This window comes from Heterocephalus glaber, unplaced genomic scaffold, assembly GCF_053883595.1.
Source record: "Heterocephalus glaber isolate CG9 unplaced genomic scaffold, H.glaber_assembly_v1.0 deba00001606, whole genome shotgun sequence".
NCBI classification, from domain to species: Eukaryota; Metazoa; Chordata; class Mammalia; order Rodentia; family Bathyergidae; genus Heterocephalus; species Heterocephalus glaber.
In genome coordinates, this window is record NW_028258377.1 from 22,375,498 (window position 1) to 23,528,930 (window position 1,153,433).

General features: G+C 35.7%; 1 protein-coding gene and 2 long non-coding RNA genes across 25 annotated transcripts in view; 1 reads left to right on the forward strand and 2 right to left on the reverse strand.

Annotated features, from left to right (window-relative positions):
* The window catches only part of Tenm2 (teneurin transmembrane protein 2), a 1,248,268-nt gene extending 1,126,211 nt beyond the window's left edge, over positions 1-122,057 (reverse strand). For 8 of the 11 annotated variants that reach the window (XM_087194513.1, XM_087194515.1, XM_087194512.1 and 5 more), the window contains exon 1: positions 61,401-61,856. The gene's annotated coding sequence lies outside the window, so the exon portion shown is untranslated. Of the gene's footprint in view, positions 1-61,400; positions 61,857-121,982 lie in introns of those variants that run through there. The other 3 variants (XM_021239927.2, XM_021239914.2, XM_087194517.1) reach the window with 2 other exon arrangements.
* Positions 122,058-175,836: 53,779 nt separating this feature from the next.
* LOC110344792 (uncharacterized) lies at positions 175,837-806,416 on the reverse strand. 6 transcript variants are annotated; one of them, XR_015444645.1, is made up of 8 exons: positions 806,210-806,416; positions 780,143-780,185; positions 470,639-470,723; positions 395,766-395,982; positions 278,687-278,759; positions 268,630-268,701; positions 267,778-267,865; positions 264,882-264,991 (listed from the first exon to the last, which is right to left on the reverse strand). It is a non-coding gene; the product is annotated as an uncharacterized LOC110344792 (long non-coding RNA). The 6 variants fall into 6 exon arrangements; XR_002387605.2 differs by lacking the exon at positions 267,778-267,865 and having other exon boundaries at positions 806,210-806,413; XR_002387602.2 differs by lacking the exon at positions 395,766-395,982 and having other exon boundaries at positions 806,210-806,412.
* LOC101715281 (uncharacterized) lies at positions 625,310-679,504 on the forward strand. 8 transcript variants are annotated; one of them, XR_015444638.1, is made up of 6 exons: positions 625,328-625,407; positions 636,441-636,484; positions 657,040-657,153; positions 665,047-665,155; positions 676,750-676,853; positions 677,192-679,504. It is a non-coding gene; the product is annotated as an uncharacterized LOC101715281 (long non-coding RNA). The 8 variants fall into 8 exon arrangements; XR_015444637.1 differs by having other exon boundaries at positions 665,047-665,137; positions 677,192-679,503; XR_015444641.1 differs by lacking the exon at positions 657,040-657,153 and having other exon boundaries at positions 625,333-625,407; positions 677,192-679,503.
* Positions 806,417-1,153,433: the final 347,017 nt, after the last annotated feature.

Below are 1,153,433 nucleotides of genomic sequence, written 5' to 3' on the forward strand. Positions count from 1 at the left end.
ATGATTCCATGGTCTTAGATAACATGCATACAATGGGTGATTCCACATCCTACGTTGCCATCCTAATTTCTTATCAGGACACCAGAAATGTGCATGCCACGGAGTATTAGTCCCAGTGACCACATGGATGCAGGTTGTAACTCAGCACATTCAAAAATGAGCTCAGATTCTTATCATTTTTCTCCACTTCAAAGGAACTTTTGATCAGCATCCTTTCCACTTAAGACAAATCGCTGGAATTCATATTTGATCCCTCTATCTCTAGTACAGTGTTTTTATTTTCTCTATGACATTGCTGTTTAATTAGCCAAAGCCTTTCTGCTAGCCCATCACACTGCATCGCTGTTGAGCCCTTGCATCTTGGATGGGGCCAAATGCAATGGCCCCACATTTGCCGCCATGTCTGCCCTTTCTACTGAGTCTTCTTCACTGTCCCGAGAAAAACCTTTCTAAAACGCAAGTCAGATAATGAGCATCAGTGCTTCACTGGCTGCTTCCTGCCATTTTCTGCAGACAGACTATGTCAGATTTAGCCAGGATCTGCCTCTTCAGCTGTGTCCCCCACCATCAGCCCCATCGTTCCCACGACTCCAGCACAAATGAGAGCCCTGAACGCGCTGTTGCTTTCCACACACCTGGACATTTGCTTAGCCAGGTTTTTCTTTTCACCTTGAATGCCATTTTCTATCAAGAAAATGAAAATGTCCATTTTTTTCAATATTTCACAGGGACAAAAATTACCTTGTCCTTGACACAGTTTTTGGCATTTCCCAAACACTCTGCTTCCTCAATGGTTTTTGTAAACTACATGTAGTGTTTAAACTGTATGCTATATTACAGTTTTATCTTTATCTGAGTATCTATCTCAACAGACTTTGAAGTCAAAAGATATCTTTTCAAGCATTCTATTATTTGTAGTATCTACACAGGACCTACCATATAGTAGGTGCTTGCTAAAGGATTTCTGAATTAAATGTGACATTTGATGGATAAGGACCTTTAGTGTTAAGCTTAAGCAAATAAACATGCAATCTCAATCTTCTGAAAATCATCAGGATGACTTGGAAGCAGCTTAGCCACAGAATAAATGAGACTTATTTTACAGATTAATAAATTGGAAGTCAAGAATGCACAGTTCCTGAGTCGATCATGTCACTAGCCAAACAAGGCCTTGGACAAATGTTTGATATCTGTTTGGTTTCAGAATTCCATCTGTAAAGTGAGGTGAAGAAGGTATTCTCTAAAATCTCTCCAGCTCTCAAATATTTACTTTTATGAGGTCATAACTGACAACATAGGGCAGACATTCAGAGATAAGGATAAATCTGGCTAAACAACAGACCTATAAAAATAAATCCTATTGGTTGTAAATAATCAGAGATGATAAGAAAAGTAAAACATAACAAATTGCTTCCAACCATGCTCCCAAATATATGTACATAGCTGAACCTTTTCCCACTTAGCTCTTAAAATCTCTACAAAATTATCTTGGAAAAATAGTGATTCAGCTAGGAAATATATGTCTTTATAGAGGTGTCAAAAGCATCTCTCCATCTTTTCATATACATTTTCAAATTAAGTACAAAATCGTATTATTTGTCATTGTAAGTTTCCCCCCAAATATCATATTTGTCTTTGATTCCACAGATCCTGAATATTTATAAAACTTTCAAGTCGATGTAGTTTATTGAAGAAAGAACACAGCCCAGTCACATCTATTAAATATTAAGTATTTTGCTACAAAGGCAGAGACAGGTACATAGCCGTGTGATCACAACCTCCAGCGATACAAACAAGATGCTCTTCCCAACCCTTTGGTTGGAAATGAGAAAAAAACTGTGTTAAAAAAAAAAAAAAACTGGCTTAAATAATGTGGTGAGCAATAATGTGGAGTTAAAATGAAATGTGTTTGAAGTTGCATATTATATCCAAAGGAACACCACCATAATTCATAGTGATTAATGTTAATGTCAAAAATATTAAAGAAAGTAATAATGATTTGTATCTTCATGTAATGGGCTACCCTTTCTTTGATCTTTTATTCCCTTTGATCAATGAAATTAACGGGCAATAAATTTCATACCAATAAAAATGAATTCATCTTCACCCAGCACATTGGTCAGCCTGTGGGAATAACTGCCACAGGAGGTCAGAGAGACAAATGCTAAGGCTGGTGTTAAAAAGGGATCAGATAATTTTATGACCATTAATAACGTTTGTCGTGCTGCAAGCTCACACACAGATAAGGGGAATCCAGCCATCCTTCTGGGTTCAGACTAATTACCTCCCGGGTCACTAAGACACCGCTGGGCTAGCACACGGGAAGGGTCACCGGTGCACTTTCAGAGGGGTGTTGCTTCAATTTCAGTGGAGAACAAGGTCAGCTGAAGACCCTTTGAGGCTCCAAAACCTGAAAAACCTTATGACACTTCTTTCTTTACTTATAATTTTTTTTTAAGCCACTAAACCATAAAATACATTCGTTCTTGCAGGAGCTGAAATTCAAATGGAGTACTTTTCCTAAATGCCTTTGGTTACACAATTCAAGAATATTTTACAAGCAGAATTGTTCCAGTGTTTCAGTGTACCTGTTTGCGTAGGGCTCTAAGCACTCCTACAATTTGTCTGTTAAGTATGTGGACACCTGGTAGGCAGGATGTAGGTGAAGTAGTCTCACAGCCAGAAAAATAAAGATATGCCCTAGCTCATGTTCAAAGTAGCAGAATCTATCACAGGAATTCTACTTCCTTAGGTATTGGTGGTGGCTGTACATTTCTGAGTTAGTGCATTTCTTCAGTTAGTGCTAATTGCTTAGATTATGACCTGTTGGTGTACCTTCCCTACAAAAGGCAATATGTAAGACCTTCTGGAATTCAATATTATTAGTTCCATCCATCTAATTCATGTCTGCACTCATATTAATGATTGTTCCCAGACACATGCTAAACACACTCATGGAATGCACTCAGTAAAGTCTATCTTGTTACAATTTCAATGCCAATAGCTGAGGAAGTGTATGATTCATCACCTACATGGGTGTGGCCATTTGTCACTGTGTTCCATTTCCTTTTCAGCAAATGCCTGATGTGTCATGGAAGACAGAATGAATCTTGTTAGTATCTAACAACCCAAGGGTTACTGAAAACTGACCACCATGTTGCTAAAACATTCCATTCTCAGCTCTGAACAGCAGGAAATCATGATTTTCCTAATAGATGTATAATAAACAGACCCCATTTACTCTCATAAAACGGCAGGGGTAGAGCTCAGGATGGCTATGGTATGAGAAAATTCATGATCATCAATAATTCATTTCAAATATTCAGTAAAGCTCAACGTATTTATGGACTTCTAACTACAGCCAAGCAAGATTAACTGTCAATGGGGAAATATCATTTATATAATTTCAGCATTGTTACAATATATTGTATAGAAATATATTTTTTCCCCTTTTTCATGGTAGCTCATTTAAACCTCTATAGGAGAAAAGAATTACTGGAGGAGAAAAGGACTCCAGAAACAGATGAAGATATAAGAACTCTAAGGTTTAAATAGGTACTTAAAACATCAGACAGCTTCCTTAGGTTTCTGCTAATGTGTGTTCTCCCAGAAACTGCATCTCACTTCTGTTCTGCCTTTATTGGCTTCTGCGTTCCTGACCCTAATCTCAGGATTTGATTGATGTTTACAATTTCAGTTGAGTGCTGAGACTCCCAAGGTCATGCATCCTACCTGGGGATTTCATCTTTAACCTTGTAGCAGCCCACTTACAGCTTCTATAAATAGTTAACCTCAGCTTAGATTTCTACCAGGGCTTATCTCCTCCCAGAGCCATCGATTGCCAATGGTTTTGATCTCTAGTTTTGACAGCACAAAGACTTAAGATGATAAGACAAATTGGGGATGAATATTGTTTAAAATTATAAGACTTTTGAGACCACCAAGAAAAATGGGTTCAAAAAAGAACAGGGTGACAGGAATCAAAGGGGATGAAGCTCGACAGCTCTTGGAAAGTTTTGGTATAAAGCAGAGTATAGAAATGAGGTCTTGGGACAGAAGCACAGGATGAAGGGTTTTCTTTTTTACTATAGCAAAATTAGCAGCATATTTGAAAATACAGATAAGTGAATCTCCTAAGAACCATTTCTGCTGCCAGAGAGAAGACTGTATCTCTACAATGACTGATAAACTCCTACTGTAAGTGCCAGAAGCAGATCACTACCAGAATTCCAATTTGGGCCCTAGGCCTCCAAACGGACAAAAAAATATATAGCCATGCTATCAAACACAACTCCTCTCAGGACGTACACTGGGGAAGCATTAGCTGAGGAGGTGAGCATTTATGTTTTTCTTTGCTTATTTATGATAATAAAACATATATACTTTTACACAGAAATTTCATTTCAGAGCCATTAGTTATTTTTGTATTAGAAATGCTCTGGAAAAATAAAAATCTTCAAAATGAAACCAAATACTTCAAATACTGATCTACTAGATATCTCAGGTGCACAGATGTTGATCAAACTTCTATTTCTGTAATAGATACCACATTCATCTTCTATTTGGTTTCCATTTGCTTCCAGAAAGAAAAACAAAACCCAGCCACACAACTGCAGTAAGGGCAGTAGCTATGTGGGTCTTGGATGAAAAAACACATTACCAACAGTGCTTTTCCTGAGCATTTAGGTGCCTAACCAGCAAATTACACTGTTAATGGCAGAAGTGACAGGCTGAGGCCCCTGACCAGGGGCTCCTCAAGGACACACCACACTTAGAATCCTAGTGCTGGCGAGGAAACATGAGGTTAGGAAATCCCAGATTCTTCCCAAAGTGGGGGTCCACCCTAGACTCCCTTGCATTTAGCCATTCTGTCTCTGCTGGCAAATGACTGAAGAAAGCAGCTTACTCTGCCAGGAACATGGAGTTTCTGTATTTAAAAATCTGCACTGAACATATTAAAGTTGGAATTTAGGATGATAGAAAATCTCCCTCCCTAGAATGCTTTTATTTTGACTCTATGAAGACACAGAATTAAATAAAGTCTCTTCCACAACATATGAAAATAAGTACTACATTTTCCTTGTATCTATCCTTTTTCAGGACAAGTAAGCCCCTTGCCTTTATATCTGTTCCTCAGACAACACCGATCTCAGATCCTTCATCATCCTGTCACCTTCTCTTGATGTTTACATTTCCAACTGAATTCCTCTGCACTTAGATTTGGGCTTCATTTACACAGATCGAAAAGATAAAAAGCAGATAGCAAATAAAAGTTAAATATGCTAAATCCAAGGATATTCTGAACTGTTTTGCTGAAAGAAAGTTTTATCAGTGACTGTATATTCCTAATAATCTCTAAAAGAAAAAAAGTAAATGCTAGGTTGAAAAAGTAGAATTATGGAGGATATAAAATGAAAAAAAAAATCTTGACCATAGTCCTCATTCATGCTTATTCTTGTGAGAATGATTTTTCTCTGCCCTTTAGAGACAATGTAGACTGACTTCAACACTTTTCTAATCTCTCAGATAAGAAAAGTCCTTACGTGACTTTTAGTTAGCAAAAAATGTTCTTTTTCAATAATTAAAATGTCCACTCCATGATACTAATCAGAACTCTAAAGTTCATTTAAAGTTAACTTATTCATCACTCCTTCCTCAGCCTTGTTTTAACTCCAAAGTCCGTGGTCCCTGAGTACCATTACAGAGCCCTGAATTTCTGTTTATTTCTGTCTTTTCAGTCTTCCCCCAGTCCCAGCTTTGCTGCTTTGCTTTCTCATATTCCCAAGGTTGCAGTGAAGAAGCAGAGAAGGGATGAAACACAGCTCACTTGATCAGCATTGGTAAAAACCAGCCCTCGGAGGCCTTTAGGTGTGAAAGATGTTTAAGGCCCAACTGTTCAAGGATTTCCTCCCATGTTCTGGATCATTTGAAGATCTCTCAACTGCAGGTCCCTGAAGGTAAGCCAGTATCTCAATTGACTGCTACTAAGATGTTCTTCAGTCTCCATCCCTCAAGAAATCTCCAGTTTCTTTCTGCTGTTCCTGTCTTGCTTGCCTTGTAAAAGGCCACCTTCGGGCATGTTTCTCCCACAAAGCCCACACAAAGCAGGAAACATCTCCTTCAGTGGCATCTAAAGGCATTCACAAAGTGGCCCTTCTCCTGGTTCCCCAGTTGTGGACTCATTGCCTCATTTTCTCTGCTTTGGGACCAGGCCCAGAACCATACCCTATGCCTAGACAACTGCAAAGGCCCTGGGTCACTCACTCTTTGAAGACTTACTCCACGGATCACAGAACATAGGCTCCATCTAGCCCCTCACAAGACCCTGAGACTTCTGTCAAGGAATTTCACCTTCCATTTCCAATTCCTCTTTCTGAATCTCTACACTGTTTCATAGGAAGAAACAAGTTTTCTTCTGCAAGTTTTGCTTAGTTGGTCCAGGACCCTGTGACACAATGGAATAATTGAAACCTGTGATGAAAAGGGAGAGAGAGGATCCAAGAATAACTTTCTGCTACACTTATAAACCAAATATAACCATCAATAAATAAATAATAAAAAAAGACTGGGGATGTAGCTCAGTGCAGTAGTCCTGGGTTCAATGCCCAGTATCAAAAACAAAATGAGACGAAATCCAGAAATCTTCAAATCTAATGACAATAAGAACAATAAATGGAAATGATGTATAGGACTTGAGATTGGCCAAGAAAAGCTTTCTCCTGAAACAATCACAAAAATATCTCGAGAAATCAAATTATTAGAGCACAACTGGAAGCTTGCAGAACATTGTTATTTGGGTATTATTTTGTAAAGAGTGGAAAATAGTAATGTATGCGAAGGGGTTGGCTAAAATCTTCACAAAATACACTGAAAAATGTTCCAAACAGAATTGAGATCAATAAATCTTAACATTTATCCAGTATAACCCCAATTTTAAAAATAAAAACTAAAGATTAAACAGTACAAAAAATACAAAATTAAAATAAAGATTTATGAATTCTGATTTTCATATCAGATTCAGATCAAGAGAGAAATAGTTTTTCTTGAAAATAGGATTGAGAGTCAGAAAGTAAAATAGGATTTCAATGGAAAAGTATATTCCATATGTGAGGGTCCATCAAGTCCTACTTAGCAACTTCATCAGTGATGTAGGCCAGAGAAATAAACAAGTAAATTAAACCTACAGGTAGTACTAACTCAGTATGAGGGGCAAAGACTGGTGAGAGATAATAAAAAGTCTCTGGAGGTTAGGAACAGAAGCAGCAAATAAAAAGGAACTCGAAAAAAGTGCGTACATTTTAATAGAATAAGGCCTTTGGAAAACAGGGCAGCTACAAGCAAATTCAACTGATTATGCAAACAATTAAATATATCCTAGATTCAGTGCCTTGGGAAAATGATCACCAACATCATTTAGCTCTCCCACTAAAAGATGTGCAATAATAATAGATAAGGAGAGAAGCCATTCGTAAAAGGACACATCTATTCTGGAGGAAAAAAAATGTTTGCATTTCAATAGAATATAGTAAGAATTTGAAATAAGTATGTTTTACTGATTTAATTTCAGAATCTACGATGTGAATTAGAAAAATTAAGATCGCATTTTTGAACATGATTTCTTTTATTGGTTTGCAGAGGAGAAAAATTAAAATTTTGAAGGGTATAGTTTATAAGTAATCCATCCTGAAAATGCTGAACAACTACTCAAAACAAAGCAAATGAGGCACAATAAAAAAGAAATATACTTGACAGTCTGGTCCTTACATACCTGTTAGCTGCATCTCTTTCTAGGTTTACTAAAGTGATCCAGCCACTGGTTTTCTTTCTGATCCATAAAACAAACCACCAAGTTTGGCCCTGCCTCAGGGAGTTTTGCACCTGTTCTTCTCACCTCTTTGCAGACCTTCCTCTGGCTGATGGCAAGTCAAATGCCCCCTATCACTGAGCCTTCCGGATCATCTTACCCAAAGCTGACCTTCCTACTGGGGCAGCATCTTGTTCTCTCCTTGTTTAATTTTCTTTATAGGACTCACTACTATCTAAAAATCTATATTACCAATTCACTGTTTGTTTACTTGCAGAATTTTGCTTTCTCCTCTCTCACCCCTGAGATATCATCTTTATGAAGGGAGGCTTTTTATCTCCATCACTATTGAATGAATCTTCAACCTGATTAACAGATCCTGGTGTTTGTGGTCCCTCAATATATGAACACTGAATAAATATATGTAACCTGACTGACAGACTGGTAGGAAATTGTGAAAGTACTCTCAAGAATAGCAGAAAGTAACATTGAAAATGGTGGTGAATGACATCATTATCAGAACCTAGCATCAAGGAATCTGAATATAGATTAAAGTTTAAATGAGCAGATGCATTAATACAGATTCTTCAGAGTGTTTAAACTTACCAACCCTGTAATTATATATTAGGTCATATAAGTCCTCCAATAATGAAATTCTGAGGATCACTCCTCTAATAGCATCAACCAAATGTGTATATTTACTCATAAAAATTCATAAGAAGTTAACTACCATGTGGTTACTTCCAGTTCTCTTTTTTTCCAATAGAGTGGAATTAATGTGTGCAATCTAATGAAATATGCTACAATTAGAGAACTACTATGCATAGTAATATCTCTGCTTGTATATGTTTCAAATGAAATAGAGTCTGTGGTGACATTTCAGCAATGCAAAGAATGAAAAGCAAAATTAAATTGCTATTAGATTTCAAATTGCAGCTGGGTACCTGAATGCAAAGTCTATCCATGAAAAGCTGATTGTTTAATGTACCCTGCACCCACATTTAAGCATTCTTACATATGAATGTAGGTTTGTTGTGTATTCATAAAAAGCATGGCTTAGTCCACAAACCAAGCAATACTAAAGCATTGTCACTTACAACAGAAAATTATCACCACGAATGTTTTTAACCTACTTCTGGGACATTTTCCCTTTTGAGGAAGAATGCCTGAAGTCTTCCTATAGCTAAAATCCCCATTACTAGAAAGTCCAATCATGAAGGAAAGCATGCAGCTAACCCAAGCCTCTCAAACTCAAAGAGACTTGGAAAATTATCACACAATTAAACACCTTCTTTAGACAAGCACTGGAGAAGACTAGGTGTAGTCATTTAAACAAATTTACCTGAGCACCTTTAAATAATTTCATGTATACCTGTTTCACCTTTTTTTTTTTTGCCAACTGTCAGAAAAAGGAGTACAGTAGTAGGATACCCATTTACAATTCAGAACATTTTATCATCTAATGAACCCATGAAAGGATGAACCAATCTTTACTGCTAACTCCTTAAGACTGTGGCCAGCAGGGAGAGCCATCAATAGTCGGATCATTAAGGACTGTCTGGGGACTACAAAGCCTCATAGAAACATCCAGTATCATTTTCCTATTTCTTCGCATAGTCACATATTGCCATGGTTCAGGCCTTCATGGAGTTCAGGCCAAATCTCACTTTCTCTCCTTCACCTCTCCAAGATGCAACAAGCATCTGTCTGCTTCCAACTCTGATATAAAAGATGTTATCAAAAATTAGTGTTATCCATAGACTAACACCTGTTTTCACGACAATCTTAAGGATTTAAGAAAATCAAGGTACACTCAGAATTGGAAAAATGTGGATATTTTCTTGTAGACTATAGATGAAAAATCTTACATCAAAAGATTTCCTCCTTATTTCTTTAAATAAATCTTTTATTCAAAATAGGAAAAATTATTTTAAAAACCTATGGATCTTAACCATATAAGACTTTTATGTTACAATATCATTTATTATGTCTAAAAAATCTAGACACACGAAGTCCCCCCCCAAAATATATTGAGTTCTAAATGGTGAATGGTAGCTTACGTGTTGACAATGTGCCTGTTATTTGCTAGAAAGAAAAATGCTTTTCCTAATGAATATGTTACCCAGAATACTTTGGCTAGATTAATTATGTTCATATGATTACCTCCTTTCAAATGATGTCATTTAAAAAGTTTCTTGGCCATCTCTTTTTAGCATTAGAAATAAAAAGTCTTCAATACATTTTCATATAAAAGACAAGAAGAAAAAGTACAAAATCACTGTAAAATAAATGGAAACTGATTAGCTGTCTTTCACTTTTTAAACGGCACCTTTAACAAAAAGTAATATTAAGTGAAATTGCCGGCCAATCTTTCAATGGCCACTCATCAGTGCTTAAGTCTACAATCAGCTTGTCATAATTAACTCCATATCTAAAGAAGATAAACACAAGCAAGAGCACAATGCCCAAACCTACAGCTTGAAACATGGAGTTCAAACGGGTAAAAACCGAACTTGGGACAATTTGCTTTATCCTAGCCACCTAATTCCATAAATCAAGTGGAAGAATATCTGTACATCAGCAATGTTGTATATTAGTTTGGTTTTATTGGACTGAATTGGATTATTTCATGAAGTCAATTTCTCCCAAAACTAGCATGGCTACAAAGTTGTGAATTATATATGTGCTTCATCACAATATCCTATTGCCTCTAACTTTAATGCTGTTACTGTAGATATTAGTAATTATGTCCTGTCCTTTTGATCTAACATTTCCCATATGTGACACCAAGAAAATTATTCCAATAAGCCTATGTGCTTTCTGCTTCTGACTTCTGTACCTCACCAGTTTTCCCATTGCATTCCCTACATGAACCTTTTTGATATTACTTCTAATAATTACACCTCAATTTTTGAGTGGAAAAAGAAAGTCATTTAGGTGAGGATTTTATTTATAGGAGCTTTCTATTTAATTACAGAGAAACTTTTAAAAATGTGTAGAAATTGGCAAGAATGAAGGTAAAAAAAACTATCGATTAAGTTAGAAAGAATGTAAATAGCTCTGTGATTCCCTGGAATTTCTACAAATATCAAATGCAAAAAGAAAAACAAGACTATAGTAATCATAACTTCAGAGCAGTCGGAACTTGCTGCCCTGGGGTGAGGGAGAGAAGGAAAAGAGAGGGAGAGGAATCCAATTCAACTTTTCATTGCATGATTCATAAATATATATCTAGGAATAGTTCTCTTGGCCAAGTATTTATTAAAAATCTTCACCCTGTCTGCTTATAAACAATTTGAGAAGTCAGGCACTACAATATTCATAGCCATGTTCAAGAAGTGACCTTCTGAGCCGACTTTATTACGGGCTATAAAAAGTGCTAGCTAATAAAATGCAAGGACATTTAGTTGATTTCCAAGATTTTACTTTCTAGGCTTCTCAATCCCTCAAAAAAGCCCTCCCCCTATCAATGATCAAAATTGTTCCATGACCCATCTTTGACGATACCAAAACTCAAAAACAAAAGCAGCATAAACATGTATACCACTGAGCCCTGAGCAGCTCATTAAATCCCAATTCTAAGACAGATTTTCACATTGTGCCACTAAATCCCTCTGTTGTGCCTTATTTGTTGTTCAATTACATGCATGCAATTCTTGGTGGTTTTACCCTTGAGTATGTATTCTCTAAAAGCTCATAAAGTTCGTAAAATTAGCTATACCTTTAATCTTATAATATTCCCCAGACTGTGAAGAAAATTGTACTTATTCACTTAAAATTAATATCCTTTTCTTGCTTCTCTGTGGAATTCTGACAAAACATTGAATTTAATGTTCACATACCTATGTGTTTTAATCCAGCAATCATGGCTATCTATCTTCTAACTATGGCAAACCAAGATTAGAAAATATCCTGCTGTTCACAGCCTGAACCCATGAAATGAACCTGCTTGGAGGTCATTTTTAGTAGGAAGAAGAACTGAACAATTCAAAAAGCTTTTAAAGAATGCAAAATAGGCAACAGAATAAAAGGAAGTGCATGGACAAAGAATCCTTTCCAACCCTAAGCAGCCAATCGTTTTGTTTTGATTACATGTTTCATTATATGTATCCATACATTCATCTTATTTCCCAGTAGACTACTGACTCCAACACTCAGAGGACTACACATTTACTAACTTAATGTGATGTGGGAATCTAAGTTCATGGTTGCCATTTCTCAAATGTCTGGATATGTATGTATATTGTGTGAAACTTACAACAGTAAAATATTCCATTGCTCTGGTTGAGATCAAAGCTAGCCTAAATTGATTACTGAATGAAAACACAAATACTCTCCCCTGTTCTGAGTGAATGTTGTCCTGAAGAGGATATCTTGGATCCTGGACCTAAGCATTATTGTGTAGAATAAACTTTTTAGGAAACTTTACCTCTTGCCTAGGGCTCAATTTTCCTACTTTAAAAGGTAGCTTTTATTGGTGTACAAATGCCTTATTAGATACCAGTTTGTGGGAAGACCTGGATCACTTCAAAAAATTCCATGTTCTCAAGTCCAGTGTTAAGGCCCTGAACTCTAGCTCCTGTTATAACCCAATGAACCCCATCGAGTGTGATCTCCTAAGCAAGAGGAAGGACAGGACAGGGTGACCAGTGGAAAGTAAGCAGTGCCCCGCAGGCATGCACAATCTTTAAGAGGATGGCATCCCTTCTTGCTGTCACAAAGAATCTTCTCAGGACTCTCGCGCCGCCTGCTGGTATGACCCAGCATTTCTCACTTTCTCTGCTAGGTCCTGTTACTATAGAGACAGAAACCAGGAGCAGCACAGAGGCAAACACAGGGCTGTCTCCCAGAAGCGAGGAAGGAAAGAGAAAAGTCAGAAGGAAGAGACGAACCAATGGGAGTGAAGAAGAAAGGTGTAAATCCACATGGTACAAAGGCCATGCGCACATGGGCACAGGAACTAGGCATGCAATCAAAAATTAAACTGGCTACATGGGAAAAAAAAGAAAGCATTGGAGGGCACAGGGCACAAAAGAAGGGGACTCAAATAAGGGAAGCACCTGCGCCGTGCAGTTACGTGAAATCAGAACGCAGGGCTGCCATATCTATCAGCTCGTTTTCAAAAGAAGTCAAAAATTTGAGTTTTATTTTATTTTAAACTTTCAACATTTAAGAACGTATGGCTAATTTTTGTTTTTAAACTCCACCAACCAAACTGGCTTCCAGTCTGCAAAAACTGGGTGAGGACTGGTGTGAGTTTTGACGAGGTAGTCAGGGAAGCAGGAGAGAAACAAGGAGGAGAAATAGGGCTTCAAACAAGCACAAAGGGATCGGTTTGCAGTTACGACTAAATACGGGATCAGGAAATTTGTAAGGATGTTCAGTCGACTACCGGACAATCACGGAGTTAACTTGGCTGTTTTTGTCAAAATCTAAAATGAGAAGAACATCCATGCGATTGTTTATACCTCTGCCGTGGTAAAGGTTCAAAGCATTGCTGGAGGGCCGCTCGTAGAAACTAGCCACTCCCGGAGTGAGTGCGGCTCAGCCAGGACCCCATCAAGCGCCCTCCTTACGTTCCTCATACGTGAAAACCCACACAGACTGAATAATAGAGTTTAGTTTTTCATCCGTGAAAGATGGTTGTAAAAATTCTAAACCAGGTACTCGGTGTGCAGGGGTTGTGAGAATGATGAGAGATTCTGACCAGAGTCCTTTCTTTGGCACACAAGGTAAAATAAATTTGGGCAACAGTAAGCACCATAGCTCTCCCTGACAACAGCCCCAGGAGGAAGGGTTAATACTATTCCTATTGGAGAAATGAGGAAACTGAAACTTACAGAGCTAGACAAGTGATTTACCCATGTACTAAGGTCACAGCAGAGCAAAGTTTTGAGAGTTTCTGCTCACTGGTCTACACTTGAAGTGGTGAAGGCAGACATGCGTGGAGCAGTTGAACTGCTACTCCCTTTCCACATTTCCAAAATGTTTCAGATAATCTAAAACTTCAATTTTACTGTATCTATTGACTCACTGGAGGCTGAAGGGGATAGTTTAAATTTTTTATAGTTTATCTTTATTACATTTTATGAAAAATAGTATGCTTGCTGTGGTTATGACCTTGAGAATCTTCAAAGGTCAAGGGTCTGTATTATTAAACAGAATATCAGAGAAAAGAAAAATATATCAGTTATACTTCCTACTATATGAAAGTTACAGAGATCTATTTATTGGGAGCCCATCCCATGACCACAAATAGCCAAAGCGTACAATTCATACCTGAAAGTGATTTGTCTGGCTTGGATAAAAAGACTAAACTGAAGTGCAACTCTGCCTAGGTAATCAGATAAGACCAATGAGTTACAATTTATTAAGAAATTTAAACAATGTTTTCAAATCTTTAGTGACAACTGAGAAAATCCTTATAAAAAACAGATTCAATAAATTCTAAACTTTAAAGGGTACCTGTAAAATAATTTCATATAACTCTCTTATCTGATAAGACAGGAAATTTAGATCAGAAAGAATGAGAACACAACCCCAAATCACATGGTCTGCTAGTGATAGACCTTAGAAAGCTTGGGACCAATGGTATTGACTATCTCACAGCTAAATACAACTCAGACTTTTGGTACTTTAATAAATATACTCTATGAATTTGACTTCACTCCCTAAGAAATAAATACATGGAAGAAATGATTAATAAATATGTTTACATGAGATATATACACATTATATATACAGATATTGTTTTATAGGCCTAATATATTTCATTCTAACAATTTACAAGAACATACTAACATTATTTAAAAATAATGGCAAAAGAAATTTAGAAAAGAACTATTAACCAAAGAGAATAAAATCAAGGGAATATATTTTTCACATGGCTTGTCAAAAACTAAAAATAAGACAAAATACATTGTTAATGAAGACATAGGAAAACAAAAACAAAGTGTACCCTAAGTATCTGTAAAAAGAAACCTCACACCATATGTCAATTAATTCTAAGAATGGGTGTTCATTTTAATAATACAAGAACTATCCAAAGATATATGAATGTTTGTCCATTTTAATGCCTAGTAAAAAATATGAAAAACTTAAATGTCAGATTGATAAAATAAGTTATGATATGTTTATTATACGGAATTCCAATGCCACCACAAAAGTTATATCACTCTGTATTTATGAGAATGATAGTAAGGTTCTATACCTGACACAGCAAAATAAAAGGTACTTAAAATATGAATATATGATCTCATTTATGTCAAATTTTATATGGTACGAGTAAGGAGATGACTGGAACAAGATGTACCAAATGATCAAAAATGGATAATCTTTGCTTGTAGGATTTGTGATGACATTTACATTCTTCTTTATGTTTCAAAGTCATTTAAATCAAACTGAAATTATCATGTATTATAATTAAGGAAAATACATGAAGTATATTTTTAGTTTGAATTTTCTTCTGAAGCAAAAAATCCTTTTTCATTAAAAAAGATAAAATATATAAGATGATTTATACTAATGGAAGTTTTTCAAATGAAAATCTTTATATTTAGCATTTTTTCAAATGCAAAAAGAATTGTTTTTATGATCCCAATATAATTTTAGATATAAAATAAGTTTTAATAGATAAGCATATCTAGCACTTTCAGGATGAAAGGCTATTTTAATTCAAATAGAAATTTTGGGTTATAGGACTGGGTGAACTAGGCTCAACTAGTGAACATTTATTTGCTAGACCTCATTTTCCTAAAGCTTTAAATGAAAAACTTGAGTTTTGTGACCTCTGAAAGCATTTCTTCTTAAAAACAGAGGAATTGTCCAAACTTGAAAATGCGAAATAATTCTTTACCTACAATAAGGTTATATTTCAAAATTCCTCAGAAGAGTATGGAAATCTGAAATTTTTCCAGAAAACCTTCAAGAGACCCTTAACAACTGAACAACATATAAAGTACTACTTCTCCAGCCTCAGCCAATGTCAGCAGTTGGTAGTGATATCTATTTTTTGCTTAGCACCCTACATATAACCATGCATTATCATCCCAATGTTGAATAATGTGAAAGAAAGTATCAATGATTGGCTTCAAGTAGCACATTCTCCAAAAAAAAAATCTGTTCAGAATTGATAAGAACATGAGTTGTCCTTCGGGCTTGAAGACCACTCAGTAAATATGGTATTTTAGCAGAAGTGGAAAACTTCCACACATTTCTAACTCAAAAGACAGATTTCAGGACATTCATATGTTTCACATCAAATAAAGCACTCAAGATTCATCTCTAAAAGTCAACAATCAGCTTTGGGAGTCAGAAGAAAATGATCCAATGTCTACGTAGTTTGGATAACTTAGCTCCTTTGGAGAACTGAACAAGGAAAGATAGGAATAAGAGAAATTTCAAAACAAAGATGATTATAACCAAAGGTACACAGACATAGAAGTCTTTGTCCTTTTTATTTTGTTTTATTGTTATTTTTTAAGTGTAGAGATTAAATTGAGTTGAAGGATTAGGTATGAGCTTGGTAAAGCGACATAGAGTTTAAGAAAGATTCAATTAATTGAAAACCTCTTTTAAAAGTGTTATACTAGGTGCTTTACATATATTTTTATATTCAATTTTAATGATAATATAGTGGAAATATTGTTATTTTACAGACATGAAAACTAAGACTAGCAGACGTGAAGCAATCTATAATTCCACAATACAGATTTGGGATCAAAACTCATTAATATCAGGCTACAAAACTCAGCTTTGTTGTTTTTTTATTTGTTTTTTACTTGTTTTTTAAAATCTGGGACTCTGTAAGTCTGGAAACTAGTTGGATTTATGGTCCAGAGCTTTACTTTCTGGAATGATAACTACTAGCCACATGTGGTCATTGAGCAATTGAAATGTAGCTAAAGTGACTAAGAAAGTTAGCATTTAATTTTATTGAATTAATTTATAATCGCATTCAACATTCAATTCAGCTGCAAATATTTTTAAATATGTGATAATCAGCTTGGGTATGAAAATCTACTTTTTCAACTGTAAATTTTATTAATTCCAAATGTAAATCAAATATTTCTGAGGAACATATTGCATGAAAGTGATACGTATTCTAAGCCTGAAACAAACATTAGATTCCAAAGACTTAGTGTAAAAAAACGAATGTGAAATAATTTAATGGTTTTTATATTGATGGTATGTTGAAATGATGATTTCTTGGACATTATTGGGTTAAATAGTATATTTGTGATTACTTGTTTCATTTTACTTTTCTAATGTGGTCCCTAGAATATATGTAGCTTGCATATATTTTTATTGATTTGCACAGGTCTAGTTCAATGTTTCTCAACCTTAGCTTAGAATCCATAGGAAAGTGGATAAAAATATCAATGTGGGGTCTCTGATGTCATCAATTTGGCATGAAACTTGGCATGCACCTTGGCATGCCTCCCTCAGCCCCTTTGCACTGAGTTATATCCCCAAACCTTTTTTTATTTTTTATTTTATTTCTAAGTTGCCCAGGCTGGGCTCACACTTCTGATTCTCCTACCTCAGTCTCCCAGAGTATAAGGTCCTGAGGTGTGACCACACCAGGTTGGAACTCTTGTATATTTAAAAGATCTGCAGGGGAATCCACTTTGCAGTTAGAATAGAGATGCTGCAATGATGAAAAGCTTGAACAGCATTCTGCAGGCAGTGGGAAGATGCTGAATGAAGAGTTTTGAAAGAGGAAGCAATATACATAAGGAAGTGTTGAAGAAAGGTAGAATTTGAAGACCTGACTTGAAAGGAATGTATATGTATGAACGTCCTTCTCTTATCTGCTTACCTCTCAGCTATGTCTCTACCATGCTACCTCTAGCTCACTAGCATTCAGTCCTAATGGTTGTCTTTCAGCTGCTTGAAATGACCAAGGCAGTCTCACCTTGGGGCTTTTAGACTTGGTATTGTTTTTATTTGCAAATCTCTTAGCCCTGACCCTCAGAGGGATGGTTCCTTTCTGTTATCCACATCTGCCCAAACTTGACTCTCCGTTATCAAACAGCCTTACCATCTTTGATCCTGATGCCTCACTCCCATCTCCACTTCTTTTCTTTTTGACATTGCCTGAAAACCTCTGATTTATTGTTTATCTTAGGTTTCTCCTACTACAATGTAAGCTCCAAGAAAAGAGAGAAATAGTCCCCCTTACTAATCTATCCCATGCACAGAGCAGTGACCAGCAAACAAGGGGACAGAAATAATACATAACAAATTAGAGGACACTTAAACACTTTAACTGTTAGTCAAGATGCTTTAATTTTCAGGTGGTTTACCAAAATTTTGAGATAGTTTTTCCAGAGCCTTCTATCTAAAGACTAAATTCAAAAGAAATAATTAAAGCATTGATTAACATTCACTTTTGGTAAATCTCCATTCTTAAACAGTTAATTTGATTGCTTGTTAGTGTATTTGAATAGCCTACTACCTCAGTTTTAAAAGCAGGTATATTAACATGTATCTAAATGTGTTTTCCTTGAGTGAAATGCCAGACTTGCAAATTTGTTAAAACTTCCAGTACATAAATATGTATTTATTTGCTAATGGTATTTCACATCAGCAAGCCTTCTTGAATAATTTGCTTTCATAAGTAAAGTGTCTGACCAGTGGACAAGTCACTATGCAAATTCTGTTTTCTGTCCCAAGAGAAGTACGGAAAATACAACTAAATCTAGACTTTACACTTACATTCATATGTGGCTCATTTACTCTCTGATAATAACTTGGGCACATTCTCATTGCAGTTTCTATTTTGGACATATAGATGCATTCCCACAAAACATGTTGGCTTAGGGGAGCATAAGAAGGAAAAGATAGCAAAGGGCTGCTTTGGAAAGAGATTATTTTAATTAATTGTTTCCCTGGCTCTTCTGGCATTTCTGGTCAACAATGTTAATATAAACAGTCATCCTTTAGGGATACAGGGACAAAAGAATGACATTTTTATTATATACATTTTACCTTTGAAAATTATCTACACTTTTACACTCACACAGTGAGTTTATAGGGCTAATATCACATCTAGTTTCTGTGAATCTCAAAAGATTTTTAAATAATGCTCTGATGGCTTATGTCCATATAAACCAATAGAAGGATGACATTCACACAGGTATATGGCTTTCTCAGCTGTGACAGGTATAATGTAAGCAATACTCTGCACCTATTAAGCCAAGCATAAATCAAGAAATTACTAATGTAATTTAATATCCTCCATTTCATTTTAACCACTGCAGAGCACTATGCATTAAAATACTGGAAGTTGGAAATTGCTAACGAAGTTTAGTTGCAAAGGTGCAAGAATTCCTGTTATTGTCCTTGGAATGGAATCAGTCAGGCAGAACATTAGAATTCGTATTCCTCATCTGACAGTTGCTGGAGTATCACAAGCTGAAATTCTTGGATGGGGGAATGGAGTATTTAAGAGGGTCAGTGGATAACAGGTCCCAAAAGCAATATTAAGACACCTCCATTCTGAGGGAACACTTCCGTTTAGCTACATGATGCTTTGGCGAAATATATCTTAGAGGAAACAGACTGTGTTTAGTCTTTATGAATTTAGTATACATTTGAAACTTTATTCAGGACATTCATGCTAAACAAGGAGGAAATATTAAGATTCCAAATTACTATGTAGCCATGGTAATATGGCTCCCAAAAGTTATGAGGCTCCCAAAATTATGATTTCTAGAAGAAAGTGACAGAAATGAGTGAAAAGGGCAAAGAGAAAAAGACGATATTTAGTGGAGATGCAGGTGCGTATCCCACAAATGGTGTGGCCACCATGCTTCCAGCATATTATTCCCACCAAGACCCACCTCTGCCAAATGTTTAAATTTTTCAAATGAATATAAACATTTATATTGTACATAAAGTCTTCCAAATTTTAGGAGGCAACTATAGCCCACTTTTATAAAGATACCATGTAAATAGAGTTACCAGATTTAGCAAATAAGAATACAAACACACAGGGTTACATTTAAATTTCAGATGAATGATAAAAAATATTTTAGCTTAAGTATGACCCAAATATAGCATGAAATATACTTTTATGAAAAAAATGATGTTATTTATTCTGAAAGTCAAATGTTTCTCTGCATCTTTTCTTATATTTGGGAATCAGTCTATCTGCTCATCAGATGTGTGAACCATAATTATGAGGTAAATCTATCACTCTGACTGCATCTATTTTAAAAAATCACATCTACTGGGTTCCAATGGACTCTTCATTTGGATATTTAATGTGAGTTGCTATGTCAGAGTTTATTATTCAATTACTGAATTTTTGTTCCTTTGCTGGTCTTATTTTAACAAGTGTAAGTTAAGACTCCTTGAATACAAGAACTTTCTCTTCTCTTTCTTGGATAGTACATCCACAGAATTAAACTCAAGGACAGATAAAATGTAATATGAAGACCATATATATGAATTTGCATAGCATAAAATTATTTGAAATAATTTAACACAAAATTATATCAATGGCTACATCCATTCAGCATATACTAGGTATCAGAACTTGGTCTGTGTACTCCATTTATACTAAATTTATTACTCTTTTCATTTCAATGAATTTTTGGCACTATTAATATTCTCATTTTTTCAGAGGAGGTACTGAGGCAGAGCAGAGTTAAAGGTCATGCCTTGAAGGGGCGGGGATTTAGCTCAGTGGTTTCGCCGCCTGCTGCGCAAGAGCAAGGACCCTAGTTTGATCCTAGGTACAAAAAAAAAAAAAAAAAAGATCATGCCTTGGGTCACAAAACTAACACAACTAACACACAGTGGAAGCAATATTCTCACCCAGTCATTCTGACTCTAGAGCCTATTTACCTTATTATCCTTTAACAAAGAGCTAAAATCATTGAACAAGAGTCTCTCAAAGGTAGGCGACTTCAGGCAATATCCATCAGTCTTAGAGAATGCTGAGTGTGAGAAATTTGATTCAGGTTTAGGTTCATGAGCAAAGATTTGCCAAATAGAAAAGAGCAACATATGGTGTAATTGGTGCTGCCCTTTTCACATGTATGGATAACAAAAAAAAATGCTCTTTCAAGATACTCTCTGCTTTAAAAACCCACAGCATCAGGAAAGTGAGAATACAGCCTCACAGCTAGAGGAATAAAGTATAGCACTGGCTTTATGAGTCGTTCCATGAATTTTATGTTCTGCGCATTCTACAAAGTAATGGGAAATTAAATTAACACAGTTCTTTATAGCATTTTAAATTTTTACCCAATTAATTTCCTGTACTACTGTATTTTGGCTCTGCAGTAATCATTTGAGTAAATTGAACTCAGATACATAATTCCTTCCCAAATCAAAGAAAGTCATTTTTTCTTGAGTTATTTTATAACAACACATCTGTCTGACTTACTTTATTTGAAAAGTGATGGGGCATATGCTGGTTTCCCACTTTAAAGTGGGACAAGTTTAAGTTTTCTTCTGAGGGTGCTTTGTATGCCTTTAATATCTCTTTGCAGAAAAGACCTCTGTGCAATGAACAAGACACATTGCAGTGACAGAGCCCAAACCAACTTTTGTTCCTTTTTGGGATGCTGCCCTAAGAAGTCAGCCACGGGCAAACTTTGGTAACAAAAAACAGAACATAGGTAGTAATTTGCCTTTCCTCCAACTCAACCCAACAAAGAATTGCATCTCTAAAAGCAAGTCTTGACACTTGCTTTTATAACACATCTGGTCCAAAATCTTTATTTCATAGATAAGAAATTAAAGTGCAAAGAGTTAAAATTAACTAGCATAAACTTTAACCGAATTTGGGATATGTTCTTAATGTGTTGTTGTCCTGCTGTCACAATTTGCCCACAATCCTAATCCAGGTGATCAAACACATTGAGGAAATGCACATCTAAAATCCTGTCTTTTTTAGCTCTAAAATGAAAGATGAGGAAAAGGAATTTTCGGTTTTATTCCTTACATTCTTAATACTCTGTAACTTCCAAAATGATTTCTAGTAACTTGAGCCACCAAGTACATACAGTGGTGACTTGTAAGTCTTTAGGTGCAGACAGCAAAACTCTTTCTGACCTCAAAGCTGGTGACCTGCTCGTGGATATGTTATGTTCCAGAAGGGATTGTGAGCAAAATATTGCTGGGAATAACTTTCCCATAGAAAATATATAATACATGGTGCTATGACAGGACAAGCTGGAAGATGAAGAACTTTAATACAGTGCGTATTTCTCCTTTCAAGAAACAGGGCTGGATCTACCTAAAGGTCTAAACAGGGAAAACCTTTTAAACACTCTCCTATATTTCATTATTCTGCCTCCATTTCTCATCATTCATTCTTTTTTCAACTTATGCCACTTTCCATGACCGAAGGACTAGAATTTGATATACTACTTGCTCTTGGCCCTAAATAAAATTATTTTTTCTTTGTCTATGAGAAAAGCATGCTTGTTAAATTAATTGACTCTACTTTTGGAGGCTTGAGCATGCCCAAATATTCAAGGAAATTATATACATTTTTAGAATCTGTGCAACTTGTTTATTCAATGAAAAAGTCCAAATTGTCAGCCAAGATCTTTCACAATCTCTCCACGACCCACATATTTTGACATCTATTTAGTTATCTAACCATGTCAAATGGCTTTCTCTTCATGTGTGTGGTTTTTTGTTTTGTTTTGTTTTGTTTTGTTTTTGGTACCAGGGATCAAACTCGGGACCTTGCGCTTGCAAGGCAGGTCATGGAACCACTGAGCTAAATGCCCGGGCCTCATGTGTGTGTTTGATCTTGTCTGTATAAATTTCCCTGTTTAGAAGGCCCTTTTCCTCCCTGGAAGTATCCATCAAGACTGTCCAATTGATGATACATTCATGGATACTCGCTCCAATTCCGCTAAATGGCAGAAAATGAATGTTGAGTGAATAATTGGCTAGGTGGATGGATGGATGAGTAGATAAAAGACAATATTCCTTAAGTTAAATCTCTAATTTGTGGCACTGAGGCAAGGGAAATCAAAGTGAAGAATCAGCAATGTATGTAGAAAATATTAAGGCCGACTTGAAATTAAGTGCAGATGTGTTATCCAAAGATTTATAAATCCTTCATTTCTATATAATCACATTAGGTCACAAAACATCCACACGTATTATCTATTTTGATCTCAACAAGCCTCTGAAATAGGTAGGGTAGGTATTATTTACCACATTTTACAAATATGGGAATTGCAGCTCTAAAAACAGAATTAACTTTTTTTCAAGTTTAGAAGTCTTCCATGCCTTCATCACTTGGTTTCCCTCTTTAAAAGTTCAGATCATCTTTAAATTTTCATTCACATTGTTCACCTTAAATGCTGCACATATTTTTTCCAAAATCTATACATGGCAATGAGGGTTATGGAGATACAAAGATTACGTGGAGGAAGAAGTGTCCTGTCACCACAAGGTATTTTCAATTTTACAGGTAGACCCATGAATGATCAATGATCTGCCTGCATTCCCACAATTAAAATCTTCATTATTCACAGTTGATTGTTCTTACTGGAAGCAAAGGGATGCACTGTGATCAAAATGAATACTGATTAAATTCTTCAGTCCATGACTCAAAGGTGATGTCTAGGGGTGGGGATTAGCTCAGTGGTTTCACCACCTGCTGCACAAGAGCATGGACTGGAGTTCAATCCCCGGTACCAAAAAAAAAAAAAAAAAAAAAAATGACGTCTAGTTGATGTTTTATATTTTTTAAAAGGTGATTTATTTAAAGAAACTGGTGAAATGGCTGTTAGTTTAACCTAGGTCTCTGCAGTGGTTCTTCAGTTCACTAACTTGATTCTTTCCATGATTCTGGTCACAAACCCAGTTGGACGAGAATCAAATGCAATGGTTAGGTTCAATGTTGACCTGATGAGGAAACACGATTCAGTTCTGGTCCGGTTTGGTTTGAGACCAGAATAGTGGAGAGAATTGAATTTGTGAACTGAGGCACCACTGTGGTTTTCTTGGTGTCTGAAGTGCAAGGCTGAGAGCCTGCCTCTTCGCTATTGGTGTAACAATGCCCATTGCAATGAAACACACTGATTTATTTTTGGAGTAACAAAAATTGTGACATATTATTTCAGAGGAAATCAGCTTTATAGCCTTCTCACACACGGTGCCACCTACTTAAGGTTCATGAAGGTGATTTAGTAGATTGTTATTTTTTTAATCTACCTACACATTTCATAATTAAGGAAAGAATATATTATGAAGAATAAGAACCTTAAAGGACTATTTAGTGTTATTTTTCACTAGGAATTCTTAATACAGATTAGACATCTTATAATCAGATATGAAGTACAGTATCTTACCCTGGTTTCCTCAGGCCCTCTCTCTGACTTTTATTTCACTGATTTGCTTGCATCGCCAAGTTAGCATACTGGGAATGTTATTCCAATAAGTAAGTGTCAACACGATTTGGGATAAGTTTCTAGAGTGCTATGGTTTCACAACATAAAACCAGTTTCCTATATGTATTCATATTACAGAGAATAAAATATTGTACTAGGAAACAGCAAATCTGAAAGTTTAGTAATTGTGAATTTAAAATCTCAAATCTATGATATAACAAGTACAGAAATTCAACTGGTATAGAAATTCAAATATTGTAAAAGTTTCTGATTGAAAAATGCATATTAAAATTGCTGCTGCTGGGGATTTAGCTCAGTGGTTCTACTGCCTGCCTCACAAGCACAAGGTCCAAAGTTGAATCCCTGGTACTAAAAAAGCAAAAAAAAAAAAAAAAAAAATTGCTGCTGGTATATAGAATTCAAAGCCTAGAGATCATTCATCTGTCTCAGAGGTTGGCCAGCTCCTTTACTGTAAATTTTTATGGAACACAACTACATTCACTTGTTTACATGTTATCCATGGCTACTTACAAGTTAAATGGCAGAATTGGTAAGTAGTTAATTATGAAAAAAATCTTATGGCCCACAAAGCCTAAAATATTTTTACAGTTTCCTCATAAGAACAGGGGAACTTTGAATACATCACTTGTTCACAGTGGCACAGATCACTTCTAAAGTTTTATTGAATATATAGTCTCAGAAAAAAGCCCTGTTACACATTACAATAGACATAAATTCCTGGATTTGTGAAACAAACAGACATGGATTTAAGCTGCAGGACCACTGTTACATAGTTGCAAGACTAAGCAGATTACCTCTACTGCCAAGGTCAACGATGGCTTTTCCTGGGAATCCATTCACATTTTCCTTTCTTTCTGGAATCTCAATTATTACAAGTTGTGCTTTGGGTAAGCAAAAAAGGGGAAATGGGCAGCTGATTTCATCTCTGCCTGGGAAAGGAGCTCTGATTTGCCTACTTTTACAGTACTTCTCTTCCTTCTGTCTCAGGATTGGCTCAGGAATGGTCACAAGGTCAGGAATGACCAACACAATTTAAATAAAATGTTGCTGGAGGTTTCCTGGAGAATTCTTTTCTCCAGAGATTAACGGGGAATCAGTTTTCTCCCTCCATGAATAGACATAACGTCAAAGTATTTTATTTCAATATCGTTCGGGGGGGGGGGGTCTTCCTACGTAACCTAGGCTGGCCTTAAACGGCCTGCAGTCCTCCTGCCTCGGCCTCCCAAACTGTGTGATTACAGTTGTTCACCACCATGCCAGGCTTTCCAGTCATTCCTAACAGCCATTTTCTAACTGTTCTTTAATTAGCAAAAACAGTCTGAGGACCAAGCTAATACAGAGATTAGAGATCAAAACAGAATGAATAGAATGACAGAAAAAAAAAGGTAAACCAGTATCTGTGTTTCTGAGATTGTCTCATTTCACTTTGCAAAATGCACTCAAGCTTCATTCAAGTTGTAGCATACTATAGACTTTCCTTCTTTTTAAAGGCTTAACTATATTCCATTTGTGCAATGTGATCAAAATATATTGAATGTTTAAATTAAAAATATTACAGTAAAGATTTCTAAAAATATTTAAGTATTCCTCAAACACCTTATTCACCAGATCTGACACTGTGCAACTTCTAGCTCTTTCCCAAAGTCAAAATGATGATGAAAAGTAAATGTTTTGAATTGATTCAGGACATCAAGTTCTCCAGACAGCACAAGACAGTCACAAAAGGGGCCTTCAGAACTGCTTCAGAAAGTGGCCAGAATAAAGGGACAAGTGTGCTTAAAGTGAGGGGAGCGTTTGGGGGAGGATTGATGGCTATGTGTCTTTTACTGTAATATATTTTAAATTTAAACAGTCACCATATATTTTGATCATAGCTCATACTATCTTCAGATAATTAGCTCAAGTTTATCAACCTGTCATTCAACACAAAAGTTAAAGAGGAGAAAAACTATTGATTGCTAATGTAAAGTCAATCCATGCATTATTTGTTATTTTATTCACGTAATCAGAAATTCTTTTGGTTTTTTTTGCTTCTATCTCCTTTCTTTTATGCTCAGAAACAGAAATTGAACAAGATAGAATAAAAGACAGAAAGAGAATAGCATAGAAAATGGGGTTAGTCAACATGCGTTTTCAGGAACAGACAGAAGAACTGAGGGCTTCTTCCCTTTTCCAACACTGGAATTCTCACTCTGTGGACCACTTAGGATGATTAAGGGAAAAGGGGAGAAAGTAAACAGTTCAAAGAAAGACAGAAAAGTACATTGCTTTGGTATAACTGGACTCAGTAGAAGGAAGACCCAACATGGCAGCCTAGGGGAGCAGTGACAGTCCATGGGAGTGAAAAGGAAAAAAGTTTGCGTCTTATCCTTGTACCCTGTGCCTTGATTTACCCACTTGGAAGTACATGATGCGTATCAACCTTTCATTCAACTCTAAAAGTTGGAGAAATATGAAACATGATCATTATCAAATGTCAAGGTGTCCAAACGCAAACTGCAATTTGTAAATTATTGAAAGGAATCATGTATCTTACATAATGACAGTTTGTAAAACATGGGCAAGATTTTTTTTCTAGTTTTCTTTATAAATAACTCAGTAATAAGAAGACACTTTAGTATTCCTGGGAAGTATATGAATATACAGTAAACATATCACAAAATGTATTCTTACGCTCTATTAATGAAGTCCCATATGCTCTGTGGAGAAGTGACTATGTTTAAAAAGTGATTTCCAGGTTGCAGCTTTAGCCAAACACCCATGCTAAAATTATCATTGTGCACAGAATTTTTTACTACCCCTAGTTAAATTGAAAAAGTATCATAAATGCTCCCTTCTGCAATGATATAACTAAAAGGAATTACTGCATTCCCTATACTTCCATCACATTTTAAGAGTGTGGATTTCATAGGAAAAATAATTGTATTTTTAACCACTGAAATAACAAAAATTTAGATTTTCAGAATACAAGAAGCCAGTAAGACAAATTAGCTATTTTTTCTTCTATGCATTCTTTAATTAAAAATATTATTGAGAGCCTAGTATATCCTAGAAAATTGTATCATCATCACACTCTGTAATAGAGAATCAATTTCACTCCAGAAAGCCTTGTTTCAAAGCAAGAGAACAAGTTTTTTCATGGTTTATATGAAGTTTTTAGAAGCTTTTAACAGCCAAAACAGAAAGCAAAACTACGACAGTTTTTATGTACCCTTTTAAAGGGGATTAATTCAGGTAGACACAGCAGCACCATTTATTTAGGAGAAAAGGTGCACAGTCACTTCTGGAATTGATAGTGTTTGGTTTCACCCTAGGCTTTTTTGGTAACTCTTGGACTTTGGGCAGCGCCGTATCTGTATCTGGAAAGAGGAGTGGATGTGAGGATACTCAGCGTAATGAAACGGGCCAGGCTTAGTTCCCGTAATCGCTTGGTCAGGGCAACTGAATTAACCAGCCACATCTGTTCAGTCTGGAGTACCCAGGCTGGGTCCTTTCTCTTTATGTAACAAGATTGTGTAGGCTTATTACACTGTTTAGTCTATTTGTTCCTTCCCTGTCCTCGCCCAGGTGGTGGGAGTCACCGTAAGGAGAAGGAGGTGACAGAAGAGCAGGAGCCATTAAAACTTGGAATATACACCTTTCTAGCCTATCACCTTTTCTAGGAAAGCAAGGATCTGATCTGCAGTTGAGGCTGCTTTACTGGGACAAATCTTTTACCATATAGTTAGGGAAAGCAGAAAGCGCAGGAGAAGGAATTAAGATGCACTAAATTTAGTGGGTTTGGTTTTTTTGGTTTGGTTCTTCTTTTTTTTTTTTTTTTTTTTTAGTTTTATGTTGTTTTGTTTTCATTTCTTTAACTTAGGATTAAGAGCAAATCACTAAAGTCTTATTCTTTGGGTTAAATGTAAAATATCCAACGTCTTATTTCTATCTTGCTTTTACAATCATCATCAAATTCTAATCTGATGACACACTGAAATCTTAGCTCTGAAAATATACATCCAGATTGTCTTATAAAGCTTATGATCATTTTGGGGAAAGTTATTGGTTTTCTTGGATGGCACCAAGTGCTAGCAAGATACCTACATTCTGCACCCATACTTTCTTTTTCACAGAACAAACTTCTCTACTGTGTTTCCATCCTGAGTCCTTCAGGTGACAACAATGGACTTGCTCTACGTCAGGTGTCAGTGACGCTGTGGGTGCTTCATAGTACCACCTATGTCCATTTGCCAGCCTCTTAGGCTTTCAGAAGAAGCTTTTAGAATCCCCTTATGTACAGAAGCATTTGGGAAAACATTACTGTAACTCTAGTCATAAGTCTCATATTCACAATCTTGCCATCAGACACAGACACAAGATCAGAAATAAATTTGCCCAGATTATGGTCAAGCCTACCACCTCCCTCCAGGCTCTATGTGAACTATTCCACCATTCTCTCTCCCAAAATGGTATCCATTCTTTCACTTCTTCATTTCTAAATCAGAATACTGTGGTCCACCAAATGAGCCATGTTCACAGGGGATACATGGGAAAGGTGGCAAACAGATGCTTCTTGAAGAATGGCTGTATATTTTTCTTGTTTGACGTGAGGCACTAAGAGATTCTAGTTATGGCCCTTTATGATTAGGGATGGAGGAGTCAAGATCACTGAAGTCTAGAATCAGAAGTGTTTCAGGTCAGGATGGGAGGAGAGTGGACGAGGGATTAGAATACTACTGAAATCAGTTTACAGTTAGGTCCTTCTTCCAGTAAGACTATCCAATGACTTCTTACTCATACTACTGTCCACATTTTTTACAAAGTCTCAGAGATCCTGGCCCCTGCCCACCTCCACAACCTCACATTCTGCTAGTTTATTCCTTTTACTTCTTCACTCCATACCTTTCTGGTTCTCTAATAAGACAACCTTACAAGTCTAATTTACTCAAGCCCATTATTAGCCTATAACATTATCTTCACTCAAATTTTTAAAAATGTAGTCCTGTGGGTGTAGATCACTGACAGAGCACTTGCCTAGTGTGTATAAGGTCTTGAGTTCAATCATCAACACTGCATATTAATGAATTAACTAATTATTTAACATTATTTTAAAAGCACACATACACACACATCCTCTGGTGGGAAATGTCCCCACTGATGCATATATGGTTGGGCAGAAAAATTGGGCTTTGTGAGAAATTTTTTTAAGTCCCCCAATTTTCTTGGAGGATGCAGCCCATACCTCTCAGCATAGCATTACTAGAGGAGCATGAGACTTCTGCCCCTATTGTTCCTCTTGGCCAAATGATTTTGTGAAATGCATACAGGATACAACTGGCCACGGCAACCCTGGAATCCATCTGCCTGGAAAGCTCTTCCTCCAGAATTCTTATGTGAGACTCTTTCTCATGGCTGAGATCTCGGGCCAGGGCCACTACAGTGAACTCTCTTCCTGGCCTCTCTGTTCTCTCTGCACTGTGTTTCCATTATCATGGCAGCCTTGCTACTATCTGAAGTTCCTTTGCTTACTGTGTTTATGCTTGTTATGTTTCCTCCTCATGGGAATATGAGTTACAAGAGTGAAGTGTTCTGGTGAGCCTTGGGCACCAAGATGTCTTTGATTCTCCAGAATTAATTCTGATGTCTCCAGAATTCATGGCATGCCTCAAGTGTTTCAGGTACCTGATGAGTATGTGTTGAAATGATGGAGAGAGTAGATACAGAGAGTAGATGACAGTGTAGAAGGAGAAGGGAATCAGTGGCCACATCCAGAAGTCACAGTGATAATCTTTTTGAGACCTTTTTCATTCTGAGAGTTTGATCCGGGACATTAAAAAGACATCTATAGGGTAAGGCATGGGAGAAAGTTCTGCAAGCCAAATTCTTCTTGTCTTCTACATTTTCATTTCATGCTTACTGACAGGCCACAGCTCTGGGAAGAGAAAAATGCTGATGGCAACAGTGTTAAAAGTCAGGAGACAAGGCTGAGCTGAATGGGTTCACCAACAACAACCTACAGGACAATGTTCCTTAGTTAATTCACAGCCAAGAGAATAATGCACTTGTACAAGTCAGGAGTCTTGACGTCCACAATCAAGACAGAAATAATCTAATAACAAATCATAGCCAGTGACATAAATCTATACTTCTAACATTAGTTTCTCCATAGGAAATGAAATCATGATATATGTCACCTGCCAAGTAGGTTCAGCAAAGGAATCAACATAACTCTTAATTCTTAATAGAGGAAATAAAACCTCTAGCTCCAGGGGGGCTTCAAACTCTCCTATTAATAATGACAAGGGGACTCCTAAGCCTTGGTTGGCAAGACAAGTATATATAATAAGTATGATTCCCTCTTGCCTGTGCCTACCTCTACCTGAACTTAGGCACTTGGGCTCACAGTCTCCACTATAAGCAAGGTCCTCAGCCTCCCTTAGAAAGTGAAGAAAGAACACTGCCACTTGCTGTTATTTATATGTAAGTCTCTATTTTTCAAACACAGTGTGTGCCTCTTCATAAATACTGAAACTCGGCATGTGTCCATGTCCCTATGAATAAATCTCCAATGTCAAGGTATTCACCTTGGGAGTTATAGACATCATGATCCATAGCTTGGCTCAAGTTGGTCTTCATGTGACAAAGACAGGGTGTATTAAATGGGAGTAACAGTACAAAGAATTATAGAGGAATAAATCATTGCATAGCACTTTATAGATTTCATCTTTTTTCTCTCCCAGGTACTATGACGGATGATGTTAACCATTTGCTTGTACAAGCATAGCAGAATACCCAGTAACTTAATCTGTTCCTTTGAGTTACTCCAAGAACCAAAAAGCATAAACTTCATCTTTCCAAGGAAGCTGTATTTCATAATGTCCTAAATTCCAAATAAGGATTTATGGAATTTCACTTTATTAACCAATGTATAGTATTTGCTTGACCAGGTTACTGAACTTGTCTTTGTTTTTGTTTTTCATTTACATTTTTTTAAAAGAAGGATAATTGTAGTATCTAACACACACGGGTGTTATGGGGAGTAAATGGAGTTATATTTATAAAGGGCTGGGCAAGATACCAAGTGCATACTAACGCCTGACATTTGTGGATCCTTTGCTACTGAATCATTTTAATATTATTCATTCAAAAAGCTGTAGTCTTCACTGATATTATAGTAAAAAACTAGCCTTCAATTTGTAGAAGTTGCACCACACAAAAAGTAAGAATGAAAAAGAATCAGAACTTCTCACTTAAACAGAGGTCTCCTTTTGAAAGATATACAAAATACTACGGTAAAACTTTTCAAGGAAAACCTTAGTTCTAATGAAATACAAGATTTACCAAAATAGCTACAGAGTGGCAGAAGAGCCAAGTCTGTTAAGTATCCCAGTAGATCTTTATTTGCTTTGGAAGAGTGAATAATTTGCTAAGCTGCAATGCTCCACATATTGTCACATAGTTCCCCTATCCTCCTTCACTGAACCAAGAGGCTGTGTGTTAAAAAGCCACATAGATGGTATCTCTGGGCAAAGGGATTCGTTTCCTCAAAGATCTTCTCTTCTAAAATCTTACTGTTGCATTGTCATCATCTTGCATCGCACTCTGTGATACTTCTATAGTCACGTCTGAACTGAATAACTAAGAATGACATCCTAAATCCAATAAAAAAATTCAATTGCGTTTTGGGATAAATCCCAGTGATATCTTTAATGTTAACTTACCCATTTAAGAAGGGTAATAGACATCTGTATGAAAAATGCCCCTAATTCAGATACATTTCTGGTTGACATTACCAGCAATCTAAAAACCAATGTGGTGGATGGAAAAAAATTAAAAATATTTCACTTTGTGGTTCCAACATTTCAGAAGGGCAGTTGCAGAGAACTAGATTTAAGCTTTAATTAGGAAATGTATATATCACAGGGTTGCTCCTTTCCTGTGATCAAGGGAAAAAAATTTTATGTGCATGAGTTGAAATGCAGAGATCAATAAAAAGTAAGTTTGACAACCCCAAGGCCAAAGAAGCTTTGAGGAATTTGAAGATTAAAAAGATTATCTCCATAAACCTGGGACCATGCTATGTAATTATTCTATCTTTGGGGTTACAAACTAGATACAGAAATGCTTGGCTTAAATATGATTAATCAGACATTTTTAACACTTTATTCCAGTGAGAAAAGTGTACTTCACAAAATGTTAATTTTGCAGTCATTTATTTGTTTTGAACAGTAAATATTTTTATACTTCCAATTATTAAACATTAGTCAAGAGACATAGTGATATGGAAAATTAATAAATGGGTCAGAAAGAAAATAAAGGGTGAACAGCACAAGTGCATGAGAGAATGTTTCTAGTTCTTTGCTCAGATTAACCATGGGAGAAAAGGGGGCAGATAATAATAGAGTAGTGTATGCGTGTGTTTCTATGTATGTGTGTTCGTGCATGTGCATCTGATCACTTAATCAATAGAAACTCTCATGACAGATAATGCAAGCCTAAATTTTAACTCTGCAGCTCCCATGTCTGTTGAGGGGTGCAAATGAGTCGATCTGGAAGCCACAATGGAGCTGATCCTCTCACGTTTTCTGGTGGAAGCTCATTTTCTTACAAGTGCTTGATAACCACACACTTGGACAGCCAGGCCTCTGATGCATTTCCTCCTTTCATGTTTTGATGTGGAGCACAGAGCTGTAAGTGGGACAGCCTGCAGGACCCATGCTAAAAGCTTTGTTGTGGGAATCCCTAGAGCGCTATAAATAGGACCTTCTACATTCACTCAAGTTGTGCACATTGACCCAAATAAGAATGATGCATATGATTCACAAATGTATACATCAATATTCTGTGAACCAAGCAGGCAGGAAAGCTTCCCCAATCTCAGAAGCTTCCTTAGAAACAGCCTCAGTATTTCTACCTGTATCTCCTTCAAAATGATATTTGAGACAACTTCTAAACAAATGACCACTGGAAGAAAATAGTTTCAGCATGTACGCAGAAATGGTGTTAAAGATATCACAACATAAACATAACCTACAAATTTATAAGTAAAAGGCAATTTGCACAATAAAAATTGAGTAAATGAAATAAACTGCCAATTCACAGAGATATAATGAGTGGCAAAACAGCACTCATGAACTACATCCACAAATTAAAGGAGACATGACTACTCCAGTAATCAGGCAAACTATTTTTTGATTTATTAGATTAAGAAAAATTAGAAGATGAGGGCAGGTACAACTCAGTGGCAGAGTTCACCCTCACGGTGCATGAGAGCCTAGGTCTGAACCCTGGCTCTGCAAACAAAGGAAAATAGATGGAGGCGAGGCAAAGAGACACAGAGAGAGAGAGGCAGAGAAAAAAAAGGAAGAAAAGAAAAAGACGTAATCCCAGCACTGTTAAGATTGGAGGAAAACAGGCAGGCATGCTCATCTATTGCTGGAAGAAACGGGAATTACTGCCACCTCTGTTGCATCTTGTGAACTCATAAACTATATATACTTCTCAACAATCTCATTATTAGGAAGACTCTATCCTAAGATAAACAGATGCATACCTGGGCATATGTACAAATTCAAACATTGAGGGAAAGACGTTAGAGTCAAAAATATAAACTGCTAAACAATCAGTTAACAGGAAAGAAAATTGGGACATACATGGTGTGTCTTATATTAAGTGCTGCACAAATGGACACTGAGATCGGATTCCTGTAAAAATCATTTGTTCGGAAGTGTTCCCAGGAAACACAAGCAGGAAAGAGGGGCAGGGAGGAAAGGAGGTTATTGTGCTATTTTGGGTAATATACCACAATCCCTACAGCGGGTAACTCTGGCTCAGTTGCATTGCCACACTTTGAGATGGCTCCACTGACATTCAGCATTGTCCCAGGTAGACTCCTGGCCCTGGCCTCTCTCCTTCCAGGAAGCCCCTAAGAGAATGGAAAGCAAACTCTGGCAGCTGGAGCTCAGGACTCAAGAGAGAAGCACATGCTACCTGGTGTAAGGGAGCATACCAAAAACCATAGGCACAAGCATGGTAGAAAGATCCGTCCTCACCTGAGGCATGATGGTTTATTAGGCACTACTAAAAGGAGTGACTTGTATGGTTCATTTAACTATAGGGTTGGTTATATAAGTAAAAGGGAGACAAAATAAGGAATGGTATGAATGATGAGGATCGATATGGGCATGGGCTAGAGTAGGGCAGAGCTTTATTCAATTATTTATGCATAAAAGGCTACAGTAGCAAGGTGTGAAAGTGTACATATTGAATATTCACCTGTCATCTAAAATCCCGGCTCCTCAGGAGACAGAAGTAGAAGGATTGCAAGTTTGAGCCTCACCTGGGCAATTTAGCTAGCAAGACACTATATCAAGATAATGAAGATATGAAAAATAAGGAAGGGCTAGGGATGTAGCTCAGGGTTACAGCACCCTAGGATTCAATTCCCAGTACCTCCAGTAAATATACATCTATTTACCTCAAGATTACCAAGGATGGCGGATGACAGGAAGATGGAAGGAAAGGTGAACTATTTCAGAGAGAGAAATAGTATGTAACTTTATGAGCTCTTTTCCTTAGATGAGAAAGTCTCGGATTAGAATATTTCCCCCAAGATACCAGAGTTGTCCTTTCAGCTATGAGTCAGGACATGCCTTTGAGGTCTATGTGATCCTGAAACTGACAGACAAGCAGCCACCGTCATTCTGGGCAATGAGAAAATAAAACATCAAGAAATGGAAAAAAATATATATATGTGGATTAGTATTACATTATATATTATATACTAAACTGAGTTGCATACTACAGAGGTATTAAATTATGTTTTTGAAAATTTCATTGACTTAAAAAAGAAACAAGAGATAATGTGAGGTTTAAAGTGAAATACGTAGTTTGGTATAAATAAGGGATTATTATTACATAAACTCGAATATGTCATGTATCTAGACTCCCGAATGTATATGTATAAATGAATGCTTAGAAAAATGCATTCCTCTAGGAGTATGTATGTCACTACCTAATAATAATATTGGACATATATTACGGCAACATGGCTGAGTTTTAAAACTTCTTCTTTTTACTCACTCTTGATGCCATGCTTTAGCATTTTCATCAAGTAAACCAAATCAAATGATAAAACAACTTACTTTGTGAGGGAAGGGTTGTGTCAATTAAATACAGTGTCAATGGATCCAGCTCCAGCTAGTTAGCAATTATGACAGATTAACATTGGAAAACAGTATCCACATCCTCTCATACTGTTGAACTGACCAAATCAAATTCCCTAAAAGTAGCTGGTGTCTAGTTAATTCATGCATTTTAGCAAAAATCACATTAAAAATATATATATACATTATAATTAATAATTTGAAATAGGAAGAAAAGGTCCAAAGAAGTAGGGGAAGTGGGAAGGGAAGAGGAAAGGAAAGAGGGGAAAGGAAAAATTATGAGAAAAGGAAAAAATGGAAACAAAGTCTTTGTAAATAGGGAAGGGTGGAGGGGGTGGAGGGAGCACAGGAAAGGGGGAAAAAACAAGAACCAAGATGCATCATGTACAGGTACAAGCACCCAATGGTAAATGTAAACATATTGTATACCTAACATGTACCAATAAAAGAATTTAAGCAAAAAGCCCCATATATATATGTGTGTACATATATATACACATACACACATATATATGTGTACATATATATACATATATACATACATGTACACATATATACACACATATATACATATATACATACATATATATACATATATATACACATATATACAGAGAGAGAGAGAGAGAGAGAGAGAGAGAGAGAGAGAGAGAGAATGCTTGGCCATGAAATATACAACTTCAGGGCTTCCAGGGGGGCTCCAAAGATCAAGTGTGGGGTGGGGGTGGTTCTCAAATCTGCAGGCCCTTTGGGAGTGGGAAAGCTAGTCCAAGATTAAAGATCTGTACTTGTATCTTCCACCATGTCCTACTGCAATTAGCTTAACAGACTCAGCAGCTAAAGCAGGAGAGATCATTCACTGTTAGCAACTGTATCCACATAGATAAAAATGAGTAAAGATGTGTATTTTTAAAATTAAGGATAGCAGAAAAGTAACAGTGAGTTATAAGTTCAATATAGCACATATTATTCACAGCAAATGGTTATCTTCTCCTGTTCACCCCTGGAAATCAAAGAAGCCACAGTATACCAGGCCACAATGGTAGAAACAGAACAACGTCCTAACATTATTGTTAAAAATCAAAGGAGCTCCCAAACACCTTCTGCAGATTCTCCATCAAAAGCTCACATCTCTTTGATTGGCACATTAATGAAATGCATAAACCTGGTACCCAGGTGGGATGGTGAATCTCCACACTGTCAGCACTACCAACCCTCCACTGGCCCTTCCAAACATTCAAGAAGTCTTTCGATGGTTTTATACATGCTACATGCACAAATAGTGAAAGGCAGTAATAGAAGAAAGCCCTTGCTTGAATCCATGCTGTATTGCTGCATTGCCTTGGAAACAGTGAGGCAGCAGACTCAGATTTCTAATGGAATAATGAAAAATATTTTCTAGATTTTTTTGTTTAAGAAATTTCCTTGTTTATATTTTTTTTCTTACATCGCAGACATTGTCTTGACCTTTTACAATTCATTTATTCATGTATGCATCCTGACTCAGTATTCCAATCATCTTAAGGAAACAGTTGGAAAGAAAGATCAGTTCAAAGGTGAGCCCTAGGTAAATAATATGGCCAGACAGGATTCTTTAGATCTCATTTCGAAGTACATTTGACAGGCTTCCTTCTCTGCTACTTTTGCACAACCTTGCTGCACAATGAAGACAAGCTTCTTTGACATTCAACAACACCAGTCCCCCCAGCCCAGCAGCGTGCTGCCTAAAATGCACACATGCTGCAAGCTTAAAAATCATTAAAAATCTTTTCATACATCAAGTTTTATCTCATCACTAACAAACCCACTCAGATCGAAATAATAAGCCGTGCACGTATTCAATGGATAATAACATTCACCATCTCTGGTTTTAAACACAAAGATCTCTACAAAGTAAAGCCCATGAATCTAGTAAATATAATATGCATTTATAGAATGCCCTGCCTTTTACTGTCTTTCTTTTAACTTTTCCTCCTCATCTGAAATAAAATGTCCCGGATTACATAAGACTGTCATAGATAAATCAATTTTTTAAGTGATAGTTTCACTATATACTGTAAGATGATACTTCATTAAAGTATAAGTGTCTATCTTCAAGAAAATATGGCACCGTTTATCTAAAACATGGATTTTGTAACAAAGCAAACCCTTAAACTGAACTTTTAATTTGCCAAGATATAACTACAATTTCATATTTTTCTGAAGAAAAAATAAGCACTTCCTTCATTGATAAAAACTAAAATCAAATGTTGTTTTGAAAAATATTTCAGTGACTAAGTTTTAAATCATCTTTCAATACATCAAACTTAATCTATCTTAATGGAAAAATGCAGCGCTGTGAATTACCCATTATGTTGGAAAATCCAGAAGTTGTTTTAATTGGTTTTGAATGAAAGCATTATTCTGCATTTCTAATCATGTTTCTACCCCTAAGGCTAATATTAAAAAAGAATTACAATTCCTGAGCAAAGGAATTGACTCGGAATCATGGCTGGGATTAACATTTTGTTACAGATAATCCACAAACTAGAGAATCCAAAAGCCTATAACTGAGAGTTGAGTATATTTTCTAAGTAAGAAGCTAAAACGCTCATTAGACACACTCCAAGTGAATAATGAACCATCTGAAAAGAGTACATGTGTTAAATAAAGTCTTCTACATTCTATTGTACAATGAACTTCTCCTTCATGATCAGTTTAAGTATTTAGTCAGTAAATGTTATTATATTTCTAAAAATGAAACACATGGAGAGTTCTCAACTGTCTTTCCCTGGAACTGCACATACCTTCAAATTGTTCAAATTATACTTTTAAGACATTAAAAAAATAACTTTTACCTTACCTACCAGCAACAAGTGGTGATTGTCAGTGACAAATATACCTCACCCTTTAAAGTAAATTCTTGTCACAAGGAATTAAGTTAACGCTCCAGACAGGAACTTGTCATTTGTGCCATGAAGTGGTTTTAACTAAAACTTCAAATATTAACAAGGAAATATAAACTGACCTATTCTCGGACTCGAGCACCTGAAATGATTTGCATAATGGAAATAGCCTTCCCCCAATTATTCAAATTATAGTTTAAAAGGAAAAGAACACTCAAGAAGAGGTTTTTATTTGTAGGGACACTTTAATGAGGTGATAGGTATCTTAATAAGTCTTCTTGGGTGAAGACACCTGGATTATTAAGCAGCAATTCTCCTGTATCCTACATTAATTCACAGCAAGATTTTATCATGTCTTTTTAATTTATTAAAGACTTGAAGTACTTGGTATCACTTGCATGGTTTAAAGTAAACCAATTTAAACAAAAGATGAAATAAATGGTAACTTTTAAAGATTTGGGCTTTTCAGATATTTTTCTTTTAGCCTAACAATATTTCACCACAAGTACAAATCATGAAGATCTGCATGAAATTAACTTCCAAGTAGATTTGCAAATGAGTACTAGAGGGGTTTATGGAAAAGTCATCGAATAGAAAGAATTTTAAATATATTAATCATATTGAATTTTTTAGATACCTTGAATTCAGGGGGGAAATTCCTATTGTGCCAAAATGACCTCTTAAGTGGAATATTCCTCAAGAACAAAGGCCTTCTGAAATAATCACAAAATATTATTGTTATTTATTGGTCATTAATATTTTAAGTGGTTATAATTTATTTTACTTCAAAATAAATATAAATAGCTATATTTTTGTCAAGATGAGACTTTTAAATACAGTGTTATTTATTTTAAAAATAGTTAACATAATTTAGCACCATGTGACTATTTTCATCTAAATAATAGGTTTCATATATTTTTTTAAGCTATTTTGTTTCTTTGGGCCCAAATTTCCACCATTATTAGGTTAAACTAAATTTTCTCCTAAATTCAAGGTGATTTACAGCTATGAAATGGCTATGCTTCTGCAATGATTTTTTTTTTTAAAAAGACCATTTTTTCCTAGTTCTCTTTCACATGAACTACAAAGTCTGTCCAAAAATATCCCTTGTCATTTCACTGTTACAAGAAGGGTAAAATATTATTGTGAATAATAGAATCAATTTGATATAAGTGCAAAAAGAATTTTTATATGATATGAATTAAATCAACTCAAGCAAGTAACGCTTTCCATAAGTGACTCACTGAATAAGTAAAAGCAGGAGCACCAGAAAGCAACATAAAATAGGCACTTGGAGACTCCAAAGAGATTTGTCTATATGAAAAAGGCACAGAACTAAAAGGGTACTCAAATTGCAGCTATCAACAAGCCTGTACCATGTGCTTTGCCATATAAAACAATCATCACTATTGATACAATGATGCTATTTCTTTTGATCCAAAGGGCTGTTCTCATGGATAACATGGAAAGCAATATCTGCAATACGATGTGACAGGAAGGAGTTTGCAGCCTGCTTTGGAAAAGACTAACATTTGATTAAACCCAATGGCCAAAGGCTATACAAAAGTAAGGATCATATAACCTGTTTTTGTTATTAATGCTAATTTTCTTTTATTCCCATTTGGGTATGTTCTGGACAATGCTCTTTTCGTGCAATGAAACATAACAAGAGATGTGCATGGATATCATCAAACCTTGTCTGACCCCAGAGGTCAGGGCAGTAGTCGAATGTAAAGTAATCAGGATTCAAGATCCAAGATGACTGCCTACACACTGGAAAATAAAAATATGAACTATGAATGCCTTGAGAATGATTTTTCCTTAAGCACTAAGAAAATGAGAGTAACCCACAGTACTTTCAGTATTAGGAGGTAATTTAATTTCCATTATCAAACTTCAGTACTTTTAAGGCTTTTACTATGAAGACAATGAAGCCAAACTCTTAACGTTAGAAGTTCAGTGCTGCTCATCAAATTAGGAATGCTTAGAAATACACTCTTTCTAGATTTTGGAAAAAACATTCAGGGAGCTTTTGCAATGGCCTGTATTTTTATTTTAAAACTTTCACACCACAATAAGCCATTCAATTAATTAATTAACTAGCCCATCAGCCAATAAATTGGCTAACTGAACAACCTGTCATTTTGTATCAGGCAAAAGAGAAATTCTGGCAAAAAGACAAAGTTTTTTAAAACACAAAAACCAGCAATTTACTTTTCCACAATAAGGTCTATTGGTCAGAGGGCTTTTACATGAGTCAATTATAAAATGTTTTATACCATCTTACCAAATTTTGGAAATATTTTTGGAAATATTTTTAATTGTGGAATATTTCCAAAATATTTTGGAAAAATTTTTAAAAAATAAAAGTAAAAAATCCAAAATAACCACAACCAATACCTGTAATCACAGGTTTAATCATTCAATCATTTAAAAAAATGAACTCTGTACAAGGCCCTGAAATATTACCATGTGTAAAAACATTCCTTTAGATTTTCCCATCTATTATTGCTATTTTATTAAGTAGTTCCTCAACAAGAAATTAAACCAGAAAAGTATGACATTCTCAAAGAGCAAATATATACTGTGACTCTAATATATGTTACTTTCTGTACATAAAATTCCTTATTTATCACACTGTTGTCAGGCTTTCTGTTAAGCAACAAATATACTGTACTAGTAAGTTTAATAGTTAGAGGTGCCTTTTTGTATTGTAAAGGTCTAGCTAAAAGTTTCTTTCCAAAAACAATTTCAGTTATAAATTCTTATATGTGATTTATAACATAAGCTTCAAATGAGTAATCCAATTCCAGAAAACAAATTAAAATAGAATTTTTGATCATTAATTTCAAAAGAGAGACCTCTGGCAATCCAAATAGGTGGTTATTTGGTAGAAATTTATCTTCTCATTTTGATCTTCCAAATATCTATTTGGTTCTCATACAATTTTTGTCCAGATTAGGTATCCTCATTGCCATTTCTGAATTCTCTTTGACTGCCTAACCCAACCTAGAGCTACTTTCTACTGAACGAAAAACAATGGCTAACCTTTCACATAGGTGTTGAATTGTCAAATCCTGTGGGCCCTTTCCCATCCAAGACTTACACATGCCTCTATTGATTCTAACACTATTGATAATCTCCTATTTCTTGAAACTCCTTTCTGCCTTAGTTTCACAGCCTTACTGTCATGACATTACTGTCTTTTGTCGATTTTCAAGCATTTCCTGCACTTCCACATTCTCAGCCTATTCTGGAAATGCTGGTATTTCTCAGTGCTCCCAGGGGTCTAATCTGATTCTTTAACCAGTCTTCTTTTTTGTAAGTTCACTGTGAAGTCTTGCTCATATCTACCACCAATGGCTTATTGACCACATGGCTCCCTTAAGCTTCAGATTCACTAAAATCTCTATCAATGGCATCTCAAAATCACAATTGGACTGCTCACATTTTCTTTCAGAATGTTTTTTGGCTTTATCCATACTATTCATCACAAGAGTAATAGAACCCTGAAAGTGCTCCGGGCTTTTCCCACTTCCAGTTAAATCATGATGATTCTTCTCCCTAAATAAAGTCTGGATCTTTTGTCTTCTGTCCATTCCAGCTTTCATTATTTGAGCCAACCTGCTCAGCATCTCTCTGCAGAATTAACAATGGCCTTTTCCTAGTCCCTGACTCCAAGCCTCCACCACTCTAATTCTGTCACTAGACCAGCATTTATTGGAGCCACAAGACTTTTGGGTTTGGTTCTGGCAATTGTCCTCCCAAAGATATTCTTTAAATAAATGGCTTCATCATGTCCTACATGCTTGAACTGGAACCTGAGAGGTTACCTTTGTTTCTTCTTTTACCTTCACTTCTTGAACCCAACACTTGAGCAAGTGCTGTTCATTGCCTTTAAAAATACAACTGCATCTCATGACTACTACCACTTTCATCTGAGTTCATTAACTCTTGTCCCGAAAATTCTGTATACAGTAATTATTCTCCTTTTCTAAACCTCAAATCCTACAATCCATTGTCCATAAAATATAGGGTTTTTTTATATGAAAAATTATTGTGGCACTTGAGGTTGTAGTTTGGTCAGTTGTAGAACACTCGTCTAGCATGAATAAAGTCCTGTGTTCGATCCCCAGCATAACACACACACACACACACACACACACACACACACAGAAGTTATTGTAAAAGACTTCAAACATATACAGAAATATGTTAGAATGAATATAATCTATTAGCATGTAGTTTAAATAAAATAGCATGATGAACTTATACAACAGTTCACTAATTAAGTTCAATGGGGTCAATCCTGTTTTATCTGTAATCTCACCTTTTCCATCTTAATATTATTTTGAAGCAAACTGTAGAGGTATTTCATTTGCAAAATTTTTCTATGTATTTCTAAAATATGACAATCCTACTTTTTAAACAGATACAGTGATGTCTCAGTTCATGAACTTATTTTGTTTCATGATCTTGAAAAGATGGCCAGGTTCATGTTTGTGTGGGAAAGATGGCACCAGTCATGTACGTCACCTGATGGAGAGTTTGCAAACAAAAGCAAAATTTTTTCAAATGCTTTTGTTTGTGAGCCAAATTGCAAAGAGAAGTATTCATGAACCAGTACCATTGTACATAATTTTGCACCCAAAAAACCTAAGCCTTAATATCATATCTAGTCACTGTTCATACTTCCCTAATTAGCATTCATTTATTTTTTTAATAACTTGAATCAAGATCCAAACCAGTCCAAAACTCTGTGATTGATTAAAATGTCTCTCAAGGCTTTCAACAATCTGTAAAATTTTTTTCTTTAGCATTGTTTTTCTCACCACTTTGTTCAAGAAACTGGAAAGTTTGCCCTGTGGAGTTTCAGGACAAAATCAGAATTGTGCTGATTATATCTTGTAGTGTAATTTCAGCGTAGTCCTCTTTCTCTCTATTTCCAATATTGATTAATGGACCTAGAAGTCTGATACCTGGTCTTTTAAAGTTAGGCTCATGCAGATAAAATTTAGACGCAGTAACATTTGAAGAAGGATTTTCTTTTTTAACATTACTGTAAATATAGCACTTCAATGATTAAACTCCTCTAGTAAATTTTTACTGCACTAAGAATAAAATCTAGAAATTCCTTCCTACATAGGCTTGTCATGATCTGGTCACTGACCACCTTCCTTCTCTCATCTTGGACCATTCTTGTCAAGCCTGGGCTCTCTCATTGTAGATTTCACTTCTATTTCCACCTCAGGGACTTTGTACGCATAGTTCCTTTTGCCTGTGAGGATCTAACATTTCATCAAATGTCTGATGGCTTGTTATTGAGGTATGAGCTCAAATATGACTCCTGTGAAGGCTTCCTTCTTGGCTTTATGCAATAAACTGGTACATGCACGCATACAGATGTATACCTGAGTACATATATCACTCCCTCTAGTCTTTAAATTTCTCATCATTTTATGAAATTATCTTCATCTTTCATTGTTTCCTGTTTTTTCCTATCTCATCTCACTGAGCCACAAACTACATGCTTATTTACTAGTACCTTTCTAAAATCAGTGCCTCATATTTAACATAAGTTCAATAAATGTTTGCTGAATCAATCAATGACTCCATGAATTATTTGATTTCCACAATTTCTGTCCTCTACTGACAGTGAATTTCAGACTTAGTAAATGGAAGTGCCTTGCTTTTTCCCAAATCCATCTTAATTTCTCTGGTCTGTGCACCTTTACATACAACACCTAGCTTGACATCCTTTTTCTGTATTCAATTCCTGCCTCCTTCATTTGAATTCACTCTTTCTGTTTTAGTCAAACACAAAAGGCTACCAAATCATGCCACATCAACAGTATTCTGTATACATAAAAGGTGTTACATGTACTTCAGGGAGAGTGCTGTAGAACACTTGTCAATGGGTACATTCTATAGTTATGTTCTTAGGGTCTAATCTCTGCTCCATCATTTAACTATTTGGGTAATTCTTGGACTCAATTTCCTTCTCTTGAAAAGAATGAAATTAATATGATTACTTCATTGGATTCTGCTATGGTTTGGATAAGTGTCTCCCCAAAGATCCACCAGCTAAAAGGCTTGGTCCCCTGCCTATGGTGTTACTGGGAGAGAATGGAAACTTTAAGAAGTACAGCCTAGGGCCAAGGATGTAGCTCAGCGGCACAGCACCTGGCTGACAAGCGTGAGGCTCTGAGTTCAATTCCTGGTACCAAAAAAAAAAAGTACAGCCTAGTAGGAGGTCTAGGCACTGAGCACCCACCCTTGAAGGGGAGAGTGACACTCCCGCCTCCGTTCCTCTCTTTTGCTTCCATCTGTGAGGTGAAGGGTTCTTCAGCCTGTGCTCCCCACACGATATGCTGCCCCATCACAGGACTGAAAGCAGTGGGGCTACTGACCATCAGCAGAAACCTTCAAAACTGCATGCCAAGGGGGCTGGGGATTTAGCTCAGTGGTTCCATCACCTGCCTCGAAAGCTGAGGACCTGGGTTCGATCCCCGGTACCAAAAGAAAACCAACCTGCATACCAAAATAAGCATGCTTTCTTTTTAAGTTGAGTATCTCTGGTATGTTGCTAAGGCAATGGCAAGTTGACACAGACTCTGGAGGATTTCGTGTATAAAGTGGTATATATAAACACTTAGAATGTCACACCAATAGATATCATGTGTTCTTTTTCCTGCTAACTGATATAGACTGAAGACCACATATTGAAGTGATTGTTTTGCGTTTCTTTCTTACTACTGGAAGACCTTCGATGCTATGATGGCACCTACTTTTGCTTTCCTTGTTCTATTCCTAGGTGTCTGCTTGGTTCCTGACACTTCACAGCACTCCATACATGCTTCTCGAGGGGCCATACATGAATCTGGTTTCCCTGGTGCATAAACACGCTGAGTAGGGTTAAGGGGAAGACTAATCATAAATACCTAGGTAATTCACTGATAAAAAGTGAGTTAGAAATAACTGCTGTGTGTATATTTGCAGAAGGGGAGTGTGTAGCTAGTCCAGTTTGACTCCACAGATCAGCAAAAAGAAGTAATGATAGTTCAAATCCAAATCTAAGGCCCATTTTCTTTGAATGCATCTTTCAGCCTCAGAAGGAAACATTCAGTCTATTCTACCATAAAACCAAGAGCTAACATTAGGAACAACATCATCTCACCCATCGAATATAAAATCTTCCTTTGAGTCACAATTTCAGTAATACATTAATTTAAAAATCATAAAGCAGGCCAAATTCCCAAATAGACATGAACCTTAAAAAATGAGTACAGGTATTATAACACTGCCTTTTTATCACCGAAAAATGTATCTTGGATAAGGGGCAGCAAATGTTTTCTGTAAAGGACCAAACAGTATTTTAGGCTTATTTGCCATACTAATCAACATTCCTGTTGTCATGCTAAAGTAGCCATAAAAACATACACTTGAATGAGTGTAGTGTGTTACAGTCAACTGTTATTTGTAATTTTATATAATTGTTAAGTGTCATGAACTATTACTCTTCTTTTGACTCTTTCATCCATTTGAAAATTTAAAAACAATTCCTGATTTACAGTAACACAAACAACAGGCACCAGATTGAATCTGTCCCACACATCACAGTTTGCCGACCCCTATTATTAAACAAATTGTATCAGTTCTTTTTGTAGTTTCTAGGAAAACATGATTCTCATCTTAAATTCAAAGTAATAAAGGTAGATATTCTCATGCCAAAAAGATAGTAATTATTTTTATAATTCCTGTAAAGCAACTGTTATAGCAAATCTTTTAGATAATATAAAGCATAAAAAATAAAAATTTTAAACATCTTCATATTAAGCATCTGATTGACAATTAATTCTGATTCTATTCATCCTGATGAATATTGAACTTTTTGTTCAATATCTGAATCAGTCCACCAGTACTACTTGTGGCAATTTTTGCATTTATAAAATAAGAAAAGGTATAATGACCAAATTTCAACACATATCCATGCAACAAAGATAATTTATTGAGCCAGTTATAGCTTTAAAAAAATACATGGTGAATTCTCCTAAAGTTAAAGAAATCTTTGTTGCTTTCACTCAACAGATATTTGTCAACCACATACTGTACTAAGTATGGGCAAAACAATGTGAAAGAATTCAAGCTCCCTGCCATTCATACAGAAATCAGCCCATCCTTTCTGTGCATTTACAAATAAATATCTGAAACAGTTAAATGAAGAAAATGCCATCATTATTTTGATATACCTCAGAAGAAATGCAATCACCTTCACTCCCCGATCAATATGACCCACAATTTTCAAGATCCCAAGTTCTCCAGGGAGTGCTACAAATTGACGGGAGTACTACAAATTGACAGGTCATCTCTTAGCACTTGATTTGACATGAGATACAGTGAAAGACACGTAAACCTTGGGGTGGAGAGCCTCATCTGAGACAGTTCCATATTGGCCAGACAAGCACCAGTGGCTCAAGGAGGCAGCTACATCGTCCACAAGTCAATTGTGAATTACTCTCTCTAAATTGGCTCCGCAGCTGCGGTTTTCAGTTCCTAGAGTACCCTCCAAATAACTGATTGTGGGGCAAAAAAATAAAAGCCTGCCTTTTCCCAAAACACACACCTTTTGGCTACCTGCCACCTCAACTCACAGAGGGCATGCAGATCTAAAAAGGGACCCTTGTGAGACTCTATCAGAAAAATAGCATATCAAGGGTTTGGCATAGAGGCTGCTGTCAGCCACTCAAAAGCATAACGTGTTCCAGTTCTGGAGGCCTAGCAAGTGGATCTTCGAGATAAACTTGGCTCCAGAAGAGCCTGAAGCACTCGGCCCCAAACAAGCGAGAATCATGGAAATGGTGCCAAACTTTTCTTTTGTTTATTTTCAAAGGAAACAAAGAATTTTTAAAGAAAAAAAAATGAAAAGACCGAAAACTAAGTCTGTCGACTACAGTATTAGCCCCTTTCTGAGAATCCGAAGGAAACTCACAATCTGGCAATACACATGAGATACAAAGCTGAATTTTGCTATCTTTCAGACAGTACATCTTCACTTTTATCTAATCATCTTCACGTAGCCAGAGCATTAGGAGATTTGGAAGTGAATGGTAAATGTGGATAACTCAGGGTGCGGCAGAAACCGGGACATAATGGAACACAGCTGCACAGGCATGATATGTGTATATATCTCCTACACACATGTGCGTGGAGGGACAGAGAGAAGAAATTACAAAAACGAACAGTGCAGAAATGATCATCTTTCACATGCAAATGTGAAACACATAAACATACACAGACAGAGAAACAGAATGAAGGACAAACTTATCATCTCTCACAGAAAAATGATTCCCATGTTTTCAATCCCTCCAATGCATGCTTCCTTTGAGCCTGGATTATGAGATAATTCCTACATGAATATTTTCCACAGATATGCTTGTGAAATAGTGTCAGTTATTTAATCTGCTGGTTAAATTAGACAACGTTATCACCTGGCAGAAGTTTAAAGCCCTGTGACCGCCCTTACAACATTTCTGGTTTCATGGCAAGTTCACCAGGTTGACGTTACTTCTGTGACTGAATTCTAAATAGGGATTAATAAAATGATTAATTTATGCCCCCCCTCCCTCTCCTGTTTCCCCCATGAGTCATGGTTGGCCATCTACAAGAACAAAATATCTAACTGAGGAAAACTGTCTTCCAACTGCAGCATCTGTCTCCCTGGCAAGCTCTGCTGACAGTTGGGTCCTGGCTCGGGAGCTGATCCTTCAAGAAGCTCTGTGGGGCTGAGCTATTAGTGGGCTCTCCTCCTCCTAGGTGCTGCTTCCTAGCGAGTCCTCGCAATTGGAAAGATGGGTTTGTATATATTTATCCTTCTGAGAATCTGCTATTGTGCAAATATCTCCAATTGAGACCCCCGTGGGAGGGCGCACATGACACAGGAATACTTGCATTCCTTTCCTAGCAAAATATCCATAAAATAGCTAAGCGGTTCCCAAGGGTCTGCTTCTAGGTATTATGTAAGCAGTCTCTCCTTCAGAAAGGAAAAGAGATGCTTCAAGACACAGAAATAAAAATGCCCACAGCTCGCTAAGGGAATTTCAAAATAGCAAGTTGCTTAAATACCAAGGAAAGCACCTGGTTCCTCTCAAAACCTACAGATAGCCTGCAAGAGTTTTAAAAGTGGAAGCCAGCATGGGGGAGGGGAGGAAGGCTGGAGGAGAGGATGAGGAAACTGGAGTGACTAAGATTTACCTTGGGGAGACGGAACCACGGAAGATAAGGTAGTATGCACAACTGAGCAACTCCTGCCATTTGTTCTGTAAAAAGTACTTAGCTAAAGAAATGTTATGCTTTGTTTTTGGAAAAGTGCTTAAGGTGGGGACATATTTTCATAGGAATGACATTCCAGCAATAGCACATCTGTCTCGTTCTAATTTGAGCCTAAAATATTTCATATTTCTGTCAGGCTCTCCCTTTCTTTCTTATAAATTTCTTCCCAAATCCTCGTTTTTTCTCAAACAGTGACTCAACCCTTAGACCCCCTGGAGGTTCCTGATTCTTACAAGAATTAGAAAAGAGCTCCTGTTATTATTAGCTTCCATTTCAGATTGAGCAGAGAGGAGAAAGTGGGCAAGATAGACACGCCTTTATGTGGCTTGAGATGCTTTTGAAATTTGCCTCATTCAAAAGCTGGAATAGCACAGAACATCTTCAAACTTGGAAATAAAAAGTCCAATGGACCAATTATTTGTAACCTGCTCATTGGAAGTAAAAACAATTTAAACTTCCCATAAGACCTAAAGGCATTTAAGAGAATCCAAGTGGCTCCGTACCTTTAATATTTTCTAAGAATAAACACAGAGAAAAAGATTATAAGCCTTCAAAGATCTTACTTATGTAAGTCAGACAGCAGAAAAAAATACACAGTGGAAGGATTAATCTCAAGCAAAATTCGGAAAAGGGCCTTTTTCAGAAAACTGTTCCTCTGGCTAGATCTCCATTGTTTACAATAAGAAGTAGAACTTGGACCCATTATATATTCCTTCTTATGGTCTCCCTTGTGAATTGAGGTTGTTAAAGTAACACAGTAATTATTTTTTATCTATAACATGATTTATTTATAATATGAAATCCCCCTTTACATTTTTAGAATTATAATAATAGAATGTTGTCCTTAACAGTTGGAAAAAATAACATTGGAATATGAAACAAATATTTATTTCACCGTTCCTTTTCAAGGAAGCCCTGAATAATATTCCAATAAAAAACACAGCTACACATATTCTTTTAAACATTTTTTTTCAATTTCAAAGGTCATATTTAAAACTGAACCAACTATGAATATGAATAAGTTGGAGGCCATGCCTAAAGCTAGTGTCTTTTCAAGTAAAAAAAAAAGACTTACTAATAGTTCCATTTGTTTTCCATTAAAAATCTACTCATTGTATTCACAGCAATCCACATGCCAGTATGTGAGCCTGCTTGGACAAAGCATTTGCTTTGTGTGTATTAGATGCAAAATTTACTTAAATTCCAGATAATTGCAAGTGCATCTGCTAGGCTTTGTCACTGGTCTATATGAACATTTTCACAGTGTATACAAAGAGCAATTATCCAACAACTAAAGAAAAAGAAACAGTCATTTCTGCAAATTATAGCTGGCTCCTTTATCAAGGAGTAAGTTTGTGCTAAAAGAATACAACCCCAAAACACTTTTTTAGATAAAATGTATTCACTCACACCACACACATTATCTACACAGAACAAAAAAAGGGAGCTTTTTCAACTGTTAAATTACTGGGTCTGAAACAAGGATAACTGCAATTTCAAATAAAATCATCTCACAAAACATTAAAGTTTTCTTCTGGAAAAAGAAGAAGAATGAAAAAACTCTAAAAACACTCGATCTAAGTCAATTTGATGAACTGGTATAGGTTCTTATTCTCTATTCATGACAAAATATTTCAACAATAGTCACTTACTCTATTTATTATCAGTTTTCGGCTCCCAAATTTGAGATCCGAACTCACAGAATGAAGAACGTGAAGCAAAGTCAACACAGGGAAGATTTGGGGGGAAAGACATGAAGACTAAAATCCTCAAAATGAAAATTAAATATTCAATTCCAAGCATCCTTAAGGTTCTCCAGCAGGGCTATTTTGGTCAATAGTTCTTTCTTTCTCTTTCATACTTCCTTTCTTTTCTCCTTTGCCTTTCCTTTGCTTCCTTTCCTGTTTCTTTTTTAACTTCATGCACAATCCCATTTTAACTGTCACACTCAACAGAGCCAGCCTTCCTTCAAAGCCCAATCCAATTTTCAGACTTTTATACCTCTTGCCAACTAAACAACATCAACGGCTCTCCTCTTCAAGGTCCTAATTGAGAAGATCTGTTCTTTTTAACAAATTCTCAAAGCTATCTACAATGATCACAGTGGTGTCATTAGAACAGAGAGAAAAATACTTGAGACTAAAAATTTTTGACACTTTTGACTTATGTGAAATCTATCAATTCAGGGACCACTTCCTCTTTCACCTCCATTTAAATATCTTCATTATCATTTTGTAAAATGTATTATGCTACCGGTCAAAGCTATTAGTCAGTAAAAAATCATCTCCGTATTCCCCAACTAGAGAACCATCATTATCATTAATATTTCATGGAACTGCATTAAATGAGACAATATTCAATATTTAACTATCTAATCCTACAGTAATTTATATTAGAAAATACCAACCGTGTGAGAATTCAGCCAGTCGGATTATTTTATTGGATGAACCTTTGTCATTATTAATAACACTTCAGTATCTCATATTTTTCAGCACAAAATGTAACATCCAAGGACTGAAAGTGATTTTGTTTCTAATTAATTCTCAAAATCCTTGGGAGACAGTGATGGAGGGATAAATATATTAATTTAGAACTGCAGAATTAAGGGCTGAGCTTTCAGCTGCAAAAGTTTTACTAGAGATGTGGATTACTTGCATGGGTCTTACACTTCACTAAGTTTACTAATAATTTAGTAAGAGAAAGATGGATGTGTAATTCAAGGAATCTAAATTACGGGGAAAAAAGAATACAGTTTTATTCTTTTCAATGATTACTCTTATTACCAATTTGTAAGTAGATTTACAAAATTCATCTGATATATTATCCTGAACTCCTATTATTAATTTGTTTACAGGCAATTAGTAGGCCATCCAGATGGCCTCTTTACGTACTTTGAACAAGTCCTCCTCATCTTCTTTCAGACCATTTATGAACTTTGTACACAGACAAAAGTCAGCTGACCACAGGTAAATCATATTTAATTTTAAAATGAGCAGAGTTCAAGTGAGTAGTGTTTTAATATGACTTTTGGTTATAACAAAATAATTCTACTTGATAAAAATATTTGAGATTGGTATGTACTAAAATCAAAAGCTTTGAGCTTAATACTTCTATAGCCACTCATTTTAAGTAAGACAGAAATTCTCCTTGGCATAGATCATTCTCTCAGAAGCACCTATCATCCATCCCCTAAGACCCTACAGGTCACTTTTGATATAGGGAATAATGCCTAACACTATTGGGGACTTCCTATTTACAGGTTTTATTGAGTGCCCTCCTTTCTAATTTGAGGGAACTGAATCATTTATAGCCTGTGGAATGTCAGTCTTTGTCTTGCATCGTACAATGTGAAAGCACCAGACTCAGATTCCCAGACTTTAGAGTAAAAAAAGGTGTGGACAATACGTTAAGATTGAATGGAGTCAATCAGGGAAGTGCAGCAGCCCAGAACTTTAAGACCCACGGGAGAAAGGACAAGGTGAATTACTTCCAGGTCTGGTATGGATAACTCCATTTTTAAAGAGGCTAAAGGAAGGGTAGGGACTGGTGTGAGGGATGCAGAGGGATCCAGGCAGGCACCCTGTATTCAGTGACAGCAGCAGAAAAGCCATTTTTGCTGGTAACCCTGTGATTGCCAACACACTTCTAACCCATTCCTTCTTCATGTACATTATCCAGGATCAGTCTCTTTATATGACAAGTGAGAACACAACCTGATCCTCCAAGTCAAAAATAATTCAAATTGTACTTTTATTCTGTGTTGGTTAATTCTATAAACTGATGGAAAATAAATGTGAAGACATCTTGCAATATTGTAAACTGCAAAGAACATTCTCTTACCATAAGCACTTTACATCCTGAAGGATAAATGATCTTTCAAATCCCTACAAGTACACACACCTAACAGAAAAACCTAAGAGTTCAAGTTCAAATGAAGAATATACCACCAAAGGCTGGTGCGCTCTCTCTCTCTCTCTCTCTCTCTCTCTCTCTTCAGCCATTGCTTTCTCCAATTCAGATTGGCACAGAACAGAAGATGAAAAAGAAATTTTGATGGTTTAGCTACGATTTGCTGGAAATGAGATATGCACATCTTGAAAATCACCACCAAAATGAGTATGAATCAAGGGCCTGACTAGTCATGTCAAGTCGGAGGTGAATGTCCAAAGTCCAGGAAGCTATTACCTAGGGCTGAGAGCAGGGTCATTGCCCGCAAGCACTCTTCCTTCACCAGCCACTCTCAGAGCTATTCACGTAGTACTTTCACGAATATTACCCTTCCCACAAATGACTGATAAAAGATGAATTTAAGAGCATGAACAAGTTTTGAAAAGCCAATCGTGGAACCTACGTATTCACCATATGCTTTCAGGTTCATATGGGAAAAAAAATCCGATAGAGAAAAATTTGTATCCATAGCATTTGGGGGATGCTTGAAATTTTTCTTCTTTCCAATTCCTACCAATTTTCAAAAACTCCTTCTTAAAAAATCATAAAGGGACTCATTGCTTGTGAAAAACGTGAACTGACAACTTCGGGGCATGGAGTCATTTATTTATCCACTGATTAAATTTGTACAGGCAACAGGCACATCCTAAAAATGTCCAGCATCAGAATTTGTGCTTACTGGGACACCCAGATGTTAGCAATGATCTGCCTGCTCCTGGCAGAGTTACACAGTTTAGTACTGGCCCTCTGGCTTTACCGTTTACTTAAACATGTCTCTTATTAGATATCTGAATTTTTAAAAATAAATAAAAGTAAAGAAAGCTGAGGAGTTATATTCCTGACCTGGCCTGAAACTATGCTTTTCTCAGAGTACCTAAATAGATTAGAGCTTCAGAGTAAGGCTATTAAAATACACACTCTCACACATGTAAAACAAAACAAATAAGAAACCAACTTCTAAACTTCTGTCATTAAAATATTATCTTATGCATGCACACGTACCTGTGATGGCACTTTTGCTTATAGACTATAAGCTTCTACAGCAGAGACCAGTCACACACACACACACACACACACACACACACACGCAAAACCTCAAACCATGTATGATTCTGTGTACACCCCATGGGGGCTTAATAAACACTTATGAATTGACTGACAAGAGAAAAACCAAGAAATGACAACCTTCAGGGTAGCCATAACACAATTTTAACTTGAAAATTGCCCAGGAATAGACTTCACAATCTATGGGAACATACACAAATCATATAAAAAGAACTGGTGCCCCTCATATACCTAGAGTGCCCTTAGGGAATAGCTTCGTGAAAAATCACTGTCGTAGGAAGGGGAGTTCAGGCTCTCTTATCTATTTACTGTTTGGCTTCTGCAGTGAATGCAGCTGCAAGGAACATTTATTTGGTAATAAAAATGATTACAGAATAACTTTTAAAATATAGTTTAGAATGAATACAAAAATTTGCTTATCTTTAATATTTTTCTGCTAAGTCTACAAGTATAAAACCACATTCCTCTTTCAGTCTTCAAGATTCATGTTGCCATTTTAATTTCTCTGTAGCCAAAGGTAATGGAAACATAATCTACAATGCTTCAATTGTTTTTTCAATATTACCTTCCCCAAATAAATGGTAATTAGCAATAGATCATAATTTACTCAATGTTTTCTCTGAATCATACATTAATGGTATGCAATTACTGCGAGAATATATTTCATTCAGTTATTTCTTGAAGAAAGCTTTTGAAGATGTCAAGTTCAAAAGCAATTTGTTGTCCTCCCTGAGCTTCATACACACTTTCTACCTCAGGGGTTTAAATTGGATAAAATCGTGAAAATTAAGTGGTCCTGGAACCGAAGAATGACAAAAGTAAGAAGAGAGTTCTACTTGCAGTTTGGCCTTACCAAGGACCCTTGAAGGGGTGGTCACTTCAGCTATCATCTATGAAGAGCAATTTCCACCCTCAGAAATTTCAAACATACATGAGGAGAGCAAGTAGAAAAAAACACAAGAAAAGCCACACTTAGGATTTATCACTTCAAGCTGAGAGGAGGTAAAACAAGAGAAGAAAACCATTTTGCACTACAATGAGCAATTTTTAAAATAAAAACACGTAAGACCAGTAGTACAAGTTTGTGTATGTCTTTGTCATCAAAGGCAAAATACAAAGTCTACTTTAATCCACTGCCTTAGGAGTGCTATCTTAGAATACACTCATTTGAGTTACTCATAATGATCAATACAAAGTTTCCAAATACCACCTTGAACACCATCTGATCCTTTAGGCTCACCCCACCCAATCTCATCTACCTTCGTTCCACCTTTGTCTCCAACTCCCTGCTGAGGACTGGACTTGGTCAACTGCTTCATTGAACATTTGATTTAGTTTCCCAACATGCATCTTTGAACATCTAAATCATTATTGGTTTCACAGCACACAGTGTTTGCTACAGTTCTCACAAAGCCTGGTAAGGCTTTTGTTTTTCTTTTCTAAGTTTTGCTATGTCAAGCCAAACACACAACTGGTGCGTGCATGTGCGTGCGTGTGTGTGTGTGTGTGTGTGTGTGTGTGTGTGTGATGTCTTTCAGTTTTTATATCCTCACCTTGATGGCAGTAAGAAATGATACTTTTTTTTCTTTTTCCTTTTGGCTCATTTTCTTGATAGCCTCCTCTGGACTGTGAGAAATCGACTGATCATTTTTCTACAGTCGTCCACAGCCTTCTTTATGGCCACATGTAAATTCGCCAATGGATAATTAAGCAACATGCACATTCAATAAATGTAATAAATAAATTTGACTTGTCCCCTTAGGAATTGGCTTCAGCTGACTGAGTCTGATTGTGGGTGGGGATATATAAACAGGATTAGAAAAGAGAAAAATTAGATGCCTGGTCACACAAACTGTAGAGCCATAACCACTCTCGTTTCGGAAATAATCAAGTTATTATTCTTGGGGTTAAAATACAGAGAAGCAGTTTGTGCCTTCTCAAGAAATTTCAGTGGGGTTAAAAATTAAACTGGTAACATGACCATTACTGTAAGAAAATGGTTGCCAAGTACAGAGTAAGTTTCTCTCTCATCTGCACTCTGTCCTCCTCCCCTCTAACTCACACTGTCCTTTCCTTCCACCTTCACTGAACCCAAGCCAGCAGCACCAAATGCTGGCTGAGGTTCCGAGTTCCAGCTGTGGCACCAGGCTAGGCCACTTGAATGGAAATCAGCTGAGGACACTAGAAGACACAGAGAGAAAGGAGTACTCAGTTGTACACAATTACTACCTGAGAAAATCCTAAAATGAAATACAATTAAATCACCTTTCAGATGTACTTTAGACACAAAGAACAAAGCTTTATTTAAAGCACCCACCTCTTTTTCTAATTGCTTTCTTAGATATCATTTTGGCATCAAATTATTCTTGCCATCAAAGCTCTTAGCTTAGCACAGTACCTGGCTAGTTTGGGAAATGTAAAACTGTTTATTGGAAGGAAAAAAACACTTTCCGGAGGCTTTAATTTGCCTATGTTTCCTCTAAGTAATTTCTACTGAAATGTTTAATATACAACCATACACTCTTATTTGAAGTGGCTTAGAAAAATTATCAGGGTTAAGATCAGAAAGTCGGTTGCAATGAATTCACCAGTAATAAATATGATTTTAGCTATGTGATATTTACTGTGTAGATAAGTCATATGCATGGATAAAGCTATCTTTTTAATGGTCTAGTTTCATTTTTAGAAATAATTTAAGAAGCTAACTTGACTCTTTTCAACATGTACACTGAAATTTTGAAGTAGCTTTTTTTTTAAAAAAAAAAAAACATGCTCCAAAGATAGCAAACAGTTTATACCATTATCTGAAATGGTTATTTTACATTAAGGGATATGTTAACCTCTACCAAAATAATTTTTCTTCAAGGATGTACTTCTTTTCTCCACAAATACTCTTTTCCTCTAATTAAAGTAGAAGAGATATTCAAATATTGAGTATCAGTTAAGCCCTAAGCAATAATAAAAATGATATTTAAACATAAGCCTTTTCCAAAGGAATCCTCTACAGAACTGTCTTCTCTCAAGATTTAGAATCAGTATATTATATTATCATTAAAATCGATTTCATCTTCATCATGTGAATTATATTCCTCAGCTTAGTCTTCACCTCCTAATAGGTAAATTAAAGATTGAGGAACATAAATGAATAAAAGAAGTAGCTTGTTCTTTTAAACTAAATGCATGAACAAGTTCTTATTTTAAAGGGTACATAGCTCCCTTTTATATAACTAAGAATAAGTGCTTTACAAACGTCTCATTAACAGAAACGGACAATACAAAATTTCTAGCACTTTAAAAATAAGTTTAAGCTTACATATTGCTAAATAATTTTATCATCAGCGCAATAAAATAGACTCTTTTAGAAAGCCCAGTTCCAAACTTTTCTAGATCTGCATCACATTCCAAAATTCATAAATTAATGCAATAAGAATTAGTGAGCTGAAACACCTAAAATGTTCTAAAATCCTGTGGCAGAACTGTACTAGAGAAGAGAGAGCAGAACTGGTCAGAGTCCATAGTCATCTCAGAAGATGTGCAGGGCAGGGTGCCACACCTCCTCTCCAGGAATGGGAGTCAGGTTCTAAGAAATCTAAACTTCAAAGAAACCACCTGTCTCTGCCCAAGCAAGCGCTGCTAAATTTCCCAAGATGTATATGGCCCCTCTGCACCCATCATAAAAAAGTGATATGAGCCACACAGCACTGATCAGGGATGCTGTCAATTGTCCCATGAGTCAAAGATCAATTCATATGGCCAGATAGAAAAGCATCCTTACTGGGAAAAACAAGTTTTACTTTAACGTATTCAGTGCATTATTTTGTTTCGATTTCTCTTTACTAGACTAACAGAGTTGAAATACTTGCTCTCTTTTTACACCCAGCACAGCTGGAAAGGACATAGCTATACTTTTTTCCCTTATAATTCTTTTTACCTACAAGGCTCCTAAGTATAGTATTTCAGCAAAAATGGAAGAAACTTATTTGCAAACTATTTATCATTCTTTGCCATTCAGAAGTGCTTTTTTTTTTTTTTTTTTTTTTTTTTTAGAAAGGATGCATTATATCAACTTCAACACTGTAGTAGTGAACATATTAAGTAGACTGAGGCAGTGAGCATGGATTTTAGGGGAAACATTGTATACCTCTTCATGAAATATTTTAAAAATACGAACAGGCCTAGATATATCATTCTCTTTTTGTACACTCTTAGCCTAGGTAAAATAATTATGTTAAGTAGTTGTTTGTCTTTATTAGATAGGAAAAACAACTCAAAATGTTAAAAAAAAAAGTATGTTATTGGTAGTACATAGTACTGGACCATGTGAGTGTTCTTTTATAGGGCAAAACAGAAGCCAAGAGTACAAAGGATACATTGACAAAACTGTTGTTTTCTCATCACAAAAGAATCTAAAAATTACCGGTAGTTTCATGAAATTTTAAATGGGGTATTGTCAACCTAGAAAATATATTTCCACTAATGAAATATCACTGTTTCCTTTCATTGAAAGCATAGGGAAAGACATCTCTCCTTGCCTGAAGGTAGAGGAAGGTGTCTTGTATTGCTCTCTGAAGGTTGTGAATCTGTTGCATGTACAGAGTGGAGGGTTTCTCCTTGTGAATCTATCAGGGCTACTAAGAATCAGCAGCTGAAAGCATGAAACTGTTGCTTCACGCAAAGTACCGAGAGACAAAATCATATACTTTCAACACAACCATATTTGGGGTAAGGAAGTAGCTCGACACTAAGTATTGCTTCTCTAAATTTCATTTTAAGTTTTAGATCTCAGGTAGGGAGGCATAAGAAGGCCCTTGAAAATGACCTTGACCATATTTCACCAGAAATCACCTTTCAAAAGCAATCTGAACAAAAGAGAAAGCACTGAAACAGCTAGCCAATACAGATTCTTTTTCAAAGCACAAGAGTAGTTCAAAGTTCCTTTCACTTACACAATGAAAAAAATAATTAATTTTAAGAAACATTCAGTAGCTCTAGCATAATCAACACTTCACTCATGCACAGAAACCTCCAATCTTATCAAAAAGAAAATAGAAACCCTAATAGTAGAGACAAATGTGATTGTCAAGTTTTTTGAATCCAGTCTCAGACACCTGGGTCTCTCCATTGCCTTCTCGCCAAAAAAAGTTACCTTCTCTCCAGGAGGTCAGATAGCATGTTTTCGCAATTGCTGAGATTCAACAGGAAGACAAATTTACACTAAACTACATAGTTTACCAATAAGCTACCAAGATGATAATATTTTGATACATTAAAATGAAATCAACACCAGGCACAAAAAGTCAAAATGAGCTAAGATTTAATAAGAAACTTAATGATAATAATAATAGTAATAATAATAATAAACCCAAGCTCAAAAATCTCAAACATGATATCACACACATTCATGTAAGAATAGAAATCCTGTTAATTGAATAGTAATTTAACCTAGCATTACATCCAGAACAGAGATATGTTTAATATTTTAACACAAATTATCAGAGCTTAACAGAAGTTGCCAGGAAACTAGAAGTAGAAAGAGGGGTGGGCAAAAAATCAACCAATCTCAGCAGGAAAAAAAAAAAAGAAAACGTTTTTTAAATCAATGTATTTTTGGTCTTCACATCCAGTGAAGATACTGAAATTGAAGATAAACATTTTAATGTTTTGTAAAAGCATTCATGCTTTGGATATATTATATAACAATTAGGAATCTTGCCCCGTGGGCCCTGCAAAACAAGTCCTGAGCCTGGTCAGGTAGTTATCTCTTGATGCCCATGTGTGTAGAGGAGCTGGAGGATTAATGCAGCTGCTCAGCATGGAGGATATTGCTTTCTGGATTTAGTCCTAGAATGAGAGATCCATGATTCTTTAGATGCCTTGGGATCTTTCAACTGGAGTTTACTACATGAATTTGTTTTTTCTTTCTTACCCATAGAAACAAATATTTCACTCAAAAACAACTATAATCTTAATGAAAGGAAGTTTAGATCCCCCTACCCCTTGCCCAACTTGATCAAAATGGCAAATTCAAGGGTTCATGAAAATATTTGAAAGTGCCAATAGTGCCATTTCAAGGGACTCATGAATAAGCTGAGCCTTCATTCTAAATTAAATGCCTTATTTTTAGCCGTAAACTACAACAGAATAAATAAGCTTTAGATCACAGGAATTCTGTTCACAATTTTAAGGAAGGCTTTTGTGAGTCCAGGGTTCCCCAAACAGGTGAATTTGCATAGTGTTTTAGGGTAGGTTTTCTTATATGTAAAAAAAAAGTCTGACTTGTTAATTTAGTTTTTTCTTCAGTCCTGAATGAGCTGCCCTGTCCTGTGCAGGTCCGCCAACAACAGCTAAGTTTCCATTAAAACAAAGTTTAACAGTATTATTGCAAACCGAACTCTGCACACAGGACAACCTGGTACTCTGGGATGTGGCTACTACATAGCAGAAGCAGGCTTCTTCACAGACCAGTATTTTCTCTCTGTTAAACACATGTGCCTCAGAGTATTCCTGAACTGGATATCTTCACCTGAGTTCAGAGCTCTGAGCTCCCCCAGATGACAATAACTGAACTGAGACTGCAACCTGCTCTGTCAGTCTCCCTCCTTACATTTACACAGCCATGCATTAGTTCCTTTCTCCATGGCTTAGCAGAAATTGCTAAACTGTGAGCAGATTTCTTTCTAAATTGCTGATTTACCTTTACCTACAGGCCCTTCGGTTTTCCTCCTGAACTGGAACTAAAATTGGGGTTAAGGGGGGCAAAACAATGAAACATGGCAACTACTCAGAGCCCTCCAAAGAATGCCTTAAATGATACGAATGCCTTAAAGAACTATTGTATATTAATTTTTAAATATTTTAAAAACATTATGGTAGTGACTTACAGAATAAGTTCTGCTTTTAAGAAAAGAGAGTCCAATTTGAATGCATTATGTTGGCTATTTTAAATAATTTTACTCCATGTGCAGGGCAGAAACTGCCTTCCCCTTCCCCAACTGACAAGATCCACTTCAAGAAAGATATAGGAGAAGGTTGGTTTGAGGTTAGAAATCGCTGTATATCTCACCAATTAGAGTATAACAATACCAGCAATCTCCCTCTTTCTCCATAGCCCTAAATTTATTATTAAGTAAATTTAGCAATAGCTCAATCACAGGAGAACAGAAGGGTAGATTATGCACTAAACCACTTATATGTTTACTATCTTTGCAAGCAACATGAATAGTAGTACCTATTATTTCTTCCTGCAAATCTGCAGCAATGTGATGCAAAACAACATTTTTAAAGAAATTCTCTTTTGGAATGCAAATGATCCTTCCTGCAGTTTTGAATATTTTAGCCAGCTTGTGCCATACAGTAGCTCTGGAATCACTGGTATCTGTCATGCTGTCAAAACTGAGTAAAAATGCATTGTAATCCTGGAAAACGATAACCTTAAACATCAATGCAATGTTAAAATGCATCCTAAAAAAAATCCCTATAATTGCGATGAACATTAGAGAGAAACCGGCAGTCCTTCTGCAGGGAAATAACAGTCTGCTCTACCAACCTTTCCCCTCCCCCCTGAAACTCATGCAACTAATGATGACCTCCCGAAGTGCCGAATCTAAATGTTCCAGCATTCATCTGAGGATGAAGGAAGAAAAAAAAAAAAAAATACATAGAAAACCATGAAACAAGTTGCAAACTGCACAAACGCAAGGAGAGGGAGAAGGAACTGCAGTTGATTCAGGAGCGATTGCAGAATGAAGAGCAACAGAAAGGAAACGAGGAAGAAAGAAAAGGAGAAAAAAGCCTTAAGCATAAAGAGTAAGAAGTGAAAAACATTTACCAGCAGCTCGGTCAGTAGCTTCGCTCCCTGACACCATCTACATAGAGAGATAACTTAGCCTAGAGTCTTCGGTCCCAGCTCGCTTTGGAGCAAAATTCCTTCACTTCGAGGGGGCAACACACACCCTCCAGAAAGAGAGAGAGGGAAAGAAGGGGGAAAAAATAATCCCAAAGACCAAGACAGGGTTTCTTCCTCCTCCCTCTAACCCGCCCTCCGGACTCCCCAAACGGTGCTCGCTTCTGCACAGTTCTGCTGGCTGCGCCGCTGAGCTGCCGCCGCCGCTGCCGTTGTTGCCGCGGCTGCTTCTGCTCCTGCTGCTACTTCGGAAACGATTAGGAGGAGGACGCCCAAGCACGACCTGAGCCTGCGAGCCACCCAGGACCAATGTGCAACCTGCTCTGGAATCAAACCCATAACACACGCACGCACACCCGGCGGCTCCCGCACGAGAGCCCTCGCGCGCACACACGCGCCCGCCCGCGCGCCGCACCGACACACACGCGCGCACACACATATGCACCCGCGCGCGCGCACGCACACACACACACGCACGCACACACACACACACACACACACACACACACACACACACACACACACACACACACACGAGCGCCGCCCGCCGCCAGCGCGGTCCCTGAATGGGGAGTGCGAGCCAATCCCCGGCCCCCAGCGTGCGCACAGGCCCGGCCGCCGGGGCTGGGTGGTGGCGCTGGGACTGCAGCTGCTGTGGCTGCGGGGTACGGAGCCAGGGAGGGGCTCGCGGCTGTGAAAGAGGGGCGCTAGGGGCACGTGCAGCCCTTTGTCTGCAGAGAAAACCCCAGCCGGGCGTTTCCAAGAGCAGACTCTGAGTGCGCAAACCCGGGGCTGCACAGAGTTCAGTTCTGCTCTGGGGTTGTCCCGGGGAGGCTGGGTTCCCTGGCTGCACGCACCAAGGGTTCAGCTCTGCAAAACCCGATGCACCACAGCTGCATCCGAGTCTCTGCAAACTGGGGAGCATACACAGCCGAAGCGTCCTGCAGGCGACCCCAGCCTGCCCTGGCTCGCGAGCATGCCCAGTGCACAGCTGGACCCAGACTTCTCCTTCCAGGGTTAGGAAGGCAGAGCGAGGCAGAGGCTAGCAGAGCCGAGGGGAGGCAGAGGTTCCAGAACCTTCAGCAGCTGCAGCCCTGCCTCACCTCGACTGCCCCGTGCCTGCATCCCAGGGCACGGTAACAGAGGAGCAGCGAGGCTTCCAGACCTGGGAGAGGAGTTGCTTTTCTTCATTTCACAAAGGGAATCTCCAAAGAAAGCAATTCCCAGTCCAGGAAAGGCTGATGCTGTTTTAGGGTAACTGACAAAACACCCAGCAGGGCCTGGCGGTTTTAATAGTAACAGCTACACATAACTTGCTTGCTTACCATGTGCAGGCTCTGTGGTATGTGATGTCCATGAATTCCCTGATTTATATGCTGTCCAAGAAGTACATGATTAACGCTAGAAGCAAAATGAAGTCCCAGAATACCATACCAACTATAAATTGATATCACCAATGCCTCCTAAACCTAAACTATCTAAACCCAGCACTGACTCTTAGCCGGTGGAAACAGAATGCATCATTGACAAGCCCTAGGCATCTACACCAAGACAAAGGTTAGATGTTTGTTTAGGGATAACAGCCTCAGCCTCCAAGCTGTACCTGACACGTTTTCCACAACCTACAGACCTGGGATAAGCTACAGCCTCCTATTTGCTAATGTTCAAATAGTAACATTAATGATACTTTTGACTATACTCGAGTCCTTTGTCTCATTCTACAGAGACTGCTACTGAGCTGTGGTGCTAGTTCTCCCAGAGGACAGGGACTGGATGGGTGTGTGGTTTGTGCCAATAGCAAGCTCATGCTGTTTGTTCTTTAAATATGTGACTTTCCTAACTGCATCTGAATAAAGCTGTGAGATGAGGACACAGCAGTTACTCTTAATTTCATTCAACAAATTCATCGATTTTCCACCAGCACTCCAGTGCTTCCTTCGAGGCACTGACTTAGAGGTGACAGATGACAGATACCATCCTTGTATTCTTCCAGCTTATGGTCTAGCAAGAAGGTGATCATATGCTTGTGATGCTAATGAGGAACATCACAGAGAGCTTGTGAGGAATGCATTTTCCTCCCATATTCACCTAGCAAACTCCTATTTATCCTTCACTCCTTGTTTCAGGCTCACTTCTTCAGGAAAGCCACCTGGAATCTCTGCGGCTGAGTCAAATCCTTATATTCTCGACTTTGAAGACATCGTGAACTTTTAAAAATCTGACACCAGTACAGTTTTCAATTTGTGCTATAATTTAGCTAGTGGCTGTCTTCCAAAAGCCCAGGGACCATCACTGTAAATTCCTTAGCCCCTAGCATTGGCCAGGTGGTAAATACACTCTCACTCTGTGTTTTTCTTACATATATGCACACGCACACACACACACACACACACACTACTCTTACAATAAGAATAATAATTCATATAGTTGAAACTTCTCCCATGTAACAGATGAGTAAAATGAGGCTGAGAGACGAGAAGTAGCATGCTGGAAGTCACAAAGCTAGGTAAGAGGCAGAGAAGGACTCCAGTTAGGTCTGGGACTAAAACCCACATGGCTAACTTCAGGGAAAGCTGCTTCTCTCTCAGGCTACCATCAGAACACATGGAGAGAGCGCATGGGAAGTGAGGGACAGATGCATCATGGGATGGCATCATGGGAAAATTAAGAATTAAAAAGGCACATGCTAGGATTATTTGTAACTTACTTTGTTGTATCCACCATATACCAGGCACCTCACTCAAATCTTTTGCTATTTTAATCTTAAAAATAATTCTTCAGGATAGGTACTATTATGTCCACATTACAGATGAGGAGACTGAGGATTCCCAACAAACCAAAGCCCAGTAGATTGTTAACTGTAGGAGGATCGTGATCTGTATATTTTATATTCCATTTCATTCTAAAGAACTTAGCAGACATTAAACTCACTCCGACTCTGTCAGCTTCTCTACACCTTCAGAGGTGTAGACACACACACACATACACACACACACATTTGTGAGTGCCTTTTGCCCAATGTTTTACAACGAATTAATTAGCAGAGCCAGGATTTGAACCCACATCTGTGTCATTTCAGATTTCCAGAGCAGATTAGGCCTGGGACAGGAGTCAGAGTGGTGACTGTAGTCTAACCATACTGTGGAGAATGAGGACACATCTGTGACTACCAGGAAGAAGAGCCATGCAGGTGTTTCCCTGTCTCATTAACTCTTAAAAGAACCCAAGTGTCAGAAGCTCAAGTTGTCTTGCCAAGGTCAGAGCCAGTGCCATAATGCAGAGCTGTGTTTCCAGCACAGATCTCTTTCGCTGCAGAAAGGACATCATGAATGGCAGAGGGACTAAGACTTTTCAGAGGCCCCTGCCTGGGATGTGGGAACCAGAAACATTTTCAATCAATCGGGGAGGAACCGAGCAAACCCTCGGCACCACCCTCCCCATCTGTTGTCACTCCACATTTGCTCTTCTGGCAGGGTTCTGCTGCCTTTTCAGGCCCGACCTTGAACCCAGTGCTCCCTGCCTTGCCAGTCATTTATAGCTACAGTAGTGGCTGCAACCCACAAGAAAGTAAAGCCTGCATTTTATACCACTTTGCTTCTAGCAGACTGCTGGGCATGCTCGGAGACAAGAGGAAGTTTTGAACTTTTACTAAATACTTTTCCATTTTAGAGTTTTGTTTTGTAATGGAATTGGCTTGTAGCCCTTTGCAAAGATCCCTAGCCTACGTGAATCAGATCTGTAAGAATGAGATGCTTAGATATGGAAAAGTATCTCTACCTCTTGGATTCTCTACCCTATCTGCAATATTCATCTCTCTGTTCTGTCCTTCCTGTGAGGTACACACACAGAACATCCACAAATTGTATCTATTCTATTTACATACCTCACAGCTATAGACATATGCATCCAGCTATAAATACATACCAGCCCTTAACTGTGGATTTGTCTTTTGCAACTGTTGGCTATTAACTTGCTCTACACTGAAATATTATGAATAAAGTGGGGTTGCTAAGAAAAGATTAAACATTAACCCTTCTTTCCTTCTTACTCGAAATAAATTTATTCTCTAGAGAATGCTTCAGAAAGCAGAAATGTCCCTGGGATTCCTGATAACCTCTTCTTGTGTATATGTTAGGCTGAATTTTGTCACAGGGCAGCAGGATCTTTTATTCGTGATGAGAATAACCAGTTAAAAAAGCCATGAGGAGCAACCTTCAAGGAAAACTTTGATGAAAACTTGAAGTGTTAGTTGATATTCTACTGTGACATTAGGGTGTAGACTTTTAATGTTTTTTGAGGACTTGCCTAACACTTTCAAAGACTGAGCAGTTTAATATAGACTGTCACAGATAGTCCTCATAGCAATCTTCTGAGGTAAGATAGTCATAATCCCCATTTCATAGATGAAGAAACAGGGGCTCCACGAGAGCAAACCGTTTGTGAGCAAGTCACACAAGGAATAGGCAGTCAAGCTGGATACGAATCCAGTTCTGTCTGATACCAAAATGAATGTTCTGAACTCTGTATTCTGCTGCCTATAATCTTGGACATCCTTTTACAGTTGCAGGTAGCTATGGGAGGGGTGGGAGGATGGAGACCTCTCGTTTGTACTTAGTGTGCACAGCACTTTCTGGACAGCAATACCACTATTCTCCAAGAACCCTTAATCTCTGAATAGCCTATACAAAGAACCAGTATGTTGATCATTTGGCAGATTAATAAAGGGGGGCCCTTGGAGCTTGGTGGCCTGGACCCATCAAAACCAATCAAAGTGTCATTGGAGCAAAAGTTTCTGAATCCCCATTGATGAGCCTTTATTCTCTTTCCTATCAAATATCCTTCCGGAGTAGGGGGAACCATTGCCAAGATCACTCACTCTCAATGGACATGCTCATCAACTTCCTAGAATCCTTCACAGGGTATGTACTCTGGAAAATTTTCACTTTCGTAAGCATGGGAAATGGAGGAATACAAACAATCCACACATTTTTAAATTGTTACTATTCTCCAGGTTTGTTTAGAAGATTTAGTAGATGCCATGATTTACTGCTTTGAAAAGAGGTCAGAGGGAACTCTTTGGAATGTGATTCTTGATCTGAGGTAGCTATAAAAGGCTGCTGGCATGTTCTCTACCAGGTGCCAGCCAGCATTTGCATTTTTTGCATGAGATTCGGTGGATAGAAAAAGGTGAGTCTTGTATGGTATCTTATATGATAATCATTTATCTTTGCAGAAACCAGTCAGGTAAAATAAATGATGTCTAAGTAGCTCACACAAGCATAGCATTATCTAAATTTAAATTCTGAAAACTCTCAAACAGTTGCATAGAGCCTATGTACTTTAATTTTATGCAACATTCTAACAAGTGTAAATCTACAAGCCCAAAGGGAATTAGAAAACGGGAGGTAAACTGTTAGAAATTTCATAATAGCAAGAAACAGACTGATGAAGAATGAAAGAATTAAATTTTCCATAAAATATTTGAGAGACCTAATGCACAGCAAAGCCTTCCAATAACACATCTCAGTAGATCTTCTGGCTATCTTTGAATTGCAATATTGTTGAATATTTGAAAATGTTGATGAATCAGTATTTCAACTGCCATGTAGTATCAAGAACATAACGATTGGATTCCTCAGTCTATTACCTAAGGCTCTTTACACTGTGGCCCAGGATGGTGTGTGCTTTCCCTCCTGTGAACCAAAATACTCCAATGGACTTGATCTGTACTGATTGCATGGGAAGGGGTTCTAAGCCGGATTTGGACACTGTTACACAGCATGACTGATGCTGTGTGAGTAGTGAAAATAAGTACTAATGGATGCTGGTGGGGAGAGTGGGTGCTGGAACAACACTCTGTTCTCATCATTTCCACAGTCCAGTTCCTCTCTAAATGCCTCACTTGGGTGCCACCTACTCTACAAAGCCTCCTCTGAATGCCCCAGCCCCAAACTGTCTTCTGAAAGCCCTTCCTTGCAGACATCCATTCTGGCCCCTCTGTTAGGGTTCTTTGTGCTCTGGCCCCCTCTTGCCTTCTGCACAGCAGATTCCTTGAATCCCTTACTGCTATCCAGATCATGCTTGTCTCCATTGCTGTGATTCACATAAATACTTGGACCACATAAAGTGTGAGCTACGGGAATATATAAATAAATGAAAGGCAGCTGCTCAATGTGTTTTTTTGAATTAAGGAACATAACATCGTTACCACTACTCTTCCTTGTCACACAGAGATTTAGTTACATTTTGTAGGCTAGAAAATAGGGCCAATATTTTGGAGACTCAATGAGTAGCTAGAGTGTAGGGAGACGGCAATAAAGTACTGAGTCCAGATTTACTCATTGGAGCCATAGAAGAGAAAGAAAAGTAGATGGACTCAAAAGGTAACACTGATACTTGAGAATCAGCAGAATTTTTTTTCTTGAATTTATCACCAGATCAGTACAAACTGATAAGAAGATTGGAGACTCTTAAATAATATTTGAATGCATTACCATTGACAGGCACAATTGTAAGGGAGTATTTTGTGTCTCTTCTTGTGTGTGTGTGTTCACACACTCAGACTTGCTGAGATACACAAAGTGGAAGAGGTGTGCAGAAATTCCACGGGATCTGAAATGTCTCCAAAAAAAGAAAGTGATGATTCCCTTAAGACTAAAGAGAAAACATCGCTGAATAAATAATACCTTTCAAGAGGCTTAATACATTGTAAAGAGCATTTTCACTGATTGGTAGAAATTCTTTTTGATTAATTAATTAGTTAATGTTTTCAAAGCACTTTCAAGATGAAAAACATTTCATGAGGGCTCCATAATTTTTATTTTTCCTGTGTACCTCAGTTTTCCACGTTACTGAGTTTGTTTTTTTATCAGGTTGTTCGCCGGGCTATGTACCCTCACAGAGACATGGTGCAGAAAAGGCCCAGAGAATACAAACTGAGATGCATTGCCATTGAATAGGGAATTAAGAAAAAAGAGTTCTGTAAAGATGTTTAAAAGTTATAGTTGAAACATAGTACTACAAGGAAGCGGAGAGAAACATAGTGATGACAATTTTCCTTCTACCAGGGAAATTCCAATTGCTCCCTAGCAATGCATCTTGTGAATGTTGGACAAAGCCTAGATTAATGCCTACTCACTTAAGGAAAAATGATGACTGCATTTTATTAAGTGCTTACAATACTCTGAGCCTTGTTCTAGTATTTTTTATATATTAATGAAATGTGTCCTCACAATGACTTCCTAAGGTCTTGTTCTTGTTGTCAACATTTCACAGATGAAGAAAAGCAGGATCAGAGAGGTAAAGTTTTCCACTCAAAGTCATGTAGCTTGTAAGTGACACACTCCACAGCCCTTGACCGGGGCATTGGAGGGAAGGAAAGAAGAAAATGAGAGAGAAAAGTATCATGATTTGGGTGGAGAAGGTCCCCCAAGGCCCTCATGTGCTCATAAGAAGGGCTTTTGGGCAGTGACTGAATTATGAGGCTTTGTAGCTGCCTGGCTGTTAGGAGGTAGGGACTTGTCAGAGGAGGCAGGCCAGTGGGGGGCATGACCCGGAGATGTGGATCTCCCTCCCTCAGTCTCTGCTTTCTGGAAGGCATGACATGAGCAGCTTTCTCATGCCAGACCCTCCAACTCTGCCTTCCTGCCAGGGAACTGGCCCATCATGCAAGCACTGAGACTTCTGAAAATGTGAGCCCAAATCAGCCTCGCCTCCTTTAAGTTGTGGTGTTGATATTTCGTTCCAGTGGTGAGGAAAGTGAGTACGACAAAAGGGAAGAGAAAAGAAGGAAGAAACGGGGATAGAAGGAAGGAGAAGAAAGGGACAGAGAAAAACCAAAGAACTTCACTGTTACTACATGAAGACATTTTGATGATATCCTATGTGTACAGCGTCGGATGACACACCAGTAGATGAATAAACGAAAAATAAATGAGGCCAACATGTCCTCTTGGCAAAACTAATTCATATGGCAATGGGGAGTGAGCTTCATTTGCAAAGTGAAGATCTGTGTTTAATACTCACGCATCACCTGAGATTCTGCTCACAGATCCACGCCCCTAAATTCCTCCTTACCATCAAATGACTTGGCATTGCTTTGAGAATGAAGTCCTGGATCATGCACTTCTGATTTCCTTTTGGCTACAGCAGTGGTATATGGTGTTTTTGAAAACCTTCACGAGGGAGTGAAAAGAACAAAACCTTTGGAAGACAGCTTCAAATCATCTCAGTCTCTGACTATCTGTGTGACTTTGGTCTCTATTACCTAACATCTCTGATCCCCAGTCATTCCACTCATAAAAGGAGGGGAAAAAAACTTTCCTAGATTTGCTGTGACAGTTATTTATGAAAATGCATGAAAAATGTTGGGGCTCAGAAAATAAGATCCCCAAATATGGTGCTTTGTCATGCTAAGTACTTTGAACTAAAGGACACTGGAAGGCCTCAGAAGCAGTCTCAGAACCGAGGTTTCTCCTGCAGCCTCTTACTTTCCAGTCTCATTACTGCCTCCCTCATTCTTTCTCTCTCTTTTTTTTTTTTTTGGTACCGGGGATCAAACTCAGGTCCTTGTGCTTGCGTACCAGGCGGTGAAACCACTGAGCTAAATCCCTGGCCCTCATTCTCTCTTGAAGAGAAACTAGAATTCCTCTTTTTCAAGGTGGGTTGCATAAAACAGGATTGTTTCCCCTAAACCAAGTCACAAAGTCAAAAAATATTACTTTAACCTTGTTCGGCCTTCTCCGTAAGAGCTGGCCATTAAGAAATTATCTCATCTACTTGTGGGTAGGATAATAAGACCCTCATCCCCCGAGGAGTCTGCCCATTCCCAGGAGGAAGCAGCGCTCTCGAGGAGGCCCAGGAGAGTCAGCACAGGCAGACGCTTTTCCCGCCAATTACTGCTCAATCATATGCTTTTTGGTCAATCACATTTTTACACAGCTGTCTCTGCTTCATCAAATCTAAGGATAAAAATGGACTTTTCCCCCTGTGACTTTTGGTCTTCATTCTGAAAGCTCTTGAGCCATATAAAACTATGACTACATAAATCTGTCATGCTTTCTCTTGTGCTCATCTGCGTTTTGCTCTGGGAGGTGTCAGTCATGGCACCCACAATGGGTGAGGAAATTATCACCTTGTTCCTTCTCTATGGAAGCAACGCCTAAACTAGAATAGGAGTACACCACAAGCATAGCAATCCTAACACCCTCCTTTCCTCCTCCTTTTATTTTCATCTTAACATATGTGTCCTGGCCTATTAAAGTACATATCAACAAATCCCCAAGCCACAGATTCCAGGGTGCCAAAAATACAGATTTTTGTACATAGGGAGAAGAGAAGGCTTCGGGGGGGAATGGAATAAAATCAAATAAAATTTATTAAAGCTAAAAATATATTTTTAAAAATACGGAGGGAGTAAAAGAATCCTATCGAATCTCAGATTGGTTCACCAGTGTTTCCCTAGATGTGAAAATCTCAATGATATGAACAAGATGTCCAGTCTCTGAAGTGGGTGAACTTAGAAGAAAATCAAAATACCAAGGACAAGTATCTGGTCCAGGGACAAAATGGAAAAGTCAAAGAGTGCAAAATGTATTGGCTGTTTTTGGCTCCAGGGTTCTGTTAGTAAGTGTAAGTAACAAAGCTCTTTTCAGACATGAGACACAAAGATGCTAAAGCCATAGAATCAAGGAAGAAATGCAGCAGAGCACATCCTACCAACTCCATTAACTTGGTGATCTCAAGAAAGTTCTACGATCTCTGTCAGCCTCAGTATTTCTCTTCAGAGAAGTAGTTACTAGTCAGTCTCAAGGCCCACACCTGTCATCTCAGAGATGAGAGACAGGCAGGAGGATCACAAATTCAAGACCCACTTGGGAAACGTAGGGAGTCCCTGTCTGAAAATTTTAAAAAATGAAAAAGGACAAGGGTGTGTAGCTCAATAGTAGAGTGTTCAGGGTGGTCTCAGGTTCTGTCAGTGCCCTGGGTTCTATCCCAGGACCACACACACACAGAGCAGAAAAAAGAAGAAAAAAAAGAAATGGTTAGTAACACTGAATCAAGGTTGTTGGGAAATGAAAATGTCCTCACCCAAAGAAAAGGCTTAGAGCAGAGTGGAAGCCATAGCAGTGGTATTAGAAGCCGATAAGCCTCCCGGAGAAAAGAAGCTATTCACAAGACAAACTTCCTGGTGAGCTGGGTGGGACAAAGGGAGACAAGGGGCAGAGGAAGGACAGCGGGATCAAGGGTGATCTTCGGTACAGTGCGCAGTTCTTCTCAGGAGCAGCAAAACTGTGGAGAAGCTGCTGTCATTTGTGTGTGTTTTCCAGAGGCCTCGGGATGCTTCACTGCTGGGTTTCCCCCACACACTGTGAACCAACTCAGGCTGGAGATACCGAATGGCTTGGAATTTCACCTTCTATTTTTCTTTCTTTTCTTTTCCTTCCCGAAACCTTTGAAGTGTTCATAGCCATCAACTAGCTCTCCGCCTGGAAACCTGTGAGGAGGCAAGTTAAATTCTACAAATGCTCAACACATGACATCTTCCCAATCTGCCGTTTCTGGTAAAAGAGACCATCTCCATCCCAAGGCTTCTGCGACAAGGCCTGGATGTGCCCTGTGATTATATCATAGTGACTCTGGGAGCAGAGCGCCTTCCATAGTGAAGTGACATTTGAGAAATAAGGATTTGGTTTTGAGATTAAAAGACCTCTGTTCTCACCCCCAACTAAGAACATTTCAAAGATATTCCAATAAGAAAGGTTGCCAGATAATTGTCGGAGAGGATTAGCATTATCAGTGACCAAACTGTGCGCCTTTGTCTTCTGGCAAGCCAAGTGCAAAGCAAAGCCAGCTCCAAAAGCAGTTTCCATGGAACACAGCAAAGTGGTCCTTTATCCTAGGGTACCTGGGCTTGGGCAGTTTTTAGCACCCCATCTGAGCAGACCTATTCTAAGTACAGGCCAGAGATAGGGCACAGTGCCCTCACTTTTATTCTATTTTATTTTGCAATAAAGACTAGACATGCAAGGTAAAGGCAAGAACAAATAAAGTAGCAATTAAGGGATTTATATTCGGATGTGTAATTACCCAATTCTTACCCCTAACTGCATTCCCAGTAGGTCTAGACCTTTACAGGAAGTCAACAGGTCAGTGCCCAGCTGTGGTCATTGAAGAAAAGAGAGAGAGCTTAGGAAAGAAGGGAATTAGGGCCAATAACATCTCTCAATTTACATTTCAATTGGAGAAAAGATAACTGAGCATGAAACACGAGACAGTGGTTCTAGCAAAGAACCATTGCCTTCATTAACATTTGTTCCATTCTCTTCATCTCATAGATTTTATAATGCTATCTTTTACTTAAATATATTTCATGTCTCCCTATTGTGTTCAATGGGAGGTTCAAATCCAGCAATATGGCAGGCCTTGAACTTGATCATCTGTTTTAAACCTACAATCAAGTACTGTACTGTCTTCCTCTAGTTTCCTACCACAGGAATATTTTATTTTGATCCACATTTTTGATCCTACATTTTGATCTACATTTTGACCATCTTTTTATGAGTATATTACACCCTGTATCATAGCATATCTTGCTTCTTTCTTTTACAATGGTCTCTCTTTCTTTTCCATTTTTGGGGAACTATTTTTCTTTTAAGCCTTTGCTTAATAGAATTATCATCTGAAATCTCACATTTTTTCCCCATAAGAATCAGAAAACTCTCTTCTATGCATCTTTCCTTCCTTTTATATTATATTGAACAACCCTACTCTCTAGCCAGATAACATATTATTTCTCTAATGTCTCTCATGAGTATTGAATTATTTGAAGGCTTGGGTGTAGTTTTTTCTTATTTATATGATGAGTATCTGCCTGCAGGAAGCAATCCGTTATTATTACTTTTCCCACATAAAGAACTTAGGCATTCATAGTGTGACTGTCAAGTTCACCTCATCTTTTTCCTCCTTCTTGCAGTGACTAAGACCATATGATTATGACCAAAGCAGACACATCACCATCTAGGGGCAACACAAACAAATTGCAATGTCAAGTTATAAGACATGGATAAACTTGAAAATTGTTTTGTAAGCTTAAATTTAAGAATAGTGACAACACTGAGAGTTATCACCTTATGACCCTTCTGATAACATATATTGATGATGAGTAGATAATTTCACAGATATTTCTAGTGCATTTGATTATTCAGTTCTGTTATTTTTGCTTTAAAAATTTATTCATATACTTTAGATGTAGTTCATTTTATATAAATTTTAAGAGGTTTATTTTTATAAACTCTATTAACAGTACAGCATCTTTTCATATAATGTCCTTGTGATTTTTCCTTAAGAAAGGATTCTAATGTATGCAAAGCAATGTATTAGACACTGCATTATGAAAAGCTTTCTCTAATGTTAAAGAATTCTTTTAGGTCAAGGCATGTGCCCATCATTTAACCAATAAAAATTTCCATACACCAGTAAATTTCTAAGGTTAAAATGGATGTCATCTCTTATTACAACGATGCATAGTAACCTAGGTTTTAGATACATTTGAAAGGTTTATCAAATAAAAATGTATATTCTACATAGATTTCAGACTAAAAATATTCAATTCATATATATATATATATATGATATCATTTCCCCAGAATTAACAGTAACCCTTTTCAAGTATAGTATGTTATTAAATATAATACCCTAGCTAATGATCACATGGAAAATTTATGGTTCAATTGTTACATTGTTGCTAGATCATCTTAAATGTCTTTGAGGCACCATTAGAATTCACATATTGTCCCTACAAATCGTCTTCCTATACTCTAGAGGAAAAATCTTGTGGAAGAAATATCAAAGCTGCCTTAAATGCACTGACTGCCACTCAGAGTAACATGTAGCCTATGTCTTTATTCAGATACACAATGTAACTCCAAAGTGAGGCTGTTCGGGGAGATAAGAATTCCTGAAAATAAAACAATACATTTTAAAGATAAGGACTGGCTGAGTAAATTGTATCCCAGTGTGAGTTTCACTCTTTTCCTATCTATGAAGTGAGGATTCTCATGGAGGCTTTTGCAAGAACTGCCATGTTTGGCCCGTTTCTTCTCAAATCTGTTTGGTCGTTATATTTGTAAGTTTTTAGGCTTCCCAACTTCCCCAGGGCAAAATTCAAAATGCATCCTAGTTGCTGTAACAACTGAGTCCCCTGACGGGCTGGGTTGTCCTTTATGGCATCCATCTCACACTTGCCTTAGGTTCTCCATTCTACCTATTGACAGTTGGCATCATTTATCAATCCAAAATATGCTCTCTGGTTACTTAATGTGGATCTTTTTCTTTTATGCTAGTGCGTCTCAAACTATGACATAGAAGCAGTCATTTGAGGGGGTCTTGGATTCCACATTTCTAAGCACTCTGTGGTAATGCCAATGCTGCAGATCCCAGGACCCAAGTTTGAGTAGCAAGGATCTAATCCAAATATAAACATACACCTTCACCATAATTCTTATCCACCCACATTTGTAACTTTTGAGATCATTATTTATTCTTGAAAAATTAATTTTGAGCCTCTCCTCTTCCCAATATTTTCTTAGTCCTTCTGGTTCAGTGGTTTTCAACTTGGCTAAACATTAGATTACCTGGGGAAACATTTTAAAAATCCAGCTGCACAAGTGCTTGCCAGGTCAATTAAATGAGAAACCCCAGGTTGGGATCAAGGCACCCGCATTTACTTATTTATTTTCAAAGTCTTCAGGTGATCAATTTGCAGCCAAGTTTGAGAGCCTCTGACTTTGGCTGAAACTGAGGGGGTTTTGGGGGGTTTTTGAGTTTTTTTATTCTTTTTTTCAAAACCTGTTCTTACCTGTGTTCGCATTTGAATTTACTGTAAATTATTCTTGTCATCACATGCGTCTGATTTTTCCAACTAGCAGGCATGAATTTTGAGGAGAAGCTCTTTGCCATCTCTAGGTAAGCTACACATCTAAGTAAGAATACCTGAGTTCGGTTTTTGGATTTGCCAGTTACAACTTTTCAAATATACCCTGGTGTCCTTGGGCTTATTTTCAAAGCTCTCCATGACTCAGTTTTCTTCTCCATATTGGAAATAATAATGGCAGCTGTGTCTGAAGGTAAGTTTATGATTATGAACATGATTGAGGGAAAGCATAAACAGCTCTGAGTGCTGGCTTACAGTATCTACTCAACAATTGCTAGTCATTATTATTATTAATTGGGCTCCTTTGTATGTCTCACATTGTATAACATAGCAGTAAGCAGTCAATAATCATTTGCTGGATGAATAAGTCAATAAATGATGGAGAATAAATCATGTTTAATTGCTCTAAAATAAACCCAGAGCAGCCAGCCTACTACTTGCAAAATTCGAGTTAGTGAATGTTAACTATTTATAACTGCTTGCTGGTATCTTTGGGGCCATTGGCCTAGTGAGTTCAAATCTGTGAAAAGGTACATGTTCTCCTCATAATGGAAGAGCTCTGACAACAGATACTAATGACTATGTCTCCAGCAATGTTTTAAAAAACATTTTCATGATCATGTGCCTACTAAAATTCACTAAGCCTATTAATATAAACTGAAAAGATTGCATTGATCTTATTCTGTTTTTGGAGGACACCTTGAAGACTCAACCCAAACCTCAGCAAGCATTACATTTCGTAATTCTGAAAATGTATGAATATCTGTGCTTTAATGAATAGTTTCTTACCTTCTGTTGGAGGGACCGTGTCATGGCCACCATGAACAGAAGCATAAACAGCCCAGCTTTATAATTATTCTTATGCCAACAGAGCATTTAATCACCCTGGGACTGTAAAGAAGGTGGGTGACTGAAGACAGCTAGACATAATACATAATGTGATGGAACGAGGGAAGTCTAACTATTACCAGTGTGAATAGAGGCTTTTTGTTGGAATCCATCCTGGTGGAATGAATAGCCTCTGCTATGTTTATTGATTACACCCTAAGTATTGAGGGAGAAGTGGCAAGAGCTGCCCAGAAAAATACTCAGATGACATTGTATGCCTTTTATTTTGGCAAGGCCAGATAATCAGTCAGAAATTCACTTTTAAACTCTAAACAAATTGTTCGATATTCTTACATCCCACAAGAATAAAATCAAGCAGAAAAAAGAAATGTCTTAAGTCACTCGTGTCTGAGCACTTTCCACTGATACTCAGCTGTCATCCAGGTACACAGCACCATGGACCTTTGCCTGAGGAACTGCTACTGGACCTCCTGCCTCACCCGCATACACTTTCTTTCTACACAATCAATAGAATTTTAAGAATTCTATCTGATCATGGCACTGCCCCACTTAAACCCTCCAATGACTTCCTATGGTACTTTGAATAAAGTCCAGGCTCCTAAATATTCTGACTAGACTTCAAATGCTGGGGTCTCCCCTAATCACTGACTTGCCCTCCGCCCATTCTGCACGGACTCTGGATCAGTACACTGAACCCCTGCAGGCTCTGTTCATGCCCCTGAGGGCACATCAAGCTCCTTTTACAGTTAACCAGAGTTCTCTTTGTTTAGATCTTAAAAATCTTTTCCTCATTCTGTCCTCCCTAGATACTCATTATCCCATTTTTCTTTATTTTCTCCTCAGCTGTTACATCATCTTTAAGTATTATTTTATTTCTTTACTTGGTTAGTACTTGTTTCCATAAATCCTGTTTGAGGGCTTGGAGACCCTTGGTCCAGGGAGTACTAGACCCGTTGGAGGGGTACCACACATAGTTTTGTTTAAATAAATGAATGGATTCAGCAACTCACTTACTTTTATTAAAAAATGATAATTGCCTACAATATGCAGTATTATCAGTATTTTTACCCAAGTCATAGCCCTTACCCCTTCAATGAGAAGAAAAATTCAGAAAAACTTTTTGTACCTAAGTGTAAATGATTTTTCCTTCAGAAACACTACTAAATATTATATATATTTTAACTGTGGATATTGAAACACACTAAGAGATGTTGACAAAATGTTGAAAACAATAAAAAGGCTTTGTGCCAGTTATTACATATTACATATATCAAAATGAAATTAAAAAGGTGGTCTTTTGTGATGGACCTTTTAAAAAATAGCATAATGTTTTCAAGGTTGGACTATGCTATTAGTATTTCATCTCTTTTTACAACATAATAATATTCCATTGGATGGATGTACTCCATTTGATTTATCCATTCATCAGTTGATGGGTGCTTGGACTGCTTACATTTTGTGGCTATTAGGAATAATTCTGCTGTGAATATTCATGTGCAAGTGTTTGTGGGTATGCATATTTTTGCCTACCTTAGATAAGTACCTATTAGCAGAACTGGTAGGGTCCTAGGGCAAGCTTCTGTTTCAATCTTTGAGGAACTGGCAAACTGCTTTCTAAAATGATTACTACCTTAGATTTTGATCAACAATCTATGGTGGTTAAAGTTTCTCCACATTCTCATGAAGAATTATTGTTGTGTGTCTTTTTTCATATTTATCTGGTGAGTGTGAGGTGGTATCTCACTGTGGCTTTGATTCACATTTCCCTAATGGATAATGATGCTGAACATATCCTAAGGTATTTCTTGGCCATTTGTCCATATCTTTGCAGAAACATTTATTCTGACTTTCATCTATTCTTTTTTAAAATTTTATTTTAATTAGTACATGTTTTCGGCACATAATGATTACATTAACTGGGGGGAGTTGCTACATGTGCATAACACCTCTTAATTCTTTATTATATTTCCTTCCCTTCTTTTGGTACCAGGGATCAAAGCACCACTGAGCTACATTCCCAGCCTGAATATCCCCATCTTTTCTCCTTTTTTTTCCCTTCCTCCATCTTTTAGTCCCATTCTTATATGCAAAAGATCTTTTCTGTTTCTTATTACCTATTTTTCATTTTGCTCTTTAATTTACTGAATTTATTCTTGTCATTGAGTGTTTCTTTTTGTTTTCAATTTATCCTGGTTACAAGTTATCGGTCGTATGCTTTGCAAATATTCCTCCCTTTTTTTTCACATTCTTGGGGATAGTATTTGAATCTCAAAGATTTTTGATTTTGATGATGTGGAATTTTTTGGTTGCTTTTGTTTTGTCATATCTAAGAAAATAAAACCTCCTAACACAAGAAAATAAGGTTTATTCCTATTCTTTCAGAATTTTTATAGTTTTACAGTTAGTTTTACTTAGGTTCATTATATTTATGTTCTTTGAGTTGATTATTATACATAGTGTAAGGTAGGGGTCCAACTTCATTGTTTTGGATGATGCTCTCCAGTTGTCCTAGAACTTTTTAAAACAGATTCTCAATCTTTGAACTCACTAAGTAATCTGGGCTGGCCTCAGGCTAACAATACTCCTGTCTCAGCTTCCTGAGTTCTGGGATTGCAGGTGTGCATCACCATGCTGGGCTATAGCACCATTTTATTAAACAGATTACTCTGTCCTTATTAAATTGTTTTGCCATTTATGTAGAAAATCAGTTGTTCATAAATGTAAGGGTTTATTAATGGAATCACAAATTTATTGTATTGGTCTACATGTCTATTCTTAGGCCACTACCACATTATTTTGAATGTTAGAGGGTTGTACTTAAGTTTTAAAATAAGAACATATAAGTTCCTCAAATTTATTCTTCAAAAAATTATTTTGGATATTCTGGGTCCCTTGTATTTCTACAGGAAGTTTTGGATCAGGTTAATACCTTAAAAAAAAAAACCAGCTGTGATTTTGGTAGGAATTGTGTAGAATCTGCATATCTGTTTGAGAAATACTGCCATTTAACAATATTAAATCTTCCCATTTATGAACACTGGAAGTCTTCCTTTACTTAGTGCTTCTTTACTCTCTTTTGATATCACTTTTTTTAAGTTTTCAGCATATATATATATATATATATATACACACATATATTTCTTATACTTTTTTGACACATGTATTCCATCTTTATAGTTTGATGCTATTGGAAAGGGAATATTTTTCTTTAGTTTTATTTTTGTAAATATATGTGTGCTAGTCAACATTCTGTAACTGTAATAAGAGACTGAGATAATAAACTTAAAGAGAGAAAAGATTTTTGGGGCTCATTGTGTGGGAGATTTTAGCCAAAGATTTATTTTAGACCCATGCAGGGCAGAAAAACATGGGATGGAGGATGTGGTAGAGCAAGCTGCTCTACTCACAGTGGCCAGAAAGCAAAAAGAGAGAGGAGAGGATGGCAGGAGTCTCCATATCCCCTTTAGAGCAGGACACCAATGACCTAACTTTCTCCTGTTGGGTCCTACCTCTTAAAGGTTAAACAACCTCCCAATGAAACGAGGGGCTGGGAACCAAGCTTTAGGGAAGGGGGTGCAACAAGAGTTAAGATGTGTAATTTACATGTATCACTCCACATGAAGAATGTAACCACTATGTCCGGGATATATGTACTCATAAATCTTTTTAAATTCCCCTAAAAAGCAAAAATGATCAAAGATAAAGCAATATAAGAAGCTAGTACATTAAATTTTTAAAATTTAGGCCTTTATCTTGTGAGGAAATATGAAACATAGTTGCTTCTGTTCAAACATATATATCATGAAGGACCTTTTCACTTTGAGCCCCTGCTCTTGTACTCCTGCCACAATATCAGAAAATTAAGCAATAACAACAACTAAAGGAAGAGTTAAATTAGGAACATTTCTACCATAGGCAGTGAAATATAAGATGATGCTAAAAATGATGAGAGCTCAACTTTCTTCTCTCTTTATTGTAGGTGGTATATATCACTAGAAACATGCTCTCATATTAGGTTTGGACACACATAATCTCCTGTATAGGATTTCTGAATTAGAAAAGGAAGGAGATATTTAAAAATTGGAGCAAATTTTATTTTTAAAAGTTTAAAGATTAAATTTAGCCTTCAAAGTAGAAATGACAAGTCTACAGACAATGTAATTTGTGGCACAATACATTTCTTACTATACATACAGTATTTTATTTAGCAATATTATTCATTATAAGAGTTGTGTTTAATGATATCATTGCTGCAATTATATATTTTATACATTCTACTGACTGAACAAATGCTCTCTTATAAAGTAGTGGAGTCACCACCTCTAGATTCTTGTTTTTTATTTTAATTGATAATTTTTTCTTGCTACTTTTAAAATATGTAAATAAAAATAATGCTGCAAATAAAGAGGCTTCTAGCAGTAGTCTGTCCTCTCTGGTCATTATTCTATTCATTTTTTTATTAAAATTATGGAAGATAAGGCAGGTGCTTTAGGGATATACAGCTGTGTTATTCTTGAAACAGCTGGTACCAACTTGTCAAAAGAAAAGCTGTTCTTTCCAAATACTGGAAGTCCTGTGTAAGTAGACATAATGTAAGCTATGTACCCACAGTTATTGATTCCATTCATTGACAGCTGAGGTGTTTAATATATCCATCCTTTTTGTAATGCCATTTTAAAACTCTTTGGGGATTAGGAAAGAGATTTTCTCAAAGGGATTTCTCCCAGAGCAAAGGCCAACTAGCCCTGTAGAAACCCTAGCAAGGAAAATGGAGCAGAGAAGCTAGCAGATAAGTTCTAAACTGCTACAAATAATGATTTTTTAAAAAGCCCCAGAAGAATGCACTTTGCTACTTTACATAATGCTATAATACATTAACTCATGTAATATGACTGGCAAAAGTTTATTTATTCATTTATTTCTGCTGCAGGCAAATACTGGATAAATGCTTACAATAGCAGGTTAGCAGGTGTTTCAGCTGCAGCCATTAGTCAGTAGCTCCTTGATGTACAGTAACTATTTAACTGCTTGCCTAGTTCCAGCCCATGTGGAAATTGTCAAGGCCTTCAGTGATTTGCAGGAAAAAGCATAAAAGACTTAAGTTTTTATAAGCTAGCATTGAGATCAATAGAGGATTTGGTACATTCATGCTTGGGTAATCACCTCACAACAGAATGTGCCATGTGTATCATATGTACTATCTATACATCAAGAAATTCTTATTTGTTTTCATGATCCACTCCTTTTTTTAATTATTTATTTGTTTGGAAAAATATTCCAATGTAGTGTTCAGCAGTCACACTAACTGTACCCCGTGCGGATAAACTTTAGATACTTCAGCATTTTGCTTTTATTATTTTTCATAATATACCTTCAGGCTACTGAGTGCATCTATAGGTTTCCTTTCCTCCATGATCCATGGTCCTATGTGCTTAGCAACTCACTGAACTGAACTGATGTAAATGAGGCTTGAAATGTTAAACACAACTTGTAATATCAAAGGTTTTCATATCAAATAATTTTGTTCCTAGAGAATCCTAGGGAGAGTAAGGATGAACATAGTATCTAAAATGTCCACCAGTAACATGAACTATCCCAGCAGTAGATGAATAATTAGCACCTCACAGGAATACAAGGAAAACACAGCCAGTTTATCCTGACTATGTAAACAGACTGGGGGAGTTTTTCTGGGAATTGGGTCCATATAAAACTTACTGAATACAGATCCAAAATAACTGCAGATGTCTGTCTGATAGAAGCTTTTATGATTGGGCCTTGAGGTAGTATTTTCCTTACAACTACAGTTGCAGCAATTTTCTAAGCCCAGCTGAGAAGCAAAATGCTTAAGGCTGAGCTTTCAAACTAGCCTCTGTCAACTTATCTCAAAACCCTGTGAAATAAGTTTTTCATAACTGTAATGCTAAACTGATTTTTCAGGGTCTATTTATACTGCTGTTTTGTGCTCAGTGTGGAAGAGTTCCTTATTCTGGCACTGGTGGAGGTGGTTAAACTACATGTCATCCAAACTGACCTGAAAAATAAAAGGGTCCTAAATCAAGTCATTGGGGTTTCCTCCTGACTTTTGTGAAAGTCAAACTGCAATAAAATCCCTGAACTTCACTGCCAAAGGAGGCGCTGCTGAGACAAATACGGGTTGTTAAAACAGAATAAGGCTATCCAGCCACCAGCGGAGCACACAGCCATGGTTCTTCTGGGGAAGGGTGGGCGGAGTTCCCTCCACAGAGAAGGCTGGCAATGTCTGGAGACGATTTGGGTTTACTCTGAGGCATGGGGGAGGTGGGTGTAAGCAGCACTGTAATACACAGAAGTCAAGGTTGCTGCGAAATAGCCTGCTAAATCTCTTATTACAAAGAATTTTCTAGCCCCAAATATCAATACTGCTGTGATTGAGAAAACTGGGTACAGAGCACTGAAGCAACCCCTCTGGCGACTCAGAATAAGTGAAAATTTGGGCCTGAATTGTCCAGATAATTATCTTCAACTCTCCATTTGGCTCTGCCCATGGAGAGCTGGTCTGAGAGCGCAAATAAAGATGCTGCTGTTGAGTTAATCAGTATAAACATCCAAAGGCTATGGAGGTTCCTTCTGAGTGCAGGCAGAGATCAGCCAATCAATTTTATCTGCTTTTAATCCATCACGAGGGGCAATCTATCCCCCGGGAGCTGACACCAGGCGGTGGCATTTCCTAGGACCAACGTTACAACAAGGGACATGCTGATTCATTGGTGTTGTAACCTCATTCTTCCAAGTACCATTATTTAGTTAAGGTTTATAAAGCATTCTGAAGATAGAAAATGCTATATAAATGCTAAGCATCGTTATTATTGTTATCATCTTTCTGAGAAACTGCTTCTGTGAGTGATGTTACAGTGCAGAAATACACAGAGACACTGCGTCCTACCCATTTGTAGTTCTGAGGGAAGCTTACTGTAATGAGGAATTCACATTGTGCCGTCTCCTATGTACTCTGAGCTAAAACAAATTAAATAAAGCTTAATTAGACAGTGTTTTATGCACTCTAAAAATACTGCTGATTGATATTCTAAGTAAATACAGGTTAGTTACTAGAGAAAGAACACTGAAAATGTTTCAGAATTATAAAATCAAGGCTGAATTTCCATGATATTAAGCATATTGATGAAGCAGATAAAAATCCTCACAGATATTTTTATTTCTTCTAATGGTCTCTTTTTTGTATTATATTTAAACATAATATATTTTAGCATTTCCCAATTTTAAAATAACTTTTGCCTTTCTGGCATTATCTACATTACTAAAATTTCTTTTTAATTTTAGTTATGCAGATGAGAGTCTCTTAGCATACTGCAGGAAGAAAAGAACAATAAATAAGCAAATAAAACCTTTTTAACAAGGCCTAGTAAAATGCTAACTGTAGAATGATTGCCTAAAAAATAAATGCTGATGTGTTTGTACATTGTTTTTGACTTAATTTTGTGATGGTACTTACTTTCCTGGATGGAAAGCTTTTCTTGGGATTTTGATTCAGGTAGAAACTGTCAAACTGTCAAATGGATGCAGTAGTCACATTTTGACTGTCATGCCCGAGGCAGTGTGAAAGATATGGATACAATATGGCAGCACTAATGATTCAGTCATTATGAGAACACAGGCAGACATGGTTTATGCTTGCATGTGTATGCTGATTGTGTTTTTCTATTAGTCCATTTTATTTTTATAGAAACAGGAGAAAACAATTTTATCAATTTAAGAAATTCCTGCCACTTTTTGCCTATATCTGGTCAAACTCTTTGACCTTCTCCTTCAGGACTATTTAAGATATTTTACACTGGCAGAGATAGGAAGATTTAAATTGGGGATTGAGAACAGAAGCAAATTAATTTCTAAAAGAAAAGAAGAAATCCTTTCAATGTAAATCCATAGTTATATTTTTGCATTTACATACTGAATAATTTTTTTGGCTGGAGCCAATGTCAGATATTCATGTTCAACATGTGCTTTTTCCTATTTTCTGTGTTAGGTTACTCGACAGGCACTAGTATCGTGGCAGTGTATGTCATCAAGCAAAGAGAAAGAAAAGAAGAGGAGATAGAGTTCTGATAAATTTATGTAGAGTTTTGCAATGCAAAAAGATGGAAAGACATTTTAGTTTCCACCCATTGCAAGTTTAGTGCTTGGGTTTAATTTTCTCTTATTTTGAATTATGTCTAGTGGTTGCAACACAGTCTTTCACTGATTAGAACAAATGAGGTCTTAATCTATCCCTGCCCTCATCCACAAACTTTTAAACTTGGCCAAGGAAAAGCAGGGAACCAGTGATAAATTGACAAGAAGATCAAGGCAGAAAGAACTAAAAACACAACAAACTAAAATTCCTCAACATTCACAGGGTCTATTATTTCATTTCTGTATCTAACCAAACAGTTTAACCTTTAGAGAGGTCTTTGGAGTGGGGCTCCATTTTCCTAAAGAGAAAATTCACAAAGAAATACTTGGGGGAAAAATCTGAACACATACACCCTAGACTGGTGGTGGTGAACCTATGGCATGCCTGCATCAATGGGCTGTTGGTATCACTGAAAGCTCTAAAAGTTTCAGTTGAAATCATTCCTCGTGTGGTCTATTAATTTAGTTATACATAAGACTGCAGTTGAATGGCTTTTAGTATAGTCACAGGTTTTCAAGAAGAATCCTGCACACTTTAGATATCACATCACCTCCTTGTTCCTCCATCACCTTCCCGAGTCCAGGAAACACTAATCTACTTCCAGTCTCTATAGAATTCCATGTTCTGAACATTTCATATAAATGAAATTATATAAAATATAGTCTTTGTGACTGGCTTCTTTCACCTAGCAGGATGTTTTCAAGTTCTTACATGTCGTGGTATATATTAGTATTCTAGTCCTTTCTATGACCAAGTAATATTCCATGTTAGGATATTCTGTTGTATTTAGGAAGCATTCAACATTGGGTGAAGCTGTGAAATAATTATTGGAAAAATTAACCTTCTTCTCAAAAACAAAGTAATTGAGAGTTCACCATGATGTGAGAGACTTTGTAATTAATTAAATATGCTGATTCTCTCTTTGATAATGAATAATTTGGGAAGATAATACTCTCTTTATAATTTGACACGTATTTTTACTGTGAAACAATATCATCTTGTTTCACCTTTCTTTCTTATAAAATATTGACTTGCAGAGATCAAAATAACTATGGATAGCTCAGTGATTGATCACAAAGTGAACACCTGTATAACAACTCTCCTGGGGAAGAATTGAAACGTTGCCAGCACCTTGAAGACCCTTTTGCTATTTTTGTACATACCATGCCTTAAACACTATGAATTTGCCTGTTGTAATTTTAAAATTAATTACATAATGCTATGCATTCTTTTATATCTGTCATATTATGCATAGCTATAGTTCATCTATTTCCACTAGAATATTATATCACATTTTGGCCACAACTTATTCACTCTACCATTGATTAAGATACATGATGCTTCTGGTTTAGAGCTATTATAAATGATAATTTAATGAATATACATTTCTGTCCATGTGCATATTTACATACATATTTGTGATGAACATCTCTATGCATTTCAACTGGGTGTATAAGTTTGGATAGATCGGATTGGACGATTTTATAAAATTGCTATTTGTAATGGCAAATACTGGCAATTGAATACAGTTCACATTAATACCTAACAGTAAAACTTCTGGTTATATGTATTTCCAACTTTAGTTTCCCACAGAGGTTATGACAACACACCAGCGTTTGTGAGCCTTCCGTTTACTCTATATCTGTGCCAGCATTTGTTATCCTCAGTATTTATATTTTTAGCCATTCTGGTAAATGTGTAATGGTGTTATACTGTGGTTTTAATTTGCATAATTCAGATAACTAATGAGGCTGAACATAACTTATATGTATTTATTAGGCATTTGGGCATTTTGCGAATTGATTGTTCAAGTACTTGTACATTTTTTCTATTGTAGTATATTTCTTTTCCTGATTGATTTATAATTCTCAGTGCATTTTGATGAAAGCAGTTGGTATGTAATATGTATTGAAAATACATTCTAATGCTCTGTGGCTTTTTATTCATTCTGTACTTTAATGTACCAATTATCCCAATGTAAATGCAATCTAATTGTCTATATTTTCTTGGTGGGTTTTTTGTCTATTTTATCCCACTATAAAAATTTGCACATCCCAAGATTTATGTTCTAGAAGCATTCTTTTTTAAGTTTTCATAATTTAAGCTACAATTCACATAAAATTAATTTTTTTTAGGTTAATCCCTAGGTGTTTCATTTTTCTTGAAGCTAGTGAATAGTATTATTTTCATAATATCCTTCTCATCCCGATCATTGTTGGTGTACAGAAATGCTGATGATGTTTTTGGTATTGATCTTGTATCCTGGTACTTTGTTCAAGTTAGTGATTAATTCGAAGTGTTTTTGAGTGGAGTTCTTTGGGTCTTCTATGTACAGTATCATTTCATCTATAAATAATGATGATTTGAGCTCGTTCTTTCCTATATGTATTCCTTTCTTTCCTTTGCCTGGCTCTGGCTAATATTTCAAGTACTATGATGAATACAAGATGTGATAGTAGACATTCTTGCCTTGTTCTAATTTTAAGGGGAATGCTTTTAGTTTCTCCCCACTGAGTATGATGCTTGGTATTGGTTTGTCATAAATAGCCCTTATCCGTATTCATGTTTGATCTTTCTATACCTGTTTTCATCAGGATTTCTATCATTAAAGGGTCTTGGATTTTGTCAAAAGCCTTTTCTGCATCTGATGATTTGATCATGTGGTTTTTGACCTTGCTCTTGTTTATGTGATGTATTACTTGTTTGACTTCTGTATATAGAACTATTGCATCTCTGGAATGAAACCTACAAGATCATGCTGTATGATCTTTTTTATAATGTGCTTCATCCTATTTGCTAATATCTTGCTGAGGATTTTTGCATCTATATTTATTAAGGATATGGGCCTATGGTTCTCTTTTTTAGTTGGATCATTATCTGGTTTTGGGATCAGGATGATACTGGCTTCCATAAATGAATTTGAGAGCACTCTCTCCCTTTCAGTTTCTTTGAAGAGCTTGAGGAGTATTGGTGATACAACATCCTTAAATGTTATGTGGAATTCAGCAGTGAATCCATCAGATCCTAGGCTGTTTTTAGTGGTGGATTCTTTTTTTATTACTGTGTCAATTTCATTGCTTTTTATTGGGTTAAGCATATTTATGTCTTCTTGGGTTGTTTTGGTAATTTGGATATATCTAGGAATCTGCCCATTTCTTCAAAATTTGCTAATTTAAAAGACTTCTACAAAGAAAACTACAGTACACTGAAGAAGGAGATTGAAGAGGACATCAGAAAATGTAAAGATGTCTCCTGTTCCTAGATAGGCAGAATCAATATTGTTAAAATAGCTATACATCCAAAATTGCTACACAGATTCAATGTAGTCTCAATCAAAATACCAACAGCATACTTTACAAATCTAGATAAAACAATCCTAAAACTCAAATGGAACCAGCAGAGACCCCAAAAAATGAAAACAATTTTGGACAATAAGAGCAAAGCAGGAGGCACAGCAATACCTAACTTCAAGCTATACTACAAAGCAGTAGTGATTTTTAAAAAATGGCATGGTACTGGAATAAAAAACAGATATGTGAATCAATGGAATAGAATTGAGGGTACAGAAACTTCCCTAGACATATTCAAATCTTTGATCTTTGACAAAGGTGCCAAAAGCATTTGAAGGAAAGCTAGCCTATTCAACAAGTGGTGTTGGGAAAACTGGTGTATTCTGTATGCAGAAGATTGAAACTAGACCTTCAGTTTTCACCATATGCTAAATTCAAATAAAAATGGATCGAAGATCTAAACATTAAAACAGAAACATTAAACCTTTTGAAAGATAAAATAATTAAAACACTTGAAGACATAGGTGTAGGAAAGGATTTTCTAAACAGAACCTCAATCTCACAAGAAATAGTAGCAAGAATCAACAAATGAGATTATATCAGACTAAAAGGATTCTGTACAGCAAAAAAATCAATCAGTAGAGTGAAGAGACAACCTACAGAATGGGAAAAGACTTTGGCCAGCTATTCCTCAGCCAGTAGACTAATATCTAGAATGTACAAAGAACTCAAACAAATTAAACCCCTAAAATTGAAGATCCAGTCAAGAAATGGGTGAGAGAAATGCAGACACCTCACAGAGGAAGAAATACAAATGGTCAACAGATATATGAAAAAATGCTCAGATATCTCTAGCCTTTAGAGAAATGCAAATTAAAGCAACACTACCATCCTATCTTCCTTCAGAAAGAATGGCAATTATTAAGAAATCAAACAATAACAAATGCTGGCATGATTGTAGTGAAAAGGGAACCCTCTTTCATTGTTGGTGGAAATGCAAACTAGTACAACCATTATGGAAATCAGTATGGAGATTTCTCAAAGAAGTGAAATTAGAAATTCCATAATACCCAGCTATCCCCCTGCTAGATATCTCCCCCAAAGAGCTTAAGGCATTAAACTGCAGAAATACACACATACCAATGTTTATAGCAACACAATTTATAATAGCAGAATCTTGGAAGCAGCGAGTAGACCCATCAACAGATAATTGGATAAAGAAAATGTGATATCTATATATAATGGAATACTACTCAGCTATAAAGAAAGACAAATTTGAGACATCTGTAGGAAAATGGATACATCTGGAAAATATAATCTTGAGTGAAATAAGCCAGACACACAAGCTTAAATACCATATGGTATCTCTCATTTCATTGAGGCAAAGTACAAACAAGAAAATGACAAAGGATGGATACAAAGATATGACTCTCGCACTAGGGAAGCGGTCCATGGGAACAGGGGTGAGGGGTGAGGAGGAGGGGAAGGGGAAATAAGAATAAAGATAGGCCATGTATAGGAACATAATAGCCCCAATTAATGTAAACACTATATGCCATAGCATGAGCTAAGGCAAATAATACCAACAAGAATGAAAAATGGAACAGAGGAACTTGAGGAGGAGGGAGGGAGGGGGAGAAAAGGGGAAGGAGACTTTTTAAAAAAGAAAGAACTATGCTGTAATATGTACATGTAACCATTCCCCAAGATGACTGTAAACTACATGAACTATAAACAGGTATAAATAAAATTAAACATTTTAAAAAATTAATTTTTGTGTGTGACAAAAGATAGGAAACATCTTTTTTAGTATATAATTTGTACTGCCCTTCAAAGCTTGCTTTGTCGACATTTACAGAGCTTTGTGCAGTAGTAATTTTATAGTTTTATAATGTTATCTTGATAGAAGATAAAATAACTCTTCTGACTTTGATTTTTTTTTTTTTGTTTTAGATTTTTACTTGGCCATTCTAATTTCCAGAAGCAACTACCATCAACTTGTTGAGTTACACCAAGAAAAAAAAATTAAAACAAAGAAACAGACAAAAACTCTGCTCAATGTATTCAGGTCTTTTTTATCTCTCAGTAATATTGTATGGTTTCTGTGTTTTTTTGTGGGGTTTTTTTGGTCCTAGGGATTGACCTCAGGACCTTGCACTTGTGAGGCAGGTGTGGGCGCCACTGAGCTGATTCCCCAGCCCTGTATGGTTTCATTTGCAGAGAGTTACTCACAATTTTCATTAGATATGTTCTTATATAATTTGCCTTTCTTGGCACATATTATATTTATTTCAAAACTAGTGTGTTTTAAAAATATTCATTTTCTAATAATTACTTTAAATAGTATAGTTGACTTTATATATTGGCATTATTCAACTCAACATTTTTATGCAGATTTTTTGGACTTTTAAAACATAATCATGTTATCTAAAAATAAAGTTTTTCATAGATATACTTTATTAAGTTGAGATAAAGACCATCTATTCCAATTTTTTGTAGGGTTTATATCATGAATGGGTGTTGAATTTTGTCTAATGCTTTTTCTGCATCTATGGAGATGATCATATGATTTCTGTCCTTGCCTCTGTTAATAGAGTGTATTACATTTATTGATTTACATATGTTGAACCATCCTTGCATCCCTGGGATAAATCCAACTTGGTCAGGGTTTATGATCTTGAGGACCCTCTGTATTCTGTTTGACAGTATCTTCTTGAGGATTTTTGCATCTATGTTCATTAGGGAGATTGGCCTGTAGTTGTCTTTTTTGATTGGGTCTTTCTTTGGTTTTGGAATCAAAGTAACACTTGCTTCAGGAATGAATTTGGAAGTATTTCTTCCCTTTCAATTTCATTGAAAAGCTTCAAGAGTAGTGGCAATAGTTCTTCTCTAAATGACTTGTAGAATTCAGCAGTAAAGCCATCATGACCTGGGCTTTTCTTTGTTGGTAAATTTTTAATTATGTTTTCAATTTCACTGATTGTAATTGAGGTGTTTAGAATTTTTATATCTTCTTCATTCAACTTTGGTAATTCATATGTATCTAGTAATCTGTTCATTTCTTCTGTGTTTTCCATTTCATTAGAGTACAAGTTCTCAAAGTAGGTATTGACGAACATCTGGATTTCTGCTGGATCTGTTGTGACTTTACCTTTTTCATTCCTAATTGCATGGATTTGGGCCTTTTCTTTCCTTTTTTTAAAAATAAAGTTAAAAATCAACAGCCAACATCATACTAAATGGTCAAAAATGGAAAACCTTCCTGCTAAAATCAGGAACAAGACAAGGATATCCACTCCTGTTCAATAAAGTTTTGGAAACATTAGCCATAGCAATCAGACAAGAGAAAGAAATAAAAGCAATAAAGATAGGAAAGGAAGAAGTTAAACTGTCATTATTTGCTAATGATATGATACTCTATATAGAAGACCCAAAAAACTCTGCCAAAGACTTCTAGACTTAATTGACTGATTCAGTAGAGTAGCTGGATAAAAAAGTAAATACTCAAAAATCAATAGCCTTCTTGTACACAAATAACAGACTCACTGAGAGAGAAATTACGGAAGCAATTCCTTTTACAATAGCATCCAAAAGTGAAATATCTAGGAATCAATCTAATGAAGGAAGCAAAAGACCTCTACATTGAGAACTACAGCACCCTGAAAAAGAGATTGAAGAGGATATAAGAAAATGGAAAGACATCCCCTGTTCCTGGGTAGGAAGAACCAATATAGCGAAAATGGCCATACTTTCAAAACTGCTACAGAGTTAATGCAATCCCTATTGAAATCCCAACAGTATATTTCAGAGAACTAGAGAAAATAATCCAAAACTTCATTTGGAACCAGAAGAGACCTAGAATAGCAAAAGCAAGTCTAGGCAACAGAGGCATGGCAGGGGGTATTACAATCCCCAATGTGAAACTATACTACAAAGCCACTGTGATAAAAACAGCATGGTACTGGCAAAGAAACAGACCCAAGGATCAGTGGAATAGATTAGAAGATGCAGAAACAACTCCAAACATACTCAGCTACCTCATCTTTGACAAAGGAGCCAACCATCCTCACTGGAGGAAAGATAGCCCATTTAATAAATGGTGTTGGAAAAACTGGATTTTAAAAGATTAAAACTAGACCCATATCCATCACCATTCACTAAACTAAAATCCAAGTGGATTAAAGATCTAAATATTAAAACAGAAATATTAAACTTGCTGAAAGATAAGTTAGGTAGAACTCTTGAAGACATTGGCATAGGAAAGGACTTTATGAACAAATCCTCAGTAGCACAGGAACTAGCACAAAGAATCAACAACTGGGATCTCATCTAATTAAAAAGCTCTGGACTGCAACAGAAACCACAACCAGAGCTAAGAGACAACCTACAATGTGGGAAAATTTTTTACCAGCTGTTCCTCAGATAAAGGTCTACTATCTAGAATATATAAAGAATTGAAAAAAATCAGACCCCCCAAATTCAAAGACCCAATTCAAAAATGGACATCTGTAATGAACAGACATTTCTGACACAAAGAAGTAAAAGCAGCCAATAAACATATGAAAAAAATGTTCATCATCACTGGTCATTTGAGAGATGTAGATGAAAACAATGCTCAGATTACACCTCACCCCAGAAAGAATGGCTGCTATCAAGAAATCAACCAATAGCAAATGCTGGTGGGGTTGTGGGGAGAAAAGAACCCTTCTCCATTGTTGATGGGAGGGCAGACTGGTGTAGCCACTGTGGAAATCAGTATGGAGATACCTCAAAGAACTAGGACTAGAGCTCCCATTTGACCCAGCTATTCCCCTGCTGGGGATCTTTCCAAAAGAATTAAAAGAATCGTACCACAGTGATATATGCTCACCCATGTTTACAGTGGTAGAGTTTGTAATAGCTAAAACTTGGAAACAGCCCAAGTGCCCATCAACAGGAGACTGGATAAAGAAGATGTGGTTTTTTTTTTTTTTATAAAATGGAGTACTATTCAGCCATATAGAATGAGAAACCAGAGTCATTTATAGCTAAGTGGATGCACATTGAAGCGATACTCTTACGTAAAATTCATAGGACACATGGGTAAAAACCAATAGTTTCTTTAGTGTGAGAAACTAAAAGTGTAAATAAGGATCAAAATGTATAATTGATATTGTGTAATAGAAGAAAAGGTCCAAAGGAGTAGGGGAAGTAGGAGGATAGGGGAAAGGAAAGAAGGGAAAAGAAAAAATATGAGAAAAGGAAAAAACTGGAAATAAAGCCTTTGTAAACATGGAAGGGTGGAGGGGGTGAAAGGAGGACAGGGGAATGGGGAAAAATAAGAACCAAGACACATTATGTACAGGTCCAAGAGTCCAATGATGAATGTAACTGTATTGTATACCTAAAATGTATCAATAACTTAATGGAAAAAAATAAAATAAAAATAAACAGTTTTACTTCTTTGTTTCCAATCATTATATCAAACCTTTTTTTTCTCACTTTATTATATTGGCTACAACTGTAAAGGCAACATTGACCAGAAACTATATTATTAGGTATACTTATTTTGAGTCTAAGGCAAAGTTTACAATTTCTTATATTAAATAATATGTAATCTGTGGTATTTACTTACGTATTGTTTGCTTTCTTAATAGCTTCTATAAAGTCAGGAAAATCTTTTTTTTGTAGTGCACTAAGCTTTGCATCAGTAAAAAATATTACATTTTATTAATTTTTGTATTTATTATGATTCTATATTTTTTCTGTTAGTATGTTGCACATTCATTTTCAAATATTCAATAAACCTTGTATTTATGACATATGCCTGCTCATGCTCTAATGCACTTTTTAAAATTGCTGTTATTTGATGTGCTAATAATTCTTTAAGATATTTTCATCTCTGTTCATGGGGAGTAATAGTCATTAATTTCCTCTTCTTATAATGACCTTCAATTTTTTAGTACAGAGGTAACACTGGACTAGAGAAATGCATGGAGAAGTAGTTGCTCCTTTTTCTAGGCTCTGAAAGAGTTTATGTTGGATTGCCATCATTTATCCCTGAAATGTTTGTTACAGTTTCCTAGGCCTGACATTTTATTTTTATGAAGGCTTTAACTTATGATTGAACGTCTTTAATAATTGTAGAGATGCTTCAATTTTCTAATTATTCTCTAGTAATTCTTCTGTAGGTTTGTTTAATCTAAACACTTAAGTTTATTGGCATAATTTTTCATAATCTTTAATTATCTTTTAAAAACTATAGGTATGTGCTATTGACCCTTTTTCCATTCCTGACATTATTTTTTGTTCCTTTTGTCTGATTAGTCTCAGCAGAAATTTATCAATGCTATGAGTCTTTCTAAAGATCCAGATTTTGGCATTGCTAATGTTAATGTCTATGTTTATTTTTCATTTCATTCGTTCTGATCAATTTTTTTTCATTTTTACATTTGATACGCAATTTGTAGTTATTCCACACATTTTGGAAGAACTAATTTTCAACATGTCTTTCTAATAAATTTCCTTAATGGTATAAATGAACACCCAAGAGTAGGTTTTGCTGCAGCCTACACTTTTTATGTAGTATTTTCATTATTCAATTCAAAATATTTTAATTCCTTTACTGGTTTCTTCTTTGATTCATCTAATGGATCCTCTATAAGAATAGCTCTTCACTTCCATCTCTTGAAATAATTTCAATGTGTTAAGCACATGTGTTAGAAACTTAATCCAATGCAACAATATTAGTTGAGGCCTCATATGAGGTGATTGTGTGATTGGGTGTTTGTGTGATTGGGTGCTGGGTCTGCTCTTCTGAATGGATGAATGTAGTTCTTGTAGAAAAATGAGCCTGTTGGGGCCAGGGATTTAGCTCAGTGGTTTCGCTGCCTGCTGCACAAGCGCAAGAACCAGAGTTTGATACCCGGTACCAAAAAGAAAAAAGAAAAATGAGCCTGGCTAAAAGCTCATCCTTTCTATCCCTCTTTCTCTGTCTTTTGCATTCTTACTTGCCCTCCCACTAGATGCAGTTCTTCTGTCTGAGACTTTCCAGTTTCCAGAAACATGAGCCAATTATGCTTCTTATTTATAATTATCGAGTTGGTGGTATTCCATTTTAACAGCTCAAAACAGACCAAGACACTATCCTACAGGAATATTATCTAGTTATCATTTTGTGATGTGTGCATGGATCAAATTTGGAGTCTTGCTTGCACATTGTAGACAAGTGCTTTACCACTGAGCTACACCCCTAGTGCTATAATATTTCACAGCTAATTTTTCAAAGCCAAAGAACACATTTGCATGATTTCCATTCTCTGTTGAGACCTGCTTGATGACCTGGCAAATGCTCCATTTGTAAATGTGAGATACGCACTGAATATGCATTTTGCAGTCTTACTGGGAGTAGTATACATTATATAGGTCTTCCAGATCAAGTTTATGCACCACATTATTCAAATTTCTTTTTTAGTTTCTTTTAGATTTTTTACCTTATCTATTCTTGAGAGATACAAAAACTCATATGATTCATTTTTTCCTCCTGACCTGTCTGTTCTATATTTATATATTTTAAAGATAAGTTTCCAGTTCATGTAAATTTTGAATTGTCATATCTCCTAATTAATTCAACATATCTCCTTTATAAGTGACCCCTCAATCTCTAGCAATTCTACTCATCTTGACTCTTACTGAAACTGATGGTAAAATATTTACATATCATCTTTTGGATCATATCAGCAAGGTATCTAAGTTTCCTTTTTCTTTTTATAATTACAATCATTTAGAATTTCAGAATCTTTATATTTTATCCCTTCTAATATATATATATATATACATATGTATATGTATATATATTATCAGGCTTATGAATATATATATATATATATATATAATTTCCTGATAATTTTCCAATTTGAGCATTTAGCTTTTCACACTTAATATTTGGATTTAAATATAGAATCAAATTATGTGTTTTACTCTAATATTTTATTTCTGCTCTTTTTTCTTGCTTCCTCTTCAAATTATTGATTTTTCTAGAATTTCAAAGTTTACTTTAAAATATGATTATTTTTCAATATGTAATGGGTAAATAAAACAGCACACTATTTTAAATGGTAGTTCTATTTTCCATGTAAAATTGATTAAAATATACACTTATTTTTAAGACAACCATTTAGCAGTCTTAATTGTAAAGCTCTAAAAGATATAGCACAATATCATTATATTAGACTGAAGAAATTTTATTCCATTCAAAGTAAATCCTAATTTATTACATACATATCTTTTCTCGACTTATTTTCAATACTTTAATTTTCAACACATTATTTTTAATACATTAATTTATAAATGATACTCATCCTTTTTTCATCTGATAGTAAAATAGTAGTGCAACTTTTCATCAAAATATAATCTTCCACAGATGCAAACGAGATTGACAAATTTTTATTGCTTTTTTTCTAATAGTGCAGGGATTGCAAAGCTTTTTACAATTCTTTAAGAAGTTGTCTGAAAATTATAAATACCATTGTTTTATAAGAGTGTAATGGTAATTAGTGGTTGACTTGTTTTTTTAAATTTCATTGACTATTAATCTTATTTCATGTATTTAAACCTGATGATACATGTCACTTTAATATTTTTTACATATAGCAACATGCTACTTAGTAGCACATTTAGTAGTGCTGTTATTATAGAATACAAATGCATTTACATTGATTCAGATATTTACTATTGATTGTATTGCTTTCATTCCTTCCTACATCTCTGATCTTCAGTCTGAGATCATTACTAATAGAGACCTCAAAAATAACCTTTAAAATTACTTTTAGCTCATGGATGCTAGTAGTAAATTCCCTCATTCTGCATTTGTCTAAAATTCTCAATTTCTGCTCCATAACTTGAAGAGCATTTTTTTCTTTGTATACAATTTTAGTTTATTAGTTATTTTGGCACTTTGTGTTTATTTTGTGGCTATATCATGAAGTTTAGAGGTCATTTGTGAGTCTTACATTTGCTTTTTGAAGATAATCTCTTGTCTTCATGTGGCTGTGTTAATTTTTTTTCCCTTTGTCTTTTCTTTGCAACAGTATAATATTAATTCTCATGACATGATTTATTTTTAAATATTTTACTTATTTTTCACAGAGTTGTAAATATAAGACTTGATATCTTTTATCTACTTTGGAAAGTTCTCAGTCATATGAACTCTTTAGATACCCTATCCCCCTTAGTTCTTTTTTTCCATTATTTTTGAACTCAACTGCATGCAAACTACATTTCACACCTCTTTACTGTAACCTCTATATCCTGTACATTTTTGTCTCTCTATGGTTTATGTTGGATCTTTCTTCTTATCCATCTTTCAGATCACTACAGCTTTCTCCATCTGAGTTTAACCTCCTGATAAGCTTCTCCACTGGGTGGAAAATTTTAATTGCATTATTTTATTAATTTTAGTTGCATTATTTTCAGTTCTCAAATCTCTACGTTTTCCTTCTCATATTTCTAGTTTTTCTGTATTTTTATTTCATCCTTGACTAATATAAAGACATTTAAAATCAATACCCTATAATATCAGTAACTGAAACATTAATGAGTCTGTATTCCTGTTGTTGGTGTCGACTTCTATTTGAGAAGCATATTATTTGTGCTGGGTTTTGTTTGTATTGAAACTTTGATTTTTTTTTAATGTGCACTGAACATGAAATTTTAAAAAGGTAAATTAACTTGAAGACTAGGTCATTTTTCTGAGAAAAATTACTGTTTTTTAATGTCCAAAGGTAGAGTTATTCTATACTTCTTTAATCTAGTATCAGGTTTGGCTTAGTCCGCAATTGATCTAAAGTCCCTGTGAAAATGTATCTACTTTCCAGTATTCTAAAGAGTCAATCCCTTAGAGACATACATTTCAGTGATTAAATTCAACTTCCCACTCCCTTTTCTTTTGCATGTTCTAGCCTTCATTTGCTCATGAGCTATGCAAAGAACAACTTCAGTCTATCAGGTGATCTCAGTGATCAGAAAACACCTCAAGGGAAAACAACATGAAGAAAATAATTTTTCTCTTGGTGTCCAACATCTTGCAGATCGTGGCCTTGTAAGATTGGTTCTCCAAAGGTTCACAATAGGTACTTTTTAGATTTTGCCTAAATTTTCCACTTTGTTGGAAAGGTTAAAATTAATTACTTGCTCTTTTATTATTAGAAGATGAAGATGTTAGTTAGTTTTCCACTGATGAAAAACCTAAGAATAACAACTTGAAGGAGAAAAAAAATTGTTTTGGTTCATGGTCAGCTGGCTTCATTGCTTTTAGGACTGTTGCAAAGTAGAAATACCAATGTGGAAAAACATGGCAGAAGAAAGCTGCTCTTCTTGTGGCAGCCAAGAAGCAGAAAACATGAGTGAAGGGAAGATAAGATATTATCTTCCAGGTTACCCCCACCCCTGCTACTTTCTCCAACTATTTCCTGCCTCCTGACAGCCCATTCAGCCAGGAAGTCCTCAATGGATTAGTTCACTGATGTGGTCATTGCCCTCGTGGTCCAATCACTTTTCAAAACTCTCACTTCATTACTCATGAACCTTTTAGGGGACATTATTGACTGAAACCATAAGCCCTAATAATATTTATTGTAATATAAATTTATACACATGTTTTTCACAATCACATAAAATGTAACATTTAGGACAGAAACTGAAATTTACATTTTCTTCAATTTTTTATTTTTAGTTCTATTAGTATATGTTTGTGGTATATGATGATTTTATTATGGGAAGTTGGCACATGTAATTAACACATATTATTTTTTCATTCTCTTTTCCTTCCCTCCTCCCCTCTCTCTGCTTCTTGGTTCCCTTCCCTTTTAGAAAAGATCTATCTCCTTGGTTCCTTTTATTTATTCATCATTTTGTTCTTTAATTTATTTATATTTTGGGTTTCTCACATAAGAGAAATTGTACAATCTTTAAGCTAATGTGTCAGATTTATTTCACTTAATATTATGGTTTCCATTTTTGTATAAATAACCCAAATTTATTCTTATTCATTGCATTTTATTTTTTAAAAGAGTTGATAAAAATAAGGTTCACATTGCTAAATAATCAAGGTATGATAATGGGTAAAGAAAGTTTTAATAATTATAGCATTAATATTATTAAACTGATGTAAGAGCTAAAATCAATAGTCACACACAAAAACTAATATTTATTAACTTATGTGGCCCACTGGTTATGAATATTTATACATATTTTGGTTTGTGCATGTGTGGGTATGTGTCTTTGTATATGTCATCCTGAGGATTGAATCCAGGGCTTTCATACTGAACTATATCCCTGGCATTTTGTTTTTTACTTTTTATTTTGAGACCAAGTCTCACTAAGTTGCTAATTTGTCCAGGATGAACTAGAACTCATGATCCTCCTGCTTCAGTCTCCTAGAGTGCTGAAATTACAGATGTACACCATGATGCCCAGTTTATATATAGCTTTCTGGCCTATGAGACTGAGAAAAATTCATTTATATTTAAGGCATGAAGCCTTAAATATAAATTTTCCTCTGTATTATTTATTAGATGTGTAACCTTTGAAAATTATTTATCATCTGTGTCTGTTAAAGATAAGAACAATTCTGCATCATGGAGCTGTTGTAAGGGTTGATTCAATACAAATAAAAACTTACAACAATGGAGAAAGCATATTGTGTTATAAAACAACAATATCATCACCATCATGATCATCACTGCTATAAGTTAGACCACTTTGAAGATTTCATTTTGGCTCCAGATACCCTAATAAAGTCCGACACATGAGAGTATCAATATCAAATAAAATATACAACCCCAGGAAAGATAGGAATAAAAAATGTCCTTCTTGGTATCAAGATTTTTATGACCTCAACTAACCTAAGTGAAATATACTCCTTTGAAACAAATCACATATCACACTGCATATGCCCCATGGAATCTGATGGCTTCAGAAGGATGCAATGCTCTGAACAGGGTTCGTCTTGATCTTCTCTCGGTAACTTAAGGATACATAGGATTTCACGAAAAATGGGGGAAAAAATGCCTTGTCTGTACCATAAAACAATTTGTCTTATATTTTACAACAGAAAGTCATACATTATAAATTAATGAATATGGTGAGGTGAGGGAATAAAAGACTTACAAATGAATTTTGGATCACATCTGGTTCAAAAATTGTATATTCCCTATACATAAGGGTTTTTTTCTGTGGGGTTTTATTTTATTTTATTTTATTTTTTGCGGTATGCCCAGGCAGGCATGGTGCCACTGAGCTACATCCCTGGCCCCTATGTATATTTCCTATGTAAATACCAAGCTTCCTGCTTGTCTAAATGAGAAGAGTAGGACCTCTTTCAGGGACTCAACATGTTATCTTCAACCCAAAAAGGGATTGGTAAATGTTTTCTGCAAAGGGTCAGATGGAAGTTTTAAGTTGTTGCAGCTACTCACACCTGCTACAGAAGCTCAAACGCGGCTATTAGCCATATGTACACAGATGAGCATGGAGGTATTGTAATAAAACTTTATGTACAAAAAGGGGCCAGAGGTAGATGTGGCCAGGGGGCCATAGCTTTCCGATCTCTGAAAAGCAATTTAAGGTTGAAGCTTTTCCCACATAGAAAAGACATTCTTTTTTTTGCATCAACACTGCTTTGATTTACAGCTATGACTTGCAAAAATGGGCACTTATTTAGCATGTATAAAGTGATGCCTATATATGAGTCACTTCTACAAAAGGAATGCATTTGTCTCTGTTAAGCATAGTTTGAAATCTTCATGTGGCTTCTTTTGAAGGCTAGCACTGTGAGGTATTTATTATTTATTTAAAGAATGCAATCCTGTGACAAAAGAATGTATGCATTATTCAAACTTGTAATAATTTTTCATTGGTCTCAGGTATACAAAGATATCTTGAGTGTAAGTATATTTGAAAAGAATTCTTTCTCTCACATTGTTATGCAGACATCCTTGAGCCGTAACAAATAGTTTGCCCATCTGATTCTTTTCAGTATTTTCTCACCAACACTTGTATGAAAAATAATCTGTTATTTTAAAGATAATTTGAAAACTACCATACTTCGTAGGGATCAAAGTTTGACATTATCAGGGTTAGAATGCTTTTTTATCAGAACGGAAAGAGGAAAAGTACTACTTCCTTTTTCCTTTATTAATTTCTACCTTTTTTGAGGAACACATAGAAGAATGCTTAAAAATTGAAATTATCTTTCCACATTTGGTTCCTCTCTCTCTCTCTCTCTCTCTCTCTCTCTCTCTCTCTCTCTCTCCTTTATGAAGGACATGGCTTCCTAGCATTTGACAATAATGACATGGGTATTTTTCATTTAATAATCAGGGTTAAGGGCTGAAGGCCAAAATCCTAAGCATAATTTAAAATTTAACATTGGCTTCCCATCTGATCTGGAAAAAACTTAGTTTCCCTCTTTAACTTGTATTTACCTCTTTTGTTGCAATAAAATGAAAATTAATTAGTTGATATTAGTAAAACACTTGGAAGATGAAAATGCCTTATAAGAGCTGTATATCATTAGATAAAGACATCCCTATTGGAATGAATGATTCCTGCCAAAATACTTTTAGAAAGAATATTGCCTTGCACTTAAAACTCTAATTTAATTTTCAGTAAAATGTTATTGCTTTTTTGTTAAATAGATTGAGTAACCATAAAGTATTTGATCAAATAAATGCTACAATGGATAGATTATTGTCACATTTTGGTTGGAACATACACTAGATATTGATCTTAGTGATGTTTTATTCATTTTAGAAATGATGTCAATATCAGGCATTTGAGCAGATGGAGAGTCATATACTTAACTACAGGATTTAACTACCTGCTCTTGTTTCCTTAATTTTTCCAATTCATCAAAGCACCACTTTTATTAGTAAATCGAAGAATTAATTAGCTTGGTACTTGCTTACATCACTGGGCATTCAGTGGCACTTGCTATGATACGTGCAGAATAGCCTTCAGGACACACAATTTCATTCTCCTTCTCATCCCTTAATCTTTACATGAATGTGCTTTAACACTACCAGTAAGAGACTGGAATTTAATGATTTTCAAATAAAATGCTGCTGATAAACAAACCTGCCTCAAATTTGTGAATAGTGCTAAACCAAACATTAATATAATTAATGGAAAGTGGTTTGCTACTTGTCTTTCAGAGAAATCTTGCCTCAGATCTGTTTAAAATAAAGATGATTTAATTGGTAAGCTGTAACTAATTTCTGCTTCTTTTAATACGTAAAATGATAAAAATATTCTCTCTCTGAATTTAACTATTTTTAGTTGGGGTATTGTGTTTGCTCAGTCATCTAAAAAAACCAGTGGCTGAAACTGAGAATACTCCTCCTCACCCTTCAGTAGAGAATAGAACATCTACAATACTCCTGTGGATCTAGGTAGTATTTTGTGTTCCATTAGTTTTCATAATCTCGACTCAGTTTTGAGGCCCTAAGAAGAAGTTAGTCAGTTCTCTTTCTTGAGCAGCCAGTAAAGTCCACACACCCAAATACCTCCTCATGACCAAGATCTCGCACTCCTGGCCACAGTACACACACCTAGATCACCACAAGTCAGGTAATAGACAGCCCAGAGCCCACAGATGTTGTTTAGGCTAACCACTGCCAACCCTAAACTCATCCAGTATCCCCATTCCTGCCCATGGTAACCACACTGAGCACTCTTAACCACATTTCCCTCCTCCCTCTGCCTTGAGGTAGAAAGCATGAGTCCCTGCTGGCCTCGCCCATTGAAGTGAGACCTGTACACTCTTACTTGGGAAGAGAACCTACTGTTGTGAATAGAAAAAGTTCCTTGTGAGTACAATAAACTATCTTTTCAATGGTGGTCATGTCCTGATCTATTAATCTTACATCTAAATAATAACAAAACCTACTTTTAAAGGCTGGAATTATTTTCACTTTCCTTTTCATTCTCTCTTTCCTCCTTCCCTCCCTCCTTCCTTTCCTTCTCTATCGTTCCTTCCCTTCTCTATCCTTCCTTCCTTTCTCCCTCCCATCATCTATTCTATCCTTCCATCCTCCCTTCTTCTCTTCATTTCCTCCTTACTTCTCCCCAACTAAATATATGTAGATATCTGTCTTGTCATTTGTACTTTCTGATGTTGCCACTTTTAAAAACAAAAACTAAGACCAGCCTAATGAGAGAAATTGTAAATATTCTAAGGGCACATTAAGTACCAGGACCAGGGTCATGGAGAGGGACATTTTGCGCAGCTGGGCATTGAAGTGTTGCCAGCTCACTGGAACCACGCCAAGCAGGTCCATGTGTGTTGCTGGGGACCTTCCTTCCTTTCTTCTGTTCACAGAGAGGCTTCCTGAAACTTTCCACCTCACCATGCCCCTGGCTTCCCACAACTGTCTCAAGCTGTGATTACACCACTGTGATAAGCAGGTCACATCCAGGCAAAATGGAAAAATAGTTCCAATGCTACTATTTTAAAGAGGGTCTAATTCATGAAGTAGCACTCAACATTCAGCATGCAACACAAATGAGCCTTTTCCTAATTCCCCTAATCAGATTGTTCTCACTTTTGTTTCATAAAAATGCCATAATTCCCATACTTCTCTCCCTTAGTTCTGTTCATAATTTTAAAGTGTATTCAATCCATAACACTTATCTACGTTGAAAAATTATTTGAAATCTAAAATACTGTTATGATTAGAGTTATAGATGCTGCCTGCACACTGGCTTGTCACTGTTGCTGGGTAGTCTTAAGCAAGCTACTCACAGTCTCTCAGGCACAGCATTCTCCTTGGTTAAATGAGCATGAGAATTGACTGCGAGCACTAATAATGACAGATGATAATATTGATGGTTGCTCACCCCAGAGTTGTTTCTTATATTTTCTTTCTTTATTTGGTTCACTCTCTTCCAAAATGTCCAGTTTTTCAGCAAGGCTAGATCTTCTCCAGTTTCAGAAGGAGAACAGAGGTGAAGAAAAATGTTGATGTGCCTAATTAAACTATATCTCCTTCCCTTCGCCAAGTTACTACTGGTTAGATGTTATTATGCAATGCATTTCTGGCCATAAATTATGAAAGAAAGTCACCCTGGGGTGCTATGGTTCCAGGAGAGTTTTCCATATTCTTAAAAAGAGAAATTAGATGTTTATGTGGATTTTTTTTTCTTCCTTCTCTTCTTGAGTTCTGAGATTTCCACAGTCATCTTGTATGAAAGAAGGCCAAGTCTTGCTGAAAATATCAGAACCTTGACACTAATAAGCAGGTAGATTATTCCTGCAACCATCTTCCCTCTGGGCTTCTTCTTTCAGGAGATAATAGCTTCTTCTTGTTGCTTAAGCCAGATTTAATTGAGTTTCCTATTACTTGCAGCCAGATGCAAGGGATAATAAAGATAATGGAAAACAATGTGTGCGAAACTTTCCTGAAACAGAGTGGGAGTTTAATAAACTATATTTAAAATCAACTTGAAATTTATACAGCAGTAAATTTAAGTAGCCAATGAAAATACTTTTAAAATTCAGCTTTTCAAAGTAAAATCAGGTGTTATTCACCCCAGATTAAACAAATGTTAATATTTAGTGTTGCAAGTAGTGGATGAAAGTTGGACTTTCGTATATTACTGTGATTATGTACAATTTTCTTAGAGAAACTTTTCACAGATACATCTTTGTCATCAATAACTTCATGCACAAAAAGGTTTAGAATAGAGCTTCACTGAAGCACTGTTTATAACATACGAAAATCAGAAACGACCAGTTGTCTATGCAACGTAATATTGTTTGAATACACTTGCTATGCAAAGCATCAATATCAGCCACTTCAATGTTCAAAATAATTTTAAAATGAATTTTACTTTTTACAGCTGTTTCAGATCTACTAAAAAGTTGTGAAGACAGATTGGTTCAGAATATCCACAGCCAGGTTCCCATAATATTGATTTATTGCACGAGTATGGTACATTTGTTACAATTAATAAACCAATATTGATAGATTGTTATTGACTAATATTTGTGCATTATTCAGGTTTCCTTAATTTTTACCTGATTTTTATTTCAGTTTCAAGATTTCATCCCAGAAACTATATTTGGCCATCACATCCTCTCAGGACCGCGACTGCCTCACAGACTTTCCTTGTTTTTGATGATTTTGACAGTTTTGAGGAGTCATGATTAAGCATTTTAAAAACCATCCTCTGACTGAGATTTCTGTAGACTGATTTTATACATTTTGCAGAGGATCCATAAAGTGTCATGAATATCAAATAATATCAATAGTGATTTATGGTTGATGACATTGAATTTGATCACTTGCCTGAAGTAGGATTTGTCCAATTACTGTAAAATTACTTTTTCCATACTGTGTTCTTTGTAAGAAAGTCACTATGTGAAGTTCACACTTAAGGAAGGAGGACTGCTGTTCCAACTCCTTGAGGGTAGAGTATCTATACAAATTGTATGAAATTCTCCTGCATGGAAGACATGTCTTTTCCATTTGTTTATCTAATTGATAATTTATTTCTATCATTACAAAGTTATAGTCACATAATTTATATTGACAACATAATTTAATTTATGCATGTTTTAATTTTATTGTTCAAATTGTTTCAAATGGGGCCATTTGGTGTGCTTTCGATTTGTATGTCCTTTAACATAGTCCATCACTGTTGGCTAGTTTCATTATTAACCTTATTTCTTGGCATTATGAGATGTTCCATGCTCATCTTGTACAATTTCTTCCCTAGTTCTAGACTTTGGCCTTCTTGCAAGGATTCATAGTTCCCTTCCTTGAAGGAGAATATTGAAACCAAGATCTAGCAACTAGGTGTGCCCAATACTATTGAGAAGCCATTGCTTCTGGGCCTGAGAAATACTTTATATTTGAGCATTCTAACTAGCTACACATACTGGTACATTTTAAAATATTTAACCATTTGTAACTATATTAAACTAAATGTGAGTTCATGGTGATTCTTTCACTCCACTCCATTTCTACGTGAATCATTCTAGACCTCTCCTTCTGATTACGTGTAAACTCTCATTTAGAGAATGAAAAACCTGGCTTCCACCATCTGCCATTCCAGTTGTTCCATTCCAGGACTCATGTACACAGGTTCAAACCTGTTTATTTACACTACTGTGGAAGTTGACTTTATCAACCAGAGTACAATGCTTGTGAGCACTTCATTTTGACTTCAATCTTACAGTTGGAACTCAGTTCCAATGTTCTTTATGTCAGCATGTTTTTTCCCAGTCCTTCAATGAGCCTGATGCATAGATTTGTAATCACTCAGGTTTCTTAAGCTCATTCAGATTTCAATTTTAGAATCCTCCAAACTCCTAAACAATTCTTGAAAAAATTACGTTCATGAATGTTCATTCTTTGTACTGTAAAGTTCTACATAACATTTTTATCATTTTATTATGAAATATTTCAAACATACTATAGAAAAGAATATACATCTAATTCCCCTACTTTGGAGTAACCATTGTACACATATTTATATTTCTACCTAACCAAAACTTTATATTTTCAGTTGAAATGCAAGTATATAAAGTTTGTGTGTGATAAAAATTCATGAAAATGTTATTCACTGTATATATCATTCTAAACCTTGCATATTCAAGTTGAAGATAGATACAACTCATGACCCATCAATTTCTCTTCACATAAATGCCCTAGAGATATTCCTTCATGTATGCATAACAAAAAATGTTTTATACTAGGGTTTTGGGTTTTTTTTTGCATTTTTTTGTCAGAGCCAAAAAAAGAAAAACAAAATAAAACAATCTATAAGTTAGAGTGGAAAATAAATTGGAGTATTTAAACAATGTAATAGTATAGAAAAATTCAAATAAAGGATGAATAGATTGACATGTTATCAACATAGATACTTCTCAAATAATATCACATAAGGTAAAAAAAATGACAAAAATTTAAATAAAATTAGCACTCTTTACCTTTGTTTTTATAATAATAGCAACATTCTCTTTTTAATAATTCAACAAGTGTCCAGGAAACTTTTCATTCTATTGTTTCTATCACTGTCTGCTCTTCCTTTTCTTGTTTGTGTTTTGAGACATGATCTTGCTCTGTAGTTCAGGCTGGCCTGAACTCACTCCCGGTGATTCTCCTGCCTCAGTCTCCCAGTTGCTGGGATTACGGGCACAGGTGTGTGGGACTTCTGTCAACCAATGCTTGGCTTTCACATGACTAGTCCACATTTTAAGAATCATTTTATACTCAACGTTTCCACTGCTAAACACTTCTTGATTTTATCCTGAATTGAGTAATATCTAAGATGACAAGTGCCAAAATTCTAGAGTACTAGTGTTTTTCTGCTTTCATATCTCTTATCATTTTCTAGTCTTGTTAAAAAAAATATACTTTTCTACTCGTGATGAATTCAACGTCTGTGTTTTCAAATTTTTACTATTTCCTTATTCCATGAGTGGTTTTTGTTGGCTTTGTTGTTGTTGTGTTTTTTCCATGAGTTTTTGGATAGTTTCATCTGCCTATTTTCCCAGGTTTGACATCAAAGTTATCTATTTCATCCATGCCCTCTCTGATACTATCTATTTACTGCTTCTTTTTTATTTTGCTTTTACAATTCTGCTCATTTTTTAATCCTGAATAAGCCACTATATTCACTTTCAAAATTTATTGGCTACTAAACACTTTTGGAGAAAGTTACAAAATCAGGCACAGTATTAAACTCACTAGTTTCCAATAAATTGGGTTTATAAGGCTGCTAGGTAACTCTATCATTTAAGTCGCAGCTTTTTATTACTTACCTATGGAGGTTTCAAGCCTCTTTTGGTCTGTTCAAATACCAAACTCTTAATTATCCTCCTGCATAGAAATTGTCTTGATATCTCATTATCCTCAGCTTTACTAGGAAAACGAAGCTTACTTGAGTTCTCGCTCTCCCTCCTCTCTCTCTCTCTCTCTCCCATGATCTCACTAAGTTGCCCAGTCTGGCCTTGAACTATAGATCCTCTTGCTTTAGTTTCCCCTAGGAGCTGGGATTATAGGCATGCACCAACCTACCCGGGTTTACCCTTCTTTTTTATAGCCCAAATATAATGTTGTGCCTTCAGCCACTATTTCTTTCTTTTCTCTTCTTGTAGAAGAAAGGACTCCCTCTTGTCAAAACAGCTCCCTGGATGCCGTTGTTTTGACATCCTACACATGTCACCTAGATTTGCTCTCTTACCTCTTCTCTTACATTGTCTGTTTCCCCCTTGTTCGAAGCCACATCGTTCCTTCTTCCAAACACACTTAGATCTTACCTCTCCCAATAGAATTTTATATTTTCCTTACTGTTTCATAAGCTATTATTCAATCTCTCTTTTACTCTTATTTGCCAAAATGTTAGTTTAAAATTACTTAATTTTAAAACTTGGAATTATATTATGCAAATAATAGGAACGATTTCTGCAACTAAGATTAAATAAATACTACCAATATCATTATTTCTAAAATATTTTAACAATTACCAATAAATCGTAGGACAAAATTCCTGTTGCCAGAGTCTTTCCTTACTCTATCTAAAATATCATCACTTCCTAAAGTAGGTATTGACATTCCATTCATTATTTGTATTTTCATACATATATAAAGCCATATAAAATATAATTATTATTTTTTGTGTGTATTTAAATAATTCAAACAGGATTACATATGTATATATCCTTTATTTTTTTCCTCTCCATTTGTTTTTAAAGTTCATGCTGATATATGCAGTTCTGGTTTAATTTTAACAGCTGTATGAAAAGGCATTGTATGAATAAGCCATAATTTATTTATATTTTTCCTATTGAAGAATTTACATTAATATCCTTCTTCCACACCCTTTGCCATTACATACAGTGCTGCCACTATTTTCTTTCTCAAGTAGTAGAGTTTATTTGGGGCATGTATCTAGAACTGAGGGCTTTAGGTTAGAGGGCACAGATAATTTTATTCAGTATTACTAAAATGAACTCCAAAATATTTGTTCAATTTTACATTGAAACCAAAAGATCTGACACTATTTGCTGGTACGAACCCTCGCCAACACTTTGGGTCACCAGATTTAATTTGTTTTGCCAGTCAGATGAGAATGAATAAACGTTATCTCAATTTAGTTTTTCATGTTACTGACTATTAGTACGTTCAATAAATTTTCCAGTACTTATTGTTAATTTGAATGTTCTGCTCAGTGAATTGTCTGTTTATATCTCTTGCCTACTTTTTGCTTTTCTGTTTTCATATTGGTTTTCCTTCCTGTATTTATTCCACAAGTACTTATTGAACACTCACTATTTCCAGGTACTTTTCTGATGCTCAAAATGCATCACTGAACAATGAAAAAATGCCTGCCCTAGTGGAGCTTATATTCTTGCAGGAGTACAGACAAATAACAAATGTGAAAATAAATAAAATACACGGTGTGTTTCAAGGTGATATAGAATAAAATGGAAAAGATCACAATAAAAGCAATGGATCAAATTCCATCATAAAATGTGTTCAAAAAAATCTTGATTGAGGAAAGATTTGATCAGCTTTAGAAATTGCCAGGAAAATTGGCCAAATAGTTTCTGGCAGTAAAAAGTATTTCAGGAAAAGAAAACAGAGCCAAGTCTGATAGGTGGGAAGCAGTCTGTCATTTCTTCAGAACAGCAAGGAAGTGGACCAGACAAAGCAAGGGAGAAAAGAGAAAGCTGGAATGTCTTCATTCATCATTGTTTGTTCATTCACTGTTCTTACAGAGGGAAATTTAAGTTTTAAGATGAAAACTAGTAGATTAGTTTCATAAGACTAATCTACACTACGGTATGAATGTGGATAATATTCCTCAGAGTTCTACATGTTAATGGTTTGGTCCTGGGGAATGTCCCTGCAAGGGGATTATGGGATTCCAGCTTTGTCCTGCTTCTCTTTGCTTTCTGGCTCTTGATGAGCATGAGCTGCATCCCACACTACTGCCATTTAGATTTAAAGTGTCACCCAAAATTGTCACGTGTTCAGAGATGGGACTTTGGGAGGTGACTGGATCAAGGCAGTCGGTTAATCCATTACTGAATTCATAGCTAAACATGATATTAGGAGGTGGGTCACTGGAGGTGTGACCAGGAAAGGTGTATTCTTGTCTCCAGCTCCTCCTTTTTCTCTCTTTCTTCGCTACCATGAGCAGCTTTCCTCCACGTGCCCTTTCACCATGCCATTTCTGCCCTGGAGCTAGTACAACATGGACTGAATCCTCTGAAATCATGTGCCAAAATGAACCTCTTCTCCTTTAAGTTGTGGGTTTCAGGGATTTTATTCGAGTGACAGGAGAGTGACTGAAACAGCAACCGCATGCCCTTACCAAAGGCCCAAATTCATAGGGGTACCTGATCTTGGATTTAAATCTCCCAACTGTGAGCTAACTAAATCTTTTGTCTTTATAAATTAATTGCCTCAGGCGTTTTATTGTAATAATGTAAAGCTAATACAAGATAGAAACAAATGGACATTTAATTTGCTTTAATTTTGCTATCTTAGTTTTTGTGAATAATACTGTGAAGAACATGATAGTATAGATTTCTCTTAAGAGTCTACTTTCAATTATTTTAACTATGTATGCAAAAACTTGAATTTCTGGATCACATGATAATTCTAATTTTAGGTTTTGGGGAAATATCTATACTGTTTTCTACTATGGCTTTATCAATTCCCTCCCCGACTGACCATGTACAAGCACTCCCTTTTCTCCATATTTTCAACACTATTTATCTGTGCTTTTTTGATCATAGCTATCCTAATAGATGTGAGATGATATTGCTCTGTGGTTTGGATTTGCATGTCAATGACAACTAGTGAAGCTGTGTGAAAATGTCGCACATGCATGTAATGGGTTGTCATACAACCTTGAAAGAGAAGGAAATCTTGCCATTGGCCACAATATGGATAAACCTGGAAGTCATTAAGCCAAATGAAATAATCCAGACACAAAAGGACTAGTGGTACATGATACTACTTAAATAATAATCTGAATTAGTTAAGCTCAGAGGCAGAACATGGAATGGTGCTTGATAGGAGCTTGGTAGGGAAGGAAAATGGGGACGTATGAGTCAAACGGTATGAAGGATTAATTCTATGAGATAAGTAGGTCCTAGAGATCTACTGAATATCATAACACGTATAATTAGCAATACTTCATTGTACCTGTAAAGTCTGTTAAGGTGGAAGATTTTATGTTAATTATTTTTACTTCCAAAAGAAAAAATCCAGTAATAATAAAATAAGGAAGTAGGAGGTAACATTTGTAGGTGATGTATAGTTTCATCACATAGATTATAGTGATAGCTTCATGGGTACATGCTCATCTCCAAACTCAGTAAGCTGCACACAAGGATTTTGGACAGAGTTTTGTCTTTCAAAAAATTATTTTACAGAAACAATTGGAAGGAAGGAAACCAAATAGGAAGATATTATTGTTGCAACACTGGCCAGAGATTTGGGTGGCTTAAAATGCATGTTGCAATGTACAAACACAAAGTGGGCAGATTCTAGACTTATTTTGAAAATAGAGAGGATTAGATTTTGCATGTGAAAGAAAAGAGGATGCCAGCACTCAGGAGGCTGAAGCAGGAGAACCATTTCAATTTGAGGTGAGCCTGGCCTACGTAGCAAGCTCAAGGCCATCCTGAATTACAAAATGAGACCCTATCTCAAAGGAAAAAAAAGGGGGAGGAGGAGAGGGAAAGAGAAGAATGGAAGAGTGAGTCAAAGAATGCTCTAGGCCAGTTTGCCCTGAGCCCTTGGAAGGGTGGGGCTGCTTCAGGTGGGATAGGAAGGTTGAGAGAGACCAGGTTGAATTGCCTGTGATTCCTCAGGGCCACAGTGGGGAAGAGCTTGGAAGCCTGCAAGCGAATGACTTACACAGACCAGAGGACCAAGGACTGGGCCCTGTGCTGATTCAATGTAAATACTGTTAGGACTACACATATTTATTTCCATGCACGACAATGAAAAGTAGGAAAATAGAAAAGGAAGTGGGCTCGAGGTATATGGAAAGATCAAGACTATTATACAGCCAACTTTGAGTTACACTGCCATGAGAAGACTTGCTGTGCTGCCCCCAGAGGTTAAGTGTCTTCACCAGGTACAGATGCCCCAGCAGGATTTTCAGACAGTCTTCTCTGCTGGCTGTATTCTCCTAATCTTCTGTAATCCAAAATTTGCCATGCCAGAAACCTTTGGTGGTTTTTCTGTTTAACCAAGAGCTCCTTAATAAATTTTACAAGATGAGTTTCAGGAGACTGAGAAGCTGAGGTTTTCAGGGCTTCCATGATCCTAGTTAACTCTTCTTCTAGATTCACAACATCTGGTAGGGCTTTTTCTGGAGTTCCTAGGGGACCTATGTTGGTCCTCTGAATAATGGAACACTGTTAATATGACTACGTCTCCTTAAAACCTTAGGAACTCCTTTGATTGCTACCACTTCACCGCTGACATATCCTCCAAGAACACAGCAAAAGGAGGCATAAGCTTTTGTTCAGTGAAGCAGTAGGCCAGAGTTAAATACACATCACTGATATACAGCTGGTAAGCTGCTACACGGTTAATACCATTTGCACATTCTTTGGGAAAGGGGTTGGGGCTCTGATATGCCATTTCCACTTAGGGAAATCCAGACATAAAATGTGCCAAGACTTCTAAATATAGTGGGAGGGAGGATCCTTCAAGAATTATACAGTTAGCAAAAACCTGTGACTTCCTTTTTATTTTGTTTTTGGTATGTTTTATAACAAATTTAAATAAGTAAATATGAAAACCTCTCTATTCATTTTTCTTCTGAATTGGGGGTCTTTTATAATTTTCTTCACAACATTTTGTTACATTTATTCTTAGGTACTTCATAGGTTTCCTCATAAAATTTATGTAACATTTATTCCTAGGTTTAAGTGGAATCTAATCAAAGACACATTTTTAAATTGTTTATTGTTGGTGTATAGGAATATAAATAGGTTCATGTACAGCTCTGTTAGGTTCTAATCATTTGTCTAGAATATCATTCAAATAATAAATATATCCTTTTCTCTATTTCCACTTCCTATACACATTTAGTTTTGTTTTCTTTTTTGTCTTGTTTAGGAACTTTTTTAAAAATTGAATTATTAATACATGTTTGCAGTATATAATGATTACATACATTGGAGGAAATTGGTACATGTACATAATACATCTCAATTCTCCCCACCCCCTTTTATTTTGCCAACATCAGGTTAGGAACTTTATAAAATGTGGCATGGACAAATAAGGACAGGGTTGATTTTTTTCTTTCCTTTAAAAATGAAAATTTCTTTCTTTCTTTCTTTCTTTCTTTCTTTCTTTCTTTCTTTCTTTCTTTCTTTCTTTCCTTCCTTCCTTCCTTCCATTCTTTTCTTTCTCTCTCCCTCTTTCCCTCCTTATTGTCCTTTCTTTTCTTTTTACTTTTGTGATGCTAGGGATAGAACCCAGGGCCTCCTGCCTGTTACCACACCCATATGGATGAGCTATGCCTATCATCCTAAAATGAATTATTTCTAATTTTTATTATTATACCATTTGCTGTAATTCTTTGGTAGGTATCCTCATTTCATTACCAATATTTTTGAAGATTTGCTGGACATTTCTTTTGTAAAATCAAGAATAGGTATTTATTTTTATCAAATTATTTTATTTTGTATTATTTGGGCAGTTTTGTGTTATACTTTGAGTTATAACCTCACTCCCTTAGCCTAATTAACTACATTAATAATTTTTAAGGCTAGACCGTCCGTGAATTCTTGAGAGAATACTTGTGTGGTTACACAGGGTCTTTTTTTCTACATTTCACTTTATTTGGCATGCTAATATTTTATCCAGGATTTTTGTATATAAAATCTCAATAGAAATAGGCTGTAATGTCAGTATGGAGGTTACATCACCTATTAGGAAACGTTGCCAGATACTCAAGTTTCTATCTCTTCTTAATGTATTAAAAAAAAAAGAAAGATTTTTATGCCTGTGGAAGATTTGGTTAAATGCACTTTTAAAATGATCAAGACCCCATGGGGTCCATTCTCTCCAGCCACATCTATTATATTTCTGCCATGTGTTTGCTGAACCGCTGCAGTGCCCTAACCTCTAACTGGTGTCTGACCACCCTTCATTGCCAGAATGATCTTTTAAACTTTAAATTAGATCATGTCACTCACTAACGCTTTCTCTTGGCTTGTGAGGCCTGGAGTGGTCTGGCCCTGCCTGCCTTTTCCACTTCATCCACCACCACTCCCTGCCGAACTCAATCTGTTTCAAGATCGCAGCCTCACTCTGTTCAGCTCGCCACAGTCACCCTATGTCAGGCCACCGCACTTGGCCATGGCCTTTGTTTGGAAGGCTCTTTCTTTAGAACTGAGCTTGGCTGGCTTAGCATCGTTCATGCCTTGGTTCAAATGTCAACTTTCAGACAATTTTATCTTTTTTCTTTATATAAAACATTGTCTCTTCCTCTTGTCCCTCTCTAACTATGATCATGTTGTGGATTTTGTGTTTTGCTAACAATTAGCAGTATCTGAACTTACAGTGTGTATCAGTTTTCGTGTTAGTTGACTGATTTGTTTTTCACTACCAAAATTTAAGCTCTATGATAGGGACTATTTCTTGTTATTTGGTTAAAATATTTTCAAATTCTAAAACGGTTTAATTAGTTTCAGCACATGAGTTCTCACAAATATCTACTGAATGACTAAATTCGTGAACAACAAAAGGGTTAATCTATTCTTTTAAAACTACAAAAGGCCATAAAACCCTGATTCATTGTACTTTCATCAATCATTCATTCACCATATTTTATTAATAAACGGCTTTGTGTCAGATACTATCCAGGACACTGGATAAACAGGGATAAAAAAAACAAATTTCTCTGGTCTTACTGAGCTTACACACTAGTGGTAGATAACAATGAATATTTTAAACAAGTAAATACATATTATGTCGTGTGGTGTTCTGATAAACCAACTCTCCAAAAACAAAACTAAATAAATAGATCAATAAATAAATAAAAGCCGTGATCGGTTGCATTTTGCCAATTTCCATGGTGTAAATTTTCCAACATGGCCAATTTCAACTTAAAATGCTTGAACAATCACCTGAAAAAAATTCTTGAAAATTATTACTTGGCTCTCAGGAACAGGTATGACTATGTTACATAACATTAAGAGTTACGGAAAAACTATCCAGCAGGAGTGCAAGGGAGGAAGTGCTGGGGGGAGCCGTGGGAGTTCACACAAAGGGTTCAAGGAACATTGAGTGGAGACTTGGAGGATCTGGGGGTCTGGCTGAGTCAATATCTGGAAGAAGAGAATGTGAGGCACAAGGGGAAGAACAGACAAAAGCTGAAGACAGGAGCATGCGGAGAACAAGAGAGACAGTGGGATTTGAGTGGGGAAGGGTGAGATAAGATAAGATCAAGGAGTCTTGAAGCCCATTTCAAGGACTTTCACTTTAACTCTGAATGACACGGGACACTTTGGATCGGAGTAAAGGAATAACAAGATTAATAATACATACTCACTCTAAAATATTAATAACTATTGTCATGTTCTTCCTGGAAAATAAATAATACACCCAACATATAGGAATCCTACTTAAGTCGTTATGAACTTAAGCACAAAGTCTTTCCATAAACCTGCAGTGGAATGTTTCCTTTATGAATGTTTGTTACAGATATGTGAGCAGAAAATGGATTTGTGGATAATTTAAAATACTTGTTTGCAGTCCCACCAATGACATGTATATCTCCAAATGCAATTGTTTGTTTGGCAATTGTTGGTCTGTATTTACAGTAAATATTAATCTATTATGACATACTACAAATTTCTTTGGGAGATTATTTTATGAGATCCACTTTAATTTTTAAGGGGACATCCCCACATGTGTTTAGTGACAGCATAAATGATATTCATAAACTTTTGTAGAAAACTGGTTTTCTAACGTTAGGGTTAGTTTTAGTATCGGTGATTTTTGTGCTAATAGCTTTTCAGACTGCCATTAAGCAGCGTGTTATAGCTAAAAAAAAATGTGGGTAACTTGGCAAGAAATATTTTTGAATTTTGTACCTATAAAACTGAATTGCTTTAATGAGATCCACATATGAGATGGTTAATACCCACTTGATCTTCTTACAAATGCAGCCCTGACAAGAAGAGGGCTCTGTAAGACAGCATGGACGAGTCCACACAGACCTTTGGGAAGGACTGAGTAAAAACCTAAAGCGTGTTGTCTCTCATCGAGTGGGCCCTTGATATCTGCTCAGCACAATGTGAAGCACTTTGTTTACATTATCTCCATAATTTCCACTGAGCTCAGTACTACTTATAGGTCAGGTTCAAAGGACTGAAGAGTCATACGAAGTCATGGAGGTTGTAAGTGCCAGTGCTCGGAACTTATAACCTGTGTTCTCACCTGCCATTTTACTGCCCGCAGTTAAAACAGAGCCAGAAGTAACAGTGCTGTGTATAAAAATAGTGCCCTTTACCCTAAAGATGTTTCTCATTTACAATCTTACAAATTATCCCACATGTCACTTGATGTTATGATAGTTGTGTCAACACACAAGAATTTTACTTTTTTATCTATCATACAAAAATTAAAGTAGGGCTGGGGATGTAGCTCAGTGGTGCTGTGCCTGCCTGGCAACTGCAAGGTCCTGAGTTCGATTTCCAGAACCGGAAAAGATAAAGAAATAAATGTAATAAAAAGTAAAGTTCCTAAGTCAATATTTTCCAAAAGAGATTCCACACAATACTGATTCCATGGATTGTTATGGTTTCTTATGGACAAATCTGTATGGGTCACAGGAAACAGTTACACAAATAGTTATTGTCATTTATTTATTTCTTTTTTAGGACCTCTTAGACTCCTGAATAATGCTCTTTGTGAACTGCTAAGAGGTCAGATAATTTGCTTTATTTCCTACATGTATGTTATGGAGGAATATTTTCTTCCAACACAGCAACCCACAGCGTAAGTCATTTGTAAGAAGTCATCTTGGGAAGACCTTCTCCAATTTATGTTTAAGCACAGGTTTATAACGCAACTGGAAGCATCATCTTTGCTGGAAAGGGCCCATCCAAGAATTCAGTATGATTTCTAAAAAAAAGATGAATCACAAGCATGCACTTGTTTGTTTCTGTTTTAAAGACTTTGGCACTCTTTCAGCTTCTGACAGAGATGTGTAGATCTTGCTAAAATCAAAGAACAAAATTGTAGTCCTTGAAGATAACTCTTATCACATTCTTAGACACCACAGGGGTATTTTGTTTGTAACTGCTACGATATTGAACACTACCCAAAAACAAGCCTGCTTGGTTACAGACACTGACTGGAGGGAAGAACTGTATTCTCTTGTGCTCCGTGTGGCATTTTCCTGTTTAGAGCAAGTGTATGTGCTTCTGTGTGTGTGTTTCTTACAAACACGCTTGGGTTATTTTGGTCTTATCAAAATAACAGTATTATCAGACTTTAGTTATCTAATCAGTCAAGTTTCCCCCCAGGAAACCCAGAAAATTGCTCCCCTGAACCAGAAAAAATGATGGAGGGTGTCCTCTCAGTGACTGAACACATTGCCTCACAGAATATGTTCCTATTCTCTTTGAATAAATTATCCTGTAAGCTGTGGAACAGAAAAGCACAACCCACTACATAATCAATGAAGAAAGCATTGGTATATACAGTAGTGAAGTCTTCAATGTTAGTAACGGCTGACTTCAATCATGGTTCCACCTACTAATCTCTATACTGAATGGTCACTCTCATTAATGAAGTAATTAATTTTTACCAATTATGCATTTACTTAGCAGATTGCTTCTGAGAGTTTTTTACACTTGTAGACCTTGTTTGCCTCACAGGTGCACAAGATAGAATAAGGCACACAGATCCTTTAGCCTCAATTTCTTCATCTATAAATTGGGAATTTATACGATTGGTAGTGAGAAGTAAATGACATTGGGTATATACAGAACTGAGTATGATGCATGGCACATAAGAGGGGTTAATAAGTCACAGAGATCATAAAACCAAAGGTGAGAAGCTCAGATTGTAGCTCAGTGTTGGAGCACTTGTCTAGCATTTTTCTCCCCAGCCCTTAGACTGCATATATACAAGCATACACCCATACACCAGAACAACAGGAAAATTCAAAGATGATACTAGTCCTTACTGACTGTAAGCTAGCTCACTGAAGAGTTAACAAAATCAAGGACATTTCTTTGTAGAAAGAGAGAATGAAAAGCAGCTGCTTAAATTTTTTTTAATTGCTATAGTTTCTAAAGTACTCCTTGAAGTCTAGATAATACCAGCTGTTTTAAACAAAACACGCCATCTTAGAGGGGTCTCATTTTAAGTCACATTAACCATGAATGCGCTAATTCATTTTGGTTTATCAGATTAGTTTATAAATTACCTGGTGCGTACCTGAGAGAGTGGGAAGTTGGAAGGTAAATTTCATCAGAAAAGACAAAAAGGATCATAGGCCAGCGGGCCTCCTAGGAGAGCTACAGTAGCAGAAGACTCTCAAAAACAAGGGAGGAAGAAAACAGACACTGTAACTCTGAAATGCATTCCTATCACATCGAAAACGCAGTTTTCATCACAGCCTACTACCCGTGAGCAAACACTCCTCTCTGGCTGACTTACCTCCATGTAAACTGTTCTCCCTTTTTCCGTGACACTCCGGGCATACAGATCTGCTTCCAGATGAGCAAACTCCAAGGAGGCCACTGGGCCTAGGTCCTGAACCTTGGAGTGTTTCCACTTGTCAGGATCCTTCATATGTAGTCACCTCTTCCACATTCCCCCACGGTGCCCCTAAGGCCTCAGCTTGTTAGAAAAGTCTTACCTGACTGACAGACTTAGGACAGCCCTAGATATTTTCTAACATGGCATTCTACTCTATCAGAGCTATTGCATTTACTGTTACTCAAGAATATTTTTTTAATTCTTTTATTGGTACATTTTAGGTTTACAATACATTTACATTTATCATTGGGTGCTTGTACCTGTACATGATGTATCTTGGTTCTTAATTTTTTCCCCATTACCTGTGCGCCCTTCAGCCCCTCCACCCTTCCCTATTGACATAGATTTCGTTTCCATTTTTTTCTTTTCACATAATTTTTCCTTTCCCTTCTTCCCTTTCCCCTTCCTCTCCTACCATCCCTACACCTTTGGATTACTCAAGAATCTTTTATAACTTTATTCAGTTGTTATATTGTCTGACTCCACCCGAGTCTCTAGAACTCCATACACATGAGGTGTTTGGTTGTGTTTTTCACTACTGTATCTCTCACACTGGGATTTATGTCTGATATCCAGTAGGCTCTCAATAAAAAAAATGTTGAGGGGCTGAGGATGTAGCTCAGTGGCATCTTGCCTGCCTTGCAAGCACAAGGACCTGAGTTCGATCCCCGGAACCAAAAAAAAAAAAAAAAAAAAAAAATGTTGAACGAAGAAATGATTGAATAACAGCACAAACAAAATTCTTCAAAGGAATATGGAGAAATGGCAAAGAATAACTTCACAAAGTTGACTATTTTGCCTAGGGCCAAAGCTGAATGTAACATTCATAATGTTCATTGATATTTTCTGGACCAATTTTGACACCTCTAATGAAAGAATTGTTCCTTCATGCACACAATTCTGGGAAATCAGTTACTATTCTAATCAATGTCTTGCTAATTTGGATAGTGGTTATTTTAAATCTTCATAAAGGTGTGTTTGAACAAGTGTCAGAAGAATTTTCTATCTTTACAGTTCTATTTAATATAAGGGAGAAGTGACTTTTTAATTTATGTATGGAGAATTAATAATTACATACATATTTGTTGTGTATTACATACCATCAGAAAGAGCAATAAAAGCCTTTGTTATAATGGATGCTCAGCAAAACATCATTATTTTTACTCTTCCCTCAAAATAAAGAACCAGATAATTACTTACCTTGTTTCATTTTCTTAGTGACAAATTTCATTAGTTTAAGGCTTTTTTTAAACCTCACAATTTCCATATATTTGCTATCACATTATTTCGAAGAATGTCAAACTCCTGCTAACCCACAAATAAAACACTCAATGCCAGTGTGTCAAACATAAGTTTTCATCAAGAGCTCAGAAACATCTTGTGCTACAAACAGAATGGCAATTACTGATGCAAAAAACGTGTAGCTCCCTCAAGGCTTTTCAGAAATCTTGATTATTTAATCAGTGTTCTTGATTTGTAAGGCTAGGTAGTTGATGGCTCCCAAAATGTGTCACGTTGGACATTATCCAGATGGAGTGCCAGTTTTCATTTGAGATTAAAGAGGTAAAATCCAACAAGAAAGGTTTTCTACTATCTCGGACTATAGCTCAACTCATATCAGGTGACAAATAAAACCTGGCAGCCTGCTTTTCTCATGATTTTAGAACAGAAACTTCATTGAACTGTCAGTTACCAAATGAGGTGATTAACTCTGATGCTGACTAAAGTTTTATTCTATGTTTATCACTAACAAGTTTCTATTTTCTCTTCTCTTTTGGGGGGTTTGTTCTTTTAATATAATTCTCACTTCTTGTCCAAGATTTCATTACACCATTTATGTTTTGATATGTACACTTACTGCTGCTATTTTCAAGGGTTTTCCAGTGCATGCTCCCAAAATTAATGTATAACACGCATTACATAGGAAGAACCTAAGTCAGACACATTTCTTTGATAGCTACATAGCGGAGTACAATAGTGGCATTCAACTGCACCGCGAGCAGATATGTTTCTGCTTTTGTTTTTGATTACTAATTAAATTTGTTTCCATTTTGTATTATGTGGCCATAGTTTTATTTTTTAAGAATTTGGGCTATCTATCATCTTTAAGATTGACAGTGATGGTAAAGAACAGACAAGAGTTACAAGGCAAGTCACATAGGATTTGGACAATAGCAAGTAGCCAGACAAAAATATGCTTATCAGTAATAATACCAAGAAGCTGAAGTATATGGAGTGAGTATGAAGTCCCCTGAGAAGTCCAGTTGCAGCAGAACAATTACCCAAGGCCATCATGTGTATTAAAAATGGGACATTGGCAATCAGGCCATGACCATTTTGGAAGTAACCTTTTAAATGATACTTTTCCTTTCTTAGTATCATTTGTATAAAAACTTCTTTAAATTTCTTTTAACAGATCTTGCCCTCTCTCATTTTGGTGCTTTAATAATCATTTTCCTTCTGCCTAGTACACTCTTGAATTTTCCTTTCCCCTTCCCCTTACAATCCTGTGGCTATTGGGTTGCTTTTCTCTTAATTATCATTTAGATATCACCCCTAGAAGCAAGATTTTGCTGGCTCTGACTATCTTGTATGCCAGGCACTAAGTACCTCGAATGTGGGACCATATTGATCCTTACACATCTCTATATGTCCTCTCAAGTATTCAGCACCAGACGCCTTCCAACTGCTCAATAAATATCTGCTGAAGGAATAAAACATTGCTTACGGGTAGGGGTGGCTATGGGCACTTGGATATAAGCAGTAAATAGATTGCACTTGTTGAAGAGTGAACATCCTAGCCATAGAAAAACTGATATACACAGGTATAGGGCTAAAGGAACTGAGATTTCTTGACAATGATCTAGTATGAGGGTCTAACTCTATAGTGCTGCATTCACTAGTCCATGGCATGCTGGTTTAGATATTTAAAAAGCAGCTAATAGTAATAATGCTTTCCAATCTCACTGAACTTCATACTCAAAGGATATATTGAGTTTTATAAACACTGATTAATCATCCTCGCCCCAGTGAGATGGGCAAGAGTTATTACGCTCCTATTATGGAGAGGAAAACAAAGGCAGAGAGAGGTTAAGTGATTAATCCAAGGTCAGGCAACGAGTCAAGGTTAGCTGGCCCTTCCACAGGAAGTTTTACGCTCACAGCTCTGTGCTTGGTCTATTAACCACAGAACTGGAAGGTGGATGCCTTCCCTTGTCCCCCAGAAAGGACGAGCAGTTCCCTTTTCCATGCCTTTCCCATCTCCACTTGTGCCAACATCACTATCATCTTACTATAGGTCAGATATTCCACCTAGCATTTTCCAAATACAGTGGACACTAAAGTCATGACCGGCCAGACGTACGAACAACTTGGGTTAATTACATTAATGGAATATTAAAATGTCTCTTGCTACCTATAGCATGTACCCAAGTAAACATCCAGATCTCAACTGTATTGACTTACCACCAACTTGAGTCACAACCAGACCTCAGGAACCAATCCAGTTTGTAAGTCAAGTTTGCACTGTATCACGTCGCTGAATCCTAAAGAAAAAACATCTTGAATTTTCACTTGTCCCATTTAAAAGATGAGAAAACTGAGTCTCAGAACTATTATTTAACTATTATGTAGGAAACCTGGGATGCAGACCAAGGATTCTTAGTCGGGAAAGGCTGTTCTATATTCCACAACTTATACACCTGTGGACATTTTAGAGCACAGAGCGGCGGGCTGAGGGATGGAGAGGTGGCAAAAACTGCAGAGGATAGCAAGGCACTAGGATGTAAGTGATCCTCCAATTAAATATCTGTTGAAAAATAAAAGAAAGTAACTAAAATATCTCTCAAGATCCTGGAAAGCTGAAGCTAGCATTTGAAGAGCATAAGTTCATGTGGGATGAACTGATATCCAGTTCATTGTTTACCAGGCCTGGAGGTAGATATTTTGGGGTGAGTCTGGATGTCCTCCCACAAGGCATGTGGAGAACCACATCAGCCACCCCTCCTATCTCTTCCATCTCAGCCAAACACACAAATCTAGCTTTCTCTTTTCTCCTGGTATGTGTATAAAAATGTTTTTAAAAACCAAGAAATTCACTACAATCCCGCGTTGTTGTGGGAGAGTCTACAACCTACCTAAGTATCCAAAAGGTGAATACTAATTTGAGTAATCAATACCTCACAGTTCTACAGCCATTACTCATAATACATTAGAAAGGATTTTCAACATGTCAGTAGTCCCAGTACATGGACAAATGCAAAGAACAAATTATATAACCATGAGTAGGAAAGTCTTGTTTTGTGAAATAAAATATATCAACACACAAGGAAAAAGTTATCTGTTATCAGACAGGAACAGTAGTTATCTGGCAAATGTAGGATTATGGACATTGTTATTTTGCTTATCCTTGTTTTCCAAACCTTCTGAAATGATCATGTGTTATTCTCATAATGAGAGCAACAAAGTTATTTTTAATTTTGAAAAAAAATGAAAACAGATGCCTCCTGGGAAAGAAATGGTTTTGAACCACTGGATTCAAAAACCAGGCACCAGCTGCCACCTGAAAAAGTCAGCTTTAGAATAAGCCACAGCCTCCAAAGCATACCCAACCATGTGCTCTCCCACTCATCCTGATAAAAAAATAAAAGGATTCATTCTGTTCCCCTCTACTTTACCCTGACATAGCAAAGATGGAATGTGCACTATTTCCAAATCAAAATAGGCATAGTGCAGCAAGAAGCACTTCCAAATGATGAAAGCAGATTAGAAGTTAAGACAAAATATGTTTAACTGGCTTTTAAAGAAATTTGGTGGAACACATTACTATAAACAGTACATTTGGGCAGCCAAACAAACTTTGCCCAGAGAAAATCAATTTTACTCCCTAAACAATGAGAAAAATTACTTTAGATTCGACATTAAATATTGTCATATTTTTAAGAAGCATTTCTATAACTCTGTGTAGAAATACGAGTCAAAGGATGCCTTTGTTACCATGGTAACAGTCTCCTTCCGAAGAGCCAAGGATGAAGTAGCATACATTCCCCCTGCATATATTTGGCCAATCAATGAACAAAAGACTTAATCTTCATGCATAAGATTAGGAAAGTGGTCAAAGTGTCCATGATTAGTAAAAGGGTAAGGGAGAGGTGTTCAAGAATTCTGCATTCAGTTCTGGGTTCAATCATCCAGACTAATTTTCTAGTTCTATTAACACTTTCTTCATTAGCAACCCATTATGAAGATAAACTATTGCTAAAATGCTTATAGATTCTTGAAAAATAGAAATATCCATTACAAAATTTTAACATGTTAGTGTACATGAAGGTGATAAACTCTGATTAAGAGCATAAAGAAGGGCTGGGCATTTAGCTCAATGGCTTCCCCTCCTGCTGCGCAAGCGCGAAGGCCCAAGTTCAATCCCCGGTACCAAAAAAAAAAAAAAAAAAAAAAACCTCAGAGGAGCATAAAGAAAATGTGAAAGACACACACACTGAATTCCTAGAAGTAATGATAATAATAATGACTAATATTTCCTGAGCATTTACTGTGAGCCAAACACAAGTCAAGTGTTTTACATGGACGGGTTAACTGAATTTTTCAAACAACCTAAGACTTACTATATGAGTTTTTATTGTCATTTTATAAATGATGTGAGAACAATTATGATTCCCATTGTGCTGACAGGAAACACACTTGGAGATAAATGTAAGCAGTTTGAAGGCTTCTGTCTTGGGAATGCCCAGTCAGTGACTGCAGACACATGTTCTACCTATCACTTAGTCAGCTCTTCCAGTGATCAACAAGATGACTTGGTTAGCTGTTTTACTTCTCTGAGACCCAGACTCCTCATGTGCACATCAAAGTTCTTGGGGAGTTACAATTAAATAATGTATGCTCAGAGAAAACACACAATGACCTCAATAGATGTTCCTCCCTTTCCCTTAAAAGCCTTTAGCTCCTGAGAACCAATTTGTTTGTAAATATTAATAGCTCCTGACTTTTTCAGCATGAGAGAGGGCTAGAATTATTAGAATACAACACAATAGTTCCCCTTTGGGTATCTGAAGATTCCCCGTAGATGTCTGAAATCCTTTGGAACAATACACATGCTGTGTTTTTAAACACAAAGGTAACTGTGACAAGGTTTAATTGATAAATTAGGCACAGCAAGAGGTTAACTACAATAATGAAAATATAATAATTATTACAACATATAGTACTTGGATCAAACTGTAGCACCACGACACTGCGATGGCTAAGCGAGTAACGGGCAGGTAGCAGATTGAGTGTGAACATGTGGACAGGGGTCATTTACATGCTAAGGAAGACAGGTCAGGGTGGTAAATGATTTCATCCTGCTACTCGGGGTGCCACACAATTTAAGACTAACTCATTTTGTATTTCTGAAATTTTCTACTTAATAATTTCTTTTATTGTGGTTGGCTGCAAAGAACTGAAAACATGGAAAGCAAAATTAGGGTATTGCTGTACTAAACCTTATTTCACTGCTTGGATGCAGTTTCCTTTTCCATGTGAAAATGTGCTTTGAATTACTAACAAACAGCATGTGCACACGTGAGCTCAGACACACGCATTCACCCCTGTGGGTTTTTCTCATGTTTTCCTGCTCTTGTCATTGGAAAAGTCCACAAGACATATGGCGGCAGGGATGGCAGCAGAGGTTGATGTAGTACATAAGGCAGTCGTCAGGAAGGTAGCTCCATGTGTCTGGGAACTTCTGCAGCATCAACTTTCTGAGTCTCAATTTGTTCTGCTCTAGCAGGAAAGAGTTAAAGTTATTTCTTCTAAAGAACTTTCTAGGAGTACCTGCTGTCTGTGGTAGAACTGTGGTAGAACTGTGAACTGAGTGGCTGTGCCTGTCTGAGCCCTGTGTACTGCTTTTATACCACATTTTATTTTCTCATACCTGGCTATAAACAATGAATAACTTTACACCCCCCCCACCCCCCCACCCCCCTGTTGCCTTCCTTCCTGCAAGCTCATCTGTCCCTCACAAGGTGATTTACAGAAGAGAGATTCTATAATTTGGCCTGATATTCAAAAGTTGATATCATGTTTTCACTGTTTTTGTTGAAATTTCTTCTTCAAACCTGTTATTGTACAAATTGTCACTGTGGGCTACAAACCTTAAAAATTTTTGATGGGGCAAGCAAGTATTTCTTTCAGTCATCTAAAGGTCCCCCTATATTAAAAAAGATTGATTGAGAGATCAAGGAAAAGTTAAAAAGGGAGAAAGGGAGGCACTTTAAATAATCAGTTATTTGGCACAAAATTATGGGGCCATTTCGTATTTCTAGACTTTAAATATTTCTGTCACCTTTTGCTGGTTTCCTTTTAAATTATTTCATAGAGCATTTTCATTAGCATCTCTCAGAAAGAAACTCAAAAAGAAAGTATTTAATATTTTGTTTTTTTATGTGATGCATATAAAATCATGAATATAGTCCTTGAATTTCACACCCACATCAGCATAACCATGAAGTTCATATTTGTGCCATCAATAGGGAATATTTTCCTAAAAACTCCACAAAGTAATACGGTCACATTGAGATACTGTGATTTATGCCATAAAAGACACAACTGAAAGTGCCAACTATCTGGCTTCTTAAGCATGACGTCCACTGTTATCTCAAAGACCAGCTACAGTTTGAATCCACCTGGACAGGTATCTCAGAGAAATCATTTCAGCACAGGGCAAAAGAGGCTGTTATTCTCACAAGGGACTCCATGTTGGAACTGGGAATCAAAAAGTTCCTTTCGCTACCACTCTTCCAAAGTAGAATTCGCAAACTAATGCCCCACAGGTATCACCAAAGGGATTACATTGTCTGTCATAGTGGCTGAATAGTGTTTAATTTGAGTTAATTAACAATGTTTAAAAATCCTTAGATTTCACTGCTTTTCTTGAAAACTCTGGCAGCTGGACCTGTGTCCTCACACGGTGTCTGCCTGCAGTAGCTGATTAGGGGCTGCTCTTACTTACAGGAGTGTGTGCTGTCCAGTGTCCCCACTGTCCTCATCACTCCTGGGTACTTACTCTCCAAGAAGGCTCAATGTCATCTTACAACTGGGCCACTCTGTCCACTTACATTACCTGAACTGATAAATATTCAATGGTAGCTATGGCTTGGGCACAGCTGATCAAAATTATTTCAGGCACTGATTTTATAGCTTAGGGACTGGATTCCTAAGCTCCTTGCTCTGTTGTGCATTAACACTTTCATTTGCAGGACTATGTGCATAATGGTAAAATGGATCCCAGGAAAAAGCTCAAGAAATTCAGTGTAGCTTGGGGGACATTAGAGAGCTGTAGGCAAGCAGCTATCTTGCAGCTGACATGGAAGTAGCGATACCTGTTACGGCTTGTGTCTAGATCCCCCCAAAGCCTCATGAATTCATAGGTGGGGCTTTTTCAGAGGTGGCTGGATCTAGAGTGTGTGACGCTCGAAGTAATGGTTTGTGATTACTAAATCAGTCCACTGATTGGTTTGGCATCGTTCTGAGTGTGAGTGCTAGCTGCTCTGAGGCCAGCTAGCCTAAATAGAATACAAATGGACAGAAAGAGGCTGCTGTTGTGCCTTGTTGCTTATTGCTGCTGCTGTTGCTTGTCTTCTGCTGCCTCCTGCCTGCTCTGCGAGGCCCCTCTGCCATGCCACCCTGCCTTGGAGCCAGCTGACTATGGACTGAAACCTCTACGAACTGTGAGCCAAAATAAACTTCTCCTCTTTTAACTTGGGTGTTAGGTATTTTTTGTTAGCAATGAGGAAAGTAACTAAAACAGTACCTTATATTGAGCATCAGTCTTGTATTAAGCATTTAAATTTGTGACTCTAGTTCTAAAGCTAGGTTTTCTTTCCTAAGTAGGTATAAACACACCAAGTTACCTGATAAGGAAAGAAAGCTACTGCTCAGGCAAAAACTATTCCAGACCCTTCTGCATGCAGTTTTTGCCAGAGTTACAACTTTGCCTTGGATTTTTAAAAAAGCAATTTCCCAGAGAAAATGCTAAGTGGCATATGAATGACTTCAAATAGAATTGCTTCTATGCGCAGGGAAAAACATGCCTATTGATAGAGAATACGAAGCAACTAGACTTTGTATTTCCATCTTCCATTTGAGTGTGTCAGAGCACTTAATTCATGAATCGCCACACTTGATTATGTTTTAATTTAAAATATTAGACTTCTCTCTACACATTATGGCAGCAAATCTGAGACACTTCAAAGAAGCCTCATACATGATCTGTATCAAGATTTTTCAACTTCAGCACTCTGATATTCTAAACCAGATAATTTTTTTGGTGGTGGGAAGGGACTGTCCTATGCATGGTGACAGCTTTGCAGAGATCCCTGGTCTCTCCCTCATAGATGGCAGCCACCAACAGGTCCTATCAGTCATAAGTCGCCAGATGTCTCGTGCAAAGGGCTCCTAATACTGAGCCACTGACTTATAGTTTTCACAAGTCATGTGACCAATCATTGGACTGTTTGCAATTCAAAATGTTATACCACAATGCATCATTAGGAACATAATGACGGCTCATTTTTTATATTACTGCTACAATGGAGATTTAATAATTTGTGTCTTTGCTTGACCTGACCCTTTAATTACCTTTTTCATTGTGGAAGATTTGAAAAAGGATACATTCAGGTAGTTAATTTTGCATCTCCATATTGTTGGGGGTTTTTTTAAGTTTGAAATCTCATTAAAATCCTAACTAGGTTTTATAACTTTTTGGAAAGTTTGAGATGATTTCAAGGTCTTTCCTTCAGAATATTTACCATGACTGATTTTGATCATACACATGTGCTTAATTACTAATTTGCCTCCACATACTAAACCATGAAGAATTTTAGATTAGAGAAGTATTTCCTCCTCAAAGATTGTTTATAGATTTGATCCTTACAACTGTCTTTGATTTCTTCTGAGTTAAGGATCTTCTAAACTATTTGCAGAGACAGAGTATTAAATAGCTTTTCTTACTTATTCCCTGCTCCAGGTATTTTTCACCATATTACAAAAACTACAGCTCAAAAATTGACAGAAAACATGACTAAATCTTGAAAGTGACTTTGGAAGCAGAAAAAATTATTAAATTAAGCCCTGAGTTGTTTTAATATTTTATCATACCAATATTCACCCGCTGAAAGCTTTCAGTGCAGTAGTTGGTGTCTTCTGTCTAGTCATCTGGTCATCTAGAAATGTTCTACTACTTCTTCTAACCTCACCTGGAGAATCACCTTTCCTATATTTTCTACTATTCCTTGGAAAATAGAGCCCTTTACCTAGCTAATCTACTGTATAATGCACTAGACCAACCACTAATTTGAATATTGCCTCCTCTGCGAGACTGTGATATCCTATGTGACAGAAAACAGTGTTGGATCACTTTTTAAATATGTATATGTTTTGTTTGGTAAAGAAACTTTTAACTTGGTGAAAGACCTTTCCTATAGAAAGATAGCTTTAGTTTTTAAATATTTATTTCATTCCCTATGAAAAGAGTCTATCACATGAAAGAGATCTTTATCAAGCAAATGCCTTATTTGAAAATTTATAAGTAATTTAAATAATTTCTTCAATAAATATTTATTGACTGATTTTCTGTAGTCTAGATCCTGTCCTAGGTCATTTAAACCAACAGCATGCATTCACAGATATAGTAGTCATTAATGACATCTATAAAGTCCCTAGAGCTTATAAAAAGGGTTTTCTTGCAGGATATGAAAATTGCTTTTCATTTATTTTAGTATAAAGAGTTCTAAGTTAGATTCTATTATATAAAATATAAAATAGTTATCAAAGTCCCTAGCACTTACATTTAATTATGTAACTAAATTTAATTATAAGTGAATACAATTTGGTGGACATTGTTATTATCTATTAGAGGAAACATCTTAAACAAAAAATTCAGATAATGTGAGAAAACAAAAAACTGTAAACATTAAAATCTATAATCTCTATATAATCCCATAAATATGTGTTGAATCCAGTTAAACCAGATAAGTGGGATGGTGACCTCAGCTCGAGCAAAGTGTACCTCTGAAAGTCTTGTAAGGAAAGAGCACAGAATGCTTACCATTGCAGTGTGGAATTAATAGACACTGCCCCCTTTCTGCACTTGGGCCTTCTCATTTTGTGCCACACGGTGGTAAATGGATTCACTTAAGAGTGGTTATTTCCTTTCTAATGAATCTTACTTACTGTGGTAAATTCTATGTCTTATGGAGAATGCAAGTTGATACTGAAGGCAGCTTTCTTGGATTTAAAAATGTGTGAAAACATGTATTTGGAATCTTTTTTTAATCACTCTAAACTCACAAATATTAAAGAGCTATACTTGCAGTTGCTCTTGTATTTTTTAACATTGGAATTGTGCTCTTCAGAAAGGGAAACATTAGCTACTTGTGACTTTTGATCGCTTGAGATATGACTACTCTGATCTGAAGTGTGCCCTAAAACCGCAAAGACAATGCCAACAATCATATAATATAGACTGTACATAAAACAAATTATGTAACTACACTTCAGGATGACAGATGTTTTGTTAAATAAAATATTAAAGTTTAGTCTGCCTCTTTAATGTGACTATTAGAAAATGTTAAGTTACAATTATGGACCATCTTCTGTTTCCCTTAGTATTGATTTAGATACTTTGTTTCTAGAAAAAGTCATGCATTTATTTTTCTTTTTACTCTGTTAAATATTACTGAAAGAGAATTAAGGGGTCAATTGCTCTAGTAACCAAGTCTTATATGCCTGGGGTCCAGAAACACCCTTCCTTAAGGTCATAAGGCTAGCTAATGTAAGAGAGAGCAAGACTTGAGCATGTGTCTATGGGCTGCCCGTCCTGAGCTAATTTACTCACAAAGTAGCAGATGGTAGAACAAATGAATAGATTCTGTGTGCAGTGGAAGAAAAGGGAAAGTTCAATAACAGTAATGATAATAATAATAATAATAATAAAGTCAGCTTCATTCAAAAGCCTAGTAAATTCCAACAGGGAGCTGTACATGGTAAGATATGACTGATGAAATGCACCTGCTAAAGGTTCTCTGACCACCCCTGCACATTTTAGTAGCTCTGTTCACAAAGTCTGAAGAATGAGACTATGTTGATGAATGAAAAATAAAACCTACATTTCTTGGGGAGGAGGCATCCATCTTTTTGTATTTGTAAATGCTGACGAGCAGAGTTTAAGGAGGGCTAATGTCACCCATTCATCTTAATTAAAGAGTTAATTGCTCGTGAATCCTGATTTAGTTAGCAGAGGCTGGTAGCATGGGAAACCCTTGCCTCTATGTATTTTATTGACCAGTGTAATGACATCATCAGTAAGTCTCAGGATTTATTCATGCTTCGGCCCATCCTCATAATGTTAATAGCCTTGTACATGATAAAACTTTCAAGAGGGAAGGAGTCCTTGCGACTGATACAGAATACAAAAAGGACACTGGCAGAGCTGCGAAATGTCTCTCTTCTGCTGGCATCTCTTCAAAATCTAGAATTGCAAAAATAGTAAAAAGTCAGTTTTAAATGTTAGTTTTTAGAACATGTTTGTGTGTGGAATCAGGTAGGAGGTTTTTAGAACTGTGCTTTAAATATTTGAAAATTAGCAGTTTTCACTCAGTATCACTAAACTATAGCACAGAGAGGGTAGGAACTTAACTTTCTTAAGGCAATGGCTTTAGAGTTTGGTAAAGAGAATATCTTTAACATACACATACAAACAAAAAAATTGCGACCACATAATTTAGTCATAAATTGGAAAAAGGGATTCCTAAAAACAAGGTCTTTCAACACTTAAAATACAATAGTCCTCAGAGCTCTCTACCGTTTCCCAGGAAATGATGCATCTGGACAAATTAAAAGGCTACTGTGGACACATGACTAATTTTGGACTAACACCCTTCCTTAATATATTTTTAAAATGGAAAAAGGCAAAAATCAAAGAACAGCGGGGAAAAAGTACTATCTCGAGGGCATACAGAGCAGAAACATGGAAATGATGTTCAGAGTTAATGGGCCTTTTTGAGTCTTTCTTCACACGGAGCTATGAGCAGTCCTAGTTAAAGTTAATTAAAGTTAGTATCCTGCTTCTGCAAAGGAGATCATCTCCCAGTTTGTTTTTGAGCTGCTGAATACCTATTAAGTACTATGTTCCGATCAAGGTAAGTACAAGCAGTTATATTAAGGAAAAAGTTAAGACAGGAAGAAAGTCAGCAGGTAGAAGATAACTATCTCAGAGTTCTGGAAAGAAGCCATAGTTCTCTGCTGCAAAGCTCAGGTATCCCATTGGCCTGTGACCTTGGGAAAATCACTTAACCTGGCTGCAGTTCAGTTTGCTCATCTGTAAAATGGTAACAGTTACAATACTGCTCTCAGGAAGCTACTGTGACATCCAAGTGAGTCAGTGAACATGACACTTGGAATTCTGCCTCGGAGGTGCAAAGCATTCTGCAAATGTGAATCGTAATTATTACCCGTATAGGTAACTTTGGAGTCTACCTCTTTAAGATAATGATTCCCTAGGGTGTTTCTGACATAAAATTTGACATTTAGATTTAGAACTTTTGTTTATCCACTGTCTTCCTAAAGTTTTATTGTGTTTTATATATTCAAAAAATTTGTTATTTATAACTATGTAACTATATTTATAACACACACACACACACACACAAAATTTGTCACCAGTGTGCCGTAGTTCGGTAGTGAAGCAAATGTGAACTCATCTAGTTCCTATCTTTTTGTAGCTTTATGACCTTGGGAAATTGGCCTAACATTTTAAGCTCTGGGTTTCTGTTCTATCAAACAAGGATAAAAATAAGATATCCATATAGTAGTAGTGAAGATTAAACAATACAATGATTGTAAAATCCTAAAATAGTACCTGCATATAATAAAATAACGATAGCATTTTCTGTCTTCTTTTAATTATGAGGAGGAGGAGGATGTATATAAAAAGAGCAAAAATGGTTATTATTGAATATTAATGGGAGATGGAGAGAGAGATAATGAATCTTTTAAATTTTTTTCTCCCTTGGTTCTCTGCGTTGCTCACTTTTCTACAGTGAATATGGTAAGAATAAGTGACGAAAGTGCGTTACAAACAAAGTGTTACAGTTCAGAGGAAGGAGAGCCACTTTTCAGCTGTGGATGATTAACTGAAAGTTATTACATAGGTAGGATTTCACCGGGTAGAAATAGATGGAGATTACCACAAAAGGGAAGGTGCAGTTTCCAAAGCAGAAACGCTTTCTGTGGCACGGAAACACTGAGCAGGTCTGATCTCACGTGCTCTACTTGAGGGTCTGCGGAGCAATAAAAGATGAGCTTGAAGAATTAGGAAGATCTTAAAGAATTTGAAATTTCTTCTTGAATTAGTGAATGACCACCTAAAATAGGACTGAGGAGACCCATATGAAACAGTGCTTATATTTTAAAGCAGTATGGAAGGTAAAAATCCAAGGTGGGCAAAATTAGCCACAAAAATCATTTAAGTCTCTCATAATCTAAAGAATGGAAGAGATGCATTTCATAAGAGGGTCATACATTTAATGTTGAAGAATTTTTTATATGCAAAATTTTTTTTCTTAGTACACGTGTGTTGTACATGCATGTTTCCAGTTCTTCTCAGGAGCTGGTACATGCAAATAATACATCTTAATTCGTTTTGCATCCCCTTTGTCTTGGGCGTTTTTAAAAACATTTTTAAATCTAAAGAAATGGACTAAGGAAGGAATAAAAGAAAGCCTGTGTGTAGATACCCAAAAGTTTCCCAAACATTTCATCTTTAAGAAGTTTTTCATAACTGAAAGTGTAAATAAGGACTAAATGTATAATAGGTAATGTGAAATAGGAAGAAAAGGGGCAAAGGGGAGGGAAGTGGGAGGGCTAGGGGAAAGGATAGAAGGGAATGGGATTAATATGAGAAAATGGAAAAATAGGAACAAAATCTTTGTAAATAGGAATGGAGGGGTTGAAGGGAGGGCTGGGCAAGGGTGAACAATAAGAATCAAGAGAGACTATGTAAAGGTGCGAATTTCCAATGATGAATGTCATTATATTGTATACCTAAAATGTACCAATGATTAGAATGAATAATCGATAATGTAAAATAGGAAGAAAAGGTCCAAAGGGGTAGGGGTAGTGGGAGGGGCAGGGGAAAGGAAAGAAGGGAAAGAAAAAATGCTGAGAACTGGAAAAAATGGAAATAAAGTCTTTGTAATAGGGAAGGGTGGAAGGGGTGAAGGGAGGGCTAGGAATGGGGAAAAAATAAGAACCAAGATGCATCATGTAAAGGTACAATTACCAATGAGAAATGTAATTGTGTTGTATACCTACAATGTACCAATAAAAGAATTTAATTAAAAAAAATAAGTTTTTCATGAATCCCTATTGTTGAAAAAGACATTGAGGTGCAAGTCATGTTTGCATACTTCCTAACTTTATTACATTTGACACTAATATTCAGCCACTTAAATTTTATACACATTAATTGAATTTATTTGCAATTTTTATCATGAGAGGAAATGCTTTGTCTCAAAGTGCCTACCAGAGCCTTGTTGGTATTAAAGCACATGGAGTCCTAGGAGATTTACATAGAGATTCTCAGTTAGGGGTCTAAAATAGAGAGGATTCAAATACAAGATTGGAGACTGAATGAGAGAATCCATCACTGAATAAATAGTTGGATGCTAGAATAAAAGAGGACTCAGGCAAATATTGGCATCACTGACACATGCTATAAAATGCAGAGGACTGCTTTATCTGATGAATGGCCAGAAAAGATTGAGATGTTTTGACTTGTGGAAATTGAGGTAATGGCACATATCAAATTTCAGCTCTCCTCAATTCTCAATAGGGTGGTTAGCACAGAAAATAAAGCTCATGAATGGAGATGGAAATGACTGGGAGGATGAATACTCTCAGAATCAGAATTTAATTCTCTTTCCAAGATGCTTTGACTTATGATAACAGGACTCTTATTTGTGTCATACTCTTAACCAGCTATATTTAACTGAAATTACTCAGCATGTCATCTGTGAATGGATCATGTAAGAACTAAGGAACAGTGCCAGTCTTTATCATTAAAAATTGCATAAAATTAAGTAAACTCTTGGTTCGTTAGATTTTTGTGTCAGTTCTTAGGTAACCTGACTCAAAAGGGTTTATTCAGATTTTCCTTAATTATGATTTTCCCTACTTTATGAAGATATAATCCCGAAATATCTAGGCATTTAAACAGGGTTTTCTTCTAAGGAAAAGATCTACCTGACACTTAGAACTATTGTATTTTCCTCTCACAGTTGTTACACAATTTTTTTCTTATTAGGACAAGTATATATTTAAATTATAATTATGAAAAAATGAACACTTTATAGAAAAAATCATGTTCTTGAAAATGACATTAATGCTACCAGAAATAATTTCAAAATATACAAAAAGGCCAGGTAGGCTGACATTTTATAAAAAAGAATGAAAACAATAGCTAGAAATTATTGAGCACCTACAAGATGTTACCTCCTGAACTGAAATGTTGATAGGTGTGTAGTGTTATGGACTGAATTATGTCCCCTTCCCAAAATTCATATGGTGAAGTCCTAACCCCTGTACCTCCGAATGTAAATGTATTACTTTAAAAAAGTAATGAAGTTAAAAAGAGTTTAGGAAGATCTTTGATCCAGGACAGCTGCACTCTCTTAGGAGGAGGAGACCTGGACAGAGATACATAAATGAAGGTGTAACCATGTGGAGACAAAGAGAGAATCGCAATCCGCACGTCAAGGGAAGAGCTGTCAGCACAAACCTACTAGTCCTGACCCCTTTCTCTTGATTATCCAGGCTCTAGAACTGTAAAGAAAACAAATTTCTGGGGCCAGGAATTTAGCTCATTGACGCATCAAAAGCGCAAGGTCCTGAGTTCAATCCCTCTTATCAGGAAAAAAAAAAGAAAAGCAAACAAATTTCTGTTTTGTGAACACTCAGTTTGTAGGCACTTTTCTAATGGCGGCTGGAACAGGCTAAGAGAAGTGGTATCACACTTAATTCTCCAACTATATCACAGGGCAACTATAATTATCCCTTTGGAAAAAAATAAAAAGAGGAATTTGCAACTGGAAAAACTTTATCAGTTTACCTAAAGGTCATACACTGGAAGAAGGTGAAACCAGGATTCAAACTCATACCTATTTGATTTCAAAGCTATAGTTTCATTATGTGCAAGAAATGGCTCAGTTTTACCTACACTGTTAAATGAAATTAAATATAAACTGTAAGGTGTCAGCTGTATCCAGTTATCGTATTCATTTGAAAAATATTAATCAGGAGTTAGAATCACTCAGTATGGAGTAATTACTCTGAACCACAATTGTTGTGGATTGCCAATACTACTTGAATAACAGAGTTTTCAGAAACTTGAATCTTATTTTGAGATAGAGTTTCTTTTAGATTGAAGTACTTTTTTAATACATATAACTCCGGACAAGCCAAGTAGAAGAATGGAACCGCTTCCAATTCCACTAACTAATAAACATGTGGAGAGAGTGGAACAGAGCCCAGGAATTATTATTCTTTGACTATATCTGGTAGCAAAGTGTTCTGATAGCATCATGTAAAAAACTGAAGAATCAAACCTCCCAAGAAGCTGATGTAGGAAAACAAGACAAACTGAAAGACAGGTGGGGAACTGGCCATGGAGAACTTTTACAATACAGAGCCATAGAGAAAAGAAAAATTTAAATGACAGAGAGGAAATGTTCAAGGAACTTCAAAAGCAAGAAAAGACAGAATGATGTTAATCTCATGATAATCATAACACAAGGAAAGAGAAAAAAGCAAGCAAAATCTCATTCCACTGAACTGAAATGATTCAGTTGGGAGAAATAAATTTTTAAAAGATTCAAAAGAAAAAGGACTAGAGAAATAAAGTGAAAGAAAATCCAATACAAAAATAAATGACAAAGCAGGCAGAGAAATATTGTATTGACAAGAGAGATTGATTCTCCACATCAGAATGAGAATCCTGAGTGAAAGGAGATAGCTTCTTGTTTCCAAACAAGAGCAGTTTGAGGAAGGGAGAAAGCAATTAAGAAAAAAAAAATCCAATGAAAATCTATTGAAAAATGAACATTATTAGAATCCAAAGACATTCTGTGTTACTAAGGAAAAATGCTGTCACAATTAGGATTTAAGTTAGAACTATATGAAGAGAAATCAGTATATCCTCAAGGAAATTCAACTGTACAATCAATAAATATAGGTGTTTAGTACAGTCATATATTTTGGTGATTGAAGGTAATCAGTAATCCATAAAGGTCATGCAAAATAAGGAAGTGAAGATATTTTCATTAGGTTCATCACTGGTTTTGCTAACCTTAGTTCAGATAGTGGTAAGAAGACTCATCCTCAAACTTACCCGATTATGAGCCAAATCTCTGTTTTTAGAGACTGCTGAAGTTGGGCAAGGTCATTTAACTTCAGGTTTCTTTTTCTATTACACAGGAATAAGCCATCAGTCCTGCCTACTTTACTGTTCTGAAAAGAATTCACACGTTTTCTGAATGGCTGAGCTTATTTGTGGGTTTTGAAACACAGTTTGGTAAAGTGAGAAAAGCATGTGTTTGGGGATGAGCCAAATCTGGATTGGAATCCAATCTCTCATCCTCACCATCCAAGTAACCTAGAAGAATAACTGAACAGCTCTGACCCTCAGTTTATTCATCTATAAAGTAGAACAGTAATACACCTTTCACAACAGACTTGTAAAGATTAAATGAGTTAACAGAGGAGGAGTCACACATTAAAATGTATTTTCCATCAGGATGAGAAAGCATGAAAGTGGACCCTGGACTTACAAACTCAATTCGCTCTCTAGGGCTGGTTGTAACTCAAGTTGCTCAATTGAAAGCTCAGGCTCCTCTACACAGCCTTCAAAGTCTCCTGTACACAGGCAGATCTCAGTGTCCTTAGACAGACATTGGCCCAGGATTTCTCAATTAACCCCACACAGGAAAGGATGTTGTGATGTTCCTTCCAGAACTCTTTAAGGGTTAAATCTGTATCTGAGACTAACTAGAAGCACAAATGGCCAGTATTCAAGTTGTAAGTCAAGACTTTGTTCGTAAGTCAAAATTCCATTCGTGACCCAAGTTGTTCGTATGTCAGCCTGGTTGTAACTTGAGGGTCCACTGCATCTGTCACATAGTAGGTATTAACTAAAATTGTACCCTTTTTAAAGTTTCAAATATCATTATTGCCATCATCATTGTTCTGGGGCTAAAGCTGATCTGCTACTTTTTTTAACACCTGTATTACTATAAGCTTAATATCTGATTATACAGCTTTTAAACCTGGCTTTATAATTTCCAAAAAGCATTCTAGGAGTTCCCCAGCATCCTTTTGCATAAATTCTTTTTGTTGTTGTTTTTTGTTTTCAGGAGTTGTTAAAATAGCCAGAGAAACACTTCATTGGTGAGAAGGAAAAAAAATTACAATTTATACAAACTTTAAAAAAACATAATGGTTCTGAGGTCAAACACACAAGATTCCTCCCAAGCTCACTCCTATTGCATTTGTTCATTTATTCCCTTACAGAAAATTTTAAAGTCTCTATGATGAAGTAGGCACTCATTCATTCCCACAGAGACTGCATCCAATTCCATGTCTCTCGATGCCATCCGCACATTAACATTAGCACATTTATAGCTGAGCCTCAAGGTTTCCTCTGGGCTCCAGACGATGCTAACATACAATCACCAGCCTAATATCTCAGGTAGGTGTCTACATCTCAATTTGACCATGCTTCAAATTCAGCTTCGTACTTTTATCCCTAAACACACCAGGCTACAGTAGACCCGTCAATGATGCATCCATCTGTCCAAATGCTCTGCCCCTAAATCTCAAGTTGTCCCTGACTATCTCCCACCTTCACGCCTCACATCAAACTCCACAATGAGGCAAGCTGTCCCTGAGAACTACTTTCAGAATCTCCTTACTTCTCACCTACATTCACCGCTACTCTGCCCTATTTAAGTTGTACTATATAATTATTTGCCTAAATGATATTAATCCTTGCAAACATTTTCTCTGCTTCCATTCTTGACCTCTTTGAGTCAATTCTCAATCCAGTAGTTTATAATCATCCTATGAAGGTAAACCAAGTCAGGTCATTTCTCCATTCAAATTCTTCATTGACTTCCCATTGTGCTCACATTAAAAGCTACAGTCATATATTATTATCTAGCAAGGGCCTAGAAGTTCTTTACCCCTTCTACTCACCACTTGTTGGATCTGACCCACCAGTACCACACTGCAGACAAGCACCAGCTCAGCCACACCACCCTCCTCACTCTCCTCAGTCGTGCCTGGCTCATTTCCATCTCATGCCTGCAAGCTGGCTGTTCTTCTGTCTAGAAGGCTCTTCCCTGTGATCTAGACTTAAAGGTCTCTCGTGGCTTTGTTCTTTCTCTTCGAAGCATTCCCTGATCTCTCTCTCTCTCTCTCTCTCTCTCTCTCTCTCTCCCTGCCCCTTCCTGCTTTCTTATTCTACACAGCACTTTCTCCATCTAATATTCTATAGAATTTTACATTAAGTTTATGCTTATTTTTGTCTCCTCCCACTAGAATGACAGCTCTTCAAAGATGGGAATGTTGTTTATATTTGGTAATTAGTTCATTAGCATTTAGCATATATTTCCCACTCAGTTAATAATTATGGAATAAATGTGATGAATGTACTAGACTCTGGGGATACAATCATGAACAAGATAAAGTTCCAGTCCTCACAGAGTTCAAATTTGTGAAGCAGAGGGAATAGACATGTGATTATATTGTAGGAATACCTGTCTCCAGATATGATGGAGAAGGGAGGGCTTTCTGGAAGTAAATGAATTGGTAGGTAACTTAACTGCTCTGAATTTTAGTTTCCTCCCCTGGAAATTGGAGATATCCAACCTATCTATGAGTTCAATGAGATCAAGAATATAACATACTGGGGCCGGGGATTTAGCTCAGTGGTTCTGGGACCTGCCTTGCAAGCGCAAGGGCCAGAGTTCGATCCTGAGTACCAAAAAAAACAAAACAAAACCCAACAAAAAGAATGTAACATACTGGCCAGAACATGATCTTAAATGTGTTCAGTTCCATAGCCCCACCTTCTAACTTTTTTTTAAATTTTTTATCATCATCTAATCCAACACTGGAAATTTATACCACTCTCCCACCTAGTTTTAAGTTAAATAGTAAAAGCTGCAAACAGGAGAATTCTATTGACTATTTCAGGTCCACAAAGGCAATCAAATTTTATAGAATTCCTTGAAGAATCACAGTTATATATGTGGCCTAATCAACTAATCCCTGAAACCTGACCAAAATAAATGTAAAATGGTCAAGGAATTTACACTGTGACTATCTTAAAAGACATTATTAAAAGGATTTTACTAGAACCTTTTCACCTTCTGGTACAGTGCAGGCCAGTGACCATCTTATAACATCTAATAACTTTTTTTTTTTTTTTTGGTACCGGGGATCGAACTCTGGTCCTTGAACTTACAAGGCAGGCGGCGGAACCCCTGAACTAAATCCCCGGCCCAACATCTACTAACTTTTACAATTATTATTAGCTTTGCACTCGGATGATACTGACATACAGGAAGTCCAAATAAGGTGTGGTTATTGCTGATTCTGGGATTATTTACTTAGATAACTAAGTTATTAACTTTTTTTTCCTTTAACCTACATACATCCTCCTAAAAGCTTTGAGCTAAGTCATGCATATTGCTCAATGCAATTAGCATTCCTTGTGCACACACACACACACACGTGTGCACACACACATTTGGCAAACAGAATCCACATATATCTATATCATTACTGGATTACTGTAGTTAGTGTAAAATATACAAATATGTGATGTCTTAATCATGTAAGTTATTTTGTGTGGATTTACATGCACAAAATTATAAACTTAAGTGTCCTGTGGTCATTACTTATATAATATATATTGCCTGTTTATTGAAAGAGCATGAATATATACTTTTAGTCTTTCTACGAATGCGGACTTACAATTTTTCATGATAAAAAGCTTAAAAATACACAATGATATGAGTTTCTACAGAAAATTTTCTCTGAAAAAATAAGAGAAGTATAAGTTACTTCTCTCCCTAAATGCTTTCTTACTAGACATATTCTTCTATAATTAACCTTTACTCTTCAAAACAATGTGGACCTCTTTCTGTTTCTTAAACACCATTAAATTCATTTTACTTCAATTTCAAGAAGAGTTATACTGTGCTTTTAGAAATATGCAATAAATTGAGAAGAGGAAACATCTGTCCTCCAAGAAGTTGATCAGCCAGGACATCAGCAAATATAATTCACACCAGGTAACATTAAAACCCATAAGAAATGTGCATGATTATGAAAAATACAAAACGAAAGTACCGTCAAAACTTAGGAAGGCATATGTTCAACATATTGATGCAATTTAATTAGGGAAATTTTTCATTTAATTATATTCACATATGCTTTTAAATGCTCTATGAACTTAAACATTACACAAAACCCCCAAAATTTAATTTTTGGAAGTTACAGGCTCAAATATAGCAGCACTGTAATGTTATGATCAAATGTAGGACCTTGGAAACTGATAAAAGAAAGAAAAGTAGGAACATAGTCCCTCTTCACTCAGCTGAAATACATGGTATCCCTTGAAAATGCAAAAAACATAGTCTTTGTTCTCTCATGTTTGACAAGTGACAGAAACACTGAATGAAATCCTATAAAGAATAATCACTCGAGTCCTCTTTCTGCACCTAGAGGTAGAGACTACTTTGTTAATGCTCCGTTTACACGAGGCTAATTTCTAGGAAGTTTTCTTCTCTCACAGTACAATAAATTGATATTAAGGGTCACAGTTTTCTGCAAAAAGTATTACATTGAAGAGAAAATCCATTAAGGTAAGGAAACTAACAAACAGAATCTTATGCTTGGGGAAAAGAATAATTTATTTGTGGATGTGGGACAATGAGTTATTTGGTCCTTCTTCACAAATGAGATAACTGTCATACCCCATCATATCCCACCACCATGAATTATATATAACAACATTTGGTGAAATATGAAATTCTAAAAATATACTGAAATGCTGGAGTCTTCTTAATGGTTTATTATGATAGGTGTTCCTGGTTTTGAAATATCTTCTTTCACAGAAGACAAATGGGGGCGACATTATTTTAGAAAGTCCACATCTTTTAAAAAGATGGATTAAAAGCTCTTCGAGACAGCTGTGCTGTTTTATCAGAAGAACAACATTTTTTTTCCTAAATAGTCCTTAAGGGCATTGCATAGAGAAATCAGGGGATGCTTTGGCTTCCATTTAAATTTGAAACCCAAGAAAATGTTGCAAGAGAGATTTCAGGATAATCGTTTTTGTTGTGAAAGAAAACATGCGCAACGACAATAAAGAAAGTCAGACTTAAAGTAATAATACTATATTTTCACTTCCAGAAGACATATCCTTTCTGGTTTTTTTGTTTTGGTTTGTTTTGTTTCTTTCTGTTTTGTTTTTCTGCACAGAATATGGAACCCCCGGCCTCATGCCTACTCGGCAAGCACTCTACTACTGAGCTAAACTCCAGCCTGACAGAAATCTTCTTGGAATGCTGCTTCCTTATGATTCTAACTTGGGCTTTGGAGTCAAGGTAAATTAGATTTGAGTAACCTTCTCGGTTCTCTAGTATCATGTGACCTTGGTTGAGTTCATAGAGCTCTTACATCATCCGTGACTTCTTTGGTAAGATGAGGAGATTAATTTGTAGTTTCTTTTTTTTAAATTTTATTTTATTGGTGCACTTGAGGTATACAATATAACGACATTCATTGTTGGAAATTTGCACCTTTATATAATCTCTCTTGGTTCTTATTTTTCCCCCTTCCCCTGCCCGCCCTTCAACCCCTCCATCCCTCCCTATTTATAAAGACTTTGTTTCCATTTTTTCATTTTCTCATATTAGTTCCATTCCCTTCTCTCCTCCCCCTTCCCCCTCCCACTTCCCCTTCCCCTTTGCCTCTTTACTTCCTATTTCACATTATCTATTATACCTTTTAGTCCTTATTTACACATTCAGACTCACACTAGAGACACTATTTGGTATTTACACATGTGTGTCCTATTTAAACATGGAAACAACCCAAATGCCCATCAACTGGAGACTGGATAAAGAAAATGTGGGGTTTTTTTATAAAATGGAGTACTACTCAACCATAAAAAATGAAAAATTAGAGACATTTATAGCTAAGTGAATGCACATTGAGGCAATACACAAGTGACATAAATAGGACACAATTTGTACTTTCTTAATGGTTGTCAGTATTAAATGAGATAATACAAGTATGGGCCTACCACAGTGACTGTTTCTTGGAAAAGTCAATAGCTCTGCTATTCTGAGGTCCATCTTTGCAGAGAAGCTTGTGTGGTCTGATATGAGACCCCTAAGATCTATTCTCCTATTTCTTGCATAACTGTGAGAGATTACTTTACCTCTCTGAAGGTCAGTCAACAAATCTACAAAGTAGAGATGACATAAATGCCCACTCTAAAGTTGGGAATATCAAAGTCCTTAGTACAGTGCCCAGCACATAACTGTAGCAAGACCTACTGTGACAGGCATAGACATAACCTAAAATAATAATATAATCAATATGTACCTAACTTACTATTCACAACTTCCAAGCACTTTGTTTTTCCACTTCAAGGGTCTTCTGGTTTTGTTTCTTGTGCATTTTCATATCTCTGAAATGCCTCAGGAGAAAAATCCTAAAGATATAACAGATACACAAGGGCACCATGGAACATGGCCACTGCACCTGTCATCATGTCACTCATAATCATTTTTCTCTGCTCACTGTGCACACCTGGGGAAGGTTGAAAACTCAGTCTCCTACATTATCCCCCATTACAGTTGGATAGGGAACATCTGGCCAATTAATTTTTAGTAGTCTAGGAGGTTGGATCACCAATTACAGCATTTCAGGGTTCTTATTTTCATTACCTTCATAGTGTTGGTACACACTAGGCCGAGCGAGCTGCTTGCTAGGAGTCCTGGTATTGCTAACATTCTGGGAAAGCATATAAAGGACCACAAATCACACAAGGCAGAACTGTAATTGAGTATGATGTTCTTTTCAGATTTCTCTTGCAAATAACTACAGTCTCCTACACACAAGCCAAGTTACCCAAGTTGTGAACCTAAATACTATGCCCAAAACAGTAACGCATTTGTACTAGAAAATATGTGGAATAACATGAGGTCAGGTTAACAGTTTTTCAAAGCATTCTCACTCATTCTTGTTCTTAAAAAATAGGAAAGTAGTCTTCAGGATAATTATTAAAAATCTCCAAAAAATTATCCTGAAGAGCGTGGATTATTTTTAAATAATCTATTATAACTAAAAATTATTTCCTATTAGAATAATATTAACTAGGAGTCTCAGTTTGGGGTGATCCATAAAGCAGAAATTTAGAGGCAAGACATGTTTATGTTGCTTGTTTCTCTTCTAGGACTCTGTTCTATGTAACTACCATTTGTCCAATAAATACAAGTTTCTGACAGTACTATGGTGAACTCAGCAGGGTCCAAGCTATTATTTAAGGCTTTTTAAAGAATAAATATCAAATAATCTGAAAAGGCATCTTAAAGGGTGAAAGTGCAGCCATTTTTTTACGGTTGCTAGCTGTGTGGAACCAAAGGAGAATTTTCTTTCTGAGAAATGCAGGCCTCCACTGTCGATAATAGTGAACACGCACTTCAGCAATGCTTGTTGTGGCATCCAGCTTCAACGCGGTGGCTCAAGACACGTAAGCATACTAAAGGTGGCAGGGAGCACTGGAGGAAAATTTAATGCGAACAGGTTTGTAACAGTATATCTACATATAGACATAGAGATGTGCTGCCTGTGTGCGTTTTTACACATACATGTGTCTTTAGAACAGGTCAAAAGATGTATCAGCAGCTTGGATGTTTTACTCCATGAGCTAATTCTCCCCCACCACAGATGCTATCAGTCAGACTGAAGGAACTCACTTCCTTTGTCAGTACATGGGCACATGAATCAAGCTAGTCTCATCAGACACGATGTCCTGAGAACTCGGGTTTTGGATATTGATCTGAATAACAACAGAGAGAATAAGGCTAAGAGCTCAGTCATTTTGATAGCAGACCCCACAAGGGATCTATTAGTTTCTGCTACCTACATTTGAAAGCTATTCTGTGTCCAATCCATTTGTAACTTTTAAGGGTTCAGCCATTCATTTGATTCTGTAAAGTAACCAATATATATTCAATGTACTTCTTTGACTTTTTTTAACTTACTTTAGCCAGTATTTCTTTGCTTACATGTGATCAATAGTTTCTGATTCATGATCTATATATTATATACTTTCACACTGTCCCTAGAAACTCTCATTTTATAAAACGGGATATAGCATATATGCCTTCTCCTCTCCTTGTAAAAAGCAAAGCCATTTAGTTTGGATTTAACTTCCTAAAAAATTTTGGTGAGTTAAAATCATCCAGCATGGAAGTTAATAAAAACACACCTTTAAGACAATGAAGTAATTTCAATATATGTTTTATTTAAGTTTCATTACTTTTTTTCCTTTCCTATAGGCTAAAAACTTTTTTAAAAAACAACTTTATTGATTTGGGAACACTAATCTTTCTTTAGCACTTGGTTAGAACCTGACTATATGCAAATAGGTTAGTTGCTGTATTTGGATGTTGGTAGCAATATTTTTCCAAATTTTCAATCATCCACATAGCATGTTAAATTATAGTGCCTCTCTTTCTTCTCTGACAGATTCCAACCTTGTGATTCTCTGCCTTCTTTGCTACAGTAAATTGATCTTTTAAGACATCCAGGTGCAAATGAGTTAATGGTCTTCTACTGTCAATGAGAATGGTGGAGTCCCTCCCACTCCTCCCCGCTGCACTGAGGTCCTTTCCCTTCTGAGAAACCCACGTATCAATTAAATTCACCTGCTAATTAAAAGCTTGTTTGGAAAAATCCTTGCTAGTTAGAAGCAAAGGAAAGTGTAAAGGTGTCTAAAAATAGAGACTTTGAATGTCAATTACTTCCTTCCTCCTCAGTTCCTAGTTCCTTAGGTTCAATTGAAAACTGGTAAAGAAAGCTAGGAAAGAAAAAATTTTTTTCTCACCTATATTTCCCTGGGAGGATATCAATTCGTTTATAACTTCAGCTCTTTGTCAGCAACATCTGGATACACAGTTTTTATTCATGAGACAGAACACCATTTCTCACCCCATCTTATACAGCCACACTGATCTCCCTTATAAAGGCAGGAGAAGCCACACTTCTCACACGCGGACCGTCAACAATCCAGCCAGAGGTTTTGTGAGCTGGACTATCAGAGGAATGAAAGGGAATGTGGAAATGATGCCCTGTTCTTGCTTCTCAATGACATAGCCTGCTCTCAGAGCCTCACCCGCTACTCACTCCTGTCTGCTTTTTCTGAGAAATGGGTCTGGAGGGCAGACGTACACCCATACTAGACTGTCTTCTCTCACTTTTTCATCACAGACTTAAAAAGCCGCGTTACTATAAAGTGACATGCTAAGTATCAAACTGTATAAAATTAAAGAAATCATCAAAGTAGAACTCAAGAGACTGCAAAAGTCACGAGTTATGAACAAAGCTCCCCTTTTAATGCTAAACAATAAAAAAATTAAACTACAATGACAGCTCACTTATTGATTGATTCATTCACTCATTCAATAGATTTCTGTTAATGGTCTACTATTCGATAGTCACTGGGTTAGAAGGTAGAATTAGGGCTGTAATCAAAAGCTAGACTCAGCCCTCTGGGAATTTACAGTCTAGTGAAAGAAATAAAGAGTAAGTGGAAATTACAATAGCTTATAATAATGCTGTAATAGGAAAAGCAGGCAACTAAACCAGAGATGAGAGAACAAAAAAATGTTTTGAGATAAAGCCCAAAGATTGAAAATAACCTGCCTATGAAAGAGAAAGAGAAGAAAGACCATTCAATGTTGTTTAATAGGCACCATGAGACAGATCACACACGGTTAGGGGATCTCTACAGCTCAGGTGACTTGGAGCATAGGGCATAAAGGCAATGGCCGCAGAAAAAAACAAAATGCAATGCGATTTGAAACTGTCTTCTGTAATTGGAAAATGGTTGAAAATAGGAAAGGACAAAAGATTCTCTCCTTCATGGCTTCTGGTGTGATGTGCAAAAACAGGACAGATCACATGTAGGAGACCATGAAAATAAATTGTTTACTGAAAGATCATGAGTTTAACTGAATTCTCATAATTTAAGCACAAAATAGATATATGCCATAGACTATAGAATTAAATTCACAGCTTAAGGTACATGAGATGACACAAAATGAAGATAAAATAGTGACTAATATAGCAAGGCATTATAAAAAGTTTTCTTTGGAAAAATTTCTCAATATGTTTATACTCAAAACCAAGATTTTTTAAAAAGAGAACACAGGGCTGGGGATTTAGCTCAGTGGTTCTGCCACCTGCCCCACAAGCACAAGGACCCGAGTTCGATCCCTGGTGCCAAAGAAAACCACACATATTCACATAATGAAATATTGTGTATCAATTAGATTAAGTTAACACGACAATCTTTTTCAATTCAGTTCAGTTATGAATTGTTTAGTCCCTACTAAGGGTCAAGCATTTTACTAGGTTCTAAGGCTGTTTCGTGAATAATTCTGACACATCTTGAAGTGAAAAGGTGAGCAAGGACCATAGATTATTGAAAAAAATGCTTAAAATAATTTTAGGATAATAAGACTTTCTCTCTAATTTGTACTACAGATAATAGGACAAGGAAATTTCTTCATCACAGCTGTATATCTGATGCCTAAAACAGTGCCTGGCACAGTGATGAAGTTAAGTCTGATGTGTAAATTAATGAGTGAAAACATATTAGTTGTATCTTAACAGGTAGTCTCAGGACATGAGAGTTTCAATGTAGGACTCTAGCTCTTAAAATAGGAGAGCACACTTAATATTTCCCCACATCATGCTTTCCTCTGAGGTGTTCAGAAATGGTTCAAGCTGTGGCATCGAAAGTCCTCCAATAAATCATATAGCCCCAAATTAATCTTACAAGTTGCAAGTCTCCCCCTCTGGTTTTTTATTGCACTTAAAATGTCAGCTCCTCACCAAGAACTGTGTCTCAGCTGACTAAAGTCCGTACCTCATCTTCACATTCAGCGCACATTGTTTATCTTCTAGATACACTGTTTGCCTTTCTATTCTTCAAACACACCAAATTTGTTTTTGCTTGATGGGCTTTTGTCTTCATTGTCTCTGTCCAGAATGCTCTTTTCCCCAAAACTCTGTAAGACTCCTTTATTGTCATAAAGAGTTTAGATTGTTTGTCACATCTGCTGTGCTGCTTTATCTTAACCATCTTGCTTATATGGCCACACTTACCCATCAATGTCTTTCTATCCCCGCATCTTCCTTTATGTTCTTCATAGAAGTTTTTAAAATTTTCATATTGTTACTCTCTTCTTCTACCCACCCCAAAAGACTGTGAGATGTATACAGAAAGAGAAGTGATATTGTCCATTCCTGGGGGAATGGCTTGACCAGATCCACACATCAAATAGACTGTTTCTAGTGCCCTTGTATATCTCTTATAACTTTAGAATTTTTCTCAAGGCATTTTGGAGATGAGAAAATAGACAAGAATAAAAGCAGAAGACTTTTAAAATAGAAAAAACTTTATAAGTTGTGAATATTCTATTATGCATGCTGTAATGATGTATTATTTGAGGTCACAGGCCTGGTACTACTGACTCTTACCATAATTATGTGCCAGAGAGTGTGCTAAGGACATTTAAGATTAATCTGCCCAACTTAGAAAGTATAAACTTAGCTCATCTCATCTTATTAGATGAGTCTCATTGTGGTTTAAATTTGTTTAACCAAACATTTGTTTTTTGTGAATGTTTTGGCATTCACAGAGAAATATCTATTCCAGTCCTTTGTCCCAGTTTTATTAGGTTATTTATTTTTTTACTATTGAATTTAATTTGAGTCCTTTGTATATTTTAGATATTATTGCTTCATCAGATGAAGGTTTTGTACATACATTCTTTTATTCTAGAGATTGCTTCCTTTCTCTGTTGTTTGCTTTTCTATGGAAGAGCTTTTAGCCTGATGCAGTCCCATCTTTCTATTGTAGCTTTTGCTACCAGTCTTTTTAGGGTCTTAACAACAACAACAAAAAATCCTCACTTGACCAATGTTAGGAAACTTTTACCTTGGGCCAGGGATGTAGCTCAGTGGTACTGGGCCTGCCTGGCAAGAGCAAGGTCTTGAGTTCAATTCCTGGTACCAGAAATAAAAAAACAAACAAACTTTTACCTTATGTTTTATCCGAAGAGTTTTACCATTTTAGGTCATAACATGTTTCATTTAATTCTGGCTTCTGTATTTTATTCCATTGGTCTAGTCTCTCTTTTTATGCTAGTAATATGTTGTTTTGGCATGATCTTATATATAGAGTATTCTAAAGACTGCAACAAAAATTTTTAGAACTAATGAGAAAATTCAATACAGTTCAGAATACAAACTCAACATACAGAGTCACTGGTGTTTCTTTGATAATGAAGTATCCAGAAAGGAATTAAGAAAACAATCTTGTTTTCAATAACATAAAAAATTAAGAATAAATCTAATCAATGATATGAAAGAGTCGTACACCAAAAACGATAAAATATTAATGCTAAAGACACAAATAAATGGAAAGATGTCTCATGTTCATAGATTGGAAAAATTCATATTGTTAAAATGCCCATACCACCCAAAGTAATCTACAGACTTAAAGCAATCTCTATAAAAATTCTAACATTTTTACAACAATAGAATAAACAACCTGACAATTTGTCAAGAACCATAAAGACCCTGGGTAGCCAGAGTGATTTCTGGCAAAAAGAATAGAGATAAACATCATTCTACCTGATTTCAAAATATACTATGACGCTCTAGCAACCGAAACAGCTTGGCACTAGCAGATCTTCACTAACACTGAGAGAAATTGTACACATTACTCTGTGTTGTAGCAAACATACCACAGTAGATATAATTTTTTTGTAAACCTACTCTCAAATAAAATGCTTACTTATAACCATGCAGCAGTTTAGCCCAAATGTCACTTGGCCAGATTGTTTGTAAACTGACTTCCGGAGTGCTGCAAGGGCAGGTGTCATTTCAAACAGTTGATTCTTGTATTGAGTAAATTTGATAAAATTGTCATTTTTATATGTCCTGTTATATTATTATATAAAAATTAACAAAAATATGCCATTTCTGGTCATCTTATATTTAATTACTTGGATTGATAAGTGGTCAAGATGAATTTATTAGGAGCTTTTTGATAAAAATAAACTTTTGATCCAATGGGTACAAGGCTAATAAGGATAAAATAATCTTTCCTTGTAATTTGCATGAACAGTTTAAACTTCAGCTTTTTTTAACTGAGCATAAAACATCTTCACTCAAACTAGCCATAAAGAAAAATATAGCATGAAGTATGTTATTCTGCAAGGTCCATGAATCACTCTCACTTTTTACAAGGATAAAACCTAGCTTGCACCAGTGACTAGATCATTGTAGGACAACCTTGATGCAGAGGAGGGCAATGCATAGAGTTTTCTGTTTACATCAGGATCACAGCTTGGATCAAAGAGTGTTCTGATGTTGACAAAACAAAGACCTCAAAACACTTAAGCAAAGTTTATCCAGATAAAATTGCAAGCCTACATCAGAGGTAACCATGGACCCTTCCAAGGAGGATTCAGACAAGAAAATTTTAATCAACTGTTCTTTCATTTCCATAACAAAGGTACAATTTAAATCATGTTGGAATCAGACACTCCTACAACACCTGGAACTCAGACCCATATCTATGAGTTCTTGGGCTAGTTTGTTTTATGTCTGTAAATCAGTTTCCTCAACTATAAAGTACTGATAGTAATTTTTACTTCTCTGGGGCCATGAGCGTAAGTGGGATGATATACCTGTTTAGCATAGTGCCTGACAAAATGTAAGCTCACAAAAAGTTAACTGTTATTGTCAGCATGATTAATTTGAGAAAATTTTAAAAATAAAGTGCCGTACAAAAAAGTATAGATTTAATATTAAATTGAAGGATTTTAATTGACCTTTGAACTTTAGGTATCTGAAAACACAGAATCGTTGTTATATTTTTCTCATTAAAATTTTCTCTAATTTCTAAAGCATGTACTTTCTTGCTCTCTGGCATATCTTTTATATTTGCCCAGATTTCATAGTGATTTCTCAATTATCTTGAGCAATGGCAAAATCAGACTTCACTGTAACATTTTTTGTGTAGAGGCTCTAACCAAAATTATTCAGTTATTTGTACAGTGCCCTCTCATATTTGTTCTTAGCTTTTTTGGTCATTTTATTTTTATAAGAACATGTTTGCAGTACATAGTGATATTTATAGCGAAGATTTGGTACATGTACACAATAGTTTCTTAACATGTTTTACATTTATTTACTAAATATTTAAGTAATTTTGTTGATGACAACATTTTCTTTTTACAGCAAATCTTAGTACATCTAAGAGGCATTTTAGTGTGTCAACTCATCTATAATAAAAAATGCTACTTCATACCTTCAGAAAGGCTTCAGTAGGGAAGACTGTTTATAAAATTTACATATGATTACGTTTTTACCTGATCTTCTAGCGTTTTCATTCACATGGTATTGTTCTAAAAGGTAAAAGTCAGGATATGTGCACTACTTAACAAGAGAAGGCAAAACTTCTTTCATCCTCCTCTAAGTTTATCCTTTATTCCCTTTGAAAAACAGAATTTCCCTTTTTTCTCTTGCCCAGCAAGATTATTTCATTTTTACAAAAATATGTGATGGTTTCTTACCACTGAAGCCTGTATATGAAAGATGAACCAGAACGGATTTTTTTTGTTGTGTTTATTTGCACAAGTATATACAGTAATTAAAAAAAATCCTCAACCAGCTGGAGCTCCAGAGATCTGAATTATGTGCTAACTACTCTGGTTAATTAGAGGGCTATTTAATTTTTGTAATTCACCCTGAGCCTGAATGGGTGCAAAATCCATTTGACCTGTGTCTCACAGTCATCACCTTGCCACAAGTCTCAGACCTCTTTAATGATGAACTGCTCTGACTGGTAATCACCTCTGGGCCTCATGTTCCTTCTCTTTACAAATTAAAAAGATGTCTGCAAAAAACATGCTGGTGCAAGGTGCACAGGCAATACTGTGAGGTTGTAAGAGTGGGAAACTATCAGCCATCCTGAATACTGATGACTAAAAAAGATACTGAAACCATTTCCAACTGTCCCCTTTCTTTATGGATTTGAGAATGAAGAAGAAAAAGAAGAAAAGAAAACGGAGGGGGAAGAGAGTGAAGATGGACGGGGGGTGGTAGTGAAGGAGGACCCAGAATGATAGGGAAAGTGCCAAGGGGTGAGCTGGAAAGGTCGAGGTGGCTAGGCCCTGTACCGTGTGTATCTGTGAAGCAGAGGGTAATGACATTTCATACTGAAATTTTAAAAGACACAGACATTATTAGAAAGGCTAATTATTAAAGGGGTACAAAGAGCTACACAGAGGGTTAAATCATCTTGTTTGCTGTATACCAAGGAAGAAATGATAGAGACTTGGATTTAGGATGGTGGTACTGAAGACTCGTTCATTTAAATAATATGTGGAGCAGCTACTCTACTTTAAGGCCTACCCTAGTTCTGGGGAAAAGAGTTTCAAATATGAGTGACAAGAGTCCTGCTCTTTAAAACACTTATAAGTTGGAGGGAGCTAAGAGAAAGAATAAATAGGAATAAACAGGAAAAATAGAATAAATAAGAATAACCACTAAGTAGGAATAAACTTGATATACTTAAAAGAAAGAAAAAGTGTGATTTGAGTGGGGTACGAGGGTGGAGAATAAAAGCTGATGAAGTCAGATAAATGTGATTTTAAGTTAGATATTAAATGAAGATCACTGTCAAAGCAAATGATATGAGTGGGACTAGGTTTTTAACTGATCTCTCTTGTGTGTGGTTCATGGGATGGAGAGACAAGAAAAGACGTGGAAATCTATCAAAGGAAGCAAAAGACCTCTACACTGAAAACTGCAGCACTCTGAAAAAAGAGGTCAAAGAGGATATAAGAAAATGGACGGTTTTGCCGCCTGCTGCACAAGCGCAAGGAACCAAGTTCGATCCCCGGTACCAAAAAAAGAAAATGGAAAGACATCCCTTGCTCCTGGGTAGGAAGAACCAGTATAGTGAAAATGGCCATACTTCCAAAACTGCTATATAGATTTAATGCAATGCCGATTGAAATTCCAACAATATACTTCACAGAACTAGAGAAAACAATCCAAAAATTCATTTGGAACCAGAAGAGACCTAGAATAGCAAAACCAATTAATTGTAAGCAACAGAGACATGGCATGCTTGTGATACATGAGTATCACAACCCCCAACTTGAAACTATACTTCAAAGCTACTGTGATAAAAGCAGCACGGTACTGGCAAAAGAACAGACCTGACGATCAGTGGAATAGAATAGAAGATGCAGAAACAACTCCAGACATACTCAGCCACCTCATCTTTGACAAAGGAGCCAACCACCATCACTGGAGGAAAGATAGCCTATTTAATAAATGGTGTTGGAAAAACTGGATTTCAACCTGCCAGAGATTAAATCTAGACCCATATGTATCACCATGCACTAAACTAAGATTGAAGTGGATTAAAGATCTAAATATTAAAACAGAAACACTAAACTTGCTGGAAGATAAGTTAGGTAGAATTCTTGAAGACATTGGCATAGGAAAAGAGTTTATGAACAAAACCTCAGTAGCACGGGAACTAGCACAAAGAATGAACAACTGGGATCTCATCTTATTAAAAAGCTTCTGCACTGCAAGAGAAACCACCACCAGAGCTAAGAGACAACCTACAACGTGGGAAAAAAATTTTTAGCAGCTGTACCTCAGACAAAGGAGTACTGTCTAGAATATATAAAGAACTGAAAAAAAATCAGACCCCCCCAAATTCAAGGACCCAATTCAAAAATGGACATCCGAAATGAACAGACATTTCTCAGACAAAGAAGTAAAAGCAGCAAATAAATAAATGAAAAAATGTTCAACATCACTCGTCATTCCAGAGATGCAGATGAAAACAATGCTGAGATTCCACCTCACCCCAGAAAGAATGGCTGCTATCAAGAAATCAACCAATAACAAATGCCAGTGGGGGTGTGGGGAGAAAGGAACTCTTCTCCATTGCTGGTGGGAGTGCAGACTGGCAAAACCACTGTGGAAGTCAGTATGGAGTTACCTCAAAGAACTAGGACTAGAGGTCCCATTTGACCCAGCTATTCCCCTGCTGGGTATCTTCCCAAAAGAATTAAAAGAATCATACCACAGTGATATATGTGCACCCATGTTCATAGCGGCACAGTTTGTGATAGCTAAAGCTTGGAAGCAGCCCAAGTGCCCATCAACTGGAAACTGGATAAAGAAAATGTGGTTTTTTAATAAAATGGAGTACTACTCAGCCATAAAAAACAAAAAACTAGAGTCATTTATAGCTAAATGGATGCAATTGAGGCCATACTCTTAAGTGAAATAAATAGGACACACATGTGTAAATAATGAATAGTTTCACTAGTGTGAGAAACTGATAGTGTAAACAAGGGTTAAAATGATTAAAGTGAATAATTGATAATTTGAAATAGGAAAAAAGGTCCAAAGACGAAGGAGTGAAGGGAGGGGAAGGGGAAAGGAAAAGAGGGAAAGGAAAAATTATGAGAAAAGAAAAAAAATGGAAATGAAGTCTATGTAAATAGGGAAGGGAAGGGTGGAGGGGGTGAAGGGCACACAGGTAATGGGGGAAAAATAAGAACCAAGATACATCATGTACAGTTACAAGCACCCAACGATAAATGTAAATGTATTGTATACCTAAAATGTACCCATAAAAGAATTTAAGAGAAAAAAAGAAGATACGTGGAGATAGACCAGTGTGTGGGTTTTTTTCTTATGTTAGCAGAAGAAGTACAGATACTAGAGCCAGGTGGGAGCAACAGAGATGGAAAGTGAAAGTAACATTTGGGAGACTTTGGAGGTAACATGCACTGTCCTTACTGATACATTCAATATGACTTTTGGAAGAGAGAGACACATGATGGAAAAATTCGGGATCTTGGATTAGGAAGAAGATGGGCATGCTATCACTTATGAGCTGAAGGAACTCGGGAAAGATTAGATTCAAAGAGGAAAAATATGGCTAAGGTATTAAAAGCTGCCTTTGGGCTGGGGATTTAGCTCAGTGGAACCTGCCTCACAAGCACAAGGACCCGAGTTCGATCCCCAGTACAAAAAAAAAAAAAAAAAAAAAGCTGCCTTTTACAAAATCTGTGTGGCTGTGTCAGATTTGAAAGTAGTAAAGGAGCAAAAATGTGACACTCATAGGGAAACAGGCAGTGTTCTCAGGGATAAGTGTAGGGAGAAGGAGGCAGGTTCAAGTCTTCTGAGTGCATGCAATGCAGAAGGCACCAGGAAGTGAAAAGGGGAAAAGTAGTCATTCTTGAATGCCAAGAGGATGGAGAAGGTTAAGAAGCAGGTAGCAGCCTTGGGAGAAACACAGGAAAGGGTTCAAGTGCGATAAGAGGAGGAAAAGCAGTGTGGCATCAGAGGGGCATTCATTCCTTCAGAGGACCTGTAGATGAACCAGATGTGGAGCCAGAGCACAGGTCGGTAAGGCTCGCCACACCTCTTCCTGTGAGGCTCCCACTCCCTCCCTTTGTCTTTGCTTCCCTCACCCATTTGCCGATTATTTCATAAAAACATACAAGATGTAACCACTTCAAGTCTGCTATTTCTTCTGTGACTTTTCTCTTCTACTGCACCCTTTCACTCTCTTGCCCAATCTCATCTCCTAAAACACAGATTTGGTTCCCCTCAACAAAGTCAACAACCCTCCTTTACTCAAGAAGTAGATGCTCCATGTATCTTTGAAAGATCAACTTTAAGCCATGGGATCCATTAAGTGGTCTCTGATTGCCTTCGAAGAATTGTGTTTTCCACTGGAATTTTCACAGTACATTGCCTATACCTGTATTGTAAAACTCTTTAAAAATTCTGCTTTTGCATGTTTATATTTCGGTTTCTGTATTACACTCAAAATATCCTATGCAGAATTACTAAAACTGTGGATTTAAACAATAACAAAACAAGTAACAACAATAACAAGCACGGCAAAATAACAATAATTGTAGCAGGTGCACCAAATCAAAAATAATGATTAATATTTGAGTGCTTACTGTATGCTAGGTATAATGCTTAGCTTGCTTTAAATTGATCACTTAATTTATTATTCCTCAACACTTTACGGGCAAGTCCTGCTATTATTCTAATTTAACAGATGTAAAACCCAAGGGAGAAAAGAAGACACACTTCCAAGGTGAGAGGACTGTTATATAAGGAGTAGATATAGAAGAGGATATGAACTTCATCTTCTCCCTACGTCTATGTGGTCTAATCCATCATAGTATGTAGGAGCTGTCACAGGACTGAGAACCAAAGAAAATCACTTCAGAAAGACAAGAGTCATTTGGTTCATTATGGTCAACTTCTGTTTAGGGGGTTCTAAATCAGTCAAGCATTACACCTTTAGCCTGTGTCACAGAGAGACTGGGAGGGTCTTCAGTTTTCCATGACTCACGTACACATTTAAATGAGGTCTGCTTATGATGACAGTTCTCTTTATTACCATGGTTTAACCCACATGTCTGCCCAGGGCATGGGGAACAAAGAGGAAGGTGGCAGTCTGAAAAGAGACAACAAAATAAAAGCAACCATTGGACCACTGGGCAACAGGAAAGACATCATAGGGAGCATTGGTCTTAAGGACCTCTCGGAACAGCACAGTAGGAAAAAACGCTGGGTTTCGCCGATTTCTTATTGCTCAATGAAAGGAAATTTCATTTTTAATTATGGATGAGGTATTTTTGTCATATTCCCTTACAGGGTCACTGCTTCCGATTCTGCACTTATTAATTTGGGAAACATTTTGGAAAATAGTTGAGATTAAGACTGATGGATGCTATTTTAAACTATACTCCAAAGAGAGAAGCTGAAATGTGCAGGTCGGTGTATCTTTTGGTGAGTTGACGGGCAGTGAATTGTAGCAAAAAACGAATTAAGCTTCAGGCCAAAATTAAGTCTTATAAAGTATCCTAGACATGTAGCCATTTCTATGGCTGTGGAACCTGGTTCTGTTACTTTGAGAATATTCATTTCTAGAATTCCATTTGAATGTTTCTAAATTATAATACCAGTCAATGAAGGGGTTGTCTGTGTTTTGTTGTTGTTGCTGTTTGGGGGATTGTTTGTTTTTGTAAATGTAGCTAGCTTCCTGTTTTTCTTCCCCGGTCTAGGCCTTCATCACCTCATACCTATGGTATGACAGTCTCCTCCCCAGCCTCTCTGATGGTCTTTCCCATGTCTATGCCATTTTACAAGCCAAGCCCAAGTGATTCCTTCTAAACATCACTTGTATCACGCCGCTCACACTCCTCCAGTGCTAAAGAATTTACCTGCTCCGTCACCTTACTGTCCACAAATGCTCTATGTCAATTCAACTTGGCACACGACAGGCCCTGCTCTGTACGTTCAACATGAAAGTGTATCCTTACTTGACCTGAATTCAGATTCTCCCTAGTCCTCAGACTTAGTTTTACTTCTTACCTGGTCTTTCCTAACCATAGTTTTTGTGTTTGTTTTAACATCTAGCACAAAAGCCACCTCTTTAGTGACCTCTTCCAGATAATTCCACATCTTTTTAAATAGCTATTAATTCTATACCTGTATTCAGTGCAATAGGAATACATGCATTCAACACCTTTAGTTTATTCCCTTGCAGCTACATTCAATTTTTATGTACATATATTATCATCTCAATTAAATCAGAAGTTTGCTGAGGGATCACATTAAACTTTTGAATTGTTTATGATTGACTACATCTTAACACAGTGTTAGGGAAATAGCACGTGTTTAATAAATATGCATGTGAACATTTTCTTGCATGGTAGAATAGAAAGAATGCTGGATTATAGAAATGTAAAGTATGTTATGGTTTTGACTCTTGCACTTATGAGTTACATAGCCTTAAGCAAATCACTTAATTCCCTTGGGACTCAGTTTGCAAATTTATAAATTAAGACTAATCAATGGTACATTATAAAGGCATGATGTGAAAAAGAACAGAAATAAAGTATGTAAAATATTTTCTTTTTGGAAGAAGACATATCTATATTTGTATACATTTCCAGAAATACAGCATAAAAAAAATCTTCCTCCATTCTGGGGTATTTTTATAATATAGTTTTGGAGGATGTTAGAGTGAACAAGGGTAAAATGATTTAAAACAATATATGAAGCAAATTAAAGATAACTAATCAAGAGACTTACACACAGTGTTCATAGCAACTGTATCTGCAATAACTCAAAATTGGAAATACACCACATATCTACTAACATGTCAGTGAATAAGCAAACAGTAGCATATTTATCCAATGTGCTACTACTGAAGAATTTACAAAACAAGAAATGAGGCAAGAAGAGTCTCTCTCACAAGTATTATGCTGAGCAAAAGCTTTATCCAAAAAAGTATTTATTGTATGCTTCCATTCAAATGAAGTCCTACAAAAGACAATTCTAATGTATAATGTCAGATGAGCAGGGTAGCAGTTGCCTGTTGCCAAGAAGTGGATGAAATTTAACTGGGATAAGCCACAAAGAGCTTCTTCATGGTGACTGATATGTTGCACATTTTGACTGTCGTGATGATTATATGGGTGTATGTGACTTACTGGTGTGTTTGTATACATTGGTGAATTTTATTGTATGCAAATATTACTTTTATCAAAGTTTTATATGAACTACATTTAAAATCAGTGTGTGACTTCAGTATACTTTCCACAAAGAAATAAGTCAGTATGGGTATTATATATTATATATGGCCTTATTTTCAAAGGGGGAAAAGAGTAGAATCATATTCTTCTTGGTAGATATTAACCAGTGAGGTAACCCTGACAGTGAAGAAAGCAAAGTAAGATGAAATTTGTTCATAGGCCTTTGACAACAAAAATCTGTCCAAATCAGATACGTTATTGTTTTTTTTAACTGATGAATTTAAAAAATCTTTTTTAGAATTAAGGGGAAAATGATATTATTTTCTCATAGCAAGCAGCAATATCTATTTTAGAGAAGATTAAACAGTCCATAAAATGACCAACACCCACACGATAGAATCTACATTTCTAAACTCTAAAAAAATCAGCAAAAGCTGATAACTGTACAGCTTCTGCATTCTCCAATTATCTCCTTTCAGAGCCAGAACACACAAACACTTTCTTGCATTTAATTAAGTATTGCAATTCCAGATTATCTTTGATTAATGAAGAGCGATATAGCGTATAGCTAGAATTATGTGATTATTTCACAATTGATCTTTAATTATTCCATCTGATAATAATTTTACTAATTTTTCATAATGTTCTCACCTGGCTTCTTATAAATGAGCTATAACAATTAATAATTTCCACTAATTTTCCTTGAAAATGATTTGAAGTTTTAGACAGAACTCTTAACCTTCAAAAACTATTTTTAAAATTTTAATTAAAGGATAAGCTGTACCATCATACGGAAAACTGCATGTTTCTTCAGATACAGCAACTCAAGTCAACACTTGAATGTTTCCTTCTCTATTTGTTGGGTTGGGGAGTTGATGTTTGGATATACCTAAGTTATCTTCCTCTCCTGGTGTACTGTTAGAGCTAGGTGTTCTGTCAGACAAATATTGGTTCTGGGCCAGCTTACTTTCTTTGTGACTTTGGACAATTTAACCCCTCAACCATTGCAGCTATGTTAGTAAGACAGAAATCAGAGCTTTCATTGGGAAGCAGATGATGCTTCAAGACAGGGGAGTGGTGGGACCGGGGATTTAGCTCTGTCGTTTCACCGCCTGCTGCACAAGCGCAAGGAACCGAGTTCGATCCCCAGTACCAAAAAAAAAAAGACATGGGAGTGAATGAAGCCACATAAAGAGAATGGAGAGACAGAAAAGAGGAGAACCAGACACAGCTTTTAGGCACTCCATTTCTAATTTCCATTTCCAACTGGCAGAGCCAAGAATTCCCATAGAGACTGAGAAGATACAGTCTGTGAGGCTGGAGGAAAAGCAGAGGCAGCCATGAGAGACAAAAGAAACTTACAAGGTATTACATGACACTGTTGACACTTAACATTGATCACTCCCCCTAACTCTCACATCAGATCCCTGAAAGGCATGTGTGTCAGCAACAGTTTCAAAGTTGAGGAAAAGAAAAGACTTCCAGCAAACGAGGGGCAGAGCCAAGATTTCAACCCAAAACTGCTTGATTTTCAAGCCCATTTCCTTAACTACCAGGCTAAAGGAACTCACACACACATTCCTCCTGACATCTGGTTCCTAGTATGTGTTCAGTATATGAAAATTCCCATTGCTTATTGACTGGTTAGAAAGCCAGTGGGTCTTTCTTGCTGTCATCATCTTGTACAAATTGAACCTGTACATGCACTCATGTGGCCCAGACAGGAGAGGGACAATATGGTGACCCTGATACCACTTGACTATACCATCTAATGTTTAAGTGGTTGGCTTTGCTGGATACTGAACTGCTAGAGATCAGGAAGGGACAGAGCAGGACTAATGACCATCGATGAACTTACACCTTTGTGCTGAGAATTCTACGCTAATTATTCTTAGAGGGCATGAGTTAGAAGTTTTCAAAAAATATATTGACATTAGTTAATATTTGGAAACTCGAGTACTGTTTCTAAATACATTTAAAGCAAAAATATGTGCCATTTGTTAGGGATGTGCATTGAGCCAGTCCCTGTGCTGCATATTCGACGTATACAATGACACAGCATGTTGAAATAGCATTCCTATCTCCATTTTCTATGTGAGAAAACTGAAATCTAAAGTGTTTGAGTAACTTGCTAAAGGTCTCACAGCTTGAAAATGGCAAAACCAGGAATAAAACTCACTCTAGAATGAGTTCTATACAATTTCTCCATGCAGATTTTTTACTAATAGAGTGATATATCAGTTTACTGGGCATTGAAAATGGTTATATGTAGTTAGTTATGCCTTCCCAAGTAGTTAATGTAACACTTCAGAGAACCAAATCTTAAAATTTGCAATTGTTGGGGAGCAGAACTCTTTCCAAACATTGTCATGTGCCTTTTATCTTTCTTTTGTACAGAATGCTAGATAGTGGTATACATTTGCTTGATGGCATGAAGCATTTGATATGTTCATCAGTCATGGTACTGTTTCACAGGTGTGAGACCCAGTGGGTTGCAGGTTAAATGGGATGCACCAAGAATTTATTTTCTAAAAGAAAAAATCCTTTACTATTATCTGACTTTATTTAGAAAATTTGCATTTTTCTTTAAAAATGGAGAAAAGAGATGCTCCCATGTCAGTGATCAGGAAAGATAAAACAGCCACATTTCTACAAAATATACTAAGGAATCAAAGCTCAAAATATCAATCTCCCAAGCAATTTCTTCCTCCTCTGGAAAATCACCTTGTTCACAATACCCTCATTCTCTTTTTTCTTGTCAATAGGAATCAGAGTATAGTGTGCATTAGCCATACAAAGAGTAAAATCTACACCCAGGGGTTTGTCTGCCTCACTCAGCATGCTTCCACAGGTGAGGACAGGGTGTGGAAAATCCAGCACCACTTCAAGAGAATTTTGAAGAGTGGACGATACTTCAAACCCTGTGCGGTATGTATAACCAGAAGTTCAGAACATAGAATAGAATGTATGTGTGCAATTTTGACAAAGGACTCTTAAATATAAAACAAGATACAACAAACATTTTATCTTTAAAGATATAATGGGATTGATCATTCTTTTTACAGAATGCCTTAATATGTTGACTGGGATTCTGGTGCTACAGCAAGATTAAACCTATTAAGAAAGTTAAAGAAAAAATGTTCATGACCCTATTTAAGGTAAACTCTCCATGGGTCATGCAATAGGTTACTTTATTTTCCTCAAGTAAGCCTGCCACTCTGACTTATTCATTGAATATACCAAAAGATCATCAAATTGGCCAGAAGAGTATATATTCTTACATACTCTGTTGAGTATTTATTATACTAGAAAGCTGAGGGATAATAACTCCCTATTACTTACTATTTTTATGGAAATTCAGGGTAAATGGAAGATTAACTGAGATTCAATCTGACTATTTTAAAATGATACATATGCATTTAGTCAGCCATTTAAAACTGTTCAAGTGTTGTATTGGCTGTATTTAGGAGACTTTGCTCTTAGTTAACCATTAACTAGTTTTGTGGCCCCATGAGTTATCGATTGATTTCTACTAGCTGTATTTAGCTTTAAAAAACTGCCTCATTTAAAAGCCTCACCATTAACTGTAATATAATGTGCACCTAATTACTTTTATTTATACATATGATCCATCTTCCTCTTCTCTCCCACCTTTCTTTTTTCCTTTTCACTGTTCTTGCCACTTTTTGTTCCTCTTTATTTCCTCCCTCTTTGTCAATTACATGCAGCCAGGTGCATTGCCCAGGTTTGTTCAAAGATAAAATTGGAATTAATTTCCTTAGAGGTGTACTCTAAGATTTTCCTTTAAGTTGGGACCATACGCTTGAGGATGTATTTCAAACCACGGCTCTTATGCCATACGTTTTAAGTTATAACTTGTATATTCTACTACAGCGTAGTTTAGCTTCCCATTGCAGCAGGATGAATGCCTTCACGTCAGTCCCAGTTAAGCCCTCCCATTATCTGTCCTGATTAGTGCAAAGTGGGATTAGGTGAAAATGATGATTCATGCTCTCAGAGGCTAAGGCAGAAAGCGGGACCTGGCTGGTCCTTTCATTAAATGCCCCAGCACCTGCTCTCACTGCAGATCTGCCCAGTGATGGATGGGCCTTTAATGTGGCATCCAGGAGCCCTGAGGGGCTATGGAGATTTAAGCAGTTTGTTAAAGAGCTGTCCTCTCTTCTCTGTCCTTGGAGCCAGCATTCTTCCCTGCACTTGTCTCTGGCAACCTCCGTCTTCTCTCCATGGCTGCTGCTGCTATCTGTAGTCTCTCTTTTTCCATTCGTCTTGAGCTACCTCCCTTCTGACCCTTTTCCCACTTCCCTCATGATTCACATCAATTCTGGCTGATCACTTTGACTACTGTAGCAGTCAAAGGGTGCCCAGAGCTTTTGGTTTAGTTATGTAAGCAACTGCATTTTCTTTACTTGTAACAGTTGGTGATTTGGACCTCAGACTCACTGGCATATCCCATTGGGAAGGGATAAAGAATTCACACTGTAAATCAGATTGTCTTGATTTCACCAATCTAGCAAAATGACCTTGGGGGACCTACTGAGTGTCTGTGAGACTCAGTTTCTTCATATGAGGAATGGAAATACTAATAATAGTACCAATCTGATAGGTTTGCCATGAAGGTTAAATAATATAAACCAAAGCATGATGGTGACATAGCAAGAACTCAATCCATCTCAAATATTTTTAGATTTTATTATATGATTTTCAAGATTTGTTTCTTTTCCTTCTGTGCAAAAACAAAAACACAATTGTTAGAAGGTTTAATGTTTGTATGAAGTTTGATATGAAAGCTTCACATATGTTGGGTTTGTCAGTTTCATAATGATTTTTGATATTTTATGTTGCTTTTCCTCTTTAGTTGCCTCCAAGGACAATGAGAATGTACACACATACCCACAAACACACATGCCAATCACCTCTTAGCTGTTCTAGGTTTGGATATATTACTCTGCTAATTTAGGTTAGAATGAGCACTCAAATCTGCAACAGAGAAGGAACAAATAAGCTGGCTGACTCAATAAGAAAGTTTCCTTAGCATTCATATTTCCTTTAGAAAACAGATTCCTTCAGATTCATGTCTGGAATCATAGTGAACTTGAATTCTGTTTTTCCCTCCGATGTCATAAAAATTGTATCTGTCCTTTATGCACACTGAAGCATTTGATCACAACTTAAGTTCAGTTTAGATGAATGCTAATAAAAAACATACAATTTCTTATAAGTTCTAGAAATGAATTAATGACAAAGACATGTCAAGAAAAAAAGCAGCATGGGAGTAATTCTGTTAACCCTGTCTTAAAAGCCTGCATTGTACTACTGCCATGGAAGTAGGGGAAGGCTGCTATGGAGTACATGGCTGAAATGAGCATTGTTTAAACTACAAAAAGCAAGACAGCTCCATGTGAATACCTTAAAGTCTCCCAGTCACTTACAAAGGAGAAACCAGATGGTGAAACCTTGGAGAAACACACACAGACACAATGCAACTAGTGACCCTCTGAGAAGAGATATACTAATGTTTTCAAAGAGAGATCTGCTTCTGCCAATGGATTAATGCAGAACCGTAGGAAATGGAACTGAAATAACATACTGGGTAGTAGGACTTTGTCTACCTGATTCCTTTCTGGAGATTTGCATGAGAATAAATTTTGCATCAGAATTACTCGTATTCCATGACCTCAAATAAATAAATATTACCAGAAAGGAATTGTCATAAGGTTACAGTTTGAAAATATTCTCCAGGGTTTGCTGATGTGCATCTCTTCGACCAGAGTGACTAGCCTAATAATATCATTTTTATAGATACAGTAAATAAAGGCCTAGAAAGTTAGGAGCCAGAGTTAGAAAATTAAAATTCACTGATCATCTACAGGCCACATGGAGAGACTGAGTGGAGTGGCAACAAAGACAAAGGCCACAAACCCTATTGGAACTAATGAAGACCCTTGTAGTCTTGGCAAAGTTAAACCTTTTGCTCCTTTTTCTCATCTGAATATATTTTGTTCATTTGATTTGCTTCACAAAATTATCATGAGAATTAAATAAGTTAAGAAAGGTAAAGTTCAAAAGTGTAGCAAAAGAAAATATTCAGTAAAAAATAGCTGACCGTATTCCACGACACCCTTTGCTTTGGCTGTGATTTGGATAAGTCTTCTACAAAGGCCCATGTATTAAACGTTTGGTCATCAGCTTGTGGTACTATTAGGAAGTGGCAGAACACTTAAGAGGTCTTAGCGGGAGAAAGTTAAGTCAATAGAGAATGTCCTTGAAGGGGATATTTGGACCCTAGTCCTACCTTCTCTCTCTTTTTCCTTCCCAGCTACCATGTGGTAAGCAGCTTTGCTCTACCACATACTCCTTCTCTCCCTGCCACGATGCTCTGCTTACCATAGCCTAAAATCAATGGGCCATACACTAAAACCTCTGAAACTATCAGCCAGAATATATCATTCTTCTTTGTAAGTTATTTATCTAGGTGCTTTGTTATGGTAATGCAATGCTAATATGAACTTTAAATGCTCTATCATCTGTCACATCAACTCTGATTGAGATCATATTATCCCCACTTTATAAAGGGACAACCAGACTGAGAAAGAGTAAACAACTGGTGCTCCATGTCAAACCCATTTCTGAATAACTCTGAAAAGCCAATTTCAACAGTCAATTAGTTCTCTCTTTGACCTAAGGAAAGCAGGTTCCATTTTGAATCTTTTGGGACACTGAAGAAAGAAAAAGAAACCAAAATCTTTCAAAAGTTAGACTGCAGCTTTTCTCCCCTGAGAAAGAGAATGATCTATTTTATACTTTTGCATCCTATTTTTAAAGTGATAAAAGTATATCTAAAAGGACTGCACTCTCTTGGGCACGTATATATAAATGTTCCTGGCATGAACTCCATGTGTAATTGTGGTTGTTTGGGGGAAGAGGAGGAGAAGAAAAAAAATATCTTGCAAGTGTGATATTACTGTTGCCATCTGCCTTTAGGTGAAATCCTGCAAGGTTATTTTGAGCTTCCATTGGATGCTGGTTTCTATATACACTATGAAAACTGCCAGACCACCTGCCACCCATCCCTACTGGAATGGAATTGACCACGATGGCTGGTGAAGCTCCAGAGACTGTCCTTTTGCATCCCAGCTACTGGCCTGGGCCTCCATCATGTTTCTTCTCTATTTCCTCCTCAAGTCCAAAGGACAATAGGTGTCCAGGTGAAACAGCATGAGGATATTTATCATAAGAAAGTAAAGACAAGTAGTGCATGAATTTCTTAAAACCAAAGTGTAGTCCAAAGGGAGATTTCATCCAGTAGAAACAAACCGCCCATGCAAACCATCTGCAGAATAACCACATGACATACCCAGTGGTGATTTCTTAGATGCCAATAAAACAAGCTTAGAAGCTTCCCAAGGAGACAAATGCTTCTGAAAAATATCTGCTACCGCTTAGCATATGGATCTGTGATTGCTGCCCAAACAAAAGGATGAAGCAAGGTAGGACAGAGCTGTAGCTGAAAAAATAGTTTTCCTCCTTGATCTTGTTATAATAAAGAGGTGCTTTTCTTTTCCTGACTTTCCTTTTCAGAGTCAGAACTCCCAGAAAGATGCTCAGTCTTTCTCACTAGTGTCAGGGTTGAATGGGATTCTCTGCTGTGCTCAAGAAGGAATTGCATTTATTTAGAAAGATTCAGGTCTTGATTTTTTGTATCATTTTAAACTTTCGTAGCTTGATGTCTTCCACAGCAGCAGATAGGTGGCAGCCAATAGAGGAGTTGGCAAATATGCTTTTTTTGTCTTTTCCCATTCTCTTCACTCCATACCTAGGCAGTGCTTCCCTTCTACCTTGCATGGCTGTGGGATTGTGAGACCAGAAGGTCTAGATGATCAGCCTACTGTGCACCCTGTGGCTGATGAGGCAGGAGAACTCACAAGCTTGGAAGGACATCTGGCTGGAACCTCCTTGGCTAGGGACACGGAGAAGAGCTGTCTCCCTGGCAAAAAGTAATAATGTCATCATATATTTCCCCTTCTTCCAGGTCCCACACTTTGGCTTTTTCATCTGCCTCCGAAGAATAAAAAAATAACACATGCAATATTTAAGAAAGAAGGGCAAAGTAAGGGAGGAAACAGCAGTTCTCCTGAATAGCTAATATAACAACAGAAAATGTATCCAGAAGAAGAGAATCTGTTTAAATGACCACATCCAGTCTTGCCAAATGCTATCCAATGAATCACAATTAAGTAGGCTTCTAGTAAACCCCAGTGAACAAAGCAGTGATTGTGTGGTGAATAATTCAGAATCTACATAGAATCCTCAAAAGGCAACCTAAACACTTAAAATTTCAACAAATAAATTGATGTTAAGGATAAAAATCTGGCTATGTCACTTGAAGCAGCTGAAGTTAGAACAATGATGTTGCAATAAAAACGCAATAAGAAAAATAGTGTCTTACATTCCCCCGTGGGCAGAGAACATTTCATAGGGAGGTAGTTAGGATCAGGAGCAAGGTAGACCTAGTCTTCCCAAGGGACTATATCAGCCAAAAGATAACCAAGTGATAGAAAGTACTTTATAAAAGACCAGAACATAAAGGAATGGATCTCACAATTTCTTCTCTTACAAGTAATCATGGACTGGTTCCCAAGGCGCGATTTAAAAACGTGAGACAATTAGATAATGAAACAAGATCATACACAATTAGGTACAAAATTACACCCAACACTATAAGAAGTGTCACTTAGGTAAAAACTGAAGGAAAAATCAATGGGGACCACAATTCTTAGGGGCGGGCCTCTAAAGGTACAACTTGAGTGGAACCTGGAAATTCTAACAGCATTTCACTGAAGAAAAGTTAGAGCAAAGATTTCTAGATAAAAGAAAGCTCGTGAGCAAAGACATTTAAGTGGTAATGAGGAAGGGGTGAGTAGCATAAGGTTAAACAGGCAGAACAGCATGAGGCACACAGAAAGAGCTTTGAAAGCTTAGGAGAAACTAGTTGATTAGGTACTTTAAGTTGGGCAAGGTCCAGTAGGCCCTGGCTCTCTGAAGCCATTTAATAGTATTCATGTTAGTAATAGTACTAATGTATTTTGTGTTATTGAGTAACTCTTAAGGGATAGGCACTCTAATCATTTTATATACACCATTTCATATATTTTTCACAATAACCTTATGTGGTAGGCATCATTCTTATTCCCGTTTTAAGGCACAGTGCTGAAAATTAAAAGAATTTCATAAAATTCCCCAGGCCCACACAGTGGGATATGAATCAGAGATGTGTGACCTCAGAATTTCAGTTCTTAGCTTTCCTTCCATAGCCTCTCTAGTAAGACAGTGGAGAGATGAAATCTAGTCCTTTCCATATTACCAGCTATTAATGAATGAATATTACATGCTGATCCTCTTAGGTTACATGTGAAAGATATGAGAAATGTGTTAACTGATTTCCCAGAACAGTCATAATTTTGGAATCCTTGTAGATCAAAGGACCATGCTAGTTGTTCATTGTTCTTCTAATAACTCATCTCAACTGTCACATATTCCTGCCGGTAATTCTCTCTCCTCTCTTCTGTCTCTTTGCCTCTCTGTCTGTCTGTCTGTCTGTCTGTCTCTCTCTCTCTCTCTCACACACACACACACACACAGATTTCTCAATGGTTTGAATAAAACAAAGAAAAATACCTTATGACACATACACATTTCACTGAGCTTGTAAATAAAATGTGAATGACCACCATCCCATGTGTTCAGGTACTGCCTATGACTATTTCCCTTCTGCAATAGCAGAGGTGAGGAGTTAAAACAGAGGCTATCTAGTGAGCAAAACCTGAAATATTTCCTGCCTGGCTTTTTACAAGTTTTCCTGATCTTCCTACTCTGTCACATGCCTGTCACTATGCTGTGCTATCCCTAAAACACACACACTAACAGAGTGATGAAAGAAGGTCAGACAGGGGACAAGAATATCACAGGAAGTAAAGGGCATTTCTTCATCACTTTTAATTTGAGATTTATAAGAATGAGCACATAGAAGGTTATTTATTTCCTCCTAGGCTATAGACTTGAAATGCAAATGCAATGTGACAGGAAAAAAAATAGCCACAATACTTTACAGAATATTTTAGGGGGAGATTTTCCTGGAAAAAAAGAGAATTAACATAAATCAGAGACAAGAAGACCACTTCGATAATCAGGTGTTGAAATTTCAAGCTGCTGGGATGTTTGTGAAACCATAGTTATATCCCTAATCTGTGCCATAAAACCAACTGCTTCCCTAGGATATTTGAGAACAACCAAAATAAAAATACTGATATATTTCAAATGTTCATCATTACTCAGAACTACTCATTTGCCTACCCAGATTTCAACAACTGGCCACTTACAAAAATATTTTTACCCAGAGACGGCAGCTCCTTGGCCATTCACATTAATGGAAACAACAAAGAACCACGATTCCCTGAAATCCATCACCTTCCTGTGGTTCCCTTCTTGTGATAAGTGTCACTCAAACTTCACACTACAAAATTCTTCATATGCAGTTTCTTTTGCTATCTGGGACAACCTCCACCAAAATCTCAATCACAAGCAATGGGAAGAGATTGGATACATTTACCAGTTTTGCATCTACATTGTCCCACTGCCTCAAAAATTAAGTCAGAGCCTGGACAAAGTATGCATCTCACAAATGCAGAGAGAGCAAAAAGGAAGGGGCTGACAGCAACCCTGCAACTACCAACCACGCATCATGAAGTGTCAGACTCCAGATAGCAAAGCCTAACAACAGCAGTGTGCTCAAAGAAAAATACCACTGCTGGGTTTTTAAGGTTCTGATTGTGAAAAGGTTATTTTATTTTTTTTAGTTAATGTGTCACATTGTCAAGGTTGTGTCAACCATAAAGGTGATATGTCGAAGTGACAATCATTTACTAAGGTAAAAATAAATGTGTTTCCCCCCTCAACTGCAGTTTGCTTAACCTCATTTTAAAAATAAACTGCCTAAAGCAGACAGAAAGAGAATTTGGGCATTATCAGTTGTCCACATTGAGTACCACTATCTAAAAAAGCACACACCAAAAGCTTTTAAGAAGGTGCTGTGCAGTGCTTTTTCATGGGGGTCAGCCTGTCAGGTAATTATCCCCTGGGACTTCTGGACTGCAGTCTTCCTTTTCTTCTGCGGTAGAGAAAGCCAAGGGATATGCCCCATGCCCAACCCCATTTTCTGGTTCTCAGTGAAGTTTTTCTGGTGTCAGCTCACGTCCCAGCTTCTTTGTGGGCCTGCGAGCCTAAATGTTCTTCCTCGTCAGGTCATCTTTTCATTTCACGCCTCCTATTGAGCAGAGTCAAAAGAGCAGCCCCCATAGAAGTTGACAGGAAGAAGTGAAGGGGATTTGAGAAGAAAGAGACAATGGGGTCTTGCATGTATTTGTAAAAGGCTAGGGATAAAATGTTAAGCATGGTCAAACAAATACCCAGTAAGAGGACTTCGTTGGGCCCTTCTCTCCCCAGGCCCATACAGAATGGGATAAGGAAGTCATTTACACATATATGCATACATAGATTGCATGAGCAATATTTTCTGTATGCAATTGATGAAGATTTCATTTAAAGAGGACAGTTGATTCATAATAATTGTTTGCCTTTATGTTTTAAAAATAAATAACTATGAAAGTACAACTTCCAGGCTTCGGAACACATGGAATTTTTGATATTTAAAGAGTATACACATAAACTTAGAGCACCATGTGGTTGAAACTTTACAAAAGAAATTATTCAGCTAGACTAAATACAGTATGTATACCCTTATAATCCTAGCACTATGGACACTGAGGCAGGAGGATCCCAAGGTTAAGCTCAGCCTGGGCAATTTAATGGGGCCCTGTATCAAAATAAAAATAATTTTTATAAAAGGGCTGGAGACATAGGTCAATGTGAAAGGTCTGGTGGGTTCAATAGCTAGAACTGAAAAAAAATCAAAAGATCAGAGGGAAAATGTATATTAGTCCAAGGTTAATGATACAAAGGGCTGGAGATCTGTCCTCTAAAATAGCTCTTAAAGCATATTATTAAAAAGATATTTTTTAGAAAATAGATAACTATAAAGGAGTATAAATTTACAAATCATGGCAAATAAATCTAATCTTGTTTGATAAAAAAGGAAACTAGACTGGCCAATAAAGCATTGCAGAGATCATATATCTGGATTTTAATAAAACACATGATAAATACTTCCATAATACTCTGACCACCAAAAGGAAAATGTGAACTCAGTAATAGTGTGGGTATCACGTGAGAGAATGCTCGCAAATGACAGAAACTTAATGTCAACTGGTTGAAGCAGAAGATTGTTTATTTTGATTCATGTAACACAAAAGTCTACACCTGAATTTGACTCAAAATCTGCAGTGAGTTTCATGGTTTTTTTTTTTCTCTTCAGCTCTTAGCTCCACTTTTTTCTCCGTAGCTTGCACACTTAGTGAGGCCCACTCCAGAAGGTAACTCCTAACCCATTTTTGTCTTCTCGCTTTCAATTCTAGTAAGAGCCTCTCTTCCAAAAGTCATGAACTTAATTTTGATAGAATAACTTAGGTTATCCACCCAATCCTGTAGCACAGTAATGGCGAACCTTTTCCAGACAAGTGCCCAAACTACAATCCAAAACACCACTTATTTATCACAAAGTGCCAGAGCTGCAGTTAAACCTGAATACTGGCATTTTAGTTTAGAAAAAAAAAAAAATCATACTTTAACATCTTCTGTTTTAAGAGAAAAACAAGTAATGTGTGCCATGGGTTTGGCACCTCTGCAGGGTACACATTGAAATTTAATAGTCTCACTAACTAAGCTGGGTCATAGGACAGCATGGAAACCAGGGTGGACTCAGCCCTCAAAATCACACAGAGTGAGCATGACAGAGAAAAGGCTAAGAACAATGTATTGTCACAAGAAGAAAAACTGAACATTGAATAGCAGAACCGATAAACATCTACTACATATGGTTAGATATACGAGATTTTATTTGTGGATCATTACATCAACTCGGAGAAGTCTCTGATAAATACCTGGGGGCTCTGCTTTTGGTTTGGTACTTCACAGAAGTCTCCAAAGTGATGTTCATTATATTTTCAGACAATGCAAGAGTTTACTGAACTTCAAAGGTCTTTTTATGTTGAGTGCCTTACATATGGCTCAAAAATTACCTTGACATGACAGACCCTGAGGTCAACCCCAAGGTGATGGAATTTTGCATGCATAGGTAAAAGGTTTTATACCAAAAATCAAGTAATAAGTAGACTACAGGGAAAACTTAGTGTGACAGTATTTTATTTGAAAACAACAATAAAAAAACCTCAAAGAAATTTGAGGTAAGCACAGGTTAGTTCAAAAGTTATTACTCATATAATATGTAGGCTACAGAATCAAAGATATGCATTATAATCAAGACCAGTATAGTTCTCTGTTTTCTGGGCAGGTCCAACGAGATCCACAATTTTATGCAGTGTTCTGATGTTCTGTGTTGATTTTGGTTGTTTTCATGTTTAATAGTTAACAATTATATATTTGTGTTTTTCTTTGATTCAGGCTTACCCTACTTCCTCTGAGTATAAATTTCCCAAGTCCAAGTAGGGTGTGTGTGTGTGCGTGTGTGTGTGTGTGTGTGCGCTTCCTGGATCACTACATGCTAGCAACAATAATATATTTTTTTTAGAAAAAATAAGACAAACTTGAAAGTATGTTGAAGAAATCAAGATGATGGAAGATAATAATTTGAGAATTCGTAATTTCATAAGAAAAGGAGATGAGCTAATATACTGTGGAGACGGCTATTGAAATAATATAGCATCTATCTTTAAACCTTTAAAACACCTGTGGATAAGCAAATTTTGCTCATAAAATAGTACCTTCATTTTCTTTACCCTTCAAACAGGTTGGATGAACCTCTCTTAAGGATGTTACACAAAGAGTTTCAACTGCATAGGAGGAGAGATGACCAGCATGTTCAATTCCTTGCCATTTTGGCAAGGCAATATGGTAGGATGAGGTATTCTAAGGCTACAATATTACCAAGTTCCTGAGACCCTCACTTAAGTGTCTTGTCCATTAAATTAGTAGCATTCTTGACAGATACAGTTGTGCTAGGACATGCCATAGTTTAAAAAGTCATATCTGACTGTGTCAAAGCTTAGATGGGAAGGTAAGTTTGTCTGCAATGAGATGCACCAGACCCTTAGACTCTTGATCCTATAGTAGTGAAGAAATCTTCACTTGGGCCTATGTAGAAACCCGAAGGATCAGGCTGACTTACAGTACATACAGGTCAAGCTTCTACTTCATTCTTCTATGTCTTTCCCCTACCTTCTGTGAATAAATGTACAAAAAAAGTCTTTTGAAACAAGTGAGCCATTAATTGCCATTTGGATATTTAGTGTATATGTGGAGTATTATTTTTGGAATTGTACGTGACTAGAAGTAATTATTTCTAGAACTAGTTTTCTATTTACATACAGACTGAAACACATATAAATATATATGTGCATATTTTAATGTAAATGCAAACTGGTAATATTTCTGAGACTGGGCTTGAGTATGTTGCTTATACTCTGAAGGAACTGACTGACCTTCCATTCACCTCCTCTCCCATTTGAAAGGCTACATCTTCTCTTCTTTAAAAATCACGATTATAGATAGGTATGGTGGCACCTGCCTATAACCCTAGCACTTGGGAGGGTGAGATAAGAACATCACCGGAGTTCAAGGCCAGTCTGGGCTACATAATGAAAGAGTTCAAGGCCAACCTGAACTACATAACATGACCTCATGTCAAACAAAAAAAAAAATCTAGATTACGTCTCTGATACTCATCTCAAGCATCATTCTATCTAGAGCTCTTACTCAATTTTACTTTCTGGTATCACTATTTTATGCTTTGACTATGGAAATCCAAATTCTTGAATTATGTGCCCAACTCTGTGCTATGACTGTTGTAACTCCTGGTAGAAATTTCAATTTGAATGTAAGCCATGAGAAGCAGCCAGGTGCTGTCTGCCTATGAAAACCCATGAAGAGCTCCACATAATCATGGACACACAAAAGTTGTGTAATATTGAATTAAAATCAAAACTGAACTCTGTGAGGGAAAAGGATCATCTTTTCCTGGTAATTCTCATCATTTCGTCAAACACATCTGTGGAAACCCCTGGTGTTGTGAGTAGGTGCTTAGATTCCTTAAAACGTGTTTTTACAAAGAAATTCATCTATAATCAAAGCAGCAATAATGACTCAACCTGGGAAACATGATAATTTCTCCTAAGGGTTAAACTGTTTCAAATCAGAAATCAAAATTATATTTATACTAATGACAACCTTAAAAATGTAACACAGCATTCAATTTTTGCATAAAAATTACACATTTTAAATACCAAAAGCTTGATGTGAATTTTACACTCTGTTTATGTTAAACCAAAAAAGTGAACTTAAAAGTAATCATGTAAATTGAATGATAATAAGAGTTCTTTTATATTTTTAGACTACTTCAAATGAATAATTTAAAAGGCATCAAGCAAAATATTTTATTAACATAAAGTTAATGGTATATTTTTATAGTACCTGATTTTCAAAAATTTGTACTAAGACATTATCATAATCAGCTCATGTCAGTTGTGTGCCATTTTACATACACTATTTTTGAATAAAGTTAATGCACTCGTTGGCACAGGAGCTCAGTTTAAATCTTATTCCTGAACTATCACTGCCGGCCTTATTAAAATACTTTTAATTTGCCAACTTCTACGTAAATCTGAAGTGAAGATGGCTTACTCTTTGAAATGTAATTTCTATCTGTAGCATTTCTGACTATATAGCAAGGTCACATTAAAAAGAATTGAATCATTTTTGTTAAAATAGGAGGGAAATCATAAGAATCGGCAGATTACCCACCATGAAATGGAGCAGGAAGTATTTTTACTCAGAAATTACATCATGGTACAAATAAAACTTTATGGCAGTTACTCTCCTGTAAATTAGATATTTATTTCTTTCCCATTAATGTGCTTTTTCTCAATATGTTGGCTTGGATTGTAATATAAATCTGTAAATTACATGCACTAAAGAAAATTGGCTCATTTTCAAACATGAATTTTTATATATAATTCTATAGCAGATAATATTTTTGGTATAAAATGGGCAATTATTTAATCATTTCTCTTTTATATATCAAAAATAATGGAATAAATAGCCTTTAATACTACAAACTGTTCTGCCTTCTTAACTGACATCTGGCATATAATACTGTAATTTTACTAATCTTATAGTAAGAGATAAAAGATAATTTACAAAGCCACTTTGAAATTTGATTTATAATCTCAGCCCCTTTCTCTTTAAATTAATTAGTTCTGCAAGTTTCACCATCAAACAACTGATTTCCTACCTATGTCTCACTGCAGATAGCATGATATATGGATATTCAACTGGACGAGCACCAGGTCTATTTTTTGAGTACATAGGAAGAGTAGGATTGTCCTACCAGCGAATTCTAAGTACCTTTCAACTCAATTAACATCTCATTTACTTTGATGGAATTTCTTTTCCTTCTCTTTTGTCTTCTACCCAGAGTGTCACAATTAGAGCCTATCCTATCCTTGATTTACCCCAGCAAGTCTTGGCATTGTTTTGTACATGAATCAAAAGTTCAAAATAATCCTTTAGAAGCCTTTTAAATATAGAAATGGATGGGGGAAATTTTTTTTCCCATTGTTCCTGGGAATTTCTTTAAACCTCCATTGGTTGCCTATGAACAAAGAATTTTTTTTTTCTTTTTCTCTTGATGCCTTAAACTTTCTGTTTTCTTAGCATCTAGGGTGTTTTTTTCCCCTCTCCCGTGTATGTGTTTTAGTCTAATAGTGCTTCTGAGTGCCCAGTTACCGCTGTGATAAGTGCCACAGAAATACTTATGTAGAAAGATAGATTACTCTGAACTGGCTTTCATTCTCCTTTTTTGAAACACAACTTCCAATGATAGAAAAAAAAATGCCACTAGTTTATAAAAATCAATGGTGTTTTTGTCTGCATAGGAGTGTTGGATTATGTCAAAGGACTGATATAATCAATATCTGATTCCTAGAAGATGGAGCCTTATCTTTAGAAGAAACACACACACACACACACACACACACACACACACATGCATGCATGAAGAATGTCTCAGAAAAACAATGTCTTTGAGGAATTCTCCTCCACAGCCTGAAAGTGATAGGCTTCATTTCTCTCTAGCCTCAGTACAAAATTTACAAGGAATTAAAAGTGAATAAATTACTCCAGCATCATAAAATTAAAACACAGAAAGCAGTAAACTAACTACCATATCATAACCAATGGATGAACGACAGACTCAAAGCTGTAGAAACAAACTTGGCATGTTTAATTACCCTTATCAAAGGATTTGGGACTTTGATAATATACTATGAAAAATTGCTGCAACATTTGAGAATAATCTGAATTAAAAATTCCAACTGACGGTATGTCAAAATAAAATTTAAAAAGATGATGAGGTTGAAGATGGTGTCCCCGGAGAGTTCCTCCAACACTTCAGTGTGTTTATAATCACTCAGTAAACATTTGAAGCCCCAACATGTTCAAATGATTAATTTAAAAACGAAACAAAGCAAGAGGAATTTGGTATGTGCAGGCCAGTGGCCTACTTCAAAGATTCCAAGAGCAGAGAACACTTTGTGATGGAAATTCTTTTCCTCAGGGGTTTCCCGTTGCTGTTCGGTATTCAAGATACTTTCCCATATTTTGCTTGACAAAGTTCAGCCTTCTCTAAAGAAACCAGGCAATTCTTAAAAAAAAAAGGAAGACAATAGAAATCATTACAGAGTCAGTTTCATGGAAACCACTGTCACCTTGGGGAGCAAATGCTGTGTCAATTCAGTGCTGATGCACATGGTGCTAAGTTGCTTTGCATAATGTTTGTGTGCTTGGAAACCAAAGAGGAGCATTTTAATTAATTTCAAATTCTGTTTTTCTCATTCCTGTCAACCTCAGACTATTTTCGCAACTGTTTAAAAGCCACTTTATCCTAGGAACATTTCTAGTCTCCCCAGTTGGATTTGAACATGACCCTGTATCCCCAAGCTTACCTCAGAAATTCTCAGAGTATGCTCTTTTGTCACTCCTGAATACTGATGTGTTCTGGCCTTGTGATGGTTATTTATTGGTAACTCTGACTCAAGCGTCAGACTATGAGCCTTCAATAGTTGGGGGCCTGTCCCCTGCAAACCCTGTGCCTCCAAACTGCTGACTGGATCCAACCCTCATTGGTTATTTTCATGAGCATAAGGTCTTAGGTGCTGTCCTGCTTCCTAAAATTTGTTTCTGTCATTGTTCACCTAATATTCCAATCACCTTCTCTGGGAATTTGCTCCACTCTCATCTCATATTGGAAAACTAAGCCAGGTACAGTGTTTCATTTTCAGTACAGGGAAGCCATTTGCAAAGACCTTCCATTCATGCATACACTCAATAGTCTAAATTATCTTCTCTTCTCCGTGCCTCGAGCACACTGTTTCCTATGTCTTTATGACCCAAGCTTTTAGCAGAGCTCTTGTGGGACTGCATAACCTTTGTTCCTTTTCTCCAGCCCCATTGTGATTAAATGTGAGTTAATGGATAAAGATGCTTGTTAGTTTTGGGACACTAGATAAAATCTGTAACAGACCTAAAGTCCCAAAGTAAACTACTCAACTCCTTGTTTGCCCAGAACTGAGGTTCCGGACACCACAATCTATAGAACAAGCTGCAAATGTCTGCTGACCATCAATACGTGACAGTCGACCACTAACCTTTGTCCCCTTTTCTTTAATTCTATATGTTAACTTCTCCCTCAACCCCCTATAAGAACAGCCTCGGACTCTGAGCCAGTTGCCTCTCTAAGCTATTTTGCTTTGGGAGTGCCGTCTGGCCAGACTAATAAAGGTCTGTTTTATTTTCCAACTTGTCCGGTGTGTTCCTTCTTGGGTGTTCTTCGCTGCAGTCAGCTCCTCGGAGCATTTGGTAAGGCCCTCGGTCTTACACTCTTGGTATAAAAATAGACATCAGGTAAACATTTGTTGCTTGCCTTTGTGTCTTTCACACTGCCTCAGACAATTCTTTGGAACCAATACTGAATACCAGGGGCTAAACTGGACAGTACATTTTCCTAAAATCATATGCCAGTTGTGAAATAAACACAGTAGAATACATACATTGGGCTGTTTGTCCAGATTGTAACAATACTCCTTTCCCTGAGCAGACATTTTATTGTACGTATAATGTATCATTGACTCTACATTTTAGGGACTTTGACCCAATGAAATAATGTGAACTTCTTTACCAAAAATGAGGATGAGAGAGAGAGGAATCCAGGGAAAGAAAAGTTTCTACCCTTGTGTGACTGGTCCTGTACTAGGTAATCTTGAGATATTTCAACACTACATTCAACTGTACACACTGAAGACACTAAAGGAACTTGTGTGGAGAGATCTTCAGAGAAGTAAAACGGAAATGTGAAGAGACAAAGTCTACACAATCTTCCTGCTCTTTCTTGGTCCTAGACTTGATTTCCTTTCTACTCTTAATAAACTTTGTTCTGTTGTATCTAGCTTAATTTGGTTCATTACTTATGAAAAAACGATTCCTGGCTGTTTCAGAACAAAAAAAGTGCTTTTAGGTATATAAAATACCTTAGCAAAGATGATTGTATTCATTGCCTATTGCTGCTATGAGAAATTATCATAAACATAATGACTTAAAATAATAGATATTTTAAATCTTAGGGTTCTGGAACTCAAAAGCCTGATTGTTTTTGTTGTTGTTGTTTTTCTTTTATAATTTATTAAGGACATGTTTAGAGTATATGATGCTTATATTCCTTGTGTGGAGTTGGTATACGTACAAAACACATCTTAATTCTTTCTTTTCATTCCTTCTCCCCTCTCCCTCTATCTCTTAATCCCCTTTCCATTTAATTGATGAAACTCATAGTAGCAATAGGGAAGCATTTTATGATTGGAGATCGAGGGGAGAATTAATTTCTTTGTGTTTCCTAAGTCCTTGTCGCTGCACCATTCTTAGACCCATCGTCTTCTCCTTCCACTTCAGAGAGCAATAGTGAATTGAATCTGTTTCATAATACAGTACTCTGACTTTCTCTTCTCCTCATTTCTTTTATTTTTAAGGATTAGGTGGTTACATTGCTTATCCAAGATAATGCTGGGTAATATCCTTACATGAGGTCCTATTTTAAACACATCTGCAAAATCCCTTATGTCACATAAAGTAACATTCAGAGGTTCTAGGGATTAGGATCTAAACATCTTTGAAGAAGCCAGATGGGCATTAACTACTATACTGCCTCTTAAACTTAAAAATATATACTGTATTACTTCTTATTGCTTATCTTGTTAATTATCATTTTCCCCAGTGTTTACAACAAAGGCTGGCACAGTGTAGGTGTTCAATAAACCCTGATAAATTTGTATTTTATCAGCTCCTCCATAAACCCTGGTAGTTCCTTTTTTGTTTTATAAAGTGAGATTTAAAGCAATAGCACATAGTATACTGATTCTGTTATTTAAGATCCAACCTGGATGGAGGCTTCTCATGTCTATATGTAAAGGCTTTGAGTCAGACAGACCTTGGTTTGAATCCTTTCTTCTTGAAATCACTATTTCCTTGCATGAGAGAGGAAATGAAAAGCACCCAGAATGCTTTAGCATGTGCTAACCACTCTCCTAAGTACTTTATATGCATGCTCTCATTTTCTTCTCATAAAAGAGAGGAAAATCTCCCAGTGTATCATGCAAGGCTTCCCACAGTAGATGATATAAGAGGTGAGCATGTTGTTTGCCTATTTTGTGTCAGGAAGAATAATGTCTGAATACAAAGATATCCATCTGTAAATTCCTAGATATGTCCTTGTCCTAACCATTGGACACTCTGAATATGTTCAGGAATTAAGGTTGCCAGTGGAGCTAAACTTGGTAATCATCTGGACTTAGTATAGGTAAACTACCCTAGGTTTTCCAAATGGCCAAGTATAATCATAAAGATTCTCAAAAGTATAACAGGGAGAAGAAGAAAAAGTCAGATGGAAAAGTAACTGTGAAAGAAGGATCAGAAAAGTGAATGATTTTTGGCTTTGTACACAGGAAGGGGCTGTGAACCAAAGAATGTGTGCAGCTTCTAGACTAAAAAATAACAGGTAATGGAATCTTCTCCAGACCTTCTAAAATAAAACAAAGACTTGTACACATACAAATTTTACTCCAGTGAGACCCATGATGTGATTTCCTATAAAAGAAAATATGTGTGATGTGTTCATCTACCAAATTCATGATAATTTTTTACAGCCTAAAAGAAAACAAATATTGAGTCATTTCTTATTGACTCTTGATCATATTTCACTAGAATATACTTCTTTTAAAAAATTGACCCCTTTGATTTTCTCATTTTAAATGAAACCAAACTCTAATGTAATTCTCTAAGAAAGAACCTTTGTTGGACTCCCCTTCTCTTGTTTCTAATGATGCGCAAGATGAGGAAAGATTATCATGCACTATTCTTAGATGCATATCTGTCTTTCCTCTGCAAGTTAAAAGTCTATTACCCATCTAACATTTGGCCTCCCAGTCTCTCAAAATTCTTATCCCATAAGAGCCAACATAAAGGTCTGAGTTTGGACTCGGCATCTTAAGGACAGGATTAGCATAAGGTGCAGGAGTGGTAGGCAGGACACATATTTCAGAAGACCGAATGCCACACTTGTGTGTCGCCCTCATTCACCAGGCTTCTTTCCTACTAACAAAAACAAGATACAATGTCTGATGTAAGATACATTGGTTCTCTTCTCTCTAAAAATATCTTAACCTTTCCATCTACGATAGTAGTTTTTGCTCATTTCTTTCATCTTCCTAATTTCCCTCATTCTGATGTCTCTTCTTTCCCCTGCTATTGTTGTCTGCCTCTTTTCGGTTCAGATTTGTGTACTAATCACCATGGAACAGGAAAATACTAATTTGAATGTTCACTGATGTGTCAGCACCATGGACAGCAACACCAGTTGCCCAAGAACCCGTAGAGGTCATATCATTATTCTTAACATTATTTCATTTTAAAATTAATTTCTAAATGTTATCTATTTTCTTCACACTTTTCTTCACACAGGCCTGCTCCCGCAAGCCACCCCTGTCTGACCTCAAATAGCTCATTAGTAGTTGATCAACTGTTTGAAGATATTCATTTGTACCCTGCATGGTTTACCCCTAATATTTTGATCTGTCTTCTTCTCACACTCATGTCCTGAGCTTTTACTCTTTTTTACTTACTTTTTTACTCTTTCACCCTGAAAAAATTATAGAAAATAATTTTGGATTTGAAATTCTGGCTACTTGGCCGCAATTGAACTCCACCTGTGAGGCATTGATATCATTATATGAAATCACATGAAATTTTGCATGTTAAAAAAAAAAGTAAGTAAAAATAGTCAAATTATAAGTAATTTCATAAGATTTGACCTAAGTATTTTTTTATTCCAAGTAATATTTCCAGTTGAATTTTAAAAATCTTTCTTCCACCCTCAAATTAACAATCCACACACTTGTACTGAATAAATCATTTTATTTCTATTTCATTGGGTAGGCTATGTGATCACAAGAAAGGAATTCTTTGTCTTCTTTTTCTCTGTTCTTTTCTTACTATTCACTTTTTCTCTGATCTCAGTGGAGTTCCATCAGCCTCAAATCCAATAAGACCTATGTACATCTTTGATTTCTAACCTCTCAAATCTCATCTGGAATATTGGTTCTTAATTATCCTTCATATTCACTTTTATCAAGGACTATGTCCTTGCTCTTTGCCTTCAAATCTACTCAGATTTTCGGAAGTGAAGCTGCCCTTGCCATTGCCACTGCTTAGTGAGCTATTGGCCAACTTAAGAAAAAAATAAGAGGGCCGGGGATTTAGCTCAGTGGTTTCGCCACCTGCTGCGCAAGCCTAAGGACTCGAGCTTGATCCTCGGCACCAAAAAAAAAAAAAGAAAAAGAAAAAGAAAAAAGAAAAAAAAGAACATTCTACAATCTTTACCCTCACTTTCCTTAACCCCATCTAACAGAGTTTCAGCCCTCTTTACTCAAAGAATTGACTCTCTGGCTCACTGAAATTTCCCTAATTGACATAGCTGATGGTTTTCTGTCCTCCATACCATCCTGACCCCAGCTGCTTTAGCTGTAATTTTCACCACGCATCCATCCCTCAGTGCTATCCAGCTCCTCTTCTGCTTTTCCACTCCTTGACTCCTCCTATTCCCAACTATGGTGGCCTCTGTTTCTTTGCCTTCTGTCATAACAATGCTTTACTGGAGAATTTTCTGTTCCTGTAACTTATCTCTATTTGACTATGCTCATTTTTGTTCAGAAACCCCAAGTTTCCTATTGTTTTCATACTTTCTTTGCTATCTTTGTTACCTGAAATCCCCCCAAAAGGCTCCTCATGTTGAAGACTCAGTTATGGATGGATAGGCTTTTGGAAAGTGATTGCCTCATGAGGGCGCTGACATCTTCCACTAATGAGATCATAATTGAAATGGCATTAGTGGGAGTCACTGAAACAAGGAGGTGGAGCTTACTTGAAAGGAGAGGATCATGGGAGCATGACCTTGGGAACTGTATCTGGTCCCCAACCTCTTTCTGTCTGGCTCTTTCCCTCTCTGCTTCTTGGCTGCCACTCAATTAGCAGCTGTGTGCCACCATGCTCTTCTGCTATGATCTATGATGTTCTGCTTCAGCTTAGACCTATAGCAATGGAACAAGCTAACCATGGACTGAAACCTCTGAAATTGTGAAGTAAAATAAACTCTTCATCCTTTAAGCTGTTTATGTTAGGTATTTTGTCACAGCAGCAAAAAACTTACTGAATGGCTCAAAGAAGTCATTATCTTTTAAAATTTCTGTATTTTCCCAGGGTGGAGTTCACAATTCCCATTTTACTCTTATTTCTTCTCTGAGTCAGATTTTTTATTTCCTCTCCAAAAAAATTTTATACCTTTCCTTTCCTTTTATGCACAAAAATGTTGGGTGGAGTAGGCAGGTCAAAATATACTTTATCTTAGTGTGTGTGTGTGTAGATGGTTAAGTGTGATATTCAGGAATTAAATATGCATGGTCAACATTTATATTATGTTACTCCCTTGGAAATTCACTTCGCATATTATCATATGAAAGGTTCTGAAAGCCATTCAGTTAATAAACCTGTTTAACTCAGTTTAACCCAATGTTCCCAAACTGATTTGACCTTATAGACTCTTTGTTCATCATTTTTAATAAAATCTTTTTGAACACTCAGGGAAATGTCATAACATAACAGGTATTTCTTTTGTGTCGACAAATCTGATCAAATCTTGATTTTGCCACTTATTAGCTCTGTGGGCAAGCTACTTAGCCTCTCTGAGCTTCTACTTGTTCAGCAATAATAACAACCACCTCAATGATGTCTTTTGAGAATTAGAAATAGTGCAAATAAAATATTTCACATGGTATTTAGCACACAATAAGTACCTATAAATGTTAGTATCACCAATGTCATTATTATTTTTGCATTATAATTATGTGTCTTACCCAAGCTACGTTACAGATTATCTTGAAGCCTCTATGAATCATATTCTTTAAAAAATGTCTTATACACTGTTTTATTTCATGGATACTAAGTTGAATACCTGATATACATGCACATATATATATATATATATATATATATAAATTCAGACTCAATCAATGTTTAAAAACCACAACTGAATTTTCAGTAGAAGAATTTTTACAGTTAATAGATGGCTTATAAACACTTTGAAGAAAAACTAAAAAAAAACCTAAAATGTGTTATTTTTCATCATTAACTGCTGTTTTCAAAATAGTTACTTGAATGATTTTATTTCTCTCTCTTCCACTGAATGCTACTGTGTTTGGTATTCTTATTAAATCAGTGTGCATCCATGGCCACAGAACACTGCAGTTTCTAATATGCCTTCCAACAACACTTAAGACATTTCAAAAAGATGTCATGTAATTGTTCTGATATCACACATCTTCAATGCAAACCAAGGTTCTAGAACATCTTTGGTTTTTGTGTTGACTTGGCAGATAGAACCACCGTCATTCAGTTATGTAGGATATAATTTAAACTCAGAAAAAAGTACCACATTTTATACATTGAAAGAATAAATTTGTTTTAGAAGAGAGCAATAACATAGTAAAATGAGCAAATATAACACATGATTTACTTCAAATAATCAATAGCTAAGGCTGAATCCAAATGGTCAAAATGACTTGGAAAAAAATGGCCAAACCAATTTTTCCAATGATAATTGAGTCCAACAATTTGTACTTACATATCATTTTCAATGTGCTTTTAAACAAGTCTCTTTTAACCGTTTTTCCAAACACACTGGATTGAACCGGTTGATACAGGCTGAGCGATACAGGACATTCTGGTCACAATGGCAGCTTAAACAACTTTTCCTTCTGCCCAAACTCGCTTCGCCAACAATCTCTAGCTCAAGGAAACCTTGCCAGTGCTGAAGTAAGACTGACTCAAAAAATAGACATTATGTTTGCTGTTCCTTCTGCACAGAATGCTCTTTCTTCTGAAGCATTATAGCATGTTAAATAAGAGCTAAGATTTAGGCCCAATTTCTGGTTTTGACGTTTCTAAGCTCTGACCTTCAGTAAAAGGACTTAACTTCTACATGTGTCTGATTCCTATCCTGTAAAACTGATTAATACTACCTACCCCATGGTGAGATTTTGAGGCTTAAATGATTTGCTGAATGTAATACACTTAAACAGGGCTTGGTGGCCTGTACTGTAACCTCAGGACTGTGGGATGCTGAGGGAGGAGGATTAAAATTTTGAGCCCGATCTGGGGAACTTAATGACTTGGTGTGACCCTGTCTTAAAACAAAAAGTAAAATATAACAAAAGGCTGGGCATGAAACTTAGGGCAAAGACCCTGGGTACGCCAAATATTCCTACTACCACACAAAAAAGCAATGTGTTTGGACCAATGCCTACACTGGGTGTCACTTGGATGTGTTTGTCCTACCATCATCACCATCGGCCTTGACTTCACAGGGTCAGTCTCTTACATTCCGCAAATCTTGGATCGAAAGTTCCCACCTCAGAATTGTTTACACTGACTAACCCATCTGAAGTAGTTCCCAAGCCTTTTTATCCCCAGAACTTATCACTGTCTAAAATTAGCCCATGTATTTTCCATTTTTCTCTTCTCCTATCTTAATAGAGTATGGTACTTCTTGCTGTACTTAGAGTTATATCTCCAGTGTGTAAAGGAAGTCTTTGCATTTTGTAAGTGCTCAATAAAGATTGACCAAGTGTTCTGTGATAAGGTTTGGTTTAAAGGACTCTGCCTACTTGTGTTTAAATGAACAGAAATGGCTCTTGCTGTGAGTACACAGAATCAATTCTGTTAGGAGTAAAGCAAAAGTCAGTGGCTAGTAAGGTTTTGTGCCATAGATGCCTCTCATGTACATCCATGCCATAGATTCTTAGTTAAATTTGTCTGATTGTGTCTCTATTCCTATCAAAAGATTTAAACAACAAAATTATAAATTCCTTCTTTCAGAACTTGATCTCAGCTTGATCTAAATTACTGTATACGAAGGTAAAAAAAATAAATACTATGTTGTTTTGGTCTAAACATAAAAGTTAAGTTAGAAAATGAGGAATTTTGCAACCAGCATGAGTAAGCAACCAGAAATGCAATGAGTCAATAATTTTCCATAGTCTCGAGGGGTCTTATATTTGTTGGTTAATTAAAATGACCTGAAGTGTTGAACTTTCTTTCTCTGGGGGATATTTTAAAATTCTGATATTTCTCAAGGGGAATGGCCATAATGTTTCATTCTTATTTTTGATAGGAGACTAAGAATGTAAGCAAGCCAATTATTGTGTCTGAGTTCAGAATCTTTGGACTTTTAGAGTGGATCTGGCTTCCACCAACTTCATTTTAAAAGTAAAGAAAATGAGAGCTAGAGAGAAAAATGCAGTGCTCAAATACATACACAACTAGTTTTGGTCTTTGTTCCTATAATAAACTATGATTTTTTCCTTTCATTACTAGATGAAAAATTAAGCCAATTATGAGATTAATCTCAAAGTTTTTAACCTAGAATGTGTAGTTGATAAAAACAGTCACCACCAATAGGTATTTGACCAGAAAGTGGTCAGTGTATCATTCGACATATTGATTAGTCACTTGTGCATATTAAACCCAGGCCACCCTCTTGAAGTCATTATCATTATTACCATCTTAGTGATGGGAAAAGTGAGGCTCAGAGGGGTTGTGTGCACAGGATCACTCAGTTAATAAATTACTGAATCACTGTTTGTCTCCTGATCTGATTGCGAAGCCTGACCTTGAGACACACAATCTCCAGACCTTGAGACGCACAATCACCCCAGGAGCCAATTCTGGCTTACTGCCTGTTTTTACATAACTTAAAGTTAACAATGGGTTTACGGCTTTAAATCACATGAAATTTAAATTTCAGTCTTCATAAATCCAGTCCTACTGGAAGACAGCCTCATCCATTCTTGTACGTAGTCCTCTACAGGAGCACTGTGTGGCCAACCACAGAGATCACATTAGTTGCTAAGCCTAAAATATGTACCATCTTGTCCTTTACTGAAATAGTTAGTAGTCTGCTATTCTTGATCATTAGAGGCCCCCCCAATTTTCAGCTGGAAAAAAACAATAAAATTATTGAAATGTAAAAGCAAGGTGTCCAAGTACAACAAGAAGATATCTCTTTAAAATAAGGACAATTCCATTTATGAATGGAGAATAGTATCTAAGAGCAAGAGAAACAAAATCTCCACTGGATTCTAGTTCATAAAACCACGTTATCCTTCAGCAGGTGATAGGCATTCCTGTTAGGAAGTATTCTCTTGTACAATTCACCTAACAGGAACAATTTGTGAATCGATAGCAAATCACAAAGTGTGCTCAAGTCCAGAGGACCTGTGCAAATCCCTGACACATTTTGGTCTCACAGTTTTTAATAACATTGCTGAGGGCCTGGGACTTAGCTCAGTGGTTTCACTGCCTGCTGCGCAAGCACAAGGACCAGAGTTTGATCCGTGGTAACCCCCGCCCCAAAAATAATGTTACTGAGATATTATTAGTCTTTTTCACTCTCTTTGTCCCACAAATGCACAGTGGCATTTTCCAGAGAATATGTATATATGAGACAAATGATATTACTACAGAGCGAATGTTAAGCCAGATAAGAGAACCCAGCTCTTACCCTGAGCCAAACACTAAAGAGAGTCGCAAAAATGTAAAACAATGGTACTCTTTACTATTTTTTTACCTTAGAAAACTTAGATATTTAGCCATAAAGTTATGTCATTTATAACAACATATAATGGTTTATTTTAGTATATTAAACTTTTGTTTAGTGTTTCAATTTTAATTTCTAATGGGGTAAAATAGCTAGATATAGCTCAGATAAACAGATGTTCTTTATATGCTCCAAGGTGTCTTAAGACCAAAATTTCAAAGAATTTCTATCTAGATTTGCTTCACCCTTCCAGTATGAAACCCTAGCCCCACCATATATATATATATATATATATATATATATGATGTCTTTCCGATTATTTTCTATTGTTGTACTACAAATTTCCAAGCCTGAATCCATATGAACATTACCTAAGAAGTTTAACATTTCAGTTCTCTGTGCCCTAAACTCTCTAGGAGTAAAGTCTAAGCTGCTAAATCCATTTTCAGAGGATTCTGATTCAACTCATCTTAGGCCAGTGCTAGGTAACCTTGCTAGAGATAATGTTGATGGTGTTTCTTACGGGCTCTCTCTTCCTCCTCTCAAATTCATATGTTGAAGTTCTAACTACTTGCTACTTAGAAGAAAACAGTATGGTCAGATTCAAAATCATAATCTGACACAAAAATCTGTATCCTATGCCCTATGACATAGTAACAAAAACAATGACTTCTGTTCCTTCCTCTTTTCTTTTCTCCCCTTCTTCTCCCTCCTTTTCCTTTGATACTCACTTATACGGTGCTTAGTAGAAGGCTTTAAGATCAATGACTGCTAAGCAATATTGAGCTAACTGACAACAGTCATTTGCATTCCTTTAATTCATTTATGTATCACCCTCTCCCCATATGTAAGAATACAACTGGAATTCTGCTAGGCACAGAGCTACAGAAATAAATAAGTTGTAATCATTCTTTTGAAACACCGCTAGTATTTGGAAAACTCTTTTTACCATATGCATGAAAGCAGCTTCCTCCCTTGCCCTCTATATCTTCTTTATATCTAAGGAAAAGAACGAACTGACAAGACGATTTTCAGGTAATCTCTAGCTTCAATGCAATAAATGTGTAGGTACTGAACTTGAAAGCTTGTGACATTTGACAGAATATCATTGGAACTGCTATGCACAGCTACGGTTTAGACTGACTATGTTAAAATTACATCACAGCAGATGAATGGCACCATTTCAACAGCTATAAAATGATAACCTTGTTGTTTACGTTTAAGTTTGTGAGACACAGAAAAGTAGAAAATGCCCCACGGAACCACTTAGAAATGCAGACAAGTCACATTTCCAATTGCATGGATGTGACTTCTCATGAAACAGATAAACTAGAATCACAGGGAAATGGAGTAAAATGTAAAGTTGCAACGTTCCTCCAATTGTTAGCTGTACATGATAATCACTTTGCTTCTGCTTTATCAATATAACTGTTTCTATTTTATATAAATTGTTACTGTAGAAGGGTATCCCTAAACATTGTATGATTATGAATCTTAAATAAGGTACAGAGAGAATGTAAACATCTGTGGTCGTTGGATCAAGAAACAGGCAGAGAGGGGAGGGAGGGAAGAGGAAAGTGGGCGAAAAAAGAAATTAAGATGTATTACACACATGTACCAGCTCCCCAGAAGGGATTTAAACATTATGTACTACACGTATGTACTAATACGCTTTTAAAAATATTTTTATGAATAACAAAAGCAAAACTATTGAATCTTCTCTTCGATTCTCCAAAGTGAGTCCTATTAACACAAAATCACCCTTGAAAATTCTGAAATGCTTGAGACTGTGGGAGGTAAGACTCCTTGACTAATCAATCATAGTTCTATTTGCTACCATGATCTGTCACATAGAGACATTTGTTCTTGCTTTCAACAATGCCAAACCAATAATAATTATTTCTAGAAATGCATGCAAGGCCAACCGTGCTGACTTAAGAGGGCTTCGAGGCATATTCAGTGAAAAAGGCAGAGCTCACCACATTTACAGGGAGGAGGCTCACTTCAGAACACCAACGCATGTAGTAATCATTAGGAAGCGAAAAGCTTATGGGACCCAGATTGTCCTAGAAACTAGGGAGTGTGTGCCATTGAATCTTTGCCTGGGACCAGAGCACTCCTCTGTCTATGTGGAACAATATATTTATTCAAACAATCATGTGTGGGCATGAACATGTAGAGTGTTCAGGGAATGAAATAGAAATGTATACAGTCTATCATTTATGGTTTTCTCACCTTGGGAAGTGCCTAGGAAGTTTATTGTAAATAAACACAAGGGAGAGAGGATCACATTCTTTTAACTGCTGTCACAACTTTCCAAGTGCAGATGGAGGCCTTTTTCTTTTGCAAAGCAATTTCTTTAAAAATTGTAGAATGACTGTACAAAAGATTGAATAACTTCAAGTGGGCAAGCAGAAAGAGGACTATACTATGTATCTGGATTTTATATCTTCAAAGAACTTTTCTTAAATGTATAACTCACTTTTGGTGAGAAGAGTTAGGTGGGGAAAATTAAAGATATTTTTATGAAAATAAAGCAAAATATATCACAGGAGATGATGTATTGTGGTCATTAACAACTCTACATTGAGGATTAAAAAAAAACAAGTTACTGAAAATCCTGCACAAGACAAATGCTCTTAATAAAATATTGATAATAAGAAAGCAAAGGAATTGTGCAACTTCCAAGTTGCCATTAGACTAGAGACCCATTATGTGGCCCTCACAATGCATTTATTTTTGGGCAATCTATGGTTGGATTTTCTTTGTGTTTTAGTTGTTGTTGTTGTATGATGTTTTGTAGCTATTTTTTGTTTTGGTTTGTGATCTTACATATCTCACTTCCCCGCTGGACCAACCATGTCCCTGACAATGCTTTATGGACCTGTGAAAGACACTTTTTATTTATTCATTTTTTTTCTGGCTAAGCACAAAGAAGTATATATTTGAGGCACAAAATGTAAAAAGGCTTAAATTCACTAGTTGCTGCCAGCTTACCTCATTAAGAAATTGTTCTGATGCCTATGGGACAGAAAATAAAGATTCCTGCTTGCCAAAATATTCTCCAATACTTGGTAATATCAAGCTTTCTAGTCTTTGTCTATCTGATGGATATAAAATTATGCTTTGTTTTGATTTCTGGTTTGTGATGATGACCATTTCTCTATGAATTTGATAATGGATGATTTCATCTTTTATAAATTGCCTCTTTGTAGCCTATGCTCATATTTGAACTAGATTTCTTTTCCTTGCTAATTCTTGATGATATTTTGATAGGTCCCAAAACAGTGTTAATTATTACAATGAAATACAGATAGTCAAAAAGTAATCAAAGGTGTGAAATTAAAATTTTTGATAATGAACACAGAAAGCCAAACTTTTGCCATCAAATCCTAACAGAAAATAAAGAAACCTACGTGATATTCAGATAAGACATCAGCAAATTTTTCTTCAAAAGGACAAATATTTTAGGCTTTGTAGGCCCTGAGAGCTCCATTACAACTTCTCTACTCTGCCATAATATTTTAAAGGAAGGATCTGGCTGTATGCCGGTTAAACTTCATTTACATGAACAGTAGATAGACTCAATTTGGTCCCTGGACCATAGAGTGCTAACAGTTAATTTGAACACAATAAGCTTTTATTTTTCTATGTTTTATTTAAAGTGAATTATATACCTGTGTGGCCCAATTCTACATTTCGCTATTCTTAGAGACTCTCACAGAATACCTTGATTTATACTATCATAATTGAATTGTCAGTATTCAGTTCACATGCATTTTATTTTGCAGAATAAATAAAACTCATCTAGCCTATATTCCTTCCATTATTTCTGGTAGTACTCATGTGTTTTCAATGTTATGATTAAAATTTAATGTTCCTTTTTATTACTAATTTTTTGTAGTTTACTGTAAAAGGCAAAATTGATATATTTAAAGCCAACCCAAATCTTCATACATTTTAAAGGGCATGAATATTGACTACAAGGTTCAAATTGTCACTTTTCATGACACAATGATTTGCTGTTATTGCTATAATTTTTAGTTGTAATGATTTAATTATATCATGCATTGCACAATACTTGTTTAGTGTTCTTTCTTTATTCATACATGTTTGCAGGATGCAGTGTTTCCATTCCTTCTGGGGAATTGTTACATGTATCTAACACATCTTGATTCCTTTTTCATCCCCTTTCCTTCCTCTCTCTCCCCACTCCCCCCATCTTTTCACTCTCTTCCCATTTGAGAAAGATCTATTTCCCAACCTCCTATTACCTATCTTTTACTTAACTCTTCATTTGCATTTTAGGTTTCTCTTACAAGTGAAACCATGTGATACTTAAGCCTATGTATCTACTTTATTTCACTTAACATTATGGTCTCATGGAGCATCTATTTTCCTTAATATTCTTAAGACTGAAATTTTCTCAGCATTTAAGGGCTTCAGAGTTTACTAAAAATTGAAATGTAAACTGCTAAGACACATTTTACATGCATTTTGTTTATTAGCAAGTAATAAATGAAAATAAGTGTATCAATAATTATTTCCAATTTTACATTACTGAGAATTTCATTGTTCTTTCAATTGTAAATTAGACATTATAAACCATTATTGAATTTCCTCATAGAAGAAAGGAATCCATTTACATTTTCCTCTAGGTTCCTAATTTCAAGTCACTTGTTCATGTCCCTCTTATTAGGGCATAAAATCATGAGACCAGGAGTTTTAATTGACAAGCAATTAGCAAGTCTTTCATAAGAATTGGAAATGATTGACTAAAACAAGCAATTTTCACATGTGTTCATGTACTGAAATTAAATAATTTTACAAAAATAAATCAAGAAAAGAGAAAAAGTCCTTATATAGACATCAACTCTGAAAATATCAAACTGGGTAAAACTGCTTAGACTCATAATTTGTGAAAAAAGTCTGAGCTAAGGAAAGAACATGCTAGGTTTATTTGCTTATGCTTCTCTTCCTTTCAAATAGGAATAGTGCCATAATTAACCCACCTCACTTTTTAAAAGGTAGGCTAATGTCCTCACTTCAATAAATATTAGCTCTTGTACTGGTCATATGATAAAAGTGCTAATGACCCTGACATCTGGGCCTTTCCACTTCAAACCTAAAGAAGATTTCTCTATCACAACCTAAAACTGACTCATTTAAGATCCCAATAGCTGCACATCTGTACAAAAGCTATACTTCATTAACTCAGACATGTTACATATGTCCGTGTATTTCGTAAGTTCTTTCCATGTCAGTCTAGTGTCCACGACACACAATATTCAAGGGTGCCTAGAGATCAGCTAGACTTATTTTACTTTAACACAGAATACAAGCGTCTCGGTGCTACCTTCCACTCAGAAAACAACACAATGTAGAAATGATCCATTTTAAGAATATCTCATGTTCTTCATGATAATGGTAGAAGATTCAACTAGATGAAAGAAGGTGGTTTTCATTCAAACTTAGACATAGTCTCCTTAAGGTTTTCTATTTCTAGGGAAAACAATAAAATAAATGACTAGGATTTTTAAATTAGCATATAAACAATGGGAATTTATTTGTGAATAAAGTCACTTCCATCAAATAATTGTAAAACTATAAAAATAATAATATAGAGTATACCCAGATTGTTAGCTTTATCCACTGGCCCTTCATACATCCTCTCTGTCTTCCAGACTAAGAGTTGAGAAATTTTTCTTATAAAAGGTAATAAATACGTTCCACTTCAAAGTTCATAGGTCACAATAACTCCATTGCTGTGGCTGTAGCAAGTAGAGAGCTTTAGACAACACATACACAAGTGTGATAATACATTAATCAAGCTTTGCTTCTGGATACAGAAATCTGAATTTTCTGTAATTGTTAGGTGTCAAAACTGATTTTTTTAAATATTTGAAAAATATAAAATCTTCTTAGCTGTAAAAAATATAGGAGACAGGGCAGATACTTCCATTCTAGATTTCTTGCTCAGTGTGTCCATTTGTATGGGGCAATGGTCCCATCGCTGGCACAAAATATCCAAGACTCACAAATTAAAGGGGAAGAGATTTAATTTTGGCTCACAGTTTCAGTCCATGGTCCACTGGTTCCCATGAAGAAACTTCATGGCAGAGACTACGGGTGATAAAAGCTGCTCACTTCATGGCAATTGAGAAGCACTGTGGGTTGGAAAGTGTGCCCTCAGGAGACATGTCTCCCAAAGTTATGTCCTCAGCTGCTCTTTTCAAACTGGGCCCCACCTCCTAACCATGTAATCAGCTGTGATCATTAGTGGATTAACCCACGGATGAGTATAACACCCCAGGATCCAATCACCTCTCCAAGAGTTCTTTAATCTAATCAAGTCAACAAGATTAATGGACAAACTTATCCTATGATGCTTTTGTTTAGTTAATTACTGCTGCCAGTATTCAACCTAGTCCTGAATAAGATAAATATCTTCTTTTCTCCTTCTTGTGCCTACTCCCCGACCTCCCACTGGCTACCATGGCCAGAGAAGACTACAGTATATTCCGTGCTCCCTCAACTCTTTTTTTTCCTGAATATCTAAAAAAGGTTAAAAGGGATATTCACTAACTATGAAGAAATTAAAATTTTGTTGGGAAAATCCTAGCTTCCAAGCAGTATCTCAAGAATACAAACTTCCAGGAAAAAAAGAGTGTTCCTCTATGGTACTCTCTATTCCTTTGATTTAAAATATCTCCTGCTACAGTCGAGTGGCAATGCTTCAAACAGAGTCAGCTGGATATTGGATGCTTTCATATCTAACCCTGCACAGTCCACTTCACGTAGGTTATACCAGCAAGATAGCCTCCTACATGTGAGAAGATAGCAAAGCTGACAGAAAATTATAGATGACAACTTTCACCTGGAGGGGATTTTTGAAAAATAATAATCTGCTCTATAATTATCCGCATCACTAGTGGGATGTGATTAATTCTATATATATATCAACAAGTAAGGAAAAAAGGATGTGAAAAGTGTAATAGTCATAAACTAATAATCACATTCACAATACATGCAGCTCAACTCACCAACCTACAGAGGGGAAATCACTGGCACTCCCATTAATAGGAAAGAGCCATTTCTCGCCAGACACACTCAAGAAAACATATCTTTTCTTTTCCTTTTTCCCCACTTATAAATACCTCAGCAGTGGTACTAGAAGTATATATTATATTGAACAGAAATGGCAAGAATTAGGTAAGCTATTAGAAGCTATGTACATTTCATTGTTTTGAAAAAAGAAAAAGTTTTAGATAATAAATATTAAATATTTATCAAAATATTTTCTGGAATTTCATTTTAACTAATAAATAGGTTGTCTTACTTTCTTGGACATGCTATTTCTGCTCATTCAATTTATTTATTTTCCAAAATACCACACATGAAAGCTATACTCTCTTTTTTCCCCTCCTAATTTTTGTTTGTGAATTCTTCTATGCTTCTTTCTCATTTCTTCTTAGGCAATGTTTGCATCTTCTTCTAAGAAGCCAGAGGCCTTTCTTAAAAATCCTCTTTTAGACACTGTGTAGAGCAAGTGACATGTTTTTGCACTTTTGATGTTTGCATATCCACCCAATTGTGCCCATTACCAATCGCATTTTAAAAGCCATGCTAATATTACAGACAGAGGTCATGTTCATAGTAAATATGCATGACATACATTTGTTGCTAGTATCACCCATTTTGGGCAATAATTCCTGATCACCCTAAAGAGATCCACCCATCTATTACTTTCAGTCTCTACACCTCTGGGGGTCGTCTAGGAATGGAGCATGATGGTTAGGTCTGGGCCTATTAGTAGACTGCTTTGCTTTGGTCACTATTATTGGTTCAGGAAGGGAAATATGACCAAAACTGTCCAAGGAGAGGAAATATCAGGACAGTTGTGATTATCATTGGAAAAGAGATTTTCTTATTTCCTTTGGATGAGAACTTCTGTATAACCACTGGTAGAAACCTTTCTGAAAATGAAATCAATCTATGAAGGAGGGTGAGACAAAGACATGAAAAGAAACCAGATCTTCCGACAATGATTTCTTGGAAGCAAATGTCCTGATGGATCCTTCAGTTAAGCTAGCCAGAAATTTCTGTTTATTTGTTTAATTGAAGTCTACTAAAGTTCAATTTGTCCCAACTGACACATTACCCCATGTTCCATACTTGTAATCATTGCTTATGATCTCTTTTTCATCTCCATATTACCTAAGTAGGTAAGAATCATTCCAGAGCATTTCAGAGTCCTTTTAAAGAAGGAATATGCTCAAAGAGAGACAAACTAGAATAGTTTTAGCAATCTAAATGAAACTTGATGAAGCTCTGGCCTTAAGGAGGGAGAGAGGATGTGACTGTTATCCCTCTAAATTAAGAGAGAGAAATACTGGACTTTGCCTGGGTTACATAGCAACCCTCCCCCCCCCCCCCAAAAAAAAGAAGATGAGGAAATATTCTTGTCTCCTTTGAGACCTTCTAGTATTTTTCCTGTGGGTAACAAACACTTATGGAGCATCCACTGAGGCATAAGTAATATGCTTTATATTGCGGACCAGAGGAGTCACATCTAAAATGAGTCTTCAATTTCCAAATTTGTGTCATATCCTCCCCTTCCAATTTAATGTCTTCAGTCGATATGATATTCAGGAGTTACGAGGAAACTGAAGAATTCTTTCAAATTTTATTGTACACAAAATCAAGTATCTTGATCCAGTTGCATAGTTTGCAGGATACTTCCAGTCTCTCTACGGTTGCTAAATTATGAGTTTCCTGTTATTCAATTAGTTTGTGCTGACTCCTGAAGCCAAAGTTCAGAGCGGAAAGCATGGTCACATTCCTGAGATATTTACATATATTCATCACAGCACATCCTTTAAGATGACATTAATTACAATAAAATATCTGAATCTCACTGTGTTATGATTAGAGATGCTACAATAATGTAGACTCTGACACAAAGGTGAAGAAATCTATAGCAAGACAGTCTTGAGCACTTACAGGAGGCATGGTAGGCTCCTTGAAAAGAGCATTACAAAAGTGATGACTTTTTCTTTTCTCCAGGCATACAGAGGGGTCATTGTTCTTATTAATATTAACTTTAGTGCTCCTGAAATGGTGCTGAGTGAGAACCTATTGTCTCCATGAATGAAAAAGATGGAATATAATAATCATTTCTATCTATGCTTGCTTAACTTCCTTATGAGCTCTGCCAGAATTAGCAATAGGTGGAAAAAAATTTTTCTTAAAAAAAATAACTGAAGTATATCTTCTGTTTTGCTGTAATAATAGAGAATACCTCCATGTCTTTAAACTTCTCATATCAATGTGCACTATATGCTGCTGTGCATTGAACAAGCGTCTCCCAAAAGCCCACATGTTAAAGGCTCTGTCTGCCTCTTGGCCTATTTGAAAGTGATGGAAACGTTAAGAGGTGAGGCCTATGGGGAGGCCTTTGGTCACGGGGCCGTGCCCTCAAAGGGGATATGGGACCCTGGCTTCATCATGTCCCCCTTAGGAGGTAAATGGTCCTCTCATATGCTGCTGCCATGATGTGCTGCCTTGCCATGTGCTCAGAGGCAACCAATTAGGCCCTGAAATGTCCAAACTGTGAGCCAATACAAATATTTTCTTCTCATAAGCTGACTATTTCAGGTACTTGTTCCAGTGTCAGACAGCAGACCAACAAACTTGTATTTCTATTATTCCTATTATTTTCTTTTATAGACAAGGAAACAAAAACTCAGAGGGACTAAATAACTGGCCTAGACTAACAGAGCTTGTGTCTTAGTCACTTCCTTGCTGCTGGAACAAAACACCTGACACCCGCAAATTAAAGAGTGAGAATATCTTCTCTCACATTTTCAGTTCATGGTCAAATGACTCCAAAACGGGAAGGGAATGGTGAAAGGGTCTGGTAGAGGAAAGCTGCTTGTGTCATGGTAGCCACAAAGCAGAGAGAGAAGGGAGGAGCTGGGGACAGAGATCACCCTTCCAGGACAGGCTTACAGTGCCCCACCTCTTCTGACCAGGTCTCACCTCCTAACACTACACGAAGCTATGGATTCTCAGCGCATGAACCCACTGATGTGTATAGTGTGCCCGTGATCCAACCATCCTCAAAAAGCCCAGTGTAGGAACACATGAGCCTCTGGGGAACACTCTAGAGCCAAATCACAACAGCTAGTACATGGTAGGACTAGAAATTGTCAAATCAAGTCACTTTCAAGTCCAAACTGAGCACATGGGATCAGCTTCAGATGGGACCTAGGTAAATGCTGTTCCCATTTCTTCTATTTTGGCCCTCTGTCCCAGTAGCAGGTAGGGCGAAACCTCAGTGACAGCAGGGACTATGTCTGAGTCATTGTTTTATTAACACTTTCTCTTGGTATATAGTGTGGAGTCGTGAACAAAGAAATACAGTCATAGCAACAGGGATATGTTCTGAGAAATGTTCTGAGGGATGCGTTCTGAGAAAGGTCCCATTGGAGGCTTCTTCATTGTTTGAATGCTTCAAAGTATGCTTACACAAACCTACGTATTGCAACCTATATATGCCTAGGCTATGTGGTGTTTATTGGTCATCTCTGAGACCCATGATTGGCCAAAATGTCCTTATGTAGTGCATGACTATACTACTAATAAGATCTTCTTATTATATGATAAGCATGGTATCTCACTTATCCTGTATGACCACCTTTCAGAATAGGTGCCAACAGTCCCATTAAAAAAACAAACAAACCTGATTATAGGGCCAGGGATTTAGCTCAGTGGTACTGCGCCTGCCTCACAAGCCCAAGGTCTTGAGATTGATCTCTGGTACTGAAAAAAAAAAATACTGATTATAAAAGTTAATATGCTTGCTTCTGGACACAAAGCCGGCATGTGGCAAAGATGGTTTGAACCCAGAAGGGTAACATTTCAAAGCCAAGGCCTTGAATTCCAGCATGCTGCATAGCCACTCTGGCGAACACAAATGTGAATGAGTTGATTACTGAAGGACTCTTACCTGTACCACAGAAATTACCTGGCTTCCCAAAGTCTAGTTTCTTTATTAGATTTTCACTTAGGAAGTAGAAAAATACGTGACACAGAGATACAGAGACACATAAATTTGCGCTTGTTCATTTACTCTGCATCACATTTCAAATATAGTGCTAATTGGAGGTTAAAATTAGATTATGTATCTAGAGCATGCCTTGTACTCTTCATAGTCTTCAAAATACCTTTACTTAAAATGTTGATGAACCATCAAACAAGAGCTTTCCTTGATTGGGATCTTTAAAATGGGGTCTTTAAAAATTCAATCTTAATACTATTTGTTTGGTATGTAGAAAACAAGTTGAATTAATGCTGCATCAACTGAAATGACAGAAGAATCAGAAGTTGGCCTCAAATTATACATGATGATTAAGCATATTCCTATTTTAGCAAAATACAAATATTGAAATAAATTATAGCATTTGATTTGCTAACTGCATGTGACTGGTGTAATAAAACAGAGACATGACAGTGATTCAAATTTACATTTATAGAGCCTCTCCATTTGGATACATGCTTTCTCATCTTCACCATTCTAAAAATCAAGGGTAATGTACTCTTGTAAAGAAGGAAGTGAGGCTCTGGTGGAGAAATAGCCTGGCTGAGATTGTATAACTAATAAGGGAAAGAGGTAACATGAGCCTCAGCTAGTTTTTGTCCAAAGTCTATTTTTTGTCAGGAACCTTCAATGAGTACTACATTTCATAGAGGAGACAAAATATTTTCCTCATTCCTCTTGGAAAAACCAAAACAGGAAGCAGTGAGAATTATGGACAGATTCTAAGTAAAGGATCTAACAAGAGAATGGTGCAAAATGAAGAGAAAAAAAATGTCCAACCTGGTTATTAAAAAAATAATATTCTCTAATAAAAAGACATCTTGAACCAGGAGAGATAAATTAATAAAGATATGAAGATACAGGGGCTGGGGATTTAGCTCAGTGGTTCTGGCACTTGCCTTATAAGCACAAGGTCCTGAGTTCAATCCCCGGTACCAAAAAATTAAAAAAATTAAAAAAAAAAAGATGTGAAGATACAAGTGAAGACATGGCCTCTCTATTACTCGGTGTTATGGTTTGTATCTAGATGACACTACCCCCTCGCCCATCGAGCCTCATGAACTCATAGGTGGGGCTTTCACAAGGTGATTGGATCATGGAGGTGTGATATTCATCTTTGGATGAGTCCACCAATGAACTTATAGCTAAACGCAATTTGAGAGGAGAAACCTGGTTGCAGGAGGTGGTCACTGAGGGTGTGGCCTGGAAAGGTCTCTCTCCTTCTTTCCTCCCTTGATATCTCTCTCTCCCTCTCTGTCTCTCTGTCTCTCTGTCTCTCTGTCTCTCTGTCTCTCTCTCTCTGGTTACTCCACTACCCTATATACTGTGTCTTCTCCTATGCCATGCTGTCCTGCCTCAGAGCCAGGTGACTGTAGACTGAAACCTATACAAAATTCCAGTCAAAATAAACCTTTCCCCCTTTAAATTGTTGGTGTCAGGTATTGTGTCTTGGCAGCAAGTATCTAAGACATCTGGAAATCACATAATTGGTAAAAGAACAGGAAAACAGATTTAAGGTATGAAAGCAACTAAATAGCAACAAACCAGTAATGCAAATCAACTAATCAATAAATACTAATAAATCAACCAATAAATAGGAAATACATATTGAATACTCACAATACATAATACATATAAGGCACAGAGATTCAGGTATAAGTAACACATGCCTCCTGAAACAGTTGAAAATAGCACTAAGGAGATTACAGGATGAAATTATGTATCAGCTTATAATAATATAACAAAATGATTTTAAAAATATCTTGAGCACTTTCTGTGTATCTGGCCTACGCTAAGAGTTTTCTCTTTTAACTCATTTAACTACCACTACAATCAGAAGATGGAGGTAACTTTATCTTCTCGGTTTTATACATGGTGACTTGACCAGTGTTACACAGCTAATAAGTGGCAGAACTGTGATTTTTTAAACTGTTGTACATTGCTATCACTGCCTCGTAGCATTCTCCAAACACTTTGCTTATATAGTAGCTTTTATCCTTAAGATATATTTCTGCCAAATTTTAAAGCTTTTCTGCATCCTAGCTTTGAGTCGATTTTCAGTAATGTTGATTCCCACTTGAAACAAAACACCACCTTTTCCTGCTCTTATAAATTGGGTTGTCAACAGATGAAAAAAAGTTTTGAGAAATTTCTTCTCAAAATGTCTGAAAATGAATGGAATAGATAATTCTTAGAGGTGCTTACTCCTGTGAAGTGTGCTCTACACACTTCACAAAACTCTGCCACTGAAGCACAATAGAAAATGTATTTTCATTTAAAATGCTAAGTCTTTGATCTATGATCTAAATCACATTAATTCAAACTCTGCCAATTTGAAATTCATTGACTTATAGAATTTTAGAGATGAGCAAATTAGGAGGATAAGTAGAAGTTCACTGGGAATATTTATCCTCCTTAGGAAAACATATTCGAGGCACTTTAAACAAAACAGAAATCTTGTAGCTGTTTACAAACAGTATGCCAATCTCAAATGATTGTTATATCACATTTTAAAGTAGTCTAGTGGCACCTCTTCTCAGTATATTTAGATCTCGTGTGTATCCAAGAATAATAAACATACTCTCTATCATTAGTATATATTAACTCAGATATTTTTTGTCTCTGTGGAATGTCTTAAACTGGTGAGTCTGGGATATGTTTTAAATAATTTAAAATAAGCTGCTTAATTATAATCAAACCACACAAGATCATAATAGCCCTATGAAGCACAGTAGCAAATAATACCAAGTATATTCATCCTGAATACTCTCAGAAATACTCTTTCTGACTTCTGAAGGCAATATTTCTCATTACTTTTCAGCAACAGACAAGTAGGTCTCATGTAAGTCCACTTTCAGTCACTGGGACAAATTGCCTGAGAAAAGTCAGCTTAAAAGGAGGAAGGTTTACTTTGACTCATTGTTTCAGAAGTTTCAGTATAAATGGTTGCTTGTCTTTGCTGTCCTTTAGTGAGAAGATCATCACAGTGGAGAGAATATGGTAGAGAAGCCTGGTTATCTAACATAGAAAAGAAAGCGCCAGGATCCCAGAATCCCTAGCAATAGCTTCCAATGAGCTGAATGCCTTCCATTCAGCCCCACCTCTTAAAGATTCCACCACCTCCTCATAATACCACAGGCTGCCAACAAAGCTATGAATTTATAGGCCTTTAAGTATACTTAAGATCCAACCATAATAGCTATGGTTTAAAAGAATTCTCTATCATATGAAGTTTGGGAAATATGAGGGTAGAAAAAATTAAACAATGGTCATTTTATCAAATGGTCTAATATGTTAAGGTATGTGGCAAATCTCCAGAAGATTTTGCAGGCGGTGTTTCTCCAACTTTGACGTCTTTGGACACATCTGTTACTACATTTTGAAACTGTGTTCCACAAAACACCATTTTGGTAAAGGTTCTTCTTCATCATGACTGGGGACAGAACCCTGTAGTATTTACAGTTTTCCTTTTATTTTCACTTCTTCCAGTCTCCTAGAGAATCAGATGTTTTCCCAGCAAATCATCTGACTGCACAAACTCCATTCCCATGGCCAGCTTGAAGCAGCCATTGATCCTCCCAAGTTTGCAAGAAAAGATATTCAGCTTCTGAGAAGTTTTAGGATTTCTTGTTCTACATTTTTGAGGTACATAGTTGCCTCTAGATTAAGATTCTAATGCCAAATTGTTTTTAAATATTCCATTGCCTACCTTGAAGACCCTCTGCAGTAGAGGCTCTGGGTCTTCATTCTCATTCTCAACTGCTTGCTTCTGTAATGGCACATTCCAGCAGTACAGCTGCATTATGCATTCATCCATGCCTACAATTTGCCAAGACTGAATTAAATTCTGATGACATGAGGATGAATATGACAGACACAGTCACTTACACTCGAGGGTGTCATCCTTGGATGGAGGGAAACAGATAATTAAAACGAGACATTTAAATTCAATGAAATTGATACAATGTTAAAAGGCAGAATAGATGCAAATGGAAGGGACATCGGACTTAGTCTGACTAGTGCAGGGAAGGCTTCCCAATCAGATTGCCCTGCAAAGTTGAACAGAAGATGAGCACATGATCAGGCATTTCTTGTTCAAATGAATGGATGTGTTTTCTAGAAAGACAGGGATGACAAGAAAAGGGCTTTCAAGGCATAAGGCTGAAGAAATAATAAAATAGAAAAGAAGATGCCATATATAAATAATTGAAAGTTATTCCCTATAGCAGCTTGCATGACGAAAGGAAATGAAGAAAGATGTGTCTGGAGAAGCAAAGACAGACAGATATTTAGCCATAATTTTTTAATCACGATATACCTTCTTGCCTCCCCCAATACAATGATTGTGACAATTCTCCTTCTGGTCTTCCCTCCTTGTATGCCTTATTCATATTCTGTCCCTCTTACAAGATCCAGACAAAAGTCACCAATCTCACAGTTGCCTTGCACTTCACTAAACTCCCTTAAGACTTTCTACCATCTGCACTCATGAGTAATAACTCTGGCAACTTGAACACGGCAATACAAATAGCATCACAGTCTCCCCATTTCCCCTCAGCATCTGAGGGTAAGGTGGTCCTCTACCACCTTTGAAGGTGAAAGGAAAAGCCACCCAAAAAAGATGTGCAAATCTTATTAAAAATAAAAAGAAGGCTGACACATTTTGCGAAAATGGCATATGCTATTCATAGTCATTTCAAGAATGTCTCCAGATTGTAGGAATTTATCCAAAGAATATATACCAGTGTTCAAGGATGTCATTAAAGCCTGCTCATAATAGGGAAAAGTTGAAAACAATTTAGAAACAATTTCAACATCCTTCAAAGAGGAATCAGTGCTACAGTGATAGCTTATCCACACAAAGGAGTAGTATGCAGCCATTAAAAATAATGAGGTAGATTTAAATATGCTGATAGAAGAAGGTGTCCAGAACTTATTATTAAATGACAAAATAGGTTGTTAATAAACCTGTATGGTATGATCTCACTATGTATAATTTTATAATTACCTACTTAGTGAGCAATGTTGAAAATAATAGTCACACACACACAAATAAACAATGGCTAATTTGGGATAGGAGCTTTTCACATTTTTCTTTTCTTCTTTACATTCTGTTGAATTGTTAGATTTATTCTAAATAATGTGCATAGTTTTATGTGAAAAAATGTTAAAATCTGGTTTAATTTTTATTTCAGAAGAAGAAAATTTCCATTTTGAATGACAGTATCATGTAAGATGCTTTTGGCACATAGCTCATCAGGAAAGCAAATCTCAAAGGGTTTTCTACTTGGGCACATTCAGTAGCTGCCTTGCTTGGGACTCTACAGAGAAGAAGCACCTTGCAGGTTGTGGGGCGTGCCTACCGGGAGTTGGCAGCAGGTCCACCTTTTTCTCTTCCACAGATCTTGGAAATGAATTTCTGTATTAGGCTGGTGGTCTGGCAGGTCTACAGGGATTTAAAGTCTTCCATAAAATATCTGAGTTTTAGGATTTGGAGACATTGGAGACATTTAGAAATACCTTTAGAGATGTGGATTTTGACTAGGGATTTGGTTTTTTTCCCCCTTTCAGGAAATAAGAGCTTAGATTTCATGAGAATTCAGTTACAAATGCTTTCAATAATATCTTCTCATATCAATGACAGGATTTTATACATCAAATTAAGTTCTCAGGAGGCAAACTTGAAAATAACCAAGAAATGCAATCTGCTATTTTATCATGTATATCCTACCCATTTGTATCATGTTGGCAGCTTTGGTCCATGAGCTTAATTTTCTTCTCTGAGATAATATCTTCCATATTGCAGAAAATCTACCATCTTCATCACCTCCAAAAATCAGTTCTCAAATTTTCTCAATCCTGAAACTTTCATGTTTCTACTTGGCCCAGTGTATGCTGTTCTCCTAAATTTCATCTCCACCACCTAGCTGCTTAGTTTATACTACTTTTTTATACAACTAGGTAATGCTTCATGTGAGTTTCATGTCAACTCTATTTCTTAAATCCTTGAGTCTTATAAGAATTGCATATTTCCACAAAGTACCTGCTGCCCTAAATGTAGCATATTCCTTCATTCCACTCTCTTGATACACATTAGTAGTTGTTATGGGCTGAAGTGGGTCTCTTCCCCTCCAAAGAAATTTACTTATTGAGTTTCTAATTTCTAGTACTTTTAAGGATAAGGCCTTTAAAATTCTGATGAAGTTAAAATGAGGATGCTGGGGGTGTGGAGCTAATAGAGTATGAGTAGTATCCTTATCAAAAGAGAAAATCTGGGCACAAATAAACCCCAGGAGTGCATGAACTCAGAGGAAAAAACATCTGAATGCACAATGAGAGGTAACTATCTTCAAGGGAAGGAGGAGTTTCACAGAAAATCAAACCTGCTGAAACTCCAATGCTGGACTTTCAATCTCCAGAACTGTGAGAAAATACATTTCTATTGTTTAATTAACTCACTTGCTGGAACTTTGCTATGGCAGACCTACCAAATTAATACTATGACCTAACCTAAAATGTACCAATAAAAGAATTTAAGCGAAAAAAAAAAAATAATAATAATACTATGACCTAAATCCTCTTTCTCCATTAACATTGAAAATTAAGCTGTAAGGGAGAATTAATAATAATTTCAAATAAATTAATTCTACTTTCTATATTAAGCAATCTACTTTGATTTCTCCTGCACAGATCAGGGAAAAATTTGCCACTTTACATTGCATTTAAGTTAAAAGGAACTCAGAACTGTATTTACAATGTAACTATTAACTTTGTCCTGGAGAAAAGAATTAAAACAAGACAGAATCCTCTCGACCTCAGAAGTACTTCATCAAGTATTTAGAAAACTTTGGTCAATGTATTGTAGATAGGTAAGTAAACTAGATATCTTCTAGGCGGTTAGACAGGGCCAGTCCAGGAGGAGCCAACATGGAGGAGATTGGAGACACATTCACTGAAGGCCAGCATTGTAAAAGAAGAGAAACTACCATACCCATGTACTTCGCTTAAGGATGAATAGCAGTGATTGATATTCTGAATAGTTTGTTCCTCACTAGGTTATTTGCTTCCCCATTGGCTACCCATTTAATCAATGTTACCTGTTACCTAAGGGACTCTACTTGTTGTAATCTTATTGGTTGATCATAGTTTTATCCACCTTGTGATTTCTCATTGGATAAATATTACCTAAGTGACTGTACTTGTAATCTTACCAGTTGACTATAGTTTTGTCCCACCTTGAACCCACCTCACCTCTTCGCTTTGTTCCCATAAAACACCTGTGAGAAACAGGGTGGGCAGGTAACCCATTTTCTGGTCCCCCTTCTGTCTCTCTTAGGAGCTATCTTTCCCTCAACAAATTTTTCCTACTCTTAACCTCCATTGTTCCTAGAATTCATCCTTCAATTTTAGAGAACACAAAGTCATGTTTCAGATATTTACCAGGTTGGGAGTTATATTTCCCTTGTTTGGGTTTTTTTGCTTCAGATTACTTGCTGCCCTATATCAAAAATATCACTTAGATATTGGATATCACAAAAATATCACTTAGATATTAGAATATCACTTTCATAAGCAGAAATTTAGGTTCACAAAAAATACTAATCATACAGGAAAATTTTGATAAAATGGAATTAAATGAAATAACTGATTTTCTTATATGTAGGCACTGTTAAGAAGCTGAAATGGCAAATCATAGACTGCTGAAAGGTAGTCTCAGTTTTATCCATAATATAAAGAAATAAGTCCATAAGAAAAAGAATTCACCAAATATGCAATTTTAAAAAATAAGCGAAAGACTTGAATATTTTTTCAGAAAGAAGAGAAAGAGAATAACAAGGGAATATCTAAAAGGTCGATAAAAATATAAAAAAAGTTAACTGTCATTATTACACATAGGAAAAAGCCATTTGAAACCACAAGTAGATACCACTGTACCCTCCTTGTCCCAGCTGTCTAAATTAAAAAATTGGCAGTAGCAAGTGTTGGCAAAGAGTGAAATAAACGGAGCTCTCATACATTGCTTGTAGAGGACTGCCACAAAAAAATATGTTTAAGGAAATAAGCCAGATATAAAAGAGTAGATGACGAACTATTATGGTAGTGGTTATATGAGTGTAGGTATATAAAAATCCCTTGAGCTTACTCTTAACATTCATGCACTTTATGATATGTGTGATATACCTCAATCAACTCTGTGTCTGTCTATTTACAACATGTCTGTTTATTCTCTCCCTTCTTTTTCCCATTCTTTTTTTTATTCATCCTTCCTTTCTTTCCTCCTTCATTCCATACTTCTTTCTTTCTATCTGCATTCGAAAGACACAATTTCACTGGATGTGAGATGAGGAATTCCCCCAAGGAGGAGATGGGGACCTCAAATCATTCCACCTACAACATAGGTTTGTGGGTTCACTGACTCATATAACAGAAAAGTATTGCAGTACAGCTCAGTGAGGGGCATAAAAAAAAAATATTGATCAGACACAATTATGCACTCAGAGAGAACAGTGTGAGCCCTCAAGAGAGGTACACTGTGGACAGAGGCTGGGATATTTTATGTGGCCTTGGGGTTGTCCACAAGATGTGTGATCTGGTATGTGTACTCCTTGCATCTGTCAGATCATCTATTTGCTGGTCCAGCTTAGAGTCAAGACATTTGGATGTGTTTGAAGCTATGTTTCCTACTTAATAATACTGCTTCCTTGAGGATAGGAGTCATGAAAAGCAAGGGCCGGCTCAATTTACAGGTGAAAATCAAAGTCCCAGTTTACAGGCTTTCCATATCTTTTTTTTTTTTAATTTATTGGAATGAGTTTTCTGGAACAGAAAAAGACATCGTAACATTGGTTAACTTGGTGTAGTGAGGGTACAGTCTTTCTTAAAGTACAATTTTATTTTCCTTGTCTCCTTTCTACCTATCTTTATTTCTTCTGTTACCTCAGTTGACATAAAGCAATTCTAACCAATATCTCCATTTGCTATCACTTATAAATTACTGATTCAAAACATCTCACTATATTGCTGAGCCATGTAGCAATGGATTAGATATTTAAATTTTTACATGGTACAGCTTTAGTCTATACTAGATTATAAATTGTCTAAAGGCAAGCAATATTTTATGTGTTTGCTATTTTAGGGCATTTATTATAAGTCGTATGTTGACAGTAGAAAAAAGAAAAATAAAGAAAAAAAGACTTCCTTTTATTGTCAGTTACAAAGGAAGTAGATATATTATTACATTTTTATAGATAAGCCCAAAGTTCACCAGTTAGTCAGCAGAGGAATCAGACTGAGGCTCTGGTTTTTCTGTTTGCAAGGTAATACTTTTCAGGAAAACTATACCATAATGAGGCAGATTAGGGCATGACAAACCAGTTGAGCAGGTGGGCATGACTTGTCAATAATAGAGATCCAGGAAATATGCAGAAAAACAGTTCTCAAAGCCCTGAACCTGGGACCTATCAGATAATCCCATCTTCCATTTTTCTTGTGAGAATTCAAACAGGTTTTTGATAGGATGGCCTAGATTTGATATCAGCCTGAGGAGCTGCTGATACGAAAGATGGCCGCCATGGAACTCAGCCACTGTGCTCTCTCACAGTGATCTGTTCTCACCCTGTAGAAAGTACTTATTTTCCTACTTTTATTTGGCCCACACTCGCTCTGCAGAGCATGTTTCTTTGTACTTGCATTGTCCAATTCTTTTTCAGGACACACAAACAAAAAAACCCTAGAAACCACTTCTAGAAGGAGACTTCAGCACCCCAAAACCTGGTAATAATGGTGTACTATATATTATACAGCATAGCATATAAAATAATATAATACTATGGAGACCATCTCTCATTCTTATTATATCATATCTTGTCTTTTCCACTAGATTTTAAGCTGCTAAAGAGTCAGGATCTTCCATTTCTGTTTCATAGCCTGATTGTCCTTGAATAGGGAATTAAATGCATGAGGTCATAATTAAATTATGTGGACAATGGGAAAAAAAACAGTGTGTGAAAGCAATGATAGGAGCTTTGCAGGGATTTAGTTCATGACCAAAGGCAAGCATTTTACAAATATATGAGAAGATCATTATCAATGACAAGAATAGAAATTTTGGGCAGAACAAAAACATTCTCAGCAGCGGTACGAGAATTTTCAATTTCTCCAAACTTCTGAAAGATTAAAAAGCATTGAGGGATTTGGGTCTCTGAGAAACAAACATGAGATAGTTGGAAGTATATGGGAAAAAAAACCCATTGTATTTCAAATAGAATGGGTGGTTTTAAAATCCCTTGCCTCGTGTTTTTTATGTTGACTGGGAAATAGTATTTTTGGCTTTTAATTTGCTCATTTTCCCCCAAGAGCTCTTACTTTGATATATTTCCTTTAACTGTGCCTTCACTCTGCATCACTGTTCAAAAATCACTTCCCATTTTCCTCTACTTTGTATTATGACCAGATATAGTTAAAAGGGTGGAGTATGGAAGTTTTGCTTCTGGCTCCCTCGCACTTCTTTTATTTTACCTTTCCAAGATGTTCACACTTCTTCTCTAACAGTGTTGTTAGGGCTACACCTTCCAAAGGGATTATCATTATAACAGGTGACTCTCCCACCAGGAGGCCCAGAGGCTGGGCACTGGCTCACCAGTCAAGAGTAAGATAACACTATTTAGTCTGTCTACTGTCCAATAGAAAGATGAGCCATAATTAAACAACAACAATGAAATCCATTGAGGGAACATGCAAAAATAAAAATCAATTTTTTTAAAGTGCCTGGTTCTTCTGAAAAATGAGAGTTGCAAACACTAGGCTTATAGTCTGGAAAGCAATGATTGTCTGGACCCGAGTACAGACTGCCTGCTGTAGGTTGTGGGGTCTTCTAATTAGCACAAACCCTACCACTTCCTATTGTATCCCTGATACAAAAGAAGAGTCCCTTGTTTTCTTTCCGTCACTTCATTTTTTCTACTGACTAAAGAAATAGTTCTTCATACTCTGGTGTCTACCCAAAGTGTACAAATAGCACAGTAAATCAAGAAGATTTATGTATTTTTTTACACTATATGCATTTCATACATTTGCATGCCTGGCATAAACCATGCAGCTACTAAAGGTGTGGCCCACTGTGGAACCCTCTTCATAGACTTTCAGTGTAATGGCAGGAGGCAGAAATGCTCATTTCAGCTAGCATTCATTCAGTCAGTCCCTCAGTCCTTACATATTTACTGAATAGCTAATATGTGTCGGGCACTGCGAGAAGCACCGGGAGTGATGATGATATTGATGATAATGATGAGGATAATGTTGGTGACGATAAAAAAATAATTAATATTTATGAAAGCCAGGTATTATTATAAGAATGCTCTCAATCTCTACAATCCTGTTTAGTGGATTCCATCATTATCTTCATTTCACAGCTGAGAAAAGAGTTCAGGAAAGCAAAGTAATTTGCCCAAGATCTGCTCAGAAGTAATCTTTGTGTGAAACCGAGAGTCTTGGGGCTGAGGACTCCAGCCCTCAGCACTGGGTAACACAGTCTGCGGCATCCTGGACATCTGGGGACAGCTTCTTGTCACCCTGGGGCTTTGGAAGGGCTGCTTTCCAAGTTCCTGTGAGGAGACCGTGGAGGTAGAGGCAATTCCTGCCTCACCATGCTTTTACATTTTGTTTGTTCTCAGAATTTTTCCCATGTTTGTTTAAAGGTTTAATCTGGATCATTTACCAAATCCCTCGGTTTCCTATATTTTAATTAATTTCTTTGCAGATCAGTCACTGCTGTATCCCTCCTTCTGAGACTGAATGTATAAATCCCAGTAAGCAAATGTAAACAAACAAACAAAACGAACTCCCACTAATCCTCTCTGGCAATTCCTGTGTTTTATCTAATGAGCCCTAATATAGTCAGATAAACAACCATTCTAAACTATTTGGTCAGAATTTAGAGAATCAATTTTTTTAAGTATTTGAGTGATTTGCTTTAATTCAGTCCATTCAGGTCTAAACAAGCTTCAAATACAAACTCCAGGGCCTAGTCCTTTTGCTTTATTTTGTAAATTATCACAAGGCCAGAGATTTTGGAAAGTTCTTTGCACTATGGAGTTTATGAGGCTTCATCAGCCCACCCTTGTTCCCTAGAAATGAAGCACCAAGACTGTTTCAAGCAGGCATTTTGTTTCTGGTTAACTCCAGTAAAGAACTCAAAGAAAAGGTGGTATAATCTTTCAATGACATTGCTTATTTGATCCAAGTGCCAGCCTGTTTCCAATGTGAATAAGACAAAAGAAAAATTCTACTTCTCTCAACCCTTTCCACACTCTGACTCCCATACCTGTTTCAGACTTTATCATTATGGAGAGATCTCCTCCATATACTGCCCATTCTCCCATGTACCATTTACATCATGAAAATCAATGTAATTATTCTGTGGGCTCTCTTTCTCCAATAGTATTCTATAATTTCTATCTTAAAAATACAAAATTATTTAAGGAATTAATTTAATTCTTCATTTAACCTGAAGAAAATACAAGCTGCTGTTTCATAACAATCAGTGAGTCATTATTTATGATTTCATGATAAACAGAAGAGGAAGCCAGACATAGTAGCACACTCTGTACTCCCAGTACTCTGAGGCCCAGGCAGGAGAATCACTGTGAGTTCAAGGCCAGTCTGAGCTACATAGTGAGACCCTGTCTCCAAAAAAAAAAAAAAAAAAAAAAAAATCACTGTAAGAGGAATTGCAAGAAGAGATACAGAGATATGATGTATCCTTACTAACCTTTCTCAGTAATAAGCAAGCAAGTGAAGTGAGACATGGCTACATGTGGTAAAGGAGCCATAGTTCACCCAAGTCCTCTGTGGTAATAGATAGGTATTCCAAGCAGGAATACAGAGTTCTAAAGTCCAAAAGTCCAATTATCTTTCCATACTGAACTTCAGTATGCTTCAATGTTCAGTATACTGAACATTCAGTAGCTTGTTGATTCCCAGTTCACTATCTCCAGCATTCTGGAAATTTCTATTTACAAATAAACCTTAAACATCTCTGGTTTATCTTACTGAAAAGTTTCTCTAGTTCAGGTCTTTTCTTCAGGACCTACATCAACTGCCTTTCTTACTTCTGTTCTTTGATATCTCTACATGCTGTTAAAATGCTCAAACACATTCTTGAGATTTTCCTCCAAGATTCAATCTAACTCGTGCATTCATGAGCAATTACTATGAACCATTCTGTTCTCCATGGGGCTACAGTCATTAATCAAAGGGCCTGTACTCATAGGACTTGTGTTAATGATACATAGGTGCTAAAAACAAATAAAATTTGTTCTACATAACAATAAGCATCAGGGAGAAATTAAAAGAGGCTAATGTTATGGCAAATGATTGAAGACAGAAGTCACTTTAGACTGAGTGACAAGGAAAAACTTTTCTAGAAACACAGGAAATGGATATGATGGTTCCCTCCTTTCTCTGAAAACCAGGTATTCTGCTCAGTTCCTCTCAGAGGTGACTCATTTTCCCAAATTTAGAAATTTCATTTCTTCCTAGTACCACTTCACAATTATTTCTCATTTTTTTCCATCCATCAACTCCAGTTCTCTATGAAGTCCACGTTAACTTTTTTTCAATTTGCCACCAATTTTGATCTACTTCCATAGTCTATTCCCTAAGTTCTTTGACATCTTTTTCCCCTAAGGTAGATTGTCTATTTTTCACCCAGTCTTTCAGTTTTTCCTCAGGTAGATACAGCCCTCAAAAAAGAGATCAAGTAAACAACAAACTGTGCATCATGCTTTGATTTATTTCTATTCCAATGAAACATAACTCTACTCTACTTTGGCACCTCAGTTGTCTAACCACACTTGCACTACATTAGTGATCTATGACAGCAGCTTTGAACTTCCAGTCTTGATTTACAAGCTCCCACCTCTCCACTTCACATAAACCTCACCTCCTCTTTTCATTCAGATCTATAGTCATTCATCTCTAGCTTGCTTTACTCTTCCTCTCTGTGGGGCAGACCTCAGTCCAATCTCTATCCTCTTTTAGAGCTACAATGAATTAAGGAAAATTTACTTATACTGTATATTATTCCCTTTCTTTTCTGTAAAACAAAGATAATGCCACGTGTATTAAGAACTTACCGAGGGTATCGCTTTTCTGCCTTTTGGCTAAGATCAAGGGAAGAACTTACCAAGGGTTTGGGATTTAGCTCAGTGGTTTTGCCACCTGCTGCGCAAGCACAAGGACCCAAGTTCAATCCCCGGTACCAAAAAAAAAAAAAGAACTTACCAAGGAAGTGCTTAATGAATAGCTAAGGTTGTTACTGTAATTCGTCTTCTATCTAACCTATTTTGTTTAGGCAGGCTTTTACCACTGATTCTTCCCTTCTATGCTACAAAACATTTTGTTAATTATTATCACAAGATTGGGAAGAGAAGTCTATTCTTTTCTTTCTCTCATTTCCATATGACTGGATTTGACAACAACATTTCTGTAAGTGTATTGATGGCTTGTAGTTCATGTTGATCTTATCAAGCTTCACACTTGTTTTTCCCCAAATCTCTTCCTCATTGTTAATTGACTAACGGCCCCACTTATTAGAGTCTGTTTCTCTTTTTTATTAACCACAAAAATCTCTAAATGACCTCATTTGGTCTTTATAAATAATCTAATATCCCATTTTACTAATGTACCAGGATGTTAAATTCAACTCTTCCTGTTATCTTGAATTTTCTGCATAGGCCCTTGGCTGAGAATAACAGAAGGGTTGCCAAATCTTCCCCCATTCCAAAGAGAGATGCTAAACACAGGACTTGTAAAGGAGCTCTGCTACACAGAACCATTTGAATGTATAAGACATTATGGTTTAAGAGATCATGAGAAAACTTCACCAGGGAGAACTGTGGAAATGTTTATGTAACATCATATCCTTGCTCCTCATTTTACATCAAGTGGGAAACTTTTTGAATGGACCACAAAGTTACTTTAGTAGGTGTCCCTTGAGTTAGAACCTAAGGTTTGGCCTATGATTCTTTCTGGGAAAAGTCTGAACTCAAAAGCTGGTGCCTGCAGGGTCTTGCTTTGCAGCCAAGAGGTAAAACCGCATCAGGAGGAAATGGCTTCTCTACCAGTTGCTGGAAAGGGTGCACATTTCCTGAGATCTCAAGGGAGTGTCATCCTGGGAACATCTTAGAAACTGCATGGAAGGATGAGGTGACCAAGCAGAACAGGGACACCCAGAAGACCAGAGATAACCGGAATCGAGAACTTCCAGCGGCAATCCATGCTTGCCAATGGGAGAACCTTTGCACAACCCAACAAAAGATTCTCAGGAGACACGGAGTTCTAAGTTGTACATCTATCTTGAGGGGAATGCAGACAACAGGTGAGCTGGGCAGAGTGGCACGTGTTTAAAATTCCAGCCCTTGGGAGATTGAAGTTGGAGATCATAACTGTGAGGCCAGACTGACACAATAGCAAGTTTCAGGCCAGCCAGAACTAAGTAGCTAAAACTTGCCACACACCACACACACACACGACAATTATTTCAGTAACATCAATGGGCCAATTACCTCCTTACTCTACTCTCTAACGATATCCTACAGTAATAAGATACAAATAGGGAGTCAGAGAAGAAGTGAATAATGGAGAGAGAAATATGAATCCATGCATCCTTCCCCCACTGCAAGCTGATAAACCTAAAATAAGTTTATGCTGAGAAAGTAGAGGTGGTCCTGAACTGAACTGCTTTTAAGATTAAATATTGGTTGAGACTATTTAATTACTAAAATAAGACCGATCTCAAGAATTAAAAAGACGAGAAAAAACTGGTACATGTCTGAGATTTCATCTAGTTAGGAAAGAATAGGTTTCAGCCTCCAGTTTAAGGAGCAAGGCGCGAAAAGTACGAAGTGACGACCTGGCTTCACCCTTGTGAAGATCTGTCAGTAAAATGGTCACACTAAGCCTGTTTTATGTATACCTTTTAAAGTTCTCTCTCATTCTCCTTAAAATTTTAATATTTGCTCACTTGTTCTTTTTCTATTATGTTGCTAAAGAAAAATTCCCTGTCCACGAAGATATTTAATTTTCACCAGCATCTTCCTCTTGGTGTTCATGCATCTACTGGTTGATTTTCCTGTTGAATTTGGTCTTCTCTTATTTTCCATGACTTTGCACTTCTTTTTTTTTTTTTTTTTTTTTTGGTACCGGGGATCAAACTCTGGTCCTTGTGCTTGCAAGGCAGGCGAGGGAACCACTGGGCTAAATCCCCGGGCCCCTACTTTGCACTTCTTCCCATATGAGCCACTTTTACTCAACCTCAATTCTTTTTTTTTTTTTTTTTTTTTGGTACTGGGGATCGAACTCGGGTCCCTGCGCTTGTGTAGCAGGCGGCGAAACCACTGAGCTAAATCCGCAGCCCTACTTTGCACTTCTTTAATTTCCCACTGCGGTAATTCCTTAGTCTCCTTTGCTGATTTTTATTATTCTGCCTATTTTTTTTGTAAATTTCTATGCTTTTTTGCTATCTATTCATAGTCTCTCTCTCTCTCCCTCCCCCCTTCTCTCTCTCTCCCTCCCCTCTTCCTCTCTCTCTCTCACCCCTTCCTCTCTCTCCCCCTTCCCCTCCCTCTCCCTCCACCCCACAGCTAAGTTTCCACTTCCGGTGTTTTGCCTTAGTTCAAGATCAAGAGTTTCTAAGTCTGTAAGACACCTCCATATTTTTCTCTCTAAGCGACTTTGCTTTTAATGTATATCTCTCTAATTAAATCTTGTCCATCTTTTAAGAGCAGCTCAAATGTCACCTTTTTGGTGAATTTTTCTTCCCTTACAGCAAGAAACACACCAAAGTTTATTCTTCCGTGTAATGTATAAAACAAAAGACAGTTTTCAATTTTCTTTAAAAGTTTGATTCTCCTATGGACTGGAATGTCATGGGGCAGCCTGGATGTCTTAGTCACTTTACGTAGTCACTTTCACCTCACACAGGCTCTGCTCTAGGAACATTCACGGTCACTGCTAAAGTGGACTGAAATAACTTATACTAAGTCACTTGTAAAGGAACATGCCCTAAAACATTTTCATTTTGTAACAGCAAATCAAATTCATTAAGCAAGTATATTCTTACTAGGGCTTAAATATAACCATATATATATAAAATATATATATTATATATATTAGGCATATATAATACATTTATATATAAAACTATATATAATATAGGCATATGTATATATAATATAGTCATATATATATATTTAATATCTCAAGATACCCTTGAAAATAAATCTGTTCAAATATTGAAAGTTAAAAACATAGTCTAGCCAGAATGCACAGAAGGGTAGAAACAGCACCTGAGCCCAATTAGTCCTTCTGTGTATCCTTATCTGTTTCCATAAACATTTATTTTTGAATATTTTTCATTTCCCCAAGCAAATTTGAAACTCTTTGAGAGCAGAGATTTTACCCACTGAGGAAACAAAGCTGAATAAAAAGAATGCTCGAGTCTCAATACCCAAAGCAGAAAAGAATTTCAGAACTCAGCCAAGGCAATGAGTAGTGGAGAATGAGCTCTACCTAGAATGTATAAATGCATGTAAGGTACATATAGATATTAAATATAGAAACATATATAGTGTCTCTATTTAGATACTAGGAGAAATATACTTGCCTAATGAATTTGATTTAGAATCACAAAATGAAAATATTTTTGGACATGTTCCTTCACAAGTGACTTACTGTAAAGAAAAAAAAAAATTCCAAATTTCTTATGTTGCAAAAATGAGCCTGGTCAGCTGCATATACTCTCCTGAGTTCTGATTTCTGATTCTTGATTGCTTCCATGACAACCATGTCATTTCATTGCCAGAATATCTTATAAACAGTTAAGATGAATGGAAATATATGCATGCTCTCCTGAAATTAATTGTTAAGAAATAAAAGAGAGAGAAAGCTGAAGTTTTCCATTCTGTGAGCTCTATTCTACATGGATAAAAAAGACTTTCCTAATGAAGCCCTCTCTACATGGATCAAATTTTATATGCTGCCTATTCTTGCTTAGGGGTTGCCTATAATCATTTTCTGGTTGTTTCACAAATAGATTTCATTCTTTCTCCAGGAGTATATGAACACTCATCGCTCCTTGCACTTCTATTGCTTTGGCTAGTTCTTGCTATGTGCCAGACACTGGCATTCATTTCCATGTACATGATCACACTTAATCTTTAGGAAAATTATTTTCAAGATGAGGAAACTGAGGTGGCCAAGCAGGTAAGCACTTAATTCATATACAGTCAGAGAAGGAGATAGGTTTCAATAAGTTCTAATGGTTCTGACCATGACATACTCTTCTCTTTTTGATGCTTCTTAAGAAATTTACCACTCTGTTACTTACCGTAATACATTCTATTATTGCTCTCATTATTCTTCTCTGATGTCTTTTCTGATGTGACTTTTAGTTCCTTAATTAAAGGCAAAGTTTATTTTCTTAATTCATTCATTTTGAACTTGCCACATGTATTCTTTTACCAGTGGAATATGGGGAAGGTGGCAGTATGTTCAGAGCCTTTTGTCTGCTCCTCATGCATCTGGATGCCATGCGAATAACACACTCTGGTCATCTCACTGTTTCAAGAAAGATGAATCTCATTTGAAGCAGGTCTTGAAGCAGCATATTGTTTTCCATCAAGCCACGCAGAAAGCAGGCTAGGTCAGACAACACTGCCTGGGCAGCTCACAGACAAGTAAGCACATTATTATTACGGGCTGCAGAGTTTTAGAGTGGTTTGTTACACAGCACTTCTGTGGCAATAGCCAAGTGATAAACTGATGATGCTTTGTGTTCATACCTAATTTCCTTCAACAGATCATATATCGTGGAGTTGTTCAGAGGTCAAGCAAGTCTTTTGTAGGCTCTAATAATGACTAACTGCTGAGTAGGAGGGCTCAAATAATGTGGAATGAATACATGTGTATCATTTTTTCCATTTCCTAGAGAAGGATGATATGTAATTCTTGGTGCTTTTGCAAAAGAAAAGAAAATACAGGTATGTCTGGTATCCAAAGATTCAGTATGAAAAAATAATTTACACTATTTTTTCTACTCATCTGTCTCTGAGGGATAATGACTTGTTCCTACTTAAAATGTCAGTTTCCAAAGAGTAAACTGTACCAAACCATGGGCTTGTTTAGGAAGTTGGCTTGATACAGTGGAAAGGATGCAGATTTTGGTGGTGTGAGGCCAGTTTTGCTGCATATTAAGAATGTCCATGTAGAGCCAATCCATGGACTTTTCTGAGCCTAAGTTTCTCATATGTAAAGTAAGGATAAGAGTCCTATTTCTCATGGGGATTTCATGCAAATTAGGATAACAAGTAAAAGAAAATGCCTATCTTTAATTTAAACTTTTCTATTAATTGAGAACCTATTTTGCATAATAGGTCTTTTAGTCAGAGCCAGCACAACGTAAACACAGCACACCAGAAACATTGTTAGCTGTCACTGCATAATATAGAATATTTACATGAACTTTACAAAATAACAATTCTGTGGAGAACACAATTCAGTCGATCATAGTAGAATAAGGTAGTCTTTGAAACATACTCTCAAATCTCTTCCATTAAAGAGGTTGTACTCAATTGGCCCCCTCTTGAGTTACTTCTAATGCACAGAATATGGTAGAATAATTGCATGTCTCTTCAGTCTTGGGTTGTAAAAAGGCTGCCCTCTAAACTTGCTTGGTCTATCTCACTCATAGTCCAGCTCATATCCTCTTGGACTAGTTTGTTCCAAGGGAAGCCATCTACTTTAAGAGGATCATATGAAAAAAAAAAGAGGATCACATGATAAAGAACAGAGATCTCTAACCAGGAGACAGTGAGGAACTCAGGTTGACTACCTGTTGTCACAACAGTTACCGGAAGTGGGTTCTCCAGCCCCCCTTAAATGTTGGGGTGAGTGCAGTCTCAGTTGATAGTGGATTGCTACATCATAATTTCTAAGGAAGCTTTTTCAAGAAACTTCCTAGTTTCTTCTTGCTGATTAAAGTGAAATATATGAGAAGAAAAAAGAATCTGAAGGTGAGGTTCCTCCATTTAAAGGAGCTGGATGGTTTTGTAAATTCTCAGAAATTTTAGACAGCAAATAAATCTAAAATTAACAAAAGAGCATATACAGGGTGAGACTGGGAGATCTAGCCTAAACATGATGCTACAGGTAGGTCTATAAAATTATTTCACAAGACCTCCGAAAGAGATCGGTAGGGTCTGCGAGTTGGTTTTGGTCAGACACAAGACCCTTTGAAGATGCTAATTGTGTGTTTTAGGGATCTTTACAATCATATACTAGAGGTGCTAGGAATATTAAAGGCATTGTCCTTTAGTAACCATAACAAAATCTTAAAGCATAGGAAAGGTGTGGTTTTCTGTAATATAGTAATGCCCAATAAGTTTCACAGAAGACCACTGAGTTTGTTTGGGTTTTTTTCCACTACCAGGGATTGACTCAGGACACTGTGCTTGTCAGGCAGGCCCAGCACCACTGAGCTATATCCCAGCCCTCAGTAAGGTTTTTAGAGGAGTTATATATGCAATGCTATCATCAACTTGAATTCAAAGGACCAGAGACAATACAAAATGAAAAGAGACATTTGGACCTCAAAAAATTCAACTGGAAGAAAGTAAGCTGAGACAACTGCTTGGTTATTAGCAGGTACTCGTCATTCCAGAAAAGGAGAGAAAAAAGTCCAAGAGCCCAGGCATTGGAGATGAGAGCCATGGAAAATTATCCTCAGATGACAAGACCTGATCAGTGAACATTCAATATTTGCCCAGCTGAATTTCACAGTAGCTACGCACTAATGAAACCTCTGTGCCTCTTATTTTCTCATGTTTGGATCAAAAATACCAATAGTAGCTACCCTACACCTGTCCTACTATCATGTATATGCATATGTATTATAGGGATTGGGAATCCATAACAAATCCCTTTACTTTCAGAGGTAGCAGAAAAGTGTACTTAACAGGCTGTATTTGAGGGACCAAATCTAATGTCTCATAAGCACATCAGGACTCCATTTAGATGATGAGATTCTGGCCTTTGAGCTGAGGCTGTAGTAGGATGAGACTTTGCTTGCCTTGGGAAGGTTTTATGTTGTGTATGAGATGAATGGAAACTGTGGACCTAAGGAAGCCTTAGGGCTTCACAAATATGTCCACACATTCTTTGATACTCATCTCTGTAAAAAGTGGAGTTCAAGGGTCCTATCTTTGGGTGTAGTCTTAGTAGACTCCTTATGTGTCACTGTTTCTAATTTAAAAAATACAGCAAGTTTGTGAAATAAATTGAAAATATAAGCTTAAATATCACATTGTTTCTCTTATGGGAGAAACCCAGTGTAAAAATAAAGAGCAAACTATGATATAGGTGATAGGAAGTAGGGAGATAGATCACTCTCATCAGGGAAGAGGATCAAGAGATAGAGGAAGAAGGGAGGGAGCAAAGGGTTAGGGCATGGAAGAAATGAATTGGGATGTGTTAGGTACATGTACCATCTTCCCACCGGGAAGGTAAAAACTGTAATATGAATGTGTAATAATAAACTAATAAAAAAATACCGCAAGAATGATCGTTCTTACTTCTGAAATTGGATCCTTAAAAAGACTGTGGCTCCTGTGTTAGTGCCTTTTCTTGTTCTTGTGATATTGCCTTTTTTCATAGAGCACCGTTCTAGACAAATCTGCTGGCAGAAGAGACAACCACACAACGAGGAACAGGTCCCGGGCCAGCCACGTGGGTGAGCTTGGAAGCAGGTCTGGTAGCCTCTGTGGAGTCTCTAGATGACTGTAGCCATGACTGATGTCTGATTGGAATGTCATGAGAAAAACTTGACCTAGAATCACCCAGCTAAACTGTTCCAGATTCCTGGTATTAAGGAAAATTGCATAAACAATAAATACCTATTGCATTAAACTGCCAGATATGAGGTATATTCTGTTATTCATCAAGAGATAAATGTAGGGCCTCCTACAAATTCTTGAATAAATAAGTCTTTTTTTTTTTTTTTTGGTACCGGGGATCAAACTGGGGACCTTGCACTTGCAAAGCAGGTGGCAGAATCACTGAGCTAAACCCCCAGGGCTTGAATAAGTAAGTCTTATCATCCTCACTTCATAGATAAAAAGTCTGAAGTATTAAAAAATTAAGAGATTTTACCAAACCATATAGCTAATAAATGGAAAATTAGAATTCACATCTGTATGTCTTAGGGGAAAAATGAATAAGCCTTATATAAATAAAAATCACAATATAATGAAGCCACATTTTTTTGTAAAAGTGATGTTTGGGCTGATACAGAAAGCCCAGTAATGACATACAAAACTACCATCTGCTTTAGGAGTAACAGAGGTGTTGATCATGCAGAAGGATGTGCAAAAGATGCTTAAATCTATATACCACAGGGGCCAAGATATTCGGTAAAAAAAAGAGGAAAGCCATTCCTTCTCCAGTCTAGCTTTCCCAATTATGTTAATTGTAACAGAACTTGGCTTCCTGGCAATGCAGAGCTAGTGAGGCATTTGACACACTGTAGAATTTAAGTTCAAAAGTAAAATTGTTTAATGAATGCACACCCTACTCCTTATTCATTATGCAAAGTCGAGTTGTAGAGTTTTTCAATATGTACTCTAATTCCCTCTAAGAAACATGATTCCACATTCTTCATATTAGTGTGTATGTGTGTGTGTGTGTGTGTGGGGGGGTGTTCTAGTTAGAAGAAGGGTCAGTTAGAAATTCTCCGCTTTGTTTTTTAAAGGAAGATATAATCCCTTTTCCTCAGCTATTGTGTTTTATTATGTTGAGGTTGACGGCTGTAAAACACAGCACCTCCCTTCAACTTTTCCATATAACTTGATTAGACAGGAATAATCTCTTATGCTTTCATGCACAAATTTAGGAGTGACCCAGAACAAACGAGTTTCCTTCATCACCATAGCAACCAGGACTATGGAAAAATGCCACTCACTAGGCTATGCAAGTCAGAATTCATTCCTTTGATGTTAATTAACAAATTGCTTTCAGAAAATCAATGAGTTTCTCCGCTCCCTTCTTAAATGTTTGTGATATATTTTTTAGTACTTCTTAACGTGATGTGATGGAGGGATAGATGGAAGAGACGGACAAAATGGAGTACCACCTTTCCCTGTTATAACACAAAGACGATGGGGAATAGGAGAGCACACTTGGCAAAGGGTAGAATCCATTTGGATTCCTTGGGAAGTGAGATGCATACTTACTGCATATTTTCTTATTATCCAAATTTTCTCTCAGAAAATGGTGGCTACTTCTTTTCAAGAAAAAGATACATAGAAAGGCTAAACAAAGAAAAGATGAAGAAACCTACATTTAGGCATGTCTGTTCTCTCTGTCTGTTCCTAAGACTGTCAAATTCCTCAAGGGCAATTTGGTGATCTTTGTGTAACCAAAAGTCTTTAAAATGTGTCTACTTTCTCAGTCAGGTTGGAAAGATGAGAAACGTTTACTGAGAGAAGTGTACATAGGTGAATATACATGAGTATTCTGCACAATGATGTTAATGATACATTTTTAAAGGTGGAAACATTCTAAATGGCAGTGAGATGTGAAATTTATCTAAATGCATTTTTAGAGAAGTTAGGAAAGGTTTACAAAATTTAAAGTGATAAAAAGAGGTTAAGAAACAACAAAGACAAAGCATTTAAAACAATTCAAGTTTCCAAGCAAATTTGAGGAATATGGTAAAAGAATTAACAGACCTCCCTCTGAGGCTTGCTGCTGTTTGACTGTGTGGATACGATAGGATATAAAACAACTTTGACAGAAATATATGAAAGACTCAGTTTCATGTAATAGGGCCTGAAGCTAGGTGTTCATCTATCTTCTTTACAAGATGACTAAAGTTTATTCAAAGGCATATTATCAGTGGCCCCCCAAAAGTCTCTCCATTCTGTTAATTGTAATGTGTTGTGAGAGAATAATTCAAAGAAAGTAAAGTTTGAATTGGCTTAATGAAGTTATTGATAAAAGGATTAAAAACTGACATTTTCAAGCATATTGAAACAGAAAAAGTCATTATTAAAACCTTTATCAATTTATAAGTAACAAAAATAACTTCTAGATAAAGTGATGTAAGGGTCAGAAAAAATGCATAAATGTGGACAGAATATCTTTTCAGCTCCAGGATTAAACCTGGAAAACTTTATCAAATAAAACTCATTAAAAGCAATCACTTTAAAATTATTTTTAAGCAGCAGGATCATTCTGTTCAAATACATTCAGCAAGAAAAGCCAATATACAAAACAATATTTCCTTCTATTTTTCAGGTTCCTTTTTTATAAACAAGTGTTTCATGTGCATTTAAAACTGCTCATGAATCCAAGAAGAAAATCTTTACAGCTAAGGAAAAATTTATCTTGATTTTAAAATTTTAATCACCTTTTATAAACTCAGTTTTCCAGGTTTCATTGTTCATCCTCTTTAGATGCCAGAATAAATTGTAGATACTAAGTTTGCCTCAGAATCACAAACTTTCCCCACTGCTTCCTGTGGCTTTTGCAGTATCTATTACAGGAAAAAAAGCTGAGTATTGGTATTAAGAACCTCATTGCCACCCTTTCTGATGGGCAGCTAGATTCATCTTTGAGTGGAATTCTTTCCCTTCTAAAAGTGTAAGCCTGGAGGTCATTAAGTAGAACTACCTAAAAATATTTTACCAAATCAACTTATTAACTAACCCTAAGCCTTCCACGCAATTACGTGCACAGTTTACACTCATAAGTTGGGTCTACGTGCCATGACTGATCAGGATCTTTGTGAAATATTGGTCAAAATAAATCCCAAAGCTCTGCTTTATTTTGTGTAAAAATGATCTGATTGCTAAGACATCATATTTTACTTTGTAGTCTAATAATTTATGATTGAATGTAGGTTATTTCTTCAACCCCAATCCCAAATGGTACAATTTCCTTGGAAAATGCGTACTTTGTCCAACACCACAGAGTAAGATAATAAAAATTAAAGAGATACTTAAAATGCAAACACCACACAGAATAATAGGATTACGTTTACATTTTATATTTCTGAGCACCAATTACTATTACGTGTCTTTAACAAACATTCAATTATTATTGTCGAATGAAATCATATTTTAATACAAAACACAGTAGACTATTCTTTCTAGAATTTTTAATCTCACCCTCATGTGCAAATAGAGTATAAGTGTTTCCACTACATTTTTTTTTTTTCTTTTTTTGGTACCAGGGATCAAACTCAGGACCTTGCACTTCTTGAAAGGCAGGCAGTGGCACCACTGAGCTAAATCCCCAGCATCCACTACATTTTTTTCTTTAGATAAATGTGCTAGGTGGAAAACTGACCCTGATGTATCAAAACAACTGCAGTACGTGAAATGCAAATTTTCTCAAAAAACGTGGTAAATGTCAATATAGTTACCAAAAAAACAAAACAAAACAAAAAATAGTGCCTCTGAACATTCTTTCCTGATTTATCTATTTAATTGCTTCATCCATTTAATATTGCTTTATCCATCTAATATTAGTATTCATGTTAGGAAAAGAATGAAAATCCTTCCTGTATAGTTCAGTGTGCAAGTTGAAGTGTCCCTAGGCAGTGGGTTATCTGGGACCCTCTGTGGTTGCACTTGGTCTGTAGGTACAAAAAACATGAAGACTATTTTATGGCCTCTGGAAGACAGGGCTGCTCTTCAGAAAAATGGAATGGTGGAAGAGATTTATTTATGAGGAGTCTTGAATTTGTATAATGGTGTCAGGAAAAACAGAAATTCAAAATTAGCATATGATTATGCTCACCATCAACAGGGGTAACCTAGCACCTATTTTTGATTAGAGATTAGGTGGTGGAATTGGCAGACTCAAGATGAATTATGAAGTTGTGCATTGCAGTGTCCCTAAAAATGAGCAAAGTTAACATGAGTTTTCATTGGCAGTATATTACAAAGGCCTAATATTTCTAAAGATGAAAAAATAAACTGAGATATACTGCCTAGTGGAGCTTCTTTTCTACGATAATCTATTTTCTTATAAAAGGAAGTATTAGAGTTTCCGTGAGTAGATACCTAATGAAACAACACATTTTAATTCCATATATAAAATAGGATTCAAAAGATTACTATTTAATTCTCTCTACTTTGTTTGGGAGGGGGCTTTTTAAAGATAATTCTTAAATAGTAAGCTGCTATAATAGTTATTTACAAATCACTTATCTTACTCACACATAAAGCCAAATAGTAAAAGCTTTCCTGAAACAGCAGTTCCCAGTCTAAACTGTACATTAATCACCTGAAAAGGTTTTTCAAAATAAGGATTCCTCAGCCTGTATTGAATCAGAAACTCTAGGGGTGAGAGCTAGACATATGCATTTCTAAAAGTTAAATAATGCATTAAAAATATACCTGCACGTCTACAAAGAAGACAGACAGAATTCAGGGCTCAAATCTATGAGTTTGCTTCTAACCAGAAAAAAATGCAGCACTTCATTGCTGGTGACGGGTTCTTTTCCGGGCCATGTCTACTGCATAATATCTACTTCTCAGTCCTCACTTTCTGGAGATCGCAAGGTTCATAAGGCTACGCATTTGTTCTGAGTAGGGGAAAACCGTCAGTCCCTCTGGCTTTCTGAGCAGCGCGTGATCTGAGGGACTGAGACATTGCTCCATTTCCTTCCCATGGAAAGCTCCTTTCTCTTCCAGCAGTAGCTCAAAGGAAGGGTGGTAAACAAGAGGCAGGGAACTAGGACCTGTTTACCAAACTTAGCTCTGACCCCTCTGTTATTTGCACTGCTTTAGCTTTCTCAGAACCGTTAGATTAGTAATGTGGCCTGGAGGGGAAATTGTTGAGGGTGACTTTCTGCCACTGGCCATGTTGAGAGCCAATTCTCTGGTTTTGCATGCTTTATGCAGTGTTTGGTTCAGATTATCTTTTTCAAGGATGCCTGTGTAGCCAAGGTCTTAGAACAGGTGGTCTTTCTCTGGGGCAGAAAGCGGATTTGTTTCCTGACCAGGATAATAAAGATAATATCTCTCTCCAGGCAAAGGTTGGGAAGGTTCAAGTCTTTGAGAAATAAGGGTTTTTCTCAGCTTGTGATTCCTTCACTGTGATGTGAATGCACTGTATGTGCCACATCTACCTGGGCCACTCCGTGTCACCTCCGTGAGACCTGGGGACAAGGAAAACCAATGGGAATGTGAATCCTGGGCTTCCTGCTGGTCTATGGGTAATGAAGTTATTTTTTTCTCAGTCAGGAGTCTTCTGTGCCCCGACCCCCCAAACAGTGACAGGCTAAGTTGTTAATATAATCGAGTAACCTTTACAGTTCATGAAAGTGCTTATTATGCCTTTAGAGGCTACTAGACACCATGTTACTGGGTCTTAGTTCTGCCACTTACTGGTTATAGGACTCACTATGACACATACTAGCTTGGTCCTTATTAACAATGGGACTTTCTACTAATGCCACTTACATGGAGCTGGGCAGTAACAGTGGCAATAAAAACAACAGTAAGGGTAATAAATATAATTATAGTGGTAACAATAATGCTAATATTTGTTAACCAATGTTATATGAAGTGCTTATGTAGCTTAGCTCCTTCAGTCATACTTGCTATATAAAATAGGAATATAAATTGCTATCACAATTTTCCCTTTGCATATTACTTTGGAGAAGAAAGAAAATTTGTTTTTGTTCTCTGTATTTATGCATCTCTCATGTGAGGCCCTTTTAAACACCTCCATCCTTGCCCATGTTGTGTGGTTTGTCTAGAATTTTTCTGCCTCCCTTATTCTCCATAAGTCTCTTCTTCCTTTACGATTCAGCTTAGAAAAACACTGGAAGAGGAGCAGATTTTTTCCTCTAAACATGTTGCTTCTTGAGGTAAAATATTGTTTCTTTCTGGTTCTTGGGTTGGGAAAAGTGTTCACCCTTGTTTCTAACCACATTTCTCACTCATGTGCGTGGGAGTCAGGGTGAATTCACTTTTGTGGTATGAGGAAAAGTGTTACTGCGTATTTGTCGTCCTCTCAGAGGCTTTCTGTGAAACCACCCCCATGGATCTCCACACAAGACCCGGTAGGTGAACTCAGGCCCAGCCAGGGGAGTGGCCGGAGCATGGTTTCTCTGCCAGAGACAGGAGGAATGATGGGAAAGGAAAGGGGAGGTAAGGAGAAGGCATGGCACTCAAACCCTGTCACTCTGATTCAGCTTACTGTAAGCAAGCCGATCATTTCATCTCTTACACTCCTGCATTCATTCCTGAAATGAATTGATGTGGGAACCAAAGGGAGATGGGAGTGAACAACTGGGATGCCTTGAAAAATTCACCCCATCTTTCCTTTAGTCCCTTAGCAATAGTCCTCCAGAGCTTTTAGGGCACTGCCTTTCCTCTTTGCCTATGTACTTTGCCATGCAGCTGAGCAGGGTGGAGTCAATGGGGCCCTGTATCTCAGTGTTTAGTGGTTTCTGGTAAACAGTACATAGATAGCACTGTGTGTTTGGTATTGTGGGGTAGGCAGGTAGTAGATAATACAAAAAGGAACATGAGTAACTCCCAGAGGTTCTCTTTAGCACCTTTTGAGTTTGTCATTTCAGCAATTGCTTTATCATGTTTATCCCATTATAAAATACAATACTTGATAGCCCTTCACCAAAAACAGAGCAAGAATATCACATTTCACTAGGGAGACATGATGTTTTCCTTTGTTCCTCTTCTACGAATGGCAAATGATCAGTATGAGATTCTTGAATGTCAGTCACTGGCTTCCAGAACACTTTAAGAAACAAAAACCAATTTCTCACCAGTGATTTTACATTTTAAGGGACCTAAAGATTTTTAGTCATTTAAAAGAAAAAACAAACTAGAGGCCAAAGAAGAAACTTTATCCTTACAAGAACACCATTACCCCACAAAACACTGAAAAGATAGATAAAGCAGGGCACACTTCAATATGCTTCTGACATTTTATGCTGATTAAGTATTCTCCCCTTCTGGTTTCTTGCTCCCAGGACTGGGGCTACATCTTGGTACATGCTACTGAAAATTCACAAGTAAGCTCTGGTGCTCAGAATTTAACACTTACTGAAGAAGTTGTCTCTGATCTTGGAAGAGTAAAATCCTTCAGTTCAAAGGCATTCTGATTATAGTTTCTAAATTATACTTTGGCACTGAAGGCTTAATGTTGAGCTACCATGTACTGAATGCTGTTATACATCAAGTGTTTAATGGATAGCATCTCTTAACACCATGTGAAGGAGGTATAGATAGGAAACTGAGCTCTGGAAGTGCATGCAAGTTAAGTTCATCAGTATAGGGGCCAGGATTGAAATTCATAGGCTTCAAAACCCCACAACCATATACCCTGCCTCTCCCAGGCTCCTGTCCAAAGAGTGAGCATTCCTGTATGCAGAATTCCATGTTGCTAAATGCCTTAAATTGATTAGTTGAGCAACTTTTCAAATTTCAACTTAAGGTCAGTAACCGATAGCATGTGTTTTCTATAGCTCAGATCTTAAATGTCTACCAAGGGCCCATGTATTAAAGTCTTGGTGTCCAGCATGGTGCTTTGGAAGGCGGCAGAAACCTTTCTGAGATGGGGCTGAGCAGGAGGTTTTAGGTTAATGGGGTATGCCTCACAAGGAGACTATGTAATGCAGGTCTTTTCCTTTCTTTCATTACAGGCCATGAGGCAGATAGGCTTTCTCTAACACATGCTCCTGTTGCTCTGTGCTGCCTCCCCACAACCCAGAAGGCATTAAGGCCAAGTGACCATGGACTGAAATCTCTGAAACCATGAGCCAAAACAAAACCATCCTCTTCATACATTGATTATCTCACGTATTTTGTCACAGTGATAAAAATATAACACAGTCTGTAGAAGGGACATCATATAAAACAGCACTTGTGTTTATAGGCTCTGGGATTGATTGCCCTATTGAAAATACCTTTATATCAGAAGACCAGAGTAGTTTTAGGAATAATAATAGTATCTCTAATTTAGGGTTTATGAGTATTCCAGACAATGAAGAATTAGAAAGATCACTGGCCCAGAATATGCAACAACAGAAGCTAGAGATTACACTGAGTTGTACTAAACCCTTTGTGGGCCAGAAATTTAGCTCAGTGGCACTGTGCTTGCCTCACAAGTACAAGGTCTTGAGTTCGATCCCTGGTACCGGGAAAAAAAAAAAGAAAGAAAAGAAAGACTTCCTTTTTATATCTTGTACTTCCTGTATCAAATATTGTGATGTATTGCATATATTGTGTTGTGTTTTCATAGTATCTCATCTGGCCAAAATATAGTAGGCTGAAGGTTATCAAAGAGAAGCTCAAGGGCTTTATGGTCATGTATGTAGATTAACAGTCTTCTCAAAATGCATCTATTTCCCCAAATATTCTTAGAGGTACAGAGGATTGACAACTGTATAGCTCATAACTTTCACAAACATAATTTGTTCCATAATTTTGAAAAAGAACATTTGCATTTGGGCAGGAGAGGTGGCTGCAGTCCTGTTTGGTACCTGATGTAGAGTTTGTAAACAAAAACAAAATTTTGCCAAATGCTTCTGTTTGAGAGCCAAATTGTTCACAATCAAAAGTATTAGTGAGCTGAGGTAGTACTGTTGTAGCACTAGAATATTACTCTGGATTCTAGAAACTATAACTTAGTACTAGCATTATAATTTGGAGAGGGAGCAGCTGCTAACCTTATCGATCAGCTGATGTTGACGGTTGGAAGAAGCCTATAGAAGGGGAGAGAAATCTTTCTTATTTAAGGGCTTGGAAAAAAAATATGACACATACAGACTAGCACCCTTGTTATTCCACCAGATTTCTTCACACCTGCATGCATGTAACACATCATTTAAAAATTCACTAACAACATTTGAAATTGAATTCATTTTAACAGGGGAAAAAATACCAAGAAAACTGCTAGTTACCAATGGCCAAAAAGGAAGACTGTTCCATACAAGAACAATTTCTGGAGTTCTGTGAAAAGCTAATTTTGTTCTTCCTTTTTTATTTATATTACAGATATTTTACAAGTTCCATAAGACTCCATCCCACACAAGACAGTGAATCTAAGCATCAGAGAAGACTGAATTTCCTCAGTATTTCACAGTTACTGAAACACCTGTGCTAAGTAGTTTTCTGTATATCAGCTGTGAAAACTCACTGCTCAATAGCCCTCCAGATTTCTCATTTATTCCCCATGGTGGAGGATTCTGGGGTCCTCACAATAGGTTATTGTTGAATGTTTGAAAGGATAGCGGTTCAAGAGCTTCATAATGGATTTAAACAAAAATACCACCAGCAAATTTCACCTACACTCCTTATAGACACTGCTTCTACCTCTTTTGAAACGCTGCCTTATCTGGAAATTAATTAAGCAGAAAGAAGATGGGCACAAATACCACAACATTCTGAAGCTTAATTAGCAAATGCTTTTTAACTTCACAACAGGTCTTAGCCTTGTTGGTTACTTTGTTTCTTAAAAGAGGAGAAAGCCAAGCGGTATTATTCTTTGCTTCTTTTCAGAGAGGCAACAAGCATGGAAATTTAAAAATAGATCAAGGGATGCTCAGAGGGCAGCTCCCTAGCAACTCAGGCTGCGGTACTGGTATGCTAACACCAGTGGCCTGCGCTCTGCCAGGCATGTAGGCAAGCCACTCCCACTGGTCACATAGACTTGGAGGCAATGGTAATCCACAAGCACAGGTCAGCGCCCAAGCCCCTTCAGACTGACCCGGGGGAAGGCTAAGGAGTGTGCTCAGCAAGTTTCTGTAGTGCAGCCTCTAGTCCGGCTGCCAGCTCATCCCCTGGAGCCTGAGCACAGAGGCCGGAAGTGGGGAAAGCTCTGGGTCATCAAAACCCACAAGGAGAGAAATTATTTCCAAAATATTTGCTGGCTAATAGCCAGAAATCATGGCTTTGCCTTTTCTTTATTAAATAACAAAAGAGAAAATATAAAGATGGAATGTTTATTGATAGTCTTTGTGCTTGGTGCCGTGGAGCTTGTTTTTGAGGCTCTTATGTGAAGAAAAGAAAAAAAATGTCCAGCGCATCATATAGCTGCGGAGTACAGACACCCTGGTGTGCACTGTGAAAATATCATAGAAAAATATGACATCAAATTGTCTGCCTACAGTGATACCATTTCTTATTAAAATAAAAAGCAGAAAGGTATAGAGACTAACAGTGCAATTCCTTTTCTCACTGAGTCTTCAAACAAGGAGAGCTACCTGGATGTTCAAGATGTTAAAACACATCCTTGTGTTAAAGAAGAGTAAGTATTCAGTGCCAACCCATTAACCAGATATGCCCTCGCCACCCAAAGCACCTTATTTTGGGGCGGTGGGGGGAACAAGGGTGCTTCTCTAAAATGCTTTTTGAAGGAAAATGCTAAGAAAATTCCCTTTATTGAAATATTTTTTCTTCCTCTTTTTTTAATCTTCTCCTCCCTCTCTTCCTTCTTTCTTTCCTTCCAAGACCGAAGTCTCCAATGGCCAGCCATTCATGGCTGCTTATAGAAACAAATACTTTTCTTACTTTGTCTTTCGTTTGCATAGTAAAAACTGCAATAACACAAAAGTAAAAGAAGAAATAAAATCAACTTTCATATTTCTGTTACTCACCTTAAGAAATAAAATTTTACAGTTCCAGTTGAAACATGTTCTTACCTCCCCACACCTTCCATGGTTAGAGGTAACTATGACCATGAAATATGTGCATATTATTTTCAAGCTTCTCTCTGTACCTTCATTCTATAGACATCTACTTGTGAACAATATACAAAATATTGTTTTTCATACATTTTTACTAGTATTTATATTATATAACTTGCCTTTTTAATACCATAATTTATTTTTCTAGAAACTCAGGACTGCCCTGTTGAGATGGTAATACATTGTTAGTCCATGTTAGTACATTTGTTTTTATTTCATATACTATCTGCTTGAAGACATGTAACACAATTTAATTGTACATTCTTATGACTAAGTCTCAGTTTCCATTTTTAGTACAATTATTAAAAACTGCAATTGTTATCATTCTTGCTCGTAAATACAGATAAATCCTTATCTGCTTGAGACAAATACTATGTCCAACATATATACTTTCATCTCAAAATATATTTGATAATGTCCTATGAAGTTGCTATTTTTTCAGAAACAAGTAAAATGTTTTTCATTGTCATTAGGCATTACCACTGTGATCTGTGTTCTACATAATATTCTCATTGCAATCATCAAGTATATAATTTTATCTTCATTGCTTGGTAAAGGAAACTAGGGTGTAGGTAATTTAATTAACTGATAGGTACAGAGCAGGCTTGACCATCATATGTGGGGTTGATGAGTGCCAAATTGTGTATCCTAAACCACGACACTCTACTTATCCCAATGGACAGAAAACTTACTTCAGTGCCTTTCAGCCTTTTAAAATTGAATATCGTTGCCAAAAGAAAAGCATTGAGCACGAGCCCAATATATTCCTTTTTTTGTTTGTTTTTTGGTGTGGGAGATTGAACTCGGGACCTTGCTTTTGCTTGGCAGCCGGTGGAACCACTGAGCTAATCTCCAGCCCAGGGCCAGTATGCTCTTATTTAGATGCACTTTGTGAGCATGTAACATGGCTAATTAGCTTGTAACAGTCAAATTTTTGAAAGATAAAAATAGAAATCTAAATGTATTAATGGTACGAAGCATGATGCTCTTTATAAAATGTAGGAATAATAGTTAATATACAAGCATTAATTTTTCAGAAAGTAAAAAGGTATTTTATTGGTTTTAAGTTGAGTAGAAGTCTAAGTATTGGAAAGTGGTTATATTTGCATAAAAGAAAAACAAAAGAAAATATTGTGGATCGATTCATTCATTATTATCTGTTGTTTCCTCCTGTATTTCAGGGTCTAGAAGTATTATACTCATCACGCTGATATGTTTTTTTTTTTCTTTTTTGGTACCAGGGATCAAACTGAGGACCTAGCGCTTGCGAGGCAGGCACGGTGCCACTGAGCTAAATCCCCAGCCACATCGCTGATATGTTTTTAATGAAGGCAAAGTAACTGAAGTTTTACTTTGTGTTTCAGTAATTCACGGTCTTTTTCCAAGTTTATATTTAGTTTCTTTCTCTCCCTCCTTCCCTCCTTTCATTTTCTCCTTCCCTCCCTTTCTTCCTTCTTCTTTCTCTCTGTCTTTTTGTCTCTCTGTCTCTTCCTTCTCTCTCTTAGCAGGTAGTCTTAATCGTTTTCACTGATAAAAAGAAAAAATTATAAATCATTGACTGTGCAGACTAAATCATGATGTTTATTTTTCAATCTCATCCACTAATTCTGTAAAGGTATTTTTGCCTAAAACAGCCCATACATTTCAGTCTTCTTTGGTGTCATTTTGCTATTCTTACAAAGTATTCAGAAAGTGTTATATATGTAAAGGTTAATTTAAAACCTAATTTAGGAATATTATTTGGAAGAGTTTAAAATAGTTTTGAAAATGCCATTCTGAAACTTAAATGCTCAGACATGAGCTTTGGTTTTTTCCTTTATTGTAACAGTTTTCGGTACCAAAATTATCCATGTAAACTTTCCCATTTTATTTCAAAATGTGTTCTCAGAGCAAGAGGTATTTAAAAATATGTCCTCTCACACTCTTGTGAAATTATCACCTTCACTTCAAAGAGAGTGTTTAAGTATGCCTTTTTGAAAATATATATCTTCCAGATAACATATTCACACATAACTTATCTTTGAATACAAGAACTCTTTGAAGAATGTTGCCAAGAGAAAAATCTGATAATTTCAAAGAGGGACAAAAAGTCTTTTATCAATCTTCATTTCATTAAATAGTATGTAAAGACTTCTATTTTTTTAAGTCTTGCTTTTATAAAATTAGCTATATTGTTGATAATGTGTATTAATTGTGCATTTCTAGCTTGTTCTTCGATGAATTGTTGAACGAAATGTACATCTCATGCCTTTTCCATAACCTTCACCCTGGAGTCTTTTTTAATTCTATCTACAAAGGTATGTCATGAATAATTCCACTTATTGGCAAAATCCCACAAACTTTCATACAATATGGCTATAGCTTGTATTACAGAAACTGTACCATAGTAAAAATATAACTTGGGAATGAATTTCCTTCCTTTAGTTACTCAAAAAGTTCTTTATGAATAAATTATTGAATTAAAATGTAGCAAATAGCATCAGGTGAGACATGTTATAATACCTGTACATTAAATGATACAGCTAAGATCCATATTGCATAATTCAAATGACAGTTTTTCCTTCATATTTCTGTCAATATTTTCTTTGCATCATTTTATAGTATTAATAAATTTTATGTATATTAATTTAGCTACTTTTGCAATAGCAGGAAGAACAAATATGCGGCTTTTTATTTCTTGCTATTAAATATCCTCAAAATAGCCTTCTAAAATTTAACTGTTAAGTGTAATAAAATTTTGTAAGGTACCAGAGTGAGCATTATATGCCTTCTGCTGTCCCTGAAACAACTCCAGGATTTGCCTTCAAGTTCTGGATGGTTAGTTTTTAAATGTCTCACTAATTGTGATGGCTTCATTCTACAAACATTAGCTAATACTCAAGGTACAATATATATTTAGTGCCAAGGAATCCTTGATAATAGTAAATATAAATTTTTGCATCAGATTTTCTTCCTGGTAAATTGGAACCAAGATTTCAATGAACCAAATTTGATTAGATAGTTACTATGTATTTGTTTTTTCCTTGTTTTACCGGCTTCAAGGATTTTGTTCTAGTGTTAAACATGTTACTATAATTTTCAACTATTCATCTGTTTGCACTATAAGTATATGATCATCTCCAATCTACCTTTTTGTTCATGAGAATGTATGTAGCCTGTCCATTTTAGTTTAAATTTCATAACAATCTGCAAGCATATGCAGAATGCAATATATCTTGCTAAGTTGAATGCAGACATCAGAGGAGAAGGGGCTTTTGTTAGTTCTCATATGGATTTCTCAGTCTCCCCCAGAGATAGCTCAAATCAATGTGTATATAAAATGTTATTAAAGCTAATTCTATCTTCTGTATACACAGATAAGGTGTGATTGAAAAATAAGGTATGTAATTAAATTTTTAAAGTATCACATTAAAGACATATTGACAGTAATCCCCTTCAAAGTACCTCTCCTTACTTCGAATACACTTAACCCATCGTTCTTGCCAATTTCTGAAGCAATTCTGGAAGTCCTTTTCCATGACTATCAATAATTCTGCTGTTGTGGTTCCCTTGATGTCCTGAATCGACTTCAAGCATTTACCTTTCATGATCATTTTGACTTTGGAAAAGAGCCAGAAGTCGTATGATGCCAAATCCACCGAATCAAGTGGATGAGGAACACTATAACTTTATGATGAGCCTGTCTTTATGTTGGATGGCATCTGGCAGCAGGATTTACTGCATTTTTGATTGCACCTCATAAAGACATTCATGAGAGAAGACTGCCAGAACTGCTTCAGAAAGTGGTAAGAACAATCAAATATGTGTATTTGAAGGCAATTAATGGCAATATGACTTTTACTGTGATAGATTTTTTTTTAAAAAAAAGAGTAAACATTCACCGTACTTTTTGATCATCCCTTGTAAATAGTAAATTTAACTTCTAATATTTCTTCCCTAAACATCTTTATATGTTGATTATTTTAAATTCTAGACCAAGTTTAAGGGGCTCAGACTCAGGTTGAAGTTCACTTACACTTTTAACTAGTAGCTTAATTCATGTGCACCACATGCTGGTCACCGCATTACTAAGGAAAATTCAGAAGAGTAAAACAGAAATGGACCCCATTTTCATGGAATCTACCACCTAGTAGGTAAAATGATAGCTGAAGGAGAGCATCAAATAGTCATATATTCCCCAGGCCAGTGTCTTAGATCGTACATCCTATGTTTTATTCTAGTACTAACATAGTTTCAGATATTAATGGGCAAAATTTTTATGGTGTGTGTGCACACGCACATATGTGTCCAGAAATACAGATAAACCTACTATGTTTATAAATTGTGATCAGTACTTGCTATGGTTTCCATGGGTTGCCCCATGATTCACATATTGAAACTTAATGGCAGAACAAGCAGCCCCCCGCCAGACACACAGTGTCCCCCTACCCCATGCAAGCAAGCAGGCCTGCACCCAAGGCATGGTGTCCCCTGATGCACAAGGCTACAACCATCTGCATCTCCAAGCTGGCTCTACATTTTGTTTCCCCTTGGCACAGGGAAGCAAAGGAGCAGAGTAACCAAATGACCCTATCCTTGATGAGAGAAATGCCTGGGGAGAGAAGGCAAGTCCTTAAAGCCAGTAGACCCAGGGAGACCCAACCTGGCCAGCAACTTCAGTGACTCCAGGTGTTACCCTCCCAAAGTGATTAGTGAGAGACAACCACAGGAGACCACCATGGAGAGAGACTGGGCCAAATGTACACCCCCTGTACCCTCCACACGAAGTATAAGCTAAGGCTGGGAAGGACAGGGGGCCCTGCCCCCTGTAAGAAGCAGTCAGACCTCTAGTGCAGGGAGGGAACCTCAAAAACCCATAAGCCCTAAAGCTAGGTGGAGAAAATGATGACTGGTGGGATCCCAAGACTGCAGATCTAGGAAAGAAATCACTCCTTCAAAACACAGAACAATTTTTAACTTGACTAAATTTTTAATTTTTCTATTTTTTCTTATTTTTCACTTTCCTTCACTGTTTTTTTTTTTTTTTTTTTTTGTACCAGAGAATGAACTCAGGACCTTGCACTTGCACCAGAACCACAGACAGGCACCAGAACCACTGAGCTAAATCCCCAGCTCTTCTTCACTGGGTTTTGGGGGAACTTGGTGTTTGTTCTTTCCTTTTTGACTTTTTTTCTCTTTAACTTCCTTCCTTTTCCTTTTCTCTTTTTCACTTTCAAGTTTTTCTCTTTCTACTTCTCTGTCTTTTATTTCCCTTATTCTGCTTTTTCTTTTCTCTCCTTTTTCTTGTTCAGATTTCCTTGTAACAGTTTTCTAACATTATTAATTTCCTTTTACTCCTCAATAGGACCTCTATTTCAATTTTTTTCTCCTCCTCATATCCTATTGATTAGTTTTTCAAAATTTGTCATTTTCATTCTTTGGTTTCCCAACCCCTCTACCTTTACTAGTATAACTACTAAGCTTTATGATTCCCTAGGTAGCCCTACTACTACTGGATCCTGTTCCATTGTTAGTGGAGTTAAAGTTGTTCCATTCGATAGATATATACAGTAGGTGAATAGTAGTAGGTCAATATTTGTTAGCATTCATACTATAATTATAGATCTCTTTTCTATAGTGAAGGATGGTACATTATTAGTCTTTATGGTTTGTCAATATTCAGTTTGTCTTTGATGCTGTAATTGATATTGACTTTATTACTAAAGCCAAGGTGACAGAGCTGTTGCTATTAATTATTTTTTGGAGGAGATGTCAATATCTTGATTACCTTCAGGTCATTAAAAATACTGTATCCTATTCCTGGAGAACTAAATACTGGGCCAAATGTATGGTAACCTCCCATCTCAGGTAAATGGAGGTGTTTGGGTCTAGGAACAGAGGCAAAGGCCAATAGTGAGGCATGCCAAGAGGATACTGCTGAAAAGTGGACATTAACTAAAAATAACTCTATATTAGAGACAAAACTTTCCACTGTAATCAACATGCCAGCCTCAATAAAAACAAATAGACAAAAAGAATACAAACATGAAAAGACATACCAACAAAGTGCCTCCAGAGACTCCCAACTCCCCGAAAGCTGCCATGGAGCATTTAAAAGGAGAAAACCAAAACACACACAGGTGAATTATTCGAAACGATATGGGATGAGACAACAAAGCAGACCAAGAAGGCATTTGGAACGCTCACAGAGGATGTAAGTAACAGATATTGGACCAAATAAACAAAATGATCAGAGAGTCTACAGAAGACTCTAATAAAATGTTGGCAGAACTAAAGAAAATGATGCAAAACCTGCATGATCAGCATAGAAAAGATTAGAGTTCACAAAAATGCTTAAAAAAGAAATTTAGGCGATTAAAACGTCTACTGAAAGTATGGGCAGCCTAAGTAACCAGTATGAGGACAAAGTGTCAGACCTAGATCACAGGATAATCATTTTGATCATTTAATGAAAGATACCTTAAAAACAGCAAGAGAATATGATAAAGGTATTCAACAGCTCCTAGAGGATGCAAAGGAGCCTAATCTGAGATTAGCCAGAATGCATGAAAAATCAGAAGACAGCACAAACGGCATAAAAAAAACCTGTGTATTGAAATGACAGAAAAATTTTCAACTATGGGAAAATAATTTCACATATAGTTAAGTGAGGCATGTAGAAGCTGGAAATAGCCATGATCAAAAAGAACCTCTCCGTGACACATCATAGTCAAAATCTGGAAGTCCAAAAAAACAGAATCTTAAAAGCAGTTAGAGAAAAGCGATGAATCACTTTTAAGTGTAAGCCCATTATAATTATAGCCAACTTCTCAGCACAAACCATAAAGGCCAAGAGAGCTTGTAGTGAAGTGTTTGAAGCCCTAAAAGAAAATAATTCCCAATATAGGCTGATATATCCTGCAAAATTATCTTCCAAAATTGATGGAGAAATAAGATATTTTCATGATAAAGAGCACCTAAAGAAATGCCTGGCAACCAAACTTGGACTCCAAAAAATTCTCAACTTTATCCTAGAAAGCAACAGTGAAGCTAACAATGACAAAAGGTATAATAGAATGAATACACCAAGTAGCACTAGCCATTAAGTAGAAGAGAAAGATGAGGAATCAGTGACAAGAAAATATGCAATGACAGCAATAAGTCAATTCCTACAGTAGTAACTCTCAATGTGAATGGTCTCAAGTATCCAATCAAAGGACAAAGACTGGCAGACTGGATCAAAAAACAATACCCAATGGCATGCTGAATAGAAGGAACAATAAATAAACTCATAGACTAAAAACTCAATGGATGGGAAATAATATTTCATAAAATGGGAACCTGAAAAAAACAAGTGTAGCTATCCTATATTCAGATAAATTGGACATCAAGCCAAACTAATCACAATAGGCAAAGAAGGTCACAATATATTGTTTAAAGAATCCAACAAGAAGAGTTTCTTAGTAACTTTTCTCATTGCTGAGACAAAATTCCTGACAACAAAAGTTAAAAAAGGAAAGGTTTATTACAGCTTATAGTTTGTAGTGGTTTCAGTCCATACTCAGTCAGCTGGCTACAAGGAAGGGTGGCATGGCAGAAGGACATGGTAGAGGAAAACCAGTCCACTGTAGGGCAAGCAGAAGAATCAAGCAGCAAGCAACAGCAGAAGTGGCTGCAGCAGCAGCAGCGAGTCTGCCTTTCCCTTTTATCCCATCCAGGCTACAAGCCTTTTGGGTGGTGCCACTGACACCCAAGGTGGGGTTTCTGTCTTCAGTAAATCTGTTCAGCTACACCCAGAACTATGCTAATTCCAATCAGTGGGGTAATTTAGTACTGTGGGGTACTAATTTAGTACCGACATTTTTAAAGTCAATATGACATACCCTAGTACAACCAGCTCCGAAAACCCCCACCTATGAGTACATGAGGCTTTGGGAGGATATAGAATTATAAACCATAACAAAGAGATAACAATTATTAACATATATGCATTGAATAAATGATATACAGTGGACCCTTGACTTATAAACTCAATTCATTCATGAGGACTGGTTATAACTCAATGAAGGCTCATGCTCCTCTAAACAGCCTTTAAAATCTCTCTTCTGTATATAGGCAGATTTCAGGGTCCTTAAAGAAATATTGGCCAAGGTTTTCTTAATTAACCCCATACAGGAAACCCCAACAGGAAAGGATATTGTATTATTCCTTCTAGAATTCTTTAAGGGTTTAATCTGTATCTGAAACGATGTGGAAGCACAAGCTGCTGGCATTCAGATCATAACTCAAGACTGTGGTCGTAAGTTAAAACTAAACTTATTAGTTTTAGTTAAAGCTAAAATTCCAGACATAACCCAAGTTGTTTGTATTTCAGGCTAGTAGCAACTCAAGGGTCAACTGTACCCCACATCGTAAAACAGGTGTTACTGAACATAAAAGGTCAGATGAACATGAACACAATTATAGTGGGTAACCTCAATACCCCACTATCACAAATAGACATATCGACTAGAGAAAAAAATCAAAGAAATATGAGAGTTGAACGAAACTTTTGAACAAATTGACTTAATAAATATCTATGAAGTGTTCCACCCAACTAAAACAAAATACAATTCTTCTCAATAAGATATTGCACCTTCTCCAAAATAAACCACCTATTAGTCAATAAAGCAAGCTTAAGTATATGTAAAAGAATAGAATTTCTACCATGCATATTATTATAGCATATCAAAATGAAACTAGAAATCAATGACAAAACACAGAAATTATGCAAATACATAGGCCCTAAACAACACATTCTTAAATAAACCATAAGTTACAGAAGAAATCAACAAAGAATTATTCCACTTTCTAGAAATAAATGTTAGCACCAATATAACATATCAGAACTTATGGGAGACAATGAAAACAATCTTAAGAGGAAAGTTTATAACTGTGAATGACCACATTAAAAAAAAACAGGTTTTGGGGGGAGGCTTGCTCTAACAATGCACCTCATGGTCCTAGAAAAACATGAATTATCCAAACCCCAAACTAGTACAAGGAAGGAAATTATAAAGATAAGAGCAGAAATCAATGGAGACCAAAAAGAACAATACAAAGAATTGATGAACTGAAGTGTGTTCTTAAAAAATAAACAAAATTGACAAACCCCTAGTCAATCTAACCAAAACTGGAGAAAAAAATCAAAATCAATGCAATTACAAATGAAAAAAAGTGGAATTACAATGGATACTGAGAAAATAAAAAAGATCATTAACAGCTACTTCACAACTTGTATACCAATAAATTACAGAATTCAGAAGAAATGGATAGATTCGTATATATATATATAAATTATTCAGACTGAACCATGACTTACAAATGCTGAATAATCCAATAATAATAGGCAATAAAACTGAAGCAGTAATAAAAACCTACCAAAAAATCCCAGGTCTGGCTGGATTCACCAGTGAATTCTCCAAAAACTTCAGGGAAGATTTAACCCCAACTCTCCTCAAACTGTTTGATAAAATTGAAAGGAAGGAATATTTCCAAAGACATTCCTGGAATTACCCTTTCCCTTATTCCTAAACCAGACAAGGATCCAATCAGAAAAGAGAACTATTGACCAAACTTCTCAATGCAGATAGATACAAAAATTCTCAAGAAGATATTGTCAAACAGAATCCAATGAATCATCAAAGAGATCATACATCATGAACAGATAGGGCTCATCCCAGGGATGAAAGGATGGTTCAATATATATAAATCAGTAAATGCAAAACATCACATGAACAGAAACTAGGAAAAAAATCACATGATTATTTCAATAGACACAACAAAAGCCTTTGATGATGAAGGCTTTCATGATAGGAAACAGTGACTAAAATAAGAATAGAATGATTATCTCAATCTGATAAAAGCCATATATAACAAAGCTACTACCAACATTGTATCAAATGTAGAAAAACTGAAAGTTTTCCCTTTAAAATCAGGAACAAGACAAGTTTGTCCACTATCACCTCTCCTGTTCAACACAGTACTTTAAACATTAGCAAGAGTAATTAGGCAAGAAAAAGAGATGAAAGGGATATGAGTAGGAAAGGAAAAAATCAAATTATCATTTACAGATGACATGATCCTCTCCACAGAAGATGCAAAATAATCCATCGAAAGACTCCTAGAGTTATTAACCAAATTCAATAATGCAGGAGGATACAGACTCAAATCACAAAAATCAATAGTGTTCCTATACATCAATAATGAACCCACTGAAAAAGAAATTAGCAAAAAAAAAAATACCATTCACAATAGCGCCAATAAAAATTAAATACTTAGGAATTGACCTAACCATTTACTAAGGAAGTAAATGAACTCTACAGTGAAAACTACCGCATTCTGAAAACGGAAATTAAAGAAGACATCAGAAAATGGAAAGATATTCTCCATTCTTGGGTAGACATAAAAAATATAGTCAAAAGGCCATACTTCTAAAATTAATAGACAGATTTAACACAATCCCAATCAAAATCCCAACAGCATTCTTCACAGAACTGGAGAAAACAATCCTAAAATTCATATGGAACCAGAAGAGATCCAAAATAGTAAAAGCAATCCTGGGTAACAAGAGCAAAACAGGAGGCATCACAATCCTGGACTTGAATTTATATTACAAAACTATAGAGATGAAAACTACATGGTATTGTCACAAAAACAGACATGAGGATCAATGGACTCAGATAGAGGATGTTGAAAAAACCGTGAGCACACTGAACTGTTTGATCTTTGACAAACAGGCCAACAATGTAACACTGGGCGAAAGCCAGCCTCTTTAATAAATGGTGTTCAGAAAACTGGCTAACCATATGCAGGAGATTTAATCTAGAGCCTCATCTCTCACCGTGTACTAAACTAAAATCAAAATGGATCAAAGAACTAAATGTTAAAACACAGACATTTAACCTGCTGAAAGATAAAAGGGGCAAAACTTTTGAAGTCATAGGTATAGGCAAGGACTTTCTGATCAGAACCTGGTTGCACAGGAAATAGTAGCATGATTCAATAAATGGGATCATATCAAACTAAAAAGCTTTTGTACAGCAAAGGAAACAACCAACAGAGTGAAAGGACAACCTGCAGGATGAGAAAAAAAAAATTGTGGCTATTTTTCAGACACAGGACTAATATAAAGAAATGAATATTAAAACAACACTGAGATTTCATCTACCCCCAGAAAGAATACCTATCATCAAGAAATCAAACAATAGCAAATACTGGTGAGGCTGGGCAGAAAAGGGAACCCTTCTCCACTGGTAGAAATTTAAACTAGTACAATGACCATGGAAATCAGTACGGAGATTCTTCAAGGAACTAGAACTAAAAATTCCCTTTGACCTAGCTAATCTCCTAGTAGGTATCTACCTGAAAGAGATAAAAATATATTACATGATACCTGCTTACTGATGTTTATAGCAGCACAATTCATAATAGCGAGATCTGGAAGCAGCCTATATGTTTATCTACAGATGGATGGATAAAAAATTAGCTATTTGGACCCAGTGGAGTACTACCCTACCATAAACAAGGATAAATTTGGGTCACTTGTAGGAAAATAGATGTACCTTGAGATTATAATATTAAATGAAATAAGTCAGATGCACAGTTTAAATACACATTGCTTTCTGTTATATGGGAAATCAAATTATAAATAAATAGCAAAATAAAATAGATGATAGGAAGTAGGGAGATAGATCTTCCTCAAATCAATAGGGAATCAAGAGTTGGAGGGAGGTGGGGTGGGACAGAAGGGAAAGGGGATGGAAAAAGGAATTAGGATGTGTTACGTACACGTACCGACTCCACACAAGAAATGCAAACATCATGTACTGCAAACATGGACTAAGAAAAACTTTCAAAATGAAATGAAAGGCATTTCTTAGAGAATAAAAGAAATGTATGGGCCATTATGTGCTTCTATCAACAGGTAGGGCCTTGAGGTGATTATCATTTTATGAAACTTCTCCCTCAAGAATGGAATTAGGAGTTCTTGTGAGAGGCTTGACAAAGGGATTTCATTCATTTTTGTCTTCTGCAATGTGAGGACAAGGTTTTCTTCCTTCTGCACAACAAATCTTTCAAGGCACCATCTTTCAAGGAGATAGCACCCCTCGGCAGATGCTAGTGCCTTCGTCTCAGACTTGCTAGCCTCCAGAACCGTGAGAAATAAATTCCTTTCTTTCTGTAAATTCCCAACTCTGTGATGTTTTACTTTCACAGCACAAAGCAGATGAAGAGTGTACCTAGTGGAAAATGAGAAATGGTGGATGTACAGACATAATTTAGATGGTAGGGTCAAAAAGGGCTTATGGCAGTACATGGATAAGAAAAGGAGAAGCTGTCATTTTGAAGAGTGAGAAGAACAAGACTCCAGTAGTAGCTACTTCAGGGAGATCATGATGGGGAAGGGAAGGACCCACTACCCATCTCTCAAAGGATATACCTTTAGGTGCTGTGAAGCTTTAGAACAATGGACTCTCCAGGAGCCTACGGTAGGAACCCATGAGGACGATGAGCTGTTACTGCAGTAAGGCAGCAGAGACCCCCCAGGAGCTCCCCGGGAGTCTGAAAGAAGGAGCAAGCCTGGATGCTACATAAATGCCACAAATACTATTTCATGAATCCAGAAGACATGCTGGGGAGCCTCCTCAAGCCTCAAAGTAGCTTTGGTTTAGAACAACAGAAGTTTAAGAGACTGTAAAAGCAAACAAAGAAAAGTGAAGTAAAAGTGTAAGACAAATAGCTGTTTCTTATGTATTTATAACAGCCTATTTAAGACACTGGCCTTGACATTATACATGCCTGGGTGTGAAAACCGGAGCAAACACATGGTACCTGAATTACCCCAAGAAATGTGTGCTAGCTTCTGTTGGTTCACACATCTGTAACATATAAGAACAGTAACTGCTCATGTGGGTTGTATGACAAATGGGTGATTAGGTACTGCATATATAATGCTTAACCTAATCCTTGGCTTACATAAAGACTTGATGAATTTTAGTTCTAAGTATTACTAGTTCATGAGTAACTCAATGCATTTTTTGTTACCTGCAAGCCTTCAATGACTGCAAACTTCTAAGTGAAGGGGCCCATTCTTTCAGTATTAACAATCTGATATTGCAAATAAACGATAGGGATTTACAAACTGAGTCATTGTTTTGGGAAGTAGAATATTGTAGTCACAGAACAAAAGTACAGTTACCAGGGGTAAAAACACCCATAGTTACCATTTCTAGTTTGTCAAAAGAATTGCTGCTTCACCTATTAGTATTAATAAGTAATTAGCTGTTGATTCTCTCTCATATAGTGATCTTACGTATCTTTGACCTTTCCCCGCTCTGTGAATGATAGCGTAAAAACAATGTTTTTGAAGGATAATAAAGAGGCACAGGAGGGACATTTTAGGGTCATAAATGAGATTTATCCTTATTGTTTAATGGTGAAGACTGGGGGTGGCTCCTGACCCAGAATTGCTTTCTCTTGCCAGCCACTATGCCTGAAATTCTAGCATACTTTCAGCCTTCCTGTTTTTCAATAGTTCACCATCCATGAGGGATGTAATAGAGTTTTCAGCCAAAACTCTAAGTAGAAATCTCTTATCATGCAGTTGGCTTAGAAGAAAGCAACATAACCTTGTAAAAATGGGAAAGATGAGCAAAGAACTACCACAAATGGCAAGCAGTGTTACAAGCGATCATAGTTACCTACCTTTCTGTTTAGGAAAAACAATAACATGGTTTCCAATAATGCTTTCTGTCTTGCATACCCCAAAACTCTGGTTTAGTTTCTTCTTAAGAAGAAATCCTATCTAAAATATCTATTAAAATGGACCATGGTTTCTAGAGCCCCACAGGCACTGAGCATTCCGTAGGATAGAACAACTGAAAATTTTAATTAACTATGCACTTAAGTAGATTTCAAATGATGTAGAAGAGTTTCACAGCTTTTTTTTTCTTGTTAGTCTATATTGAGATTCTGAGCTTCTATCTTGATCAACAAGGTATGCTTATATTTCCTTTTTACAAAATAGGACGAATAGTATTTTAAAGATTTGTTTCAAGGTATCAGTTGTGAGTTTGTTACAAAAAATGATAGAGACATTTATTGCTAAATGGATGCACATTGAGGTGATACTCTTAAGTGAAATAAATAGGACACACATGTGTAAATACTGAATAGCTTCTCTGGTGTGAGAAACTGAAAGTGTAAATAAGGACTAAAAGCTATAATAGATAATGTGAAATAGGAAGAAAAGGGGCAAAGGGGAAGGGGAAGTGCGAGGGGCAGGGGAAAGGAAAGAAGGGAATGGAATTAATATGAGAAAATGGAAAAAAGGAAACAAAGTCTTTGTAAATAGGGAGGAATGGAGGGGTTGAAGGGAGGGCAGGGAAGGGGGAAAAAATAAGAGCTAAGAGAGTATGTAAAGGTGCAAATTTCCAATGATGAATGTCATTATATTGTATACCTAAAATGTACCAATAAAAGGATATAAAAAATAAATGATGAGCCATATTCAGATAGCATAGGTCTCTGCTAAGAGTATGTACTACAGCTGATCTGAAGACTCACTGAAGACAATTTGTGGCCTTAAAGAAAAGACAAACTGTTGTGAACATGATTCAGTTACTCAATATTCAACATTTAGAATGTCTATTAATTTCTAAAATTCATGAAAGCGTTGCTCTGGTCTTTCTTATCAACAGGAACAGTAAAGCTGAATTACTGGCACTAACCTTGTCCATTTAAAGAACTGTGTTAAGTATTGTGAAAGCTTGATGTGAGGCTGGGTCTGTTATTACTAATCTATGAAATTAAGCAAACTGGCTCTGGTGCCGCATAGATGGAGTAATCATATGCCGCTGTACCTCTTACACTGAATACAGCTGTGCAACTGGAAAGCATGCAATGGATGAGGGTTAGAGGACTCTAAAGAGTGACAAGCAGATTGGAGAAGGCAAGAGCCCACAGTATCCCTCAAATCACTGGCAATGAGGGAACCGGTTTTACTGTTGTTTGTTTTGTTGTTTTTTCCAGGATGGGGGCTGTTCTGTTCGTTTTCCTTCTAGTTTCCCGCAACCTAATCTCCATGTACTTTGAAACTCAAAAGCTGTTGTGAGGTACAAAGACAGCTCCTTCTTAATCTAGCTGGAGGAGAGGGAAAGGTAGTTCTCAGCAGGAAGAGGAAGAGACCAAAGTAAACCCCCACTTTTCTTCTTTCATTATTTTTCCCACTTCTTACACTAGCTGCAGAGCGATCCTAGAGTAGCAGCAGTGGCCCCAAAACGGGAGTGTGTGGGAAGCTAAGATCTGAAAAAGGAACTCCCTTCTTTCTTTTGTGGGAATGCAATTCTAAGAACATGGGAGGCATGTCATCCCTACCTTCAGTCCTCCTGTAACTTGGCCCTGAATATAGTCATAATCACAGAAGTGCACAACACCAGGTGTTTCCCAAAGCCCTGGCACTCTTTTTGAAATTTATTTTATTAGCACATGTTTGCAGTATGTGATGATTACCTTTATGATGAGGAAGCTGTACACGTGCATAACCCATCTTAATTCCTTGCCGTCCCCTTCCCATCCCCTCTCTCCATGCTCCCATCAACTCTTGTACCCCTTCCAAATTTGCAAAAGCTCTATTTCCATGTGTTCTTTGATTCCTTTTAAATCCCTTTACCTTCCTTCCCTCCCCATTCCCCTCCATCTCTTGGGAAGCTTCTTCTTAGTTCTCTAGAATGCCAGTATTTTTTAGATACAGAGAATAGAAGCTCTCCAAGGAAACGCAATGCACTGGGAAGATTGTGGAGAAGGTGGCTAGAAAAGCAACTCCCTACAGTTCTTTATGAACTGCTGGACTCACACGTTGGCTGTGCATACGTGAACGTTAAGAATTTGATAGGTGAACTCACAGATAGAACACTGCCTGACTTCCAAGGGGGCCACTACACGGTACACAGGTGGAGCAAATCTGAATATCAATGCAAAGGTTTGGACACTGAAGTGACAGTGAAGCCATAACCCACACATGGCACACTGCAACTTGTAGTTTCAACCAAACTTACACAACCAAAGATATAAACATTCTCCACAGGATTTAGCAAGATGCAAGTCTTAGAACATAGTATTCAAATGTCCATGACTTAATGCAACATTACTAGACGTAGGAAGGTCAATTAATAGATACCAATGCCCAGATTACAAGAAATGTTAACATTACTCACTAAGAAGTTTAATGAATAAAAATGCTCTAAGAAGCTACCATATCCTCACCTGAAACACATGGAGAAACAGAAAGACTTGTAGAAAAAGATTATACAAAAAGAATTAGTGGGAATAGTGAATGAAAATAAATGAAATTAAAATTTTACTGGATGCACTCAGTAGCAGAGAGCATATGTTAGAGCAGTTGAATCTTAAATTATATAAACTATCCAATCTGAAAAAACGAAGAGCAAAAAATGTTTGAAATAAATGGGTGAAACTCTGGGAAAATAGCTGAATGGCTATAGTTATCTGATAGAGAGAAAGAAGGAAATATAAAAATTTTTAATGAAACAATGTCTGAGAAACTCCAAATTTTGGTGAAAGTCTTGTTTATTTTATTTTGTTTTATATTTTTTTTGCCGGTATCAGGAATCGAACTCAGGACTTTGTGCTTGCCAGGCAGCTGTGGCACCACTGAGCTATATCCCTGGCCCATTAAGTATAAAATTCAAGGTCAGCATATCCTAAACAGGAAAAATTCTAAGAAATTCAGGCCTAGAAATATCATAAAGTGCTTTAAAGATTTTTAAAAATTGAAAAACAACATTTTACCTACACAGAAAGAATGGTTTGAATGATTGCAGATTATCTTTCAGAAACCATGAAGCCCAGAAGGAAGTTTAAGACCTTCTAAATGTCCTGGGGAAAAAAAAAAACCCAAAAGAAAACTACTGTCAATCTAGAATTTTATATTCAATGAGTGTATCCTTGATGAATGAAGGACCAAAAAAAAAAAAAAAAGGGAAAAATGAAACACAATTCAGATGCTGGAAAACTAAGTTAATTGATCACCTGCCAAAAAAATCTGCTTTGAAATTTAGCAAATACATTCAGACAAGCAAAGCAACTTGATTTTGATAATTTAATTATTTGATAACCTCTTTATTATGTTTCAATTGGTCTATAATAAAAATCTATAAAATTTCTCTACAGCCCAGTAAACATCAGTCTAAATATGGTAATGAACAGAAAGAATACTTTTACTCAGGCATAAATTTTAGCTATATTCATGACTATATTCCTTCTATTGGCATATAAAATGAATGGTCATTTTTTTATCATATTCCATTTTAGATCTAAATTTATAAAAAAATAGAAGTGAGTCTGATGAATTGCCACCAAAAAAAAAGGATCTGAATACATTTTAGTAAATACAAAGAAAGCAGAACTTTAGGGAATGATTTTTTTTTATTACCAACTGAAGGCAAAGCAGGGTTATAAATAAAAACAACTCCAATTCTCTTCTCTAAATTCTACCAAAGTCTCCAAATCCCCTCAACTCTCAGAGATGAGACAATCTAGACAACCTATCTTTTGAGGTAGGCCAAAAGATATCCTTTGCCGAGATATTACTGGTTTTAAGGTCTAAATACTTACCTGAGTGTTTTCAACCATATTTGGACAGTGATTAAAAAAATCATGAGGAAAGAGAGATCTAGACTTATCTTCACACAATTTTGAAGTTTTTGGATTACCTCTGAAAGTTTAATGTCCACATATGGATCTTTTGTCTAACTAACATTTCCAGAGAGGTGAAGTTCCCACCCAAATGCTAAACTTTGGCAATGAGTCTTCTTGATAAGTCCTGTCCTTCTTGATGACTATTCTTTTCAAAGCACACCCAGTCTGAAAATGTGCTATTCTTAATTCACTTGTAGTCTGCTGAAGAATTGCTTTCCTGTCCACTTTTCTTCCTTGTGTAGTTGAAAAGGAAGAGCTGCCTAGCAGTTCAATAGTTAGCAGGATGTACTTATGCACTCATTATGATATTAAAACCTTGTTTCCTATTAGCCAGTTTGGCCCTCCTGGGCATTCAGTTTGTCTGTGACGACATTTTGTAGCTGACCTTTCTCTGAAATATTTTCCTTTCTCTGAATTTTGCACTGGTGAAGGTACAAGGAAATGACCATTTTCTACAGACTCAAGATCTATAATGTCTGTTCTCACACATTCAACAGGCCTCCAAATAGGTCCATGTCTCTGCATCCTAAGGTCTTGATCAGAATCCATTGTTGCTGCACTGATTTCCCAGATAAATGGGGCAATGAGAATTGATTACCTGAGTAGATATTGACATTTCATTGCTTTCTTGTAAAATGGAAGAGTTCGCTATTTTGCTTTAGAAAGATTTATAACGATCAAGACCTTTCTGAGTGATTTAAAACATTTTTTTTATAATCTCACTGATGGGAACTTCCTTTTGCTTTCCTCTACAAACAGCATGACAAAATAGGCTACCCCCTCAAGGACTTGGAGGAAAGGAAAACTGAGCACAGCCCAGACCATTCTGAGCGGGAAGCTCAGAGGTAGACTGCTGGTGTGGATCTGCTCTCTGACTCCCAATGGCAATGACATCTTTTTAACCCTATTCTCAGATCAAGTGGGAAATTACAAACACATTAATGGCCTTCAGTCAAATACCTGCCAACATAACAGACAGCCAATACCACTAGGCAACCTTGACCTTTCAGTCAGTGGCACTGTCAGTCTGACACAGGATCTCCTCTCTAGGGAAAACGCTGTCTTCTGTAGACCACAGCATGTCCAACCATCACTGCAGATTTAATAAAACACCTAGTCCATGCAATGAGTATGGACACAGCATTTTCACACACATGAACTAACTAAAATACTGGCATGGTGTATAAATTTCCTGAAGTCCTCAACTGCTTCTACATAAGCACTGGAGAGAAAAATGGAACACTGCTGAGCCAGAATCAACAGTTATATTCAACATCTGAAATCAGAAAGCTCTGTCTGGGGCTGATGGAACACTTGAGTGTCATACACCACACAAATAAGTGCCCATCTAAATCACAGGAAATAGCTATTGTCTATAGATTAAATATATATTATTAACTCAATGTGCTTGGATAGATCCATTAGGCATAAAAATCCTGCAGATATTTCAGACAGAATTTACAATTTGGTGGCTAAGGAGAGTGCTCTAACCAGTGTTAACACAAGCACAAATGCTGCCCTAAAGAAAATATCTAAGTAGATACATGGATGCTGAGAGGGAAAACCCAACCAATAAAACTCTATTGAGAGGTCATTGGAGACCTGTGTTGCTATGTCTGCAACAAAGAGACATTCTCTTTGAGATGGGATCTATACCTGTGGGGAGTGCCGTAGGCAACCTGCTGGACTACAAGATAACGTCTTAAGGATTTGCTGACTTGGAAGGAAGAGGTTAGAGTACCTGTGTCTATCTGACCTCTACCACAGCTGCTTACTCTTTGTGAGAAGTAATTTAGCATAATGAGCAAGAACTTGTGCTCTTGATTCCAGATGACCCTGTGCTTAAACCCTGACATTGACACTGACTACTACTTCTCTATATCCTGGCACATTACTTAAATTCCCTTCCTCAGTTTCCCCATCAAGTGAGGACGATTGTACCTTTTTCAAGGTACCATGATCTTTAAATAAGTGAATCGTGGTAAGTCTTTGGCATTATGTTTGGCACTGTAACTCATTAAATGTTGGCTATTAGCAATAAATGTTCATCATTACTATTAATAGATTACGAAGCATGATAAAATGACTTATGCATTCTGAGCATATTTCCTCCTTTGCAAAAGGGCCATTGGGATAGATTATTACAACAAAATGCTTTCAGCTCTAATATTCCATACTTTTGTGATTCCGTTTTATTTCAAGTAAGTATATATATCCCTCCTACAGATGTGCAATCTCATGTATTTGGTGGGGGTAGAGTGGTTGAGCTGTCATTTTCTTTGCTAAAGGGGCAAAAGCATTCCTTCATTAAATCTTTACAGCATTTACCACTTGGTGGCAAAGGAGAGTGAACCATTACCAGATAATGAAACTGGGCCCAAATAACATAGGGGACTTTATAGGTATGCAGGTACTAGGTGTGAAAGCTGATTTGTAACAGCAAAGGGGTTGAAAAAATAGATTGGAAGCACAAGTGCAAGAGAAAATCTTCTAAGGAGACCTGGTGTGGCGATGCTGTCGCTTGGGCAGAGATGATGCCCAAGATGGTTTTGAGATGTCTGAATCTCCAACTCTGCAGCCAAGGGGAAGGAGAAGAGAAGTAATGTCAGGGTAATTTATTTAGCATAAATAATGTATTCCTTAATTATCTGCCACATGATTAAGTAATTCTGATGTAAATAATTGAAATCAAGAGAAGGGGAGGACATCAAGTGGGCAGAGCACTGTTTTTAAAAATGGACTTGCAGAGAAGGTCAATTTAGACTTCAAATGAAGGCTTCATGGGGTCATTTATTCACCAGCCCTTACTACTGAGTGCTACCATGTGCCAAGGATGGTGTCAGGCTCTGGAGATAATGATGAGTAATCTGAATTCGGAAGGTAGAGCAATTCTCAATCTAATGGGGAAGACAACTATATAGGCCCCAAATCCCATTATAATCGTCATTGGTCCAGTAGGAGAACAAAGGAAGGGGTAACTAAGAACCCAGAAGATTCTCATCAGAAGAAATAGAACAAACAGAAGTGGGGCATAAAGTGGGAAGGACGTTTGCCACAAAAAGGAAGAATGATGTCTTGCCATTCAAGAGAATCTAATTCAACTCCCTCTTTCTTGTCGTGAAAGAAGAGAGTACCACTTTTTGAGGAACAACTCCATGAGGCAGCCTACCAGGCAGAAGTGAAGTTCAAGCTCAAGAGGTAGGAATGTGGTATGAGCAGTGCTCAGTTCTGGGGTCAAACTTTCTGTTCCTGAATCTTATCACCACTTCTTAGTAACTGGTAGGCTTATTTGGACAAGTGACTTCTGCCTCCCTAAGTTCAAGTTTCTTCATTGTAAAAGGAAGAAAATAGTAATAACAATCATGTCATTTTTGTAAATTCACTGTGAGCATTAAATGAAATGATACCTACACTGTGATTTTCACAGTCTAAGAAATAAAGAGATCTTTAATGTAATAATTATTATGACCAACCTGATTATTGATTATGATTTCTGCAAGAGCATATAAGTCTCAGAACACCTGGGATTTCAACAAAAATTAACAATATTTTTGAGACTAAAACAAATAATCTCTGGCTATTGAAAGAAATCTCCATGTACCACATTCAATACATACACATAAAGTATATTGTAATTTATAAAACTTATAGATTGAAAGTTTACTTCCAATTATAGAATGTATAGCACTCTAATTGTTAAGAGCAAGGACTAGTCTTCTCTACTTATTAGCTTTATTATTTTGACTAAGTTCTTTAACAGAACCATTTATTTTTCATCATCTGAAAAATGGGTTCATCTTATCTTTGCAACTTTTTAAAGGAATTTCCAGAGATAGAGTCTGAAAAAAATTGACAGTAAAAAACAAAACATGTGGGTTTCATAGTACTACATGGTTAAATAAAAATCACACCCACAGCCCTTGCCCTGATGTTCTTCACAAAAAGCTGAGAGCTTCTTTCATGTAAGGTCACTTCTTGCTTCCATGGTTTAATTTTGGTAAAATATGTGAGACAAAATTTACCATCTTAGCCATTTTCAAGTGTGCAGTGAAGAGTGGTATCAGAGATAGGCATAATGCTGTGTAACCATCTCCGCTATCCACCTTCAGGATGGTTTCCACCCTTTAAATCAGAAACTCTCGACCATTACACTCTGACTTTCCACTCTCAGCTTATCGCTCCTGGAAACCACAATTTCTGTGTCTATGGTTATGACTACTGGAGTACTATGGTCATGTGTGTGGAACTATGCAGGATTTATCTTTTGTTATTGGCTCATTTCATGTAGTATAATCCTCTGGAGGATCATCTATGCTTTAGCATATATTAGATTTTTCCTCCTTTTAATGCTCAGTAACATGCTCTTGTACATGTGCACACTACATGGCCCTTCCCATGCATCCATGACACAAAATGAGCTGCTTCCACATTTTAGCTTCTGTGAATAATGCTACTATGTCCACTAAGTTCTTTTTCAACTGCTTATATAAAAGATCTGATTTATATAAAATACCTGGATCACTAAGTTTTCCCTTCTCTTCTGGGCTTTTCCATGCTGGAGCATCTTAATCTGTGGCTAAAATCTGTTGTGGTCTTGGTTGCACAAAACTCTCCCACCTGCGGGTGTATTAGTTGTTACTCTTTTTACTTTGCTCTTTCACTGAGTGAATCAAGCTGGACTATTCACGGATAAAAATCACTATGGTTTTTCTTCCTCTATACATGGGAATCTCAAATTTAATGAGTTAAATAAGATATTAACAGGTTCTCACAATGAAGATGCTGGTAAATAGTTCAGAATCCAATCTCTAGAAAATGTCGATGTTTGGATTATAATGTGTCCCCCAAAAAAACTTAATTATAAAATGGAAACTGTTAAATGCACACTCTAGCACTGCGAAGTATCTTATGCCCCATTTGGTGTGAATATCAATTAGGGCTTGGTTATGAGTAACAGAAATTAATTCTGGTTTACTTGAGCTAATCTAAATAGATAAATAAAAGAATAAATCGAAATAGAAGGAAAACCTGAGCAATCAAGCCACTGAAAAGATGATGAGTGGGCTGCTCTGAGTATCAAAACTGCAGGATGCAAAGAACAACTCTTCATGGCACTCCTGTTGAGATGGATCCCTGCCAAACTTTTTCTGCCCTTTTATCATTCATGAACAAGTCAAATGTCCAAGGGACAGTCTGGCCAGCCTGTTTGGGGTCATGTGCCTACCCCTTGGTCAGAACAGAGCAGGATACCTTGAGTGAATATCACACAAACATTATCCACATTGGGCAAAGTGTAATTTTTCAAAGGAAATGTAAAATGCTCTGACCAAAAGAAGGGGAAATGGATGCTGGGCAGGCAACAACAACAGATGTCCATTGCAGCAGGTTTATTTGGTGTATTTTTGATGAGCCAAAAGACCAGAAATCATGCAAAAACATGTACAGCAACAAGCGCGCGCACACACACACACACACACACACACACACACACTTTTTTGCTAATTCCTAGAATAAGTTGTAAGTCTAGCTCAGATCTGGCTGACTTTGTTCCTCTTTCATTCTCTTTTTATTTAAAAAAAAAATACGTCTTTCTCTCTGCAAGTTCATTCCTTTTGAATAGTTTTTGCTACCACATTTTTTTCTCCATCTAGGGTATTTTCTATAAAAATAATCAGCTTAGAATGCAATCCTACCTGATTCTTTTTATTGAATAAATATCAAATGATACCAGACAGAAGTGTCATGCACATTCATGCTAAAAACTGTCCAAATTACTTTGTATTATTTTTAGTTGGGAGGAAAATGGAAGTATTTTGGTTAAGTGATGATCTATTTTTATTGTCCTGTCCCACCCTGAAGACATGTATCTTTTCTCTAATGAAGTGTTTTCTAGAAAGTGGAATATAGTCCTCTGTTGTAATCTTTAGATGTCACAGATTGCTATGGTAACCTTGGGTTTCTTGATTTATAAATCTCTTCCTTTGTAAGAGAAGTAATTTCAGTTTAATTTACTAATGGACTTTAACTCAATTTTTAATAACAAATAAGTCTGACCACACCCCTTTTTATTAAAATTCTGTAATTGGAATTTTACAAATGACAAAGGTGCTTCTCAAAGACCCTGTAATGTAAAATATAGTAGGAAAAAACCCCAGGAAAATGTGAATAAAGTAACGTACCAAAGTCAAAACACAGTAGCAACTTCAACAGCAATTTCTTTGAAAAATATACAGCATTTATCTTAGAAGATCAGAAGATGAGCTTGGACTAGTAATCACAATACCAAAAAAATATATCACAAAATGAAATTCCCAGATTCATGAAACATTGTGCTTAAGAATGCACGTATTTATTTATTCTTTGTTGTGAAAAATCCTGGAATGTAGATTTAAATAGACAGATCCAAATGGTATTTTGACACATAACATCAGGGCTAAATGTGCCCTAGTTTACTTCAGTTCCTGCTTCATTTATACTGGATTCAATGTTGGATCCAAACAACTACAGAAAATTTTAGCTTGAAACAAAGTGAAATGTCCTAACAAATCTAGTTGTCTGTCAGCTGGCTCTGTGTTTATTTCCTTTGCAAAATCAACAGGGAGGTTTAGTTGAAAGGGAAGAAGGCCAAGAAAGGCTTCAACTTCTATTGTGGGCACCATTATCTATGCACTGTGTGTCCGTAGGCAAGCCATGAAACCACTCAGAGTTGATTCTTAAGAGATACTGCGCACCCTACATCAGAAGATAGTGTTAATGTTAAATTGGAGAAGGGTGCTAAAGGTTTTGAAATTAGTAAGGTGTACTAAAATGTAGGAGACTGTAGTGAGAGGGACAAGTCATGAAATTAACTTCCGGGCAGAAGAGCAGGGATTCAGACCCCTTAAAGAACCTTGTATCTCTTACCACATTTCTACATGGTCCCTGGGAGAACACTGTATTTTGTACAATAAACATCACTAAAATATAACACATCTTCTATGGGGAGATGGTAAGTTTATTTCATTGGTATATATTTCCTTTAATGTCCCTCAGATTGAACAAAAATAGATTGCATTTCTATTTTCAAAGAACAAAGAATGAGACTTCTATTTTATATAGTTACCCAGGTCTTGCAAGAAAAATTTCCCTTCCAAACTGTGGGACGTGACTGGAAATTGCAGGCCCCCACAATAAAAATATAATCCTGTTCTCTCAAGGTCATATTTTTCAAGGTCAGTGAGCATTTGTTGAATGAATTTTGACTGAGAGTGAAGGATAGTTAATTTCAGCATGGCCTAATTTTTAACTTGTTTCTTCAACTTTCATAAGAAATATTTCATGCATCTTATTTTAGAATAATATATGCTTACAGGGCAAAATTTGGAAAATATAGAATATAAAAGAAAAAGTAAAACTTTCATTGTACTCCCCAAGTACAATCCCTGGCAACATTATGTGGAGTTCCTTTTCTTGTATGTATGCACATGTGTATAGGTATGGTGAATATATACAGTACATATTCTAATTTTCTCTTAAAATGATTGTGAATGTATTTTCCAGGCCTGCTACTGTTCTTGGAAAACATATATCTAATAACTTTTTTAAATTCTACCATATGATTCTGCCAAATTTGTTTTTGTCTATCCCAAATTTTGTGTTTTTAAAAAGTTATTCTAAAAATAAAATCTGTTTTAAAAGTAAAAGCATTTTGGAGAGGCAATAGTGAAATTCTCATTTATTCCACATCGTCCTGAGCCCCACCCAGTAATAGACTCTACAGCACCTTTCTCTGAATCCAAGCAGAACTCCTTTGTGGCCACAACAAAGATTTCTACATTTTTTGGTATCCCAAAATCAGTAATATCAGTAGGTAAAAATCTCAGGTCCCATTGCAAGCCTACCAACTCACAATCTACCTTTTTGCAAGATACCAAGTCATTTGCACACGGCAAAGTCTAAGAAACAGGTGTCAATCAAGGCAAAAGCACAGCTTCTGGCCTAGGGTACAACTGCAGCCTGCTGCCTGTTTTGTTTGGCAGGCCGACTAAGAGAGGTTTTTACATTTTAAATGGTTGAAAACAAAAGGAATATTAATATTCAGTGATATATGAAAATCAAAGTTCAGTGTCCACAGTAAAATTTTAATGGAACATGGCCATGTCTATTTGCTTATGTGTTATCTATGGCTGCTTATGTGCTGTAGGTACAGAGATGAAACTATGCCTGCCCCAGCCTAAAATATTTACTGTTTGACCCTTTCCAGAAAATATTGGCCAACTTTTGTTCTATCTAGCAGAGTATCTAGGACAGAGAACACATAATTTCTCTGGTATATCAGTATATGTAAAAACGGAACTAAAAAAAGAGTCAAAAAAATGCTTCCAAGGTATCACTAATTTGGGGATCTTTAGCCTATTTAATTTTTTTGTTTGTTATCAGTCTCCCCACACTGAAATATAAATTTCAAAATAGTCAAGATCATCTTGTTTACTAAAGGTACATGTCACAGAAAATAAACATTTCAAGATGATGAACTAATTAGGTGAAATAAACTTCAAATACTTTCTGCTAGAAATGGCCTTGTTGCTATGCTTTATTCTTAGAAGAACTGTAATGTAAAGGTTAGAGAAACATGTCCGTGTCCATTCCTTTATTTATATTAAGAAAAACTATTTAGAAGGTGTGGTTCAGGGACTTTAAAAAACTTGCCATTTTACACAGGTTTTGACTCTTGGACCTAGGATTTCAAAGCACTCAAAATGATAACTTCAATTCCCACAATGAAGTCATGAATTTCTCAAAGAAGCATGATACTGACCTAGTTTACTGAGAGAAATTTAATTCTTTATTATGGAAATACAAAATTCACTCAAGGATCTTTGTTCTTAGAATATCATTGTATTTAGTGATAATCTCAGGCGAGGAGATAAACTCAGGAAAGACCTCTTGAAAAGGGCCCTACAAGAGGTGATAACTAACACAAGTAAACCACAAGGGGAAGAGAAAGGAGGTACTAGAAAAATCATGCTCCGTAGCCTTGGCTGATGTGATTTAGGGCTACAGGTGAAAAATGTAAGAACAAACAGCAAGATAAAGACTGAAGGAAAATAAGGAAGAGGATGGTGATTGGTGTACCCAGAGAATGAGAGAGATTTCAAGGGCCGAGTTTTGGGTTTATAGGATTTTTCCCTCATTTCTAGCTGATGCCAACATCTCAACTTCTTACTAATGAAGAGAGAATTTCCACACTCAGGTGTTGCTGTGTCTTCATTTCTGTGGTGGTGGGGGATGAACTCAGGACCATGTGTATCCTAGGCAAGCACTCTATCTTTGTGTGGTTTGCTCACTTAGCTATCCCTCGTACTTAATTCACTTGATTGAATTTGGCTGCTTTTAAGAGCTTATTAATCCAACATTTTGATATGCACATTTCTTCAGATTTATAAGGGACTAATTTTAGAGTTTTGTTCATCATGCCGGGCCTGAAGAAACTATTTTTGTGGTTAAGGTCAGCTGATAAGGCTGACTATAGTACTAAAACACAGGGCTTTATAATGGGTTCAGGATTTCATAATTCATAAGATTTGTTTATCTTGCCCAAACTCATTTTCTCTAAGTGGTAACTGCAGAAAGAAAACCCAAACAAGCTGGGATCCAACTTTCTGCTGCTTTTGTAATGATTTTGTGTACTTTATCCTTACGTGTTAAAACATGGTGTAGTATTTCAAAAATGCTTTTATGGGCCGGGGATTTAGCTCAATGGTTTGGTTCTGCCTCCTGCCTCGCAAGCGCAAGGTCCTGAGTTTGATCCCCAGTACCAAAAAAAAAAAAAAAAAAAAAAAAAAAAAAAATGCATTTATTACGTAATAGCCCTGAACTTATTTTAATGCATTATATATGTTTCTTCAAAAATAAAAATTTCAAAAAGAATATATATGTATATATATTTTCATATTCTAGAAAATTATTCTCTGTCCCAAAGGATCCTTTTAATTTAGTAGGAAATCTCCCTCACAAATCAGTTCTATTCCAAATCAGTCTCCATGTCTTTTACCATGAGGTTACTACAGATTGTATTGGAGGACTCCTTTGTTACTCAGTGGTTACTCTATATTTTTTCCCCTCGTTATTCTTAGAACCAGCTAGTTAATTATACTCAGTGCACGACACTTTAATATTAGAAATCTGTGTTTGGCCCTCCCTTGCCTTTATTTTTTTAGTTTGCCAAAATACATATATTGAATATTCACATACTAAATTTGAATAAAGACTGCTGGTGGTTATTCAGAGGAATAGCAATTATCTCTATCCCAGCTGCCATTTGGTATTTTCAGCATTATATTTTTTTCCTAATTTATTAGGTATAAAGTAATAGCTAATTTTCACATTAGTTTAATTACTAACACATTTCAGAAACTCTTGATACACTTGTTACCCTTTGAAGAGCCCACTTGTGGAAATTGCCTATTCTTAACCTTTTCCATTTTTTTCTTTAGCGTTGTGGTGTTTTTGTTCATTTGTAGGAGTTCCTTGTGAATTCTAGGTCACAATCCCTTGTCAAGCTTGTGCATTTCAAATATCTTCTCTCATTTTTCAACTGTTAAATTTGTTCATGGAGTTCTTTGAACAGGTTTGTGAATTTAATTTATTCAAATTCATCATTTAAGTTTTTAATCCATTTAGAAACCTCCCATATTTTAAGTATACACCTTATACATCAAGAGTCTGCCTCTGAATTATCTTATTTCATTACTCTATTTATAAATTCTTAGGTCAATAACAATCATTTTATTAATATGACTTTGAAGCATGTCTCTGTATCTGAGAAAGCAAGCTCTTGTTCTTTCTCTTTTTCCATTAACCATTTAGCAATTGTTGTGGCTTTTATTTTTTTCTATTCAAATTTTGATAAGTTAATCAAGTTCCATAAAAACTCTATTGAGAACTTTAAGTGAGATTACCCTGAACTAGCTAATTTAAGGCTACCAACTTTACATAATTTTATGTCAATTAAGACCACTTAATTTTATATCAATGAAGACTATATCAGTAACTTATTTTCTTTGTGCTTTATTAGAACTTTTAAATGTCACCAAAGATTGCATGCATAGCCTTAGCTACATTAATGCCTAGACACTTTCACAGTTATATATCTATTGTGAATGGAATCTCATTTATTTTATTTTCAACTAGGTCAGTGTTGGTGATAAATTTTTATCCACTTTTTTAATCTAGGAAATTTGCTGAATGTTATTATAAATTCTAGTGTTTCGTGTATTATAATATATACTGTAGACAATAAAATTCTTTTTCAAAAATCCTTAAAACCGTTGTTATTTTCCTTTCCTTATAACACTAGCAGTTTTCCAGCGGCATGTTAGAAAATAAGTAGGTTTCTCTTGTTTCCAATTTTAAAGACAAATAATTTAAAGCTTTCCTATTAAGTAAACTTTTTACTTTTGACATATAACCTTTAACGAAATAAGAATATTTCCTTAAGTTCTGCATTTTCTAAATTTCTCATTAAATCATTTATAGGTATAGAACACAATCCAGATGCTTTCTGTGATTCAAATGAGAAATTCATTGATGCCGTTGTGTTTTAAATTAACCATTGTTTACATACACAACTAAACTGAATCATCCATGTCCTAAGAGGTGTGCTGTACTGTGGGAACTCGAGGCTGCAGGTGGTATACAGGGGTTTGTTCTGGGAGACTGTGGTAGAGAAAAGCATTTGGGTTGAATTTTTCTGGAAGTACGGGGCAAGAGAAAATTATGTCCCTTTTCTCTGCAGCCTCAGACAAAGTGTGATTGGCAATGGGAAGATGTGTACTACAATAGTGTGGACTTTTAAAGGAGGTCATAGGCTGGAACCCATTCACACCTGAAAAGCTGTATGCAAGGAACGTAGCACTTGTAGGTTTAGCGAAAGGAGGTTGCTGAAGGGAATAAATTACCGGAGATAATGCTTGTAGGAAACCTGGCACAATGTCTGATACAAAAGGGTTGGATGTTACGCAGTGGCATAGCAGCACCAGTAATATTCATTGTCCCAAGGAAGTTGATCTGCAAGTGTCATCTTCAGACTTGCAGCATCAGCATCCACTGGGACTTGTCAGGAATGCATTTTCTTAGGTTCTGTCCTAGACATGCTGATCAGAATCACTGAGACAAACGGCCAGCCGATAGTGTTTTAACAGGCCCTCCATAAGATTCTGAGGCTACACTTAGGAACCACTGGATTGAGCAGTGTTAGTCTTTCTTCTTAGAGAAGCAATTTGATGTTGAACCATTCTTGCATTTCTCAATATTAATTCATTAATGTTTCAGGTAGTATTTCAGCTTTGGTTAGTTATGTGTATTCAAAATTATTATGTCTACATTCATGAGTAAAAGTAGATGCATAAATTTATTTTCTCTTACATTTTTCTAATATTGGAAACAATATTTCACTCAACCATATAAATAAAGTTGGGGAATTTTGTTCTTTTTCTATTTGGAATGGAAAATATGGTAAAGTAAGACTTGTTTTCTTCCAAGTTGCCTAGAAATTTTTTGTTCGGTATCGGAAGTTGAACTCAGGATCTTGCACTTGCCAGGCAGGTTCAGTACCACTGAACTAAATCCCCAGCCCTAGAACTTCTTTCTAAAGCTATATAGGTCTGAGGTTTTATGGAGAGAGATGTGTTTGATTACTGTTTCAAATTTTAAGTATAGTATTTCTTGCAACTTTTCATCGATTTTGGTATTTTAGCTATTTCTGATAATTTATCCATTTTACCTGTATTTTCAAGTATGTTAGGCTAAACTTAAGATAATGTAATTTTTTTAAAAATCTGTGTTCTACTGTAGTTATTTCTCCTGCTCATCAGGTTTACCGATTATTGCCTTCCCCCATTCGTTCTCCAGTGAGTCTTGCCAACAGTCTGAAAATATTTTCAAGGAAACAACTTTGCATTTTATTCATATGTTCTATGTCAGATGCATAGCTGTAATATTATGTTGCCCTAATGATCTTTCTATAAGTATACGAGGGCTGATAAAAATATGGTATGTGTTTAAATTTTAAAAATTATTACAGTAAAAAACACATTGCCATTAAGTTCCCCTCAAAATATTCCCCCTTGCTTTGAACACACTTGTCCCATCTTTCTTGTCACTTTCTAAAGCAGTTCTGGAAGTCTTTCATGAATGTCTTTGTGAGGTGTGATAAAAATACAGTGACTGCTGCTTCTTAGTACCATCCAATGGAAAAGGAGCCTTGTAAAAATATTAGTATGTTCTCACCCACCTTATTAACTAGATCTGGTACCAAGGAACTTCTGGCCCCTCTCCAAAGTCAAAATGACCGTGAAAGGTAAACATTATGAATCTATTCAGGACATAGAAGCAGTCAGGACAATTCAACTGAAGATGATCACAAAAGAGGACTTCCAGAACTGCTTCAAAAAGTGGCAAGAATGATGGGAATAAATGTGTTCAAGGTAAGGGGGAGGACTTTGAGGAGAACTAACGGACAATGTGTTTTTTACTGTAATATACTTTTCTTAATTCAAACATTCACCATGTTTTGATCATACCTCATATAAAATACCTTTCTTTGGCCCTTTATAACATTGTTAGACAGGTTCCTTAGTGGCTACTTCCTACCAGTTCTCAGAACAATTTTGATAAAATTGTCTGGTACATGGTTAAGGAAACAGAGGCGCCTTATGAAGCCTCATCAACAGGAGAAAAAGAAAGGAAAAAAACATTCATCTTACTCCTCTAACCCCTAGCTTCCTAACAGAAAGGCTTATCTGAACCACTCAGGCTGAGTGTATCTTTCAAAAAGCAGCACTAAATTTCTAATTGACCTCTTTTATATGGGAAACAGGAATGTAAATTTACCGATGAAAAGAGTCCCAGACAAGGTGGATGCTAGGCATTTTGAATGTGGATGGCAACTGGCTATAGAAGTTATCTCTGATCTCTCCTCTCCGGTAGGAGCCATAGGCCCATGAGAAGCTGAGTTCAGATGCAGTCTTTTTCTGCCAAGAGAAAAGAGGTGTGTGGGGCTGATTCTTTTTCTAGGTAACACCAAATCTTAAATAAATCTGCTCAAGATTACACTGTTAAAAATTACATTTTAACAGATATTAAGAGTACCGACTGATCTTGGTTTGGCTTTATATTTCCTGAGCTTTTTAATATTTCTAAATTTTTATAGCAAATTTATCTTTTATAAAGAGTATTTTGGTAAATCCCTTTTGTTATTGTTAAAAATACACTCTTAAGAGTCTGTGGTATTTGCCTTAATTATTTCAAATATTGTTATAGAAGGACTTTGCTGCTGTTTTATATTTTATTCATTTCTTATACTTTATTTCCCACCATCTGCTCCTGTCCTACTTTCCATTATATAAACAAGTCTTTTTCTCATATGTAAAAAATTATGCTTTACACAGTTTTTTGTGTGTGTTTTCTGCCTGTAAGGTCAAAGGTAAGGTGTATTCTCTGTTACCAATTTCTTAAATTTATCAATATATCTTCTCCTTTATTGTCTATACTTTTATTTCCAGGTGGTTTGAGTTATGAATATAATTTCCATATACTCAAGCTTGTTTTAAGAAAATAAATTTGATCAAGTTATTTGATTTCTTTCATTTTTATATCACTTACAGGATCCTTCTGAATTTTTATTTTACTCAGTGAGATCTTTCAAGTATATTTCTAGTGTGTGGCTTGGGTAACAGAAAAGCAGGGCCAGTATGGCTCACAATATTTTGTGTATGTCCTCATATTTAAATGAAGATTTGGGTAAATATACACCTTTAGGGTTTTTTTTTCTCACAAATTTAGAACCTGTACACTTTTGGCCTTTAGATTCCACTATTGTAAAAAAAAACAACACAAGGTCAGTGTAGTTTCTTGGTAGGTGATCTCTCTTTGAAAGTTTTAGTTTCACCTTTTTTGTCCTTAAATTTCACTTTATCTAGATGTGATGTTGTCCTTATTTGTGTTGTTTCCTTGTCCTAATCTTTTCAAATTTGATCCATTTCAGCACTTTTTCTAATTCTAGAAAATTTATCTTAATTATTTCTTTGGCAGTTTTCTATTTTCTTCCTCTTTCTGGGATTTCTTTTACTCAGATACTGGTATTTTTATATCTGTCCATTGAAGCTCTTCTTATATTTTCAATCTCATAATCTTTCTCTCCAGCTTCCTGCCAAAATTCATCAATCTCATCTTCTTTTAATCTCCATATGTCCTATTGTTTATTCTAACTATTGTGCTCTTTATTTCTATCATTTTTCATTCCTGTATTTCTATGGTTCTTTTTGTGATTTCCTGTTCTTTGTTCATATTTCTTTATATCCTTTTTTCATAGAAAAGAGTTAAGGCATCTTCCTTTATCTTTCAGTACATTTACTGTGTTTATTTCAAATTATTTTTCTGTGTTCCAATGATTCCACATCAGATGGGGTATGTTGTTCCTTTGTGCCTTTTGCTAATAGTTGTTTGTGTCCAGTGTCTAGTTATTGTAAATTAAATTTGTGCCTTGGAAATCTGCTTCCCAGTCTATAATCTGTAACAGGATGGATGAAGGCCCTCGGTGGTGTCCCTCTAGATGAACACAAGAAGTTAGAAGAGGAAAAAGAGACTCTGTACATGGATTTCCAGAAAAAAATGAAGACTACCAAGCACTTCTATTTATTTCTAATACAACAGGAAGCTCCTCTCATCATGAATTCCCTTTAAGCTCTTATAAAGCAACAGCACTGAGATGAGGAGGGCCTCTAGGATCCTAACCTGTCCAGGCAGATACTTGGAGGAAAGGAGAGATGAATTGCTGAGAATATCTGGGCAGCCTGCGAGTTTCTGTCCAATCACATTAATATGACACTGGTTTGGCCTCAGTCATGCTCCCATTCTTTTTCAACACTGGAGGCCTAAGTTACTGAAACCAACTTCTATAGTTAAAACAAGTGAAATAGGAAGAAAATATCTAAAGGAATAGGGGAAGTGGGAGGGGAAGGGGAAAGGAAAGAAGGGAAAGGAAAAAATACGAGAAAAGGAAAAACATGGAAACAAAGTCTTTGTAAATAGGGAAGGGTAGCGGGGGTGAAAGGAGGTCAGGGGAATGGGGAAAAAAATAAGAACCAAGATGCACCACGTAAAGATACAAGATCCCAATGATGAATGTAACCGTATTGTATAGCTAAAATGTACCAATAAACTAAATGGAAAAAAACCAAGCAAGCAAACAAACAAACAAAACATAGCAGCAAAGTATACTACGTTGTGTTGTCCTCATCTCCATACTTCAAATATTACACACCCACGTTGGCAAGGCAGACACTGGACTCCTCAGAGCTCCTCATTGTTTCCATTTCTCAGTCCTCACGTCCATGCTTTCCTCTAAATTTTATAGCGTGCTCAGGATTTGCTCTAAGTGAGGAAACAATAGCCAGGTCAGTCTGTCCTCTCAGCAAGAGCCCTGCATATTGTTCTGCCCCTCAACTCAAGCCTATTTCATTAACTAATTTTAGTCTCTTCAAGCCATGTCGAACTCATGGAGTAGAACTTTCCCATGTCTGTTATTACATATCCTTTAGTCATTCTATTATTTCATCTTCCTATGAATATTATTGAGCAATGAGACATGCTAGCATTCAGGAGGTACCAGGGACACAAAGGCGAATTAAAGTGTGATAAAGACTTTGAATCATGTAACTGACCAGTGTTAAGGCATGTGTGGGGAACACACAATAAAGTTCCTTTAAAAGAGCCACATTAGTTATTGGAATTATACTGGTGATTAGAATGTATCCTCTCCCTGCCCACATAACTCAGAATGATTATTTTTAATGAGCTATTATTTCATTTTCCAGGCTTTACATCTTATTGTTTCATTCTTCTAAAATAGCATTTCACATTATTGAGGGGAGGGTTTGTTCATCTGCTGATTGCTATACCTTCTGGGATTCCTTCTGTTCCCTAAGGCTGAGGCAAAACCGAAATTTACTAATGAACTGCCAAAAATTTCATCTCGCAAATTCCTACTCATATGCCATTACTGTAAAGCCTTTGTAGTTATTACTGTGATGAGTTTATAGCCCAGAAACTAGGCCAGTGATGTTTCAACAAATTCATTACCTACATTTTATACATTTTAAGGAAGAAAAATAATGTGTATGTGTGTGCGTGTTAATGATATGTGAATGTGTAAGAGACAGGCACAGAGGCAGAGTTGTATGTGTTTTCTGTTTGACATAGGACTCCCTTCTGTGAGGCAATAAAGGATGACTAGTTCTTTTGTCTTTGTTCTTTGAACTCATGTTAGTCTTTGGCAAACCCTCACCTTGCCATATATATGTCTGTCATTCATCTGTATGTTTATTCCATAAGTACGAACATACAGAGCCTACTAAGTGCTAGGTGTTTTGAAGGTCCTGAATATAATAGCTATTGTGGGGCTTTATGTATCAGTTTAGTAGGGCAGAACTACATTTTGTAGGATTCTCTTCCCTTGATATTCCTGGTTAGGTTGAGCTATAAGAGGTGTTTCTCATGGTAGAGGTAGGAGCTCAAAGTGATGCAACAGCCATTTTTGAGTGCACACACACTGTTAATGATCTGCTAATGTTATCACTCATTTATGGGCTTTACCTTCCCCTGGGTCCTCCTTAAGCTTCTTTGACTGACAGGCCAGAAATGCAAGCTGAGCTCCATGTAGGACCCTGGTTTGTGCAGAATAACTACCCCATAGAGGTCAGGAGAAGGCAGATGTGATATGGGCTCCAGCGCAACCTCATGAGGTTCTAGCTTATGCTGTGAGTCTCAGTATCCTCTTGATCTTCTATATTTTACAGCCATCTTCCTCCCTAACCTCCTGTCTGTGAACTTTAAGCTTCAATATCAGACATGAACACAAAAGCCCCACCAAGACTTTAGTACCTCACACAGTGCATAAGGTCAAATGCCTATGGAGAAGCCCATCATATTACATTATGTAGCTCCTAAATGGCCCTGCTTCTCTGATTGAACCCTGATCATTATGCTATAATGTTATAAATGAGATAAATTTGATTTCTTCTCTCATGAAATATATAATTTAGATGGGAGGAATATATTTCAAAGTCTTACAACTCAGTTAATTTATTACAACTAAGAAAACTCCTGTGAACAAAAATCTGTATATTTCAATTTTAGTAAAATTTGCTTGAAAAATCTGTTAAAATTCAGATTAGCAGTCATCAATAGCACTAAAAGATAAAAATCTCAGTGTCTTAGCATGAAGATTAGGAGTTCAGACTCTAGCTGTTCTCTCGTTCTCTCCCACTGTAAGAACACTTTGTTGTTTTTTGAGCATTCTTTTTATGTCTCATTTTGCCTTTGCATATGCTGTTCCTGCTTCTCAGAATGCCCTGGCTTTCCTCTTCAATTGTTTTACCAATTCACATATCATTTTATGAAACCTCCTGAGATATCGCAGGGTACAATACTGGCTTTCTTTACACTTCTAGTACATTCAGTACCTTTAAAACAACACACTTGCTATGGTATGAATTTATTTACACACTTGTTTTCCACATAGCCTGTAAATACTTAAGGGCAAAAAACTACTTATTTTTTAAAAATTCCCAGCCATGTCAGAGAAGATTAAAATGTACAAAAATAGCTACATATGTATTGCTTCTGAAGGAACTGAAAATATTCTGGAAACAATATCTACTCTGTTGTAGAGCATTGTAGGATAGGTAGCAAATATTTTCCCAAAAAGCATATATCTACCCCAAAATCGTATAACACATTCAGTAAAAGAAAACCCAGTCAGCTAACTTTCTCAAAATGGCACAGAAGGGTCTGCTACTGTAACTCTAGCATTTACTTTGGGAATCTCACCTGCCTCCCACCCCAAGTTGCCAAGCAGTTAACTGAATTATTCCTTTCAGAAAGAAGTTCTGAAAAGTGCAATATCCTCCATGTCACTGGCCTGGTGGTAACTATGTCAGTGCCCTTTTAGAACAGTGACCTGCCCAAGTAGCCTGGGACTTCATCAGACTCTCATAGATTCCCATCAAAAATATTCTATGGTATGTTCAAGTACTTCGAGGAACCAAGCAATACTCACAATATTTCTAGTGAGGCATCTAATTTAAGAAATCACACTGAACAAATCTTTCAATCACATTCAATCAAGTGGTGATAATACTGTCTGGGTGATACTTAACCGTGACATGGGTAGAGAAGGACGGAAGAGCACATGGATTTTCAGTTGTTACCTAGACACTGTTTCTGTAGTTGCAAACATTGCACCTCCTACATGTGAATCAACAAAGATATGTGTTAAAATCCACTTTCTTAGGCTTCATGAATGAGATACTTTTTCAGTGTTCCTAGAGTTTGGCTCAGGAATCCCTACTGAGCACCCCCACCCCATTTTTAGGAGTAGCATGAGACGTATTCATGGCAAAATGCCCACTGAACCAGTATGCGATGTGGCATCCATTCACGTCTTCCTGGGTACCCAGTCCTGGTAGTCGTCCTCCACCCACTTAGTGTACTCTGATGTCTAACACCTTTAATGTAGTGCCTCCCAAGAGCCACAAAACTGTGTCCAGTTCTTTCCCTTTCTTCTACACTACTGAACTTTTTTACATCTTCACCAGCGTAAGGACACATATATTTTGAATAACTGTTTCAATATGCACATGAAATTGTGAAGGATAAAATGTTGAATTGGATTATTTCAATGTCTCCAAATTTCTAATTTACAAAGTTAGATGGAGTTAATTAACACAAGAAAAATAAGAAAGAATAGCTCTGTGATTACAGAGAAAACTAAATGCAGTGGATGGTGCAACATCATAGCCCTTTCTGCTCCTTTTCCTCTTTGCCATTAAAAACATACTGCTCCTTTCAAGTCATCCTCCAAAACACTATACATTCAAGACATAAAGTAACAGGGAGCTATGTAATAAGACACATAATTTTGTCATTTGCCAGAATATTTCCATAATAAATATTTTAGGGAAGTTGTGTATTTCAAATTCTTAAAAGGGTAAAATGAATTCACTACTTACTGAAAAATAATATGTGTGTTCTCTTGCAGGTGATGTTGACATCTAAGTAACATTCATTATAATACGAGAATTCTGTAAAAAGATTTTACAAAATATTTCAGATGTTAGCTAGAAGAAAAATTCTTCCAACTTTCTTTTGAGTATATTATAATAAGACCTATTATTATTAAAAATAGTCATCTAAACTTCTTAGATGCATAAAAATGACACCAAGTATCAGATCTCTTATCTGTATGGATATAAAAATTATTACATAAAAATAGGGAGCTAAGAGAATTGAGTACTAGAAGTCACTTCATTTATTTTAGGCTGTATCTTCTGCGACAACTATAATGGAGGACTGTACAATTTATTAGAAAAATTTGGACATTACAGGCTGGGAAACAAGTGAGTAATTAATATCATAGTTTCTCTTTTCCTACAAAAATGAGTTGCCATGAGTGATCCTTGTAATTGCATTATCTCTTTACATCTTTTAGCTCTTTAGACAAACAATTCCTTAAGGGTAAAACTCACTTTCATACTTCTTTTGCATTAGTTTTGGATTTCCTACTTTGAAGTTTATTTCTTTAGAGGAATATCTGACAGGCACACTAAGTTTTACAGAATTAGGCAATCAATAGGCAATTCCCTAAAAAACCAAAGTGTTTCCAAACGTCCACTAATTACCTGAGTATTTCCATTTTAATGCTTGTTATGCCAATTCTCTACGTGGAGAATTATTAGTTATTTTATGAATTAGGATGTTAGTTACAGAGCTAAAATGAATATCATTCACTTCCTAGTTTAAGTGCTTGTTTTCATAGCAATTGTCATTATGTTAGAATTTTAGATAGAAAACCTAATACATCATTTAATAACAAGCACATCAGTTGTGCAAACGTGTGAGTGCTTGTGTGTGTGTGTATGTATATATGTGTATGCTTGTGTGTGCTTCCACTAAGGAAAAAGTGACTAAAATAAACAAAGGAGTCTTCAGAATACAGAAACAAATGATAACAAATGATAACAAATGTAAAAAGAAGGATACCATGATCTCATGGTAATTAAGGGCTTTGACAATCACTACTGCAGTCAAGAGCCATTAGTCAAGGTTGGGTCTTCAGCTCAGGCCTTTACCACTCAATGGCACTTAGCCAAAGTAGAGAACTTCTCCATGTCCGTTACTTATTACAAACATACTATCAAGTCACTTTGAAATAGTGAAGAAATCCATACAGTAATATTTGTTGATGTCTTTTTACGCTACACTGAACCCCCTTGAAATTTATGCATTGTAAACTTCTGTGCAGTTTTTTCTGAGATCTTAAAACCAGGAAATTCTCAAATTGAGATGAGGATTCTGATGTACTACATAATTTCTGGATACTCCTATCAAAACAGTGGAAAACACAGAAGCATATTTCTAGTGCCCTAAATTAAGGATGCTTTTTAAACTTTCCATTTCATTAAACTGCATGGCTAGGTAGGAGAGTCATGCTAAAATATTGTGATTAACACAAAGGAAGCTTAACAGACAATGCTATTATAGGTGAAAGACTGCTAATTGCCATCTTCCCAATAACTTATTGATTTTAATCAAATCTTCCTAGAGCAGCATGCCAACAGCAAATGGATAACTAGATAGAGAGAAAATGCAACAATGGAAGGAGTAATATGGAAGAAATTATTCATGTTTGATTTGTATAAAATTGAACAAATATTCTTGATCAGCATTTATACAAATATAGATTTGTTGGGAAGGTGCTATCTAAATTGCTTCTCTCACAGTGTATTGAAAATTACCATAACTGTTAGCATTTTTAATTATTTTCATCGACTGAAAATAGATTAAACTGAATGGGAAATTGGCTTATTAAGGCTTATATATTGGAGTTAATATGAAATGTTCTCAGTCAGCATGTCTGGAGAATCAGTCTAAAAGGCGCGCATTATCTCTGATTGAAAATGGGTAGGGAAGAGGTATGAGGCTTAATTCTCAGAAAGCAAAGCTTTTTTTGGGAGATGGGTATAATAGGTGAAAACTTTTTCACTCCCATCACTTAAGCAAAACATGGCCACATCTAGTAATGAGAGTATTTAAAAAATGAGCAACTGGGATGTTGTATAGACAGAACCAAGTTTTCGTAGGGGAAAAAAATCTCGTGAGACTAAACTTAACACTTTAAAAACATGGAGAACCCTTGAAATCCATCTTGTTTTATAAGAGCAGTTTCTCAGTGTGAGATTCAATATAGTGTGAAACACTGAAGAGCTCACATTCTGGTCATTCACTGATGATGAAAAAGAAGTACAATGTCAAGTTTCAATTGCAGTCTAGAGGCGGGCCCTGTGGCACCCACTGACTGTTTATTTTGGGGAAATGTCTTACTCATCAACTTGTGACACTGGACTCAAGACAGACTCCAAAAATAAACATGATGGCAGCAGTTTTTGTAAAGGACTATTTACGTTCTCTTATAAATCAAATTAGTAGTTTACGTATTTCAGTTCCAAAATTATCTTCAATATCTACATAGAATTAAGGTCTTTAATAGTTAATAGCAGGATTTGTCAACTGCAACAGTACTGAGATTTCATATCTAGACAATTTTTGTTTGTAGGTGCCTGTTCTATATGTTTTAGCATGTATAGTAACATCACTGGCCTCTATCCAGTTGTACCTGCCTCTGCCCACTTATGACAACTGAAAATATCACCAGACATTGGTAAATGTTCCTTAGTGGGTAAAGTCACCCCTGACTGAGAATTTCTGCACTGGCAAAGGGGATTCTATAATAATCTTCATAATAATTTTTTCAAATTATTATCTAGAAAATTTTCATTTCACTCTAAAATATTGAAACAAAATAATGAAATCTACTCTATAACTCTCAAGTCTAAGGAGCTGCTTTTCACAATGTATTCACAAAAACACCTTTATCTAGGACAGCACTTGAAATTCACGAGGTGAATTCACCAGATGAATCAGGTAGTAAAAAAATAATCACAGTGCTGGTTTGAAGAGGCAAGTCAGGCTCAAGACATAAAGGTGCTACCTTCTGTTTGTGTCGCCAGGGAAAGGAAGTTTAATCCAACAATAGCAAATGGTTTGTAAATAGTTGCCAACTCCAGCTGACTGGTAGTGGCTGACAGAAGTCCTGTATGGAGAAGGATTCAGTGCTGTGTGCAGGCTCAGCAGGAGAGAGGGCTGTGATGGATTAGCAATGTCTACCTCGGACAAGACAAGCAGAAGGAATGGGGCTTCTTTCACACACTGGCCCTGTCTCTCCTCTTCACTTCAACAACTGATTTTGCTCTCCAGACTATTTGAAGTACCTGTTGTGACTGTGGTATGCTGTTTTATGTTTTGTACATAAATATACAAAGGAAGAAAATGAAACAAAAGTCATTTCCAAATAGTGACAAAGTATCTTTTCTAGGCATCCTGTTCGGCTCTTCAGGCAGTCTACTAAATAAGAGGCACAATCTTTTGTATTAAAATGTTAATAGTCAAGTGGTCTAGTCCCCAGTGCAAAGGAAACAAGCCACTCTTCTTTAAACAAAGAAACAGACAGCAACAGGCACAAAACCTTTGACTTGCCAGAAATATACAAATTTCTTCAAAAAAAACCTTGCATGAATCTGTCCATTTTGTGTTATGTACCATTCCTCTTAGCTTCTGAAGTGCCAAGAACAAACATTTTCTTACATCTAGACTTTTTCTTGTTAACACTGGCTAGTCAGGCAAGTAGTCAGTGTTCATAAAGAAATTAAGCTCTGCTAACTTTGCCTCAGTTGGTATACAAACAAGAATCAACATAATCCCTTCACCATGAGTCTTTCAGCATTCAAGCTAGTCTATAAGAACTCAAATTTGGATTTTAGTATAAAAATGTGCAAATAATGTGCATTAACAAAATCAAATGTATTAAATGCTTAACTGCTATGGTTCTTCCATTGATAAGGTTGGCATAAAACTTTTTGATTTGCTTTCTTTGTTTCAGGATTGATTTAATTTTTCTGGTTAAAAAAAACTAATAAGGACTAAGACAAAACGAATGTGTAGCTACATTTACTGTTCTCCTTGGAGGTGAGGAATACCTATTCCAATGCACACATTAGGATTTGTGGATTGAGGTTTTCAGATTGTCGAAGGGATACTAATTTAGAGACAAAGCATTGGGAACTTGTATGTAGGTATAAAAAGAGTGCAGCCTCTCATGAAGGGTCTCCCAAATTAGTGGCAAGGTAGGACTTGTGAAACATTAGCTACAAATTCCACTGAGAAGTGTGATTGGTCAATTTAAACAAGTGATTAGTTTATCGCTTCAAGATTGACTGGCTATAGAGAAGTTTGTTAAAGGCCAGTTGCTGAACCCCAAGTACATTTTCTGAACAACCTCAGGGCCCTGTTAGACTGTCTTTTGACTACTTTGACCAGTTTTCTCAGAAGAAGTAATTTTGGTTTGTTCTTGTGTATCCTGGCTATTTGCTATTTTATATAGTTTCAAGGTTCACAGTAGTGTGAAGATAAAGCTCACCCACTCAAATTTAAGGTAGATATATCTTTCATCACCCCCATGTTAATTTAAAACCTGTGGCAGCTTTAATAGGAAAAATATATTTTACAGAGAAAGAAAAGAGTGTATTTTACATTTAGTGGGAAAATTACTAGAAACAATGAATGATTTCCTTCATTTGAAGCATTTATGGCATGTTGTTTGGGTATCTACAAAGCAAAAGGAAGGTTTAAACCCAATAGAAAAGATAGTGCTCAGGACCACCAACTGAGTTCCCTGGTGAAAGTCTTCTAGTACAGAATGGCCTTCCCTGGGACTCAGAATGTAAATTAATTTGAAATAAAGTCAAGGACAGAGCCACTGAGGGGATTTCAAAGTATGTTTAGATGCACGCTGCAATTGAACTCCTAATGTTGTGTAAATGAGGGAGTAAAACAAATTACACGATTCGTTATCAGCTGGAAAGATTTGGAGAGAAAAGACTCTCATTTGAAAGAACACTTTGGGGCTTTTCCTTCCACAAGAAACATGTTTCATGTCATCCAGACACTAAGTAGATTTCTTTCACAAAAACTGTTACATTATCTGGGTAAACATGTCAATCAAAGACTACAACTAGCAATTTACAGCAATGATGCTAGATTTAACATCTAGAGAGCAAGATTCCAGTGGGAAATGGTGTTTTTATTTACCTCTTTGTTACTAGAACATTTCTTTTAAAAAGGTTTTTTTATATAAGAGCTTTGAAAAGAGAGTATTTATGTTATAACCAAAACAAATCTTTAAAACTTTGAAGTCTTTTTATTGGATTACTTTCTCCTTCAATTTAAGAGGCATTTTCTCCAAAACATTATTTACAAAATTTTCAAGTGTATCTGAGAACAAACACATTTTCTTATAATGAAGCTTTGGGGAGTGGTGACATGACACCCTATTCCAACTACGTGTTAAGTTTTAACCATTACTTATTAATTTTTTTATTTTCATGAGATTTTTCTCAAACTTAATATTCTATTAAGGTAGCATCTGTTAGAGGAATTATCTTACTTTTTTAAAGCAAATTTTAGCTGATTACCATGAATCTACATAATTAGAATTAGGTCTAATTATGTAGTGTAAATACATGTAATATATTTATAACATATAATGACATAATTATGATTCACAATAATGTTGAAAAACTCCCCCTTAAAATTAGTAAGAGAAATATGCTGCACAGCCCCTCTACAATTTATTAGCAATTTTACAATGTATGTTTTCCTGTAGCTTCCAAAACAGAGCTTTGCAAGAAAATATAATTAAAAACAAATATATTTTGAAGTTGTTACTGTAAAAGAATACCACCAAAACTTCATTAGATTTTACTGCTTATAAATATTTTGCAATCTGTTTAAAGTTATAACTTCAAATATTAATCCTAAAAAGCATACATTTCTAATATACATTGACCTCTGTCTGGAATGTCTAGAATATCTACTAAGGCCAATGCAAGGCAGTTATCACTCTGTCTTATAAATTACTTAACAAAATGATAGAAAATATAACAAATGGTGATGAACTTTTACCCTTATACTATAGTATCTGGAAATATAAGTCGAAAAAATTGGGCTACCAATCTGCATTTTTCTCCTATATTATTTGCAACATACATTTCAAAATTATAAAAAAAATCATAAAATTGAACCAATGCATTTATTGACATCTTGTCCAATAAAACTTTATTAACAAACTCCAATAAAACTTTTTTAACAAACTAGCAGCTTCTGGATTTGCCCTGGAATGCTGCGTAGTCTGGTGAGCACTTTTATATTTATTTTATTCTTTTACCACTTAATAACTCTATGACCTCAGCTATCTACTTTAGTGTTTTTATTTGTACATGGCAGTAATAAACATGCTTGTCACAAAAGGTTATTGTGAGGATAAAAAGGAAATAATTTATGCAAAGCAGGAACATTTCTGTAGAAGGAAGAAATTGGTGTTTATAGATATACAGCACGTATATGCAAAATATCTGGCATTCTCCATTAATTTTCAGATTTTGATAGTATAATCTTATACATTAAAGTTTGAGAAGTATTTATTTAGTTACTGATGCAAAAATAGCCTTACTGGCAAATTATTTCTCCAAAATAGTACACAAAACCATATCATAGTGAATTTCACCTTATATATAAGGTATAAATTATATAAATACATATACTAAATAAATAATGTATTATAATCATCATCATCATCATTATTATTTTGTAGTTCTGGGGACAGAACACAAAGCTGTCTGCATGCTAGTTGAGCACTCTACCACTTCGACAATAACCTTTGACAAAATATTTTTACATATAGCAAAAAAAGATTCCATATATAGAAGGCATGTGATTATATATTTATGCATATTCAATCACCAAATAATTGTTTTGCTGCCTAATATATGTAGTCATCATGCTAGGCAATAAGCTTTCTTGCTGTTTTTTTTCTTGTAGTGAAATATGCAAACAGCAAACAATTTAAATTCCAGCATGATAATTTATTCTAATTGAGTGCACATGTTGTATTTTTAAAGGATTTGGGGGAAATAGTTTGGGAAACTACTCTAACAGGGTACATGCAACATTATAAAAGGATCTCTTGAGAAATTTTTTCTTTGCAGATTATTGAATATTTTTAAAGGACTGTATTGAATATATGTTTATTTCATCACTAAAAGTACAAGTTTAAGGATACAGTCTATGTTTAGATATATTTTATTTCCTAACATGTTTCTCAAGTATTTTCATGTGCATCCAATTTGTCAAAATACATTTTAATACATTAATTTTAGTATAAGGTGGGGAGGATAGTCACAATTAATTCATCAAATTTTAACTGAGATCATACAGTCAATAATGCAGGTGTGTTCATGAGGATAAGAAAGACTCTTATAATTTTAAAATGTAAATTTTACATATATGTGAATGCTACATATCTTTCCACAAATTTGTAAGAAATAATTTCACAACACTGGGGGAGAAAGTAGTCAATGAATAAGTGATACATATTCTACACAAAGCCTTTGAATTTCTAACAAACTCTTCTATCACCCAAGGGGAGAGGCTTTAGGGGAAGACATTAGCTTGAATGCCAGGAGACTTACATTTAAAGACCATCTCTAGCAGTATGACTTCTGTAAGTATGGACCAGTCAGATGTTCCCAGGCCCTGGATTTTCATATATAAATTGAGTACTTTACAGATACTCAAAACAGTGGAATCTATCAGACATCAGAGTTCCCTGAGGTTCTGATGTACTTGGCCAGGGGTTATTACCAGCAAGAGATGGGCATCCTGATTTACTGTTCTTGGGGAGAAATTGGCTGCCCTGGGACCAGATAGGTGAGAAAATTAGAACAAGCTCATCCCTCACCAGAAAGCATTCAGCTCTCCAGTGTTTTCCCCTAGCTCACTTTTCCTCTGGACATTTTTCTCCCTGTTTCCTCTGGATCCTTTTCTTTTCATCTTGTTCTTTTCACCTCAGACTGGAGTCCCTTCGTGTGCCCACAGCTATTTCAGCAGTTTTAATCTAGGATTTAGTTGCCTTAAGCAACGAAACTTCTATGACCTAAATATTTATGGCACGTTGTCTTCTCAACAGACTTTTCTTTCCCTTTATCCTATTTTATTAGGGTCCTGCTGGGAGGTTCACCTTTATCCAAGAAGCCATTTTTACCTGTAGTATAACATTAAGATTTACTACAAACTCAGGTAATCTAACTGCACTTCTCAGTTGCTTTCACAATGTAAAGATGAGTAATAAGTAAGTGTGAAATTTGAGTACATAGTAGTGGGGAAAGAAGTTGAAAAGGCATATAAGGAAGTGAGCAGTTTGAAATTCCTGGAGTAGGAAATACTTGCCTTGTGATGCTGCCCGCCTCATAAGGTGGATGGTGTTTGCATATTTGTGGGGTATCATCACTCTTTCCTGACTAACATACTCCAGTAGACTGGTAGCAGGGAGATTGGAACTGCAGAACCTAGGCTTCCCTCAGTCTGGCTGAACCAGAACCTGAATTTCACAGGATCCCCCAGGTAGGGATTCTTAAGAATATTAAAGTTTAAAAAGCAGTGAGGGGGGTGGGGATTTAGCTCAGTGGTGCTGCCGCCTGGCTCTCAAACGCAAGGTCCTGAGTTGGATCCCCGGTACCAAAAAAAAAAAAAAAAAAAGCAGTGAGACCAGGTGTACAAAATCTCTCTCACATTTGGATCAAAGCCTCAGGAATCATGACTGAAGATGAGGAGGAGTGAAAGGATCCTTAACCTCAATACACTGAATTTCACAGATGAATACATAATCTTTCCACACTTCACTCCTTGGGCTTTGGGAGAATTCTGTACCATCCATAAACAACTGGGACAATGGAACATACCAAGGAATAGATACAGTGTGTAACTTGTACCTACCTGCTTTTATTGTAAACCTGCTTTCCCTTCTTGACTTGTTCTATTCACCATATCTGCCGAGGAGATTTAAAGCACTCTAGGGGAAGGACCTGATGTTATACATCTTTCCTTCCTTCCACCCCCAAACTGCCTCCTGATTCCCCACTACTTAATAAAGTATAGTACACAGATTTGGTAATAAAAAAAAAAATTTGTTAAACTCATTATAAAGAATAGGTAGAGGTAGTTCTACTATGAAAGGTATTTGTTTTTTACCCACAGAAAACAGAGTAAGGCAAAGATTTATACTGTGTTGGTGTAGAGCAGGGTATTCTAATATTTTACCTTTATAAATAAAGTTTAATTGGTATTCAGCCACATTCATTTGTTTATGTATTGTCTGTAGCTTCTTCTGTACTACAATGGTAGGGTTAAGTAGGGTTGAGAAGGGGTAGTAGAGACCAGATAACCTAAAGCAATTTATATATGCCTGACCCTGCCATTTACAGAAAGAGCTTGCCAACAGCCATCATGGAGCTTGGGCCTGGGTTCCTACAGTTATTCTGCAACAGATGGTACGTGGTGCCATCGCTCACTTTCCTGAGCTGGTCACTTCAGCCAGAATGACCTAACTTGCATAGGGACATGATCTAGCTGAAGAGTGAAGAGTCATATCAGGAGAAACAAAAGCAACCAGCAGTGAGCCTCCTTGTCAGACTCTCAAGCCCAGGCCCTCTTTCAGAGAACATTTAATACAACATTTGAGTAGCAGCACAGTTTAATTTGTTCTTTGATGATCAGAACACACTCTACTCCCTCATCTCTGTTTAAACTATACGTAATGAACTCAATTCTAGGAAACCATCCATGCAATTTATACTGTGAAATTTCATATTCCCTGGTCTGGTCTAGCCTTCTTGTTTCTCTGTCTTTGTGCATGTATCCACAATCCTTCTGAAGCCCCAGAGGGAAGGAAAAATTCACTGCAGGACCTCTCTTTCAAGCTATGCTTAAATTAAATCTCTACATTCTGAACAGTCATTCAAAATGCTTTGTACCATATCACCAGTGTCCTAACACCTTACTGTTATACGAGATCTTTGTCCCCTAAACATAATTGAAAATGATTTCACATTTTCTTACCTTTGTAGGAACTGTCCTCAAATATCACTTCTTTATCAGTCAGTGTTCAATCAGAAAGATGTATCTGTAATATCTAATATTTAATAAAATGTGTTAGCACTTCATCTTATATTTTACTAAAGCATTGCTGTTATAATTATTACTATGATACTTTTGCTTTGAAATACTGATACAGAAGACTTAGAGATTTCCAATATGTGCTTTGGAAGATACAACTATTCATTAAAGAAAAAATGTTCTATTTCTCAATTGGTTGAGACAGTAGACCAAAATGGAGCTAAGCTCTTTCTGTACTTCAGCGCATTGCCTCAGATCTTTGCTTTTCTTCTCCAGGAACTAGGATATGGATCAGAGTTGATGGTCCCACAATAGATCTCCAACCATCGGAGGACAAATAACTATATAATTGTGCCAAAGCCAGTTCTTTCCTTTTGGCCTCAGCCTACCCAATTGTGAAATACCCTCAGAAGATATTCGAAATATAAACTTTAAGTCTGTTGCAAATTATGTGCCCTTTTCTGTCAAGGACTGAGTAGACAGAGAAAGTGTATTACATAGCTGTACATTTCAATTGGCATTGCCTGTATTGATTATATAGCTCTTTATGGGTCACTTTAATTATCTTAAATGTATCAAATACAAAGAGGCAGTGGGCCTGAACCCAGCTACTTCCTATTGCCTGCTAATCCAGAAATATAGTTTGTTGTTTTCCCTCAAATATTATATCCTGCAAAATCAATAACTGGTTCTAACGTATTTTATCAATGAACATGTCTTGAACTACCCAGATTTCCGATTGATGTTTTTTTCCACTCTTACTATTTATCAAGGCCCTGCTGATATTCATAGATAAGACAGCTGAAGATCTTACATTGCTGCTTCTGGTTTATGGCCTTTTGTGTGCAATGTGTACATCAGAATAAGGCAACTTTGAACACCTAATTCCTATACATATCCTAATTACTATACATATCCTATAAACCATCTATTAAAGTAATTTCCATGTTAATTATAGAGTAGACAACTTTTTCAATGTTCTCACTATCCAGGATTTGGAATGTATTAATTTGTTCAATCAGAGAAACACATGCAAGATTCCAGTTTGGTGTGACATACCGGGGCTATAAAGATGCATTACAGAGCTCTGCCTTCCAGGTGTTAATGGGAAGGTCCTATTGTGCGTAGTGTGGCAAATGGACCACCAACGTCAGCCTCTTGGGATGTGGGAATTTTATTAGAAGTGCAGAGTCTCAGGCCCCTACCCAAATTTTCTAAATCAGATGAAAAGCTTAACAAGCTACCCAAGTTCCCCCATGCATGTGAATACTTCAGATGCATGGTATCAGAGGGCAGAGGTCCTCAAATATTAAAGGGATTCGTAACTACCTAGGGTGTGCTTGTTAAAAATTGCATATTCCTGAGCCTACTTCCTTTACGTTAGGAAGGGGCCTTCGATTTAGCCAGCAGGTGATGTTCTGCAGGTGGCCGTGCACTGTCTTTGAGAAACACTAGCTGGTTGTAGGGTAATAAGAGCAACTGGGGGAAAAGGGGTTGGGAGGAGGTCGTGTGAGTCAATACTGAAATGACAGTATCTTGGATTTGAAGCTGCCGTGCTTTGTGTTGCTGGCAGTGACTTCTGTCTTTTTTGGGTTTCAATGGAACAGATAGCTCGCCTAATTGCTGCCCCAGCTTGCAAGGGTCACAGACTTGAATATCTAGTGCTGCATGAGGTCTTTTCCATAGCTAATGCATATCACATAATTTAGACCATTTACATGTCTGATAAAATGGATTTTTGACAGAAACAAGGAGGTCTAAACATTGGTCATTACTGAGTGCTAATCAGAAAGTATTAAGATACTAGGTTATTATTATTAAGCATTTCATTCACTTAGCATTATTTTAAAGTAAACTGCTTTCCATTTGTGTGTAGGGGGAGTAATAAACTGTATACAGTACATTCTAACAAGGCCTTTGAGCTGTCCACAAAAGCCTAGCAAATGAATTGCATCTATAGTTTTAAAGAGATAAACCAAGGAGAAAAAGTTAATGATATGTCCAAGAGCAGCTTTATATAACCATGACTGAGCTGCTGGTTTCTGATTCTATGTCCAGTCTTAGTTTTTTGAGCCAAGTTAACAAGGAAAAGGTTTTCAGGTAACCTAGATTGCTGATCTTATAAGTGCTTGTTATAGCTGTAGCGAAATAAAAAGAAGTGCCGGGTGGGAGGAACATATTATCACCCATAAAAATGAGCAAGAAAGAAATCATTTTAGGTCTGCCTGTGGGATAAGAAGTGAAAAGAACCATCAGAAGTGTGTTTTTGGAGATTTGCTAATTTTCAGGCCATCACATAGAGAAGGATTTCTCACTCCACAACCAGATCTGGTTTGAAGGTGTTGCCTAGGTGATACTGCATCTTAAGTAGTTGCAGAAAAGGATGTTGGACCCTAGGCATAGCAATTCCTTTTGAAAGAATTTATCCTGCAGAAATATAGAGATAAACAACCAAAGATGTGTTTATATGGGTGTTTACTACAGAATTATTTGCAAAGGTGAATAATTGGAAGCCATGCAAATATATGTTGATAAACAATTGGATGAATAAATCATAAGATATTCACATAATGAAATACTATACATCCATTAAAAAGAAAAATATATCAAAACTATCATCACGAAAATATATTCAATTATTAAGTTATAATATCAAGCCTCATAACAGTATATTTAAAATAGTATTGTCTACACAGAAAGTTAAATCTCTGGGAATAAGCAAAAAATGTTAATGAGTTATCTCTGAGTTACATGGAGTTAAGGAGTACTTCAATATTCAGATACATATGTTTTATACTCTACTAAATACTGTGTTATTTTAACCTGAAGAAAAAATAATTATATTATAAAGGTTCATGAGAGATTACCAGTGTTAATCTATTTCTTCTAACTTTTTCATTTATTTGTTTTCATTCAAGTGAGGTGAGGTCTAGGGATTGAAAAGCCTGGGTTTCACAGCTGAGTTCCTTTGTTCAGAAAACACAGCCAAAGCCCACCAGAAGGTTCACAAGAGCCAAAGTCTGCCTAGCTGCCTCTGCCTGCTGAATCTCTCCTGGCGAAGACAGCAGTCTCTCTCCAATGTTGTCCCATGGAGCTGGAGGAAGCAGGGAGGTCGGTATCAACAGATAAGAATGCTCACCCAGAGTGGAGAGGGAGCGACTGTGCTGTGAATATTTCTTTCAGATTAAGAATCTGGCAGCTAATTTCTGAGCTGACTCTAATTTTTGAGTGGCACCTTCTGTCAACACCGCCAACAAGAGTTGTTTTCGTTTCACACTGGCTTGCTTGCTGGAAGGCTTGCGGAAGGCGCAGGTGCTCACCCGGCTAACACACACTGCCATCAAACTTGTACGCTTTGGCCAAAACCATTGGGTCATTTCATGAGGAAATGCAGGTAACTAGAAGAGCCTAAAGGAGTAAGGGGAAAGGGAAAGAGTTCTAGAAGTTGGGGCAACTAGATTTTAGTAATCCTGTCTTATCAGCTAGCTATAGGGTTTGCAAGAACCATTGGAATCGTGTCTTGCCTGTCAAATGTCTATAAAACATGAAGTATGCATAAGAATATCCACTGGGCCCCCTTTATAAATACTGGATGAAATATGAGGTGGCCATGATTGCATAGGGACAGTGTATGTGAGTTAAAATGAAAATGCTGATACTCCAACCTTAACTGCCTCTTGCAGGACATGAGTCCAACATCCTTAAACAGCCTTATAACCGACAGCCTTTGTCTGTGTTCTTTCTTTGCTGAAAGAACCCCCTGTTTGGCTTTATCAGTAGGGAGGCCATGTCTTCAAGAGAGACAGTCCCCAGTAGTGACTGGGCTGATCTAATCATAGGACCCCCTTTGCTTGCTAACAATTCTTTCCCATCTCTTTTAGAGTGATGAGATCAGATGAAATGTCTTCCCTAGACTTCTAGAAAAGATTTTCCTTCATCTTAAAAAGAGACATTTAAAGAGAAACTTTCTGCATTCTGCACCTACCAAATGGTTTCTGATACACAGAAGTAAGCTGGAGAACAGAACTGGGAAGGCATGGGACACCTGTGACAATGTCACCACTATTCCCAGAACAAGGAATTTTACAATTGGGACAAATTTCTTTCATTTTTCCCCCAGATTACACAGCTAATTCCCACTCATTCCCATTTTGCCTTTATGTGTTGCTTGCATATAATAACATCCAAGAGTATAATGAAAATATTTTTGGATTTGAGAAATCTAGGGAAGTTCAAGTTTCTAGAACTAAGATTTTTAAGTTAAACTATAAATCTGAGAAAATACTTTATGGGTATCAAGGAACCTAAAACATACTGGTGTTTCTCTAAATGCATTTTTGTTGTAACATACCCTATGAGAAGTTAGTAGATTTTAAACAGATTAAAAAAGGAATACCTGAAAAAGTCAGGTTAAACAATGAAACAGAGCACTGATTTTTATTTGTTTATTTTTATTGTTAATTTTACTACAATGGATCCTCAAGTTACAACCAGTCTCACATACAAACAACTTGGTCTATGACCAGAATTTTAGTTTTAACTTGTGACTAAAGTCTTGAGTTATGATCCGAATGCTGATTTTCTTGTGTGGAGTTAAATGAGAAATCTTGAGCCAATATTTTTCTAAGGACATTGAGCTCTGCCTGGAAGAAAGTATGGCCTAAAATTATACAAGGAAGAGACTTTGAAGGCTGTGTAGACCTTGTGGTTGATGACAATGACCTGTGACCCTGTGGTTGATGACACTGTCATGCCAGCAGAATCCACAGGCTTGCAGGTAGACAGTGGTGATGTTATGGAAATAGTAGAGAAACACCAGAGGAATTGTCTACAAAGGAACTTCACCAACTTCTGGCTGAGCAAGAGAGAATGGAAGCTGAGGAGCTTTCTTAAGAAGAGGAGGAGTATCAACAGTACAGCAAAGTTCTTCTGAAATAAAGGAAATTCTTAAAAAATGGACAGAGCTACAAATATTTGTAGAAAAGACCCACACAGATAGAGAAAAAGCTAGTCATTGCCTTTACTTGCTTAATAACAATGTCATGTCATACTATAGAATAATGTTACAGAAAAGACAGAAACACAACCTTAGATCAGTTTTTAGTTCTGAAAAGGTTGAGACCTAGTGAGCCAGAATCAGGCCCTAGTGGGCCACAGACTCTCCCAAGGGGAGAAAGGACACTAGAGAGCCAGACTCCTCATATTCTTATAGAAGGGGACTCTCCTTCCAAACAATAACCACCTTTCATTTCATCATCTCTTCCTGTAAGCCAAAGATGTCAACTTGAATGGTGAGTACAGTATGAAATTGTTGTTTCTGGTAAATTAGGCACATTTTATAACTTTTTGGTGAATACACTAGGAAAATTCTTGATATTTCTGGTAAATTAAACACATTATACAACCATTTTTTATTATGAAAAAGTCAGTTAAAGGGTGCTTTAACACCCTTGGGAGGTTCAGAATGCATTATGGGTATTTCCATTATTTCTAATGGGAAAAATAGTCTTGACTTACAATCAACTTGAGTTACAACCAGCCCTCATGAAGAAATTGAGTTCTTAAGTCATGGGTCCACTGTACTTTACTTTAGAATTCTCACATTTGAAGATGTCAGTGTACAATATACATCTTCAGTAAAAACAATTAAAATGTTTATTATTTTCTATTAATTCTTTTTATAATTTTATTTAACTTGAGCATTTTGTAGGTGTAGTGTTTACCATCAGAGAAACAGAATAAAGCCACAACACCATGAGAAAAATAACCCACAAATTTGGGAGGTACTACTCCCAAACTCCCAAATTTGTCCTACTCCAAAATATTTTTGAATGAATGTGGCTAGTAGACTTCTTAATTCTATCTAGAGTTTGTCCGGAGGAGTATACCCTGAGTTTCAAAAGGAGTGATTACCTTTTGAAAACCTAAGGCAAAAATTGTGACTATCACCTTATTAAAAAACAATAAGCAGGGCCGGGGATTTAACTCAGTGGTTTTGCCACCTGCTGTGCAAGCACAAGGACCCAAGTCTGATCCCCAGTACCAAAAAAAAAAGCAAGTATTGTTGAATATTAAACAAATAATTACTAAGAACATGTCTTTTGCCCAAAACTATGAAGATGTATAAGGGAGAACATCATCCCTGCTTTCATGGGACTTACATTCTAATTGTACAATTTCCTTATTGGGAGCTATTTCTCTATAAGTTTGTGCATTTTTCCACATTCAGTAAATAATGATTCATATGCATCAGGCCTATCTTAAAGGTTGTACAAGAAGAAAGCTCTGGAAAGAGATATTGCTCAATAAGTAAAATCAAATGATAGTAATTCCCCAGTGGCTTGGGAGGTTGACACAAGAGAATCAATATTTCAAGTCTTCTTATGGCAACTTGATGAGATCCTGTCTAGAAATTAAAAGAAAGAAAGAAAGAAAGAAACAGAGAGAGAGAGAGAGAGAAGAAAGAGAGAAAAGAAGGGAGGGAGAGAGAGGGAGGGAGAGAGGGAGGGAGGGAAGGAAGGAGGGGAGGGAGGGAGGGAGGGAGGGAGGGAGCGCTGGAGATGTTGCTCAGTGTGAAAACCCTGAGTTCAAATCTCAGTAGTGAAAAAAAAAATGGTAACTCTTTCCAAAAAGACTTAGAGACATGAGATCTGCCTCACTGAAGATACTTGTGTACAGCTATAATTGGGATCTTGAGTGTGCCCCAAATGCCTGTGTGTCAAAGGCTTGGTCCCTCTGGTTTTATTGGGAGATGGCAGAATCTTTCTCCCATAGCAGAAAGGAGGAGTAGAATTGACAGGTCTACACACAAACCCAATATTAAATGAAAGGTTGCTAAATACGCAGTAATTTCTTATAACGCACACCCCTGGGTGGCCAGGTCCATCTGGCTCTCACTGTACTGCAAGGTTAGGGCTCAGGGAACAAATGCTATCATATGGCTCCTCTTATTGCTAATTTTGCTGGGAAAATTAAACTGTCTCTGACCCAGAAATCTGGTTCCTCCCATCCTTCACACATTTCCTGACTTAACATGCCCAAGTAATGACTCTGCACATTTTATTTTATATTTTAATTTTTATTTGATTTGATTTTTGGTACCAGGGATTGAACTCAGGGCCTTGCACTTGCAAGGCAGGTGTGGCACCACTGAGCTAAGTCGCAGGCCCCTCTCAGCACATTTTAGTTGGGGTGATCAGAGATGTGGCTAAAGATGTGCTGCACCTTCACTTCAGTTCTGTTGAGCTCTGACACGAGTTTCTTCTTTAGCCATCATGTGCTGTTAACATAACACTGCTATCATGATACCCCATGAAGGTTGGGGGTTTTATCTGCTGTATATTTCTGGTTGTATCCCCAGTGCATGGAGCACTGGTACAAATTAGTCCTCAATATCTTTCACTGAGTGGGTGAATGATCAGTACAGATGGTCTTGTACTTTAACACACAAACCACCACTGCAGCAATGGAGTAAATCTTAGGAGAAAGAGAATAAATATTCCTTATAGATGATGGTAATGGGTTTGAGAAGAAAAACTGCCTTTCTGCCTTTGGGTGAGAAAAAAAGAAATATTCTTAATACCCGGGTTATGAGTCTGTATTAAAAAATAATTTCCTCTGGATGCTTGGTTTCATTTGGACCCATCATACTGGATATAGTAAATGAATTATGCTAAAAAATTACTTCCAAACCAAATAAATGTACATATACCTGCAGGCATTCCAATTGGATTTTTTAAAACTCAAAAAGTAATTATGCCATTATCTATTACTGAACCTAGTGAGCTGTGAAGAGATAGTGGAATTCATGTCTACTATTACTGAGTCATTTTTTTCTCACTAAGAACTAATATGTCAGAAAAGTAGCCAAGAATAAAAAACATTGGAAATATTGAAATTAATAACTGTTATGGTCATATAGCAGAAATAGAGAAACAGATAAATTGATAATAAGTAAAAATCTGTGCCAACTGTCACTTTTGTGATCAGATTCTAAAAATTACTCTAACATATATTAATATACTTATGAATTGCATTTTGTTTGAATGTGTTAAATATGTACAGGGTACTAGCAAAATTGATGCAACAGGAGATTAAAAGGAAAAAATAACTTTTTACTGGACTCAAAGGTGCTGATGTTAGGATTGTTTTTTAAGGTTCCTACTCATGTAAAATATGTTAAGATGTATTAATTTGCCAGAGATAAAACAATTCAATTAACTTCATTTTTTCATATATGCATTCTAGTCTTCCTTTGTGGATTTTAAGAGAATGAAGATTCTTGGATTCCTTCATATATTTATGGGTACTAACAACAAAATAACAGTTAATATTTTCTGAACATTATGTAGAGAAAGCTTCATTAAGAGCTTCATTAATTCTACCTGGCACTCTATCAAATATATACTGCAATGTGCCTATTTTCCAAACAAAGGTTCTGAGACTTAAACACATCAAATAACCTCCCTAAGGTGATGAAACTGGTATTAGAGAAATCGAGATTCATATCTATCCAACCATACCCTGTAATCTGTTGTTTTAACTACTGCGCTATTAAAGTAAAACTTTGGCAAGCAATGCGTGAATCCCTTGGAGGAGGCGGGAATTACATGAAGCCCATTCTGAACCAGGGTTTTCAGTTTCCCCGCCATAAACCCTGAAGGCAACCAAGGGTTCCAAACGGTTCCTTATCTACTTCAAACTCAAGCTGCCCTCAGAATCTTGACTCATTTTCTGCGGTTTGTCCTTTATATCCTACACATGTCTTTTCATTCTTGCATAGGAGACCCATATGTGAGCTACTGGGGCCCCCCCAAAATTGATCTTTGTTTCAGATCATTCTTTAGGAGTCTGTTTTCTCTTTCAGGAATAGCTACGAAAAGTAGGAGTCACTTATCCATCTGCACTCAAAGCTTCAGAAGATACTGAAATAATTTTCAATGATATGCTTACCACTTAGAAATTTAGAAGTATTCTAACATCACTCATTAGTGACTGTCAAGTTCACCTCCAATCCACCTTTCTATCTTTCTTTCTCTTTGAATACCAAATCCATATTTTATTCCCATCAGACCAGGACTTTTTCTTTACTTAGAAGTTTTTCATACCAACTCCAGGTATTTTCCCAGGCTGCTCACCTTCTGGAAGGTGTTTCTTGTACTCCACTTGCCCTCAGTACTTATCAATCACTGCACAGATTTTAGTCCAACCTTACAACCTAATTATTCCATGATGAATTCTCCTGACCATCTTCATTTCTCTCAACCCTGTAATACAAACTGACATATCATATATCGATGGCTTTGAATTGCATAAAATATGGCTATTAAAATCTCCTCAGTTCGAGGAGAAAATACAAGAACAAAACCATCAATGAGCCTCTGATAGATTTAATCATGAAATGTATTGGAAGCAATTCAAAGCCATCCTTACCTGACATATCAATGTATGATTCAGGGGTTAAGAAGAAAAAAGGGAAATTTTGTTACTTAAAATGTTTTATCCCATGATTCCTACATAATTCGACTGCCATTGACATACCAATGCAACCAAACACAGAACATAAACAGTGAGATTAGCGTTCTTCCAAATCATATCATTTTCTTAGAAGTCACAATGCATAGAACAGGAAAAATGAATGGGAAGCTTTGTAGATGAATGAAAAGAAAGAAAGAAATAGAGATAAGAGGGGCAGAAAGAGAGAGAGTCAGAGACAGAGAGACAGACAGAAACCTACTTAATTATTTCGGCCAACCTTTTCCCAATTGGATTTTACCACAGAACACTTCCTTCACAGAAAACTAATGAAGAGTGAGTAAGAGCAGTACCTTGCCATAAAGAAGAGCAAACTCGAGTCATCTACAGGAAAAATGGATGAACCTTGAGACCATAAAATTAAGTGAAGTAAATCAGACTCACATAGTTTCTCTTTATGAGAAACGAAAAATATAAATAAAGGGCAAAGCAAAAGATAGATAATAGGAAGATAGATCTTTCTGAAATTGGAAGGGGAGCAAGACCTGGAGGCAGGGAGAGACAAGGGAGGGAAAGAGGATGAAAAAAACATTAATATGTGTTATCTGTAGCTACCAACAACACAAGAATGTAAACATTATGCACTACAAACATGTAGTAATAAAAACATGAAAATAAAGAGTAGAAAAGAATTTAGGGAAAACAGTTTTAAGATTCCCAGGAAAAGAATCAAAAGGAACCAGAAGCTAAATAAAATTTTTATTCTATTTATGAACCTCCTGTTTCAACATGGAAGCTGAAGGGTGAGGTCACTTGGGGTGGGTGAAGATTTCAGTGCTCTAAAAGCATGACTGTGGTTCCTAATTACAATGGAAAGTTTTAATCCTGCTTTAAATTAGCACAAAATATCTGGAAAAGCTCATATTTTGAATGAGCATTTGGCCAGCGCTACAATCTGATTGTCATCTGAGTGTCTTCAAGGGTCTATTGTGACTAAAGTCTTCGTGCCCAGGATGGCAGTACTGGCAGCTGCTGTGGAATCTATGGGAGAGCGGGCCTAGTGGGAGGTCCTTGGAAAGTATGCCATTGGAAGGTAGCTCTCCGGAGAGGGTTTTTATAAAAGCCTGAGTTTGGCCCCAATTACTTCATTCTCTCTTTGCTCCTTGTCTAAAATGTACTCATTTCCTTCTTCTGGTATGTTCTCCCTTCATGACTCAGTCACGTGCCATGATGTGATGTAACTGAAAACTTACCCTATACTAGCTCCATGCCCTTGATTCTCCAAAGCTGTGAGCAAACTAAACCTTTTCTTTGTATAAGTTATGTTCCTTGGGTTTTTTGTTGTAGTAACAAAAAGCTAATACAGCCAGCAAGAACATTGCAAAATGGTACTGTCTTATAGAGGACCCAGTCTACCTTTTAAACACTTCCTTGACCTTAAACACTCATCCACTTTTGTATTAGTCATTTTCCTGATACTGGTACACAATATCCAGCACCTACAATTTAAAAGAGGAGAGGTTTAATATGGGTCATGATCTAAGAGGTTTCAGTCCTGGATCAGCTGGCTCCAAGGCAGGAACATCATGGCAGAAAGCTAAGGCAGAACAAAGCTATTTAGTTCATGGCAGCTGGGAAGCAAAATAAAGGAACTGTAGCCAGAGAGGAAGTGGTAAAGGGACAGATATAGACCTCAGGGTCATAATTCCATGACTCACCTAGATATACCCAGAAGCGTATTTTAGTGAGCCCGTGGGCAGCTGGTAAACCAATGAACTTGACAATCCACCTTCAATTTTGCAGCAGCCAGTAATACCAACATCACACTGATGACACCAAAGTCTGCTGCCAGTGGGAGAAGTATCTGGGCTGCCTTGTACCATGGCTGCATCAACCTCTGAGTGCCCAGATGGCTGATTACAGTGAAATGAGGCCCAGAGAACTAATTCCCTAGGAAATTCTTCTCAGCAGGGTTCCAGGGACTCTTCTCACATGAAGGTTTGATACTTTAGCACCCTTAAGAGGAGGGTTTTGCTGATTTCTGAGGTGCCCTCAAGGCATCTCTCTTCTTGTCCTTGTACAAAGTACTTGATTTCTCTTTAATGGTGCTCATCTCTTCAGCAACCATAACTTCTTTGACCCTAACATTTCTCATGGGTTTTCAAATATTTTCTCCAATTTTTACCCCAATTCTCCCTGTGCATCCGATTAAAAGCAGCCAGCAGTAGCCATGCTTCAACCTGAATGCTGGGCAGACTTGAGATTTCCTATGAGAGTTCAATTAGTCTACTGCTCTTCATCACAGAGTGGGTAATTTACAAAATGATTTATTTATTACAGTGATGGACGTTGAGACATCAAAAATCCATGTCCCACCCAGTTAGACTGTCTGGTAAGGGCTTCATTTCTAGAGGGAAGGAACACTGTGTATTCACAGGGTTTAAGCCAGAAGAACAAGTACAGCGAATGCTCCACGTACCTCTTTTATACTGTCCTTGATCTTATTCATTAGGGAGGAGCTCTCAGGGTCTAATCACTGCTTACATTTAGGAATGTCAGAATTTTGCAGAGGATATGTTCAAGCTATAGCAATAACTAATGGCTGTGATGATTTGCACAGAAGGAATACTTGGTAGCATGTGCCCAAAGCAGCACAGAGGTTAGGAACACAGCTTCTGAGTGAGATTAACCAAGGATAAAATCCCTTCTCAAATTTGTACTACTTTGTGTTCTTAGACTAATCATTTTACCTGTAAGTAGCTTTGGCATTTTAATGGTGAATGTAAAGTTTTAATGAGGTAGTATTTGTATCATCCTAATAAATATGGTGATTTCGATAGCTGCATCTACTCCTATTTGTGGTACCAAGTATTACTGCTTCTTTAAGTTATCACACTAAAGGAGATCATTTATTGAACCCAGTAATTATTGTTAATCTGCTAAGTGCCATAGTTGTGCTGAATTTGAGTAATATAGCAATGAACAGGAGGTACTCAGTATAGATAAGTCTTATGAGAAAGGCAGAAAAGAAAACCCCCAACTTAAAATACACTCAGATAAGCACTTTAAATCAGGTACGCCCAGCATATTATGCAAACAGAGAGCAAGGCAAATCAGCAGAAGTGGAGTCAAAACAATGCTCCAAGCTGAGGAGACCCTTAAGCTAAATCTTCCAGATAGCAGAAATGTGATTCCTTTGAGCTTAATTGCCAAGAACAAGTTTATTTCCCACTGAGAGTACCCTAAGTGACAGGGGCAGGGTGGGGTGAGATGAGCTGACCTCTCTGAAACTGGTCTGTGAGCCCGGAAGTTTCGGAACCACAGTGTGGATATGAGGTAAGGAGAGCTGAGAGTGAAGCAGGAACTCTTTGGGAAGAGGAGGTATCTTTCATCATCACCCAGGGCCTGCAAGCTGTCAGCAATTATATTAACCTCACAGGTTAACTTGCAGCCTAGGCAGAAATGAAGAATGCAGGGAAGAGCCGCGCTAGCTCCTTGCTATCACTCATTTAGCTTCCCAACCCTTTTTGTGTCTGGACTTAATGAATGAAAGCATTCCCCATTCACACCTTGCTTCCCAAAATGTACTTTCTGGGATTGCAACTATTTTTCTAGGTAATTGCCCTTATTTTCTTTTATACATCTAAATATAATTCAAGCCCAAATAATAAAAATGATTTATAAGACAGAAATATCAGACTCTAAACCAAAAATTATGTTGTAGATATAGTACATACTAAAAATATTATTATGTGCCTAAAAAAATTTGGTCTGGAGTGAGGAATATCAAATTAACAGTGGATAACTCTTGAAAGGGAATTATTGCAAATTTTCATTTTCTATGCTATCTATTTTTATTTGATTTTTCAAATAGTATACATTGCTTTACAATCACAGGATGTCAAACTGTGTTTCTTTTAGCTTTAAGATTCAGGTATAATCTTAATCTGCTTCTCACAACTGTAAAATCAAAACACAAAAGATTGGACTAGATTCTGTGCTAGACAGACTACTCACAAAACACCTTAATATTTTACTATAATTTAATAAATCTACTACCATTTGTACTATTGTTTACTTAAAGCTTAAGCCTCATCACAAGCAATAAAATCTGGGAAATCATCTGTTTGATAAGGTATATTAAAATAAAAACTCTTCTTCCATGTACCTCTGAGATTGTTTTGCTCATTATGTGGGGGTTGCATTTTGGAAATCTTGGATTACATGATCTCCAAAGTCCCTTTTGTTCCCCAAATTGTACAAGTCCAGAAAAGAACATATTGCCTACTCTGGTGCTTTCAATTGCACAACAATTTTCTACTTTCTAGGTTCATTAGGTAGCATTATTGGGGACTGCAATTTTTCCTGGCTATTTTCTTGATTAATCAATTTTGTGTAGTACAGAGGCAGTATATCTTGGTCAATAGTCAGATAGTAAATGTTCTACATTTTGGGGGGGGGTCACATACTATCTCCTTCTTTCTCTTTTTCTCTCTCTTTTGTTTTCTATAACTTCTTTTTAAAATTTTTCGTAGTTTGTGACAAGGTCTTCATATATAGCCTGGGCTGGGCTGTCATGAACTTGCTATATAGCCCAGGCTGGCCTCAAACTTGCAATTCTCTTGCCTCAGCCTCCTGAGTGCTGGGATAACAGGGATATGCCACACTACTTCTCATCCACTTTTTCATCATTCCTTTTCTTCCTTCTCTGCTTCCCTCTACTTCAAAGCTTTATAGAGATAAAAACCATTCTTTGGTCCTAAACTGTACAAAAAGAGCCTGTGGGCTGCATTTGATGGAGGAGCTGTAATTGCCAATCTCTGGAACAATGCAATGCGCTTGCCCGGTAGAGTTTCATAAAGAACCGTAGTACATTATGGTAGGGACGCAATAAACGATTGCTGGTTTGCTTTGGAGCATAACTAGTATCCATAAGTCTATTTTCTTCCGTTTGTTGATAGCTTAGTCAGATTTTGGGTGCTAAAGACCCCCTAACATTTTGATGGCTCAGATTTCCATGGATTTTAATTTTTCAGGTCATTTCCGGTCTCCCTTTCTCCAGCATGACCGAGTCCTCGAAACTCGCTCTGGTTCATTGTCACCAATGGCGCCCGGAACTTCGGAGCACCTTCCTGAGGCCCAGTGGGAAACAGATGAGATACACTCTTCCAGAGGCCCCATTTGGCTTTTAAAGTGCATTTGAGTGTCAACGATTTCACATTCATTCTTGCTAATGATTGGGGAAGTGAAGCTTTCATTTTAGTCACCTTTGCTCTTCCAGAAAAAGTGTCTGGATTTCACCTTTAAGGGAAGCTCTGGGCTTAGTGCTTCATCGCACATCAAAACCCACCCGGAGATTTCTACCTTCAAACAAGTGAAAGAAATGCATTCCCGCAGGGGGCGTGCTGTTACAGAGGAGTGGACTTACCTAGATGTCAGAACTATTCAGATAGGATTGCCTGCTTAGAGGAAATCAGTGGCGGATAGAGAACGCTTTCAGTGGGGGACCACTTAGTGCTCCATCCCACACGCTTCCAATCGCTTTAGAGCCAGGGAAAAAAATCCCCTCCATATTTATGTGAGCAGAGGAAGTGTGTAATAAATGTTACAACTCCGCATGTGGTAACTAAGATATTTTGATTACCTTTATTTTAACCTCAAATTAATGGACACTCCCCAACCCCCATGAATCCCATTTCCTATAGAAATTCCCGGAGCAAAACCTTCCTTTTCTCTCAGCCTTTTTCATTTTAAAATTTACCTAAAAGAAAAGATAGATAATGGTAGATACTTCATATTAAAAAGCAAACAGAAAAGAAAAAGTAAAAGAAAAAAGTAGTTCCATTAGCAACTTTGGTAAGAAATTGCTCCACATTGTTCCTCTGACAAGTAATTTTTCCCAGCATGTGTGCATCTTAAAAGTATTGCAAAACAATATCTTAAAATGAACTGATTAGTATGCATGCTCTGTGGTCACATTTAAGTTCTATTTATAAAATCTATTCTGTTCCAGGCTCAGACAAACAAAACTGAAATGCAGCTGTGTAACACATTGATAATTTTCATTAGTTCTAAAAGCCTCGATAGAATTTGCAATTTTATTCATTACATCTAAATAATCCTGGAAAACTCATTGTGAAGGTGACCTTTCACTTCTTCACCCCTGGCCTTTGTGTGATTTGTGTGTGTGTGTGTGTGTGTGTGTGTGTGTGTGTGTGAATCAGGAAAACCTGGGAAGGGGAACGAGTTTTCTGTAAGAGTAAAGAACAAAACAAAAAAATGGAAAATGAGGCATAAGGAATCAGAATCACCAGTGTAGGTTCTGAAAGCCATTCTAACGAGGGGCATCATGCCATCATTCCCCAGATGTGAATAAGCCCAGCTTTCTAAAATTACTGTGTGATATTGTGGCAAATGTGGATTGTATTCTAATTCACTGGGAGGCAGTTCACTGTTTTGATCTAAAGGGACGAGGATTTTCCCAGAGAGTGAGCCAAAAGACAGGCCCATGAGAAATAAATAATGCTTCTTTTTTTTCAACTAGAGCTTGTTCTTGAAAAGTAAAACAATACCAATTGTGGAGATAGCTTTTCTTTCTGTGAACATTTTATTCATATGTATTTTTTTAAAAAGATTTAAAATCATGCACTTGCCAGAATTCTGGCAGCCAGCCATAAAAGCACAAAGAAGTCTTCAGAAAATTAAGATAACAAAAATAAAATAAGAAGCGTAATATGAAAGGTGAAAAATAAAGACAAACACTTGGAATTTAGCAGCTACTGTGATGGAACTTCAACATTGACCAGGCAATTAAAATGATAAAACCTAGCGTGTAGAGAATGTGAGGCACCTGTCTTAGATAAATACATATGTGTGGACGTAAACACACAAACACTCAAGCATTTATCTGATAATTGCTAATTTGGGACTAAAGATAATGACAGTTATGAATTACCCATTATGCAGAAGTACTACCCTGCATACTCTATCTCTCTCAGTAAAGCTAACCAAGGCCTTAGCAAGGACGGTTTCATCTCAGTGTTTCTGAAGATGTCATCTTTTTAAAAAAGATGGCAGGAATAGATGGTGACAAGGTGAAATTCCTGGAAATATTCAAGTAAGCAATGTTAGGATGGTTTCTGTGCTGCTCAGAAATTTTAGTATAAAATATAAATTTTTAATCTTTGAGAGATCACCACCCATTTTTAATTACAGATTTAAAGTTCAGAAAGAGCAAAGAACATTTTACAATGTTTCATTTTGTATGAAGGGCCAGCATTCAGCAAGGCTCCTCTGAAAGAGAGACAGAGCTGAAGTGGTAGGGAACTCAGAGAGACATAAAAATAGAAAAAAAATAAATCAAAAGAGACAAGAATGAGGAGCCCATAACTCAGTGAAATTTGCAAATTATTCAATTTTAAACCTTTGGCACTATTAATTTAAACAGATTTGTCAATGAACTGGAAAGTTTCTGAAAGGTCGTAAATTTTAGGTAAATAGACCCTTCACATTGCTGCATTTTGATTTACTAAAACAAGTGGGTAATCACTTGTCTTGGTCACTTTCTGTTGCTGGGACAAAATACTGGACACCTACAACTTAAAGGAGGACAGATTTGGTTTTGGCTCATGGTTTCAGTCTATAGTTGGCAGGCTCCAAGGCAGAAAACGGGTAACAGGTAACAGAGAAGCATGGTGGAGAAAAACATGTTCAGAGCATGGCAACCAGAAAAAGGGGCTGGAGATAAGAATAGATTGATCCAATGACACCCCCAGTGACTTAACAGCAATTCAATTATACTGTAGAACCCCCATGATCCAATCACCTTGCAAACACACGAGACATTTTTAGGTCTAAAACACAACATCATGTGAAATCCTACCTTATTTCAAAACCACTACTTCCAGTGAGTCTCAGGAAACAGACTACCCTTCCTTGCTAGCTCTCTCCTTCCTTCCAGACTTGTGATGAGAGCAGTTTGCTCTGCACAATTCCTACCACTACTATCAGGCTACTCACCAGAGGCTTAAGCAACCAGGTCTCCTAATCTTAGATAGAAACTTCCGGAACTATGATCTAAATAAAACTTTAATCTTCAATAGTTGTCTCAGATATTTCAGTGACCAGAATCTGACAAATACAGTCACTTTTTATAAAAATTTGAACAATATATATTTGAAATACATTTTACGGTGGAAATAAAATTTGACATAAAAGAATATGTCAAACAAATTTTTTAAAATTGTCACTCATTAAATTATTTTAAAACTTTAGGCAGAGAAGGTTATAGATTATGTTACCATTAGCATAAGCTGCTAATTTTGGCCATTAAAGGAAAAGACAGTCTTTTGTCAGAATTAGGTGATTCCAGCTGTTGTTTACTAATATCAGAAGATATAAAGAATTTGGAAGAATATTAGACTATTATTTTAGCATGTACTCTTTCTGTAACTTTAATTTGGTTCTAACAAAGTCACGGGATTATTCACTTTCTAGCAATGATGGTGCCCCACATGAACAGTAGTAACTCTGAAAAGAACTTAGGCCTTTTCAGTGTCACAAAGGGCATGATTCACCATGCTATTAAGGACTGGATACCCGGAAAATTTTGGAGCTCATACCGAGAAAACAAAAAGCATCTCTACCCTAGCTACACTTTGAGTTTGCAAAACTGTCTTATATGACAAGGCAAATAAAGTGGAAAAAAAGCTGTGGTGACACAGCTACAGAATTAACCCCACCGCCACAGTCATTATGAATTTAAGCTCCTTGAGAATTCACTCCAGTTACCTTTTATTTGTTACAATGGCAAAATTAATCTTAAATTATGTCAGTTCCAAATGATGAGACCTTTTCAAGAATATACCTTTGGCGTGAAATTCGATTGTCTCACGCCAACATTTCATTCCTCCTGAAAGGCATTAACTATCAAGCCAGCCCAACAAAGATATACTTGAACGTTATTCAGGACAGTGAGAAAGCAATAAGAATAGCTGACATCTACTGCTTATCATGCACTTAGGATATGTAAGGAGTTTTGCCACACTCTTCTATATCTTTCATTAATGTGTACTGGTGTTACACATATTTTATAGGGAGCTATCTGAGACTTAGGAGGTTCATTACCTGCCCAAGATCACACATTTCTTTTCAAATGTAGGTTCTGCATATCCAGAGCATCCTCTTTTAACCAACACACCATAAAAGGGAGAGTTAAAGTACGAGTACCTGAGAGTTGGTCTAGTGCCTTTGTTTCTTGAACTCGCCTTGATGCAACTAAGCTTGTTTTTGATGTGTTTATAATGCTAAGAAAAATTGTAAATTACTGTGCACACTGTTATTTCTTTAATTCCATAAGAGGGAGATAATAAGGATAATGAGGACTGTTCCTTTGTAATTCCAGTGTGATATTTTTGTGGGTGGTTTTCAAAGCACATAGTATGCAATTAGAGATAATGTGGATGGCTCCTTGTTTTCCGGGCGTGTGCCATCCACTGGGCATATGCTGAGAGTGCTTGAAGTGTGTGTCACAGGAATTGTTGTGGATGTTTCATTGGCCTCTTGAGTTTGAGAGCCCTTAGGATTTTGGCAATGGCAGATGCCCTCGGATGACTTGTAATGGAGATCTACAAGGAAGAGCCTCTATTATATTTTAAATATAGTTCTTTGCTTCTGACAGAATTTCCTCCTTTTCTTGGACTTCTTCCCTATACTTAAAATTGCCATAGTAATCAGGAAAGTGACTCTTGAATCTTTGGCCGACTAGCTTTCTTTATTTGTTCTCTTGCTATGACTTTCATCATAACTTTTCAGAAGGCATACTGAGAGAGCTATTCTCTCTGCCAAGGCATTTAAGCTCAGCAGAAGCAGATGTCCAGCCGTGTAATTTCTGCCCAAGTATCACTGATATATTATTGAGAAAACATCAAATCAGATGAGTACTAGAGAAATTAAAGCCTACTCTCACAGCCCGTCTCTCTGACCTCTTCTCCTGATGTTAGATTTATGTTAGCCTTCTAGCCTTTCTTATTCCCTAACCTTTGTCCATATGTTATGGAAAAAACTTATGTTTTAATATGTAGTATTTAAGAGTGCTTTCAGTTTTTATACTGTACACTTTCCACAACTGTTTCTTTTGCATTTTTTGTTGTCCTCCCTGCACAATTATCAATCCCTTCTCTGCCAAGTTGACCTGACATACATGTCCTTCCTTATTTTCCTCTGTAGCTGAAGTTTGGCCCATTTCTTGCTTTCAGAAAGGACATCATATTATACCTGCCTCCTCAGCTTGCATTGTTGACTTGTGAGTTTTTGCTACCAATTATTAAATATCTCTCACCTTGACTGCTATTTAGCCCCTTATCATAGACATCCCTGGCTTAAGTGGCTGATGGACTCTCGAAGCAAAATTATATACAGCTGTCTATTGAGGCATTAAACTAGCTATCTTAACTAACTCTCAACAAGTAATGACTGAGTGGGAAGGAATGAGTGAACATGATCACGGATCTGCTCTTAAGGCACAAATAATCTTAACAGGTCATTCAACCTTCCATTTATTCAGTACTACCATGTTCCCAGCACTTCTCTGCAGTATCTGCTTTTATGTACTTTTTCCCTAATAGTACTGTGGAAGAAGTGACCCAGTGAAAACTCAGAAAATGTCAAAGAGTAATACATGCTTCTAAGAAAGTAAAAATAGAACAACAGCATAGAGAGAACATGGGGGGAAATCACAGGAGACAGTAGTTGAACCAAGACCTCAATTGTGAAAGAATAAGCCAGGAAAAGATGTAGACCTTCAGATAAGCATTAGAGGCAGAGAAGATTTCAAGAACCCAAGATTGGAAGGAGTTGAAAGTATGTAGGGAACCAGGAGAAGCCAGAATGGGAGGAACATAGCAGAAGAGCAGGGAGACATACAAGCTAAGACTGTAGAGATGTGCAGAAACTAGACAAATTACCAGAAAAATAGCTCAGAAAATGGATGGTTGTTTAAAAAAAAAGAGTTTAATATAAAATGCCACAGGGGAAAGTGTGTGTGTGTGAATAATACCCATCTTCAAGGAGGAGGTAATAGTTAAAATGAGCTTTGAAAGACAGGATTTACACTGAGGAAATTGAGCAGTGGGATGGGTTGAAAGAGAGGAGCTGCTTCTGGGGAGAACCAGGGCAAGGGGAAACAGGTGAGGACCTACACTGCACTTTGGCTAACAAGAGGTCCATTTTAACTGAGAAGAATTGGGTACTATAAAGCTGGACAGGGCTGAAAAATGTTTTGAAGGCCAGAATAAAATACTCACTGAATATCACCTGAACTATGGAAGATTTGGGGGGACAGGAAAATGATATAATCAGAACAGTGATTTCTAAAAATTTCTCTGACTCATGACTGTTGGGCTGGAGTCAGTTTGTAAGAGTCTGCCAAAGAAGCTAGTTAGGAAGTTCTTAGAGCATTAATCAGAGTGGACACAAGAACTTAATGAAGGCACTACTACAGAGAACAGAAAAGGGAATGTGGTTGAAAGAACTCTTCGACATGGAATTAACTGTAGATCTAATGTAGAATTTATCTTTTTGTCATGCTCACCAGAAAAGTACAAAGGACAGCATTATCTCCTGGGAAAACCAATGCTGTGGTTGTTTTCAAACTCTAATTATCAGTCAAGTTCTTTTTCATGTTCAACTGGAATCTGCATCCCTGTAACTTTCACTCATAGAACCTGATTTTCCCTTAGCAGGAAACCAGAGGATGCAGCCTTCTCCTACTGATCAAACTCTATATATTTGAAGTCAGCTATCGTTTTTATATTTTGTCGTCTGTTAATCTTCTATTTCTCCAACCATTTATTTTACATATAAAAATAAATTGTACATTGTATTTTGTGTATAAATGTAGAATCTGTATTGTATTTTTAAAAATAAAATCTGGTACTGATTCTTTACATACTATTGATAATTGAAAATTTTTCTGGAGCTTTTTTATTATTGGAGAAATTATCTTTTTTTAAACTTTCTTCTGTATAAATTCTAGGTGTTGATTACACAAATGAGGAACAAAAATGTGGAAACTCTCTGTTCTACACAGCTTTACTCTAGACCAAGGGCCAGAAAACTATGAGCTAAGAATAGCTTTTACATTTTTAAATGGTTGAAAAAAATCAAAAGAAGAATAATATTTCAAGGTACATAAAAATTTTATGAAATTCTAATTTCAGTGTCCAAAAATAAAGTTCTACAGGAATGTTCTATTCAATTATATATTGCCCATGGCTCCTTTCATACTACAATGTTGCAACAAATGCCAAGTGGTCTTTGGAGCCTAAAATATTTACTAAGTGGTCCCTTAGCAAAAAACTTGGCCAACCTCAATCCTAAGGTCCAAATGTATAATTTGTCTACATAACCTAACCTGAGAGTTTATTAGATATGCAGAATCTCAGGCCTTACCTGAGATCTACTGAATGGAGAAACATTTTACCAGACTCCAGGTAATGTGCACATCCCTTCAGTTTCAGGAAGCAGCACTGGAACACACTTCTCAGCTTTGTTGCATGGGAGAATTCCCTGGCAGTTGTTTAGAATTTCAGTTCCTGGGTCTCACCAGTGTAGATAGGTTATGGTGGAGTCCGAGGGTCCCCACATCCAGTAAGCCCCCAGGAGATGCTGATGTACTTTCCTGAGCCAGTTTTGAGGGATGCAAGGGAACTTTTCCACTTTTAAGTCCTTACTCCTTTGCCAGGTTTCACTGTCATCCCAGACACTATGTATTATGGTATCTTCTTTGAATGTGTACTACAAACTATGCTCCCTTCCCATGTGTTGTATAAAACACTATTTGGCACTAGTAGATATCTCAAGAGGAAAGAACTCTGCCTAACTTCACGTTCTTTTGCTATTTTCTGAACCTACCAAGCACATTCCTACCTCAGAGTTTTGCATTTTAGTTTTTCTCCTAGGAAGGCATTTTTGTTCTTCAGATTTCTTCTTAATATCCCCTCTTCAGCAAAGAATCCTCTGAGCTCAGCCAACTCCCTGTCTCTACCCCATCACTTTTCTCTCACCTTGCTTCTTCTCCCTTGCACTTAACAGTAGTTTATATATGTATTTGTCCAATGTCTTTTTTTTCTAACTAGACTATAAGCTCTGTAATGGCAGGGACATTGTTTTCAGAATTTTAATGGAATGCCTAGTGTGCTAGGTGCTGGATAATACATATTCTAGGATTACACAACCAATAATTATGCCTAGAAAAACGCCTAAAATTTACTGAACATTCAGTGGCTATCTCTTGATTAAATAAAAGAAAAAAATTCCCTTTTATTCTGCTTTGAGGAGACAATATGGCTGATATTTTATAAAGTTTAAATGTCCATTCTGTTAAGCAAAGTAAGCACACCACACTATCCAATAAGAGCTAAGGTGCACTGCACTAAGTATCACAGGGCAGATCCTGAAAATAATCAATAAGACTTGTATTCTTGTATTAAACTTGGGGAAACTGAATCTTGCAGGAGTTACGCCCCTTACAAAAGTTTCCACATACGTATAAATCCAGGCAGTCCAACTCTAGTGCTTGAGATAAAAAAAATCATCTCATTGTTCACTCCCAAATGAAGCTTGTAGATTGTTAGGCATGTGCAGCAACTGAACAATACCACTAGATTTACTTTTATAATTTTAAGCATCTAATCACTGTCTGCATCATTCTACAAAAAAACTAAATGTAATTATAACAAAGACACATACACACCAACAACAGAGACACAAAAACATACAATAAGTGGAAATGGAAGTAAAGAATGATTCTTAAGTAAATACAACTAAGGACTAATAAATAAGGTATTATTCAGTTGCTTCACAAACCTGCCAGTCTATCTGCAAATTTCACTTTGTGAAGGGACACTATGCAATGGTTAACATTTCAAGATCTGGAATTTACCTGGATTTGTACACATGCTAAATCTGTTTCTAAGAAGAAAAAATTATACAGCATAATGTTTTCCATGTTCATCCACACTGTTGTAAATGGCAGTATCTTCTTTTTAAAGAACATGATACCAAGGGGAATAAGCCAGAAACAGAAGGAAAAATATTGCATGATTTCACTTATATGTGTAATCTTTTAAAAAAGCCAAATACATAGAAACATATGGTAGTATGATAATTATCAGTGGCAAAGACAGGAGACATAGGACAAACGGTACAAATTTATAGTCGTGTAGGATGAATAGGTCTAGAGAGCTCATGTACATCAGGAACATTATAATTAATATTATATCATATTGCAGCATTAATAAGAAAGTAGATTTTTAGATGCACTGATGACATGCACACACACACACAGAAAAAGTAGTTCTGGAAGATGATGTGCATGTTGATTTGCTTAACTATAGTAGTCATCTCAAAATATATGTATTCTACTATCTTGTAAACCTTAAATACATACAATAAAAGTAATTTTTAAAAAGAAACACCACAGAGAATATCATTGGTATCACTGAGCTTTATGTATATCTCTGAACTGCAGGGTATTTAATGTGGATAGAATTATATACTATCTTTCTGATCCCCCTGTGTTCTCCAAAAAAGATATGGTAAAGTCCTAGTTCCTAACATCTCAAAATGTGCTCTTGTTCAGGATCATTGCAGATGCAATTAGTCTAGAAGTCATACTGTTAAAGGTGGGCCCTTCATCTGTTATAACTGGTGTCCTTGTAAGCAAAAAGCTATGCAGAGGCAGGAAACACATGAAGAAAGTACCACACAAAGTTGGAGGCAGAAACTAAAGTTATGCAGCCATGAGCCAAGGAATGCCAAGAACAATGGCCACCACCGTAGGCTAGGAGACGCAAAGAAGGATGGATTCTCCTCTAGAGAGTTCAGAAAGAGTATGGTTCCTGCTGACACCTTGATTTTGGACTTCCAAGTCTTTAGAATTTTGAGACAATAAATGTCTTTTGCCTAATGCCACCGAGTTTATGATATTGTACTTTGCTGCCTTGGTCTTAGGAAAAAAAAATAAATTTTCTCCAAGAACATAGTACAAGAGGTAGACCTACTTTAGCAGGTAAAATCTGAGTATTTAAGATAGAGTGGATTCTTACAAAAAGAAAAATAATTTTCTGAATTGGAAAAAGACTCTGATGGGTTAATTTCCTAACAGATACATGACTTATTATAAAGCTCTAGCAAGGAGTGGTCTGAACAATCCCATGGAGCCTGGACTGGGAAAACCCAGTGCTTGCTCTGACCCTCTACCATCCCTGTTGGGAAAGAACCTCTGGATTTTTATTTCACACTATGTCCTGCAAGTCATATGGCCTTTCCTGGTTCCAGTCATGAAGACAGTAAGGCATTAGCACAGGAACTGACAAACAGGGTAATAGAAAAGTATACAGAGCTTAAAGATATAAGATAGAGTTAATATTTCAGATCAGTGGAGGAATGATGGACATTTCCATAACTGTTGCAGAAACAGTTGGTGATCCATATGGAAAAAAGAGAAATAATTTGAAACTCAAATTCACACCACAGTAAAGAATCAATTCCAAGGACATTAAAAAACCTAAACATGAAGAGTAAAAATATATAACATTAAGAAGAAAATATTTGAGAAAATCTTTATGTTCTTGTGAGTAGAGAAGATTTCTCAAACAAGATATTAAAAGTAGAATCCATAAAGAAAAAGTTTGATCAATTAGTCTACATTAAAATTATTGTAGCCTCCTTTGTTCATTGTGGGAATTTGAGACTGTGACTAGTGTCTATTGATGTCCGAATCCTGGCCCCGGGCTGGTACCCACAAATAGACCACTTGCACATCCAGGGCTGAGTGTTCTAAGAGGTCTTTCCTCTTGTTCCTTTGTCTTCCTCTCTGAGCTCTTCCTTTGTGCATCTGAAAGAGGGAGGCCCTTGGGGGAGGGTGTTCACTGTCTCAGGTATGATCTTTGAACTTACTCATGCAGGCTTGTGCCTATATACAAAGGAGATTGATCTAATCAGTAAATAGACTAAGGGTAATGGGATTTCTTCCCCCTGGAGAATGGGCTTATGAACAGGAAGAAGGAAGGCTAAAATAAACTCAGTGATGTTTGACAAGCATCATAGACTCTCAGTGGAAACTCATGCTTTCTAACTTATATATTTAGATATTGAAACATACAGATATGTGTGAGTGAGGATAAATATATACAGAATTATACTTCCTATCTGTGCTTGCTAAGAGAATCTACATGCAATACAAGAGAATTCAATAGCAGTACGACCAGTAAATACTCAGATTCAGATTTGTAAATACAATTTTCCATTAAAAAACACAGACTCTTTAGAGAAATTTTTCTCTTGATAGGTGTGACAATTAAACTTGATTGTGTCAAATGATTGATTTGAAGCTCCCCAGGGGACTGGTGAATTACACTTCTGGGCATGTTGGTGAAATGCACTTTCTTTATGTCTAGGTGGCATGACATAGAGGCATGACATTGGGTACAAAATTTAGTCCCTGACACCTTCCACTCAGTTACTGTTCCCCTGCTTTAGCGCTTAGTCATCATGAACTAAGCAACTTTGCTCTGCCATGCCATTCTGCTGTGATGTTTCTCCCTACGAGCCAGCTGACCATAGACTGCATCCCCTTACAATATGAGCCAAATTAAACCTCTTTTCCTTTAAGTTGTGGGTGTTGGATACTATGTCCAGTAATTGGAAGGCTAACTAATAAGAAAATTTGTATTAAAAAGGTGCAGATATTGTTGTGTCTTTCCTTGACCATGTGTCTGGAAATGGTTTGTGGAGGAAATTTAGAAATGTTTGAAGATGCATCCTAGAGAAGCCCTAGAGTGCTGGAAACATAGTTTAACGAATAATTTGGGATTGGATCTCTGAAGACCAGAATGATGCTAGAAATGCATATAGTAAAGGCTAGACTCAAGCAGTTTCAGTGAAGAACGGGGATCCAGTGGCAGTTGGGCCAGAGGCCATGAGTGTTACAATCTGGCAGAAAATTTGTCTAAATTATGACTATGTCTTTAAACTTTGCAGAAGATTGAGATTAAAGGTAGTGGAGTAATTAGCTTGGGGAATAAAATTTCAAAGCCCAACACATAGGGCATGGCATGCAGATTACTGGCTACTTTTAGCCAGACTTGTCATAGGAAATGGGGACATAAAGCAGAGCAGAAAGAAATTGAAAAATGTAAAATTTGGCCCAGAACCATGTATAAAGTTGGGACCAGATGAGGTGTGGTTGGTGAAGAGATTAACACTATTAAAAAGAAATTAAGAAGTACTTAGTAAAAATACTATGAAGATGCCTTAAAGGTATCTCAGGAATCAGCAAAACTCTACCCATCACAGGACCAAAACTAAAAAAGTGCAAACTTTTCCTTTGAGAAGAGATTCTCTGAGTCCCCTGCTCCAGGATTCCTTTTCCTGTGCCCAGCGATTTAGGCATTCAGAGGCTGCCACGATTGAAGAGGGACTAGCGACCACCTGTACTGATTCAGACCTTGGCAATATCTGTGTGATACAGGTTTTGCTGGCATCAAGAATGGAAGAGTAGCTGGGGATTTAGCTCAATGGTTCCGGGCACCTGCCTTGCAAGCACAAGGTCCCAAGTTCGATCCCCAGTAGCAAAAAAAAAAAAAAAAAAAAAGAATGGAAGAGTTGTGGGGTCCGGGAAGCTTCCAACCAGATTTCAAAGGAAAACTTGGGAGACCAGGCAAGGATCCCCTGAGAGCACAGTGTGTGAAGCTGTAGGTACGAAGCCAAGGGTATAGTGGAGACACCGGGATATTGGAGATGCTAGGGACACAGAACCTCTGCCAAGAGAGAGCTGATGTGGGCTCCAAGCAGTAAGGCCAGAGGGTGGGGCCACCCAAGCTCTCTGGAATTCACCTCTCATGGCTCTCTGTCCCAGACGCTGTATATGGAGATATAGGATTTCATGCTTGTCCTGCTGAATTTTGGGCTGGCTTTGGTAGTGCTCTTTCCTAACTCCCTACTCTTCCTTCTTCTAATGGGAATGTTTACCATGAGTTTCACAAGAGACTGTGACTTGAACTTTTAAAAATGCTGAAAATGCTGAGACTTTGTGGAAGGCATTTTTGTGTTTTAAGTTGTACGCAAAATAGTTATATAACATTGGGCAGAATTATGACTTTGAGGGTTAAGTGTGGTTTAAGGAGATGTGTACAGTTGTCAAATTGACAGGTGGTAGAATGTGATAGGTAAGCTTGATTTTGTGAACTTTATTGGTATGGAAGATGCATAAGGGATTAATGAAGTATACTTTTGGGTGTGTCTGGATGGGTCAAAGAGGCATGAATTTTAGTATGATATATGGTTCTGGGTACTGTTCCCCTGCTCTATTTTCTACCCACTATAAACATAGCAGCTTTGCTCTGCCATGCCTTTCTGTCATGAATTTCTAACCACGGACTGAATCTCCTAAAAGTGTGAGCCAAATTAAATCTTTCTTCCTTTAAGTTGTGAGTATCTGGTATTGTGTCCAACAACAGGAGTGTTGACTAGTTCAATGCAGAAAAATAGGAAATGATGCTACAACAACTAGCTGACCCAGAACATAAATAAGTACCCAAAGAATGTCAAAAGTCACAGAAACCAGTTTAAAGGAACTTCTACTGGCCATATCTTGAATAATATGAGCATCAAAATAATTAACAATGCTAAGAGTTTTAAACATTTGACTAAAATGAGAATCCACAAGTTTACACTGGTATAAGCAAATTAATGGATTAATTAAGAAGGAGGGAGGGAAAAATCTCTATCTCATGACAGAATGCCCACTAGTAAATGTAGATAGAACTAGAAAATCATCACTTGGCAAGCATCAGTTTTTGCCTGAGTCAGGCAAAATGATTATTGAATGCTAAATCCAGTCTGTGAATGGTCAATAGGATATACACATAATTTAAAATGATTTCATCATAAGAAATTATCCATTTAACTACATTAAATGTACTTAACTAATTAATATTATAGTAGGGGGTTTTACTGTTTACCATCTTTACCAAATAAAAAGTTAACAACACCAGTAACAGGACAAATCAGTTTTGTTTGAGAATAGTTCAGCAGGACTCCTGTAGAATTCCTATGAAAAAGCATCAACCCTGAGAACACATCAGATTTAAACTAAGTGAAATACTGCAAAGTAACTGGCAAGTACTCTTCATACATGTCAGGGTATGAAGAGAAAGAAGGATTATTATTGGGACAATTGGCAAAAGCTGAAAGGTGGTCTTTTGTCAGAGGACAAACCCATGGCACAGTGACTATTTGGAACTTCTTTTTAGACTGAGTGTTGGACCAAAGAACATATTGGGCAGATCTTTAATCCACCCATCATATACACCACATAACAAATGAGGGAAACAAACCCCTGCTAGTATAGGAGATTTATTGTTATTACTATCATTTAATTACATATCCCCTCACCTCAACTTATATGGCTGTGTCCTACATCCCAACTATTACAACATCAAACATGTATCCTAGAGAAACTTTCAAATGTATAAAGGATATAGGATGTATATAGGATATACATTTGAATAGGATATATATATATATATATACACACACACACAGGATATATGTGGATATATATATATATGTGGATATATATATGGATATATATATATGGATATATATATATGGATATATATATATATATATATGTAATACTCAGAGCAGTACTGTTTGTAAAAGGGAAAAAAGAACAAACAATAACAACAAAAAAAGAAAGAACCAAATCTTCATCAAGGCTAAAATCAATAAATAAGTTATGGTATATGAATGGCCTACAGCTGCACATATCAACACTGACAAGTCTCAAAGACATAATATTGACCTGGACATGCTGACACATGCCTGTAATCCCAGCACTCAGGAGGCTGAAGCAGGAAGATGGTGAGTAAGAAGCCATGCTGGAGCTATATATAGCAACCTCAAGGGCAATGTGAGCTACATAGCAAGATCTTGTCTCAAACAAAGCCAAATGACAAAAACCCCACAGAAAAATATAATGGAGCAAAACAGAAAATGCACTGTGTAATCCCATGTAGTTTTTAAAGTAAATAAAACTAAGTAATATATTATTGAGGAAAGCACACATGCATACAATTTTCAAATAAAAACCAAGAAATAATTGATACAAAACTCAGGACACCTATACATAGAAAAAGAGGGAGAAGAAAGAGGTAAATGCAAGAAAAATGCACATAAAGATATTTCACATATGATAAAGTCCAACTTTTTGGTCCTGTATGGCACACACAATGATCATATATATTTTATCCTTTAAATGATACATGTATATTTTCATGCAAAAAATTCATGTATACTACATCTTACAAAGAAAAATTTGTGAGAAAATCAAGCCATATTGAGATTGTATAAATTTGCCAACCTATCTAAATCTCAATATTTACTTCAGGTTACTTTAAGTTTTTTTCTTTCAAATTTTTGTTTTTATTGGTACATGTTTACAGTACATTATGATTACATTCATTATGGGGAGTTGGTACAGGTACATAACACATCCTTCATACTACTTTAAAATGTCTTCATGAAATTGGTTCATATTTTGCCAATCTAGATATTTGGTTCCTGGGATTTTCCCCTGAGTTTTTTTAACCTACAAAACAAAGTTTATTTATGAAAACAACTAGAGGGCTGGGGAAGTAGCTCAGTGGTAGACCACCTGCTCCTGGCATGTGAAGACCTTGGGTTCTGTCTGCAAAACTGGAAAAAATAAAATAGTAATAGGAGATATAAGGTATTATTTTTCCCCAGGAAGTATTTTCTTTCACTCCACATGCCTTGCTACTACTAGGAGGCAAACATTGAGTTAACACAATCTCATGGTTTAAAATCTCTATACTGCTTGCATTTTTTTTTGTATAGTATAAGTTTTAAGCAATTCAAACCATTCCTGTTGAGTGATTAATTTCCGGGGAAAATGTGGGGTGTGTGTGCATGTGTGTATGTGTGTGTATCTATCTGTCTGAGTATATTTGTGTGTATATAACTATTACTGTTGTTATTTGAGGTTTAATTTCTTAAAAATCCTTTTTGTTATTTAAAATGGTAGAGCTAGCCTGATTTAAAAAAAAGGTCATGATTCAAGTAGTGGATGGTGTCCCTGTATTCATTGCTCAGATCCAGCTCATAATGCAGTGAGGATGTGCACAGATGGAAACTACTTCAGAAGGCTGACAGAAAAATTACATGCATCTCACATATTTCCTTCTGAAGTCCATAAGGCACCTGCTGTAGCAAATACAGAAACAACACTAGTTAAAAAGTTACAAAGACATCACAAACATAGATAGCTTTTCTTAGAGGGACCATCTCAGACTGAGTAACATTATTTTTTTCATGTCCAGATATAATTATTTTGAAAATCACAAATGAAAATACATGGCAGTTGATCAAAAGACAAGTTGGTGAGGCTGACCCAAAGAAATGCATTTGTTCTCTGCCTCAGATATCATGACTGAGTCCTGCTCCTAGGAAGAATCCAGAGAGAAGACCCTTCAGGAGGAAGTGAGAGGCAGGTTAGGTTCATCAACAGCCTTGGAGGATAATGCGGTTATAAGAAGCATCACAACAGCAAGACAGATGATAAAATCTGAGAAACGTGTGCTCAGCACAATGGACAGAATATAAATAACCCTGTTACCAAACAAATAGAAAAGGGCTAGTAATATTTGCTATGAATAGATGTCTTAAGATCTTTGGTCAAGCACAGCTTAAAATGAGAGCTGGTCAGGTCAACATCTTGGTTCGTGGCTTGATTAGACTGTTATTCCGATAATAAATAGCAATTCTGACTTGGAAAGGAAATGCTGCCAAGAATTGAAAGGGCTCAAAAGTAGTTATAGAATGACCGAGCAATACATCCATTTATCCACATGTCTGCCCATCCTTCCACCCACCTACCTAACAATTCATTTGTTCTTTCAATTATTTGTTTATTAAATGTTGTGAGGATAGATATGAGAAAAATCTTGTGTTTGACTGGAAATTAAAACAAACAATGGATTGAAACACAATTTTGGTATTCAAAGAGTTCGTTATTTAGCACAGCATTTTCCAAGCTCAGCACTATTGACGTTATGAGATGGGTCATTCTTCATTATGAGGGGCTTTGACCACTGGAGGGTGTTTAGCAGCATCTATGGTCCACATTCATTAAGACAGCACTCTCTTTATCCCCACAGATACAGTTTAACATACAAAAATGATTCCAGTCATTGTCCAGTGTTCCTGTATGGAGGTGCAATCATCAGTTCAGACTGAGAACCACTGGTTTAGCAGAAGAGGCAAATATGTTCACAAAAGTTTGTTACAGACTAAGAAGTTTTGTGATTAAGAAACAGTAAATGAATCGGAACACAAATAAGTGAGTGAGTGCACAAGTATATACATTCTTAAAAGCACTTCTGCCTCCAGGAATTCAGTGGGGGTACACAAAGGGCAACCTTGAGCTGGGTCTTAGAGACAAAGCGGACTTCATCATTTTTTGGAGGACCATTTTGCAAATGGTGAAAATACCAAGACTGCTTTCTCTTTTCCAGGTTAGCACATTTCTAGTTTCTTTAACCTCTGATTGTAAGGAGTATACTTGGATATTTTCTAACATTTATTATAGTGTCACTGAAATACTTTCCCATGGAAGTGACAGTCTTTCATTCATTCATTGAAAAAATGTCACGAAGCATTGGTACAGCAATGGTGCTAGGTTTCTGAGAACACGAGATGAAAAGCATACAGTGCCTGCACTTGAGGAGACAGAAGGCTAATGGAAAACAATTTAGACAGAAAATATTTTTTTTAATTTTTTATGAACTTTCTGACTAAGTAGCATAAAATCCTGGAAAGTTATTGCCTAATTCTTTTGGTAACTTAAAAGTCAGGGTGAGCTCACAGTTGGACAAAGAGGAAGATATTTAAATAGTTATGAAGTTCTATATTAAGTGCTTTGTCCACAATATGTAAAACTTCCAGAGACTTTGAGGAAGACATGCCCATTTTTGGAGTTCTGGCATGCTTTTCTGGTAACATAATATTTTGGCTTGGGTTAAAAAGACAAATAGAAATTGACTGCTGGGGAGAAGGCATAACCAGAAGGCTGGACAGCAAAAGAACTTAGAGTGCTCAGAAAATGGTTAAAATTTTCTATAAGCAAAGTATAAAAAAATTTTATTACCATGACTATTATTCTAACATTCTCTTTTTTTCTTTAATAAATTTTATTTTATCCCTTTCCCCCCTCAAGCCCCCTCCCCTGCCTATGTAAAAAAACTTTGTCTGCATTTTTTCCTTCTATTTTCACTTTTTTTTCTTGTCCCTTCCTTTCTTCCTCCCTCCTCCCTTGTTCCCCTTCCCATTTGAATACTTTCTTCACATTTCCCAACATCCATTATACATTTCAGTCCTTATTTCCATTTTTGGTTTCTCACACCAGGAAAAAATGTGGTATTTAAACATGTATGTCCGATCTATTTCACTTAAGAGTATGGTCTCAAGGTCCATCCATTTAGCTATAAATGTCTGAAGTGTATTCTTATTTATGGCAGAGTAGTACTCCATTGTATAAAAACCCCACATCTTCTTTATCCACTTGTCAGTTGATGTGCATTTGGGCTGTTTCCAAGATTTGACTATTATAAATTGTGGTGCTATAAACAAGGCTATGCATATATCGCTGTGGTACGATACTTTTAATTCTTTCAGGAAGATACTAAGAATATCTGGGTCAAATGGAACCTCTAGTTTTAGTTTTTTGAGAAATCTCCACACTGATTTCCACAGTGGTTGCACCAGTCTACACTCTCATCAACAGTGGAGCAGGGTTCCTCTTTCCCCACAGCCCCTCCAGGATTTGTTGTTGGTTGATTTCTTGATAGCAACCATTCTTTCTGGAGGGAGGTAGAATCTCAGTGTTGTTTTAATTTGCATTTCACAAATGACCAGGGATGTCTCACATTCTCTTAATATAGTGGAGCACATAGCTCCATTTAATAGACATTAATAGGTAAGTAAGACCAATAGTGGAACACAATCTCCTGCCTCTAACAAGCACAACACATGCACTTACATAGGTACTTTGTTCTCCTTGCAACAGACAAAGAAATGCTACTAAGATTACCCTTTTCTCAAATAAGCTGGATGGCTATATTAGGGTGTCTCCCATAGATCTCAATGTTTAGTCAGGGCCCCAGATGCTCCTAGAACACTCATTCTGACACATATTTTGAAAGTCCCTTTGCCTGTTCAGAGTGACAAAATAGAACTTGGCAAATAGAAGTTTGATGGCATTCTTCACTGCTATTCCTTCACGTGGACTATGCAACATACCTCCCATAAAACAATAGCACTGAGATCAAAGCAGGAGTGTGATTGTGTTAGTTACTTTTCTCGTTATTGAGACAAAATATCCAACAGCCGAAGTTAAAGGAGGAAAGGTTCATTTGGTTCACAGTTCGTAGAGGTTTCAGTCCATAGTCGGCTGGCTCCAAGGTAGGTTGTCATGGCAGAGGGGTATCACAGAGGAGAAACAGTTCATGGAGGTCGGAAAGTAGCAAAATAAGCAAAGGACCTTAGCAGCCTTTTTCTCCCCCTGTTATAGTCTATCTAGGCTACCAGGATTAGGTTGGCAAACCAATCAGTGGACTGATTTAGTAATCACACACCCTTAATCCCAGCGTCTTGCGCTCTAGATTCAGCCAACTGTGAAAAAGCCTCTAAGATGGCATGAGGCTTTTGGGGGGACATCTAGACACAAACCACAACAATGGCTCACTTTAGTGGCACCAGGGGCATGGAATGGGGAAACTGTGAGAACTTGCTGCTATTAACCAAGAAAATTAATGACATTGGTAGGGCCAGCCACACAGCAGCATGTGTGTGCGACACATTCATCTCTAACACAGTTCCCTTCCTCTTACTGCACTGTCACAAGAACAATTGGATCTCACAACATACATCCGGAAGGGACTAATTAACAGGTGTTCAGCACACCACTCTGCATGTCACACAAGCAAAGAAAGCCTCCCAGAGCAGTCGATTGGGTTTCCAGTCAGAAGCCTGGGGCAGCTGGGCATTGCAGCTGCCTCACTCTTCATGCCTCTCTTTGCATAGGTTCTGCTGGATGCTTTCAGGCTCTAGAGCTTTGCAGAACTAATATCTTTGGAATCCCACAAGTATTTGCCTGTTAAGAAAACTGAGGGATGAGAAAGCAACCAGAGCTCATCTTTGAAAATGCGTAACTCCTAGTAGGCTGAGGCAAGGGAAGAAAAGTGGAGGTGCTGCTAAAGGCCAAGGATTCAAGGTTACAGTCATTCTTGCCTATGCTGACTCTATTAAAGAAAAGAACACAGTTCTGTGATGTGAAGAAACATCCATGGGGTATGGATTGGACTAGCCCTTGTTCTCTGCGTTCGACTAAGAATTGCAGGAGGAGCACAATCTTATGTTTATTCATCACTTCTGGATCGACATTTGGCAGAAATATGGATAAACACAGAGAATTCACAATCAGATATCAGAGCTAAGAAGCTGAATACTACTGATGGATTGATTATGTTTTTGAGCTATTTAGATAATTGGACATACTAAGTACAGAGCTTTCTGCAATGACAATGGACCTGTTCCGTTGTGGTCTATTTAACAAACACTTGGACTATTTTTTTTAAAGCTTGTTTACATTCCTGTACATCTTGGCTTTATTGATATTCTGTCCTTTGAATTACAGTGTCACCCTGGCAACGCTCCAGAGAAAGTTGGAGAGGGCATTATCATTGTTAACCCACGTTTTCAAAGGGAACTAAAGCAATCCCCTCCCAGGCTGAATCCCGAGCTAACTCTTATCAGAGTACCCCCAAATATGAACACCCATTTGATTTTTAGTCAAACATGAGGGTGGCTGGGAAAGAAATGTCCTTCCCCTATTTCTAAATGAAAATATCTTTCCACGTCAATTCTTTACTACAGACCCCTCTTTCTGACATGCTTTCCCCAGATCTTATTGGGCTTTCCTTCCTGTGATGAAGGTGTCAGTTTAAATGTCCTTGCCCGGAAGTTATCAATCCATTTCTATGAGCTCCCTAGTGGCTTTGTATTATTTCAATTTCTTCTTAATGCTTCCAATCTTAACTATTATTTCTTTATTATTTGCTTCCCATGTTATGATGTAAACTCAGTGAGAGTAGAGATCATTAGGTCCCCAGAGCCTAATATTGTTCCTGGGGAGTGTTGGTGGGGATATACTAATTATGTAGAGAATACATGCTCTTTTATATCTCCATACTCTTTACCAGCATGTGTCCTCTGTTGTGGAACAGGCTGCTCCAAGTTGGGTCCATGCATCTGATTCAGTGGGTGATTTTCATTCTATTTGCAAAGTGGCACCTGGTGCTTTAAGCAGTGGATTTGTGCTGGGCCACATTATTTGTACAGTCCATTTCTTTACAGAAATGAATACCTGTCTCTGAGTATACTTTTATGGCTCCCAGGAAAAAAAAATTCTCTAGCTTTTCCAACTTTCTTCGAAGATCTCCCTGCTGACCACTTGAATGCATCTTGCCTAAGAAAGGAGCATTAGCTTTGGCAACCAAGGCTCTTAAAGTATAATGTAACCTGCAGAGAATGTTGTTTATTTTCAGTTTTAATGTTCCCATAGACTCATGTGTGTCAGGTCTTAACTGTGTAAAAACATTCTCCTTGAAATACAATGCACGTAAAAATGTACTTTTTTTTCACTTTTCCCTGAAATGTTATCCAGGTACCCCATGTATTGTAAAGCCACCTCCATGGATTTTGTATGAGGAAAAGAAAACAATCCTGGATTGGGGATACATAAACAGTCTTAAAGTTTAGAACTAGAAATTTCCAGATTTTATAGAAGTGAGTGATGGATCCCACTTAATTATTAAATAAGCATAGGCACCTCTTTTAGCATTCAAATTCTGGATGACTTCCCTATATAATTCATAAACTTCTTTACAAGCACAATAATGACTTGCAGTTTTTATTTTTGAAGTTGTAAACAGAATGGTGAGATTATTCAGTCTTGTTCTTTGATTTATTTATAACATTTCTTTGGTCTTTGATCTCATGCAACTTTTAGGAGGCTCTTGCTTGAGGTAGAGGCATCATTGGCAATGTCCCTGTACAGTTGGCATAGAAGGGACAGCCTCTGAGTATCAGTCCATTTAACATTTTTGCCCTTAGGCATTTTCAGAATTCAGTTTATTTTTCAATTTCACAGAGAAAAATAAAGCAATGGGGAGAAGAGAGAATTCTGTTAGTTTTACTTGAAATAAGTTGATTTGTTCCCAGAGTATTTATTTGTTTGTTTTATTTACAAATCAATTGATGGAATTTGACAATTTCTTAACCCCTGTGCTTCTAGAAGTTAGACCTGTTGCCATTGCTCAGTTCAATCTTTGTTATGGTCTTAAGAGATGAGATTCAGTGTTTTTATTTCTCTCTCTTTTGTTCTGAGGAGAAGGGGAGGGTGGAGAAAGTAAGAAAGTCTCATTGGTTATAGAAAAAATCTTGGAAGCTGACCTTGCGGAAGATATGGAGCTTTTAGGTTGCCTTGGAAATGAGAAACATTAGCTGGCTCCTCTTCAGTACTGATTTGAATATGGGAAAGGATGTAGGCAAGCTGACTGGAAGGTGGAGGAGGGGGTAGGTGGGAGCCACAAGGAGAGTGGGAGTTTTAAAATAGTGACAGTGCAGAGAACAGGCTGCTTTTACTTAGGTATGTTTAGTTGAACTGTTTTATCCTAAGCTTATTTGGGGCGTGAAATGATGGACCCCAAAGGAAGAAATCTGTGCTAAAGTCTAGAGAAAAGTCACAGTAAAAACTCAACTTAATCATGTGTACATGGACCCTCAATGGACCCTCACTATCCATCTCCTAGTTGGAGGGAAAAATTATGTAATATGAGAAAAATGCTTGATACATCATCTGCCTCAGTGAAGGACTCAAAATTACCCATTATTACTATGGTTATGCAAGACCCATCTGTAACCTGCAGTCTAGCACTTAGGGTCATGGTTCATCTGGTAATTTCTATTACCATTTCTTTACAATATAATTTATTTAATTATTCATATTTAGATAAAATGCCCCCATATTAAAAGAAAGGGAAGTCAGTTGAAGAAATTATGAATTTTTTAGTTTTTTTTCTTTTTGAAAACATACGTTGCTTGGGGTGGGAGGAGAAAAATATAATAAAAATCAATGAAGGAATGCACAACAAACCATATTCCAAAGACTCAAATAAAAACACCTGAGTAAAATTCTGAAGAGTTATTCTGACTTATTTCTTTCAATCAATTTATATTTTCTTTTTCCCCTAAACATCTGAACTTTACATTGGGCTTACATATGAATCAATAGGAGATGAATGGAATATTACTTTCATCTCTTCACCAAACTTTCACATTTAACAGTGTTTTCAAAGAATCATTTCTAAAATTACATTTTTAAGGCAATTTTCCCACTTGTATTATGTTTTTGAAGTTCATTGTTCTTGGGAGGTGAAAGATTCCAAATGCTATAAAGCAAAATGTCACACTGCAAGTTGTAGGCAAGGGTAATAAACTTGACTTTTCCTTGTAGTGCATTTCAATTAGCTGCTCTGGTACCTGGGGCATATGGATTACTGCATCCACTTTTGCCAGTGAATCATACAACAGTTGACTCTTTTGCATATGAGTATCAGTTAATGATACCAATAAATACACAAGTGCGGTCTTCAACAAGGCAAATTATAAGGATTTATTTTTAACTTAAATTCTGACAGTCTTATGAGAAATAAAAACTACTTAATGTTCCCCATGTCATTCCTTCCTCCATTCCTCTTAAGTATTAAATTTGTTTATTTATTTTACTATAAACATAGATAAGAAACGTATTGCAAAGTACTTGTATTAGCAAAGTCTCCAGCTCTCACAAAGAAATGTTGATATAAATAAATGGTAGTTTATTAGTTATGTTTACTTAGTGTTTGCTTTCAGCCCAAAATAGATCTAATTGCCAAAGGGGCAGAATAATCCATTTGTTTGAAATCAGGTCACAAGAAAGAATCTACAGGGCCTACAAGACTTCCCAGAGGAATGCTCATTTAATGACACTCAATGATGTTTTGGACAAAGAACATGAATTCACTAACTGATAAAAACTAAATCGTATAGAAAGTAACTTACAAAGTACAAAAGTCAGTGAGCAAAGCAACTTTAATAGAAAATAAAAAAAAGGGGCTCATTTTATAATTTACCCGAGAGATTAATAATAAAAAAATTTCTTTCCTAAAGATGGAACATCTGATGTAATTTTATATCTAAGGATTATAAGATAAAACACACAATGAAAATTCATCTAAAATTTTGCTTACATAAGATGATTCACAATCATGTAATACTTTCCAATCCATATAATTGCAACAACAGAAATATAAAGCTCATGTTTAAGCCTCAAATATTAAAATTATGAAACAGTCCAAGGTCCATTGCATACTTGTCAAATAAATTATAGGAAAAAAATCCTAAAGGTATAGAAATTATAGGAAATGTATTTTATCATGTGCAAAGGAAAATACTAATTCATGTTACTGTGAAGGGGTCAAAATTCTCCATGACTTCTTTTCACCTTTAGATTTAATATATAGCTATGCTTATCACATTTTCTAATATCTACCTACAAGTCAGAGAAGTTGATTTATGATAAATTTAATGAGTGATATATACATATATATATATGGATATCACATTCTCACTATTTAAAGCACTTGCATTATTCGATATAATTTCATTTCATCTTTTTTAAAAACCTTATGAAATAGCTGATATTAACATTAGTAGTGCCATTTAAATAACAGAACAAATAATTCACAGACAACAGGTACTTTCCCTAGTCCTTGAAACTAGCAGGAGCCAGAACACACAGATTTTCCCGTTGCCTCTGAATGCTGGAAACATATATGTGTACATATATGCACACATAATTATAGAAACTGCATGAAATTCTGATCTGGGCTCCTCCTTTCTTTTTTTGAGCCTCCATTTGGAATGTGGCTGCACTGATATACATGAGCATTTTAAAATGATTTTTACCCTAAATTAATTTCTTTTTTTGTAAAACTTTCAATGAATATTGTATGAACCTGAGGCGAAGATGCAGAATCAGTTTTAAGATTATTTTGCATAACATATTTGCACTATGTAAGTAATACTACCCAGAAGGGAAAAGAGCATTTGATAACATGGTGTGCTGCCTCGCAGGATTTCAGCTTCTGCCTGTTCCTGGTGTCATGTACAACCAGCAAGGCCATATTTTAAAATTTAAATGCCCCGTACACATTAGCTGAGGGAATGATGAATTCTATTTTGAAAAAATGTACAGTGAGTTTCAAATACCACTTCTGAACCATTCCTTAATTGCCTATCTAAGAAAAGATTCAATTGAAAAAAAGATAAATTTAAAGTTCAATAGCTGGAGAACACTTAGATATGTAGGTGACATTGAATAGAAATATCTTTTTAAAAATATAAATGTGTCTAATTGTATTAACCATGAGGTTTATTGAAAAAAGAAGAAGAAAAAGCTTATCAAATTTTGGCATCTAGACAAAAAAATTTACCTTAGGGCAGGGTTTGCCTTTTTAATGCAAAATACAGGGACTGAAGGGAGTCTGTGGGAGGGAGGATTTCCTAAATGAGTCAGGCTCTCACTCATTCTTCCTTTCCTCAGTCTAAGAAACTTATATTGATTACTTGGATGACTCGCCTTACTACCAAAATGAGACAATGGTTAAATAACTGTGAGGCTATCCTCTGTTCTCAAAGTAGCCCTGCTTAGTAAGCTATAGAGTATCATAATGGGTGCTTACAAATTATCTACTTTCTACTGATTCTTAAATTAAAATTTATATTTAACTTTTAGTTTTCATCTCTCAATCACCAAAACCAACCACTAAGTTCTCCATGTTTTATTCATTTCTTTATCCTGGCCTGTGGTCATGACCACTAAGTATGTGAAGAACCATTCCTTAGCATTCTACTGATAGACTATACGTCCCCAAAGGCCCTTAAAGAGTGATTTAAAATTCACAAGCAGGGTTAATTTTTAAAATTCTGGATAGTGTAAACACTGGCCAGAACTCAGCACTTTTAATACAGATGCGCTTCCCAGGCAGCATTGTCAGAGGCACAATATACAATCTGTTCCCACTCTTTACAACACAGTCTAGTGGAATCTCAGATTCTAATTCCCGTTCAACATCTTTCACACCCTTGAGTGAAACCTTAGCTTGTAGTAAGTTGTGCACAAAGGAGATTTAAGAAGTCATTAACTCAGGCTGGGGATTTAGCTCAGTGGTTTTGCCGCGTGCTTCACAAGTGCCAGGACCCAAGTTCGATCCCTGGTACCAAAAAGGATACAAGAAGTCATTATTTCATCTTACGCATTTGCTCAACTGCTATCTTCCCTGCAGAGTCAGGGGTACTTTTTTCTGAACTGAAAATGGCAACTTCTTTATTTCCTACAGTTTAGAAACATGGTTGACTAAAATGTTGGATTACACTGACTCATTCAAGAGAAAAATCTCAATCTTCATCAACTTGGTGGTGGGGACTAATGGCCAATGATATTGGCAAAGGTGAGCATTACTCTTGGGAGGCATGTGAATGGGGAGGGCTTTTCACCTTTACTTAACTCTACTTAACATATACTCTAGGAACAGTGACCTTGAAGTTGCTATTTTCTGGAAAACTATTTGAAGCAGTATCCAAACATGGTAGTGGAAGTTTGGTTAAACACATGACTGTTCTTATTTAGTACTAATAATAGTCCAAGTCTACCGATCTATTTGGCTTCCACTGTATGCTACTAACACTCTGTATGCAATAGGACTTGTAACCTTTTAACACAAAACCAAGAGAAACATCATAAAGATTGGAGATGTTTCTGGAGCCCACACATATAAAAAGCAAACAACCCAAAATACTAGTATATGGACAGATGGGATTAAAACCTATGTTGAATTATTCCAAAGCCATGACTCACCACTTCATCATTGTCTCAACTCAACAGAAGGTATTTGTACAGATATAAGAACATCCCCCCACAACTGATTTTCATAAACAGTAATGAATAGCACTGATGTTTAACTCCTATAAAGCAGAATACTTTAACCTATGTTTTACTATGTGGATTTCTAAGATCAAGGAAAGATGTGGTTAAAGAACTGAAAAAAACTGTTAATGGTGAAGGGTTGTACTGGATGCTGAGTAGAAAGGGAGTATAGTACTGTAGGTTCATATAACAAAAATCTCTAGCATTTTGGGGGGCTTTTGCCAAATATCTGACTCCACCATCAATTTTTTTGTGCATTCTCACAATTAATTTGCAGTAGAAATTAATTATGATATATCTATGCATTCCTCATTCATTCCTTCATTGAATAAATACTGAGAACCTACCATGTTCCAAATACTCCCTTAAGCATTAGGGAAACAGAAGCAGATATGCAGAAAAAGGTTTTGGTTGACTTCCAGGTGAAGGAGACAAAACTCACAAGTAGACACTTAAGTCAGTGAGACTTAAGATTGTGACATGGGCTCTGAGAGAAACTAAACACAGTGACATGCCAGGGAGTAACTGCGAGGGATTTAGAAGGATGGTCAGACAAAGAATTCTTTTTGGCAATGCCGAAGCTGATGTCAGAAAGTTCCAAGATACCAGAAGAGAGCAGAGGGTTCGGGCACAAAGCCATATGGGATGAATGAGTGTGATGTTTTGAAAATAGAAGGACAGCCAGTATGCAGGGTCTGCTAGGGACCGAGGGACACCTAAATTTTGTCCTTCTGCAGCATGATAAACTTGGATGAGGATTTAGAGTTTACTCTGAGTACTAAATGGGAAATTGGCAGAGAATCCTGCGCAGATGAGTGACATGATTTACTTTACCATTTGAAAAGATCACTGTGACTGCTAAACACTGCCCAGGGCTAGGGGACAGGGTAAGGGGACAGCAAAAATGAAAAGTGGGGAGGAGGAGTCCAGAATATGCATTGCTGTGAGACAGTGAGGACTTGTTTTAGGGAAACTAGTTGAAATAATCCCACTTTGTAGGGGAGGAAGCTGAGAGTTGGAGGGATGAGTGACTTGCCTAAAGTCTTAGGGTTACAAAGTAAGAGAGTGCAGATCAGAACTCCATCAGACAGATCCCAGAGCTACTATCTTCTGTGGGTGCAGCAGGATAGAGCCATTTCTGTCCCTCAGATTCTGTTTTTTTTTTTCTGAGAACACTACTAAACCACACAAAGCAGGGTGTGGACATACTCATTGTTTCAGCATCTACCAGGAAACAGATGTTAATAGTACTATTAGAACTTTCTCCTCATTTATTGGTTAATAGAGATTGTTCTTCTGATGACCTTTTCACAGCAGCTCCTCTTTATCAGAAATAAAAGGTAGCTTGACATTTGAGGTCACTGTGTATTTTTGTTTTTCAGATACTTCACTATTCAGATTACCAGAAAGCTCACACACCACTGCACAACTACAAAGAAAGTTGAAAAGAGCTGACTCTGAAAGTTAATTGGTAAAGAAAAACATGAATTGACTCTGAATAAAAGCATCCTCACCAGATGACCTAGCTCTCACCATTCACACTGATGAGGGCTTAGAGCCTCCAGATTTAGAGTCTTCGTTTCCTCTACAGTGGTCTTTCAGTTTCCCAGCCTCATGTCTTCTGGGTCACACCTTCTTCAACCTCTGTATCCAGTGCTGGCCAGGAGAGGCATTGACATTATGGTTCTCCAAACCAATCTCTCTATCATTTTTCTAAGTAAATAATTCTGTGGCCAAAATACAGTACTTTCTCTAAGCCTCCAAGAAACAGTTAACGCTGGTGATTAATTCCCCTTTCCTACACAGTCACTTCAAAGATGCTTGCCCTTAGTGGGCTCTGTAGTTTATTATCTCTTCTTTTGAAGCTAGCAAAGTTTAGTTTGCTTTATGATAATAGTTCTCTGTCTTGAATATTAATGAAGAAGCTCAAGTTGGAAACACATTAGGGTGAGTACTATAATAAAGCAATTGAGGGTGTATAATATCCTCAACTTTATTCCACCACGCTGTTTGAACCAAGAAGTATTTATGGAGTGCCTATTGTGTACTAATCTCTGTAAATTACATGAAATGCATAAAAATTTGTCCTAATTTTTAAATTTCTTATGTAGATTTAAGAATTAGGATATACAAGTTAATTGGTAATTATATGTACTGCACAGTAAGTGCCAAGTGAAGGGAATAAGCAACTGCTGAAGTCAAAAGGGAGAACTCTTGAAGGAGTGGTGATAAGACTGGGACTATCATAGAGGGCAAGGTATAGGCAAGGCATGGCTCACTGCTCTCCAGATCTAATATCTTCCTTATCTATTTATAATTAGAAGTCTCAAGTATTTCTCTTAAATCTATGTCATACAAATTGTTAGATTTCCCTCACCTTAAAATGGCTGCTACATAAAATGGCAGCCTTCTCCTTCCCATAATACCCTGCTTCCCACTTAAAAATATGGCTTCACCCACCAAAAGACAACCTTCGTCTTCCCAACATGCCCCTCTTCCCCACCGAAAGAATTGCCTGATACTTGCTACCTCCTAGCAACTAGTGATGTCACAGGATCCTCCAATCCCTAGCTGCTACATCGCTCAACCCCACCCCAGCTCCTATAAGAAGTGCTCGCTATTCCGGCCATATTGCTTTCTATCCTTTGTTTGGGGACAGTCTGGCAGATCGTTCCTACAATAAAACTTTGTTGTGGTTCTGGTCTGGTCTTGGTTTTCGGCTCTTTTACCTGACACAAATATGTTTTGGTTACAGAGAAGTCTTGTGTGCAACATTTAGGTCAAGTTTTAATAGAAAATTATTTGTCCTTCGACACCTTTTCTTCTCCATCTAAAAGGCTGGAATGTAGATATAACAGTACTAATAAGCAGGGTTGCCTACATAGAAAAGAGCAAAATGAACAGGTGGAGTGGGTGCATGAGCATAACTCTGGGCTCTGAATGAATAATCTTGCAAAACTGCAACTTCTTGAACTAGCTACCAATCTACAGATTGCTATAGCAGCAGAAAAACAACTTCTATAATTTTAGAAGCATGGTATTTGTGAGATTTTGGCTTATAAAGACTTAAGCTGTCCCATAACTAATATAAAGGATGGAGGCACTCAGCTAATGCTCACTGGTATCTAGGTAAATAAGTAAAGAAAAAGGGATAAATAGAATCAGTTGATGCCAGAAGGTAGGAATGAAGACTCAAGCTAAAAAGATATTAAATAGGGCAAATGAATTGGCCAGGGGATGAAGACAGTCAACAGAGAGGAGAAGGAGGAAATAGACCAAAGGAGAGGAGATTAATTTAGACTATCATTGTATGCAACTCAGAGTTTGCAGCAAGGCAACTACCAGAGTACGAACCAAACAGTAAATGATGAAAGCATGCGACCTTATAGTTCTCTAAGGTAACTGTTATTATTAGACTCTTTTCTAGGTAATGTGTTCAAGTTCTGGGGAGAAAATATTTCTTGCAAGTAAAAATATCCCCTTGTTGCCTGCACTGAGCAGGAGAACAAAGATTAATGAGCACAGGGGAGATGGGCTTACAAAGATATTTAGATGTCAGGAGAGGATCTTGACTCTTATAAAAAATGAGAAGCTTTGGAATAGAATCCTGTTTAAGGACTGGCAGAATCAGAGCAATTTCCTAGAGTGGTTTATTAATCTAACAAATCTTTATTGAAGTTTTACTACATGCCCAACATGTTGAGATTAATCTGATTGTGGTCACACAAAATGGATGGAAATGTCTCCCAAAGAAATGACCCTCATGTCAGGAGAGAGAGAATGGGTATCTATGCATTTCAAAACCATGGTAATTGCAAAAAAAAAAAAAAAAAGAAAAAGAAAGAAAGAAAAGTTTAAGAAGTAGTCATGTTTATTTTAGCCTAAAATATTATATTCAATAACTTATAATTGAATAAAACTGATATCCTAAAAGATGTGTCATGCTTTTCGAGAGGCTCTCAGCCCGCCCGTCTGACACATTTTCCTGTGCTGAGTCACCACAATGGCTATTTCTATGCTAGGGGAAAATGTAAATTGCATCAAAACCTTCATTTGGGGAAATATGGGAGCTGTACAAAAGTGACACACACGGACCGCTTTGTCTCCGTAGTTCTCAGTCTTATTTTCAAATTTATTCTACATGACTTTCTGTGGTCTCTACAATTGTCAGCCATCAAAATATCTTAAACAAGCAAATTAGGAAAAAAAATGACCAAAGATCCTTCTGTGTTTCTTATTATCCTAGTTATGAGGCACGAGATTAGGCATGGTAAAATAGGCTGAGGAAGTGGAGGTGACTAGCCAATAATGGAGATCCCAGAAATGCACAGAAAAAAAAAATTCAAATCTGCACCAGGGATCAATCAGAGACTGCTACCTTAAATTCTTCTTGTGAGAAATCAAGCAGGTTTTTGATAGGATGGCATAGATCTGACTTCAACTTGAGGAGCACAGGACATGGAAGATGGCACCATTAAACTCTCCTCAGACACTGCTCTCTTTCCCAGTGGACTGCTCTTTCTCTGTAGATTGTATTTCTTTTCCAAATTTTATTTAGCTTGCACTCATTCTGCAGAGCATGTTTCTTTTCTTATAGTTAATAAATATAAAAACCTCACTTAATTTTGCACTTGTTCTGCCCAATTCTTTATTCAGAACAAGAAGAATCTAGAGAGAATCTCTAGGAGTCCTCAGCATGCCAGTATCCAGTAACAATTATCCTAGTAGTAGGTCATTTGGGAAGAGATATGTAGATGGGTGGAAAACTTACATCTGAATGTTCCTTTTGTATCTAAAATAGAATCTTTACAGATTTAATTAGTTAAGATGAGGTCATACTGGCTTAAGGTGGACTCTAAATCAAATGACTCTTTTCCTTGTAAAAAGAAGAGAGGAAACAGAGGGATGGAGATAAGGTAGGATAGAAGAAATAAAGCTAAACAAAAAGGAGACAAGGACATTGAAATTTTTAAAATTCTACTTTGAAGAAAAACTGCAGCTTCAGAAAACAAGCCCCACTTTATTTACTAATCTTTCTATCAAAACAGCAAACCTGGGCAACTCCTTTTCAAGTTCAAATGAATCTGCGCACTCCCTTTTACTTGCAAATGGTCCTCTTTCACCCAAGGAAGGGACCATGCTTTTGGAGTTTCCCATAGGAATACACCATTATCTCATAGAAGGTGGGCCATCCTCTCCTGTCCACTAAGACTAAAAGACTAAGATTATAGGTTATCTAATTCCACAGATTTCCACTTCCCAAAACTCATAAAAGATCCCTAATCCCCAACTGTATTGTGCCTCATTTCTTTAAGCACCTACATTCTGCTCTTGAGTACCTCCTGTATCTTTCTAATAAATCCTTCTCATGCCTCTTTTACTGTCCCATCCTGAAAATTCTGCTTTCCTGATGAGAGCAGGCAGCAAACCTGCATACTTTTGTTAAAGGAGTGTGTTAAGTTCCTTATTTCAGCCTTAGGGACCCTTAGACCTAGGCTGTGACAAACAGGAGACAGGAACAGAGAAGATATGACAAAAAATGACAAGGACTGGTAAAAGACACTAGAAGCTAGGAAAAGGAAAGCATGGATTCTTCTGTGCTACCATCAAAGGGAGTATGGCCCTTCCATATTGTGGTTTCAGACTTCTAGCCTCCAAACTGAGAATACATTTCTGTTATTTTGTGCACTGAAGTTTGTGGCAATTGGAGACAGCAGCTCTGGGAAGCCAATATAGATAAGTAGAAAGAGATAATAACCTGGATATTTCCATGAAACAAAGGAATTAATTGCAGTAACATCAAATAGTTTTTCTGTGTTCCTACGGTTCTGGGGATTGAATCTCAAATATATTTTTAACCAAAAATGTAAAAGATCGCTGATTTATTATATGGGGAAAGGAAGAAGAAGCAAAATCAAATGAATGGTGAGCAAGATGGAGAATTTTGAGTTGAGGATTAGAAAGTTACTCTAAACATTTCAGCCATCCTTCTCTGATAAAGAATTGAGAAAAAGCACACACACTGTAGAGAAGGAGGTGAGAACCTTCTGATCTGTGAAGGTCAGGTGCATCTCTGAGACCCATATTCTTTGTTGGTTACTTTAGCTTTGTTTGAACTGATCTTACAGACTAAGGTCAATAAGTTTTCTGCCACTGCAACAAAATACCTGAGGAAATGAATTTACAAAGAAGGTTTATTGGGCCGGGGATTTTAGCTCAGTGGTTTTGCCTCCTGCTGTGCAAGCGCATGGACCCAAGTTCACTCCCGGTACCAAAAAGAAAAAACAAAAAAGAAAAAACCAAAAAAAAAAAAGAAGGTTTATTTTGACTCACAGTTTTAGAGGTTAAAATCTATGACCAGTTGGCTCTATTGCTTTGAACTTGTGGTAGCATGTTATGGTGGGAGTGCATGGTGGATGAAGCTTGTTCACCTCATTGTGGGGTACAAAAGCAAAAGGAAGATGAAGAGACCATAGTACTACAATCTCTTCTGACAGCATTCCCCCAATTACCTAAAACCTTCAGGAGGCCTTCCAATAGTGAGGTGAACTGGGGACCAAACCTGTAACACCTGGGCTTTGAAGGTTATTCTAGATCCAAACCATAGCAAAAGTCTCTCAGAGGGTTTAGGCAGACACCATTTTCAAGGCACCTAAGTATGCTTAAAAATAATGGAATAGTAAAATAATATTCTAGGAAGTAGCAGCTGCTTTTAATAGTTTATTTAACAGACTATGTGCATATTTCTACAACTGCATTTGAAGATAAAATTGTAGAAGACTAATTAGCTTATGAGCACATAGCAAGCCAGGGAAAGGGCCTGAGATACTGTCGGGTGATATGAATTAAAATAAGAATAGGGAGTAGACTGGGACTTTGGACCAAGAATGGACCTCCTCGGGCAACATGGAATGTAGTTCCTTTCCACTAAGAGGGTTGCAGCCACTCCATTAAGTTCCTGAGTTTTGAGGAACTTAAATGCAAAATATGTAACTGGTTGAAAATCCAGGATTCCTTTAAACTCTACATGCTGAGTAACTGAGATAGAGACCCTGAGTTCCAATTGGTCATTTTAAATCTACAGAGCCACCTATACTAGGTGGAACTGAACAACTGAGCAATTCCTGTCCTCCTCATATTCACGAGAAGTTCTGGACCGAGGGGTAATGTGGCAACCCGTTTGGAACCTCTCATGAACTGGTAGCTGTTTCTATTCTTATATTTCCAAAAAACACCCTCCTAACTTGATCCTTTTTGTCCGCAATTTCATTCATTGTCTCCATAAGACAAAGAAGTTGCGTTTATGGGGTTTGTTCAAAGATAGTAGCTGTTTCCATACCACATTTCTAAATGTGAAATTTAAAGAATTTGAGCTTTAGGACAAATACTCCTGCTGTGGAAATCGGGCTTAACCTACCCACCCCTGCCAGAGACCCGCTGAAGACCCTCCTCCGCCAGCAAAAGTTACGTCAGGATCAGACTGAGGCATCTCTGTGCTCACTTCCATCCTGATTTCAAACATGCTCCAAATGTGACAGAATTAGAAGGTGGGAGAAAAATGGGATATATATATATATATATATATATATATATATATATATATATATATATATATTTGTAGATTTGTAGAACTGGCTCCTTCATTCTAGGTCACCTCACAGAAGAACTGGAAATTTAGCAGGCAGAGGTCAATCCACAGCAACCTTAAGTAAGGATTTTTGCTTTTTGTCGTTTTAATGGCTAAACTTGATCAAACACCCAAAAAATTGTTCTGGTGCCAAAAAAGTGACAGTAATATTTTCCCAGGATGAAAATGTGCTTTTAGCCAACAGTCAAATGGAAACCTGCATTAGCAGATAAAGCACTAATCACCTCAACTCTAGGATGGCTGTTTTTGTCAAAGACAAATTCCTGAATAAACAGAGTTCAGTAGTGTATTCACAAATAGTCTATTCATATGAGAAAACCAATCACAAGAGATCATTCAGGAAAATTGACAGTCTGGATAAGCAAGCCCCAGGCCTCTGTCTACCTGCAAAATGAATCATTTGTTATCCCCAGGAGAAGGTACAATCTTCAGCCAAGGGCAAGGGTCAATAGCAATGCCGTGTGATAGAGGCACACGTTTATGGCTATGTGCACTCTCTACCTGGTCTATGAATAAAAAGACAGAGCTACCTCAGCATTATCATTCCCCTGACCTTCACAAGTGGAGCCATCCCAGCAGGGGAAAAAAAACAGCAGGGGAAGAAAAGGGAAAATTAAAATGTTAAAAGCTATATTACAGCTCATTTGTGACCTTTAAGAAAAAAGTTAAACTTTACAATGTTAGGCTGGTGTGGATACCACAAAGTCTGACAGCTTGTAAAGCTATAAACTTATTTATTTATTTTCTGAGTGGCTTTCTACCAAAATCTTCAACAATAAGCAGACCTTGTGTGTTACTTGCTGACTGACAGCCAAAGAAAATTCAGAATTTTGACCGGTGCTTAACTATTGGAAGAAATTTGCCTGGAATTTCAGAGCATTCCTCTCTTCTACAAACTATGTGCAGGGTTTGTTAGAGTCAGTTCCTGTTGACAATGCAAAATCCTACCAATTCAAAGTTACACAATATTCTCCCCACCCTCTACATTTCCATGTAACTCCCTAAGTGAGTTCAAGGTGACAAGCAAACTTTTGAAGCCACTGGTGTTATCACAAGTATACCTCAAGAAATTCTGTGTTAGAAATGATGGCAAATGTCAATATATTTCAACTACTTAAAGCATTCAAATTTAAAAACCAAAATATGATTGTAGTTAGAGGAGGGAGCCAAACCCTAAAGCCATACTGATGTTATGTATCACTGAAAGGATTTCATTGTCCTTAAGAAAAGAAGACCTTAGGTTTTCTGGGTGTTTTTATCCTTGACAATAAGCAAACAAGCAAACAAACAAATCCACCCAGGATTTTACAGCAATTAAGTATTTCTTCTGCTCTAAACCAAATGACCTTTCTACTTCATGGACAGGAAAATAAATATATATATATATAGTGTGTGTGTGTGTGTATATATATATATATGTGTGTGTGTGTGTGTGTGTGTGTATATATGTGTGTGTATATATATATATATGTGTATATATATATATTTTTTTTAACTCTTTGATGTATCTCTGTAATCAACTTTCTGCTCCTGCTGCTTACTCTAATTCTCAAATAGTCCATTATCTCTTTACTCACTAAAGGATATTATAGTAAGTTTCTGATAATTTTTAAGCAACTACTTCATTTCTACCACTTTTACAGATTAGATCATCACAAACAAAACTATTTAATTTCTAGGTATAATTCTGGTTAAAGGCAACTTTAAGATATTTAAACATTTTTAGTAGCACTGTCCATGTTTGCAGTGCTTGATGTATACATTCCTTGTGTAGAGTTGGTACATGTCCATAACACATCTCAATTCTTTTTCTCATATCCTTCCTCTGTGCCCCTCCTCTTTCCCTGAATCTTTTGATCCTCTCCCGCTGGGGAAAGATCTATCCCCTTACTTCCTACTATCTATTTTTATTTTGCTCTTTATTTATAATTTGGGTTATTCCAAGATAAAATTTTTGAATGATGCACTGAATTCCCATAAAACACATCATTAAGGGTCAGTCAAAATTAATACAGAGATTACCAAGTGTCAGAATTTATTTTGCAGAAGCTGCAAAATATGTTTGCAATCTGCTTTTATGGAATATCTATTATAAACGAGAAAAAAAACCTCAGTGGTTTTTGCAGAATCCCATTTTCTTAATAGGAAATTGATGAATGACAGCATCTGGCAGGAAGAAAAAAGCATATGGTCTAACTAACTGTTTCTATAGAGGTTAAAAACAGCTTTGGAATTTCTCTGGTTGCCATTATGATTGACAGACCATCAAATAAATCCTTCACTTTTCTTCCGCCCTCCAGTGGTCCCATGTACTGACAAAGACACAAGGGGGAAATCAGCGGTGTGGTGCATGAGAAATTAGACATGCAATGCCCATTAACATAAATGAATTTTTTTTGCACCTAATTTCCTGCACACCATGCAAAAATCTACCCGCAGGACATGGAGTATGCATGTTTTCTTGTTCTTTCTATTTATAATTTTTAATTATTAATTTCATATATAATTGGTTTTTTTAGAGAATGAAATGCCTAGTAGGTTATCTTAAAACACTATTTTGGAGTCTTGGGGCTTGATACTGCAAAAAGATGGGCTGATACTGAAAGATGTTATGGTACTTAATACAAACAATGAAAATTAGGCTGAGAGGTCTTGAATGAAGTTAGGCTAATTAAACAATTCTCAGTGTTTAAATTCTTTCTTCTTTCTCCAGGGCATACTGCCAATCATCACATCTTGAGGGATTGTTCTGCTCTGCCCTCACCTCCAGGCTCAATTAATAAGTGTAGCCCTCCAACAATGTATCAAATATTTTTACTACAAAAATAAAAACTGTTTTGTGTTTTTAACTCACTTTATTTCTGTCACTCACTCTCTCTCTCTCGTTTTTTTAAAGTCAGTTTAAATCCTTGCAAGAGAACCTTACTCAGCAGAGCAAGCTTGTCTAGTCTTACCATTGCATCTTCTAGAATGCCCCCTTCCTTGTTCATCCACTTTCAGCCTAGGCTTCGTTCTCATAGCTCCAATGACCAGGCTCTTACAGTCTCAAAAAGCAGCATTTTCTGTCATTGGAGAATTCTACTTAGGTATCTGAACTCCAAGATGGCCGCTCCTCTTGCAGAGTGTCTTCTGAGTCCGAGTGGTAAAGAGAGAGAAGTTTCTGTTCTGTTATCTCTGGTATCAGGGGTTCTGGAGGAAGGCAGCTTCTGCGGTAAACTTCAACAACTCTATGGAGAGGGAACCACATGTGGAGACAGGATGAAGGCTCCTGTGGCCAACCATGAGAGCTGGCACTTTGGAAGCGAATCATCCCATCTCAGTCTCGTCTTCCTTCAGGTCACTACCGCCTTGGTCAAAACTGTGACTGCAGCTTTGTGAGAGGCAAAAAGCCAGAACCACTGGCCTAAGTCACATCTGCACTTCAGATCCCCAGAATGTGTGAAGCAAGCAATATTTCCTGTTGTTTTAGATGCCTCAGCTTGAGATGATTTATTTTTATGTAGCACATTTTATATACAATAAGTACACGAGTACTATAGATTTTATTAAAGTGTTTTTGTTATTTTTATCATACTTATTGAGTACTTGAAAAAATAAATGAAATGATAGCAAATTCCTGATGACAGGAAATCTTCCTGATTCTTGTCTTTTGTGGGTAAAGTCTTCTGAGTCCTTTCAAGCTTTTGGCCCTCTATCCTGCTTTCTAACTCCACATCTTTCTGGGTCAGGCCTTCAGGCATTATCACACTGCGATCCCCCATGCTTTATGCCTGCATTTCTAATTACCTGCTTATCTTTCTCGGAAGGTCTGAAACCATCTCAAACTAAAGGATCAGAATTACACACCTCACCCAGCATTTTTACTCAAATTTTGTTCTAAAATGTTCATTCTATCTTGCCTAAGTACACTGGAAACCTCTCAAAATTCCAAACTATAAACTCAACATATTATATGCTCCTCTTTGAAACACAGAATGGTGAACACATTAGTTCTCTGCTTAAGATTCCTTTGAAACTCTGTTATCTTAAGACAGAGTGACTCTATGCTTCTAAGTATGACAGTCAAATACCTAATCACCAGTCCAGGGCTTACTTTTTCTACTCTCTTCAATAATTCTAGTCATACTTAGTCATGTTGAACAATCTGCTAACTGGTTCATACTCTAGAGGCCTTTTGCTCATGCTCTTCTGATTCCTATGAATACCTTTTTCCTCACACTGATTTCTTATTCTCTGGACACTTATACCACTTATAAGAGAAGGCATACTGACTCCTCAAGGCTTCTCAGTAAAGTGCCCTCTGCTTTCTTCTCTCCTGCTTCACTTCCTCTATATAAGTCTACAGAGCTTTTTTTTGGAAAATCATATTTTATATAGTATTGTGTTTGTTCCTGCAGATATATTCTATTGATCTGACTTTCTAGAAAGTGTGTATCTTAGGAATATTTAGATTTATTCATTCCCACAGCTATTCAGAAATGCTTACTGACTTTTCTACTGCATGCCAGGGACATCTGAGAGGTGCTGAGGACGAAGAAATTAACAAGTCAGATAAAATCCCTGTCCTCAAGAAGCATAGATACTAGAGAGATACTAGATATACATGACATATAATTATGCTTGTAAATATATAGTAGGTCAGACAATAATGGCTGCCAAGAAAACAAAGCAAAGTAGTGAGTTTAGGGAATGTGCATTGTGCTGCGGTAGGAGTGCCATAATTTAATACATGATAACCAGGGAAAGCCTCTTCTATAATGTGATTTTTGAAGAAGAATCTGAAGGTAAGGAAAGGGGCAAGGTCAAATATGTGGGGGAAGAGCATCCCAAGCAGAATGAAACAATGTGAATATCCTGAGGTTGGAGAATACTTGACATATTCCAGAAATTGCAGGAGCCCTGTGTAGCTGGAGTAAGGGAGGTGAGAAGGACGGGAGGCCATGAAGTCAGAGCAGTTTTGGGGGGAGCATCCTGCAGTGCCTTATCATACACATGATAAGGGCCTTGAGGTGTAAGCTGTATACAGATCAAAGAGAAGTACTGAAAGGCTGGGAACAGAATGAGGTCTTAATTACCTTTGATAGATTTCCTGAATAATGGGACCATCAGAGGTGCTTACAGATACCCATCAGTAAAGCCATGGAGCCAATCTACACATAATTCTCAGAGTATATTTTAGTCACCCTATGTTCTTTTTTGAATTGCCAACTTTAGGATTAGACCAAGAGGCACAAGTTTAATCTGACAAAACTAAGTGAAAAAGATGAATATTTCATGATACATCCATCAGTGAATCTCAAAGACTTTTTTCTTGGCAAAAAAGACATTGTTTGCTAATTTGTGTTACAGTTAGTGAAAGCTCCTTGGTAGTCTTACACTTTGGGAACTGTTGGGGGAGCAGAGATAATTCAAGAATCCAAGGGGTCAGGGATTTAGCTCAGCAGCACCAGGCCTGCCTCACAAGCTCAAGGTCCTGAGCTCGATGCCTGGTACAGGGTGGATGTGGGGGAATAGAGGGAATTATATTTAGCTTTACTGTCAAGTTTATCTTATTTAATAACAGAACTAAATAGTGAGGATGTGCAAGGTTCTAGTTCAGTTTAAAAAATATGAGCTAATTTGTTCTTAGGAGTATTAGGTAAGTTTAGCATAGTATACCAAATCCTTGAACAAAATGACTTCATATGTATGTTTTATTTTTATTTCTTATATTGCTGAATGTTTAGACATCTTTTGAGCTGTTGCAAAACAAACATTTGACTCACTTGTGTTTCATAATTTACACGGGTATTCTGAGGTTTATCAGATCCTTCTATGTTGCATTTAAAGCAATTAATATTTTCCTTTTTTGAGACACAAGGGTGCTGAAATGGGGTCATAGAAAATATTTATTCCCTAACCACATCACTTCTCTTTAGCATTTTTTTTTCACAAGTAGTGAGTTTGAGCTTTTGCTTCCAAAACCCAGATTGTATATTTCTTATGGAAAGAATCTGAAAATTCATATACAAGTGCCATTTCCCCAACTACACTGGTTGGTAAAACCATGAGTTGATGGATCCAGAGGTATGGAACCACTCTCTGGTCTGGGACAGCTCTGGGTGTGATCTATATGGTTTCCAGAGATCTCTGGTGGATTCAGCTAATGAACTCCAAGGCACTTTGCTTGGTATCTTATCTGTGGCTGATTTCATTTCCTTCCTATCTCCATTTTGAGCCTTTCCAACTATATGTTATTATTTTATGTCCCAAGCTGATGTATATGTGGAAGAACCAGATGCCTTTCTCTTCTCCTGACCCTATACTCTTTTGTTGAGTACAGATCTATTGTGCAGCACTGTTTTTGGTAGGGCTATAATGCACAGTACTTATTCCTGTCTGGTCTTCAAGAATCCCAAAGAGTATTCATTTTATTTACCAATCTAGTTATTCTAAGAAAGAAGTTAGGATTAGTCTGATATTATAAGATCTTAGAAAAACAGGATGTTATTCTTACAACCTTTTCTAAGTCCTCAAAGGATTCTCCTAGAATTGTGTACCTCATGCCTAGTGATATGTAGAGATTATACAGAAACTCCACATATGAAAGTTAGAATTATATTTTCATCTACTTTACACTTTATTCATTCTTCATTTCTGTATCATCTGTATGCTCTTAAGATATAACTAATGATAAACTAATAGATCTGAGTTTCAGTTCTGGAATACAAAGTGTGTAAACTTAGACAAGCAAATAATTTCTCTGAATCCCATTTCTATTATACGAAAAATGAAAATTGGGGCAGATTTCCAAATGTCCACGAGTAAGCATATGGTTTTAAAAAGTATATTTTTAGTGAAGAGTTGTTCAGATAAAATTTTTGTTATTTATTCCCAGCCTAGTTTCAAATATGTTTGAGATTATGTAAACATGAACACTATAGTTATAAATAATAAACATGGAACTATTCCTAATATAGGCAGAACAAAACTGTAAATGTATTTTGATTATAATTATATAATATTCGTTAATCACATAGACAAGGAAAGGATATGAAGTTCTGAAAATAGATGGATAGAGTAGTAGGATAGTGAGTCATATTTTTACTTTTGGTAACTTTCAGAATGGCTCTTAAACTGTTTTTGTAGCAAAATTACATGCTAATATATTCATTATTGTGAAAAAGAAATTTACAAGTTTCCCTTCAACTGGTACGTCTTACTCCTTTGGGTAACTGACAACAAACTTAAAGAACAAAGATTTCAGATAAAAAATACAGAGTTTTCAAAATATTTTACAAAAGTTATTAAACACACAAAGAACTACAGCATATAACTGTAGAAACGAAAATGAAAAGTCTGATTGCTAGAGTTAGCACATTATGGTGTTCAAAATGTCCAGTTTCAAAGAAAGTGTGAGTAATTCACAGAAGAGAATAATAAAGAACTCTCCCAAAGAAAGCATAGACAGTAGGCTTGCTAAACAAAAATTTTCAGCCAGTGTTTTAAATATAATTGGTGAGATAAAGGAAGCCACGGATAAAGAGTCAAAAAGAGCAGAAACAGAAAATCACAGAATGATGTATGAATAAGTAGAAAATATCAATGAGAAAACCAATGAAATACTAAAAAATATTAAATGGAAGGAAGTAGAATTTCTGGGGCTGATAGGAACCAAAACAGCATGATACGAGCATTAAAAACAGACATATAGACCAAAGGAACTGGACAGAAGCCCCAGAAGTGAACCCTCATATCTAAAGGCAATCGACTTTTGACAGTGGTGCCAAAGGCATACCCCAGAGAAAGGACATCTCTAATAAATGGTGCTGGGGAAATAGGATATCTGTATATAGTGAATGAAACTTGGCCCTTATGTCTCACCTTGTACAATAATCGCTGAAAATGGATTGGAGACATAAAAGACATGAAATTCTGATCATACTGGAAGAAAGCACAGTGAAAACACTACAGGACATTGGTACAGGCCATGATTTTTTGATCATGATCCCCAAAGCATAGGAAAAACTAAGTAAAACTAAACAAATTGGATGACATCAACTAAACAGTTTCTGCACATCAAAGGACACAATTACCAGAGTGAAAATACAATGAACAAAATGGGAAAAAGTGTCTGGAAACTATTCATCTCACAAAGAATTAATATCCAGAATTTGTAAGAAATTAAAAAACCTTGACAAAAAGCCTAAGTAACCCAATTTAAAAATGGGCAAATGATTTGGATAGACACTTCAAAAGAAGAAATACAAATAGTCAAAAAAAAAAAAAAAAAAAAACAAAGAATGCTCAATATCATTAGCCATTAAGGATATACAAATCAAAGTTACAATGCCATATCATCTTTCCCAAATTAAAATGACTATCATCCAAAATCCAAACTAATGAATGCTGGAGAGAAAAGAAAACTCTCACACAGTTCTTTTGGGAATATAAATTAACCATTACGGAGGAAAGTGTGTAAAGGTCTTAAAAAAATTAGTCTCGCTTTCCCAATTCTGGGTATGTATCCAAACAACATGAAATCTATGCATCAGAGATATCTGTACACTCATGTTTATTGTGGCTTTATTTATAATAGCTAAGATATAGAGTCAGCCAAGATGCCAATCAGCAGATGAGTAGCTAAAGAAAATGTGATATATATATATATATATATATATATATATGAATGAAATCCTGTCATTTGAAAGAAAATCATGTTAAATGAAGTAAGTTAGATTCAGAAAGACAACTACCATGCATTGTCTCTCATTATGGAAACTAAAAAGTCAACTGACTGCAGAATGGGGAATAGTAGAGATTGGGAAAGCTGAGAGGAAAGGCAGGCAAAGGTTTGGACCTCGATCAGTGCATGCCATACGCATGTTTTGAAATATCACGTGGAACTGCATTAATATGTATAAGGGATGATAAAAAATATGGTGTGTGTTTAAATAAAAAATTATTACAATAAAAGATACACTACCATTAATCCCCCTCAAAATACTCTCCCTTGCTTTGAACATACCTATTCCATCTTTCTTGCCTTTTGTTAAAGTAGTTCTAGAAATTGTCTTTTTTGAGTGTCCTTATTTGTGCTATTGTGACTGTTTTAAAGTTCTGAATTAATTCAAAGTGTTGAGATCAATTTCTGTCAAATAAAAACCTGATGGTATGTCCTCATCTACCTCATTCACTTGATCTAGCACTATGTGACTTCTAGCTTGTCTCTAAAGTCAACACGACCATGAAAGGTAAATATTTTGAATTGGTTCAGAACATTGAAGCAGCCATCATAGTGCCCCTAAACTCATGCATGAAAGAGGACTTCTAGAACTGCCTCAGACAGTGCCAAGAATGATGGGGAAAAGTGTGTGTTGAATGTTAGGGTGAGTATTTTGAGGACGATTCACGGCAGTGTGTCTTTTACCGCAGGTAAGTTAGTTTTAAAACTTAAACATTCACTCAATTTTGTAATCATATATTGTGCAATTAATACATACTATGAGAAGTAAAATAATTTGAAATAATATATATATTCATAATATATATATACATATTCATAATATCAACTCCAGGGAGAGTAGAAGAAAATAGAGAGAATATTTGAAAATACAATGATGAAAGCCTTCTTAAATTTGACTTAAAAAAAACCCCATCAACCTGCACATTTAAGAAGCCTACTGTACTCCAGGAAGTACAATAGCAAAGAGATATACACCAAGACCTACTGTGTGTAGTCTAATAGTCAAAGACAAAGCAGAAAAGCCATAAGAGAGAAGCTATTTGCTATGTACAAGATCGCCTCAGAAAGATTGACAGTGGTTATCTTATCAGAAAACACACAGGTTAGGAGGGAAAGAGATGATATTTCTAAAGTGATAAATGAAAAAAATATGTCAAGTGAGAATATTATACCCAGTAATAATACTATCTTTCATAAAATGAAAGAAAAATGATGACATCCCAAGGTAGGAAACAAAAACTGAGGGAACATGACAGTCAGTATACTTCTCCTACATAGAGTACTGAAGGTATCCCTTCAGTGTGAAATGGAAGGACACTAAGTAGAAACTTGAAATCATATGAAGAAATAAAGAACCCCATTAACAATGCATACACAGAACTGAAGTTTTTTGGAAACAAAATTAGACTAGATAATCCTGAATATATTTTACATTTTATGGTCCTAGAATTTTCTCTCCCCAAGTTTAAGTACCTGAATGTTGTAATGAGGAGAATTAAACTCATTATGCTCTTTGTTCTAGGTAACTGTATAGGAAGTTTTCATACCTAATAAATAGTCACTATTCCATTCTTTATTACTGGAAATATATTTGCATCAGAATCAACAGAACAAGTATAAGAGTGGTCTCCATAAGGGATGACTGAAAAATTCAAACTGAATTCAATGTAAGCATTACAAACATACACTTTGTTAAAAGAATAAAAACTATGTGGAAAAAAAATCACCAAACTGATGTTTTTCTTTAGTGCTATCTATATTTTCTGCAAGGACTTTTTAATTTCAAAATTATGAGAAATTTTATTTTAACTTTTCTTCTAATAAGTTCATGGCTTATGATATTTGTGTTTAATTTTCCTAATTCATGAAGAATTTGGTCTTGCACTATGAGTAAACTTTTTCAAGAGTACGTTTTTTCAATAGTATAGCTGTTTAATGAATGCCATTTATTGAAGAGTTCACTAGTCCCCTTTCCCACAAGTTGAAAATGCTTCAAAATGGTAGCCTGATCATATATTAAATTTTCAAAATTATAGAGAGTTATTTCTGAACACCTTAGCACTGTTACTCATTTTCTGCTCTAGGGTCAGGCCTGCAGCATTGTATTTGTTAGATTTATTAGTATGTTTTGCTATTGTTTAAGACAAGCTTCCCCATGTTCTTCTTTATTTACTTTCTACTCTTAAATATTTCTGTTTTTGATAAGTTTTAAAATGATCTTCTGAAGTTCCATTTAAGTATCTATAGAAGTAGGATACTGATTGGGATTGCATTTATAGATTCCTGTTAATATTGAGTCTTCACATCTAAGAATATAATCGTCCTTTCTTTTGTTTAAACTGAAGTGGTAAAAATAAAAACTCAATCTCTTTCTTCCTGTGCATTTTGCTGGCAAGTTAACCACTCTGTGGGGATAATGACATGATAATTTAATCCATATAAAGCTTTTGGAAAAATATCCAGCACATTGTAAATACCTAACTGAACTATTAAAACATCTCTCCTGTAGGATAAATTTACATGCTATTTACTTACAGAAAATAAAAACAGAGAGAAAAATTGAGTTATTGACCAATTACTTTCTCCACTCAGCACCTGAATGCCCATTTATAGAATGATACCGCCAGGCTCCAATTTTGTAGCCTTTATTTGAATATTATGTAGAAACAACAGGTGTGTCCAGGCATCTGCCAGGTCTAGATTTCCGTTGCAGGCCTTCTATGGGTCTAATTAAGATCCCTGATCCTCTATATTAATAATACTCATCTGTAATATTTTTATGAGAATTCAAAATAACATAACATACTAATAACATTTATTAAGCACTTAGCATCTACCAGATACGTTAGATGTTCTGCTCTATTCCTGTGACAATCAAAAGTATTATGCCTGGCAATGTCCTCGTTTTACAACAGAAGAATCAGACACAGAGGGCAACGTGACCATGTTCAGGTCATAAAACTAGCCGGCACTCAACCACGATGCCACACAGCTTTTCATTTCCCACAGAAAGAAAGTGGCAAAGAGGTGGTCAACAAGTGTTAAATTTTTGTTTTTTTCTGGTCGTTATTATGGGATATAACCTCAACACTGAGACAATAACATATATGCCAAAGGGCAATAAATCTGGACAAAGGAGAGTCTGCTCTTTGTCTCCGGGTGTGTGCATGTACAACAGATGGCTCTGTCCTTTTTTACCGATTTCATGGCTCAAAAACCAGGAACTGAGTACATGGCCAAGGTAGGTCATTTCTAAATCAGCAGTCTTCTAAACTCTGCTACAGTGGTCTCTGCCTTCAAGACATATTTGTGGCTACTGCCAGTAGACTCCAGTATTTTTAGTCCATGACAGAATCCATTAACGAGTTTGAAAAACTCAATTGGAAAATAAAATTATTCAACTCTACAATATAGGTCTGTTACACAGTTATGTATTTTTAGTTCCCTGTTGCCATAGTAGCTATACATGGAAGCAGGGACACAAACTAAAACATTAGGGCTATGCTCTACTATAAACATAAGACTTCATTGCACTTAGCTTGTATCTATTTGCACAATTACTAGTCTTACCAGTGGTCTTAGAATTATAACTTTGTGAAAAATAACAAAATTATCACATTGAGCTATACCTGTACATAATTGATTATTCATGAAGGCTCCAGATGGGCACTTGGTAATAGTGAAGTTATGTATTTCCTTTACAGCAGAGAGAAAGGCTATGTGTGCTCAATGCTGAGTATGCACATGAAATCAGAAATTCATTATATGATCTGAATGTCACGTCGACAAAAGCTTCAGGTATGTAACACATTTTCTACCATTTCCTTTTGGTGTTTGCATACCATTTAGGTCACATACCTGAGACCTACAGATTGTTCAACATTAAATCCAAATCTTCCAATTTTTTTTTTTTTTTTTTTTTTTTTTTTGGTACTGGGGATTGAACTCAGGACCCTGCACTTGCCAGGCAGGCATGGCTCCACTGAGCTACATCCCTGGTCCTAAATCTTCCACATTTTAAATGCTTCTTGAAATATTGTCCAAGTTGATTTTAATTTGGAGTACAGTCAATTTTACTGAAGTCTATGTTTATAGACACATCCACATTTGGGAAGTGTAAAGAGTTGAAATCACTGAAACAAATGGTGACCAAATGGCTTAAATATAAAAAGAAAAAGAAGCAAAGGAAGCCAAATCATAAGAATAGTAAAAAATAAAGAGTTCCATTGAGATATGCATTTTACAAAATAGGAGTAATTACTCTAAAAGTATTTGTGGCCTGAACAGTGAAATACAGTTGAACATTAATGGGATTCTTTTATGTGCAAACTTTGAGTTTCTGAAATCAAAGCTTCAGAAAATGTAACTCTGTTTTTCTTAACATAAGAATATGGATCTATTGTTTGAAATAGCACTCTCTAAAACCTAAAAGAATATGACCAGTTTATTATGCTTTACCAAGTTTAAATACCAGAGGCAAATTCTAAAATTTCCCTTTGTCTACAAGATTAGGTCTTTATAAAAACTAAACATACATTTTAAGAAACCATAAGCAGATGCAATCGGAATGGGATATCCTATTCCAGATACTGGAGTTTGCCACAATTCAATCATGTCATTAATTTATAATCATTGAAGTATTTTCCATTCCCTTCTTAATGTACCTGTAGCTTATCTGTGGCTTTAAATGCTGACATGTACTGAGCATAAAGTCCAAAGAGATAGACAGGATGACTCCTAAACATTTTTCCTCAAAGGAGCTTTCCAAATCAGAGCCCATCAGGGGATAGAAGGATTCAAGACTATTTTTGCCAATATCCATTATTTTTCATCATTCTAGGTTATATGTCATGTACTCTCCAATTCCCTAAAAGTGCTTACATCCATTTGGAGTTTTTCCAGAATTCCAAAGTTTCCATCAACCAAAATAATTGAGCAAAGTATGCTAATATCACCTGCAAGCTCCTTTTGGCCTCTATCAAGAAAGCAATGAGTAATGAAGAGAACATTTCTTTCTGTCTCCTCACTCTGGACTACAGCTCCCTCAGCCCCAATTTTACAGGATTTGATAAAACAAAGCAGTTTTAAATATTAGAGAAAATATTAGAAATGTCTTTAGACTGAGGATTAACCTAAGTAATTCTCATTCACCTACACTTTTAAAAATCTCATACAAATTACACATAAATACTCTTAAGTTCTTGGCATGGAACTTCAAAAGCAGACAGAGCCAACTTTATGGGTCAGTTAGCCCCTTTCCCTCAAATTTGAAGCTGATGATCATTCAATGCACCTAGTACACATTATTTTTCATCAACTATGAACTAGTAAGTTAAGTGTATAGATTATAGATCACAAGAAAATTTTTTATGCCAACTGTTTGAGTAAATCACTGAAATTCCTGAAGCCTCAGGTTCCTTCTTTCCAAAGTGAAGAAAAATATTAAGCTTATAAGTTGTTAAGAAGATTAAGACATAGTCCATGCACAGCATTTAGTATCTGGATTTTTTTTTTTTTTTTTTTGGTACCAGGGATCGAACTCGGGACCTTGGGCTTGTGAGGGAGGTGGCAGAACCACTGAGCTAAATCCCTGGCTCCTGGTACCTGGATTCTTACCATTTGCATTCTCATCATTTCCAAAAATGTCAGGGAAAAATTCTTAATAATATCAACCATTCATCTATACTGTGAATTCAGTTTCATATCAAAACACAGGATATGTGTTACACGAGTAACATGTGAGTGTGGTTTCTTGCAAAACAGGGACAACAGCCTATTGATGCCTAATTCTGTCCCTAAGGTGCAACGCAAATAGGCTAAGTACAATCTTCAATAAAATGTTCCCATGAAATGAGACTTTCTCATCTCATGAGGAATTCAAAACTACTTGATATGACATTCAAGGCCTTGAGTACATAGAGACTCCACTGAAGCTGGCTTCATCCGCAACTTACTTTACTTCCCAAGTGTACTGCAGGCTGTTTGGCAGGATTGACCGCACCCACAGCTATGGGAGGAGTCCCAGACCTGAGACTATCTAGGTAATTCCAGTCTTTAACATAGCTTTGCTTTTAGAATGGGTTGTCAATCAAGCCTGAGTCAGGAAGAATGGAATTTTCTGGCTCCAGGTATGAGTATGTCATATAAGTGCCTAGACCTGAGTGAAGTACATAGCTTTGTTTGATCACAAAATTAAGAATATCAGCTCCTCCTTTGATGGGTAAAAAGCGCAAATCATGGAATCTTAATCTTCTTGAAAGCCCACGTTTTACAAAGAAGGAAGCTCATCTAAGAGAAGCTGATAATGTAGAAGAAGGCTGACAGCAGAGATAAGGAGAGCAACCTCAAGAACACTTAAAAGTTGATATTGTTGAATTAGTGGATAAACCTTGGCCAATAGCATATCTAGCCAATGCATCTCTTTATTCTCTAACCACTTGGAACATTATTTTAGAGGCAGTCAAAAGTTTGTGAACTCATGTATGCTAAGGTCAGCTATTTAGAGTTTACAAGTGGAGAGGCCAAGATCAAAATGAAGGATTGAAGTTTGGAATGGTGTTGGGTGTGTACTTTATACAAATAAAAGAACTCAAACTGAGTCCAGAGGTTAGTGCAAGGTAATATTTAGCACTTAATAGTCCTCCCGAGTTTAATTAAGTCTTCTTTAAGGAACTGAAATTTCAAGCGGAAATTCATTAGAGCAACTCTGTTAATTGCCCTAAAGGAAGGATATAGCCTGAACTCTTATTGTTCTTTCATTTATTAAACAATTATTTGTCCTGTGCCTTATGTTATAAAAAGCAACAACAACAAAAGAATTGCACTGCAACACAAATGTGATCAACTCAGGGCACCAAAAGTTAATGATAACAAAGCAATTTAATACGTGCATATGATCGATTCTTATTATTTGTCTAAAATAGAAATATTAAATGATAGAGTAATACAGGGAAAGAGGTCTTTGTCATGTCAACCATACATTAAGTTTCTAATAAAATAGTTGAAGCAAAAGATCACGTCTAACTCCATTTTGTTGTAGACTTGGAAAATGTTCTAAGCTGATTGCTGCTGTCTTGCTCTCTCTCTTGTTGTTTTTCCCCTTTAAGATTTTTAAGAAGAGAAAGAAGAAAAACAAAACAAAACAAAAATACATCAAAATCTTTTCAACTTCTTAAATTCTCTTCCCTCAGAGAATTTATTATCTAGACCCTCTTTGGAAAACCAAACTCAAAGTGACAAAGAAAAGATTTATAAATGAAGCATTTAGGATATATTTAAATTTTATATGGAGGAAGGGGAACAAATAGAAAACATATTTAAGGCTTTAAATATAAATTTAAAATATATATTCCAAAAAAGTTAAGTTTCTGAGAAAACATTCCACTGATATTGCTAAATTGCTAGGCATGAACAGGGTTTTGGTTTTGCAAATTATTCCCCTGGATTAGCTTGCAACAAGATTAGCAAACTTTTACTTTGAATGATTCTGATTGTGAAGGAGTCTTTTGATTCAATCATGTCTTCTAGAGAGATGCCAGTTATCGAGGGCCAAAGGGCCATAGGGGAAAGCAACAAGCAGATCTAACCAGAAAAAATGTCTCAGTCACACACTGCAATAGAGTTTCATACGCACGTATTTAAAATTGAACTAAAAAGGTTTCTCTCAAAGTTGATTTGAGGAAGTGATTTCCTTCCAGTAAAAGTCCACACTCTGCTATTATTCTTTTGATATTGATATCCAAGATGTTATAGATTCATTGGTCACTCTAAACAGAATTTTCCTCAGAAATTACAAAACAAAATGGACATCGTATCTTTAGGCCTAAGTGCACAATTTCTTCTGGGAAATATCACCCATATTATAACAAACTAATTTCTAGGGGAATGATACTGGAATTGATGTGACAGAAATGAGAAAAAAAATGCAAAATTACAGCACTGGTGAGTAGGAGTGAAATGAGCATTCTCAGAAACTTATCTTAGAGTATAAGTCTTAAAGTACAAATCTTTAACACATATTATAAGCCTGAAAATAAGTCACTTTTGCCTTAATAATCCTAGTTATATGAATGTGTCCTACAGAAAGAAATCAGAAAATTATCCAGACACATATATTTCTTTATCATGGAGTACTATGCTGCAAGGAATAAAATCAACTAGTGCTATGAACAAACATGGATTAATTTTAGAAATAGATGAGACATTCAAGAATATATACCATGTGCTTCATTTTTAATAAAAATTAAAATCAAGCAAAACCAACTAATACATTATTTGTGGATAATGGGAATAAATGAAAATAAATTATCATTTAAAATATTGGGGCTAGCCATTAAATCTTAGGAGAAAGAGGGTCCTAATGAGGTAAAATATACACAGTTAAAATTTTAGATACTATTGTGGAAACAATAGAATTTCTTGGACACCTGACTTCTCTTCCATAAATGAAATCACTGCACTGACAAGAAATACACACTTAATAAAACTGTTTTGAAAACCCACTGTTATCTTCAAGTTTTAGGAAAAAAAAAATCTTCCCTGTTAAAATACTAGGGGGAGCTGGGGATGTAGTTCAGTGGTGCAGGGCCTGCCTGGCAAGCACAAGGTCCTGAGCTTGATCCCCGGTATAAAAAAAAAAGAAAAAAAAAAATTTAGGGGGAATACAATTAAAGCAAAAACTCTCATGAGGAAAATGTACATTGATGCTACAAAATGTTGTTCTTCCCCAACACATTTATTTTGCTAGTGTGTTATAGAATTGTAAGTTGTTAGTATTGCTCTTGTTATAGGTAAAGCTAGCAAAAGTTATATATATGTAAGCATGTATATGTGTATATATAAATGTATAGAGATATAAATATGTAAAACTTATAATGATACATGGAATGGAAAGAGCTACTTCTGGAAATATTTTTAATGTCACTGGTAGTGAGAATGATTATTTTGTCTTTAATATTCTAGGCTCTTGATATAAATTGTAAATTTAAATCTAAAGTATGCTTATTCTTGTCAATATCTTATCTTCTTTGAAAGACAGCAATAGATGGAATCAAGGCAGAAGGATTTGGAACAAGATTAAGATCAGGGTTAATGGTACATACTTTAAAAAAAGAAAAGATAATGAAATGGAAATTTTCAGGACAGGAAAATTAGTTTAAAATAGTCTTAGAAAAATATAAAAAAGAATATGAAATGGTAAATTAGAGTAGAAATAAAATATAGGAAGATGAAATTTGATTTTAGATATAAGTGGGAAATTAAAGTGCAAATAAGTGAAGTTATAACTACTAAGTATGAAGTTAAGTATAATTCCACAAAAATTTTAAATTATAATTGTAGCAAGTAAAGTGGCAGTTTGACTCACATCAAGAACAAAAGGAAGAACAGTGAAAAAAGTAACAAAAACTTATACAATGGAGAAAATGGCCATGCAATTTTGGAATGGTGTAAGATGAAAAGCTCAAAATAGAACAGGAATAGATAAAGGAAAGTAAATAATGACAAAAAGAGAAAGGACTTGAGAAGAGCCACAACTTCAGTGTAGCATGAAATTGAAACATGGCAAAAAGATAATACGAAATTTTGAAAAGGCAAATGACAAAAGTGTAAAACCCCCCCAAGTGGTTAAAAAATAAGGTAAAGATGAATAGGTCTTACATGATTCTGAAGAATTAACAAGGCATTGTTATTGGGCGAAACATAAAATGAGGACAAATGATTGATCTCTGTAAAGAAAACGAATAATGAAAAGCTTCAGTAAGAATTTTTTTTTAAAGCTGAGTAAGATGAGATAAACATCTCAGTCAAACACCAAAAAGAAACACATGGAAACCCATGCTTGCTTTAATGGTAGGTCAAACAGCAATGGAAAACTTGCAGAAATGTTTTTGAAAAAGTAAAAGGCCAAAAGAAGGCTGAAGGAATCAGAAAAATAAAATAAAATAAAACCCTTACTGAATGACGACACTGCTAAGGGCACTTTTCTCAATTATTTATCTGTTTCTCAAGTAAGTGGTTATGAGATGTGAGGCAAAGAATAGCACTGAATTGATAACGATGTCAAACACGATTTAAAAGTTTATGAATAGTATTTTCCGTTGTCTTTAATTTGTTTGTTTTGTTTTCTTTGACACAGGGTTTTGTTATGTAGTTCAGGCTGGTCTTGAATTCATTATGTAGCCCAGCCTGGCCTCAAACTCATGGTGATCCTCCTGCCGCAGCTTCCCAAGTGCTGGGATTACAGGTGTGCACCACCATGTCCAGGTAAAGATATTACATATTTAATATGAACAATAAACAAACTGCGAGCAACAAGTGGCCTATTTCTACATAGCTGTATAACTTAGACATCTGCACTCTACACTGAAACTCAACACTTCAAAATTCTACATGTAGGGCTGGGGATTTAGCTCAGTGGTTCTGCTGCCTGCCTTGCAAGCCCAAGGACCCGAGTTCAATCCCTGGTACCAAAAACAAAACAAAAAAATAAATAAATAAAATAAATAAATAAATAAAATTCTACATGTAGGGAATACTGAAATATTATTAAGCAGCAACATGTGAAGTAAGGAGGAATTGGTACCAAAAATTCACTCGTAGAACATGACATTTCTGGAATACACTAGACTTTTCGAATGCAAAACAAAGAGGAATTGTTTGCACTGTTGAGCTTTCAGCATTCTAAACTCCTTTCAGGACCTTGCCTCACTCACAAAGACATGAGAGGACTTCAAATTCTTATATTTTACAACAATATTATAAAGGGACTTCAAACAGTAAAATATATGAAATATATTAACTAAAATGAGTAGCATAAAAATACACACTGGGAATCTAAAGAAATGTATATAATGAGGGGAGACTTCATTTTTTTTGGTGAAATACTCAATAAAAAAGTTTTAGCAAATACAAGGCAGAAGAAAACACTAGGAAATAATCACCGTGGGAAAAAAGTAAGAGTAGTGCTGAATAGGAAAACACATCTTTCAAACATTTAAGTTTTCAAAATTCAAGGTTGAGTTATTTTAGAACATACTGAAGTTAGTTTGGAAAGTTAACATTTTGAGATCCTTGAAATCAATCATTAGAAAACTGCCTAAGGAAAGACCATTCAAAGCCCAAAGGGAAAAGAAAAGCAGCCTATCAAAAGAAATGTCACATGTTAGTTTGATGATAAGACAGGCTAGTAGTAATGGGTTAGGAGAGGGTGGTCTGAATCCATGTCTGAGTTGATGCGGGATTTTATTTCTAAACACACAAACCAGGTAGTCAGTCATTTTCATAAGTTGAATGAGGCAGTCCAGGGCTCATGAATAGCATGAGATCACTGCTTTCCAAGTAGATGTAAAAAATTACTTTACAATTCTTCTAATTTCATAATCTTTGATCAAGCTTTAATGAGTAAACACAGGAGTTGGCTTTCAAAATTTGCCTGAGAAGTCGCATCAAACCACATTCCATAATCATTTGATAAGAGTCATTTTCAATTTCTATGAGGCCATCCTAGTACTATGAATTTAGGACAAAGTGGGGACTAGAACCACAATGATTTGACTTTCATTCCATGACATGTTCTTTTTTTAAAACATACAGAGCCAGCAGGGACTGTGATGGTCTTCCACTGGGTCTTCAATCTAGACTCCCCTCTGTAGGAGGAAACAAGATTTCAGGACATATGACTCCAGCAGCTCACTTTATTTTTGTTTTGTTTTGGGTTTTTTTGCGGTACCAGGGATCGAATTCAAGACCTTGCGCTTGCAAGGCAGGCGCTGTGCCATTGAGCTAAATCCCTGGGCCCAACTACTTATTTTAAAGCAGTCATTTCTTTAAGCAGTCATACATTTAATTTGATCTTTACAATGATCTGTGAGATATGTAAAGAAGATCCTATTCTTACTATCTTATTATTTCCAATAAGGAAATAGGTTCAGAAAGGTAAGAAAGCTATTCAAGTTAATAAAATACATGAAAGTAAAGATTAAAACTTAGATTTTTCTCTAGAACATCTCTATAAACTTCCTAGAGATAAGGGACACTCAGTATTTACTCATCCCTATCTCTCAGTGGAGCACATTAGATTATAAAATAAAATATTTAACATCTCAGTTTGAGGAATTACATTTGCAGTATTTTAAAAGAATACAGAATCACCCTACGCAGGTACTTGATTTAAATATGCATTACTAAAAAAATATAAATATGCCTTACTAAAGCTTTCATAGATGCACCTGAAATTGCACTATTTCTCTTTCTCTTTGGTCAAGTGTCTAAAATCTCAGGTTGGCACAATTACTGAAGCCCAGATCCCTGTGGTGTCTGAACTCCAAGTCAGAACTTACCTAGCCCCTGCCATTTGAGTTCTCAGTCATACGCTTTACATTTGCTTCACATCACCATGCTCTTGAAGGCAATTTTCTTATAGCACAAAGGATTTCATAAAATGTTACAGTATAATCTAACAACTTTACACACTGTTTAAGAAATACAGAAAAGGGCAACTTGCTCTCATTTGCTCCTCAAATGCCAAACCCATATACAGTAATATAGTTTTATGGAGTGTAGTGAGTTTTTTTTTTCTTGGCATTAGACATTACATTATGTTTCAGTGGCATAAATTGAAAACAAAATCACATTACCTGACAAATTTTCAGCAATTTGCCAGTACTAAATGTTACTGAACCCATTAATACGTGTATATTGAGTTTGTTTTATATAAGTTTCTTTTTCCCTTCCTTATAGCCACTGGAAAAAGAGAAATGCAAAGTGAAAGGAAACTAGTTTAATCACTTAACACAGAATGTAGCCTGCAGTGTAAAAAGAGGAGCCTTGCTCCACATTAGCAATTTCGTAAAAACCTCATAGAGTATGTCCATGAACAGGTTCCCAAGCTACCTCTGGATTTCTGGAATATTTGTAGAGAGTTAAATGAACACAGAATCTTTGGGAGACTCCCCTCAGACAAGAATCCTACAGTAGCATATTTTTCTATATTTGAATGTAGGCTTTATTTTCGTATGGTGGACAGAAATTATCAAGGATTGCTATAGATCACAAACTTGTGAACTCCAATAGAATAGTGGTGTCGCTAATTGAATAGGCTAACAATGTATTTGGATTAGGACAGTGTAGGAAAGGTGATCTTTAAAGATTCAAATAAGGGAGCACTGCATGCTGAGTATAGAAGAAATGGAAAATATAGGTCCTGTATTCTCTTGGTAATTAGATATGACAGACACTTGATGCTTGTTACAGAGTAGATGAAGGAATGGGTGATGCTAGGCATTCAAACTGGTGAGTTCCAATGCACACCTGAAGAAAAGAATAAACTAAGGTGGTTTTGTTTTCCTTCTTTGTTATAACACTAGGCAGAATTTTTAGGTATGGATTGCTTGAATCTTACAGTAATCTTCAGGCACTATCCCAAGAAGAAAAGAAAAAGGTAGTTCTGATGGTAATATTCTAATAATCATTTTCATTACCTGTAAATCATCTTGTTTAGCCTGGATTTACAAGTCCTGGAGACAGGACATTATATATTTCAATAGTGGAGCTATGAAACATGTTCAACATACACAGAAGAGATTCATTGTATATTCTGATTTTGTTCCACAAAGAAAATATTATTTAAAAATTAGGAAAAGATAACACAGGTACAATATATTAATAGGAGCCACAGGTATTTTGAAGGACATATTGTGTTGAGGTTGTTAGGAGAGGCAGTCTTCATTTTAATACTATGACACACACAAAAGCATATTCTTTAAATAGTGTTGACTTTATAAATTTTTTGAAAAGATTTTTTTTTGGACCAGGGTTTTCTTTTTTACTTCTCAGGAGAAAAATGATATTCATTTGTTTATCCAATTATTCATTAAGAGGATAAACAACATACCAACATGGGTTCATCTTCTGCTTCTGAATGAGCACTGAAACATTTTTGGTATCTTAATAGCTAATGCATGGCTTATGAAAACTATCATAAAACAAACAGTAAATAAAATTTTTCTGGGATAAGATCTCTAAATAAATCTTTCCAGTGAGCCTTTTGCATTCAAGATGTAATGGGTGATTTAAAAAATTGTTTTAAGCAATGGAGCCTGTATATTTTTTTTCAAAAAAGTTAAATAAGACAAACTAATTTTAAAAAATTATAGATTCTTTTGGATTTTTAATTTTTGAGCTCAAGAAACTACTTTCCTCACTTCAGGGAGATCATTTGCTGATTTAAAATAAATTCTGACTTACTATTCCCAAACTTGTTCATGAATTCCATAGTCAGGCCACTGGAAATCACAGCAAATTCTCAGAACATTCTGCCAGATGTGGCAGGTAGAGAAACTTCGCTCATATTTTGGGACAAAGTTTTCTTTCTAACAAGGTTATTGTGAAAACAGCTAAATAGGTTAGCTTAGAGGAAATGTATAAATGTTAGAGTATTTTAAGATTTCCTTCTTAGGGGTACAGGTTCATATAACACTGCTAGGACAACAGAAATTTGCCCCCCCCCCCTTGAATGGAAAGGATTTTCCACCCTCAATCATCTTGGGAAAAGCATTGATCCTTAAGCTGAAACCCATGACATAATGTCAGAGATTATACAATAGTAAGAGAGAAGGCAGATGATTAAGAAGGCATCTGAAATTACTATCTGATCACAGAAAACTGAAGCTGGCTAAGGACATGCAAGCCCCCAAAGGGGGTCAGTGAGCCAGCTGCCAGAAACACCTGTGCAGTCTTTAAGAGGACTGAACACCCACCTAAAGCAAAAGAACACAGAGCAGAGCAGAAAGTGCACCCCTGAAGCCTGAAAAGTAGTTACGGGACATCTTCTTGAGGACCCTAGCTGTGACCAGAAGAGAAAGATTCTTAGCAAAGGCCGGTGATAGAGCAGCAGGATGACAGGTTGAGTGGAACTATGTGAAAGAACTTCTCCTGAGCAGTTGTGTACTTTTACTCTAGAAAATATTGAGTGGTAACTCAGATTTAAGGGAGGAATGGAGAAAGGGCATTGCCAGAAATTAAACTAAAGAACACCCACACCAAATCACTTGGATTTAAAATAGAAAGGCCTGTGAGTCTCGATAATGAATTTAAGGCCGATTCTTGTAACACATTAGCAAGGCTACCCTGTCCTGCTTATTTGCGTAGTTCCTTACTTCCGTGCTACTTAAAATGTGGTCTGTGGTTGGGTGGCATCAGCATCACATGGGAACACAATAGGACAACAAAATCTCAGGCCCAGCCAAACCTACAGAGTCAGAGTATCTGGCCATTTGGTTATCTGAGTATTGAATCAGTGTATCAGAGTATCTGGGGCTCCCTGCCCATTCTTTTTTCAGTACTGACCATTGAACTTTCTTATGTTCACTAAAATATGAAAAGTACTACTGTAGACGGCACACTGGGGTAGACCTCTGAAGTCAGACCGCCTACATTTGGATCTTGGGTTTACTACTTGCCAGCTGTGACTTCAACCAATCACTTCACCTCTAAAGAAGGTACGGTATTTATACACAATGGAGTACTTCGCTGCCATAAAGAAGGATAAACTTGAGTTATTTGTAGGAAAATGGGTGCACCATGAGACTATAATGCTAACTGAAATAAATTAGATACACAAGCTTAAATATTGCATGATGTCTCTTGTATAAGAACCACAAAATACAAATATGGAGCAAAATAACAGATAGAAAATAGGGAGATAGGTCTTTTGCAAAAGGGAAAGGGAGCGAGAGATGGGAGGAAGAGGAAGTAGAAAGGGAAGAGATGGAAAGGTGTTGAAAAAGAACTGAGATGTGTTATATACGTACCAAACTGCGTACACAGAATGCAATCATTATGCACTGTTAACATGTACAAAAACATACAAAAAGTGAAAAAATATAAAAGGAGAACAGTAGCAGTCCCTGTTTCAATATTATCATAAAGGATGTTCTAAAGCTTGTTTTAGGAAGTAAATAAGATGGGTACTGTGAAGTGTTCTAAATAGAACCTGACACACAGTAAGTATACCTAACCACACTCTAACTACTCAAAGAAGTAAGTTCTCAGTTTCCAAAATACCACGAGTGTCTTTAGTTGCATTGTCATGGCACTGGGCTGACATTTGCCTTTCATGGTCATTTTGACTGGGCAAGAGTCAGAAGTAGCAGGATGCATTTCCAGTGAAAGAAGTGGATGAAGATGAACTGCAAGGTTTTTATTTGATAGAAATCTCCAAAAACATTTTCAACAGAGTGAGGATATGGGGCCACCCAGGACAGCACAACTGAAGACATTCAAGAAAAAGAACTTCCAGAACTGCTTCAGATAGTGACAAGAATAATGACATAAGTGTGTTAAAAATAAGGGAGAGTATTTTGAGGGGGATTGATGACAATATATCTTTTATTATAATAGGGAATAAATAACATTTTATTTAAAAATTCACCATAATTTTCATTCCTACCCAACACCTTTGTATCACTTTTCTGTCAATTCTAGGGTTTGTCTATTTAGGGTTTTGGAATGTTACCATCTGTGGTGAGACTGAAGTATTTATGATTGCACAACCTGTATAGAATTCTTTCTTCATAGTTGCATTTGAAATTTGTACTCTGGGAAATATTCTTTTGGTCAAAACAGTACTTCTAGGAAGTTCCCATGAAAATGTTAGTAAATCATCCACTCACTAAAAAAACAAAATCTTAATTAGGAACTATTCCCCCCACACACACCCCAGTACCGGGGATCAATTAGGAACTACGTGATTAAATGAAATATGGATCGTGGATCATTTAACAGAGTTGAGATTTAGAAGGAATGGGATCTCACATTGAGCCACCTAATGTGTGAAGTAAGGAGCAAACTGCAAGCTCCCCAAGGATATGGGGCGGGATGTGCTTATGAAGTATGTACTTATCAGGGTGATCATGGCTACAGAAAAACCACCTATGAACAATCTTTCTCTAGACAGAAATCTTTCTTCCCGTCCATCTTTCCTGAAATCCTCCAACATCCTTTTCAGTATCAATACTACTTAAAAGTAAGCAGAGGAAAAAAATTCCTCCTCTCTCTTTGCTCCAGTACTCATACAACCAGGCACTGGCCAGCACCTTTGGAATAATTACTGTTATCAGGACTATAGCTTTAATACAATTATGGATGTCAAACTAGTCTTTATAGTTCTGTAGGGAAGTTAAATACAACTCAAGAATATTAAGTGGCTCCAAAAACTGTGCAGAAAGGATTGCACAATTCTTCAAGAATTGTGCTGGCCAGGGGTTTAGCTCAGTGGTTTTGCTGCCCGTTGTGCAAGCGCAAGGACCTGAGTTTGATCCCCGGTAACAAAAATAAAAATTTGGGCCGGGGATTTAGCTCAGTGGTTCCACCACCTGCCTCGCAAGCGCAAGGAGCAGAGTTCGATCCCCAGTACCAAAAAAAAAAAAAAAAGAATGCAAGAATTGTGCAGAAAGAATCATAGTTTTCAAGAAAGGCCCACCTAAAAATATTTCTGAAAGTCCAGCCCTCATTGATTTTTAAGTAGCTTTATTTCTTATTTAGAAATGCTGGGAAAAATCTCAATTAGTTTTCTCTGTTTTATTTTACTTTGGAAAATAATGCTGATTTGAAAAAAGTCATCACAGTTGGGTAAAGTTCTATGAAATAATGATGTGGTATGGCTTTTAGCTAATAGTCCCAGTCCATTTGTAAATCAGAAGATTTATCCTAGAAGTTGTTATATAAATATCAGCAAGGTAGATTTCTTTCATTTATTTTGCATAATTACATTCAAAGTGAATAGTTCTAGCACTCTAAAGCCAATACAACAGTCTGCAGGAGAATGTCTTTTTATATTTATAGAAACATCAGCATATTGCAAAGACATGTTGTGGTAGGTCTGAAATTATTCTGGATATCTACTTACCATCACAAATGAGAGTTAGGGAAAACAGCGTGGTATGGCTAGAGAAGGGAAACTACACTTAAGTAATAGAGGATGTCCTCTAAAAGTCTAAAGTTCATGTTTCTACAGGTTCTCATTGTTCCTTAGTAAAAAAAACACAATACCACAAACAAAACAAAAAGATGAAGAGGAAGTCCATGGAAGACAGTTACATGAGACATCTAAGGATGAAAAGTTGTTTACAAACTATAACCAAACCAAAAGTACTGTCTAAACATTGCTTTGTATTTTTCATTTAGTTCTACCCCACTAATTCTCACTCCAGGAATCCATGCTATAATTAATTCACAAGAACATAAATTCTATCAACCCATATGGGAAGAAGTCAATTTTGGGTCAATCAATGATCCATCTGTAGTTTATGCAAGATTTCTCTTGAATTTCTCTTCACTTATGAAATCAAGCTTTTATTCCCTTTCTTCAGATTTATAAATTCTATTTCTAAAAATAAATTAAAATGATTCAATGGTTTACTTAATTATCAGTTTTCCTCTTGATATTAAGATCTCAGAATCCAACCTGAGGGAGTTTGTGACAAGAAAGAATCACGTTGGCACTGAAATGCAATTTGTTTTATCTTAAATTAATGCTAAGTTCCATTTTCCCGACAAAAATTAGTTATAGAAGTGGAAAGGCCATGTTTCAAAGTTTAATGGACAGATGAAGAGTACGCCTATCTGCTCTTGTTACCCACCTTAGGAGAAAGCATTGTATCTTCTCCATTCATATAAGGCGTTTATGCTGGAAGTATGGAGTACATGGCTTATCTGTTCTACCTATAGTCTCCTGATAGCTTTCACCATGAACAGCTGTAGAATTTAGTCCAATACTTTTTCTCCAACTACTGACGGGATCATATGACCTTTTCCTTTCCTCTGTTAAAATGATGACTTTTGGGGGTGGATCTTCCAATGCTGAACCAACACTGCCAGCCCTGTAACAAAACCACTTTCTACATCCTGCCAGATCTGACTTCTAATAGTTTGTTTTATTAAACAAATTTCTATCTATGTTCATTAACACAATGTTGAGTTCCTAAAATGAGGGGAGAAGTGTTCCTTTTTTCTGCTTTAAATGTTTGATATAATTTATCAGTTAAAATGCTTATGAGCCTGCTGTTGTCATATAGGTAGGTTTTCAAGTTAGGAATATACTTCCTTTAATAGGTGCTATTCCAATTTTATATTTCCACCAGAGTTAGTTTCATTAATTTGTCTTCCAAGGTACTTCTTAGAAGTTGTCAAATTTATTTCAAAATAGATTTTTGTAATATGCTTTCTATATCTTTTTAAATTCTGTAAAATCTGTGGTAATGTCTCCTAGATCTGGATATTGTAATTTTAAAGATGAATAATTGATATTGTGTAATAGGAAGAAAAGGTCTAAAGGAGTAGGGGAAGTGGGAGGGGTAGGGGAAAGGAAAGAAGGGAAAAGAAAAAATATGAGAAAAGGAAAAAAATGGAAACAAAGTCTTTGCAAATAGGGAAGGGTGGAGGGGGTGAAGGGAGGGCAGGGGAGAGTGAAAAGATAAGAACCAAGATGCATCATGTAAAGGTACAAGATCCCAATGATGAATGCAACTGTACTGCATACCTAAAATGGACCAATAAACTTGATGGAAAAAAAAAAGAAGTGGAAAGGCCATTTTTGCATTCACATCAATATTTGTCCAGTGATTTGTTGATGATAAGGTTTGCCTTAAATTCCAAAAGTGCTTATAATCCTTCCTAATTTAAAATAATTTTTAGGTCTTTTTAATTTAATTTGACTATTGATTTTTCCACAGTTTTTGAGGAGCTTGTTTTCAATTTTCACAATGAAATATATTCACTTACCTAATCTAACTGTAGCTGGGTGCCATGGCTCTAAACTTGCACAAAGCATGTACAGATGAATGACTGGAAACATCTGAATAGTTTAGTAGTGCTTAATTCTGGACATACATCTAGGAACACAGAAAGTCAGACTCCTAATAAAAATTCACTACAAGGTGAACATGACTGAAAAAAACAGTGTTTTCAATGGTTTTTAAAAAATCTTGTAAGAGAGGTTCACATAGTTGTACAATACAATTGAATCTTCCCTTTGAATTTCTTTTGATTGTAGATCATTGCTCTCTGAAATATTTCTTGGGATGCAGAGATGCAATATGTTATGGTGATAAAACAATGCAGTTGCAGAAGTCACATGAGGGTCTTGGGGAAAAATATTCAGCAAGTATATCTCAGTTATTACCGAGTACAAACGGCTTCTTTCCATGAAATAGTGGAATCAGTTCACTTACACCTAAAAGTTCCCATTTAATCAATTTTACTGGTGAGGATGCATTTTGCGGCAGGCAGGGATGATGCCAGCACCTTAGTTGGTAGAAAGTATGTTAAAGTTTTCTTAAGTTTATTCAAATGAAAGGACAAAGATTATTTTGTTTCTCTAGCTTATATAGGAAGGGTGAGTATGCTTGATAATTTTTGGCTTGATTAATTTTTATGATTGAATTATAGGTGGGCAGGATGCTTTCTAATATCCTGGATAAATAGCAAAATAAATATCATAGTAGCATCAGAATGCATGTGAGTGGTTCTTCTTCCAGGAATCTACTATTGTCACAAGTTTCCACTAAATGGTTAGAACCCATACACAGAACTGGTTTTCAGAAAATTTCTTACATTAATAAACTGTATATCAAATTTTCTTTTGAATAATGCAGGTGACTTCACTTTAAGAGATGATAGTGATCATGCCTTTTGTTTTGCTTTCAGTTATATAAATGTTTATTATAATTTAAAACTCAGAAAATAAAGTGAAACTGACAATGGCTTTGATAATGTGATAGGAAAAAAAAACAAAACAGTTTCAGAAAGTTTCCTGACGGTGGAGGAGTTACCATGAAATTCTCATCTACTAAAACTTGAACAGAATACTTGAAGCAGCCAGTCCATTCAGTGGAGGAAAACAGTAACTTTCACATTTAAATAACCTGTAAACATAGTCCTACAGTAACAAAATCCTCAAAAGGTGTCAATTTTAACACAGAGGTCAGTTTCCTATATTTTTATTCAAATTATGTAGCCCCCAAATTGACATATCTCATACCAGATTTCAAACAAAAGACCTTTGTGATGATTTCACAGATAGTTCCTTAGAAGTAGTACTGAGAAATGCATATATATATATACACACATATATATACACACACATATATATGTATGCATATATATACATATATATGTGTGTATATATGTGTGTGTATATATATATATATATAGTCACAAAGTGTATAGATCAGGAAAAAGAGCTAAAGTTTAATGTGTCCTCATTAAAAGAATATGATCTATTTACTTACTTCTTCCATGACTAGGAAAATTCAAGCTGTTGGTTCATTTTATTCTGTGCCCATAGGAAGCATTAGTGCAACATGTCCAATAAATTAAAACAATGCTAACTTCCTCAGATCATTATCTATATTACTGTTGGTAGTACACTGAAAGAAGGAGAGCAAATGGGTCTATTCTTATCTCTCTCCATTTACTATTCCCATGACTGGCAGAGTAACAGATGCAAATAAAAACATTGCGCCCAAGGGTGTTCCCTACACAACAGTTAGGATAACTTAGTAATACTAATAAAAAGACTTCCTGGGTAACAATTGCAGAAGAATCTATAGAAATATTATGAATTCTTCTTGGCCTATTTTGTCTACATTATGGTCAGTAATGACTGGCTTTCTACATTTATTATTTTTGGTACTGGGGATCAAACTCGGGACCTTGTGCTTTTGGGGCAGGCGGCAGGACCACTGAGCTAAATCCCTGACCCTGGTTTTCTACATTTAAAATGAAAAGAAATATAGTCTAGATTCCTCTCACGCATCCAAAGAGGCTAGTCAGAAAACTTTACTTTTATTACATTAGCACTGCTCATTCTGTTACTACATGCTTCCTTCCTTGAGCGGTCACAATATAATTCTATCTAATTCTGACTATTTCCCCTGACAAAAATATGTGAAGAGCTGCATGCAAAAATTCACTTACTTAGAGACCTAATATCTCCAAGTGGAGAAAACTATTTATGAGATTAGCTTTTATCACAAAATTGAAATAATATAGCATTTACTACACATCATTGGCACAAAACCCTATTTATAAAGATATATTCTCATTTGGTCTCTTAAGACACTGACATGGAAGACTCATACATCTATTTTGTAACAAGCTAATTGTATATAATTATGGATTCATAATGGATAGTTATTATTTAAACTGCCAATTTAGTTGAGTAGTTCTAAATGAGTAATTGACACCTTATACCTATATATGTATTATTAATAAGCAACTAAATTTATAGTGGATTATCCTGTGCAGTTTACCTACATCTTAAGTAAATATTTTCACACTAGTCCTGACAGATCAAAGCAGTATGCATTATATTGTTATTACAACTTTGATACATTATAATCTAAATCTAAATTAAAGATTCAATTATTTGTGGAAGGCAATTTGGTAGTTACAAGCAAAGTAAAACTCTATCTATTCTATGTTCCCTAAAATTCTAATTTATGGAAATATTCAGAAGAAATATTCACTCAATATTGTAAAATATATAAGCAAGAATATAGGTCAAAGTATGTATCAAAAAAATTAGAGATCAATGTCATAAATAAGTGTAGGATGAAATAAATTGAGTTACTAAACTCTAGAGTGTGAAGTGGAAATGTAGAAATAAAGATGTGGAGGTACTTACATTTAAAAATATATACACATGTATTTTTGGCATCATACCAATTACCAAGTATCATAAACACACATGCACACAATCAGACAAGGGGGTAAAATATAAGAGCATGATCGATTTAACCCTAAATCTTAGTAGTTTAAGCAAATAAATTTAAGTAAAGTATAATAAAGGTAAAGTATTTCATAAAAATTTAGAAAATGAATTTTTGAATTGTATCCTAATTGTTTTATTACCATTATTTTTCAGTGAAATATCGTATTTTTCAAAAAGATGTTCTCATTGTTTCAAAATTCTGTCCGTATATAGTGAGTATTGTTATACTAAAACAAACACTCCTTACATATATCAGGAATGACTCCCATGAGAAATGAGGACACCAGCTAGGTAACTCCAGAAAACAGCAAGGCACATGCAAAACAACTAAATCTTTGGCTAGGATTCCCAAAATGTGCCTCATTCTTGTTAAGAATCAATCTTATACAAGACACCAAATAGCAGGCTACCACTGCCTTTCCAGAATTTATCTAGGTAATAAGATCTTTTGGAGGGGCACCTCACCTCAGAACTTGAGCTTGAGGATATTCTTTGCCCTCTTGGGAATATGAAATATGAAAGTGCATGCTATTATGTCCTGAGACAAAACTTATTTTAATATTTTAAAAAGTACCCTAAGGGAATTTCTGCTTCCAGCCAAGATAGACTGAGAGACTAGATTTACCCTTTACCTAGAAATATAAAAAAATTAAGTATAGGTGAAAATATCATTTTTAAGTTATTGGATACCAGGAAATGAAGGGAAGTACTTTCATAAAGTAAGGCAAGCCTGACAACTGTCCCAAAATGTTCCTGGATCATAGACCTCAAAACAAGGAACCCAGGCCAAGCTCAATTGTGGCCCTGAATTATGGATATTACAGAGTAAAAGGAGACTAAGGAAGATAGAGTTGGCAAGTTAAAGAGTGTTGCAGAAGAGAGCACTGCACCTAGAGAAATTTCATGAATCTGCAGCAAGTGTTTCTTTAATGTTTAGCAGAAAATTGATCCATGCACAAATGCAGAAAACCTATCTTTAGTAGGAAAAAAAAATTCCCAAAGGAATTAAGGAAAACAATGTCCAGTACTCACTCAGTGAAGGAAAAGTGCCTGCTCCCACCATGGAGTCTGAAAAAAGAGCTAAAAACTCACAAAGAATTAGGTACTCAGAAGAGTTCATTTCTATAGAGAAGAATAATTAATCCTAGATGAATAAGACCATAATCTTGGTAGTTTGTTTAACCAATCTTAAAATAAAAAAAGATATGAAAGGGTCAAGAAGCTCTTAAGTAACTTATCTGCATCTCAGAATAAAACTCATGAATATTTATAGAAATGCAAAAATAATGAGCACTTTATATGGTTAAATTTAAAATTTCTGACATGAAAAAAATTGACAACTAAGCACAAAAGCAATAAAATATGACCCACAATGAAGAGAAAAATCAATCAATCCAAACAGTTCTGAAACCAAGACAGATATTATGACTAGCAGATGAGGACATAAAGTAGTTTTTATGCACTATATGTTCAAAGAGAAAGTAGAAAAATGAAAGATAAAAATAAACCTATATCAAAATTTGAGACTGAAAACTACAATGTCTGAGATAGAAAGTATAATAGATTGTACTGAGAACAAATTGAATATTACAGATAAAATCTTTAGTGAATTTAAAAACAGATTGATAAAGCTATGACAAATTGCATAGCATACTTTCAAATATAGATAAGTATAAAATTCATGAACAATGATAAAACTTTAACAGGATGAACACAAATGCAGCTGGAGTAAAGGCTAAAAAATATTTGAGATAAATAATTGTCAAAATTTTCCAAATTTGAGAAAAATCATAAGCCCACAGATCCAAGAACCTGAACCAAATCCAAAAATAAGAAATATGATGACAATTACACCAAGGAACATCAATGATAATTTGCTAAAGAGTAATACATCTCTAGTACCCAATGATAAAACATAACTCAAAATCACTAAAGAGAAAGATACATTATCTAAAGAAGGAAAAATATAAGGAGAAATGCAGATATCTTTTTTGAAAAACAACAGAAGGAAGAATACAATGGAGCACTACTTTTAAAATCTTGAAAAAAAATCAGTCCAGAATTGTATACCTAGCAAATATACTTTTTACACAGAAGACATCCATAGACTTTTATGCCTTTTAATACTGAAATAATTAATCAGTAGGAGAGGAACATTATAGAAATATGGCAAATTCTTTTGGGATGTAAAGAGAATGCCAGATGTATATGATGTATATATGGATATACATATACTAAAGAATGAAAAGCATTTAAAATACCTAACTCAATAAACTCCATCATCTTTTTATAAATGAGGAAACTGGTTTAGAGAGGTTCAGCCACCTAATATTAGGTCAATAGTAAACAAGAAAGATGTTATTAGAACTCAAAGTGACCAAGGCAGAAGTGGGTCAGTGGATTATGTAAACTGTCTTCTTTCAAGAAATCATTGCAAGTTGGCCATGATGATGTTATGGAAATCTCGGAAAGAAATGCTCAAAGACACAGAACTCAGATAAAACAAATAAGATTTACTTGCAACCCAGCGGAACTGCCAGAAACTGGTCTGGTCAGAGTCCCCCCTCTCTCTTTTGTTAGTCTCTTCTCTTTATAATTTTTGTTAGACATTATCACCTTCCTTGTGGTCTTTGATGTGTAAATACAATTCAGGTTTCTACCTACAAGTCACAAACACAAGATAGGCACATATACATTGTAAATTCACTTAGGCATTTGCAACTTTGTTAGGTTAAAATATTATCTATAATTAAATTACTGGTTAACACCTTAAAAATCAAGAGCAAGGAGAAAAGCAAATCTTAAAGGAATACATTACTTATTTTGCTTCTACAATTACCTTCATATTCAATCTACTAAGCTACTTAAAACTTTTTTTCTTTCTATCAATGTAATTTACAGAAAGCTTCAGGTCTACACGTACTTTTGCTAGCAAGGCATGGTAATTGCTTTTTGGTTTGGACATCTGGCCCAATTCAAGTGGGGGGTTGCGGTTAAGAAATGCTGCAAGCATTTCCTTATCTAGGGGTGGTGCTATTGCCTGCAGTCATTTTACATATCCCTTAACAATGATACAAACCCATAATCTCAGCATGCTGGAAGGCTGATGGAGGAGGATGCCAACCAAGTTCAAGCATAATTTGGGCAACTTGGTGACTCTGCCAGACCCCATTTCAAAAAAAAAAAGGGTGGGATATAGCTTTGGTGCAAAGGCCTGGGTTCATTTCCTGGTACCACAGGAAAAAGAAAGAATCAAAGAAAGGAGAAAGAGAGAAAGAAATTAAGAAAGAGGGCTATTGGAAAGACATTGTTTTTAGTATTATCATCCTTTTTTTTTTTTTTTTTTTTTTTTTGGTACTGGGAATTGAACTCTGGTCCTTGCTTGCGCTTGTGCACCAGGCAGTGAAACCACTAAGCTAAATCCCTGGCTCGAGTATTATCATCCTTTTAAATGATTATTATTCCTGGGGTCCAATTCCAGTGCGTGGGATGATTGGAAATTCATGTCATTATCCATCCGAGTTTTGCATGATAAATAACAACTCTAATCATTCATTTAATATAGCTTAAAATCCCTATATAAAATATGCATTTTTCCTACAAATGTAAAGTCTCATTTTAAAACTCCAAAATACATAACACAATGTGTAAGATATATGTATGTATAAATATATATATGTCATTGAATATATTTTGGATTTTTCTACTAGGCTGTAATTATGGTATGTAGTACTCTGCATACTCATGTTTTTATTCCTAGTTCAATTCTGAAACAGCTATTATTCATTCATGAAATCAGCAAATGAACAAAATGAAATTAGTGAAATAGAATTGCTAGAAAAGTTTTCTTTCTCAGTAGGTTTAATATTTAATATAAGGAATGTTCAAGGGTTTCCCTTATTCTTTCTCAATTCATTTCTTTATTCTTGTTTTACTTTCATTTTTCCCATGAATTAGAATAAATGACAATTTTGTTAGTTGTGTAAGGAATCTTCTAGGTCAGCTGACCTGTATATTCTGGTTCAACTTAAGTTTTAACTCTCCTGGTAAATGAAAAAATTACTCTTAAAAATTACCAAAAATGATACTTAAGTCTTAGTTATTTTATTGAATAAATATGGGTGATTTTTATCATTCATAGGCATAGCATCAATTTTGTTTAATTTTCCCAAGTCCCTCTTGGAAGCAGGATGATTCTATGTGCATGAAGGAAGTCAAAGTTCAAGAAGTAAATGACTAATACATGAATTCAAGTTACTTTTTATTTGGTTTCAACATTGGTCTAAAACATTGTATCATCAGAGCTTTTGCTCACTTCTTAAAAAGGAAGAAGGCCATTATTACCTTAATATTTCTCCATTAAGCAATGTGTAGACCACAAACATTAGATTAATTAAGGATGCTTTGTAAAAGTATAGAAATCTGTTTTTCCCCTTGCCCGCCCCCTTCAAGATGAAAGTTCCTGTGGTTAAAGACTAAGATTTTGTGTTTTACACAAGTTTGTAAGGACCTCTGACACATATGAAGTCTTTAGAAATTAATGGTAATTAACTAAAATTCAGGTAATAGGCTGCCTTCCTTTCATCATAAGCAACAGAAAATTAAACATCTAATGGGACATAAAACTGACACATCAGGGATTGCAAGATGAGGTGATGGAAGGACTAAAATAGATCCTGGTTTCTGTCTCCCTGCATCTCACTGTCCTCCCATTAAACTGGTTCTTTTCAATCAGGCTTTTCTCTTGTATGGGGTAAGTAGAATCTATCTTCTCCAAATTGCTCACATTCTCATGGTAATAAAAGTGAGAAAAACACAAAACAAGACAAAAGTGATTCAATAAAACTCAGTAACTCTGTACAGCCAACCTTGAGTCACCTAACCCTGCAGTGAGGTGGATTTATTTGTTGTGGGAGGACATGATGGAAAGAATGGTCCTCCACATAGAAATAGTATATGATGAGTGGGGGATATACACACACAATTCATATATGTACATACAGTATGTGTGTACAATAGATATACACAAACAGAGAGACAAAAAGAATGACACAAGAGAGAATACACATTCCTTAAACAGTTAAGTGTGGAATTTTCTATGTTAACTTCTTCCCTAAAAAAAATACTCCACCTCTCATGGTATATCTTTTTCAGCAGGCCAAGGAACACTTCACCATTACCTTGGGAATTAGTTTGAAACTATGCAGTAATGCCCATGTCCCAGTTTTAACTCCGTAGATTTTCTTTTAGAAGAAAATGGGCTCCTTAGGCTACAGACTATTTTGGGACTTTTGTGGAACCCTGAAATGTTAAATAAAATAAGAAAATGGAGCTATGAAAACAATTGGTAATCCAAGAGTGAAGGGAAAAAGGGAAAATCAGAACCTAATGCTCTGCATTAGAGAAAGTGCATCATCCTAGGAATTTGCCCTTTATGATCTAGTTATCATTCCCAACTGTTTTTCCTGACAGTATCAATTCAATGATTTCTTGGTAACTGAAAAATTATTTTTGTAAACTCAACCAAACCAATAAGAGACCATTTTGGAAAAGGAGAACTGTGGAAGCAGTTTACCTAATCTCAATTGCCCCAGTTAACAGAGCATTTTTAGTGTCTACAAGTAGCTCCAAGAGACTTTGGATCCAAATTTCTTTTGTGCTCAAATATTTTATGCCCATCCTTCTTTTGAAACTTAGATTCCTTTCCTCTTATTTTCATACTACGTGTTTTGTCAATTATATTTAAGTATTTCAAAATACCAACTACATCCATGGTAATTAGTCTTAATTTGAATACCAAGAAAATATAGAAATAACAAGGTTAATTTTAATCAGCTCTTACATGTTTATTAATTTTGCAATTTTGAATTTTGTAAATAAATAAGAGTATGTCATTGAAAGATTTTTTTTTCTCCACAGAGATTTCTGGCGCTCTCCTAAAATTTTGGAGTGATATTTACATAATCCATGACTGTCCTTTTTGAGACCTATTTGGCATATTTACTGAAATTTTACACATGAATAAAGCCAAGAGCCTAGCCTTAGGTAGTTTAGCCAGGTACTGAAACAGATTAGCAACCAAACACTGTAATAACTATTGTACTAGAGGTATACAATAGCCATTGCAGGAATATGTGTGAGGACAGCTATGTTCTGACAGGGTTCATGAACTGCTCTGGGAGATGGTCCGTTCATATAGACAAAAAAGGAAAATAGAAAGTAAATTATTGTGACAGAGTAAAAAGCATTTCACTCAAAGACAAGAGCATTTACAAAAGCTTGGAGCAAGTATCATACATTCTGGATGATAGAAGTTTTTCCATATGTTTTGAGTTGGTGGTTTCTTACATTCCGGTGAAAAGAAGTAAACAGTAGTCAGATTATAAAAGACCCGACCTCTACACTAGATGTTTTTGAGATGGAGATAGAGAACCAGAAGTACTAATAAAGATCATAACAATGGTGTTGAAAAGTTGCTATGGACTATACATTGCTGGAAATATTAATTAATACTCAGAATATTCATGAAGGAAACTGAGAGAAAGAGGCCCAAGAGTATTTTCTCATAACGCTCAGTCAATAAGTTCTGAGCTTGATATTGAGCCTCGTTATATGACTAAGAGTCTGAAACTGCATTGTTATATAGCTATACATACACATACATATATAGTAATATATATAATATTGTTCCAATGAATTACAAAGGAATGATTATATTTTGTATTTTAAGTAGAAGTGTACTTACGGTAGATCTCTAAAGGATAAATCAAGGAGACAAGAATATTTTAAGAACAGAGTCTGGAGATAGGACAGAATTAATGGAAGGAGGTTGCTTTGCAGAGTGTACAGGCAAGGACTAACTGATGAGTTCTACAGACAGAGAAGAAAACTGGCAAGAAAATTTGGGACAGTGAAGATTCTAGGATGACTCTCAACGTTATGGTTTTAGGAATCAGTAGAAAATGCAAAGCTATGATTTCTTCTTACTAATCCAGAAAATATAGAAAGAAAACAATGTGTAAGGGTGAAATTTAATGAGTTTAACTTTTCAAACAGTGAAGTGGATTGTCTGTGGATATCGAAGAGATCTGGCTTACAACATATTTTAATGAATGCTTCCACTTCTCTCTAAGGGATGGCATATCATGCTGATGAATGAGAACGTTTTCTTCATCTGTTCTCTTTCTAGTCCAGGTAGTAATCAAAATCAATCTATTATGACCCCCACCTAAGTTCATACACCTGTACTTTTCTTAACTTGATTTATCACAGAAAGACAGATCTTCTCACTTCCTTTTGTGTTTGTTTGTTTGTTTGTTTGTTGGTACCAGGGATCAAACTTGGGTCCTTGTGCTTGGGGGGGCAGGCGGAGGAACCACTGAGCTAAATCCCCAGCCCTCACTTCTTTTCTTGAAGGAAGCATGAATCATGCTCAGTGGGGAAAACACAGCATTGGGAGCCTTAAAATACTGAATTCCTCATCTCCCCCAAGTCTCTACTCCAATACTGCTTTCCCTTGAAAAATATTTACAAATAAAAAAGACTCTTCCCCTCAGTCCTTTTTATTTGCAAACACAAACTCATTTAAAGAAGTTGTATGGGATATTTAAAATATTTCAAAACTAGGTAACAGCGATCCACAAGTTGCTTTTATAATTTTAGCACCTCCTTAAGAGAAAAAAATATTTTATTTTTGACATTAAATAAAGTAATTGTCTCTAAGTTCATTTATATTAATTCTTGACAGTGCTTTGAGGTTTATTTCCTACTCCTGATGACAGCTGTCTGCTTTGGTATAATAGCTGTCCTTTTACAATTCACTTTCATTGTGCCTCTAAAACACAAGTACGACCAAAACTCCTCGCTACAATTTAGTTATCCTGGAGCGTGTTCAAAATTCAAGGTCCATCATAAGTTGCCCTCCCTGTACTTTCCCTGTTCCCTCTCCAGCTACTCTACCACATGTCGTTGCCTCAGAGGTGCCTCCTAATTCTCTAGTCCTGGCCATTGACTAAGTTGTTCCCTCTGTTGGAATTTCCTATTTGGGCAACACACAAACATTCACCCTAATCATTGGCATTTCATACTTACCTAACAAAATCCAGTTAAAATGTTAGTCGGTATTTTTCTCTATTTTCCTCAAGCTTTTTTTCAGCAGAATAAATCTCTTTATGTTCCAGTATCACTTTGAAATCTTACTTTGTATTCTATTAGAAAATCTTTGCATATCTCTAGCTCTTTTCACACTGTTTTGTAACTTAGGGTTTTTTTCACCTTGCTTTCTCAGAGTATCTTAAAATTTTTCTCGAAGATATTTTGAGTTTATGTATTCATTTTAATAATAATCTAAAAAATACACTTGAGCATATTTAAAATCATCTGGTTAAGCATTTATAAATAGATATTATTGCACTATTTAAATACTAGCTTGCGTTTACATTTTAATCATGTTGGACATAAGTCATACATTTTATTTTTATATGCTAATGGGTAAAGAATGTGGGATAGACTCAAACTATATGATATATTTCTCGGAATGGTAGGTCTAACAACTATGGCAACAATGTCATACAAAGAAAGTTTTTCATAGTTCAAAGTAACAAAAAGAGTAGAACAGCAGTTTTTGTAATTGTTTGCTACATAATTGCCCCCAAATTAAATATTATTTATTGATCTTTTACTTATGTATACATTTGGCAAACCACATATGATTTTTTGTCATATGTTTTAATGATTTTTTAAATTTAAAATGTTTTTCAAATACTCAAATTTCAGAATATCATAGTTTTTTATTTTTTTCTACTAAATTTGAAAAGTGATATAAATAAGAGAGGAATCTCCTGCTTATCTAAGTATTCTTGTATATAGGGCAATCCTAGAAATAAAATAAGGACTCAATAACTTATTCTCAGACAAATTTTTTACAAGTTGTATTAATGACATATAATTTACCATCTTAACTATTTTTAGGTATACAGGTCATTAATATGAAATATATTCATACTGTACACAAACATATGACTGTAATGTTTTCCTCTTATAAGACTCAAACTATATACCCATTTAAGGACTCCCCAGTTCCTCCTGCCTCCAGCCTTTATTTACCACAATTCCACTTTCTACTCCGTGACTTGGACTACTTCCGACTTCTCATATATAAGTGAAATAATACAGCATCTGGGTTTGCGTTTGGTGTGTGTGTGTCTGGCTTATTTCACTTAGTATAATGTCTTCAAGATTCATCCATGTTTTCACATGTGTAATACTGTATTCATGCTATAATATTCCATTGTATGCATATACCATATTTTGTTTTTCCACTCATCTGTCCACTGACATTCTCTGGCTATGGTGCACAGTGCTGCCAAACATAAATGTAAACTATATCTTCAAGATTCTGCTTTCAATCTTAATACAAATATTTCATACTAAGAGATAAGCTACCAATATCCATATTTGCTGTGGCTCAAGAGGGCGTTTTTAATCTTTAAAGATTCTGGATGCTTCTACTTTTTTTAGAGGCAGTAAGACACATCATATCAAAAGAAGATCCATCCATATTTGACATTTAAATAACTATTAATTGGTAAATATTATTGTTTGTAGTTTTACTTTGGAACCTATTTGGCTATACATCACTAACTTAATTTATGATTTACTCACACTCCTTAATAGTCATTTTACATTTCCCAACATTATCATAAAAGAAAGCTTTCTACTCTGAAACTTATTTTTAAATGTTATAAGCTTTTGATGACATTAAACATGATTAATGTAGTTGATATGCTAATTTGTAGACATTGACTTAAACATGCATTTATATCAAATTTGGTTTTGTCCTATATTTTGAGAAACTGCTTATTTTATATCTCAAGCATTTTAAAGTCAACTGACAAGGTGTTATGGCTTATGTCTACAGGTCCTCCCAAAGACTCATGCACTTATAGGTGGGGCTTTTCAGATGTGGTTGGATCTAAGGCGCATGATACTGGGAATAAGGGTGTGTGATAACTGGTTTAGCATAATTTTAGGGGTTGATAATGGCAAGCCCACCCAGGGTACGAGTGGTACCAACCAATAGCCTATAGCCTAGATGAAATATAAAGGAAAAGATGGAAGGCGGGTTGCTCGCTGCTGCCTTCTGCCTGCCTTGCCATAGACTGTTTCTCCTCTGCCATGCCCCTCTGCTGTGTAGCCCTGCCTTGAAGGCAGATTATGGACTGAAACTGAAAACTCTACAAACTGAGCTAAAATAAACGTTTCCTTCTTTAACTTGTGGGTGCCAGGTATTTTGTTTCAGCAGTGAAGAAGTAATTAAGACATAAGGTCATAGGCCCTAAACACACAGTCTATATACTAAATGGATTAAACCACTGAGGATCAACTACTCCACTTCTACAGCTAAACTTTTACAGTTACAATGCAACACTTTTACAGTTAAAATGTAAAAGGTAAAATGTAAAAACTGAGCTGCCGGGTTTTAATGTAAGATGTGAGAGAATTAGTGGACTTAGAGAGGCCCTTCTTATGCCTACAGTAATCTTCTTCGAGAGACAAATATTTAAAGTTAAAATATATGTTGCAGGGGAGGGTCAAGAAAAATGAATAGAAAAACTTTGTCTCTTAAAAAATTGAAACCATTAATAAATTTAGTAGACTCAGAGTACAGAAAAGAAAAAGTGGGTGATTTAATGGGGGCTAAAAGCTTCCAAATGAGCTATCCCAATTTGGGGTGGGGGCTCATAGATACCTTTATGCACAATGTTTACAGTTGTTCCTCTTGCCTTTCAATTATCTGCTCTTTAAAGTCCAAATTTTTTCAGTCATTCTTCAGGGAAAGCAACAAAAAGTTTTACGTCAAAGCAAATGAAAACTGGAAAGACTGCTATATGGAATTTCAATTAAATATATGTCTTCAGCAGGCATTATTTAACTTTTAGAGTATCCTGACTCATGTAATACTTGTTTAAGGTGTCACAAAAACACAACCTGATTTTAACATTCTGAAAGAATGTCCATCCAGTAATTAGTACTGTAACAGCTACTTGCAACTGTTCTCAGTAGATAACTGGGAGGCTTATGTGTAAACTAAACAGACTTTCAATGGGAATCCTTTAAAAACATACAGCAAGTAATCACACCAAAATATTAATTTGCACTCAAACACTTGATACCACAAGACACTCCAATTATCTCTCACTGTTTAAGCCAGAAGACTTTTCCAGGCTTTAAACTAGTCTCTAAAGAGATTTAATTCAATATTACTTACTCTAAAGCAGTCAGCATGCTCTTTTTTTGACCTTCAGGTCAATGAGAGTGACCCAACTGAGACCCAATCAAATCTAAATATGTCCCCCCCTAAAGAACTATTCGCAAGGTTAATTGTATCTTGGTTCTATTTGCTGAATAAGGAATCAATTAAAGAGAATAGCAAAAGAAGCCATAAATGGCTCCATGAAATATATAGAAGTGAGCCACATATGGAAACAGATTCACATTGCTTTCAATCCACATAGATCTCTACTAGACAGGAAATAAACTCACAGCAGAGACATTTTTCATGCCTTATATCATCACTGTAATCAATACCAATTTTACTCTTGCATCAAATCATGTTATTTAGGAATCCAAAGAGGATAAAACAGATACCTAAGACTATTAAGTTAGTTGTCTGGATCTGAATGCTATTGCGATGTGTTTACTCACTGCATTGTGGGGAAATACAATACTAAAACACATAGTTCTAACAACATATTGGGGGTTGGAAAGGAAGGTTATAGTTAAAGAACTGATATGTATTAATATTCAAGGTTCATGTGGGCATTGAAAATTTCATATAAAAAGAGTCCAATTCATAAAGGAATATAATAGGAAGAGAAAAATGCTTTTTACAAGAAATGTAAAGGGCCACAGTATCTAAATCCTTAACAACATGTTCAGTTATAAAATACAGTAATACAAAAGAGAAGGAAACTATTCTTTAAAATCTTAAAATAAGGGCAATAACCATTAGAGGACTTGGAATCACCAAACATTATTCTTAATTCTTTAGGCATATTTTCACATTCTTCACTACAGTCCATCAGGAAACTGAGGCTACAGATCTTAACTTGTACCCTCATGGCCAGAAAACAAGGCAAATGAAGGAGCCAGAATCTGGAATTTTGCAGCTGATTCTTTAACAACATCATCTACCTATTTTCAAAGCTGCAACAAACAGACAAAAAGACAATCCAGTGAGCATGGAATCTTGTACTCAAGTGATAACTGGTCTGAAACTCACAATTATGGAGGCCTCACAGAGCGTCGAGTTGACACTCTGAAACAGAAGGGAAAGTCATTGGGAGCCAACAGTTACGACCTTAGTCAACCAAAGATCTTCACATCCTTGCCACGAGAGCCTAGTATCTCTAGGCAGTTCCAGTGTTAACACTTCCTGGGCTTATTCTGGACAACGTAAATGTGACATTTTACCATGTCGTCGGAGATGAATTTGGGAACTTTGGATATAAATCTGTTTCCTGCATATGGCCACAATAATGAAGTGAAATTCTGACTTTCCTCTCTAAAATGTACCAATATTGGTATTTTAGGGTCAAAAATTGTCCTTAGTCAATCAGGAGTCTGCCTTTACTCGTGTAACAATTCATCCACACATTCATTCATTCATCCACACATGCATTAGCCAATACTGCAGGGAACTGAGCTCTGTATTGAACTTGAAGGTGGTTTATGTACTTATATAGGGAAGATATGAATAAACCTAAGCTTTCTAGTTGTAAATGTCATTCTGACAACCTTGTATTTTAAACTACATTTAAAAATTGCCCGTAAGTGCTTTTTCTTCTGCTTAAGTCTAACACACAGCTTCTTTTCAAAGTTTGTGTTCAATTCAATCACTTCCTTAGAAAGATGTGGAACTGTTTACCAATTTCATACAATAATTAGTCATTCTCCTTAATTACCCTCCCAAAATCTCATTGTTTGGATGAAAGGTGGTCAGAAAATTTAATCTTTATTCCATGGCACCTTCAAAGAAGTTTGCTTCACAGTAGCGTTCTCACTCTTCCTATCTAACAGCTACTCTCACACAGGAGTTAAGCCAGGACTTGAACTATCACATCAGCATTTGAGTCAGGATTAGCTATCAAAGGAAGGCAACCATTTACCAAGCCTCAGGAGGAAGGCTGACTTTCAGAATAATTCTTCCCCCACGGAAGTAAGACTAACACATTGAAAGGGTGAGACAGGGTCACAGAGCAAGTAAGATTTGTTAAACAGTAGCTGTGTGCTAAAATCAATGACTATTGTGGGAAGGCAAGACAAAAAGATGGAGTAGCCAAGTGTAGAGTCAGAGGGGAGACTGAAGCAAGAATGCAGCTCTTCATCTTTACTATGCAAACCTTTGAACTGAGTAACAAACTAAATACCCAATACTTCCTTAATGGCTTAACATGATTTTTGGTATTTGGCTTTATGTTTTCCTCAATCACCCAGGAAGGACCAAGCGAGTTCTATAAAAGAAATCAATCTCTTAAATGGCTCAAGGTAAAAATATAGATCAAATTCACTGAGAGACATAGTTGAGTAAGGACTCCTCAAACATGACATATGCCCAAATTGTGCCTGTATTACTGAACTTTTTTATTATTGTTTTTAAAACAATGAAACAACTTTATTGAACTAAAAACCTGCATACCACATGATCCACAAACTGAAAGTGCAAGATTCAATATATTCCAGCGGATTAACAGCACTGTACAACTATAACTGTAATAAAACTCAGTGTATCTTTTGATTGCATTTTACTGAGGCATTCAAGAGAAGAGGCTGCTTAGATCTTTCAGTACCAAAGAAATGTTTTTATCTGCTTCCTTTCCTGGTATAGGTGCCCTTCTTATCATAGAGTTGTTTTTACTAAGTAGCAATTATACATGACTATGATGACTACGTATGGGGCCACACACAAAGTTCCTGACCTGCACCTGCTTGAGCCTGATAACTAGGCTCTTCAACAAGGCCCTGTTGTTGTGTCTTTTATGAAGTGTGTGCTCCTAGGAAGTAGTCAGTATCAAGGAGCTGCTATTAATCCACTCTTTGAAGGATTTTCCTGGAAGCTGGTCACATGCTGAAGTGAATAACTTTCCCAGTGGGAACTAAGCTAAGCCTGGAAATGGCTTCCACATTGTGTCTTGTATCCTCAAGCATGCTTAAATTAAACTGTGTCACATATATCTGGGAAGATATTGTACTGCTGCCTCATTTCATAAGTAAAAGCACAACACAGTTACACTCCACTGACATGGTCTCATCACCATGGACTATGCATCTAAGTCATGACAAACTTCACAAGGCCACTCTCTCTGTATTAAATTTCCCTTTCACCAGATAGCTCTCCCAGGGATGTCCAATCTGTGGCCCACTGGCTTCTTGACCTCTTTTCTTAATGTTATAATAACAAATATATGTACAAAAGGAAGTTTGTTTAGTTTATACATTAAATTATGATGCATTTTATAAGTGGCCCTAGAAATTTCTCTTCATTCAGTACTGCCCACGGAAGCCAAAAGATTGGACTCACCTGCCTGTGGAAAGATGTTGGATTTCATTCTTAATGCGATAGAATATTAGTAGAGATTTTTTCCTAGAGGATTTACATAATTCAACATTAATTTTTAACACAGTCTCAATTTGGAGAAAAAGTGCTTCTCTCGATTTCTCCCACTAAAATTCTCATTTAAACTGTCAGTACCTTTGCTGGGAACTACTTTGGCCATTTTGGTAATCATGTTGATTTTTTAATCAATCAGTTTTTCATTATTATTATTATTATTTATTTTTATTTTTTTGGTACTGGGGATTGAACTCAGGACCTTGCATTTGCGAGGCAGGTGGTGGCACCACTGAGCCAAATCCCTGGCCCTCAATCATTTTATTATGATAATTTACATAACATACAGAAAAGGTGAAAGAATTGTGTAGGAAAAAAAAATCCTATACCTACCACACTGAATAACATCTAAATTCTTTGCCACAGTTGACCAGGCCCAACCTGTTCTCTTATCTACATGTCATGTGACCTCCTTCCAACTCTCCTTCCTATTGCTCATATCCAGGCACATTGTCATTCTTGCACTGTTCAAACATGTTGAGCTTTTCCTGATCCAGGGCTTCTTTTTTTCTCTCTGCTAGGTCTTGCCCTGACCCGGGCACTCAGACACCTTTTCCTGTTCTCCCTCTCACAAATCTATCTTCTGCCCCTGGTAACTTTCTTAAAACAATTCTGTACCATACTTAGTTGTACATAAAGCAGCCACTGCTGTTGAAAATTCTCTTATATATTAATTTTGGTGTTCATTTCCTTTGTATCTTATTTCATTAAAATGTGAGTTCAAGGAGACCTAGGACCTTGCCTGTTTTAATCACATCCAAAACTTGATAGCTTAAGCAGGACTTAAATTTATAATAGGGATTGGAGTCAAATTAATATGTGTTGTATGAATTTATAAATATCATGATTCTACGGCTAAGCAGAATCAATTTTGTTGGAAGAAACACAGTTCAAAGAGAAAAAACTCTAAGATGTAGAACACACAGCCACTTGTGTATACCTGTATTTAGCAGTTCGTGAGGGAAGGGTACTTCTCAGACAAGAGCAAAGGAGGCATCTGTTAACTAGATGACTTATCAATATGGTCCCCTGACCACTGTAGATATAGTCACAGTGGACCTACCTATGTTGGGGACTCTTATCATTGATATCAAGGGAAGAGCTACACACAGAGAAGAAACACTTGACTTTTCTCCATTGCATGGACAAAAATATTGTGAAATATTTAAAGATGCTGAATTGGTAGCACTGCATTATCTATAAAATATTTCTAACCTATTGCAACTATTTTGAGTATATCCTTTTAGGTTCAGTTTGACATTTCTTACAAATATTGTGGATGATATTTTTTTCCTTCATAACCTTCTTCTTAGCACCATGGAAAGCTTCAGGATAAAAAGAGAACTGTGGTGATTTTCCTACTAATTAGTTGCTCTTATTAAAAAGAGCAAGATAATTGATTTTAGGATGCACTACCCCTTATTAAGACCTAATTAAGCTGTATATCAAAGACTAATTAAATGGCATTATTCCATCTCACTGATGAGTCTTGATGCTTGGTGAATAGATTTGGGTGGTAGATGAATACTCTTGGAATAGATTTCACAGCCAGACAGATAAATATAGATGAAGAAGCTGAGTAAAGGGAATTTTCGATTATCTAAACCTAACACACTTATTGGTGTTTCTTCAGCCTGACAGTTTGAAATGCATAAAATGAAACACTTAAATACAAATGCAGCACTGTGGTAGGAGAGGGAACAATGAAAGAGCACCCTTGGAAAACTGAAAATTTAAATATGCCATTAATCTTTCCAATGAAAAGGTGGGCTGGAGAATTGAAGGTATTTATTTATGTATTTACTTATTCTGTTGGTGAGTCAAGGCACCGGGCTTTGACAAACCTCAGATAAGAGCTCATTTATACCAGTCATAGATATCTAAAAACCTCAGACATCTTTAAAGTTGCCTATCACCATCCTTGCTGGGTTGTTCTTGTAATGCAGGGTATTAGGGAGAGGAAAGGGAGAGTGGTAAGAGAATGTTATCATGGTAAAGAATCTGTATACACTACAAGCCCAGAGATTGATGGATCTATAGCCCAGTCAAATAGAAACTGCCCTTAACAAATATTTGCAGAGTAAGAGCTATAAATAAGACAAATATTTTTCATAATTCTATCCTATAAAATGCTATCATTACAAGCTAATATTTTCAACAGCAAATCAACCTATGGTGTCAGTATTCTATTTGACAGAGAAGATCAGATCTTCCAAATGTTATGCAAATCCAGTCATTGTTTTAATCCCATCAAGCTGACCGTGCACTGCCAAGTCTGTGTCTTCAAGGCTGTGTCACTGTGAGAATGAAAACTCATCATTCCATTTAATCTGTGAGGTCTTAACCTCCCTGGATTATAATGGGCGTCTTTCAAATTCCTTAGCCCTTCATAATGCAGAAGCTTTTGAATAAATCACAAGATATTTGCAGAAAGTAATGATTTCACTATACAGCTGGGCTATATTTGATTGTCTTTAATAATTACCTTCACTGGCAGTATAATAACTTGCAAACAATAACATCAGTCATATGTCACTTTTCCACTCATTACTGGCCAAGGTACAACCCCCAGAACCAATAATCTACACTGCTGAACATCTAAATTAAATGTCACTGTGTACTAAGTCCAGGTTATTCATTTGAAACTGAACTTTTTCAACTATAACATGTATTTTGAATTATCTGAAGGACATCTACCCTTGAACTCTTTTTGCATTAATACACACAGAACTGGAGGTAGCCGCAACCTCACTAAGAAAAGCTGTACAAATAGAGAACTGAAATCTCTATTACAGGAAAATGAGTAAACGATTTATTTTTAGCTACCTTTACAGAACTCATGGGCAGGAGATAAAGAGTTTGACTCAAGTATTTCAAAGTTGTCATCCTAGGTATTCAGTTAGATTTAATCGAGTTTATGATAATATTTAGATTAGTCAATCTAGATGAACTTCTACTTTTTTCATTTCATGTAAAATTATGGATTTCAACATAAGTTTTGATACTTATACAGCGTACACAATTGCTGAAAAAACAATTGATTAATAACAAATAGAATCCTTTTGTTTTAGACCTTGTGCCTGTTTTTTGCTAATAGAGGTAGAACATGAAGGAAAGATGAAAACACGGTTGAATTAATCTCTTGGTTTTATATCTCAAGGGGAACAAATCTTTCATGAGCCAAATGTTGAACCCATAAATCCAGGCCTCTAATCAACAATATTAACAGGATAGAAATAGAGACAAATTTATTAATTTCTTTGAGATTCTTGCAAGAAAAATGCTACTGATGTGGTTGAAGAAATATTAATGGATCATGGAAGCAAAGATTGATAGAAAATTTAAGATAATATAAAAATGAGGGGCATTTTTGACAGTTGCAGACATCCAGGCACCTAATAACTGGTTCACAATCATTAAACTATCATTAAACAGAAAATATCTTTATCTAACTGCTCAGAAAATTATTAACATTGAATCTGATCTCATTAAGACCCAGAAAGTCCCAAGGTAGTAACAAAAAACAGTAGTTTACAAACAATGTCTTTAGGTTAAAGACCCTGTTATGGCTTGTGTTTAGATGTCTCCCCAAAGCCTAAAATAGTCAAAGGTGGGGCTTTTTAGAGGTGGATGGATCTAGAGTGTGTGATTCTGTGCTTAAGTGTGTGATATTAGAATTGGTTCATGGTGCTATGCTAGGATTAAGGGTTCCCCACCCTCGATATGAGTGGATAGAATATCAGGGACAGAAAGTGGGCTGCTGTGGTCGCTGCTTGTCACTTTGTGCTTGCTGCTTTTGCTGCCTTTTGCCTGCCACGAACCCTTCCTCCTCTGTGTTGCCCCTCTGCCATGCCACCCTGCCTTGGGACCAGCCAAGTCTGAACTGAAACCTATACAAACTGTGAGCTACAATAACTTTTTTCTCCTTTAACTTTGGGTGTCAGGTATTTTGTCTCAGAAACAAGAAAAGTAACTAAGACAGACCCAGAAGTTTTTCACACAGATGATGGATAACACATTAGAAGACACGGAAGACATTACAATTTTGACGTGAACTTCTAAGTATAATAGAATTCCAATGCATTAAGAAAGGATCCCATGTCCCAGTAAAATTGGCTGGTGAAAATGTGCTTTAGTTTAGCAAAACTGACATTCATTTATGAACAATTTAGGAAGTCTTTATGTCCACATTACAATCAATGTATAATATGCATTGTCTCCTCATGGCCACTGGCTTCTGCTTAATGGCAGTGATAGATAAGAGCTTAACTTGTGCTTGGTTTGGCAGATTTTCACAGCTTGTTCAAAAGCAATTGCCAGCTCAGGAAATGCAGTGATTCTTAAACCTGTTAGTAACTTGCATTGGAGATAGTCCCAGTCTCTGAGATTTGAAAGGACTTATAGGAAGTAATAAAACTACAGAAACTAAAACATGTGATATTTGAGATGTACCTTAATTTCTCTATTTTAATTGCTGGTAGAATGAATTTATTCCTTTAAAATATATGAGACATATGGTCCAGACATGGATTTCTTTATGTTTATATTCTTCTTTAATATTTCCTTTTCTTTCCTTTTTTATTGTTAAATTCTGAAGTTATGATTTGGAAAATTTCAAGGAAAATATGGTCCTTCAGTAGGTATAGTAATACTAAAATCTCTTCAAATCATGAACTCTCATGTTTGTTTATTCTTTTTCAAAATCCCCTATCAGTTTCTCCCCACTCTACCTGGTATTACAATGGTCATTTATTTGAGGCACACATAGCACCTCCCCTAACAACTGTTCACCTTAAGAAATTAAACATCTTTGTTGATTAATGCAAAGCCTTGCGTATATTCAATAACGGCTGATTGAGGGAATGAATGCAAACATTTCTATAACTAGTAATGAATATTGGGGCTTTAATTTCTAAAGCTGCTTAATATCGTTTATTACTTACTTTTGAAAATACGAAGTCATTATAAATTTGTCCTTCACACTAGTGATTTTCAAATATTTTGAATGTGATTCAATGAGAAAAATATATTTGCACTGTGATTCACTCCTTACACACTTACATTCATCTATAAATACATAGCCTGGACAAATATACACATATTTCTAAGACAAATATCTCATAAAGTAGTACTTATCCTCACTACCTCCCTGTGGCAGACATCTAAACAACAACCACTGAATCATGCCTTTGTAAAAATCTCCTCTCCTTGACTGGGAACAGTAACTGTGGATATGATATGATGTTATCCTTTGATTAGGTCTCATTGTGTGAAAAAGTAAAGGAACTTTTTTCAGATGTGATTCATGTCCCTTGTTAAATTTAAACTAATCAAAAGGTATATCGCCCTGTGTGCCCCTGACCTAAGCAGTTGGTCCCTAAAAGAGGCTCTAGAGGTCAATGACTTCTCCCAGTCATGAAGAAGGAACATTCCACCAATTCTACAAGGAACCATATTCTTTCCCCAACCACATAAGTTCAAATGAGGACTCTAAGAGTAAAATATGACCTAGCTCTGGCCACACTGCAATTACATCCTTCTGAGACCCTGAACTGAGGATCCAGATAACCTGTGCCCCAACATGTGAGTCATGAAGTCTGTAAGATAATAAATTTGTACTTAAGCTGCTAAACTTGCTTACAATTTTGTGGTGTCATTTGTTACACAGCAGTAGAAAAATAACACTATTCAGTTTCTTTTCTCAGTTTTTAAACTGCATGTAAGTCAACTAAATTGAGATAATTTTAAAGAATTATGAGTCACAACTCATATTTCAAAAATCACAGCTGTATATTAAAGCCATCTATACAATGATGCCCAAATATTTATCAATAGAATTTTACTCTTTTGAGTTAAAGAATTTGGGTTCAGAAACCGTCTTAAAGGGTATATGCCTTTCTCAGCCATTCATATCATGAGTTATCTGTTTGTTCACTTTCCACACAATCCTTGCAAAACAACTAGTACTAGGTACTATACTGAGCATGGTTTACAAGCTTTGTCAAAATATATATTATTCTCACCTCTTAGATCTTAAAATATGACAATTTGAAAAAAAAATTAAAAGCAAAGACAAACATCTAATGACAATGTCTCAATAAGTATTTTCTAAGCATTATTTCAACTAATGAAAATGTTTTCAGGGCTAATCATGAGAGAAATAAAGATGAACACTGCATACTCCATATATAGAAGGGCCATAATATCTAGCAGGAAAAAAATAAAATCAGCAAATAAGTAAGGACTCAGCAACAAGTGTGCACTCAGTACTATCAAAGTAAAACATATAGCAGAGTGATAATCTCTAGGGAATCCAGGGAAGGTTGCTGAGTAAAGCTTATATTTAATATGGGACCCGTGAGTAGAATATCTCTGAAAATTATCTCCAGATGTGGGAGAACTTTCCAGCAATTGTATGACCCTTATGTAGAAAATCTTCATAAGCAATTTGGTCTCTGAGGCAAAGAAAATTACTGCAAACTACTTTTTGTTGCTGTTTAGAATCCAGGTTCATGACATACAATCTTGTCTTTGAAATACAAATTAAATTATGTGAAATTGTCACTACAAATAGTATAAAGGTTAGTCATAAGTGAGTTAAGTTTTACATGGGTAAAGGAGTGAAGAAATAGGAAATTTGTCCTGATGTTTTTGTTATTATCTAAAATGGGAATAATTCATAAACCATTAAGTTACCACATGGAAGGAAAAGATAATTTAAACACCTTGATGCAAGAACACCAAGCTGAGTGCTACAGTTTATATCTAGATGTCCCCTCAAAGTATCAAGGGTCCATAGGTGGGGTTCATAGGGGTGAGATACTTCTCAGTGGATTAGCGGTGCTGGAAGGTGAAGCCTGGTTGGAGGAGGTGGATCATTGAGGATGTGGCCTGGAAGAGTGTATCTCCTTCTCTCCTCCCTTGGCCTCTCTCTGCTTCCTGTCTGCCATGCTATGTGCAGCCCTCCTCCATCATGTGTTTCTGTCATGACACCCTGCCTTGGAGCCAGCTGACTATGGACTGAAACTTCTACATACCATGAATCCAAATAAATCTGTCCTCCTTCTAAGTTTTTCGTGTCAGAATGGCTCAGTGATATGAAAATACTGTAACTAAGACACTGAGCTTTCTCTCTCTCTATATATTTAAAAATAGCCCTAAATTGAGTCCTTAATATCAACATTATACAACATGGTGCTCAAGAGCCTAGTTTACACAGCCCATTACCATTAAAGGGTCACAACTTTCCCCTGCCCTCTGTTTTTCGTGATAATAGCAAATGCTCAGAAAGAAAGAATAACTACAAAAATGGGTCAAAATAAATATCACACAGTTCATGCAAGTGACTTATAGGAACCAGTTTATTGGTTTCCTCTTTGTTTCATATACAATTCTTGAAAACTCTGCCATTTCCTTTCTAACCTAAGGAAGGTTAGATGCACAACTCTATCTGTAAAACAAGGTAAAACAAACTAGTTTTAAAAGGCTTTTCACTTATTCTGTAAGGAAAAGTAAAGGATCTAATGAAGGAGGAGGAAATTAACTTTATGGTTCAGAGAATAGTTCATTTAAAAATATTCTGTCATGAATTTAGTATTTCTTTCCAATGCATAGAAAAGTATTAACTAGTTTTGCACTGAAATCTGTGCTTACCTGACAGATATGCTGATGAAACTCTGCTCCTTTACAAGAGAAACATGGCATCTTACGAAGACTTTTATAATCATGATCACCTCCAGAAATACAGTATTTGATGTTTCTAACAGGCTCCAGTATAAGATTTTAAAATGTTGGAAAAGTTTGTTTCCAGATGATTATTTTTCAAGGAGGACTATTTTTTAGAGGAGGTGGAAGAATACCAAAAACAGTGATGTAGCAAGCATCACTGTGTAAATAATTCACATCGTAAAAATAACTCTGTTAAAAGCTTAACAGAGGCTATTGTTTCTCCTCTGCAACCAAAGGCAATTCTAAATAAAGAACAGCTCTGTGTACTTACTGCTTCGGAGTATGATGATTGCTAACATTCAGACATGTTAGAAAGCATGAACAGCTGAATTAGACCTCTCCCATCCCAACGTGCAGAATTCTGACCTGCACCAAGAGATGTAGCTAAGCCTGAAATTCTCTTTTTAAATAATTCTCAATTGTGTATCGCCTCAGAATCATGATTCATTTGACTTTTTAGCAGATTTTCACAATTAAGAAATGCAAATATTGACGATGAAAAAATGAAGGCATTAATATCATTTAAATTTGCACAGTGTTCTGGCCATACGAAATTAATCATTCAGACCATTTTACTCTATTTCACCATATTATTTTCCTAACAAATATTAAAACATTTATATCTTATTCTGAATTCAAATAAATGTAGGCTGTGTTAAAAATGGTCACATTATCATTTTTTAAAAATCATCGTTAAGTATAAAGTCACAGAACAATGCAAAACAGGGTATTTCTGGATCCGAAGATTTCATTATTACTCAATGTGAAGCTACTGTAAATTTGTTTTAATGAGAGAAAATTGTGACAATTTTAGCTCATAAGAGATATTTTATATGCCTTAATAAAAGAAAATGTCTTAATCATTTAAATTACATATTACATATTTTTCCTTCACTGAAAATTTACTAAGCATTCAGTGCTTTGCTGGAAAATAAATATTTAAAAACAAAAATAAAATATAACTAAAAGACAAATCTGCGAGGTAGGTATCCGACTATTACACACTATTATACTCTATCATGGTACTTGTGTCTTGAAGGGAGGGTCTACAGTCTTTTTAAAAGTATTTATAATAATGGTTAATTAGTGTATTTCTAACAATGTTAAGGATCAAGTAGAACTAGTCATTTATTTCACTTTATGATTGCTTCAATACGGTTTTTGCTTAACAATATTTCTGACAAATGTAATTTTTACTTGGGAAAAATTTATTTTAAAGTATTTGGTAGAATATTGTCTCGTGCCCCTGAATCACATTTAACATACAATTATTGACCTACTGTACCCATCTGGATCTACTATTCAGGGTTGATTTTCAGGGAGAAAAACTGTGTAACTCTGTCCATAATTAAATTTATCTGTTTTTCATCTGTGAAATGAGGATTCTATTATTTACTTTAGACGGTTTGGTGAATTAAATACAATAATAACTGCACTTCATTTATCATAGGGTCTGGTGCATGGAAAGTATTTTATAAATATTGTTTATTAATAGTGGCATTTTTCATGATAAGGCAGATATCTGGCCTGAAGTAAGGAGACCTGGCATGTGTGCAGGGAAGTAGCAGTATTTGTCCATTTAATTAAAATGAATCTAAGCATATGCCAATAAGAAAGAGACACATCATATTTAAAAAACGAAATAAATCTCTACCACTTTTCTCACATCTTAAATTAGACTTTATCTTCATTCTCTCATAAAGGAAAGTCACAAGTGAAAAATAAAAAGTAATAAGAGATGTTAACTTTTGATGGATTTCAAAACTGCCATGGACCTCAGTCCAGATGACTCATATTCATTTCCTTTGCCAGGTGGCTTTTCATTCTTCTAAGTATAGAGACTGGATATATATTTTTTTTACTCCTAGCAATGGGGCCAGCCATATCCTTTGGTCACAAGCATGAGGCAGAAATGGCAGTGTGACAGTTCCAAGCCAAGACATTAAGCAACCCCTTTGTTTCTGCTTGTCCTCTTAAGAAGACCATTCTGACCCTTCTGATGACACATCAGACAGTGTCACTATGGCTAAGCTAGTATATCGTAGATAGTAGTAGCATACCAACCATGACAGTTGTCTGCCAACTAAATACTTAATACAATATACCAATGAGACATGGATTTGATTTTTCAGGGTCAGGGTAGAAATTCTGACAAATACAATTCTAACTTGTTTCAGTATAAAAATAAATTTTTATTTAAAAAAACCTTTATTTGTATGCATTTTAAGAAGAATCATTTTCCGTTAAAGATATGATGTTTTATGAGAGAAACAATATTATGCCAGGATTTGTTCAAAAATGTTTCAGTGCCTCCTTCCCCTAAAAAAAGAAAAAAATGTTGGTGGCTAAAGATGATGCAAGAATAGAAGTCTGGTCACGATTATTGTAGCTTTGTGAACTATACATAGGACTCATATTGTGTTTTGTACAAAACATTTTAGTAAACAATTTAAAATGAAAAAAACTTTAATTTTTAAAAAATTATTGGCCCTAACCATACTGCTCAACGCCTTCTTTTCATCAACCTATTTTTTTTTTTTTTTCAGTACCAGGGATCAAGTTCAGGACCCTGTACTTGCCAGACAGGCACACTGCTACTGAGCTACATCCTCGGCCCCTCATCATCCTATTATAATAGACATCTTGGGCAAATTTCATAATTGTTCTGTTAAGTCATATTTTAAAAAAAACACAAAATAGTATGGTACTGGCATACAGGTATGTAATCCAAGAGAAAATAACACATAGCCTAGACATAAATTTATCTATATATCATATGATTTTCAACACATGCTCAGACCACTCAATGGGAAAGGAAAATCTTTTCAACAAATGGTGCTGGAAAAATAGATAGCCACATGCAAAGAATGAAACTGGACCCTTAACTTAAAACTAAATTAAAATGGACCAAAGATATAAATGCATGAACTAAAATTATAAAACTCTTAAAAGAAAACATAAGGGAAAAGATTCATGACACTGGATTTGGCAACAATTTCTTAAATATGTTATTAAAAAAACAGGAAACAAAAAAGAAAAAAAGATAAATTGGACATTGTTAAATTACTTTGTTCATCAAAAGATATTATCAGCAGATTATAAGGGTGACATACATTTAATTAATTTAATTAAAATTAATCTAACCATATGCCACAAAGAAAGGAATATCGCACATTTACAAAACAAAACAAATCTCCACCACTTCTCTCACATCTTAAATTAGACTTTCTCTTCATTCTCCCATAAAGGAAAGTCACAAGTGAAAACAAAAAGTAACAAGGGAAGTTAACTTTTGATTGATATCAAAACTGCCACGGATCTCGGTGACTTATACTCATTCCCATGCAGAATGGGAAAAATATTATAAATTATGTATATTATAAGGGATTAATATTCAGATTATATGAAAGAATTTGTGCAGCTCAGCAGCAACAATAAAAATAAAAGAAAAAGCTTTGAATATTTTTCAAAAAAAGATATGCAAACGTTCAATAAACACATAAAATAATGCCAAACTTCAATGATCATTAGAGAAATTCAAATCCAGCCATAATGTGTTACTACTTTATACTCACTGGGATAACTAAAAAGAAAGAATGGAAGTTCTGTGAATTGCTGCTGTGACTGTAAAATGGTGCCGCCACTTTGGTCATGTGTAGTTCTTCCAAAAATTAAACATAAAGATTACTGTATGTTTGTGTTTTGTTTTTTTTTTTTTTGGTACCAGGGATTGAACTCAGGATCTTGTGCTTGCGAGGCAGGCTCCGGAACCACTGAGCTAAATCCCCGGCCCTAAAGATTACTGTATAATCCAGCAATTCCATTTTTGATTATAGACCCAAAAAGCTGGAAGCAGGAACTCAAATGGATGTTAGTACAATATTTTTATAGTGACATTATTCACAATGACCAAACATAGAAGCAACGCAAGCCTCCACCAGTAGATGAGTAGATAAATATGACACAGACATACAACAAAATACTATTCATCATTCAAAAGGAAGGAAATTCGGATGCACGGTATGGAATGGATGAACCTTAAAGGCATTTCGCTAAGTGAAATGTCAGTCATAAAAGGATGGATATTGTTTGATTCCACACTTACACAGTAACTAGAGTAGTGGAGTCAGAGAGAAAGTAGAAAGGTGATTGCCGAAAAGTAGGATAACGGGAGTTAGCGTTTAATGAATACAAAATTTTAGTAGAGGAAGATGAAAAAGTTCCGAAGGTGGTGTCGATGGCACCATGCTCCTGTCCAGCCTGCCATGGTCCTAATCCCACATCGGTGGTGGCTATGGTGGTACTAAGTGGGAGTGTGCGTATTGTTACTGAACTTCCTATACATTTAGATACGGTAAATTTCATGCTACATATATTTTCCTCAGTAAAATAAGCAAACAAATAAAACCTTATAGCCAGTCATACCCAGTTTAGTCCAGTTTAGCTCTTCTGAATCATTTACTTCTTTCTGTCACTATGAAAACATCAAACTCAGGGGCTGGAATGGGAGCTGCTGAGATGAAGCAGGCAAGCTATGTTTGTGGGCCTGTCTTCATTTCTCTTCTAGTTGTAACTTTCTGGGTGAAAGCCTAGGAAACAGTGAGAAATGTCAGAGTGTGTTCAGTGGAAGGGCTTAGGCGATTCTGGTGAGGCAATGATGCCCTGTCTGCTGGCTGGAGTGGGTCTGACCACTGTCGTGGAGTCTGCTCGATGTACTTTCCACATGTGGCAAGATCTGCCAGATCTTCGCACTAGCGTGGCTCCACTTGTTGCAGGCCCACCACAAGACTACTGAATCTGCAATTCAGCAAGTGTTCAGGCAGGAAGTGAGATGCCAGCTTCCCTTTAATGTGGCCAATAACTTCCTTTGCAGTACTTCAGTACAAACAGGGGGTCACAGTAGTCTTCCCACTGAATTTACTCTCTTCGAGAAGTCAGGTTGCACTTGATCCAGTTTATCAGACATGCATAGTTAAAATGGATGCAAGCCAGCCCCTAAAGAGACCCACAGATGTCTAAGGTAAGCATTTTAAATATCCCTGTCTAAGTCTTCCTCACAGGGCTTATCAATTAGGACGAGGTGTGTGGAAAAAATGTTTCATTTGTGAAAAGAGTGAAGTTTATTGGGAGAAAAAAGAGGAATCAAGATATACCATGTACAGGTACAAATTCCCTTTGATGAATGTGACCATTATGTATATGTAAATTGTACTGACAAAATTAATATAAAAATTGGAGGAGTGACTAAAAAGTCTGTCCTGCTATATACAAGGGGGAAATAGCAGACTGCAGCCTAAAACACTTAAAGAAATACATGCAGTCTACAGCAAAGTACAGTCACTCATGCTCCTTCCCAGGCATGCATCGCACGCAACACATTGGTGGATTCTGTTACCCGATTCAACTATAAAATTAGTTGCTTTTGTCATTGTTACAAACTCTAGGACAGCCTCTTGTCAAAGCACCGAATGGCCAGAGATTGGGAGGTCCCTGAGTTTACAGAAAGGTTGAATGCTTTAGTTTTGCATCTCATTAGTAACAAATGTATGCTTGAGTTACAAAATTTGTTCCAAACACATAGTTCTCAGTAATGCTTGGGAAATAAATATATTGAGCAGAAATCTTCAAGAACTACTATTTTTCATTTGGAAAAAGGAAATGAGGCCAGACTGGGAAATGGAATATCAAGAAAATGGGAATGGGAATCTAATAGAAAGGGAAAACAGGACAGATAGGTAAAGGAGTGAGTAGATAAGTGAATGGTTTCATTGTTATTGTACTATTTGAAGCATTTACTCACCATTCTTTTTACATACTTAAACTTGACTTAGAATTAGGAATAAGATGCCCTCTTGGAGCACATTCCTGGGGACACCAAGCTAAGTGTCTGCCTTGAGCCCAATTATACCTTCTAATAAATAGAGGCCCTGTTACTCTCCTGAAGTCATAGGATCTCAGAGGAATAGCAGCTGCAGAAGCAGCTGTAATGCTGAATAGAACCTTAAGTAAATAGCCTAGAAGGCCAGTAACGATGAATTACAATAAACCAACTATAATTAGTAATAAAAACCCTAAAATAACTGTACTCATGAGATAGTATTGGTCATATCCTTGCTGTGTTATGGAAATAATAGAATCACTTTTTCACCCAATGTAACTACAAATGGTAATTAAAAGCTGATTTAGGATCGAAGATAACCTCAAGGTTATAAATACAAGTCGCTAGCTCTGAAAATCGCTTGTTCTTGTTCTCATATTCACTTTTTAAAAAATGGGAAGGGGGTTTCAGAGTGGTTTGAAAAAGAACTGAGCAAAATCAGCTAGGTGAAGTAAATCAATCAATACAGAAGTTTGGTTTTTTTTTTTTTTTTTTTTTTTTTTTAATGCCTAAAACATCTTAAGAGGGAAGACCCAGCCAGTATAAGGCAAAATAATTGTTTATTTATAATGCATTTCCATAATGATAGAGAAAGTTTTAATTGCTCATGTCTATAATATAACATGTAGATTAAATTTGAAAACGATAGCAAACAATGCAAGCCAAAGTACATGAGTGATACTTTCAACAGTTTCTAGCAACAGGTAGAAAATTTCTGGGCCTTACCCAATCTCATCTGTTGCAGTGTGATACAAATATCTATTTATCATTATATTTTTCTCATGCTTTCAAAATCCTTTATTATGGTTGATTAAACACTCTTTACTCAATAAAATCATTATCTTTAGATAAAAACACAAAACCACAGCAGTGAGAATGCATGAGAATAATTAAGGGCAATGTTTAAAAATTATGTCTCATGATACATTTGATTTGGAATGAGAATGATATTATATAAACAATGAGTCTCCAAGGGAAACATTGTGCTCCCAGTGAATTGTTATGGGAAATAGGACGCAAAATAATGAGAGTTATCCTCATAGATATTATAGCCAGTTAGAGAAAGAGAGATCAATCAGCTAACGATGCAGACATATGTACAGTGACAATAATGCCAAGTTCTGTGAAGAGAAAGTTCATAGGCTGTGAAGAGTGGAACAGAAGAATTACCCTACTTTGGGAAGATGGAGGGGGACCCAAACGATGAATGTGTGAAGAAGAGGCCTTGAGCCCAAAGATGCAGACTATAACCTCAGAATCTGTCTGTACATAGCACTCAGGAATTCACTAAGGAGAGCAACAACATATAGGTTAACCTAGCAGGTATACCTGTGTATCCCAGGGTCTCAGTTCTCTCACACTCTAGAGCTTCAGTAAAACTTACATAACTCAAACCACACACACACACACACACACACACACACACACACACACAAAAACACAAATCATGACAAGGCTGAAATTTATTCATTCATTCGTAAAAAAAAAATATATGGAGCACCTACCAATGGCCAAGTTTTAGTAGTTATAATCAAGACTAAAGTCCTTAAGCTCATGGAGTTTACATGTTAAAGGGATCAGAAGAGGCCATAATAAAGTACTTAAATCAATAAACAGCATAACAAGTTTTGATAATACTATTATAAAGGCAGTAAATTGATGATAGAATCACATCATTCTGTATATAAAAGAAAATCTCTAATTACATAATATCTGAGCACAGATATAGATGAAGGGTGAGAGGAATTCCACTTTCAGAAACATAGGTAAAGAACAGTCAAATACAGAACTCTCAGCTTGAGGAAGCACTAGAATGTTCCAGGAAGGTAATGCAGCTCATTTTCGCTACACCTTGGTTAGCAAGCAGGGGAGAGGTAGACCCAGTGCTAAAGTTAGACTGCAAAATCATCAAGAGGGCTGGCCACGTCAAGTAGAATTTAGAATTTTTTCTGAGACCAATAGAAATTCAGTGAATCGTTTTAGGCAAGAAAGTAGCTGCACGTGTGATAAGGATCTTTCCGAATGTTTAGTGGAGAATAACTAGATAGTTTCAAGTGAATGTAACAGCAAAAAGGTATATCCTATACCAGTGACCATACCACTAAGTAGAGAAAGCATCTCTGTGTTTTGGCTACAATGAGAAAAAAGAAATAAGGGTAGAATAAATACGTCAACATGCTAAGACGTGAACGAAACAGTTGACAGTAAAAGTTTATGGTATGATCGTGTTATCCAAACAAAACCAAATAAATAATGAATGATGAAACAAATGAATGAATGGATTCATTCAAAATACAAACTGAAACTTTTTTTGTACAAGGCCTGTAAGCATGGGTAGACCAGAGAAAACCTATTGACCTATTTTCAAACAAGATCCTTTGAGTTGAATTGGAAACTGTACCATGATTCTACCTCTATTTCCCACAACATCAGACAGATTTGCACGTTATATGACCATTCTGTTTAGAAAGAAAAATTTTTGTACTAATGACATCAAAAAATTTTATGCTTCAAGTTAAGTTTTGGTTTGAACACTGAAGAAAAACTTTAATGGTACTCTGATAATGCCAAGGAATACACTGTTTTAATTCATCCCAGCTATGACAATTTGGACTCACTTCTCTTCTCCATAAAGGTGTACCTCCATGTATCCACCTCATTCCTAACACTCCATGATCCACCGGCATGATTTGAAATAGATCCCTGGATTTTTAACCTTGGCCTTTTGATCTCTTCTATTTCTATCTCAGGGCTGTACTCTTTTTGGCTTCTAAGGTAAGCTTTTCTCATTAGCAAGTACTAATGAACAATCCAGTTAAAGTAGAACAAAGACCTTGTCATACCTCTGTCTCTCATAATTTATGTGCTGCCAGGGTGACTTCCAACTCAAAGAAAAGTGGGGTCAAAACGTATTTACAGGGCTGGGGATTTAGCTCAGTGGTTTCACTGCCTGCTGTGCAAGCGCAAAGACCCCTGTTCAATCCCCGGTACCAAAAAAAAAAAAAATGTATTTACAGACATGTCATAGCAGAGATAAAAGATTTTTCTTATGATGCATCTCACCAACTGAGCAAGGCCCCATTGTATTGGAATCAAATAAATTTCTATCTTTTCCACTGAATCATTTACAGAGTTACTAGGACTTACATGTGTACCTGGTATATTTTTAGTATTTATTTTATTTCAGACACTGCTACCTGTTTTCCACATTTTATGATTCAATCTTTACAGCAAAGATGGGTTCTAAGTTTAGGCCCATTTTACAGGTTGGGAAACAACAATTTGAAGATAATACATAGCTTGCCAAGATCAGACATGCAAGTAGAAAAGTAAAGACAGGACTCCTCACAGGTCTGCATTGTTTCAAAACTCATACATCAGTTACCAGCTAGAGTATCTTCTATGAAAATAGAGCACTTTGTCCTTCTTGCTATATTCTGTGTTTTTTTATGTTCAAAACAGAATAAATTCGTGTCACAGTAGGAAAATGGATGTTTAACTGGAAAAGCTTTGTGTGTGAATCGAAAACTTAATACTATACCAGGTTATTTAGATAAAGATTTAAAATATTAACAACAGCACTAATTTTGTTCACAGATTATTTCATTGTTGACATAAAATCAAGCAGCCCACCAGCCATTCAAATTCTAAGACATGCCCATGCTTTAGACTTGTCTAAAATCTAAGCTTTATTTTAATACATTTAAAGGAATTTTGTTCCCTGGCTAACATTTCTCACTCTAGAGTGAATTACCTTTCTTTCCATCTTTAAACAAGAAAAAAAATATATTTCCAAACAAGATGTGGTAAAATTTACAGAATATTGAAAATTCTGCTTCAAGGCTGGAAAACTTGGTTTCTTTAATAATTCAAACCTCTGTCTTCCTAGGTGGGCTTCACAATTGCAATGAAAAGTTAGGAAGCATGAGACTGCCTTCCCCAGGAAGCAAACTCTTCTTAGCATATCCATCAGAATGTTTTTCTCTTTGTCTTCAATAGATCAATAATACTGAGGCTGCCAAAGTATCTATTCAACAGAGGACTCCATTTCAGAATTCACTCCTGAATTGTCTTCAAACATAGCAGCGAATACCTGTGCTCATCAATTTCTTAGGTCCTCTGACCATAGCTTACATGTACCTAATATCAAGAGTTCTTATCATAAGTCTTTCACATTACAGCAATTTCCTTTGCGATTATATTTCAGTAAGTAAAATGCTCCTTGGGAACTATTTAATTTTTTCTTAGCTTGTTCTTTTTCCTGCTCATCTACCCCTGCCCCCCAAATCCCATAGACTTGTCATTGTTAAAGTTGAACTATCAGTGTTATCCTAAAGTTTATTCTCTGAAAGCATGAACACATAAAGCAAAATGAAAAGAAAGAAATGGAAAAACACACACACTTGTGTGCATACACAAAAGCTCTAACTATATAGAAAGCATACCTACACGTAGCAATACAAGAGGAAAATAATTTTAAAAGCCCATCAAGAACTCACAGAAAGTACAGAAAGGGTTCATGTTACAGGTTTAAAAGTTAGACGTTCCCAGTCACTTCCTAAAAAGTAAATGATCATAAAAAATGGTAAATTCTTTTTAGTTGGGTGTGTGCGTGTGTGTGTGTGTGTGTGTGTGTGTGTGTGTGTGTGTGTGTGGTACTAGGGATTGAACCATAGCCTTTAAACTGAAGTTTGAAACAAGGCTTCCTTATACACTGAGTCGGCTTGAACTTGGGATCCTCCTGTCTCAGCTTACCAGAGAGCTGGGAATATAGGTGTATGCTGCCACATTCATTTACCCTCCTTCTCTGAAAGTAAGACCTAGCTGGAAAATAGTCAGTCTTGACAACTAGAGATTAAAAATGCCAGCCCCAACCAGCCTAGCCTTGCCTTACCTGCCTTCACTATTCCCTTGTTGGGTGGTTGCTCTGTAAGGAAGGCGAGTCAAGGGTGGGCTGATTGGGGCTGGCATTTTTGATCTCCAGTTGTCAAGGCTGATTATTTTCCACATAGGTCTTATTTTGGGGGAAATACAGGATTGTAGAATTCCTTATAGTTTTTGAAGTGTTACTATATATATTATCTCATTGTCTTTTTACAACTTTTGAACAAATTTAATGCATGTGTAATTTGTCTTGGTACTATGTCATGTTTCTATTTCATGGGGAAAAATCTGTAAATGAGGTTAGATACTGAAAAAAAAAAAAAGGCAAAACAAATCACTTACTAAATAGAAGGCATCCACAAAGACAGCAAAGACAGTCAAGTTTCAAAGAAGCACATAATTAATGATAGCTTGGAATGCTTCCAAAATCTCCTTGGCTGACTGGCTAACACTGAGGCTGAATCATGCTGGGAGTCAGGAAAAGCTGTAGGGTCAGAGCCACCAGCTCAGAGACAGGAAGCCTCGTTAGAACACCTCAGGTCTCCCTCCAGTGTGGATTCTCTTCTTCTAGTGCAACAAATACAACAGAGGAAAAAGGGACATCACCAAGTGCTCACTTCGTGGAGTAGCCACCGCAGGATGATTGCTGGGAGTGAACATCAACGAAAAAGATCACACTAGCAAATAATGTGCATGTATAAAACAGAACTTTGATGCAGTCATAGATGATGGATGTTACATTCAGGTTTATTATGGATATTGCAATAATTTTTTTGTTTTCTGTTGTGATTATGGAATTCAGTTATTCCAACAACTTTCCTTAAGAAAACTCCAGGACAGGCCCTTTGATTTATAAAGTGAGTATGAAAATAAAATTCCAGTTTTATCAGCTGGTAGTTTCTAGTTTAAAGATGAGATCAATGAATAGGAACATTATGACTGGTGGTGACTTGAGAGTGTAGTAAGGGACCTAGATAACTAATCTAAACTTGAAGGAGGAAGGAAAAGCTGTTTGTTTTTTGATGAACACATGCATTTTCTTTTTCATGCATGTGAGCAACAAGAGAGGTGAGAATCCTAAGAACAAGAATATATCAAAGAGACTACTACTGATTTGCATATTCACTTAGGATCAAGACCTCAGGGATGCTTTGATTGGGAGAACACCATCACAACTCTTTAGGTCCCTAACACATGTGCTATCATTCCTGAGATTACCTACAAACACACTTCGACTGGGGGCGGCTAGAAAAACACCACACAGAGCTGTCAGATGTCTTTGTTGAATCTGGAAGACAGGAAAAGCATAGGGTAAAGCTATCAGCTTATGACACAAAAGCAGAGCTGAGCATAAGTGATAGGAAATATCCACACTGAAAAGATCGGCCCACAAAACACAGAGAATGCCAAGGACAGAGGTGGATTAGTGGGTTTATCTCAGAAGTGACAGGTTTCTGCATTTCAGAAGCATTATGCTGGAGTGGGTGATGGAAAAGCTTTATATGAATAAACCAAGATCCCCATTCACTGGGAAACCTTGAGTTTCTTTTTTGATCTAAACCTAGTTTGGAAATCTGTGATTAACCTGACAGAGCCAGGTTTTCTCCAGTCTTAGTTGCTGCTTCCATGAGGATTTGAGCAAATTCTGAAATGCAGTGCTCATCACTAGAACCATTAACAAACATGACATGGAAGCCAAGAAAAAATGTTTTGAAAAAAACAAAACAGACAAAAAGTTAAAAAAACAACAACAACAAACTTCTGCTTTGAATAGTTTTGCTTTCCTCCTAAAGGTCACCCAAGCTATTTATGTGTGGCTCCATGGAGTAGAAATACTCATTCCGTCGTTTAGAGAGAGGTAACCAGAAGTTATTGTTCATCTTAGGTTTGGAGCTAATTCAATTCAATGCAGGCATTGGGAAGGCTGCAAAACAGGGCACTATATACTCTGTCAACTGGCTCTCAAATATGCCTTTTTGTTCGATTTGACTTTCTGTGAGAATCTCAATAGAACTTACAACACACAACCAAAGAACCCTTAGGACTTTCTCTAATGTTGGTAGCACAAGGTAACAATCACGTGACGATTACACATGGGCCTTCTCCAGCATAGGCATGAAGATGGCAGGGCAGTATTTAGGAATATTCAGTGCTGAGGATCTCAATGATTTTATCAGGTTTTGGGACTGCCTTGGGACTTCCCTCTGAGTTCCAACATAAAATCAGATGAAAACTGTCAATTGTAATTGGAAAATACCTATTTAGCAAAATCTGATGTTGGAGCTCTAATTTCTGGAAAAACAATCATAGTACATTGCAAATGCACAGGCAGATGTCCTAGCCCTGACTTCCAAGGTAACTGTACTAGCTACTAAATTTTAATAACTATCAGTTCTTTGAGCTAGTTTCTCAAGAATGGACCTAAAACTGTGTGGAATTCTGTTTTGATGGGCACAATTGATCCCTTTGTCTCTGAAAGAGAAATAACAATAATTAAGTACTTAAAATGTCTACAGATGAGGCTATTTTTCCTCCTAAAATATCATCAGGCTCTTATAAACGGGACCTAATTAATATAACTAGTTTCATGATAATTATGAATCTCTTAGAACAAATTTTGTTCTCTTTGTGAACAATCTGCACAGAATTCCTTAAGTTGTAACTATGAAGAAAATTGCTGGTCACTAGAGTTTACCAGATGGCTCTACAAAGAAATCCTAACCCCACTGGAATGACAGGTTTCATTTACCAGAAGATATTAAAATCCTGTCAATGCGATTTCCATCAAGAAGGTTTTCAGTGAAATAATAAAAAATGAATGAAGGAAATCAAATGTAGTCATCTAGTTAAATATTCATTTTCTAATCTTTAGGGAGCTGTTTATTATACTTTGAACACCTGGCCTTTACTAGAACGTTGTCTGATTTTAAACTTGTCATCGTGCCACAGCAAACTCCAAGAGGCCTACCAGTTCAGCCCATTATTATGAAAATGTTAAAATAGCAAAGTGTCCTCCTTTTGAATCTAAGAACCATCCAGCATATGTTTGAATTTAGGAAAAAAAATATACCTGGATAGTTCTTTCAATGGCTGAGCTGGAGTGAGGCACAGGAAGCTCCCCCGATGGAGAAGGGAAGGAGACACCAAAGAAGGCTAATCCCGAGCCTGCACGATGTGAAGAAAGAGCCTCTTTCTGGTCTGCACCACGGTGAATCATTTACTTCACTCTGGTCCTGGCCTTGAGTTCGCTGGCTCTTGTGGTAAGGATACTTAATTTCACAGTGTTCCTGATCAGTGTTAAAACAATAACATAAAAAGTATTTTATGTGTCTGATAGAACTGTAAAACAGTTTTCTAGACCTGCTCCTTGAATTAGAATACCCACTTCAATATATTTAAGAGACAATGAAATGCAAAGTCCTTCTACAGGCAAAGGAGTTAAGAAATGAGATAAAATAATGTCACATGTATTAAAGGGAAGCATCCTAGGTTATTTCTTTTTCTTGTTTTTTTTTTTTTTTTTTTTGGTACCAGAGATGGAACTCGGGACCTTGTGCTTGTAGGGCAAGTGGCAGAACCACTGAGCTAAATCCCCACCCTAGGTTATTTCTTAACCTCATCCTTTCCCATCCCTAGGAGTGCCATGGTGAGAAGCAAAGTCCGTGGCATTTACAGAAATCATGCTGGATAAGAAACAAGTGGGATGGGGAAAGAGAAAGAAAATGAAACATAACATGCATAAAACAAACACTGCAATCTAGAAAGCACAGGAGGCCCGGTCACAAAATAATCGAGACTTCTAGATGTAAGGTGAAAATAATGGTTATGCAAGCCTGAATTCTGATTCCAACTGGAGTCCTGTCATATTAGGAGAACTTTTGAAGCAAGCAAATATCTGTGAAACTTGGTTTTTTCATTTATTATGTGAAAGTGATAGAAAGTACAATAAAAACAAAAACATGATAGTAGCAGTTATATGGTGGTACGGCCTATGTATAAGGCATTGTCTTAGTATTATGACTATAGCCCTGGTGACATATATGGTTTCTATTCTACTAAAGAGAAAACTTTGTTGATAACACCGCACATTAAATTACAGGTATCAGAAGAATATATATATATATATATATACACACACACACACACACACACACACACACACACATTCATATACATATAATTTAATGAACTGTTATCAGAATAACACACGTACATATAAAGCATAATGATAACACACTGCATTAAATTAAGCATTTGAAGTAGATAGCAAGGCAAATTATGAATTTACTGAATGCTTTGTAATATTAGTGAAAATAGAAAAAAGTCTTTATTTGGATCATCCTAATTTACTGGTTTATATTTATCTAGACACCATTAATTAAAGTGAAAAGAAGAATAAGAAGAGCCAATAAACAGCATCACCAATTTCCCCAAAAGCCATAAGTTTTGGACTTTGGAGGTCTCAATGAACTCAGTAATACTGATAAAAACAAAACATCATCAAGGTATTACATACAAACAATAGAAGATGGGGGAAGTCGGAGGCTATGAATTTTCATAAAAATACAAATGAAATGCTAAGCAGGTTAGCATGGGAAGGGCTATCCCATGACAACAAAGGCAGCTTCTCCTGCCCATGGTAAATCCTGATTTCAGGATAGGAGTTAGGAAACAGTTAAATGGGCTCAGGATAGCCTGAGCTGGGAAGCTGTGTTTGTTGGAACGAATGAAGTTCTTAAGACGATGTAAGATGACAAATAGAATCAAAGTTCTCCCAACACTGTTATTGGTTGTACAACACAGATTTTTAAGCCTGCTGGTAATACTTATATGTTATGGGAGTTTCAGATTTAAGATTTGAACTTACAGTAAACAACTAAATGCTGCTTAGAAAGGCTTTCTCTTCATTTTATTTTCTCAATTAAGCTTGGCCAAACAAAGAATAGTGATCTATCTAGTCAAAAGAAAAACTTACAGTTACAGTTTGTATTTTCTATACACAGAAACCAGGGATATGGAGACATTAAATACACACACATGTATACACACATGCACACATCCACACCCATATCCACACAGTTTTGAAATAGGAAACATTATTGCTGAGCAATTTCAACTTGCCCTCTCTTTCCAGTAATAGACTGTAGAAAACCCATCACCACTTACTGTGCTGTCTCCCATCAGGAAGCAGGATGTCAAGGGAACCTTGTTGATTACAAATTATGTATCTATAGTTTTCATTAGCAATCTATTCAGAAAACATATAACTGAAGTGAGAGTGCCGGGACAAATGTAAGATTTTCTTATTCTTACTCCAGTATGTAGATATTTTTGTATTAACAAATTCTAGAGGTACGGTCCAGATTAAATGCCCTAGTGGATACTTATTGACTCATGCAGATTACATCTCAGGCATCAGATCTCCTGAATGAAGCTCTTGCTCCTTCAGTAGATGTTGTCATTTTCTATCCAATCTGTTTGCATGTAAGAAGGGCTCCATTTGCACTCAAAGTACATGCTGTATGACAGTGGAAATGAGAGACGGTGTACCCAAAGACAGCTGGAATCAGACAATTGGATTCAAAAGGGGGAAAGTCTTATGAAACCCTAAGTCTCCTGATTCAAAGGGTCTCAGTCCATGGCGGACAGTTGGTAGCAGGGATGTCAGGGAGCAATGCATCTTTGAGCTCCAAGTCAAAGATCATTTTACTAGGGCAGAATAAGTGTGAATAGGTTTGGGATATACTTTGCAGAATGCATCAGTCTCATTTTAGCAATTCCTATAGCCTAAGTTGTTCCATCATAATCTCAATAATATAGCATGAACCTCAGTCATTCCTTCAGGGCTATGCTGATTCTGTTTTCTTTATGACCTTTATCAATTATGAAAATATATTGTTTACTTATTCCTTGTCTCTACCAAGACAATGCAATATTCTGTACAAAATATTTTCTACTCTTATTTGACTAATGTCATAGGACGGTGCCTAACACTTTTTAACAATAAAAAAAAATATAGTAACAACATACAAATAATTACATCTCAAATGGTTTCCCATATTTCAGTAAAAGATTTACTTAAAATGTGTAAAATAAGCATGCGATAGGAAATATATTTTACACAAAAGTATATTGAATACATACATATGATTTGAATAATAAAATGAAAATCCATGGGGCTACAACCATCCTAAGAAATAGAGTATTGCTATTATCTTTGGAATTCTTTTCCAAAAAACCATGCTCCCCTCATTCAGGAGACATTAACCCCCTTCTCCAAATATTTAGTCTTTCCTTACTTTTTTCTTGATTAACCAGATTTACAAAAGAAGAAAGGAATTAAACAATGCAGCATACTGGCTGGAAATTTGGACCCATTCTTTTGATCATACACCCCATCCATAAATCTTTCTGTGAAACAGTGACATGCACTATATAAATATTTCCTTATAAGTCATATGTATTTATTGCCAAGTAATATATTTTATACATTACAAATTCTATAAAAGGATGAAATTTACAGAGTTTACAGTGTAGAAAGATGAAATTAAAATATTCCATACATTATATTTATATAATTTGTTAATTGTTCTAACTGATTTGTTCTTATCAACGACACTACAATAAGTATTATTAGTATTATACTCTATTAAGTGTAAGATGATCAAACTATTACTAAGGAAGGAAAATACTGCCAATTTAACTATCATATGCTGCTCATCAGTTGAAAGTTACATCTTCAATTTCAGATATGTTAAAATACATGCCTCATAACAAATAAATGCAGTAAAACTTTTAGCAGAAAAATCAAACTGAGTATAATTCACTGGCATTGAAAATAATATTTTTTGACTGGGGATGTAGTTCAGTGGCACCACGCCTGCAAGTGCAAGGTTCTGAGTTTAATCCCCGGTATTGGGGGGAAAAAAGTTTTTGAATACATTATACCATTATAAAAAACAAGTCTTATGTGTTTATAAGATTACTTTAATTCTAATTTTGGTTTCATGATTGTTGTAGCTATGAAAAGGATCCTTTATACAGATACACAAATACGTATCTCCAAGCAAAAGGAATAAAACATTGGATCATTTTTCAAAAACAATACTTTTACAACCAACCCAGCAATTATGTGAAAGACTTTGTTATGAAACTTGAAAACTGTCAGGAATAGGTGCATTTTAAAATTTTTAATTAATGACTTAAAATGCACGAAACTTCATAGTCAGTTCTTAACGCAAATTCAGTGATACTTCATTTGATTCTTCATCTAAGTGTGTGTGTGTGTGTGTGGGTGTGTGTGTGTGTTAGATTTAGCCACAGGACTGGTAATTCATTTTTATAGAAAAAAATAAAGGTGTATAGGTGAGAAAAAAAGGAAAGGAACAAACAATGTGAAAAAGAAGAAGAGGAGCAAAGGAAGAAGGGGAGAAGATAGAAAAGTAGAGACATAAGGAAAAGGAAGACAAGAAGAAAAAGGAAGAGTAGAAAGCAGGAGGATGGGGGTCAAGGTGGAGGAGAGTGGATAGAGAAACAAAGGGGAAAGGGAGGTATTCTAAGGAGAATACAAATCAATTATCTTCACATCTTCATACAAATATAAGTAACTTTTAAATTTTAATGAAAGATATCACCATAGGAAGGTAACATTACTGGAAAAATTTTCAAAAGATGTTAAATGAAGCTGATTCAGCATATGTATCATACAAAACTTTTTCCATGACACTGCTTAAGAGCCAAGTTAATTTGGGAATAGTAAATATTTTTACTAGAATGAGTAACAAAACTCTTTCCACAGTTCTTCTCTTATTTTTTGCTCACTTGCAGGTCCTCTGTCTCTCATTCTGGGAAGTGGGAAGTGGAAAGAATTTTTTTTTTCTTAAAAGTAAAGCATTTATGCAGTAAATTTCCCCATAACATGTCTACAGTTAGTTTTTGTTTTTTTTTTTCTTTTCTTTTTTTGGTACCGGGGATTGAATTCATGTCCTTGAGCTTGCACAGCAGGCGGCGAAATCACTAAGCTAAATCCCCGGCCCTCTACAGTTAGTTTTTGAAAATTAATATATGAAGGTGAAGTTAGATAAAAAGTAATGTAATGAACTATTATAGTCATGCGTGCTATTAATATAGAGCAGACATAAAATCAGGTTTAAATAATGAATTATTTTCTGGTGCTAATATCATACATTGATGCTTTATAAAAAGTTCTTTCAATATCAAAGAATTTACTCGGATTTTAATGTTACTGTCTCCACAACACACTCACCATAAGTTGTTTTTTTTGCCAATGTGTTTAAGTATTGCCAAGAATAGCTATCCATAAATACATGAACTTTCTCTTTTTTCCCAATGAGATGATCCAGAGAACCTCAATAATCAAAACAATATTTAACACCTTTACCATCTTTTGACAGCAAAAATGAAGACTAATGATTTTCTAGATAGCTCAATGTTTATCTTGATGACTAGAAAACAAACAACCAAACAGCCATTGAAATGAATTATAATAAAATATACATTTTTCAGAGAGAGGAGCACAAAATCAGTTTTCATTTGACATGCTAAGTATGCTATATTCGAACAGAATGTTACATATTCATTTCATTCATCATTTAAAGGCAGATAATCAGGAAGTCATTACGTGGCCTGCATTGGGCAGCTATTCGATTAGCGTATAATTGAGCACTCTGTAATTCAGCCAAACCTGACAGGCTGGGAATGCATAATATCCATTGTAGGTATTTTAAATGTTGGGGAAATGATGGGGCAAATGACATATGCTGGTTAATACTGGCCACAAGTATAAAAAAACTAAGAAATTATTTCATTTTCTTCATTTAATTATTTACATTTTAAAATTTTCCTGTTTATGTAATTTTGCAAATCAGAAATGTATAAATTTTAGTTAAGTTATATGAGACATCATTTTCTCTGGCCTCAGAAGACTTAAGAGGATTCTGAGTCCTGTCAGCATCCTTGTATACTACTCCAGACTGACCATGGACAATGTGACATGAAGGTAGTAACTTAAGGCAAAATCTTATTTTATCCAGAGGTTCATGAAGTAGACTATCGGACTGGAAGTTAGAGGAGAGAAGTAGGTAATAAAGGCTATAGTATGAATATGAACTCTACCCAAAATTATGTGTTAAGGCTGTTTCCCAGCCCTTGGTACTCTAAGAGGTAGTCAAGCTTTAACATGTAAAGACTAAAGAAAGGAAATTAGGTCATTGAAAGCATTCCTATGAGGGAAATACTGGGACCTCCTTCTCCTCTCTCTTTCTCTCTTTTGCTTCCCAGCTTCCCTGAGAGGAATGACTTTGCTCTACCATATGCTCACCACAGGCCCAAAAGAAATGAGACCAACCAATCACGGACTAAAATTTCTGAAAAAAATAGACAAAATAACCCTTCCCCTTTTTATGGTTATTACCTCAGGTATTTTATTACAGTAAGGGAAAGCTGACTAACACAAGGCAGAGACAGACTGGGTAATAAGATAAATTGCAGATACTCTTCATGGTCATGGTTGGTGATGATAAGACATCACACAATAAATGCCAGAGGGTGAATTGTCACCACGTGTTCTTTTAAACATCACCAACATAAGGCAACATGGCTCTCTAATAGTCTCTGCCATCATCCCTCCTCACAACGTTTCTCTCCTAGCTTCAGGCTTCCTATGTAAATCCAAGATGGAGTTTCAATAAGAAGGGAAATCCGCCAGAGCCAGTAATGTGTTCGGCAGGAAAATTTACAAACATTTATTGATACTTATTATTTTCTTTTTTACAATAGTAACTGACTTAGTGATTTTAGGAGACAGGGAGTTACATTAGTTTTCTACAGCTGCTGGATATCTTGAAAGAAGAGACATCAGTTTTCTTCTAGTCACAGAGTCTAAAAGTCTGAAATCTGGGTACTGTTACCAGGAGAGCTCTTTTTGAGAGCCCACAGGAAGACTCTGTTCCACTTTTGTCTTGTAGCTTCTATGAACAACTAGCAATCCATGGAGTTTCTTGACTTTAGGGGCATTTCCCAGTCTTGGCCTCTGACTTTCCTTGGCCTTCCTTTTGTGCCTCTGAATCTTTTTTCTTTATTATTAAATTCTTTTATTGGTACATTGTAGGTATACAACACAATTACATTTCTCATTGGGAATTGTACCTTTACATAATGCATCTTGGTTCTTATTTTTTCCCCATTCCTAGCCCTCCCTTCACACCCTCCACCCTTCTCTATTTACAAAGCCTTTATTTCCATTTTTTCCATTTCTCAGCATTCTTCCTTTCCCTTCTTTTCTTTCCCCTGCCCCTCCCACTACCCCTACCCCTTTGGACCTTTTCTTCCTATTTTGCATTATCGATTATTCATTCTAATCAATGGTACATTTTAGCTATACAATATAATGACATTCATCATTGGAAATTTTGTGCCTCTGAATCTTAACACAACTGCTTTCATTTAAGGGGAGCACATATGGGTTTTGGGTCAGTCTGCTTAAGTATGACTTCACGTTAACTCAACCTGTCTATAACAATTCCACTTCCAAATAAAGTTGCATTATGAACTAAGGGTTCAGAATTCAATCTATCATTTTAGGGGACAAAATGTGATCCACCGAGAATCATTGAGGATTATTAAAACATGGTCATAATAAAAAAGTAGACCTTTAGTTGGTTGTACCACTGTTATAAATCCTCTAGAGAAAAGCTATGTCTTTGTCCCCACCCTGGGGAACACTATGCCACTGCCAGCTCAGGATGACCTCTGCCTTGATTTGGTCACAAGACACACTAAACACAGAGTGCACGAGGATAGTTAGCCAAGGAGATGGTGGTAAACTTCTCAAGAGACTTTCCTGATTGCATTCTAGCAAATGACTTCTCTCCATGTTAAAAAGCACAAATCAATGCTGATTAAAACCAGGTGTCGGGAGACATGGACTCTTTGATCTGCACCTTATAGTAGAAATGAGGTGTAGTTTGTGAGGAGGTTGAGTTGGCAACAAAGCTTGAAATCACATGAGGAAAATAGGAATTCTGTGTGTACAAGCTCAAGAACTACACAGCCACCGTTCCTGCATCTTTCTTCCCCAATATTTTAGGCTTTATAGTGTAGAGTTCCATGGGTTGTCTCCATCATATGTAATACAGTACAATATAATGAGAGCATTAACTAGCATGGTGGCACATGACTGTAATCTGAGCATGCTAGCACATGGGAGGCTGAGGCAGGAGGGTTGGGGTGAGTTGGGGGCCAGCATGAGCTACATCATGATTTCAAGGCCAGCCTGAAGTAACAAGCGAGACCATGTCTCAAAAGAAAAAAAATAAAAATATAAAGAGTAAGGGAGGAATTAAAATAGAAATTTCATCCTAGACAGGGAGAAGGTCAATAGCAGATTCCAAAGTGCAGTGCTAAAAAGCAGATATTTTCCAAGACATTGTTGTTAATCCGTGAGATCAGTCTGTATTAATTCAAAAGATGTGAAAGTGACAAAAATATCTCAGACTTATATTTTCAGGGAGTTGTCAGTCTTCGATGAGCTGAACTTACACGGAAGAGAAAGGTTGATTCTGACTTCAGGCTCAGCGGGGTGACACTCACTGAGGTAAGACTGTTTTAAGAGGCTTGGGAGACACCCAACTCCATGCTTTAAGGGCTTGAGGATGAGAGCTACACCTGCACATGACAAATGTACAGGCTGAGAAATGGTGACCAATGGGTAGGAGAAAGATAATGGCGCTGCACGACCCACAGAGTCTGTCGGAGTAAAGGAGTGTGATTTGTTCTGTAGATCAGAGGTGTACCCAGAATGTGAGCATGTTCTGAACAACCATCAAAGCAGCATTAAGAGGCCAAGCCCTGCTCGGCCAACAGAAGCTGTAGACCCCACATATTCCATGGGTTGAGGAAGGAGCTATAAAAGGCAGCCAAGATTTCCAGCATCAAGAATTTATTTCCAGTCAAAAGGGATCTTGAGGTTCGAGAGGCTAGTGCTAGGGTAGAAGAGGCTTTCTATGACAAGCCCACAAAAACAGCTCCTTTATAAAGAATTTTTAAATTTCTTCCAGCACTGAAGCACATGAAGCCACCCCACAAATTTATCTGTAAAATAGGAATTTGCTTGTCTTTATTTTCCTTTTTCTCAGTCCCCTCCCTCTCCAAATCCCCTTTCTAAGCCTTTCGCACTCAGGAATGATTCAACTTGGGGTTGGAGAGAGAACATTTAACTTTAATCCCATGTAGTGTATTTTATTGTAATAAAATGCATAGTTTAATTACCAGATGAAGATTGTGTTTGGCAGCTTTAAGTATCCACGGGGAATTTTGTTAACCTAAAATGTGGAGGAAAATCCTGGTGTCTGCCTAAGTTTTGAAGAAGCTGGGGAAGAAGTAAACATAATGAATAAATTTGAAGGAAAAGTGAGATTCTAGCTTTCTATGATTATATCCAATAAATTCAGTTTCTTCACAAAGTCTTTGTATATAGGGATGGGTGGGGGGTTGAGGGAAGGCAGGGAAATGGGAAAAAATTAAGAACCAAGATACATCATGTAAAGCTACAAATTCCCAATAATGAATGTCATCATAGTGTATACCTAAAATGCAATAAAAATAATGAATAAAAAATTCAGTTTCTTCAATGAACTGGTTACATTCACATCTATAAAACCTTTTACTTTCCCCTTCCTACTTGTTGCGATTGTTCTTTGGAAGACATTCTGGATTAGAAGATAGTGGTGTTGCTTCTCCGAGCACTTCATTAAGTGCACGTGTTTACAGGTAATTGAAGAAGGTGGAAAAGCCAAACTGGGTGACAGAAGGAACACTTCTATCACTTTTGACTTTCCTACTATTTCGTATCAGTGACAGTAACTCTCTGGATGAGGAGACTTGTAAGCCAGTGATGAGAATTCAAGTAAACTTTGCTCAACATCCAGTTTGGACATGAGAAAAATGAAAATTTGCATAGATTTTCCTCCTATGATCCTCCATAATCAGCAATGCATTCCCTATAGCAATTATCTTACTTTTTGTTGACATAATTTTATGATGGAATTTACCCCAAATAGAGCATTTTAGCCATTTCACACTTTCCTTTGAGCTTTGAAGAAAGACTATTCTATGAAGAAGACATAATGCAAATAAATGCATTACCTTTACCTCTGTTTGATGTAATTTATTTAACTTAGCATTTTTAAGGAATGCATTTTGGAGCTGGGGCATCAAAACCCTGAGTTTAAGTGGGACAATAAACTCCAAGAATATACTAACTGGAAAAATCTAGAATTGTCTCTGTCTAATCAATTTGTCAAATAATGTGAAAATTATGACTCTGGATATTTATTTTGGAAGGTGAATGTAATGCACATTGGGTGCATCTTCTCTAAAATAATGAAGTCCTGGGCTGGGGATTTAGCTCAGTGGTTCCACACCCTGCCTTGTAAGTGCAAGGTCCCATGTTCAATCCCTGGTACCAACCCCCCCCCCCAAAACCCAGAAAACAAAAAAATAAAAATAAAATAATAAAGTCCTATTTCCCAGGACTTCAGAATGTTACCTTTTTTTAAATCTTGTCTTACCAGTGATAAACAAATCAAAATTAGATCACAAAAGTGAGTCTAATCCAATGTAATTGATATCCTAATGAAAAGAGGAAATTCAGACACAAAGACAGAAATTTGGATATTTTTCACCAAGAGGGAGAGTCTAGGAGAAGACACAAGGAGAAGTGAAGGACCCTACAAGGAAAAATGAAAAATGTCAACACTTGTGAGCAAAGACAAGAAATTAGAGGAGGTAAGGAAGGACTGGTCCATAGAATGATCAAAGATAGAATGTTCACCTGAATATCCTCATTTCAAACTTCTGGCCTATACATCTGGGAGGGAACAAATGTCTATTGTTTTAAGCCAGTCAGTTTGTGGGACTTAGTTACAATAGTCTTCCTAAGAAACTAATTCAGTGGGTTACTGAGGTGACACAAGAGTCCGAATTGAAGATGGAGTTCACAAAAAACATAATAATCTGAGAAAAAAGGTCTGTCTTATATAAATCTGGAAGATTACTTTTGGAGTAGGGCCGGGAGAAGAGTATCATGTGTTCAATAAAATTCTGAAGATTTTGTTTAACACATAAGATTTTCTCTGTACAATATTATCTCAGAGTTTCAAAGGGTCACAGCTGCTAAAATGGGATTTAGTGGAGGAACCAGAGTTGTATGTTATGATTAAGTTATCATGAAGCTATTATTACACCTATTTTTGCATTTTATTACTATTACTTCTTCTGGTACATTTTTGCCTTCTGTAACTAATTATAGACTTTTAAGGTCAGAAAATGTGCTCTATAGTTCTTAAAATTCCCTAGAAAATAGGAAGCATCATTGAACAGATTAGGCATGTAATAAATTCAGAGTAGAGGAAGAATATTAGACTGGTACGAGATCATATTTTGGGGCTGCATGCTCTCTAATACAATAGACCAGCTTGGTGTTACTCTTTGTAATCCACTGCATTTTAATTAGCTGTGATTAACAGTGCAAAAAGGTAAAGGAAAACAGGATCTATTTCTTTCTTTTTCTTGTTTAGTCAATATGCAGGGGATTTACATTTACTAGTCTCACTCTTTCACATATCACCAGCAGAATTGGGCCCCAAGCAATTTATTCATTTGCAGCTCTAATAAATGACTCAGGGGATTGAAATGGTGAAAGAGTCTGTCGTTTTAAGATTTGTAGTGATTGGCTATGATAGTAAAATGAATTTCACAAAGCCAACTAGAGTATGTATAATGAAATCATTGCTTCGGTTACTACAAAAACAAACTAGCCTTATAAAAAACAAAACTCACTGGTAATATGATGTAGAAAGCAAAAATGCTGGAACAACCAAATGAAGCAATGCTTACGCATGTAAAGCCATGCAGGTGTGCCAGCATCTGAGGCAGCTAGACAGAGCCCATTCAACTTGTAAATGTTCCTTGTCATTCTAGATATATTTTCTGTCTCATGTTGCCCACTTAACCCTTTGACTCAATCCTTTCCATCCCTAGCTCTCCTTCCTGACTCCCTTACCAATGGGTTTCCTGTTAGGGTCTGCCAACAGGAGGTATTTATTTATTGTGGCATTGTTTATTTTAGCACCTCTGGTAGCAACAAAGGAAACAGTGAGCAGAATAACGTAGCCACAGGCAACAGCACAGGTGGTACATTCAGCAATGTGGTGGTGCGGACTCTCTTGGCACTGTGTTGGTAGCAAAGCTCCACAGCCAGAATCAGCATGGCTGGTTTTTAGCACCTCCACAGCAACTGAGCTCCAGCCATAGTAGAATTATACTAAATATGTGCCCAAAGCAAATAAATCTAAAATAGCTCTCATAAAGAATACAAAACAGGCCGGGGATTTAGCTCAGTGGCATTGCCTGCCTTGCAAGCACAAGGTCCTGAGAGCAATTCCCAGTACAAGAAAAAAAAAAAAAAAAAAGAATACAACACACACACACACACACACACACCAAAAAAACCAAATGCTTGTGAGGATGTAGGAAAAAAGGAACACCCCTACACCTTGGTGGGAATGTAAACTGATGCAACCGCTAAGAAAAAAAAGTATAGTAATTCCTCAAAAAACAAAAGTAGGTATATTGGTTGATTCAGCTAAATCATTCTTTGATATGTTCTCTTTTTTTTTTTGGTACTGGGGATCGAACTTGGGTCCTCGTGCTTGCGGGGCAGGCGGCAGAACCACTGAGCTAAATCCCTGGCCCTCTTTGATATGTTCTTAAAAGAATGAAACACAACCTACTATAATGATACATGCATATCTGTATTTACAGAGGTATGATTCACAATAGATCCACTGTGCAAATAGCCTTGACATCCATCAGTAGATGAATGGGTGAAAAATGTGGTCCATTCATACAGTGAAGTGTTATTCAGCTATAAAGAAGGATGAAATCACATCACTTGCAGGAAAAATATGAAATGGAGGCCAATTTATGACAAAGAAACAAAATTCAGAAAATTAAGTTTCACATATTTGCTCTTACAAGCAATCTGAAATACATTTAAAGGAAACAAACAAATGAAAGATGACTGTAACCTAGAAGTTAGAGTTTTAGAGATAAGGAAGGGGATCAGGGGAAGGGGAGGAAAGAGAAAGAATTGATAGGGATGAAAAGAAACAAGATATGTTTTAATATTCATGTATTAATACAGTATACCAAAATAGACCTCATTATTCCCTATCAATAACATGCACCAATGGAAAAACAAAAGAAAGTACAATGATTGTAGCAAGGACCTCAGCCTAGAAATTAGGGGCAAAGGTGGACCACATATGTAGATATGTACACATCTAAATGGTTGTTTTCACATTAGAGTGTCTGTCTGCACATCTAAATATCTTCTTGATCAATATTCTTTTATTCATTTGATTTCAACTGGCTAAGAATATATGACCCTGAATATGTCAGACAATGAAGTTAATTTTTAGTAGGTATTATTTTAATCATGAATATTTAAGAGAATAAAACTATGGTATAAATATTTTTATGTTAAAGAAATGGTGAGCCAGACATAGTGACACATGCCTGTAATTCCAGCACTCAGGAGGCTGAGGTAGGAGGAGCACCACAGTGAGTTCAAGGCCAGGCTGAAATGCAAAGTGAGACCTTGCAGAGGAAGTAGGGGAAAGTTCAAATCATTCCTCAAATTACCTATTCTGTTGTTTTAAAAATATGTTAATATATGTGTAATTTGTTTAATGTATACTACTAGTTTCTCTTAGTTCAATGAAAAGAAAATTTTGTGCTATTATCTGTTTCATCTTTGTATCTTTTTTGTCTTTGTCTTTATTCCAAGTAACTATTTTACAGGGTAACTACCCAATACTGCCTAACTGTTCAACTATTGTTATTCTCTTATTATTTTGTTAGGAAATTTTTTCATTTTTAATAAAATAAATTATTTAAAAATACACAAACAAAACAGAAACTGCATTTGGTTTTTCACTTAATATATATATATATATATATATATATGATCTTGACCTAGCAAAGTAGCTAAATAATCTTGCAATCTCAGTTTAAAATTTAAAGCTGAAGAATTAATTTAAATGTATGTTTTAAGTGGAAATCTTATCAGCAGTTTGAAACATATAAAACTTTAAAATAATCATATTTATAAAACATGTAAGTATTATTTAACATCTTGTTAAGGCTCGTCCAACAATTGAAGTAATTAAAAAGAAATCAAACATATTAAATTTACACATGTAATTTAAAAGTTTGAAGTTGTTTAATTAACTAAATTTGTAAATGAGATCAAACAGTAATCAAAGGCTTCCTTAAAGGTAATCACTAAAATATGTTGTACTTATAAATAGAATAATAACTTTTATATGCTGAATTGAAAGACTTAATGAAGAGCTCGGTTTATAAATTTGTTATGAGTGCAATGAATATTAATTCAAATTAAGTAAGCCCCAGAAAAATTATTTCTGTTCTCCAAAACTAAGGAGCAAACACCATCCCCTCAATAAAAAATAATACAAAATAAACAACAAAATAAATGTAGATCTAAACACACAAAGATCAGTATTTTTCACAGAAGAAAGTTCTTAAACACAAGCCAAATACCCCAAGTTGGGCTTGTGGAGACATGGAAGAACAATATGGCTGTGGTTTTTCCAACTTTTTTATTAACAGGTTTGCAATGCATAATAAATATGCTAGCCATGGGAAATTGGTATTTATACATACAACATCTTGATCCTTTGTGTCCCTCTCCCTTGCTTCTGGCCCCTGTTCCCCACATGAAAAATGATAGATGGTAAATCAGTATGCAGTTCAGAAATTTTAATATTAATTTTGATTATAAGCCTTTTTCTTTCTTTATGTAAAACTCCCCATGTGAAAATAACTCTCCTTGAAGTGAAGTGAAACATTCATTCTTAAAATTTCAGCTTTGAAAAGAGCCTTGAACCTTATCAATTCCAAACCCATCATTTTCAGACAAGGGAATGGAATCCTAGAGATGTAAAATACCCACGGGCCAGAGACAGACCATGAAAGAACTGAGATGGGCAGCCAAGTCTCCTGGGTACGGGTGCCAGTTAGCATCTCTAATTCATAGTGCTTAACTGATCCAGTCTTTCAGCACTTGACCCCTGAGCCAGGTCATCATTTTAACCTCCAATTTAGAAAGGGGAATCAAGAAATGAATGGTGCATTATGCAGTGGTATCATCATTATAAAAACCACTCCAGCTGAGATCCGAGGGCTCTGTGTTTTCACAAGGCCCCATTGCTTTCATTTTCAACCTGGCACCTTCTGTTGCCACTAAGTATTCACTTGGAGTTCTTTTAAAAGGCAAGTTTCACACGTTTCCTGTGGCCTCTACTCTCTCCTAGAGGGAGTGACATTTGAGAATTCTGACAGTAAGACATCTCCAACTTCAATCACAGAGTGCGAAAATGAATATTTTTCACATGCAACTTTGAAGGTTGGTGCTCTTGTAACAGAGCCTTTCAGTTTTACTGGAGATTGACTGCAGGGGAATCGGATGGTGGTTCAAGCAGCACAACAGAGGATGTTTGATAATCAGTGCCCAGTGTAAGAGCAAGGATGATGAGGCTTTTGTCGCACCAAGGCAAGGCAAAGCCCATAGCACAGGGAGGGATAATTGATCTAAAGACCTTCAGCACTTCCGCGGAAGAGCTCGGCAGCAAACTGTGTGTGATCACATTCCCTCTCCAGCTGGTGATGACATCCCTGGCTTATGCTTCCCCGAATTCCTACTGACCGGAGAATTTTGTAGTGTTGTTTGGCATCTACTTATGGAAGACATGTGTGTCAGCTTACATACACATTCTGATAGACCAGCTATATATTAATGTAGAGCATATAACAATATAGCTTAGTGGGCCAGGGATTTAGCTCAGTGGTTCCGGCGCCTGCCCTGCAAGTGCAAGGATCCGGGTTTGATCCCCGGTACCAAAAAAACTCCAAAACACTATAGCTTAAAATCAGAAAGTAGAAAACTGGTGGAAATATTTAATTATGTTTATTTTATTTAATTATAAATATTTAAATATTTAAGAAGAGAAATGAATAAAATAAGTGGTACATGAATAAATTGTTTTCTTCTTGACTAATTTGGAAAAAGAAATGTGCAGTAGTGCAAGAATTTTGTTACAGAGACTAGGATGATTACATTTTGATGACATTACCTACCTTGATTTTAGATGATAATGTTCTGTTCATTCTTACATATAAATTCTACAAACCATTAACACTTTTTTAGTCAATAATCTTTCAAACCCACCACATATTTACCCTCTTAGGTGTTCATTGTTTTTTGCATATCTGCAGCTCCATTCGCTGTCATTTCGCTTCAGCCTAAAGAATTTATTAACATTTCTTTTATGTGTGGATTTCTAGAGACAAATTCCTCCACCTTCTGTCTGTCTGAAAATGTTTTATGTCACCTTCGTTTCTGAATGGATCCTCCATTTCTGACGGATCCTAAGTTGATTGTTTTCCTCCTTTTCTGCCCTTTAATGATAGTTTCTCTGTTTTCTGGTCTCTATAGATAGAGTTTACCTATCATCTGCCACTTTGCTAAGTGTTTCCTTCTTGAAATGCATCTTTCTCCTGCCCCACCTCTACCTCACAGATGTGTCTAAAATTATTCTTTTATCTTTCACTTTTAAACAGTTTGACTGGGATATGCCTGGGTATATTTACCTGGCTTGAGGACTCTCTGCAGTGTCATCTCCCCCCATCCTGGTACCAGGAATTGAACGCAGGACCTTGTGCTTGCCAGGAAGGCAGGGCACCACTGAGCTACATCATGGCCCATTGGCAGTTTCATTTCACACTGAGGTGTTTAATCAGTTGTGAAAAATTCTCTCCTATAATCTTCTCTCCTCAAATAGTTCTTGTGCATAACTATCTTCTTCTTTAAAATTCCAAGTCCATGTGTCTTCTTGGAATTTCCTCTACTTCATGTCTTTTCTCTGTGTCTGTTATGACTTGAATTGTATTACCCTAAAAAGAATATACTGAAGTTGTAACCTTCAGCGCCTCAAAATGTGACTGAATTTGGACAGTCTTTAAAGAGGTATTTAAAAGGAGGTTTTACAGAGGGTCCTAATTTAATAGGATCAATGTCCTTATAAGAGGAAATTTTGTTGTAAATATATACAGTTGACCAGGAAGACTGCGTGAGAACTATAGTACAAAGTGTCCTTCCAGAGGCCAAAGAAAGAAACTTCAGGAGAAACCAGCCCTGCTGACACCTTGCATTCCACCTTCTAGAGTGAGACAGTGAATGCCTATTGAGCTGCCCCATCTGAGTGACTTTGTTAAAATGGCCCTAGCAAACTAATGCAGTGTTTTCAGTTGGTAAACTTACATGGAACAGCCCACAGGTTCACTGGCTGATTCCTATTCCATGTCTAGTCTTATGTTCAACTCTGTCAGAAATTTTTCATTTCTTATTTCTAGCTTTCTCATTCTGTTCTTCAGTATTAGTCTCTGTTGAAATCCCCCATTTGCTAGTAAATGTTGTTCACCCTGTGCACTAAATCCTTCAAAATGCCTAACATTACTTAAACCTTTAAAATATCTATTTTATTACTATAAAATTCTTGTGCTGTAAGACCAATACCTGGGTCATTTCTGGTTTGCTTCTATTGACTGTTTCCTCTTTTAACAAAACATCAGCCACATCTTGCTTCTTGATCTGTCTCATTAGTTTTGGTTTTTATGGTATTTATTGTATAAATATGGACAGTAGAGGTGAAAGTAAGTGATTTTTATCCCTAAAACATGTTGCTTCTTGAAGGCCACAGTGTGAGGGGCTGAGTCATGTAAACTTTAGTGGAACTGGATGCAGACATTGTCACTGCTGTAAGTAGATGTCAGTCTATTATTGATTGCAAAATTTTGGAGGCTCACTGAGCAGTTAGGATTCATTTTCCTCAAGCCTCACATTTAGTTGTGCTGGGGGAGATCTCCCTCCTGCACACCTCTGCAGGACCCTTGGTGAAAACCCGGGGCCCTTCCATGGGATGTCCCTCAGTTTTCCTGTTCATTTCCACTTTTGAAAAGCCTGTGGCTCACACTTACTGAGAATACGGAGATGCCAAGAAACTTCCCGTCAGCTCTCATGAAATTATATGTATTTTTCTATGGTCACTGACTCATATTCCAAGAAGGCCTGTACTTTTCACTAGCATTTTTCAGTTGTGAATCTTTTTCATCTTAGCAACAACTTGTTACTGTTTAGACTTCAGCTCCTTTCAGATTCTTTGTAGCATCTGCTCTCAGATCAGCTTCTAAAACCCTATATTTTTCTAGCTTAAATAGATAGTAACATTGTTAGTGGGAACACAATCATATCCTGAAACTTTGTACATATTAACTAAAAGTGACTCTCTTCTTCCTGCTAGTTGGTCAGAAATTCAATCATGCTTGAGGACAGAGCTCAACCATGTTTGAGAGGTAATAAACAAGATCAAAAAGGTGCCAAAACACACCATGCATGGAGAATGCCAAATAGCTCAGTTTAGATAAAATATGTGATAGATGCAGGTGAACTGTGGAAAAAGAGTAGATCTTACAGATATCTGTTGATTCTGACAGCACAGTATCCTATTACCCATTTGGAAAAATATCCTCTGCTCTATTGGGGAACCATCTCTCACCTAATCTAATTATTTTTTTTACACAGTCGTCTTAGCACAGAAATAGGCATGGTAACTCAGCCAAGATAACCATAATATCCCATCTTCCAGTTAAAGGTACAGTTATGAAACCCATGGCTCTAGTTGGCACTCTTCTCTGGAAACTACATATGCTGAGGTGAAGAAGAGAAAAGCCACATCTCCCATGTGTCAATGAAGCCCATTCAGAGTAGACTTGCAAGGTCCAGATGACCTAGATACTGGCCCCCACAGCCCTTTCTGCACCTGTTGAAAGGATTTTAGGCTTAAACTAGTTTTGTTGAGCTATGTCATTTGGAATCCCAAGACTTAACTATTTCTAGATTTTTTTTCTTGATGTGTAATCAAATATTTAGGGTTTAGTTACTGTACATACTATTGTCAAATCTGTTCATCACGTAGGTTCCAGACAGTTTTCACACTATTATTTATAAAATCAATGCAAAGATCAAGCAAATAACCGTGTTAAGGGGTTTTATAAATGTATATGATATAATGATGTACAGATTCACCACTGAACCATTGTGATTACCCTATGCTACTGACGAGTAAATTATGGCACAAAGAATTTAACTGTATCACCTTGGTTACAAAAGAGGTGAAGGGTACTGAAAGTATAATTGAAAATTGGCTTATGTGCCAATTCTGTTTTTCTTTACTTTATAAAATATATTTATTCAGTAGAAAATTCACTATATTATTCTCTTATTGATCATAAAGTCCTGATGTGACTGTTTGCTATCTCAAAAGCAACAAAAGAGTGTATTCATAAAAGTCGTCCAGTAATTTAAATTCCAACACAAGAAAAAAAATTAGGTAGAAATGACCAGCAGATGGTCCTACTATTAAGCTACCATTTGTCTTCACTCATTTTCTTTGTCACTTCACAGACATACATGCACCTCCTGAAGAATGCTTTCCATGATTTAATACTATCAGAATGCAGGGCTTTCTGAAGTCCATTCCATAATGGATAAACACATCAGTATTATAAACATAATACTTCATAGTCGCCAAATGTTGAAATTGTATTGTCATTTCTAAATTAGTTTGTTTAATGTACGTCTTTTCAATCACAAATCCCATGAAGACAAAAGCCATGACCCAATTTTATTGCTGTTGTTTCCCAGTCCTTACTTTAGTGCCAATTTTTATAGTTGGCATTCAATAAATATTTGGTGGGTGAATACATAAATTGGAGATACTACTCAATTTACTCAATTTTAAAAGAGAGGGAGAGTTCTTCTAGCTGGGGTGATTGAAGAAAGCTTTCTGTTGCAGACGGCGTTTCACCTGGGCCTGGGAGGCTAGTCAAGATTTGAATGAGATTGGTTTTGAGGCAGGGGAGCCGCGTAAACAAGAGCATACAGGTGCCAAAATATGCAGCATGTGTGAAGAATGTCAAACAGCTTTGTTTCATTGAAGTATTTGATGTATGAAGGTGAGTTGTGCAGAATGAGGTTCGAAAGGAGGTTTGGTACCAGAGCGCCTTTTATTTCAATGTAAGAAGTTTTACTTTTATTTTGTAGACAATGGGGAGTCAGTGAAGGATGGCACCCTAGGAGAATGAACAGAGCAAGGGTACAGGATGATTAATCTGGGGGGTGTCTGCAGACTGGATTAGAATGTGGAGAGACTGGAGGTCAGGAGACAAGGTTGCTATAAATTGAAGGCGAATGACAAAGAAATCTGAAAAGAAAGTGAAGGAAGTAGGAATAAAGAAAAGACAACCTATAGCTTTTTAATTATTATTAATTTTTATTACCGCCACAGCAATTATTTACTTTTGCTGGCCCTATGTGGGAACAGTTCCTTTATTTCTTGCAACAGTCTTTCGTTTTCAAATTCAATTTGTTGGATGTTAATTTAGCTGTGCCAGATTTCTTATTCTTATGTTATGCATAGTGTAATTTTTCCATGATTTGACTTTCAGTCTTTCTATGTCCTTGTATTTAAATGCATGCATTATAGACAATATTTAGTTGAATTTGGCTTTATCATCCCAATAATTCTTCCCTTCAACTGTGGTATTTAGTTCATTTACCACTCTTGCAGACATTGAAAAGGATGTGATGAAGGCATTGGTAGTTATTTATAAGAGGAAGAATTTCTGATCTATGTGAGCTTAGTAACTTAATTGGAATACATGTGACAACTTTAAAGGAGACAAGTAATGTATTAATAAGTTAAATTAAATACACCAGATGTCTTTATACAACATCTCCATTTTAAGTGCAAAGTATTGAAGTACTTTAAACTATGGCTTACATTTTTTTTTGCTTTTTTCATATCTTTTAACTCTTCATATCTTTTAGCTGCATCTTATGTCTTCACTGTCTTTTAAGCCTTTCCATTGTATGGTCCAGAACCATTGCTGCTTCCTATTACATATTTGATTATATCTAGATTTCTAGAGATCAGATGCCAGCTTTTAGTTTGCAAGAAGCCAAGGAACAGCACATATTTTTATTGGATTAAGTTTTTAGGGTTGCTTTTCCCCTGCTTATTTATTTCACATGTGAACAAAATAGGCAAAACTGAAAAACAAAAAATAAATATTTTTAAAATAAGAGTCTCCGTGGAATCACACTACATTTAGCTTCTGTGGAGTCCATCTGATTGCAGATCTGACAGATGTAAATTAATATGGTAGTACCAATTAACTCATTTAATTACATATTTTTCTTTTAAATATTTTTTATTTTAGCAGACTTTATCCATAGTACACTGAAAGTTTTTGAATAGTTGTATTTGCCACTCTAAAATTAAATGGCTCTAATTGTTCTGGTATTCTTCTTCTGGAAGTGTGTTGAGCCCTGGTAGTTGAATTACTTGCCATATTTTCTCTGTGTGACATCTAATAATTATTCTCTCATTGGAAGACTACAATAGGAAGGGAAAATGCAATCTAAGAATTCGTAAATCTTGTAGCTTAATAGATATTTATAAACTGTATCTTTTTTATACACATTTGAACATAATCATATAGCCACTGCAGAAATCTGAAGAAAACCTAAATAATATGGGAATGATTTTAATGTATTTACCATTAAAACATATATTATAAATTTTATCTTCTATTTTCAATTTCCTTTTTAGGATGTTGGATAGCTTTTATCATCTATGGTTGGAATAAGAGAAGTGTCATAGTTTGCTTCCTGACTTGTATCTCTTCCTAATGAAATTAATCATAAATAATTTTACAGAATGATACTTCTTAAACTAAAGATGGATCATATTGGTGACTCCCTACAATTTAGGACTTCCTATAAGTATGGGATGCTTTAAATGTTTTTAGCATGTTCACATGCAGAGCGGTCACCGTCGGAATCCATAACAAGCCTCCATAAAATTGCTGGCTTAGAATCTTTTGAAGATTTGTCTTCTTTTGGCAAATTCCCAGGCACATCTTTTGATCATGTAATCATGAAATTTAAACATTAGTTCCTGTCAGGTTTCATATTATCTATTTTTCTGTCATTAGTTTTTCCTATTTGAGTTCAACACTTGTTCCTAACCCTGACACAAAATTTCCCTGATGCTGACCTAGTCAACACAGAGAATACTACAGAGACCCTGTCTCTATGCTCAAATTAGACAATTATAACAAGGCCATCAATACTATAGGAAAAACCACACCTAGAGCCAGTACCTCCTCTCTCCTTGCACATTCTCAAGCTATAAAGGCAATTTGAGTAAGTTTTCTTCAGAGGCAAAAAAGATTTTAATTGATATTATGACAATACTTTTGGTGTGTATGTGTATTGAGAGAATGTATGAGTGTGTTTGTGTCCATGTTTCAGAGTGTATGGCTCAGAAAATTTAGCAGGAAGCTGGTGAGATTCTCAGGTTATTGACTTAAAGTTGACTCAAATAAAACCAATAAATACAACTTACCATAAAAATAGGCGTGTTCACCTAATTATATATTTGATATAAACGTGAGTATGAAAAATCTTAAAGACAATTTTTATAAATCAGAAATAAAAAACAGTATCATACAGATACTATTCAAATTTTTGTTCAGAGTTCTTGTACTGAGAGTGGGAGTAAATTGTAAGTATTGTGTTAATTAAAAACAATTTTGGGTTTTTTATTGAATTCTCTCTTTGGGACTAATAATTTAACTACATCCTTAATATTCACAATATATTATTGGAAGAAATTCAAAACATTAAATAACATTTATATCATGTGATCTTAAAAATACTCATTCAATAAAAAGATGAAAAATGAAAACTTGATGAAAACTTGAAAAAGAAGCAATTTGATCCTGAACTCTCAAATATTCACATACTATGGCTTATTTCAACTTACTGACAATGTGATACGGTCAGAAAAGAGAGCCATTAGGAAGACAGAAAGAAGAGAAGAGAAGGAAATTAAATGAAAAGGAAAGAGAACACAAATAAGCTTATTTGCTAAAGTGGGGGAAGTCTTAGCTCATCAAATTGTATTCAACACAGTTAGAGAGTTAATATTGGCAGGATGATCCAAAGGGGTGTGTGTGTGTGTGTGTGTGTATAGGGTTAAAGTTAACTTTTCTGGGGTTCGCTTAATAGAGCAACATCTTGCTGTGGTTATCTGTTCACTTGGCAAAAAAAGGAAGCAAGAACCTTAATGAAAACTCTTACAATAGTTGGGAGAATGCAAGTTCAAGTCTGGCTTGGGCAACTTAGAGAGACTGTTTCAAAATGTTAAAAAAAAATAAATAAATAAAAGGGAGCTGGGATTGTGGCTTAACATTCTTTGGGTTCAATCTCCAGTACCACAAAAACAAACAAAAAAGAAAACAAAAACCTGAACCTTCTGCTGACACTGAGCAGCAAAGGTCTCATCGGCTTTCTGTGGTAGGCAACATTGACTGGGCTGGGATGTTTTCCTGTGGGCCCCATCTCCAGACTTTCCCTGCTCCCTCTTGTGAATGGCACGTTGTGTCTTGAAATGTTGAGTCTCACTAGCTGATGACATAATCCACCCTCTACATGAATCAGGTGGTTGCCTAATTAGACAAACTCTAAGGTTTTAGCTGTTTGTTCCCTAATCTTTCACTGATGTTTGTGGCCACATCACTGCACAAAGCGCTTTCCAAAAGCAGAAACCATATCATGGTCATTTTTTTCTCAGGTCTATCTCCTCTGAAAGCAGAAATCATCTCTGACTCTGTTTCTTGGGATTTGGAACATGACAAACTATGACTACAGCAAAATATTGGCTTAGTCATATGGCAACTCAGGTTTTCTCGAGAGTCAAGCTTCTGGGCCACTATTTTCTTTCAAGAAAGAAAAAAAAATACTGAAAAAGAAAGCGTGTAATGAAAAGGTAATCCACTAGAGAAAATAGTAAAGACAGCCAATTTCTACATCTGGAGAATTACAGCCGAGTGACTCTTCCACATGGGTGACTCATACAATTTTTTGTATGGTGCACTATCAAGCACTTCAAGTAAACATCCAAATATATGAGACACCTGATCAGATTAATCATCTAAAGAAAGAAGATATGGCAGTGCTATTTGCTTTAACAAAATTAAAGGATAAAATTTAAGTTGTATTTACCACCATGGGTTCTTGGAAATTGAAATATGTGCTCAAGATTTCAGAGAGCACTCCATGCTGTAAATTCTGTCCATTTATCTTTCAACTTTTATACCCAACTTGCCTGATTGATTCATTAGTATGGGCAGGTTCCAAGATTGTAATAAGATTCATTCTATAAAATGAATCTCACAGAAAACCAACAGAAAATATTAGATAAACAATAAGTAAAAAACACACAAACTCAAACCACTCCCTGCCTCTGAAGTAAAAGAGAAAACATCAAATTTACATATAATCTAGGACCAACACTTTAAGATGTCTATGCTGTTATTCTTGTTTGTTATAGCTATTCCCCTAGAGAGGAGGCAGGAAGCTTCATTAAAGAAGTTTAGCAATCCATTTTTATCTCCTCTATTGGCTTTTTAGCTGTAACCCTGTGTTCTGCTTATTAGTGGTTACTCTAGGGATTGCAATATGCATCTTTAACTTACCACAGTTTACTATATATTAATGTTACAACACTAATGAATAATGAGAGACCCTACACTTGTGTAATTCCACTTACGTTCCCACCTTTCTATTGTTGCAATGCATTTTATACATGCATACATTATAAGCCACAAAACACATTTGCATATTTGCTTTAAAATAACTAACTACCCTTTAAATACATTTTACAGTGAGGGGCGCAAATCATTTACTAACCTACATAGATGCTATTTCACACTGTATTGGTGAGGGTGGGGGATTTAGCTCAGTGTTTCCAGCGCCTGCCTCGCAAGCACAAGGTCCCGAATTCGATCCCCATTACCAAAAAAAAACCACAACACACACATTGTATTGGTGGATTGAAGCCCTTTCCCTTCAGACTAAATTATTTCAACTTTTTTAGTAATGTGTAGTGCTGATTAAAAAATCTGAGTTTTATTTATCTGAAAATGTCTTTATTTTGCCTTCATTTTTAATGGTATTTTTATGAGACACAGAATTCAAGGTTGACCTCTCTATCAAAATATTATGTCTGGCATTACTACATGTATATATTGTGGTTTGCTGCAACCTAGATAACTTTTCATATTTTCTTTCTTTATAATTGATTTTCATTAATTTGCACATGATTTACACAGTGAGTTTTCTTTCCATTTATTCTATTTGGAACTTATATCTTTCTGGCATCTTGGGTTACTATTTTTTATCAGATTTTAGAAATTTTTCCTTATCTTTTCAGGGTTATAGAAGTGCTTACGTTTCCCTACCGACTTTCTCGGGCTTCCTTTACATGTGTGTTACATTGCTTGACTTTTCTCCTAGATTCATTTTTGTGTTGTCCATCTTTTCCTTTGTCTTAGCCTTTTGTTTTTCTGGCCTTTCTCTTCCTGTACTTCCTACTGGAAAGTTTCTTCTGCCCTATCTTTGAGTTACTAATGCTTTCTGCTATAGTTTCCAAACCCCTGAAAAGCCTACACAGCACAATTTTCATTGAAAATATTGTGTTTGTATGCCTATATTTTAAATTCTTTTTAAATAGTGATATTCTACATCCGTTCATTTGGTATGCTGCATTATATCTATCATTCCTTTCATTACATTTTTCACCTGTTGATAAATCTATCTTAAATTTCTTTTCTGACAATTTATACATCTCTGTTATCATCTAGTTGTTTTTATTGAGTACTCATCCTTCTCAACTTTCTCCTCTGTTCCTCCTAGTCTTCTCTATATGGATCACACTGTCTTGCCTTTTGTATGCCTAGTGATTATTTACTAAGTGGAACACAACTGAATGCTGTATGGTTAAGAATCTGAACTGCTGATATACTTTTAAATAGCTTTGAGATTTATCTAGTTAGCTACCTAATTTACTGACAATTTCACTTGATTCTTTTGAGGCAGGATTTTAAGTTTTGCTAAGGAGGGCTTAGAATAATCTTTATTTTGGACCTAGAGTTGTATTACAACTAGGCAGATCCATTTGTGGGTAACAACTGAAAAATCAGGATGGGCAGCAAATCTCTCCAATTTTATTGGTCAGAACACCAAGGTCTTTGAACATGGTGCATTTTCTGGAGTGTTTATTTAGCTTAGAGCTCCTAGGGTGGCATCTGCCCTTGAGTAGGTTTAGTACTTGTCCAAAAAAACCATTAGGTCCACATAAAGATATTTTTGTGCTCATTTCTATACAGCTTCCTTCTGTCTTGTCTCACACTGGACAGTTGCTTCAAGAAAAACAAATCAAAATCTAGTGAAATATCATCTCCTCCCAGTCAGAAAGGGTACTATGAAAAGTTTTTTAAAAGAACAAATGCAGGCAAGGATGCAGAGAAAAACATAATCTTCTACTAGTGCAGAATATTGATTAGTATAGCCATTATAGAGTACAAGATGGAGGTTACTCAAAAGCAAACTAAAAATTCATTTACCATCAAATCCAGCTATCCCGCTTCTGAAAGATTATCCAGAGGAATGAAATCAGTGAAATCAGCCCATCAAATATATAACTACTCTCCACGGTTTTTTTTTTGCAGCACTGTTGGCAACAGCCAAGGTATGGACTCAATGTAAGTCCCCAGTGATGGATTAATAAAGATTATGTGGTATATATACACAATTGAAGATTATTAAGCCACAAAAAGAATGAAATCCTGTCTTTTGAAGAAAAATAGATAGAACTGGAGATTTAAGAGAGGCACAAATACTTCACATTTTCTCTCATACATGGAAGCTCAACAAATGATCTAAAAAGAGAGTTAAATAGTAATTGCTAGTGAACAGTGAAGAGAGGGAGGCAGCCAAGAATGAGTCTGGATTATGTGTACCAGAATATACTGGATAGGAGTAAGTTCTCGTGTTCTACAACGTACCTATTATATATTTTATGAAGAATAAGAGGAGAGCAGATGAAAGCTCCACGTGTAAAGAAACAATGAGAAAATTGAAATACTAAGTATGCTTATTAGATCAGTATACAATGATATCCATATCAAAAAGTTACATTGTAGCCTATGAATACATACTATTATTATATATCAATTAGAATTAAATTATAATCATAAAATGCTTCTAAAATAACATAAAGCAATAATAGTATTTTATAGTACACAAAATATAGAAGTTGGGAGACAATTATTAATTGATCTCATAATTATTCACTTTTTGGAGCTTGCTTTTGCTGTGGAAGATATATATATATATGTTTATATATATGTCTTTCTTGATATATACAAAAAATATTCTCTGCTGGGGCAAAAGGGAGGATTCCATAGAGACTTGGAAGAAAGAGGTAGTAGCCCCTCCTTTGGAGCAAAAAGTGGGCACGCTCTATTCCCATTATGAAACACTTAGGTTCTCTAACAGAACTCTTTGGTGGCATCCCTCAATGGGTAGGGAGGAGTTCTAATAATTCTCCTAAATGCTAAGGCTCTGACAAAAGATATTGGTATGAGAACTTTTTCTTTGATCAGGAGCCTATATTTTCTACTTTAAGGCACGAAGGCTAAACTGACACTGTTTGATATTTGCATATAACTTTTTGCAATAATGAGGGGTTTATTCTATTCTAGATACAGCTAAAATTGACATAACTATCTATGGATATTGTATTGATATTAACTTACCTACTGATGTAATTGGAATCTTTTGATTAAAGAAATAAGTATTCAAGACTTTGATGTTAGTATGTTTTATACTTATTTCCTAGCCAATAATAAATTGAGTGAAGACAGTGAAATGGATCCTATCTTTAAATCTATACTCTTTTAAAAGCATATATGGAAAAAATCTGGCTTTATGAAGCAAAAAAGTTTGCACTTGTGTTACTACATAAGTTATATAAGCACAAATCAATATGCCCTTTGAATTATTGTTTAAATAAATAAACAAATATGAAATAAAAACAAGAGAATGACTTTCAAATTAATTGACATTTATCTAGAAATTCTAATATATTTCCATTTAAATATTTTCCAATCTGTTGGATACAAAATGAAAAATTACTTATCTACCTTTCCTATTCCTACTTGTATAAACTATAAGATCATCATATTCTTGTTAGAGTTTGCAAATCAAGAGCGTTGAGAAGTGTTTCATTAATTAGTAAGCTTATTTAAATGGTGCCCTTGGAGACAAATTTTCCTTATTTTTTACTTTACCTAAAAGATCTCATTGCCTTTACCAATATTTAGGGCAGTCTCTCTTTACAATAAAAATAGGAAGGCATTTATAATCCTATGAATGTGAACATGTCACAAACCCAAGCACATTTCTTCACTCTGGAGTAGATTTAAATCTGTTGCAAATAAAAACCAATATAGAAGACATCAACCCTCAAATTATTCACAATGATTATTGGGCTATCATCATTCCTTTATACCTGGAGTTAGCAAACACTCTCTTTGCTTCAGTTAAATAAGACCCAAATAAACTATGTACTCTTATCTCAAGACCAAATATCAGATCAGCCCCCAAATATAAAAATTTAAGCAAGAAAATAAATTAGAAATTCATTATAGAAATTTTAATTTAGAAGAACTCATATTTCCCCTAACTTCCTTATCTTAATGAAGCAGAGTGTGGCAGGGATTTGCCTGGAGCTTATACAGCTGTATAAGGATGGGGTCACTATGGGATTGTCCCAAATATACAACCAAGATGTGTAAGCCTTGTTGGGACATGGAAAATTAATACCTCTATATTTCTTTCTTGTCTGTGTCTTTCAAAAGGCTCAATTATTATACATGGTTTAAAGAGTTGGGAAGGGGATTGGATTTTTAAAATTATTTTATAATCAAAAGTCCAATGTGCTCTATTTAAGGGAATAAACTGAGAAGCTGTAATTTAAGTCAGATTTGTGAGTGCTCCAATATGAAGCTTTATTGGATTTTCAATTATAATTAACAGAATAATAACTAAAGATGTAAACAGAAACAGAAATGACTGTACTATCAAACACCTGCTTCATAATTATTTGAACAACAAAATGTTTTTGAGTCTCCCAATTACTTATAATCCTGGCATGTTTTTTAAAATTCCTGTCTATGTATCAATCTGCTTAATTATTTTACAGCTCTCCATGAAACAAAAACAGCTCAAAAAAATAATCTGATCCAGGTGACAAACTAGAAGCAATAAATCTATTATTGAGAGGTCAGTTTTTGAAAGTGGAACAGAAAGAAAAAAGTATTTGAAAGTTCCTGTGAATTAAACTTTCACTCAAAGGGTATTTCAATGACCCCAAAATATCAACTTAAAATTTAGGTTCAGTGGATTCATAGTAATCTTGTAAATGAAAGGTAAAAACGATTGGAAAACTACCTATAGAGAGCTTTACTGCATCAAAGCAGGCACTTGCCATTCTGCCATAAAGGAGGCTATGTACAATTTTCATTTGGCATCCTAACAATCTTATATTTGGTTTGAGCAGTACATTTTCATTTCATTCATCATTTAAAGACAGATAATCAGAAAGTCATTACATTGGCCCACACCAGACCCTCCGCTCGATTGTATCGTAATTGAGCACCACACAGCGTGTGCCAGATCTAATGGATAATGAATATACTATGTCAGTAGAACCGCCTCAGTGAAGGTCCAGGGGAATAGAGGGAGGGGGCTATGGCAGTGACATATAGGGTCACAGATGTTGCACTGATTTACTGATGGAATCATTGTGTAATTAAGTAATCAATGGTGGGTACTGTGCTATTGTGGACATCTCACTATAAAAATGGAGTTTATGATGGACAACTGAGCATTTATTTGTAATAGTTTACAAAGATCAGTCTTTCTTGGGAATAAGCTTCTGTCTACTACTGGTAACCATTATAGGGGATATGTCTTAGGGTTGAATAATTAACATGTAGACATGAGCTTGATTATGTTATAGTCACAGTGTGTATCAGAACTCATATTACCTTTTCCTCATAGTCAGGTCCAGGTGTTTTTTTTCCTACCTTGGAATAATAAAATAAATGAAAAAGTGCAAAAATACTCACTTTCCACAATGGTTCATTTAGAAAAATTTTTTTTAAAAAAGTAACTACATTCAAGAATTTCTCAGTCCTAAGAAATATTTTAGCGCATAACAATGACAACAATAATAATGGAAATAATTAAAATTATTCAGTTCTTTGAAATTTTAGGCATTTTTCTACTTCCTTTACATGAATCACCTCATTTGAAAAATTCTAGTACAGAGATACTAATATATTGATTGTACAGATTTGAAAACTAAAGCATTCATTAATCTGATAATTTGACAAGAACAGTGTACTATATGAACAAAACACGCTAAAACTTATTTACATAACTACTCAATTCCCTACTTATAACCATGCTGCTTCATTATCTTCTTAGTTTGATTTGAGTATTTATGCATTGTTTTACCTTCTTTTCTCTTATAAAGTCACTTTCTTTCACTAATATTTATGGAAGATATGCAAAATTTCGTGTAATATTACAGATGACAAAAACACCAAAAAAAGTTATATATTATATTTAAGTACACAAAACAAATAGTGTTAGAGGTATGACCAGGATACAAATACTTTGGTGTACTGCATTCTTTCTACTATACTGGCAATTTGTTTTTTAAAAAGTATAAACTTTAATACACCACATACTTGATTATTACACTATAAATAATAACTTAAATGTTGCCCATTAGTTTAATAGAAACATCTGTTACATTCTACCTCTTGTGCATTAGAATTATGACTTTGATTCAATTGACTTAGGCAGTCAGTGATTACTATACCTAGGCTGATCAAGACATACTATTATTTTAGAGATACCTGACAAGAAGATATGCTTTTGCCAAATAGTGGGTATTGCCAATGACAAAGGAGCTATTTTTATGCTATATTTAAACAAGTATATAATGACACTTTGAAAACATTAACAAGTGTACCATAGAAACAAGTGATCAAGTAGAGGTTGGAGTGTTATGGCTTGTGTTTAGATGTCCCCTGAAGCCTCATGCAGTCATAGGTGAGGAGTTTCACAGGTGGCTGGATTAGAGTGTGTGATGCTGGGATTAAGGGTGTGTAATTGCTAAATTAGTCCACTGATTGGTTTTGCACAGTTCTGGGTGTGGATAATGGGAAGACTCACCCTGGGTGGCACCACCCAAACTGTGGGTAGTTTGGAAAGGATAAAAGGGAGAGGTAGGCTGCTGCTGTTGCTTCATTTCACTTGCTTCCTTCTGCCTTCCCCACTTTGCCATGGCATACCCCTCTGCCATACCCCTCTGCCATGCCAACCTGCCTTGGAGCCAGCCAACTATGGACAGAAACCTCTACAAACTATGGGCTATGATAAACCTTCCTCAGCAATGAGAAAAGTAACTAAGACAGGGGTAAGACAAAAGAAATGCAACAAGTGATTCAGAAGTTGGAGTTATAAGATACTCAATCCAAAATTACTAAGATTCATACGTCTAAAAATTAGATAAAATGATAGATAGTTTTACTTGGTAAGTAGAGTCAACATGAAAGTTTCAGTTGGAAAGTACAACTCTAATATGAAATACCCAGCATTAGGTTACAGATAGCAGAAGAAAGGTAACTGAAATATGATCCATAGAATGTATTTATATTGAAACAAAGGAGAAAAATTGTAGGTGATTAAAGAAAAAGAAACACATAAGACCTGTTTGAAAGGCATACTTCATTTATAAATGGAATCCTAGAAAAAGAAGAGAGAATATTGGCTAGCTATGGCTCTGCAACAAATTATGATAACACTTTATAGCTTAATATATATTATCTCTCAGTTTTTATGGGTCTGAAATATGAGCAGAGATTAGCTGACTGTTTTTATTTTAAGGACCCTAATTTATTTGCAGTCATACTGATAACTACATCTACAGTCTTATCTGAAAACTTGAGTGGAGAGGGATTTATTTCCAAATTCATTTGCATGATTATTGGTAGGATTTCATCCCTCATATCCTTTTGGACTAAAAGATTGTGTTTTTCTAGGTATTGGCTGGAGGTATTGTTCAGTTTCCTGTGACTGAGGCCTTTCCATAAAGCAACTTATACCACAATAGCTGCCTTCTTTAAAGAACACATGAAGAGAAGAGGGAGAGGGAGAGGCAGTAGAAGAGAGTATGCAAGAGTGTGTATGTACAAGAGAAGATAAATGTGAGTGCCCTTTACCAAAGCCATTATCTATTTCCAATATAATCTTTGAAATTACTTGCATTATTATTTGTGTATTCTAGTCATTAGAAGAAAGTCACTATGAAATATATGTGCTCAAAGTGGAGGAACTCTTCAAGATCCTGAGTACCAAGAATAAGATATTAACAAGAGCCTTATTAGAGCATGCCAAACAGAGAGTGAAACATTAGTATTTGAAGAGACATCACTGTGGGCAAAAGAACCCGACTTACAACTCTTAAAAATCAGGGAGTATAACTGTATTACAATTCCTGTGAAATATATTACCAAGGCCACAGTACCTATGGGGTGCCCTTGATCACATTGTCCAGTATGAATACTAAGGTAGGCATTTCTAGAGGAGAAAAGTTGTATTTAGGTAATTATGATTCACAGAGGACCAAATAACCTTGGTGTACATTCCTTACTGGTTCATTGCGGACTAAGATGCTTCTGCCCAAACTTCCTTCCTTTTTGCTCTTCTTTACTCAGTGTCAGACCTGAATTATATGCTGACAGTTATTCCCACTTTTGGATAATTACAATTTTCTGTCACAGAAATTTCCCCTAATAAAATTTTGCACATAATGTAGATTACTAACATAGACATTGGGAAAGTTTTGTCAAAAATTGAAGAAATGCATAAAGCCATAATTTAAAAATATTTAATAAAGAAAAGTTCAAAAACTAACACACACACACACACTTAAACTAACCATGGTTGGGGATTGAAGAACTCCCACTTTAAAATAAAAAATAAATAGTAGAGGTGACTTTTCAGGCGAAACTATGTTAGCTAGAGGGCAATGGAATGACAGATAATAAGTAATAAAGGAAAGTATCAAGTTATTTCTCCATGCCAAACAAAAAGTATTTTTCAATAACTATGGTAAGATATATACACTTTCACACAAATAAAAGTGAGCCTTTGTCATAAACAATACTATTTACAAACAAAAAAATAAAAAAAATTATTTGTACTGGCAGAGGAATGTGATGCAAGGTGGAAATGTGGGAATCCCTGGAGAAATAAAGAATGCTAAAAGGGTATGTATGTGATTAACTATAAGCTAATATTAACTTCTTAATACAGTAAGTTATTGTGTACTTAAAATATATGAGCAAAATAGGAAAGTAAATGGTAGAATAGTACAATACTGTAAAATTAAAGGAAATTATGAAGGTACTATTTATAGGTTGATGCTAATAATTCAAAACTTATGTCAGTAGTAAATTTTATGCGCTATTAGAAGATGGAAGGAATTTTTAATACTCCCATGGTGCTAGCATATAACAACTGTTATAATGCAGCTTCTGTCTCATGTTGTTTGCAAAGCTATTATGGTAAAAATCACAGGGTATATCAAGCTTTATTAAGAACATCACCTATTCTTAATGAAATAACAGAGAAGAAAACTCTTATTTAAATGAGAAATGAGGAAATATACTTCTTGAAAATTCTAAGGAGAAATGTACATGGGCACAATGTAATAACTGAGAAAGAATTGGCCAGGATATAAGAATTAGAATGCTTAATGCTGGTTAATTTCAGAGAAAAATTTCAAGGCTGTCAAGATGCAATTTACTCTGGAGTGAGTGAAATAACTAAATTTCTTTTCTTCATTACCAATCTCACCCTTACTTTAGTAGTTTTGTACAAAACAAAAATAGCCTTTTAATGTCATATGCCTAATTTTCACTTCTTTTTTGTGGGTAGTGGTGGAAGAATTTTCTAATGCAATTCCAGTCTGAAAGGCAAGTAATTTTATTACAATAAATTACAGGAGGAATTTTAGCATATTGTTAACCTTCATCACAAAGACAATCTAATTTTGTCCAGATTTCCCACAATAATTGCTTTTGAGCATCATTTTCCTGGTCTTTAGGAATCAAAAGACCTTGTTCATTGTATTCAAAATGTTATACTCATTTCTCAGTATTTATAATACCTGTGCTATATAATTGGGTGGCTTCAAGTAAATCAGTACCAATCTAGTCATTATGTGAGTGATAAATGTGTCCTGATTTCTCTAATAGATGCCTACAATGAGATCTTCATTTCTCATATTAGGATATTCTGTTTCTGGTGAAAGATGACTAGCAAAAGTGATTCACAGAAGCTTCCTCGTTCGTTCATTCATTTATTATAAATGTGGCAAAGATAAAATGTCTACCTTGCTAAAAATCAATTTAATTTCAAGAGACAAAATTGAAATAACTTAGTTTGTGTTCACCTAAAATAAAGTTAAACACTGTTACTATATTAAAGAGATCAGAGAACCTGAAAGTTTCAAATTGTCCCTTGGAAGGGCAAATAGATTTTATTTTACAGAAACTATGATGAACTAATCCTTTCCTTATTTTCCCATTTTCTAAAGAGATTTGTCTCTGGTAGCCAAAATGACTATACATTATACAGAAATGTGTGATGGAGGTGGTTTTTAATGGGATTTTTCACTGCTAAGGAAAGAGTGACATCCTAGTTTCATAGCACCAGGCTTTATTCACAGGATGAACTGTCATTCCATTCATATCAGTCAAAGAACTGCTGTCGTTTCTCTGTACAGCAAAACTTGCTTTCTCATAATTTGAAAAGTAAAACATTGCCGACAACAAAAAGCCTTTGACAACTTTATTGTCTGTCGTAAATCAATCTGGCAAGATCAAATGACAAAATATGAAATGTCAAACTTATATTTGTGTCTGTTAAGACGATAGTATTTGCGGTACATTTTATGTTCATATTTACTTTTTCTAACTTACCAACAAACAATACTTCTGGATGCTTGATGGGGGGAAGTTACATTGCACAAATAAGGCAGGACACACAAATTAAAATAGACAGAATTTTTTAAAAAATCGAGCAAAATTTTTCTACCAATACCAATATATAATCATAATGCAATAATCTAAATACTACAAGTATATTTAAATCTTAAATAATGACCTACGTGAAATTTCCATGTTTAAAATCAAAATATCTAAATACAAACATTTCATATGATTTATCATAATTATTGGTGTAATCTCATTAGTACACAGGGTTTTCCTATGGAGGAACATTTGGAGGCATATTTTGTGAAATCTCGTATGCAGCATTTGAAATTATAAAAGCTGAATTACAGAAGCTGGATAAAAGAAAGATAGTGATTAATAATCTTTCTTAAAGAACACTGGCAGAGAGGAGTCATTCACACTCCTTACAAAATGCTGAAGACAACAGGACTGAATGGATGGGTATTATCATGTTGTTAAAGCGAGGAAATTATGGAAATGTGAATGAAAATATAAAGTTTCTGACTTATATTAGAACAGAATGAATTGCCAAGTCCATGTCTATGCTCTAGCCTGAATTTTGTTATTTTCACTGAAAAGAACCAAAGCCTCTTTGCTTTTAAGATCTTGAATTAGGTGGCCATCCATCATTTTATTTACTGATAATTTCCTGTTTTATTTTTTTTTTCCTTAGCTCTGACCACCTTTGAAAACAATACCTGGTCATTCTTTACATGTTTACTGTTCATTATTATGCCTATACAGTAAGGACTCTAAAGGCAGAAATTGTGCTTTGTTCACTATTATTTTCCCAAAATGAAGTATATTTGGCATGTATTTAGCCTTGAAATCATTTGGAATGGATAAATGAGTGAATTGATTAACTCAACGATAAGTAAGAAAAGAGCATTAATGTGGGAGAAAAACATAAAATGTGATGGCAAAAATAAATCATCTAATCATAAGCGATTGCAATAAGTATAAATGGAAATTAAATTAACAGCTAAAATGCAGAGATCATCACGATGAACTGAAAAGATACAACAAATGAACGGTATATAGTATGCAGTGCATATGAGCTAAATAGGAATACAGAAAGATTGCCTATAGACCAAAAAGTAATTATTTAACATATAAATACCAGGCAAATGAAATCTTATAACTATTTTAACAGCAAACCAATAAACTAAAAGGCTGAAAACATTATTAGAAATACATAGAAATAAATTAGAAATAGACTGTGTTACTATATAATGATAAAGAGTAAATTTACTAGATGGTAAAATTGTGTAAATCTAATAACACAGGCTCAAAATATAAACAAAGTACATAAAATTTGACAAATCTACAGTCATACTAAGAGATTTTAACCCACTTATTTTAATTCATTTATCAAACAGAACAAGAAAGGAAACAAAGTATCTAATAAGGACAGGAAAGATTTCAGCAGTCTATTAACCCAGCTAAATCTGATAAACATATAATAGTAGGATCATCAAATATTATACAAGAGACACTCAACTCAAACATACCTGCAATTTATATTTAGAAAAAATATATACATTCTCATCCATGAAATACATTTCATCTCCTTTATAATCATATTAATAAAATTAATCATTATAATTAATAATAGCACATTAACAATTATAATCACATTAATAACATTCTATAGTGAGATAAAATCAAAGTTAGGGAAAAGTAATTCTTCAAAAACATTTTGAAAATTCAACATATTATACTAAATGTATTATGGGTGGTGTGAGCAATCAAAATAGAATTATAAAATACTTAGAAGTGAACAATAGTATAATGATTATGGGATGAAGTCAAACAGAAATCATTAAAAAACCAGAAGTTTAATGTTTACAACAAAAGGAAGGCTGTAAAACATCAGCATTTTCCCATGTGGAGAAATTAGAAAACAGACAAAGACTATATCCAGAACTGAATAAAACAATTATAAAGAAATTAGTAAAAGATAAAATAAAGGTAACGTAAAAGCTGATTCTTTATAAAGACTAATAAAACAAACACACGTCTGACAAAGCCAGTAAAATGAATAAGCAAAAGGTAAATAAGTATTATTAGGATATTTACTAGGAAAATAAATAATATAGCAGAAAATAAAAGCAGAGTATTAGAGGAAAAAAATTCCTTCAATAATTTAGCTTACAAAAGTGGATAAAGAAATAGAATGCATCAGAAGACTGTTAACTATGAAGGATGTTTACCTAGCAAATGTAAAACATACCCAGAAAAATCCATCATAGCTTAGGAAACATTTTCTAACACCACCCAGGACCACTTAACGATTGGAACACAAGTCCTCCTAGGGAATGACAAAGACACAGTATTCTCAAGGTCTGTCACAAATCAAGTAAATGCACTCAGTTAGGCATAACTTCAAGACAAGATACAGAAGGGTGGATTGATAAAGGATGAATATAGACCAAGTATGCTTTTTAGGTATAGAATAGAATCTCAAAATGTTAGAAAAACCAATCCATCAGTATATTTGTGATCAAATTTTATATTTTTCAGGTATGCCTAAAATAATTCAGTAACAAAACATGTACTATTTAGATTAGCGTAAAGAACTGACATAATAAAAATATAAATATTAAAATTATTTTGGAAGAATTTAATAGCAATTTATAATTTAAAAACTGAGGAAAAGTGTGAGGAGGAAAATTTTTGAATCTAATAAAAAGTTCTTTACTAAAAAATTCTACATCACAACTTCAAATCTCATTTCCAATATAATCCAGTATACATGGTACTAGGAGTCTTACTAAAGTAAAAATAAATAAATAAATAAATAAATAAATAAATGAGGATTTTACAAAAATTACAACAGGAGATGCAAAATTGACCTTTGCAAATACTAAGATTGTTTACATTGAAAACTTAAAAAATTAACAGACAGAAAGAGATAAATCTAGTAAGAGTTCAATGAGGTTGGTGAGTAAGATCAAAATGTAAAAATCAACCATTTTATTATACATCAGCCACAAATAGTCAAAATAAAAGAAAAATACAAATTGCAGTGGTAACAAAAACTTTAAGGCCCTCGTCATTAAAGCTACCTAAATTTACACATTTCTGGAGAAAATTATAAAATGTTTGAAAAAAAATCTTAATGAAAAGGAATACACTGTCCCAAGATTATAAATCCAGCATAATACATAAATTATTCCTAAATTTGTGTGTAAAGTCATTGAAATTCAAACCAAATTCTCTAAATGTAATACAGTATATTATTTAGAGGAGCAAAACGTCAATAATAAAGAAAATACCTCTGAAAATAAGGAATAAGGATGTTCCCTATTAAATACTGAAGTAATAGAAACACCACGCTAATTAAGGTACTGTGGAATGAGAGCAGGGGCAGAGTCAGGAGTAGATGCAGAGTGGAATTAATGGTGACCACTTATTTCTTTAGTAAGACTGAGCACCCCAGGTCACTCTGTGATGAGGGAAATGTTCTCCATCTGTGTTATCCCATAGAGCAGTGACTTACTGACATGGCCATTGGGTCCCTGTGATGTTGCTAGTGGGACTAAGATACTGAATGTTTTATTTTACATAATTCTAATTAAATTTGAGCACAAATAGCTACTTTGACCATTGAACTCTTGTACTAGATAGTTCTTCTCTAGAAGGATGCATCTATGGAAACTTAATTTATAGCAGAGGTGCCCCTAGATAAATAGGATTGTATAACCATAAAGGAAAGACATAGAGACTTGTGTCACAACAAACACAGTCACTTCAAAACTCTAAATGGATTAAAATTTTAAAATACAAAAAAAAAAACCCCCCTTCATTGCTTTTACAAGAAATGGTGAAAGTTCACTATTACTTTTCCAGAGTATAAAATTCTTCCTAAAATAAGTCATAAAGAGACAAACCATAAGTAAATTTTAAGTCTTCTGTGTATCAAAATTAACCATAAGCAAAATTTAAAAATGAATTATAGAGACTGTATTTCTAATGCCTATAACTAAAACTTTTTGTGATCCAAATAAAGACTCCTAAAAATCCATTGAAAGATTAAAGAAACTGTAAAATGTTAAAAGAATATTAACAAAGATAATTTACAGAAATCTACATAAAGTATGAACACATATATGAAAAGTTAGTAGTTCAGAAACTTACTAGTTCTCAGATATACCAAATAAATCAAATTAAGAGTTCCTATCCTTATAAAGACAAAGCTGAAAATAATTGATGATTCTAAGAATTGGCAATATTAATGTCAATAGGATCAAGACTGATAAGAAGATTTATCCACTACTTGTAGTAAAGAAAATTGGTATACAATCACTTTGGAGAGAAATATAGCAAAATCTACTCAAGTTGAAGGTGCATATAATTTACTGCCTAGAAAATCCACCCTAAATAAGTTAAAGAAACACTTTTTATAGGGACAGATGATACAAGCATTATCTATAATAGTGAAAATATCTAGCACAGAGGAATATACAACTACTGTCACAGTAGCACATTATACAGTTGCAATGAGTTATAGCTTCATATATTACCATGGATATATCCAATAAATGGATTATAGTTTCATGCATTATTATTGATATATCCTACAATTATAATAATAAAAACTATCCCCAAAGAAGAAGAATTGCTATATGATTCCATTTTAGGCATTTAATTTTTTTGGTTACTGTACTTTAATATTACCTATCAAATATATCAAAAGTATAATAATGTCTTTTGGAAGAATGCACACAGATTTCAAGGATAGATGTGATTTCCCAAAAGGCAGAGTAATGCAGTTAGATAGCAGTAAACCCACAAACACACATACAAAATAACAATAAGGTTCTGAAGGTGGAGTAAGAACATAATATTTGAAATTTTATCTTTTGAGGCTCCAAATTATACTAATTGTCCTTCCACTGCAGATCATTTATTCCCAAGTGCAAACAGGAAGAATAAGATGTCATTCATCTCTACAATATTTTCATTTAAATTGACAAGGGGCCACTGGAAGGATGGAAGGAAAGAAGAAAGGAAGGGAAAGGAGGGAGCGAGGGAAGAAGGCAGGTGAGCAGTCGGGAAATCAGCAAGGACAGAAAGAATGACAAAAGAGACAGAAGGAAGGGAGAGAAAATACATCTTTCCCAATCTCCACTTTCCATCATATTATTAGGATTTTTTTCAGTTTCAAATCTCCCCATTTAATACTGCTTATTAACTTACATGGGTACAGTTTTAGTCTTATCAATGTATGATGTCCTTCTCATTTGAATTTACTATCTGAGCAAAAATCTCCATTTTTTAACATAAAGTTTGACATGAAGTTTCTATCAAATATTACTGAATGCATTATATGAGTCCCAGAGTTAAAAGGCAAAGTCTCTTTTGGCGAGAGGAAAACCTACTACAGACAAGGGGTCTTTAAACATCTTTCTATCCTTTTCAGTAGAGGGGAAAAAAAACACCATGCCTCCAATTGCTGCATTACATTCTTAATTTCAGTATTACATGGCCGTCTAAAAGCATTTCACAGGTGTTTGCTGGAACTCATTAGACTATTTGGAACTCCTTCATGCTCCCTAAAAGGCAATTAAAATGTGTCTGCAAATTACCTCATGTGGGCCAAAGCACAGCTGCCTCTTCCCCCAGTTACTACACAGTGTTTCCAAACACCAGAAAACTGCTTGGAAACCATCAGTTTGCAAAGGCGAAAAAGGGCCTTTGGGTGGCTTCCTTTCTTCTCTTCCGCAGATAGGCCGATTCACTTGAGGTCTGCTGCCAAAACACAAAACAAGGCCGCTAAATGATAGAAGTGGCTGATTACAAAGAGAGCTTTAAGGGTCTGGGGATACAATAAAGACTTAATAATCCCATGAACTGGTAGGCTCTGCTCTGAAATCTTTTCTCTGACATCAGCCATCTAGAAGTGTGTGTTGGTTTTTAAGCGTAGAGCACTGGCTTTGGCAGGTTGATAATCTCAGAGTATCTGTGTGTTATCTGCTTATTTCTGCAAGTGACAAGCTCATCGTGAGTTTGTATCACTAAGATATATTCTGCATATGTAACATAATATTAAGGAAAAGGTCTTCATGTATTTCTGGAAAACTTTGCTGTTGAAAGCATATAAAGAACACTAATTGAGTAGGAATGGTCATCTTTTATGGCAGTCTTTTGGATTAACTAATCTATTTTCTCCCCCTGTGCCCAAGGAACATTGAGGCCTGGAAGGGACACAGATGAGTCAGGCAGACCTAGTAAAAGGGTGACGCATAGAAGCTGTTTCCAAATCACAAGAACTCACTCAAACATGACTCCGATGTAACACAAAGTAAGTTTCAAATAACCTTAATTTCAAAGTTATTCTGAGTCTGATTATTAGAATCATTACACCTGAACTTGAAGTACATCAACTGATTTTACTTAATGGCCTAGTTATTTTTTTTTAAATTACAGTTAAATCATAATATATATGCCATGAAATGTTATAAGAGTGAAAACAAAAATTAAACAGTATGATTTGATTTTTATTTTTCCAAAATCTTGTGCCATAAAACAAGCATGTATAATTATACTGGTATCTAAATTTTGAATTTCTCCAAAATGAATACCTGTGTTTCCAATATTTAAAAAAAATTCTCAAAGAAATAAAGATAAAACCAGTATTAACGTAGTGGTAAGATACGAACATTCAAATTTTGAAATGTTTAGTATAAGACCAAAAGGAAGTGAGATACAGTTACATAAATTCTTTGAAAAAGAGTAAATATATATATGAGAAATTTAATATTTTCTAGACAGCATCTAAGGCACAGATTCTCAATAACTTCATGGACTGCTGTTAGGAATAACAAAATGATTACTACAAGCTATTTGGTAATTATAAACTGCTAAATAACAGAAGTTGACTAATCATCAATAAAAAATACATGGGTGGCTATTGCAAAAGGAAGAATCATATGACACTGATGGCCTTAATATCTAAATTAGTGGTAATCTTACTTATTTTACTTCTGGCAATTAAGGAGATAAATGAAGGCTATGCCTTAGTCTGTAGAACAAAACTCCACATTGTGGATCTGGGCAATAATAGTTTGTTAAAGCCTAAAGCATGAAAGCTAGTGATGTGTAGTGGATCATGATAAATTCAGTTTGTTTCATCTTTGTCTTGTAAAAATATAATCTGATCAAAAGAGTTATCATATCCACAGTTAATGCTTTTCTATTTCCTTCTTTGATTCAATCTTCCTGCTTCATGATGTCTTTCCTGATGCCAGTTAACTTCCAATGTCCTTTCTCTGTACTGGGATGATAATATGCTTGATTTTTCTTTCTTTGCTTCCTATCTAGCACTTACCAGTGCCTGGTATTATGTCTGATATTCATATATGCATTTTTTCTTCATTGCATTCCTTCTACTGTTCTCTGAACGAGAACATAAGCTCCTTGAAGACTGAAATTTGGAATGTTTTCACCCCTCTAGCCTCAGCACTGGCTTTGTAATACATTGAATGTTTAGTTCCTTTAACGAGAAAACCATTGTATTCCCTAAAATTTTCCCGAACTGTTACTCATAGCAATTTTTAGAGTTATTAAATTACAAGGTTGGTTATCATGGTTTTATTTTATTTTTGTTTTTTTGAGACAGGGTCTCACTCTGTACTTTAGGCTGGCCTCAAACTCATGGCAAACCTCCTGCTTCAGCCTCCCAAGTTCTAGGATAACAGGCATGCGCCACCACTCCTGGAGGTCCTCGTCTTTTGACAAGTCCAGAAATTCACTCTTCGCTATTGGGACATGATTGAAATCAAGGAGAAATGATTCATTTAAACTAAAATGCTAAGATATTGATGGATAAATGAGCACAGAAAAAGTTGATAATTTTAGGCAGTATACAAATCAAACCATTAAAAATGAACTTGGATGTGTAAGTCTAAGGGTCAGACTGTGCTTGAGATAGAATACTGGAGTTATCAACATATAGGTGACCTTTGGGTATCAGGGATCAAACTCGGGATCTTGTGCTTTCCAGGCAGGCGGCAGAACCACTGAACTAAATCCCGGCCTTAGGTGATCTTTAAAGTCACTACTAATCTCTTATCTAGGTTCTCAATACTTTATATTTGTCTATATAATTAACTTAATTATTAACCTCTTGGCACACTGCCTTGTTTACTGTGTTTCCATGATGCATTTTATATATGCCAAGTTTACCTGCACATAGATCTCTGCATTCAAACAACAGTCCTTTCCCTCTCCTGATCTTCTCTTTTGCCACCTATCTTCTGCCAGGCAACCATGAATTTCCTCTCCCACCTCCTTTTTCATGATAACACATTTTCTTTGTTACTATTTGTTATTTTTTATAGTCTTCTCCCTACTCTACCCCCTCTGCAACAATGGAAGTTCATAAGCTTGGGAGATTTTACTCTCTTGTTTTTATGGAAATATTTAGGATCAAAAATAAACTTATGGAATGACTAGATTTAAAAATGTAACTATTTATGAAATCAGGATAATAATTAATTATTATATTAATAATAATAAATAATTATTGTTCAATGATAATTATTATTTAGGTTTGGAAAAAGAATTGAATAAATGTAGGTAAAGCACCTGTAACACAGGATTTCAATAAATGGTAAGAGTACTAATCAAGTACTACTTGATTTATATTTTTTTAGATTATTCAGATAAAGACTATAATTGTAGCCAAAATTTCAGGTAAACTGTTTTTCTAAAGCCTCATCTGAAATCTGCCACAGAAACCTAAAAAAACCTTGTGTTTTAAGCGTACAGAAAAACCTCCCTTTTGAGCTTTTCCTTTTAACTCGTGTTTTGTAAAATATATTCATCATTTTGAAATATTGATTAATTGCCCTGATTCCTTAACTTCCTAATTTAGTGTTTTGAAAAATGGTTTCCATTTTTGGCATTTATTTTGCAATATTTTATCTTCAACTGAACTTTACTTAGGTAGTTGTCAGAAGTTTTATGTGATGGAGTTAGGAGGCAAAGTCAATATTTGGCAGTACTAGTATGCACTACTTATAAATATACTCCCCAGCATCATTTCAGCAATCCATAAGGAAAGATGGATGGCACCAAACTCTGCTGTTTTATTATACTCATACAAGCCTGGTGGGGCTTAATAGAGAAAATATACACATTTAATGCCTTAAACCTAAGCTAAAGTAAATATCCCCAATAAAGCCCACTGATGTCATTCAGCATGCATCAAAGACCCACACAAATGAAGAACTGAAAGTAATTTCTATCCTCTATTATTTTCTCTGGATGAGATTTAACATTAATCTTTTGTCAGGTAAAGCACCACTATATAATAACAAATATAAAGATAATTTGATATCACTAACATTGCTCCCTTGAGTTCTAAACCCAAAATTTAGTATTATCCACTCCCCATTCATAATTTCAGCAGTATTTTCTTTTTTAATGCTTTTATCAGTAGTATTTTCTGATATCTAAACTTAGAAAGTGATCACTTGCTGAGCTTGGTGGCGCACACCTGTAATTCCAGCACTCGAGAGGTGGAGGCAGAAGTGTTGCCATGAGTTTGAGGCCAGCCTGAATTACATGGTGAGTTCAAGACCAGCCTGAATGACAGTGAAACCCCACCTCAACTAAAAATTAAAAAGAAACAACAATGTGATCGCCTAAACCACACTAGTTTTATTTTAAATACAAATATCATGTATGTTGTAAAAAGTTTAGAGGGGTGGTCATTCCTCTTCCTTTGCCTACTTCATCTTGGTTAAAGCCTGACACCACATCCTAGAAGTTAGGCACCTATAGTAATTTATAAAATTATGTCCTCAGGTTTCAGGTTATGAAACTTGGTATTATACTCAGGGCTCTATGGCACATTTTTAATTACCTTGGAAATATTGAAATGTACATGTACATTTTGGACACAGATCATTCCAGTTGGCTATCTTAATAGAATTTCTAAAAATCTCACACTAATACAATGGTTGTCACAAATGGATTGAATATGTGTGTGAAAATAAACCAGTCCTGCTTTAAAATGTGGGTGTTGGGTATTGTGTCACAGCTATGAGAAATTATTATTATTATTTTTTTTTGGTACTGGAGATCGAACTTGGGTCCTTGCGGTTGCGCAGCAGGAGGCAAAACCAGAGCTAAATTCCCGGCCCAATGAGAAATTAATTATGATACTATGCTAGCTGCTTATGTTCACAGCCCAGTGGGAGGTACTGAATGAATCCATTGAGAAACCTATGCCTTTCCCTGTCTTGAAATCCAGAATCTCAGGCCAGTGATTCAAATGACTAAATGGGCATCATTATCACTTTAGAAGAGCTTAAAATATATTTTTTCAAGACCCAAACCAGTTCTGCAAAATCATGACTTCTGAAGCTGAACTCTAGAAAACAGAATTTAAAACCATCTAACATTCAGCAGCAACTTCCCATGTGAAATCCAAATTAAAACTATTATATAACACATATCTACCAGGATGGTCAAAATGAGAGCAATAAAAAATGGCTAGTGTTCACAAGGAAGGAGAGCAAATCACAAACTGCTAGAGAGAAATCTGATGCAAGCACTTTGCTGATTCCATGAACATTCCTCAATCTAGGAATTCTGCCCCTGTGTACATATGTTTGCTGAAAGACATATGTTTGCCTAAGACAATGTTATTAGCATTATCTGTAATAGTGTGAAATGGGAAACTACTAAAAGGTCCAAGCATGGTCATCCATGGGCAAATAAACGGTAGCATGATTAGTCTAAGGGATACCATTCTTCAATAATTGGACAGCTATTATTTCGACAACATGGATGAATCCAACATAAGGTCAAGTGAAATAAGCCCATTATGTAACATTTCATTCCGTTTGGTTAAATTTATATAATGTCAAAATGCAAAAACAATCTGTGATGTCAAGAGAGTGGCGAGGGGAGGTTAAGGAAAGGAAGGGGTACAGCTGTTTCCTGGGTGCTGGGAACACTGATTCTGGGTCATATTGCTGTTTGTGCTTGCATGTTAGATTTGTGAAAATTCATCAAGCTGTACTTTGTGTACTTTTCTCCATGCATGTTGGACTTCAAAAAGCAGCTGAAAAAAGAAAATTAAATTCCTATTTAATTCTGCCGATGAACCAATACAATTCTAAATTTTTTTCCAGGTTCCACTTAACTATTCCCGGCCATTTCTCATTTTCAAGTGCAAAACTTCTCTGCTACATATAAAAACCTTCTCAGGACAGAGGGTTTTTGCAAAGTCTAAGAGTAGGGATATGGGTGACTGCTGACAGAATTTGTCCTTTAAAATTTTGCCAAGATTCAACCTCAGAACCTGGATTTGAGAATAGTATCACAGTCCAATTTTTACAAACTTTAGTGCGAACAATAGACTTGGGATGTGTTCCCAGTACCTACCCAGTTACAAGTACTTCAGGTGATTCTGATGCAGGGGATCTAGATATAGGTCACACTTCCAGAAAAAACTGATTTTGTCCAAAGAAATAAATCTTCCCCATGGACAATCTAGGCACCATAGCCCAAAGACAGGTCAAATTTTAACAGTGAAAGTCTTGACAGTTCTGAAATCCTTATGTTGCAAATGGCTGCAGCTATGTAAATGTGAGTCTGGGTCTTTAAAGTTAATTGTAATGTGTATATTCTTCATACATCAAAATTATGTGATAAATGCTGGTAAGATTCTAGTAGATTAGAAAGAATCAGTTTAGAGAAACTGCAATTTTATTAACAATGCAAAGCTTTATATTCATTGAACATTTCTTATGGGCCAAGCACTGTTTGTAAGTGCAAGACATATAGCATATGTAATAGCATGGCCTCTACTCCCAAGAATGCACCAGAGAACACTTTCAGACCATTTTCTGTGTTATAACTATTCACTCCCTGAGTCTCAGATAGTCTTGGGCTAAGAGTATATTACATGTCATCTTCCTACATACTCTCACCATGGTTCCACATCAGCTTTCTTTTTGCCACTCATTTATTAAGAAAATTCAAGAAAGTAGACTACAGTTAATATCAAATTAAACTATGTTAAGAAAAAGACACGTCATTGAACCTCATCTAAATACGCAGCCCTTATACTTGTTTACACACACAAACACACACACTTATGCCCAACTGTTCTTCCTTTGGTAGATTTGTGCAATTACTTATCTTGTTTTGCACACATAATTACATTATGAAAAATTTCAGGTAGTTTACAAAAATCTACACAAAGAAAGAAGCAACTGATAAGCATAGAAGTCAGTGGTGACCTAGACAAATTTACTAAGGCATTCCTGTTCAATCACAAATATTTTCTTCATCCTTGTCTAGTCTTTCCCTTTCTCTTCCTTTTTTTTCTTTTTTTTGGTTGGTACCAGGGATCAAACTTGAGACCTTGTGCTTGCAAGGCCGGCAGCAGCACCACGGAGCTCAATCCCCACCCTTTCCCTCTCTCCTTCACTTCTTGTCTCTGTCCCTCACTTCCTTCCTTCCTCCCTTAAATAAAAATTTGTACATATTTATTACAGAAATGTTGTCAAACAAAAGCACAGAGAGGGCTAGGGATTTAGCTCAGTGGTTTCGCCGCCTGCTGTGCAAGAGCAAGGACCCGAGTTCGATCCCCGGTACAAAAAAAAAAAAAAGCGCAGAGAAAAATAATGTAATCTAATGTAAAGAATTTACATAAACATTTCTTCTCGGTCTCTTTAAATTCTTTGTAGACACACACACATGCTTGTGCACACACAAATAAAATTCATAGTTTTAATTATAAATATATGCACTTTTAATAAAAAGTGATTATGCTACACACACTATTCTATGACCTGATTGTTCACATCATTCAAAAATGAATCACCTATGAGCTAAGTTTCAAATCAGAAACATTTTTACATCAGCTCAAACTGCCTGCTGTCCTTGGTCCACATGAGACAACTCTCCTATGTGTTGCATGCGTATTTAAAAACTTACAGAGAGAAAAGGGGGGCAAGAAAGAAGAAAAAGATGAGAAACAGAAAGAAGAAAGAAAGGAAGGGAGGGTGGAAGAAGGGAATAACACGTATGATTTATAAAGATTTTATTACATTTAGAAATCTTCAAAACAGCTCCTTTGACAAAATTCCATTTTTAAAGCATTCTTACATTGCATACCAATGTTTCAAAATTATCTTTTCCATAACCTATCAATCTCTAAGGAGAATTAAATAAAAAAGGAAACTTTTGTTTTTTTCACAAGAACAACTAAAAAATTTAGATATGAAATAGTCAAGTCTATAAATTCCAAGGAAAATGTAGATCTGAAAATACAATGCTTCTTCTGTATTTTGAAGCTAAAAATACTGGGTATTAAGAATACCTTCATCAGGACCGGGAATTTAGCTCAGTGGTTCCAGCGCCTGCCTTGCAAGTGCAAGGTCCTGAGTTTGATCTCAGGTACCAAAAAAGAAAACCCTTGTCAACTTATTTGTATTCTGCTTTGCATAAGTAGAAGATCATCTTAGAATCCATGCATATTCAAAGATTGGGGGGAAAAAGTTAATTGAAAATGAGTGTTCACATTTTTTTAACTTCCAGAATAAACATTCAATTGAGTTGGCAGTTTTTTACAAGAATCCTTATTCATTCTTTGGTTTAATAACAACTGTCTTCATTGGCCACATTTCTCCCAGTTAGACACAAATATTTTAATATTGATGTGATGTATATGGATGTTTTAATGTTTAAAATATTATACAGATAACTTGAATCTTTTGGAGTAGAATACAAGTTCAACACAAATTAATTTTAGAGGTGTTTACCAAACCCATCTCCAAAGAGTGAATATGGAATAATGAATGTGTATGAAACAATTATTAAAGAACAGGGAAATTTCAACTTAATTAAAGTACATATTCATGTTATATTTAAATTTGAGGAGCTATTTTAATAATAATTATTCTACTAATTTAGATTAAGAAAAAAACCAAAAGATTTTTACACAATAGTTACAAAAACAGATGAAATAATTCTTAAAAATATATTTAATTTTCTGGGACTACAGTAATGCATATATGTATGTTTGTGTACATGTATATAAATACTACTCAGTCTAGCTTCATGAATGAACTACAGTAATATGGTAAGATGGATGGATGTAAGTTGTCATTTCGTTGCCCATAGATTTCCATTTACACTCAAATATAGTTTCTTTAAAAACACAAAAATAATTAATTCTTTTTGTTTTTTAAAGACAGGTTATTCAAGGCTTTAAAATGTATTGCCAGGTTATAACAATGGAACATAGCATGCAGTGTTTTTAGAATTTAACTGCTGATTAATGGGTGATTGTGTGTGTATGTGTGTGTGTGTGTGTATATGTGAGTGAAAATAAAACAGTTCCTAAAGTTGTTATACCTTCTCAGTGTTTCTAAATCCTGTCAGTCACTCTAGCTTTAATATACACACTTCATACCATCATGAGCTTCCCAAACTGCATATTTCAGTTTTCATCTACAAACAAAGGCAGTGCACTTGACATCAATACATGTAGCATAATGGAAAAATAATTAGTAAAATGAGCTTGTGATGATAAATTGTTGAATTTCCCTTGTGTCTTAAATATAAGGTGGAAAATAAAATTTTCTGAACTTAAAATAGAAGATGTCATGGGATAAATCACAGTATGCAGCAAATATAAAGAAGGACAGATAAGATTCAAAGTAAAATCACAGAGGAAAAAGCCAAGAAGAGAATGGAAAGGGAAACCTCATGCAGAATGGGAAGCAAAAATGAGTTGATAGGTTTAATTAAATGGAAAGAAAATGGTGGGAGGAAAACGAAAGCTTCAATATGCAAGCATAAGACTGTCTCAGAAGGTGACAGAACTTAATCCTATCAACATCTCATTTGCATAGTCATAGTAAAAAATAACAATGGTATTTTTGTGACCAAAAATATATGCAAAGCAGTCATTGTGATAGTTCAGTAGCTATTTTTGAAATGGAAATTTCCTGACAATTGGAAACAGCTCCTTCTTCAAACACCAAAATGCATCAACATCTACTTTAGACTAAGGAATGTTTTTTCAGTGTGATATCCTGAATTTAACCATAGTATTCCCCTTAGACTCAAAATTTACCCCTGCCTGTAAAAAACTGATTCTTATTTTCAGTGTGAATATGAGATTGTTATAAACATCTGAAACAAATTTTTTAAAAACTACATCAGTGCAATAAAGTGATACAGTTATGTCACTTTGCTTTTTACTTCAATGAAAAAAGGATGCAAACCCTAAGGGTAAAAAACAAAACAAAATTATATTTTCTTTTGAGGAAAAGTAAAATAACTTTGTGCTACTGTGAAAAGTCTCTGTTTATTAGTTGTGACCCCTTTTATTGAAGGCTATATAAACTCATATTTCTGCCACTGATTGTGTGCCTCCATTCAGCACTAACATTTTAATAAGAAAAAAATGTTAAATATCAAAGTAATAGATGAGCATTTCTCTAAAAGCCAATTTCATTAAATACCATTGGTATTAATCTTTCTAAATCTTAATTACAGCCTTTTGACATATTACCCCCCATTTGACCTTTTCTGCTCAATTCTAGTAAAAAACTGTAGGACAGAGGGGGATACCAGCCCATGTAAGTCTACAGAAACACATCATTTTAATGCTGCTGAGCAAATAGGGATGGTGACCCAAATTATATTTTATTCAGGAGTCAATGAGACCACATTTTTCTAAGCAATCACCCAGGTTCAGATTTTCCTATTTCAACATTAAGACATTCAAAAATAGAGTCCCACAAGCCTGAACAGATAAAGTTCCAAAGAGTAGGACCTTAGGAAAAACAACTATTGCTGAAGAATAAAACTTCCTCAACTAGATATGTGCCACGAAATTCAAAAACAATTAGTAATGGCAACCTGTAATTGAACAACTTCAAGTTCAGTTGAAAATAGTAGGGGCTGAGAGTTGTAAGATTAAAAAAGTAATGATTGTGCTATTAAGCTACATTTGCACTAATCAATAGCTCAAAAGCATCCTTATTTTGTTAGATACACTGAATAAGCGAAAGTAAAATCTTTGAGGAAAGAGGGCTTAAGAAACTTGCCCCAGCACTACATGAAGGCTCCTTATTACTAGACAGAAGAAATTTGAAAGGCAATTTATTTAGTCTCATTATCTTTTCCAATGAGTTTTCTCATCTTTCTTGATGTCTTTCTCTCTTTTATCTCTCACACTTTGAGTAAAGCTTCTTTTCTTCACTCAAATCTTTGCTTCCCCATCCTTTTCTTTGTCTTTTTTGTTTATCTATTTTATCATCTTCATGACCTTAGATATCCAGGTTTGTCTGTCCTTCTCTCTTTTTTTCTGTCTCTTTCTTTATTTTTCAGCAGCAAACTGATTGGAAAGTGAAGAAACAGAGAAAGGCTAACACTTCAAGAAGAATTTTGAAGTTATTTTTATGATATTTCTCCTCATGCATAACTTTATGTTTTAAATATGGGGTAGACAATAAGGAATAATAAATTACCATTGTGAAGATTACCACAATTTCAGAGTACATGAGCAAAAATAACAACAAAATGATTCACAGAATCTAGACTTTAAAGAAGAAAGACAACGCTTATACATTATAAGGAATGTTTAACATTTTCTTTTAAAAATTTGTCACAGTAAAAGATACTTTGCCATTAATCCTCTTCAAAATATTCCCCTACACTTTGAACACACATATTTCACTGTTCATGCCAGATTTTGTTCTGGAAGTCTTTTTGTGTCTCTTTGAAGTGTGACCACAAATACAGTGAATACTGCTGTTGCATGTCAGCCAACAGAAAGGTAGGCTTGTAAAAAGATTCTGATGTGTTCTCATCCACCTTACTCACCAGATCTGGCGTCAAGTGATGTCTGAGTCTTTCTCAAGGTCAATGTGACCATGAAAGGTAAATATTTTGAATCCATTAAGGCCACTGAGACAGCCACAACAATGCAACTAAAGACATGTGAAAGGACTTTCTAAACTGCTTCAGAAAGTAGCAAGAAGATGGGACAAGCACGCTCAAAACAGGCATAGTGTTTTAAGAAGGGCTAATAGCATTGTGTCTTTTACTCTAATAATTTTAAAAATATTTCAACACACACCATATTTTTTATCTCACCTTATATATAAAAATGAGCCATTGAGATATTTAAAAGATACTTATGATATTGCCTTGTGAATAAAATTGTGACTAAACACTTTCCAGTTCAGAAAGGAGCAAAGGACATCTACCAAGAAAGAGTAAAACTTCAGAGGCTGGATTTTGAAAGTTACAAGGCTGTTTCAGCCAGCCTGTTCTAAACAGATGAAAATTAGTAAATGAGTTTTATGTTGGAGAAAATTTTTTTCTCTTTTTAATATCACATCAGTCTTTAATTCCAACCTACTATAGTCTTAGAAACAGACAAGAAAAGTAAGGTGAACCAGTAGGTAGTTCACTGTGTGTTCTCTTTAAGCACAGAGAACATTTCCTTCCAGATGTTAGAACATATCCACCTCTCACAGCGGTGTCCTCCTTGTAGGAAACCCTGCCATTATATATTCATTGTTCTGCTTTTTCTAACTTCTCTGTCTCTTTTCAAAGGAGATGTTCTGCAGATAGCACAGTAAGAATCATAAACTTTAGTGTAAACTTGTATTATTGTTACTATATTATTTATTGAGAATAATTTACTGCTAGATATATATTTTGCTAAACACGTCAAAAATATTTCATTTAACTTCACAGTAACTAAGTACAGAAAAGGATGTTATAATGATCTTTTATACATTTACATACTAATGCTCAAGGAATATGTATTAATCCCCCATGTAATGCAATTACTTAGGGGTAGAAACAAAATCTGAGCTCAGGTTCACAAGACTTCCTATCCTTGTGGTAAAAATGAATGACTCCACTTCTATGACTCTGTTGTTACTTTAGGTTGATTCTTCCTTGCCTCAAGCCCTAGTTCTCATGAAACATTGATCTGGGGTCACTGAACTGCTGGGCTGGTTGCCATGCCTGGCTGGCATTTGGGATGTTTGGACAGGAGTTCATTTCAGAGGGGATTGTTTTTAGAGGAAGAGAGTGTTGAAGAAGCAAGCAGAGCTTGAAAATGAATTTCAGGAAATTTCCTGGGATCAGCTGGGATGAAAAGCATAGGCAGCAATTTTCCATGTGCACGTGCAATCCAAATTCTTCTTGTTAGGTCTGACATGGAGCACTATTTCCATAATGCACATTAATAAGGCAATTTTCTTGAAAAAATAAATGAGGCTGCTTGCATGGCTTATTCAACTCAATTTCCAGGGGAATTCGGTGGTTTGGTGCATTGTGAGGAAGAATGGTCCCTTCTTCAGCAAGAGTTTTAACTCAGAGGTTCACTGCTGACCTTTAACATGTATCTTTATAAGCTCCCTTAAATTCACAGTGTGGAAAACAACCTTCTTGCTCCTTAGTTCTCCAGGGCTTACGTGCTCATGTTGTGCTAGTCATGTTGCATTAGATGTTATAACTAAGAGGAACTTAGGTTATGCATCATAATGAGATACAAGAAGGAAATGACAGGTGGACTGCAAAGAATCCGACAGCTTGAAATAACAGACAAATGATTCTCATGGAGATACCTTCCCCTTTCCTCAAGATCCTGAGGCCACAGAGTTTTTATTTCATTCTAAGCATGTTTACTGAGTATCTGGGAGATACTTTATTAGACACAGAATATATGTTAAGGATGAACTCAGTGTGATCCTTGCCCTCTGAGGGCTGATGATCAAGTGGAGAGGAAAGACATGCACACAAAGGGGCAGAGTGATTATTAAGTAGTGCTTCAGAGCAGGGTTTGATTCTGAAAGACCTTGAGTGATGTTCTGGCTCTGCATTTATTAGCTGTGAGGCCTTAATCAAGTTATTTATTCTTTGTAAGTTTCAGTTTCCTTATCCAGAAGATGACAATAATAATGTTGCTTATCTTATATGGTCCTTTAACCATGATTGCACACAATGTCTGATTCATAATAATCACTCGATATTTTTAGAAATAACACTGTAATAAGAAAAGGTAGCATGTGTTAAGTAAATTAAGTGAAGGCATTGTAAAATGCTGTGAGTACACAGAGAAGCAAATCTACATTAGATGGGTGAGGTCTTTATGAAATAGAAGGCAGTACTTCAAACGGAACTAAAAGAATAGGAAAAATGTGAATAGAAATAAATACTACTGGTGATGAAAATGCCAAAGGGAAGGGAAAAGACAAAGTCACAGAAATAAATGATATGTCAATAGAAAAATGAAAGAGCCTAATCTGAGCTGGGTATGAGAATGTAAGCTGTGCATGTAAGTACTATCCAGAAAGTGGAAAACCATCTGCCAGATCATAAATAATAAATTCTTTTTCTAAAGTATCTCACGTTTGCGAAGAAGTGCTTTTGCAAGATGGTAAGAGAAATGTTGCAAAAATAAGATATATTGAGGAAAATTGAGGAAAGGCTGAACTAAACAAAGTTAACAGATGTTTTAATTACAGGTCTTTTCATGGCCCTTAAAAAAACCTATGTGTATGGGAATGGGGATGTAGTATACAGGATTTGTTTTAACCTACCATAGAACATTTCCTTGTGGTATGCCCAATTATGGGAAATCATTTGAAGATAACTATTCATAAACAATGGAAAAGCTTTCAGATTTCTGAGTAAAAACCTGACAGTTATTTGATTTCATGTGTGAAATGTTTATCACAAATGTTCACCTCATTGTTGTGCAAAATGATTTCATTTTTCCCCAACTGTTGATTTCAATCCTGATTTGTCAAGTTCCACATTCTGGTTATTTTACACGATCTTGGGTAGATTCCGTAACATTTTATTACAAGTTTGGGAAGTCCAGCTCAAACCTCTAATCAGAATCAAAATTTCATGTTCTTCCTCCTTCCTGAAGGCTGAAATGCTTTTGGATTGGTAGGGTTGGAAGAGGGAGAAATGATCAATTGGTCTTAATTCCGGAAGCTATAGCTCATCACTTTATTAGCCCAAACTGACCACCAGTATTTCCGTGGAGCAGGCATGCCCAATCCAACTCTTGTAAGCATTTGCCTCTGGATTTTTTGGAGGGCCCTACAGAGTCTCTCCATTTGCCTGATCCCTTGAAATAAGAACTTCAGCCCCTACTCATCTCTTCTGCCCTTCTCCCATAGCAACTCAATGTCCTGTGGCTTTCCAAGATGGGCCAACACAAAGGCTTTCAGCAAAGTACTTACTTGTTGGCTGTAGGACTGACTGATAGTCACATTCTCACTAAGATAGCTGACTTGAAAGGCTATTCCAGAGTACTTCACCTGAAATAGCTTACCAGTTCTCTCTCCTCCACTCAGATTAGCTTGGGCACAGACCAGCAAGCAAGTGATCCAACCAGAGAACAGAAAAAAAATGCCAGATTCTCCTTCTCACTGGCACCACCAATCTCATGAGTGATTCACCAGAATCACCTTAACCTCAAACATATGCCTGTTTGACTCTTTAAAGAAGAAACTCCCTGTGAGAGAAAAAACATTTCACCACCAATACCGTACTCCCAACAGTGGCTGTGTCCTGATGTTCGCTTCTTGTGTTCTCTATTTTATATACTCACTCAGGATAAGGAAAGGGCTGGTGAAGGAGGGAATTAGTGGTTGAAATGCAGATGATGTTTGGCTGACCTTGGATCTTCTGGCCCCAAGGGTTGGAAGCTCCACTGAGGCTTACTTAATACACAAATGCACAATTCTTTGCTTCTTATTCAGATTCTCCCCTGAGGCACAATTCCTAAATAACTATGTTTTAGTCACCAGTTACAAATGCTGCAATTTTAACTTTGATTTTATACACATCTATATGCATACCTACATGTGTGTGTCTATATGAGACAGAAGTATAATGGGCTGTGAAATACATATAGTGTGAGTGCGAAACTGGTTAGAAGCCATTAAGATATTTGAGTTCATTTCTTCGAGCATAACCTGACCTATCATGACTGTTGCAGACATTAACTGCATTGGAAGAAAAATAAAGCAGAGATGATAGCTAGAGAGTGCTGCAGTGGGAAGAGGGTAGTACTTTGGTTTTTAGTAAGAATCAGAGGAGCTGTCCCTCAGGTGTCATTTGATTTAAAACCCCAAAAAGGCTAAGTGAGAAGTATGGTTCACTGTCACAAGGTGGGGATTTGCATTTTTCTTCCCAACTCTGTTCATGATGACACTCAGCTGGTCTCTGGACCTTAACTGCCATGAGATACCTTTGCGGTCTTCCAATAAAATTTTCCTTTTGTGCTTAATTTAATTAGAATGAGTTTTACTTTTAGCACAATAACCTAGCCTGCCCTTTTATTTACTCCAAAGAACAGTGGCCTAGATAAGAAAACTTTGGCTTGTAGATATTCTAGAATATGTCATGATGCTCTCAGGGTATGTGTGTGTCTTAACATAATGTCAACCTTATATTGGTAACTGTAAAAAAAAAACAAAAAACATACTGAGGCTTAGGCTGACATGGAAGCCTGGTGCCTCTGTGATTTTTAATCGTCTAAAAATGAGGACTTGCTTTAAAAAAAGAAATTTCAAATGAAAGAAGAAACATCTTTAACTGGAGGAAAATAACACTGTGAACGTAGATACAGATATTTAGTTGTAATGTGAAATGACCATTAAAGGCTAAGGGTCTCTTTTCATAATGCATCCCTCATTGACAGGCAGCTGTGTGAAAGAAAAGCGTGTTTTAATGCGAGCGGAGAGTGAGGCACTCCGCAAACACTCAATCAATAATTGTGGAATGAATGTTGAAAGCCTATTTTTCTGCTCCTACTGGTAGACAAGTGTTCTTGTTTTTATTTTGTTTCCTGTTTATTTGCTAGTTGTTTTTCCTGCCCAACATCCATTTCCCCTCTTTAATAAAAGTACACAGATTTTCTAGGGGATCTGCCAAACAGCTTTGCAGGTGGAGTCGGGTCATGACACTGAAGGGCTCTAATCCCCCCCAGGCCGGAGTATAACTCTAGGACCTAGCTCTAGTCACACAGCATCACTTGGACTGGGAATCCTGAGTGGAGTAAGGGAAGAGAATGAAGGGGCTGGGGCTGGTTCCTTTGTGTGGCGCTCTTCTATTGTAACAATCCATTAAATCCTGTTTTCTAGGTGCATCAGACTGGACTGCCTCCTGAATGTTCCAATATTTTATTGCTTACAGTTTTACTTGCTTTTCATTTCTATGGGATAATCACCAACAAGATAACAAAAACAACAAAAACACCTCCTCCCCCTTCTTAGGCTCAACTTCATTGCTGCAAAAGAAGCTTAACAAACACACATTGGAGGAAAAGCTAATTGAAAGCACTTGGGTACCAACAGTTTGTTATGCCCATGCTTTACCACTGGCCAGAGTTCTACACACCCTTCCTCCCCAGGGATCCCTTCCACCTCTTATTCTAATCTTCCCAAGACTTCCTCACCGGAATAGGGGTTCACCGGTACCTTCCACTAATACTACTCATTGTTTAACTTTTTTTTGCTGAGGACCTATACTTATCTTCCATGCAGACACCAATGAGCTAATTGAAAAAAATTTTGATACTTGAAGTATTAAGAAAGTGCACGGCTCTGATCACAAGGTTACAAAGTGATGATGGGAAATTGCTACATCCTTTCTCAGCACAGGGCTAGGACAGAGATAAAAACATGAGCATATGCTTATGTGCTAATGACAAACCCCTGTTCCTGTTGGCTGTTGTAAGCTTCCCAACATGAGAATAAGATATATACCTGTTATAAAAAGGTCAAATAATTATACTTTAAATCATTCCCATTTGTTTTTCTCTCCTTTCACTGAAATAGTAGGAAGACTCATGGGTTGCATTAAGTTAGAAATGGAGATGGACAGTTTTCATTTGTAAGTTTAGCAAGTTCAGGTGACACAGAACATTCCCAACAGTGCTCAGTCCAATACCTACGTCTCTCTGCTAGACATTGGAACCGTATAGTCATACCAGTTTACTATCTAAGTGGCTTTAAAATCGTCAAGTTTAAATGCCAGTCTATGCTCTCTACAGATTGACTATTAAATAGTCAGTATATAAATCCTTGCTCATATAAAAAAGTGAGAAACAATTTTATGTAGCAGGCCACTATGTCACCTTGTGATGAGACCATTTCCTAATGTCCTAATTTAAGTTATACTCTGTTCCTTTACAATGTTTATGGGGATCCACTCTCTAAATTATCATAAAGCTCTCTGTACTACTTAAACATATTTTAAGGCAAACTCAGAAAAAATCTACTAGATTTTCCAGAAACCCTAAATAGTAAGTCCCTAATAGTCCAAATAAACTAATTAGGAATTGCAATTTAATTACACATTAATTACACACCATTTTCTTTTTAATTTGTGTCACTTAAGGTGAACTGTGACTACAAATTTGTTTCTATTGATTGTGATGGTAATAAAGCCCAACTTAAAGTAATACTTTGTTTTTTTAACATTGCTCAATGGATTAGCATGTTTTTACATTCCTTGCCTTTTTTCCTAGGGTATTGTAACAAGTGGATTAGAACTTCAAATGATGGAGAGAAACAAAAGAGCTTTACTGAAATATCCAAGACATGGTAATTATCACCCAGGTTTTTCAATGGTTTGTTTCAGTGTCTACGTGAAGCTTTGAGTAATAATCTTTATAAAATGAAGAATAAGAAAAAACATTAAATGGATATGTAATCATTTTTATTGGCTCATCTATCAATTTCCTTTAGATCCTCAGTGTGATTTAAACTGTATGAATTTGTCTTTTAAAAAATTAATAAATAATACGTATATATATGCTGAATATTCTGTGGACTGAAATACATAATTGTGTAATAAAAAGATTGTCTACTGTGTTAAGTCTGTCACTGGCAGAACATTTCTATTAATTCTAAGAGAGCAAATTTGGTTATGTCTTCCAAAAATTCAAGTTTTTTGTTGACTGGAATTTGTCCACAGGTGTTACTGTGTTCTATCACTCACTTATGGTATTTAATTTATCAAGTCAATTTATATGCAATGTTTTTTATATTTTTTTTACTGAATTCATCACAGAATATTTATATTTCTTTTTGAAATCATTTCCTGCCTCCCAGCTATTCAATGTATGACTTTGCAAATGAAAGAAAGTAATTTAAATGGTTTTTCTTCCAATAAACAAATTGATTCAGCAACTGAGTCCGCAGCACCTTAAAAAAGTTTGCATAGTGCAATAGGTACATAGGACTGGAAAAAAAGTCATTAATTCAAAATTACTATCAATATATTAACGTTTTCTGGCATGGTTAGTATGTATTATCAAAGTTATCCAAAGAGAAACGATGGGCTTGAAAGAAATAAAACAAAGGAAACATACTAATTTCTTTTAAAGAAAAAAAATGAAGAAAATTCTCACTCGCATGGTGACGTGGAGTCATTTTCCTGTGTAATGGTTAGGTGTATGCATATGACTTCTCCTCACCCAGGTAAAGATTAGGGCCTGAGCAAAGTGGATAACCAGCTGGACTGAATGTGTCACAAGTCATACAAACCTATGGCTAACTGGTTAATTGAGATGTTTCCTGGGAACAGAAGACATGCACAGAACACAGGACCCCAAATTACTCCAGGTTTCTGGCTCCTGAACACTATTCATGGGATCAATCAGAAGACACCATTCTTAAACTTTTGTTTACACAGGGGAATGACTGATCAAAGGCTCTGTTCCAGATGCTCTGTTTACATTTGGTGAGAGGCCAAGTGACCTTTCAATAGAATAATTTACATCTGAGGTGAGGCCAAGTGAGTTTGTGATGGGATCATTTTCTCAATGCTGTATTTACATGGTGATGTAGCCAGGCCAGGTATTTTGGATACTAAAGGCTCATTTCCTTTGTCCTAAGTGAGCCTTCTTTACTGACCTGCTCTTCCCCTATATGGTGTACTTTTATTTTACCTTTTACCTTCAATAAATCTACACCTCTCTGCCTTTTCTGAGTGTGTGTGTGGGTTTTGTCCAATTCTTTGTTTAAGACCAGGGACCTAGAAAAAAGCCACCAGGAATCCCCATCTTGAAACATAATGATCTCCATATAATATCCTCCCCTATTCCCATTCCCCATGGTAGCAACCTTCCTGGTTGAGTGCTCAGTTGTTTTATTTGCTTAGATGTAAGCCTGAAAAAAATCATCCTCAAATTATATATACTTTCATATATATGGGGAGTTCTAGTTACCATACAAAGTCCATTTGTTTTAAGAAAGAATTTGATGAAATATTTTAAAATTAAACCATAATAATGTATATACCTTTCAGAAGGCCCTGCAGAAACTTGTAGTAATGTTTTGCAAGTGGCAGTGTTCATCATAATGAACTGATTTGTTTAGGACAACAAATGTTCACAGTGAGTCAGGACATTGTGACTCTGTACTAATTCTGACTGAGAAATTTCTCCAAAACTTACATGATACTTTCTTCCTGCTATAATGAGTAATCCCAAGTGCAATGTATTCTTCTGTCCTATAACCCCATAAAACCGAGGAAGTCGAGGGCTGGGGATTTAGCTCAGTGGTTCCCCCGCTTGCCTTGCAATTGCAAGGTCCTGAGTTCGATCCCCAGTACCAAAACAAACAAACAAAACTGAGGCCATAGACTCAATCCATTTCAATGAGTATTTGATGTATGTTTACTGACAAGCCCTATTCGGTCCCAGGAATTGTACCAAACTTGTCTAAAAATAATCCTAAAACCTAGTAAAAGGTTTGATATTTCTTAAAGTTTCAGAGATAACAAATATCTGTTCTATAAAACTAAAATCTTTACTAGAAGCCAAATCAAAATTATGTTTTCAATTTCAACTAGAAAATCATATTTTTCAGTTACAAGTTTTATTATTATTATAAATTATTCTGGCTTTTTTGAGACAGGGACTTGCTATGTATTTCCGGCTGACCTTGAACTCATTATACAACCCAGGTTGTTCTCACACTCACGATGACCCTCTGCCTCACCCATGCCTGGCACGGATAACAGATTTTTTTTGTAAACTCAGTTCTTTATTTAGTTTTATAATTAGAAAATTAATGAAAACTATTCACTTCAAAACTAATTTCTGGAAATTTCTGAATTGGGACCAAAGTATCATTAGAAATTTAGATATTATGCAATGGTCTGAAACTCATTACAAACAAAAAACAATGTTTAAAACCCAAATATAATTAGTAAATAAAGTTCTCAGGCTTGTTATGTTCCCAATTTGGAAATTATTCTTAGAACTGATGCTAAAGAACAAGGTTTTCCAGCAATTATATATTCTTTAATCAAACATATATTGTTTTACTTGGTAAATTCAGAAAAGTGAGAGAGATGGAAAAAATTAAAAAGTGAAAGATTTCCTTTAAAGTTAACTGATAGCAACACAAAGATATACTGAGTTTTAAACCATGAATAATCGGCTTCCATAGGAAGTATTTAAAGTTATTTCTGCCAATTATTTTGTTTAATGACCTGGATCTGGAAATGAGAGTCAGGAACGCTATTTTTGTTTCTCTCTGTACAATTCACTTAACATACCTGCAGAACAGGAAAACAGCTCTGTACCTTACAGATGATTTGATATGCCTGCTTTAGACCCTATCAAAATGAAATGGATGTGCGAGAACTGAAATTAATTAGACGCCTGACTCTGTCATATGGTGAAACATGCATGAGCTTTTTGAATCCTGAAAGGTATTCTTTCATAGACTACATGTTGGCAAGAGATGATTGGGGTCGTTTTAGAGAGAACAGTTCTAAGGACTCATGATTAAAATCTTCTCAAATCCCGCCTTTGTTTATAAACACAGAATGCTCTGTAGTCATAAAGTAATGAAGGCTAAATATACTTGTAACTTGGTACAAAGTTAGAAAACAAGTAATTCTTTGCTTTTATATCATAAGGGAAAACATCTTTTACTGGTGTTGAGTAACACTGAATTAACAAGATAGAAAGAGTTGTCAGTAGTCACAGCACAAGAAAACACATCAGGAATTTATTAGATTTGGATTTATCAGTGCATAGAAATTCATGATGTTTAACTTAAAGGCAAAAAGAGCAGAACACTTTGAATAATAGCTTGAAGTGGATGATTAGCTAAGGGGATGCAACATTTAATAGCCAAAATAAATTACTATAATTATTTTATTACCTATGCTAACTGATTCCATTGTTTTTATTGAAATAACAGCTCCCTGAGGAAGGGAATAGTGCTTTTCAATGAATCAGTGAAGTAGGCTTGTATATTCTCTTACAGCAATCAAAAACAATGAAAAATAGCCTTCATTGATATTACTTTTAGTATCTGTTTTACAGCACTTGGCGAAAATATCTTGTCTAAGTGTAAACACCTGGAAATAATCTGGAAGCTTCTGGAAAGAAGAGAAAGTTCATTAAAGGCAATATGGTTCTTTCAGCTCTTCAGTTCCAAATTGTTTTTTGAGTTCATGCCTTCAAAAGTATCCCCCCTCCCTCTTGCCCCAACATTTTATCTTCTGGGAAAGATCTAGAGATTCTGATATACCAAACTTCCAGCAAAAATGTACACAAGTGATTGAATTCTTACACACAAGGTTCTCAACATAGTAGGGAGGAAGGAAAATGAGTCAATTTCAGAGTGTATGAGGCCATGGGATAAAAATATTGCTTATTCCTAGAAAGTTAATTGTACTTGAAATAAATTACAAGTTACTTTTATCAAAAGTTAAGAGGATATATTATGAAGTGTGTAAACATTTCTATATTAAAAAGGAACTTCAAAATACATCATGGAAGACCATATCTCTCCTTCCTTGCCATCCAGAGCCTCCATTCTATCTTTGCCTTTTAGTCTTTTCTGTGTTTATAGGCATTTGATGAAAGAATCTGATAAATATTCCTAACTCACGTCTCCATTTCTTTCTACTCTTCTTCATTTTCTGATAGGAAATAAAAGATCATCTCTCATTGTAGATTACAAGTTCACAGAGACAAAACATAAAATCAAAAAGAGGAGAAATTATCTTTAATTTAGGAAAAGTGGAGGTAATAGAGCAATACTTTGTTTAAGCTTGGACTTTTTCACTATGTTTTAGGCAAAGTTATTAAGTTTTTCAAGCTAAATATGTCATGATTTAAATCAGAATTCTTTTATTTTGTTAAAAATCATATTTTGAGACTCAGATACTTAGAATAATTCCAAGACTTTGGCAAAGTCTACCTGTTCAATATTTACTCACTTATTCACATATTCAGTTATAAAGAAACATTTGCTGAGCCCTATTAAAATGTGGAAACCAGGCTAGGTTTTGGCAATAGAGTGGCTGCCTGTAAGGGTCTCAGAATCTAGATGTAAACAGATAAACAACTAGCAATGCCATTACCAAGTACTTTTAACAGAGATACGTACAAGGTAGAGGAGGGAGGTAGGTAACTGCAGAGTGGAAGAGGAGATATGTGTATGCAGAATGAAAAGATTGTGTGACAAAGCAAGGAAGAAATCCGTAGATCTTTTCTTTCTCAAAGAGAGGACAACACATGAAATAAAAGCTATTGACTTATGATGATCTACAATATATATTTATTGTACATTTAGTGAATATTCCATAAACTGCATACTTAGGCTGTTCTAAGTGCATTTGACAGTTGTCTTTGCAGGGATTTATGAAGGAATAACTAGGAGGGATTATTTACATAGAGACACTATCCAAGAAATACTCTCCATCTAGTGGCCAACTGATCTACCATTCACCCAGGCATCACTGCATCAAGTAATCACCAAGAATGGTCTTTGTTAGGTGCCTTAACTGCAGCACCAATGCATTATATAATGAAACATTAGCTCACAAATTGTCATATTAATCCTCATGGCATCTAGCAAACTTTGAAGGTAAGGGACATAATAGAGTCTTGGAAAACACTTGAAAGTTTGAAATGCTACTGCTTAATCTTGGATATCTTCTCCCTTTCTTTCCCTGTAACCCATCCTAACACATGCACCCACACATATCCTGGCATAATTATCATCTCACCTGTATAGCCTCCCTTGACCTTATTATTTGAGTTACATTCCTCTTACTGTTTCACTCTCTATTTCTTTCATACCAATACATTTCTTTCACTTATTTGTTTTTTATGACCCCTGAACTAAACTTTTAACATTGGATTTACACGACCACTTAAAGAAATTATTATTGTACCAAAATTCCTAATCAATAGATATTTATTAAACTAATATAACATCAATGAAAGAGTGAAGAGATGAACAGAAGTGTAGGCCAGAGATCTTATTTGCCAAATTTTAATAATGATACAAGTGTCTGGATGATTTTAAAGCAGGAAGAGTAGAACTGAGAATGTCTTTTGTCCTCCAAACTAAAACAGTAAGTGTGTGGATTTGAAGATGTTCTATTTAACATTTCTTCTTCATGATCTTCTACACTCCAGTATCTATGTATTAAGGAACTGTTCAGAAATATTTTGGAACAGCTTTGTCTTGAGATATTTTGTCATCTTTTTTTTTCTGGTACCAGGGATTGAACTCAGGACCATGTGCTTGCGAGTCAGGCGGTGGCACCACTAAGCTAAATCCCCCGCCCTTTTGTCACATTTTCTATGGATTGTGTGGTACCTATGTCATTGCACTGTCGATCTGATTTCTTGATGCTAAATTAAACTGTGATGACAACTCACAAAATTATCAAGGTATTAAAAACAATAGAATTGCTTAGGATAAAATTGTTTAATTAAGAGCAAAGGTCATAGAGACAACGTTAATTCTCCCTTTTCTACTAGTCATGTTTTCTTTAATCAGCACATTCTCCTACTAAGCAGATTTCAATGAAGGTATGAAAAAACAACCAGAAGAAGCCTCTGAAATGAGACAAAGGGATTTTTCCTCTTTCTTATATTTCCTATTTTCAGAATTAGGCCAGTTTTTTTCCTAATCATCATGCCAATTCAAAGCTCCAAGTATTAGAACTACTATAATGGAGAGTGCTGCTCCAGCATAAAAGTAAGACTTTGAATTTTAGACTGTAATGACCAGACGGAAGTTAAGATTTTTTAAAAAGAAAACACTCAAAAACATAATATTGATTTTACAAATATACGTTGTGGAAACTGCACTTATATGTCTTATTTTTAAAAATAAAAGGTTTGACAGTAAGTGAATTTCATGTTGTATAGTTAAAATTCATGACTGAAGCATGATATATGTATATGATACAGGGGTTCCACTTTTTATGAGAGTTTTGGCTTTCTGCAGTTTCAGTGACCCAAAATCAACTGTGTTCCAAAAATATTAGATATAAAATTCCATAAATAAATAATAAGTGTGAAATTGTGGATCATTCGGAGTAGTATGATAAAATCTTGCATTGTCTTATTCTGTCCCTCTCCCTCCTTTCCCAGATAGGAATTATCCCTATCTGCAGCGTATCCATGCTGTATGTGCTACTCTCTCATTAGTCATTTAGTAGACTGTCAAAGATCAGATCCATTGCCTGGAGATCTCAGAGTTTGTGATGAAGTATTCTTTACTTTATTTAAAAATGGCTCCAAAGTGTAGGAGGATTTACGCTGGCAATTTTATTATAATATATGGTTATAAATGTTCTGTTTTATTTTTAGTTGTTAATCTCTTATTGTGTCTAACTTATAAATTAACTTTTATCATATGCATAAACAGGAAAATATATATTTATATTTATTTATTATAAGGTTCAGTACTATGCATAGTTTTAGGCCTCTAGTTGGTAGTCTTCGAATGTTTACCCTTTAGAAATACTCATGAATTGCAACAAATAACTGACTACCATTGTTAAGCATATAGCTAGGAGTATTTTACATGTATTGTTTTAATTCCTAGGATAACACTATTTTATGGAAAATATAACTCAGACCTGAGAACACTAAGTGAAGCATTGGAATAAATAGCTATAAAAGAGGCAAATGGGATTGAACCCATTTCTAACTAATTGCATATCTATTCTCTTTCTTGTACAGTTTTGCACTCTCCTTTGGGGGCTTTGGTAAAGACTGCATACCATACCTCGAGCTCATTCTCATTCTGGAAGACAAATAAGGGTGAAGTGAATCAATGAATCATAATTTCTGTCAATTATGCTACTCATCCAGGGGGAGCCTTGTGAAACTCTGAAAATCAGGCACTTCCTGCAAGAGGTGGGCTCTTACTGGTGCATTTCTACCAGTGAAAGGTGATTTGCAAGACAGATCATGTTACTGGTACTAAAGTCCAGAGAATGGGTGAAACCCATAGGTCACCCCAATGAGGTATCTTAAAGTACCCTATGGAGTTTATGCTTCAAAATGCAGAAGGGAGACAGAGGCCTGGAAAGGAAGGAAGAAAAATAATAATAATTTCTAAACCTGTAGAAAACCTTATAAGGGCAGAATTATTCTTATTTTTACACTAGAGGAAATTAAGGCACAGAGAAGTTAAGGGAACGTTAAGGTTATCATGTCCAAAAGGAACACATTATGTAGTGGAAAAATTCAAATTCATAAACAGCCTCGCTTACCTTCAAAGTCTGAGAGCTTTCATTCTGGTAATCTGATATTTTTTAATCTATAGTTGATTGTGTTCAAATGGTCAATGTGCCATCCTTAAATCAGTGGTTTACTCGTTAATAGAAGAAGAAAAGAGAGGGAATATTGACAGATATTTCTAGAAGGCAAATTTTTCCAAAATCAGTACTATGGATATTTTCAGTCAGATCATTCTTCATGGTGGAACTGTGCTCCATGTATTACAGGATGCTGAGCAGCCTCCAGATCCTCACCACCAACATCAGCCCAGGCCCAGCTTCAACCACAGAAGTCTCCAGACATTGGCAAATGTCCCCTGTGAGAATCCCCTTTCCTCTTTAAGAACCACTGCTCCACAGGAACCAAGGAGGAAAAGCCTGGCCTGGACTGAACTTATCTGACATTCAGAGACCTAATCTACGAAAACTGAGGAAATGATGACTACAGTATTTCATCAATATGATATCTTGAATGCCTCCAAATAAATGTGCGGTTTGATGCAAAAGAGTTTTGGACACGTGTAACTTCTGTCCAATACGAAGGAGCACTATTATTACTTGTCTGTGGAAAGACACAAGGAACCAAAGAAAACAAAAATCAGAGAGCAGAAGTTTATATTATATTAAGAAGTATGCTAGTTTTCTGAAAATTATCAGAAGTTATAGATTAAAGGGTAACAACTCTTTTCAATTGAGGAGACGATTTCCTAAAACTGCCATGCAAGAAAAATCGGGTTAGTTTAACAGAGGTTTTTCAATAACACTACAATTTTTTTAAATTCCCTCCAATACGTGAGAACTAAGAGCCCATCCCATCTTCACACAGAGAATAAAACAGCAAACACTGGTATCAGCTGAATTCATTTCCAAATTTAGGTCTGCATAAAATTAGCTGAGTGACTCTGAGCATGTCATTTTACATTTCTGAACACTTTATTCCTCATCTGTTCAATGGAAATTAAATCTAATTATTCTCCACTGTAAGTGGGAGCACTTGGTGAAAGAAACATATGGGAAATACAAATAGTGACACTTATAACTATAATGCCCACGCCAAACCATGTTATCAGAGGTGTCTTTAAACACATGAAAGCAGAAGTACTACGGAAACCATTGTTTCAAACAATAAAGCTTTTCTATTTAGTTTGAAAAACTCTAAATCATGCAGTGTGTTCCACATAGAGTCAAAGAGACTATATTTAAAGGGAACGGGAAGGACTGATTTCCAAAATAAGAAACCTATGTTCAACAAACTCTGCACATCCAACCCAGATCCCAAATCATCCAAAATTTCCAGAAATTTGTAACTGAATAATTTTTTTAAAAATTCTCCTTTCTCCACATGTATTTTACAAATGGTAAAATCACAAAACAGAGATACTTTAGCTAAGCCCTCCTTGAGTTATAATAATAATTATGAATATCAGTCAGGTTTGTATGCTTCACGAACACAAGCAGGTTGTCAATACAAAGGAGCATGCTCATTAGAGTTACCAGGGAGAGAAGAACATCTGTAACAATCAGAAATGTGATAAAACTGTCAAAAGTACATGAGATTAATTATCCCCATTTTGGTATATATATCATTTTTACTACAGTGTGACAATGGAAATTATATTTTCACAATATTTTAAAGAACAGAAAAACCTAGGAGTATTTAACTGACACTTCAATAATGATATCTCTATGCCTGGAAAAAAAGATAGCTCTTCTACATTCTAGAACTGTCTTTCCTGATGATATTTTTTAATGGTATTGTTCATTGGACCATTTTCTTCAGTCACACCTGGGTTTGGTCAAAGTCAATGCTAGTTTGCTTCCTTTAAAGTGAATATTTGAATATCACTTTACATGAATAACAGTTTTGTTTGTTTTCTTCTCAAAAGTTGTGCATTCCTAATGAATAACTGTATACATTTGTCATTATTTTTAAAATCTCCTTTCTTTACAGTTTTCCCCATTTAGTTCAGAATTCTAGTGATACTGAACCTATAGCTTTCATAGCCCAAACTGAAGAGACTAAAAATGCTATATTACTTTTGAGATAATAATTGAGTACAACAACAAGCATGGCAACAAGCATCTACCCTTTCTGACTTGGTATAGTTTAGTAATCTACTACACTAAGCCCACCAAAAAGAGTCTGCAGGATTCTTATTCATAATTAGTACTTGACTTATCAATTTGAACTGGACCATTTGCCTTCAAGTGTTGGAGGGTATAATCTATATAGCTCTAAGAAGAATTTAATACTTTCGAAGACATGACAAAGAATCGTGCTTTGTGAATCACAAAAAGCATGTGAGTTGTAGTCTGGGTTGATGAAAACTTCATAGTATTCTAGACAAGAATCAACTGCATTTTGTGAAACCTTAGACTTCAAATGCGCGAGCACAGAGGTTATATACGATTTTTTATATCACAATATGATAATAACGTCTCTTATTTTACTTTCTACATCTTTGTACTCTGAGTCAGAAATCTCTCTGTGTTTCCCTTGTATTTGTAGTAGTGCATTTGTCTTTGGGAGGACTCTTTACTTGGATTCAGAAACTGAGAAACAAAGTATGCCACTCATATTAGTTCTCTTCTGTAGGTTGTGGATTCAACAATACTTCTGACAGATTTCTACCAGATCTGGAGAGCCTTCAATATAATCTTCTAAATGTTTATTGAAGGTTAGTACACACATTTTTCCTTTTCATTGTAGAAAGGATAAAACCTGTACAACAATTGAATTTTACAACAGCCCCTTCTCAGTGTCATAAAACTGAAGTTGTAATTTAGGATTGATAGCTACAAAAGAGAACAGGAGCTCAGGATTTTTCGAGTTTAAGACAAACACTTTGCACATGCACCAGTTAAACCTCCTGCACTTACAATCCTGTGAAGTAAATTCAGGCCCTGGGGCTTGATGGGATAAGCACTACAGGTACTTTATAACAGCAAGTGAAATCATCAATTTAACACATTTGATACATGTGCTGTTCAGTTTTTGAAAAGTAAAAAGAAAGCTGAAGGAAATGAACAAGGCATAAGACTTGATGCTAAGCATTTTGAAAATGCACATCTAGAATGGAAACATAATTTATCTTGTAGTTACATGAGCATTCCAGAAGCCTCTCTGCCGAGTCAGCAAAGTGCCATGCATTGGCAATCAGCCTGGAGGGAGGTGAGGTCACTGACCAGCATGTAGGAGGGAGACCGTGCATTTTTGTGAAGATTCTGATCAGTAATACGAAGCTGGTATTACCTACCTTGACTAAATTCTGACATGTGGAGGATTAGAATATTGTATAAACATAACTTTATGCCCTCTGAAAAGCTGGCTAATGCCTTATTCTCCAGGTGAGGACAGTATTTCCAGTTTAGTTGGTTTAAAAGCAAAAGCACACCATACATAATGCATTAATAGCAAAAGAAATCACCAAGAATCAATCCTGGTCAAGAATTTCACTTTGCCTATCAGCAGCTGACTTCAATGTACAGGGCAATTATAGTAAGGCACCTAAGAAACAACTAATTTAAGTCCATCATTGAAAATAGCAGTACCTAAAATAAAATCAGTCTACACTGCACCAGATTTATCCATAAGTATGTATCATGTGTCCAAGTGTCCAAGACTACAGAAGGTATTTGGAATACCAAATAAATCTAGTCATTGTTTGAGATGTATTTTTTAATCTAACAGAAAAGACAAATAAATTTCTTATTTTATATATAGTATTGCAAAAATGTACAAATTTTTTAAAATGTCATAAAGAACAGGATGATGAACATCTGTTGTATCCAATATATTGGTTAAAGGAAAAAGCTACAGCCTAGAAAGAAAACCGATATTGAGACAGGGGAAGATTAATAGATGATAGCTTATGTATGAATGCAGGAGCTTGATAGAGTCTTAGTTTTGATTTAGATTGAGTATTGTGAAGCAATCAAATTATGATTTAACTTTGAGAAATAAAACTCTTAACAGGAAATGGGGTTATTTGCTATTGACTATCTAACTCTTGGTAGCATATTCATGAGGATTGATAGATATGGTGGTAGCTGAAAGCAGTTGGACCAGTTATGTAAATTGTATGAAAGGTAAAAGATAAAGATCTGAACTAAAATATAGCACTGTATAACAGAGAAAGAAAGGTGTTCATAAACATAAAGGGGATAAAATGAATAAGCATAATTTTAATAATCAATAGTAAATGTAAAGATTACAACTCATCTATTCAGTAACCCTTGGGGCAATCATCCTTTGATAATTTGAAGTCCCATCATACAAAATGCTGTGGGTGGGATCCATCATATTCCCAAAGAGCATCATTGTATTGAAGTCTTGTTTCCCATCTGATGGGATTTGGGGAACCAAATGGATCTTGAGTTTTAACTATACAGAGTGGGTTAATCCATTAATTAGTGCATTAACTGAATCAGGTATTAGGAAGTAGCTCCTAGTTGGAAGATGTAAGTCACTGGGTGTGTGTGTGCCTTTGGAGTGTATATCTTGCCCCGACCCCTTGTTCTCTGGCTCTTTCCCCTTTTTTCTGCTTCCTGGCTGCCATGAATTGAACAGCTTTCCTCAGTCATGCCCTTCCACCAATGATGATCTTGTCTTGGAGCCAGCTGAACATGGATTGAATCCTCTGAAACCATAAGCCAAAATAAGTATTTCTTCCATTAAGTTCTTTATGCCAGCTACTTGGCTTTAGCAATGGGAAGTGGACAAACACAAAACATATCAGCTTTCCAAGTAAATATAGGTATTAACAATACCAATGTTAACATAAATATAGGCAGGAGAAGAAACCACTTTAAAGCTGTATGTGGATTTACAAAGCTGAACAGAAACTGAGGAAAAACTGTTCCTAATACTCTACTTGAAGATACATAAGCCTCACATAATTGTACACAAATAGTGTGCTAGGATGTTCTTATGAGCTCTATTCAAAATTGGCTCAAAATAGAAACCATCTAAAATATGTCATCAGTAGAGTTGGTGAATAAAACGTTTCATGTCCTCACAGTGGAAGAAGGGTCACTAATGGGAATAAGCAAGTTATAACCTCACAGAAAAATATAGAGCACTTCTCATGAATGTAATGCTAAATGAAAAAAAGCCAGGAAAAATGTTAATATTGTTGATTTTACAGATAAAAAGCTGACAAAATTTTATGATGCCAGAAGTCAGCACGGCTACTCATTTTGAAAAGAGATGGTGACTGGAAGGAGACAGGCACAATGATGTGTTTCTGGCAGTGTCTCATAACCTATGAGGGTCAAGTGAGTGTGCTCAGTTTGACAAAGTCAATCCCGTCCCTTTAAGATTTTTATATAATGTACTTTTCTCCATTTATAGTATATGTTACAAAAAAGGTTTTAGAAATGGTACTTAGTAGCTGAGTATTGCATGCCTTTAATCCCAGTACTCTGGTAGGCTAACACAGAACTGTAAATCAGAGCCCAGCTTGAGCAACTTGGCAAGACCCCTATCCCAAAAATAATGTTTTTTAAGGGCCAGTGTTGTAGCTCAGTATGAAGGCCCAGGGCTCAATCTTTAATACTAAAATGCAACAAAACAAAGAAGAAGAATGAAAAGAAAAGAAAAAAAGATACTCAGTGAAGATCATAAGAAATTATTACAGATATAAAATGAATTGTTGCTGAGCAAAACCAAATCAGCCCTTAGATAGGTCTAATATGCTGGTGGGAAACATTACAGATACTAAGACAAAACCAAATTGGCCTCTCCTAGGGTTAATTTTATCATTGGTTTTAAGTGATGCTTCAAAAATACATTATTTTGATTCTATGGTCACCCGAATGCTTTCAAGAATTTAGGCTTACACAGACTGCCTCAAAAACATCTACTGGTTGTTTTCTTTGGGGCACACAATCACCCAAGGTCTTGTGTAGGCTTTCCATGGAAACTCACAAGTGGTCATGGACAGGAACAATGCTCTTCTTTATCCCCTGGAAATAATGGCTTCCAGCCAACTCTAGAGAAGAATGGAGCTGCCTTGGATCCGACTCCCTGCTGTGCATTAGAATTTCAGTTACAGCTGCTACCTTGTTATAACACCCACATTTCTTTACTTCCAAGGCCAGCTTCTCAGAAAAAAAACAAACAAACCTGTATTCATTGTCTAATTACCAATTTCACAAGGCTTGAAAACAGACTATGGCTAAAACACGTGTATGACTCAAAATATTATTGTAAGATTAAGATCTGGAACAAAAAAAGTTGTAATCAGCGTTAACAGGCCCATATAACAGAAAAATAATGAGATGAATTTAGCCTTTTTCTCTTAAACCTTAACTTCTTAATGGGCATATTTAGTATTAGAAATATGAAATGATTTAGATAAATGGAGAGGGAAAAATATCTCACATGGAACAAGGTGGGCCAAGAACTAGTTTCAGAACACTGGCAGCCAGCCGAGCACACCTCCACAAGGGGACATGCAACTTTAATCTTTATTATGGAGTGATCATAAGTGGACTGATTCTGAGCACCATCTGCTCTCAGTGAAGCACTGGAGTTACAGACTCCTCACTCTGATGTGCCCTTCACCTCTGCTCTCCAATTTCACCTGCAGTCCCAGTTTGAAAGGTTGAGTTTTATTAAATGGAAAAATTTATTATAATTAATATTCTTTACAAGAGTCATTTATTTTTAACGAACAGCAGAATGAGCCTCGGAAGTTCTAAATATTATTATCCATCAGAGGTTTCCAACCAGGAGCAGGGTGAACTTTCAGTTGGGTGCCCAGATTCATCTTTGATTGTCAGACACTACATCTACTCTTGAGCCACCTGGGTTGTAACGCAAGTATCTGATTTAGAATAAAGATAAAGAGAGGAAGACAGGCGTGTTGCCTATAGGACAAAATTATTAAAAGGTTGTACATTCTGGATTGTAATATTATAATATTATAAATTAAAGAATGTATCTCCAATTTCATTTATTTTATTGTTCCCCATTGAGGCATAACACCTTGTTACTTAGTGTGTAGGTGAACATCTAATAAAACTGTGATGTTGTACAGCATAAGACAAATCTGACACTAAGTGTATTTGACTGCTTTGCAATAAAGGGGCTTATAGTAGACTGAGTACTATCTTACCATGTTATTTACCTGAGTCTTAACCTTTGGTAACTGTGAGTGTGACCTCATCTGAAATAGTGTCAGTATAGATATAACTAAGGATCTTAATTAAGATGGGAACACTGTGGAATTAAGATGACCTTATATACAGTGGTTTATGAAACAAAAAAGGAGACTTTTAGATGAGAGACATAATGAGGAAAGCTATTTGAAGAGAAAGGTAGAGCTTAGAGTGACTTATCTATTAGTGAAGAAATATCAAAGATTTATGGAAGTAATCAGAAGCTAGCAAAGAGACACGGAATGGATTCTTCTTCAGAACTTTCAGGAAAAACTCAAGGGCCACCAGCATGAATTTGGACTTCTGATCTCCAGAACTATGAGAGACTACAGTAGTCTCCTTTTCTGTAGTTTCACTTTCCACAGTTTCAGTCTACTCGTACCTGAAAACACTATATAGAAGAATCCAGAAATAAACAATTTATAAGTTTTGAATTGTGTGCCATTCTGAGTAGCATGATGAAATGTCATATCATCCCACACCATTCCACCCAGGACATGAATCACCTCTTTTCCAGTGTATTAACAGTGCATACACTACTCCCCCATTAGTCACTTAATAGCCCTCTCAGAGTGCAGATATCAAAATGCTTGTGTTCAAGTAACCCACATTGTATTTAGTAATGTTTCCAGAGGGCAATAGTAGGGGTGCTGGAAATTCCAAAATGCCAAAGAAAAGCTGTACAGTAAATCCTATAAATGGTGAGGGTGCTACAATTTATACAAAGAAATAATCTTCTATCCATGCCATCATAAAAAGGGAAAATGAAATTTGTGGTACTTTTGCTATTATGTTTCAATTTATAAAACTTATTGCCACAATATGTAAGTGCTTAATAGCTAAGATGATGGTCAAGTTATTAAATTTAGGAAGACAAAAACAGAGAACATGTTAGACAGCACTGAGTGTATATGGAAACTTCAGCATAGAAGTCCCTGAAATGAGGGACCTGACTCAACTTACTTGAAGTAAGGGATGATTGTGCACATTCAGGAGCAGGAATAAGTAGGATCCGACAGTATCTGCAGTTTCTGGCATCCACTGGGGTCTACAAACATAACACAAATAAAGAAAAACTACAATAAATTTCTCCTGTCGTAAGTCACCTAGTTTGTGCTAGTTTATTACAGCAGCTCTAGGAAACTAGTTCACGGATAATTACCGTCAATTTATATTTTCTGTGAGTCTAGGAAAAAGATTAAATACACTGGTAGTCCGAAGACACTCGTGGTTTAAGTACTTAAACCTAAATATTTTGCCTTCCTCAGTCCTATTGCACATTTCTTTTCTTTTTCTTTCTTTCTTTTTTTCCATTGGTCATTCACTTGTCTCTTCCTGTATTAAGATATGCTAGAGAGAATGCTTAGAAACCCAAAGAATTCTTTAGGGGAAACATTTCAGATCACATCATAAAAATAAAAGATTTCAAGAACTTCAAGGGAGTTTTTTTTTCTTTACCAGATTCTTCAGAGAATCACAGGACACAATGTGTCAAGATGACAGTATATTTCATACACCAAACAGTAGGATTATAAACGTCATCTTTTGGGTATGTTAGCACTGTTGCTTACCCTGATTATGGAAATATGAAACATTTGCCCCAAAGACAATGTGCATTTATACTTGAAATCAGCCTGCCATTGTATTTGCCTGAGTAGTGCTACCAGAGTGCCTGCTGACTCACACAAGGCAAGTGCCTACCACCCAAATAACATGTCACTATTTCCTGGACTTCCATTACAGTGGTCTCTCTGAAAGGGTAACTCTAAACTACTGATGAAACACATACTTATGGCACAGCATAACTCAATTATCCTGACAGCGTTTATTTTACATTTATCATTTGCTACTTAAAGATTTATTGTTCTGTCCCTTAAGAAAAATGGTGGAGCAAATAAAAAAAACAATTTATTCTTAATTTACAAAGGCAGTGACAACAACCTTAACCTCTGAAAATGAGATTACTAAGGATAATGCTCTAAAAATCTATTTGTCATCAAACAGAATTTTTAAGCAGTTATCTTTTAAGATTGAAACACTTGTCTTTTAAGACTATTCCTTCTCTTGTGAAGTTGCCCTTGTAAAAGATGAACAATGACAAAATATCGAAGTATTAGATTTGACAGAAGATATCTAGGGGAAACAGAACTTCAATGTTAAGAAATATTTTAAAGTTTTCTTTTCAGTAACTCTAATGGCATATGGATAAAGAAAAATGGCCAGAAAGTCTTTTACAATAATAACAGGTGCCTAGCAATTATAGACATAATTTGGATACAAGAAACACTTCAATATAATGAAATAAATTGCATTTTTAAAGAACACCATTTCTCAAAGGAATTAAATGCATTTAATAGATATTTGAGAGTCAATAAGTCATACAGGAAGTCACAAGACTAGATTACAACAAATACTTTGAATTTATTTTAAGTGTTAGGAGAAAAGTTAGGTTAATTTGCTGGGCTTTTTTTTTTCATTCCTTAACCTTTGAAATGCAGGTTGAGGGGAAATGATTTCTATATTAGCTACTTTGGGGCTGTGGTTTAAAAAATGACCACAAATTGGGTAGATTAAGAAACATTAGAAATTTATTTTCTCACAATTCTAGAGGATAGACATCCAAAATCAAGTTGCTAGCAGGTCTATGATCCCTCTGAAGGCTGTAGAAAGAGTCTTCTGTCTTGTATTTGTTTCTGGTGGATCATAGCAACCCTTGGAATTTTTTTGTTTGTTTTTTAGTACCGGGGATTGAACTTGGGTCCTTGCACTTGCAACGCAGGCAGTGGAACCATTGAGCTAAATCCCGGGCCTATTGCAACCCTTGGGATTGCTTGGTTTTGTAGATAGGCCCCTTCAAGTCTTGCTCCATTGGTGCATTTTCTGTGGCACTTGCTTCTCTGTGTCTATCTTTCTGTGTGTCCACTCCTCCTTATAAACACATTACTCATTGAATTTAAGAATTACTGTAATATAGTCTGACCTCATCTTAACTAATTATAGCTACAAAGACCCTGCTTTGAAAAATGTCCCATCTTGAAGTTCTAGGGGGCCATGAATTTGGGAGAACACTATTAAAACCACCACACTAAAATAACTAATTTTTTAAATTGTCCCTAATTAATGCAGGGTGAAAGGAACAACAGTGTCCTTGGATTCTTCATGAACCTTTATATAAAGATGGGGAACAAATAGATTATTTGATCTCAGAGTTTACCTGTAGGGCAAGAAGGACTACTGTTCTAATACCTCCTATGAGTTGACCCAGGTAGTTAGAAATTATGATGTTGTAAAGTCTCAAACTGATTCTACTCTTTCACAGTACCTTCAACTGTGGCACATATAGATAAAATCCTTGCCCTTAGAAATAGTGGGAGATGGATGAACATAATATATAAAAAATTATTTCAACAACATTCTGTTACTAACGAATAAGTGAAATTGTCTTTATAAATACAGTATCTCTTCCCATTAAAGAGAACCATATATAAACTATCTTTTCTTCCTCAGTGTCCATTATTATAATTTAGAATAACTGCTTATAACTGCATAAAAGATTAATACTCCCCAAAATATCTGGTAGTCCTCTTTCATTTAAGAAGTGTCACTGCTGTAGTTTAGGTCTTTAATGTCCTTCAAAGGCCAGTGTGCTAAATAGGCACAATTCCTGTACAGTGGTATTGGGATGTGATAGAAACTTGCAGAGGTGGGGCCTCCTGAGACACCTCTAGGTCATTGGGGATACGTAGCCAGAGGTAATTATGGGATCTTGCACCCCTCCCCCCTTTTCTCTCTTTCATTTCCTGGCTTGGGAAGAGATGAGTACTACTCACCATGGACTACCACCATGACATGCTACTTCCCCAGAGCCAAAGCAACAAGGCCCAAAACAAACTTGGACACTGCCAGCGAAAATAAACTCTTTTATCTTCATTAACTCAGATATTTTGTTGCAGTGATGGAAAGCTGAGGGATATAGTCACAAATTAAATATTTTTTCTTGGCAGTTTTTAATTTACGTCCTTTTGAATCTGCAGTCCAAATGTAGTGTGATTCCAAATATATTACATTATCTAATAGACACAGAATGATTTTTTTAGTTTTTATTAGTATATACTTGTGATACATAATCACATTTAACTTGGGGAACTGGTCCACATACATATTGCATCTTGATCATTTTTATTCCCTCTTTCTATCCTGCCCTCTTCTCTCTCCCTCCTTCCCCACATCCTCTTCCCATCTCCACAGTCTAGAAATACAATAATTTTAAAGAGCTAACATATTTACTGAATACTTTATATGATTGCCCCCCTTGATGAAAAGATCCCTATGAATTTGGGACCCCCCTTCTTTTGAGTTAGAGGTTAAAAAGACTACTTAAACTCCCCAAGGTCACAACCCTAGTGAGTGAATGACCTATGATACAAAACCAAAGAGTACGCGTTAGCGCCCCGGTACTCTGGGATTAGGCCACACTCCCTGTGATGCGCTTCAATCTCCCATCTGCATAAAGCTGCTTGGAACCCCAGGGGCTTCTCTCCTCTCCCCACTTGTATGTGATTCTCTGCCATGGGCTTCTTGTTAAGTCACCCAATCCTCAACCAATAGACCTCCTTCCTTTTTCTTTCAAAGCCAGTCATCCTGCGCCATCTGTTTTCCAGAATACCCGCTTTAGAATTTCTAAATCAACAATCTGTAAAGGGCTCCCCTTACCCCCAGGCTATTTCTTGGGCATCTAAATGAAAAATATAGAAGCATATTTCTTTCCTTTTGGTTTTTAAATTTTTTTTTTTTTTTTTTTTTGCTCTTCTCAAAATAAAAAGAGACTAATAACAAACATGGAAAAATTACAAGTTTCATGGAAACATTTTCCCCTTTTTTTATTTTTCTGCTCCAAAACCTTAACAAATATTTAAAGATGGTCAGAGTCTACATTCATGTGAACGAAGCTAAATGGTCTCAATTTGAAAGGAAAAAATAAATATATTTTGTTTGGTTTGGTTTGGTTTGGTTTTGCTTGTTTTTCCTTTGTGGAGAGTCTGATAATTAAAATTTATGGAATGTTCAAAACGAGGTTGACCCTGTTTTAGGATCCTCAGAGCAAACTTTGGACTCCCTGCACCACCTGATTCACTTGAACCTAAGAGCAAAGGGCACAGTCTGCATGTTTCTTCTTGCTTCAGGGAAGCCACAAGTCACTTCTCCTCTGGTCAGACCTCAGGAACTGTCCACAGTTGAGTTAGCTGTGGCCTTAGGCTTGCTTTATTCCACCTTCCCTAAGTCCACCTTTGCAACTCTATTCTCCTGAGGTTCTACTAAATTACCAATATCCTGGCGTTTACTTTGTCCTGTTTAATAGTTTCTGTGGAGGAGAAAGAGCCCAGGGGAAGCTGGGAGCCTACAGAAAGATTAGCCCCTTGGAAAATGCGCTTAAAGAGAAATCCATCTTAGTGACAGCAGACAGTACTTATTTCTAGTATTTTATATCCTAAAAGGTGGTTAGGATAAAAGAGGTAACTGTATTTTAAATGATGCACAGACAAGTTTAACACAACTTTTAAATTATGTATTTTTATAATATATAGCACAAAAGAGATAAAAATAGAACTAGTATGACATATCTGTGTGTATTTATTCTTAGAATGAGGAAAACTTAGAGGACGCATACTGTGAGTCATTTTAAAGGGGATAACAAAATACTAAATAATCACAAAAGTAGAGCATACCAACTGCAAAATATGGGATGCTACTACGTAAAGGACAGGAGCTGAAGAGTCTTGTCTTAAAAGAACAAGGAATATTAAAAGTAGGAAACAAATACACCTTTAGATTTTTGAGTGAGGTAAGTCACCAGCTGGGTGAGGTTGAACAAAATTACATTAATTCCTGCTGTCTTCCTCAGTTTCTAACCCCCTACCCAATAGAAGCTTTTCTAAAAGTACACTTATAAAGATTAAAAAGCATGACTTTCTGATAAGGTCTATCAGATTAATATATTTTCATTCTCATTCTATCACCCTACACCCACCTGCAGAAATAATCAACATAGTAAGTGATGATGATGGGCGGCCTTAGCTTTACAATGCTTTACCTTTCTTCCCACTCCTGTCTCTCCTTTTTGTCTCCTGCAGATGATTTCTATCGGGCCTTGAAAACAGATGGTTTTCAAATTCATATTATGAAGAAAAAAGGCCCTACACAAACTCTTTAAAAACCTCTTCTAAGATGTTTTGTTTCTTTGGAAGACAGGAAATGACTACTCCTCTTATTTTCTCACAACTGTTTAGAAACTGGGGCACAAAAGGTTAACTTCTTAAAGAAATGAAAAACATGCTGCCTTTTCCAGAAAAAAAAATCTGTCAGTGGGAATAAAGCAATGTTCCAGTAATACTGAGTAGTTATTTAGCAATTTTTCAATACTCATCAGTGATAAATTTTTTATTAGGGATTTAACTCAGAGGTTCTAAAATTTAAATACCTTTGTGCTAAATGTATAAGTAAAAAATTGATTTTTATGGGAATATAGAATTATTTGGCTTAAAATATGAAATCATTGATTAAAGTAGCAATGGAAAATTTGTGTATAATTTTCAATGATTCTTTGCATGAAATATGTGAGTTTCTTGTCATTTTTATTTTTATATTTAATCAAAGATTTGTGAAACATTTTTAAAAGAAGACAGAGTTAGCAAGGTTTTCTGTTTCTAACAAAATATGGTAAATAATTATATACAGAATTATCTGCATACTGTAGGTTTTAAACCACTGACATTAGTACAAAATCAATCTTATGATTCCAATCTTTTAAATGTTTTCAATGTATATTTTTGAGAGAATATTTATGTAGTGGAAATGCAAAGAAAAAAGTTGAAGCCACTGTAAATACTCAAGTGATTGTCACTAATGTAGATCAGAATTTTCTGCTGGAAGAGATAACCTACTCATTCTGGGACTTTGACTTGAAAAACCTTTGGAGATACTGCATGGCAGGTGATATCTCTAAGTCAAATGCAAATTGTCTTGGCCTAGAAAAGACCACAACTCTATCATTTCCAAGAAGAATGCATCACAATATTTCTATAAACTATCCAAGTTGATTTATTTTCTTATAAATTTAACCCTTAGAGATGAAACTGAAAATCCGTCTTTCTTAAGAAAGCAGATGTTTCTTCAGAACCAAACAAAAGATTGGCAAACATATCACATAACAAAAAGAAGTGTAGCAAGCAGGTACTACATTCCAGGTAACTGTAGGATTAACAGCATAACCTGAATTCTGAATCTCCACAGTCCTCAAAAACCATAACAAGAAACAGTAAAAGTAAAGGAAATCATCTGTTATGGTTTGTGTCTAGACAATCCCTCAAAGTCTCATGAACTCACAGGTGGGACTTCGGGGAAATGACTGGATCGTAATGCCAGGATGCTCAGGAGTGGATCAGTACACTGATGTGTTTATAGCTAAATGTGACTTAGGAGGTGAAGCCTGGTTGGATGAAGTGGTCACTGTGGGTGTGGTCTAGAAGGGTCTATCTCCCATCATCCTCCCTTGATCCTTCTTTCTGCTTCCTGCTACCCTGCCATGAGCTGTTTCTACCTTGCCATACCTTTCTGCCATAATGCCCTGCCTTGGATCCAGCCAATTAAGGACTGAAACCATTACAAACTGTGAATCAAAATAAATCTCTCCTCCTTTAATTTGCAGTTGTCTGGTATTGTGTCTCAGCAATGAGAAAGAAACTAGGACATCACCCATAAATGGTGAACACAGCAAACCAACTTCAATTTGCATAAAAGTGCAAAATCCTAAACCCAGTAGATATCTGGGCAAGTGAATATAAGGGAAAAACATACAGTTATTCCCCTATACTCCGGAAAAAGTAAATTTTCAAAGTCACTTAGAGAATTTATACATATTTCATTAATACTGCATCCATATTTATGCATGTAAATCTATATTTGTTAATTTATCCACAAATAACCATCTATGTATATGAACATGTAGATCAATAGATACCTCAGGGCAAAGTCAACATCTAACTTAAAGGAGCAGCAATGACTTATTTTCCACTAAAGACAAGAACATCAAAAATATGCCCAATATTTCTACTTTTATTTAATATTTTAATGGAGGAAATATCGACCTAATAAGACAAGAAAAACAATTAGAGGCATAAAATTGATAAGAAAATAATATTATCTCTGTATATAGATCATCAGAAAATGTATCCCAAAAAAACCTAAAACAATTGATTTTAAAATACTGTAGTCTGGGACAGGGATTTAGCTCAGTGGCACTGCGCCTGCCTTGCAAGAGCAAGGCCCTGAGTTTGATCTGCAGTACCAAAAAAAAAAAAAAAATACGATACCCTGCCAAGTGTGGTGGTGCATGCCAGTAGTCCCAGAACTCAAGAGGCTGAGGCAAGAAGACTGTGCAAGTTTGAGTCTACCCTGGGCTACATAGTGAGTTCAAGGCTAGCTTGGACTATACAAGGAGATCTTGTCTCAAAAAAAATACATATATATATATATATATATATAAAAATATGTAATATATATTATATATATTAAATATATATATACACTATGTAAAATAAGAATTCAATAACAGGATCTGTGATTAAAACATTAATAGGTCTCATATATCTTTAAATAATAACCAGTTAGACAACAGAGGAGAAAAATTCCATTTCAAGTAGCAAATTTAAAGCTTAAATAGCTGGAAACAAAGTTGAAAAAAGTAAGTAAAATATAAAACAATGCTTCAAATTTCCTAAAAGATCAAAAAATAGAACTGGACAAATGGAAAGCCAAATCATCCTCTAAAATAGGTTACATCTCATTGTTATAAAAATGACAATTGTCTCAAGTTAGTATACTGCAAAATAATCGCAATAAATAAATTTATTCTGTGAATTGAAAGAAGTTCATTATAGCACCTTTGCTTAAGAAATCCACCAAAAATTATTAGAAGGAAAATGTGAAAAGATGAGTAATGAGAGGCAAGATCAATCCATCAGAAATTGAAACATATTAGAAACCCTTTATAATAGGCTTTATTTTTCTCAAAAACTATGAGTAATGGCATATGAATAGTGAGATAGAAATACTGTAGAATAGAAAGTTTATAATAAACCCAGAAGTACCTCAAAAAACAGGATTTAAGACTTTAGTAGCATCTCAGGTTCTGAAGGAAGTCAACTTCTTAATAATATTAGGTCAACTGAACAGTCATTTACTAAAGGATAAAACTGGATCTAAATCCCATACTCTACATCAGAATAATTCCAAAATTAGGTTTTTTTAATACTGAAAAAATAGATGGAATAATTTAAATCTGAAGAATGGAAGCAAGTAGTTTATCATTCAAAATCCAAAACCAATGATAAGATACATACATTAAATTTTTTAAAAAATAAATTACAAACAAAAACTTGCCAGTTATATTACAAGCAAATAATGTATCTTCTTACTGCAGGCAAAGCTCCTAAAAGTTACAAAGAAAGTGAGAAAAACTCACAATAAAAGCTGAGCAAGAAAAATGAAGTCTGTTCCAGAAAAAAGCTTAGCAAACATACTTAAGTGTATAGAAAAAGCTGTGAGTCTCACTCATAGTAAAATACATATGAATGCAACTACCAAACAAAGTGCAATTTCTTACCTATTAAATTGACAGAACTCTAAAAGTTTTATAATATGCTTTGTTGGCAGTGCTATGCAGAGATAGGCTCTCAATAAAAGTGATGGAATAATTATGAAACAGCATAATTTCTCAAAAGGAGAATTTAAAAATATCAAACAAAATTGCACAAGTATTAAACCATGGACTCAGCATTCCTACTGTAAAGATCTTGTCTAGGAGAGAAAGAAAACAATTCAGGTATGAAATAGCAAGGCCAGTGGTTATTCACAGCAGAATTATTTGAAACAGCAAAATATTGGAAGCAATCCAAATGTTCAGCACCATGGTACAGATTTAATGAACAATTATACTTCCTCCAAAAGATTATATTATCCAGATATTAAAAAAAGGACACTAATATTTATGTACTGATAGAAAATGATCTCTAGGATACTGGAGAAGAAATGTTTAAAGAGGCTAGCATGTGAACACACATAAGCATATATTCGTGGAAGCTGCTTTTTCTCTGGTTTCAGAGCTGTTCTGGATGCTTTGGGTTGCCGGATGTATGATCTCTGGATAACTGAGGCATTTCTGTACATGGATTATCTGTTAATTCCACAACTGTTAGGACAGCGTTACCCTGACCTCTGATTAACCCTAATATAGTCTGAGCTACATACCAGTTACCTGCTGTCAACTACAGTCTGAAAATATTATATGGAAAATTCAGAAACAATTCATAAATCTTTAAATAGGAGGTGTTATTTTGATTGCTTGTGCCTGTGTCTGGGTAAGTAACAGTGAGGTGAAGCAAGGACCCACTCCCAGCACCCACAGAGGAGGAGACTTCTGGGCCACCATAACACTGCCCCCAGCACCAAGGAGCAGAGCTGCCCCCAGCACCAAGGAAGTGAGCCTTGCTGGTGCTAGCAGTTCACACAACCCCCACCCTAAAATGAGAAGACATATAAACAAGTCTCAAAACCAGACTTTCAGATCACCTAAGGGAACCCCAAAGAGCAATGAGATGGAACTATCTGATACTCAACCACCTGGACTCCCTGAACTGGCAATGAAAGAGGATCTGGAAAAAATAAAATAAGAAATAATTTCTCAGATAATAGCAGAGATTGTGCCCATAGTTCAAGACATGATTTAAAAATCTAGAGTAGACACAGATAAAAAAATAGAGGAGCTGAGGAGCATGAAGGAATCCCAACATAGGAAACAAATTGAATCCATACAACAGATGCAAACAGATTTCCAGGAGATTAAAAACTCCATTGAAAGTCTATGCATCACGAGCCAATGTGAGGACAGAATTTCAGATACAGAAGATAAGATTGCAATTAATGATGAGGAAAAGAAAAATTTCTTTAAAATAGTTAAGGACCATGAGAAATCAGTCCAGCAGCTGCTAGACGATACAAAGAATAACATAAGACTGATTGGAGTAAATGAAAAAAGAGGAGAGAGTGCAGATGACATTAAGAAAAACTGTTTATAGAAGAGTGATGGCTGAAAATTTCCCAATCAGAAGAAAAGAACTTGACATACAGATAAGTTAGGCATATTCAACTATCCTTGATCAAAAAAAAATCTACACATAGGCATATAATAGCTAAGATTCCAGAAAGCCAACAGAAGAACAAAATTCTACAAGCAGTTAGAGAAAAGAAACAAATCACATACAAAGGAAAGCCCATCAGAAGCACAGCAGACTTCTCAATGCAAACCCTCAAGGCAAGAAGAGCCTGGAGTGACATATTTCAAGCCCTAAAGGAAAACAGCCTCCAACCCAGATTGATGTACCCTGCAAAACTACCTTTCAAAATTGATGGAAAAATAAGATACTGTCATGACAAAGAGCACCTTAGGAACTTTGTGAATACCAAACCAGCACTCCAAAAAATTTTACACAATATCCTAGGAAAAGACAATGAGGATCACAACCCCAGGAAGCCCAGCAGGATGAATCCATCAGGCAAGACAAAAAATTAAAGCAAAGGAGGAGAATCCAACAAAAAGAAAAGTCATGATAAGGATAAGTCAATACATATCAGTTATAACCATCAATGTTAATGGTCTCAACTCACCAATTAAAATAAATAGACTGGCAGAATGGGTCAAGAAGTAAGATCCAACAATATGCTGCATACAAGAAACACACTTAATTCATAAAGAAACTCATAGACTGAAAGAAAGTTAAAGGGTGGAAAACAATACTTCATGTGACAGGAACCCCCCAAAAAGGAGGACTAGCTATCCTCTTTGCAGATCAAGTGGATTTCAAACAAACAATGATTAAGAGAGACAAAAAAGGACACTACATTCTTATAAAGGGAACAATCCAAGAGGAAGAGATGACAACCATAAACATATATGCACCAAACACTAGTGCACCCAACTATATAAAACAAATACTAATAGACATGAAAAATCAAATAAGAACTAATACAATAGTAGTGGGGGAACTCAATACCCCACTGTCACAAATAGATACATCAACTAGACAAAATATAAGCAACAAAATACTAGAACTCAATCAAACTTTTCAACAAATGAATTTAACAGATGTTTAGAGAGTGTTCCACCCCTCAAAATCAGAATACACATTCTTTCCAGCTGCACACAGGTCGTCCTCCAAAATAGACCATACTTAGGTCAATGCAAAGGAGGTGAAGTTATCCCCTGTATATTATCAGATCACAGAGTGAAGAAATTGGAGATCAGTAGGAAAAGAAACCACAAGAATTTCATAAACACATGGAAATTGAACACACTTCTGAATAACCAATGTGTCACAGAAGAAATTAAAGAAGAAATCAGACAGTTCTTACAATTAATGTACAATGACAATACAACATATCAGAATCTATGGAATACAATGAAAGCAGCCTTATGAGGGAAATTAATAGCAGTGAATACTCATATTAGGAAAACAGCAGGAGCCCAATTAAACAACCTGACGCTGAACCGCAAGCTTCTAGAAGAAGAAGAGCAGGACAAACCCAAAGCTCATACAAGGGAGAAAATTATAAAGATCAGAGTAAAAATCAATTCAATGGAGAGTAAGAGAACAATAGAAAAAAATCAATGAAGCCAAGAGTTGGTTCTTGGAAAGAATCAACAAAATTGACAAACCCTTAGCCAACCTTATCAGAAAAAGGAAAGAAAAAGCCCAATTCCATGCAATTAGGAATGAAAAGGATGAAATTTCAAAGGATCCAGGTAGAAACCCAGAGGATCATCAATACGTACTTCAAGAACCTATATGCCAATAAGATGGAAAACAGAAGAAATGGACAGATTCCTAGACACGTATGAATTACCAAAGTTGAACGAAGAAGACCTAAGAATTCTAAACAACCCAATATCAATCAATGAAATTGAAAATGTAATTAAAAACTTACCAACTAAGAAAAGCCTAGGTCCTGATGGCTTCACTGCTGAATTCCATAAGACATTTAGAGAGGAACTACTGTCAGTACTGTTTAGACTCTTCAATGAAATTGAAAGGGAAGCAATACTCCCGAATTCATTCCTGGAAGCAAGCATCACCTTGATCTCCAAAGCAGAGAAAGACCCAACTGAAAAAGAGAACTATGGGCCAATCTCACTAATGAACATAGATGCAAAAATCCTTAATAAGATACTGGCAAAGAGAATCCAGAAAATCATCAAGAAGATCACACACCCTGATCAAGTGGGATTCATCCCAAGGATGCAGGGATGATTCAACATACACAAATCAATCAATGTAATACACTATATTAATAGAACCAAGGACAAAAACCACATGATCATCTCAGTAGATGCAGAAAAAGCATGACAAAACCCAACATGCATTTATGATAAAAACCCTATAAAAATTGGAATAGACGATCTCTACCTCAGTCTGATAAATGCCATCTATGAAAAACCAACAGTCAGTATCATACTAAATGGTCAAAAACTGAAATCTTTCACAATAAAATGAGAAACAAGACAAGGATGTCCACTATCAGCACTCGTATTCAATACAATTTTGGAAACATTAGCCACGGCAATTAGACAAGAGAAAGAAATAAAAAAGAATAAAAATATGAAATGGAGAAGTCAAATTGTCATTATTTGCAGATGATATGATACTCTATATAGAAGACCCTAAGAGCTCCCCCAAAAGTCTTCTAGACTTAATAACCAAGTTCAGTAAATTAGGTGCACAAAAGGTCAACACTCAAAAATGAAGAGCTTTCCTCTACACGAACAACAGACTCACTGAGAGAGAAATAGGGCAAACAATTCCTTTCACAATAGCATCCAAAAAACTGAAATATCTAGGAATCAACCTAACCAAGGAAATCAAAGACCTCTTCTCTGAAAACTATGGCACCCTGCAAAGAGAGATTGAAGAGGATATCAGAAAATGGAAAGACATCCCTTGCTCCTGGGTAGGAAGAATCAACATAGTGAAAATGACCATACTTCCAAAACTGCTACATAGGTTCAATACATTCCCAATTGAAATCCCAGCAGCATACTTCACAGACCTGGAGAAAATAATCCAAAAATTCATTTGGAACAAGAAGAGACCTAGAATAGCAAAAGCAATTCTAGGCAACAGAGACATAGCAGGGGTATCACCACCCCTAACTTGAAAGTGTACTAGAAAGCGACTGTGATAAAAACAGCATGATGCTGGTAAAGAAACAGACCTGAGGACCAGTGGAACAGATTAGAAGATGCAGAAACAACACCAGACACACTCAGCCACCTCATCTTTGACAAAGGAGCCAAACACCCTCACTGGAGGAAAGATAGCCTCTTTAATAAATTGTGCTGGAAAAACTGAGTTTCAACTTGCCAAGGATTAAAACTAGACCCTTATCTCTCACCATGCACTAAACTAAAATTGAAATGGATTAAAGATCTAGATATTAAAGCAGAAACACTAAACTGGCTGGAAGATAGGTTAGGTAAAACTCTTGAAGGCATTGGTGTGGGAAAGGTTTTACGAACAAAACCTCACTTGCCCATGAACTAGCAACAAGTGGGATCTCTTCTTACTACAAAGCTTCTGCAAAGCAAGAGAAACCACCAACAGTGTGAAGAGACAACCCACAATGTGGGAAAAAATTTTCACCTGCTGTTCTTCAGATAAAAGGCTACTATCTAGCATAAAGAAATTTTAAAAAATCAGACCTCCCAAATTTAAAGACCCAATCCAAAAATGGGCATCTGAAATGAACAGACATTTTTCAGACAAAGAAGTAGAAATAGCAATTAAACATATGAAAAAATGTTCAACATCACTGGTCATTCGAGAGATGCAAATGAAAACAAGGCTGAGATTTCACCTCACCCCAGAAAGAATGGCTGTTATCATGACATCAACCAATAACAAATGCTGGCGGGGCTGTGGGGAAAGAGGAGCCCTGCTCCACTGCTGGTGGGAGTGTAGACTGGTGCAAGCACTGTGGAAAGCAGTATGGAGATACCTCAAAGAACTAGGACTGGAAGTCCCATTTGACCCTGCTATTCCACTGCTGGGGATCTTCCCCAAAGAATTAAAAGAATCATACCACAGTGATGTATCTGCACCCATGTTCATAGCAGCACAATTTGTAATAGGTAAAACTTGGAAAGAGCCCAACTGCCCATCAACTGGAGACTGGATAAAGAAAACGTGGGGTTTTTTTTAATAAAATGGAGTACTACTCAGCCATAAAAAATGAGAAATTAGAGACATTTATAGCTAAATGGATGCACATTGAGACGATATTCGTAAGTGAAATAAATAGGACACACGTGTAAATATCGAATAGTTTCTGTAGTGTGAGAAACTGAAAGTGTAAATAAGGACTAAAAGGTATAATAGATAATGTGAAATAGGAAGAAAAGGGGCAAAGGAGTAGGGGAGATAGGAGTGGTAGGGGAGGAAAGAAGGGAATGGAATTAATATGAGAAAATGAAAAAAATGGAAACAAAGTCTTTGTAAATAGGGAGGGATGGAGGGGTTGAAAGAGGGTAGGAGAATGGGGAAAAAATAAGAAGCAAGAGAGATTATGCAAAGGTGCAAATTTCCAATGACAAATGTTATTATATTGTACACTTAAAATGTACCAATAAAAATTTTTAAAAAGCATATATTTGCTTATTTTTATAAAATATAAACACTGAGAAGAGGAACAAGAAACAATCTAGGAAACAGAATAAAAACAAGATTTCTCTGAAGAGAATTTAAAATATTTAGCTTTTAATATATGAAAGTGGATTTATTTATTAAAATATAAACATATCTTGAGAAGTAATCCTAAAGTTAAAAACAGTGTGAAACAAACTAACAAAAATCTGTACAATATATTCTGGGGCAAAAAGAAATGTTATGAGTTTCACTTAGTGTCTTATCTTTTTAGTAGCACTGTTGATATACTTATGAAATGTAAAATAAATCAAGTAAGTGTATACAGTAATATTAGGAATCAAATATTTCAGTCTAAGAGAAAAAACCAAAACATAATGAATTTAAAGAAATCCTATTAAATTTTTATTAGAAATGTCATATGTAGTTATAAATATATATCTGTATTTCTATCTATCTACCTACCTATACCTAATCCACTTATGTGTCTATTTCTTTATCTATGTCTCTGCAGATTTGCTCACTGAAATTATCTAAAAGGAATAACTTCATAGCAATGAGCACACCTAGAGCTAATTTGTAGAGAATTTCTCACTAAGAGCAGTAAAATTAGAAAGATGGCTGATATGAGGTCTAAAGAAGAAAAATGAAAAAGAGAGCTTGGATTGTCATTTGTGATAGGCACACAAGCTAATGGGAACTTAAGGGCATAGGGCTGGTTAGGCAAATCTGAAACAATTTGAACATCAATGAAAAAATGAATAAATAAAAATATTTCAATCTTCAATAATCCTTTTTGCATGATTCCATTATATCATTTATTCAGTAAATTATATGTGAATACCAACTAGAAATATGTGTGGACATATACTGAAGAGCACATACAAACACCCATGCACATACACCCACACACATACAACTTTGCAGATTATCTGATGGCTCCCACCTTTACCCAGTGATCCAACCCAGTATCCCTAAAAGGGAGTGAGAACTTCACATTTTGCACTTTCTGATTTGATACATTTGAAGACATCATTATCTTGTTAACGTTTTTAAAGTGCTAAATTGAATATACAGTCTTTTCATTCTAATTTTCAGTGTATATATAATATAAATGATATACCGAAAATACAATGACCTGTGAAGAGACAATCAGGCAAATCGAGGGCACAGAACATTCTATAGGACAGTTTGTCAGATCTGTCTAAAGAATTACTGCCATAGGATTAAAAACAAGAAAAGTTTGATCATAGACTTAAAAAAAAGTAATTAACCAAAGCAATCAAATAAAACATGAATATTGACTCATTTTTAGAGAGAAAAATTAAAGATTTTAGGGTACACGCAAATAAAGAAATTAATTTATAGCCTTTACATTAGATCAAACAATCCTTCTTCTTTATCCACAGGAAATTATTTCCAGGACTCAGCCCACAGGAGATACCAAAATCTACAGATACTTAAGGGTCTCACATAAGATAATGTAGAATTTGAACATATTCTGTGTATATCTTCCCAAAACTTTAATCTCTAAGTTATTTATGATATTTAACACAATGAAAATAGTTGTTATACTCAACTGCTTAGGGAGTAATGACTAGAAAAGTTCTACACATGTTCAGAACAGATGAAACTTTTAAAAATATTTTCAATCCAACGTTGGTTGAATCTATGGATAATTCACTGATAGGAAGCACCAACTCTATCAGGTAGTGTTATTAGATTTCACTCTGTTCATATTATGGAGAAAATTATTTATTTCTTAGAAGACATAAGCTGAAATTTTTAGAGGCAAAGCCTTATGCTTTCTACAATCTGTTTTCAAATGATTCAGCAAAAATAATAAAATCAGTACAGACAAAGATAAAACAACATAGCAAAATATTATCTTTTTATGTACTAGATATGCATTTTTATTTTGCTACCTCTTCACGTTCCCAGTATGCTCTAAATCTTTCATCATAAAAGTTAGGATACAAGCATCCTGCAGAACTTGGTACCTTGCAACTAGACATGTAGAGCGTGTCCATTTACATGCTTAATACTGCAATGGCAAGCTTGATTTTAAACAGACATTAGAGGAAACACAACAGTGCCTTTTTAAATTTAATTTTGTTTTGTTAGGTCTTCCTTTTTGAGATTTTACTCTCTCTAACCCACTGAGAGAACATGAGAAATTCTTTCACATAATTATCATAGTTAAACTGCTAAGTCACGGAATAGCATGGACATTTTGAGCATATGGGGCCAGAGGGATGATGAGACCAAACATAGTCCTGGCCCCTAAAAGATCAACTTGTCTTTCAGTTTTGAATCGTCTGAAGCTGTTGGGTTTTGTGGTTTAGCTTAAGAGGGGGAAGGTGACGCATCAAATAGGGCTCAGTTTATACTCAAGACCCACAGAAAGCAGAAATACTCTACATCACAGATGTATCAGCTGCAACTGCCTTATGATACAATTATGATTAAATTGCCAGAAATAAATGGGCTTCCAGGAGAGGTGTGCTAACATCTCCCTCCTCTTCATGACAACAGTAGTGTGGGTGCTGGGGGAGAAACAGTCCCCTAACAACAAAATCAAACTAATTTCATACTGGGATGTTTTAATCTCAGAATTCATCTAACAGTAGTTTTTTAATCTTCTTACATATTTGACACCTTAGAAGTTTGAGAAATCTTTTTCTCTGTGTTTTAAAATTTTTTATTAATAAACCTTATGTTTTAATTTTAAGATCCTAGAAAAATTGAGTGGGAAATAGACAAAGTTTCCATATAATCACCGGCCCCAGACAGGTACTTATAATGTCCTACACCACAGCAGTTCATTGGCTACAATCAATGCACGTGCTGGGGGTTCCAGGACTTGATACTGCTAAATATGGCCCACAGGCAAGTGAGAAAACAGGAGAGGAAAGAAGACCACCCTCACACTTCTCCCTGAAGCAGGCCAGGAAGTCCCAGAACGAACTTCTCTGACCTTCTGCCTCCCTGCTCCCCTAAAACCCTCATGTGACTGTTACCCTTTCCTATACTTTGGAAGGAAAGAATGTCACTCAAGGCTGGCAAGAATCGGAACCGTCCCAGTCTATTATCATTAGTTCACACCCTTTTGTACTTCAATCCTACTTCTTCTATATGAATGTCCATAACACTGGGGTTATTTCTCAAGGCACCTGTGTCATGTAAAACTTACATAAATTTGCATTCTTTTCTCTGGTTTTGTTACAACACTTTCAGCCATGAGCTCTATGAGGGTGAGAAAAGGTATCACATTTCTTTTGTGCTGTATCCTCATGCACAACTGTTACTCAAAGTCCATAGTTTACAGCAAGGTTCACTTTGGGTTGTGTATGTAGCTGTGGTGTTGAAAGTATACACCACTGTACTTCATACGGAATAGTTTCATTGCCATCAAAATTGTCTTCTATTTGTCCCTCAGCCCTTTCTCACTAGCCCCTGGCAACTACCATTTTTTTCCTGTCTCCTTAGTTTTGTCTTTTCCAGAATGACATGTGCAAGAAATCATCCAGAATATAGTCTTTTCCAATAACTTCTTTTACTTAATAATATGCATTTAAGTTTGTTCATTCATATTTCTAAGTTGACATCTAAGATTTTTCATCATACTTTAATTTGTTTTAAAAGACACAACTCAAAGGTTATTGAGAATCCTGACATTTAAACATAAAACTCTTATATGAAAGATACTTTTCAAAATCTTATTCATGTCTTTTCTAAAAATTAATATCAAAACAAATTGTCCAAATCAATGGGTTTCACTGTGATATTTTCATACATGCACATATCATGCTTTGATCATAGTTTTCCTATATATAATTCTTTTAAATGTTCCAAGAAATATAAATTCCACAGCAATTTGACACAAACCTTCATTTATATATATGAATTCAATCCCCAGTACTCCCCCCAAAAACATTTATATATATGAAGTTATATATAAATAACTGAAATGTTATTTCCACTTGAAAATTACCTTGTATTTTAAAATAATTTTATCTTGTAATATTTTACTACTTTTTTCATACTTCTCCCCAAATAAGCATGTATTTAAATTAATTTAATTTTTTTCTAGGTTCAAAGGCCCTGAGGATTTATAAATTTGAAAGTATTTATTTATAATATTTATGATGTACACACATATGACTTTGAAAGTTACTGAGTACAGATAATAAAATTTTAATGAAAGTCTCCCTACAGAGATGGACTGTGAAATCATCATATTTGTTCTCAACATCAATTACGCATGTACTTTGCAAGGTCTTTTATCACCCAGAAAGTTTTTATTTTCCCTTGAAAAAATACAATTACATTTCGAATGTAGGATGGGTAAAATATTGAATTTTCTATTGCAATTTTTTTTTTTTTTTTTTTGGTGGTACTGGGGATCAAACTCAGGACCTTGCACTTGGGAGGCAAGCAGCGGAACCACTGAGCTAAATATCTGGCCCTCTTTTGCAAATTTAATGTAAGCAATTATGATACAGTAGGATTGCCAGAAGGATCTTGGGTGAGTCACAAGTTGAAATTTAAACTGTATAAGCTGATGGGCCTTTTGCAAAATTTTTATGTAGACTCAGGAAGGACTTCATACACCTAGAGTGAAGATAATTGGTCTAAACCATGTACAGGTAATTTAATCACAAGCATGCTCCTTCTCACCCCTTTTCTCCTCTTCATAATGCAGTTATTTACAATTAAAACATATTAAACTATCAAGAAAATTTTAGTATATACCCATGTATGACTAGGTCATGGGTTTTTCACAGAGTGACAAATGTTTCATAATTTCACTTTGCTATCACTTTGCTACCTGTGATGCATTATGGGTGGCCAGGGAAACATTGTTCTCTAAATAATACCCATGTTAACAAGAGGTACATGAATTGTATCTATTATATCCGGGATAGTTCTGAGATATATCATTTGATCAACATACATCTTAATCAGAATTTTGTAGGTGAGGATATAAAGCTTGGTTTAGCAAATAGTATTTGTTGTTCAAAGTTATACAAGTAGTAAAACATTGCACCAATCTGTTTCTATTCTCTGTTCGAGTTTTGGGGGCTTTAATATTTCCTCTATTACACTGATACTTTTTATCTTGATTGAATGAATCAGTTTTACAATATCGTGTTTTCCAAATTCCTCACCTCTAAAATACCTGACTTGAACGAGGTGATTTTAAGATCCCCTTCAAGCACTAAAGCTCTATAGTTCCACATCTTTTTAGTCTACAGCTTATTGGAGACATTTCACATGAAACAATTACTAGAACAACACAATCAATCTGCCCATCCTGTTCTTGCAGGCTGGTAAACACAGCTTCTCCAAACAAAGTCCAATTGTAATTTTATCCTGCCTCTTGCTTCTTCCCACTCCTTTTTCCTCCCAGCTGTTTCTTTATTCTTTCATGTTTTTGTACTATTTCTGCCCCTTTACTGGTCACTTATTTACAGCGTCAAGGAGACTTATCAACCAACCAATTATTTTGAAAGTCAGCTTTAATACTTGTTAACCTTTTTAGCCAAATACAGCTCATATTATTAAAGGAAAGCATTGCCTACTCATGGGAACTGTTTTCTTATGAAATGCTTTTAAAAGACAGAAAAGACCTCCAAAAAATTTCCTTCCCTATTCTGCCATGATAACTCAATATTTCCTATTGCATTTTTCCTTTTCCTTGAAAGCATTGCGGTTCTTGCAGGATTCTTCTAAAGGGCACACATGGTAAGCAAATGAAGGGAACAGGATGTGGAGGAAAAGCAGAGGGAACTATAATCACATATGAAGTTATTGAAATTATTTTACTTAAATAACCACTCTGTACCATCCTGGAGACCATCCTGCCCTGAGGGAACAGGGCAAGTACCAGGCAAATTTTCAGTGTTAAGATTGGAGAGGGCCTGATGAAATGAGGAGTGGAATCTCTTGGGAGGCAAGGAGCAGCCTGAAGGCATCGTGGTAAAATGACAAATGGAACTGGGAACTTTGCCTACTTAACAGTTTTGCCCAAGGCCAGCCTATCTATGGAGGTCATCTTCTCCAGCCCTGGACCTGCAGACTTGATTGCCTCAAAACCACAGAGGACAGCTGAGTGCCTATTCAAAACCAAAATATCTCCAGTGAAGGAGTTCCAATAACCTTGTGCCAGAAAAAAAATTTATCACAAACTGTTTATTCTCTACATTTTAGAAAAGTATAAATACTCAAAGCTCAGCAATAGTGATAACTCATTGCAAAGTATGCCACTGCCGCTCTCTGAGATGGCCAGGCACTGCACAAGCAATAAAAACACAATGCAACTTGCTTCTTAGTCAGTTAAGCTGTGAAGATCTGCCGCCAACCTTCCACAGAGATTTTTCAATGAAAGGGGAAACGCTTGCATATTCAACCCTGCAGTACACTAACAGCACCAAGATTTCTAATTACTGCACAAGACCTGTTCTTACTAAAATAACCCTCAGGCATCCACATCTGCAGTGGAAACCCACTGATAACTGGATTTCAGCTCTTTTAGAAGGACAAGCCCTTAGAAGAGGCACTGAGTGACAGATAAGAGTTTGGAGAAACACTGCACAGGCGGGCTGCCTTAGCCTATAAGGTCTCTGAATGTTCTAGAGGTGGCTATGTCAGAATAGCTAGGTGCTCAGTCAAAAAGAGTGCCTTAGAAACTACAATGGAGAAGGATTACAATTTATTATGTCCACCATCTCACCATACTTGGGTTCATAAAATATTCATAAAAGTCAGAGTACAATACAAAAATGCTTCGTCATGAAATGCGTTACCTGGCTGGGAGTATATCCCAGTGGTAGAGTACATGCCTAGCATGTTTGAGGCCCTGGGTTCAATCCCCAGCAACACAAAAAAGAAATTTATCCTGCTGCCTTTAAAAATACTTGCTGTCTGGGGTTCACCTACTAGCAGCCTTGTTTATTAGTATCTTTTTATTCCAGCATAAGGGGCAATAATGTTAACATGGGTAGCAAGATATTAAACTTAAAATATTCGACAGCATGCCAAATGAAAACAGAAAACTGGGGCTGGGGATTTAGCTCAGTGGCAGCGCACCTGCTTTGAAACCGGTAGGTCCTGAGTTCGATCCTCAGTACCACAAAAACAAACAAATAAAACAGAGATCCAAGTCTTCATTGCTTTATTCACCTATGAAAGAAAATATTAGCACATTGGCATTAATCTGCTTTTTGTATGATCAATCTTTGAAAATAAATCATGAAACTCTAAAAGTATCATCAGAAAAAGTCAATTTATATGTGTGTAGGATTAGAAATCATTTGATTCTCTCATTGCTAAAGAGAATCATATAGATTGCTTAGTTTTTGTCACTTTTTTTCTTTTCACTCATCTGAGTCAATTATTCTAAGGTGATTCTTTTTTAAACCTAATCCCACATTCATACAGCAAACCTTAATGAGTCTACTAGGAATAAACAAATTAGTCTCCAGGATGTATTATGCATTAATTAATCAAACTAATAGTATTATATAATGCACAATAGATGAAAATTAGTTCTAAGTACAATACTCACATACAGGAAGAGAATCAGAGAAAAAATACAGAGTAATAAAGAAAAATTCATTTCTACAAATATAATTTAAACAGCACTTCTTTCCCACCCCTTGCTTCTGACCATTCAATGGCAAAGAAAATATCCAAAGATGGCTTTTACAGGTGAGATAGCTATGGGATAGAGAAGCAAGGAAGAGAAAAAAAGCATCCTGGAGCAAACGTACCTCCAGGTCCAGAGGAAGGGAGAACAAACTATGGCCTATTTCCTGTTTTTACACAATTCAGGAGGAAAAATTGATTTCATATTTTTAAATGGTTGAAAAACAATCAAAGGTGGATCAGCACTCCATGACATACGAAAATTCCTTTTATGAGGGTCATAAAAATGTTCTCTTGGGACAGTCTCACACATTTCTTACATCTTGTCTTTGGTTATATTTTTACTACAGTAGTGAATTGAATAATTGTAAAAATGATTTTGTGGTAAGTAAAACCAAAAGTATTTATCCTCTGAGTCTTTACATATAAATTCTACCAAATCTAGCAGAAAGAATTCCCAGCTATACTAACACTGGTACATATACAGTGTAGGAATATAATTTAAAAGCTGGAGAGGGAGGCAGATCTAGTGATGCTCTAGAAAGAACATATACTTCTTGCGTTTCTTACTAAATTTGTCAGTCTAATTAAAAAAAACAAACAAACCCAAATAAAGAAACACTATATGTTATGGCTTGTATTTAGATATCTCCCCAAAGCCTTATACACTCTAAGGTGGAGCTGGCTGGATCTGGGGTGTGTGACACTGGGATAAAGGGTGTGTGGTACTAAATTAGTCCACTGATTGGAATTAGCATAGTTCTGGGTGTGGCTGAATGGATTTACTGAAGACAGAAGCCCCCACCCTGGTCGTATGGATGGCAACACCCAAAAAGCTTGTAGCTAGTTTGGTATAAACTGTAAAATCAGGCTCCTTCTGCTTCTGCTGCTGCTGCTGCTTGTTGCTTTCTGCGGGCCACACTATGGACTGTTTCTCCTCTGTGTTGACCCTATGCTAAGCCACCTTACCTTGGAGCCAGGTGACTATGAACTGAAACCTCTACAAAACTGAGCTGAAATAAACCTTTCCTCCTTTAACTTGTGAGTGTTGGGTATTTTGTCCAAGCAACGAGAAAAGTAGCTAAGATACTACAGAAGTGTGTGCACTTGTTAATTTCAAAAATGGCAAGATCATCAAAGATAAAGGCAGGCTGAAGAATTGCTACACCTTAAAGTAAACAAGAGTTACAGGATGACCAAATTCAATGTGTTGCCTTGGATAGGTATGTGGATGGAATACTTTTATGTTTTGGCAGTAAAGATCATTATAAAGATAATTGGGTCAAATTAAAATATATTTGATGACTAAGATAATTGTATAGCATCAAAGCTAGTTTTCTGTTTTTGAATACTGTAATATAGTTTTCTAAGATGAACATGACTCTTAAGGATACAGAATATTTTTAGATTAAAGAATCTTAAATGTACCACTTAATCTCAACTGTTTCGGGAATAGAATGTGCCTGTACACGTGCCAGTATATTTAAGCAGTATATTTTTCTACATATATATGTATGTATGAGAGAATAATGCACAATTTTGGTAAAATGGTAACAAGGGAGATAACATAATGGAGTTGTTTATACCACTCATAACTTTTCTCTAAGTCTGAAATTATTTAAGAGTAAAAAGTATAGGTAATAAAATGACAACATTTCTCCACATTAATTTGAACCTCAAATGCCTGGCTTGGTAGCTCTTCTTTATCAGAAGTATTTGAGTTCCCAGTGATGGCTTTGTATTACATCAGCATAACCAATCTGGAACTATCTTTGGAAGATTTCCATTTCTTTCTGGTTCAGACTCAGAAGAAATTTACATGAGACTTGGAAGGAAGAAGAGAAGCAGCACCCTTTATCTTTTCCTTACAATGGTGCAGGCTTGGGCACTAGGGCAGCTCACGTAGGCTGTCAAAGACGTAGTTGTGCGGATGTAGGACACACAGGTCCTCCAGCTCCCACTGGATTTCCTCCAGCAGCTTTGCTGTATCCTTGGCCAATATGTATTCAGTCTGGCGGTCAAGACAACACCAGCTACTTTTGAAAGTCCTGAGGGTAGCAGTTGTGGGTGGTCAGAGAAAGCCCTGAACTCCCATTTATACTTGCTCTCACCCACATCCAGCTCTCCACCCAGTCATGTAAAGTCTAATCTCTATTTTTAAAATCACTATTCTTTATCATTTACAGTGGCTGTGCTCCTCTGATCAAACTCTAACTCAAACCCTTGGCTTTCTAAAATAGAGCAGGGGTCATTTAGCAAGCACTTGAGCGTTCATTTCAACTCAAGTCTGATGTCACTACCTGCTCCTTTGAAAGCATCTCATTATCTAGAACTCCCAGGAGAATGTTCCGAGAACTGCCAAATAAGAAAAATGAATAACATCACCATTTGTTGGGTGTCTACTATGTGAGAAATCCTGTGTCCCACATTATCTTTAAAACTAACACCCTCAAGCTAGTTTTTGTCTCTATTTTTACAGATAAGAAACTGAAGGTTAGAGGGGCTGTCACTTGCCAATATCTCTCAGTTAAATAATAGCAAAACACGGAGTCAAATGCAGTTCTTTTCACATCTCAAGTTGATATATATTTTTTAATTGTACCAAGCTGTCATCTCAGAAAATAAAGTTAGCCTCCCCACTCTCCAGAGGATATTATCTTTGGGACAACCATGAAATTTACCAAATCCCAATATTTCTTACTTCTTATTCATATCATAACATTATGTGAGGAAATGTTAACTACTGGGTGTACATTAACTTCTTAAGGCAGTCCTTATGTCCCAGAAAACAAAATACCAATAATCACTGATACGCACAGTAAGAAAGCCACCAGAGCTATTTCATTAATCTCAATATATAGACAGTTTCAGTTAACTGTTTTTGGACTTCAGTCTATTTCACCCAACTGCAATAAATGGTAATTCTTATTCAAGATTTCTCACAATGCACATCTACATCTATGATCTCATTTAGGCTTTCTAATAATGAGCTTAGAAAATATACAGAGCTCGTGTTATTAATGCTTGTTTTATAGACACAGAGACTAAATCTGAAAAGATTATAAAAGCTATGTCAGGTAGAATCAGTTCTTTTTATCTACCTCATTCTCTTTCTCCTTTAATCTTATAAGAGCACCTGGATTTTGCTTAGACTCCCTTCCTCGTGTAATTTCTATTCCTTATAGTTGGTCTGAAGCTAGTTTTATCCATTATTACTAATAACAAACATATATCATATAGGCTGCAAAGTTCCTATATACCATCCTTCTGATTACAAGGCTGTGTCTAAACTGGACATGTTACCTATGCCAGTTCATTCAGAGGTAATAACAGAGAAAGATCATGAAGAAAGCAGCCTCCCTCCCTGAACTTGGAGCTAAAATGATGTAAGCTTTTACTCACAGAGGTCAACATAGAGTGAAGCATGAGCCCAAAGTCAATACAGGAATAAGAAAAGATAAAGAGATAGTTCCTTATTACTTGACCATCAGGATCCAGCTCTACAAGAGCAATTAACTTAAGATCTCTCAAATATTTTTAAAATACAGGTTGAATGTCCCTAAAATTAAAGTTCCAAAATCCCAATTGTTCAAAAGGCAAAACATTTTGAGGGCCAACACACTGCCCCAGTTGGAAAGTTCACATCTTACCCAGCTTGATAGGTTGCAGTCAAAACCCAAGCAGGTGGAAAATACTGTGTAAAGTTGCCTTCAGACTATCTATATAATGTGTATAATGAAACTGATAAATTCAGAGCTTATTCTTGAGTCCCATTTCAAAGATATCTCATTATGTCTATGCAAACATTCCTAATTTGAAACACTTCTGGTACAATGAATTTTGCATAAAAGATACACAGACTGTACATTCTATAGACCCAACCTTTCTCCTCTCACCCTCTCGATCTCTCTTTCCCTTTTTATCTCCTTCTTGTGCTCCCCATTCTCCCTACTCAGCTGTTTCTTCTTCCCCTCTCCCTTTTTTTCCACCCTCACTTCCTGTCTGTGTTCCTTTTGTATATCTCCTCCCTTCCCTTGTTCCTTTCTCTTTTCTTGCCTCCTCCCCTCTCCTCCTGTCCAGTCTCCCCTCCCCTGCCCTCCTTTCCCTTCCTCTCCTCTCCTCTGGGTTTGAAGCTAAAATAAATTTAAATAATTCACACTCAAATTTCCATGTCTAAACTGCAGAATCTGGAACTCAGGTTACTAACACTTTGCATATAAAAATTTCTTAGAGGCATGCTACCTCCTTAGTAAAAGATACTTCTATTCTCTGTTTGCCTGGGGTCTTTTTCCTCATAAGCATTCATTTCTATTTTTCTTCTCTAGAGAACTATTTCACTTGAATATGCACTGGATAAATTAATACTTGTGGAACCTGACAGTTTTCTAAGCTGTATAATTGCATATGTATTAAAAAGTATACCAATAAGGCGAGATTGATTTTACAGCTATATTCCTGTTGAAGAAATCCAGTTGGTTTATGTTATAAGAAAAACTCAGAGAGACTGAATTATAACAGTGGTCATCCATGTCTTCCTAAATCAATTATTTTTCCTATTTTTAGGGAAGATTTATAAGTGGAAAACTTCATCTATGAATTGTTTCTGTGAGTGATTTTTCATTCATTCCTTTTGTTCTTTTAAAATTGATAAATCCTGTACAGAACTATAGCAGAATACACTATATTATGATGAAAAGGAACCGAGAAAGTTTTTGTCTGAGTGATGAAGAAATGCACAATAGGTAAAGTATAGGAAAATAAACGTCATACTGTATCATACAGTAAAACTCTCTATTGGCTTAAGACTGAATAAATGGTCCAATATTTACTTGTATACATCTGACATGGTAAACAAGTAGGACTTGCTCAAGGAAAACAGAAATCCAGTTTATTAGCTGATCTCATAGATACTGAGAGTTAAATAATGGTTACCAGAAGGTAGAGAGGCAAGTTGGAGGAAAGGAGGTTGGAGAAAGGAGGAAAATTTGGTCAATAACTATGACGTTCAGTTAGAAAGGGGAAAGAAGTTCTGGGGTGCTCTTGCACAGCAGGGTGACTGTTGAAACAATATTGTACTACATATTAAAAAATGCTAAAAGAAATTATTTTCAACATTGTCACCACAAAGAGATGATAAATGTTTGAAGAGATAGTTATGCTTGCCCTGATTTGAGTATTATACACTTAACACATATTAAAACTTTACTTGGTACCCCAAGATGATGTACATTTAGTGTGTCAATTTTAAAAAAAAACTTGCTGGTTATTTAAATCCTTTCTATGCAACTAGTTGTTCTACACCTAGAAGAAATCTTGGGCAGACCTCATCACTTAGTTCCTTAAGTTTACCCAAGAAATCATTCTTCAGCCAATCTCAGGCATAAACATTTTCTCCTTTTAGTAATTACTTTGTCCACTCTGTTGTATCAATCAAACATGCAGAAAGTCAAAATTAAAACTTTTTCCCAGTGGGATCCTCCCTTATCATTTCAAGGCCCTTCCAACTGTCTCTGATAGCAGATAGGGGCAATATGGTTGGGCTTCTTTCTCTGGCTTAACTATTGTTTGTCTTCCGTCATTCACTAGAGCCAAGGGTAGCTCTTCCAAGGTTGAACCAGAATACAAACAAGAGCATTCTGACAGGAATGGTATGTCTGGGCTGATACTGTGACATTGTTGTTAATTTTGTTTGGAGACGGCAGATGTTTAAAGGTGATTCATTTTGTCACATGTTCCCATTTACTCTTAGGAGACATCCTCTATGTTCTTCATACTTGGTGGGGTCTTTCCTTTAGCCAGCTCTTCATGATTTCTACACCCCACTATTTTCTCCACTTTCTTCTACTCCATCACTCACCACTATGCAGATGGTCTCGAGGAAATCACCAGTCTTCCCAGTTTAGGGTGACATGTAGTAGTTATCTCTGACCTGCCTGTGGGAAGAGGAAGGATGGTTGTTTCCAAACGCAACCTTGCTCTCTTCCACCATTAGACATTTTAAGCTGCCTCTCTAAGCCTTCTCTAAGGACTTCAGGCACCAGCTCACCACATTTACTAACCCTCAAGAGTCACATCTCCAGCAACTTTAGAGTCCTCCTGCACCCTTTTTGAGTAGATCACAGGTAAGGAGAAAACCATCAACCCATCTTCATAATATAGGTTTAGTAGGAAATCCTCTCATGTCTAACCTATGGCACATGAAAAATAAAATGTCTTAAATAACAGGCAAAAGTAAAATCGAACCATTTACTTCCAAGTTCTGCTTGTACAGTCCATCTCTTCTTTTTGGAATTTGGACAAATGGTACCCACCTTCTTAGACTTTAGTAAAATTAGAGTCATATTAAACAGGCTATTGGTGTGAATCACTTCTGTGCAAGGCTATGTCACCAAACAACCTAACATTTTCTGATTTAAAATATCTTATATCTTATTTAACTATAATATCTTAACTTATAGCTTAACTTATAATATCTTTAAAATATCTTATTTAACTATAGTTAAATCAATCTATAGTCATCTGTATTTGTGGAAGTTAGGGATAACTACCTAATTATTTCTACCCTTCTTATATGCATTTAGAGTTTAGGTTTAATTTTCAATCAACTAATGTGTTTGTCAGCTGCATGCTGAATGAAATTACTTAGCTCTGAAAGAATAAATGAACCAACCAGTTGGAGAATGTAAGGAAATTTCCCAAAGGAACAATTCTCATAAAATAGGTATCTGGCAGCATGGAGGCATTCTGCATCTAACCCCAAGAGAAGAGATCTTGACAAGTTGGCTTTTGCTGTTGTCCCTTGACTGGATGTAAACTGAGAGGTTTGCTGAGATTTCAGTTTCAGGGATGAGCAAGTGTAAGGGGACTCTTTTTTACTATATAAGGAAAACAGTCAACAAATCTTATTACATTCACACAGTAGTTCTCAAGCAGGTAAGATTTATCCCCCTTGGGAATACTCAGCAATGTCAGGATATATTTTAGGTTGTCACAATTAGGGGAGAAAGGAGGCTATTGGTATCTAGTGGAAAGAGGCAAGGGGTGTGTTGAATGCTACAATGCACAAGAAAACCTACCACAACAAAAATTAACCGGTCTAAAAGGACAACAGTGCTGAAGATGAGAAATTCTAATTACATGGTATAGAATATCATGAACTAGAGAGGCAGGGTAATGGATATAGAAACTATGAAATTTTCAAATATAAGCTTTTAACCACCTGCCATTCCTTTAGTTATTCTACCAGAAAAGAACTTTACAGCATATACACTGATCCACTGGAAGTAAGAAAAGAAACATGAGGGAATCTTCAGCTCCTCGCAACTCATCAATTTGAAAGTATAGAAATTATAGCAGAGAACTGCAAAATATTTGATTACATATTATCCAAAAGAATTTTCAAAAACCACACGTCTTCAAAATTTTTAAATTGATATCTACGTTTTAAATCATCATTGTGCACAGACTTGGAAGTTATGTGCTCTTTAGCAGTTACATTATACTACATATATACTTTAAATAGACATTTTTGTCAAAAGTTTACAGCTTTAGATTCATTTCTTTCAATTTAAAGAAGTGCCCTCTGAATAAAGTAATTGGCAAAGGCAACACTCAGCGTCAAACTGTCCTTTATATCAAATATTCCCGCAATCAGAAAAATGTCCAGTTTCAATTTTTAATTTAGAAATGATATTATGCATCTCTGTGACTTTTTTTCATTTATTAATTCTTATTTAAGATAAACTGAAAGAGGAGAGGAAGCTAATTAGTGTATCATTAGAATGTAAGCTTTGAAAGGGCAGAATTTTTCTCTGTTTCTCTGAGCTGTAAGCATATATTAGGTGTTTAATAAGTATTTAGTTAATACTGCAGGAAAGAAGAGGCGATAAACGACAGAGGCACTGAATGCATACTTGTGATGAAATAGAATGACTCATCACCTCATTGAATGTTTATATTCTCAGACTACCTCTGGGAGTCATTACTACCTGACGCAATATGTCACAGTGAGATTTGGACAGGATGAGAGTTTATGTGTTTCAGTCTAACAAGAGGTGACCACTATGCATGGGGAACTGAGGCAGAAAAGGTAATAGATCAAAGATAAGTTCTCAAGAATCAGTTTTGGAAAGAAGAACAGTAAAAGAACAAATTACTTTAATGCTATTACGCCCATGTAACTCCCGGGCAGTCTTCTTATGACCCCAATTTGAAGACAGTCCTGCTAAAGATTGGGGATTGTTGTTTTAATGAGGAAAATAAAGCAGTGTGATGAGCTTGCAGAACAAAAAGGTGAATCCAGAATGCAGGACTGGGCCAGATCGATGACTCAGTGAGAAGGCAATCTGCAATTAAAAAAGGATGAGAGAAGACATGTTTATAAATCAGGGAGCCTAACAGAGTCGTGCAGAGCAGATAGAGTGCAGTGTATGCTTGGGGACAGAGTCTCATTCGCACAGTCTTCCAATGTACCCTTCTAGGGTACATAAGAATGAGCCTTAGCCCAGAACATCTTTTTATTGAGAAACAGTGTCCTTACAACCAGTGCTGGACCCAGCAAGGCCTTTCCCTGTCTTAGACTCCATGTATGTTCCTTTCTTCTGCTTAAGAGTGTGCTTCATGCGGCACCTGGCCTATCCCACTATTTCACCGGTCCCATCTGCAGCCCAGGAGGAATATGAGCAGACCAACTCTCCTGCATCAGCTGAAGCAAAGACCCTACTACCCATGGGGGGCAGATTTCAACTCCAGAAGCTGATCTTCCAGTTCGTTCTCTAAGCAAGAACATTCTTTTAGCCTACTGCTTAACTGGGTTTTATTTTCCTTTGTGACTCTGCTACCAATGTGCACTGGGCAGAAGTGCTCAGACTTCTCCTGATAATAGGCAACAAAGGCCACTTGCTCAACAGTATAACAGTTACCCTCTGGATCATTTCACACATTTTATGCTTTCTCCTGGATGGTGTTTATCCTTGACATTCTATTAAATATTTACTTGCTTATCTGTTCTCCATCACTAAGGAGTATGAAGGTGGATATTTTGTCAGTTTTTTCATAGCTATATTACCAGTGCCTTGGATAGGGTAAGGCATATAGAAGGTAGTTGATCAATATTTATGAGATAAATGTTGAACAGGCTACCTTGGAAATAGTTGTAGACCATGATTGGGGAAGCAAAGGGCTTCAGCCTAGCCACCGGGTGACCTGGTGCTTATTTAGCCAGCCTGCAGTTTTTATTCACTGTCTTCATAAGAAGGCAGGAGCTGCCATTCACTGAGAGTTCTTCAGTTACATTTCTGATTCTAATCATGGTTACCCAAAGGGTACAAAGGTGATCATGTGTGTGTGTGTGTGTGTGTGTGTGTGTGTGTGCGCACTTTCCAAAGGGTGAAATTCAAAAAGATAGTGAATGTACATTTTTTAAATGAGGAGAGTATTACTGGAAGAAAGGGAAGAAGACAGAAGACAAAATGAGGTCATTAGGTACAATGTTTGAGTTGGTTGGAGAGTAAAGATTTGCCATAAAGAAAGACGAAATAAGAAACAAAGAGAGCTTGTAAAAGCAGTGACTTCTATGGTATGGGAAAATGAAGGACTCACTTTCAAACAGCTCTCATAGTATCCTTATGAATGTTATCTTTCATAGATGATTACCATCTATTAATAACAATATCAAAAATATTTAGGTCAAGATGTTTTGTTCTGGAATATGTATAATACCTAATTTTAATTTTATAAGAAGTAGATAACTCATGCTTCAAAAAGTACCATTTCAAATTTTTGTGGGACAGTAGGGTCAATGGATAAAATGACTCCAAAATCATCTGAAGTGACAGTAATTATCTTTCTAGTAGGTGCAATACATTACCATCAATAAAGTTACAAAGTATTGGCAATTATGTCTCAGTATTTGCATTATTTCACTTTAATTCTTTTTGCAAGTCAATAGCATAGGCAGTATTAGATTCCCCTATTATCAGATGAAGAACCTAAGGTTTAGGAAAGGCAATACCTATCCAAGGTCATTGGTACAGTAAGGTTCATTTAGAGTGCTTGAGAGATGCCTTTTATATAATATTGTATCTAAACATTTAACCAAATTTACTATAATTTGTCATAGGTTTGGCTGTCTAGACATGGCGGCTTGCTCTTAGGACAAGATCTTCGAGGTGCCAAAACACCTAGGAGGTTTCAAGCCAGGCAAACTCTTTGATTGAAAGTAAATTACAACCATTGTTTGCCTGCTCACTTTTACTTCTAATGTACATTTGTGCTAGAGTGCACAGATGAAAGCCTTGTCAGTCACAGGTATACTTAAAAAATCAATCCCAGAGCAAGAAGGAGTCTGAAAAAGATTCTACAGGGGTAACATGAGCTAGTCCCACATCTATTTTCTATTCAATTGCCTTTCCAAAGTTTGAAAGCTGCTTGTTAACACTGTGATTTTTTTAAATATAAGATTTTAAGGTGTTTGTTATTTCTAAGTAACATGACGGAGTCGACTGTTTTCTTTTTCTGAGATGTCAGTAGGAAAAATGTATTTTTTTGAGATGTCAGGAGCAAATAATCAACATAATTAATCATTATGATATCCACTTACATTTAGATGTTATCATTTATTCTTTTAATTGTACGAACACTTTGTTAAATAAAGGACACACACAGATGAAACTCTTATAGGATTTTAATAAGATTTTACTTTTGATTACTCAATGTCATCGTTTCTAGTCCATGATTTTATCTTCTTTTCCTCAACACGAAGGAGATGTTTCATGTAAATAGTCTTTTCTAGTGCTTAATATGAACGTAAAACATCGTGAGCACATTACATACACAGGGAAGAACATGTGCAGCCATTTTCTGCAGAATTCTAACAATGTACTGGGCTTCTCTTGTGAGGAAGCTTAATCAACGATGAAAGCCACCTGGCTCAATTCCTGTATGGAACAGACTCTATCCACCAGACAGAAGACTAAAAGGAAACCTCCACTTCCATTTACATCTCTGAGAAAACAGAGAAGTTCTACTCTATTACTTTCAGAAACCCTTTCCTCCAATTTCTAATTCTTTCTTATCTTATGGCAGCTTTAAAAGTCCTTCAAACACTGAAATTTCTCACCCTCTTCTCTTATCCTATTCTACTATATTTGTCTTCCTCTTTTTACCTTCCCTTCCAGATAGAATCTTTCCAGATTCAACATTCTTCTCTCTCTTCAGATTTCTAAAGTCCTAGCTATATGCTTCCATTCTCCAAATTTTGTATCCCGAAAGATTCTCGCGCCAAGCTATCAAATATTCCGCTTTAGCTGGAGGGGAGAAAAGGTAAGAGGAGAGAGGAAGACAGGTACTAATCGAAAAATTATACATCCTATTACGTTGCATCAATAATAAGAACAGGAGGCTCCAAACTTTACCCTGTAAATTACTTCTGGGTCTGCAGTAGCACGAAGTTCCCTGCCTCTAGCTTCACCCACCCGTCCCTGAGCCAGCCTCGCTGTGTCCCCTGAGAAACACCAGCACCATCTGGGAAACCCATTCTGTCAGTGTGACTCTCAGCTAAAGAAATAGCACCGGGTGAACAATGTAGCCTCTCACATAGCTCAGTCACATGTCTGCAGAGCACTGCTTGCAATCTACGGAGTTCTTGTAGCCTTAACCGCTTCCTTTGTTCCCCTAACTCAAGTGGCAGCACCCACCTTGTGCTGCTCCTGTCTTTGTGCTGCCTCAGGGACGCTTTTCTGTTCACCTGGGCTTTTGGCACCATAAATTCAGTTCTTTGCAATTGGCACTCTCTACAGAAACCGCCAGTGTGGTTTCTGATTTCCTCACTGGACCTGGACTGACAAAGGGATAAAGAATGATAAAAGCCACTTCAGTATAGATCACTAGACAAAAACCCCTAGCCCATATGTAGAAGAGAAATATTGAACTATTTATGGTGACTTGAAATTCAAGGCAAAATCTTTATATTTGCTGTTGTAAGCACAGTTACCCAATTCTGAGACTAGATGAGTGTAGTTTTCATCATTAAGCAAAAAATCTCAACATACTATATATCTTATGAGCATTTAAAAATAATATTGTACTCTTGCTTATTAAATAATTTTACTTTAAGTGTATCAAATTTTAGGCAAAAACTTCATAACTTGTTTAGATTTCTATGACTGACCACCAATAGTTCCCAGAACAGAAATTTAGGATAAACTGTTTCTTTGTATTTCAATATCTGAAAAGAGAACCAATAATAATATTTGATGTCCTCTAGAAACTTACTTAGAAAGTCTGTAACAGTTAAAACTATATTTTTTGTCCTTTTCCTCTGGGAAAACAGACATCATATGGCAAATTATTCCCCTTTTATAGATGCTTTGTTATATGGCATTCATTACTTGATAGTTTAACAAATTATTATATATCAAGTACTTTGTAACTGTTATGATCCACAAATAATAACCAAATTTATAAATCAGATATGTCTTCCATTTCCCTTTAGAGAATCTAAGACTCACTGGATTAACAAACTTAACTACAGCTCTAAACTAAGAGATAACCCAATATGTACTATAATTTCAAACCTTTTCCATTCAGCTGAGTGCTTTGATCCACTATTTGTTAACTTGACTCTTCCAGAAAAGTATGTAATCAAACATCAAGTTTCATAATAATTCTACCTTATTGAAAATCCTCTATTTAACACTGTCCAGAAAAACTTCATCACATATATTTTATGGTTTATTTAAGGAAAGGAAAGGAAGAGAGGGAGAGGGGAAAGCAGAGGGAGAGAGAAGAGGAGAGGGAGGGGAAGGGGAAGAAGAAGGGAAGGAGAGAAGAGGAGGAGAAAGGAGAGAGAAGAGAGGAGAGGAGAAGACAGGAGAAACATAACAAAACAATCTGCAACAAATAGGAAGTTTACCAGAGACAGGGCTCTAAGAAGCCAAACGGGAGGAATAATTACCTTCAGGGATATTTTATTATTAAAATATATAATGAGAGGTACTATGAGAGTAGATTAAACTATTAGAGAACCTGCCACAACTGACTTAGTAATTTGAAAGATCATTTATCATTTCAGTACAGAATTTTAGTTCATTTTGCTGGGTGATGTTTCAAAGTACTCTAAAAATTCTCCATTTTAAATTTTCTGAAGGCTAAACAGACACATTACTGTTATTTTTCTGTAGAGAAAACAAAGGCACATTTGAAAATTAATCTAGTTATGTATTCTTTTTTATTTTTAGTGGTATTGGTGATTGAACCCAGGGTCTTCACGCTTAGCTACATTCCTAGCCCTTTTTTATCTTTATTTTATTCTGTTTCTTTGAGCCAGGATGTCACTAAGTTGCTAAATTTCCCAGGATAGGCTCAAACTTCTGATCCTTTTGCCTCAGCCTCCCGGAGTGCTGGGATTAGAGGCATGTACCACTAGGCCTAACACATGTACCCTTTACCTTTTTTTTTTTTTTTTGGTACCAGTGATCGAACTCAGGACCTTGCTCTTGCAAGGCAGGCACTGGAACTACTGAGCTAAATCCCCGACCCTCACATGTACCCTTTAAATTTACAGATGTATCCTTATCACTGAATATTCAGCTAGTAAACTGTAATTAAAAATATAATTCTGACCTTTGATATAGCCTTAAATACATATCTGTAAGTAAATGCACAATACTGTTTTGACAATAGCGTGCTAATTTCCTCTTCAATAGCTACTTTCCATACTTTACATCTATATTGTAGATGTAAAGCAAAATCAAAGAAAGAGGGTATGTTCTTTAAGACAAACAAAAATAACAAAATAACAGCTACAAAAATCTCCTAAATTCTACCGATAGAAATACCACCAGTCACTGACAATATTAAGGGGTTATCATTTATTTTGGAATTGTCTGCCTTTCCAATTTTAGTTACTGCAAAAGAAGTAAGTGCTATAATATCAGATATTTTTTCCTGGAATCACACAAATTTCTCTGATCAACAATGAGAGATTTTAGGATAAGTGGTAATCTTAAGCATTTCTGGTGGGACTATACATTACTCTATATTATGGAAGATAAACAGGAAGGAAACACTAAAAATATAAAAACATAAGTACATTTTGACTTAGCAATTTCACATCTAGGAATTTATCCAAAGAAAATAACTGAATTTGAATATATATTTATAGTGATGTTCAATCCAATGATACCTACATATACTAAAATAGACCAATCTAAATGCTCCACAATATACAAATTGAACAATTATAGAAAAATTGCACACAGTTCAACCACTAAAAATGATTTGTGAAACAATCATTTTTAATTTATTTGACATGTAACAATATTTACAACATTGTAGACCATTTTAAAGTTGTATCATACGTTTAATTAAAATTCTTTATATATAATACATACATCATGATATTGATAATACTAATCAATAAAAATATGAAACATGTATAAAATCTATCTTCATGGATGTATGCCTGCAAGCTAACAGTAGATATCTGTGGGCATTTCAGCACTGAGTCATTCATATTTATGCTTATCATTTCCTAGAAAACAATTCACAATACACATGTATCACTTATACATTAAGAAAAACAATATTGGAAAACATAAACTAAAGAGTTTGTGTTTTTGACACCGAAACAGTAAAAAAAATCCAGATTTAAAAAAAAAAAGAAATTGGTATGGTTCTTCTAAAGGTTCTCATTTTTTTTTTTTCCACTATAACTAGGAAGGAAAATTGTGGAAAGTTTCCTAATGGAATGAAGACAATTTCTCTGACTTCCTTTTGGCAGAGGTTCACACAGCTCTGCTCCAGTACTTTCCAGGTGATAGCATGCGGCAAGAGGAGATAAATCCTTACCACAAATTGTGATGTATCCATTCGTCCACTGAACTCCTGGGGAAATAATCTGTGTCTCATGCAGTATTTATCACCAGTGTCTGGCACACAATAGTCTTTGAGTATAAAAGAATCAATTGTCTACATAATTGTGCCCACTTTCTTTTCATCCCAGGATGTTACTAAACTCTTTGTCTTTTTAAGTAAAATTTTCTTTTTCTTGGCCCACTCCTTCACAATTTTCCTAGATGGAATTTGAAAATGAAAGGGTCACAAATAGAAAAATCATACATCTCTGTAGGAAATTATCGAACTACCATGGCAAGGATTAGTGTACTTTGATAATACTTCCAGTTCTCACCCACTTCTGGGTGCATGATAGGAAAGCACTTTGCAAGCCCCTGATTGTAGGGCAGGGCCATGTGGGGAGGACTGGCCAGTAGTTGCGAGCTGAAGTAGCACTTTGGCTTAGCGTTTGGTTACTCATGCAAGATCCTCTAAAGCATGTGTCCTCTCCTGCTCACCTTTCAATGGTAACCAACATCATTCATGATCTTAGTTGCCCATCACCTTGGACTCTGCATGGCTTGAGTCTTCATCAACATGTGTGTAATACCGTGAAGAAAAAAATGTTGTTTTATACCACTGAGATTTGGAGTTGTCACTGCAGTATAACTTAGACTGTTTTGATTTTATATAATATATTTAACCAGGTGGACTACGTCTTCAAATGCCAAACTGTATTACCCTTCAACTCAGGAGTGATATGTGATAGCATTATAGAATAAACAAACTTATTGTATTTTTTTTTTTTGGTACCGGGGATCGAACGTGGGACCTTGTGCTCGGGCAGAGGAAACATTGAGCTAAATCCCTGGCCCTAAACAAACTTATTTTTTAAAAAAATGTGTGTGCCTGTGTATATACATGTTACATATTTTTCATTCAGTATGAGAAGTCTAAACAACATCCAAAAACACGTGTACATGCACAAACACACATGCTCACACACTTTTGAAAAACAAGAAACCTAAATTCCATGGTTCAGAAACAAATCCCAAGACTTTGAAGTAAATGCAATACCAGGCATCTCTTTATGAATATATACAAATAAAGATAAAGTGATGTATACACAGAAATATGATGTAACAGGAAATATTATCTATGAAGTCATTAAACACAAAAATAATAAAGTTAACAAATAATTTAAATACTAAAATATTATTGATCTTTAGGTAAAACAGTTTTACACCACCAGACACTCAGTATCTTTTGAAATATTCATATATATCTGATGATATTAAAGAATGATTACTTTTACATATGATGATTGTATACATGATTAGATGCACCAAAACAATTTTTATGTCTCTTGAGTTATATACTGAAATTATTTATGATTAAATTATATCATGTCTGCAATCATTGAAATTAATTTGAGAAGTAGTGTAAATGAAGGAGATGAGATAGAAGTACAGTAATTTCCTGAATTATGAACATTCAAGTTGCAAATGGACCTCGAATTAGGAATATTTGCAGAGTAAATTGGGGCGGTAGCTCATGTGTCTCCCAATGCTGTGTGCTCACCGTACAGTGTGACAGTGTGCAGTAGTACCAGGATGTCCCGAGTCAAGAGGAAAAGCAGTGGTGAAGTGGAGGGGACTGTTAGGAAGCACAAATCAAAAACCATGGCAGCAAAAGTGAAAATAATTGAAAGATTGGACTGATGCAAAAAGATGGTAGGTGTTTCTCATGCTTATATTATGAATCATTCAATAATTGGTGCAATTCTAAAAAACAAGGACAAGATCATAGAACACATGAAGTCTGCTGTGTCAATAAGGTCAATAATAATATGCAAAAAACATGGTAAAGTGATAGAGGAGATGGAGAAACTTCTCCATGTATGGATGCAGGATAAGCATCAGTGTATATTTGTGTCAAACGTGTATATGAATGAATCCAATTTACAGACATTCTCCTGGAATGGAACTGGTTCATACGTCAGGGACTTACAGTAGAACTGGGTAAATGGTTTTGGCTCTGGGTAGCAAGCACAGGTGAATGTATTATAATAGTCTATGTACTATTACCTATGTTTGCTATTCCTCATAACTGCAAATTAAAATTTAAAGACAGCTGGACATGGTGATACACATGTGTAGTCCTAGCTGTATGGGAAGCTGAGGTGAGAGGATCCACATGAATCTATGAGTTCAGGACCAGCCTGGGAAACATAGCAAAACATTCATCTCAAAAAAAAAAAAAAAAATTAAAAAGGAAACATTCAAGCTTACAAACCATAAATCCCCTTAAAACAACCTGGACACCTCGCTAATGAGTCTCTTGAACAACTGCTGGATGTGAAAAAGGAGACAAATGTCCATTAGGAATTGGTATGACAGTGCCAAAGCCAGGGTCGCCTGGGACTAGAGCTCTCCAAGTTTCCAGAGGCAAATGGTAATACTCCAAACCCAATTATCCTGCCTTCTGCTCAGCTGGCTGACCACTGGATTGATGACGGAGCAAAGGTAACAAAATTAAACAAAACAGGGATTTCATGTAAAAGGCATTTCTTTCTGCCTTTGTGATAAGGTGTATTATCATCATTATAAAAGGTTTTAACTAAGTGAGGTGTTTTATATTACCTGTAAAATACATTTTAAAGTGCTAACCTTGAGAAGAATAATCCTGATTAATTATAGTTCCCAATAATTAATTCACTCTTTTAAAATTTTTATCCAATTATAATTCTTCATCCTAGCTGGTTTCCACTGGTAATCATTAATGCTTCAGAAGAATAAAATACTCAGAAATGGACCTAATTCAGCAACCTGAATATAACAGCACTAATTATAAAAATAAACTCTATAAAATGTCAAAAATAATTTGACAGATTTTTTTTCCCCTTGACAAATTAAGGAATTAATAGTTTCAACTCAAATGTATCCTTTTTAAAGTTTTGCATAGGTTCTCTAATTTCTACACATACCTCTCAAGTGCTGCTAGAAGATAAAATCTTTGAAATTATCAGGCTTCATATTTTCTAGAAATCCCCAAGTAATAAACTTTAAATAATCCTATTCAGTACCCACAGGTCCAAACAAACAAATGAGAAAAATATTAAATACACAAACAAAAGCTTCATTAGTTGGATTCATTGAAAGTTAATGCTTTTGCAAAGATTTCATGTAGTTTACTAAGCAAAACTGGACTTGAAGTCTTTTCCTGATTAATAAGAATAATCCCACAGGGAATAAAGACAAAGACACAACACAGCCCACCATACCTAGAAAGTAAATTTTTCTTAATAGAATTAAGAAATTTTAAATTTTAAATTTTTCATAATAGAAACAAAGAAAGCTTTGATTTTTTTTCTTTTTTCTCTAACTGAAAACTATAAATTCAAGCTGAATAAGCTTTCGTTAAGAAATGTGATAAAGGAAAATACATGCACCTTGAATCCATAATGCTAAGTGAAAAAAAATCAGCTAAAAAGCTTAAATATTGTAGGGTTTCTCTTATATGAGAAACCCAAAAGAGCAAAATGAAAGATAGATAATAGGAAACAGGAAGATAGATCTTTGGCAAATGAGAAAGGACCCAAGAGATGGAGGGAGGAGAGGGGGAAGGGGGCATAAAAAGATTTAAGATGTTTCACGTATACCAATTTCCTTTAGCAGGCCATATCACATGAGGTTAAAATGATGAAAAGTAACGAAAGGCTGGAAATGCCATAAATGTTGCCAAGCAAAGCAGTTTGTTAGGAGAATTGAGAAATTACAGAGAGAAATATGAATTCCATGTAAGTTATACACTTTTACCAAGTTGGAAATTTTTTCACACTTTGTTTATTCTTCAACAATTATTCCTTTGAAAAATACCATCTGGGTCTCTAGTAACTAAGAGTGAAATAGGAAAACATGCGCCTATTAAATGTAGAAAAATTAGGGCTTGAGTTATCCCTGGAGAACCAGTGTGATGCTTCAGTTTGATAACTGAAATGGATCTTCTTGATAAGTCTTGTCAGAAAAGAGACAAAAATGAGGGGTAAATAAAAATAAAAAATGAAACCTATTAGTTCCTTTCTAACAAAGCTGTTTCACTTAATGATGCTTACAATAAGATGAAAATTATTTGTTTCTAGGTACACGAAGTTCTGATCAACTAACCCTGAGTTAGAGGCATTTGTCTCTAATATTCAACCCAGGGCCTCTACAACAGACAAGATGGATCCAGACTTCAAGTAGTAATGTGCTAAAGTACAAGACCCTCTCACTGCTTGGAAAGAAGCAAAGTGCACCTGGAAACTTTCTGGTCTAAATTTTAAGTTATTTGTATCATAAATACACCAATTGTGTGTGTATGCTTATATATAATTGTTATATAATTATTTATATGCTTATATATATTTATATGCATATATATCATGGTATTATGGCATAAGAGATGAATATTATCATGTAGTTGTTTAACTTTTCTACCACTGAGAATATTGAGACAGCTAGGCTAGGCCTCAGTGGGAGGGTTAAGAGACATAACAAAAAATTGTGCAGTTAAACAGTGCAATGGTTTTCAACACTATGACACCCAGGGAACACAACTGGAGACTCAGCCTTCAGAGGCTATGTGGCCAGCAAGATACCAACAAGCCAGAGCAACAAACAAGATCACTCAAATCAAACCCATTGATGCCATGCAGTGATCTGCCCTGCTCCAAAATCCAATTGGGAAATTTCAGAAATGATGAGGGAAGAATTTCAGGTGGCAAGGGCAAATGTGTGACTAGACTTATTACCTACAGTAACTTAAGTTGTCTTCATTACTGTAGTAAATATACTCTGAGCTTGAAATTTAAAATGATAATGATACATGTATCACAAGAAGAGGCAAAATTTTTAAAAAATGCAAATAGAACTGAAACTCCACCTCTATGTGCAGTGACACCAAGAGAACACATCATTACCTACTCCATAGATGCCGTGAAAGCTGTACGACTTTGTTATGTGAGTCAGTCTATTGTTCCTATTCCCCATGCTTTTACCTCCTTGTGCTCAAGCATAGGGAAAAAATCCTAGCTCCTGTGCCAGCATGCTTCTGTCAGATACTTCTGATAGAAAGCACAAGAACACAAAAATCAGTAACAGTGTTATAATATTGCCATTGTTACCTTCCATTTACAGATGAAAGACTCAACTCCTGTTCTGACTTCACTGCATCTGACAACCCTGTTCTTGGGTCTCATCCTTGGACCTTCCAGACAGTATAGAAACTAACTCTTACTTGAAGCCTTAGCTAAAACTTTTGGTGGTCCATTTAGGTTTGTCTCCTTATAGAACTGTCTTCCCCCAAGAAGTCCACCAAAAGTCTTCTAGACTTAATAACCAAATTCAGCAGAGTAGCTGGATACAAGGTCAATACAAAAAAAATCAATAGCTTTCCTGTACATGAGCAACAGACTCACTGAGAGAAATAGGGCAAACAATTCCTTTCACAATAGCATCCAAAAACCTGAAATACCTAGGAATCATCCTAATGAAAGAAATCAAAGACCTCTTCTCTGAAAACTATAGCACTCTGAAAAGAGAGATTGAAGAGGATATCAGAAAATGGACAGACATCCCCTGCTCCTGGGTAGGAAGGATCAACATAGTGAAAATGGCCATACTTCCAAAACTACTATATAGATTCAATGCAACCCCAATTGAAATCCCAGCAGCATACTTCACAGAGCTTGAGAAAACAATCCAAAAATTCATTTGGAACAAGAAGAAACCCAGAATAGCAAAAGCAATTCTAGGCAACAGAGACATGGCAGGGAGTATCATAACCCCCAACCCCAACCTGAAACTATACTACAAAGCTACTATAATACAAACAGCATGGTACTGGCAAAGAAACAGACCTGAGGACCAGTGGAACAGATTAGAAGATGCAGAAACAGCTCCAGACACACTCAGCCATCTTATCTTCGATAAAGAAGCCAAAAACCATCACTGGAGGAAAGATAGCCTCTTTAATAGATTGTGCTGGAAAAACTGGGTTTCAACTTGCCGAAGATTAAAACTAGACCTATATCTCCCACCTTGCACTAAACTAAAATCAAAATGGATTAAAGATCTAAAAATAAAAATAGAAACACTGAACCAGCTGGAAGAGAGGTTAGGTAGAACTCTTGAAGACATTGGTGTAGGAAAAGATTTTATGAACAAAACCTCAGTTTCCTGTGAACTAGCACCAACAATCAACAAGTGGGATCTCTTCTTATTAAAAAGCTTCTGCACAGCAAGAGAAACCACCAGCAGTGTGAAGAGACAACCCACAATTTGGGAAAAAATTTTCACCTGCTGTTAAGACAAAGGTCTGAAAAAGGTCTGCTATCTAGAATCTATAAAGAACTTTAAAAAATCAGACCTCCCAAATTTAAAAATCCAGTCCAAAACTGGACATCTGAAATGAACAAACATTTCTCAGACAAAGTAGAAATAGCAAATAAGCACATGAAAAAATGTTCAACATCACTGGTCATTTGAGAGATGCAAATGAAAACAACACTGAGATTCCAGTTCACTCCAGAAAGAATGGTAGCTATCATGACATCAACCAATAACAAATGCTGGTGGGGCTGTGGGGAAAGAGGAACACTGCTCCCCTGCTGGTGGCAGTGTAGACTGGTGCAACCACTGTGGAAATCAGTATGGAGATACCTCAAAGAACTAGGACTGGAAGTCCCATTTGACCCAGCTATTCCCCTGCTGGGTATCTTCCCCAAAGAATTAAAAGAATCATGCCACAGTGATATATGTGCACCCATATTCATAGCAGCACAATTTGTAATAGCTAAAACTTGGAAGCAGCCAATTGCCCATTAACTGGAGACTGGATCAAGAAAACGTGGTATTTTTATAAAACAGAGTACTACTCAGCCATAAAAAATGAGAAATTAAAGACATTTATTTAGCTAAATGGATGCACATTGAGGTGATACTCTTACATGAAATAGACAGGACACACATGTGTAAATACAGAATAGTTTCTCTAGTGTGAGAAACCGAAAGTGTAAATAAGGACTAAAAGGTATAACAGATAATGAGAAATAGGAAGAAAAGGGGCAAAAGGGAAGGGGAAGTGGGAGGGGTAGGGGAAAGGAAAGAAGGGAATGGAATTAATATGAGAAAATGAAAAAATGGAAACAAAGCCTTTGTAGAAAAGGAGGGATGGAGGGGTTGAAGGGAGCACGGGGGAAAGGGGAAAAAATAAGAACAAAGAGAGTATGTAAAGGTGCAAATTTCCAATGATGGGCGCTATTATATTGCATGCCTAAAATGTACCAATAAAATACAATTTTTAAAAAAGTAAATAAAAAATAATATAGGACTGTCTTCTCATTCATGGATTTAGTAAACTACCTTTAAATTTACTTTTTCATTTGACAAGTTTTCATTTAAACCTTTGAAATTACACTTCAGATATGGAAGAATATTTTTTAACTTGCACCAGGCAAAATACAGAGACTAGTCAACTGTCATATCTCAGTTGTGAGAGATGGACTCAGGGATTATGAACAGAAAATAATTACATTAAGTTTTTCCTTTGCTCTGTTATAAAATTAAATAAAACAATGATGTTAAAGATTAACATAGTGTCTTATGTCAACATTTGGATGATGATAATTTAAGTAACAAACAGAAACTATCAGAATGGAAAGGACTATTGGCTGAATTATCAGCTGAAAACACTCTTTATGGAAAACATACACATCGTCTCTAACACATTATTGATGGACACAGGATGAAGCACTACTCAGCGGGCATCAAATCCATCTCACTAATTCCCCTGGTCAGAAGAAAGGACACTAACCCAGAATGGAGCCAATCAACAGAACCAAGGTGTGCCATCCAAGCTGTACACACTGGCAAATCCATAAATCTATGGTAATTGAGGTATGGTATTAAAGAAAAAAGAACAGAAATTTCCATTCTTTATTAAAGGAATATAGAGGCAAGAAACTTTATTATCTAAAATTAATCTATTTTAAGCAAAAATTACTCAAACTTCTTGTTACTGATAAAAATCATACACATTATTTAATAAATGAGTGTCTAGCATGCGGTAACCTTCCTAATAACACTTACGGGAATACATCACTTAATTTGATCATAGATAACTCTCATACTAAATTTAAAATAAGTATAATTATCCACATTTAATAAATAAGCCTGAAGTTCAGTTAATATAGTATTGTGTCTAGGTTCTCACACGTGCACATCCTAGACACAGTCTGAGTTAGTCTATGAACAAAGCCTTCCATTAATATGAATGATTACGTGAAAGAAGCTGAGACCCTTAATACTTTGATCCTTGGAGTTAATTCATAGAATGATTTAGGCATCTGCATTTCAAAAGGTCACACTTATTTTCCGATGATACAGCTGTTACCTTTTGTTTCTGAAAGTATGCTAAAACCTTGGTTTGCAAGCATAATTCGTTCTAGAAACATGCTTGTAATCCAAAGCAGTTATCTATCAAAGTCAATTTCCCCGTAAGAAATAATGCAGATGATTCATTCCACAGCCTGAAAATATTCATATAAAATGATTAATATAATGCAAAATGATATAGAAAATATAAAGAAAAATAAATTAATCTGCACTTACTTTTGAAAACTTCCATGCCTATAGTGAATGTGATGAGAGGAGGGCTGCTGTGTAGGATGACTTCACTATTACTAACACAATCAATGCTACCTATGGGCTCAATGGAATCTTTTTCTTTTTGTGCAACTGTAACAAAGAATCTGCCCAATGATGCTTGCTTCTGCCTCCTTTTGAAGGTTTCACAAAAATGTGACATTGTATTGCTGTTAAACAGATTCACTGCTCAAAATGCTAAAGCCTTATTCCGGTGCTGATTCCCACAAAATTTGCGCTGTACACTGCATTTTATACATCTGCCTAATTTCTTTTGAAGTGAAGAATTCTCTCTTTTTCTCTCCCTTCTCTGCAGAGGAGATCTCCTCCATAACCTCTTGCCACTGGGAGCTGATCACCCACAATCCCACAGTGAGAGAGAGAGAGAGAACAACCACTAACTCAGTTGGGATCATGTGACTTTTAGCATCATGTACTACTCATATTACAAGCCATTACCCATTTATCAAGTTAAAATAAGTTACTGGCAATCTGCAGTTTTACTGTACAGTAATCATACCAAATACTTAGGAAGCCAAATAGTAAAATATATAGAGAAAAAAGCTTTTTATTTCTAAGTTTATATATTCATCTATTTATTCAGAAAATTTACTCAAGATTGTAAAGGAGTTTCTAAGCAGGTTTTTTCCTAGTGGATAACAGGCATCCTATTTTACTTCCTACTAGAATTGAGACACATTAACTGAAAAAAATAAAGCTGGTTTTAACTAAGGTAAACTACTGGTCCTGTGATAATTTCAACAACATTTAAGAGGGCCCAATATCAAAGAACAATGAAAGACTCAATTTGGTATGAACAGGAAATAGACAATTAGCCCATTAACTATTAGACTGACAGAAGAAAGTTAATTAATCATTCAATAGTAGCTATAACTGCAGTATTCTCCTGGCTCAGAGTATAGAAAAAAAACAGATTCATTTACTTGGAGGAATTTGTAGGTAAGTGACTCCTAACAGTCACTGATTGAAATTTAAAAAAAAAAAAAATCTACCTACATTCTGTTGTGAGAGCTCCTGGCCAGTGTCTAAGATCCTGGAGAATCTATGATGCCTTACCCCTACCAGGTACATGAGGAAGAGGGCCAAAAGGAGGCTGGTATAGAACTAACATTTCCACCACAGAATGATCATAAACAAGGCATGGAATAGAGTGTAACTTTGAGTTGGAGACACAAGAGGGTTCACTCTCTTTGCCCCTCAAAAGATGGCTGGATCCTGCAGGAAACTCTGTTGCTATTTACCTTACAAAAACCATTTTTAAAAAATCATAGTTCCAGGCCTAACTAGGTCTGAAAACTTATTTCCACAATGACTCATCCACAGTTACCTTGAAATTTAGTGCAGGTCGTTGGTATGAGTTTCCTTGCACTTCTTACTGGAAGTTACATTTATGTCTTCAGTATAGAATATTTGATTTCTCCCACCCCAGAAAGTAACTGACCTCACTATGAAAGTCACAGCCACCATTTCTGTAATATCTCAAGAGTCACTGAGGCTAATGATGTTCAGTGTGAGAACAGACTACACTGAGGTGTGAATTCCACAAGACAAAACTCATTAGGGCCATCATGGAAGCTGGACACAACAGAAGAAATAGTGAAAATATTTATTTATTGAGAGTTTGGATATTTTAAGTGAAGAAACCAACTATGAAACTCAGTTTTTTAAAATAGCATCATTGCTTTTGCTTAGAAGTATTTTGCATTTGCACTCTGGCGGTTAGTATTTGTTAACATGTATACATGACAACTATAATTTCTCTAGAGAAAGCCACTGGGATGCTTTGTTAGATCACAGTGAGGTTGCTAATTTGCATGGTCTTTTGGAAAAAAGTAAAGAAAAGTATCCTAAAGATTGTTATAAAACCAGTTATTTTAATAAATTAATGAAATTAAAACATATATATATCTCTGTTACATTAAAATTACACGAAATGAAAATTAGTAGTGTTTAGTACTGAAGAGCAAAGTTTAGAGTTGTGTGATATGAAAAGTGTTGATTTTCTCTGAAATAAGATTTGTTAAATTTGTCATTACTGAAATGCAGGGCTACGTAATTTATTTTGCTTTTTTGTTTTTGTTGTTGTTGTTGTTTGTTTGTTTTTGGTACCTGGGATCTAACTTGGGACCTTTTGCTTGCAAATCAGGTGGTGGAATCACTGAGCTAAATCCCTAGCTGTTTTGTTTTGTTTTTTGAAGGGCCCTCCTGTGTACTATAGAATGTTCAAGAGTATCTCTTGTTTTATTAGCATCCACCTTTTCTTCCATTTTGATAAGCAAATATGTTACTAAAATTATTAAATGTCTCTTTGGTGGAAGACGGTGGGATGGAAAGAAAAATCACCGTTGATAAAGAATCACTGCTGTATAAATTTTTTGCAATTTTTTTCTTAAGTTTTTGGTTAAACCTTTGTAAAAACTATGTTAAAATAAAAATATGACTTTGGGGAAAATTTGTAATTAACCCACATGCTTAAAAGTCAATGCTTGTCATAAAGACACTCCCCCCCCCCCAATTCAATTGAAAATGCGGGACAGGAAACTCATTCAGATGAAAATGAAAACAAAGTTTTATGTCAGGCCAGCCTTCAAAAACTGAATGCTTGCAGTCAAAGCTTTCTAATAATTTTGACTTTTCAGATTAAAAAAGGCACCATCTGATCTCCTTTACTATTGAACTGAAGTAAATATGAAATTGCAGGATGGGACAGAATAGAGACCCTATACCCTAAAGAGCTTTTCCTAGGAATAGCATTAAGGAATATATCTATAGTAAAAGTAAAGTATCTTTCATAAAAATGACCTTACAGAGCAACCCAAGTCTCACTGTTGTTTACCCACAATCAGGGTAGGTCACTTTAAATGCTTGCTGTTTTGCCTGAAACTTCAGAAACCAGTAAGTATTTATCATTGCTCTTATTTGAGGAAGGCATAACAACCGTATTTTCCTTCCTGCAATGACTGAGGCAGATTGGACTTGAGCTAGTGGTTTTCTTCCAAAATGCGTAGTGCTAAGATTATTTTATGTAATTACTGTGCACAAAGTATAGAATGACTAGGAATGGCAGATCAAAAATTTCTACAGATGCCCTTCCCAGCAAAACATCATAACTATACTAGTAAAAACTAATCGGAAAAAAACCCTCAACTAGTATAATATAAAATCTTTAAAAATATCTAAGGGGATATGGCAAATGATACACTGCTTAATTAAAAATGTCTATTAAGTCTTGCTAAGAACAACTGTCTGCTCTGTTACATGAGTATTCTACTCCCACACCAGCTCTGCCTCATGGGAGCCCCAGGCAGGGCAGGTATAGGACATCCTTTCCTCCCAGCTCCCAGTTTAGGAGGACAGTGTCCCTGTGGGAGTGTAAAATCACCAGTATTTTCCATCCTCCCCAGCCCTACATTGCAGAAATTCAATCAAGCAGCTAAGAAGTCTGGAGCTTTTTTTCACCACCCTGTCCCATGCATAGAAAAGACACTGCTCCAAAAATATTAGATTAAGAATACTGGTACACAGGTTACCGTCAACATAGCTCTTTAATAGAGGAGAGATGCTGTGCCGGGAGGAGCAAGCTGAGAAGAGCAGTGGTTATTACTACTGAGGCTTGTGTCTCATCCTGAGACACAAAGAATGTGGTTTTGTGAAACTTCAGAAGGGAAGAACCTAGCACTGTTCTTAGTAGTAGAAGGTGTAACAATACTGTTTCCACTGCTACAGGGTAGTAGTGCACATATTTTGCCTATGGGAAGAGGTAGGCTATATAACTGCACAGCTTCAAAGAATTCCCCAAGAAAATTGAGTTTATTTGTAACAGTGTCTGAGGTAATCCAAACCCAAGTGTACCCTCAAAAACAGTGGAGAGTCTAGTGATAAACAATTAAAGCTGGCAGCTCCAGGATGGCAACAAACTAAATTGAAGACGACCTAGAAGTTTACCAAGAACCAGGAAAATGTCAGATCAGGAGAGTTTTCTTCGGGTTAAAGAAAGCTTCAAACACTGACCCAAAGATTGTGATTGCCTTTAACTGGCTCAAACACTGAAGCAATTTATGCCATGAAGCTTCATTGAAAACTTTAGAGCAATCAGTTGGCAATTAGTGGAGGCCAATGGCTAGGTGATGTCAACAAAGGTTACACAGTTTAATAGAGAAATCAATGAAAAAGACCAAGAGATTTCTGCTAAAACCAGTGCCATCCTGAGAGACCGCAGCCATGACACAGCTGTGCTCTCTTAGAAGTGGCAATAGAAGCTGTGTCCTGGAGGGAAAATAAATTTCAAAAAAATGTTCCTGTCATGTTTCTAAGCAAATAGAAAACAAATAAAAACTATACTCCCAAGATGAGATTGGTCTGTAGGGTTTTTATAATATCCAAAATATATAGTTTTCAGCAAAATATTACCATATACATAAAGAAACAGGAAAATAAGATACATACATAAGTTTTTTTAAATATCCAGACTATAGAGACTGTTATTACAGAGACTGAGATTATAGACTCAGAACCAAGTAAATTAGGGTTAAAGAAATAAAGGAAGACAGGATGAGGAAACCACATCTAATACAGATTATCAATCCAGTTATAGAAATTTTAAAGAAGAACAAAGTAGAACTGTGAAATTTAAAACTATAAAATTTAAAATGAAAATATTACTATGGCAGATTAATGCTACATCTCAGGTAGCAGAAAAAAAAAGACTCAGTGAATTGGTAGACAGAGATTTAGTAAATTGAAGAATTAAGAGAAACCAGAATGAAGAAAATGAACAGAATGTTACAAAATTGTTAGACATGCCAGCTATGTATCATGATAGCAGCAGAAGGAGATGAGACATATACAGGAAGGAAAAAAATTTAAAAACAATGGCTGAAAACCTCCCAAATTTAAGGAAAGACAGTTACCGACATATCTAATAAGTCCCCCACAATTACCAATAGAACAAATTTTGAGAAATGTACATGTAGACATATAGTCAAAATGGTGAAAGGGAAAGACAACAAATCTGAAATCTACACAAGGAAAATAACTCTAAATAAGGAGCTCAATAGGATTGACAGTGAACTTCCTATCAGAGACAATGAAGACCAAAAGGGAGTGGGATGACACACTCAAAGTGCTGAAAGAAAAATTCAGTCAAAAATGTGATCTGCACAGAAAAAGTATCTTTCAAAGATGAAAGAGAGACATTCTCAGATGAAAAATATTGAGAGAATTTGTTGACAGCATATCTGACTTACAGTAAGTACTAAAAATATCTTCAGAGTGAAAGTGAATTGGAGCATTACTCTGGCAGTAATTCAAGTTCACTTGAAAAAATAAAAGTGCTGGTAAAGGCGATTATGTAATTATAAAAGGCAGTTAAAGTCCATGTTTCTTTTTACTTTTTCTTAACAGTCTTAGCAATTTTATAAAACAATAGGCATATAATTGCATTATTGGGCTTTAACATATAGATACATATTTGATAATAAGAGCAGGGGGTAGATGAGAGCAAAGCTTTTCTGAAGTAAAGAAATGACACCAGATAGGTACTTGAATCCACGGGAACAAATGAAAAGAACTCATTACAGCAAACAGGAAAAATTAAGAAAATTTTAAAGAACCAAATTTAAACTGTAGAATTTAAAAGTACAAAGGCTAAAATAAAAATATTACTAGAGAGGCTAAAAGCTATATTTGAGCTACTCAGAAAAAGAATCAGTGAAATAGAAGATAGAAATTGTTCAAGTCAAAGAGTAAAGAATAAAGAATAATATATAATTGATCTGTATATATATGATTTTTAAAATTTATTAACATTTCTAAGAGACATAATGATATAAAAAATGACAACTGTGTACTATTACTGTTTTAACTTACATAGATATGTTTATAATAATAGAATAAATAGGGATTAAGGGTTTTAGAGGAGTAATATTTCTATGTTTCATTACAATTAATATAAATCAGAACCACAGTCACATATACTGTGTGATCAAAACATATGATAAATGTTTACATAGATTAAAAACATAAATGTTTACAAATTTTATTGCAATAAAAGACACATTGTCATTAATCTCTTTCAAAATACATCCTTTCACTTCAAATACACACTTCTCCCATTATTCCTATCACTTTCTAAATCAGTTCTAGAAATTCTTTTTCATGAGTGTCTCTAGTTGTGCTGTCGTGGCTGCTTTAATGTACTGAATCTATTTAAAATGCTTACCTTTGATAGTTATTCTGAATTTGAGGAATACCTTGAAGTTACATAGTGTCAGATTTGGTGAATAAGATGGATGAGACACTGCAATGTTTTTATTTCACAGAAATTCCTGATAATGGTTGATCAATGTTGAGTTATTAACAAGTACAGTGAATGCTTAAATTAAAAACATTTTTATAGTAAAAGACACACTGACAGTAAAACAGTAAAAATTTCACCCCTTGCTTTGAACACATTTATCTCATCATTCTAGGCAAGGTATCTTTTACTATAATCAAAATCAAGATCTTTTAAAAAGTTAATAAGTCCATATTCACAGTACTTTTAATCCATATAAGCTGTCTCTAAATATATGTTATCCATGGAAGATAAATTATACATTCAAAGACAAAAATATGTTGAAAAGTAAATGAAAAAATTATCCAAGCAACAACTATAAGAATCTTGGAGTGGCTTTCTCTATATAAATCAAAATAAATTTTAAAATAAATTTTCAAAGTTACAAGAGATGAAAAAAGTAGTTTATCATGATAAATGTGTCAACTTACCAGAATATTACAATTATAAAGCACCTTTATATAAAAGCAGTTTAAGTCTCAAATAGTTAACAGTGACAAAATTGAAAGGACAAATAGAGAATTCAGCAATAATAAGTACATTGTTATCCTACTTTCAGTAATTGTTAGAACAAATAGGGAGAGAATCAAGAAAAATTACAAGATTTGACCAATACTATAAACCAACTAGGCCTAACCGACCTCTATAGAACATTCTACCTAACTGAAGGAGAGTATATATTCTCTTACCTACACATGTAAATTTTTCTGGGATTGACCATGTACGCCTACAAAACAAGCCTCAATACTTTTAAAATAATTTAAGCCTGGTGTAGTGGCTTACACCGATATTTCTAGCTACTCAGAGGTTGAGGCAGGAGGACTTCTTGAGCCCAGAAATTCCAGTTCAGCCTGGGAAACACAACTAGATCTTGTTTCAAAAACAGAAATGAAACAAAAAGTAAAATAAAATAATGATAAGCATGCAAAGAATATTTTTACTTACATGGATGAAACTAGAAATCAGTAACAAATAAATTTGGGAAATTTACAAATTTGTTGAAATTGAACAATACAACCCAAAATAGGCAATGAATGGGTAAAACAGGAAATAACAAAGGAGGTTTAAAAATATCGTGAGATAAACTTAAAATGAAGACACAACATACTAAAACCATGACATGCAAGTGCAGCAGTGTTGATACAGATGGAGAAACCTGCAGATATAAACACATGCATACACATATGCAAGAAGAAAAAGAAAAAATAACTGAAGGTCCAAAGTTTGCTGTAAGACACCAGAAAAAGACACGCATAGTAAGACAGAGAAAACAATAAAGATTAAAGTGGAAATTAATGAAATAGGAAACAGAAAAATAAGAAACAGAACAAATCCAAACCAAAAGCATCTTCTTTGAAAAGCTCTACAAAATTGAAAACTGTTTAACTACAATGCAAAAAAACAATAAAGAAAGATGATGCTCAGATTAATAAAACCAAGAATAAAAGAACAGCTGTCACTATTGGGCTCCAAGAATAAAAAGAATCTTAGAGAAATAATTTTATATCAATAAATTGATAACTTTGAAAAAACAGACACTTTCCTAGGAAGATACAAAGCAAAACTGAGCTTAAGTGAGAGTATGAAATTTAAATAAACCAATAAAAAGTAAAGACATCATTCTGCTGATTAAACATTTTCTTCACTAAATACAAAGCCTGTACTTAAATGACTTTACTGTTAAATTCTGTCAAACATTTAAAAGAGATTTGATACCAATCTTCATAATTTTTTACAAAAGTGGAACTACAGCCTCCCTGCTTATTGCATGTGTCTAGTATCTTCACATCAACATAAGACAGACATCACAAGAAAATAAAACATAGACTATTATCCTAAGAATTCCATTTTAAAAGTCATCAACACAAGAAAAATAAATCTAAAAATATATAAAAATATTATACAATATGTCCCAGTGAAATTTATTCAATGAACTCAGGATGCTTAGCTTTCTGGAAGTCGGTAAGTGTTACAACTACAGTATATCAATAAAATAAGTGACAAAAACAACACGTTAATCACAATAGATTCACAAAAGTTATTTGGAAATTATAATTGTTGGGTATTATGTCTCTGTAATGAGAAAGCTGCCTAATAAAAGAAGTAAACTGAAAACACATACCTACACAGACTGTACACATATGCATGTTGGCATTATTTAATATAGCTAAAGAGGGAAAACAGTCCAAATACTCGCCAATTGATATATGCATAAATGAAATGTATTATATCGATAAAATAGAACATAAGAAAAGAACATAGAACATAATTGAAAGAAATATAGCATCAATACTATTATTTAGATGAACCTTGAAAACATTAATTCAGTAGAAAAGCCAATAAATAATACCACTCTTGATATTATAGGCTTTATATATTTATATGAAATATAAAGAATAGACAAATACATAGAGATTTAAAAATTAATAATGTCTCCCTATAGGTAAATGGGGTTTTATGGCCTGTATCTAGATGTCCCCTCAAAACCTCATACACACATCGGTGGGAAGTCATGTGGCTAGGTTAGGGTGTGTGAATGTGATTTAATGGTATAATACTAGGATTAAAGGTGTGAATAATGAAAGTCCCATCCTGTGTGTGGCTAGCACCAATCAATAGGTTTATAGGCTGAGTGGAATATAGAGGGAGAGAGGGAAGGGAGGCTAGCTCCTGCTGCTGCTGCTACTACTGCTTCTATTGCTGCTTGCTGTCTTCTGCCAGCCCTGCCAAGCCATGCACTATTTCTCCTCTGCATTACCCCTTTGCCATGTCACTATGCTTTGGAAACAGTCAACTACGGACTGAAACTTCTACAAACTGTGAGTTGAAATAAACCTTTCTTCCTTTAACTTTGGGTGTCAGAAAGTACAAAGTCTATGTAAATAGGGAAGGGTGGAGGGGGTGAAGGGTGTACAGGTAATAGGGAACAAAATAAGAACCAAGATACATCACGTACAGGTACAAGCACCCAATAATAAATGTAAATGTACTGCTTACCTAAAATGTACCAATAAAAGAATTTAAGGAAAAAAAAAGTAACTGAGATATGGGGAGAAGATAAATGGGGAAAATGGAAAGTAACTGATCATAGGCAAGGAATTTTTTTGGTGGATGATAAAATGTTCTAAAATAGAATGTGGCTGTGGTCACCCAAACCAATGAATGCACTAAAAGACATCATTTTTAGTACAATTTTTACATGAAAATTCATATTATATTTTGACTTTATGGAATGTATTATAATTCAACAAATCTGACAAAAGTTTAAAAAGTTGAAAGCATTTAACTACAATTTATATGTATATATTTATTTGTGGGTTAAAAATTAACTTCAATAGATAAACTGCATTAATGTGGTCAGATGCACCATTTTCAAAATCTGCTAGTGATGCTACCCTTAAAACAACAACCACAACCATGATATATGAACTTTCTTGAATACTAACTTCATGCCTACTGCCTCAAGTGCCTGCCATCTTTCTTAATTTTTTGTAGATATATTAGTAGGTAGAAAATTTCATTATCTCCATTGTCGATGAAAGATTGGAGTAAATAGAGGTTAAGAAACATGAAATATCATATATAAAAGCTTAAAATCTGGATTTATTTTTTATCATATATTTGGATCAAGCTATTTTTCATGAAGAAATTTAATGTTGGTATATCTGAAGGTGAAAAATTCTACTCATGTCCAGAAAGCATCTTGTTCTTTTTCTTCCACTTGATTAATCTTAAATGTGCTTTGGTGTTTTAATGATTTATTACAATTTTGGAAATGGACAGGACATCATGGCTAGATTGGGGTTGTTTCCTTTTTACTCCCTTTCTAGGCTGTGAGTTGCAGAGAGGACGGACAACACCTTATATTTTGCTCATTTTCAAACTCCCTGTGTCACTCTAAGAGTCAGAATTTCAAGGAAGTATAAAGAATGAATTAAAACTGAAAATTTCACAGTGGGCAATTTTTAGCTCTGAAGCTGGGGAATCTCCATTTTCTCTGTTTTTATCAATTTAAGTAGAACATTCCAACCATCCGTAGGACATGGCAATGGCCGAATTGTGCTACTGAACCTTCTTCAGGGCAGAGTTAATATGCTGTGAGTAATCATAACTGCTGTATGTGGAGAAATTATGAGGAAAGTCATGATAATGAACATAATGAAATTTCTGACATGACAAAATTTCCAACAAATTTTCAAGTTTTCATAGTCAAGTTTCAAATCTTTTTATTTTCTAAAAGAATTGCTATCCTTCTCAAAAATGAAGTATTTCAGTACCAAATTTCTAAAAGAAACATTCTAATCATAGTTTTCTTCTGTGAGGATGATGACATATTATATACAAAAACTGAGATATTAATTTAAAAAATCAAAATATGATGTCCCAATGTTAAAATTTGAATAGAGTGATACCTCCCTTCATGAACTTAACTTATTCCACAAGTATGGAAAAAATGACCACCTTCATGTTCATGCGGAACGATGGCCATGGTTGTGTCTGTCACCCACTGCAGAGTTTGCAAACAAAAACAAAATTTTTCCAAAAAGTATTCATAAACTGAGGTACCACTGCATTAATTTTTCATGAAAAAATCTTGATTCAAATTGTAATATAATCTGTCAACATTGTATTCATTTGCCATTGTTTAAAGTGTTTTATCCAAGATTAAACATCTTTTTTAACATGACTTTTAAAAAGTATATGATAGGGCTGGGGATGTAGCTCAGTAGTAGAACACTTGCCTCACATACACAGGATTTGAGTTGGATCCTCAGCACTACAAAAGAATTAAAATAGTGAGAGATGGCATTTTTTTATGTCTTATGACACTTTCAGTCCTAGACTTTTCAACTGCGTGAACTTTTCAAGATGTTCAGGCAGTAGAACAACCTTGGAAGATAGAGCTAGTTCTCTCTCTGTGTACAAAACACAGATATTCTTTTCTGGAACAATAAAATAATGTTCACCTCTGAGATAAAGATGAGGTAGTTTGGCCAGCAATGCTTTAAACAGATTGGGGTTTCCTAAACTCAGTGCACCTCTGAATGGCACGGACTCACTGTGGGAATAGAATCCACCTGCATCTATTTCTTCATTATCTGCAGGGAGAATTAGGGGTCAACAGGAACCAATGCAAACTTGATGTTATGCTGCCTGCAGTGTCCTGAGTATTAAAGTAATGTGTCCCTGCCTCAGAAGTCTCATGTCTCTGCCAGTTTTTATGAAATGGTGGCACTCTACCTTGTTACCTTGTGAGCAGAGTAAAATCTGAGACTCTTCACAGTTTTTGACAAATACAGGTTTTTAAACATAAACAATGTAGATAATTAACATAATATGCAAATACTGATAAAAATACATTGCCAAACCAGCCTACTTAACTTCAACAATAATAACAAATTAGCATAATCCAATGCATATACATACTGGTTATGGTCACCATTTTACATATTTATTCATAAATCATGGAGCTTTCTTACATGATTTCTATTTATTTGAAAATATTTGATTTCAGCATATTAAAAATTTTAAAAATTAATATACATTCTCAGATTTTATCACAGAAAAAAGTAACCAAATATACTATTATAGATACAAAGGCTTTACCAACGGTTTCTTGTCAAATTTGTTGACCTCCCTATAGTTGTCAAATGGAAAGCTTTTGTTAGCTAAAAAGCAAGAACAACACACTTTTCTCATCAGCTTAAGCTCTTTCCCAATAAACAGTATAATTTAAATAAAATCGCTGAGTATGCTAGGGTGATAGCAGACATATTTTAATAAGTAAATTTGAGTGTACTAAAGGAGTGAAAAAATATATATATACACATATAGACATATATATGTACATACATATAACTGTTCATCAATCAAATTTAGATAGAATAAAGGGAATAGAGGACAATTCCTCTTTGTACTCTAAACCAGGAACATGTAGTGTGTACTGTAATAGTTAATTGAATTAATGAACTTTTTGTGTTAAAAATGCCCACTGCTACCATGTAATATTCATCTACAAAAAAAATGGCTTGAATTTTCAGATTCAGATGGTGAGTCCACCTGATATCACTACAGTAATTAGCGCTGGAAAAGCTGTTTGAGAAAATGTACATAGGAAAGTCAGGCCAATTCTATTCAAGGTCATCTAGCTAATTGGAAACATTGGTTTAAATCAAGTTTATCATATGTAATTCCTGAAGGTCCCTGCACTGGCTAACAAAATATACTACCAAACAACCAATGTTTATAAAATATCAAATCTTCTTTAGGTGACACCTCAGTAAGAACCAGGGACAAGACCCTGAGTATCAGGGTTTAAAAGCTGAAATTATCAGGAAGGCAGCAGAATGCAAACAAGTGAATTGCAAAAGCAAATGACTCCCACCATCTGCTTAGCTTGTTTCTGCTCTCATTTTGCCAGGAGCCTTTTGAGAAGACATGGGCCCATGCTGACACCTTCCATCATATGCTATCTCTCCTTCCCATCTGCAGTGCCCTTGCCTATGCCCAATAATGTCACCTTGACTTTGTCCTTCCCTACTGAAATGCAGAAGACAACAGGAAGGGAAGAGCATGTGCTTCATGAGTCCACAAAATTATTGTGGATGAAGATAGAATAAGATACAGACCCAGCTCCCCTCTTCAGGGTGCCAAATGAGGGGAAAACTAAAACATGGTTTAAAATACAGCCACCACACGGAAACGTACTTAGTCAACCAAAATTTATTAATCACTTCATCATTGCCAGGTACTGTAACAGCTCTGGAGATAAGAGGAAGAAAGGGAAGAGAAAAGGTCTCAACCTCCACTTTTACAGGTACATAGTTTAGAGGAAGCAGAGAGACAAAGACATGAAATAATTACAAATAATTGTCATTAATGTAAGATACACTCTTGAAGTGTAGATGTAGGACAACAGGGAGCGAGAGGCTCCTACTGTGGATAAATGGAGTAAGACTTCAACCAGGAACTAAAATTCAACAGAGCCAAGTGGTAAAAAGAAAGCCCAGCAACCAGTTCCTTTAAAGCAAGAGTAAGGAGTGGCCAACTTGAGGAAAGGCAAAAAAGAGCTGATGTGTCTAGAAGAAAGCGTGGCAGGGGAAAAACAGCATGAGAGGAGATCAGCAACAGTGAGGCGCAAGCAGCACAGACAAACCTGAGTTTGGGGGTTATGGCAAAGAGTTTTGGTTTTATCCTAAGTAGCTAAGGAAGCTACTGGGAGAATTTCAAGGGTAACATAATGAAACTGGCTTTTAAGAAAATCACTGCTGTATCATGAGTGATGTGGGTGTAGCCACGTAAATTACAAAGAAAATGACATGTAATATGGGTAGGCTTTTAAGAAAAGTTACAACGGTGATTGAGTTCAAATGTGGAAGAACAAGATGACCATACCTTTACTGCCCCACGGTAATGCCTCAGTAAGAAGGGTTTGGCAAGGTGATTACGTTGGAACAGCAATCTATTTTCATCACGACATCATGGTCATGATTCTCATGGGGCGCCCGGGCTACTTGTTCTTTCTCTGTGTACAACCTGCATTCTTTAGTCATATTTTCATATTTATATTTCTTGACAAATATTTGCCCACTTCTAAATCGGAAACATTGAATGCACCCAGAAGATCATGATAGTGGCTGGGATGGCAGCTTGTGGGTTCTGATTATTTGCTATCGCTGTTTCTGATGCTATCGTCCCAGGGTCAAACATACTGGAAGGATATTGCAGCTCTCACAGTCATACCACAGTGGAGCCGCGATTCCTCTTTTGTTAAGATAACAAGTGAAGGTTCTCCTTGTTCATTGAGACCCACGGCATTACAAATGGCACCAGTTTAAATGCCTTGTACGACATTGCAGGGGGAAAACTACAGGTTTTTTAGAGTGGAGAAGCAACACAGCGTATTGGCTCATTATTAAAAAGGAAGGGTATGTTTCACAAAATATGGCCTTGTGGGCTAAAGCTGTCTTTCTTTGTTCCTTCGAACAGCAGAGTGTGGCTTTACATCTCAGGCCAATTATCCTCCGCCGTTTTTCAGAAACTGACAAAACATATAAAATGAGCAATGATATGATGACAGCATACCATTCTGAGGTTTACTTTGTACCCTGCATTTGCATCTGATTTGGGGGTTTCAGTAGCAGAGTTGAAAAATCTAAGCTTTCCTAGTCTGAGGACGGCGTACAAACAAGCAGTCCCTAATTCCTGCTGTCTCTCTTGTCTGTGTTGGACCCTGCTCCCCAAGAAGGGTGCTTCTTCTATCAATGCCCAACATCAGTTTTTTTTTTCCCTTCCTTCTAAGATGACAGGATTAGCCGTGAGCAGAGCTGTATGTACATTCTGTCACATTAAAGAGAGCCTTCTCTCCGGCCCGGGTGTGAGGGATATTACCTGAGTTTTCACCAACAGCTGCTGGAGCTTGATGTGCAAAACAAACCATCAGGGCATGTGGCGTGATTTCACACTGGAGGGCTCTCACAGGGGAAGAGCAAAGAGTCAAAGACAGAAACTAATCGTAACTCTCCATCGGCCAGGCACTGTGCTTCCTTCAGGTGAAAGCTTGTTCTTGCCCCCAAATGCCCCAGGAAGCCCAGAGACACTGTCCTGTAGGCTCCTGTTGCCAGCACTCCCCATGGGGAAGACAATAGAGGAGGTGCAGTTTAAAAATCAAAATGGGACTGAATGAAAGGTCTGAACATTTTCTGATTTTTTTTTCTCATTTCCACAACACATGTGAAATTCACTTAGAATATCTCCATAATAAAAAGAGAAATGATCAGAGGAATGTAGAATAGAGACTGCTGAAAACTGATTTTCGGATACCCAGTAATGTTTTGCAAGAGAAAACATTGTGTCAAATTTGAATTAAATTTGAACAACAGCCTTTCAAATGCAAATCCTTCGGAGGAGATGTCATTGATATCCAACCTCTAAAAACCTTTTAAAAGAAATAAAATGGATAAATGTGATAATTAAGATCTCTATTTATAGAAAAATGATCAGATCACATTTGTTCTGAAATGTTTTTGTACCTGAAACATGGAGGGCAGGTATAAAATATAAGGATCGATTTTGAAATTTGCAGGTTGGAGGTGAAAATGGAATGATAGCTTTCATGACAGAGGTGAGGATTTTCCTCTGGTATGCTAAGCCCCATTATTATGCACCCATAATTGCCAAGGCTCCCAATGACCTCTATTCACTATTCAGCAGGCAGTCTGGTTTCAGCCCTCCCTACATGCACCCCCCCCCCCTTTCCCATTACAAGGTGTCAGCTACTCTGCAATGTGTAGCAATATTCTGGTAAGCAGTAGCATTGAGGACAAGCTGCCTGGATCCTCCAGAATGCAAGAAGAAATATTATACTACATCAAGGTGTTTGAAAACCAGAAAGCTACACACAAATGGTTTAGTGAGGAGAAAACATAGGAGATACATCTATAAGCAAATGAGGGAGGACAGCTGAGCAGCTGACAATGGATTGTTTCTGAATCCTCAGCTGATCCTAAAACAAAGGAGTGGAGGAAGTTTGATGCCAGGTGGCTCTTAAGAGTTGTCATAACTTGAGGTAAGCAAGAAAGGGGTGACAGGTACAGAACTTCACATGCCCTTGTCTGCCAATTTCGGGGACAGCTGCCTCAAGGGCGGTTGCTCTTGGGTGAGGGTGATGTCTGAGGTTAAGGGCCTTTTCCCATAGGAGAGGCAGCTATGTGAGCTCAGCGGGTGCATAACACTAGCAGCTGAGGCAGGGTGAAAGGATCCAGGAGGATGATATTGTACAGTCCAGTTGTACATGTGACAGAATTAAAGATACCTCATCCCTCAATGTTCTCTATTTATCTCTAGGTTTACATACAATAATAAATTACAATAAATTCTGCCCCCAAAGCCTTTAACCTAGAAGAGAAAACACATTAGGCTATTCTCTAAATTTACACCTATCATTTGTTTTATCATATCCATTTCAACTACAATGTTATATTCAACTACAAGAACAACATCATGAGTACATAAGGGGAAAACCCAACACAGCGAGGGTGAGAGAAATCTTTGCTTAGAACTTCTAGGTAGGGAGAACAGGAAAGAAGGGCATCAGCTGTCTACAGAAGATCATCTCTTACAAGGCGATGAGAAGATCCTGAGAAGAAACTCTGGCTGTACAAAACTGTCCATGGTCGCTTTTACAAAGGAGAAGCAACAGAATGAGGTGAAGGGTTATAAGATGAATGAACTGCTACAGAGATTTAGGCTCCCTTTACTCCCTAGCCAGGGTTTTTCTAGCATTATGCGCCCTAAGCTTCTATCCTAGAAGCAAAAAACTTGAAGGCACATGGAAGAGAAAGGGACCTTTGGGGGACAACATTGTTACATGAGACCATGACTGTAGTGGGATTCTACGGTCTGTTTATAAACTGAACCAACAATTACTACTGTCTGAGCCCTTCTTGTTTTTCATTGTCTGACCAGAGCTATTTTTAATATTCTATGTATCATTATGCACCTTATCATGCTCTTAATTTCTTTGGGGAAGCTGCCTGGTATGGCATTCAAGGTGTTTTCTTTGTCTACGGATGGTACCTGCCTACATTGCTGATGGTTATTTTTCTGCCCAGATTTGTCAGTGAGGTGGCCAAACATTCCGAAGACCATTGTGCTCTTTCAAGATTTCTTTCAGTGGGCTCTTTACATTCAGGAGGTTCAGAGGGTTGACAAAACCATCTGAACTCTTAGGATTTTATTTGAACCAAAACCCAAACTTTGAACCTTTTATGGTTTTGCACATCACAAGCACATGTGTCTCCTGCGTTGATATTATTCCCTCTGGTCCCCTCCTGACTCTTTGTCCCTTGAATAAAACTGAACAGTTAGTTGGAGATCAAAACTCGATCCAAGGGTCAACTCCGATTGACGACCTTCCTCTCTATAACAACCACTTTAATTAAAGACCATGTCTATGAGCAACCACTTTTCCATGGGCCCTTGGATGTATTCTCAAGACAGATTTCGCTGTCACACAGCTGCTGTATCTCCTTGCTCTGAAGAGTAGCAAGTCCCAGCAGATCACAGATCTTAACCCCATGACAGGCCATCCTATTTATGCTGGCTGCTAATAATGACTTGTGTTTATAATGGTACTTTTCATCTCAGAAGCTCGCTCACAGCACTCCACTGGCCACACGTGTCCTCTTTATTCGGGCTGTGTCTATGTACACCCACATATCACAACTGCACAAAGGTCTTGGCTGCAATAGCTTTAATCAGCCCTCTCTTCCTTTTGCATAGCTTCAGGGCCTGATCCCTGGGATTAGCTGGACCAGTGTACCCTCCTCTGTATCACTGGAAAAAAAAAACCCCGATTGAACAGTTTGGAATCTAGCTTCCTATTCACTGTGCTGCTTATTAGGTTCTGTGTACATCAGCTGTGATGCTATAAAGCAAGTTGAAAAAGACCTAGTGCAATACATATTTAATAGTGGGAACTCTCCTATTTTATCTCATCCCCTTCTCTCCTTCCATTTAATGAAGCAATTATTCTGACAAGGAAGAGAATGCTCCGTTCCTAGCCCCCTCTCACTTTGAGCCTTTATTCCCTGCTTCTCTAAAGTGCTGCCTAATTTGGCATAAGACACTATTGTAGGTTATTTTTACATTCACCATGAATTGTGTAAAATTGTTTCAGCACTTTGGAAAATTTTCCTTTAAAGCAGGAAATATCATTTTATCCTCAAGTGAATGACAGACAAGATGGTAAAAAAATGCCCAAACTTGCATAATCTCAATTCTATTACTTTATTTAACAATATTTCAGTTTGTTTTCTAGAACAGACCAAACACAAAGGAACTACACATGCATTACATATAAATGGTTTTACACATATTTTTTGTGGAAATGCTTAAAATGCAACAAATCTAGTTTTCTCATTGAAGACTTTATAACTATTCATTATTCATGATGAAGTACAATAGAATTTTATTAATTTGCACATTTACTTTATTTACATACACAAAAATCTGCAGCAAAATTACTTCCAATTACCAAATGTTTTGAGGCTAAAAATGGAAGCAGATTTTAATTCTACTACTACTATTTATCGTAAGGCATTTATTTGTTCCTGTCTATTGGGCAGATATCTTGATTACTGATAGATCTTGCATGGTATAATCTGAATTAGGTGATATTCTTTGTTATATTTGTTAAAATATTTGGTTTATCTTATAAATAAACTGAACTGAGTGATATTGGTGTAATATCTTTAATTAGAAGACCTAAAATTAGCTCAATATTTAATCAATATTGAATGTCAGGTACTCTGATAAATAAGCTTCAAGAACATGAACAAAAAACAGTATCTGCCCACAAGAAGCTTTTGGGTAAGTGAAGTACAGACTTTCTGAACACAGAATTATCTTTAGAACACGTGAATGATACACCTGCTATTTTTGCCTATCAATATTTTTAATTTCGGAAACAGTACTCAGATTTACTTTTAAAGACTTGTTGGATCATTCAATCTCAGTCTATGCATTAGGAAGGAACCAACTCTAATCTAAGCTTTTATGCCAAAAGACTGCATGTATCCCAGTCCTGGTCATTTGGGTCATATAACAGAATGGCCCCAAGAATGAACAAAGTTTTGATTTGGTTTTTCTACAGCCACTGAGTATGCAAGGCTGATGAAACTTAATTTAACATCTCGGTTCTTACATTTGGAAATTAAATCATAAAGAAATAAAAATTGATTTAGAGAAAATTCTAAAGACATCACTTCTAGACTTTCTTCTATCTATAGCTAAGGCTAGGAATTCTATGGACTTTTCTAGTTGAGCAAGCTAATATATGAATGTGTGTAATTTTACATGCCTGTATGTACTAAAACTACATGAAATAAAATATATGCATGTGTATGAGCATGTACATTTGTATGTATGTGCTTTGTCTGATGTAATTTGAAATGGTATCTATGGTACACAAACAAAATTTCTAAGAAGAGAAGGAAATAAAATATTTCTGATAGAGATCATAGATGAAACTTTCATAACCCACCTAAAACACAAGTGGAGATATTTTAGTTACGGCTAGTGGTCAGAGTTTTGAAAAATAAAAGAATCAATTTCACCATAAAATCATATTTAAACAAAAGACCATAGAAACTTTTTGTTGGAAAATGTGTATGCAATATTTCTGTTCTCCTACCTGCGTCATATTCGCTGAGTTCTTATTCATAGACTAACCTTATCTATAGTAAGAATTTGATATGCCCAGAGCTGCTAAATTACCTTTAGTAGGAATAAGAAGAACAACTTTTTGAATTCATTCTGAGGTTCTTGGAGCCAGAACTGATAGCCTATCCAAGAATATAAGTAAAACTTTCCTCTGAAAAGTAATTGTGCCAATTGACTGTATTTAAATGTCAAGATAATAAAATATGTTGTGAATTAATGCTTCAGGGCAGCATATGGACGAAATGACATTTCATGATCTCTTCTATTTCTATGATACTATGAGCTGATAAGGCTGCTCTTTCTTTTTCCATGATATTTCCATCTAATTTTACTACACGACAGGAGCATTTAGATCTGAATTTAGGAAAGCAAGTTGTGCTCCAAATTGGAGAGTACCTGCTATTCTAACATTGTAGATTCTCTTCCTGTTGTGTTGCAAGTACTATTCTATCTTTCAGAAATACAGAGTGAGAAATAAAGACCTATAATCAGCCCTTGTAATAGGCCTCTTTTACTCTCTGCTGTGTCTTTTGACTGTATCTTGCTCTATAGTGGCGAGTTCTGAGCATGCTTTGACCATCTTTGGGCTGAGGAAATGTATCAGGACTGTGCCCTGAGTTCACTTCACTGTTCTTTCTGTTTCTTGTCTTGGGACTTCTCTGAGCACAAAGTGTGGCACCTGGCACCTGCAGGAATTGACTCGGCTTTCATACTTGTGGAATCACAAAAGGCATAGCAGACAAATGCAGGCAGATAAATGCATGCCGCTTCTTAATCTTATGTGGATAATTCTGAGAATCATTTTACACAGCTATTCAAAATCCCACGGGAAGGTTAAATTCTCTTTCTGGCCATGGAGATCTGTGGCAAATCTGATATCCTAATACACTGTTTTCTGCGTCCTACCACCCCAACCATTACTGTGTGTCATTCTAAATATATTACTCACACATACATATCTCTCATTTTTTGCTCTGGGAGGCAGGAAGAACAAAGGATAAATAGTACTAGTTCAATTTTTTTTGTTTAGAAATCATCTAAATATTCTTATGTTGCGATATCTAGTTTCCAGATAACAGCATTCTTACAATTACTCTGCATTCCTTCAATCAATGGAAACTAAACAGAGAAAATGAGAAATATGTGCCTTTGCAACACTATTTGAACAACGACAACAACAAAAACAAGACCTCCACAATTTTAAAATTGTATTAACAATCTAGACATTGTTCAACCTAAATATCCTGTAAGAATTTTTCTCAACACTGTACTCAAGTGAAATTCATTTCTCAAAGAATTTAAAATACAAAGAATCTCAGAGGTTATATCCATACTATTTAGCACTTGGGTAACTCGGAATAGTCACTTTCACCTCTTCTTAAACACATTCAGTGGCTTGGTGATTACTGGTAAGTTCTAAAATGTAAGAATACAGAGGAACAAGTAAAATAGCGTCAGTTACTGAAATAACTTCCCTTAAGAGAAAAATTGACTTTGGAGATTTTTATGTTTTAAACGTATCAAAGGCTTTATTGCTAAACTGCCTAGGTTGGCAACTCTGTTTTAACCTTTACTAGATTTGTAATTCTATGTAAGATATTTAACTTCATTAAGTCTCAGATTTCTCTTCTGACAAAAGGCTACAGGAAAATGGCCATACTTCCAAAACTGCTATATAGATTTAATACAATTCCAATTGAGATCCCAGCAGCATACTTCATGGACCTTGAGAAAACAATCCAAAAATTCATTTAGAACAAGAAGAGACCCAGAATAGCAAAAGCAATTCTAGGTAACAGAGACATGGCAGGGGGTATCACAACCCCCAACCTGCAACTCTACTACAAAGCTACTGTGATGAAAACAGCATGGTACTGGCAAAGAAACAGACCTGAGGACCAGTGGAACAGATTAGAAGATGCAGAAACAACGCCAGACACACTCAGCCATCTCATCTTTGATAAAGGAGCCAAACACCCTCACAGGAGGAAAGATAGCCTCTTTAATAAATGGTGTTGGAAAAACTGGGCTTCAACTTGCCAAAGATTAAAACTAGACCTATATCTCTTGCCATGCACTAAACTAAAATCAAAATGGATTAAAGATCTAAATATTAAAATAGAAACTGAACCAGTTGGAACAGAGGTTAGGTAGAACCCTTGAAGACATCGGTGTAGGGAAAGATTTTATGAACAAAACCTCAGTTGCCCGTGAACTAGCACCAACAATCAACAAGTGGGATCTCTTCTTATTAAAAGGCTTCTGCACAGCAAGAGAAACCAGCAGTCTCTTCACACCAGCAGTGTGAGGAGACAACCCACAATGTGGGAAAAAATCTTCACCTGCTCTTCCTCAGACAAAGGTCTACTATCTCAAATCTATAAAGAACTTAAAAAGATCAGACCTCTCAAATTTAAAGACCCAATCCGAAAATGGGCATCTGAAATGAACAGACATTTCTCAGACAAAGAAGTAGAAACAGCAAATAAATACACGAAAAAATGTTCAACATCACTGGTCATTCGAGAGATGCAAATGCAAACAATGCTGAGATTCCACCTCCCTCCAGAAAGAATGGCTGCTCTCATGAAATCAACCAATAACAAAAGCTGACAGGGCTGTGAGGAAAGAGAAACCTTGCTCTACTGCTGGTGGGAGTGTAGACTGGTGCAAGCACTGTGGAAATCAGTATGGAGATACCTCAGAGAACTAGGACTGGAAGTCCCATTTGACCCCACTATTCCACTGCTGGGGATCTTTGGGATCTTCCCCAAAGAATTAAAAGAATCACACCACAGTGATATATGTGCGCCCATGTTTGTAGCAGCACAGTTTGTAATATCTAAAGCTTGGAAACAGCCCAAATGCCCATCAACTGGAGACTGGATAAAGAAAATGTGGTTTTTTAATAAAATGGAGTACTACTCAGCCATAAAAAATGAGAAATTAGAGACATTTATAGCTAAGTGCAGGCACATTGAGGCAATACTCTTCAGTGAAATAAATAGGACACACATATATAAATACCAAATAGTTTCTCTGGTGTGAGAAACTGAAAGTGTAAATAAGGACTAAATGTATAATAGGTAATGTGAAATAGGAAGAAAAGGGGCAAAGGGGAAGGAAGTGGGAGGGCTAGGGGAAAGGATAGAAGGGAATGGGATTAATATGAGGAAATGGAAAAATAGGAACAAAATCTTTGTAAATAGGGAGGAATGGAGGGGTTGAAGGGAGGGCTGGGCAAGGGTGAAAAATAAGAACCAAGAGAGACTATGTAAAGGTGCAAATTACCAATGATGAATGTCATTATATTGTATACCTAAAATGTACCGATGATTAGAATGAATAATCGATAATGCAAAATAGGAAGAAAAGGTCCAAAGGGGTAGGGGTAGTGGGTGGGGCAGGGGAAAGGAAAGAAGGGAAGGGAAAAATGATGAGAAATGGAAAAAATGGAAATAAAGTCTTTGTAAATAGGGAAGGGTGGAGGGCGTGAAGGGAGGGCTAGGAATGGAGAAAAAATAACAACCAAGATGCATTATGTAAAGGTACAATTCCCAGTGAGAAATGTAATTGTGTTGTATACCTAAAATGTACCAATAAAAGAATTTAATTAAAAAAATATATTTCACAGAAAGACACATGTGCATCGTCTTTTAGACACTGTAACCTATTGGATTGAAAATTTAGCTAATTTAGAAATAAAATCCTAGCAAAATCAGAAGCAAACAAAGGAATAGATTTAAATCACAGATGCCAGGACCCCAGATTTTTACAGTAGAAGGTTCAGGTGCTATTCCAGTGTCTACCTTTGTAATATGGGTTGCCTTCTTCAGGTCACTTAATTTCTCCAGTGTTCAATTTCCACTAGATCAAATCTAGTGAAAACAAAAAGGATGGGCTTGATAATCTCTAAGGACCTTTTCAATTCTAAAATGTCACGATTCTATAATTCTTTTGTAAGATAGATCAAAGCACAGATAGGCTGGTAAACTTTTCTTTGCACACAAGTATGATTATGCAGCAAAATCATTTGTTCCTGACCTTGATCTTGACATAAATAAAAATTCCATCACAGAAATCGTAGAAAATCAGACGAGTCCAATTCACTATGATGCATGCTGTGTTTCTTTTGAAAAAGACACATGACATTTGGTTTGGGTTTTCTGAAGCTGTAATAACATCACAATCTGTAGGAGAACTTCACTAATGAGGCTTCAGGGTTAAAAAACAAGGATAGAAACCAGAAAGAATGACTTATAACTAGCACATCAATTACTTGTATATAAACAGTTGCTGCTGAAGTGTTTTAAGGAACTTAAAAATGAATATTTCTTTAAATGCTCCAAGTACTTCTTTGTTTTATGATTTATATTTTTTAATTCACACTAACATTGTAGGACAAATGATTACTACTTAAAAACAAATCTTTCCTCAAATGTTTTTCAACTTTTTTTTCTGTTTTGGGGGACATCCAAATAAATGGGTTTGGGCAATAATCTGAAAATATAATTTGATGGTATATGTATCATATAACCAAGAGCAAAACTGGGGGAAAGATCCTTGTGCTTTTGGGAACATGCCTTATCTTTTCTAAAAAAAAAACTCATTGTAGAAAAACAAAGACAAATAATAAAATAAACATCGGCTTTCCCAAAACCAAAATGGCTTTTTGGCACTTTGAATGGAAACATTATTGAATGGATTTAAGCAACTTCCCCACAAATCTCTGGATCAGATTTCTAATTACTATATGTCTAATTTTATCTACAGTACCTTTAGAAAAGTTGGCGAAGTGTCTTATGGAATGATAATGGCAAATGAACTTGAAGCTTATGGAGGGAACACACACCACCTATTGTTTGATTAACTGGACAAATTAACTCGTGAATTAGTGGAAAGGGACCTTCCAAACTCTCACCTATCATCCTCAGAAGATGATTTTGGAGCAAATCATAATGGAGCAAGAATTAATTAGAAGTTGCTTAACAAATTGTGATGATTTAGAAGTAATGTTTTTATAATGTAATAGTTGGGTATTTCATTTCATCATGAAAAATTAAAGATAATTTTAACATTAAGTGTCACCATTTTTTGTGTTACACAAAGTCAGTTTTGATATAAAAAGTTTATATTACCTCTGTCAAGCACCACAATTGCAACTACAATCATAATATATACTGTACAAGTGGAAATACTTTTAAACAAAACCGTTTCAATTTAATAACATTTCTTAACTCATAACAAGAATTTCTTTAATAAAATGGGAATAACCACATCAAAGTCAATGGGTACTTCACGTACTTCATGTAGGACTCAAAAATAAAATTTGTATTAAACTGAAATTTGCTCTATGCTTTATGTCACAATGATTTGACCTAAAGATAATATATCTATTCCCATGGTTGCAACATGGGAACCTCAGATAATGATAACATTTAAGAAGCACAATGCAGAGTAGATTCTATAATAAAAAACAGTCTCCGCTGAGTTTTAAACTTAGCGAAATATGGAAACCCATGGTCTTAGCTCTGTTAGTGTAGACTCGCACCAAATGGTCCTTGACAATAGGAAGGGTAAACAGAAAAAAATCTACTAAATTGATGTATCTCATTTCACTTGCTGCTTCATTTCTTGCTAAGCAATTTGTGTCATTACTGAGGTTAGGAGAAAAGGAGACTTATAAATGTATCCCCATGCATGGTGATTCCATGAGGTATTTCTTTCCCTTTTGGCTTATGGACCAGTACTATTTGCAATGTGTATTTAAGTGCTGAAGGAGAACAGATTGACTTTCCTAGTGGAAGAGAAAATATAACACACTGAACAGACAACTGGAACAGAACAGATAGATGCTCCCTTTATGTTCTATTAAGGAAAGTAGGTTTCTGAAATGGTGAGTGAAAAACATGAAAAAGAAAAGAAATCAAGGAAGGTCCCATGAACTGAGTACTTTTAGCACAATAAGTACATAATAGAGTTAGATTTATTTATCATTCACAGTATTTAAACCAAGCGCCAATCAATGGCTTGACTTCACTGTACAACAAAGCACAGAACAACTTGTCCATAAAAACCATATGCAAGCCATTTCTTATAAATATGATAACTCTTTGTCAACTGAATTGAACTCTGCTGCCTTGTAATGAGAGTGTTTGGCACCATCTGACACTTTACATTCATAAGGAAATTTCAAACATATCATGCAAGAGATTCACAGATCAATTCCCATCTCCATGAGGCCACTGGAGTGAGACAGAAAAACCAATTCGAATGGGACTAGCAGAGTGGAACACAACGAAATGTTTTCCCACCTGCACTGGTGTTGTATCCTAATAAGGAATGATAGATGATTAGCAGTAACATTGAGGATGGGGGTTCTGACGTAGCACAATAATCAAATTTACCCTTCCCATGCATAGATATTGATGTAGTACAAATAATCATTTCTTATAGAGCTGATCTTGATTGCAAATGTGGACTTTGTTCTATAAACAATTGTAGCATGCTAGAGGGATAAGACTAAATATATTCTGTGAAACACAAATTTACTAACATATTAAATTTGGACAATTTACTTTGGTGCTAAAACATTCAATTTATTGTCAGTTATTTTTAGGGAAGTTAATAGAAAAACTAGAAAAATAATATTCATCTGCTGGAGGGGATATAACATCCTATAATTAAACATAAAACTTGAAGGAAACTCTAGTATATTGGCACAATATTATAAAACTATTTTCTTTTTTTTCTATTTTTTAAAATTTTTATCTTATTGGTACATTTTAGGTAAACAATATAGTGACATTCATCATTGGAAATTTGCACCTTTACATAATCCATCTCTGTTCTGATTTTTTCTCCATTCCCCTGCCCTCCCTTCAACCCGTCCATCCCTATTTACAAAGGCTTTGTTTCCATTTTTTCATATTGATTCCATTCCCTTCTTTCCTTTCTCCTACCCCTCCCACTTTCCCTTCCCCTTTGCCCCTTTTCTTCCTATTTCACATTATCTATTATACCTTTTAGTCCTTATTTATACTTTCAGTTTCTCACCCTAGAGAAACTATTTGGTATTTACACATGTGTGTCCTATTTATTTCACTGAAGAGTATGGCATCAATGTGCAGCCATTTAGCTATAAATGTCTCTAATTTCTCATTTTTTATGGCTGAGTAGTACCCCATTTTATTTAAAAAAAAGAAAAAGAAAACCACATTTTCCTTATCCAGTCTACAGTTGATAGGTAATTGGGCTGCTTCCAAGATATAAAATTATTTTCTAGGAATTCCTCCGACAGAAAACTTTTCAATACTTTCCCAAAACAATTTCTGGTATTCATTAGTAGTCTTAATAGTTGTATCCAAATTATTTTAAAGTAATATTTTGAATGGTTCATTTGTTGGAATGGTCACATATTCTGAGTTTAGTTATAAATGATCCTTGAGTGATTAGTTATCTGTGGATGTTGATAATGCTAACAAACAAGAATGATTCCTATGTTTAAGTAATTCTCAGTATATTTCTGCATATTTCAGGTAGGTGAAAAATGACAGCAATTCTCTGATCCCTAGGTACAGGATCTGACTTCAAGGAAGAAAGACTCTGTTAGTATCTAAAAGCAATACTTGATACAAAAGAGGGGGCTAGTAAGCTCCAGTCAGAACCTTAAACAGATCCATTATAGCTCACTACAAATGTTTATTTTCTTAATAGAACTGCTCTGCTATAGGAATTCAGCCATCTGCACCTAACCAGAGACTGACTGATGTGTGTGCTAAGATGTCTCGGTGTCTCTGACTACAGCATCTACATGCTACATGCGTTTTTTTCTAAGGCCTCTCCGAGACTTGAATGGAGCTCTATGTGTGCTAGGAAACTTATCTGTGTGAGGAACGTTATTTACAGCCGAACTTCCTGTTGTTTTGGAATAAGATAGTAACTGTGGGCAAGAATTTAGATCAGAATGTCTAAGTCTGAATCTTCATACTGCAAAAGGTCTTTACCTTCAAGCCTCTGCTGCATTTATGCAAGAATTTTGAAAAGTACATGCCAAATAGTAGCACTGCTTAGCTGAACATTGATGTGGACTAATTAAGGTAGTTCCCCAAGCGGCTGTAGCAATAGACACACACACCATTATCACACAACAGTAACAACTGTCTCCTGTCCTGCACAGTACTTAACATTGCCTGGCTATTTGATATGTGCCCCTCTGCAGGACTGATACTATTTTTAATGTCATGTAAAAGATATTACTGACCATCTTTTTTATGTTTAAGAGGCATCTGTGCTCCTGCTTTTTTGGCACTATCATTAATTTCTTGTCCCTATTTTTGTATTTGGTTGCCTGTTTTTGACTTCTTGAATCATGTGAATCTTTTGCACATAGGATACTTTTCCCCAAACTTTAACAGACTCTGCATGGGATTTAATTCATTGTGCAGCCAAGAACACATGAGTTATTAGATTTAAAATTCTTAAGACGATGTGTGGTATAGCCAAGGAGCTAAATAATATTATTGCTACTAAACCTATATTGGCAATGATTAATTCTATAAGGTAAACTAGCTGAACAAGTAATGGAGCTAAAGTTGTATAAAATTATTTATAAGGCAGTTTCATCTTTCCATATAGGGTAAAGTCTCAAGAGGATATCGCTCCATCCTAAAACAAAATAATCTACCATACTACAGTTAATTAAAGCCCAATGAAAAAACAGAAGTCACAAAGAAACTTGATAAAAAATTTTAGAATCACAACCTCTTCCTAAGAGAGAAGAAAGCCTGCTTTCTTGACCATTCACCAGGAAAAGGCACAAAAACTCAATGGATGTGCACAGAAAGCAGCTACCTTTAGCAAAAAGAGGAAGTCTAAGTATATACTGGTGCACAATTTAGAATTGCACGTTGTCCTGCAAATAATAGAAATCTGTATTCACTGTGTTTTGCAGGTCTTCTAGATATGCTTTTGAGAAGACAGTAAACAGTGCAGGACAGTTGAGCAAAATCCTTTCTGAGACAAAGGCACTATAAGCACCTTCATACTGCTTGATAATAGTGCATGGAAGGCAGAGAATCCCACAGGTAATCCTGTCTTTGCATGAGATGTGTAGAAGCCATTGGCTACTACGAGAGAATGAGAAGACATTTAAGCAAGGCACAAACACAGGCTTCCATGCCACAAAAAGGAAATTCTGGGGGAAATGAGATAGAAAAATCTGATAATCAACCACCTGCACACCCTGAACTGATAGCACAGGAAGTAACAAAGCAGATACATGAGGCTCTAGAAAAATTCAAAGCAGAAATAATCTCCCAGATAAATACAGACATGGTGAGCAGGGTGAAAGACAGGATTAGAGGCTCTAGAGCAGAAACAGAGAAGAAAATAGATGAGATCAGAAACATGCTGGAAGCCACAAATCCCAAGCATAAGAAAGAAATGGAAACCAGGATCATCCAACGTAAGAAAGAAATGGAATCCATGAAACAGATTCAAACAGATATTCAGGAGATTAAAAACTCCACTGAAAGCATGCAGAGCACACTAAGAGAATCTGAAGACAGAATATCAGATATAGAAGACAGGATTGCTGTTAAGGACCATGAAAACAGAGATTTCTTAAAAATAGTAAGGGACCATGAGAAATCAATCCAACAGCTGCTAGATGATGCAAAGAAGAATAACATAAGACTGATAGGAGTCCACGAAAAAACAGAAGAAAGTACAATTGACATAAAAAAACTATTCACAGAAGTAATAGTAGAAAACTTCCCAGACAGAGGTGGAGAATTGGACACACAGATAAGTGAGGCATATAGAACTCCACCCAGCCACAATCAAAAAAAATCTACACCTAGACATATAATAGTCAAGATCCCAGAAACCCAACAGAAGAACAAAATTCTACAGGCAGTTAGAGAAAAGAAACAAATCACCTACAAAGGAAAGCCCATCATAATCACAGCAGATTTCTCAACACAAACCCTCAAATCAAGAAGAGCCTGGAGTGAAGTATTTCAAGCCCTAAAAGAAAATAACTTCCAACCTAGACTGTTATGTCTGGCAAAATTATCCCCCAAAATCGATGGGGAAATTAGATACTTTCACAACAAAGAACACTTGAGAAATATCATGAACACCAAACCAGCACTCCAAACAATTTTATGCAATATCCTAGAAAAAGACAATAAAGGTCACAACTCCATGAGGACCAACAGAGAGAAGACAGCACACAAGGTGGGCACTAAAGGGAAAGGGGGAAAAATAAGAAAAGAGTCAACAACAATAAAACATCATGGCAAGAATGAGTCAATATCTCTCAATTATAACTATCAATGTTAACGGCCTCAATTTGCCAATCAAAAGAAACAGACTGATAAAATGGATTAAGAAGCAAAACCCAGCAACATGCTGTATACAAGAAACACATCTAACTCAAAAGGAAATTCATAGACTGAAAGTAAAAGGATGGAAAACAGTTCCCCAGATGACAGGAACCCAGAAAAAAAAGCAGGGATAGCAAGCTTATTTGCAGACAAAGTAGATTTCAAACCAAAACTAATTAAGAGAGACAAAGATGGTCACTACATCCTTGTGAAGGGAATAATCCAAGAGGAAGAGGTGACAATCCTAAATATTTATGCACCAAATACGAATGCCCCCAACTATACAAAACAAATATTAATGGACATGAAAAACCAAACAAACAATGACATAATTGTAGTGGGGGTCCTCAACACCCCTCTATCACAAATAGACAGATCAACTAGGAAAAAAATTAACAATGAAATTCTAGAACTGAACCAAGCTATTGAACAAATGGACTTAATAGATGTTTATAGAGTGTTTCACCCCACAAAATCAGAATACACATTCTTTCCAGCTGCACATGGGTCATTCTCCAAAATAGATCACATACTAGCATATAGGGCAAATCTAAGTAAATGTAAAAGAATTCAAGTTATCCTCTGTATATTATCAGACTATAGTGCAATAAAATTGGAGATCAGTAACATAAGAAACCACAAAACACACACAAACACATGGAAATGGAATAACACTCTCCTGAACAACCAAAGGGAAAATTAAAGAAGAAATTAGACAGTTTCTACAAGTAAATGATAATGCCAGTACAACATACAGGAATCTGTGGGACACAATGAAAGCAGTTCTATGGGGGAAATTCACAGCAGTGAATGCCCATATTAGGAAAACAGAGAGAACTCAGTTAAATAACCTAATGCAGAACCTCAAGCTCCTAGAAAAAGAAGAGCATAACAAACCCAAAGCTCATACAAGAAAGGAAATTATAAAGATTGGAGCAGAAACTGATGCAATAGAGACTAAGAGAATGATACAACAAAATCAATGAATCGAAGAGCTGGTTTTTTGAAAGAATAAATAAAATTGATAAACCTTTAGTCAACCTTATCAAAAAAGGAAAGAAAAGGTTCAAATCCATGCAATCAAGAATGAAAAAGGTGAAGCCACAATGGATCCAGCAGAAATTCAGAGCATCATCAATACCTACTTCGAGAACTTGTACTCTAATAAAATGGAAAACACAGAAGAAATGGACAGATTCATAGATACATATGAATTGCCAAAGTTAAATGAAGAAGATATGGAAATTCTAAATACCACAATAACAATGAGTGAAACTGAAAATGTAATAAAAAACTTACCAACAAAGAAAAGCCCAGGTCCTGATGGCGTCACTGCTGAATTCTACAAGACATTTAAAGAAGAACTATAGCCATTACTCTTTAAGCTCATCAAAGAAATTGAAAAGGAGGCAAGGCTTCCAAATTCTTTCCTGGAAGCAAGTTTTATTTTGATTCCAAAACCAGGGAAAGACCCAACCCAAAAAGAGAACAACAGACCAATCTCCCTAATGAATGTAGATGCAAAAATCCTCAACAAGATACTGGCAAACAGAATACAGAGGGTCATCAAGAAGACCATACACCCTGACCAAGTTAGATTTATCCCAGGGATTTAAGGATGGTTTAACATTCGTAAATCAACAAATGTAATACACTATATTAACAGAATTAGCAACAAAAACCATATGATTATCTCAATAGATGCAGAAAAGGCATTTGACAAAATCCAACACCCATTCATGAAAAAAACCCTACAGAAAATTGGAAATAGAAGGTCTTTATCTCAACTTGATTAAGGCTATCTATGAAAAACCAAAAGCCAACATCATACTAAATGGTCAAAAACTGAAAACTTTCACGCTATAATCAGGAACAAGACAAGGATGCCCACTATCACCACTCCTGTTCAATATTGTTCTGGAAACATTAGCCATAGCCATTAGACAAGAGAAAGAAATAAAAGGAATAAAGATAGGAAAGGAAGAAGTTAAATTGTCATTATTTGCTGATGATATGATACTTTACATAGAAGACCCAAAAAACTCAGTCAAAAGTCTTCTAGACCTAATTGACAGATTCACTAGAGTAGCTGGATATAAGGTCAACTCTCAAAAAACAATAGCCTTCTTACACACAAATAGCAGACTCATTGAGAGAGAAATTCGGGAAATAATTCCTTTTACAATAGCATCTGAAAAAATGAAATATGTAGGAATCAACCTAACAAAGGAAGTAAAAGACATCTACAGTGAAAACTACAGCACTCTGAAGAAGGAGATTGAAGAGGATATAAGAAAATGGAAAGATATCCCTTGTTCCTGGATTAGGAAGAATCAATATAGTGAAAATGGCCATACTTCCAAAACTACTATATAAATTTAATGCAATATCGTTTGAAATTTCAACAATATACTTCACAGAACTAGAGAAAACAAGCTAAAAATTCATTTGGAAGTAGAAGAGACCTAGAATAGCCAAAGCAATTCTAGGCAACAGAGACATGGCTGGGGGTATCACAATTCCCAACTTGAAACTATACTACAAAGCTACTGTGATAAAAACAGCATGGCACTGGCAAAGAAACAGACCCAAGGATCAGTGCAATAGATTAAAAGAAGCAGAAACAACTCCAGACATACTCAGCCACCTCATCTTTGACAAAAGAGCCAATCACCCTCATTGAAGAAAAAATAGTTTAATAAATGGTGTTGGAAAAATTGGATTTCAACCTGCCAAATACTTAAACTAGACCCATACCTATCACTGTGCACTAAACTAAGATCTAAGTGGATTAAAGAGCTAAATATCAAGACAGAAATAGTAAACTTGCTGGAAGATAAGTTAGGTAGAACTCTCAAGGACACTGGCATAGGAAAAGACTTTATGAGCAAAACGTCAGTAGCTCAGGAGCTAACACAAAGAATCAACAACTGGGATCTCATCTTATTAAAAAGCTTCTGCACTACAAGAGAAACTACCAACAAAGCTAAGAGACAACCTCCAATATGGGAAGAAATTTTTAGCAGCTGTACCTCAGACAAAGGTCTACTATCTTGAATATATAAAGATTTGAAAAACATCAGACCCCCCCAAATTCAAAGACCCAATTAAAAAATGGGCATCCAAAATGAGCAGATGTTTCTCAGACAAAGAAGTAAAAACAGCAAACAAATATATGAAAAAATGTTCAACATCACTGGTCATTCGAGAGATGCAGATGAAAACAACACTGAGATTCTACCTCACCCCAGAAAGAATGGCTGCTATCAAGAAATCAACCAATAACAAATGCTGGCAGGGGTGTGGGGAGAAAGGAACCCTTCTCCATTGTTGGTGGGAGTGAAAACTGGTGCAACCACTATGGAAATCCGTATGGAGATATCTCAAAGAATTAGGACTAGAGGTCCCATTTGACCCAGCTATTCCCCTATTGGGTATCTTCCCCAAAGAATTAAAAGAATCATACCACAGCAATGTATGTGCACCTACGTTTATAGCGGCACAGTTTGCAATAGCTAAGGTTTGGATACAGCCCAAGTGCCCATCAACTGGAGACTGGATAAAGAAGATGTGTTTTTTAATAAGATGGAGTACTACTCAGCCATAAAAAATGAGAAACTAGGACATTTATAGCTAAATGGATGCACATTCAGTCGATACTCTTAAGTGAAATAAATAGGACACACATGTATAAATACTGAATAGTTTCTCTGGTGTGAGAAACTGAAAGTGTAAATAAGGACTAAAATGTATAATAGGTAATGTGAAATAGGAAGAAAAAGGGCAAAGGGGAAGGAAGTGGGAGGGCTAGGGGAAAGGAAAGAAGGTATGGAATTAATATGAGAAAATGGAAAAATAGGAACAAAATCTTTGTAAATAGGGAGGAATGAAGGGGTTGAAGGGAGGGCTGGGCAAGGGTGAAAAATAAGAACCAAGAGAGATTATGTAAAGGTGCAAATTTCCAACAATGAATGTCATTATATTGTATACCTCAAGTGCACCAATGATTACAATGAATAATTGATAATGCGAAATAGGAAGAAAATGTCCAAAGGGGTAGGGGTAGGGGTATTGGGAGGGGCAGAGGAAAGGAAAGAAGGGAAAGGAAAAATGCTGAGAAATGGAAAAAATGGAAATAAAGTCTTTGTAAATAGGGAAGAGTGGAGGGGGTGAAGGGAGGGCTAGGAATGGGGAAAAAATAAGAACCAAGATGCATCATGTAAAGGTACAAGTTCCCAATGAGAAATGTAATTGTGTTGTATACCTACAATGTACCAATAAAAGAATTTAAAAAAAAAAAAGAATGAGAAACTAGAGTCATTTATAGCTAAATGGATGCATATTGAGGCCATACTTTTAAGTGAAATAAATAGGACACACATGTGTAAATACCGAATAGTATCTCTAGTGTGAGAAACTGAACGTTTAAATAAGGATCAAAATGATTAAAATGAATAATTGATAATTTGAAATAGGAAAAGGTCCTGGGGGGGTAGGGGGGGCAGGAGGGGAAGCGGAAAGGGAAGAAGGGAAAGGAAAAATTATGAGAAAGAAAAAAAAAATGGAAACAAAGTCTATTTACATAGGGAAGGGTGGAGGGGGTGAAGGGTGCATAGGTAATGGGGGAAAAAATAAAGACTAAGATACATCATGTTCAGGTACAAACAGCCAATGATAAATGTAAATGTATTGTGTACCTAAAATGTACCAATAAATATATAAATAATTTTAAAAAAGAAAAGGCAAACACGGGGCCAGGGATTTAGCTCAGTGGCACTGCACCTGCCTTGCAAGTGCAAGGTCCTGAGTTTGATCCCCGGTACCCAAAAAAAAAGGCAAAAAGTATGCTTTCTGGTTCCATGCTAAATAATTTTAAGTATACAGTAAACATAAATGTAACTAAACCAATAAAAAAGCCCAGAATCATTTTAAATACAGAAAATATTAGAATTAAATTGACACAACCTGTACATTAATCAACAGAAGAGGTATGACCTAACATTATTTATTTTGCCCTTTATTTATGCTCCATATTCAATAAAAAATAAGGTGTACAAAGAAGTATGAAAATGCGATGCATCAATAAAAAACAAACAAAAACGAAATAGTGAAAAGAATTAGGCTAGATACAGCACAGACACTGAAACTTTCAGGGAACATCTTTATAATAAGTGTGATAAATGTTAAATGGTACAATAGAAAAGGTTAATAAAATGAATGACCAGCTGGAAAATTTCATCAGGAAGATGGAAACTATGAGCAAGGCCTAAGTGGCAATGCCAAAAATCCAGAGTGAAATGTGATAATGATAAAAAAAATTTTCATGGGAATATTAAAGGATAAGCAATAGGATTGGGTAGAATCAGTACACATAAAAATCAATAGAAATAAAAGATGAATAGCAAAATAAAGAACACAAGATTGAAGGGCAATATGAAATAGTGTAACGTATGCATAACTGATGTGAATGGCGAAGAGGGTCAGAAAAGGAAAGAAAGAGTATTTGAAGGGATAATGGTATAGTTTCTTTAACATTTCTGAAAGAAATAATCCCACTTATTTTAAAGGTTCAATAAACAATAAACTGGGTAAATATGTAGTAAAATATATCAAGGTACATCACAGTAAGTTGCTAAAAACTAAAAACAAATAGAAAATCTTGAGTAGGGAGAGGAAGAAAGTATATTTAGGCAAAATGATGAAAATGCCAGCTCACTTCTCACCAGAAACAAACAAAAATAACATGTCAGAAAAGACCAAATCTTGTATTCCATGTCCAAGAAAAACATTCTTCAAACTGGAGTAAAAAAAAATAGGCATTTCAGACAAACTGCAATAATTTGTCTTCAAGAGACTCTTCCTACAGGAAATTCTTAGAAAAACAACACCAGCAGCAGCCACAAGAAAGTAACAGTAACAAATCTTTAGCCTGAACGAATAACATATCAGATAAAAACACAGTTTTACAGAAAGGAGTTTTGGATATCAGGGGAAAATACATCAACAGGAAACTATATATACATAGATAGGAGGATGGACAGATGAATTTTTAAAAAATGTTTAAAAGTATATGTGTAATTTAAATGTGAAGCTAATGTGATACACTATTTACATTGTGTGTTAAAGTAAACTCTGAAATAACAGAGTAAAAACGTCAGGAGGCTAAGAAGTGAAAGTGTGCTGTTCTATTTCACTAATTATTGGCAAAAAGGATTTTTATAAAGTTAGACTGAGATAATAAAGAACTACATCCAAAGTTCTAGAGCAACAATAATGACAATATACCAGTACATTAAATAACAATCTATAATTCACTAAAATGACCAACAAGGAGGGAATAGAGGCATAAAAACCAGACAGGACAAAGAAAAATCAAACCCTAACTATATCAGTGATACATTAATGTAAATGGATCCAAAACCCAAATTAAAAGACAAATATTTTCAGATGGGATGAAGAAGCAAGTGCCAACTAAATCGTTTTTTCTTAAAGGATATCAAAATCAAACATAAATACACAGACATGGGAAAACCTAAAAAGGAGAAAGGTTAAGTCATAAAAAAATTATTTTAAAAACTTGTGTGACTATGTTTAAAAGTCAAACTCAGGAGAAAAATATTACCAGATAAGAAGTATTTAAAATTACAAGAATTGAATAATCTAGAGGACATAAAAATCCCAAATAATTGTGACAGTCCTAAATGTGTGTGTGCATGAAATACAGTATCTTCCAAATATATCACAAAAATGATAGGATTGAAGGGTGACAGAAAAGAGTTTCACAACATTATACTGCTTTCCCTGAAGCTGACAGAATGAGAAGATAAAAGTATCAATGGTAATACAGAAAATCTGAACAATACTACAACCCCCTCAAAGCTCTATCATATATAGAATACACAGTCTTCTCAATTGCACATGTAACATTTACTAAGAAGGACTATATATTGATCTGTAAAAACTCAATATATATTAAATCAAGCAGAAAATGTACAAGGTAAAATTTAGTTCTTTCAAATATTAGCTTCTCCCAGAGAACATAACTGGAAAGCAGATACTAACTAAAAAGATCTCCATACTAGATCTCCCAAAAGTCTTTCCACTATAATCAACCCTCAACGTTCAGCATGCACACGCACACACGCACGCACACACACACCCCCCAAAATAAAATAAAATAAATAAGAAAATGAAAAAACAAGGCAACAAAATGCCTCCAAGAATTCCCAACTCCCCTAAAAATAGGTGACCCATGGGGCATTGATTGGGAGAAAATCAAAAGTCAAATAGCTGAATTATATGATATGATAAAAGAGGAAGGGAAAAAAACTATCCCAATAAGTTGTTTGGCAAGCTCAAGGATGGTATGACTAAACAGAAAATGGACTTAATAAACAAAATATAATCAGTGAACTTCAAGAAGAGACAAATAAAAAGGTAGCTGAGCTAAACAAAATTAAACAAAACATGATTAGCAAAGAATTTGAGTCCATGCAAAGGTACCAAACAAATCTAGAAGATAAAAAATTGTATTGAAAGTATAGGCAGCAGAAGTGACCAATATGAAGAGAAAGTTAGAACTAGAAGACAAGGTTCATAAAGTCATATACTTAGAGACACCTTTTAAAAAGAAATTATGGAAAATAGATATAACATCTCCTAGAGTGAAGCATTATGTTCTAAATAAAAAGAAGTGCATTGGAAATAAAATCCAAGTTTGTGAGTGTCATCTTTGATATGCAAAAATAAGTCTCTCAGAAATTACATCTCCTGATCTATACTTCATTGATTATTTCCCATAATTCCTGATAAAGAGTACATATGGCCTAAAAAAAATTGTGCCTGCATCCATTTGGGATAGTGTGCTCTTATAATATCCAAGAAATAAATATAACAACCATGACAACAATATTTAAATCCACAAGAAGCAGTAAGTCCAAGATCCTTTGGGCCAAGAATTATTGTAGAATACAGAAAATGAGATTCATTGTTCTACAAATACCTCTTGAGTTGCTACCATGTGGAAGTGGTCTATAATAATATTAATAATAAGGAAAATGAACTTAGGAAATTGTAACTTTATGACCATCCATTCTTTCTTAAAAGTATGTTTTACCCATTTTCTCATTTGAAACATGATATCCCATGCTAAGTGGCAGAGATGAAAATGAAACTCGACCTGTCTGGCTCAAGGACACGCACACTTAATGGTGTAAAGAATTTTGCCCATTCTTTAAAGTAAGTTTAATAATTACATAGAAATAAAGGCAAATAGGTATGAAATAAAATTATAGTAAAATAAAATTTAAAAAGCAAATATAAACTATTCGTACTTATTAAATTGGTTTGGTATATATTCCATGAGCTTAAAGAAATTAAAAAAGAGCTAGAAATTTTTTAAGTGGCACTACAAAGGAAAAGTTCTTTAAAATGGCCACTAGCAATGAGTAGAACTTGGATGGGCAGAGAGTCAAGAAATCATTAAAATTTAGATATTTAAAAAATATTACACCTTCTATTCATTTTCTGCAGCTTGACTAATGTTCAGATGATGGGGGATCATATGTTTCAGAATGGGAAAGCGGACAAAAAACACACTTCTAAGAAAAAATAGACAGTTACAAAGCTGAAATTTCCTGTTATTTTTCAAAAATGAGTGATTTACTAATTTGAAGGATTTATAGTCAAACTAGAAATTCAGAGTAATGAGTTTCCAGACTGAAACACTTGGACTTTGGCTTTAAAGAAATGCACACAGGTTCTACTGTACGATGGAAGACTATTCCCTCTTGACTTCATTAAAATAGAATGTTTACACTTCTCAGAGATAATTTCGTCACTCACTAGTGGTGAATTTGGCTAACCAGAACAAGTTAAAAAAAATCAGTGAAGCCTCTCACCCTCCACCATAGAAAATATTTGTCCTCACCCAAAGGTCTATAATATCTTCACATGTTTTTCCTTCAGTATCAAATGAAAATACTACAAGGGCGGTCTACACATTTAATAACTCTAAAGTATTGAGAATAGTTCTTCAAGCCAAATTTTCTGTGGACCACAGAGACATGGAAACACAAGTGTGCTGGGCTTGGTGCCAGGTTAACTTCTACACTGTAAAGATCAAACTAGTTAATAATTGAGAAAGCACCTTGTACTCTCTGGGGTCTTCATCACTGATAATTGACCTATAGGGTGATGAATTTCTTCATGGCTGTGCTGTAAACCATACATTATTTATATAAAGAGAGAGCACCTAAGTATGCATCCCCAATATGTGCAAAGAGAATTGTACATATAATTTCTGGGGACTCATGGAGTCCTTCCACCAAAAAAATATACACCAAGGGTTTCCACAGGTTCTAAGACAATAAATGAAACAATATAGGGAATTATTACTTTGAATTTTATTCACAAGTTTTCTAAAAAGGAAGAACAGGAAGTAATCTGACTCAACTTCATTTTCCTTTCTCATGTACATGTATGGCGATTTTCCTTTCTTATTATTTCAATAAAATGTTATGATTTTTAAAAACAATTGCTACAGCTAAATTACTACATTAAATTTTAAATTATCAATATTTAACATTGATATTTATTTCAATTAGGCCAGTCTTAAATAATTTGATTAAAAACTGTTTAAACAATTCAAATAGATTCTTATCTATTCTTATATACTTAGAACTTTGTTGGGTGGAAGTACTGTGGATTGAACCCAGAACCTTTGCACTGAGTTACACCCTCAGTCATTGTTAAAATTTTGAGACAGGGTCTTGCTAAGTCAAAAAGTTGCCCAGTCTGGGTACAAACTTGTGATCCTCCTGCCTCAGCTTCCAAGAGTGCTAGGATTATAGGTGTATACCACCATACTCTGCTTGGAAAATACTGCTTATTCATGATTATTTCTTTTAACCTGGGAGTTTTAGTTGCATTAAAATGAATCATATATTATTTCTCATCCAGTTTCTCTTTAGCATCCCTGTGTAGTATTCCTCCTTTCTAATAACTGACTTCTTAAAGTGTTAGTGGTCTCAGACACACATTGCATCAATGGACTGTTTTTTTGGCAGTAACGGGCATTGAATTCAGGGACTTTGGAATGAGTTACTTCTCCCAGACTATTTTTATTTCTTATTTCAAGAAAAGGTCTTGCTAAGTCACCAAGTTGCTCAGCCTGGGCTCAAACTTCCTATCCTCCTGCCTCCTGCCTTCTTATCCTCCTTCCTATCCTCCCAGAGCTCTGGGATTATAAGTGTGTGCCACTATATCTGGCTTGAACTGTGTATTCTGACAGCTTCTTGAAATTTAATTTGGAACTTTTACTAAAAATTTTAGTATATATTTCTACACTGCTACTTCTACTGGACAAATAATGTTTTAGCACAAATAATGTAAACTAGCTTGACTGTTGGGCATGTTTAAGATTCCTTTCATAAGCCTCTGCCTCTCTCTTTCCTAGGGCAGTTTTTAAAATTAATTTTATTGGTGCATTTTAGGAATACAATGTAATGACATTTATCATTGGAAATTTGCACGTGTACATAATCCATCTTGGTTCTTATTTTTTCCCCCTTCCCCTGCCCTCCCTTCAACCCCTCCATCCCTCCCTATCTACAGAGACTTTGTTTCCATTTTTTCATTTTCTTATATTAATTCCATTCCCTTCTTTCCTTTCCCCTGCCCCTCTCACTTCCCCTTCCCCTTTGTCCCTTTTCTTCCTATTTCACATTATCTATTATACCTTTTAGTCCTTATTTACACTTGTAGTTTCTCACACTAGAGAAACTATTTGGTATTTACACATGTGTCCTATTTATTCCACTTAAGAGTATGGTGTCAATGTGCATCCATTTAGCTATAAATGTCTGTAGTTTCTCATTTTTTATGGCTGAATAGTACTCCATTAAAAAAAACAACAACACGTTTTCTTTGTCCAGTCTCCAGTTGAGGGGCAATTGGGCTGTTTCCACATTGTAGCTGTTACAAATTGTGCTGCTATGAACATGGATGGACATACATCACTGTGGTATGATTCTTTTAATTCTTTGGGGAAGATCCCCAGCAGGGGAATAGCAGGGTCAAATGGGACTTCCAGTCCTAGTTCTTTGAGATATCTCCATACTGATTTCCACAGTGGTTGCACCAGTCTACACTCCCACCAGCAGTGCAGCAGGGTTCCCTCTTTCCCCAAAGTTCCACCAGCATTTGTTATTGGTTGATTTCTTGATAGCAGCCATTCTTTCTGGGGTGAGGTGGAATCTCAGCATTGTTTTCATTTGCATCTCTCGAATGACCAATGATGTTGAACACTTCTTCACATGTTTATTTGTTATTTCTTCTTTGTCTGAGAAATGTCTGTTCATTTCAGATGCCCATTTTTGGATTGGGTCTTTAAATTTGGGAGGTCTGATCTTTTTTAGTTCTTTATAGATTCAATATAGTAGTCCTTTGTCTGAGGAAAAGCAGGTGAAGATTTTTTTCCCACATTGTGGGTTGTCTCTTCACACTGCTGGTGGTTTCTCTTGCTGTGCAGAAGCCTTTTAATAAGAAGACATCCCACTTGTTGATTGTTTGTGTTAGTTCATGGGCAACTGAGGTTTTATTCATAAAATCTTTTCCTACACCAGTCTTCAAGAGCTCTTCCTAAACTCTCTTCCAGCCGGTTCAATGTTTCTGTTTTAATATTTAGATCTTTAATCCATTTTGATTTTAGTTTAGTGCAAGGTGAGAGATATAGGTCTAGTTTTAATTTAGTTTGACAAGTTGAAACCCAATTTTTTCAGCACCATTTATTAAAGAGGCTATCTTTCTTCCAGTGAGGGTGTTTGGCTCCTTTGTTGAAGATGAGGTGGCTGAGTGTGTCTGGTGTTGTTTTGGCATCATCTAATCTGTTCCACTGGTCCTCAGGTCTGTTTCCTTACCAGCACCATGCTGTTTTTATCATAGTGGCTTTGTAGTATAGTTTCAAGTTGGGGGTTGTGATACCCCTGCCATGTCTGTTGCCTAGAATTGCTTTTGCTATGCTGGGTTTCTTCTTGTTCCAAATGAATTTTTGGATTGTTTTCGCCAGGTCTGTGAAGTATGCTGCTGGGATTTCCATTGGGATTGCATTTAACCTATGTAGCAGCTTCGGAAGTATGGCCATTTTCACTATGTTGATTCTTCCTACCCAGGAGCAAGGGATGCCTTTCCATTTTCTGAAATCCTCTTCAATCTCTTTTTTCAGAGTGCTATGGTTTTCAGAGTAGAGGGCTTTGATTTCTTTTGTTACATTGATTCCTAGGTATTTCAGGTCTTTGCATGCTGCTGTGAAAGGAACTGTTTGTTCCATTTCTATCTCAGTGAGTCTTTTGCTCATGTACAGAAAAGCTATTGATTTTTGTGTGTTGACCTTGTAACCAGCTACTTGACTGAATTTGGTTATTAAGTCTAGAAGACTTTTGGGAGAGTTCTTAGGGTGTTCTATACAGAGTATCATGTCATCTGCAAATAATGATAATGTGACTTCTTCATTTCCTATCTTTATTCCTTTTATTTCTTTCTCTTGTCTAATTGCTATGGCTGTTTCCAAAACTATATTGAACAGGAGTGGTGATAGTGGACATCCTTGTCTTGTTCCTCATTTTAGTGTGAAGGATTTCAGTTTTTGACCATTTAGTATGATACTGGCTGTTGGTTTTTCATAGATGGCTTTTATCAGATTGAGGTGGAGTCCATCTATTCCAATTTTGTAGGGTTTTAATCATAGATGTGTGTTGGATTTTGTCAAATGCTTCTTCTGCATCTATTGAGATGATCATATGGTTTTTGTCCTTGGTTCTACTAATATAGTGTATTACATTGATTGATTTGTGTATGTTGAACCATCCCTGCATCCCTGGCATCAATCCCACTTGGTCAGGGTATATGATCTTCTTGATGATCTTCTGCATTCTATTTGCCAGTATCTTATTAAGGATTTTTGCACTTATGTTTATTAGTGAGATTGGCCCATAGTTTTCTTTTCCAGTTGGGTCTTTCTCTGCTTTGGGGATCAAGGCGATGCTTGCTCCCAGGAATGAATTTGGGAGTATTGCTTCCCTTTCAATTTCACTGAAGAGCTTAAACAGTAGTGGCAGAAATTCCTCTCTAAATGTCTTGTAGAATTCAGCAGGGAAGCCATCAGGGCCCAGACTTTTCTTAGTTGGTAAGTTTTTAATTAAATTTTTAATTTCATTGATATTGGGTTGTTTAGAAATTTTAGGTCATCTCGTTCAACTTTGGTAATTCATATGTATCTAGGAATCTGTCCATTTCTTCTGTATTTTCCATTTTATTAGCATATAGGTTCTGGAAGTAGGTATTGATGATCCTCTGGATTTCTGCTGGGTCTGTTGTAATTTCATCCTTTTAATTCTTAATTGCATGGATTTGGCTCTTTTCTTTCCTTTTATTGACAAGTTTGGCTAAGGGTATGTAGGTTTTGTTTATTCTTTCAAAGAACCAAATTTTGGCTTCATTGATTTTTTTTTTCTATTGTTCTGATCTTTATAATTTCCTCCTTATATGAGCCTTAGGTTTGTCCTGCTCTTCTGTTTCTAGAAGCTTGAGATTCAGCATCAGGTTGTGTAATTGAGCTCACTCTGTTTTCCTAATGTGAGTATTCACTGCCGTGAATTTCCCCCCTAAGACTGCTTTTATCGCGTGCCATAGAATCCAATATGGTGTACTGACATTGTCATTTAATTGTAGGAACTGTCTGATTTCTTTAATTTCTCTGTGACCCATTGGTTATTCAGAAGTGTGTTGCGCAGTTTCCACGTGATTATGAAATTCTTACGGTTTCTTTTGCTATGGATCTCCAGTTTCATCACACTATGGTCTGATAATATACAGGGGATAGCTTAAATTCCTTTGCACTTACCTAAATATGTTCTATGAGGGAGTATATGGTCTATTTTAGAGAAAGATCCATTTGCAGCTGAAAAGCATGTGTATTCTGAGTTTGTGGGGTGAAACACTCTCTAAACATCTGTTAAGTTCATTTGCTCAAGAGTTTGATTGAGTTCTAGTATTTCGTTGCTTGCTTTTTGTCTAGTTGATCTATCTGTTTGTGATAGTGGTCCCCCACTACTATTGTATTAGTGCTTATAAGGTTTTTCATGTCCATTAGTATTTGTTTTGTACAGTTGGATGCACTAGTTTTTGGTGCACATATATTTATATTTGTCATCTCTTCCTCTTGGAGTGTTCCCTTTACAAGTATGTAGTGTCCTTCTTTGTCTCTCTTAATCAATGTTGGTTTGAAATCCACTTGATCTGAAAAGAGGATAGGTACTCCTACATTTTTTTGGTTCTGTCACATGAAGTATTGTTTTCCAATATTTAACTTTCAGTCTATGAGTTTCTTTTTGAATTAAGTGTATTTCTTGTATACAGCATATTGTTGGATCTTGCTTCTTGACCCATTCTGCCAGTCTATTTCTTTTGATTGGTGAATTGAGATCATTAAAATTGATGGTTATAACTGATATGTATTGACTTATCCTTGTCATGACTTTTCTTTTTGTTGGATTCTCCTCCTTTGCTTTAATTTCATGTCTTGCCTGATGGATTCATTCTGCTGGGCTTTCTATGGTTGTGATCCTTGTTGACTTTTCCTAAGATGTTGTTTAAAGATTTTTGGAGTGCTGATTTGGTATTCATGAAGTTCCTAAGGTGCTCTTTTCCATGAAAGTATCTTATTTCTCCATCAATTTTGAAAGACAGTTCTGCAGGGTACATCAATCTGGGTTGGAAACTGTTTTCCTTTAGGGCTTGAAATAACATCACTCCAAGCACTTCTTTCCTTGAGGGTTTGTGTTGAGAAGTCTGGTGTGATTCTGATGGGCTTTCCTTTGAATGTGATTTGTTCCTTTTCTCTAACTGCTTGTTGAATTTTGTTCTTCTGTTGGCTTTCTGGAATCTTAACTATTATATGCCTATGTGTAGATCTATTTTGAGCAAGGCTAGTTGGAGTTCTATATGCCTCTCTCATCCCTATGTCAAGTTCTTTTCCCCTATTTTGGAAGTTTTCTGCTATTACTTGTGTGAATAGTTTTTTATGTCATCTGCACTCTCTCCTGTTTCTTCATTGACTCCAATCAGTCTTATTTTATTCTTCTTTGCATTGTCTAGCAGCTGCTGGATTGATTTCTTATGGTCCCTTACTATTTTTAAGAAATTTTTGTTTTCCTGGTCATTAATTGTAATCCCATTTTATATCTGAAGTTCTATCCTCACATTGGCTCATTCTGCTGCATAAATTTTCAATGGAGTTTTTAATCTCCTGGAAATCTGTTTGCATCCATTTTATGGATTCCATTTGTTTCCTATGTTGGGATTCCATCATGTACCTCAGGTCCTCTATTTTTTTATCTGTGTCCTCTCTAGATTTCTTAATCATGTTTTGCACTATGGGCACAATCTCTGCTGTTATCTGAGAAATTATTTCTTATTTCATTTTTTCCAGGTCCTCTTTTTTTGCCAGCTCAGGGAGTCCAGGTAGTTGAGTATTAGATTATTCCATCTTGTTTCCCTTTGCGATTCCCTTAGGTGATGTGGAAGTCTAGTTTTGAGATTTATTTATGTATCTTCTAATTTCAACAGATGCAGCCTGCTGTGTCTTTGCTGAGGTGACTTTTTGTTCACTCAGTGGTCTTGGATTCTCAGCAAGCCACTGAGCAGCCTTTACTCTGCTGCTCACCGTTTCCTGTGTTCAGAATGGTGGCCTTCTGGATCCCTGAGCTGACTTGTTGTCTGGGCAGGGCTCTGACTGAGACCTGTGCACACTTGGGATGATATCTAGGTGTGCCTGTCTCCGGGGCCCCTATGTAGCTGTTGTCTGTGAGGGCCTTTGGTTGGGGGCTTTTCATCCCAGTTCCTGTTGTCTGCACAGGCCTTGGCTAGAGTTGACATGCACTTATCAATGCTATCAGGCAAGCCTCTGGGGAGTGCTTGTGTGCCTGTATAGTTCTTCTCCAGGTGGGTCCCTGGCTGTGCCTGATGGTATGGTGGGCCTCTGGCTGAAGCCTGTGTGCCCATGTAGCCCCTTTCTGGGTGGGCCTGTGGCTTAATCAGGTGTACCTGAGCCTCTGGGATCAGGACATAGCCCCTGCTGTGATCTGCCTGCAGCCACGCTGATCTGGGCCACACAGCTGGTCCCTGCGATCTGCATGCACTCACTGATGGAATGGTGGGCCTCTGATGGAAGCCCACATGCTGGTGCAGCTCCTCTCTGGGTGGGCCCTGGCCTGGGCAGTTGCGCGGGAGCTTCTCTCCTAGGGCCTTTTGATTCTATTTGAAACATATGCCATTGTGACTATTTGCTAAATATTTGAAATAAGAATGAATTTGTTACCCTTTCACAAAATAGTTTCCCAAAGTTGTAGATAGATTGGAAAATATAAATAAAGAAAATAAAACCAAAAAAATAAAATATAACAGTTTCGGAAATGATCTTCAAGATATAAAAGTAGGGAAGGATAGTTCTAAACTTGAGGTCTGTTATATTGACAACTATAAAAAGTTGTACAGTTTCATTTATGCATATCTCAAGTATTAAAAATGTTTTAAAAGAATATAAGAAATGTTTTTAAACAATATAAGAAGAATATAAGGCAAACTCATAAAAGCAAATCTTTAGGGCCAGATGAGGGTTTTGTCAAATATTTATTGTATATGAAATATATTCCTACATTGTTTGAATCTGTTATAATAATATTTGAAATTAGAAAAACTAGTAAAATATCAAAGATGTAGAGTTATTCCTTCTTTATAATTGACTATATTTATTCAATTATACAAAGTAATAAAAGATTCCTAGATATATTCTCTTGGTACTCTGCTTCCCATGTGTATACACGAGAATGACCAGGCTGCATTATCATCATGAGAGTATGAAATGAGACATACATATATGTGCAAATACATGTTTGTGTGCAGATATAACTTTATGTACATATATATGAACACAATGAGACATCTTTTTATTAATTTTTAAGATTTGTATTAGCACTTGTTTGCAGTACATGCTATTTACAATCATCTTGTGGAGTGGATCCATGTACACAAAACATCTTGTTTCTTTTTTTAATCCCTTTTCCTTTCCTCCTCCCTCCCTGCTCCTCTAATGCCTCTTTCACATTAAGGTATCTTTAAGCTGAGAGAGTTGTATGTTCTAGGTTGTCAACTACACACACTTGTCTGTTGTATTTTCAAGAATGATAAAAAATTTATAGAAGATAGCATTATAGATCATATGATTAAAGGAGTCTGAAATGTCTTCAAAAGAATCTTCAGAACTATCCAGAGATTTTATACATAGGAGCCTTAATTGCTCAACACTATGTCATTTTGATAATTTTTCTCCGAGGAATTCTCAATATATGTTGTTATATATCTAAACATATTTACTATCAAAAAAACCCGAATATAAGTCAAGTTAAACAGTCTTTCTCAACATTTATGTAATAAAAATGATAAAATACTTATGGATTTGTGTAATTATATTTACATTACTTTTGATCCATTAAATTAAAATATCTTTCAAATAGTTTGAGCCCCAGTAGCATACAATTGTTTCATCTATAATACTGAGAATAGATTGGCTGTTAAGTATCTTCATATAACTCAGTCTCAAAATATCTGTCCAACATTATAAATGATGAACATGGCATTCAGGCAAATGTAACCAGCCCTTGGGGAAGAACTCATTTTGGCTTCTGCTGCACTGCTGAGAAACTGGACTATGCTATGTCCAAGTCATGAACTTTTTGGCAGTGGCAATTTCACAAAAAAAATTGGCGTAGGAAAATGATGCTAGTTCTTTTCCATAGATGAGTTAATGAACTAACTAGAGGCTCAGATTATTCAACAACCTCTTTAAAAATGCTATCTGTCTATCTAGTTAACAGTGCATTTTTTAAATTTAAATACAAAGCACAATTGAAAAATATAATGAATATTTAAATTCTAAAATTTCATTACAGTAAAAGACATATTGCCATTAAACTCCCTCAAAATACTTCTCATTTTGGATACTTATTCTGTCACTCTTGACACCTTCTGAAACACCTCTGGCAGTCTTCTTTCCTGAGTGTCTTTCGTTGTGCTGTCATGGCCTTCTGGATCCCTGAGCTGACTTGTTGTCTGGGCGGGGTTCTGACTGGGACCTGTGCACACTTGGGATGATATCTTGGTGTGCCTGTCTCTGTGGCCCCTATGTAGCTGTTCTCAACAAATGTAATAAATTCAACACATTTACCTTTCAAGGTCAATTTAACTTTGGAGGAAAGCCAGAACTTGCACAAAGGCACTCATGGAAGAAGACTTTCAGAATTGTTTCAGAATGTTGAAAAAATGATGGGATAATTGTGTTTGAAGCAAAGAGGTGATTTTTTTTTTTTTTTTGTACCAGGGATCAAACTCAGGAACCTGTGCCTTCGAAGCAGGCAGCAGCACCACTGAGCTAAATCCCAGGCCCACAAAGGGGCGATTTTAAGGGGGATTAATGACAAGGTATTCACTGTATATTTTGACCACCCTGAATATACACTTAGGATACATCTAGGAAATTTCTGATGTGGACTACATGAATTATACAGAACACTTGTTTGCAAACACCCACTCTCTTAAGATTTCAATTTAATAGCTCAGAGAGTGTTGATTTTGAACTCATGCAATACTGATAAAAGAGCCACAATCGCTGTGTAGCAGTGGAGGAATTTGAACAGGAAGAACATAGGACCCAATTACGGTTTGTGATGGGGTTGGCTAATTGAGAACATCAAAGACATTTTCAGTATTTTGCCAAGATCCATGGGTAAACTGTATAAATGTTTTGAGGAAATTTGTAATCCAATCCTATTAATGGGTACAAAAAGGCTGCGATTTTCTGGAACTCCAGGAAAGAGAAAAAATGAGATTTGGTCCATTTCTTTGGGCAAGGAAGAATTTTGAACCAACTCCATATGCACTCAGCAGCCACAGACACTGGAGAGCCTCCTAATTATCTTAAGATTGTTTGGCCATGTAATTCAATGTTCTTTGACCGCGAAAGTGGCTGAAATACTGAATTTACTAATAATTTATTGTTAGAAATATTTTGGGGTTGATAACTTGTAATAGATAATGTAGCTAATATGTAACATGTAGTAGCTACAGATAAGCTTTAAACTTTCAACCCTTTGTTCTGGCTGTAAAATGTCAGTTGGACCCATTTTGGTGCTTTTTATTACTGCATCAAAACCATGCTGTGAATTTGTAGCTGCCATAAATGCTTAATGTAAGAGCTCATTGTGCAATAAAGTGTCAGAACACTGTTTTTAAACACGTTTTTAAAGCAATATTTTACAGCTTACATTTTTTCCCACTGCGTACTATAAAAAGTACAGATTTTCAATGTCACATTCATAAGGAGCGCATAATCATTCTTAGGAAAGCCAAGTATGATGAGAATTAAACAATTCCTCCCAACTTTTCCATGAGTCCTGCCTTTTCTCTCCTCTTTGGATAGGTCATTTTTGCCTACCCCAAAGGTAAAAATCCCCATGTTGGATGAACATGGTATACTCAGCAAATAATTCGGGTGCTTTGACCTTAATCATTTAAACTTGAAATACAAAGCTAAGCACAAAGAGAAAGATGTATATCTCCAATTCACCTCAGTTACTTTGTGTGCCATAAAATAACTTCATTACATATTTATTATCCCAAATATTCACTCTTTTTAACTGAAAGAATATTTCTCTTTCAGTCTTGTTAGAGCTGTAATTTTATTTTCATGTAAAATCTCCCTTCCTCATATTATGCTAACATTGTCATTCTCTCATAATTAAAAGAATCACTTTATTTCACTTGTTGGTCACCTCATTGTCATTACAGCACTGAGTATGCTGTGAGATGTTTTTCTCATTTTTCTAATATTTCTCTTCTTGAATTAACAGATATTCTTTGTGGCCAAAACTTTATAGTATTCAAACTGAGGTTTGAGTGGACAGAATTTCCAGTGCCGGCCTAGTTTACTCTTTTCTGGCAGATTTGTCGTTCATTTTTTATTAGTGTATGTTAATATCACATGATTGTGGGGCTCATTTTGGGTGGTTGGCACATGCATTTCATATATTGCTTTACTTCCTCTCTCTTTCCTGCTCCCTTCCCCTTGTCTTTCTTCTCTCCAAAAGTCTAACTCCTGGTTTCCCCTTCTCTTCATTTTAATTATTTATTTATGTATTACTTTTGTTTCACATACAAGATAAAACATGATATTTAACTAATTTAGTACATGGCAAATTTCACTCAGTATGCTAGTGTGGCGAGCACTGTCCATAACACTATTTCATCCTTCTTTAGTGCTGAGGTGTGGCAGGATTTATTCTGAATTTCTGTCTGTGATTGACAGTGTCCTCTAACCATAGGTACAATTGTGTCATCTCAACCTGTTAGAGCATCTCAGGCTGTAATCAAGAAATCATTTCTGGAGTTAAATTTTCAATATCTCTGCAGACTGTTTTGTAGTGTTGTATGGGGTTGCAGATGAGAAAACATCCTTGTTGCATAATGATTCCCCCTTTCCCTACAAATTATTGTACATGATTCTTCAGCCCTGGGAGAAGAGGTTTTGCTTGCTCTTTCTCACCATTATATTCCCAGGAATTTGGCACAAGCCAGAGCACATAGGAGGCGCTCAGTAAGGATTTGCTGAATGTGTGAATAGATGAATATGAATAAATGATTAAAAAAATTTTCCTCATAATAATTTCCTAAAATAGATCCAAGAAGTTTCAGGTTTGCAATAATACTACTACTAAGTATTGTTTATGCAATTAGTGGCAAATTTCTTTCTCAGTCATATCTAAAGATAATCCTCTAAAAACACTAAATATTTGAGTCTGGAAAAATGACTCAAATCTAGAGTTTAGAAAGATTTCTCTTTGAATCCAGTCTTTTTCTTCTTACTCTGAACTGAAACTTAAAGTTTCCTTTTTTCTCCAACTCTAAACACAAAATCAAGTCATTGTAGAATAGATAAGAGTGTTTTTGTGGAATGGACTGAGCAACCAATTAACTTCTTTGACTGTAAACCTAACTACATTAATTAACATATTACAGCATAATGACTTTTGCAAGAGATAACATCCTTTGAAGCTACTGCCACCAAGAAAAACAACATGAACTTTTGAGCTTCCCTTGGTAAACATGGAAATAAGTTGGTGAGTCCTTCTTATTCAGAGGAAAGCATTTGACTTTTTTAAAGCCCAGTGAATGGTGCCAACCATAAAATGCCAAAGAGATTAAAAAGAAAAGCAGAGATACTCAAAGGGACTGAAAAAGTTATTTTTACATTCCAAACATTTTTTTTTCTTTTTTGGCCACATGGCATGTATCTGTTTAATATGCATGAAGTTGGCAAAAAATATTTTTTTCCTGAACTAGCTAGTGACCACCTAAGCATCTGGAATGTACAAGATTTTTCAGTATTCTAAAGTGTGACAATTTATTACTCATTTAATATTTTAAAATGTTTTCTAACTGGAGATTGAAGCTTTACTTAACCCTACTCCCTCTAGTCACAATGATTGCTGCCTGAAGTTTTTCATTTATAATTTGTTATATATGGCATGTTATACATGCCAATGAAAATCACATTCTATTAGAGAATAAAAAGGAAAGATCAAACTATTATTCTCTCTTCAGTTTCCTTAGCTCTAGCTTCCATTAGAGAGAGACAAAAAGACAGAGAAAGAGAGAGAAAGAGAGAGAAAGAGAAAGAGAGAGACAGAGATACAGAGAGAGACAGAGAAAGGAGACTGATGTTCTGGCCTCTTTTAGAGGCAGAGTATGAAGGAGTGTGTATTTAATAGAAGCACTAATTTTTATTTTTATTTAAATTTTCCTGCAAATTTATTATCTAATAAATCCTACCTCAGGAATCAAACCTGGATTTACTTTTGCTTCTCTTGAGCTGGTTTAACTATAATTTTATGTCTTTGGAGAAATGAATTGAAATTACTGAATTACTTTTATTTGAAGTGTCTTTTAGTTGATTAATTGTTCAACTTGTGAAATTCTGGTTAGGGAGTTAAGGTACTAAAAGTGATCCAAAAAAGGATATTATCTTTTGAGAATTAAATACTCCAAACCTTTTATTCTGAAATATTAATAGGATTTTTTAAAAAAGTGAGGACAGTTTGACCACAGTGTTCTAAATTTCTATTTTCTATTTGGTTAGAAAGGATATAGAGAATCACAGTTTGCATAACTATCTTACTTGAAGATGCAGCAACATAAAAGACAAAAAGAGAAGTGTTATGTTGAACAGAAGGGAGCTTCTCAGGGCAGAGCTCCCAGGATAAACCAGGAAGTAGATCTGGAAGTCACAGTATTAATTACACCTGAGATGGCTTCTGTGTTCACAAAGCACATGCTAAGGGGTCCTGGTGAATTATCCCATTCTGTACCCTTAGCATAAAACAGAGAAAGCATGTTGTGGTAAACTATTGTCAAATACAACATATTAGAGGCCATTGCTTTGGATGAAGCACCGCCACTAGGACCAAAACACTGAACCAAAAGGAATCACTCATGACAAAGTCTCATGTAATGAAGCCAAAGCTAAGTTGTTTTATTTGACTTTCTGAGAAAGCAAGGCAATGACAGATAAAAGCCAAATCTCCAAACGAGACGATTTTAGCAAACGTAATAAGGAAGTCCTCCTGTTTTAACCTTCATAAGAGTAACACCTGAAACAATCAGTCTGCTTTTTGTTTTCTGTTTCCCTTTTTGTTTTATGTCTGTTTTCCTTTTTTGTCTATAAAACCAAGCTGTACTGCTTGGCTCATTGGAACTGTGTTACCTAACTCTGGAATCACAGATAAAAGCCAATTAGGAGGGCCGGGGAATTTAGCTCAGTGGTTCTGTCCCCTGCCCTGCAAGTGCAAGGTCCATAGTTTGTTCCTCGTACAAAAAAAAAGTCAATTAGGATCTTCAAACTAAATTTGTCATAATTTTGTATTGTAAAACCATCTAATACTTTACACAGATAATATTTCACGAGAGTATAAAACCACTATCTCTATTCTTAAATTACTATTTTCTTCTTACATAGAAGAGTGCCACATTTCTCTAGTCTCTCATGTCAAAACAGGTCTCTATTTTTTTAACAAATCTTTACTAAAAATCTTAATCATGATTTAAAAGACTATTTAATTTTTATGTTTTATTTTTCAGATATGTTGACTTTCAAGAGGCGCAGCCAAATACCAAGATCAGTAGTTGGTGTAAAGAGTTCATTTGTTCATAATTTTTCTCATTTATTCAGCAAATATTGTAAAGAACCAGGTATTGATTTAAGTTCCAAGGTACAGCAGAGAGTAAAACAGATAAATCTACAGCAGGGATGGTGAACCTTTTAGAGACCAGGGGCCTAAACAGCAAAGCAAAACCCACTTATTTATTGCAATGTGCAAATACTGCATTAAACTTTAATACTGAGGTTTCAATTTTGAAAAAACAATTCATATATTTGGTTCGCCACTGTGACACTTGTGCCATAGATGTGCTACCCCTGAGGTTCTGGAGGATGGATCATTTTAAAATACATAGTAGACTGGGTAGTTGTAAGATAAATAAACACAAGAAAGTAAAGGTTGTATAACAGAAAGATAGAGTTAATAGTCTTATTACAGAGAATGTAAAAAAAAGATTAGATATTTTAATCTAACAAGAAAGAAACACCCAAGTTCAGAGTTCACCAAGAATAGGGAATAGATTCACCAGGTCAGAGTTCACCAGAAGCAGAAGCAACAAATATCAGATGTGCATTTTCACTTATTTTTAAGGATTTACAGTTCTAAATAATAAAGAGTATATTAGTCTTGGATACAGGTATTTTAGGTCTTGGATATAGAAGCAAAAAATTTATTTTCATCGTAGAAATCAAAGAATTAATGTTGAAAACAACCTAAGTTTTCATCAACCTAAGATTTAAATAAATTGTGATTCATCTACCCTTTTGAAAAAAATCCTCACTAGCACTTAAAAACATAGGTAATTCTATGTACACTAAGAAAAGATCTCCAAAAATATCATCTTATGAAATTGTCTTATGAAAAGACCTGTTATATAAAAATGGCCAGAAGTTGACTTTATTCACGTCAAACAATAACAAAATCTTTCTCCCCCTGCCTCTCCTGCATATATTCTAGAAAACCTTCTGAATATTAATAAAAACTGATAAAATGAACATTGGGTGATGAAAGGACTGAGTTGAGCAGCAGGGAGACCCTGTCTAAAATTATAAAATGAGTGGGTGATACACTTTGCATCGGACTGCTCAAATTAAGACAAAAGTTTGTTTTTAAAAAAGGTTTACCATATAACTATTCTAACCAAATATGAGTCATTAAATTGTAAGAGCAGCTGCATTTGTGTCTCTACAGTATCTTTAATGTGAAAGATCTCGATACTTTTGAAGGTAATGAGCAATTACATGAAGAGAATATCTTCTGAAATTTAAAGGGCAGGACCATAAATTTGCTTTAAAAAATGTACTTTTAAATATCTGAAGAAAGTTGTATGTTTTTCTTACCTCTATCATCCTATTAACTAGTGGTATTACTAACTACTGGCATTGCTACAAAACCAAAGCAGTAATGAACAACAACAAGAAAAAATGGTGGAAGGAGGAGTAAATCATGCAAAACAAATGTAAGATTGGTTTAAGCCTGTATATGGGTCCCACCTCCATACCTTTTTCAATACTGGGGATTGAACACAGGGCCCTTCCACTGAGCTACATCCTCAGCCTTTTTAAAAAATATATTTTTATTTTAAACCAGGGTCTTGCTAAGTCACTAAATTGCCCAGGCTAAGCTGAAAGATGTGATTTTCCTGCCTCAGCCTCCCAGAAGGCTGGGATTACAGGCATGTGCCACCAGGCCCAGCTCGTGGGTAACCTTTTCACTTAATACGATGTTGAGGTTTCTATCTCAGTAGGTCCCCTAGGTTCATGTGATTGGAAGGTTATTAGATTTTGGGCATGTGATAGCTCATTTGCTGTTAGGAGATGGGTTCTCATCAGAAGAGCCAATCACTGCTGGCATGACTTGGAAGGCTGCATCTCACTCCCTGACTCTTTCCTCCTCTCTCTGCTTCCTGGCCACAATAACATCAGCAGCTTTTCCTCTTCCCAGGCCCTTGTGCCATGCCATTTCTGCCTTGGAGCCAGCTGACCACGGACTGTCATTTTGAGTCAAAATAGATCTTTCTTTCTCTGAGCTGCGAGCATCTCTGCAATGAGGAAGTGACTAAGACATACGATAAGTAGTTAGAGTCAGTATGTTAGTGAGTTTATAACTTCACCACCATAATTATTAGAAACTTCAAATTTTAAAACTAATTTGAAAATAATAAAGTATATTCACTAGCCTTCTGTTTAATAACTGAACATTTAAGGAATCCTGAAAATTTATTTAGAATTTGGCTATTTTATGGATCTCTAAAATCATCAACTGAGCAGTTTTACTGGTTATCATAAACAATTGTACCTACATGAATTAACACATATGTGTACAGGCTGGAAAGTATTCCTTCACTAAATGTAAATTTTCTATTGGACATGTGTATCCCCATACTACTTCACAGTAAATAAAACAGTTAAAGTTGGTTTTGATTAAACATCTTAGAGGGGACCAATGCTTAGAGAACATAAACTAGATGAATGATCAGAACCTTTATAAAGCAATGTAGAAATAATTTCTCTCTGGCATTCTGTCATATTATTCTATTAGGGCAACGTGGTTTTGCTCAAATTTGATTCCCTTTCAGCTAACCAGCATTTTCATGTGCAGTATTCCAATCAGCTATAATTCAACCAGCATTATGACAGTTTAAGAACCAGCTTTAGAGCTTAATGTGCTGGTGCTTCAGTACTACACATCCTTAAAAGATGGTGCCCCAATCCTCAGATGGACCTGCTGAAGTGAATTCTTTGATGCCAATACATGAAGCAGGTGACTATTCTCTTAACTGGGTGGAGAACATCCTCCTAAGGGAATGGGATCAATTAGATTAGGCTGCCCCTTACAACTGCAACCATGATTTTTTCCACTGGCAATGAATTGAGTCTCTGTGGAAAAGGACACAGCTTTCAGGAAATTCTGAGAGAGAAGCTGTTCCTGAGGCTGTGTCTTCTGAATTACATTTGAAATTGTGTATATGTATGTGTGTGCACATGGGGCAAAGCCACAGGTGTGTGCTGAAACTCTATAAATACATGTCATGATTTTGGCTTCCCCTGCGCATGGTGATCTAAAAACACAGATGCTTCTAGAACACCATTTAGCAATGGTCTAGAAGTTCACAATTTCAGTTCAGAAGACCCTGAAAAAACTTGTACATCAGAGGGGCTCAAGTTAGAAAGTTAAAAGAACCATGCTGAAATCATATGCGAACTGCCATAGCCATTTGATAAATGTGGGTATTTGGCCATAGCTTGAGAATTTCCAAGAAATGGACATGTTGAAAAGAAGAAGGGAAGGAGAAAGTGAAAAAGGGAGAGAAAAAGGAAGACAGAGGAATATGTACAAATAAATAAGTACATAAAAGCAGAGGCCATCACAGCAAAGGCCTTCAGTTGCTTCTCCTCATTTTGAACCATATTTCTTCTTGGCTTGACTGGCAGGGTTGTCAGGATGAGAGGAAAATCACCTGAGTAGGTAAGTCACTTGTACCCTTATCACTCATAGTGACAGAAACGACTATGGGTTTTGTTGGTTGGTTTGGCAAGATTTCCCTGGGTCAATTTCATCTCAGTATTTGTAATTAAACCTCAAATACAAAAGGAAAAAGAAATTGCAAGTGGGCATGTAGCTGGATTGACTCCCATAGTATTTTTATACTTTTATAAATAATCTGACTATGATGTTTTCAAGAATCGTAAGTTTTTTTTCAAGAATCATAAGTTAAGCAAATGCAACATATACTTTAGAAATAGAAAAACAGAAATGAAAAGCTATGTGTACAGATACTCAACTGAATCTTTATATAACTTTGTTATCCAGACTGCCTTCTAATGTTTGTAGAAAGTAGAATGCAATACACAAGAAGGATCTATCTTCCAATGATTAAAACTGATGTCACCTCTCATAGGATGCATTCTGTCCTGGCTAGACTTAAATTGACCTATGTGCAAGTGGCATGGATTTTACTATATGGATTCACAAAAAGCAAAACAGGAAGCTGCCATTTCTAGTGTCATGATAGACACAAATTCTATACAGGCAAGTGGAACAAACAGGAAGACATGAATTCACTTTTACCTTTGCCATTCATCAAGCTGGAATACCAGGAAAGTCTATTATTTTCTGTACAAAAGTATTTCTCAGTGTTGACATGCTCTCTTTAATATTAGCTTAGAGAACATGTTTAAAGCCACATTTGTTCCCCTATTTGCACATTATAAAAGATCCCATAAATATGTTATGTAGAAATAAACTCATTGGCTAATCAATATCCTCTACAACACATGGATCTGGCATCTCTCAGGAGAGATAAACTGATGGGCTGAGCTTTTTGAGGCAATCAAACCTGTACCCTCCATAACTGAAAATTATTTGATAAATGTGTGTTTTCTCATCTTGCTTAAAAGGAAGTTATTATATGAGCAGCTGCCTTGGTGAATGATATTAATGCCAAAGTGACCCTTCTGTTACCAAATAAAATGAGGCCAGCTTTTGATATTAGACTAAAAAGTATTGTTATGCAGCAGGAAGTATGACCTCTGACTTCAGCAAGGAAAATGATTTATACAATAAAATGTAGAGAGACAGCTTTTTAAAATGCTAACACTCTTTTTTCCTTCCAAGAAAAACCAGAAAATAATGATATATGTATTTAAAATATTAAAAGTATCCCAAAGAGAAAGACCTTTCAAGGAGCCATCACAGGAAATGCTTACAATTTCCATACATCTGGGTGGAAAGGCCGAATCCATAGGTGGAAAATGCATATTCCATCAAGGAGCTTGAACCAGGACCTATCTCACTTATTTAGTGTACCAGAGAACGCAGGCAAATAGAGCAAGAAACGGGTGTTATAATACTCAGTGATCAGGTTGCCTTGCTCAAAGCATATGACATGCTCGCATGTTCTTCTGGCTTAGGATGGAGAGTAGCATAGGGAGAATTTTCCTGATACCCAAAGAGAATTTTAGTATGTGCAGAGATGAAAAAAAAAAGGGGACTCACTTAGGGGAAAGAGAAGCTTACTTTTCAGTGTGTCAGGATTTGCTCTGTACTGATCTATCATTCCATCAAAATTTCATGTCTGACTGCCAAATTATATGTGGTGTGGTCAGGTTCTGTGAAGGTATGCCAAAGGTAATGTGCTGCCGCCTTAACTCAGTATATGTTTTCACTGTGTCATCCAGAAAAGAGGTTTATAGATACTTATTTGTCAAGGCAGCCATGGTACCATTCAGCAGGAGTGGATAACCATTACAAAAATGGGCTGACACCAAGAAAAAGCCATGAAAAAGGAAGAGAAATGAGAAAGATTTTTAGTATTCTCAAGTAAAATACATAGTGATAATAATGATTTGAAAATGTATTCAAGTCAATTTAAATATCATGTTCTCTTAAATATACAATACAGTCTCCACATACTATATAGCATTGAGAATCTCTAAACTGAAGAAAATGTGGGTAGAATGAGAGCCACTTGAATTTATATTGCTTATCAGACAGAGTGAAATAAGCATTACTGCTTTCAAAATTTTACTGTAGAAAAATATTTATCTGTGGCTTTTTACTTAGTTCTCCCAAGACGAGCAACAAATTATGCCAAATTCTTCTCTCGGAGCCTGCTTTGTACATAAGATACAGCAGAAAGAGGACACCAGCCTGGAATAGGGCCTGGAATGGATGCGTTAAATGTTATGAAATCTTGTTTATAGTATATATAGGACAAGACCCTGAGAGCAGCATTTCTTCTTCCTACTTTACAACATTCGAAGTATCCCTAGCAACTTGGTATTTGTTAACTTAGAGTTTCCTCAAATTCCAAATCCTTACTATCACCAGTTGCTGAAGTCACAGCACTACCAGAAGTCATTGAAACATAGGTCAAAACCCAGTTCTGCATTGGGGTACAGTGGTACAGCCCTTGCCAAGGACCTGTGAGGCTCTGGGTTCAATCTCTACTACAAAATTTAAAAAGCAGTCCAAACACATATAATTTTGTCAAAATAAATTACAAACTTCTAACATTCTCCAATTCAGAGGATTTGTAAGGAAATAGGGACCATAAAAACTTTTCTCTGCCTAATGCTCATTCCCTCTTGGTGTCATTCAGAATCTTTGAAGAAAGTGGTATACATAAAAATGGAGAAATTGACTATGAACCCAAATGTAACATGTGGCCTATTACACAATTAGGCCATTTTTTGGCTTTGGTTAAAAGTTCTGTCCTAAGCATCCAATATCATTCAAAAGACAAAATTGTTAGATTAGAGCATGTAGGTAAAATGCTAATACCTAGTGATTACTGACTTAGCAGAACACATCTACTTCTTCTCACACCTAAGGAGAAGTTTACACTATTTGACTTTTCCAGTATCTGTAGATCAGGTATGATGTTCCAGTAGGACAAAAAAAAATAATTTTTAAAAATTTATTTTTGTGTATGTGTTTGCGTAAAATACTATTCCACTCTGCTATGACAACGAGAGGTCAAGTCCCATGAAATGTCTTTGAGCTCAAGCCGCTGACTTCACTGAGTTCAGTTGTGACTCAGACACTGTGCATTTCTTTTTCTCATATTTTCATCCCAAATGCACATCCCTATAGGATCTGAAAAGGACTGTCCTCAGATACTCAAATGCAGTGCTATTTGGGGACCACTTTAACACCCTTGATAGAGCAGAATCTGACAGGTATTTGTTTGAGTTTAGTTTGCTTTAATTTTGGAGTTAATCTTTTCTCATTTCCCAAGATCTTCAATTCAATTACTATCTCTCGCTCTACATAAATTCCCATGATAGACTTATTCATCATATTTATCCAATAGGCCAAAGTGCCCATAGGGTCCATATAACAAAAAGGAATATATTTTTAAGGGCTTGAACAGTGATTGTCTTTAAAAAAATTTTTTCCTTATTATGTGCAACTGAAACAACCCAATAGATAAGACAATGCTCTGAAAAAAAAAATTGAGAAGTGACTCTAATTTGTAATAGCTACAAAAAGAGGGGGGAGATAAATTTAAACAAGAGATGAAATAAGTTTATACTGAGCACTATAAAACACTGAAAAAAATTTATTTGCAAAGACACAAATAAATGGAATGATACTCCGTGTTTATAGACTAGAAGAATTAATAATGTTAAAGAATCCATACTACAGCTTTAACGTAATCCCTATCAAAATACCAATGGCACACTTCACTGAAATTCAAAGAAGAATCCTAAAATTTTGATGCTTCCAGAAAAGACTCCAAATAACCAAAAGGGTCTTGAGAAAATATAACAAACCTGAAGACATTACACTATCTGACTTCCAACTGTATTAAAAAGCAGTGGTAATCAAAACCACATGGTAGTAGAATAAAAACAAACATAGAAACCGACAGAACAAAATAGAAAGCACCCCCCAAATATTCCACAGATATACAGCCAACTGATTTCCAACAAAGGTATGAGACATAAAATGTCAAGAAAACTGAATATTCACATAAAGAAGAATGTCTGATCTGATCCAAAATCAACTCAAAATGGATCAAAATAAAATACAGGGGAAAATCTCCATGACAATGGACTGGGTGACAAATTTTGAATAAGACCTCAAAAGGTCAACCAACAAAAGCAAAAATAGAGAAGCAGGATTACACCACACTAAAAGACTTTTGAGAAGCAAAGAAAACTATCAACAGAAAAAAAGACAACCCAAAGAATGGGGAAAAATATTGACGAAACAGATGCCAGATAAGAGGCTAATAACAAAATATATAAGGAACTCAAAATACTCAGTAACAAAAAAACAACCCTAGTTTTCAAAAGCAAACAGGATGTGAATACAGGTAACCAAAGAAGACACACAAATGGCCACCAGATGTATGAAAAAAGCTTAACATCTCTACTTGGCAGAGAAATGCAAATTAAAACCACAATGAGATGTCATCTCACACTGGTATTGTGTACTATGATATTGTTTTATAATTATGGTATTGTTTTATAAGAAAATAAAACAAGTTTTTAACAAGGTGTGGAGAAAGGGAAACTTTATACACCACTGGCTGTATTGAAAATTACTGGAGCCATTTTTCCCTCCAAAAACTGAAAATAGAACTTTTATGTATCCCAGAAATTTTATGATTGCATATATACCCAAGATATGAAAATGACTTGTATCCATCAATGACTGAGAAAAAATTTTTAATGTAGTATATATGCCGCTGTAGTATATATGTCTGTCATTTGTGACAACATAGATGAATTTACAGGGAATTATACCAAGAAAATTAACTAAGCGTAGGGTGACAACAGTATGATATCACTTATATGTGAAATCTAAAAAAGTTGAATTTACAGAAATGAAAGTCGAATGATAGTTATAAGACCCTGTAGGGGAGATTTGTTAGAGGAAAGGGGAAAGATTGAGCAAAGAGTACACAATTACAGCAGTAATAACTTCTGGTGTTTTGCTGCACAGTAGGATGACTATAGTTAACGTAATGTATTATACATTTAAAAACGGAAGATTTTGAGTGTTCTTGCCACAAGTAAATGAGTAATTTTGTGGTGATAGATATGCAAATTGACTTTTACAAAATATATACATGTAAGAAAACATCACAATTTGTTAATAAAAAATATCCAAGAACAATTAACTCTCATTTTTGTTCTGCCATGAACTTCCACACGGCTGACCACTGTTCTTTCCTTTATAATATAAATCATTTGCATAAGATATTTTCAATGATTAAGGGCTGAAATTCCATGATTTTTTTTACATGGAACCCTCTGTTCAGCATCAATAGTCATACTTTAATGTGGATATCAAAAATAAATAATATTTGTGAGAAAAGCTTTATCTGCTAAAACCTATCATTCCCTATGTAATTCAGATGCCAGTTGGGCTTATTCCCCCAATCACACAAATAGATAAACCTTTCCATATTCTGCGGAAAACTCAGTATCCCAATTCCCACATATTCTTACAGGGCTGACATTTTTCTTGGTATCAGTTACTTTTTCCTCTGAGTGGGTTTCTGAGTCACCTCACTGCCATGTTGTCTGGCTTTTTAAATGCCAACCAGGTATAGAGCTCACCTGTCTTCTGAAATGCCAGAAACATACCAGTCCTTACAGGAGACCTCTTTATATGGCAGCTTCATGTAAAGAGTAAGAAGCACAGAAAGGTTTACAACACAAACAACTGAAAACTGTATGTAGAATATCACCTTTTAAACGTGTCTTTGAATATATATATTATATATTTATAATATATATCATATATATGATATATATATATTAAATACATGTATTACTGGGGATTGAAAACAAGACCATCATGCTGAGCTACTTTCTCAGCTGTTTTTCATTTTTTTATTTTAAGACAAGTTCCCAGTAAGTTACTGAATTTTCCAATATTGGCTTAAACTTCCTGCTTAACCTCCTAGAGTACTGGGATGATAGATTAGTGCCATTATGCCTGATTAGATACACATTTCTCAGCCTTCCCTTTTTCCTAGGCCATTGAAATAGCACAGAAATTTAGGTATCACTTATTTATTTATTTATTTATTTATTTATTTATTTACTTTGGTACCAGGGATTGAACTTGGGTCCTTGTGCTTGCAGGGCAGGCGGTGGAACGACTGAGCTAAATCCCCAGCCCTAGGTATCACTATATTAATATGTCTCCCACTAACCAATTCCTAGAACAGTCTTGGTTACTATTTTAAATGGCTTCTTAAGATATCTTCTTAAACAAAATTTGCTTTCTAAAAGATATTCCTGTGTAAGGAGGGAAAATACCTTCCTTGCAATTCTAGATAAGTATCTCACAACTTCTCCTCTCCACTTTTTTAGTTTTTCAAATGGGCAGTCATAAAAGACATCACTTACTACCCTTCTTCCTTCTTCCTTTCTTCTTCTAAGAGGAGAAAAAATAGCAGGCAAAGACTGTGCCCATGGGAACAAAACAAAAGGAGAAGAAATAGGGCAGCTGCATGATTCACTTCACCTGTCTCTTACGGGTGTACAGATGAGCTTGTCCCAGTAACATCTCATCCCAGGAACATCTCTATGAGCTAAAATGACCAAGAATTACTTTATTTTCCACATCATTTTCTTTCTGCTGCAATTATTGCTGCTCTCTTGAGTCATATAAGTTGCATCTAAGGGGCCATGAATGGGAGCTATCCTACCAAACTATAGTTTCTTTCCATAGATGATGTAGAGCTATTTTGATTAAGTTGTTTTCAATTACTGTTTTAGTAAACAGAATCCTGTCTGACGTTGACTCACATTACTGTCTCAGAAATAATTTATCTTCACTTATGCTTGAAATACTACTGGCAAGAACTGCTGACTTTCTTCTCTGGATCACGGGTCCTCTCTCTTGCTGCCTTCCCGGAAAGTAAGCAAGGATCTGCAATAAAAATTTTGCAGCCCCAAGGGAGTTGATTATTTTTTAAAAGTGAGAGAGGCTGTACACTTACATACTCACAACATGGGTCTTTTTTTTTTTTTTTTTTTTTTTTGGTGCCAGGGATCGAACTCGGGTCCTTGCGCTTGCGCAGCAGACGGTGAAACCACTGAGCTAAATCCCCGGCCCCAAACAACATGGGTCTTGAACAATTAGAACACCATTATTCATATTTTCTGCAAAATGGAGCAAATCATGAATACTAATATAACTCAAGTTCTTCCTTGGCATTTTGTAACGTGAGAGGCACAAACCAGCAAGTAGTATTAGCAGAAGGCTACTATTTATGTAAAGGTTTAGTAAACATGGAGGTGGGAAGTCACTGAATGGTGAGATAGCTTGGATCTGATGTGTCCATAAAGACTCATGTCTTGAAGGCTTGGTTAGTGTCTGAGATCCTTCTGGGAGATGGTGGGACCTTAGGAGGTGATGCCCTGTGGAAGGAAGTGAAGTCGTTGAGAGATGCGCTTGAAGGAAGGAGTAGGATGCTGCTCCCTTCTCCACACTCCCTCTCTGCTTCCTAGCATGAGGTCAGTCAGCAGCTTTACTCCTCCACCATTTACTCCTCACCGTGATATTCTGCTTTGCCACAGCACCAAAGTAACCATCAACCAAAGACTGAAACTCCCAAAAGTATGAGAAAAAAAAAAGACAGATTCCTCCTTTTAAGTTCATCACCTGAGGTATTTTGGCACAGTGATAAAAAGCTGACTAACGCAGCTTCCAAAGACTGTGATCCAAGAGGGAGAGCGGGTTGTATGGAGACATTGTGCTCTGACCAGCAGGCTGGGATATGAAGATAAGCGTTTCTTACTGGGAAGGGAGCATAAGGGTAAAGAGATCATGGTCCAACTTGTGTTCCATTGTTTTCAAAGGTAACAATGGCTTAATATTTACTTACATTTTACATCTTCAAAGTATTGCTGTATATCTCTGAAAATGCCAATGTCAAATGAGGGGTATAGGATGACACAAGTTTCAAACCCTCTTTTCTATATTAAAGTGAGCCTAGAAATTTTTTCAGAGTGATCTTGCATGCACAGTAACTTCTAGCTACTGAGCTTAAAGTGGTGTTTTCCTTATTTTATTAAAAATAAAGTAAAAAGGGCTTAAAGTCCTATAATGTACTTGTTTAATATTTGCCCCATATTACCTATTATCTGTGCTACCTTTACAGTGTATAAATTCTTCCTTATATTGTTTCTCAAGATTTGAGCATGAAACATCATATTGGAAAAGAAGACCCCTCTTCATAGAACCTATGTGTGATCATGCCATGTCCACATCCTTGTTACAGACTCTGCTTCTTAAATAATCTACGTATACCCTACAGGTGCTGTGACTGTTTCTTTAAACCAGATGCCACTGACAATATCTACTCTCAGACCCCTCGCAAACAGATTCACCACCCTTTCTCTGCCTACAGGATGTGTGACAGCTTTTTCACACATGCATAGATTACTTAAAACTTGTCCGTAATAAATCTTATGTTGATCTTTCTTTCACTCTGCATTTGTCACTGTTCAGGTGACTTTAATCACTTCTCTAAAAGTCACGTAAACACATTTCTCCTCATGTTATAATCGGGTTTAAGTTACATCAACATAAAGGGAGACTATCTCCCAGGTCTAACAGACAGTCATTTTATTGGGGAGTTAGGAGAAGCAATGAACTTTCTTTTTTGGTACCGGGGATCAAACTCGGGTCCTTGCACTTGTGCAGCAGGCGGCGAAACCACTGAGCTAAGTCCCCCCCGCCCCCGAACTTTCTTTTGATACTCAACCTATCCTTTAGGATGGTTTCCCTCCTAACAGGTAGGCTGTAGAAGAGACTCTTTTATTTCCAATTCTTCAGCATTGCTGTCATTACCAAATTCATTTTTAATAGATGGTGATGGGATTGTGATCAGTAGTAGCCTCTCCACAGTTTAAGACAACAACAATGGAACACAGTGTCTCCTGAACCTTGAAGATTATTTTCAAAAGACAACTGTATGGTGAAAACTTCATATAAATAATGGGAAATAGTTTCTTGGGGGGATTGATGGGTTCTAATTTTCCAGGTTAATTGTTACAGGAAGTGAAGGAGTGGCTGACTTACGTGTGTATTGCAAAGTCTTTACCAGAGACAGCTGAAAATACCCTTTGCTCACATACATGTTTTCCTCCCCTCCGCTCTCCCATCCTTCCCCTCTCCTCTCCTCTCCTCTCCCCTTCCCTCCCCACCCCTCCCTCCTTTCCTCTCCTCCCTCTCCTTGCTTCCCTCTCTTTCCTGAAAAAAAAATGACACCAGGCTTTTTGAAATATGTGATTATCTAACATTTCATATTACTTTTGTTTTAAAATGTTGAGCAGGTCTTGTTAACATATTACATGAGAATAATATATCAGAGTGGGGTCAGAATATAAGCTATGGGACCATGCTGTTTAGTTTCAACTAAGTTTACTGTGTGCCTTTCAACAAAGGGACACCCTTCCTTAGTGAAAATCTAGAACGACAAAACATTATCAAATGTAACTGTATTTCTAAAGATTTCTGTGAGCTAAATGAGATAATACTCACGAAGCACTTAGCACAGTATCTGAAACACAGTAGGGACATTATGTGCTTTTTTATACTGATTCTGCCAGCAATCATTGTCATTATTCTACTTGGGAAAATGAAGGCATCCACAATCTATCTCTACCTTCAGGACATGTTCTAAGAAGCACTCTGAAGAATCAAAGCAACAGTGGGCATATGGGTTGTCTGTAATAGAATGTGATTGGTTCATCAAACATATGTTGATTATACAGGCATTTTTTGTCAAGTAGACATCTACGGGCTTGGGATACCTCAGAGAATTAAACCAGAAACACTACATTCTATTGTTAAATTTTGATAACCATAAATTTAAAAATGAAAACTCTATGGCACAGAGCAGGGTAAGACAAATCATAAATGTCAAAAGAGGTTGAAATAGTAGTGCATATTTTGTTAAAAAAAAAAAAAAGTGACAGTTATTCACAAATCTGAATGTCAACTGGCTCATCTTCTAACTGGTCCTGTGCCTTCCAATCCTAGTTCAGTAGGGTTAAAGGATCAACAATTCATCTACTACATAAATGTCTAATTTTTGACCATTGTGAATTTCCATCATTATAAAAATTATATACATAAATAATGAAATTCTGTAATACCTGTAGAGATGTTTTGCTCTGCAGAAATTAGAAAATACGTCTCATACACAGGAAGCTTTGAATGAACGAATGAGTAGATGTCACTGCATTGCATAGGGAAAGCAAATAATCTGCTGGTCACAGCCTTAGGTAACTGCCTTTCCAAGGCTCTAGACTCAGAATAAGTAGGAATAATATAGTCACATAACTGGTGTATGTGCGAGTGGAGAGAGTCCAGTGTCATTCCCAAGTTTAACAAAAAAGCCACAAACAAGCACTCTCTATTTGTCTTTGGAACACACTAGCTCTCCTCTGAAGGTGATGTGTTTTTCTTTCTCCTTATTGCTCACCTGGTTCTGGAGCCAGTCTTTCCTCAGCACAACTGAGACACCACAGAGAGTACAAAAACCGATCAAAAAATGGGCTACTGAAATGAGTACACATTTCTCAGGAAAAATACAAATGACCAATAAATACATGAAAAAATATTCAACATCTCTGGCCATTAGAGAAAAGCAAAACAAAACAAAACAAACAAACAAACAAAACACTTAGATTCTCTTAACCCAGAAAGAATCCCTATCGTTGAGAAATCAAATAACACCAAATGCTGGTGAAGGTTCAGAGGAAAGGAACCATTCTACATGGGAATGGAAACTAGTACAACCACTATGGAAATCAGTATGGAAATTCCACAAACTAGGAATAGCAATTCCATTGGACCCAGCACTTCCCCTTCTAGGTATCATTCCCAAATAGTTAAAGACATCATATTACAGTGATACATGCATAGCCATTTTTATAATATTCAATTCATAACAGCTACAGTTTTAGAAACAGCCTATATGCACATAAACAGTTGAATGGATAACAAAATGTTACACACAGTGGAGTACTACTCTGCTATAAGAAAAGATGAATTTGAGTCATTTGTAGGAAGATGGGTGCCCTGTGAAACCACAATATTAAGTAAAATAAGTGAGGCACACATGCTCAAATGGTTTAACTTATATGAAAAATTCAGTATATAAATAAAGAGCAAAATAAATGATAGATAATAGGAAATGAGATCATATGCAAAAGGGGGGGGGCAAGAAATGGAGGGTAGGTTGAGAGAGGGGAGGGGAAGGGAACATAAAAATAATTAAGGTGTGTTATGTACATGTACCCACTCCCTACAATAAATGTATTCCAACATACACTAATAAAAATAAAAATTTTAAAAAACCGATAAAAGAAGAAAGTTTAGTTGATGTTTTCAACAAGAACTTCTTATAAGGAGGAAAATGTGAGTATAAAAATCTCTATCACCAGGTTTAGGAGCTGAGCTCTCTCTTATCAAGATGGCAGGCTGTCAATTTCCCATTGTCACGATCAGCAAGAAATCTGAAATGCATCCATTATAAGAATGTTAAGGATTTTCCTCAACTTTGCTATATTTCAGTAATTTGGATAGTAGCAAATATTTAGATGGTAAACTAATGTCTATTCTCTTCATATAAGTCAAACATAAATCTTTTTATTTATAAAACATTACTTAGAGCTTGTACAGTGGATCCTCAGGTTATGACTACTGGTCTGACATATGAACAACTTGGGTTAATTAGGTTAATGGAAGATTCATCTGCCTCTTATTGTCTACAGTGTATACCCAAGTAAACATCCAGATCTCAGCTCTATTGACTTAAAAGCAATTTGAGTTTCAACCAGCCCTCGGGAACCTATCAAGTATGTAAGTCAAGGGTCCACCTGTTTTGAGGTTCTGATTTTAATTTCAACCAGCAATCAATTTTTAATTCAGTATTTATCATCAAAACCTTGTAATGACAAAATCTCTTTACCTTACTTTATTCTTTAAACTTCTTGCTGTACAAAATTTTGTTGATTCTTCCTTGTCTGTGGAACTATATACTTCACCCTCTACTATTAAGACTTTGCTTGCTAGTTCACTGAACTTGTAGTGTGAGTTAGTTTGATAGGCTCGACCTCTTGTCCTGGGCTCTTTACCAGTACCACAGTAATTACCACAATCTTGTTCTTAGTCTTCTACCAAAGTCTTTTTCAGCTTCTTTCTTGGTAACTTCTCAACTCTACACAGAGACTTTTGAGAAGTATTTATCTCTAGCTCAAAGCTTTCCCGATAGCAGATGTGCTTTGCCTATTGGGCATCACTAGATGTCTGCCTATTGGATATGTTAACAGAAAAGAAAAATTGTAATCTCTACCCATATTTTCTTTATACATTCTTATTTCTACTAAGACAATCACTTTTGATCCTTTATTCAATCAGATCTTTAGGGAGGGAATGAAATAGAAGGGACAATGTACAATGATTTGCTTTGGATTTTTAAAGATTTTATCCTATGTTATTATTTCATCATAAGTGGAATGGATAACTGTTCATGTGTATTGTCTTTGTTTTCCTTAATCCTTTCTACACGACTGCCAAAACAATCTTTTAAATCCAAAGTACACAGCTCTGACTGTGTTACTACTCTACGCAAAATATCTACCAGTACAAATCCAGTTAATCACAAAATCTTCAGTCAGTATGTTTCTTTATATTCTAGGCTTAGACTATCCTCTGATTATAAATTCTCAGTTATTCTGCCACATGAGGCAATACCAAGATTCTGCTGATTAGTTGATTGTACTTGACATATTCTAAAGTTTTATACTTTTATCTTGCCTTCTGCCTGAGATACCAATTCATAAATATGCCGTGTGAATATAGACTTGTTTTACAAATATCCTTCCTCCAACCTATGTGACATCTTTTTACTTTGAACCTTTCCAGAGATGAGTCAACAGCCTTATACATAAATTTTCAATAAATACTTTAAATTTTCAATTGAACTGAATGGATATTATTTATAAATTCACAATAAAAATTAAATATACAGCGGTGTTTATTTTCTTTCTGCTCCAAAATAATGTCAGCTTTGTAATTGGTCTTTTATAAAATTCTTCCTCTCTACCTCTACCCCTATTTTGCCAATGCTACAAAAGCATCAACTGAAAAGAAGGTTCAAAGACTCATGGGAACATCTACTCTCAGAAGCCTCTTGAAAAATAAGTATGCCACCAAAGAGGGAGAACATCTGTGAAGTATTCAAGAGATTATTAGTAGTGCTGCAAGAAAGAACCACAAACACACACACACACACCCCAAAATCAGAAATGAGTCCTAGAAAGAGATACTGGAGCATCCAGTGGGAAGGAGAACACTATCTTATTCACCCTTGACTTTCTTATTCAGAGTTTCTTTAAGGAAAATTTTGTCCATTAGTTTGTATTCCTGACTATATAATATTTAGGACAATGACCTTCATCTTGTTACCCCCAAAGATAATGTATTTCCGAATGTCAACATTTTATCTCAAATGATACAAATAACCTCATGTTCAATATTTGTAGACTCTAGGCAGTTGCCTATTATTGTAATAGAGTAAACTAAATTTTCATTAGAAGATTTAAATTTTGAAGTTAGATTTACTGTTTTTTTCTAAACTTAAGTTGAGATCCCTTATATCTTAATCAAAATCTCATCTACGTACCAAGAGCTACAGTTCAGACTTGGATTCACGTGAGTAAACCTTTAGACTCCTAGAGAACACAAGGAACACTTTCATATAATATTAAAAAATGTATTTGTCCTCTTCTCCCTTAAGGAAAAAACCCCACAAACAATATAGATTGTTTTAATTAACAAAATAAAAAAAAAATTTATTTTGGACAAACTAGAGTAGGATCTTAGAGCTTAACAAATCCAAAAATCTGTTTAATCTGTTGTTTTACAGATTGGTTTAAGATTCCAGGAAACATACAACAGCTGGGGTATGTTTTTGCTTCTCATTTTTTGGATTTGTGGAGCCTGTGTAGTCCTGGTATAGTCTGTGCAGGGCATTCATCTTCAGGATGCTGTGGAATTTACTTGGCACGCATGGATTAAACTACCACCTACAAACAGAGTAGATTTTCAAAGGAACAGAAAGCCTGGTACTATTTTTTCCTATATAAAGGGTAAAGATGTGACATTTAGAACTGGAAAACATAATTATCATCTAGTCTAATCTTCTGAGTTTATAGATACTGCTTAAATAAAAAATTCATATGGCAAAGAAATCTGTTCATGGAACAAGGCAGTGGGGAGGGCAATACATGCCTCTCCATCCCTCATGCTGAAGGGTTCGCATGTTACTTACAACTTATCTTATAGGACTTTGGTAGATGTGTAAAAGATGTGTATGTTTTTCTAGCTTTAATTCCAAATTTAAGAAGGCACCTTATTTTTCTTCTTCTGAAATATATTGTCTTGAAGAAGAGATCCATGAAAGCAGTGATGAGCTTGTTGTCCTCAGATATGAAAACTAACAGCACAAGGAGGGATTCATGCTAATTTGTGCTGCCCTAATGGGTAAAACTGGAGCCAGTGCTTAAATGAGAGGGGAAATGGGCCAGTAGTAGTTCATTATGATGAAGGATATTTAAACAGTAATATTAAGAATGGTCAAGTAAGTAGTCCGACTTCTCAATAGTGGAGAAAATGTTAAGCTTTGGAGGTGTTTTCTTCGTAGGAAAGGGGAAAGAACAAGGATCTTTCAGATAAGATCCTGGTACTTAATTTGGACAATTTTCTTCTATTAAAAACAAGGATTCTTTTTTATTCCTATAGAGTAGAAGGTGACTATAGCAAATAAATTAATGTAATTAATAACTTCTCCCTTAAGGCCAGAAAAGGAACAGCCCATGTGGACTGACCTGTCTACAAGGAGTTGGCAGGCAGAACTGGGCAAGAACTAAAGGAATAGTGACAAACATCATAACCCTTTTAGGTTTCACTTTGCAAAAGGAAAAGGGCTTTAGGGCACATCTTATGAGCAGTTTGGCTCCCATACAGCAGAAGCTAGTAGATGATTTTCCTCTAAAGCCCTGCTCTCTCTAACTGCCATGGGGGACAGGGGAGGTCTATATGCATTCTCATTCCAATATGACAGATCTGAAGGGCATTAAAGAAGTAATTTTCTGTTAGTCAGTCTGGTTTCTCATCTCAATAGTTGATGGTTCAAAATATAACATACCATCCATTTTCTGCTTCTAAATTGGCCTTCTTCCCATTGTCCAAGATAAAGCCAAATTTGGAAAGCAGCTAACACATATGTTCTTAGTTCAATACAAGCCCCCTCCCCAAGCCCATTATAAGGATAAATTGTTATGACTAAGAGAAGTGAGCCTTGAGAATTCTCCAAGAAGGACGAAATGTCTTAGCTGAATTTTCATATTTATATTCTTTCAATGTTTTTATTTAAATCCTCATAGAATACAAAATAGGGCCCCAGGGACACTAAGACTATATATGCAGAATGGCTACATATGTTTCACTCCATCTCAGACCATAGAAAGAAAAATATTCTTTCTATACATCCTGGCACCAAGGGATACTGAAACTATTTCCCTATGGCTTCCTTCCTATTGGGTCAGCATTCTCCTGAAAATACTCTTCCTGCAGGGTGAAAAATAAATCTCAATATATGAAATGTTTTGGGCTCTGTAGAGGGGAAAAGCCAGGACTGATTTCAGCTATTATTATTATCATTATTATCTCTCACTCATTCAATATAATCTGACACATTATATTCCCTTTCTGCCCATGGAACCTCTTTTCTGAATACTGGTTCATAAAAAATTCAAATATAATAAACAATTCTGTGAGCATAGAAATTCAGTGAACCCCATCTTTTATAGGAAATCTGTTCCTCCTGATCACTACAAAAATCCATTTTCTCTTGGATGTTTGCATTTCCATCAGTGGAATGTTCTATCAAAAACAACCCAAGATGCAGAAAAAAGGTTAGTAGAATAGAAATAAAATCATACTACATGATTTGTTTCTTTAAACCAATGCTGGATTTCACAAGTTCTTTTCAAGGCATTAATTTTTCCATATTTTCTTTACAGATCTTAAATTGGTCCTTAAAATAAAGATATGAATTTTTTCAAGAGGTGCCATTTAAGTACTGAGAGCATCAAATTCAAAAATGAAGAATCTTTGCAAGGACTCCATAATGCCTCACTTTCAATTCGTTGTGAAATCTCAAATAAATTGTATGTGATTCTTCCAAAGTGGTACTTATTAGTATATTGGAAAGGAATAGGAATTGCAGAATGAGCATGTATCTTTTCAGTATGTAAGTCACTTCCTTGGAATTAGATGCTTAGGGACACCTGCTTATCACAATGGCATTTCTAATCTCAGCATTGCACTAAACTAGAAAATAGCTGATACTTCTGAGTCTATTTTACTAACGAGAGATAATACTCAAATACTATCCAACCTACAGCCACAGATTTATTTTATCTTTAGTATGTATAGACACTAGGCCTCACTGGACAAATCTTATGGCACTCAGATCCTGGTTCAGCCAAGATTTTGAAATAAATAATTGCATCCAGAGTACCTTTCTGGGACTGGAAATACACAGAAGAATAAGATATATTCCCTTGTGCTCTGAAACTCACAGATCTGAGAACAAATACAGGCATATAAAATACACAATCCAGATGTCAGCTGTCCCCACATGCTGTGTCCAATTTTATCCTGCTTCAAATTCCATGCACTAGTAAGATTTTCTTGCTATTCACTAAAAAGTGCCTCTAATACCAAGCCCATAAGTGAAGTTTGTATTTTTTTTAACTTAAAACTAGGTGGCAGAAATGCAAAAGGGGGGCCATACTTTACTCCCAAAGAGAAAATGGTCATCAAGTGTCATATCATTCTTAGCTCCATGTTCGCACTGGAGGTGGGCCCAGTGAGGTTGTCTTTGTTATTGCTCCAGCAACAAGGCCCTCTAGCTCCAGTTTCCTCTTATGTGTGTACTCTCAGTGACTCCCATATCTATCAAAACTCCTCAGCAAATGGGCCAACTAATTCATCCTCTTCTTAGATAATACACCCTGACATATACACACACACCCATTATCAAGCTCAAGGAAAAAACTTATTGACCTTTAAAATTACATGAATTAGAAAAACAAAAGAAATGATTCAGAAACAATTCTGACAAAAATAAAGATACAGATATTTTATGATATAGACAAAACACAAAAGGCCAGATGAGAGAGATCTTTAATTTATTTGGTGGCATACATGTGAAACCAATTTTGGAACCTGACTCAATAGTATTTGTAGTTCCCATTGGCATTTCAATCCTTGAGGCTCTGAAATCCTCAGTAAGGAAGAAGCTGAGACTGCTACTACGATTCAGTTAGGTTACATTTATAGGAACTTCCAGGATTAAATGCAACATTATACGCGTCTATTGCATGCATACATATTTTCATGGGTGTTCTAGAGATGTAGCAACAGTGGACTCTGGAGAGGAGAGCTGGGAGAGAGACACAAGCCCAGAACTAAGTATTGCAGGCTGGAAGGGAAGAGTACAAGTATAGCCCATGGATCATCTCTTTCACAGTTTAAGGTATAAAGAAAGCTAATAGACTATTAAATAAAGTGGAATAAAGTCTATTCCACTACCGTGACAAATATAGTCCTATAAAAACAAATCAAAGAACATGTGCAAATCTATAATTCTGTGACTAAAAGTGTAAAAAACAACAGAGATGACTGAATTCTACTATGATGATTTATTTCTTGATATTTTGTTAGTGAGACACTATTTGGATAAGTAACAAAGGCAGATCAGTGTATATTTATTACATGAAATTACTATAAGCAAATTGAATAATCAAAATAACAAGTCAAGAAAAGTGATATCAAATATATATTTGCTCATAAGTTTATTTTTAAAAAATAATGATTAAAATAATAGATTATTATAGATTTATTTCATTTTTCTCCTATATTCATTTATCAGATTCTCTAATTACATTGCCATGGTCAAGATTTGTTCTTTATATCTTCTATGTTCTATCAACAGTAAGAACAACTCAGGCAGTATTTTTATATGATATGAATCTTTGCTGCCTATGAAGCAATTTTCACTCTCAAAGCATTATCTGGATATTTAATAGTACTCTTTCCATAAAAGGATAAATAGGCTTTGCCAGACACTTGGTCTTTGTAGTAACAATTCAGTTCTGGCATTATAGTGCTACAGAAGTCAAAGCCATAGGTGTGCTTCAATAAAACTTTATTTTAAAAAAAGACAGCAGGCTGACATAAGCCCTAGAGCCATGATTTGCTAATCCTTGATGCAGACACATATGGTAGTTCTTACATTTTCTTTAAAATTATTCACTGCTGGAAGGTTATACAGAAAATGGAAAACTGTATACATTCCTGTTTTTAAAAATCATCAACTTGCTACTGGAGTAAAATTTGTACATTAATCTATAATATTGGTGAGAAAATCATTTCTATACATATTGATACTATTTGATTCTTCAAATCTATGCAACTATATTTACTTTTTTGCTATGCTCTCATGTTTTATTGGCATGTCACTCACGTTGCATATTTTACAGTTTCTTTTGATTAACAAAAATATTGTTAATTAAAAACTAAAATCCTGTAAAAAAAAGTGATAAAGCCAAACTTAGATCTATTTATGTCCTCTTAAAAAGCTTTAGTTAGCATCATTCACAATCATCAAAGAGGTTGTAAAGTCTTAATTCCAAAATGTCATTTATGGGAGATCCTAATATGCTACTCCTTGTTGAAAGATATTGTTTGAAAAGACTTTAGTCTTTATTCAATAAATTGTTTAGGAATTTTAGTAAAGTTAAATTCATTATGTGTCTCATAGTTAAATTCATAAGTGTCTACTCTTACTTTTATTACTCAATGTATTACTAGAAAATTTAGTCAGAGCAATTAGACAAGAGAAAGAAATAAAAAGGGTACAATAGGAAAGGAGAAAGTCAAATGATAGCTATTTTCAGATTAAATGATTCTACATATGAAAAACCTAAAACTTCCACAAAACGACTATTAGGTCTGATAAACAAATTCAGAAAAGCAGCAGCAATTCCTATAAAACAAACAAACAAACAAACAAATGAAATGCATAGGAACAAATTTAACAAAGGAAATGGAAGACATCTACGATAAAAATTTCAAAATACTAATGAAATTCAAAATCTAAAAAATAAAACAATCTCTCACGTTAATGATCTGGAAGAATTAATATGGTTAAAATGCCCAAACTACCCAAAGCAATCTACAGATTCAATGTCATTCCCATTAAATAACAATGACATGTTCACAGAACTAGAAAAATATTCTAAAGTCACAGGTGAAAGCAAGGACTTTCTCAACAGAATCTGATTGCATAGGAATGAGTACCAAGAATCAACAAATAAGATCAGAAGAAAAAAGCTCCTGCACAGCAAAAGAAACAACCTGCAGAGTGAAAAGACAACCTACATAATGGGAAAATAATTTTTCCAGGTATTCCTCAGACAGGGGACTTAATATCTAGAATATATAAAGACCTTAAAAATATTGCACATCCAAAATAAAACTCAATCAAAAAATGAGTAAATGAAGTGAATAGACACTTCAAAGAAGTACACATAGCCAATAAATATATCGAAAAAACTATTCAACACCATGACCATTACACTGTGGAACTGCAAATTAAAACAGCACTGAGATTCCCTCTTACCCCAGGAAGAATGGCCATTATCAAGAGATCAAATAATAACAAGTGTTGGCAAGGCCTCAGGGAAAAAAGCTTTTGCATTTTTGATGGAAACATAAATTAGTACAATCATTATGGAAATCAATGTGGAGATGCTTCAAAAAACTAAATCTAGAATCCATTTGACTCAGCTACTCTCTCCTTCTAGGTATCTTCCTAAAAGGGTAAAGACATCATATTACAGCGATACATGCATACCCGTATTTATAGCAGCACAATTCTTATTAGCTAAATCTTGGCAGCAACATCTATGTCCATTGGAAAAGGGCATCCTCTTCAATAAATGCTGCTAGAATAACTGGATATCCACATACAGAAGATTGAAACTTGACCACTATCTCTCATCTTCAGCAAAAATCAGCTCAAAATGGATGAAGGACCTAATGTAAGACCTAGAACTCAGAAACTATGAGAAAAAGACATCAGAAACCACTTTAAGACATTGGTTCAGGCAATGATTTTCTGGAGAGGACCTCAAATGCACAGGAACCAAAAGCAAAACTTAATAAACAGGATGATATCAGACTAAAAAGCTTTCACAGTTGGACGCATTAACACACACCTGTAACTCCAGTTACCTGCATGATTGAGACAAGAGGGCAGTAAGTTCAAGGCCAGGTTGGGCAACTCAGAGAGACCCTGTCTCAAAAGAAAAGTTAGAAAATACCGGAAATGTAACTCATTGGCAGAGCGAATACAAGACCCGGACTTCAATCCCCAACGTTACCATAAAAAACCAAAAATCAAACCAAAACAAAAAAAAAATGACAAACTTCTGCAGTGCAAATGGAACAGTTAACAGCATAAAGAGATTACATACAAAATGTGAGAAAATATTTTCAAACTATTCATCTGGTAGAGGGCCAATATTCAGTATAAAAAAGGAACTCAAAAAGCTATAGACAAATAGCCCAATTGAAAAACTGGGCTAATCCTCTGAATATAAACTTCTTTGTCAATTGAAATACAAACGGTCGACAAATACATCAAAAAACGCTCAGTATCATTAGACATTAAGGAAATGCATATCAAAACCACAGTGAGATGCTATCTCATCCCAGTTAGCACGGATGTTGTGAAAAATAATAACAATGACAGAAAGTTAGCAAATGTTGGTGAGGATGTAGGAAAAAGTACTATTCCACACTGTTGGGGGGAGTGTAAATTGGTGCCATCTTTATAGACAATAAGTTGGAGGCCCCTCACTATGTTCACAGAAACTGAAATGAGCATACCAAAGAGAACTCTACCTGTGTTCCTGTGTTTACCAAGGTATTAGTCACGACTTAAAATATGGAATCCACCTAGATATCTATCAACAGGATAAAAAAGTATGGCATATATACACAGTAGAGTATTATTCATCCATAATAAAGAATGAAATCCCGTCATTTGCAGAAATGTGGTGGAAATTTAGGACATCATATTAAGCAAAATAAATCAGGCACAGAAAAACAAGCACTGTGTGTTCTATGTCATATGTGATGCTTAAAAATGTTAACCTAAAAGTAGAATAGTGATTACTGGGATTGGAAAGTGTATGAATCAGGGATCATGAGGTAGAAATAAAGAAAGTTGGATTTCATCAACTCATTTATGGAAATGGGGCACTGAACTCCTTTAATATGCAAAATTAATAGATGTTAAGAAAAGATCAATTAGAAACGACAATATTATACCAAAAACCAGATGTTTTGTCTTACAGCAGAACCAGAAGATGCTGTATTTACTATTTTAATCACTTCTAAGTCTACTCATATGTTTCCAAGTATAAATTCAAACTATGTACCATGCATAAGCACAAAGAATCGTATATCAATTTTAGTGAAAATTCTGATTCATATAGTTTTTTGTTCCAAAAATGTTACTGTTCTTCTCAAAGGTCTTTATTAGGTCAAATTTTAAATCATTGCCAAAAAATTAAAAGATGCTTTTTTGAACTTCACTGAAGTAAAAACCTGTAATTCTTTATAATACTGGGCATAAAACCCATGAAATGTTCATTTGTTTTTACTCTACTTTCTTTTATAGGTAACATATGTCTACAGGTACTACTGGATGCTCAACATGACTTTTCTCCATGATAATAAAATTTCTGTGAGTAATATTTACTTTTCATTTTTAATGTTTTTGAATAACTTATCTCCTTCTTATTCTCATTTAATACACCTTTCTAGATGATAGTTTATTCCACCATACTTAAATCTGTCTGACATGTTTGGCCATTCGAGTATCACCTGTCAAAAATATTTCCAGAAAGCCAAAAAATATAAATCATTTCAATTATTTTCTACTTTGTGTAAAGCATATCTGTGCTTAACTAAATATGGGACACATAATACTTTATAAAGGAATCACAGCAAGGTCTTAGATAAGAAAAGCTTTTATGTATCTTTGTTAAATACTATTCATTGCTGGTTTTAGTCTTTTAAAATTTTTTAACAACTTTATATGGTGTGCAATGTCAAGTCATACTTTTTGGACAAATCTAATCATGAAGATTGGTACATATAAGAGTAATAACCATACATTTTGTCTTTGAAGTTAGAATGTAAATGCTAATTGCTAAATTTTTATCAATTTAAAATAATTTTGGTGTAAAATAAAATACAAATATTAAACTTTTATGTCACGTTTAGGTTAATAAAAATTATAATTATTAATTTAAATTGGATTTTTTTTACTACAAAACAATACCAAATTGTCAGAAACTTGAAGTGTGTGTAGTCTAGAACCTTCATTTAATATGCATAACATAATCCCATTTTACTACTTCTTGTTCAATTTGATGATGATATGAACATATTTTTTAATTTGTAAAGAACAGAATAGATACTCTTAAATATGAATTTTATTTTCTTCATTTTCATTGTTTGTAAATATTTAAATCTACTTATTAAAACAAATGAAAATTCAAATATTTATCATCTGTGTTCATCTTGTGGAACTGATAAGAATAATTTTCTTGATCATCTTCCTTGACAAGTATTTAAACATGAATTAAAGAAACAATGTAAAATATCCTTTTCATGAATTCTTGGGTCATGTTTGATAAAAGTCTATTTACTCTCATGGTTTCAAGATTTTAAATATTTAACACACTAATTTGAAAATATGCCATTTCGTTGTTTTTTTCTTTTCTTTTTCTTGTCATATATTTTTACTTCTATTATAATCTTTCAACTTGTACACAGTCCTAATATTAAAAAAAATCTCTGGACTCAACATTCACAAAACTTGACTTTAATTGCTATTAAAAATATGAGGGATCAGGCAGGAGGAACACAACTTTGAGCCCAGTTTGGGTAATATAGTGAGTCCCTGTCTCAAAATAAAAAACAAATAAATAAATAAAAAAGGCTGTGGATGTAACTCATTGTGAAAGCTCTGGTTTCAATCCCCAAAACAAACAAACAAAAATTAATTAAATAGATACGCAAAACACAAATATAAATAATTTTACAATACCATAATTTTAAGCCACATTATTTAAGTAAACGAAAATGTCTTATATACATTTTTGAAATGTAATTCAATATTTTGAGATAGTTTTGTGAAAAGAAAAATGTAATTCTTAAAATTCACCATTATCTCTCCAGTGGTTATTGAAGAACATCTGTTTCACACCTTAAACATACTTGTATTGATTTGCACAACGCATACAAATTTGCAACTAAGCGAAATTGTTGAGCAATGTACAAGTTTCTTTAACTTTTGTGTGCAACTCTGGTAAATACCATGTGAGTTCACCAGCACCCCCAAGAACACAAACTGATGCAGGAAGTGAAGAAGAAATGGCTATCTGGCACTCTGGAAAATATTCAATCATTCTGGAATCTTTCACATGTATGCTATGTGACAGAAAAGACCTGACAAGTTAATTCATATGCCTTTTCTCTTACTGAAGTGCTCCCCTGCTCAGACCTCGCTGGACTCTGAAGGAGTGTCCATCTTCAATGTCAGTTGTGACATAACCCAGACCTTAGAGCACTTGAGCACAGCTGCTTTTACTTCAACACAACAGGCAGGAGATTATGAAAAAGCTCTTCCCTGGGGCTGGAACGGCAATAGTGAAGGTGACAAGCCGCTCTAGGGCCAGCATTAAAGGCCAAATCCTGCCACAACTCACACAGCATAGGGTCCAAAGCTTGGGAGAGCAGCGGAAAATGAAGAAAAAAACAAAGAAACAAAGACTGTTCTTGAAAGTTGGGACCAGGCGGAACCATAGCTTGTTGGGATCTAATGGCTACCTGGAATCCCACGCACTCTTTATTTATAGTGGAAGGCAAACAGGAAGAGAAGGTGGGGCAAATAGTGCTACATGCCCTTTGTGGCCCAGGCGGAACATAGCGTGATTGTTTCGTGATGAGGGCATGCACAGGAAGAGAACAGGCAAAGATACATAGTGTAACTATCTCCTGGGGCTGTGCCATCCAGGGTCTGTTTGACTGTCTAATTCTCACAGGAGAAAGGGAGTAGGGAGGAGGCGATGGACCATCTTCAGGCTCGGCCCGTTGCAAAATCCAAGAAGAGAAACATTCTGTTTTTTCATAAACTTACATCTTTATGTGCTCGACATAAGAGAGGCAGATGACTCTTGCCTTGTTCTTACCTAAGTATTTTACTGGAAGAAGAGAAGAGTAATAAATAGAAGTACTTTTGAGTATAAACTCTAGCCTGTTAATGTTTCAACCGGTAGTTCAAAAAATACACATAAGTTAAGTTGGATATTCCTAAAAGAACCCTAAAACAACTATTTTTTATGTAGTTGAATGGGACATGATCTCAGGGAACATTGGTAGACGTACAGGGAAGTAATATAGGAATGAGAAGGAAGCCAATGAAGTGTATATCAACAAATAGCCAGCTTGGCATCTACAGCCTCAGAGGCAATTCTAGCCTTCTTTGCATGGAGACAGAGTTGAGCTAGTGCTGTACTGAGTGCAGTGGAAGCTCTTGGGCCTAGAACTTCTAGCAAGGGCAATAACAAGTCCTGCTGGCAACTCCAAAACTGTGTGCTTTGGGGGGAATGTGAGCGAGGCTCTAACAGTGTTTCAATTAAGACAATAAATATTTGAATAATGTGAAGTTAAAATGAGGATTTTTCTTATTCTGTGTCTGTGAATCAGATATAAGTTACTCCAATGAAAGTATAGGCACTAATGTTTCCAAATACTATCATCACTTAGATTCCTGCAGTGCCAGTGGGACTGAACTTACATATTTTTTACAATAAAAAATAGAATCATTGCATAATAAAAAAGAACACTTGTGATCTTGGCTACTATTAATGGCCACACTTTAAAATTCAGCAGGATTTTTGCAGTATTTTTTCCCAACATCCTCTAAGGGCCTTTATAAACACTTTGTATACATTTGCTTACAAAATCCTTTAAAACCAAATCAATGCTTTGACTTTCCCATGCCTCAGGCCAGGAAAAACCCACAAATCTCTGATATTACACAGAAGTACTCCTATTCTCAATGGAGATATATATATATATACACACACACACACACACACACACACACACACACACACACACCCCTCTCTGTCTCTATCCCTGTCCCTCCTTCCATTTAAGAAATCTTTAAGGAAAAAAAATAAATATATCACCATTCATTTAATGTCATCAAATGTACACCATTCACAAAATTGTTTATAGGTTTAGAAAGGATTGGTCTTTCAATGAGAAGAAAATCCTAATTTTGAGAACCTGGACCTGATAGTCTTTTTTTTTTCCCCAATACTGGGAATTGAATTTATGTCCTTTGCACTGATCTACATCTGCAACCCTTTTTTTAATGTTTTATTTTAAAACAGGGTCTAAGCTATTAAGTTGCCCACAAGGGGTTTAAACATGTGACCCTCCTGACTCAGCTTCCCAAAGTCCTGGGATTATAGGAATACATCACCATACCCAGTTGAGACCTGATAGTTCTTAAAAAACAAAAATTAAAATTCAAAGAGAAAATTAATTCTTATCAGTGTTGAAAGTATGACTTTTAATCCTATGTAGAAAAGGTCCTTTAAAATGAATAACTGATAGTAGTTTGTCTTTGTTTTTGTTTTTGTTTTTTGGTTCCTGGGGATTGAACTCAGGACCTTGCACTTGTGAGGCAGGCGCCGGAACCACTGAGCTAAATCCCAGGCCCCTTAACTGATAGTAGTATATTTCCTTGGTTTAGTTTTATTCCCACTTTAGATATAGTCCAATTTTTTTTCTAATTTTAAGGTACTGTGTTAAATGTAAGAAACATTTGCTCTTAAAATTATAAATGTTACAACATGAATTCTATGTTTTTTAAAGCCACAGCAAATAAGTACAGTGGATCCTCAAGTTACTTCTGGCCCAACATATGAACAACTTGGATTAATTAGGTTTATGGAAGATTCATCTGCTTCTTGTCATCTATAGCATGTACCCAGGTAAACATCCAGATCTCAGCTGTATTGATTTAAAACTAACTTGACTTACAACCAGCCCTGGGGAACTGATCAAGTTCATAAGTCAAGAGTCCACTCTACTATAATGTGAGCAAATACAAACATCACTAACAGAAGTAATAATTATTGCAAATATAGGTACACTCATAGTGTTGTGGTTTGTGTGTAATGTCCCCCCAAAGCCTCATGCTCTTTCAGAGGTGGTTGAATCTAGAGTGGTTGATTCATGGTAGGGCTAAGCTGAGGGCACTAGGATTAAGGGCGTGAGTGCTCCCCGCAAAAAGTAGTCTGAATAAAAAGGCCAGAAAGACTCTGTTAAAAGTCTCTTGTTGTTTTTGCTGTCTTCCACTACCATGAACTGTTGCTGCTCTGCCACCCTGCTTTGTAACCAGCTGGTTATGGACTGAAACCTCTAGGAACTGTAAGCCAAATAAACCTTTCCCCCTTTCACTTTGGGTGTTGGGTATTTTGTCTCAGCAATGAGAAAAAAGAAACTAACAGACATATGTTACCAAGAGTTTACTTGGGTGATGAAAACTGCTCAAATAAAATTATATGCATTTATAGGAAAATACTTATTTGGGGGATTTTTTGAGACACTCTTAATTCCCACCCCCATCCTTTTGAAGGAACACTCTAGAGAAAGTCTACAAATTCAAAGCCTTTGGAGGTAGACAAAAATTAATCTGGTAGTCTCCTCACAGAGCAAGCTATTTTCATTAGGAATTTAATTCATTGATTGTCTTGATTTCTTTGCCAGAAAAGAGAAAAGTTTCTGTTGTGCCTTTATGAGAAATTATTCGTTTGGTGTAAGATATTACTACTGTAAAAGGAGGAAATGTAGTATGGGATAGGCAACATGCTGCTTTTCTCCCCCTAAGTGTCTGCAAACACAGACTGCAATAAAATTAAAGGGGGAAAAACAACTAGTTTTCCTTTTACACATTATCACTGAAAGTGTCTCATGGTTACTCTTCCACCTCTCACAGTAACCCTTGGTGTCATGGCACATGGCTACTGCACAGGGATCCCATCAGCACAGGGGCAGGAAATCAGCTACATCAGAATCAGGAGCTAATGGGGCGAAAACCCATTAACATGAGAGATGCTATTGTCTACAGCCAAACGCAATAAATACTTTTAAGAAAATCAGGTACTGTAGTATAATTATTGCCAAATACTTCTGTAGGTTTCCTTCCAATTTTTCTAATCATTAAAAAAGATATCTTTAACTCCAGATAACCATAAAGGTGGAAGAACCTAGAGCACATTCACAACTAATCCTTAATATCCATGAATCAAACTACCAGGATTAAGACCAGAAGCTAAAAGAAGTTCACTGTGAGACTGCTGATATTTAGTAGAAAATAATCAATGCCACAATTGTGAGTTCCTTACTTTATCTCTATGGAATTTTCCAAAGATTATCACAAATTTTAAGTTACAAAAACGTCTGAAAGGGTAAGTACAAAGCACCAAGTGGAATGGAGATGTTTCTCAACTTCTCCAGGGAAGCATATGCTTGGCAATAAAAAGCAGTATTTAATATTAATATTAAATCCTTATTAAATAGAACTATATATAAATTGTGTTTCATTCTTTTCTTCATTCTCTGTGCTAACAATCTTGAAAATACCTTTGAGTTAGTCACATTGGCTCGCTTCATATTGAGTTTGAGAATAAGTGAGAAACATTTAGGTTGTATCTCCCAAGCAAAGTGAAATAGGGGACTAAAATTTCCCAAGTCTGAATATTTTAGATCAAAGGGAAATACCTGCTATACTGAGCTTCCTTAACCCAGGGCTCTAAAGTCTCCACTTCCCTCCTCTTAATTATCTACATAATTGCACTCATTACCCATCGTTGTTAACAGAACTTTAATGTCCACTTGAATGCTCGTAATACTTTCTAAATTCTCTTGCATGTTTGTAAATTCAATTTACATGCTTCCAATGCTTAATTTGGGGAAAACACGAAATTTTTATTATCAAGGCCCACTTTTAAAAAGAAATACAGGTTACAAAAATTCCCAAACAGCTAAAATAATTAGGCTTTCCAACTGTACTCATTGTAAAAAGTTCAATGAATATGTGAAACCTTTATGTTAAACTATTTTTAAAGTCATCAAGCATCATTTAAACCATCCCAGTACTAAGAAACCAGTCCTCAAATTTTTATCAAGATGGTATTGCTCAAAAAAAGGTTCAATTAGATTAAAAAATAACACAAACAAATATGGTACTTAATTTATTAATAGTGTGATTGTTACTAGGATTTTGAAAATGTGGGCTCTGTGGCAGGTAGCCGCGCACACACAGTTCTAATTAACACCAATCACAAACGCTAATGGTAGAACCTACTGCTTAAGTAAATGAATACCTTTACCCCTGCTGCTTTGAAGAGCCTGATAGGCATGCACTTTATTGACAAAGTAAGCTAATTTACAGAGTGATTGTCCAAGAGGGAACTGCTGTTTATTTGCAGAGTTTTTCCCATTGAACTCTCAGGGCAAACATTGCACTTAAATTGTTAATTAAAATATCAACAGATAAAAATGTAAACATTGGTTTTCTTCAGAGTAGAGTGACACATACTCACTCAGACCCAAATCCTGATGCCCCCTGAACACTGATCTCTGAGAACAAGAGGAAGTTCCATGAGAAGACTACATGGCTCAGCTTGTTGCACTCATGAAGAAAAATTTATTAGGATAAAAACAACAAACTTTGACTCAGCCCATCTACAAAGAGTAGCCAGAAACCTGAGGAGGTCTCCACTGTCTTTGTGCCTTCAGTGATATCCATCTGTAGTTACCAGATGTTAACATTTTAAACTTCAAGAGATTCACGGTGAAAGCAAGCGGCTGCTGCAGTGTTTTCTTAATAAATCATAGTAAAGATTAGGAAAGAAACAGATCTGGGGTCCATGTAGCTCCAAAAGGAACCTGTGACTCAACTGTGAAAGAAAAGTATTGGGCTTTTACTGAAAATATAAATTAATGCTCTAGATCAAGCCCATACTACTGTGAAATACTGGACAAACTGAAAGACAAATACACCATTGGTTTGATTACTCATGGTTGGTTTCCTTCTAAGGTAGTATATCTACATCATCACCACAGGCTACATATTTAAGAAAGATGAATACTTGGCTCTTAAAGTGAAGGGGTGGGTAGTCTTGCTATTCTGCAGCAAGACTTGGGTTAGTTCTGGAAAACCATGCAGAATCTTTGGCCTTCATTGCTGTAAAACTGTTATTGCTGAAATTTCACTTTTCTGGGCTTCATTTTCTTTTTCAAACTGGGTTTTGAAATAACCCAAGGGTCCTTCAGGATTCAAAGAAGCTGATAGAGTGGGATTCCAGATCTCTCCACACATACCCCAGAGCAAATTTTTATCTGTACCTGGCATTGCCATTGAGTCCCAAAACTTCTTTGAAGAAGGGTTCCATAGCAAGAAGAAAGGGTGGTCTGGGAATGGGTGGTGAGGAAGGTGGGAGAAACTCTGGGTTTAGATAGCTTCAAATTTCTCTTCAGCAACATATTTCATACTCTATATTTTATATGTATTTATATGTTTTAAGATGATATTTTAAATGACAGAATTCTTTAGAGTTGTTTGTGTAGATGTGTGTGAAAGTACATGCACACAGGCATGAGAAAGACAGAGGTTGCAAATTGAACCTATGAATCCCCTTATTTACATATATGCTCCTTATTACATGGCAAATAGAAAGGGAAAAGTGACACACAAAGTATTGGAATATCTATTGCCCTTTTCTCTACAGGACATTAGAAAGTACTAAATGAAGTACTTCATGAACCAAAGCACAAAATATAACTTATAAATGCTTCTCGGTGGACTTAAGAAGGGAGCTGATAAGCCCTGTGTACTTTTCACCAAGTTAGAATTATTATGCGGATCAATTAAAACATTTAATTTCAGCATTTAGAGGTGCAATTATTGTAGATAAGTTAATTAGACATCTTGCAGGCAGTTAGACAGTGCCAGCCCTCCAAGGAGCCAACATGGAAGACAATTGAACCAACATGCAGGACAATCAAGACACATGCACTGAAGGCCAGCATTGTAAAAGAAGAGAAACTACCACACCTGTGTGCTTCCCCTAAGGATGAATAGCAGTGACTGATATTCTAAATAGGTTTCCATCACCTGGGTGGGGGACCAAGATCTTACCCTTTCCAGGAAAGAGCCCTCACTCACCCCTTACTGAAAATCCTTGCTCAGTTCCTTGTACCCTTGCTACAGGACTTGCTTCCCTATTTGATCCCCATTTAATCAATATTACCTAAGCAACTATGCTTGTCATAATCTTATTGGGTGATGTACACCTTGTGATTTCTCAGTGGATCAGTATTACCCAGGCAACTATACTTGTGATCTTATGAGTTGACTACAGTTTTATCCCACCTTGAACCCGCCTCACCTCATGGCTTTGGCCCATAAAACACCTTTGAGAAGCAGGGTCATGGGGTAAGCCTTTCTCTGGTCCCCCTTCTGTCTCTCTTAGACAGAAGCTATCTTTTTCTTAATAAATTTGTCCTGCTCTTAATCTCCGTTGTTGCTGGAATTCATTCTTCAATTTTAGAGAACATGAACTTGTGTCTAGGTTTGGGCATTACATCTGTTCCCCTTGTATCACCATGGTCCTTCTACTTGAAGCTTTTAATCTAGTACTGTACGAGATAACTATAATGTTAAGTCATAAAGATGAGCCACACAGGTAATTTTAAATGTTCTCTTAAAATTTTTAAGAAGGTAAAATTAATTGTAATATCTTTTTTATTTGGCCCAAACTAAAAATTCTTATCTTTTCAAACACGCAATCAATATTGTAATCAATATCATTTTTAAAGAGAGAGAGAGAAGGAAGAGAGAGCTCTTATACCTGGTGTGCATTTTATACATCCAGCTTACTGTATTTTGCATTTGGTTGTATTTCAAGTGCTTAACAGCCAGATGTGACTAGTGACTACTATGAGCAGTGAGACTATCGACTTTGAGTTAGTGCACTCTACATAGTTAAGATACATTAATACTGAATTCATTTTTCTCAGAAAATAACCATAGGGAGAACTAGGTTCATTATAAATGTCCTATTAATGTGCGGGCTTAATCAAGGCCAAAACTAACCCTTACACATTTGAGCATATCCCTACTTCCCCAGGACTGCTGTCTAAGCTTGATGGAACATATTCAGGAAATAGGAAGTAGGATTCAAGAAATGGAGCCATCCAGAGCCACAATGATTTTAGGAAAAAAGTATCAGTTGACAGGAATTAGCAAAAAACAAACAGAACAAAACATCAACAAAAAGTTAAACCCCTTCATGACTCAAAACCATTTAGTTCACCAAACCCGGAGTGAAAACTATATACTCTATCTTTTTTTCTCTCTGGGTTCCCTAATGTATCTTTTCTGATACATTAGCATTTACTGAAATATTCTGTAATTATGCATTTGTACACATAATTTCTCTGTGAGTCTGATGAGCGCAAGAGGTACGCCATTTCCTTTTTTTTTTTTTTTTTTTTAAATCTGCAGTCTAATCACAAGGGCTTACACAAAGTAGGTGCTCAATAAATGTCAAATAAATAATTAACTACTTGAAAATTCGTATTTCTAAATGTCAAGGTAAAACATTAGTACCAAACATTATTTTATAATATTTTTCTTACTATAAATATAACATATGCTCATCGACAAAAACACGAATTATTAAAAAGAAAAATCCTAAATAACTCCATACTGTTGCATTTTTAAAGCGTCTTTCAAGTTTTTCGCACCCACATGTAGGCAAGAAACACTTGTACCATCTTTATTCCAAAACTTCAGTCATATCATGGACTGTGTAAGTTCCTTTTGCCACCTGTTTTTAGCTAATCATAGTGGAAATTTTTTTCATGTCACTACAGATTATCCTACCACATTGACTTAAAAAACAAAACATTTCCTAGGAAAAATTGTAAGCATTCAAAAAGTAGAGAAAATGATATAATTAACCAAAGCACAAGTTTAACAACATCACATTTTTTTCATTCTTCTTTCACTGAGTCCCCTATATTTATACCTTTTTGCACGCTGATATTAATAATGGCATTCTATTCAATCTTCTGGATGGATGAGTTATTTTTACACATACAGAATTCCTTTGTTTAGAGTGCTTTAAATAATATGGAAATAAACAATATTACTGGAGATAGGTAAGTTAATTAGATATCTTGTAGGTAGTTAGACCGGGCCAGTCCAGGAGGAGCCAACAGGGAGGGCAATCAAGACACATTCCCTGAAGCCCAGCACTGTAAAGGAGAGAAACTACCACACCCATATAGAATGAATAGTAGTGATTGACATTCTAAATAGGTATGAATCACCCAGGTGGGGGAGCAAGATCTTCCAAGAAAGATCCCTGGACCACCTGTTACCACTGAAAATTTTTGCTCATTCATTGTAGGCTTGCTAAGTGACTTGCTTCCCCACTGGATCCCCATTTAATCAATATTACCTAAGTGACAATACTCGTCATAATCTTATTGGTTGTTCATAGTTTTGCCCACTTTGTAACTTCTCACTGGATCAATATTATCTAAGTGACTATTCGTAATCTTATTAATTGGTTATAGTTTTGTCCCACCTTGAACCCACCTCACCTCATGGCTTTGGCCCATAAAACACCTGTGAGAAGTTCGGTGAGTGGGCAACCCACTTTCTGATCCCCCTTCTGCTCTCTTAGAGAGAAGGTATCTTTCTCTTAATAAATTTTTCCTACTGTTAACCTCCATTGTTCCTAGAATTCATTCTTTGATTTTAGAGACTATGAACTTGCGCTTTAGATATCTAGCAGGTTTGGGAGTTGCATCTCTTCCCCCTATATCAATATGACAATGACATTTTTCATGTCAATATTTCTTAAAGTGTAGCTTACAGATCAAAGGGCTTGCAAAATTATGTTTTTGCAGTTTACTGTCATATAGCAGTCAAAATGACTGTTTCTATATATAATCTGTTATTTTTCCCAAGTTGATTATTTCATTATTTTCTAATTTATATTTTATTTGGATTTTCCCAACTTTAAGAAGTATTTACATTATCCTTTGAGGATTTGTATATGGTCATTGATCTATTGCCAGATTTGTCTTTTGCTTAGTAATTTATAAAAATCTTATTTGTATCTGAAAGAGTAATACTTTGTAACACAAATTTGAAATATTTTAATTTTTTGTTTTTCATCAATTTTATCATATGAGAATTAAAGCATTATAAGATTATGTCAATTAAATTATTTTATGGTTTCTAACTTTGATTTCATAAAAGCAAAGTTACTCTTCTCAAATACTATGTGCATGTTTATATTTCTATGTGTATGGCTATGTTTTTTCAAATATTTCCACTATTTTTAGCAAGTATATTTTATTCAGAAATTAGTGTAAGTCATAAAGTTAAATATATTATTTTTTGCACTCATGAGCTAATTTCCTGATATGCTAAGGGATTCACTGTTTATTTATCCTTATCAGCTATCAAATACTAGTAGATCAGGCAGGGTTTTGCATATTTCAAGGGTGGTAAGAGCTAGGGTAAGGTTGGGCAGTTAGGACTATGACCTTGGGAAGGAATTCCTTGAAGGGAATGGAGTGGACCAAGTCAACAAACCAATCCTGGTTTTGGAGGAACTTAGAAACCTGAGTAACTAGACTTCTGAACTGTGCATTAGGAAGCTCTGAGTCCTAATTGCATTTCTTAACCTTATGGGATCACTTGTGATAGGTACTTGCTGAACACCGAGCAAACTCTCTGCATTTTATTCATAAGAACCCACAGACCATGATAGCAAACCTTTTACAGCTTTCAATAATACAAACAATCCGCTGCAGCATTCATGCCATAGGTTCACCACCACTGTCCTAGACAAAGAAGCTTCTCTGAGACCTGTTCATGACTCCTCCTTTGTCGTTTCTTTCTGGTAAACTTCCCTATTTTCAACCTGCACACTCACACACACACACACACACACACACACCATCTGTGGTTTCATTCTTCACTTTCATGTAACACCAACCTCCTGTTTTAGTTAATGCTAGTGTCATTCATCTTCATCATATGTTACTTATTTGCAACTACATATTATTATTGGTATTATTATAATCGTGGTGGGTTTTGTAATTTTATGTTACGATATTTGGCTAAATAATTTCTCATCCTTTAGTCTTTGATGATTTTCTTTGCTAAATTCTTTATTTTTGGTACCAGGGATCGAACTTGGGACCTTGCACTTGCAAGGCAGGTGGCAGCACCATTGAGCTAAATCCCCAGCCCCCTTCTTTTATTTTTTTACTTTGAGATTGGGTATTCCTAAATTGCTAAATTGCCCAGGATGGGCTCCAAGTTGTGAGCCTCCTTGTCAGCTTCCCAGCGTGCTGTTACTAGAGCCTTGTGCCACAATAGCACCTAGCTAAAAATGCCTATTTTAGCCTTATTTGTCTTAAGGAATGAGTACTGGCTAATGTGTTTGGCTCCTTATAACATTTTTTAACATGCAGATTTAAATAAAGACATAACTATTAAAACTCAAATTGTTCCTCTATCACAGAAGCCATCTCACATATCATAGGGTGTACGTGAATCAATTTGAGAAATACTACCTTGATTAAAAGGTTCCAATGAGTAATCTCCAAACTTATTTGCTATTTTGATAACCTACGGATTTTAAAAAATTATCCAATTACACATTGCTCCCCAGATCAATAAAACCACAATGCCTAAGAAGATGACACAAACATTCATATTTTAGAAGCACCCCTTGTCATGTCAATGTGCAGCCAAATTTAGAAAGACAAGGTTTTCACTCTTTAAACCACAGCCCTCTTTGACTATCTATTGTGATGGTTGGGACTTTTCTTCCTCAAAATGATCAGCATGAAAAGAAACTGGGACAGCGCTAAGACTTTGAAGTTGTCCAGTTTTACAGTTCTAAGATAATTCCTCTGATATTCAGTTTTCTTCACCAATTAAATAAAAAACAATGTACCTTAACCTCTGTCCTCCACTTCTTAAAGCTGCTTTGAGAATTGCCTGCAATGATTCACCTGCAGATTTTTAAGATGTAGAATGCTCACTGCTTTCAGCTCTTCTCATCCAGTGACACTGAGTCTCTGTAAGAGGGTCTCACGAATATGCATTTTACTAACAGTCCCAAAGGACTGTTACACAGAGTGGTTTGAGTGTAAAGTCCTAATAAGGGAGGGACATGAAATATATGAAAGCACACACAAACTGATACATATCCTATTAAAACAGACTATGAAGATTTTTTCCCAGGAGGGATGGAGTCTGAGTGGGCCTGAAAAATGAAGAGGATTCTGACAAACAGGGTTCACCCAAGGCCAGGGGACTGAGATCCACAAAGGCATGAGGCAGGGTAGCCCAAGAAGGGGTTGGCAGGGCCAAACAAAACTGATTAACAGAGTTGAGGTACATTTAAAAGCCATAGGACTTCTGGTAGATGGCAGGGTGATAAGAAGCAATAAATCAGCCTCTCCAACATTTGGAATCCAGACACTGAAAAGTAACAATGTGGGAAAGAAACAAAGGAGGGAGACAAATCCCTGAGACCCAGGAAGGATCTGAAAGGAAAATTGGAGCCTACAGAGAGAAAGTGATGAGACAGACCACAATACAGAAAAAAAGGTGTAATCTACACTTATTTCTTAGATCCTGGCTCATAGAGAGAAAATGAAGATCAAATATACAGAGACACAGTGAAAGCAGGGGACTCCAGAGAGCATCATGGAGAAATGCACCAGTAGAATGGAGCAGCGGATGCCATGCACTACAACAGTTGTTGAGTAACTCCACTGCAAGCCTCTGGCATATCCCCTGGAGAGTGTGCCTGGTTGGATGCTATTTTAGGGAGGGACCAACTGAACCTGGGACTCAAAGCAGCCACATGTCGGCATTATCTCACTCTCCCAGTGTCCAGTGTTAAACTCTCACAATGACTGAGTGAGGAACAACCACATCCTTTGTCAGGGAGCCATGGTCAGGCTGGCAAGGGACACCCAGACTACTATAAGGTAAACAACTAGGCCCCACTCCCATCACCAAAACCTAGATTTAACATGAATTTCTGTGGATTTGAAGTCCCAGAACAGGCACCATGCCCTAATCCTATTGCCTGCTTGCTGGGATTATTCAGCATGGATCTGGGCTCTGACTGCCAACCTTGTCTGTCAAGAAGAATACAGTCATGCCTTGAATTAGACATTGCCACAAAATTGTAGACCCCAGAAGATAACTATAGTCTTGAAATCAGAGAAGATTTTTTTCTTTTACTTTCTTCTTTTTTGTTTTTGTTTATTTTGTTCTTTTCTCTTTTTTAGGGATTGCTTGGTTTTATTTTTTTTTTGTTAGCGTGAACACTGTTTTTAGTTTATTTGTTTTGTTTAGTTATTGTTTTTGTTTTATGCTTCTTTCCTTACCTCCTGTCTTCTTTGTTTTCAGTTTCCTGAGGATTGAGTAATTTCCTTCATCCTTCAGCCTTGCTTCTAATCTTTTTCTTCTTTCATTTCTCTATTTCTTCCTCTTTTCCCTTTTAAATTTTCTCCCCTTAGGGTCTAATCCCTCTATTGACTGGATATTCACTGTGTATAATTTTCTAATTTTCCTTAGTCCTTGTTATATAACTATAGATCTTGTACCTATGGTTAAAAGTGGTAAATTACTAGTTAACACAGTTTTTCACTTCCCACCCTGTTTTTTAGGATATTGTTATTATTGATTGTACTAGCTTAGCCAAGGTAACATTATTGTTGTGATCAATTGATCTTGCCTATATGCCAATAATGAGACTGTGTTTGGGGGCATAAACAATAATACAGTCCAGTACCAAACAACTGGGTGTTAGGCCAAATAGGATGCAATGTCTCATCACAAATAAACAGAACAGGCAGCATCCTGGGACAGATTCAAAGGCCAAAAGCCAGCTACACCTAGAAGACATCTCTGAAAAATAGTCATTTTCTTAAAAAGTATTGATACTAGTAATAAAGTTATATACCATAATCAATTTACAAGCCCCAATGATGAAAAAATAATTTTAAAAAATGAGAAAACACAGAAGCAAGATGCAGCTCAACATCCCCAACTAGCCCAAGGCAAATCCAGGGGTCAGGGAGGTGGAAGAAAATAAAAGCCACCCAGGTGAACTTTCTGGAATAGTAAAATAGGAAGAAAACATGAATAAGTTTCTTGACAAAACCAGAACAAAAATAATTACACAGATAATTAAAAATGATGACCTTAATGAAGGAAATGGTTAGTGAATCTAGAGGAGATACAGATTTTTAAAAATAGACGTGCTTAGGAAAGACAGGGAAACCATGAATGATCAATATAGGAAAGAACTAGATGCCATAAAACAGAATCAAACAGATATCCAGGAGATTAAAAATTTAATTTAAAGCATATGCAGCAGAATCAACCAATGTAAAGACAGAATATCAGTTCTAGAAGATAGGTTTGCAGATGGCAAGCATCATATGAAAGACTTATTAAAAATAGCAATCCAGCAGCTGCTAGACAATGCAAAGAATAATAAGATTAATTGAAATCAATGAAAAATTAGAAGATAGCACAAAGGACATAAAAAAACTTTTTCATAGAAGTAACAGCAGAAAACTTCCCAAGCATGGAAAAAAAAATTGACATACACATAAGTGAGGCATATAAAACTCCAAATAGCCATGATCAGAAAAAAGAAAAACAAACAAACTACACCAGGACATACAATGGTCAAGACTCCAGAAATTCAACATAAGGAAAAGAATTTTAAAAGATGTTAGAGAAAAGAACCAAATCACTTCTAAAGGAAAACCCACCAGGATCACAGCAGACTTCTCAGCACAAACTCTGAAGTCAAGGAGAGCTTGGAAGTTTTTCAAGCCCCAAAAGAAAAGAACCTACAACCCAGCCTACTGTACCTCAGAAAAAAGTTATCTTTCAAAATTAATGGAGAAATAATATATGTTCATGATAAAGAACAACTGAAAAAATTCAGAGCCACCAAACCAGCACTCCAAAAATTTTGGAAAGACATTCTAGAAAAAGACAACAATTTCAAGAATTCCAACATAATGAATCTATCAGGCAAGGAAGGCAATTATTAGAAGGGGAAAAAAAGGCAACCAATATACAAGGAAAATAATACAATGACAAGGATAAGTCAATATATATCAGTTACAACTGTCAGTATGAATGGTCTCAATTCACCAATGGAAAGAAACAGACTGGCAGAAGGGTTCAAGAAACAAGCTTCAACAATATGCTGCTTACAAGAAACACACTTAACTCAAAAATAAATTCATAGATTGAAAGTTAAAGAATGGAAAAGAATAATCTATAGAACAAGAACCCAGAAAAAAGCCAGGGTAGCTATTCTATTTAGACATAAACTAGATTTCAAACCAAGACTGATCAAAAGAGACAAAGAAGGTCCCTAATACTTGTTGAGGGAACAATTGAAGAGGATAACAATCATAAATACATATGTACCAAATACCAGTGCACCCAACTATATAAAACAAACATTAATGATATGAAAAATTTGACAAGCAGTAATACAATTATAATGTGGAACCTCAATACCCCACTGTCACAAACAGGTAGATCAGCAAGGCAAAAAATGAACAAAGAAACATCAGAGTTGAACCAAACCTTTGAACAAATGGACTTAGTAGATATCTACAAGATGTTCCATCCAGCAACAACAGAATATATATTTTCCTCAGCAGCACACAGAACTTTCTCCAAAATAGACCACATACTAGTTCATAGAACATGCTTAAGTAAATGCAAAGAAATTTAAATTATCCCATGCACATTATCAAATCATAATGCAATGTAATTGAAAACCAATAGCAAAATAAACCATAAAAACTACATACACACATGGAAATTAAGTAATACCCTCTTGAACAACCAATGGGTCATAGATGAAATTAAAGAAGAAATAAGACAGACAATTAAATAACAAAGCAAATATAACATACCAGAACTTATGGGACTCAATGAAAGCAGTTTTATGAGGTAAATTTATAGAGGTGAATTCCCACATCAGGAACAGAGCAAGCTCAAATAAATAACATAATGTTGACCTTCAAGTTTCTAGAAAAAGAAGAGCAAGTTAACTCCAAAATGCACACAAAGAAGGAAATTATAAAGATCAGAGCAGAAATTAATGCAGTTGAGATTAGGAAAGGAATACAAAGAATCGGTAAGTGTTGGTTCCTAGAAAGATCAATAAAATGCATAAACACTCAGGCAACTGTTATGGTTTGTGTCTAGGTGTCCCCCCCCCAAAGGCTTATGTGGTCATAGGCTATTTTGGAGATGACTGCATCTAGAGTATGTGATTTATTCACAGTGGGGCTAAGCCTGAGAGCGCTAGGATGAAGGGCATGAGTGCTACCTTCCCTAATAGTCTGAATAAAAGAGGCAGAAAGAGGCTGTTAGATTCTCTTGTTGCTTTTGCTACCATATAAGCACCATGAACTGTTTTTCTTCTGAGGTGCCCCTCTGCCATGTGCCACTCTGCCTTGGAGCCAGCTGATTATGGACTGAAACCTCTATAAACTATGAGCTAAATAAACTCTTTCCCCTTTAACTTTGAGTGCCAACTATTCTGTCTCAGCAACCAGAGAAAAGTAACTAATATACAGCAACCTATTAAAAAAAAAAGGAAAGAAAAGACCCAAATCCACACAATTAGGAATTAAAAAGGCAAAATCAGAGGATACAGCAGACATTCAGAAGATCATCAGTACCTACTAAGGGAACTTGTACTCTAATTAGACAGAAAACTCATGAAAAAAAATGGACAGATTCCTAGAAACATATGATTTACCAAAGCTGAACCAAGAAGATAAAAAAAAATTAATTATCCAATATCAGTGAATAAAACTGAAGAAATAATAAAAATCTACCCACAAAAGCAAAGTCCAGGTCTGGACAAATTTAAGATAGGAGAGAAGTATAGCTGAGACTGGCTGGGAAGGAAGGTATGGTGGGATCCCAGGATCTACACAACTCCACCTGACATGACTTTTGCAGGTTATCATGAGATGGAAATGGCGGATAAGAGCACAGATGTTATAAGGAGCCTGTTATCATGTCCCTTTCATGGCAGCCCACCCTGCGCCTCCCAGACCTAGAGTGTATTTTTATTTTTGCCTTTTCTTTTTCTCTCTTGTTTAGCCCAAGATAGCTCTCCAGATACAGTTTCTCTCTCACCTCACTTTTCAAGTAAACTTTTGACACTATTTTTGGCTTCTCTCCTTCCATTCTTTGTTCAAGGCAAGAAGGACCCAGAATACATTTAATTGGTGAGCCATTTCTAGAAGAAGCTACCTGATAACAGATTCATTGCTAAATTCTACAAGAACTTTGAAGAAGATCTAATGCTACTACTCCTCAAACTCTTTAACAAAATTCTAAGGGAAGCACTATTCCCAAACTCATTCCTGGAAGCAAGCATTATTCTGCTACCAAAACCAGAGAAGGATCCAACCACAAAAGAGAACTACAGGCTAATCTCCTTAATGAATATGAACACAAAAATCCTCAATAACATACTGACAAACAGAATGCAGCAAATCATCAAGAAAGTTATAAACCATGACCAAGTAGGATTTATCCCAGGGATGCAGAGGTGGTTCAACATACTAAAATCAATAAATGTAATATACCACATTAACAGAACCAAGGATATAAACTACATGATCATTGCAATAGAGGCAAAAAAAAAAAAAAGCATCTGAAAAAAAATCTAACATCATTCGCGACAAAAACTCTAAAGAAAATTAGAATAGAAGGATTTCATCTCAATCTGATAAAAGCCATCTATCACAAACCAACAACCAACATCATATTAAATGGTCAAAACCTGAAAGCTTTCACTCTGAAATCAGGAACAAGACAAGGATGCCCACTATCACCACTCTTGTTCAATATAGTTCTGGAAACATTAGCCAGGCAATTAGACAAGGGAAAGCAATAAAAGGAATACAGACAGAAAAGGAAGAAGGCAAATTATCATTATCTGCCGATGACATAATGCTGTACATAGAAGACCCCAAAAACTCCACCAAAGGACTCCTAGAATTTATAATCAAATTCAGTAGTGTAACAGGACAGAAAATCAATGGAATGAGGACTAAAACGTATAATACATAATGTGAAATAGGAAGAAAAAGGGCAAAGGGGAAGGGGAAATGGGAGAGGTAAGGGAAAAGAAAGAAGGGAATGAAATTAATACGAGAAAACAATGGAAACAAAATCTTTGTAGATAGGGAGGGGTGGAGGGGTTGAAGGGAGGGCAGGGGAAGGGGGAAAAATAAGAACCAAGATGGAGGGCCAGAGATTTAGCTCAGTGGTTCCACCATCTGCTGCACAAGCGCAAGGACCTGAGTTCAATCCCCAGTACCAAAAAAAAAAAAAAAAAAAGAACCAAGATGGATTATGTAAAGGTGCAAATTCCCAATGATGAATGTCATCATATTGTATACCTTAAATGTACCAATAAAAAAAAGAAAATCAACACAGAAAATCAATATCATTCCTTGACACAAAAAAGAAACTCACTGAGAGAGAAACAATGCTTTTCACAGTGGCATCAAGAAAAATGAAATACTTAGGAATCAGTTTAATGAAGGAAGTGGAACATCTTTACATTGAACACTACAGTACTCTGAAAAAGGAGATCCAAGAGGGTACCAGAAAATGGAAAGACACCTCCAGTTTTTGGATAGGCAGATATAGTGAAATATAGTGAGCAATATTAGTGAAAATAACCAAAATTGTTATACAGATTTAATGCAGTCCCAATAGGAAAAAAAGTAGCTTGCCTCACAGAACTAGAGAAAGCAATCCTAAAATCTATATGGAACCAGAAGAGACCTAGAATAGCAAAAGCAATCCTGGGCAGAAAGGGCAAGGCAGGGAGTATCACAATCCCCAATTTGAAGTTATACTATAAAAGCACCATGATAAAAAAAAAAGCATGGTACTGGCAAAGAATAACAGACCCTGGGTTGATGGAACACAATAGAAGATGTAGAAACAACTCCAAGCATACTCAGCCACCTTATCTTTGATAAAAGGGCCAAACACCTACACTGGAAGAAAGTCTCTTTAATAAATGTTGTTGGAAAAATTGGCTTTCCACATGCAGAAAATAGAACTTAGTCTCATATCTCCCACCATGAAACTAAAATGGAAATGGATCAAAAAGTTAAATATAAAAACAAAAGCACTTAACCTGTTGGAAGATAGACTAGGTAAAACTCTCGAAGACATAGGTATAGGCAAAGACTTTGAGACCAAAACCTGATTGCACAGGGAATACTACAATCAGCAATTGGATCAAATAAAATTAAAAACCTTTTGCACCATGAAAGAAACCACTAGCAGAGTGAAGAGGCAACCCACAGAATGGCAAAAGCAATTTTACCAGCCACTCTTCAAAGGACTAACCTCTGGAATATATAAAGAACGCTAAAAAATCACACCCCTCAAATTTAAAGACACAATCCAAAATAGAAAAATGAAATGAATATACTTCTCAGATGAAGAAAAACAGCAAATAAACATGAAAAAATGTTCAACATCACTGGTCTTTTGAGAAATGCAATTTAAAAAAAAAACAATAAAAATTCCCTCTTACTCCAGAAAGAATGGCTATTATCAAGAAATCAACCAATAACAAAAGCTGGCCCAGCAGGGGCTAAAAAGCAACCCTTCACCATTTCTGGTAGGAGTGTAAACTGGTACAACCACTATGAAAATCAGTGTAGAGATTCCTCAAAAAGCTAAAACTAAAGGTTCTATTTTACCCAGTTGTTTCCCTTCTAGTTATCTTACTAAAAGAGTTAAAAGCATCATACTACAGTCATATATGCATACCAGTGTTTATAGCAGCACAGTTTATAATAGCTAAATCTTGGAAACAGCCCATATGCCCATCAAAAGATGAATGGATAAAAAGAACGTGGTATTTGTATACTCTGCCATAAAGAAGGATAAACTTGAGTCATTTTTAGTTTAATGGATGTACCTCAAGACCATAATGTGAAGTGAAATAAATCAGACACACAGGTTTAAGTATCATTTTGTTTCTCTTGGGTGAGAAACCCAAAGGGTAAGTAAAGAGCAAAATAGAGGATAGGTATTTGAAAGTAGTAAGAACATGTTTAAATGGGAAGGACAACAAGGGAAGGGGCAAAGGAAGGGAAGGATGGGAAAAAGAACTTTTTAAAAAGAGAATGGAAGGGAAAAATGGAAATAAAACTTTTGTAAATGGGGAGGAAAAGAAGAGTTGAAGGGAAATGGGAAAAAAATTAAGATATATTATGTACAGGTACAAATTCCCTATGATGAATTTGATTATTACTCATGGCAAATATGTCATAATAAAAATAAATTTTAAAAATAGACTACAACAAGAACACCAGAAATACAATGTGACAATCTTTAAATTCCTTTTTAATCTACCCATTTTTTTTCATCCCTTTCTGATGCTCTGTTTGGTTTTGAAATACACAGTTGCTTCCTTGGGCAAAAAAAAAAAAAAGGACTACAGGGAACACTACTTATTTTCCAGTAGCAATGTATGTGTTCCTTCATAGGCACAAATAAACTGCATGGTGCAGTCTTTTCAGAAATGGGTTGCTGTTGCTAACATCTTCTTTTGCAAGAAACGCGAAGGTTGATCTGTTGTAAAGATTGTGATATCATCTTAAACACGAGTCTAGAAATATAAGTTCGAAGTCTGCCCATCCTATAAGGGAACTTCAGCATGAATGAGAAGCCCTTGCCCAATTCCAGCGAGTTAGGTGCAGATGTAAAAGGATTTGTTTCTTTTTCCTATACTTTATTAATCATTTTGTCACTTATGAAACCATACCACCGATTAATCACACACATAATCTACAACAGCTCTTCTGTTCGACTCCTAGTCCTGGTATAAATTATCATGTCAAAGATTAATCCATTTTAGGTGCCTTAATCCTCTGTTTTCATTCTCTCCCTCTGTCCCCCAATTGCACCCTGTTTATTCAGCTTTTGTGCAGAAGGGTTCCAATTGTCTATTTGACAACCAGAATCTAAATGATTAATAACAGTGAAGGTAACTTGACCAAGGGTTCAACAAACCATGAATAAAAACATTGAGCCCAAGGTCAGCACAGGTTACATTTAAGCTTCATCCTGAGGGGGTGGGTGGATAGATGGTGAAGGAGAAAAGCAGTTTCTTCAGGCACTAATGCCTTCTCCCAGAGGATAATCGGAATATAGCTTGTCTGGCCATTTCCCCCTAAACAGACGTCTTCTGTTATTAGACTTGCTGTGTAGGCCACCCAGCCTGGTGGAACGGCCCACTTCAGCAATTTCAAATCACAGTTAAATGCTGATGCCTCCAGGGCTTTGACTACTGCAAACAAAGTGAACTGGCAAGTTGCAGAATCTTCCCTAAAGTGTGCTATAGGATTGTAAATTCCACATGATGGCTATTAAGAGGGCATAAATTGTAGTCAGAATATCTCACAATCAATGCTCCTCCTGGGGCTTTCCGGTCAGGGCTGGGAAGGCGTCCATCCCAAACTAACTAGCAGCGATGTGCAATCCAGTGTTTGAAACATTTATGCATCTGATAAAGAATTGTGTTGAATGTGAATTATAGACACTCACATTTTAGGAGGATTATTTCAAACAGTGGGACCGGTGCAAAGCCACATGATAACAAGCACTCAATAAATATCAATTAATGATGAGGATCTTGGAAGGTGGCTACAGTGTGTGGAGGAATGAAACTTGGCTACTGTTTTGGCAAATCAGATACCACTAAGCATAAAATAAACATGTAGTATAACTTTTTTAAAGTAATTTGGTCATTATGTGAAGAACAGTATGGTTGTATTACTTTAGAATACTCGGTGAGACCAGGAAAGAGATAAACAATAGATCAGCTAGGATAGGGACATGAGGAAACCAAGATGAGCCCTGAGAAAACTGAACACAAGGAAAAGGGGCTCATGAGAGAGCAGGGGAGCAGAGGAAGTCTGTTCTCTGAATGTTAGAGGCTCAGACAAAAATGGCAACTGCACTGTTTCCAAGGACAAGGGCCTCTGTAAACTGAGATAAGCCCTGGGAAATTGGGGTGCATAGGAAGTCTGCTCCTCCTGAACTCCAGCTAAAAGTGGCAACCACATTGTTTCACTGTCTCATTTTCATGCACCCACCACAATAGCCCAACAAAGTGCATATTAACCCCTGAACTTGGGTGCCTCCTTGGTGTTCTCCCTTGGAGCCCCTCTTGGCTAGCAAGAGCTCTTTTCTCTTCTCTTCAATAAACTATACACAGTCCATTCTCCACTGCCGCGTCCATGGAGTTCATACTCCATCTTCTTCAGGACAAGGGTCCAGAGGGAGGAGAAAATTGGTTACATTGGTTTGGCCCAACTCAAATTTAGTATATTACAAGGCTAATTCACATATCAGATATATCAGATGTGGCATTGTGGCAGATGCCAGGGGAGCATGGAGAGAAAAATGTATGCAGTGTCTGACCTAAGGGAACATATTTGATAAGAAGACATTCATACAGCAATAATAATCAACTCCTTATCTCATTAAAAATGTCATCATAAATGTCACTTCTACATTTACCAAAGACCAAGTGGAGTATGGAATAAGTCTTTGGAGTCCCACTCTATATGTCAGTCAGTACAAAAGCAAAGAACCTTGCCCATTTTAGAGACTAAGCACATGCTGATAGATAATCAATGCTATTTTGAGCTTAATAGTTAAAAATTGATACAGTGAAATAATATCCAGTATATTTTGTGATCAAAATAGGCTAAGGCAGAATTTAAACAAGATAAAAGTTAAAGATACAATGAATAAAGCAATCCAGACAAAAACAACCTTTTCTTGGAATTCATTGAATTTCAAACACATTTCTGAGATGTTAATAATGACAAGATGGTACTTTTATTTTGTTAAATAGAATTTTCAACATCCACATTCAAGTTCATGGAAATACTTTCAGTGATAATTACTAAACATGCCAAGTGCATTTATAAAAGCCAGCATATATGTTGATAGTAGCAAATGTCTATATTTGGGATGTTTTATATAAACATAGACATTCGGTAATTATCACAGTTGCTGTTCATTTCAATGAGAGGAGACAGCACAAATACAAGACCAATCATTTCACTTGTAAATCAGAAAGAATGCTTTCTGTATCTCAATTCCAGCCCACCAAATGAACTCTAACCAAACAAAAAGTATTAAAGCCTCATATATACGAGACAACTCACAAGTAGACCTACCAGAAAATACTTTGTCTAAGGAGGATATATTATAAAGATTTTTAATGGGCTATTATATGGATTCAGATCTTACAAAAGCATTAGTTAGCTAAAATATTTAACATTCAAATTTGCTAAGGGGAGAGTCAGTTGTTCTGTCCTCTAGCCAAAATATGCTAGATGGAAGATACAGACTTCAATTAATATAGATTTGTGTCCTGTAGTCAATAATCCAACAATAATAATCAAGAATGCCATAAAAACAACAAGGACACCTGATAGTGACAGAACTAAGAGCAATTCCCTTGAACAGAACTCATTATATTTTTACACACAAAATCTGAGTTTATTGCTAACCCTTAGAAATTCTAGCACCTATGTAGAATCCCATACTCTAAAAATAAATATTTCTTTGAGTATAGCTTCTACTGAATATTTTATGTTGCCTATTTTGTCTTCTTTCTGTTTTCATTTCTTTACAATAAATTATTCTAAGTTATGAAGGGATCCCTGAATGATTGTGTCCCAAGGTTACCACCCACAATTCTTCCAAAAGTGAGCAAGAAAAAAAAAAAAATATATATATATATATAACTGTCATAAACTGTGAAAACAATAGTAGATTAAATAATTAACAAGCTTCAAAAGACACTCTGAGATTCCCTGCCAAAATGTGCAGCATCAACCATGACACTACAGAATTTATAAAAGTTCAGTGAACTTAGTAACTAAAGTAAAAAAAAATACATACGTGTTTTTGGTGCCCTCCTTCATGGGTAGTAGAAAAGCCAGACAAAAGGATCTAAATGTATATCTTTAGGGGAAACTGAAAGTTTATAGGCAAGAAGAAAGTACTGTTAAAATTTGTACTGGGGGTTGCAGATAAAGCTTTTTCCTCTGGATTTCTTAATTTCAATACCTATCTGTGCTTTTACATTATGTATGTCAGCCATGACTATGTTAACCTCAAATTCTCTATATAATGACATTCACTTGGCTTACTTAAAGTGAAAATTATTGCACACATTATAATGAAACCTTTGCCATTATCCATTCCACTTGTCCATATTAACTGTTGATAAATTCTGACTGTGTATTTTTCTGTGGTTAATTACTGTATCAAAATGCATAATATCATAAGGACAAATTTCTTAGCAAATCTGTGAAAGGAATACATAAGTATTCAGCATCTGTCATTGTGATGGAACTTTCCAAAAGCCATGGGGTCTAAGCAAATGCTTTCAAGAATGAATTACAGACCTATTTAATAACTAAGAGCAGTAAAATCTAAATGGACTTTTAGCTGATGAATGTTTCTCAGTAACTATTATATGATTTACTTTCTTTTACTATTCTTACATAGGTGCTTTCTTTTTTTGAAAGGGAAAGGTTAATTTTCAGTTACTTGTAAGTGCAGATTCAATAGCCAAATTCCCAAATAGCATACACGTCTCACCTGAAATGTGCAGCCTTAAAACCAAGTGGTGATAAAGCATATTCTAGCATTAAGAGGGAGTTTATACTGCAAAAATGACATGACTTGTTGACTGACAGTGGGAGGAATAAGCACATAAAATAGTGTCAATTTCTGAGTATTTACTGTATATCTCTTATGGTCTATTGAGTAGCCAGGCACTGGCTTTCCCAACATTAACACCAAGGGCTTTTCATTATCATCATCTTAATAGTTGTTACCAAGAGAAAGTATTGAAGGGCATTATTTTCAAGAAGGGATCATTTTTTTAGCTCCACTTTAGTTGCAATTCAGGCACAAAAGCCACCTCCATAGCAGCTTAGCAGTCTTTATTAGATTTTAGTATTTTGTTTTTATTGCTGTTATTTTTGGGGGTGGGTGGGAACTGGGGATCGAACTCAGGACCTTGTACTTGTGAATCAGGTGCAATGCCAATGAGCTAATTCCTGGCCCCACCAGTATTTATTAAAATATGCTCCTTTGAGTTGATGGTGGTCATTGACAAACATGAATAGGATCACAGGAGACAAGATTTCAAGCATCCAACTTTCTTGTTAAGCATTCATTGTCTATTTTTTGTCTCAAGCATACAGATTCAAAAGTTTCATTAAAAATGAAAACAAAAACCCCTAGAAGGTACTCTTGCCAAAAAAGAAACAAAGCAAAGTCAAGAAAAGTATATGTAACAGAGATTTTTTAAGGGAGTTAATTGGTCTGTGTAATATTATAATGGTTGAAATGTTTCATTATATATTAGTCTAAACCCACCACATACATAACACCAAGAGTGAGCTTCGTGTAAATGATGGTTACCCAGGGATAATGGTGCGTCCATGTGAGCACGTCAGGGGTAACACAGATCATAATGAGGGAGGCAATGCATGTGGCCAGCCAGGGGTCTGTGGAAACTTCAATACTTGCTGCTCAACTTTGCTGTGAAACTTCAATTGCTTTTAAAAAAATAGTCTGTTGAAAGAAAAATAAAACCCTTTTTTGTAAAACCACTGATCTAGTCTAAGGAATATGGGCTCTCTGATAGCATAAATGTCTTGCGTCAGGTCACTAGACTCACAATGTATCATAAAAACGTTTGGGATTGTGATTTTAAGAGAGTAAATATTTAAAATGAATTTCCTGGGATTGTGATTTTAATAGTGTTTCAAGACACGATCAGATTTTTACAAGATGGCAAAAGCAATGATCTTTTGGCTGTGTGAAATATTTCTAAATCTAACATAAAATGTAAGCAGAGGAAGTGAGGCTCCTGATCCTGTATGTTTTCCCTATACCGCATTGCTACTCAAGCAATCATGTCATAAGGTTGAAACTGAACTTTCAGGATATTCTATTTAAGTTAAAAATACATTATAGGAAATAAAAATTGATAAATATGAGCACACGTACAGTTGCTGAGGCAAATAGAACAGGCCGTGGGTGATGGCTGGTAGAATAATAGAAGGAATAGTTCAATGTGAAAAGGGCAAAGGCTTCAGGAAAGATGTTAGAGAATGGAGAACACCAAGAATAACCTGGAAAATGGAGCTTGCACAAATGCATACACACGCACACATGCGTGCACACACACACACACACTCACTATGGTGGAGGTCCTGAAGACATTTGTAACTCAAACAAATAAACAGAAATGGCTTGTAACTTAGCTTGTAACCAATAGATTGAAAAATAAAACCCAAATACTTCTAGACTTATAATTCAACAAGTACATTTCGCTAAGTGATAGTTGCAAGTTTTAGTAATTGCCTACATTACCATACTAGAAAATGCCCCATGAATAAATAGGAACTCTTTCTAAAGCATGGAAGAGTTGAATTTGTAGAACAAAATGACAATAAGTGTTTAATAAATGACATTTTATTTCTTTCCTTGACAAATAAGAGACCCAGGTGCTAGCTAAAGCAAATCAACCATTGAGGACAAGTAACAGATAATTAGTTTTTCTATATATTTTTAAACCTTCGATAGATATTCATTAAATTATTATACTTTAATTTCATGGACCAGTTTCTCATGACTTGCTACAATTTAAAGGCCATTCATTTTATTATTGGGAAATGGTGAATTTCCTGGTATTGTGATTTAAAAATTGTTTCAGGACACAATCACATTTTACAAGGTAGTGATAAAAATGTTATTTTTGTTGTGTGAAATATTTCTGGAATTCACAGAAAACATTGCACACAGGAAGGCAGCCCATTTCCATCTGCTATTCCTGTGATTAAAGTTAGTATCATTCAATTTAATAAACACTTTCGAGGAGACATATGATAGTGCTCAGCAGCTTGTGCTTCGGATATTTTAGGAAGAATGCACACGCGCACACACACACACACACACACACACACACAAATGCAAGGAGTAGGACTGCATTTACATAGCCTGAACGCCATGGAGGGGAAGTTTGGGACTGATGGGAGACTACACCATGAGTAGTATGTAATGAGCAGCCCCAGGAGGAAAGGCCTCAAACTGAGATTTTAATAACGAGAACCACAGATTCTGACAGATAGGGAGAAAGAGTCAGTGCTGGGCATGGAAATTCCTATGAGCAAATTCAAACGACTTTAGGATGAGTAAAGGCAGGGGAAGATAGGCAATTTAGTCTGACTATCATTGAAAGCCTGGCTCTGGTGGGGGTGAATGATTTGGGAAATGGGGATGTGAGTCTGCATTCTTGGAGCAAGAAGGAAAATGTGTTGAAATAGTTAATTCTGTTGAAAACAAGTTTTTCTTGGAACTAGCAGATTTTTCTATCTGCAGTCACACATAGTGGAGGGACGGGGTTGGGGTGTAACTAGGATGTTACAGAATGCTGGAACACCTTTTGTAAAAGATAAGCATAGTTTACTTGAATGACCATGAAGCTACTCAGAAACTGACATTTTGGTCTTGTGTTCATGGGAACAGTAAATAGACCTAGTCCTGGGCAAACCAGATTACATTACCTTCATGTTCTTTCTTTAGGAACATCAGAAAATTCCAAGTTCTTTACCTGGGTTTTCTACTCCTCCATCATCTGACCCTGCTGACACCTCCACACCTCACCTTTCATATTTTCACTTGATTATTTTATGCTCATTTTAAAGGTATGGCTTGGGATTTGACTACTCCAGGAATCCATTTATGATTATCCCTCATTTCCAGTGTCCATCCTTCCTAATCTCTTGATAATCTGTAGATCCTTCCATCATTGCATTTACTGCATTACTGCATATCATTCATTGACACAGAATGCTCACCGTGGCACTAAACTGGTTTTGCATATTGTGCTGTCTTCAATTCTAACACAGGGTTTCCATACATGCAATATTGAAAATATAAATGAGCTGAGTAGGACACAATCCATGAATAGGCTTAAGTGCCTTAGGCAAATTATTTTTGTATGGTGGAATTGTCTCATATAGTTGATTATTTTAAAAACTCTAAATCTTTCATTAATTTTTGGAATTATGTTAGGTCAATTTATTTTTATAAGAGTTAATATAATATTATTTGGTTATGTTGTTTCCCTATTTTATATTTAGGTAAGCAATTTGTGGAATCTTTTAGAAAATTAGCTTTTAGGGGCTGGGGATGTAGCTCAGCAGCACAGTGTCTGCCTGGCAACTGTGAGGCCCTGAGTTTGATTCCCAATACCAAAAGAAGAGAAAATGAGCTTTTAGATGTACAGTATATGATAGATACTTACAGAACTATTTATCAAGTACCTTTTTTCTGGAGACTGCCCCTTTGACCTCCAGTTCATTTACTTATTTTGGCATTAAGTTAGTTACAGTGGGAGCCCATCTTCTACCTAAAGTTGACTAATAAATGCTACAGATAACTAGAGCTAGGGTGATCAATAATTCCCTCCCTAGGAACTTTGGAACTAAACAAGGTTGGCAGTCTCTTTTGGAAAGTGTGCAGTACTTGCAGAAATTATTGGCAGCTAGGTTTCCTTCCGTGAGGACCAACGAAGCACACAAGATTCTTTCACAAGGTAAGACTAACCCTGACCAATGGAGAGAAAAGAGAGAATATGGAAACAGAGTCCTAAATATGCTTAATTGTGTGCTTGATGGTTCTTCAGGCTCAGCCATATTCTTATTCTGAGGTTTCATGAATGACCTAAGTATCATTATAATAAATCTGTACTTCTACTTAAGTCAGTCTAAGTCAGACCTCTGTCACTTGCAGCAAGGATCTAAAATAATATGATATACAAGACAAGGTCAAAGTCTCTCTTCAAATTATGCTTTTCAATTATTTTTCCGATACATGACACATTTTCTTAAAATATTTCAGTTGGGTAATTGCAAACTTAATTCTATCAACTAATTAGTGGAAAAGCAAAGTCTGTGAAAAACACCATTCCTACACTGCATGTGTAAAGAAGGAAATTAGAGGCAATTTAGAATTGTAGAAGCATAGAATAGATGAAGTCAAATCCTTAAATTTAATGTTCTCTGTCTTTTGTTCTGGAAACTTGTTTGAAATGCTAGTCCCTCAGTGGGAACTAACATCAAAGGAAGAAGATATTTGTTCTCCAATTTAAGGCAAAATATATTTGGAGATTTTGGTCAAATTTTGTGTTTTCATAATTTGGACTAGGATTTTTCTACTATCTCTTCATTTCATTTGGATGATGATTAGAGAGTTTTGTAAAGTCTAATTCCAGTAATAATCATTTATCTCTGCCACTGGAGAGTACTTCCCTCCTCAAATGCACTGCACAAACATTTCTTGATTAAACCTTCCAACAATTCTTGGAAGGAAATTGGGTGATATTTTCCATGACTGCATGGTCTCTGAGGAGAGCATCTACTGGGATAAACCAATTATGAGGACAGTAAGTCTATCTATCAGCAAAAGGATAGAAATCACAACATCCGGAAAGTCTGACTGCTCTGTTCACCAAACAGGACGTACAGCCAAATGAACATTTAGCTAATTCCCTAATGATGAAAGTCTGGCTATGATTACACAATGGTAGCTACAGAGTTATATAAGGGTATCCAATACTTTTTAAGAACTGTTCGTGATTAAGTGGACAAATATTTTTAATTTAATAAAGACAGTGATTTATAAAAACTATTCTTTCAGTTGCAGCCAGCTGCCAGTTAACCTTATACAAGGAAAGGGAGAGGGAGAGGGGAAGAGAGACAGAGAGACAGAGAGATAGAGAGACAGAGAGACAGAGAGAGAGAGAGAGAGAGAGAGAGAGAGAGAGAAGATGCATGTGAGAACTATCAGTGTCACATTCTATTTATGGATGAATATCTGTCAACCTACGTTGAGTGATAATGGCAAATATAAGTTCCATTATTTCAAAGATAACATATTAATTGCATACATTATTTGTTTTGTACTGCTGGTTAGTATTATTTTTTATTTTTATATCTATTTTAAGGTCATATGTGTAAGGACTGTAGTGCAACATATATTTAACATTATGCAAAATCAAGAAATATTTTCTAAGTATATGTCATTCTACACACAATTACACATATATGATATTGAGAATAACTTAATAGCATCATTTTTTTTTTGGTACCAGGGATTCGAACTTGGGTCCTTGCATCTATGCAGCAGGCGGCAAAACCACTGATCTAAATCCACAGACTATTACCATCATTGTTTAATGAAAAGAAGACTGTGTCATACTTACTAGCACATCTAACTGTTCAAATTTTGTGAAAATTTTCAACTTCTGTATTGTATTAGGTTATGGAAACATCACATGAACCATTAGGAATAAAAAAGAAAAAGAAGGAAAGGAGACAAATGCCCTAATAAAAAGAAATAAGGCTCCAGCTAACAAAATAGGTAAAATGACTTATGCAGTGATTTTTCAGATACATGAAAATTACTATTGCTGAGAAAAACAGTGATTAGAAATTAAGAACTCACTAACAGGATGATAGTTTTAGTTACTATGTTTCAGATATTTGAGGCTAGAATAAGTAAAAAAAAAAAAAAAAAAAAAAAAAAACCTCACAAATATTTGAAATAAAAGACTTTAATGGGGTTAGAAAAAATACCATAAGTCACCACCCTAGTCTGTACTGCAGAGGTGAGTATGGAGCAGTCTTAAGAGATCTCTAAGTGTTATGCTATGCCTCCATCAAAACATGGCTTGGAAAGCCTGAGAACCTGCCCAGTTCCGTACCCTTGTTGAGGAAGGGTGTCTACCACATCTGAACATCTCCAGCTAAGTTCAATTTACTAAATAAATCCTTGGAAGGTGTGGATTTGAGCCCTGTGTTAGAAGTGGTGGACAAACTTGAAATCTGGATAATCTGTTGCTTATTTATATATTCACATTTGTTCATATCACATGGAACTATTAATTGCTAACAGCAAAACTGCTGGTTTGGAGGTAATGTGTCCCTAGACATAGATATTCTGAAGGGTTGGTCTCCAAGTGACAGTGCTGAGGTAGTCAGGGGTGGCATCTAGTGGGAGGTTATCCGGTCATAATTAGCTTTGAGAGAGATTAATGCTTTCTTTGGGAGTGGGCTAGGTCTCTAAGAGGGTAGGTGGTCATAAAAAGAGTAAGCCCAGCCCCTCTAAGTCTCTTGGTTCTCATATCCCCATGTCACCTTTTTCATCCTTCTGGGTTTGCGGCTCACCCCTGGCTCTCGCATGCATGACCACTACTGTGATCATTTTCAAGAGAGGTCAAGCAGACCTCCCAAACTCTTGCCATGGTGGTGCCATCACAAGAGCTGTGCAGATGCAGTCACCATCCACTTGAGTGCACAAAACTATGAGCTACATCAACTGATTTATCAAGAACTCAGTCTCAGGTATTTTCCTCTAGAGACAAAAAGGAGCTAAAGATAGAAACTCAGGATGCAGGCACATAGTTGTTATCAGGCTATATTTTAGATTGAATAAATAAGGAATAAGGTGTTAATAAATGCAAGCCAGCTGGTTGCTTTACTACCTTCTGGCCACCATAAACTGTTTCTCCTCTGCCAAGCTACCCTGCCTTGGAACCAGCTGATTATGGACTGAAACCTCTACAAACTACCCCTGCCAGCACACAGGTGGTGAGCCACTCCCAGCACACAAGAGGAAGCTTCCAGGCAGCCATACTACCCCTGCCAGCACACAGGAAGTGAGCCATGTGGGTGCCATCAGCAACCCCCCCCCCATCAAAATGAGAAGACACATAAAGAAGTCTCAAAACCAGACTTCCAGATCACCTACAGTAACCTCAGAGGGAAATGAGATGGAACACTGTGATACTCGACCACCTGGACTCCTTGAACTGGCAACAAAAGAGGATCTGGAAATAATGAAATCAGAAATAATTTCTCAGATAACAGCAGAGATTGTGCCCATAGTGCAAGACATGATTAATAAATCTAGAGAGGAGCTCAGGAACATGATGGAATCCCAACAAAGGAAACAAATGGAATCCGTAGAACAGATGCAAATAGATTTCCAGGAGATTAAAAACTCCATTGAAAGTCTACACATCAGAATGAGCCAATGTGAGGACAGAATTTCAGATATAGAACATAAGATTGCAATTAGTGATCAGGAAAAGAAAAATTGCTTTAAAATTGTAAGGGACCATGAGAAATCAATCTAGCAGCTGCTAGATGATGCAAAGAAGAAAAACATAAGCCTGATTGGAGTCAATGAAGAAAGAGGAGAGAGTGCAGATGACATAAAAAGACTGTTCACAGAAATGATGGCAGAAAACTTCTCAAGGAGGGGAAAAGAACTTAACATACAGATAAGTGAGACATACAGGACTCCAACTACCCTTGATAAAAAAAATTCTATACATAGGCATATAATTGTTAAGATTCCAAAAACACAACAGTAGAACAAAACTCTACAAGCAGTTAGAGAAAAGAAACAAATCACATACAAAGGAAAGCCCATCAGAAGCACAGCAGACTTCTCAACACAAACCATCAAGGCAAGAAGAGCTTGGAGTGATGTATTTCAAGCCCTAAAGGAAAACAGCCTCCAACCCAGATTGATGTACCCTGCAAAATTATCTTTCAAAATTGATGGAGAAATAAGATACTGTCATGACAAAGAGCACCTTAGGAACTTCATGAATAACAAACCAGAACTCCAAAACATTTTAGACAATATCCTAGGAAAAGACAACGAGGATCACAACCCCAGGAAGCCCAGCAGAATGAATCCATCTGACGCGACAGACAAGAAATTAATCGCAAAAGGGGAAAATCCAACAAAAGAAAAAGTCATGACAATGATAAATCAGTATGTATGAGTTATAACCATCAATGTTAATGGTCTAAATTCACCAATCAAAAGAAATAGACTGGCAGAATGGATCAAGAAGCAAGATCCAACAATATGCTGCATACAAGAAACACACTTAATTCAAAAGGAAACTCATAGACTGAAAGTTAAAGGGTGGAAAACAATACTCCATGTGACAGGAACCCGAAAAAAAAAAAGCAGGAGTAGCTATCCTCTTTGCAGATCAAGTGGCTTTCAAACGAAAATCTGAAACACTCCGGTCTCAAGAAGTTCAGATAAGGGATACTCAACTTGTATATACAAATCTATTGTGAACACGTGTGTTCATTCCTCTCAAGTAAAAACTTAAGAATAGGACTGTTGGTTCTTAACAGTAATACAAAAAATTTGTATATTGTTTTCCAAAATGGTTTTATCATTTTACATTCACATTAGCAGCATTAGAAAGTTCTAACTGGTTCACACCTAAGCTGATATTTGTTCTTTTAAAACTTGTAACTTCATCTCATTAATGAGTGTACAATTCAATCCTGTTATTGTACTGATTAATATTTTTCCAATTCTAGTGTTGCACACCTTTTCTTGTGCTGTACTGGCTATTTATCATCTTCTTTTGTCTACTTTTTAATTGGGTTGTCTATTAATGAGCTCTAAGAGTTCTTTATATATTCTGGTCATACGTTAACATGCATTATAAATATGGTCTGTTTAAGGGCTACTTTTCATTTTCTTAACAATGTTATTTAAAGTTCTAAATTTTGATGGAATCTCATTTATCAAATTTTTTTTATACATCATGTTTTTTATATCCTAGGAAATTCTTACCTACCCTAAATTCATAAACATTTTGCCTTATAATTTCTTCTCAAAGTTTTATAGTTTTAGTTTTTCATATTTAGGTTCATAGTTACTTTCAAGTTATTTTTATGTATGGAAATAAAGGGTTGAGGTTAATTTTTTATATATGGATACCAGGTGTTCCAGTGCCATTTGCTGAAAACACTATCTTTTCCTCTGCTCTTGAATTAAGTTTATGTTCTATAAAATGTTAATGTTAAATAATCTTTCAAAACTCAGTGGACCATATACATGTGGTTCTATTTCTACATTCTCTGTTTTATTCCAATGATCTGTATGTCTTTCCTTATACCAACACTGCCTTGATTACTGTAGTTTTAGGAGAAGTCTTAAAATTAGGTACAAAACGTCATCCAACACTGTTTCTTTTTATTTTTATTTTTCTTTGTACTTTTCTAGGTCCTTTGTACTCCTACATAACTTTTAAATTTCAATATCCAATTCTTCATTTATAGCAAGTATACATAGACCTGAATTTTTATATCTACCTTGTGTTTTCTAATCCTGCTAAATTCCAATACAAGTTCTGGGGGCTCCTAGAGATTTCTTTGTATTTTCTCTGTAAATGATCATTTCATCTACATATAAAGATTTTACTTCTACCTTGCCAGTCCTATGCTATTTGTTTCTTTTTATTGCCAGACTATTTTGGTATGGGCCTATGTTTCCAAGTTTAATGGACAGATGAAGAGTAGGCATACCTGCCCTTGTTCCCCACCTTAGGGAGAAAGCATTGGATCTTCTCCATTCATATAAGGCATTTTTGCTGGAAGTATGGAGTACATGTCTTTGATCTATTAAGAAGGTTCTGTTCTGTTACTTCTAGTCTCCTGATAGCTTTTACCATGAACAGCTGTAGAATTTAGTCCAATACTTTTTCTCCAACTAGTGACAGGATCCTATGGCTTTTTCATTTCCTCTGTTAAAATGATGACTTTTGGGGGTGGATCTTCCAATGCTGAACCAGCACTGCCATTCCTATAATAAAACCTCTTTCTATATACTGCCAGATCTGACTTCTAATAGTTTGTTTTGTTAAACAAATTTCTATCTATGTTCATACTTTTTTCTATTATCTTTATCCAGTTTTAGGATTAGCACAATGTTGAGTTCCTAAAATGAGGGGAGAAGTGTTCCTTCTTTTTTCTGCTTTAATTGTTTGATATAATTTATCAGTTAAAATGTATATGAGCCTGTTGTTGTCATATAGGTAGGTTTTCAAGCTAGGAATATACTTTCTTTAATAGGTGCTATTCAAATTTTATATTTCCTCCAGAGTTAGTTTCATTAATTTGTCTTCCAAGGTACTTCTTAGAAGTCAAATTTATTTCAAAAATAATTTTTGTAGTATGCTTTCTATATCCTTTTAAATTCTGTAAAATCTGTGGTAATGTCTCCTAGATCTTGATATTGTAATTTTAAAAATGTATAATTGATATCGTGTAATAGGGAGAAAAGTTGTAAAGGAGCAGGGGAAGTGGGAGGGGTAGGGGAAAGGAAAGAAAAGAAAAAATATGAGAAAAGGAAAATAATGGAAAAAAATTCTTTACAAATAGGGAAAGGGTGGAGGGGGTGAAGGGAGGATGGGGAAGGGGAAAAATAAGAACCAAGATAGTCATGTAATGGTACAAGATCCCAATGATGAATGTAACTGTATTTTATACCTAAAATGTACCAATAAACTTAATGGGGAAAAAAATGTAAGCCAAGGGACACTGGCATGGCAGTGCTAGCAGTGTCATGGCCATCAGCCCTTACGAGAATTTTATACCACATTCTACAAAGCCCCAAAGTACTGACAGTCCAGAAAAGGCACTATTTGCTATTATTCACCCGAACTGGATGAGATAGTGTTCTCCAGACAAATTTCTGTAGCACCATCTAACTTATTTTACCGATGCATTTAATGATAAATGGATTTTTGATTGATTCATTTTATTATTTATACATACAAGTATCATCTATTCAGTTCCTGCTAGAATATGTCTGGTACTGGAGTAAAAATTGAGGGGGAAAAACACAAACACAACATAATATAATCTCATTATTTGTTCACAGTCTAGCAGATACCCAACAGTTGACAAAGTAAATGCAATAATACTGATGTGCTGAGACTCTTAAAGCAGTTCAGAGAAAAGGCCTGATACTGAGAGGTTCAGTACGAGCCTCAGAATGTGTTCTGATGCACAAATCTCACACCCTTCAGAGCAGAAATGTTTTTTAAATGTAACTTTCCCACTGTGAAGAAAGATATTCGAAGGCTTTGATATTTCACAGTTAAGTATATTCACAGTATTTGGAGATTAATAAGGAAATGGTTTAGAGATCTGTTTTCTACCTTGGATAAGTATCTCAATACCTGTCAGTCCTTACTTCTTTGGGAGATACTAATAATGGCATTATTTTTATTTTTCCCCTCCAGTCTCCCACTCCTCCTCCTTCCCTTCCCCCTCTCCCACTCAGTTCCTTTCCTGGTGGTGGAACTGAACCTAAGGTCTCACCCATGCATACAAAGCAAACACTGTACCACCTAACTACTTCCTCAGCCCCATGAATGTGGGTTTTTTTGATAACTACATATCAAAGTGACCAAAAAGCTCATTTCAATGCAACACACAGACCTGAAATTCAATACATGGTCACTATTATTATTTTCAACATTTGTTGCAAGTGAAAGAAAAAAGACCTTTATACAAGGTTCTGGGTTTAGCAATGAGAATAGAATCAAGCCTGGAACATGCTGCTTTCTCATGATTCCTAATCCAATTTGGAAGGCAGGACACAGATGTTCAAAACTTAGCAAAAAAGGCAATGCGATATTTGTGTTCAAAGTAGTTAGTGAACCATGGGTAAAGAAGGAAACATAAACTTGTTGTTAAAAGAATGCCATAATCATAAACTCTAACAATAATAATAATAATTAATAATAATAATAATGAAAACTAGGAAAGAGGATTTAGAGATGGAGGAAGGGAGAGAGGGAGGTTGGGAGCAGAAGGGGATTAAAACAGAATGAAGATATGTTATGTATATATACCTATTCACTCAGATGAATGTAAACTTCATGTACTACAAACATGTACTAATAAAATTTTTAAAATGAAAAAGATGGAAACATATGCAAGGAAAGCAGTAAATTTTTTTCAAGATTCCACTCACCAAATAAAACAAACAAAAAATCTCCACTATTTAAAATTCACAGAATCTTAAATTTAAAACTTTTAGTGAAAGATTTAAATATTCCACAAATGTAACCAGAAGATTATTTAATCTCTGAACAAGTAACACTCCAAATGAAGATGTAAGTAGTGTTTTGAGAAGAAAATAAAAATGTAGTTTAGCTATCTTGAGAGGTTTTAATGGGAATGGATGAAACTCTTCCTTTGGCTACTGTCCACATTTTTCTGGAATTGTGACTTCAACCCACTCCCTGACTACCATGATGTTATGGCTTGTATTTAGATGTCCCCAAAAGCCTCATGTAGTCCTAAGTGTGGCTTTTCAGAGGTGACTGGATCTAGGGTGTGTAATACTGGGATTTAAGTGTGTGTTGCTGTGACTAAGTGTGCATGATTGCTAAATTAGTCCACTGATTGGTTTAGCATGGTTCTGGGTGTGGATAATGGGAAGGTCTGACCTGAGTGTGGGTGGTACCACCCAAAAGGCAGGTAGTCTGGTGGGGATAAAAGGAAGAGGCACACTGCTGCTGCTGCTACTACTAATTTTCTTCACTTGCTGCTTTCTGCCTGCCCTGCTTTGCTATGAACTGTTTCTTCTCTGTGATGCCCCTCTGCCATTGCCACTCTTGGTGCTCAACTGACTATAGACTGAAAGTTCTGCAAACTGTGAGCTACAATAAACCTTTCCTCCTTTAACTTTGGGTGTTGAGTATTTTGTCTCAGCAATGAGAATAGTAACTAAGATACATGGGAAGAATGAGTTGATGTAATGTCATCAATTCCATCCTTCTGTGGCTTTATTCATTTGTCTTGGGAACTGCAATTGATTCATCTTGGACAAGTCAATTCCTTTCCTGGAAATTTATTTTGCAAATTCAGGAAAACAAAGCAGGCATCACAGTATTCTTATCAATTTCAAATGAACTATGTGGCAAGCTTTAACGTTTAGAGAAAGTGGTAACTATATTTAACCACTAGATATATTTTTTATATATATATTTTTACTAGATACATATTAATATATTTGTTACATTGCAGTGATGAAGAAGTTGTGAATTCTAGCATTCACAATTCAATCACAGAATTTGAGGCACTGGCAATAACGCATGGCTTATATGCAATCAGAGAAAAAGACGGAGAAAAGGATAGTCCTTCAACATTTTGCTATGTCACAAAATGTATAATTTTCATGCTAAAGTGTGATGAAAGCTTAACAAAAATGTGTGGTATGTTGAGGTTCATCTCTTTTTCTAGAAGACAGTTTATAAGGGGCAGTGGATCATTTTTATCTGGGTGTCACTTGAAAACAAGGTGACTTTATCATAAGAGGAAGTAACTGCTAACTTTAAAACTTGGATTCCATAGGTGATCACATGTTCTCCATATCCAGCAGTACAATGCTCAGTATTTTTTAGAATAATCCATAGTCAGGACGCATCTTTTGAAACCCATACCTTAAGGAATTACACTCTAAGCTAGCACCATGTTTGTACCACTCAATTCCTTTTGAAAGGATTGACTTCTCCAGGAAGAAAGACAACATCACCATCATTTGTTTAGTTCTCATCATAGGCCAAAACTCCTGACAAATAATTTGTGTACATATGATGATTATGATAATGATAAAAGATGAAAAAATTAAAAGCAAATAAAAATTAAGGTCAATAGGAGACAAAGAAAGGAAAAGGAGAAAGAAAAAAAGGAAACAGAAGCCAATGAATTAGGTGCTGCTGCTTTTACTTCTACATCGCATACATTAGCTCACTGGTTTCTTACAACTCTGTGGTGTGGTTATCATTCCGTCATTTTAGAAATGGGGAATGATGGACATCAACACTTATTTAGGCTCAGAATCACTTTATTACAGCTTCTATCAAATGTTCCCCTGAAGCCTCATGTACTCAGAGATGACTGGTTCTAGGGTGTGTGATGCTGGAATTAAATTCTGTGGTGGGATTAAGGTTTTTTGATTACTAAATTAGTCCACTGACTAACTATAATGCTGGGTGCTGATAATGGGAAGGCCTACCCTGGGTGTGGGTGGAACCACCCAAAAGCCAGATACTCTGGAAGGGATAAAAGGGAGAGGCTTTGGCCTCATTGCTTGGTGTCTTCTGCCCATCATTGACTGTTTCCCCTCTGCCATGCCCCTCTGTTGTGCCACCCTGCCATGGAGCCAGTTGGCTATGGACTGAAACCACCTACAAACTGTGAGCTGAAATAAACCTTTCCTCCTTTAACTCTATGTGTTGGGTATTTTGTCTCAGCAGTGAGAAAAGTAACTAGGACACACCTCCAGCAATCTCTCCTTCCCCCCAGTATGAATTTTCCAGTTTTCTACTGGTAAACAGTTATAATTCACTCTTATTATATGTGTTTAATTGAGTGGTTCAGAAAATAGCATATGACACAGACATATGGTATCCAATAAATACATTCCATCCCGGGTCTTTAGTTATTGCATTTGTTAGGCCTAAGACTTTTATTCAAAGGTTTTAGAGAACTTTCTTTTTGATAGAGCTTGAAGATGGGGGCATTTAGAATTGAAACTGCTTATCAATGAGTAGAGCTTGAGAATGAGAACAGCTGAGACATACCTAGACTTATGTCTTGATGGCATCATCTAAGTCTTGGAAGGATCTGTATCTGAGCTTGCATTATGCTGAAAATTTTAGTCATATAAAGAATAAAAATTTCATATAGATGTGTTAAATCTGTGTTTTTCTCTCACTGCCTACAGAAAAAAATCCTGACTGATACATAAAGTCAACTAAAGGTCTAAAGGTAAGGAAGTTATACAAAGCTTATATTAATAAAAATAAAGCCCCACACAACTCCTCCATTAAAGGAGATTCTCTAGCACAGAGTATGATTTAGCAAAACGAATATTCATAATTTTTATTTGTCTTTTTATAGTGTTTTCTTTTTTACATCTCCAAAATTAGGAAAATATTACCTGTCAAAGAGATAATACACATAAAATTATATGAGTAATTAGTAGTACATAGCAATTTTGCATTAGTAATTGTTATTACTCACATCATCTATATTTTTAGAAGTCAGATGTGTTAGTAAAACTTAACTATTTTTATAAATCTTCTATTTTTTATGTAAGAAGAGTTATTAGGGTATCTTTCACCTGGGTCCTCCTTTTACCACTTCTTGACAAACAAAACAAGAGCATAACTAAATGCAAATGCTTTACAACTTACATTTGTAACTAAAAGTTTTATATGAACAATGCTTTTAAGAGAAAACAAGTTACATCACATCACAAAATAGGTTTTGATATAAGGGCAAGAAAGCCACCAATCAATAATAAAAGTTTTGGGTTAAGTTTTGCAACTTTGAGGGTTTATTAGGATGGATGTATACACCTGCTGTATCTTTCTATTCTGGTGGTCATGAAAAAAATTCCAGTTTCTATTTGCACTCAAGGTGTACACAAAAGAAAAATAGAACTTGAGTTGTTTCAAGGGAAGAGTCAGCAACAGACAATTACAAAGGTACAAAGGCAAATTACTAAAAAAAAAAAAAAAATACTCAAGTTACTCACATTTGTGCCAAGCACACACAGTGAGTCTGATTCCAGCTGTTCACAGGCAGAACCTAGGTGAAGAGTATGAGCCGCAAACTCTTGGTAACTCCCATTGGGGAGGGTCTACGACGAGTCAAAGGTCCATGTAAATTCAAAACGTTAAACCCTAGAGGTGTAGGGAGAAATACTCTGGTAATATTTTTCAAGTCTTCCCCTGAATATCAGTAACCTTCTACCAGGGGAAGTAAATGTAAAAACGTTCTACTTAATATCTCCCAAAAGCCACAGGTGCAAGCTGATTTCTAGAGCCTGCCTCCAGAGACAAGCAAACATTATATTACAACGGATGTCATTAGACATACAGAAGGTAGCATAAAATGCCTAATTTATTCACAAAGTGACATTTTATTTAGTGCAAATAGGTAATTTGGGCATTTACCGAAGGCACTTTCAGTAATAAAGGGGTGTTACTAAAATAGGTTGGAACACCTGACATTGTTGTCTTTATAACACAAGTTGCTGTTCTTTGGCTCAGGCAGAATTTAACTGTAAAACATAAGATGTCTGCTGTTTAGTAACCTTGCTAATGAGCACATACTCCTCCTTCGTCCAACGCTATGAGACACCTCCCCTAGTCATAAGCTCAGAGGTCAAGTTACTGTTGGTTATTTATTATGCATAGTGTTTCTAGAGCGATTTTTTTGCATAGGAGTTTTGTTTTTTTTTTTAGCTCTGCATTAATTTACTGCTGTAGTCAAAGGTTAACTACTATAGTGAATGCTGTGCTTAGTTGAACACAGGGTCACTGTGTATACTTGCTGCTCTGACAATTTATAGCTGTTTATGGTATCTGGCAATATGGTTTGATAGAAAGGTCGTTTTTAAACACAAATGATTTTGTATATTGTATTCTCTTCGGCCCTCTGAACATTGAATAACTAACTGCTATACGATTGATTCTAAGAGTGGGCATTTCTCATTCATCTTTTCTTTTAACACTTAAGTTTATTGCTAAAAAGACACAAGTATATTGCAAACCAAATGATGTATTTTGACAAGTGGCTATCACTTGAATAACTTGACAAAACATTAGTCTATTTCTTGCTGAAACTGCGAGGGAAGTAAAATTGATTGTCTCTATCCTCTTCTTTCCTAACACGTACCTGTTTCCAACTTAGCCCCAACATTCATCTTAAACTTCATGTGTGGTCCTTCGATAAAGCGAACATGTGTCCATATTTGAAGGCTCTCGAGACTCTAGGACCAGAGAGCTCCTCGGGTGTTTCTTGAACTGAGCTACCCAAGCTTTATTGTTTACCCTGTTCCAGTACCTTCTTTTTTAATGAATCACTCTTGAGGTTACAAATTCCTTTGAGAATTTAAAGAAAACCTCTAATTGTGCCTTTCCAAAGCAGATAAAGAGAGGTATTTGAAGTAAAAAAAATAATAATAATTTGGTCCACTTCTTTTATTACATCTTGAACCAATGCCTGCTGCTAAAGGTAGACTTGAATGATACCTAACTTGCAAATAAAACTGAAACCTTACCTCCCATGACTATGCAAACCATTCACATCGCATACTTTCATGCTGGGAGAAATAATGGTTCTTCAAAAAAAGAAACTTGAATGGTTTTAAAATACAAGCTTCATAAATAGGAAGCTGGAAGAGAAAGCCACCAAGCATTTCATTATTGTGGCTGCTGGTTCATTTTGTTAGAAATGCAAAGAATGGTTTTAGGGGCCACACATGGCCTGTCCACGAGAGCTTTTCAGGATGCACTACTCCCTCTAAAGAGAACATGGTTTCTGTGTTCATGCAGGTTTTCTAAATACCATCTAGGAATGTGGAATGCAACATTCAAAGAAAGTTTGGGGCTCTGCACCTCCAGATTTATGAGCTCCTTAATATAATAGAACAATCTGCCAAAGGTGAAGGCCTACTTTCCAATGAAAAGGTAGCCTACAAATGATGGCTATCCAGGAGCTATGTTCAGCACACAGGCTAAGCAGGAGCTGTCTATCCAAGACACCCGCTCCTGTCATCTCCTTTTTCATGAGTCAGCGGGGACCAGAATGCATAGGGATCCTCTATATGCCTATTATCAAAGAGAAGAGATTTGTTGCTGCTACTTCCTACTGGCTCACAAGAAAAGAACTCCCCACAACAGGGACAGAGAAGGAACATTTTGAAGCCCTTTTTCCTACAGGGCTTCAGATCACAACCCAGCATTGTGAATAAATTCTAAGGCACTAAAGAACCAATAAAAGTCTCCATTAGATTAACTTAGGATCACAACCAGAAAAAAAAAAATTCCTAGATGCTACCTACCTTCATGGATGATTATTGTGAGTTGCTGCTATATTATTAGCTGTAGCAAATAAAAACAACTACTGAAGAGATACTATAACTTTATATTACCAAGCTCTCAATGAGTTTCTTTTAATTTTCTGAAAGGAACATAAATTTTTTACCATTCCACTGTTTGGGGTGCTGATTGGATGCATGTGTTTCATACACTTTTATGTTGTTATATAGAGCTACCAGTTTAATCAGGCAATTGGTAACACATTAGGGACCACAAGTAGAATTATGAAATAATTCAACCACTGTTATATTAAAACACATACTTTAGGGAAAAATGGCATCATTCAGGGGAAGAACAGAAGTTATAACAGTGAAGTTAATAGTCAAATAAATATAAAGTGGGAACCTCTTCTGGATTTCATTTACTTTTTGAATCTTGCCATTTCTCACTCTTCAGAAAAATCTGCTGAAAACACATTAGAAATCTGTAACAATAAAACCCACTCCTTTCTGATATCATTCAGAGCTAATGATAGGCTATTACGTGGTAATGTTGGACACAAAATCTAATATGATTAGATATACTTTCAAGTTTTTGTAATAATAATTACAATAATGTTTGTGGCCAGTTTAAATGATATCCACTAAAGTTATGCAGGAAGAAATCTTAGTAAAGTTTAAAGCTATCCATGCTATTTACTCATGGGGGAGGTTAAACGTACTAGCTAGCCCTCCACAATAGATTGCAATAATTGGGAATCTTAGTAAGACTAAGATTCCTTAAGGACTCCTATTCAAATAAATACTGCAAGGAATAGCAATTAGCTGTGTATGCATGTGTGTGTGTGTGTGCGTGTGTGTGTGTCTGTGTGTGTAAATATCCATTCCCCCACTAAGTTATAAAATTATAATTCTTCATGTTAACACTGAGGTTTTAGAACCTCAGGAATAGATGCATTGCTATGACACCACACAATAGGAGTCTCATATGTGAGTAAAAAACGTTGAATAAAGATTAGCCTGGCTCTAAGCAGCGTTATAAATATCTGATTCTGCATTTATTTTTCAATTGTTCCTAGTTATTCTTTTATTCTGTGCTCCGCATGAGACTTCTATTTGACCCTAGATTGCTCATTATTACAAGAAACACAACATAAAAGCCTACATTTCTGAATTCTAATAGTCATCAGTAAAGCCCTGGAGTTGTATAGAAATAGATACAGGTATTGATTTCTCTCCATAAAGATCACAGGGAATTCATGACTTCTTGGTCACTTTTAATTAGCATACAGCATACTTTGTTGGGTGAAATATGCACTTCTTTATCTTTAAAAGGAAATTATCATAGCTACCTTGGAAGTATAATAGAAGGTCTAGGTAAACTTTCTTCTCTCAAAACGTATGCTCTTAAATCCTTTATCCTGAAGTTAGGCTGCAAAAATACTTTTCATGTTTTTTCCCATGGTATTACATTTAGTTTTTCTGTACATTTAAACCATGTCTACAATTGATTGAATGGTTCAAAACAATACAATGTTATTATAAAGCTTCTGCAAGGCTGTAGTGATGTTTGTTCTGCCCTTGTACATTACTTGTCAGTGTGGAAAATGTACCGGTATGAACACTGAGATCTTAGCAGTGTAGAGAGGTTGTTTCCAACTATGTAGCTGGCACAAAGAAAAATTTCACACTAAATTTGAAACTATAAGGCTTCATTCTTGATAAGGAGGCTCCCTACTTTATGGGAGCAAAGCATACCAGTAGAAGTTAGTTGCCCCTTATGACTATTTGTTGCTTATGCACAGGAAAGCATCCTCTTCAAGAAATTACCGAAACTTTTTCTTTTGTATTAAATTAAACACAATTTTCTGACTGATCATCTTATCTATTTCAGCAATTAAATGCAGGCCTTAGTCTTGGATGGATAGAATAGCGTTTTCCAAAAGCTAGGCTGCAAGATTAATTTTGATTGGTAATAATATTTGAAGTACATGGCATGGTAAAAATTCCCTGTGGTAGTCTTCATGGCTTCTTATTATATCCAAGAGAAAAACTTGAGAGCTACGTGTCTTTAACACCTTTCTGATACTTCTATTCTCTCTGTTTATGAAAGAAAAGACCTTACTTAGGCTCAAAGTTTATTTTTATTTTTGGCATTTATCGATATGTAATTAGAATTTAGTAGCATTCTTTTGTTTTGCTTTATTTTTTGAGGGCAGATACATTGAAGATTATCTTTTCATATAAACTGATGCTGTTTAGAGTAAAAAAACATTTCCTTTTATAATAAATAGTAAAAATAAGACAATTTAAGAATACCATTTAAAGATCAGAGAGCAGGTAGTAGGCTATGGGACATGCACCTTTCTTAGCAGAATCCAGAAATGCTCAAAGTCAAGAAAGTGGAACATTAATGCCTCTCATTTGGAGACAGTGCAATGCAGTCAAGTATTTTAATGCCTAATGAAACTCTGCCCTTCCTGTATTGTAATGATGATCTTGGATACAGACTACTTTCAGTGAGTCTGCACAAAGGGCAAGGGAAGCCCACCTAGAAGGCTTTAAGGCATGCAAAGTTTAAAAGGTTTAGATAAACTGGGAAGAACAAGTAACATAGAATACTGCTCTATAAACCTGACATGCCTATGAATCGCCTGACGAATTTTGTTAATTTTCAAGAGGTGAGATTCTGCATTTCTAACAAATTAGCAGGAGTGTTTCCTGTTGCTAGTCCAGAGTAGCAAGAAACAAAGAAAGTTTAAATATTGAATTCCTGATAATTCTCACTACAAAGATGTTGAAATTCTATGGAAGCAACCTATTGGAAATGGGCCAGCAAGTGTACCTGGTACTATTATCTGGACTTGGCCAGCTAGACTTTTCAATGGAAAAATGTTTGGTTATGATGGAAAGGTAAACTTATGCCTAAGGAAACAGACTGTTTAGACAGGAGGTAGAACAGGGGTGAATGTCATGAAGATATACTCTGATAGGCAAATGCCCAGACCTGAGGGGCAGAAACATGCTGGAGACCATATGGGTCAGGACAAATGAAGAGTCCAGAAGCGCTATCATTAGGAGAGTATACTGGGATGCATGGAGGAAATGTATAGTGTGTTAGTAGACACAGATTGTAAAATCAGTGCAGAGAAAAGACAGAGTAGTGATGGGGATTTCAACTCTCCAGACATCTGCCGGAAGTCTCATTTGGATAACACCAGAATGTCTAACAGGTCCTTGACTTGCTTTGCTAACAGCTTCATCTCCCAGAGGAGAAAACTTCCTCAGGGAACTGCCATCCTGTTCTAATTTTTGGCCAACCAGGAAGAATTAGTTGGGATTTCAACAGTGTTAAGTAGTTTAGGAGTAAGACATCATTTCAGAGTTCATAAGTGGGTGGGAGGGAAAAGATACTCACATATATTATAATTTATTCAGTTGCATTCCAAACAATGTGGTGATGCTTGATGTAAGGTCTTTGGAAGAAAAATTACAACAGCTCTAAAAAGCTCACTTTGGGCTGTGAAAAACCAAAGGATCTAAAGTAGATGAAAAGTAGGAGATACCTAAGAATTATTCTGAAAACTCAGGCAATACTCAGGTGACCAAAGACAGCTTTACATGTTCTAAGGAGCTAATTAAGGCATTTTCCATTACAAATCTCTTCACAAAGGGAACGGAACACAGCTGTGGGGCAGTGGTAGTGGCAGTGGTGATGTGAGATCTAGCTGCACTGAAGTGCTTCATACCTCAGAAGTGCCAGCATCTCTCACCTCCAGGACTTCTACCTGCTGGTATATTTGCTGGGAATGTTTTTCCCTGCTGAATGACTAATGCCAACTTATCCTGTGGAGGCAGCTTAATAGTAGGGTTCAGTCGATAGTCAACTGCTCCATGACAAAGTGGCACAGCACAGCAGCATGGCAGAGAAGCAGCAGCTCATGGCACGGCAGGTAGGAAGCAGAGACTATCTTCTCTCTTGCCTTTTTTTTTTTTTTTTTTTGGTACTGGGGATCGAATTTGGGACCTTGCACTTGCCAGGCAGGTGCCAGAAACATTGGGCTAAATCCCCGGCCCCTCCTTTGCCTTTTTATTCCATCTGACTACAAGCCTATTGGTTGGTGTCATCCCCACCTAGGGTAGGTCTTCCCTCTTCAGTAAATCCATCATCCAAACTACCTAGAACTACCCTAAAGCAATTAGTGGATTAATCCAGTATCACACACCCATGATCCAGTCCCTCCCCAAAGACCCACCGAGGAGCACATAAGGCTTTGAATGTAGGTCATAACAGTATATCAGAGCCATTGTTTGGATACCAGGAGTACAGTGGGAACAAAAGAGACAAGGTCCCAAAGTCCAACACTCATTTGGGAAAAATACACACACACATTAATTTGTAAAAATGTGAAAATATGGGCTTTTCTGGAGAATTTAACCTATCTGAAATAGCTATGTTACTATTATTGTCTAAAACTACATAGTAAGGCCCTCTGTCTCTCTGGGAAACAGAATGTTAATTGAGTAGTGTCTGCAACTGAAGCGTCCATAAAGGTAATTTAAAAGGGTAAGAATAGGCACAGTTTCTGACAAAACTCTGGGCCAGGCTTTCCTCAGGTTTGACGACACTACAGGATAAGAAGCTCAAACCATTCCTCTGAGACTGTGAAATCTTGGTTTTTGACATGTTGCTCAAGATGCCTATTAGCATGCTGCATGTTAGAGTGCTGACAGAAAGTTTCCATGAAAATGAAACTTAAAGCTCAAATTCCAATATATAACAATATGCAAGATTAAAAGCTCACTAACCAGGTGAGCAATTCACTCTCATATAAATGAAAATGATGAAATATATTTTTAAAAAAGATAACTTTATACTGAATATATTTAGGACATTTCTAAGATGAAGAAATGATGCCAAAAATATAGCTGAGAAATTATTTTAAAAATCAAGGAAGGAGAAAATGAAAACAGGTGAAAATTTTTAAGGGAACCAATTACTATTACTGAATTGAAAAAAAGTCACTGTTTTAAAAACAGAAACAAAAACATCAAGTTGAAACAATAAACAGGTAATTATATGACAAAGTAGTGAATGCAGCGACAGGATGAGCAGATGGCATTAACACTGCTGGCTCTGCTCTTACCTGCTTTTTGGAAGAAAAAGGGATCAGAAAACTGGTGGTGGTGGTGAAGAGGTGGTATCGAACTGAGTCTTTCAGGAAGAGTAGAAGTTAATTGGTAAAGCGAGAATTTCTACCATAGAGATAAATAATAAGACAAGAATCTGCATAGATGACAAGTAGTTCAGTGTCACTGGAACAGAAAGCTGAAGCACAGAGGGTCACAAGTAAGTCAGGACAAGGGGCGAAGCAGGAAGATGTCCGATGCCACGTCATTTTGTAGTGGGCAGTGCAGGGAAATGAGGGTCGAAATGTGACACCTAACATGGTAGGCTTTGTTTTTGAGACGGGTCACTTTTAATGGCTGGCTTAAGAATACATCAGAAGGGCTCAGCATGAAGGGGGCCAGGGAAATAAGACAGAGGCTGCTCCAGGAACCCAGTTGAGAAGTGATGACATGAAGAGCCTATTCCTTATTCCTCTTTTCACTCCCAGCCTGTAGCCTCGAACCTGACACAGAGTCGGTGCTTGAATCATAGATGAAGAAGTGATTTTGTTCATCTTGAAATCAAATGGTTTCCAAAAATAACAAAGAAAAAAATCATCATTAGTTCTAGATACAGAGCCAGAAGGAAGGCACGTATAGAAAGACCAGCAGGAATTCCAATCGCTGAAAACCCTTTGCATGGTTTCCAGAAAGATAGCTGGATGACAACTTGTTCTAAATGATTCATTTTAATCTCATAGTCATGGAGATAAACTGGCCATTGGCTGAGGACCAGAATGATATTTGTCATGACAGGACTTGGGCTGTGTCCAGGATTTCTGCGTGACTGGACAAGACTCAGGCCATAGGATCGGAGAAGCATGCCACAGACATTATGACACCAGTGCGAGAAAATGAGTGGGAGGAGAATACATTTCATGGAGAAGGACGGGATAAAACTCACAAACAGATAAATATGTGCAGTAATACAAATGTCCAGCACATACAGCCCTCATTTCTGTCTGTGGAATTATACAGGGTTTCTCGCTGCGCCTAACTGTTGACACATAGCAAATGTAAAATATTAGCAATAATAATTATACTCTGCATATGTTTAATGTCTATCAATAAGGCTATGACTCTTAAATTCCCTCAAGCTTCTTTCCATTAGAAACAATAAATTAAATATATATTCAAACAAATTAAATGCTGCTAAGAGCTTTTCTAATTTGTAAACACTTGAATAAACATGAGCTTTATCAAATGATTAATTAATCTGAAATGCCAACTTAGAAAGTGAAGTAATGAACAATAAGCATATTACCACCTTAGGATGTTATTCCATCTGGGCTTTTTTAAGAAGTTTAAAGATATGTGCTTATATAAATCAACAAAAGTTGTGAGAAATCAGTCAGATCTCAGGAATTAAGAACAGTTTGAAATTGATCAAGGATGGTTAGCTTTCTGAATATACTATATAATGAAGACAATTTTATAGACTTTTAATTAACACATTGCTTTTAAATCAATGAAAGTGAAGTCTAGGTTTTATGCATTTGAATTTTTATTTATTGCAATATAGTCAATCATTTTGCCATAATTTTGCAGCAGACATAATTAATTTGTAGGACTTTAAATATATTATTTTAAATACAGGGCTTTATATTAATCCTTATTTTTTACCTATCAGCAAACATCTCATTTTAACATTCATTTGTAATTTTTTTTGAGACAGGGTTTCATTCTGCATTTCAGGCTGGCCTTGCATTCACTATGTAGCCCAGGATCACCTCAAACTCACGGTAATCCTGCTGCCTCAGCTTCCTGAGTGCTAGGACTGCTTTGCAGAAAATGTTGACGTAGATATTGAGGATGATCCATGAAAGATGAGAGTGTCTTTTAACAAATTCATCTATCAGTTCTTCCTATTATGCACATAGTAGGTATTGAAAAACACCTAAATGTGCTGGGGATGTAGCTCAGTGGCACTGTGCCTGCCTCACAAGTCCAAGGTCCTGAGTTTGATACCCCCCCCCAAAAAAAGAAAAACAGCTAAATAAACTATTATACAAATGAGTAACTATATAAATATGAGGATTACCATAAAAGTGTAAAACAAGCATCTTCTCCTACATAACTTTGGCTTATTAAATGGAGGTTGGAGATAAGGTCAACATCAAAAAATACCTATGAGAATTGTTAATTGTATTACCTAGGTCATAACATTAGCCAAAGGATCATGCATGTGGAAAGCTAGAGACCTAAAGAGAATCTATTGTAAAGCCATCCATTTAACAGAATGTGAAACTGAGTCCCAGAGAGAGGAATTCATTACTCAAGATACAATGATTGATGCCAGAGGTGGTCAGGAAACCTCTACACTCCCATTGCTCAGGCATGGGTTATTCTTTCTATAACATGCTGTGAACTACAATGAACTACATCCCTGGAAACATCCTCCTATCCCGAGACACAGATAACCATCCTTCTAGGGCAGTCTTTTGGCATTTGCGCCCCTTCCTAATAGTAGTACTGCATGGACCAATCTTCTCAGCCTACTGATGAGAATGTTATGTAGCAGAGATTCAGAAGCACAGTGAAATCGAAGTAGATTACATCTATTGCTTCCCCTTTATCTCATGGCCTGCCACTCTATTATAGAAGGAAATTAAGTTGGTCTGGCATGATTCGCTTTTCACAAAACCTTGTTTGCTACTCAGAACGCTCTTCTTTTCTAGGGGATTGCAGTACAGTTCTTAAAAAATAATTTCTTTTAGTATCTTTTCGGTTGTTACCACTAAGCTGACCAAGCTGTAATTAGTTGGATGGTTGCTTTTCCAAAAACCTACTTTTGTAAGGCAAGGTCAAAATGTGTTATTTTCTTCTGCAAACCTTCTTATGATTGTTAAAAGTTGTGAAAATTAATAACAAGGTGTCCTGGAAAACCCCAATCTCTGAGTATTTAGAGGACATATCATCAGATGCTGTTGATTGTAATATGCAATAATTGCTAAAGTATCTCAATTATTTTCTGTTTTACCATCTTTAGGCTTCTTTCTTATCCCATCTTGACTTTGTAGTCATTCCTCTTTCAGATTTTCTGATCTACATAAACTTTCCTTTAAAAACAGAAGAAAAAAACAAAACAAGGAACTCTTGAGTTCATTTGGTATTGAGGATTGAACTCACAGCCTTCTCACTGAGCTACATCCTTAGCTCTATTTTTATTTTTTTAAATTTTAAGACAAGGTCTTGCTAAGTTGCCCAGGCTGGGACTGAATTTATGATCCTCCTGCTTCAGCTTCCCAGAGTGCTCTGATGGCAGGTATGCGGCACTGCTAATTCATTTTGAGTTTTTCCTCCATTTGTCTGTCATCAGATTTTCCTTCCCTATCAGTTTGTAAGATTTTTCTTGTTTCTGCTTTGTCTTATAGAGCTGAGAAACTCTTTCCATTATCTCTCTTACTTTTCTTTGACTCTCTCTCTCGTATGTGTGAAGGTTCTCTTATCTCTTTTTCCTGAAGAACAGACAGCCTCTGCATGCTGCTCTTCCTGTGGGCATCACTATTGCCTTAAGATTCTAAGCATAGGAATAGAGCTATGCACCATTCATTCACTCACGCTTTCTGAGAATTTACTGGAATATGCCAGGTAGTGTTTTAGGCTTAGAGGAGGATGTCACTGTGGAATGTTTAAGGTTGCTGCTCTTAGTTTATTTTCCAGTGGGAGATATGGGTAAATACATAAAACAAAGAAGATAATTTCATGTAGATAGAACTATGAAACCACTAAGACAATATAGTATGTTAGTAGTGTAATGGTGGTGTGGTGTGTTTGTGTGTGTGTGTGTGTGGTACGTGTGTGTGACCAAATAAGTACAGCTTAAGGACTACCTGTGCTGCAATAAAAATAAAACTGTTCATCCTCACAACTTTCTGGGAGTGTCCTCACTGGGTTTTCTATAGCTCTATGCACCACACCTCTTGTGAGTGATTCACACCCCAGGCACCTGCATCTGAAACCAGTTTTTTGACTTTTGATTTCCTTCCCATCTATGTCCTATGGGTCAGCTTTGGTGCACAGGAGAGGTTTTGGTGGACAGGGGAGGTCTTGGAGGCATTTTTTGCCTTGTCGTCCTATGTTTCTACTACTGCGTGTGGTGTGTGTGCGCTCATGCATGCTCACGCATGCTGAGGTTTGCAGGTTGATAATAGTGGAAAGACTTTGATGCTACTATGGAGATTTCTTTTATTACTATCTTCTTTTCAGTGATACACTCTGAGTGTGGTTAACTAGAGGCCTTTGCTTCTGTCCCAAAATCCAACCACCTCTGTTAATTTGAGAGAGGAGGTTAGAGTGTAGGTGGCCCACACCCAGTTCTCTGGAAACCTACTGCATTACTGTTGATGGCACAAAGACAACCCAGATACTGGTGTATGATAGAAACCAATTAATAACAATGACTATGGCAGTCTGGCTAAAGTAACAAATCATCAACACTAATTAAGTCAACAAAAAACCAGATATTGCTGTATCACCAGAACCAATAAAAACTACCACTATAACACCCATAATTATAGAAAAGACATCTATCAATTATAATGTAGAAACAAAGATATACTAGATACTAATAGTAAATACCTATTAAATGCAACAATTATTGTGATAGCCAACCTGACTTCATCTTGTGCCTCAATGCCATTTTGTACCTGTGTTTGAACAAAGAGCTTGAACGTGAACAAAGCACCCAGAATCCCCACATCCTGCTTGGCAGTAAACTTGTTGCTGTTGCAGGATGTTTTGTGTCCCACCTAGTGTATATGAAACTTCCTTGTGGCCCCCACTAACCTCGTATGATTCTGCTTCTGTAAGATTCCACTTGATCTCCCCTGAGCCCTCCCCAACTGAAAGCATGATTTAAAAGGAGAAATAAAACTGCTTCTCATTGCTGAGGAACCTTTCTGGGCTCTAGCTCCCATAGCCACTGGCTATCATAAACAGGTATGAATCGGGCACAGTGTGTGGCCCATCTCTATTGACCAAACTCACTTGTCCACAACACTATATCACCATTACAAATAGAAAAGAATTCAATAATAATCACATAAGGTTAAGTAAATATCTCAGGATTAATGAAACTTAATTGTATTCTAGTAAAGATAGAGGGGGTGGGGGAATGAGAGAACGAAAGAAGTAAAATTTGAAAAATAAAGAAAAGGAAGATGTAAAGTAGAGAAAAGTTAGATAAAGGATTCTGTTAAGAAGTAGATGAATTAAATAGAAGTAATGGAAAAGAACAAATAAGAAAAAGAGGAATAAAGAAAGTAATGAAAACAAAATAAAGAAAAAAAGAAAAAAAACAGAAAAAAGACCCCGCCCCCCCCCAAAATAAGGATGAAGAAGAAGAGGAAGAGGAGGAGAAAAATGAATGAGTCAGAAAAATTTCTCCTTCACTTTGAATGAGTGGTTTCTTTTTAGGATCACAATACTGGAATCCACTATATAAGGGGAAGGGCTAGTGAATCATGGCTAACACCTATTTTGTTTCCACACTCATGTTTTTGTATGTGAATGCTGAATCCTGCCCTGTTTTCTCTCTGGATGTGGTGAAAAATACTGTCTGTCCTAAGGCTATCATCGCTCCAGCAGCTTCCAGGTTCCATTTCCCTCTGTGCACCCCGTCACAGCTTTCTCCACCTGTGGGTTGACAGTGTGTCGGTTTGTGAGGTGTCCCCTCCAGCCCCCGCTACAGAGAACTCTCTGGCTGAGCACCCCAGGCTGCGGCAGCTGTCTAAGAACAGGTGTATCCCTGCTCATGTTGGTAGACGGACAAAGGAAACAGATTGGTGACTTCTGTGCTAGAGACAGACAGCAGGGGAGGAGTTCAAGCAGATCACTGAAATCAATATGAGCACATTCAGTCCCCTCCGAAACCCACATGTGACTGGTTTGTATTCTCCCCGTAGAGGGCAGGGTACCTCCATACCTTTCCAGGTCTCTGCTTAAACTTTCCAGGGGGTTCAATGTCTAGCCTGGTCTCTTTCCACGACTGTCTCTTGTGGCAGTCTCTACCCAGTAACCATAATAGGGCAGCCAGCCCCAGAAACCCTAAAGAAGAGTTGCTCAATAGTTGTTGTGTGGCTCAGTTTTAACCAATTAACCCTTCCCCAAATGGCTCCTGATTAAACTCTCTCAAACAAGGTGGGCACTGCATTGGATTTCTTTTCCAACTCTATCTAGCCTGCCATGTGGAAGTCATTTTCAGAACAAAACTCCATGTGGTTTTTGCAGTTTACAATAGCCATGGGCTTTTGTTGGTCCTAGGGCTGCTGGCCAGGTCTTCTGTTTCTTCCTGGAGCTCCCAACTTACCTTGTATCTGTGGAGTCAGGTCTCCCTCTTTCACAGTCATGCTCAGCATTCCACTACTTCCTTCTTTTCTCAGCTTCATGCTGTTTTTCTCCAGCCTTCCTGTAGTTCTTCATTTTCCTGTCAGTCCCTCTCAATTTCCAGAGATCTACTTTTTGCTCATCAAGTTGTTGTTTTCTAGGGGTCTCCATTCCAGGTCCCGGAGAGGCTGTATTTTGCTGCTGGACTCTATTCCAGCATCTTCATGGTTTTGTTTTTTTTCATGGTGATAACAACACTTAACATGAAATCTTCTCTTAGCAAAATTTTAACTGTACGTTACAGTATTATTAACCACACACAATGTTATGCCATATATCTCCAGAACTTACTCATCTTGTACAACTAAAACTTTAAACCTGTTAAATAGCAGATCCTGACAACCATCATTCTTGTCCCTGCTTCTGTGAAGTTCATTATTATAGCACCTTCATATAAGTCAAATGATGCAATACTTATCTTTCTGTGACCGGCTTCTTTCACTTTGCATAATGCCCACAATATTCATCCATGTTATCACATAAAGATTGGCTTTTTGAAGGCTGAGTAATATTCTACTGCATGTATATATCACAATTTTTTTTGTCTATTCATCATTGGATAGATCTTTAAGTTATTTCCTCATCTTGTCTATTATGAAATATGTTGCAATGAATATAAGAGTGTGAATACTTTTTCAAGATCCTGATTTTGGAGAGGAAATGTACACAGGCACAAGATTTCTGTATCATATAATATTCCTGTTTATAATTTTTGAGGAAAAATGAAATTACTGTTTTCCACAGTGGCTGAACCAATGTACATTCTTACTAATGATTTATAAGCATTCATATTTTTCTAAACCTCACCACAAATTTAATTTCTTTGTTGTTTTGTTTTAATAATTGCCATCCTAAGAAGTTTGATGTAATATCACATTGTACAGATAATTCTTTCTGTGGCGAATCGTCCTGACACTTAGAACTAAACTATTTTATTCTCTCATTAGATAAAAAATGCTCACTGAATAAGAACCTCCAACCAGATTACTGTGGCACCATGATAAAATGGAATAAAGCAAGGTCATTCATATTTTCATGTGAGCACAGACAAAAAGAGTCACACTGCCATCTTTAAAATCTCAAACATGTCTTCACTTGCCCCAAAAGAATGACAGCTCCTTTGCACCAAATACAGATTTGTCATCTTGCTAGCCCTCCTTTCCCAAGGGTTAAGATTTATTCAGTCAGAATTACATTCATTTTTGACAGCATCCAATCTACAGCAAATCAGTAGTTTAGCCTGTCCCAAAATGACCCAGCAAAGACCAGCATGCTGTTTTTTTTTCCCTAACCCTTTTACTGAGCCACATTATGGTTCCCGATGGTATAGTCCCCCTTTTTGCAATAAGCAATAAATACAGCTGTCTGATTACAAGTGTAATTTTTATGTCTGTGGTGGTCTTCAGCTGCTCGGCTCTGACAGTGCCATCCCTGCTGGGTCAGCCCAAGTTTCCTTGTGACACAACCCAAAGTGTCCCATACAATGCCAAATGCCTTCCGGGAGGAGAGGGCAATACACTAACACTGGGCCAAGGTCTTGACCCCGAGGTCAGTCTTACTTTTACTTAGCAATAAGCACCCAGACACTGGGAATTCTGAGTTGAAGGACTCTCTGGTTCCTTTGAAACTTTCATTTGACTCTTTTCCTACCATCTTGTTTTCTTCTTATTTCTTCTCACATTCATTGTGAAATTATTCTTGTAGCCATGTATCTTGTTTGAATCTGTCGTGTAACATTTAGAAAGAAATTTTATTTTAGCTTCCAGCAAATACCACATGTAAAAAAAGCCAACAGTTAGTTTTTGTTTTTAATAAAATCTGTTTTGCATGGATTCCAAGCCCCCTAGGCACCCTAGTATTCTATAGTATATATATATATGTGTATATATATATATACACACACACACATATCTATATATATATACACACATATCTATACATATATATATACACACACATATCTATACATATATACACATATATACGTATATACATATATATGTATAGATACATATATACACATATATACGTACATACATATATATGTATACATACATATATCTATACATATATATATGACTAGCGAACTGCAATCAATACAGAACTATTATATGTGTGTGTGTGTGTGTGTGTGTGTGTGTGTGTGCGTGTGACACTAGAGAACTTTAAAACCAGGGAGATTTCCAGAGACTGCTGTGAGAATTTAGTCATGTTTTTACTAATTTTTTTGTAGACATGCCCATAGGCCTTGGGGCAATGAGTTCATTTAAACAAATAGAAATGATACATGAATAACCAAATTGCCCCTAATTTATCTCTATGATTAGTCCCATAGAACAGCAGGGTAGTTTTGTGATTCCACCCGTAAACTGCTAGAAAACTATGGAAATGTATTTACTATCAAGGGTATTTAAGATATTTTGCTAAAATGATGTAGAATAAATCATATTTATTCACTTGGACAGTGGTTCTAATCACCTTCAGCCTCCCTTGTATTCTATCATTTCTTGTATCATTAAGATTATTATGTTGTAAGCCAAGTACATTCACTTTGGCTATGCTAAGGAAAAAAAAGAATACACTGGAAAGAGCAGGATAAAGAATAAAGCAAAACACCTAAGGAACAAATAGGGTCAGTAGCTTTAGGGAACCTTTGTAACAGGTACTCTATGACAGTCTCTTTCAGGTTCTACCACTGAAACAAATGTTGCAAATTTTTCTGTGTTGTTTTTGCTCAGTTAAAAAATTTGTAGTTTAAAACACAATTGGCCCTGCCCATGTATGTGACAGCTCTTAGATGAGTACGGATGGGGACATTTTGTTTAAATTCCCTACAAGCCTGTATCCAATCTAAAAGATTTAGTCATTGTAGTCAGCAGAGAAATGGTTCTCCAAGGACCCCCATACCCTTTTCCTTGGAATTTGTCAATCTATCTGGGGACATGGCTAAGGGAAAGGAAGTCTACAAATCAGCTGACCATACAGTAGGGAGATTATTTTGAATTATCTCAATGGGCCCAAAGTAATTAGAAAAGTCCATAATGATGGAAGAATGTGGTCAAAGTGTAGTGTCAGAGTGAGATATTACTAAAGAAAGAGACACTTAACATTTCTGGCTTTGAAGCTGGAATTAGAGGACCATGAACCAAGTAATAGGGTGACATCTGATGCTGAAAAAGACAAAGAAACAAATTCTCTCCCTAGAGCTTCCAGAATAAATGTATTCCTGCCAAGAGTTTCATTATAGTTAAGAGATTCATTTTGGACTTCTGATCTCCCGAACAGAAAGATAATAGTTATATGATCTAAACTTCTAAAGTTGCAGTAATTTAGGGCTGGGGATTTAGCTCAGTGGTTTCTCTGCCTGCTGTGCAAGCGCAAGGACCCGAGTTCAATCCCCGATACCAAAAAAAAATAGTACTAAAATTGCAGTAATTTGTTAAAACACCAATAAGAAACTGATATATTTATTTTTAAATAGATCATTGAAATTTGTAATAAATATTTGACAATTAAGCAATAAAATCCAAAAATAAAAAGTGAAATACTTATGTACAGATGTCTCTAATGGTACTCATTCAACAAAAAACAAAGGAAAAATGAATAACAACTTTTAATTCTCTCTTTTATTTATGTTTTGGTATCGCGGATCGAACTTGGGACCTTGTGCTTTCGAGGCAGGTGGCAGAACCACTGAGCGAAATAAATCCCTGGCCCAAAAACTTCTAATTCTGTAATACGATTCTTAGTCTCAAACTACTTTTCTATTCAAAAACAGCAGCAAAGACACACAAAAAAATTATCTATGCATAAAATTAATGTAAAGTATCAGTCACAGTAAGGGCAATCACTTGTCAGCACAAAGAAAATGATTCAATGAGAAACAATATATGAAGTATTGCACAAAATTTCTCATTTTCTTCAGTTTCCTTCTGAATAACATAAGTCAAGGTCTTTTTTTTTTTTAGCTCAGAAGTGTTGCTGTGTCTTAGAACTTTTCTGTTTTCCAGTTGCATTAGAAACATTCTTTAATCTATACACAATGTTTTAGAAACCTAGGTGCTAACACACAGAGATAATCTAACAAATTTTGTCTGTGATGATTTTACGCACCAATTTGATTGGGCTATGTCATGTCCTGATGTTTGGTCCAACATTGCTTTGTATGTTTATTGGAAAGTGTTTGAGTATTAGTTGAATATTGAAATAGATAGATGATTATCTCAGATTGCCTTCCTTTATGTGGGTTGGCATCATCCAATCAGGTGAAGGCCAGACTAAAACAAAAGCCTGACCCTCCCTAACATGTAGAGGAATCCTTAGTTCCTGGCTGGGACACTGCTCTGTTTTGTTTTGTTTTTTCCTACCTGTATTTCAGCACTCCTAGAGCATGCTGACTGAATACAGGTCTTAAGACTTGTTAACCTCCATAATCACACATCAGTTCCTTATAATGAGTCTACCTAGACATCCATCCATCTAGCCATTCATCCAAAGATAGACTCTATTGATTCTGTTTCTCTGGTGAACTCTCACCAATATACCATATAAGAAAAATGCACATTTTATAATAACTAAAAATTCTATTACTGTGAGGTAGATCCACTTAAAGAAAAAAATCAAAAAGGAACTATTGCCGCCTCATTCAAGGTTCATACAATTAACAGAGACTTAGTGTAAAAACATCAAAACAAAGAAGTTAAATATATACACATATAGTGTCTATATTATATGCATGTATATAGTATATATTTATATAGCAATATATAGTTACATTACTGTTGGTGTATATTTTTCTATTGTGAATGCATAAGGATACGCCTGTGTGTATGTCTGTGTGTATGGGTTTATTTTTAATATCTTGCCATCATCATTAATGATATACTTTGTACTTCACTTCCATAAATACACTTCTTTATCATTTCTTCCAATACATAATAATTTCATATTGCTCAGCATTTAAGGTTTTTCTAATTCTTGATGAAACGGTCTGTACTAACAGACACATTCTATTATGTATCAGGATAAGTTGTTGGGGGTGGATTTACTGGACAAAAAATTTGTTGATTTAAAATGTTAAATCATACTATACTTCTGCAGCCATTAGCTTGTCATCATCATTAAGGGACTAGTAAATTTCAAAACAAGCTGCTAACTTTGGGTTTTTTTTAAAGGCAAAAGAAATTATTAGTCACAGAAGGGATGTGGTATCCAGTATTATTATTTGTTATTTTGAAAAAAACAACATTAGGAAACATTAAGTATATAAAAAAGAAGTCTAAAAACTGGGTCTCCTAATGTTGCAGGATGCAGTTGCCACTCATTGAGAAGGTAGTCAGACTGCCTCCTGTTTGCTTTGGGGAAACAGTAGGGTGCATTTGCCTTTCATATCAGCCAACTTTGAATCAGTCTCCTTGGCTTATGCTGCTTCTCTCTCCAGTGCCCTTCATACATCATGCATCATAGGCTAGAACAAAACGTGCCTGTTTCTGAGAAATGGGGCATTGAAAATCAAAATCACTCATCTTTTGTTCCTTGTCATTAATTTTTGAGTTTTTAAAATACCTAAATGAAAATGTCTTCAGAATGCAATTAATGGATTAAGAATATATATGTACATGTATACACAAACATGATATACATGGCTTTATACAAGAATGATTATTTTTAGTCCTAAAAGGGAAATCCAAAGACATTTAATCTATATTCTCTATGAATAAATTTGCCAATCTCTAGCAAGTGCCAAATGCAAATTTATTATAATTCTAAATTGGTTCTATAATGGGCTCAGTGACAAAACATATGATTTAATGTTCTTCATTATGGTATTGTTTATGTTATATTGGAAAGTCCCTTTATTACTATTTAACCACATTAAATTTCCCTGAGGAATCTGATTATCCATTAAGGCTTTAAACAGATGTGTCACCCTGGACAGACTTAAGAACTGAGTTTAATCTCTGACGGGGACCAGATGACATTGCAGAAGAAAGAGAGAGAGAGAAATTATTTTTCTGTGTAATTTGATGCACAAAGCACCTTGAGATGGAAGGTAAGGAGTGGGTGGTACTGATACTCTTTGCCGTAATCAAATATCATGCAATAACTTGAAGCAAAAGTTTAGATTATTCTTAAGATTTTCTTCATCAATCTATATAGAGATGATACACTTAGACTTTCTTAATCCTTACTATCAACAATACAGGTCTTCAAAAAAACAAGACCATGTGTAATTCTGTTGTTTTTTTTTTAGTTTTTATTGGTACATTTTAGGTATACAATTCATTTACATTTATCATTGGGTGTTTGTACCTGTACATGATGTATCTTGGTTCTTATGTTTTTTTCCCCATAACCTGTGCACCCTTCACCTGCTCCACCCTTCTTTATTTACATAGATTCCATTTCCTTTTTTCTTTTCTTTTCTCATAGTTTTTCCTTTCCCTCTTTTCCTTTCCCCTTCCCCTCCCTTCACTCCTTCGTCTTTGGACCTTTTTTCCTATTTCAAATTATCAATTATTCACTTTAATCATTTTAACCCTTGTTTACACTATCAGTTTCTCACACTAGTGAAACTATTTGGTATTTACACATGTGTGTCCTATTTATTTCACTTAAGAGTATGGCCTCGATATGCATCCATTTAGCTATAAATGACTCTAGTTTTTCGTTCTTTATGGCTGAGTAGTACTCCATTTTATTAAAAACCCCACATTTTCTTTATCCAGTTTCCAGTCGATGGGCACTTGGGCTGCTTCCAAGCTTTAGCTATCACAAACTGTGCCGCTATGAACAGGGGTGCACATATATCACTGTGGTATGATTCTTTTAATTCTTTTGGGAAGATCCCCAGCAGGGGAATAGCTGGGTCAAATGGGACCTCTAGTCCTAGTTCTTTGAGGTAACTCCATACTGACTTCCACAGTGGTTTCACCAGTTTGCACTCCCACCAGCAATGGAGAAGGGTTCCTTTCTCCCCACAACCTCGCCAGCATTTGTTATTTGTTGATTTCTTGATAGCAGCCATTCTTTCTGGGGTGAGGTAGAATCTCAGTGTTGTTTTCATCTGCATCTCTCAAATGACGAGTGATGTTGAACATTTTTTCAATCTAACCAAGGAAGCAAAAGACCTCTATGCTGAAAACTACAGCACTCTGAAAAAAGAGATTGAAGAGGATATGAGATGGAAAGACATCCCTTGCTCCTGGGTAGGAAGAACCAATATAGTGAAAATGGCCATACTTCCAAAACTACTATAAGATTCAATGCAGTGCCAATTGAAATTCCAACAATATACTTCACAGAACTAGAGAAAACAATTCAAACATTCATTTGGAACCGTAAGAGACCTAGAATAGCTAAAGCAATTCTAAGCAACAGAGACATGGCTGGGGGTATCACAATCCCCAACTTGAAACTATATTACAAAGCTACTGTGATAAAATCAGTATGGTACTAGCAAAGGAACAGACCTGAGGATCAGTGGAATAGATTAGAAGATGCAGAAACAACTCCAGACATGCTCAGCCACCTCATCTTTGACAAAGGAGCCAACCACCCTCATTGGAGGAAAGATAGCCTATTTAATAAATGGGGTTGGAAAAACTAGATTTCAACCTGCTACAGATTGAAACTAGACCCATACCTATCACCATGCACTAAACTAAGACCGAAGTGGATTAAAGATATAAATATTAAGACAAAAACACTAAACTGGATGGAAGATAAGTTAGGTAAAACTCTTGAAGACATTGGCATCGGAAAAGACTTCATGAACAAAACCTCAGCAGCACGGGAACTAGCAGAAAGAATCAACAACTGGGATCTTGTCTTCTTAAAAAGCTTCTGCACTGCAAAAGAAACCACCAACAGAGCTAACAGACAACCTACAATATGGGAAAAAAATTTTAGCAGTTGTACCTCAGACAAGGGACTACTATCTAGAATATATAAAGAATTGAAAAAAATCAGAACCCCCAAATTCAAAGACCCAGTTCAAAAATGGGCATCTGAAATGAACAGACATTTCTCAGACAAGGAAGTAAAACCAGCAAACAAATATATGAAAAAAATGTTCAACATCACTTCTCATTCGAAATGCAGATGAAGATCATGTGTAATTCTGTTCTTCAAGCCTTGTTTAATTTTGTTCTCATTACTAAAGTGAAGTTTCAGATATAAAACACAGTGAAGTCATGAAGATTTACATTGAAACATTACAGAGACACTGTAAAAAGTCATTTCCAAAGTCAAAGTGGAAATTTATTTAGATTTTGAGATATTTTATTTGACACAGTTTAAAAACATAAGAGCAAAGGAAATCTCTTTTAAATCATTCATTTCTAGAACTAAATATTCAATAGCTCTTCTCCAGTACAATGTATTCCCTTGGCTTTGTTCCTTTTATTTTATTATTTTTCAACATAATTCAAACAGCATTTTTATCAGTCTTGAAGCTAGGTCGCAAATCTAAGCCCTAGAGAATTATGCCAATAAATCATTACAGATTTCGTATTCATGCTCCGGTTATCCATGAGGAACAAATAGCACTTATACAAACATCACAATTTTGTTCAAACATTCATTCGACATATATTTACCAGGTATCTGCAAGGTGTGGAGTCCTCTGAAGACAATAAATGTACCACATTTCTCTTCTAAGAGAAAGAGCAGACACCTTAGTAAGGCTACTTTTCTCTACAGCTTTGTTTCTCAACTTTTCTCCATTTTCCCCTGGCTGACACCCACTGGCCTTTCCAGACATTCCAATCCCTTAGCTAAGACTTCAATTTCCTTTTGCCATTGGCACTGGATATTTCTATTTAACTTGCATGGACCATTCTTATCAGCCAAACCTGCCATAGTTAACTTCTAGGCAGACAAGTTCTCATCATCTTTTCTTTAAGAGATTTTTCTTTGATTCTTGAGTATAGATGAGATTCTTTTATGACAAGCTATCATTTGGTAAATTATAATTATGTATTAAAATGATTATTTTACTGACATGCATCTATTTTTCTCTCAAAATCTTCATAAAAAAAGACCATGACTTTATTTTGCAACTAATTTTATTACTGGAACACATTGGGTTGCCTGGAAAATGAAAGTACACATACTTGCAGAGTAATGGATGAATTAAAAATGCAAGTGACTGGCATCTAATGTACAATGTAACTAGAAGCCACAGCTTATATCAACATGTCAATTAATGACTGAATAAAAAGCAAAGCAAAAATTCAACTGAATGAGATAGGAATAGTGAGTAATACAATAATATAGGCTTTTACATTTTCAGCCAATGATGCTAGAATGGTGCAAGACAACTGTAAGAAGAGACATGAGAATGGAAATGGAAGGAAGAAAGGAATGGAATTCATATGAGAAAATGACAAAATGGAAACAAAGTCTTTGTAGATAGGGAGGGGTGGAGGGCTTGAAGGAATGGGGGAAAAATAAGCACCAAGATGGATTACGTAAAGGTGCAAATTCCCAATGATGAATGTCATTATATTGTATACCTCAAATGTACCAATAAAATTAATTTTTTAAAAAAGAGACATGAGATTAGAATCTTAGAAGATATGGAGGATTTTGATAAGTGACAAAAAAAACATTCAGGATTCTTTCTAATGTGTTATAAAAATCCACCCAGCATTTGGAAGAAAGCTTTCAAGTAAAGAGTAAGAGAAAGCCAGACAATCATTTAAGGGTGGGTGACAGAGAATAGGGATGAGTACTGAGAATTTGGACTGGACTGGTGAGTGAAAAGGCAGAGAAAGAGGAGGAGGAATTAACTTGGAACATTACACTGGAATAATCAGGGGCAGCCATCACACATGTGCAAGGTAGAGTTAGTGGACAAACACAAAACTGAAAATGATCCCAAGATTTCACTTCAGTATGGTTATTTCTTTAAATACATTAGAACATATAATGTTTATAAAATCTCATGTATTGAACATTAACTATGAGAAGTGTAAACAAGTACTTTTAAGGACCATTTTACTTTAGACTCACAGCAGCATGAAGAGGGCATTATTTTTCCCCACAAGTTGAGGCTAATGCCAAAAATCTTATCAATAAGTGCCTCAATCAAGAGTCCAGCTCTCAGCCTCACAGCTCATAACATGGCTCAGTAAACTGTACTTTATCTCTTGTAGAAGCTAGTGTAATGTATGATGCAATATTAACTTCATATTAATCTAATGCCACCTCCATACCAGAAAAAAAAATGGCATGCTTCAAGAGGATTTGCCTGAGAAAACATTTTCAACTAGGAAAACTTTGCTCTAAGTTTTATTTATATAACTCTCTTAGAGATTTCTCTAACCAAGTATTGCCTTAGGATCATTCTAACCCCTCACCCAAGAACCCTGCTCTCTATATACTCACCATCGTATTTGCAACAAACATAGCTTATGAATGTCCTATTGCAAATGTGGTCCTAAACAAAGAGCAAGTCACTATAGGGTTGGGGAGAGGAGATCAGTGTTGGCAAGCTTGCCTGGCATTCTGCGGGCACTGCTGTCCAGCCTCCACACCCCGAAAACAAAACACTAAAACCAAAAAGGCCAACTGCCATCTTTTTTGGAGTGTGTTTCAGGATAACAACTCGTAATAAAGTATTAATACTTGTCAATCACCTTCTCAAAATCTGCATTTTAACATTAACTTTCAGTAATTTCAACTAACAGTTTTCAAAATATATGGCTACTGAAAGTCCCATATTAAAAACACATGAAAATACTGCTTGTTTCATTAACAGAATGGCCATTCCCATTTGTCGAGAAAAAAAATACTAGTAAAGCTTATAAGGAAACACTTCCAGTTGTCCTCACAGTCCATTTAAAAATCCAGTGTTCTGATCCAAGAGAATGATTAACAGATTAGTTTTCGACACTGGTAAGTAGGGATGAAGAGATGGATGGATGAGAAAAAAATCTTAGACTCCCTTAAAGATTAAACCACACAGGCAAGCACTTACTCCTACTCAACATAAAGATAAAGTTATATCTGGCTTGAATGAGTCCAAGGCATTGGTTTCAGCAAGAATTCACTGGACACAAGTTATTTACTTTGTTTTAGACATGGGTTAGCCTTGAATAGCCTCCTTGAATTTGGATGATCAAAGGAGGAAAGAGAGATTGATGAGTCCTTCTCAGCCACAGTTGGTTTAATCACAGTGTGGTTGTGTTTCCATGTGCCACCTGGACCTGAATGGCCCACACTGAGCACCAATGAAAAATGGCCTTTTCATTTCACTTAGGATTCTCTCCTGATCCTTAATGCCTTCCATAATTAAGGAGTAACTACCAAGGCGTGGGGCATTTCTAGGGGATTAATAGCCAGCTGGGAGAGTTGATGGCCCGAAGCTGAGTGGGGACTCATTAACCTCGGCTGGTCATTAATTCCTCAGGAGCTGCCTGGGGTGGGGGCTGGGAGGGGGAGCAGCTCATTTGATTGTATTTCTAGGAAAAGAGAAAAGTAAACACTTAAATGTACAGAGGCATAGTATATCTTCCTGGGCAAGAGAGTGCTGTCTCTAGTGCTCCACTGGCATCATGTCGCCAGGCTTCTCATCTCTTTTGCTTTGGGTGCTGGTGTTGGAGAGGACAGAGATAAATGAGGTGGGCTCCGGATGCCAACGGAGGTGAAGAATCGGGAATATGCTAAACGATGAAGTTAAAAGGGTCGCACTTCAGGCCAGCCAAGCCTCACCCTTTCTGAATCACAGCCCTCACATGGGCAAATAAGCCAATCCTGGTACATTAAATCATCAGCTCTCCTGAACTCTCTCTCTTCTGTTTATTCTAAGGTGTTTTAAAAATATTACATGTTGCTGCATGTGGTGGAAATAAGCCATCTTTTCTATGGCCAGCAGAATGTACTGCAGATCACTTTGAGCACAACTGAATACTTGCTATGGGAATTTCAGTCCTGCTTGTCCTGTAATATAGAACTCCACTCCCCTCTATGTTTCATAGATAAAGCTTTGTCTGTATAGACAAGGATATAATGGACAAGGCTGATCAATGCTACCTTGTTTGTAATAGCAAAAAACTCCAATGTGCCTAAATATTCATCAGTATGAGGATGACTATAGTATGTCCATAATTCAGAGAGCCAGGTAGCAGTTAAAAGAATAAAGTAAACACTACATATATAAGTGATCCTTCCATACTTATAATAGGAAAAACAATGAGAGCACTATGTATATTCTATCATATAATTTAGGTGAAAATAACAAAACAGTACTGGTTTCTGTGGATACATATATGCATGTAAGACAATAGAAAATGGTATGGAGGAAATAAAACATACAAGAAACACACATGGTACATACACACTCATGAACATAGATATACCCCAAAGTAAAAAAAACCTAGTGATTACCTTTGGGAAAGTGGGACTGTGGGGACATCAACTTTATCTCTAATTTAAATATTTTTTATTCAGAGATCCTGTTTTCATTTGATAACTGGTTATTTATAATTAATATTAAATAAATGTGTTAGTCACTTTCTCATCACTGGTTCAATATACCTGACATTCATAACTTCAAGGAACAGAGGTTTACCTTTGGTCACAGGTACAATCTATGGTCAACTGGCTCTAAGGCATGCTATCAAGGCAAAGAAGCATAGAGGAAGAAAAGCTGCTCAAGTCACGGTAGCCAGGAAGCAAAGAGGGAAGGAAGGAACTGGGGAGAGACATACAACCTTTTATGTCACAATCCAAGTAACCTGCCTCTTCTGACCAAGCCCCAACCCCTCACATTACATATGATTCAATTATCCTTCAAAACTCCCACTTACGAGACGTGAGGCTTTGGGGGAGCATACAGTCATAAACCATAACAGTCAGAAAGCGAAACAGTAAGTGTAAGATGGAAACAAGAAGCCAGGTTTTATAGGACTCTTAAGTGCTTGAGGCATCTTATGTTAGACAGGAGGTGAAGAATCTGTATTTTTGGACTGAAGTCACAGAATCAAACTTGCGGAATAGGAGATCATGCTTTCCATAACAGGCTAGAGTCCCTGAACATACTCGCCTATTATAAAAAAAAGCAAAGTCTTTGATGGAAATACTGCCTCCAAATGATAGTACAGACTCACTAAAACATGGATATTAGGAATTCACTTATTGATATGAATTAATGCTCCTTAGAGTTTGTGGTAGGGGAAATGAGGACAAAGGAAAATGTCTCAGATGAATTGGTGATAACCTCACATATTTAATTCTTGGTGCGCAGATGGATGTTAACAGTTCATACTTCTTCACTATTAATGTCTGTCTCCAGAAAATCTTGCGCGTCATCTTAGATCTGCCATTTAACTGTGGACAAATTATTTCAGTACTGTGAGTCTCAGCTTTCTCATGCATAAAATTAGAAGACTAATGATAATTCTTGACTAATAGATTGCTGTAAGGATTAAATATGATAATTCATGCAAAAGAGTTGGCTCATAAAAATTACAGAATTTATCTACTATTATTTTATTGCCAATATTATCACAACTAGTGCAAAACTACGAGTTTTGTTTTTCATACTATTCTTTCGTTCAGTAAATATATATATTTATTTTGTAAGCAATGATGCTAGAGGTGAAGTGGTAGAGTATTATTTGTTAGTCATTACTCTTCCCATATTGATGTCAAATCATTTTCATGCCAAGATAATGGAGACATCCACAGGTGATCACAGCTTAGCAGCACAGAAAAACTAAGGTTGATATCCTTTCCTGCCTAGTAAAGGTATTCTCCAATCCCTATCTTCCAAACATAGAACACATAAGCAATCATTGTAATATGTGGCCCCTAATTGTGCTGCTCTAAGTACATTTCCATATACTAGTAAAACACTTATTCCAAACAATGAAAATACTTTTTGAAATACTTGCTACAATTCTCCATAAAACATTGGTCTTTTTTTTTTGCATTAAAGCCATTAGATTCAAATTTATCATTTCAAGCTGGGACGAGAGCTGGTGACCTAGGATTGATTCCATGAAGTTGAAGCTGGTACAGTTGATGCTGTAAGTCATCCTGCACAGGTGATGAGCCTCCACATTATGTACACTATCTTCACTGGCTCAGGTCCTCCTTCTGGCAAAAACTGAGACTCTGACTGATCACCTTTAAAATAGGTCTAATACATTTTTAAAGTAAAATAATTAAAGTGAAAGTGCTAAGGAAATAGCATGCAAATAAAATATAATATACTGCCATAATATATGGCCCTTCCCAGGATAAAAGGTTCCTTTGGTAACTCTAGGACCATAGCTTCATTAATAGGCTCAGCAAGCTATCCATAAATGCATGTCAACTGAGTGCCTAAAAGCAAGAATAAAAGGAAAAATTATAGAGCTGAACAGGAATGTCAGGATAACTGGATGGGGGTTGGTGATTTCCCATTAAGCAGTCCACTTTAGTGTGTGTGTATCCATCTGTGCATGTGGAGGACGAGAAGTTTTAAGGGACAAAGGGGGCTAGGACCAACTCCAGCATCTCTACCTCTGAAGGCACCCAATTTTGACCATATGCCTAGAACACTGTTCTCAAAGAATGGTCTCAGGGCCAGGATCATCTGCATTAACTTACTAATTAGAGATGCAAATTCTGGGGCTCCTGCAGCAGAAGCTCTTAGGATACAGAAATAGGGTCCTACTGCCTTTTTTATTTTTGGAGCACTCTAGCTGATTTTCGTGCATGCTAAATTTTTATGGCCACTATCACACTGGGAATTATACATAATCAAAGTTGTGATTCCTAAAGTTAGGAGGAGAATCGACCACAGTTTGATGGACTGAGGGGCCTTGGAGATTAAGGACTACTATTCGCCACAAAACGGTACATGGAGGTTAAAAAGATGAGCAATGCTATTTTCTGAAACTGTACACATTTAATATCGGCAAACAAAAATGACAATATTGCCACCTTAGCTTTTAAAAATAAATGTCAAACTGTCTTTAAAACACAGGGAAATCAGTGCATTGAGTCTTTATGTAAGTCAGCTTTCCATCACCAAGACAAAATATCTGAGAAAATCAATTTATAAAGTAGAAAAGTTTATTTTTATCCTATGGCTTCAGAATTTGCAGTCCCTGGTTGCTTGGCCCTGTTTCTTTGGATGTGTGCACCAATGCTCATCTCCTTGTGGCCAGAAAGAAAATAAAGAGAAAAGGTGCAGCAACACCTTCTTAATAGTTCCATAGGCTGGCACTCAAGCTTTTAAGACATATGCCATGGAGGGACACTCTGGATCCAGAATACAGGTCTTAACTTGACTTTTCTAAACTAGCAAACCTATGTTATAGATCAAAGCAGCTACAGGTATAAATTCCTCCCAGCAAACAAGACTGCTGTCTGAAATAATTCATAATGAAGGCCCAACATGACTCACTTTTTAGATTATCTTCGATAACCTTATTGGAGTTTTCTCTTCCACCATCCTCAGAGCACAGAAGGTGAAGGAAGTATAGGGAGGGCTTGCCCAGGCAGAGAGAAAAAGCCATTTCCAGAGCCCTTATAAGCCTATTTAAAACATTACTTCAAAGGAGTTCCCGCAACAATTATTACAGCTCATTTGCCTGCAAATGTGCTCTGTTGTTAATCAGTCAGTCGTTAACCTCAGCAATATCAATGTGTTGTCACCATGCATTTCAAAGAGGTGAAGGAAGTTGGGCAGACAGTAAGAGCTACTTAATCTGAATGGGCCCACTACCTTATTTCTTCTTCCAAGGGAACACCTCAAAACAAAGATTTCTATCCCAGGCACTTAGCATTCTTTCTTAAGGTTTTCTTTGGGTCCTTTATTTAGTCTCATGCCCAGTTTGCTCTGATTGCCAAAGAAAGGCTCTCGTGGACCAAATAACACACTGGAAAAAATTGGAGGATTAGGACAGAGATGAAATTCAGGCAAAGGTCTACAGTTAAGGGGTGTAAAAGAGCAATTGCTCTTGCCTTCCTCTATACCAGAAAACTGGAGTCTCAGAGAATGAAGCTAGGAGAGGCCAAAGGGGAGCTATTAATTATCCAGAGAATAAACTCGAATGTCCTTTGACTGCAGTTTTTCTCCCAAAACGGGTCATTTAGAAATCCTTGTAGGTGCTAGGCCTGTAGTTTGTTCTTACATCAATCTTCTCTTAGGCTTCGTGCATCCTTCATATGCCATTCGGTGCTACGATCCCTGTCACCCATACAACCTCATGCAGTGGGCCGAGATTCTTAAGAGACAGTGCAAAAATTACAGGATGCTCCTCAGAAAGCTATGAGCACACTAAAATAATATGCAAAATTCTGTATGATTGATAATCTTTCTTAGGGAAGGATGCATAGCTTTCATAGAATTCCTGATCAAAAATCACTACAAAAATATTCCAAATTCTATTTTTAATAAGTATATATCAACTGTAATTACACTGATTCTTATATTTAGGGCACTGAATTGCATAGAATTACCACTTTTTATAAGTTAATCTTAGCCAGGTGCCAGAAATTTCAGTCAGTTCAATCTACTAAACACTTAATATGAACCTACAAATAAGTAATTTCATATTCAAGTTTAATATAAATTAAAATATTTCAATATAACATATACATACACTATGTTTAGTAGTGCAATATTTAAACATGTGTGAGTAAATTGTAGATGTTTATATATGACCATATGACACTGTCTAATATAAAGTTATTAGAGGTTTATACCGTATATGTACACAGTGCCATGTAGACAGGCATCTATAAGGCAATAAAAATACCTTAGGAGCATTATGTATCCAGCACTGAGGTCTGGACTGACTAGGTGAGGATTTTTGTTTTCTTTTCTCAAATTTGGTTTTTAAGGGCATTAGCTACTTTATACATAAAAGCATCAAAGTAATAAATACCGAATAATAAACAATTCTCATCATCCTCAGACTGTGGCCAGATTAACTCCTAAACATGACAAGACCCTTTTTTGTACAGATCTCCCTGTTAAAAATTATAACCCCACAGACGACCTGCAAATGCACGAGGACCATAGAGATCTGCTTAATAAAGACTCAGTATTCCACAAGGGTAGGCATCCCACACTTTTCCCAGCCCCTTTGCATACTCCCTTCTTCTGCCATAGCAATTTACATACATGCATAGTTAGTTAGGCTTTAAAACTGCTATTTAAATAAGGATGAAACTTTTTTTCTCTGACAAAGCACCACAAATAAATTATTGCTGGTGTCATAGATTACCTAGCTGCTACTTTGCTGGAAAGCTTCAAAGTATAACTTTGATGTGAAAAGAGTTTTAGAGAATATTCGAAAAAGGAACAATTTTGAAAAGGGAAACCTGAACACCAAATTTTTACAAAAATAGATAAGTACAGTGAGCCAGAAACCCACTTTTATGAAGGAATTCAAAGAAGTAATGTTTCTCCCTTTGGATAAAAATGATGGTAATAAAAATATACCTTTATTTTTTGGTTCTCAAACTTTCAGATACTCATTGTTTCCAAACATGTTGTATAGGAAACAAATTTGTGTACTCATGGATGCTGAGAAGTAAAAATAAAGAAAATGACCTCAGACAAGCTGTGTGGAAGATACTGGCATGCTTAAGAGGCTCAAGCTGAACTCATACAGTATGTTTCCAGTTGATAAGGGAGCGACAGAACATGTGAATAAAATGTTTTCAGTTAAGATTTTTTTTAATTTAAAATGCATAACTTTATTATCATTCACTAAACACACATATACAAAAATTAAAATTATTCGAAGAAAAGCAATGCAAGGGAAAACTATAATAATATTCAAATATAATAAAACTCAACAAAAGCAAAACTGAAAAGTACTTAAACATTTATTTTTCCATATAATGAAAAAAAAATCTCAAGCATTAACAAGACATCAAAGGATGTGATTTGTTTCAGAAAGATTTTCAAAACTAATATTGAACCAAGAGTGGTCTGGAGAAAAAGTTCTAATTAACTAGTAGACTCCACATAGGCCAAATTTTTTTAATTTAAATTTCAATATAGTCATATAACACGTGATGGAAATATAATCTGACAAATATGTTATTAGGCAGTTTCATCCATGTGTATCGCAAAGTACCACAAACAGTGCCAATTTCTAAGTGCCAACTGAAAAGGTATACGTCAATCATCTGTGATGGCCCTTTGATATTATCCAAATATGCAGTTAAACACCAGATACATGAGGCTACCACTGCCATAGCTGCACACTGTTTTACAGTAAACTTTTTGATATAAGTAGGATTACGCTCTAAAGGATGAAAAGTACAGCATGTTATGATAAGTACCTAAAACAGTAACGATCATTTATCACTATCGAGTACTGTATACTATACCTAGTTGTATGTGCTTCTTCTGGAAACATACACCTTCTCTCCTTTGATCTCAGTGACTCTTCCTTCTCAACCCACTGATGAGCTCCAGCCTAGTCTCTATCTACATCTCTTCCTATAGTTTTAAACACAATCTATATATGGATTCTTTCCAGATTCCAGCCTGTAACTCTGATTTCTCCCCTTCCCTTCCTGTCACCGCTACCCCTTTGAATCTTTTCTTTGAATTTCAAATTATCAATTATTCATTTTAATCATTTTAATCCTTAATTACACTTTCAGTTTTTTCACACTAGAGAAACAATTCGGTATTTACACATGTGTGTCCTATTTATTTCTCTTAAAAGGATGGCCTCAATATGCATCCATCTAGCTATAAATGTCTCTAGTTTCTCATTCTTTATGGCTGAATAGTACTCCATTTTATAAAAAAAACCACATCTTTATCCAGTCTCTAGTTGATGGGCACTTGGGCTGTTTCCAAGCTTTAGCTATTACAAACTGTGCTGCTATAAACATGGGTGCTCATATATCACTGTGGTATGATTCTTTTAATTCTTTTGGAAAGATCCCCAGCAGGGGAATAGCTGGGTCAAATGGGAGCTCTAGTCCTAGTTCTTTGAGGTATCTCCATACTGATTTCCACAGTGGTTGCACCAGTCTGCACTCCCACCAACAATGGAGAAAGGTTCCTTTCTCCCCACACCCCCACCAGCATTTGTTATTGGATGATTTCTTCATAACAGCCATTCTTTCTGGGGTGAGGTGGAATTTCAGTGTTGTTTTCATCTGCATGTCTCGAATGACCAGTGATGTTGAACATTTTTTCATACATTTATTTGCTGCTTTTACTTCTTTGTGTGAGAAATATTTGTTCATTTCAGATGCCCATTTTTGAATTGGATCTATGAATTTGGGGGTCTGATTTTTTTCAGTTCTTTATATATTCTAGATAATAGTCCTTTGTCTAAGGTACAACTGCTAAAAAATTTTTCTCACGTTGCAGGTTGACTCTTACCTCTGTTGGTAGTTTCTCTTGTAGTGCAGAAGATTTTTAAGAAGATGAGATCCCAGTTGTTGATTCTCTGCTAGTTCCCATGCTATGGAGGTTTTGTTCATAAAGTCTTTTCCTATGCCAATGTCTTCAAGAGTTCTACCTAACTTATCGTCCAGCAAGTTTAGTGTTTCTGGCTTAATAGTTATATCTTTAATCCACTTTGATCTTGGTTTAGTAAATGGTGATAGGTATGGGTCTAGTTTTAATCTTTGGCAGGTTCAAATCTAGTTTTTCCAACACCATTTATTAAATAGGCTATCTTTCCTCCAATGAGGGTGGTTGGTTCCTTTGTCAAAGATGAGGTGGCTGAGTATGTCTGGAGTTGTTTCTGCATCTTCTAATCTACTCCACTGATCCTTGGGTCTGTTTGCCAGTACCACGCTGTTTTTATCACAGTAGCTTTGTAGTATAGTTTCAAGTTGGGGCTTGTGATACCTCCAGCCATGTTTCTGTTGCCTAGGATTGCTTTTGCTATTCTAGGTTTCTTCTGCTTCAAAATGAATTTTTGGATTTTCTCTAATTCTGTGAAATATATTGTTGGAATTTCAATTGGCATTTCATTAAATCTATATAGTAGTTTTGGAAGGATGGCCATTTTCATTATACTGGTTCTTTCTACCCAGGAACAAGGGATGTCTTTCCATTTTCTTTTATCCTCCTCAATCTCCTTTTTCAGAGTGCTATAATTTCCTGTGTAGAGGTCTTTTCTTCCTTTGTTAGATTGATTCCTAGATATTTCATTTTGGGGGATGCTATTGTAAATGGAATTGTTTCACTAATTTCTCTCTCAGTGAGTCCATTATTTGTATACAAAAAAGCTATTGTTTTTTGAGTGTTGACCTTATATCCAGCTACTCTATTGAATCTGTCAATTAAGTCTAGAAGTCTTTTGACAGAGTGTTTTGGGTCTTCTATGTAAAGTATCATATCATCAGCAAATAATGCCAGTTTCACTTCTTCCTTTCCTATAGTTATTCCTTTTATTTCTCTTGTCTAATTGCTATGGCTATTGTTTCCAGAACTGTATTGAACAGGAGTGGTGATAGTGGGCGTCCTTGTCTTGTTGCTGATTTTAGTGTGAAAGTTTTCAGTTTTTGACCATTTAGTATGATGTTGGCTGTTGGGTTTTCATAGATAGCCTTAATCAAGTTGAGATAAAGACCTTCCATTTCAATTTTCTGTAGGGTTTTTATCATGAAGGGGTGTTGGATTTTGTTAAATGCCTTTTCTGAATCTATTGAGATGATCATATAGTTTTTGTCCTTGACTCTGTTAATATAGTGTATTACATTCATTGATTTACGAATGTTGAACCATCCTTGCATCCCTGGGATAAATCTGACTTGGTCAGGTTGTATGATTTTCTTGATGACCCTCTGTATTCTGTTTGCCAGTATCTTGTTGAGGATTTCTGCATCTATGTTCATTAGGGAGATTGATCTGTAGTTCTCTTTTTAGGTTGGGTCTTTCCCTGGTTTTTGAATCAAAGTAATACTTGTTTCCAGGAATGAATTTAGAAACTTTGCTTCCCTTTCAATTTCCTTGATGAGTTTAAAGAATAATGGTGGTAGTTCCTCTTTAAAAGTCTTGTAGAATTCAGCAGTGAAGCCATTCGGACATGGGCTTTTCTTTGTTGTTAAATATTTTATTACATTTTCAATTTCACTCACTGTAATTGGGTTGTTTAGAATTTCTATATCTTCATTTAACTTTGGCAATTCATATGTATCTATGAATCTGTCCATTTCTTCTGTGTTTTCCATTTTATTAGAGTACAGGTTCTCAAAGTAGGTATTGATGATGCTCTGGATTTCTGCTGGGTCTGTCGTGACTTCACCTCTTTCATTCTGAACTGCATGGATTTTAGCCTTTTCTTTCCTTTTTTTTGATAAGGTTGGCTAAGGGTTTATTGATTTTATTTATTCTCTCAAAAAATCAACTCTTGGCTTCATTGATTTTTTTGTATCTTTCTCTTAGACTCCATTGGATTGATTTCTGCTCTGATCTTTATAATTTCATCTATTATATGAGCTTTGGATTTGTTATGCTCTTCTTTTTCTAGGAGTTTGAGGTTCTGCATTAGATTACTTATTTGAGTTCTGTTTTCCTAACTTGGGCATTGACTGCTATGAATTTCCCATGTAGAACTGCTTTTATTGTGTTCCACAGATTTTTGTATGTTTCACTGGCATTATCATTTACTTGTAGAAACTGTCTAATTTCTTAATTTCCTCTGTGACCCATTGGTTGTTCAGGAGGGTGTTAATTTCCATGTGTTTGTGTGAGTTTTGCAGTTTCTTATGTTATTGATCTCCAATTTTATAGCATTACCGTCTGATAATATACAGGGTGTAACTTCAATTCTTTTACATTTACTTAAACATGTACTATGAGCTAGCATGTGGTCTATTTTGGAGAATGACCCATGTGCAGCTGAAAAGAATGTGTATTCTGATTTTTGAGGGAACACTCTGTAAATATGTATAAAGTCCATTTGTTCAATACCTTGGTTCAGTTCTAGGGCTTTATTCTTAATTTTTTGTCTAGATGATCTGTCTATTTGTGATAATGGGGTATTGAGTTCCCCCACTACAACTGTATTAGTGCTTATTTTTTTTCATGTCCATTAACATTTATTTTGTTTAGTTGGGGGCATTCGTATTTGGTGCATATACATTTATGATTGTCATCTCTTCCTCTTGGACTGTTCCCTTCACAAGGATGTAGTGACCATTTTTGTCTCTCTTAATTAGTTTTGGTTGGAAATCTACTTTGGCTGCAAATAAAATTGCTACCCCTACTTTTTTCTGTGTTCCTGTGGTGTGGAGAACTGTTTTCCATCCTTTTACTGTCAGTCTCTGAATTTCTTTTTGAGTTAGGTGTGTTTCTTGTGTACAGCATATTGTTGGATTTTGCTTCTTAATCCATTCTGTCAGTCTATTTCTTTTGATTGGTGAATTGAGACCATTAACATTGATATTTATAATTGATATTGACTCATCCTTGTTATGATGTTTTACTATTGTTGGCTCTTTTATTTCTTTTTTTTTTCTCCCTTTCCCTTTAGTTTCTTATCAAGCCTGGTGGCTTCCCTCTGTTGGGCTTCATGGAGTTGTGACCTTCATTGTCTTTTTCTAGGATATTGCTTAGAATTGTATGGAGTGCAAGTTCAGTGTTCATGAAATTTCTCAGGTGTTCTTTGTCGTGTAAGTATCTGATTTCCCCATCAATTTTGAAAGATAATTTTGGCAGATACAATAGTCTAGGTTGGAAGTTATTTTCTTTTATGGCTTGAAATACTTCACTCCAGGCTCTCCTTAACTTGAGGGTTTGTTGAGAAGTCTGCCATGATTCTGATGGGCTTTAGTTGTAGGTGATTTTTTTCTTTCTCTAACTGCCAGTAGGATTTTGTTCTTCTGCTGGGTTTCTGGGATCTTGACTATTATATATCTAGGCCTAGATTTTTATTGGATCATGGCTAGTTGGTGTTCTATATGCCTCACTTATCTGTATGTCCAATTCTCCACCTCTGTCTGGGAAGTTTTCTACTATTACTTCTGTGAACAGTTTTTTAATGTCAATTTTACTTTCTCCTGTTTTTTTGTGGACTCCTATCAGTCTTATGTTATTCTTCTTTGCATCATCCAGCAGTTGCTGAATTGATTTCTCATGGTCCCTTGCTATTTTTAAGAAGTCTCTGTTTTCATGGTTCTTAACTGCGATCCTGTCTTCTATATCTCATATTCTATCTTCAGATTCTCTTAATGCACTCTGCATGCTTTCAATGGAGTTTTTAATCTCCTGAATACCTGTTTGAATGTGTTTCTTGGATTCCATTTCTTTCTTATATTGGGGATCATAGTTTCCATTTCTTTCTTTTGCTGGGCATTCACGGCTTGTAGCATCTTTCTGCGCTAATCTATTTTTTTTATCTGTTTCTGATCTAGAGCCTCTAATCACGTCTTTCACTCTCCTCACCATCTCTGTAGTTATCTGTGAGACTCTTTCTGTTTTGAATTTTTCTAGAGCCTCATTCATCTGTTACTTCTTGTGCTATCAGTTCAGGGTGTCCAGGTGGTTGATTATCAGACTTTTCTTCCTCGTTTCCCCCAGAATTTGTCTTTTGTGGGGTGGAAGTCTGAGTTTGTGACTTGCTTAAATGTCTTCTCATTTTTGTTTTCGGTACTGTCCTTGGTTTAGTTCCTGGGTTGATACTTTGAAGTTGCTTATTGTAAGTATCATTGTTGATGTATTTAGAACACTTATGGAATAATTGCTTCTCAGAGGTATCTTCCAGGTATAGCTGGTCTTCAGGTTTTGAGTCTCTAATGACTCTGAGGCTGTCTCATTTTCATTTTACCAGGAAGGACAACTGATTAGATCAATCACAACACCTTAGCCCAAGTGATACAATCAGCAACACAATAGCATCAAGTACCTTTCAGAAAATGATAAATTGTGGTGGTTATTAACCTATCACATTCAACTGTGTAAATTAAATAAAACTCAAGGACCAATCCAGTGTATGTTTATAGTGAATAAACTCTTCAATATAGCAACTTTACCCTTTGGGATGGGGAGTTAGAAGGAGTTGGGGAAGGAGGAATAAGTAGAGGGACAGAGGAAGGTTAGCAGTGAGGCCAGAGGGCACAGGTGAGAGGAGAGAGAAGAAAAGAAAAATAAATAAAGAAGAAATATGAATTAGAGCCCGAATAAGAACACAAAGGGAGATGAAGAACAATGTGGGACAGCAAGGAAATGGGGGGGGGGAGAAAGAAAGGAAGGAGGAAGGAAGGAAGGAAGAAAGAAAGAAAGAAAGAAAGGAGGAAAGGAAAAATTTTTAAAGAGTAGAAAAAGAAAAAAATTGAAAATTAGAACAAAAAAGTAATTTTGAAAATAAATAAAAAATAAAAATGAAGGGGCTCCTTCAGGGTATACGTCTGCTGTCACAATAAACAATGTGAGCAGTAGTGTGCAGTTATAAGTCAATGAGTCTCAGTAAGCCAGTCACAGACCCGTGAGATTCAGGCAGATTTCTGGCTGCAAGTCTCCAGTTGAGCTCCCTGTCCTCCTGCAGGGTTGAACTCTGTAAGGTTCTACTGCAGGTTCCAGCTGCCTTTCCCCTGAAGACAGTCCAGGTTCTGATGGGAGGTGATGATCCTTCTAACTTACTAATTACAGTGGTGTGGTGTGGCTTTACTGCAGAGATTCTCTTCACTTTTCCAGTGGGCTTCAGTTTTCATCAGAGAGCCTGAGAGAGGCCCTCTCTCTGTTGTTCACTTCTGCAGCTCAGGACAATGGCCTTTATGTCCCCCTGTGTCTCTGTAGTGTGGAACCAAGTAGCTGTACAGCCAAGAAGCCAGAGGCGGGGGCGGGGGGCGGACGACGACTGTGACTGTGCGGGCTAAGCTGGCAGTGAGCATGCGGGGGTGGGGGGTGGGGTGGGGTTCCTCACAGTCACCTGGATGAAAGTGGGCGGGGCGAGCCAGATGGAGCAGGGAGCAGCTACCCGCAACGGTTCTGACCAAACAGCCAATCTTCAGTTAAGATTTTAAAAGAAAAAAATACATCCATTTTTGATAGATCTAATTGATTAAATATTTGGAGATAAGCCCTGAAAATATGAAACCACTAAAAGAAAATAAAAGGGAAAAACTTCAGAAACCTGCAATAAGCAGGGATTATTTTGGACTAGACTCCAAAACACGGGAAAAACAATAAACAGAGAAATAGGATTACAGGCAACTCACTGGATCCTAAACTCAAACACCTGACCCAGGAAGCCTTGGCACCCAGCCTGCTTCTGGGAAGGGCCTAGGGGAAGGACAGCAAGGATCTGGGCCTAGTTAGGTTTAAATGATGTCTCAGCTTCATTCCCTTGTGCACGAAACAAACTTCCATTTGGATTTCTAATGCCTTTTTCTTTTTTTAGCCCAATATTGTAGAGCTAGTGTGAAACCTTAAATTGATGGTAAATGAATAGGTCTCCAAAGACTTTTTTTTTTTGTATTCTATTACTTTTTAAGACAGGGCATAATTCAGAATTCAGTGCAAAAGAATAAAAATTTGACTGTTAACTCATTTCTCTTTGCAGGAAGCTATTCCAACAAGTGCAGTGTCAAAGTCAGATATATTTATATACTATATTTTATATATATATACACACAATGTATACACTATATACTATATATACATGTATATGTATTTTATTTTCTTCTTCTTCCTTTCTGTTACTGCATCCTTTAGTCCTGATGAAGACTTACAATTTATCATCAAAAGGCGCCTTTAGATTTCTACTGCAATGGAGTGTCTGATAAACACCTTCCATTTCTACAGGGAAAGAAGCAGAGGTAATCTTTAAAAAATAAATAAATAAATTCTAAAAGTGCTCGGGATGACTTGATAAGGATAAGGCCCTCTTCAATGAGAAAGGCTTTCCTGGGAACTGAGACTAAGACACCACACAGTTCGCATCAAATTAAAATGCTAATAGAGAGGGTGGCAGGCTGCTGTATCTTAGATCAAGTTTTAGTTTTCTTTGGTTTTACTTTCTGTCAGGGTTATTCTACCGTAACGTATCAGGAAAAGCATTGCACTCACATCAAATCAAATCGTTAATGGAAAGGGTGGCAGCCTAAAGGACTCTTCATCAACTGCTAATTTTGTTTTATTCTTCTTCCTCTTACAGCTATTCTCTGAAATGAATAACTCTGCATTCAAAGGAGGCTTTCCAGAGAAGCTGGGCACTAAAACAGATTAAGATGAACTGAAGACACAGAAAACCATTATGTTCACAGAATAAACAGTTTTAGTCATTTAATGTTATAATAAATGTATTTGGCTGTGACATGCTGCTTTCACCACAAAAAGGTCTCCTGTTAAATATGCACATGTCTCTACATTGGGCCAGTGATAGGAGCTGGACAGCCAGGGGTGACAGTCCTACTGTGGATCTTGAATTTGCTTTTCTGAGGAACAGGCGATTACTGTAAACATTCCTCTTTTCAAAATGGAGAGGAAGTGAATTTAGCATTGCTGACAAGTGTCAGATTTACTGCTTTAAAGATCAAAGCAATTAATTTATTCAGAGGATCAGGGAAAGAGCAAGAGAAACAGACATGGCCCCACCGGCTGCCCTGCCTTTGATGACCAGAGCTCTAGGTAACAAAGGTTTGTCAGCTTTTTACCATACTCAATCCTAGGAGATCTGAGTTAAGACTAAAACTTCAGGGCCCTTGCTGGCCTATTGGAAAATAAGGAGGATGCGTATCCAGCAGCAGGGATATGATAAAGAATCAATTGCCATCCAAGTGTTCACTTGCTCTTTTAAATATGAAGCATTCTAAGTACAATGTATAGGAAGACAGGACCAACAACAAAATGCTTTTTTGATAAACTGCTGACAATGTGGATTTGGGTGGTGTTTTATTTACTTCAGAGACTGGCTTTGCAGATAATAAGATGTTTGTTGCATGTATGTGTGATGTGTTAGACATTTCTCTTCAGAAGCCCAGGAAAATAAGACAATGCAAAGTAAAAGAGTGGTAAAATACTGGTAACACTCCCTCACCTAATGAAGGAAGCTTAACAAGCCAACACAAGACAGGAGAAGTCACTCAGAAATCATCACTCTCTATTGTTCTTGGATGACACAGATAAAGATTCACTGACGGTCTAAAAATATTCTCCATACTAGGTACCTGGAAATTTTTCCTCTTGACTCAGTTTTTCTTTCCAAATGAAAATTTGGTCATGATTACTATTATGAACCCTTCTTGCTAAGGGAATTTTGTTAATGAGTACTGACTTCATTCTACATGGTTCAGATTCTCTTACTTGCAAAATAATAACAATGTTTTAAGTCTCTTGTCTGAAACAAATTAATTTGATCCCATATCCTAATAGTGTCAATGAGCAAACCCATGTGTTCCTACAGTTTTTGGGTCTGATAAGTCAAAATAAATAAAATCAAACAAGAAAAAGCCTTTAAAGATAAATATATAGTTAATTCCTTCTTTCCCAAATAAGTGGAATGGATGGCAACTGGGAATGATAAGATATTACCAGAATAAATGTTTGATACTTGAAGCTGAAATTATAAATGGACTACATCATTCACAATTTGGGTAAGGAAATATAACACATGTGCAGGAGTAAAATAGAATTTTATAGTATAGACTTACTGATGGAAAAATGATTACATTCTCAAGTGTGAGACTCTACAGTTACAACAATGGGTAACTTGACTGCTAAGTGCTATGTGGTTCTGGACAGAAAGTTTTCTGGGAGGAGAGAAATTGGTAAGATTGTAGGAAGAGATGTAAACCTCTGTCGATATTCAAGTCCATTCGCCCAGCCCGCTCTGATCACTCGCCTACATCCCACAATCTGGCTCCTGGTGAGTTTCTTCTCCAGAATCTCACTGAAGCTTCCTCTGCTTTCTAATGAAATGCTTGTCAGCTACTGCACAGGAGATGTCCCTTCAGAATCCTGATTAACCTTTGTAGTCAATGGTCCTCTGTGATTTTCCCCCAAGAGAGATGAGATTCACAATGAGTCAGTTTATTTCTGCAGTTCTTTTCTGGTGTAGTATATCCATTTCCCCAAGTATATTGTGAATATATTTGTATACCTACCTAAGCTTTACAATGAAGGACAGAACAGCCTGCCTGATTTTAAATGTTCATGTATAAAATAATCCTAGACAACTTTCATCCAAACTCTTTTTTTCAGATGATAGAGAAGCTGCTTTTGAAATACAGGTTTTGATCAATTTTATATTATCTCCTTTTCAGGTCTCTAATGTCTATTTCAAGGGATGTTTGAACACTAAGTTTTATAGCAGCTCATAACTGATAATAAAGACTTTCCCAGTACTATTTCTCCTATGACAACTGAATTCCAAACTGAGATTTAAATATATAGTAATTATGAGTGATATCACAGGTGAATATTATATTAGAGCACAGCGCATATAAGACATCACAAATTCCTTTGTTAATGCTAAATTCCCAACCAACAGAAGCTTAAAAAGCCATCAGTGGATACTAGAAATAATTTCTTTTTTTTTCTTTTTATATGCCCAGTGGATTTCTCATAGACTTTCTTTAGAGGAAAACCTAAAGAGAATATGTCAGCATCAGATAAAATTGTTACTTTATGTCCTATGGATTTAGATTATCTAATGCTGTGGATTTAGAAAATTTGAATATTTTTAAGAGAGATATTCAGTGGAAAATAACTTTTGATAGATAAACAATACCAAAATTTAATCATTCTAGTGTTTCAATTTAAAAACAAGTTCACAGATAACTCTATCTGTTTTGTTCACAAAGGAAAAAACAGTAATTTTAAACACAAAGCAAAACCTTTCATCTATAGTCTTACATTGGCTAGCTAGGCATGGCTGAGAGGCAGAGTTGACTAAAATTCCTTTAAAGGATGGCAAGGGATCTTGCCTGGCTTAATTCAATAAAGATATGCATCTACTTTGCCCAAACATGGATCTAGGTCTTGTGGGATCTCAGAGATGAGCGAGCTATTGTCTCTGCCCTTACAAAATAGAATATTTTGATTAACACAAAAACAAAACACAGTGTCCTCCAACAAAGTGAGTTAGGGCAAACAACGCTGATTACCAAGGTTTTCCTTGACAATTGTTTAAATGTGGTGGACTCGAGCTGTGGACAAAAGGAGAATTAACTTTGACTTCAGTTTGCCTTTAGACTTTGTAATCCTTGAGAGTGGCAGGGGGTTTTCCTACTTTGAAATGGAAGAGGAGGAAAGATGAGTTAAAGGGATGGAAAGGAGATGGGGAGGTTGGTAGGAGACAGGGATAGGAAAGAACTAAGATTTGTCAGCTTTTCTTTTTCCAGGAACATGAAGTCTGAATTTTCTTAAGTGAGAACGTGGCATATCTCATCTGTCTACAGTAGCCCTAGGTATAGCCCGGAGGAGGGATTTCTCAGATGTCACACGACATGACACGAACATGAAGTTCTGATGCTTTGCATTCATGAAGAGAACTCCCCTGGATTAGATCAACCTTGCCTTACTGACTGGTTCATAGCCTGAAGAAGAAACTACAGGGCTACATCATCTGCTTCCAGAAGTCAGAGTAGACTTATTCATTTGTTCTTTCTTTTAGGTCTTGGCCTTCTACCCATCCCTGACTCCTTTTCTTACCTCTTCAAAGTTGTCAGTTCATTACCAAATACAGCTACTCTTTGGATGCTTTGACCAACCATATTTTACCACCATTACCATTCAAAAGACCATACAGTTTCTGAGGATATCATTAACCCAGGCTTCAAGGGACAGAACACAAAGAGAAAGTGAAATAGCAAATGTATTTGTTAGACCTCTATTCCCCTACACAGTAATGGCTTAACACTTTGGCATTAATTCCATTTATCAAGCTGTAAGATAAATACATGCACATCAGACACTTTCCCAGCATTTATTCAAAGGCCAGACAGCGAAGACCACTATTTAAAAGGAAAATATGTTCATTTGTTTTTGAAAACAAAGCAGAGCTTCACAATTCACAATGTCAATCCTTTTAAAGAGACAGTACCATTTTCAGAACGACATAACATCTTGCTAGGCTTAATCTCCTTTTAAGAATAGCAATAATATTAGCAAAAATTCTGCAATCCTAAAGCAAGGTAAACACATCATATTGTCTGATAATTAATAGTTGAAAGAACTAAAGCCTTTGCAGATAACATTTGTGTTTACAACTTCTTTATATCTGTATTAGGAAATGTATCTAATTTGATTCCATAGTTTTTAACCTTGGGCAAACTGTGTTAAGTCTTCATTCCAGGGAAGCTTTTTACATGCAATGATATTCATACATGGATAAATGATCACATCTTGAAAGAGATTTCCAGATTTCTCCTTATGTCTCTTGCCTAAATTGGTCTCTGTTTATATTGCAATGCCAGGTTGACTCTCTTCTTTAAAACGATGAGTTTAATTTCCCTCAGCTTTCCAAAGGGCCTAAAGGATTAAATTCTTCAAAAAAAATTTTTTTATTAGTACATGTTTGCAATGCTAAATGATTATACAAGTTCTAATGTATGGCCTCACTCAAATATTTTCCTTTAAAAGCCCTATTAAAATTTTTAAAAGCATTATAAGAATGGGTCAAGAAAGTATAGAAAATATAAAACAATGTGCCTAGACCCAACTTTTCAGTGTATATTTATATGCTCATTTTTTAAGCAAAGACCTATAGCATCACTCTCATTGTTAAAAAATTATAAGCAAATGGTGAAGGAAAACATCAATTTGGATTGCGTAGTCGTCTTCCCAGCTTGTTTCTTCAGATACTGTTGAACACTCATTCACTGCTCTGCTTAAATCACTGCAGATGATTTTTCATGTTTCTTAGAGGAAAAAAAAAAAAACCTCCAAAGTTCTTTCTGTCATGTTCAAGGCTCAGTGATTAGGCACCACCATCTGTCTGGCCACAGGGCCATTTCCCTTCCTGTGCCTTTAGCATGGAACACTCTTCCATCATTTATTCTCTTGCTTCTTCCCATGCTCTCCTCTTATGTCATTACCTCAAGAAATCTCTTACCTGATGATCCACATCCAACAGCTCAGCCCATTCAATCACAATTCCATTGATCTCCCTTTACCCTTCTCTTTTTTGTTTTTCTTTTAAAAATATTTTTTCCTTGTGGTGCTGGAGATCTAACCCAGGAGCTCTTACATGCTAAGCAAATGTTCTACCACTGTCCCACACATATCCTCTCCCCGATTCTCTCATGCTCTTTCATGGCTCTGCTAAGTGGTAATTATGCACTGTCTCATCCGATTGTTACAGAATTCTTAAAAGAAAATAAAGTGCATTTCTCACAGAAACAACTGAGGAAATTAAAACCTAGGGAAGCTAAGAGTTTGTACTCCATTACTATACAAATTCGATCTGAGCCAAATAGTGTTGGAGGTGTCAAGGAGAAAAAAATAAAAATGAAGTTGCATTGGTTTGGGGCACTTAAAATGGAGTACAGAGGCCATTGGTTATCAGATCTCAGAAATATTTTCAGCTTTCTACTTCCAAGTGGGAGCTGACCTTGGAAGCACTGTTAACCTCTCTATAACTTCTGACTATATGTATAGTTGATTGCTCCTAACTATCCAGAGGCTCTGACTGCACCTACTCCTGTTCTTACAAAATAGTTTAACTTCTGCAGCCCAATTATAGCTCTTGACTAAGAAATGATGCAATTTCCATTTCCCTTATGGGTTCGAACTAGAAATACAGCCACCACTTTGTAAAACCTCAGAGCAAAGTTACGAGACTGCTTGACTCTTTTTTCAGAGATTACAATCATGATTAGCTCCAAATAAATGCAATTTTCTTGTTCTATACTAGGTTGATTTTATTTTTTGTTAACAGAAGTAATTATGATACTCTAGTTGGTATTTATTCTATCAGATCATACATTTAATGAAGTTAATTCTATACTATAGAATGACAGAGGAATGAGTAGAACAAATGGCATCCTAATTTAACTGTTTTTGTAGGTAATATATGCTATTGTGCTCATCATTAAAATTCAGCTGCATGATCTGGAGTGACCTAGAATAAAGGTGCATGTTTGCAAGTTGCCAACTGAAAAAGGTAAGACAATAGAAGTTACCTTTTATGGGTGCTTTCTGAAATTTAGAGTTACTTTCACTTCAAGGTCCCTTTGCTTACCCCTATTTTCCCATAACCTCAGTGTGTGTGCCACGCAGTATATCATGATAAATATCAATTGGACATATCATGTGCAAGGCATGTACTCTTCTGAGAGACATATATCACTGATCCTCTCAAAAATCTGTAAGAAAATCCCTAGTGCTAGTCCCATTTTAAAAATGAAAAACTAAGAGTCAGACAGTGTGAAGAGTGCTTCTGAAAATTTCCAAACATACCCTTCCTACCCACACCAATTTTGCTTTCTATTTGTATAACACTGTGATCAGGTGAGAAAGGGTTCTAATTTACTACATATAGCTCTGCAAGGATTTTTAATTTATTCATACGATCTCATGGGAAATGCAGCGGCAATTATGTATGTAAGAGATGCAAGTGTCCTTTTACGGTCACAAAATATTCTACTGATGAGATTTCCTCTTTGTTGCCTGAGGGCCAAGTATCAGCCTGCTTTCCTTTCCTCCATTTAAATACTGGTAGTCTAAGGAGATCGCACCCTAAGCAATATTGTTATACATTGCAATAAATAAAAAAACAAACTGTCAGAGCTAAAACAATCTAATATATTTAGGGCATTATGCTGTCAGCTCTGAATCAGAATTTATTTCTAGAGTTGCAATACAAAATCAATATTTGAACAAACATCTAAATTGCAAGTTAGACGTTCCTGAGGGTAAATATTCTGTAAGGCATTTTCATTAGATCTGTGTTCTATATTTATATCTGATAAAATTCTGAATTAGAAACCTACAAATTCATAATTATATGTAGCATACAGGAAAAGCAATGGTCAATGGACTTAAAGTAGGGGTACTATTATAACAACTGAAAAAATAATGATAAAACATATGATGTAGTCAATATGATTTTGTATCCAATTATTAGTATTTGTGAATTCTGCTCTTGCTTCTATAGTATAAAACCATGTCTTATGTTGCAATAACATTAATGGTAGTATTTTCTGTAAAATCTGAAGCACAGCAATTTAAATGAAGTGTATTATTTTATTTCTTAACTTGGAGCTAAATATGTGTGTATCTTACAGACTTCACATAACTGGTCCTTAGTTGTATCTCTCTGGCACTATCCATGGTGTCATGTAGGTGCTAGATACATATGTTTTGAGAAAAAGAAAGCAAACAGGAAATATCTAATAGAAGACTTAAAGATATACAAAGTATGAAATATAGCTATACAGTGGCAAAAAATGCATGAGTGTTGTAACACTGGCCAACTTCTCCAGTGACTTCTAGTTCTTCATTGGCTTGTAATGATAATAAACCCAACAAGATTTAAATAAATACCTAAAATACCCCAAGATCTCAAAGTTAAGCAGCCTAATGAGACAACAATGTACCAGTCTAACAAGTAAGCCGATGCATATAGCATTTTTCTGAAGTAAGATTTTGGACTGCCTGTATCAGAGTAACCTGAAGTGTTTCTTTACAAAAAAGAAAGAAAGAAAGAAAAGGAAAAAGAAAGAAAGATTTAAAAAGAGTCTTGGGTGGAACGTCTGTTAAATTAGAATTTCTCTTGTGGAACAAAGAAAAGCATACAAAATGAGCATAGGCCCTATGAGGATCTATGCTTACTATTCTAACCACTGTTTCCATGGGAGATATTAGGACACTTTGAGCAAGTTGAAAAACAAAAAAATCCCCTTAAGGGGCTCCTCCTTTTTATGGAGAATTAGAAAAGATTGCCTTGAGTGTAGACATGAACATGCTAGAAGAAACCATGGCCACTGTACCTCTTCCTACATTTGTGCAGAGCATAAACTCTTAGCTGGGAGTGATGGCTGTGGGTATATCTTGCTGAGGATCTGAACACATAGCTACTACCACTTTCCAAAGGGGAGAACCCATCTGAGGACTTGCCATGCAGTCTGAACCCTTGAATGTAAAGCAGAATTTTTCCACTAAAATTCCAGGAGGGGGAAAAAAAATGAAACACTAAATTTCAGATATGTAAAAGCATTTTCTGATGGAGTGGTTATTAAACACCACAGTGGGCAGGTAATAATGCCTAAATGTCCGGGATGGGGTAAATAGCCTCTTACCAAAAGTCAGACTGGGGAGTTTGGGACAGGATAATGTCTCAAATTCCCTTGTAGCCACAGGAGTTCACAATTTTATTACCTAAGGATGCAAAAACATTTTGGCACATGCTGGGTTTAGGCAATTCCACTATAGCCTAAATGGACTTTAAGATGTAGAGACCTTTTTAAAATCCTACCGTATGAACATTTAATATTTGAAATTATTTGAAATGAAAGCATAATACCCAATTGTTACAGCTTCATGAGTGACTCTTACTTGCCTAATTACAGCAAGCAAGTCTGTCAATAATAAAACATTTTTAAGAGATTAACTTTGCACAGTGAGTGTTCCTATGCCAGCCTGAAAATGCTTTAAAGTGTTTCAAGAATTTTGCAGCACTGAGTGGCCAGTCACTCATTTTCATATTTACAGACAAAATGCTACTTGGATAAACAAAAATCAGACCCCAAAAGTACAAAACAAGGCAGAATGATATTCTAAACTTCCAAGTTATAGCTCTTTAAGTTGGCAGCCAATATGTAATGAGACAAAAATAGAGGAGTAATTTTTACTGTACTATCTCTTCATATAATACTTTCAAAACCTAATTTCTAAGATGATTTTAAAAGTGTGGAAAAATTCTTGTAAGAAATCCACTCCTCTCAGCAAAATTCTTAATGATGTTTGTTTCTTTCAAAGCATGAATAGTCCTTCCCACTTTAGTTAATTCCACATTTCATATTAGGTCCTTTCTGCCATGTGTATTGATGATTTCTAATTAGAAACCCTTGTTCTAATACTGTGAATACTATTCTTGCTATTAATGAGAAAAATAAAAAAGTAATATGAAAGATTGTTCTGACTCTACACATAGGCAGCATGATTCCCAATCTGGCTGATCATCAGAATACCCAGGGATGAATCTGAAACCTATAGTTTATAAGAAAAAATTGCAAGTATAGTTACCAAGACATGCTCTCAGAGATTTTGATTTCTCAGGTCTCTCTCTCTCTCTTTTTTTATAGTACCCCAAGGGAATTCCAATCAGCTAGATTTAGGAATTCCTGATACTAGCGATGAATCCCCATTATAAATCTAAAATTCCTGAAGGTCTTCTTTATACATGACATAGCTTTATCAATCCACATATTAAGTATCGAGCTCTACTATTAGAACATTGTAACTATTCATTCCATTGTTAGAAATGCAAATGCTATTAAAAGAATAGTCATTGCTTAACATAATTCATGGGGTTTATCTTTTTTTTTGGTACCGGGGATTGAACTCAGGTCCTTGTGCTTGCACAGTAGGCGGTGAAACCACTGAACTAAATCCCCGGCTTCTTAACATAATTCATGATGATCATTCACAACATTTACCAAGATCTAGTGGATCTGGGCCCTGATGAGACTATGAACAAACAAAAAACAGGTCTGAGAACTTTGTCAAAGAGCAGAACAGACCAGGACAGATCGGTTATGAAACACTGTTCAACTCCATAATCAAACAGCTTGGTTTACATTGTGCTGCCATCAGTGTTAACCTAAGTGATCTTTAGGAATTTTTTTAAATGCTCTGAGTCTCATCTATAAATTAAAACAATAGTACACAGTATTTTATATTATATTACTGTGGTGGTGGTTATGGTGGAGTGTCAACTTGCTTGGTTTTGGGAGCCAACTAGGGGATTGATTGGCGGAGTACACTTCTGGGTATATCTGGGTTGGTCATGGATTCATGGCCTAGAGGCTAGGTCTTTCTGGTCCATCACACTTTCTTCTGTGGTGCTGTTCCCCTGCTCTGCTTCTTGGCTGCCATAACCTAAGCATCTTCATTCCACCATGCTCTTCCACCACGTTGTTTCTACTGTAGAGCCAACTGACCCTGTACTAAATTGCCTAAAACCATTACACAAATCAAACGGCTCCTTCTTTAATTTGTGCCTGTCAGGTACTGTGTCTCAGTGATAGGAAAGCTGAGTAACATAACTATATATATTATAATATCCCTCTGAGTATTTTAGTACAGAATATATATATGAAAAGTATTGGGAAGAGTTCTCTATACATGTCAAATCCTCAATAAAAATTCTTACTATTACTTGTATTAATTAAAAGTTTAGTTGAATAATTTTTTTCAATAACTTTATTGGTACGTTTTAGGTATACAGTACAGTTACATTTATCATTGGAATCTTGTACCTTCACATGATGTATCTTGGTTCTTATTTTTTCCCCATTCCCCTGAAAGGGGATCTTTCTTTTTGATTTTTGTTTGTTTTGGTATTTTTTGGTACCAGGGATCAAATTCAGGTCTTTGTGCTTGTGAAGCAGGCGGCAGAACCACTGAGCTAAATCCCCAGCCCACTGGTATAATATTGAATAATATTAATTGAATTGAATAATACTAATTGAATAATGGATAACCATTGCGATAGTCTATGGAGTTTTTACAAATTACTAATACTCCAGTGTACTCTCAAATCCAGTAAGGGGAACAAATTCAAGTTCAAGTTTAGAGTATGTGTAGGCATGTGGGATCAATATTTGGTTAATGATAGCAAATAAATATTAGTTTATAAAGTGCTTTCCTCTGGTTTAAATATTGCTATGTGTAGAACTGATGTAAATGTAATTTTTTCTGTATGAATTATTTCATGTTTCAACTTATTACCAGTAATTTAATTTTCCTAACAAGGTTCTCTTCCGCATGCTGACGCCTGTTCATCCATTCATTTATTCATCAACTACTCACTGTCTGCCTCTATTAACATGAACATGGAAGACACAGAACTTGCATTGGAAGAGCAAATTAGACCACACAATGATGAAAAGCTTGTGATTAGAGCTCTGGTAGGTGATGAAGGCTGATACGGTGGGGAGCATTTCAGTTGATCCCTGAAAAAGAGGCTCACCCAAGAAACAAAAGATTGTGAAGGATTTAAATGAAATTTGTGTGGCTGGAGCAAACTGGAAGGAGAGTATGCTGGGTTGTTCTAGATGAAGCTGAAGAAGCAAACCAATAAACTATTTCAATATGTGACAAACTTGAGTAGTGGTTTTATATTAAGACCACCACTCTGGGCTTAAATGTGGAGAACAGATTTGAAGGAACATGAGCCAGGCAAGAAGACTGGCCAGTGGATGCAGGTCATGTTGGAGATGCTGTCGTTGACATAGATGAAGCTGATAACTGAAGAGACATAAAATATGAATGGTGCTCCAGATGCACTGTAGAAGTAGAAACAGTAGAGATGCGGGGTGGATTGTGCAATAACATTAATACTGTAAGTGGTTTGGATATTGAGAAGACTAATGAGTGGTATGGATTAAATTGTGTAAGCTTAAACTTATTCTTTATTTTACAATGTTCAATGGGGCAAAGTACAAGGACCACGACAGCTGTAAAACACACTGTATTCTCCAGTCACATGCACATATACATAACGTTAAAAATGCGCTAGTTCTATTAGCATTTTCCCTCCACTTCATCTTGTCCATGATTGTTGCATCCAAAAGGTAATCACTGACCATGCTTTAATTTATATTTTTATATGGTGAAGTATTATTTAACTTTTCACTTTTATATAACAGGCTCATAGAATAGTTTGAAGCATGATTTTTTAAATTTTGGTTATTTTCAAATAATTTCCTACTTCAGAAAATAAGGATGTGCCCTTTTAATACTCTTTCAACACACACACACACACACATCTTCTTTTAAGCATTCAATATAGTCAACCATATTTTTTATTAATATTTTAAATTTTATATTGTATTCATCTTGCAAATAATAATTACAGCATTGAATAATGTAAACTCATTTCCTTTTTATAATTTTTGTCTCCCCTGAAAAAACTGCTTTTTTATATGCATACCAAATTTTTTATGTGTTTGTTACATTTTATACACAAATACTACAGTGACCAGTAACTTAATTTCTCCCTTGTTTTCCTGTGTTCTGGTTGATTCCTAGGACTAATGTGCTCCTCTCCTCTCCTCTCTTTTCTTTTCTTTTCTTTTCTTTTGTACCAGGGATCAAACTCAGGACCTTGTGCTTGTGAGGCAGGCAGCGGCACCACTGAGCTAAATCCCAGACCCATCTTTCTGATATTTCTCTTTAACATCATTGCCTCTTTCCATAGTGGATGCCCGTGTTCCTCCTTGATTATGTCCTCATCTTTATAAATCATGTGCTTCAACAGACTGGGGAATGTTATACTAAGATCTTGCATGTTTGAAAATGCATATATTTTACATTTCACGTTTTGACAATTTTGAGCAAATGAGGGATTCTGAAGTGAAAAAATTTTCCCCTTGATTTTGTACTATTTTTCATCTACTAAATCAACCACCTCCAAATTTCTACTTTTCAATGACACAGTTTTTAAAAACCCTGTATTATGGTTGTTTTTGTATGCTGCTACAAACCAAATCCATGGCCTCAAACATGATAGGCAAGTGCTCTACCTCCGAGCTAAACCCTTCACCCTGTGTTGTGAATTTTATTGTGGTTTTCAGAAGAGGGGAAAGGTAAATAAGTATGCTTGTATCACTTAAGCCAATACCAGCTGCTCTCATATATAAGCTCATAGAAGTTAGTGGTAAAAAGCAATGTGAATTTATCTCAAGCATAAATTCCAACTGGTGATGTGTTTGTTGTTTATCAGTGCGGGGAAGTTCTGCTCATGTAGCACCCATGACCTCAGAGCCATCTTTAGTATGTGAATGGATGCTAATTTCCAACTAGCAGATGGAAAAAGATACAGAGGATAGTACACAAAAAAGATTTCTTAGAGTCAAGACTAAGCTGCATATGTTACTTTCAACCCTATTTCACTTGCCAGAAATTAATCAAATAGCCACTACTAATATGAAGGCAGGCAAACAATTATTATATAGCAGTGTGCCTAGGAATAAATAGAAACTTTGGTTTCTGGCATATTGCTAGTAGAATAAAGTCTAATTGTTCCGGTCATCATAATTTGACATAATTGGCTATGAGGTTATACCCTTGTAGAAATCAGAGTAAATTAGGTAATATTTCATCAAACTGAAAACACGTACCTAGCTATGACTTTGAAAGAAAAATTTCACTTTTATTCCATTCTCCACAACAGTGCTCAATTTGTTTGTTTGGTTTTTGGTATCGGGGATCGAACTCGGGTCCTTGCACTTGCACAGCAGGCGGTGAAACCACTGAGCTAAATCCCTGGCTCTGCAGTGCTCAATTTATTAGCTTCATCCAGAAAAATTAAATTCCTCAAATCATAAAATTCATGACAATAATTATGAAGATGATAACAGTAACAATCATAGATGATATTTATTATGCTCTTAATCAATATGGGATACTATCCTGAACTCTTTATGGGTTTTTCCTACTGTGATCTAGACAACAAAATATGAGATACGTATATTTTTATCCCCATTTCACAGAAAAGGTACAGAAATATTAAGAATTTGATTACATTCTTGTAGTTAGGATATACTGGTTTGAACTCTAGATCTGCTATTGAAAAACATTTCCTCACTATACCATAATGCTCTATTTTTGTCATTGGATTTAATAGAGGTTTATAAAATTGTTCAAGGTATTATGTGTTTTTCTGCTTGTCCATTATTACTGTGCTTTCTCTAACTCAAACAAAATTTAGATTTGAGTTGTAAGAAGCCAATGAATAGTTTCAGTATTGCAAAATCCTTTTTATAAAAATCTTGGATATTTGATTTTTATGATCAGACTGCTAAAATTCATAAGTTGCATAAATAATTTGACAATAGCAAGCCTGTTGTGTTTAATACATGTTCAGTGCTATAATTCAGTTTCGAAAATTGTCCTTCCTGGTAAAGCTGCCAAGTCAAAACAATAAAGGGTTTTAGCTGCAAAGTGAAGTTTTCTGGAATTATAATATTCTTTTTGACCTCTGCAATGACTAAATGCTATTTAATTTCTTCCTTTTATTCACTACAATGAAAAAGATGTGGAAATATGCTGGAGCACAGGTAGCATTTCCTTTCATAGCCATAACCAGACATTAATATTCCTAGGGAACGGGGGAGAACACATTCAATTTGATAGTGGAATACTTTATTTACTGTAATGCTACAAATATCCTTCTTCCTTACTGGTATTTCAAGAACTATGATGTAATGCCGGAGCCAATTATTTCAAATTACAGTGACTGGAACAATTAGATTCTTTCTTCTACAGCAGTGCAATAAAAATTTAACCGAGGCTGAAATGCAACTGGTTGATAACTGGCTGAAGGTAGCTATACAAGAGCAGCACGACGGCTCATTTTTTTTCAAGAGTTTGAGCTTTTAGGTACTGTTACTGCTAATTACTTTAGGTGAGAAAAACTATAGCTGTCAAACTTCACAATCAACTCTGGCTTTGAACCAGCTCAACGAGAAATGCTTGAGTAGTTAGAATTTGTTTCTTTCACTTGCTATTTCATAGAGGTGCTAAATGTGAAGAACTGTAGTCAGAATCATTGTGCTCAGTCCCCTCTTGTGGTTGATTCAACAGCATTTGATCTGATGGGAAGATTTTTAACTTACTATACATAGCCCCAGCATGATCAATACTGAAATGCATCTCCGGTGGGGACTATTTTACATCCCATTTGCCTAAAGAGTTTATATAATGAAATTCACGAGCTGCAAAATCTGTAAGAGTTACTGACAAAGAAGAAAATGTCACCCAGATATGCTGATTCTAAAAAGAGTTTATACCTGAAGCTGACTGATAAGAGTTTAAAACCTCATGCCTGTATTATCAGCAACACATGGAGCCTTAAGCAAGCCCAAGAAGACAAAGCCATTTCCACCACCATCCTAAGCTTTGGCTCCGTATTTTAAGGCAGCACGGACCAGCTTATTTTGTCCCGCTCTGTTCCTAGCTACTTCTACACTCATTTGCTATCCCTACTGCACAACCTACTCTCAAAGCTTGTTTTCTAATTCTCCAACTTTGATCAGCTCACGAGTGATAGAATAGCAATGTATCACTATACTCCTAACCAGAAAGTTTGCATTTTCATAGGAAACCAGTCCATGTGAAGACAAATACTGGAATTTCATATTAAATCAGAGGATGAGGGAGCATGTAAGATGGTCCTGGCATCCATAAAACCCATGCAACAATACAAGTCTCTTACTTTTCACATGGGTAAAATAAATGAATGTGTTCATGAAATTTAGACTCCAGGGAGTTAGGATTGGAAGCCTTCCCTAAGCCAGTGTTTCTCTTCTGAAATGCAATACATCAAATAGCTCTTTCAGGTTTGCAACATTGAGGGTGCATATTAAATAAGCCAACAAATCCAGGAAGTCCTAGAAATTCCTGCACCTCAGCCAATTAGTACAGTATTGATGGTGGTGCAGCTAGGCAAGTATTCCCAGGTATTCTTAAAATTAGTGTAGTGGTTATGGCATTAATCTGGCTAGATTGTTGCACTCAACTCAACCATTTATTACGGAAGAAGTGTTCAAGCAATCTATGCTTCATTTTTCTTCTCCGTAAAATGGAAGTATAATGAGACTTGCCTAATCACATTGCTAAGAAAGTTGCATGAGTTAATAATTATGAAACATTTAGAAGAGTGGTTGGCACTTTACAGGTGTTTACTAAATAAGAACTAAGTAGGGCCAAGGATTTGGCTCAGTGGCACACCACACCTGCCTGACAAGCACAAGGTCCTGAGTTCAATTCTCAGTACCCAAAACCCACCCCCAAAACAAAAAGAACTAAATATATTTGACTTTGGGAACCCATGTCTAATGGTAATATCTCTAACATCATTGCCAGTTTTAGAAAATCAGTCTAAAAGATGATGTTGGTATGGTATAATACAAAACATATTGTGTCATTTCTCCAAGTCACCACCACAGAGCTCCAAAAATTCCCAAGAATTTTGTGAATGATGGAATAGGAGTGTTTTCTGTTATTCATAAGGATCCTCTTCCATAACACCTTATTTATCCTAATGACTTGGGGTGGGCCTTAGATATCCTCTGGATGGGGTCAGACACCAGAAAGATCAAGTGATTGGAGGATTAGAACTTTTAGGACCACTTACCAATTCTGAGAAGGTGTGAGCAGGCTGGAAATTTAAGCTCTATAAAAACTCTTGAACTAGGTTTGTTGGGAATTTGGGCTTGCTGGAAACATGAGTTGCTAGCTAAATGGTGGCATCCGGAGAGGGGATGGAAGTTCCAGACACTCAGCCCAGATACCTTGCCCTATGCGTCTCTGCACCTGGCCGTCCATCTACATTGTGAGTCCTAAAACTTTTTGGCACCAGGGACTAGTTTCGTGGAAGACAATTTTTCCATGGACAAGGGGTAGGGTGGCGGTCTGGGGATAATTCAAGTGGTTTAGATCTATGATGCACTTCATTTCTATTATTATGTTCTAGTCTCACTAGGAGTGCACAAACTAGATCCCTCCCATGCAGTTTGTAGCAGGGTTCATGCTTCTCTGAGAGGCGAATGCTGCTGCTGATCTGATAGGAGGCAGGGCTCAGATGGTCCAAGCCATGAGAAGAGGCTGTAAATGCAGGTGAAACGTCACTCACATCCCCTTCACTAAACTTCTGTTATGAATCCTGGGATTTGGAGATCCCAATCTACATAATTTGTAATATCCTTTACAATTAACCAGGAAATGGCAAGTGTTTTCCTGAGTTCTGGGACCCATCCTACAAATGAGACACAAGAATGAGGTTGTGGGAACTCTAGTTTATAACTAGTTGTTTAAAAGTATAGATGATAACTACAATGTACGTGATAACTAAAAAGTAGGTGATAACCTACTACTTTGTAGGGCTATTGGTGTAAAAATAACAACTTTAGTCGTAGGAGATAGAAAAGTAGTTTATCCTAAATGTCCATGGCCCAAGAATGTGAATACAAGTTACTCTGACTGATATTTTGTACTGTGGAAGAGGTTACATGCTCTTTTATAGTCATGAAACAAAAGTACACTGTGAGTCAGTACATTTATCAATCACTTGACAGGAACAACAGGTAGGTGAACTATAGAAAGGCTGGGGAATCTATAGGATTCAGATGTTACTTTATTATATTCTGAGCTTCAGGTTTGATAGAGCTTAGAGTTCTGCCAAGATTAGTGGCATATTCTAAGAAATTTAATTAGTAGTCCCAAGGATGTTAGGTTAGCTATAGAGGTTGACAGTTAATGGCTATCAAGAGGGATTAAAGAAAGATCGCAGTAACTTTGGTTCTTGATCTTCAACATTCCGTCTCTCCATAATCATGATATTCTAGCCAGCCACAGTCAAATGGTCTGCAGTGTTTGTAATACATTATGTGGCATCTAAATAGAACCTCGGTTCAGTTCACAGTAGTTAAGAGGGAAAAGCCATCACATACCTGATCAAAGAGTATTTTTGTTGAGGATGACAGCATAGTAGCAAAAGAAAAAAAATCTCAGTTTTTCCTTTTTATTAAACTTGTCACATTAAACTTGTCACATCAACGCATTATAATAAATACTACACTATATACGACTAAGTAGAAAACACTGTATTAGTGTAGAACTCAGCAAGAAGAAAGGAGAGTACAGGCTTTGGTCAGGAATCAATTATCTAAGAATATGGTGACTTAGGATAAGTATTGCTGGATGAAGTAAACACCTGAATATCCAAAGAAGCTGTCCCCAGGGACCTATTACAAGTTGGTGCTCTGTGCAGTGGCCCTTGCATGTGCTGTGTTATGTGCAAACATGACTGAAATGGTGTGTGTGTGCCAGAGTCATCCATGGAAACCTTATGCAATGAAACGAAAAGGGAGTAGTTTGATTTTCTTTGAAGTGTTTTCTTATAACAAGAGATAAAAGCAGGCACCCATATTCTTTGATGTTTTTATCCTAAATTTTGTATTTGATTTTCCTATAAGCATTTTAGAAAGTTTTCTTTTCAATTCACTACAACATATTCATAGTTTCACAGAAAAAGAATCGTAGCAATGGCAGGGCTCACATAGGCATCTCAAGAACTAAGAGCAGGTTTCTACAGGTGGGGTTGTGAGCTTCACTTTTCCTTGTTTAAGTTTTAATCCATTATGCAAACTAGTGTATCCACCTTAAACCAAATGTTCTGCACTTCAGTACTTTGCATGCTGTTTACATCTCAGAAGAGAAAAGACCGGGTGTTAAACCTCAGATAAGCAAGGCACACATCTAGGAACCACAAAGATATCATTCAATGCCATGTTTATACCTAGTTAGAAATAAGTGAACATCTGCTGATTAAAAAATAGTGGCCATCAGGGGATAAAACACTTTATTGAGCTTTGTTATGTAGATGGAAATGTGCTTTGTAGAAAGTGCTTTATTTGCAAATAAAACAACTAATTGCTAGACTAGAAATATATGCACAAAGTAGATTTTGAACTAATTCTGACAAAGTATTTGTTTTAATGTGGATATCAGTTAATGCTTCTCTCCTACTCTAAATCCATATTGATCACTTTCACATGCTGTTTTTGACTATCAGCAGTAAGACATATATGGGTCACAACACAATTCTGATTTACGGTGATCTAACACAATATCCAGTGTAATCATTATTGAGGCTTTTTTCTCCATTTCCTTCAAAATGTCTTTGATCTGATTTGTTAATTTACTGATTCATTCCGTAACTAAGACTCTGGTGTATCTGATGTAATGATGAATACATCTTGCTTTTTAAGAATGACATACTGAAGGAAATCTTGCAATACATTATGAACAATATGAAACAGTGCTTTATCTTGATTCTCAGTTTGTCTTCCCTGCCCTACCCTGGAAACTGGGTTCTTAGGTTATTCAGTTATTCAACAATTTCAACACCAAAATTTCAATTTTAGGCTTGGGTCAGCAGGCTAGTTCTTGAAAAAACTTCTTTGTTGAGCTAACGAAGCACTGAATATGTGCTGTTCTTCCTCTATGTTTCTAAACATTCCTTTTTCAGGTCTTCTTCATTCTAACAATGCTATTCTTCAAGATCCCAGTGTCAGATCCCTGTTCTCAACACTCACTCTTTGGTCTCTCTTCTTTCTGGCTCCCTTATTTTGTTACTCTGTGTATATTAATGTATATCTTCAGCATATGGCTTTAATATCTCTCTTTTCCAGCCTGAGCCACCTTAGTGCCTCAGTCTTTGGTTTAAATTTTAAATAGAGAATTTTAGGTTAACAAAACAAAACAGAACACCACCAACGACTGAAACAGCAACAAAAAACCCTGGGGGGGGGGAAGGCCATCCTTTTGGGTCAAGAGAGACAGATAAATGTAGCTTCACCTTCAGCAACTTAAGGAAGGACATAGTAATGCATATGTTAACTTTGGAAAAGCTTGAGTGTCATCCTAGTGTGTTGAGAAGAGAGGATTACAAGAGTCAGGCAAAGTTGCTGGTACAGATGAGTTTTGTTGTAGTCTAAGGGTAGCATAGGTAGATCTAAGAGTGTATATTAATTTATTTTCTTAATTATTCATTTGTTCGTTCATTCATTTCTAATTTTAAAAATAATGGGTGCATACTAAACATCCGGATCTAAACATTTTATATAAATAAAGCAATTAATAAGATAGATTCCGTGTTAATAAACTTCATATTCTGGTAGGAAGCAATAGGAAGTAGAACATAACAATACATCGATTATTAATTAATCAAATTATTTCAAGTAGAATGTGATATATGCTGTGAGCAACATAAAAACATACAACAAAGAAAAGAGGAAAAGACCGGTGAGAGAAAGGGTGGCTAGGGAAGGAAGAGAGCATAATTTGGTTACTGAGGAAAGCCACTCTGGAGATTTGAAATGATGGATGGAGTGGGAGCTGGCATGAACAGAGAGGAAGACCAAGGGGCAGGGCCTGAGACAATGGCGGGGTGAAGGAGCAGAGTGGGAGGTGATGGGGTTCAGACAGAGGTAGACCTGTGGTTACATCTGATGGCCTTGTAAGAGGCTTAGATTTTCTTCTCATAGGGCTTCTTCTCAGTAGGAAACCACTGGAGGGCTTTAAAAAGGAGAGTGGTGAGCACATCTCGCTGTCTACACTGCTTGGTTTGGTTCTATTCCTGTTTCCTTTGGTTTCTCCTTCTGTTTGGAGGAGTCTGGCAAATCTTTGAGAGATGGTCAACCTTACTATGTTTAGGGGAGAAGAAATCATGGAAGAAGAAGACTGCTGAGGCGTCCTAAGTCACTTGTGAGATTATGATAAGAGCTTTGCTCTGTCCTTCCAGTGATGTTCTAGCAGAATGTGTATCCACCGTGTGGCTAGAGAATCCCTCACAGGTGGGGTCCAAGCAAAGTTTAGGTCACAGGCTTGATGGCCAGAACTTCCCAGAAGAGGAAGCCAAGGAAGTGCCACCGCAGGGCCGAGCCCCAGCAGGCTGAGGGTAAGCGGAAATGGGGCCACCGAGATCCTTTCCTGGGAGCTCCCAGGCAGTTTCTTTGCAGGACATCTGGAGATGCTTTCTGTGTGCCAAGAATAGAATCTATTGAGAAGAAATGCCAGCAAAGACTACTTATCCGCTGAAGGAATTCTCCCAGCACCACAACACTGCTAATTCTAGGCATTGCAGCTCATCGGTGCCCTTGTGTCCAAGTCCTTTCAAGTCAAAGCAAATATACCACTGTCTATTGGCCTTAATGTTTAGAAATGTAGAAATCATTTGATTCCTTTCAGAAGTTACAAGTTCTCTGAAGCCAGACTCTAAGTATCCATTTCTTTTCTCCTTCATTAATTCACAAATATTTCCTCAGGGCTGGAGGTGTAGTCAGTGGTGCAGCACTTGCCTGGCACAAGCAAAGCACTGGATTTGATCCCCAACACAGGAAAAACAAATTCTGTATCTACTAGAAGACTTGCAAAGTGCCCTACACATGGTAGATACTGAAAAACAAAAAGTTTATGGAAGACATGGTGATGTATTAGATCCTTTCTACCCTTGCCTCTTGGAGATGGGTCATCTCTACCATCTCTTGACAAACTTCAGTATCACAGATTTTTCTTTCAGTCATTCAAGATCAATTGTGGCTCATTATTTTGAGCTAAGCAACTGATGGTGAACTATTTGCAAAGCGTACCATCATGAATGAGCAATAAACCTAAATGAAAAAGATTTCTAGAGAATGTCTCATGCCAGCCAAAGATTTTCCTAAATGCAACACTGAAAGCTACCCATGAAAATAATGAACATGTGTCTTTGACTTGTCTTGGGTCCTAAGCTCCTTGGGGGCAAGCGCTAAGTCTATTCTATTTTCTACTCTAAACCTAGTACTAAGCACTCTGAACCTAGTACTAAGTATGTGTGAAAGGAAGAACTGTGCAGCAATACATCAAAAGCCCTCTAGGAGGGCTCACCTCATCTTCTAGCACCCTAAACTCTTAACTGGCTTCTGGCCTTGCTCTGATCCTCCCATCTTTCAGATGCTTTGCTCAAGGATTTGACACCTGGACCGCAGAGGGCAGTGGTTAAGGATGTGAGTTCTGTGGTCAAAACACCTAGGATTTGTCTCATCTCTGCCACTTGTTAGGAAGGCTGGGGCAACTTACGTGTCTTGGTGTCTGGGTTTCATCATCAGGAGAACAGGATGAGTATCTATGGAGCTCAGGGAATAGAATGTTCCTGTTCTAGTTAATGGAGCAGTGTCAGTGGCAGCAGAGATGCAGGTGTTGATGGTGTAGGGGATTTGAGGGACATTGTGGGATCCTTCTAGAAGTCCCGGTTGGCCAAGCAGTTCTGGTTGAAGCAAAATCACTTGGCTCAGCTTAGTGACTGTCTCTTCAGCATATATTTTGAAATTTATAAAGATGCTATTAGGGATTCCAATTAATCAGAACTTTACAGAATATCCAATTTTTTATGGCCTAGAGCTTCATTAAATTTGTGTTGCAAAGGTTTATGAATTGAAGGTTTTTCTTGTTTATCATCTTAAGTTATTATTTTTAAAACATGGAAATGTCAAGTTATCAACAAAAAGAGAAAGAAAGAAAGAATTCATAATAGTTGTCTTAGTTACTTTCTCGTTGCTGGGACAAAATACTGAACGCCCACATCTTAAAGGAGGAGAGGTTTATTTTGGCTCACGCTTTCAGTCCACCCTTGGCCTGCTCCCTGGCTGAAGCAGCACAGTGAGAAGGTCTGGCCCAGGACAGCTGCTCTCATCATGGCGATGAAAGAGCGGAGGGGAAGGAGGAGCCAGGAGAAAGACACACCCTCTGGTCACGCCCCCAGGGACCCCTCCCTTTCAACCAGGCTCCGCCTCTAAACAGCACATTCCGCCATGGATTCATCAGTAGTGTAAAACATTATTGCTTTTCTTTCCTTGTATACCAGAGATTTAAAAAAAATAAATGTAGAAATTTAAAAAACAAAACAGAGTGGTACAATGGGATCGAGATTGTAAGAGATGGCTCTGACTGTGGTATGGGGAATGTACTACAGGAGAAAGAGAAGAAAAGGAGACGAATCAGGAAGACTGGAGCAGGCTTCTAGGAAGACACCACAACTTGACCAAAGTGGGATCTGCAGGGCTGGAGAGGGTGTTTCACCCATTTTTTAAAAAGTGAATCATAGATATCTAAGACCATGCAAAATAACTCTGTAGCTTCATAAGTTCCTACAAGGCAATGCCCTTGTGATCACCACCCAAAACAAGAAAAAGAACTTGACCGCCTACTCAGAAACCTTCCACATACCCTGTACTTACTCAGACTCCTTCCTCCCACAAATAGGCAGTGTTTTCAACTTTGTCCTTTGTTTCTCTTCTTCTTTTATATAATTGCATATCACCTACTATGTATTTTTAGCCACAACACTTGGGTCAAATGCACTTGCTTCTTAAAGTTGATGTATTTTTAAGCTTATTTTAATCATTACTTTCCCATCCTTCCTTTTCTTTTCTTTGCCTTTCATTACAAAAGGAGTTAGAATGTTTGAAATGTGGGTTTTCTTATTCTGGATATTGCTGACTGCATAGCATGATGCTATTTAACATAAGAATTCTTCTGTCCTCTGCATTTCTGAAAAATGGTAACTGCATCCTGAGACTTCCTTAGACTCGGATTTCATCTATTAGCAAGATTATCTGTGCTATTTCATTCTTTTACAGGGAGGCACATTTCCTATGACTCCCTGATTTTTTGCTATCCTTGTAAATCAATTCATCAGATGTTACAAAATGATGATATTTTAATTTTGTAATGCATTTCATTTCTCATAATATGTTTGTTGTTGTTGGTTTTGAGATAGTCTTGCTATGTAATCCTGGCTGGCCTTAAACTCACTATGTAGCCCAGGGTAGCCTCAAACTCACAGCAATCCTCCTGCCTCAGCTTCCCAAATGGTGAGATTACAGGCGTGTGCCACCATGCTCAGCTCATAATACTTTTTTGTGGCAACAGAATTTGAATCCAGAGGCACTCTACCACTAAGCGATATCCCAAGCCTTTTTAAAGTTAGGGGTCTCACTAAGTTGCTCAAGTTGGCTTTAAAGTCATGATCCTCTTCCTCAGCTACCTGACTAGCTGGGATTACAGGCATGTGTGACTGTGCCCAGCTAGAAAAACTTTTATGAAAAGACACTTTCCTCCCACTTAGCACCTAATGATAATAATTCATATAAGAAAGCCCTATAAAATGAACCCTATCTGAAGCCTTGGTTTGTTTTATTGAGAAGATCATAATCTGTGTACTAATCTTCGGCAATCAAGGATCCTTCATCACCTAATAGCACTACAAAGATTTTTCATAGATTTTTAGTTTGTGCTTTCTTTATGTTATCTGCTTTTATGTGGTAGCTCAAAAGATCGAAAACCTCTACCACCCTTGATACCTCTGTATCCCAGAATCCTTAGAAGGCCACTTTTTTTTCTTATTCAAGATATATTTTGAGGATAATGAGATATTGATAAACTGAATGGGGGGAAAACCCATTTAACTATTGGATTTCTGATATGAATATCTGAGTGAGTATAAATATATTTCTCTGAGAGAGAAGGCTGGGATTGTGTAGGTTGGGTTAGAGGAGACACATAGGGAAAATTTAGTGTTCATATTTAGAACACTAAATTTGGAAATCTTATCAGACAGGAGATTTTTGAATAAATGAATATGAAGCCTAGGAAAATGTTTAAAGGCTGGATGTATGGATTTGCACAACCATGAAGACAATGAAAACAATTGAGAGTCTACAGAAGGAAAAGATGGCAACACATGATAGAAATTTAAGGAACTCGTTGAGAATAAGCTCTGGAGGTGGAGAAAGCTGCAGATGAGGTAGGGAAAAAAACCTGCACAAAAATAGCTATGCTAGAAAAAGGGAAAAGATTTGTGGCTGATGATTTTAGTGCAGTTACTTTCAGTGGCACAGTAAAAATCTTATCTTTGATTTTTGAAGATATTCCAATTACTTGGTTTCATGGTTGATCACGTTGTATCTTAGTGTTAAGATATTTTACTTTGTCATTCTGTGAGGTTTGTAGACTTTTTTTTTTGGTATGGGGACTGAACTCAGGACCTTGCACTTGCCCTTGCAAGGCAGGCAGTGGCACCACTGAGGTAAATCCCCGGCCCTTGAGGTTTGTATTTTTTTATTTGGTGAGGTTTGTATTAGTGATAGTTTTTGAATATATCATTCCCTAAGTCAAAAGTCTGCCTTCCTAGGGCCAACTATCTAAAGTCCAAGTATATTTGGTCATAATTATAAACCATAATGCAGTACCTATAAATATATGGACCATGGACCATATTATAGACCATAAATATATGTAGTCATAATTAAAGCCAAATCTACCTTCCAGCCTCTTTCTCCATTCTTTCTTTCTTTCTTTTTTTTCTTCAGTACCAGGAGTCAAACTTAGGACCTTGCACTTGTGAGGTAGACACAGTGCCACTGAGCTAAATCCTGGCCTTTCCATTATTTCTTTTTAGACATCCTACAGCTCCCAACATTAAACTCTTCTCCCCTTTTCAGTTCTCTGTACATGGTTCATGTTCCACTACCTATGCACTTTCATTTACTTGAGCTGCCCAACTGAATTCCTAATTCCTACCTTCATTCTTCATTGTTAAAGTTAGTTGGGGACTCAAGCCACTGAAAGATCCAAGACACAGAAAATCTTGGTTTGATGATTATTCTCTTTCTATTGCCTTGACCTAACTAGATGGGTTAGGAAAAATAGAAGCTGCCAATACTGAGAAGCAAACTCATGAAAGAAATCTATAGGAAAACAATATTACTTTTATAATCTGGTAGGGCCTTAATGACTGATTATTACAATAAAAGATAGCATAAAAAGCAGATTTCATATAAAACAAATGAAGATTAAGTTTCAGGTCAACCTACTTGTTGACAATGACTGCAAGACTCTGAACATGATTTCGAATTTATAATCTTGTATGTTTCTTTTCTTTTGCTTTTTTGTAAAGACAGTCCCTGAAATTGTTTAAACATGAGGATTTACAAAATATCTCTCATTGTTTATTATAGCACAAAAATCAATAACTAGAAACTGAAATGTCATGGAATTAATAATTGATCAGTGACCGTATATCACGGCGCCATTATTTAACTTTCTCTTATTCTAGTCTGTTCAACTGTAACACAGGAATAAGGTTACTTTCTTTACTTATATCCAAAACTTCTCGTAAGGTTCAGATGAGAGACTTCAATTATTCAACAAATATTTATTTTTAAAAATATTTCTGAAAAGCCGTCTGTGTTCAGAAATGGTTGGTGGGCACTCATTGGAAAATAAAAACACAATCCATACTTTTGTCCAGATAACAGCTTAGAATGAGAAAGATATTAATAAAAATATTTACAAAGAAATAAAATATTGTGAGCATTTAATTATAAATTGTTACCTGTGGTATCACAAATGTACTAAATCATTTTCAATGTGTACATTCTTTTGACAGATCTATGTTTCTAATTATCAATATATCTAGAGATGATTAATTCCTAGAAGAGGGGATAGAAACAAACTAACAAAAACATTTGTCTCAAGCTACCCCCCACCCATCATTAATTGGTACCAGCAAGTCACTTAAATAATGGATAATGGGAAACAGAATGGCCTTGGGGACCAATATTCAGAGTATCTGGTCAGCATGTTTTTTGCCCAAGAGAAAATGCCCTAGTTGAATAAAGATCAGAAATTTGCTTAGTAAATATGTAAAATGAGACATAGCTGAAACCTGTGAAGGCAACCCTAGGAAGGCTAACAGCAATAGAGGCAACAGAACTGGGAGTCCTCGAAGCAATATTGAAAGCATGTGCCCTCAAAAGTGTAACACTGCATAGACACGGCCCCCGACACTTTCTTCCCCAATACACCATCTCCTCATGCAATACTCCAAACCTGTCAGTTTTAAGGAAGATTCCACTATACAGTAGTTAAAAATGTGAACTCCAGGGCCGAAGATTTAGCTCAGTGGCTTAGCCGCCTGCTGCGCAAGCACAAGGACCCTAGTTGGATCCCCGCTACCAAACAAACAAACAAACAAAAAATGTGAACTCCAGAGTCATTAAGATGTAATAATGAGACTCTCAATTCCTCAGCACTTTTATACCACTATGGACAAATACACAAAATGCCACATAAGACAGTATCAAGCAGGGAAAACAGCTTTACTTGTAGAGTAAGACAAATGATTTCTATCCTCTTATGTAGTATGCACTACATAACCATAGGCAAATCATTTCATTTCTCTTTGCCTCAGTTTCCTCTCCATACAGTAGGTACTAATAGTTTCTTTCTATCAGAGAGCTGTAGGGCTTCAATAATAAAATACAGGCAAGGCACTTGGAATAATACCTAGCATTCGGTAAGCACTCAATAAAAATTTACTACTCTTATGAATATGATCACTGGTACTACTACTACTACCGCCCCTCCAGCTGCTACTGCTGTATTCTGGGCTTAATAGATTTAAAAACCAGAGTATTTTAGGGAAGAGTCACCTAATTCCCATAGGGATCATTGAGGAAGATGTGGCTGTAGTAGATCGGGAAATTAGCAAGCATGGGTACCTGAGATAATAGAATTTACTATGGAAAGACTATTACTCAGTTCTTGTTATATGCTAATCTGGACCCATACACTGGAGGTACCTGAGGAAGAGATAAGGTGATAAGACTCAGTTGTGGAGTCTTTTTAGAACTAGGCTGCTGGTGCTCAACTGATTTGAAGGTGAAGTCATCCACAGCACAGCCCTCTGCAGTGTCATTTGCCCAAAACCCCTACTCTTGCTCTTTCATCTTGTCGTTGGCTATCACAATAGTGCAGACTGCTTCTACGGGATAAATTCCACTTGTGAGAAACCATAGTGCTATGGTGTGGAGGTGTTTGGTGCCCTAAATTCCTGTCCTCAAGCTTGGTCTTCAGCATGGTGATGCTGAGAGGTGGCAAAACCTTTAAGAGGCAGGATTCAGGATGAGGTGATTAGGTCATGTGGGACACAGCCCAGGATGCAGAGAGCGTTGGCCGACCTCATGAAAGTGAGCTTTTACAAAAGTGAAAGCCTAGCCCAGAAACTGCTGTTTCACCAAGTGAGCTCTTCCGCAGTAGCACTTGCCACTGTGATGCCATGTGCACGAGGCCTTCACCAGATCCCAAGTGCTGGTGTCATGTTCTTGAACCTACAGATCTGTGAGTTAAATAAATCTCTTTCTAGTAAAGTACATGGCCTGAGGTATTTTGTTATAGAAATGGAAAATGAACTAAAACACGAATGTGTACTTTCTCCAAGAAAATGACTGAAAGAAGAAAAACGGTGAAACAAAGTCAAAATTTTCTTGATTGATGTATAAAAAGTAAGAGAAGTTTCTGAAAAGAAGAGAAAATTCTCCAATAGAACTAGAACCACAACAAACACTAAGAACTGCAAGGATAGAAAACAGGACCAAGCATGGAAGCTAATAATGCTCCTCCAACACACAAACATACATATATGTTTTCTTCAACTGAGGAAATAAGGAGAAAAATGTTGATTTTACTCAGTCTTATTAAAAAGAATTGTTTGACATGGCAACTAGTATTTAATGCCCTGCAGAATCCCAAATGTATGCCATCCATCTCCAGTTGACAAGGGGATTATTCCAATCTCAGGGCTGGGGTAAAGAAAAAGAACACAAAATGTTGTTTCCTGTGAACTTAGGGTTTTTGTTTTTTAAAAATCTTTCCTTGATAAATCTTCTGCATTTTGGTTCTTTCTGTTCCAATTAAAATAGCTGTCTGAGTTCAGTTTGTAGATATAATAACTAGGATTTCTTTCAGAGCTCCCTTCCTAATTAAAAGCAGCATTTGCAGAGAAAGGGTTTTACATACTTATGCATTACCTTATTCAATCCAACCAAATTGCTTCCCTATGTAAACTTCTGAACAGTTGCATTTCTTCAAACATTGAAAGCCATTCTAATGTAGATTGTGCATTCATTTGGAGGAACAAAAATGGAGCATAGTCTAAGTGGAATTACTATTTCTAAAATTAATTCTTGATTTTATAAATTGATATAAAATCACATGTATCGGTGTATATTATTGTTTCCATAAACTGAATGAACTCTGAATATTTTGATTATTCAGAAATTTATATAATTTTTTTCCTTTCAGTATTCTTCTTTCTGAGGAAAAGGGGGGTAGATTTGGGGATGAAACAGGGTATAGTAGTAATAGCACACACATGAACAATATGTTCTACATGATCTACACATACAAAGTAATTTAATCCTATGTAAATTCTATGATTTACTACTTCTGTTTTCCAGAAAAGGAAGCTGAGGTAAAGCAAAAGCTAAATACATTGTCTCTGGTCACTAGCTTATATGGAAAGAAGGGAGATTCAAATCTAGGCAGCTGGACTTCAAAGTTTCTTGTCTTACCTCCTTTTACACCATAGCACCAAGATAGTCTAATGCAGTGAGGGTGAACCTTTTAGAGTCCAAGTGCCCAATTACAATAAAAACCCACTTACTTATCACAAAGGGCCAACTCTGCAATTAAACCTGAATACTGAGGTTGTGGCTTAGAGGAAAAAAACCAACTGTTATCCGATGCTGGGCTACTGGGGCAACTTGGGTAGCTTGCTGACAGAGAGGGCTCTTTGTGCCCACTGCAGCACAGGTGCCATAAGTTCTCCACCACTGGACAAGTTGTCTTTAGAAGCAGAGCAATCACAGTTCAGACACAGATGTTGTCTCTTCCTACCTGTTTAATGAGGTGGAAGCCTCTTGGTTTTCTTCATACAATAAAATGGGGTAGTCATATCTACCACAGTCGGCCTAAATGGGAGGTCAAATTTAGCTTAACCTCTGTGAAAGACTCTTCTCTCTCTCAGGTTAGCTCTAGAAATTTAATTGAAATGGAGTCATAATTAGCCTTTTCTCCTCCCCATTCATGGTTTCAGGGTGGCTGATGACTCCTGGTGGCCATGGTGGGTGCAATAATCATTTCAGGAGTCAGATCTGCTTCTGGATGTCATATCGGACTTGGTCCCCTTACATGTCTTAGTACAGCAAACCTGCCTGAGGCAGTCACAGTGAGAACTGCGCATCAAATTGGTTCACAAAGTAAGTGTGGCCTTTGATGGATATAATAATATTTGTTTTATTTTCTTAAAATTATTTACTGGCACAGAAGGTTTTTAGGAGACTCTGCAGCTGTGTTTCACTGGAAGTTGACAGTACTGGACACTGAGCCACACTGCTGTTCGGAGATGATCAGAAGGTGTCCTTTGATTCTGGAGGAGGGAAGAGAGTCACTGCACAATTGTTCCTGCAGGTCAGATTCTTGGTATGCTTCTGATGTCTTCCTACTGAGTATTATCTAGTGGTAATGGCTGGATTAGGCTTTTTAAAAACTATGTTTCCCATTTGATCTCTAAAACTCAGACCTTCACAACCTCAAAGGGGAGTCTAGACACCAGCATTTGTGATGACTCCTGATATGAGACATTAATCCAGTGAGTATATTATACAAATCCAGTCCACATATGCTGATAATACTTGATTAAAAACATCAGAGTTGGAATTTTTTAATAATGGATTTAAGTAAAATAATGGTAAAAAGAAAATAGGGCATATCTCTCTATCCCTTGCCCAATGTGACAGAAATAAAAAAGGTTCATAAGCAACAGGTACTTCAAAAGAAATGTGTTATCAGAGGTGAAAACAATTAGGCACAGCTCTAAAACTGAAATAAAGCAGACAAGTGAATTGTTCAGTTAAGTAAATCAAGTTGAGGAAGACAGTGAGAGAAATGTAAGCCTAATCTTTTCAGGGCTCTCTGTCCTGGATAAAAAAGGTCTCTAGTTAGGATTCCCTGAATCAATCAATCAATCAATCAATCTCTCTCTCTCTCTCTCTCTCTCTCTCTCTCTCTCTCTCTCTTTCTCTCCTTGCTCCCTCCTTTTCTTCCTTCTTTCCTTCCTTTTCTTCTTTTTCTTTCTTTTATTTTGTCACATTAAGGACTGACCCCAAGTCCTTTGTATTGAGCTGTGTTTCTAAATTTTTTTTTTTTTTTGAGACAGGGTCTCAATAAGTGGCTGAGTTGCTCAGGCTGGGCTCAGAATTGGGATCCTCCTGCCTCAGCTTCCCAGAGTGCTTGGATTATAGGAATCTGCCAACATTCTTGGCTCTAGTTAGGTTTCTCAAGGACCTCAAAATTGGACTAAATGTTTTCCAACATCCACCCTTATCTCTGTGGTCAGCTAGGAGTTTCCCTAGTATGTAATCTGAAAGTAACAACTGCATTGTGAAGGGTGATTACCCATTTTATTTTATTTTTCTGGTACCAGGGATCAAACTCAGGACCTTGCACTTGCCAGGCAGGTGCAGCACCACTGAGCTACACCCCCCAGCCCTACCTATTGTATTTCATTTGTATGCATTCAATATTCTTACAAATACCTGAAAACAAGTAAAAAAAATATTATCGGACTTCTAGAAAGATGGCAGAATGGTGGGCAGCAGAGAAACAGCCTCCCTGATATTTGGAATCCAGATGCTAAAATATAACAATGTGAGGAAGAGAAGGAGTAAGGAAATAGTTCCCTGGAACCCAGCAAGGATCTGAATCCAGAATGGGAGCCCACAGGGAGATCAATGAGAGGGACCACAACACAGAAGAGGGAGGTGGCTCCCAGTTTGGGAGGGGTGGCTCAAACCTGCAGAGGCACAGTAACTACTGATAACACCAGAGGCCACCAAGGAGAAACACACCAGTGGGTGGGGCAGTGAACACTGCAGACTGCAATGGCTGGTGAACTTTTTGGGTTCAGACATACCCCAGGAAAGGGCAGCTGGTGAGTAGCCATTTTGGAAAGGGGCCAATGGCAATCAGAAGTCAGAGAAGCTGCTGGTTGGCTCCATTTAGTTGAGCCAAATGTCAGGGTGAGGCACAGCTGAGTTCAAGTTGGCAGGAGGTCATGGAGCCAAGTTCAAACCTGCAAAAAGCCAAATTCAATCCTGTGGGGAGCTGAGTTCAAGCTGCAGGAGGCACTTGGAGTTTTGCAGGCCGAAAAACTCAGGTCCAAGACTCATAGCCAGAAACCAGAAGTACTCTAAACATGACTGGGACTAAAGGGCCAGGTTTTCCGGACTTAGCCACTTTTGCCATAATATTATTGCTGGCTTACCGTGATTAATCAAGAAAGATCTGGGCTATGTCTGCTCCCTCTGTCATCCAGTAACAGCAGAGACACAAGCTGAAGTGGACATTTATTTCCCCTGCATTTCTTCCTTTCTTTGCTTTTTAATTTGTTTTTATTTTTAATTTTTTCTATTTTTTTCTCTTTTTAGTGATTGTTTATTCTTGTTTTTATACAAGTGAGAACAGTTTCTAGGGGGTTTTTTTTGTTTGTTTTGTTCTGTGTTTTTTCTCTCTTTCGTTCTTGTCTTCTTCACCAGTTGCCAAAGCTTGTGCAAACTTCCTTTGTCCTTCAGCCTTGCTTCTAATCCCTTTCTCTTGTATTTCTGCATTTTTTCCCCTAACCCATTTTAAATTTTCTGAATGTAAAATTGTCATATTAAGGAGATATTTACTGTACATCATTTTCTGGTTTGTTTTAGATTTGGTTATATAAATTCAAATCCTGTTCATATGGTTAAAGTTAGCAAACTAATAGTTACCAGAGTTTGTCGTTTTCTAGGGTGTGTTTGATGCTATTGTTATTGCTGATTGTACTATTTTTTCCAAGGTGACATAATTGTTTTGATCAGTTGTTCTTCCTTCTATGCCAATACTGAGATTGCCTAGGGATCATAAACAATACGATAGGCCACTGCCAAAGAATCAAGGACAAGGCCAAATAAGCAGCAATTTCTGATCTTCAATTAATTCAAGAGGCAGGATCTTGCAAAAGACTCAAAACCCAAAATTCAGCTACACCTTGAAGACATCTCTGAGTAGTCATTTCTTAAGGGTTCTTGATACTAGCAATAAAGATACCTACTATAGGCAATTTACAAACATCGGTGCAGAAATTAAACTAAAGACAAAGAATAGAAAATGAGAAGACATGGAAGCAAGATTCAAGCTCAGACTTCCAGTTCAAAGGCAAACCCAGGGGACAATGAAGAGGAACAATTTGAAACGCAACCGCTTGGGCTCTCTGAAGTGGTAACATCAGAAGTAAGAAAGCAAATGAATGAAGCTCTAGAAAAAAATCAAATCAGAAATAATCATATAAATATTTCACAGATAATACCAAAGGTGATGACCATAGTGAGGAGCATGATTAGTGAATCTAGAGAAGACACAGACAAAAAACAGAGGAGCTTATGAAAATGATGGAAACTTTGAATGACCAATATAAGAAATAAGTGGAATCCATGAAATAGATTCAATCACATATCCAGAACATAAAAAAATTCTATTGAAAGTATTTGCAGCAGAATGAAACAATGTGAGGGCAGAATATCAGATCTAGAAGATAGGACTGTGATTAGTGATCATGAAAAGGAAGATTTTGCAAAAATAATAAGAGTTCATGAAAAACCAATCCAATAGCTACTAGATGATGCAAAGAAAAATAACATAAGATTGATCAAAGTCAATGTAGAAGCAGGAGGTAGTATAAATAACATTTTTAAAAAAAACATTCACAGCACTAAAGACAAAACACTTGCCAAGCATGGATAAAAGAATTAACATATGGATAAGTGAGGCATATAGAACTCAAATTAGCCATGATAAAAAAAAACCTACCTCAAGGCGTACAATAATCAGGATTCTGGAAAGTCAACACAAAAAGAGAATATTAAAAGCAGAGAGAGAGAGAGATATTGAGAAAGTCATTTATAAAGTAAAGCCCATAAGAATTATAGCAGACTTCTCAGCACAAACCCTTAAGTCAAAGAGAGCTTGGAGTGCAGTATTTCAAGCCCTAAAAGAAAACAACCTCCAACCCAGATTGGTATATCCTGAAAATTATCTTTCAAAATTCATGGAGAAATAAAATACTTCCATGACAAAGATCACCTGAAAAAATTCATGACCACAAAACCAGCATACCAAAATGTTCTGAAGGATATTCTAGAAAGAGATAACAAAGACGACAACTCCATGAACCCCAACAGAATGAATCCAACAGGCAAGCCAATTAATTTAACAGAGGAGAAAGAAAGGGAACCAAAATCAGGAAAATAATATAATATGACAAGGGTAAACCCATACATATCAGTTATAATCATCAATATAAATGTTCTCTATTCACCCATCAAAAGAAACAGATTGGCAGGATGGATTAAGAAACAAGATCCAACAATATACTGCATATAAGAAACACATTTAACTCAAAAGGAAATTCATAAACTAAAAATCAAAGGTTGGAAAATAATACTCCATCTGATAGGAGCCCAGAAAAAAAAGCAGAGACAGGTATTCTATTTGGAAACAAAGTAAATTTCAACCAAGACTGATAAAGAGAAACAAAGGAAAAAATTCAAAGGAAGAGATCATAAATATATGCACCAAATACCAGTGCACCCAAATACATAAAACAAATATTAACAGACAGAAAAAAAATCAAATAAGCACTAATACAATTGTAATGGGGAACCTCAATGCCCCACTGTTACAAGTTGAAAAATCAACTAGACAAAAATTATCAACAAAGAAATATCAAAACTGAATCAAAATTTTTAACAGATGGACTTAATAGATGCCTACAGAGTGTTTCACCCCATGACTTTAGAATACACATTCTTATCAGCTACTTACAGGATGTTCTCCAAAACAGATCATATACTAGCCCATAGTACATACTTACATAAATACAAAGGAATTGAAATTATCCCATACATATATTATCAGACCATAGTGCAATGAAATTAGAAATGGCAAAATAAACCCCAAAAATTTCATAAGCTCATGGAAACTGACCAAGCAATGAGTCACAGATGAAATTAAGGAAGAAATCAGACAATTTCTACCATTAAACCATAATGCCACTACAACATACTGAACTTACGTGACACAATGAAAGCAGTCCTAAGAGGGAAATTTATAGCAGTAAATTTCCACATTACAAAAACATAATGAGTTCAAATAAATAACCTAATGTTGAACCTCAAGTTTCTAGAAAAAGAAGAGCAAATTAAGCCCAAGGTTTATATGAGGGAGGAAATTATAAAGATCAGAGCAGAAATTCATACAATGTCAACTAAGAAAACAATAAAAAGAATGAACGAATTGAAAAGTTGGTTCTTTAAAAGATTAAATAAAATTGACTAGCCCTTGGCCAACTTTATTTAAAAAAAGGAAAGAAAAGGCTCAAATCAATACAATTGGAAATAAAAAGGGAGAAATCATAACAAATCCTGCAGATATCCAGATCATTAATACCTACTTTGAGAACACGTACTTTAACAAGAGGGAAGTCACAGAAGAAATAGACAGATTCTTTGATACATATGAATTACCAAAGCTGAATCAAGAAGATATAAAGATTCTAAATAACCCAAGAACACTCAATGAAATTGAAGATGTACTTAAAAACCTACTAACAAAGAAAGGCCCAGGTCCTGATGAATTCACTGCTGAGTTGTACAATAAATTTACAAAAGATTTAATGCCACTACTCCTCAAACTCTTTCATAAAATTGAAAGGGAAGCAAACGCAATTCCTGGAACTAAGCATTACCCTGATACCAAAACCAGAGAATGATCCAACCAAAAAGGAGAGCAACACTCCAATCTCCCTGATGAACATAGATGCAAAAATCCTCAGTAAGATACTGGCAAACAGAATATAGCAAATCATCAAGATTATATACCAAGACCAAGTAGGATTCATTCCAGGGAGGCAGGGATGGATCAACATACTAAAATCAATAAATGTAATGCACCATATAAACAGAGCCAAGGACAAAACCCACATGATCATCTTAATGGATCCAGAAAAAGCATTTGACAAAGTTCTACAACCATTCATGATAAAAGTCCTACAGAAAAATGGAAGAGAAGGTCTGTATCTCAATCTGACAAAAGCCATCTATAATAAACCAACAGCCAACATCATACTAAGTGGTCAAAAACTGAAAGCTTTTATTCTAAAATCAGGAACAAGACAAGAATGTCTAATATCAACACTCTTATTCAACATAGTTCTGGAAACATTAGCTGGAGCAATTAGACAAGAGAAAGAAACAAAAAGAATAAAGATAGGAAAGAAAGAAATTAAATCATCATTATTTGCAGATGACATGATACTCTACATAGAAGAACACAAAAATTTCACCAAAAGACTTCTAGATTTAATAACCAAATTTAGTAGTGTAGCTGGATACAAAGTTAACACTCAAAAATCAATAGCATTCCTGTACACAAATACAAACCCACCAAAAGAGAAATCAGGGAAATGACACCTTTCACAATAGCATCTAAATGAAATACTGTGGAATCAATCTAATGAAGGTAGTAAAAGACCTTCACACTGAAAACTATAGTACTCTGAAAAAGGAGATCAAAGAAGGTATCAGGAAATAGAAGGAAAGATACTCCTTGTTCTTGGGTAGGAAGAACCAATATAGTGAAAATGGCCATACTTTCAATATTTTCATACAGATTTAATGCAATCCCAGGGAATATACCAATAGCATACCTCGCAGAATTAGAAAAAACAATCCTAAGATTCATGTGAAACCAGAGTAGTTCTACAATAGTGAAAGCCATACTGGGCAACAAAGGCCAGCTGGGGACATTACAATCCCTAACCTCAAATTCTACTACAAAGCTACAGTGATAAAAACAGCATGGTACTCACAAAAAAAACAGACCCAAGGGTCAATGGGACAGACTAGAAGATGCAGAAACACCTCCAAACACACTCAGCCCCTTATCTTATGACAAAGGGGCCAAACATCTTCACTGGAAGAAAGATAGCCTCTTTAATAAATGGTGCTGGAAAAACTGGCTTTCCACATGCCAAAGACTAAAACTAGATCCACATCTCGCCATGCACCAAACTAAAATTGAAACAGATCAAAGATCTAAATATAAAAATAGAAAAGCTTAATTTGTTGGAGGATAGAATAGTTACAACTCTTAAAGACACAAGTGTAGGCAAAGACTTTATGAACAAAGCCCCAATCGCACAGGAACTATCACAAAGGATCAAACACTGGGATTTCATCTTATTAAAATGTTTTTCCACAGCAAAAGAAACCACCAATAGAATGAAGAGACCACCCAAAATTTTTGCCACCAAAAATTTTTGCCAGCTCCTCAAAGGACTGATATATACAATATATAAAGAACTCAGAAAAACAAAAGCAGATTCCCCCAAATTTAAAGACGTAATCCAACAATGGGCATCTGAAATTAACAGATACTTCTCAGACGAAGAAGAAGAAACGGCAATAAACATACGAAAAAATGTTCAACATCACTCGTCATTTGAGAAATGCAAATTAAAACAACACTAAGATTCCATCTCACTCCAGAAAGAATGGCTATTATCAAACAATCAACCAATAACAGACGCTGACAGGGATGTGGGGCAAAGGAACGCTTCTCTACTGTTGGTAGGAGTATAGACTAGTGCAACCACTGTGAAAATCAATGTGAAGATTCCCCTAAAAACTAAAACTAAAAGTTTGATTTGACCCAGCTGTTCCTCTTGATATTTTCCCACAATAATTAAAAGGATCATACCACAGCAATATATGCACACCCATGTTTATAGCAGCACAGTTTGTAATAGCTAAATCTTGGAAACATCCAAATGCCCATCAAGCAATGAATGGATAAAGAAGATGTGGTTCTTTTTTACAATGGAGTACTACTCACAAAGGGCAAACTTGAGACATTTTTAGGTAAATGGATGTACCTTGAGACCATACTCTTAATTGAAATAAACCAGACACACATGTTCAAATATCACAAAGTTTCTGTGGTGCAACAAATGAAAAGTGTAAAGAAGGGCCAAAATATATAATAGATATTGTGAAATAGGAAGAAAATGTTCAAATGGGAAGAGGAAGTAGGGAGGAGGATGGGGGAAAGGAAAGAAGAGAAAAGGGAAAAAAGAATAGTAGGAAAAAATGGGAACAAAGTTTCTGTAAATAAGGAGAGGAAGAAGGGTCCAAGGAAGGGGAAAGGAAGGGGAAGAAAAAGAAGAAATCAAAATATATACTGTATAGGTACAAATCCCATTGATGACTGTTACTATTATGTATTCCTAAAATGTACCAATACAGTTTTTAAAATGCTATCATATGGGCGCCAATCAAATTTTTAAAATGCATTTTATTTTTGAAAAATAAACACTTTCATTTGCCATGCATTAACACTCCTTTATACCGGCATGCAATGAACTTCTTCTTTTACGCATAAATGAACAATGGACACAGTGAACAGTCTCACAGAGGTTTGGGAAGCAAATCAGTGATCTAGTTTCTATATTATCAACCTTTTGTGTTTATGAAAAAATCTGCATATAGTTATTTGGATGCTTTATTGAATTTGGTCGGTAAAATTGAGAAAATGATAGTTCTCATAAATTGGAGAGAAAGATGAAAATTATTTATGCCATGAGAAGAAAGTCTTTGGCTGGTCAAATCTGTGCATTTGCGGTAGGTCAGAATAAAAAATAAAGTTTACTTATGAATTGCTGAGAATATATTATCATGGAGTACTGTATGTCTTAAAGAGTGGGAAAGCTTCCTTTAGATCTCTCCTTTACAATTTACAAATCTATTGCTAGACATTCACACACTGAGTTTGGACTCACTGTCAGAGAGATCTCATGGATCTTTGCAGCTGGTAGACAGTCACTAGCCCATGATGTTGTTTCTTATGTCTGAGCCTGCCTTCAGCTGCTTACAGCTGCCTTATCCACCTGTGTACACCAAGTCAAGCTTGTGAGACGGTCAGTCACATGCTAGTAGGATTCTGTAAGATTTTTTTTTTTCCTTAAACATAAATTTCCAAAAGTCTTGTTACTTATACCCACTTTATTTTTCTGGTTACTAGAGTTTGCTACTTTATCTGATAATCATTGCTTGACTTTGAGGCTGTGTTCTCCCAAATAGTTCCTTAAACTCTGCCTTGTAAACTTTGGAAGTTTGAAAATTTTGTCACGGGCTAGGTGGGGAATGTTTCCACTTTTGCAGGCCACATGGTTTCTGTTACAACTACTGAAAACCATTGCTATAGCATCAAGGTAGCAGTAGGCAGGATGGAAATGCTCAATGAGCCTGTGGTCCAGAAATCTTTAATGGCAGAACAGGTCAATGGGCAATGGTGAGGTGGCATTCAGCCCACAAGTTATAGTTTGTGGATCACTGCTAATAGTAATGCTTTCTTGTTCTTTCTTTCTTTCCCAGTGATTGATTTTAGAGACTATCTGCTCTCAAAGTCTAGCCTTTCTTGAGCCCTGGATGGTTCAGCCTCTCAAACTCAATTCTGATGGTTGTAGAAGGGCAACATCTTACATCAGGCATACAGTAAATACAAAAAAGCTGCCTAAGAGTAAATAAGATGGAATCCTTTAATAAATTTAATAACACCAGCACTAGCAGCAGTAGCACTGTTTATTGTGCACTCCCTATGGGTGCTTCTATTTACTATGTGGCTTGTAACCTACCTCATAGTCTTCAGAAACAGATAATATTAGAACTCCAGTCTTATACAGGTGAGGTATGTAGGGCTTTCTAAATATTACAGTTAGAAAAATGATTAGAGATCAGATTAGATTCCATTTTTGCCTTTTCCAGGGGCCACTGAAGAATGGTAACCTAGTTTTCATGGCCCTATTTCATAATCTTTATGCTACATTGATTCCATTTGGATTAACTCTTTAAATTCTTAGAAAGATACACAAAATTTTGTTTTTTGGGTTTTTTTTTTTTAATTCTTGTAGGAATCCACATGTATGCAGCATGAAACAATTCAGATACCTTCACTTAAAGTGTGGAAACAGGACTTCAAAAGTTTACTGTAATGGTTAAAGCCAAAGGACTAATTAGTTTCAGAGTCTGAACAGAAAACATAGTCTTGACTTTTCATCAGTGGTTTTCTCAACCACACCCTACTAGACTGGCAACCAACCATCCTATCTTTAATCTTCTTTTCTTTGTAGTCAATCAAGACAAAGGAAGGAAAGAAGGCCATGCTAAGGTAAAATTGCATCCCTGAGTTTGTTCTCTGCAACGTATAACCGTACTCAGGATGTAGTCCCCGCTGCATCCTCACCGATGCCCACAGCAGAGGCTGTTTGAGTTGATACTGGCAAGCAAAAACTCTCACAAAGGACCTAAAGAAAGTTGGCCTTGAGTCACAGCCACATTTTTGTTTTGAACCCACAATGTCTGCCATGAGGCCAAGCTTTTGATGAGGCTTCAAAGGGTAATGATGCTATCATCTTACTCAATGCCCTTGTGGATATAAAACTAGGCTTTGTCTGAAAGAAAGAAGACACGTGACAATGTACATCGAGTGCCTCTAATATCTACTAGATTTGTTCATCAGTTCCAATAACTAGTAGTGGGGTTCTCCCATTTAATTATAAAATTGGAGCTTCATTTCTTTATTAATAACATCATAATTATTCTTTGGTGTCTTCAAATTCATTATGTTTGATGGTGCTTTTGCAGTCAAGGACATCTCCTTGCCATTTGCATTTTTAATTTTCTCAGTACATAAGTCTAGTAGAAAATGGGCCGTAATCCCTCCAGAGCCTGTCTTGATACCTTGGGGAGGATGTCGGGTCTTTCTCACTAGATGATAATATTTACTCATTATACCTATTTTCATCAATAGGGATTGATTTTTTGTTGTTGTTGTTGTTGTTTCCTAGAGGGAGGTTAGGTCTTTCAATAAAATTAATGCTAGCTGAATATATATCCTTTTAAGCTACTGATTATTTCCCTCTAAAATTCATGTTTCTGAGTAACAAAGCAGAGATTGTTCCTAAGAAGCTGGATTCAGCACATTCTAATTAAAAGGATGTAATATTGATAAAATGTGCACACATCCTTTGAAAAGGTGATCAGTCTTATTCTCTTTGAAGAGAGCCAGACAGAACATATCTGACCAAGTCATAAAGTAGTAACAGTGTTTGGAAAAATTCGTTTTAAAAAAATTATTAAAATAATACATATAATTTATTTTTTGTAAATATATTCTTCATTATTGATTCAAATCACCAGGGTGGACTCATCTGGTGATGAATTTATATATTTAAGTAGCACTGATATTATCAAATGATGTCAGATTTAATTAGTAAAAAGCAGATTTTACAAACATTGACCTTGCATTGGGAGGAATGGAAAAAAGAAACTCTGAAGATAAGGAGATAACAATTGATGGATAGAACATTTTTCTATTTGAGAAAATGGAAAATGGTAAAGTATTTAGAAATTGAATTCATGACCTGCAAAACATGATCAAATTAAAAACTATCAGACTGGTTAAAAAAAAAAACCTGAATGTGTGAAGGCAGGAGAACAATCTAGTTCTGAAATGTAAATGAGTAGTTAGAAATGTCTGAACCGAAAACTGGTTTTCTTATTACAAGTAAAAGGGAAAACGGAATGAAAGGGGGGAAAAAAGTAAGTATATATGTACACTGGATCTAAATTGATGGTAATGTTGGAACTGAGATAAAGTGCTAACAGTGGCATAAACTAAGCTAATTATACATTCACAAGGAAAATGATTTTCTACCTGTGTTATGTAAAAGGAATGGAAATTGCTACTTAAGGAATTGCAAGATGTTTTAACCTGTGATTATATAAAGTGTAGTATAATCTACTACACACCTTAAGCATTGTCTTGTGCATGGTAGGCACTCAATAATTATTTACTGAAAAATGTAGGGTTATTAAAATAAATTTGAAAATAACAAGAAATCAAAAAAGACAATGTTAACATATTTCCAAGGAATGTGTGAGAACAAATTAGATAATATTTTTTAAGGTCTCAGAGAAAAATAGAGAAAGAGTGCTGATAATACTGGAGATTTTTATACTTATAGGAAATCCTACTACAATTTCCCTGAGCTATAATTTACCTTTGTGCATTGTGATGATAATAAAGAAGTAGGATTATTAAAAATACCATAAAGAAATCCTAAGGATATAAACTACAACTAAGAGGGCAAGTGATCTTAATTTACCAACTCTAGAGAGATTTGAACATAAAATAAATAGATTCTTCATACTAGTGAATTTCAAAAGATGGGCAAAATGAGACTGAATATTGAGCTAATATTAGTCAGAGAGTAATGACAACTGCACATTATGTTTAAAACACAATCACATCTTAAAATCTCATAGCTCGTAATTCATCAGAGAGAGGGCAGGTATTAAATCATTTGGTGAATGAGGAGACTGAGCCTGAACAAATTCCATTCAGTCATTCATTTGACTAATATTTACTGACCATTTATTACTTGCCAAGATTTCTGCCAGAAACTCAAGGTGTAAGAATAAGGGTCTGCTTTCATGTGAAGTATGAAAGAGGCACTAATTAATTAGTCACACACATTTTGTATAATTGCAAAGTGAGAGAACTTATAAAAAGCAAAAGATTGTACCTCCAACTTATCCCCAAATAAATATTCTTTTTGAATGGAAGACTGATCACATTTGAAGAGCCAGAGAAAGCCCTCCTTGATAAAACAATAGTAATGCTGATACATGAAGGATTATTGGTTCACCCGAGGAAGGTAGAATATAGAGAGAATATGTGCAAAGGCCCTGTGGTAGGCATGAGAATGGTACAGCTCTGCTCAGAAAGTTCCTGTTCTTCCATCACAATGTTACCTCTTTGTTCAGTTCTCCCAAGCTGCTCAGGGAAATACATTTGATGTTTTGTTCTCAAAGCATTAGAATCATGACAGCATTCCTTTCACTAAATTCTAGTATACTTATTTTATATTTTCTCCATATGACCTATAAATTCAATATGAAATATTCTCTCCTAGCTTGCTACATGTTTTGGCTGTTCACTCATCAGTTCACAGCACAATGTGTGACATGGACAGGATCTAAAAAAATATTTAGGTTATACAAATAAATGCAGGAAGCATGCAATAGCCTACTTTCTTTTATGATGTCAAATTAGTAAACATCAAAAGTAATTTCATTTTGTTTCTAAAAAATTGTTAAGAGAGAACATTTAACAAGAATGCTTTTTAAGCAAATGAAAAGCACCGATTTTAGAGGGTAAGTACAAAATACGATAAATTATTCTGAGGAAGTAACCAACATAAATGCAATTTTGGCAAGATGATTATGTAGCACCTGAAAGGCAAAAAATAAATGTGCCTTGAAATCTTGAGAATTATTCTTACATATAATTTTCAAAATCTAAGAAGTGGGGTATCGTCATTCTTCAGGACTTAAAACCATTTATAAATGTTATTGTAGGGCATGAAAAACACGTTAATGCACTTTCCTTGTTAGTAATTCACCGGGGAATGTGATGTATCTTTCTCTTCTAGACATTGCTGGGCTTTTCTTTTCTTTCTCTTTCATAACAAGGCATTTATACTCAAAGTAGTAGAGTAAAATGTCCCTGAAGACTGGAACACAGCTCTCCTCTGCTTGTTCACTGAGGCTATGGTGGTATTGATTTTACAATGTGTGGAGCAGTATTGTTTTTTCGAACTATTGCTGCCTCTTTCACTTTTTTAAAGGAAGGAACTCAATATTTCACCATTTAGATATCTCTCCCCAAAACAGTTATTTTATGGAATAGAAATACTGGAGTCCTGAGCACCCCAAAGTATTATGGGAATATAATTACTATGGACTACTTGAGTTGCATACTAGGAATTACATCTCAGATGTATTCAAATAAAACCCCATGGATTCCCTCAGGTAAACCCACAATGTAGCTGGTATGGTACCAACCAACAATTAGTGTAGAAGGAAATGACGTGGGGGAGAGGAGGCAAAAGAATGTGTGTGTGTGTGTATTATGTAGTGTGTGTGTGCACACGCGCTCACAGCACACGCACTATGCATTATGTACAGTATCCGTTCATATAGACATATATATGAGAAAGTACATTTATTATTATGAGATAATTTCATACTAACACATTGCTCATTGCAAATCACTTACAAATAAAATATTAAAAAATATTTTTGCCAGTAGGAATCGTGATTGAAATAATGATGAAACCTTGTCTTCGACTGACAATCATTCAACGAACCAATAATATCATGTAAATATCATACACATAACCAATGCTTATGTATATCATATACATATTGCTCACTTAGTCCAGATTTACTTTTTGCAAGCTAACTTTCATGACTGAGTCAGAAAGCAAATTTAGCCAAGCTTCATTATACTTTTACATGTCTTCATTAGCACATTTATAATACAAATGTTTAAAATTCACATAGGTGAGAAAGATAAATAAAAACAAAAGAAACAAAAATGTCCTTATTCACTGAAAGCAAACTGGTGGAACCAGGAAGTTCCCAATGTCAACAATGACTTCTGGAGCAGTAAAAAGTTCTAGGACAGTATTTTAACTGAAAAGGTCCAGTTCATGGTGTCTTCTAAAAAGGGAGACTTTATATGTTGAAATAACTTAAAAAGACATAGTGAGCCTAGCAATCCATTACTGCCAATACTATGTCATCTCTCTGCCCTACTCTGCTTCTTTTTGGATTTCAAATTCTACCTCATCTTTGTACAATACAAAAGAGTTAATCACTGTGATGGGCTGGCATCACTAAAAATAAGTGATAGCGTGCACAGGTAGATAAATATTCCACAACTTACATGAGATTGATTAGATACCCTTTTGCTTATGACTCATATATAAATTTATTCCACAAATGTGAGGATGGTAAACATATTGGTCTATTATGTACATTTCATCTATAACTATCATTCATGCTAGTACATAAATGTCAAGCCTATTTTTGTCTTAATGACTTCATAATACGAATTCATAATATGTGTTCAAATCTGCCACTCACTAGCTGCACAACATTAAACCAGTATTTAACATCTCTATAGCTCAGTCAGCTTCATTGTCTGGAAAATGGGGATAATTACAGTACCTATATATTTTTAGGATATGGAAAAATTAGCGACATAACAAATTAAATTGCTGAGTATGCTAGTGATCCATAATAAAAACTCCATGAAGGTGATATATTACTAATGATCCTATTAATATTATTTGTATTAATTACTATTATCAATTTCACAGGAACATATCATTTAATTATTCATCAATGTAAACAACAATGCAATAGATATTCCTATATTTATTTTTGTGCACAAATTTTTACCCCCTCCTTTAAGATTAATTTATAGGAATTAAATTAATAAAGATCTGTGCATGTAAAATGTCGAGACATATGTTGAAATAGTGCTCCTGAAAGGTGTGTCAATTCATACATCTATGTCTTAACAATAATGGCATTTAAATTTTTAGATGATCACAAGTGGTCCTGGTTTAAATTCTACCCCTGACTTCAAAGTGAATACTCTTGTAGCCTGTTTTCTTATAATGTTACAGATATTTAAAACAGTAATAAAAAGAAAGTAAAATGGTGTTTGGAGACCATAAAAAAAAGAGTTTTCCAACTGTGAATCCTACTGCTATTGATTAAGAGAGTGTCTGGGGAAGAGTTAAATAATACTTCTGGGGTGAGTGGCCATGGTTTCTAAGTAGAAAATTCAGGGAAAAAGCCAAGTGTGTTTAACTTCCCACAATACATCACTTCAACCATCTGTGAGAATGATAATGTTCTCTTTAAAGGAGAAACAATTACATAAAAAGGGAGTTTCAGGGAATAACTTGATACATATTTCTTATTCTTCAATTAGCTCTTTGTTAATAGGTTGCTATGACACATAAAAATAATGAATTAATGTTTCAAACACTAATGTTAAACAACATAAAGAACCATGATCTAAAATGAAATAATATTCCCAGGAATCACTATGTTACATTGTGTACTTAATAATGTTATAATCCCACTTTCAAGTTGCTCATGTGTGGCTGGACAGAGTTAAGGAAAATCCTATTATTAGCTTACTTCTATAATAAAATATTATACTTTACATGATAAAAGAAAAAGAAAAGTTACCCCCATAGAATACAACTAAGTAGGATGATTTCTAAAATATTTGTTGTGGGGGTTTTTACTCTTAAATTTTGTTTCCCCACTGATGACTGTTCTTTCAATACTTTGATATCTTTTCTTGTGTTTAACTCTGTATCTAACAAATCTCTAGACTTGGTCTACATGGAAAATATTTAGGCTCCATCACTGACTGTATGGAAGTAGGACAATTTCCTGAAAAGCTGCCTCTGTGGCAGAAAGAGATGAGCATACAAAGAACAATACCATAAATTACAAGATCAAGTCTTTCAGTGAACACGTGCTCTGATTGGAAATTAAAATTCATCTCTATAATGGTGCCACAAACAACATTCTTGGGAAAAAAAACACCACAAGATACTCCAAATTATGTGAAATATTTAGTTTGCAAGGACAAGTTTTTTTTTTTTAAATCCCCTGTAAAATTTCCTCGAAACACAATTTATGCTCTAACATGCTTAAGGGCTAGGGTTGTCCCAGGCAACAGCAGCTTTTGTTCAGCATTTCTGGCTTTGGATGGATTCATGGACCGTTTGCAATCAGTGTTGAAATGCAAGCTCCAGTGAAAACTGTGAGAAGCTGAGAAATGTTACATGCATAATTCATAGTTTCTTCATCACTGGATATATGTGTGTGTGTAAGGATTCAGGGTTACACTGCTATCCTAGTTCACTGAATGTATGAGTTTAGATACAGTCAACATTTTTTTACTCATGTTTTTGAAAAATAAAAACACATACACTTGCGTTAAAAGGAAGATTTTCTGGAAGGAATTCTTAATACTCCAAAGTTTTAACCATTATCTACAGAGCTGTAAATTATTTGGTTTCCATGTAGTGCTCTAATCTCATTGCAATTTGTTTCCTTCTTCTTCTTTTCAGCTACAATGGCCTCCTGACACCTTCTAGAACACTCCAAGCTACTTCCTGTCTCAAGATGCTTTGAACTTGAGTCTTCTTCCCAACAATAGTAGGCAGACCATAATACCTGTCAGCCTCAGCTCTTTGGTGTTATTTGGCCAGAGTCCTCCTTCAGGGTTTTGCCATGTGCCCCTCTGGAAAGAGCAGCTCACAATACAGTGGCTGCTTCTCTCTGAGCCAATAGGAGCAAGCATTAAGTGCTTTGGCAACTTAGTCACAGAAATGACATTTGATCACTAATGTTCTATTCATTAGAATCAAATTGCTGAGCCCAGGCTACTTTCAAGGGGTGAGGGCTACAGAGACATAAATATCAGTAAGGAGGAGTCTCTAGGGCCTCAGTGGAACCTTCCTTCAGCCAGCACCCCAAGCTAACAGTGAAACTGCAACCTTCTGAGAGACCTTGGGACCTCAGTAATCAGCAAGACTGGGTTTGTGACCTGCAGAAACTGTGAGCAATAAAGATGGGCTTTTTTCAGCTGATAAATTTCAAAGCAAATGGTTAAGCAGGATGGATAACTACCATACCACCTAAAACTAGTCTTCTTTTAGTCTTTGTATTTCAGGCATTTCGTCTCTATTCTTTTCTCTGCTTCCAAATCACTGCCTTAGAAATGCTCTCTCTAATCCTCCCATAGAAAGTATTGTCCCTCCTCCTCTTTTATTCTCTACTTAAATGCTTGTTTCTTTATTGCATTACCAAGTGGTATAGTTTTGTATTTGTTTATGATAAGGTAGAATGTCAGTGATTATTCCCAGCGACCAATAAAGGGAGAACCTTTGGAATGATGCTGAGATACATAAGCTCGTGGCCTCCCCCTCTCCTCCCCCCCTCTTTCTCATTGAGAGAAATATCGCAGAGATATCTCAAAGACATCTCTGAGAGATATGATGAAGGTTTTTTTCTACACGTAACACTCATGAAAAAAATGCATACATTCAGCACTTTTTAGGGAAATAACAGAAAAATTAAACCATGGTATTAGGTTTCTTTATACTTATATCTAATTTCTCCATATCATAGGAAGCATATAGCTAGAGTCAACATGGCAAATTTCTTTTTCTTCTATAGATAAAATGCATGATTACCAAGATGACCTTAACTTTTCAGTTACACTGGTGATGTGATTTTAGATTTGATCATAGATCCATGATTACAGATCTGATGATTTCAATACCGTACTCATATCTATCAAAGTTAGAGTAAATGTCAAACATTATCATTAGTTTACACTAAAGACATTTAGGAATTTCTTCTAATTACTTTCTCCAGCTATCTAAATAAAAATGACACTCTTTAGCACTGTTCACCAACAGTTTAAGCTCTTTTTTTCAAACACATCCTGCCACCATCCCCAATATACAAATTTTAGTTTCCCTTTGGACTATGGAAGCTATTGGACCGAGAATTTCTTGTATTCTTACAGGTACATGCATTTGTAGCAACTGCCCAATCTAGAAACTCTCCACCCCAATTGCCTTTATCTTTTAACCAAAACCCAGCTGAATTTTTATTGTTGTCATGAAATTCCTATTCATTTTGTTCCTTATGTATATTCGCCTAAAGAAAATATTAATGACTCTATTTTTGTGCATTTAATTGACATCAAAAGCAGAATTCTAGAGTCAAATGTTGATCTGACTTCTACATTATTTTTTCTGGGCTATATTAATCTCTGTGACAAAATCTGAACATTAATTTTTCTATCTTACCTCAGGGCTGGCATGCAATTCTGTAACCAGCAATTTTACCTATTCCTGGATACACTGAATTGAACCAAATTTCATTATTAAGTTCAAGCACAGTTCTTAGATATTTCCTCACAAAGGTAACACAGTATCTTGTACATAGATAGAAGTAAAAAAACTAATAAATAGAAGAATGATTCACTTTACTTCTTATGAGAACTAAACATAGGATGGAGGAGTGAAGATAAGCTGCTAGCTTTGCTTGGAAAGTGATTCCTTTCTTTTTAGTTTTTCCCATGCTAGAGATTGAACCCAGGGCCTCAGGCACTCTAAGAAAGTGTTCTATGGCTGAGCCAAACAATAAGCTCCTTGCTTTCACTTCCTCCAGATATATGCATACATAAATGTATATGTCCTATTTGAGAAAAACATGGTAATATGATTAGCATGGGAAACTTATGATGACTAGGCTTGTAGTCCCTCTTGATTTTATAATTTTTCTTATTTTAAATAAGACCTATCAACATCAACAGGCCAAACACAGTTATGACAGTAAATTTCTAAATGTAAGCTTTTATTGGCAAAACTGAGGCAAGAGAAGTTGTCTCAACGGATTAGATGCAGCTACTTTTAAACAGCCATTGGATTTTTATAAGTTTTCTTAAAATTTGGAACTACTTTTCACTCCACATTTGTATGAGGGAAAAAAAAAGAAATTCAATTCACAGAGTGTCAAGCCATTAAAATGTCACAAAAGTAGAAAATTTCACAAACAAGGATCCTATTTTAAGGCAGAGGGACCCTGGCAATAAGAGCCTCCATATTTAAATGACTATTTCAACAACAAGCTCTATTTTGAAGGGCAGGGTAAAATTTACAGAGGTATGGAGAGTGCCAGATGGACACAACCAGCAGTAATGATATGCTTGGACATATGTGCGTCATTTCCTTTGGGCTGCTGTAACAAAATATCATAAATTACGTGACTTATAAAACATAGAGTTGTACTATGGGTTCCAAGATAGTGAGTTTATAGGTGAGGGCTCTCTTCTGGGTTAAGTGGCTGACTTCTCCCTATGTCCTCACATGGAGGAAGGAGAGGGCTCTTTCTCGGGATACTTTTTTTTTTTTAATTAAATTCTTTTATTGGTACATTGTAGGTATACAACACAATTACATTTCTCATTGGGAATTATACCTTTACATAAGGCATCTTGGTTCTTATTTTTTTCCCATTCCTAGCCCTCCCTTCACGCCCTCCACCCTTCCCTATTTACAAAGACTTTATTTCCATTTTTTCCATTTCTCAGCATTTTTCCTTTCCCTTCTTTCCTTTACCCTGCCCCTCCCACTACCCCTACTCCTTTGGACCTTTTCTTCCTATTTTACATTATTGATTATTCATGCTAATCATTGGTACATTTTAGGTATACAATATAATGACATTCATCATTGGAAATTTGCACCTTTACATAGTCTCTTTTGGTTCTTATTTTTCACCCTTGCCCAGCCCTCCCTTCAACCCCTCCAGTCCTCCCTATTTACAAAGATTTTGTTCCTAGTTTTCCATTTTCTCATATTAATCCCATTCCCTTCTATCCTTTCCCCTACCCTCCCACTTCCTTCCCCTTTGCCCCTTTTCTTCCTATTTCACATGACTTATTATACATTTAGTCCTTATTTACACTTTCAGTTTCTCACACCAGAGAAACTATTTGGTATTTATATATGTGTGTCCTATTTATTTCACTGAAGAGTATCGCCTCAATGTGCCTCCACTTAGCTATAAAAGTCTCTAATTTCTGATTTTTTATGTCTGAGTAGTACTCCATTTTACAAAAAACCTCACATTTTCTTTATCCAGTCTCCAGTTGATGGGCATTTGGGCTGTTTCCAAGTTTTAGCTATCACAAACTGTGCTGCTATGAATATGGATGCACATATATCACTGTGGTATGATTCTTTTAATTCTTTGGGGAAGATCCCCAGCAGGGGAATATCTGGGTCAAATGGGACTTCCAGTCCTAGTTCTCTGAGGTATCTCCATACTGATTTCCACAGTGCTTGCAACAGTCTGCACTCCCACCGGCAGTGGAGCAGGGTTCCTCTTTCCCCACAGCTCTCGGGATACTTTTGAAAGGGCACTTATCTCACTCACAAAGACCCCCCTTCTGTTAATCACCTCCCAAATGAACCATCTCATAACATCACCTGGAGGGTAATTTTAATGTATGACTTTGGGAGAACATGAACATTAAATCTATTTTAATAAGCAAACACATATATCCATATATGTGTTGGTACATTTGTGTATACTGATGTGAATGTTGGAAAAAGAAAACTTAATTACATGGCATACACTTAGATTCTGCACACCTATATTTTCTGTTCAAAGATATAATGCTGGTAAAGACACGGACTTTAAAAAAAACTAGGAATTGTATCGAGATTAGGAAGAACTCTCTTTTTGACATACATAAGATGATATTATTCTTCAGGGAGAATTAGCTCATTTTAATCACCATAGGACAAGGCTCAAAGTGAATGTGCAAATATCAAGAAGAATTGAAGCATTTTTTTTTTCCAGAAAAGTCAACTGAACTTGAACTTGTTGAGTAAGAAAGCTTTTGAATATCACAAATACTTATTTTAAAGTCCAGTTTTGAAAATGTATGGCTCTTAAACAGCCACAACACTAAGGAAGAAAAATAGGAGGCTAGCTACAAAGCAAAGAGATTATTAAGAGTCAAATGCAGAGCTCACCCATAAAATTTATAATTGGGTTGGGAGAATAAGGGATTATTAAAGAAAGGGAGTTGGAATGGAAAACTTACTATACCAAAATGTACCATGCAAGGACTCTTGGAAATAGGCAAATTGAATGTCAGTGAAAATGTTTGGGATGAATGAGTTTTGCTTTTAATCCTCTTTGTTAGTGTTTTAGTTGAGTGTCCTGCCCCAGGTATTGCTTACCCATGTGTCACGTGTATTAATAATTACCTTCTTGCACCTCTGACCATGCGTTAGGGATATATTTCTCTTCTAGTTATTAGCTCTGGGAGAAACGCTATTGGTCATTTTTATATCTAATTCTACAAAAATAAAACCTATTGTTATTCTTGTTCCACTCATTTTGACACACTCCCCCTTTTTGCAAATTTTCACTACAGTATCATTTTGATTTATCCTTTCATGTTTCTCATTAATGAGGAAATTAAAAAGAAATATACATTGATAAACTGGTCAAACTTTTTCTATCCAAAATTTGGAATTTTCTTCTATAAGTCTTATCCCCTCCATTGTTTTCTTGAGGAATCCAAGAAGAAGCATGAAGCATGACCCTCAAGACAAACAGTATTAGTATACAATACTGAAAATACTAAAAGGTTGCACCGTTACAAAAGACAGGTTTCTTTCCCATATGCTTGCTCAATTAGCCAAAAAGAGACAAAGACAAAGGAAGATTCACTTCCTCCTGAAAATGCATAAAGCTGAGGAGATACCTACCCCATTGTTTTATTCATCTCTGCTACATTGTCATCATTCTTTTCAAAACAAGAGACAGGAAAATTCTGCTTACTGAAAAGAAAGAGAATATTTTAGAGTTTACATTATAGTCCTTGCTCTGATTTACTGAACATAGTGAGACACCTATCCTTTCTGTTACAAAGTATCTATTCATGCTTGACAATGACAATTATTAGTAATGATTTCAACTACAGATGCTTTGTTATTGTAATTTAGAACTGATGGGGAATATACAAATATCTACAGGAAAAAGAACAACAAAACTTTCAGCGGTTTTGATTTAAACACCCTGATCCTTTGTACTATTCCTAATTAAAGTCTCTGGAAAAGAATAGAACACTTCAGTTATAACTCACAATTCACCACAGCTTGAAAGCAAAGTGAAACCATCAGTAAAACAGGAGCCAATTCTAAAACATCACCCAAGCAACCAACCAAAAACATAAGGACCAATAACTAGACACCAAACTTGGCAAATAAATTGTTTACCAAGGGACACTAACATGTTAGGGACAGGTGGGTACTACTGAATGTCTGTGTCTCTCCAAACTTTACATGCTGAATTCCTCATGCCCAAGGTGATGGGAGCTGGGACCATGGGGAGGTGATGAGACAGTGAGTACACAGAGTTCATGAATGGGCTCACTACCCTTACAAAAGAAACCTGAGGACGTCGCCTTGCTCTTTCTATCAAATAACCCTGAAAGAAGGGACCATGTATGGGGAAGATGGCCTGCACTGAGTCTGTTGATCCCTTGAGCTCCCTGCTTCTAGAACTGTGGGAAGTAAACCTCTGTTGTTCCTAAGCTGAGTAACTTCTGGTGTTTTGTTATAGCAGCTCAACCGGACTGAGATAGGGACCAATGCATATTTCAGGGTTCTCTCAATGTTGACTTCACTGCAGTGCGCACATAATCTCTCTGAGAATCACCCCACCGGCAGTTCTTTCTATATATTCTAACTCTCCACTTCTTTCTTTGAAATCATTCATAATTGTTGATAGGATTATGATAAACTAGGAATGAAGTTTCCTCTATGATACTGCTTCTGAAACTTTAATGTGCATGGGAGTAACCTGGTGGCCTTGTTAAAATGCAGATTCTGATTCAAAAATCTGGGTCAAAAATAATGATTCTGCATTTCTAACAGGCTCCCAGGAATCCTGATGTTGCCAGTCCCTGGACTACATTTCGAGTAGACTATTTCTATGTACTACTTTGGCATAGGAGAAAAGCAGTATTACATACAGCCAAGTAGAAAATCACTAGCGTTGCTATTTTCTGCAATTAAAGTGTGAAACAAAGAAGACTTCATGTGCTATGATTCACAAAGCCCTGAGAAGAAAAGAAGTGACAGCAAATTTGACTATAATCTCTTGACACTGTTAATTTGATGATCTTAAGCAAAATGTATTTCTCCAAGTATATTCTTTTTATTAATATCAGGAGAAATAAATAATAATTTATAATAAAATAGCATGTGGAGATTAAATGATATATTGTATTGAAGGGACTTGCACATAGTAAGAGCTGAATAGACATTCATTTACTACCCATATTACTAATAATATTAGTCATCACTATCTCAATAAAATGGAATATTAAAGATTACAGCAGGAATCCAATCCATTGTATTTATTATACAGGTGAGGAAATTGAAGCCTGGGAGGTGGAAGTGACATGTCTATGTGCACATAACAAATCAATAACAGAACTAAGATGTAAATCTGATCTTTTTAAACAGAAGTAATTATTTAATTCACTTATTCATTCATCAGGCATCTGAGTGTCAACTATCTGTCAACAGCTGTGGCATAAATACTAAATGGGAACAGAAGACACTGTCTTCATGAAACTTGCAGGGATTATTTTCCACTGTACTCATTTAAATAATTATACCAAAAATTGCTTTGGTAAAAGAGAACTGCTATAATGGAGGAATGCCATAAATGCAAATAGATTTCATGGAAGAATAGAGAAGTACAAGTTTTCTAGGGAAGTATGGAAGAGGAAGATATTTTAGGCACAAGGCCTGGCATCTGCTAAAACAACAATCAAGCTGTCACAGTGGCTAGAGCTGGATGTGGAAGCGAGTGTTCTATAACCAAGGAAGGGTCTTGTAAACATGCAAATGGATGAACCTGTATGTGAGGTGGAAGAAATACTGACTGAGTCATAAGAGACCTAGTCTCTGTTAAGTCTTTTGGGCCATGTACAATGTTTGATAATTTCTGAATTAGTTGTAAACTTTGAACAATTGGGGCATTGCATACAAATATTAAGATATTAGCTTCCCACGAAAATTTAGAAAATCATAACATGCTCAGCATGTTGTTCGTGCAGCAAAGCTCAGTTACAATTAGGTGATAGTGGCCCTTTTTAAAAATGGCCTATATGTTTTCCAGATTCAACTTCTTAGAAATTATACCTGAATTGGTTAGATCATTTATGACCAAAGAAATTCATATATTAAACTTTTTCTACTTTTGACATTCAACAGCATTGATCTGTTTAGGACCTGGGGTTTCTTATCTAGTGGATTATTTACCAAAATGACAAATATTCCAAATATTATCTACACTTTGCAAGTGAATCACTGATATTAAGAACTTGCATTGTAGAGATGAGGTCCTCTGCTAGTTTTCATCAGTATCTAAGAAGTTAATTTTCCTTAGACACAACTTATCTTCCTTTATCCCTTGGCTATGAACAGAAACCAAGAGTTACTATTAATCTGGACACAGTGGCACGTGCCTGTAATCCTAGCACTTGGGAGACCGAGGCAGGAGGATCACCGTGAGTTTGAGGACAGCCTGGGTTACACAGTGAGTTCCAGGCCAGCCTGAACTACACAGTGAGGTCCTGTCTCCAAAAAAAAAGTACTATTAAATCGTTGTACATAGTAAGAAATTTTAAAATATTAAAATCAAATAAGTTGTTTATTTGCATTAATATTCTCTACATAAATATAAAGGAAGTAAACTTAAAGTAAACCCTCGAATAAAACTCATACTCAAAAATAGGCATAGAAAAAAGCTCTAATGTGCAAAACTATGACAAAGATAGTTTATAAAAAATAGTTTCATACACTAAGTGCTGAAACACATTTGCAGGATGGATAAAACTTCCCTCAAATATTTATATGACTGTCCAAAATCTTGAATACAATTCCCCAAACTAGTTCATTTTTATGAAATCATCAAATTCCACTAAGATATTTAAAACTAGAAGGGAAATTTTACTGGTGATAATTATATAAATGTACAAAATATTTATTTATTCATCTGGTATTTTGTAGGAGATAAAACTAATGGTGTGCTTTCTAGAGGTATCATACATATTTATTTAACCAAGGCTTTAGAGAAATAATGTGAAAATGTATTACTGATACAATTTCCTGTATTTCTTGGCATACAATAGGTGAAGATGATATTTACGCATTTAGTAACATTATAAGAAGTTTCTGAAACTAAGTAGTCATACAGAACTATCGGTATTTTTTTTATTTGTTTTTTTCTTTCTTTGTGGTGGATAGATTGTCTACCACTTGCTATTAGTTATATTATAAAGATCCTTTACTTTTGGTTGGCAGTTTTGGGGTGACATTTTTGAATGCTATTGTAGTGGAAAAGAGTATGATTTTAAGAAGTGGTATATGTAGCATTTCATAGTACTTCATTATCTGATTTTTTATAAAGTTATTAAGTCATAATTTACATAGTACATTATCCATTTTAAGAATACAACTAAAATATTTTTAGTAAACCTATTCAGTTTGTAACCATTACAATGATGCAATTTTAGAAACTTTTGTCACCCTAATAAGATCCTTGAGCCTAGTTATAATTAATTCCCATTTCCAGGTCTAGCCCAGACAACCACTGTGTCATTTCTACTGTCTGTACTGGTCAGCTTTCCATTGCTGGAACAAAATATCTCACACCCACAAACTAAAGGAGAAGAAGCCTATCAAAATAAAAGCTCATGGTTTCAGAGATTTCAGTCTATTGCCGGTTGGCTCTGTGAGTATCATTGTGGAAGGAAATAGTGGAGCACAGCTGCTCACTTCATGGTGGACAGGAACCCAAGTACAGGAGAAGAGCACCATAAAAGAAGGGGTCAGGGAGCAGATATAGTCCCAAAGATCACACCTCTATGACCACTCAGACACATCCAGAAGTATGCTGTAGTCTATGCATCTCTCAAGCCAATCAAGTTGACCATCAACTTTAGCTGTTGCATCTCATAACTTGTCAATTTAACACCAAAATACATTTTCTTAAACCACATTCAGTCTTCAAATAAAGACAACATCAAGGTCATACCTATACCTAGCATAATGTAACTAGCCTGTATAAAACGCAGGTAAAATGCACAAATTCTTTCCTTGAAGTCTCAACCACTCCAGCACTGCTTAGAAATGCTGAGTCCAAATTAAATGACACACAAAGCAAATCTTTCTCTTTGAACATCAATAAAATTCAACAAGAAAGTTACTGAGTCTCAAGATAAAATGAAACAGGGTAAATAGTCTCATTCTCATTGGGACAAATAGGGGAATAAAAACGAATAGGACCAAAGCAAGAAACTCAGCAGGGCAAACAGCCTGTAGTTTTGTGGTGGGATCTAGGCCACATCATGGTGAGTGGTGTGTTCCACATGGTTTAGGGCAAGCTGGCTGATCATGCTCATATAACCTTTCTCTTAGGCTGGCTCGCTTCTTCTAGGTCTGTGGCTTTTCTTTTCAGATATCCATGTTTCTGGCATTTCCAACTTCCTGGGGTCTTAACTTCACTCTCACAACTTCATGTATCACACTCTCACAGTCTCATAGAAGAGAATATAACCCTGTTACATGTTTTTGCCTGGCTTCCCAGGCCATCCTTTAAAATAAAGGTTAAACCCTTTATTAAAGGTTAAACTCCATGTGACCCCAAAACGCGTGTATTCTGCATGCCTGTAAGACCAGCACTACATGGACAACATCAAGGTCTGCGCCCTGGTTGAGGAGTAGCTGGGCCTCCTTAGCCATTGTAGGATTTTAAAAAAAAACTGCTGAGGGGCCGGGGATTTAGCTCAGTGGTTTCACTGCCTGCTGCACAAGCACAAGGACCAGAGTTTGAGCCCCGGTACAAAAAAAAAAAAAAAAAAAAGTTCTGAGGAACTAATTCCACAGGTGGATACTCTCCAGGCCCAAATATTTTCTTTTTAAATTAAAGGGTTATAATTTTGCATGTTGGAACTGGTGATGGGTGGGATTTTGATCATTCCTCAGATGCCCTCAAGGGATTTATCCTAGTTCTAAGTACCTAGTTTATTTTTAATGGTTTTAATCTCTCCAGCAACCAACCATCTCCTTTAGCTCCAATTTTACTTGAGGTTCTTTTTGAGCCAAAATTTAAGGATTTAAAATATTTCTGCTCTTTTTCCTCCTGATTTTCACTATAAGTTGGCTAAAAGCAAGCATCAATGCCCGTGCTATACCTTGAGTCCTGGACTGCTTTGAAATATCCTCCACCAGATCAATTAGTCTGCCACCTTTAAATGAAATCTTACAGACAATCTTAGGATATACACAAAATGGACACACTGTTTTGTTTTGTTTGCCACGGTGTAATAAGCACTGCCTCTAGTCTAATTCTCAATAGAGTCCTGATTCTAATCTGAAATGTTATGAGTCTGGCCTGGCCTGTCCACATTTTTATTGGCATTATGGTATTCTGAGCTCCAACTAGAATTGCTCTTTAGGCACTGCCTATGGAATTTTAGGCTCTCTGTAGCCTATTTTTCCAAACTTGCCTAAACTTCTCCTGCAAACAAGTTCCAAATGTTCCTCAACCACATGGTCAGGTATAGTCACAGCAACAATCCAAAATTTCACCTGGTAAATTCTCTATTTCCAGAACAAAACACATGATACCCAGAAGTTAAAGAAGGAAAATTTTAATCTGGCTTATTGTTTCAGAGATTTTAGTCCGTAAATATCTGGTTTTAAGGCAAAATAATCACGGCTGAAATGAAAAGTGGAACAAAACTGCTCATTCCATGGTGTTCAGGAACCTGAGCACAGGAGAATAGCACCAGAAAGGAAAGGGCCCAGGACCAGATATAGTCCCCAAGATTACATGCTTATGACCTACCCGGACACATTCAGAAGTCTGCTTACTAATATAGGTGTCTCTTCATCCAATCAATTTGACAATCAAGCTTAATCATCATAGTGTCCATTGACGTCCCTTTTCTGGCCATTTTATTATAAACTTACACATATAATTGTGGTCTTTTGTGTCTAGATGCTTACGATTAGCATCATGGCTTTTTTTAGGTTCATCAGTTTTATACATATTTCAGTACTTTATTTTTTGTGATATAACTATACTATTTACTATTTATCCATTTAATAATCTACATATCTACCCTACTTTTTCATGTAATTCATAACATTTAAAATCTATTCTGTTGGAGCATCATTTAAAGTGCTTTAGGTTTCAGAAATTATAATCTTAAAAATTTCTCTGCTAATGGAGAGCAATGTGAAATACGCATCTGGATTATATTTATCTTTAAGTTGGCCAGGGCCTGATGATTTTTCAGACTTTTATTTTTAGAAGTGAAAACTGAACCCAGGGCCATCCTTAGCCCCTTTTCTTTGTTATCAGACAGAATCTCATGAAGTCTCTAAGTTGCTCACACTGGGCTAGATCTTGTGATCCTCCTGCTTCAGCCTCCTGAAGTGATGAGATTATAGGTATGTACCACCATTTCTAACTATAAACTATGCTAACACAAGCAACAAGTTACCAATTAACCAAACATGATATAATGCAACTGTGACCTGAAATTTTCTTAAAATTTTGCAGGGCACAAGCAATGATTTTTTCATATAACCAAGCCCAAGAGCTTGAGCCACAGGGAAGAGATTTGGGGAAAGAATTACAAATGGAAAAATCTATTAATAAAAAGACCATGCTTAAAGACATATTCCATTTTTCTAGCAGAGGTCAGAAGGAGTTGTTTTGTTCAGCAAATCCTTAATGCTTTGTGAACACACAGAAAACTAATCCCTGGCTACTTAAAAATGCCAAGTTCATGTGAAGGCAAAAAGAAATGCTATATTACTTAATGCATTTGTGAAAAGCAAAAAAAGGAGAGAAAAATACTACAAAATATGTTGTTCTATATTCTAACAGGCTTTGGAAGACATTTCATTCTGTTTATAATCAAAATGCTGATATTGGATGACATATATTCAGAATGTGTAAACAGAAAAGAAAGAAGCAAGAAAAGGTGCAGAAGATTAAGCAGAATATTGTATAATTTATGAAGCACTGGGAAATGATAGAGTATAACAGAAAACAACTGAGACTCATTATCTGTGCACTATATGGAAAACAGAAACTACTCAAGTACCACTCAGATATATTTTCATTGTAAGCTCAATACACTTATTCTGCAATTAGGTTTTTGGCCTTAAAATCATATATTGTATGAATTTAAAATGAGAAATAAAATGTTTTCTACACATTGTGCTCCCCCCACCTTTTTTTCTTTGAAAGCAAAAGAAACTCTGCAAAAAGAAAGTCAATGCTGAATTCTCCATACTTCCTTGACATGATTTTCAATGCAGTTTCACATCAATGGTTTTATTTTCTCTGGACTAAGTCTAAATTCTTAACATTTGTAAGTAGTAAAATCTCTGCTTCATTAAACAAAGTCCTTGGAACACAACAAATCTCTAAACCATAGGTCAGGGATAGTACTTTTGTCATGACACTCTCTATTGAATTCCCAGAAAGAGAAATAGAGTCTTGTGGATGTGAAATAACAGCATCATTTCATGGAGACTTGAAAATATTATATTACTTTTAGCAGTTATTTTGTTTTTTGATCGAGTTTTGATACTTTATTTTTGAAGATATATAAATCTCTCTGTGTTTAAGGAGAAAAATAATTCTATTTTTCTGGAAAGCTCCTTTGAGATTTTGATTGTTTTTATTCCAGGTTCCTTTTAACATAGAAAATGTTACTGTGGGTTAGTAGTTTTTTATTAAACCCCTCTACAGTTTTTTGGTATGAAAATATCTTCGTACATTTCTCAAAATGGTCCAGCAAGATTTGGAAAACGGGCTCCTGAAAGTGATAGTGTATATATTATTTCTTAATGATGTTCCTCCACTCAAATGCCTTGGAATTAGGTAATCCATCTAGTCATCCCACAAACATGTACTGAACACTGTTTATCTTATATATCAGGCACAAAAGGATGGAGTAGGGAATAAAGGAGAAAGCAGAAATCACTGCCTCAGATAGATTACACTCTAGTGGGATAATAACCAGAATATCATAGGTGGGAAAAAAGGTATAGTATGCTAAAGAGTGACTAATGATAAGAGAAAGAAATGAATTAGGGAAAGGGTATGTAAAAGTTTGTGTAAGATGAAATATGGGAGAAGCCTGGAGAGGCCCTGGTAAGAGGGTGAGGAAATTGGTCCTGGAAATGTCCGTAAAGAAAACACTAATTTAAGAAGACCATGTGAATTAGCCAGCTTTGTGTCTCTGGGACTAAATATCTGACAACTGCAATTTAAAGGAGGAGAAAATTAATTTGGCCGGTGACTTCAGAAGTTCCTGTCCATGGTTAGCTGTTGCCAAGGCAGCCAAAGCATGGCGGAGGAAAACTACTCAACTCTTGGCAGCCTGAAAACAGAGCAGGGAAACAACACCAGAAAAGAAGGAGCCAGGTGCTACATGTACTACACCTCCATGACACACCCACACACACCCTGAAGTGGGCTTTATGAATCTCCTATGAGTCTTTCAAACCAATCAAGTTGACAGTCCAGCTCCACTGTTGTACCATACAAAACCCGGAAGCAGAAATCTCATCGATAAATTCAGCCTATATCCACAATCTAACCACAGTCCTGTCACCCTGATTCAGCCACCAACATCTCTGTCTTGGATGACCACAAAGCTGGAGACCACCTGGTCCCTCTACTCAAGGTTGAGAGCAGCTTGGCTACCACAGGGCGAGGAAAAAAGTACAGAGATCAGATAGACCAAGAACATAGGGTCTGATGGGATTATAAGAAACAAGGGAGGGTGGAATACACGGTAAGGTACTCAGTTTTAGATGCAACTCAGATTAATATAAAACAGACATTCAGCAGTGATATAAATTAAGTAGATATATGCAGTTGGAATTCAGTGCAGATGTTTGCATGGAAGTATTTTGTTGGGAATGATCAGGTGACATTTGAAACCATGCATATAGGTGGATTATTTTGAAAGTACAGATAAAAAAGAATGGAGGTCCATGGGCTACCCACTGGTGCACTCCAAAATGCAGAGGTCAGAGACACAAGGAGGCATGAAAAATGTTAAGGAAAGCCAGGCAACTTTGCTACCCCACAGTCCACAAAAGACAGCTCTGCAGGTTTCATGGACAGCTCTGACTCAAACCTCTCCTGCCACCCACACCCCATTGGGGCTCAGCCCAGGAAGCAGGGACACTTATTCCTTTGTCACCCAAATCAGTAGTATGTGTTTTGCTTTTGAACTCTTCTGAATTATCCAAGGTCAATGAAGCACTTTGTCCTTTCTATATAATAGCTTAAGTCTTACTTTCAAATGTATTTCATTTTCTTCATTTTTGTGTCATTATTGTAGTTCAGGATATCCATCTAGGTGCAGGATAATGAAAAAGCTTTCCACTCTCACCAGTTTTTACATCTGTCAGTCCTCCACTCCTTAAATCTGCCTTTCATTTAATTCTTGGGGTGACGGATCTAAAAAGTAAATCTAATAAAGCAGTCCACCCATCCCTTTTCGTTGCTTTCCTATCAAGGCTAAATTCAAGGTCCTTCAAAATCTGTCCTCAACTCGTTTCTCAAGTCTCATGACCTCCTTTACTGACCCCATTTCAGCTTTTGGTTCCCTGGAGTTATCAGTTGTAGCTTCTCGCTTCTCCACAGTTGTTCAGCCGGCACAGAACCCTTCTCTTCTTAGCTTTGCCTCCCTTACTCTTATTCATATTTTTTCACAAACACGCACAGTTGCTCCAACTAGACATAGACTGGACACCATGGCCTCAAGGATCTCTCCTCTCAGACTGCCTTCTCGATTCTACCAGCCCTCTACTATGATTTCTCCATACAGAAACAATACCAGAAATGTTCTTGGAAGTACTGTGGTACTAGCGAGCTGTATGTATCCAGCTGAAATCAGCAAAATGTGCGCTCTGCTATTCGGGGTCACAGGTTATTGTAACAAGACCCGAACAGAATCGCCTTTGCCCTGTTTTCTTCATCAGCATTGTGCAAACAGTTCCTTCTGTGCTTCTCTAGTCTCTTTTTAACTGTGGCTCACATTCAGTTTTTAGGGAGCAGAGCTGAGAACAAATTTCATAACTTTCTATTGCTTTCTTTTTTCATTACAAGTTTCTAGATACTTGAAAATAAAAAAAAATTATACTCATAAATTCTCTGTCTGTCCCCACTCCAAATTAAATGTAAGTAAAACCATATACATTGAGGTCTAGAGGAGTGTGGAATGCTCTAACATCAGGTTTAACCAGAAAACTATTGTCACCATCCCTCCTCTCTAAATCCTCAGAAAAACAGAATTGAATGATTCACTGTAGATACAATATGGAGCTTGGGGTTAAACAAAGAATAAGTATGGAGTCATTATTAATGTTCCATTATTGTAGCATATTTAATGCAAAATATTTAAAAAGATACAAATATCATACGTCTGTTGCCTGTGAAAGCTTCTAAGACTCAATTCCTCCCACAAAATGTTCTTGGAAATGTTCCTCACAGTAATCCCTGTCTAGCATTAATATCACCGTTCACTTCTTTTTTCCAATGAGACCATATCTCACTCTTTTTCCCAAAGTCTTGTCTTCTATATTTATTTTTCTTTGTCTGTCTCTCTCCCTCTCTTTCTCTTCTTCTCTCTTTCTCATTTTTCTTTTCTTTCCCTTCTTTTCCCTATTTTTGCAACACTGAGGACTGAGCCCAGGGTCTCACATGTGATAGGGAACTGCTCTATCATTGCGGTATAACTTCACCCCTTTTGGAGACTTTGTCTTTCTAAGTTGCCCGGGCTGGTCTCAAACTTGTGGTTCTCCAGCCTCACACTCCCAAGCAGCTGAAATTACAGTTATGTGCTACCACGCCTGGTTTTGCTTTATTCATATAGTAAATCAATGCCAAATTTATACAGAACTATCAGAAAACACTTCAGTTTTTTCTTCTTTAGTTTCATCTCTTCACTTATATGTTGAACCATGTGAAATTGTAGATTTTCACTATTTTATATTGGTCTCCCTCTTCAAATGGCAAGATATTCTGAAGAAGCATATTGACAGCATAACTATCAAGGTCGCCTTATCATATTTACCACAAAATATGACCTTTACCAAGTGTTTTGGCCTGTATTCCCTTTTTATTAAACTGTTCTCATCTATTTCTTTGGAGATTTAATTTCTTTCAATGAAAATCTTTCTGATGATTTTCTTGATCACATTTAGACCAGTAGAGTTTTTTGAAATTATTTTCTCATCTTAATACCATATGACTACTTTGTAATATGTTCATTGTTATTTTGCCCCCATACACTGACTTCTTGCCTTTTAAGCCTCATTGTGACTAACTGAAAACAAGTGACCCTTTCATTTATTTTACATGGATCCTACCACAAGTTCTAGCTAAATCCTAAGCACCAAATATGTGGTTAATATCTTTTTCCTGATAGCTGTACTGAAGAATACAAAAAATCCAAAGATCAATATCCAATTAAGCATTATCATCTGTATTAAAGAAAGTACTGTGCTATTAAAAATCTACAGCACTTCTTCAGCACATGGTTGGCTTCTCAGACTTATTTAGCATAGTGTTTAAGTCAGGAAAAATAATTCCCACATCTCTCCCTGGGTAAATATAATTTACAGAGAGCTAGCTTTGGTCATTATCATCATATTTCTTATTAGATCTACCTTCTGATCATTGAAAAAATATCTTAACTCAGCTGACCTGCTGGAAATTTTCCTTGTTAATTTGATTTTCTTCAGTGGAAATTTTGAGTACTATAAAATTCGGAATAAACACTCAGAGAATATTGAAACTCGGGCCTAATGAGTAAGTTGTGACCCTATACTAGCTTCTAAAGGCCATTGTGTCTTTTTCCAAATCTTGAAGGCTGTTTTTCATTTGGAGGTAGAAGGTGAAATAAAAGAAAGGTCCTGATTTTTTCTAAAATATTTCTGGAGTTTGCAGAACGGTCCTCCAGTGAGGAGCCACCGGAGCCTGCCAGTCTTATAGTGGGTTCTCAAGAGCCTATTGAAGCACTGCTTTAAGCTCTGAACATAATATTTATTGCCACAGAATGTCTTCTAACTGCACTTCAACTCTAATACTATATAATGCTAAGTCTCAACTGTACTCCAGCTCACTGATATCAGAGTTTCAGAATTTGCATATTTCTATTTGATTAGCTGTCACAGAAAACATACAGCAATAATGAATTTCCAGATAAGCCTTTGTTTTCTCCCCAAACCTTGGTGATAACTAGGAGACAGGTGATGCTCATTCATTTGTGGGACATCTTTTATTCTTTCTATTTCTAATCATAGTTCTTTTGGTTAAACTTATACTTACTCTTCACAACATTTGTGTTTCAGGGTGATAAAGAATCACTTGTTTTTCCAAAATCCGTGACTATTTTGAGATTAAGCAAATTTTTATACAGAAAAAAATCTATGAATAAAAAATGACAGACATGATATCTGGCAAATCATCCATTTCTTCTGGATGCATTCATATGTCAAAGTAGATTAATTAGCAGTAAAATATTGTTCTGTAATGTAAGAAAAGATAAATATTATTAAGTACTGTTAAGGAGCTAGCTCAAGAAGGACAAAATATAAGCTAAGTCTGAGCAACAAGATGATGTTCTGCAATATAGGAAAGATGTAAAGTATTATGAAGTACTAGTCAGGTGTTATTTTTAAGAAGGACAAAATATAAACTCTCAATTCTGTGTTTATAATTGTGTGTATTTTGAGTATTTATATACATGAATGTATGTATGTGTGTGCAACTGCTTCTTTGTTTCTTGCTTATTAATTTTTTTTTTTTTGGCACCAGGGATCAAACTCAGGACCCTGTGCTTGCAAGGCAAGCAGTGACACCACTGAGCTAAATTCCCAGTCTGTATTTATTAATATTTGTAGTGGAGTTGAGTTTCTTAGTTCATTCCCTATCTTAGGATATGGACCAGAGACAAATATCATCATTCAATGCACTTGTATTGCATTGCTTACTAGGGGTTGTGACTTTGGCCTGTAATTCTAGAATGCCTGAGAGGAATATTGCCTAGAGAATGCTGTTTGTAAGGGCTCTAAGTGTTCAGAATGCTTTCCTGATTGACTAAGTCAGTGACACATGAAATTTGACCAGACTTCTACAGTCACACTGATGACAAAAGGCATTTAGACAGAAATTGTGATGCTGCTGTCTTGTCATGAGAGCTACTACTCATTTGAGCAATTCAACTACTGCCCATGCTGTGGGAGTTTGCTGCTAGCTGAGCTGTGTGGTTTTGCTGGTTTTGGAGCCCTCTCCTTAAATTTAAGCCTCATGGGCATTAAATGTCTTTGTGGAAACGGGGAGCAACAGATACACCTTAGGATATGCATGCCAACATTAAATGTGAAGGCTACTGGGGACTTAAATGCTTCTAAATATGTTTATCATTTTTAATGAAACCTAGAAGCACTCTTTTAATCTGAGAATCCAATTAAAAATTGGGAAGTATCTATGGAAAATGAATGGCAGCTATTCCCACACACACCCCTGTGGTGCTGTGGCATTCAGTGTTACATTCCAGGACATCCTAGGCCTCAAACTCAGCGCCTGCTTCATCTGCAATCTCATTTCAACACCACTGCTAAGAGATTCCTCTGACTTTTCAATCTCTGACCTTCCAGCTCGGTCCAGTTCTTTACTCCTCTGGTTTCTCTCTCCCCATCTAAGTCATTTCTGAACTTCAATCTTGTTACTAACCCATGGTTCTCAGGCTAAATTAAGGATCATGTGGAAATGGATGGCAGATTGATGGACTTCTAAAGAATAAATGCCATCACGTTTTTATTCCCTCTTTCATTTCTTATAGTTCTTAAATTGCTAGAATATTCTTGAAATATTGTGCGGCAAGATACAATTCGATATGTATCTTTTCCCTCTATAGGTGCATGTGTTAAAAGGCTTAGTTCCCAATAAAGCACTACTGGAAGCTGGTGGAGTGTTTAAGAGGTGAAGCCTATGGGTCATTGAGGGCCTGTCTTTGAAGAGAATAGTGGGACCTTGGCTTTTTCATTATTGTTCCCTAGGTCCTGAGATGAATGGTTTTTGCTATACCACACGATCCCCTCCAGTGTCTGCAGCACCAATACCAGGAGCCTAAAAGCAACAAATCTGCCTGGTCATGCATTGTAACCTCAAAAACTATAAACCAAAATAAATGTCTTATTTTTATGGGTTGATTGATTCAGGCAATTGCTACAGTGATGTAAAGCTAACGCAGGAGACTCATATATTAATCTATAGACCAAGCCCCAGGTTGAGAGTAGATGAGAAGAGTGTCTCTGAGAAATGTATGAGATTTGAAAACAGAGAAACTGGAGTTTGCTTCCCAGAAGAGTGGATAAAATACAAAAAACAGTAAGTCAATGTGTGATATTGAATATCGGGGACTGAAAGAGCCTCACTGCATTCCCTTCTACCATATGTTTAAGAGACTAACGTTAATACAGCTAGGAAGATTTGATCAGGAAGTATCCTTGAGGGGCCGGGGATTTAGCTTAGTGTTTCTGCTGCCTGCCTCACAAACACAAGGTCCCGAGTTCGATCCCTGGTACCAAAAAAAAGGATCCTTGAAATGAACTGTGTGCTGGCTCAACTTGGACAACAGATGAGGAAACTGGATGGATGACAGACTTACATGACAGTACTGGAGATGAGAAGGCTCTGCCTGCAACATTGGTTATCCTACCACCACACATAAGTTGTGCCAGCCCAAAAGTTTACTCAGGTTCTGAAAACTCATATCAAGACCATGGAGGAAGTAAGAGGAAGCATACATATGAGCTGAGTTTAAACTTACCTAAGAGTTTGATTAGAAATTAAGTTAGGCTCTTAAAAAATAAGTCATGTTTTATCTGCTACCCATTTGAATCATTAGCTTACAATCCATATCAGCTACATACACGAGAATGCATTTTTTTGAAAATCACATTTCTGTTGAATATACAAGAGTATCCTTATTTGGATGACATTTGCACATGGGAAATAAAAAGAAGGGGAAAGAATTCATAACATTAAGTTGTTGGCTATGTCCTATGGGTAACCCAGTCTGCTAGATGCTAATAAATATTTAGTATTTTCATGAATACTGTATGGTAAATAATACTTTTCCCCTTTCTCAGAACAGAGAACCAAGGCAGAGGGAGGACAAACTATGACTCAGGGTGATAAAATCAAGATTTAGCAACATACTCACACACACATACATACATATATATATATATATATATACACACACACACACACACACACACAGAAATCCTCAAGCTTTTTTTCAAATTTCTCACTTAACAAAGACATGTTAATTTAAATGATCAGATAATGGGAGGATCTTCACATGCACACACACACACACACATTTTTCTCCTGAATCATGAAGTAAACTGCCTACATTCCCCATTATTCTTTAGCTGTAAACATAAAAGATACTGCTATCTAAATTGTATGTTTCTTCATTATCATAGTAAGATCTGTTAAACATATTAAAACATGGATTTGAAAACTTTAAAAAATTCTGAACATATATATTAAGAGGATTAAGTAATGGACAGAAGAGTTAAAAACTTAACATGAATCAGTATCAGAAAAGATTTATGTTATACATATTAGTTATAATGGAGCATATTATGAGAGACAAATATTAGGATCTAGGTTGAGAATAGACTTTCAAACATAAAAGAAGAAAGGATGTGGAAAATAAAATTTAATTATTTGGATTTTTATACTCTTATTTTCTTAAATTGTAAAATACTGCACAGAATATTTGGTCATTATTACCATGGAAATGTGTATTTTTTTTTCCTGAGCTGACAAATTCTAGTTAACAATTCATAAAATAACAGATAATAATGAAGGAGCTGGAAATATCAGAAATCACTGACACTTTGAAAATCTTGTTTACCAGAATTAGTGTTAGATCTAATGGAAACAAATTTGTTATTTACATAATCCAGAGGTGACGAATAACAACATGCAATTGTGAGTCAAGTAAGAAAAATTGTTACTTTAATCCAAAACATTCTACAAATCAATCAACACAACAAATTATCAGTGTGATAATATATTCAACACATTTGACATTTACATTAATTGGAGGTAATGAAGAAAATATTTTTTGTTGTTTGTTGGATGAAGTTAAATGTGCTGGAAATGCATATGAATAAAACATCATTATTCCTCTCATTGTACACCTGTTCAAGTTTCTATTGACAATTTGATATTTTTATTAGAGGCCGAATGGAAAGTCGACAAGTACAAATCACAATTTTTTTTACAATCACAGGATAAAAGTAAACAGTGTTTTTTGCCCAGCTCTCTTAAATCCCAGTGCTATGACAAGTGCTTAACTAGCCCCCAAATGCTGCCACTTAGTCATGACTTTTGGTTTTATAAATTATTTACAGTTTGCTAGGTATGAGGCTGGTGGAAAATGCCTTTCTTAGCTGCTTGATTGACAATATAATTATACTCTGTTTTTGTTTTAAGCACTGTTATGCAGAACTGTAATGCCATAAAAAGTAAATAGGAATTTTATGAGCTTTTAACTTTGACAAGGTCATGCTGAAGCATACCAAAGAGATGTCATGAAAAGCCATAGCCATTATTAGCTGTGTCCTATAAGTGCCACTGCACCTCGAAGCTCTGTTTGGGCTAAAGTATGTATTCAACGCTATCTACCTCAGCAGAGGATGTGAGCGAATGAGGTAAACCACACAAGAAGCAGTGATACTTGGTCTTTTAAAGTTTCCTTTCTCCTTTTATGTGAAGTCTTGTTAACAAGTTGAGCTTTTATAATAGAACAAAATAAGAATAGTTTTAGGTTTGATTTTATTTTTGGTCACATCTTATCATGTCTAAGAGAGCTTATTCACTTCTTTTCCCATCTGCGAATTTTTGATGATGTTTTGAATTTGTAAGGATGCTGAGGCAGTGGTAGTGGTGACAGCAGAGGTGGTGTGGTGTAACATCAGTCACTGTTGTGTTATGAGTGTCCCGAGGGTCATTGCTCCGGGCCTTGAACTCTCAGATGGTGCTCCAAATTTACCTCAGAATAAATGCCTACTCTTTTAAAAACTGCAATGGGATCTTTAAAATAAACAGAACAGATGGGGTTTTAAGGTCTTTCCCAAAAGGCCCATATACCATGCTGAACTCAATTTATCTAACTTGGCAGGAAAGGAGTGCTGCATCAACCCACTTGGGATTTGAACCAGTGGTTCTAGCTGATTGTGTATCCAAAAGTTGTTCTTCATGTAGAACGCAGCCTGGAGGTTAGCTCGAAAAAAAGTCTTCGCTTCTACAAAACTATCTACTTTTTCATAGTGTATTTCTCAGCAATTTTAGTTTCACCTTGTTTTAATATCTGAATATTGTGACGGTATTCCAAGTCCTTGGAGTCAACTCCCATTCCACTGCACCACCAAGACAAATGCATGCATATTTGTCTTATGCATCCTGTTCCGGCTATGGCACTGTGACAACATATTTTTTCATTTCTTTCCAGTCATTTATTCTCTGTGCTCAGTCTCCATGACCACTCTAAGAAAATGAGAAAGGAGCACTGCGTGGGGATGGTGGCATTGGTAGGGCACAAATGTCACTTCAGACTTTCCTGTCAACTTGTATTCCTAATGCTGCCCATCTTGGCTAAGAATGAGTGATGGCTTGGCAGCAAGTCTGATTCATCATCGAGGAGTAAATTGCTCTGAGTAATGACCTATTCCATCTTTCCCCCTTGGAATATATATTACAAGATCCTTAGAAAAATACTATTTCAACTCGAATGTAATTCAAGATTAACATAAATATAAGGCAGAAGCCTCGGACTTTTGGGCAATTAAAGGTGAAACATGACTAAGTCAGACTTAAACTTCGGACAATTGTCTGGGCCAGTGTGCTCTCAAAATTCTACTGGAAATTGAATTTCTGCAGTAACTCCAATACAAATATCATAGACAGGCACATGTATTTCTGTGGAGGACAAATTTCACTTCTATAATATTTCAGTTTGAAAACAGAAACAAATTTGTTTTCTGTGGGGTAGTGGTACATAACACTATGATAATCTAATTACCTATGGAACTAAATTTTTCTCCCTCTCATGTGCTTGAGATGATTGAGTTAAAGTCTTATCACTGCAGAATAAACAAGAGAGGAACATCACCACAGTCTCTCATTTGGCACGGGTAGGAGTATTCAAATCTCTTCTGGTCTTACTCATTTATCTTGGAGGGTATTTGCAAAGGGCTTCTTCAGATACAGTGGCAAAATTCCTGCAGAAGGAGAAAAGATTCCTAGCTCTAGGTTTGTACCTACTACAGGAGCTGTGGTGGTGTCAGACATTTTGTTAGATGTCAGCACATTCACAAGTCTCCTGCTTTATATATCATTACATACATGTGTGTGCATGTGATTTTACATAGATATGTAAACATATGAGTGCAAATGTATATATGTGCACACACACAACACATATTCAGTATCTTATGTATATCACTATGTGTATACATACTCAAACTGTCTCATATAAAACTATAAAGTATTGGGGCTGGGGGTTTAGCTCACTGGTTCCACTGCCTGCCTCGCAAGTGCAAGGTTCTGAATTCGATCTCTGGTACCAAAAAAAAATAAATAAATAAATAAATTAAAATACTATAAAGTATTAAAAAAGATTATTTTAATAGGGTCTTATGTAATAATTTGCAAATAGTAATTATTCAAAGTATATCCTTAGTAAAATTTGTTCAAACAATTTTGTCTTTTTATACAGAAAGACATTCCTAAAATAATAATCCTCATTCCTTTTTTTCCATGTAACTGGCAGATTTACCAATGAACTGATATACATATTTGTAAGATATTTAAATTGTCTAATTTCCACTTATTGGATAAATGTCTATGGGGAAACCCTGCCAGTGTTTTATATACTATCAAATAGTTTGAACACATGTTAAATGCAAGCAGCACTGCGCTAGCTCACAACTGGGCAATGTAATCAGTTTTCTATTATTGGAACAGCAAATCAATTTTTTTTGCCTGTCCTTTAATCATTAAATATAAAGTTCTTTTGTTAAGAAAAATCTTCAACTGGTTAACTGGTTTCATTTTCATTTAAATACAGAAAATTTTGTATAAAATGATTCCAAAGTCACTTTAACAAGAGCTAAGTACTGACCATCTGCATGGAAGATTTAATCTCTAAACTCTCCTCAGATCCTCCCTTGCCAAGAGGTTTTGAGTAATTTAAAATTATTTTCCAACAAAAATCACTGAAACTTGATTTATGAAAATATTCTGAAACTCTTTCACATGAACTAGACTCCACAAAAAAGATATATTTTTTGTCAACTTTTTTGTCAGATCAACACTGTGAAAACTGAAACAGCCTCATCTGATGTGCATGTTAACATATATTTATTGAATATGTACATTTTAGCTCTTTACATGAATGCAATGCAGAAAAATATGTATAATTCTTTTCTCATGACGTTGTACCACAAATAGCAAAGAGTAATTCAACTTTGTAATGAAATAATTCAATAACCGCATAAAAGCCAGTAAGTTTAGAAGAGAGTCGGTCCAACTTTTGTGCATCTCAGAATCATTTGCTATGCTTTGAGAAATACAGATGCCCCGGCCTCTCCTCCAGGGTTCCTGATCATGTATATAAGGGACTAATTCTGCTTATACATATTTTTAGCAAACCAGCTAAGTAGACCTTATCTGCAATAAAGTTCAGGAACTACTGGTTCAAAATGCAAGTCTTGATGTTGTTTCTTTCCTTTGCTCCTCCTTCTTTGATGATCAGAAATAAGAAGGGTAATATATTCTATAAACATTAACTTTTATATATGAATTAATGGACCAACCTAGAGAGTGACAAAATATTTGAGCATAAGTCTATTTTTGGTACCGTACTTGGTTTTGAGATTATAATTCTCCCACTGAAGCTCAATATTTTTATTAACACTAATTATCCTTATTTTAACTTTTAGAAGGTGTATTGATAAAGTTTTAAAAAAGAATTTATTAACTCATCAGCTCTGGAAGTAACAAGATAGAGATGTGATTTTCAAGTATGTTTCAATTAAAACACTGACATGACTCTGAATGCTGTACACCTCCACGTATCAACTTTCTGTTCAGAATGGCCTCTCAGAATCATCAGCAAGGAGGAACTTGTTGCACAGATCATAGTCTTTATTTATAAATTAGAGTCTTAAACCACAACATGCAGAAAAATGTATTTCTTTCGCCTCCAAATTGACTAAAATGTTTGTACTTTCCCCTGGTAAGGCCACCTTAATGAACTGTCCATTGCTGAACTAAAGTCTGAGTAAAGGATGTGCAACTTTATTGATCACCTTTTTCATTTAAAGCCTACCTGGAAGCAGAGTTAGGGCCAAACAGACTCTAAATTCATACTGAATAGAGCAGTAGGGCAGCAGATTGGGAGGAGACAACTCCAGTGTCAAATATGAAAGAAAATGGGATGAGATAAATTTCAATCATTTTCCTAGCTAGAATATAGTGTTAACACTAGCTCTTGGTAAGATGTTTCTTTTCTTCTTCAAATGGTACGACTCAAGAAGAAAATTACCACTAATTTTGGAAAACCAAGTATGATGTTCCAATTCTTCTGCATCTGGGCCATTCCATTTCATAAAGCAGCAGGGCAGTGGGTAGTAAGTGCTATTACATTTACTTATAGGGCACATACAGGATCATAGTCGATTTGTCCTATAACCCAGAGTGCAAGTAACAATGTTATTAGTTTTGTTAAGGTGAGCATGAGGTGCATAGAAAAGCAGTTAGTTAAACATGGGCTGCATATTAACAGGGGATGTGATGCCAAGTTAAAGGAAATGACAGCAAGACCTAAGCTGGGGGTGGTTTAATGACAAACCACACGGGTGAATCATTTTAAGTTTAAGAGCAACGTGTCAGAAACAATCAATGAATTTCAGCTCATTGCTATTGGCTTCTGCCAGATAAAGAAAAATTAGAAGTCTCTGGAGTGTTTTAGGTGGGAACACATAGGCAAGGCCATGGCTCAACTTAGGGGCCGTTGGTACTATCATACAGAACTGTAATACACTGCACAGAGGATGGGGAAAATACATTACCTAAGTTTAACTCAACAAAAAGAACAACCAGAAAATCCAAAAGGAAAAGATTCTAGGTGTGGCTCACTCCAGTGTTTTACATAAAGTGGAAACTCCTCTAAGCATGGTGGCTATGTACTTGGGTTCTGGAGTTTGTTCTGTCATGAAATCTTATGTCTATGATAGGAGGAGTAAGAGAATTTAGCCCTGCGCATTGCTATGAGATACAAATGAGGTAATGCTCATTTCATGCCATGTCATCAGCTTAAATATAGAGAAACTATTTTAAAATGACATTATTGTTGTTACTCCTGCTTAATGGCTGATGAATCGCCTATACTACTAAAAGTAATAAGATGAGGCATATGGTAATCACCTTCATTTCTCTAATGAATACAAAAGAGTCAAATCATCACATGAAGCCCCATAGTCATTATTACCTGTCAGTTACAAATACTGCACACTTTAACAAAATAGTATAAACCACGTGCTTAAAAAGGTGGGCCTCAAATGCTGCTTGTTTACCTCCAACCACACCTCTCCATCTCAATCAAGTATTAAAAATTCCTTTGAGTCTGATCCCTTCGGATTCTGGTGGCGTTTCTTGCAGAGATGAAAACACAAACCCCCAATACTCAGATAGGTACAGTCCGTGAATGAATGATCCCTACTTACCCTGTATTAATTGGAGAATCTGTGCCCAACTAAAGCGGGACAGTTTCTCACGAGCCCTGTCCTCAGTCACCATTTTGATAACCTGGCTCAATTGCTAGATCTTCCATTTTTTGAAGACAAGCTAGAAACCAATTTTTGAAATGTAGAATATACTCACTGAGACATTTAGAAAGAAAATAGATGTATAAATCAAGTAATATGTGCAAGCCAGAGGCGGTTTGCAGGTTCCATTTTTCTCCATCTGTTCTCTATGAACACACAATAGTAAAATTAAGATCTGTTTTATCAGGGTTCTTCTGCGTGCCACAGAACCTCATTGTTCCTGCTGTGGCTTGTTGCATTTCCGATCCCAAAGCTCAAACTCTTCCTTTTGATTTGTAAATTTTCAGCTCCTAGGATGGTTGCATCTTTCAGTCACTTTCCAATTTAGGACTACTGACTGTTGGTCAAGAATAGCACTGACAAACAAGGCTAGTATTTCAAGGTGGCTGGATATATAAAGCTAGGGAGAGGTAGAGACTGTGACGGTATGGTAACTGTGTATATATCTCAAAATTCATCCCTCAAGCCAGAGCTCCCTGAATTTGCCAGATTAATTTGTACAAAAGGGATCTGTCCTCAGCAAACTTAACTTCATGTCATTCTAAGAAGTAGCGACTACTTCGGTTCAGCAACTACTCACATGGCATCTGCAAAACCTTCCAAATTTAAAGAGAAGCCAGAAATGTGCATTTTGTGCTGTACCTCCTAATTTAACAGTATTTGTTATTTAAATGTTACTACTTAAACCAAAAAACAAATGCATAGGCTCACCACCACCCAATCGTATATGCCAATGTCTTCTTGCCTCTAATTTGCAGCCTTCACACTTGACTATTTTATACTTTGTATTTTTCTCCCAGCATGTGTTTCTGACTGATTGTTCTTTTTGTCCCTTTTTTTAGATGTACTAATTTAACTCTAGTACATATAAGTGGGATTATTACTTATCCTGTCTTTTAAATCTTATCTTTGCAGACTGGCTTCACTCCCACATTGTCCCAGTTCAACATGGAGCATCCATTTCTGGGCCCCAGTTCATAGCAAGTCTTAACCTTGCAAATTCTACATGAGACACCTTCAGTCTCACCTTTGTAGTCCCATCCCAACACCTCATTGCCAAAGATGGGTGCTTTGAAAAGAAAAAATCCTTTACAACTGGTGTTTCTATTCTCTGGCAGAAAGTTACCTCTGTCAAATTTACTAAATATAAGACTATTGGCAAACATAAAATAATTACAATCCTATATCAGTAAACACATAACTGGTGCAAAATTTCATAAATAAATATGGCCCTCATAAAGCTACTGAAAATCTCAAAGCTGAGTATAAAATGTACCAGCAATGGAAAATATAAGATTAGTGAAATTTTCATAATTGCACTATTTTGTTAGGAAATTAAGGAATTTTCAAAGTGAATCACTCTAAATGTTATATTTAATACATGCATACTCTTAAAAAAAAAAAAAACCACGCTCAGCAAATGAATAAATGCATCAGTGAAAGCAATACATCTTCCAGAGTTAAAATTGTGCATATATGATGCACAGTGATTTTACTTGTATGTACATATTTAATAGGTATATAATCTTCTAGTTTGAATGAGAGTCATCATATATGCAGGCTCTAAGAATTGGCAAAGAAGATAAACATTAAATTGAGTTTAAATGTTCTTCAAAATTGATTATAGCAAATTACCCAAACTAAAGCTATATTTAGAAGTAAACCTAGGAAATCTTGTTTTGGCAGACGATCTAGGTCTCCTGACTAAAGATGTAAAGGGCTAAGAGTGCTTCTGAGACAAGCGGCAATACTATGCTGACACTCTTGATTCAGAATAACAGTGAAAACTATACACCAATAAATTTTGCATCTTGATCCAAGAGGTCAGTTTCAAGTAAGTTCTATTTCTCATAATTCAGCACCTCAGACATATTCTTATGACTGTTTATATGATCATAATTGGACATGATGAAATCTTTCTTTTGGTTAGTACAGGTTTAAGTACTGTATCTTAAATTCAAGAGTTCCTTCTCTTTATAAACCTCTTATATTCCCTCACCATTCCTCCACGTTATGCATCTTCACAGAATATATAAATATTTCTACAAGAGTCAAATTGTTTTGTATGCTGCATTAGGTTAGGTGTTCAAATAGTATTCAGTATACAGTCAGCATTCTTTGCAATTCAAACGTATGTAGAGTTGACTTTATTTCTTTATGCCAGTGTTTCAGTTCCTTTAAAATTGTTAACAGGCAGTATTCTAGATTCTGTGAATGATAATGAAAATAAATAGTAACAGGATTCAAGTAGTCATGGCCTGGCAGGACAATGTATATGAAATCAATCATAAGTTAATTAGACAATAAACACTACTTTCTTCTCTACCAATAGCAAAATTACAGCAAAAACTAAGAGTTGTTACTGATTACTATGTGAAATTATCCTGTTTGTTTTTCTATGATGTGATCACTATAATACTTATCTGATCACTTCAAGTTATTTAGGAAACAGGAAACTGAGAATCAGCAATTGAGAACATTATTTATTAGTAAGTATGAGATCAGTGATTTAAACCCAAGAAGGCTGAGTCTAAGTCCTTGGTACCTGTTTGCTATGAAGCTTGGACAGTGGACTGATGAAATATACCTGAGAAAATTAGGACAATTTCAAAGAAAAGACATTTTTTTTTTCTTTTTTGACAACATATAGTAAGTACATATTATGGGCCAGGCCCATTATGGGCCATTATGTGCTATGCTAGATAAGAGAAGCATACATACAAAAAAGACATAGCGTCTTGCCTTAAAGAGTTCACAAATTAATATGGAAAAGGACCTCATTTAAAAAAAGAAATGATTGGTAGGGAGATAAGGACAGTAATAGAGACATATGGAGTGGGGGCCACAGGGGGTCAGACACCTGCTCAGATGGGTGAGGGATGGCTTCACAAGGAAAAGACAAGTCCTACTGAGACCTAAAGAATTAGGAGTAACTGCCAGATGGCCAGAGCGAAGTTCATTTGTGGCTCAGCATGTGGAAAAGCATAGAAGTTTAAAATGTCATTGTGTATATGGGTGAGGCTGGGGCTTTAGTGAAAGTGGGTAGGGCTGCTTGGGCTGAGTCAAGCAGAGCAAAATGTTATCCTTTATTTTCCTTTCCGGGAAGGACCATTAGATTTTACCCTCTGTGCCATGTAGAACTAGGGAAAAGCTACTTGGTATTGGTATTGGGACAAAATCATTCAGGTAGGTGATTTTACAATAGAGCAGTCAGATTTTTCTGAAGTTTATGGTGGAAGAAGACATTTCAGAACACGCAGCAAGAAATCAAATCAGAATGGCACTATATGCTGCGGCTAAGAAAAAACATGAGTAACAAAATTTGACAAACGCAGGAGATTTTAAAAGTTGATAAAAGTAAAATTTTAGGTGATCTTCAGTTCTATCCACAGGAACTTTTGTTCTTCAAGAGATAGTCGGAAGGATAACATAATTATATCTGGATTTTTGAAAGATACACATAGTGAAAATCAAGAGGAGTAATTGTTGGCAAACAGCCTAAGGATCCATTTTGTGATAGCTCCAGTGTGAAGGAAAAGAACAATATATGAAGGAGCAATAAAATGGAAAGAGGACAGTGAATCTGAAACAATTCCATGTAGAAATGGTACGATTTTGCACAGAAAGGGATGTACGTGGTGAGGGATAGGTAGAGATGCACACTATTTTAAAGAGTGATTGTGTGCTCATGTATGTGTGTTTTGTGTTGCTGTGTGGCCCTGGGGACTGAATACAGGGCTTTTACACTGAGCTACATTCTCAGCCTCTTTTTTTTTGGTTGCTATTATTTTATTTGAGATTGAGTCTAGCTAAATCACTAAATTTCCCAAGCCAGGCTCCAGCTATGTGTTCAACTATGAATTATTTTGTAACATTTGTTAAGTGTAGATGATCTCTTTTCTCAAACAACTTATATGTTTAAATTCAAGGCGGATCACATTGTTGATTGACAGGACCTAAAGCTAGTTGACAAAGGGGAATGGCCACAGAAGAGTGGAACATTCACAGCAATAGGCAAGATGCAGACAGGATGACATGCCAGATTTCTGGCATCGATAATGAGGGATATGCGAAACAGATAAATAAGCATTCAGGTGTTTTACTTTAGATCGAGGGGTACTGCAATCTCATAAAAGTCTTCTCAACTACTTGGGTAAAATATAAATCCCAGAGCAAAGAATGAAGACAAAGATAGAAATGGAGGGAGAAGACAGGTGAGGTAGTAGGCAGTGCTATCATCACAAAGAGGAAAACGAAACCAGGCTACTGATCAGAAGGGGAAGTCAGTAACCCTGTTACTTTGGTAGTGATAAACTCTGGCTTGTGGCTCATTATGTCTGCTAAAGTTTGGGCAAAATCCTGGAGTCTAAAGAGAGCTAAACCTGTAGGTGTAACTCGCACCTCTACATAGGGCCAGAGACAGGAGGAATTATAAGGCATTGAAGAAGTAAAAGTTTTTCAAGGAAAGAAAGAGACTCACTGTTTGCTGAACTTCTGTTTCTGTGATAGGAACTGTGGTATAGCAACAATACTGAGACATCAATGTTATTATTCCTATCTTACGCTATTGAGGGGAAACTAATATTCCTAGTAATAACTTAGGTCAACTCACAGAGCTAATTGATGGATAAGTTGTGACTGGTCATCCTGTGCTTTTCCCTGGAGTATATAAGGGCCACTTTAAAATGCTTCAGAGAGAGAGAGATAAAGAGATACAGAAAATCCCTAACAAATAATACTCTTCAATCAAAGAAGTGTTTCTCAGCTGTTTCTCAGCCTGAAGAGATATTAAAGAAATATTCTCTCCCCTAAAGATAAAAGCAGGAATATATTGTTCTATCTTCCCCTCTTCCCTGGAAAACTTAACTCCTTGACCCCCTGCCCTCTTTGTAAAGGAGACTTTTCTTTCTCTGTGGACTAGAGTCCACCTAATGACTGATTTCATCTTCTCTTCGCCTGCAACTGGAGCAGCAACTGAACAACATACTTGGACTTTTTCAGAACTAGTGGGAGAGCCTTCCAGATCTGCAAAAACCATATGTGTAACCAAATCCATAAATCACTTAGAATCATTATTTCAGGAACAGACATTCCTTTGTCACCTCTCTAGGAGAGCTCCAACCTCTGCAATTCTTTTGAGACCTTCCTTCTGCAAGTCTGAGCAAGATGGCCCAAGGGGTAGCACAACCAAAGTGATGGGAGGTGAGACCCTGACCATCTGCTGAAGAGGCCACAAGCTGGGATGTATCTCTGATGATTTCATAATATTTATGCTACAGGAAGATCCTTGCCCTTCCCACAAATAAATTAGTTTTTGTAGAGGGAAAAATTAACTCATTTTTTTACTAACTCATAAAAGATGTTAAAATTGGTCAAACACTAAGATTGGCACTAATTGCAGCAGCCAGGCCTCACACATTCACTCAAGAAAAAGATTATCATTTATTTCATTAATTTAGACTTCATAGAAAATTTATAAATATTTTCTAATTCATAGGGAATCTGAATAACATACTGAGAATTGATGTTTTTCTTGTATTCCTAACATATTTTTAGAAATTGTGGTTTCCTGTGCCTGAGTTGAATGCAGCATGCTTTATTAAACACTAGTGCAGCTTTTTGATAAACTAGAAACTGTCTTATGTAGAAGATGGGCTTTATTTTTTTAAAGACACAGACTTATTTGTATTTGGTTGTGAAGGAAATTCTAAGTCATCAAGAGTCACAATGCTGAGGCCAGGCTGAGGTGCTTAAGTTTGCTTGCATCATGAAATTTTAGATGGCTTTTTTTGCAGGGTGGTCTTTTCTTTTCCACATCAAAAAGGATTCATAGCATCCAGTGTACTACTTTATCCCCAAAAACTCTGAATACAAAACAGAATTTGGAATACAAAACAAATACAAAGAATACAAAACATTTTTGGAGTAGATTAAAAAAACAGTGTATGGTAAGAATGACATCACATAATCAATATTTTAATTTTTAATAAGCAGTATTTTCAAATATAACCAATCCAACCACGCTACAAAGGGGTGTTCAGAATATACAAAGGGAAATAACTATTCTGAGTGCTGAAGTGGTTTAGGAAAGGCTAGAGCTGAGGAAGATCTCCTTAAAATTTGAGTTGGGATTTTTCCTCGCATATACATGCCACATACAGCAAGTAAGAAAAGAAAGCAGATGTTCACACACTTTAAATAAAGGACATAAGTGAAAATCAGTAGGAAACAAAACCACCACAGGATATTTTCCCTACATTTCATCCTGAACTCTAAATCCCCTGAAACGTAGACGATGTTCTTAATTTTTGACACCTGAAAAAAATTAAAGATTTTCCTATTAGAGCTTAATTGAAAGGAAGGAGAAAGAACCACATAGGAAGTTGTCTAAAATTTCTGGACATGATGCAGGGTTATTTGAAATATAGAAATGACAACTGAGTTTTTGGGAGTCCTGGACCCTCAACTCATACCAATGTGAACAGATAGTTTTAACCCATAACCCTGGAACAGAGGAGCAAAGATAAATATGGAGAAAAAAATAAGAACCATACAAGCCAGATATGTATGCATGGGATGCGTTTCTCAGTTGAAATACAACAATGAAACTAATCAAGCCTTAGGAATATGCAGGTTTTGTTCCTTCCCAGAAAGTGGACATCTTGGTTGTGGTGACGTTTGTTCATTTCAAACACTTTGATGAGATCCTGTTCATTTCCTGCTTGCTGGAGGTTGGGAAGACTGGACATTGAAGGTCGAATATCTTTCCAGTGCAGTATGATGACTTGCAGTCCAGGAATTCTGGAACTCAGTCCTGGCCCTACTTCTTTCTAAGCCTCTGACCTTAGGCAACTCATGTGACTTTTCTACACTTATGTGCTGTCATCTGTAAAACGAGAAAAATAATCTTCTCACAAGATTTACAAGTTAATTTTAGGGCAGTGCTTGAGATCTAGTAAGAGCTCAATAAATGACAGAAGGAAGGTAGTCAGAATAGTGTAATCATATGGGTCGTTGAAACAGTGGATTGTTAAGCTGGATTTAGGAAAATGACTAAGGCATGAGAATTGACTTCAGTCTCTGCAGAACTTTTATGGATTGTATGTTAAGTTCAGTGTGATGCTTTTCTAAGGAAGAACAGACTCTTTAAAAGGTTTCTGAGGAAAACAAAGCTATAGAGTGATACTGTCTGCTTTATCCCAAGTTTCATCATTTCTTCTGGTCTTTCTGGGTGTTTCCCCAGGTACTGATCTCAACTCCATTTTTGCTCTGGCTTAGAATTCATTATGAGGCAATCACATGGATCAAGCATATCACCCTTCAGGTTCCATCATGATTTTGTGGTTCTCAATAATTCTGAGTTTAATCCCACCCAATTTTAGACAACAACCCAGAGTAGATGCTGCTGTGGCCTTTAGGCTACACTTGATCTGAACATCCATTTTCTTTGGCTGTACAATTACTTTTAAACAAAGAACTGATTCCCATAAAATTTTTACTTTTTCTTGGAAAAGAAAACTGAAAGGTCTGACCTCAAAATCCCTAAGTATAATAATTGGATGAACCTGAACAGGGGTACAGAAGACACCAGTGACCAGAGTTTATTGCTTCCCTCTTCCTAAGAGAACTAGGTATGTTCAGATACTTGGCTTCAGATGGCCTTTTTGACTCTAGAAAAAGCGACTTTCTTGGTTTCTGAATTTTCCTTTGTGCCAGAAATGTGTTCCTCCAAAGACATTCTAGGGCTTCTGGAAAAGGGCCCTCTTTCCACATTTTCTGAGAAATCTCATAAATATCTGTTCTTAAAACATAAAAAAATATAAAAACTTTGCACAGTAGTGAGGATATATGAAGGCAATATTATAAAAGCCATCCTTTTCTTCTGGATACTATTAGTCACAACTACGAGGCCTGAACTTTTGTAGTTACCTTGTCACCATATCGAAGACAAAACCCTATAGAATGGAGAACAGAGCCAGGAAAATTTTGGGGAAACAAGAAAACAGAGAAAATCAATTCAGAATCTGACATTATCTCTAGACTTAATTACTATTATGTGAGCTGTGAGTTCTTCCACTCCAGTCATTTGGTTAGTCATTTAACTTGGAGGGGGCCAACATAAGTATATCTGCACAGCATCTTCTCTTCATACATGTGCCGCCTCAGCTTCATTCCTCTTAATACTTGAGTTTGTGTCTCCTTCTACAGACACAGACCAAAACTACTCTGGACCAGAAAAATATCAGGGCTTGTATGTTTCAGCAGTCAGAATGAACTATGGTAATAGTGACTTACCCTTCTTTTAACGAAGGGAATGGCAGAGGGGACTCCCTTAGGAAATACCTCCTACTTTCCTATTCATGGATAAAATTTCTTCCCAGGGGATAACATAAAATAATACTTCAGTGAGAGGCTCTATGATCAAACTGCTTAAGTTTAAATTCTGGTCTTCCAGATTGTCATCTGCTTAACTTTCAGTGAATGCCAACTTTTTAAAGACCTAATATTCTTATATGAGAAACTGGGATGATAATTGTATCATACTTCTTGGGGATCTCTGCTCAGCATTTTAAAAGTTAACCTTTTATGCAAACAAAATATTGCCTTTATATATCCTCACTACTGTGTGAAGGTTTTATATTTTTTATGTTTTAAGAACAGATATTTATGAGATTTCTCAGCAATGTATCAGAATATATGTTTAAGAATTTTATTTGAGGATACCTTGGAGAATTTCTGTACATATTTTCCAAACTTATAGAAAAGTCTCCATTTAGATTTTAATTTCCTAGAAAACAACTTCTCAAAAAAGAAAAGGATAAAGAATGCATTATTTGGTATGTTGATTCAAGTAATCAAAAAGAATATTATTCTACCCAAAAGGCAGGAAATAAATTGGAAGTCACCACTAATCCACTGAACTTTGTTGCTGGAATCATTCAGTGGCTTAGCTCAGGGATTTTTGCATACTTTTACTCAACAAAACCTTTTCAGTCATTAAATTAATGTACACACATTGAACAGAATATAAATTAAACTTTTTTGATTCTGCTACATTTGTTCTCAAGGTTTTAACTAAAAAGAGGTGTGGCTTGAATCAGAAGAACTAATTTCATTTCACATCTTTTGCTTATATTTATTGGGGATATTCATTTTGTCAGACTCAGTGTAGAATAAAGTGAAAGTCAAAGTTCTAGGAATGCTAATTTAAGCTCCAGTTCTGATATAATATAAATAATTTCCCTGGCTCTTCAAAGGCTTCCATGTTAAAATAAACATATAATAATAACTTCTTTTTCTATTTTTATTGTGGTAAAATACTTATAAGATAATATTTACTGGTATAACTGTTTTTGAGTGTTTAGTTCACTGGCTTCAAGCACATTTGTACCAATGCACAATCACCACCATTGTTCTAAAGAATTCCTCTCATCCCACAAAAATGAACTTTATAGGTATTAAGCAATAACTCCCTAATCCTTGCTGCCCACAGGCCAGAGCTTTTAATTTTCTGTTTGGAAGTCTTGGACTATTATAAGTGCCTCATTCAAGTGAAATCATACAGGAACTATCTTTTCGTGATTTATTTCATATAGCATAATGTCTTCAATGTTCATTCATATTGTAGCAACTGTCAGAATTTCCCTCCTTTTGAGACTGAAAAATATTCCACCAAAGGCATACAATACTTGTGGTTTAATCAATTATCTATTAGTAGCATGTGTGTTGCTTTCATGTTTTATTTATGATTTATAATAATATTAGCACATTTGGGGAAAATAACCCAAGACTTTGCTTTTAATTCTTCTGAATATATGTTCAGAAGCAAAAATTCTGTATCACAGTACTCCATTGTGTACTGTATACATTCAACTGTTGATGGACATATAACTAGCTCCAAAATTCAATTATCATGAGTTGAGCTGCTATAAACATGGGTATAGATGTATCATTGTATCATGTATCAGAATAACGTCTTTATGTCTTTAATACTTTTAGGGAGATATTTAGAAGGGAAATAGGTAGATTGAGTAATTTATATTTTTAGTTTTTTGAGGAGTCTCCATACCGATTTCCCCTTTCTCCCTGCAGGGTTGCCACAATTTATTATGTAATTCCTTGATGATAGCTAATTCTTTCTGGAGTCAGATGGAATCTGTGATTTTTAATTGGCATTTCTCTAATGGCCAGAGATTTTGAATATTTTTCATATTTTTATTAACCATTTGTACTTCTTCTGAGAAGTGTTTATTCTAGTTGCCCATTTTTTGATTGAGCATTTTGGGGGTTCTAAATTTTTTGAGTTCTTTATATATTGTACTTACAGGTCTTCTGAGGAATACCTAGTAAAATTTTTTTCCATTGTGTAAGGTGTCTCTTACCTCTATTGGCTATTTCTTTAGCTTTGAAAAAGCTTTCCAAGTTGATATAATCCCAATTCCGGATTCATGATATTTCTTGTGCAACTGGCATTCTGATCAGGAAGTCCTTGCCTATGTCTCTTTCTTCAGAGGTTTTATCTATTTTTATCTTCCAACCAACTAATTGCTTGTTTCAATATTTATATACTCGATGCATTTTGATTTTTGTTTTTCATTGAATTCTTCTTTATCTTCTATACATATTCCTTTTATTTTTTTCTCTGGTTTGATTTCTCTGGCAAATATTGTGAGTACTATATTGAATAAGAGTGGTAACAGTGGATATTCCACTTTGTTCCTGAATTTAAAGGGAAAATTTTATGCTTTTCCCTATTTAATATGATTTTGATATTAGGATATTCATAAAGAACTTTCATCAGATTGAGATAATGTTCTACTATACGTATTTTCTTCAGAGTGTGTCAGATCAAATGGTCTATCATATTCTTCAAGTCCTCTGATTCCTTATTTTCTGTCGTCGCTTTTCACAATATGGACAGTAGGGCAGTAAAGTCTCCTACTGTTAACAACAGAACTCTATTTCATTCATTATTTGTCATTTATTTTGTCATTCATCATTTGCTTCATTTATTTTGATGAACTCTTACTAGATGTGGGAATTTTTACAATTGTTTTATGTTGTCGGTGCATTAAAATATTATATACAATATCTATATATGATATACTTTGTCTCATAAACTTTTTGATTTAAAATCGATTTTTTATGGTATCAGTATAGCCACTCCTGATTGCTTTTGGTTACTATTTGAGTACAATAGTACTTTCCATCATTTCAACTTTTACCCTATTTTTTTACATGGATCTGAAGGTTCTCATAAATAGCATATAGTTAGATCAGTTTTTGAAACCAATTCTATCAGAATCTGTTTTTATATTAGAAAATTTAATCCATTTGAATACAAAATAATTGCTGAAAAGGAAGGAGCCACTCCTGTTATTTTGCTACCTTTTTTTTTTTTTCTTTTTTTGTTCCTCGTTTCCTGTATTACTGTCTTCTTTTGTATATGGGTGATGTTCTTTGTAGTGAAATATTTAAATTTTCTCTCATTTGCTTTTGTATATATTCTTTAGCTACTGTCATTATGATTACCATGGAGATTTTTCTCAACATCTGAAAGTTATAACACCCTCATTTGAATTTATATGAGCTTAGCTTAAACAACATATTAAAAACTCTTGTCCTTTAATACCTGTCCCCGGCCCTTTCAGTCGATATAATAAAACCCTTAGAATTGTGTCTAAAATTATAAACTAAGATTTTTTTTTAAAGCACTGGTCTCTAAAATTATATAGATATCAGACATGGAGTTATCAATCAAAAAGCATAGTAATATTTAGTTTTAGTGTGATATTTTAAAAAATATTTTAGTTTCTTAAATCATGTAGAAAACAGTGGCGTTACAAACCATTGCTACAATAACACTTTTATAATTGTGTATCTATTTTGTTACTGAAATCATTATGTTTTTCCTACAGCTTTCAGTTAAACTTTGTTTCTTTCCTTTCAAGCTTCAGAACTACTTTTAGCATTTCTTGTAGGGCAGGAGAGAGGCAAAAATGTCTCCCAGCACTTGTTTATCCAGGAATGTCACAATGTATTTCTCACTTTTAATGAGTCTTTTGTTATGGGACATGGGATATTTATCGACAATCTTTCTTTTTTGTAAGTGATGAGAACTCTATTGGTAATATTACTGAGAATCCTTGATAGGTCAGAAGCTGCTCTCTTATTAATGTTTTAAAAAATCTCTCTTTGTGTTGTATTCCCCAGTTTGATTATCATGTAAATTAAGTTCATTCTTCTTGGAACATTTAGCTTCTTGGATGTTTATATCCATATTTTTCATCAAATAAGGGAAATTACAGTCAATATTTCTTCATATGGTCTCTCTATCCCTTTGTTTTCACCTACTGGAGATTCTATAATGTGTACATTGATCATGTGGTAGCATCTACTGGTCCCTTAGACTCTGTTTATTTTTGTTTAAACTTCTCCTTCCTGCGCCTCTGACTTGCTAATTTCCATTATCCTGAGTTTTTCCTTCTGCCTGCCCAAATCTATAAAATTACCTTAGTAAAGTTTTTCATTTTAGGTAACATACTTTTCAGCTCCAGAATTGCTATATTTCTTTTTAGGTTTTTTTTATCTCTTTGTTAATAGCTCCATTAATAGTTCTAATAGTTTATTCATACACTATTTACTTGCTCTTCTTCGTGTTTTACTTTAGTTCTTCAAGCAACATTAAGAAACTAGTTTTCAAGTCATTGTCTGGTAGACCCATAAAGTTTTCTTCAGGAAGAAGTTTTTTTTGCTGTTATTGTTTTGTTTTTTTCATTCATTTGTCTTTCAATGTCCCAAACATTTCCATATCTTTTTATGTCTTGTGATATATTTCTCATGACATTTTTAGCGTAAATTGAGTATTGGTTTCTAATAATGTGGTAACTCCAGAAACTAGATTCTTTCCTTTCACCTCCCTAAGTTTCCTGTCCTTTAGTTTTATTTATTTCTTCTTATTGTTTTCACTGTATCTGTACTGAAGATCAGTTTTAGGTGTAAAACTAAGATCTTCTCAGGTACTTTCTGAGCTGTGGTATCTCCTACACATGCACAGTGTGTTTCTAATTTCCCCACATATGCCATTGCATTTGAATATCCTAATCTTCAATAAGTACCTCCCAAAATGGGGAAGAGAACAAAAATAATGGATAAAAAAGTTCCTGACCTTTTAAATTCTCTGAAAATCATTTCAGTCAGTGGGGGAGTAGCAAGCAACAATGGAGGTGTTGCAACAATAGTGGTTACTGCCTGTATGTCTACAGGTGTCTGAAGAGAAGTAGTGATCAGTGATAAGAGCACAGCTCTCAGGTCTGTAGAAGAGCGGCTCCCTGTTGTTCACCCTGGCTCCAGCAAGCTGTATGCAAGGTACTGGGGTGGTTATGCTTAGCTTTTACCATGCTGAGAGGTAAAATTGAATAAAGTTTATCTCAGTTTGTTGTCTAGTAGTTTGTCTAAGCAATAAATAGGTACATGCCTTCAATGAGCTCCACAGATCCAAAAAAGTTGTATGAGAGAAATTTTGCCAATGTAATTTTCTAGGTGGGGAGATAGATTTCAGGTACTTCCTGGTCCACCGTCTTCCCATATTCTTATCATTAAATTCCTTAATTATTGGATACAGTGATTTAGTGTACCATACTGTGCTTTGAAAAATTAACAAGTGGAGGAATACAAATTATTATGAGAATGTAACATCAATAAGCCATTATTTTCTCTTTTTACTGATGTATAATTTACAGAATGAATGCATTGATGTTAAGAATGCAATTCAGCCAGTTCAAACAAATACATACACTCAAAATTTTTTTCATTACTATCAACATATATCATTTCCCATTATTCAGAAAAATCTCTCATGCACCTACACAGCTAAGCCCCTTCCCTCACACAAAACAACCATGTTTTTATTTCTAAAACCACAGATTTGCTTTGTTCTCAAAGTACATAGAACAGGATGCATAGATAAACATGTTATTAAGTTGAAATTCTTTCCCCCAACCTACCCTCTTTAAATATTTCTTTTATTCATTAAGTTTATTGGTACATTTTTGGTATACATTATGATCACATTCAGCATTGGGAATTTGTACCTGAACATGATATAACTTTGTTCTTGTTTTTTTCCCTATTCCTTTTCCCTCCCTTCCACCCCTCCACTTCTCCCTATTTGCAAAAACCTTTGTTTCCATTTTTTCCTTCTTTTCTCATATTTTATGCTTTCCCTTCTCTAAAGCATGGGTTTTATACATCTCCAAAAAGTTCATCTGATGAAGTCTTGGTCTCTAGCCACTATTTGGGAAATGGTAGAACCTTTAGGAGCTGAGACCTACTGAAAGAAAATTGCTCTTGAGTGGGATATTGGGATTCTAAAATCTTTTATCTCTGTGCTTCTTGGCCACCATGAATCATGCAGACCTCTTCCACCATGTACTCCTACCACAATGGGCTGTGATACCATAGATCTAAAGAACCAAGGCTTGGAAACTATGAACTAAGACCTAAAATTGTGAGCCTAAATAAACTTTTGTTCCTTAAACAGTATTTTTGTCCATCATTTTGTCATAGTAATGCAAAGAGAACATACCTATATAGGTTTTTTCCTTTGTATCACCACATACTATTCTGCTGTATAAATATACCATAAGTAGTTTATCCCTTTCTCATTAAACAATGGACAGAAAGTTGTTTCCAGGTTACAGGTCTAATTTCTAAAATTGCAATGAATGTCATCAAACAAGGCTTTTGTGGACATACGTTTACATTTCTGTTGAATGTCTTTGGAGGAGCACCATGACGTTTTACAAAACTCTAATTTGAGCATAAATCCTAAGTGATTCCCTCAGGAATCATGACTATAGCAGTGTTCAACATAGAGAAATTCTACTATTATTTTCTAAGAATATGTACCATATATTAATGATACTCTTGCCTGCCCATAGGGGATTTATCCTCCCCAAAAAATACCAGTCTAAGCTTTACCCAGTTACAGGTTTTATTCCTCTGAGCTCACTGTACATGGTTAAACATAATAGTGTGTTACATAAAACTCATGCCTAGCATATTAAGTGGATAAAACACTCCAAACATGAGCATCAAATAGAGTTGATTAAAATGTATCCTGGACCATAAGAGCAAAGCAGGACATGTCACAATCCTAGAATTTAAGTCATATTACAAAGCCACAGTAATGAAAAGAGGACGGTATTGGCACAAAAACAGACATGGGGCTCAATGGAAGAGAATAGAGGGTGCAGAAAAAATCCTAAGCACATTCAACTATTTGATCTTGGACTAAAAACATACACTGGTGGAAAGATTCGTTAGTAAATGGTTTTCATAAAACTGGTTCTCCACATGCAAAAAAAAATGAATTTAGACCCATTTATCTCACTATGTACTAAATTAAAATAAAGATGAATCTAAGAACCAAATGTTAAAACAGAAGCACTTAATGTGCTAGAAGATAAAAGATAAAATTTTTGAAGTCATAGGCACAGGCAAGGACTTTCTGAACAGAAACTCAAAGCAAATGAAAGAGAACTGAGACTAAGCAAAGGGAATCATATCAAATTAAAAAAATTTTGCACAGCAAAAGAAACAACCAATAGAGTGAAAAGAAAACCCACAGAATGGAAAAAGTCTTTGCCAGCTATTCTTCAGGTAGTGTACTAATGCCTAAAATATATAAAGAACTAAAAAATGCCCTCCCAAAATAAAAGACCTAATTTAAAAAAAAAAAAAACCAAGTAAAATGAATAGGTACTTCACAGAATTAGAAGTACAAGTGACCAGTAAATACACAAAGTAATGTTCAACATCATTGGGTATTAGAGAAATGGAAATAAAAACCAACACTGAGATTCTGTCTTACCCCAGAAAGAACGGCCATCATAAAGAAATCAAAAATGAATTCTGGTAAAGCTGTGAGGGAAAAGGTTCCCTTTTATATTGTTGGTGAAACTCATACAACTATTATGGAAGTCAGTATGAAGTTTCTCCAAAAACTAAAACAAGAAATTCCATTTGACCCAGCTATTCCTCTACTAGGTATCTTCCCCAAAGAGTTAAAGACATCATATTACAGTGATACATACATACCCATTTTTATATCAGCACAATTCATAATAATTTAATCTTAGAAGCAATCTATACGTCAACTGACAGATGAATGGATAAAGACATATGTTATTACACACAATGGAGTATTACTATGCCATAAAGAAAGATAAACTTGAGTCATTTGTAATAAAATGACACCATTATAGTAAGTAAAATAAATCAGAAATGAAAAATTAAATATCTCATGGTTTCCCTTATATGAGAAGCCCAAATTATAAAGAACAAAATAATGTTAGCTAATAGGAATTAGAGAGCTACATCTTCCTCAAATTGGAAGGTAATCAAAAGATGGAGAGAGGAGCAAGGGGGGCTAGAGAATGGAAAGAGGAATTAAGATGTATAAGTCCCTGTGCCAACTCCACATAAAGTAATATTATGTACTGTAAACGTGCTAATAAATGGCAATAAGCAAAAATGAATTAAAATATATCTTTGGGAAAAGTGCTGAAATGTGTATTATATGTGTTTATGTGTGTGCATATACTCATAATTTCTCCTTTATTCTTAATAGTTCTGAAATTTAATGGATTAATGGAAATTAAAGTATGAAAATCAATCTGCTGCTTTCTTATGAATGCCATTATCAAATTTCAGTCTATAAATGGCCAGAAACTTTCTATGATAAAAAACAGCACCATCCCTCTTATTCTAAGTTTGCTTATTAATATTTTACAAATTCAAGATAATTTTCCCCTTGATCATTTTGTTTAGAAATATTTGAAAGAACTTATGGCATGATATAATGCCAATTCTGAAAACTATGCCTTTCCCAGCCTTGTTTTCCATGTTAGAGGTTTGGCTGTGTAACTCTGAGGCTGAGTGTACTGTTTTAGTTTCCCAGATCAACACTTTTTATGTTACCCTCTGAATTAACTTTAAAATGTCAAATATAAAATATTAGTTATATATCCTGACTCTGTGAGGTGAAACATTATCATTCAATGCACTGACATATTCACAAGTGATAAGATTTCACCTTTAAAATTTCAGATTAGATCAAGAGCTAGAGCTCTTGCGATTAGTGAGCAAGCAGAAGAACAATGAAGACTATGAAGTACAAAACTAGGTGTCCTCATTATGAAATCAGTGCAATCACTCCATTCAAGGCAACATTTATACAACCCAAGGAGGGTTTCAGTAAGTGTTCAAACTAAACTGAAGGAACAACCTGGGAGATGATGATAATGAACTCATGATATTACTGGTTAAATGAAGGAATGGAGAAAAAAGGACAGGGGTCTAATTACTTAGTATAACAAAGGACTTTCCTGTAAGGAGATAACCTGTGAATCAGAACCCCCACGGTTACGGGCAGAATATAAAATAGCATTCTTGCCCTTGAGGAATTGCAAGCTGATCTGTCAAGAGGAAACCAGAAATCTAAATTCTAAGCAGTTTTATAGTCTTAACAAATACCAACTTCTCTCATCACTGAGTAGGAAGGGATAAAGAGACTACAGAATGGACTTGCATCTTTCCTTTTATTAGTAATAAAGAACATTAGTCTTTATTCACCTGACCCTCATGGCTAATGCATATTTTCAGTTAATATGATTCAATTAGGAAACAAGTTTTCCCACTAATAAATGTTTAGCAGGTCACCCTTCAAGCTTACTGTAATAAAACAAAGAATATGTGTTACTTCCACAGAGGATGGGATAATTACAATGCAAAGGACTCTAAATGTTCACGAATATACTTAAAAGATATATGGCACTTAGATTTACTATATAGCCAGAGTATCAGAAACATACTCCTTGGAAACACAAAAGATAACTAAGAATAGACAATTCATATTTGAGATTTCTAAACTATTTCTAAAGAGAGGTGATATCAGATTTTTATCATTTCTTTTGCCTCTTATTTTATCGTGGGACTGGGGATTGAACCCAGTGCCTTCACAATGAGCTACATCCTCAGTCCTTTTCATTTTTTAATTTGATAGTCTTTTCCTAAATTGCCTAGGCTTGGCTCAAACTTGTTAGCCTCCTCTGTCAGCTTCCGAGAGTATTGGGGTTACAGGAGTATCCGAACACACTCAGCTTTCTTTTCCATTTTAGAAACTAAGATTGGGGCAATTGATACTCATATTTGTGATTCAGTGTCATGCAGTACCTTAGCGATTCTTTATTGGAACAGGAATTACATCAGAATTCTGAGTCGAGACTATCGGGTAGGTATCAAATTCAACTCTTAACCTAAGACTAAGCCCATTGCTTAGACTCTCTTTTAAATTTCTTTCAAACTAATCAGATTCAAAAGTTTCAGCAGCAAACTTACTCCGTGGAATCCAAGTGCAGAGGGACAGAAGCAAACCTGGGCTCTAATTCTCTCCCTCCTGGAGAGGAGAATTAGCCTTGTCAATTCAGTTTAAGAGGAATATTTCAGAACTAGCTCCAACTGGATCATAATGTTCTTCAATTTTCAATTCTGTAAACTCGTTAAACACAGCCATTTTTCAAACTTATGTAACCTGTAATGAAGTTGGTTATATGAAGAAAAAAGGTAAAATGCCCTTTAAGATTAACAGTTGTTTTTCATTTTGCAGGGCAGCCATAAAAATTTTCTGCAAAGTTACCACAAATTCTGGAGGTTAGAAGTCTGAGGTTAAGTTATGCCTATGCTTTTTTTAAAACCTCAGAGGAAGAAACATTTTTGCTTCTTTAAATTCCTAGTATTGCTGATAACCCCTGGCATTCCTTGGTTTGGGCAGCTGGAATCCAATCTCTGCTTTTATTTCATGTAGTGTTCTCTGTGCTTCTTCAGTCATGGATTCTTTTTATACTCTAGCCACAGGATTTATACTTGACCTTAATCTGGTATGACCTGATCTTAACTGGACTACTTCTTCAAAGACACTAATTCCAAATGAAGAAGGCACATTCACAGGCACTAGGGCTTATAGAGCTTCATATCATTCACAGGGAGATACAACTTAATCTATGAAACTCAATACTGATTTACTATGTTTTCCTCTTGTCTTAAATTGTTTCAGTTTAAATACACATCTCGCATGGATGCTGCATGACCAATATACAATAGTGAGCAATTCTCTATAACTTTTACTCTCAGATATCATACAACTGTCTTGAAAACAGTTAATGTAGAAATATTTCCACTACGGAAATCAGCAAATGCTACAAATCAGGGCTTAATTCATCATTTTGTTGACTTATATATATATTCTGTACAGGGCAGAGAGGAATCTGTGTGTACCATTGACTTCCTAGTAAATACTCAACTCTGCTTTTCTAACATAAAAGCAGACATAGATAAAACAAAAACTTCTAACAGTACAAAGAAAATTAAAGAAGTATTATTTTGATATCTAAAAAAACTTATTTGATTCACCAAAGAAGTTAATTACTCACATCCATGAAGAATTTGTGAAGTTGCAACATAACATTTATTTTTATTCATTAATGTACATAAAATAAAAGCCAATATTCATTTCAAAGACACTAGAATAATACATCACCTGCGACCAGTAAATTGGTTACAGATAGGAGAGATTGGCAAGTATCAAGAAAATGATCCTTCAAGAATCAACTAGCCACGTAGAATTTACAATAAGGTGTACTGCATTTTTTAATCATTTGGAATTGGTGTCCTACACATTATAACATTCATACATAGGTACTTTTTTTTCTGAGGAATTGGCTGCTAAAATCGTGTCATAATATTTTTTTCCAACAGTACCAAAGGTTTGTAAATATTTCTGCAAATACGAGCACATATACTGGAAATTTCACTGTGTGGGTGCTGATAAAATAGTTGACCTAAATCAAAGATATAAAAACCAAGTTAAATATTAAAGACTTTCACCACTTCCTCCGATTGGCCAGAACTATCCTTCTCAATGACGCCCCACCAACATTAATATGTATAGTCAGGAAATGAACTCCCCAAAAGCCACACAAATAAACCTACATCACTTTGATGAGTAAACTTCAGACTTCGATTATTCACTTCTGCAAGCTTTGGTAAGACATGCCATAAGTCCTACAGGGGTGACTTAAACTTGCAAGGACTTGAATTTCTGACACCTTTCACAGGATGGCTTGCACCTGTCTTAACATCATTAGGGCCAGGCAACCTCAGAGCTGGGTTCTGTTTCCTACCTGCTTTACAGTTGGTATTGATTCATTTGTATGTTTTGTCTAAACTTCATTTCTTCATATGTAAAACTAAAGTATCAAAAAAATCCCTAAAGTACCAATGTACCTCTGCACTATAAATATTGCAGAATGAAAAGAAGTGCCCCACATGTAACAATGGTTCAGTAAACGTATCCTATCACCACAAATCCTATTACTAAAATAATGATTAATTTCTCCAGAAGGCTTCAATCTTCTTAGCATCCAAGAAGTCTGTAACAGCTCTCATAGTTAGATTTTTAAAATAATATTTATAAAATTAAACATAAGTAATTTGACTGTTATTCACTTTTTCCTGAAGTCATTGTAATATACAAGCCACGGGACTGTTTCTTGTGGTATCATTCCGTAAAATACTCATGACAGAAACTGTTAGGGTCTCAAATAATTGCATCCATGCATGCAGGCATCTACTCTGGCTAATGTCAGGAGATAGAAATGCATGTTGAATTCTATCTAATGGAGATCACTGCATGTAAAATAAAGCCATCAGCAAAGAAGTGGTTATGGCATGATCGTTTTTACATTGGGTGACATGTTGCTGTAGTACTGTCAACAAACATAAACTTTAATCTCCACAAAGAGAGTTTCTGTAAACTGTATGTCACACTAATGCTTTTATTTTGCATGGTTCTTTTCCCCAGAGAAATTCCTTTTACCTTTATTTCTTTACCACAATTGTAATTCATTTCTGACTGGCATGCTGACAAATGTATTCAATCTCTCTCTATCATTGTACTGCCATTGATTATTTCAACATATTTTAGCTCCATCTTTTTCCTTTTTAAAATAAATAATGTTCTCATTGTCTGCACCGATGACTATACACATATATCTCCAATTCAAAAGGAAGTACTACATGTCCCATTTATTAGGCATGCTAAGTCTAATTTAAATTTGGTAGTTTGACTTTGGACAGCCGATTAAAACCTTTTTCTCATCACCAAAAATATATTTTAGAATTTAAATTTTATCAGCATAAGTGGTTTTAAAGACCAATATGACCTGTCCATGCATAATAACTGAGCAAAATGTTGAGACACCAGCAGAGTTTTAAATTAAATATTATGTCCGATTAGACTGATCCCAAATTGGGAAACAGTTCCTGATATTTGACTAGATCGTTGGATAAGAGAATATCTATGCTCTTCTTTTTCTCCAAATCCTTCATTATTTTTCATTTTGAGGACATTCCACACCATGTTCCTTAAAGCCACATTAAAGATTTGTATTCATTTTGACTTCTGATTAATTTATGAGCATCATTCTTTCTTCCACTTGACTCCACGCAGGCACGCACAGTCTAACTCAGCAGTGACTGGCTTCTTTGACTGGGCTTGTACTGAGAAGGGAGACCACGAAATGTACAAAATTATACTCTATTTGGTAAATGGGTCTATTTCTTACCACCTTCTAGTCCAAGGACCTTGTTGATCTAAGCTTCTTCGTGGTTTTAGGCACACAGCTCATGTTTGTTGAATGAAAAAACAAACAAAATCTAAAGAAAATACTGGTCTATACTTATTTAAGTTTCATCATAATAACTTGAATATTCTTGAGGAAGTCAACTCGGTTTCTACATTCTACCTTCTCTCTTTCTCTCACATTGTCTTCTGCAAGTGGCTTATTCTTTGCTGAAGTGTCACTCTGCTCCTGAACTTCAAGATATGGCATATATAAGTGATTCTTTTAGAGTGGGGAAAAAGGGATCTGTATTTAGGGTATCATTTTACTAATGCTTTAAGATATATCTTAGTTTGGAGCTTATCAAAACTGAAAATAAAATTTAAATTAGCCTGGTTTTAAGCAAAGTTTGATGAAAAAACCCACAATATTAATTTTACAGTAAGCCTCACAAATCTTTTTAAATTGTCTGCACTTGATACGTTTTCTTCTGATGTTTTTTAAATGATCAGTTTGTCAATATTGTGCATTTGATATCAATTCATAAGAAAAGTAGCATGCTGTCTCTAACCTTTATAATTTTGGAGATCTGAAAGATGATCACAGTTTCATGAGTTCAAAAATCAAATTGTTTATTGATCCCAACTATTAGATGTTTTTGATTGCCATGTCTTTACAATTTGGTTGTAGACATGCTACTTTTCTACACTACACAATCGAAATCTTAGTTCCAAACTAGAAAGCATCACATTAGAAAGCAATAAAATACAATGGACAAATGTGCAGCTGGCAAATTATGGCCAAAGAAAGCATTATCATACCATATAACTTCTAATATGATTCTTTGTTATTTCTAAGCATGACAGTATCTTCCATGTCTTATTTTTATTGTATGATACAAAAGAAAAGTAAAACACACAAACATTCTGAATTTAGTAACCACAAATTTGGTCCTTCATAACAACTCCTAAAAACTGGGAATAGGGCTGGGGATTTAGCTCAGTGGTTCCGCCACCTGCCTTGCAAGCGCAAGGTCTGGAGTTTGATCCCTGGTACCAAAAAAAATAAATAAGTAAACAACTGGAAATAAATGTTGAATGTATGTTAAAAACTTTTTCTAGTAATCTAAAGAAATATCAGTTAAAAATGACTGAATTTTGTAAGTATTAATAGACACTAATTTGTTAGCATAACTTTTTGTTATTTTTCTGTCTTATCTTTCAACATTGATTTTCCTTGAACAACTGACAACTACTAAGATGTCAGAATAGCTACCTGCAAAACAGGTACCTTATATACTACTTTAGTCTGAATTTAAAAATGCCACACATTATTTAACAATTGAACAGGTAATCCTGTTATTCACATTGTACAATAGCATCAGTGAGCATCATATTTGTTACTCTTTGATGTCCTGTATCTCTTCCATAACTAATGGAGATTCATTTCTCATAAATTGAGTGGGGAGGGCATTCCTGTAGAGTGTGCCATTTTCAGACACTGTCCTCTTAATTTTTTAATGCCACTATTATTGTGATTTATAAGTGCATTGAAAGTTCTCGGTAATCTTTTTCAGGATACGTTCTTTGTTATTGGTGAGAGCTGTGTAACTCCTTGAAAGGGATATTTCATAAAACTAATAATATAACACTTTTCTATAAAAGCATATAACCCTCAATTTATTTTTACAGATAAGATTTATGCCTGCAAATTTTAAATACTCTCCTCTACCTAAGTAACTTTACCTTGGCAGGACGTTAAATTTAAGAACACTTTTCCATCATTTTCCTTAGGAATAAATACAATGAACCCATTTTTTTTAGTGTGTCATAATTATGAAGTGTTTTCTAATGTCAGAATATACAATGTCTTTGATGTAAAGACGTTGTAAATGGTTCAAGTTCTTTCTTTTGTAACTATAATTGGATTAAAACGCTCTGCTAATTAATAAATTCTAATTTGGTCAAGAATATCAAAATGTGTTTCCCATAGCTACTACACTAGGTTGACTTAGTAGCTCTCTGGAAGAGAACAGGAATATTAATAGGAAAAAATATGCTCGAACTACATTGGAGCCCCTGCATCACAAAATCTCTTAAAGTAAGAAATTCAGCAAAAGCGCCTCTCTGTTGGACTAAGTCTACAGAGTCTACTACCAACATAGTAGGAGCTTGGTGTGAATATGTTTCAGTCTGTGTCCTCTGTCCTGAAGAGAGTTGATTAGCAAGGCTCTGGCATATGAATTATATATGCCTCTTGATAGTGTTTTAGTACAGTAATTGTAAGATAAAATTTCAATAAATTCTTCCTCTTCTCTCCAAATTTTTCAAAATTGAGTTTGAAATATAATGAAGCTTTGGACAACTATTTCCCATAGATCCCAAAAGTTTAAGGGAAAAGAAAAATCTAGTTCAAAGAAATACATTTAGCACAGTTAAATATGGTTTGGAATCAAATATTTCTTTTCTTTTCTTTTTAATAAATTCCAGAGGTAGAACTTGAAAACAAAATTCTCCTACAAATTAGAATATTCGCTTATTAATATTTATTCATTACACTTAACAATGGAAGGTCTACTGGATATCTTGTAAAATAAAAACAAACAAAAAAGTAATGGGATCAAACCAGATAGATGCATTGGCCATAGAGTTCTTATCCAACATAATGATTTTTCTTAATCAAGCACCTGAGGGTTATCAATTTTTGCAATAGTAATTTACAAGGTAAGACAATGAATCCAAGTAAACTAATCAAACTCTAACATTATCTGACAAGCTGTCAGACTCTCGATTTACATATATTGCATTATAAGATAGTATAAATGGGCCAAAAAATTACAAGGAATTTCCTTCTAGAAACATGACCAAACATTGTAATATTTAAAAATAATTTCTAATTTTATCATTAAGAAGTCAGCAATGCATTCATACCACCTAAGCATAAAACAACAGCACACCACATGTGTCCAAATTCCAACAAAACATCATTTAGGCACAGAAAAAGAAAAACCCTATAGGAGACAGCTACCTTAGAATCAAAGAATAGGAAGAAAAAAATTAGTATATATCATCAAGCTGTATTAGTTTTTTCAAAAGAGAATGAGTATCAATCATGGAATTGAGGGAAATTGAGGAAATTGAGTGGAAAGAAAGAAAAGAAATCAAATGAAAGAAAATATTAACATGTGCTTTGACGAAATTTCTAACTGCCCAGGTTGTGTTAATGTTAATCAATTTTCTAGAAGATTTGTAGATTTATAGTATAATCCCCATCTTCACTCCTTAATTTGTTATGGCACATAAAAAAGTCACCTATTATATATAATTTTTTGGATATTTTATACTAGCATTTAAATCAGAACATGAGTAAAACCCGAAGAATGTTGAGATTCTAGCAAACTATTATTTAAATGCCATTAGATATTCAAATGTAAATTGCCAGGTTTATCACATTCATTTCAACCATAAAAATACTGTTTAAAAAATTCTCTCTTCTCTGCCTCCTAAAGCTTCTGAATTAAGACTATAGACATTCTTAGTGTTTACTCCAGGTTAATTACTTGTGATGGTCATACCTCATCTTGGCACTTTATGCTACATAATTTATAATGTACTACTTAATTTACAATCTGGCTAGATTGTCTTTGTTGTGTAGGGAGACTCAGATGGAGCATATTTCATTACCTTAGCTCCTAGAAGAACACTGTGGAGATTGAAATGGGTTTAAGTTGGCAAGACTCACATCATGCTAGGCTTCAAAATGACAGAGTCCAGGTGCTTTTAGCTAAATCAGACAAACGATCTTGCCAAAATCTGCCGATATAAAATTTCTTGGCCACACATGGATGTCATCATATACAGAGCCTGTCTCTCTCTACTCCTGGCAAAACTGGACATTTTTAAGAGATAAGGGATTAAGAAATTCAGTCATTGCTTCAAAGACAGAATAAGAAATTTCATTATCAAAATGTTGCAAGCTAAAATATTTAAGTCTACCATTCATGTCTTAACATCTCAGGCTTCAAACTGTCTTACATAACATTCTTTTAGGACATACATCTCCCTCAGCTGTCCTGTGATTTTCCTCTCAACAAATAGCATGGGCAAAAAGGAGTCATTTGTGGCTTCCAGCATGTGGTCATGCACTGTTTGAACAACTTTACCAACTTAGATCCCTCCATAGGTGGGTTCCTTCAGCAGATAGTCAAACCCTTCTTAAATCTCATGACAATATTTGGAAACAGACAATGATTTTCTGAGATCGCCAGGGGCATTGCAAGAGGACAGAAGACGTATTCTGTATGGGCAAACTGTGTCTATATGTTTCTTTAACAGAGGGGAAAAGCAGGTAAGAAAAGAAGAAAAAAAGAAGAAGTTCAGAGAGACAGAATATACTGAGAATAAGAAACTTCTATGGTTGGGGTATCAAGAAAGATAAGGAAGAACTTTCAAGTATAATTACAAATAAATGCTTACAGATAAGTTCCTCATACCTTATCAAGACTGTTGTGGAGAGGACTATGCTTATGTGACTGGTATGAATGTCTGTTTCAACATGCAAAGAACTGACACGATACCTCGAGAAAACCTAGATGCCATTAGGAATTTCCAGAAATCTCATTGAAAACTCTGGTATTTCAGAGAATGGGGAATTGCATTTTGAATCATAACAATGTTTACTGGAGTGCAAGGGGCAGGTTTTATCTGAAAGAGAGCAAACTGGCAGTCTTACATTGTGCACAGTTCTTTATCCCAGGGTCCCAGATAGGGTAAGTGAAGTGAGTGGACTCAGGCAAGGAGAAGACATTAAAGATGGTGGGGACTGTGGTAACCTGGAAACTCCTGCCATTTTCAGATGCATTTGGTGCACCTTGCCTTTGCAGTATTTGGGCTACCTGAAAACATGTACTCAATGTTGCTAGAATTACTCATTTCTTGCAAGACAAGCTCCAAATCTAAGTGTTCAGGTAAAAAATCTCTTTGATTAAAAAAAGGGGTCTTTCAGCCAGATTAATATAGGAAGCCCATAACACTACCATATGTATTAGGTGAAAGGTTACTCTTTCATTAAACCAAAGAAAACAGTGTATAAATTAGTTATTTGTTCAACTTATCAGTGACACAATATTCAGTTTCCCCCTTACTAAGGTGTGGCTCCCATTTGACATTCCACGATGGTGTTTGACATATCATGTCCATATTCCAGGAAGCACAAGGGGGTCTTGGCATTGTCAGCAGTGGGGCAGCATTCTCTAGATTGTGTGTTCAGCTTTCTTCTCCGCAAAGGCCTGAGACGTGAAGCAGTTATTTCCTGGAGTAGTTCCTGCAAACTACCTTCTGGTAGTCTAAATATATAGCACTGAGATAACCTCAGACATATGGTCCCAACTTGGAAAAAGTCTCGGAAATAGAGAACTTTTCTGATTGCTCATCTGCCTACCTAAAAATTATTGTTTGAGAGAAGAATTCAACAGAAATTGGAGAAGGTGTAGCACAAATGCATTTCTCAGATTGTTTGATTTACACCAATGGGAGCAAACCTATGGCACATGTGCCACATTGGCTGTTTGTATCATTAAAAGCTCTAAAAGGTGCACCATCACTGTATTAGACAGTGACTATAACAATGAAGCATTCCTACCATTCTCACATCCACTAAAATGCTTATACAATGAAAATAATCCACTAGATAAAGCACTGTTAATTTTACTCAACTTATTTCTTGGTGTCATGAAACAGTGATGCAGCTCAAACACATAAGTATATAGGGTATTTCATAAAATATTTTTGAAAAACTGATTAATTGTTCAAAAATAGAAATAAAGTAGAATAAGTGATATAACAGACACCCATGTACCCACCAGCTAGATTTAGAAAATATTAACATACTGCCGTATTACTTCTCTCTCTGGAAGCAATTTTTTTAGGTAATAACCCAAAATGCAAAAGGTCATGTAGAACGCTAAGTTGTTTGAAGATAATGGAAGGTTGAAAATCCTATATTTCACACAAACTTTTTTGCCCCAAACTTCCAGTCTTCCACTAAGTGGTGACCTGGTAAGATTCACTAAGGCACAGATAATCAAAGGTAAACAAATACTATTTTTACGTTCATAAGAATTCAAACTATAGGTGATAGATTAAATGTTTATACTCCCTCCTTCAAATTCATTTGTTGACCTAATCCCCAGTGTGATGGGTTAGAGGTGGTGCTTTGGGGAGACAATTTATTTAGGAAAGCAGAGTCCTACTGAATGAGCGTAGTACCGTAGAGGCATCCCTGCACACCTCAGCATGGGGAAGACACAGGAAAGCCGCTGTCTCCATAGAGGGGAGCCCGCACCAGACACGGGATCTGCTGACAATTTCACTTGGGCTTTCCAGCTTCCAAAACAGTGACAAATGCATTTCTGTGGCATGTAAGGTACCCAGTTCTTGGTATTTTGTTATTTCAGCATATAGACTTCCATACTGCACAAATTTAAATTCTATAAAACGAAAAAAATGTGTAATACAACTATGCTCTTTCCTTCTCCTTCCTCCCTTTGTTGCTGATTCCCTCCTCTCCTTCCTCTTCTTCCCACTCTCCTTTCTTCTCTTCTTTCCTTCTTTTCCCTGGTCTTACTGTACTCTGTAAAGTTCAGTCATCAGTCAAAACTCTACAGGTCTTTTTACTTACATGATTGGCTCCGAGAAGTCTTTTATCTTTTAATAGAGTCTAACACATTGAAACTTCATAGAAAAACAGAAACTAAGTGATGTAGAAACAGAATTACCTTATAATCAGCTATACTTTATGTTTTGGATCTCAGCTTAAATATGGGTCACATTCAGATGCCTGGCTGATACTAACATGTGGCATCAAGTAACACCTTTATCATAGTGGATTAAACATAATAACATCTGCATAGAAAGGTGACTCACAATTATGAGAAAGGAATTCACCCAGAGTGTCTCTTCCCTCTTTGGCCATGATCCACTCAAACAATATCAAACTGTGGTGGCTGGCACACAGAAAACACAGATCTTCAAATGTCAGGGACGAGTGAGGCAGTTTTGTGCAGCACAGCTAAAGAAAGCATTTCATTTTCCCCCTTGAAAGACGCAATTTGTCTAATTTATCGGAGGCACAAGCCCCTGAGATCATCTGAACAAGTTTCACACAATGTATTCCACATCCTTCAAAAGGAAGAAATAAATATGATGTGACTTACCCTGACCTTCTTTCTGGGCGCTTCTGCCTTCATTCACTCATTTCTAAAGAAAGAGAAAGCAAGAAGCACTTATTGTTTGGGTCCCTACAAGTTATATAATTTAATCTAGAATGAAATTCAAATTAGCTACTGAATGGCAGCTTCTTCTTTTCTCTTTCTCTTTTCTTTCTTCCTCTTTCATCTTTGACAAGTTACTGGAAATTTTTGTAAGGTTTGCTATCATTATCCATCTACTTTACCAGTTGTAGACCAAAGTAGATCAGGACACAGCTGTTCAAGAAACCTAGACTGCTCTCTTTTTCCTTAGAACCCATCTGTCTTTAGATTTTGAGTTAAATGTAGCATTTGGATCCATATTATCTATGTTGGTGTTTAAAAATTCTTTAAATATATTAGAAAAGAGAGCACAAGAACTAATTTTCTCTTTACTTTTTTTACTTGGGCCAATCCTCCTTACATTTTTTTCTTATTTCTTTAATTATCTCATCCCTAAATATGTCTATCTGAAGTTAGAAGAAACAATCGGGTAGCCAAATTCAGTATGAACTGTGCAAATGAACACTAGGGATTTCACACATTGAATGTGTATTCTTATCTTCTGAAATTAAGGAAAGGGGGCATGGCTATAAAGGAGGAAGAGCTGAGCATGATGCAAAGAAGAGTGAGCTTAAGCATAGAAAGTGGACTCTATTTTGAATACTTTTAAAAATTAATAAATCAGAGAAAATTTTTTCAATATCTAGTGAAATTTCCTAGAAGTCTTAGAAATAAGGAAAAACTGCAGTTTGTTACCCAGAGACTCACCCTTCATCTAACTGTAATTTTATTTATCTCAAAGTTGAGCACCCTCATGGGGCCTCAATGCTATCAGCCTAAAGAGTTAGGGCTGGGAAAGACACCTAGCTCTTTAGCCACTCGGCAAAACAGACACTAAAAGAGCAGAAAGATAAGAAGTTGGCACCAACATCTGTTTCTGTCATATACTGATGGGGAGTAACAATGGAAGCTACACAACTATAGTTAAGACAAAAATGCATGAATATGAAGCACATGATTCTGAGGAAATTAGACTTTTCATTCATAGTAGCTTGTTACCAAAGTGGTACTAACAATCCTCAGTCATTAGAGGTGTCATTTCTACCCCCACAACCTTAGTGTTATGAGAATTCACCACCCCTCTCTTGGGAATTGCGGTTTTCTAATTTATTTTGATAAGGAGGGGGAGTAGTTTAGTCACCTTTCCACCCTACATGACACAAGTAGCCTGTCTTGAAAACAGCTTTGCAGGGAGTAAGTGTTCCCCCTCCACACTCTCATGGTGATGTGGTTCCTTTTTCATATCCTTTACAGTCCTGGGCAGTGTTCTTTTTAGGGGCTCTGGCTCTGGACTTTCAGAAGGGAAGTGTTGTTCTACATTAACACCGGAAGCTCTGTACAAGGACAAAAAACATCAAATGAAAGGGTTCAAACGGATTTCTAATCTTTACAGTCTTTCAGTAGTTATGTTTAAAAAAAGGAGGCATAAATTATTTCTGATGAAACTGAATTGCTCAGCTCTGTGCTAATAGGATCCTCAGACCAAAAGGAGTAGAGAAAGAGTCATCATAAAAAGGAGGAATCCACAATTTTTTTGAAATTTAAACTGAAAAAAGTAAATTATTAGATTTGCCATGATTATTGCCCATTTGTGACAAATTGCTTGCATTTAATAAATGAGACAATGAGCTTGAGTGGACCAGAAGTTAATAAAGGTCTCATGATACTAAGTAGCTTTGGTGCCCATTCATTCCCATTTTGGTAAGGAAGCCGTCATGCTGTTTGCAGGTGTCAGGCTCAGTGAAAGTCTTTTATCCATTCTCTTTATGTTTTTTTCCTTCTAGACTCAAGGTGACTGACTGTTGAATGCTTTCCACCAAAAATCTGACCAGTGTGAAGACCTTTCCACGGCAGCCACAGAATGGTAGTAAAATATTCATCTGGTACAAACGCTTTTTTGAGCCTAATTGTGAATATTCATTTTTCAAGCAGCCATATAATAAAAAAAAAAGTTCAATATCTTTCACTGTTATTGTGTGGGGGAAAAGCAGTATACCGCTGAAGAACCATCACTAAAGCAATGGAGGTACATCTGTCGAATTATCCAGCAATGAAGATGCCTTTACTAGGGGTAACATTGGGTTCTTCAAAGTTGCTGCATTCCCATTATCTTCTCTTGAAAATAATGAAAGGGAAGACACAATAATAGAGCGTTAAAGTAGATGGCATGTAGCAAGGGCTCCAGGCAAGCTTTGTGTTCCCTCCTGTGAAAAGTATCACCATTTATTATCACTCATTAAAATTTAATTTTATATGGCATCTTTAAAAGGTCATTTTTTAAATGCGATTTTGTAGGCAACATTCCTGACTGGTTAACTACTGTGAAAAAACAAATCTTCATAGATTTATTGTTTTTAAGCTATTATTAAGGAAGCACCTTAAAAAAACAACGAATTATTTCCCTTTTAGAGAGCAAGACTACTCTGCTAAGTAATTTAATTTGCACAATATTTTCAGTTGATTTTTGCTCTAGAAGCACCTTGGAAACACAATTAGAAATGGAAAATCATTAGCATACAAAGAGTTTAAACCTATAGTTTATCTATGACATGTTTAAACCAAGACCAAGACAGTAAAATACTAACAGCTCTAGAATAAAAAGTGAAAAAGTTGAACTCAACATCTTTTCTTTACATTACTGCAATCAAAATCTATTTTCCTTCTACTGAATCTGATTATAGGCCATGATTGCCCTAACTTCTGATCTAAAGTGGCTTCATGTTGCAGTACAATTCTAATAAATATTAATGCTTATAATAGCAATTTAAAATAAACTCTACACGTTCCAAAAGGAACAAAGAAAAATCTTATCACCAAAATTTCCAGGTAGTTTATATACATTTTATCACTTAATCCTGTAAGAACACATTGGGATGGAAGCTGAGCCACTTTGGAATCAAGAAAACTGATGTTTAGGAATAATAAGTGACACATGTCAAAACTATGCAAAGAGATGGTAGTTTAATACAAAAGTTAAAGTGCTAACCTAGATCTCCCTAAATGCAAAGGAATTTCCACAACCAAAGATATCTCCTGAAAAAAACCTGTGACTATCTATAGTACAAGGGTCAAAAACTTTTTCCATGAAGAGGAAATAGTAAATTTTTTTGCTCTACATCACACATAATCTCTGTAACAAGAACTCAGTTTTGTCTGTGCAGCACAAAAGCAGCTGGACATGACACGGAAGCAACAGGTAAGCAGTGTTCCAATAAAACTTTATTTACAACAATTGGTAGCAGAGGCCAGACTTAGTCAAAAGGCTGGTTTTCCCTGTAGTGCTGCACAAGATATATAAAATATAAACTTTATTTGTGTAACAAAATGCCTGAAAAATGATTAATGATATTAAAATAATACCAGTGTGCAATATAGAGAGATTCTTTATCAAAAAATAGGTAATATTTACATGGAGTTTATTAAATGCATGTCACTTTTGCATGGAATAACTAATTTGCATTTCACAAGTTTCTTGCTAGCTACTATTTTTATTCATTTTAGGAGATAAGGGAATTGAGGAATGGATAATTAATTCATTAGTATAACCCAGCTACTAAGTGGGGCATCCAGGATTTAAATTATAAAAGTGCATAATACACACAAGGAGCTCAATAATTAAATAATTGAATTAATGATTGAATCAGTATTTCAAAAAAGGAAGGGAAGAAGGAATGTTTTAAAAAAACAATTAAACAAAAAGTGAAAATAGACCTTTTTCAAATAGGAAGGGGATCAAGAGTTGGAGGGAGCAGGTAGAGATGGGAAGGGAAGGGAAGAAAAAAGAATTAACAAGGGCCGGGGATGTAGCTCAGTGGTGCAGCACCTGCCTGGTAAGTATCAGGCCCTGAGTTTAATTCCCAGTACCAAAAAAAAAAAAAAAAAAAAAAAAAAGAATTAAGATGTGTTATATACATGTACAAATTCCCCATGATAAATGTAATCATTAAATCCTGCAAACACTCACTAATAAAAAATACATAATTTAAAAAGTCATCCCTGAATATTTTGAAATATATATCTTACTCATTCATGAAATATCTTCCAAATCATTGAGGTTTACATAATCCAAGGCAATTTTCAAAAATGATAGTCAAATGAAGGAAAATACTAATCGACTATTTAGTATACATATGTCCGTATTTGAATTAAACTATTTGTCTCATTTTTAATAAAACTGATCTTTAGACAAGTAGGTAGGAAGTTTCATATTTAACTGGCAAGTGTATGTTTGTTATAAAAAAAAGCAGAAAGGGAAAAAGGAGGAGGAAAGAAAAAAAAAGAGAAGTGAAAAATGGGTATTGAAATTAGGGGAATCTGTTGAGAAGAGAATTGAAATCAAGACCTTTTGCTCAACAAGTACTTAATAAATATTTAACATCTGTTAGGCACTGAGCTATGTCCTGTTATACACTGATGTAAGGAAAGTAACATAATAATGGCTGGTTCATCCATAAGGCTTACAACATGCAAGGAGACAGCATAAAATAAACATCACATAAAACTAGGATTACAAATAATAGTAAGTGCCACAAATAAGTAGATAAGTGCTCTGTGAGTATACTAGAGGACTGAGAATCTAGAAAAGTCTCCTTGAATAAAGGATATTTAAATTGAGAGTTAGAGAAGATAGAAATTATCTGGATAAAGATGAGGAATAATGACATTTTTGGCAGATGACAGCAGGAACAAAGGTCTGTAAACAGGAAAGAATTTGAAGAAAAGCCATTATATATTCCTTGAGTTGGGCTAAGAATGGGAGAGAATCACAATTAGATCAGCTATTTCAACAGGATTTGTTAATTATACTAAGGATTTGAGAAGTTATTTTACTTTTTTTTTTATTTTCCAGATCCTCTTGTGAGTTTTAGGGGAAACAACTAAAATATTTTAAGCAATGGAAGGAATATTTTCTTTGCATTACAAAAGAAAAGGCCGGCAGAATCTGAGGCAGAAGTCATGAAGTACCAAAGAAGGAAGCTGGTGGGGACATAGGTTAGGAGCACATTGTAGTGTCCAGAAGATACGATCATGAGCAATTCTAAGGAATTAATAGTGAAGGTTGGAATGAATGAAGAATTTGGAGAAAGAAGGTCAGCGGGAATTTTTGGATTAGATATAGCACATGAGAAAGACAGGATGTTAAATATTAGTAGACTGAGAATGGGAATTCAAGTGTAAAATGTTGTACATTTTAAGTTTTAGATACATGAAAGATACTCAGGGGAAGATGTCATGGAGGCAGTGGATCCAAAAACCTATCCCTCAAAAGAGAGCTATAAATGAGTGATAGCAACTTGTATATATTATTTGGATGACATTAAATCATGGGAACAAATGATAACTGAGGGAAAGACTGCAGAAAGAAGAAAAAACTTTGATATTTAAGGGTGTGCAGAGGAATAAATTGGGAAAGAAACTGAGAAGGAGTGGCTAGAACAGAAAAAGAAAGCCAGGAAAGTATAGTATTAAAGAAACTCAGAGTAAGTATTTTTAAGGAGATGTGGAGTCAGATGGGGTGGGGCATACCTATAAAACCAGCAAGCATTCTGAGAGGCTGAGGTAGGAGGATCACAATTTGGAGCTGAGCCTGGACAACTTAGTGACTTAACAAGACCCTATCTCCAAATAAAAAGTAAAAGAGCTGAGAAGTAGCTCGTTCAAAGGTCCTGAGTTTCATGTCCAATACAATATAAAAAAGTAGGCATCACTAACTGTGCAAAATGTGGAAAGAACTGAACCAAGATGAAAACTGAGAAGTCTCCCTTAAATTTCCAACATGGAGATTATAGATGTCCTTAACCACGGCTATTTTCAGAGATGTGAAATCTCTGAAAATAAGGCCTGAGGGGTAAGATAACATTATTGAAAGACAATAATTGGTTGAACATAACATTTTTTTAAAGCTTCAGGGTGAATTAAAGTAGATGGTGGAATAATTGGAAAAGATCAAAAAGGCAAGAATAGTGATTGCTTATGGTTAAATGTGGAGAATAGGTAAGAAGGGCAGGTAAGAATGGAAGAATAAGAATTTCCCTATTGGGTAAGAGGTAAAGCTAGATAAGAGAAATAAAATCTAATGTCTTATAACACACTGGTATAACTATGGTTAACAAAAATTGAGTGGAAGCTTCAAGGTAGCTGCTACGGAGACTTTGGATGTTCTGAAGACAAAGACACAATACACTGGAGAAGATCAGTATGCCACTTACAACTGATCTGATCATTGCACATTGTAATTAGATGCCACACTGTATACCACAAATATCTATAAGCACTTTGCACTTTAAAAAATAAAGCTACAAAGGAAACAAAATGAAGTACATGAAGGCAAGAAGAACATAAGAGTTAGCAAAGTAAGAAACAGCAAGACACTGAAATTCAGATGAAGTGGGCATGAACAAGTAACCCAAGGCTTTTATTCCAGAAATTGACATGGGAGGCCTGAGAGTTGGTCTCCCATAATAATTCAAGAGTAGTTGGGTCAAATGGGACTTCCAGTCCTAGTTCTTTGAGGTATCTCCACACTGATTTCAACAGTGGTTGCACCAGTCTACACTCCCACCAGCAGTGGAGCAGGGTTCCTCTTTCCCCACAGCCCCGCCAGCATTTGTTACTGGTAGATTTCATGATAGCAGCCATTCTTTCTGGGGTGAGGTGGAATCTCAGCATTGTTTTCATTTGCATCTCTTGAATGACTAGTGATGTTGAATACTTTTTCATATGTTTATTTGCTATTTCTACTTCTTTGTCTGAGAAATGTCTGTTCATTTCAGATGCCCATTTTTGGACTGGGTCCTTAAATTTGGGAGGTCTGATTTTTTAAGTTCTTTATAGATTCAAGATAGTAGACCTTTGTCTGAGGAAAAGCAGGTGAAGATTTTTTCCCACATTGTGGGTTGTCTCTTCACACTGCTGGTGGTTTCTCTTGCTGTGCAGAAACTTTTTAATAAGAAGAGATACCACTTGTTGATAGTTTGTGCTAGTTCACGGGCAAGTGAGGTTTTGTTCATAAAATCTTTTCCTACACCAGTGTCTTCAAGAGTTCTACCTAACCTCTGTTCTAGGCGATTCAGCATTTCTATTTTAATGTTTAGATCCTTAATCCATTTCAATTTTACTTTAGTACATGGTGAGAGATATGTCGTTTTAATCTTTGGCAAGTTGAAACCCAATTTTTCCAGCACCATTTATTAAAGAGGCTATCTTTCCTCCAGTGAGGGTGTTTGGCTCCTTTGTCAAAGATGAGGTGGCTGAGTGTGTCCGGTGTTGTTTCTGCATCTTCTAATCTGTTCCACTGGTCCTCAGGTCTGTTTCTTTGCCAGTACCATGCTGTTTTTAATCACAGTAGCTTTGACCCAGCTATTTCCCTGCTGGGTATCTTCCCCAAAGAATTAAAAGAATCATACCACAGTGATATATGTGCACCCATGTTCATAGCAGCACAATTTGTAATAGTTAAAACTTGGAAGCAGCCCAAATGCCCATCAACTGGAGACTGGATCAAGAAAATGTGGTTTTATTATAAAATGGAGTACTACTCAGCCATAAAAAATGAGAAATTAGAGACATTTATAGCTAAATGGATGCACATTGAGGCGATACTCTTAACTGAAATAAACAGGACACACATGTGTAAATACCGAATAGTTTCTCTAGTGTGAAAAACTAAACATGTAAATAAGGACTAAATGGTATAATAGATAATGTGAAATAGGAAGAAAAGGGGCAAAGGGGAAGGGGAATTAGGAGGGGTAGGGGAAAGGAAAGATGGGAATGGAATTAATATGAGAAAATGAAAAAATGGAAACAAAGTCTTTGTAAATAAGGAGGGATGGAGGGATTGAAGGAAGGGCAGGGGAAGGTGAAAAATAAGAACCAAGAGAGATTATGTAAAGGTGCACATTTCCAATGATGAATGTCATTATACTGTATACCTAAAGTGCACCAATAAAATAAAATTTTCTTAAAAAGAGTGGTATGGATTACACATTCTCACTTTCCCCCAGTATTTATGGGTACAGTCAATTAAGCTTAGCAACATTACACAGTAGTAACAGAGCTATTGAATTTCACATCCCATGGGGCTGTCAGTACATAGAGTCATTTTCCTACTGTCAGGGCATATGAGTTGGTCTCTGGATAGTGATAACACTACTTTGAATGTTTAATATGGAAACTCTTTCTATCCAGAGCATGAACTATTACAATGAGGACTATCACTGAATGATACACAGCTTCCTTTTTCACTCTTAACACAACATAACTAAGCTACTAAACAAATCAGGGAAGCATAGATATTCCTGAGGAATTACTTTCTTGAATTAAAATGGACTGTTAGCGACCAGGTCACTACTTCTGTCTGCTCTCTCTTTTTATTTAGTTTTGCTAACTCCTGCAATTTGTATTTTATTCATTAATTTATCTGACAAAAATTTATAAAGTACTTAGTGTATATCAGTAACTAGAAAAATCAAACAAGACAGCCTTGTTCCAGTTTTTATTAAGTTTATGTTCTTAAGGAGACACTCTTTGTATTTATTTTGTAACATTCTTTGAAATTTCCAATCACTTGGAACTCACAGCAACCTTGAAAGGAAGGTGGAATAAATAATTTTACTTTAAAGCTAAACTGAAAGGAATATGTGGAGAAAAAAACTACAGAGCATAAAGGGATAGCAAAGTTTGGTTCTCAAAGTTTATCCCTCAACCAAAGCCAACTGAAATTTGTAAAAATCCAAATTCTCTGGCTTCATTCCAGGCCTAGTAAACTGGGAAATCTATGATAGAGATCAACAATCTGTCTACCAAAATCTCAGGTAATTTTCATAGGTGCTTAAGTTTAAGAAACTCTGGTATAAGAGAAATACATAAGACTGAATTGAAAGACTATGCATTGGGTAATGAAACCTTGGGAAAATTACTGAATTGTTTGAACTCAGTTTATTAAGGAGTCTTATCCTGCCTTTTTCCTTAAATATACTCCAGAGGTCACAACTCAAATATCCACAAGCATCAAGTACACAACAGCAATGAACCAAGTTGATCAATCAAAAACAAGGTGAAAATACCCACTCTCACTACTCTTATTAAATATGGTTCTTGAAATTTTAGCAAGAGCCAATAGACAAGAGAAAAAAGGGAGGATACACATAAGAAAGGAAGAAGTTGAATTACCCTTGTTTGAAGATCCTAAAAACTCTACTAAATGACTCTTAGAGCTGATAAATGAGTTCAGCAATGCAGTAGAACTTAAAGTCAACATTAAAAAATTCAAAACCCTTACTATAAACTAATAATGGACTAGTTGAGAAAGAAATCCAGAGAGCAATTCCATTCATAATAGCTTCAAATAAAATTTTTTTTAAAAAACCTATAGATTAAGCTAATCAAGAAAGTGAAAGACCTCTCTAATGGAAATTTCAGAATACTGAAAAAAGAAATTAAAGAAGACACCAGAAGATGTTAAGACCTCTCATATTCATGGATTAGTGGAATTAATATCATCATAATGGCCATATTACCAAAAATGATCTACAAATTCAATGTTGTCTTCATCAAAAAGCCAAAAACTTTATGAAAATTCTTATGAAAACACAAAAGATCCAGAATAGCTAAAGCTATCCTAAGTCAAAAGAGAAACTCTGGAATCATCACAATACCATATATCAAATTATACTACAAAGGCATAGTAACAAAACCACCATGGTACTGGCATAAAAACAGACATGCTGAACAATGGAACAGAAAAAAGACACAGAACAAAACTCACCTCACCACAACCACTGAATTCTGGTCAAAGGAGCCCAAAAATCTAACTTGAAAGACAAATAGCCTCTCTAAGAAATGATGCTTGGAAAACTGGCTATCCACTTATAGAAGATTGCAACTAGACTCCTGCCTCTCCTTTGTACAAAAATGAATTCAAAATTGATCAAAGATCAAGTCATAAGACTTGAATCTTTCAACTTGATAAAAAAGCATAGGGGAAACACTTGAAGCCATAAGCACAGTTAAAGACTTTCTGAATAGAATTCCAGTTGCACAAAAAATAATAGGAGAATCCACAAGCAAGACTAAATGAAATTAAAAGGTTTCTGCACAGCAAGGGAAACAACAGAGTGAAGAAGAGACAACCTGAAAAATGGGAGAAAATCTTTACTAGCCACTCCTTCAACTAAAGAATAATATTTAGAATAAAAAGAACTCAATAAAACTTAACATGAAACAATCAAGTAACCCAATCAGTAAGTGAGCAAATGAATCAAACAGACTCTTCTCAAAAGAAGAAACATAAATGGCCAATAAGTATTTGTTTTAACTGTTCAACATTTTTAGACATTAGGGAAATGCAAATCAAAATCAGATGAAGATTCTATCTCATTCCAGTCAGAATGGCTATCATCAAGAATACAAAAACAATAAGTGATGGTGAAGATACGGGGAAAAGGAACACATCTTCATTGCTGGTGGGAATGTAAATTAGAGTACAGTTGCTATGGAAATCAATACAGAGGTTTCTCAAAAAAATAAAAGTTATCATATTTAACTATGTCATCTCTTGAAAATGGTCAAAGTACATTATGTGCATGTATAAATCTTCCAAAATGCAACCCACTCATCTTCATAACCAATAAAAAAAGAACTAAGAAACAAAATCACCCACACTCACACATACAATGGTCAAATATAAAAGACGAGCTTAAGTGAGCTGGCATGTAACAACTAGGTGCTGAGAGAAGAGTTACAGGAACTGTAGCCAACTTGAAACCATAAAACTGGAAAATGTTTCCGAGAAAACAAAGAAAACTGAATTTTGGTATGTGTGTAATTTATTACTTATGATCCAAAATATAACCTAAAAGAGTATACAAATGCAAAAGATAGAGACAAAGAGAGGAAGAAAAGCAGAGATTGGAACTGAGACAGGTGTGAGTTTAAGTAGGCCTGGAAGTCTTGCTCACTGTAAACTCTGGCTGGGGCTTTGATGTCCACCGGAGGCAACTAATACATCTCAGGGTCAACCTAGGGGCTGTGGTAAGAAGGGCAGAAATGGTAGACTCCATGATTAACTCCTGACATGATGGCCTTGATTGAGATCACAGAGCTGGATATCAGTAGAATTATATATATTACTGCCAGTGAAGACAACCAATTGTGTGTCGACTCGCAAAATGGAATAAATTTTAATTTTCAATGCTCTCACATATTCCTGCAGGGCCTCAAGGGTCAAAGGGACAGAATCCACCAAGCAAGGGATGAAATTCAGGCTAAAAGAGCAATCTCACTATGTTTAGAAAGCCAAATTCTTGTCTATCAAAATGACAGAGAAAGATTAAAAATATTGAACAAAATGTAATCAGAGTAGTATAAGAAGATATGATAAAAACAGGAGGCAGAGGTCCTCTCTTGATGAAGCAGGCAAAATTAACTAATAAAAATAGTGCAGTGAAACACTGAATAAGTTTTTTCTTCCCTTTTAGTATACTCCATAAGTATTCTCTTGGGCTTCAGAAGATAACAATTACCACAAAGTCAACAGAAATACACAGATGACTCTCAGCTCTTTTTAGGGCATCTACCAAAACTATACAAGGAAATATAGCTCTAAGTGTCTCTTTCCTTTATTTTTTAATTTTTAATTTTTTTCATTTTTTTGAGATAGAGTCTTGCTCTGCAGTTCAGGCTGGCCTTGAACTCGCTATGTAGTCCAGGCAGGCCTCAAACTACTGGTGATCTTCCTGTCTCAGCCTCCCCAGAGCTGGGATTAGAGACAAGTGCCACTATGCCCAGCTGTTTCTATTATTTTTACAAGAATCTGAATAGCATATGGAAAATAGGAAAAATGGGGAATTTTAAAAGAATCTCTCATTAATCAAGAATTCAAGTTCCGGAAGAGTACTTAGGACACTTCCATTGATACTATTTCTGCAAAATATAGGAATAATTAGAAGACAGGAGCTCAAAGGTCCCCAACATCAGGCAATGACAAGGGGATGAAAAAGTCATGTCTTCTTTGATCAGTACACATGACATATATGTCCTGAAATGTCACACTCTATACCATCATTCTGTGTAATAAAATAATTTAAAATACCTTGAATAGCAAAAGTAAAGTTATTCTTTTCCACTATTTAAGTTATATGATAACATGGGATTTAATTCAAAGCCAAATTGGGAAATTTGCAAATAGTTTCTACTTAGAGGTATTTCAGCATGCCATTACTTGTACTAATTATAACAATTTCACGTTATTATGGCAAAATGACCTGAACCAAAGGTAAAAATGACTATTTAAAAAAAAATTGTTTCTCTACTAACATGAGAAAAAAAATTCAAAAGAAAATTCTGGTACAGGTTCTGTTTTATGCTGTTTATTTCTTAACTTTATTCAGAGAACTCAGAATGGAAGACAGTTTCCCAGTGAAAAGCATTAACTCCCCATTGCAGTATTTTAAACCAGAGCTGCAGGTCACCCATCAGCAGACCATGAGGGTGGAGTATCCCACTGAGTTTGCCAAGGATCTCTGCTCTTAGTATATCTTCCTTTTTCCCAATATAGACTTTCCCTAATTTTTAATGGTTCAACTTATAATTTTTCACCTTTACAATGGTGTGAACACAATATGAATTCAGGAGAAACTGTACTTCAAATTTTTAATTTTGACTTTTTCTTGACCTAGCAATGTGATGAAATGTGGCTCACTATCTCCCCATGGTACGTAGCAGCAGTGAGTCCAAGTTCCCACTCAGGGATATGATCACAAGGGGAAACAATCGATATCATACAAGGTATGGTACTACTAAGCTGGGACAGTCTGTGGTTAGGGTTATTACATGCATTCTAAACGTCAATGTTTTCTGTTTACAACGGGATAATTGGGACATAATCTTGTTGTAAGTTGAGGGCCATCTTTCCCTGGCAGATTTGTACCTACGCCATACCTCTGGGGTAGCTTTCTAAATTATGGTAGGCAGAAGTAAATATTTTAACTTCCTTCCATGGCATTCCGTCTCTCTGTTTTGATATTTTCTCATCATTTATAAATTGTTTTTCAAGCAATCATCTAATTTAGACTAAGTATCTCAATTTATTTACCTCATCTTCTAATCCCCAGCATTTATTAGAATACTGTCCTTTAAAATTCTCACTAAATAACAGATTGAACGAATGACAGACAAAAACATGAAAAAGTATGATGTGAAAAGATGGATTTCACTAGCTCCAGGTCAAAGTTTCCTCTTTGTTATTACATGAATAACATAATCAGAACTTCCTAATCTACAATTTAGCTTAGTAATTTGTGGGTCAGTCTGTAAGATTCAGGTATATAGCCACATGTTGAAATTCCCATGTTTTATGTATGAAAAGATAGGTAGAGAAAGGAAAGTTATAAATTATATCACATTATACTGGAAAAGCAGTTAACTCAAAGGTTTCACCTCCCTTCAAGTACCATTCCACCAGAGCTTTCTAAAGTAATAATCAGATTTTTCCGGAACATATAGTTTAGCTTTTCACTAGGATCCCGGGGTTTGTAGTACTCAGATTTGCATCTGGTTTCCCACCACAAATGCAACAATATATCTACTCAGGATGAAGACTGATTTAAGGATGTGATTCTATTCAAATTCATTGCTTTTGATGCATTTAGTTCTATTTTATAGTAACTGTTTTAGCAGTAGTAAGCTGAGGAACACTTGCTCTTTCAACATAGTTGGTGCATCTTCTTTTCAATACGTACACTTTCAAAATGTATTCTCAAAATCATGCCTATTGTCTCTTCTGTTAGTTACTTTAATATATTTTGTCAAAACAATATTCCTATTTTTGTCCCTTAAGCGTGTATACATATGTATATGCACATTTCTACTGTAAATGCCTGAGCCACTAGAAAATGACACACAATTTGAACAAAAGGGGTGAGAAATTGCAGGTCTGTGTCATTTCTTCTGAGGAAAAATAAAGAAAATTGCCTGAAAAACACAGAAAAGTTTCAAGCAAATGTTCAGCAATTGCAGGAGGACTGCTGCTTCATAAGGCATTTTTCCCTATTATTTTTCATCTTTAAGTAGACTACGCAGCGTTCTGTTCATGAGTTTGTGTTTCTACTTTGCTCTCTGATCCACACTGAAAACCTGGTGATTGACCCTGCCTTCAGAAGACCTCGGACAGTGTCAAGAGAGTATGAGACAGACCCATTCCCATCTCTGCAAGAGAGTAAAGAACCAAAGGTGAACAGCGTAAGTCTGATTCTTAACGACGTAATGATACCTTCATTCTTCTGAATCATTCATGCCCTAGACTTAAGAATTCTAAAAAATAAAAAATAAAGTGTAAAACATAACTCCCCTACTGTGGGAAAAAAAAAGAAAATCTTTATTTTGTCAGCTTTAATTGCCCACATTCACTACCTTCTCATTTTGTTATATGAATCTTTCCGTGTTTACTGGTCAGGCCCAGCCACATTTACCTCATGTATCATTTTCTGATATTCCAATTCTCTCTGGTGCTTCCTCTAATGACAAGTCCAGTCTTCTGTTGGGACACAATTACACTCATGTTGCTAATTTCTTAATTTTCCTGCCTCTAGTCTATCTCTTTATTGCAAAGTATCACTTGAGAGTAAATGAGATTTTTTTGTTGTTTTTAAGCTTTCAACTGTCCTGCTGCTCAATTTCCAGCTGAAGTTATAATCTTCTGTTTGGGATACCACAGTTGATTACTGCAGAAATGACTGTAATACTCATTATCCACCATTTGTTGAAAGAGTGGAGGAAGGCTGTGATTAAATAAAAATCGGCTTGGGTTTTGCTTCAAACTTCGCCTACATTATTTTAAGGACTTAATCAAAATTTTGCTGTTGGTGTTTCTAAAGTTTTTCTCCTTCACTTGCTCGGTCAGTAAAAATATGGTGGATTGAATTATAAACTATTATTTATCATTGCAAGAATCCACAGTCTTTTCCAGAGAAGTTTGCAGCACTTTCCACCGCAGACCAAGTGTGCCCTTGCAGCTGGACATTATGCATAGTCGTGTGACTTGCTTTCGCAGATACACTTGAACTGTGCTTACGTGATGGACTTACAGTCTTGCACCTTTGCTGGCTTCATAAAAAGAACTTGTCCTACACTAAGAAGCAGGCCGAAAGAACAGGAGACAGATGGGAGCATAGTTAGACTTAATACGCAATCTGTCACCAATTCCCTGCTTTACCACCTACAACTTGTGAGCTTTCATGACTCTGAGAAAAAAATATTTAGAACTCCAGTTGCATCACCAACTGACACTTATAAAATACTCATCGAATGGGTGAATATATGTCATAAATGATCTGCAGAAATTTGGGACATTTCTCTAGAGAATCCTGATGGAAAGGCCAGGTGTTCATTTAATTCATTACTTATCACATTTATCCAGAGCTTACTGTCTTCTAGACACTTTACTGGAGCCTAGAAAACCAAAGACTAAAACAGCACAGTTTGGATGGCAACAGTCATGAGGCCTAGGAGAAGTCCTACTTGAAAATAAAAGAGAGCTCTGCATAATTACACCCTGGAACTGGGCTACACAACATCAGAATTTGAACCCTAGCCTATTGCATTAGAATTCTTGGGGAAGAATTCTAGCTGATTCCCCGATCATTTTTTTTCCTTAATTCTTTCACTCGTCAGGGCCTGAGAATTAGCACTCAGGACAATGTCTAACACATATATAAACTCAATTATCATTATACATCATTATAAACTCATTATCATTATTATTACTGTGATTCTCAATATCAACAGAAGCATTAGGAATGAAGCAGTCAGCATCTCCTTCAATTTGACTGGTGTAAAGACACTGAAGGCACAGTGCTAAAATCCAAGTGGGATTAGAAAAGGGATGAAGCAAGATTTTGTTCTTAAAGAACCTAGGAAATGTTCACATGAAAAGGGCAGTAATATGAGAGGTTGCAAAAATGGTACTAGAAATCATGTGATATGCACAGTATTCAAAACAATTAAAATAGATTGTTATCATGTCCACATAACCATTCCACTTGACCAATTAAGAGTTTTCACCTGTGTGGTGACATTTGTCTCAGTCACACTGAGAACATAGTAAATTCAGTTTTCGTTATAATTAGAGAGAATTTGTATTTTGATAAATCGACATATTTGGAGAATGAAATGATACAATTATTCAAATTATATTGACTATTCTCTAGTCATACTTCTCCCATTTGGAAATAAAAAATTAATTGCATCTCTACACCTTGCCTTACGTGTACATCAAACCTTCAGTTATTACTCATAAAGCAGTACTTATACCATATTAAGTTCAGATTAACCAAAGTAAATTACACATAACGTATATATGCAGAAAGACCCAGAATCAGCTTGTTAAAAAAGTTGAATATGAATAACGAAAGTAATCATAGAAAGATGATACACAGCCTAATAAGCACGTTTGCCTGGAATCAGGGAGGCCCAGTCCTGAGGAGCTGTTCAGGTGAGTGTGAGGGTGGTCCTTGTAAAGGCGAAGACGGGTGTTGGGGGCTCATTATACATATATAGAAGTTATAATCGTGTGTGTGCGTGTGTGTGCACACACGCACACAATATTGTAAAGGATTGTAAAGGGCAACTTGACATTATATTTCAATTTTAACATTTTGCTTACCCCTTGACCTAGATATGTAACTTGTACTTATAGCAGAAAAATATTTGTATAAGTACACCTATGAGGCCGTTCACTGCATCCATGTTTTGAGTACAAAGAAGCTGAACATAAGCCAGGTCTTCATCAATGTGGGGATAGTTACAAAGCATCAATTTATAGAAACTAGGGAGAATTCTATATAGGGAAGTGGAAATGTTTCCACCATTGGACAGAAAAAGTGGATTTCTAAAAAATATGGAAGGTGTTTGTTTATTTGCTTTTTTTTTTTTAGTTTTAAACAAAAGGTGTTTATTTTCTCACAGTTCTGAGACCTAGGAATCCGAGATTAAGGAATCAAATGGGTTGTTCCTTCTGAATGCTCCCTCCTTTAGCATTATTTCTTTTAAAAGGGCATATACAAAGTACTTATTCTCCTTCAAGATATGTATGTGTAAATGCATAGAAAATGGTCTTACAGGATAGTCACAAAAATGATTACCTCTAAGACATCTGACACTGGAGATTACTGAGGGACTTTCGGTATATTAGTCCACAATATTTTAATTTTTACCCAAATATTTTTGTTTGCTATATAATGAAAAACATGTAATTTTTGTTTCTGAGCAAAATGGAATGGCAAAGACTACACAGAGAATCTCTGTTGAAACAACAAAAAATTAACAAAGCATATGAAATAATTTTATGCTGCTGATTATTAGGCAATTGTGTAATCTGTGACAGATGGAAAACCCGTCAGGTGGAGCTCATGACTACCCGAAACTACTGCCTGACAAAGTTCCTAGGCTGCGGCACAAAGACAGGAGAGCCAGGCAAAACAGAGGATTATCTTCAGGGGCAGAGAGACAAACAGAAATTCTGGGAGAGTAAAGGTAGTTACTATAATTTAGTGGACAGGGGGTCAGAGGGAAAAGAACTGTATGCAAAGAGAACTCCAGTGGTCTGCTGATAGTTCTCACATATTAGGTGGATTTGGATCAGTGAATGAATGTGGGGAGCTTACTTGAGGCTAGAGAGAGAACCACTTGAAGGAGACGTCACATAGGAGGAAGTACAGTGGACTCTCAAGTTATGACCAACTTCACATGCAAACAACTTGGGTTAATTAGGTAAATGGAAGATTCATCCACCTCTTGTTATCTATTGGGTGTACCCAGGTAAATATCCAGATCTCAGCTGTACTTAGTTAGAACCAGCCCTTGGGAACTGATAAGAGTTCCTAAGTCAAGGGTCCACCATAGTACTGCTTTGATTCTTCAAAGGGTCAAGGTCATCTTCAAACAGAAGACGTTGCCACAGTAATATGGAATATTCACAAGATTGAACACTACTCTTGTGAACCTAATAAATCACTATAACAAGGGCCATAATGATGAAAATATTTCCAAATAACTGCATTCCAGAACAAAACCTAATAATATGTATAGGAACATATACGGAGAGCTAGTACTCGACAATGTAAAGATCACAAAACCTTTAGTCACAACAAAAATTACATTTGTCAGAAAATAACGAAAAGAAGCTTTTAAATGCAGCCTATTGGTAGGAATTTAACTGAACAGATTCAGGTGTTCTAATTTGCATATCAGGATAGTAAAACAGTTATAGAAATTATGTTCTATATGTATATTGAAAAACAAGTCAAGTAGGGACATGCCAATTATAAACGCTTAACTCATAAAGGTGAAAACGACATGCAAAAAAAAAATTCTCTGGATGGTTTATCAACCAGGTAGATATTACAAAAGAAATGCAGAACTTAGGAGCACAGCAATAAAAACTAAGATGAAGCAGAAAGAGAAGGAAATGTCTTTGTAAAAAAGTGAATGAACACAAGTGACCTGTCAGCTGCAAGTGGCCTAATGTATTTAAAAGAGGAGAGAAAAAAATTTGAAACATGAAGACTACATTTTTTCAAAATTTTGTGAAAACTCAACTTCAGATTCAAGAAACAAGATGAACTTCTGACCCAAAGGAAACAGGAAGACAATTATACCCATGTACATCATTGTTGAAAACCATTAAAATAACACCTTAAAAGGTAATCGCATGAACTGAGAGCGGTGGCTCATACTTGCAATCCCAGGACTCTGAAGGTTGAGGCAGGAGGATAGCAAGTTCCAGCCCAGACTGGACACCTTTTGAGCCAAACCTGGGCAACTTAGTAACTTACCAAGACTTTCCTCAAAAAAGGATAAAGACAGAAAGAGAGATAGAATCGGCCTGGGATATAGTTCACTGCAAAGGCCCTGGTCTTTTCACTGGTAGTGAAAAGGAAAAAAAATTGATAAACTTCTACACAGAGGAACAGAGAATGGTAGACTTTAGGAAAAAATGTAAGGTAATTGTACAGTAACATATTAAACTACTGCCAAAAACCAAAACAAAAAGCCTCCCAAAAATCTTGAATCCTAAATTGTGTGAAAATACCTTTAAAATGCTAAGGTGAAATGAAAACATTTTCTGACACTACCGTAAAGTTGAAATAATTTATTATTAGTACATATAAAATGTATACCATGTAGTTTAACCAGCCACTAAAATAGTTTCTGCTAATAGACCAACAATTACAATAAATGAGTTACAAAATGTATTCAAGTAATCCATTTATGGTCAGTAAAGCAAAACAAACCCTCAAAAAGAAAGACTACCTGGGGCAAATACGCAAGGGACTGATACTAGACTTAAATCTATCCATCTCAAACATCATACCAATTGTAAGTGTTCTAAATGCCCCCCACTGAAAGGATAAGAGTCTAAGGCACAAGCATAAACATCACCAAGACTCAAGATATGCTGTAAACATGAAAGATACAAGTCTCAAGATACAATTTTAAAGAGACACAAATATAAAAGCAAAATGATGGGCAAGCTGTACAATGCCAACACTAGTTAAAAGTAACCTATAAGAGCTATTAAAGAGCAGATAAATTACACTTTAAAGTTAATAATATTACTTATGGTAAAATACTTTTTCTTTTCTGAAAACACACATTTTTCAACTCACCAAGACATTTTTTAAAATTTTTTATCCACACAAGACGTACAAAATATGTAAAGCAAAAAATAGAAGAAAGGTGAATATATTAGTCAGAATGTATAATCAAGTATTATTAAAAAGACAACAGTATAGATATAAAAATGGAAAAACACTAACCACCAATGAGAAATTTATGGAACACTCCAGACAACAATAGTGGAATGCACATTTTCAAAAACACTTAGATACAATATTTGTGAAGACAGATTATATTCTGGATCATGAAAATAACTCTAGCAAATATGTGTTTAAATAATATAAATTGTCCAATTTGAGCTAAATAAAAATAACATAAATGTATTACACAATTTCAAATATATAGAAACCAAATACAGTAGACCCTTAAATTATGACCAGCCTGGCATACAAATAACTTAGATTAATTAGATTAATGGAAGATTCATCTGCCTCTTGTTATCTACAGCATGAACGCAAGTAAACCTCCAGATCTCAGCTGTATTGACTTACAATCAACCTCAGTTACAACCAGCCCTCGGGAACTGATTGAGTATGTAAGTCAAGGGTCAACTGTAAAGCATTTTTACATCATCTACAGGTCAAAGTACCTGTAAAAAAAAATCGTAAAAAATATATTGGGCTGAATAAAAACGAACTGTACTAAAGAATTTGGGGTTGCCAATTTATTAAAAAATGCTTACATTTTTAAAAAATGAACAGTCTTCAGTGAATGACTTCAATTTCTTCTTTATGAAAGCCCAAATAAGCAGAATAAGAAAAAAATTAAAAGGCAGGAATTAATGAAATTGAAAAAGGTAGAACAAAAGAGACAATAATGAAACCAAAAGCAGATTCTTCCAAATGATCAATATACTTTATACATCCCTATGCAGACTTACTACAATAAAAAGAAAGAATACATAAGATACTGATGTAATAAATGAGCCCACTGACATAGATGTAAATTTCCCAATATCAAAAGATAAGAGATTATGTCAAATATTTGAAAACTCTGACAAATAAGACAGATTTCTTAAAGGACACAAAGTATGAATGCTTAGTTAGAAATAGATAATCTAAATAGTCTTAGATACATACAAGAAATTTGTTTCTCTAGTCTTAGAATCATTGACTAATTCCATAAAAAACTTTAAAATAATAAATTCTGCATAAACTCTTTGAGAAAATTATGAAGGAGAAAATATTTCCCTTGTCATTTTTATGGACATCATCATTTTGATACCAAAACTAGACAAATACTACCAATAGCATTGATAATTATACATGAGGAAATTCTAAATAAAACTTTAGGAGTTGAAATCCAAAATCCTACAAAAAAGATTACATATCTTGGCCAAATAGAATTTATCCAAAGTAGGTAAGCTTCCTTTATATGTATAATTTAGATATATCTACATGTGTATATATATATGTGTAATTTAGATATACAATATTAGATATATAGTATTTGTATAATTTATATTTTCTGTATAATTTAGATATTAAACTAAAGAAGATGGAAACATTAAAACAGGTTACTAGATCAATAAGAGATACTTGAAAAAAATTCAAGGCCCATTTTTGCTGATAATGCAGCACAAATTAGAAATAGTAGGGTATATCCTAAATATAAAATGTATCTATGAAAAACGTACAGTTACAATGGTAATAACAATAAGGCAGAAGGTAAGCATAGCAACCTCAAAACTTCTATTCAATACTGAATATTTTTAAGATGTCAGTTTTTCCAAAATTAATCTATAGATTCAACATTATAATCAAAATATCTTTAGGATTTCTTTAAAAACTCAAAATAACTCTAAATTCATAAAGTCAAAGGGACTAGAATAACTGAACGCGATTTCTAAAAGAAGAGAAAAGTTGAAGGACATTTCAACATTATAAAGACACAGAACTGAAAAAGAGTATTATTGCCATAAAAATAAATGCATAAGTGGTACAGCCCAGAGTCTTCACAATCAGATCTTCACATATGATATACTTCCGGTTAAGAAAGGTGCAAAGACAATTTATTAGTGAAAGAATGGTCTTTAAAAAATGATGCTGCAGCCGGGGATCTAGCTCAGTGGTTCTGCCGCCTGCCTCACAAGTGCAAGGTCCTGAGTTCGATGCTCAGTACCAAAATAAATAAATAAAAATAAAATAAATAAATATCAAAATATTATCTAAAATGTACCAATGAAAGAAATTAAGCAAAAAAAAAAAAATGTTGCTGCATTAGTACAACCTACATGCAAAAACGGAATTCCAGTTCATGATTCATACATATATACATATAAAAATTAACTTCAAATGGATCACAGTCACAAATGAAAATTGTAAAACTGGAAAACTGTAGCAAAAAATATACAAGACAATTTTGTGGCCTTAGATATATATCTCTCAAATATGACATCAAAAGCATGATTCATAAAATGATACATAAATTAAAATTCAAAGCCAAATTCTCTTCAAAAGACAGAGACATACAAAGACAAATTTCACTCAGAGAAAATATTTCCAAATTATGTTTGATGAATGATTTATAGCCAAAAATATAGAGAAGATATTCAGAATTCAATAATAAACAGCCTAACACATAATGGGAAAAAAGATTTGAACAGATATCTCATTAAGGAAGATAAATGAATGGCTGATAGGCATATAAGAATGAGTTTAAAGTAATTATTCTTAGGGAAATGCAAATTTAAATTACAATGAGAACCTATAATATACCTATTAGAGTGGCCACAACGGGCAAAACTTTCTATACCCAGTGGTAGTGGAGATATGCTGGAATTACAGAGGATAATATTCATTTAATGCAAAAGATAGTGAAGGAAGAATGCAGGAACCAAAAGCACATGAGACAGAAAACAATACACCATATTGTGGAAACTTTCTACATCAAAAGTTAAGGTACAAACTGACTTGTTCTTTTAAAATGTGTGCTTCAAATTCTATTTAGTGCTATATTCCATAACGTAATTTACTGCCAATGATGACTGATTAGATCATATCCATGTTTCTGTTATTATAAACACTACTGTAGTGAACATCCTCATAGAGGATGAAGAGCTGGTTGTAGCTAAGTCAATACAGCTGAGATCTAGATGTTTACCTGGACACACTCTATAGATTAAAAGAAGCAGATGGATCTTCCATTAACTTAATTAAGCCAAGTTGTTCATGTCAGGCTGGTTGTAATGTGAGGGTCCACTGTACTCTCTATTTTCCTATTGTGTCCTCTAGGTAGTAATTCACAAATTGTTTATCTGTTCAAACCACTCCATGGCAGTATATATTCTCTCACACTGGCTAGGTGTAGGGGAACAGCACAGTCTAAAGAACTGTATATGATCCCACTACTCATTCATACTTAGAAAATATTTAGGTACCTTCCAAATATGAGCAAATCAAAAAACCTACCTGAGAAGCACTGCAATATATATTGTACTTCTATTCAGAATTATGTGGTGGCAAAAAGTCTTGTAAACTTCATAATGGCTGTCTTAGGAGAAAATTTCTCAACCTCAACATGTACACTTGTATTCACACAAAAATCTCATGCAGTAATACTACTTTTGGACTGAGATGATTGAGGTAAGACAAGCAATACTGACTAAATATACCACTACCAAGTACACTACTAGTGCTGTCATTTTTTCTAAGCTTACACTTTTAATAGTAAATTGTACACTAGGTACAGTGGACCTTTGACTTACAAACTCAATCAGTTCCTGAAAGCTGATTGTAGCTGAGTCAACACAGCTGAGATCTGGATGTTTACCTGGATACACTCTGTAAATAACAAGAGGCAGATGGATCTTCCATTAACCTAATTAAGCCAAGTTGTTCATGTCAGGCTGGTTGTAACGTGAGTGTCCACTGTACTATTTTCCTATTGTGTCCTCTAGGTAGTAAACGAGGTATATATTATGGTCTCTATTTTACAGATAATCAAATCTAGGTGCAAGGTACTAAAATAATTTTCCCACAATATTTAGCCAGTCAGGAAAATGATCAAATATTCAATCATTGTCTATTTGATAGAAAAGCTGATAGTCACTACTTTACTGAATTATCATCTGTAATGTCAATGCTTAAAAATAAGGAAGGCACTATGTAGAAGATGGAATGATTACATGATGAAACATTCTGTACACATTTGAAACATATTCATAACTCATTAAATCAAATAAAACTAAGCATAGTGATCTAAATTTTGTTCTAAACAGAGTGTGTAGGATAGGGCAGAGTCATTTATATATGGCTGCAAATCCAAATCATTTTTTCCTTTCATTTTACTCCTCAGGATGTAGGAACACTGTATCTGTATTTATTCTGGTTCTTATAAACCTCATTCGAGTCCTCTCTTCTCATTTCACTATAGAAAACGTGGAGATCATCAGTTCACCTAAATTACACAAAGTATGGTGGAGCATTCAAGAGACTGGAATGATGAGTGACTATGTAAAACAGCTGCTACCAACGTGCAGCAAGGATATGATGTGAATTAAGAACAAACCACTGTTTTGTAATCCCCTGAAGTTTGAGCATTGACACTGCAAGAGAACTTAGCTCATTCTACAACTACCTATTTTCTTCCTATGTTTACACATACACACACTTCACAGGAAATATGCACCAAAATAACATTCTTTTAAATTTTTGATATATTATTTAGTTCTTTATGCTCTTCTAAATTTTTCTGTAAAAATATCTGTTTCTTATGTCATTAAATTTTTTAAAAGTTGTCTATACATATTTTGTAGTTATTAATGAGGATGGACTCAATTCAGAAAGTTTTTCAACTGTTTTTGGGTAATTTTTCAAATTTTTTTCTCTCAGCATTATATAGGTTTCATATTTCTGCTCAGCCATTCTATTACTTGAGGTTTTTTATATGTACTAATCAACATTTATGTCCTTCTTGGATCAAAAAATTTTTCTTTTTTCCCCATGGTATTTTATTGACCCCTTCAACTATTACAACATTTGGTATATTTCAAGTTTTGTTTAAAAACTATACATTTTTTATTGACCTCAACTACATACAGAGATATTTTTATTAGAAACTTTCCTTATAGATTTTAATGCTTTATGTAAGTCCAAGTATACCTGTGACCCCCCCCCCGAATGCTCATGATTTATGCCCATGAACATGAAGATCTTAATTATAATTCTCACATTTTATTAAGGAACTATTCAAGTGCTATATATTGACAAGTTAAACATGAGGTACCAAATGAGAGGGAGAAAGCATTTCTTGATAAGGAGAAAGGTGAGTCAATACTGTATCAAATGGGTCTCCAGGAGACTCTTGAGAACCAGGTATTGATTACTAATACTTCTCAGAATCAATTAACTGATCAGTGGTATTTCCTGAAAAATTATTTTTAAATAATTTCTCATTGAACCAGTTTTTAACCATTTCAAGTCCTTTTTGCATTTATGGGTGTGCATTTATGTGGCTGTGTCAGTGTTTCTGTGTGAGGTTAAAAAAAACCATGGAATGAAAATATAAGGGATTACAATCAAGTGAAGAAAGCCATTTACCAGCTGGATTTCATTTTTCATGAGCTGGGACAACAACAAATAGCTCAACCTTGCATAATCCTGAACTCAACCAAACAAAACACTATAGGAGAACTCCCTGGTCTCTGAGCATCTTTTGGTTTACAGACAGTTGAAGAACAATAATCCTTCATCAAACACACAAATAATATCGGGAACTATGGGTTTTTGGTTTATCTGTATCACTCTATAGCTACCAGCACCCCAAAACAACTTGGGTCCACCTTCTCTAGAGTATCATACTACTGAATTTACAAAGGTCTGTACTGTTTCATAAGTAGAAAAGAAAGTATATCTTAAGGAAACATTTAATTGCAATCCTTGAAAAATTGGCTACCTTTTATGAAATATCCTGTTCTCATAAATGAGAAAAGGAAAAAATGGAAACAAAGTCTTCGTAAATAGGAAGGGCAGGGGAACGGGGGGAAAAACCGAAGATATACGATGTAAAGATAAAAATTCCCAATGATGAATGTCATCATACTGTATACCTAAAATGTACAGAAAGAAAGAAAAGAAAGAAAGATCCTGAAGTCATAGTTTAGGGGAACGGGTAGTCAGAGCTGAAGATTTTCTAGTAAATCTTAACAATAAGGTTTCTATCTTGTAAAAATATCCCCTTTCAAGGCGGGCATCTGTCCTTACCCTCTGTTTCACAAAATTGAAAATCAACATGGAAAGTGAGCCATTCTTCTCTAGTCTCAGAATCCCACAGTCACTTTAGTTGTCATTTTACCTTGATTTATTTTTAAAACCTTTGGCGAGCTCTATTTTACATCTTCTCCATTCTTCATCAGTGCTCTCTTACAGGTAGCCATACACATCAACAGAGCCTCCCAGATGGAACACAAGAAACGACAACACACAAACAAAACGTCCTTCGAGATGTAGTTTGCAAACTCTTCCTTGTTTGCTGCCTACTGTCTGCTTTAAATAAAGCACGAATCAGCTTCAATACCATGGAAATAATCAACACAGTATCAAAACCTGGAGTTTCTCGTGGAGCACAAATCAAAAGCTGTAGGAATCCAACAGCTGGAGCCTGTCTCATTATTTCCCTGTTCTTTGATGTGCCTTTCAGCCAAGTATCTTAGAGAATTACTTGCAAATATGTCTGTCTACAAATTCTACATTGCTTACATATTATAGTTTCCAACAGAGATAAATACTGTAACTGAGTTCTTATTTTCAAAATAGAACCCCCTCTTTTTCATCTTCTATTATGCCCACAATCTTGTAAATGGCAGAACTGAAAATCAGCTGCATCTAATAAGAGAATCAAGTTTGTTATTGACTCTGAGATGCTAGTTTCCATTAGATCATCCATCGTAGCTTTATTATGTGATCAACTGCCTAATTAATTTTGTACTGGGGTATTTAGATAGAACACTGACTGTTTCAGTGGGGTTTTGATATAATCCTGCACCTGCGGCCTCAGAGATTTAGATATCCTCCTATCGTAAGTTTGTACTGTGCCTATAATCACTTCTGCTTCACTAGGATTCCAGCAATTCAGTCCAGTAAAATTCAGCAATATTAATTTCAGAAACACCAGAACATTTGCATCTGTGGTATGTTTCTTTGGACTTTAATCAGATCAAAGTCACTGAAAGATATTAAGAGCACTAGATACAATATTTTGTTCAGACAGTTTTAGTGGTTAAATCAGACACTGTTTTGATTTTCTGTGCTTATCTGTTAATATGAACAGATGCAATCATGCTATTGTATAATGACTCTTGATTGCCAGAAGTATTTGATTTTGCAACCATTTCGTAGTGATAATTAAAGATAAAGGGATATCCTATACAGTAATAATTAAAGATAGGTTTGTGGGCTTTATCACATGAATAAATGCCATGCAGGAAGAATTGGTTCTCTAAAGTTCATTATGCAATGCATATTTTTGGAAGGCCAAATTTGAAAAGTCTCAAAAAGAGACATTTATGTGCAATATATTTAGCTAAACCTGAGCCCATCTTAAATTTCTCACTTGTCCTGGTTGCCACATGTTGAGGTATTGTTCTTTATTTATTCAGGAAAAGATCACCAAGCATGTGCTGCTCAGAAGATGGCAAAAGACAAGAGTAAAATAATATGGAATTATGTCTTCCACACATAAATAGGCATTCCTAAATGTACATATGAAGAATATTTAATCAGTCTTCAATTGGAGAAGAGGTAATAAAACCTGTGACAGCTTGGCTTTATTCTATGGCTGCAAGGTGACATTTCAGAAGGCAGACAAGCTGTCTCACAGGACATGATCCCTCCCAGGACTGAAGCTGAAGTAAATTGTTTTATTAACTATTTTTGTTAATTTGAAATGATGACTGGCTGTCACAAAAGGTAATCTTTAAAAGAAGGCCATCTCTGGGCCTGTCTGAGGACACCTGCCTCTAGGAATACAGAGCTTACAAAGGTATGGGTGCCCTATCAAGTACAGGAAATGCAACTGAATTTAACTTTCAGATTTAAAAATATTATCCCTTACCTGAAATTCAGATCCAACTCTACGTCCTGTATTTGTATTTGTTAAATTTGCCATCCCTACATAAACATCTATAGTTTCTGACAACCAGATTTCTGAGTATCTGCTGTATTTTCCTAAATCACACTTGAGAGAATAGACTTGATGTCTAGAGCAAAGTTTGGAGTGATAGCATAAAGAATTCTCAGGAAAAACCAAGTAAGTCCAGAGACCTAGAAATAGCCCCATAGGTTCCCTGTGTGAGGGAGCAACCATGCACTTCATATCTCCATATCTTTCCTCCCTTCTTTTGCCTCTCAATGCTTAAATACCCAGCATTTGATAATGCTCTTGGTGAAAAAGAAGAGAAACAATTGGAACATTAGTTTAAGTGTCTTTAATCAGGATTCTATTAAACTTCAGTGGACCCGTGACTCACAAACTCAATTAGTTCATGAGGGCTGGCTGTAACTCTAGTTGGTCAATTGAAGGCTCAGGCTCCTCTACAGTCTTCAGAGTTTCTCTCCTGTATACGGGCAGATCTCAGTGTCCTTAGAGAGATATTGGCCCAGGATATCTCAGTTGAGCCCACACAAGGAAAGACTGTTTGAATGATCCTTCCAGAACTCTGTAAGGGTTAAATCTTTATCTCAGACCATCTGGAAGAACAAACAGCCAGCATTTGAAGGTCATAATTCAAGACTTTGGTCCTAACTTAAAATTAAAACTCTGTTCATAACCCAACTTGTTCATGTGTCGGGCCAGTTGTAACTTGAGTGTCCACAGTTATCAGAAAAGAAAACTGTAATTTTTATTAGCTTCTTAAGTGGGTGGATACTAAACAAAATATCCCACTAGACTACAACTTTACCAATCTGAAATAGTTATGGATTTTGCAGTCTTCTTCTTCTCTAAACCATATCCTAATTAGATTTTTACTCAGAATATCTTTTTAACTAAATTAAAGGAAGGATAAAGTATGATTATTCCTAGGTGTCTGCTGGGCATGGGTTCCAGGACACCACAGATAATAAATCTACAGATATCAAAGTCCTTTATATTGAAATCCCAGCAGCATACTTCACAGACCTTCAGAAAACAATCCAAAACTTCATTTGGAACAAGAAGAGACCCAGAATAGCAAAAGTAATTCTAGGCAACAGAGATATGGCAGGGGGTATCACAACACCCAACTTGAAACTATACTACAAAGCTACTGTGATAAAAACAACATGATACTGGCAAAGAAACAAACCCGAGGACCAGTGGAACAGATTAGAAGATGCAGAAACAAGTCCAGACACAGTCAGCTAGCTCATCTTCGACAAAGGAGCCAAACACCCTCACTGGAGGAAAGATAGCCTCTTTAACAAATGGTGCTGAAAAAATGGGGTTTCAACTTGCCAAAGATTAAAACTAGACCTATATCTCTCACCGTGCACTAAACTAAAATCAAAATGGATTAAAGATCTAAATATTAAAACAGAAACGCTGAACCGGCTGGAACAGAGGTTAGGTAGAACTCTTGAAGACATTGGTGTAGGAAAAGATTGTATGAACAGAAGCTCAGTTTCCTGTGAACTAGCACAAACAATCAACAAGTGGGATCTCTTCTTATTAAAAAGCTTCTGCACAGCAAGAAAAACCACCAGCAGTGTGAAGAGACAACCCACAATGTGGGAAAAAATTTTCACCAGCTGTTCCTCAGACAAAGGTCTGCTATCTAGAATCTATAAAGAACTTAAAAAAATCAGACCTCCCAAATTTAAAGACCCAATCCAAAAATGGGCATCTGAAATGAACAGACATTTCTCAGACAAAGAAGTAGAAATAGGAAGAAAAGGGGCAAAAGGGAAGGGGAAGTGGGAGGGGTAGGGGAAAGGAAAGAAGGGAATGGGATTAATATGAGAAAATGAAAAAATGGAAACAAAGTCTTTGTAAGTAGGGAGGGATGGAGGGGTTCAGTGGAGGGCAGGGAAATGGGGAAAAATAAGAACCAATAGAATGGCACAGTACTGGCATATATTATAGCCTACATTATCCTCCCATGATCTTCAAGTTATCTCTAGTGGGAAAGGAATCAAGAGATCGAGGGAGTGGGCAGGGCAGGGTATGGAAAAAGGAATTGAGGTTTGTTAGGTATATGGGACAACTTCATACAAGAAAGGTAAACATTATGTATTTCAAACATGTACTAATAAAAATAAAAAATAGATTACTCATGAATATATGCAAATGCTATGTACATCATTGCTATAATATATTGCTAAGGGAATGATGATGAGAAAATGTCTATGTTTCAATACAGATGGAGTTTTTTCTGAATATTTTTGATCTAAAGATGGTGAAATCAACAGACATGTAACCCATGGGTACAATAAGCAAATTACCTCTATGTGTTCTGCAGTTAGCTGATAAGACAAGCTAAAATATCACAAAAAGATAAAGAGGGCAAGAAATTTGGTAAGAAGCATGATATTTTTCTATACACAAGTTGTGACCCAAAGAAAGAAGCTCTCATTTGCAAATCTCTAACTTAAGAATGTAAATTTGTGTATAAGTGAATGGTGGTAAAATGTCTGGGTCAAAACACAAAAATAAGTGCACTTTCAGGTGTCAGCTATGTGACTTTGAAGATACTACTGAATCACTTCCAGTGGTAGCTCCCAGTTCTATACAACCTGTATATAAATGAAACATGGATGGAAGCTTATTTGAGCAGCACAAGACATGGTGCACTTAGTGCAATACAGATCCTAGCAAATATAATCTGGTCAATTAAAATAAACTATGCCCTTATAGATAGTATTTGATTTATTTTAACAGATGCAAAATTTTTAAATACAGACCACAATTTTGGAAGGGTTTTGACAATTGTTGCTAAATATTTTTATTCTTCAGAGCAGATAGTAAATGAACTTGACAAAGGCAAAAATGCAACATTCAAGCAAAGCTTTAACTAGTAGAGATTTTCAGCATGAGGAAGAGTGGAATGCATGGAATATATATTCTATGAATATTAGCATTTTGATGTGACAGGTTTATGACATAAGGAATGTGTGATTTAAAACATAAGTTTTTACAGATTCCAGTGGAGTCAGCTTTGCTATACGGCTAGTTTTGAAGATCCAAATTTGACCCAATGCAATTGGTACACTACAGAGCAATTTGAGTATAATGTGAAGCATGTTTATTTAGAGATGATTTCATCTGTGTGAAATGCTAGGTGAGAACACAAAACTGAAGACAGCACTCACTGAGCTGACCTAATCTTGAAAGGAAAACACAGACGTTACCAGATACCAAACATCTTCCAAGCTTTGCCATCTCCATGCAGGACTCACTTATTCTGTTTTTGCATTACAGTTTTCCATCTGATTGCAGGTAACTTTCCTTCCACCACCTCAGGGTGTCAAGCTTCATCTCTTCTGACACTTCGTTCCACAAATTTCTGGTGCTTTAAATACTATATTTGTATCACTTATCACTTAACCATTTAACATGTCTAGAGCTATGCTTCCATTTTTACAGATTTTACCTTTTTTAACATCAATGACAAATATCAATAACATTGATATTAAGAATAACATTTGATTGTTGTTTTTCTAACATTTTTTACATAAACGCCTATTTTTTGTTGTAAGATTTGTCATAACAAAGTACTTTTAAGAAGGTAATATGTTACAGAACTCACTGAATAATGAAGATCAAAATTACCCAACTGTGAATTAAGTTTGTTACAAATTATTAATTCTTTTTTCTACAGTTTTTCTGTAACACAAGCATTTAAGTCATGGTCCTGTATATAATGTTTGCATTTATTCAAGCTGAGAGGATAGAAGTGTAGAGGAGCTTAGTTAATTCTTTTCATGTTAATATTTTAACACGTCATCCTTAATAATTAGCTGAATCTTGCCTAACATAAACAGTAGCTTAGTAACTAAAAATTTCTATAGGATATTAAGAAGTGGAATCAAATGCAGGTTAAGTAATTATAGCCAGTAGGTCCAGTTAACAGCCAAGCTCACATTTCTCAAACATAATAACAATTTTATAATTTATATTTAATAATACAATTTAACAATTTTCAAACTTCAGCTTTGAAGCTCATCCTCCACCCACAGAAGTTCATCACAGATACTGACTTCACTTCCAGGCCAAAACATTTCCTATTCTACTGCTCTTATACATCAATGCTGAATGGGTTCATGCCATCAAGCAGATGCTACCATTTCCACTGTGGCATTCAAAGGCTTGTCACTAAATTCCATACAGCGTAATTGATTTTGATCATGGTTCAGCATCCAGCCCAGAGAGTACCCTAGTTAGTCAACTAATATTTCATCCAGTAAGGAAAAACAATTTTAAAGCACTTGCATGGTGATTTTCAATCTATTTAAGAAGTGATGTATGTTATGCAACCAAAGTGGCCAATTAAAAAGTATTTCTTTCTTGAAGTTGCTGACTGTATACTAAGATATGACTGTATTAGAAAAAAATAAAAGAAAAAAATCGTATCTGCTTTCTTGTTATTCTTACTCACTGGGGCTGGGGATATCTGAATGTATTTTCCTACAACAGCATTGGTTGATAATGGTGATTTAGGTGTCCTGTTCTCTACTTTGGTCCTATGTCTTAGGAATAGATCAGTTTCTTCAAAAAACAAAACAAAAAAAAGCTCTGGATTCATTTGTGCTGACAGTATGCCAGTGCCTTTTTATTCCAATTTACACATAATAGGTGAAACAATTTTATGACTTCATGCATGCCCTATTGGGGTAACTGTGTAAGGCTTGATTAGTTCAGCAGAGCTCAAACTCGAGCAAGTTACCAACAGACTGAGGCTTACATTTAGGAAGTAGGTCAGGTTTATCACCTATATCAATCATTTATATAGTAGGGAAGAGACATCAAGGGAAAGAAGCAGCATTTCTATGGAGAAACAAGTTGACAGACATATTACAAAATTAAGTCTCTTCCTTCAAAATATCCCTCACTTTTGAAAAAGAAAAAAACTGAGCATTACACCTCAAGGAAAGGGGCCATGCAAACTCCAGGCTGGCCTACGTAAAATGTGATTGTGCTTTTTGTCATGACTATACGAACAATTTTTCATAATACATGGTAGGGGACAGTGAACACCATTTTTTAAATGGTAATACAAGCTCAGTAACTAAGCAAAGCATAAATTTGCCTTTAAATTTTGCAGATTTAAAATATGCATGTATTTGCCAGCTGACAGGTGAACTATTATGGTATTCCACACCACCATCATTCTATGAAGTTCCCACGGATTTAGATGCTTGTCTAAAATTCTCAGTTGATTATTTTTGGTAGATAATCAGTTCCACATTCAATGTTGCTCTCTTTTGCCCTCTTAGCACTTTGATTTCCATTGTGGTTGGTGAAAATAATTTAGTTCCAAAATAAAACCAGAAAAAAATAGACAAATAAAAACCATGCACAAGCTTTTATTTTTTTAGAAGTATATTTATTTGGATTTTGGATGAAAGAGAATGGCAATTTAAATAATCTGTGCATCCCTTCCTGGTTAAACAATTAATGGTGAAAATAAATATGGAGGGTTTTTTCCATTAAAAATTAGAATGAATATATATAAATTAATATATATAAAATTAGAATGAATATATATATTCATATATAATATTTTTGGACCAAAAAATCCTTTTTATCTCTTGGTCTTCTTTTGCATTTAATTCATGATGATCTACTAAAAGTCAATAAAAATGCCCCAGATTAAAACACGTAACATCTACATGTGTTAATTATTAAAGTTTTAAAAAACTAAAATAATAAAGTAAACCAGAAATGAAATCCATACAGAGTCTTATTTCCTAATTAAAGCATATGACTCCTAAATGTGCTTTCTTGGCCAATCATATCATATCTAAGGATATACCATAAAAATGAATGCACCCATATATTATTTCCATTAATGTTTCCATCTTGGCTGACTTACTAGTGGATTCAGAAAGTCAGAACATTCAAATGACTTTACATACACAGGATGCAACTTTGGCCCATATTTTAACATACAACTCTTTCCAAATACTGACACGTGTTCCTAACAGAAAATGACAGGTATGCAGTAGTTCCAAATTAATATTTTAAAAAGCTAAGAAAGGTAAGAAAAATGCTATTGTGTATTATTGCTTATAATTACAAAACTAAAACACACCTTCTTTTAAGTGGGAGGGCTGTATATGTCAGCCAGATTTGCAAATGTATATATATATTTTGTTGTTGTTGTTGTTGTTTTGGCCAAATGAGTCCATCATGGTAATGAATGAGAGAAAGTGTGTTGAAAAGTGCTAACTTACTCCATTACAAATGAAACAGAAGACATTTACAAGCTCTAAATATAGTTATTTATTTATTTGTTTGGACAATGTTTCTAAAATAAGTTAATGTATTTATAGGAGTCAATTAAAATTTCTCATTTCAATCCATGTATTCGACAAACAATTGAAATTCACCATATGTCACAAGACAGTTGCCAGATTATAGTCCTAGTTAGGTATCACACTATTAAATGATGGCAGGCAAATAAAGGGGAGAGTAAGGGGGAGAGAGGAACTACTAGGAGCAAAGTATGTAATTGTAGATCTTTGGGTCCATTTTAGCCAGAAAAATACATAGCAAGATAATATATGTTCTTTATTTAAGTCTAGCTCTTTCTCTGACTTGTTTTTCTTAGAAAATGCATGACTGGTTTCCAATGTAATTGACAAATTCCATTGCCACCTGGTATTTATACCCCTTTGGTTGGTATGCAATACTAAAATATAGAGTTGTATTTTGCCAATCTCACCATGTCATCTCACCATGTCATAGAGAGAGAGAGAGAGAGAGAGAGAGAGAGAGAGAGAGAGATGGGGTCTGCTTTCTGATAATCAGCATCGGATTTATTAGGCTTCACTTTTGACCAAATAATTAGCTTTATTTCTAGGCTAATAATTACTTGGAAATGAAATTGTTTTTAATAGTGAGTAGGAAAATTCTTCGGAATAGAATTAAATCTGGAATTCTTAAAAAATGCTTATCCCTTGGTTGCAACACTGTCCTAGTAAGCCTGATACTTAGGGTCATAAATTTACAATGCTAACAATTTTCTCAGCTGATTATTGTGTCCACTAATGTTTGGAGATAAATGTTTTCAATAATTTCACAGCTCCATAAACCTCCACTGTAAGTTAACAAGCAAAATCCAAATGGAATGAATAAAGTATCACTCTATTTGTTGGTCACACTTTGGTAGGAGCCAGAGAAAATACTGGCTAAATGAGCTTTTGGAATGGTGCCTGGCTTTTATTAATTCCTGTAATTTCCCCCCTACTATCATGAAATATAAAAATGTGATGATCTGAACTTTGGGTCCATTCTATAAACTGAATTTTTGAATCTATTTGTAGAAACTCTCCAGTAATCAGTGAAATGGAGACACACGATATGCATTTGTTCTTGAATCAGTCATTGAATTACTGCCACATACTTTATGCAACAATTATTATTTCAAATCAGGCATATAAAATATAACTAAGAATTATCTTTCTCTCAAGGAAAATGACATATGACCAAGAATATGGAAAAATAACTGGAATCCACTAAAGTTAGTTATGGACAAAGAGCTATGGAAGCAGGATGTAGTCAGGTATTTATTCAACTCTAGTAAGAAAGAAAATGGATAAAAAAGTTTCTATTACATGAATTCTTCTGTTATAAGCAAAGAGATTGTTATGAGCCAAAGAATGAAGATATAGAGAAAGGGTACATTAAGGAATCAGATTAGTGCAGTTCACTTCTAAGTGGCATAGGGACTCATGTGAGAGGTGACCATGAGATTATCACTATGTTTTTGTTTGTATGTTTGAGATGGGTTTAGAGTTAACACTAAAGCTCTTTAGAAGATGAATAGGATTTTAGTACAAAACAATGGAAGTATATTTTGACTGAAAAAAATAATGTCAGTTAAAAGCATAAGAATATTAGAGGGTCCACTTTCACTAGAACAATGTAGTTTCACAGCCTGAGAATAAATAATGCATGTGGTGGGGACTCACTTTTTATAAAGTTAGAAGATTAAATAAATGTTACATTATAAAAAGCTCAAAATTATGAGCTAAGCAAATTAGGTGAAATACCAAATACAAAAGAATACAATAAATGGATAAAGAAAATGGCATGATCAGAGATCTGTTTTTAAATGACATTTATAGTAGCGGTCATTTTTCATGCTGCATAATAGACCACCCATGGATATTCTATCCATCAATATTGTGCTGAATAAATGTACCACTGTAAGGAATAGTATACAGCATCCAAATGTCTGAGCCATTGCTTCCCAAAGCAAGAGATGAATCTTCCAATCAATGTAAATTAGTGAACCCAAGCACAACAAAACAAAAACCTTACATTTCAGTTTGTACAAAATTAAAAAACAAGCACAAGCAAGCCATGATTTGATGGTAAAATCAAGGGAATGATGACAAAACATGTCAGGACAGTGGTTTCTTCAGAGATGAGGAAGAGGTAGTGACAGAGGGAAGGAAGGAAGAAGAAACCTAGGATACAAATCACTTATCGATATGAGTGTACTCCCATGGATGTTGGTTTTATGACAATTTATTTAGTTATGATTTCTATTTTATCCCTTTATCTCTGTGCTATATTTGATATCTAATAAAATAAATATATAATAAAGTTACATGATATAAATATATATAATAAAATACTTGAATATTTTTAAAAGGTATTGGTAATAGGATAGTTTAGAATCTGAGAGAATTGTTAGGTACTAGATTTAAATAATTAAGCAAATTTCTTTTCAATATTTAACCCTGTCAAATGTAAGATAAATTTAAAATTAATTCAATTATATAAAAATAAATTTAACTGTCATTATTAGATTATTAGCCAAAGTAAATGAGGTCTAGTTTCTTACAGAATTTCTAAAATTTTATCGTTTAGGTTCTGTCTCTGTTAGCACAAGGTAAGTCCAGAGACAGTTGGCAGCTCTAGGAAAAGCAACACACTTGGGCCAACAGTGCCACTATTTAGGTGACCCTATGCTATTATTATTGAATTCATTTGTATTGATAATGGCAGTATGGTTGTTGGGTTCAGTATGTATTTGATGTGTGTTTATACTTAGCTTGTCTATATATCTGTATTATAATTACAGATCTATATTCTATTGTTAAGGGTAGTACAGCTTTTATTGGTTTTCTTGGTATGTCGCTATCCAGTTTGTCTGACTCTATTATTGTTACTGGTGTTGTTGCTATTGCCAGGGTGGAATAGCTGTTTGTACTAATTGGTTTGCACTGTATCCCAATACCTGGTTCATCTTTGTGTGATAAATAATACTGAAGTTTATTTCTGGAGGACTGGGTGCTGAGCCAATTGCATTGCACCATCCTCTCCCAAATTAACAAAGGTAGTCAGGACAAAGGCAAAGGCCTACAGTTATTCATGCCCAGAGTGCATCAAACTAACTAAAGAGATCACATTAGCAAAAAAGTCATTCCACTCTAACTGATTGACAAATCACACTGCATACATGCACTGGCATGCATACACAGACACACACACACACACACACACACACACACACACACAGAAATACACACACAGATAGAAAAATGAGAAAATAAGGAAAGAAAATAGTTCCAAAAACCCTCACTGCCCCAAAGCTGATTTATTGAACATGGATGGTGAGAAAATCAATTGCCAAACAGCTGGATTATACAAAGTGATAAGAGGACACAAAAAGAAAAATATCAATAAGTTGTTTAGCAAGCTTGAAGATGACATAACTAAACAGATAATGGACATAATAAACCAAATGATCAGTTAGCTTCAGAAGACTGTAACAAAAAGCTAAGTGACTTAAATAAAATGATAAAAAACCATGAACAATGAGTTTACCAAAGAAGTAAAGTCATGAAAAGATTCCAAACAGAAATTCAGAGATTAAATAAAATTCTATTAAACTTATGAGCAGCACAATTAATCAATGTGAAGACAGAGTGTCAGAAATAGAAGATAGGGCTGATATGGAAAACCATATAGTTGGAGATACCTTGAATACAACAAATGAACATGAAAATTGGATCAGAAATTGGCTAGATGGCATGAAGACTAATCTAAAATTACCTAGAATAAGTAACAAATCACAAGAAGGCACAAATGGCATAAAATCTGTTACATAAATAATAGCAGACAACTTCCCAATATGGGGAAAGAATTTAACATATAGAAAAGCAAGGCGTGTAGAACCCCAAATACCCATGATCAGAAGGGAACTTCTCCATGACACATCCTCAACAAACTTTCAGAAGTCCAACACAAGGACAAAGTCCTAAAAGCTGTTAGAGCCTTGTTGCTTTGCTACCTTTGGTCTGCCAGGAGCTGTTGCTCCTTTGCCATGTGCCACCCTGCCTTAGAGCAAGCAGATTATGGAATGAAGCCTCTACAAACTCTTCCAGGCCACTGTACCACCACCCCCAGTGCTGAAGAACAGAGCCAACCCCAGCACTGAGGAGGAAGAGCCTTCCAGGCCACCATACCAGCTCCCCCAGTGCCAAGGAGGTGGCCCACACAGGTGCCAGCATCACACTTCCCCCACCCAATGAAATGAGAAGGCAAGTAAACAAGATGCAAAACCAGACTTTCAGATCACCTAAACCAACCCCAAAGGGAAATGAGATGGAACAATCTGATTTTCAACAACCAGAACTCCCAGAACTGGGAACAAAAGAGGATCTGGAAAAAAAGAAATCAGAAATAATTTCTCAGATAACAGCAGAGATTGTGCCCATAGTGCAAGACATGATTAATAAATCTAGACAGGACACAGATTAAAAAAAAATAGAGGAGCTGAGGAACATGATGGGATCCCAACACAGGAAACAAATGGAATCCATAAAACAGATGCAAACAGATTTCCAGGACATTAAAAACTCCATTTAAAGTTTACACAGCAGAATGAGTCAATGAGAGGGTAGAATTTCAGATATAGAAGATAGGATTGCAATTAGTGACCAGGAAAAGAAAAATTTCTTTAAAATAGTAAGGGACTATGAGAAATCAATCCAGCAGCTGCTAGATGATGCAAAGAAGAATAACATAAGGCAGATCAGAGTCAATGGAAAAACAGGAGAGAGTGCAGATATCATAAAAAAATTGTTCACAGAAGTAATGGCAGAAAACTTCCCAAATAGGGGAAAAGAACATAACATAGAGACAAGTGAGGCATATAGGACTCCAACTAGCTTTGACAAAAAAAAAAAAAAAAGCTGCACATAGGCATATAATAGTTAAGATTCCAGAAACCCAACAGGAGAACAAAATTCTACAAGTTAGAAAAAAGAAACAAATCACATACAAAGAAAAGTGCATCAGAATCACAGCAGACTTCTGAACACAAACCCTAGAGGCAAGAAGGGTTTGGAATGACATATTCCAAGCCCTAAAGCAAAAGAGCCTCCAACCCAAATTGATGAACCCTGCAAAACTATCATTCAAAATTCATGGAGAAATAAGATATTTTCATGACAAAGAGCACCTTAGGAACTTCATGAATTGCAAACCAGCACTCAAAAATATTTTAGACAATATCCTAGGAAAACAAAATGAAGATCACAACCCAAGGAAGTGCAACAGAATGGATCCATCAGGGATGACAAGAAATTAAATGCAAAGGGGGAGAATCCAACAAAAAGAAAAAGGCATGACAAGGATAAGTCACTAAGTATCAGTTATAACCATTAATGTTAATGGACTCAATTCATCAATCAAAAGAAATAGACTGGCAGAATGGGTCAAGAAGCAAGATCCAACAATATGCTGCATACAAGAAACACACTTAATTCAAAAAGAAACTCATGGACTGAAAGTTAAAGGGTGGAAAATAATACTCCATGTGAGAGGAACCCCAAAAAAAGCAGGAGTAGCTATCCTCTTTGCAGATCAAGAGGATTTTACACCAACACTGATTAAGAGAGAAAAAGAAGGACACTACATCCTTGTAAAGGGAACAATCCAAGAGGAAGAGATGACAATCACAAATATATATGCACCAAACACTAGAGCACCCAACTATATAAAACAAATACTAATGGACATGAAAAATCAAATAAGCACTAATACAATAGTAGTGGGGGACCTCAATACCCCACTGTCACAAACAGATAGATCAACTAGGCAAAAAAAAAAAAAAACAATGGAATACTAGAACTCAATCAAACTCTTGAACAAATGAACTTACCAGATGTTTAGAGAGTGTTGCACCCCACAAAATCAGAATACACATTCTTCTCAGCTGCACACGAGTCATTCCCCAAATAGACCACATATTCACTCATAGAACATGTTTAAGTCAGTGCAAAGGAATTGAAGTTAGCCCCTGTATATTATCAGACCATAATGTGATGAAATTGGAGGTCAATAACAAAAGAAACTACAAGAATTTCATACACACATGGAAACTGAACAACACACTTCTGAATAACCAATGGGTTACAGAGGGAATTAAAGAAGAAATCAGACAGTTCTCACAATTTAATGACAATGCCAATACAACATATCAGAATCTATGAGACACAATGAAAGCATTCTTACAAGGGAAATTCATAGCAGTGAAAACTCATATTAGGAAAATAACGTGACCCCAATTAAACAACCTGATGCTGAACCTCAAGCTTCTAGAAAGAGAAGAACAGGACAAACCCAAAACTCATACAAGGAAGGAAATTATAAAGATCAGGGCAGAAATCAATGCAAAGGAGACTAAGAGAACAATACAAAAAATCAATGAAGCCAAGAGTTGGTTCTTAGAAAGAATAAACAAAATTGACAAACCCTTAGCCAACCTTATCAATTAAAGGAAAGAAAAGGCCCAAATCCGTGCAATTAGGGTTGAAAATGTTGAAATTACAATGGATTCAGCAGAAATCCAGAGGATCATCAATACCTACTTGGAGACACTATGTGCCAATAAGCTGGAAAACACAGAAGAAATGGACAGATTCCTAGATACATATGAATTTCCAAAGTTGAATGAAGAAGACTCAAAAATTCTAAACAACCCAATATCAATCAATGAAATGGAAAATGTAATTAAAAACTTAGCAACTAAGAAAAGCCTGGGTCCTGATGGCTTCACTGCTGAATTCTACAAGACATTTAGAGAGGAACTACTGCCACTATGGTTTAAATTCCTCAATGAAATTGAAAGGGCAGCAATATTCCCAAATTCATTCCTGGAAGCAACCATCACCATGATCCCCAAAGCAGAGAAAGACCCAACCAAAAAAGAGAACTATAGGCCAATCTCACTAAGGAACACATATACAAAAATCCTTAATAATATATTAGCAAATAGAATGAAGAAGATCATCAAGCAGATCATACACCCTGACCAAGTGGGATTCATCCCAGCGATGCAGGGATGGTTCAAAATATGCAAATCAATAAATGTAATACACTATATTAATGAAACCAAGGACAAAAACCATATGATCATCTCAATAGATGCAGAAAAAGGATTTGACAAAATCCAATGGGCATTTGTGATAAAAACCCTACAAAAAATTGGAATAGACAGTCTCTACCTCAATCTGATAAAAGCCATCTATGAAAAACCAACAGCCAATACCATACTACGTGGTCAAAAACAGAAATCCTTCACACTAAAATGAGGAACAAGACAAGGATGTCCGCTATCTCCACTCCTGTTCAATACAGTTTTGGAAACATTAGCCACAGTAATTAGACAAGAGAATGAAATGAAAGGAATAAAAATAGAAAACAAAGAAGTCAAATTGTCATTATTTGCAGATGACATGATACTCTATATAGAAGACCCTAAGAACTCCATCAAAAGTCTTTTAGACTTAATAACCAAATTCAGTAAAGTAGCTGGATATAAGGTCAACACACAAAAATCAATAGCTTTCCTCGACATGAACAACATGCTCACTGAGAGAGAAATGGGGCAAACAATTCCTTTCACAGTAGCATCCAAAACATTGAAATACCTAGGAATCAACCTAACAAAAAAAAAAAAATCAAAGTCTTCTACTCTGAAAACTATAGCACTCTGAAAAAAGAGATTGAAGATGCTATCAGAAAATGGAAAGACATCCCTTGCTCCTAGGTAGGAAGAATTACCATAGTGAAAATGGTCATACTTTCAAAGCTGCTACATAGGTTAAATGCAGTCCCAACTGAAATCCCAGCAGCATACTTCAGAGACCTGGAGAAAACAATCCAAAAATGCACACGGAACAAGAAGAGACCCAGAATAACAAAAGCAATACTAGTCAATAAAGACAAGGTAGGTGCTATCACAACCCCCAACTTGAAACTATACTACAAAGCTACTGTGATGAAAACAGCATGGTACTGACAAAGAAACAGACCTGACGACCAGTGGAACAGATTAGAAGATGCAGAAACAACTCCAGGCACACTTGGCCACCTCATCTTTCTCAAAGGAGCCAAACACCCTCACTAGACAAAAGATAGCCTCTTTAATAAATGGTGCTGGAAAAAATTGGTTTCAACTTGCCAAAGATTTAAACTAGACCTATATCTCTCACAGTGCACTAAACTAAAATCAAAATGGATAAAAGATCTAAATATTAAAACAGAAACACTAAACTGGCTGGAAGAGAGGTTAGGAAGAACTCTTGAAGACATTGGTGTAGGAAAAGATTTTATGAACAGAAGCTCAGTTTCCTGTGAACTAGCACAAACAATCAACAAATGGGATCTCTTCTTACTAAAAAGCTTCTGCACAGCAAGGGAAACCACCAGCAGTGTGAAGAGACAACCTACAATATGGGGAAAAATTTTCACCAGCTGTCCCTCAGACAAAGGTCTACTATCTAGAATCTATAAAGAACTTAAAAAAATCAGACCTCCCAAATTTAAAGACCCAATCCAAAAATGGGCATCTGGAATAAACAAACATTTCTCAAACAAAGAAGTAGAAATAGCAAATAAACATATGAAAAACTGTTGAACATCACTGGTCATTCGAGAGATGCAAATGAAAACAACTCTGAGATTTCACCTCACCCCAGAAAGGATGGCTGCCATCATGAAATCAATGAATAACAAATGTTGGTGGGGCTGTGGGGAAAGAGGAACCCTGCTCTACTGCTGGTGGGAGTGTAGACAGGTGCAACCACTGTGGAAATCAGTATGGAGATACCTCAAAGAACTAGGACTGGAAGTCCCATTTGACCCAGCTATTTCCCTGCTGGGTATCTTCCCCAAAGAATTAAAAGAATCATACCAAAGTGATATATGTGCACCCATGTTCATAGCAGCATAATTAGTGATAAGTAAAACTTGGAAGTAGTCCAATTGCCCATCAACTGGAGCCTGGATGAAGAAAATGTGGGGTTTTTAATTAAAAACCCCCGAGAAAACTAGGGACATTTTATAGCTAAATGAATGCACATTGAGGCCATACTCTTAAGTCCAATAAATAGGACACACATGTGTAAATACCAAATAGTTTCTCTAGTGTGAGAAACTGAAAGTGTAAATAAGAACTAAAAGGTATAATAGATAATGTGAAATAGGAAGAAAAGGTGGAAGGAGAAGTGGAAAGGATAGGGGAAAAGAAAGAAGGGAATGGAATTAATATGAGAAAATGAAAAAATGGAAACAGTCTTTGTAAAAAGGGAAGGGTGGAGGGTTTGAAGAGAGGGCAGGGGAATGAGGAAAAATAAGAACCAAGAGAGATTATGGAAAGGTGCAAATTTCCAATGATGAATGTCATTATATTGTATACCTGAAATGTACCAATAAAATTCATTTTAAAAAAAATCTGTTGGAGAGAAGGAAAAAATTACTTATAAATGTAAATTCATTAGAATTATAGCAGACTTCTCAACACAAACCATAAAAATCAGGAGAGCTTGGAGTGAAGTGTTTCAAACCCTACAAGAAAACAACCTCAAATCCAGGCTAATCTATTCTGCAAAACTCTTTCCAAACTGACTGAGAAATAAGCTCTTTCCATGATAAACAGCATTTTGAGAAATTCATAAACACCAAACCAGCACTCAAGAAAGTTCTCAAGGATAGCTTAGAAAGAGAAAATGAAACCTACAATGCCAAAATGTTTAATGTAATGAATATGAAAGGTATGATGAACTGTTATACAAAAGGAGGAAATACAGAATCTGCAACAGGAATGTAATGCAGTGATAGGAACGAATCAATACCTTTTGGTAATAACATTCAATGTGAATGGTCTCAGATCCCCAAACCAAAAGACATAGATTGGCAAATTGAATCAAAAGACAAAACCTAACATTATGCTATATACATCAAATAGAGTTAATTCAAAGAAGTTCATAGGATGAAAATCAAAGGATGAGAAGCTATGTAGCATGAGCTCTGCACACAAAGGAGTAGCTTTCCTATTTTTAGAAAAAATACGCATAAAGCAAAAACTGATCAGAAGAGGCACAGAAGGTCACTACATAGTAGCTATGGAAACAATTCATCAGGAAGAGATAAGGATAAAACTTCATAAAACAACTATTACTGTACAGAAGAGATCCCATGAACAACAACATATAGTGGCATAAGTACACAGCTCAACTGTCAACATATAGTGTCATAAATAGATAGCTCAATTACACAAAAAAATCAGCAAAGAAATATGAGACTTTCTCCAGCTCTTCATATAAATGGGTTTAACAGGTATCTGTGGAGTGCTCTATCCAACAACAATAGAATACAAATTCTTCTCAACAGCACATGAAACTTTCTCCAAAGTTCCACCTACCAGACAGTAATGCATTCTTAAGTAAATACAAGAGAATGAAAATTATTCCATGCATATTATCAGATCTGAGTACAAGGAAACTAGAAATCAGTGAAAAAAATACAACACATGAAGTATCCAAACATATGGAAATTAAACAATAGACTTTTAAATAATCAATGGTTAAAAAATAAATCAAGGAAGAAATGTGACATTTCCTAGAATCAAATGATAATGCCACTATGATGTAGCAAACCTTATGAGAACAAAAGAAAGCAGAACTAAAGGCACATTTAAACCTGTGAATGCCCACATCAGGAAAACAAAGCAACTTCAAATAAACAGCATAAAGATGTACTTACAGGTCCAAGAAAAATAAACCAAATTCAAAGTGTGTACAAGAAATGAACTTGTAAAGACCAGAGCAGAAATTATTGAAATTGAGACTAAAAAAACAAAACAAAGAATCAATGAATCAAGGAGCTGTTTTTTTAAAAAATGAACAAAATAGACAAATCCTTTGCCAATCTCATAAAAAAGGAAAGACCTATATCAATGTAATTAGAAATGAAAAAGGTGAAATCATAATAGACACTCCCAACCTCCAGAAGAATATTAATAACACTTTTGAAAATCTCTACTCCAATCATCTGGAGAATTCAAAAGAAATAAATAGGTCCCTAGATATATATGAATTATCAAAATGGAACTGAGAATATAAAAACCATCAACAATCTAATAATAGGCAAAAAGCTTTTAAAAATTGAGAAAGTAACTCTTATTAACCCTAACAACTAAGAAAATCCCAGAACTCATTGGATTTACCACTGAATTCTACAAAAACTTCAGTAAAGATGGAACGCCAACACTCTTCAAACATTTTAATGAAATCAAAAGGGAAGGAGTATTGGCAAAGACATTCTTGGAAGCTAGGATTATCTTGATTTCCAATCTAGACAAGGATTCAAATAAAAACAAAAACATCAGGCCAATCTTTCTTTTTTTTTTTTTTTTTTTTTTTTGGTAAGGGGGATGAATCTTGGGACCTTGTGCTTGCAAGGAGTCAGGCACCAGAACCACTGGGCTAAATCTCCGGCCCCAGGCCAATCTCTTTAATGGACATAGATGCAGAAACTTCAATAAGATACCCTGAAAAAGAATGCAACAAATCATCAATAAGATCATATATCATGACCACACAGACTTCATCCGAGGGATGCAAGAATGTTTCTCAAACACAAATCAATAAATGCTATTTGTAATATAAACAGAAGCAAAGAAAAATTCACATGATCATCTCAATAGATTCAGAAAAATCCTGTGACAAAAATCAACATCTGTTCATGATAAAGACCCTGAAGAAAATACATATAGAAGGACAATATCTCAATCTGATAAAAGCCATTAATGATAAAACTACTGCCAAAATCATATTAAATGAGGAAAAAGTAAAAGCTTTTCTTCTAATATTTGGAACAAGACAAGGATTTCCATTATCACCATTCCTAAGGAACATAGTACTCAAAACATTAGCCAGAGCAATCAGGCAAGAGAAAGAAATAAATGGGATTGATATATAGGAAATGAAACAGTCAAATTAACATTATTTGAAGATGATGTAATATTCTGCATAGAAGATGCAAAAAATTATACCGTGAAGGATGGAAAAATTGCACCTAGAATTAAGTAACAAATTCAGCAAAGAAGCACCATACAAAAATCAAGACACAAATAAGTGTTCTGGCATGCCAATAATGAAATCACTGAGTAAAAATTTAAGAAACCAATACCATTCACAATACCATCAAGAAAAATTAAATGGTTAGGAAATATTAATCAAGGGAGTAAAATACCTCTACAAGGAAAACTACAGTACTCTGAAAGATTAAAGATTACATCAGAAAATAGAAAGATATTCCCTGTTCCAATATTGTCAAAATGGATATACTCCTAAAACTGATATGTAGATTTAATGCAAAACCAAGTCATAATATCAACAGTACTCTTCACAGACTTATAAAAAATATAACAGTCCTAACATTCATAAGGAACCAAAAGAGACTCAGAATAGAAAAAGCCGTCCTAGACAAGAACAAAGTAGCAGGCATTATAATCCTGGATTTGAAGTTATATTCTAAAGCTACAATGATAAAAACAGCATGGTACTGGAACAGAAACAAACACGTGGATGAATAGAACAGAAAAGAGGATATAGAAGCAACCTCAGGCACATTCAGCCATCTGATCTCTGACAAGGGGACCAAGAAACATATCATGAAAAAAAAAGATAGCCTTTTTAGAAATAGTACTGGAAAAATTGGCTATCTACAATTTGAAGATTGAACCTAGACCCATATCTCTCAACATATACGAAATTAAACTCAAAATGAGGAGAGATCTAAATATAAAAAAACAAAAATCCTTGATCTGGTGAAAAATAAAATAAGCAAAATTCTTGATTAAGTGTAGGTAAGTATTTTCTGATCAGAACTCCAATTGCAAAAGAAATAACATCAAGAGCTAACAAATGAGATTCTATCAAATTAAAAAGCTTCTGCCTAGCAAAGGAAATAAGCAACAGAGTGCAGAGATAATCTACACAACAGGAAAAAATATTTGCCAGCTATTCCTCAGACACAAATCTAATATTTAGAACATACAATACCTTTAACAAAAAATTAGCCTTTCCAAATTAAACATCCAATAAAAAAGGCAACTGGAATTAATGGACACTTCTCAGCAGAAGTACAAACGGCCAATAAATTCATTAAAAATGTGTTCAAAATCTCTGGGCATTAGAGAAATCCTAATTAAAACAACACTAAGATTTCATCTTAGTGAAAAGAAAAATATGGCTGTCATCAACAAATGAAACAACAAATGCTGATAAGGCTGGAAAGAAAAAGGAACTCCTCTATATAATAGATGGGAATGTAAACTAGTACAACCACTATAAAATTAGTCCAGAGATTCCTCAAAAAATTAAAAATAGAAATTTCATTTGATCTAGCTATTTCTCTTCCAAGTATCTCCCTCAAAGTGTTCAAGACATCTTATTATAGAGATATATGCATACTCATGTTTATAGCAGCTTGATTCATGATAGCTAAATCTTGGAAATGGTATATACATCCAATCAACAAACGAATGAATTAATAAAACATGTTATTTATATATAATAGAGTACAACTCTGTCATAAAGAAGGAAAAATTTGAGTAATTTGTAGAAGAATAGATGCACTTTGGGACCATAGTATTGTGTGAAATTAATGAGCCACTTGAGCTTAAATATTGCATGGCTTCTCTTACATGAGAAATTCAGGTATAAATAAAGTGAAAAATAAAAGATAAGTAATAAAAGTATGGAGATAGATCTTTGCAAACAGTAAAGAGACCAATACATGAAAGAAGGGAGGAGGGGACAGGAAAGGGGGAAGGAAAAAAGGAATTGAGATGTGTTAGGTGCATGTAACAACCTCTCATGGTGAATATAATCATGATGTACTGCAAACATGTACGAATAGAAATGTTTTAAAATTACAAAAATGGTTTTTATTCTGTGATTTCCCTACTTAAAAACCTTCAAAATTTCATTATGCCTTAAGGAATAAAAACATGTAATTACAAGATGATAAATATTAACAAGACCTTCAGATCACCCAGTGAACCTCCATTACTTTATAAATGTGAGGAGTGAAAATCACAGAAATGCCCTGCTGGAAGATCACAGATGTCAAGAGCGTTGAACAGAAATCGGGTTGTCTTTTTTTCCTTGCCCTGTGTACTATGTTCAGTAGCAAATTCCAGAGTTCATAATGTAAGATCTTTTTAATTCAAGCACTTCCTCTGACTTAAAATGGCTCTAATCTCCACTGCATATATTACTTTGTTGTATATTCACACACACAAAAATCTGGTATCATCCTAATGTCTCTGAGCAACCAAGTTATGTCTTTGGCTTGACAAGTTGAATGAAGGTTTTGATAGCACAAAGACCAGTTTTACCTAAAACTGAACATTTTGGAAGGACATAGAATAGTGCAGCAAACACAAGGATCTTTTTGTCAATCACATCTTAGTAACAATAGGACTCACCAGCCTTGGAAGTTAGAGGCAGAAAAAGTTAGGAGGAATGCTCTTCAACTTCCCACAGTGTGGTGAGTAAGGGAAGTCCCTTCACCTCATTGCTTTACTTGGATTAAAATTTAAATATGGAAGAAAGGAGGTTGTGTTGGTGTAATTTGGGTAATATGCCCATCTACACTGAGGTCATGAAAATGAAATATTTCTAGTTATGATTCCATTAAAACTGCAGAAAAATAGGCAGGGGGCAAGGTAGTTCTCTAGAGAATAATATCAAGAGCTCCTTCCTGAAAGGGGAAAGAAGGGAGAGAGCCCAAACAACAGATGTCCACCTAAATCAGCAAGTTGCATGCTGGTGTGTGCTACTGGGGACTGAATCCAGGACTTTGCACATGGTAGCAAAGCTCACTATCATTGAGCTACACCCCACACCAATCACAAAAGCCACCTAAGCCAAACCAGTGAACAAGTCCTTCTTACCATCTTTCCCTGTCCTAAAAGTTCCCACTTGGGAAACAAGTAGCAAAGCATTACAGCTTGCATTGTTATACGTCATATTTTTACTAAACTACACGTGACTTACGCATGCAAGGTCACTCTACAAAGCCAGTAAAGAAAAGCAAAATTTAGGTTAAAAATGAATGCCAAAGTGATAATATAATATCATAGTCTAATAAAGTCACAAGCTTTAAAATAAATATAAAAATGGAAGAAATAAATGTACACTTTTCCACATAACAAAGTAAGGGGGAGAGTCTATTCAGGTGATGATGTTCCAAACTTTAGCTTTAAATTTTGACAGCAAATACTTTGTTAAGTCATTCACGTCTTGCTATGGTGAATGAGAGTCCCACAAAAATCGCAGCTGCTTTGGCCAGCTCCATTTGCTTTTTAATGCTGGGGTTTGGACTCTATCCTGTGCAGCCAGAGCATTCCAGATGGGTCTGGGAACCATGCCATGAGCCTAGCTTACTATCCCAACATGATTTTATGGCCTTATGTTGGAACATTATACAGCACTATAGAGCCTCGATGACATTTTTAGTCACAATAATAATGACATATGGCACTGTCTTCATAACCCTTCTATTGGGGAGAAAACAATTTCCTACTTATTTTCTTAAAACACAAGGGCTGAGTGGCTGCTGCAGTGGACACTCAACACTAATGAACAGTCGCCTATGGTGACCTATTCAGAATGGAAGGCTCACAGTGTGACACTCTGCTCAAGTGGGCTAAATGATTGGACATCAGTCACAGGAGTTTAAAGGTCTGAAGAGATGGCAAAATATTATTAATTCAATATCTCTTTAATCCTAAAAAGGATGGCCATCAGGACCCCTTGACAATTTCTTGGGCTATCAGAATACCTAATTGGAGATTAATCTCTAATAACCTCTTAATACCATTCATAAGTCTAAATGAAGCCCAAACAAGAAAGAAATTGTCAGTTCAGTAGTGTCATTTACTGCTAATGCCATGGAAAACTATTTAATTCATTATAGAGACAGAGGGGCCCATTTCCATTTTTGCCCTATTTCTCTCTGGTCAGTTAATTATAGTGCTGGCTAAACACTAAAATTAGAAAATGGGAATTTCTATGCCCAGCATTAACTTCTTCAAAGACTTTCTTTACTAATGCTTCAGGTTTTAGGCTAACCATCCATCCCAACGGTTCCCCTCCTTGTACTTCAAACTAGAGTAAGCCTTCTTATATACTGAATTTGTGCTTCTTTTTATTGTCATCCTCCAAGGCACACACATACACACACACAGGCACATACAAATTCTATAGACATAGGTCTTTTATGTTGCTTACTAATGTATACTTATCTTGGAAAAGTGCCTGATTTCGTAAGTACATACATTGACTCATTAAAAAATAAATGAACGGGTGAGTATACATTGAAGCATGTACAGTATTTACTTCTGCCCTACTAAAACCATTACTCTATAGTTTTGAAAGAGTGAAAAAGTTTTTTTAGATCTCTACCATTCTTAGCCCCTTGGTAAAGATATATCTACAGGTATAAGGTTCTAGCCTGTGAATGCTCTTTTGTGTGAAATCTCAGATCTAGCTCAGGAAACATATACAAAAGGAAAGATTGAAACAGACACTGGGGTTATTCATATTTGTTTCTCTAATTTCTTTTTTCTTCATTAAATTTATTGGTACATTTTAGGTATACAAAACAATGACATTCATTATTGGAAATTTGCACCTTTACATAATCTCTCTTGGTTCTTATTTTTTCCTCATTCCCCTGCCCTCCCTTCAACCCCTCCACCCTTCCCTATTTACAAGGACTTTGTTTCCATTTTTCCCCTTTTCTCATATTTTTTCTTTTTCCTTCTTTTCTTTCCCCTACCCCTCCCACTTCTCCTACTCCTTTAGCATTTCTCTAATTTCTTTAATCAGCATGATGTCTAAGCATCCTGTGCTTTTCTCCATTAATTCTATGGAGTGCTACCCTGGATTTTGGAAAAAGGAGACCTTAAGCAAGGACTAGTCATTCTCAAGAAACAGGGAAAGGTCAGAGAATTACAGAGCCTGATTCCATTTGTTAAGATTTGTTGAATTGTGTGAAGCCCCACTCCTCCCTTACCTGTTAGCCCCACATCTGGACATACTCACTCCTTTTTACCCTGTAGAAAATGCAAACGTAGCAAATTTCCAGCCTATGCTGGATTCTTTCCCCTAAACTGTAAACACAATCTCTTCTTTCTGTTTCTATTAAGGCAGCCTGGACCAACCCTGCTCGCCCCAAGAGCCACCTGTGAGTGATAAAATTTCTCCCATCATCCCTAACTCTTGATATGCTACCTACTAACAAGGAGGGAGTCCAATTTGTCTCCATGGCATAATAACAAAGTAGTTATCTTGACAGAAATAATTTTAACCATTAGCTTACTTTGTACTTCAACAGAATTCAAGTATATTTGTGATATGAGTTCGTGTTTTGAAGGTCATTGTGTAAATGCATATTTGTCTCCTAAAGAAATTTTTTTTTAATTTTCCAGCTTTAGTGAAGTATAACTAAAATTGAGAGAGAAATTGATTGCTGCTCTCTTTAGTTAAAACATCAATCATCTCTCATATTTACCTTCTATGTGTGTTGAAGACATTTAAGGTATATTCTTAGCACACTTTTCAAGTATATAATACAGTAATATTAACTAAAGCCTATGCAGCAGTGCATTAGATGTCCAAATCTTACTCATCTTGTCACTGAAAGTATGTACCTTTAGGCCAATAACTCCCTAATTCCATGCTTCAGCCCCCTAGCAACCACGATTCTATTGTGAGTTTTTGAGTTTGACGGGGCTTTTTTCCTTAAATTCTTTTATTGGTACAATTTAGGTAAACAAAACATTTACATTTATCATTGGGTGCTTGTGCCTATATATGACGTATCTTGGTTCTTACTTTTTTCCCTATTACCTGTGCACCTTTCACCCCCTCCACCCTTCCCTTTTTACATAGACTTTGTTTACATTTTTTTCTCTTCTCATAATTATTCCTTTCCTGCCTTTCCTTTCCCCTTCCCCTCTCATGACCCCTACCTCTTTGGACCTTCTCTTCCTATTTCAAATTATCAATTATTCATTGTAATCATTTTTATTCTTATTACACTTTCAGTTTCTCACACTAGAGAAACTATTTGGTATTTACACATGTGTGTTCTATTTATTTCACTTAAGAGTATGGCCTTGATATGGATCCATTTAGCTACAAATGTTTCTAGTTTCTCATTCTTTATGGCTGAGTAGTACTCCATATTATAAAAAAAAAACAAAAAAACCCCCCGCATCTTCTTTATCCAGTTTCCAGTTGATGGGCACTTGGGCTGTTTCCAAGCTTTAGCTATTACAAACTGTGCCACCATAAACATGGGTGCACATATATCACTGTGGTATGATTCTTTTAATTCTTTTGGGAAGATCCCCAGCAGGGGAATAGCTGGGTCAAATGGGACCTCTACCCCTAGTTCTTTGAGGTATCTCCACACTGATTTCCACAGTGGTTGCACCAGTCTGCACTCCCACCAACAATGGAGAAGGGTTCCTTTCTCTCCACACCCCTGCCAGCATTTGTTATTGGTTGATTTCTTGACAGCAGCCATTCTTTCTGGGGTGAAGTGGAATCTCAGTGTTGTTTTCATCTGCATCTCTTGAATGGTCAGTGATGTTGAACATTTTTCCATATGTTTATTTGCTGCGTTTACTTCTTTGAGAAATGTCTGTTCATTTCTCTCCCATTTTTGAATTGGGTTTTTGAATTTGGGGGGTCTGATTTCTTTCAATTCTTTATATATTCTAGATAGTAGTCCTTTTTCTAAGGTACAGCTGCTAAAATTTTTTGCCCCCATTGTAGGTTGTCTGTTAGCTCTGTTGGTGGTTTCTCTTGCAGTGCAGAAGCTTTTTAAGAAGATGAGATCCCAGTTGTTGACTCTTTGTGCTAGTTCCCATGCTGCTGAGGTTTTTTTCATAAAGTCTTTTCCTATGCCAATGTCTTCAAGAGTTCTACCTAACTTATCTTCCAGCAAGTTTAGTGTTTCTGTCTTAATATTTAGGTCTTTAATACACTTCAATCTTAGTTTAGTGCATGGTGATAGGTATGGGTCTACTTTTTATCTTTGGCAGGTTGAAATTAATTTTTTCCAACACTGTTTATAAAACAGGCTATCTTTCCTCCAACAAGGGTGATTGGCTCCTTTGTCAATGATGAGGTGGCTGAGTATGTCTGGAGTTGCTTCTGCATCTTCTAATCTACTCCATTGCTCCTTGGGTCTGTTTCTTTGCCAGTACCATGCTGTTTTTATCACAGTAGCTTTGTAGTATAGTTTCAAGTTGGAGATTGCAATACCCCCAGGCATGTCTCTGTTGCCCAGAATTGCTTTTGCTACTCAAGGTCTCTTCTGGTTCCAAATAAATTTTTGTACTGTTTTCTCTAGTTCTGTGAAGTATATTGGAATTTCAATCAGCACTGCATTAAATCTATATAGTAGTTTTGGAAGAATGGCAATTTTCACTATACTGGTGCTTACTACCCAGGAACAAGAGATGTCTTTCCATTTTCTTATATCCTCCTTGATCTCCTTTTTTAGAGTACTGTAGTTTTCAGTGTAGAGGTCTTTCGCTTCCTTTGTTAGATTGATTCCTAGATATTGCATTTTTTTGGATGCTATTGTAAAAGGAATTGTTTCCCGAATTTCTCTCTCAGTGAGTCTGCTATTTGTGTATAAGAAGGCTATCGTTTTTTGAGTGTTTACCTTATATCCGGCTACTCTACTGAATCTGTCAATTAAGTCTAGAAGTCTTTTGGCAGAATTTTTGGGGTCTTCTATGTAAAGTATCATATCATCAGCAAATAATGACAGTTTCACTTCTTCATTTCCTATAGTTATTCCTTTTACTTCTTTCTCTTGTCTAATTGCTGTGGCTAATGTTTCCAGAACTGTATTGAACAGGAGTGGTGATAGTGGATATCCTTGTCTTGTTCCTGATTTTAGCATGAAAGTTTTCAGTTTTTGACCATTTAGTATGATGTTGGCTATTGGTTTTTCATAGATAGCCTTAATCAGGATGAAATAAAGACCTTCTATTTCAATTTTCTGTAGAGTATTTATCTTGAATGGGTGTTGGAGTTTGTCAAATGCCTTTTCTGAATCTATTGAAATAATCATATGGTTTATATCCTTGACTCTGTTAATATAGTGTATTACATTTATTGATTTACCAATGTTGAACCATCCTTGCATCCCAAGGATAAATCTGATTTGGTCAGAGTGAATGATCTTCTTGGTGACCCTTTTATTCTGTTTGCCAGCATCTTGTTGAGGATTTTTGCATCTATGTTCATTAGGGAGATTCGCCTGTAGTTCCCTTTTGGGTTGGGTCTTTCTCTAGTTTTGGAATCAAAGCAACACTTGCTTCCAGGAATGAATTTGGAAGCCTTGCTTCTTTTTCAATTTCCTTGATGAGTTTAAAGAGTAATGGTGAAAGTTCTTCTTTAAATGTCTTGCAGAATTCAGCAGTGAAGCCATCAGGACTTGGGCTTTTCTTTGTTGGTAAATTTTTTGTTACATTTTCAATTTCACTCACTGTAATTGGGTTGTTTAAAATTTCTATATCTTCTTCATTTAACTTTGGCAATTCATATGTATCTAGGAATCTGTCCATTTCTTCTGTGTTTTCCATTTTATTAGAGTACAGATTCTCAAAGTAGGTATTGATGATCCTCTGGATTTCTGCTGGGTCTGTTATGACTTCACCTTTTTCATTCTTAATTGAATGGATTTGAGCCTTGTCTTTCCTTTTATTGATAAGGTTGGCTAAAGGTTTATAGATTTTATTTATTCTTTCAAAAAACCAACTCTATGAGTCATTAATTTTTGTATCATTCTCTTAGTCTCCATTGCATTGATTTCTGCTCTGATCCTTATAATTTCCTCTCTTGTATGAGCTTTGGGTTTGTTGTGCTCTCCTTTTTCTAGGAGTTTGAGGTTCTGCATTAGGCTATTTATCTGAGTTCTCTCTGTTTTCCTAATATGGGCATTCACTGCTATGAATTTCCCACATAGAACTGCTTTTATTGTATCCCACAGATTCCTGTATGTGGTTCTGGCATTATCATTTACTTGTAGAAACTGTCTACGTTCTTCTTTAATTTGCTCTGTGACCCATTGTTCAGAAGGGTGTTATTCAATTTCCATGTGTTTGTGGCAGTTTTGTGGTTTATGTTATTGATCTCCAATTTTATTGCACTATGGTCTGACAATATACAGGGGATAATTTCAATTCTTCTACATTTAATTAAACATGTCCTATGAGCTAGCATGTGGTCTATTTTGGTGAATGACCTGTGTGCAGCCAAAAGAATGTGTATTATGATTTTGTGGGGTGGAACACTCTGCAAACATGTTTTAAGTATATTTCTTCAATACCTTGGTTCAGTTCTAGAATTTCGTTGTTAATTTTTTGTCTAGATGATCTATTTGTGATAGTGGGGTATTGAGGTCCCCCACTACAATTGTATTAGTGCTTATTTGGTTTTTCATGTCCATTAATATTTGTTTTGTATAGCTGGGGGCATTCATATTTGATGCATATATATTTAGGATTGTCATCTCTTCCTCTTGGATTGTTCCCTTCACAAGGATGTAGTAACCATCTTTGTCTCTCTTAATTAGTTTTGGTTTGAAATCTAATTTGTCTGCAAATAAGATTGCTACCCCTGCTTTTTTCTGGATTCCTGTCATGTGGGGAATTGTTTTTCATCCTTTTACTTTCCATCTATGAATTTCAATTTGTGTTTCTTGTGTAGAGCATATTACTGGATTTTGCTTCTTAATCCATTCTGTCAATCTATTTCTTTTGATTGGTGAATTGAGGCCACTAACATTGATAGTTATAATTGAGAGATATTGACTCATCCTTGTCATGATGTTTTATTGCTGTTGGCTCTTTTATTTCTTATTTTTCCCCCTTTCCCTTTAGTGTCTTACCTTGCCTGGTGGCTTCCTTTTGTTGGACCTCATGGAGTTGTGACCTTCATGTCCATTAATATTTGTTTTGTATAGTTGGGGGCATTCGTATTTGATGCATATATATTTAGGATTGTCATCTCTTCCTCTTGGATTATTTCCTTCACAAGGATGTGGTGTCCATCTTTGTTTCTCTTAATTAGTTTTTGCTTGAAATCTACTTTGTTTGCAAATAAGATTCCTACCCCTGCTTTTTTCCACATTCCTGTCCCATGGAGCACTGTTTTCCATCCTTTTACTTTCAGTCTATGAATTTCTTTTTGAGTTAGGTGTGTTTCTTGTATACAGCATATTGTTAGATTTTGCTTCTTAATCCATTCTGCCAGTCTATTTCTTTTGATTGGTGAATTGAGGCCATTAACATTGATGGTTATAATTGATAGATATTGACTCATCGTTGTCATGGTGTTTTACTGTTGTTGACTCTTTTATTTCTTATTTTTCCCCCTTTCTCTTTAGTTTCTTGCCTTGTTTGGTGGCTTCCCTCTCTTGGGCCTCATGGAGTTGTTACCTTCATTGTCTTTTCTAGGATATTGTTTAGAATTGTTTGGAGTGCTGGCTTGGTGTTCATGAAATTTCTCAGGTGTTCTTTGTCATGGAAGTATCTAATTTCCCCATTGATTTTGAAAGATATTTTTGCAGGATACAACAGTCTAGGTCGAAGTTATTTTCTTTTAGGGCTTGATATACTTCAGTCCAGTCTCTCCTTGATTTGAGGGTTTGTGCTCAGAAGTCTGCCATGATTCTGATGGGCTTTCCTTTGTAGGTGATTTGTTTCTTTTCTCTAACTGCTTGTAGGATTTTGTTCTTCTGTCAGGTTACTGGGATCTTGACTATTATATGACTACATGTATTTTTTTTTTAATCATGGCTAATTGGAGCTCTATATGCCTCAATTATCTGTATGTCCAATTCTGTACTTCTGTCTGGGAAGTTTTCTATTATTACTTCTGTGAACAGTTTTTTTATGTCAATTGTACTTTCTCCTTTCTTTTCGTGGACTCCTCTCAGTCTTATGTTATTCTTCTTTGCATCATCTAGCAGCTGGATTGATTTCTCATGGTCCCTTACTATTTTTATGAAATCTCTGTTTTCATGGTTCCGAACCACAATCCTGTCTTCTATATCTGATACTCTATCTTCACATTCCCTTAATCTACTGTGAATGCTTTCAATGAAGTTTTTAATCTCCTGGATATCTGTTTGAATCTTTTTCATGGATTCCATTTCTTTCTTATGTTGGGTGATCATAGTTTCCATTTCTTCCTTATGCTGGGCATTCATGGCTTCCAGCATGGTTCTGAGCTCCTCTATTTTTTTTTATCTGTTTCTGTTCTAGAGTCTCTAATCATGTCTTTCAGTGTGCTTACTATCTCTGAAGTTATCTGGGAAATTATTTCTGTTTTGAATTTTTCTAGAGCCTCATTCATTTGTTTTGTTACTTCCTGTGCTATCAGTTCAGGGTGTCCAGGTGGTTGATTGTCAGACTTTTCCACCTCGTTTCCCTGAGGATTTGCCTTTTGTGGGGTGGAAGCCTGAGTTTGTGCCTTGCTTAAATGTCTGCTCATTTTTGTTTTTAGCACTGTCCTTGGTTTAATTCCTGGGTTGATACTTCAAAATTGCTTACTGTAAGTACCTTTTTTGCTTGTGTTTAGAACCCTTGTGGAATGATTGCTTCTCAGAAGTGTCTTCCAGATATAGCTGGTCTTTAGGTTTTGAGTCTCTAATGACTCTGAGACTATCTCATTTTCATTATACCAGGAAGGCAATCACAACATCTTAGCCCAAATGAAAAAATCAGCAACACCATAGCATCAAGCACAGCTTCAAAAATGACAATTTGTGGTAGTTATTAATCTATCACTTTTAACTGTGCAAATTAAATAAAAATCAAGACCAACCCAATGTATGTTTATAGTGAATAAACTCTTCAATGTACCAACTTTCCCCTTCAGGATGGAGAGTTAGAAGGAGTGGGGGAGGGTGGGATAGACAGGTAGAAGGATAGAGGAAGGTTAGCAGTGAGACCAGAGGACACAGGAAGATCATGGAAACTCTAAGAAACTGTTGAAGACAAGAAGAGAATGCAGAATGAAAGAACAAAGACATGAACAGAACCACCTAACAGCAATAGGGAGGCTAGATACTGTATTTACTTTTCTTTAAAACTAATGATAATTGAGAGAAGGAAAAAGAGAAGAAAAGTACAATAAAGGAGAAATTTGAATTAGGTCCAGAAAGGAACAGAAAGGGAGATGAAGAATAATGTGGGACAGCAAGAGAATGAGTGAGAAAGAAAAGAGAAAAGAAAAAGAAAAAAAAGAAGAGAAAAATAAAAATTTGAAAAGAGTAGAATAAAATAAAAATTAAGAATTAAAAATAAGAGAATAAAATTTTTTTGTAAATAACAAAAAATAAAAATGAAGGGCCTCCTTCAGGGTATGCTTCTGCTGTCACATAGACAATGTGGGCAGCCGTGTGCAGATATAAGACAATGAATCTCAGCAAGACAATAGCAGACCTGTGAGATTCAGGCAGATTTGTGGCAGCAAGTCCCAAGCTGAGCTCCCTATCCACCTGCAGGTTTGAACTCTGCAAGGTTCTACTGCAGGTTCCAACTGCCCTTCCCCTGAAGATAGTTCAGGTTCTGATGGGAGGTTATGATCCCTCCAACTTACCAAGTATGGTGGACTGGTGTGCCTTTATTGCAGAGATTCTCTTCACTTGTCCACTGGGCTTCAGTTTTCATCAAGGAGCCTGAGAGAAGCCCTCTTTCTGTTGCTCACTTCTGCTCTATCTTGTGGAGCACAGGACAATGGCCTTTATGACCCCCTGTGCCTCTGTAGTGTGAAACCAAGTAGAAGCAGAGCCAGGAGGCAGGAAGGGGGATAGGGGACCAGGCCCTGCAGGTGCCCATGTGGCTAAGCTGGTCACATTGTGAGGAGCAGGGGAACAGAGTGGGGGTCTCCGAGCTGCTCCAGGGTCCTCACCCTGCACCTTCTGGTCGTGGTGGGTAGAGCCCAGCAGGGAGCGGGGTCTTCAAGCTGCCTGGGTTCTCACCTTGCGCTGGATGGTCACATTGTGTGGAGCGCAGGGACAGAGCAGGGGCTCCGAGCCACGCTGGGGTCCTCACTCTGTACCTTCTCAACTTTGACGTTTTTGCTTCCACTTAAAAGTGAGATCCCTGCAGTATTTGTCTTTCTCTATCTCACTTATTTCACTTAATATAATACCCTCCAGTTCTAGCCATGCAGTTGCAAATGGCAGAATTTCCTTAGTTTTATAGTTGAATACCTCATGATACATTTTGTGTGCATGCATGTGTGTATGTGTGTATAATTCATTTTCATTGCTCATTCTTCTGAGGAAAATATTTTAAAGAATAAAATGTTAGTATAACACAGGGACCCATGCTTCCCCCTCAGATACATGGAAGGATTCTGCAAAAAGGGAAGAGTAGTACTAGAAGGAAGCAAACAACGGATAAAAGATTATTTCTCAGTACAGTACTATTTGGGGCACTTACATTTAGGGATCTGCAGAGACATAGTTTCTCGGTCACATCTCTCATTTTCTTTCCTGCTTTTTTTGTGAATTCTTAATTTCCAAATACTGTTCACTGTTCAATTTTTAGAATAATAAGGTATTTAATAATGGCACAATGTAAAACGCTGACCAAACCACTGTTATGTTGGCATCAACAAAGTTCCTCACTCATTTTCTGAACTTGCCTAAGACCACTACTGCCACAAAGAAGAGGTATCATAGCAGGGCTAGGAAATAAAAATGTCACGTTCCCAGCTTAGTGTAAAATCAATCCATAGATCAGTGGATCAATCAATCAAAATCTAAGAAAAAGGACAACGTACTGTGAAAAGTACTTGCCAGGAGATCGATTTTGATTCTGACTTCTCCAAGACAGTGAGCCAGATGAACTGAGATATGGCTTCAGCCCTGCACATGTTCTAGGAGGCACAGCATTGTGCTGACCAGCACTTGTGGGAGAAGAGAGCACACCTCCACCTGCTAAGCCCTGCCCAGGGAACCTGGCATGGGAGGCTATGCTCACTGTTTCTTCACAAAACAAAAGTGGGTAGAGTCTCAGTGATAAAAGCTGGCAGGTATGTTCAAATCTTAGTGATGAAATGAAGATGCTGAGAGGTAAGAAGCAGCATGGGAATGAACAAGAAAGTTTGAGCAAAGGCTTACACCAGTGTTTATGACATCAGATGCACCTGGAAGGACATTAGTTCAAGCAGGAGAGGGAATATACAGTACTGGATTAATAGCATTTAATCCTAAAATAAAGGAGTTCTTATCAAGCTGACTAACACTTTTATGATTGGGCAACAGGAAGTTAAATTATGGACAACAAAAATTACATTTTTCCCTGTGCATCAGAGTTAACAGCTAAGAAACATTTGCAATATATCCAATTGATACATCTATGTTAGAATGTAGCTTAACTTTGTCTTAGAAAACTCTTTCAACCAAAAGTTTACTGAAATATCACTAACTGTTTTACTATATACTATTCTGAAAGCAAAATGAACAAGTCACCAAGGACAAATCATGTCCTCTGGTAGATTCTGCATAAATGATTTCTGTTAGCTTCCTTTCATCAAGATTTTCACCAATTAATTCATAAATATTAGCATTTCATTAACTGCACCAATATTAACATTTCATGTCAGTGGGGATTTTTAAGCAAATTTCTAATTACATTCAAAAAGTAAAACAAGGAAAAGGTTTTCTAATATTTCTGGTATTAGCAAGCACTAGAATTAGTTTTGTCTTGGGTACACATATATTCTAGTATGAAAATCTGTTGCTGTGAGTTTTAATCATCAATTTTATGGGTACATTATGAATAACACATACTGACTGCCATTAACTGACTAATGAATTTCAATGCTTAGGATGAATTTGAGCAGTAGTCCATGCATTTTCTGTAACCTTTTTTTAATCATAAGAAAATCAAGCCCAGGGAAGTAAAATATTTTCTATGTAATAATTTAAATATTTCAAGTGAACACTTAGCATTGTTGAAGCATATTTTAATTTTGATCAGTTTTTCCAAGAAAAATCTTGTTTCTACAGTACAGTAAAATAAAGCAATGAAGTTCTTTGAAGAAAATCATTTTATTCCTGATTTTAGCACTCATAAAAACAGATACTTCCACTATTTTGAGCTTGTCTCCCTATTAAAAGAACTAAAAATTATGCTAATTTAATTTTCTTTGCATCCAGATTGGTCTTATATCAGCAACATGTTACATCAAATTACTCATTTCCTTTGTAAAATAATTCCCTAATTCCTACAGTCTAATGAAATAGGAATTTTAAAAACAATGACTTTGGAATTTCAGCTGGTAGGGATCCTTCTATTTGTTTGCTTTGATTCTTATCCAACCCATTTTAATTTCTGTGGGAAAATCCTCAAACAATATAAGAGAAAATGTGGTGGTAAACATCAAACATAAGGCAACTTTTGAATTGTATCTGCATTTAACCTAAGTTCTGGTTAATTCTTAAAATCACCAATTTATTTTTAATTTTGGAAATTAATTCACTAATTTCCTGAAATTTTTAAATCAATCATGAGGAAATAGTTCACATTTTTTTTCCATTGAAACTTTGAAAAACTATACATACGCTTATGGAATCCACTTTCTTTATTATCCTGCAACAATACCAGACATGTTCTGATATTTTTCCCATTTTATCCATCACAAATGATACACCATTCCTCTAGCTAATTCCTAAATTTTAAAATATCTTTAGAAAATAATCTTTCTTCAGAATCTTCTCTGACCCTTTAATCTGCCTTAGAAAACACCATTTATCCTTAGTGCCATCCTATTCTTTATCTTCTTGAGATTACTTTGATTTCCATTGTGCATTTTTGTGTGTATTTATTCTGTCTACACTCACTTCTCAGAGTAGACTAAGACCATAGAGACAAGAATTGTGTCTATTCTTGTGCATTGCTGGTTAGGGGGAAGTATTTCATACATAACTGCAACTCAATACGTGTATAGAGAATAAATAAATGAGTGAATGAAATTCATTTTCTTCCAGGAAAACTTGACTAGCACAAGATCTGGTCCAGCACCATTATAAGCACAACACTATGGTGGTTATTCATATTGGAAGTTCCTGACCCTCTAGAATTACAGTCCACATATTTGGTTTAAGAAGGCTGGACATAAAAATATACCCACAATAATTTTCATTAAAAGTTTTTGGAGCAGTGCTTAAGAAGTAAGACAGCAAAATGTACATACTGCAATGGTCTCATGTATCTAACCAGATACATATACACTTCATGTCATTAGAGTCATGTTTTCCCTCTCAAAATCTAAACATTGATGCTGTAAGAAGATACAGATAAGCACCATACAGATAATAAAGCTGTTTTTGAGTTTTAAATTTTTGCAGCAGGATATTGGGTGGCACCTAGACATAGTACTGAAAAATTTACAAACATTAACTGAAATTCATAGCTTAGATAATACAAAAATCTAATACTTAATTTTTTTCCAATTAACTATTTCAGATTTCTCACGATGAAGAAGGAAAGATCCCTAACATGGGAACCCCACAGAGTGACTGCATCTTTTGGATCAGCCTATTACGAAAAGCCAGCAACTGCCATTCTGATTGACTGAGAGCAACCGAAAATCCCCGAGGCCTTCTGGTTCAGTTGGGATTGTAATGATAGACTAGCAAGATAAAAGCCTGCCAGAACATTAGCTTCAACTGTATGACAATACCCTCCCCAAGAAGATATGATGCTGTGTGGATGAATATAGATTGAAAATGTGGATCTTGTCAGCAACGCCGATTTCACTCAGAAAGCCTGTGCACTGGGAGGAGGCTGTGTCTGCTCAGGGTTAGGACTCCAGCTATGTGGAAAAAATCATTTTCTCAGCTGGAAACACTCATGTGTCTAGTTGTACAAGTGGTAAGCTATGGGGCGGGGAGGGAGGTCCTTCCTTATGTTGAGACAAACAGAGGGATGTGATTGTGTGCCCCTATTAGGAGAGGGTAGATACTTCTTACCCTATTCCTAGGGCATGACAGAGGATCCACATATTGCTCAAAAATAAAATTTCTTCTTAGAATTTTTGAAGCCCTTACTTTCCAAACATACTGTGATACCAAGCAGTAATTCCTTTTCCATTCCTCCATACAGCAGACACAACTGTCATTGTTTTTATTATTTCTCTGATGAATCCTCTCTTTCTGACTCAACTCCACAGAACAGAAAATTTACCCCCCAAAACTGTAGAGTGGATGGATTTCTCCTTTCTTATACTATTTGTTTCAAATGGGAGCTATAGAAGAAAAGTGCACAAATTTGTAGAAAATGTTAGAGTAGTTAATAACACTGATTTTTAATTAGGTATTCTGAGCAGTATTTCTCTAGCTTGGAAGTCTTAAGGAAGTCATAACAACTCTCAAAACACCATCGTACTATTGTGTGCATTTAATCAGATAATGAACATGAAGTGACACATGAACATTCCCTATCCATATTAACCAAGAGCATTATTAGCAGTATAAATAAAGGAGGAATAGCACCATCATCTTCCAGTCATGTATGTTAATATTTATCTTATGTACTTAGTACCAGATTGTGCTGAAGTATGACAATTAGCAAGCCACTTTTTTTTTCTTCTGGAGAAATGAGCCGTGAAATACCATAAAAGTTCACTGGAAATTTCTTTCTTGGTCAAATTGGAAGGAATGAAACTGCATCTTCATCTTACAGAAACAGTAAGAAAAAGTTCCATTTGTTACATTACTATAATATTCCCTCATTTTAGAGGAGAATGAAACATTTTCACTTAACTGCCATTGGATTTAGTATCTACTGGATGTGTTCAATTCAGTCCTAGAAATTCAATAATAATTCTTAATCATTATATGATATTAAAAAATCTTTTGCATTTTCTTATTCCAGTTGAATGGCTTGCTTTTTTTGAGCTAGGCACAACTGAATAGAAATGGGACTTTTATTTTCAGTTTTGATTGATAAATATTTGATGGTACAAAAACTTGATGAAATTCTGACATCACATAATATATGTGCAAAATCTACAGCATTTTATGTTTTTCTTCCCATAAATTTCTTAAGTGGTTGCATGAAAGTAAAGGTTTTTGAATTCTGAACTTTCATTTACGAGGGAAGATCATTAATAAACATCTTTCTTTTAAGGAGTTACTGTGTGCTATTTGCATTTATTCACCCAAAATTTTTATCTTCTCTTTTTTTATACATCAAATTAGTCCTGGCCCCTAGAAGCCATAGATAATTAAGAATTAAATTAAATGCTCAATGTTATTTTATATAAATCTTTGTACTTAAAATTATTTCTGTCATGTATTGTATAAATGAAAAACTTTGACTTTGCTTCTCATTAACTGAGACGTGGAAATAAATAAAGAGAAAGATATCAACTTTGTTTGAACATATTGTGTTTTATATACCTACTTAAACACTAGCCATCTGGAGATGCTTAGCACACAACATGTAAATTTGGAATACAGTTGAATGGCATGAACTAAATACATAAAAAACTATCACCAGAGGAGAGAGTTGAAGCCATGGATATAAAATTACAATAATGCTTCTTAAACCTTAATGTGCATATATTGGAATCACCTAGGGATCTTATTAAAATGCAGATTTGATACATTAGGCCTGGTACACAGGTTCTGTAATTCCAACGAGCTCACAGGTGGTGCTGTAGCTTCAGGATGGCAGATCCCACTTTAAGGGACTAGAAGTTAGAGCATCCAAATGAAAAGGGTGGACTGAAAAGGTCTTGAAAGTAGAGACATCTTGCAAAAAGTAACAGAAAATACTTCAAAGAGAAGTGAGAGAAAAATTAATATTACAAAACTAGAGAGAAAAATATGCCAATAAGGAAAATAGCTAATAGTGAAGCAATTTTCAAGAAATAAGTGGCTAAACAGGTCAAATGATGTGAAAATTGAAACCACACAAAGAAGAAATGAAAAGCATAGAGGTCAGGAGCATGCCCAGAGAGGAGCTCCCCGGGCACAGGGGCTCAAATCCCAGGGTGCAGCTGTGTGGCCTGGACCAGCAAGGCTGCAGGTGGATCCAAGCCCAGGCTCTGCTCCAACCTGAGAGGGACCGGCACACCTGCCCAAGACAAAGGCCTGCCCAGAAAGGGACTGCATGGGCACATGGGCTTCAGCCAGGGGCTTGCCATACCATCAGCCACAGTCAGGGACCCACAAGGAGAACAGCTATGCAGGCACACAAGCAATACCCAGAGGCTTGCCCCGATAACACTGATAAGTGAGAGGAGATATAAGCCAAAGCGTGTGCAGACAACAGAAACTGGGGTGCACAGGCCCCAGTCAGAAGACCACCCAGGCAATAGGTCAGCTGAGGGATCTAGAAGGCCACCACTCTGAACCCAGGAATTGGTGTACTGCTGAGCAGCAGAGTAAAGGCTGCAAAATTGCTTGCTGAGAATTCAAGACCACTGTGTAAGCAAAAAGTCACCTCAACAAAGACATAGCAGGCTGCATCTGTTGAAATGAAAAGACACATAAATAAGTCCAAAACCAGACTTCCAGATCACCTAATGGAAAGCCAAAGGGAAACGAGATAGAACAATCTGATATTCAATCACCTGGACTTCCTGAACTGGCAACAAAAGGGGACCTGGAAAAAATGAAATCAGAAATAATTTCTCAGATAACAACAGAGATTGTGCCCATAGTACAAAACATGATTAATAAAACTACAGCAGACACAGATAAAAAAAAAAATAGCGGAGCTGAGGAACATGATGGAATCCAAACACAGGAAACAAATGGAATCCATCAAAAGGATGCAAACAGATTTTGAGGAGATTAAAAACTCCATTGAAAGTTTATGCAGGAGAATGAGGCAATGCCAGGATAGAATTTCAAATACAGAAGATAAGATTGCAATTAGTGACCAGAAAAAGAAAAATTTCTTAAAAATAGTAAGGGACCATGAGAAATCAATCCAGCAGCTGCTAGACAATGCAAAGAATAATAATATCACAGTGACTGGAATCAAAAAAGAAACAGGAGAGGGTGCAGATGACAATAAAAAACTGTTCACAGAAATAATGACAGAAAACCTCCCAAATAGGGGGAAAGAACTTGACATAGAGATAACTGAGGCATATAGGACTCGAACTGGTCTTGATTAAAAAAAAACAAAAACTACACATAGGCATTTAATAGTTAAGATTCCAGAAGCCTAACAGTAGAACAAAAATCTACAAGCAGTTAGAAAAATGAAACAAATCACATGCAACAGAAAGCCCATCAGAATAACAGCAGACTTCTCAACACAAACACACAAGGCAAGAAAAGTTTGGAGTGACACATTTCAAGCCCTAAAGGAAAACAACCTGGAACCCAGATTGATGTACCCTGCAAAACTATCTTTCAAAATTGTTGGAGAAATAAGATACTTTCATGACAAAGAGCACCTTCAGGACTTCATGAATACCAAACCAGCACTCAAAAAAATTTTAGACAATATCCTAGGAAAACAAAGTGAGGATCAGAACCCCAGGAAGCACAGAAGAATGGATCCATCAGTCACGACAAGAAATTAAAGCAAGGGGGGAGAATCAAACAAAAAGAAAAAGTCATGACAATGATATCTCAATACATATCAGTTATAACCATCAATATTAATGGACTCGATTCACCAATCAAAAGAAGTAGACTGGCAGAATGGGTCAAGAAGCAAGATCCAACAATATGCTGCACACAAGAAACACACTTAATTCAAAAGGAAACTCATAGACTGAAAGTTAAAGGGTGGAAAACAATACTCCATGTGAGAGGAACCCCAAAAAAAGCAAGAGTAGCTATCCTCTTTGCAGATCAAGTGGATTTCAAACCAACACTGATTAAGAGAGACAAAGAAGGACACTACATCCTTGTAAAGGGAACAATCCAAGAGGAAGAGATGACAATCATAAATATATATGCACCAAACACTAGAGCACCCAACTATATAAAACAAATACTAATGGACATGAAAAATCAAATAAGTACTAATACAATATTAGTGGGGGACCTCAATACCCCACTGTCACAAATAGATAGATCAACTAGGCAAAAAAAAAAAAAAAAAAAAAGCAACAGAATACTAGAACTCAATCAAACTCTTGAACAAATGATGTTACCAGATGTTTAGAGAGTGTTGCACCCCACAAAATCAGAATACACATTCTTCTCAGCTGCACACGGGTTATTCCCCAAAATAGACCACATATTCACTCATAGAACATATTTAAGTCAGTGCAAAGGAATTGAAGTTAGCCCCTCTACGTTATCAGACCATAGTGTGAGGAAATTGGAGATCAATAACAAAAGAAACTACAAGAATTTCATACACACATGGAAATTGAACAACACACTTCTGAATAACCAATGGGTTACAGAGGGAATTAAAGAAGAAATCAGACAGTTCTCACAATTTAATGACAATGCCAATACAACATATCAGAATCTATGAGACACAATGAAAGCATTCTTACAAGGGAAATTCATAGCAGTGAAAACTCATATTAGGAAAATAACATGACCCCAATTAAACAACCTGATGCTGAACCTCAAGCTTCTAGAAAAGAAGAACAGGACAAACCCAAAACTCATACAAGGAAGGAAATTATAAAGATCAGGGCAGAAATCAATGCAAAGGAGACTAAGAGAACAATACAAAAAATCAATGAAGCCAAGAGTTGGTTCTTAGAAAGAATAAACAAAATTGACAAACCCTTAGCCAACCTTATCAATTAAAGGAAAGAAAAGGCCCAAATCCATGCAATTAGGGTTGAAAATGTTGAAATTACAATGGATTCAGCAGAAATCCAGAGGATCATCAATACCTACTTGGAGACACTATGTGCCAATAAGCTGGAAAACACAGAAGAAATGGACAGATTCCTAGATACATATGAATTTCCAAAGTTGAATGAAGAAGACTCAAAAATTCTAAACAACCCAATATCAATGAAATGGAAAATGTAATTAAAAACTTGCCAACTAAGAAAATCCCGGGTCCTGATGGCTTCACTGCTGAATTCTACAAGACATTAAGAGAGGAAATACTGCCACTACTGTTTAAACTCTTCAATGAAATTGAAAGGGAAGCAATACTCCTGAATTCATTCCTGGAAGCAAGCATCACCTTGATCCCCAAGGCAGAGAAAGTCCCAACTGAAAAAGAGAACTATAGGCCAATCTCAAGAAGGAACATATAGACAAAAATCCTTAATAAGATACTAGCAAATAGAATGTAAAAGATCATCAAGAAGATCATACACCCTGACCAAGTGGGATTCATCCCAGGGATGCAGGGATGGTTCAAAATATGCAAATCAATAAGTGTAATATACTATATTAATAGAACCAATCAAACCATATGATCATCTCAATAGATGCAGAAAAAGGATTTGACAAAATCCAATGGGCATTTGTGATAAAAACCCTACAAAAAATTGGAATAGACAGTCTCTACCTCAATCTGATAAAAGCCATCTATGAAAAACCAATAGCCAAATCATACTACATGGTCAAAAACAGAAATCCTTCACATTAAAATAAGGAACAAGACAAGGATGTCCACTATCACCACTCTTGTTCAATATAGTTTTGGAAACATTAGCCACAGTAATTAGACAAGAGAAACAAATAAAAGCAGTAAAGATAGGAAACAGGGAAATCAAATTGTCATTATTTGCAGATGACATGATACTGTATATAGAAGACCCTATGAACTCCACCAAAAGTCTTCTAGACTTAATAACCAAATTCAGTAAAGTAGCTGGATACAAGGTCAACACACAAAAATCAATAGCTTTCCTCTACACAAACAAAAGACTCACTGATACATAAATGGAGCAAACAGTTCCTTTCACAATTGTATCCAAAGAACTGAAATACCTAGGAATCAACCTAACAAAAGAAATCAAAGCCCTCTACTCTGAAAACTATAGCACTCTGAAAAAAGAGATTGAAGATGATATCAGAAAATGGAAAGACATTCCTTGCTCCTGGGTAGGAAGAATCAACACAGTGAAAATGGCCATACTTCCAAAACTGCTCCATAGGTTAAATGCAATCTCAATTGAAATCCCAGCAGCATACTTCACAGACCTTCAGAAAACAATCCAAAAATTCATTTGGAACAAGAAGAGACCCAGAATAGCAAAAGCAATAATAGGCAATAAAGACAAGGTAGGGGGTATCACAACCCCCAACTTGAAACTATACTACAAAGCTACTCTGATAAAAACAGCATGGTACTGGCAAAGAAACAGACCCGAGGACCAGTGGAACAGATTAAAAGATGCAGAAACAACTCCAGACACAGTCAGCTAGCTCATCTTTGACAAAGGAGCCAAACACCCTCACTGGAGGAAAGATAGCTTCTTTAATATATGGTGCTGGAAAAATTGGGTTTCAACTTGCCAAAGATGAAAACTAGACCTATATCTCTCACCATGCACTAAACTAAAATGGAAATTGATAAAAGATCTAAATATTAAAACAGAAATGCTAAACTGGCTGGAACAGAGGTTAGGAAGAATTGTTGAAGACACTGGTGTATGAAAAGATTTTATGAACAAAACCTCAGTTTCCTGTGAACTAGCACATACAATCAACAAGTGAGCTCTCTTCTTATTAAAAAGCTTCTGCACAGCAAGAGAAACCACCAGCAGTGTGAAGAGACAACCCACAATATGGGAAAAAATTTTCATCTGCTATCCCTCAGACAAAGGTCTACTATCTAGAATCTATAAAGAACTTAAAAAAATCAGACCTCCCAAATTGAAAGACCCAATCCATTAATGGGCATCTGAAATGAACAGACATTTCTCACACAAAGAAGTAGAAATAGCAAGTAAACATATGAAAAAATGTTCAACATCACTGGTCATTCTAGAGATGCAAATAAAAACAACACTGAGATTCTATCTCACCACAGAAAGAATGGCTGCCATCATGAAATCAACCAATAACAAATGCTGGCAGGGTTGTGGGGAAAAAGGAACCCTGCTCCACAGCTGGTGAGAGTGTAGACTGGTGCAACCACTGTAGAAATCTGTATGGAGTTACCTCAAAGAACTAGGACTGGAAGTCCCATTTGACCCAGCTATTTCCCTGCTGGGTATCTTCCCCAAAGAATTAAAAGAATCATACCATAGTGATATATGTGCACCCATGTTCATAGCATCACAATTCGTGATAGCTAAAACTTGGAAACAACCCAATTGCCCTTAAACTGGAGACTGGATAAAGAAAATGTGTTTTTCTTTAAATAAAATGGAGTATTACTCAGCCATAAAGAACAAGAAACTAGAGACATTTATAGCTAAATGGATGAACACTGAGGTGATTTTCTTAAGTGAAATAAATACAGCACTCATGCATAAATACCAAATAGTTTCTCTAGTGTGAGAAACTGAAAGTGTAAATAAGGACTAAAAGGTATAATAGATAATGTGAAATAGGAAGAAAAGGGACAAAGGGGAAGGGGAAGTGGGAAGGTATGGGAAAGGAAAGAAGGGAATGGATTTAATATGAGAAAAAGAAAAAAAGGAAACAAAGTCTTTGTAAATAGGGAGGGATGGAGGGGTTGAAGGGAGGGCAGAAGAATGGGGAAATATAAGAACCAAGATGGATTATGTAAAGACGCAAACTTCCAGTGATGAATGTCATTATATTGTATACCCTAAATGTACTAATATAATTAATAATAGAAGAAAAGCTTATACCTTTAATAATTAAAAGATCATTAGTTATTTATATACTCTACTTACTAGTCTTTGTCAGATATATATATTGTAGGTATTTCCTCCCAGCCTATGCCTTCTATAATGCTGAACAGAGGTTTTTAATTTTTATGTAATGTAAAACCTCAATATTTTATTTTATTGATACAGCCTTCTCAGTGCCATGTAGGAAATTTCTGCCTATTGCATTGTTGTAACATATTTTTTTATTTTCTTCTGAAAGTTTTATGGTACACTCCATTTTGGATCAATTTCTGTACATGTGTGAGATAGGGTTTTCCCATAATTAAATAAGAATAACTTTTTAAAAACTATAAATATGGGGAAATGCTTGACCAAATATTTTATAAAGGGATAGCAAAATCAACAAAAAGTCCTCAACATTGTTAGTCATTAAGAACACGAATCTCAAAAATCACACTGAAGTTCTGGTAAGTGGCAGAGTGTTTGCTACAAGTTCAAAGCCCTGAGTTCAATCTAAAGCACCACAAAAATGTTAAATAAATAAGCAAGCAAGCAAACAACAAAATCACATTGAGATACTATTACCTGCCTGCCAGAGTGGTCAAATTAAAAAGACTGTGAATATCACATATTGGTAGGGATTTAAAGTAATCAGATACTGTATACATCATTTATGAAAATACAGTAGCTTGGAAGCTTCTTCTAGAGTCAAATACACATTTACTCTATGATTCAGCAGTTCCATTCCTGGCATTTTACTCAGAAGAAATGAAGGCATATTCACAAGACGACTTCTGCAAGAATACTTATAGCTGCTTTACTCATAATAGTCCCACAGTGTAAACAATCCAAAAACACAGAAAACAAAATGGGTTAATAAATTGAAGTATCTTTACGTAATGGAAAACACCTAGTAGTAGAAACTGAAATGAATTACTGCTACATGTGACAACTTGGATGAAACTCAAAAATATTTCATTGAGTAAAAGATGCCAGATATGAAAGAGAATATAACTATAATTTCATTTATGTGACAATCTACAACAGGAAAAATATCATCTACTATGAAAATGTACAGAGAGGATATTCCACTCATCTCCCTAGAGGCAACAACCATCCTGATTTCATTCATTACACCTTATTTAAGTTACTTTCTGTTTCTGGTATATGGGCTGTGAAAGCGAGGACCCTTTCCGATTTCAGGGAGGAATACTTGACACTCGTAAGTTAAGGAGGAAAGGTTTATTATATCTCTCAGTTTGTAGAAGTTCCAGTCCATAGTCAACTGGCTGCAAGGCAGGGTACCATGGCAAAGAGGCATGGCAGAGGAGAAAGAGAAAGCAGCAAGCCTGCCTTCCTTCTTTTTCTTTACTGTAGTCCATCCAGGCTACAAGGCTATTGGGTAGTGTCACCCACATCCAGGATGGGGGTTCTGGTTTCAGTAACTCAATTCAGTCACACCCAGAATTATGCTAAACTAATTAGTGGGCTAATGCAGGGTCACTTACCCATGATCCAGTATCCCACACCAGTCATTCCCAAAAGCTCCACTAAGGAGTATATAAGGCTTTGGGGGACATTCAAGATATAAACCATAGCACACCTAGACCATGGAATAAAGAAGTGTTCTGGAAGGATGGATGTGTACTCTATCATAGGTGTGTGGATTCCAAAATGTAAACACTCAAAACTACTTAAGCATTATGTTTCTTCACTGTGTATAAATTATATCTAAATACAGAATAAGATAAAAAATTTTTAAAAAAACCATTAATTATATTTGGAACTGGTAGCTTCTAGAGGGTGAAGGACAGATGAAAAACTTACAAAATATGGACTAACCATTAGAGAAATTCAGCCACAAGGTAGAATAACTCCATAGTTATTTGAAGAAAAATGGGGTAGTTGTGTTCCTGCTGTTAAGAAAGTTGTAATGATGCAATTTTTAGCATAATAAGAAGGATTCATAACAGTAGCATAATAAGAATTAGTAAGTTGAAATAAGAGTCAGAACAAGACAAACCTAAAATGATGAAATGATCCCTAAGCCTCGCCCTCTTGAATCTGTAGCAGTTGAAGCAAAAAATACTTTGGGCTCTTTTTGTGCTTATAGGTGTTTCCGTGTGTGTGTGTGTGTGTGTGTGTGTGTGTGTGTGTGTGTGTGCATGGGTTTTTCTTTTTTGTCCATGCTGACTGTAGTATATATTAGTACAGCTAAAAGCCAAACATGTATCAGCTTAAAATCATTTTAGGAGTTTTCAAAATTATTATGCAAATATAGCACCTAACAAAATTTTCTGCATTCTCCTTCTAATTTGGTGAAGCACATGTCAGTTGTTGAGAAGCCTAGAGAAGAAATTGTGATTCGGGCTCAAGAAACATAAACAGTATGTAAGCTTAAACTTACCAAAAAAGTAGAAAAGCTATTTAATGCCACTGGCATTTTGCTGTCATGTCCTTAAACAAGTTGTTCCACTTCCTTTAGGGTTGTCATCACAATTCTGACAGCATAAGTTTCCTATGGCACTTGGTTTTCATGTCTTCCTATCTGAAGCAAAAGGTGGCCTAGAGCCTACAGAATGTTAAAATGTTACCTAAAATAATTCACACTTAAGAATTATATGAAAGTTCAAGGGATAAAGAGATAGCTTGGGTCCAAATAAATCAGAAACAAACCAGGTGTGGTGGCATAGACCTGTAATCCCAATACTCTGAGACACTGAAGCAGGAGGATTCCAAGTTTGAGCACAGCCTAAGCAACTTAGAGACTTAGCAAGACTCCATCTCTAAATAAATAAATAAATAAATAAATAAATAAATAAATAAATGGGCTGGGTTACATAGTTCAGAGTGAAGACCCTGGGTTCAATCCCCAGTACTGGGGAAAAAAAAAAAACAAAAACAATCAAAACAAGAAAGTAGTAAATAAGATGAGAGAGTGGTAAAATCCCTGCATACCAAAAAACATCTTTGATATTTGCTGTAGCTGAAAAAAAAACAGTAAGAAATCTATTAACTCCCACATTTAGCAGTAATCTTTTTAGATACAATATTGCTGAACCCCAGGTCATGCTTGGCCTCCAGCAAGAAGCAAGTATAGGAAAGGAACATTTACAATATTTTTCATGGACTCAAAGTTTAATCTAGTATACTTTTCTCCTACAGTTTTACACAGTTTTTAAGGGAATGAGAGAGTACATATGGTACTATTTTCTCCAGATTTTTAGATAGTATTTAATACATTTGTCATAAACTTGACACAAATAAAGTCACCTTAATTCCAATTCACCAATTCATAGTGGATGTGGGCAGAATGTAGACCCAATAGGGAGGATCTTATATGGGATTACATATGCCAGAAATAAATTAATGTACCCAAAACTTCTGAAAATATAGAATTCTTTAGACAGTATTTTTATTTCAGAATGGAAATCTAGAATTTTGAAATAAATTTACAGACTAGTGGTTAAAGTACCAGCTTTGAAGTCAGGTCACAGGTCCAATGGTGCAATTGTTCAAAATTAAAGTCTTTCTGTGTTGCAAATCATTCATCTGTGTGATGGAGTTATAATGTAATAATACCTACCTCCCATGGCAGTTGGGAGTTGGGAATGGAATGGTATAAGGATTTCTGGGAAAAGTACCTTGACATAGAAGTCACTAAATAAATATAACCTGTTATTTCTGGAGTGAAAATAAATTTATTACCAGCTTCCAGTAGTTGCTCTAACTTACTGAAATGTTACACACACACACACACACACACACACACACACAAACACAACATTGGATTCATGAATTTATGTTTTAAAATGTGTTTGAATTCACATACTCAGTGCTCTGAATTTATGACTCCTTAATATATAGTTTCACAAAATGGTACTGTTTATTCTTCTATGACTACCCTAAAATTCACTTACCACATGCCTGTCAAAATTCCATTTTTAGTAAGATTTCAAACTTTAAAGTACTGTACACGCCACACACTAGTTTCCCTGACTGCTTTCCATGAATACTTCTTTTTTTTATTTTTATTTTTTGGTACCAGGAATCGAACTCAGGACTTTGCACTTGAGAGGCAGGTGGCAGAACCACAGAGCTAAATAGCCAGCTCCATGAATACTTTTAAATCCATCTCTTCTTCAAGATCATGGAATAAATGAACTCTTCTTTGTTAAATATTTGGTCCTATTTTCTTTCATAATGTGGCTATGCTACTTATTTTGAGGAGCTCCTTACTTCTCCACTCAGTGCATAGATATTGTGCCCTGAAAGCTTTAATTACTGATCATGCCATCCTCTTAATCTTCTTTCCTCCTTGGTCTATTCAACCAAGGCTGATTTGTGTCTTCAGTCAAAGTCCCTACAGATGAGACTGCTTCTGAATTAGTGTACATCTGCCCCTCCCCCCACCCACTGATTTATAAAAAAACCCTCCTATTCTGCAAAGAATGCCACTTAGAAAGGTTGTTAATCACCACATGCTTGTTCTGAATTGTATTGTTCTGCATTGTATCACGCTGCTTGATTGTAAGCTCCATAGGGCAGAGCCTTTGTTTGCCATGCCCTGACTATTGTTCAGTGCACTGCACACTGATGGCACTATAGAAAAAACAAACAATGGCTTTTTCCACATTCTTCCATTTTAATTGTCAAATGGGATGGTATAAAAGCACAATTCACACAAGAAGTTGAGTACACAGCTTCTGAAATTGCTAAAATGAGCCATGTGAGCATTAGAGGTTAAATCTATCTTTTTAAAGGACAACTTTTAACTTCTGTCCATTTGTCACTATTTTTTTCTAAAAAACTACCTGAAAGTCAACCATGTGCATGTAATAGATTTCAAGTTTCTTTAATTCATGTGACTCGGGAGAATTATCTAGATAGCACATAGAATCTGGTCCCAAATATACTTGGCACTGCCCAAAATACAAGGATTTTAAGCAGAGTCTGTTGCAGGATTTTTCACAAACCAGCTCTGTGAAGAATGCCATTCCCAAGAAAAGGCCACAATTAGCACCATGGACAGCAGCCGGCATGTTGTGACCGAGTGAGGAACTGATTAAAAATGGGGGAAAAGAATTGGAAAGTAATCTTTTATGAAAGCGCAATTTGCCTTTCTAGGAAACTCATACATGGCAAGTGTAGCAGTTTAGTCACCTGCCAAGTATTCTAACTGCTTCTGCCCAGCATCAGTTCCTGTAACACATCTCAGTTGGAATCTTTTCCCTTCATCTTTGGATTCAGTATCTCACTGAACAGAATGTTGATTGAATAGCTAAGCTCTAGATGGACTCTTAAGAAATGTCACTATTACAGATGACAGACATGTAAATACCATAAACATAAAAAGCAGATTTCAGGAAACTTGACTTATAAATGGATCCATGACACAGGTCTAAATACAAGTCTTCCTTTCCAATATGTAAATAAAGACCATTTTAAAACAAATTAATATATTTTTGAAAATTTTATACAGGTATGAATTATAATTGATCTTTGAAGGCAAAATGTCAGAGTATGGAAGCATGAAGTTTTCCATAATTTCTGTATCCTAAAAATTTCCCAGGGCCTTTGTCAAACACAGTTTCTAAGAGTCCATAGTTGTTAACACTGATATTCTAGGGGATAACTTCAGGTATTTGAATTTTTAAAAATTCTCTCATTTGATTCTTTTCAATTAGGAATGGCAAAATGGAATCAGCAAAATAAAGTAATGATTTTGTTTGTTTTTGCTTGGTCTATCTATATATTGCCAGACACATCTTGGTGGACCTTGCATCAGTTTTTATCACTCTAAACCTCCCATTTGTTAGACTGTATAATCTCTGAGGTGTTTTTCTACTCCAAAATTCACCTATTATTCCAAATAAGAAAATGAGCTGGTTCATAGTGCTTTGTGATTCATCATTACATATCTGAAAGATTAACTAACCTTGCTAAGAACAAAGCACACCTACTTCATTGTTTTTGATACATATACAACTCAAGTCTAATTTTTGAAGTGTGTGGCAATGCACAAACAGTGATGCACAACAAAGTTTTTTAAGAAATTTGAGTGTGGGTGTTTTGTAAGGGAAAAGCAATAAGTGTCTGATACAAAGATTAAATTAGGCCTTAGAAGGGTCTTTAAACACCTATTCATGATATGGCTACAAGCTCCTAGAGAGTCAAATGGAATTATTATAAGATTCTTTCATAAGATAATGGAGGCTAGGGCTGGGGATTTAGCTCAGTGGTACCTGCGCCTGCCTCAAAAATGCAAGGTCCTGAGTTCGATCCCCAGTACCAAAAAAGAACAAAGAAAAAAAAGATAATGGAGGCTAATTTGAAAAAGCAAATAGAAATTGCAATATGAACCAGTTCAAACCACCTTTACAATTATTTCTGGATCTCCTCATGCCTACAGATTTATTTGATGCTAAGTCTTTTTAAAAGCATTTTACATAATCCAGCATTACCTATTTTACATATGTGGCATTTTGCTTAGAAGCAAAGTAGTTTATTTGTAGAAGATTCTTTACAGACTATTCTTGGGAACAGCCTGCTACTCTCTTCATATAGCAGTAAAAGATGCAGGGATGCTTGTTTAAATGTGGCTTCTTTTAACAGCTTGTTGAGCCAGGGAGCTGAAGAAAAGTATAAACATTATTAAAATTGTCTATGGTGCCAAATGCAAGGAAGAAAATGCCAAAAAAAATTCCAAATGAAGCATGGAATTGACAAAAAATGCATACTCCAGTATTTACACTCTTGCTTTACTATGACTTACTAAGGTTCATGCAGCAGCCACGTGTTCTAATCTGTACATTCTAGCTACACACCTTCTCTCCCCAACAGCTCTTTAGGGAAAACAACAGGTGTTTCTAGTCAAATAAACCAGTGCAACACAGTCAGTAAGGACCCAGGTGGGTCTCATAACCCCTAGGTTTGCTTTAAGATTTTCTTTTAATAGTCTCGCTTTTTCGGTCTTTGAGACACACACACAGTTGTTTGTACAAAACGATTCCTTCCCATTGTTTAAGAGAATTTTAAAATGTTCTTAGCTGACAACAAAGACTCAAAGTTAAACACACACACACACACAAGGTGTAGTGGACACATTTTACTGCTCCTGTAAAAGAATATAAACATAAGGATCTCTGATTATGTGGAGTACTTTAAATATAACCACCCTTGCCCTTTGCAAAACACTCGCTTCTCAATACCTGTACACGAACAGAGTTCAAACGCAGAGCTGAGACAATAGCTAAGTCCTTGAGATTCTCTTTTGAATACTGTGTATGAAAGTGTGGCAAGAACCTCAGAAGCTGTTTTTCTAGGCATGAATTTTAATGTATACCCTCTGGTCTCCTGCAGGTCTGAACGTTGTGTATGGATGAAGCAGAAATTTACTCGTGCGCTGAGAAAAGATGAGGTTATAGGCTGTTTTCCTTGGCAATGGGATATGTAGGTGGTCCCTCCAAGGAGACTAACCCTTACTGCCTAACAGCTGGTGGGTCTCACACTACTTGAATTGGTTTTCTTATAGTTAATTCAAGTATTAATTGACAGAGGCTGGACGTGACTGAGCTATTTTGGTTTTTGTGGGTTTAATATAGAACCTAAAAGATAAAAGAAAATTCCTGATTTTGCAGGTTACAAGTTTGGAAAGCTCATATAAAATGTCCATTGAGTTATAGAAAATCTTCTCTGTAATTTTTTATATCGCTACCTCACATTGCCTTATTTTTAAGGCTAAAGTCTTGGCTGTTCTAATTTGCTACATGCTTATCCATGATAGCCAATTGTTGATGGTGGAAATACTGTTATCTAGTGAAAGCTCCTTAAATAGATTTTCGTATCTTAAAAAAGCTTAAAATTAAGCTAGAGCTAGCACACTTTTGGACACACAAGTAATATATGTTGAATGAATAAATAAATAATGGCAGTATGATTAATACAAATAATAATTTTAGAGGGTTTATTATGTGGCAGGCACTATATTTCATATCCTTTTTGCATTATTTTACTTAATCCTATAAAATAACCCTGTGAGTTAAGAATTTTTTTCCCCCCAAAATAGCAATAAGTAATTTAAACAAAATCTTACAATAAACAAGTGGACTGGAAACTACTTATATTTTTCTAGATATTCATTATGTTATAATATCTTATAAATAACATACCTAAGACTCCTCTAGGGCTCCTGAAGATGTACAGAGAAAAAAACACTAGTCACAATTTTAACATTTTATAATATGTTAAGTAAATGAACAGGATGCAGAATGACAGGATATAATATATCTATAGATGCATGCATACATGAACAACTTACACATAATCTTTAAATTTCTTTACATATACACATATTCATGCACATTTTATATGAGTACAATTCTTTTCCTTTTAGTGAAATTGGAGGTAATTGGATTATTTTCACCTTTTCCTATTTTTCAAATTTGTACATATATTATTTGCCTTGTAATTATTTTTAATGACATTTAACAAATTGGAATTTCAAGATCAGCAATTAATGCAGGTAACATAGGCAGGACTTCATAAAGAAAGTCAATCAAACTAATCTAAAGATTCTTTCACATTCATGTAAATGGAAAGGGTGGATAAAGACTTTTAGGGTGAGGAAATACACCTTTCAAGCAAAGTCAGAGACAAGAAACAACAAGGTACATTTCAGAAACAAGCAGAAGCCAATTTTCCATGGCACATGGAGGCAAGCAGATTAAAAAAAAAAGATGTAAGTAAATCTGTATCTTACAATATTCAGGATAAGTATATGCAACCTTCCCCATATTACTTCCAAAAATGTGTAGAAATACTTGGAGAACAATTCAAAACTAAGATTCAATTCATTTTCAAAATAACATGTCAATCATTCCTCAAGGCCATTATTTACATTCTGTCCCTTTTTCCCTCTTTCCATGGAAAAAAAGGTGCTAATAAATTAAATAAAAATTAAATCATCAAGGGCTTTAAGTTATTCATTCTGGCTACATTTTGTCTCTTGCAAAGCTTGCCTAACAGTATTAGCAATTTTCTAGTATTGTGATAAGAAATGCTTAGGTCACTCTGTGTCAAGAACTGAACACAATGAATAAAGCATGAAAAGCATTCCTAAACGGTGACCATTAACTACCATACTCATTATTTACAGAGACAAATGAACACGATAGTGTCTGATAAAAATGTTTGGTAAGGGTTTCAAAGGCTTCTTGGAGGAGAATATTTTCATCTTCACAATGCCAAAAAAATCTACACACAATCTACAGTTTCTAGCATTAGTCATTCTGCTGGCATAATAGGCAAAGGTTCCTGCTTAGAAGCAAGAGGCTTATTTAAGCAAAAAGAAAAGAAACATTTACCAAGAAATTGATAGTATCCAAGGCCTGTGCTAGAAACTACATACACATTTCTGTACTTAGTTCTTAGCAGAATGGACCTTGTTTTAAATCTTATTTCCAAGGTAAAAAGAAAGAGGATCCAAAAGAATACCTAATTTTCTCAGTCATTTGGTTGCAGCATGCTTTTTTAAATGAGATTTTTAACCTGTATCTGTGTGATTCTGAAATCCGTAGATTTTGATGAAGCGTATCCTTTGTTGGAAAGCAGTGAGATTTCCTGGACGCAGAAACATTAGCTCAGGAAACTATAGAGCTGATCCACTAACCCTTTCTTTACCTTTGGTCGAATTATTCAACTCTCTCTATGTAAGTTTATCAAGTGCTAATGGAAATGATTAAATTCTAACAGTGTTTAACCCCTTCTTTTAAAAAAAATCTATCAAGTCTAGTAATTTAAAGTTGCTAACAATGGACACTTTTAAAAAGAGTTAAGACTTACATGAGGTGATCAAAATATACAGTGGTTATCTTAATTAAAAAATTATTACAGTAAAAGATACATTGCCTTGAACCTCCCCTCTACGTTGGTTTGAATACATTTAGCCCATTATTATTCTACTTGCTGCAGCAATTCCCAAAGTCTTCTTTCCTAAGTGTCTTTATGAGATATGATAAAAAAAAATGTGGGGAATGTTGCTGCCAAGTGTCATCAAATGGAAAGACAGGCTTGTAAAAACATTACAATGTGTCCTAATCCATCCTCTTCACTGTGTCTTGCACTTTGTGACTTCTGACTTTTCCCAAAGTCAAAACGACCACTGAAGGTAAACATTTCAAATCGATTCCAGACACTGCGGCAGCCACTACAGTGTAACTAAAAACACTCACGAAAGACTTAGAACAGCTTCAGGAAGCGGGGAGTGTAACGGGAAACATGTTAGAAGTGAGGAGGAGTATTTTGAGGGGATTAATGGCAATGTGTCTTTTATTGTAATTTTCAAAATGTAGACATTCACTATATGTGTTGATCATACATGCTCTGAGTACTTCACATCATATATTATCTCACTGAATCGCCACAGCAAATTTATGGTGCATGTATTTATTAGATACTATTATTGCTAATATTTTACAAAGGAGGAAACCAAACATGAGGATAAATAACATGCCAAGGTCACATAAATGGCAAAGCAAAGACTAATGTGGGAACTCCAGGAACTCTAGATTCTCAGAGTCTATGTAACCATCATATTTTGAGTCAGTTTCTTCAGACAAAAACAGAAAGCGAATATATGCTTGAAAGGAAAATGTCAAAGATCCACTGCTTGAAGTCCAACAGCCTTTTATAGCCAGAAAAATAATGTGAGTATATTGAAGAGCTTAAGTAAAGAAGATTAGGGAAAATGGAAAAGGGTTGAAATGTAAGCAGTTGTCTCAGGTTTTACAAATTCTCACACACACAGACACACACATACTTTAATTTTGTGGTGTCAGCTAACCTTAAAATCACTCCATATTTTCTGGTACCACCAACAAGACTTTTTATGGTTAATCATCCTTCCAATTCTTAAAGTCTGTGGTTCTCAAAGTGTGGTCCCTTGATCAGCAGCATTAGTGTCACTAGACACTTGCCATCACTGTAAATGATGCGGATACAACCTTGCCTGCTGAATCAAACGTTGCGGGGGTTTGTTCTACCCATCTGTGTCATTCATAAGCTCCAAAAGGAAGTCTTACACATGCCAAAGTTTGAGAACTACTGTTTTAAAGAATGTGGTTTTTCTAATCTACTCTGGATCTAACTTTAGAAGCGGGCTTTTTAATCAAATATAGCCAATCAGAGTATTAATTATCCTGAAAAATGAAGCTGATTAACCCACTGGAAACCATGACACATTATTTTGAAGATCTTATTGGAAATGTTGACAGGAAGACATGTGAGGCTGGATTTTCATGTCATGAGGAGGGGAAAGCCCACTCTGGAATGTGGCCAGCATATTAAAATGCAAAGAAGGCCAAGATGGAGAAATCTGTACCATTTTCTACCACTACCTGCCAAAGCTCTGAGCTGTGAGCAATACAAGCCATGGACTGACTGGCATGTGACTATTCCTGTTGCTTCCTCTACTTAGAGTGTCTTTCCAACTTCTTTAACATCTTTGGGTAAAATGAACCATCTTGTATTCTGATTCACGTAACAGCTTTTTCTTTTACTCAACATGGCCTTCCAGCTTCCATCATTATTGGTTACTTTTATACTCTTATATCCTCCTCCTACAATCTGTCAAAAAGGACCTCCCTGAAGATAGGAGAGTGAAAGTGCTGCTTACTTTTTCATTTGTATTCCTATTAATCAGACTCAAAGTAGATGTTTAAATGTTTGTTGAAAAAATAAAGTTTGTAAACACCCCAGGAATTACTGGAAATACCAAATGAGAATGAGAGATTAGGCTCAGTACAATATAAAACTCTACACAAACATAAGGCACATTTATAATTATTAGTCTCTTCTCTGAGGTCTCTTCTTTTCCATAAATGCATCATGACAAGGAATTAATTGCTGAAATATAAAATAGAGAAAACCTGTATATTCATGACAAATTGATTACAAAAAAATGACAAATCAATTCATAGGTGCCTTTTGTATTAAAACACCACATAAACTCAAAGCAAAATGGCTATTGTAATAAGACTAAAAAGGATAGTTTGAGGTACTCTGAGTATGCATTATATGGATATTTGACCTAACCACAAGAGTAGCACAAAGGGACAATTAGGATGGGGATTTCAACAAAAGGAATAGAATGTGTGGAGGTCCTGAGGCAGAGTGGGCACAAGTGCCTACAGAGGTATGTGGAGGTTGTATGATGCACTATGTAGGCTATGTTAGAGTTTGACTTTTATTCTTAGAGTAATGAAAAATCATAAAAAGTTTTTAAGCAGAAGAATGATATGAGAAGTTTTCTGTTTTGAGATATCACACTGGACTTTGTAGCTTTTACACAGTTAGCTCAGTCCTCACCTTTATATTTTCTTATTTTTATTACTTCTAAATTGTTGGGTTTCATATGCAATAAATACTTGCAATCTTTAAAAAGTAACACTTATTTTATTTCACCTAAACTTTTCTTCTGCTATGAAATTTGATAAATACTTTTAGGCCTGAGAGAGATTTCTGTCACCTGTACATTGTAAAAAGTAAAGTTTGAATTTAATAGGTTCTAAAAACCAGCATTTAAGGGAGTACCTAATAAAAAATTATATTGTGCATACAGACAAATTAATATACACATATGTGATCCTTGCATACATTATTAAATATGTTTAGATTTTATATTTTTTAATTAATATAAATTTAAACTTTTAAGTCAAACTAACATTTAAAATTATTTTAAAATGACAACTTCAAATCTTAAAAAAAAGTCACTGCAGAAGTAGGCATTCTTATTCAATCTTGAAATTAGAAAACATATAACATGAGTGCTTCCAGCCATTTCTATTACTTGACATCTAATTAAAGCAATGTTGCAATGTAAAGAAATGTAGAAATCCCTAAGGAAATTTGAAAAACTGTATAGAAAACCTCATGGCACAATCAATAATACACATTAACTTTATAAGCCCTTACTTTATTCTAGACAAATAAGAAATACTTTGTTAACATTTTATCCAGATTTTATACATTATATTAACTTTATTTTCTTTTTTGTAAAATGGCTTTGTTTAATTTGGATGTTTGCAGATGTTTGACTCTGTGCTACCTAAATCACAAATCTGACACTCCCACATAATATTCATGTTTCTCCACTGCCACTGTAACAACACATGATTGCTATCGTCAGCTACAATTACCACCCACTGCAGAAGTTGCTTAAGCTGATTAGTAAGAGAACATGTTTTGGTATCTCTAAGATAGTGCACCATATACATATATATATGTGTGTGTGTGTATATATATATATGTATATATATAAATATATAAAAAATACTTAGTTTGTACTCTACTATATATGGAGAAAATGGCAAAAGGTAGATAGAACCATGAAATAGCTTAAAAGACCTGAACTGATCATTGCGACAAGGTGCTAGAATGGAGCCTTCAAGCAAAGGGATATCATGTTTAAAGGCCCTGTGGCAGCACATATCTGGTATGAGGAGGACTGAAGAGGTTCACGTAAATTGTATAGTGTACCAGGGTAGGACAGAGAAATTTCTGGCTATAGACCATACTTCATCTTCTGCCAGTATGCCCTAGGTAATGGGTTCCCTGACAGGGCTATTGAAAATTCTTTGTCATGAGCAATTGTTCTGTGGAATGTAGGGTGTTAGCAGAATTCTTGCTCTCTATGGACCAAGTTTTGCCAACCAATAACCATGGATGCAAAATTACCCCTGGAAGATAACTGCTGATCTACACTTCACCTGTTTAAAGCAAAGATACACCATTGCTTCTCATTTTCCTCCTAGCATTAATAATATCTCATAAAATTATTACAGCTATACTAATGCTCTGTTTGCTAGCAAATAATGGACCGAGTGCATGAGTAAATAATATGTTCCCTGGGCTCTGACCCTCCAATTGTACCCCCAAATTGTTTATTTAATAAGAATAATATTAATAACAGAATCAACAGGATGAATAACAGCTACTGTTATAAGAAATGTATAAAATGGTTATAATGCACCAGGTCTTGTTTCCAAACAAATTACATACATTTAACTTACATAATCTTTATAAACACCCTGAGAGAGATAATAGTATCTTAATTTTGAGATAAACATTATATAAATTGATAGATGACAGAATTTAGAAACGTTAAGCAACACACCTGAAAGACACATCCAAAATGTTGACATCTTCAAGATCTGGCTGCAACTGCCCTCTGTAAATATATCATCCACCTTCTAGGATAAGTAAGCCTCACCTTCATACCTCATGCAAACTAGCCAGTGTATAGCAATCTACACATGTAGTTTCTGTTCTGACAGAATGTTGCCCCTGAATTCTCCACTCCCAAATGTGGCTGTTGGTTTCCTGGCTTCAGCTTGGATATGGATATGCTAGGCACGGTTCATGTAACCCCATCACCAAGTGTTCTCTTGGGAGAGTCACTCACTGCATTTGGTATTTGTTATAGTTCCTGGATTATTTCTTCCACTTGTTTTTGTTCCCTCTGAAAAAAGGCACTGTTTAATTCACTGTTATTTTTCCAGCATCTAGAACAATGCTCGGCTCAAAGTTGCCACTGCATATATGTTACTGACTGATCAAGTGAGTGAGTGAAAAATGAATTTATATTTCCAAAGTCATTTAGGTCAGAAGTGGTGGTAGAGGGACTATCATTCACTTTCTCATTTCAAAACCAATGCTCAAAGCTCCTGTGCCTATGAGATCACACCTGCCTGAAAAGTTTCTATCTTGTTGCCCTCATTTGAGCCCTTCCCAGCTACAAGCTATGACCTTGTATGAAGGTAAATTAAGATGTATGGGTATCACATAATCTGATCTCAGAAAAAGTAATAAAAAAACCTATTATTTGTGATTCCGTAGAACCCACACTTAGAAAGAGGAAGTTGACTATTAAATTGAACAATCAAAATTGGATAATTTTCTTTTTTTTTTTTCAGAACCAGGGATCGAATTCAGGACCTTGTGCTTGCCAGGCAGGTGCAGCGCCACTGAGCTATATCCCCAGCCCTTTTTTTATTTAATTGGATAATTTTAATCATAATCACAACCTAAAATGACCCATGTTTTAAATCCTATACTAGATCTTTTTTTTTTTTTTTTTTTTTGGTACCGGGGATCGAACTCGGGTCCTTACATTTCTATACTAGATCTTATCAGTTCAAACGATAATGAGTTTAATATTGTGGTAGAGTTTAAATACCAAGCTTCAGCATCTGTGACTATTAACAAATGGAATTCTACCATGTGTAAAAATTTCATAATGATACGATCTGTGCCTCCCAGTATATTGCATTAGGTGGCGAACGGTCATGGTTAAGACTTTTGCAGCCAGTCTTCAGGTTTAACTGAACTTCATTATGGTCAGATGACCTCGTCAAACTCAATAACAGGCAGCGGGACAATACTCTGCAAATGAGTGAACAGATAGGGTTACAATACCCAAAAATGCCTCATGAAGTAGGTTTAATTATGCAAAGGTTAACAACTGTTTGCTTAGTGTACTGTATATAGGATGGAATAGTCAAGTCAGGAATAATATATAACCCATTGGAAAAGGATATTAAGGACAGCTACTGTGTAAACATCCACAATGGAGCCGGATGCCAAATGTCAACGTTCCAAATATATGAGTAACTGCATTTTCTTATCTTTCCTACTGCCTGTGGTTTTGTAATTAGTCCACTGGGCAATTGCAATATTACAAAAAGGCTAAGAATCTAAATTCATGATTTAATTCTACACTGAAAAACTCTCTTTGCTGGTGGCTAAAGCTTAAATCCTGGAACCTAACTTAAAAATAAATGAACAAAAAATTGAAAATAAGATGAAACAAAGATCAACTGACAACCACTTTAAAAAAACAACAAAATGTCTCCAGCACGGTACTTTCCTTAACCTTTCACCTTGAAAAATACATAGTAGTAAATAATATGGTGGGAATGAAATGACTATAATTCTTTCAGACAAACACACAGTGATGACTTGCATCTTTATAACTGGATTATATATTATACTACATAAAGCTTTGAGCACTGGTCTCTCAAATTGCTTCTATGGCCTACTACTGCTTAAATCTCCTTTGAGGGAAAAATTATATATCATTTTTACACTTAAGTATATATTTATGCACATAGTGATAAAAATGTTTGGTGAAAAACTACTTTTTAAAAATTAGTTTTGCTTTGCCAACTCGCTACTACCTCTGGATGGGAGGGAAGTTTGAACATCCTCTGTTAATTTATCTTTGGATTTTGTCACTTCTTTCCCATTTCAACAGGAACTCTTTCAGATAAAAAAATAAATATGTTAAAACATGTGCAAGGAGGAGGACAGGGTACCTTGTTGGGGAAGTATGCCCTACTTTTGCTGATGACTTATTGTGTGACCATCACAGAGGTAAGGTAATTAAAAATACTATCTCATTTGAGCATTCTGAAAGTCCCATGAGATAAAAATTAGTGTTATTTCAATTTTATTTTCCCAGAAACTCACTAAATAAAAATAACATATCCATGATAATTAGGTAGGTACTGGAAAATCAAAATTTAAATCATGCCTATTATATTTAAAAGCCTTTCTTAAGAATGCTTCTCCACTGTTGGTGGGAGTGCAGACTGGTACAACCACTGTGGAAATCACTATGGAGATATCTCAAAGAACTAGGACTGGAAGTCCCATTTGACCCAGCTATTCCCCTGCTGGATATCTCCCCAAAAGAAATAAAGAATCATACCACTGCAATATATGTGCACCCATGTTTATAGTGGCACAGTTTGTAATAGCAAAAACTTGGAAACAGCCCAAGTGCCCATCAACTGGAAACTGGATAAAGATGTGTTTTTTTTATAAAATAGAGTACTACTCAGCCATAAAGAATGAGAAACTAGAGTCATTTATAACTAAATGGATGCATATTGAGGCGATACTCTTAAGTGAAATAAATAAGACACACACATGTAAATAAAAAGCAGATGTTGCTAGAGCCAATTTTGGTTTTAAGTAACACATTTTTTGTCCTCTTCATTTTCACACAACATGTGAATGATGGCAGAAGACATTTAATAAAGAGCTCCATTTTAATCATTAATTATGATACTAATAGAAGAAGCCTTTCTTCTTATAGTGGATTACCTTGGATCATACAATCAATGAATATTTGTTAAATATCTATCATTCACATCAGGTGCTATGCTGAATTCTCCAAGCTCTACAAAGTTTACTGTTAGATGGAGTGTATTTACAAGAACATAATTATAATAGATTAAAAATGGTAATTAAGAGTAGACAATAATACATATGAACTAAGGAAAGGTTATATTATTTTATCAAAATATTTGATATGCTTTGTTACATTGACAGAGAAGTTGTTACCATTTTTAAAAGCAAAGAAAAATAAATGTTCTATGAAGGCAACCCCCAAATGTTATTGACATTAGAGTTATTAGTACTATCAAGAAGTAGTGTTTATTATGTGAAAACCCCTTCACTCTTACCTCAAAACTCTGCCAATAACTATTTTGCTAAAAGCTTCCCGAGAGTGCACATATATACACCTGTGTATAAGCTACTGAACAATTCTACTGACAATTCTCCATGCTGCATTTTTAAATGTAATCCTTCTTGTGGTGAAGTGTAGGTCTGTCACAGTTAACAGCTGAATAGTCTTCCACTTACAGAGGTACCAGGTTTGATTTAATACTATCCACTGATGAACATTTAAACTGTTTTCCATATTTGCCATCAAAACACTGCACTGAACATCCTGTGAGAATGTGAATGTGCATATGCAAAAGTGTGGATTTCTTTCTGTATATTGGCAAATTTATAGAATAAGGTCATTAGATCAAATAGTAACTTATAAATAACCAAATTCGTGTGCTGTTGAGCAGAATCCCTAAAACTTTTATGTAAATAACAAAATGATAACAATCTGGATTTTTAATTCAGCTTAGATGTACCCTACATTTATATCTCATAGATTGACAATTAAGATTAAGTTCAATATACATAAAAATATTTTAAAATTACATTGAAGCTATTTTAAACAATTCTGAAGTGGAAATATACGTTTTGTGGTATGTTTTGATTTTCTTTTCATCTGAGGTATAAGGCAGAAGCCATCTACTTTCTTCAATAGGCCTAAATTGAGGCCTACAATTTTACACAGTCATGTCTATATTTTATTTTATAAGTTTTCCTGGAAACCTATACTTTCTAGTTAGACAATTATTTTAAAAAATCGATATAAAATGATAGCTAATGATAATTGAGTGTTTACCGGATATCTGGCACTGGTATAAACAAATGATGGGTATTGATTCATTTAATCCTTACAACAACTGCAAACTGGAGTTTCATGAAGTGGAATTTGGATTCCAGGGAGAAGAAGGGCAGAGTGTATTTTCTAACCAGACTGTGTTTTCTTAACCAGAACATTATAAGTCTGTTAAGGATAAACAATGCTTAAGTCAAGAACTGAGCTAAAAATAATTATAATAATGAGATTCTCTTCCTGAGAAGTTAAGGCAAGTACATATTCTCCTGCAGTCTGAACAGTGCTCTATGATGATGTATTCTGGCATTTACTAATCAGAGATCATTGCAAACTTTGAAAGAACAACTAATTCCCAATAGTTAAATTCTCAAGTTTTTTCCTTCTTTTTAGATTAATCTACTTATACAGGTGGACTTTCTTATCCCTGGGAAGTCAAAATACAAATAGTCTTCTTAAAATTATATATATATAAAACTATATATTATATATATTATATTTATATAATTATATATATAAAACCATATATTGTATATATAGTTTAATTCACCTGAAGCTTACTTGAAAAAATAATCTATTTTTGTTGAGACTGATGGAAAATTCCAGATAATCGGAAACTATATTCTTAATCATAAAATTAAGACTCTTGTTCTTTAAACCCATTATCTTAGTTGTATAGTGATCCATAAAAAGTAAGTCAGCATTTTAATGCCTCACAAGAGTTTCAGGTTCTATTTGTGTCTGGTCATTAGTTGAACTGGTTTCAGATAACACTGATGTGTTCAAAGACTGAGTTGGAGTTCCACTTACAACAGAAGTGTTCTGTGTTTCATACAAAAAATGAATACCTTCTTCTGATTTGTGGGAGTACCAGAAAAAGAAACCATAAATTACTCACTGTAGAAAGCATCTTTAGGGAACAGGATGCTAGCACAGATTTTAAACATTGTATTCATTTATTAAAGATTAATAAGTATAGATACTGTCCCTGGTAAATCCACAAAGGAGAATAGTCAGTTATTTACGTTCTTTAAATTTATCTAATTTAGAAAATTTTAAATTCTGTTTTACATTTAGCCCCATATACAATTTTGGGGAAAAAGAGGTAATTTCAAAATTAAAAAATTTTTATCTTCCTAGTACCAGATATACTAATTAACCTTTATCTGAAGTCATCCTTTCTTTGATGCCCCTTTTCTAATAAAATTACCTCCATTCCCTTATAATTTCCCTCTCAAGCTTTCCTGCCTTCTCAGGAACATTTTATCTTGATGTCCTTTTCCCCTACATATTTAATCTCTTTCTTTAAGTGTATATTCACCATTGTTTTTAAATTATTAAAACTCACATAATATAAAATTAACTTTTAACTGAACAATTAAGTGACATTCAGTGGCTTCCCAATGCCACACAACCAGTACTTCTATCTAGCTCCAAAACATTTTCTTCACCTCAAAAGGAAATCATGTACCCAGCAAGCAGTTACTCCTAACTGCCACCTTTTTAGAATTTCTGGCCAACACCAACTTGTGTCCTGTGTCTACAGATTTACCTATATGAATATATCACATAGAAGGAGTGATACACTGTGTCACATTTTCTATGTGCCTTCCTTTCCTTAGCATAAGGTTTTAGAAATTTGTTCAAGTTGTTACATGTATTTCATTCCTTCACATGGCAGAAAATATTACATTATATCTATAAAACATCATATGTTTTTCTGTTCATTCCCTAATATGCCAGAACTGTAAGAAAAAAATTCTGATATTTACAACTTTGCTTATAGAATTTTGTATAGTAGTCCAAATGGACTAAGGCACTGTTTCTTTTAATTGTCTTTTAATACATAGTCTAGTGCCATTACCTAAGTGCTTTCAGCTACAAACAACTTCTAAGGAGAACTGTCTACATTTTCTCCATCTATTTGCTCTTCACTTTTTCCTCAACTCATCCCATTTCGGCTCGCACTGCGTTTCTGGACCAAATATATCTTCCTTGAGTCAGTAGGAACTGGTAGCTTTTTGGCTTAGTGTTTCACCCCTCCTCAGAATCTCTCAAGCCTGTTCAGCACTGCTGATCTGTTCTTTCTTCCAAAAACACTGCATCTCCTTGGATGCAACATTTTCACGATCTGATGTTTTCTTTTAAATCTGCTGGCTGCTCCTTATCCTTTGTAATAGTTACCTCCTCAGTTCAGACTTCAGATGTTGGCATGTCTTAGGGCAGTTCCAGGGAAGTATTTCCTTTCCCCCTATCCAGTCTCCCTAAATGATCAGAACATCTCCAGTAGCTGTAAATACACTCCAAGAAGTTTCTCTCATGCATTTGCAAACATATTTCACTCTCTTGCTCCTCTTGTTTCATCTCACTGAATCTGTCAGTTCTCCATAACTACAATGCTCCCTCCTGTTTGAAGGACCTTGTACATACTGCTTCTTCTGTCTAGTCTGCTATTCCCTTTCACCTCAAACTATTCATCTTTTTATATCTGCAAAATTGTCACTTCCTCAGTAAAGCCTAATTGGACCAATAAGTCAGACCCCATAATGTCTTTTTAACATCATACATTTCTCTTCCTAACATTTTCTGTATTTCTAGTTTGATCATATATTTAGTGTCTGTCTCTTTCATTAGACTGTAAGTTTCATTAGAGTGTAATGTTTTCATTCATAGGGCTCTATATAGTGTTTGATATAAGTTAATAAATATTTGTGACTGAGACAAATGAGATTAATGCAATTATTTTTCTCCTCCTTAGAGATAGTTTCTTTAAAATTATTTGTATTTTATAAACTAAATAATTATTCTAAGGCAAGTCTTGTCTAGTCTCTGAATGACAATAATTCTTAAAGAATTTCCAAAATCCTCTTCACTTACTCTATATGAAAATGAAACATTCTATGGATAATGTAAATGGCAAAAGAAGAAGAGAATGATTTGTATTAAAATCTTAAAGAATGAATAGGAATGTTAGATTGGGAAAAACATTTCATAAAAACTTAGAATGATCCATCAAGATAATCTTACTTAAGTATTCAGTTGAAATTTATTGCTTCTCATGGTTTTGTTTTGTTCTTTCTGCTACCGAGGATTGAAGTCAGGACTTTGGGCTTGCGAGGATTCTTGTGTTTTTAGTTACTACCACAGTCAACCAAAGGAGAGGTCTCAACCTACTACTCTTATTCTTATCTTCCTTTATCACTTTGATTCAATTACTTCTTGCTTTTTTACATAAAATCATTTTAGTTAGCAGACACAAGGTTATTTATTGTAAAATTTTACTATTCAAAATTTTAAAATTAGTCTCATATCTTAAATACTGTACTTAAAATCTTCAAATATTTAAAATTCAATTTTTTAATATTTAAAATGATGACTTTCCTTTTTATTCTAAAATAAACTGACTAATTTCTTCAATTCTCAGTTTCTTACTTTTCTCAATAAATTATAATTTAAAAACTGGGAAATCTATACATTTCAGGACTACATAACTGCAGTGATTTCAGGTATTTTTCAATTGTACTGTAAGGGAAGTGTATATCCAGCAACTTTACCGAAGACATGTTTCTGTATCCACTTCTAGGACAAAAGTGACTTTATAGAAATATTTCCTTGCTTTCTCAAGTACTATATAAGTATTTTTTATTTTATATTCAATTATTTAATACATTTGTATTGAATATTGCTACCACATTTTGTGAGAATTTGTCAGTTATCTGGATAGGTAAAGCCAGAAAAATAATTCTGTAAAGTGCTAATTGAATAGAAATCAGTCATCTTAAGAGAACACTGGTGACAATATTTAATCAGAGACTCCTCTATTTAGTATAGTCCCACTGGGGCAGTTGCTGAGCAAGACTACACAAATTTATTTTTATTTTTATTTTTATGTTTTTTGGTACCGGGAATCAAACTCGGGACCTTGCGCTTGCAAGGCAGGGAACGGAGCCACTGAGCTAAATCCCTGGCCCAGGACTACACAAATTTATGTAAAAGTCAATATCTCTAAGAAGAAAATTTTTAAACAAGAAAATATGCTGACCTTTCTTGAATCTTATCCTCAAAATAAGTAATTCCTATATGAACTCGTTTTTAAAGATCTATTGTTTATTTTTATCTTACAAATATCTTGGTTGACTTTCATAGTGTTTTTTTAACATATAAGTTACCTGTCAACAAATGACAGGGAAATTTCACACAAAAATAGGAATTTCTATGGGCCAGGGATTTAGCTCAGTGGTTTCACTGCCTGCTGAGCAAGCACAAGGACCTGAGTTCGATCCCCGGTACAAAAAAAAAAAAAAAAAAGGAATTTCTAGATTCTCTTATAAGAAAATCCAGTAGCATATCTCTTGGGTCTTTGTTCTCACTTGGTAATAATGATCTAGGATAGGACAAGAGCTTTTAAGCTTGTCACAGCCCTGACATGGTATGCTTTATGTATATGTTATCTTCTAGAACCATGAGCTTGCAACCTATACTTAAGAGAGCATGAGGAAGGCTCATCACAGCAACGGTGAGTGGCTGCAGCTAACTACCTTTGGACCATGCATGTGTCATTGAAAAATATCAAGGAATGGTGGAGCTGTTACTGAGAGAGTCAAGGTTTTCTACAGGGACACTTCATCAGCCAGGGCAAAATGAAAAAGAACAGAAAACAGCATAGGCAGCTTTGTTGGACTTTCTAGTTTTCATTGCTTTTTATATTACAGCTTGGAATCCTGACCACTGGACAGAATAGACCTCTATGAGTTCTTAATTATTTTATGACTGAGAGGATCACAAAGTACAGAGAATGGTATTTTCTTCATCATTGAGTACATACTATATAATATGAATTTTAAAGAAGAAAAATGTTATCTTATTTTTGTGCCCTCAAAATATGAAACAATGCAACTAGTTATATGATGAAAACATTAAAAATTAAAGTAGAAACATTTATAAGTTTGGATTAATATTTAAACTGCTTGCCAAAAGTTTTTATACCACGTACTCGAAGTACATTCAGAAGTACCCTCTGGGCATCCATTTGAAGGTAATATGACCATATTTATAGCAAAATTCAAAGTGATTTTCCCAGCTAGGATTTACCTTCTCAGTAATGCCATATTGATATATTCTAAGGTAGCTGTAATTCTCTCAAAAAAAAAAAAATATATATATATATGGGCTTGGCACATAAATTTACGTGTTTGTGTATGTGCATGGACACACCAACACATGTGAGTTTGATGCCTGTTCAACTCATGGAGTCATTTGATGGGGCTTGAATGCAAGGCTTGTGGAATACCCAAACCCAGGGACTCCGGCTAAGCTGTATCCAAGTCACTGACCTACAGGCACTGTGAGAGAAAATATCTTCATCACTTAAGTTTGCAGGTTTTGGCTCAATTTATTAAGCAGGAATAGTTAATTAATAAAATAACTAACAGATCATATAATTGCTTCTAATTGAAAGGAATACACACACACACACACACACACACACACACACACACACACACCCCAATCTACAATTGTTTCCTTCCTAGTTCTTGGTGTTAAAATGCCCTGTTTTAAGATACAATACATTCTATTTTTATAAGCTTACACTTAATAAAATAAGTCTATTCAAGCCTCACAAGATTTTTAAAGATAGTCTCCTATTAATGAAATACAAAAGTTTGGGAATGAGTTCCAATTTTTGTATCATTTGCACGTTTCTGTTACCACTATTTTGTGTAAAATTCTGAATATATTTACCTACATGCTTTCTCTAAATAAATGTGGAAAGTTTCAAAATCTGAAGACTACATGTTACTCACATTACATGTACCCATATATTATTCTTGGTCACAAGCATCAAGTGTACTATCAGACACAGAATGTAGGTTCCACAACTCTTATTCTATGAGTGAATAAATGAAAGAATAAATGAATAAAGCAATATTACAATAAATAAGTCAGCTTTTCTCCTGCATTATAGCTTATGCTGTTATAATGTAAAAAATAAAGACATAAATAGAAAGCATTTACTATATCCTCTAGATACCTCACAATCCATGGTCTCTTTTTATTTTTACTTTTTATGTTTTTGAGATGTTGGGGATCAAACCCATGGCCTTGTATATGCTATATAAATGCTCTATTCTTGTTATACATCTCCAGTCTTGACCTTTTTTAATTAGAAAGTTCAATTAATTGGAATGCCCATTCTCTTTTCCAAATGAGGCAGCTATTGTCATGTCTGTATTCTACAAAAAACACAGCTGAATATTGATTGAAATTTTAAGATTTCCATTTCATTCTTGTCATCATAAAAGGACAATACATGTAAATTATTTATCTGAGGACTGGGACAATAGTGATGTTAAGTATGAGAATGTTTAGAAATTAAAACTGCCAAAATATGAAATTCTTAGATTTATGCAAACCAAGGCAGATGATGACTCTGGAAACATATGCATACAAAATCAGTTTTCTGGAATGAAACACATAAGAATTCATTTTCAGAATAACTGAGAATGTGATATTAAAATAATGTCTTTAAAAAGACAGTAGAGAAGAAAAGACTGATTAAATGCTACAAAAGAAAAAGAAGACACATGAGCTTTCTTCCAGTAGAAAGTAGCTCAACTGCTTAGCAAAGACATGAATTTGAGAGTGGTAACCTCCTAACAGAACCAAGCCAATTACATTCACATCTTTATTGATATGAGATGATGACTAAACAGTTAATTGCCAGTAAAGACCCTGTGCAATACTGCACCATATATAAAGAGCCATCCTGTCTCCAGCATGTGGTCATAATCACTTGAGTACACAGCACTATGAGTTTTAAAAATATACTGGTGCGAAGCTAGAAGTGACAATGGGAAGGTTTCTATTAAAAAATGTATGCTCATTTTCTCTTGACAAGTACAGAGATACTATTATAGAAAACATGGAATTGTGAGGACACTGCAAGGTGAATGTTATCTTCTTTTTGACTTAACTACTGTCGATGTTTGGTGATTCAGCTGCCATATGGTATCAATGTATGAACAAAAAATTGTCACTCCACAAGGAAAAGTAGCTTCTGACAACACACCTGAGGTTCCTAACCTTGTGGAAACCCCTCTCCTTGAGCAAAAAGTTCAAAGAGATGTTACTTCCAAGATTAAGCTATCAAATACTCGCTTCCATATTTTTCACATTCTTTGTCCCCTGGTTCTTCTGCTTGCCCAGCCTGATGGAGTCAATTGCCATAGGCAGAAGCCAATACATAAGGGATCTGAAAACAAAGGCCAGCTAACAGCATTAAAGAATTTGGCCTTGAGTCTGGCATTCCTTGAGAAACTGAATGCTGCCAACAACCACATAAGTGAGATCAAAATAAGATCCTTCCTCAAATGAGCCTTCAGAGAAGACCAAAGACATTGATGGCACTTCAGTAGCATCATTTGAAAGATCCTGAAGCAAGGGGCCCAGCTAAGATCTAAGATCCACATCTACATAAACTGTGCATAACAAATATTAATGTTTCACATCTTGGTGTGGTTTGGTTAGTGCAATACATAGCTGGGCAGTTAGTGCGAAGATTTGCTTTGTTATATCAGGAACTGTTTTCTTTTTCATTTTCTATTAGAACATGTTTGTACTACATAATGTTTATGTTCCTTGTGTGGAGTTGGTACAGGTACAGAACACATCTTAATTTCTTTTTTCATCCCTTTTCCCTCCCCTCTCTCCTCTCTCCATCTCTCAATCTCCTTCCCTTTTGAGAAAGCTCTACCTCCCCACTTCCTATTATCTGTCTTTATTTTGCTTTCTTTATACTTTGGGTTTCTCATAAAGGGAAATGATGTGATTTTTAAGCTTGTGTGTCTGATTTATTTCACTTAACATTGTAGTCTCAAGGTGCAACCATTTTCCTACACATGACTCAAGTTTATCCTTCTCTATGACAGAGTAGTATTCTATCATGTGTAAATACTACATTTTCTTAATCCTTTCATCTGCTGATGGACATATATAGGCCACTTCCGAGATTTAGTTATTATGAATTATATTGCTGTAAACATGGATATGCATTTATCACTGTAATATAATGTGTGTAACTCACGAAGATACCGACGAGAGGAATATCTGGATTAAATGAAATTTCTACTTTCAGTTTTTTAAGGAACATCTATACTGATTTCTATAGAGGTTATATAGTTTACATTCTCAACAAGGTGCAAGTGTTCTTTTTCTCTACAGCCTCACCAGCATTTGTTATTATTTGATTTCTTGATGATGGCCATTCTTTCTGGGTTAAGACAAAACCTCACTGTTGTTTTAATCTACATTTTTCTAATAACCAGTGTTGCTGATCATTTCTTCATCCATTTATTGGGCATTTGTACATTTTCTTCTGTGAAATGTCTTTTCATTCCATTTGCCCATTTTTAAGAATAGTCATGGACAGGGGCTGGGGATGTAGCTCAGTGGTGCCACGCCTGCCTTGCAAGCACAAGGTTCTGAGGTCAATCCCCAGTACCAAAAAAAAAAAAAAAAAAAAGAAAAAAAGAATACTCATGGACAGAGAGAAAAAATATAGAATTTAATTTTAATATTGCATTTGAGATTTGGGAAGGTGAAACAAAATCAAGAATAACTGAGACTTAAGCAAATCATATCACATATTCATGAAGCAGGAGGCACTCAAAGGTCAGTGATAGAGAGAAAACATGGCTTAGACTGATACTGAGTGTGTAAGGGTGCTGTATGGAAAAAAATGTATATGGCGACTCTTCATATGATGGGCCATGGGAAGAAATCATAGAAGCAGCTGAACTGATAGAGGGTCTACCTAAAATAACTGGGAGAAACATAAAACTCAAGGGAAATTACAGTATGTATATAAAAACGATTCTTGGGCTATGGGGATATCACATTTTCTTGATTTTATACTATCTACTTTTTCAAATGTCATGGTATATATCAGTTTTACTTATTTAGCTGTAGATAACAAAAAAAAAAAAGCAACAGAACAGGCTCACTTAAGCAATAACTAATTTACTGGAAGTTAGTAAAGCACTGCTAGGATTTCAATATCCCCTACAAAAATCATGTTGACATTCATCACCATAACATTAGGAAGAGTTGATTAGGGCAGGGCTGCCATCATGAATGGATAACTGCTGTCATCTCAGGAATGAGTTTTGATAGGTTCCCAACAACCAGGAAGAGTGTGGCCCAATTTCCTTTCTCCTCCTTGCACTATTTGCCTGCACTTCCGCCCTCTGATGATGCAGCACCTTGGCCATCATTAGATGCTAATGCCCTGCCACTGGACATCCTAGCCTCTCAAACTATGAACCAAATAAACTCCTATTATTTATAAGTTGCCCATTCTGTGGTCTTCTGTTACAGCATCAGGTAATAAACTAAGATGAATAGCATGTAGATTTTAAGAAAAAAATTGACCCTCTGGCAATGGAAAGAACAAAATGTATAGCAGTGTCAAAGATCCACACAGCAAAAAATATAACCAGGTTGCAACTGAATTTACCTTTGTTGTTCCATGTGATGTTTAAATTTTCTGGGGAGGAAGCCTGATTGGACTGACTTGATTTGTCTCTTACTCTTTGCTGTGCTTAGTGGATGTCAAACTCCGTTGGGTGAAGTATGAGCCAAGTGTTCAGCTTTGGAGCAATGGTTCAGCCCTATTGAGCTAATGGACTTAGATGAAAAGACTCGTTACCAAAAGGGAAAGATAAGTGCTGTTAAAATAAAATATAGAAGGGAACAATTTGTTCCACAGTTGAAACCACATGTATCTACAACAGAAGCTTCCTTGTAATCAGGGAAGCTGTCTCAGGATCAAGGTAATATAATTCCCTGAACTGGCATGACTTTTAACAGGACTGATGCATACAGACAGATGCCTTGAAGGCACCATCTGAAACCTGACAGACATTTGATGCTAGGAATAGGAGAAATTGCCTCTTCACCAACAGTATGTTCTACAGCTTCACATCTTCTTTCAGTTGCAGAAAAAAAACTTCAAATGGTTCTTCAGATCAGGCCACCCTAGGGCCAGAACTACAATTCATCCTATCTGGCATTTCCTGATAAGAGAAGATAAGATAAGAGATCCTGATAAGATAAGAGATTAGGGTAAAGATGAGAGGATTTCTATGATACTGTCAATTCCAAAAGAACCTTAAGTAATTGGCCAACTGCTTATAGGCTGTTTTATTTCATAGTTGAAAAATTGTCATTACTTCATTTATAAAGGAAGAAAAAGAGACATAGTACACCTAAATGACTCAGGCAAACTTTCACAATATTTCACAGATGGAATCGCAGTCAAAATCTCTACCAACCAGGCAAGGGCTCATTGTATTCAGTTTGGTACATGTTTGCAATACTTCCTCACTACCTGATGTACGTAATCATACTTTCCACTGATAAGCTGAAAGGAGAAGTACTATATTAGATTACTGAGTCATCATCCAAAAAAATCATTGTTAAACTAGAAGGATGAGTCATGAATTCAATCATGAGAAATAACAAGTCCTACACAAAGAAATACTTGGTTACTACAGGTAGGGTGAAATATAATTTAACCCTAAATGTTACATTATTAATGTTAAATTTTAGTGGAAATAATACGTACAGAAATGAAAATGTTAACTTGTGCCAGCAATTTAAGTCTTATATTGAGATTTAAATTTTATGTGGAAGATTTATGTTGAGTTTCCTTTCTTTACCATGATCACTAAAACTTAATATACAATGTACTTCTGGATGCTGGGTCTCTTATGAATCCCTTTCTAAATTAATCTAAACAGGAAAAGAAAGTCAAATGTCCTCCTACTTTTCCATTATCTTGCAGTAAGTTGTAAGAAACAGAGTTGTGGCTTTGTGTCCTCAAGCTCCAACATAGGTGCCTCTTAGAGAAAGTACTCGACTGTTTCCTCAAACCCTAGAAAACTCAAAGTTGCTCCTTTCTCTTGTAAACAGTTTGAAGGTTTCCTATTCTGATCTAGGGCTGTTTTCTTTTATCTAAAGCTGCCTGACCCTGATGTACAGGAATAAGCCATCAGCCATGATGTTGAACAATATCACTCCTTGTGTCTTATTAGCTCAGTTGATGTGGGGAGGGAAGAGGTCTGCCTTGAGATGTCTTGAAGTAAGAGCCTTCTATTTTCTGGGATTATGGGACTACAACTGAGTGCAAATGGTCAGTCTGAGTCTTAACATTAAATTGTAAAAGTGATAGTCCAGGGCTGGGGATTTAGCTCAGTGGTTTCACCGCCTGCTGCGCAAGTGCAAGGACCTGAGTTCGATTCCCAGGTACAAAAAAAAAAAAAAGTGATAGTCCACAATGCCACATAAGCTACTTTACACAGAGGAAAGCAGACAAAGAAAATGGAGGATGTAGACAGAATGAGAAACAAGATTGTGACCATTAACCCATTTATGCCAAAGGTTGTAATTTTTTTTTAATTTTTTGTGTGAAATTCATATGTTAACTACAATAATTTGAAGAGAAAATTTTTATTATGTTCCATTGTTATGTGCCACCCTCAAAATGCAACAGTAGGCATAAAGCAATTAACTGTGACAGGTCAACTTGCTTGGAGTAAAAAACAACTGGCGGCGGTGGTGGTTGTAGATAGCACCAAGCAGTAGACTTGTAGCCTAAATGAATAAAAAAGGGAAAGAAAAAGGAAGGGTACTCATTTTTGAAAAGCTCCAGGTTCTTGAGCAGGTGGGTCCTTTGTTGCCATGGCCTTTGCACATCAATCTACACGTTCTCCAGCCTTCTAACCCATACTTGCACAGACAACTCTTTAGTAAGCCTCTAGAAGTTCAACCTTGGACTGGTGCTGCATCTTGGAACCCTCTTGCTCTGCGGCTTCCACTGTATTAGGCTGAATAGCTACTGGTCACACACTTTCCAGTCCCACAGACAGCCACTGCAAACTTCCTGCCTTTGATCCCATAAGTCTGTCTAATAAATCTCCTTGCAGAAATATATGTATATTATTCCTATTCATTTTGTTCTTCTAGAGAACTCTAATTAATAAAGATTGTGTGTATACTTATTTACACCATCATCATCATTTGTCGTTTCTAACCTGTAATCTCTATAAGTGGACAGCCTGCGATTATTTTTGTTCCTTCGTGTTAGAACACTTCCTGGGGACAGTACACAGACACCCACTGTAGACACTCTTGCATCTGATTCCGTAAGCCTACCAAGTAAATCCCTTTGCATAATTATGCATATATTTTGTATTGATTCTATTCTTCTAGAGAACACTAACTAATACATGATGGAAACAGATAAGAGAGAAAATGAATAAACACACTGTATGGAACTCTTAAAGTTCTACACACTGTTGTTCTAGTTGCTTTCTGAATCTTGGCTACATTTCTAACTTTCACTTCCCTGAGACACTTCTGAATTTTTGTAATTTCTCTAACATAAATTCCTTGTTTGGCTTAAGCAAAATACATAGCAACACATACCAACCACCCCAAATCTTACAGGGACTTCACAAATGCTGCAGACCAAAAATACCAGCCAAAGACTCTAACTGGTAAGTCACTCCCACTCTGATTGTATAGTTTCTGCCCACTTTTGACTAACTTGTATCCACAAATGGTTGCAGCCAATGTTAGTAAAGACTTGGTAACACTGGCAATATCTACATGTTTAGACAAGGTCTCAGGCGATGGCTCAAAACAGAATCACATTGACAACCACAGAAAACACTTGGGATTTTCAGCTTGGAAAACATAGAACTCAGAAAGGTAAATCATCTGTCTGCAAATTATGTAATAAAACATTTAACTTACTATTTTATGCAGAATGTTATTTTTCTTAACACAAGAGCATTAAAAGTGAAGTTGTTTCTTCTGAAAGTTAGTTTGTTTCTTAACATTGGAGGTATTTCAATGCCTTCTTAACACAGTGTGTGTAGAGAAACCTATTCAAGCATCAAATCAAATGGGTAGTTGCTTTACCTCTAAATTTTCTTCCAACTATAGCATTCTCTGATTCATCAATTTGTCCAAAATGTCAATAATATATAATGTAAAAGATAATGTTAATATTTGTATAACTAATAGCATTCTGTTCAAATCATCTTATTGTAGTACCAGCCAAAATTTTCTGATGGACAGGTATTATGAATATATACAAAGCAATAATATTTACCAATTGTATGGCCTGATCCTCAAATAAAGGAAAAAGACCTTTACAATGACATTTAAAGGTAGGGTCTTATTTAAGATCAGCTGTGTAAAAAACAACACCAAATACATGGTATTTCAAATGCATGTTCAGTCATGATGACATTGTATATGAAAGGTATCTTCTGTTGAATCATCAAGCCTGGAATACTGTAATATCACCATTCTAGAAGATTTTGCTATCACATGCTTTATTACTGTAAACAGGGTCACAAATTAAGCTCATTACAAGATTAAAATTTTTTAAGTGCCTTGTTCCTTCTTTTCAAAACTGTTTATAATTCAGACATTCACTGATGACTTCCTTTTTATAAATTTATAATTCCTGTGATTAGAGCACATTATAACCAAAAGATCAAGCCAGTTAAAACATAGAAACAATTGCTCAGTCTCTGTCAGCTGGATGCCCTGATAGCCTTTCTCCTCCAGACCGGTGAGAATGACAGCCCAGAGGGCATAGATACTGTGTCTCCGAACATTGCTTTCCTCTGAATTCCAGAGCCAGAGAAGCCCATCTCCTGGATTCCTTTTATCTCATTTAAGATTAGCCAGGCAGGAGGGTGAGGCAAGAACACAGCAAGTTTGAGCCTTGTCTGGAAAAAATACTGACTTAAAGAGGTCATGCATCGAAATAAAAAGGGTTAGGGATATAACTTAGAGCAAAGGCCCTGGGTTCAATGCCCAGTACCACAAAAAACAAAACAAGAATGAACCAGATATTTAGGCTATTTAGGCGGCATGGCAAGAACAGAAGGCACAAGTAAGCAAGAAGAGTGGATAGCTAAGTGGATGCACACTGAGGCGATACTCTTAAGTGAAATAAATAGGACACACATGAATAAATACCGAATAGTTTCTCTGGTGTGAGAAACTGAAAGTGTAAATAAGGACTAAAATGTATAATAGTTAATGTGAAATAGCAAGAAAAGGGGCAAAGGGGAAGGAAGTGGGAGGGCTAGGGGAGAGGATAGAAGGGAATGGGATTAATATGAGAAAATGGAAAAATAGGAACAAAATCTTTGTAAATAGGGAGGACTGGAGGGGTTGAAGGGAGGGCTGGGCAAGGGTGAAAAATAAGAACCAAGAGAGACTATGTAAAGGTGCAAATTTCCAATGATGAATGTCATTATATTGTATGCCTGAAATGTACCAATGATTAGAATGAATAATCGATAATGCAAAATAGGAAGAAAAGGTCCAAAGGGGTAGGGGTAGTGGGAGGGGCAGGGGAAAGGAAAGAAGGGAAAGAAAAAATGATGAGGAATGGAAAAAATGGAAACAAAGTCTTTGTAAATAGGGAAGGGTGGAGGGCGTGAAGGGAGGGCTAGGAATGGGGAAAAAATAAGAACCAAGCTGCATCATGTAAAGGTACAATTCCCAATGAGAAATGTAATTAAGAAAAGATGCTTTACCAAAAGATGCTTTACCAACACCCCTCGGTTTCTAAGTGTTAGCATTCCTTTTATAGGCTTCAAATCATGAGTTTGGGATTCAATTGATTTGATTTTTTCCATCAAATTGAAGGGTCTTTTCACCGATGTTAAAAGTAAGCTTTATTTTTCAGTTTAGCCTGCAACTTGGTGATAGAAGTTGATCAGTTTAGGTGGCAACTTGATGATATAAGTTCATTTTCCCACTAATTATGCTCCTATATTCATCATGTACAGTTACGTTATACTTGTCAACGTACGGATTTCAGAATTCTCCTTCGACAGGCGTATTAAAAACTCATCCGTCAAGTTAAATTTGACCCCTAAAATTACACAATATGAGATTCCATTCCTTTTCTTGACTCTTAAAAAGGATTTTTTTTTTTACTTTGCAGAGCTGGGCACTGAACCCCGGGGTCTCACATACCCTAGGCAAGTGCTCTTCCTCTGATCTGTGTCCCCACCACAGAGGCAACATTTTTAAAAAGTTTGGTTTTGTTTGCAAAATAATTATTCTTCATTAAAATAATACAAAAATAACAATATTTTTTAAAAGACAGCTTGTTCAAGAAACATACCTAATGTTAGGGGGGAAAAAATCCATTATCTATTTTAGCATCACTGTTGAATAATCCAGAGGAAGTTTTTATTCTTTTTGTCTTGAGTATGTCAAAGTTGCAACTTTAAAGTTCAAATGTCTCCAGCCAATAGTTTAAATGTTTGTCAGCAAATATGTGAAATATTCTAGTGTTAGATATTGCATGGGTTTACAAGAATCCTGTCAATTTATACACTTCTGCTTGTGAGAATTTTAGTATTTTATAGAATTTTTCAATCCTTATAAATTCACCCTTCTTTCTGGCTCCGTTTACTAATAGGGGAAATAAGTGAGAAATAATTCCTGATTGTCCACTCTGCCTCAAATAAGAATAGGATATCTGAGATTCTACTCCGGTCTTTCAGAAATTGCTTCTGATTGATGTGTCCCACTTACTCTTCCTTTTAACTATATTATTATCTGTCTTTGTTCTTTCTTTAATGCAGTAGTAAACATGATCTCGTACTCTTTCACTCATTAATTTATGCAACTTATTTACTCGATTCCTCATGTTGCAGACACGATTAAAGGTTAACAGTACCATAAAAAGAAGTGTGCTTGTTTCCTTTTGAAGTACCCTGCCCAAGCCTCCCAATTAGAGGCAGCAGCTGCTTTTTGATTTCCAGTTTGTAGCCAGCCAGAATGATCTATTTAAAATAAACAAAAGGATGAACTGGAAAGAACAATTAAAGGTGTTTATTGCTAATGAACTATTTTCATGCTGTGAGAGCCCACCAGAAAAGAAATGAAAGCTTAAAAATGGGCTGAATTTAGGCCCTCTCCAATTCCCCACTTCAGGAGTACCCCCAGCTGTACCCTGAGCCAAGGGCATTCATCAATATCAAGTCTACTAGTTAGTACTTTCTATCGAGGAGAGCCTTTCAATGTCAAGTCTAATGAGTTATTACTAATGGCAGGTAGTTCCTGGCAACAGCTGGTAGCATTTATCTAGAATAAGAAAAGTATAAATGAGCTCTATGACAATCTGTACTGGCAGCAGTAAAAGAAAAAATTTTATATGTATATATATATATATATATATATATATATATATATATATATATGAAAAAGCAGAAGGAAGAGACCACCTCAAGGCATGAGAAAAAAGGCAGCCCAAGCTGGTTTAAGGGTTCATGAAGATGTGCTCTATTTGCTACATTTGCTGTGGGCTGCACACTACACAGAGTGGCTTCGGTAGGTCTTCTAATAAAAAAAAATCAGAGAGAAATGTGTTTCTTGGGAAAACACACAGAGAAAACTCTCCCAGGAATGCTCTGGAATATCCAGTTGAAGATATTTACTCTGCAGATTTCAAAGTCCCGTTCCACAACTGAGCCTTTGTTTTATAGCCTTTTAAAATTATTACGTAAATCACACAGATCAGCAACGTTTAAAAGCTCAAAGATTACCAGCACACTACAGCAAATTGTATCTACTGTGGCCTTTTATTTTGATTTCTTCAAGAGTACAATTTCCTTTAGACCACTTTTTATTCATACTTGCTTCCCAAAGACCCAAGTGTCCTATCAGTTTGATTGCTATTTCCTGAATCAATCATTAGTGGATTATTCTACTGTCAATCATTGTCCTACTTTTTGTAGTAACTTAATGACCAACTACTATAGTGCTATAGTAATTAAGTGGACCAACTTTAGTCTTCTAAAGAATCACTTAAGAGTTTTATTTACTGTTTTGTTATTCAGTTCTTATGTTTGATCTCTCTATTTTAGCTTTATATCTCTGACACCAAACAAACTCCAAAAAATATTATAAGATCCACCCACTGTTATAACTTGTGGGATATTAATGATAATATTTCTTTATTTAAGGCTTTATCCTGGAACTCCTGCTTATGATTTTATATAGCATCTTTGTATAAGCCTGTTGCAGGGGGCCACAAAAATAATGTGCAAATTAAAATACTACAAATACTTCATAGCGGGTAATGGTGGCATAAAATTATGAGTGTTATCTTTCTTCATCAGATTTTTAATGTATTCTTTATGAAATGTTATTTTTCATTGAGAAAAATCTTATTTAAAAAGGAGGTTATTATAGGCAATTTTTAATATTCTTTCTCCATTTAATATCATTCATGTTTCACTATGTTAGAGTAGAAAATATCAATTTTTTGAGTGTTATAGAATATTTCAAACTTTGCAACATGTAACAATTTGAATATTTTCATTTTTAAGATTTTATGGAAAAAAAGCTTAGTTTGTTTACCCATTATCGCTTTTGAGATCAGATCACATAGAAATTAGTTACTAATAATACTATGTGACTTTACTATATGGGACAAATTTTGGAAAAAGTGCTTATGAAGGAAAGTCTATGCCATTTCACAAAATCACTTAATCAATTTAATGTTAGATAATGATTACCTATAAGATAAAAGCTTAAGAGAGAAGCTAGGAGATATCCTGTGTTTTAACATTTTCATCCCATGAGACCTTAAATGCTAATAAAAGAAAATCATGAAGAAGCTTTTGGGCTGCAATTTTATTGAAAGTCAGTGAGATAGCATCTTTAGAATATTTCATCCTACAAAATAATAATGCTATCCAAATGCCTGTGAAAAGAGATTGTCTTACTGTCACTAGGATGTTGTCAAACAGGAATAAAAGTTCTGACAGAAAAAGGAAAGAAAGAAGGGAATGGAATTTATATGAGAAAAAGAAAAAATGAAACAAAGTCTTTGTAGATAGGGAGGGATGGAAGGATTGAAGGGAGGGCATGGGAAAGGAGAAAAAATAAGAACCAAGAGGGATTATGTAAAGGTGCAAATTTCCAAAGATGAATGTCATTATATTGTATACCTTAACTGTACCAGTAAAATTAATTTAAAAAAAAAAGAAAAAGAAAAGTTGGAAAGGACTCTGGCATTAAATCAATCTAGTAAATACATGTAGAACAAATTTCAGTTCATACCTCCCACTCATTAGAAAATGTATATGCTGTATTGGCACTTTCCACAAACACTGATTCTTATCAAAGAAAATTGGTTAATAGTCATTTATCAGAGAAAAAGTAAAATTCTAGGAGGTTGAAAGCATTTGTTTACTTCAATGTCAAATATTTCAATGACAATATGGAGTATACAACTAAAAGGTGACTTATCACCTTTTATACTTCCCACATACAGCTTAAACAGCTTTATAGTTATTTTTGCTTATAGTTCAAATAATTTAAAAGTTGTTCAGACATCATGAACCAGCTGCCAGTGAGCAACACACACACACACACACACACACACACACCCTAAAGGATGGAAGAATTTGGAAACATAGAAGAAAATGCCTCCCATTCAGAAAATCTAGATGTGCTCTTTAAATAAAAGATCAAGAGAGAAGAAGGCTATCAAACATAGCCCCATTAAGAAAAATTTGGAGAGAGCTCTAAATCTTTCAGAAAATCTTGTCTCATGTTTTCATTGTTTCTATACAAATACTAAATAATTTCATTTATTCTCAAACAACATTGACATTTTTATGACTTCAAGGAATAGATACAAAGGGCTTAGCGTGTAAAATTTTTCTCCTGATATTCAAGTAATTCAAAATTTTTCATCAACTTGACAAAATCATCTCCTCTGTACTGAGTACCTACCTGGACTCAGTTAGCATTCTGTGGCATATAAGAGAATGCAAGACTCTCTCTGAGTTTCTTAGATATTCTGCTGAAGAGATGGAACTGACACAAAAAGATAAGATAATGGCCCAGGCTAAATGGAATCAATGATCAAATTATGCAGTATAAAAAGAAAAACACTTTGCTTCTATAGATTGCTGTAAGAACATCATAAGATGGGGGCGGTAGGCATAGGCAGTTTCAATGACTTTAGCCTCTTACAGGCTGACATAAAGGCTGTCACCTTTGAGGTCAAACTGCTGTTGGGGCTCAGAAAACAATACCCCAAAGTATGGCACCTGTCATTATAAATTCTCTGCACTAGGGAAAAAGGCTGCAATGCTTTCCTATGCCCTTTTGTCTTCTCCAAGGCAGGCCACAAAATCTAGAAAACCTCTTCACCAAATCCAGCCATAAAATCTAAAAGTGTTGCTTTCACCTTTCCATGACATTCTGTGTAAAGAGCTGGCCACAAGCAAATTCTCACACTGACAAGAGATTATATGAGCCTCCTTCCAGAAGAGGCTTGGCCCTATATCCATTCTATAGTTTCAATAAGTGGCTCCAAATGTCCAAGTATCCAAAGGCATTGCCCCAGCCTTTGGTACTGCTGGAGTTGGTGGAAACTTTCGAAGGTGGGGCCTACTGGAAGGAGTTTAAGTCACTGAGGGTATACCCTTAAAGGGGAGTGTGGGATTAGCTCTTCCTCTGACTCCTCTTTCACTTCCCTTCCTCTGTGAAGTGAATATCTCCCTACCATACACTCTTGACCTTGATGGGGTGCCTTGTCACAGGTACAAAGGCAGTGAATGGGGCCAAGCAAACATGGACTGAAAACTCAAACCATAATGAACCTCTCCTTCTTAAAAGTACCCTTCGACTATTTTGTTATAGTAATGCTGAACCAACTAACACATCTGGGAAAAATGAATGCCATACAGAGAAGCAAAGAATTTGGACAGATTTCACCAGGTTTACTCTCTCAGTCTGTGACCATTCGGTTTCCCTTTATGTGCTACCACATTTTTTTATTAGTACATGTTTGGAGTACATAGTGATTGCATTCACCATGGGGAGTTGGTACATATACATAAAACACCTTAATTATTTTTACTTCCCCTTCTTCCTCCCTTTATCTTTCTGTCCCTTTCCCATTTGAAAAGATGTAACTCCCTGTTTCCTATCATCTATGTTTTATTTTGCTCTTTCAATTATGTATACTTTGGGTTTCTCATCATGTGATATTTAAGTCTGTGTGTCTGATTTATTTCACTTAATGTTATGGTCTGCAGTTCCAACCACATTTCTATATGGTTGTCCATTCTTCATCACATACACACATAAAAATAGTTTCCCTGTGACTTTGGGTCTCTCTTCTCTGAAGGTACATAAAACCCAGATTAAATGAGTTTGTTATCTCTTCCCTGGGTGATCCATCTTTGTCATTTTTTATTTCAGACCTAGCCAGGAGCCCTCGGTGGTTGAGGAAATGTACTCTGCCATGCCATTTTCTTAGTTCTTTTCCAGACCTAAAATTTTCAAATAGTTAAGGATGGAAGGAGCAGAAATTAGGGGATATTTTAAAATCATTTTATAGCACATATTTACTGTAAAGATTCTTAGGAAATCCCTGCTTGTCCAGATGCCTTGGGCTCTGCTCTGGAGCTACTCTTTGCTTTTCAAATGCGGTTTAGGAGAAAGTCCTCACACGTCACCAGCCACTCCTCCTGTTGACAATTCTGACCTTTATTAATTCAGATCTACTCAATCTCCACTACTGATCTGTCAATACTGACACTTTGTCACACTCTGATTTTGCAGGAAGAATGCTGAAAGAGTTCACAGGCCAGCTCCCTGGTTGACTTGATATCAGAGAGAAAATAGCAATAATAAAAAATCCAGACCAGCCTCATTCCCTGTCTATATTTAAACACAGGCTAAATTGAAGTTGCACTGAAGATTACTCATGTGTCCCCAAGAGTTCTCAAGATGAATACCAGACTTACTATGGGAATAGTTATACTATTCGTATGCTTATATAAATTAGTTTTCATGAGTAAATTTCCTGGTTTGCCCTTTTCGGCTGAAATACGTCCCTCGTTGCAGGAAAATGCAATAAAGCAATGCAGTGTGTTTTTTAATCTGTGGAAAGTTGAAAAGGTTACATGCTGTGTGAGTTTTCTGTTCTCAGAATGTACATACACATTCCATGAAACAAAACAACAACCAAAAAAAATCAGCATAATTTAACAGATCCCTGTGTCTTTGTTATCCCTGCTCTGTAGTTTTCTGGCAAAGAATGCGTAAAAGTAACTTTGCAGAGCAACAGTAGTTTGTTTTTGTAAATTTCAATTGGCAATCATGACCTTAAGCCTTTTCTATGCAGAGAAACTAAAAATAAGAGGTGTATACCCTTTGAGATTAAGTTATTACACTACAGCATTCAGGCTCAGTGCTGTTTACCCAATACAGTAAACTGCAACTTGCTGACATTCACTTAAAACAGGTATTTTGCGTCACCATTTTCCTATTTGATTAGCCACAATATGATTATTGCAAAATAGGCAGTCCTCGCTGATTATCCTTTCATTAGGTTAAATGTTCTTAAATATTATATGATATTGTTTATGTTCATTTTCAGGCATCTACCAATTTTAGTCACTTCACAAAAGTGGGCCACATAGGAAAGACTGAAATAGTATGGATAAGCTTTCTCTTCACAGGGCAGAGTGAATTTCAGAAGGATTGTGCCATCACATGTGAGAAATGGCAAGGACCATGAAGAAACAATCTGATTCAGGAGAGACAGTATATATCAGAGAAGCTGTGTGAACTATATGTGCACAGCAGGCTAGAAGCAGGGACAGCGTCCAGAATGTCGAGCCTCCTTACTTTATCTTCTACGCCACTGTTTCTAAGAGTAATCCTGATCTAGTCACAGAAGCAAAGCAAAAAGCCAAAATCTAATGCATTTTTAGTTAACTAAAACAAATTTTACAAATCATTCCTAAAGGCATTAAGTTAAACCTTGCTTAACAATACAAGTTTTACTTCAAGAATTGAGAGGTGTAAGTCTTGCAGTTGAAAATAAAAGGTTTCAAACTGTAGTGAGAGCTGAGCTAAGGAGAAAGGAAATGGTCATCATCATGTTTCTTACAACTTTTTCTCACCTTCAGTTCTACATATAAGCAATAGAAAACTGAACCAAAAACAAGGTCACTGAATGGTCACACAAAATTCATTGTTGAGGGTTATACTATTATAGGCAGCTAGGTTAGATCAAAGTAAATACGTATAGTCAGAGAAGGACTGGGCTCTCCAAAAAGTGAGCAGAAAAAAATACAGATATCAAAATTGTGGCTAGAGGCATATCTAAACAAGACCAGGCCTCAAGATAAAGGTACAGTGGCCAGCCAACATGCCTCCCTAAGGAATAAACAATAACTTGAGATTATGTTGTAATTAGCACCCCCTGGTCCAGTAAGCCCAGATAGGCCTCAGTCACCCAGGTGGGCCATCAGAGCATCTGGACCCATCCCTTCCCAAAAATGCCTTTGTTTCTTCCATCTACCCTTGCTACGTGACTCCTTTCCCTGTTGGATCAATATTAGCTAAGCAGTTATACTTGAAACCATACATGTTGTTTGCAGTTTGACCCACACTGTACTCACATTGTGACTTTGCTGTATAAATTACCCTTGACAAAGCAGCTTGGTGGCCACCCTATTCAGGACCTCTCCTGGAAATCAAGAAGGTATTCTTCTCTCTTTATTTCCAATAAAACTCTCCTAACTTCTTCCTTTGGTTCTCACTTTCATTCCTTGATGTTGTGAGACCATGAACTCAGCACATTTGACATGCAGCAGTTTGGGAGTTGTATTTCTCCAATATCCAGCCATGTCGCTGGCTGACTTGACCCTCCTTCTCACATCGTTCTTGTTACCTTAATCCAGGCAAAAAATTATTCCGATATCAGGCACAAGCAATAAATGTCTAATATGTTAATTCTAGTTCAGAGACAGAAATAATGTTTGCAAATGTAATTTGCATATGCATATATATAAAACAATACCTGTTATGAATCTCTATAAAGCAAGAATTTTGATATTTTAATTTTTTATTCATGTAGGTCCCTAAAGAAAAAGTACTGTACTGAAGAGCCCAGATAATTCATATAAGAATATAGGTGTCATCTTTGACATGTCTAGTACAGTATATGATTCTCTGTCTTGAAAGCCATACAATCTTCCTGTGTTACCACTTCAAGGGAACACAGCCTCTAAAATTTCCAATATAAATTATATATACTCAAACACATATATATATATACACAAATACATTTTTCAGGGTAATAAAATAAAACTAAAATGGCTGCGGAATGGTCAGAGAGAGAGAGAGAGAGAGAGAGAGAGAGCGCATGCCCCAGGGATTACTGATAGGGGAAAGTCTGCCACGCAGAAATCATGTAAAGAATTGTTATCTCTCAGAGGGAACAAATTTCTGGAGCCTAAGAACCCTCGGCAAGGTTTAAGAAACAAAAATCACCAGTTTTTCCTGGACTTGAACATTCTAATAAACTTACAAAATATATGAGCCCTATTATTTGCATAAATTTCCAACCACTGTACTTGATAAAAGCCAAAGCCCACCTTCTTTCTGCAGAACAATTTTTGCAAATGGCTTCCCATTTGCCAATCGATTCTTCATCCAAACAAAACTGTCTGTGCTTTACTTTAACTTCATTTATGATTCCTTTGTTTACAAAGGTTAGGGTTATTATAAGAATAGAGAGGGGAGAAAAGCAAAGAAAGGCAAGGATTTTCAAGAACTTCAACTTGTTATATTTATAAGTATATATATGAGCTGCTAATCTCAAATCATTATTACCTTTTCCCTAAAGCAATCTTTCAAGTGTACAATTTTGACAGCCTATTTTTATAAGAATAAAGATGATCAATGATTTACTTTTAAAATTAATTTAACATACACACAAATCAGTCTACTTCCAGATTTTACTGTATTGGTCAAATATTTCATTTATGCATGTGCATGTATAAAATCAAATGCAGGGGTTTTTAATGATCAATTCCTGCTATCACTGTTACTTCTGGAAAGCGTAAATAGGTACTGTTTTCAAAAGAATGGCTGCTACTTTAAGTTACAGTAAATTTCTATATTTTATTTTTTCATAAATTTTATATTTTACTTAATTTTTCATGAAGCTATGATATACCACAGCACATGATACCAGCATGATCATACCAGGAAATATCATTTAAATGCATCCTTCTCTTGAAATTTAAAGACTATAACCTTCTGTTGTTATGACACACTTAAAGTAGGAATACTAATGTCTATTTCAAAGAAAAGCAGTACCACCTGATGCACCATTACCAGTTGAACAATGTGATTTACCTATGTCTGTGTAACATTCCTATTAGAGACTCACAATGGACAGCCAGATGTTTAAGATCCTTAGATGTTCCAGAATAAGAAGTACTTACCTGTGTCAAAATACATTTCTTAGAACTTGTTTGAACCTAGAATGTTCTCACTTTACTCAGAGCTAGACTATCTTTTCACATATTTTTGAAAACTGTTGTAGCACAATGTAACATGAGGTAAAAACTCAGCCCATCTGGGCCAACATCTGTAACCATTTCAGATGACCATACTTGAAAATGATTTCTTCCTTTTCATGGCTGTAATGTATTAGATTTGAGTTATAAAATATATCAAAAGGAACAATTAAATAAAATTTACGGACAGGTAAGAGAGGAAATATTTTTTAAAAAACTAAGCCTATGTGGTGGCACACAGCTGTAATCTCAGAGCTCCAGGAACTTGAGGCAGAAGGACTGTAAATTTCAAACCAGCATGGGTAATACAGTGATTTCACAAGATCCTGTCTAAAAACAAAACAAAACCAAATGAAAAAATTTAAATGGTTTGAAATGTAGCTTAGTGCCAATGTCCTGGGTTAATCTGTAGTACAGGGAATATATACATATATCTACATATATCTTCATAACACTCACTTCAAACTGTGCGACTCTTTAAGTCTGAAACCTTTTTTTAAAGGTTTCTCACCACTGTTGAAAAATAACAATAACAAAAAGGAATCATGAAAGAAACCCAATCATATACCTATTTTCACTTTAATTATCATGATCATCTTTAATTATTTTGTGCAATAGGGTAAGAAGCAAGAATTTTCTTTAAGTAATTCAGGAAAGCTGTCCATATATCATCAGTTATCAGTGCTGCCCTCAGTTCTGTACTCTGCCCTTTAGCACGCAGCTGAGCATGACATTAATAATAATGTCTAATTAATGGATACCTATCCATTTTCTTGAAGAAAGTTGCATGGCACATTTCCAGACTCATAGGAGCGCCCTTTCTGAACACTCAAAACTCATCTCAATGTTTCAGTGCCAAGATGTTTGAGCAGTATCATATGATACACAGCTCCAATTTCACATATGACATTTCTTACCTAAGTAGAAATAAGAAACAATCGGCTGGAATTTACATGCAAACACATTTAAGAAAATTTCCTCATCTCAGAGTTCTGGGAATTCATAAAAAATATTTTATTATATATTAAATAAACATTGCTGTTAAACTTTTCTCCAGAAATCTTCAATGTGGCATGACCAGGTGTTCATATTAATATGGCTCATTGGGGAAGATAAGGAAAATAAGTTACACAGAGGCGATTGAAGCTGCTGAGAAGATGAAGAAACTTACAAAATGAGGTGTATATTAATTTTGTCAGAAAACCTTCATTATGGAACACCTTATGCTTCATAAAAAGAATAGACTTTTCTTTAAAAGAACTGTATTTATTCTCTTACAAAATCAACAGAAAAATAAATTATATTTTTATTAATTTTCAAGATCTGAATTCCAACTCCAGAAATACTTTTCAATTTTATACTGCATTTTGTGAAATTAAATTACTTGGGCTTTTTAAAGTACTGCTGTCCCACACTTTAATAGTGATATAATTTAAGGATAGTTTGTCTTGATAGTGATAGACCCCATTTAACTCAAATAGTTAGAAACATCGAGACATAGAATATGTTTTAAAAATCTCTCTAATCGTTGCCAAAAAAATAACCAGAGATGCAATGTATCTTGTGGAAACTGATACAATGTTTTAAAAAGGTGATACTGAGACAAATAATTTGTTTTTAAATGAAAAAGCAGGCATGTGCATTTTGCGAATAAAGTATACAAAAGTCAGAATTTCTTTAACAGGCAGAATGATTGTTAATCACGTATTAAAAAAGAAAATAGAAAAATCCCTCAACTGCATGATACCCATGAAATTAGGACAGGCTTAGTGTCACACAGGTGGTTAACTGCTGAACTTTATATAAACAACTAGGTTTCTTGACTTCCCATATACAACCACCTTTTCTACATAAACTTACTGATTCTGGACAACCGAGAACCACTAAACTATGAATCACAATTTTTCAAAACTTACATTACATGTAACCCACAAGTAAAGAAGAAAGCACAGTATAATGTAGATAGCACAGATTTTATAGGAGAGAAAGAATTATCCTGGTTCTTAGATATATAAACTATATATTTTACCTTACTTTGCTCTCTCATGAGTGAGGATGAAAGATTCTTGGGGCTTAAATTAGAAAACAATTTTGGTATATTCCCAAATAAAGGCTACAGGGAGATCAGGGATCTCACTTTGATTATTCAGTGGGAATTTTAAGGTGATACAATGCTCACCTGAGTCAACAATGCTCAGTTCCTATTGCAATTACTAAATATCATACAAGGCATAATATTGTGATGGTTCCTTTAAAACAAATACACCCCTGACATTTCACCCTTTCTCCAGGTTCATAAGTACACGGAGAAAAAAATTCTCAATTAAACATACTTTCTGATTTACTAGATTTCATGCCACAAGAGCAGAGAATGACTGAGCAATTATGGCCATTGCCTCAAGTGTCCAAGAGGCTACTGACCCCAGAGTTTTCTAAACCTTTATGGATATAAACCCAGGTGGGGGTGGGAAGAGAGCAAGTGATAGTTAAAAAACAGCTGAGTAGTTTCCAACTCTCAAGTGTCAGAAACTTCAATACTGTATTTCTTTAGGCAGAATGTTCCTTTGTTCTTCAAAAGCCATCTAATGGAGCCTTTTAGTTATGCAAATGTAAAGCAAATACTCTCTTTGGAAATGGAGATGTGGCTCTAAAGATGGGAAGCTGTTTCAGGAGAGAAGATGAAGAAGTTGTCTCTGGAGATTTTTATGGAGAAAACGCCTTACAGAGGAGATGGGCTGGGCTAGCCTTTTGGCACAAGTCTCGGGGACTGTGGTTAGGGGGTGGACACTCAAGAGGGCAAAAACTGTCCTCATAAAACACTTGCAACTCTAGGCCCCCCAAAAAACAATTGTTTGGGGGCCCAGGAAATGACATGTGGCCGGGGGTCACTTGTTACCGGAATCCAAAACCCAGTTTCAGTCTTGCACAAGATAGCCTTCTTTTTGATGTTACGTTGTCTGAGCTATTTTTGTAGTTTTTTAAAAATTCTTTTATTGGTACATTTTAGGTATACAATACGTTTACATTTATCATTGGGTGCTTTAAGAAAACCTTTCATCTCTATATTCTTTCTGCTTCTTCATTCCTATGCCTCCCCAGCACACCTTTTTGAGGCTTCTTTTGGTTCCTTGTTTTTGACTCCATCTTTTGTTTACACATTTATATGTAAGAATTTTACGTTCTGTCCTCATAATTGTGAGATCTGAAGTTTTAAGGAGCTACATCTTTCATTGTTTGACTTTATTTCATGATATACTCATTCCCTGGGGTTTGGGGGGATATTTCAGTGGAAGCACAAATTTGCTTGTTATCCGTGGAAAATCCGAATGGTTAAATTGATGATACTGTTTTCAAAAAGTCACCTTCACTCAGTACTTTTTATCTAAGAGCCTAGGAAAGGCCACTGTTGACTTAGCGCAATCAGGTACCATTCTAATTTCATCAGGAAAATCTAAGACAGGCAGGCCCAAGCTCAGCATCAACCCGGGAGGGTCACTACTGGAGCTCACATCTCACAGCCTTTGTTTCAATTTATTGTTTACTTCATTTCTGCTCCTCTTCCTTTGGCTCTTTGGAGATTGCCTCAAGGCCTGGATTCCACTACACAATAATGACATTGTTTCTTGAAATTTTTAACAGAGACTCTTGGGATACCTGCTTTGCCATATAACTAGAAGAGAAAGTCCAATTTTTTTTCCCCCATTGGTCAAATAATTACCTAGACTCTCTTCCATTTAGGTACAGACATGTTTACAAAAAGCCCAAGATAAATGAGAAGAATTGATACGTGCAGCTTCTGGATCACTTCCTTAAAGACAAGTTGTTTATCTTGGCCTTCTTACCAATCAAGTCCCAAAGCCCTTGCCTGCTAAAGGAAGGAAGAGTAAGAAATGGAGTGGTAGCTGGCCATTCAAGGAAGGAAACCTCCTAAGAAGAGGAGCCTACTGGTCCATAATGATCTCTCTGGGTCCTTCATGACCTCGGGCAGCAGAGGCCTTTACCTGCTCTGAATGTCACATGAAAAAGAAAACAATCTCTCTTTTTATTTGAGTCTCTGCGTTCTGTGAGCACCTACAACAGCCACTTTATATCCTAATGTGTTCAAGAGTAACATGACTAGATACCCTAAAAGCTCCAAGGCAAGAAAAATGTTAAGTTCTACAAACAAATTCTCTAATCTTTAAAGTGAAGAAGACAGCAACTGAAATTGAAATAAAGAAATGAATACCTAAAGGAATAAGAAAGAACACAGAGGGAAGAGGGCATAAAGAGTTTAAATGTGACAGAAAACTAAAAAAAAAGTCTATCTTATCTTATGGGGGGGGGTTGTAATTACCCAGTAAGATAAAAGCTGTTGAATTTGTAGCAATGGAAATATTAAGACAAATTAAATACCAAGCTTATCTCTGCTCTGTGCTATCAATATTTTATACTAAACATCTGTTCCTTGTATCTCATCTCAGAAATGCTTCTACACTTTATCAGCACAAGCACAGCTTTTCAAAGCAAATTAAGCTAAACCGTTTTCACTTAATCACCAATTGATCACAACATGCAGAATGCCACATATTGATCTTTAAGAGCCCCATTTTTCCCAATTCAAAAAAGCATATTGGAGGAAGCACTTGATTTGCAATCAGAGTAAACTGGCTAGGCTGACACTTCTGACATATTTTAAGTAGGAAGTATTTTAGTGATTAAAAGGATGCTACAACATGTATTTTCAATGAGATGAAAATGGGCAATTTCCAGCTTTTAGTTTACAGACTCATAGTGACAAACCTTAGAAAACCTCTAGCTTCATGAAAGTTTGCCAGGGAATACCAAGGAGAAGATGAACATTTTTTTTTATCTTCTAGTCCATTATGGTATTCCTATCTGGCACACCTGAGTGTTAGTCACACAGAAGCAATCTTTCTTGCTGAAATTTGGTCAAAGGCCATTACCAGTAGGTGGACCTCATGCAGATTTATTGGCAATCCTTCTTCTACTCTAGCAACTATCAGTTTAAATGCCTGCACGACCTGGACAGTGAATGTAAATAACTGAGGAGAGATGGTGTACAATTCAGGTGACTGTTGCTGACTGCTATGCACATTGTTATGACATTTTTTTAGTTTTCAAGACAAGCCTCATTAAATAAATAAATAAATAAATGCAAAACCTCGCTTTCTATTTTTTGCATCCTGGTATGTATGGATCAAACAAAACAAGTTTGGATTTGATCCCTAATCATCAAATTTTAAAAACTCTGACCTACTCCCATGCTCTCAATATATAAAAAAGAAAACAGGAGTAGGTAATGAAGAAGTGAGAGAGTTGGTACTAGATGTTACACTTATAGACTAGGGTGACCTCCTGTCCCTGGTTGTCTGGGACTACCCTAGATTTAGTGCTGGGAATTCAAGAAAGCTCTCAGAGCTGGGTAAAGAGGACTAGTTGGTTCTCCCTATTCTAGACTTACAAGTCACTGATTTTTCATTCCTTTTCTTTTCCTTACTTGATGCCTTTTTTCTTTATGACTTTTTTTCCCTATCATGAGATTGCATAATAAATTTCTGACCCTCCATTTTATGTGGCCTCTGTGGTGGGTGCCGATCACATCATTCGTGGCATTGCTCACCAAGTTAGAGATAAGACTAAATGGTGGGCAAAAATCAGATGAGTGGAACAACTATCTTTGGTGTATAACTTCAGCTTTTTTTATTTCTTCTCCAGTCACTTTCTTTAAAAAGTCATATGGTTGTTCTGCTTTCATACTGCAGGTTGTTTTAACCTGTCCAAACATAGGCTGAAAAAATATGAAACTTTGGTTTAATTTCTATTTGCACACAGACTGCATGTTCAGTAACATGCCTGTCCCCAGTTGTTTGTATGACAACAAACTTCAGAAGTTGTGCAAATTCCAGCTATGTTCAGAGCAGAGAAGAGGTCCTCAGGAAAGAGAGGGAGTTGGGGTATAACAAGCCTTTGGGATTGTGAGGTTACAGATCTATGACTCATTTTACTCCAAGACCCAGGGAATCTCTCTGTGCTCAGAGTTCTCACCAACTTCAAAGGGAGACTTGTGATCACAGAAGCTCGATGAAATAATGGAACAAGAATAAAATTTGCTCTGTGTGAATTAGATTGAAAAGGCAGGAACTTAGCTTCTTTTACCTAAGTAGCTAATATTTAAATTAAAACTTTTATATGCCCTCTGTAGTTTTCTAAGAATCCAGATTTGGTAGCAATGACCAGCCCAGAGAAACTAACAATGAAATTATGGTGGGATAAGACAAAAGAGAGAAGTTTTTCCTTTACTCTTTTCAAATGATTGGCCATGAAAATCTCTCTCTCTCTCTCTCTCTCTCTCTCTCTCTCTCTCTCTCTCTCTCTCTCTCTCTCTCTTTCTTCCCCAAAGCCAGCACAGAAGTGACAATTAGAGGATAATTTTTTTTCCCTTTGTCCCTAAAGGGATCTAGCAAGAGACTTTAGTATTTTTCTCTTTGTAAAATAAAGCCTGACTTTGAAGCCAGGATCTCTGAAATGAGGCATTGCAAATGTCCTTTGATGAATCAGTCTGTGTGAAGGAGAAAGGAAGAAGGAGAGGGGAGAAGCAGATTGATTGCAGCTAATGTTCTTCTCATGCTATGCCCTTTTAATCTTCCTCGAATGGTTGTGGATAATCAAGAGGTCAGTCATGAATCTATCAAAGGGTCATCGTCTCAGACCAGTTTCCAAATTGTAGGAGCCCACACTCAAATATGCCTTTTAAAGCAGTTAGGCAGACTAGGGTGAGTTCAGGACACAAGGGGCGCTGGGAAATCACCAACTTCAGGGAACAACATGTTGGCAAAGCATGAGTGGGAATGACTTCATCATGGGCATCATTGATTCATAAACAAATGACAACCTCACATTTTGCAACAAGGGGAAAGGCATGTGAGATATTCTGATTAAAATTTTAAAAAAGAAAAATGCACAAAAGACAAGAAGAGAATAGAAAACTCAATTGCTGTTAAGCAACCTCAGACTAACAAGTTGTAACCTCTGTCTGCTGACACTCCACTAGCAGTTCTGCAAGTTGTGCTAAGTGTCCCCTTAGGGATGTTATGCCTCTGGGGGCCTTCTGTCTAAAAGAAAGGAAGAGAGAGAGAAAAAAATCAGTTTAGGGGCTAAGAATGAATTGTTTGCAATAGGAAGCCATAATGTTTGTGAAGTTTGCTCAGTGCAGGGCAGCAGCTTGCTGCCCTCAGTGGAAGCACTTGGCAGCTTCCATTCTGCCAGTCCAGAAAGAAATAGCCCTTTCCCTTCCTCCTTGAACATCTCCGACTTCATGTGGCAGCCCCTTTTAAATTTTGGATGAGGTGTCAAATGAAATTTGACAGCTAACTGATAGGTTCAAATTCTCACAGGGCAGTCTATCCCTGAGGACACAAAAAAACTAATTCACTGGCAGCCCGGCAAATTTTCTGCGATCCCTATCATTCCACATTCAGTTTGATGTGCAACCAACTGCTTTCTCTGGTGGAACACAGTAACTCTCATTAGACGGGCCCTTCTGGGACAAAGGGCAATGATTTAAGCATGTCATTCCCCCCACATTCTGTCATTTTCCTAAATTTATTTATTTATTGGTAAAACTGTAAAGTGTCTCGGTTAATAAAAATCATTGACCCTAAGAGGGATTTGTTTGAAATGCTATTTTTGATGTTGTTCGGAGTCATCTCATGGGGAGTCTTTCAATCAAATTAATCTTAAGTCAAATTTATTTAGCATAGAAGGGATTTTTAAAAATTCGAACCATACTTTCCAGTTTTCTCTTTTAAATTTGTTCATATCCTCCTATTGGTAAGATTGACCCTGTCCCAGTCTCAAATCCACTGAAACTTGAAGCAAGAAACATATAGGAAACATTAATCCTAGCCTCTCCTTAAGTACGGAGAAAGGATATTGTCCCACAGTGATTCGTTTTCAAATCTGACAAATAACTAAAGTACTTGGGTCTTGTTATGGCTTGTATAGCTGTTCCCCCAAAGCCTCACGCAGTCATAGGTGAGGGTTTTTAGAGGTGACTGGATCTAGGGTGTGCTGGGATTAAGGATGTGATGCTGGGATTAACGGTGGCCCATTCTGGATATGGGCACCACCACCCAAAAGGTGGGTAGCATAGAAGAGATAAAAAATCACTGCTACTTCCTTGCTTCCCTACCTTACTGCTTTGCTGCCTTCTGCCTGTCCTGCCACACCATGGACCACTTCTCCTCTGTGATGCTCCTCTGCCATTTGCCACCCTGTCCTGGAGTCAGCTGACTATGGCCTGAAACCTCTACAAACTGTGAGCTATAATAAACCTTTCCTTCTTTAACTTTGGGTGTCAGGTATTTTGTCTCAGCAATGAGAAAGGATCTTTTTCTCATCTATAAAATGAGAAGATGAGTATAGTAGTCTTTCTTTATCTATAGTTTCAACTTGCATAGTTTCTCTTACCTCCAGTCAACTGTTCTCCAAAAACATTAAATTAAAAAATTTGAAAAGAAACTTATCACACTCCAAATTCCATACCCTTCTGAAATCTAGAAGTGTCCAGCCTATCCTGCCTGGAACACGAATCATTCCTTTGTTCAGAGTGTCTATACTGTACACAGCAACCACCGATCTCAGACATCAGGTCAGTTGTCCAGGTGTCATCATGCTTTTGAGAAAATAATTCTTATTTTACTTAATGATGAGGCTAAAACACAAGAGTAGTGATGGTGGCATTTTGTATATGCCAAATGGAGCTGTAAAGTGTTTTCTTTAAGCATTATTATACATCATCACAAGAAAAAGAAGGGTCAGTACATTACAGGAAGACATTTACAGAGGAGAGAGAAGGGAGAGAAGAAGGATGGGCTAATTCACTTGACTTTTATTACAGTATGTGTTTATAATTGCTCTATTTTCCCATTTGATCTTGCTGCTGTGTCCAATTTATGAATTAAAATTTATCACAGGTATGTATGTGCAGGAATGAAACATAGTATGCATAGGGTTTCGTACTGTCTAGTTTGGGGCAATATTGGACCTCTTGAACATTTCCTCAAGGATAAGGTGGGAGAACTATATGACTTAATACATAGGTATTGAAAGAATTCATTCAGATAATGTCTCACACATAGTAAAGGCTCAGTGAGTGGCAGCTTAAGGGAAATAAATATCAATCTAAAATTGTGCTCTATCATAGGCACAATACAACTTATATCCTATCAATTAAATTCTTCAAATGTACCCTGGGATATAATACTTTAGAGGTTAATAGGTCATTGTATTTCACTTGGGTCTCCCAGTTTCAACTTCATTCCCTGCCATTACTCTGAAATGATTTCAGAAACTCTACTCCTGGGTATATCGTCTGAGTCTTTCCCATGCTCAAAAGACTGAACGTGAATGTTGGTTCCTATTTCAAAACCTATTTCCTAAAATCTGTCTGTGAAAACAGTTGTGCTGGATAAACAAGGTCAGTCTCATGGAAGAGGGAAGATGGATTGAACCATGTGTTTTCTATCTTGGTTTTTAGTGAAAAAATAATAAAATCAAGAGTTCACTTTAGTCATTAATAGAAGTTGCTGGTCTTTCTGTGCTGTAAGGTTCTCACCTATGATTAAAATAGTTATAGTTATATCTGGATAGGTATAGTTATATCTGTTATAAGGTAAGTCAAAGGAGCCATGAACCAATGGAATATTTCAAAACTAAATTACATTGAAGGTCAAAGTGTTAAGCAAAAGAATGAAAGAAAGGAGGAATCAGGACTTTCTAACCATAGAAAACATAAACAATATATATACACACAAAGATATCTTATTTACCTTACTAAATGATCAACAAAATAATTTTTTGGTTAAATTCAATAAATAAAACAAAGATGCATAGATCATACTGTAGAATTTAAGTGGTAAGACAGTTTCATTTATAGATTAACAAGTAATTATCAATAATCTGCCCTGTGATACTTTAAAAGCTGTGGAACACATCAGTACACAATTAGAAAACGCTCTCTGATTTGGGGAAATTTATAGTCTAGAGTAGAAAATAGATAAATAATAAACAAATAAAGTAATATTTTTAAGCATGAACAATATTAGTAAAAATACATTAGACAAGAATATTTAAGTAGAGAGTCAGAGACAAGTGGTTGAATGAATAAATAGAGTGGTCAGAATAGGTAATATGGAGAAGATCACATGAGAAGAAATATTTCATTAAGAGAATTTACCATGTAGCTACTGGGGAAGGGCACTCCAGGCAGGGGAACATTCACCTAAAAAGCATTAAGGTGGGAATAACCCCAGTGACATTCTCTGTGTGTGGGAAGTTCAAAAGTGAAGTAGCCGTTTAGAATATTCGAAGAATGGAAATTCATAAACAAAATAGCAAACCACTGACAGGCATTAAGTGGAGGAGTGGCATGAGTGGACTTGAATTTTAATGCACCTACTCTGAAAATAGTCTGAATAGTAGTAGCAGACCAACACTGCAGAAAGCTGCCAGCTGAGAAGCTTTTGCCATAATTTAGGTAGGGATGTTGGTTACTGAGGCTAGAACAGGATAGGAATGGATCCTTGGAGGTGACCAGAAATGATTGGATTTCACCTATATCTTGAAACAAGGTACAGCAAGAGTTTTAAAGAATAGCGTGTGAAAGTGAGGGCAAAAGAAGAGTGAGTGGATGGTAAAGTGGAGAGTGGAGAGATTGGGGAAGTTCAATTTGGGGCGTGTGAATGTGACACTGTTCATAACACCCATGCACATGAGCAGAGGGCAACTAGCTGCATGAATCTGAAATTCAAGAGCAGTATTTTTGGTTTATATATAAATTTGCCATTTGCCATCTATCAATGGTCTTTAGAGCCTTCAAACTAGATGAGATCATGACGGAAGGATTATAAACATAGGAAAGAAAGTGACTATGACTCACCACAGTCTCAAGAGGACGAGGAGACAAGAACAGTCTAGCAAAGGATACAGTAAGGAATCAACAAGACAGGAAAACTGCAGACAAGTGTGGTTTTTGAGGTCACCACACTGAATGAGGTCACAAAGAGTAGAGAGAAATTAAGGAAAGAAGACACATGTGAACCATGACAAGTACAGTGCTGCTAGAGTAGTGTGGTGAAATTCTTACCAGTATGAGTTTAAGAAAGAATGTAAAGAAAGAAATTGGAGAAGGCAGGCATAGGCAGCAGAGTCTGGATCAAGTGAGAAGCAAAAAACATAGGGAGTACAGTACTGTACCTAACAAAATTATGATATCAAGAAAGTATCTCATTGCTGTTTCAATGTAACTGAAATAATACCACTCATGTGTTGGCAAGAGTGATCTAGTAGTGGGAAAATCAAGATCATTGCTAGAGGGACATCCCTGGGAATGCTAAAAGTACTAGAACAGAACATATAAGGAGGGACTAACTTTAAGAGAAGGCTTGGCAATAAGTGGAAGACAGAATAAAGGAGACAAATATTAGAAGGCGAGTGATGATGTCGGTAGAGTGTGTGGAGGTTTTCTATTATAGTCTCAACTGAAGTTTTGGCTCATGAGACTCAAAGGAGCCCACTGAGAATGGTTGTGTGTTTTTCTTTACCACATTTAAGCATTATCAGTCCACATGTGTGGTCGGCAAATGGATACACTTTAAAGAGTTTACCAATTTAGTGTAATGAAGGGGAAAGGAGTGGAAATCAAAATATTGGCAAGAAAGAGATAATAGTAATTGATCAGAGAAATACTATGAGGAAGAAGATGGTAAGAGCATTGAATGAGTCCTTCAAATGAGAATTTGAAAGGATACAATGACTATAAGTGCTAGTGGTGTTCAAGGAAATCAATCTGACTACAGAGAATGAGAAAGAAATACTAAGGAGGAAGTTAGAGAATGGAGTGCGCAGAACTGATATTGAAGAGGTGCAGTTGTCTATATTGATTAGTTATGACTGGGATGTACCCTCCAGGTCTGATTTTGAGATGGAGTACCTGAAGAAGTATGGGGATAAACTAATCTCTCAAGATTATATTTTTAAAAACCCGGTTCTTGGGCCGGGGATTTAGCTCAGTGGTTTCGTCGCCTGCTGCGCAAGCGCAAGAACCCGAGTTCGATCCGCGGTACCAAAAAACAAACAAACAAACAAACCAAAAAACACAGGTTCTATGGGAGTAGAAGGAACATCTGCCACTAAGAATTAGAACAAGAACATTGTTGAAGAGACTGATAGTGAACCATGCTGTAGAGCTATGTAGAAGAGATACAAAATGACCTCGGGTTCTGTAGCTGACAATGAAAGATGCAAGAAATGTAATCCATTACACCGAATTTCAAAGCTGAGATTTTTAGAGATATGTGAGGAACTTTAGTCTAAAAAGAGTTGTTGTGGTTTATATCTGGATGTCCGCCCAAAGCTTCATATGTTCATAGGTGAGAAATGGCAGAGATGATTGGATCACAGGGGAATGATACTCATCAGTGGATGTTGGGAGGCAAAGCCTGGTTGGAGGAGGTAGTCACTGGGGATGGAGCCTGGAAGAGTCTATCTCTCTCCTTCCTCCCTCAATCCTTCTCTCTGCTTCCTGAATGCCACGCCTTTCCTCTGCCATGTCATTCTGCTATGTTGCCCTTACTTGGAGCCAGCTGACCATGGGCTGAAACCTCTACAAACTGTGAGCCAAAAAAACCCTCTCCTCCTTTAATTTGTGGGTGTCAGATATTGAGTCTCAGCAACAAAGAAGGCAGCTAGACATCTGTACTAAGAACAAAGACAACTTCATCTTGTCTTGGAACTAGGAGTATTTGCAGGATGTGGAGCAAAATACAACCCATGGGAAAAGTCTTAAGGGGACAGCCAGGTAATCTAAGGAGGAAATGGGACCCAGTAAAGAAATAATAAACGGATTTTGGTAGAATGTGCACATTATAGCCCAGATTTGTAAGTATTCGAGCAACTGCGCCTTCTGTGTTGTTATACTCCTTTCCATTAATTCATATTTCATTGATAGATGAATTCTACTCTTAAACAGGAGAATAATATAGTCATATTGTACAATAAATTATTGCAATCCTTATATCTCAATATAATATCCAAAGAAAATCAATAAACCCATGTTAAAATAGTTGTATCATTTAAAATGAGTCTTTTGCCTTTGATTCTTTTTCCTTAGATAGATGAGAAAATAACACAATGGAAGTTGTCTTTGTAGCGTGGAAGAAGCAACTCTCTATATACTGTTATTTTCAAGTTTGATCAATCATTTCCAACTCATTTCCTATTTTCCCTTTTAAAAAACCAACCCCACCAAGAATCTCAATAGCAGTGTGTAAAATAATTTGAGCAGCTGACAGGCAATTCAATTTCCTGGCAGATTTTTAGATAATCAGACACCCAGGAGAAACTTGTAAATTTGTTTTATTCATGGTCAATTTGCTATGGCACATTTTTCTCTACCACCTCAACTCAACTTTTTACTCAGCAGACAAGTGGAGCATCATTATGTAGCAGCCGCAACTGGCTTAGTTGGTTAACCAGCCACAGATCATCATTTGTACAAACAAGCCCTTTCCTTGCCTCTTGCATTCTTAAATGAATTGAATGCAGGTCTTTGTACTCTTCTTAGGAAGCTCATGCCAGACTCTCATGGCTCATATACACAGGGGAAACACACATAATTCCTCAGACTCTGTGCCTCTTGGGGCCAGTGGACTCCGAGTAAATCACCAGAAAAATAATAGACCCATTAATCCATATAGGCAAGAACTAGAAAGCTAAGGTGCTACCAAGTATAAGTACTCCAGTCAAGATAGTACCTATGGGCTGTGATATATCCTCACAGGGCAAGACATATGTTTATTTTCTGTTAAGGGTATCCAAATTTTGTCCACGAAGAAAAAAAGACATTGAAACTCTGTCAATTAATGGGACCTTTTCTTTTCTTTTGTTTAGCGGTTGCCTTCATGGTCCCGTAGCCAGCAATAGTACATACATGGAAGGGCCATAGTTGAAGCTAGATGCTCTTCTACTGCTGGTATAGTAAGATGTGGACTCTAAGAATGGGAGCCAATTTTAATGTCTTGAAGGAAATGCTGCCCTCTAAAATATCCACAGGACTGAATCACTCTAACACAGTGGGCCCCTGAAAGCCAGTGACTTAGGGAGTTGTAAAGGACCAAAGAGAGGGTAAGAGGTTTCCTGCAGGACTGCCTCCAGAGAAACTAGAGATACAACTCCCTGGGCTAAAGGAAAATTAAAAGTTGTCTTTTAAACATCTACCTCAGCAGGAGTTGTCAAAACCAGGTTACAATTCTGCCACTTGGCAGGTGAATATTGGAAATGTGAACATTCCAGCCTTGTCTATGTAGAGAGCAATGTCATTAAGTTTGCTACTATGAAGAAATGAAAGCCTATTGTTGTATTTTCTGATAAAAGAGCAAAAGTGGGTCTTTAAGATGGTTTTACTTTTTAAGAATATAGTTTAAGAATATAGTTTATTTATTGCATAGCAAATGAAATACCTTGACAGGCCAGATGAGGTCCATGAAATAAAAACTGTGCATTGGCATCAGCTACACAAGTTGTACAACCAGTCAATTCTTTTATGTTTGTAACTCAGCTGTTTTCTTCACTTCATTAGAAATACTTACTGTGGTGAAGGCCTTTCTTCTATCTTAAATCTTTCCTACTTTGTAACTGTAAAAAGGTGGTATTTTGATACCTTCAATATATCTTTATTCTATTAATATCATTCTTTGTTTTGTAAATTATATTTATTTTTAGTTTTAGTTTTTGAAATGTAATTGCATATATTTATGGAATATAATATCATGTTCTTATTTATGTGAACACTGTGAAATGATTAAGTCCAGCTATTTCACAAATCCATCAGTCCTCCTATTAATTATACTTATATATCCTCTTAGGTCTTTATTCTGTCACTCATTCAGTTATATCTTCTTAGACTATTTTACGCTAGGACATTTTAATGATCTAGATGTCAGCAAGTGATTATCAGTTCTACCTATCTTTCTTCCATTCTATTTGTGTGTTTATATGTCGATGATGTTATTATTTTTCTGGAGCACTTTATTTCTATCTTTGCATCCTTTTGATTTCATTTTTCCTTATAGTTATGAAAATAAAATGAAGTTCAAAAATACAGAGGTACATAAGGAATTAACTGGGTTTTTTTTAATGTCACAATCACTGTGGCCATGGTCATGACATGGAACGGTGTTGGAAATTGGATCAAAGCAGCCAGGCATGTTTGAGGCAAGCACTCTACCACTGAGCTATACTTCCAGGACATGATTATGGTACTTAAAGCCATTATAATGATTTTGGTTGGAAGAATTTCTATCTCTCTATCCCTTCTTCTCTCCCATCACCAGAGAGGGTCTGGGAAGTCTCTAGGAGCTGATATAAAGAATCTTAGAATCTTTCTCACTCTCTCTCTCTCTTTTTTGAGACAGGGTCTTGCTCTGTAGTTCCAGCTGTCCTTGAACTCATTATGTACCCCAAACTGGCCTCAAACTCATGGTGATCCTCTTGCCTCAGCCTCCCAAGTATCAGGATTACAGGCATGTGCCACCACACCTGGCAAGGAATCTAACCTACCTACTCACTCATAGAATAAGTTTGCAGGTATGCTGACTTTCATTGTGGAAAAAGAATTTTGAAGAATAGTCAGTAAGAGAAATGGGAAGGGCTTAGTGGAAGAAATTTAAAGTACACACTCAAAGAAATAGAAAGAAAAGTAGGTGCTCTAGAGAGAGAGGGGCCTTAGGATCCAGATTTGGGTATGTTTATGGAGGCGTGACAGTGTCTTCAAGGTGGATTATCTAGGATGTGTATTCCTACCGATATAGGAAAAATATAACTCCCAACCTGCTACATGTCAGATATGCCAAGTTCATGTCCCCTGAAATTTAAGAATTAATTCTAAGGAACAACAGAGGTTAAGAGTAGGAAAGATTTATTGAGAAATAGCTCCCAAGAGACAGGAGGGGTCCTGAAAGTGGGTTGCCACCGAGGCCACTCCTCTAAGACTGTCTCATGGAGCAAAATCACGAGGTGGGTATGAAATCAAGAGTTGGGTACAAAGTGGGTCAAACTATAATTAACCAATAAGATTACAAGTATAGCTGCTTAGCTAGCACTGATCCAATAGGGAAGCAGATCATGTAACAAGGGTACATGAAAAGAGCAAAGGCATTTTGGGGAAGGGATGGGTCCAGATGCTCTGGTCACCCACCTGGGTGACTGATGTCTAGCTGGACTTTACTGGACCAGGCGATACCAATTACAGAATAATTCAAAGTTACTGCTTTTCCCTTAGGGAGGCATGTAGGCCTGGCTGTTGTTACATCTTTATCTTAAATCCTGGCCTGCCACAGATGTGCATCCAGCCACAATTGTGATGTCTTTATTTTTCCTGCGGACTTCCTTGAGAGCCGAGTCCCTTCCTGACTATATATTAATTTCTGTCTCACTTAGCTGCCTATAACACTGCTGCCTACCAGGTCCCCCATATGGTGGGCTATTATAGAATATAGGACATTTACAGGTGTTTGAAGTTGAGATGTCGTCTGTAAGAAGGCAGTGTACAAGTGAAAGGAGGAGGTCTATTCACTAGAGAAAAGGGCCAGTCTGCAAGTGCAAGAAAATTTCCTAGGCTTATTGTGTCTTGGGAGAAGAGAAAAATTAAAACACAAAACAAAAACAAAAACCCCCAAAACCTGGGCTTGAGTTACTTTTGTGTGCTGAAGTTGCATTTTTTTTTTAAAGTACAATTTTAAAATTCTAATTTCCTTGTCTCCTTTCTACCTGTCTTTATTTCTTCTATCCTTCCTCACTTTCTGTGGTAGTTAATTGACTAATTGTCAACTTGAGTGGGACAGCCCAGATAATTTGAGGCAGCATGGTTGTCAAAGTGGTATAAAAGGAACTGGAGGGAATGATTTCAGGTGATCTTTCTGGATAAGCTTCCTTCTGACTGCTTTTCTTCCGAGGGGCTTTGGCTATTCTCTTTGGGTGAGCTTTAGGCTTTGCCTTTGTCAAGGAAGGCTGTTGATGTCTTTGGAGGAGCTCTGGTCTCTTTGCTTTCATCTTGGGCATCGTCTCTTGGCTTCTGGCACAGATTCTTCAGCCTCCAGCACTGGCCCTTGGGCTTTGCAGTGCAGACCCTTGTCTTCTATGCCGGATTGCTCAGCCTCCTGATATGGACTTGCATGGGACATTGCATGGGCTTTAGGCCTTTGTATGGATTCTTTGGATCTCTAGCATGCAGGCAGATCTCTTGAACTCTTCTACGTTTGACTCTGTGGGTGGAAATTGTCAGCTATTCTTGTAAATTTCTAAGTCCTGTATTAAATGTTTCTCTTGCAAATACTGACTACAACACTTTCTTTCCTCTTGCAGATTAGAATGAAATATTTCCTTCTTCTTCAACAGGAGAAGAAAATAAAATTTCTTTTGCTTTTTCTCTCCCCCTTTCCTTTTTTTTTTAATAGCTTCAGATGAAAGTGCAGATTTCAGACCCACGGGAATTTGATGAGAGGCAGGCAGAACTTGTTGGTCTTTTAAATGTGGAAAGAAGGGTGGCAAGTTCTTTTCAGTAAAGAAATTTCTCATTTGAATATGCATGGATAAGTGCTAAGGTTTAGCCAGGATTGGAGAGGTTGAAACAAAGAAAAGTACAATTTGCTTTGCATGAGAATGTAATGTGAATTTTCTGCTTTCCCCTGGAGACTGGAGGAGGAGGTTGGTGGGATCAGAGAGAGGGATTGAAAGAAGCAGGAGAATGAAACCTGATTTGGAGGATGGATAGGGGCTGAACAATGAGGCAGCTAACTGGGTGGAACATAATAGAACCTGCCCTTGGGAAGTTCCTTGCCAAGGGCAAGAGAGGTCATTGCAGAGGCACTGATATCTGATACAAGATTTTAAATTCTCTGCCTACTGTATGCTGTTATTCCCTGCCTTTATCTGCAAGTCTTCCTGAGAGTTACATACTCCAGCCCTGGGCATTATTGCCTCTCCAGAGAATGATAAACAGGAGGCTCCCTTCCAGTTCTGAATAAAGAGCGCCAATGTGAGTCCTAACAGCCTGCAGAGCCAATAAGACAAGTGGAGAAGCTCAAAAGCAGGAGTCTGAGCAATCACAATACCTTACCATCTATGGAATATATATGACTGGGAAGGTCTGGGTATTATTTCTCCCAGCTTGCTAAACTCTAGCCAGGTTTCCTTTGGACTCTAGGTCACTAACCTCCCTTTTCTTAGAGCATGTACTTCAGAAACAATTTCTAATTGTAAATCCCTTATCTCTTTCAGATGTAAATCTTCTCTCAGCATTTTGCCAGCTTTAGAGCCCAGAAGTGTCCTTTTTTTTGGACAAGAGACCTATCCCTTTTGAAAGGTCAGGATCCAGAAAGACAAAGTCCCCATCTCCTCCAGTTTGTGGGAGGGCAATTAGAGGCCTGAGCACTTAACTAACCTCTCCGCTCTCTTCAGTTTTTTCCTTGTAGATCACTACAGCCCTTAAATCTCTTCTGGTTTTAGTTTCACAGGGGAATGGACTGCAATTTCTCTCCCATACTACAACAACCTTGAATAGTCTTCCTTGCTGTTTCTAACAAGCACCCAGTGCAATTTCTCTTTAGCATCTGCCATCACACACATCATTAGAAAACTGAGACCTTTGGACCTGTCACAGACATGTGGTATGACAGACCAGTTAGCAGCATCTGCCTAGCACCTATTCAGTGTTTCTCTTATCACCACCAGGATATCACTTTACAGAAGTGGCCCTGCCTACTCTGTGGGAAATGCCAATCAATGTACACTGCATCCTGTCCCACTTCTCCGACGAGCCGTGTACGTGATTTGAGCCCCTTCAGATCTATGGAATTCTCAGGCATATGTACATCTTTGATTGAATGGCTCAGCACAGAAAAGAGTTGAAGTGAATCGGGTTCCTATGCCAGGAGTTTAAAGAGACTATTCATTAGGCTTTTTTTTTTTTTTTTGCCACCCTTCAGGGGCTTTCACTCTAATTGTGTTAGGAACCAAAGTTCTTGAGTTCTTTAGTTCACTGAGTTACCCTACTGCCATTCTTCTTCATCTCTCTCTTTTTTCTTGCATTAGTCATTTCTCAATTTTTGTCACTCATAGTGAAACAACCATAACCGATATGGATAAGATGGGAACTCAGCTCATTTTTATATGAATAATAAAAGACAGAACTACAAGAAGTGTTTTATCCCATCCTATTCCCCTCTACCCTTCCATCCTTTTTCCTTCTATTTTCAACCAATTATCAATGTTTCTGTTGATTACAGGTAGATTTTAATAACATTTTAATAAAACTTTCCTAGTGTATTTTCAGTTAACCTTTCATTTTCTTTAATCTTTTTTATATTTTTAAATAAACGTAAATTCTTGTCACAAGTTTCACTCATCAATGCCTTGTTAACATGTCTGCCTCCAACTGCATGGGTTTTAGGTCCCATAACTTCAGTGAATAGGAGGTACAGGGAGCCCCTGGGGTACCACTTGGGAGACCCCCTGGCTATCTCATGGGGGAGGCCCTTGCTCAGAGCAGGTCAGTGGCTGTGAGAGCTGAAGATGTCACTGGTCTTCTTCCAGTCTGTCAGTTTGTCATAGAGGTTATTATGGGCTTTTTCTTTTCCTTTTTTCTTTCTTCTTCAGACAGGGTCTTGCTCTATAGATCAGGGGGTCCTCGAACTCACTATGTTGCCTAGGCTATCCTTCAGCTCGAGGTGATCCTCCTCCCTCAGGCTCCCAAGTGCTGAGATTACAGCTGGGTGCCACTATGCTTGGTTTCACTGGATATTTTTACTCTTTTCCATCCTGTATGTTGTTTTCTGCCTCATAGGAACATTGCTAATTTGAGTGCAATGCTTCACTACCTCATAGTCTTGAACTGATGTAAAAATGTAACAGTCAAAACCTTTATGTACAAATGCATGATAATTGTGAGGAAAGGAGGGTGCAGATGTGTTTTTCTTTAAACTTTCATTTTCTTTTACTTTTTTCTATTTTTAAATAAATTGAATCTGTCATCATGGCATGAGGCTAACCATGATGTAATTCTCCCTTAAAGAAAAGAAAAGAAAAAAAGAAAGAAAGAAAGTAAGAAAGAAAGAACACATGACTTGGAGGTAACTGGATGTCTGTTAGAATCCTGTCTATAGTTACAGGTATTTCAGATTTTTTTTATTACTGTTACTCTTGTTTAGATAGTGGTGCATTTCCTTAGCTTTCTCATCTGTCACACAGAAATTATAATTCCTCTATCCAGTTATGGGGAAATCATGTAAATAAAGCTCTATTTCCTAATATACTAAATAGAGCCGGGGATTTAGCTCAATGGTTTCACCGCCTGCTGCACAAGCACAAGGACCCGAGTTCCATCCCCAGTACCTAATATACTAAATAGAAGTGATCAAGATGACATTGACAAAGCATTGTTATTTGTATCACTGTGATAAAAACAATCCCTGACCTCAATGCATTACATCTTTGATGAGGAAAAAAATCCATTGTCAGTAAATACCAGGGCACCTTGAGTGAGTATTTGCAACAAAACTAAGCACTTTTGCAAAGGTAAGGGCCAAAGTTCTTTTAATAAAGCCAGGACCACAATCGACAGCGAAAAAGTTATCACAGAGTGCCTGTTGGGAAAACTCAGAAACTTGTAGAAAGTAAAAGCATCTTGTTTCTCTAAATGCAGAGAATGATTCCTTGCCAGATGGGGTTTTGTGAGTGCTCAAACTCCAATACAAATTTTTTAAAAAGTACTAAATCAGTAAACACAATCTAGATATAAATACTACAACCTCATCTTTTATGTCACTTAAATAATTAAAATGCTTCTCATTGAATAATGAAGTTATTTAAGGAGAAACATCAGAAGAGCATCCAGCCGGCACATCTAACTGCTTTTGCCTCGAGTGACATGTTCCCAGCAGTGGGTTATATTATGCCTTCATAAAATGTGTTCTGTCATTTTTTCCAGTGCTGTTATTTTTGGCAGATAGTAAGAAAAAGCATCAATCTGCGGTGTATGAAAGCTCTGGATGAAAATAAGGGGGAGCGTGACTCCTGATGCAAGGAAAGCCTGCCTACCATTTGATAGAGAACCTGTCCAAACCAGAGAGGTGAAACTGGCACTCACACACAGACAGGAGTGTGAACCCCGTGGTGCCATGTGTTTGGTGTCTCCGTGTACATTTTAACAGACACTGCAAGTAAATTAATGCCATGATGTAGCATTTTTTACTTTAGGTTTGCATTTTTTTTCCTACTGGTGATTGGACCTAGCACATTTTCACGCCGAGTGAAGGTCATTCCCAACTTCCCCCAACACTTTTTTTTCTGAAATAGGGTTTTGCTAACTTGTCCAGGCCAAGCTTGAATTGAGCCTTCCAGAATACTGAGGAAGTGCCACCATACAGCAAGGTTAACATTTTGTAAGCGATGTTTTAATAGGTTCCTTTTAAAGGAAATTCCATGGTGAAATAAATTAGAAATCACTAGATTAACAAATTTTTGCTGACTTTTATCTAATTCTCCACATGGCCTTTTATTGGCTAATGGCCAAGATACTTACTGTCAGTTACTGACTTGTCTTTCCCTTCTTTCTTAGTAGCTAGCCATGATATGGCAGTTATACTACATTTCCCAGGCTTCTTTCCAGTTGAATATGGCTATATGACCACTCTCTCTGCAGTGAAAGATGTGTCAATGGAATATATGTTAATTCATGTCTGGGCCCCTAAAACTTCCCTAAATACTTATACTTCCTTCTGACTGCCTGAAAATATATGAGAATTATCTATAAAACCATCCTTTGAAAATGGAGGAGCTGCTATGGTTTGGGTTCCAGAATGATTCCATGGAGTAGAAGCAGAACTTTAACTGGTCACTTAAAACAGTGATTTTTTTAAATTGCTTTTCCATATCCCTGACTCTTTCCCCTCTAATATATACATAACCTTTTAAAAATCTAGTTTAATAAATAGATACTTTTTTTAAAAAAAATGTCATTTTCTTGACATTTATCCAGGTACATCTCTTAGCGTTTCAACTTACACATGTTGCATTTTCTTATTTGGTTGTACATGATATGCACCGAGCTTCTGGAAAAAGGCCATTTCCAATCATTATTGTTGTTGCTGCTTTCACATTAATAAGGGGATTATATAGAAACAACTTCCCTGGGGTTGTGTGTAACTTGATTACTAATCATGGGAATAAACTTCAAAGAAATTGATTTGAGATAAACATCAAAATGAATCTTACATTTACTTCAGTGATGAAAACACAGAATTATAATATATGAAACTCCTCAAGATTTCTCTTGGAATTTGGAGAATAGTTCTGGTGGCTTTAGCCAGACCCAGTTACCAGAATTATCACAGAAGATTCTGGGAATACAATCTCCTGAAATAGGAAAACACTTCCTGACACAGCCTAGGCCTTGTTCCTGTCCCTCCAAGGGCTGTAAAATCTTGAGTTAGGGAAGAACTACATAGAGTACCCTGGGTTTTATTCCTCCCTTCCCTGGGATCAAGGTGACCTTCAAGGATTTATCAAATGTATCACATTGTCCCTGAGGTCTGTAACCCCGGGGAGACTGCTTACCACATCCCCACACTGTGCTGCAAGCAAAGCATGGGGAATGTAGACTCCATGTACGCAGGTCAGCTTTCTTGAACCTTGGGGAACCAGTTCACAATGAATCTAAGAGTTCTTTACTTCCTTGCTGTCTATCTGTGAAGAATAAACCCACTTTACATAATGTTTTGTGAATGTGTTCTGTCTCACTACATTCAGGTAATCTGTAAAAGTGTAGCCTAAGATGCAAGTATCTGGACCCTAACTGCCAGTGTTTGGCATAGTGAAAATCTTAGTTACTGTTACGGTTTGTATCTAGATGTCCCCCTAAAGCCTCATGCACTCATAGGTGGAGCTTTTCAGAGCTGATTGGATCTAGGGCATGTGACACTGGGATTAAGAGTGTGTGGTACTAAATTACCCCACTGATTAGAATTAGCATAGTTCTGGTACATGACCCAAAAAGCTAGCCTGGACACGAAGGAAAAGGCAGGCTGGCTGTTGGCTACTCATTGCTGGCTGCCTTCTGCTTGCCATGCCATGGATTATTTCTCCACTGTCATGTCCCTCTCCCATGTCACCCCGCCTTGGACCCAGCCAACTATGAACTGTAACCCCTGCAAACTGTGAGCTGACATAAATTTTTCCATTTACCTGTGGCCATTGGGTATTTTGTCTCAGGAATGACAAAAGTAGCTCAGATAGTTATCTTCCAGGCAGCAAGAGTGCTCTCTTTGGACTGGTAATTAGCAGACCTCCTCTACAACATCATATGTTTTATTAGTTAGCTTTACATTGCTAGATCAAAATACCTAATATATAATTTAAAGGAAGAAGTGTTTATTTTGGCCCATAGTCTCAGAGGTTCCAGTCCACCATGGTCAACTGGTTCCAAGGCAGAAACATCATGGTAAAGGTGTTTGGCAGAGGAAAGCTGCTCATTGTGAATGTCCACAGAGATCATCGCTCATCGCACGTTTAGGTCTACTATATGGTGATTCACACTCAGACATCTGCATATTTACACGACATTCTACTGTATATTTTTGATGTGGATCACCAAACAGCACACAAAATGAACTACTTTCTTACGGACAGAAAGAGAGGACAAAGTCATTGCTCCAAACAAAGAGTATGTATATGTGTTAGGTTTGGCAAATGCTTTCATCATATTCAGTACCAAATTTAAGAATTTGAAAGAGGCCATTATGCTGATGGAGTCTGAGGCTCAGCGCTGACTCAGTGGAGGTAATGCCAGGATTAATTAGGGATGGTGGTCATGAGTTCTGGAGCCAAGACCCTTAACACATCAAGGATTGACTGTTCTTTTAGTAGGAAGTATATTAAATTCTGCCTGAGATAGGTAGTTCACAGAAAGTGGCATAGTTACTCAAATGTTTAGTCATGTAAGACTTAAATACACTTTTCTCTGACAGCATGCCAAAATATTACATTTAAAACATATGGAAGATTTGAGTTACTGACTTTATATAGATAGTAAGATAGTGTCTTGGAATATCAAATGATGTGATTCTTATTTCTTTTTCCTTTACATGGCCATTTTACTTATTTTGCCATAATCATCTTTGGTCTCTGAAAAAAAGGGAATTGACACTGAAAGAAAGAAATTGAGAGAGAGAGAGAGAGAGAGAAATGAGTATTCTGGCTTCCAAGAAAACACCATAAAATTTCTATCAAGGAAACACTTCTGAAAAACTATTTTAACTTTTAAGCACTTCGTTATTATTTTGATAAGGAGGATAAAGGTAATTTGGAGCACATTCGTAAAGAATAAGACCAAAGCTTAGCTGTAAGAATAAGTGAGTAGGGTTGGGGATTTAGCTCAGTGGCACTGCAACTGCCTTGCAAGCGCAAGGTCCTGATTTTAAATCCCAATACAAAAATAAAATAAAATAAAATAATAACTGAGTAAAATGGGTAGACGTGGGAAGACAGGGTGGGGGGTGGGGATAGTGGTGAGAGGTAGACTGAATTTCTTCCAAAGACTGGCAAGGCAAACACCATAGTGGGGTTGTTTGTTATACTTCCTGCCATTTGCCTGAGAAGCCCCTGTCCCCGCCAGTCACCTACAGGGAGCACAGAGACGTGTAACCAGGGCCCAGAGATGGACTATTTGAGAGAACACTTCCTTTTTTCCCACCCTCAGAGGTAGGCTAGTTTCCTTTTCCTTTGCCCATATTTGAGAGGAGTCCTTTCCTTAGCCATCTTTGTATCTTCTTCAAAGGTAAATCTGCCTGATTCTTTCTTAGCCGTTCTGCCTAACTTATAATCATAAAATTTCCATGAATCTTTCCAGCTAAATGTTCAACATCAGGAACTTGTAATCAGTCATGCTGAAATATTTACACTATGAACACCAGCAAATTCTACAAAGCCTTGTCTATAAGCTCCCCAATATAGGCAATGAAAACAGAACAAAAACATGTAGTAGAGAGAAAAGCCTCTGGCACTGCAATTAAGTAGGACTTAAGTAAAAAAAAAAAGCAATGGTAGAAGTTTTCTATGTTAAAAAGTCATCTACTCGTCATTAATGATTATTAATCGAGCATGTATGAGATACAAAGTTTTGTCATTTGATTATATCACAAAATTAAGAAAAGTTACCTGTGGATGATTCCTAGCACAAAATCTCTTGGAAAGAAAATAGCTTTTGAGAATTTTTTGAGAATTTTTTCAAATAAAATGAAAACACAATAAGAAATGAAAACAACCTAATCTAAAAATCATAATATTTAGTTTAAAATATGAAGGATCTACTTCCATAAATTAAAGAAAAAAAATCCGGTCCCCATAGTGCATGACTGCTCTACCAACAAGTCAGGATTTCTTTTCCCTCTGTCTTTGAAGCTACTGAAGCAAAAGACCATTAACAGCCTGATGATCCTGCAAAACTTGTTTACCTCGGGAAAACTGTCAGGCAATATGGAAACCACAGGAGTGGATTACGCTGTCCACTCAGACACTCCATGTTGTCTTCAATTTAAGGTTTGATGAAACTGAGCTGAAAAATGTGACCTCCTACACCTGTTTCTGGGAGGAAGACAAGTATCAAAAAGTCTATGAAAATTCTTCCCCTAGTTTCTTATTAATGACATGATGCTATTGCAAATTTTGGAGGCTGTGGTCCCCATGACCTCCCAAAGGTCATTTGTAACTACATCTCCTGTGAGCTATGAGCCTTTGCCATCCACAGAATAAAGTTGATCTGCTGACAGTAATGAGACAAATATGTATTAGCTTCATGCCTCAGAAACTGTAGTGCCCCTAGTGAATCCTTGACATTTACTGTGTGCAATTTTCCCTGGTGTAAAATGCAGTTTAAAAAACAACTGGAACACATGAACATGCAGGCAGTGGCTGTGTCAGCCAAGAACTGATTCGTTTAAACAATGTAATAACCTGTTACTCAAGTACTGATTAGGGTATGTGAATAAAATAGCAGCAGATATTTGGAAGAGATGTTTAATTACAAAAATCACGGTTCTATAATGATTTCTTTTATATAAATCAGGAATATATATATATATATGTAATTTTATTCTAGCTTTTAGGAATGTTAGGTTTTCACACAGCAGGACTAACATAACATAAATAACATAAATAACATAAATAATATCATAAATCTGATACCATTTCCCCTCAACACCTACAATAAATTTCAGTGCAAGTTATTTCCCAAGCCTATCCTTTTCTTCCTTCTCCAGACTTCTCACTCTCTGGCTGTAATGTGCTAAGCATAACCAACTTCCTGCATTTGTCATTTGAAGGTGCTTCCCCTATATTGCTTCTTTCCTTCCATATTTGCTTGATTGGTATCTTTTCCTTCTTGCAGGCATAGCTTAAATTTCTCCTACTCAAAAAAGGCTTTCCTGGATTGCTCAACTAATTTGTTGATTGTCACTCACTATCACATGAACCTGGTTCAAATTCTTTATACCAGATAACAAAGATTACTTTGTTTACTTTTATTCCGAGAGAATGTGAGCTCTAGAAGCTGATAATCTTCGTCTGCCTTTGGACCATCAAAAAATGCCTTGATCCTACACATTTTGAGAATGTCCTTTTTTCCCCACTGAACATAGACACTTGATAATGCACTGAAAAAGTGTCTTCAAAATTCTGGCAATGGATCATAGACTCTTTGAATACAGGAATCAAAAAAATTACCTAGCCCATGTTTTAAAGTCAAAAATGCCAATATGAAATGGTAGACTTAGACACTCAGTTTTGGCTCTCACTTTAAACCTTTCTCTGACACATTAGAATCTCTCATTAAGATATAACACTACATAGACTTGAGCAAAATTTGAAATTTTGTCTACAGTTATCAAAACATTTGAAAGTTAGATACATTTATTTTTAAAATTTCTGTTAAAAGTAATTTTTAGAGGAGGCATAAAGTTTTTTATTTTACTTAGGTAAGAAAATTTTCCATACTATTATCTATCTTATATCATATTCTCCAAACCATTCCTACTCTCATTTTTAAAGGTCTACATGTAAAATTGATTCATTCATTTATTCATTCCTACATTCATATATATACTATAGTAGGCAGATGCTGTGTTTCTGATCTAAAGTTTCCCTCAAAAGCTTAATTGCATTGAAGACCTGGTTGCCAGGTGATGGAACTGAATGTGTCTTTAGGGGCTTTAACTTCCTCAAGTAGATTCATTCACGGATGAGTTCATAACTTGGTGAGCTTACTGGAAGGTGGGCCTACTTGGATGAAGGGGTTGCTAGTGACATCCCTGCCAAGGTTTCATCTACTGTTGAGCTCTTTCTCTCAGTCGTGCCCTCTCACTCTGCTTCCTGGATGCCATAAGGTGAACAATGTACCTCCACTACATACTTCCACCGTGATGTGTTGCCTTGGAGCCAACCAAAGATGGATTGAAATTTGCAAATCCATGAGCAAAAACAAACCTTTCTTCCTTCAAGTTGTACATGCCAGGTGCATTGTTCCAGCATAACAAACTGACTTACAGAGCAAGCATAGAGTAAAAACTCATAATGCAAAATGTTTCTCAATAAACTGAATAAACTGGAATAACAAGAATGTTACACATGTAAGGGTTAAATACACAACAAAAGTGGTAGAGATATGATAAAAATAACCATCTTTATAGAATATAAAGATCCATTTTCTGAATAGCTACACTGTCAGGGACTTTGGTAAGTAGATTATCAATTGACAATCTCTTTGAAAATTAGGGATTATCATTTCTAATGTAGGGACAAAACCGACATTATTAGCTAGGTCAAAAACTGGTCCAAAGTCACATAGCTTAGTAGTATAAAGCCAGGGATCTGACTCCAAAGGCCCCAATCCTCATCTTTTCCCTGTGCACAGAGCATTTGGAATACTTAAACCATACACACCCAAAAATTGTGTAAGGATCTTTCTCACATATGCAGTACTACACATAGTTCAACTTTGGTATGTGCCATTTTTTGAGGCAGGAATTATATGAACTAGGTGTTCATTCAGCTCTAACTGGCATGGGTTAGAACACGTTATTCGCAAGTGTTAGAGTTCAATGTTTAAAGTAAGACATTGAAATATTTGAAACAAATTTTACCAAATAAAGAATCATGTAGTCAACACAGAGCAAAATTAAAGACGTAAAGTCACAGAGATAATAAAATAAGTCTTTGGTGATAGAAGTTTCTGAACAAAAATCAACAGGATTTCCACCATAGATTAGAAGGATCGATCGAGAAAGATGAATATAGACAAAGGCAATCCTGAAGGACTTAACTAAAATGAGGACTGATGAAGAACTGTGAATAGCAGTATATAGGCAGAATTCCATTGTGACACTTCAAGGAACCCTTATGAATGACTGATGCTCCTGCCTACAAGGTGTTAAGTTTTAAAAAATTATTCTTCAGTAGGACCATAGACAGGAATGCAAAGGGAAAAAGACCTATTTTAAATCACCAATTCTCCTCATATTATGTTATTTCACACTCACCCTTATCTGCAAGGTAACTGTGGTTATTTATATTTTATGGATTTGGAGGAAAGGCTCATAATGGAAATTCTCTGCCTAAGATTAAGCAATTATTTTGTTTAGTCCACCTCTTATTGTTTTGCTCCCTACCACTGATTTTTTTTTTTTTCCTCCTGGTAACATTGTATATGTAACTTTCTTGAACCACCATTCTCAAAATGTTAGTCCACATCCCACCTCTGGAACAGCAGTATCCAAACAAGTGTTATGTTTCTGGGACCATAAGGATACTATCCTAAAGATCATGACCCCAGTCAAGACAATTCAGAATTTTAGCGAGACTTTGGCCTCAATGAGTGGGAAAGTGACCAACTCTTTCCTCCTTAAACCGCAGATATGTGGATATAAGTCTGAAACTACCAGAAGATAATGTAACAAGAGAGCCATTTCCAAATATATTGGAAGTACAGCACATATATAGAATGAGATACTTTTTTAGAACTTTCTACATCCATATATACCCCATAAAACTTTCCTTGAATTTTTTTCAATCTCATTTTCCAATAAAGTAATTTGTTTAAGCCAAATTCATTGGGATTTTTTGTTATGATCAAGAATCCTGAATAGTATTATTAGAAACATTTGAAGCCAATTTTGGGTGTCAGTATGATGCAAGGGTTCCACAGGCATTTAATAAGTAAAGATAAGGGATTCTTAGTGTCCTGTAAAGCTACATAATAGAGAACATTACAGACAAGACAAATTGTTCTGAAATGCTAATAATATTGCCTCTTATGTAAACAATAAGTTGCTGGAGTATATCACTGGGAAAATTTTACAAATGACAGCATGCATATAAGAGAAAACATATATATAAAATCTAGGAGAAACAAAGTTCAGTAAGATCTCAGAGGGCCTCATACATGACAGAAAAGGAATAAAACTATTCAAGCTTTGCTATCAAGAGTACATAAAACCTATGCATTTGCAGTTTATCTCACGCTAATGGGGAAGCATGGATGGTTTTAGAGCAGTGTGTAATGAGATAAAAAGCAGTGTTATAGGACGATTAACGCTGAAGAAGTACATTGGATACACTACAAAATGGAGAGAGGAGGCAGAAAGATTAAGCAAACTCAAGACCCTACTATGGCTCTTCATAGAAGAAAGATTAAGCTTGTACCCTTGGATTTTGTTGTTTATTTTTCTCCAACATATGAAGATGAGATATATATCAGGAGTAAAATAAAAACTCAATCCCTGTGGTAAGCTCTGTGTGTGTGTGTGTGTGTGTGTGTGTGTGTGTGTGACAGCTCAAGTTCAGAGACTATAATCAAAAACAAAAATTGGGGCTTTGGAGTATAGCTCAGTGGTAGAGTGCTTGCCTAGCATGTATAAGGTCCAGAGTTCAGTATCTAGAACAACAGGAAAAAATAAAAAACAAGAACAATAACCACAAAAGAAACAGAAAAACAGTACTATCTTGATATGAGTGTGTTTCTAGCTCCCTTGTGAGTGGCAAGTGTTTGCAAGGCCTCGACCAGACAGTTGTTACTTGATTAGACCTTGAAACTGAAGTGCTGAATTTGAGCAACATCACACATCATACATTAATCGAAATATCAATTTAGAAAAACATACACAAATTATATGCACCGAGGCAAAACATAGTAGAGTTAGTATTTATGAAATTATATACTTTAGTTTCTGCCAGTAGAGAAGATAAATTGCTTGCTTTTCCTAATTAATAAAGTGACACGACAATATTTCAGATTTTTACCAACTTAAGGGTTCATATTCCCCAGTTAGTGATCTATGATGTATGCTTTGCTTCTGAGAATTAGTATCTTATCTATCAGTGTATTCATTGGTAGCACGGGATCAACTATGTAACTGTAACACAAAACTGCAATATGACATTTTGTTTGGAGTCTGGGAAGCTTAATTACTGAAGTTGTAAATACGAGGCCAAATCATTAACTAATCATCGATCACTGTTACAGAATGACTATTGGGTCTCTCTTCTCCTCCTATAATTCATATTGTTAAATCTCTGTCCCCTAGTGTGTCTGTACTTGAAGGTATCGCCCTTAAGTAAGTAATTAAAGTTAAATGAGGACAGAAGAATAGATTAAGAAGAGACACAAGAGAACTAGCTTGTAGTTTTCCCTATTGGCACCCACACAAAGGAAATGCCACACGCCAACACAGTGCAAATACGGAAGAGACCCCTCACCAGGACCAAAATGGCTGCACCTTGATCTGGGACTTTTGGGTTTCATGACTCTGAGAAAATAAATTTCTATTGTTTAAGCCACATAATCTCAGTTTTTTTGTTTTGTTTTGTTTTGTTTTTGTTAGGGCTGCCTAACTAGACTACCAAAACCACCATATACAAAAAGAAGCAAATTAAAGAAAGGAGATGATAAAAGACCAAAGAAATAGAGGGATTTCTGTGGTCAGTTCTAAAAATGAATAGGGATATAAATTATTCATTCAGGGATCAAGAAAATATGGAACAAATAAAGAATTATTACCAATATTGAACACAAAGTAAGAAAAATCCTTACCAGGGAAGGATTAATTTCCTACGGATTTTCTGCCTCTAATAAGAATGTAAAACTGTTATCATATAATATCTTTCTTGTAACAAGACTTTCTCTTTACATTATTATTTTTCTCCTACTAGTTTCCAACCTCTTTGGAGGCAATAATTCCATTTGTGTCTGTATTTATATCCACAACCACATCTATGTATAATAAAGGCTTGATGACAGTCCCTAGTTTTCATTTCATGAATATATATTGATTGATTCATAGATTTAAAAGATAGCAAATCACATCATATTTTTATTATCAATTCTTTTGCCTACACACCTTGCAGACTACAAATTCTTTGAGGGTAGGTGTTGTGTTTTTTCATCATGTAGTAAGTATTTAATAAATAGCTACTGAGTGTAAATAAATGACATAGTAAATCAAACCAAGAACAGGAAGCTGTGAGGTAAGAGACTTCTCGCTAGAATGGAAAATTAATTGTGCAAATGTCTCTGCAGTGGGAAGACACTGTCACTGGGGACTTTAACAGGGAACTTTGGTGAATGCTAAAAACTAACAATTACACTGGAGGAGACTGAAAGTTAAGATTATGTATGGAGAAGGGTCTGGAATTACTTTTTTAGTATATTACTGAATCATTTATATTCAGGACAAGAAAAATTAACACTGAAAACCCAAAGGTAGGAATATGTATCCCATATATATTGAATATAATCTACATATATAGTAAAAAAAACCTCTTTATTTTGAAGCATTCATAAAACAATGACTTCTCTTTAATTTATTTAAAACTACTTTAAAGGAATGCTGTGAGCTCAGGGTCTGTAAAGGTTCTTACAAACATCCTTCTTTTCTCAATTGTCCAACATACAAAATGCACGAACTTTGTCCATCCTGAAGCATCTGTTCCTCGAATATGTTTTGATCACGGTGGACAAATGAAGGTAAACATAACGAACGGCCTTCTGCACTGCACTGCTGCCAGCTCGACACAATAGCATCTGGAGAACAGTGAGACACCTCGGCCCTCACATCACCCAGTGCCTTAGAAAATTTTCAAGGGCAAATGTACTTGGCATTGAATTTAGGTGTGAATGGGAGTAACTTCTTTCCTCTGAGAAGCAGCTTTGAACCATGATTAGGAAGTGCCGGAGAAAAACAACTTGCATTTCATAAAATCCTAGATTGGGTTGTGTAACATGATGTCTGCTATAACTAAGAACAAATCATTTTTTAAAAAACGGATAATATAAAAAACTGAAATGACAAAGAAGAGTGAATGATGAAGGGGAAAGAAGGAAAAGAAAGCAAACTGCGAAAACCAGGATTCCATTAGAGTATGCCAAAGGTCAAATTATGTTTAATAACCTTTTTAATTTTATGAGGTATAAATATGATGATAGTCGTGTCATGACATAATTTAGCCCTAGAATTGAAGGAGTACTTGGTCATTTAGATAATGGAGCCAGGGATGGTAATATGATAAAACGTATAGTGTGGGTGACAGGTTAGTTCTTTTAGGATCATAGGCTCTTTCCTAGTGCTGCATAAAAGGGATTATTATACTGGCTTTCAGAAGTATCTTGACATTTCCATTAAAATCATGATTTTGACAGGTTTATGTATTCAGCCCCTTTCATTTGCATGGGATTGAAACTTGACATTAGAAATCCTCAGACCAAACGCATTTTAAACATCACACATACTTGCATATTTATGTGTTCACACAGCAAATGCAATGTGTAAGCCTAGAAAATATATATCAATTTTTAATAATCCTTATATTTTATCATTTGCACCAAATCCCTCATTATTTTGGCAAGTGTTAATATACCAAAAAAATATTTCATGATTTTGAATGAATCCAGTTTCCATTAAGAGTTATATTTTTGGTCATAACCAGGATACTTACTGCTTAACAAGTAAAGCATTCCAGGCTTTCTGTGCAATTCTTTCTGATTTTGTGAAGCCATTTATATCATTTTCATGTGTTATTAAAATATTTCCATGCCTTTGACTTTTATTTTTCAAGGATTATGCACTTTATTTAAAGCTATCAAATATTCTTCATTTAAATTCCCCCACATAGATTTTATCATTTATCAAGTCAAATTGGGCTTTTTTCTGAGGTCTATGGGTATACTTCAAAAGCATTGAATACAAAACTTCAGCCCCCATCTCAGATACACTAAATCAAAGCCTGACTTTTCACAAGATATTTTAGGTAATTCACAGGCATGTTAAAGTTTAAAAAATTGTGTTATAAATAATATTTTATCCAAAAGCAAATAATCAAAAAACTGCGAAATATCCAAGGGTATTTTTTGTTTATTTTTGGGGGGTATTTTTCTTTTAAAACTATCAATATATTCGAGAGTAATCAATTACTGTCTCTCTCAGTCTTTTACTAGAAGTCTGATGTCACATGCAGACCTCATCCTTGATAGGTAAATATGTCCTTTCAATTTCATTAAAGCCCTCTATATCAGAAGTTTACAAATTGACCCATGAGTCAAACTAGGCTTGTGGTCTGTTTTTATATTTTCTGCAATCTAAGATAGATGTAAGCATTTTAAAATAGATAATAAGTCAAATAAAGAACAGTATTTCCAACACATACAAATTCTATGGGGGACATTAGGGTTTGTATCTAGATGTCCCCAAAGAGCCTCATGGGCTCATAGGTGGGGCTTTTAGAAGGTGTTTGGATTATGAAGTTTCATAGCTGTGAATGATACTTGCTCTTAGGATCTGGGGTCTGTTCTGAAGAGGCAGTCTCTGGAGGTGTGCCCTGGAATGGTTTATCTCCTTCCCAAGTCCTCTCTGGATCTCTCGGCTTCCCTTCTGGTCCACCAGGCAGTGAGGATCTTTCCTCACCCAGGCCTCTCTGCCATGCCATCCTGTCCTGGAGCCAGCTGACTATGGACTGAAACATTAATCAATACAATCCTCTCCTCCAAGTTGTGGGTATCATGTATTATGTCTCAGCAAAAAAGAAGGCGACCAAGGCTGAGAGCTAGGGGGTGAGCTAATCGGAGCACACTTGCTTAGGAAGCACAAAGCCCGGCTTCTATGCTCAGCTGCACAAAAAAAGGGGCAAAAAATGTATGCCATTCAATTAGTAGGGTATTTACATAAAGTTCTAAACAATATATTTATTTTCTACGACTATAATAGCACACTGAGTAATTATAAAAGACAGCATAATGCTACAAAGATAACATTTATTCTTTTTCCTTTAAAAAAAGTAAAACTCTTATCTGTAATACAGATTTTTGTTTAAGTATGATCCACAGTAATAATGTTAGACATAAACCACTTTGTTAAATAACAGTGTGCAATCTTTAGTTTTTTTAAATTTTGGGCACCTAAGATGGGTGAATAGAGACATAAATACATAAACAAGAAGTTACTTTTATTATCTTTGAGATGTGCAAATAAAGTCTAAAATCATCCAGAAACACTCATAATTTTATCATCGTTTTAAACTTTGAGATATATGATTTTGTCCATTTTGTGCTGCTATGAGAGGACAACTGAGACAAGATAATACATAAGAAACAAAAGTTGAGGTGACTATCTGGTGAGAGCTATTTCACTGCACAGTCATACATGAGAAGGCAAGAAACACAGCGAGGGGTGAGGGGAGGTGTCAAACTCACACTTTTACAGCATAATCTTACCCGTGAGAGTGGAGCCATGGTGCCTTAATCACCTCTTAAAAGTCCTAACTCCTAACACTAATACATAGGAGCAATTAAATTTTATGATGATATCTGAAGGGGACAAACATACCAACCAAAGTATTGAATAAGGACTTTAGAATAATGTCAAATCTTATGGGTACAATATAGAAGAAAGACATGATGGGAAACCTTGGAGAAGAAAAACTTACCTTTATTTACACTTATTTACATTTCTCTATTTACATATTTACATGTGTAATAGCTACTGTGGGACATTCTTCAGAACCTTGAATGTTTCCAGCATGGAATGAACTTTGATATTTCCTGTTTTTTCAGAGTGGATATCCATTGATTGCCCACTTCCTGCCCACTTGTACAGAGATATGACTAGTGGTAACAAATCTCAGGACATAGTTACAAACTAGAATAGACAGAAATTGTTGATGAGTAGCAGGCATTTATCACAAAAAATCTTGCATTTTACTCTAAAGGAAGAAGGAGTATCAGTGGCTCATGCTACTACTTAAAATATGGAGGTAAACCAGCAAACAACTGTGACAGGAAATGGGAAAGACAGAAGCACTGCTACAAGTTGTGATTCAGGGAAAGGAAAAAGGCCTGAAAGCCTGTGAAGGCATTGGCATAATATGGCAGGATACAATGACAGTTGTTCATAATGATGCCTCTAAATGCATGGAGAGGAGATATACTTGGTGCTTTCTGTCTACAATGACAATAATAACAAAACAATGCAATGTTTGACATATTTCAGAAAGTGTTCCATCACAACTCTTAGCTGGAAACCTTTCTTGCAGGGAGATGTTTTAGTTATTCGGAATATTTGAATATGTGAACGTGTTCACCCACAATCCCAGGTATATGAGATAGAACTGTTCTAAAACAATGACTGAAAATAGCAAGCTGGATTCATCTTCCACCAGCAAGATCTGTAGTCAAGAAAGAGAGGTCAGCTCAGAGAAGGAAGAAAAATTACCTAGTACTGTATGTAAATACATGGTGTGCTATGTACCTTTTTTTCCATTTGCATTCAATTTCCAAATTAATTATCTTTTTACTGCAAGTCTTTATAAGAATTACAATCCATACTAGAGAAAGCCTAAGTGCAAAGCAACTAGACCCATTATTTTTTAAAATGAGACAAGAGCTTTCTAGTCACCTATTGGTTTTTAGATATGTCTTAACTGATGCACAGTGTATGACTTATACATTGGTTTGAAAATGTTTAAAAGTGTATATTCCGTTGCTTGCCTCTGAGAATAAAATATATTGCATTGCATTCTAGCAATGAGTATCATTTTAGCATTCAGCTAGCGCTTCCTTCATGGGCTGTAACTTGGTTCATTCATCAGCCTGAAACGGGCTAATTTAAAATAGTCTCAGAAAGAAAAAGGGAAAAAAGCTAATTGTCTACAAAGAGGTGTTAAGAATGAAATGAAAATATAGAAAATTAGGAGTTGAAGAGGTATTTTCTTCAGCTGTCGCAGCCTACGGTCTGAGGATGCATACCAGTAATTTGTGAAGATGTGTGGGTATTGAATTGCTCTGCACACAAAGCCAGTCTAGTGAGTGATAACTCCAATACCAGCTTTGACTTGAGTGGATTAGGTGCTAAGTGGGTTTAACAAAATTACTCAGACCATTACATCATATGCCTCCCACTGCTTGTGACAGGAGCTATTATTCCTGTGGGACTTGCTGAAAATGAAGTGGTCAAGAATTTGAAATTGGGGAAAGACTATGGGAATAAGAACGAAGAAGAAAAAGGAGGATTCACATAATTAGCTACTATATTTGGAGAAACTGGGAAGAGTTTTGCTGAAATCTGAGGTGCCTGGTTTAAAATTATAATTTGCCTGTATTTCTTCTCTGTTGAATTTGAGTAAAATTATCTTCAAAACTTTCTATTTGAGTATGTGGTTTTGGGATGAATTAAAGTCCACAAATAACTGAGATAAATAAGAACCAATAAAATGGATTATTTTCTTCATTCACTTTCTTCTTTCCCTCCCTTCTTCCTTCTCCTTCTTCTCCCTCTTCTCCTACCTGCTGTCTCGCTCTCCTTTACACCCTTGCTTCTTTGGTTCATACCATGGGCAGATAATGGATTATGCAATAAGGATATAAACACAGATACAAAGTACATGCTCTTGACAGTGTACCTTGGCCATTACAACATAGAAACAAAAGAAAATTTAGCAACAACAAGTATGTAGAACACGAAGAAGACAATTTTTTTGCCTTTGCCTTTATACCAATATTTTTATCAGCCATGGATCCCATATGCGAGTGTGAAGCTGAAGGAGCCTAAAGTACTAAATACTGGTTGAGTAAGTATAAAACCAGCCAAGTGAGGGCTCAATCAGACATTGAGGCTGATTTCCATAGAGAAGTTTAACACATCCGTCATATAAAATGTGATGCAAATTTTCTTGACAAGTCACAGCATCTCATTTTACCTTAAATCCTCACATGTACTATTTGAATTTGAAATCTGTAGTATTTTGCTGGTGAATTTTTTCCATTGTTCAACTTTGCCAGTTGTATTTTAAACAAGAGAAGTGGCCTCAGGGACCAAACCCTTAACACATGAAGCAGTGTGATTCTCTACTCAGCTTCTATCACCTTAAACAAAGGCCACAAAATACACCTACTGTTTTGTATATTCTTTATCTCAAAACAGGGGAAAATGAAAACAAAAACTACCACCAAATTGATTTCTAAAGTAGAAAATAGAGTGTTTGTAAAAGAAGTTTCCTTTCAGTGTATTGAATGACAATGAAGGAGTCAGGAGACTGTCCTCCCCAGTGTAATTATTGTCTATTCTTATGGCTCATGATTATTCAAATGATATGTTTGGTTGATGGTCACCTTAGAAATATAGAAAAATGCAGTTGATACCTCTTTTATGGGTTTGTGCTTCACTACCCCACTAATGTTGTCACCTATTTTTATGACTTTCTTGCTTCTTATAAATTGTTAAACTCACCATGACTATTTAAACCATATTAAGCCTTCCCAATGAGTGTTCTCAAGCTAATATGGCATGCAAGTACATTTGCAATACTACCACACTTTCTTGAATGTGAGGTACATTGGACAATTTCTTTTTTCTTTTCAATTCACTATGCTAGTACTAGTCTCCCCCTACCAAAGTATTGTTTTCACCCACAATACAGATTTACACATTTAAAAAATACTTGAATGGTTAAAAGTCTTCCTTTTAAGATAAAAAGTAGAAAAGAAGACCTAATAAATATATACAATTATCATAAACATTAAGGTAGAATTATGAGATATCAGAGAAAGATCAAAATGTTTCCAAGCATTCTGCCTCTTAACTTACCTGGGAGGTAAGTTAAGGGCAGAAATAAGCTTTTAGAGAATTACATATTTCAAGGGAATTTAGATTCTATGTTGTTATTTTTAAGTCTGATCTTCAGTTTTGATTAAGACAATACTTGCTGTATTTTCAATCTAAAAATAAATCTCTGTATTCTGTAATTACCATCTTTCCTTTATTTTCTGAGTGTGAGTGTGAGTGCATGACAGAGAGAGAGAGAGAGAGGGAGAGGGAGGGAGAGGGAGAGGAAGGGGAGAGAGGGAGAGAGGGAGAGAGGGAGAGAGAGAGAGAGAGAGAGAGAGAGAGAGAGAAGAACCAAGAGAAAGTGTCATAATTAATAGAAGAAAAAATTATTACTAGTGGCAATTCTGCAATACTGTGTCAGGAACATGCTCCAAAATAGCCTCAGGTTGATAGGGAATACTTAAATTGCCAGCAGTTTAACTGTTACTGACAGAAATCCCCTAGGGCAAGGCAAGTGATGAGCAGTGTAAGGAGCAGGCAGAACACAGCTCTGGACAAATGCATGAGCCCTCCCTCAAATGCACAAGCCCTCATCAAATGTGCAGACTGCCAAGATGCATCCCTGTATGTCTCCATGCCTACAGCCATGGCCCTATCAACTCTTTTACATAGACATCATCCCCTCCGATGTAATTGCTGACAAAGGAAGGAGCCTTGATGAATGCTGATGATGCTGACTTCACCTAACAGAATTCCTTGGATGAAGCTGCAGTTCTCTCTAACATGCCGAATGAAGTCACAACTCCTACTTTGATTCCCCTGAACTCCTTATCATTTGTAAAATAAAAACGATGCCCCATTTCCTTACTGTTGTTGTGGAAAGCACTAAATAAATTTTAGTGATTACTAACGTGGTGTTTTCTGATAACTTTATGGCAAACCACAGATGGGAAAATGGTAGTTTGAAATTTAATTATATTTAACAACGCCTCTGTTTCCTTGTAAAGATAACAAAGGGTCTTGAATTCCTTAATTCTTCACTTTTCTATGAAAAATTCCCAATAATGAAGAGAACTCATCCAACATATTATTGGAAAATATTCTTATATCCTATTGGATTTATTTTATGAAAAATATTTCAGGGATGTAAAAAATTCCAAAATAAATAAAGTCGTGTAGTTATTTCAAAAAACCTAGAGATACTAAAATTTCCCTAGAAGAATGAATGTGAGTGAGTGAAAGAATAAATATCAAGATACGGGAGTTCTCAACATTGAAAGGAAATAGGGCCCTATCATTATGACAGATTTAACATGACAGTTCCACTACGTCGTAGTTAAAAAGAGAAAAATGATGAATTCCCTTACCTAGATGAAAAATGTCCCAAGGTGTGCTTGAAGCCACAAAAAAACTTAGCAAAGCAATGGACAAAAATGTTTAAGATCCTTTTGCTTCCTAAAGGGATTTCCAGAGTAAGCTGAAAGGGTTCAAATCTCTTTTTCTTGGATCACTAATGTGTGCTTTCTTTCAGGAGCACAAAGTAGAGTGAAAGGGTGAGGGGCGGAACCACATGTATCAAGGGAACTGTGTCTAATCTCCTGGGCTCACATGCTAGTCTCCTGGCTGGTTAACTCTGCCACCCTGGCAAACCATTTCATCCCTCAAAGCCACAGGTATCTTCCAGACTGCACATGGAATCGCACCATTGTTCACTTTATTTGTGACTTGGGCTGTCGTGAGGGATAAATATAACACATGTCATCAAACGAGTTCAACGTGTGTCTGGCACATGTTACTTGTATCAATGTTAGCTCTATTATTGCGCTGGATATAACAGTGTTTCCACTAGAGCCTTTGCGTTTATTAAAGTCCTCACTGTAAGCTGTGGTTAAATAAGCTTAGGAAACAATAAGTGAAAGAATACAGGAACAATATATTGACTGTAAGTCTTTTGAGACATTTCAATTTTCCAAGAATGTGTCACAAACTTGGAGAAGAAAAAATGAGTAAGGTTTTCCAATTCCATTTGAATTCTCTCTTTTTTTTGTTTTGTTTTGTTTTGTTTTGGTTTTGGTACCAGGGATCAAACTCGGGTCCTTACTTATATACAAAGTGAACAGACTTTGAAAATGGCACACCTTTTATCTGTACCCATCCCAGATGGGTGCCTCAGACTGAATCCCTCCTTCCTTCTTGGATATTTCAGGGTTTTGTCAGTCAAGGTCATTTCCAAAACCGCGGGCATTGGTCTCATTTCCCATTAATTAAAAAACGACGAAAACCAAAAGAAACAAGTCCTTTTCCACGATTGCAGAAAAAATTCTAAAGTCTTCCTTAGCTTAAACAGCTTTCAATAACTTTGATAGCCTGACATTAATTTTACCTGCCCATCTTTTTTCTAAATATACCGATGTCTATGGAAAACAACACGGGTCAAAAGGTTCTCAGCCTATTTCCTGTCTCTATAATGAATCCAAACTATTTCTCCACCTGATAACCTTTTGACTGCTCAAGAAATAGCTCAGGTGTCTACACATCCGGAATGCTTTCCCAAGACCATTTTCTTCCCAGGTAGATTCTCTCAACATTTATAACATGTTTTACATAGTTTAACAATAGCAATCTATTAAAGAAAATTTCTACAATTTTTCCATTTCTAAATTTGGAGAAGAAATGGAATGTCTTACACACCTTATTTATTTTTAGTGTTTCCAGTGTTATCAAGCCCCTAGAAAAATAGCGTTGATAAACCAGGAATACTGGAAAGAACATCAAAACATAGGCTCCTTTGCTGTGGGTTAAAAGAAACATTTCCATACATGGAAGAGAGATTAGCTACTCTTACAGATCTGCCTCAAGACAGGAGTCTACAGCTATGCTTGCCTGCAGGTAGTGAGTGCAAGTCAATTAAATTGTGTCAGTTCCTCGTAAATACAAAATGCATTTCTTCATTTCTTATGACTCAGAGAATTTGGACAAGCACAGGTTCCTTGAATCACAGGGTTGCTCTCAGGTTATGTCTATCATAAACATAAACCTAGCCTATTCGTGGGCATTTCATAACCAGCTTTTGCATTTAACAAATATTATTAACGAAAGTAACCTCAAACTGCAGAAAAAATGTGCTATTCAATTTGAAACAGAAAGTTATTTTTCTCATTAAAGTAAACCTAATACATCTTGCAAAAGAGAACAAAGTGGATTTTTTTCTTTTGAAAAAACAACTAGGTTTCAATCATTTCAAATTAATGAGGCCTTTTGGAGTTTCCACCACAATTGAAAATAATAAAAAGATCATTTGAAGGGAAAAATGAATTCTATCTAACACTTAAATGTAAAAATATTGAATGCAACACTGACATGAATGCTAGAATTTGACATTTTAAAGACCAAGTAAGTTTTAGCCAAAACCCTTATATGACATGCCTCAAGATTAAAATCTTCCTGAAAACTAAAACTGAAACAGATTGCTAGTAACAATGTATTTCCAGAAATTTTAGTAAATGAAAATAATCTTTTAAAGAAGGAATATGAAGTCATCAATGTCAAGAATCTTGTACTTTTACAAAGAATCATATGTTCATTTTTGATTAAAAAATGTTTAGTCTAAAGTACAAGCCAGTACGAGGGCCTAATTTTATGAAGGCTTCAAACAGATGAAACCAACCGTTCTTAGAGAATTTATCCACTATTTTGGTATGAAAGAAGATAGAGAAAACAATCATTTTGCCAGGCATCTAGGGATGACCTGATAGAACTGTCCAGGGCTGGAAGGAATGAATCTGACATTGTGCCTTCCACCACTGTCCAGCCAACTCATTGCTTCTGCCACAGTGATTTCCTCTCCCATCCCAGGGTCCAGACTCCAGGCTCTCAGTCCTTCCTACTTGAAGCTAGGTCCCCACAAACTTTAAACTGGCTTGTTTTTGCCTTTCTTCATATCTCTGCTAAAATTTTACCTTCTTAGAAATATTTTGTCTAAAATAGATCTCCTCATCTCTCTTTATTCCTTATTCAGATTTTATTTGCATGAATTAGGAGAAATTTAACTTGCTTGATCTATATTCTTATTCAATGAGTTTTCTTTATATCCTCCAACCATAAGTGTCACTATATTAAAGATTGTTTCTTGTCTTATTCATCACTGTCTCAGAATATATCAGAGAAAGAATGAAAATACTTACTTATTGAAAGTATGAAAGAATAACTTTTCTTGGATCACACTGTTTGTTGTTTCCCTTTTTTGGAACAACTATAGAATTTTTTCTTGTCTTATGCACACAAAGGAACACATACACCCATGGCAAGAAAGTGGATTAACATACTAACCATTGCGTTACCTTTCAATGCTGTTTTCCGTTGACATGGAACATCTAAGGCCCTATGAAACATTTCCTTAGATCATAGGGAAAAAGCAAGCTAATTAATAATTAATTCAAAATGACAAAAGAAATATTTTAAGTGTCAACAAACTTATGGAATAAAAATAAATTTGAAATAGTATCTTATGATTGAATATGTAATTTTCTATGTTCAACTCATATCACACTTGAGGAAGGGCTAAAATACTTGTTTAGCCAGAGACAGAAGAAACTTAAAATCTGATCTGAGAATGTGGTGTGTATGATAAAAGCACTAGATAGTCATGACCGTAGAAAATATAGTGTACCTGTGCTTCATTTCCTACTTTGAAATTCATGAAAACAGCAATGTCCTGTTGTTGTCTCATACTCTAGACTGTTGTAAGAGGAGAAGATTAAGAAGAAAAATGTAGTGTTTAGTGGCTTGCATGTCAGAGGAAAGAGACTAAAGCTATCAAAAGGACTAGAAAATGAAATCCTGATAGAACTAACCATAGAAAGGGTAACCTCCCCATCTGAATTTAAACTTTTATAAAATACATGATGAGCTTCTGAAATGCATTTTCATAGGAGATAATTTAGAAAGCTCTGTACAGAAAAAATGATAGAATAAGAAATTTGAGTAGGTATTGCAGCTGGCATTCACAAAAGGAGAGACAAAGATTGGAACCCATTTAGTTAGAAGGGCTGGATAAACACAAGCCTTTCTATTAAACCTCATAAGGGTCATGCACTTTAAAAATAAAGACACAGATTGTTTGCATGTTAAAGAAAGAAATAATATACTCAGTAAACTAGCATAGCTGGGATGGCTACACTGTGTAAGATACTTAAAGCCAAAAGTTTTACAAGACATAATGAAAGTTTTGGGGGACTGTCCCATTGATTATGCCCAAAGCAGGATGTAAGCAGTGCAGACTGTAAAGAGTTAAGCCCACAATTGTTTAATTTTAAGAAACAAGTCTTATCAAAGCATACGAGATAACACACAGGTCAGAGTGACTCTTACCCAAATTCTGTTCCCAACCTAACACAAGAATGCTTTGTCTCTTCTTTTGCAAGCCTTGCCTGTGTCAGCAAGGTATCCCTAGCAACTATACACAGCCCCATCAAGTAGTCCTTTTACCCCAACTTGACTATGATTGTGTCACCAATAAATCTTGATGGTTCTGGCTGTTCAGGGCCTTTACTTGCTCAAGCCTTTGGTCGCTAAAGCACTGGTCCTCCTAGTTCCCCATCTTTGTCTCTTTCATTCTGTCTCTAAATCTTTCTTCTCGCCATGCATCTTAGTACTGAGCAAGAGACTGGGATCTGTTGCAGGGGTCTCTGGTTGAAAGTCATTTTACAATAATATAAAAGGTAGATTCATCAGAAACCAGCAATCATAAGTACATTTATAGGAATGGTAGAATTGCAAAATGTAGCAATGAAGCAAAAACAGATAGAACTGAAGGTAGAAAGATCTAATGATGTAATGGTCTAATGGAAAAGTTTAATTCTCTTTTCTTAGTCTAAATAAATGATAAAATAAGTATGAATCAGAAAAGATAGAAACATGAAACACATTGTAATACATTTAGCAGTAGTTATCATTTACAGAACCTTATACTTGACAATTTCAGAAACAGAATCTTTTCAACTCCACATGTAAAGTTCATAAATGTGTATATACCATAAATCAATATCATTAAATATAAAGTGAAACCTATAAACACAATAGAATGAATTTAAAAATCAATAATGTTAAGATATTTTAAAAATTACTACCAAATTTGAAAATTAATCAATACTTTTCTAAATAAACATAGATTTAAAAAAAATTGGGAAAACATCATAGGGAAATATTTTGAAAAAAATTTAAAAAATCAAAATTGATAATATGAAGTTAAAGAATTTCAGAGGGTGATATTTATTGCTTTAAATTTTTAATATATAAAATATTTAAAATATATGAAGAACTCAATTTTGCTCTTAACAAAAGAAAAAACACAAATCTTAAAAAATGGAGAAAATAAATATAAGGCAGAGGTCCATGAAATTGGAAAAAGACAAAACAGAAAATGATCAAAGACAAACATGAATTCTTTGAAAATTATATACACCAATAATTTCTTTCCAAGGCTGTTTAAGAAGAAGACACATGAAATACAATACAACAGAACCAGTATTAAGTAAATTTTTTGCATACCATATCAGTATAAAATTATGAAAATGAACATATCATAATTTTGTCAGTAAATTAAGCAATTGGGCTGAAATGGACATACTCTCTAAAAAGTATAATGCACCAAGTTGACACAGATAAAAAGGGCAGGAAATTCAAAGGACCTTATGACCACTAAATAAATTGAATTTATAGTGAAGCAAAAAAATCTTTCCCCAAAATAAATGACTGTGCATGTGGTTTGATTGTGAAATTCCCAAATATTTAAATAAGAAAAAATCAGTCATCCTAGTCCAGGGACAGTAGTCAATCAACTACTTGGGAGAATGAAGCAGGATAAGCACAAGTTCGAGGGCAGCCTTGGCAACACAATAAGACTCTGTCTCAAAGTAAACATTTTACAAAGGGGTGGGATTGTAACTCAGTGGTAAAGAGCTTGCCTATCATGTGCAAATGGATTCAATTCCTAGTACTACCAAAAAGAAAAAAATCAGGCCATGTGATCTTCATAGGTTTATCCCAAACACAAAAATGTTACATGTAATACAAACTAGAGACCAAAATTGCTCATGAACATAGGCCAACACAAACATCCTCTCAACTCTTAGCACATAGCATCCTATATATTCTATAAAAAGATAATACATCATTACAAACACAGTTTATCCCAGGAATGAGAGCTGTAACATTAAAAATAAGCCCTTACAATTTATCATATAATACTCATATAATATATACCCATATGATTTACACAATAAAGGACAAAATGTCAACCAAAAATGAAGAGGGTGGCAGAATATTTTACTGTTGCAGCTTCTATTCAATCCTGAGGTTCTAACCATTACAATAATGGAAGGAAAAATACCTAGACAGATATATTAGAAATGAAAAATAAAATTGTTTTTATTAATAGGCGGCAAAGGTATTTTGGTAAAAAATCTTAAGGAATTCTATAAAACACTGTGTTTAATGCAGAACAAACAATTATGATCACAAGATGAAAGATCAATTTGTAAAACTTACTTGTAGTTATTTATATTACCAGTAAATGAATACCATTTACATTACCAAACAATTAAACTAGTTATTTATAAGTTCATTTGAAATTTGAAAAGAATACAGAAATGTCAAAAGTAAAAAAGGCTGAGCACCAATCTGATATAAAATAATTAAGAGAGGAATAGTGATGTAAGATTAGACCTATAAATCAAATGAACAAATGATTGTCTAGGAACTGACTTATTTCTAGATGGTCAATTAACAGTTAAGAAAAGTTTAAACATAATTTAACAGAGAATGGAGACTTGTGGACAAAATAGAAATAGATAACAGAAAAAAATAGATAAATATAAACAGTGAAATGACCCTCAAATGTAACCCACATCACACATAAAAATTAACTATGATGCTGATCGATTAAAATGGAAAATCTAAAGTGATGAAGTTTCTACCAGAAAGCTAAGAATTTCTATAAACTATAACTTAGAAAATTAATTGTTGTTTTGCTGTGACTTATGGGTGATCAATAATTCCTTAAAGGGAACACAAAAAATTTTAGATAAAATAATAAAAGGTGATAGGGGCCGGGGGTTTAGCTCAGTGGCACTGTGCCGCCTTATAAGCGCAAGATCCTGAGTTCGATCCCCGGTACCCCCCCCCCCCAAATTATAGAACTGATAAACTGAATCACTTAAATTAAAAGCTGTTGCTCATTGTCACTCACGAAAACTGAGAAATGAGAAACATTAATCAAAAGGGAGGGAGTAAATATTTACATGACAGAGGACTTATATAGAGTCTACCCAGAAAATGCACACACACTTCAGCAGTTCTCTGTACTAATAAATGTTTGGAGGCTAATGGCCACTACTTTGAGCACCTCTTGTAATTGTTGAGGTCAAAGGTAACTTGTATTAATCTCATGATGTCTCAATAAATTTAGGATTAAAATATTTATACAAGTTTTTCTTTTTAGGTCTATACTTTTTTGGCAGAGTTTATGTTCAGAACTCATAAACAATGCCTACCTATCAACAATAAGAACAGCAAAAGCCATAATTAAAGCAACGGACAAAAACCATATTTATTGAAGCTAATAAACACATTCACAGACCTTAAATATTATTAGTCACCAGGTAAATGTAAATTAAAACACTTCTACTTCAGTGACTACAATTTAAGTGTAACATTCAAAAATAGGTAGAACATGGACCGATTAGTACTCTCATTCTTTCCTGGTAGCAATGTAAATGGTACTACTAATTTTGTATACTGGCAGTTTCTCCTAAAGTGAAAAATGTATGAATCCTATGATCCAGCTATTATATTCTAAGAATTTTAACACCATTTGCCCCCAGATTAAAACATATCCACAAAGAGACCTAAAGATAAATGCTTATAATTCTGTCCACAAGGAGAAAAATGCCTAAAAGTGATAGGAAAGTTATGTCAAGAGAATGCATATATTTGATTGTTGTATATTCACATAATAGTATTAGGGTGAACAAAAACATTCATAGTGATATTCTGTAATATTAATATATATATTCTAATATATATGTAAATTTCCAAAACATTACTCTAAGTACAGAGCCAGACACAAATACTTTATATCATAAGAATCTACTTATATGGCACCTAAGAAAAGATGTGAGAGAAAGAGTAGTAACAAAGAAATGAGCAGGTATCTACTCATGGGAATTGAACTAAAGGAAGCACTCAAGATTTTTGTTGGATTATGGACATGTTTTACATCTTAACTGGAATAGTTGCTACACAAATATATGAACTTAAGGAAATTTATCTAATCATACACTTCAGATCTCTAAATTTCAAGACAAATAACTTTTTTCTCAATAAAAATATTCTGGAATGATATGGAAAGGCTTTGAGTAAAAATTAAGTTCATTTGCAGAAAAATGAAATTATATTTGTTTAGATTCTTTCATACACATCGTGTACACATGTGTAAACATATTCAAAGTTTTACAACTGCCACATTGTCCAAAGAAAGTAATCACATTTAAGAACAAGAAATGAGAATATGGTACAGATAATTTTTGGACATGTGGAAAAATCAGTGTTTTTATATTTAATTTTTAAGTAGAGTAAACATTTTAATTTTAGTTTTTTCTATGTTCTATTGAACTCATAAGCAATGTTCTAAGATCCAGAGATGTGTAAATGAATAACATTTATATTTATTTCATTTTAAATGTTCTTGCCAGTCTCTACATTCATTGATATGTAACAATTAAAGTCAATAGGAAAGCATAAAAATGTTTATTGTATCTCCAAAGTACCATAAAGTATTAACTTTATTTTTAAAATATGAAAAACATCACAATCATATTGTTCACTTGAAAATCAAAGACATCATATTTACATTCTCCATTTTAGTAGAATGCATACAGTTTGTGTGTTTTGTTTAAAAATATTAATGAAGACAGATTAGGAATCAAACCCATTTTGTCTCTACACTACTTATAGTAAAAATCTTACTTTGTGAAGGCAGTATTCCATAAGTGCATTTAACAATGACACACAGTCATGTGCTTGCTTTTAGTTTGAACTAAAACCATTTAAATTTGATAATATCAATATTCTTTACCTGTGGAAAATTGCAAGGCAGTGTTATGTATTTTCCTGCTTGGTGTGCATGTCTGAATTCTACCTTGGAACCTGGTACTCCACAAAAAGATATCACACATTTCTATCATACCAGTGCTTTGTGTCACAATTTCAATTCAGATAGGAAAGGCAAGGAATGACCACCAAGATTATTAGAAATTCTTGGGGCCAGGGATTTAGCTCAGTGGTTCTGGCATCTGCCTCGCAAGCACAAGGTCTCAAGTTCGATCCCCGGCACCAAAAAAAAAAAAAAGAAATTCTCATTCCACATTTTGAACTCAAGAAAGCAGTAGGTAAAAGAGGATCAAGTTGTTATCTATGACTTCACTTCTTCACTTCACATTTCACTGGATGACTATGTTATTCTCATTCTACTTAGAAGAATACTTTGACAAAATTGTAAAGGTACGAAAAGTATCACAAATTCAAAAACTTATATGGTCACATAGGTGACATAAATGTGTAAAGAATTAGCATGTAAATAACAGAATGGTGTTCAGGAGAGTAAACTGGACATCTCTCGAAAGACATGAACCATGCAGCCCAGTATAGTACTTGCAGCCACATTTCATGTAATACCATTAATTTGTAAATATATAATGATTAAAAATTTTTTGGATGGTATGAAAGCTAAACAGAGCTCACCTGCTGACCCAAAGTTATTGGTGGCATATTATTCACAGTCTATGAAATAAAAATATATTCCTTAATTTGCCTTATTTTCAGTTTTTTGTTTGTTTGTTTGTTTTGGAACTGGAGATGGAACTCGGGACCTTGTGCTTGCAAGGCAGGTGGTGGAATCGCTGAGCTAAATCCCTGGTCCTTCATTTCTGGTATATTAAGGAAGAGATTTCTAGCACTAATTTCTACATTGATAACAATAAAAACAACAATCATGGCACATAGACACCCAAAGAATTAATCATATACCCAATTACTAATCCCTATACTCATATCCTCTAAATCCCAAGTGAGGATCCCTTTTTCTAAATCATCAAAATAGGGTTAGAATGTTCTAAAAATGGTGACCCAAAAGCACGCTCATTTTAGGGAGGAAAGACAACTCCAGCGACTTTAAGCTACTGTTTAAAGTCCTCCAAGAGTCCCTGTGATTGGAAGATTGGCTCCCATGGTGGTGGTTTTGGGAGGTGCTGTGGAACTCCTCAGAGGTAAGGACTCGTGGGAAGCCCAGGGCCAACTGCAATCCTTCCTCTTAGTATGGATTAAAGAATGTTTTACATGGCCCTCAAGCACTTGGGAGAGGATTGTTGTAAAAGTAGAAAGCCAGGCCCCTCTCCCATTCTGCTTTCTGGTGCAAGATGTGTCCATTTGCTTCCAACATGATATAAGGACATCTATAGCTTTCTCTAGATGTCAAACCACTGTGTTGATATTGAACTTTGAACTTCCAAAACTGTGAGCCAAATAAACTTTTCTTCAAAGTAACCTGCCTCAAGTGTTTTATTATAGTAACGGAAACTATCAGTTTCATATGCCTTTTGGCATATACAGCTATTATATTTTTACTGATTCATCCTATTTCAAATTCTATGGTGCAAGAATCAAAATGGTGAACAATTTGCATTTTAAAATAGAATGCCAGAAAAAGGTAAAAAGTTAAACTCAACTGTATAATGTTCAAATTTGAGGTCTCCACCTACAGGCCAGGTGGGAAGCTGGAGATAACAGAGGTTCGTGAAAGCACCCAAAGTTATGAGTGTTTTCTTTCTTTGGTGGCTGCCATTAATGTCCTATTCCAGGATAGCATAATGTTTGAGGAATTTGAAGCAGCGCTATTTTTATGAAGTCTCCTAAGATAGCCTGCTCTTTCCTTTGTTATGACCTTTAAAACTAGAATATAAGAGAAAACTGTAGAGAATTTGACACAATGACACATTCTCATGGCAATTCTAAAGCATCATGATGCAGTAAGTTTAACAAACTACATATCAGATACTCACCACACACTAGTAGTTCTAATTTAGGGGATTCTCAGAAAATTCTGAGATATACAATATATCAAGAAAAACTGGAGCTTAGCACAATTCACTACTAACAACTGCTAGTATACAGATACGTAATTTACCAGTACTTAGCTTGGAATTTTACTGTATGATTTTGGGAAAATTTCATGGAAATTCAATACAACTACCACGGAACACATCTATTTTGCTTTCTTCTCTTATTTGTGACTATGTAGGGGCCATTAGATTGTAAGGTTTTTCTTTGGGTATATATGCCAATATGACCAATGATAAGTGCATTATAGTTGTCCAGTTAAGCACATCTGTCTTTTCCTGAGATAGCATAAGCAAATTTAAAAACCTATCAAATATTCTCTCCTTCCAAAGGCTTCTAACAGAAGGTATTATAAGGTTAAAATAAGTATTGAGATAATTGATTAAATCTTACATCATCAAGCTCAGTTATATTCTCACCAGGATTTCTACATTTATACAGACAAAATCTAAAATAAATGAGTCAAGAATTTCCAGATATTGTTTAAAAAGAAAGAAGAGACATAAACATCATGTCTGACACATAATACATATTTTATTTCACTCTTTCTCTTTATATGTGTATCATAGATAGATAGATGGACAGAGATATAGACACATATGCATTATATATATACTATTAGGCAAAAATAATAAACCCAGCACAGTACAAGACTGGAGACTGGGAATGATGTGGGGATTGACAGTCATTTACTTCTGAAAAGAGTGATGAAACATGTCAATATCTGAGCTGTCACCAATTTATTCACCTACAGAAGCCATAATTGCTGCATTAATTATTTTCAGAAGCTGACATTCTTGGCTGGATGAAAATATCCAGTCACCAAGGATAAGTGTTCTTTTCTTCTGCCAAGTGGATTGAAAGAAAACAAAGCCTTTCTACCAAGGAGAAATTAAGCCAACAGCAACCTCAAAGCAATCATTTGTTTATAATAAAAAAGAGATATTGTCCATACCGAGGAGGAACACTACTGTTCTTTAGCTCTTTGGAATTCTCAAACTTAGGAGTGATTGTACTTATAGAAATAGGTAACAACTAGGTAAGTAATATTTACAAAAAAGAAACTATCTCTTCCAGTTCCAAATATACCATATAATAGAAATTACTGGAATTCAGATAGTTGAGACAGTGGATGATTCACATTACACCTATATATTAAAGTCATTTTATCATATTCTTACTTTTTGTATAATCTGGACTAATTTACAATAACTAACTATTCAAGAATTCTACCACTGAGTTACACCCCTAACCTCAATGTACTACAACTTTTAAAGCAAGTCACATTTTCTGATAGACTAGTAAGAGTATGTTATACAGCATGGATTTGATAAATGTACCTAACTTCTCAAAGGGTCACCATAAAATATCTAACAGTGAATTATAAATCATATTATTTTTCTTTGATTTGTCAACAATTTAAGTTGGCAATCAACTCTTTTCAATATTGTTTTCTCAAAGTTTAATGTAAGTCACTGATACTTTGAATTATCATGACACAAATAGAAAATATATTGCAAGTAACTACAATTTGGCTGACACTTTGCTAGGTACTAAGGAATATGTGCGTACAAAATGTTTAATCTTTGAAACATACATACAAAATGTTTCTCTTTTCTTAAGTAGTTTGGAAGTAAGTGGGAATGCCAACACCACCAGCAGCAGCAGTAACAACAACAAAACAACACAGGAGTAAACTCAGCCTAAGAATAATTGAATTTGAAAGGTGCCACAAATCTACAACATGAGATATGCCAATTACCAAAACAAATTGATGGACTATATTACTATTCCGTGTTCTAACATTTATTTGTTTTTGTACTCTTGCCTTTGGCACTGGCTATAGCTTTACTATGGGAAATAAAGATCTGAAGGAATTTGTGTGAACAGATTATCAGCCTGCCTGGGGAATGAAAGCAAGTAGATTTTCTTCTTAATATTTTTCATGGATTATTATTTAAATAAGAATGGGTGAGCTTCCTTTCTTCCATAGGATGCTATTGAAAATATCTCTTGAATGATTTTATTGACTTTTTAAGACGAATTTAAAGAAAATACACAACATAAGATTTCCAGAAAAGTCTTGTTGTCTTAAAAACCACACATTAAAATGTCCAAGTGTATGGAGAAAATGAGATTAAGCAGATTTTTCAAAACATAATCAAGTCAGTAACAAAAATAATTGAAAAATTAATTTAAGTATTTAACTTTAAAAAAGATAAACTAAATTTCTAATATGTAAAGAAATGCTACTTTAAATAAAGGAATTTTCTTTTAAAAAATTTAAAATGTAGATAATTATATGACAGGAGATGTACGGAAAGGTTGAAGATGTTAATTATGGAGATAAGGTAAAAATGCACAAATATTGGGGAAAAGCACACGAGAGTTTGCAACAGAGTGCCCGTAGCCAAATCTAGGGAGAAGGTACCATAGGTATCATGAGCAGTATTCAATTCCTTTTCTCTTTGTATCATTCAGTTTTGCTGGTGTACTTTTACATTCAGCTGCTGTTGTTTGGTGGTAAAATCAATAACTTGCTAGAAAAATTGTTACTTCCACATTCAGATGATGGCATACTCCTATTTACCAATAATTTAGAAGATAATTTATATTATGTAAACACATTGTGACAGAACATATACCAATTACTTTTTAAAAAATATTTATGTCATTATCTTTGTATTATCAAAGATATACTTTTCCTTTATCTAATGACAATAACTTATTAATATTCACAAAATTGTATCTATTACAGATGAAATATGGTAAATAAATACTTATTGTGCAATATGGTAAATATCAATACTGGGAGATAAGCAAACTAAAATGTATAGATTCCTGACCAGAACATAATATTCTCTTTCTGGCTCCCATAATTTTGCTTACAAAGTCTTTTCTCCTTTCGTGAGATTTAAAATTCTCTTTTTTTTAAAAAAATTATATAGTTAAAGTATACAGTGTAATGACTTGATATATGCATATATCTGAGAACTATGAAGGATTTTTTTCTCTCTGAAGCTCACCTTGACATGAAGATTACTTATCTTTGGGGAACCTCTCCACTGTGTACATATCACTTCTGTTATGTGTTTAAATGAGAACAGGTATAAGAAACCAAATATATATTTGGGTCCCCAAAATAGTGATGGCAAGTATATAATAACAAGTTTTCAGTAAATATTTGTTTCACACAAAACATATACGTATCTCTACCAGGCAATTTGGGAATAGAATAAAAGAAAGAGAAAATAATTGCGTTTTAAGAAAGAATTTAGGGGTTAAGGAACATGTAAGTGATTATTATAGATAGTGGGGAGCATTAAAACAAAAAGCCACAGTGATATTCACTTTAGTAATATCAGGTGTAGTAAGTTGTTTTGGGAACCAAAATGTCAGCAAGGTAAGTTGTAATTGCAATGGCTAGATCCCTAAGGCTGTAACTGAAAAAAATTTCGCATGAGATCAATTCTATAGTAGAATTTGTGGCTTATCTTCTAAACATTTAGCTTTAGTGTTTTTTTCCTAGAAATTCTTTAAGAAAGACAGATTCATTTTTCAAAGAAAAGTAATTAAACTGAGTCTACTTTTCTTGCTTATAGGGTGAGCTTTGAATAAGATACAAGAATACAGGTCTTTTTTAGTAATGTAGTTGTTTAACAAAGAAAATTTATTTTGTAGACGTTATTTCACAACATTTAAATAGCCCAAGTGTATCATTAATTTCTTTGTTTCTACAACTTATAAAATTTAAGAGAACACCAGTTAACTGAATGGCTTATAAATGGTAATCATTTCAGTAAAATCTCTGTAATTAATTTTTTGGAAAAGATGAAAAGCAAAGGTCAAATCAATAGTTTTTGTCTTCCTATAACTATAATGACAACAAATGGAGGTGTCCATAACTATAGGATATGAAATATCACAAAGACAATGATACTCTGTCTCTGTGGAATGTCCTCCCTGTCCTGATTATTAACCCCAACTCTGTCTCCTTTCCAGATGTACCTATGATATTATGAATTTTGGGTTGATTTGTTAAGATATACTGAAGGAGAGTTTAAAAATATTCATTTTGGTATCTGATACTGCATATACCCCTGTACTAAAAACTGTTTTTAAGCAGTTGTTAATTTATACAGCCAACTATTAGCTTCCAAAGGTCATGAATTATTCATCTGTCTTGAGTATTTCCCATAGTTCCTGAACACTACAGAAGTTTAATATATTTTCAAAAAAATTAAGTGAATAAAACAATGAAAGCAATATTTTGAAGGCAATAATGAAGAATCAGGAAACCAAACTCAGCGGAATACAAATACAAGTTAAATTTAATTCAAGCACACAAACAAAACAAAAAACATGAATGTTTGTACGTACAGAAATACCATGAGTGCAAAACTATGGCATTTCAGAAGAGAGGAAATTCTGCAACAGAAAGTAGAGCCAACAGTTTCAAACAGAAGGCAGGAAGGGAATTGGCAAAGAAGTTAAGACATGGGAAAAGATGAGAAGAAACTGTCATTAAGACTCCAAACCAGCCTGCCCTAAGTTCATCAACTAATGACCTTGGAGAAAGACTCTGTACTTAAGGAAATTGGAGGCAAAACAATGTCACCCTCTCGATCTACTTCCTTTAAAAGATGAGGACTCAGAGGCCAGGGGATTTAACTGATACCTGTATGATTATGTGGTACAGAAACTGAGCAGGGGATTTCAGGGTAATTACAGCTAAATTCTCCACCACAAAGGTCATACACAAACATCTTTTCAAGTTATTCTCTGTAGTTTTGCTCTTCTTGGCTGTTGGCTTGTCCTTGTTGTTTTTGTTTTTTGTTCCAGCTACTGTGCAACCTTTAGAGGCAGAGACTTCTGTGGAGAGCTGGGACTCAGATTTACCATATTCCTGCTCTGCTCTAATATCCCACTTCAGTAACAAGGTTAGAATAGTAGCTTTGTAGTGATAACTACCTGTGTTAGATTCTTTCCACCAAGGCCTATAATTCTATGGCCATGGACAACTTACTCTGAAATGTTAATCTTCTAATCTGTAAATGGATAGAAGATAACTGCCAAAGTCATACTGGCACTACAAGAATTAAATGACAGGTTTTGGCTGTCATAAATCTTGTTCCCTCTTTTTTTCCAACTGTCTTTTTTTTGCCATGGTCATTACTTGGATGCTTTTGAAGAACATTTCCTAATTTGAGCATTCTTCACAAATCTTTTACACACACTCCTTCCCCTATCAGAATTGTGATCAGAGAAAGGTGTCTTCTAAGGGCCCATAGCACACCTTCCCGGCTGGGTTTGGTAGGAAAAGATCTTACTGAAGAGGTTAACATGTGGGAAAAGATGAGAGGAAAATGTTAAGACTCCAAACTTCCTAAGTTCATCAACTAATGACCTTGGAGAAAGATTTGTACATTTCAGGAAACTGGAAGCAAAACAGTGTCACCCTTTCAATTTACTTTATTAAAAAGAAGAGAAATAAAAGGCCATAGAATTTAATTGATACCCATATAATTGTGTGTTTCTTTATAGAGAAATGTATAAAAGTCTCCTTTCTTCATAGCAGAAAAGCTCCAGGTATGGTAGCAGAGTAGCTTGGACTGTAGCTCCTACTTGCTCTGCAAGCAAACATGGCAGCTCACATCCTCCCAGTTTCAGAATCTTTGGGGCCAGAAGTAGTTCAGAGCTTTGAATTTTTTACATCTTATACAGCTCATTTGATACATATGGTTGAATTAATATCCTAGTAGAATTAAGGATAAGGACTCATAATTAAACATGTTAGAATTTCAGGAGCAACATATGAAGAGTAACATAATAAGGGATAAGATAGAAATGATAGTCTCATATCAGCTAGATTTGCCTTCTCATGTGCATTCACATTAACTTCCACCTGAACACAAAGATGCATATCTCCTCTAATTAACCTATAAGCTATTTGAGGATAAAACTTGCATTTGTTTGCATGTGCTATGTCTTCTAGTATCTATCACTAATACTTCAAATACTGTAGAAGCTCCATACATTTGTTGAACTGAATATAAACCACATATATGAAAATACCTATCAAGATGAATAATAGCTTTACAAAAAGAGAAAGGAGACAGTTAAATATTGCCACAGACTAGAAATTAACTCAAAGATTTATATTTCATTTCTCCCCTTGGCTTTCACATCTCTAGGAAAAATGTAGGTATCCTAGAAAATGAACTCTACATTTCTACCTTATTTCTAGAAGACATGTAAATGCTCGAAGAAACCAGTGTTTATCATTTGATTCATCATCCTAATAAATAAGAGTTTCAAGGACTTGTCAAGTGAATCACATTGAAGAAATCTACATAGTTTTTCTTTTTTATGTTTGCATCTATGGATATACTGTAAACAAAGAAAAATTATTTCAGGCAAACTGAATTAAGTCCAGTGAACCCAGACTCAATTTAAATATGCTGATGTTTAAACTTTATTTCTTAAAATAAACTTTATGTAACAAATAGGTACTATTACACTAGAACTGATATTTTATGCAAAGGAGGGAGTATAATGTTTTTATTTATAAATCATACCTCTGTATACTTTTTTGAGGAAGCAAAATGTCCTTTCTTTTTAATCTTTTTTTTTTTTTTTTTTTTTTTTTGCTACTGGAGGATCAAACTCGGATCCTTGCGCTTGCAGGGCAGGCGGCGGAACAACTGAGCTAAATCCCCGGCCCTTCTTTTTAATCTTAAAGATGAATCTTTACTATAGAAGTGTTATCTATTTTGAAGAGTACAAACTTTTGCATGGTGATAAGAATCAAAACATCCCGGTATGTAGGTAATAGTAAATCCTTATATGCTTATTGTCATTTCTTTGTGTGATACAGAAATAGAGATATATACCATTTAAGTTTAAACTCTATGCTTATTTCACAAGGAGAATTCTCTGATTTCAGAATATTTTGAATGCAGATGAAATTAATAAAAAGAAAGTAATATATATATGAATAACTGATATATGCATATGTTCCTATGATAAGATTATCCTGAAGAGCAAACTGGAATGACAACAAGCAGTCACTAAGCACCACTTCAGGAAATTTCATGAAATTTCCCTCACCTCAATAGTTCCAGCTTTTTTACCATGTAATATCTAAGATTATGGATGAGTGAATGAAAATATTAACATTCCTGGCCATAATGAATTGTTTAGTAGGAAATATCACTGAAAGTATATTTCCTCTCAGCTGAGTTCCTCCAGAAGCAGAGGCTGAGGCAACACTTTTGTGGCATTAGCTTGATCTAGGAGGTGGTTAAAGAGGCTGGAGGGAGAGAAGGAGGGGCAGAAGGAAAGCCACTGGAGCAGACATCATCGAACAAGGTAACCTTGTGGACAAATGGTGCTGACTCCCACAGAAAACTCTCTGAGATACATGTAGGTGAAAGGGACATTACATCAAAAGATGAAAGGCTGGGCCATTTCTCCATTTACTCTACTGGCTAAAGAGTCCCCTTAAGGCACGCATTCTCCTGTGTTTGTGGTACATCCATACTTTGAGTTGTTCAAGAAATTAAAGAAAATCTCACCAAGTAGGTCAAGAATATTGGTTATTTTACAGAGGGAAATTCAGAATCTGTTACAAGTATTTCTGAACTGTGGAATCACAGATCTGAACATTTTATTCACCAACATTAGAGTTCTTTACTTCCATCAGTGCAAATTTTCCCTTTAAGAACACACTGGTTGCCACACTTCTGATATACACATAGAAGCACATAGACACATGTGTGTACTTGTCTCCATATGTATTCACATATACATATATACTTATATTTATATGAATTTATGCTCATGCTCTCTGACATTTGTTTTGAAGTAAAGAGGAAGCTTGTCTCTTAATACTTCAAAGGAAAGTAGAAAGGGTTTACTCAATGTCACAACAGAGTGCTCATGTACCTGCTTGTAACAGCAATGATCTGGTTGTGCTCATATAGGCCAACCAATGTAGAACCTCCCAAAACCCACCGACAACTCACAACTGACTTCTGAAATAAAAAGAAAGCTATCTCACCAGTGGAGGGGTCAGAGACCATCAGGGCAATAAAGGATTATTACTAAATATTAAGTAGAAAATACAAGATACATTTATTTGATAATTCATTAGATGCCTGGCAAGGAAAAGCAAGAAATCTAATCTTTGGAAAATAACGCCTTATGAAGGAGAGCTGAGGAATGACTTAAAAGGCATCAGTGTCTTAATGAGATGTGCATTTGAGAAAAAAATCACTTGGGTTAGCCTTAGGAGAATGAACTAGGCACATGAGGTGGAAGCCAGGGAGATGAGACAGGAGGAGAGGGGAGGCTAGAACAGAAACCTAGCAGGAAGGCTAAAGCCCAGAAGTGACAGTGGGAGGAGAAGGGAAAGCAAGGGAAAGATTTAGGAGTATTAAAGGGGCATGCATAATAATAAACAAGGTGACCGACTGAATGCTGCAACAAAAAATTAGACTTTCAGATGCTTCTTACTTTTTGCCTGAGTGGCTGAGTAGATGATAAAACCACAAACCAGTCATACAAATCTATCTCTTTAGATATCCAATCTGGTGTTCCATTTTGACTTCTTTTAGTCATTTTGAAAAAGAGTCTCCCTATGTAGTGTATGTTGGCCTCAGACTTTCCATGTAGCCCAGGCTAGCCTCACACTTGTAGTGTTCCTCCTAATTCATCTTCCTAAGTCCTTGAATTATAAGCATGGACTGCCATGCCTGGTTCTAATGTACCTTCTATTAAAGAAAGCATTTTTGCCCAATTCTCGAAACAAAAGCATTTTTTTCCTTAAAAACTGCTTGTTTGGTTAACGTTTTCTGAGTATTTAAAAAATGTCAAGGAGACTCAGACAGATTTCTTCTAATTACCCTAATTCACTTGATATTTGGATGGAGTAATATGCTAAAATTCATTCCCTTGTAATAGATTGACTTGTCTAGCCAGCCAATAAAAGCAGCATAGGGACTCTGTATATTTCTCCCAGTATTATATTACAGCAACTGACAATAATAACAGTAATAATTATCCAATTTCAAGATGGAGAAGTACCTTTGACCTCGATTTGATCCCTGTGGTCTATCTAAGTCTGATTCAGCATTGATTTCTTTCCCGAGGAAGTTGCTATAATCATGTTATGGCTGATTTATCACAATATGCTTGCTGGCTAGTGATTTCTCATCTTGAACTTACTTCTTTCATTTTTTTTCTTCCACTAAGAGACATATAGAAATGTTCTATATTTTCAAAGCAAAGCAAATTTTCCAAGTGCTCTTGTATATTTCTTTCAGTGGGTGGCATAAAGTGACCTACAGATTTCAAGAACCATCCTAACTCCACTATGTATGTTGGCAGGGCAGATGTAAAAGAAAATAAAAGAAGTATTCTATAGAAAATCCAATTTACATTGCAAATATTGTATAGCAATGGGGAAAGGACATAGGCTCTGGAATCACTAGATTTAAATAGTGGACCTTTTCACTAAGTATTTCTGTGATTGGAGCAATGCATTTAATCTTTTTGAATTTTAGTGTCTACTAAGGGTTATATCTAGTTGAACCCATTCTGCACTCAGAAATTTCATACCTAATACTTCTAAGAAATATCCAAAACTTTTTGTAATAATAAATATAATGAAAACATATCAGTAAAGATTTATTCATTGTACAGAAAGTCCAAAGATATCACTTCAGATGGACTTTAAACTATATTATAGGAGGAATGCATGAACTAAAAATGCCTTTAAAATTATCTAGTAGTAAATTTCCTTTAGATGCAAAATTGAGGATCAGAGATACTAAGTAATATAGGCAGGTTTACCAAATGAATTATCCTCTCATGCAGGGAACTTAAAGCTTCAATTAAAACTTTACAATTCCTCATCAAAATGATTAGAAGTTGTTGAAACAGTCATTAACAAGGAAATTAATCAAGAAAAATCAGATTATGCTGTACAAATGACCCCCAAATCATATTCTTTAAAAACGATTTTGTCATTCACATTTCCTTCTGTTTTTCTGGAAGCTCTACTTAGATTATTGTCACTTCTGGCCCCAGGCTGATAGGTAGCCAATATTTGAGTCTTTTCCCATCAACATGATAAAGAATGAAGGAAAACAGCAAAGAATACTGCAGATTATAAACATTCTTCTACAAGGAACAAACCAGTTTTTGCCATCTTTCATTGGTTAAAAAAGTCATAGGGTCACCTTTATTCCAGAAATGAATGGGAAAGTTCAAGCTCAGCAAGTTCCCAGAGAACATAGCATATTCCACTGAAGGTAAGTAATGAATACCATAGCATTTTTAGCAGGTAGAACAGAGATAGGACATGGAAAATTTAAGTTTGTGTGCTAAGTATGTAGAGATTTTAGGGAATATTCTGAGTCCGATTTGTAACTCCCAATTCCCTTACAAACTGTCCTAGAATCTCTACATGAATCAAGGCTTCACAGACAATAAGTCTATAGTTCCCAAAATGTATGAGTCCATGTGTAAGGCAGACTTTACCTAGCCATGGCTGGCTGGCCTAATTCAGTAAGTCTAATAAAATTGCAGAGTCCAATGTATTGAACTGGTTATTGATATTTTTATTTGAAGATTTTGCATAGAAAATCTGTTTTCTCTAGTTTCAAAAAAAAAAAAAAGTCCTAAGACGTGGTTGAAATGAGTAATTATTCTTCCACGCCAAATTTTTAAAGTTTTCAAATGGGTAAACTCAGTAACACTGCCCTGTGTGGTTAGAACAAGAGCTTTCTAGTTTATCAGTGTCCTTGCAATTCTGTTTTCCTCCATCTGCATTGTGTTACTTATTTAATACAAATGACTTGTCAGAAGCAGCTCCCTGTGTTCCATAATGTACTGTTCCCTTCTTTGGTCTGAAAGCTTGCTTTTATATCTCAGCTTTCTTTCCTCTTAGGCTGTAAGGCTCAATCTTCTCCAGTGGAATGTAAGTAGGAGGGCTATGAAACACCTCTAGACATGGCATTACACATCTCCAAAGTTTTCTCTGCTTCAGATGCCAAGAAAAACTATTCTGCATGGTTACATGACTAAAATTTTTTTAAAAACTCAATTGTATTAAGCTACTGAAACGTTGGAGTCTATTTGTTACTTAAGCATTTATTTACTCTAGTCAATACTATTATATGGGCCATGCATAGGCTTTGTGGTGCCAGAAAGAGGATGTGATTAGAAGGGAGAGAGAGAGAGAGAGAGAGAGAGAGAGAGAAGATCAGGTGATTGATATATTCATTATATGCCCCAAACACATACTAATAATTGTTTTTTTTAAAAAAAGATTGTGCCCACAATAAAATATTTAAGTAGATTCTTAGATATTTATTTCTTATCAATTTTTCAGACAGCAGATCACTACCACTTTGTTTAGCTGGTGCAAGGAGGCAGGATTAAGGAACTCCAGAGAGACAGACAGGCAGACAGAAAGGAAAGAAAGAAAGAAGCAGCATAGATATTTGGGGATACACATGTGGGTGATTTGAGAAACACTAGGAAAATCAGTTTGGCTCCATTTCGAAAGAGAAGTAAGGGAAAATGCACAATTTTAGAGATACTAAAAAATGACAGTATAAGAGAACTGAAGGAAGCCTGTGGACAAAGAATCAGTGCATACTTTGGGAATAAGAATGAAATGATTGTTCATGTTTTGGGGGTCACTGGTTTGATAGCACTGAATATTATAAATAGATGAGAATGCATAAAGTGAGGCAGACAGGAAGTATTACTGCCATGCAATTGGGAGAAAGTAACAGGTACCATGTGTTGAATGCTTTATAAGTCCTGGGACCAAAGCACATCATTTTCTATGCAGTATTTCAATTAATAAAAGTAGTACAATAAAATATTCATTTTGCATACCAGAAAACTTTAAAATGCTAATTAACACAGCCAAAATTGCATAAACCAAATGATGGTACTCTGAACCTGAACTCAGGTAAATCTTCCCTCAAAGTTCCTACTAATTAACTACTCCATTATACTGTGCACTGCATCTCAACTTAGCTAGTAGTGATAAAGTTGTAGACATGTAGGAGAAAAGTTGAACATCAGGATTCACTATTAATTCAAACTTTGTTAGGGTACTACTAAAAGCAAAGCACTCTGCTAGAAATGTCAAAGATTGTTGTCAATTACTAAAATATTCAGAGTCCAGTGAAGGGAACTTTGAGTCAGAGTCAATTGAGACAGTTAGACTGTCATAACAGTACTGGGCCCCCTTCCATAAAAGGGTACTGTAATAACAAATCTTTATAAAGAGCCCTTAATGAAATAGACCATTTGGGATTTAATCTTTTATGAAGTTCTCATACACTTTACATTTAGGATAGACTGGGACTATGGCTAACAAAAAGAATATATAAAATTTAAACCTCCCTGTACCTGACCAGATAGTAATAAGACTGGAAACGTCCGTCTTTTCTTTTTCATAAAACTTTTGAAACTGCCAAGCTACCAAATAACTTTGCCCACTCTGTGGTAGATTCCACATGGAGATGGGACACCTTCAGATAGCAAGGTGATGGAGGGAGGCCCAGGCTTCTTTGAATCTCAGCCTATCATTCTAAATTTGTTATTATCCACTATCCAAGTGCAACTGCATGAGAAATGTGATGTAAGATCAATATACAAACTCACCAATCCCTGGCAAATGATGAGTGATAAAGCGTAGTTGTTTTAAACATTTAAGTTTTAGGGAATTTTATTATAAAACATCTAATAACTGAAAAAGGGATGCTGTAAGACTGGGATATCAGTAAATGATGAGAGGAATTTTCTTATGCACTGAAATAAAGTGGCCAAAATCACAGCAGTACTGATAAATTATCAGGCATACTATCTTCAATCCCGTGATTGCAACAGAATATTCCTCTTGCATTGTGTGTTACTCTGTGAATTCAGATACAAGAAAAACATATCATGTAGCACTTGAAACAAGAATAACATATCCCAATTATGGTAACATGCATTGGCTCCTAATCCAATCCATTAAGCCCATAAGGAGGGTTAAAAATTGTTCCCCAAAACCAATGCTATAAAAAAGCTCCACTGATTTATGCATTTCATCTACTCTAATTATCATCATAGTTAGATATGGCATCCCTTCACGTATAATGAAATAGTCTGTTCAGACAGCTGTCCAGTTACTTCAAATTCCAGTCACCCACCATCTAAATTTGTATAGAGTAGTCTGTGTTATTAACTCATTGTTTAAAGGGTACCTGGCTTTGTGACTTCAAACTGTGACTGGTAATCAGAAGACATTATTATAATGGCCTCTTATTTCTTTGCCCCAAATAAAGGAAGTGTATATGGATAAAGGGCTTCAGTTCACCAACTATCCATGAGTCATATTAGAGGTATGGCAATTCTTTCCACAGAGTTAACATCCAATAAACACCTACAGAACACATTCAATAAAAATACAACAGAGAAGTGTCTGACTTTATGCTTCTAGAAGAAAAGGTTGTAGAAACACTGGGTAATCAGTCTCAGAAAGGAATCCCATTTCCTACACTACAAGCAATTTTATGAGTGAAGTATTCCTATACATACTGTATCAAGCTTTTTAGAATCATAATATTTGGAATGTCTGTGGGTGCTCTTCCCCTTAAAAGTACTTTAACAAACATTAGCTGTAATTGTAAAAAGCTTTAGGATCCTTAGGGATGAAAAGTATTGTATAAATGTGCCATGTAACCAGGACTATTACTTCTGTACATTGCTGCATAAATTATCAGAAAATGAGTAAATGGATTTCAGTTTCATGCACTTGAATGTTAATTGGGAAGAAAAATCTCCTTTCTCCAGTTTGAAGATGACAATTATATCACAGTCTATTTGCTTTAGTGGGTATTCACTCTTTGTTAATCTTGACAGTTGATAACCTCAGGTGAGCTCCGTGTCTGGAAGTCTTTGTGAGTATCTTGACACAGGGTTTAGTGTCAATTCCAATGTTCAGTCTGCTGTGAAGACGTTCCACAGTATCTCCAGCCTTGCTATATATCACACTCATACATGCATCTCGATTCTGCTGAAGCAGAGAATCTAATCCAAGTGGTTATTACTTCACTGAGCAGCCATAATGCTCAGCGAGTTTGTTATTGTTTGGTGACAGATTTCAATAAAGAAATTTAAAATACTTTGTAAACAAGTTTTCAAAATAGCAAATTCTACATTTTATTGAGAGACAAGCTTATTAACAGTTTTTTTCCCCTTAATAACATACCCAGTGCAAGTTATTAGTTCCTGAAGTTTAATTCTCATTTCAGGAAATGTAATTATTATATCACAACACTCCATATTTTGGTTTCTTTCAGTTTTCACAGGCATAAGAATAAATGAAATAAACAGAAGTTTTGTCTATTTTAAAGTAATTATCTTCTGAAGTACTACCAGTGCTGTTGCCCTTGAATTCTAATATCAAGAACACCAGTATAATTAATCTTTCTATAACATTTCTTCATTACATTCTTTACTTTTCATAGCGAGCAGTGGTGGTGATTGGGCCAGTATGGGTCTTATAAATCTTCTCATGCCTCCACCACGGCCCAGGAAATTATTCCTCTTTTGTAACAGGAATGAAAACCCTCTCGATGTTGAAGGCTTGTGGCTGAAATATTTCTCTTGAATTGTCGGGGGCTGCAGAGATTTCACAGACCTGAGATTCGACCTGGCTTTTGGGGCTTTCCAGTGAATAAGTGAGGCAGATCTGGTGTGAGACAATGAGTAGAAGTAATAATTTCAGCTATTTGAGGTAATGGCAGCTAAGAAAGGTGACTGTCATATGTGAAGATTGATTTTGAGATTTTACAGTTTACAGAGGCCAGAAACACAGAATCTTTAAAACAATGACAATTAGTACATCTGGAATATATCACCATCACAAAAAACACTTTTATGGACAAAATTTCATCCAAATATAAAATGATAGCCAAGGCTTTCCATAGTTCTTTGCTGGATAGTTTGATGTACAAGGCCTCCGCCTTTGTTACAGCTTTGATACTCTTTTCCTTTGCTGGAGGATTTTTATTTTTTCCTGACTGCCTTTGCTGGCTCTGCCTGAACCCAGAAATTCACAACCTTGAAATTCATTTTCTTGGGCTGCACTCCTGCAGGCTTATCCCAAGCAGGTGACGGGTCCCCCACAGCTGCCACTTTTGTTTAGGCAAGTAGTGCTTTGTGCTTGAGCTACTATGATAGTCTTCAAACCATTTGCTTTGTCTCTAGTTTCCCTGTACTTTAATATAACCTTCCCACAAGTGACAGATTAATCTTCCCTATAGTGGCTTTCATTGTATCACTATCTTGCTCAAAAGCCTTTAATTGCTTCACATTTCATAGAGGAAGAGGTTTAAAATCTCACATTAATAAATTGTAGTCCATCACAAGGGCTTACCATGGCCCAATCACTCTACTAAGCACTTTACATCCATTATCTCATTTAATTATCGCATTGAGGTAGATATTATTATCCTTCTTCTATGGATGAAGAAACTGAGGCTAATCTCTCATTGACCCCATTTTATATAATAAAAAATAATCCTACAATGGCCTGAAATCATACATTAAGAAAAGAAACTAGGATGGGGGCACATTCTCAAGTCCTATTCTACCTCTGAAAATTACTAGCTGGGTACATTTTAGACCCACATGAAGTCTTTAATTCTCCTCCACATCATAGAGAGAATGAGAATATCATTAACTATTTTTCAAGGTTATTTAGGATAAAATGAAAGGATTTAAGTGTAGTAGTCTAGCAACATAGGTTGATCCTATTTGCTTAAAGCAAAAGAGAATTTTGCACCTCTTAATAAATTAAATGTCTAAGAAGAATACACACATGCTGTTGGGACCAGATATTGTCTACTAATGCAGTTACAGGGATATTCATCTGGCACCTAGGTTGTCCCTTACTTATGCAGCTAACACACACACACATGCACACACACACACACACAGTGCCTTGTATCCATAAGATACAGTATTTATAGAAGAGGCAGACAACAAGGATGACTTTCAGTTTTCTGTCATAAGAATTAGAGAAAGAAGAATATATTTACAGTAAAGAAAATGAGCTCAGTTTTGGACATGTTAGGACTATGAAAGAGTCTAACTGATATGAAGTTTCATAGTTTAGAAGAGAAACCTTTGATCAAGGTGGAAATATGATAATTTTTATAGCTTTTGTTTATTTATTTATTTTTATGTATTATATTTTGGTACCGGGGATCGAACTCAGGTCCTTGTGCTTGCGCAGCAGGCGGTGAAACCACTGAACTAAATCCCCGGCCCTAGCTTTTATTTTTATTTAGTGCCATAGGACAAGGTAAGACTATCTGGGGAGATAATTACAGAAACAGTAGACTATGTCTGAGGGTATATTTTGAGGTCACATATCAAAGAAACAGAGAGGTAATAGGAAAAGTCATCTATAGAAACGAGAAAGCAATCAGTGGAGTGTTGTGCCACTGAGTAAGCTTCGTTCAAAGATACTTGAAGTTTGAGGGGGTCAGATAAAAAGTGGACTGAATGGGGGCCTTTGGGTGAAGTAGTCTGAAAGTGCTAGGGATCTTAGAAAACTATTCTGGAAAAATGGAACATAACACAGGAAGCATTGTTCAGTGCCCTTCCCAACTATATGTGAACCCTACATTACCAGTGCTCTTCACTTTTAAACTACTGTTCAATATTCATGGTTGCTTTTGAGAAGAAGATCATAGCAACTAATGATAATTTGAAGATTCATGAAAGCATTAGGATTTGGGAGAGTTTATTTTTGGATACTAGTTAGTAGAGAGGAGAATGAGGGCTAATGGGATTGCTGGGGCTAACAACAAAATCTTGCAGAATTTTTGACAGGAAACCGACCTGGTTTTGGTTTCCTGAAATTTTCATAACTGCTAAATATGCCTCATTTCATGCTACCGTTGAAATAGCCTTTATCTTGGAAATCAAACAAGAGAGACAAAGCTTTCTTAAAAGTTAGATTCCTCCAGGAAAATGGCTAATCAGCAAAATAGCATTTTTCTTTCCCTAGAGTGCATGGTATGCTGATTTGATTTCTAAATGCTATGGGTACCATCAAAATGCTGATGAAATCAACTCTATGCACTCTGCCTTAGGGGCAGTTTTTGCACCCAAAAGAAAAGCAGTAGAAATCAAGCTTATCCACAAATCTCCTCTACCCTTTTCTCTCCTTTCAAAAACTTCTGTTATTTTTACCCTTATTCACTTCTTTTACAGCATCTGTTATATGCCTTTGCACTGTTTGTGTGCCAGCGACATATCAGTCAACAAAATAATCCTACCCTCAGGCTGTTTATATTCTTATAGAATATTCCAGGGGGAAAAATCATGTATGTATCAAATTGCAAGGAACTTTATTTCCCCATTCTCATTATTTATTTATTTTTGTAGAAATGGGGATTGAACCCTGAGCTTTTGCATTGAGCTACATTCCTCACCCTTTTTTATTTCTTATTTTGAGATGGAACCTCACCACCTCCAGCCTCATGCCCCCGGAACCCTAGAATTATAGGTGTGTTCCACTAGATCAGGCTTATTCAGTAATACTTATTAACTCATTAGTACTAGTGCTTTTGGATTATTTGGTTGATTACCTTGAGTCAGAAAGTAGAAGCCAAAGGAAATGTGAACAGGGATATATAACTTTTGGAGTACAGGTAGAAGAAATCTTTAAAAGATTGGAAAAATTGTAGAAAAACAGATCAGATCTCTACAGTCTATGGCAGATGAAAACATTAAAATCTGGGTATTGGTGGTTTGTTATGCTGGGCCATTTGAGGCAAATCCGAATGTAGTAACATCACATTTTGCTATACATTTAAAAAGTTGAAATATATTCAATACACTACACTCTTCACCTAATAATATCAGTGCATATTCAGTGTGTTCAACACTTACTGGAGGAACAAATAATAAATTATGTCTAAGCAACCTATAGCAATAAAGAAAATATGGTTTCGACCATTCCAAATATTTCACATTGAACTGATCAGATATTCCTGAAATCAGTAGAAACTGTCCAAGAAAACTGTCCCTGAATACCAATAAGCACTCAGCGTATTTTCAAATTCTTATTCCTTACAGATTTGCATATTGAGAAAGTGATTTATGAAATGAGTAATGCTATGAAGACTTTCACCCAGCCTGGCAAACAAGAAAGCTAATTAGTAGCAATAATTTACTTCTGGTTGGAAATTCATAATTTGCTGGGTCATAACCTATAATTAATATATTTTCTGTGTTTAAGATAATTGATGGTGCACATTGAGTTGCTTTCAGAAAACTTGTATCTTAAATGCAATTAAAATTAAACCACAGTCTTGGGTAGGTAAATTATGTCACATATTATAAATGAAAAAAAATCTTTAAATTAGTGTCTCCTAATAACAAGAGAAGAATTAACTGTCTTATTTCAAACAATGCTGAATAAACATAACCTTTTTGGAAACAAACATCTTTGTTTTCTGAAATGATATTAAAATACACAGTCATGACACCACAGAGCTGGAAAGAAAATATTTCCCTGAGTTATCAATTAGTGTAGAACTCTGAAATTAGTATAAAATATAGGCATTTTTTAGATTGACAAAAATTTAAAACTAATTAGTGATCAATAAATATAATAAATATAATTTTCCTGAATATCTTCTTTTTTATTACAAATTCTATTAAGATAAAGTCATATGTTCCTTCACAGGGAAGTATTTATCATAAATTTAATTGATTCTATTTTAATGTATATGTATATATATATATGATCAGTGTAATCTGGGTAGGCTTTGTAACATTTAATATCAATAGATTTCTCATGTATATATTATTTTATAGTTTGCTTTTTAACTCAACATTATGGTTTTATCAATATGTGTGGGTTCATATATCTTCTATTACTGTTAAATGACATATTTTCCCATTTTTGTATATACAAGCACTTCTAACTTACCCATAAGGTAACTGGTGGACATTTTTGTGCTTTTTTCTCTCTGTCTCTGTGTCTCCGTCAGTCTCCAGTATTTTCAATCCTGTTACAATAAACATTTCTGTACATCACTCCCTTGTGAATTTATGTGAACATTTCTTTAGAGTATAAACTCAGAGGTATGAAATTGGAGAACGAATTTAATAGTGGTAAACTAAGTGATCCGGGGGAGGAAATTTCAAGGCAGCCCAATGTACAGGTAGTGATATGGTACTGCCTGCTGCTTTTAGTCATATCTGTAGTGAGAAGCAGGAGAAAAAAGCAGATGTAGAAATTCTGTAGTTTCATCAGAAAGGAAGTCCTCAAAGCTGGAGCAGTCATCAAGGCCACTGCAGTCATGATCCAAGAATCCCAGGAGAGCATTTAAGCTGGTTGCAGACCTTGGCATCATTCATGTAGTACTTATTTTTCAAGTATACAGGATGTGAGAATTTTGGAATCAAAGAAGCTTCGACGTAGATTTAAAAGGAAGGCCTGGGATGCCATTCAAGGAGCCCTTGAAAGGGGAGTGGGTAAAACTATAATAGTGAATTCAAAGATGCAGTGGAGACCCTGGGCATCTGGGAATGTGAGGAATGTGGGAAGTGTATAGACAAATGCTGCAGGCAATAAGTGGAGCCAACCCAAAATAAAGACCACATTGGCTGCAACCAGCGATGCCACAATGTCCAAGCCCTCTGGAGCTCACATGTCACCATAGCTTGCCACCAATGCTGGACATAAAGCTACAAGATTTAGTATTTGCCCTGATGGGTTTTGGTCTTACTTAGATCCTTTTCCTTTCTATCCCCTTATTCCTGCTTTTTTCAGTGAGAATATTTACCCAGTGTCCTTGTATGTTGGAAGTATTTAACTTTTTTTAGATTTTTATAGGGCCTCATGGCTCAGCTTGCCTTAAGTCTCAGAAAAGAGTCTGGACCTGCATGTTTTAGCAATGCTGGGACTGTTAAGCTGGTGATCCCAAGAGAGAGACATATGAGATGGACATGACCTTTTTTGGGTTAGGAGCAGAATGTTATGGTTTGTATCTAAAATGTCACCCAAAAGTCTCTCACATATTTAGAGAGCTTTTGGAAGATGATTGAATATATTCGATAGTGGATTGTCTCTTGAGTTCATGGATGAATGTGCTGTTAGGACATGGGGCCCTGTTGGATGTGGCTCACTCAGTGTGATCTGGAAGGGTATATTCTTTTCCCTGGCTCCTGTCTTTGTTTGTTGACTAGTGTTGAACAGCTTTCCTCTGCCAGGCCCTTTTAACACACCCTTTTTGCCTTGGAGCCGTCTCACTATGGACTGAGTACTCTGAAAAGCTGGGAGTTAAGGAAAGAAAGGAATGGAATTAATATGAGAAAATGAAAAAATGGAAACAAAGTCTTTGTAAATAGGGAAGGATGGGGGGGGTTGAAGGGAGGGCAGGGGAGGGGGAAAAAATAAGAACCAAGAGAGATTATGTAAAGGTGCACATTTCCAATGATGAATGTCATTATATTGTATACCAAAATGTACCAATAAAATTAATTTAAAAAAATAAAAAATTAAAAAATCCCAGGGAGTTTAAATAAACCTTTCCTTTTTTAAACCATAGGTGTTAGGTAGTGACAAAAAGGAGACTAATATGTGTCCATTTTCAATTTAACTAATGCCAATTGCTCTCCAAAGCTAATACTACAATTCACCCTTGAACAGCAGAAAATATGGGCAATTGGTCATGGCCAGTAGATGATATTGTCAGACATTAACTCTCCTGCTACAGTATATGATTTTATATCTTATTTTATTTTATTAATTGTACTTGTGTGGAAGTTTTGTATGTCCTTAATTATGAGTAAATTTCAGAACTCTTTCCTAAAGTAATATGCTATTTGTCTTTCTCTTTTCTTGCTTGTGTGGTTATAGAACTTGGTTCATTTTTCTTTCTTTTTTAAAATTAAGTTTTATAGAATTTGCCTTTGCAAAGAATTGTAAAAGGAAAAAAGTCTCTGTAAAAGATAATATAAAGTATAGACAGTAAAATTATAGTCTTTCTTTTAAACTCATTTGCTTCCCATTTTGTCCAGATCCTTTTAAAAAAGGCTCGGGACCTCTGAAAGTTTCATAGACCCAGAAGCTCCAGCAGCAAGTAATCTGGTATTTGCGAAAGTTCTCAATGTAATTTCATTTAGAACCTAGGGGCTCTGCACAGGAATTGTTCTGTCACTTACAAATAAGCTCATGCCAGCAGTGACAGTGCTTCTAGCAGTCCCTTTAGGAGGCTACTACTGGGTGGAAGATGGCATATGTCAGACTAATGGGTATAAAGAGATTCAGTGCTCTTAAATAACATCACTACTTTGTAGGGACTGGACCTTATACAAATGTTTGGTGTTCTCATAATTGTTGCAGAGACCTAATTAGGGAAATCAGGGGATAAACAAGAGGATTGTCTAGATGATACTGAAGAGAAGAAAGAACGTGAAATTGTTAAGTCATATAATAAGAAAATAAGATGACAAATTACAAGTAAAATAAACAAGTAGACCAAGAAACTCTACAAGCATACATGTATGCATGCATGTAGATATATACATACATATGTATACGTAAACATATGTATGGTTCTAGAATCTATCAAGGTGGGTAAAACATATGTTTAATCAAAATAAAGTTTTTAAACCTACCAATATGTATTTTTTATGTATACTCAATTCTCTTTAACTGACACAATTTCATATGCATATATCTGTATAACCAATGGGGATATACTTAGACCTCCAGATACATATACACATATATACATACATAACTCTGAGCCCTTGTTTAGCAGAACATGAATATCCATCAAATAGTTCAATGAGTCTGTAATATTTACACCCAAATTTATTTCATTTGGCCAAATGAATCATTCTTTACATAACCTATCTAGAAAGGATTCTTCCAGGTAGGAATTGTCAATATGATTAGAATTTAATATTTATATAACCCCAACAATGCACTAGGTACTGTAAAATTGATGAAACTGGAGTGAAGTTGTAGCTTTCACATTTACTTATCTAAAGATAATATTTTCCAACCTCTGGCTACTTTATTTTCAGGCACTAGGAAAAAATCTCCAAAGATGTTACTTTTAAACATGCAAAGATTGACTTTGCTGACTTATATTTCGATAGTAATGACCCACGTTGTAAGACTGGAAGAATAATGAAAGCAAGATAAGAAAAAGAAAACTAGAAAAGGAGGTAGTAAAAATTTCTGGAAAAAGAATAAAAAAATGAAATTACATCAAAATAGAGATTAAAGCACAATTTTGATTATTGGTGCCATAAAAATAAATTCAATAACTTTTAATTAAGTGGACGCAAGTTCACCTCATATTCAATACTTTAATAAAACAGTTGCTTTAGTAAAATGGTAATGTTTCTTTTTTTAAAATCTTGAAATAAATCACTTGTATTATTTCAGATATTTACATCTTAATATCAGTGGACGATATAAATCTCTACTTCTGTTTTCCAGTTGGGATAAAGGTTCATCTTGGATTCAGAGCAGATGTGAAGGAATACTAGACAAGCACACCAGAATATGATTAGGAGAAAAGTTCATCATCAAGGGACAAATTAACCAATGTTTTACATTATGCACCTTGAGACCATAATGTTAAGTGTAATAAATCAGACACACAAACTATAAAACATCTCATGATTTCTCTTATATGACAAACCTAACTTAAAAATAAAAGATAGATTAATAGGAAGTAGGGAGATAAATCTTCCTCAAATGGGAAGAGATCAACAGATGGAGGTAGAAAGCAAGAGAGGAGGGAAAGGGTATTAAAAAGGAATTAAGATGTGTTACATACATGTACCAACTCCACAAAAGAAAGTAAATATTATGTACTGCAAATGTGTACTATTTTTTTTTTAAAGTTGAGAATAATACGACAAATGTTACAAGTTTGTAAAGAATAATTTTTCAAGAATAACATTTATTATTGTATCATCTTCACAATATCTGCATGTTCTATCAGGAACAAAAACCAATGTCAAAAGGAAAATAGCTCCAAACTCATATCACTATTATGGAACTTGAGTATCATATGTTGTCCTATTTTTTTTCTGTGCACTGGTAAATCTACATAGCATTTTACAATGGAATTTTGTACATGTGATCTTTGACAACTTGCTGCATTTATATATCCATAACCACACACACACACACACACACACACGCACATGGGTTTATATTTGCACACACTCAACAGATCTATATTTGCATCATGTTATTAAAGGATGGAGAATTTCTCTGTAGACTGCATTGTTATCCATTATTTGAATATTCTTCTTATATTATAAACAATGATTTAATAAACATATTGTATATCTTGTTTATTTTTTATTATTTTCCTAATACCCTATATACACCCTAGATAATATATATTATTTTCCTAATACTATATATATTTATATATATGGTTTTGACTGAATAAAATTCTAATCAAATTAATTTTAAATCTGAAGAAATAAGGGTAGAAATGGAATGTGTTCAAATAGAATCTTGGAAATTACAGTCTAAATTCCAATTGTGTGAGAGCTGATATAAATGTTTTTCCAAAAGCATACATTTTAATTAAATATAGATAGCACCAGTTTGGTAACATAGTTATTTTTTGTAGCTCATAATGTCTAGTGCATCACTACTAGATTCCTAAAGGAAATCTGAAAAATATTGAATAATAGGATAGTCTTTGGCATAATCACACTCAAATTACAAAGGAAACTGACAGCTACACTCACTGAACTTCAGTTTAGATTGTAGATTATAGTTATATTCTATGGGACAGTTCAACTGTGTTTCTAATTCCCAGAAATTTGACAGGAATATGACTTACTAAATAGAACGAGAAGAAATGGAAAGGAGTACTACGAAAAAGCAACACTAGACTGGAACACTGTGCAGTATGCTACTGTTACCTGATGAAGCAGAAAAATCAAGATATTTGCAATCTAAGTTCCTTAGGTGGGTTCTTCTCTCCGTCAGACATAAATTTTTAAACTGTGCATATATAATGGAGTCTAAGTTTCCTGCTCTGCAAAACTGTACATCTATTTGATCTCCTTGACTTTATGAGACCTGTTTGAGCTCAGTGTCATGAGAATCAGACCCATTGTATATTTCAAAGTATGCCAAAGTTCTTCATAAACTCACATCCAAATATTACCTGCCATAATAGTAAAAATGTATAATTCAACAAGAAAAGCAACCCAGCCATTCCGATTAAAATCCTTACTCAGTGGCTGGAAAGATGACACTGGTAACCTGGGATCAGAATATCAAAATCTGATAACAAAGAGGTTCTCTCTTTTGAAATAAGTCTTTCAGCCTGTCAGCCAGTCATTTAGGAGTAGGTAATTTTATTGAGTGCTCTCTCTGCCAGGATATTGAATTCCCTCACCCATCTCAAAAGCTCTGTGTTATCTTTGACTCCTACCTCTCCTTTGTGTTCCATGCCTATCAGTTATGAAACAGCATGGAGTAGCCTCCATTGCTCCTGACTTTACTGTTCTGGACCCATGAGCTCAGCTGTATTTCATTTCCTGTCCTTGATGTCCATGAGATTTCTAATTCTGTCATTATAAAAAAGCATTACTCCAACAAGTTTCAAGGTGTTTCTGATGCTTACAATCAAATGCTTATGACTAGAACACTTTCTGGATTTATGCCTGCACATGCAATCTGTACTGTATGGAAATTGTGTTATTTGCTTTCTGCTATACCCCACAATCCTATGCATTTGCTTATACATTATCTTTTCATTTTTACCTGTTAAAATTAAAATTCTTCCTAAAACATACAGTCTAATGCCATTGTTTTTTAAAAAGCTTTTCTCAATATATCCATCAAGGTATATTTTATTTCTTTCAAATGCTTTGCACAATTTCCTTTTATATATATATAGCATGTTACTGTATTTCGGTCATACTTTACCTTTTGTATCCCTCACCTTCATATTCTCATGAGCAAGAAATATCTCCTATAGACTATTTCTCTCTCTCTCTCTCTCTCTCTCTCTCTCTCTCTGTGTGTGTGTGTGTGTGTGTGTGTGTGTGTGTGTGTGTGTATGTGGTACTGGGGAGTGCAGGTTGAAACCAGGACCTTCACACTGAGCCATATACTCAGACACATTGTAATTTGTTTTATTGTGAAACAGAGTCTTTTTAAGTCCCTAAATTGCTCAAGTTCGGCTGGAATTTGTGATCTTCTTGCCTTGGCCCCTCAGACTGTTGGGATTACAGGTGTGTATCACTATGCCTGACTCTCTTACTTAGTTTTATGACCTACATATATAGCATGTTATTTTAGACACTGTACAAGTACAATAGATATTTGTAAAAGAAATAAAGGGATGAACAAGTAGAAAAATGAGAACTGCATAATATATTAAAGGGCACTTTCTAGGAAAAAATTAAAACACTGAAAAGTTGTTGCCAAAAAAATTAGAATGAAATAATAAATGAACTTGTGATATTGCTTTTGCAGGTTCTGTTTTTGAAAATATGGTAGTGTTTTCTTTCATTCCATTCTTTCAGTTGTTCTAGTGAGCACGAGGCCCTCTGGGAAGCACTGTGACATCAGCAGATGGCAGGATCCTAACTATGAACTAGTTTAAAATTTAAAACCCATTAGTATGATCTACATTCCGCTTTTGGGCAACATTTCAACAGGGAGGCTTAGAAATGTCCAGCAAGTCATTGATGAGACAAATATCAATGAAAAATTGATAAGTAGCTATGCTACAGCCAGTTGGAGCAACAGTAAGAACAAAGAAAAGAATTTAAAAAGTGCCAGATAAGTGAATTTGGATCATATAAGATAGCCAACATTATCATCATTCATCATTCCCCGTTGAATTTTCACAGTAGGTGATACTGTTCAGTTGAAAAAACCAATTTATCTGTTCATTTCAACTCAATTATTCATAAATTTTGTCTCAATAAGGAGACACATGAGAACCAATGGATGATGAAATCTAGAAGTTCAGATCACACTAAATCTTATGCTACTGAGTGGGAAGGGACTTCAGAAGGTGATTTTTCTCCCTAAATTTCCCTCTCACAGAAATAGTGTCTTTTTCAAAGTCTTTGGCAGGTCATTGCTAACCTTCAGATAGTCAAATGACTGGCACATTTTGCCATTCAGATTTCTTTTCTGGTACTAGTTTTCTGATAAGACTTCTCTGATCAGGATACCATAATCATAGCTATTCTTAAATCATTTAATCCAAAATTTTTGTCCTTTCTTTTCTTCATAGCTTTTAGCAGTGTTCAAAATATTTCCCTTCTTTTGTTAACTTCTTGTTTTTTATGTTTAACTCTGCCCAAGAGACTGGAAGGTCTACAAGAGAAATACCTTCTTTAAACTGCTTGCTCCTCAGTATATCCAAATTATCTAGAACAGTTTCACGTCCCTGAAACTGAAATTAAATTAATACATGCTGTATGTTATGGAATAAAACTAGAATATATTTAAAACCCTTGTCATTATGTTCAAGGCCACCTGCTCTGCTTCCAGAGGCTAGCTTTATAACCCAGTTCCCTTACCCTATGACTCATCCAGCTAGATTTCCTGAAGCTATGTGACAAAGCTGCTCTACCTTGAATTTAATCATTGTAATACCCGAGAACCTGGAGTGAAGTTACTCAGGTGTAATTCTTGGTCAGCCCCTCTGCTAGGCACCATGTCTATAAAGAGAAACAAAATTCAGTCCCTATCTTCAGGAAGTCCTTTCTGCCCACGTGGCGAGAGCTTGTGCTGTGTCTTCTTTCTCTTGGCTTCCCAACTGAGTTCTGGTTCCCGTGTGGCAGTTTCATATTTCTATGGCGAACATCTTTTTCCAGAAACATAAAGAGATGCTTTTTATATTGAATTTTGATGTTTTCATAAATGAACTATCAACACGGCAAATAATATCCCCTGCCTTATATTTGAAAATCACCTTGTAAAAATTCTTTTTCACAATTTGAAAATATAATACTGCTAAGCATTGTTACAAATGTTTTCACTCCCATGGCTTTAATTCAGCGATATGAAATATATCAGAACTGCATTTAGATTATGTCTATACTTTGCTCCCTACGGTTCCCTTTTAATAAACTCCACAGAGAAAAGATGAATTTATTTCTGGTTTACAGTGTTTCCAAAGGCATGTTATGGAGACCTTGATAGCTTACTAAGTGATAAAATTTTCTATAGGCAACACACATATAAATAAAATGATCTGTTGTAACTTGCAGTCATTATAGGCATCGCCTGTTGTATTTCTTTCAGTAGCCAAATTAAATAGATGTTTTTATTCTGGCAGAAATCTCCCTCCCTCCACTTTTGCTTTTGTCTCTTTCCTGAGAGGGATGAGACCTCCTCTGTCAACTCCGAAGCTCTTACTGTCACTAGGCAGAAAGAAAGCACCTCTCGGTGTATGAGGACTATCGTCTGCCAATAGATTTGGCTGTCAACCACCCAAAAGGACTGTCACTCAGTGTCAAAGCACTAACAACAAAGCAATTATCCACACAGAAAAAGAAAGAGAATCAGAAGACCTAAGTTATGTAGATAAAACAGAACCAGTGGAAAATCTAACAAGCGTCTCTGAAAACTAAAGTGTTTTCCTCCCTTCCTCTCCCTCCCTATATTCTGTCACATCATTCATAAGGCCTTTGCAATTTTTAAATTTAAATTAGTGCAAGCATTTCTAATTATTTTCTGAAATAGCAACAAAGTAAATAGCTTACTATAGAGCATACCTTCTCTTCTATTAATAATAGTTCTACTTTATTTGTAGGAACGTAACATGCAGAATCAATTAGCATTCAGATAAATCTATGACTCAATTTATGAAAGCCAAGCCCCAGAAAGAGACGCTATCACATATATGATGATTATTTTTTCAAATACATCAGCTATTGGAATATTTCAAGAATTAATACCTTAGACTCTAGAGTTATTGAAAGAGGCATGTTCCCACTGTTTACAGGATATGCTAATTTCTAAAAATCATCGCAAAAATATACAGAACTATTCTGGCTTTGTTGTTGGAAAACATATGGTCAAAAAAAACCACCCCACAAACACAAGATATATATTTACATGGAAATAGCAATTATTACCAGGTGCTGGAATTATGGGTATCTATCTTTTTGTTCTGTCTTGTCTCTATTTTCACTAATACCTACATAGACAGAAAAAAGGTCATTTTATTTTATTTCACATATATTTTTGGTACTGGGGATTGAACTCAGGACCTTGCACTTGTGAGCCAGGCATGGTGCCACTAAGCTAAATCCCCGGCCCAGTTATTTTAGTTTTAAATAGCATAGTGCTTACCCTTGGTATCATGAAAGAATATATGTCTAGAATTTTTCTTTACATGCAGTTATCTATTTATCTCTATTCATTTCATTTATTCACTGGTTGCTTCTATTGCATTTTTGGTTTTGCTCCAAGCTCCAGATACAGGAGTGAGAAGAAAGGGAAGAATATTCACGGGCCTTGTGAAGAGCAGCATGCATGAGAATATGTATTTTTTAATATTGATACATGGCATGGAGAAAATAGAAAGCAAGAGAGTAAGAAAGAAGAAAAGATTTAAAGAAGAACCAGAAAATGAATAACAAAATGCCAAAACTAATTCCATATCTATCAAAACTTACTTTGAATGTAAATGGATTAAATTCTCAAAACACAAAGGATGACTACTGGAATGGATAGTAAAAAAACAAACAGATGCAACAATATGCTGCCTACAAGAGACTGCATTCATGTTTCTGAACAAACAACCTGAAAGGGAAGATATGGGAAAAGATATTCCATGGAATATTCCAGAAAGCAGGATTAGCTGTACTTGTATCAGACATATGGCAAAATTTTAAATGGACAAAAAAGAGTTGGACACAGACAAAGAACAAATAAATATTAAATTTTGTGATATTAGGCAAATATCAAGTACTAAATAAAATAAATTTTAATCTACAGGTTCCTATTTAGTTGTTGCAGGTATGAACCACTAATTCCAATTAAATTTTGCATCCAAATACACTAGAACAAAAGTGATTGCTTCAAAAATTGAATTTTTTTCCCCAGGTTATATAGTTCATTTTCAATTCTTGCATGAATTCAACAAATATTTACTAAGCACCTGCAATAGGCCAAAGACTACTGAACTCTGGGGCTGTAGTGTTGAAAAGTAAGGCCCAGTCTTCACTGTCCTAGAGGTAAGTCTACCACTACACATGGATGAAAGGTAGGAAGCAGGTTAAAAAAGGCAGCTCTTACAGTGAAGATCGTTCAGCTCTCTTCTTGGATCCACATTTTCCATACCTATCATCTTGGCCCACTCAGTTTCTTTCTCTGAAGAATTTCTCCATGCATTATAAAATAAATGGATGAGTTGAATAGCAACCTTTAATTTCCATTTGGTTCTTTCAAATTTCTCATGACTTCATGAGATGGCTTTAATGGTCTCTTCCTATCCTCCACATTCATACAACTACTACAGCGACTACATGACCTACCGAGAATACTTGTGCACAGTACTGAAAATAGTTTATGACCCTTATCTTCCAGTGGTTCTGACTTTTCCTTGATTCATCACCATAATTTTTATTAATATCATTACTTTTCCCAGGCACCACAATTTGTACAAAATAATGGAATATAAACTAGAAAATATAAAATTGATGAAATTATCCAAAATATTCAAAAATGTCAAAAATGTGGGAATTCAAGGAATGTCAAATCATTTACCTAAATTTGTTTTAACTGAAACTTCTAGAGAATTGTTCATGTGTGCTATCACAAGGGTACTACTTACTAGAAATTGATAGAATAAAAATGTCTCTCCCAAAATACTCCTCTTATGTATTGACTATTTTGAGTTAAAAGCACTTGAAAAACAGTGTACATGAGAAGATCATCCTGATCTTTGTGCTGATTCTTAAAAGCAAGAGATGAGATTTGCTTGTGAAAGATGTCCTCCTTGAATTAAATGGAAAATAACATACTTGTCATTAAGGATGGGAGGTTGAGGCTAAGAGAACTTCGTATAGACCTTAATAAAATAACTCTTGTCTTCTACCCTTTTGACATAATTTACTATTTGACAACTTAGCATTCTTTGCCCAATTCACAATAAAAGGGCTCAACACAAAATGCATCTGTGAGCATTCATTTTCTTATGATGGCTCTTTTGTTGTGTAAAACTTGTATGCAATAATTTTGTATGCTTGTCTGTGGATTTTCCTTAAGGCAAGTTAAGATTTACACCCAGGTGGAAAACCTTCAGAGGTTGATGTAGTCTCTTTTGTTTTGCTATAGCAGAATACCACAGAATGAATGATTTATTGACAACAAAGCTTCATTTGTCATAGCTGGGAATGCTAAGAAGACCAAGATCAAGGTGCCGGAATCTCATCTGCTAAGAAATTTTATGCTGCCCCTTCCCATGGCAAAAAGCAGAAGGTTAAAAAGATAATGAATTTCACCTGCCAAGCTCCTTTAAAAATGTACCACAAGGAGGAACTCTCCTGACCTAGTGACCTTTTAAAGGCTGTACTTTATAACACCATCACATCAGCAATCTTTGATTTTTGGAGGTGACTTGCTCCAATCATCATGCTACCAATCAGCTGAGGGTTCTTTTTTTGTCCAATTCAGATAGAAATCTCTAATTGGCAAAATGCTGCTCCCTTGAGGTTAGTGGCTCCAGCTCAAAGTGTCAGTGACTCTAGGCCTTAGTGCCACAGCACTGAGCCTTGAGTGCCAGCACCTCTGACTTGTTGGTGTTATAGCTCTTAGTATTACAACTCTTAGTCTTATAGTGCCCTGTCATTTCAGCTACCCCATGAGCTCCACTACAGCCACAGCTCATAGGCCTTGTGGCTAGTGGAGCCCTGTGGGGAATTTTGGCCACATCTCTGTGTTTCACCACTGCTTCACTGACCTCTCTCTAATCTTGCCCTTTTCCTTCCTCTTTCACCAATAGCTTCAGGCTTCTGGCCTTAGGCCTCAAGCTTCAGCCTCCTCCACCAGTCCTTTGGGCCTCAGACTTCACCATGCCTTGGCTTCTGCCCAGGTCATTGGCAGCCTCCAGCCCTGGGGCTTACCCAGGCTTCACCCTTGGCTTTCGCCAGTTGCCTCAGTTTAAGGGCCCTGGGCTTCTCTGGTCAGCTAGTGTGGCTCCAGTCTTCAGAACTCTTCAAGTTAATAACTTCCAGTGTTACCAAGCACTATTAGTACAGCTGGCTCAGCCTGCTCTACCTGAGATAAAAAATGGGCAGGTCTTTATGAGGACCTATACTGCAACAGGGTGGGGTGGTACATTAAATGGAGCCCTTCGGCACTGCCCCAGCAGGGACCTGGGAGCGTTGCTTATGTAGAGGAGAAGCAGGCTACATAAACAACCTCTTGAAGTATGCAGACCTGCTCAGAGGGTTCAGCATCATTTGTAGGGCCTTTCAGAATAAGGTGGGGCCATATGGATAGGACCGTTTTCCTAGCCTGTTGCAGCCAAGGTCATATCTTCTAGAGCTTTCTTGGGGCAATGAGGAGAGCCTCAGGTGTGTGTGGGGGTGCTCGGTAGGCAGTCTGGGCTGGCTTTTAGGGCAATGACAGGGCCAAAATCCACTGCTGCTATGACATTTGTGGCATCTTGGGTGAGGGTGGGGGATGAGGAAGAACTGTAGTTAGTAATGGATGACAAGGGATAAAGGGACCCCAGAGAACATCAGCAATGGGCTCTGTCACCTCACCCCATCTTTGTCCTTAGGTAGGATTTTTATTTATTTATTTATTTTTTGCCAGTTCTCACAGGCCACAACAACACTCGGGAAGCAGGAGAAGAGAATGAAAACCACCAGTCAGGTTATGTCTATTTATGGCTGCCAGGGGTAAAGGGAAAGGCCTGCCTCTTCTATTTCAATAACAAAAGACAAAAGTAAACTTTTGCTCCTCTAACAGACATCTGATTATTAATAAGATAAATTTTTTTATCCTTTGGTACTTACATTTTTTTTCAGGAGAATCTTATCAAAATATAATCTTAGAAGAAAAAATTTACAATGCCTTGAATTTTAATCTTGGTTTTCTTAGATGACATGAATTATATGGAATTTTGTGAATTTTTCATTATCATGAGAACATGACACTGTATAAAGAAGATTAAGAGAAATATTGTGCTTTTGGAAGATTAGCAAAAGGGCCCTTTTAACAAAAGGCAAAGTTTTATTAATAATTGAAGAAATAGTCTATTATATATCCTTTGTCAATAATTTTAAAATGCATTATAACATTTATACCAAAAATCTGAATTATCATACCTGAAATTGCAAAGTACCATGTATAATAAATATATCAATGAATAAAAATACAGGGAGATATATAAAATTCCATTATGCAGAGATGATAACATATTGAAGGATTTTTGCTTTTTTTTTCTTTCACATTGTTTGTGACAACTCTGCTCTAAAGATAAACATGTATTCTGTTCTTCAATATTCAAAACACAGACACAAACAGTAAAGCAAGACAAGGATATGATAAAATATATGTCCAAGGGCCAACATTATCCAAGAAAGGCTTCCACAAGAAGAAATTCCATATTCAACTTTGTTAGACATATGCAGTAGCCGAGCCAATTTTTTTTTTCAATTTCTGAATAAACACCAAACATTAGGTTAAAAAAAAAGTATTAATCCTAATTTTTTTCCCTTAAATTCTTTTATTGGTACATTTTAGGTATACAATACATTTACATTTATCATTGGGTGCTTGTACCTGTAAATGATGTATCTTGGTTCTTATTTTTTTCCCCATTAGCTGTACGCCCTTCACCCCTCCACCCTTCCCTATTTACACAGATTTCATTTCCATTTTTTTTCTTTTCTCATGGGAGGGGAAGGGGAGAAGAAAGAAGGGAAAGTAAATCCTAATTTTTAAGCAGAAATTTTAAGTTTTCCAAACAAGAAGGAAAAGTTAGAAAAGCAATAGTAGTTTTCAGGATGCATCAGATTGAAAACACCATGTTACTGAATAACCTCAGGACCCAAAGGTCACATGCATTGTGGCCTATCATAAGCTGATTTATTTCATTCATTTTTAATTTCTCATTACTCAGCACAATCCTGGTACATGTTTCAATATGTGCTGCATATTTGTCACATTGAAACTAATGAAATGGAAGCTGCAAATACATAAGGACACCTTGCTTGTAGTACAATTTCTACAACCAAACTAACCATATGAAATGATCAACTATTTCGTTCAGAAAACGTTTTTATTTTATTGGTACATAATGGTAACCTTCATCATAGGGAATTTGTACCTGTACATGATATATCTTGCTTCTTTTTTCCCATTCCCTTCCCCTCCATACAACTCTTCCCCTCCTTGTTTACAAAATCTTTGTTCTATTTTTTTCCCTGTCTTTTCTTCTTATTTTCTCATAATTTCTAATCCTAAAGTTGTGTCAGTCCAATTATTTGGTGTGAAGAACATACTAAGTATTGTAAAGTCTCAAATGATGCATATATCTTTTTTTAAAAGGAACACACACAAAATTACATCAAATATATTTAAACTCACTAAATTCTTAATAGTTACTTATATGTCAGTGTTATATTTTTGGACAGTTTTAGATTCTATTAAAAAAAAAAAACCTAATGCACAAATACCTATCTTTTTCTCCCCAGTGTACTGAAAGTGTATTTTCAAATTCTAAAAGGAGATATTGCTCTATTGTATACACTGGAAGTTTGTAATCACAGGTTACATATTATTTTGTATATATTTTACGTAGAATTGCAAATATATAGTACATTCTCCCATTTCATGCTTAAAAATTATATTTTGGGATTATTCCAAACTTCATCAAAGTTTCTTGCTAGACATCTCCTTTGGGAGGGTGATGAAAATAGTGTTGATAGCAAATGCTTCCGTGACCATACCAGACCTTGTTCAAAAGAGCTCCTCTGCACATCTTAATCCTCTGAATTCCAGTGTTAATCCTATGAGACTACTGGCGTTTCCATTTTACAAATAAGTAAACTATATTTAAGAAGCATGTCTTGATCAAACAGTAAATAGCAGAGCTGAAATTTGATCCAGTGCATTGAACTTCAAATTCTAGGCTTTTAAACTGTAGACTAATGAAGTTATTATACGCAGCTAACTTAGATAGATATTAATATACAATCAGAGAGGGTCTGGGGCCTCAAGGAAGTTAGCACAAAAAATAAAGACATCAGAATTGTGGCTGGAGGCGAATCTAGAGAACCAGGCCTCAGAATGGAAAAGCAATAGCAATGCCTGCAAGCTCCTTAGAGATGAATAGCAATTTAAGATTATACTGTAATCAGCACCACTTGGTTCTGTGGACCCAGGCATCAGACTCACAGGTGGGTGACCAAAACATCTGGACCCATACTCTCCTCCCGTCCCCCAAAATGCTTTTGCTCTTTCCATATACACTTGCTATGCGACTTATTTCCCTATTGGCTTAATATCACACAAGTGACTATACTCATAATCCTATAGGTTGTTTGTAGCCTGATCCACATTGTACCCATGTTGTAATTATGCTATAAAATTACCCTGACGAAAGCCTCAGATGCCACCCAGCTGGGACTCCTCATGGAGATCCAGAAGCTGTTCTACTTCCTTTTATTTCTAATAAAATTCTTCTAACTTGCTCCTTTGGTTTGTGACTTCATTCCTTGATGTGAGACCACAAACTTGGCACGTTTCGCATCTCAGCTTGGGAGTTATATTTTTCCTCTACCATTGTCGGTGTAAATATGTCATATATAACGCATGAAAAATACTAAAATATATTAATCAGTGACCAAAGTCACATTGGTGATCCAAAATGGACTTCATTTTAAAGATTAAATTTGGTTATTACAGAACATATACTTGGAATTAGAAACGGCTGTTAGGACAGCATTAGATTATATCTTTTCCCCGTGACTAGACTCTGAATAATGTAATTGTTTAAAATATCTAAGAAAAGACTCAGAAATTTTAGAAAAAAAAAATGACCCTGCCAATTTAATTGTGAAGCAGTAGTATTAAGGGTAAGCATTCCTTTCAGCACACACTCATTTCGAATGATCAGCTTGACAAAGTGCCAATTTCAATTCACTTGATAATTATTACTGAGTTTTGTGTCATTTACTTCCATTTACAATGAAATTCTACTTTTACAATACATTTTTCAACATTGCTATTATCTGAAGGTCTTATCACATGTGTTAAATAAATACAAGTCTAAGACACAGTCTCTTGGAAACCAAGAGGCAGAAAGGTCAATATTCATAAATTAAGCTAAGAACTTCTGCATGGCACCGTGCACTTAACAAAAGAAAACTTGGAACGCAGAAAACTTATGTGGTTTTCTTGCATTTGCAAAGATGGCATTAGTTGACTAAATGAGGAGAAAAAAATAACAAAGAGTTCATCAGTTAAGGAGTTGAGCTTGAAATGCAAAGTAAGATATGATAACAGAGGGCAAAAACCAATAGTTGGAAAGATTTCAATTTTTAAAAAGAAATAGAAAATCTTATGTGTGCTCTCTGATAAGGTATAAGTAGAGAAAACACATTGGGATTCCTGGAGAGCCCTTGATAGAAAGGGATCAGTTTTTGAGGTACATCCCAAATGGTTTATAATAGCTTTGAAGGGGTCCAGAAACTGTCACTGTGGCTTAAAAATTATTTTGAGATGAAGGCATATGAGTTCCTGAAGTCCCTTATCTGCCTAAAAGCAGAGCCTCCCCAAAGAACTAAAAAGAACTCCATTGCTACAAATTGCCTTCACAGAAGCAACTTTAATCATCTCATAGAAGACAGCATCATATCCAAATAGACAGTGTCCTAAAATTATATCTCCTGTGTATTCTCCGAAGGGTTCCTTTATTTTCCTAAAAAAAGGCATTTATTTTCCCACAAGTACCTTTTCTCCCTATTTCTAAGCAGTCTTTTCCGGTGGATATCTTTATCTCCGTTCCCTTTATCAATTAAGATACACAGGACTCAAATTCTAACCACCAATTTGAGTTGCATTTCTCTGTGGGCTCCCATACATATGCATGAGATTAAAATTTGTGTTTTTTCCCCTTACTAATCTGTGAATGTGAGTTTAACTTACAGGCCCTTCATCTCAGAACTTAAAAGGGAAGAATAGTTTTTCCTCCTCCACAGTTTCTTCTTGCCCGTGAGTAAAAGAGGTCAAAGAGATGAGGTAGTTAACAAGAAAATGAGTTTTTGGCTTCTCCCTTGCTCTGTATTTTACTACACCTACTCTGGTGTTGTATTTAAAGCTGTATGTCCATATAGGGTTTTATTTTATTTTTATTCTTATTCATTTATTTGTGTGCATGCTCCTTTTTTTCCCTCTTGTATTGCATTTGCAAATCTAATAGTTGGGAATATAAAGGAAGTTCAAAAATTGTATCATGTTTTATTGCATATAAATGAGTTGCTTACACTCTTTGCCAATTTGGGTATTTCCCAACTTGGAAAGTCTCCCAGATGGGCGCACATAAAAAAGTTATGTCATTCTCCAATTTGTTGTTGACAAATGTTTCTGTGGACGCTAATAGGCGTAAATGCTATTTCTTACTTGGACTATGTATAGTAGTACAGGATTTACAGTAGTACATTAGAGATTCATATCAGCCAGGAGTAGAAAAAGGCCTGTAAGAGGGGCAGAAACATTATGATTGTATTCAGCAATTAATTCATATGTAGGCTATGCCAAGATACGGGTTTCTGAAGGATTCTAGCCAGAACTCAGAAGCACAGTGGCACGTGCTGTGGGGTGAACTCATAGGTCTGAACTTTTAAAGTATAATAACATTGAACCAAAGTTGTTAATTTTTTACTTGAAAAGTAGAGGTTAAGGTTAATACTAATAATAAATGTAATCTGTGAATGTGTGAATCTGATTCTTCTCAAACTATCCCCAGAATATTCAAAACCTTCACTGGATAGCAGATGGGAAAGAAGGAGAAATACGCACTAGTTCTCATCACCTGAACAAGACATGGTTTTCTACAGACACATACAGAGGAGACAGAATAGACTCATATCATTACACTATCCTGAATCTGAGTGGAGAAATAGTTCTATTTCTTACAACTGGGTCTTTTCCACTTTTTCTGGCTTCATTCAAGGAAACACTGGAAAAAGAAAGGAGAAACAAGAGAAAACTTCTGTGGCCACAGGCAGAGATCCAAAGAACACAATTTCTAAAAAATAATCCCTTGTGGGAGTTCAAGGTTAGGAGAGTATCAAATTAACCCCCAAATAAGACATGTATTAATATTTAATATGATTTTCTCCTGTCCCTTTGCCAGTCAGACATTTGGTCCCTAGCATGACATTAATGAGACTGTGAGCACCTTGAAACAGACACCATGTCTGCCTTATTTCTTCATACCCCATGGTAACTATCCCAGTAACTCCTTAGAAGGTGCTTAATATGTATTTGAACAGAGAAATCATAAATAATTAGCCCTGTGCTTGTCTCAAACAAGGCGTTGCTTCAATTCAAAATTAGTCACTTGCCGCTATACAGCTCTGAAAGTCTCTAGATCAGCAATAAGTGAATATTTTCAAGATGGAACAGTGCACCAAGCAGTTTCTAAGGTCATCTCTAGCAATAATATTTTTTTGTGTTTGGACAAATCTTTCTGTTTCTCTTTTTCATAACTAGACAAGAAAAAAAATGCATTATACAATGCTAGTTTTGGTAATTTTTTAAAAAATTTTAAGGGTAATGGATTTTTTTTTTTTTGAGGCAGAGTCAGTGTGAAAGTGTTGGCAGTTGCAAAAAAAAAACAAAAAACTTGCTTTACTTCAGGTTAAATCACTTACCCTGCTGTGAAGCAATTAGAATACATTTCGCTATTGAGCACAGTTACGTGTTTAATAAAAGGGTCACAGGGATATTCATGGAAAGATGGACACTCAGTTCTGTCAGTAGAGTGCAAAGTGGTCACCGGCCTGACTGGACAAGTAGTTCCATCTCCTGAATCCTCACATCCCACCTTGGAAAGACAGCCTTTAAAATTTACAGCCTTTAAAAGTGATGCAGGGATTTGCATGCATTTTTTTAAAAAGCTATTTTATTAAATTTTGTTTCACATGATAGAGAATGTTGTCAGAGTTTTCTCCATACATGATAAATCTCTCACTTTTGTTATTTATTGGCAAATGATGGAAATCAAAAACAATTCATCACCTGCTGTGGCCACTTGTATATGAAACCAAGCCTGCTGTTAGCCACGGTGCTTTAAATCAAAACTACATATCTATCACTTTCTCTCCCTTGCACATCCACACACTGAGAGGAAAGAAAAGGCAAACCTAATGTTTACCCTGAAACAGAAGCAGACCTACAGCTGCCCAAAGCAAAATGTTCCCTCTCACATTTACATTTACTGTCCTGTCTTTCATGAAGAAGTACAATGGGGAAACAGTCCCGTCTTCTGATGCTGCCATCTTTGCCTGATGCCTGTTTCCTTTATGATTTAAGCAGGTAGCAACTTTTTCTTGAGGTTGTTAGCATTGAACACTTGTGAAAAACCCAACAAGAACATAGAAGCTTTACCTTTTCTAAAGAAAAGAGAGACTTTATATTTACTCAAGAGTAGGAGAGAAATGCAAAAGTCATTTTTGGTTCTATAAAGTGAATCTGTTAAACATAAAAGATTAGATAAATGGAGAGATTCACATATGTCTACTTTAAAACAAAAATTGGTGACTGCAATAAGTAGAAAAATATAAACAGATTTGTAGATAGTCAAGAAATATTATATTAATTCTATATATCATGAATGCAAATACCTAAAGTAAGTCCTGCCACAGTCCTAAAGTCATGCAAAAATACCTGTTTATGTCACAGATGTCCTATAGTATCTTAATTTTCTAAAAGGGAAGCAATTCACATTTCCTATGCATACTTTGACAATGACAATGGCTGGTTGAGTGTTATTTTGAGCCCCTGTGGCTATTGCCCATTAGTTCCAGTGGAGAAAGATAATGACTTCCTTGCACAGCAATTTATCATATACTACTGCTAGGTCTGAATTCCATATTCAGCCACTACACATGAAACCAAAGCACACAAAAGCCAAAGAAAGCCAGCACAACTTGAAAACAAATCAAACACTAGGCGTCGGTTGTTGATCATTGCAAATATTTTTTAAACTGACTTAATTATTTTGTCTTACATTCCATCTCACAACATAAATTAAGGCGTAATTGCTTTGCATTATTCAAGTTCAGAAGATTTTCTCCCATTCATGGGCTAGAGCATGAAATGAAACAGAAAACCTGCAGTAAATGTACTTGAAGGTTGGCAAAGGAAGGGAAGGAGTAACTTACTGTATTTATATTCTCCATTTCATTCAGTAAATTAAAATATTTGTGTAAGAGTAACACAGGAGACTCATCCTTCAATTTTCCTTTGTGAGTCACAGCATACATTTTCAAACTGTCCAACCAAGGTCTGGCATACTCAAGAGCAGTAACTAAATCTATTTTCTGAAATTACAACAAGGACTATGTTTTCATCAACATTCTGAATAAAGGAAAACACTTATTTCAATGAGTTGGATTGCTGACATCTCTAAAGATATGGTTGAGGCAGTAGTCACTTCATCAAATCCAATCTCTTTGCAAAGCCAGAAGTCAAGAGATTTATCATTGCCAATGCTGGCGATTAGAAAGGGTAATTCATCAATGCCATTTAGTGGCCAGGGAATGAATGGATCAGAGCTATCTGGAAGTTGGCTTTTAGGGTTAAAAGGGGACTCTTTTTCTAAAAAATGAATTGACTTTAAAAAGTCTATTTGATTGCCCCCTCCTTCATTTATGACTTGTATTTGGAAATGCACTACTAATTTCCAAAGCTCTTAATTTCTTTCTACTGGTTCTCTGACCTCTCACCTGTTGGAAACATTTACAAAGTTATCTGGAAACCAAAGGAAAAATCAAATGGAAAGGAGAGAAAACTTATTTTAGGTCACTCCCACTTCAGTAGGGCACCTCAAAGAATTTTCAAAAGAAAAGATAACTCCGACTACATTAGAAACAGAACATGACTGAACTGTGCAATTCTTGTTCGCATACTTCTTTAACATGGGGGGATAAGCAGGGGTCAGAACCAACTAGAGAATAACATGCTTTGCTTAATTAGAATTCTACTAATAAATTCTGCTTTTCTGTGAAGTTAAAATTTAAATCTTTTTAAACATTCTTAAAGCACATAAAATAACTCATTGGCATATACATGAAAATATATATATCAGAAGGCGTCATGAAAAACATATTTCAGATACAGATTATATTCTTCAGATATTGTCTTTCAAACCATAAGATTCCTTACTACATAAATCCAAAACACTACAATTAAGTCCAGTTCTTTTAAGTTTGCCACTTGTCTGGTAATATTTCACATGTACATACATGTTCATCCCTGCATTTGTCCCTACACCCACTTCTCTTCCACAAACTCTCCAATTTGTCATCCTTTTCAATAAATGACTTCTTTTCCTGTAAGTATAATCTTTCTATACAGGAACTTTCTGTTACGCACTATACTTTCTCTCATTTTAGAGATTTTTTTTGTCTCATTACATCCAAACAAAATTCATACACTCTTTTCAAATTGGGATTTCAAAATGATATCTAAAACAGTATTACTTAGAGACATCCTTCAGCAGATACCCGTTGTTATTTGTCTACAAGTGATAAGTTTGTACCGCACGCACGTAAAACACTGGGTTTGCTACTGTGGTCAACTGAAATATTTGCCATACCAGGACTCCCTCAATGAGGGAAGCAATGTGCACACTTCTCCTTGCCATGGTCCACTAATATTCACATACAAGCAGGAAGGACCAGCATTCTCTGTGACAGAAGCTACTTAGGTCTGACTTGTTTTATGCCTCACCTGGTGATTCAATAAATACACCTCCCCAGGGAATTAAAACAAGTTCTCTATTTTCTCAGCTCACCTTCGCCTCTTCCAACACTGAGTGCTTTCAAAGCCATGCATAGGGTTCTATATCACTCATTCGTTCCTGCTGTCATTCATTTATCCTGTGTTAATGAGTGTTAGTAAACACACAAGGACTGTCCTGAGGGAGTTTACATTCTGCTGGGAGACAACAGCAAATAAGTCAACAAATATACAAAGAGGGTTTTCAGAAAACCATAACTGCTGGGACAAACAATGATGTGACACTGTGGCCTCTATATGATGTTTTGAAGTGAATATTTGAACTGAGGTTATCAGTATTTGAAATGAGATTAGGAGAACTCTTCCAGTGGAGATACAGAGGTAGAACAGTTTCTGGCAGAAAGAAATAATCCTTACAAACATAGGAAGGAAGAATGAATTTAAAATATTAGAAAACTCAGAATGGGCCTGTTGAGCCTGGAGTGTAATTAGCAAGGGGGATACTCAGAACACAGAGTGGGAAGAAACTCAATAACCCTTCTTCCTCATTCCAGTCATTCCACAGCGGTGTCTCTTTAGCAGGTATGTCTTCCCAGATGGTTTCATTTTGATAGGCAGAATTAATAAGATCAACAAACTATTGTGTAAAGCTAGAACTTTAGGAGTGAATAATTCAATGTATATAAGATGGAAGCTGTACATTAAAATAAGTCCTTAGGACCTAATACTCCAAATCCACTGAGTTTATTTCTCTGTAGTCTAAGAAAGCAGTGCCTTGTGCAAGAGACATAGGCACAAATGAGAAGTTAGATCAGGGCCTATGAATTTGTTTTGGAGGCCAGAAAGTGAACACCATGAGTTGGTGATAATTTGCTCATGGTGATAATCCCAGTCTGACAACAAACAGCAACCAACTTATTTGAGATGACTAGGAGTAAGGTGACTGGTGAAGTTTAAAATCTTGAGCCCTTTTTGAACATATCAGCCACCATAGAGTTTCAGTCAATAAGAATCATGTGGGCCTGAGGTGCTGTTAACTTCTGACTTGTAAGAATGTGGAATTGAGCATTTGGAAATGAAGTCTCATTACCATTTTCAAATTTGCAAAATGACAAAAAAATTTGCAATTTAAACAAAACATTTCAGACCTCCCTTAGTTCATTGCCTTCTAGTTGCCAAGCTGATTTAATCATGGGGCTCAGCTGATATTAAAGACATAATAAACAAAGAATATCATCTTGCTGTGGTAACTTTTATGAATGGCAGGGGAGTAACTTTTATGAATGTGCGATTCCTTTCTTGCATGGTGGCAGTTTAAGCCTGGCCACAACACTCTGTGAATGTAATATATCTAACAGTGTGCTCCATTACAAGGATTATCAAACCTCTGCGAGTTGCATGTTCTTCCTAACATGTTAAGTTTGTAACAAATTCAATACCAGCTAAGCGATATTTAGTTTTAGGACAAAGACAGATTGATGTCACATGGATATATTTCAATGTTTAATACTCTTGCTGGTAATACTTAATGTTATTGGAATAAACACGTCTACTACCTATTGATGGTAATTAATCTAACAAAAATACTGCAGCTGTCAGCAATAAACAGCTTCTGATACTATTTAACAAAAAGTCTCACTTTTAAAAGGAAAAAAGGATACCTAAGGAAAGGCAACAATTGAGTCACTCTCATTTCCATTTTCTTTTTTTTTTTTTATTAAATTCTTTTATTGATACATTGTAGGTATACAGCACAATTACATTTCTCATTGGGAATTGTACCTTTACATAATGCATCTTGGTTCTTATTTTTTCCTCATTCCTAGCCCTCCCTTCACGCCCTCCACTCTTCCCTATTTACAAAGACTTTATTTCCTTTTTTTCCTTTTCTCAGCATTTTTCCTTTCCCTTCTTTCCTTTCCCCTGCCCCTCCCACTACCCCTACTCCTTTGGACCTTTTCTTCCTATTTTACATTGTCGATTATTCATTCTAATCATTGGTACATTTTAGGTATACAATATAATGACATTCATCATTGGAAATTTGCACCTTTACATAGTCTCTCTTGGTTCTTATTTTTCACCCTTGCCTAGCCCTCCCTTCAACCCCTCCATTCCTCCCTATTTACAAAGATTTTGTTCCTATTTTTCCATTTTCTCATATTAATCCCATTCCCTTCTATCCTTTCCCCTAGCCCTCCCACTTCCTTCTCCTTTGCTCCTTTTCTTTCTATTTCACATGACCTATTACACATTTAGTCATTATTTACACTTTCAGTTTCTCACACCAGAGAAACGATTCGGAATTTATACATGTGTGTCCTATTTATTTCACTTAAGAGTACTGCCTCAATGTGCATCCACTTAGCTATAAATGTCTCTAATTTCTCATTTTTTATGGCTGAGTAGTATTCCATTTTATTAAAACAACCCCACATTTTCTTTATCCAGTCTCCAGTTGATGGGCATTTGGGCTGTTTCCAAGTTCTAGCTACTACAAACTGTGCTTCTATGAACATGGGCGCGCATATATCACTGTGGTATGATTTTTTTAATTCTTTGGGGAAGATCCCCAGCAGTGGAATAGTGGGGTCAAATGGGATTACCAGTCCTAGTTCTTTGAGGTATCTCCATACTGATTTCCACAGTGCTTGCACCAGTCTACACTCCCACCAGCAGTAGAGCAGGCTTCCTCTTTCCCCACAGCCCTGCCAGCATTTGTTATTGATTTCATGATAGCAGCCATTCTTTCTCGAGTGAAGTGGAATCTCAGCTTTGTTTTCATTTGCATCTCTCCAATGACCAGTGATGTTGAACATTTTTTCATGTATTTATTTGCTATTTCTACTTCTTTGTCTGAGAAATGTCTGTTCATTTCAGATGCCCATTTTCGGATTGGGTCTTTAAATTTGGGAGGTCTGATCTTTTTAAGTTCTTTATAGATTCGAGATAGTAGACCTTTGTCTGAGGAAGAGCAGGTGAAGATTTTTTCTCACACTGCTGGTGGTTTCTCTTGCTGTGCAGAAGCCTTTTAATAAGAAGAGATCCCACTTGTTGATTGTTTGTGCTAGTTCACGGACAACTGAGGTTTTGTTCATAAAATCTTTCCCTACACCGATGTCTTCAAGGGTTCTACCTAACCTCTGTTCCAACTGGCTCAGAGTTTCTATTTTAATATTTAGATCTTTAATCCATTTTGATTTTAGTTTAGTGCATGGTAGAGATATAGGTCTAGTTTTAATCTTTGGCAAGTTGAAGCCCAATTTTTCCAGCACCATTTCTTAAAGAGGCTATCTTTCCTCCAGTGAGGGTGTTTGGCTCCTTTATCAAAGATGAGATGGCTGAGTGTGTCTGGTGTTGTCTCTGCATCTTCTAATCTGTTCCACTGGTCCTCAGGTCTATTTCTTTGCCAGTACCATGTTGTTTTCATCACAGTAGCTTTGTAGTAGAGTTGCAGGTTGGGGATTGTGATACCCCCGGCCATGTCTCTGTTACCTAGAATTGCTTTTGCTATTCTGGGTCTCTTCTTGTTCCAAATGAAGTTTTGGATTGTTTTCTCAAGGTCCATGAAGTATGCTGCTGGGATCTCAATTGGAATTGCATGAAATCTATATAGCAGTTTTGGAAGTATGGCCATTTTCACTATATTAATCCTTCCTACCCAGAAGCAGGGGATGTCTGTCCATTTTCTGATATCATCTTCAATCTCTCTTTTCAGAGTGCCATACTTTTCAGAGAAGAGGTCTTTGATTTCTTTCATTAGGTTGATTCCTAGGTATTTCAGTTTTTTGGATGCTATTGTGAAAGGAATTATTTGCCCTATTTCTCTCTCAGTGAGTCTGTCATTTGTGTAGTGGAAAGCTATTGATTTTTGTGTTGACCTTGTAATGAGCTACTTGACTGAATTTGGTTATTAAGTCTAGAAGACTTTTGGTGGAGTTCTTGGGGTCTTCTATATAGAGTATCATGTCATCTGCAAATAATGACAATTTGACTTCTTCATTTCCTATCTTTATTCCTTTTATTTCTTTCTGTTGTCTAATTGCCGTGGCTCATGTTTCCAGAACCATATTGAACAAGAGTGGTGGTAGTGGACATCTTTGTCTTGTTCCTGATTTTAGTGTGAAGGGTTTCAGTTTTTGACCATTTAGTATGATATTGGCTATTGGTTTTTCATAGATGGCTTCTATCAGTTTGAGGTAGAGACCATCTATTCCACTTTTTTGTAGGGTTTTTATCATAAATGCAAGTTGGATTTTGTCAAATGCTTTTTCTGCATCTATGGAGATAATCATATGGTTTTTCCCTTGGCTCTATTGATATAGTGTATTACATTGATTGATTTGCATATGTTGAACCATCCCTGCATCCCTGGGATGAACCCCACTTGATCAGGCTGTATGATCTTTTTGATGATCTTCTGCATTCTGCTTGCCATTATCTTATTAAGGATTTTTGCATCTATGTTCATTAGTGAGATTGGCCTATAGTTCTCTTTTTCAGTTGGGTCTTTCTCTGCTTTGGGGATCAAGGTGATGCTTGCTTCCAGGAATGAATTTGGGAGTATTGCTTCCCTTTCAATTTCATTGAAGAGTTTAAACAGTAGTGGCAGTAGTTCCTCTCTAAATGTCTTGTAGAATTCAGCAGTGAAGCCATCAGGGCCCGGGTTTCCTTAGTTGATAAGTTTTTAATTACATTTTCAATTTCATTGATTGATATTGGGTTGTTCAGAATTTTTAGGTCTTCTTCATTCAACTTTGGTAATTCATATGTATCTAGGAATCTGTCCATTTCTTCTGTGTTGTCCATCTTATTGGTGTATAGGTTCTGGAAGTAGGTATTGATGATCCTCTGGATTTCTGCTGGGTCTGTTGTCATTTCACCCTTTTCATTCCTAATTGCATGGATTTGGGCCTTTTCTTTCCTTTTTCTGACAAGGTTGCCTAAGGGTTTGTCAATTTTGTTGATTCTTTCCAAGAACCAACTCTTGGCTTCATTGATATTTTGCATAGTTCTCTTAGTCTCCATTGCATTGAATTCCCCTCTGATCTTTATAATTTTCTCCCTTGTATGAGCTTTGGGGTTGTCCTGCTCTTTTTCTAGAAGATTGAGGTTCAGCATCAGGTTGTTTAATTGGGCTCATTCTGTTTTCCTAATATGCGTATTCACTGCTATGAATTTCCCTCATAAGACTGCTTTCATTGTTTCCCACAGATTCTGATATGTTGTATTGTCATTGTCATTTACTTGAGGGAACTGTCTGACTTCTTCTTTAATTTCCTCTGTGACCCATTGGTTATTCAGAAGTGTGTTGTTCAATTTCCACGTGTTTATGAAATTTTTTGAGTTTCTTTTGCTATGGATCTCCAATTTCATCGCACTGTGGTCTGATAATATACAGGGGATAATTTCAATGCCTTTGCACTTACTTAAACATGTTCTATGTGTGAGTATGTGGTCTATTTTGGAGAATGACCCATGTGCAGCTGAGAAGAATGTGTATTCTGTTTTTGTGGGGTGGAAGACTCTGTAAACATATGTTAAGTTAGTTTGTTCGAGTTCGATTGAGTTCTAGTATTTTCTTACTTATTTTTGTCTAATTGATCTATCTGTGACAGTGGGGTATTGAGGTCCCCCACTACAATTGTATTAGTGCATATATGACTTTTTATGTCCATTCGTATTTGTTTTATATAGTTGGGCGCACTAGTGTTTGGTGCATAGATATTTATGATTGTCATCTCTTCCTCTTGGATTGTTCCCTTTACAAGGATGTAGTGTCCTTCTTCGTCTCTCAATCAGTGTTGGTTTGAAATCTACTTGATCTGCAAAGAGGATAGCTACTCCTGCTTTTTTTCGGGTTCCTGTTGCATGGAGTATTGTTTTCCACCCTTTAACTTTCAGTCTATGAGTTTCCTTTTGAATTAAGTGTGTCTCTTGTATGCAGCATATTGTTGGATTTTGCTTCTTGACCCATTCTACTAGTCTATTTCTTTTGATTGGTGAATTGAGACCATTAACGTTGATGGTTATAACTGAAACGTATTGACTTGTCATTGCCATGACTTTTTCTTTTTGTTGGGTTCTCCCCCTTTACATTTAATTTCTTGTCATGCCAGATGTGTTCATTCTGCTTGGCTTCCTGGGGTTGTGATCCTCAATGTCTGTTCCTAGGATATTGTGTAAACTTCTTTGGAGTGCTGGTTTGGTATTCACGAAGTTCCTAAGGTGCTCTTTGTCATGAAAGTATCTTATTTCTCCATCCATTTTGAAAGATAGTTTTGCAGGGTACATCAGTCTAGGTTGGAGGCTGTTTTCTTTTAGGGCTTGGAATATGTCACTCCAAGTTCTTCTTGCCTTGATGATTTGTGTTGAGAAGTCTGCTGTGCTTCTGATGGGCTTTCCTTTGTATGTGATTTGTTTCTTTTCTCTAACTGCTTGTAGAACTTTATTCTTCTGTTGAGTTTCTGGAATCTTAACAATTATATGCCTATGTGTAGATTATTTTTGATCAAGGCTATTTGGAGTCCTATATGCCTCCCTTATCTGTATGTCAAGTTCTTTTCCCCTGCTTGGGAAGTTTTCTGCCATTATTTCTGTGAAGAGTTTTTTTATGTCATCTCCACTCTCTCCTGTTTCTTCATTGAGCCCAATCAGTCTTAGGTTATTCTTCTTTGCATCATCTAGCAGCTGCTGGATTGATTTCTCATGTTCCCTTATAATTTTGAAGCCATTTTTCTTTTCCTGGTCACTAATTGCAATCTTATCTTCTATATCTGAAATTCTGTCCTCACATTGGCTCATTCTGATGTGTAGACTTTCAATGGAGTTTTTCATGTCCTGGAAATCTGTTTGCATCTGTTTTATGGATTCCATTTGTTTCCTATGTTGGGATTCCATCATGTTCCTCAGCTCCTCTCTTGATTTATTAATCATGTCTTGCACTATTGGCACAATCTCTGCTGTTATCGCACAAATTATTTCTGATTTCATTTTTTCCAGATCCCCTTTTGTTGCCAGTTCAGTGCGTCCAGGTGGTTGAGTACCAGAGTGTTCCATCTCATTTTTCTTTGGGGTTGCTGTAGGTGATCTGGAAGTCTGGTTTGTAGACTTATTTATGTGTTTTCTCATTTTGACTGGGGTGGGAGGCTGTTAGTGACTGCACGGATTACCTCCTCAGCGCTGGGAGAGGTGGGACAGGGGCCAGGAGCAGCGGTAGCAATGGTGGCCCAAAAGCCCTTTCCTGTGGGCTGGGAGCAGCGGGAGGGATGGTGGCCGGGAAGCCCCTTCCTCTGATCCAGGAGCAGTGGGATTGCAGCTCAGAAGCCCCTACCTTTGGGCTGGGAGTGGTGGGAGGGATGGTTGCCCGGAAGCCCCTTCCTCTGGGCCAGGAGTAGTGGAACAGAAGGTGGCCCAAAAGCCCTTTCCTCTGGGCTGGGAGCAGCAGGAGGGATGGTGACCGGGAAGCCCTTTCCTCTGGACCAGAAGCAGTGGGACAGCGGCTCAGAAGCCCATTTCCATTTTCAATCAGTAGGTAACCCCTGATGCGTGTGACATTAACACTCCAGGGAAAGACTGGTCCTCTGTACCCGAGGAAGGCTGCTAGGAGGCTCAGATTCCTCCAGTTTCCCTGGGTGGCAGCTCCACTTCTGGCTGAACTCCATGAGCTGCACTGAGCTGTTGAACTCTCCTGCATGTTCAGAAATATTACAGCTCAAGACAGCTACAAAAAGTTCACGGGGAAAAGTCTGTTTGCAGTGTCAGTAATCGTAGTTACTCCGTTACTGTTGCTCTCTAGTCAAGTGACCCTGGGTGCTTTTTGTCACATGTTGGTTTGTCGGATCACCATGAAATAATGACCATCAGCTTAAATACAGGATGAGTTAGATATATGTGTGTCTCCAGGTGTAAGGGGATTTTTTTTTTAGCTTGTGGTTATTTTAATAGAAAAATTTCATGTCTGCTCCACACTTGGCTGCTGTCCAAGAATTAAATATAGCAATTTGTTACAGTAATATTCCTCCAGAGTCCTTCACCAAGAACACAAACTATTTATTTTAAGTTATGCTTATAGGTGTATTTCATTTTTTAGTCTCATCTCTGGCACATGACGTATTCTAAGCAGCGTTTTGCTCTCTTCAGTAGCACAAGCAATTTAACTCAATAGGTTTTTCCCCAACCTGGCACATATCCCTTGCTGATGTTTACCATTTGAATAATCATATCTGAATTTGGTTTGCAATAGTTTTATCTGAAAAAAAAATGATTGCAGATAGAGAAGCAATATTCCAGCTCCTGCCCTGCAACCCCATCAAAACTTTCTACTACTTCTTTGTGTCAGGAAAAAAAAGTCACAATACAATTTCAAAATAAATAATTTAATTTGTTCTTTAAAGGCACTCAGTTTTACTAAATTACCCTTAATTTCGAACCAGGTGTTTAAAATACTCTTTTACGCAGTGTTTGCAATTTCTATTCTTTCCTTGTTTCCTGGCTGTCGTGTTTTGAGGAGCCTGCTGTATGTACACATCGAATATGTACGTGGTGTGGCAAGCTTTTTAGTACTTTTGGATTGTGTTTAGTTTCCTAAGGCTGCTGTGACAACATATCACAAACTGGGTGGCTTAAAACAATGGAAATTTATTCTTTCACAGTTCTGTAGGACAGAAGTCAGCATTCAAGGTCCTGGGAGAACCATTCCTGTGCTAAAGGGTTTAGGAAGAATCTGTCTTGGCTTCTTTCAACTTCTCTTAGCTCCTGGCTTTCCATGGCATGTAGGAGCCCAGTCTCTGCCTCCATCTTCACATATCTGACTGTTTCTGCATCTCAAATCTCCTCTACCTTTTTCTTTTCTTTTTTTTTCCTCTGCCTTTTTCTTGTAAGTCGCCAGTCATTAGAGTTGGAGTCATCCTTAAATCCAAACATAGGGTTCTACATTGAGATCCTGATTTTAATTATGTGTCCAAAACCTCTAATTTTAAATAATATATAACATTCTGAGATTCCAGGTAGATGTATTTTTAGTCAGCCAAAATCAAGTTACTACAGGTGAGGTCAGATTAATTTTTGTAGGGTTTTATAATTATCTCCTGTCTTTATTCTATGACTTTTTCCTCTCCCTCTTAAAAACATTTTTGTTTTATAAGATTTATAAATGAGTCTCAGAAAGTAATGGTGTCAATCAGCTTCTGAATTTCCAGTTGGATTCAGTGGAAGAAGAGATTTTCACTGAAAGATGACAGGAATATATAATTTTGTAACTATATCTTATTGTTCTCTATGTGACTCAATTATGATGTTCTCTAAGTGATATTTAAGAGATAAATCTTGTAGGATTGAACTAACCAAATTAATAAAGGCTTCTAAAATTGTATAATGTCACACAATTAAATATCAAATTTTTGAAGAACATTTGATGATCCTAGAAGGTATGAAAAGTTTTTGATGAACAATGTAGTCCACATATTATACCTTTCTGTATATTTCAGTATTTATTTTCTATGGTTGAAAGTGTTTTTCTTTATAATTTGTAGTCTAGGTTTTTTTCTGGTTTTAGATTTTTCATTTATAATTTAAAAAATGATTTTTTAAAACCTTTTACATTAGAGGAAATCAGCTCCAAAGTCCTTAATTTATAGACTGAGAATTATTTTCCCCTTTGTATGGTCATCTCTGTATACTGATTTAGTGAGATAATATGACAGTTGGCCTGAATATGCATAGCATTTACTGCTACCCTGATCATTCAGTTAGTTATTCATTCACTGAATACTTACAAGACCCCTGCACTTTACCACACATAAGGGAATAAATATGAGTAAACTGTGGCCCCTACCCTCAAGGAACTTGCTCTAGATAATAGAAGAGAGTCATGAGAAATCAGTAAGTACAGTGTGACAAGTGATAAGGGACAAGTGTGTTAAAAATTTCAAGAGTTCGGAGGGAGGGCACATAATGCAGACTAGATGACTCAATTTCCAAAAGAGGGAGTCCAAAAGAATGGAATACAGAATAACATGTCAAGAAGGAAGAACAACAATATTCCAAACAGAGGAAGCAAATAGGCAGTCAAGGTGGATTTTGAAAGTAGTGACAGATAAGGCAAAGGAGAGGATCTGTGTATAAACTTCACTTAAAAGTCCCTGGACAGCCAATAAAAGCTTAACGATGGTGTATATGTGTCTTTTGCTTATTTAACAAGATTCCACTGGTGAGAAATAAAGGGAACAGATAGATATATTGTTATATGGGCTATCATCTAGAGACTAAAAGTCCAGTACCACCTACCAGGAGCATGTAGACTGGATATGCCCTTAGCAGGCAGCTTTAATGTCACGTTGGTAATAAAAAATGTGGAATAGGGAAGAATAACATTTGAATCCTTATCTTTGGCTTGGACAGTCTTTCTGAGGATGAGCCCTTCAAGAGCTAGGAATCTAGAAATGAGCAGTTTTGGTGAATAGGGTGAAAAATAATAGATGGGGAAATGCTTAATTTCCTATGTAATGTTCAAAATCAAGTGTCTGTGAGTAGTAGAATTTTTTTTTTTGGATCTCAATCTTAGAAAAGCATATAGAGATAAGCTTTATGGAATATTTGGATATATATATATATATATATATATATATATATGAAGCAATGTAGTGTATGATAAAATGTGCAAGCCAAGGAACACTCGCTACAGAATCAGTGTTCAAATGTACAGTGTTTGTTCTGTTTATTTTTTAATTTTTCTTTTTTGTGATACTGGACATTGAAATATGGGCTTTCACCCTGAAATCCATCTCCAGAATTTTTTTTTTTGGAAACAGGTTCTTATTTAGTCATTAATTTGGCCAGGCTGGGTTCGAACTTGCGAACTTCCTGCCTCTGTATCCCAAAGTGCACTGCTATGCCTTGCTCACACATATAAGGGGAAGATACTACCTTGTTTTTTGGCTTCTATATAGAGTTATTTCCCTGCAAATAGTTATAAATCACTGTGTGAAGTGGATAGATGTTAGAGGTTGAGAGAAAGATTTATTATATGATAAAAATGTGTACTCAAGAGTAAGAATTATAGAAAAACATAAGAGTAAGAATAAAAATGAGCATCTAGAACAAAAGGAGAAGCAAGAAGTGAATATGGCTAGAGGTTTTTTTTTTTTTTTTTTGGTACCAGAGATCGAACTTGGGACCTTGTGCTTGTGAGGCAGGTGCTGGAACCACTAAGCTAAATCCCCGGCCCAGCTAGAGGTTTTTAAAAAGGTGAAAACAATAACAGGGTCAAATGCTGTGGAGAGATTATTAGGAAAATGAACCAAAATATATTTTGATAAATGAACCAAATTTATAATTAGGTACAAATATTCCCCCGTGTTTTAAAGGAGGACTATTGAAGAGGTTAGGGGTAATATATTACGATAATCAGGGATTTCCTTAAGACTATGACAGCAAAAAAGGCACTGAAATTAATATGACCACATAGTAGCAGTTACATGCAGATGGTACATTTCTGAAGCTATGTTATTCTCTATCATTTTTGAAAATAGTTTTAATGAAAAGATGAAAATGAAAATTAAGAAATCAAAAATAATCACGCTTTGCTTCTCTTCCCTATTCCACATCAGTTTTAATCAATGTTGCATCAAAGCTACCTTCTAAGGACACTGCAAATACCTGTGCTTCTTTCAGGTAGCACCAGCCCTACCTTCAGTGCAAGACATCATCTTGTTCTCTGTGGATTACTCTACCAGCTTCTTAAAGGGCTGGCTGCCAGTCACCTTCTTTTGCTAGAGGAATGTTATTAAAAGTCCAGGTTCCTTCTGCGCATCAGGTTTGTTCAGGAAATTGTGATTCATATGCAAATAAACAATTTGGAAAAGTAAACTTTCTTCTACTAATAGAAACAAGAGTCTGACCCTAACAGACTATATTTTACATAAATATTTTAAAACATTATGGGTTTCAACTTGCCAAAGATTAAAATTAGACCTATATCTGTCACCATGCACTAAACTAAAATCAAAATGGATCAAAGATCTAAATATTAAAACAGAAACACTAAACCAGCTGGAAAAGAGGTTAGGTAGAACTCTTGAAGACACTGATACAGGAAAAGTTTTCATGAACAAAACCTCAGTTGCATGTTAACTAGCACAGAGAATCAACAACTGAGATCTCAACTTACTAAAAAGCTTCTGCACAGCAAGAGAAACCACCAACAGTGTGAAGAGACAACCCACAACGTGGGAAAAAATTTTCACCATCCTGTTCCTCAGACAAAGGGCTACTATCTAGATTGTATAAATAACTAAAAAAAAATCAGACCTCTCAGATTTAAAGACCCAATCCAAAAATGGGCATCTGAAATGAACAGACATTTCTCAGACAAAGAAGTAAAAGCAGCAAATAAACATGAAAAAATGTTCAATATCACTGGTCATTTGAGGGATGCAGATGAAAACAACACTGAGATTCCACCCCACTCCAGACAGAATGGCTGCTATTAAGAAATCAATGCTGGTGGGGTTGTGGTGAAAATGGAATGCTGCTCCACTGTTGGTTGCAGTGTAGACTGGTGCAACCATTGTGGAAATCAGTATGGTGATACCTCAAAAAAGTAGGATTAGAAGTCCCATTTGACCCAGCTATTCCTCTGCTGGGTATCTTCCCAAAAGATTTAAAAATATCACAACACAATGATATATGCACACCCATGTTCATAGCGGCACAATTTGTAATAGCTAAAACTTGGAAACAACCCAATTGCCTATCAACAGGAGACTGAATAAAGATTTTTTTTTATAAAATGGAGTACTACTGTGCCATAAAGAATGAGAAACTAGAGTCATTTATAGCTAAATGGATGCACATTGAGGTCATACTCTTAAATGAAATAAATAGGACACACATGCAAATACTGAATAGTTTCTCTGGTGTGATAAACTGAAAATGTAAATGAGGATCAAATTGTATGATAGATAATGTGAAACAGGAAGAAAAGGTCTAAAGGGGAAGAGGAAGTGGGAGGTGTAGGGGAAAGGAAAGGAGGGAAAGGAATAAATGTGAGAAAAGGAAAAAATCTAAACAAAGTCTGTAAATAGGGAGGGGTGGAGGGGTTGAAGGGAGGGTAAGGGAATGGGGAAGAAAATATGAACCAAGATATATCATGTAAAGGTACAAATTTCCAATGATGAATGTCATTATATTTTATACCTAAAATGTACCAATAAACTTAATGAATAAAAAATTTAAAAACATTAGAAATGTTTGAAAGAGCAAATATTATCACCTTAGAGTTGAAATTTTTCTCAACCAATAACAAGGACTCCAGTGTAGAAACTTGGCATATGGGATAGGTATTATTCCCCAGGTGCAATGTCATGCCTGGTGGTTCGCAGTTTTCAGGAGAAACCAGGTTTATATCAGGACATACTTTATTTTGAATTATTTGTCGCTCTCATGTTTACTCCTTCAAACTTTGAAACAGCCTGAGTGTACCAGCTTGGCAAAGGAATATGTAAATGATTATCTACTTTCAAGCATAAAGATATATATAGACGCAGGAGACAAGATTAGTACTTTTGTAACTAGTAATACTTTTGGGCATATTTCCAAAACTCACACTCATGGGCTATCACACTGTCAGGAGGCATTGTACCATGGAGGAAAGATACCAGTTTTGGGTGCTGTATATGATAATTGGGGTGTAGGTATTCCAACTGTTACAAGTGCAGAAATTTTGCCAATACAACAATAAGCAATACAATTAAGGCAATACACAGCATGCTATCTAATCAAGCTGCTTACTGTAATGCCAGTGTGGATTAACTTACTTTAACATCCTCAGAATACTAATTTTTCTTACTTTAAGAATTGTATAACGTGTAAAATATTTGACAATGTAACATAGCCAGATAACTACTATTGTGCTAATAAATAAAAATAGCTATTATTCAAGAGCCATACTGTAGCCAATTTTTATGGATTACTTCAAAAGTAACTCTCCAATTATGAGCACTGTTGTTAGAGAATACAGTTTCATTTCCTAAAGTTGCCTTCATATAAATATTGCATCCCTTAACTCCAATTTACTTTGTGCAAGTTTATCCTTAGCACAAATATAAATTTAATTAAACAAAGGTTTTACATTTGAGAAGGTATTCTTAAAAACCTCTATTAAGGAAGTTGTAATCTCCGCTTGTGTAATAGTGTTGACATAGGGTGTATTTCCTTGAAAAGATTAGTTTTGCAATTTTAATTATAGTTGGCCAATTCCCACTTTTAAAACAGGCTCATGACTTCCCAGCATTTTATATTTTAAAAACTGAGGTTTAGATAATTAGGGCTCAAAATCCAAGTTCATCTCCTTATACTTAACCTCTTCTTACTCTTTCATTTCTTCTTCTTTTTGGAGCATTAGACAACTTTCACAACATAGCCAAGCTCTTTGGCATGGTATAATAAACATTGCATTTCCTTCAGATTCAAATAATATGTTCCACCTTCCCACCTGATATCTCATCAGAGTAGCTTTTATCATCCACATCTCTGCCCACATTCTCCTTATGATACTTTACATATTCTCTAAGTAGATTGCAGCCCTCTTTCTATCTGTCTACTTCTGTTTCTGAACTCTCTCACCAGAACTATCCTTAAAAATGTCATTGCAGGGCCGGGGATTTAGCTTAGTGTTTCCACCGCCTGTCTTGTAAGTGCAAGGTCCCAAGTTTGATCCCTGGTACAAAAAAAAAAAAAAAAAAAAAAAAAAAATGCCAAAGCAGCACAATCAACTTTCTCTAGCATGAACCTGAAAATCACTTTCAGCCTTTACTCATTACATGGTTTCAAAGTTGTTTCTAAATATGCAGATATTTGTTGGAACAGACGTTGTGTGTGTGTGTGTGTGTGTGTGTGTGCACTCATGCTAGCATCAGCCTTCTCAGTACCAATCTGTATTTTTGTCTTCTTTAGCTGCCTTAGTCAAGATGCTGATGACGACGACGAAGATGATGATGATACCATGGGTCATACTGAAACAACAGGAGTTTATTCTCTCACAGTTATAGAAGCTGAGAAATTCAAGATTAATAGGCCAAGATATCCAGTTACTGATGAGTGCTCACTCACTGGGCTACAAAAGGCTACTTTTTAATGTTTTGCCTTTTTGTCCGTGCATATCCGTGGAGGGGATATGTCTCTCCTTATAAGGGCAATAATTCCACCATGGTGGGGGGGTCTGTTCTCATGGCCTATCCCAATGGACCCGTCTCCAAACACCTGGGATTTCAATATATTATTCTGGGAGAAGTGGACACAATTCAGTCTATAGCACTTCCAATAAAATGTCACAGATGGTCAGAACAGATAAATAGTGTCTGTATCCTATATAGAAGAAATTCACTTCAGGAACATATGTAAACCATAATAAATGGGAAATAATAGTGAAGGCAAATAGTAAGTAAAAGAAAGGAAGATTTTCTCTACTAAGTTCAGGCATAATAAGCTTAGGTCAAAAATTGATAAAAAGAGACAAAAATATTGAATAATGATAACTGGGCCAGTTTGCCAGGATATAAAAATATTATCTATCTATCTATCTATCTCACCTTCATTCCTAAACAAAGGGACCAAATATTCACAGAACCAAAGGCAAGAGAACTTAACAAAAAGTTCTAGGATAATAGCAGGCTTCAATACTCCACACTTGATAATGGACAGAACAGATGGAAGATCAGTGAGAAAACAGAAGCAGAGCAAGACTATAGACTGATTGAACAAAAGCTCATGTAGGGAAGACCCTCACCTCAAACAGAGCAGTGAGCACTGCTGCCAGGGGTGCATGCCGTGTTCTCCAGAGCAGACTGCATGTCCATATGATGGGCCACAAAATAGTCTTAGTGAGCGGAGGAAGAAGGAAATAATACCTGTCCTCACGACAGTAAATAAACTAGAAATTGACCAAAGAAACAGAAAATCCAGGAACATGTGGATTAAACAACCAATAGATCAAAGAAGATATCACAAAGGAAATTAGAAAATGTCTTTACACAACAGAAAATGAACAAATGGCACATATATAACAACTTAGAGAAGTAGCAAAAACAATGCTAAGGGTAAATTTTATGGTTTTATATTTTAATGTAAATGATTACATTTAAAAGAATAAATACTTCAACAACCTATGATTATAACAAGGATCTAGATAAAAAAGAGGAAAATAAACTCAAATATGCAGAAAAAAGGAGCTATAGATTAGAGCCAGGGAAATAAAATAGAGAATAAATAATAAAGAAAAATCAATGAAACACTCGATTCTTTCAAAACACTAATATTGACAAACTCTAAGCTAGACTGACAAAAGAAAATAAGCAGGGAGAGAAAACCCTGGTGAATAAAATAATAAACAAAAGAGGAGGCATTACTAATTATTTTACAAAAAAAGGATTATAAAACTTTGTATATGTGTTTGCCAACAACTTTGATAATGTAGATGGGCTAATTCTTAGAAATCATGTTTCATCTTAGGAAAACTCAACCAAGAAGCTACAGAAAACCTTACTATATCAAGAATTCAGAAGGACTTTGAGTCAGTAATTAATACAAAATGAAAAACAAAATAAAACTCTGGACAAAGAAAAGGCTGAGATTAGTTGGATTCACAGGTGAATTCTGTGATACCTGTAAAGACAAATCAGTAGCAAACCTGCTGAAAGTTTTTCAAAAAAGTAAAAAAAAGTGCAACATTTCCCAATTTATCCAGTGAGCTAAGCAGATTACCCTGATACTAACCTCAGACAATAATGTTATCAGAGAAAAAAAAGCTAAAGAATATATACAAGAATATCCCTGTAATAAGTATTAATGGAAAAGTCCTCCAATAAAGACTGCCAGTTAAATCCAATTGCATATTAAAACGAATATATACTAAAACTAAGTTGGATTTACTCCTGAAATGCAAGAATTGTTCAACAAACTAAAATCATTGCCACATACCACACTGACAGAATGAAGAAAAAAGGATGTGAAACCTCAAATGATGCAGAAAGGCACTTGACAAAATTGAACACTCTTTCATTATAAAAACTAGAATTTTAAGAAAACTGCTTCAGATTAGTAAAAGCCATATATGAAACATGGGGAAATTATGTATCCTCTCTCTCTCTCTGAATTCTGCTTAGTAGTTTTCAGTTTTGTTATTTTCAAAGAGTCAAATATCTGTTTTTTAAAAAATTTCTCTATTCTTGCAAAATGAATGAAAGATTTTTCTTTAAAAATCAGAACAGGGAAAGAAAGTCCACTTTTAATATTTCTATTAATTGTACTACTAGAAGTCCTAGCCAGATCAACTAGGCAACAAAAAGATATAAAAGACAAGAAAGAAGTAAATTCTCTCTGTCACAGTCTTTTACATAGAGAACCTAAAGATTACACACAGAATTTCTTATTAAAATCAATAAGCAAATTTAGCAAAATATGGAAATAAAAATACAAAAGATACAAACAATGTATAAGAAGTCTATACATTTGTATAAAATTATGATGAATAATCTAAATAAGTAACAGAAAAAACTTGAAAGAAAAAATTCTACCTAGGATATAAGACATTACTTAAAATAAGACATTTAGAAATAAGCTTAATTAATAAGACAATAAACTACAAAATATTGTTAAAGCATACTGAATAAACAAAGAGGAAGATATCCATGTTCACCTGGATGGAGAGACGTAACACGTTAAAATGTCAATACTTCCTACAACTATGTACAGAGCCAATGCAATTCATGTTACAATCTCAAAGACAATTTTCCATAATAAACAAATAGACCCTAAAATTCATATGGAATTTCAAGGACTCAGAATAGCTAACACACACTTGGAAAGGAACACAATCGAGAATCTCACATCTGCCGATTTCAAAACTTACTACAAAGCTACAGTAATAAAAATAATATGGTAGTAGCACAAAGACAGACATAACCTATATAATAAAATAGCCCAGGAATAAATGTTAGAAATGTTCTGAAGAAAACATTTTGTGGACCCCTTGCTGAACTCTAGCTCTTCTGAGGTTCAGCAGGGCTTCTGCCATTGAAGCTGCCCGCTTCAGTGTGAGCCTTTGTTGTAAGTCAGGGATACAGATTTACTCAGCAGTGGACATTCTTCCCCTGCATTGGGTTTATTTTTGCTGCCACTTTCTAGGACTTGCCAGCACTGGCCTGTTGTCCTCTCTGCTCCCACCCACACATTCTCCATGACTCTTCACTTCCTCCTTAGGAGCTGCCTGATCTCAGGGACTTGCCCTTGAACTACCTCAGAGTCTGCAGATTACAAATCACCAAAATGGAGTGTATGGCTCCCACACCTCAGACACTGCGCCTGCCCTTGTTGCTGGGTTAGCTTCTCTAGGGGAAGTCGGGCACCACTGGGCCAGCGAAGCCTCTGCAATAAGACTACATCTCAGCACTTGGGGCCCTTCCTTGAATTTTCTAAGTCCTCCTCAGGGCCTGGTACTATGAAGTCTGACCAAAATGTTTTCTTCAGAGAAAATGTGGGGTGGGGGAAATGGCCGTGTGCCAAGCACTGTTCCAGGCAGAGAAGGAAACAACACCTGTGAGCAAACAAACAAAAATCTTAGCTCTGAGAGTTGCATTTTAGTGAGAGAAGACACAGAACAGCCAAGATAAACAGGAAAATGGTACTATAATTCTGAGAGTAGCAAATGCTATGGAGAAATGAAAAGCAGGTGTTATGGTTTGTGTCTAGATGTTCCCCCAGAGCCTCACGTGGTCATAGGTAGGGCTTTTTGGAGGTGGCTGGATCTAGAGTATATGATGCTGGAATTAGGGATGTGCTCCTGGGACTGATTCATGGTGTGATACCAGGATTAAGAGTGCCCCGTCCTGGATGTGAGTGTTACCCAAGTTAAGGGCATGTAGCCTGAGTAGAATATAAGAGACAGAAAGAAGACTGCTGTTGTCATTTGCTGCTTGTCACTTGCTGCCTTTGGTTTGCTGCCCTCTGCCCACCATGAACTGTTTCTTCTCTGCAATGCCACCTTGCCTTAGAGACAGCCAATTATGGACTGAAACCTCTACAAACTGTGAGCTAAATAAACCTTTCCTCCTCTAAAAAAAAAAAAAAAAAAAGAAATGTTCAAATGATTTCTAGTAAGGCTATCAAGACTATTCCATGGGCAAAAACTACAGTATTTATAAAAAATAGAGCTGGGAAATGAGACTGTCACCTTACATCATTTAAAAGGTAACTCATAATGAATTGGAGATTTAAATTTAAGAGGCAAAACTATTAAATTCTTAGAAAACAAGAAAAGCTTCATGACACTGAATTTGGCAATATTTTTCAATATGACAAAAAAGTACAAGCAACAAAAGAAAAAAAAGGGGAATAGATCAAAATGTTTGTAATCTGAGTTGGATGTGGTGGTGCACACCTGTAATCCCAGCACTCTGGGAGGCTGAGGCAGAAGCATCACAAGTTGAGCTCAGATTGGGAAATTGAGCAAATTAGAAAGATTCTATCTCAAAATTAAAAAAAAAAAGTGAACTGAGGAATACTTTGAAAGCGTGAAAGAGTAACCCATGGCATAAGAAAATATATTTGCAAATTAAATAATTGGTAATAGGTTAGTATGTAGAAAAAAGAACTTCTACAACTCAAAGAAAAAAAGAACCAATTCAAACACAGGAAAAGGAGTTGAACAAATATTTAGTCAAAGAAAATGTAGACAATTAATAAACACATAAAGAAACAATACTTATAATCATTGTTGGGGATACATAAACTATAAATCCCTGTAATATTTCACTTCAACTCTAGAATCATAAAAGAGGAAGATTTTTAGAGATTTCTCTGGGAATGTTGACTATCACAAAGAGAATATTTAAAGAAACTGAATTGAGAACCCCTAACACACTGGTGGAAAAGGATCTTAGTATAATTCCATTACACCATTTGTGTAGGCAGAGGTTGACATGGTCCTCAGCAAGGCTCACTGTCATACATTTCTTTAAAATATTAACTGTGGAAAAAAATTAAAAACCTTTCAGATAGGGCGACAAAGATAGAAAAATAATTTAAGAGTGAGATATGCAAAATAAAAACTGTCCGTCCTTTTCAATAGCTCATGAAATGTAGAATTCATAGAAGTCAGGAGCAATGTCTTCAAATTATAAAGAAAAATGATTCAAAAAATAGTTTTATACCTATCCAAACTAAATCACATATGTATGTAGAATAAAATGTTTTCAGACTTGTGTAGTCTCACAAGTCTTAATTCTTTTTTTTTTTTTTCTTTGGTACCAGAGATCGAACTTGGGTCCTTGCGCTTGCTAGGCAAGCGACGGAACCACTGAGCTAAATCTCCGGCCCACAAGTCTTTCTTATATATCTTTTTTGGAAAGATATTGAAAGTCACGTTCACCTAAAATGGAGAGGAAGAAATCATTCTTGGGAGAAAATCGAAGGAGAGAAAATCAAGAAGAGAAGGGAAGATAATCCTGAAACAGCCTCAGGAGGAATTTCATCATAGTGGTTCTAGACCCCTTACGTCTTTTGGAGGAAGATGAAATGGACAGAATAGTTGATATGGCAAAGTATCTGAAGAGAACATTTATATAATTTGTGACAAGTTTAGGATTTTCTGTGCATTACATAGAAAACTACGTGTTATGGTCTGAACCATATGCTAATTTCCTAACAACTAGATACCTGAGAGTGAGACTGTATTTGAAAATAAGATCTTCAGTCTGGATGTGGTGGTCTATTCCTGTAATATCAGCCTTCTTGGAGGCTGAGACAGGAGGATTACAAATTCAATTCCAGCTTGGGTAACTTAGTGACTTACCATTGTCCTACTTTAAAATAAAAAAAAAAAAATTAAGTGCTCAGGAATGTATATGGCCTAGGGTTCAATCCTGCAATCCTCAGTATTAAAAAACAAACCTGAAAGAAAATAACAACTTTAAAGAGACCATAAAGTTCAAATGAGTTCATTTTATAATTTATTTCCTTATAAGAGGAAATTTGGTCACAGATGTAAAGAGAGAGAAGATTGTGTGGAGACACAGGGAGAAGATGGCCATTTACAAGCCAAGCAGAGAGATCTCAGAAGAAAACTAAACTCTTGACTAGGGACTTAGAGCTTTCAGAACAAAGTCCATTTCTGTTGCCTAAGTCACTTAGGCTGTGGTATTTTGTCATCATGGTCTTAGAAAACTACCACATTTAACCATCAAATCAATCATGAATCCATCAACAAAGTTACTAATCAAAATACTGTGTTGGAAAGGAAAAGCATTTGAGCAAATCATAATCATGATGGGAATATATGGGAGTACAGGAGAAGATGAGAGAGGTGAATGCGTGATGCGAAACATCCTACATAGGGGGAAGATAACAAAGTTTTAAAGTGAAAATTAATTGTTAAAATAATTTGAGGGAACAACAGTAAATACTAAAAATCAGATAGAAGAGCTGAAATGCTTGTTTTTATGGAGATGGAATAACAGACAGCGGTAGGGACTCTAGGTTTTCTTAAGATTTTAAATGTCTCCAAAAGGCTTGGTTCTGTTCATGCACTGTTAAGAGGTGGTGGGAGTTTTAGGGGCTGGGGCCTAAATGAGAGGCAATAAGGTTACTTGGAGTGTAACTCTGAAGGAGATGCTAGGACCCCAGCCTCTCCTCTCTCTTTGCTTTCCATTCGCCACAATGTGAGCAGCTTTGCTGAACCACATGATCACCATCATGATGATCTGCTTTACCATACAACCAAAAGCAGTGCAGTCAGTTTAGCCATGGGGTGAACCCTCTGAAACTATGAGCCTAAATAATCTTTCCTCCTTAAAAACTGTTTTTCTCAGCAATTCTGTCACAGCAGCAGAAAGTTGATTACTATGCTATTTATCTAATTTTTGGGAAACTATTAAATGCTTCAACCACATTAAGGTGTAAGTTTTGTACATGAGTATAAAACCTAATCTGTATGACACATAATATGTGCTGTGCATTAGAGCTGAAAAATTAACATTGCAGATGAGTTTAGCTATTCCGCTTTGCTCATGCAGCTCAATACAGGCAGAACAAGAATACAAAATTTAAAAACTCAGGAGTTCCAACTCAGTCTTTATTTTCAAACTGATACCATATGACCTGGAATTTTCAGAGACTTGAAACTGGAAAGCTGTTCTTAATGTTAACATCTATGGAAGGCCTGACAAGATTACCCCGTAAGTATTAGGCACCACTGAGTTGGCTGCTGCTTCTACTACACAGGTTTTAAGAGAGAGCTATTAATTTTCAATTAAGAACCTTGAAGATTATCCAAGTCTTAAGTCAGGTTTAAATGCAAATTTCAAGCTATTCTGGGGTAATTCATTTACCTTAGTGCAAAAGTTGTAAGTAATTAGAATGCATATATTTACATTTTATAAGCAAATAACTGAATTTTTCTGAAAGGTAAACTATGATCCCTCTAGAGTATAATAGAAATAAAGGTGATACCACATCACTGTATTAAGAGTCAATGTTTTCAGTCCCTGCCCCATATATGTACCAAATCAAAGAGCTGCTTTATGTAACTGTTTGTTAACTGAAGCACACAAATATTAAAAGTGATTGAAATTATATTTTCATTTCTGTAAAGTCTTATGTTTATATGATCAATGGAAACCATAACACCAAAATAGAGCTAATAGGGAGTTAAATTGAAGCAATTTTGAAACTGTATTTCTTATCTCTATTTTCATGCCTTTATAGCTCAGCCAAAAAAGGTAGCAAGTATCTGTAGTTGTCAGCAATCCGTAGATCTCAGGGGAGTTTGGCCCAAGGCCAGGTTTACATTTCATATCCCAACCACACACCATTCTGTTAGTACAAATATAAGAGCAGCATAATGAATTTGTAGCCTGACCATTCTGCAGGATTTTCACCTTACTTTATTCATTGGCTAGGAGTTCTCCTTTGCCTCTTATATCCATGATGGTCAAACAGTCACTGAATTTAATAACAGTTTGCATATACTTAATTTTGCTTGTTTTCACAGTTCAAAGTAATTTAATTAATATTAATAGAGAACTCACTCTAGGTCAGGGATTGTGTTAAGTTTTTAGCAAACAATGATAGTGAATATAAATTGCGTATGCAAAACCAGAGTCATAACGGGCTAGTGTATTGCCTGAGAATATGACATAACAAGAAGACTTGGATAGGGATGGGAAAAGGGAAAGTAGAAATGATGTAATAAGTTGTTAAAATAGAAGAGTGTGGCATGGCCTGAAAGGTTTGGTATAACATAATGTGGCCTCTGTCCTTGAAATTTGAAGTTTTCAACTATGAAGCACATTGGAGTCCCATGACATACTCATTTGTGAGGTGCATGTATGATTTATATTTAAAACATTCCCCAAAAGTTTCATGTGTCCACGACTGGGGCTTTTGGAAGGTAATTGGATCATGGAGGCTTTCTACTCATCAGTGGATTTCCACTGATGATTACAGAACTGAAAGTTCTATCAGAGTGGCATCCAGTTGGAGGAGGTAGGTTAGCAGGGGAATGACCAGGATGGAAGGGTGTACTCTTGCTTTTAACATTTTCCTTATCTCTCTGCTTCCCAGCTGCCATGTACTGAGCAGTTTCCCGGTTGCCATGACCTTCACCATGCCTTTTCTGCCTTGAAGTCAGCCAGCCATGGACTGAATCTTGTGAAACTAAGAGCCGAAATCAAGCTCTCCTCCCTTCAAGTAGCAGGTATGTGTTATTTTGTCCTGGAGATGAGTATGACTAATATAGGATGTTACAATGAAAGCTCTTGCTTTTTTTCAAATCTTATGGTAATTTAAGGATGACTCATTCTTTTATTTCATTTAAATCTAATTGCCTTTTCAGCAATATAAAGCTGATATATCAGCTCTACATTGAAAATTCTAAGTGGAGCCATGTAATCCATATTGAGTATCATGTATTATATGCTAAAATGGAATTTGTTGGATTTCTCTCTACCCTATTCCATTCATGACCTCTTCTGGCAGAAGCTAATGTCTTCACTTGAGGTGCCTGCCTTTTAAAATTTCCTACCCTATTAGGTGTTTCTAACCACACTACTTCACCCTGGAAGCAGCAGAGGTATCTGTGCCATGTCTTGCCAACCACACTAACCAATTTCTGTGGTCACAGTAATTTGCAAAACAATGGTGAATACCAAAACTAGAGACAATGAGCTATGTTCTGCAGACACAGCTGTCTTAACCATAGGGAAAGATTGAGGGTGACTACAGCAATGTATCTGAGAGATGCAAGTGTGGGCAAGGAGTGGGGAGAATACTGGGAGGAGGGGAGAACAAGAGAGAAGATGAAGGCAATAATAAAATTTAAAAACTGCCAGGACATTATATACTACATTAACCCAGGCATGATTGCCAAAATATGCTTAATTTCACTTATGATACATGTATGTATAAGTATGTGTAAGTTTGTAAAATATTTGTATATTGTTTGGAAGAAGAAAGTTGAAGATCAAAGATACAGAACTGGTGCAAATTATTTCAAGTATTCAAAGAAGAAAGTGATTTAGATTTTTAGAAATACCATTTTGATACCAGAATTAGGAAAGCCCAAAGATTTTAAAAATTGTAAAATCAAACCAAACCAAATAAACAAAAACAGGATAATTACCATATAGTTCACATGATATAATAACTAGTATTTACAGTGATTACAACATCCAAACTCTGCCAAATTTCTATATTATGCCATTTAGTCCTCATAACACCTTTGTAATAAAGCACCGTTATTTTTATTTATAAGTTGAAGTTTAGTATTTTTAATAACATATCTGTAACATATCTGTAAGTGAGTCAGTAATTAGGTGAGATTAAGAGGCATGGGGTGACTCGTCCAATCACATAAGAGAGTATTTAAGCTTTTATCTTCACTATCCATTACCTAAGAAACAATTCTTATACTGTGAAGACTTGAACGAAGGAAGTGAAATTGGGATTGGGATTTGCAGGATTGCCTAACAAATGAAGGGTTGAGAAAAAAAATCAATGTTTTCAATTAAGTGTGCAAATATGGAACAATTAAAATTTTTAGAAAGAATACAAAAGATTGACTGAGGAAGAGCTTTACAAGATTTTCTACAAGAATTCAGCATTTGGGATGTACGTGGGTGTATAACAATGTTTTCTCTTGGATTTTAACATAGCTAATGAGAGATGGACGTGTGCGAGAGAAGCTTGGAGGAGTGCTGCCGGATCAAGTAGATATTTTGAAAGAAGGGAGGTAAACATACCAAGACATAGACCATCAACCTGAGGGACAAGTCCACTAGATTGAATCCAGTATCACTGTGGTTGAGAAAAGGAATCATGGCCGCCACTGGTCCGCAGCTCCCCGCACACTGTTACCCAGGGAACACATCTTCTTGGGAGGGGATCTAACGTCCCAAGCCAGGAGCCAGAGCTACGGAGGCCAGCCTCTTGGCAAAGGCTGCTTTCCTGCTCTCTCTCTCACCTGGAAGAGGAAATGGAGCATAGTAGAAAACTGCAATCCGGGACACAGCGAGTCCATGGCCTATAATCAGAGAAGCACAGGGGAGAATGAAAAAGCCAGTGCCATAAAACAGACAATCCCTCTGCCCCATCATCCTCTCAAACAGTGCGGATTGGTGTGTCCCTGTACCATCCTGCCATCAGCATCGGAAAACAAAGCCCCCAGCCCTAAGCACAGAGTGGTGGAGACTTAGGCGATGCAGAACTTGCTAGCAGGGAGTTGTGGACAGCATTGTGGGAGACACGAAAGAAAGAGAGACGCCGCAGAGCCGGACCACAGTAGGTTCTCCCAAAAACCCGGGAGATCTGAGACAGTGTGACACACAGCCCTCCAGCAACCATACTGTGCTGCCGAGGGACTGCCCCTACCCTCACCAGAGGGCTGCTGAGTGTCTGAGGCCCGAGGAGCCTTAGAACTTGTTGGTGGGAAGCCCTAGACTGCATCTCAGGAGACACAGGAATAAAGAGATTCACCAGAGGCAGACTAGAGTCGGCGCTCTCTTGATGTTTTCTCAAATACATGGGAAATCTGAGACAGTATAGAATATTGCCCATCTCTCAGTGTCCCACTTTGGCAAAAGAGGCCCTCTGACAAGCCTGGAAAAACAAGGACAGTCTAAATCTCAACTCCATACAGGGAAGGAAATTATAAATAAGAGAGTGAAAATTAATGAAATAGATTTTTAAAATGCAAGGAATCAATGAATCACAAAGTTGGTTCTTCAAAATAATAAACAAAATACAAAGTCCTTAGCCAAATACACCAAAAAAAAGAAAGAAAATATGCAAATCAACGTGACTCGATATGAAAAAAAGGCAAAATCACAATGGACACCATTAACATCTACAAGATTATTTGTATCTAATATAAGCATTTGTGCTCCAATAAATTGGAAGAGCTAGAAGAAACTGATGAATTTCTAGACAAATATGAATTTCCAAAAGTAAATCAAGAATATATGGAATCCTTGGACAGTCCAATAACAGGCAATGAAATTGTGGCAGTAATAAAGATCCACCAACTATGGAAAGTTCCATGACCTGAAGGGTTCACTCCTGAGTTATATAAAAACTTCAGGGAAAATTTAATTGCAGTACTTCTCAAAATCTTTAATTAAAGTGAAAGGAAAGGAATACTTCAAAACTCATTTCCCAGAGATAGCATTATGTTGATTAAAAAACCAGATAAAGACTAAATTGAAAAGACAAATAAAATAAAATATCCAATTTCTTTAAAGGCCAATCTATTTAAAGAACATAGATACAAAAATTCTCAACCAGATAGTAGCAAAAAGATTACTATTAATCATCAAAAAGATCATATATCATGACCAGGTAGGCTTCATCCCAGGGATGCAAGGATGGCTCATCACATGCAAATCAATAATTATATTCCATCACATAAACAGAAGCAAGCACAAAAATTACACCATCATCTCAATAGATGCAAAAAAGCTTTTGAAAAGATGTAGCATCTACTTGTGATAAAAACACCGAAGAAAATAGGAACAGAAGGATCTTATCTCAATCTGATAAAAAGCATTTATAAAAATGCTACTGCTACCAATGTATTAAATGGGGAAAAGCTGAAACCTTCCTCTGTAAAATCAAGAACAAGACAAGGATATCTCCATTGCCACTCCTTTTCAATATAATACCTGGAACAATTAGAAATAAAAATGATACATACTGAAAATGAAGAAATCAAGCTATCATTATTTGTAGACAACCATATGCTTTGCATAGAAAATCCAGAAAATTTCACCAAAAGACTCTTAGAAATAATAGCTAAATTCAGCAATGTAGCATGATACAAAATCAATACATAAAAATGAACAGCCTTCCCTGTATTCCAACAATAAACCCACTAAGAAAAAAAAGAAAAAATACCATTTATAAAAGCTCCCAGAAAAAATAAATACTTGGAAATTATCCTAACCAGGGAAGTGAAAGCCCTCTATAACAAATCTACATTACTTTGAAAAAAGAGATTGAAGAGGACCATAGAAAATAGAAATGTATTTCTTGTTCTTGGATAGGTAGAAGCAATATTGTCAAAATTGCCATGCAACCCAAAATAATATACATATTTTAAATAATTCCAATCAAAATACCAATAGTATTCCTCACAGAACTAGAAAAAATTCCTAAAATTCATATGGAAACAGAAGAGACCCAGAATAGCAAAAGCAATCTTGAGCAACAAGAGCAAAGCAGGAGGCATCACAATCCAGCATTTGAAGCCATATTACCAAGCTACAGCAATAAAAACAGCATGATACTGGCACAAAAATAGATGTGAGGACCAATGGAACAGAACAGAAGATTCAGAAGCAAGCCCAGGTACATTAAGTCATCTCACATGCCACATGCATTTGCTGGAGGAATGGGAACCTCTAACAAATGTGCTGGAAAAACTAGTTACACACACAGAAGATTGATTCTAGAATCACCTCTATCACCATGAAACAAAATAAAAGCTATACAGCTATCATATTGACAATGCCTGGCACCAATCGAGGGCCTTTAGATAGACTCTGGAGAGTAACTACTTCAGCTGGAGGTAGAGAGAACTGTCTTTGCCCTTTGTGCCCTCACAGCAGTTAGGGGTACTTCTTCAGAGGGGGGAATATAATAGATACATAAGTTAATTAGATATCTTGTTGGCAGGTAGACAGGGACTCCTTTAAGGAGCCAGCCCTCTGGGAGCCAACACAGCAAGGAATCAACATGGAGAACAATTGAGGCACAGTCACTGGTTACCATTATAAAAAGGAAAAGAAGTACTACTTCCCGTAGAGATAGATAGCAGTGATTGATATTCTAAATGGGCAATTCCTTGTATGTGACTTGTCTTCCCACTTGATCCCCATTTAATCAATATTACATGGGTGACTGTACTTGTAATCTTATTGGTTGATCGCAATTTTGTCCCACCTCATAAATTTCCATTGAGTCTTGTAGTTTTATCTCACTTTGTACGTACCTCACCACATGGCTGTGCTGTATAAAACATCTTTGAAAAGTAGGGTGGGCAGACAAGCCACTTTCCAGTCCCCCTTCTGTCTCTCTTACACAGAAGCTTTCTTTCTCCCAATAAATTTTTCCTACTCTTAACCTCCAAAAAACCCCCGAAATGGATCAAAGACTAAATACTAAAACAGCAACACTTAATATGTTCAAAGATAAAATAGGTAAAACTCTTGTAGATATAAAAACAGCATTTGTATACAGAATGGGAAAAATTTTTGCCAGCTACTCCCTAGACAGAGGAGTAATATCTAGTATATAGTATATAAAGAATTAAAAAAAATCAGATGGCCCAAAATAAAAGACCCAATTAAAAATGGGCCACTTAAATGAATAGACAGTTCTGAGAAGTTCAAACGGCCATAAACACTGCAGAAAATGTTTGCTATCTCTGGCCATCAGAGAAATACAAATACAAACAACACTGAGATTTTGCTGTACTCCAGAAAGAAGAGTTACCATCAAATAATCGGATAATAAATGGTGCAGGGAATGCAGGGGAAAAAGCACCCCGCTATGTGGTTGGTAGGAGTACAAACTAGTGCAACTACTATGGAAAACAGAATGGAGGTCACTCAAAAAACTACAACAAGAAATTCCATTCAACCCAGGTATTGCCCTTCTAGGTATCTTCCCAAAAGAGTTTAAAAAATACCATAAGACAGTAATACATGCATACCCATGTTTATATCAGAACAACTCATAATAGCTAAACTCTGCATAAAGCCTATTTACCTATCGATAGATAAAGACAAAGAAAATGTGCTATAAATGCAAAATGTAGTACTACTCTGCCATAAAGAAGGATAATTTCAAGTTATTTTTAGGAGAATGAATGCATCTGGATACCATAATGTTAAATGAAATAAATTAGACATACAAACTTTAATATTACATAGCATCTCTTATTCGAGAATCTCCAAATATAAATAATTTAAATTGCAAAATTAAAGTAGAAAATAGGATGCAAAGAGATATATCTTCTGCAAATTGAAAGGGATCTAGAAGTGGACTGAGGGGGAGGGGGCATGGAGGAGGAGAATAAAGAAACTAAGACGTATTATGTACCTGTACCAACTCCCCACATGCATGTAATCATTATGTACTGCAAACGTGTACTAATAAACAAAGTAAGTTTTCCCCTTCCACCCCAAATATCTTTTCTTATCCTCTTCTGTGAAGTGTTAGTCATATGACGGAAAATAATTTTAATATATGTTATTAGCATTTTATAACCTGGTGAAAAAGATGCTGATTTTATTATTTCCATTTCTCCCCACTCCTATTTCTAATAATGAATGGGAATCTTTATTTGCCAGAAAATTCTTTTAGGTTTATACTATGAAAAATGTATGACAAAGGATGAAATCTGAAAGAATTATAATTGCTTGAGGTATTAGAAGGTTTTAGAATGTATTGGCACAAGGTGCACCACAGGTTTTGAGTTGTGAGCAAAGTTTCATAATACTACTTTGCAGTAGACATCCCCTTGATAAAAATAAAAGCAAGCAATTAAACAATCTGAGGTCTCTTTCGTTATACAGGCCTTTGATCAAGTCTGTGTCAGTTATGAAAGCAAGTGAATTGCAATTTTAACAGTTAAAGCGAAATACTCTACTACCTGACTTAGCCAATAAAACTAAAGACAATAATGATTAAATGTAATTGTCAGGGGGCAAGGCACATGTATTTGGTTGCTGTAGTTCCAACAGAAAAAAATAGACAATAAGGGTCACCTTTTCACACATTTTTTTCAAGAGAAATCAGTGTCTGAGCAAGGCCACCAACCTACAGACATGTTTTGTGAAGGTAAAAAGTTTTGAAAATCACTTTACAAAAGTGGCCTTTACTTAAAAATGAGGCTTTTGCTGGGGATTTAGCTCAGTGGTGCTGCCACCTGCTTCACAAGCTCAAGGTCCTGAGTTCAATCCCCAGTACCAAAAAAACCCAAAAACAAAAACAAAGCGGCCTTTTAAAATTCTCTCCTGAGCCAAGTGCTCATCCTTTCTTGTTCTCTCCCTCCAGTCCACCTCCCCTGTCCGAGGCCTTCCCCAGATCTCTCTCTAAAATTATAAAATGCATTTTACAATATCAACAACAACCTCAAATTAATTTTTGTAAATGTATCCCCCAAATTGTCATCTTTTACGTTTTCAAAATGAAGTTCTTCCAAGCTAAGGTCTGTGTGTGTGAACTGCGCTTTACCTGTCTGAAGGTACCCAAAAGACACATGGATATTAAGAGGTGATGCACATAGCGTCACTAACATAACTCACCAAAGGGAGCCTTTAGAGAAAAAATGCATGTCCCTAGGAAAAACTGCGAAGTTCATCCTCAGAGATCCAAGGAGCAAACATTAATAAGTGTTAGAATAGCTATTTGATCTCTACCAATAGGAACTGAAGATTCAAAAAGGCTGAGGTTCATACTTCCAGGACCTTAGGAGACAATTAAACTACATTTGAAAACCCATACAAAAGTAACTTACCAGATAAGAACATAAAAAATATCTAGCTGTTAGTTTAGCATTGGAAACACAGCACATCAGAGGTATGAGAACCCTAAAACAAAAGCAGATATCATCAGGGCACAAAGAGACCTTCCAGGTTAATGATTCCTAAGCAGTCATCTGCATCATCATGTGATAGTGAATTTAATGTAAAAAAATTAATTAATTAATTCCAAAATACTATCCAAACTGTAGCCCAAAACACTTAAACCAAATACTGTATGGGTGTGGCTTGCAATTTGGAAAATATCCCATGAGTCTGAAGTGCCTGGCTGAAAACACTGGGCCCCTGGGACAAAAATTGATATTCTCCCTGAGCGAGCAAGAGGTAGTATACCAACAAAAGCACCCCGATGAGACCATCCCACACTCCCACTTGGGTGTCATCATTACTGTCTAAAATATCTTTACCATGTGAAACAATTTCATGTTGCTTAGCAATTCCTGCTGCCGGCAATAGATAGAAAAAGCCAGGAAGCTGGTAGGAGCAGTATTTTGTCACCCTGGACAACTTGCTGATGAGGTTTATCTCAGTTCCTGCACTCAGAGAGAGTACTTAGTGTTCAAAAGACTTGTGAATGGGAGCTATGAGGCAATCCACATGCAAAATACAACTGTGAAGAAAAATGGCATTTTTCACACTTTCAAATGAAGTTGCTTCTGAATGTCGTTTGAAACCAGACCAAAATTTTCCCTATCTTGTTCTTCATGTCTTCAAATTTGGCTGATGTTGAAATATGCTTACAAGTGTATTCTACCTTCTCTGTTTTACAATTTGTATTCACATGTGTTTTTGATAGCATGAATTTTTAGTAAAGTATATTAAGGTTCACCTCACAGATGTGTAAAATTACTGCATACTCTTAATAAATTTACCCAATTTATTTAGAAAATTGTTATCAATGGTAATAATTAAGTTATATGATGATGATATTTCTAAAATTATTGGATGCCTTTTAACTTTCTATTTTTTCACAACTTTGGGGACATTACTTCAAATATTCTTAAACTTCAAACAGTTGTAACATTACTTTAAGAGGAAGTTCACATACAAGTTGGCTTACTTGATACTGTCATACTCTAAATATTCTATCAAAAGACAAATGGTCATACACACATAGTCATGCTTGACAGTCATTCTCAAAATATTCTATCAAATGAAAGAAACGCAAACAGAATTCAATGGCAACATCTTTCAAGACACATATTATAATTAAACTCATGAATTCCCTTATCTATCATGAATCTTAAATAATTCCTGTCTCTACATATTAATGTAATTAGAATATCTATAAGTATGTCATAATTCTGAATAGATCTAGCATATGTAAATTAATGCAATTATTATGTATCTACCTTTTGTCTTATGCCTTATCTCCAAAACTGCAGTCTAAATTAGTTGCCATTGTGAAGTTTAGTATTGTTTCACTACATAGAAAACTAGCAAGCTTTTAAGAATATTTAGTAGATTAAATTATTTATATGAATGTCTTATGTAAAAATAATAATTTGGAAAGGGAAGAACACTGAAATTTCACATTTTCCCACATCTGATTCTAGAAAGCTAGATGATTTTCAAAGATGATATATCTACAAAATAAATTTTATCATCTTTTCTTGACAATCAGTTACATTTGAATACTTCTATTATATAATATTCTTTCCAGTCTTTTAGCTCTTTAACTGAAACTTAATGTTTTTTACAACTCAGGCTAAATGTGTGAAAGATAGTGTCTTCTTGTCCCAACCTGATCATTCCCTATTTAGAATAATAAAAGAGCAATACCAATTGAATAAGATGGAGATTCTAAATACAATCCCTTATTCAAAATGCTTGGGGCCAAACAAGTTTCAGATTTGTAATATTTTAGAATTTTGTATTCTTTTTATACGCACAATGAGATATTTGGGGATGAGACCCAAGTCTGCAGATGAAATTCATTTGTATCAAACTTACTTTCACGAAATATTGTTGAGACACCTGTGCCAACACAACCCTTCACATAAGATCAAGTGTGGCATTTTCCATTCACTGTGTCCTATTAGCCAGAACTCCAAGTTTTGGACTTAGGAGCACTGTTTATTTTCGATCAGAGACACTTATTCTCTACCATGAAAATATTTCTCTGTATTCCATTCTGATTCTTTGTGGGGATGATTACTATGCAGTTCCTGTGACAGGATTTAGAAAATTATAACTTTGGAAGTCACTGAAATTTTGTGACAGTTTCTTTATATGATATAACTTTGTTCCAAGCATTGAGTGACCTCAAAGGTAAAGTGAATATAAGAGGATGCCCTACTAGCCCAAGATTCATTAACCAAATTATCTGCCTGTATTGTATTATTAATACGCATTACCTCAGGGCCTGCAGGAATTAATAGAACATATTAATATGTGATTTTAAGAGCTCAAGGAAAGAGTTGAAGGAGATGGCAGATAAATCCTTGCTGAATGATTGACAAGGAATTAAGTTTTGAGTTCTACTACAAATTTGCTGTGAGTATTCTGTTCACCTGTGAACTTCAGTCTTATTAACTTTTGTTTTTATTTATCATTTGGGAAATGTCAACTAAATGAAATTTATCATTATTAGAAGTAGATGTTAGTTTTTGTAGAAATGTAATCTATCTGATTACACAAAAGGAGAGTCATGTCTTGGTAAGTATTTCACAAAAAATAAATAAAATAAAATAAAATTTCACAGGTAAATATGAATGTGTTTACCTTACTTTTTCACTAATCTTTGAAAAAATTTAAAATATTAAAATGAATCTGTCATTTATCATTAATATCAATGGATGATCAGAGAGTATGTTGTAGTAGAAGAAGTATGTAGAGGTTTTAAGAGTGAAATTCTGAAATGCTGAGCTGATACTAAGGTTAAAATGGCAAATTTCTGAGATTTTTCTATTTTTGACAGGGATTCTTACAGAAATGAATGTTAATTTTAAAGTAAAATTGAATGTACAACATAATGGAGACTAAATAAAAACAAAAAGAGGTCGACCTTGAAAGACTAAAATAAGCCATACAACTTATGTATTTATGTATGATAAAATAAAAATCAGACTGAAGTAAATAAAAGTAATTATATTTTAAAACTCTTTTCACAACAAAATAGCTAAAGGAATTCTTTATAAAAAAATGAAGCAAAAGCCAACTATCAAATGGCAAAAGTTAATGCATTTAAATGCACATTATTTATTCAAATAAACAGAGATTTCACAGAAATATAATTAAAAGGAATGGTTACTTCTTCCAACAAATGAGATTCATTTCTGGTAATTATGTGGGTAAATAAGCAACATACTACCCACAATTCTCTTTATATTAGATATTTTTTTTAAAAAAGGATATGATGTTTCTGTTCAATACTTTAATTCATTTTAAAAGTATCAAATGTAGTAAGTTTTACTTATTCTTTTTACTTACAAACTATAATATCTTAAATAGATACATCCTAGTCTTAATGGCCAATACCTATCAATGTGACCCTTGGAACAGGATTTTAGCTTATGAAATTAAATAGAGGACCACAAATGAAATTAACTTGAATTTAGAGTGGGCTTTACATTCAGTGACTAGTTTCCTATACCAGAGGAGAGATAGGTTAAAGGCAGAGAAAAACCTGAGGAGAATTTTGGGTTCATATTCACCCTCCTGGTATAAAAAACATGAGGAAGATAAGTCATTTTGTCTAATATCAATAGGCATCCTAGTATTAAAGTCAGCAAAGACTTAGTGCATGTCTTTGTATTCTAAAAACAATTCTAATAAGACAGACACACACACACACACACACACACAAAAAGTGAGTGCATGTACACACATACCTTTTACCAACCAACCAAATAGAAACTACTATCCAAACAATGTCTTATAGTATTTGACTATTTGCAAGTTAAAAGTAAAGTAAGTTATTACAATTACTGATTATAAGACTGATGTAAAACACAACTATCGACCTACCAAATATAGTTTTCTAAATCAGAAATATACAGCAGAAGATGAAATGTTAAAAATTTAAATACCATGAGAAATATCAGGCACCTAAGAAAATTTCTAACAAATGATAAGTAAGGGATGGAACATTTAAAATATCTTGAGTAAGATTAAACCAAAACAAAATAAAACAGATATTCCATGGTTATGGACGTTAAAATATTCAGTTTTTAAAATAGCTCAATTACAGCACTTTGATCTATAGATAAAGCAAAATCTCTATCAAAATCTCAACACTTATGTGTGTGTCTGTATGTGTGTTTGTATGAGAGAGACAGAGAGAGACAGAGAGAGAGAGAGAGAGAGAGAGAGAGAGAGATTTCAAACCAATTCTATAGATTTATATGAAAATACAGAGTTAATAATAGTCAAGACACCCTAAGAAAAGAGGGAGGGAGAAGTTGCTCTACTAGATATCAAGATTAATTACAAAGCTACTGAAAGGGCAGTTTGATGTTTGCTTAATTAACATATATTCCAAAGGAACATTATTGGAAAATTCAACTTCAGATAGATCTACATCTGTATGGGCAATTCATTTACAGCAAACAGTAGTGAAGAAAAGACAGTTATTTCAATAAATGGTGTTTCAATTACATCTCCATATGGAAATACAAAATGAAACTTGACTCCTACTTCACTCCGTGCACAATAGTAAATCCCAAGTGGATTACAGACCTAAATTGAAAAGGCATAGCAGTATGATTCTAAAAGATTTTATTAGGAGAGTGTTTTTATCTTACTGAAGAGTAGGGAAATGGTAAGCATTAACTATAAACACAGATTAGCAAATGAGCTACATTAAATTAAAAACTTATTCATCAGAATATATTGAAAGAGAAAATGAGAGAACCTGCAGTGTGGGAGAACATGTCCGTAATATACAAAACATAAAATGTGGCTGTATCACTACAAAGATGACATACAACTTAAAAGATCAAAGAACAAAGAATTGAGTAATACTTCACAAAAAGGATATTGAAATTTTTAATCAAAGATTAAAATGCACTTAGCCTCATTATCAAGCAGGGAATTGCAATTTAAAATCATAATATCACTGTGGATTCACTGAGTGACTAAAACAAGACTCAGCCCTAGTAATGGAGTGTATATGAAACATGAGTAACTCATATACTATTAGTGGCATTGTATATGGAGCACTTTTGAAACGAGTTGCAGCACTGTCTAATGTTGAACAAATACCTGTCATATGGTCTAGGCTAAGCCCTACCAAGGTACATACATATGTGTTCAAGACAAGTACAAAAATCTCCATGTGTACAAAGATTGCAACAATTATTTGCAATAATCAAAAGCTGTGGAAAGTGAAATGTTCTCCAAAGTAAAATACACAAATGTATATTCATAGAGTATGCCTTGTCTTTTAAAATGCAGTGATGGTAAAAAAATAGAAATATATACACTATACAGTTGAACTACACAAACAAGGCCAAATAAATATCAGACAAAAAGTGTGCATTACATTTAAGTAAAATGTATAAGGAGATAAAATTAAACAGAGTGACAGAATTTCAGGGAGTTAGAATATTTAGAGATGTAGGGAGAATGTAGTGGTTGAGATAGTAGCAAAGAATTGATTCTAAAGTACCAGCAACATCTCAAACTCCAGTCTCTTCATGTGCATGGTAGAGAGATGGGTAGTTTTCAGCTTTTGATTGCTAGGACTAAATATCTGATATACATAACTTAAAGGAGGAAGGGCTTATGTTGGTTCGTGGTTTTAGGGTATTCACTAATAAAAAAAAGTAAAGGAATAGCAAAATATGAAAGCTAAATATTAGTCATGTATCTACCATTTCCTTAATATCAGACAAAACATATTTCAAGGCAAACAGAATTACTAGAAAGGGAATATTTGCCTGTGTCTATATATGATTTGAAATGCTTATTATGTCATAACATAGAAATGTTGAAGGGGCAACAAGGTGTAAAAGTGTGCAATTTATGGCAGAAGCGATCCCAGGAACTGTAAAGATGGGAGAGATAAACTATGGAACTATTCATAGCCAGTCTGTAAAAGTTATTCACATAGCCTCGACCATAGATAGGATCGCACAGGTGGAGACTGCATCTGATAAAAGAAGTTCTATGGCACAGCCTGTGAAGTCTTGGATGTTTAAGATGGAAGAGCTGAAACAGGTAGTTACCCAGTCTTCTTCACCTTCTCCATGGGAGAGTGTGTAAGGTTGTCCCTGGTTTCCTAACACTTCTACTTATACAATTTTTAATACATTTTCTAGATCTGTATTCAATAGGCAATTTGACATGCCAATTTCCAAAGTCTAATATAACTCTGCTCTGATTTCTCTTATGATGGTTTTCTGGTCCTACAAACAATGGACATATATTCTAAGATCTGGTATTCTGGTCCTACAATCATTCATATACACACACACATACATATGTATGGCAGTCATATACATATATATGTATATATATATATATATATATGGCAACTGCTATACAGACGGGGCAGTCTAGGTTTTGAATTAGACTGATACTAAGCTTCTGAGTCAGAAGGCAAAGGTGTGAAGTAACTTCTTATCTAATTGTAGTCAACTTTGATTTTTTGATCTGAAACAGTTATTTCTTTAGCTGCATTTCCTGACAATATATCTAATGGAATTCCTTCTGGATACTGATTTAAAAGATTTTATAAATACTTTGGACTTTTAATCTTTAACCTTCCTCTTATGCTAATTTGCTGCTTCTGAAATTCTATTTCCTATTTTCTCACTTGGGACTATCCTGAATTTCAGTTATGCCATTAAATAGGGCTCAGCAGACAAAGGCCTTTTGTGTGTTTCATAGTCGACTCCTCAACCACAAGGGGGTTAAGCACACCTTAATCACAATTTACAGATTATATCCAAGGGAACAACTGCTAAATTGAAAAGATGGACACTACTGACTTTACATGAAAGCAAATGTATACTTTTCACTTTGATCCATTTTTGATCTCACATGTGTGAATAAGTAGAAAATGGTTTGCAAATTTCTGAGCAAAGGCAAGGTGAACGCATCCACAGGATGCCTGATGGAGCATTTGCAGTCTGTAGAGGCTGGGAGAGGACCTGTATGTCTTAGCACGATGACTGCCTTGCTGCATGACCTTGGACTGCCAGCCCACCTTCTTTTAGGAGCACACATATCTAAAAATAAGTGATTTCCAAACATAACCAAAAAGAGTTACGGGTTCGGAGCTTAGAATAAAAGGTAGAAAATGATTTTAGAAGTCATATACTGCACAAAATGTTGTAATTGTGAAACTGACTATATTTAACATTTCTAAATAACACAGGACATAGCTAAGTAATATATCAACTCTCAGAAGGCTCAGTCTAAATCATTCCAAGTATTGTTTGTGTTTCTTTTTGTCCAGAATCTAGTTAAATCGTTTTGTCTTATGATCCTTCAGTATTTCTCTGGAAGACTTTCTCTTTTCCCCATGTGCTTCTATTGTAGTTGACTTCGTATCAAGTTAATGTTTTAGCTATACAAATTGTCACAAGAATGAGCTTCTGACTGAATGAAAGGCATGGAAACATAAATTAGGATGGAATACTGAACCATGACTCTTCTTGTCCTAATACACATAAAAGAATGTTATTCCAAAGGCATCAGGTAACTCTTCTGCAGCCAGGCCGGAAAATGGAGCCTACCTAGAGGAATATGAGTTAAAAGTTGGAGTCTCTGATATGATGTAAATTCTGGATAAATTTGCTTCTGAATCTGGCACTTATATGTGAAGGATTCCTAATAGATATACGTGTTTAAACTTGAAATCAAAAGCTCATAAAAGTTAGGAAGAATATGAGCCTCAGGAATATCAAATACCTTTTCTGAAAGCCAAATATATTATACACACTATTACATATAAATATATGTTTTATTTTTAGCTATACTGGCAATAGAACTGAGGGCCTCACAGTGCTATGCTAATACCTAATATACCTAGTATCTAATACCTAATATTCTAATACCTAATATGCTAATACCTAATACTGTACTATATCTCAAGCTCGCAGAACTATAATTTGAATTCCAAAGCTTGTATTGGATTCTAAACCTAAGTTTACTGCTCAATAAATGTGTGTGTGCCTATGTACACGTATTATATACTGAATATATTGAAGATCAGCTTTTGTCATGACAATGGGATTTAAACAATATTTCTTAGATTGTGAATATTCTCCAAGGAGAAGAATCCAAAAAATAAATGGGATGAGAAATTTATTTTTTTTAAGAGATGGATTTTCTTCATTTAAATATACAGAATATCCATTAAAGTATTGTATAGCTAAAATTGCATGTAAGAGTTTAAAGGATGCAAATTGTAAGGAATGATATGTCATATTAAAAAAGCTCTTTGATTTCATATTTAAGCATAAATATGTAGACTCAGTGATACTTTTAATGGGAAGAGGACAATATACCCATTTATATCATACTGGTATTTTTGATAAGAAATGCATACCTTTTGGACATTGAGCTCATTCTTAGAGTTTTAGAAAGTTAATAATTGCTAAATGAATGTCCTAGTCAGTGGAATGTAATATAAACAGTGGTTAAGCATGAAGTACCAGTGTTGTACCCACTAGCTCTCTGAGATTACAGGTGTGATATCCTTCTCTCTGTGAATCTGTTATCTCCCTGGTGATACATAATATCAGTGTTAACAACACACCGTAACCTTTGGTTGACACTATTATGAGTCTCAGGAACATTATAAAACAACAAATAATAATCTATCAATGGAACTACCAGGTAGGCAAAATATTTTATGGATTTAAAAAATAGATTTCTTTGAAAAATCTAACTTCACAGATAATATCAGAAACAGTCCTTCGTGGGCTGTGAGGAACACAAGCATCTATGTCCAAACTAACCATCAACATCAGGTAAACCTCCAAAGGCAACACAAGAGCACACTGGCATTTAAACACATACCTCTCAAGGAAGTAGGTTGTGATTGTCAGAACTATCGAAGGCTGTTCTTCTCAGAGTCATAAGTCAATAATCTGAAGAGAGGTTTATATTTTAAATGTTGTGTGTCAATTGTTTCTGTCAACACTGTTATTTGCCAAGAAAATCTGTCAGGTATATATGGTAATGTGACAGCTCTGAGCATTGTCTCATGTATCAAAAAAGCATGTGTGGACCAAACGGTGGCATTATTTCTCTCAGAGAGCACAGGAAAGAAGGAGAGAAGAAAAACAGAGTCAAACTTTAAGGCCTAAAAGATTTAATTTTTCCCATGAAAAAGCACAGTCTGTATTTTCAATCATTCAAAGGAGAGTTAGAAGTACAAAGAAAGGCTGGTATGACCAAGAAGTTCCCTTATTGTTGGAAACAGTTGTTTGCTCTTTCTAAATGTGTAAAAGTGAGTGTTTATAACAAAGATCTTGATGCTGATTTTGTTGCATAATTGACTAAAACACAGAGAGGGAAAGACTAAAATCATCGCCTATAATTTCATGTAGATACACTTTAGGCTTCAAGAAATTGAATGCAGAGCTGATACCTGTTCTAGCCATAGAGATGCTAAATTTTTCATTGTAAACTCTGAAAAAGACAACTGTACCATTGCTGCCACAATATCCTGTTCCATCCTCATTGGATTTTCATCTTTTCTTTTGTATAATCCCAGGATATAAACCCTAATCCCATGGTCATCTCTCCATACCATGAATCAAGCCAAAAGGAAAGAGTAAGCAGAAGAGGGCTTTTCTTTTACTTCAGTGGAATTAAATTTTTTCTGCCACCTGAAAAATTGTCATTTACATTTCATTGGTTACAACATGGAAAACCTGAATTAGCACTATGGAAAATGATCGTCAACAACCGTGAGGTTTTGGCTGGCACATTTTAGTTATGATTCAATCCATGGTGTTGGGCACATTGTACTACTGAACAAGAGTGAAATTCTGAATAAAAATGAAAGATGAAAAGGCAATGGAAAAGTGTCTGTAACAACCACCACGAAACTATTAGAATCCTACTTTCTCTTTTCCATTACATTTCACTTGTCCCACCCAGCATGTTCACAAAATTTGAATCTGATGACTAGTATACAGGAGAAAAAAATGTCACATAAAGAATGTGTACATAATCTCTTTCTTTTTTCTTTTTTTTGGTAAAAGGGATCGAACTCGGGTCCTTGCACTTGCGCAGCAGGCAGCGAAACCACTGAGCTAAATCCCCAGCCCTTTTCTCTTTCTTAATTAATTCATACCATGCTTTTTTTGATGTTTTCAAATAAGAGCGCTGTAATGGCTTGAATGGTGGCTGTAAAAATATGTTCACATTTTCATCTCTTGAAACTGAATGTTAGTTGGTTTGAAGGAGTCTTTGAACATATAATGAATAATCTTGAAAATATCATGTTAAATTTTCTAAGTTCCTCTAAGAGTACTGATAAAAATTTTGTAAGAGTCATACAGGGTAAATTTTACAGAAAAAAAAGGAGAAAGAAATGTATCCTCCAAAGTAGAGATTGGAGTAGTGCAACCACAAGGTGAGAAACATGTAAAACCCATTAGAAACTAAAATTATCAGAGAAAGAAAGCATCTGTAGAGCCTTCAGAGAAAGGATAGTCCTGCTAATTTCTGGATTTTAGGGTTCTGATCTCCAAAACTGTGAATAAATATACTTTAGTGGTTTTAAGCCACCAAATTTATAGTTTACCACAGCCTATGACTATTAATATAGATATCATAATAGATTTTTTTCTTAGTAGAGTGAAAGAAAGACTTCTGTAATAATTTTATATTTGCAATCTTGTCTATTTCTAACTTTCCTATTTCTAAGCTTTGTCAATTTTTTTCTGCATCCATAGTTATAACCTACTAATGAAAAGGCAATGATTCTTCCTTTCCAGTCTTTAAAAGTTTTATTTCCTTTTCTTATCTTATTCTGTTGGCCAGGACATTAATAACATCAAGAATACCTGTCTTACTGCTAAAATTAAGAAAAATTATTCCAAAATTTTATTAGTTCAGTAGAATAAGTTCACTGCAAGGTCTTTGGTAGGTAGGTACACATTTTCATAAAAGAAAGTTCCTTCTCTTTCTTGTTAAGGGTTGTGCAGTTTTTTGTTTTCTTTAATATGTTTACCCCTACAGATTTTCTCATAATATTAAATCAGCTTTCTCTTTTTCTTATCAACTCAAATGCTTATTTTATATTTTCTTTGAAATACAATGTGAAGTCTGTTTACTAACATTTAATGAAGAACTTCATTTATTTTCCACTTTTCTTTAGGTGAAATTGTCTTGCAAAGATTTTGGTTTTTATCCCTTATGTTTGATTTCTTGAGACAGGGTCTTGCTATACAGTTCAAACTCGCCTTAAAGTCACTATGTGGCCCAGGCTGGCCTTGAAATCCAGGTGATCCTCTTGCCTCAGCCTCCAGAGTGCTGGGACTACAGGTATATGCCACCCCCTGGCCCTATAAATGTTCTTTTCCCTTCCTCCCTCCCTCCCTCCCTTCCTTCCCTTGTTCTTTCCTGTTTTTATTTTCTAGCCTGTCTTTTATATCAATATTAGAGTCTATATTAAACTGAATAATCTGTTCCTTAACATCTAGAAAATTTGTGAATGAATATATAGTTCTCAGATTTTGCATATGGGATTGTTTTATGCACACATATATATATACACTTGTACAAATGCTGGTTTTACTTGATGCAGTTTTGATAAAGCATGCTAAAAATTTACTTTGTTAAAGGGCTCAAATATATTAACATAAGGTTACTTATCCCTTGGTTAAAAATATTCACTTATTTCTTAAATTCTCTTATCAGGGGCTTGTATTATTTTTTTAGCCTTTTTTATATTTGATTTGATATCCCTCTCTACTATCTCTCTTTCATTCATTTTATTCTTACCAGTATTATTTCTTGCAAGTTATATAAAGTCCTTGCTATTTTGTTTAAAAAATTTTGTGTTTAGTAGCTTTCATTTTTTTTCTCCTTTGTCTAAAATAGTCACTTGAAGCCTATAACTCTTCAAGTTACTGACTTTTAAAAATATTTGGAAAGTAGTATTTTTAATAATCAGTTACAAGAATATGTAAATTTTCTTTCTTTCTTTTTTTTTTCTTCCTGTGTTTTACGTATAATTATCTGGAAGCTTTTCTATACTTGTGTTTGCCTGCTTGACTTAATAGCATGTGGAAGAAATATGTTGAAATCTCAAAACAAGTTGTGAGACTTGTCACTTTTGTCCAATAATTATATTGCTATTTGTTACTTATATTTAAAGCGATTTTATTAGATAAATATTCATTTAGAACTTCATTTTCATTATAAATTATAACTTTCTTATACATAATGATCGTCTCAAGTCCTAGTTAGGAATAATTTCCAGGATTGTATTCTGTTTCTGCCATTTAATATATGTATGACATGGGACATTTTATTTAAACTTTTTGATAAAAATAACTCATAAGAATTGTTGAGTGGGAAATGAGCTTGCCCACGCAAACTGCAGAACATCAGGCTTGGCACAAAGTGGAAACTGTATAAACATTTGCCACAGTGATGATGAAGAGAGCCAGCACATGATATAATTAAAAAATAAAATCCCTGTTTTATCTTAAACTTCTTTGACTTTATACGCTTTATGTTGTGTTTGATATGCAGCATATAGATAGATTTTCTTGTTATCCATTCTGTTAATCTCTATTTTCCCACTGATGTGTTTAGCCTATCACACTTAGTTTGGATATTAATGTATTTTCTTTGACCCTATATTCTTTGTATTTTGTCTCTTTTTATATCAAGATTTTTTCTTCTCTCTGCCCCTATTCCTGCTTTTGAAGACTGATTCATTACATATTTGTATTCTTAATCAACTTTAGTGATTTTTCTAGTATATTCTATTTCAATTGTGTTAGCAATTTTAAGAAGTTCACATCTTAGCCCTTAACTATTTAAACAATAAAAATCTGAAACTGAGTTATTTCTTAGTTCTATTTTCTGATTTATACATTCTTCAGTAGTTTAATGTTACTAATTGGAGAGATCACCTATCATTTGATAAAGCAAGTATTTTTTTCTTTACTTTATTTACAAACATTTCTACTTTTTGATCAAAATTCATCTGAGACTTAAGTTTTTTTCTAAAGGTATTTCTATCTATCTAAAATTTAAACTTTAATGATTACTGTTTCATGGTGTTAAATATTTTCAGTTTATCTTAAAATATCTTTATTGGATCTTTGTTCTTGAAACACAACTGTGGAAAGTCCTTGTATATTTCATGAATCATATTCCTTTGGCACTTTTAATATCTTGTACTGCTTCTCTGGTTTCCATACTAAATATTTGAAGAGCTTTATTTTTTAAAGTAGCATTTTTCATTTTGGTGCATTCTGGGTGCATAATCATTATTTATCTTGTTTTGTAGGTTTAATTTTTTTTATCCTGGATGGTATGCAATGTGTTTCCTTATCAATGGTATGGTATCTTTTATCTGATCTGAAGACTCTCAGACATCTGATATGGCTTTTATTCCCCTCTTATTTATAAGACTCTGATGAGATATTTTTTAGGCCTTTTATTCTATCCTCCATCTTTTCCTCTTTTTAAATTTGTTCCACTTCTTATCTCCCTGACTATATTCAAGGAAGTCCCTCCTCTCAGCTCTATCTCTAAATCTTCCTCCAGGTCTATGCTGTCTGCTGTTCACCCTGTTTACATTTTGTTTTCAATAATATCATTTTTCATTCTTAAAAATGTACACATTCATTTTTTCCACATTGACAACATGATTTTCTGATGATATTTTTGTCTCATTTTGAGATTTTTATTGCTTTTATTTTTAAAACCATTTTTGCAAAGAGATTTTGCATTTTCTGTCTCACAAATGCAACATCATAATTACACAGGAATAAAAATTTGTGGTCTAATTATTTCCATGAACTCCTATTTACAAGCACAGTTCCTTTGCATATTGCATGATCTTAGTTTGTCATCTTGTATTTGTTTGACTTTATTTGATGGGATTTGGGGGCACCCAAGAAAGGAATGTTCTCTTCTGGATATGTTGTGTGTTTCCTGCTGCTAGAGGTCAATGTGTGCCATGATCTTGGTACTCCTTGACTACCCCTTGGCTCCTTGCCAATGAACTAGTCATAGATTTGATTACTTCTGCTTGCTGTAGGACAGAGACTTACATCTGTAAACCAGTGTTTCTTTGGGCATTTTCCCTTATATTTCACATATCATAGGCTCATTAATCTGATTTTAAATTCACATTACTTTGTTTTACATATGTCACAGAGAAGACCCATGAAAGTTTCTATTAATTTGTACAAATACAGCAATGCATTACTAATTTATGTTATCTTCATCACCAGTGCAGATCTACATGTTTATTGTAAAAGGACTTCTATGATTTTAGACTGCCCTTAGAAAACAGCCATATTCATACCTTTCTACTAATATTTCACTTAACTGAATTAGAGAAGGAATTATATTTGACATTCCACAGCTCTAAACTAGCAATATAATTGTACTAGTACACTTTCTATACCCACATTTTAATACGTAAAAAATGTTTATACCCATGAACTTCAATATTATGACATAATATGCTGTTATGACAAACGTATTTTCTTAGAATGAAATGAGAAAAGAAAGAATATGATATTCTCCGAACTTGGGACTCAAACTCAAATTATTGCAAGGACAAAACAAATCACAACAATGAATAAAAAAAGTCTAGCAGACACCTGTTAAGCTATGTTATCTCTCCAGCAGGCGAGCCAGTTTTCCACTGCAGCTAATTGGTGCTAAGAGAATGGTATACTGATTTTTAAAAGTTCTATAATTAATTTTTAAGACAAATTAGATTTTTTATTTTGCTTTATCAAGTACTGCCATTTGCATTAAAATCTTATTTCATGTATTTGAAAACATATTGAACAAAGAAAAGTTTAAATTTGACTTAGGCTGTAATCTAATGTTATTTACCTATAATATAAAGATTTACAATCTTGACGTTCCTTAGAAATCATCTCTGTAGAATGAGTGTTTTACATATACATAGTGTATAGCATACACAAAGTTCAGATATGTTAGTAAAATTGCATGTCATACCACCATTTAAAGTCAATATTCTCTCTAGTGTGTTGAAATACTGACACCTACATTGGTCTTTCAAAATTTTAAGATCTGATTTAATAAAGCAAATACAATTTGAAAAAATAGCATAAAAATCTGTGTCACTGTAATGTTCTTAAAATATTTTATTTTTATCACATATGACACTATTTTATTTAATGTAAACAACAACCAGAGCATGTATATATCTGTCTTCAGTAGAAGTATTACATTATAAAAATATACAGAAAGTTTAGTTGGTAAGTGTATAAACTAACAGTAATCCTAGGATATTATGTGCTAGTAACTGACAATTTTGGAATCAATACTCTTCACTACTAAAGATCCTCCAGTTATATCATAACTTGTCTACAGCAGCTAGTTAGTTTCATTTCATGACTTTTTTCAGCCATTAAGGTCAACAAGACTTCTCTTAAGGTACGTCTAAATCTTTCATTGAAATCTGAATTCACAGAAAGTCATACTGTTTTGTGTACATTGACTTATATGAACTGCAATTTATAACATAATTTGAATGAAACCCTTTTGATGTTGTTTAATTGAGTGTCCATTAATTTAACTGTGTGTTCACTTACAATAGGTAAGATACAATACTAGGCACAGTAGTGAGAGTACAAAGAGGGAAATATGAAGCCACAGTATCATGGTTTAGCTTCTTCTATTGAGAGATTACAGGCCCTGAGAATGTCACAGTGACAACATAAGTTTTAAGGTTATTTGTAGAATGGAAATAATGATACTTGTTGCTGTGTGACAAATCACACCTCACATATAGAAAGTGATAAGTAAATATTAAATATCAACATAAAAATTGTCAGTAAGATGTCCTTTACTTTTTATTATGAGATAGAACATCATGAGTAGGATACTATTATCATCCCCATTTTACAGGTCAGGTGAGTGAGAAGCAGAAAAATTATATAATTTGCCAACTTCCCTACTTATATGTAGCAGGGATATGGTTAAGCTTGCCTAAATTAAGGGCCCATTTTTTCACTAGTATGACCTTTACTTCCACAATAAAATGTGTAGGGTGATATTTAAATGCCAAATGACAGTGATAATGTGATGATGAGTGACATGAAAGAGGATAAGTGTTGATAAACTAAACCTTTGAAGGGGATGTGGAATTTTCCTTGAAGACAAGAAAAACAAAGCATTTGATTTGATAATATGACAGGGTAAAAAGTCACCTTGAAACCTATGTTGGTAATGTGACTTGGTCAGGACAAAAATCACAAATAAGAACATGTGGTATATGTCAGGTTGTATTTTGCAGAAATGACCTTGGCGATATTAGCAATTTGGGAGTTGTCTGGCTCTTCTAGAACCCCAACTCTTCCTATCAAGGGGTAGATTTTATTTCTCCTTCCTGGGAAATTCACTGTTCCTTTCTGATTGCTTTAACAAATGATATAAAAAAGACAAGTAAAACTGTTAGTTTTTCTTTCATACACACGTTCCAAGGCATGTTAAAGTTTGCCAGAGAAGTAGAACCAATGAATTGTCAGGTACATAAAGGAAAGATTGATTTTAAGACTGGGTTCAGATACTTGTAGGGAGTTGAAAAGTATGAAATTAGGTGGTGTGACACCCAGAGATAAATTGATAGCTAGTCTTGAGCCCCCAGGTGCTCTGGAGGCAGACAATGTCCGCTTCCTCAGGGACTCATCCTTCTGTTTTAAGGCCTTCATGTGCTTCCGTGAGGCCCACCCCCACTGTGGAACATAACGTACTTTACTCAAACTCTATGCATTTAATATGTTAGTCATATTTTCAAAAGCACCCGCTCAGCAAAATCTGAATCAATATTTGACGAGACATCTGAGAACAACAGGCTAGCTAAGCTGACACATAAAACTACACATTGTACATGTGCTGGAGTAAGTATTAAGTATGTATACAGAAATAACCAAGAGACTTACAGCAATTACAGAGTTTGACAACAATCCAAATTTTGCCACTTTTCTTCAGTCACAGGGACTTTGAGTTCAGTCAAGAATCAGTTAGAAGTGGGAGTATATCCTGAGAAATGGGAATATATCATAAGGGAAGCTGGTCATTATGCAAACACAGGAGAGAGAGTGCACTGAAACAAACTAGGATGGTCTAGTTCAATCACGCAATGTGTCATCTTGATGTAACCAAAAAGGGTGACAAACATGAGACGGATGAGGCTGCTGACTGCGTGACGTGGGGTACTGTTGTCAACTTATTCTAAATAAGATGTGGTATAGTCTAAAATAATGGTGAATAGTTTAACAAATAAACAAATCAATAACATGGGAACTAGTAATCATTATCTGGACTTATGTACACTACACAATCACTATGGAAAATGTTTAAGGACGGTAGGGTTGTTTATACCAGCATCACCACAAATATGTGACTAAGGCCTCGTGTTATGATGTTTCCATGGCTATGATTTCATTAAGTACAAAATATTTTTGTTCCATCGTAACATGGAATTGTTACCATGTATGAGGTTTGTTGTTGGCCAAAATGGCACTGAAATGATTACACTTCATTTTCACCCATTTTGAGAAACTTACCTACAGTCTATGAATACTCCTACACTTACAATGTAACTAAAAAACTAAATTTTACAAGTGAGGATTTCATTCAACAAGAAAATTTCAAGATAATAAAGGCACTGGTCTTCTACACAAAGATTTCTTGGGGAAATGTTAGATTCAACATTAGAATATCATTTAAATTTATCCCTCACCTTGTTTCTTTGTTCTCTGAGATGGGGTCTCACTATGTCACGCAGGCATCCCTGAACTGCTGGGCTCAGTGCTCTTCCTGCCTCAACCTGTCTAGTAGCTGGGATTTGCTGTTACGAAAATTCATGATGAAAAAGAGACCACTGAATGATACATCGAAACCCAGGAGTCATTTGACACAGTCATGAAGAAAGCGGATCCTGTTGACACAGACCTCACTTTCCAAAATCTACGTGGATGGGGCTAAGCCACTTCCGTTCTCTCTGCTTTCTGGGGAGCTCTTATTTGTAGAAGGCAGTTATTAGAGTAATTATCTTATTCAATTACTATAAGGATTAAAATCAGATTGCAAAAATGAAGTCTTTAGCATAGTACCTGAAATAGTAAAGGTCCAGCAAATACCAAATATTAATAAAAGTGGACATGAATGAGTGTAGGGAATTTGTAAGAGATTTTATTATCTTTTGTAGGTTTAGAGTTAAACAGCCTTTTTTGTTTTGTTTTATTTTTAAATTTTAGTTTATTAGTGCATGTGTATAGTGCATAATGTCCCCATGCCTTGAGAAAAGTTGGTATATGTACATGCCATATCTGAATTCCTTTTCACATCCCCTTTCACTTCCACCCATCCTTTGGTCTCTTTCCTTTTTTTTTTTTTTTGTACATATTTGCAGTACATGACGTTTACATTCCTTGGGTGGAGTTGGTACATGTACATAAAACATCGCAATTCCGTTTTTTTTTCATCCCTAAACAGCCTTTCAGGAAGCCTGACAGATACACTAAAGACGTATTTTTTTTTCACAATTTTGTCTTACAATTATGGAGCACTAGCCAGTACTTTAGATGCCAGGTATTTATAGGTGTGCTATACAGTTAACAAGGTTGCCTTCTATGAGCTTACCAGTTATGGGAAGGGAATGATAATAAACAGATGTCAATATCAAATACATATTATGATACATGCTATGTAGAAAGTAGCAGGGTAAAAAGAGGAGTCCTACCAGGATACAGTGGTACAAGCAAGGCTCTAGCCATATGGAACTCCATAGGTCATGGTAAAGACTAGAGGTTTTATAGTAAGTGTAAAAAAAGGCTAAGCAAAAAAATGCCATGACCTATTTTATATTTTTAAATTATCTTTTTGATAATTAAAAATAACAGAGCTTCTAGAAAACAGGAAAGCAGGAACTCAATCAGGAAAAGAAGTAGTGTAAAAACGGGGCATGTGTATATAGTAGTGGAGATAAGGAAAAATTTATGTACTTGAAAAATATTTGTAAGTTTTCAATCATAGGTACGTTGATAGGTTAGACATGAAGCATGGGAAAAGGCAGTAATCATGACAGAAGAAAATGAAGACTGAAGGCAGTTTTCTGTAGAAACCTTTGGGAAACACTGGTAACCCACAGTGACATAAGTAATACTAAGGAGTGCTCTTTTTCAGGGATGGATATTCTTTTTTGGATACATGTTAATTTTGAGTCAGAGAAATAACCAAGAACTACAGCATTACACAGCAGCAGGTATCTTGCACACACTGGTAAGTCTGTGCCATGAGCAGAACTTTTGATTGCTCAGCATCTCTTCGATATAAAAGGTCAGAGGAGCTGGAAAAAGAAGGGAGAGAAAGCAAGAGGCATGGGATATATTAGTTTCCTGGGATCTGGTAACAAATTACCACAAACCAAATGTTTCAAAACAAAGATTTTTATTCTCTCACAGTTCTGGAAACTACAAGCCAGAAATCAAGGTGTCAGTAGTGCTTACCTGCTTCTAAAGACCTACACAGAAATCTTTTTTTGCTTCTTTTTTTGGTGGATCCGGTGATTTAGTGGCTTATGTCAACATAGCTTCAGTCTTTTTGGCTGTCTTCACATGGCTGCCTTCTCCATGTCTCAGATGTCTCTCTGCTCCATCTTATAAGCAATCATAATATGGAGGACCTACCCTGCATTCTGGATGATCTCAATCTGAAATTCTCTCTCTTTTTTGGGGGGGGGGGTACTGGGGATCGAACTCAGGTCTTTGCGCTTGCGGAGCAGGCGGCGAAACCACTGAGCTAAATCCCGGGCCCTCAATCTGAAATTCCTAATGACATCTAAAAAGACCTTATTTTCAACTAAGGTCAGGTTCACAGGTACTGAAGTTTGGATTTGGAAATGCCATCTTAGGTCCGACACTATTTAATGTACTACATGGAGCAAAGTCACAGTAATTCTAGAATTAAAAGTTTTGGTAGAAGAAGGAGGAGCCTGAAAGGAGAGTAAGATATTGTGTCAAGGGGGAAGGAAAATCATGGAGTGGGTGGCATGGAAGTCAGATGGATTGCAATGATGCTCTGCTATAAGTAATATGCAAGAAAATCCATGCCATACATACAATTTACTCCCTTTAAGCTCTCAGGTACTGTTGCTGTTTTTTTCTGTTGTTAGACGAAAAGACCTTAACTTTGTAGAAATTCATTTTAAACTATAATGAAAATTATTCTGTTAGAATGGTCTTGCTATTTGGTTAAGTGATGATGTTTAAAGAAACTTAAAAAATGGTCATATCAAATAATGTAATTTATTATCTTTATATTATCTCCTTAATTTGAAGGACATGTTAGGATACTCTCAATTAATATTTTAGCTTATTTAAATTTAACTTCATACATTTTATGAGTGGATCAAATACTGTCTTGATGTATTAGGAGAAATGACTTGGGTGATAAATATAGCCTATGAAGAATAATTTGAGCTATTTCTCACATATCAAATTACGTAATTCAAAGAAGAAAAGAAAAACAAAGTATAATACAGACCAATATTATAGAGCTAGTACTATAACATATATACTCAGGTACAAGAAATATATACACAAATATATATGTTTTGTCACTTATTGGGGCCATTTCAAATCTGACTTTTTTGAACAGTATTTGAAACTCATTCTATATTGCTGAAATCCTTATGAAAGTCTTAAAAGCTTAAGAAGTTGAGATTTCAGAATATTGAAAAAATTTATAAAATGCCTTGGAATAGCCTAGGACTTCCTTGGACTAATTCTATTTCCTAAGCTTTAAGCTTGATATTAGCATGCACTCATTTATAAGCTTGCTATTAGAGTGACTTGTAGAATTTAGGCAAAGTCAATGAAAGGCGCTTCCAAGAAGTCTTACACTAGGGAATAGGATGGATTGTGACCAAAAATACTACTGACCTTAAAAGTACTCAAATATATATTTTGCTCTTCAAAAAGAGGCATTTATCACAGTATGGCCTCTTTTAGTAGCTAAAGAAGCTCTTGTGTCTCCTGTAGGCATTTTGAACAGCTAGTAGCAGCTAATAACAAATCATCTATATATTGAAGCAGGGTGAGGTTAGGGTGGTGGGACTGAAAACTTATCAATTTTTTTTGGAGGGCCTCACAGGGTGGGTGTATTTTTGAATTTTTGAGGCAGCTGGGTTTAGGTGAGCTGGCAGGAGTTGTTGGAAACTGGATCAGTCTATTTAAAAGTGAAGTTGGCTGGCTGGGGCAAGGGGCATATTAACAAAAGCATCTTTTAAATCCAGTATAGTATATATTTGGTGTTTAGGAGACAGCAAACTCAGGAGCGTATATGGGTTGGGGACAGTAGGATGTAGACTTATCACTCGCCTGTTAACTTTTTTTAAGACCTGAAGTGGCCTGTAATCTCATGTTTTTGGTTTTTGTATTGGTAGGAACAGGGTGTTTTATGGAGACTTGTAGGGAGTTAATATTTTAAAGCCTATTAACCTCTTAATGTGAGGGCCTATGCCCTGTCTGGCCTTTTGAGAGACAGGGTATTGTCGAACTCTTAAAGGCGTGGCTGTTGACAATAGCTTGACTGTCTATGGAGCATGGTGGGCAGCCAATCCTGGCAGGTTAGTTTTTGTCTATATTTTGGGTAACTTTGTTTGAAGTCTATCTAATAAGCCCCCAGGGCTTATCTTTTTGGGGTTGTCCTTTTTTGAGAGGAGATTTTTTTTAGACAGGGTGGTGGTTAAAGACAGTTGGTATGAAGGGAGTGACATCTGAGCCTCAGTTGGAGTAAAGGAAATGGTGGCCTTTAGTTTATGAAGGAGGTCTCCCTCCTCTCAGCAAGGGGAAGGGGCAGTCTGATATTATCAGAAAAGAGTGAGTAACTTGTTTTGATCTCAGGCTCACCAGTCCATCACTCGTGAGCAGGCAGTTTTAGACTGTTTTTGTGGCCCCCTGGAGAGGAACAGTTTGTGATGAAAGTTTTTTTTAGGGGATTTTTTTAATATACACCTCTGGGGGCTAGTGTTTATCAGGAAATGGACTCATTGGCCCTTTATTTTAATGTTTACTATGGGCTCTCAGGGACCAAGAGAGAAGGCGCCCTGGCCTCTTTAGTTTGAATTACTTTTTCTTTTTTTTTTGGATGTGGGGAGAGATAGTATCTTAGCAGAGGACTTGTGGGGACATTTTTTTTTTAGTGTCTTTTTTTTGTGTGTGAAAGGTATACTGATTTTTGTCTAATGGCAGGTGTCTTTTTGGCTTTTTAGGCATCTGCCCTATGGGCTTTTGGGGGATGGGTCTCATGGTTTTTTTTTTTTTTTTGATGGCTGTTGTAAAGATTTTTGTTTATTTGTCAACCATTCAGCCATGGGTGTGGTCAATTTTTTTTTTTTAATTTTTATTGTCAAACACCTGTTGAGCTATTTTTAACAGTTGAGACATGTTTATTTTTCGGAATCTTTCTAATTTTTGTAATTTTTAAAAATATCAGGTGTAGACTGAGTAACACAAGCACAATTTATAGCTCTATTGTTTTTTGAAGCAGAGGGGTCGAATGGGATATAAACCCGGAAGGCCTCTCTGAGTCTCTCTAGGAACACAGCAGGGGACTCTTTCCGTCTGAGTGTCACTTCAGCGCTTTTTTGATAAGATTTATGAGTTTTTGAGCTGTTGCTCAAATCTCATTTAACAAGTTTTGGTGAAAAATGAGTAAATCCTGTCCCTTTTGAAGAATTCGGATCTTATTTAGGGCGCTCTGAAGGGGAACCCTTGTTTTAGCAACTTGTGAGCCTCTTGTTTTGAGTGTCTCCCCGATAAGTGCTTTTTAGCTTTAAACCTAATCTCGTCTCAGTTTTTAGTGGTGAACAGGGTCAATAACAACTGTTGACAGTCATTAGAGGTCGGCAGGTGAGTCTTAAAGATCAACTTTATAAGGGAAATCAAAACCTGGGCCTTTTTAGAGAATGGTAGATTTGGGGGTTTTTTAGTTGTAGAGGACGGCAGTGGAAAAGGGAACATATACCAGGAACAGGCAGGTTTTTGGTCTTGTTATCGGGAGGAGGGGCCTCTCTCAAAGGCAAGAGGATCTCTGGACTGTGTTTTGAAGTGGTGACCTCTTGTCAGGATCAGAGATGCTCTTGTATGGGGGAAGAGGCAGTAGGGGAAGTAGAGGAAAAAACAAGGGAGTTAAGTCTGGGGCAGACAGGTCAGGACAGACAGGACAAGGGCTGGGAACTAGGGTTTTTCAGTGGCTAACTGTTGTAGGACCAGTTTTTTGTCTCTCTGGATTTTGTCTATGAGGGGGAGAGCAGCTCTTGGAAACAAGTAACTTTGAATAGGCTTTTGTAGCACAATCCTTTAGCCATGGAGGAGGGTGTCGTACTAGAGTAAACCGGGAATCAATATAAGGGAATTGATTGGGGTGTTTTGGTGACCCAGTAACAAACTTTTAAACTGTTTGAACCAAGGAAGGGTTTAGGGAGCCCTCAGAGGGCCCACCCACACTAAAAGAGGGCCACTCAAGCTCACAAAAAGTGTGTTTGCCTTTTGGCAATTTTATTTTATAATTATCAGAAAATCTTGAGGAAAAAATTTTAAGCATGAACAGATAAAAAGAGAAGATGTCTGGACATAGAGAAAAGTCTCGGTGTTTATGTGGTATATCCTTGAAGGATGTCAAGACAAACAAAGGGAGGGGATTTTTTTGTGGGAGGAACCACTTAGTTGGTCGACTGGCCAAGGGCCTCTCGACCACTTTAAGGACTGTCTAGGCTTTAGGGTATATTTATCTCTGTCTAAGAGCACCCATTTGGCCTTTTTTAGATGCGTTTAAGGAACCACAGTATGACTCCACTCAAGTCTTGTAACTCCCCCTCTTTGTCGTGGGACACAGACAGAACAGTTTATTGTCTGTGCTGTCTGTTGTCAGTCATTTATTTATTTATATACTAATCCTTTAGAGGTTAAAGACATTTTAACCCTATCTCCGGGGATGTATCAGATTGGCTGGCTTATAGCCAGACCAGACCAGACCAGGGGCCACCTCAGTCAGCATCTTGACCTTATGGAGAGGCCTGGGGAATGCTTTCATCAAGACTATTGTTTTTTATCAGAATCAGAAGAATTTTTATCAGACCAGATGGGCTCTAGAAAATTTGGAGGGTGTTTTAGGCATCTCTGTAGTCTCTTTAGTGTTGGCAATGAGACTATGGGGCCCTGGAATGTCTTAGGGGGTGCCTTCCCTATAGTTTGTTGCCACAGACAGAAGGGATCACAGCAAGGCCAGTCTACCTGTTGTGGCCATCTCTCTGGGGCCTCCAGCTGCCATGGATGAGTAAGTTCGGACAATAGAGATGGGCTACACTCTGTGCTGGATTTGAGCCCATATATTATAGCCAGCAGCCAAGGGGTGCTAGTCCCCAGAAAGATTTTTGGCAATGGAAGCAGTTTGAGTTTTTTTTTAATCATGTTTTTAGCTGGGGAGGGCTCAGGGGAGAGCAAGCAAAATCTTACAAAAGCAAAATCATGCCAGGTTAGTGGGGGGTATAAAAAAGTTTTACACACACTAGGTGAGCTATAAAACATCCTGGAACTACAGCAAGTTTACTGCCAAGAAAGATGTAGGGGTTTTGGGTATTTCTTTTATGTACAAACACTTTGTTTAAGCACAGGTACAAAATGACACTGAGGCACAACATAGAGTAGGGTTGGCTATCACAGGATCATCAGAGACTGGTGGGCAACTTGCTCTGTACACCTCTCATCAATGCCACCAGCCTGACTCCTCATATATAGACTCCTCATATGTAGCACTGGTAGTCATCATTTCTGCATTAGAATAGGATCCCTTCATTTTAGGTAGAAGTACCTGATTCTAAAGGAAGACCAATGTTTTGGTTTGGGTCTAGATGCATCCCCAAAGCCTCATGTGGGTAAAAGTGGCTGAATCTAGAGGGTGTGACTCTGGGATTAAGGGTGGGTGATTACTAAACCAGTATACTAATTGGTTTGGCACCAACCTAATCCCAGTAGTCTGGATAAAACGGGCAGAAAGATGCTGTTCAATTTGCCTTGTTGCTTTTGCTGTATTCTGTCACTATGAACTGTTTCTCCTCTGTCAAGCCACCTTGCCTTGGAGCCAGCCAATTATGGACTGAAACCTCTACAACCTGTGAGCTAAATAAATCCTTTTTCCTTTAATTTGGGGTGTTGAGTATTTTGTCCTAGCAATGAGAGAAAAGTAACTAATACAGAATTTGACCACAGAGAAGTGGGGTCATTGCTGTGATATTACCTGGCCATATGACTCAAAAGCCTGTGGAACTGGCTTGTGGGAAGGGAAAGAGTTAGAAGAGATTTGGAGATACTGGCTGAAGAAGTAGAGCTGGAATGCCTTTCGCTGTACTATATTGGAGATTCTAGTCAGAGCTGGGAAGAAGGACTACATTGGCAGTTGGATACTAGACAATGTGTCTTATGGCTTGGTAGAAAGTTTGTCTGTGTTTTGCTCCTGTCCAGAGACTTTGCCTGAGACTGAGATTAAGGGCAGCAGACTAATTACTCTTGTAGAAGAAATTTTGAGGCAGTCAAATGTTGATGTGGTGACATGGCTATTGTTAGGGGCTTTTAGCCAGATCTATGTCGAGAATCAAGAGCAAAGAGCTCAGCAGAATGATTTAAAATGTTGTGAGTTTGACCAGAAAGGAAGCTCCAGTAAAGCTGTGGACTGCAAAGAAGGAAAGGGAAAACAGAAAAGATGGCCTCAGGGTATCGCAAGAAGCATCAGGACTCCACCCTTTATAACCTCAAAATTGCAAAAACGAAAGACTTTGCTTTGAGAAGAAGGCCCCAGAGCACCATGTTCCAAAATGGACGAAGCCTAAGGAAGTTGTTCCTCAGGGTTTGGTTCATAGGCACTGGACCCTACAGCCAAGAGAGAAGGAAGCCTGGCTGCTGGAAGACCTTGGGATCATCCACTTGGCCCTGGTGTTAGGCACATGCAGAATTCAAGAGTTGTGGGGTCAGGTAGGCTTCCGTGCAGATTTCAGAAGAAGGCCTGGGAGGCCAGGCAATGCGTTCCTGAGAAGGCAGTGTGTGAAGCTGTGAGTGTGCAGTAGAGACCCCAGAGATTTGGAGAAGCCAGGAATGGGGATCACTGAAGGAAAGCTGCAAGGAGTGACCAAAGCTAGCCCAAGAGAGAAGCCATGGAAGCTTCAAGTACTGGGAGTGTCATAGGGGTGGAGCCACGCAAGCCCTTTGGTGTTCACAATTTACCACAGATTGTCCCAGATGCTGCACATGCAACTACAGACTTAATGTTTGCACTGCTGGATTTTGGACTTGCTTTGGTCCCTTTCCTTTCTATCCCCCTATTTGGAATGAGAAGGTTTATCTTGTGCCATTGTATGTTGGAAGTGGTTAACTTTCTTTTCATTTGTACAGGGGCTCATAGCTAAGAGTTTATCTTAATTCTCAGAGGAGATTTGGGACTTGGACTTTGCAGCAATGTTGAAACTTAGGACTTTGGCAACTCTTAGAAATGGACTAAATGCCTTTTGCATAAAGGGATGTGCATGTGTCCTGGTGGCCAGGGGTGGAATGTTATGGTTTGGTCTAGATGTCCCTCCAAAGTCTCATGCAGCCACAAGTGGCTTTTGCAAAGGTGGCTGGATCTAGAGTGTGTGATCCTGGGATTAGGGGCATGTGATTACTAAACCAGTACACTGATTGGTTTGGCAACTCCAAAGATAAAAGGGGCAGAAAGATGCTATTAAGTTTGTTATACTGCTTTTGCTATCTTCAGTCACCATAAACTGTTGCCCCTCTGCCATGTGCCACTCTGCCTTGGAGCCGGTTATTTGTGGACTGAAACCTCTACAAACTGAGTTAATCAAGCCCTGTCCCCTTTAACTTTGAGTGTTGAGAATTTTGTACCAGCGGAGAAAAGTAACTAAAACAACCAGCTTATCTCCAATTCAGATTTACACAGTGTCTCAGATCTACATTCTAAACATGTTGCAGGCTGAACAGCATCACCAGTCAGCAATTATGTAACAGCACGAGGCGAGGACTCATATATTAACACCTTGTGCCTGGAATATTCAGGATTTCTTCAGGATGGTTGCCTCTCTAACTTCAAACTTTCCATTTTATAGCTATTACATATAAAATATTGGAGACAATGAGAAATTGCAAGAGCAAATTAAGTCCTTGCTATTCATTTTGTGTGTTTTGGATCAAGAAGAAACTTGAGGGCCAGGATTTAGCTCAGTGGTTCTGCTGCCTGCCTCATAGGCGCGAGGACCAGAGTTCGATCCCCAGTACCAAAAATAAAAAAAGAAGAAACTTGACAGACATGCAGGATCTTGGACCACAGTCTGCATTTAAAAAGTATCCCCTGGTTACTTGCGCGAACATTAAGATTTGGGAAAGACTATTATAGACTAAAAATGTATTTTTCCTATTAATTTTTGCAATGATCTCAATTCTGGTAAAATACCAAAACCATCTGTGAAACTTTTATAAGCTTTTGTACCTGATCAAACCTCAGGGTATTCAGGGTTTGGAGGATTATCTTGGTGTTTTAAAGACTCCACACAAGTTTCTGATTTATGTGAAATAGAGGCTTGCTAACTCAGAACACTTGATTACTGTACAGTGGACCCTTGACTTATGAACTCAATTTGTTCCCGAGGGCTGGTTGTAATTCAAGTCGGGCAATTGAGGGCTCAGGCTCCTCTGCATAGCCTTCAAAGTCTCTCTCCTGTATACAGGCAGATCTCAGTGTCGTAAGAGAGACATTAGCCTGGGATTTTTCAACTAACCCCACACAGGAAAGGACGTTGTAATGTTGCCTCCAGAAATCTTTAAGGGTTAAATCTGTATCTGAGACCATCTGGAAGCACAAGTGGCCTGGATATGGGTCATAACTTAAGACTTTGGTCGTAACCTAAGAGTAAAATTTGGTTGTAACCCAAGTTGTTGGTATGTCAGGCGGGTCATAACTTAAGGGTCCACTGTATTTTCTTTTAACCTAGTCACCTTATTTGAGTTCTTTTCTAGTTACAGGTATTATACTAGTTTACTACAAGGATTTGAGTCAGTGGTTTCATACTGCAGTGTGTTATTAGAATTAGCTGAAAGGTCTGCTGAAGTTCAAAGTTCTAGGATCTACTTCCAGACTTGCTAATGCATGGTATCCAGTTTGTACCTCTAATACATTCCCAGTAATACTGACATGTCTGATTCAGGGAACACACTTTCAGAACTATTGATATGATGACCGGGCTTTGATACAAAAAGATCTAGGATTCAATTGTAGCACTCCCATCTGTAAGCTCAGCGGTCTTGGGAAAAGTGTATTACATTCCTTCCTTTTGTTCCTGAATCTGTATGAAAGGGATCATTTTGGTATTATTTGCATCTTACAAGAATAAAGGACATGATTTGTATAAAGTATAGTCCTTTATTCTTTGGAAATGCTTGTGAAGATATCGACCCCTTTCATTGTCCAGAATAGAAGAATACTAAAGAGTTAACATGCATCTGGACCACAGAATAAGCTTATTTCTCATGTTGCTAGACTTCCAACATGCTGTGCACAATGAAGATTCGGAGATCAGTTAAGGATGAGAAAAATTATACATATCTTTCTCTTCTTTCTTCAGTTACAAAACTCCTTAGTTTACTAAAGGCCTCAGGAAGACCCACAATATAAAAAGCCATTTAACTTAATAATTTCTGGGTTTAAATTCTCAGGCTTTATGTGATTTGGAATGTGCTTTGAAAAACACTAGATTAGACTATTCAAATTCTTTTAAATGGAAATGTATTCTTCGTTTTTGCACACTGACTTATCAACTCTGGAAAATATTCCCACAAATTAATCAGTCAATATTTCAGTGGAAATGCAGTACACTATCTAATAAGCAATCTTATGAGAATGGATGAATGAATGTCACACAGTTGAAGAGGGGTTAAGAAGAATGAGTAGAAGACAATGTATTATTTGTGTACATTGAACTAAATGAAAAATGGTCTAACCAAGTGTCTTGCAAAGTTCAGATAATGGTGCTATAAGTCATTTTGTGAAGTTTGTTGAATCACAGAAAATGATTTTCAAGACTCTAAGACTAGAATATATTACAAATAAGTATATCTCTCATTGATTGTAATGAATGATTTTGCTTAGATTTCAAGTCATCATGAGGTTTAAAAGGATCTTAGAGATAACCTATTATTTATGAATTTATTAATAATTTTATTCATTCAATCTACCATCCTCCGCATTTCCTAGGTGAACTCACTCAGACCCATGACACTAACTAACCCTTTGAACAGGGTGATGATTCACCTATTTATAAAAGTAGCCTAGAGTTGTTTTTCAAACTTGATTCATCTAGCCACTGATTTGACATCGCCACTGGGTCATTAAAGAAGTTCTCCCATTTAATGATCTCAACTTAAAGTCTTGCTTTAGCTGAACCTTCATTCTCTAATGCCTTCCAAATCTATTTCTCTTGCCATCTTTTCTAATTGGGTAAATGTAACTCCTTCCAACCACTTGTGGCACTGAAATCTTTGCCATCATATTTGATACTTCCTTCTCACATCTCCTATTCAACACAAATCTGTCCAATATTCTTTCAAATATATCCAGAATCCAGCTTCATCCAACCACTGTCATTGCTATCACCTACTTGAAACCACCAATAGTGATTGCCTAAACAATTAGGTACATTTCCAAGGTAGTCTTCCTCCTTCTCACCTGGCAGCTCAACCATTTAGTTTCATGCCGAACCCAGTGATCTTCTAAAGGCAAAATATGAAAATAGACTTCCTTGTTCAAATTTCTAAAGCAGCTTAAAACCCTCCATCTCACACAGAGGACAGCCCCACACATGTGCTACGTTATATGATCTACCTCTGCCCACTGTGCCAGCCTGCTGTGCCACTTTCCTCATTAAGAGCTGTACCTCTGGCCCTCTGCATTCTAGCTGAAATATAACCAGTGTACCCCCACCTCAGTTTCAATTTCCTTTGCCTGAAACATCTGTACTTCTTATTCTTTTCCTTTTTTTGGATTTTGCTGAATGTTAATCAGCAAATCTTCTATGATCACTTTCTCTGACCTAAAATCACTTCTGTCCAACCTTTATTCACATAGGAGTTAACACTGTCTGATATATAGGCATGAATACACATTCATACAGTGAGTGAATGAGTGACCACTCTTCCTAAGACTGTAGTTTAAGCTCTAATCTATACTTCAATTTCTAAATACAGCATCTTCCATCCATATAAGAAATATTGCTAAGATTTAATTACCTAACCTTATTCACCCTACTATTCAACACTTTGGCAGATCCTAGTACAATTGAAATGATTCCAATTCTTGTCAACTACCATTCAAGAAATTTTTTCTTTGAATTGAAATTGATCAGGCATTTTCTGGAGTTAGGTGATGGGATGAAGGAGGCAGGAAAGTGTCTAAAATGAAGTTCCTGGTTAGAGAACTGACATCTTTTCATTGTCATTTTAATTCCTTATGCAGCCCTTGGTATTGTGTTCACCCTTTTTGCCCAAGGATCTGGTCAAAAACTCACTATAATGGTCAAAATGAACCCCAAAAGAGTAACAGAATCATATGTTTATATAATAAAATGCCACTGTGTTAGTATATATTGCAATCATTTGCATTAAACCCTCTCCTATGTTTATTGACTTCATCTCCCCTTAACATGGAACCTTGGAAACGGTGGCTGTTTCAAAATCTTGATGTATGATTAAAGAGGAGGGAAACTACATGAGCTGAAGCTAAAAATAGACAAGGCTTGTTTTATTCTGACATTTCAGCCAGCAGCCCCAGCCCTCTTCTGGGAAAACAAGTATCAAACAGGAGGACAGTAGCTCTGCTCCTTGTTTATAATCTACAGGGACCTAGTGATGGTTGGCAACACTTGAACAATTTAAAGAGCCCGACCTCTATGCTCTGAAAGCATTTCAGTGAATATGGAAAAGTCTCTGTGAGGACTCCAGTGTTCAGAAACATAATGGCAAAATTTTTATTGAGGCCCAGTATTGATTAATCTCTTTAAACTTCTGCCAGTGACATTTCTTCCACGAAGCAGCTTGCCCATGCACTTAGTATTGGGAAAACTAAACATTAGTGGTCAAGGGGTTCATAAGAAAGGGCCCTTTTGTCTTTTTCACAACGCCTCTTAAGAGAGTATAATTTCTGCAGTGTTTATTTTAGCAGCTAACAAAAGTGGATGCAGGGTTACAGGAACAAGAGGAGAGTCCCACAAAGAACCCCAAAAGAGAAGACAGGAGATAGAGTTTATTTTCTTTCTGTTCTTTTGCCTCTTTCTTTTCACCTGCTACTTCATAAATCACTGAAGTGCTCAGTGATTTCATTTCTTATCTGTATAATGTGAAAGATTAAGTCTGTGCTCTCCCTCTCAAAGATATTTGCTAAGAACCAATAAAGTTGGAGTTGCCTTATGGCTTGAGATAGCCTGAAAAGGACATTTTGACTATGACCTTGACATAAAGGGAGATTCATTCCCACATCTCGTCTCCCCCAGCTCGAAACTAGTATCACCTGAAGTCTACTCCCATTTATGTAAAGATAAAAAGAGGCCAATCTTCCAATTTTGTGGTAGAGTTAGCGATAAGAGAACATGCTATGGGAAAAAATGTTTTTCATTCTATCTGCTTAGAATTGCATATCTTACTAAGAAATGAATTTAGTAAGTTGCTATTAATGTTTCCGCTTTACTTGAAACCCAAAAGATTTAAACACTCTGCCCAAATTTATAATGTAATTAAGATGCAGAAATCAAATAGTATCACTGAAGCAGTGCTGTTTCTACTCCACCTTTCCTCAATCATTGCTCTGTGTAACTTTTTCCTCATGGTCTGGACCTTGCATTTTATTTCCTTCCCTTTTGGTACCTCTGTTTACAGACAAATACAGACAGATTATTGAAAATAAATGTATAACCTTTAATAAACTTTGGCCAGGGGTGATCCACATCTCAAAGTTATAAATCTCATTTTCAAATGTGTGAATACTTTATCTTTATTTTGGTAGCCACAATCGAATGTGTTTTTTTTACCCTAAACTCAGAAAAGCTCGTACACGATTCATGAATTAGATTGTACCAGCAAACCTGAAAGAGCAAAGACATAGGCTAAGGAGAAGGCAGGCACTGAGAGGAGAGGGTGCAAGCAAAGCCTTTGGGAGAGGCTGATCATGTCCTATTTGTTAATGGGATGCTCTTTCCATGGATGTAGTCACTTTGTAAAACTCTTACAATTCATGAACTTTTCTGCTTATATGCAACACCAGTCGATTTTAATCTTCAACCTTGACTGAGTTAAGGAGCTCCTGGAGAGGTGATTTGATCACGCGGACACTGGGCTCCTCAGTGGATTCATACACATGCTTTTTATGGTTGACTGTGCTGTTAGGAGATGGGACACAGGTGGATGGCAAGGGTCACTGGGGCTTTTGAAAGGTTTTTCTCTTTCTCTCAGACACACTTCTCCTGGACTGCGCTTTCTGGTCATCACGAAGAGAGCAGCATTGGTTGAGCACATTCCTCAGCCAGCATGTGCCCATTTTGGAATCAGCTGACAATAAATCATTTCTTCCTTTAGGTTTGTATATGTCAGACATTTTGCCCCAGCAGCTGGAAAGCTGACCAACACATATGCTATGCATCAATAAATCCTTTAAAAGTGTATATTTTCTTCCCAAAGCTTCAAACCAAAGATCTAAGCATGCAAGGAATGTACCCTTTCTCCAAATTAATGCTTTTTTGTGTGTAAGGAATGCTTATAGTAGCTCATCAATTTACATTTCACAACGACATTTTTGGGTCTTTCGCCTTTAGTGAGTCAGGTATTTAAACCAACTTAAAACAGCAGAAAATACTTTAATATCCAAATGATATTTCTAGGGTTAAAGAAAGTATCAGAGGCATAAGCCTACAGACAGCAGCTGAACTAGTGTGCCTTCAACCCCTAATCCTTCCCCTTGGAAACAGTAAGAAAGCTTCACTTCACCCTCAGGGGATAAATTCACCGAGAAAGCCTCACTTAGCCCTAGGGGAATAAATCCACTGGCTACTAATCGGGATGGATTTTGTGTGAGGTGGACATCTGTCTGAGAACAAGATGAAGACTGCCATGTCTTTGACACCTAGGAGACAATGGAACAGTCCTTAGATAGTAATGATTTCTGTCACAGTCAACCTACCACAAATAGACGGCGAGAAGTGATTTAGCATTGAAAGGTTCCATCTTCTGCCCCTAATCCCTAAGCTATCTGTCCCTGTCCCCTTCTTTGACAAATATGATGTTTCATTCTTTATTGATGTGAGACAGTACACGTGGTTGCTTTATTTAAATCCGAGGTGATGCAGGGAAGCAAGTGTTGAGAAGTCCCTTTAGCTACAGTCAACCTAAAGGGATTAACATTTTTGCTACAATCCGTTTTGTGTCTACAAAGTAGAAAAACACAACTCATGGAAAGAAATTGAAGTGTTAAAAAAACAAAGTGCTGCTAAAACTAGAGAATGTTTACAACCAATTCCCAAATCTGGAGATCATTTCGTTTTCTAGAATACATGAATATTTTATAAACTGGTAATATCAGGGCTTTCTGTCCTTAAATATCTGTCCAAAATATTTTATGTCATCTGTTGCCAAATGATTTTAACATTCACTTTTCACCTGATATATCTTCCCACTTGCACAATTCATTTCGGAGGCATAACTTGTTTTCTTTGCTAAGATTTCATTTCCTCCCATCTCAGAATTTGATGAAATCTATTTCTTAGTTCCTCATCTCCCAGTGAAAGCTGACAACAAGTATCAGACGAAATGTAGCTGTCCCATATGAAGTGATTCATTTCTGTCAAAGATTAGACATTATTTTTTCTTGACATAAGATGACTGATATTGTTCTGTTAGATCCCAGAGGTGCAACTTAACCACTTAAGAACTAAAACTCATTTTAAGTAATATTCTCCATTCATAGGATTAGTGTGTGATTTAGGGGATTAGAAGGTAGGTATAGTCAGGAAACAGGACAGTAATAGGAGTTTAAAAAAAAAAAAGAAAGAGAGAGAGAATAATTTAAAATTAATACTATCTTAGACCAAAAGCAGTTAAAGGGCAATTCTGGTCTTGAAACTGATTTCAGTTGTTCCGTTCATTCTGTAATTGTGACTGAGAGAGACATGGTTATTCCTACCTTGTGCATTTCATACATCTAGCAATAAACCAGCAGATCTCATTCTACTCCATCTAAAGTAATATAAAAAATAAGACATCTTTAACAATGTAGTGCAGTCCATAGATGATATGTTTTAGCATCCCCAAGGCAGATTTCAAAGGGAGGAATCTCACATAAGGAAAGGAGCCCTAGAAGTTGGTCCATGGCCTCCTCTTTAAATTTCTTTTGCAGTACGTTAGCAGGTTTTGTTGTTTGAAGAAAATTAGATATTTTAAAAAATGCAAGCTGCTTTTTTTCAGATGGAGAGTTCATTTTAGGGATTAAAAAAGAGAATTTTAGTAAACATCATTTTATTCACATGGAATCTTGACCACAAGTGCTTATTCACTTTTTATTTATAGATTAGACTTCTTCATAATATTTCATTGGTATAAAAAATGCTAAAAGAAAGCAAGTAAACAGACATTTGAAAAATATCAAAAACTGAAAATCTAGGTGAAAAACCATTCCTCTATGCCCTGCTTTGTTCCTTTCAGGAAAGTGAGGGATCCAGTCATCTGATGACACTGAAGCATTTTTATTTTCCATTATTATTGTCAATTCTTCATCTTTCAAAGGAGAAAATAAATATAGTCTTTTTCCTCATTTCTACAGGGATGGATTAACATATCAAATTAGAAGCTTGCTTTGAAAATTTAAAAAGTGGTAAACAATAAATGGTTTTGAATAGATATCTCCGAGAGCCCCTAGCTGTCTTCTTAGTCTTCTTAACCATAGAGTACAGCATTTTCCAAACATGGGAGAGAAGAAAAGGAATTATTTTAGACTGATCATTCTGTTTTGTATTGCTACTAGTTATAACACGGTGTGGGTACATGAAGTTATTTCCTGATTACTGGTTTGAATTGTGACTAGATCATTGAAAAGGGCTCAGGAGAAATAATCAAATTAATTAACTATAATGGTCAGATATATACTAGACACTTGTATGTATCCTCTGTTGTTTTTTTTTTTGAGTACTGGGGATCGAACTCAGGTCCTTGGGCCTGCGCAACGAGCGGCAAAACCACTGAGCTAAATCCCTGGCCCTGTATGTATCCTCTTATTTAACCTTCAAAATAATCTTAAATTCCAAAGGTTCCTAAGCTTCTTTCAAGTTTCTATGTTTCTAGAAAACTGAGGAGAGGAATGAAAGGGTGGTCTAATTCCTAACTCCCTGGAGGATGAAGAGACTACAGCTCACTTTCCTACAGTGAAAGTCTCCCACAAGGAAAATTTAACCACTTAACCAGTACCTGACAATGTAAGAGAGGATGAGTCTACTGGGAAGCAGGAACACATTCATTTATCCAATCATCCAGTCGTTTATTCAACAAAAGGTGGCGGAGATGCTCCTCTGTGCTAGGCCCGGTTCTAGGACCCCGGGGGAGGGGGGCAGTGAACAGTACAGAAAGTGTCTGCCATGTTTAAGCTTTCATCTTATTAGAGAACATACAAGATAAGCCAGATCATGACCAGGGAAAATACTGAAATCTTGATACTGTGTTAATTAGCTTTGTATGTAGACCGTATCATGCATTTCAGACGGATTCAGATGGATTGCAGGCATACTCTAAAGTGCCAGCACAGGCTTTCATTTGGTTAAAAGTTATAATGAAATACAAAACAGACTCTAGGTAGCTTAAATTAAACCTGTATCGATTATCACCATTAGCACATATAACTTCATGTGTTTAGAAATCTCTTTTCCTTTAAAACTTATTTATAGTCTCTTTTAGCCCTTGATCAGTTTTATAGTTTTTACAGTTAAATATGTGTCAAATCATTTAGCTATGCATCTTTAAGAAGTAATTTTGCTATACATACAACTCAGTTAGCTTATGTTAACACAAAACACTTGAACCCTAGTATTTCTGGGAAAAAGCAGCAGAACTTAACTCTAAAGCCTAGATGTAGACAAATTCCCACGAAGCAATAAAGCACAATATCCTTGGGATAATATATTGGTCTGGGTAAAAGTCAGCCTCTTATTAGCTTTCTTGGCTGTGTATAATGCAATGTGAATTCAGATGTAGGATCTAGTTATTTATTCTTATCTCTTTACCCCGTTAACTAATTCATTGCCATTTAAATTGAACTTAGTTCACTGCTTTCCTTAGGAACACATGACCTGACATTTCTACTCATTAAATTTTATATTGCACCTTTGAACCCTTTGGTAAAGGACTTTCCACAAAACAGTGAGGGTTTTTTTGTTGTTGTTGTTGCTCTTGTAGGTACTCTATTTTATTTTCAACTGTCAACATGACATCATTTATTTAAACAATGAGTTAATACTACCTACTACCAATAGTAGCCACGTGAACTTCAATCTTCAACTACAGGAAGCTTTATGATTTTTACATCTGAAGAAAAATTCATTAAGAGTCCTAAAATTGCAGTGAATTGCCCATATATTAGATGTTTATATTTTATGTAACTCAAATTGATTAAAAAAAAAGTCAAGGAGGCAAAAATGAAAAATTCCTTGCTCTCTAAATCAGTTAGTTTTAAAAGTAATGACTAACATGATATATTTCTCATGCATCCATGCTGAGCTCTTTGTAATAATCTACACTGGCCAGTAATTTTGAAAATATATCACTGAAACCTCTGTGTATCATCTAATAAATGTTGCAGTTATGATACATTTTTCTTTATGTGACATTTAGCAATGTCTAGTTTTAAATTTTTTAATAAAAATCATTGAAATAAAGGTTATATGCTCATGTCTTTTCTCTTTCAGCATTGCTGTTTGCCAGCAAAAAAACCCTACAAGCTATGAAAGTATATTATTCTTCTTGGTGATTTATGAGATAGGAGATTATGTTGTCTAGGTATTGTAACTCTTTTCTCAATACAACACAAATAAATCTTAATGCTGTTTAGCTAATTGAGATCTTGCCCTCATTATTCCTAAAACCATAGGCACATATATTTTATCAAATGACAAAATGAAGAAAAGTTCAATATTTTTCCACTCCTACATATGGCCATTATATAAGTTTTACTTTTATTTGAAATTTTTGTACCACATTCTGACCCTATACTATGCATTTAAAATAATTTTAGGCCAAATTGAATACTGAAAGGTACTGGTGATATACTTCCTGTCAATTCCCTTTGAGTACATTATATACACTCTCTGAATTTTATTTTACAATGCTCTTAATATGGAAAAGTTTATTATCCCTTAGAGGGTTTTCATGGAGTCATGGTTTACTAACAATTAGCTTTAAAAATCTGCCACACATAAAAATATTTATGCTTAGTTTACATATACTTCCTCAGAGATAGAGAGATAAAACTGTATGTATTCCCCTAGAGATAACTCTGGAACTTATTACATTTTTAACCATCTTTATGTTCATAGTACTTCTCTGCCTATTTGGTAGACAAAATGTGTCCTTTTATTAAAGCAGCATTTGGACTTGCTGATTTACCTACAGCTTCGCTCTCACTCATTCATTCTTCTGTGCACATCCACACTCATAACAAGGTGCTACTAAAGACTACCATGAGAAAAACTGGCAAAGTTGATTTTAAAAAATGTCCTCAATTCTCTTTAGAATCATGTTCAGATGTTGGCTCAAGCAAATAAAATTATTTTCCAATAGCATTCCCTGAAAATATTGATACTAGAAATTATAAGAAGTTAAAAAAATAAAAACAGAATCTTCAAGCATGCTCTTGTTCACTAAAAACATTAATATAGCTTTATGACTCTTGTATGAGGCATTATTTTAGAGAAGTTATTCTCCACAACTTTTAAGATATACAGTGGAAATGTATTCATCATTCAATTTGCCTCTGCTTTCCTTGTATAGATTCCAGTAGACTATTTCTTGCTTTCAAATTTTTTGTTCTTTAAAATATATTTGCATACCAAATTAGTGGTATACCACCACCGATGTTATATGTTAAAATAATGGTTAATTTCAGAGTCTTTACAGTTTCCAACATCACTCTTTAGCCATCTTTTAGTTTACAGCAGTTCATTTTTTAAAAAATACATATGGAGTATGAGCTCTTTAAATGTTTATATTCTGACTAATTTTAAAAAACCTTTTGAAGGGGAAATAATTATCAATCTTAATCCTAGCATTTTAAAACATGATATTCTTTATAACTGCATGAGAGGTCTTATAGGGTGGATAGAATTTGATACATGGGTAGATTACTTCCTTTGTGATTTGGGGTGTTCCTTGACCCCCATCTTCCCATAGGCTGTGTGATCTGAGAATAGTCTCAATGTTTCTTAATTAGTTAAAAGAGAAGATACTAGGGGGTATTGGATGCTAAATGGTCAGTTTTTACATTAAAGAAAGAGCACTGTGAGAAAATACAGAAGGAAACTTGTGGAAATGTTGAACACATTTTTAAAGCAGCATGCGCTTTTCTGAAGATTGGACATGTTGGGCTTTGTGCAAAAGCAACAAGGTTCAGAAAAGTGACTTTTGCATATCTGCAGCAGACCTACCCAGACTGCGGAAATATCTGGTCACATTTCATTCGAAGAACACCAAGGTTTATATGCTTCTGTATTTTAAGATTTAATTTGATAAGAATATATAGAGACATTGTATGAATCAGCCCCAATTTCTGAGCTCCTATGTGCTCCCTAGGACTATTTGGGGAGCAGGATGTATAGATGTTGAATATCTTGAATTCTGCTTCTGGGATTTAAAATTCTTCAATCCTGAAGGCAATAGGAATCTCCCCTTTCCCCCACTGGATAATCACTCAAACCAACCTCACTTTTAAAAGGTAAATGTTTGCTTGTGCAGAAAATGGCTTAAAGAAGTTTAAAACTGGAATCTTAAGGGATGGTATGTAAAAATGACTCTGAAAGCCTGAATTAAAACATTCTTTAAGCATTAGAATTTTCAATGATATTCAGTCTCTAAGGTGACTCCCAGTCATCCATGCCTCCCCACACTCATGGCTTCACATAATTTCTTCCCTGTAAGTGTGGGCTGAACTTATTGACTGCCTTCTATGAAGAGTATGGCAGAAGTGATGGGGCATGTCATAATAGAAAGACCATACATTCTGTCTTTTGTACCCTTTTCTTATTCTCTCTTGAACTTTTTGCCTTGGAAGGAAGCCACGTGTTGTTCTATGACCCGGCCCTGTGGAGATGTTCATGTGGCAAGAGAATGAAAGCTGGCAAAAATCACATCTTGGAGCTTGCAAACAAATTCTCCCCCTCCTTTAGATAAGATTGTATCCCCAGCTGATAGTTTATTTGCAACCTTATGAAAGTCCTTTAGCCAAAAGCATTGCTTTGCCAGGATTCTTTCTGAAGAGAAACTCCAAAATAATACAATTTTATTGCTTGATGCTAACATGTTTGGGGATAATTTATTTTGCAGCAATGGATAACCTATACAGAGAGATATTTAAAAGTCAAACCATAAGTATAATAATAACAGCAGGTAATATTTCATGATTTTTACTTTATTGCATGCATTATCTAAGGGAAAGAGAAATAACAGATGAAAAGGTTTTGGATACTATAAATAAAGTCAAAAGCAATCATGTTGTAAGAGTTGAGGGAGAGCAGGTAAAAGGGTAAACAATGATGAAGAAAAGGAGAAAATGGAGGTGGTAAAAGAGATAAGGAAAATTATTTAAGTGTGATGAGTTTATAAGAAATTAAAATTGGTAGAAGCAAAATAGGTTTATCACTACAACATTTAAATCTATAAGTGAAATAAATCAGTATTAAAAACTTTGTATGATTTAGCTGGGCATGGTGGCACATGCTTACAATCCCAGCACTCTGGCTGGCTCAATTAGAAAGATTGCTAATTCAAATTCAGCCCAAGTGGAGAGTTTAGTAACTTAGTGAGGCTAGGTCTGAAAAACAAAATTAAAGAAGGGCTGGAGATGTTATTTAGTTTGAAGACCTCTTTTCCCAAATATAAAACAAACAAACAAACCAAAAAAAAAAAATCCTGTATGTCTTAAAAATATTGGAAAATCAGGTTTAAAGATAATTCCAGAGTTAAATGTTCTATAGTAAACTGACAGAATGTTCTCAACTTTTAACTTAAGTTTTCTGTATTTCACTATTCTTATAGTTTGAGGTTTTTTGAACCTTAACCTGCAAAGATGACCTGTTAACAGCAGACCATCTATTATGGTATGAACAATGAGAGTGAAGAAGATTGCCTACATTTGTTGTACAGGTACCATATCTCAGGTATGGTTTTAGCTGTTTTAAATATACTCTCATTAATCTCGCTCTTCAGAAAGCCATGACTTTGCCGTGTTGCACCATTGTCAAGATAGGAAAACCAAGACTTCAGGATTTTAAACCATGTGCCTGAGTTTACTAGCTTCTCATAGCTAGAAGTGTCAAGTCTAATGAAAATCTTTGTTTGGGACTCTAAACTCTCTTCCAATACATTGTATCATATCATTAGACAACTCAGATGGCTTATTCTCCAAGTTCTATTGAAGTAGCAAAGTGCTATAAAATGTGAGAGCTTACTATCTTTCTACGCTTTCCATCCTATACTTTCTGACAGTTTAAATTATTTCTCAAGGTAATTTTCTTCTTATTGAGTCACTTTTTTACCCAAATAATGTCTCTGTTCCCTGGACTAGCATCCAGAATTATTTTACTTTATACAAAATGCAATAAAATTGCCTTAAGTCTGTTCAACACATTTTCCTAAGAAGGTGACAATAACTCCAGCAAACATAGCCTGTTTCTTCCTTGTGTCCTACTAGATACAATAACTCAGATGAGTCCCCAATATTTGGTCTGGCCTCCCACATTCCCACATCATGAGCAGCCTTTTCTTTAAATTTCAAAGTAATTGTTAAATATGTGGGTTTCACTAATATTTCCTATTCTTAAATAGTACATTCTGTATCCCAAACTCTCAGTATGCTGACCAAACCACAAGTGGTAGTCACCTCTCTACCTTCATTAAGCTCAGGCACATTCTGGGCAATTTTGCTTAATTGCTCTTCCTTGCCTGATTACTGTCAGCTGGTGGTGTTCTTTGCTGAAGTGGGATATCAAACATCACAATATACCTTATTTTCTTACATAATCACTGTGCCCACCAGAATCAAGAAGATAACATGCTAAATTACTATGATTGTTGACTATCATTTGGGAAATATAGGCTAAAAATGCTGGGTTTGGAGTACTACTACTGTCCAAATTGCATTTTTTGCTTTTCCTTTTTTTGTTTTATCACATAACTATGCAACTGAGTAGAGGAACAGTAATTATAACTCATTGGTAGTTGTAGGAAATACTGCCAACACCATGGGTCTGGGGCAGATGATAATCTCCCATGTGCTTTTCTTTCACTAAAATATGTGAATATAGAAGAAGAATTTTTTTTTTTGGAAAGGGGTCTAACATTCCCATGGAGTCAGCTTAGAATAACTACTCAAGTTGAAGAGAAGCTTTAATATTTTCAAACCCTTATTTTATAGTAATGACAAATACATTATTTTTTCCAAACAAAACTTCCTTCCAAAAGAAATTATGGATGTTCTGAGGTATAGAAAGTGGGATGTGTTTGAATAAATTATTGTATTTTGATTTTTACCAAATGTCATCCATGAATTTATTTTTTTCATTGAGCTACTAGTTAAGAGGTGTTGTAGGTTCTTGGGAAAGATCAATGAATGAAAAAGAGACACTGAATATTTCTCTGCAGGCAGACAGTGAATACAGACAATACATAATAAACAAAATAAATCTAAAAAGCATACGAATGAAACTGAGGGCTATTTAATGACAACAGATAGATAAGTATATCAAAATCAGACTTGGCAGAGTTAGGTGAGAATAGTCAGTTGCTCTATTAAATCAGGTAATCAGGGTAAGTCTCACTGAAAGTGTCATGTATGCACAAAGCAAGAAAGGAGAAATAATACTTAGAGTATTCCTGTAAAAGAAAGGCTCTGAGTTGGGATACCTGACAGGCTTGAGGAATAGCCAGGTATGCCAGGTAGCTGGTGACATGTTTAGAAAGCCTAGTGGACTTGTGAGTAGGGATTCAACTTCCAATGTGAATAGACCTGTTGGTCCTTGGACATTTTTGAACAAAGAGGTAATGGTATTTTACTTTGTACAATCAGCAATAGATCATGTGAAAGTCTTTCTAGCGAGATAATACCAGGGCAGAGAATGACTCTGCGTTGGAATCTTAAAGCAATGGTAAGAACAGAGGTCTCAGGAATGATGAGAGAAGATACACACCAAATTAGCAACCAGAGTCAAGGGGAAAACTTAAAGTAATCCAGAAAGAAGTTAATAACCATAACAATCACACCACAGGTCCAAATATCCAGTATCCACAGAGGGCGAAGACACAAAAGAGTGTGATGAGAACTGAAGCAAGCTCTGCATCTAGGTCCTCCAGAAGGACAAAGGGCTCCATTACAGTACTTCGATCCTGACTGTTTCTGCCATGAAGAAATAAAAGCCCAGTGCTGTCAGAGCTTCAAGATTCTTAAAAGAAACCGAGGAGGCAGAATTTTAGAAGACAGTTTCAAAACGTTTAAATACTGGCTGAAAAGTGACTACTACTTAGTATTCATGACTATGGGGGTGCTGCTCATGGTTTCAAGGTCCTACAACTTTTGTTGTAGAAAAGGTTATGAAGAGGCCGGTGTCTACAGTGTCATTCAACTGCTCACAAAGTGACTGTGCTCTACGCAGCTCCATAAAGAGCTCTTATTTTTGACTAATTGTGACCGGGACCCAATGCTATTTCTATACCAGTCCTCCCTTTTCCAACAGCATGACTTTAGATATAAGAGCCTAACTCTGTCTCAACAAAAGGGAAGTTTTGGAGGACTAGGCACTGTTTCTAAAAATGTATTTCAGGCAAGTTGTCAACTATTTGGAAATGCTTTTGTCCTATGTAGAACGGATAAACAAAGTATTGTGAATATGCCTTTATTTTCTGTCTTTTTCTGTCTCTCTCTCTCTGATATATATGAAAACCTCATTATTTTCAGTCTTTCTTGCACTCCAACATAGACACAATGAAGCTTTTTCATTTATCTACCAGGCCACTGAAAATTATTCTCTCTCCACCTGTCTCTTCTCTAAGACTCTCTCTAATCTAACTCTGGACACAGGTGACTCACACTTCCTCTATCTGAACATTTCTAGACTTTTAAAAAATTCCCTTTTATCCCCCCCTCCCCATTTTCTTTTTAAAGACAGGGTCTCATTATGTAGTCTAGGTGCCCTGGAACTGACTATGTGGCCCAGGGCAGGCTAGCCTTGAACTCACAATCCTCCTGCTTCAGCCTCCTGAGTGCTGAAATGAAAGGTAGTTGCCACTATGTTGAGATTCTAGCTGCCTTTCTTTATTTGGTGGATTTCTCTTTATCCCATAGTCCTCACCTAGGCTGGAGTTACCAGCCTTCTTTTCAGTATTTTGTGGCCTCTGAAGAACTACTTTATGTCATTCATCACTTTGTATTATAATTACCTGTTTCTTGTACATATTTCTGCCTGGTGCGTAAATTTTGAGAGCTAACACTGTAGGTATTTTTATCATTCATTCATTAATTCATTAATTCAGCCTGCTCCCATAACAGTGTCCAGACATCACCAATGAATATTCATTTACTAAATATAGATATTGTCTAGCAGTAATTTGAAATGACAGAGATTTATTAGGAGAAGCTGCCCAATTAAAGAGGGCATCTTGATTAGGAACTAAAAGTTACTAAATTTGAGTATGGTGTTCCTTTTTGAAAGTATATACCACATTATCTTGTTATTAACATATGGTACTTTGTGGTTTTGTGTTGCTTTTATTCATTATATAATTAAAAATCTCAAGTATAAAACATTCTTCAGTCCAAAGGATATGGTGGTAGGCAACCAATAAATCCTTCAGAGGTAATAAAATAATTGGATTTATAACAAGAGGGTGATTAAAATTGCTAGTAAGTTTGTTGTTTGTACCTCAGTGCTTTAAATTCAAGAGTGGATTTTATATTATTATATTTTCTTTGAAGGTAGTGTCTCCTTTGTTTTGACAGCACTCTGTATTAAATTTCAAAGAAACCTGAGACACCTTGGATTGGGTAGATATTTACACTTGGATCATCACATATACATTAAAAGAAAAATTGAGTGGCTAACAGGAAGGCCAATGGGAAAAGAAGCAATCTGCATATTTTAAGCTGTATTTTTATTACTACATCATTTTTTTAAAAATGGGAGAGAGATTTTCAGAAGTCATTCATCCTACTTCAGGGCTTCGCTCAGTAGTGAATATCACATTGCCTTTTTTCTGTGGTATTTAAGCACTAAAAACAAAAGAACAGTTGCTTTACGTCTCTGGAATCAACAGTTGTTTATCAGAATTATATCCATAGTTTTAATGATAAAAAAATTGTCTTTAAGTTCTTAATCTTTCAGTTAGAGATATGAAACAAATTAGCTCTATTTTACCACAGCAGAAAGAGAAAGACGTGGAAAACTGGAAATCTGTATATGTATGAAAGCTCAAACTCAGATTGACTTTTTCAAAAATCATTAAAGGAACTATAATAAATTGAGTCCTTTGAAATGGAAATTACATAATTTCCAGATTCACTTCATGGAAACTTTTTTTTTTTTTTCTTATGGATGATATGTTCTCCATGTGATTTCTCCCAGACCATACTTTCTTTCCTTTTACCTCCAGGTTTAATCCTAATCAAAGCAAGCAAGTCCCATCCCTGTGGGGCACTGAAGAGAATTTCACATTGTTACTGGGAGGATTTGTGACTTTAATTATTTTTGCAATTATTTGCTACAATTCAACTGTGATTTTATTCTATAATCACAGTTTTACTTTCTGATCAATTATTTGATGCCTCTTTAAAATAACTCTGTTAATGTAAGTTTGGGCCTTGCACATTATGCTGCTTCATAAGTGCTCATAGTTTGGTTTCTTGTTGGAATACTTTAGAAAAGCAATAAACCTTCCCATGGGGCATTCATAGTGTTGCAACTTTTCTGTAACAATTTAATTAGTAAAATTATCAGAAAGATACTTTATACCATTGCAATGCTTCAGCTCATTTTATGTTTCCAACCAGCAACCTCCTCTGAATCTGCACTCAAATATTAAAATCTATTCTATGACTATCTTACTGAACAAAATAGCTCACTTTTTAAGAAAGATGCATAAAAGTTAGTTACTTCATGTTTGTTTCTTAGAAATGCGTTTATTTTGAGGACTTTCTCCATATACTTTCATTGAAAAAAAATCCATAAGTATGTTTTTTTTCCTGACCCATTCTCATATTTTTAAAGTTATTTTATTTATTTATTTATTTATTTATTTGGAACCGAGGATCAAACTCGGGTCCTTGTGCTTACGCAGCAGGCGGCGAAACCACTGAGCTAAATCCCCAGTCCCATTTTTACTTATTTTAAAAATTTATTTTCCTTTTATATTCTTAGAGATTAAACCCAGGGTCTCAATCATGCTAGGCAGTAGTTTAACACTGAGTTATACTTCCAAACTCTCTTATTTTTTATGAATCAATTGATTTTATTTCTATCACAATAAAACATGCAATGTATACATTCATGGAAGAGAAAAATTTCCTAAAAATTCAGAGTAAAATAAATGTGTATGTGTGTGTGCATGTGCGTGCATTAAGACTTTACACAAGTGCTCTTATTTTTGACATATGGGATTTGAAGTTAATCTCAGAACATGATAATTTCCCTTTTAGCTTAGTAATGTGACCATTTGGGTTTTCTATTACCCAAGATTTGTTTTGGCATCTCAAGTAAATGTATTTTTCAAAGGGCCTAATAAAATACAGCCAGTCTGGCAAAAATGTAGTATAATTTGGTCAGGACCAATAAGCCAAATACAACAACAAATCTGATCAATCAACTCACAATTTATCTTTAAGCTTTCACTATTTCAGAATACTACTTTCCTTTGGAACCACTAAAATTATTGTGTATAATTTGGGGAAAAAAGAATATGAAGTTAATAGCCTACAAGCATTTTGGTCTGCTGAGTGTATTTGCTTTCTATTGTCACAAATTACCACAAATTTAGGATCTTAAACACAAATTTATCATAGTAATGAAGGTGAAAGATCCAGAATGGGTCCCATTTGGCCCAAATCAAAGAGCCTACACAGATGAATTTCTTTCTGGCAGTTTGTGGGGAGAATCTATTTTTCCAACTTTTGCAGCTCTGAAAGGCTATCCATATTCCTTGACTGAGGCTCCCTTTCTCCATCTTCAAAGTCAGAAAGCAATGGATCAGCCTTTCTCATGTCAGATCATGGACAATGGATCTCCTTCCTTCTCCATATTAAAAGATTTTTAGGGTTGCACTGGGCATACCTGGATAATCCAAGAAAAACCCCTCTTCTTAGAGTCAGTGAATTTGGCAATTTAGTGCATTCTGCAGCCTCAATCATCATTTCTCAAGAAATATAACTCATCCACAGTCCACAGTGATTAGGGTGAGGGCATATTTGGGAGGCTATTCTTCTGTCTACCACAGTAGGTGTGAATAACAAGCATTAAGTAAAAGCTTCAGAAACTTTAAAACATGACTGTTTGAGGTCTGAAGGAATGATCAATATTAGAGCATTTTAGAAGCCTTCTGAAATTTGCTTCTAGTTCATATTCCTATTTATTTCACAATACGCCAAATAAAAGCAGCACAAAACTTTGAAGTTTCTATAAATCCTTAAAAACATACAACCTATTTTAAGGGCAATTTCTTGTTTATACTTTGAAAAAGGTTTTGTCTAAATCCAACCAACCTTTGCATTTGGGCACTGTTTCCTATTAACTCTTTCATATTGGATGTGGAAACTTGTCTCATTCAGAATAGGAAACAAATGTAAACAGAGAACGCATTGCTTAAAAATGAAGTACATTATGAGAATTCTGTTGAGAGGCAATTTTGTTGCTGTGTGAACAGCAGGGAGTACTTATACAAACCTAGATGTGTAGAATACTACACGTATAAGATGAATAGTATATGCCAGTGTGGCAAACCTATGGCATGTGTGCCGCAGTGGGAAAAATGTTTTTATCATTGAAAGCTCTAAAAGGTTCACCATAAGTTGTATATGCAATCATGTATGCAATCCATCCCTTTCCAAAAGGTTGTTGTATGGTACATGACTATACACTTGGAAAAAAGAAAATCAGAGTAATGATGAAATTAAAGTAATGAGAGATTCCACAGGGTTTAACTTTCATTATTTATGAATTTCTCTACCAGGAGTCTTACAATGATTCTTTAGCACTAGAGAATAAGAATGAAGAAAACTAAGAAAATAATATAGTATAGCATATAACTGACAGGTTTCCCAATTTACATAGCTTCTATATGTCATTTCTCTTCTATCCATTCACCTTCTCTTCAGCTGATTCTTCCATGAAACAAAAAACTGTATCTATTAGGTTATACATGTATTCACCCACTTATCATACATTTACTGGATACCTACCACTTCCTAAGCTCAATTTTGGAATATCCAAGTAAGAAAGAACATTAAATTTTTTTTTAAATATAGGTTTGGCAATATGCAATAACAAGTGACTTTTCTGGCAGCATAAGTTATTTGGTCATCAAACTCATGTTTTTTTATCTTTTTTTTTAATGGTACAACTCAGTTTCATTACAGAACAAATAAGAATTACAGAGGTGTTTCAGATGTCTCCCCAACAGAATTTGTTCTTTCCCATTCACCAGATTGTTTTTTATTAATTAAGTTTATCGGTACATTTTAGGTATACATAACGATCACATTCATCATATGGAATTTGTACCGGTATGTGATATATATCTTGGTTCTTATTTTTTCCCTTCCCTTTCTTCCCTTCAACTCCTTCACCCCTTCTTATTTACAAAACCTCTGTTTCTATTGTTTTCTTCTTTTCTCATTTTTTTCTTTCCCTTCCCTCCTTTACCCTGTTCCCCTCCCTAGTCCCCCTCCCCCTTTGAACATTTTCTTCCTATTTCACAATAGCTGTTACACATTTTGGTCCTCATTTACAATTTCAGTTCCTGACATCAGAGAAACAATGTGGGATTTACTCATGTGTGTCGATTCATTCCACTTAAGAGTACAGTCTCATGTATTTATCTTAATTAAGTACATGGCTAATTTATGTGTCAGTTTCTACAGAGAAGTAATACTCTGAATATACCAGTTAATGAAATGAATTATATATACTCTTCTCATGTGGTGTCCCTTAGTATTTATCTTCTTTTCTGTTTTAAGATATGTGTTATGTAGATAAACACACTGGTAGTTACATCAGAGGGTAGAGCCAAAACATGGGAAACGCATGGGCTTATGAAACACTAGTTAAAGTGGAGCAGCTCAGGAGGGCCTTCAGACTAGAGATGCCAGCACTATGTTGTTACATGAGATAGAAATGAACTGTATTATAATAACCCATTATAAATGTGGGTTTATAATCAGTGGTGTAACTACAAATAATAAAAAATTAGCAAAAAATTACTTGTAATCTCTATATTCAGGTTAGATAAGGAATAATTATGGTCTTCTGAATACAAGAGAACTGAAACAATTAAGATCTGCACAGACGTCATTTAGGGTGAAATGGAACAGCTACCATAGAGAGAAAAGTGACTCAAGAGGCAGCTTTCTATCAATACATTTCAAAAATGCAACTCAAATTCACTTTCTAGATGGGACAGGTTCATCCAGAAAGTATAATGCTACAAAATTTGCATCAAAAAACTGAAAATGAATGAATGGTATTAAAATCCATGGACTATAAGCCTTACATGTGATACTGAAAAAGATCCCTGGAGAATAAACCAAAAAGAATTCATTGTATGCACTTGCTGTAAAATTCTGGACTAGTGAGAGAGCCACTTATTTCATGAAGTAATAAAAAGGAAGATACTACAAAATGAGCACAAAATGTTATTTTTAAAAAGGTGAAAAATTAGGAAAGATTCCCCACGTTTTAGTAAGAAGTATGCTGCCTCAAAGCACTTTCACTTTAAAATTCTGCTTAAGCATTTTTCTATTAGAAGAACACACATGAGGAATTGTGTCTATGAAGGAGAAGCTCACATCAAATATACAGGAGAAAACAGCAATAAAACACAGTAAAATAAAAATTGCACTGGCAGAATACAGAGAAGAAATAAAAAGACATAACTAAATGTAGACTCTCAGAAATATGGTAAGGGATTTAGTGCATGAAAACTACAGGAACAACCAAGATGAAGGAATACCAAGCAAAGCTAAAAACATGAGAGGCAAAAAAATAGTTCCAGATTATTAGTCAAAGAAAATAGAGAATATTCTTAATTGGCTCCCTTAGAGAAGTAAGGCAAACATTTGAACAGAAAAAATACAGAAAGATATAATTCAAGGCCATGTCCCTAAATAAATACATAAACTTAGCTAAAGGGCAGAATATCTGCCAGGAAAGATTGATCTCGTATGACCAAAGAGGGGTAAATTCTACTGAAATACTGGAGCAAACAGATCCACAAAAGGACCAAAACTATCTCAAAAATATTTAGACTGGTATGAAGTTTTACAAAACAACAGTCAAAAGCAGAGGGACCATAGAAACTAATAGTTATTAATATTTAGTGAAAACAAATCATGATCAAAGGATTATCTATTCCAAAATGTGCTCTCCCTGCAAATCACATTCAAATACATAATTTTCAACACAGAATACCTCAGAACAGATTTCTTATGAGCCTTGATGTAGAAAAACAAACAAACAAACAGAAAAATAAACTCTACTTTTTCTTCCTCTTTGGTCTGTACCCTCTTTTTTTGAGAAAGGGTTTGACTTTGTTGACAGGTAGGGCCTTGAACTTGTAATCCACCTGCCTCAGCCTTCCAAGTAGCTGGAATGACAGGCACATTCTACCATACCCCACTAAAAGAGAACCATTAAATAAACTTTAGCCAAAGAAGGGATTGGTCAAATCCAGAAAAAAAAAAAGGATTAATGGTATTAAAAATAATCATCTTCAGGTTTAAGACTAAATAGATACATAGATAATGGTGACCAGTCACAATTTAAATGATAACCTCTAAAATGCCAGAAACTATGACTAATTATTTTAAAATTAGAATAAAGAATGTGAAATAAATATAAAATTTGACTAAAGAGAAAGACTGGGGCTAGGGGACCTGATGTGCTTACAAGTTCTACTTGTCTGCTTTGATGGATAAATCTTGTGTTTCTTTCCAGGATAATATAAATATGGAAAATAAAACTTAACAGTCTAAGTCACTGATTATCAGGAACAATAAAAGATTGTCACAGTGAAATAATAAAGTGAAAACAACTAGATACTGAGTACCATAGATATACCTAACCAACATTCTCCAGGAAATTACTGAATAAATGGATTTGCAGAATTAAGCCAAGAACCAAAATTAGAAGACAATGTGGGTCACAGTCTTAACATCAGAAAAATGTACATAAAAATGGATTCATATTATGAAAATAAACAAGGATGTTTTTTAATGCTAAAGTGTATAATATATACTAGCTCAACATTCACAAATCACAAACTATAGAAACCATAGGAAAAAATAGAAATAAACTGTAGTGGAAAATAAATAATACCCCAGAGGATACAAATAAATTCCTACAATATTGCTTATGGAATATTTATAAACAAATGAAAACAATCATATTAGGAAGGATGACTTCATTAGCAGTAAAATATAGGAAAAGTATAGAAAATTTTGTTTGACCTCAAACAATAACTATCTCTTTGTAAATGAAAAAAAAAATTCCTTTATATTATAAGGAAAATTGTAAGATTTCATGATGTTTTTGAAAAGAATGATAGATGTCAACACTATCTAAAGAAGTCCTATTAGAAAAATTCACTTATGTGCATAGTAGTGGAAATTTGAAGAGGATGAAAATAAATCTACATATTCAAACCAGACTTTTAGAAAAGGCTGAAATCTGCACAATAAATTGATATGTTACTGAAAAGAAAAATATGTTAAACTTGTTCATTAGGGGAAATATAAAATAACCAAGTGTACAAGAATAATATATTTTTTAAAATACATGTAATTATATAGTAAGACATAAGACAGAGAAAACACCAAATTTATGAGGAAAAACATAAATGGAATAAGAAAAAATTAGGGAGAAGTTATCCAAAAAGGAAGCACGCTAAGAGGACCACAAAAACCTACTAAACTTGACTATTGGAAAATAATATATAATTTTTTTTTTTGGTACTGGGGATCGAACTCAGGTCCTTGCACTTGCACAGCAGGCGGCGAAACCACTGAGCTAAATCCCCAGCCCTAACATATAATTTTTATGAAATATGTTACTGGATTAAGACTCGAATGAAAAAGAAAAACAGTAAATAGAATAATTGTCAGTGATGGAACAGAGATATTAGCCAAAATTCACACAAAATCTACTCAATGAATATAATGCTTTATGGGGTTAAATGCTCACAAAATAAAAATCAGATGCCAATCTTATCTATACATATCAAGGCAAAATTTGAAATGAAATTTTACAGAATGGAATCCAACTGAGATTTATTGTAGAAATTCAAAGAAAGTTAATTACAAGATTATGAAATACATTCGCATAAGCCTCCATAGTAATGTCTTATAAGGAACAAAAGCATTTGGTTATATCCATACATACTGAAAAACATTTGATAGTATTCCAAGAATATTCTTAAAGAATTCAAAAGATTGATTTATAACTCCTCATGAAAAAAATCATCTATCTCAGTCCAAAGTCAGAGCTACCACTAATGAAAAAGTTCCGAAGCAGTTAAGAATTCAAAACATACTATCACCACTATCACTATTTACCACTATAAATACTGTACTAGAGTGCCTAGAAAATTAAGAAAGATTAAAAAACAGAAGGAGAAGGAGGTAAAACTCTCAATACTATAGATAATATCATGCTACCTAAAAATCTTAAGCAGTAACTAAAAGACTGCTACCCTTATTAAAATGATACAAAGAAATCAATATCTCATGTAAATAATCAAAACTAAAATAATATAAATAGCCATAAGAAAACACTATATAACACAAAATATTAACAATAATAATAAAAGATAATCACATAGGAAAGACAGAAATATGAAAATCTTATTTGAAGCACAATTTAAAACACTACAAAGATTACAAAAATAAACTTGAACAAATAAAAAGATGTGGTGAATTCTTAGCAAAATACAACTCATAAACCTAATTCTCCATATCTTGCTTTTTAAAATTTAAATTAATCTCAATTATGTTACCCCCCAAATTTAAAAGTAAACAAGGTGAACTGAAGTATTATGGGGGCAAGTGAATTAATAACTATAGCCAGAAAGCTTAAATAAAGTAAAATGAGCTCAAATATGCTACAAGGCCTCTATAAATAAATTAGTGTATTACTGAATCATAATAATTAAGTAGAGGATAAAATCCAAACTAAGAACAAAGATTAAAAACTCTAGAACAGGGCTGGAGATTTCGCTCAGTGGTTCTGTCGCCTGCTTTGCAAGAGCAAGGACCCGAGTTCGATCCCCGATACCAAAAAAACCCAAAACAAAACAAAACACCAAAAAACAAAACTCTAGAACAAAGTATAGGATCAAGGAATAACTCTAGGAGTAACGAGAAGGTAAGTTATCAATATTCTTGGCACAGTGAGGTAAAAACATCATTAATTGATAATAAAGAGAAATGACCAACTGCAAAAAACATGTTACAACCTTTAACACAAAGGCAAAATACCTCTAACAGGTATAAATATATATCTAGAAAATTGATGAATAAAGCATCAATAACCCAATGCAAAAATGAGAAGATACGTGAATATTCAGTTTATAGAAAAGTGCAAACACATTTTCACATGTGCAAAGATACTCAACAGTTATAATATTAATAAAATTACAATTTGCAACTACATTAAAGTACTATTGTTTCCCTATCACATTATCTACAAGAGAAAATTCACTAATAAATTCTGTGGGGAAGGCTGTGAGGGAAACTGATGCCTTAGTATATAGCCAGTAGAAAACATTAATGACATGTTTGTGTGACGTTAGGCCTAGAAATTACACTAGATATCCTACAGCTACACTGCACATGAGTGGAATGATCTATGGACATGGCTGTTCATTGTAATAATCAAAAGGGCTTGTAAACAAATCACAAATGTCTATTAATCCAGGGATGGTTAAATACATCTCTCTGTGTTGTAAGCAAAAATATAAGGTAAAGAAAAGTACTTATGACTTTTTACCTTTATGAGAAAAGAAAGCAAAGTAGAGAATCTAGGTACACAATTGTGTAACGTAAAGGTGCTCAGTGGGATACCAAATAATTTCAAGAGTGAGTCCCAATGGACTGAGGAAATTGGATAGATGGAAAACAAGAATGGTAGGAAAATGTCTTCATTTTATCATTAGAAACCATTCTTAAACTGTTTTTAAAAATGAAATTAATGCAATTTTATCCTACAATTGACTAAAATAGAAAAATTTCACTCTTATCCTAGCACTTAACTTGTGTTCCGTTTCCCTATAGAGACCACTTTCCCCAATGAATGAATTTAATGATGCTTTTAATATCTTGAATGAAAGAAAAACATAAGCACACCTACAACCATACAGTAATTTAAAAATTCATCAGTCAGTTTGCATTTGGCTACTCAAGGTGAAAATAACTATGAATTGAAAATTTATTAGGATGTTATTATAATATTCCATAGTTTTCCTGTATGAGAGCATTACTGCTTTTACTTTCTTCATTCCAAGGGGAAAAATATCTCTCTACTGAAAGGACAAAAAAATTGAAGTCCCAGTCCAAACTTTATTTTGAAGTTACATTTGTTTGTTCAGCCTGACAAGAGAACAGTTTTCTTCTTTGTCATCATCAATCTTGTCTGAGATACATTGTATTTTAGGAACATGAAGGCAAGCTACACAAGAAGGAACGTGCAATGTAAGTCAACCTGCCATTCAATGTACTCATCCTCTAAACATCTCAACTGCCAAGTGACAGATACCTGGATGCTTGTGTGCAGGATATAAAGAAAATCACTGGACAACAAGTATAAAATGTCCAGAGGAAAATGAGATGCACAAGTCTTAATATAGTTTTCCAGCTCAAATGCTAAAATGAGTGATACCATGATATTTTGACTTTATAGATCCTGAATGTGAATATAAAATATATATGTGTATGTATTCTATTGAGTTCTTATTTTGGATCACTTAAACCCTACAGTATCCATGTGATGGGAGTTATCCTCATTTGCAACTGGAAAACAGAAGCTCAAAGAGAATGAGGAAGTTGCCTAAAGTCACAAAGATTGAAGCCAGAGATTCAAATCCAAGATCTCTTTGATTTCAAAGTCCACACTCCAAATCATTTTGCTCTCCCATGCACGAATCACATAAAATTGCTTTTGTCTTTACTCCCTAAGCCACTACAAACTAGCTTCAGCATTTAAGTAAACTGATCAATTGGAAAGTATTCAATGAAAACTGCAATGCTTGATACTTCTAGATACAACATTTCAGTTAATGAGTTATTTTTTATACCTAAAGGTTATCAGAATTAATTTATAATTCAGAAAGACCAAGACACAACATTGCATTGCTGCTACTTATCATTTCCATCGACACACATAGACTTTATTTTACCCAAGGTTCAGGAGAAAGCCGATTATTTAGAAGGGTATGGATAAGAAATGACCAAAACTTCTCTGATGGGCAGTTCCATTACTGAGACCAAAATAATACAAATCATAATTTTGGATAATGATAATTTTTCTTCTGAACTATCTCTTAGAAGCTTGTGCTGACTATAGATGCTCTGTATATATTTGAAAATAATATATTTTTTAAAACGTTGTAAAATTATTGAATAGAAAATTCAGTCTGTACTTTGTTACAAAGCATCAGTGCCTTTCTTTATTGTTTTCCTCTGAACTACTTTCAATATAGTTTAAAATAATGAATTTAACAGGAAGTAAATGCAGTAAACTTGGTTTTAGGCACAATAGGCATTAAATAAGAATTTTTCTAGTATTTTTTTAGAGGCCAAAAAAGCAATTCCATCTTTTTCTTCCAACAATGAATCATGTTTTCATCTGGATCTGGTATGCTACAGAATTGTGATCATTAATGTGAAATTCTATCTTGTATATGAACAAGCAAACAAAATTAAAGTTAATGGTTTTTCAAATTGTTTAGAGTCAAGTCCAGAAGCATTTCCTTGTCATAGAAGGCCCTACATTCTCCTTACATTTTTCTCTTGTTCTGCCTTTACATAGGACCCTCTTCATATACTTATTTTAGCTATAGGGCTGCACATAGGCTCCAATGTAATGAGTTCGTTTTTCTTTTAAGGCCTTAGACTGTATTTATTGTGCTTCCTTCTTGGAACACTTGTCACTCTGTTTCTCATGGTTGTTTCCTGGACTCTTCAGCCAAAAAACATTGTTTCTTTAGTAATTCCAGCCTAACCCCCTAATCAATTTAACAGCTACCATGGTAGAAATCTTGCTTAGCAGACAATAGATCCTGAGATCAATCCACAGTACCACAGTCAATCAATCAAACAATCAATCACCAACTGATCCGACTAACTCCCTGTTATATCACTTCATTTTAACATCTTTCCATATATTTAGGAACTTGTAATAGTTATGTACCTTTTGAATATTTAAAATTTCCTTTAAAAATGTAAATGCCTTTTGTTGAAGTTTATTATAGCCCCAGCACTGGAAATAAATGTCAGCACAAAAATTGATGATGTACAAACATTCACTATACATATTTTTAAAGTTTGTTTAAAATGTGGACTATTGTAAGAAACAGAGTCATAAGGGAAATCAAAGTATTCTTATTATTATACATACAATTACATCCATACAAAAGTATATATAGAGGTAAGAAAAAGCTTTTGATATGTCTACATCCTTAATTCTCATTCTGTTACTTTTCTACTGCAGTCTACTAAACTGTACAGCAGAAGGAACATGGCCCCACAGAGCTTCCATGTCCCTGTTAGTTCTGTGCTTCATTCGCTATACATTTTGGGGCCATCACAAATTTTACAGTCTTGATGTCTTTATTTATATATGAGACCAAAAGCCCTTTACAACTCTTAATGCCATGATTTTATAAAAAAAGGAAATCACTTTATATCATTTAAATATCTTGGTAAATGGATATATTATATACATTTTTTTTCAGAGAAGAAAATAGGTTGGCATATTTGAGATAAAAAGCTAAGACTGCAACACTTTTTCAAGTTGAATTTCTATTAAAACTACTTGAGACATCAAAGCTTGTATAGTCTATTTTTTGCACATGCACTCAAAACCCTGGAGCAATAAACATGTTTTTAATGACTCAAAAAGTAGAAACTGCCAATTTATTTTTCCACAAATAATTAAATCTTTAATTAATTTCACATATAGTTAGTAATAAGCATCATCCTAGTTTTGAACTTTCAAGTACTCCTCAGTTTGCTGTTAGCATGCTTCTGTGCTTTCTGGAGCTACTTAAGTCTCCTGATCGGGTTGAGAATAGCTCTCAAACTTTCACTTCTTAAAAAAATAAAACACATTCCAATGATATGGGGAACTGTTGAGTCAAGAGATACAAATTATATGAAACCATAAAGTGGCATAATTGAGCAAAGCAATTTTGGTGAGAAACTAAAAAGGAGGGGAAATCATGTAAATGTGATTATTTCTAATTAGAAACAATGAGTAACCAAATCAAATTATACAATGAGGATTTGATTTAGATCCCTGGAGGAAAGCAACACATGCATTTGCATTCATCGCCAGCTTTCCTTTTCCCCTTATTACCTCTCAATGCTGTCTTAGACCCTTAATTGTAAGTAAGGTGGTTGTTAGCAGAGATCTTTAGAATAATTCTGTGTATGGAGTTTCATATTTCCGTGAAGATTTATGTTCTTTCAACATATTACCCACCAGAAACTCCCCGGGTAGAGACAACACGGAAAGAGCATAAAGCCCTGCGAAATTCATTTGCCTCCTGTTCCTATGTAAACCACTGACACTGGGATTTCTTCTGAGACCTAGTAATTCTTCCTAAATTTGTGAGAGCCAGTTACCGAACCTTGGATAAATTATTTAAACACTAATTTGTTTATAAGGGGTACTTGCGGTATAAAGAATAGACAACAACATTTAAGAAAACTCTATTGAGAAATTTCTTCAGCTAGGTACTTGGAGAAGATCCAGACTATATGCTGAGAACTCTAGCAAACTAGAGGAATGAAAACTGCAGAGCAGAGCTCAATGAACTTGCCTCGGGTTTTACTATTACAAAACCACCGTGATTATTTTAAATGATACAAACATCTAAGGAAGATGCAGCTCTTTGGTATTTTCAAATTAGATTTAACAAATGGCCCCTATGAATTCTTTATTTCCGGTACCATTTTCTCAATCCCTTTCTTCCACACTTGCTTCTCCGCTGCTGAGTAAAATATGTATGCACTCTGGTCTCTGAGACTGTGCTCAGTGTTAGCTCCAGCTAGAATATTTTTACTTCCAGAGAAGCTTTCCCAAACACCTTATCATTCTTCACTTTCTTATTTTGCTTCATTTTTCTAAATAAAGTTACAACTTCATGCCATTATGCTACTTATTTATTTACCTGTTTGTTTACTGTCTGACTTCACAATTGTCATCCAGGCTTGATGATAATATTTGCACTGTTGTATTCATTGCTGCATTACAGTACCCAGGACAGGACCTCACTCTTAGGATGAGTGAAATAAATGTGTGTTTGTTGGGTGAATATGAGGGATAGATCTTGATACATTCAGTTCTTAGAAACTCTTATGTAATCCAAACAGGCAGAAGGGGTCCATACTTTCATGATACTGGGTGGTTGGATCGTATCTATTCATATCTAATGCTTAAGATCCACAGGAATCCCATAATACCAGCCCAACATACCTTCAGATCTAATGGTCACTAATAGGAGAGGTAGCTCAGTCCTGAAGACTGAGGCTTTTAAGTTGTCTTACAAGTTGGAGATAACAAGAGCAAGCCATGATTAAGAGGACATAGTAAATAAAGTAATCTTCAAACGACCTTTGATTATCAATATGGTAATTTCACCAGTCTTATTCCATCAACTTTTTCACAGGCTAAATAACTATTTTCTTCATCTTGATGCTATAATTTATTTGGTGTATGCTAGTATTCTATCAGACTAACATTTATCAGTAGCAAATGATACTTTGGAGCTCTTAGCTAAGCAAATACTTCTTAAATTTAGATGATATTTTCTGAAAAATCTTTTGAACAGTCAAAATGTTTTGCAGCATTTAAGGCTTCTGAAAAGTCTTATGGTAAAGAAATATTATTAATTCTGCAATAATCCAGTTCTTCACACACTAATTTTCTTCTCCCCAAACAATATCTTCTTGACTTTGGTTTAGCAAGAACTGCTCTGTAGACTAATCTGCTTGAAGGCAGGGGACTATTACTTACTGCTTTAAACCCCACACCTAGCCCATATAAGGGTGTCAGTATACAAATGTGGAACAGGCAAAGAGTGAAAAATTTAAAGAATTACATGACATTTCCCTAGAGTCAAAAATCACATATAAAACAGTTTGAAGACTAATGATAAAATAGTATATGAATATTAATTTGCTGTAGACATGCTGCAGGACAACTTCTTAGGCCATTTTTCAAAGCCTTTGGCTGGTGTGCCAGAGCCTTAAGGAAAACATTTTGAGTCCCAGTAGGAGGTAAAGTCTTCTACAGGAGTGGAAGATAGAAGATGGATTTTTAATACAGGCAATTACTTCCATAAAATTACTTAATGACAACACAGTTTTTCTAGATTTCATTGGTAAGATGCATCTAGTAAGCCACCTGAAGCAGCTAATGATTTATATAATTAGTGCTGAAAGAGAATGTAGGTTTTTATGAGTCATATATAAAATGCAGGCCCCCATATAGAGTACATTTTTTCCCAAATGAGTTAGACTTCACCCAAAAGGCAAGAAAAACTATGCTGTGATTATCTATTTCTTCTCATTTTATATTCATAAAAACTAAGTTGATAAATTCATCACTCATTACATATTAATTATATAAACTTAGCAGACTGTGTTATTTTAATATTCTTTAAAATGACTTCAGAGATAAACAATAGGTAGAGCCTTTAATCTCAGCCAAATGACAAGGTTTGTAATAGTTGTAATTATAACACCTAGAGAGCAGCTTCCATTTATTAAGCATCTACTGTGTGTTAGGAACAGACTGTCTATTCATACATGATATTAATTATTCACTTCAAACCAATAGCATCTTTTTCCAGATGTTAGAAGATTAACATCTAGAAAATTAAACTGACCAACAAATGATAGGTATTTGATATACACGCACGTTTTTCTGAAACCTTCAGTTCTATCCCAGTAGGTTACAGTGTGAGTTTTCAAGTAGGTTGCTGAGAATAAAAGGAGGTTTTAAGAAGAGAATCATAGTATATGTTTTTCACAGACACCTCCATAGTCTACTTGACTAGGGTAATTAATCTGGAAATACATGAAGTTTCTAGAGTCTGAAAAGTCACCGAGTTTTTTTTTTTTCTTTTCTTCAAAATGCTTTCTTCCTTCAGATTTGAACTGTGTCAAATCTATTTGAGTCAAAAATCTGACTAGCAAGCAGCTTCTCTTTTTCTTTCATGTCCAATGAGATTCATTACCAAATTCTGTTGCTGGTACCTTCAAAACATACACTTGAACATCTCCTGTTGCTTTCACCATTGTCCAAACTGCAGTCATTGTTCCCTTAGTTATTAAAACAATCTCTAAGTGCTTGCTCTGTTTTCACCCTACTTCAGTTTGAATCTACTCTCACCACATCATCCCAATCATAGGTCAAACTTTGTAGGCCATCGCAAATGCTAGCTTTTTTCTTTATTGTATGAATAGTTCTGAGGAGATGTGGGCCAGATATAGACCTTTTTCATTGCTTTCAACATGTTCCACTTCAGGGTCTAGTCACTGACAGTCCTGGTCCTCTCTTCTAAGTAGGGGCAGGCTCATGCTCTTAATTCTTAGGTCTTTTATCAAATGTCTCTTTTTCAGGGTGGCCTCTCTGGCTAGGAAATTTACTATCAAAACCTCCTTCTGTTTCAGCAAACGCTATCCCTTCTTATTTTTTTCATGGCACTTATTGCTGCCTATGTGTTTATTTTCTTTATCTTTCATGTCTACCACTGGAACACAAACTTTATGAAAGGAGGAATATGAGTATGCATGGTTTCCTGCTATATCATATTCACATCACTTAGAAGAGGGCCCAGCACAGAGCAAAGCCTCTTGATTAATATTTGTTTCTTCAATGAGAATAAGTAAACTAATATGACAAAATATAAGCCACTAAAATTTCTTAAAATTTCTTTAGAGATTAAATTTTAATTGTTGTTTTTCTTTTCATAAATGAATAAAATACATAGCCTTAAAAGGGCTTCATTTATCTTTCACAGGTTGGGAATTATCATATACTTGCCAGATGTCAAATTCCAAGTGCCACACTCTTAATCATTCGGCAACTTATAAACCCCATGGCTCCTAGTTTCTAACCCTTTCCTCTGAGAGACTTGCAGAAGAAAAACACTAACAAACCACACAAAATGAATAGAATGGGATTAACTGAATGGCTTTAATTTAGCCTCATAAATTATGAGGAAAAACTGCCACAACAAGCAAGTTATAAAGTACATAAAGAATGCTAGATATATTAACTAGAAAATACTTAAATCTCCCATTTGAAGAGGATTCTAAGAGTCTAAAGGACTAACCGGAAAGGTTAACCTTTTAAAAGAAAAGGTAACATACAAAAAGACTATCCCACAGATGAACAACCAAGTGGGGCCCCAGTACATACACACTCAAGAGTTTGCACATCTTTGTGATCATTGTCCTTTTATATATGTATATATTTCACATATACACACAAATCTTTATACAATGTATACATATGAATACATATCATGCAAATAAGTGATGCATGTTTTAAATATTTTCACATGGTAGCTTTTTAATTAAATACTTTTAATGTAAGTAAATCACCTATAAAATGTCCTTTGAGTATGCCCTATCCACTGAAACATGGTACCAATTTTATGGGCAAATAGAATATCAGGAGTAGACAAAAAAAAATCCTGTTTCATGAGAATTCTATTCAATTGCAAAGAAAGTACAGAGGTAACAGGCTGGGACCACAGCTAGGATGGATTTGGATTTTGTCCCTGAAATTCAGCTCCCTGAATAAAAGTCCTGGTCCATGAAACAGAAGAATGCTGAGAGACATTAAAGCTTTGCTCTTGAACATTAGCATTAAATTCGAGAACTTGCAATATTTGACATTATCACTGAGGGTATCTTTCTAAACAATTTTAGAATAGCCCAGACCATGAAGATCGGGCAATTGACTAATAAACTGAAAACAATCTTGTTCAGTGGTTAACAATAGTTATCTGGTTAATAATAGACCAAATTTCTGGCAGGAATACTATGGTCATATTGGTTTCTAAACCTTCAATAGCCATAAAAGGACAATATTCTCAGAATTGGAAAAAGTATTAGAGCTCGCCTTTAAAATGATAGATCAGGGCCAGGGATTTTTCTCAGTGGCAACGTGCCTGCCTCACAAGCACAAGGTCCTGAGTTCAATCCCCGGTACCAAAGAAAGAAAGAAAAGAAAAGAAAAACAAAGACCCTGTGTCAAAATGGTAGACCAATGTGAAATTGTTATCAGTCCTCCCACCTTAGCTAAAAACGTAAAACTGTTGTATAACCTATTTTTAAAAAAATAAAATGTGCTGTTGCACTTGAAAATAATACCTGCAATTATCTAAAATACAGAAACATAAGACTATTACTGGTTACAGTAGTAGTCCTTGCTACTTGGTGTTGTACCACTCTAACCCTAAAGAAGAGACCTTCTACTTCAATGGTTGCTCATGTTGGACTTTAGGTTTATATTTAATTTGTTGTTATGTAGAGTTTAAAGTTGATTCATGCTGGTATCTATCATATGGTCTATTTCTGCCTTGTATAGTCGTACTGAAAGATTTCACTTTTTATTCAAAGAAAGATTTTTAAATCATGGAAAGCACCATGCTCAATTCAATCACTTTATTTTCCTTAATTCTCCAACTTAAACTTATCTCCCATTCTTGCAGTTTTCTTCATGAGAAATGGTTTCCCAGCTTGGTCTTTGTCCTTTGCCTTTTGTATTTGGATGAGTTGATTTTCACGCCTGAGGGCAGAGGTCAAAGCCAGGTTTCAAGTGTAGGGTAGAGGAAGGATAGACTAGGTCCTTTGATCTGGAAACTTTATTTTAATTAATACAAGGAGCAATGGCTTTTGCTTTTTAGCTTTGTTGATTTGTTCACTCTTTGCTAAATGAGTTTTTCACTAAGCTTTGTGTTTTTTTTAACATAATATCCTTCATCATGTAGCTGACAGAAAACAAGGCTTCAAAGGTAAATACTTACACTATCTGTGCTGACTTTGACAACATTCAACACTTAAATCTTGTCTTTCTACTTACTACCTCTGTGACTCTTACTAGTTATTCAATTTCTTAAGCCTCATCTGTTAAAAGCAAAGTGGATAATGATTAGGTGTGAAGCTTAAATTTTTGATTTAAGCCAAGGACCTACCACAGTGGTAGTACATACAAATAAATTATTTCTTGTTGGGTTGGGTTTTGAATAGTTAACCCTTTCTAGATCAAGATTCAACGCTTATTTTAATTAAAATACAATTTGGCAGATAATGTTAATTATTTTAAATGGTATCATAAGATGGTTTTAATATACGTTGTCCCTTTTTAATTTTCTACACATATTTTTTTTTCTTTTTAGTAAATATCCTGCAAACATAATTACATCCTTGAAAATACATAGTGAGTGGCTAAGAGACTTGTGACATATCGTAAACTATTGATCTAGCCTTATGATTATTGAAACTTTAATTTATCTTTAATCTGTTTAATCCCTTTGTCAGACTGCCTTACAGACTTGGTACATTTTTAGAATATGGAAAAATTGATTTTCTGGTTTATGAAAGGAAGAGTGACAGTTGTGTGAAACTAAGATTAAAATGTGAGTCTGATGAATATGATGACTTCTACTTCAGATCTGCTATATATTTTTACCTTTATAACATTAATCAAATGAATAAGATTTAATGTTCTATTCTGTAGATAGAGAATAATAGAATATCTACTCCATAGTTTTAATAGAGATTAAAGAAGAGGAAAAAATAAAAAAGCTTGGCACAGTGACTGGAACATATTAAGCACCCAAAATTCACTATTATGATTCTGGCAGTTCTCAATCATTGTAGCATTTCTCCAAAATCATTTGCTTCAATTCACTACATAATTTCTGATGTTATCAAGGTGAAAATTATTAATTCCCATAAAGAGAAAATGTAAACCAAGTACTGGTGACGGCTGGCAAACAAAATACTCAGATATGGAAAGACAGTCACTGTTTATACTTTGTTTTCTTTCTCAGTTAAAAATGCGGTACTCCCAGTATGTTCTGTGATAGAACAAACAGAACTACAGATTCTACTTTTAAAATACAGATTTGTGTTGATTTCATTTCTTATCTCAAATATTTCAAATGAGTGTCATTCCTCTGAACTCACCCCACAATCAGACTCTATGTCATTTCTTGTGACATCTTACTCCGATCACAAAGATACCTATTTTCAGATCAGTTTATGTTGTGAAGATCTTGGAGCTCCCAAAGTAAGTTTTGCTCCTTCAGTTACAGTGATCTCAGACTTATGGGGGCTCAGAAGATGCAATGCTGAAAAGAGAGTATGCCAACTCTTTCTCATTTTTGGTCAATTGTTTGAAAGGCAACAGCCACAAAGGGAGACAATGGATCTTAATTGGTCTCTTTTTAAAAGGCATTGAAGATGATATGTGCTGCAAAACTCACAGTTAACTTTATTTGGGAAAAGAATTCATGTAATTTCATTTAAAATTTGGTGGCTTCGAAAAGTAGAACTGTGTGTTTTCAAGACTGCTTTCCCATCAGCCCATGCTGAATACAACTGATAACATGAGCCCCAAGAAGAAAAGATATCACCTACTTATAAAGAGAAATGAAAACTGTTTTCAGCTGTCATAAAATTCCTGTCAGATACATACACTGTAATTAACCTGATATATGTATATACGAATTGTTATAAAAGGTGTGATTACACTGTGGATGAATTATGTTGTTTTGCTAGTCATGAAAATATCAAAATTAAATTTATAATATCACATACATTATTCAACACTCCATGATTTATTATCTAGTATTTACAAATTTATCCTTAACAGTCAAGCAAAAAATAGTACTTTCCTGTTTCACAAAAATCCATCTCTTTAACATACAAAGTGTTCAGCACCTGAAAAGAGAAAGCAAATGAAAACTACAGAACAAATGTGAGCTCACTTTCAGTGCTGAGTGGTTGCATAAGCTACATTTTATAGCAAGGAAAACAGAAGAAGCTCTTGATAAGGTTCTTCATCATTAATCTATGTCCCCTGCTGGTGCATAATCTCTATGAACAACAACAGGTTGAGGGGATTTGTGGCAAGTATTAGGTCACATTTCTCAAGGAAAGAACTTTTCAATATATGTGTATGTCTTAATCTCTGTAATAGAATAATATTTTATTAATTCCTACAACTGTTTTATGACCTTCACTGGCAAAATATTTAATTTAAAATTTTCAATATCTATAAATGAAATGCTCAGTAAAAGAAATTCACAATGAAAGAGGAAGAATTTCATCTGGGTTTGCCTGACATAGACAAATTCTCCCATCTATTCTCTGCTCAGGAGGCAACAGGGTTCTTTCATAATAGAAATGACATGATATCCCGTGTTTAAAAGCTTTCGCTGATTGCCTATTGAACAATATTCAAACCTGCACTGGGCTTACAGGTTCCTGGTGATATTGCTCCTGAATTCCCTTAACTGCATTTAGTTCACTTTCCCCATATAGTCACTGGTCATCTCTGCACTTGGAATACACCAGCACCTCACATCTTTTCCTCTGCTCAGGCATGGCTTTTCCCATTCTTCACCAGCCTCATTCTTTACCTTCAGCTTTAGATTACATGCGACTTTCTCAGAAAGACTCTCCATGATAGAGTATACATTATTACCTCACCTGACCATGGAATGAAGCTCTGTACCATGAGGCAAAATAATCCTTTCTGTCTTAAAGTTGATTATTTTACTTTATTTTTTCACAGTGACAGAAAGGTAACAGCAAGCAGCCTTACGGTCTCTGTCGTAACTGTTCAACTCATTCCAATGTGAAAACTGTCTCACAATATGTAAATGAATTGATGCTCTAACAAATCTGTGTTTTGATAAAACCTTATTTATAAAAACCAATATATCAGACATATTTGGTTGATTTTTTTATAATTTGCCAACCACTGTACTACACTGTCAGATCCACAGAAATAAAAAGAATTTTTCATATACGATGATACACTTTTCACTTAGCATAGTGACAGGCATATGGTTATCTAAGATTTGCAAAAAAAAAAAGGAAGGAAGGAAGGAAAAAAGGAAGGAAGGAGTGAATTAGTTATGCTAATAGCAATTATTGCTACATAAAGAGAAGTGAAATTTCTCTTGTGTAGCCAAATACACTATAGTACTGATTGGAACTATTTAGATCAAAACTATATAGAAAATATCTTAAATGCAGTTTCTAGGTTTCCAGGCTACAGGTAGGAAAGAACCTCTTTATATGCATTTTATATAAACTTATAATACTTTTATCTTAACAGATAGATACGTAAAAGCATTATAATGGAAGAACACACGATAAAATAGACCGAGTTCTGAAATACATTCAGTCTTTGGCTAAATTTTTAAATAAAGAATACTGGAGTACCAAAATTAAGAAAAATTAATAAAACTAAAGTTATCTTACAAAGTTTACTATTCCCCAACTATTTCTTTTTTATTGCAGGCAATGACATTTGCCTCTGTCATGCCACTGAAGTCATATTAACTCTGCTTAAATTACCAACCATAAATTGGACATATAACATGGAGGCTATACAGATAAACTCATATGAAAGTTCTTATTTAATCATTACAACAGAAACCCTATTAGAAGAGTAATTTTTACTGTTTATATTTTATAATAAGTAAGTGGAGACCTATATATATGAAGGGATTTTTTTTCTTCGCTCAATAAATAATGAAGTCAAGATTTGAAACTAGTTCTGATATTCCGCAATGATTATTATGCAATAGTGCTCAGTTAAGATGATTAAATAAAAATGATCATAGTGATAAATGAAGAAATCCTTTGTAAAACAAAGAACTACTTTAATATTCTTGATGGTAAGATTGGATTTAACGGCCTCCTTCTAGCTACTAAAAGTTTTTTATCTGATACATTGATTAACAGATCCATCAGATCTTCACTTTAGATTTGCTATCTATAAAAATAAGCCTCAGTGACTGGAGAATTCCTAAAAACCAAACTGCTTTCCTCTATTTATCAAGTGAATTAAATAGAAATACAGAAGTATAACTTTCATTACAAGAATTTCTGAACAGAAATTACACATTTAAAATTATAGACATTCCAACTCTGTCTTTTTTTGTGCAGTGACTGAATAAAAGTGTTAAAAAGAAAAAGACGTACTGGAGGTTTGAAATTTTTCTCCAAATCTAGCTTTTTTATTTGTTAAGTGTTTTCAGTAGTTGATTTTGATTTTCATACTCAGTTAACTGCTGATGAAAAATGTGCTGGCCACTCTAACTTCTCTGCCATTTGAGGGAACAAAAGGTCATAATCATTTTCTAGATATTATTCATTCTGAATAAATCTGCTTATAATTAGTAATAATAGACAATAGTTTCTTTCAAAATTATATGTCATTCTTAATCCTTTCCTATTTTAAAAGGTTTGAAAGTTCATGGTGTTGGGACTATGCAAAACGGATGTTAACAATATTCAAATATCTCCTAAATTTTAGTTTACAGAAACTTTATACCTTAATTAAAATAAAACATTAAGGAAAAGGATTTAAACCCTTGTTAAGTAAATGTTTCAATGAACTGGGTTGTCGACTATAGACTATGCATTAAAAACTTTTTTGTATTAATAAAAAAAACCCTCTTAAAGCCAAGTACTAGTTGTGGCACAGTGTGTGCAATGTGTATGCGTGTGTGCATGCATGTGTTTTCCATCAAAGAAAAAAAAGCTAACTTATAACAAATATTGAGAAAAATTTGTCAGATAATACAGTGGAAATAAAATGTAGAAAATCACTTTAGTTTTCCATCTGGAAGGGCTTCATGATCATCTTTAAAGATTCTTTTATTTGATAAAGCTAAGAGATATTGAAGAAAGAGCATCAGCAGGGTCACTATGAGAAGTTAGAAAAAAGAAATCAGACCAAACTGAGTTTAATTCTGAAATATAGCTTGTGCTAACTGATTAAAATTTTCTGTGCACATTTCTAAAGAAGATTAGTGAGGATTTTATAAGTCTAGTACATATGTTAGAGATATATTAATAAACATATGAAATAAATCCTACAAAAAGAAAAAAACCCACCTGAAACTGGAACTAGTATCTAGCACTTGCTAGCAGATAGCTAAAACTGATTTTAGGTTATTATTGTCATTGTCATCATTTTCATCAATGCCTTGGTCAGTCTCAGAACTGAAATGGAAATTAGAAAGCCAGTTATCTGACTCCTGCTTTAGTGCTGTTTTTATTATAGATGAGATTGCCAGCTAGCTCTTAAACAATAGAGTAGGACCAAAAAGAAGACCGACACATTTCAGAAGGAGGATGATGCAGGGAGCTATAAGACAATCAGATGCTCAGTGATTAGAGGAGGATGGCATATAGTGTATAAGACGATACATTTTCCTGGCTGACTAGAAAGTTCTTTAGTACAGATTGGAAGGAAAGGTTTTCATGTTGGAATTTTCAATTCAGATATAGTTGATACAAAGAAGCAAAACAACAAAGGGTCATCATCTTAGACTCAATGAAGTAACATGGGATGGGGAGAAAAAGGAGACAGGGAGGGAAAGTGAAGTAAAAACCATTAAGATGTGATATGCATATGAACCAATTCCCTAAGATAAGCGTAGTTATTATGTATTGCAAATATGTACTAATACAAAAGAAGCTAAAGAAAGATTTGACTGCCTTAAACAAAACTATAGTTAGAAAGTGGTATAAGGAAGCTAAGAAAACTTGTGACAAGGGGGGTTTAAATGCATGCAGAAATGATTTTGCTCTATTTTTAGATATTCCTTGCACATTAATGGGTAGGAATAAAAACAAGAGAAATCTTTTTCCCCTTTCAGATCTTTGTGGAAGAGAAACTAGCCTATGACCTAAAAGTAAAAAGCTGTATTTCATACTTTTTTCCAGTTGCATGAATGAAACCTCAAGTTACAGGAAAGATGGAAAAAAACAGCTCCAAATCAGGTTCAGAGATAAACTAGGCTTCATGCCCTTTTGAGAGCAATCGGCCCATGGAGGATTATTGGACATCTTCGTTGGGACTGAATTTGAACCAGGTTCCAAGGATGAAAGCTCACCGACTAATCTGCTGAGTTACCAAGCCCACTGCTGTGCTGGTTTATAGAAATCCTATTAACTGAGAGATTGAAGGGAAGAAAGATAAGATAGCAAGGTGTTGAAAATCAAGCTTCAGTAGTTTTAACTGAAAAGGTACTTTTGAACCATGCTATTGTATCCAGATAGGAATTAAACACCACACACATAGTAAGTTTGTGTGTGTGTGACTACATACATCCCCATATGCACATGAAAACTGTATATTTTCAAAATATCTATTTTGCCTGTGTTTATATTTAACATGGAAATATCTTTAACACAGGACCACTGCTCATGTTGAAATGTATTTTCTTATTTTATCTCTTCCAAGCCCATCATGGTGAATCCAATCAAATCACTCTTATACCTTGTGTGATCAGTCATATCCAGCAGTGTCAGTATTTTTTACATAATGAATCTTAATTCTGTCATTCACTAACATTTATTTCTCCTCTGGTTCTGAGGATACTTGCCACAAACAGTATTTGGTGGCAATTTTCCCAGTACAACTGGAATGTACCCAGAGAGCTACTTTAATTACCAATTATAAAATCAAAGTTTAGATTTGCAAGTAAGTTAGGCAACTAAGATCATCACAGAGATAGTGTGCCATACTTTTCATGATTTTGTTGGGCCATAGTGGGAAAATTTCAGAATCACACTGGGTTTTTATTCTTTTATCCAGAGAACTAAAACACTGGATTAGATTTAGTATCCTTTACTGTTCCAGATGGGTGAAGTTAAATTGGGTGAAGTTAAATTTACTTATGAATGAGAAAACATTTTAAAATTTCAAAAAAATGAAAAAGAAAACCTCTTAAGAGAGCTGAAAGAACATGGAAGTCAAATGGAATAACTCTTGAACTAGTGTTGATCAATTTTGTCTCTAAAACATTATGGAAGTGGGTGGAGATGTTGGAGGTGACATTGAGAAAATGACTGCATATCTATGATCTTTTGTTATCTCACTTTTTGCTAAGTAGTCCAGAATGTATTTGGACCCCCACCCAGCCTTAAAATATACTGATACAATATTTTATACTAGGCATTTAAAGGATAAATAAAGGTGAAATACTCAGTGCAAGTTAAGATGATTATTTAAACATGGTCATAGAAATATTTAAGTGATAGCATATTTTCAAAACTTCATTTAATTGAAGAGAGAAACATTTAGGATCAATGCAATTAGTCAGATCCTTCTAATCTTCAGGTAATTCTGATTTCTGTGTGACATATATAAAGTGTATGACAGAAAGATTTTCATTTGGTGTAAAGAAGAGTTCTAAGAAACAGTATAATTGGGGAGTTATTTGGTTAAAAGTAAATTGATTCCTTAAGTTTCTAAGCACAAAATAATAGTAATACCTACTAAACCAGAAGAAGGATAGAAAAAAATTCAAATGTCATTTCTAAACTGTGGCCAAAGGGAAGTGTGGAAACATTAAAATTTTACTGAGTTCTAATCATCTTTAATATACAATAAAAAGTGACACATTTGGAGCTGCTGTTGAAAATAGTTTGTTTTTTTCTTCTTCTCTGTATTTCTACCCTTATTTGTCAAGAATTATAAGAGGAAAGGAATACAGATCTATCTAGGACAACTGTAAATTACTGTGCTACCACAAGAAATTAGCCTTTTTTAACACATACAACTTTAAGCTTTTACTATGTGTACAGTCTTTCACCATCTACGTATCTGCAGTTTTTGAACACTGGAAGGGAAATGTTAAATTAAAAAGAGAAAAACTAAACCAATCCAGAAGCAATGAATACTCATGATAGGCTCTTGTAACTATGACTAAGGGTTGTGCAAGGGGAATGGCCATTGTCCTTTTTTAAAAAAAGAGTTCATCACTGGTTTTAGTCAGCACACCCAGCCAGACTCACACACGGGTGGTTCTTGAACTATAACCCACGGCTGTGGCTGGCTGTGAATCCATCCAATCAGAGGAAACTTTCTTCAACTTCATTCTCACAGCATATAATGCTTATGTTGCTTTCGATGTCAGTGCTGCTCAGCTAACCAGAGTTAGCATCTTGATCCTTTCTTGTTATACAAGAGGGATTCTCCTTCACAGAGCCCTGTCTTCTTTGAACATCTTATTTTCAAGAGGAGCATTTCAAATTTGAAGAAAAATGTTGTTCACACACTCCTAAGTTTTTTCACTGGGCTAGGAGTTCCCTGCCTTTTTATCACTAGGGACCGTGAAGTACTACATAATCTTTGAAAATTCCTGGGGATTCAGGGCCCAAGATAGAAACCTCTGGGTTAACAGATGATTTGACTGAAGTTATAGCAATGTTCATATATTTTGTTTGATTTCTTTATTCTTTAAGTCATACATTTTAGGACAATATGGATAGACCTAACATGCTAAGTGCCAAAATCACTAGGATATAGGCTGAAATTGCTAACAGGCTATTTTTAAAGTTTCTTCCCTATAACATCTTTCCTTGAACTCTGCTATAGAACACTATACACACTGTAAGATGCTCTGAAATGTTAAAATGTCAAAGTTCTTCAGTAAAATACAAATGTAAAAGAAAACATACAATATTTTTTTCTCCTCTAATTCCCAGTGCAGATATAAAAGGCACTCAAATTATTATGAAAAGAAATCCACTATATTTAACCCCATACTTTCCAAGTCATTGAAGAATGTGAGCCTTTTCTCTCACGAACTCCCTATTGCCTCCTGTAGCACCAGAGTTTTAGGAAAGAACTTGATAAATACTCAGAAATATACAGTCATGTCTTCATTCAGGTTCCACAAATACTTTCCAATTCAGCAGGAAATACTGCCTTTGTACAGAGGAAGTTATAACTCCTTCTAAAATCTCTTCCCCAATGTCAAATTAGGTTATTCTTAACCTTCTACTTCCTACCTTAACTTCCTACCTCTTGTTAGGTGATGAAAAGTGTTATTTTTGATCCTCATTTACATTGGTTGCTTTTCCCCAAGTTTCTTCTATGATTGATTTTAATGTCTGGCAAAAGTATTCATTTGCTACCTATACAACACAAAATATTGCTCCTGCATATCTTTTTCTTCTACATTAAAGCCCTCTTATTCCACTACTTATCATGGACAAAATTGTCTACATTATTCTTGATACAACTGAATTATCATAATTCTATGAAGACTTAATTTATTTTATTTTCTGTTCTTCTTGGTTCTGCTATAATTTAAAATCTTCAAAGACCTGGCTTTCCAGAGTTCTTTAACGAATATCACAAAGATCTATCTACTTACATAATGTAAATAAATCTCATGCACTGTGCTAAAAGTCAGAGTAGGAGTTCTCTCTGGGTGAGGAGCTATGGCTGGAAAGGGGCAAGGAGCTTCAGGAATACTGCTTGCTATAGGTGGTACTTACATGGAAGTGTGAACAACCAAAATTCATAAAAGTGTCAATGTACCATTTGTTATCCAAGTCTTTTACATTTTGTATATCAACATAGAATTTTTAGAAGAAAATGGGCCCCTCTATTAGTTTCTTAGTGACTTGAAGGAAAGGATTTTATTTACTGTTTCATTCCCAAAGTACATTATGGGTGCCCACCATAAAGACAGCAAACAGATTTTCTGGAGAGTGAGGGAATGAATGAATAAAAGAATATAATAGACTGTTTCTTCTCCTGGATATATCCTAAATTGTCAAGAGAGGAACACATTTAAGGTACAGAAGGACTATTTAATTGATTATTTTTGATCAAATATTAATACATAGATGCTACTGCATAACTAGTAATTTTTCAGATAAGAACTGTATATGCAAATCTGATTAAGAACTTTGAAGAGACCTGTGGCAATTGGCAACATTTCAGTAACATAGTTCATTGAACAGCTCAGCAATACCTACACCCCCTATGTCTTCCATTTTCCCTTATACATAAGACATTTCCCTAAAGGATAATGTCCAATAGGTACATCCTCAAAGAATGATTAATACATAAAATTGACTCAAATACTATTACTTAGCATTAAGTGACAGCTGTACATAACTTACAACTAGCAGTAATCCTTTGCCCTGGATAATCCTAAGTGTAGAAATTAAAGTTCTAAATGTTACCAAAGGCAAAAAGGCAAGAAGCAAATAAAATCAGGTGTCATATTGGTGAACGTTTCCTATTGATTCATTGAAGTACACATGAACTGCTTACTGTAAGCCAATAACTGTAGTAAGTTCTGGACAGAAAAAGAAAAACTTGTGGAAAATTAAACCTTTGATTTCATGTAGCCTGCAGTCCCACCAGACAAAAAATAGTAGAAATAGCTTTGATGCATTTTTTCTATACTAAACATTTTTATGAATTTATGTCATTGTCATATCAGTTGGCTTAGACAGATTTCACTATCATTCACACATTAAAAATGAGGAAAAGGGGCTGGGGATTTAGCTCACTGGTGCCGCCACCTGCCTTGCCAGCACAAGATCCCGAATTTGATGGTACCAAAACAAAAAAAAAACAAAAAAGGAAAAGGCTTATTAAATAAGCCGGCGATTTAGCTCAGTGGTTCCAGCGCCTGCCTTCCAAGTGCAAGGTCCCAAGTTCGATCCACGGTAAAATAAAAACAAAACAACAACAACAAAAACAACAAAAAGTTATCTCCACAGTATGTTTTGGTCCCATTCAGTCAGTTGATGATCTGAAGAACACAAACTAGGGTCCCCATAGAAGAGGGGATTCTCCCTCAAAACCTTAACAGAAATCTTACCTAAATTTCCACCATGCTGGTGAAAAAAATCTGCCCTATGAATTTGTACTCAAGACATAAACATTAACTTGTTCTTCACTTTTTAGTTTGATGCTCTTGTCACTGAAAAGGGTGAACAAAAATCCTTCTCCTGAAGGTCATTCAGATAATAGGTGTTCCCTTCCACAATTTTCTCATGTAAATGTTTCTTCATGTGTGAATCAGGCTCTGTACTTCTATTTCTTTCTCACCATCTAATACCATTCTGATAACACAATGGGTTTTAACTATTTGTTGACTACTGTGATGGTAGTTGACCTACAACTATTTTTTTTCCTCTTTTTTGGAACCAAGAAAGGGAAGATTATGTGTAAGTTTCCTATGTAAGAGATGTTCAGCCATATTAAATTCTATGTTTAATCTATCATTGTTTTGGTTAGCCACTGTATACTAAAGCAGTAGGAATAAAGCACAGCTAAGATCATCTCAGTCCAATGTATGACCTGTCTATATATGATGGGACTTCCCATGCTACACCCATGTTAGTGAACATGTAGCTTATGTTTCATATGTCTTAACCACAGTGTCTTTGTGCCTTGCATCTTGTAACTTAAACCAGAATCACAGAAAGCCATATGAGTGTTCCTATTCTTTGAAGTGAAAATGACTCTCAGCTTTACTCTACTCTCCAGAACTCCCACTAAAACCAGGCTGAAGTTGAGACTTCACCTGATATTAATTCCTTACCAGCTCTCCCTTCTACATCTCTACCTCTCTGACTTATTTCCACTAGAAATAGCTTCTCGATAAATAATTTACACAAGAAGCTTCACCTTACTTTCTACTTTAAGGGAAAAAAATACATATGTATGAGACCAATAAATCCAGAATTCATAGGAAAAGCCCAAAACCCAAACTAGCAAGCAGACTAGAAACTCAGGGAGAAATACAATGTTAGGCTTTTCAAATTAAATTTCTTTATCTCTGGGAAATTCTAATTTGTAATCTTAAACTCCAACTGATTGGATGAGGCCTACCCACAAGAGGGAGTCACTTTGTTTAAAGTCAAAAGATTACAAGTGTTCAACCACATCTAAAAAATATCTGCATAGAGACATTTAGATTAACACTCAACCAAACAACCGGGCATCAAAGTCTAACTGAGATGACGCATGAAAAATTAATCACCACAAAAAGAGAAACTGGCAATGGAGGAACAAATCTATGCCTGAACTGGTGAAGACCATCCACAGGAGTGTGGGAACCACATCGTTTTCTTCTATGTCTCAGTTTTCCCCTGTATGTAGCAGTGTCATAAGAGTACATGCAGATGAATGAAGTATACAGCAGTATTTTTGCTGTGCACTGGCCTCTCTAAGGTGTTAGGGTGATGCACTAATAGATTCAGAAGTCTAGACAGTTGGCAGACATTTTTAATAAGGTTTATTATGAAAATTAGGGAACACGTCTCTTCACACACTTTTATAGTATCTTGTGCACTTTCATTGCACCATTGCACAATTAATAATTATGCACAAATTCGTCATCATTTGATTTGACTGTCTCACAACCCAAATAGGATGTAGCTCTATCAGGTGAGGGGCAGATTCTATTTTATCATTTTGTTCATAAACCTAGCAGCATACCTGTGGCAATGGATGCTTACTGAGTAAATGACAATATGTTACTAATATAAATATAACTTATATAAATATATATTAATTACATTAAGTGTATTTTGTATAAATTTTATATAAATTATATCATCAATGTACAAATATGTGTTATGTAATTCATATCAGTATAATTAATACACATACAAATCCAACTACTTTGATAGATGAATGAAAACATTTGAGGTCTAGCCTAAAGGAATGTGCTTACTCTCTATACTTCTATTTTTATGTATATGATACTCCCTTTCCTGGGAAAATGCCTTTCATTTTGTCATACAGTGAGATTTTTCTACTATTCTTCATATCAACCATCAGCAAATAATCAGGCCATCAGATAATTTTGGTAAAAAAGTACATCAATACCAGTTTACTATCCTTAACTCCAAACAGGAAAGAAAACAAAACAAAACATTCTCAAATGAAAAGATAACCAGACAAGGCAACCTGAGCAATAGAAAATAATTGGACCCTCTAAATTGTATCATTCTCAGGAGGAATTACTGGCACATGCTGTTTTTCCTCTGGACCAAGCTGTGCATCCCTTGGAATCACTACAGAAACATTTTATTGCTCATTAAATATTTTTTAATGTGAACCTGCTCTTGGAATTTCTATTTTATAGTTTTTCTCACAAACCTTCCCATGCTGCTTACCTCCTTCTCCACGATGTGTAATTTAAAAGAAATTATGTAAGCTTATTTCTCTGATGAAGAAAGCCTAATGCACAAACACACAAAGGATATGACTAGTATAGCTTAAGTAGCTAATGAATCTGGCAATTTTAAGCTCATTCCCAATAAGAATGGGTCCCACAAATCACTATAAAAAATGTATTTTTCATCTCCAGAGCTGTAATTGTCACGCATTTACAATTCATAACCAGGGACTGCAGAGTGCTTACTCCAGTTAATCCTCCGTAGAATAGTGGATATTGATGCTGTGGAGAAGGGGCACAACAGCATCATCTGTCTCTTGAAATGCTCTTTCGGGAAGCCTCCCACACCAATGAAATTCTGAAACCTAGCAATGGGAAGCCTGAATGTGTTCCTCCCATTAAATTGCAAGTGAGGAAAAAGGTGAAGGGTTAAGATGCCCCAGCACCTGCCTTGGCACAGTTCGCACTTGGTTTACTGGCTCCAAAAGGGTAAAGATGAAATGTAGAATTGAATTGTCAGAAAAGGTTAGGTGCCCAGGCTTAACCTTACCTATGGGGATCTAAAGTCAGAACACCTAAAGAAGCATGAGTTCTGAGATGCATCCATATTTTTAAATGTTTTGGTAGAAGCATAACTGGACTTTGGTAGACAGATGATTTAGTTTAATGAATAACTATTAAAAAAACATTTTAAAGATAATACTTCTAGTAAACCACAACAGTTTCTGTGACTGCTGCTTTAAAATAATTTCTAAATCTTAACACTAATAATAATGAAATAAGGATAGTACTTTCAGTCACCATGCTATAAAGTGGTACCTTGGTTCATGAACTCAGTTTATTCTACAATTTTGGGAAAGGTGGCCAAATTTGTGTTTGTGTGGGAAAGATGGCTGCAGTCCTGTTTGTCACCCGACACAGATTTTGGAAACAAAAATAAAATTTTGCCAAATGCTTCCTTTTTATTTATTTTTTTTATTTTAATTTTTTCCCATTAAGTTTATTGGTACATTTTAGGTACACAATACAGTTACATTCATCATTGGGATCTTGTACCATTACATGAGTATCTTGGTTCTTATTTTTTTCCCCTTCCCTTGCCCTCCCTTCACCCCCTCCACCCTTCCCTGTTTGCAAAGACTTTGTTTCCATTTTTTTCTTTTTCTCATATTTTTTCTTTCCCCTTTTTTCCTTTCCCCTACCCCTCCCACTTCCCCTGCTCTTTTAGACCTTTTCTTCCTGTTACACAATATCAATTATACATTTTTTAAGTTACAATATCCAGATCTAGGAGACATTACCACAGATTTTACAGAATTTAAAAGGATATAGAAAGCATATTACAAAAATGTTTTTTGAAATAAATTTGACAACTTCTAAGTACCTTGGAAGACAAATTAATGAAACTAACTCTGGAGGAAATATAAAATTTGAATAGCACCTATTAAAGAAAGTATATTCCTAGCTTGAAAACCTACCTATATGACAACAACAGGCTCATATACATTTTAACTGATAAATTATATCAAACAATTAAAGCAGAAAAAAGAAGGAACACTTCTCCCCTCATTTTAGGAGATCAACCTTGTGCTAATCCTAAAACTGGATAAAGATTATAGAAGAAAAAAGTATGAACATAGATAGAAATTGGTTTAACAAAATAAACTATTAGAAGTCAGATCTGGCAGGATGTAGAAAGTGGTTTTGTTATAGGGATGGCAGTGTTGTTTCAGCATTGGAAGATCCACCCCCAAAAGTCATCATTTAAACAGAGAAAAGGAAAAAGCCATAGGATCCTGTCACTAGTTGGAGAAAAAGTATTGGACTAAATTCCACAGCTGTTCATGGTAAAAGCTATCAGGAGACTAGAAGTAGAACAGAACCTTCTCAACAGTTTAAAGACATGTACTCCATACTTCCAGCGAGAACGCCTTATATGAATGGAGAAGATACAATGCTTTTTCCTTAAGGTGGGCAACAAGGGCCAATATGCTTACTCTTTATCTGTCCACTAAACTTTGAGACCTAGGTCCCACCAAAATAGTCTGGCAATAAAATGACACAATTAGGATAGGATTGGCAAGGTAGAAGCAAAATCTTTATATGTAGATGAAATGATCATCTACAGAGAAAATACTAAGAAATCTCTAGAAGCCCCTAGAATTTGTATTTGAATTTAGCAGGATTAGAAAACACAAGGTATGTATAAAAATCCAGGTCTGTGTATACTTGCTATAAATGAAGAATTGGATATTGAAATTTAAAAGTTATGTAGGAGTACAAAGGACCTAGAAAAGTTAAAAAAAAAAAAAGAAAAATACTGTTGGAAGATGTTTAGTACCTAATTTTAAGACTTCTTCTAAAGCTACAGTAATCAAGGCAGTGTTGGTGTAAGGAAAGACCTATAGATCATTGGAATAAAGCAGAGAATCTAGAAATAGAACCACACATATATGGTCCACTGAGTTTTGAAAGATTATTTAACATTAGCATTTTATAGAATATAAACTCAATTCAAGAGCCGAGGAAGAGACAGTGTTTTCAGCAAATGGCACTAGAACACCTGGTATCCGTATATAAAAAATTAACCAGAACCCTTTATTTCCATACATGAAAATAACTTGAAGGGATCTATGAACCTAAATATGAAAGCCTAAAAGTATAAAACTTTAAGAAGAAATTATAAGGGAAAATGGTTATGAATACAGGGTAGGCAAGAACTACATAGGATACAAAAGACATGATGTATAAAAGAAAACAATTGATAAATGAGATTCCATCAAAATTTAGAACTTTAAATGACATCATTAAAATGAAAAGTAGTCCTTAAACAGACCATATTTCCAATGCATATTACCTATGACCAGAATATATAAAAAATTCTTAGAGCTCATGAATAGACAACCCAATTAAAAAGTAGAAATAAGATGATAAAGAGCCAGTATAGCACAAGGAAAGGTGTGCAACTCTAGAATCAGAAAAACACTAATCAGTACAATAACAAGATTGAATTATACACTCATTAGGGAGATGAAGTTCAAAGTTTTAAAAGCCTTGTCATGACTTCTTCTTTTTGTTGGATTCTCCCCCTTTGTGTTTAATTTGTCACGCCCAATGGATTCATTCTGCTGGGCTTCCTGGGGTTGTGATCCTCATTGTCTTTTCCTAGGGTATTGTCTAAAATTTTTTGGAGTGCCGGTTTGATATTCATGAAGTTCCTGAGGTGCTCTTTATCATGAAAGTATCTTATTTCTCCATCCATTTTGAAAGATAGTTTTGCAGGATATATCAATCTGGGTTAGAGGCTGTTTTCATTTAGGGCTTGAAATACATCACTCCAAGCTCTTCTTGCCTTGAGGGTTTGCATTGAGAAGTCTGCTCTGATTCTGATGGGCTTTCCTTTGTATGTGATTTGTTTCTTTTCTCTCACTGCTTGTAGAATTTTGTTCTTCTGTTGGATTTCTGGAATCCTAACTATTATATGCCTATGTGTAGATTTTTGTTGATCAAGGTTATTCTGAGTCCTATATGCCTCACTTATCTGTATGTGAAGTTCTTTTCCCTCCTGGGAAGTTTTCTGCCGTCACTTCTGTGAACAGTTTTTTTTTTTTTTTTATGTCATCTACACTCTCTCCTCTTTCTTCATTGACTCCAATCAGTCTTATGTTATTCTTCTTTGCATCGTCTAGCAGCTGCTGGATTGATTTCTCGTGATCGTTTACAATTTTACAGTAATTTTTCTTTTCCTAGTCACTAATTGCAATCTTTTCTTCTATACCTGAAATTCTATCCTCACATTGGTTCATTCTGCTGTGCAGACTTTCAATGGAGTTTTTAATCTCTTGGAAATCTGTTTGCATCTGTTTTATGGATTCCATTTGTTTCCTATGTTGGGATTCCATCATGTTCCTCAGATCCTCTATTTTTTAATCTGTGTCCTCTCTAGATTTATTAATCATGTCTTGCACTGTGAGCACAATCTTTGCTGTTATCTGAGTAATTATTTCTATTTTCTTTTTTTCCAGATCCTCTTTTGTTGCCAGTTCAGAGTCCAGGTGGTTGAGTTTTAGATTGTTCCATCTTGTTTCCCTTTGGGGTTGCTGAAGGTGATCCAGAAGTCTATTTTTGAGGCTTGTTTATGTGTCTTCTCATTTCCACGGGAGGGGGTAGGTGCTTCTGGCACCCATGCAGCTCACCTTCTCTGCCCTAGGAGCTTGGGATGGCGGTGGGGGAGCTTCCTTCTGGGTGCTGGGACTGGCTCAGCTTCTCTCCCAAATGCTTCTTTTTGCAAACCAAATTGTTTGCAAACAAAAGCATTCATGAACCGAGGTACTTAGCCAAAGAATGAGGACATATTAGTAATGCTAAAATGAAGGACGTCTCAAGGTTACCTCAGAAGCTGCAAGGCCAGCCAACCCAACACATGCTCATGCTGCAGCTGATGCTAGTGGCAGACACGACTATTCTTGCAAGTATATGGAATGCAAGGATTATGGCATCATGGATGCTTCCACTGAGATTTTGCAGGATAATGCGGGAGGCCACACAAATTGTTGCAGGATCAGAATCACTGTAAGTGGTGCCTCAGAAGATGATGCATGGAGCTATGGGAATGAAGCTACAGCCGCAGTGGAGATTCCGGGAAGATAGAGGAGTAAGCAATGAGAAACAAACTCCAAAGAAAGCTTCAGGAGTGAACTAAACCTGCTGACAGGAGTGATTACATAGCCTGAAAACAGCCAAATTACATGGAAAGGGCTTGCCAAGTTAACCCCAGTGTACCCTGGATGCTGGACACAAAACTGCAGAATTTTATTTTTGTCTTGTTGGGTTTTGGGCATACTTTGGGCCAATCTGTTCTTGTTTTCCTTTTTGCATTTTCTTCATTTTTAAAATTTTTTTATTACCACATTTTAAAATTACATAATGTTACATTTCTTGTGGGGAAGTTTGTACTTTTATATAACACATCTCAATTCTTTTCTCATCCCTGTCCCTTCCCTTACCCACTCCTTCATCTTTTGGTCTCTTTCCCATTTGTAAAAGATCTGTCTGCCTAATTCCCAGTATGTATCTTTTATTTATACATTTTTTATATTTTTATATCTCATACATTACAGCTTGGGTTTAGATATCCCCCCAAAGCCTGATATAGTCATAGGTGGGCTTTTTAAGAGGGGGCTGGATCTAGAGTGTGACACTGGAATTGATTCATGGAGCTATGCTAGGCTCAAGGGCACTAGGATTAAGGGTGTGAGTGCTACCCATCCTAAGTAGTCTGCGTAAAATAAAAGGGGCAGGAATATGGTGTTAAAGTCCCTTGTTGTTTTGCTACCTTTTGTCTGCCATGAACTGTTGCCTCTCTGACATGTGCCACCCTGTTTTAGAGCCAGCTGACTGTGAACTGAAACTCCTACAAACTTCGAGCTAAATAAACCTTTCTCCTTTAATTTGTGGGTGTTGGGTATTTTTTCTCAGCAATGAGAAAAGTAACTAAGACATTATATAAGAAAAATCATGTAATATTTAACCCTATGTGTCTGATTTATTTCACTTAACACTATGGTCTCAAGATGCATCCATTTTCCTACAAACGAATCAAGCTTATCCTTTATGGCAGAGTAGTACTCCATTATGTATAAATACCACAGTTTCTTTAATTATTCATCTGTTGATGGATACATAGGCCATTTCCAAGATTTAGCCATTATGAATTGTGCAGCTATAAACATGGATAGTTATGTATCATTGTAATATGGAGGCTTTAAATCTTTTGCAAAGATACCTAGTAGGGTCAAATAGAATTTCTATTCTTTTTTTGTTTTTGTGGCATTTCTATCCAGATTTCCATAGTGGTTGTACTAGTTTACACTTCCAAAAATATAAAAGGTTTCTTTATTCCCCACAGCCTCATGAGCATTCATTATTATTTCATTTCTTGATAATAGCTATTCATTCTGGGTTGAGATAGTGTTAATTTGAATTCCTTTAATGATCAGTGATGTTGAACATTTTCTCATTTAATGGCCATATGTATTTCTCTTCTGAGAAGTGTCTATTAATTTTAGTTTCCCATTTGTCAATTGGTTCTTTTATTTTGGGAGAGTCTAATGTTTTGGAATTCTTTATATATTTTAGATATTAGTCCCCTCTCTGAGTAATAGCTGAAAAATTTTTCCATTGTGTAGGTTGTGTCTTCAATTTGTTGGCTGTTTCCTTTGGTGTACAGAAACTTTTTGAGATGATCTTGTTGATTCTTGATGCTATTTCTTGTGCAATTAGAGTTCTGTTCAAAACGTCTTTGCCTATGAATATGTCTTCAACATTTTTACCTATTTTTTTTCTTTCAGCAGTTTGATCTGTTTCTGTTCTCACATTTAGGTTTTTGATCTATTTTGTTTTTAGTTAAATACATGGTGAAGTATACAGATCTAGAATCAATCTTATGCATGTAGATAGTTTTCTCAGCACTATTTATTAAACAAACCATTTTTACTTTACTGTATATTTTTTGGTCCCTTTGTTAACAAATCAGATAGTTGAATGTGCCTGGAGTTGTTTCTGCATCCCGTATCCTGTTCCATTGATCCACATGTCTGTTTTTATTCCAGTACCATGCTGTTTTGGCTACTGTGGCTTGGAAATATAACCAAAAATTCAGAATTGTATGCCTTTTACTTTGTTCTTTTTAACCAGGATTGCTTTTGCTATCTGGATAGCTTCTGGTTCCATATGAATTTTAGGATTTTTTTCTAGTTCTGTGAGGAAAGCGGTTGGTATTTTGATTGAGATTCTATTAAATCTGTATATTAGTTCTGGAAGTAACACCATTTTGATTATGTTGGCTCTGTGTATCAGGAACAGGGAATAGCTTTTCATTTTCTGATGTCATCTTCAATCTTTCTCAGATTGCTGTAGTTTTCAGTGTAGAAGTGTTTCACTTTTTTGTTTGGTTAATTTCTAATTATTTAATTTTTCTTGATGCTATTGTGAATGGTATTGCTTTCCTAATTTCTTTCTCAGTGAGTTAATTATTGGTGTATAGGAACACTATTGATTTTTGTGTGGCTGATTTTGTACATTGCTACATTGCTGAATTTAGTTGTTACTTTTAGGAGCCTTTTGTGGAATTTTTGGGGTCTTTTATGTGTAAGATCATGTCATCTTCAAATAATAATAATTTGACTGCTTCCTTCTCTGTATATATGCCTTTTTTTTTTTTTTTCTCTCTTACCTGATTGCTCTGGCTGATATTTTCAGTACTATACTAAACAGAAGTGGTGATATTGGATGTCCTTTTCTTATTTCTGATTTAGAGAGAAAACTTTCAATTTGTCCCCATTTAGTATGATGTTGGGACTAGGGTTATTGCATTTGGCTTTTATTAGACTGAGGTAAAGTCCTTCTATAATTAGATTTTTCAGATTTTTAAAATCATGAATGGATGGTGGATTTTCTCAAAGGTTTTTTCTGTATCTATGGAGATGATGATGTGATTTTTGTCCTTGCTTTTATGTGATATATTTATTGATTGGCATATGTTGAACTATTCTTGCATCCCAGGGATGAAGCCAATTAGGTCATCATGTGTAATCTTTCTGGTAATTTATTGCATTCTATTTGTAAGTATCTTCTTGAGGAGTTTTGCAACTCTGCTGATGAAAGAGATTGGCTTGTAGTTCTCCTTTTTTATTGGTTCCATGTCTGCTTCTGGAATCAGGGCAATGCTAGCTTCCAGACTGATTTTAGAATTATTCCTTTCCTTTCAATTTCATTAAAGAGTTTTGAGTAGTACCGCCATTGTATCATTTTTGAAGTTCTTATAGAATTCAGCAATAAATTTATTAGGACCAGGACTTTTCTTAGTTGGTAGGGTTTTTTCTACTGCTTCAGTTTCATTGGATTATTCAATGTTTTCAAACTTCTTGATTCATTTTTGGTAAATCATATGTACCTAAGAATCTATTCATTTCTTCTAAATTCTCCAATTTATTGGAGGTTTTTCTAGTTGCTAACAGCTAGCCTTCTGAGTTTTTCCACTATGATTTTACCTTTTTATTACTAACTGCACTGATTGGGTATTTTTCCCTTTTTTTGAGACAGAGTCTCACTATATAGTTCAGGCTGTCCTTGAACTCACAATAATCTTCCTGCCTCAGCCTCCTGAGTGCTGGGACTACAGGGATGTACCAACCACACCTGGCTTTCATTTTTGATAAGATTAGCTAAGGGTTTGTCTCCTTTGCTTACTCTTTCAAAGAACCAGCTCTTTGATTCATTGATTCTTTGAAATTTTTTTGCTTTCAAATATTACTATTTTTTTAGAGAAAAAAAAAATATATAGCCACCTTAACCCGCTGAAATGCTAGGGGAATAGCTCAGAATGATGTGAAGACCAGGGAAATGCATAAAGTGAACTTTAAACAACCTTGGCCATCTGTTTGTCTGCCCCTGAGACCTGAGATTCTAGAAGTCACTTGGTCATTTAAACAGAGGCACCTAAATACTTAAATACATAAATAAATAAATTTTAAAAAGTAAAATAATTTCTCTCTCCTTTGGACCTTCCATAACATAAAATTGTAATATGCTGTTCCCTTTCTTCTCTACTGCCCCCTACATCCCTCATTTTGCACAGTAGCCACTCTCTTTTTTTATTTTTTTATTTTATTTTTTAAAAATTCTTTTATTGGTACATTGTAGGTATACAACACAATTACATTTCTCATTGGGAACTTGTACCTTTACATGATGCATCTTGGTTCTTATTTTTTCCCCATTCCTAGCCCTCCCTTCATCCCCTCCACCCTTCCCTATTTACAAAGACTTTACTTCCATTTTTTCCAGTTCTCATCATTCTTCCTTTCTCTTCTTACCTTTCCCCTGCCCCTCCTACTACTCCTACCCCTTTGGACCTTTTCTTCTTATTTTGCATTATCGATTATTCATTCTAATCATTATTACATTTTAGGTATACAATATAATGACATTCATCATTGCAAATTTGCACTTTTACATAATCTCTCTTGGTTCTTATTTTTCACCCTTGCCCAGCCCTTCCTTCAACCCCTCTATCCCTCCCTATTTACAAAGATTTTATTTCCATTTTTCCATTTTCCCATATTAATTCCATTCCCTTCTTTCCTTTCCCCTACCCCTCCCACATCCTTCCCCTTTGCCCCTTTTCTTCCTATTTCACATGACCTATTATACATTTTAGTCCTTATTTACACTTTCAATTTCTCACACCACAGAAACTATTTGGTATTTATACATGTGTGTCCTATTTATTTCACTTAAGAGTATAGCCTCAATGTGGATGCATTTAGCTATAAATGTCTCTAGTTTCTCATTTTTTATGGCTGAGTAGTATTCCATTTTATTTAAAAAACCCCACATTTTCTTTATCCAGTCTCCAGTTGATGGGCATTTGGGCTGTTTCCAAATTTTAGCTATCACAAACTGTGCTGCTATGAACATGGGTGCACATATATCACTGTCGTATGATTCTTTTAATTCTTTGGGGAAGATCCCCAGCAGTGGAATAGCAGGGTCAAATGGGACTTCCAGTCCTAGTTCTTTGAGGTATCTCCATACTGATTTCCACAGTGGTTGTACCAGTCTGCACTTGCACCAGCAGTGGAGCAGGGTTCCTCTTTCCCCACAGCCCCGCCAGCTTTGTTATTGGTTGATTTCATGATAGCAGCCATTCTTTCTGGAGTGAGGTGGAATTTCAGCATTGTTTTCATTTGCATCTCTCAAATGACCAGCGATGTTGAAGATTTTTTCATGTATTTATTTGCTATTTCTACTTCCTTGTCTGAGTCACCCCACTGTCACAAATAGATAGATCAACTAGACTAAAAATAAGTAATGAAATACTAGAACTCAATTGAACTCTTGAACAAATGAACTTAACAGATATTTACACAGTCTTCCACCCCACAAAATCAGAATACACATTCTTCTTAGCTGCACATGGGTCATTCTCCAAAATAGACCACATACTCACACATAGAACATGTTTAAGTAAGTGCAAAGGAATTGAAATTATCCCCTGTATATTATCAGGCCATAGTGAGATGAAATTGGAGATCCATAGCAAAAGAAACTCAAAAAATTTCATAAACATGTGGAAATTTTGAACAACACACTTCTGAATAACCAATGGGTCAGAGAGAAAATTAAAGAAGAAATCAGACAGTTCCTTCAATTAAATGACAATGACAATACAACATATTGGAATCTATGGGACACAATGAAAGCAGTCTTAGGAAGGAAATTCATAGCAGTGAATATGCATATTAGGAAAACAGAACGAGCCCAATTAAACAACCTGATGCTGAACTTCAAGCTTCTAGAAAAAGAAGAGCAGGGCAAATCCGAAGCTCATACAAGGGAGGAAATTATAAAGATCAGAGGTGAAATCAATGCAATGGAGACTAAGAGAATGATACAAAAAGTCAATGAAGCCAAGAGTTGGTTCTTGGAAAGAATCAACAAAAATGACAAACCCTTAGCCAACCATATCAGAAAAAGGAAAGAAAAGGCCCAAATCCATGCAATTAGGAATGAAAAGGGTGAAATGACAACAGACCCAGCAGAAATCCAGAGGATCATCAATACCTACTTCCAGAACCTGTATGCCAATAAAATGGAAAACACAGAAGAAATGGACAGATTCCTAGATACATATGAATTATTAAAGTTCAATGAAGAAGACCTAAAAATTCTAAACAACCCAATATCAACCAGTGAAATTGAAAATGTAATTAAAAACTTACAACTAAGAAAACCCCAGGTCCTGATGGCTTCACTGCTGAATTCTACAAGACATTTAGAGAGGAACTACTGCCACTACTGTTTAAACTCTTCAATGAAACTGAAAGGGAAGCAATACTCCCAAATTCATTCCTGGAAGCAAGCATCACCTTGATCCCCAAAGCAGAGAAAGACCCAACCGAAAAAGAGAACTATAGGCCAATCTCACTCATGAACATAGATGCAAAAATCCTTAATAAGATACTGGCAAACAGAATGCAGAAGATCATCAAGAAGATCATACACCCTGATCAAGTGAGATTCATCCCAGGGATGCAGGGATGGTTCAACATATGCAAATCAATCAATGTAATACATTATGTCAATAGAGCCAAGGACCAAAACCATATGATTATCTTCATAGATGCAGAAAAAGCATTTGAAAAAATCCAACATGCATTTATGATAAAAGCCCTACAAAAAATTGGAATAGATGTTCTCTACCTCAAACTGATAAAAGCCATCTATGAAAAACCAACAGTAGCCACTCTTTACATTTCCTTGCACCAAATCACTGTTTGTGATACAAAATCACATCTTGAGTTGGTAATTTTAACCATACATGCTTTTTAAGACCAAGAAACAGAATGAAAATGCAGTTTTATTGTGTGTTACAAGAAATGTGAATATCAAAAGATACTCCTAGAGTTGTATGATGGCTAGCATTTGAAAAAGCCAGAGAACTTTTGGAATTGGAAGAGAAAGAAATATATTTAGTGTATCAATTCACTTGTGGTGGAAAGGAAAAGAAGGAAAAGCCAATGATAAACTGTGTTGCAAAGTTTTACACATCTTTGGAAGAATATTTTCCTAAGATGCAGATTAATTACAATACATGTTTCATGACATAAATTTTTTCTATCTGGTTATTTGCTGTTCATTTTTAACAGCATAGGATATTCACAAATATTATGGAAACTACAAATATGAAAATAAATGTACTCATGCTTTACAATACTGTTTCTCTTCCTCTGCGAAATAGTTATTCTGAATCCTGTGTTGATCATTCTTGCAGGGGTAAATATTTCTGCATAGAGTTCCTTCATGTAGCACATTCCTTAAAACATACATTGTTCAATTTTAATTTTTTTTTACTTTATCAAAGGGCACAATATAAAATCTTACAGTTATTTTCATCTTTCAACATCACTTTGGGATTTATAGACATTACTGACAATAGTAGTTTTTATTGCTATATAATATCTTAGTCATGTTTACATTTTACTTATGATAAACATTTAAAAATTATTTTTTAATATATGTATTTTATAAATTTTCTTGTCACCTAAAAATATACCTAAAGTATATGGAGTTTTGCCAAAGGTTTGTGAGTAGTTCAGTAACATAAAAGGATTTAAAAGGATAGTCATGCAAATTGATATTTGCCAGTACTCTTCCAAATTCTTCACCCTCATATCTCAAAAAAATTTTGAAAATAATTTATTAATGAGAATAGAATTGAAAAAATATGAATTTAACATTAGTAAATTAGGAACTTTGGGGACCTTTTGAAAGATAGAGAGGAAAAGTGCTCTTATCTACAGTGAAATAAGCAGAAGTACCTATGGCTTGTGGTAGATCAAGGAAAATATTCTTGCTGAGGACGACCTGACTCTTGTATGAACACTGGTGGAAGCCAAGCACTATGGAGACACAGGAAAGGTGAAACACAGAGCTACCACCAAAGCATTTGAATTTAGCATCTGTACCAAGCAAATGATTTAGCTCAGCAAAGAAGTGCAACTTGAGAAAGAGAACTTGGGAAGAAAAGGCACATTAGACTCTAAGAGTGAACTGTGGAGGGAGATGGATCTCATACTCCACTGGAAACACTGAGACATCTCGTTAAGCAGCTCTCACCTGAGTCTGGCTGTGATAAAAGCAAAGATTCTCAAATGAAAGTGTGACTAGAAAAACTGGAGATCCCCAAATATCTGAGGAAAACTGAAACACATGAAATAGAGATATAAAAATTTACAAATGGGAAGATTAATACCAAGAGAGATGTTAATTGTAACAAGCACAGTTCACATAATCATGAGGAATCAGAAGAATTAAGAATCAGAATTAAGAATCAGAAGGTATTTAAATCTTTCAAAAGAGGAAACTAGTACCTCACTGATAAGCACACATCCTCAATGTAGATTTATTTAACAAGTAGGGAGGGACATACAATTGTGTCCTTACTGGCATTTCCTAGCTTGCACATAAGAGGTGGGAGTGTAGGGAAGAGAAGAAACATGATTACCCGTGTGCCAGCCCATTTCCTCCATAGAAACACTCAGGGTTCTCAAACCAGATCAAGAGTGCTTCTTCTGAAACACCGAGACATGAGTCAAGCAATTGTCATTTCTTCTTTAAATAGCTCTCTCCACTTGCACACAAGGCACCATTCTCTTTGGCTTAGCATGGACACGGCTCTTACCCAGTGTATCATTAAAAAGCTTTCTATTGTAGTCACTGTCTTACTTCAAGCAGATTGAACTATTCCCTGAAGAGAGTCACGCATATATCTTTATCTCTACTAAACTCCCTTAATCAGAGCTTCATCACTACTGTGGACGTGGTTAGCCCTTGTGGATGTCACTAGTTAACTAGATTTCCATTTGTTAAGCCTTCCCCTCTGCAAATTACTTAATGCATTTGACAAAACTGATTGCTCCCTGCCTCTTAAAGCTCATTGCTTTGATGAAATCATAATGCCTCGGCTCTTCCTCATTGTTACATAATATTCCTCAGTTCCTTTCAGAGATACCTCTTCTTTACCTTAGTAATGAAATATTAAAGTACTCAAAGGTCTCTCTTCTCAATTGCATCTGTTCCTTTTTCTGCATTCTTTCCTTGGGTGATTTTGCTTAATGTGATGGCACTTTTATTTTCTTCAAAAATCACACATAGGTATAGAGTCTAGATATCTCACTTTAGCCACAGATTTCTTTATCCAACTACTGTTCAGCCTTCCTTTAAATATGTGTTCTTGGCAACTCAAATTTAAATGTCTAAATGTGAGCTTCTGGTTTCTCCCATGTAAACCTGCTCCCTCCATGGATTTTTTTTTTTTTCTGAGCTTAGTACCTTGCAACTCCATTTTTGTATTGTGCAGGTAAAACCTTGGACATCATCCTTGAGTCCCCTCTTTCTCTTATACCACATACCCATTCATTTCCTGTATCCTGACTGCCAGAATTCAACCACTTTTCACCACATTATTAGCTATTCTGTGCCCTAAGAAATGTTCCAATCTCCCCCGACTTTCAACTGGCCTTTCACTGTCTTTGATCATTTCTACTCATCCTCAAATCTGCCCAATATCCAAGTCTATACTCAACCCAGCAATATAGAAAGATCTTTTAAAAATCCTTAATATTCAAAGTCTACCAAAGGTTTTCCCTGTCACTCAGAGCAAAATGTCAGTTTGCTTCCAAGACTCTCAAGCCCCCTTCTGCTCTGCCTACTTCCCCTTTGCAGCAATACTGCCCCATACCCTAAGTTCTTCAGCCTTTTCCATTTCCTGGCTATTCCTAGAGTATGCCAATATTCTTGCCTCTAAGCCTTTGTACTTGCCCTTTCTTCTGAGGAGAATTTGTTTCCTCAAACTCAAATGGCTTCTCCTCACTTTTAGGTCTTGCTTAAAATGTCATCTCACCAGGGATGTGCTGCCCTATTGTGACAAAATAAAAGCCTTCTGGTCGCCCTTGGGTGCTCTCAATCATGACCCTTCATTATGACCATGTGTTGACATGAAGGTGCCTTCTTGCTTGTTCATTCTTCGGCTCCTGACTAGAGTCACTAAGAAGAGGATATTTGATTTGGAGATGCTGATCTCTTCCCTGCCTGGCACAGTGCTAAGCACACTGCAGATGCTTAATAAATATTTCATTCGAGAATAGAAGAGATGTTTATTGTTAATAAGCCACATTTATACAATGCGTTTTTAAAGCCATTTAAGTAATTGCTTTAAGCATATCTGGAATAGTCACACAAATAGTACTTATTTTAAGAAACCACAATGAACAGGTGTCATGAAGGAATTTTAAGGAGCCTTGATGATCAGGGATCATACAGGCTACATTACCTGTAAAAACACCCAATGAAAATAGCAAATAGCAATAAATGATCATGGATGTAATGGTGAAAAATAAATCTCTCCACTGGAAAACACCCATTTAAATATGTCATTACAATTTTGAATGATTTATGAATATAAGCTAATGAAAAGCCCTCTATAAAATATAGGCAAAGCAGCACATAGAAGGAAATCTGGAACCTCACAATATATACACCAAAAAGAAAAATCTTAAATTAAAAGAAATAAAGCACATGACAACATAGGCCAAAAAAAAAAAAAAAACCCTACCAAAATGGCAAAAATAGGAACTAATAAATAGATTAAAAATAATGTATTTTAATATGAACTAAATGAAATATAGAGTTAATCAACAAAACCAAAATATTTTATCTTTGGAAAGTTAAAAAATGTTGGCAATATGTCTGAAAGAGAAAGCCAAGAGAGAATAAACAATAGATATGAAAAAAAGTAGAAATAGGAACAATATTCTGGCATGTGTGAGCACAATTGTTTTAATGGTTATACTTATGATGGACAAAGAGATGAAACAGTAGTAAAGTAAACAACAGGGAAGTTATTTTCAAGTCTACCAGAGAAGTGATTTTTGTTACCTGCATGAGAACATTAGCTCCAAAAAGAGAGGAAAGATTTAGGGATATGAGAGAGGAACTAAGTAAAAGCAGGTGATTGACTGGGTGAAGAGGTTAAAGAAGATTTTATTTCTCTACTTGCCACCTTTCACTTCACAATCTTGTACTAAATTTGACGGAGAGGGGTGAAGACAAGGACTGGTAATTTATTTTCAGTTCTTAAAATTTGCTTAACACCCACCCTTTACATGAATATTTCAATTGTCCCCAATTTTAAAATGGAAGACCTGATGAGATTTAGCCCTCTTAAAACTTTTAAAGGTATATTGTTCTTTTCTAGGTGGAATTTAGATTCTGCCTGAATTTCTATATCTAGAATAACTCCCCAGTGAAGTTTAAGAAGTCAGTGATAACTCCATTAGGTATGTGGGAAGTTCACTGATTTAATTAATGAAATTACTACTGAAGTCTAAATTTAAAAGAGGTTACCAATTACTTGTCAGGCGATTTGAATTACTACATTTGCAAGTTGTAAAAGGAATGGAAATTCTTTAAAAAAGCGCAAGGAGAATGGCTGGGACACTGGGGCTTAAGTTGTTAAGTACAGATGGGGTAAATTAAATAAAAAATAATATTAGAAATGTTAACAATACACCACCTCATAGGACATTACTTACTCCGGTATTTCTGTTGTACCAGACTTCTTTGCAGTCATTTTTCATCCCTTTGTACTTCTACAACCACTACAGCTGCATAACCTTCTATATTTTGACCTTGAACTTTATCTCTTCTCCATCTATACATTAATTACCTTAGCATATTCATCCAGTTTCATGGATTTAAGTAAATCTATGCAATATCCTCCACCCTCCTAATTCAATCTTGAATAATGCCCCTCTACTTCACAATCACATACCTAAATGTTCACTTATAAAATGTAATTGTCCCTTCTACTGTACCACACCCAAAGCTCTGTCTCTGGTTTCTCCTCACCACATCTGCTCTTCCTGTAGTGCCCCCATCTTGGGGACCACAACATCCCCTTCTAGCTATTCAGGTCACACAGCCGGGAGTCTTTGTTTCTTCTCCCCACATCTTCCATTCAAGCTTTAGCAGAGTTCACTGTGTCTTACATTAGGTCTATGGCCTTTCTACCTGCCTGCTCACAGTTACCACAGCTTGCCCTGGTCTTCTGTCCTCCTATGTCTGTCTCGTCTTCTTTCCTCTAGGCTCAGTACAGCAGCCAGAGTCATCCTCATCAGATGTAAGTCCTTTTATCCAACACATCTTTCAAAGCCCAGTAGTATCTTCTCCCTTCACTTTGAAAAAAATTAAAACCTTTACAATAGTCCACGGAGCCCTAATAATATAGCTCTTATTATCTCTGTGACTGGATTTCCCACTTCTTTCTGTTGGCCACTTTACTGCTCCTGCTTCAGGATATTTTCATTGCTGCCTCTTACCTGAAATTCTTTTCTCTCAGATTTCCTGCTGGTTGCTTTAGCTCCCCTTCGGGTGATTGCTCTAATACTACATGGAGATTATGGTTTCCTTTTTCATCCTACAAAAGACTGTATTTCCTATGTACTGTCATTCTTTCTCCTCCTCTACTTTATTTTTTTTCCACAGCAATTATCACCATTTGATAGCCCTCTTTTGGTGTATGAATCACACATTCACAGATTACAGGATAGAATTTCCAAGGCATCGTGTCACTCCTTTTGGTTTGTTGAATCTCTGTCAATTGACATATAAATGTGGTTTATAACACAGAAAACTTCTGTAGGGATTAAATATAATTGCATACTTAATATTTTCATATCAAGTACATCATCACTTCCCTCAATATTATTACTTTAGAGAAAAGTGCATACAGTATTTTAAATTTATTATATTTTGGTTTTCCTAATGGTAGTGATATTTCAGTATGAGAAATGTTACCAAATTCCCATGTAAAAAAGTTAATTCATGAATAATTACTAAATGGTCTGTCAGTTCCTGAGGACAGCAATCTGTTTGATAATGTTAGACTCTCATCTTATCAATATTTACAGAATGAAGTAAATACATAAACAACATGAGATTCCGAGTCTACTTTATTCATGCTAGGGATCAGGAGCCCAAGTGTCCTCTAACTAGGGAGACATATACTAAGGAAGGCCATTCCCAGCCCTGCCAAAATGTGCAGATTCGACTGAGGTGGAGAGTAAGTTCAGTGAGCATCCAATATTGACCTTTTTGAGGTATCTACTCTAGGAAAAATGGAAGAACATATGGAAACAGGTGCATCCTCATCTCTTTACCTATGCTGAAGAAAGATAAACAGCAAAGATGAATTTACTGAATATATATATCACTCATATTTAAATAGAGAAATACCAGGTGAAAAAATATGATCCTCCCAGGAACATTAAAAAGGTTATTTTAAAAAAATCAGAGGAGTTACAATAATAACAGCTTATGTTTGTGCTGGAGCTATAAATACTTACATATTTGGAAATCTGACGTGGTGTCCTGACTGTATTTAACAATTCACTTTGCTTATCTCAGCAATGGGAGGGGTGGACTGCATAGTCAAATGACTAGGATGGAGGATATGCTGGACTTAAAACTCTCTAATGCCAAATTTTTACAAATTCCCTTTATCCTCACATGCAATGTTTACACCCCTCAGACATTACACACAGATAACCCCAAACATTTGGAAATTCAGCAATGTTATCGTATTGTATCCTTCAGACTCCCTACTTAATAAAACTTCTTGAAGGTTGCTATGAAGTTACTCCCAAGACTTTGCTCTTCCTTGGTAATTTAATCTTCTTTACTCTTCTTCATAATTCAATTTTGTCAACCTTTTCTTCAGGGGAATTTAAAATTTACTACCATAACTACTTAATAGGCTGCTTCTTGTGATAAGGGGATAAGAAATTTACTTTTGGGGACATGTGCTAACTGCCTCATGGGAACCATTTGGTCTGCTTATTGCTGAGCTCAGTATTCTATAACTGGAAAATGTTAATGGTTTTTAAAATGTGATGAATTCTTAACTTGTCACTAAAGGTTCACCTACAAAGTATGTCACAATGGCTAGTGTGTGTTAGATGTTCCTCATTTTTTTTTTTGTAAACATCCAATCTTCAATTTTCAAAATGATCAACTTTTCATATTATTTTCATTTAAAATGTACTATTTTGCACCTATATGTATGCATTAGATACTTAAGCTATACTTACAATTTATACAATATTAATATATAGTATGTTTACTTAGTGTTCCCTTATGTTATGAAACATTAATGTATTTGTGGCTAAATGTAAACAGTAGTACCAATGTGATATAACTGTTGGTATGCACATCTATGTGCTATTATAGTCATTGATAAGAGAAATGTAGAAATGTATTGGGTACTGTATAAAATTAAATGTATTATGACATACATTTGAGAGATGCAGATGAAAACAACACTGAGATTCCACCTCACCCCAGAAAGAATGGCTGCTATCAAGAAATCAACCAATAACAAATGCTGGCAGGGCTGTGGGGAAAAAGGAATCCTTCTACATTGTTGGTGGGAGTGCAAACTGGTGCAACCACTGTAGAAATTAGTATGGAGATACCTCAAAGAACTAGGGCTAGAGGTCCCATTTGACCCAGCTATTCCCCTGCTGGGTATCTTCCCCAAAGAATTAAAAGAATCATACCACAGCAATATATGCACACCCATGTTCATAGCGGCACAGTTTGTAATAGCTAAAGCTTGGAAACAGCCCAAGTGTCCATCAACTGGAGCCTGGATAAAGAAGATGTGTTTTTTTTTTTTTAAATATAAAATGGAGTACTACTCAGCCATAAAGAATGAGAAACTAGACACATTTATAGCTAAATGGATGCATATTGAGGCCATCTTCTTAAGTGAAATAAATAAGACACACATGTGTAAATACCAAATAGTTTCACTGGTGTGAGAAACTGAGAGTGTAAATAAGAATTAAAATGATTAAAATGAATAATTGATAATTTGGAATAGGAAGAAAACGTCCAAAGGGGTAGGGGTGGTGGGAGGGGAAGGAGAAAAGGGAGAAGGGAAAGGAAAAATTATGAGAAAAGAAAAAAAAATGGAAACGAAGTCTATGTAAATAGGGAAGGGTGGAGGGGGTGAAGGGTGCACAGGTAATGGGGGGGGGGAATAAGAACCAAGATACATCATGTTCAGGTACAAGCACCCAATGATAAATGTAAATGTACTGTATACCTAAAATGTACCAATAAAAGAATTTAAGGAAAAAAATGTATCATGACATAGTAATATATGGCAAACAATATGTTCTGTAGTAATAATAAGTTCTTGTTATGAGTATGAAGAAAAAAGGAAAATTTTGCTTGGACTTTGAAACAAAGAAAAGAGACTTGGTTAATAGAGATGGGTGGTAGATGAGAGTACATTTAAGAATTAAAAAGTTTGGAAAAATATGAAGATAATTTACTGCAACTGAGATTTAGATTATCATCATCAGTGTTACATAATTGTAGTTGTAATAAACGTCTAAAATTTGAATGGCTTCTTGCATAACAATTATTTCTTTTTACTATCACAGTGTAAGATGGGTCTCCATGGAATGTCTTCTGTGTGCAGTTATTTAGAAACTCAGATACTTTCCACACCATGTAATGACTCATCCATCGCTCCCCACCTCAATCTGTGAGCAGGAACTTCAGACTCTTCCACTGCATTCTCTATATGGAACAAATTTACCCCATAAGCAAATATGGAAGTTTGCTAAGGGATATCTTAGAGAGGTCGTTTGTTTCTAGAAGTAGTTGGCACCACTTTGACTCACCTCTCATTGATTTTACTTCTGTATGTTACTTCCCTCAACTGCAGAGAAGGTAAATACAGTGTGCTGAGGAAAGGAGAAAAAAATCCCAGATACTGATGAACATAGCATTCTCATGTTCAGGCAGATACTATTCTGTAGGAAAAAATTTTTTTAAAAAAGAGATTCTGATCAAATCACAGAAAACATTTAGAATTTATTAAGGGGAGCATAGGGAAAACAACCATCACCTACAAGAGTAAACAAACTATCAAACATACTTCTCTCAGTTATCTAAATATTCCATTTTTTTGGTCTAGTTTAGGGAACAAATACAAAAGAAGAGAATCAAGCTATTTTAGGCCATTATCAAATGTATATACACTGTTACAAATTTGCATGTCGAAGGTATTCATGTCGTTAGACAAAAGGCATTGAAATCTAAGGCACATTGGCATGAGACCTTGGTATTTGGAGTCCAAGGTGACTTATTTTCCCAGGGTTTGGATGACATTGTAAATGAGTACAAATTAGTGATGGAATGTACAATGCAGAGGACTGCAACTCTCCTGAAAGTGGATTCACTAATCATGTCATTTTAATGCTCTATTAATTGCAAGATTCAGTTTAAAGAGGGGAAGCTTCAATTACTTGAGAGGTGCTATTCATCTGTCAACAATTTTATACAAGTTTACCTGCTTCTATTTGACACAAAAAGATTTCTGGATAATGACAGGGTACAGATTCTGTAACAGGATGAAACCAATTCAAACCTTTCATAGAACAGATAGAACCAACTGTAAGATTTCAAGAGAGGGGAGGGATGAAGGGAAAGAGAAAGGAGCTAAACCAGAAGAGAAATACAAGATAAAATGCACTGCTTCAGTTACCTATGAATCTTTTCTTTGGTGTACAAGTTAGGAAAGATGGTTATCTGATTTTTAAGTAGTTTATTGAGTGGGCAGTCTTCTTATGGTGTAAGAAGAAGAAAAGTTTCTCCCATCACCACTCGCAAAAATCCTTTGTTGTGAAAATTCTCTAGACATATGGCACCAGCAGTATATGTGTATACTTACAGATTTAGTTTAATGAACTGGCTGATGCAATTACAGAGGATACTAAATCCCCAATCTGTAAAATGGCTCAGCAGTCAGGAGACACAGAGAAGTGCAATGCTAAAATTCAATGGTCATCAAGATGGTGAATTGGGGAAAAGAGGATAGATCAGTTCAAGTCCAAAGGCTATGTGCTGTACAACTTCCTCTTGCTTGGAGAAGGATAATTTTTGTTGTTGTTGTTTTTGTTGTTGTTGTATTCATGGCCTTAAATGGCTACATGAGGCCCTCTACATAATGGATGCCAACCCACTTTACTCCAAATTTATCGATTCAAGTGTTAATTTCATCCAAAAACAGTGTGACAAAACCTTCAAAATAATGTCTGACCATACATATATCTAGGCACTGTCCCCTAATCAAGTTGACCCATAAAGTTAACTCACTAATTTCCATTATACACTCGTTACAATAATTAATACTTATCAATCATTTTCAGGTCCAGGGCATTTTGATATTCAGAAAGTAAAAAATAATCCAGTCAGAAATTCAACTTCATATTCATTTTCCCTTTACCTTGTTCTGACAAGTGTTTTTTGGACTCACAGAAAAGAAATATGTTTATCATGAGTTAACCTTTTATTTTTATTTTTTCAAACATTTCTCTAGCGATTACCCTTCCATTCCCTTCTCACAGTAGCTATACATCTACTTCTTAGGAAGTCATTTCTTATTTATACAAACCTATATTTATAGCTAGGCTGTGGGAGTCTTGCCACTTATATTCCTCAGCTTTGCAATCTTAGCCTACAATTTACAATATCAGCCTAGTTATCATTACAAATACTGTTACATACACTGCCATGGAGTTATAGTTATGTACACAGCTGCATATGAATGTGTGTGGGCACACACATGCACACACATACACCAGCTCTGGAAGGAATACAAAGGGGATTCAACCTAAGTTTTTTTTTGCAGTAGTAAATGGTACATAAATAATTTGGGAGTGAATCCATGCCATTGCTACTATCCCCACTTGAATCAATCCCAATTACAGCACAGCTTTATACCAGCCAACAATGATGATGCACTATGTAATCATAAAATTTATTTTAATGCAAAGACCTAGGCATTCCATCATGTAATATTTCTGTCACACATCATACAAAACTCTATGCTATTATTACATCACCACTTTCACATGAAAGGAATGATGAATTCAAAGTAGTAACAATGTCATGAATCATGCTATGGATAGTAATCATGTACAACAGGCAAATACTCCTCTTAGTGCTTGGGGATATGTTGCTATAAATTCTATTCAAATCAGTAGTCAAGGGCCTGATCGTTCTCAGAAAGACTACATTTTCCATTTTCCACTCCCTTCTTCTTCAATATTCCTCTACCAATTTTACTACCAGTATTATCCTCACATTGAGGAAGATGTATTTTTCCCTAAAATATTTTCCATCATGTGGCCACCTATATATTTTTTACCCTTAAATTTATAGCATTTGCTGGATTTTCTACACAATAAAAATATATAAAGAAAAATTAAAAGCCCCTCGTCCCATCATTTGGATTAAGCTTGTTAACTTAATATTAGATAAAAAGTTTCATATTAACAGGTAGGTTATTAGGACAAAAAGCTACAAAAGCAAAATTAAAATCTCCCAGCTCAGGCTTACCTTTAAAGATGAATATTTCTGAAAGGATCTGCATGGATTAATTCAGAAAACTGATTCTCAAGGTGGTCTTCTTGGATTCGAATCTCAGGTCTTAGGTCTTAGGTCTTAGGTCTTAGGTCTTAGGTCTTAGGTCTCAGGTCTTAGGTCTTAGGTCTTAGGTCTTAGGTCTTAGGTCTCAGGTCTCAGGTCTTAGGTCTTAGGTCTCAGGTCTCAGGTCTTAGGTCTCAGGTCTCAGGTCTCAGGTCTTAGGTCTTAGGTCTTAGGTCTTAGGTCTTAGGTCTTAGGTCTTAGGTCTCAGGTCTTACCTATATGTGGTCTAAAGCACTTATCCTCTCAGTGCCCCAATTGTCTCACACACAACCTGGGATAACAACATGACCTATCACACAGAATTATGATGTGAAAAGCAATTAGAACAATGTTTGAGGTAAACAAAGCTTATGAAATACACCATTATAATAACTATCTAATAACATAGCCTTTATATATTCTTCTAGAAAATGATTGGAAATACTGCAGTGCAATTATTCTTTTAAAATTTAAAAGAATGGTATGGAGATATTAACCTACTAAATACAATGTTCCATACTCCATATTTTAATAATATAGTTTGGAAAGCTTTCTGTATCAATGAGTAGAAATCTAGCTTTATCATTTGCATAGATGTAAGCATTCTATTATTATATAAGCATTCTATTATTATGATGGACCACATATTTAGATTCTTTCCTGATAGTTAAACTGTTTCCCATTATGAATAATGGTTTGGTCAAAATAAGTATAAAAGTTACTTCACATACTTTGAAAAATATTTCTGAAAGATGAATCAGAGTTGTATAACTACAATTAAAGGAAACGCAGATTTTTATAGGTTAGTAAGTCATACAGAATTTTCACATGTGATTACATTTCCAAAAAGTATATGAAAACATATCACTCACAGAAAGGAATTACTAATACTCTACCAAAGGACATGAGAAAACAATTAATGTAAAAAGAGTACTTCATTTTTGGTACTTAAAACCACACATACTTAACATTTTCCTAAAAAGTGTTTATATTCACTGAATATCTATCCTAAGTTCGAAACCACCTAAAATTTGTGGAACATAACAAAATATTAGAATGCTCTTTAAGCTAAAAATGGGAAGTAGTGTTATCCAAAAATTTTTAAAGTCTAAGAAAAAATGAAGAAATAAATGTAATTCTTCAACTATCCAAAATCCTATTTTATTTTTAAATTTATAAAGAATGCAATGAACATCAGTACAAATAAATATTTTAATATATTTACATTAATTTCCTGAAGTACGGAAGTCAATCTTAAATTTGAAAAAAAAGTAATGTAAATGGCAGATAAAAAATTTAAGTATGCTGGGATTAAAGTCCATTAAAAAGTTATAATATTTTAAACAAGTTAGGTAGTTGAGGGGGAGAAAATAAAACTATAAAAAGAAAAAAAAACAATTCACAATATACTGGAACTATATATATGAGTAATTAGCAAACAGTAAGCATAACATTTCAAAAAGTTAAAAAAGGATGAAAAAGTTGTCTTTTCAAAAATGGTTGTTAATATTACAGATGCTACACATTTGGAACTTCACATAACTATTTACCACAGTTAACTATTACATAAAAATAATCTTGAGAATATCAATTTGAAGCATACAAATCAGAACTTATAAAACACCTGAACAAAATAGGCAGTAAACATGAACTGAAAAAATAACAATTATGGAAATGAAGTAAGGGGATCTAGACATGAGGGAGTGAGGTGGACAGGGAAAGAAAGAAAAATTAAGATGTGTTATGTACAGATACCTACTACCTAAGATAAATATAATCTTTACATATCGAAAACATGTATTAATAAAATTTAAAAAGTAAGCCCAGATGTATGCTGCTTATTTATGGACTGAAGTAGGGGGAGCTCATAAAAGCTAAAGCAGACAGGGCTGGGGATTTAGCTCAGTGGTGCTGCTGCCTGCCTCGCCAGCACAAGGTCCTGAGCAAAAAGAAAAAGAAGAAAAAAAAAAAGCTAAAGCAGACACAGTTTACTATGTAAAAATCAGAATCTTGTGCACAGTTTAAAATCATAGCAATGACTCTGAAAAACTAATAGGTATAAATACTTTTGTACCAGTAGGCAATAAACTGGTATTTTATTTGAGGGTAAGGTAGATGAATCCTTAATTAAAAATTATGCAGTTCTTATTCTGAAATCCTGGCTGGGTAAAAGACATACATTTGTGCATGGCAAAGACAGCCCCAGGCCAATATGAAAGACTCTGGTCATGTTCTCTGAAAGCAAATTTCTATAACTGGCAGACCTCCTAAGTGAATTCTTCCATCTTCCCTTTCAGGAAAGGAGAAAGACAACATTCTTTCTCAATGCATTCAAATTTGGAAATGATAGCAAAGTATAAGTGAAGAGTATAATAAAGAATGAATAGAAGGAGATGAAGGGATGAATTTCTTACAAAAAAAGAAGGAGTCCAGGAGAAAAAGAGTGAGAGGAGAGGAAGACAAGAAGGGGAAATAAGTAGTATAAAGATATGCAGTGTACAGGAACCTAATAACCTTAATAAATATAAACATTATATGTTATAAATAAGAGCTAAGATTGACAATGTCAGCAAGAATTAAAATGAGGAAAGGGGAATTAGAGGAGGAGGAAGGGAGTGGGGAGGGAAAAGGAGGAGGATTAAAAAAGAACCAGGTCGTACTATATACGTGTACTCAGTTCCCAAGATGACTGTAAGCTGCATGTACTACAAATATGTACTAATTTAAAAAAAAGAAAGAAATTACCAAAATTACTTGCCTATTTAAAAATATTCCTTGTATGATTATAATCATTTTCAAAAATTTGTATTTAGGGGCTGGGGATTTAGCTCAGTGGTTCTGCTTCTTGCCTCGCAAGCACAAGGACCCAAGTTTGATCCCCGGTACCAAACAAAAAAATTCGTATTTAACTTGTATTTATGAACACGGGATAGAACAAATACTATTAGCATTTTTTATGAGAAAAGACAGTTTCGTCATTACAAAGGAGCATTACTGTTAAGGTGATTTTTGTCAAAATGCATCTGAGGTGAGAGGGCAGCCTAAAGACCATTTTGGTGGTTGAATCAAATCAAATACCTTAATTTTTATCTTAGACTTCACTTCTGATTCCTTTATTTGATTAAAAAGTGTATAATTATAAATGCCAAACTAAACCACAATTGTTCTTTCACTGGATTATACCTGAAGAAAATTCACTAAAATAAATAGAATATGTTTTAGAAAAAAAAATCAACATGTTTCTTCTACACTGCGGAGGGGGGGATCAGAAATAAATGTTCTTTAGATTAAATCTTTAAGCTTTACCTTTATGTTTTTTTATTATTTTATATCCACTTTATGAAGACCCTGTAGGAGTCTAAAGCCTGAATCAGCTTTTATGAAATGGAATGTATCAAACTGAGACGCTCTCGGTGGGCAGATCATTTGAAGCTAGAGCTGCCAGAGGAGACACTGGTCTTTTTAGAAACGTTTGCATTTTAGAAAACTGTCTTTTCCCACCTGACCACCAATAAATTGTAAAGTCTTCAAAACTTACATCTGACAGAGGAAAAGAAAAAGCCGTTGTGTATTTTTGAGGTCTTTCTTTTGTGTATGGGCTGGAGAGGAGGAGAACTGAGTAAATATGGAAAAAAATAACAATTTATGAAGAGAGAATGCTGTTTGTTCACAACTCAAATACATATATAACAAACTCTAAAGGAAAATGATTTTGTACTGTTGACAAATAAGGGAATTTGCCATACTAGTTAATTTTGCAAATTGTATTTGTTTAGATGCACCGTGGCTTATACATACTTTAAACCATTATTTTATTGGAAAAGGAAAGAAGGAAAAGAAAATCCACGTGCCAGGGTTGCAAGAAGTCCATGGCTTATATAGTATGCATACAAGGCTGTGGGCTTAAGTGGTTACAGCAAAGGCAAGCTCACTTTCATTTAGTGAATGCTTTCTCAGTTCCAGGACTACCCTAATGTACACAACACCTGAAAGACTAGCATTCCTATTATCCTGCAATTCTGCTAAGAAACCAGAGAGAAATTGGAGAACTATCCCCAATTCAGTATCAGTAAGTAGGAGAGCCTGAATTAAAAACTAACTGGGATCTTGCAAACCTCAAGAGTACATAAAGATCCTCTGTTTTGTGCTTGCAAAACTTAGTGATGTGATTATTCTTACCACTGGGTGTTTGTTTTGTTTTTGTTTTTTGGGGTTTTTTTTTTGGTACCGGGGATCAAACTCGGGTCCTTGCGCTTGCTCAGCAGGTGGCACTGAGCTAAATGCCAGCCTGGGCGTTTGCTCTTTAAACCTATTTTAATATGTTTTAGGTGAGTCCAGAAATTATTCAGTGGCCTTTTTGCACTTAAATTAAGATTTCTTTCAAAATTCCTACCATTTATATTGTTTGGAATATCCACTGTTGTATAAGCAAAAAAGTGAAGTTTCTAGTTTAAAATTTTATATTTTACTTTGCAGCTACAGTTTTACAACTTTCAACTCTGTCATAATTTTGGAGGGACTTTGATAAGAGAGCACACTGTGTACTATCCATTACAGTTCACCTATTCCATTTAATATGGCCATACATTGTTACACTGAACTCTCAATGCTTGGTAGCATGATGAAAGCATTATCAAGCCAGGAAAAATAAAAAGCAAAACAATGCCAGAATCCTTAAACCACATCCTTCGCAGAAACTTACTTTTATTCATTTCTATGTCGAAAAGGGCACCTAAAACTATAACAGTTTCCTGTATAACTTTTAAAAATAACTAGCCCAGGGAGGATACTTAGCTTCATGGTCCAATGTTGGCTTGTTTTATACCACAGTGTTTTATAGTTTAAGTATTTTGATTGCTTTAGCATGGTTGTGTCAGATGACCTTGCTATTTTACATTTTAAATAGTACTAGTAGTTTGTGCTTCTTGCAGATGTGTGAAATGCTATGCCCTAGAGGAAGCTGTTTGAGAATAATTTTATTTAGAATGTATATTTTATTTTTCCTTATTCTTTTTCTTCCTCCCCCCTCCTCCGCCTTCTCTTCCTCCTCCTCCTCCTCCTCCTTGTCCTTCTTCCCTATCCCTGAAGCTTTACTTATCATCCTATTCCCTGCCACAATCAAATTTACCAAAAAGAATTCAGAGGAAATGTAACCATCAGGTGTCTCACTACATCACTTAAGAGCTATGTGATGTTGGCCAAGTTCCTTAATTTCCTAGAGCCTCAGTTTTCTTTGTGTAGCCTGCACAATTTTGTATTTTCTCAATTCTAAAATATTTTCCACTCATATCTTGAAATTGTTGAAAGTGTGGTCTATTTTACAAAGTATTGGATTTTTACATACATTATTTTAACATCAATAGTATTAAATCAATAACTGCCACAAACTAGAAATACAGCAGCATAAAAGAGTAAATCTAGTGTGGTAGGGGTTATTATTTTAGATACGTTAATCTGTAAATATCTCCTTTCAGAGGTGACATTTAAAGAGATCCCTGAATAAAGAGCAGAACAAGGGGAGAAAAACCAGGAAGATAGATAAGAATTTCTCAACCTCAGTCTTATTGACCTTTGGGAATGGAAAACTCCTCATGTGGGGCTGTCTTAGGCAATGTGCTACATGGTTAGCAGCATTCTTGGCCTCTGCCTACTACATGCCATTAACAACTTCCTAGATGTAATAAAATTTCTTTCAGATATTGCCAAATGTGGGTAAAATCACACCCAGCTAGAGAACATTGGTTCAAAAAAAGGGAAGAATAAATATAATGCCCTGGAGGCAAGAATGAGCTTGGCATGTTCCAGTAGGTAGGCTGGGTAACTGGAGTAGAAGCATCACCGAGTCAGCACAGGACACATGGACAGAGCCATATCTATACCTCTGTGGGCAAGGAAGGGGGCTAGATTTTATTATGATTCAATGCAAAAGAACTGCTTGTTCAGAATACAGAGAAACTATGATATCTTTCTCCTTCTACTCTTTTATCCTTTTCTTCACAGTTGTTTCTATAGATCTATCTAGTTGTCAATATCAAGCTACCTTCTATCCGTCCTCATAGTGATCAGTCAGATCCAAGATGAACCGTGTAATTTCCCAGAATCACAGAGGGATAAATATTAATAATTTTTAAAATGCTAAAGACAACTAGAACTAGAATTCTATAGCTGTGTGAGGATGATTACTTCATGAAGATGATGGGGGAGATGCAGCATTGCTTAGGGAAAGATGTGGACGGGGACAGAGACTCGGTAAGACTGTGTCTCGAAGGAGAGCGTGTGGGCAGTGGTACTAATTATCCATCTACTTAATCCATTTTTTAATATCAAGAGGTGTGCAAGGAGTACTCTGTGGATGGTAGTGAAATATTGTTCTACACTATATGCAATTAGAATATTTTACTCGGTAGTTCTCATTATTTTAATATAAAATACTTACGTTGGAATATACCATTTAAATACTGATTAAATTTTCTTTATCTTTACATTAAACTTTTGTATTGGAAAATACTGATTCTCAACTTTGGCTACACAAGAGAGCCAACTAAAAAAGTTGAATAAATTATCAACTCCAGGATACTAATTGCAGAATTCAATATCATTAGTTTGGGTTGTGGACTTGGCTTTGAGAATTTTTAAAACCTCTCCATGTAATTATAATGTACAGGTAGGTTCAGAAGCACTGGATTAATCCTTGGAGTCCATAGTCTACCACATTATAAGTGCTCAGTAAAAGTCTGACAAAAAATCAGTATAATGTTTTCTGCATTCCATGAGGAATGCAGACAGCTAGCTCACATTTTTCTAAATTATCTCCATTAGATGAAGAAATAGAAAATATAATTGAAAATTATAAAGAAAGATGTTAATATTACTTTTTCACCCTTATATAACACTATAGATCTATAGATGATGCTTGGAGCACACAAAATGTGTTATTTGAGCAGTATTTTAAGAGTTTTACCTTTACTGATTATAGCATAGCCCTGTCATATTGTGTCTGACTAGAGGAAAAATTGAGTTTGTGAGAAAAAATTCTTTTTGTAGAGATAAGCAATGATGACATAATTCTCAAAATAATTTTCTCCCTAAAAAACTTCAGAATAAGATGATGCGTAGTTTTCTGTTTCCATAGTGGCCTTGGGACATTTTAATAGTGTAACTATTACAATAAGTCTATTTCTATCCATTTTTATTTATTAGTACCCATTTATAGTACAAAATGTTTACATTCCTTGTGGGGAGTTAGTGCATGTATGTAGTACAGCTTAGTTCCCTTTTTCACCCTCTTTTCCTTTCTTCCCTTACCCATCCATTCATCTCTTGATCCGCTTCTGTTTTTAATCATGAAGTGAAGATTACAATACTGCAACCATTAGCACTATTAACAAGATTTAGAAGTGATTATTTAGAGGCCAAACACTGTTTTCACAGCATTACCAATTTCTGTCCAAATCCAGCCCAAATATCCCTGGGATATACAACGGTGATTGGACATGAACCAGCCAGTTTGGCATAGGTGTAATTTATAATAAGAGTCTTCTACTTTTATATTTTTTTCCAATTCTATTCTTGCTGTAGGACAAAAACACTTCTAGAAAAAATTCAATATATATCAACAGAATTGACAATGTCCCTGTGGTTGAATATGTGCCTCTCACTTTTATTTAATGAGTGTCTATGTGAATCCATTAGAGAGAGTTGTTGATATATAAAATAATGGTTAATAGTAATTACTTTTCAGTTGTGAGATTATGGTGAAATAGACATTATTTTGGCCTGAATTTGTTACTTTACATACATGTTTGCCCTATTTGCATAATAAAGATGCAATGTACAAATATAAATCAAATTTGGATACCACAAGCTCACAAATACTGTGTTAGTTTGTGGCATAGTGGCACGTAAGAAGTTCCAATACACTCACTTTTTAGAGTATACCATTCTATTCTGATTCTAGAATATAAACAAATGAAGCAAAAAGCAAACACCAAATTCACATATTCTTAATTGTATTGTGTTCTTCAGGGCAGTATTCAGCTGGCTATGCTTTATTTAGAAGTGTTTACTCAGAGAATTTAAAACTTAAAAAAATAAAAACCTGATCTTGGAGGAAAATAAGCTTGTACAAATATCTGCTCTTAAAAATGGATTCCTAATATATCAGTGTTAAAGGAACTGCCTTGTTGGCAATTAAATATATTTGTCTTTAATCTCAAGGAAGTAACTATATAATTGAAATACCATATAACACATCTTTTTATTTGGTTTTTAGAAATATATTTTAATGTGATTGCATGTCAAAATTTAGCTTTCACCATTTCCTTTTAATGTATCATCAGAAAAAGAAAGATTGTGACCATGAATGCTTAAAAAAATGTTCCATCCTTTCAGGCTTTCTTCTTTGACCATAATTTTGGCAATAAAAAGAGATGAAAAATGCCACCTATAACAATATTATTATTAATGTCATTGAATTTCTATGTCATTTCCTCTGTTAGTCATGAATCCAGCTAATTGCTTATTCATATTTCCATCCCTACTTTCCCTGATCACCTCTGCTAATTTTGATATTTCTTCAAATCTGTTTCATATATTCTTCACTCACTTGTTAATCTCGCATTAAATACTTCTTCTATTTTGGGTCTGTATAGAATTTTAACTGTTACATAAATGATTTAGCTTAATAGCTCATTTTGATGTCAGTGGTCTGTGAAATACAATGAAATATCTGTATCTATATCTATAGGTAAATATATATATATATTCCTTATAATGCTAGTTATAATTTCAGTAGCATATTTCTTAACCAAATTGTCATCTCTATTTGCTTCTTTTTAGTGCCTGGCAACATCTTTCATTTTCTCTGGATATTCAATAAATATTCACATTTGACTCACTGGTTAACTATCCACTACATAAAGAGAAAAAAAGTTTCTTATCCATCAAGAAACTGTGAATGGGAGGTTATCTCCACTACAGTAGATCATTATAACTCTCGTGGCAGGAAGGGAAGAATGTAGACCCTGAATTTCAGACAGCAATAGAGTTAGAAGTTATTCAATAAAGCACTCACATTTTTGGTGCTCTCTTACGTAAGACAGATATTAACACCTGGCCTTAGTTCATAAGGCTGAGCCTAAGGCTTTCAGAAGTTTCTTCCTATTCCTAGATATTGGAATCTACCAATTCCTTTTGGTAATCAGGATGCATGAGACTCCTTATGTGCAAGTGGCAATTGTGCTTAATCTTTATCCTGCCCATATCTGTTAGCAGACTATTTTCTCTCCAAATAGGCACTGTACCAAAAAAGCAAGCTAATAAATCTGCAAGCAAGATGCCATTAGACTAAACTTTAAAAATTCTTTAATGATTTTAATCAAGAGAGATTATCTGTGATGCTCACTGAACTTTAATGTAAAACCCTTGATTGAAAGCTGAAGATGGGATGATTGGGGAATGCTTCCCTCTGATGAAGCCTGAAGCCAGTATGTCCAGATTGGAAATCTGGTACATTCCACTTTGAACTTGTACCTCCACAGACACTGTGACCTGGTCTAGGATAGGGAAGAAAGAATGGGCATGAGCCACTGCTGTGGATACATTTGACATTTTATAAAAGTGTAAATGAACTTATTATCATAAATTACATAATTCATATTATTTGCATTGTATATGCCTACATTGGGAATCATATGTAAACACGATCTTTAGCCTTCAAAATAATCCTCAGATATTAAAAGTGTTAGGCTTAAAAAAACTGAGGTTCACTGAGATTAAGTATACTATAGAAATTTTTGAAGCTTTTTCACAGACTTAGATAAAATCAAACTTTTGTCTGCCTAATTCTAGTGCTTTTTTGCTTTCCCCTTTTTTATGACAATTTTCTCTCACTCAGGTGAGATATTGTAGGAAAATAAGTGATTTCTATACTTTATTGCTTTTTAAATTCAAATGGTTAAATTACTATGTTATACTTTCAATCTCATTTCATTACATGCTTTTGCATTTTATTTACAATCAGTTTTGCATATTCTACTTCATTTGATTATCACAACAATTTAGGCTATCTGGAATAGAATTTTATTTCTAAATCAAAGAAAACTAAGACTTGAAGAAGCCAAAGCATTAGCTTAAAAACACAGGTCTGCCAAGGAGCAGAATAATATGGCTTTAGTTTTCTACTATTATGTAAAAAATTACCATAAATAAAGTAGCTTAAAACCACATATTTATTCTAGAGGTCTAGAATCTGGGGCTACAAAGATTGAGCTCTGTTTTTTTGTTGTCATGGACTAAAAAAAGATATTAGGCAGGCTGCCTTCCTTTCTACAGGCTCAATACTAGGAAGAATGTGCTTCAAAGTATGTTTGGCCAAATTCATTACTTGTAGTGGAAGGAATGAGATTTCCTGAAGTTGTAGAATGCAAATCCCCTTTTCTTTCCTGGCTGTAAATTCATGGATTCTCCCAGCTTCTGGAGAAGACTGTCTCTTGCCATGACATACCTTCCATCTTCATGCCAGAACTGAAGGTGGCCCATCAAATTCTCCTTCTGCTTCTAGTCTGTGTCTTCCTCTGTCACATCTATACTCAGATTTAATGCTTTATATGATTAGATGAGGTTAACTTGGACCTTTCCTCTTTAAAATTAATTGTTTCACACCATATTATCTAATAATGGGAATAAAATCCATTGTATATAGAAATCTCATGATTCTTCTCATGGGGGTAGAAATCTGGGGAGCCATCTTGGCATTCTTTCTGCCATAAGTCCAAACACCCAAGTATTGTGGTTTAGATTTAAAGTGCTCCCTAGAAATCTAATGTGTTTGGAAAGTTATTGAATCATGTGTGCACTATACTCATAGTCAGGAGATCAGTAGCTGAATGTCCCATGGAGAGATGAGACATGATTGGAAGTAGATCATTGTGAGACATGAAAGAGTATATTCTTGGCCCTGGCTCCTCTTTTCTCTCTCTCCTTCTTGGCTTCTATGGGATGATCAGAGTTCCTCTATCATGCCCTCAAACTATGCTATTGTGTCTTGGATTGAATCCTCTGAACACTGGGAGCCAAAACAAACTTGTCCCCCTTTAAGTCCCAAGTGTTGGATATTTTGTTTCAGAGATAGGAAAGTGACTACAAATTGGGACCAGTAGTAGGGTATTACTGTGACTGTATTTGACCATGTGGTTCAGCAGAAGCCTTTGCGTGAGAGATTTAGAAATGTTTGAAGATGTCAGATACAGAAATCTTAGAATGTGGTAAGCTGAGATACTAATCAGATCTCAGAAGACCAGAGTGCTGATAGGAATGCAGACAGATAGGACAAGGCTCAGGTTTGAGTTGCAAATGGGGATTTCATTGGCAGTTAGAGTAGAGCCTTGTGTATTACATTCAGGCAGAACATGTATGTTCAGTTTGCCCATATCCTAAGAATTTCAGGAGACTGATTTTTAAGGGCATTGGACTAATTTATTTGGTAGAGGAAATTTCAAGGCAGTTGACCATTCAAGCTGTGGCATGGGTATTTCTGGTTGCTTATTAGCCAAATCAATAGTGAAAAGCAGGAACAAAATGCAAACCCAAAAGATACATTTTTTTCCCATTATGCCAGAAAGGAAACACCTGCAAAGTTGGGGCCATGAGAGCACTGTTGCTCAAAAGATTAGTATTAAAAAGAAACCAGTTACTTTGCATTAGGAAAATATGAAAGATGGCTTGACAGCATCTCAGGAGTCATCAAGACTCCATCTATCACTTGCTTAAAGATGTAAAAGTGTAAATCTTTCATTTGAGAAGAGAACCTATTCTGTTTGAGAAAGGTACCTAGGAAATGGTTCCATGGGATTCTTTTCACCATATTTAATCATCCAGATGATCAGAGGTCACAGGAACCATATCCCAAGGAGACCTGGCTACTGTTTGAGATAGTGGCAGACCTTGGCTTCATTCATGTATTACAAGTTTTACAGGCATGTAAAATGTAAAAGTTAAGATGTAGTTAAGGTGTCATGGGGGCATTTACCCAGATTTCAAAGGAAGGCCTAAAAGGCCAGTCAAGGATCTTCTGGAAGGGGAGTGAGTGAAGTTGTGACAGTGAAGGCAAAGACCCTGGGAAGTTGGAGATCTCAAGAATGTGGAAACTGTAGACAAAAGCAGCAGGCAGCGAGTGAAGGAATCCCAAGAAATAGGTCACATGGGGTGCAAAACACAATGACATATTGATAGGATTACCCAAGTCCTTTGGAGTTCACATCTTGCCACAAACTTTGCCAGGTATTGGACATAGAGCTATAGGAGTTACTCTTTGTCCTACTGGTTTTCAGTCTTACATTTGTCTCATTTCTTGTATCGCCCTATTCCTCCTTTTGGAATGACAATGTTTACTCTGTGCCATTGCTTGTTTGAATTATTTAATTTTCTTTTGATTTTCATAGGGTCTCACAGATAAAAGTTTGCCTTGACTCTCAGAGAAGACTGGTGTTGGAGTTTTTAGCAGTACTGAAACTACTGTGATATTAACAACTCTTAGAGATGCACTAAATTCATTTCCCATCATGAGAGAGATAAAGCCTTTTGGAGGGCAGAGGCAGGATATTATAGTTTACACCTAAAATGTCTCTTAAAAGTCCCATATTTTGGGAAGGTGATTGGATATTAAGGTGCTATAATCACCAGTGGATTTATTCAAATAGGAGTTTAGTACCTGCAAATGCTGTCAGAGGGTGGGGCCCGGTTGTAAGTGAGCTACTGGTGGCATGACTTGGATGAATGTATTCCAAGAATGGGCCTTGGAATTACTAAGGCACATAGAGAAGAGCCACCGGAGTATTTTACGGCAAGAAATCAAGCATTGTAGTTATTACAGTATGATAATTTGGAGATTCTATCCAGCTATAACCTTACTTAAAAAGGCTATAGATATAGAAATTTGTATCTGAAATAGAAATACTTCTGTACTAATAAATGTATAAATAAACATTTATCATTGACTTTACAAACAGAAGTAGGTAGTAAGAAAACTCAATAAAATTCAGGGTTTGAAAAAATAATGATTCATATTTTATAATGGTAGAAGTATAGAAAATTGACTCATATAGGTAAATGATTAATCAATATTCTAGTTTCAGTGTTCTCATCTGTAGCAAAATACCTCTACTCTAGTATTTGTGTTATACAGTCTTTTAAAAAATATTTACAGTAGAGCTATACTTTTTCAGTACTTAAATTCTTAACTTTTTCTAATTAAAAGCATATAAAGTACTTAATCTTAATCTAAATTACAATTAATAAGAACAGGAATAACATATTATTAACTTTTCATGATCAGTATTCTGCTAAACAACTAAGAATAATTTCTTACATTTGGTTTTCTCAACATTATAAAAATAAAGAAAATAAAGAACTAAAAAAACAAGAAAAAGAAAATAGTTTCCCAATGTCTACAGATTTAGTGTGACTTCTGGCTTATATTACATCAAAGACCAACTATTAATTTAAACTTTAAATCATTTTTCTATCCTTATATCCTCATTATTATAGATGTGTAAATTAAAAAAAATCTAAAGATTAGAAATTTAGGTAATTTAAAAATTAGAGTATTTAATGCCTTTACTATGATCTAGTTCAACATGTGTATGATTTGACAAAAAATAAAAATTTAGAATAAATTTTCATAACAATCTTAATAATTTAGAGACAGAGGTGTAGTGTACAGATAGGAGTAACCCATGAGATCACAGTTTCTTTTTTTAAATCCATCCTTCCTTTTTGAAAAGTTTCCTTAATCTAACTCAAATTATTTTGTCATTGATCAACTCAAGTTGGGCATTTTTCACAATGATGTTCCTGCTAATTTTTTGGTCACAGATGGTCTCCTTTCTATGTGTCTCTTTCTACTAAAATTTGAGGTATTCTTTGATATTCATATTTAAAGCTGCCTCTTTCTAAATATATCTCACTTAATTTTGAGTTCCTATAGCATTTGGAACTTCCCTTTGACATTAAAGGCACCTAGTTAGTTGAAAAAGAATGAGAATTTGAAAGACTAGTGTGGCCAATTTCTTCTTCTCTCTCTTATTAACTATGTATTAGAGTGTTCAGTCCTTCAAGATTTTTTGAAGCCTGGAGACTATCACTAAGTCCTTCATTCCAATTATCAATTTACTTGACACCTGTAACTCATTCATAACCTTAGGTCTGAATTGTGCTGACATTTTTCTCATGAATTGCCCCACTTGTTTCTGAATCTATGGCTCTTCTAGTTTTGGCTTCATGATTTTCCTTAGCCATCATCTCATTGGGCACCATTTCATGTATGCTGTATTCCCTCCTGGACTGGAAGTAGAACTCAGCTACCCAGCCTGGTGTTTGAGACTCACTTGGTTTCAGCTACCCAAGGTCAACCATCATCTGAAAATATTAAATGAAAAATCTTAAAAGCACATAATTGGTAAGTTTTTTATTTTGACTTTTGATTATATTCACAATTAATATTATTACTGATATAATTGGATTCTGCCACTTTGTTTCCCATTTGTAAATTCTTTTCTTCTTTTGTTTTTCATTTTTTCTTTTTTATTAATATGCTTGCATTATATAATAATTACATTCTGGTAGGGAGTTGATACATATACATAACACATCTTAATTGTTCTTTCTTACTCTGCCCTACCCTCCTATCTTCTCGATTCCCTTCCCATTTGAAAAAGATGTATTTCCCTACTTCCTATTATCTTTTATTTTTTTGTTTATTCATATTTGGGGATTTTCATGTATGAGAAACCATGGGTTATTTATTTATTTATTTTGGTACTCAGGATCAAACTCAGGACTTTATGCTTGTGAGGCAGGCAGACAGTGGAACAACTGAGCTAAATCCCCTGCCCAACCACGGGTTATTTAAGCATATGTGTATGATTTTTTTTTTCACTCAACATCAAGGTCTCAAAGTGCATCAATTTTTCTACAGATGACAGAAATTTATTCTTCTTTATGGGTGAGTAGTACTCCATTGTACAAAAATACATTTTCTTTATCAATTCATCTATTGATGGACATACGGGTTGCTTTGCAACCCATGTGAATTATGACATAAGAGTTATTATGGACTGTGAAGATTGTTGGGTTTTAACTAATATGCCATTCAAGTAGTGTGATGAAATTTCACATGTTCACCATGTGTCCAATCCTGGGACATGAATCACCCCTTTGTCCATCATACTATCACAATATATGGCTCCTGCCCATTAGCCACTTACTGTTTATCTTGACTCTCCTCTATTATCACCAGTATTGAAGCATTTGTGTTCAAACAACACTTATTTTAATTAATGGCCCCCGTATGTAAGAATACTGATGCTGGTGAAATGGGATATCCAAAAGAGAAGCCATGAAGTACTACTTTTTTTAAGTGAAAAGCCGAAAAGTACAATGAACAATTTTGAGAAAAAGTAGAAAAAAATCACATTCATATAACTTCATTAAATTATATTCTTATAATTATTCTACTTATTATTTTTGTTAATCTCAGTGTATCTAATTTATATACTTAATTTGATCATAAATATATATATATCGGGGCCGGGGATTTAGCTCAGCGGTTTCGCTGCCTGCTGCACAAGCGCAAGGACCCGAGTTCGATCTCTGGTACCAAAAAAAAAAAAAATATATATATATATATATATATATATATATAAAATATAAAAATAAATAAATAAATATTTTTATATATAAATATATAAAAATATATAAATATATATATGTAAGAAAATACACTGTAGTATATAGTGGCTTGAGACTATTAGTGGTTTAGGCATCCACTGGAGCTCTTGGAACAAATTCCAGGGTGATTAAAAGGCAAGGGACTCAAAAGAATTAAAAGAAACATACCACAGCGATATATGTGTACCCATGTTTATTGCGGCACAGTGTGTAATAGCTAAAGCTTGGAAACAGCCCAGGTGCCCGTCAACTGGAAACTGGATAAAGAAGATGTGTTTTTTTTAATAAAATGGAGTACTACTCAGCCATAAAGAACGAGAAACTAGAGACATTTATAGCTAAATGGATGCAAATTGAGGCGATACTCTTAAGTGAAATAAATAAGACACACACGTGTAAATACCGAATAGTTTCTCTAGTGTGAGAAACTGAGACTGTAAATAAGGATTAAAAGGATTAATAACTAACAGTTGATACTTTGAAATAGGAAAAGGTCCAAAGGGGTAGGGGTGGTGGGAGGAGATGGGGAAAGGAAAGAATGGAAAGGAAAAATTATGAGAAAAGAAAAAAAAATGGAAACGAAGTATGTAAATAGGGAACGTTGGAGGGGTGAAGGGCACACAGGTAATGGGAAAAAAATAAGAACCAAGATACATCTTGTACAGGTACAAGCACCCAAAGATAAATGTAAAATGTACTGTATACCTAAAATGTACCAGTAAAGAATTTAAGCAAAAAAACCACAAAAAACGGTAAGGGACTAGGATAATAATTTTCTCAGTCTTACTCAGATTTTCCTCCTAGAAGCAGCACTCGTCCAATATGCACCATCTGAAATGGAAGCTTGATCAAAATAATGATTTTCGTTGAGTCTCAGTTTCCTCAGTAATAAAATGTCTAAAATTCCCTGTAGAGTAATTTTGAGGATTCCACGAGACAACACATGCCAAAGTCTTAGCTCATGCGCCTTTCACACAACAAGCTTCCCCTGCTCTTTAACTAGCTTGTGTCAGTCATTTGCTTCATGCAATTCTTACTACTTACCTCTCTACCCCCCAACAGATAACTGAAAATGCCTTCAAACTGCACCCTGGGTCTTATTAGTCTCAGTATTCACTACAGTGCTTAAACTGGTGTTTTACATTATTGAATTAAATATATTGGATGACATATATTATGTTTAGAAGTGTAAGTATGAGCTAGTGTAAAGGTGGGCTAATATGATCTTAGAACTTATTGTTCCATAGGATTTGTTGATTGAAACTAAAGTGACCAGTTTAAGAAAATGGGGTCAAGGAACATTGTTGAAAGGGAAAGGGAAGTAGCGTAATAATAATGACAGACAAAAAAATAATAATAATAATGACAGGCCTGGGGTATAGCTTGGGTTTGGTCCCGAGTTTAATTCCCAGAAGTGTCCCCCCATAATAAAAAAGACAAAATTATTCATAAAAGGCTTAAAAAATAATAGAACTATTTGTGAGAAGAAAAATAAATTTCAGACAATAGAACTTCATGTAAAATACATGAGGTGGAAGTTTCATTTGCCCGATTTAAGTGGAAAATTAAGGTTATTTCAGGCATACCTGGTAATCTTATTGTAGATATTTATTTTCTGCCATGTCTATGATTGCCTTTGAGAGGATGTATAGTCAAGAGAATGCTTTAGATGGTAAGAAAGATAGGTACAAGGTAAGCTACCTCATTAGAAAGAAAAGATATTTCTTAAAATGTCACCATCCTGGAGGGAACCCTGATTGATTCCATTAAAGTTGCATGTACATCTCTAAAATAACTATAATGGTCAGAATGAAAAAGCAACCTGCAGCTTTCAGCCTGATATGGGGGTTATAACAAGTACAGCCACTTGGATCACATGATTGGAAGAGAATGTTTAGAAAAGAGCAAGACGAAAGATGAGAAGACAAACTGGGGTTTTGATTATTTAGCACCTATGTCACATCTTAAAGAGTAGGAAGTAATGAGAATCAAATGTTTTAGCCGGGAAGAACAACAAATATTATGACACAGAAAGAGAGGAAAACAGACACGAATTATTTATGAAAATATTAGGAAATCTGCCTAAATAAATGCCAAATTCAGTGTAATGAAATAAAAATAAAAACTTGTACACAGGTAAAATTTAGTTAAAAATCCCAACTTCAGCATTTATTGACTTTTAGTTCTAGGCCAAGAAATGCAACCTCTTAGAACCACAGTTTCTTTATCTATAAATGGGGATTATTTCGTGTGTACCATAGAATCATTCTGATGGTAAATCAGACAACATATGTAAAACTTCTGGTGCCATTTCTTGAAATGTAATATATACCAGCATTAGTAAAAATTATACGACAGGATGCTATATGTGTGTATATATATGTATATAGATATATATTATATAGACTGATTAAATACTTTTTAGGGTGAGAAATTTAAAATTTTATTGCTAATTTGTTTATTTTATATTTATCTTTCATAATTTTTTTTAGTGACAGCTTTTGAAAGTTTTTCAAGAAATCTGGACAAATTGTCCATGATGCCCATTCTTTGCTACAACAGAGTGACTAAATGTATAAGCATGTGCATATAATAAAAAAATTTTAAAATGTAAGTAAAAGTATATGAAAAACTGGACAGTGTTGTACTGCAGGAGTTGTTTTCAACACTGTCACTAAGAAAAAGCCTTAAAGCCTTTATAGAATTCTCCTCTGTTCCCTACACCAAATTATTTTTTAAATGTTCATTTATTTTATTTAATCTGTAGAATACATGTAATTGTCAAAATAATTTATCAACTGTTTTCTCCTATACTCTATTAATACGGTACTATTCCATACCGTACTGTACTGTAGTCCATGTTACTACATTGCTTTAAATAGTGACATCTGTCACATCGATTAGTCCGCATCCTGAGGACCAAACAAAAATTGCATTGTTTAGAATTCTACTTTATAGTATGAGATTTCTCTTTCTCAGGAATCCTAGAATTGTTTGGCTTTCAACAAGATAGTATGAAAATTATCTTCACTACAATTACTTCAAACTCCTTTTAAGAGGAAGAAGGTCAACTTTTTTTAATTATTGGTAAAATTGTTGAATCTTTCCCTAATAATGTATGCAGGTTTAATTTAAATCTCATAAACATGAAGCTCCCACAGTCAGACACCCCAAATGCAAGCCCAGATCATGTTCATTTCAATAGGTCACAAAATCTCATTTTGGTAGACATGCATCATCTGCGATAATGCCTTGATTAAAGTGACCTGCACGGGGCAAATGTGCATTTGGGCTTTGGAAATAAGATTATCATTACTTCTGAAGAAGTGAAGCAATCAACACTTTTATCACTTTTTCTCCCTCCCATAGTTCTTTAGAGGGAATATTGTGGGAGTGAATATTCAGAATGAAAGAAAAATACCTGGAGAAAAAGGCCACCAGAAGAAAGCAAATATTTTCTAGTCAATTTTTTTTTGCACTTATAGCAAGCTTAAAAACATCAGGCTTAGTTACCATAAATAATTACTACTTCAAAAGACAGTTATTCATATTACCCCATTTAAAGTTTATTAAGAAGGTAGAAACATGTAGGAATATTGGACAACCCAGCCCAAATGCACGGCTAACTTTGTTCCACTACACAGATCTCTCAGCTCCTGGTTATGACATGAGAAGATGCTGTCATCAAATGTTAGTGTCATGGTGTTAGGATCCTGAGTTCTCTCTTTTACTAATATCAACTTATGGGTTAACATGCAGTTGTGGCCAAGCAAGCCTTCAAAAAATGAACAAAAATCCTTTTTCAGTTGTGCTACAGTATACATAATATGTGACCATAATTTTGGCTATATTGAGAATACCAAAACTTATAAGTTTTTAAATTCTGCCAGATTAGAATAGATTTTTTAGAGAGGACAAAGACAACACTTGACATAAAGCCTGGCACACACCGGGACTCAATGAGTATTTGCTAATGCATCCAGGAAAGCTCCTTTCCGACATTACACTTGCAGCCTCTAATCACATCGCCTGTGCCACTTCACATTCCTCTTTCTACCCTTATTTCTTCATCTAGAACATTTAGATTTAACTGTGTCACTTTCTAAGACCACATGCCAGATACTACACATTAAGTCATAACACAGGAGTGAGATTAATTATGAATGAGAAGCAATGAAGGACAACAACACATGAAGCTACAAACTGAGTGACATTTTAAATATTCTCAATTACAATGCTTTATGTAGAAGAGGTGGAAGAATGCACCACTTCTAAGCCTTTAACACAGAAATACTTAAAAAACCAGCTTTGAAAGACTAACAATAGATTTTAGCTGTACCCCTGTAACAGTATAACAATGTCATACAAAAAAATAATACACTCAGGACCCTACTGAAATATTTGCATCTTAGATGTTTTCTAAAAACCGATGTGGGCACAAAAGATGCTACTGCTGCTCCAACACACAGTCCTTTGATGTTCCCTCATCTTTACATCGTAGACGGAGCTCAAAGGGTTAATTAAAATTTAATGATATCGGCAGTACTTTGAAAAAGTTATGAACTTGGATGAGATCAATCACTTTCTTGGACTGCCTGACTTCAAAGCAGACATTATGCAAAAGGAGAGAGGGGGAAAACTGCTCCCATTCTGAACTGAATTCATAAGCAAGGATTTTCTCATTAGTGGTCTGTACGTGGAGGAGATTCCAAGTTCAAACTAAAAAGAGGTAAGATGCCAAAAAGTAGTTAATCTGAATGTTAAACCTTTGATGCTGATTGCATTTATGTTTGAATATACATGTTATCAGAAGGACAGAAATATAGAAAGACACCAAATCAGGAAATTTGAGATCAAGGCATATATACACTTTCCTTTGTTTCTGCTTTTGGAATCACATTTTGTTTGCCTGGATTTAGCAAAAGAAAAAAAAAATTAAGAAAACCAAACTAATTAACTTGTTTACTTGTTCTCAATGACATTCTATACTATGACATTTAAAATGACTAATTAAAACTTCTGTCAAAATGAAAACTTTTAGCTCTCTCTTAGGTATTTTATCTACTTTTATTATTATTACTTAAGTTCCCTAATCATGACCTAATTCTTTCTTAGAAATTAATTTATTTTTAACTATAAAGGCTACGTTGTTTTTACAAAAGAAAAGGATGGAAGGGTTTTTTTTTTGACATTGGTTATGGTTCATTTGTGGTTATAGTTCAAAGTAGATATGATAACTTTAAGTTGTAAGTGGAAGAGAAAGCTTATTTTAAAACAGTTATAAAATATCAGTGGACAGCAGGAATAGCTTAAAACCTGCCCTTGAATAGAATAAACCAGTTCATTGCTGTGTTTAGTAACACCAGGCCTTAAATACAGGCACAACAAAGGTTGTAGAGGATCAGAAAGGGGAAAATAAGTATATCATGCATATTTAAAAAGGAAAAATACACAGCATGGCCATCTATGACAGATCATAAAAGAATAATCATAATATATGTGCTACAATATTAAAAGAAAAATCAAATCATAACTGTACAATTTGGGAAAACAGAATATGGTAGTTTTCCTCCAATACCTTTATTCCTCCAGATAGCCCTTTTCTTACAGAGGAGTAGAATTTTCATTAAATCTTAAACTTCTAAAGCCTTAAAGATTCTATTAGAAAAGTCACAAAATGATCACATAACAGTTCAAAGAAGGGGCTTAGCACACTACTGTTTTTAACTTATTCAAGGGATGACCTTAATCTTATGAGCGTATGCATTCTGTTTTAAGCTGCAGAATTTTTCCTGGACTCTTACAGATCCAATAATTAATGGTAGCCAATCATCTTCTCAAGTTATCTGATTAAATAGAATATAGGGATTTATCCAATATTTGGAGACTTGACATCCTTTTTAGTTGTTCTGATCCTAAACAAGGACAAAAATGTTCTGTGGAAATTCCAGGGATTGAGGGAACAGATTCTAATGCAGGCATTTTCAGCAGGTGACCAGCCCAACAGGAGCTCCGGAGCCAGACAGGGCACTTGCTAATGAGTACAGAGATGACAGGTCAGCTAGATGTCCACATTTTATCAATTTAAAATTGCAGTCTTTTCTATTTATTCAGACCATCAGCACTACATTTAATTTGTGTGAGTTAAATATGGTGAGTGCGGGAAATAGAAACTGATCTTCTTAATATTTTTCAGAGGCTAAACAAAGCATTTCTCTCTCACAGTTACTGTTTGTCCATTTATGTTCTCTGATTTATTACTGTATTAGTCATCTTCCCTTTCACTGGAACAAAATACATGATATCTACAACTTAAAAGAAGAGAGGTTTATTTTGGCTTATGGTGTTATGGTTGATTGGCTCCATGGGAGAAATGGCAAGGTAGAAGAGTAAGGATTCTCAGATAATATATTGATAAATGATATAATAATCAAAAGGCAGTATGAAAAAACAGCATAGAGAAAATATATTAGAAATTTGACAGTGTCAGGGTGAAGGTGTGAAGAGATATAGTTTATAGTTTTAAATCATAGGGACCATAAGGAGAGGATGACATTTAACATATAAAGATAGGTAAGAAATAAACCAAATGAACATTCAAAGACAAGAGAATTCCAGGATGAAACCATCATGCACAGCCCTAACAGGGAGTAAGGCTGCCATATTCGTATTGAAGAAGACGCCGGTGTGGCATAGGAGGTCAAAGATTCTATTTAGCAGAGCTAATTCCTGACTCTCATTGTCAAAGATATCCAAAAAGGTGACTAGATTAACAATACTATGTAGGTCTAAGTTACACTGTATCACTAACAATTTATACTTTAATGTATCTCTAGCAGAACTAGTTGATACTAGTCCTGTTAAAATCGCTTCTTTTTTAAACAGTATGTCTTTCTAACAATCTAGGTTTTTCTTTTCTCCCTACCATGCCCTACTCTTTTTCTTATATTTTCCTTTACCATGAATCTCAAATACAGGGTCAAATTTAAGAATTATTTTCAAATCTTTTTAGTTCTGTAAAGAAAATTAGCAACAAAGAACAATACCAACAAACAAACAAATAATTCTAGCAGGAATTTTGCTAATGATATAGAAGATAATGGCCTTCTTATCCTACATACACATTTACAAATCCTTGAGGGTCTGATAAATATTTATTATGCATGCATTGCTATTCATACTTGAGCTGCAGTGTTTGTGGTTCATTTCAAATTCCTTTTTGCAAGAATTGTTTTTACACTGAAAATTATGAAGTTGTCAAATGAAGTGACATCAAATTCAATGTCTGGGGTGGGGGATATTTATTTAATTATTCTTAACATGTTTGCTTTATTTGCACATTGTAGTTTCTTTCTTGGAATCACCTGCCTCTATCTAAAGTGGGAAACAGACAGAGCCCATAATTTTCGTACTTTGACAAGGAGACTACTGAAAGATGATTTTGCTTCTCAGAATAAATTATCCTAGTGCTTTGAAACAACTTTGTTAATATTATTTCATACCGCATATTTCAAGGAAAAAGAAAAGGTAAAACACCTCACTACTGACCATTTATGATTCTCTACCAATTTCATAGTGTAGTGCTTTCTTACTTCAAATATTTCTTTTTTTACAATTAAGAAAATACTGTTTTATTTAGTTTTTGTCTTGAAAAGGAATAACTGTAGTAAATTCATCTCACTGAGAATAATCTGAACAAGTAGGTATAAAAAGATATTTTCCATTTTATTTAACTCTATACTTTACATCTAGCTTTGAAATAGGGGGCTTAGTTTGCATTCCTGACTCTCATTGTCAAAGATATCCAAAAAGGTGACTAGATTAACAATACTATGTAGGTCTAAGCTACAAGGTGTCTGAGGTCTGTAACTGTTGCTGGCCAAGGGAGATTCCTGAAGGTGATCATCAGTGAGAAGTCCTATGATTGAAGCATCAAGCTTAGAAAGTCAAGCCAGAGATGATAGGAGTGTAATCAGAGGAGAGATCAATCAGGGGAGACAAAAAAAGGTATAAAAAAAGACATGCTATAAAGAAATGAAGGCTTTACATTTATCAGCCTCAATGAGCAAGGGAAAAATAGGAGGGGATTAAGAAGAGCAAGGGAGACAGAAAAGAGAGGCAGCTTTAAAGTTAGAGTACAGAGAGGAAACAGAAAGCCAGACTCAGGCACCATATCTGGTCACCTATGATATATAAAAAATAGGTTTAATAAAAGTACATTGAGACTGAAACAAGCAGTCATGTTTCACAGAAGTTAACTGGATTTGGTCTATATGGATTCAGGTTCTGTTTTCATTAGGTATCAGTGATGTTCCAGGCCAATCATTAGCCTTGAAATCCTCTTTACCTATTTGTAAAATGTAATTCACTGAGTTTTTGGCAGATCTCATGAAATAATAGTGTTACACATTTATTAAGGACCGACCTGGAGCATAACAACCAGTCTAAAGTGTTACTTACTTGAGGCTGACAAAATGTTTAAAGAGATTTATGTTATCAGTTTCTCTGATTAATCTTTTAAAATAAATTATTTCACTTTATATTTAGTCTAACATGATATTATTTTAATATTAAGTACATAAACAGAAAACTGCTTTATCATAGCCCTCTTGAAATAATTACCTACACATAAACTCCAACGTAAAGTTGACTTCTGCTGGACATGGTAGTAAGTGCCTGTGATCTCAGTAACTGGGGAACCTCAGGCAGGAGGACTGCAACTTGGAGGCCAGCATGGGCAACTGAGTGAGAGTCTCTAGAACTAAAATGGAGATGTAGTTCAGTGGGAAGCGCCTGAGTTCAATGGGCAATATTGCCAAATTAGGTTTTTTCTCATTTTCTTAAATTTAATACCTCATCCTCGAATTTTTGGTACCACTTTGACACTGGTGAACCCTAAGCTTTTAAGTAAATGACATAACTGGCAAAATCAAGTCACACTGCAATAGATTTGGTATGGAGATGTATTGCAAATTACAAAAACCAGAATTTGTGTCCTGTAGGATTTGGGAGAGTGAAGTTGCCAGGAAAAGCATGATTTTTTCACTTACCACAACTTCTCTCCTTAGCACCTCCTCTCCTCTTTTTCCACTAGTTCAGAGTGCTCTACTATCATGTCTCAGAAGGAACGTCTGCAATAAGATTCTATCAGGTCTTGTGCAACTATTCTTGTCACCTGCCAAGCATTCTCAGAATGGTGTATTCAAATGTATAGTTGACAATGCAACTCCTCGGACAGAGGCCTATTATGATCCCCACTGTTACCGAGGCTTAATAGTAAACCGAGGCTTAATCTACTCTTCATCTTCTACTTGCTCTCAGCACAGCTGCTATGATTTGGATATTTGTCTGTTAAAGGTTTGGTCCCCAAAACTTGACATTATGGGAAGAAGGCTGAATCTTTACGAGGTGTTCTGGTTACTGGGAGTGCCCTGGAAGGTGATCCTGGGACCCCAGCTCCTCCTTCTTCATCTCTTTCCTTCTAGTCATGAAGTAAATGGTCTTGTTCCACCAAAAGCCCCATGCCAGTATATGCTGCTTCACCACAGGTCAATGCAGTGAGGGCAATTAATTCATCATGTATTGGAACCTTTAAAACCTTGAGCTAAAATAACCTTTTTCTCTTGGAAGGGGATTTATCCAGGTATTATAGAAAGTTCACTAACACAGTACCCTCATTACATGGACTTACTCTGAGTTTGGAGAAGGCACTAGTATTTTCCTCCTCTAGGGAGCAGGCCTTAACTTGGCCTCTGGGCTCATCCTCCTTCATTTGCGTACTGGCTGATTCTCCACTTGTCTAAACCTCATGAGTTAACTTACACATTTGTCAGATTTAAAGTCAAAACTACCCTAGAGAATCTTGCTTCATTGCCGCACTTGCCCTGCTGCTTTCCTAGTCATTCAAAAGCCCTCATTTTGAATATCTTGTTTCTCTTTGAACCAATAAAATATCAAGTGTTATCCATCACCTTTCCCTGAAATTTTCTTTGAATACCCTACATAAATTGTGATTACTGCAGTATGTTGATTTTTTAAATTATTATGTAAAATCTATTTGTCAGAATTCAAAGTGTTAAAACTAGGATTGTATGTGATCTTATTATTAGATCTCAACAACTCGTGCAGAATTGAGTGACATAAATGTTTTGTGTGCCAATAGATAACGTTTCAACACATGTGATCTTCCTTCAAACAGGAGGTTAGGGTCACATCCCTATTTACAATAGATGACAAGAACAGAGGTCAAATTCTCAAGAATATACTTTTGCCAGGGAGCAGAAATGTGATTAAAGCTTATCTTTCATATTTAGAAATCCAAAGTTCTATTCTCAACATCATGCTGTTTTTTATCCTGCAGGCTCCTCAACTTTGATTCCATGAATACCCAAGTAAACTTCTTAAATTTTGGTGCTGGAGATTGAATCAAGGCCTCCCGCATGCTAAATATATTTCATACCACTGGACTGTATTCCTAACCCTGGGCATTACTTGTTACTATCACCTGGCAAGACTTTCTTCAGTGACTTTCTCTACTATATTTCTTTGACCTCCAGCAGACTAGAGGGAAGTAGAATACCTATGTCCTATCATCCAGTATTGAACGTGACATTGTAGGCTTCTCTTCTTTCCCACTTACAAAGTTTACAAGCTTTGGGACTGTCAAAATCTACACTTAAGATAAGGGAGTCCTTCCACTATCCTTAGAAACCTTCTTGATTGCACTAGTGCCAAATGGCATCAGGGCCACCTAGAAGATAAGTTTCAATAAATGCTTCTTCCTTCTACTCAAGTAAATAGGCTATCATATTTACTAAAGTTGAACATGTTAAGAGTCTTAGTAATGAGAAAGAAGAGGAATATACACTTTGTTTTGTTGTTTGGTTTTCCTCACATATGTTTGATTCATGACCCTTCTCATGCTACAATAGCTCAATTAGAATCCCCTGACTTTGGACACGTGGGACCTGTAAGGTGCTGATCCTGCACCCAACAGAAACTTTCATCTTCATGAGATGACCATGTGCATTCCCTTTAGCAGGTCAGACCCTGGGTGCTGCCTCTTCTTTTGCCTCTGCATTGGAAAACGGCTTCTTCTATACATTAATGAGGCACAAGCTGCATAATTTAGAGATCAAAATGGCTTCAAATGTTGAATCTGTGATGAATTTAAGAGATACTACCAAGAAATGCTGAACAGTAAGACCAAAGCATGAATATGTATGCCCAGATTATGTATAAATGATATATAATCACTTGTTAACCTTTATATCCCTTTCAGAATAAGTGTCAAATGAATAAGGTTAGGAGGAATATGATGTCTTTCGCCCTTTCTTCCCTTGAGGTTTTACAGTTCTACCTCCTCCCTTCCCATTTAAAAAGTATGGCTCCAATATTCTTTCCATAATTGTTTTACATTTTAGTGTAGTTCACTTAATACTCCTATACATTTTATGTGTATGTTTCCATTGCAAATGTTGTTTTTGTTGTTAGAACAAAAAGTTACAGAAAAGTATAAAATCCTACTGTGTCAGGTTTATCATAATCATCACTTGAGGTGATGAAAATGGGCTTTAGTCCATGTCCACTCATTTTCAGAGCCTAGAAAATGTCATTCCAGAAATATTTCTACACACCATCAGAGTATTTCAAAGATAAATCAGGAAAAGAGGGAATTACTCTAGTTTAAGGGAAAGGGTCAAAGTCTCCCCACTCAGGCATCTTTCTTTGAAGGAATCACTGATAAAAAACATCCTGGTGCTCAGTGTGAGAATTAACAAACCATTCCACCCTCGTACTTTTAATTGCAAAAACAGATATCCAATATATCTCAGTTACTTGCCAAAGGGAATAAAGCCCAGTTAGAGAGCTAGATGGAAATTACAGAATGTAGATCTTCTTAATCACACCAGGGCGAGGTGCTTTTATTCACCATATAGAAGAACAATGTTTTTTCTTAAATACTTTCATAGGTGTTGGTTTGCAATACAATGTAGTCTGGATTAATCATGTTATGCTTCTCAGAAGAGGACAGAAAATGTCAAAAAGTAAAACTATAGGATAAAGTATTGGGATAGTGCATTAGTTAACTATTTATTCCTGCTACATGATCCACGCTGTGTTAGAAATGTCACATTAAACAATGAGCCAAAAAGGCACCAGTCTTTATCATACAGAACTTAAAATCTAATCAGGGATGCTACCATCAAGTAACCATGAAAATAGATATAAAATTATAACTGTGATTAGGGCAATAAAGGAGTGGCATAGGCCACATAAAGGCCTATGATTTTGTCTTGTTCTGGAGCATCTGGAAGTGCACAGACTCACTGTTTACTGAAACAAATATTTAAGAGAATATAATTTGTTGATATGTTATAAAATAATTGAAAATTGATTTATGGAAAATTTCACAGTTTTTACATAAGTCTAAATTGAGGCTTTTATTTCAGTATTAGGGCATATGATATAGTACTATGAGCGTAACACTCATAGTATATGAGTATAACACTCATAGTATATGAGTATTACTATAGTATATGAGTAATACTATAGTACTATGAGCATAATAGCTCAATATTCATGATGGAATACTTTCATAAAATAAAGAATCATCCATCTCCATAATCTTACTAAAGATAACCATACAAATACTGTATTTCTATGAACATTCTTTATTGTATCATACAATAACTTATCTATTTTTTCATTAGCAGTAAGCTCTAAGCTCAATTTATACCACAGGACAATGTTTTCAATATAAACTAAATAGTAAAAATAAATTTGGTTTCTATTAAATAAATGATACTGGCATAAGATTCTTTCTGTAACAGGTAATGGATGTGTCCAGTATTATCATTTCCATTACTAATTATTAGTGTTCAGTAACCAGTCTTGGAAATAAACAATACATATATGTACACCTGAAAGAGATACAGACTATGGTAACAAGAGTGTATGTCTGGGTTAAGACGCATAGACATATTAGCAAGAAAGATATCCCATCCTGGAAATGGTTTTGTGAATAATAAAGTGGATCTCTGAATAACAATGGACAGTTTGCTGTTTCAAAAGTCTAAATAAGAAAATCTATTTCCCTTAAATATTTCAATTTTTAAGAGTGAAAAACTGACAAAATGATTTTATACATTAATCAATATCAAATAGTAAATATTTATAACTGATACAATGTGAAGAAAAAGTTGTCACAGCAACTGACTAGTGATTGGAATTGACATGTTATAGGATCTAGAAACTTCACTTTTTTTCCTTTAAAAACGCTTTTCTTCCCTGACACTATGGTGGGTTGAATCCAGGGACTTCACACTGAACTACATATCCAGCTCTTCTTTTGTCAATTTTTAAATTTGAGATGTGGTCTTTCTCAGTCACTAAGTTGCCCAGGCTGGGCTTGAACTCAATCCTCCTTTGTTGGTCTCCTAGGGTGTTAGGATTATAGGTGTGTACCACCACATCCAGTTCAAAAGCACAAATGAAGCTGCAAATTTATACAAAATACAAAAAAGTTCTTAATATATCAAGTATGCTGCAACAGACTTCCCCTCGTTTTTAATTTTAATACAGAAAAAATTAGAACTTGAATACAAATAATGAAATAAGGAAATGAAGGTTAAATTAAGAGGAAACCAAAACCCACTGCAAGTTAAATAATTCAGCTAATATAGTGTGTGTAAGAAGCGGAACATACATATTATCAAGCATCCTTAAAACATATGGAAAGGAACAGAAAAAGATGTGTTGGAAATCTTATTTGAAATAATTTCCAAGTAAAACATAAATGTAAAGTCCTCATATCCTTTCCTTATGCATTTATCAAGATCTGTCTGACTACACCTTTATATCTGTTTGCCATGTTCCCTCTACATAGATTTCTAAAGTTACCATTTCCCACCCTTATCTAATATTTCAGTTTTCTTTCATATAAGAAATTAAAAAATCAGTAGTTACAAGTCAGAGACAAAAATGATGAGTCCTACTCTGTTGAGAGTCTGACTGCTGTGTGTGTAAACAAAGGGTCCCAGTTGCTCTGTGCTGATGTCACTTCCTGGCAATGTTGCCTCTAGAGCCCCCCCAATAGTGACAGTCCCCTTGTGAAGCCAGAAATGCTAATGCATCTTCCTGTGTCTCACATATTACACAGGGAGTACATTCACATTGCGGAGATTCTCACTGTGGAATAATAGAAAACACTGCATACATGCCTAAATGAAAAGATGCAGTGAGCTCAAGACTCTCAGTATCTCAATCCCATTTCCATTTCCTATTCTTACTTTAAGAAGTTAAACAGAGCACTGGCAGCTCCACTTAAATGCCTTACCTGTGGAAAGGATCAAAATGGGTCATCTAGAATTTTCAGCTGTCTTTGCTTCTCCTTAAAATATCCTCCCTCTTTCTTCTTTATTCCTATCAGTCATGAGTCTAAGAGGAAGGGGACTCTCATCCAAAAAACTTTTCTATGTAGCTTGCAAAAGCTGGAGAAAAAGTATGGCATATGTTTATGAATATCAGGGGTTTTTGTATAAATAAACCCAAGTTTTCATCTTAGTTTTACCACCTACTGGCAAAGGGTATTAGAAGAAGGTCAATCAATAATATTAAGCTGCTAGTATTCAGTGACTAAAATAATACAATAGCTTATTTATTTCTAATGTAGGAATCTTCAAGAGTAAAGTTGTTTTCTGCCTCAGATATATCTAGAACTCCAGATTTGTGAAATAATTCACCTTTAATATCACCCTTGATACATGGTGTCCCTAGATAATTCAGTCATGTTTCTTCTTAGCAAGAAAGAATTTGAGAAGGACATGACAATAGTTAAGATTACATATTTAAAATGTTAAAATAGTATAAGACACAAATTATGAGAGTTAGCTACTAATAATAAATACTACCAAATATTTGTCATTTTTACAGTACTTTGAAATTATTGAGGATTTATAAAACATATGCTGAGTTCATTCTTTGTGTACCATGGAGCTATTGGCCCTGGTGATAAAACTGGTTTTTTTTTGGTTGTTGTTGTTGTTGTTGTTGTTCTTTAATACAAAATGGATCCCTCTAAACTTGGCTCATGTATAATAATGCATTGGTTTAGTTGCTGTTGATTATTATGATGATGTTAAATTAAATTACTGGTCTCTATACTGAGTTGCCAAATGTGCTCTTCCCCACCATACTTCAATTTGGGTTAAATACTAAACTGGTGTTTTGCACACGGTAAGCACTATACAAAATTTTGGTATTTTTATTATAGTTATGTGAATCTGCATTTCATGCTGTTGACTAATAGTCTATAATGTCTATATGTATTTGGATCATCTAAGGCAAGCCGCAAGGAGTGAGGAAAGCTGGCCCAGGAGAGGAGCCACGAGAGCTGTAACCACAAGCAGTGTCCTAGGGGCAAAGCCACCCAAGCCCTATGGAGTCCACATCTTACCACAGACTACGCTGTATGCTGGGCATAGAATTGTAGGACTTAATGGTTCCCTTGCTGGATTTTGAATTTGCTTCGGTCCCACTTCTTTCTATTCCCCTATTTGGAATGGGAATGTTTATCTTGTGCCACTGTATGTTGGAAGTGTGTAACTTTCTTTTCATTTGTTCAGGGGCTCACAGTTAAGAGTTTGACTTAACTCTCAGAGGAGACTTTAGACTGGGATTTTTCAGCATTGCTGAAACTGTTAGGACTTTGGGAACTCTTGGAGCTGAACTAAATGCTTTTTCCATAAAGGGATTCTCATGAGTCTTTTGGGGGCCATGGGTGGAATGTTATGGCTTTTATCTAGATGTCCCCCCAAAGCCTTATGAGTCATAGGTACAGCTTTTCAGAGGTGGCTGGATCTACAGTGGGTGATACTGGGATTAAGGATGTGATGTAAGATTGATTCATGGTATGATACTAGGATTAAGGGTGCCCACCCTGGATGTGAGTACTACAAGGGTGGGTAGCCTAGATAGAATATGAGGGACTGATGTTAGAAAGAGGTTTGATGTTATCCCTTGCTGCGTCTCTACTTCACTGCTTGCTGCCTTCTACTTGCCATGAACTATTTCTCCTCTGTGATGCTCCTTTGCCATGCCACCCGCCTTGGAGCCAGCCAACTATGAACTGAAACCTATACAAACAGTGAGCTACAATGAGTCTTTCCTCCTCTAACTTTGGGTGTTGGGTATTTTATCTCATTAATGAAAAAAGTAACTAAGACACCACATATCAACCTCTGTGCTATTTTCAACATTTCATTTATTGCTAAATGGTAGTACTACATCTAATATATTTTCACAACACTTTCATGATTAAAAGTTTGAGGCTCAGTGAATTCAAGTAACTTGCCCAAATTAAAATAAAATATAAATCATTATTTTTAGAGCCAAAATACATATACATTTTACCTGGTTTAAAAATTTCTGGTCTTAAGTATTAAGCTATATTTAAAAAAAGAAAAAAAGTGAAGTTAGAAAAACAATTTGTCAGTGTAAATGATGTGTAGCGTACACAGAAAAGAAGGAATGAAAGTCTTTACAGTGAAGTATTAAAAAGTTAGCAGAGAATATTCTAAATCCTCACATATTCCAGTGTGCTTGGATATGTGTAAGAAGAGCAACAGCTATTGCTTAGAAGCAAGCTATTGGAGAACTGTTTCATTTGTGAGACAACGAGGAAATCAAGGAGGTAGAAATCTAAACTCAGATGCCATTTGGAAAAATTTCTTATAAAATTAATATAATCTTCCAATTAAGCAATTGGGTTTTCAAGCATCTTTTACAAATTGAAAGATCCTCGTTTTAAAAGAAACAGGGATTGTATATCAATAAACATCGCTACTTTTTCTTAGTGCCAATTACAATATATTTAAAATATCTATTACATAACTTATACTTTCTTTAATATACCACATTGTTTTATTATAATAAACATGGATACATTATTTATAAAACTTTAAAAATCTCATTTGTCTTGATCTGTTCCTCAAGGATGAATGCTATCCTCTAATCATACCACAATTTTAGATCTACAACCATCTGTGTTTGGGAATAAAATACAGTATACTATTCCTCAAAGTATATTTTTAAGAAACATAGAGAAAGTAAAATGACCTTTTTAGATATTGTTAAAGCATACGTAATTCATATGTTTAGAAATATATTATTGTCTACAATGTTCATTCTGTTAGGAACACTCTCACTTCAGATAAATGCATAGCAATGTAAATTCTCCCAACTGTATTGTCAAAGTAATGGACATTTAAGCTTTATAATTCCACAATTACCTCCCTGTATAATTTTTACAATTAAGTTATACATTTAATTTACAATTTATTGGCGATTTTAAAATTGCTTACCTTATGTTCCTATGGAACAATGTTATTAGTCCCACCGCTATGCAGTGTTTAGCAAATACTGTGGTGAAACTATGGTAACCATCTTTATAGCAGAGTTCAAAAAGCCTCTAAGTAAAACAGACATGATGAAAATCATTATATAAATGTAGGTATTTTATTCAAATTTTCTCCCAATCTGTCACCAACTGAGATGCAAATGCATAGCAGACCTGGTAATTAGAGATCATTAGACTTGCATCTGTATCTGGCTATTGCATAGAAGTAAAGTTTGGTGTCAGGAACCAGATGTTGGGGTGGGAGGAGATTATCCTAGCTGTTGGCAGTGGAAACTTGAAACAAGGGGGCAGCAGGGAAATGACAAATGGAAATGTGCAGAGAAGACAACTTTGAGATCAAGAGAAAAAGCAAAAGCAATGCTATAAAACTAAATTGATTTTCAGGCCTCTGCATTGAAAAACAGAGCTTTTATTGGCAAAATCCATTGTTTAGAGTAATGTTCTTTGGAGATTTAAAAAATCTTCTTGTGAGATAGAGACGTGTGAATGTATATTGTTTTTATGGCCTGAGAAATAGTGAGAAGGTTTTTGCTAAATGACTGCAACTGATTACCTTATGTTTCACCAACAACTTCAAATAATTTTTTACTTTCTTTTGTGTGAATTCATATACATATATCCATTTATTTCAAAAGTGGCCAAATCCCTCAATGATAAATCACAGTTTCTAACAAATACACAGTAAAGCTCTTCATAAAACTTACAAGAAAAAAATTATGAACCATAAGTTCTTGTTCATAAGTAAGACCTTGGAAAACCTGCTTTGACCAACACCTAATAGCAGCTAAATTACAAAAAAATTATGACTCTTTTTTAAATAATTATGACTTTTAACTGCAGTATCAACTATCAAGTAAATGGTCTAGGAAAAATAAAGATAATCTTTCTAGGTGTATATTAGGCAGTTCAGGAAGTGAATTTAAACTTGTTAGCAAGAATATTTAATAACATTTATGTTCCACTTAGTAATATAGGTTGTGTGGTAGGCAAGTCAAGTTTGGGCCCCTCAATGATCCTGTTTCCTAGTATTCATTCCCTGCTCAATCTCCTCCCTTGAACGTCAGCTGGGACTACTTACTGGCCTCTAATGAGCAGAATAGTAGAGGTGTGGAATAACATGTCCTGGATTAGACTATAGAAACCTATAACACACAAATCTTTCTATCCCCTTCCCAAATGCTTACTCTGATGGAAGAATCAGGCAAAGCTTACATGGCAGGAAACTGAGGATGACCACCTCTGCCAAAAAAGCAGAGAAAAAATCTGGCCCTCAGTTCAGCCACCATCAATGAAATGAATCCTTAGACAATCACTTGTAGGAAACTGGAAGATACTTGCTCAGTTGAACCTTCATGTGAAAACATAACCTTCACTGGCACTGCACCCTTGAATCACAGGACTAAGCTAAGTTTGACCTCCAGAAGATGTGAAGTAACAAATGTCTCTTTTTTAAAACCACTAAAGTTTGGAGTAATGTAGCAAGAAATAATCAATACTGAATTTGGTCAGAATGTAATTCAAAATACTTATGAAATGGTCTCAGGAAAAACTTTACCAATGTCTATTTTCTGATTTACCTGTTAAAGATATGAAATCAAGACTAAAGAAAAGTCTAATCATTCTTTCTGTACTACTACAGAGAACACTGTAAAGTAACTATCCAGTTTGTTCCATCACTGCATAAATCCTTTCTTGCCTTCTCTATCTTATCGAACTAGACTGACTCTATCCCCACTTTTATTCAGTCTTGCTACCTTAAATATCATTTATATATTCAACTTAAAATTTTTTTCCAAAACTCAAGATATATATACTATGACTTGACATTACTGCTTGAATCTTCAACAGGACGTGTGAATCTTAGTTGATCTCTCCAGCTTTCTTTTTCTCAGGGATGTTTTAAATATTTTTAATCATTTAACATCATCTAAACTATTATATATTTATGTATTTTGTTTTTCACTCATCTATTTTTTTCTTTATTTTAAGTGACAAAGACAGGGATGTTTGTTTTCTTGAGTCATCTATGTTTTGTCACTTTCTGTAAAAGTAGGTATTATAGAAGAAGTGCTCAGGAAACACTAGTTATTTTATTTTATATTTTTTGGTACCAGGGATCGAACTCAGGACCTTGCGCTTGCAAGGCAGGTGCTGGAACCATTGAGCTAAATCCCCGGCCCAACGCTAGTTAAATGAATGTCTTCTTTCCTTCCCTCATTGCTGGCACAACAAACCTTACATCCCCAATTTAAGGAAGGTGAGGTTTATTTTGGCGCACATTTCAGTCCATAGTCAGCTGGCACCAAGGCTGGAAGGCATGGCAGCAGAGCCTCCAAGGGCATGGTGGGCAGGAAGCAGAGAGAATGAGAGGAGGAGCTGGAAACAGAAATGTACCTGTCCAGGTCATGACTCCATTGCTCTATCTCTTGCAGCTAAATCCTACCTCCTAACAGCAAGTCAGCCACACTTCCCTCAAAAGCCCCACTGAGGAGCAGTGTGTGAGGCTTTGCAGGGATATCTAGATATAAACCATAACAATGAATAAATGAAAGAAACGTAAAGTGATGCATCCTTAGCATGGTTCTTTAACCCCCCAGAATTATTTCATCCAGTGCTCTCCTCTTATCATACAAACATATTTTATTGCTATCGTGCCTGTCTTTTTTGTCTTTGCCTTTTACACCTGCTGCTCTCTGATTGCCATTTTCTCACTGTCCATCTCCTTCTAGGATTCTCCAGGTTCTGGAGTTCTCCTCATTGGAGTAAACATGCATTTGCACATAGCACTGATGCTGACTCTTGTAGGAAGTCAATTCTGAAACAATCACAATCCTGCACCCCACCCAAACTACCTTTCACACCCTTGTATGTCCGGAAGACCCTTTGCTTATACTACATGATATAATATTTGGATAACAATCAATTCTGAATATGCTAAATATGCTGTCAAATGTTCTGTGGGAATGGTTTTATGTAATTATCATAAAATGTATGCTAAAAAGTATAGGGGAAATGTTTGGTGTTTCATTCAAATAATCTTGTATACTATTTTAGTTCCTGTATATGTGAGCTTCATTTAACTTCACTTACTTACTTACATACTTTATTTATTTATTTTTAACTTTTTTTTTTACTTCCACTCTGATTGCTCATTACCAGTTGTCAAGCTGTTGGAACTACTTGGCAACCCAGTCTTCTGTTAGATATTCTTGGTACTTTCTTTTCTTCAAGGTAATCCTTACTTACCGGTGGCCTAGGGAAGAGAGAATCTTAGAAACTTTAACTAAGATTGGTGTTAGGCTTGGTATGAACGCCAGAGTTTCCTGGGGGGTCAGGCTGGAGCAATTATCTGTAGGATTTTGTTGGAAATTTTATTCTTTCCTCTTATTTTGTACCACCTGTATGCCTCTTATGAATAGGATTCTACTGAACGTGAACTAGATGTCCAACATATATGTGTTCAAATGTTATGTGTTTATTAAACTAGAAGGATTTTACTGTAGGAATTAGAATTATTCTGTGTAAGTATAATCAGTTCAACTAAACATTAACAAGTAAAGAAGAAAGAAAAAATTAATTTAATTGACTTGTCTCAAAAAATATCGTAGATTGACCTATAAAATATATCATGTGTTATAAGTGGAGAGAATAAAGCATAATATATTTTGGAAATAATTTAAAAATTTTACCTTAAGATTTTCTATATTTTTACCTTGAGAATTCTCTAAGCATTTTTGTAAAAAATTCTCATACTGAAGTATATGGAATAAGTACTTGTCTTAGCCAATCTCTCTTCAGTGACAATGTATTACATATGGAGCATCACTTACTCAAGATGCCAGGGACTAGATGTATTTTGCATTTATAATTATTTTCAGAGTAAGAAATATTTGCATATATATAATAATATATCTTTGGGATGAGACCTAAGTCCAAACACAAAAATTCATTTAGGTTTTATATGCAATATATATATATATATATATATGGCCTAAATGCAATTTTATGTAAATTTTTAAATAATTTTGTAGATAGAGCAACATTTTATTTTCCACTTGTACTACCATGTCAGCACTCAAAAAGTTACACATTTTGAAGAATTTTTGACTTCAGATTTTTGTATTGTGGTACTAAATCTACAGTCTTAAGGCTTAAGTGATTTATAAGTATCATTTCATGAATTCTCATAAATATCCTAATTCATAGATAGTACTAATAATCTCATATCACACATAAAATAACAGAAACATAAAGAGTGTAATTCACCTGGCCAAACTCAAACAAATAATATGCTGACAAAGCTGGAAGTTAAAGGGGACAAAATAAAGAGCTTTTCTAAGCAGCATTTGAGGGGTGCTCCTTCCATTCTCTATTGATAGGTAGTAACCTGTCTTCCATCACTTCTCTGCTCTCTACCTTTCTCTATCCAAGTAGCATTCTGTAGATGTATATGGAGTAAAATCTTTCATTTTTCCCAAGAAAAAATTATTTTCATGCATACTCCTTAAAAAATAAAATTATCTGAGACATGACAAACATGCTTTAACACAATACATGCAT